At 37.5% G+C, this 914,229-nt stretch overlaps 240 protein-coding genes across 240 annotated transcripts in view; 125 read left to right on the forward strand and 115 right to left on the reverse strand.

Moving 5' to 3' along the window:
- Positions 1-2,273, reverse strand: part of GCK72_001402 (uncharacterized protein) — a gene marked incomplete at both ends in the record, with an annotated part of 2,627 nt that extends 354 nt beyond the window's left edge. Inside the window, 6 exons of the mRNA XM_053722950.1 lie at positions 1-190; positions 236-325; positions 445-610; positions 1,357-1,866; positions 1,915-2,170; positions 2,234-2,273. The exon at positions 1-190 is cut by the window's left edge and continues 4 nt beyond it. Coding sequence (XP_053591595.1) covers positions 1-190; positions 236-325; positions 445-610; positions 1,357-1,866; positions 1,915-2,170; positions 2,234-2,273 — 1,252 coding nt within the window. The remainder of the gene's footprint in view (positions 191-235; positions 326-444; positions 611-1,356; positions 1,867-1,914; positions 2,171-2,233) is intronic.
- A 2,279-nt stretch (positions 2,274-4,552) lies between these two features.
- Positions 4,553-6,372, forward strand: GCK72_001403 (uncharacterized protein; the record flags this gene model as incomplete). Its single annotated transcript, XM_003104992.2, has 6 exons — positions 4,553-4,673; positions 4,719-4,788; positions 4,893-4,974; positions 5,435-5,728; positions 5,775-5,944; positions 5,997-6,372. The coding sequence occupies 6 exons, from the start codon at positions 4,553-4,555 to the stop codon at positions 6,370-6,372; spliced, it is 1,113 nt and encodes a 370-aa protein (XP_003105040.1).
- An 812-nt stretch (positions 6,373-7,184) lies between these two features.
- On the reverse strand, positions 7,185-9,143 carry GCK72_001404 (uncharacterized protein; the record flags this gene model as incomplete). The annotated part of the gene is made up of 7 exons (XM_053722951.1): positions 7,185-7,307; positions 7,366-8,209; positions 8,291-8,412; positions 8,460-8,597; positions 8,724-8,791; positions 8,838-8,931; positions 9,030-9,143. The coding sequence occupies 7 exons, from the start codon at positions 9,141-9,143 to the stop codon at positions 7,185-7,187; spliced, it is 1,503 nt and encodes a 500-aa protein (XP_053591596.1).
- Positions 9,144-17,833: 8,690 nt separating this feature from the next.
- GCK72_001405 (uncharacterized protein) lies at positions 17,834-21,849 on the reverse strand (the record flags this gene model as incomplete). Its single annotated transcript, XM_003105044.2, has 11 exons — positions 17,834-18,130; positions 18,208-18,405; positions 18,455-18,563; positions 18,642-19,251; positions 19,327-19,508; positions 19,558-19,838; positions 19,884-20,009; positions 20,115-20,541; positions 20,591-21,426; positions 21,476-21,619; positions 21,676-21,849. The coding sequence occupies 11 exons, from the start codon at positions 21,847-21,849 to the stop codon at positions 17,834-17,836; spliced, it is 3,384 nt and encodes a 1,127-aa protein (XP_003105092.2).
- Positions 21,850-22,602: 753 nt separating this feature from the next.
- GCK72_001406 (uncharacterized protein) lies at positions 22,603-25,159 on the forward strand (the record flags this gene model as incomplete). Its single annotated transcript, XM_003105054.2, has 9 exons — positions 22,603-22,738; positions 22,786-23,016; positions 23,062-23,229; positions 23,818-23,945; positions 23,991-24,167; positions 24,244-24,418; positions 24,472-24,642; positions 24,687-24,826; positions 24,932-25,159. The coding sequence occupies 9 exons, from the start codon at positions 22,603-22,605 to the stop codon at positions 25,157-25,159; spliced, it is 1,554 nt and encodes a 517-aa protein (XP_003105102.2).
- A 1,036-nt stretch (positions 25,160-26,195) lies between these two features.
- Positions 26,196-31,070, reverse strand: GCK72_001407 (uncharacterized protein; the record flags this gene model as incomplete). Its single annotated transcript, XM_003105042.2, has 10 exons — positions 26,196-26,208; positions 26,276-26,605; positions 26,693-26,831; positions 26,951-27,181; positions 27,266-27,744; positions 28,056-28,131; positions 28,731-28,867; positions 28,926-29,133; positions 29,223-29,312; positions 31,043-31,070. 10 exons carry the CDS (start codon positions 31,068-31,070, stop codon positions 26,196-26,198), a joined length of 1,731 nt encoding a protein of 576 aa, XP_003105090.2.
- Positions 31,071-44,081: 13,011 nt separating this feature from the next.
- GCK72_001408 (uncharacterized protein) lies at positions 44,082-47,061 on the forward strand (the record flags this gene model as incomplete). The annotated part of the gene is made up of 4 exons (XM_053722952.1): positions 44,082-44,099; positions 46,166-46,275; positions 46,388-46,511; positions 46,699-47,061. The coding sequence occupies 4 exons, from the start codon at positions 44,082-44,084 to the stop codon at positions 47,059-47,061; spliced, it is 615 nt and encodes a 204-aa protein (XP_053591597.1).
- Positions 47,062-51,384: 4,323 nt separating this feature from the next.
- GCK72_001409 (uncharacterized protein) lies at positions 51,385-61,207 on the forward strand (the record flags this gene model as incomplete). Its single annotated transcript, XM_053722953.1, has 24 exons — positions 51,385-51,481; positions 51,563-51,913; positions 51,963-52,283; positions 52,332-52,633; positions 52,692-52,838; positions 53,129-53,315; positions 53,368-53,460; positions 53,542-53,765; positions 54,049-54,258; positions 54,361-54,576; positions 54,898-55,107; positions 55,209-55,424; positions 55,954-56,163; positions 56,281-56,557; positions 56,625-56,900; positions 56,948-57,442; positions 58,151-58,279; positions 59,182-59,382; positions 59,575-59,678; positions 59,741-59,867; positions 60,044-60,111; positions 60,156-60,228; positions 60,273-60,730; positions 60,836-61,207. 24 exons carry the CDS (start codon positions 51,385-51,387, stop codon positions 61,205-61,207), a joined length of 5,364 nt encoding a protein of 1,787 aa, XP_053591598.1.
- Positions 60,199-60,768, reverse strand: GCK72_001410 (uncharacterized protein; the record flags this gene model as incomplete). The annotated part of the gene is made up of 1 exon (XM_053722954.1): positions 60,199-60,768. The coding sequence occupies one exon, from the start codon at positions 60,766-60,768 to the stop codon at positions 60,199-60,201; it is 570 nt and encodes a 189-aa protein (XP_053591599.1).
- Positions 61,208-61,491: 284 nt separating the features above from the next.
- GCK72_001411 (uncharacterized protein) lies at positions 61,492-67,500 on the reverse strand (the record flags this gene model as incomplete). The annotated part of the gene is made up of 17 exons (XM_053722955.1): positions 61,492-61,709; positions 61,769-61,839; positions 62,128-62,293; positions 62,467-62,696; positions 62,754-62,865; positions 62,913-63,073; positions 63,178-63,454; positions 63,511-63,648; positions 63,745-63,834; positions 63,886-64,041; positions 64,273-64,340; positions 64,428-64,532; positions 65,048-65,321; positions 66,819-66,876; positions 66,921-66,998; positions 67,253-67,368; positions 67,452-67,500. The coding sequence occupies 17 exons, from the start codon at positions 67,498-67,500 to the stop codon at positions 61,492-61,494; spliced, it is 2,367 nt and encodes a 788-aa protein (XP_053591600.1).
- Positions 67,501-68,515: 1,015 nt separating this feature from the next.
- GCK72_001412 (uncharacterized protein) lies at positions 68,516-71,314 on the forward strand (the record flags this gene model as incomplete). Its single annotated transcript, XM_003105085.1, has 8 exons — positions 68,516-68,599; positions 69,446-69,527; positions 69,605-69,927; positions 69,995-70,366; positions 70,643-70,751; positions 70,825-70,907; positions 70,966-71,156; positions 71,203-71,314. The coding sequence occupies 8 exons, from the start codon at positions 68,516-68,518 to the stop codon at positions 71,312-71,314; spliced, it is 1,356 nt and encodes a 451-aa protein (XP_003105133.1).
- Positions 71,315-77,106: 5,792 nt separating this feature from the next.
- Positions 77,107-83,268, forward strand: GCK72_001413 (uncharacterized protein; the record flags this gene model as incomplete). Its single annotated transcript, XM_003105099.2, has 12 exons — positions 77,107-77,324; positions 77,745-77,895; positions 77,944-78,453; positions 78,500-78,746; positions 78,842-79,178; positions 79,247-79,361; positions 79,438-79,920; positions 80,034-80,421; positions 80,479-80,665; positions 80,713-80,969; positions 82,879-83,027; positions 83,080-83,268. 12 exons carry the CDS (start codon positions 77,107-77,109, stop codon positions 83,266-83,268), a joined length of 3,231 nt encoding a protein of 1,076 aa, XP_003105147.1.
- Positions 83,269-84,115: 847 nt separating this feature from the next.
- GCK72_001414 (uncharacterized protein) lies at positions 84,116-85,245 on the forward strand (the record flags this gene model as incomplete). The annotated part of the gene is made up of 4 exons (XM_003105017.2): positions 84,116-84,228; positions 84,277-84,435; positions 84,502-84,889; positions 84,961-85,245. 4 exons carry the CDS (start codon positions 84,116-84,118, stop codon positions 85,243-85,245), a joined length of 945 nt encoding a protein of 314 aa, XP_003105065.1.
- Positions 85,246-87,661: 2,416 nt separating this feature from the next.
- Positions 87,662-90,094, reverse strand: GCK72_001415 (uncharacterized protein; the record flags this gene model as incomplete). The annotated part of the gene is made up of 8 exons (XM_003104994.2): positions 87,662-87,823; positions 87,880-88,102; positions 88,178-88,503; positions 88,562-89,029; positions 89,127-89,393; positions 89,441-89,716; positions 89,788-89,930; positions 90,043-90,094. 8 exons carry the CDS (start codon positions 90,092-90,094, stop codon positions 87,662-87,664), a joined length of 1,917 nt encoding a protein of 638 aa, XP_003105042.1.
- A 523-nt stretch (positions 90,095-90,617) lies between these two features.
- On the reverse strand, positions 90,618-91,463 carry GCK72_001416 (uncharacterized protein; the record flags this gene model as incomplete). The annotated part of the gene is made up of 4 exons (XM_003105087.2): positions 90,618-90,852; positions 90,909-91,027; positions 91,074-91,310; positions 91,368-91,463. 4 exons carry the CDS (start codon positions 91,461-91,463, stop codon positions 90,618-90,620), a joined length of 687 nt encoding a protein of 228 aa, XP_003105135.2.
- Positions 91,464-91,836: 373 nt separating this feature from the next.
- On the forward strand, positions 91,837-96,505 carry GCK72_001417 (uncharacterized protein; the record flags this gene model as incomplete). Its single annotated transcript, XM_003105079.2, has 9 exons — positions 91,837-91,897; positions 91,945-92,469; positions 92,532-92,730; positions 92,787-93,759; positions 93,807-95,228; positions 95,332-95,828; positions 95,900-95,973; positions 96,023-96,386; positions 96,436-96,505. 9 exons carry the CDS (start codon positions 91,837-91,839, stop codon positions 96,503-96,505), a joined length of 4,185 nt encoding a protein of 1,394 aa, XP_003105127.2.
- A 318-nt stretch (positions 96,506-96,823) lies between these two features.
- On the reverse strand, positions 96,824-97,210 carry GCK72_001418 (uncharacterized protein; the record flags this gene model as incomplete). Its single annotated transcript, XM_003105036.2, has 1 exon — positions 96,824-97,210. One exon carries the CDS (start codon positions 97,208-97,210, stop codon positions 96,824-96,826), a length of 387 nt encoding a protein of 128 aa, XP_003105084.2.
- Positions 97,211-98,777: 1,567 nt separating this feature from the next.
- Positions 98,778-103,911, forward strand: GCK72_001419 (uncharacterized protein; the record flags this gene model as incomplete). Its single annotated transcript, XM_053722956.1, has 7 exons — positions 98,778-98,865; positions 100,078-100,211; positions 101,170-101,384; positions 101,435-101,789; positions 101,833-102,009; positions 102,056-103,559; positions 103,607-103,911. The coding sequence occupies 7 exons, from the start codon at positions 98,778-98,780 to the stop codon at positions 103,909-103,911; spliced, it is 2,778 nt and encodes a 925-aa protein (XP_053591601.1).
- A 3,829-nt stretch (positions 103,912-107,740) lies between these two features.
- GCK72_001420 (uncharacterized protein) lies at positions 107,741-118,236 on the forward strand (the record flags this gene model as incomplete). Its single annotated transcript, XM_053722957.1, has 9 exons — positions 107,741-108,976; positions 109,098-109,219; positions 110,713-110,812; positions 113,259-113,737; positions 114,481-114,688; positions 115,158-115,832; positions 117,180-117,299; positions 117,610-118,108; positions 118,193-118,236. The coding sequence occupies 9 exons, from the start codon at positions 107,741-107,743 to the stop codon at positions 118,234-118,236; spliced, it is 3,483 nt and encodes a 1,160-aa protein (XP_053591602.1).
- Positions 118,237-119,080: 844 nt separating this feature from the next.
- On the reverse strand, positions 119,081-121,786 carry GCK72_001421 (uncharacterized protein; the record flags this gene model as incomplete). Its single annotated transcript, XM_003105061.2, has 6 exons — positions 119,081-119,148; positions 119,218-119,583; positions 119,630-119,785; positions 119,962-120,254; positions 120,330-120,597; positions 121,570-121,786. The coding sequence occupies 6 exons, from the start codon at positions 121,784-121,786 to the stop codon at positions 119,081-119,083; spliced, it is 1,368 nt and encodes a 455-aa protein (XP_003105109.2).
- Positions 120,901-121,350, forward strand: GCK72_001422 (uncharacterized protein; the record flags this gene model as incomplete). Its single annotated transcript, XM_053722958.1, has 3 exons — positions 120,901-120,939; positions 120,989-121,187; positions 121,235-121,350. 3 exons carry the CDS (start codon positions 120,901-120,903, stop codon positions 121,348-121,350), a joined length of 354 nt encoding a protein of 117 aa, XP_053591603.1.
- Positions 121,787-126,434: 4,648 nt separating the features above from the next.
- On the reverse strand, positions 126,435-127,390 carry GCK72_001423 (uncharacterized protein; the record flags this gene model as incomplete). The annotated part of the gene is made up of 6 exons (XM_053722959.1): positions 126,435-126,478; positions 126,523-126,679; positions 126,825-126,977; positions 127,025-127,112; positions 127,158-127,267; positions 127,316-127,390. 6 exons carry the CDS (start codon positions 127,388-127,390, stop codon positions 126,435-126,437), a joined length of 627 nt encoding a protein of 208 aa, XP_053591604.1.
- A 782-nt stretch (positions 127,391-128,172) lies between these two features.
- Positions 128,173-129,679, forward strand: GCK72_001424 (uncharacterized protein; the record flags this gene model as incomplete). Its single annotated transcript, XM_053722960.1, has 4 exons — positions 128,173-128,273; positions 128,404-128,638; positions 128,684-129,355; positions 129,488-129,679. The coding sequence occupies 4 exons, from the start codon at positions 128,173-128,175 to the stop codon at positions 129,677-129,679; spliced, it is 1,200 nt and encodes a 399-aa protein (XP_053591605.1).
- Positions 129,680-130,112: 433 nt separating this feature from the next.
- GCK72_001425 (uncharacterized protein) lies at positions 130,113-131,981 on the forward strand (the record flags this gene model as incomplete). The annotated part of the gene is made up of 8 exons (XM_053722961.1): positions 130,113-130,210; positions 130,257-130,563; positions 130,612-130,719; positions 130,811-130,919; positions 130,970-131,127; positions 131,174-131,263; positions 131,336-131,608; positions 131,703-131,981. 8 exons carry the CDS (start codon positions 130,113-130,115, stop codon positions 131,979-131,981), a joined length of 1,422 nt encoding a protein of 473 aa, XP_053591606.1.
- A 902-nt stretch (positions 131,982-132,883) lies between these two features.
- Positions 132,884-135,101, reverse strand: GCK72_001426 (uncharacterized protein; the record flags this gene model as incomplete). Its single annotated transcript, XM_003105091.2, has 13 exons — positions 132,884-132,898; positions 132,951-133,121; positions 133,218-133,297; positions 133,380-133,477; positions 133,537-133,658; positions 133,739-133,882; positions 133,934-134,053; positions 134,103-134,210; positions 134,282-134,418; positions 134,472-134,610; positions 134,699-134,829; positions 134,874-135,010; positions 135,061-135,101. 13 exons carry the CDS (start codon positions 135,099-135,101, stop codon positions 132,884-132,886), a joined length of 1,443 nt encoding a protein of 480 aa, XP_003105139.1.
- A 1,185-nt stretch (positions 135,102-136,286) lies between these two features.
- Positions 136,287-141,486, forward strand: GCK72_001427 (uncharacterized protein; the record flags this gene model as incomplete). Its single annotated transcript, XM_003105033.2, has 3 exons — positions 136,287-136,357; positions 141,003-141,117; positions 141,187-141,486. 3 exons carry the CDS (start codon positions 136,287-136,289, stop codon positions 141,484-141,486), a joined length of 486 nt encoding a protein of 161 aa, XP_003105081.2.
- Positions 141,487-147,941: 6,455 nt separating this feature from the next.
- On the forward strand, positions 147,942-152,778 carry GCK72_001428 (uncharacterized protein; the record flags this gene model as incomplete). The annotated part of the gene is made up of 5 exons (XM_053722962.1): positions 147,942-148,046; positions 148,109-148,213; positions 148,821-148,880; positions 151,792-151,937; positions 152,673-152,778. The coding sequence occupies 5 exons, from the start codon at positions 147,942-147,944 to the stop codon at positions 152,776-152,778; spliced, it is 522 nt and encodes a 173-aa protein (XP_053591607.1).
- Positions 152,779-158,551: 5,773 nt separating this feature from the next.
- Positions 158,552-158,854, forward strand: GCK72_001429 (uncharacterized protein; the record flags this gene model as incomplete). Its single annotated transcript, XM_053722963.1, has 1 exon — positions 158,552-158,854. One exon carries the CDS (start codon positions 158,552-158,554, stop codon positions 158,852-158,854), a length of 303 nt encoding a protein of 100 aa, XP_053591608.1.
- Positions 158,855-163,277: 4,423 nt separating this feature from the next.
- Positions 163,278-167,166, forward strand: GCK72_001430 (uncharacterized protein; the record flags this gene model as incomplete). Its single annotated transcript, XM_053722964.1, has 6 exons — positions 163,278-163,303; positions 163,885-163,982; positions 164,365-164,459; positions 166,349-166,585; positions 166,768-166,884; positions 167,044-167,166. The coding sequence occupies 6 exons, from the start codon at positions 163,278-163,280 to the stop codon at positions 167,164-167,166; spliced, it is 696 nt and encodes a 231-aa protein (XP_053591609.1).
- Positions 167,167-173,576: 6,410 nt separating this feature from the next.
- Positions 173,577-177,455, forward strand: GCK72_001431 (uncharacterized protein; the record flags this gene model as incomplete). Its single annotated transcript, XM_003105065.2, has 6 exons — positions 173,577-173,789; positions 173,996-174,098; positions 174,294-174,365; positions 174,778-175,134; positions 175,309-175,451; positions 177,324-177,455. 6 exons carry the CDS (start codon positions 173,577-173,579, stop codon positions 177,453-177,455), a joined length of 1,020 nt encoding a protein of 339 aa, XP_003105113.2.
- A 164-nt stretch (positions 177,456-177,619) lies between these two features.
- On the reverse strand, positions 177,620-179,476 carry GCK72_001432 (uncharacterized protein; the record flags this gene model as incomplete). Its single annotated transcript, XM_053722965.1, has 7 exons — positions 177,620-177,815; positions 177,863-178,095; positions 178,146-178,231; positions 178,311-178,841; positions 178,892-178,992; positions 179,039-179,274; positions 179,351-179,476. 7 exons carry the CDS (start codon positions 179,474-179,476, stop codon positions 177,620-177,622), a joined length of 1,509 nt encoding a protein of 502 aa, XP_053591610.1.
- Positions 179,477-180,413: 937 nt separating this feature from the next.
- On the forward strand, positions 180,414-182,150 carry GCK72_001433 (uncharacterized protein; the record flags this gene model as incomplete). Its single annotated transcript, XM_003105055.2, has 6 exons — positions 180,414-180,525; positions 180,628-180,785; positions 180,832-180,964; positions 181,023-181,512; positions 181,603-181,789; positions 181,878-182,150. The coding sequence occupies 6 exons, from the start codon at positions 180,414-180,416 to the stop codon at positions 182,148-182,150; spliced, it is 1,353 nt and encodes a 450-aa protein (XP_003105103.2).
- A 467-nt stretch (positions 182,151-182,617) lies between these two features.
- On the forward strand, positions 182,618-186,268 carry GCK72_001434 (uncharacterized protein; the record flags this gene model as incomplete). Its single annotated transcript, XM_053722966.1, has 10 exons — positions 182,618-182,676; positions 182,725-183,227; positions 183,296-183,437; positions 183,484-183,576; positions 183,700-183,802; positions 183,849-183,926; positions 183,981-184,580; positions 184,656-185,335; positions 185,382-185,782; positions 185,976-186,268. The coding sequence occupies 10 exons, from the start codon at positions 182,618-182,620 to the stop codon at positions 186,266-186,268; spliced, it is 2,952 nt and encodes a 983-aa protein (XP_053591611.1).
- Positions 186,269-186,800: 532 nt separating this feature from the next.
- On the forward strand, positions 186,801-187,906 carry GCK72_001435 (uncharacterized protein; the record flags this gene model as incomplete). Its single annotated transcript, XM_003105041.2, has 5 exons — positions 186,801-187,078; positions 187,131-187,307; positions 187,354-187,490; positions 187,537-187,667; positions 187,715-187,906. 5 exons carry the CDS (start codon positions 186,801-186,803, stop codon positions 187,904-187,906), a joined length of 915 nt encoding a protein of 304 aa, XP_003105089.2.
- A 1,127-nt stretch (positions 187,907-189,033) lies between these two features.
- GCK72_001436 (uncharacterized protein) lies at positions 189,034-190,245 on the reverse strand (the record flags this gene model as incomplete). Its single annotated transcript, XM_053722967.1, has 5 exons — positions 189,034-189,168; positions 189,220-189,321; positions 189,527-189,711; positions 189,779-189,920; positions 190,036-190,245. 5 exons carry the CDS (start codon positions 190,243-190,245, stop codon positions 189,034-189,036), a joined length of 774 nt encoding a protein of 257 aa, XP_053591612.1.
- A 318-nt stretch (positions 190,246-190,563) lies between these two features.
- GCK72_001437 (uncharacterized protein) lies at positions 190,564-191,235 on the forward strand (the record flags this gene model as incomplete). Its single annotated transcript, XM_003105120.2, has 3 exons — positions 190,564-190,570; positions 190,670-191,120; positions 191,172-191,235. The coding sequence occupies 3 exons, from the start codon at positions 190,564-190,566 to the stop codon at positions 191,233-191,235; spliced, it is 522 nt and encodes a 173-aa protein (XP_003105168.2).
- Positions 191,236-191,363: 128 nt separating this feature from the next.
- Positions 191,364-191,964, reverse strand: GCK72_001438 (uncharacterized protein; the record flags this gene model as incomplete). Its single annotated transcript, XM_003105039.2, has 4 exons — positions 191,364-191,589; positions 191,635-191,740; positions 191,784-191,855; positions 191,904-191,964. The coding sequence occupies 4 exons, from the start codon at positions 191,962-191,964 to the stop codon at positions 191,364-191,366; spliced, it is 465 nt and encodes a 154-aa protein (XP_003105087.1).
- Positions 191,965-192,194: 230 nt separating this feature from the next.
- GCK72_001439 (uncharacterized protein) lies at positions 192,195-193,626 on the reverse strand (the record flags this gene model as incomplete). Its single annotated transcript, XM_003105096.2, has 3 exons — positions 192,195-192,839; positions 192,889-193,137; positions 193,231-193,626. 3 exons carry the CDS (start codon positions 193,624-193,626, stop codon positions 192,195-192,197), a joined length of 1,290 nt encoding a protein of 429 aa, XP_003105144.2.
- A 748-nt stretch (positions 193,627-194,374) lies between these two features.
- GCK72_001440 (uncharacterized protein) lies at positions 194,375-197,150 on the reverse strand (the record flags this gene model as incomplete). The annotated part of the gene is made up of 6 exons (XM_053722968.1): positions 194,375-194,611; positions 195,080-195,133; positions 195,373-195,489; positions 195,660-196,081; positions 196,137-197,066; positions 197,126-197,150. The coding sequence occupies 6 exons, from the start codon at positions 197,148-197,150 to the stop codon at positions 194,375-194,377; spliced, it is 1,785 nt and encodes a 594-aa protein (XP_053591613.1).
- Positions 197,151-197,601: 451 nt separating this feature from the next.
- On the reverse strand, positions 197,602-198,771 carry GCK72_001441 (uncharacterized protein; the record flags this gene model as incomplete). The annotated part of the gene is made up of 4 exons (XM_003105108.2): positions 197,602-197,745; positions 198,043-198,168; positions 198,314-198,459; positions 198,768-198,771. 4 exons carry the CDS (start codon positions 198,769-198,771, stop codon positions 197,602-197,604), a joined length of 420 nt encoding a protein of 139 aa, XP_003105156.1.
- Positions 198,772-199,364: 593 nt separating this feature from the next.
- GCK72_001442 (uncharacterized protein) lies at positions 199,365-200,895 on the forward strand (the record flags this gene model as incomplete). The annotated part of the gene is made up of 5 exons (XM_003105028.2): positions 199,365-199,469; positions 199,565-199,802; positions 199,848-199,930; positions 200,225-200,582; positions 200,705-200,895. The coding sequence occupies 5 exons, from the start codon at positions 199,365-199,367 to the stop codon at positions 200,893-200,895; spliced, it is 975 nt and encodes a 324-aa protein (XP_003105076.2).
- A 10,669-nt stretch (positions 200,896-211,564) lies between these two features.
- On the forward strand, positions 211,565-215,830 carry GCK72_001443 (uncharacterized protein; the record flags this gene model as incomplete). The annotated part of the gene is made up of 10 exons (XM_053722969.1): positions 211,565-211,727; positions 212,869-212,971; positions 213,315-213,360; positions 213,410-213,735; positions 213,904-213,980; positions 214,133-214,230; positions 214,285-214,426; positions 214,475-215,373; positions 215,426-215,593; positions 215,657-215,830. 10 exons carry the CDS (start codon positions 211,565-211,567, stop codon positions 215,828-215,830), a joined length of 2,196 nt encoding a protein of 731 aa, XP_053591614.1.
- A 617-nt stretch (positions 215,831-216,447) lies between these two features.
- GCK72_001444 (uncharacterized protein) lies at positions 216,448-219,816 on the reverse strand (the record flags this gene model as incomplete). The annotated part of the gene is made up of 10 exons (XM_003105022.2): positions 216,448-216,783; positions 216,881-217,636; positions 217,718-217,960; positions 218,063-218,248; positions 218,353-218,575; positions 218,654-218,980; positions 219,028-219,134; positions 219,250-219,376; positions 219,475-219,572; positions 219,622-219,816. 10 exons carry the CDS (start codon positions 219,814-219,816, stop codon positions 216,448-216,450), a joined length of 2,598 nt encoding a protein of 865 aa, XP_003105070.2.
- A 589-nt stretch (positions 219,817-220,405) lies between these two features.
- GCK72_001445 (uncharacterized protein) lies at positions 220,406-221,486 on the forward strand (the record flags this gene model as incomplete). The annotated part of the gene is made up of 5 exons (XM_003105048.2): positions 220,406-220,496; positions 220,541-220,622; positions 220,689-220,766; positions 220,868-221,080; positions 221,186-221,486. The coding sequence occupies 5 exons, from the start codon at positions 220,406-220,408 to the stop codon at positions 221,484-221,486; spliced, it is 765 nt and encodes a 254-aa protein (XP_003105096.2).
- Positions 221,487-221,875: 389 nt separating this feature from the next.
- On the forward strand, positions 221,876-222,762 carry GCK72_001446 (uncharacterized protein; the record flags this gene model as incomplete). The annotated part of the gene is made up of 4 exons (XM_003104987.2): positions 221,876-221,982; positions 222,076-222,181; positions 222,323-222,554; positions 222,749-222,762. 4 exons carry the CDS (start codon positions 221,876-221,878, stop codon positions 222,760-222,762), a joined length of 459 nt encoding a protein of 152 aa, XP_003105035.2.
- Positions 222,763-223,210: 448 nt separating this feature from the next.
- GCK72_001447 (uncharacterized protein) lies at positions 223,211-224,711 on the forward strand (the record flags this gene model as incomplete). The annotated part of the gene is made up of 5 exons (XM_003105023.2): positions 223,211-223,250; positions 223,298-223,398; positions 223,543-224,153; positions 224,231-224,453; positions 224,538-224,711. The coding sequence occupies 5 exons, from the start codon at positions 223,211-223,213 to the stop codon at positions 224,709-224,711; spliced, it is 1,149 nt and encodes a 382-aa protein (XP_003105071.2).
- A 126-nt stretch (positions 224,712-224,837) lies between these two features.
- GCK72_001448 (uncharacterized protein) lies at positions 224,838-230,326 on the reverse strand (the record flags this gene model as incomplete). Its single annotated transcript, XM_053722970.1, has 9 exons — positions 224,838-224,956; positions 225,004-225,306; positions 225,357-225,486; positions 225,541-225,608; positions 225,657-225,782; positions 226,428-226,707; positions 226,756-226,888; positions 226,935-227,037; positions 230,215-230,326. 9 exons carry the CDS (start codon positions 230,324-230,326, stop codon positions 224,838-224,840), a joined length of 1,374 nt encoding a protein of 457 aa, XP_053591615.1.
- Positions 230,327-235,581: 5,255 nt separating this feature from the next.
- GCK72_001449 (uncharacterized protein) lies at positions 235,582-237,497 on the forward strand (the record flags this gene model as incomplete). Its single annotated transcript, XM_053722971.1, has 5 exons — positions 235,582-235,665; positions 235,709-236,416; positions 236,460-236,552; positions 236,661-237,127; positions 237,218-237,497. 5 exons carry the CDS (start codon positions 235,582-235,584, stop codon positions 237,495-237,497), a joined length of 1,632 nt encoding a protein of 543 aa, XP_053591616.1.
- A 724-nt stretch (positions 237,498-238,221) lies between these two features.
- On the forward strand, positions 238,222-238,902 carry GCK72_001450 (uncharacterized protein; the record flags this gene model as incomplete). The annotated part of the gene is made up of 2 exons (XM_003105059.2): positions 238,222-238,434; positions 238,489-238,902. The coding sequence occupies 2 exons, from the start codon at positions 238,222-238,224 to the stop codon at positions 238,900-238,902; spliced, it is 627 nt and encodes a 208-aa protein (XP_003105107.1).
- A 4,217-nt stretch (positions 238,903-243,119) lies between these two features.
- GCK72_001451 (uncharacterized protein) lies at positions 243,120-247,100 on the forward strand (the record flags this gene model as incomplete). Its single annotated transcript, XM_003105117.2, has 7 exons — positions 243,120-243,338; positions 243,442-243,796; positions 243,870-244,498; positions 244,794-244,997; positions 245,208-245,660; positions 246,065-246,836; positions 246,916-247,100. 7 exons carry the CDS (start codon positions 243,120-243,122, stop codon positions 247,098-247,100), a joined length of 2,817 nt encoding a protein of 938 aa, XP_003105165.2.
- A 225-nt stretch (positions 247,101-247,325) lies between these two features.
- GCK72_001452 (uncharacterized protein) lies at positions 247,326-251,340 on the reverse strand (the record flags this gene model as incomplete). Its single annotated transcript, XM_053722972.1, has 8 exons — positions 247,326-247,857; positions 247,908-248,005; positions 248,050-248,148; positions 248,252-248,455; positions 248,499-248,655; positions 248,700-248,896; positions 250,957-251,136; positions 251,185-251,340. 8 exons carry the CDS (start codon positions 251,338-251,340, stop codon positions 247,326-247,328), a joined length of 1,623 nt encoding a protein of 540 aa, XP_053591617.1.
- Positions 249,864-250,919, forward strand: GCK72_001453 (uncharacterized protein; the record flags this gene model as incomplete). The annotated part of the gene is made up of 5 exons (XM_053722973.1): positions 249,864-249,930; positions 249,974-250,187; positions 250,237-250,378; positions 250,430-250,736; positions 250,792-250,919. 5 exons carry the CDS (start codon positions 249,864-249,866, stop codon positions 250,917-250,919), a joined length of 858 nt encoding a protein of 285 aa, XP_053591618.1.
- Positions 251,341-255,344: 4,004 nt separating the features above from the next.
- GCK72_001454 (uncharacterized protein) lies at positions 255,345-262,822 on the reverse strand (the record flags this gene model as incomplete). Its single annotated transcript, XM_053722974.1, has 9 exons — positions 255,345-255,554; positions 255,636-255,860; positions 255,913-256,128; positions 256,175-259,840; positions 259,891-260,675; positions 260,771-261,227; positions 261,924-262,064; positions 262,120-262,248; positions 262,760-262,822. The coding sequence occupies 9 exons, from the start codon at positions 262,820-262,822 to the stop codon at positions 255,345-255,347; spliced, it is 5,892 nt and encodes a 1,963-aa protein (XP_053591619.1).
- On the forward strand, positions 255,382-256,603 carry GCK72_001455 (uncharacterized protein; the record flags this gene model as incomplete). The annotated part of the gene is made up of 3 exons (XM_053722975.1): positions 255,382-255,506; positions 255,638-255,904; positions 256,216-256,603. The coding sequence occupies 3 exons, from the start codon at positions 255,382-255,384 to the stop codon at positions 256,601-256,603; spliced, it is 780 nt and encodes a 259-aa protein (XP_053591620.1).
- GCK72_001456 (uncharacterized protein) lies at positions 256,619-259,879 on the forward strand (the record flags this gene model as incomplete). Its single annotated transcript, XM_053722976.1, has 2 exons — positions 256,619-258,003; positions 258,136-259,879. The coding sequence occupies 2 exons, from the start codon at positions 256,619-256,621 to the stop codon at positions 259,877-259,879; spliced, it is 3,129 nt and encodes a 1,042-aa protein (XP_053591621.1).
- Positions 262,666-262,881, forward strand: GCK72_001457 (uncharacterized protein; the record flags this gene model as incomplete). Its single annotated transcript, XM_053722977.1, has 1 exon — positions 262,666-262,881. The coding sequence occupies one exon, from the start codon at positions 262,666-262,668 to the stop codon at positions 262,879-262,881; it is 216 nt and encodes a 71-aa protein (XP_053591622.1).
- An 11,518-nt stretch (positions 262,882-274,399) lies between these two features.
- On the forward strand, positions 274,400-276,508 carry GCK72_001458 (uncharacterized protein; the record flags this gene model as incomplete). Its single annotated transcript, XM_003105027.2, has 9 exons — positions 274,400-274,443; positions 274,492-274,567; positions 274,640-274,762; positions 274,808-275,083; positions 275,129-275,357; positions 275,408-275,503; positions 275,552-275,978; positions 276,022-276,264; positions 276,343-276,508. The coding sequence occupies 9 exons, from the start codon at positions 274,400-274,402 to the stop codon at positions 276,506-276,508; spliced, it is 1,680 nt and encodes a 559-aa protein (XP_003105075.2).
- A 95-nt stretch (positions 276,509-276,603) lies between these two features.
- Positions 276,604-278,304, reverse strand: GCK72_001459 (uncharacterized protein; the record flags this gene model as incomplete). The annotated part of the gene is made up of 7 exons (XM_003105000.2): positions 276,604-276,805; positions 276,886-277,127; positions 277,178-277,399; positions 277,496-277,719; positions 277,767-277,847; positions 277,895-278,042; positions 278,113-278,304. 7 exons carry the CDS (start codon positions 278,302-278,304, stop codon positions 276,604-276,606), a joined length of 1,311 nt encoding a protein of 436 aa, XP_003105048.2.
- Positions 278,305-279,254: 950 nt separating this feature from the next.
- Positions 279,255-280,669, reverse strand: GCK72_001460 (uncharacterized protein; the record flags this gene model as incomplete). Its single annotated transcript, XM_003104986.2, has 8 exons — positions 279,255-279,359; positions 279,413-279,535; positions 279,581-279,705; positions 279,805-279,955; positions 280,001-280,094; positions 280,145-280,239; positions 280,395-280,586; positions 280,637-280,669. 8 exons carry the CDS (start codon positions 280,667-280,669, stop codon positions 279,255-279,257), a joined length of 918 nt encoding a protein of 305 aa, XP_003105034.2.
- Positions 280,670-281,920: 1,251 nt separating this feature from the next.
- GCK72_001461 (uncharacterized protein) lies at positions 281,921-282,669 on the forward strand (the record flags this gene model as incomplete). The annotated part of the gene is made up of 2 exons (XM_003105106.1): positions 281,921-282,052; positions 282,100-282,669. The coding sequence occupies 2 exons, from the start codon at positions 281,921-281,923 to the stop codon at positions 282,667-282,669; spliced, it is 702 nt and encodes a 233-aa protein (XP_003105154.1).
- A 547-nt stretch (positions 282,670-283,216) lies between these two features.
- GCK72_001462 (uncharacterized protein) lies at positions 283,217-286,473 on the forward strand (the record flags this gene model as incomplete). The annotated part of the gene is made up of 8 exons (XM_003105053.2): positions 283,217-283,337; positions 283,543-283,841; positions 283,919-284,313; positions 284,360-284,676; positions 284,728-285,116; positions 285,309-285,936; positions 286,113-286,305; positions 286,350-286,473. The coding sequence occupies 8 exons, from the start codon at positions 283,217-283,219 to the stop codon at positions 286,471-286,473; spliced, it is 2,466 nt and encodes an 821-aa protein (XP_003105101.2).
- Positions 286,474-286,698: 225 nt separating this feature from the next.
- On the reverse strand, positions 286,699-287,428 carry GCK72_001463 (uncharacterized protein; the record flags this gene model as incomplete). The annotated part of the gene is made up of 2 exons (XM_003105077.1): positions 286,699-287,106; positions 287,225-287,428. 2 exons carry the CDS (start codon positions 287,426-287,428, stop codon positions 286,699-286,701), a joined length of 612 nt encoding a protein of 203 aa, XP_003105125.1.
- Positions 286,747-287,115, forward strand: GCK72_001464 (uncharacterized protein; the record flags this gene model as incomplete). Its single annotated transcript, XM_053722978.1, has 1 exon — positions 286,747-287,115. One exon carries the CDS (start codon positions 286,747-286,749, stop codon positions 287,113-287,115), a length of 369 nt encoding a protein of 122 aa, XP_053591623.1.
- A 782-nt stretch (positions 287,429-288,210) lies between the features above and the next one.
- On the reverse strand, positions 288,211-295,576 carry GCK72_001465 (uncharacterized protein; the record flags this gene model as incomplete). Its single annotated transcript, XM_053722979.1, has 14 exons — positions 288,211-288,249; positions 288,295-288,540; positions 288,588-288,779; positions 288,831-289,228; positions 289,300-290,227; positions 290,273-290,364; positions 290,409-290,994; positions 291,046-291,438; positions 291,485-291,939; positions 291,992-292,462; positions 292,540-293,198; positions 293,276-293,740; positions 293,798-294,617; positions 294,697-295,576. The coding sequence occupies 14 exons, from the start codon at positions 295,574-295,576 to the stop codon at positions 288,211-288,213; spliced, it is 6,624 nt and encodes a 2,207-aa protein (XP_053591624.1).
- A 606-nt stretch (positions 295,577-296,182) lies between these two features.
- On the reverse strand, positions 296,183-297,475 carry GCK72_001466 (uncharacterized protein; the record flags this gene model as incomplete). The annotated part of the gene is made up of 4 exons (XM_003105100.2): positions 296,183-296,551; positions 296,601-296,935; positions 297,171-297,279; positions 297,323-297,475. The coding sequence occupies 4 exons, from the start codon at positions 297,473-297,475 to the stop codon at positions 296,183-296,185; spliced, it is 966 nt and encodes a 321-aa protein (XP_003105148.2).
- A 753-nt stretch (positions 297,476-298,228) lies between these two features.
- GCK72_001467 (uncharacterized protein) lies at positions 298,229-301,960 on the reverse strand (the record flags this gene model as incomplete). Its single annotated transcript, XM_053722980.1, has 11 exons — positions 298,229-298,352; positions 298,401-298,590; positions 298,635-299,027; positions 299,075-299,180; positions 299,257-299,480; positions 300,189-300,318; positions 300,499-300,653; positions 300,701-300,808; positions 300,889-300,958; positions 301,009-301,130; positions 301,837-301,960. The coding sequence occupies 11 exons, from the start codon at positions 301,958-301,960 to the stop codon at positions 298,229-298,231; spliced, it is 1,746 nt and encodes a 581-aa protein (XP_053591625.1).
- Positions 301,961-302,975: 1,015 nt separating this feature from the next.
- On the reverse strand, positions 302,976-303,446 carry GCK72_001468 (uncharacterized protein; the record flags this gene model as incomplete). The annotated part of the gene is made up of 1 exon (XM_053722981.1): positions 302,976-303,446. The coding sequence occupies one exon, from the start codon at positions 303,444-303,446 to the stop codon at positions 302,976-302,978; it is 471 nt and encodes a 156-aa protein (XP_053591626.1).
- Positions 303,447-305,135: 1,689 nt separating this feature from the next.
- On the forward strand, positions 305,136-309,208 carry GCK72_001469 (uncharacterized protein; the record flags this gene model as incomplete). Its single annotated transcript, XM_053722982.1, has 7 exons — positions 305,136-305,396; positions 305,442-305,563; positions 305,863-305,984; positions 306,398-306,595; positions 307,007-307,077; positions 307,924-308,476; positions 308,997-309,208. 7 exons carry the CDS (start codon positions 305,136-305,138, stop codon positions 309,206-309,208), a joined length of 1,539 nt encoding a protein of 512 aa, XP_053591627.1.
- Positions 309,209-310,829: 1,621 nt separating this feature from the next.
- On the forward strand, positions 310,830-315,321 carry GCK72_001470 (uncharacterized protein; the record flags this gene model as incomplete). The annotated part of the gene is made up of 19 exons (XM_053722983.1): positions 310,830-310,911; positions 311,020-311,684; positions 311,729-311,854; positions 311,902-312,000; positions 312,098-312,193; positions 312,244-312,305; positions 312,374-312,475; positions 312,560-312,867; positions 312,915-313,183; positions 313,239-313,499; positions 313,542-313,641; positions 313,886-314,010; positions 314,060-314,168; positions 314,219-314,400; positions 314,445-314,539; positions 314,587-314,751; positions 314,800-314,937; positions 314,983-315,088; positions 315,136-315,321. 19 exons carry the CDS (start codon positions 310,830-310,832, stop codon positions 315,319-315,321), a joined length of 3,276 nt encoding a protein of 1,091 aa, XP_053591628.1.
- Positions 315,322-315,937: 616 nt separating this feature from the next.
- Positions 315,938-317,012, reverse strand: GCK72_001471 (uncharacterized protein; the record flags this gene model as incomplete). Its single annotated transcript, XM_053722984.1, has 4 exons — positions 315,938-316,309; positions 316,577-316,651; positions 316,701-316,886; positions 316,965-317,012. The coding sequence occupies 4 exons, from the start codon at positions 317,010-317,012 to the stop codon at positions 315,938-315,940; spliced, it is 681 nt and encodes a 226-aa protein (XP_053591629.1).
- A 2,007-nt stretch (positions 317,013-319,019) lies between these two features.
- Positions 319,020-320,973, reverse strand: GCK72_001472 (uncharacterized protein; the record flags this gene model as incomplete). Its single annotated transcript, XM_053722985.1, has 5 exons — positions 319,020-319,335; positions 319,413-319,486; positions 319,551-319,803; positions 319,877-320,481; positions 320,629-320,973. 5 exons carry the CDS (start codon positions 320,971-320,973, stop codon positions 319,020-319,022), a joined length of 1,593 nt encoding a protein of 530 aa, XP_053591630.1.
- A 426-nt stretch (positions 320,974-321,399) lies between these two features.
- Positions 321,400-324,394, forward strand: GCK72_001473 (uncharacterized protein; the record flags this gene model as incomplete). Its single annotated transcript, XM_053722986.1, has 8 exons — positions 321,400-321,461; positions 321,626-321,748; positions 321,841-322,166; positions 322,366-322,878; positions 322,950-323,335; positions 323,469-323,966; positions 324,013-324,243; positions 324,290-324,394. 8 exons carry the CDS (start codon positions 321,400-321,402, stop codon positions 324,392-324,394), a joined length of 2,244 nt encoding a protein of 747 aa, XP_053591631.1.
- A 139-nt stretch (positions 324,395-324,533) lies between these two features.
- Positions 324,534-325,397, reverse strand: GCK72_001474 (uncharacterized protein; the record flags this gene model as incomplete). Its single annotated transcript, XM_003105005.2, has 3 exons — positions 324,534-324,836; positions 324,879-325,104; positions 325,156-325,397. The coding sequence occupies 3 exons, from the start codon at positions 325,395-325,397 to the stop codon at positions 324,534-324,536; spliced, it is 771 nt and encodes a 256-aa protein (XP_003105053.2).
- Positions 325,398-325,605: 208 nt separating this feature from the next.
- GCK72_001475 (uncharacterized protein) lies at positions 325,606-327,848 on the reverse strand (the record flags this gene model as incomplete). Its single annotated transcript, XM_053722987.1, has 10 exons — positions 325,606-325,710; positions 325,791-325,938; positions 325,988-326,163; positions 326,213-326,382; positions 326,429-326,618; positions 326,667-326,750; positions 326,805-326,944; positions 326,991-327,381; positions 327,426-327,500; positions 327,594-327,848. The coding sequence occupies 10 exons, from the start codon at positions 327,846-327,848 to the stop codon at positions 325,606-325,608; spliced, it is 1,734 nt and encodes a 577-aa protein (XP_053591632.1).
- Positions 327,849-328,144: 296 nt separating this feature from the next.
- Positions 328,145-329,472, reverse strand: GCK72_001476 (uncharacterized protein; the record flags this gene model as incomplete). The annotated part of the gene is made up of 5 exons (XM_003105069.2): positions 328,145-328,548; positions 328,633-328,821; positions 328,874-329,021; positions 329,076-329,164; positions 329,250-329,472. 5 exons carry the CDS (start codon positions 329,470-329,472, stop codon positions 328,145-328,147), a joined length of 1,053 nt encoding a protein of 350 aa, XP_003105117.2.
- Positions 329,473-333,598: 4,126 nt separating this feature from the next.
- GCK72_001477 (uncharacterized protein) lies at positions 333,599-337,561 on the forward strand (the record flags this gene model as incomplete). Its single annotated transcript, XM_053722988.1, has 13 exons — positions 333,599-333,795; positions 334,323-334,534; positions 334,577-334,784; positions 334,831-334,992; positions 335,045-335,195; positions 335,244-335,368; positions 335,414-335,789; positions 335,837-336,008; positions 336,058-336,216; positions 336,273-336,564; positions 336,639-336,853; positions 337,190-337,403; positions 337,453-337,561. The coding sequence occupies 13 exons, from the start codon at positions 333,599-333,601 to the stop codon at positions 337,559-337,561; spliced, it is 2,592 nt and encodes an 863-aa protein (XP_053591633.1).
- Positions 337,562-340,073: 2,512 nt separating this feature from the next.
- On the forward strand, positions 340,074-343,106 carry GCK72_001478 (uncharacterized protein; the record flags this gene model as incomplete). The annotated part of the gene is made up of 10 exons (XM_053722989.1): positions 340,074-340,135; positions 340,212-340,416; positions 340,487-340,611; positions 340,689-341,385; positions 341,433-341,693; positions 341,802-342,241; positions 342,288-342,367; positions 342,419-342,653; positions 342,699-342,972; positions 343,020-343,106. 10 exons carry the CDS (start codon positions 340,074-340,076, stop codon positions 343,104-343,106), a joined length of 2,466 nt encoding a protein of 821 aa, XP_053591634.1.
- Positions 343,107-345,616: 2,510 nt separating this feature from the next.
- On the forward strand, positions 345,617-349,086 carry GCK72_001479 (uncharacterized protein; the record flags this gene model as incomplete). The annotated part of the gene is made up of 8 exons (XM_053722990.1): positions 345,617-345,754; positions 345,808-345,925; positions 346,027-346,748; positions 346,794-347,247; positions 347,303-347,407; positions 347,468-347,911; positions 348,268-348,748; positions 348,828-349,086. 8 exons carry the CDS (start codon positions 345,617-345,619, stop codon positions 349,084-349,086), a joined length of 2,721 nt encoding a protein of 906 aa, XP_053591635.1.
- A 358-nt stretch (positions 349,087-349,444) lies between these two features.
- GCK72_001480 (uncharacterized protein) lies at positions 349,445-349,841 on the forward strand (the record flags this gene model as incomplete). Its single annotated transcript, XM_003105075.2, has 2 exons — positions 349,445-349,616; positions 349,693-349,841. The coding sequence occupies 2 exons, from the start codon at positions 349,445-349,447 to the stop codon at positions 349,839-349,841; spliced, it is 321 nt and encodes a 106-aa protein (XP_003105123.2).
- A 247-nt stretch (positions 349,842-350,088) lies between these two features.
- Positions 350,089-354,197, reverse strand: GCK72_001481 (uncharacterized protein; the record flags this gene model as incomplete). The annotated part of the gene is made up of 14 exons (XM_053722991.1): positions 350,089-350,277; positions 350,324-350,585; positions 350,631-350,830; positions 350,874-351,079; positions 351,124-351,376; positions 351,463-351,744; positions 351,793-351,915; positions 351,967-352,282; positions 352,331-352,670; positions 352,729-353,035; positions 353,142-353,361; positions 353,410-353,522; positions 353,630-353,962; positions 354,012-354,197. 14 exons carry the CDS (start codon positions 354,195-354,197, stop codon positions 350,089-350,091), a joined length of 3,330 nt encoding a protein of 1,109 aa, XP_053591636.1.
- Positions 354,198-357,588: 3,391 nt separating this feature from the next.
- On the reverse strand, positions 357,589-360,236 carry GCK72_001482 (uncharacterized protein; the record flags this gene model as incomplete). The annotated part of the gene is made up of 6 exons (XM_053722992.1): positions 357,589-357,699; positions 357,839-357,979; positions 358,024-358,156; positions 358,290-358,480; positions 359,893-360,025; positions 360,178-360,236. 6 exons carry the CDS (start codon positions 360,234-360,236, stop codon positions 357,589-357,591), a joined length of 768 nt encoding a protein of 255 aa, XP_053591637.1.
- Positions 360,237-360,811: 575 nt separating this feature from the next.
- GCK72_001483 (uncharacterized protein) lies at positions 360,812-361,863 on the reverse strand (the record flags this gene model as incomplete). The annotated part of the gene is made up of 4 exons (XM_003097673.2): positions 360,812-360,881; positions 361,206-361,428; positions 361,473-361,538; positions 361,587-361,863. 4 exons carry the CDS (start codon positions 361,861-361,863, stop codon positions 360,812-360,814), a joined length of 636 nt encoding a protein of 211 aa, XP_003097721.1.
- Positions 361,864-362,078: 215 nt separating this feature from the next.
- Positions 362,079-365,971, forward strand: GCK72_001484 (uncharacterized protein; the record flags this gene model as incomplete). Its single annotated transcript, XM_053722993.1, has 7 exons — positions 362,079-362,213; positions 363,558-363,719; positions 363,816-363,956; positions 364,208-364,435; positions 364,585-365,047; positions 365,273-365,568; positions 365,861-365,971. The coding sequence occupies 7 exons, from the start codon at positions 362,079-362,081 to the stop codon at positions 365,969-365,971; spliced, it is 1,536 nt and encodes a 511-aa protein (XP_053591638.1).
- GCK72_001485 (uncharacterized protein) lies at positions 362,127-363,414 on the reverse strand (the record flags this gene model as incomplete). Its single annotated transcript, XM_053722994.1, has 4 exons — positions 362,127-362,240; positions 362,573-362,712; positions 362,760-362,856; positions 363,367-363,414. The coding sequence occupies 4 exons, from the start codon at positions 363,412-363,414 to the stop codon at positions 362,127-362,129; spliced, it is 399 nt and encodes a 132-aa protein (XP_053591639.1).
- A 109-nt stretch (positions 365,972-366,080) lies between the features above and the next one.
- Positions 366,081-370,061, reverse strand: GCK72_001486 (uncharacterized protein; the record flags this gene model as incomplete). Its single annotated transcript, XM_053722995.1, has 12 exons — positions 366,081-366,172; positions 366,223-366,463; positions 366,529-366,571; positions 366,616-366,713; positions 366,756-366,858; positions 366,923-367,101; positions 367,151-367,217; positions 367,266-367,440; positions 367,484-367,595; positions 369,198-369,494; positions 369,565-369,872; positions 369,986-370,061. 12 exons carry the CDS (start codon positions 370,059-370,061, stop codon positions 366,081-366,083), a joined length of 1,791 nt encoding a protein of 596 aa, XP_053591640.1.
- Positions 370,062-372,282: 2,221 nt separating this feature from the next.
- Positions 372,283-373,815, forward strand: GCK72_001487 (uncharacterized protein; the record flags this gene model as incomplete). Its single annotated transcript, XM_053722996.1, has 5 exons — positions 372,283-372,387; positions 372,458-372,758; positions 372,810-372,982; positions 373,200-373,351; positions 373,410-373,815. The coding sequence occupies 5 exons, from the start codon at positions 372,283-372,285 to the stop codon at positions 373,813-373,815; spliced, it is 1,137 nt and encodes a 378-aa protein (XP_053591641.1).
- A 2,647-nt stretch (positions 373,816-376,462) lies between these two features.
- Positions 376,463-378,997, forward strand: GCK72_001488 (uncharacterized protein; the record flags this gene model as incomplete). Its single annotated transcript, XM_003097655.2, has 10 exons — positions 376,463-376,675; positions 376,727-376,897; positions 377,083-377,178; positions 377,227-377,325; positions 377,425-377,649; positions 377,701-378,116; positions 378,173-378,316; positions 378,366-378,512; positions 378,561-378,817; positions 378,867-378,997. 10 exons carry the CDS (start codon positions 376,463-376,465, stop codon positions 378,995-378,997), a joined length of 1,899 nt encoding a protein of 632 aa, XP_003097703.2.
- Positions 378,998-379,376: 379 nt separating this feature from the next.
- Positions 379,377-381,928, reverse strand: GCK72_001489 (uncharacterized protein; the record flags this gene model as incomplete). The annotated part of the gene is made up of 7 exons (XM_053722997.1): positions 379,377-379,527; positions 379,613-380,120; positions 380,181-380,273; positions 380,851-380,900; positions 380,946-381,066; positions 381,520-381,712; positions 381,809-381,928. The coding sequence occupies 7 exons, from the start codon at positions 381,926-381,928 to the stop codon at positions 379,377-379,379; spliced, it is 1,236 nt and encodes a 411-aa protein (XP_053591642.1).
- Positions 381,929-383,490: 1,562 nt separating this feature from the next.
- GCK72_001490 (uncharacterized protein) lies at positions 383,491-383,818 on the reverse strand (the record flags this gene model as incomplete). Its single annotated transcript, XM_003097644.2, has 2 exons — positions 383,491-383,640; positions 383,750-383,818. 2 exons carry the CDS (start codon positions 383,816-383,818, stop codon positions 383,491-383,493), a joined length of 219 nt encoding a protein of 72 aa, XP_003097692.1.
- Positions 383,819-384,039: 221 nt separating this feature from the next.
- On the reverse strand, positions 384,040-385,074 carry GCK72_001491 (uncharacterized protein; the record flags this gene model as incomplete). The annotated part of the gene is made up of 4 exons (XM_053722998.1): positions 384,040-384,360; positions 384,409-384,587; positions 384,641-384,746; positions 385,036-385,074. The coding sequence occupies 4 exons, from the start codon at positions 385,072-385,074 to the stop codon at positions 384,040-384,042; spliced, it is 645 nt and encodes a 214-aa protein (XP_053591643.1).
- Positions 385,075-385,558: 484 nt separating this feature from the next.
- GCK72_001492 (uncharacterized protein) lies at positions 385,559-387,767 on the reverse strand (the record flags this gene model as incomplete). Its single annotated transcript, XM_003097672.2, has 5 exons — positions 385,559-385,651; positions 385,728-385,976; positions 386,020-386,472; positions 386,748-387,361; positions 387,560-387,767. The coding sequence occupies 5 exons, from the start codon at positions 387,765-387,767 to the stop codon at positions 385,559-385,561; spliced, it is 1,617 nt and encodes a 538-aa protein (XP_003097720.2).
- A 706-nt stretch (positions 387,768-388,473) lies between these two features.
- GCK72_001493 (uncharacterized protein) lies at positions 388,474-389,933 on the reverse strand (the record flags this gene model as incomplete). Its single annotated transcript, XM_003097647.2, has 4 exons — positions 388,474-388,617; positions 388,672-389,099; positions 389,187-389,605; positions 389,713-389,933. 4 exons carry the CDS (start codon positions 389,931-389,933, stop codon positions 388,474-388,476), a joined length of 1,212 nt encoding a protein of 403 aa, XP_003097695.1.
- Positions 389,934-390,964: 1,031 nt separating this feature from the next.
- GCK72_001494 (uncharacterized protein) lies at positions 390,965-392,324 on the reverse strand (the record flags this gene model as incomplete). The annotated part of the gene is made up of 4 exons (XM_003097654.2): positions 390,965-391,106; positions 391,393-391,871; positions 392,016-392,213; positions 392,310-392,324. 4 exons carry the CDS (start codon positions 392,322-392,324, stop codon positions 390,965-390,967), a joined length of 834 nt encoding a protein of 277 aa, XP_003097702.1.
- A 251-nt stretch (positions 392,325-392,575) lies between these two features.
- On the forward strand, positions 392,576-395,243 carry GCK72_001495 (uncharacterized protein; the record flags this gene model as incomplete). Its single annotated transcript, XM_053722999.1, has 8 exons — positions 392,576-392,630; positions 392,682-392,846; positions 393,033-393,372; positions 393,493-393,830; positions 393,882-394,042; positions 394,116-394,849; positions 394,897-395,023; positions 395,100-395,243. The coding sequence occupies 8 exons, from the start codon at positions 392,576-392,578 to the stop codon at positions 395,241-395,243; spliced, it is 2,064 nt and encodes a 687-aa protein (XP_053591644.1).
- Positions 395,244-398,653: 3,410 nt separating this feature from the next.
- GCK72_001496 (uncharacterized protein) lies at positions 398,654-400,456 on the forward strand (the record flags this gene model as incomplete). The annotated part of the gene is made up of 5 exons (XM_053723000.1): positions 398,654-398,698; positions 399,165-399,302; positions 399,351-399,407; positions 399,473-399,509; positions 400,323-400,456. The coding sequence occupies 5 exons, from the start codon at positions 398,654-398,656 to the stop codon at positions 400,454-400,456; spliced, it is 411 nt and encodes a 136-aa protein (XP_053591645.1).
- A 2,111-nt stretch (positions 400,457-402,567) lies between these two features.
- GCK72_001497 (uncharacterized protein) lies at positions 402,568-403,882 on the forward strand (the record flags this gene model as incomplete). The annotated part of the gene is made up of 4 exons (XM_053723001.1): positions 402,568-402,723; positions 403,282-403,362; positions 403,455-403,588; positions 403,729-403,882. 4 exons carry the CDS (start codon positions 402,568-402,570, stop codon positions 403,880-403,882), a joined length of 525 nt encoding a protein of 174 aa, XP_053591646.1.
- A 181-nt stretch (positions 403,883-404,063) lies between these two features.
- GCK72_001498 (uncharacterized protein) lies at positions 404,064-406,804 on the forward strand (the record flags this gene model as incomplete). Its single annotated transcript, XM_053723002.1, has 6 exons — positions 404,064-404,089; positions 404,342-404,459; positions 404,584-404,654; positions 405,472-405,610; positions 405,740-405,809; positions 406,722-406,804. The coding sequence occupies 6 exons, from the start codon at positions 404,064-404,066 to the stop codon at positions 406,802-406,804; spliced, it is 507 nt and encodes a 168-aa protein (XP_053591647.1).
- Positions 406,805-408,771: 1,967 nt separating this feature from the next.
- On the forward strand, positions 408,772-418,956 carry GCK72_001499 (uncharacterized protein; the record flags this gene model as incomplete). Its single annotated transcript, XM_053723003.1, has 15 exons — positions 408,772-408,860; positions 412,791-412,972; positions 413,030-413,242; positions 413,294-413,361; positions 413,427-413,552; positions 413,650-413,746; positions 414,592-414,959; positions 415,009-415,243; positions 415,769-415,932; positions 416,231-416,340; positions 416,564-417,034; positions 417,506-417,655; positions 417,861-417,930; positions 418,033-418,143; positions 418,858-418,956. The coding sequence occupies 15 exons, from the start codon at positions 408,772-408,774 to the stop codon at positions 418,954-418,956; spliced, it is 2,553 nt and encodes an 850-aa protein (XP_053591648.1).
- A 2,387-nt stretch (positions 418,957-421,343) lies between these two features.
- Positions 421,344-425,972, forward strand: GCK72_001500 (uncharacterized protein; the record flags this gene model as incomplete). The annotated part of the gene is made up of 10 exons (XM_003097625.2): positions 421,344-422,052; positions 422,098-422,295; positions 422,357-422,465; positions 422,567-422,685; positions 422,870-423,558; positions 423,630-424,320; positions 424,372-424,587; positions 424,690-425,014; positions 425,095-425,412; positions 425,873-425,972. 10 exons carry the CDS (start codon positions 421,344-421,346, stop codon positions 425,970-425,972), a joined length of 3,474 nt encoding a protein of 1,157 aa, XP_003097673.2.
- Positions 425,973-426,843: 871 nt separating this feature from the next.
- On the forward strand, positions 426,844-430,738 carry GCK72_001501 (uncharacterized protein; the record flags this gene model as incomplete). Its single annotated transcript, XM_003097637.2, has 9 exons — positions 426,844-426,895; positions 427,050-427,309; positions 427,357-428,056; positions 428,103-428,531; positions 428,581-429,169; positions 429,218-429,799; positions 429,847-430,051; positions 430,103-430,413; positions 430,459-430,738. 9 exons carry the CDS (start codon positions 426,844-426,846, stop codon positions 430,736-430,738), a joined length of 3,408 nt encoding a protein of 1,135 aa, XP_003097685.2.
- A 444-nt stretch (positions 430,739-431,182) lies between these two features.
- On the reverse strand, positions 431,183-439,459 carry GCK72_001502 (uncharacterized protein; the record flags this gene model as incomplete). The annotated part of the gene is made up of 12 exons (XM_053723004.1): positions 431,183-431,373; positions 431,423-431,709; positions 431,763-432,126; positions 432,180-432,246; positions 432,324-432,440; positions 432,520-434,073; positions 434,177-434,381; positions 434,426-434,835; positions 434,886-434,985; positions 435,042-435,166; positions 438,323-438,376; positions 439,361-439,459. 12 exons carry the CDS (start codon positions 439,457-439,459, stop codon positions 431,183-431,185), a joined length of 3,573 nt encoding a protein of 1,190 aa, XP_053591649.1.
- A 5,673-nt stretch (positions 439,460-445,132) lies between these two features.
- GCK72_001503 (uncharacterized protein) lies at positions 445,133-446,283 on the forward strand (the record flags this gene model as incomplete). Its single annotated transcript, XM_003097677.2, has 4 exons — positions 445,133-445,516; positions 445,588-445,722; positions 445,843-446,070; positions 446,155-446,283. The coding sequence occupies 4 exons, from the start codon at positions 445,133-445,135 to the stop codon at positions 446,281-446,283; spliced, it is 876 nt and encodes a 291-aa protein (XP_003097725.2).
- A 443-nt stretch (positions 446,284-446,726) lies between these two features.
- Positions 446,727-449,935, forward strand: GCK72_001504 (uncharacterized protein; the record flags this gene model as incomplete). Its single annotated transcript, XM_053723005.1, has 8 exons — positions 446,727-446,942; positions 447,052-447,423; positions 447,471-447,638; positions 447,693-447,823; positions 447,888-448,706; positions 448,752-449,197; positions 449,243-449,396; positions 449,443-449,935. 8 exons carry the CDS (start codon positions 446,727-446,729, stop codon positions 449,933-449,935), a joined length of 2,799 nt encoding a protein of 932 aa, XP_053591650.1.
- Positions 449,936-450,249: 314 nt separating this feature from the next.
- On the forward strand, positions 450,250-452,298 carry GCK72_001505 (uncharacterized protein; the record flags this gene model as incomplete). Its single annotated transcript, XM_053723006.1, has 7 exons — positions 450,250-450,322; positions 450,375-450,511; positions 450,571-451,080; positions 451,269-451,378; positions 451,473-451,684; positions 451,731-452,142; positions 452,187-452,298. The coding sequence occupies 7 exons, from the start codon at positions 450,250-450,252 to the stop codon at positions 452,296-452,298; spliced, it is 1,566 nt and encodes a 521-aa protein (XP_053591651.1).
- Positions 452,299-452,584: 286 nt separating this feature from the next.
- GCK72_001506 (uncharacterized protein) lies at positions 452,585-455,096 on the forward strand (the record flags this gene model as incomplete). Its single annotated transcript, XM_003097689.2, has 6 exons — positions 452,585-452,668; positions 452,722-453,050; positions 453,126-454,190; positions 454,294-454,629; positions 454,675-454,911; positions 455,003-455,096. The coding sequence occupies 6 exons, from the start codon at positions 452,585-452,587 to the stop codon at positions 455,094-455,096; spliced, it is 2,145 nt and encodes a 714-aa protein (XP_003097737.2).
- Positions 455,097-455,406: 310 nt separating this feature from the next.
- GCK72_001507 (uncharacterized protein) lies at positions 455,407-457,347 on the reverse strand (the record flags this gene model as incomplete). Its single annotated transcript, XM_003097686.2, has 5 exons — positions 455,407-455,612; positions 455,688-456,121; positions 456,198-456,615; positions 456,710-456,798; positions 456,899-457,347. 5 exons carry the CDS (start codon positions 457,345-457,347, stop codon positions 455,407-455,409), a joined length of 1,596 nt encoding a protein of 531 aa, XP_003097734.2.
- A 565-nt stretch (positions 457,348-457,912) lies between these two features.
- On the reverse strand, positions 457,913-458,494 carry GCK72_001508 (uncharacterized protein; the record flags this gene model as incomplete). Its single annotated transcript, XM_003097676.1, has 2 exons — positions 457,913-458,020; positions 458,117-458,494. The coding sequence occupies 2 exons, from the start codon at positions 458,492-458,494 to the stop codon at positions 457,913-457,915; spliced, it is 486 nt and encodes a 161-aa protein (XP_003097724.1).
- Positions 458,495-459,631: 1,137 nt separating this feature from the next.
- Positions 459,632-461,445, reverse strand: GCK72_001509 (uncharacterized protein; the record flags this gene model as incomplete). Its single annotated transcript, XM_003097663.2, has 7 exons — positions 459,632-459,802; positions 459,855-459,954; positions 460,033-460,124; positions 460,213-460,534; positions 460,662-460,997; positions 461,110-461,242; positions 461,289-461,445. The coding sequence occupies 7 exons, from the start codon at positions 461,443-461,445 to the stop codon at positions 459,632-459,634; spliced, it is 1,311 nt and encodes a 436-aa protein (XP_003097711.2).
- Positions 461,446-461,885: 440 nt separating this feature from the next.
- GCK72_001510 (uncharacterized protein) lies at positions 461,886-464,591 on the forward strand (the record flags this gene model as incomplete). Its single annotated transcript, XM_053723007.1, has 11 exons — positions 461,886-461,933; positions 462,000-462,065; positions 462,111-462,201; positions 462,408-462,877; positions 462,927-463,113; positions 463,203-463,500; positions 463,551-463,636; positions 463,777-463,931; positions 463,977-464,205; positions 464,252-464,373; positions 464,418-464,591. The coding sequence occupies 11 exons, from the start codon at positions 461,886-461,888 to the stop codon at positions 464,589-464,591; spliced, it is 1,926 nt and encodes a 641-aa protein (XP_053591652.1).
- Positions 464,592-465,640: 1,049 nt separating this feature from the next.
- Positions 465,641-468,052, forward strand: GCK72_001511 (uncharacterized protein; the record flags this gene model as incomplete). The annotated part of the gene is made up of 6 exons (XM_003097675.2): positions 465,641-465,713; positions 467,024-467,100; positions 467,154-467,276; positions 467,395-467,505; positions 467,639-467,906; positions 467,961-468,052. The coding sequence occupies 6 exons, from the start codon at positions 465,641-465,643 to the stop codon at positions 468,050-468,052; spliced, it is 744 nt and encodes a 247-aa protein (XP_003097723.1).
- A 176-nt stretch (positions 468,053-468,228) lies between these two features.
- GCK72_001512 (uncharacterized protein) lies at positions 468,229-469,208 on the reverse strand (the record flags this gene model as incomplete). The annotated part of the gene is made up of 3 exons (XM_003097682.1): positions 468,229-468,344; positions 468,414-469,026; positions 469,083-469,208. 3 exons carry the CDS (start codon positions 469,206-469,208, stop codon positions 468,229-468,231), a joined length of 855 nt encoding a protein of 284 aa, XP_003097730.1.
- Positions 469,209-469,465: 257 nt separating this feature from the next.
- GCK72_001513 (uncharacterized protein) lies at positions 469,466-470,172 on the reverse strand (the record flags this gene model as incomplete). The annotated part of the gene is made up of 2 exons (XM_003097631.2): positions 469,466-469,726; positions 469,783-470,172. The coding sequence occupies 2 exons, from the start codon at positions 470,170-470,172 to the stop codon at positions 469,466-469,468; spliced, it is 651 nt and encodes a 216-aa protein (XP_003097679.2).
- Positions 470,173-471,246: 1,074 nt separating this feature from the next.
- On the reverse strand, positions 471,247-473,374 carry GCK72_001514 (uncharacterized protein; the record flags this gene model as incomplete). The annotated part of the gene is made up of 6 exons (XM_003097657.2): positions 471,247-471,449; positions 471,571-471,676; positions 471,802-472,301; positions 472,380-472,463; positions 472,511-472,846; positions 473,278-473,374. 6 exons carry the CDS (start codon positions 473,372-473,374, stop codon positions 471,247-471,249), a joined length of 1,326 nt encoding a protein of 441 aa, XP_003097705.1.
- A 1,207-nt stretch (positions 473,375-474,581) lies between these two features.
- On the reverse strand, positions 474,582-477,016 carry GCK72_001515 (uncharacterized protein; the record flags this gene model as incomplete). Its single annotated transcript, XM_003097630.2, has 6 exons — positions 474,582-474,881; positions 474,955-475,352; positions 475,439-475,686; positions 475,738-476,338; positions 476,426-476,841; positions 476,904-477,016. 6 exons carry the CDS (start codon positions 477,014-477,016, stop codon positions 474,582-474,584), a joined length of 2,076 nt encoding a protein of 691 aa, XP_003097678.2.
- Positions 477,017-477,349: 333 nt separating this feature from the next.
- Positions 477,350-479,047, reverse strand: GCK72_001516 (uncharacterized protein; the record flags this gene model as incomplete). Its single annotated transcript, XM_003097670.2, has 4 exons — positions 477,350-477,526; positions 477,605-478,197; positions 478,305-478,868; positions 478,918-479,047. 4 exons carry the CDS (start codon positions 479,045-479,047, stop codon positions 477,350-477,352), a joined length of 1,464 nt encoding a protein of 487 aa, XP_003097718.2.
- A 56-nt stretch (positions 479,048-479,103) lies between these two features.
- Positions 479,104-479,961, reverse strand: GCK72_001517 (uncharacterized protein; the record flags this gene model as incomplete). The annotated part of the gene is made up of 3 exons (XM_053723008.1): positions 479,104-479,266; positions 479,347-479,701; positions 479,826-479,961. 3 exons carry the CDS (start codon positions 479,959-479,961, stop codon positions 479,104-479,106), a joined length of 654 nt encoding a protein of 217 aa, XP_053591653.1.
- A 304-nt stretch (positions 479,962-480,265) lies between these two features.
- On the reverse strand, positions 480,266-482,995 carry GCK72_001518 (uncharacterized protein; the record flags this gene model as incomplete). The annotated part of the gene is made up of 8 exons (XM_003097680.2): positions 480,266-480,973; positions 481,104-481,178; positions 481,224-481,335; positions 482,390-482,433; positions 482,480-482,568; positions 482,630-482,708; positions 482,758-482,791; positions 482,940-482,995. 8 exons carry the CDS (start codon positions 482,993-482,995, stop codon positions 480,266-480,268), a joined length of 1,197 nt encoding a protein of 398 aa, XP_003097728.2.
- Positions 482,996-483,042: 47 nt separating this feature from the next.
- Positions 483,043-484,402, reverse strand: GCK72_001519 (uncharacterized protein; the record flags this gene model as incomplete). The annotated part of the gene is made up of 5 exons (XM_053723009.1): positions 483,043-483,294; positions 483,344-483,774; positions 483,885-484,083; positions 484,133-484,322; positions 484,365-484,402. 5 exons carry the CDS (start codon positions 484,400-484,402, stop codon positions 483,043-483,045), a joined length of 1,110 nt encoding a protein of 369 aa, XP_053591654.1.
- Positions 484,403-486,784: 2,382 nt separating this feature from the next.
- On the forward strand, positions 486,785-487,201 carry GCK72_001520 (uncharacterized protein; the record flags this gene model as incomplete). The annotated part of the gene is made up of 3 exons (XM_003097621.1): positions 486,785-486,931; positions 486,978-487,070; positions 487,118-487,201. 3 exons carry the CDS (start codon positions 486,785-486,787, stop codon positions 487,199-487,201), a joined length of 324 nt encoding a protein of 107 aa, XP_003097669.1.
- A 1,579-nt stretch (positions 487,202-488,780) lies between these two features.
- Positions 488,781-490,523, forward strand: GCK72_001521 (uncharacterized protein; the record flags this gene model as incomplete). The annotated part of the gene is made up of 4 exons (XM_003097622.2): positions 488,781-488,852; positions 489,287-489,809; positions 489,963-490,147; positions 490,434-490,523. 4 exons carry the CDS (start codon positions 488,781-488,783, stop codon positions 490,521-490,523), a joined length of 870 nt encoding a protein of 289 aa, XP_003097670.2.
- Positions 490,524-492,329: 1,806 nt separating this feature from the next.
- Positions 492,330-493,703, forward strand: GCK72_001522 (uncharacterized protein; the record flags this gene model as incomplete). The annotated part of the gene is made up of 5 exons (XM_003097674.2): positions 492,330-492,413; positions 492,462-492,563; positions 492,838-493,014; positions 493,058-493,379; positions 493,513-493,703. 5 exons carry the CDS (start codon positions 492,330-492,332, stop codon positions 493,701-493,703), a joined length of 876 nt encoding a protein of 291 aa, XP_003097722.2.
- Positions 493,704-494,053: 350 nt separating this feature from the next.
- On the reverse strand, positions 494,054-495,287 carry GCK72_001523 (uncharacterized protein; the record flags this gene model as incomplete). Its single annotated transcript, XM_003097662.2, has 2 exons — positions 494,054-494,382; positions 494,480-495,287. The coding sequence occupies 2 exons, from the start codon at positions 495,285-495,287 to the stop codon at positions 494,054-494,056; spliced, it is 1,137 nt and encodes a 378-aa protein (XP_003097710.2).
- A 1,184-nt stretch (positions 495,288-496,471) lies between these two features.
- On the reverse strand, positions 496,472-498,964 carry GCK72_001524 (uncharacterized protein; the record flags this gene model as incomplete). The annotated part of the gene is made up of 4 exons (XM_003097692.2): positions 496,472-496,686; positions 496,803-497,453; positions 497,544-498,338; positions 498,919-498,964. The coding sequence occupies 4 exons, from the start codon at positions 498,962-498,964 to the stop codon at positions 496,472-496,474; spliced, it is 1,707 nt and encodes a 568-aa protein (XP_003097740.2).
- Positions 498,965-499,212: 248 nt separating this feature from the next.
- GCK72_001525 (uncharacterized protein) lies at positions 499,213-500,150 on the forward strand (the record flags this gene model as incomplete). The annotated part of the gene is made up of 2 exons (XM_003097685.2): positions 499,213-499,999; positions 500,089-500,150. 2 exons carry the CDS (start codon positions 499,213-499,215, stop codon positions 500,148-500,150), a joined length of 849 nt encoding a protein of 282 aa, XP_003097733.2.
- A 459-nt stretch (positions 500,151-500,609) lies between these two features.
- Positions 500,610-502,730, reverse strand: GCK72_001526 (uncharacterized protein; the record flags this gene model as incomplete). Its single annotated transcript, XM_003097693.2, has 4 exons — positions 500,610-500,765; positions 500,813-501,015; positions 501,073-501,810; positions 501,887-502,730. The coding sequence occupies 4 exons, from the start codon at positions 502,728-502,730 to the stop codon at positions 500,610-500,612; spliced, it is 1,941 nt and encodes a 646-aa protein (XP_003097741.2).
- Positions 502,731-504,429: 1,699 nt separating this feature from the next.
- GCK72_001527 (uncharacterized protein) lies at positions 504,430-505,602 on the forward strand (the record flags this gene model as incomplete). The annotated part of the gene is made up of 2 exons (XM_003097691.2): positions 504,430-505,210; positions 505,286-505,602. The coding sequence occupies 2 exons, from the start codon at positions 504,430-504,432 to the stop codon at positions 505,600-505,602; spliced, it is 1,098 nt and encodes a 365-aa protein (XP_003097739.2).
- Positions 505,603-506,234: 632 nt separating this feature from the next.
- On the forward strand, positions 506,235-508,068 carry GCK72_001528 (uncharacterized protein; the record flags this gene model as incomplete). The annotated part of the gene is made up of 3 exons (XM_053723010.1): positions 506,235-507,036; positions 507,082-507,828; positions 507,932-508,068. 3 exons carry the CDS (start codon positions 506,235-506,237, stop codon positions 508,066-508,068), a joined length of 1,686 nt encoding a protein of 561 aa, XP_053591655.1.
- A 1,044-nt stretch (positions 508,069-509,112) lies between these two features.
- GCK72_001529 (uncharacterized protein) lies at positions 509,113-510,555 on the reverse strand (the record flags this gene model as incomplete). Its single annotated transcript, XM_003097668.2, has 4 exons — positions 509,113-509,146; positions 509,226-510,207; positions 510,261-510,334; positions 510,434-510,555. 4 exons carry the CDS (start codon positions 510,553-510,555, stop codon positions 509,113-509,115), a joined length of 1,212 nt encoding a protein of 403 aa, XP_003097716.2.
- A 2,623-nt stretch (positions 510,556-513,178) lies between these two features.
- Positions 513,179-514,974, forward strand: GCK72_001530 (uncharacterized protein; the record flags this gene model as incomplete). Its single annotated transcript, XM_053723011.1, has 6 exons — positions 513,179-513,304; positions 513,387-513,723; positions 513,791-514,318; positions 514,398-514,447; positions 514,505-514,737; positions 514,785-514,974. 6 exons carry the CDS (start codon positions 513,179-513,181, stop codon positions 514,972-514,974), a joined length of 1,464 nt encoding a protein of 487 aa, XP_053591656.1.
- A 209-nt stretch (positions 514,975-515,183) lies between these two features.
- On the reverse strand, positions 515,184-519,411 carry GCK72_001531 (uncharacterized protein; the record flags this gene model as incomplete). Its single annotated transcript, XM_053723012.1, has 6 exons — positions 515,184-515,251; positions 515,445-516,460; positions 518,553-518,708; positions 518,751-518,854; positions 518,900-519,058; positions 519,115-519,411. The coding sequence occupies 6 exons, from the start codon at positions 519,409-519,411 to the stop codon at positions 515,184-515,186; spliced, it is 1,800 nt and encodes a 599-aa protein (XP_053591657.1).
- Positions 519,412-520,919: 1,508 nt separating this feature from the next.
- GCK72_001532 (uncharacterized protein) lies at positions 520,920-521,212 on the forward strand (the record flags this gene model as incomplete). The annotated part of the gene is made up of 2 exons (XM_003097635.2): positions 520,920-520,991; positions 521,051-521,212. 2 exons carry the CDS (start codon positions 520,920-520,922, stop codon positions 521,210-521,212), a joined length of 234 nt encoding a protein of 77 aa, XP_003097683.2.
- A 435-nt stretch (positions 521,213-521,647) lies between these two features.
- GCK72_001533 (uncharacterized protein) lies at positions 521,648-522,805 on the forward strand (the record flags this gene model as incomplete). The annotated part of the gene is made up of 3 exons (XM_053723013.1): positions 521,648-521,710; positions 521,757-521,864; positions 522,665-522,805. 3 exons carry the CDS (start codon positions 521,648-521,650, stop codon positions 522,803-522,805), a joined length of 312 nt encoding a protein of 103 aa, XP_053591658.1.
- A 432-nt stretch (positions 522,806-523,237) lies between these two features.
- On the forward strand, positions 523,238-523,748 carry GCK72_001534 (uncharacterized protein; the record flags this gene model as incomplete). The annotated part of the gene is made up of 3 exons (XM_003097666.2): positions 523,238-523,363; positions 523,413-523,648; positions 523,715-523,748. 3 exons carry the CDS (start codon positions 523,238-523,240, stop codon positions 523,746-523,748), a joined length of 396 nt encoding a protein of 131 aa, XP_003097714.2.
- A 444-nt stretch (positions 523,749-524,192) lies between these two features.
- Positions 524,193-531,750, reverse strand: GCK72_001535 (uncharacterized protein; the record flags this gene model as incomplete). Its single annotated transcript, XM_003097694.2, has 10 exons — positions 524,193-524,282; positions 524,333-524,979; positions 525,251-525,422; positions 525,480-525,652; positions 525,701-526,407; positions 526,482-526,631; positions 526,706-527,203; positions 527,249-527,408; positions 527,951-528,121; positions 531,699-531,750. 10 exons carry the CDS (start codon positions 531,748-531,750, stop codon positions 524,193-524,195), a joined length of 2,820 nt encoding a protein of 939 aa, XP_003097742.2.
- Positions 531,751-538,725: 6,975 nt separating this feature from the next.
- On the forward strand, positions 538,726-539,091 carry GCK72_001536 (uncharacterized protein; the record flags this gene model as incomplete). Its single annotated transcript, XM_053723014.1, has 1 exon — positions 538,726-539,091. One exon carries the CDS (start codon positions 538,726-538,728, stop codon positions 539,089-539,091), a length of 366 nt encoding a protein of 121 aa, XP_053591659.1.
- Positions 539,092-545,086: 5,995 nt separating this feature from the next.
- On the reverse strand, positions 545,087-545,596 carry GCK72_001537 (uncharacterized protein; the record flags this gene model as incomplete). The annotated part of the gene is made up of 1 exon (XM_053723015.1): positions 545,087-545,596. The coding sequence occupies one exon, from the start codon at positions 545,594-545,596 to the stop codon at positions 545,087-545,089; it is 510 nt and encodes a 169-aa protein (XP_053591660.1).
- Positions 545,597-546,699: 1,103 nt separating this feature from the next.
- Positions 546,700-548,085, reverse strand: GCK72_001538 (uncharacterized protein; the record flags this gene model as incomplete). Its single annotated transcript, XM_053723016.1, has 3 exons — positions 546,700-547,580; positions 547,808-547,865; positions 547,930-548,085. 3 exons carry the CDS (start codon positions 548,083-548,085, stop codon positions 546,700-546,702), a joined length of 1,095 nt encoding a protein of 364 aa, XP_053591661.1.
- A 165-nt stretch (positions 548,086-548,250) lies between these two features.
- On the reverse strand, positions 548,251-548,478 carry GCK72_001539 (uncharacterized protein; the record flags this gene model as incomplete). Its single annotated transcript, XM_053723017.1, has 1 exon — positions 548,251-548,478. One exon carries the CDS (start codon positions 548,476-548,478, stop codon positions 548,251-548,253), a length of 228 nt encoding a protein of 75 aa, XP_053591662.1.
- Positions 548,479-548,632: 154 nt separating this feature from the next.
- On the reverse strand, positions 548,633-549,409 carry GCK72_001540 (uncharacterized protein; the record flags this gene model as incomplete). The annotated part of the gene is made up of 3 exons (XM_053723018.1): positions 548,633-549,037; positions 549,085-549,308; positions 549,364-549,409. 3 exons carry the CDS (start codon positions 549,407-549,409, stop codon positions 548,633-548,635), a joined length of 675 nt encoding a protein of 224 aa, XP_053591663.1.
- An 890-nt stretch (positions 549,410-550,299) lies between these two features.
- Positions 550,300-550,581, reverse strand: GCK72_001541 (uncharacterized protein; the record flags this gene model as incomplete). Its single annotated transcript, XM_053723019.1, has 1 exon — positions 550,300-550,581. One exon carries the CDS (start codon positions 550,579-550,581, stop codon positions 550,300-550,302), a length of 282 nt encoding a protein of 93 aa, XP_053591664.1.
- Positions 550,582-554,299: 3,718 nt separating this feature from the next.
- Positions 554,300-554,809, reverse strand: GCK72_001542 (uncharacterized protein; the record flags this gene model as incomplete). The annotated part of the gene is made up of 1 exon (XM_053723020.1): positions 554,300-554,809. The coding sequence occupies one exon, from the start codon at positions 554,807-554,809 to the stop codon at positions 554,300-554,302; it is 510 nt and encodes a 169-aa protein (XP_053591665.1).
- A 4,181-nt stretch (positions 554,810-558,990) lies between these two features.
- Positions 558,991-559,757, forward strand: GCK72_001543 (uncharacterized protein; the record flags this gene model as incomplete). Its single annotated transcript, XM_003097669.2, has 3 exons — positions 558,991-559,080; positions 559,181-559,497; positions 559,619-559,757. 3 exons carry the CDS (start codon positions 558,991-558,993, stop codon positions 559,755-559,757), a joined length of 546 nt encoding a protein of 181 aa, XP_003097717.1.
- A 1,533-nt stretch (positions 559,758-561,290) lies between these two features.
- On the forward strand, positions 561,291-565,414 carry GCK72_001544 (uncharacterized protein; the record flags this gene model as incomplete). Its single annotated transcript, XM_053723021.1, has 15 exons — positions 561,291-561,599; positions 561,655-561,981; positions 562,024-562,255; positions 562,307-562,462; positions 562,507-562,863; positions 562,909-563,448; positions 563,492-563,646; positions 563,698-563,853; positions 563,902-563,979; positions 564,031-564,152; positions 564,196-564,328; positions 564,378-564,840; positions 564,901-565,009; positions 565,062-565,239; positions 565,283-565,414. 15 exons carry the CDS (start codon positions 561,291-561,293, stop codon positions 565,412-565,414), a joined length of 3,447 nt encoding a protein of 1,148 aa, XP_053591666.1.
- Positions 565,415-565,938: 524 nt separating this feature from the next.
- On the reverse strand, positions 565,939-567,454 carry GCK72_001545 (uncharacterized protein; the record flags this gene model as incomplete). The annotated part of the gene is made up of 5 exons (XM_053723022.1): positions 565,939-566,075; positions 566,120-566,209; positions 566,266-566,625; positions 566,683-566,962; positions 567,035-567,454. The coding sequence occupies 5 exons, from the start codon at positions 567,452-567,454 to the stop codon at positions 565,939-565,941; spliced, it is 1,287 nt and encodes a 428-aa protein (XP_053591667.1).
- A 1,396-nt stretch (positions 567,455-568,850) lies between these two features.
- Positions 568,851-570,769, reverse strand: GCK72_001546 (uncharacterized protein; the record flags this gene model as incomplete). The annotated part of the gene is made up of 7 exons (XM_003097634.2): positions 568,851-568,943; positions 569,015-569,149; positions 569,226-569,512; positions 569,600-569,858; positions 569,926-570,377; positions 570,437-570,650; positions 570,695-570,769. The coding sequence occupies 7 exons, from the start codon at positions 570,767-570,769 to the stop codon at positions 568,851-568,853; spliced, it is 1,515 nt and encodes a 504-aa protein (XP_003097682.2).
- Positions 570,770-571,792: 1,023 nt separating this feature from the next.
- GCK72_001547 (uncharacterized protein) lies at positions 571,793-573,235 on the forward strand (the record flags this gene model as incomplete). The annotated part of the gene is made up of 6 exons (XM_003097664.2): positions 571,793-571,831; positions 572,047-572,205; positions 572,331-572,455; positions 572,597-572,713; positions 572,897-573,042; positions 573,123-573,235. The coding sequence occupies 6 exons, from the start codon at positions 571,793-571,795 to the stop codon at positions 573,233-573,235; spliced, it is 699 nt and encodes a 232-aa protein (XP_003097712.1).
- Positions 573,236-574,420: 1,185 nt separating this feature from the next.
- On the reverse strand, positions 574,421-577,436 carry GCK72_001548 (uncharacterized protein; the record flags this gene model as incomplete). The annotated part of the gene is made up of 6 exons (XM_053723023.1): positions 574,421-574,704; positions 574,793-575,026; positions 575,127-575,322; positions 575,421-575,587; positions 575,656-575,811; positions 577,196-577,436. 6 exons carry the CDS (start codon positions 577,434-577,436, stop codon positions 574,421-574,423), a joined length of 1,278 nt encoding a protein of 425 aa, XP_053591668.1.
- GCK72_001549 (uncharacterized protein) lies at positions 574,837-577,458 on the forward strand (the record flags this gene model as incomplete). Its single annotated transcript, XM_053723024.1, has 3 exons — positions 574,837-574,911; positions 576,364-576,424; positions 577,289-577,458. The coding sequence occupies 3 exons, from the start codon at positions 574,837-574,839 to the stop codon at positions 577,456-577,458; spliced, it is 306 nt and encodes a 101-aa protein (XP_053591669.1).
- A 5,540-nt stretch (positions 577,459-582,998) lies between these two features.
- Positions 582,999-585,632, reverse strand: GCK72_001550 (uncharacterized protein; the record flags this gene model as incomplete). The annotated part of the gene is made up of 9 exons (XM_003097643.2): positions 582,999-583,112; positions 583,218-583,292; positions 583,366-583,566; positions 583,668-583,754; positions 584,114-584,309; positions 585,016-585,080; positions 585,207-585,295; positions 585,353-585,440; positions 585,489-585,632. The coding sequence occupies 9 exons, from the start codon at positions 585,630-585,632 to the stop codon at positions 582,999-583,001; spliced, it is 1,059 nt and encodes a 352-aa protein (XP_003097691.2).
- Positions 585,633-586,419: 787 nt separating this feature from the next.
- Positions 586,420-588,572, reverse strand: GCK72_001551 (uncharacterized protein; the record flags this gene model as incomplete). Its single annotated transcript, XM_003097632.2, has 9 exons — positions 586,420-586,518; positions 586,569-586,693; positions 586,774-586,933; positions 586,998-587,082; positions 587,147-587,276; positions 587,352-587,623; positions 587,713-587,911; positions 588,319-588,475; positions 588,531-588,572. 9 exons carry the CDS (start codon positions 588,570-588,572, stop codon positions 586,420-586,422), a joined length of 1,269 nt encoding a protein of 422 aa, XP_003097680.2.
- Positions 588,573-590,382: 1,810 nt separating this feature from the next.
- On the reverse strand, positions 590,383-591,878 carry GCK72_001552 (uncharacterized protein; the record flags this gene model as incomplete). The annotated part of the gene is made up of 4 exons (XM_003097678.2): positions 590,383-590,578; positions 590,697-591,509; positions 591,618-591,734; positions 591,799-591,878. The coding sequence occupies 4 exons, from the start codon at positions 591,876-591,878 to the stop codon at positions 590,383-590,385; spliced, it is 1,206 nt and encodes a 401-aa protein (XP_003097726.2).
- Positions 591,879-592,234: 356 nt separating this feature from the next.
- Positions 592,235-594,893, reverse strand: GCK72_001553 (uncharacterized protein; the record flags this gene model as incomplete). The annotated part of the gene is made up of 2 exons (XM_053723025.1): positions 592,235-592,432; positions 594,741-594,893. The coding sequence occupies 2 exons, from the start codon at positions 594,891-594,893 to the stop codon at positions 592,235-592,237; spliced, it is 351 nt and encodes a 116-aa protein (XP_053591670.1).
- A 2,354-nt stretch (positions 594,894-597,247) lies between these two features.
- Positions 597,248-598,402, forward strand: GCK72_001554 (uncharacterized protein; the record flags this gene model as incomplete). Its single annotated transcript, XM_053723026.1, has 4 exons — positions 597,248-597,490; positions 597,593-598,002; positions 598,059-598,313; positions 598,357-598,402. The coding sequence occupies 4 exons, from the start codon at positions 597,248-597,250 to the stop codon at positions 598,400-598,402; spliced, it is 954 nt and encodes a 317-aa protein (XP_053591671.1).
- A 112-nt stretch (positions 598,403-598,514) lies between these two features.
- Positions 598,515-600,145, reverse strand: GCK72_001555 (uncharacterized protein; the record flags this gene model as incomplete). Its single annotated transcript, XM_003097651.2, has 9 exons — positions 598,515-598,605; positions 598,683-598,843; positions 598,891-599,023; positions 599,079-599,225; positions 599,271-599,361; positions 599,436-599,643; positions 599,689-599,771; positions 599,913-599,990; positions 600,040-600,145. The coding sequence occupies 9 exons, from the start codon at positions 600,143-600,145 to the stop codon at positions 598,515-598,517; spliced, it is 1,098 nt and encodes a 365-aa protein (XP_003097699.2).
- A 4,193-nt stretch (positions 600,146-604,338) lies between these two features.
- On the reverse strand, positions 604,339-605,719 carry GCK72_001556 (uncharacterized protein; the record flags this gene model as incomplete). The annotated part of the gene is made up of 6 exons (XM_003097679.2): positions 604,339-604,538; positions 604,683-604,776; positions 604,858-604,978; positions 605,092-605,381; positions 605,429-605,522; positions 605,583-605,719. 6 exons carry the CDS (start codon positions 605,717-605,719, stop codon positions 604,339-604,341), a joined length of 936 nt encoding a protein of 311 aa, XP_003097727.1.
- Positions 605,720-606,588: 869 nt separating this feature from the next.
- GCK72_001557 (uncharacterized protein) lies at positions 606,589-608,999 on the reverse strand (the record flags this gene model as incomplete). The annotated part of the gene is made up of 5 exons (XM_003097639.2): positions 606,589-606,633; positions 606,834-607,057; positions 607,186-607,426; positions 608,664-608,735; positions 608,871-608,999. 5 exons carry the CDS (start codon positions 608,997-608,999, stop codon positions 606,589-606,591), a joined length of 711 nt encoding a protein of 236 aa, XP_003097687.1.
- Positions 609,000-609,421: 422 nt separating this feature from the next.
- GCK72_001558 (uncharacterized protein) lies at positions 609,422-611,411 on the reverse strand (the record flags this gene model as incomplete). The annotated part of the gene is made up of 5 exons (XM_003097640.2): positions 609,422-609,631; positions 609,679-610,480; positions 610,529-610,959; positions 611,007-611,132; positions 611,367-611,411. 5 exons carry the CDS (start codon positions 611,409-611,411, stop codon positions 609,422-609,424), a joined length of 1,614 nt encoding a protein of 537 aa, XP_003097688.2.
- Positions 609,573-615,399, forward strand: GCK72_001559 (uncharacterized protein; the record flags this gene model as incomplete). The annotated part of the gene is made up of 11 exons (XM_003097659.2): positions 609,573-609,598; positions 609,699-610,167; positions 610,516-610,989; positions 611,711-611,877; positions 611,932-611,995; positions 612,044-612,223; positions 612,643-613,052; positions 613,372-613,536; positions 613,863-614,082; positions 614,861-614,987; positions 615,083-615,399. The coding sequence occupies 11 exons, from the start codon at positions 609,573-609,575 to the stop codon at positions 615,397-615,399; spliced, it is 2,619 nt and encodes an 872-aa protein (XP_003097707.2).
- A 215-nt stretch (positions 615,400-615,614) lies between these two features.
- GCK72_001560 (uncharacterized protein) lies at positions 615,615-616,007 on the reverse strand (the record flags this gene model as incomplete). The annotated part of the gene is made up of 2 exons (XM_003097652.2): positions 615,615-615,824; positions 615,915-616,007. The coding sequence occupies 2 exons, from the start codon at positions 616,005-616,007 to the stop codon at positions 615,615-615,617; spliced, it is 303 nt and encodes a 100-aa protein (XP_003097700.2).
- Positions 616,008-616,434: 427 nt separating this feature from the next.
- On the reverse strand, positions 616,435-617,903 carry GCK72_001561 (uncharacterized protein; the record flags this gene model as incomplete). The annotated part of the gene is made up of 8 exons (XM_053723027.1): positions 616,435-616,611; positions 616,662-616,814; positions 616,865-616,963; positions 617,012-617,098; positions 617,143-617,307; positions 617,357-617,563; positions 617,606-617,743; positions 617,805-617,903. The coding sequence occupies 8 exons, from the start codon at positions 617,901-617,903 to the stop codon at positions 616,435-616,437; spliced, it is 1,125 nt and encodes a 374-aa protein (XP_053591672.1).
- Positions 617,904-619,555: 1,652 nt separating this feature from the next.
- On the reverse strand, positions 619,556-620,418 carry GCK72_001562 (uncharacterized protein; the record flags this gene model as incomplete). Its single annotated transcript, XM_053723028.1, has 2 exons — positions 619,556-619,613; positions 620,141-620,418. The coding sequence occupies 2 exons, from the start codon at positions 620,416-620,418 to the stop codon at positions 619,556-619,558; spliced, it is 336 nt and encodes a 111-aa protein (XP_053591673.1).
- On the forward strand, positions 620,185-620,664 carry GCK72_001563 (uncharacterized protein; the record flags this gene model as incomplete). Its single annotated transcript, XM_003097665.2, has 2 exons — positions 620,185-620,345; positions 620,559-620,664. The coding sequence occupies 2 exons, from the start codon at positions 620,185-620,187 to the stop codon at positions 620,662-620,664; spliced, it is 267 nt and encodes an 88-aa protein (XP_003097713.2).
- Positions 620,665-621,889: 1,225 nt separating this feature from the next.
- Positions 621,890-623,266, reverse strand: GCK72_001564 (uncharacterized protein; the record flags this gene model as incomplete). Its single annotated transcript, XM_053723029.1, has 6 exons — positions 621,890-622,074; positions 622,122-622,265; positions 622,413-622,677; positions 622,725-622,919; positions 622,991-623,134; positions 623,228-623,266. 6 exons carry the CDS (start codon positions 623,264-623,266, stop codon positions 621,890-621,892), a joined length of 972 nt encoding a protein of 323 aa, XP_053591674.1.
- Positions 623,267-634,602: 11,336 nt separating this feature from the next.
- On the forward strand, positions 634,603-635,896 carry GCK72_001565 (uncharacterized protein; the record flags this gene model as incomplete). Its single annotated transcript, XM_003115055.2, has 8 exons — positions 634,603-634,656; positions 634,704-634,826; positions 634,876-635,034; positions 635,081-635,251; positions 635,298-635,415; positions 635,474-635,583; positions 635,633-635,772; positions 635,818-635,896. The coding sequence occupies 8 exons, from the start codon at positions 634,603-634,605 to the stop codon at positions 635,894-635,896; spliced, it is 954 nt and encodes a 317-aa protein (XP_003115103.2).
- A 3,578-nt stretch (positions 635,897-639,474) lies between these two features.
- GCK72_001566 (uncharacterized protein) lies at positions 639,475-639,961 on the reverse strand (the record flags this gene model as incomplete). Its single annotated transcript, XM_053723030.1, has 3 exons — positions 639,475-639,553; positions 639,601-639,829; positions 639,886-639,961. 3 exons carry the CDS (start codon positions 639,959-639,961, stop codon positions 639,475-639,477), a joined length of 384 nt encoding a protein of 127 aa, XP_053591675.1.
- A 5,681-nt stretch (positions 639,962-645,642) lies between these two features.
- Positions 645,643-646,007, reverse strand: GCK72_001567 (uncharacterized protein; the record flags this gene model as incomplete). The annotated part of the gene is made up of 2 exons (XM_053723031.1): positions 645,643-645,881; positions 645,929-646,007. The coding sequence occupies 2 exons, from the start codon at positions 646,005-646,007 to the stop codon at positions 645,643-645,645; spliced, it is 318 nt and encodes a 105-aa protein (XP_053591676.1).
- Positions 646,008-647,601: 1,594 nt separating this feature from the next.
- GCK72_001568 (uncharacterized protein) lies at positions 647,602-649,484 on the forward strand (the record flags this gene model as incomplete). Its single annotated transcript, XM_053723032.1, has 3 exons — positions 647,602-647,825; positions 647,872-647,918; positions 649,315-649,484. The coding sequence occupies 3 exons, from the start codon at positions 647,602-647,604 to the stop codon at positions 649,482-649,484; spliced, it is 441 nt and encodes a 146-aa protein (XP_053591677.1).
- Positions 649,485-653,562: 4,078 nt separating this feature from the next.
- On the reverse strand, positions 653,563-654,721 carry GCK72_001569 (uncharacterized protein; the record flags this gene model as incomplete). The annotated part of the gene is made up of 3 exons (XM_003115148.2): positions 653,563-653,665; positions 653,792-654,574; positions 654,627-654,721. 3 exons carry the CDS (start codon positions 654,719-654,721, stop codon positions 653,563-653,565), a joined length of 981 nt encoding a protein of 326 aa, XP_003115196.2.
- A 4,225-nt stretch (positions 654,722-658,946) lies between these two features.
- On the forward strand, positions 658,947-660,238 carry GCK72_001570 (uncharacterized protein; the record flags this gene model as incomplete). The annotated part of the gene is made up of 8 exons (XM_053723033.1): positions 658,947-659,000; positions 659,048-659,170; positions 659,220-659,378; positions 659,423-659,527; positions 659,637-659,748; positions 659,809-659,924; positions 659,975-660,114; positions 660,160-660,238. 8 exons carry the CDS (start codon positions 658,947-658,949, stop codon positions 660,236-660,238), a joined length of 888 nt encoding a protein of 295 aa, XP_053591678.1.
- Positions 660,239-661,398: 1,160 nt separating this feature from the next.
- GCK72_001571 (uncharacterized protein) lies at positions 661,399-662,612 on the reverse strand (the record flags this gene model as incomplete). Its single annotated transcript, XM_053723034.1, has 7 exons — positions 661,399-661,477; positions 661,524-661,752; positions 661,809-661,932; positions 661,975-662,130; positions 662,183-662,245; positions 662,289-662,393; positions 662,442-662,612. 7 exons carry the CDS (start codon positions 662,610-662,612, stop codon positions 661,399-661,401), a joined length of 927 nt encoding a protein of 308 aa, XP_053591679.1.
- A 3,089-nt stretch (positions 662,613-665,701) lies between these two features.
- On the reverse strand, positions 665,702-667,260 carry GCK72_001572 (uncharacterized protein; the record flags this gene model as incomplete). Its single annotated transcript, XM_053723035.1, has 3 exons — positions 665,702-666,090; positions 666,136-667,133; positions 667,211-667,260. 3 exons carry the CDS (start codon positions 667,258-667,260, stop codon positions 665,702-665,704), a joined length of 1,437 nt encoding a protein of 478 aa, XP_053591680.1.
- Positions 667,261-668,099: 839 nt separating this feature from the next.
- GCK72_001573 (uncharacterized protein) lies at positions 668,100-669,254 on the forward strand (the record flags this gene model as incomplete). Its single annotated transcript, XM_053723036.1, has 3 exons — positions 668,100-668,170; positions 668,225-668,912; positions 669,045-669,254. The coding sequence occupies 3 exons, from the start codon at positions 668,100-668,102 to the stop codon at positions 669,252-669,254; spliced, it is 969 nt and encodes a 322-aa protein (XP_053591681.1).
- A 2,000-nt stretch (positions 669,255-671,254) lies between these two features.
- On the reverse strand, positions 671,255-678,846 carry GCK72_001574 (uncharacterized protein; the record flags this gene model as incomplete). The annotated part of the gene is made up of 7 exons (XM_003114758.2): positions 671,255-671,435; positions 671,483-672,067; positions 672,220-672,735; positions 674,228-674,815; positions 674,864-674,992; positions 677,926-678,699; positions 678,752-678,846. 7 exons carry the CDS (start codon positions 678,844-678,846, stop codon positions 671,255-671,257), a joined length of 2,868 nt encoding a protein of 955 aa, XP_003114806.2.
- Positions 678,847-679,523: 677 nt separating this feature from the next.
- Positions 679,524-680,762, forward strand: GCK72_001575 (uncharacterized protein; the record flags this gene model as incomplete). Its single annotated transcript, XM_003115115.2, has 3 exons — positions 679,524-679,600; positions 679,750-680,550; positions 680,648-680,762. The coding sequence occupies 3 exons, from the start codon at positions 679,524-679,526 to the stop codon at positions 680,760-680,762; spliced, it is 993 nt and encodes a 330-aa protein (XP_003115163.2).
- A 2,017-nt stretch (positions 680,763-682,779) lies between these two features.
- On the forward strand, positions 682,780-683,824 carry GCK72_001576 (uncharacterized protein; the record flags this gene model as incomplete). Its single annotated transcript, XM_003114853.2, has 4 exons — positions 682,780-682,914; positions 683,031-683,198; positions 683,301-683,654; positions 683,723-683,824. The coding sequence occupies 4 exons, from the start codon at positions 682,780-682,782 to the stop codon at positions 683,822-683,824; spliced, it is 759 nt and encodes a 252-aa protein (XP_003114901.2).
- A 583-nt stretch (positions 683,825-684,407) lies between these two features.
- GCK72_001577 (uncharacterized protein) lies at positions 684,408-684,719 on the forward strand (the record flags this gene model as incomplete). The annotated part of the gene is made up of 1 exon (XM_053723037.1): positions 684,408-684,719. One exon carries the CDS (start codon positions 684,408-684,410, stop codon positions 684,717-684,719), a length of 312 nt encoding a protein of 103 aa, XP_053591682.1.
- A 466-nt stretch (positions 684,720-685,185) lies between these two features.
- GCK72_001578 (uncharacterized protein) lies at positions 685,186-686,326 on the forward strand (the record flags this gene model as incomplete). Its single annotated transcript, XM_003114747.2, has 3 exons — positions 685,186-685,268; positions 685,338-686,135; positions 686,227-686,326. 3 exons carry the CDS (start codon positions 685,186-685,188, stop codon positions 686,324-686,326), a joined length of 981 nt encoding a protein of 326 aa, XP_003114795.2.
- A 610-nt stretch (positions 686,327-686,936) lies between these two features.
- On the reverse strand, positions 686,937-688,462 carry GCK72_001579 (uncharacterized protein; the record flags this gene model as incomplete). Its single annotated transcript, XM_003114805.2, has 8 exons — positions 686,937-687,078; positions 687,122-687,267; positions 687,317-687,383; positions 687,457-687,541; positions 687,588-687,707; positions 687,757-687,912; positions 687,977-688,155; positions 688,206-688,462. The coding sequence occupies 8 exons, from the start codon at positions 688,460-688,462 to the stop codon at positions 686,937-686,939; spliced, it is 1,152 nt and encodes a 383-aa protein (XP_003114853.2).
- Positions 688,463-694,749: 6,287 nt separating this feature from the next.
- Positions 694,750-695,371, forward strand: GCK72_001580 (uncharacterized protein; the record flags this gene model as incomplete). The annotated part of the gene is made up of 3 exons (XM_003114983.2): positions 694,750-694,795; positions 694,847-695,031; positions 695,075-695,371. The coding sequence occupies 3 exons, from the start codon at positions 694,750-694,752 to the stop codon at positions 695,369-695,371; spliced, it is 528 nt and encodes a 175-aa protein (XP_003115031.2).
- Positions 695,372-696,642: 1,271 nt separating this feature from the next.
- Positions 696,643-696,852, forward strand: GCK72_001581 (uncharacterized protein; the record flags this gene model as incomplete). The annotated part of the gene is made up of 1 exon (XM_053723038.1): positions 696,643-696,852. One exon carries the CDS (start codon positions 696,643-696,645, stop codon positions 696,850-696,852), a length of 210 nt encoding a protein of 69 aa, XP_053591683.1.
- A 1,374-nt stretch (positions 696,853-698,226) lies between these two features.
- Positions 698,227-702,554, reverse strand: GCK72_001582 (uncharacterized protein; the record flags this gene model as incomplete). Its single annotated transcript, XM_003114705.2, has 10 exons — positions 698,227-698,429; positions 698,530-698,726; positions 698,799-699,087; positions 699,139-699,300; positions 699,378-700,746; positions 700,898-701,209; positions 701,288-701,553; positions 701,666-701,862; positions 701,914-702,015; positions 702,409-702,554. 10 exons carry the CDS (start codon positions 702,552-702,554, stop codon positions 698,227-698,229), a joined length of 3,243 nt encoding a protein of 1,080 aa, XP_003114753.2.
- Positions 702,555-709,208: 6,654 nt separating this feature from the next.
- Positions 709,209-711,884, forward strand: GCK72_001583 (uncharacterized protein; the record flags this gene model as incomplete). Its single annotated transcript, XM_003115152.2, has 7 exons — positions 709,209-709,367; positions 709,412-709,717; positions 709,764-710,086; positions 710,132-710,376; positions 710,459-710,817; positions 710,865-711,409; positions 711,455-711,884. The coding sequence occupies 7 exons, from the start codon at positions 709,209-709,211 to the stop codon at positions 711,882-711,884; spliced, it is 2,367 nt and encodes a 788-aa protein (XP_003115200.2).
- Positions 711,885-712,364: 480 nt separating this feature from the next.
- GCK72_001584 (uncharacterized protein) lies at positions 712,365-713,406 on the forward strand (the record flags this gene model as incomplete). The annotated part of the gene is made up of 5 exons (XM_053723039.1): positions 712,365-712,379; positions 712,442-712,696; positions 712,759-712,971; positions 713,064-713,192; positions 713,242-713,406. 5 exons carry the CDS (start codon positions 712,365-712,367, stop codon positions 713,404-713,406), a joined length of 777 nt encoding a protein of 258 aa, XP_053591684.1.
- A 139-nt stretch (positions 713,407-713,545) lies between these two features.
- GCK72_001585 (uncharacterized protein) lies at positions 713,546-713,830 on the reverse strand (the record flags this gene model as incomplete). The annotated part of the gene is made up of 2 exons (XM_003114529.2): positions 713,546-713,676; positions 713,749-713,830. The coding sequence occupies 2 exons, from the start codon at positions 713,828-713,830 to the stop codon at positions 713,546-713,548; spliced, it is 213 nt and encodes a 70-aa protein (XP_003114577.2).
- A 2,088-nt stretch (positions 713,831-715,918) lies between these two features.
- Positions 715,919-716,526, forward strand: GCK72_001586 (uncharacterized protein; the record flags this gene model as incomplete). Its single annotated transcript, XM_003114784.1, has 2 exons — positions 715,919-716,161; positions 716,287-716,526. 2 exons carry the CDS (start codon positions 715,919-715,921, stop codon positions 716,524-716,526), a joined length of 483 nt encoding a protein of 160 aa, XP_003114832.1.
- Positions 716,527-718,538: 2,012 nt separating this feature from the next.
- On the reverse strand, positions 718,539-719,336 carry GCK72_001587 (uncharacterized protein; the record flags this gene model as incomplete). Its single annotated transcript, XM_003114614.2, has 4 exons — positions 718,539-718,693; positions 718,750-718,850; positions 718,894-718,969; positions 719,021-719,336. The coding sequence occupies 4 exons, from the start codon at positions 719,334-719,336 to the stop codon at positions 718,539-718,541; spliced, it is 648 nt and encodes a 215-aa protein (XP_003114662.2).
- Positions 719,337-720,544: 1,208 nt separating this feature from the next.
- Positions 720,545-722,891, reverse strand: GCK72_001588 (uncharacterized protein; the record flags this gene model as incomplete). The annotated part of the gene is made up of 6 exons (XM_003115006.2): positions 720,545-720,836; positions 720,908-721,368; positions 721,445-721,761; positions 721,946-722,190; positions 722,327-722,617; positions 722,842-722,891. The coding sequence occupies 6 exons, from the start codon at positions 722,889-722,891 to the stop codon at positions 720,545-720,547; spliced, it is 1,656 nt and encodes a 551-aa protein (XP_003115054.2).
- A 4,292-nt stretch (positions 722,892-727,183) lies between these two features.
- Positions 727,184-730,197, reverse strand: GCK72_001589 (uncharacterized protein; the record flags this gene model as incomplete). The annotated part of the gene is made up of 8 exons (XM_003115047.2): positions 727,184-727,298; positions 727,500-727,724; positions 727,890-728,365; positions 728,524-728,654; positions 728,908-729,043; positions 729,221-729,397; positions 729,487-729,933; positions 729,979-730,197. The coding sequence occupies 8 exons, from the start codon at positions 730,195-730,197 to the stop codon at positions 727,184-727,186; spliced, it is 1,926 nt and encodes a 641-aa protein (XP_003115095.2).
- A 1,138-nt stretch (positions 730,198-731,335) lies between these two features.
- Positions 731,336-732,180, reverse strand: GCK72_001590 (uncharacterized protein; the record flags this gene model as incomplete). Its single annotated transcript, XM_003114862.2, has 4 exons — positions 731,336-731,452; positions 731,497-731,622; positions 731,704-731,874; positions 732,031-732,180. The coding sequence occupies 4 exons, from the start codon at positions 732,178-732,180 to the stop codon at positions 731,336-731,338; spliced, it is 564 nt and encodes a 187-aa protein (XP_003114910.2).
- A 1,533-nt stretch (positions 732,181-733,713) lies between these two features.
- GCK72_001591 (uncharacterized protein) lies at positions 733,714-735,261 on the forward strand (the record flags this gene model as incomplete). The annotated part of the gene is made up of 8 exons (XM_053723040.1): positions 733,714-733,737; positions 733,790-734,068; positions 734,145-734,261; positions 734,357-734,472; positions 734,537-734,640; positions 734,684-734,793; positions 734,935-735,080; positions 735,132-735,261. 8 exons carry the CDS (start codon positions 733,714-733,716, stop codon positions 735,259-735,261), a joined length of 1,026 nt encoding a protein of 341 aa, XP_053591685.1.
- Positions 735,262-735,632: 371 nt separating this feature from the next.
- GCK72_001592 (uncharacterized protein) lies at positions 735,633-737,444 on the reverse strand (the record flags this gene model as incomplete). Its single annotated transcript, XM_003114713.2, has 4 exons — positions 735,633-736,547; positions 736,614-736,841; positions 736,933-737,142; positions 737,322-737,444. 4 exons carry the CDS (start codon positions 737,442-737,444, stop codon positions 735,633-735,635), a joined length of 1,476 nt encoding a protein of 491 aa, XP_003114761.2.
- Positions 737,445-742,818: 5,374 nt separating this feature from the next.
- Positions 742,819-744,468, forward strand: GCK72_001593 (uncharacterized protein; the record flags this gene model as incomplete). The annotated part of the gene is made up of 7 exons (XM_053723041.1): positions 742,819-742,971; positions 743,074-743,154; positions 743,204-743,562; positions 743,663-743,925; positions 744,010-744,157; positions 744,258-744,353; positions 744,399-744,468. 7 exons carry the CDS (start codon positions 742,819-742,821, stop codon positions 744,466-744,468), a joined length of 1,170 nt encoding a protein of 389 aa, XP_053591686.1.
- A 161-nt stretch (positions 744,469-744,629) lies between these two features.
- On the reverse strand, positions 744,630-746,547 carry GCK72_001594 (uncharacterized protein; the record flags this gene model as incomplete). The annotated part of the gene is made up of 10 exons (XM_053723042.1): positions 744,630-744,705; positions 744,761-744,876; positions 745,002-745,059; positions 745,240-745,353; positions 745,402-745,480; positions 745,528-745,636; positions 745,729-746,004; positions 746,087-746,319; positions 746,369-746,458; positions 746,511-746,547. The coding sequence occupies 10 exons, from the start codon at positions 746,545-746,547 to the stop codon at positions 744,630-744,632; spliced, it is 1,188 nt and encodes a 395-aa protein (XP_053591687.1).
- Positions 746,548-746,903: 356 nt separating this feature from the next.
- Positions 746,904-748,421, forward strand: GCK72_001595 (uncharacterized protein; the record flags this gene model as incomplete). Its single annotated transcript, XM_003114528.2, has 4 exons — positions 746,904-746,965; positions 747,261-747,597; positions 747,724-748,036; positions 748,111-748,421. The coding sequence occupies 4 exons, from the start codon at positions 746,904-746,906 to the stop codon at positions 748,419-748,421; spliced, it is 1,023 nt and encodes a 340-aa protein (XP_003114576.2).
- Positions 748,422-749,626: 1,205 nt separating this feature from the next.
- Positions 749,627-750,148, forward strand: GCK72_001596 (uncharacterized protein; the record flags this gene model as incomplete). The annotated part of the gene is made up of 2 exons (XM_003114670.2): positions 749,627-749,808; positions 749,860-750,148. 2 exons carry the CDS (start codon positions 749,627-749,629, stop codon positions 750,146-750,148), a joined length of 471 nt encoding a protein of 156 aa, XP_003114718.2.
- A 1,069-nt stretch (positions 750,149-751,217) lies between these two features.
- On the reverse strand, positions 751,218-752,985 carry GCK72_001597 (uncharacterized protein; the record flags this gene model as incomplete). The annotated part of the gene is made up of 8 exons (XM_053723043.1): positions 751,218-751,409; positions 751,453-751,671; positions 751,724-751,914; positions 751,968-752,096; positions 752,158-752,238; positions 752,300-752,446; positions 752,493-752,786; positions 752,922-752,985. The coding sequence occupies 8 exons, from the start codon at positions 752,983-752,985 to the stop codon at positions 751,218-751,220; spliced, it is 1,317 nt and encodes a 438-aa protein (XP_053591688.1).
- On the forward strand, positions 752,930-755,267 carry GCK72_001598 (uncharacterized protein; the record flags this gene model as incomplete). The annotated part of the gene is made up of 2 exons (XM_053723044.1): positions 752,930-753,199; positions 754,200-755,267. 2 exons carry the CDS (start codon positions 752,930-752,932, stop codon positions 755,265-755,267), a joined length of 1,338 nt encoding a protein of 445 aa, XP_053591689.1.
- A 5,922-nt stretch (positions 755,268-761,189) lies between these two features.
- On the forward strand, positions 761,190-764,610 carry GCK72_001599 (uncharacterized protein; the record flags this gene model as incomplete). Its single annotated transcript, XM_003115036.2, has 13 exons — positions 761,190-761,234; positions 761,279-761,406; positions 761,506-761,628; positions 761,675-761,789; positions 761,839-761,947; positions 762,004-762,205; positions 762,281-763,005; positions 763,050-763,413; positions 763,461-763,776; positions 763,822-764,212; positions 764,257-764,353; positions 764,402-764,549; positions 764,593-764,610. 13 exons carry the CDS (start codon positions 761,190-761,192, stop codon positions 764,608-764,610), a joined length of 2,781 nt encoding a protein of 926 aa, XP_003115084.2.
- Positions 764,611-765,076: 466 nt separating this feature from the next.
- Positions 765,077-766,741, forward strand: GCK72_001600 (uncharacterized protein; the record flags this gene model as incomplete). The annotated part of the gene is made up of 6 exons (XM_003115136.2): positions 765,077-765,280; positions 765,334-765,780; positions 765,827-766,134; positions 766,177-766,295; positions 766,348-766,541; positions 766,598-766,741. The coding sequence occupies 6 exons, from the start codon at positions 765,077-765,079 to the stop codon at positions 766,739-766,741; spliced, it is 1,416 nt and encodes a 471-aa protein (XP_003115184.2).
- A 575-nt stretch (positions 766,742-767,316) lies between these two features.
- GCK72_001601 (uncharacterized protein) lies at positions 767,317-768,876 on the forward strand (the record flags this gene model as incomplete). The annotated part of the gene is made up of 6 exons (XM_053723045.1): positions 767,317-767,338; positions 767,389-767,480; positions 767,530-767,683; positions 767,899-768,251; positions 768,342-768,645; positions 768,749-768,876. The coding sequence occupies 6 exons, from the start codon at positions 767,317-767,319 to the stop codon at positions 768,874-768,876; spliced, it is 1,053 nt and encodes a 350-aa protein (XP_053591690.1).
- Positions 768,877-776,908: 8,032 nt separating this feature from the next.
- On the forward strand, positions 776,909-778,477 carry GCK72_001602 (uncharacterized protein; the record flags this gene model as incomplete). The annotated part of the gene is made up of 7 exons (XM_003115077.2): positions 776,909-776,949; positions 777,025-777,203; positions 777,447-777,545; positions 777,629-777,957; positions 778,056-778,148; positions 778,230-778,305; positions 778,386-778,477. The coding sequence occupies 7 exons, from the start codon at positions 776,909-776,911 to the stop codon at positions 778,475-778,477; spliced, it is 909 nt and encodes a 302-aa protein (XP_003115125.2).
- A 1,181-nt stretch (positions 778,478-779,658) lies between these two features.
- GCK72_001603 (uncharacterized protein) lies at positions 779,659-780,928 on the forward strand (the record flags this gene model as incomplete). The annotated part of the gene is made up of 6 exons (XM_003114993.2): positions 779,659-779,714; positions 779,769-779,879; positions 779,961-780,050; positions 780,093-780,415; positions 780,490-780,746; positions 780,800-780,928. The coding sequence occupies 6 exons, from the start codon at positions 779,659-779,661 to the stop codon at positions 780,926-780,928; spliced, it is 966 nt and encodes a 321-aa protein (XP_003115041.2).
- An 11,916-nt stretch (positions 780,929-792,844) lies between these two features.
- On the reverse strand, positions 792,845-795,742 carry GCK72_001604 (uncharacterized protein; the record flags this gene model as incomplete). Its single annotated transcript, XM_053723046.1, has 8 exons — positions 792,845-792,937; positions 793,072-793,584; positions 793,630-794,239; positions 794,347-794,481; positions 794,552-794,685; positions 794,967-795,100; positions 795,221-795,446; positions 795,524-795,742. 8 exons carry the CDS (start codon positions 795,740-795,742, stop codon positions 792,845-792,847), a joined length of 2,064 nt encoding a protein of 687 aa, XP_053591691.1.
- Positions 795,743-798,875: 3,133 nt separating this feature from the next.
- On the reverse strand, positions 798,876-800,083 carry GCK72_001605 (uncharacterized protein; the record flags this gene model as incomplete). The annotated part of the gene is made up of 3 exons (XM_003114766.2): positions 798,876-799,122; positions 799,173-799,949; positions 800,001-800,083. 3 exons carry the CDS (start codon positions 800,081-800,083, stop codon positions 798,876-798,878), a joined length of 1,107 nt encoding a protein of 368 aa, XP_003114814.2.
- Positions 800,084-801,577: 1,494 nt separating this feature from the next.
- On the forward strand, positions 801,578-802,530 carry GCK72_001606 (uncharacterized protein; the record flags this gene model as incomplete). Its single annotated transcript, XM_003115023.2, has 3 exons — positions 801,578-801,751; positions 801,818-801,961; positions 802,051-802,530. The coding sequence occupies 3 exons, from the start codon at positions 801,578-801,580 to the stop codon at positions 802,528-802,530; spliced, it is 798 nt and encodes a 265-aa protein (XP_003115071.2).
- A 449-nt stretch (positions 802,531-802,979) lies between these two features.
- Positions 802,980-803,828, forward strand: GCK72_001607 (uncharacterized protein; the record flags this gene model as incomplete). Its single annotated transcript, XM_053723047.1, has 4 exons — positions 802,980-802,992; positions 803,061-803,263; positions 803,311-803,616; positions 803,661-803,828. The coding sequence occupies 4 exons, from the start codon at positions 802,980-802,982 to the stop codon at positions 803,826-803,828; spliced, it is 690 nt and encodes a 229-aa protein (XP_053591692.1).
- Positions 803,829-803,856: 28 nt separating this feature from the next.
- GCK72_001608 (uncharacterized protein) lies at positions 803,857-804,411 on the forward strand (the record flags this gene model as incomplete). The annotated part of the gene is made up of 3 exons (XM_003115072.2): positions 803,857-804,029; positions 804,082-804,238; positions 804,283-804,411. The coding sequence occupies 3 exons, from the start codon at positions 803,857-803,859 to the stop codon at positions 804,409-804,411; spliced, it is 459 nt and encodes a 152-aa protein (XP_003115120.2).
- A 2,100-nt stretch (positions 804,412-806,511) lies between these two features.
- Positions 806,512-808,127, forward strand: GCK72_001609 (uncharacterized protein; the record flags this gene model as incomplete). The annotated part of the gene is made up of 6 exons (XM_003114546.2): positions 806,512-806,979; positions 807,027-807,133; positions 807,179-807,297; positions 807,402-807,553; positions 807,603-807,768; positions 807,874-808,127. 6 exons carry the CDS (start codon positions 806,512-806,514, stop codon positions 808,125-808,127), a joined length of 1,266 nt encoding a protein of 421 aa, XP_003114594.2.
- An 876-nt stretch (positions 808,128-809,003) lies between these two features.
- Positions 809,004-809,455, reverse strand: GCK72_001610 (uncharacterized protein; the record flags this gene model as incomplete). Its single annotated transcript, XM_003114530.2, has 3 exons — positions 809,004-809,151; positions 809,222-809,300; positions 809,428-809,455. 3 exons carry the CDS (start codon positions 809,453-809,455, stop codon positions 809,004-809,006), a joined length of 255 nt encoding a protein of 84 aa, XP_003114578.1.
- An 815-nt stretch (positions 809,456-810,270) lies between these two features.
- On the reverse strand, positions 810,271-811,079 carry GCK72_001611 (uncharacterized protein; the record flags this gene model as incomplete). The annotated part of the gene is made up of 3 exons (XM_003114601.2): positions 810,271-810,418; positions 810,463-810,541; positions 811,052-811,079. The coding sequence occupies 3 exons, from the start codon at positions 811,077-811,079 to the stop codon at positions 810,271-810,273; spliced, it is 255 nt and encodes an 84-aa protein (XP_003114649.2).
- A 468-nt stretch (positions 811,080-811,547) lies between these two features.
- GCK72_001612 (uncharacterized protein) lies at positions 811,548-813,919 on the forward strand (the record flags this gene model as incomplete). The annotated part of the gene is made up of 7 exons (XM_053723048.1): positions 811,548-811,684; positions 811,730-811,863; positions 812,320-812,473; positions 812,528-812,855; positions 812,932-813,279; positions 813,455-813,538; positions 813,680-813,919. 7 exons carry the CDS (start codon positions 811,548-811,550, stop codon positions 813,917-813,919), a joined length of 1,425 nt encoding a protein of 474 aa, XP_053591693.1.
- Positions 813,920-814,435: 516 nt separating this feature from the next.
- On the forward strand, positions 814,436-819,608 carry GCK72_001613 (uncharacterized protein; the record flags this gene model as incomplete). The annotated part of the gene is made up of 10 exons (XM_003114841.2): positions 814,436-814,564; positions 814,621-814,761; positions 814,839-815,069; positions 816,022-816,279; positions 816,331-816,506; positions 817,370-817,547; positions 817,599-818,073; positions 818,130-818,471; positions 819,145-819,389; positions 819,435-819,608. 10 exons carry the CDS (start codon positions 814,436-814,438, stop codon positions 819,606-819,608), a joined length of 2,349 nt encoding a protein of 782 aa, XP_003114889.2.
- On the reverse strand, positions 814,617-815,502 carry GCK72_001614 (uncharacterized protein; the record flags this gene model as incomplete). Its single annotated transcript, XM_053723049.1, has 3 exons — positions 814,617-814,752; positions 815,347-815,438; positions 815,488-815,502. The coding sequence occupies 3 exons, from the start codon at positions 815,500-815,502 to the stop codon at positions 814,617-814,619; spliced, it is 243 nt and encodes an 80-aa protein (XP_053591694.1).
- A 469-nt stretch (positions 819,609-820,077) lies between the features above and the next one.
- Positions 820,078-820,589, forward strand: GCK72_001615 (uncharacterized protein; the record flags this gene model as incomplete). The annotated part of the gene is made up of 2 exons (XM_053723050.1): positions 820,078-820,137; positions 820,191-820,589. The coding sequence occupies 2 exons, from the start codon at positions 820,078-820,080 to the stop codon at positions 820,587-820,589; spliced, it is 459 nt and encodes a 152-aa protein (XP_053591695.1).
- A 549-nt stretch (positions 820,590-821,138) lies between these two features.
- On the reverse strand, positions 821,139-821,754 carry GCK72_001616 (uncharacterized protein; the record flags this gene model as incomplete). Its single annotated transcript, XM_003115022.1, has 2 exons — positions 821,139-821,581; positions 821,661-821,754. The coding sequence occupies 2 exons, from the start codon at positions 821,752-821,754 to the stop codon at positions 821,139-821,141; spliced, it is 537 nt and encodes a 178-aa protein (XP_003115070.1).
- Positions 821,620-821,829, forward strand: GCK72_001617 (uncharacterized protein; the record flags this gene model as incomplete). The annotated part of the gene is made up of 1 exon (XM_053723051.1): positions 821,620-821,829. The coding sequence occupies one exon, from the start codon at positions 821,620-821,622 to the stop codon at positions 821,827-821,829; it is 210 nt and encodes a 69-aa protein (XP_053591696.1).
- Positions 821,830-822,143: 314 nt separating this feature from the next.
- Positions 822,144-822,845, forward strand: GCK72_001618 (uncharacterized protein; the record flags this gene model as incomplete). The annotated part of the gene is made up of 3 exons (XM_003114796.1): positions 822,144-822,171; positions 822,459-822,537; positions 822,695-822,845. The coding sequence occupies 3 exons, from the start codon at positions 822,144-822,146 to the stop codon at positions 822,843-822,845; spliced, it is 258 nt and encodes an 85-aa protein (XP_003114844.1).
- Positions 822,846-823,173: 328 nt separating this feature from the next.
- Positions 823,174-824,271, forward strand: GCK72_001619 (uncharacterized protein; the record flags this gene model as incomplete). The annotated part of the gene is made up of 3 exons (XM_053723052.1): positions 823,174-823,428; positions 823,515-824,057; positions 824,194-824,271. 3 exons carry the CDS (start codon positions 823,174-823,176, stop codon positions 824,269-824,271), a joined length of 876 nt encoding a protein of 291 aa, XP_053591697.1.
- Positions 824,272-824,639: 368 nt separating this feature from the next.
- Positions 824,640-825,300, forward strand: GCK72_001620 (uncharacterized protein; the record flags this gene model as incomplete). The annotated part of the gene is made up of 3 exons (XM_053723053.1): positions 824,640-824,775; positions 824,891-824,969; positions 825,153-825,300. 3 exons carry the CDS (start codon positions 824,640-824,642, stop codon positions 825,298-825,300), a joined length of 363 nt encoding a protein of 120 aa, XP_053591698.1.
- Positions 825,301-825,853: 553 nt separating this feature from the next.
- GCK72_001621 (uncharacterized protein) lies at positions 825,854-826,731 on the reverse strand (the record flags this gene model as incomplete). The annotated part of the gene is made up of 2 exons (XM_003114863.2): positions 825,854-826,565; positions 826,649-826,731. 2 exons carry the CDS (start codon positions 826,729-826,731, stop codon positions 825,854-825,856), a joined length of 795 nt encoding a protein of 264 aa, XP_003114911.2.
- Positions 826,732-826,952: 221 nt separating this feature from the next.
- Positions 826,953-827,597, reverse strand: GCK72_001622 (uncharacterized protein; the record flags this gene model as incomplete). Its single annotated transcript, XM_053723054.1, has 2 exons — positions 826,953-827,114; positions 827,544-827,597. 2 exons carry the CDS (start codon positions 827,595-827,597, stop codon positions 826,953-826,955), a joined length of 216 nt encoding a protein of 71 aa, XP_053591699.1.
- A 978-nt stretch (positions 827,598-828,575) lies between these two features.
- On the forward strand, positions 828,576-829,737 carry GCK72_001623 (uncharacterized protein; the record flags this gene model as incomplete). Its single annotated transcript, XM_053723055.1, has 3 exons — positions 828,576-828,631; positions 828,714-829,410; positions 829,486-829,737. The coding sequence occupies 3 exons, from the start codon at positions 828,576-828,578 to the stop codon at positions 829,735-829,737; spliced, it is 1,005 nt and encodes a 334-aa protein (XP_053591700.1).
- A 1,314-nt stretch (positions 829,738-831,051) lies between these two features.
- On the forward strand, positions 831,052-832,327 carry GCK72_001624 (uncharacterized protein; the record flags this gene model as incomplete). The annotated part of the gene is made up of 4 exons (XM_003114818.2): positions 831,052-831,107; positions 831,184-831,677; positions 831,826-832,028; positions 832,076-832,327. The coding sequence occupies 4 exons, from the start codon at positions 831,052-831,054 to the stop codon at positions 832,325-832,327; spliced, it is 1,005 nt and encodes a 334-aa protein (XP_003114866.2).
- Positions 832,328-832,754: 427 nt separating this feature from the next.
- GCK72_001625 (uncharacterized protein) lies at positions 832,755-835,162 on the reverse strand (the record flags this gene model as incomplete). The annotated part of the gene is made up of 4 exons (XM_053723056.1): positions 832,755-833,012; positions 833,822-834,024; positions 834,070-834,524; positions 835,104-835,162. 4 exons carry the CDS (start codon positions 835,160-835,162, stop codon positions 832,755-832,757), a joined length of 975 nt encoding a protein of 324 aa, XP_053591701.1.
- A 2,225-nt stretch (positions 835,163-837,387) lies between these two features.
- Positions 837,388-838,319, forward strand: GCK72_001626 (uncharacterized protein; the record flags this gene model as incomplete). The annotated part of the gene is made up of 3 exons (XM_003114925.1): positions 837,388-837,621; positions 837,674-837,934; positions 837,981-838,319. The coding sequence occupies 3 exons, from the start codon at positions 837,388-837,390 to the stop codon at positions 838,317-838,319; spliced, it is 834 nt and encodes a 277-aa protein (XP_003114973.1).
- A 962-nt stretch (positions 838,320-839,281) lies between these two features.
- Positions 839,282-840,270, forward strand: GCK72_001627 (uncharacterized protein; the record flags this gene model as incomplete). The annotated part of the gene is made up of 4 exons (XM_003114555.2): positions 839,282-839,515; positions 839,595-839,768; positions 839,816-839,902; positions 839,947-840,270. The coding sequence occupies 4 exons, from the start codon at positions 839,282-839,284 to the stop codon at positions 840,268-840,270; spliced, it is 819 nt and encodes a 272-aa protein (XP_003114603.2).
- A 1,120-nt stretch (positions 840,271-841,390) lies between these two features.
- GCK72_001628 (uncharacterized protein) lies at positions 841,391-842,760 on the forward strand (the record flags this gene model as incomplete). The annotated part of the gene is made up of 4 exons (XM_053723057.1): positions 841,391-841,449; positions 841,535-841,977; positions 842,028-842,227; positions 842,275-842,760. The coding sequence occupies 4 exons, from the start codon at positions 841,391-841,393 to the stop codon at positions 842,758-842,760; spliced, it is 1,188 nt and encodes a 395-aa protein (XP_053591702.1).
- Positions 842,761-844,636: 1,876 nt separating this feature from the next.
- GCK72_001629 (uncharacterized protein) lies at positions 844,637-848,162 on the forward strand (the record flags this gene model as incomplete). Its single annotated transcript, XM_053723058.1, has 7 exons — positions 844,637-844,695; positions 844,793-845,048; positions 845,092-845,272; positions 845,319-845,520; positions 846,424-846,911; positions 846,962-847,161; positions 847,209-848,162. The coding sequence occupies 7 exons, from the start codon at positions 844,637-844,639 to the stop codon at positions 848,160-848,162; spliced, it is 2,340 nt and encodes a 779-aa protein (XP_053591703.1).
- Positions 848,163-848,503: 341 nt separating this feature from the next.
- On the forward strand, positions 848,504-849,918 carry GCK72_001630 (uncharacterized protein; the record flags this gene model as incomplete). Its single annotated transcript, XM_053723059.1, has 7 exons — positions 848,504-848,665; positions 848,766-848,972; positions 849,021-849,149; positions 849,204-849,325; positions 849,401-849,558; positions 849,713-849,776; positions 849,819-849,918. The coding sequence occupies 7 exons, from the start codon at positions 848,504-848,506 to the stop codon at positions 849,916-849,918; spliced, it is 942 nt and encodes a 313-aa protein (XP_053591704.1).
- A 502-nt stretch (positions 849,919-850,420) lies between these two features.
- GCK72_001631 (uncharacterized protein) lies at positions 850,421-851,730 on the reverse strand (the record flags this gene model as incomplete). The annotated part of the gene is made up of 7 exons (XM_053723060.1): positions 850,421-850,502; positions 850,549-850,642; positions 850,711-850,907; positions 850,960-851,081; positions 851,132-851,260; positions 851,309-851,515; positions 851,569-851,730. The coding sequence occupies 7 exons, from the start codon at positions 851,728-851,730 to the stop codon at positions 850,421-850,423; spliced, it is 993 nt and encodes a 330-aa protein (XP_053591705.1).
- Positions 851,731-858,674: 6,944 nt separating this feature from the next.
- GCK72_001632 (uncharacterized protein) lies at positions 858,675-861,655 on the forward strand (the record flags this gene model as incomplete). Its single annotated transcript, XM_003114759.2, has 11 exons — positions 858,675-858,772; positions 858,830-859,015; positions 859,065-859,199; positions 859,249-859,383; positions 859,434-859,757; positions 859,811-860,600; positions 860,692-861,048; positions 861,101-861,175; positions 861,226-861,335; positions 861,379-861,476; positions 861,528-861,655. 11 exons carry the CDS (start codon positions 858,675-858,677, stop codon positions 861,653-861,655), a joined length of 2,436 nt encoding a protein of 811 aa, XP_003114807.2.
- Positions 861,656-866,706: 5,051 nt separating this feature from the next.
- GCK72_001633 (uncharacterized protein) lies at positions 866,707-867,501 on the forward strand (the record flags this gene model as incomplete). Its single annotated transcript, XM_003114835.2, has 4 exons — positions 866,707-866,888; positions 866,939-867,095; positions 867,200-867,275; positions 867,326-867,501. 4 exons carry the CDS (start codon positions 866,707-866,709, stop codon positions 867,499-867,501), a joined length of 591 nt encoding a protein of 196 aa, XP_003114883.2.
- A 300-nt stretch (positions 867,502-867,801) lies between these two features.
- On the reverse strand, positions 867,802-871,765 carry GCK72_001634 (uncharacterized protein; the record flags this gene model as incomplete). The annotated part of the gene is made up of 6 exons (XM_053723061.1): positions 867,802-868,103; positions 868,154-868,257; positions 868,325-868,542; positions 868,592-868,666; positions 868,715-868,816; positions 871,655-871,765. 6 exons carry the CDS (start codon positions 871,763-871,765, stop codon positions 867,802-867,804), a joined length of 912 nt encoding a protein of 303 aa, XP_053591706.1.
- Positions 871,766-874,010: 2,245 nt separating this feature from the next.
- On the reverse strand, positions 874,011-877,016 carry GCK72_001635 (uncharacterized protein; the record flags this gene model as incomplete). Its single annotated transcript, XM_003114588.2, has 3 exons — positions 874,011-874,221; positions 875,041-875,131; positions 876,977-877,016. 3 exons carry the CDS (start codon positions 877,014-877,016, stop codon positions 874,011-874,013), a joined length of 342 nt encoding a protein of 113 aa, XP_003114636.2.
- Positions 877,017-877,928: 912 nt separating this feature from the next.
- Positions 877,929-879,132, reverse strand: GCK72_001636 (uncharacterized protein; the record flags this gene model as incomplete). Its single annotated transcript, XM_003114655.2, has 5 exons — positions 877,929-878,024; positions 878,072-878,183; positions 878,272-878,479; positions 878,596-878,992; positions 879,049-879,132. The coding sequence occupies 5 exons, from the start codon at positions 879,130-879,132 to the stop codon at positions 877,929-877,931; spliced, it is 897 nt and encodes a 298-aa protein (XP_003114703.1).
- Positions 879,133-884,040: 4,908 nt separating this feature from the next.
- Positions 884,041-885,570, forward strand: GCK72_001637 (uncharacterized protein; the record flags this gene model as incomplete). The annotated part of the gene is made up of 8 exons (XM_003114627.1): positions 884,041-884,114; positions 884,180-884,225; positions 884,278-884,376; positions 884,798-884,937; positions 884,988-885,161; positions 885,215-885,317; positions 885,361-885,450; positions 885,496-885,570. 8 exons carry the CDS (start codon positions 884,041-884,043, stop codon positions 885,568-885,570), a joined length of 801 nt encoding a protein of 266 aa, XP_003114675.1.
- An 8,542-nt stretch (positions 885,571-894,112) lies between these two features.
- Positions 894,113-894,909, forward strand: GCK72_001638 (uncharacterized protein; the record flags this gene model as incomplete). The annotated part of the gene is made up of 5 exons (XM_003114543.2): positions 894,113-894,208; positions 894,257-894,439; positions 894,513-894,615; positions 894,660-894,775; positions 894,823-894,909. 5 exons carry the CDS (start codon positions 894,113-894,115, stop codon positions 894,907-894,909), a joined length of 585 nt encoding a protein of 194 aa, XP_003114591.1.
- Positions 894,910-898,845: 3,936 nt separating this feature from the next.
- Positions 898,846-900,422, reverse strand: GCK72_001639 (uncharacterized protein; the record flags this gene model as incomplete). Its single annotated transcript, XM_053723062.1, has 8 exons — positions 898,846-898,914; positions 899,003-899,094; positions 899,311-899,431; positions 899,479-899,676; positions 899,719-899,844; positions 899,890-900,045; positions 900,106-900,327; positions 900,381-900,422. The coding sequence occupies 8 exons, from the start codon at positions 900,420-900,422 to the stop codon at positions 898,846-898,848; spliced, it is 1,026 nt and encodes a 341-aa protein (XP_053591707.1).
- Positions 900,423-900,865: 443 nt separating this feature from the next.
- Positions 900,866-901,240, reverse strand: GCK72_001640 (uncharacterized protein; the record flags this gene model as incomplete). Its single annotated transcript, XM_003114756.2, has 3 exons — positions 900,866-900,904; positions 900,959-901,025; positions 901,068-901,240. The coding sequence occupies 3 exons, from the start codon at positions 901,238-901,240 to the stop codon at positions 900,866-900,868; spliced, it is 279 nt and encodes a 92-aa protein (XP_003114804.1).
- Positions 901,241-907,051: 5,811 nt separating this feature from the next.
- GCK72_001641 (uncharacterized protein) lies at positions 907,052-908,079 on the forward strand (the record flags this gene model as incomplete). The annotated part of the gene is made up of 3 exons (XM_003114760.2): positions 907,052-907,157; positions 907,547-907,815; positions 907,885-908,079. The coding sequence occupies 3 exons, from the start codon at positions 907,052-907,054 to the stop codon at positions 908,077-908,079; spliced, it is 570 nt and encodes a 189-aa protein (XP_003114808.2).
- Between the last annotated feature and the right edge of the window lie 6,150 nt (positions 908,080-914,229).

Here is a 914,229-nt window from a genome sequence, read left to right on the forward strand (position 1 = left end):
TATAAACTTTTGACTTCAAATATTGTTCCACTAGATCCATAAGCTTGTCATCAGAATTAAATGGATCCAAAAAGAAAATCAAATTGAAAATGTTTCTGGAAATCGGACGAATTTGATCAGGTGGGAATGGTTGAAGAAGAAGATGAATTGATCTGTATGGACCTCCTTTGGATTCAACGTTGTTTAGAAACTGAATAATTTTTATTTCACGTTTGCAATCCGATATCGAACTTACAATTGGTTCAGCAGTTCTGTAGTCAAATGCTTTCGTAGATAAGTCGACTGGAGTAAAATCGAGTAGAGTGAGCAATTTGGAATGGTCAACCTGAGAGAAAATAGTGAAAATTATTCAAAAAATAATTTTACCTGATTTCCTTCTTCGTCTTTCAGTTTGAATCCAATATCTACCAGATCTTCAACTACTTTTTTCTCATGCTTCATTACCTCAGCGAGTGAAAACAAATCAATTCGTTCATCTCTTGCTGTGATAATCCGTCCATTTATTGTCAGTACATTCAAACCGTTTCCGATACCAGACGATTGGAGCAATTCTTGTGATTTCTTGATAGATTTCAGAAGAGTTTCGTTCAGAGTTCGATGCGAGATTGTTCTAGAACCATAAAAAACTAGCAATAAATCATTATTAAATTTCAGGAAAATTCGATCGAACGAAAAACAATTGAAAAACTTTTCTGAAAATATTCACAATCTATCCTACTGAAAACAAAATCAATTCATTCCCTTCGTGTTTTTAGATTTTAAAAAAGATGATTGAGTTCATTTCCGAAAAGTTAAAAAGAAATCTGCGTTCGGGGGGAATCGAACCCCCGTCGAATGCTTGGAAGGCATCCATGCTGACCATTACACCACGAACGCGATATTTCATGAAATAAAAGAGATGAAAAAGAAGAAATACAATTCGGATATGGTCAGAATCAATCGGATTTACACTGCGTTTGAAATGAGGGATTCCAATAGATAGAGACGTACAGATTCTCTATCCCTGTCAAGTGGCTTTTCTAATATCGTATCTCCGATGGCTTCTGTACATATCTGCTTCATGAGAATTCTTCTTTTTCATCTCTTTTATTTCATGAAATATCGCGTTCGTGGTGTAATGGTCAGCATGGATGCCTTCCAAGCATTCGACGGGGGTTCGATTCCCCCCGAACGCAGATTTCTTTTAACATTTCGGAACTGAACTCAATCATCTTTTGCATATCTAAAAACACGAAAAGATTGAATTGACTTTGTTTTCAGTAGGATAGATTGTGAATATTTTCACAAAAGTAATCTTTCGTATGCATAAGTCTTTAAGGTTTTAGAGCTGTATTGCCCTATTCACATAATATTTACCTCGCGTGACTTGGAAAGTCCTGCAGTAACTTCTCGATTCCTTCCAAATCCGATCCATTTTCTAGTATTTTTTCGCATGTTTTATATCCCAAATCTGTCAATTGCCACTTTTTTAATGGCACAATCTCTCCCACTTTCTCCAAATTATCGATCAAGGAATCCAGTTCTTTTTGTTGGTTTGGATGTTTTTGTTTGAGAATTTTGAAGTTTAATCCATGCAAATTTTCCGGTAGATCTTCAACTTTCGATGTGTCCACTGCCTTATATTCTGTATTTTTGATAGCTAATTCCACTCCATACCCAGAAAGAGAAACGGGAGATCTGCTAGAAACTTCTGTGGCAGAAAAATCAGAGAATCGAACGGCAAAACGAAGACTTTCTTCAGTTTCTACTAGTTTTTTGGCTCCAGTAATCAGATTGTTCAGTTCTCGAGATCCAAGTTTTCCATATATAAATATTGTGCGATTGGCCGTCGAGTTTATGGGATAAATGTGGTCGAATTGAAACACTCTGAAATGGTAAGTTTGAGTTTAAAAAAAAACCCTGATGAAAACAAACCCTTCACTACTTCTATTCCCATCATAATTATTCATATTCAATTGACTCAAATGGCATCCTTTTTGACTTCCAAACACGAAAAATGCCGTCAGTGAACATTTTTCCGGTTTAAATTTAAGAGAAAGTTGTCTGTGTATTTCAACTCTTGGTGAAAATATTCTTGTACTGACGGAAAATCGGAGAAGGTTCATTTCTGAAGAGCTTAGAAGACGAGAAGCAATGGAGATTCCGAGATTGTACTGTTCGAGATCAGACTCTGAAAATAGAACGGAATTGAATTTTAAAATAACCATTTTAGATTTCTTTTTGTCTGACTTACTTGTACTGATTTCCTTGTCATCGAGATATATTGAATCCATGAATTTCCAGAACAGAGAGTCATTCTGTTCTGAAAGGTATTCGCTAAAAAATATTTATTGTGCGTCTTCATTATGTTTTTTTTTCAAGCTATTACCTGATTTCGACCAGGATTGATGTTTTTTTCCATTTGGAATGTATTCTCGTTTTCACCAACTTTTCCGAACTGCCGAATGTTGGAAAAATCAGGATACATAATAAGATAATACTATGTAAACGCATTCTGAAATTTGTTGTTACAATATTAAATAAGAGAAATAAAGTTATTTTAAACAAATTGTCTTTACAGCGAACAGCTCCATCGCCACGTTTTTTTCTGTTGGACTACGGTACATCAATTTTCTGCATTGTGGTGTCGCGTACAATGCGTTAGAGTTGACGCGCAAGCCCAGGGTCCGCTAGCAGAGAGACCGTACAAATCGGGAAGAATCATAGTTGTCAAGGCCCGGCCCGGGCCGGGCCGGGCCGGGCCTTGTTGGCAAAATCAGGGCCCGGCCCGAAGGCCCGGGCAAATTGGCGCGAAAGTCAAATTTTCAAATTTTTTCAAATTTTTCAAATTTTTTTGAATTTTTTCGCGAAAAAGTCACATTTTCGACTATCAGTCAGAATTAGAAGAAATTCTGAAAAATAGTCAAAAATGGTCACATTTCCGATGAAAAATTGAAAAAAATTCGAAAAAAAATTGGAAAAAAAGGGTCGTTTTTTGAAGCCGGGCCTTCGGGCCGGGCCGAGCCTTGAAAATTTTCTACCGGCCCGGCCCGGCCCGGCCCGGGCCTTCGGGCCTTGCCGGGCCGGCCCGGGCCTTGACAACTATGGGAAGAATGCTCAATTGGGAAGAAACGGATCGGGAAGAAACAAATCGGGAAGAAGCAAATCGGGAAGTGACGAATCGGGAAGAACGCTTTTTCGCAAGTTTCAGTGTCGGAAATGAAAGAAAAGTTAATAGTTTTCTGTTTAGTGTAGTTATTTTGCTTATTAATGGTGTGTTTTCATGTTTTTGTGTTGATTTTACGGAAATTCGTTTTGCGAAAATTTTTCGAAACTACGGTATATCGAGCGAAATTCAAAATTGTCATCAAAACAGGTAAAGACACTATTAAAAGTGGCAATAATTACACAATACACCTTCAAATGACAGTTTCTTTCATTTCCGACACTGAAACTTGCGAAAAAGCGTTCTTCCCGATTCGTTTCTTCCCGATCCGTTTCTTCCCGATTGAGCATTCTTCCCGATTTGTACGGTCTCCTAGCAGAGTCAGTTGACCTATCAAATGTTCAGCTTTACTCATTTTTCAGTTTATTTTACATTTGTTATTGGTTCTCTGTCTTGTCTTCTTTGTGTCGTTCCTTTTTTTCCTTCTATTGTCTAATTCTGACTCCTCAAACGTTGTCTCGTTCTATTTCTTTTCCTCCCCTACATGTGAATTCCTTGTGAAATAGGAGAAGAACACACAAAACCTCCCGAAAAAACTCATTATGGCTGTTCTTTGGATTGTTAGACCATTTTATTCGTCTGAGATGACCGTTATCATTCAGTTCTTCAACATTTTTATGATTATCTGTGTGTTACGTATTAGCAATAGTGTCTTTAAAATAATGATGAAACTTCTATTTTTGCGAATAGAAAGACTATTTGGAAAATAGCCATTTCTTTTTTATTGAGTTCTTCTGGAAGCATGCTAAAATTCGTAAAACTCGCAATCAATTCTAAATTTTTCGATGTTCCCACAATGACTTCATTTTTGCATTTGATCTATTCTATCAAAGATTTCTTGATCGTCCAGATACCTCCTCTCACCATCTAATCTTTTGACTGGTATCATCTTGCATCATTTTTGTTCCCCCTAATTCATAATATTCATTACAACACAAAGACAACTTGTCTTGTTTCAAGATACAATCTTGAAGATGTCTACGTGACTATTCTAACAATCGTTTTTTCTCCCCAAAAACGCGTATGATAATATCTGCCCTCTTCTCTCTGCAACTCCTCCCACTTTTTTCTTGTCGACCACCATCTTGTTCATTTTTATCGTTGTCATGCATGGTCAGTACGGTTGTACCTTGTCTTCTCTTCCTTTCTTATCGATATTTTATTTATGTTTCTCCTTTTTCTTTCGTGCACCTCTGTTAGGCTTTTTATAATACTAAATCGAGATTCTGAATCAAAATCTGAAATAGTTTTGTTGGTAACTTTTCAAATAAATACGCTGTCTATTTTAAAATTATTGTTCTTTATCCTTTTACTTTTCAGTTGAATCACTCCTACTAACTCCAAAAAATGGCTCTCGAGGGACGGAAGATCAATTTTGCCGCTGGACCGGCGAAGCTTCCCGAAGAAGTTCTATTAAAAATGCAAGAGGAGCAACTGAATTTCAATAATCTCGGTGTCAGTGTCATTGGTACGTTTTCTACAAAACGGTCCGATTTACACTATTTTTTTTCAGAAATGTCGCATAGATCGAAGGAATTCGGAGTTTTACTGAACGAGACAATCAGTTTGATCCGAGAACTCATGTAAGTGCCGTTTCTAATGTTCTATCGAAGCGGAGTTATTAATTCCCTGACGAATCAAACTGACATCATTTAATATTTTAACATGATCTATATCGAATTTGCAGGAACGTGCCCGACAACTTCGAAATTCTCTTCATGCAAGGCGGTGGAACCGGCCAATTTGCCGCTATTCCACTCAATCTTAAGGTTCGTTTACGCAGTGTGATCTATGTCATTCTATGACATGAAACATGTTTTTGATAAGAAAAGAAATAAGAAAATTCTAATTTTTCACTGAGAATTGCCACAGTTTGTGAAAGAACTTTGGAAAAGAAAGAAAAAAAGCTCTGGTTTGTTTTCGCGGAGAAGCAGCATACGTATCCGTTTGAATGCTTTTCCAGAGAATCAGTTGTGATCTCAGACAGTCGACCACGTGTTTTTTATAGTTCAAACCTCAAAAGTCATTCCTTTTACTCGTTCATCACATGGAAAAAGTCACACAAAAAACTGATACACATTCGCTGAATTAAACATTTCGAAATTTTAGATCTTTTCTTCCTTTGGTTTTAGACTTTAAAAAAGAAAACTTGAGGTACTACATCATTTTTACGCTCTATTAATAGAAATTTGTGCATCTCACTGCAATTTTGACAATTCAATTTTACAGGGCAGCCACGACCACGCTGATTACATTGTAACTGGAGCCTGGTCCTCAAAAGCAGCTGATGAAGCTCAAAAGTATATTAAAGTGAAGAAAGTCTTCCAACCATCAAAGCCATATGTGACAGTACCAGATCAAGAGAAATGGGTACATGATGAGAAAGCTGCATATTTGTATTACTGTGCAAACGAGACTGTACACGGAATCGAATTCACACCGACTGCACCAGAATCTCATAATGTTCCACTTGTTGCTGATGTCTCATCGAACTTCATGGCTCGTCCATTCGATTTTAAGGATGTGAGAACAAACATTATTGAAACAATCATAATATCTTATTTTTCAGCACGGCGTTGTATTCGGTGGAGCTCAAAAGAATCTTGGTGCTGCTGGTCTCACAATTGTGATTGTTCGAAAAGACTTGATCGGAAAAGAACAAGGAATCACTCCATCGGTGTTCAGTTATAAAGAAATGATTGCTAACAACAGCTTGTATAATACACCGCCTACTGGAGGGTAAGAAAAGTTTATATTTCAAAATGGGATATAGATAAATTGTGATTTCCAGAATCTACACTACTAATCTTGTCTTGAAATGGATTAAAGCTAAAGGAGGACTTCAAGCAATTTACGAATTGAATCTCAAAAAATCTGGATTGATCTATGGAATCATTGACAATTCCAATGGATTCTATCATTGTGCAGTTGATAAGAGATACCGTAGTATCATGAATGTGTGCTTCCGAATCGGTGGACCATCTGGAAATGATGAATTGGAGGAGAAATTCTTGAAAGGAGCCATTGAAAGAAACATGATCAGTTTGAAAGGACATCGATCAGTCGGTGGAATTCGTGCTTCACTTTATAATGCCATCACATTAGAAGAGACTCAAGTTCTTGCCACGTGGATGAATGAATTCGAGAAACAACACAACACTAATTAATTAATTTTTATGCCCTTCGACAAGTTCTCAGAGATAACATTACTACTCCAACATTACTTTTCTAATTTCTCTTTAGGTTTCTCTGAAAGTCATCTAATTAAAAATTCCTGTTTGTGATATTTTCTCTTTGTCTGTAATACCTGATTTTTTAGGTTTCATCTGTACTATTTTCATGTTTTAATGTGCCTTCTGTGATACACTTGATGTGTTTGCCTTTTTCCCAATTGAATAAAAAAATTTCATCAAAAATTTCTAAAAAAGTGCCAGTACTCCTAGCATCAGTAGAAAATTCAAATGAAACTGCGACTAGTGCGTTTTAACAATATCATTGTTTTCCTGATTTGAAATCTTCGATCTGTTCCCGATGTCGAGACTTATCCGAAAACTGGGTTGTCTCTATATGAGTCAATAAAAACTTCGAAGACAAAACGTATTTTATACACAAATTTTGATGCATTTTCTAGGGATTCAGTGAAATTAAGAGAAACGGGGGATGGGGGTAATATACAAAAAATCACAAAGAAACACTACGTTTCGGAAAATAAATAACTTAAAATAGAATTGATCCATTGTGGATTCGTCTTTCTGGGGTTAGAATTGGGTTAGTAGGTGAAGGGGTGCTGTAAATCAAAGTTATGCCTAAAAAGAGAGAATTTTCAGTTAAAAAATAATCTGGGGATCCCGTATCAAAATCTATTGGAAACAATGGGTGGGTGCAGCAGTTTCAAGAGGAAATGGTTGGGGACTAAAGCTCGTTGGAAGAAGGGTATGAAAGTGACAAAAATACAACAAAAAAGAGCAAAGTGGAGAAATTAGTTTGATGAAGAGGAAGAAGAAGAAAGTGCAGCAAGTTTTTCTTCTTTGAGACGAGTAGCGACGGCAGCGACAAGAGCTGCTCCACGTCCTGATCCATCTTCCGACAGCATCAGTTTGTACTGAATAACAGACAAATTAGAGAGAACGCTCCAAGATATGAATCAATTCAACTCTTACCTCAATATCACCAACAATCAATTCTGCAATTTTAGCATCCAAGAGGGTGGGGTATGTTGGATGGAATCGATATACAGATCCATCAACTCCAACTGTCACATGCTTCTTATTTATCCGATTGAGGAGCATGGCGATTCCGGCGGCAGTGAGATGAGCAGCACGTGTTGAGATCAGACTGCAGACATATGCCACGTTGGCACAATCATTTGCAGTGATCATTTCAACACCAATATCTTCGAGAATTTGGTATGTCTTCTGGAAGGTACGATCGTCATCTTCCAAGAGATCACTGTCGATTTCAGAGACGAATTTCGTTGGGAAACAATGAGGAATTGAGATAGCATCAGAGTGTCCTCCGAAAAGAAGTCCTTGTTTAGCAAGATCTTCGAGAACAACCCGAGCACATTCTCCCATATACATTCCAGAAATCATTTTTTCGTAAAGATGCTGTCCTGGATTGATACTCTCTCTATCCACAGCATCATCCCATTTTGTTCTCAAGAAATCCATCGTTCCATCGTCTCCGAATGCGCCCCATTCTGTGTTGATAATCATCTCTTCTGGAGTCACACCATGCTCATCGACGTATCCAGCCAACTTTGGAATTCTGTCGAGACGTTCCATATAGCATGCATTGGTTCCAGTTCCGACAATAACTCCAATTTGACAAGTATTCTCTTGGAATGCACATGCCATAAGAGTTCCAACTGTATCATTGAGAAGGGCGACAACGTCAATGTCAATATCCTTGCGTCTATGACAAGCATCACGGAGCATCGTGACGACATCAGCTCCTTCAACACCAGACGCTTTGAATCCCTTAGTCCAGGTAACCAGTTTCCCTCTGAAAATAAAAAAAGTTTTGAGAAAATCAGGAATTAAAGAAAAATCGTATTCCTATCGATTTCCTATTCAATCCACTTACTTGGTCAAACCATCCTGTTCACATGGGAACGAGAAAGTGAATCCGAGTGGGAGCTTCGGAGCATCCTTCAAGTTGTTCTCCTCCATGAATTTAGCCATACAATCGGCAATATGATCGAAGAGCTAAACATTTGGAATGAGTACCGATTTTCTAAACTTGGATTACTTACCGCTTCACCGGTACCTCTCATGATACTTTCTGGAACACGGAAGATTTTTCCAGTCATTTTTGTTTCCTTTCCCTCCAGTTTAATGTGAAGAACGCGAAAATTTGTACCGCCAAGATCCAGTGCTAGAAAATCGCCTTTCTGCAATATAAGAATTTAGATTAGAATTAGGAAAAAGGAAAACAGTTTGAAGACTCAAGTTTTTAATTAAAAAAACAGTTTACGGAAGGCCTTTTTGTCTTTAGCCTCCACTAATTCAGTACTAACCTCAGTTCCATTGGGAACAGCATCGACGTATGTCGGCAACATTTTGACGGCCACATTTTTCTTGGAAGCTGAAACTAGAGATTTATTTTTAAAATTTGCAGATGCTTTTCTTACCAGAAAGTCCTTGCTCCATACTCTTCTCCATCAACGTCATAATCCGGCGGAGCTGTTGATCGCTGAGAACTAGCCGTTCACATGATTCTTGGATCTGGAAAACAAAATAATGAAGAAATGATTAAGAAAGCATATCAGTGTTGTTGAATCAATTTTCAGAGCTCTATATTAATATTTTCCCTTTTAATTTACCAAGTCTCTGGGTCTGGAAACAACAAGTGGTGGTGGTCTCTGCTTTTTGATGCGCGCATCAGTGGCGATTCCGTTTTGAGTGTCGATTAGTGGGTGGCACACGATAGATGACATATTTTTAGGCTAAAATACATAAAGGTAAGAACAGATTAAACATGTTATTTATGAAGAGAGATCGTGAGAGCGGAATGAAGAAAATGGAAAGAGAATGGTTGAACATAAAGCTTTGGAACTATATTTATGTAATGAGAATGGAGGAGTAACTAGTTTTTATTGTTATTTTTCGGTTATTACAAAAATGCCTCAAAATGTGTCAAAGCCGTCAGGAAGTGATTGATTGCAAGAGAACAAAGAAAATAAAAAAAACCAGCTACCGTACCTATTTTTCTTCGCTGTAAGACTCATGGCTTGCCTGCGGAAACGTTCCTTTAAATGAAAACTATTTTCTCCGCCTCTCCGGAATTCTTTGCACCGATGTTAAGCTTTGAACGTGATCAAGTACAAATAATTTCTCAGATGCAATGAATTTAAAAAACTCAAATATTTGCACATGTTCGTTTGCAAATGTTATAAAACAGAGAATAGGTATCAGTATCAGTAGCAAAGTATTATGAATTCATTTTTATCTGTGCATGGGAAGACCGCGCCGCACTCGCGCGGCGGCCACGCCCATTTCTTGCGGCAGTGTTCAAAAATGGAACGCAGCGTTAAAATGGGAGTGGGCGTGGCCGCCGCGCGAGTGCGGCGCGGTCTTCCCATGCACAGATAAAATTGAATTCATAATACAGTCAATTCGTCGGGAAGAAGAGAATAGAGAGAATCAAGATGTCGTCTACTGATAAGAATGAATGAATGAATACAAAGAAATAACGAAGGCGGCGAGCCCTTTTATACAGGAGAAATTGATGTACCGGCCGTTTTTTATTGAATTTTTATTTTCTAGGTGGTCTGATTTATAGGAAGTATTCTAAAAATGCAGAGAAAAAAAGAAGAGAACATCAATGAATAACTATCAAAGCAAGAGGAAAAGTGGGCGGAGCCAGAAGCAGAGGGAAGGAGGAGGAGGCGACATCAAAGAATCGAGAGATCATCAGCACACGTGGCGAAGGAAACAGGAAAAGCAAGAAAAAATAGAGAGAGGAGAAAATATATGTAGATCAAAATTAAATTCTGCAGGTTTGACTCACCAAACTCCTGATTTCTGCAATTTTACAGTTTCCTCTCATCCTTTTCCCTAGTTTCTATCAAGAAGTCACGTTTTAAAAATTGAATTTTCTTAATATATTGTTTTTCAATTTCAAATATTGAGGTTTTCTAATCTAGGATGAAAAGTTATGAAACAGCGGAAAAAAATCATCTAGAATTAATGAAAGCTGTTAGTTTCGGTCAAAAATATCCGGGAAGTGTGAAGTATGCGAACATGGATACGTGAAAGATAATTTACTGAAATTACTGATAAAAGAGCATTATAATTGACACTGTCTCCCGTTTTTCAACGAAAACGGACCCTAGCATGCCTGAAAATACTTAAAAATTGACCAAATTAACAGTCACATGTAGCATCGAAAAAAACTTAAAACTGTGCCCTTTCTCAATTAATTCCGCTTTAAAAATCATCGTCTCCCCTCCCAAAATTTCCTCCAAATCTATACACATTTATGATGATTGTGTGTTCTTATCACGTCATCATATCTCTCTTCAGAAGAGAATTCAGACGACGAGACACTGGAAAACGTGACACTTCATATTGGGGAAAACGCGACTGTATATTATGAGAAAGTGACGTTATCTTATATTGTGTAGTGTACATTGTTCGATGACTAGCCAGTTGAAGACACTGACTAAGACACCGATTCCCTCGAAGAAAGAGGCCAAAACAAGCATAATTGGCTGAAGAAGAGGAAGATAAAATGACTGCATTCCTAGGAACATATGAGAGAGAAAAAACAAAGAACAAAGTATATTTTATTTAATCAGAAGCTTTTTTCCATTTGGATCTCATCAAAAATCAAATATTGACAGTTGAAAAACCACGAATCTATCATCGAAGAAAATGGGTAAACCGAAACAAAGAACCCATTTCTCTAGGAGCAAAAATCATTGGAGAGCACAAAATGAGAGGGCAAAATGTTTATGGTTTTTCGATTGGACACACTCTGATTCTGCAACCGAATGGTGCCAGGTGGAGGAGATGAGAGTAATCCGATACGGAGCACAGTTTGAGTGGGAAAGCATCATAGAAACAAGAGAGTTGGAACAAAAACCAGCTTCCGGAGTGAATTTGGAGAAGATGCCACGTGGCAACTTTCAGTGGGTATCCGGATATCCAGACAAACAGACAGATCTACAGTAATCGCTCCAATACGGACTGCCCACGATTGCAATCCTTGTCTTACTGTCTTTGAATATCATCATAAAGTCAGAATATCAAAGATCAAGATCCTGATCAGTGTTGTTGGGAATTCCGACTTCCGACTTCCGACTTCCGACTTCCGGGCGTTTTTTCACTTCCGACTTCCGACTTCCGACTTCCGGATAAGAAATTTCACTTCCGACTTCCGACTTCCGACTTCCTGATAAGAAAAATCACTTCCAACGTCCGACTTCCGACTTCCGGATAAGAAAATTTTCACTTCCCAACATCTCTGATCCTGATGGAAACATCAATCAGTGAGAGATAAAGTTGGCATTTTGCCAGTTTCCATTGTCTTGTCATCTCTGAAAAAGAAGACAAAGGAGCATTTTCTCTTTCTTTTTGTCTAGTTGACATACATCAGACATCTCTGATAAGAAAAAGAATTCATTCAGTCTTTGTTATCTTCTCTTATCATCCGAAGGGGATTCCCCAGAATGGTCAGTTCTTTCTGTATACATATTCTGATAACTCTTTTTTATTTCCTGAATCGAATAGAGCATGATAACAAACTTCGTTGACAAAGAAGAGCCAGAATATGGTCTGATTCTTGAGCATTTCTGAAAACAAAAGACACAGAGAGAGTCTTGTTTTCGAATTCCTTTTCTAAAATCATACCATACAGAATTTGCTCATCGAGATAAAAGAATCGTTCGAGATTTTTCAGACTTTTTGCAGACTCTGCAAACCGAATCGACACAATAAACACTCACAGAACAATCATAAAAAGTGTCGGATTGCAGTGTTATAAACAACATTTTCCTTTTTTCGAAAAAAAATAGCGAAAAGAGAAAAAAGACGAAAATAGTTTGAGGTTGACGAGAGTGGGTACTGTACCCGAGTGGGACATCTGGACCAAACTGAGACTGGAGAGAAATTTTTGATTCTTCTGATCCCAAGAATGTCCGAAATAACACAAAAAACATAAACTGGAAGTAGGATCCATTCATTGAGTTTTAATACCCTTCTGAAGATGTGTTCAGATACTGTAGTTTGTGGGAATGACTATGACTAGATATTCGAAGTGTTCTTTAGTAAAAAAACCATCAAATTAAAAATGATGGAGGGCAATGGGTGTTTTGTGGTGATCGAATGAAAGTTGACTACAAAATATTTTGTGTACTCAAACGGAGAGAAGAAGACAGTTTCTCACAATTGTTGTGAATCGTTATGATTTAAAATACAAAAAACACAAATTTCATGAATTTCTGATTATAAATCGACGGTCATATTTGTGCGGTAGAAGTCAGAAATGCGAAAATTTGTGTTCTGACTTTCTTCTTAAAATTAGAGAAAGTGCTCCATGTGAGTTCCGTCCGCGGTTTTCAATGAATTTACTGCATTTTCCAGGAAATTTTGGGATTTCTGCAGCTACAGTATTCGGAAGAGAAGTCAAAACACTCAAAACAGAGAGAAATGGCACAGAATTCCATAAAATATAAAAACCAGTCCAAGAAGTTGAAGGGTTAGTTATACGAAAAAATGACTTCAATTTCAAACAAAATTTGAAAAGAAACTAGCAGACTTGTCACAAATCGGGCGAGCCGGAGCTGAATTTTCTCTCGGTCCGTCCGGATTCAAAAACGGATACCTAAAAAATCTTTAAAAATTGTTTGAAATTTCAGAGTAAATGTTCTCAAATTACCATACATATTCAGGTTTTGATTGAATTCTAAACTTTTAGTTGAAAACTAAACTTTTTCCGAAAAATCCACTAAAAATACGAAAAAGAAAAACATATAAAAATAGAGTGCTCTTTGATTCGTTCTATTTTTATCTTATCAAAAATCGTACAAATTGGAAAAAAAGGAGATTTTAAAAGAACGCGATGTCTACAAGTGCAATATGAATGGGAAATGGAGGATAAGATAAATGGAAGACATCTGTTCGGGGAAATGATTAAACGGTATGAAAGAATATAATTATAGAAGGAACTTTTGAAGTAGCTTTATCAGTTACTCAGTAGCAAATTGGTACAGTTGAGATTGGTTAGAACGGAAGGAAGTTGACATTTTCATGGTTGGCCCATAATCCAAGGGTACATCGAAAAAGGGTACATCGTGATCATAGGGTACATTTAATCGAAGGGTACAGTGAATCTTAGGGTACATCGAGGACCTATGAACATGGGGTACATCCATAGGGTTATCATAGGGTACATCGAGTCAAAATTTTCATGAAATTTCAGAAGTCTCACAGTTTTCATCAAATTTTGAAAAAAAAAACTTTAAATACTTAGTTCGAGGAACATATTACTGATCTTTTGAGAAGGGTGATATACATATAAATTACTCTAATAACCATTTGCAAGATGATCATGTTGGAGTTTCTATAATTGATTCGAGCATTGTCTTCATTGCTAAATCTTATTATGCCATCCCTCTGAGAACAGCAGTAATATGTTCCTCGAACTAAGTGTGTAAAGTTTTTTTTCAAAATTTGATGAAAACTCTGAGACTTCTGAAATTTCATGAAAATTCTGACTCGATGTACCCTATGATAACCCTATGGATGTACCCCATGTTCATAGGTCCTAGATGTACCCTAAGATTCACTGTACCCTTCGATTAAATGTACCTTATGATCAAATTTTTCATAGATGTACCCTTTATCGATGTACCCTTGGATTATGGGCCTTCATGGTTAGTTCCGGCCGACCATTTCTCTGTTTTTGTTCTTTTATGCCTTTCAACAGAATCATAATTGCAAATTAGTCAACAAATAGATAGTTACTAGCAATATTCTTATGAATCATGGAGGTCAGATTATATGGGTAAGTCATTTCAAACGACAAGAACAAATAACAGGATCTTTCCTATCTCTTCCTTTGAGTTCTTTTTCATTTTAAAGGCAAAATGGTTGTCTTATTTATTTGTTTTTTCTTTCTTTCCTCAAAAGACATGATGGAATACAGTTGGAAAAAAGACAAAAAATGATGTCAGAAAACAACGTGGCGCCCAGGAGGACAATCCATTTTCAAACAAAAGAATAAGTTGTGTTTGACATAATATTGTTTGCTTTCGACAGGCAAAAAAGATGCGCCTACGCTTTGCAGAAGTTCACGAACAAAGTCAGAACTACTTTCAAAACAATTTTCATCATGCCAGATACTCGAATTCAGGGAATCTCAGAAAAGAGAGTCATCTTGACAGTAAAATGGACAGTAAACTTAATACTGTGCCATGGTAATTCTGATTGTCGCACCCAGTAGTTTTTTTAATGAATCATGCAGATTAAAAGTAGAGCTCCATTTTTTTAGTGGACGACTTTTTTGTTTGATTACTCCCTAGCAAGCTACGTATCGACAAAGTAATTTCTCCCTCAAATCGACTGATTTCAGTGCAAGCAATTTTTGAGCTGTCGTCTTAAAATGACTATAACTCTTTAGGGAATGACCGTACAAAGAAGTCGTCAACAACAAAAATGGAGCTCTACTTTTAATCTGCATGATTCATTAAAAAACTACTGGGTGTGACAATCAGAATTACCATGACACACTTTCAAAGTTGGTCAATTTCAACTGAAAACGGCCAAAGTTCGTATACTTTTGCACGGAACTGTAACTCGCTACAGTATACATCAGGGATTTTTCAGGTACGATCAGCTTTCCCCAAAATCTCGCAATCACATTGCATTGCTCCAAACCCCAACAAAAAGAAAGAAACTAACCATTTGGTTATTGGAAACATCAATTGAATTCTGATAGCTCATTGATTTGAGCATTTCGAAGCGTGGACGACTACATTTTGCAGCTGATGACATTGAATCTCCTCCTGATTTATCAATGGGATAGACTGATACTGAGTGCACTTTTTGGAGACAAATTGGGTTGTCTTTCTTTCTGTAAAATATAGCATTTCAAGAATAAGATTTTCAAATGAAAGAGTCGTTTATACGAACGGATGGACAGACATACCTGCAGCAAGGGTAATCTTCACAACACTTCATAAACATGTTCACTAGAAATCTATTCATTTGAGAAATAAATTGTTAGAGCAAAAAAATTACCTCTGATAATTTATACTTCAAAAATTAGAAAAGTTGTCACGCAATTTTTAAAGTTTTTCGGAGACACTGGCACATATAAACCACCCGATCTCAAAAACCGGTTATTCTTATATGACTAAGGAAGGAAACCAACGAGAGACATCTGGACATCCGGACAAATAGATATCCCAAAGAGTATTTGGAACCATGCACGAAGTCAGAAAGTTACTCTTCTCAGTGAAATTCAGAAAGGAAAAACTCAAGTTAAGAGACTAGAAATTGGCTCTGGTGGATTCTAGAAGGAACGGAATGATGCAAAAATATAGGCGAGAAAAAGCAGAAGAAGGGGTCAGGATGACGTCATCATCAGAAGTAAAAGAAGAAGGGAAAAAGCATTGCGAAATGGATTGCGCAGGAGAGAAAAGAGAAGTGGACAGATGGGACACATCAAGGTTTTTAGGGGAGGAAGTAGGCATGCTAACGGAGTTTTTCTAATCGTGGATAAGAATTGTTTTTACATTTTTTATTCACTTTCTCAACTTGTTTTTCCAGAAAACGAGAGACTCTGATTTAGTGATAAGAACGTTAGGGATCGAGACACTACCGAGAGTTTTTTGAGATGAAAGAGACTCAATGTGACGATTCAAATGAGCATAACCATGACTGGATGCTAAAATTTTGAAACTTGATTCGATCAGAACCTGGTCAATGTTTCTTCAAAAAAACATTTGAGTTATTCATCGTTGAATTACATGATGGATTCCCCGGTCTAAACTTGTAAGAACGCACGGAAATCACATAATTACAGTAACTAATGCTGATATTTGATCTCTGATAATCTAGTGAAGCGATGAGCGAAACACCAAAAAACATGCAGAAATCATAAAAAAGGGAAAGAATAGAAATTGCAAAAAAAAGGAACACTATGAATAATCGTGGGAAAATTATTGCAAAGAGCGAAGAGAAAAACCCTATAGTTTGACAACGAATGGTTCTCTTTTTGGGGGATGAAATGAACAGGGAATCGAGGAAAATTCGATTTGAACGTTTTGGATGGTACTAGGAAACCGTATAGGAAACCGAATGCTCAATTGTATTTCTTATTTTAGTGCTCATAAATCAAAATAAGAGTAAAATGATTATGAAGTCAATATCTCTGAAAGTGTCCATTTTGAATTCAACCAGATCCAGATGAGACTACGAATGGAACATATTTGCATCATTCTGACTACAATGACGCAAATTTTAAGTGTTTTCAAAGAGAAACTGAGCCTTGGAAATCCAGGTTTTCAGTATATATTAGAGTCTGCAAATGTCCTTTTGAGACTTTGAATGAGAACCTTAGAAAGGGTGCTGAAGGACAGTAGTGCTGAATGTTATCTTTTCTGACTACTGTAGTAAAAAAATGAAATAAAATTGGACATAATCGTTCCAGTGTCCGAATGTCCAGTTTCATCAAAATTATAGACGAAAACTGAGAAATCCGTAATATGTCTTCAATAAAAATTTCATCTCTAGTCCGAAAAGACACGTGGTTCTTCAAAAAATCCTTCGCACTTTTTTTTGAGAAACCAAACTAAAGGGGCAAGTCCTTATGGCTTCCCATCTCGAATTACTAGAGCTCTCATCATCTCCTATCGTTTTTTTCTTCTTGACATCATTTTACACTGAAAAATGGAAAACGTGCCGTGTTCCACTATTTTCTGCAAGAAAAAAACGGATCTACTAGTCTGTGCTCTTGCCACGTCATCACTAAAAAGTTTAGAGAACATGGGAGAGAATCGGGAAGAAGAAGCAGCAGCAGAGGTGCGCAATGTGGGAGCAGAAAAAGAGAACATGGGGGAGCCAAGGGGCTTATTCGAGCACAGAGCATATGAGAGATGAAGACCCAGAGAATTAGGCAGAGAGAAAAAGTGCGCGGACAAATGTTAAAGAGGGAATCAAATAGGGGGGTCTAATGTGATTTATAGGAAAGGAAAAGAAATGGGGTCATGATTTCCTGATTTTTGGGGAAATAACAACTTTATGATCAAATCTCATATGAATAACAAAGAAACTTCAAATTCTGAAAATGTTAACAAAATTACAAAGACAAATAAAAAGGAGAGATAGGAATAACAAAAAAACGAACGGAACGAGTTTAAAGATGTAGGAGATGTGGGACTGGGATGAAAGTGTGATCTAATGACAAAAGTTGGTAACATCAGGTTAGCGTGTCGAAAATTTAAATCAACTCTGAACGAAGCCAACTTCTGACATTGAAGCACCTTTTGCAATCTAACTAATTGGAAAAACAACGGGAAACGATGATAAAACAAATAACAAAAAAACAAAAGTAGAAAAAAACAAGAAAAAGTGAGATTCTAGGAAAAAATATACTTTCAACAAAAAAAAAATCTTAAAATTAACTTCCAGTGACTTTCGATGGGTGCTCGATTCCCAACTTGATTTTCACATTCATCGCAGCTAACTCGGCAGTTAAATAACGGAATACACGTGGCACTTGGAGAAGATATACTTGATCATCTTTATCACATGTTCGACATCTTTGAGATTCCGTATAGTCCAATGGTTCATTATCGGATCTCTTCTTTTTCATCAGATGAGCTCCCGCTTTTGATGACATTAAAACGGAAAGAAGCGATCCACAACGACGACAAGCATATGCGACGTCACGATCAGAGCAATTGAGAAGACGATCCTAGAAAACATTGTTTAATTTAGTTTGTTCAATGCGCTCCAAACTGAGGTTTTTTTTGAAAACTAGTGAAAAATCACCTGGAGAACAAAAGAAGTTCCGTGTGCAATAATAGCATCTCTTTCCATTTCTCCGAATCGAATACCTCCTCCCTTCTTACGTCCTTTGACTGGTTGATGAGTAATCGGATCAATTGGTCCGGTCGCTCTCACTTGGAATTTATCCGCAATCATATGACGAAGACGTTGATAATAAACGATTCCAAAGAAAATTTGCATCTATAAAAAGGATATGTCTTTTCAGATGCATTTTAAAGTAGATAAAAACCTCCATCTGTCGTCCATCAACTCCCGAGTAGAATGTCTCATTACCGTAATAATTGTAACCAGCTTTAGTGAGCAACTCTCCGAAATGATTAATTGCAGTGTTGTCTTCACTGAAAAATCAGATATTTGTGATAAATGTCTTAGTCGTTCGAATAAGTGAACTGCTTGAAAAATGTAAAGAAACTCACTTGAATACGAACGGTGATGCATCATAATTCTCTCCGTGGGTTGCTGCCGCTTTTCCAGCCATACTCTCAATCATCATTCCGATTGTCATCCGAGATGGGAAACCGTGAGGATTGAAAATGATATCTGGAACCATTCCAGTTTCCGAAAATGGCAGAGATTCAATAGGCCAAAGGAATGAATTAATTCCTTTTTGTCCGTGACGTGATGCAAATTTATCTCCGATAATTGGGTTTCTTTCAATTCTCCATTGAATCAATGCATGCTGAGCACCGCTTCCACTTTCAGATTGTTCAACAATTCTAACCATTCCACAGTAAGCTGGCTCAGCGTAATGGAACTTATGACTACGGAAGTCACCGGTTTCCATATTGAAAGTGACATAATACACTTCATCGAGGAAATACCGTCTTCCGGGAATCGGAAGCCCATCTGCTGAGACAGTTTTCATATCTTCACGTGGATTCTTGTAGAAAATTGTTTTCCGTTCTCGATCAGTCACCAAATTTATTCTTTCCACTTTAATAACAGTTCCGTGAGCAAATCCACGTTGATAAGAAGCTTTGTTGATTGTCATAGCATCTTCCATATCATATCCAGTGTATGAAATGACTGAAAAATGATGGTTTATAAAAAAATGAATTTGGCTGCCGTTTTGTGTCAACACTGTGTGAGGCATCTACATACCTGCTACGCACGCATTTGTTCCCAATGGGTATTCATCCATTTCGTATTTCTCATAAGCTTCCAGTTTCAGCATCGGTTGCTGTGGGAATTGAAGCCGATACATTTTGTTGTCTGCACGAGAATGCCATGAGTGAACTGCGGTTCCCATTGTCTGTTTACCCATTTGACATTGGTATACGTTACTGAAATGCTTCAGTTTTATAAATTTGCTACCAAAAGTATTTTTCTTACCGTGGCGACTGATTATGATCTGGGAATGGAATCAGATTTCCAGCAAATGAGAAAAGACATGATGGATGCAATTCTTGATGCATAGTGACACCTGGTTCAGCTTCTTCTGGATCCAAAACAACTGATAAATAAACTTGTTCAAAAGTTCCAATGTGCTCCACGGAATCCATTGCCAAATTTCGAACGGGACGAATCAGACGACCTGGATCAGTGAGAATATAAATTCCAGGATATTGAGTTTGAATGTTCTTGATATCTGTCGAGCGGCGGACAAGAGCAATCTGAGATTTGTTGGGTTAGACATGAAATTTGCTTATTTTATTCACCTCGGTAGTATAAGGAATTCTAGCATCATTTGCAACTTTAGCACACCGGAGATATCGTTCAATCGACGCAGCTTTTGCAATTGGAACATATCCAATATATCTTCCATCCATTAGAACAGGATAGAGCTGAAAATGAAACATATGTGTAATTGTATCGTTTTTCTCGGGGTTTAAACATTTTTTCCAATTTCATCAAACAGAGAAGCTATATTTTCAAGTCTTCACACTAACCTCTTCTCCAGGTGGCGCCAATGAGACGGTTTTCTGTGTATACATTCCCAACTCAGCCAACATTGATGGGATACTAGAATTATCCGATAAATGAGTTACGATTCTGCATGAAGCTGTTACGTGATTAAGAAGACCACATGGCGCACCGTCAGGCGTATGTACTGGACAAATAAAACCCCACGCTTCCGGTCGAAGCTTTCGAACATCGGTTGTTCTCATTTCCATGAAGAAAGCTCCTCTGTGAATTGCACGGAAATGTGAAACAAAACGAAGTTGGTTAATTCTTTCAGCAATCACTGAGAATCCAGATTCTTGTTGAAGAGCCAATCCAACACGTGTCACTAGATTTCCAGTAGCTAAAAAATAAGCCATTCCACGTGTAATTTCACCACCAGTGTGATTTCCAAGAGCTTTGAGAATTGCAGAGCTGAAAAATGTTGGGCATTCTTTAAAGAAACTGCGAATGAAAAACTCACCTAGTTAAGATAAAATCTTTTCTCGAACTCATAAACTCTAGTTTTCTTCTGACAACTCCAATAATATTTTCCATTCTTTCTCTCAAAATCAACAACAGGATATGTCCAGATACAGAAGCTTCTTGAAATTGTGGATTGTCAGGTGTCTCTGGGGCACATTCTCCTTTGATAAGAGCAATCAACTTCTGCGCCATATATGCCAACGTGTAGAACTTCTCTTCGTCCGAATCCAAATGCACGAGTACGCATTCTCTAATAATGAACTTTCCAGCTTCCAAGTCATCTTCCCATGGTGCAATTCTATCAGCAATTGCTACACGGAATCGAGAACCAATAGCTCTGATTGCAGATTCTTGATGAAGAATTCCTTCTTCTTGACATTGAGCCAACATGTTCAGAACACAAGAAGAGAAGAATTGATCTTGATTTCTTCCTCTCTTGAATCCAGCCATTATCACTGCATCATTTTTATTTGTCAATGCCTTCACAACATACATTAAGGGAACGTAGAAGATTTCTCTTCGGAATTGTAAAGCTAATTGCATGGTTCCAGTATCCAAATAGTGCAATGTCATCATCACGGCCGTATGATTCTCTTTAACACTTCTCATCATTACTCCGAACTCTGAGAAAAGTTTTCCTTTCTCTTTGAATGTTTTTCGAATGATTGCGATCGGGAAATTTCTTCGGTTAGCAATCAAAAGTCTGATTACTTTTTCCGATCCATTCACAATGAAATATCCTCCTTTTTCAATTGGTTCTTCACCAGCTGCGACCAATTCCTTTCGGGACATTCCGCGAAGATTACATCCTTCTGAGCGAAGCATAATAGGTACCTGAAAATCAAAATTGAAAATAAAATATTCCAAGAACACTAGTTATAACCTTTCCCAGAATGGTTTCAATAATGTCCAAACGAGTACCATTGACATGAACATCGATTCCAACTTTCAAATTTCCGGCATACGTTAATCCTCGCTGACGACACTCTGCTGGATACAGTGGGAGTGTGTCGCTTGTTAACTTCGCCTGAAAGAAATAAATTGGAGCTGATTTTCCAGTTTGGATCCTAGATTCCTTCTTACTCCGTTGTCCAGAGTTGGTTTATGAAGCTGTGCCGACGTGAACTTCATGGTAACAGCATCTCCATTTTTTAGACGGAACTTTTCTGCCGGAACAGCCTGGGCGGCGAACTGACATCCTTCTGTTACGAGAAAATCGAATGATGAGACGTGGTATGAGGCTATGTCACAGTCCATCGTCTGAAAATATTCAAATGGAGTATGGAAAAAATTTAGAAAAAGATGTTAAGCTTTCTTTACTCTAAAATGACAGAGAATATAATTGAGGAATTATTTAAAACGGCGATTTAGGAAAAAACCAAAAATAAATCAATGGAAGAAGAAATACTGACGGCCATCCGTCTGTTAGGCCACATAAAAGAGAGGGAAAAGAAAATTAAGAGAGAAGAAGAAGAGGAGCGAAATACAAGTGAAAAAAACTGGAAATTGAGGAAAAATTGTTCATTAAATATAATTTAATTAAATGAATGTACTTCAATTATCAGAATTAGGAAAATTAGGTTATTATTTAGCCCGGTATTATATTATATATTTTTTGTTACTATTATTAGATCAACTGAAAAGAAAAATCTAAAGAAAATTTCATTTCAGAGTTTGAAAAAAGAAAAGATTTACGAAACTTTAAAGGCGCATATCTTTTTCACGGTGGGTCTCGAAGCGATTTGAAAAGTACTGTAGTGGGCGGTACCAAAGTGAAAAGTTTGAATTTCCCGCCCTAAACTAATACTGTTTCAAAATATGTTTTCTGTTTTGTTTGTTTTCACTGAATGGTCGAATTTTGGTATTTATATTTGGAAGCACTAAATAGTTTAATTTTGAATTTATGTTTTCGATAAATTAAAATAGAATGGGCCATCAGAACTTCAATTACTGGGGGGGGGGGGGGGGGGTTAAGGATTTTATTCTAGCTGTAACTTTTCAGATTTCGCTATGAATTCATCAACACCGAAGAGGACATATTTTCTTCGAAGTACCGATCGAGCAGCCGCGCAAGCTTTTCCCACTCCAAAAAAGCCATCTAGCACTGCAACCGATAAGAATGTGCGAATCTCACTAAGAAAACGTAGTTAGTTTCACGGCTTTGGTTACTGGTTTTTTCAGTTACAAATTCAGACACTCCAACGGAAGGAGGAAGAGGTCAGAAGCGACAAAGAACACAGCAGTCTCATGGGCCTCCGTTCAAGTCACCCGAATGTATTAATCCACCCAAAAAGACTGTCATTGAAGAGCAGCGGGTGATCGTCTCACTACCTGCACGTATGTCATTAGAAATGGAAACACCATTTGGAAACTTTGGAAAACTCCCAACTGACGTGGTTATTCAAATTTTGACCAGAACACCATGTAATATTCGATGAACATTGGTATGAAAACGGTTTTTTGTTGCAGACAACCTTCTGGGTCGAATGTCAATGACTTCTACTTCTTGGAATAGAACCGTTGTTTCCTATATGAAAACTGGATCTTTCCGACTTCGTTGGATAACAGATATCGAGAATTCTCAGGATTCATTCAATAATGTTACTCCTGGATCAGATTCCCTGTATTTCGCAATGGGTTTGTTAAGAGAACACGTCGTGCAGGATGAATACATGTTTGGGAAACAAAACATTTACGGGGGCTATAGTAGTTGGAAGGGGTCACTTTTTTTCGCGATTTTTTCACTTTTTTCGACATAAAAATGATAGCTGATGTTTTTAAGTTGTTAGGACACAAAAAATTTTCCATCAAAAAAAACATTTTTTTCCCGAAAAATAGTTCTCAAAATATAATTCTCGGATTTTTTGAACCATTTTTAGTATTAATATTTTTTGACTTTCCGAATCAGTGTGCTGAAAGAGGGACAAAGCTTACACAATGAGTGTGATTCTTGTGAGGGACCACTTTTCACTATTCTCTTAGGCTTAGGTTTCTTGGAAATTCGGAAAAAAATTGAAAAAAACGACAAAAATTGACAAATTAATCGTATTTGTCAAATTTTTTCCCGAATTTCTAAGAAACCTAAGCCTAAGAAAAAGGTTAAGTAACAAAAAAGAGTTTCTTACACGTCTTCAGCCTCACACCTTCAGCCAAAAATCTGCCTAAAAATTCGAAAATTTGAGTGACCCCTTCCAACTACTATAGCGCCCATTTACGGTATTTCAGGTGCTCTCATCAAGTTCATCACAGCGAACGACAAATGGAGTACAAGACTACATTGCCTGAGAACTTTTTTGGCTTTGTCGTACGAAGTTGGAGCGCCGATTGCCGGATTGGGCAAAATGATTAATGCGGTATTCTCTGACTTGTGTTATAATGTCCTAATTTAACTTTCTCAGTTCGCAATTCGTCCGGATGAAGAAGTTATGATGGATCAGATTGACGACATCGTCGATATGGTTTTTTCCGTTGTTGGGAGTTTGAAGGACGAGTTGAACAGCGTTCTAGTCAGGCCTGATGTGGAAAGGCAGTTGGAGAACAGAGACAATTTGCACGTTTGGTTTTACGAGATTGAGGTTCGTCATAGAAATTCAGATAGGACGCATTAACATTCACTTCAATTTGTACATAACACGTGAAAACACTGTTCAGCTCAGAAGAAGAACGTTGGCACTCTTCCTCAACAATGGAACAACCGACCCCGCCCTTGGACTCAACAAGTACTTTCTGAGCAGTCTGATGAAAATTTTTAAAGACCTCCGTGGTGCTATGCCAACCGCTCTTTTCTATTTGCTTTTCTCGCCCACGATTTTTCATGAAAATGAAGGTACGTCGGTTTATTTTCAAACCAATTCAAATGTTGACGGTTGTTTATTTCAGAAGTTATAGACTTTCACCGCTTGTCCCAAATATCCGTTTTGGATATGGAAGACACTGTCGAGTTGAAGCAATTCACAAGAGCCATATACGCTCTTTTGCGTTGTAAACAACTGGACAACTCGGTTCCGTGGAGCAAGAACACTGTTTTCAATTTAATGGAGGAAATAACAAGTAAGAAAACGAGTAATTCAAATTTACCGACTGAAAATTTGCAGCGTACCCAAATCCATGGTCTATGAACACCTTCGTCTCGTTGCATGTCCTCGAACCCGAACTTGTTCCGATTGGAGTAGTAGCAAGAATGAACAGAAATCATGAAGACGAGGCGGGAGATATGATTTGCACAATGAAAATGGTAAGCAGTACAGAATTATCTGACAATCATGTTTCCTTTTCAAGCGTTATTATTACAAGTTTTCGCCGTACTGTGATACAAGCAAAGAAAATTTTGATTTTCCAGCTTCTTCACCGTTGGAACATGGACGTTCAAGGAGTGATGGAAAATGCTATTGAAGCTATAAAGGCTGCTTTACGTCCCATCCAGCGACGTACACTTTTCGATCGGTGCTGGGATTGGCATCAAAGGAATATAGATGACCTACGTGTTCGATTCGGTCCTTACTCTGACATTCGTGCTGAAATCGAGAGTCAAATTGAAGTGATGCCGGTGTTGATGAAGCTATTGTAAATAATAATAATAATAGAAATACATATAGCCATATATATACATATACATATTACATGTGAAATATCGTCATCTTGTAATATTACTCCCCTCCATGTGAATGCAAATTTTCCCCGTTTTTTAAGAGTGGAATTTTTATTCCAAATATATCAGAGTTCAGATATTTATCAGTCTCCTCCCTTGTCCCCTCTTCCCATCTATCAGAGAAATCAAAGCTCTAGTCATTGCTTAGCATACAAATGCTTAGATTTCAAAACGTTTCTGTTAAAAACTAATTATTTCAATTTTTCTCTCAAACGAACAGCTCCAGAGTAGTTCTTTCTATTAACCACCTATTTTATTCTGATCTTCCAAAAGTTAGACTCCCTTATTCTGTTAATTTCTTCTGCCCCGAACTTCTCATCTCCCTGTCATTTCATTGTGTTAGTCTTTACCCAGCAAAATATTTCAATAAAATCTTGTGCTATCAGTTTTTTCTCGATTTTGGGTTTCTCTTTGACGAACGTGCAGATTTCTATCACATTTCGTCTCTTCAAATTCACTGCTTGATCTCCAAAACGTTTCTGTTCATTTTCAATTTTACAGGATTGCAGATGTTTGTATTTGTCAATTACGAAAGAGCAGTACAATCAAAGAAAAAAGCGATTATAATATATGATACAACAACAATCTCGATGGATAAGAAAATAAAAGGGGAAGAAAGTTTGTGTCAACCGGCTAGAAAAGTTAAGTGATCTATGTGTGTGTTTGTTTCTGTTCTGATTCACATGATTTTGAGAAAATCAAACAGTAAAAGGTAAGATTTGGGGAGAACGGGAAACTGAAACATTTTCAGAAAAATGGTAGAAAGTTAAAGAGAAAATATGCCCAGAGAGTTTCAGAGATTTTTTGATACTTTTCTATAGTATTTGGTTAATATATATAATATTTTAACAAGAGGGAGGGGAACTTGAGAAGAAAAATTGGAGGGAGCGAGAAAATAAACAAAGAAATCTGAAGGAGAATGGAGGTGATTTGACATGTCAGAAGTTGGGTCGAATTATCGATGGAATCTGAAAAACTATTAATTGTTCGGAACGCCCCTTTAAGCTTCAAAGTATGGTTTTTTTTCGAACAAACCTTGTGAAAACCCTTGATTCTTCATGAACATCCATTTCGGTTGCTTTAAAATCATTCAATTCTTTTCGAATCATGGCCTTATCCGATGGTGTCAATCTTGTCCATGGTTTTTCACCTTTTCTATCATATACTTCTGCTTGTGTTACTTCAACGTAATCATTGAATTGAATGATCTGCTGCTCTTTTAACTGTACAATCGTCGGACGAAATGATAATTTTCTCAGAAGAAGTTTTCGTTTCTCTTCCATTGCTTCTGATGATGTCATTCCACGTCTTCTCAATATATTTCTATCCTCCAATTCTTCAGGTGTCGGACGTTCGCTCAGCTTTCTGAAAATACTGACTCATTTTTGAACAGGAACTGATTGAGAAATATAGAGGGTAGATCAGGATCTGAGATATCCGGAAAACACTTACCGTGCCAATTTTATTGACGCCGTTTTCATTAATTTCTTTCGGTCATCCGGTGTTTGTCCGTTTATATCATCTTTACATGGTGGAGCATCTAACTTGAGTGCAATTGTATCACGACGAGCCACTTTGGATGCGAGACCGTCTGAAACGATAACAATTTTATTTGGACAAATACAAATATTATCTTATTCTGCCTTCTTGTTGTCATGCTAGAGAACAATTTTCATTACTAATATTATATTTCTTTCTTTTCAAACTAACTCTTTGGAATCGGAACATCTTCCTCGTCATCTCCAGTATCTGAATCAGTGGATGATCCAGGCGGTGCAACATTTGCAGCACGTCTTGCAGCAGCTGCAGCAAGTGAAATTGGATCATCACGATACTGGATTGGTGCATCACTATCACTATCATCTGTCAATTTTGATGGATGATTTTGATCTGACTGATAATTCGATGATGATGATGGTTCCACGTCTTTGGAAGTGCGACCTGAATAGAAAATGAATTATGATAAATTAACAGCCGAGTTGATTTTAAAACAGAATGTAGAAGAGAAAAGTAGACGAGTCTTACCTGTTTTTCCATTGAGCCTCAACCTAGACGGCTGCCCTGGTCTTCTTAAGACTGGTTTATCTGGCTGGGCCATAAAATTAGGCTCTTTTGCCTCAATTCTCCTATATCCTTCTTTCAACATTCTCGATGTTTGTGGACTCAATTCTCCACGTCTTCCATTCACAACTCCAGAAGATTTCATTTCTTCTGATTCGTCGCCGTCTTCCCCTTCAGATTCAGTACTTTGGTCGTAATTTATATTCTCTTCATCTGAATCTCTCGATTCTGGTGGTGGTTGTATTATCAGAGCGGGTGGGGGAGGTGGAGCTTTGAAAACTGCTTGATCTCCAGATGGACGAGATGACGACGTCGATTGGACAAATTGAACACGTTGTACTTCTGATGACGTGGATTCTTGTTGAGGATCTTGAATACGTGTGCGAACAATCGAAATGTGGGTTGGATCAACAATCAGTGGTTGAGGATTTTGGGGCGAGTTGCTGAAAATTTGTAATTGATTTGGGAAGAAAAATCACAGAAAACTTGTAATCAGACAATTTAAATTCGAAAGTAGAATTCTAGGCAGAAAACTTTGTCGAAAATTTACTTCTGGTTTTTCTAATAGAAGATGGGTACAATCTAGATGCATAATACTAACATTCCGCCGCCAAATTCTAATATTTTCAATTTATTTCTGGCGGAAAGAAGCTGCTTCACACGTTCAAAACCAGCACATAACAACATGAAAATATCGCATTTCTTCTCTTTTCTTTTTGCTATCTGTTCATAAATCAATCTTCTCTTAACTTACTTTTCAGTCGTGTGATGATTCGAAACAGAAGTGTATTGAGAGGTAGCAGGTCGATAGGTGATCGCTTCCGAGTTGTCTGCAATAACAAAAAATGATCATAGAGGAAGACATTTCGAAAAAGATATCTGATGATCTACTTCTCTTCACAAGAAGAAAAAGAGCATCTTTGTGCTCTATGGGGGTTGATAGGAGGGAAACTGATAAGATAACTAGTGAGAGAGATTTCTCTATTTTTCATTTTTCGCAAAGATTTTCGCAGTGAAAAAATTGAAAAATTGAGAGAAAACGAGAGAAAAAGAGACTGTTTTTTGTCAAGGTTCACACCATCCGTTCAAGTGTTGAGAGATCCCAACGGGCGGTTGAGTAGAAGCAAATAGTAGGAAAAAGTCTGAATCTCTCGGATGGTATGTACTATTTCTTCCAGAGATAGTGGTTATTTTTTGTGGGGGATGAGGGACAGTAGAGGGGGGATACTGGTAACTTGAAAGGAAGAAGATGATGATAGAAGCTATAAAGGGATTTTAGACATAGGCTGCTAGCTGGAAGTAGTGTGTAAGGTTATCTTATCAGGGGACTTGCGTTTTTTCAACCACAAATATGTGTGGTTTTTGACATATTTTATGATTTTTGAGTTAAAAACTTTCTAGCTAACCCAAGAAAATATAAATATCTTACCATTACTACCACCAGCTGGAATTTCTACAGAATCTTCTCGAACAATAGACGATAATTCTGGAAGTGACGGTGACGTCGTCGGGATATTTGACACTGAATTAACGCGATTTGCAGATGACGATCTATCACTATCACTTCTGAAAATTCTGATTTTAAAAATTAGAAAATTCTGTCCTTCTTTCTGAAATAACGGACCTTCGGACTTTTCGCCTCAAATTTCTCCATTTCCATGGTCGAACTAGTCGAAGCCAAAATTTTGATGAGACAAATGGAATTGATTTTCTCGGTGATCGGCCTCCTTTTGATTTACTCGACGTTGTTGACGTGGCATCTCCTACTGTACTCTTTTTCACTTTTGTTGGGCCATGACTTCTTGAAGTTATGTCTTCATTTGACGTCATTTCTGAAATTGGATACATAGTTAAGGATCAGATTATGACGAGATCCGTTTGGGGGACCAAAAGTATTCAAGTTTCTAAAAGAAAAACGTACGATAAGTGTGGTGTATCGTCGATTGGTCGAAACTGAGCTCACCGTCGCGTAGCTCACTTTTAGACGAATCGACCGGTTTTTTGTCGGTGTCTGAAATTGAGAGTTTCGCTTTAAAAGCATCCTAGCCAAAATGAAAGAGAATCAACCTCGACAATGAGAAAAACACACGGAAAACGGGCGGAGCAGCCATGAAATACACATTCTTCGAATATTTTGGAAGACGGGATACTCAAAGATTCACAATTTTTAATTAGTAGAATAATATCTGAGAGGAATATAGTGAATGTGAGTTGGTTTCGGCAACTTTTTGTCTACTTTTTCGGGAGGAAATTTAAAATATGATCCAAAAATACAGAAGGAAGTGGGGAGAAAAGAGGATCAAATGATTCGGAGGGAAATGGCGCCGGTTTTGTTTGCGCGTTGGACGGGACGCGGGCGAACTTTTGTGATGCCATTAGCATATACTATCACTGAATCATCAACATGATTATAATGCATTAATTGATTCAATTCGGGAAAAAAGAAGAACTTAAGAGGATTTGTGGACAGCTGAAAAAGTTCACTCAGAGACCATTTTAACAGGCAAAAAAATGTGACGAGTTTAGAAAAGGTTTCGAGAATCATAATCAAAAGAATCAGGTTTCCCACGGTCTCAGTGTTTTTTTGGTTTGATGCAGGTGCAGCTCGAGGTACAAATTGAGAAATAATTCAAATGGACAGCTAGAATGGGTTATTCTGTGTACCAGGAAGGAAGGAAGCATATGGTGGTTCTGGTCAACAGACAGTGCAATTAGACGAGATTTGGAAGGATTTGGCGGGATTTTACTGGAGAAAAACGGAAAAGAATGGTCGTAATGAGGGGGTGGAGGTACTACACTTCAATAAATTATCGACAAAATCGCAGTGCTCAGAACGGAGTTATAGAAAATAACTTTTCGGCAGTTTTATCTCACTTTTATTCACGACAAGTTTGCAAAAATTTACTCGAAAAATACAAAAACAAAAATTGGAAATTTGTTCAAAATTTGAATTTTTCTGGTGCAATTTCATGTGAAAGTGTTTGCAGATGAAGCGCTGAAAATGACGAGTAAGAATCTAGAAACTAACAAAGAAGAAATTGAAAGTTGGGTATCTGAACAGTTTCATTTGAAACCAAATCTCAAAAAAGTAGACCATTAGTTTTTGTTTTTATTCATTTTCATTTTTTTTGTTTCGTGACAATGATACATCTCATCTGAAATTCACAACTTTATGAATTCCACTCCCCGAGATTGACGAGGAGGGGGAGACTTTTGTTTTTTTCGTTTTTGCAGTGGTTTTCTTGGAACTAAAAAAGCTTTGAAAGTTTAAGACAACGTGTGTTCAAAACTGAAATTCTGACTTTACATCTGGCCGGGGACGTGTTTTCTAGAATCAAAAGTTTTGTTTTCTAGCTAAAAATCGAAACATTTGGTCAGAAGACTCAAACACTGCGAAAAATCATATGGAAAACAGAAAAATGCAAAAATTCAGTGTTTTCAAATATTTATGTGGGAGAGGACATTATAATGATGGTAATCACACCGAGCCTAATATCTTCTTCTGTAGTAAAAGAAAGTTCTTCTTCGATTAATTATGCGACAGTGGAAGGGAAGAGATAGTGGACGGGGAGAAAAAAGGAAGAAATAGAAGAAGACGACCCGAAAAAAGGAGAAAAGGGAGGGAAGAAGAAGCGGAAACCGGGAGAAAAGAGACGAGATTCCTTATTCGGAAAAAGGAAGACGTGAGAAGAAGGGGTCGAATGTGTCCAGTGCTCTGGCGTTAACTCTATTAGCACTCACAGGATGACCATTGCGACGGAGGAGACATAGGAGGACGTCTTCTGAATTCATGGAGAATTCAGAAGGCGTGGTTTATTCTGCACGAGGAGTTAGGACGAGTTCACTAGAATTTTCAGAAGTTCCGATGCTCCGAGATTATAAGTAAGAGAATTTGAACCGGAATTCTTCTATTTACCGTTCTGGTCTCTTTTCCCCCCAACTAAACCACTATCAGTATTTGTTTTCACACCATTTCGTTCGTTTTTTCGTTCGGATTGTTTTGGTGTCCTTCGAAAACATCTTTCTCACTTTTTGAGCGTATTTGCACTTGTTCCAACTTCCAAACTAAACAAATGTTTTCATCAATTTGGAGCCTAGACATATCAAAACAACATACTTGTTTTTGGGTTCCGCTATTAAACTTACCACGTGTCCATTGGTATTTTCAGATTTTTGGGAGGAAAAAGTGCAGTTCTTGCAAAATAATCAGGTGTAAATATCAATTCTCAGTTGACTACGGATTGCAAAAAATTGAGAGTAGAGACGTTTTAAAAGACTAAAAACGGTTGAACATGACTCCATTTGGGAAAACGGAAGTATCGCATCAGTGTGGAAGTATATCCTGAACCCGTCATCAATACCAATTGCTTATAAGAAATTTTTATGAGTGGTAGTAGTAGGATGGGACATTTATCCGTCTTTCTTCTTCTTCTTCTTAGGAGACACATTCATCTTCCGGCATCTGCTGCAGTAGGAGGCTTTTTGATATATATACATCTTCGTGTATGAAAAGTGATGTGCCATTGAAGACGTCACGTCTTCTGAATGTGACATGATATGATGGGAAGTGTTCCTTTTGGTTGACAATTGGTATGAAGATATTCAGCTAGATCTAGAGTCACTTCAAACTGTGAGATAACAGAAATAGAAATGAAACAATTCCAGATTATTCCAACACGTGTCTTCTGAACCAGAAAACACATTTCATGAGTCACACTTGATGATGATGAGAATGATGTTGACGAAAGGAATTAAGTGAGAGAGAAGATAAAATAGAAGAAGGAATTGCTCGTTTTTCTTTAAAAAGTAGTAAAAAAAACTCACACGGATTAGTTGAGACGGACGGCGGGACCATAAAGAGGATTTTATTGGAAGAAAAATGAAAAAAAAAACGAAAAGTTTTGGATCTTTATGTGAATGAAATTCAGAAAAGTAGGAGAATAACTCGATTCAAATTCGAAGGGATCTAGAGATCAATGAAGATCAATAGATGGGATGGAACTATATGAAAATGATCCGTTTTTCCGAAAACAAGAAGCTTCTTTCCGACTTTTTTTGTTGGTATTGGGAGGAATGGATCATTGTATTGGTAGAAGGAAAAGAAGGAACAAGATATCGAATTTCGCTTTTTCTTATGTTATGAAAAAGAAGAAGAAGAAGAAGTCAAAACATTGAAATGAACAATAGTGAAAATGAAGAAAGAAAAGAGGTAAAAAGCTCTGTCAGAGAATGGGAAAAAGGTTGAAACACATAAAAAACATAGTCAACTTCCTGATAATTTTATGGATGAATGGAGATGTCAGATGGTGAAAAAAGGGGAAAAGTGAGGGTGGATCCAGTAGTAAAAAGTTGTTCAAAGAATAGAGCATTCGAGAAAAATATGTGGGATAAATTAAGGAATTCAAATAGGACCTATACTGGAAACCGGATTTTCGGACGAACGGAATTATAGACAGAATTCAGATAATACAGATCAAGCAACAGCCGAATCGTAGTGGTTATTCTCATGTCCTCAAAAAGAACTGTTGTTTCACAAAACTTTTTTGGGAATCGGAATGTTGTAGTTATTTGGAAACGAATTCCAAAAAAGGAATTGTAACTTTACAATGAAAAAAAAGAACGTAGTTGTAACTAGTATAATAGGTTGCAAATCGAAAAACGAGTCATCTTTTCGCCAGAAAACGAACAAAAAAGGGACTGTTTGGGAGGGAAGAACCATTTGAAAAGAGGCGAGAGAGTGGACGATTGGTGGAGACGCAGACAGATAGAGAGAGGGAAAGAGACGCAGCTGACTTGTTTCGAATGGAATGGTTGGGAGGAGGAGAAGAGAAGAAGTCAATGGGAGGTTAGCAGGTGCCATGAGATGTCATGACAAACCAGTGATAGATGAGTTGATCGGGTCGGATCGGGGGAGCAAGGCTAGCCATTTTCTAGGTCATTCTCGATCAGAGACAGTAGAAAATTATGGAATTTAAGCGACCTACTTCAACTCTCTAGCTGAAACTCAGAATAGGTTTAGTTAATATACAAAATCAAAGTGAAATGAAGTGGGTATCTGGGTTGGAATGAGGAGAATTGAATCAAGATGAAAAGACGAGACCTATTTGGAAGATAACATCTTGAAGATGAAACAGTCCGTCTATTATTGACAGGGACGGGCGGTACATACACTAAAATAAAGATTTTTATACTAATTGACCTATTTTCTAGTTCATTAACTCTTTCAAGAATCACGTGTCATAGGAATTGTAGAAGCTTGTAAAGTCTAAACTTAGAGGCGTTCTTTTAATATATTTGGAGAAGATCAAAACTACAGAAAATATAAGTTATATAGTAAGATTTTAAAATTTTGTTTCCAAACAACGATGATTTGAAATAGAATCTTCTGTGACGAAGTGAGTCTTGTGTTCGAAAAGAACTTGAAATGTTTCAAAAGTTCACACTTCCCAAAGCTACTCGAATTACTTCAAACGGATCTACTTCCACAGGTGATGTTCTCTTTTTTAAAGTTTGCAAACTCAAATTTCATAGATGATTCAGATAATGACTCGGTATATCTCGTAGATCTCAATGAAAACTTTCGAATCTTTAATCTTTCTGAATTCCACTTGAAACTCAGATTCCATACATCCATAAATAAAAAGAGAAGCTCGAGGCGATTTTGTGAACGTAATTGCAAATTGTGTCTGTGTTGAGTCGGCGGTGTGTGTGTTCTTCTGAGTGTCGTCGTCTGTTGGAATTCAATTTGGATACGTCGTCGCCTCATCTGTGAATACTCATCAGAAGAAGAAAGAAGAAGAAAAAGAAGAATAAGGAAGACAACAATTCTTTTACACTTCTTTAGTACTCATATGAGAACAGAAATCAGGAGTTTTTATTTATCGAAAGGGAAAAAGAGAATAGAATTTGTGGGGAATCTGGAGAAGAGGTGATCATCGAGAACTTTTTGTTTAGTAGTTTCCTAGTCTAGTTGATCCAGAATGAACCATTTTAACATCCTTTTTCCAGAAGTTGTTGAGCGTAAATAGTGAGAACTTCACGATTACTAGATTTTTTAACAGAAGGATACAGTACTTTTCGTCCACAAAAATGGTAAGTAATGACTAAAATATTTAGAAGAAAACACAGAAAATAAATAGAAGAAAAGCAAAAATAAATAGAAGAGTGCAGAAGTATTGGATCGGGTCTCAACTAAAAATTGCATATTTATGAGAAATGGAAATGACTTTGGGAAGTTGTTTGTTATTGGCATTTTTCATGTTAAAAAGAACAGAAAAATAGAAAAAATAGTTGAGGATAGGATGGAAAAGGGGGCTATATATATATATATTGACTCATTGGTAAAATGGATTGGTAAATAAAATGTGACCAACCAACCATCAGAAGAGAAGAAAAAAGGAAATTGTTGAAAGAAAATGAATGGAAATGATTGGATTTATGTTTACTTTCTTGTTCATCACACTCTTGTTGATCTTCAAATTTCAAAATTTCAAAAATAAATTAGTTCAGTTACGGGATCCTCAAATGTTTCGAATCTTATTGTAATATGTTTCGAATAAAAGTCAGCATTGCACGTCATTTTGACTGATTCGGGAAATCAAGTCATATTCAACTTACTGTGGAAACATTTGATATTTTGAATCTAGGAAATCTAAAAATACGGACAGTGTTGAGAACAATGATATCCAGAAAAGAAAATAGACTCTCTAAAATCACGATTTGGGAAAGGATGGTACAGTTCTCTTGATTACTTCGGATGAAGTGAAATGGTTGCTCGAAATTCTTTAAATTTCTTGTTCTGTTTCCAAATAGAAAAGAAGAAAATTGTTCAATTCTGCAGCCAAGATAAAGCAAAAAACGTATCGAATTCTTTTCCAATGCTTCTGACGGACGGATGCCGTCCGTGAATCCGATTAGAGCGCATGAAAAGAATCCGTCAGTTTATATTTCTTTCTATTCTTTTGCAGAAAATGGAAAGAACAGAAATTCGAAGAAATCATTCCTTCTTTGAATAAAAGTACAGTATTCAAAATTAACATAATCTTTCGAATATAAATGTTTTCTGGCTGAACATGAGAAAACAGTTAAGATCAGAACTTCAAATCGCGTGGAAGGTACGCCAGTCTTTTTTCTACAAGCAGTGTTTTCAAAATTAGCAACAGGGCACATCTGCTACTAGCATGAACACTTAATAAACAAAATAGTAGATTAAAAAAATCCGGTCCACAAAAAACACTCGGATTGATTTCTGTTTTTTCATTCTCTCTCTCTCTCTCTGTGCTACTTCAATCCAGAAACACACAACTTTACAATAAAAGAAGAAGATTCAAACATCTTCCGATATCTCTGCGTCTCTCTAATTCCAGTACTATCTCACTTCGAGAACTCTTTTTCTATTCGGTTTCCTCGTTTTGAATGTGTTTCGAGTTGTGTTGAAGAACACAAATTAATGAGAAAAAGATTGTGGAAAAAGGAGAAAAATGAAAAGCACAATGACAACTGTTGTTAAACAATTGGAAAAAGAGAGAGATGGATTAGAAAAAAGAGGAAAAGAAGTGAGAAACAATGTGAAAAATTTCAATGAAATTGAGAGAAATCAAAATAGAGCAAAGATTGAAGTTAACTGAAAAAGGGCAAACGGAGTAATTTGCTCTTTAGGAATTACAGATTTTTCCGAAAAAAATATAATCAGATTTGGAGAAGGAACCAAAAGGACTTGTTTCCAGTGAGAATTCTACATAACTAGAAAAACAACTCAGTGGTTACTAGAGATGGGTTATTGAGTACTTTCCTGTTGACAGGTTCGAATTCAGAAAAGGGAAACCTGGTTCTTATCCCAAAACCAGAACGTTTAGGAGCTCAAAAGCTGAAACGCTTTTCATATTCGGAGTCATAGAGCATCAATAAGTCTTCTATCCATAAGTTCCATCTTTGTCTTTAGCAAGAGATTCAATTGGTTCTGATTTAGAATCATTCCGGTATTTTACTATCAGAACATTCCAGAATGTGATCCAGACGAAGAGTCAACATATTAGTTGGCTGAGTGAGCAGATGAAAGAGATTTTCATTTAAAAAGTAGGCGTAACCTTAATCAATTTGTAGTTTGAAATGGCTCTCAGAAAGTAACATACCGAAAATACTAAAGTTTTTTTCTGATATCTCAAATTATTTGAGATCAAATTTGTACCAATAGAGCACACATCTCTGCAACATTTCCCTCCCAAATCTTGAACTCGAAACATGAAAAAAATACGAAATGACGCAGAAAAGTTATGTCTTGTTTCTGGTCTCAAAACCACCCCACCTGAAGGTCTACTCAACAACTTGTCCCCTCCCGTTCAAACAAAAAACGACTGGAAAGAGAGAGGGAGCGTCCGAAGGAGTAGCTCAAGAACGCACTTACAACAACCTGCTCTCTTTTTTCTCTAATCCTCTCTTATTCCCTTTATCTCTCGTCTGGAAGAGAGATAGAGAGAATTAGAGAGAACAAGAGCCACATGATACGTAAACAGTGCTCACTTGTATTGGAGATATCGGATAGGTGGATAATGTTGTTTGAAGAAAAATGAGAACTTTTCGATCCGGGGATATCCTAGGTCAGAAAGTTATGGGATTCAGGGACATACAAGCAAGCGGACATCCGGAAATACAGACTCACTGCCGATACCGTTTCTTTGCTCAGTTTCAATTAAATGAATAAGGACAGGTCATTTTCAAATAGCTCACTGCAAGATGAAGAAGACCGAAGTAATATTCTGAAAATTGACCGATACTCTCGAAACTAAACACTTCACAGGAGAGTTTTTGTACCAAAGTCAACAAAAGTAAGGTTTGGAAATAGGTCAGATATCAGAACACACACTTCTATTTTTAGAGAGAAAGAGGAAAGTTTGAACTTGAAGGATTTGCTGGAAATGATTGATCTGGTTCTTACAGAAACCTTATAGTGAGATCTGAAGGATTATTCTAAAAACTAAAAAGAAGTTTTTTGAATCAAGAAGATGGTTTAAGTCCATTCGTAAAAACTTGATTTCTAGAACTACAGTACCAAATCAAAGCTGTTATCTTGAAAAATTGGAATTGGAAGAATCAATTCATATAAAATGAAATAATTGTTCGAGTATTCACGTTCCATTTGAACCGCCCATCTCGATAACTCATTCATTTTGTCCCTTGTCTCTTCTCGACTTTCTCTTATTTCTTCTTGTCACATTCTTCTTATTTATTACAATTTCTCGATTGGTCTATGCGGGTGCAACTATTTATCTCTCTCAAATTCGAAAGAGGTTCAGAGAAACAAGAGACAATTGTAAATCATTGATGAGTTTAGTTTCGAAACAATAAAGAGAGTGTGGAGAGACGCAGAGAATTCCAAAATTCGAAAAGAAAAATGAGCAAATGGCGAATCCAAAAAGCATCAGAGATTGCGCAGGGATCTGTTCAAGTGGCACTGGCCAGTCGAAAGGAACTTGATAGGTGTAATCGAAAACTTCTCAAAAAATTTGAGTAATGGGATATGACACTTCAGGAAGGGATTGCTCAGAAAAGAGTGCACTAGAAGGGGATTTCGGATCTAGGTTGTTGTGTTTTTATCTAGATTTTAGCTGTGAGTTTCTGGGATACTGTACCTAAGATTTCAACAGAGCCGGATGTTTCTTCATTGGAAATAACTGACAAAATGATGATTCCTATAACAAGATGGTCTTGTATTACGGTATCCTCTTTCCCAATTTTACATCGAGACCTAATAAAAACCTTTCCTTTTGTCTACCATTAACCAGAATTCACTCATTTTTTGTGTTTTCATTGTTGCTCTATCTCTTGACATCCTCCTACATGTGACATCATGTTTGATTGATTAGAGTCATCCCCCACCACCTCATTTTCCGTTTTTTCTTAACTCACCTGCTGGTGTGATAATGACACGTGGAATGGCAATGATTGTCACTGATTGAGATTTTCGGCATTTCATCTGAAAGTAGGCGGATGACGTTGATAGATGAAGGGGGCGGAGAATACTAATAGAAGGGAGCGAATATCCAGATTTGTTGAAATGTTTTAATCTACAGTTTTGATGTTTTCGAATTGAAAATCAGTGGTTTCCGTGATTTGAACACTCGTTCTTTAAATTATGTTAGAACAAAAAAAAATCAAAACTCGACCAAACAATTGTAAAAAACCTTTCTTGTGCAAAAAAACTAGTTGTTCGAGGTCCAGCTAGAAGAGCACAGAGTGTACACTTGGGAATGCCTCATCCTTCCTTTTTCGGGAATTTTTGAATTGTTTTGTGTGAAAAAAACGACAGAAAGAAGAGGAAAAGCAGAAGGAAAAAGTTGCGTAGGATGATGAGATGGGCGGCTCCAAAGAGATGGACACCGGCCGAAAAATGAGAAAAATATTGAGAAAAATGGCTGGGAGAGGGAGGAAGGGGCGAGGCTTCCTAGATCTGGAAATGTACGAATCTCGATATTTTAGTATGGAAAAGGATTTTTCAGTTTCCAGATGTCTGATACAGATTCTGCTATTTATGACGTCACGTATTCTACTAATTTTATGGTGAAAATTAATGAACCCTTCTGTCATATTGTGATGTTCCTAGAATGTCTTGTATTCATTTGTCTGTGCGTATCTCTGTTTCTCCGGATGTCCTCTGTACTTCCGTCTGAAAATAACTAGTTTCAGCCAGTTCTGTTTACCCGAAACTTCTGTAATTAATCCAGCTGAAACGTAGCGAATGCTCTATTTCGAGAACCGAACATGATCAAAACAGCAAAAAAATTCTCGTCGTTACTGATCATAAAAGTTGTAATTGATTCAGAAAAGGGCGGTGTCTCTAAATTGAAACACACTAAAGTGTTCCCGAACAGGTTATTTGTATTTGATAACAAATGACCTCTTCGTTATTTCTTCTGATTCCAAAAATAGGTGATGACGTAGTGTAGAAGAATCAGAAGAAGAAGACGATTAGTTTCTGAAATGAGAAAAACAAACGATTAAAGATGAGAACTTTTTGTGAAATAAACGAGAAGGGAGCGAGTGGAATTTGATTTATTTGAACTGATACATCTCCAAATTATAGTGATAAGTTCAGCTACTCCACTATTGGAAGATCGTCAGAAAAAAAATTGGGAAACCATTGGCAAGGGGAATTAATTAGTTATGAAAACGGAAGATCTTTGATGAGAGAATCGGTCACAGTCAAAATAAGACAAGAAATGTTGGATAATTACAAACTTTACGTGATAAAACATGAAATAAATATTCCAAAGCGTGTTGTTCTTATCCCACGACATCAATTTCATCTTCTCCAAGAAGATCCCATGCAGTGCCACCCAACAAGCATTTTCCACTTGTTTTAGTAGGAGCCGTGATGGAATCAGTCAGTGATCCACCAGCCATTTTTTTTGTCATAGCGATTGCCAATCTCTCGAATGTTGCCCAATCTCCAGCAGCAAGATGGGCAATATTCGGTTGTGACATTTCATCCAGTTCAGTAACCGTTTTTCTGGCTGAAAATGTTGTGTTGATGTCGAGTGTTCCAAAAATTAACTGACCCATGTTATCTTTCAAATTGACCATTTCAGATTCCAACCAGCGATAAAGATGGATAAGAGTTGAGTGTTTGTTCCAAGTGGTTTCCATAAGGTTTCGGACGTCGTACTGAAAATTTAGAAAATTGTTATTAACACATTTTTAAATGAGAGCTCGGAAATTTTGTAAATTTTATTTCTAATAAGATGAGTTCAAAACTTTGAGATAATCCGAAAAGTATAAATTACCTGGCCATATTTGGAAATACTCGGATGAAACATCATGGTCACGAACCGAATAATTGGAATGACATAGAAAAAATCCGGATGAAGACCAAAATTAATTCTCAAGAAATACGTTCCACCCTCATACGGAGTGCCTTTTGGTCCTTGGAATACCGTGTAGATTGTGTTGCTGATCTCATTTTTCTGAAAGATATGAGGTTTGTTTTTAGGAGAAGAATCATCAACTTTGTCTGTATTTTCCCTAAGAATTCGTAAAAAGGGAATAGAAAACAGAAAACAATCTAAAGTTCTGATTGCTTCTGAATCATCAATTCAAAATGTTGTATTGTTGTTTTTCTAAAGATTCAAAAGAAATAAATGTTTGCTTCGATGCTGAATACGGTCGTTTTTATGCTAGTTTAGATACATTTCAGATTCTGAAAAATCAGCTTACCTACAAAAAAAGTTCGTTAGAAATACTTTGAAGTTTTTTTTCTGAATTTACCTCGAGTCTAGTCGTGAACAACCCATAAGTTCCTCCAACTAATTTCATTGATTTTTGAATAAATTCCTGTCTGGCATCCAACATTTCTTCAGCAACTCCTTCGTCATCATCAACTATCGCTTCAACTTCGGATTTCTGATCAGACTCTGATCCAGATTCATATACTTCTACATCTGAATCTTTCGAATCTTCTTCTTCTGCTTTTTCTTGTTCTTTACAAATCTCTTTCCAAATTATATCTGGATCCACAAAGTTTGTACTACGAAATGATATCGTTTCGTTGGTTTTTTCTGCCTCTACTCGCAACTCTTCTGATGAAACGAATGTTGGAATCACAATGTTTCGAGTGTTATCAGAATTGTGGTAATCAATGAGACGTTCAATTGGAACATCTTTTGGAACACTGAAATTATTGTTTTGTTTGCGAGAATCCTCTTCAAAACTGACATAATTCGATTGAATTCGATTGGTTTATATTCAGGCATTGGTTCTCTTTGTGGAACTTCGGATGGCCGAAGAATTCGAACTTCATTTCTTGGCGCATCGTCAGCTGGAAGTGCAGTTGGACGGCGACGACGAACTGCTGAAAATGAGAAATTAAGAAATAGAGAGGAGAAAACACAATAAAATCGATACTCAAAGTGGGAAAAATACATTCGGAGAAATCGAGAAACTGTCTGACTGAAATTTAAATTTAAATTCACTTCAATTCTTCGAACTTTCCAAATTTCTGTAGTAAATGTTCCCTTGAATATACTGATTCTCTGAATTTCTTACTTCTTGAAGACGTCGGTTGAATCGGTGGTGGCCCGCTTGTACTCGGATTATCGGACATCTGGACAGTGGTACTACAAATGAGAACTGTCAAAATAAGAACTGCAACAAATTAGAACTGATACAGATTAGAACTCAGTTGGAACGGGGTCATTTGTTGGAGACAGCACCAAAAAGAACGGTTTTGATCAGCAGTTCTCAATAGTGAAAAATCATGTTTCTCACTTCAACTAGATCGTAATAAGATTGAGTTCAAATCTGTATCAGTTCTCATTTGTAGTACCAACATCTGGACAAACTTAAATTACTCCGGATTTTGAAAAAAATCCCAGCAAGGGTATTGGGTATTCGATCCTGAACGTATCGTGGATAATAAGGAAGGAAGATAATTTGTTTTTCGTTGCAATAAACATGAATTTATTTTTAATTTTTATATCTTGGAATATACGTAAACGGGAAAAGAGAGAGAGACGGGTGCGAATAAAGTGAAAATTGAAAAAAAAAACTCTTCGGGATTTTTGGGAAACGTACTAGAAACATTGTGGCGGGGATTCGAGGGGACTGGAAGCAATTAATAATACGGGGAAAATTGTTCAGCAGAAAAGCAATATTTTTAGTTGGAGGGAAATTGTGCAAGCTCAATCACTGGCTCTGAAAATTTCAAAAAATTTAAGCAATTAGTCAGAAATATACAAAAAAAGAAAATGTGAACTGGTTAGAGTGAATAAATAAAATATATAAATCTGCTGAATTGTTCAAAATTTAGAGTGGAAGTTACTGAAAACCAAAATTTGGAAAAAAAATTCCATAATTATGGAGAAGACGTGAGAAGAGAAAAGAGAGACAAAACGACGACGATCACAGGCGACGGATTCAGATATAGGACACAAGAAGAGGGATTGAGAGGGAAATGGAATAGAAGATGAGAGGGAATCGTGTCAATTTATTTACAGCATGAACCCTTTTGCTGTTGTTGTGGTTGATTCATATCGACAGTTCCAGTTGGTTCACCCTGAGCTGGGCCAATCGGCAACTTCTTCGCTATCGCCATGAAAATGTCATTCACGTTCATCGAGGTCTGGAAGATGCGGATATAATCAGTTTGTATCTGAGTTTAAATAGAAATTGTGATAACTTTTGGGAAAACCTGGATCACAACATTAGTATTACAACAAGAATCAAGGAACTTACCTTGGCAGAGGTCTCCATGAAAAGAAGAGCATTATCCTCAGCGTATGCATTAGCTTCTTCATATTCAACAGTCCTCTTGTTCGCAACATCAGCCTTGTTTCCAGCCAAAGCCATCACAATATTTGGAGATGCTTGTCGCTGCAATTCTTTCACCCAATTTTTCGCTTTTTGGAATGACTCTTGATTGGTGATATCGTAGACAACGATGGCTGCCTGAGCTCCTCGATAGTACATTGGAGCCAACGAATGATATCTTTCTTGTCCTGCGGTATCCCAAATTTCGAATTTGATCGTCGCATCGTCAAGGCACACCTGAAAATTATAGAAATCTTTTACGAAACTTTTCAGTCTGATTTTTCTGGTAAAAACTTAGAGAGAATTTCTGATTCGTACAGTTTGAGTGAGAAAAGCGGCTCCAATAGTTGACTCCTGATACTCGTGGAATTGTCCCTTGACGAATCGCAAAACCAGTGACGATTTGCCTGAAAAAGAAGAGAATGTTCTCGGGTGTTTAGAGTCATATGAATACGTCATACTCGGTTTACTCAATACTATCAGATGACCCCTCTTATTTCATATTTCGATTGAAACGATAAACACAAAACAAATAAACAATTTGGAGGAGGTGAAGAGAGAGCAATGAAAGTATGTTTCAAACATTCACAAAAAATCAAAAATTTAGAACAAAAACAGGTGGAAATTTGAAGAAAATATGCATGAGACAGGCAGGATTTCAGACCACCTTCCTCCAGCTTCAGTAAATGTTTATCTGAACATTTTAGAATAATTTTATTTTTTTCAGAAGCTCAGATTCTTCGTAGTCTATTTTTTGACAACATTTTTCTGATCACTGTCATCGTTCAATGTGTTCAGAACATGGAATCGGACAGAGCATCTGAATAAACATTGCCTTTTGACGAAATTTTAGGAAAATGTGAAATTGAACAGTAGGCAGTGAATCATCTTTGTGATAATATTGCTTGGAAGTGACTAAAAAGCTGATCACTTGAGAGAATTATTGAATGAAGCACTCTTCAAAGGAAAAATTAATATTCTACGGGGAATAATACGAAAAATTGATTAAAAATTCGCATCATTCGTTAATCCGATTTTTAGAAGTTCTTGTCATCTGATATGGAAAGATTGCTACCCCTTATTCGTATTCATATTTGTCATTACTTACCGACAGCACTTTCTCCAAGAAGAACAAGCTTGAATTGGCACGTCCTATTTGGTCCGCCAGGGCGAGCTGCTCCTCCTGCATTTCGGGCGGCCATCTTTTCTGGAAAAGGATAGGTTTTAGATTAAATTTCAGGAAAACTACTAGAAAACAACAGAAAAAATGACATTGGAAAGGAAAACGATTTCTTCACTATGTAGCATCAAATCCGATCAAAAATGAAACTATTCAGAATGAATATTAATTTCCGGGAAAGTTTCCGTTGGAAAACATATTTAACAAAGCGGATAAAACAAGAGATAAGCTAAAGTTCAAAGAACGCCAGCACGGAAAGAGGAGCTTATCGGCTTGAATATAGACTTTTCAGGTTTTGCTATGAGCAATGATGAGAATGTAAGCATATAACATAGTTTCGCTACAGAGTTGATATGATCGAAAGTTTTCACTTTGCATTTACAGCGAGTTTCAGGAATCCACATAGATTGTATTCGGAAGGTTGTGTTTTAAAACGAAAATCTACCAAAACCCCACATCCAAACTTTGGAAATTTCTAGAGAACTCACTATTAGTTGGCAGAGAGACAACGAAATTGAAGTGTCTGCGGTCTATAGTAAACAATTGTATCGATCAACACGAAAACGAAGAATTGTGATGAAATAGATGAAGAAATACGGGTTTCTGTCCTCCGATTAGTTTCTATTCTATCAATTTGCTTCTTATCTACAGTCTCTATGAATCATCCCAAAGGTTACAACATGTTTAGCATGATTTATTAGAAAAAAGAATGTCTAGAAAGAAGTTCACTAATTTCAAAAAAAAAGCATTGGAGACCGGAAATCGCCCGGATCGAAAATCGATAAAACCAAAAAAAAAAGTGAGAGAAATATTTGCGCCTATGACACACACCCCTGTCCAACGGCTTCCTCTCGAGGGGGCCGGCCAAATTGGCTGCGTACCTAGTGGGGTGGTGACCGGCTGAGTATCCAACGTTTGCGTGGCGCCGCAGACAATCAGACAAAAATGGATGGAGACTGGGAGAAAGAAGGGGCTTTTCTACTTTCTATGTCTTTGCGCGCGCATTTCGAAAAATAGAAATTCTCGGATGTTGTGAGAGAAAAAAATAGAAGGATGAAACGCGCCTATCTCTGGAGATCAAGAACAGCTCATTCGAACTTGAGTGACCTTTGCTGGCAGGTCCACTAGGTGAGATTTTCGTGAAATTTAGTGACTTGTTCCATAAATATTTGATGAATTCTGGTCGGGACTTGCCTGATTCTCTACTAAGATTTCCCACATCGTAATTCTCAATTTTTATTTCCCAGTAATTCTAAAATCATTGAATTCGTTTATTAACCTGGTCGGATATTAAAAAAAGCTTTAAAAAAAAGCAAAATTTATGAAATCAAGGTAACCGGCAAATTTGGCTACCTACAGTAATCCATAATTCCTAGCGAGACTCGGTTGAAGTTTTGGGTTATGCGTCCATCGATTATTTTCATATTTCAGTTTCTTCGACTATATTGTGAATTTTCATACTTGTCATTTGACGGGCCGGCCCGCCGGGCCGAGGAAAAATTTTGCCGGCCCGGCCCGGCCCGGTCGGCCCGGGTGGAAAATTTTTTTTAAATTTTTGCATCCTAAAAATAATTTTCAAGTACTTTTTATCACTAAATTCACTGTAGAACTAATAAAATCATCAATTTAGTCGAATTTTTGAAGAAAATGCCCCAAAAACCACTTTTTCAAAAATTAACGCTGAAAAAACATGTTTTTCGAAAAAAAAGTAGCTTCACCCGGGCCGACCGGGCCGGGCCAGGGCCGGGCCGGGCCGACCAGGGTGACCGGGCCGGGCCGGGAAGGGCCGGTGAAAATTTGGAAATCGGCCCGGCCCGGCCCGGCCCGTGACAAGTATGTGAATTTTATTTACATGAATTTAGCACCGAAAACGAAGTATTTCCGAAAACTTGTTTCCACTAAACTTAAAAACAAATAATGCACGAAACAGCAAAATCTGAAATTCGTCAACTTACTTTTAGCTACAAAACTGCTTTATAAAACTTCGAAGAATATTTCAAGAAAAGTTTTTTTTGTTGTTTTTTTCATTGATCTAAACAGACCAGAAATATATACAAACAAGACAAAAAGCAAGGCAACATTCTGCACCTAATTTCATTCTCTTATTGCTTTTCTCTCTATATTTTTCCCATTTTTTCTCTCTCGCACATCAATATTACCTCGCTTCGCTGAATTTAACAACGTCTTTTCACCCAACTTATTTCATTTTTTCAGGCAATAGGAGTCGAATCCGTAGCATAAAATAGCTTCAAGTCTAATTTTTGTTTCAAAATGAAACGCGTCGCTCTTATTGCCGTTGGGTCATTTAATCCACCAACCATTGCACATTTGAGGATGTTAGAGGTAATTCAATTCAAACAATCAAAACATAAAAAAGTTTTCAGACCGCCCGATCACATTTAGAGGCCATCGATACCCATGTTGTCGAAGGAATAATGAGTCCTGTCGCTGATTCTTATAATAATAAGCCTACATTGATAAAATCCAAATATCGGTAAGTATTCATGTTTTTTGACTGGAACTGATATTTTGATGTAAAACTACAGTTTCAATATGTTTTGTTCTTGAAAATATTATTTAAATTTAAAAATTAATTTTGTTTATAGAATAGAAATGGTAAGAGCAGCTACGAAAACTTCCGATTGGATAAGAGCTGATGATTGGGAATGTACTCGTCCCACGTGGACACGGACGATCGATGTATTGAAGTATCATAGAGAACGAATACAGGTAAGCGAGATGACAAAATTCAAAAATTTATCAGAATAACTAAAAAAAAAACTATCGGAAGAAAATTCGAATTTGCAATAAAAGTTGAAATCGCAGAATGCTCTGCCAAAATACGGTTTTAGTCAATTAAAAAAATTTTAACGAAAAAAACAGTAATTTTCTCTATAAACATTTTTTTACCTTTCAGAAAAAGTTCGGATCGGACGTTGGATTGATGCTAGTAGCAGGTGGAGATTTTGTGGATACATTTCCTCGAATTCTTCCAGATGGATCAAATTTATGGAATCCAAGTGATATTCTGAAAATAATAGTGGATTTCGGATTGATAGTGTTAACAAGAGATGGATCAACGCCTTTGAATACTTTAGATTCGATGCCCGGATTCTCTGAAATTTCTGGGAAAATCCAATTTATTTCTGATGAAGTATGTCCGAGTGCTGTCAGTTCAACACGTCTACGAGCTGCGATTTCAGCGAAAAAGTCTATAAAATATGCAACAACGGACGAAGTCATCGAGTATATACAGGAAAATAGTTTGTATCAGAAATGAACTTCTCGTTTAATTTTTAAAATGTTTAGTTAGTTTTTCAAAAAATTATTTGTGATTTCTTTGTGATAACTTTCCATTTATTTGGGGGAACCCTCTAAGTCAATCTAAAACGTGTACTTTTTCGAAAACGGGCAAACCTGAATGGTCATTTGTTTTGAGCAGAGAAGATTTAGTATAGATTTGGCTGGAAGCATATCACTTGCAGCTTCTATCGATTCTAAAAAGTCATTCGAGCCCCAACTTCCATCTGACCATCATCAATTGCATTAAACACGAGGTTTCTTTCAAACTAGCATTTTCAAAGTTTTTTTGTGAACTTTTTTGGTATCAAGTATGTTGATTTTTTGATTATTCTGATGAACTTTTAAAGCACACATTTGTAACTCTTTTCTCTTCTTTTTCAGAAAAATGAATAATTGCATATGAACAGCTGGAGACAAATACAAAGGTTTGCATGTGTTGTGTTCTTGTGGGTCAAAGAGTGAAGCGAAGTGATTTATAAGAGCCTTTGTTTATAGAACTCACTATCAGACTGAACCGTTGTACGGGGAAAACCTCCAGCTTAAATACAGAGAGATAACGATCTAATCGGGTTTCTGGAACTCCGATTAGCACGGTATATTAATTAATTATACAACAGTATGGAACAAAGTATAAAAAAAACTTTGCATTAGAACAATGTGACCCGTTGTCCGAAAGAGCATCTCCGTCCCTCTTCATGATTCACTACTCCGAACATGCTAACTAGTTTTCCGATGTATGATCACTCGTGAAAAAAACATAAAGAACCATGTGTGCAAGTTTAATCCGTCATCACTACGCCGATCGAGTTATTCGAAACCGTAATGAAAACAAGAGACAAATAAAAACGGTTTAATCATTGAATCATCCATCTGAAATATCAGAAAATGAAACATTATTTTCCAAAATACTTTGTTTCAAAAAACTGAATAAATACCATTATTTTATACAGATAATCTGTTAGTTATGATCCTTTTTTTAGCGTATTGAGGTTTTACTATTTTTTCTCAGACTATCTTCGTATAACTTCTAGAATAGTCTTCCGGGAATACCTGTAGTTTTCTCTAAATGCCCTTTCTATATTCCAATCATACCAAGACTATATCCTTCTCTCATTTCAGTCGTTCAGTGTAGCGCAGAATCAGTACTCAGGTTTCTGTAGCTACAGTAGCAAAATCAATGAAACTACATCAGACATATACTGCATAGATATATTTGAACATATTCGAGCTATACTTACTGAAGTCATAGAAATCCTGAAGTTGAACGCGTCATAGGCGCGCCAACAGAACGAGATTTTGACAAAATCATATTTTGATTGATCTGTTCAATGTTTTATGAATTCGTATTACTCATGAATGTACCTCTGAATGGATTAAGGATTGGGACGTACACTTGGTTGGTACGTTCAGAATGTATAAAAACAGTTTGATTCGAGTTCAGAACTGAATCATTCTCCATCCATTTCATTTACATTACCTGTTGTATATATCGAAATGGACAGGTCGAAGTAAATCTCAGACATAGAATTGCAATTATTAAATTGACCTGAACTATTCCCGAAGTTCTTCTAAATACCTAAACCATTCTCGAGTGTGTATTCAACTATTTTCAGAAGTTCAATCCTAATCTAATGGTTGACAAACCACGAACAGTAGTACACTTGATTCCGTTTTCACGCCCCATATGATCCCACCCTCTTATCCTTCGAAATCCGTATTCATAAACACTTTTTTGTTGTCTGTATATCCGTTCTCTTTCATTTCTTCTACCAGGATTACAACAGTTCCCGAATCATTCAACCGTATCACTCTCATGTTTTGTTTAATTTTCATCCTTTTTACACCTTTCTCTTTCAGTTTTCTACTTTGACAAAATAATAAAAACCTTATTTCTATATTTGATAAACTGTAATTACTCTCATGGAAACATCATGGATCCTTAGGCAGTTTAATGCAAAATGCTCAAAATCGGTGAATTTGAAAAACTAGATGATATAATGTTCACTTGACAGCTGGCAAGGTTGTGCTAGTTTTTTTTCGATCTTTTCGGGGGTTTTGCATTTCTTTATCGTTTCACCAGTTTTTAATTTACAGTAATTAAATTTAAAGTATTCTTATTCCTATGACTTGAAACTTTCACTTTCAACTTTTCTTAAATATAGTTCTCCTGAAATGACCCAAATTCTTCTTTTTTCGGAAGGCTTGTTTCCCCCATATTTTTATTTTTATTTGATTAATCATAGTTATAATCCAATGCCTCCAACCAACAGAGGTATACGACCGCCCTCTCCACCTAAAAACCGCCCGGATTAGTACTGTGTACTCCACTTCTACTAGACCCCAAAATCCAATGGAAATGATCTGCGTCTCTCCTACTCCCACACTATTTTTTAGTATTTTTGATCCTCTTCTCTATTTGACCGGATATATTATGGACCGCCCGTGATCTTTTTGATTGAAAACAGATGGTTGAAAACTGAAAGAAAACATGCACTTTTTTGAACCCTTTACCTTATTTTTCAGTTTTTCGGTGGGTTTTGGATCATACTAGTTACTGTAGATATTTAAGATTAACTAAGTTTACAATTTCAGATAGTTAGCATCCGAACAGTTATTGAATTTAGAGGAAAAAGGACAACTTAATGTAAACTCGATTTGTTTCATCACAAGCATCACACAGCTTTGTTTGAAAACTTCAGAAAAATCTATCTTCTGGATTACTGTATTCGAACACCTTCCCAAATATTCTCCTTTCTATTTGTTCTTTGTTTTTCGAGCCAAGGTTGAAAACATGTCCTTTTTCTTATTGCTTCTGACTTTCTACTTCTCTGGAAATCAATTATGAATTGTCATCATTCAGATCTATATTTAAACTCGTAAATACATATTTGTCAAAACAGATTTGATCTACGGCTTTCTTCGATTCAACATTTTCATTCTCCAGTATTTCAAACCTCGATAAGAGTTCATCAAATGTTTAGAACTTGGGTTGACTATGTTCACTTAGGAGTTATACTACCAGTTTCTCTAGTTGAAAAGATCAAAACTTTAAAAATTTCTAGAAACATCTACAAAAAAATATGAAAACAGATCATAAAAACTGTGATTCTCTGTTTTCCAACCAACCAACTCAAAAATATTTTTATGACAATAAGCTCCTGTGGAAGGGATTGAAACAAGAGGGATATTAAACATTTTGGATATAAGACCAGTTTCATTTTTATAATTTGTTCCGTACCCTCCGAACTTTACTCTGTTTTTTAACCATTTTTGTAGTTTTGTACTTTTTCATTCTTCCATTTGTGTAATGCACGCATTTTAGAAATTCTTTGATTACCTCTAAACAGGCGGCTATTTCTGTAACTAAAGATCACTTCCTACTCAATTTATCTGAAATCATAAGCCACTTGAAGTCTCTTGCTTCATTGTATTGAATCTGAATAATTCCGTTTTTCTCTCTCTCTCTCTCTCTCTCTTTTTCTATTCATAAATCCCAAAATGTATCAACTCACTTTCTCTCTTTTTATTCTCAATTCCTTGAATGCTTCCGTAATAATAATAACAACATATGAATAATCGTGTCATGGAGAGAGGTGTACTAGTACATTTTCTCTCTAAACATGCCCCACTTTTTGAAAGAAATTATTTGCTTTCTTTTCTTTTGACCCCCCGCTTCGACCGTTCAGCACATTCCCTTTTTTCGTTTTCCTTTTAATTGAATTTCTTTGAAAACTTTTGAAACTTTTCTACCTTTTTTGGAATGATTACTGTAGCTGTTTTCTATGATTTTATTATTGAAAATGTTGTATAGAAATGCAATCAAGTGACTGAGTTTCGTTGAGATTACTGTATTTAAAGACGCATGCGAACCAAATTTCAATAGCAATTCTAGCTGAATCTAGAAATAGAAAGTACATTTCATACCCTCAAGAAAATTCTCTATTATATCAGTAGATATTTATTATCATATCCTGCTCTTGATCACTTGCTCCATCACCTCGGATAAATCAAATTTCTCGTTCCAATATTCTGCAACAAACAACCAAACAACTCTCTTTTTCTCTATGAATTGGTCACAACCACTTCCGGTCATTCCTTTTTCAACCTTTCTCCGTCGCATTGGGAGCCCTCTTTTTACTATTTCAGAAATAATGTTGCTTTACTTTTTTGTCATCGTTGAATAATTTTTTAAAAGTCAGATAGAATTATATTTTTTTTCAAAATGAGATTCTCGTCTTCTCTTCTTGTTTCTTTCATACGTTCTCACCGAAAATTATTTTCAGACGAACTCGATGAAATTATGAAATTCACAACATTATTAACTGTGATTGCAACGATCACCATATCGGTGGCATTCGGAAAAGAATGTGGATCAAATTTGAAGCCGGAAAAGTTGGGTACGTCTCATGCAGAATTCCTAATTTCTAGGAACCTAATAATCTAAAATTTGAAAGCAATGACAGTAACTTTGATTTCAGTTGTTGTCGGGGTGTGGAAACGAGACTTTGACAACTCCACGGCGCAATACCGTATCTCGGATGAAGATTTATCAGTAAGAGGATACGAAAGAGCTGAACGCGATAAAGCAAGTTCAACTGTAATGTTGGCAAGACATCCGGAAGGATGTATTATAAATGAATGTGGAGTTCGTTTATCTGCAATGATGCAAGTCAACGGAGCAATTCTTCATACGGATAATCGAATGGTTAAACTGAATGATTCGACTATGAATAATATCGAAGATGAATTTTATTGTGCTGAAAAGAGCGGATTCTGTGGAGCAAATGTGCCGATTTATCGGTTGGTGAAGCATTCGTTGACTGGACCACGTTAGTTTAATTGTCTCCTTGGAATAAAATCATTATGACTGAAATTCAGATTATGCCTACTCCTTCGACAATGTTGGACAATCCCTTCCAGGCTATGAGAAGGAATTCTTTCCGTTGTGTTTTGCGTGGCATCAAACTCCTTCAGTTGTTCTATTTAATTCATCTGATGACGGTGTCTGTCTAACACTTCCAGATGCTCAAAACGCCAGAATTCTGTATTCGAGCAATCAAGTGAATGTATTTTCAATTGGAACAACTGCAACTCTTCAATGTAATCAGGGATACGCTGGCAATGGAACAAGTAGTTTATTATGTACAAAAGATGGATGGTATCCGAAAAGAGATGAGATGGGAAGTTGTATTAATCCAGGTAAGATTTCAATATATTTCTTTATCGAAACATTAAGTTTGTTTTCAGAACCAAAGAAGCCTCTTCAACTTGTCGTTGCTTCTGACGTCATCAGTCAATCTTCCTGCTCTGTTCCTGCTGTGACTCAAAATGGAAACATAGTCTACTCTGCCAATGTGGCCACATCTACATCAAAAACTTCTGTTCCATCTGCAACTAGAGCTACAGTACTATGCTCTCTGGGATTCGTGCCAACAACTTCTGTGACATCATCAAAATGTGTTGACGGAGAGTGGCAGCCTGCACTTCCAACGTGTTTGTCGCTTCTTGATTTGAAATGTCCAATTCTTTCGGCTCCGAGAAATGGAGAGGTAGGTCAAAACAATCACAATACGCGTAATTCAATAGATAAACAATTATAAATTTCAGCTGGTCTTCACTAATTCTCCGAAACCTCCATACAGTCTCGACTCTACCGTTTCTTTAAAATGTGATCGTAACTTTTTTGGAATGGGAAATCTAACAGCAACATGTACTTCAACTGGATGGGATCAAAAAATTGGAAGATGTGAACCGGTAGGAGTTCGAAGATTATCTGAGAGTGTAGGTTTCATACAGAAATTAGAAATCAGGAAAATCAACGAAATTAAAATTTTTAGCACAGAAATCGAATGAAAAGACAGGTCAGTTTGAAATGAGAAACGGGTGTTTCAGTTCTCTATCTACTTCTATTTACTATCGTTCAACTATCTTCTTTAATCTATCAATAGCTGTCTAACTTTCTTTTCTTCAATTAGTTTTTCTATCACTTCTGTTTCTTTCACTTAATTTCCCTCAAAAATTGACCCAAAACTTTTGAATCTCAGGTCTCCACCGGTACTCCATGTACCGCAATTGTCAATCCAGCCAACGGAAACCTCCTCTACATGCAAGCAAATCCATCTCAAGAATACTCATCTGGAACATCGGTGTATTTGATGTGTAATCTGGGATTCTCTTTGTCTGGATCTGTTTCTTCATTGTGTTCCAATGGAGTTTGGACGCCAAGTATCGGTATTGAAACATCCAAACTTTTTGAAGATATGTGACAAAAAATCTTTTCTAGGGCAATGCACAAGTGCACTCTCTCTGGGACAAATAACTGGAAGCTGCGAAGCAATTCCAGCTCGTACGAACGGAACAATCACCTATAGTTCATGTGAGTTTAGACACTGATTTTTCAAATTCTGAAGATCCCTTAAACTCAAAAGTCAGGAAACCTATTTTCTATTTTGTTCAGTGGGAACATACAGTTCCGGAACCATTGCAACATTGACCTGCAACCTAATGAATACTGTATCTGGGTCCACAACAAGTACATGTTTGAGTGGAATTTGGAACCCTACACTTGGAAACTGTATTTCATCTGGAACTGGAGTGGGAGGAGTTGGAACAGGAACAACTTGTCCAAACCCAACTGTCTTGAATGGACAGATTACTTACAGTCAAGGAAATACTTTTGACGTGAGTTTGATCTGGAGAAAATACTTATTTTTAATATGTATCAGCTATTTCATCTAATGTTCTGACCATATATAATTTTAAAAACAAAACGTATTGCATGTCACTAGAAAAATATATAATCCCCTGATTTTCTAAACTTTCTGATTGTCGTTCATTATGTTATCACAATGTTAGTTAGATCCTTTTTGACTTTCACTCGAATATTGTGTTGCTGCTAGTAAGAAAAAGCCACGTCATCTTCACGCAGCATTTAAATCACATCATCCCTTCCACTTTATTCCAGACTACTCGCCCTGCCATGACCACTGCTACACTGACTTGTAATAGTGGATACACTTTAACAGGAACATCCATTTCCACATGTATCAGTGGAACATTCACTCCATCACTCGGCACTTGCACATTCGGAACATCTGGAAGTGTTGGAAATACTTGTAGTAGTCCATTCATTATTAATGGACAAGTCACGTTTAGTCAAGGAAACACCTATGATGTGAGCACTCAAAATTTAGTATTTATCGGATGTAGTAGAAACATTCATACCATTCGTTGAGATTCTGGCAGTTCCGGTATGCAAGTAATCAACCTTTTCCAGCTCACTCGTCCATCAGGAACAACTGCCACTCTGACATGTAACAGCGGCTATACTGTCAGTGGAACAGCTTCATCCACGTGTACAAATGGAGTATTCAATCCGACACTTGGAACTTGTAATATGGGAACTGGAGGTGGAATTGGAACTGGAACAACTTGTCCAAACCCAACTGTCTTGAACGGACAGATTACATACAGTCAAGGAAATACTTTTGACGTAAGTTTTTTTCATCGGTTTGCAAGTATTAGGTTGGTCAGTAATGATTCTGACCAACCTAATACTTTTTGCAATGTTTGTATGGATACTTCGTTTTTTTCGCTTCCCCAAACCACAACCTTAGCCTAGTTTGATGAACTTCATCCCTATCACACGAGTTAGACAGTGAACATGTTTCAATTTATTTCAAACAGTATCAACGATTTATTAATTGCTATCATGCATGAACAGACGTCCAGCAACACAAAAATGTCGTTTTTAAACATCACTCTTCTCCTTTTTCTATTGAGCACTTCACACCACCCTCTCACTTTATTCCAGACCACTCGGCCAATCATGACTGTTGCCACTTTGAGGTGTAACACGGGATATACTGTAACAGGAACATCCACATCCACATGTATCAGTGGAACATTCACTCCATCACTCGGCACTTGCACATTCGGAACATCTGGAAGTGTTGGAAACACTTGTAGTAGTCCATTCATTATTAATGGGCAAGTCACGTTTAGTCAAGGAAATACTTATGATGTGAGCACGGCATTTAAAGTATTATGAAATTTACCAACACTTCTCTCCCTATTCTTTACCACCGCTATATTTTGAGATCGAGAAAAACGTTTAATTTCCAGCTCACTCGTCCATCAGGAACAACTGCCACTCTGACATGTAACAGCGGCTATACTGTCAGTGGAACAGCTTCATCTACGTGTACAAATGGAGTATTCAATCCGACACTTGGAACTTGTAATATGGGAACTGGAGGTGGAATTGGAACTGGAACAACTTGCCCAAATCCAACTGTATTAAATGGACAGATTACGTACAGTCAAGGAAATACTTTTGACGTAAGTTTGTCAGTATAGCTACCTGATTATATCACGACTAAAAATAGACGAGAAGGAATTAGTGATTAGAGGTCTAGTAATCTTTCTAATAGTTATAGTTGCGTCATGATGTTCGTCTTGCATGTTAATTATGAAGTATGCCCTCATGCTTGAGACAGTTTTCTTAATTTTCATATTTCACGAGCAACTACTAGTGAGTTTGTGTTACTTTTGACGTGAGGTCATAGCCATGGAAAAATTTTTCAGCGAATATGGTAAATATTATTACAACGCGTTCCAGCACGTGCTACCTTCCTACTACATTCTCTCAATTTGCACATGCCCATCTACATAGTAAAGCAAACTTGTATAAACACTATAATTTTGGTACTAGTTCGCACGAAATGCGCTTGATACAAATTTAGCACACTTTTTTGTCTTCTCGAACCTAATCGATCGCTTGAAACTTCAATGTTTTTTTTTGTCAGAGTTTCTCGTTTTAAATGCGCAACGCCTCACCCAACACCTCCACCCTTCCACTTTATTCCAGACCACTCGCCCTGCCATGACCACCGCTACACTGACTTGTAATAGTGGATACACTTTAACAGGAACATCCATTTCCACATGTATCAGTGGAACATTCACTCCATCTCTCGGCACTTGCACATTCGGAACATCTGGAAGTGTTGGAAACACTTGTAGTAGTCCATTCATTATTAATGGACAAGTCACGTTTAGTCAAGGAAACACCTATGATGTGAGCACACTGTAAAACAGATGTTTTTACTTTTTAAAGTTTTAAAAGAACAACAATTTCAAGTGACTTTGCAGTTTTTCTAGACAACCTTAATGGTTTCACATATATCTCTTTCAGCTCACTCGTCCATCAGGAACAACTGCCACTCTGACGTGCAACAGCGGGTATACTGTCAGTGGAACAGCTTCATCAACGTGTACAAATGGAGTATTCACGCCAACACTTGGAACATGCAATATGGGAACTGGAACAGGAATCGGTACTGGAATACAATGTACTGCTATGATTGCACCATTGGGAGGATCGGTGACCTACTCGAATGGAGGATCAATGGGACCATTCCCAAGTGGAACTACTGTAACAGGAACATGCACAAATGGAGGAGCAATTACAGGTAAGTATCGACAGTGACGGGGAATTGAAGTAATTCTCCAGGCATAAGAAATCAATTCGTGTTTCAGGTTCTGCAACTGCTTCATGTTCCAATGGAATGTGGACTCCTACTTTTTTGGGTACCTGCTCTCTCATCGGTGGTTCAACAACGGGTCAATGTAGTGCATTAACTGTTCCATCTGGAGCTCAAGCAACATATTCTCCGTTCTCTTTGAGTACAACTAGTTTTACATCTGGAACCGTTGCCACTGTTTCGTGTACTTCTGGCGGATCAATGCTCGGAACTTCCACATGTACAAATGGATTATGGAGCCCAATGATTACAGGAACATGCTCTGGAACAGGTATTTCCCAAAAACTGACGTAAATATCAATCACAAATCAACTTTAGGAACCGGAAACACGTGCACCACACTCACTCGCCCCGTCGGTGAAACTGTAACATACGACGGTCAAACTTCCTTCGCCACCTCCTTCAACTCCGGAGTGATTGCACGTGTCACATGCACCAATGGAACTCAAATCGGTCAATCCACGTGTCTTTCCGGACAATGGACACCAGCAATCACTGCAACTTGTTCAGGATCAAGTACTGCAATTGGAACACAATGTATTGGAGCAATTGCTCCAGCTAATTCTCAAATCACCTATAGTGATGGAAGTATGGTGTTACACTCGGCTGGTACAACTGCCACATTGACTTGTATCAACTCGGCAACGATCAGTGGAAACAGTTTTGCCACGTGTTCAAACGGAGTGTGGACACCAACACTTGGAAGTTGTACCTCCTCTGGAACAAATACCGGACCATGCTATACGCCACCATTGACACCAACTGGAGCTACATTGACTTATTCATCTGGATTCTTTGCGCCATGGACTGCAGGTTTGTGAATGGTTTTCCTGTTGATTTTTGTTTTGCACAGCACGGTCTCCCATACTGCGAAAAAGAACTGCAAGGAACGTGAAGGCGATTTTTTCACGTTTTAATTCAATTCTTTTATTTTTTGCACTGAAAATTCAGTTTTTTCAGGTTTTTAGACGGCACAATGGATGAAAAAAGGTCCCGTCCTACAGAATTGTAGAAAATAAAACTCTCTATCTTATGAGCCAGAAAACGTGAAATTTGGTCTGAAATTCACTTTTTCTATACAGAAAAACTGATTTTCAGAAAATTGAGATTTTCTGCCATTTCATCCAATATTTTTTTTCAAAAAAATTGTAACAGTTTTGGAGCATCCTCAAAAACATTATGTGCAATTTTTATTAGAAAGTGTTTTCTACCAAAAAAGTTATACTCAATTTTCTGAAAATCAGTTTTTCTGTATAGAAAAAGTGAATTTCAGACCAAATTTCACGTTTTCTGGCTCATAAGATAGAGAATTTTATTTTCTACAATTATGTAGGACGGGACCTTTTTTCATCCATTGTGCCGTCTAAAAACCTGAAAAAACTGAATTTTCAGTGCAAAAAATAAAAGAATTGAATTAAAACGTGAAAAAATCGCCTTCACGTTCCTTGCAGTTCTTTTTCGCAGTATGGGAGACCGTGGCACAGATAATAACTTCTTAACTGAAACTTCATCGTATTCCAGGAAGTACTGCCACAATGTCCTGTCCAGCCGGTCAAACAGCTATTGGAACTACCATAACTACCTGCAGTAATGCTGCGTGGACACCTGCACTTGGATCTTGTTCTGGATCCGGATCTTCTATCGGCCAAGGTTAGTGAATCAGAATGAACTTTTCAGGAATGAAAATGAAAAACATGGCCTGATTCTAAAGTTCTCGTCTATAGAATTTTACCAAAATTTTTTGAAATTCAAAATCCAAAAACTTTCGATGCAAAAAAGAACAGATTCAACTGAAATCAATCAATATTTCTTTTTATGAACATTTTTGTCCATCCTCACTTCGTCATCTCTTCCCCTTGCTTCTGCATGCCCCGCCCCTTTTCCCCATGCATGACATTTCAGCAAACACTACCTCAACCTGTTCATATCTCCCGATTGCTCCACCCTTTGGTAGTATCGTCAGCAGTCAACAATCTCCGTATTCATCTGGAACCGTAGTCACTTTGACATGTGACAACGGTTACCAGATTCAAGGAACGAATGCCACGTCGACATGCACTAATGGAGTATTTACAGAGATTACCGCCACGTGTATTAAAACTTAATTAATTTCTCAAAATACCTGATTATTGATTGATTTCTGAAACATTGAATTCTTATGACCCAGTGAAACTTCCGCAACTGATAAATATCAATGACATTGTTGTTTAGTCTTGAGTGCTTGAATATTATTGATAGTCTGACGACTGTTTGCTTCATTTATAGATTCTTAGAAATTCATCGACAAGATTCATTTTGACAAGAAGCATAGAAAGATTCTGAGAAGACGTTATTCCCGTTTTTAAAGTCAAAGAATATGGAAGTTACGAGCATTAGAACACTCCCGTTTTGTGAAATCCAATTTGTCCGGGAAAACAAAAATATCATTCAGTACACTCCTACTTCCCTCAATGCATATTCTCATTATACTCGTTTCCCCGAACTCAACTATTTCGCACGCATACTTTTGTGGTTTTTGTAGTTTGTACCTACCGTAGTCCCCTCCATTCCAGGATGCACTCCTCTATCGGCATTCAGTGGAACTCTCACGAACGGTCGGATGTCTTACACACCAACAATAACAGCCACTATTCCCATCGGAACTGTTGTTAATATTGTCTGTTATACTGGATATTCACTATCAGGCAATTCAATTGCCACGTGTACATCAGCTGGATGGTCACCTAGTAGTGTTGGAAGTTGTGTACAACAGGGTAGGAATAGTTTTTGTATTTTGTGATGTTCACAAGTTTAGACATTGTTGAGTTTGGGGTACAGTAGATTTTTTTCGAAAGTAATACTTTCCAACCATTTTTCTAGTACCTCATAACTCAATAATTGTCCCAAACTTTGTTTCCGTTTTGTCCTGTTTGTATTGTCTCAAATGTCCATGTTGTAATTTCTAGGCACCTCATCACTAACTTCTAACCAAGCAACGTGTTTCGCCATGTCCGCCCCGACCTACAGTACACTATCGTATAGTATCGCCGGTCTTGGACCATATCCTACTGTATGTTGTGCTGTCAATAGAGCGCACTTGTGATCGTGTGTTTTTTATCACTTATTTCACAGGGCACAACCGTAACGCTTCAATGTGATACTAACTACGCCGTCATGTCGGGCGGCGTCACCACTGCCACGTGTTACAATGGAATATGGTCACCGTCGAGTCTTGCCACGTGTCAGAGAGCACTCAAAGGTTTGCACATTCACTGAGTAGCGATTCATTGTGTATTTTTTTCAAAGTGAATCTGAATTAAAACTAAACTAATCTGAAAGACGCATGATTTGTCAATGTTCATGTCGAATGAAAAAAATTCAAAAGTTCAAAAATATCAAACTACCGAGCCCTGCAAAACATTATAGACATTTCAGAAGTTCTCGGAGCATCTTGCCCTGCAGGAATCCCAGCTGTACTAGGAGCAAGAATGACATACTCAAATGTAAGTGGATCTCTTAACTGAACGGTCTCTGTAACTATTTTCAGGGAGAACCTTTTGGACCTTATCCATCAGCTACAGTAGTAACTGCTACTTGTCAAGTTGGATACGTACCAACAGGTATGTGTACAATGTTTTTCTTAATCTTAAAGAAATGTTTTTAGGAATAATGGCATCAACTTGCTCGAATGGAATCTGGACTCCCGCATCACTTGGTTTGTGTGAATTGACTGGAAACGAAATAGGAGGAACATCCTGTGGCCGATTGGGTGACCCACTGGGAGGAACTCTTGTGTATAGTGCACTTGGATTGGGACCATATCCAACTGGAACATCTGCAACTGTTCTCTGTAATATTGGAACAACTCTTTCCGGATCTCCGACTGCTTTATGTTCTAATGGTGTCTGGAATCCGTTACCTGGTACTTGTGTCTCTGTTCTGTTGAGAAAAGGACCAGCTAAAGGCGTTCCAAAAGGAGCACCAGAGAAATTGGTAGTGGGACAGAATGTGACAGCTGCAGATGATGTTCCAGACGATTCGAAGAATGTCACTGCTGCCCCCACTGGTCTGATGTTGTCAGGAGAAAAGTGTCCACCACCAATTGCTCCAGCATTCGGAGAGGTTAGTCCAATTTCGGTTTTTGAAAGAGAATTAAGCATCTTGAAAAGCGTTTTAACTTTCAATTAAGTCTTCGGTCATTCATTTCAAAAGAGTTCTATTTTACAGATTACTTATTCTGGTTTCTCATCAAAAGGAACATTTGACGATGGAACAACCGCTGCCCTGAGATGTAATCTGGGATATAAACCGACTGGAGCCTCATTCTCCACGTGTCGAAAAGGATCATTCCGTCCGATTCTTGGAAAATGTGCAAACGGTTTGGAAGGCTCTCTTCCAGGTATTTGTGTTCCATTAAGCCCACCGAAGAATGCACGTGTTGTGTACATTCAAAGTGGATCTTCTCTGGATTTTGAAGATGGAACAACGGGGTTACTGTATTGTGAGGAAGGATATGCAGTTACTGGAATTGCCACCTTGCAATGTCAAAATGGACAATGGGAACCACAAAGTGGATTCGGAATGTGTGATTCTATTTAATCAATCGATAATTTTCAAATGATGCGGTTTTGATCTCTCTTGTTAGTTGTTAGCCTCACAATGTATTTTAACATTTATGCTGAATGAATCCTATAATAATCTGTCTTTTTTTTTAATTTAGGAGTTTGAAAAGAACGAAGCTCAAAATATAAGAAGAATGGTTTATTCAATACAAAAATTAAATCTGGAGAAAAAAGATACTTCGTGTATTTTTGATATTTTCTCCGAAAATGTCAGCAAATGAGACCTGAGAAGCATTAAAAATAAAAATAAAATAAGCACGATCAAATCATATTTTCAGACCAATAATCGGAACTTCTTTTCTCTTTTCTCGACGGTGAATTCAGAACAAACTCTCCACGCGATGTTTTAGTCTGATGTGAGCAATAGATTTCATCTGAAGAATCAGCACAATCTGCCACTTCATCACAAAGACCTCCAGGAGGCAGACATTTTCTGTTGTCATGACATTGGAATTGACCTGGGAGACAGATTCGGGGTGCTGAAACGAAGAAGTTTTTGACATTTTGTGTTCATCTTTTCAATATTAAATCAACTCACGGCAATTCAACTCATCAGCTTGATTCGAGCACTGAGCAAGTCCGTCGCATAGATAGATTTTTGAAATGCATCTAAAAACTTGAAGTAAAATAAAACATCTTTCAGTTTTCCATTTCAGATGAAGAAATGGAAGACTATTTCATCAAAAAATTACAATATAGGAAAACTTTCGCGACTGTTTTTCAGTTTTTGCTTCGATACCCATAGAACATAAACATATTTGCCCCTACAACTTTTTTATTTTTTATATTTAACTTGTAGTTTATGAAGAAAAAAGGTTATATTTTGACATGTAGATTATATTTTTAAAATGTTTTATTGCCTCTCCTTTCCCATTTTTTCTAAATTTATTAACTCACTTTGGGTCTGCTCCACCACATTCAATCTGTGATTCACTACAATTGGACCGGCAAGTTTTTCCGTCTGTCTGGAGGTCGAAACCCTCTCCACACGCACATGTCGCCGCGCCATTCTCGCCCAACAAACACAACTGGTCGCACTTGCGAGTATCACATGTCGACGTTTCTGCAAAGAGAAAAATGGGGCCGCGTGGCCTAATGGATAAGGCACCAGACTTCGAATCTGGGGATTGCAGGTTCGAGTCCTGCCGTGGTCGAAATCTTTTGTTTTTCCGAATTTTTGTTTTGAAAAATAAGTGTTCTCTGATTCACGCCTTTATCAATAAATAATATACTCACGTTCCGGTTGAAGTGTTTTATGGAAAATTTTCAAGGAATATGGTAGCAGTGCAGTTTGAGCCAATACAGTAATATTCTCTCCATTGTGCTTGTTTGCTCTCAGAATCCCACGGTAAGTCCAGTCGGTCCAATACAAGAAATCGTCAGCGATAGCGAGTCCGAAGACATGTGGAACTGATCCTGCATCAGCAATGATAATACGACGACCAGTTCCATCCATATTGGCAGATCTGAACTTCCGATGTTTTTATGATTCAAATACTCACTCAAATTATAAATTGACTCACTCGATGGTATCCAAGAAAGCATCAGCCCAATAAATTTTTTCTGCAAATATGTCGACTGCGACAGCGTTTGGCCATGTGATTCTATCAGTTACGATTTTCCGGAAATGAGATCCTAAATAATATGAAATTTAGAAAAGACCAGGAGAATGAAATCTTTACCGTCCATAGAGGCCGCAGCAATGAAAGCATTAGCTGACCAATCGGTTACGAACATAATTCCTTTAGCTGGATGAAGAGCAATGGATCTTGGAAGTTTCATCACGTTTTTGTAGACTGATTGACGGAATCGTCCGTCTAAACTTTGGGCCAAGATGTCTTCTCTGGAAAATGAGAACTTTTTGGAAGTTTTTAATTTTAATTCTGTTAATTCAAAAGTTCTGCTCAACTGAAAGATTCCAACACAACATCTGGAAATTAACCGTACCTTCTTAAACTATATAGATTCCTTCCAATCCAATCAACAGCAATTCCTTCTAATCCATCAACATCAAATCTCTGTACAGCCTGTGGAAATGTTCCTTCAATATTCATTCTTTCGATTACATTTGCTCCAATATCAGCATAATACAGTCTGTTTTCTTTCACATCAATATCAATCATTGCAGTTTTTTGAAGTCCCGCCCGTTGGAGTTGGAATGATTTTCCATCAGTTGAGATATTCCACACACTTTGACCATGTGCGAAAAATAACCACATTGGAGCTAAAAATAAAAAAACATTTGAATTTTCCGAAACTATCCGTATCCAAAAAACTCACATTGATCTAATCTTTCACATGATCGATTATCTGCTGCCAATTTGTAGAATCTTTGATCACAAGAGCATTCAAATGTTCCAGGTAAATTGATGCATTTCTGAGAGCAAGCAGATGATAGAGATTCACATTCATCCACGTCTGAAAATAAATTTATGCATAGAAATAGAGAAAATGATATGCCTATCTATACTGTTCTGATTATCTGAATTCCTTATCTTTATATTTTGTCCGTACCTAAACACTTCTTTCTTGCAGCTTCGTAATAGTAACCTGGTAGTCTACATTTGCAATTTCCTTGTGTATCACACTCTTCCAGTGGCTGGGCTGAAATATTCAGAGATTGCATTAGCGAGCTTAGAATAATTGCAGGCACACCTTTTGGTCTAGCTTTTGTGGCATCTGTATTCAATTCACATCTTGCTTCTGAATTTCTTTTGGCTAGCATTGACAAAAACGAGATTTCAATCTTCACAGCGTCACGACAAGTGGTGTCTTCTCTCTCAATCAGACAGTCTACATATGCTTGGATTACTGTACATTCGTAGTTTTGAGTTGGTGTGGAAACTGAAAACCGTTCTCCGATCAAACATCAAGACATACAGAGTAAAAAGTAAGTGGGCTGAGCCGGGGATCGATCCCGGGACCTCTCGCACCCTAAGCGAGAATCATACCACTAGACCACTCAGCCACGTTTGCACTGAGCCTTGACGGGCATATAAAAGAGAGTCTCTTTTTTCTCCCTTCTCTCTGTCCAATACTTACCAGTGTCTGGCGTCTCGTCTCTCAACGTGTTGGTTTTGTTCACAAAACATTCTTTCACGTTTTTGTCGCTGTAAAAAGAGAAAAACAAGAGTTAGAGTAAGAGAGCATGGAATACACAAGAGACGCAGAGAACTAGACGAAACAGGGAGACTTACTTCTCAACTTCCAGGAGACACACCTTCTCCTCTTTCATTATTGCTGCGAATTTCTCCTCACATATCGTTTCATACATGAATTCGATGTTGGGAGCACGGGATTGTCTGAAAAAGTCTATTTGATGATATTCATGAAATTCCCATCAAAATCAGAAATCCAAAATTTCAAATCGCCCCCAAGCCATGAAACTACGAGATTCCCTCAATAACTACCCCCAAAACACTTGACGCATAAACTTCTTCTCGCACTGTTTGCTCCAAATCAAATTGACTATAGTAACAGTTTTGTGTATGTATTTGTAAATGTTATTATTCATTCGGAACACAAACGGAAGCGTGATCCACTTCACAACTCACGCATATACCTACAACATGACTGACCGAAAATCGAAAAGTGTGCAAATGACGTGTTTGTTGCAGTTATTCATGACTTTTGGTCAGGAAAAACTGGAGACTTTGCTAACTTCTCTATTGGATTCTGATCCTCCTCATTCACATTTTGTCGGATTTTGAAAATCGAAGATTCTCTTTCTCTAGGAAAAGACATTCAATCTACAGCACTGGATCTTCAGTTTACTCCCTCTCTACTCCAAACTTCCCATAAAAGATGAGAATGGTACCTGCAATCTGGGCGAACTCCTTGTGTACACATCATATACTGATTGTACTTGTCACAAGTCATCTCAACATCACTTAATGGCGGATGAAGTACATTATTCGACAAATCGGCAGCATAGTCGACAAGTGGTCCAATACAATGAAGTGCAGCGGCTTCTTCGATTAAATCACATGGTGAAACAGTGGATTCTGGTTTAAGAATTGGAAGAGATATTGGTGGAGCTGATGTTGTTTGAATCAATGAGGAAGCTGTGGTGATTGTTATGTTGATTGGGTCTGAAAAATGTATGTTGAATTGAACGGAGAATAGAGATAAAAAATAAATTCAAGCGAAACATCTGTCCAAACAAAAATGCATATTTATCGTGTTTTCAGGTCAACATTTTAGTCTGAGCAATGTTTTTCTGAGTGTCTTACTGTAGAAATCTCGAATATACAAAGTACGTTTGGAACCTCAAGCTAACTTTCTCTTCACTGAAAACAATTGATAATAACTTTTTTAAAGTCCCCTAACTTCTACTGATATCAAGATGAAATTCTTCATAAAAAACGAGAAGTAGAAGAAATGAAACTCCGCCTACCTTCATTTCTGAAGTAAATTGAAGGTGACGCCTCTGTTGTGTGCCAATCTGAAATCGTACAATTGAAAAGAAATCTTGAAAATGAAATCAAAAAGTTATTTTAATCTGAAACCGAATATCTCCATATCACTGTTGAAAAAGCTACCATTGCACATCCTTATATTCTGAGCAATAAAAAAAGCAATAGGTGTCGGAACGATTTCTGATTTTATTTCCTACTGTAGTTGGGCAATTTTATACAACCTATCATTGAACCTTATTGTTTTCTAGGTCTAAACATAAACATCAAACTTACTTAATAAAATCGGCACCAATAACAGTTTCAGAAGTATTTTCATGACGACAGACCACTACTCCAACTTCTGAGTTCTACCAAAACTTGTCGGGTAATACTGTACTCTTCAGAACTCGGAGACGCAGAATATCTCTCTGAAGAGTAGGGAACGCCTACCGTTTGGGAGGGATGGATGGGGAGGTTCGTGTGCAAACATACATAAAAAGAAAAAGAGATTCCAACACCCATAAATGGCGCATATATTTGAATAGACGGGGAAGAGAGACACGGGTCAATTAATAGGAGTCAATAGAGAAAGAAGAAGCAGAAGATCTCGAGAAACAAGTTGACTTGGAGCATTTATTTGTATTTGATTGATGTTTTCGAAGAGAATGGCAGAGGAATTAATGATAGGTTTCGAGACGGATTGACAGGTAGATGAAATGACATTTTGGAGCTGATAGATGAGATGCCTCCCGATATTGACTGACTGTTTAGGCTAGTTTTCCTGGATTTTTCGATATTTGAAAGTTTCAAAAAATAACATTGAATAATATCAAATTTTCTCAAAAATTGTTCCAGCTTCTCATTTGTTGAGAACTACAGTAGATGTATCTGAAAACTTTTTTTCTCTGGATATTCAGACAACTGACATAAAATTTAATAGATTTAAAAGATACTCTATACTTTATTTTGACAATTGTCTGTATTTCGTTCTCTTCTTATGTGTTTTTCCCAGCCGGTGTTAGGATTGATTATTCCTCCTAGAATAGAAAATGACCAAATCGATAGAGAATTCAAAAAAATCAAGAAAATACACGTGGCAGAGTCAGGAGCAGGACGAAGAAAGGCTTTGGATAACGTATCTGAAATGAAGAGATTAGAGGAAATTTCATTGAAAGACAACTGAAGGCTTACAATCGTGAATGATCTTCATATCAATGACCAAATACAGAAAGACAAGACATGCAACTCCCTGAAATCAGAATATAATCTTAATGAAAACGCGATGAGACTCACACAAAATGTAAGAGAAATCAAAGCAGCGAGTCGCTTATTCCACACAATTCCCAATAAAAGAGCTATGAAAGAGAGGCTCTGGAATTACTTTTTGATTCTGAATCTTTGGAAACAGCGTGCATTTGATTCCACTTTCTTTCCTTCTATCGCACTACTCAGAACTCACAATTATATATAAAAACGTTGTAATTTCAAAATGATAGCTGACAATCATTTGGAAGAGATATGCAAACACCAGTATGTGTGGAAACGCCTGTAAAACACATTTTTTGGTATTCTATTGTATTTATTTTCACAAAGAGTTTCAGTCCGAATAAGAACGAAAAAGTTACCATGACTGGAATTGAAAACCAGATTTTCTCTTTTTTCAGATCTTTATTATCTCTCCAAATCCATTTTTTACTATCAACTTCTCCGTTTTCATTATTATTTGTTTCTGAGATAACTGCTGAAAAAAATGAGAAGGAAAAGGGGAAGCAAAATGGAAAAATGTGAGAGGAAGTATCACTAAAAACTACTGTAAAATCTTACGAATTTCTTCAGCGACGTTCTGGATCTCTGGTTTTTCGAAACGACGCATTTTAGTTTTCAAAAAAATCCACGAAAATTCAATAACAATGAGAATTCGCGTTTTTATCGCGAGGAGAACACGTGGAATTGTTCAAATAGTCACCGGTTCAAAACTCAAAAAACTTCTGAAACTCCATTGAAATTGAAAAATCGAAGTTTTCAAAAAGTTTGACTTGAACAGCATTTCGCTTCGAATACTCAATGTTCTATTTTTTGTTCAGAGACTCATCGGTATAATTGAAATAAATTTGAGCAGTTTGTGGTTTCAGAATGAAGATACAGTATCCCGAGAAAAGTAAATGAATATTTCAAAACTGTCAGATGGTTGGCTATTAATATTCAAAAAGGTTTCGTACTGGAATAATATATTTCTACTTTTCCATATGATTCTAAGTTTATTTCCAATCCGTGAGGTTTTTAGCAGTGTCAGTGAAATCCAGCTATCCAGAATCCATTTCAATTCATTATTATTTTTTCAGTGTCTTCCTTCGATCCAATTAGAAAAATGTAAATCAGATAAAGTAAATTTTTTTCATCACCTTATTTTATGCCTTTTTGAACGATTACATCAATTTTTAACATTCCAGCTTTCCCGAATCCAGAAAGTGGGAAATTTCGAAAAAGGAAGTTTTGATAGTTTCCTCGTTTCCAGCAACTTTTCTACAGATGCGTTTGTTGTTTTATTTGTTCAAATAAAAGAACAACTTTTCCATGACATTTATGAACTATTTCCTAATATTATTCTTTAGGAAAACACACTACCTTTCTAGGGAAAAACTCCGCAATTTGCTGCTATGAAAAACCCAGGAAAAAGTATGCGGCGTGCTTGCAAATGGGCGGGGCTCTGACTCCGCCTTGTTTTTCTGTGGTGTCATCGGAGGTTTCTGCGAGAAATCGTCGCTCCAGAAGCCGATCGATTCACGGATTTTTTTGTCCTGTAACTGTATATTCCTAATATAATCTTTTTCTGAAATTCATGCATATTCACTGAAATCATATAACTGTTCTGTAATCTTCAATGCAAAATGTCTGTGAAAATCTTCATCGCCTTCACAATTGTATCGATCAGTTCGATGTTCCCAAACAATGCATTTATGAATGCACATGAGGTTGGTTTTTGAATTTAAGCGAAAAAGTACAGGTTGTTTCAAATAAATTGAGTTTCTGAGAAAAAAAGCTGAGAAACCTCGTTTTTCATGCATCGAGAATCACAAAAACGTTTCCTTGTGATTTTCAGACTTCAATCTTTTAAAAAACTGCTGATTGAAGTTTGAATCATTTTGATTTTCCTTTTTGATGAAAAACAAAAACGAATCGAAGTTTGAATCATTTCGAAATCCTCTCGAGTTATTCTGTATGAAAAACAATTGCGAATGACGAAAAAAAAAACATTCAGGAATTGTCATGTGAGGCAATAAATAAACTTCTAATTTTGGGTAAATTTTGAAATGTAGATGCCTAAACTCTTTTTTTTTTTCAACGATTTCCAGGAATTACTTTTATGGTTTCTTGAGTTAGACATTATCGAAATAGACTTATTCGAGTATTTAATTTTTTCTTTTTTAACTGATTTTTTTTCTCAAATTTACAACAATTTTCCAGTTTTTTTCACCACAAAGGTTCTATTTCTCTCTTGCCTCTCTTCGCCTTCATATTTTTTTCGATAACATCAACATCATGCTGGCGAACCGAACAGGCGGACAGAGAGAATGAGATGGATATGAATCACCACTTTTTAAAATAAAAAGCAATGAATTAATTGATTTTTATTATTTTTTCTGAATGGTTTTTGCTACATTTTCTAATTTTAACTAGAATTCATCTAAAATCTTGAATGTTTTAATCAAGCAGAGCGACAGCCTCCATTCTTCCCGAAAACTCATTAGTTTTCGTTAGAAATCACACTTTTTGAAAAACAGAAAGCTCCCTTGTTCGCTCTAAATCAATATTTGCAGTATTTCTACTACAAACTACGTAATGTTACTCACGATGAGGATCCGGTCAATACTACAAGCAGTTGGTTTATTAAAAGGCAAAGTAAGTTTTAAGTTGAATATTAGCTTGAAATGCTCTTCAATTTTTTCTTTAAAAAATTACATTTCTCTCGTTTTCAGTCCGCGAAGATGCTCCAACAGAACTTCAAGCCAATTTCGAGGCTTATTTGACAGTATATGGAAGTATCGCATGTGTTTTAGGATCGATTTTAAATGTTTTCGCCACAAAAAGTCTCTCGAACAGTACTCGAATGATATGGGGACATCTTCTCGTTGTCGTCGTTTTCATTCCAACAATTGTACTGACATTGATCAATTTTGATGATGATCAGTCGTTTTTCTTCAATCTTTCAATGGGACTCATTTCGATCGCTTGCTTTGGATCACTTGGAATGATGGCTGGAGGAGTTCTCGGATTATCTGCACTTTTTCCATCAAAATACGTAAGCATTTTCTTAGTTTCTATATATTTCTTCTGATCCGAGTATTCCATCAATTTTTCTTTTCCAGACTCAAGCAGTAATGATTGGTCAGTCATGCGCCGGCGTCCTCGCTGCTCTGATGAGTATTCTATGCCAAGCAGTGACTTCAAATGTCATTTTGAACGGACAAATGTATTTCGGATTCAGTCTTCTCATGTGTTTTATCTCACTCGCAACATATTATTATCTGACGACATTGACGCCTCCAATTGAATTAGAAACTGTCGATGACATGAACGGATTAATTGATAATCAAGAAGTACAAGGTTTCGATGATGTGAATGAAGTTAGTATTGAAGCTCAAGCAAGTCATTTTCCGCCTATTGATTCCGATGTTACTAGTGAAAATATTCTGGAAGACGGACCGAAGTGGGCAATGTATACTGACATTATCAAAAAGGTGAGAAATTAAACAAAACTATCAGACATAGAAAGCAGCAAAAAATAAGCAAGTTTAGAGATAACTTCTTTAAATTAAAAATATTTGAAAAAAAAACTATATTATTCGAAACATTCGTCAATGACAGCAAGAAACACTTTTGCGTGCATTGCCTGGCGAAATGAAAATCTTACAATATTTCGCAATATGATATCATATGTTCCCTATAGAACTATGAGGGCACATGACTCATTCCAAGTTTCAATTGATTTTTAAATATCATTCTCTTATTTTCAGTCTTCCATCGATCTAACTACAATTTCTGTCGTTCTGATTGTGACATTGGCTGCATATCCTGGATTGACCAGTCTCGTTCATTCTACTTCAAGAAATCATACATGGAATTGTGAGTTTTTGGAGTTTTGAAGAAAAGTCATACTCTTTCTATTGGAAAATTCATTTTCAACATTCACTTTCAGCCTATTTCTCCGCTGTCGCTTCATTTCTTCTTTACAATGTAGGAGATTTGATTGGAAGATCTAGTGCAAATTCGCTTCGTTTGGTAAGTTTAAAAAATTATTCAAGTCGCTCGATAAAACCCGAACTTGTGTATATTTCAGCCTCGTAAATACCTTCTAGTCATTGCGTTCTTCCGTTTTCTGTTGATTCCGATGATTGCAATGTGTAATGTATCACCAAGATCACATACTCATGCAATGATTCCATACGACGGAGTTTTCGTTCTTCTTGTTATTCTGCTCTCAATTTCACATGGTTTCTGCATCACCAATGCAACTATCGGAGCTACTATGTAAGTTTTCACTCGAGGTTTCATGATCAAATAGTTAACTTTTCAGGTCAATCGAAAAACAGAGTCGTGAATTGGCTGGAAGTATCATCTCACTCATTGGAGTTACTGCTGCTATGATGGGCGGAGTCCTTGGTGTTCTTATCATCAAATTAGTCTGATTTTTCTCTTTTTTGAACACTTTGTCACAGTTCTTGTTTATATCTTTTCCTGTAATTTCCTTCACGCTTTAGTGCAATTTTTATATGCAAAGCTTGTACGTTTGCTCCAGTTTGAAATTCGCGAGTTCTCTTGTAGAATTATCACTGGAGAAAACGCACACCATCATCTCTCTTTCTGTACATTCAGTTCAACTGACGAGTTTTTTTTCTCTGTTTAGTTTTCAATCCTGTTCATTTTCAAAAACGAGTACATTTTCACTTAAACCGTACATTTCCTGTCTTCTTCGGTGCCAGTATCGAGATTTTACCTCAGTGATTGTTTAATTTAGTCATTTTTCAAAACAATTTGCATATCTTTCCGATAAATTCTGTGATTTTTCAGTTTTTTTTTCTGTACAATTGCTTACTTGGTTTTCAACCAGAATCATCTATATCTTCATTTTATGCTCTGTATTTGATTTTTCATATCCCTAAACATTTCAGACAAAAAAAACGATTGGGTAATTTATCCGATTACAAAAACACATTGTATGCGTTATAGTCGGCTGGCAACGAGCCACGAAGAAGCCGACGAGTATTCACGTCTTCTACCAATGCCTGATTCTGAGGTAACTTAAATATCAACAAAAAATTATGAATTTCGCCGAGAATTTGAATGAAATCTACAAATAAAAACTGAAAAATACAATAACCAATTCCAGATCGGAATTGAGGGATCGGACGACGTCTATCTCCTGCCCTCTGTCTCTTCGACGTCTTCGTCCACATTCAGCATGACACGGTATGCTTTAAATAAAATTAAGAAAAATAAATACTGAAAAAAGAAGTGTCCAAATATCTTCAATTTTGTCGGTTCAAAACAGAAAAATAAAGAAATCTGACTAAAAAGCTAGAAGTAGAAAAAATAATACATTTCCAATATTCAAAAACGTGGTTAGAGTACGTCTAGTGTGATGTTGATGTATGAGCACAGAAATGACAGACGGAGACGAAAAGAAAAATCTAGTGGTGCTGAAGAGTATTTCGAAATTAACATGAGATTATCAAAATCTGAAGGCAACTATTTTTAAGTTCGTTTTCTTCCTGCTCTAAACGAAAATTGATCTTACTTTGTTCGAATTAATCGAAATTCTCCCTCTAGTATGTGCATTGGTTCCATTCATTCATTCATTCGTAATATCACTTCTATTCATATAGAAGTCATAAAAGTTTTTAACATGACAATAGTCATGAAATTCTCTCTAAATGTTAGTGTGTGCTCAATACTTTTTTATTTGATTGAATCCTTTTTTTATTGATTCATCCTCTACGTCAGCCAGTTAGCCAACTAATATTCCATTTCGTTTTGCATTCATTACTAGTTTTTTCGAGTTTTCCAGTGGGAATCGAATGACGCAGGAACATCAAAGCCCTTTAGTTGGAAATTCTTCAAATTAAGTTAAGATTAGAAGACGATTCTGGACTGTGCTGCTTGTGAAGTGTCCGTTAGAAAGTAAACAAAATACGACATGTTCTAGTTCTGATGGATTTAATTTCCTGAGGGAGTACAACTCACGATTCTTTATCATACTGGGGTGACTCTCCATACAAATCCTCACATTGATTTTTTCGATTTCTTTTTTTGTTTACCATATCGACGGAGTATCCACATTTCCACCTGTGTTTAAAGGAGTTTATGGAAAAATAACTATATGGTCACAAGTTCCCTTCAGAATAATTAAGAAATTGACTGAATCACTTACCCTCAGGAGAATTCAATTGGGCTGAGACAGACTCTCGATTTCTGCTCCTTTAGTCTTCCTGGCTCGTTTTTATTCGTTTCTCCTTGACAACCACTTTCCTTCTCCATCCTCCTTCCCCGTCGTGGTCGTCGCACTAATGAGGCGGCGTCATGGCGAAAAGGCGAAAAAGAGCAAAAGCATGTGAGAGTATATATGCATATGAGTATTTGTTAGGAGACAAAGACTTGCTCTAAAACCTCTGTATATAGGATGTCGTTTGTTTATTCCGACTTTTTTTTCCTTATCTCGATTCGCCTGGATTTTCGTTTACCTGTTGAAATGCGTCTATCTCTGTCAGCCTGCTGATTGCCAGAAAAATGTTCGTGATTCTCAAAAAAAAAAGTATCTAATATTAGAAAATATAAACTAGAACAGTATGGAAACAGAATGAAATAAATAACAGGGAGGTATATGATTTCCATAAAATCTCCATTTTCGGAAGTTATTATACTTTTTACAACTGCTACGTTTACTGCTATCTACGTAGTAATAGCATAGTTCCATACAGTCATAACATTTCCTGTTGTCCTCTACTCTACTTCTCTCCGTTGACACAACACAGTCATCACAGTCAGTAGCCAATAGCACTGGTTGGCTGGTGGAAAGTAGTTGTTGTAACAGTTAATTTGCGAGAGACGATCGGTGATCTCTCTCTTCCCTTTTTTACGCGTACGCGCAGACGAAAAAGTAGGAAAATAGGGGAAATAGGAAGAAGAAGAAGATGTCATACAGACATTGAAAACATTGGCCTCTCTCACAACCTCTAGCCGAAAAACCGACGACGACACTGACGATGTTGAAAAAACACTGTTGTTCATTTTGTTTGTGAGAAGAAAAAACAGACATAGATAACATGTGGATCAGTCTTTTCTGATTTCGTTTTCCAATTTTTACAAAACTACACATTAGTCAGTATTGGCTGTAGGAATTGTACCCGCTTGGTATATATGTTAGTTTCTCGTCCAAGACATCATGATACATCCGCAGACGTTTCTAACTAAAATCTTCATTGCTCTGAATGCGTGATGTTCGTTGGGTGTCGATATCAATTTCAGTCGGACGTTTCTTCCAAGTCAGAGTTAACTTCTCTCATTTTGCCCGGTTCTTCTTCCCTTTAGTTTTCTTCAAACGATGTTAGTGTTCCGGTGTCAAAGGTTAGAGGGGAAAGTGGTCTCATCCATATGTAGAAAAGAAATTTGTTCGTTCTCTTTTCCATTTTTCCGCATATCAATTTATGTTTGCATAGACATTTGGCTTTCCGTTTCCTTTTTCATTGCTGTTTTATGTGATGTAGGTTTCCCACACGAACCAATCAGTAATTTTTCCGTGTGGAACGCAGGGAATTCTTCGAATTTATGATGCTGGAAAATAAAGTGACCGGTCTTTGGCTTCTCAGTTTGAAAACAAATTATAGGTTTGAAAAATATGACTTTTGGGAGATAATTAGAAGGTTCCAAGAGTTGGCTATAGACGTTTTCAAAGTTCAATTTTTCTCTCAGCTTCCGGCTGCGAAAGCATTCAAAGCACTCCTTCAGTTATGAAAGAATCAGTTCGGAATATTATATCTGATCGTAGAGTCAGTGAAATGGATTCATAACAACAAGCATCAAATGATCTTTCGATAAATTGCTTCTTTATTAACTCTTTTGATCTGCATCTCTCACTAGATGATCTCTTTTTCATATTCCACCTTCCCACAAAAGATGACGTTTGGTTCCATTTCGGGCAGAAATTCGGATAAAACGGCGGATCCGATGATCACTGTTTTTGATCAAAATTTTTTTTCTCCCTCCCTCACTGTTCCACACCTGCTTCTCTTCGTTTTCCTTGTGGCGGTGAGCCCACCTCCCCATCACAGAGCAATCGAAAGAGCGCGCAAATACGCACATTTGAAGCAATTTTGGTAGTGAGTGCGAACCGCTCCCCTTCTCTTTCTGCCTCTCTTCATCTCTTTTCTCTTTTGGATATTTATATTTGTTCAATTCAACTATTTCAACCTCCCTTTCTTCTCATCACGAACTGACCACAACTATAGAGAGACTGATTTACAATTTAAAATTAAGCCAGCTGGAAAAGTGTTGTTGAAGTTCGTATCTTTTTCTCAAATCATTTAACTCTTCTCGGTTCAACAAGCCATGAGAGTCATCCTTGTGTACTCTTCCTCTATGTTACATGCGTCGTTTCAAATCCGAAAAACCCACACATAAAAAGGTGTTAGTGGTTTAGCATGAGATCCGTGTTATAATAACACAAGTTTTTCCTTTTTTGACAAACAGATCTATGTAGATATTTTTCCGTGAAGTTCAAACTAAATCTCTAAACGACATACGAGTATTTCGAGATTTCAGACTAAATACGTAGGTCATTAAATGAATGAACCCATACTGGATCGTAAAACCTTCTGTTCGCTTTGAAGACCACCTGCTCCGTTGCACTTTCTCTTTTTTCCATTTCTGAGTTTTCTCCATTTTCGAACATCTGTCATTCTTTTTTTCTCCATAGGAATACGCCCATTTTAGTGTTTTTCATGTAACCGTCGTTTTCTAGTCTCTTTTGTTGAAAATTTATTACATTCTCGATTCTCAATTTACCGTACTTCAGTATGACACGGTTTTCTGATTTTGATTCGACTCAATTCTTGTGTTCGTCAGAATCATTGTTGAATCACAATTCAATTGATTGTTGATCGGTTTGAATCGAATGATGTTTTTCGGAAAAAAAACAGAACGTCATCTAAATATCACTCTCGAAATTGAAATTAGAAGGTAGTAGAAGTTTAAAGGAGAAGAATAGTACTCATCCATTCTATCGTAGCCTGACACTTTGATTTATCGTCTGCCTATCTTTGTTAAATCCTAGAAAAGTTCGTACTTTTATCAAACTAAAATAACTGCTAGAGGTTTTATATTTGTCTGTGTACTTCTTCTCCCTAACAAACAGTCTGTCGGTACTTTCATCTTCTTTACCACTTTTTGAACTCAAAAAACTCGACTAATCAAGTGTTCTAGTGAACTTTCTATGGCTTCGGTTTAAAACAAATTAAGCTAGATTGGAAAATTGGTAACGCTTTTCCACCGATCTTGTGTCATAACTGTGATTTTTCTATCAAAAAGAGAAGATAATCACCTCCGTCAATTTGTTGCTTACTCTAGTGGCTATTTGTTTGTTTCTTTTTTCCACAAACAGTTTACCGGGCGATTTTTTCAAAATCGTCTCCTTCTGTATTACGTTAGAGATCAAACCCTTTTTTTCCACCATCTCTCTCATTCTTTCCTCCCACCAAATGGAAACCCGAAGGATTAAAGACTGACAGTCCATACTCTCTTCGAATTCCTCTCTTTTTCCTTTCTTTTCTATACCTCTTATTGGAGTAGAATAGAATCGATGATGCCATTCTTCGCCTCCTTCTTCCAAATCAGATTATCTTTGCGTCTTCTTAAGGCAACGCCTTCAGAAGAGAGAACTGTCGGAGAACATGAAGAATCGAATGAATTCGGATGTCAGAAAATTATGAATCTAATATTTCCAGTGGTGAAAGATAGGTTCTGGAAGTTTCTGGAAAGATTTGTAATATGACTTATACTTTTTCGAAAACGTCAACCTACTTTTTTGGTCTGGATCTCCATAGCTAGCCATTTCTCCTATTCCTTACATCGCCTTCTTCCGAACACATGAAATTCTAATATTTATCCATGACCCCACTTGGATGAATCAGCACACAAACTTCTTCTTCTCCTTACTCCGTTCATGTCTTCTTCTTCTTTTCATTCCTGTTTACTCTCCCTTTTCCCATTTTATTACTTCTTCACTACCATTTCATTTCCAGTTCCGTTTCTTCTGAGTTTCAGTACTCAATCTTGTCGTCTCACCGATTTCTCATTTCGCTCTCTTAGTCATGTTCTCCTGCTCAATATCTCAGCTGTTTTCTGAATTTTTCAGCGATTCGAATAACGATAACGATAATTAGGTTTGCTCAATCCTAAATTCAAATTGATTTAATGGTTGACTGATATGGGTAAAAAGAAGAAGAACGACGATGGCTGCTCGTCGTCGTCTTCTCAAAAACAAAGTGTTAATCAATCAACTTCGACATCAAAAGACGATTATTCTGTTTCATTTGTAAAATCAGAAGAAGATGACGTGGCAACTACCATCAAAGATAAAACAGCTTCTTTGAAATCGAATGCAACTCATTTCTCAGCTGCTTCTGCGGCAAAAGGGGGCATGTTGTGAGTTTTTGGAAATGGAATTCAGAGAAAAGTATTTGAAAAAATAATAAACTATGTGAAATTATATAAAAGCTAGAGAGTATCCGAATGCGAAATAAACAGAAATCACAAGACAAAAACGAAAGTAAATATTCAAAATGATCTGGTGTGCATGGGAAAATAAAACTAAAAAGTCGTTCGTTTCCCCATTTCCATTCTTTTCCCAATCGATGCGAATTGGAAATGATTGGTTTTGATTGCCAAACGAATACTGTATTTATTAATAAAGCACTCAATCTCAAACGAAAATCTAAGTTTAGAAAGTAGGTTAATAATCAAAATCAACTTAAAAATGGAGTTAATTGTATTAGAAAAAACTTTTTTGGTTTTCGAAATCCGCTGAATTCTCTCAACTAAACCAAACATTTCAAGTAGTTTCAGATGCTGTCGGTCATTATTCTCTCGTCGACGAATTCTTCATTCCCGTACAGTTCGTGTTGGATATGGACCAGTTGGACATGATGCAAATGTTACATTTTCACCGAATACTGTATGCAATCAAAAATATAACATTTTCAGTTTTGTGCCAATTGTGAGTTTTTTTTTCATTCAAATTCTTATCATTTTTCGAACTTTTTAGGTATTATTCCAACAGTTCAAATTCTTCTTGAATTTATATTTCCTTCTGATGGCGTGCTCTCAATTCATTCCTGCAATACAAATTGGTGCGCCAATCACATATTGGGGACCACTTGGATTCGTTCTGACAATAACTCTGATTCGTGAAGCTTTTGATGATTTCGTTCGATATCTCAGAGATCGAGATCTCAATTCGGAAAAATATGAGAAATTGACTCGAGATGGAACACGTGTTGAAATTCGTTCAGCTGATATTGAAGTTGGAGATGTTATCATAATGCACAAAGATCGTCGTGTACCTGCTGACGTTGTATTGCTTCGAACGACAGATAAATCCGGTGCTTGCTTCATTCGAACTGACCAATTAGATGGTGAAACCGACTGGAAACTGAGAATCCCCATTCCGTACACACAACATTTGCCGAATGAAGCTGACATTATGGAATTGAATTGTGAAGTTTATGCTGAAAAACCACAGAAAGATATTCATGCATTTGTTGGAACAATGAAAGTGAGTGAAATGTGATCAGAATGATGAATGAAATCTAAATGTTCAGATCACTGTCGACGACAGCGTTCAAGATGGATCCCTGAACGTTGAGAATGTTCTTTGGGCAAATACAGTCGTCGCTTCTGGAACAGCTGTTGGAATTGTTGTATACACTGGAAGAGAAACAAGATCTGTGATGAACACGACATTACCAGAAAGCAAAGTTGGATTGCTCGATTTGGAGGTTAACAATTTGACAAAATTGTTGTTTATCTTCGTACTGATGCTCTCTACCGTCATGGTTATTATGAAAGGTGAGGGATTGAAACTTCTGACGATGTTTACAAAATCTGAAGTTTTTCTAAAACTCAATGGAATCATACGATTTGATAAATCATCTTTTTTACAGGTCTCGACAATCTTTGGTATCGTTATCTGATGCGTTTCATCCTCCTCTTCTCCTACATTATTCCAATTTCCCTTCGTGTCAACTTGGATATGGCTAAACTGTTCTACTCATGGCAAATCGGACGAGACAAACACATTCCAGAAACAGTGATTCGATCATCAACAATTCCAGAAGAATTGGGACGAATCTCATTTCTTTTATCGGATAAGACTGGAACACTGACAAAAAATGAAATGCATTTTAAGAAGATTCATTTGGGAACTGTTGCTTTCAGTAGTGATGCATTTGAAGAAGTTGGACAACATGTGAAAAGTGCTTATGCTGGAAGATTGGCTAAGTAAGTCACTCGAAAAACAAAGCATCCGCTGAAATTATAAAAGAAAATTACTTATTTCTTTTTTTCAGACATTCCTTCTCTGCCAAACTACAAAATGCCGTCGAAGCGATTGCTCTCTGTCACAATGTCACACCAATTTTCGAGAACGGAGAGACTTCTTATCAAGCTGCTAGTCCTGATGAGGTAAGAATTCTGAATATTTTTCTCTTTTTTCAAATCTGGCGCACTTTTACACATTTAAAACTCCGCCTTTCTCCAGGTTGCTCTTGTAAAATGGACTGAAACTGTTGGTGTCCGTCTGGCGAATCGTGATCTTCATGCAATGTCTTTGAGTGTTCAACTTCCAAATGGACAAACTCTCATGAAACAATTCCAAATTCTCCACGTTTTTCCATTCACTTCTGAAACGAAAAGAATGGGAATTATTGTGAAAGATGAGACAACCGACGAAGTAACTCTTTTGATGAAAGGAGCTGATACTGTGATGTCTGGAATGGTACAATATAATGATTGGTTGGATGAGGAATGCTCAAATATGGCGAGAGAGGGATTGAGAACACTTGTTGTTGCACGGAAACCACTTTCAACTGCTGAACTGGAAGCATTCGACAGAGCTTATCACGCGGCGAAAATGTCGATTTCGGATAGATCTCAAAATATGGCGAATGTGGTCAATAGAATGCTGGAAAGAGACTTACAGTTGCTTTGTTTGACTGGTGTTGAGGATAGACTTCAGGATCAGGTTAGTTTTTATAGGAATGATTAGAAATTATGGGTCTGGATTCTACTGTTTACAGTCACAATATTAATTCATATTTTCCCGACTTGTCCACTTCATAGTATTCTACTTTACAGGTGACAACCTCTCTCGAACTGCTTCGTAATGCTGGAATCAAGATATGGATGTTGACTGGAGACAAGTTGGAAACTGCTATTTGTATCGCTAAATCGTCTGGACTTTTCTCCCGATCTGACAATATCCACGTATTCGGAAACGTTCACAATCGAACTGATGCCCACAATGAATTGAATAATTTGAGACGAAAAACAGATGTTGCGTTGGTTATGCCTGGAAGTGCTCTGAATGTTTGTCTTCAATATTACGAAGCTGAAGTTGCTGAATTGGTTTGTGCGTGTACTGCAGTGGTTTGTTGTCGATGCTCACCAGAACAGAAGGCTCAGATAGTCCAATTGTTGAGGAAGTACAGAGCTCCGTTAAGAGTTGCAGCTATTGGTGATGGAGGTTCGTAATTTACATACGTTACTGTTGACACATTCGAAACTCATAAACTTTCTTCAGGTAACGATGTATCGATGATTCAAGCCGCTCATGCTGGAATTGGAATAGATGCCAATGAAGGAAAACAAGCATCTCTTGCTGCGGATTTCTCGATCACTCAATTCTCTCATGTCTGTCGTCTCCTGTTGGTTCATGGAAGATTCTGCTACAAACGATCGTGTGCTCTATCCCAATTCGTGATGCATCGGTGAGAGTGTCGGTCTGTTTATCTGTTTATCCATTATTTAAATTCAGCGGTTTGATAATCTCAACAATGCAAGCAATCTTCTCGTGTGTCTTCTACTTTGCATCAGTTTCTCTTTATCAAGGTGTTCTTATGGTTGCTTATTCAACATGTTATACAATGCTTCCCGTCTTCTCGCTAGTCGTTGATCGTGATGTCACTGCCACAAATGCTCTTACATATCCTGAATTATATAAAGAACTGGGCAAAGGAAGATCACTTTCTTATAAAACTTTCTGCATCTGGGTCCTCATTTCGCTTTATCAAGGTAGGAGGATTTTTTGTGGAATTTATTTATTTTGATTCGTGATGAAGGGCAAGGAGCCACTGATACAACCGAAGTGAATTACAAAAAGATATAGAAACAATTTGGTGATCCTATTCTGGAGGACGCAAAATTAGGAAGGAAACTGTTTTTCCTTTTGGAAATAGTAAAAAAGAAAAACAGTTTTTGCCCTTTTTTTGCTACCTCGTGAATAGGTCAAAAGTGAGAGAGGGGGGGGGGGACTAGTAAGTAGAAATGTTGAGAGTGAGATACTTAGACAGGTTTAACCGTTTTACATTATTTTTAAAACACCGGGAGGAAGATTTGACAGGAAAAACATGCACGGGAAGTGAATTCCAACAGGACAACAACCGGTTGGGCAAATACTGGGAACCGAATTTGGTTTTGTTAGATAAGATGGATTTGATATGATAGGAATGGCGTCTTAGGGACTGAAAGTGGGTAAAAGAGGTATAAACATGATTAGGGGAGTAAAACTCATTAGATACAAGTATTTTGTATAGATAGACAAGATCATTAATTAGTCGGCGGAGTTCTAATGACTCAAGTCCGTAGGCTTCCAAAGTATCGAAATAAGATAGGTATTCAAAGTTGAACTTTTTAGAACATCGATATAAAAATGACTTTTGCACAGACTCCACTTTCCGAATAAGACACTTCAGTGTTGGCGAGTATAATGTTGATCCATATTCCATGATGGGTCGGATAAAGACCTTATAGCATTTGAGCATAATATCGAATACTGAATTTTTGAGTACATTGAATAAGATGTTGATTCTGCACTGGGCTCTTCGTAAGATAGAATTTATATGGGAGTCAAACGATAAATCACGTGAGAAAATAATTCCTAAATCTCGTATATAATCACATTGAGGTAGGCGAAGACCATCGAGTTCAATATTGATCTTAGAGTATACCCTCAAATTAGTACGTTTGGATTTGACGAAGGTAATATATTCGCATTTCGACGGTGCTACTTTCATTTGCCACGTTTGGCACCACTCCGATAACTTCATCAAATCCTTCTGAATAGTTGCTGCGTTTGGGGATATAATTTTCAAGTCATCAGCGTAAAGTAGCAATTCAGATTCTAGCTTGTCTCCAATATCGTTGATGAAAAGAATAAATAGTAACGGCCCAAGGACAGAACCTTGTGGAACGCCGGACCCAACTGAGGAAGTGTTGGAGCAGACACCATTAAGTAAGACTCTCTGGGATCTCCCCGAGAGAAAATCATTGATCCATCTGAGAAGCTCACCTTGTACACCATATGCTTGTAGTTTGCTAGCTAATTTAAAGATTGATATGGTGTCGAAGGCCTTTCGGAAATCGATATACACTGAAGTGACGGGATTATTTTTCTGCAGATCTCTGATAATCAATCCAATATAGGTAAGCAGTTGTAACTCCGTATTCATTCTTGATCTAAATCCGTATTGAGAAATTGATAGAAGTTTATTCCGCGTTAGGTGTTCGATTAATGACCTCCGGACCAGTTTCTCCATAACTTTGGAAATTGAGCAGGTTAACGATATTGGTCTGTAATTCCCCGGGTCAGAGCGGGATCCTTTTTTGTATATCGGTATAACTATAGCAGTTTTCCAAACATCCGGTAGGGAGCCCGATCGGATAGATTGATTGAAGATTAGAGATAGGGGAAGAGCAATTGATGTGCATAATTTTTTTAGTATAATGTAAGGAATGCCATCCGGAGAATTGTTACACTTAGGCTCGAGCTTGGAGAGGACATATTCAATTACATATGGATCGTAACTAACTTCATCAATGAGAGTGGTTGTTCTGGGTTCAATAGAGGGTGTGAGTCCATCATCAGATACAAATACTTCGGAAAAAGTGCTGGTGGATTCAATTTTCTAGTTACAATTTTCAGGTGCCGTAATCATGTACGGTGCTCTTCTGGTATTCGACGCTGACTTCATTCATGTCGTATCGATCTCATTCTCTGCTTTGATTGTTACTGAATTAATTATGGTTGCAATGACAGTACATACGTGGCACTGGGCTATGCTTCTCGCACAGGTACAATTTGATTATTTCATGAAAATTTCTATAACAATACTAATAATTTCAGGCTCTCTCGCTGGGACTCTATATGATCTCACTCATCCTATTCGACCAATATTTCGATCGACAATTCGTCCTTTCATGGGTTTTCATTTCAAAAACGACTGCAATCACCGCTGTTTCATGTCTCCCATTATATATTGTCAAGGCACTTCGACGCAAATTCTCACCACCGAGTTATGCGAAAGTCAATTAAACTAAGCCTCAAATTTTCGCTTTTACAAAAACATCTGTCAAAACAGAACATATGTATAGTCGCCTTTTCGAAATTCCCGCCAAGCCACGTTTTTCTTTCTCCGGAAGCTTTACTAGTTTTGCAATTCCATTTTCTTGTAATTATGCTTCAATGATGAATTTAGGAAATCCTTTTCGATAAGTTTTATCAGCAGAGCATACTCCCGCCCCAATCTCCCCGTTCCAATATTTTCGGTATTTCACTGTGTGATAGAGAATAAATAGAAACTGTAAAAAAAAACAAAAATACGACGATGACCAACTAGGTAACATATCATTCACTTATATACACTCTTATTGGGAAATTTTGAATGAAATAAAGATAGTTTCGAGTAAAGTCCATTTGCTTCTTCTAATTTTATCCAATTTCTCCCAAATTGACAGTGTTTTAATCAAAAATTCCTGAATAAACCCCGTCCCATCCCCTTCAAAAATGCGAGTTTCTTTTCCTGATTATCCATTTTTCTATACATTTCCCACTGCTTTCTTTCTGGTTTTTTTTGTTTAATTTTCATTAATTTTCCTCGTTAAATTATTTGTATGTTTTGTCCGATAAGGCCCATTTGATTTGCACAAATGAAGTTGATGTCACTTGTAGATTTTTCAATGCTTCTTTTAAACTACTAATTATTGGTACTTATTAATTATCCAGCAATGATATACCTAACACTATTCCTGTCGGCAGAATCTGACAAGAATGATATTTCTAAATCTTATTCTTTTGCAACTTCGAGTTGTAAAATTTTCAGATTTGAAGTCAGTGGCTAGTATTTTTAATCAATATTCTTGATTTTCCATTTCCAGATTCAATGGGTTACCTATTAACGATAACGTGCTACATTGCATCATTCTCACCATCAATCGCTCTGTTCTACTCGTTTATTGCACATGATCCTGTCCGAATTATTCTATTCTTCTTGGGGTAGTTACCAAAAGAAAATTCAACTTTCAAATCTGTTCTTATTTTCAGAGCATTCTTCTGGTTAGTATCACTTCTGATATCATCACTTGCCTGGTTTGGACTCTCTTCATTTCTTCCTAATACGTTTTTGATTTCTCTCACGTTTTGTATTATAGTTCAAGAATTCGCAAGAGTGGCCTACTTTGCGTTGTTGAAAAAAGCACAAAAGTGAGTTTTTGTTTCGAATTCAGGCAATTCGAAAGAAAATATCTCAACCGTTGTCTCATTTTCCAGAGGACTCAATAAAATCACACGGCAAGGTCAAATATCAGTAGCTCCGGGAGTGAGTGATCTACATAATGCTCGTCATATGCTAGCTCTTGTCTGTGGTCTTGGAATGGGTGTTATCTCTGCTTTATTCTATACAATGAATGCATTTGCCGTATTTTCTGGACCCGGAACAATTGGATTACCACTTGCATTGGAAACTGGAGAAATAGATCCGAATCGAGCTGGAAAATATCTTCCATTATGCTATACATTATCTGCAATTCTTCTGTCACTTTTTCATGTTACGTGGACAATTATGGTTTGGGATACGTGCCATAAAATTGATAGAATTCCATCGGCATTCGTACCGGCAGCAGCTGCTCTCATATCCCATTTATTGGTTGCGTTTTTGGTAAGTTTTCATGAAAAGTAGTGATTTCTGAATTTAAGACTTGTCAAGTTATTTTCATTTTTTATTTTCAGAGTTCTCTCAATTCACGTGGATTCTACATCGTCGTATTCCCTGTTCAATTCTTGATTCTTTTGATTTGTATTGCATACTGTAATGTTATAATGGGCGGTACAATCTCATCGTTTATCAACGGAATCGGACAATCCATCACTGATGGAATAACTTTTAAAGGAATTCGTACTTTGATTGAAGAGAGGAAAATGAGAACTCAAAGACAGTCAGTTCCAGATGAACCGATGACTGAAAGAGGAGGAACTGCAACTGAAGGAGAGGAAACTAATACTGTTGATGCATGAAATTGTTCCAATTGTTTTCTTAAAGAGTTTTAATTTTCTGCTTCCAATTAATTTATCATAATTTCTATACTTTCTTTTCTGTCCATCATATCACTTCTTCAATAATTTCTTTTCTTTCTTCTTTGCAATTTACAAATTAAAAATTGATCTCTTTCTCATCTCATCGACATCTCAACAAGTTCTTACTTTGCCTTCAAAAATAAATATATATTTTAAAATAATTTTCTCAATAAATACAGTACTTCGTTTGTGTCAAATTAAAAACTTGACAGAGTTTGGGAGAACAAAGGGTCAGTTTCATTGGATTAGTTTCTCTCGGAACTGAAGACCAGGATTTCAGAAGCAGAACGATTTGAGTCAACATCATCAAAACAATTTCAGATACAGAAGGCTGTATTTCAGGATTTTCAGAGATTCAGATTCTTTTCCAGATATCATAATAATCTAATAATTAGAATGATCCCTAATGTTTGCCACTCGAATTTTCGACAATTTTCATCTTTAGATTCATCGATTCACGAGTTCAATAGTTACGGAAATCCATTATCTTATCGATTTGACCAACGCAGATCTTCCGTCCCTTTTCCGATGTGTTGCGTGTGCGTTGCGTGTGTGATCACATAGGTTCGATGAGTTTTCATTTGTGCATTCATTACCCATCCAGTCCCGATGACGATCGGGGACTGTCTTCTGCTCCCTCCGTTTTCTCTCTTCTTATTGAGTTTTCGCCTTTTTTCCTTCTTTTTCTTTCTTTTTCTTCTATTTTCCTCACCTGAATTCAGATTACTCCCAGAGGAAACTACAGTTTACCATATAAAGAATACTGATTGTTTTTTTTAGAATGAGGAACACTGTATTATCGATAATTGGATTAAGCTCTATCCATCTAGCTACAGTAACCCTCGAAATATAGAATTGAGTATACGATATACCGTATACTGATACATTTTTAGATTTCATCAAATGAACAAAAACAAATAATGAACACAAATTGATCATTGAGTTGAGTTCCACCCATCTAGATACCGTAATCCCTGAACTCTAGAAGTCAGTTCTCCTCTTCCTATTGATTTGTGAAAATATTGATTCTCAGATTTCCGAGACGCTCCGAGAGAATCAATATATTCTTCTCTCTTCTATACAATATCTTCTTCCACATTTTCCGTATTCCCAGTGGCTATTGATTTTTCAAAAATTCTGTATTTCAGCAAAACATCATCGAACAATGTCTGCCACCACCACCAACGTCCCAACCATCGAGAAGAAGATCTTGAAGGATGTCAAGATAGAGGTTGAGGATGAGACGGAACATCAATGTGTGATGATCCATCAGATGGAGGTTAATAGAGATGACGAGGAGGAGATGGCTTTCCTTCGTGCTCTTCTATCATCAGACATCAAGAAAGAGGCTGTGAAGGATGAAGAGGTGGAGTTTATAGATACATTCTCTATCCAACTTCTCCACCTTCGCCTCGAGAGGATTCGGGAGTTCGAGGCCAGAGAACTACAGAATCTTCAAGAATATGAAGAAGAGATGAGAGTTGAGGAGAAGAAAAGAAGAAGAGAAGCGAGTAGATGCGAGTCGGAAGAAAAGGACATCAGGCCGACGGTGGAGAAGTGGATAAGGAAGGAATCGAAGAGGTCTTCCAAGAAGAAGGCAACCAAAAGAGGACGCCCATCCTCTACTTCTAGCAAAGGGGCTCCATCCAAGAAGCAGAAGAAGGAGGAATACACGTGTCCCACCTGCCAGAAACCAAGCAAAAGAGGCACTTGTCTCTGTTCTGGATGTGGAGAATGGTTTCACTTGGCATGCGTTGGAATCCGCGTGAGCCAATACTACAAAGGATTCAAGTGTTCTTCCTGTTTAGCTTGAATTGTTCGGATAGTCATTCCCCCCATCTCTTCGTGTCTCAAATTCTTGATTTTTAAATTGCCATCTTCCCTTTCCCGTGTTTCCTGTCTCCCCCTAAACCATCATTATCTTCATTTTGATAAAATAAACCCATTATAAACATAAATTTTTTAGTTTTACTACTTGAAAACCAAGTTTTCTTCTGCATTCAATTAGTGAAGCTGAAGTTTCTTATTATTACCGAAAGTGTGTCGAGAATATTCTCGATGAAGTTGTAGATAAAATCGCATGTTGAAACTATAGAAATGACCAAGAAACAATGTATTACAAAAAGAAAATAAAGAGGACAACCCAGAAAAAAAAAATAAATTAAAAGTGACGAAAACCGCATTTGTACCAGAAAATATATAGATATCTTGAGTTATAGAAGAGAAATTCTCGAATAAAATAGAAATCTCAGAGAAATAGGAGTTCTGCTGATTCGAAGTTTGAACAAGACTTGAATTCCTAGTTTCTAATGTCTCCATTTCGGAATTAAAAACATCATGCGAGAAGAAGAAACAGTTAAGCCATAACAATATTGTTATCCATTTGAACAATTGATTGAACTGTCTCAAATTCTGCAATTAAGCTGTCGAGGTTGCTGTCCGGATTGTTGTAATTCCAGATTATATTCAGAGTGTCTTTTATGATTTTCAACTGAGACAATTCGGTGATTCCCATCATCTGAAAAGTGGAAAATTTAGGAATATATACGGAACAAAGGTCTTGTCTTCTAATACCTTAGTGACTTCTCTTGCCAAAATATCTTGACATTCAGTATATTCATCCAATGAAACAGCTTTCTGTACTCTTTCATAGTACAACGTTATTGCCACATTCACGTATCCAATCCATTTCTGTTTGATTCTTGAAATTTCTGAATCCAAAGCGTACATCAAGTGCTTTTGTTTTGCAACATCTCCGAGCTGACGTGAGGGCATTTGACCACGAACGGAATCACGACTGAAATATTTGAAAGAATAATTAATAATATGAGCCGTAATTGCAATCTGGAATGCAGAAAATTCGAAAACTCACTATTCAGCAACCGTGTAGCTCGCTACGTGAAGTTGCAACCAAATTCTGAAGATTGGAATCAAAGTGAAAACGGCCGACGACGAAATAATAGGTTCAATGTCGATTGGACAGTCCATTTTAACAGAAATACATTCGAAAAGAGCTGGAGTTACAGTTTCTCTTGGCTCAATGTTATGTGATCCGAGACGAGTTCTCTGTCCCAGCATTTCGAATACGTTTTGTCGATCAATGATGAAACTGAAATATTTCCAGAACGGATGATGTTTCTCGGCTGCGGCTCCCAACACATCATTAGTTAACTTCTTCATACGGATAGGGCCAACTTCCTGGAAAATTGAATGAGTTTAATGTTTTTGTGATGGGTCATTTCACTGCAAAACTCACTTCAACAGGTTTCGATAGAATATCCGCTTTCAGACCATACAGCATGACATCATGTGCACAAGATCCTTTAATCAATAACTCATGAATATCTCGAATCGCTTGATCAACATTTGTAGCAGAAGTGATTTCTCGTAAAAGGCAAGCTGATTCTTTTCTCGAGAATTGACCCAACATTCTTACTGTAGTATTGACATCCAAATTACTCCAATCAACGTTTCGAACATCTTCCATTACCGATTCAACGGATTCTTTTCCTTTCACTTGTCCAATTACTTTTCGAGAATTTTCAGCATTCGAAGCGTCTCCAAACTCAGCGCATCTCACCAAAATATCCAAATATTTTATGAAGAATTTTGGACAAAGTGAATCGATGATGACATAACGTGGTGATTTGGTATGCTTTGTTTGAGTGGAAGCCAGTTTCTTGTAGAGATTTTCATTCATTTGTTTGGTCGACCAGATGACAAACTGAAAACGAAAAATACAAATGGAAAAGTAGTTCGTATTTTCAAGTTGATATTATCGCATATGCTTTTCAGAAAATTTCGCTTCAGTTGTTCCTCACCTCATAATCCAAATAGTCGGCCTCAAATTTACAGACTAATCTGCCAATAGACCTTGCGAAAACAGCCCATCCAGCTTGGAAAACATCATCCAAATCTTGAATATTTCCCGAGAAAACATCTCTTCTTTTCGAATCAATTAGCGTCAATACTTGTCCTCCGATCAGTTGTTCCAAGTAAATCGAACGAACGATTCCACAATAAAATGTCAATGATTCATGAATTTTGTGCATTTCACGATACAAATTGTTCATTTGTTGAGTTGACTCCTACAAAAATTACAATTTGTATAATACGGTTCCACAGTCCAACTAACCTGAAGAGCACTGAGTTTCGTACAAATATTCGTAACAAACCCATTAATTTTCTTCTCGATAGTTCCTGCAACAGCGGAACCAATCGGGGAAAATGTGACTGCATCGTGAGTTATTGAATAGCAACAGATTTTAATTGTTGAAATTGTGATGAGAATATCATAAAATCTCTCTAACTGTGAACGAATGAATGGATCGAATGAAATGTTAACAGCGATGGTAACTGGAAGCAGATGAGAATCGAATTGATCAATGCGAATGTTTTCCGTTTGATGACCCTGTAAACAAATAAAGTTTCAAAAGTTTTCAGAATTTAAAAAATAATCGGATATACTGATTCGAAACCTACCACCAAAAACAATTTCAGCTCAGTGAATACCATCTCTTCTTGTTCTTCAGGTAAAACATTATGTAGTTGAGAAAAGGGAGTTGGAATACTCATATACCATGGAGACGGTTCATCACATACACGCACGCCATGCCATTTGTTCACTGAAATTGATGAAAAATTAAATTATCGTCATCGAATGTGACTAATCAGCTTTCCCAAATAAATACTTGAATTTCGAGGCACGTTACCTCTAGATTCCTGTCAAAAACTTACGCAATTGTCGCCTAGTTTCTCTCCATGGTTCAATTTGTTGAGCGACTCGCATTACTTCGTGACCTGGAAAATCAGAACATTTTATGAGGAAAAAAGCGGGAAACGAGAGATAATTACGAGAAGACACGGTCAATTGAGCAAACGGGGATAGTGTGACCAGAATGAAAACAGGAGGCACGAGAAATTAAGAAAACGACTAGAAGATTTAAAATGGTAAAAATAGAAACGCAGATGAGCAAAGAAAATAACAGAAAACTATGAAACTATAGTTGCATAAATTGTATAGAAAACATCAATTCGACTGAAAAAAACTCTGAAAGTAGAAAGTTGGCTGTGAAATCTAGAAAACTTCTAAAGATCCGTGGAAAATTGTTGATCAGTTCCTATTATAAGGCCATCTTTCACTTCGATCTCAGAGCCGTTTTCTCCAAAAAACTTGAATTTTGGACTTTTCCCGTAAATCCACTTCCAAGCTTTCAATTCTTCAACTATTTTAGAGATTTCCTCCGATTTTCGAACTTCCTCGCTGACATTCACTGTTTCGATTTGACACTCATCGAAAAGTTGTCTGAAAACTACAATAAAACAAATATATGAAGTTTATCCAACCTGTAGGCCTCTAAAATAGCAGCTTTCGATTCATCAACATTCGCTTTCTGATCATCTTGTTTCAAAAATCCAACAGCTGAAGCCCGTACACTTCTTGTCGCATTTGATTCGATTTGATCTCTCCATGGAGATTTCAGAGATTTTGAGAGAATTGAGAGGTCTGCATCAATCAGAAGAGTGAGATGATGATAAGCTTGTCCCCTAAAAACAATTTTGAAAACTAGAATTATCAATGGAAAGCTGGTTCACTTTCTTACCTTGCGATTCTTGCCGCGGTCCCAGAACACTTTCGAGTTCCAGGTTGCAGTTCCATATCATCTCGTTTATTCGGCACAATATTCACAGAAAAACGATTATTGAGAGCATCAGAAATGAACTGAAATTAGATCGACGTGGTTCGATCAACATTTTTGAATACAAACCTTCAAATTTTTAGGCCTACAATGTTGTGCGTGCGTTGTTAATAAAGAAATGTTCAAATTTCCTAAATCATGATATACAGTTCCTCCACCACTGTGTCTCCGAACAATTTCGATATTTCTTTCATGCGCAAAGGGAATATTTACTTCAACCCATGGATTTTGATGTCTTCCTATAACTACAGCCGGTCGATTGCTCCAGATTAACAGGACTTCTCCGTTTTTTTCAACATTGTGAGACTGAAAATTTTTAGAGTGATAAATTCTATAATTACTTCTGTTCAAAACGAGACTTACCCGGAAAATATGTTCTTCGAACGCTAAATTTTCAAAAATACAATTCGACGTTGATTTCAACACTTTTGCAAGTTTTCCTCGCGAAATCGTACACATTTTTGAAATTCGGTGCTCAAAAGTCTCGAAAACTGCAAGAAAAATCAGTTGAAAAATAAAAGAAAAATACAGTTCTATGAGAGAGTGTGTGTCCCATGAGAGACGCAGAGGAAAGAAAGTGTGCTCTAAAGTTAAACAAATTTGCGGCGGGAATGTTTAAATATTGAATTTTTATCTGATTTTCAGAGAACTTTGAAGTTTCTTTCACATCCTTCTCATTAAAAATAAATTAATCACGAAACTATGCAACTTTTTAAACGTTTGACTTATTTATTATCATTACCATAACACGTCATTATCTTATCGTCATCTGTTTATGTTTTTCTTGTATCTCAAAATCTGTCCATCAGTTTCTTCCCTTTTCAGATCAAAAATGGATTCAACTCTTGAAAGAAACAAAGCGATGAAGCTAAGACAGATGGCTGAACGTCATGGTAAGTGTTCGATTATTTTCAATCAAATTATTCACCAATTCTTTTAGAGCAATTAGCACGCGCTAAAGCTGAAAAGGAAATGAAAAAGAAGAAAATTGATCTCGGAGCCACGGAAAAAGCGTTTCTGCAGACAAGTCCATCGGCAATCAGCATGAAAACTCCTCTCCAAACACAGCAACGAAGTTTTACGATCACTGCGGAATCCTCTTCTTCTCCAATCCTTTCATTCGATGAAAAGGCAGATAAACAAATGATTGCACTTGCCACGTGGACAAATACGATGATAGGAATGGATAATTCAGAGGAATTAGATCTTGGGGCAACTACTGCTGAAGCATGTCGACGGATCCAGAAAATGTTGAGCAAAAAGGCAGATTCATCTGACATCGAAACACCACAACAATCGGCTCGTCGAAGATATCACCGGATTTTTGAGAAAAATGATTCGGAAAATATCAGAAAACAATGCAAGAAATTGTTAGATGATTCGGGAATGGAGAACAGTATTAGGGATATGTTATCGAAAAACTGTATCGCGATTAGAGAGGAACATTCAGTTTATAATGATTTGGGTGAGTGAATATCTAAAAAAAAAGTTTCCTCGAACGAAATTTTAATTCTCTTCACATTTCAGCTCTCCAAACTACACTCCTTCGAACGTTCCTCTCATTTCATCCAGCTTGGCTGAAGTGTGCTCTCGAGGCAATTTTCAATGCGAAAATTGACGCTCAGCCAAAGTATATGATCCGTGCATTGTCACAGTTTCTGATCGAGCGAGTATTCTCAAATCCAGCAATGCTGAAAAACAAAAAGTTTGCACAGGGTTCCGGAAAGTAAGTTTTGAAATTGAAGTGACTCCGACTCCAGTGATTCAAATCTAGTTTTTCAGGCCAATCATTACGAAGGCTGGACGAGAAGCTCTTCATCATCACTTCCTGGAAGTTTCGATGAAGTTAATGTTCCTAATTGAAGCAGCATATACTCATAATGTTATTCCTAATCTGACACGAATCTTCACAAAATCTTCACAATTCAAAAGTCTCGATGACATGTTCAGTGAATTGACGAAAGAATTATTAACTGGAAGTTCACTGACTTTCCGGAAAGCATTCGGGAAGATTGGTTTTATTCCATCTTATAAACAATCGTTCATCGATAACTATGATTATCAAGCGAAAGGTAAATTCGAAGACTTTTCGGATGGTTTGATTCTGGCAAAACTTACGGAAACGGTTGGAGAGATGCCTCATGGAAAATTGCTTCTGAAACTGAGAGATCCAGCAGGCGACCGGATTCGAAAAGTCAACAATGTAAAAGTGGTGCTTCAAGAGATGTCTGCTCTCGGAATATCTACTGAAGACGTGACAGCCAATGCGATCGTTGGAGGAAAGAAAGAGGCAATTTTGGCAATTTTATGGGCAATCGTTGGAGTTCGTGTTGCGAAGGAGAGGAAGATTCGGGTGACTAGGTCTACTGACAATGCTGAAGGAATGACTACCCCGAAGAAGCGACGTTCTGCTGTCCATGATGATATGTCGTGTGAAGTATTGTCAGCTTGTAAAGCTTTTGGAAGAGATCTAGACATCGAAGTTCTTGATCTCGATACACTTACCGATGGACTTCTTCTTGACAAAATTTGGACAGTTTATGCGCCCAATGGAATGTCGATTCAAGTATACCCTGGTGAGACACTCTGGGAAAAAATTGTATCGATGGCAGAGCTAGAGCTAGGAATTCCTCGCGGGCTCGATCAAAATGTACCGCTTTTTGTCAAAATGTTTTTGGAGAGAACACAAATGGTGAGAATGTATGAGAAGGCTGCGAAGATTCAGAAGATGTGGAGGTGCTATATTGAGAGAAAGGTACACTTCTTGTCGCTTAAATGATAAGTAAATATTCAATTTTTCAGAACACTCCAAAATTATACTTCATCGTTAAATCTTTGCTCAACACGGAACTTCGTCACCGTAGTATGTCTCCTGCGTCGTCAATTGACAATGGAACATTTACTATTCCAAAAACACCCGGATCGTCCAGAATCTTAACCGAAAAACTTTCGTCTTCTCAAATTCCTACAACTCCGAGATTTTCAATGAATTCCACGCTGAATGATGCGACATTCACAGTATCTCGTGATTCAATTGATACGTTGAGCAATACATTCAAACAACCGAAGACTCCTTTGAGAGGAACATTCACACGAAATACAATTACTGCAATGCATTTGAATGAAGTTATTGAGGAATCAGAAGAAGATATGGAGAATGATGAGACTGTGGTTCCGAGTACATTGAAGAAAAGAGTTCGAGTTGAAGGCATTCAGAAAGTATCGATATTTGAGGCTGAAGATTCAGAAAATCATTTAACCGTTCAGAAGTCGAAGACGTTGGTAGTTTCTTCCGAAGAGGTTCACATCATAAAAACGATCAATATGAATTCGGAGAACCCCGTCAAGATTGAAAACATCGACAACGCTGACCAAATGTTGAAAGATGCCCTTGAAGCCAATTTGGATGATGATGAAAGCGTTCTTGCTGACAACTCCACAAATTGCATACCTTCAGTCTCAGAATTATCTCCATTCTTCGTCAATATTCCAGAAGATGTCTCGAAATCGGTCTCTGATGGCGTTGAATTTGCTTCAGATAGCGCAGAAAGGTCTTCCGATTATGAGAAGACCCAAAGATCTGTTTCAGCAACCGAGGACTGTTCGCAATTCTTGGAGAAACAAGAATTTCTTGATGAAGTTCAACATCCGGAAGCTGATCTAACGCTCGATAGTTCTGCGGCAGCTATAGTTACGGAAGGTGCTCCAGAAGCCTCGAAGGAAGACGTTGAGACTTCAGAAATTGCAAAAGATGTTGAAGAGACTCCAGAAATCACCCCAGAAGAACTCGACACATCACAAGTCGTCCAAGAATCACTGCCAGTTACTGAGAATATTACTGAAAACGTAGAAGCTGAAGAGGTCGTGAAAAATTTAGAAGAAACTCCTGAATCCGATCTGCAAAACGTCACGCCAACACATGAATCTAGTATTCTCGCTCCAGAATCAATCCGTACTCCAATTCCAACTCCACGTAGTACACTCACAATGGAGCATACTCAAACAGTGTCTTCCAAATCCAACTCATTTATCGAATACGAAATGACTGAAGAACAGAAAAAGAATGAAGAAGAATTCCGTCAATATGAGGAGAATCAAAAACAATATGTTCTCAGGAATCAACTAAATTTGGAGATAAATGATGAAAGAGATTCCGTGAATACACCCGAGCTGAAAAGAATTCTCAGAGAGACGAAGGAATTGAAGAAGAAACAAGAAAAAATTGTAAGTTAATTCAAGTTCAGTTTTTTTTTCAATTTTAGTTATCTATATTTCTATGACAAACTCTTATCTTGACTCCTGGTATTAATCTAGAAAAAAGTTACAGAAAAATAAGTTGGGAGCCATTGAACGTCGTGCAATGGAAGCTAAAGAAAATGCTTTCATTGACAGTTCTTTCATGAATACTGCTCGTCTTTCGTCCATTTCCGGAATAGAAGAAGAATCTGAGAGATCGGATGCAGGACACGATGATGCTTTGATTCAAGACGAAACTGATGAAGTTTCGAGGAAAATGGATAGTTTGGAAAAGTCGATCGATGAAATTCGCGCTAGAAAATCACCGGAAAGTTTTGAACTTTTAGCTGAAATTGAGGATAGAAGAGCTCAGAATGGAGCTGCTGAAGCTTTGGAGAAGGAGCGAACATTGCAAGAGACCGCTGCTACCACTATTCAAAAAATGGTGCGCGGGTTCTTGGCTCGACGTCGTTTCTGTCTGGAAATTGAAAATTGGAGAGAAAAAATGATTCGTTATAATCAGATATTGGCAGAAGAAAACGAGCAATTTGAAAGAGATGAAGCAAAGGATAGTTCCGTAGAAAATAAGTAAGTGGTAGGAATTTCTAGAAAGGAATAACTTGAAAAAAGTGAAAAAAAAAAACTATTTTGAATTTCAGACTTCGTAATTGTACTGTTTATGGACTCGTTAACGACAATCTTCATATCGTTCATTTAGCTGCCACTATTATTGGTTTGTGCTCTTTTTTCCAATATAAAAAATGCTCAATGTCTATTTTCAGACCGTATCACTGATTTGGTTCCATCTCTGCTCGGAAAATTCGTGGTCGATCTGAACGGGGTCAAAATAATCTATGAGATTCTCGCTGTTGCCGATCAAGGACTCGCATATACTTCAATCCTTCATCCACTTCTTCGCATTCTCAAAAAATCTTTCGTAAAAGTTCCGGAGGAAGTTTCAAACGCGAAGATCCGTCCGATTCTTTCAAAATTATCGCCTCGTTTGGTTCTTTTGATGTGTAAGCACTGCATGAATACGGAATTCTTCGATCCAATTATCATCACACTTATCTCAATTGCAAGAAGATTTCAAACAAAGAAAGAATCTGCACTTGATCCTGCTTATGCTATTCGCCAGACAATGAAGTAACTTATCAATGAATACACAACTCACTATTCATACCTATTTTTTCAGAAAAGTGACAGATCAAGAGAGACAAAACTACTTGATAACTCTCGCTAACATATGCGAACACCATCTATAAATATGAGTCGCCTTCTTTTATTTTATTCTCATTTTTTATGAAAATCTCCCTCATTTCATCTGATAAATAATATTTGACTGCCCCTTATTCCACCCTTAATGTTTTATTATTATTAATGTCATATCGCAATGAAAGAAGAATGATAAGCGTTTTGTTTTTCTATTCAATTTCAACTGGCTTCCGCTACTACGGGAAGTCTAATTTGTATGGATAAATTGAGAATGTACCGTTTCGGAAAGAAAATTCATTTTATTATCTAACTAACACAAAAATGAGAAAACAACAAGGTAATTCTAGAAAACGAATCAATACAATATTCTATTTCTTCTTCATACTTGGACTATCCTGCAAATGCAAAAACTTTGTCTTCAACTTCTGAATTCGCTGATTCTGTTCGATTTGTCTTTTTCTCAGTGCTCTCCAATACGCCCATCCATCTTTTTCAGGATCCAAATCTTCCAATTCTCGTGGTGCTCGAAGATCCAATTTGAACAACCATTCGGGATATTCTGAATCAGGAAGAATTTTCGGTCCGGGTTCCTCTCCTTGAGTATATGCATTAATGCATACATGAGTAGCCAATTTCACTGCATCTTCTTCAACAAAAGATTTATCCACTTTTACACCCGCTCCAGCAGCGGCTTTAGGTGGATAAGAACGACGAGCGGTTAGCGATATTCCCGAACGAAGAGCTGCGCGGAGCATCTGCGAATTAATAAAATTCCACAATTCGTTTTATTTTTCGGAGCATGTTTCAGATAAAGGAGGGAAGAGAATAACTTTAAGAAAGAGACAGTAAAAAACTGCAAAACAAGAAAAAACGAATGTTTCATTTATAGTTTGAACCAGATATGAAAGAGAGTGAGAAAACAGGGAAGGAATGTTTCTAGAGAATATTACAGAGATTTTTGAATGAACTATCGTTTTGAGCAGATTGGTAAAGAAAAGTAAACAATTGAGAAATTTTACAAAAAAAACGGGAAATTTCAAACCTGAATAAAAATACAAGTTACCTCGATTTTAAAACAGATAACTAAACAATAATGGAGAATCATAAATCATGTTTAAAATTATAAAATTAAAAAAAATCATTCCAGCGAGCTCAATTTACTAGACCTGACACGCTTCGCTGAACTATTCTGTTGTTGTTCCGGTGATTTCAATACTCTCTTTACAGCTCCTATTCCACTGCTTAGTCGTGATGAGGTGGCAGGTGACATCACTTCAGAATTCTTCTCAAACTTCTGTACATACATTTGCTTTGGACCTGCACCACCTGCTCCATTCAAAACTTCTTGGAATGAAACAGCTAATGTGGTTTTCGTTAGAAGTGATGGTTTTATGAGAGGTTTATATTTGACTGTTGAAGGTTCTTCCGTTTCTTCAATGACGGTTTTCTCAGTTTTCATCATAATTTTTCCAGCTCGAGCAAACATTCCATCGTCATCATCGTCTCGAGATTGCTCGAGAAGACGAAGTTCCTCGGCCTGGAAAATAAGAAATTTAAATAACTATAGAAAATCGATCACATACATGTTCAATACGGTATTTAATCATTTCAGCTTTTTCTTTTTTCCTTTCTTCATCTTCCTCTTCATCATCATCTTCTTGTTGGTCTTCTGTTCCATCACCATCTACTCCTGCCATTTGGATTTCAACTTCTTCTCTCAATTTGAAACGGAATTGACGATTTGTTTCAACTCCGCCCAAATCACCGTCGGCCAGAAGACGATCTTGGAGTTTGGCGAGGGCTCTAAAACATTAAACTTAGTTATTCAAGAATTTTCAGTCAATCACCTTGTTTCCTTGTCATTTTCCTGCTTTAACAACATTTTGAAATTCTGTCTTCGAATCGTGTCGTTATCTGGCACATCATCTGCATCTCCTTCTTCAGCTTCATACGCATTCTCTACTCCTTCTTCATCTTCCAAATCACTTCCAACGTCATCACCAGAAAGAGAAGCTTCATCATCAAACAGTGTTCGTTTTTTGATCTGTTTCTTGTATTCTTGATGCTCGATTCGTTTTATTACAGCCAATTCATCATCTTCATCATCAAAATTTGGCTCAGGAACTTCAACGTCTTCAACTTCTTCTTCTTCCACATCATCTTGATCTTCCTCTCCATCTTCCACTTCCTCCTCATCATCGGCATCTCCATCTTCCTCTTCTGAATCCTCATCTCCACTGACAACAATTCTAGTTAGATGAATTTCTTCTTTCTCCTGAACCTCAATAGTGTCTGGAACGTCTTCTGTTTCCGCAGATGAAGATGCAAACACATCTTGACTTTCTAGAATTATTGACTCAGCATCTGGAGAATTCTCAACCTCTTCATCGTCATCAGAATCCAGAATTCGGTTAGCTTTTGCGGATTTATTAAGCTTTTTCATTGGTCCCGAATCATCTTCACTCTCAGAATCTGAGTTTTCTGATGGCTTTAGTACAGGTTTCGAGGCAACTGGCTCACTTCTGAAATTAAGGTTTCAGTATAGAAAGTATAAAAACGAGTATTGAAATTTAATTAATCTGAACATACCTATTTTCTGATTTTCCCTCATCTAATAACATTTGCAATGTATCCGGAAATCCTTCTCCCTCAAACTTTCCAGAACAAAAATTGAGAATATCATCTCGACTATCAGCCGAACTTGATACAACTCCTCCTAATATTTGTGTCATTGTTGGAATTATAGTACTTTTTTCTGACGGATCATCTTGAGAACGTCTGAAATATGTAGATAGATTATTTGAGTATTAGATTCATGTATATGTTGTGCGGTACTCAACATTACAGATAATATTATACTTTTGAAAAATCGAACCAAACAAAACTTACGTGTCAAAGTTAGAGACAACTGAACCAGGTCCCGATCGTTTCACATTATTGAAGACATCATATGTAAATGAATCATTGAGCAAGTTAACACTCATTTCTTCATCATTTTTCCCTTCTTCAGAATCTGAATTTCCTGGTTTGTAATCCTCATCGTCTTCGTCACTGTCATATTCTTCATTTTCTGGTTTCTTCGTCTTTTTCTTCTTAAATACAACTTCTTCTTCCTCTTCGTCACTTCCAGGTTTCAGATGCTCATTGTCTTCTTCATACATTTTTCGACGTTCATCTTGGGCTGAAAATAGTTGTTTCGTAGTGAAAGCCAAGATTGTAATAGATATAAACCTATTAGCACAACACCTTTAGAAACATGAGCATTTTCCAAGACTTTGAACTACAGGTCAAATATAATTTAAAGGGAAACCCCTTACCTTTTCTCCGTTTCGCTGACATCGACGCTTGAAGCTTCTTCTGAAGATTTTCTCGGACGATTACTGCAAAGAAAGTAATAAAAATAATATGGATCAGTGAAACACTCAACACTCGGGGATATTAATTATTTTTGATGGAAAACTAACATTATATTTTTCTAACCAGTCAGGGTTTGTTTTTTGAACTCACAGCTCTTTGGCGCATTTTTCGAAATAGTTCTCGGAACGGCGAACAGCTTTGCATCTTCCGGACTTTTCACCTTCTTCGGTATTTTTTCAGCATTAAAAGTCTTTCTGAACCACAGGTTACTCGGATCGTCATCTTCATTCGTCAAATCAATTGTGTTATTTCCCGATTGGTGTACTGTCCCGAGTTTCGGAGCTTGTGGGCTTCTGGCCAACGCTAGAGCTTTCCGACGTTCTAAGCGACGAAGTTTACGTTCTTCTTCAATCGTCTTGGTTGTTTCCTCGTTTTCATTAGTCATGGATTGATCCTATAATTCGGAATAGAGAATGTTATGGCAATTATTTGATCAAAAAGGATAAAAATCTACCTGGGAATCAGATGTGGGTGGTTCAGCAAGAAGAGACGATGGAGAATCTGTTTCTTCTATTGAAGACAGCTGAGAAGTAGAATCCATGGCTGAAACAAATTTAATTTTGATGTGAGAACGACAAATGAAGGATGTAAATGAACGACTATACACATGCGAACAAATAAACCTTTTTTCTATAAAAAATTCAGAGAATTTATTTTGTCTCTTTTCACGAATTTTTCCTCAAAAGAAGAAAATTAGGTGTTCAAAATCACAAATGGGCGCGAAAAACGAGCGACTTGGCAATCCGCCAACTGTTTGAAATGCCGCTCTACCGTAGTTTGCCTGCGCATCAAACTTGCCTCGCTGGAGGAGTTTTCCACCATTTTTCCTTACTCTTGTCACGCCGCTATCCTCTGTGCGGTCCTTTTTTGTTGCTGTATCTGAAGAGAACTCTACAAAAAACTAAAAATGGTGAGTTATTTTGTTAATATTTAAAAAAATCCACGCGTCATTAGGCTTGAAAATTGGTGGCTGCAGTGAAAAAGTTTAGGCCTAAAAATGTATTTCTCTACCTTTTGGGCCCAAATCAACTTTTCTTGGGAAATAACTATTTTGTACTATATTTCCAAAACTTTTTTCACTTTGCTTTGCTGATAAAGGTTAATGGAAATTGGAAATCGGTGTATTTGGAATCTCTATCTCGTTATTACGAGAATTTCGCAAGACATGACATAATTTTGAGTATGATGTCGTTCGGAAAAATACATTCTATCAGAAGATGAAACAATAATGAATCACTGTGATCCGAGGAGAAGGTTAAAAAACTCGAGAATATACTAATTAACTAATTTTTTTCAGGTCAACTTCACGGTCGATGAGATCCGTGCGCTCATGGATCGCAAGCGCAACATCCGTAACATGTCTGTCATCGCTCACGTCGATCACGGAAAATCTACCCTTACTGACTCCCTCGTCTCCAAGGCCGGTATTATCGCCGGAGCCAAGGCTGGAGAAACTCGTTTCACTGACACCCGTAAGGACGAACAAGAGCGTTGTATTACCATCAAGTCTACGTAAGTAAAAAAAAAATTGCCATTCAGTCGTTAGAAACCTTTGTTTTCAGCGCTATCTCTCTTTTCTTCGAGCTCGAAAAGAAGGATCTTGACTTCGTCAAGGGAGAACAACAGTTCGAGATGGTCGAGGTTGACGGAAAGAAGGAGAAATACAACGGTTTCTTGATCAACTTGATCGATTCCCCCGGTCACGTTGACTTCTCCTCTGAAGTCACTGCTGCTCTTCGTGTCACTGATGGAGCTCTCGTTGTCGTCGATTGCGTCTCCGGAGTTTGTGTCCAAACCGAAACTGTGCTTCGTCAAGCTATTGCTGAGCGTATCAAGCCAGTTCTTTTCATGAACAAAATGGACCGTGCTCTTCTCGAATTGCAACTCGGAGCTGAGGAACTCTTCCAAACTTTCCAAGTAATAATAAACTTCTCATGAAAAGTCTAATTTCAATTTTCAGCGTATCGTCGAAAACATCAACGTCATCATCGCCACCTACGGAGACGACGATGGACCAATGGGACCAATCATGGTTGATCCATCTATCGGAAACGTTGGATTCGGATCTGGACTCCACGGATGGGCTTTCACCCTCAAGCAATTCTCGGAGATGTACGCCGACAAGTTCGGAGTTCAAGTATGTAAAACCTTATTCATTTGATTATCTCATCTCAATTTTCTAGGTCGACAAGCTCATGAAGAACCTCTGGGGAGATCGTTTCTTCGACCTCAAGACTAAGAAGTGGAGCAACTCCCAAACCGATGACAGCAAGAGAGGATTCAACCAATTCGTTCTTGACCCAATCTTCATGGTCTTCGACGCCATCATGAACCTCAAGAAGGACAAGACCGCTGCTCTTGTTGAGAAGCTTGGAATCAAGCTCGCCAACGACGAGAAGGACTTGGAAGGAAAACCACTCATGAAGGCTTTCATGCGTAGATGGCTCCCAGCCGGAGACACTATGCTCCAGATGATCACCTTCCACTTGCCATCCCCAGTAACTGCTCAACGCTACAGAATGGAGATGCTCTACGAGGGACCCCATGATGATGAAGCCGCCGTTGCCATCAAGACCTGCGACCCTAATGGCCCACTCATGATGTACATCTCCAAGATGGTGCCAACATCCGATAAGGGACGTTTCTACGCTTTCGGACGTGTTTTCTCCGGAAAGGTTGCCACCGGAATGAAGGCCCGTATTCAAGGACCAAACTACATTCCAGGAAAGAAGGAAGATCTTTACGAGAAGACCATCCAACGTACCATCCTCATGATGGGAAGATACATTGAGCCAATTGAGGATATTCCATCTGGAAACATTGCTGGACTCGTCGGAGTCGATCAATACCTCGTCAAGGGAGGAACCATCACCACCTTCAAGGATGCCCACAACATGCGCGTCATGAAGTTCTCTGTCTCTCCAGTCGTGCGTGTCGCCGTTGAAGCCAAGAACCCAGCTGATCTTCCAAAGCTTGTCGAAGGACTCAAGCGTCTTGCCAAGTCTGACCCAATGGTCCAATGTATCTTCGAAGAGTCGGGAGAGCACATCATCGCCGGAGCTGGAGAACTCCATTTGGAAATTTGCCTTAAGGATTTGGAAGAAGACCACGCTTGTATCCCACTCAAGAAATCCGACCCAGTCGTCTCATACAGAGAAACTGTTCAAGCCGAGTCCAACCAGATCTGCTTGTCCAAGTCTCCAAACAAGCACAACCGTCTCCACTGTACTGCTCAGCCAATGCCAGATGGTCTCGCCGACGATATCGAAGGAGGAACTGTCAATGCTCGTGATGAGTTCAAGGCTCGTGCCAAGATTCTCGCCGAGAAGTACGAATACGACGTCACTGAGGCTCGTAAGATCTGGTGCTTCGGACCAGACGGAACCGGACCAAATCTCTTGTTCGATGTCACCAAGGGAGTTCAATACCTTAATGAAATCAAGGATTCCGTGGTCGCTGGATTCCAATGGGCTACTCGCGAAGGAGTTCTCTCCGACGAAAACATGCGTGGAGTTCGCTTCAACATTCACGACGTTACCCTTCACGCTGACGCCATCCACAGAGGAGGAGGTCAGGTCATCCCAACTGCCCGTCGTGTGTTCTACGCTTCCGTTCTCACCGCCGAGCCACGTATCCTTGAGCCAGTCTACTTGGTCGAAATTCAATGCCCAGAAGCTGCCGTTGGAGGTTGGTTTTGAATATGTTCCAACGAAATATTAATTTATTGTTTTCAGGTATCTACGGAGTGTTGAACAGAAGAAGAGGTCACGTCTTCGAGGAGTCCCAAGTCACCGGAACCCCAATGTTCGTCGTCAAGGCTTACTTGCCTGTCAACGAATCCTTCGGATTCACAGCTGATCTCCGCTCCAACACCGGAGGACAAGCCTTCCCACAATGCGTGTTCGACCATTGGCAAGTACTTCCAGGAGACCCACTCGAGGCCGGAACCAAGCCAAACCAGATCGTCTTGGATACCAGAAAGAGAAAGGGACTCAAGGAGGGAATTCCAGCCCTTGACAACTATCTCGACAAGATGTAATTCTGTCAAGACTGTTTATTGTTAATTTTTTATTATAATAAACACGGTTGTTTGTTACATTTTTTCTCCGACTTCTTTTTTGTCCTTCTTTGAATCCAAATCAAATGGAATAAATCGTAAATGTTTATTTAATACAAAAGAGGAAATGACTCAGAATTGTAGATACGAAACGATATCTGCTACATTTATCGTCGAACCTGCAAGTCGCTTAGATGATCAGAGAAAAATTACTTCCAGACCTGCAACATTTTGAAAACCTCGTCACTTTCACATCCTTCGCGCTTATGTGAATTCTGTTTGACCAATATTTTTTGGCGGGTAGCTCTGAAATTTACTGGTTTTAGTGATCATCTGCTTTTTTGATGTTATTTTTTCACTTTCTGTGTTCATAACTCTTTTTGAACCATCCAAACCTTTTCTCTAACTACTCTTTGTTTTTCTTATTCTTTCTCTTTCTCATCTTCGTTGACTCAGGAGAAAAGTGATGCAAAACTCTCTTTAAAAAAGAAAGGATGGCGCGGCGACTGGGGCACTGCACAGAGAAGAGAAAGAGAGGAAAGACCCCGGGCACACACACACACACTCACACAAATACACATAGAAAATGTTTTTGTGTGAGAGTGTGTTCTGCGCCAATCGTCTTTTCCGATGCTGCCCCATAGGTCCCTTTTCACTTTTTGTTTTTATCGGTTTCTTATGAAGAAACCTGAAGTTTTCTCGCTCCTCCAGTGAAAATTTTTCAAAAAGAAAGTTTTTGATGAGAGATCTTGAAAATTATATTGAACTATTTAATTGTTCCACATAAACTCGGTTTGACACGAATAGGTACAAAACGAGCTGGAAATGGATTTTATTCGTCAAGCTAGATTAGTAGAACTTCCGTGTCTATAAGTTGTAGTTAATAAAACATGAGTTTCATGTTCAGTCTTTCATCCAGTAGAGTAGATCAGTTGTTATAACAATAGGAAGGGCAGCTATGAATATTTCACAGTTTCATTCATCTGTCCCCTGCTTCTCACTTCTAACGATTCTTCATGTGGTTTACTCCACAGTCTTCACGTGAAACTCTCTCGATTTCTGTCTCTTTTTCTCCGAAACTGTTGGTGTTATCAACTAGAAATCGTCTAAGAGGTTGCGATTTTGCAACTTTCCTTTCACCAAAATTCATAAATTTTGAGCAAAATAAAAAACTTCAGCACGTTCCCAGTTTAAGTACAATTTCTTCCCCGAATTGTTCCTTTCCTATTTCGAAATCCGTTTTTAGAGGACAAATTAAAGTTAGTTTTCCAAAACCCTTCCACTTTCTAAACTGTCACCGAATTGAATTGTTCGATTTGTACGTTTTAAATGAGTAAAAGTACACTTGAAATCGTTCAACCATACAAAACAATTGGCGCATGGGCGCCCTCTTCTGTCCTCGAAATTCCAAAGAATCCCCACTCAAATCATCCTCTTGTTTACTTCGGATTGTACTCAATGTTTTTGACTTTTTGAAAGAAGAAACTTAACAGGCGAATGTATTGGGATGGAAATCAAAAATAAAATGCATGGTCACATGCGTCATTGTAAAGTTTTTTGATTTGTATAATAACAGTTGAGAAAATATGATTATATTTATTGCGGACATCTGAAAACTACTCTTTCTTTCTCAACCCAATTTTTGCTTTTTTGTTCCAATTTTCGGATTTCTGCTCAAAATTGATTTCAATGATCAAAGTTTGTCTTTTGTGCTTATCAATCAATTTTTGAAAATCACCCGATTTTCTATCCCTTTCTTTTTTCTGCCATCTTTTTTCTCTCTTTTCCACCCCATAAATCGATTTCAAATTGTTATTTGTGTCTAGATGACTCTGATCGTTTCGACCGTTCCGCGACCTTTTATTGGCCGCACTTTTCTTTCCTTTTCAAAACTAAATAACCCTATTTACACTTACCAACTTACAGAGTCACCCCACCGTCACTTCCCAAACATGGCTTCTGTCTTCATGGCTGCTTCTCAAGTTCAAGATGTCGTAAGTTATACGAATTTCGCGTTTTCATTATGATAGACTGATATGTTAGGGAATCTAGACAAATATCAAGGTTTTATGAACGCTAAACTGTACGGACTACTGTAATTAATAACGATTCTCAGTTTCTCATAACGAGATTCACTCGATTTTGTTTACTGTTCTCATAGTCTTTCTTTTGCTCCGCCTACGAAACGAGGTCCAACTAAGAGATCGGGTAGAGTATCTAGGACGCAGGGCCATGTGTCAATGAAACGAGGCACCGAATGACCTCGGCAGTTGTTGGATTGCCCATGACAGAAATATGATAGGAATCATAGAAGCAAGGTTGTGAGAGAAATGATCAGAAAGAGAATGACGCATAGAGTGGAGCATTCGAAGATACGCAGCAACTTGACTATGACGATCAAAGGAAATAGTAGTCTATTAGTAGAGACGTAAAGACGATTGCGGTGTTCGAATCTACTTCGATGACTGACTAGTGAACGAGATAGTATGAATACTTGAGAGAGTCCTAGAGAGTCGGTTTGATAGCAGTGAGGGGTCTCTTTAGTAAAGAGACAAAATAAGAGGGACTGATGCGAGTAAATATTGACTGTAAGAGGCAAGATGGACTGTGCCAATTGTATTGTATTAGTGTTGACTGTGATGATTTTACAATCGAAAGGGGTGAACAAGTACAAAAATTCGAATTGTTAGTTTGGCTAAGTGAGAGCAGATAGTTACAAACTACAACCGTGGGAATGGTAACCTGAAATGAGAGAACAATATGGGGTGTTGAAATCAGACGCAGTTTCTCTGTCTGACCATGACGCAAATTCAAAAATCGACGTCACTATAGGGTCTGATGTAAACAAAAAAAGCTACAAGCAAAAGTTTTCATTTCACTTGGAAAATGGGGGACTGAAAGTTGGATACATGCAACTGTCAGATAAATGTTCTGAAAGTCGTGAAGTCGACAATATTGGAGTCGGAAACTCAGACCTCTTTTTCAGAAGATGCTGTAAAGAAGACTTGGCTCCTCACAAAAAATTGTATTATAATAGTCGGGAACTAGTTTCAAACCAACATGGAGATTATCCTTCCTCAATAATTTCACACGTGCCAAACGAACATATTTTCCTCTCACCGGCTGACCGGAAATTTCGAATTTGTAGATAATAAGACAAAAAACGAGAAGGATTAATTCTGGAATTCAGGAGAAGAAAGCCTAAGTGCTCGCTACCTAATCCCCTTCCTTGATTCTCTAGTTCTCAATTCTGTCATCTTCATGTCATTCAGTCACCTCCAACTCTTTCCTTTTTCTTCGACTTTTTTCAAATTGACACCTTCACGATACTTCTTCTCACCAAACGTCAATAGGACGCTGATTAACTTCCCTAATAAACTTTCCTATCTACTTCAAAGAGAAAATAAGAATAAGGAAAATTAGGGGACGAATCCGGTGAAGCAGATATAAATCGGAATATGAAAAAAGTCGGTTTTTTTCTTTCCAATCCATCCACTTTCTTGAGAAGCATGACTCTTGGTGAACCGTGAGAATATCTTAAAGGAAAGAAGCATGAAAGGACAAGATATTTTTCTCACTTTGCGATTTCTTGGTTTCGTTTTTCAGATGTTTTCTTTTTTTGGTTTGTGATTCTGATGATGTTTTTGAGAAGTAGTAGGATGTATCCACTATCAATGAACATGTAAATTCAAACTATTTTCTCGAATAAGATTTTGATCCTAACATTTGATGAAATCGAAACATATCTATATACTCTTTCCTTTCTCAATTTTCATTCTCACAAAACTAGGATATTTGAAGGTTTTCAAAAATGCGAGCACTTCACAGTCCTGCCGTCGCTCCAATTGAGATGACAAATGGGAATTTTAGAAGACTGGAAGTTTGTCAAAATTGTGGAAATGGAAATTCCAAAGAGGAAATTCTGACAGAAACTGCCATCGAATCTGCACTCATCTCCCTATGTCCAGAGCGAAATTTGTATTCTTCAAATCAACATCTTTCTCGTTCTCAAGGATCTACTATTCACGAGAAAGACTGGGATCTTCATCCCGATGCCGTTGTGATCTGCACGGCATGCGATTCTTTGAACTCTTCAAATGTTCGTTACTATGACAACTGTGACGATGTGATCATGCGAAACGAAAATGTAGAAGTTGGGTCACACGATACGTTGATGAGAAATCAAGAAGAATATGAGTTTATTGATGTGGGAGAAAGAAGTGGAGTGATTATAGAAGAAATTGAGGATGAAGAGGATTCTCAAGTCAACCGAATTGTTCATAATAATGAATGGGATGATGTACCAGTGAAAGGAATGCTGATGGAAAGCAACAGTGAGAGCTTTGAGATGGTGGTTGTGCAAAGAAGCCAAGAGGTCGTATCTGCTGAACGGGTAGAGGCCGTAGAAACACTTCAAGACACCTCAATTCCCTGTGAATCTGTTGTTATTTCGGAAGTATCAGAAATTGAGACTCTTGCCATTACAGAAGTGCCTATCGTCTGTCAGAAGCTTCCAGTATTCCCACAGAGTCAAGCGGTAAATATTCAAGAGCCTGCACAGGCAATGAATTCACTTAGTCCTCCTTCAACTGAAAATTCTCAATCTATCTGGAGCCTCAGAAAACTCGACTCTGAAACCGTTCCTAAAGTTCTAACTCCAGATGATTACCGAAAAGAGCAGCAAGATGCTCGTCGCGAATCCTATGTGACCCCTCTCGAAGATCTCTATAAAAAATATAATCACGAGCCAATCCTCCAAAATGGTATTATCCGAGTCATTCATACTCCACCACCCCCACGTCGTTTTTCCACATTCGGACATTTGCGAAGAACGTCTTCGTGTGGAACTATTGAAACTTATGGCGATGCATTAAAACGACGACCATTTTGGTATATTGAAGAGAACTCATCAATGACAACTGTTGATGAAGTAGAAGTTGGAGCTCCTAATGTAATTGAAATAGAGGAAACTGTTTCTACTAATAGATCTGGATGCTTTCCGATGTTATGGAATTTCTTTACTTGCAAATGGGCAGATAAGGGAGTTGTAAGTAAACAGGTGTTGACCGTAGTATAATAATTATGCACGAAAAATATTTCAGTGTAGGACACGGTACCATGAACAGACCAGATTTGCTAAAATTCAGTTAATCATCTCTTTTTTTCAGGAATTGGCCGAGGCCAACGACACTGTTACTGAAGTCAAGAAAGCTGTGTCGAGTGCGAGCAACCGCGGACGTCTTGCTCGTAGAATGACCATTGAGGAAGAGCACGCTGGAGACTATTTCAAGTAGGTTGGAAAGGGAAAGATGACGAGAACAATTTCTTCGTTCTTCATTATAATTTCACTTCTGAATCCTCCCTGGAATTGCATCATTCTAATTGTGGATGCAATGCACATGCGCGCAAGTTCATTTTCTTTTTTTCCGAGTTGTTTATGACTTTTTTACTCGTTATTTATTCGACTACCCCTCACAGGACACCATAAACAAGGCATTCGATCGGATGATTCTAGAATTTCTTGAATGTATTCTAGAACGAATGCAAGAAGTGCAAGAAGAGTTCTGGTAGAGCTATTTTAAAGAAGTTGGGCACTAGATCATGAGGTAAACGACATCTAGATTCAGCTTGAAAAGCGGGTTGATTTTTTGTTATTTTCTGTTTTATCATCAAGTTCCAATGATCCTAACTTCATTTACACATTACCAAACTATCTCATTTCCTCTCGACAGTCTAAAAAATAGAATTTTGAGAGGTCTTCTCGCTCTCTTGTCCCTCGAGAGCCACCGAGCTATGACCGCTGAAAAAATCTAGTTCACACGTAGAGAAGAAAATCGGCTTCTTTATTTATTCACTCGGAATAACGTAAACAAGAAATCACGTCACTTCATTTTCGTGTAATTTGACGCTTGAGGGAGAGCTTTTGCAGGCTATAAGAACTCAGATTTAGGGATTTTTTTTTTGAAAGGATTGTTGGAAAACTTGAAATGCAAAACTGTCTGATATTTATAAACCAGCCTGTCTGCCCCGCCTTCGGCGGTTCAGTCGGCTGGCCTCTTCTCATTTACGTGGCAACCCTTTTTCGAATGTGTCCGCATGGCCGAGTGGTCTAAAGCGGCGGTCGTGTCCAAAGCACGCTAGTTCGGTTTTGCCCGCTGGCTTAGTTTCTCTTCTCTTTCCAAAATCGTTGCGGACAGCGCCTCAGACAGTCAGACAACGCCCAATTGTCTTTTATATATAAGAATGATAGATCAAATCTAAGAATATTGTCTATTGTTTTCCGAAACTCAAATCGCCTTCGCTTACTGTCTGATGATGAAAAGCTTTTGGTCTCTACGGTACGGTTTTTGGTGTTTTGTGTACAGTAAACAACAGGAAATCCTGCAAGTCAAACATTAAAACTGCTATTTAGTTCATGGCATAGAATTCCAAAAATCTGAAATATGTTATCTTCTGTCGTTTTCCGTCGCCTATCCTTTCTATCCGTCGCCTATCCATCCATTCTAGCATCCATTCTTTTTATTTAAAATGTTCGTTTCGAAACTTTCCCAATCTACGTCAGCCTCTTTTTCTATTTCCGTGTACATTCTCGCGACGGATCGTTCCTATGGTGCTTAATGTCGTGGTGAGACCCAAAGGTCGTTCGCCCCCTCTTTCCCTCTTTTCAAATGTCTGCTTGTGGCCTAAAAATTTGCATCATAAATATCCCAGTTCAATGTTACTACGCAGCTTGTTCGCGCGCTTGTTCTCACCAATCTTTTCTTACTCTCAATCTGCTTTAAGTTATGAAAACAACTATTTTGTCTTTGTGAAAGCGAGGAGCGTTACTTCGGTGCTCAAGTACAGTAACGCTAAGTTGATAAGACTAGCGATGGGAGTCTGTGTAATCGAACTTTGCGCCTTCAGATTCTTTCGTTTGAAAATCGGCGACCCTCCCTATGACTCAATCGTTTTATGTTGACGATCTTCAAAAATTGCAAATTTGTTTGTCTCGAGATGACAAAAAGTGCACTCCGCCTCCGCAACAAAAAATATCTGTTGCTGTAAATAGCCTCGAGACAATATTATTTATTAAAAGTTGTCCTTTTCCTTTCTTTGTCATTGAAAAACAGATAATTTTCAACCCATATTGTAGTGATTTCTGATTTGACATAATTTGGTTTCGTGTGTAAATTTAGAACCTGTAGTTGAGAGGATTTGAAATCAACAACACACAATATTAGTCATCGGTCTGACAATCCTGATAGTGAGACCAAACCTTGGCCTGTTTACTTTAATGACCTGTTAGTCGGCCCGAAGCCTAAACAGTCAAATGTACCCCAAATCGTAACTCGAGGTCAGCCCTGTGACAGCCTTCGTCCCTCTCGAGTCTGAACAACACTCTAATCAGACACATGTGTTTCTTGTTCTTTCAATGTTCCTCTCTCCATAAGAAGAGGGCGTGACTTGGGAAACCCCATTTCTCTTCTCTCTCCTTCCGCACATTTTTTGCAGTTGCCCAGCACGGCATTTGGCGCCCTCCTCTCTGTCCGTCTGGCTACTCTCTTCTGATGATCCGATCCCTCTTCCCAGCTTTTCCTTTTTAGAGCAACTCGGCGAGCTCAGTGTGTGCTGACTCGTGGAGAGGGAAAAGAGAAGATGCTAAAAAGGAGGAGTAGGAGGGAATGCATGTGAAATCCGTCCTCTCCTTACATGTTTTCTTCTTCAGTCGTCTTTCCCCTGTTAACTTGTAGCTTGAGTGTCTCGACTTTCGAATTTTATAAATTTCATAAGTGAATTTACATCGCCATTTATTGGTAGAGTTCTTGCGAAAATAATAATCTCGCTTTTCGATAATTATGATGTTAGAATTTTCATCAATTTCCTCCTGAAGTTGAATAGTCGTGCTTTCGAAATTACAGTAAAATTTTCAAAATCGTGATGAGACCCGTTCTCCCTCGGAATTCATTGCGCCTTTAAAAGAAAGTTTCGAAACAAATGTTCTGTTTTTTTCTCTGTTTCAAAACTTCTGTTCCCTAAATTGATCTTGTCGTCGCTGAATTCACAAGTGATTTTCTGGGTGTACTTTTTATAGTAGAATAATTTAAATTAATTGCCGCCACAATTTTTGAATTTAGTTTTCAAACTTTTTACTAATACGAAATATTATTTTCTCCAAAATGTTTCACATCTCTCCGTACTAATTGTTTCCTTGACTTTATCAACTTTTTCCAAAGATCATGGGACACCCCTCCCCCTTTTTTCTTCTGGTGCTCTTTAAAAATCGGTCTCTGGTGCTCTTCTGTTTATACACCATGGTCTCTTTCTCTTCTATTTCTTCTGGTTTTCTCTGTGTTGTGGTCATCACATGCTTCTTCTTCGATATCTTGTGTTTTCCCTATTTTCATCTATTTTTCATTCCCTCCCAAAGGGTTCCAATTTCCAGTTTGATATTTTTTTGACGTATCAGCTGAAAATGACCCCGAGTAGTAATCAGAATTTTCATTCATATCGTTTTGAGTAAGTTCTGCTATGCCCGAAAGGAATGCAACTGTGTTTTTAGAGTAAATATGAATATCCGATAGGAAACTTCTTTTCGAGCACGACTTATGTGAAGTTTGTCGTCTTTTCGCTACTCTAATTGGATAATAGGGTACTGACCTCCCCGTGAATTTGTTGACTCTTCTTAAATAAAAAGACAAAACCAGTTTCTTAAATCAGTAATTGTTTATCCGTATTCCAGTCCGCGCTAGTGATTTTTGAATTTTTTCAATAGGTTCCCGACTACTTTTGTTTTTCAGTCTCTCCTCCTGCTAGACAATTTGATTCGTTTTTCCGGGTTCCCTATCTATCACTCAGGTTTTCTGTCCAATTCCCTTTATTCTCGAAATTCTAGAATACGTGAGATTCTGGAAAATTTCTAAATTGTTCTGTTGTTTTCGTTATTTACGCTTTGTGGTCTCGTCTCCATGGTGATAAATCCAATTTCGTCTCGAAGTGTTGCTCGGCAAAAAACAGAAAACAGCTGCATGGTTTTTGGCACTTTTAAATATTTCCTACGCTAGGTAGTCAAATTTCAAAAATATGACTACTTTCTTCATACAATTTCGACACTTCTGGTTTCCGAAACGAAAATTTTTTACTCGTCTTTCATCAAACACATGAGACTCTTTTATAATCCTTGATGTAATCTCCACCTTCTTTTCTCTTGCTAATTGGACTTTTCGCTTTTTTCTTGTCCTTTCGTAATCCTTTTGCTTCTTTTCAGATCACAAGTCCCCCATTTGTATTCTCTTTATATTTTCCAAAAATCAACGACATAAATATATCGAACTATATCCCCAGTATAGTTCGTTGTCGTTGCAAACCCTCCAGTCAAAACGGGCGCATTAACTACTAAAACTTGCGAGCATTCGGAGCACGAAGCGGCTCAGCCGCCTCAGCCAAAGGAGCCATCCCACAAAGGGACTCAGGCATCCGCCGAATCGCCGCCCAAGAAGTTTTTGATCACACCTCCTCCATCGTCACCACCGACGCCTCCATCGGAATCTGTTTCTGGTTCTCCATCTGTTCCACAGATTCCACAGATTAAAGCTATAAATCTATTGGCACCATCTGTTTTCGCCACTGAGAATCAAAAAAATATCAAATCCCAATCGACTTCTTCATTCCGCGAACTTTTTTCCTACGCCGCACCAGTTTCTGAAGGCCCGTGGGATTCTGACGAAGACAACGAAGATTCGGATATCCTGTGTACACGGAGTGACCGAAGAAGTGTAATGAGTGACGATTCATTCCAAAAAGAGCTCGATGCAGCCGCTTATGATAAGTAAGTTTTCCTTGAAGCTGTCCAAAACTCTATATTAAAAAATGTCCGAAATTCCTGAAAAACTTGAAATGCACATCTAATACAGGTTGAGTTTCCACGTGAAATTTTCAGTTTACTCTACTAAACTTGAAATGAAAAGTACTAGTTCCTTTTTCGCTATTTTTCAACTTCGAAAATCAACTCGTACCCAATGTATCGTTTTTGGTCCTTCATCTCTGGTGACAACAGAAATTCATCAATGAGATCCATTGAAAATGCGAAACACATTGCTCATGTTGAGCAGGTAATTCCAATATGACCGAAGTTTCAGTACTGGTTTCATATCTGCTCCAAGATAGAACTCAGCTGTTGAAAACTGAAATTACACCATTTTCTCAAGGTACCACTCACTCCGATTCTATCGAAATTGGTGGGGGAACCGGTTGCTCAGGATTTGAACAACAATGATGTTAAACCAGTTGATGGGGGACTTAAAGAAGATGGAACTCGACCAAAAACTCATGTTTGCTCTGTACCTGGTTTCAGACAAAACCCTTATAAAACTAGGTATACTGGGATCTGAAGAAGAGCAGAAAAATTGATCTATGTCAGAAACTAGAATTTTGATAGAAAACCGCATAAAAACGAAGCGTAGTGTTCTAAGTAGTCGCAAGAACGCATATTCATAATGGAGTATTCAGAAGTGTGAAATTTCAGTCTCTAAAATATTTTTTAGAGCAAGTAACTAATTTATAATTTTTCAGGCAGGAGCAGAAACTCGCCGCCATTCCGGCCACTACTCATATGGAGCATTTGTGTCGTTTAGACATTCGTGAAGCACCACATCTCGTTCGTCAAACCGGAATCATTTGCACAATTGGACCAGCATGTGCAAGCGTTGATATGTTGCAGAAGATGATTCTCAACGGAATGAATATTGCTCGTCTCAATTTCTCTCACGGATCTCATGAGGTAAGCTTTTTTAGATCTGACTAGGGAAGGTCCTCGACTCGGTCTGGAGTTATGGTACGTGACCTATATCATTGGAAAGCTGAGAAAACGCTGATCACAAATATATTCAGTTTTTGCCCTCGAGGCCTGGTATTCAAGAAAAACAAGGTCAAAATTAGAAAAAATGACAAATTATTGCCTTTTTAGCACGGGAAAAATGTTTTGTAATTTTTTGCGATTTTCGCGTGTTAAAAAGGCAATAACTTGCCATTTTTACGATCTTTGACCTTGTTTTTCTCGAATACCAGGTCTCGAGGGCAAAAACTAAATATATATTTGTAATCAGCGTTTTCTCAGCTTTCCAAAGATATAGGTCACGTACCATAACTCCAGACCGAGTCGAGGACCTTCTCTAGTGAGTGTAGGAAAGTGGACTTGTTGGTACTTTTTTGTACTATTGTCCTGTCGCATTCAAAACTGTTTTTTTCAGTACCACGCTGGAACCATCGCTAATGTTCGTGAAGCAGCTGACTCATTCTCAGACAAACGTGTCATCGGTATCGCTTTGGACACCAAGGGACCGGAAATCCGTACTGGACTCTTGGCAGGTGGAGCATCTGCTGAAATTGAACTCAAGAAGGGAGCATCGATCCGTTTGACGACTGATCAACACTTCTCTGAGTCCGGAACTGCCATTAATCTCTTTGTTGATTATAAGAATATCTCCAAGGTTTTGGAAGTCGGATCACGTGTGTACATCGATGATGGACTCATTTCATTGATTGTTGAAGAATGCCAAGAGGACGCTGTTGTCTGTCAAGTTGAAAATGGTGGCATGTTGGGAAGTCGTAAAGGTGTCAATCTCCCAGGAACTATTGTCGATTTGCCAGCAGTGTCTGAAAAAGATATCAAGGATTTACAATTCGGAGTTGAGCAAGGTGTTGATATCATCTTCGCTTCTTTCATCCGTAACGCCGAAGGAATTCGCACAATCCGTAAAGTTCTTGGAGAGAAAGGAAAGAAGATCAAGATTATTGCAAAGATTGAGAACCAAGAAGGAGTTGATAATGCTGATGAAATCATCACCGAATCTGACGGAGTTATGGTTGCTCGTGGAGATCTCGGAATCGAGATTCCTGCAGAGAAGGTGTTCTTGGCTCAAAAGGTAATTAGAAAAAAAGAAAAATGTATGCGTTCGGGGGGAATCGAACCCCCGTCGAATGCTTGGAAGGCATCCATGCCACAGGTAGTTGGCGGGCGGACCGCATGCGGATTCAGTTCTATTTTCCGTCCGTATAAAGTCCGCGGCGGAATTATGGCCCGCTACGGACTGTATATGGACGCAGTGCGGACTTCGGAAAAAGAGGAGGAAGTGGGCGGCAGGCGTCCGCGCGCGGACTCAGCGCGGACCGTATATGGATTGGCGAAATAGTCCGTATGGACTGGCCGCGGCGGCCGCTTGCAGCAGCTCTTCCGAAGCTCTCGGACTCCTCTCGGATAATGATAATTTTTATAATCACTTACGGAGTTTTAACGTTTCTTTCCCTATTTTTCGAAAGTTTCGCCTTTCTTTATGTTTTTTATATTGAAATTTATTTTAATTAATTTTTTTCGTGAAAAATTCTCGCATTTAACTGTGAATGATCGAAAAATTAGTATGTTTTCAGACAGTCCGATGATCCCAAAAAGAGAAACAGCGGCGATAGCCGAAATGGAATCAATTCATCGATTTCCTCAAAGGTTTGTGATAGTAATCAACATTCTCTATTCAAAATAAATTTTTCAGTGAGAAACTTGGATAAAATTGGCCGGAAGTCCTTCTCAAGCACGACATCTGTATTTGTCCGGAGGAGGAATCCATTTTCGAAAGTAAGTTAACTGAATAATTATTTTGTATTCCGCAATTAATGGATTTTTTTTCAGAAATACAGAGGAAACACGGAAATAAACGACTGAAAATTGCTTCTACGACAATTGGATTTCGATGGATTTCAAGGACAAGACCGCCCGACAAACTTGTGATTTCTATTTCTAATTTGCTATGTTTTCTTCTTATTTTCATTATTACTAATGTTCCTTTTTAACTTTCTTTAAATAAAATAGTAATTTTATCACTAATCTTCCTTGTTAAATGACGATCTGAACCGGGGAACAAAGTAGGGAAGGGGCTGGCGGTGGGAGGTAGAGGAGCAACTTTTTCGGCGCGCGGACTCGAAACGGACCGTATATGACGCACACATATCGTCCTTAGCTACTTCTTTTTGAGTCCGGCGCGGACGCGTATATGGTCCGTATTTCGTCGCTGGCCAACTACCTGTGTGCTGACCATTACACCACGAACGCGCTGGGAATACGGGGGTCTAAAGACGTAGATACAGACAAGCAACAGCGCAGAGAAAGAAAGATACAGCGTGTAAAAGACTTCTGGTGAAATGTTATCTTAGTCTCGTTTAAAACCCCTTATCAACACTTATCAACAAAAATTATTTCCCTCCTAATCTGTGGTTTTCAGATGCTCATCTCCAAATGTAACCGTGCTGGAAAGCCGGTCATCTGTGCCACCCAAATGCTCGAATCAATGGTTCACAAGCCACGTCCAACAAGAGCGGAAGGATCCGATGTTGCCAATGCCGTAAGTAATACTGACCTTGGCCACCACTTTCATCAACGCACGTCCGTTGTTTGTTCCGACCAACACGTTTGGCCGATTGGTTAACGCAGGCGTCCATCAATCTGGTGGTCGCAGGTTCTATTCTAGGGGCACAGAGTTGCAGTTGATTGAAACTAAATCATGTGCGCTAAGTTGTCCCGAAATCATATTCGGATGATAAGAAAACAGTGTTCGTTTCATGGAACACCGTTGATAAACTATTCGAACACTTCCTTTTGTTAAAAATTGAAAACTATTCTGGCAAAACGCCTAACCAATCTCATTATTCCAGGTTCTCGACGGAGCTGATTGCGTGATGTTGTCCGGAGAGACAGCAAAAGGAGATTATCCAATTGATGCACTTAAGATCATGCATTACATCTGCAAAGAAGCCGAAGCAGCCGTCTACCATCGTCGTATCTTCGATGAACTTCTCCAAAGTACTCCAAAACCAACTGATATGTCTCATACAATCGCAATTGCTGCCACTTCTGCTGCTGCATCTTGCCATGCATCAGCTATCCTTCTGATCACTACAACCGGTCGTTCGGCTATCCAATGCTCTCGTTACAAGCCAGCTGTTCCAATCTTGACCATCTCAAGAGATGTTGCCGTTTGTCGTCAACTCCATCTCTACAGAGGTGTCTTCCCAGTTCATTATCAATCTGAACGTGCTGCTGATTGGCCAACTGATGTCGACAACAGAATCAACCATGCTATCGCTATTGGAAAGGACCGTGGGTTCATTCATCGTGGAGATTTCCTCGTTGTTGTCACTGGATGGAGACAAGGTAAGGTGTTGAAGTCTTCGATTTTGTAGACAAAATAAACTCTTTATTTTTTTAATGAAACATTCCCAACTAAAAATTTTGCAGGAGCCGGAGCTACCAACACTCTCCGCATCATCACTGCTGAATAGACATTCGGACTCATAGATCCCCTCTCATCTACTTTTTCTCTCAATTTGATAAACTTCTTACTCCATTTATTCATTTTTCTTGCTTTTAAATTAATTTCGCACCCTTTTTCTTCTTGCACCCAAAACCTAACTCCATTCTTTTTTCCTTATTTTTCCCAGTTTTAGTATGGTTACCGGTTTTTTCCTGAAAAGAGTCAAACCCCTTCCTAATCCGATGCCTAAATACTGAGTCCCCACAGATTTCTCTCTGTTTCTTCCCCAGAAAATAGATTTATTTTTTTTTTGTTTTTCTTGTTGTATTGACAGAAGAGTTTTTCCTTAAATTAAGGTTTTTGTTTAGTTTTTGAACCCCACCCCCTATTCTACTCTTACCGTCCCTTTTTCATAATTTGTTTAGTAGATGAGAATAAACTTGATTAAAGGACATCTCCAGGTGTTTCCGTTTTGAAGAAGTAATCAATATGTAGCTTTCAGTAGCTTTAAAAACCGAAGTTTATTGAAGCTTTTAGATAACCAATATTAATCAGAAAACCACTTAGAAAAAAGAAATGTCTATGAAAAATGGCAATTTCAGCATTCGAGTTGATTCACAAAACATAATTTTCAACATCAATGGAATGAGAGCTAAGCCAGAAAATGTTACAAAATGGAAAGAGAAACTTTTTAAAAGTTGAGAAAAATAATTGAAAGCTGAGGAAAAGAGAGAAAAGAAATGAGAATAAATAGGATGGTTCAGTCTAGACAAAAGACGAAAGTCTAGATGAGATTCAATTCGGTTTTTGGGGAGAGAAAGAGGGAGGAAATATTTACAATTGACAAAAGAATAGACTAAAAAGAAAAGAAATTAGACGACAGCTGTCTCATACTCCAAACCGTACTTCTCCATGTCATCTGTGTTGATTTTGAAGAGTCCTGAAAACGAGATTTATGAAATTAGTAGCATCTGGTGTGACGTTGACGCGTTTCTTAACAAGAACTTACCATTATCTCCCCAATGATTACCAAAACTGTTAATAGCCAACCAGTAATGTTGTCCATCATCAGATTCACCCCATCCAATCAATCGAACGACATGCCAATAAACGATTCGATCATCGAAACCATCCAATGGGAATGGACGGAATACTCCACTCGAATAATGTAAGAATTCTTCTGGAACTGGGAATGCCATTGTCGTTGGACCATACAATAATATCTCCTTTTTGATCACATTTCTATATTCTGTCACATTCAATTTCTCTGTATTCTTATCATTGAAATGACCGATGATCGTTGGCACTTTGACACGTTCTTTTCCATCTGGGGATACTGTCATTGAGCGAGGATACATTGAATACGCGAATGTGGCTGAAACATTTAGAATCATTCGAGATTTCAGAGAGAGAAAACTCACCGAAGTGTTTATCTTCTTCATACTTTTGTTGATAGTATATATTCTGACATCTTCTCATACAAGTTCTCTTCTCTTCAGCCTCAAAGAATGTTGCTGGAGAGCATGGAACACCGCACGAGAGATCGAAAGAATACGGACGGCAACCGTCACGACCTCCTGCAGAAAAACCATGAAAATAGTACGTGGTATAGTTGAGTCAACACTGTATTTATGAAAATAAGCTATAGTTCAAAAACGATTTTTCATTTTTTAATTGAAAATGATTGAGCTTACAAGTGTATCCGAGAGTCATCAGAAACTCAACTATTTCAATACAATTCAGCAAATTCTACCTGTTACAAGACCCTGATTGACCCAGTAAGTCAACGCCTTCAATGGATCTCCACCATAACAATTTCCACAAACAGAACAGCATCCAATGATATCTTCTTCTGATAAAAGTGCTTTGAATGTTCCATTCGAATGAATACATGCTCTATCGGAGGCAACTCCAGCAGCTGCCACTGCGAAACAACTTCCACATCCACCTTGATTTGGAACATTCGAGATCGAAGGGCAGTTTGGCCATTTCTGACGAGCATCAAAGTGTTTTGGAAGGTCCGACGATTTGTAGTTTTCGAGTTCTCTGAAAAGCAATACATTCAGTTTTACGTCTCTATTTCAGATCCAGTTCGGAACCAAAAAGAATTGAAAAACTCACTCCAAATGTCTTTTCATCGCATCAGATTCAAAGAATTTTCGAATATGTTCCATGTATTCCTCGACTGCCGTTTGATTTCTTGTATACTTGAATCCATATGATCGATTTTTGACTCCGAATTTATTGAACTTCGCTTTCCACGTGGTTTCAGGAGAATCATTGACTTGACGAACAAGTTTTCTCAGATATTCATCATTCTCTCGTTTATCATTCACGTCTGTCACATATCGACGATACAGATAGTAACTACCGTATACCACTGCGATTACTGTAATTATTAAATTTAATAAAATATAATTTATTCCGTGAAATCTCGTATTTTAAGTTATTTTTCCAGCCTTTTCTTTCATTACATTTTATTACATTTCTTCCAAATCCTTATTTCCAGTTCCAATTGATAATTAGAATGAACTCAAAACGTCTCCAAAAAGTAGTGCTACCGTATAACATACATTGCAAAAGTTGCACAACCACGTTGACTCGTCAAGATGCTCAGACGGTATTTGATTTTTATTTTCAATCCATCAAAAATAAATGTTTTCAGGGAAAAATAATAAAAATTCAAGACGAAATGTTCCATATCACGTGCCTCAAGTGTTCGGTTTGTCAGGTACTATTTCGAATAAATCAGAAATTTTTAAATCTAAAGAAACGTTCAGCGTACGCTCGGTGTAACCCCATGCTATCCAATGCACGCCTTCAGCAGTGCCTTCAGATGCTCCGACTGTCATCGTGAAGCCACGTCACCAAAGTGTCACGGATGCAAACGACCGACTTTTGAGAAATGTGTTTCTGCTTTCGACGCGTATTGGCATGAGTCGTGTTTCAAGTGTAAAGGTTGCAAGAAACCATTCAAAAGTAAACTTTCTTTTGGGTTATTGTTCATCGAGAGTTTATGTTTCCAGGACAAGAATACGTGGTTCATGATGGATGTGCTTATGATGAGGACTGCTACTATCGCTTCGTCGTGAAGGTCGAGACGACGACGACAAACAAAAAAGAGAAGAGTTTTAAGGATTAGAAGAAGAGACCGGAAATGTAAATATGGGAAATGTTCTTTCTGATGAATAGAAATAAAATTGATGAATAGAAATAAAGTATATTTCTAGTAGTTTTTCTTGACAAACACGAAAAAGTGAAAATTCAAGAATCCCTAGTCTATGACACCGCGATGAGGGTATACTGGTTAGAATATGTATCCCAAAGATCGCACAGAAATCCAAAAAAAGCGTGTTCTTACCTGTCAAAATGAGCACTAAAACGAGTGCAATCATGGCGGCGACATGAAGAAGTCGTTTCCGACGACTCCGCGTCTCGAATGTCGTCCTTGATGGATTACTACCCGATGGTCCTTTGTCATTCGGGTACATTTCTGAAAATCCCATTGAATCAGAAGGAATATGTTGATATGAGGAGATATGAGAGCACTTTTCTGCTGACCAACAGAAAATGATCATTGGCACAAAACAAACAAATTGACACTTTTCGGAGAGAAATACGCCTATCATGTATAAACATATACACCGGAACACAAAACAAATTGACCGGATGGAAGAAGTCTTAAGATCATTTCGATTATTTTTTTAGTCTGAAAAAGGAAAAACGAAGAGTTTGATAGATATTCAGATGAACCCAAAAGTTGATTTGAAGACGTTATATTTTCTCGTTGGCAGACGTCAGTCAGCACTATACTAGTTACCGTACCATTGACTGTTGTGGTGAAATTTATGGTAGCAAAAGGTTTTGAAAACGCAGAAAATCGGACCCACTTCAAATAATCTAACTGGGTTACGGTGGCTTTTATTATCTGTGAGACCCATGAAGTCTAAACTGAACAAAGTATGTCAAAGAGTATATGAGAGAACAAGAAGTTGACTTTGAGCAAAAATAAAAAGAACCCCTAACGGATATCCAATTTCTTATCTCTTTCTTCTTTTTTCAGGGAGGCGAACGCACGTTTTCGAGGAAAAAATTATGGAATTTCAGGAAAAATAGTTCTGATAACTCGTTCTCTGAATTATGAAAACATTTTCTTTCGAGCAAGAATTTTGTAAAGTGAAAATAATGAAACTGTATATAGATTGAACTACATCTATAAGCTGAAAATAAAAGGGAAAAGGGATGAAGAAAAGAAAATAAATCTAAAATCTCAGCATAATTACTAGTGGAAGATTAAAAAACGAGAATTATAAAGAAGAGGAAGGAAAAATGGAAAGAAGGGGAACCCCCACTCTCTTTTCTCAGAAAATTGAGAGAAAATTACAGAGAATTTGTGGAAATCTTGGGGAAACTCAAAATAGAATAAACGACTGAAGATAATTTCTGAAAAAAAAAACAACATTCTTAACTGAGATAATTTTTGATTACTGTTTCCGGAAGTGATTTTTTCTTCAAATTTGACGACAGAAGTAGGACACTGAGTACAATAAAAGTTGACTTCGGAAAGTACACGGCCAAAAAATATACAGTGATGAATCAGCAGGAACAGAAGACGTTGACAAGCATACTATTGTACAAAACTAATTAGAAGAACATGTAATTAGAAGTAAAATCGGATAATTGTGATGCTGATCTGACAAGAGAAAGTGATTATAATGATGATGATTAAGCATTGTCATTATGTAATGATATCACAATCAGATGAGGTGAAAAGAGAGAAAAGAAAGGGAAAGTGACACAGTCGAAAATGGAAAATATATCTAATCAGTTCTAGCAAGAACTAGGTCAAAACTACAGTAACAAGATCATCTGAGTCCCTTGGCCCCAGAATCGAGCACAAATACACTAATTAGAGCAACAAAAGAGGAGAATTTGTGCATAACCGTTCATTCCCGAAACGGTTCGTTCTCTTCTGTCTCTCCGTATATACTTGACTAATCAGTTCAGTCAACACTGAGAAAAGACTCATAGGGCGGCAGGAATACATTGAATACAAAGAACAGGAATATAGTTGAAACAGAAGAAGAAGATCAGAGTGAACTCCTCTTCTTCTTTTTATTTTTCTCCTCATTTTCATTTTCATTTTTCTGTTTGTTATTGGTTTCTATCATATATTGGAGCGAGGCAAGTACTTCACGCCTTTTTCGAGTCGTCCAATTTCGGAAAGACGAAGAAAAAGGGATGAGACACTTGAAAAAGTAAAGAGATAGTGAGCTCATGAGAAGGATCTCTAAATCATGACAACGATGCGTGAGTTTCGGGAAAAAAGACAACACTTGGCAACATGAGAGGACATGACGTGGCAGTATGATGCTCCGCCTTCCAAAGTTTCAAGTGGTACGGCTCTAGGACGAACAGGCAAACAGACAGACATGCTTGTCTGGTGTCCTTCAGACATGCAAACGAGACAACTTCCGGGAAATTCAAAGTGGACGAATCCCGTCAAAAACAGAATTTCAGAATAAATTGAGCGTAAATAATAAACGTTATAGAATACATATGTATGTCTGTTTGTGCATCTGTGTGTCCAAAATTCTCAAATGTTCAATTAGTTATTTCGAATTCGAAAAAAAAAACTACTGAAATTCCAAGAACAAAGAAGACGGGAACTAGTAAGCTGTATGACAATCTGCCTTCGTATTGAAAATGTACATATTCAAGTAATTGAAATAAAAGAACACAATGTTCGATACATTGTGACAGGATTATTAATTTATGAGACAAAAAAAGAAGATGCATTGTTCGAGAATTCGATGTAGGTTGTGACGTAGAAGACGTTAAGTTATGGGAAGTATTCGAATTTCAGAGTAGAGAAAATTAAAATATACTCTACATGCTGGAGAGGGGTTCAACCTATTCGGAATTTAGACGGTCAGCTCGAAAAGAACAATGTCAACTGACTTTAATTGAATGAACAGGACAAAAGAAGATCTCGTGCACTTGTTGTCTTACTGAACATTTATTAAAATATTAATGAAATTGAGAATAAAAGAAAAGAAGAACAGAACATCAGTTAGTGGTTCATTATAGATAATTTAATTAGGGATAATGAAAAAGTGGGCGGGGTTTCTATTCAAAGAAATTATTTGGAGATAAATGATATGAAGAAACAGCTGAACTCTAAATTATGAGAGCTTAATTTTTCACTTGTTCTGAAATATTTCAAGACTATCACCATCTACACTACACTCTAGAGCTACTCTCGTGATCCGGATGGCAATTTATCAAAGTAGAACTCAAATATTTTGTTGTGTGGGGACCACAAATAAACCACGAGGAATTGAATGTGTCAGCAGTCAGTCATATCTGTGGTTAAGTGAAACTGAAGACATTTCAAAGAAGTGAAAAGCCATCTGTCATTTTTAGAAGTATCTCTTCTTCTATCTTTTCACTTCAAAACTATTCGAAAAGAAGATGGAAAATGATGTTCATTATTAGCTCATTTCTTCTGGTTCCAGAAGACTTAGCCTCCAAATCACCCACTTTGCAAAGAACGTTCTCGAGAGAAAAAACTGAAGATAATGAATATTTTTACCAAAAAAAAACAGAAAGGAATGAGTAGTTAGGTGTCAGTTGTGGAAAATGAGATGAGTTGACGAGGAAACAGAAGAAGAAGTTTTAGTGATGATGGAATGAGATCTTTCTCTTTTTTGAAGGCCTCCCGTTATTCTCGAGACGAAAAAAAAGAACAGCTGTTGTCGTGTTGGCACGAGGATATTGAGAAGGAGGAGGAGAGAAAGAGGTTGGAGCCAGGCTCCGGATGGGGGTCAAGGTGATTGAGAGGAGGGGAGAAACTAGTTGTATCTAGGTAACATATTGGAAGAGTTATTTATGCTTGTCTGCACAAAAAAACTTTTTTGAGAACTTTCATAAAATGAAACATCAAAGATTTTTGAAATGTAGAGCCCTTAGATTGAAGGCACCCAAGTTGTGAAAGTTGACAAAGGAACCTTTTTCTAGAAGTTCTTGGGTTGACTTTATAAATGAATCTTTATTTCTCACTGAGGAAAAACAGTATCCTACCGTAACCCGTCGAGGAAAACCAAGCTAACACCAACTTCGAAGAAATGTTTGAGAAGAAGTAATTACTGAAATCTCTAAAAAACCTAAAGATCCAGTAGTATAAACAAAATGAAGAAGATATTTGTTTAATTTTGAGAAAATGAAAATCCGTGAGGGTTCCATCCATCTGGTGGATTACTATTAGATGTCTGATTCCAAAATGAATGGAATTTTCTCCCATTCTTTACGTATTTCTAATGACTCAGAAAAAGAAAACCAGAATGAGAAACACGTCATCACGGAAGCATGAGCACAAATGAGAGTGCGAAAGATTGAAAGCAATCAAAATATTTGAGTAGGCTGGAGACAGTGCAGCTCCAGTTGTGCCGAATTCCGACGCGGGGTTGTCAATTCCGCGTTCCTTTCTGCTTGTTTAAGAAATGAAAAAAGAAAGAAAAAGAGTTTGAATGAGGGTGAGGGTCGAACCAGCGACCTTTTGATTGATTGCCATCTTTGATAACCAAAAGGCTATGCGGGCAACGAATGTTCAAGTTAGAGCCCCGCGCCGCACAGTCAGATTCTGAAGGGCTTGCATGAGAGCTCATTACTCTCTTTTCTACTACAACTGTCATAAAAACACCAAAAACTTGATATACTTACCATTTTGTTCCTCTTGTTGAGCATGCCGTCGGCGAGTTGAGTTTTCCATTTCTCAAATAAAAAATACCAGAATTGTTGGAAAAATCTGAAAAGGAATTTCCCGAAAATGGAATAGCCAATAAGTCAATAAATTCGACTGTCTAATTTTCTCCGTCTCTTTTAAAATGGTCATTCTCTCGTTTTTCGGACATCTCTTCTATTTGTACAGGCTCTTTCTCGCTGGATATGTAGAATTTTCAAAAATTCAAAAAAAGCTGAAACTTCAAGTTCGGTACTTTGTTAATAAGCCAGACGTTGAAAATGGAAACTTTACTCTGAAGATTACTAGTAATTTTTAAATTTTTAAAGTGTCTTTTCCTGAAGAAATTGAAAATAAATGCAATAATTTTATTCACAGAAAAGAATAGATTTTACAAGCAAGTGTTATAAACAGACTAAACAAAAAGGCGACGGGGTTAAGTGATAATTTGATGTGACCGTGATTCGAGCCATTTAATACAATGATTATGCTTCCAGAGCAACTCTTTCTTTGCGGGGCTTATCTTTTTCTGAAAACGAAAAATATTATTTGAATCGACGATTGATGTATTACCTCTTTGAGCTTCTCTTTCGGCCTCCGGAAGTTCGTGACTTGGAACATCGGGAAGTTGAACTTGAGGTACTTGAGCGGCCAAAAGTTCTTCTAATTCCTTCTCAACGTCAGATACATCTGAGGTAGAAAGTTGTCCAGCGAGCATGTTTGAGATTTCCTGAAACAAAATCTTGTTAGAATTGCTTGGAAAGGATTTGTTAAAGTTTGAATTAGAAATTAGAACAATTAGGTATTGGAAAAAGACTCGTTCTCTTTAGATAATTATTTTTTTCAATGTTTTTTCCCACTCAAAAAGTGTATACCTCTTGATAATCAGCAGCTTCTTTAGTTTCCTCCATGATTCTATCGATTTCATCAATATCGAATAGTTGATTCATCTTTTTCAATGCCTCATTTCCTTGTCGAAGTCCTTCAGTAACACGTTGTTGAACTTCGGCGAATTCTAGATCATTTACCTAAAATAATAGGAATTTTGGAGAAATTTCAGAATAATAATCCTTACCATTTGCTCAATCTTGCTGAGATGTTTCAGAGTTTGATCGATCATGTTCTCCTGGTATCGTTTCTTCTTCAGAATCAACAGGGCTCGACTGAAAAATTATTTTGTTTTGTCGAAATCACACTGAAAACCTCACTCTTTCTTCCCATCCTTGAGCAATTGTTTTGCCAATTGTCTCTCCTTTTCTAAACAATTTTCTTTTCGTTTCACCATTTGTTTCATTTTGTCTCTTTGTGTTTTGAGAGCCTGAAAATAAAAACAATTTATAGTAACGTTTACGGTAACACAACTCACCAGAATTGCATTATCTTGATCGGAAACAGGTGCTGATTTTGGAGCTCTCTCTTTTTTCGAAAATATTCCCCCCATTTCCTAAAATTATATTATTTTGAAATACTGAAATTCAGCTGTAAGTGAGAGTCATCAATCAATAAGGGAACTGTTCGTAAATCGACAATGGCCGTGGACTGAGAGCCGAAACGTTGAAAACCTTCGGTCGCGGCCATTTCGATTGAATTTTCGAATTCATTTTCGAATCTTTTTGGGCTGAGTTTTGTAAAGAACCTTCTGATTTTCAAGGTTCCAGGGTTCCCAAAAATTCAAAAATAATATATTCTGTCTATAAAACCTACTTTGAGGTTAAAATTTGTGCTATGAATGTGAATTCTGTTGAATAATTATCCAAACATGCTACCACTTCGAAATCTCGCAGAAAATAGGAGTAATTTGAAGTTCTAAGTCAGGAATTTAGAATAGCTTGTCAATGATTGTTTTAAAAAAGCGACGAAAAATCTTATCAAGTTTGAGGAACACCTGGTGTTTCAGAAAATCAAGAAATGCTCTTTGCTGTGTTTCTCCACGACTCCTTCTCTATTTTTCCCTATTGTTTTTTCATTTCTACTGTTGACTCAATTGTGAATGGTGCAAACTTTACTTTTTACCCATAACTGGTCACCATATTGATTTTTTCTCTTTCGCACTCCTCTCGTCTGACGCTCTCTCCTCCTGTTTTGCTCATTTGAATGCACTTTCCTCATTTGTCTCTCCCTCTCTCTCTCTTTCTTTTGCTACTATGGGCAGAATTTGCTTCATTGATTAACTAGCTTGTTTTTCCACTAAGATTCAGAAATTTCAGTAATCCTCCAACAAAAATGGCGGAAACCAAAAAGAAAAACGATGATATGGCGACGGTGGAGTTCGAGTCTTCTGAAGAAGTATCGATTGTTCCAACGTTCGATAAAATGGGTCTGAGGTAAGAATAATTAACAAGATTTGAAAATTAAAGTTGATGAGCCAACGTCTCTCACTAGGTTTTATATATCATACAATGTTCAGAAGTTACTAATTCGAATTTTTATATATTTAACCTTATTGTTTTTCAGAGAAGATCTTCTCCGTGGAATCTACGCTTATGGATTCGAAAAACCCTCAGCCATTCAGCAACGTGCAATTCCAGCGATTCTTAAAGCTCGTGATGTCATTGCACAAGCTCAATCTGGTACAGGAAAAACGGCAACATTTTCAATCTCTGTGCTTCAAACATTGGATACACAAGTCCGTGAAACTCAAGCTTTGATCCTCTCGCCTACAAGAGAATTGGCTGTTCAAATTCAAAAGGTAAATTTATAAATTGCCGTAATTGAGTTCATAATATTTTTCCAGGTTGTCTTGGCACTCGGTGATTACATGAATGTCCAATGTCACGCTTGTATTGGAGGAACGAATCTCGGAGAAGACATTCGCAAATTGGATTACGGACAGCATGTTGTCTCTGGTACGCCAGGACGTGTATTCGATATGATCCGTCGTCGTAATCTCCGTACTCGTGCTATAAAACTTCTTGTTCTTGACGAAGCCGATGAAATGTTGAATAAGGGATTCAAGGAGCAATTGTACGATATCTACCGTTACTTGCCTCCAGGCGCACAAGTCGTTCTGCTGTCTGCCACACTGCCACACGAAATCTTGGAAATGACAAGTAAATTCATGACAGATCCAATCAGAATTCTAGTCAAACGTGATGAGTTGACTCTCGAAGGAATCAAACAATTCTTCGTTGCTGTTGATAAAGAGGAATGGAAATTCGATACTCTCATCGATCTCTATGATACTCTTACCATCACTCAAGCCGTTCTTTTCTGTAATACACGTAGAAAGGTCGACTGGTTGACAGACAAGATGAAGGAAGCTAATTTCACCGTATCGTCAATGCATGGAGATATGGAACAGAAGGATCGTGATGAGGTTATGAAGGAGTTCAGAGCTGGAACAACTCGTGTACTCATCTCAACTGATGTTTGGGCAAGAGGATTGGATGTTCCACAAGTGTCCTTGGTAAGTGAGACGCAACATGGAATACTGAAATTTTGAAAAAGTTTTTCATGAATTCGAACTGGTTACATTATTTCTCTTGAATTTTAATTGCTTAAATTGATTTTTAAAATTGATTACATTGATTTATTCCAGGTAATCAACTACGATTTGCCAAACAATCGTGAGTTGTACATTCACCGTATTGGACGTTCGGGACGTTTCGGACGCAAGGGAGTTGCCATCAACTTTGTCAAGCAAGATGATGTCAGAATCCTCAGAGACATCGAACAGTACTACTCGACTCAAATCGATGAAATGCCAATGAACATCGCCGATATTATCTAATTATCCATCCAACAGAAATTTTGCGAGTATTCGAGTGAAAAATTGAAAGACTTACTTGAAATCTATGAAATCTCGATTTTTCACTTTAAAATTCCCAAAACCCTTTTCGTTCTCCTTCGTTTTACTGTCAATGTTCATTATTTCTCTCCTACTCTCCCTATACTTTAATTTAATCTAAAATTCTCTGAAAAGTTTCGTATTTTTGATCCAAAATTTCCTTTTTCGCTCTTCAAAGTGCTTATTTCTGTTTTTCCCCCAAAAATTCTGTTCTATATTTTCTCGAAATTCAAAAATCACATCCATTTTAAATGTTGACAATAAATACAGAAACAAAACGTTAAGTTATTTGCACAAAACAGGATAGTCTTCGCCGATTCTTCTACTTCATGAAAACGTGTTGATATAAATCTCAAAAAGTTTTCAGAATTTCAAGATGGATGACGCCATCTGTTTATCGGATGATGATGGTGACGAGTGTATTCTGATAGAAGAAACTACTGTAGTCACGACGAGAAAAAGTCAAGAGAAAACGTAATGAACGACTAGTTTGAGTAGAGACGAAACTTTATTTTTTCAGTTGCTCCACGAGTTATTCTCTCGTCGATTCAGTCAACAATCGTCCCCGTAGTAATCCAATTACATCAAAAGATTGGCTAGAAGAAGGACTTGATGAATTGGATAAATTGATTCAAGAAAAGCGGAAGAATAATGGAAATTCTGCTAGTTGGTCTATTGGAAATGGTAATATCGGAGATATTGATATGATGGATTACGGTCGAATTCCATCCACGTCATCGTCGTCTGGATATGCCACGTCGTCTGGAAATATTGGAAATAAACCCGAAAAACGAAAACTAACAGAAGATGAAAAGGATAACCAGAGAGTTAGAAACCGGGAGAAAGACATTACAGTGGAAAAATGTAATTTTCAGGAAATGAAAGAAAATGCAAAAAGAGCTCGAGAAGCAGAAAAGGAGAAAAAAGCAATCGAAAAAGATCAGAAAAAAGGAGAAATGTTGAAGAAAAGAGAGGAAAAAGAGGTACTTTTGGTTTATGATCGTAATACTACACATTTTTCGAACGTATCCAGAAATCAAAATCTCTCAATTCTCACGCAATGGTTTTTTTCAGCGAGAAAAAGAGACTCGTAAAATCGAACGAGAAATTTCGGCGGCGATCAACTCCAAATGTGAACAATACACATATTGCCACATCGGAAAGACAGTCATGAACAATTTTCGTTAGTTATGAAAACAAAAAAGTTTTTAAATGAGTTCTCGAAAATTTTAGCTGGTTTGGAAGCGGAAATTCGAATATTGTACGCTGAACGAAAAATCGACAACCAACTGAAAATTGAGAATGATCTGGGAACTCGAATCGAATGGAGAAGAAAATGTATTGAGATGAAAGAGGATGAGGATGGAAGAAATGAGCGGTTTGAGTATATGGTTCGCCTTTTTCCTTGTCTAGATGACACTCAATTTGATATTTCAGTCGACACAAAATCTGTTCGCCATCGTCGTTCCTGCTGCCACATTGAAAGATGTTATCAACTCGAATTCGTTCGAGGATTTCATTATCGAGGTACTGGCAAGACAATTTACATGAACGAGTCTTTGCTGTAGACTACATCAACCGAATTTCCAAAATTTTCAGCAGCGAGCAGGCTTCCAAAACGGTCGATGCACTATGTTGATCATTTCGTTCGGAAAGTTGGATATCCAAAAGAAGAGACTTCATAAAATGTCACTGGAAATCTACGAAACTCATCGTGTTCAAATCGTTCAGATCGAAACGATTCATGAGTTGGCACTACTCACTGCACAATATTTGAGAAGTTTGGCGAGAAGAGAAAAAAAGAAAATGGATGATAAGGAACCTGGAGAAAGTAGTGGAGGATCACACAAGTTGCAGTATTTGGGAGAGAAAGTTAGTTGAATTAGTGAAATATTTCCACAGGAAATATTTGAACTGAAACATAAAACTCAACTTAAAATTCTTATCTAAATTATGCTGATTGCAGGGAATCGTAATAGGATCTCGTAACGAAATCGTCAGTGATTGGTGGTCAAAAATGCTCTCAACAATCGATCGTCTTTCGGATGCTCAACGCAGAGCTATACTCGGACTAATCCCTGATCCAATTTCTGGTATTGATAAATACTCAAAAATGGACTACTCGTTGGCGATTCAAGAAATTGGTGACTTAGTAGCCGAAAACGGGCGAAAAGTGGGACCAGTGATGGCTCACCGTGTACTTACTATGCTAACTGATGAAACTGGAAATTCAATTGTTGAATGAATGCATTTTATGGAATGAAGCATTTTTGATAACTTCTTGAATACACGTGGAAAAACTTCCGACACTAATGGATTTGATAAACATCGTGTAGTTCCACTAGCAACATACGTGTTCAGGATTCCTACTGGAGGAAAAATTGATATTTTACGTGACATAAAAAATGGAGCATTTTAAGTATTTTGAATGTATTTCAAGGACAAACCTCCAGAAACATATTTTTGAGTATAAAATTAGATTATTTTTTCAGAAAACAACCGAAAAAATTTGGCCAGCTCTATTAGAGAAGGTTGTGCAGATTCAAGACTTACTGTAGTTCTTTCCTTGCCCTTGACTCATTTTCAGTGTGAGAAGCACCCATATTTTATGGAAATGTGAAGACAAGCGGAACGACATGATTACAGTACACTTGTACTGTAGCCAAACCGATTTGCGACAAAGTTCTCTGAAATGTTTTCACTTTAATCTATCTGTTAACAACATTCTAGTCTTCCAAGTTCGAAATTAGAAAATGAGAGTAAAAAACAAACTTTAAACCAAAAATTGAAAATATGAGAAAACAAAGTGAATGAATAGAACAGATTGACGGGGATATGGGGTGATACATGTTTTGAGTCTCAACTGAGAGAACCGACTGGGAAAAATAACACAGATTGATAGATGAAGGGTTCTCTGAGAGAAAAAAGAAGAGATGGAGCCTGTTAATTGCAATGATATGGGAAAACAGTACACAGAGTGAAAAATAGTACAGACTATTGGGAGAAAGAACAAGAAGGGAACGGGGATACACGGGAAGCTTTAAAATACGTTATGCAATGAAAAGTGGAATTCTTGTATAAGAAAACGGATGATGACGCAGAAAACTTCGAAGAAAAATCCACCAAAACTCCATATATTTGACAGAATTATTGAAGCCGTTTCTGGAAAATAAAGTGAAATACATTTTCCCCTCAAAGTTGATGTATTTATTACCTTTTTATTTGCTAAGGCAGCAGCGGCGGTAGTGATATTATTATTATTTTTAATATCCGTGGTGGTGACTGGCTTGTATATTTTGATAATTTCCTGTTTAGCTAGTCGGCAATCTCCACATTTCATCCATTCTGTACTCATTAATTCAACCGCTGAAGGTCGTTTTGACGGCTGAAAATTCATTAGAAATCCAAAGTTTCTCAATTGAAAAATGGAAAAATTGTTCTGAGATTTTTGAATAGATTTCTAATTCAATCACATTCTTACCTCAACAGTCAACATCCATTTGATCATTTGTTGAGTTTCTATAGTAACATGTCGCCATTGGGAATGAAATAGAAGACGACCTAAGATAAATAAAAGTGAAAAGGCTTTCACGACAAAACGTTTTAAATCTTGAAAACGAGTACTGATAATCCAAACAAATACCTTTCATAACCTGATCATTCATTGACATATCGGTATATTCTTCGCTGAATGGTGGATAACCAGAGAAAGTGATGAATAGAACGCATCCGAGACTCCATCTGAAGAAACGGATCATTGAGGAAAAACAATTACCAGGCATATACAGTTGTAAACTAACATATCAACTTTCGGAGTATACTCAATACCCTCATTTGCCACTATTTCTGGTGCATTATATGATGGCGTTCCACAACGTGTCTTCATTTTCATTCCATTTTTGGCCATTCCGAAGTCGGTCAGCTGAAAAATTGCAACATTTTGAGTCTTTCAAAAAAAAAAGCGCTTTTATCGAGCTTTCGGAAAACTCTAGTAAGATGCACCTTTAAAATGCACCGTTCCGTCTTGTCAGAGCAAAGGATATTCTCTGGTTTGATATCACGATGACATATTCCAACAGAATGCAGATATAGTACCGCATCGATTAACTGATATGCAAAATATTTTCCAAGTGATTCGCCGACACCCTGCAAGACAGATAATTGTTTTTAATGATAACAATACTACAATCACTGTACCATTCGATTGTACTTCGAATCAACTATTTTGGAGAAGAATTCACCTCCACCGACATATTCAATTACCATATAGGAGTACTTTGATACCGCGATGCAATCGTAAATTCCAACAATATTCGGCTGAAATAATATTTGAATGAACTGTTTTCTGTATTTGTGTCGATCTTACATGACTCAATTTCTTCATAACATCGACTTCGTTTCTTATATCTCTTGTTTTCGCAATTGCACGACTACATCTTGTGGAGAATTGAGTATTCAAGCACTTTATGGCCACCTGAAACATGGAAAATTTAGATTTTGAGGTGTGTAGAGTAAAAGCAAGAGAACGAGACAATTATTTCTTACCACAGATCGATCTGATTTTTTGTAACCAAGAAGTACTTTCCCAAATCCTCCTTTACCCAATGAATGACTTGTCACATGATATTTCTTCGTCAACTCTTCCGGATACTGACCATCCTCAGTTGTTTCATACACAAAAACTGGAAAAACAAGGTTTACAGATGATAGAACTCATGAAAAGGTGAATTCTTACTGATAAGAGCAGGAATTCCGATCGAAATCAAATCTCCATTGTTCAGTTCGATTGATTGTCCTTTCCCGATCATTTCTTGATTTACCAATGTACCATTACGAGAATGATCATGAAGATAGATCCGGTGAGATTCGGAATCCTGAAATTACAGAAATTATCAAATCTACGCGTGCAAAAACAACATATCGTGTACAAATTAGATGTTCTACAAGGACTTGAATATTTACCCGGTTAATAGCGAACTGGACTTTAGAAATGAATCGATATAATCCCGTGTCATGGCTCAATGATGAGAAATTATAATTAACTGGGGACTCTTCCGAACCACGCCCACACACGAAATTGTCTTCGATCAAATCTGAAAACTGCAAAAATTGTTTTCAGAAAAGTCGTTTGCCAAACCAATTGTGGCGATTCCTCTCCGAATTCCGACGAGTCTTGCGAACGGCTTTGAAGTTGTCATTTGCGAATCTCCGACCGCCGCATCTTCATCTACTGGAATAGTGTCATCTCTGTTGACAGTGATGACGGTTTTTGATCTGAAAGCCAATTTTAGAATTAGTTTTGCCGGAAAAGAATAGTTTCTTACTTTTCTTCGGAATTCCTCCGTCTTTTAGTGCCACGAACCATCGAAACCGCTGAAAAACTGATTTGAAATAAAGCAAATGTAAAACTGAACTGAAATCGCGGCGAGACCCAACAGCACGTGAACATGTTCCTTTAAATCTACCGTACCCATCATATGTGCGAATAATCTCAAAGAAAGTCTTGTAGAGAGCAGAATAAATAAGAAATGGAATGCAGGCTGACAAAAGCATTCTGAGGACTATTTTCATGATTAGGCTAGATTCTTCTATTGACATATGGTTCCCAGTTCATCGGTTTATCCACGTAAAACATCTGAAAGTACCCTGGCTGAAATTACCGGTTTGAAAGTGCTCATGAATCCTGGACCTCATAAGATTTCCGTTCTTTCACTTACTACTGTTTTTTTTCTTCATATCAATCATCCTCCGAGAAGGAATTTGTGAGTTTTGCACTTGTTGCGTAACTTTTATTCTCTTTTCATTTTGAGAGCAAACGGCTCATCCGATTTGTCAACACTGTCCGTCAGCTATTACTCCGTTCGTCTTTCTTTTCTCTGTCTCTTCTTAACAGACAGTAGTTTTGTAGAAAAGTAAGAATAAGAAGAAGAAGAAGAATAGTGAAAGTTTGTGCTCTTTTTTGTACTTTGACACGTCATTCGAGGGCTCCCGCCTCCACATTTTTGGATGAGAAAACTCTTTTCGCATTGTTCAGTTTTTTTGTTGAAAAATTTTTCAGGAAGTTCACGTTTTGGTTCAAAGTAACCATATCGGAAAGTCGTCAGATAGGCCCCGCCTCTTTTCTATTTCTTCTCACTCTTTGCAGCAGAACTCCAAATGTGAAGAGTATCTTTGGTTTCTTTTTTAGCGAATCAATAAGATACTGTAACTTTTAGAAATGGATCTACCCACGAAGAAAATTTGCCTACCCACGAACGCAAAATAATGCATTTTTATGGCACAAAAATGCAAAAAATGCATTAAATTGCATTAAATGGTACAAGTTTTCTTCGTGGGTAGATCCAAAAACATTTTTCAGAACTGTTCCACTTATATTTCCCCATCTGTTCTTCATGAGCTCCCCTCTCCTTTCTCTTTTTATTCCCCCTCTTCTGAATCCTCTTTTTCATTAAATACAATAAAAAGTACACAAGAAACTCTTCAGAATCTTCTTTTCTCAACTTGGCCCCACTCTTCTAATCTTCTTATCCCATCTTCTTTTTTCTATTCAATGTCTGACAACATTGGACCAAAAGAGTTGTCGAATGCATTCAAATATCTACTTGCCTATCAACTAGACTCGTAAGTTTTCCCCTTTTTCTTTTGTTTTTTCTTATAAAGTGCGAATGGGATCTCCTTGGATCCTCGTTAGTATATTCGTTTTTTTGTGATCTGATCTGTCAATCATATATCGTGGCGTGGTGATAGAATCAGAGGTGTGCAGGAGCCAACCAATCGAATGAAAAGAGATAGAAACGAGGCGAGAATAAAATTGATGAGAGAAACAATTAATCATTGTGAAATCGAAAAAATGCACGAAGTTGTGTCTGATCAGCTATGAAACTGTCCTATTATCAGGGTTTCTCTATCTTCCTTCGATGTCTAATTTTTGTATACGGTTGCTGCTTTCTGAAATTAAAACTCTTCTTGTCCTTTTACTATTTGTTTTCGTATTTTTTCTATCTGTTTTGAGAAAAGTTTCTAAAATTTCAAGAAGCATTGAATTTCAAGTTTCCGCCTTTCTGACTTCCGTAAATGTCTAATCATTGAAAGCGAAACTTCGATTACTTCAGAAAACCATAGTTCTTGTGGTGAACCCTTCCATCCTAACTAAGCCTCCGATCAGTAATCCCTTTTTCTTTTCAAAATGACTACAAGCGTCATAACCGACAATTTTAAGACCACCTCCTTCCTGCTGATTCCTTTTTTGAATTTTTGGTTAGGAACGAAAAGTCAGCATCACTTTTTGTTTTTTTTTGGTGCGGTGTTAGGGAGCCATGGAACATTATAAAATCTGAGAAGTATCACTCACACTATGTCTCTCATTCATTAGACATCAATTCAGATAAGTTGAAAATGAATTCTGAAGGTCACGCTAACTCCCTTAGTTCACGTGTTAACGTACATCATCCTAACCCTCCTATTACTCAATCTCTTAATAATGTGCCCCCCTCCCTAGAGCCCATGGACCTGGGAAACTAACTAGGGGACAGACCGGCCCTTCTCAAGTAGATTTAAACTCTCTGTCCCCTTCTTCTTCTAACTCTGTTCTTAATGATTCTTTATTGTATCCTGATAACTTATTCATGTCAGTTCTATCTGCTAATGTTAGAAGCATAATTGCGAATAGAGCTGAGGTTAACTTCTTGCTAGAGCGTGGCGGTTATGATATTGCATTTTTTCAAGAAACCTGGCTTTCCATTAATACTTCTAATTCTCTTTTTTCTTTGAATTTAGGTCCCACAAAATATTCTTTATATAGATCGGACCGTTCCGAGGGTAGAGGTGGTGGAGTTGCAACATTTGTAAAATCTTCTATAAATTCTAAGTTACTTTTTTCTGAATCAGTCAAAAATGGTTTTGAGATACTTGTAGTAGTCCTTGATATTGGGGTAGACCCCTTAATCCTAGTAAACGTTTATCGAACGCCTTCTTGTAGTCCTAGTAATACAAAAAAACTTTTGAAGCAGATTTCTACCTACCTTGATCCCGGTAAAAATTTATTATTAATGGGTGACTTCAATTGTAGAGAAATAGACTGGCTCTCCGACCCACCCCACAGTAATGCCCAACTAGCCACACAAATTATTAGTTTCTGTCATGATAATCATCTGATCCAGTATGTAAGGAACCCCACCAGAGGGGCTAATATTCTTGATCTCGTATTCTCAAACTTCCCAATTCAAAACGTAACCGTCTCAGCTCCTATTGGTCGCAGCGACCACTCAAAGATAGAATTCAAGTATGACCTTCTCTATAAACCCCCTTCTCCATCCATCAGCTATCCGGATTATAAGAACATCTGTTACGGTACTCTATCACAAATGCTCAGTAATGTAGATTGGACTCTAATTTTTGGTGTTTCGGATGTAAACGATAAATACAATAATTTTATTACGTATTTGAAGTACGTCTTTGCTCAGTCAGTACCTTGGGCAAGTTCGCGCCTGGGAATGGGTAACCTTCCAGAATATTTAGAATCTTTCCAAAAATTAGTGGAATATAGCTGGTCTCAGGCAGTCAAATCCCGATCAAAAGCCGATTACGTCACCTATGTCAAAATATCAAAAAGATTCCGGAAAAAACTCTATAAATACCGTAGTAATTTGGAAATTTCTATGCTCAAAGAAAAAGGGCCTAGCAGGTTCTCAAATTTTGCAAAAATGGTTCTGAAACGGTCATCTAACATTGTTCCGGACATTAAAGACTCTCATGACACTTTACATATTTCGGATGAAGAGAAGTGTAAAGCGCTGGCGGCCCACTTCCAGGCTCAATATAAAAATAAGTACGATGGTAATTTTTCTGTTCCCGCGTATCACCGTTCTTTTCAAGACATTATATGTGTGACAGATGATGAAATCTTTAAACTTTTAAGTAAAATCAAGGGCAATAACACTTTGACTCCTGACGGAATTCCAGCCAGATTTTTAAAAATCATAAGTGCATTTATTGCTAGCCCCATAAGCCAACTCTGCAATTTTTCAATGATGAATGGAACGGTCCCAGATAGATGGAAAGAGTCTATAGTGTTTCCGTTGAAAAAGCAGGAAAATCCTACAAAAACTGTTCATTTTAGGCCAATTAGTCTTACCTCTATAATTTGTAGAGTCTATGAGAGGTGTATCTTACGTAGAATTTCTCATCACCTAGGTTCAATAAATTTCTGGAGTCCCGGGCAACATGGGTTCAGGCCTCAACGTTCAACGACCACATGTCTTCTCGAGTCCATGAATCAGTGGACATCTAGTTTAGAAAAAGGCGAACAAGTCGATGTAGTCTATTTCGACTATTCCAAAGCTTTTGATTCGGTGCCCATTGATCTTCTTCTAGTTAAACTTACCAGCATTGGTCTTAATGCATGTCTATTAAATTGGCTTCATTCTTTTTTAACCGGGAGGTCGTTTAAAGTAAAAATTAACTCTTCTTTTTCGGAGGTTAGAACAATATCGTGTGGGGTTCCTCAAGGTGGGGTCCTCTCCCCAGTTCTGTTTTGTATATACGTGAACGACATAGCTACTGTAATACCAAAATCTGTAACAGCTATGCAATTTGCTGATGATTTAAAAATTTTCTCATCCTTCCCAAAGCATAAAAACACACCGGATCTACAAATTGCTATTGATGCCATATCTAATTGGTCGAATTCTGCAAAACTTGAGCTGAACGTGGCTAAAACTCACTGCTTATCGATCGGGAAATCTCCAAAACATTATAATTATTTCCTAGATAGTAATTTGATAGATAGAAAATGCTGTGTCCGAGATTTAGGATTTCTGGTTGATGAGAAGCTCACCTTTAAAGATCACTGGAGTACAGCAATACGAAAAGCAAATTTTGTCGCTTTTTCAGTATTTAAATCGTTCCATAGTAACAATATCCGACTTCTCACCCTGCTTTTCAAAATATTTGTGCGTCCAATACTGGAATACGGCACAGTCGTAACTAATCCAGGTAGTTGTAAAACAATTAAAAACATAGAATCAGTTCAAAGTAATTTCACGCGTAGGATTATGTTTAGAACCTGTGGTAAAAGAATACTGAGAACTGACCCAAAGTACGTCCAGGCACACCAACGTTTAGTGAATTATCAACTCCAATCTTTATCTTCCCGACGAGCCGGATTTGATAAATTCTTCTTCGGTAAATTATTAATAGGAAAAATAGATATTGACTTTACCAATTATTTTCAACTTTCATCTCACAATACCAGACGAGGCCACCTCTATCATTGGAAAACTCCAAGATCTAAAATTCGTGAGCATTTTTTCACTCACCGCGTCCTCAGTAAAATAGTTAGTCCTACGGCTCCATAAAATATTAAGCTTTCTCCAGTATTGCGGTACAACTGACATGAATAAGTAGTCTCCCATCCAATAACATTAACAATTCATTTACCTTCCACGTGTTCACTATTCTCCCTCTATTTCATTTCAAGTTCCCCCCCCCCCCCCCCCTATTGACCTTGCCACGTACTCTCACGTACGTATTTTAAATAAAATAAATAAAATAAAATAAAATAAAATTGACAAAGGTCTTACAACCAATTAAACGCATAAAGATTCTAAACGGAATAGCTTGAAAGAATCGACACAGTGTGTCACGAGGTGTGACAAGGTTTTGAGAACCAAATTTCTATTTTTGATATTTGGAATATGTGTCAACCATCTCTCCGTCTCTTTCTCATCTCCGAACTATCCATTTCTCCATTTCTCATTATGCGTTTATTCATCTTCTTCATTATCTCCTTGTCATCATCAGAATCATCATCACGTCTTCTTTCCCAACTTTTCCTTCTTCATCCTGGGAGAGAAAGAGAAGACACGATCTCTTCACATAATCCCTAATTCATATTTTCATTATCGTTTTTCTAAAGAATCAATATAGATGATTGACCAATAATATAGATCCAGCCACACCCAGTCAAACTAATGTTTTCTGATGATGAGAGAGAAAATTGACATGAGAAAATTAGAGTGTTTTCTTTTTCTGAACGTTTTTTCTTTATTGATTTTCAGTTAAAACGTTTCCAATTAGAGAAAATAGGAATTCTAGTTTCATGTATACACCTTTTCGAAGAAATTAGAAAAGTATCATAACCTATAAAGTCTTAACGAACCAGTCCTCTATTCCAGTAGTTTCTAAATCACTAGGAAAAATTTCTAAACTGAAAAAAGGACAAAACGTTTCAATTTCTCTATTCCATAACTAATTATATCTATTCCAGAATCGCCTCAGACGGAGTGATGCCGTCTGCACATGGGGCATTGCACAAATTACTGTGCTCGTGCTATTCGAAGAACACTGAGGTGGTTGATATCTATGGAGGGGATAATGAACAGGTATGTTGCTTCTCGGAATTAAAGCCTAATTGTCTCTTCAATTTCGTCAACTACTGATTTTTTTTCCAGGAAAATCAAGAGCAGTACACAAAACGGGCAATAACTTCGAGCCCTTCTGAAAATAACAACATGAAAAAAGCAATTCTTCCTGCCCCATCGTCGCCTTCTCAATTTCCGACGTCTTCTGAATTGAGTACAACAATCCAAAAAGTTGATGAATTGAAAAAGAGAAAAGATGAAATGAGAAAGAAGGAAAAAGAAGAGAAACAACAATCTCCGATCATTGTAGAAGTTTACGATGACACACCTCATTCCAAGGTTTGCATTTTACTCTTTTTTGGAAGAAAATATAGAAATTCTTATGGGTAAGGTTGTGCTTCCCATAATTTATTGTTATCTGTATATCATCTCATTTACGGACTCTGCACCTTCTCTCGTTTTTTTGTTGTGATGAAGTGGAATCGTAGCTTATCTGGCAGGACGGTATTACTTCACGCTTCTCAAAATAGATGTTTGCTTGATTGTTGCAAAAATTATCTACAAGGATAGATTCTGAAATTTGAAATTCGTCGGCAATATCTTGAAACATTAAAAAAACGTTGAACGTATTTAGGGGTTCTCTTTTCTTCTCTCTTTCTCCTTTTCAGTTTTTAAATTATAGGTGCTCCTGAACAGATGTAGCTCTTTCTTGATTGATCAATGAGTCAAGTCCAAAAAGCGCGAAATGCTCTTTAATTTCAGTCCGATTGACCGCAAGGACGTTTTGAGCGCATAGTTTTTGTTGGTCATTATTAGCTTTTTCGCATAGTCTGGAAGGCCGTGAAGCAACATCAGTTGGTCTAATAGCTTGCTGGTGTAATCGTCGTGAACTCGCGAGTGATGTTAGACTTGATCTTCTTCATCTTGACGGATGCACGTTTCGCTTGCTTATTTTTCTCACTCAAGAAGATAACCACCTTTGGATGGAGACTCGGAGCGCTTGCTTCCATTGGACAAAGAACTCGAGGATCTGGACGTCATGGCGGAGAAGTTGTTTTAGTAGGAGCTGGTAGAGCGATATCTGTTCAATACTGATTAGATATTTCTCGAGAGCTTCCGTTGATTTTTGCCACATAGGAGAGGTCGGGCCGGTGAGAAAAGGTAGTGCATGTCACCCGGTCAGTGGGTAAGGTAATTTTTGAGGGTAACGATAAGTTCACCGATGTAATCTTTTTAATTATACGAGAAGGTGCCTTCGAGTAAGACTAACCCTGGTGGGGAAATATAGATGAAAGATTATTTCCACAACATATGACATCTGTGTTCAGCAGAAATTTTTTTGAAATCTGCTGAAGAAGGCTTGCATACTGTCAGAAGGAACGCTGCGGACTTGTCATCAGAAATATTATCATTTTTACACGAATTTTCAAAAGTTTTTATCATTGTCTGACCCAAAAAACCGTCAAAACAGTTTCCAATTATCCGTTCAACCAGTTAAAGTTCACTTCCTTATTTCCTATTACATCTTTATCAGTTTTTCGTCGGAAATGAATCATCGCCAGTCGTCAAAGTTAATGTATCAGTTTATCAGGACAGTATCTTGTTCTTTTTTCTTTGATTTTCTTCTCTCGAGTGTTCATCATATGACCGGACACTAAATAAGTGTGCCAAGAGGGGTAACTTATTGTGTAATTGATGGTTGCGGTAGGAAATGATCTTCAATTTCTCTGATTCCGATTCGAGATGACTTTTGAACTTGTCCTCAATTTCTTGATCTCAATCAGAAGATTTTGAGGTTCAGAGTACTGTGAACTCCTCTTTTAGGTCTCACACAGAAAGCTACGTCAGTGAGAATTCCATCCGAGGGTCAGATTCAGCTCAGCGTTCCCAATAGCAATTCTAATTTTTACGTTTTATTAAAAACTCGATTTATTCTTTTAAAAAATCTATCCATTTTCGTCTAATATTTTTAGTAATGATCCTATTTAAAAGCTTTACCCAGATCCTCTCTCCTTTACAATCATTAGCATTGAAATGAAATCAGGTGATACCTCTGGAGAAAGGAGAAAATGTATGGGATGGTAATGAGGTGACAACAAGGTCATCTGAATTTGAAATCAGCCAGAAGGCGTCAACGACATCTTCTGAATGGATTCAGAGAGAAGAAGATGTCCACTTTTGCATTAATTCAGAAGACGTCAATTCATCTATTCATACGGGAACAACAAAACAAAACTTGTGTTGTTTTTTATTTAGAAGACATCAAACACGAACGTCTTCTGTTATATTATTCATTGGAATACAAAAAACGGGTAATTTTTGGTTATGGGGTGACTGGAATTACAAATGAACTCTTTTGCCGTCTAGAATATTTGCCAACTAGTATAGAAACACTTCAGCATGCCGAAGTAAGATCTTCAACAAAAGAATTTCAATAAAAGTTGGCATAATTTTAGAAATGTCCGGAACAGTTTTCTCAGGTATCAACCCCACATTTTCTATCAATTTTCCCACTTTTTCCTCAAAATTCGGAGCATTATTCTGCTCCAACCGCTTGTTTTTCGGCTTTCCGACCGTCATGCTCATCTTTCCGCTCGTATGTAATCCTTCGAGTTTTCTCCGTTTTTTCTTTTTCTTCAAACCATCCATCATCAGATGATTTCTCTCTCTATCTCTCTCTCTTCTTTTTTCTCTCCAAGAAACTCTTTCTCCAAAATGTCAATATTTGGACATGTATCCTCTTCCTTTTTTCACTTCTGTATGTATGCAGATTCGAAATTCTATAGATGGTCATAGAATTCAGGGGAAAAGAAGCGAAACCACGTGGACACAGAATTCAAGTGTTGCAACCTACTCCCACACATTTTGAGTTTTTCAAGTGGGAAGTTTCATTTTTTGAATGAGTTCACAAATTCATACAATCGAACATTTTAGTTTTATGCCTTTAGGAATAATATTCTCACAGCATAAAGTGAACTTGTGCTATCTCATCTAGCAAGCAGACTTTCTGAATATTATAAACCCCATTCCACTTTTTTTCAAAGAGAAAACGTTTGAATGATCTGCAAGAACGTCACAAAAACTGTATCGGAAACGAATTAGTGATGGATGAATACAAGTTCCCGTCACAAACAACGCAGAACTGTCAAAAAATTATCTCACATTTTTCGACATGTCAAAATCGTTTTATTTTGACATGAGTGAAAGAGAAAAAGAACGGTGTGAACCCCGTTAGAACAAAAACTCTCTGAATCTGATAAAAAATATTCTAGACGCGAACAGATCGAGGAACTCACATTCGCTATTTTCTCCCCTCAATATTGAGTTCGATGAACTTTCTTTCCCATGACTCACCAAATTCAAGACACATATGACTGTTCCTTGACATAACAGTAACCTGATCTCTTTTTCTATTGTTTTTATTCTCTTTCGACCGTTTTTCAGTCATCTTTTCGTCTGCTCCAACAAGTGTTTATTTGTCTATGTTCAATTCTTCATTCCCTTTTCTCTTTTTCTACTGTCACTATTTCCACACTTTTGGAAAAGAGAGAGAGAACTAAATCCCTTCAAAATGTGTATTGATACATAATAATTGTTTCCACGTCTACTCTGTCCTTCGGTCTATCCGAAAGTAAATTGTTCTTCATTTTTCTCGTTTTACTACACCGTTTAATGTTTTATAATTTCTTCCGAAATATTATGACTTCCAATGTTTTCTCATTTTTTGAGTTGGCAGCCTGTTTGATTTAAGACGGAGCGAGGAAAGAGATCCCACTGTTACTGGAAAGATCTTGAATCGTCAGCAGTCCGAGGAATTCTCAAAATTCATGCTAATGCGCTACCGTAACTCTGACCTTTACGTTCAAAATCTCAGATCACAATGACCAAATGACAATTCTTATACCGAACATACCTCCGAATAGTTTGAATGCGCTTTTAAATAAATCAAAAAACGGTTTATTACCACAAAACAACCCTCTGACATCTCTCTTTTTTTCATCTCAAAGGTGAAGATGTCAAAGGGGAAAAGAAGGAGAAGAACCTCCCTCCGAATGTGATTGATTCCGCTATATCAATCCGGTTTCTGTTTCTGATTGTCTGAATCTCTTAGTCTTCTTTTGACGTCTTCTGCTTCTTCTCGAATCTCAGAATCTTTGAATAGAAAGAGAATACACCAATTTGCTATCATCATCGTTCATTCATATATCACATGTATCTTTTCTCTTATTAGTTTTTCACTTTCATTGATTTTTTTGGTTTGGTAGGAATACTGAAGTAATGTTTTAAGGCTTACTGTAACTTTTTTCTTGTTTTTGGAAAAGTTTTCTTTTTCAGAGCCATCCATCTGCTTTAGTCTATTATTCCGCGATTCGAGCTCTCGAAAATGAGCAAGCTCAAAAACTCGGAGCATTTTTTGAACAGTAGAAAAATGCAATACTTTTTTGACTGTAAAAGTGGCTCAAAAGAAAAAAGAGACAATGAGAAGCTAATCACTCTAGCATCTCTAGCCTCTCTCATCTCTCACTTCCTCTAAATTTTTCCTGTAACTTTGTCAATTTAGTCTCGTCCCTAATTTGATCCCCCTTCTCTTCATCCCCCCATTTTCATCATCCTATCCATCCTATCCGACATAAGAAGTTGAAGGAGGGGGACACTATCTTTTTATCAAATCAAACAAAATCTCTGCAGCCAACGACAGTGTTCTCTACTCCCACCACTTGTTCAAATCTATCCTACAAACTTTTTCTTTTTTGAAAATTTGTGATAAAATATATCTTATGACGAGTAAAGGTCACTTTCCTTTAAGTTCAAATCGAACATTTAATTGAAAAACAGTCGTGATCTCACGGAACTCGCGTCCTCCGTTTTCATATAATTTTTGATTTCAAATATCGAAAAACTGTAATCCATGTACTCTTATGACTAACTTCCATGAACTTATGACATGATTTTTTGTAAGAATTTAAGCAAACAAGTAGAAGAAAAAATAAGAAGATTATTGGGGAGCGGACATCATGAAAATGACTTTTATTCTCGTATCGTATTTGAACGATTCACTGTTTTCACGTGTCCCGTGTTCCAGTTCCTACAGTAATCCAACCGATTCTCGGTAGAAGGTAAAATTTAAAAAGGTATTCAATTCCAAGTCCATTCAGTTCAAATATTTTCATGTTGGATCTTTTTTCCTACAACTAACTAAAATTCAAAAAAAAGTTCGATTACATTTCAGTAAGCACTTGATCATTGTGATTAATTCTCCGGTCCGTTTACCTTGATCCTTCTTCCATCTTCATCATTTTCTTCTTCTTCTTTCTATTCGTATTCATCACTTCTCTTCCCAATTTAGTCTAACTTACTCCATAAGATCGATTGCCCTTTTCCTTCCCTTTTTCTTCTTCTCTTCTCCAATTTTTCTTCCAATTTTCTTCATTTACAATTCAAAAAAAGAAGAGAACCTTCTCTGTCCATTCGATACATTTTCATTCGAGAGACAATATCTTTTGTGTCCTTTTTCTTTCTTTGGACTGTATGTCTGTATCATAATTTGATTAATTTTCCCCTTCGTTTTTTTCTGTGATTTTTCGGTTTTTTCCTCTTCTCCTCCCTTCTCCGAACAACAAAACCCCCGCTATTGTGTCCGGTTTCGTTTTGGTTCAAGGCGCCCGCGCGAGAAAATAAACAGGCTAGTTGTCTGTATCTCTCACTCTCTCACTAATCATTTTTAATGTTTACAGTTTTTTCAATGTCCAGAAACTGTAGTTAGAGCATTCTGAACTCTTCCAGGAGAGATAAGCATAGAGACGCAGAGAAGTTAGAGTGTCTATCTTCTCTGATCCTCCTGCTTCTTTTGATCTACCTCTTTGTACCGTTTCCTTGTTTTCTATTCCCATACGGACACTTTGTTACATTTTGTTTGTCTGTTTGTCCACACCTGATCCTGCTCATCTTCTTTTTCTGTTTGTTGTTTTTTCGCGCCCAAAATCCTTGGTGTCAGGTTTGTCACAGTTTGAATGAGCATTCCGAAATAGAAAGTAGAGTCTCTCCGAGCTGTTTTTCTTTGGGAATTTTTGTAAATAGCTGAGAATTTTTGTTCCAGGTTACGGTAGCTTCTTCCATTTGCAATTATTTTGCTAATTTTTTTGCATCTTTCCCTCTTTACAAAAATACGGTTTAGGAGTGAGAGCAGAAAAAATTGAACTGGTCAAGAACGAAATCCGTGACTCATTTGACCTCCATGCCCCCCTCATGACCTCATCCGAATTTTCTCCGATTCTTGAATTTTCAATTCTCAATCCGAATTTTCAAATTTTCAAAACCACTCTATTCTCTCTCTTCTCTTACTTTGTCTATGTCCAATTGACCGTCAAAACCATCGAAACCAGTTTTGTTTTTTTTTCGAAAAGTAGTGTGTCACCTGTCAGCTACCGTAATCCGAAGCGTGTGTTGTCAAAACCGCCACTAATCGACCTGAATTTTTGAATGAATGACTTTGCGAATTCTGTATGCATTTTGAATTCAGTCGGAGATGATTTTTCTTGTTAGAACTGTTTTGAATCTGAAAAACATTCTATTTCATGATATTTCAACTTTTGAGTCTCATTATCCATCTGATCAATTCCGAACCCTTTCATCCATTTCGTTCCATTTCTTTTCTCTTTTCATTTCTTTTTTCCTAATTACATACACTCGAACAAACCACTTCCTTCCTCTCAATTTTCCTCGTTTTTTCCCCATTTCCTTCCCATTTTTTCTCCATTTGAATGGGTGTTCATTTCCCTTCCATTCTATTGAAAATAATGGTCTTCCAACAAATAAAAACCAATTTACATTTTCAATTATTCCAGATGATGTTGTCCACTGTGAACAATCCGTACCGTGGTGGCAACAATTCCAACAATAACAATTCAAATCATCGAATGGTCATCGAAGATGTTACTGATGATCCGGAGGTGAGTCCATCGAAAAAGGGATTGTTTTACGGAAATTGATTTCTATTTAAATCATATTACAGTATTCTGCATATGGAAATGAAAACGAAAAACCGGAAAATGAGGAAGAAGGAGCGTTCGTTGAGTACGAGAAACTCGATAAAACTGAAGATCCAGCTGCTTATAAAGTGAGTTTTAACGTTTTTGACAGTGAACTTTGAGAGTGAACAAAAGTATTTAACGACATTGTCTATCAGCGTGACACTGACTTTTGTCAATGCGCTCTACCGAAACTGAAAAATATAGTATAGAATAAAGAGACGAAGAGATATAACAATCATTTTAATAGGATCTCGGCGGAGCGCAGTTTTTGAAACTTCCCTGTGCTATTATAAGATACTAATTTTTAGTTGTTTATTTTGCTAGACTTACCGACATTCAACATAACCAATTAAAAGTTTTAGACATTTGAAGAATGAAATAATTCCTGATAAAAAATTGAGAAAAAACAAAGAACAAGTAAAACAAAAAAATTCGAAACAAAAATCAAAAACTATGAGGAAAAAGGGGAAAAGTTAATCCTTTGAGATCATTTCTGACTGACGACCATTCCGAAAAGGTCTCTTTCATATTGGTCACATGTTTCCTATTATTTTGTACTTTTTCCTTTGGAATAATGTTCGAAACGAAAATTCTAACAATTTTACAAATTCAACCTCCCAAACTCCACACTTTAAATATAAAATTTCTGCCACCTTTCGTTTTTTTCTCCCATTTCAATTCTCAAATTTCCAGGTGTGTCAATCAACAACGGCCGTCAATCGAACCTACAACAACATTCGTCCATCATACAGAGTGAGTTCTTTTTCAGAGTTTTTGTTTTTTTTTTTCGTGAAGAGAATATTAATTTTTCTGTTTTCCTTTCGGAGTGGTCTGTGGTGTTTTGGAAATTTTCTCAAATCGTAACGAGTATTTGAGATGAAAAACGATTTGACTGCCAAGTGTGAATTGACATGAACCAATAAATTGAAAGATTCTAATTTGTCTGCAATTCAACAGATAGTCTGCCATCTACACATTCATCCCTAGAAATGTTATTAATTTAATTTTCATCATCCGTTTTTTCTTCCGTTTCTCACCCTCTTCCTCATGAATTCCTATTGGTCTTCTTCCAAAATTCCATCCATTTTTGTTTCAAACAACTCAAATATTCTCTTTATATTCCAATTCCTTCTGAAATGATGGTCAAAAAATGCAAATCTGCAATCAACTTGAACACTTCAAACTTTGGAAAACCTGTTATAAAAAATGGATTATTTAAGAAAAAAGAGAAAAAGGTAACTTCGACTTTTGTCCAATATGCGCTCCTTGATATGAATATGACTTTTTGTGTGACAAGGACATCCGGACACTCGGATATATATGTGACAGGTTGGGTGGTCTTCCACCCTCACTCACCCTTTTCCTTCTTTTACCTGCATTATGAAGACCCCTCAGGCTCAAAGATATTCCTCCCATTTAGTGTTTGAGCTCCCTGACAGTTTCAGACTTTCCCAAGATGTGCAGAAATGAAAAAAAAAACAACAAATTTCTGAACATTTATTAGTCTCGCCCATCACTACTTCTTCTCTCAGAAACCACTTCACCACCACTCTCCCAACCACATTAGACGAAAAAAAACGTTCCGAAAAATTTCGAAAACTTTTTGGTACATCATAAAATTTTGTCCAATTTTTCCACTTTCCGAAAAAAGTGACAATTATCTGGAGACTAGTAAATAATGGGTGCGAACGAATAGAGTAGGAGGAGGAGAAAAAGAGCATTGGGCATCTTTTGTCAAATATGAATTGAATGGTCCTCCAGAGATGTGCTGGCACACGCAAACTCCAGCGTAGGAGCCACACTTTTTCAACACTAAACTCTTCGAAGAAAAAAGGCGGAGAAGAAGAAGACTTTCCGAGTTCTGAATCTTTTTGAAAAATGTCTACATGTGTGCTTCGAGGTTCTGGTTAGCTTGTTCACAATTTTGGAGTTCTACAGACTTTTTCACTGATTGGAATCTTATGTTACCTCTCTCACAAGAGGAATTTCTCCTATTTAGTTCAAACGACCTGTGATAATAATAGCAAATTCTAGCTAGCCAAAACTAATACAATAACATTTTTAGCGACAGAATGCACAATCTATTTTTTTCGAAACAGAAATTTTGAAAGAACTCCGGTAAACAAAGTTCAGTTGACAGGTTACTGTAGGAACCCCACTACATCAACTTCATTTTTGAATAAACGTTTGAAATCTGTTTCCCACAAATATCGGAATTCGTTCCCTTCTTCTACTATTTCTTTTCATCTTTGCTTTTCGGATTTTTGGATTAAAAATATATCGGAAACCAGTGGAAAGAAGGAAAACCAAAGAAGACGTATGCGATGGCGTAGAAGATGGAAAAAGAGACCGAATTTGTGCTCAATTGTTCCTTTCAAATGTCACACATACTCTCTGTTTCTTGTCTTTTTTATTTTTGTTGGTCCCTCCTTTTTGACGTATTTCGTGGTGAATTCTTCCTCTTATTTGTTTGTTGTTTTGTAAAGAATCTCACTCCAGTTTTAGACATACTTCAATAACAATCCCAAAAATTTGTGAGCTTCTCAGAAATTCACGATTTCTGTGAAGTTTTTGATGTTTTCCCTGTTCATTTAGGTTTCGATCAGTTTGCACGTTTATCTGTGAGACTTAATACAGGAACGATTGGATACTGTATTTCATGAATGTTATGACAAACTCGAAAGTGTGACGTTAAGCGCCTACGCATTCTCATATTCATTCAAGCTTTCTCGGTTCTTTAACCTCGGAAAATTCATGTTCAAACATTTCCAGATAAAACATCATGCTCCTAGTTGTTTTCCTGAAACCCCCATAGTTCCTAGTTCTGAACCCCTCTTTCTTTCTACTTTTTCAGAGAATCTGTGAATATTCTTTGTCTTTTCTGTGAAAACTAACTAGTGTCCCTCCTCTTGAGTCATGAAATTTTAACGATGAGTAGGAAAAGAGAAACAAAACTTTCCAATTTGTAACCGAGAATACCACACATCTGTGCTCCTTTTCTTCTTCTTCTATCCAACTGGCTTCTGCTCCATTTCTCCACTCAACCATGCATTTTCTTCTTGTGTTGAAATTTGACAAAAGTTAGAGATCGGAGACTCCAGCTCTGTCATCGACTCCGACACCAAAAATTGACTTTTTTCTGCTGGATTTTGAAACATTGAGTTTATTTTCAAACGTTTTACTCAATTGCGAGTTTTTACTTCTCTATTGATTTTCGCTCCTAGAATAAGTGAATGCGGCTGGAACCAAAAAGTCTGATAGTCTCACTTCCGGGCACAGAAATGGAATGGATTCTAGTGATCATTGAAAAGTGTCACATGCATGAGTTCCAAAGGAAACATTTCCTCTTTTAGTCTGTTTGGAACTTGTAGTCTTCATTACTGAACTTTTCCGTATTCACTCTCAACGAAGTAGCTAGAATGTAACCTAAAATAGGTTTCAGGGACAATAATACAGTTATTATTCACTACCAGCTAATCTCCAAAACATTATGAACACCATTGACTCAAAAACTAGAAGACTTTTTCAAGAAAATGAACACATTGCCGTGAGATCTACTATTGAGACTAATACACGCCGACCACAGATATATTACTTTCCATCTAGTACTACCTTACTCTATCCCAAAGTTATCGCTACAAATCAATCATCTCATAACTTACAGATGCCGATTGGCGGTGGCAGTGGCTCCTCTTCCGGTTCGATTTCTCGTGAAATGCGTGTCGAATCAATGAATTTGACGGATGTCGAGGAAGGAGCAAGGTGCCGCGATAAGGAATGTCGTCTCGGATGGAAGCAGCATCCATGGAGGTATGTTTCATGGATTCTGGTTCTTCTAGAGGGGAAGAAAGAGAGTTTTGGCAACATTCTTTGGGAATGTGGGTGTACTATTTATGAATGCATTCGTTTTCTTTCATTGTCTACTATCTGGGGTACAATAGGTTGGGAACTTATGGATTCGTGAAAAATTGTTGGAAAATTCTGTAGTTTCCGCAATTCTGTTACTTGAGCTGCTGAGTGGCATAATTAAACTATCCGAGCAAACTTTCAAGATTAAATTTATTCTGATCTTTACAAACATTGATGCTCAACAAAGTTCGAATGTTCAGACTTTTTGTGGACATCTTTTCATGTCTGATTCCATTTTCGCTGCGAGAACATCTGATTCCTGAAACTAAATCTCTTCCTCGGTGGTCTTTATATACTCAAATAGTAAGTATCTCCCTCTTTTCGTCCGGATGTCATTGGTTTCCGTTTCTTGCAAATTTCCCTAAATTCGCTTCTCTCTCCTCTCGGATTGCCGACTGAATTCTGGGGGGCTCCCGCAGATTCCTCACTAATTCGGAACCACCAGAATCTTTGTGTTTCTCTTTTTTGACGTCTTCTTCTTCTATTCCTTCTGGTGGTCCATTTCCATCCCTACTATCCTCTAATTCTGATGTTAGACGAATCAGAAGAAGAAGGGGAAGACGCTTAAAAGAGGAGGGACAAACTGCAAACAACACGCAATGTTTTGGGATAGAAACACAAGTTTCTTAGTTTTAGAAATCATTTGGAATCAGAGAAAACATGGAGAACAAATGATGTCGTCTTTTATCTTCCATTCCATTTGTTTTTAAAAGGAAATTCATTCAAACATTCATTCCAATAACTTTTTAAGAATTATTCAAGTTTTTCTCAAGTCTTATCCAGGTTTTGTACGACTCTGTATACAATTTCTTCCGTCCATTCCTACTATTTTCTCTGAAAACCGGTCATAAAAATGTCCAATCATGAAGCCAAACTATGAAACACACCTCCGCCTGCTCGTTCTTTCATTTTTTCTTCCAAAAAATCATGATCAATGTCTAAAAAGCACATGCACCAAGTACTGGTGTATTCCATTTTTTGTTGCTCCTGCTCCTTTATTTTGGAACGTATCAAGTGTCATTTATATCTTCTTTTCTCTTCGTTTTTCTATTTTTGGGATTTTTTGTTTCTCGAAAGTATTTTCTATCTGGAAGACAAACATAGATCGAGAGGATTTATTTTCAAAATGTAGACTTTTTGACTTTAGAGGTTTTTTAGTTCTTAGGTAGAGACGGTACTCGGAAAGGTTAGGAAAAGAACCAAATTAGGCAACTGTAGTCAGGAAAGTTGTCATAGTTTTATTTAATATTTTGCGGAACTCAATCATCACTTTTTTTGAAACATTTTCAAAGGAATGACCTTGGAAAGCTGAAATCCTTTCATTTAAAAAGACGAGTTTACAGTCCTCATTTCAGTGGCTACAGTCCAGATTTTCCATAAAAGTCGTGACTTTTCTACCAATATCATTTTTTTTAAGTTGTATCCAAATAGTATAGTGTCAAAGAGTGTTTCTATTTTCTACTGGTCATTCCATCGGTCTAAAAGAACCCCTTCTTCCTACTTTTTCTTCTTCTTTGGCCCCATATCAGATGTCTTCTCCTTCTACTTTTTCTTCGGGATTTCTAGATTCACAAGTGCTTTTTCTTCTTTTTATTCTCTCAACGCTTTATATTTCCTTCGTCTTATTCTTCTTCTCTTTATTTGATCCATCATCATTTCGCTCCTATATTTTTCTTCCTTATTTCTGAATTTCATTTGTTTTTCTCTGATTTATCACTCATGTTAGCAACATCTTCGGAAAAATAAGAGAGCTAAAATTTATCTTCTGGCCAGCGTAGAGCTTTGAAAATGTTATATTTTTGTTCCATGCTTTGTTTTTTTCTCTCCAGATGTTCCATGTAAAACATGAAAAAGTCACAGGATGTTCAAAATGTTTCTTCTTTTCTTTTTGCAAACAATATGTGCTCTTCTGAATTATTTTCTAGTCACATCAAGCTAGTTGGACGTTGTTTTCAACAGTTTTTGGGAACTTCAAAAGTTATCTGCCGTATTAAAACAGGAAAAAACCTTTTTGGTTTATTCTATGAGTCAGTTGGGTTTAGTTTTATGTGCATCTATCAGAATTTGATTTTCAACCTTAAAATGTTTTGATTGATCCGTCAAAATCCACGTTTTGTACCAATCACCGTCTATTTATATTCATGCTTTTCCGTTCGAAACCACCAAAACATTTCGCATCTCTTCTTTCTCTCTCCCCGCCTGTATATTTCCGTCGGGGCTCTAAAATTGATCATTCATCGGAACTGATTCATCTTTTTTCCATCTTCTTTCTTTCTCTATTCCTCTCCGATTCCTTCATCTTTTTCTTTGATGTATGCTTTTCCTCTTTTGTATCATCATCACAATCATGAGTTCATTTGATCCCAATTTTAAAGTTTATTTTTGTAACTTTCTCTCTGTTTCTTCAAAATTTGAAAGTTCTACATAATCTTAATGAAATAGATGGATGTAGCAATATTTTTGGAACTAAATCTCTAGATTTCTACTTAAATTAGTGATAGTAATTATGAGACTGTAATATTCTAGATTTTTTGCTAAAAATCCAGTCTTTTCTGACAACGCTATTTTAGTTAATTAATACTATTTTCGGTTGATACTGGAAACGTTCTCTACTTTTTTCTACAATATTATAACATATATATATATTTGAGTTACCGTTTCCCTCTACACCGAACCCCGATTTCTACTCTTTTATCTTTTACAAAGAATATGGAGAAGAGAAAAAAAGTACAACACATAATCATGACGAAATCATCTGCAATTTAAATCGAATTACCCGTTTTCCACAACTATTTTCGTAGAAAAGAGTGCATTCTGTCATAAGCCGGACCCCTCAAATTTGCCCCTCTTCCCACTGAATCTGACTTCAAACGAAGCGTAAACTATATTCTCGACTAACACCACAAAATTCGAATTCTCTCTAAAAATGTATACTATTTCTGACCAGTTTTATGCTCAATTTTGTGTCCCATTTTCGGACGGGCGGGTCTAGGCGGACGGGCGGTCGGGAAGCTGTGCGGACAAGATTTATAAACATAAACAACTGAGAAACAGAACATAAAAATGTCAAAAAGATACAAATATGTACTATTTTTGGATGGGATAGTCAACAGAAGCATGTGATAGTTCTGGGAAAATGTGTTAGGAGTTGTTGAGAATTTGAAGATACATCAGTACAGTTTGACTGGAAAATAACGGTCAATAAGGGATCCAAATAGGGAAGCAACACAGTTTTAATTCACAATGAGAGCTTCAATGAGAAATCTACAAAGCCTTTTTTCCGAAACTTGCAAATGAACATACCATATCTGTAGATAACAATAATTTCGTAAAAAAAGCCTTTGATAAAGAATCTACGCAAGAAGAAATTGAGAATTCAATTTATTTGGGAACTCTCGAATTGGCTTCTTCTCTCCAGACAGAGTTAGACGAAGCAGTTGAAAATTGGAACTTCCGCTTGATCTTGTGTGCTTTGACCATATTTATTTATTTGCTTACAAGTTTCGCTTTTCTGAAAATTATCTGAAATTCAGTTTTCTTGTTGTTATCAAAATTTGCCTGAGTTTTTGGGATCTTAAAATTGATCTAGTCCTCAATAAACCTAGATACATCTTCAGAACACGATAACTGTATTCGTCTTTTTTCCAACTATTTCCCCACCTTTTTCCAGAAAAAAACTGAAAAGCTGAAAATGTTGAAAAATAAAAATCAGCTGTCATCAGAATCAAAAAACTCAAAAATCATCTCGTATTACTTTGTTGATTGCATCGCTTAGAGATCCTCTTCTGCCCCGTTCCACCTCATTTTCTCACTCAATCGACTTACTGATTTATTAGTTTTCCAAACTACTTCTTTCTGTTTTTCCTTGTTTTTTTTGTTTTCATGAGAACACCCAATTACAAAATTTTGGATGTGATATTTGCGACATTTCTCACGGATCATGAATCTTGTTGATTGGGAAAACAGTGTGAACCTCATCAAAACGGAAGGAACTCTTTTAAGTTATCAGCCGGAAAACCGGAAATTATTGAGATCAGAGTGTTTGAATTTCTGAAATGTTCGGATTATTCTCTTCTTTCTAAATATATTTCGGTTCATTTTGATATCTTCGTGATCATGTCTACACAGTATGCTTCAGTTTTCTCCGTTTTCTCCCAATTCGGAAAACTTTTTGTCTGAAAATTGTGTCCCTTTACCAGCATTTGTCTGGAAAAGGACCATAAATTGTCATTTTTCCTCATTTCCTTCCCATTTTTCTTTGGTTTTTTCTTCATCCGAGACAACTCATGTTCCATTTCTCGTGTCACAAGTGGTCCCTCCTTCTTCTTGTTTCCCTAGTTTGTACACATCTACTACTATGTCTATGTGTCTGTCCTCTTGCTTCTTTTAAACTATACCCAAGGGAATTTTAAGCGATTTGAGTGGGTATATAGGGTAGGGGAGAAGAAAGAAAAGAACTCAAGTTAGAAAGTTGACCAGTTTTAGAAACAAAAAGTGTATCAAAACTTGTGTATCAAATTTTATGGGATTGGGTATTCGAGAACTTTTTGAAAAAGAGAAAAGTGCAAAAATCTCCGTTGGGAAAATGAGAAATCGGTTTTGATCTGAAAGAGAGTTATGGTAACATTAAGAGAAAAGTTACGAGGGTTATAAGGAAGTACCCTAGTAGTCTAGACATCCGGACACAACGATTGACAGAGAGATATCTTTCAAGACTTGTTTTGGACTTGTGTTGTTCAAGAACTGCACTTTTGAAAAATCTGGAAAATTCGAAATTTCTGTTTTTGTACATTTTGAGATATCAATGTTTATCTTGCCCTTTATTTCTCATTGAAATTTTTTTAAAGTATTTTCGAACCGTATTGTTGGCTGAGAGAATACGGTAATCAGTGTAGAAGGTTCATAGTCGATTCGCAACTTGTATTTCAGTCTTTTTTCGAAAATTAAGGCTTTAGGTGTTTCAAACCATTTTTTGATAAACTAAGTAAGACTTACGATTTGCTTCGGAAATGTTCGAAAATAAATTAGACAGTTTATAAGTGCGTTTGAGTCATAGGACGCGTCAGTTAGCTGGATCTCAATTGTGAAGATTACGAACTTCCGGAATAATCTAATGAATCATATCCAGCGTTTTCCCCTATATTTCATGCAATATATTATCTAAAATAACAATTACTCTTCTTCCGAGAAAAGTGCCAAGCGGAAAGAAAAAGAATCAACTATGAATTGTGGTCCTTCTTCTTCTCTTCTTTCCGTCATTTTTCATTCTTCTCCATCAAAAAAGAAGAAGGCTGAGAAGTGAAAAAAGGGTGTTCATCTTCTTCTTCTTCTTTTTCTTTTTTTCCCACCCAGCCACATCGTGTTGACAAATTGACGGATGTCTCTTTTCTTCGTTGAGCTTCGTTGAGAAGTCTGAGCTCCGAGAGCAACCACAGACACATGTTTTATCAAATCTAAGAGAACCAATTAGCACGGGACCAGAGGAAAACGATAACTTTGTGACGAGAGAATGGAAATACATGTTTTCGGGAAAAATGTGAAAAGAGAGACTCGAAGGTTGTAAAAATTTTTGTCGGAAATCAAATCAACACAACATAACATCAGCAGGCAGAGCCGCAGGAGCAGAAAGCATAACAGATGGCGCCTTGCTCTCTGGAGGGGACACATATGTCGATCAGGTGTTCGGATGGAGTGCAATGATTATCTATTGGAAATACAGGTGTTCCCAATAAGGATACGGTATGCAACTGTGGAATATTAGGAAAGATGGCTTTGAATATGACACTGAAAACGAAGAATATCAGATTGATCTACTGTATCTGGTACTTCCTAGCAACCACGATATATGATGCTGATGACTGATCGTTGTTAGACTCTTTTTGTTAGAGCAGCAATAGAGATAACTCTTCATCGATAGAGAAGAAGTTGGATTCTGATGCGTATGTTTGGTGATCGACGACAACCTCACTGAGATTTGCAGCTGGAAGAGATTCGAAGCCTCTAGTCTAAACACAGATGAAACGTCTGTTGTTTTTAAGCCGAGAAGTAGGGTCAAAAAGGACTCAAAAGTGGGGTGAAAGATGGAAATTATGCAGGAAAGGTGTGAACGCAGCCAACCGGACACATCCGGGAGACCGACTTCCACCACCACCACTTCCCAATATTTCCGAGACCCACCCCATCCTCATCCCTTCTCTTTTTCCATCTCTCCGTTTGTCTCCATCTTCTTCTCTTCTTCTATCTACTGCTCCAAATAGGCCACGCCCACTTTTTTCTCCGTTTCGTCTCTCGGTCTCTTTTTTCAGTGTACTCTCTGATCTCGTTTCCACAAACCCCGGCCAGGAGACACCAAGGCCGTCTAGTTTTGTGCTCCTCTCACCCCCGTCCCCCGTCCTTTTCCACTGAGTGAGAAGAAGAATCTTCCCAAAAAATACAAGATCCTATATTCCATCACCACGTCATCAGAGATATGCCACGTGGCACGAGGTGACGTCTTCTGACATCAAGTCTCCAGAATGCGTGCAATGGTGAGAGGCATGGTGGGGCGTGGAAAGAAGAAAGAGAAGAATGGAAGTGTTCCACAAACGACAGTCCCCGGTCCTCCTGCCAGCACAAAACATGCAAAAATCCAGCCGAGCTTTTCATGTTCTCCACCAATGGAACGAAAAGAGTCAAGACCTGCTCCAATTCAAGTCAATCCAGCAGATCATTCGGTTGGAAGTCCACCTGCAAGAAGGCAACCACCGAAACGTGTTCCCAGTGGAAAAGGGACTTCTGGAGGATTCTCCGGAGTTGTTAAAACCGATTTGGCTGTGTGAGTTTTTTTCGTTTTTGGACTGTTTTCTTTGAAAAATAGACTGGGTATGGATCTGAATCAATGGATACTGTAATTTTCGATGAATCTTCGGATATACTTTTAAAAATTAGTATGGGAGATTCTGTTGATCTTTCATGCTAATCATACTGTTTATGAATGTTTTAGGCGTTTTAGTAAAAAAATTATCAAGTTTCAGACTAAACAACGGTTATTATTAGTTGTTGGTTTCAATTCTAGATTTTTTTTAATCTGAAATTTTTAGAAAATTAATGACTACTTTTGAATTTAAAAAAATTTACTGATTCGTTGGGAGCATCCGGATCTACATTTTGTCTGGAAATGATCTCAATGATACTCAAAGAAATACAGTTTTTGAATTAAAAAAAAACTTTCCGTTCAAGAATAGTTCATTATTATCAACGACAGGCTATTCACGAAGCTGATTATTTTTTCAAAGCGATTTTCAGAAAAAAATGATCAGTGACTCCTAATTTTCGATTTAGGCAATTACAATCAGGTTTTTCACTGCTGGATGTTGAAAATTATTATTCTTAAACTTCTGAATTGTATTTTAAAAGTTTAATGAGAATACCATTTTTAGTAGTCGGATTATCAGTTACAGTACTTTTTGAATCTCTTGTCTGTGATGTGATTCTAGTTTATTCAAGATTGTCTAGCTGAAAACTTTTAAAGTTTGATGTGAACCGACATATAAATTTTAAAATTTTGAACAATTAGTCAGTTAATTTTTGAGATTTTCATAATTCTTCGGAAAGAAAAAACGCGTCATTTCGTGAAAACTTCCATAAAAGCAGAACAATGATGTTTGACTCACTGAGCTAGCCTTCTTCGAACCGTGAGACCCAACAAATCCTTGACCATCCTCCCCCCTCCTCTTCCTTCCGTTTTGCTTTTCGAATTCTCTACAAATAGTACTAAAAATAATAAATTCCCTGCTTTTTCATCATCGTTCTTCACCACTATTTCTCATTTTTCTTGCCGTGTCTCTGTTGTCAGTTTTCATTCATTTTCATTTCGACGCCAAATGCAGGCAAGAGAAGCTTCCTCTCCTCACCAGCTTCTATGCTCATTTGAATCGAAGAAGAATATGAATATCGAGTTTCATCCGGTTTGAAGGGCGAACCAACACTCTCTGCTTTCTCAAACTGTCTGCGTCTATCAGTCTCTTTCGTATCCAGGAGGTTGAGCTTTCACTGGGAGAGCAGGAGCACATGAACAAATTGTCATCTTCATAATAAAAATTGGAATAAAAATTAATGACAACAGCCAAGGGGTACGCTCTGCTTTGTTGATCATAGGGTTCACAGGGAATCAGAAATCTGGTGAGCAGGATAGTCTTTCTCAAAATTTGAGAGTTTCTCAAAACTTGAGAGTTAGGGTTAGTACCTGTTTAGTTTTCCTGGAACAGTACTCTGGGTCAACGCTTTCGATTCTGAGATTCTCGAACCTGGATACCAGTCAATTTGTTTTTTTGCCGTTTTACATTTAGTATACAACATATTTCCAAGGTACTCAATTCTTGTCTCTCTCCTCTTTCTTTTACTCCTGAATCCCTTTTTTCTCGTGCTTCACTGCTTGTTTTGGAGAATAATTGATAGTTTGTGTTGGAAACCGGAAGAAGTGGATGAGTGGAGTGAAGGGGTTGAAGCAGAAGAAGTAGAAATAAAAAGTAATTTGATAGATGAACAAAACGAAGGGAATAGGGGAGATGTACATTGTATGGAGACAAAAAAGAACAGATTTAGAGGAAAGATGAAGAATTCAATTTGAGAGATTCTGAAGAATTCAGATTTTTGAAAGTAGATAGAAACTTTTTTTGCTTCGTTGCAAAAAGAAACATTGAAAAAAGATGGAGAGGCGGATGGGGTTCATAGAAAATCCAGATCAAAGTCCGTTCAATGCATTTTTTAATTGAAAAAACAACAACTACGTTATCACAAACCGTACATGGACATTTTTGATCTGAAATACTGTGCTCGCTTCAATCATCTGTTGGTTAGGAACCTGTCCCTCGCTGATTTGAAAGAAAACAATTTGAGTTATACAGTAAATTAGAGAATTTTTTGTTACTGTATCATAAATCATTTCGAAATAACTCAAGGTCGGTAGTTTTTTTGCCAAGTGAGTGACTTGAACTCTGTTTTTCAGAAGCTAGATTTTCGTAAAAACCAAGAAAGAATAATTTATCGAGTTTCCACTATTAAAGCAATCACGAGAAGTGATCAGGACATCCGTACAAACTTCCGAACATACGGACATTCATTTATCAGTTTTTAAATATAACTCGTCATTCTCTCTTCGACCATGTGTTCGTTCTGATATCCCAAGGGACGAAGTCTCTTCACTTATTCTCTTCTTCTGTAATCTCTCCAAGATCTTTGTTATCTATGACCTTTAAAAGTCCGAAAATGTTATTATAGAGCGCACTTACACTCTCTCAATGTCTTCTTTTTCTCCTTCTAAGAAGTCCTATCCTGATTGAGATTGAGTTAAAGGAGCAGTGCCAGGCTCCACTGGTTCACTCGGCCCCTGATCCTTTTCCGGTACACAATCAGGACTGGCGCTAACGAGGAGAAGAAGTCCATGTTTTAGGAATTTGAAAAATGGGAAACAAAATCCGGGCAAGAAAAGGCACACACAAAGTTTTTTTTCGTTTTCGAAGGGGCACAGATGCACAATAAAATTGCTCATCGGGGAGAGAATGTATGCACGGATTTAGAGAAACGAAGGGGGCCAACCAAAAGTTGGAGTCTTCTTAGCCCCATACACAACACAACATATAAATAGCAGACAAAAAAGTTGTCAGTTTTGTTTTAAAACCTTCTCTGAGAGATACCTAATCAAAGCATATTCATACAGTATCCACAGTTACTAGAATTTCGAACTTTTTATAAACTGGAATTCAAGGAGGCCAGATGTCCTAACTCAGAATCTCTGCATTTCGCGAGTCTCAATAGAAATTAAAACAGATTTTGGGCTACAGTAACCCTGACAGGAATCAGTAGCATTCAATTTCACTCATAAAATGATATAACCTAGAATTGTGTCGTTCTGAGAATTTATCTGTTGTTATTCCTATTGAAGAACCTGCGAAAATTCAGTTTTTGAAATTCGGGAATCTTCGATTTTTCAGTTATTTCAATTGAGTGTTACCTGTTAAAAAGTCATGAAACACTCGACCAAATCTGCATACCAGTTCCCCAACCTTATTGTTTCACCCACGTGCCTTTTGCCCTCCTCTAGAACTTTAGTTCAATTTCTATTTCAGTCTCTTCTCGAAATCCTACCGTAATCCGATCATTCTTGAATTTTTTGTACATATATTTTGTTTTCTCATTCCGCCCCATGTTCTCCAATTTCCATAATCCGTCCCGTGTTTCCAGCCTAAAAACGAAAAACGTACAAATTCTTTTCGTCCATCCCACTCAGTATTCCATGAAATTCAATCCGAGTAAGGAGTCTCTCGTTGAGTTTCAAATAACACTATGTTTGTAAGCGCGCTCTAATGCGAAGAACTCAACATTTATCCGATGAGGCGCGTTTACACCTTTAACCCCCTCAAAGTATGTAAGCGGATGCCAGTGTTTTCTGGTTTTATTCTCTTCTCGGAAATGGGTGATTTTGCTGAGAGAAAAAAACGAAAGGAAAAAGCTTTCGCATCATAATAATAGTCGAATTTATGAGGTCCATGAGCGAAAAAATTGAGAACGAGCAAGAAAAAAAGAGCAAGAACGAGAGAAGATGGGAATCCGATTTGTCATGTATATATAGTGTATAGTGTGTTTAGGAAGGGACATTTCCTTTTTGATTTCCGCATTTTCGGACAAGAATTACCATTGATTTTTTTTTCTTCAAAAAACTCAAAATTTCGAATTCCAAAAATTGTCCAAAAGTTCCCTATCCTCATTTTGCACTCTGAATAGTTTTTCAGCTCCAATTTAATCAAGCTGTTCCCTTCTTGCCTGTATATCTAAGGTTCTGGGATTTGATGTGCCCATTATGAGCAACTTTTTTGTTTCTCCTTGCTCCCACAAGTCATAACGATGTTTTTGTGTTTTCTCTCTCTCTAAAAGTAGCAAAAATTTAAAATTCAAATGTTTAGTGGGTTGGGTTGTGTAGTGTGTAGGCATTCTTGCCTCCTCTTTGAAAGCCCTCTCGTTTTGGGGGGCCCGTCCCGCGGGATTCCATCCCCAGAATACACATACAAACACAGTGAGTCTGTTGCCATTTGGTTTCCTCTTCTCTATATCGGAAGACCACATACATTCACTCTCTCTCTCTCTGTATCCATTATGTTCTATCCTTTACTGCTGAAATTTCCCGTTCTGGCTGAAATTCTCTGAAAAACTGAATATAAGTTTTTAGGTGAGAGCTAGCCTTTTAGACAGTTTAAGCTTGCGTTTATGTACTTCAGAGCAGCTCATGCTAGGTTAGACAATACTTTTTAAAAATTCAAAGAATATACAGTAACATCAGTTCTGAAACTTTTCATACATCACTTAAACTTTCTAAGTTTTTGCTCATCAACGAGAATCTGAACGAGTATATAAAATACGTTACTATGGAACCTTTTCGTATAGATTGAATATAGAAACTTCTATTTTATCATCTTTTCAGAATGTAATTTTAATAGAAAGATGTAGATTTCTTCAGAACTGAACCCTTCTTCAACATCTCACGTTTTCAGCTTCCCAATTTTATGAACTAGAAATTCTATTCTCTAAATCTGGAGCCCCCCAAATCGTTCGAAATGAAATATTTCCCATGACTCAAAAAACCTAAAAATGGCTAGAAAACATTTGTTTACAGAGAAGAATCTTTCAACAAGTGTCTCATTTTTGTTTCATTCCTCTCTTTCTCTGCGTCTCTCATCTCTTCTGATCTCTCACTCCTTTTTGGGAAACAAAGAGGTTTCAGAAAAGTTTATAAAATTCCAAGATTTGACATTTTGGACAACAACTATACTATTTCATACATTTCCTTTCTATTAATTCCTATTCTCTTTTTCAGAAAAGTGTGCGTACACTGCAAAAGCGACCGATCGGACCACGAACTTCCTCCGAATCAAGCTCTCAACGTCTACAATCGACTCGGTATTCAGCCACCAGGTAGGTCAAATCTCTTGGATTTTAATGTAAGAATCAAAGGTTATTCTAGAGTTTGGAAACTAGTGCAGTGTAGATATCCTACAAAACTCGAATGATAATTATAGGTTCCTAACCCAGTCAACCAGAAAATCTGAGTAAAAATAAAAGGGAAAACTCGCTTGTTTTCCTGTGAACCTCAAGGAACCCTTCAATTTTAAACTACTTTTCCGTCTAGAACTCTGAAATACTCGAGACGGGGTTTTCTTCAAATACACTGTGTAATTTTTTTCCGAATCTTCGTTTCGTCTTTTTTTGGAACAAGTCGAATCTAAATTTAGTATATTTTTGTGGTCTCGAAACTCTTATTCCCTGAAAAACTGGATAGAATACTGTAGTTTTTCAGCCGGAATGCCGCAATCGGGAGTAGCCGAGGTCGAGGTTCCCGGTTCAGTGGGACATGGATACGCATGGGTTCCACCTGGTCTCTCCAGAAAGAAGGTTAGTTTTTAAGACATCAGGAAAACCCTAGAGCATCGCAATGACCGGTAACCAAAAATTGATTTAGTTCCTACCGCGATTCGACCTACTTTTCTCGGTAAGGAGATTCATTTTCCCATATGAATTCAAATCCAATAACGCAATAAATCGAATAAATCATCAAACACCTGTAAATTGTCCCCTCTCTCTTTTATTTCATCTCATGCCGACATTGATTTGTCACCTGCCTAATTTCAAAATCTCCTTATCCCAGACATCATGAATTTCTTGAATCTCTTTTTGGTTCAAAACCATACATTATTTGCTCATGTTTTGTGTCACCACACCCCCTCTTATCTCACTTTAATCCAAATGTTTATTTGTCTTCGTCGGATCAAAGATAGACGATACCCGAAATTCAGTCTCTGATATATTTCTGAACTTTCAACGTCACAAGATTCCTGGATTTTTTTTTCGAAGAGTTTGATCTGTATTTAAGAGATTCGGAGATGAAACGATAGTTTTAATTGGTAATTTTTAATGACCGGGTTGCACTTTCCAATAACTATTATCCTTTATCGCAATTTGCAAAACAAAACTTTGACCAGATCTATTTTTGAAAATTAAAAATGGAAAATCAGCATTTCGGTGACGAAATTAGTTCCTGACCTCACCCTCTGATAGTCCTATTAAATTGCAAAATATGATTTCCGTTCCTATTTGCCGTTATTTTTCAATTAATACTCTGATCTTTATAATCCTCTTTTCCTCATCTAGGCAGACACCTTGGCTCCTCTTTTCTCTTTTTAATATTGACAAATCAAGTTGATTTCAATTTTCTCAAGTTTTATTTTATTTCACACGTTTTGAAGAAAGCTTTATAAGTTACTTAGTTGAGTCTGATAGCTGTTAATGTAGGTTATAATGAATCTAAAACGTATGACTTTTTCATGAGAAACATATATTTTCTCAAAGTTCGCTTTCTTCAACTCAACTGTACAAGCAGGACGAGCACTTGGAATTCCAGAAAATGTCTTTTGAATCCTGGAATTGTCCCAGTCACACTAGTTCTAAGAGGGTCAAGAAGTTAGAATTTATGACTTTGTGACACAGAACTTCTCTATAATTAGTCATCTGGCGCACCTCTAGCTGTTATTCACTCTGAATATCACATTTCTGACTCAAGTCTTCGTGTTCTGATTTGGGAGCGCCCGTGTTCTGAGACAGTTCATGTTCTATTTCTAGGACAGTATCTTCTTCTTCTTCTACTTTCTTTCACTTCTACAAAGTTAATCCATATTACAAATATTCCGTCTCCTTTCTCTGTGCTCTCTCCATCTGCCATACTCTCTCACTCACTCTCTACTACTGTTTTTTGCTCTCACTATTTGCGATTTCTCCCTCGATCTTCTCTTCTGCTAAAACATTTTTTATCAGTTTCGTTATGTGCTAGAACAATTTTTTCTGAACATTTCACTTTTCAACTTTTCAAAGACTTCCGAAAAATGGGACTCCTTACCGAGAATATGCGTGGCGATCCGTTTATGATTCGATTTATGCACAAAGCTGGAGAGTTTTTTAGAAAAACTAAAAATAATTGGCTGATCGATGTGAGTTTTCGAAAAAAAAAAATTAGGACGTGTTGACAGAAATTATTAAAATTATTGAATAGCTCTCAATGATCAGAAGAAAACAGCTTGAATTTATAGTTTCTTAAAACTGTCTGATTATGTAAAACGGTAAATTTCAAAGCTGCTGTATTTTTTGATGAAGGCTTTACTGAATAGGGAAAAAAAACTTGACACCCAGTTTGGTTCTAGATCTATAAAAGTGTTTTTCGTGTAGATACGAAAAGAAAATATCAAAATCCGAACCCAACGTTCCCTTTACAACCCATTCCGGTGTTTCAGGTCGAAGAATACATGTCCCAGTTGCCGAATAATGTAGTTCCCCGAACAAATTCAAGTGGAGAGAAACTTCGCGAAAAGCAGTTACTTGTTCAGTTGCCACGACAAGATCTTTCAGTGGCATACTGTAGACATTTAACAACTCAAACTGAACGAAAAGTATATGAAGAATTTGTGAATGCAAGAAATGAAATTGCATTGGATATCGGATATGTGTCATCTAATATCAATAAAGCTATGGTGAGTTCACGATTGAGATCATAAAACAGTCTTTCGCTTTTTGTTTTTTTTTAAATTTCCGTGAAGAACCACATTGAGGGTATGTAATAACATCTAGTTGCAGAATGAGAATACTTTTTTATTTTGTGAAATTATCATCTAATTCGATTCTGTAACCCACTAACTATTTACCCACTTTCCAGGAATGTCATAAATGTTCGGGTATTCTGGAAACAAACGAAATGGCTGTCATCGCTCCAAAACTCGGTGACTCCACTGGATGGCATCCGGCTTGTTTCACTTGTCAGACGTGTGAACAGGTAAGATTTTGATGAGGAACGATGAAGAACATGAAGATTGAGCAACACGATTTCATCTACAGTATGATTTCATTTTCATACAAAACTCTTGAAACGAGAAACATTTAGTCTCTAAATAGTTTTCAAGATAGGTTTCATTTATTTTTTCTTCATTTTCAGCTCCTCGTCGACTTAACATATTGCGTGAAAGACAGTCAAATTTATTGTGAAAGACACTACGCAGAGTTACACAAACCAAGATGCTCCGCTTGTGATGAGGTACGCTCTCTGCCCATTTGTTAATCTTTTTAACCTTTTTTCTTTTCTTTCTTTTGAGAGTCTGACTCTTTTTGACACTTTTGATCTATATAGGTCACCAGTATGTTTCATTTGTTGCTACTCTTTCCCCGGCAGATTATACTTTTAATTATAATTGTCAATCTGGGAAATGAAACATGTGATTCTAGTAGTTGCACCATGTTTCTGGTATTTGAGGCTTACTTGGTTTTTGGGACTTTTTTGAGTGTTAGGATTGAAATAGTTTAAGTCAAGCCAATCGGATTGTGAGCCCCTAAATTAGAGTTACGATCTGCGTCCAAGGTATCATCTACTTCTTTTTCTGAGTCTTTCTTAACACCTTGATATCTAGAATTAGATTCCATCATTGCTATGAGAATAGAATCAGAATCAGAAGACGTCGTTGTCATTAAAAAAACATTCTCCCATCTTCTTGTCGTTTTTTTACGATCTTCTCCTTTTCTTCTGTGTACTTAACAGATTTTCATTGACCGAATTTTTTGGGGGAACGGAAATTCGTTCATCTTTGGTCAGAGATACATATAGGTGTGTACTTTCTCAGTGATGAGAACATTGAATTCTTTTAGAATTTCTTATTTCTTAACTTACCCTTTTCTCTTTAGAAACTGAAATGTAAAAAATCTAACTGACACAATTCTCTCAAAATGAAATTAAGTTCGTCATCTAAGCTTGAATAAATCATTATCTTTTGTTTTGACTGGCCTCGCGACGAATACAGTAGTCTACCGTAACATTCGATAAAGTGACACTCTCTTCAAGCTGTTCTTTGCTTTGTGACTTGGAATTTTTGTGAGATCATTTCCTAAAAATGGTATGATTTCGAAGCACATTTTTGTCAGAGCCACAATAATTCATTAGCATCTTCTCCTTATCCAATCCCTCTTCATTTTCCGTTCATTCTGTGACATCATTCACTTCCGGATGGTTAGAAAAGCGCCGTTCTTCTCATTTTTCTTCTCATTTTTTCGGCCATTTGTCAACAAAAAGTGTGTCTTCCTTCTCTTTCTTCTTCTTCTAAAATCCGTCTCTTTGGTTTTTTCTGCTTTAAAAAATAAACAAAAAGTATGTGTATATTTTTGCGAGTCGTTAGTCTTCGGAAGGAAACGAATGGAATGTTCAAACAAGTTAACACTCTTCTCTATCATTTCAGAAAAAAGAAAGAAACATGGGAAACGCAAATATTTTTGTGGGAAGAGACATTCAGTTTTGATAAATTTTCGGTTTCTCATGACTTCAGTTTACTGATAAGAGCACTGATCAAGAATCAACTAATTTCGAGATTGTGGAACTACTGAATGGGTGTGGCTAGATTTGGAAAACCATAATACGGAAAAATCAATTCAACTATTTCGAAAATTTCAAATAAGTCAAAATAAAAAGGTCTTCAGGAAAGAGAAACCGAAAAAAAAGATGACGTGTAGAATACGGAAACTCTTCTGAATCCATCGGAAAACAAGAGAAAATTGAATTCAATTTTGTCACATAGACACGGAGGCAAGATTTCAAAAATCTTTTTATTCGGGCGGTCCCAGTCTTTTTTTCAGTTCAACGGAATGAAGGAGCATCGTACTGTTGTCCCGATTTTTAGATATCAGAGCACGTTTTTTGAAACTCGATTGTGTTCATCTACTTATAAGTTTGAATCCTGGAGTGATGTAAATGTGCTCCACTGTCAAAAAAACACTCTCAAAAACTCAATTTCATTCCTCTCTAACTCTACAAAAAGATCTTGTATTGAGACAATTTAAAGGCGCATAACTAATTTTGACCGGCAAGGGAAGTTGTGTCTCCGAAAGATTGCGTGACTTTGTCTCATTTCATTTTTCCATTTGTTTCCTCCAAAGAAAATTTGTCGGAGATTTTTTGCCATTTTCAAGACATTTTCTCCTCTTTTTTGCTCTAGTTTCTATTTTTGTTTTTCTGTTTTTTTTGTTGGAAAATACAGAGAATGAGCAACTTTATAAATTAGTATCACCTACTCACGTGCTCAGAAAGTGCAATTAGATTTATAGGTTTTCTAACCAGTTGGAATACTGAAAAAGCATTCATTCTGAAATTTCATCTCCCAAAAATGAGTCACAAACCGAGATAAGAGTTTTTTTCTCTTATCAAAATTTTCTGGGCTGGGTCAAACACCAACAAAAAATAGAGAAAATGTGTCAAGTAATTAATACTTTCTGCCCTTTCCATCAGAATAAAAACCATAAAAAGTGACAGTTGTTCGCATATTTCTCACTTTCTTAGTCATTCTTTCTGGGGAAATTTTTTAAAGGTCACTAAAGTTTAGGGAACTGCGCTAGACTCACTAGACAGATCTGTAAGAAGGATTTTTGAAAACTCTTGAAGCTCTTGGCCCGAGCTAGGCAAAACCATAGTTTTAAGAGTAAATGGTTTTCCAAATCTAGCAATGATTGAATTCATTTGAAAGAGCATCTAGTAGCTCAACTTAGACAATCTGGCCACTTGTCCGATTTCATCTCAGTATTCCGATGACCTGGAACCCCCGAAATATGAACTTTTCTCACATTTTTCCACAGTAATTTTCTATTTCCAATTGCCAAATGTTTCCGCTGTGTGTTCACTTTCCCTCTCTCTCTTTTGTTTCGGTCCGTTTCCTTCTTCATTTTTTTTGTTTTCCGTGATATTATTAGTTTTTTTCGTGTTCGATGTCAGCGATTCGGAATCGAATTGAATAGAATAAAGAAGGCAACAAATTCATCAACGTCTTCTTGTTTCTTAAGAGACCAAAAGACGTTGTTAGGGGGAATTCCAGAACCGAAATATTCTCTCATTCTTGCCCGGGAAAACCCCGGACTCTAGTGAGCCACATGCCACTTTATGGTGCACTCACCTCTTATAGCACGTGGCTACGGGCCCAATCAAACGATTTTCAGTCTTATCCTGTCATCATGAATACCACACATGTTTTTTCGTGGCCCCTTTCGACTTCTTCTTTTTTCTTTTTTTTTCCACCCGTCATGTTTTATGTGTTTGTATGTGTATATGTGTGCGAGAGTCTCGGTTTCTCCCGGGGTTTTTTGTTAATCATTTAGTGTATTGGAAGGAAAAGAAACGAAAAGAAGAAGGGGAGCTCCTCTCCCCGCGGGGTCCCCTATTACACATTCATCCCGCAAGTGATACGTCCCACGCTCCACTCTTCCCTATCTCTTTTCTCTCATCTCATATCCATTCTTCTCAAATCAAAATTTCACAATCGCACTTGTCAATATACACTTTCTATTTTAATCGATCAGCTGTCCCACTGACGTGTTATTTTGACCAGTCCGCATAGGTTTTGTTTGAAATCGAAGAGCATACCACCCACACTTTGATTTTAGAACCCCTTTCGATTGTCTGAAAGATTTAGGATAGGTTGGAGAAGAATTCGTTTTATCAAAATTTGTCGTCATTTAGAGTACAGAAAAATTCTAGACGATCTAGATTATAAGATTAGGTGAGTACTGATTCTTCTCATTGAAAATTGATCTTCGGATCTGATTTCTTAGAAACTTTGATCGTAGATCTTCAATAATCCGCTAGTGAAACATCAGATCACAAAGCAACTCAGTCGATTTGGGGCCGGCCGGTCAATTTTCACTGTCTCTTCAGAAGGGCAAGCTTTTTTCAAAAAGATTGTTTTATTCATCGCCCTGTATGTTAACCCATTTAGACATTTTTTCTTTCAAAAATTAATTTTAATACTCGGAGCGAAGTTAACGGGCCGATCTATCAGAGAGTTTACGGTTTATTTAAGAGAAATCGGACGATCTGATCGTCCCTGATAATTATAAGAAACATCGCAAATCCAGAGGTTAAATGAATTTTCGCCGATTCATTGAAACGAAACATTTAACTTAACTGAACCCTATCACAAATTACAGCTGAAGGTTCAAATAGAATCTAGTTCAGATACTGTAACTCTAGTCTACTATCCCATTATGCACCTTTGAACCTTCTGTTGTTCACTGACCCGTTATCATGTTTCACTATGTCTTCCCATTGAGAGATCGACCAATTGTTCGAGCTCTTCTCCGGATCTTCAAGTTCTCGTCCTCCGTCATTCTCGTTCCTCCGTCCCCCTTCCTTCATTCTCTTTTTCTCACTTTTCTTATCAATTTTGCTGATGTCAAGAGCTCCCAACCGACCGGTCGGAGGGAAGAAGAAACAGCTTTGGTGCTTACGTGCTCTTGCTCCCGGTTTTCTGATTATTTATCGGAAAACAGACTTTCATTGGGAACAAACTTTTTTTCGTGATGTTTCTAGAAATTTTCACCGGTTACGCTTTTAAGAGAACTGAATATAACTTCGTAGGATTTCATCCATCTTTAGATGACAACGCTTTTCAAAATTACGTTTTGCCAGAAAACGGTATTTACAGAAAGACGTATCCAAACGAAACAGAATCTGGATCTAGCTCAGTTTAGAATATCCTAGACCAATAATTCCACTTATTTCTAGAATTGTCAAAATTTGAAAAACCCATAGATTGAAAATCGAGATAAAACGTTTCCCCCCACCCATATAAATTTCCATGTGATGTTGTTTGTCGTAGTCCCTATCGGCGACCAGCAAAGAAAAGAAGAAGTAGTCAAAAGAAAGCACAACAAGTCAGTGTATATATAGACCCCCGTTTTTTTTTCTCACTACCCTATCTCTCTTTGGTATTTCTGGAAAAAAATGGGAGAGAGGGGGGCCTACCACCACATTTTGTCTCTTTTTTCTTCTTCTTTTTTCCTTTCCGGAGAAGGAATCCTCTCCGGGGACCCACTGGAGCATCTTCGTTTCCCGGCTCAAAACCAAGAAGAATATGCTTTAGCTTTGAAGGCGGACCCACACATATTTCTGGTATTTGGTTTTGGTTGTGTAGGAGACAACGTTAAATCTTCTGAGATTCTGAGTCACGTCTTCTGCGGATCAGAAGATCGGACACCTCCAGAATTACAGTATGTCTTCTGAAGTTTAGAAGTTTGGAGGCGTCGTTTCACAATTCTAGAAATAGTTCTCTTGCATATGATCTGTCATTTCTTTACTGAAGTTCGTTGCTCTTAAAATATGCACGTTCTGCAGATCTGAAAAAAGAAATTTCAGGAAATGTGATGTGACAAGTAGCCGTTTTTCTGAAAATATCGTTTTAAATGGAGTGGGTGTCGAACTATTTCCGATTCGTCCCACTCCTAAACTTTAGGTTTTTTGAGAAAACTTTTCAGTTTTTAGAAATTCGAAGCAGCTATCCATAGTTTTTTGCTGGACTCTTTTCGAGGTTTGTATGAATCGAAGACATTGATAAAGTTCAGAATTTCTAAACCATCGTTTTTTTTTCAAACTTGCATGATAGAAGCCCTCGGCAAGAAAAAGATAGGTTAATTTTCAATGTTTCCTTCCAGAACAGCTCTCGTCGCCTTTTTCACTCCTAATTCCCCCCACAATTACCCTTCTAAATCTCTTTTCCGGCAAACAAATTTTGGTTGAAAAAAGAAAAAAATGTTTATAAAAGTGTCAAAAAACTTTTGGGTGGAAGGGGAGCAAGTTGACAATAGCTCATTGTTGCCGGAGGGTTGTAAGGGGGACCTCCAGACCCCAACTCCTCTAAAATCGAAACTAAACTTAACGCCTTCTTTTTCATGTTTTTGTTTTCTTTGTTTTTCTGATTTTTGAGTTCTCACAAGCCAGTATCCAACCCATGTGGCACAATATCTGGGTTCATTTCGAAAATTGTCTTTTCTCCTAGCTCCGCCCCCTTCTTTTGGGGTCTAGATTAGATTAAAAATGTTCATCTGTTATATTGAATGCAAATGGATTTTTGGAAAAAAATTGGATAACCTTTTTCTGGAAAAAATGGAGAAATGGAGAGAGAGAATGAATTGAAAAAAGGGCAGTAGTGCATGATTAATAGATTGGAAACAGAGAAAACACATGCAACACATTTCTCTATTTTCTCTGTCTTTTTTCATGTTTTTTATGGACTTTTTGTTTATTTGAGTAGTGACAAAAAGGATTTAGATCAGGAAGTTTATGACTTGTTTTGTTTTTTTTTCTTAGTAAAAAAACTGCTCATTTTGACAACTTTTTCTCTAGAATTTCAGAAAAAGCAAATTTTTTCCTAGATATCTTATTGTACTGTAGTTGGTTTTTTTTTCTTGAAAATTAAGAGAAAATGCTAAATATTTCTATATTTATTGGATCCAACAAGTTTTTCACCTCTCTAAACCTCACCAACCAATTCATTCAAACTTTTTCCTAGAACACGATTCTGGTAAAGACACATATCTTGGCCAAACTTTTTTTTCACCATTAAGTACCAAAACCAGCTATCTAATCTCCTTTAATATCACTAGACCTCCTTCTTTTCCAGTATACCATTCCTAAATTTTCTTAAATTTCTCCCATAATCAAAAATGGAATTTCAGTTAATCTTCGCTGGAGAATACACAAAAGCCATGAATAAAGACTGGCACAGTGACCATTTCTGTTGTTGGCAATGCGATCAAACTCTGACTGGACAGAGGTATATCATGAGAGATGAGCAGCCATACTGTATCAAATGTTATGAGGATGTGTTTGCAAATCAATGTGATGAATGTGCTAAACCAATCGGAATTGATTCGAAGGTATGGTTTAATGATACAGAAATACAACACTGTCACATCACTTTTTTTTTCGAAAATAGAATAAGCTTTTGTATATTTGCACTAGTTTTCAGCTGACCCCGTGTAGTTTTTCAACTGATGTAATCACAAAAAGTTTTCGTTTGAAACAGTAAACAGAAATTTCTATTTATTCTCTCGAACCTTCTAATCCTTTTTCTATTTTGCAGGACCTTTCCTACAAAGACAAGCATTGGCACGAGCATTGTTTCCTCTGCAGTATGTGTAAAATCTCACTTGTCGACATGCCATTTGGCAGCAAAAATGATCGGAGTAAGTTATTTTTTGTCTGGCTGAAAATTGTGAGCATCGGTAAAATAAAACGGCCTTTGAACTTACCGTAAAGCAGTTCTAAAGTTATCAATGACTTGCTATTTTCCAATCTCATTCTGAAAATATTTCAAGACTAAATTATAAAATTATCAAAATAACTCAAATTAAAACAAATAAATTCAAATAATTTTTCAGTTTTCTGTTCCAACTGTTACGACCAGGCATTCGCGACACGATGTGATGGATGCAACGAGATCTTCCGAGCAGGTCAGTCAGATGATTTCGTATTCTTTGTTTTGACTATTCTTAGATTTAAATCCGATTGTGACGAATTTAATGAAATTATCTTGGTCCCCTAGACTAAGAGACAACTTTTTCTTGAGTCCATTTTGTTTTCTTTTCGTCATTCTACTTTTTAGCTGGTTTTTGGTGACTGAAATAATGTAGGCGGATCTTGAAATTGTCTGAAAAGTTGTATATAAAAGAACAGTTCGTGTTTATGCTCAGACCTTTTTTATTTTCAAAATACTACTGAGTCGTTTGCTTGGTTCTGTACTTAAAATGTCTTGTGCATTTCCATGATTTTTGATTGATTTTTCGTTATCGAAAGTTCTTGAGAATCATGTCTAAATTGACCGAGTTCCATATGTTTCGAATTTCAATCATTATCTTTTTTCAGGAATGAAAAAGATGGAATACAAAGGAAAACAATGGCATGACAAATGTTTCTGCTGTGCTCATTGTAAAGTGGCAATCGGAACAAAATCATTTATTCCCAAAAACGATGACGTCTTCTGTGGTCCGTGTTACGAGGAGAAGTTCGCAACGAGATGTTCGAAATGTAAAAAAGTGATAACAGCTGGCGGAGTGACATATAAGAATGAGCCATGGCATCGGGAATGTTTCTGTTGCACGAACTGTAATTCATCGCTGGCCGGACAGAGATTTACAAGCAAAGATGAAAAACCGTATTGTGCGAATTGTTATGGAGATTTATTCGCGAAGAGATGTAATGCATGCACCAAACCAATCACAGGTAAGTCACGTTCTAGAAATCTTTATCAGAATCAAATGGTTTCTCTAATTGCGCTCGACCGAAATCATCGCTTTTCAATTTCGGTATAGCGCAGTTGTCGAAACTGAACAATGATGATAACATTAATTCAAAAACTGATGTTTTTTGGACCGAACTCAGAACTCAATATTTCAGGAATCGGTGGCGCCAAATTCATCTCATTCGAAGACCGACATTGGCACAATGACTGTTTCATTTGTGCTCAATGTACAACATCTCTGGTAGGCAAAGGATTCATTACCGATGGTCATGAGATTCTGTGTCCTGAATGTGCGAAGGTATGCATTTGAAACAATTCTCTTTGAACTATTTTTAGTTGTCATAACTTTAGAAATAGCTCACAAATGATATCGATTGAAAAACGAATCCATAATTTTTTCAATATTTTCAGGCCCGTCTAATGGCAGCCAACTCATAACTTCTCTCCACATCAATCCTGTCTTTCTCTTCATTTCCCAGTGTTTCCTTTCCCCTTTTCATCCCATTTTTTACTACTATCCAATGACTTTTCGCTTCACTTTTCATTCATTTTCAGTTCCATTCGGTAACTTTATCCCTGTGTTACTCCTACCGTCATTTTATTCCCAAAATTTCTCTGATTTTTCAAAAAATGAAAACCGAAAAAATAATTCTTCTTTCCAAAAGGGTCAATCTTTTTCTCTCCTTCCAGTTTCAGTGTCTAGTCTAGTCTTTTTTCTCTAATTTTTCTTTTGTTTCTTTTTCTCTAGGAACACAATTTTTCTTAAAAATGCATGTCCTTTTAAACTTTAAAAAGTACCTTACATCGAAAATACCATTTTAGTACCCAGTACTATACTGTAGAAATAGGTTAAAAAAGAGATTGGAAAAGTGGTGAAATCGAGATGAAATACAAGAAAAGATCACGAGAAATGGTGGCTATCATACTCTCGTGTTCTCAGAAAATCAAAATAAAAAATCTGAAATCTGAATTTGAATTTCTCGTTTTCGACCACTCTTCCCTCCTCTTTCATCGCCTAGTAGTTGTATATAGTCCGTCCCCAAACAAAAACATTCGCCTACATTTTCAATTCACCTTGAAAAATTATCTTCACTGCATTTTTCTGCCTTTTCGCTTTCGTGTCGAGACCCTCTCCATTCTTCATTTTTCATCCATTTTTCATTTTTTCACATCCAAAAATATTTTCTGCGGCGAGACCAATATTTCCCTTAAAATAAATACGCATTCATATTTTCTGAACTCTTTTCTAAACAGCTCTACTTGTCTCTTCAATTCAATCCCTTTTTTCTTTTTTATTTTATATTTTTTTGATGACAGTTCTTTCAAATTTTGTTTTTCTTTTTGAAATGAATCGGTAAAACCCTATCACGAGGACATACATACATGAAGATTACAATTAGATTCTCGCACTCAATTTGATTGTGCCTCCAAATGATCTCCAGAATTCGACTTCCTTGTTTTTATTGTGGAATCTGTGGAGTGCAAGCAAACGGAAGGGCTACTGTAGGCGATGTTGAGCATATTGTATTTTTCAAGCTCTGAAACTCAGAATATCTATTCAATGCGAAGGGAAATCATAGACCGTACTAATGCCTTGAAAGTTCGGAAATTGTTCAATTGTTGTGAAAAATGTCAACTACGAAAGATCCGGGCTTGAATTTCCAGAAAAAATTCACTCGCCGTTTAATTGGAAACACGCTGAATTGGAAAATATATGTATCCAGAGGTACCGCCCAGTTCAACTTCAAATTGTTGATTTCACCTTGAATTCCCTGAATTTCATCACATCATTCGAACCATTCAGCTATTCTTTGCTTCTCTCAGAGTGTATACATATTCTTTCCTATTACTCATCCGCCTTCCCCTTTTCTCCATTATTAAAACATTCGTACCAACCATACATGACTCATATTTTCTTGTATAAAAGGTGGCTGGGAAAGTTTTGTACGATTTCTTTTCCAACTTTTCCTTCCTTTTCATTCTAGACCTTCAAAGTCAACTCTAACTAATTTAATAATGGAGACTCCTGAAGATCGCATTGTTATGGTTATTCTTATTCTTCTTTTTCCAGTGAGTTTTGGAGCTTCAAGGTTTGAATTACAGCATTCCTCGTGAAAACCTGAAGGATGCACATCGTTATAGATTCTAAAAACTATAAGACTAATTTCAGCCACTAGCAGTATGGTATAAAGAAGGATCATGTGGATGCTCTGTGTGTCTGAATATTCTTCTCTACTTCTGTTTCGTTTTCCCATCTTACATTCATGCTGTTTATGTCTGCTATCTGAGAGATCGTCGTTGAACACGCTGGACGGGATAAAAATGAATAATTATAAATATGTGGCTAATAAAAGTGTTGAATACGATTTTCCTATGGTACAGTTTTCTCTGTTGTGTGAAAAAGACTACTTCAGAGCTCAAACCCGTTCATAATTGAAAAAAAAAACAAACAAATAGACATACGATTCACTCCATTTTTCCTTTCGTATCTTTCGATACAATTGTAACTTGGAAATAGGAGATTACTAACTTGAAAACAATACAAATAAGTAGAACTGGAACAAGGAAAAGTACAGTTTTGAAGGCATAAATATCATAATTGTATCTTTGATAATACGGCATTTTCAGACTGTACGGTGACATGAGAGGGAAGGGTCCGTATCTGAAAATACAGAAGATTTGGTAGAGCCACTTGATGTTTCTACTTACTTTCCAACGAATTCAATATATTTAACAACCAATTCCTTCGGATTCAACGGTTGATTTCTGACCATTTCTGACACTTTTTTAGCATTCAATCGATATTTTTCGTTGTTCAAAATTTCATGAAACGAGTTTCGAAGTTTCTGGAAATTTCCAAGATCTCTTTTATGAAGAACAATTGACATTCCATGACGACCCAACATATTACTGTTACGAGATTGATCGGCAAATATTGGGAACTGAAAAAGGAGAAATTTGATAAATCATTTGGTGAATGGACTGAACTCACCATAATTGTTGGAATCGCAAGAAATGCTGCTTCAGTCGTACTTCCCAATCCTCCATGTGTCAAAAATGCTGTCATTCTTTTGTCTTCTGAAAAATAAACCAATGAAATTACTTTCAAAGGAAATTCAAAGTATTGTTTCAACTTTAATAAAACTAGGAAACTCACTGAGAAGAGCCTTCTGTGGGAGCCATTTTACAAACACAACGTTATCCACTCCATCTGCAAAAGACACGTCATCAGTCTCATATTTCCAGATAAATGTGCAGTTGGGTTCTGATTTGAAAACCTGAATCAAGTTATTCTTGAAGTGCTCTGGCATATCTGAAGATCTAGCGAGGGTTCCGAACGAGATGAGCATATTTTTTGGTCGTCGATCGAGAATTTCAGAGAACTCTGAATCTTCTGTGTTTTCTATGGCGTCAATTTGTTCAACATCAATTGAAATACCACCGATTGCAATGGTTTTTGGTAGAGATGGACGGGGAAAATCAATCGATGGAATGGCATTTATGAAATGAAGTGAAGCATCGGCGACGAGTTCTCTCCAATTCGGAAACTCTTCTCCCAAGTGACTACGGTACATTTTGGTCTCGTCATCGAACATTTTTCCAAAAGTGTCATACATTAAATAGAATAGATTGTAGTTCTCAAGGCGTTCAGCAAAAGTCATTTTATCCGTAACTTGTGAGTTCATCGCTGAAAATTATTTTTTCCGAATTTCAGTCATATCTTGAGAGAAAACATACAAGGCAAGTAACTGGTGTCTTCTGGCTCTCCAGTAGCTGGAATCATCACATCATAGTTGACACAGGAGTTGGTTAAAACCACTTTATCAATTCCAAGATGTCTGAAAACGAAAGAATCGGGAAACGGAGACATTGAAATCGACATACCTAAACAAAGCCAATCCACACGTCATCAGAGGTTCTGCTAGTCCCACATCATAATCTTTTGATCTCAGTTTTTCGATTAATTCCTTATTTCTGAACATATTATCGCATGTGAGAACAGCTTGTTGATGAATAGTTTCCAGACAACGATGACCGTTTTCTGAAGTTACATCCATCGTCCAGAACAGTGACATCACGTTGTCAATCGTAACTTTTCTCTTTTTCATTGTTTCATCTTGCTGTAAATTTGACATAATTGGAGACATCAAATCTCAATTTCACTGTGGTTACAGCATTCCAGTTGTGGATACCTACCTCCAGTTTGATGACATCTTTTGTCAACTTGACTCCCAATTGATTTCTTCTCGATTCGTCCATAATTGGTGTGAAAAATGTAACATTATGCCCAGCTTCTGTCAGTGTATCGGCTAATCTAGCCATGAAATTCGTATGACTCGGACCATATGCAGGAGAATAAACCAGTATTTTCAATGAAGTACACGGTATAAATGATAGGAAAACAATGAATAAAACTATTAGAGAGTTCGACATATCGAGTATCTGGTAAAAAATCAGTACTTATCTGAAAATGTCTCCTTTATATACTGGTTTTCTGCCCAAGATACTGTACCCGGGAGACACAAACTTTTTGTGACTACCACTGTCTGAATCTCTTTTTCTTTTCTCTTGTTTCAATGAACGATGACAATTATTTTCACTTGATAGACTGATTGATAACTGATTGTTCTTTGATAAAAAGTGACTTTTTGAACATTTTTGTCTGGGTTGAGAATTAGAATAGTCAGGGGATGAAAAATGAGCATGTCTTGCTCTTTTTCATGTATTAGAGTGAGATTAGTGAAAAACGGACAACTCGTATTAATCGCAGTGAAGGTTGACAACATTCCGTTTATTCGTCATGAACTTATCTTCACCTGCTATTGCAAAGTTTTATTTCAATCTGTCTGATATAGCTTCATTTCTCGACTTTGCTTTGGATATTTTTGGCGTTTCATGGATGCATTTCTTCAATCTCGCTGTAGTCAAGACAGAATTTAATTTTTACACTGTTGTTGTTCAATTCCAACTTCTTGTCGACTTTTTAAATGTTTTTCATATTCCGTCCTTTTTTCCATTTCCATTCGGACACCATATTTTCTTTCTCTTTTCCAGACAGAATTTGTCGAAAACCTTTTTTTGAACACAATGCAAGCGCGCTTCATCGCACTCGAGGAAAATATCATGATGCATATTTTCGAATTTATTTATTGTCAAAATAATTTTATCGGTAATTTGTTCAGTTTTCCTTGCCGAAAATACTTTAAAATTATTCAGTTTTTATAACTTTCAGAATTTGAAACGTCATAATCAATAAGAAATGTCGGATTTTGTGCCAGAAACCGAAGAAAACGAAGAAGAACCGATGAATGTAGACCTGGAACCGAAAATTGCGCAAAAAGCAGGAAAGGAACCGGTCGTGGTTGATCAAAGTAAGAATTATTTTTTGAAGCGACGATTTTCTATCAAAAAATGATGGCATTAGCATTATTATTTTAAAATTTGCTTTTATCTTCCTAATAAAATGTTTCCAGGTTTTTCCCGTCGATTTATAAACAACAAATGGTACGGAAAGTACGGAGAAGAGGGAGAACTTCTGGAGCATATCAAAGAAGATTGGATACCAGTGGCTGAGGATGAGCAAGAATTTTTGAGTCAATTATGGTTCGAACAAGAAGAACAAGAGAGAAATGTATGTTTTTATCACATTTTTACCTAAAACGTATTGTATTATTCAGGCTCACAAACACTACGATTGGGATGAAGAAAAGAAAGAATGGGTCCCAAAAACCAATAAAACAGAAGAAGTGAACGAGGATTTTATTGCAGAATATCAAGCAAACTATGGTGTCCAATATGATGATATTTACAGTGAGTTTATAGAGAATTTAAAAGTTCTGATTTTCTGGTTACCGAAAAAAACTTTCAGAGAAAATGGACGAAGAACTACAAGAAAAAGCAGCAAAAGCACTGAAAGAAGAGGAAGAGAAAAAAGAGAAAAAGAGGAAGAAGAAGCAAAAACTGCATACAGAAGAAGCGAAGAACGAAGGATGGGTTGATTTCGGAGATAAAGTTCATGCTGTATATGTTTCGAATCTTCCATTAGACATAACTGATGAAGAATTTCAAGAGTTTATGTCGAAATGCGGAGTTATTCAACCAGATATTCGCACAAATAAACCGAAATGTAAACTGTATCGTAATGAGGAAGGAGATTTAAAAGGAGATGGACGATGCTGTTATATTAAGAAAGAATCCATTGAGTTGGCTTGTAATATTCTTGACGGATCACTTCTGAAAAATAAGGAAGTTAAAGTTGAAGAAGCTCATTTCGAATTGAAAGGAGACTTTGATCCATCAAAAAAACGAAGGAAATTGACAGCGGCTCAAAAGAAAAGATATATGGAACAACAAAATAAGTAGGTATTTTCTTCTTTTAAAACTGTTCTGCGTTTTTATTTTAACAAGTTTTCCTGTAACTGTAACATCTTCACCTATTTTATTTTCAGGCTCTTCGAATGGACGCCCGATAAGCCACGTAACTATCGTCCAAAGTCAGATTGCACTGTCATCGTGAAAAATCTGTTCACTCTGGAAATGATGTCAAAGAATGCTGCATTGATGCTTGATCTGAAAGAGGAGATGACACAAAGCTGTCAGAAATACGGGACTGTCAAAAAAGTTGTTGTATATGATGTAAGTTTATTTCCTTAGGGAAAATCGTTTTGGCTATTTCCATTCAACTTTATGATCCAATAATCTTCTTTAAAACAATTTCTTTCAGAATCATCCCGACGGCGTCGTTTCGGTTACGTTCCCAACAACGGAGGAATCCGATATGGCTGTGAAATATTTGAATGGGAGAGTTGTAGATGGAAGAAAACTGACAGCAGAATTATGGGATGGAAAGACGAAATACAAGATTCAGGAAACCGAAGAAGATGAGGAAAGGAGAAGGAAAGAGTTCGAGAAGTTTATCGAAGGAGGTGGAAATCCTGATGATATGAATGAAGAAGAAGAAGAAGATGATGAAGATGATGATGATGATGAAGAATGATTACATCAAACCCTCAGTTAATCGATTATCTATTGATTGTTTTCTTTTTTCCGGTCATTTCTCTGTAAAAACACCCTCAAGTTCACAATGAACACTTCCAACATTGCAAATGGAAACTTTTGTATTTCACCGGTAAAATTAGTAGCGTTCAGATACAAGAAATAACCACTAAGTCCTTCTTCCCGGAAGTTTTCAAAATAAATTTTTAGCTGCCCGATATGAACTCTTTTTCGACTTACTTGTCAGTTTCGACTCCAACATTTTATTTTTTCTTTCAGAGTGTAATATGAAAAGATTCCCGAAGCAACATTTTTATTTTGATCCGCAAACACCGTAACGCCAGCATTCACACAACATTCTCGCGGAAATTTCGAATTTGAATTTCCTGATACTCGAGCTTTGTTGTGATATGTGTCGAGTTACAAAAAATACTTTAAAACTTTGAGATTGTTCCAGATTAGCTAATCATGTCTGCAGAACAATTCTTTGGGTTGTTCAAAAAACAGAAAGGGAGAAATACACCAAGGTATCATTGATATTAATTGAAATACGATATACATTTATCTGATTTCAGCGTTCGAAAACCTTTCAAAGTTAAAAGAGAAGACGGTGGAGGAGACTCCGAAGATCCCAATGCTCCGAAAACTCATGAAATTGCTCCGGAAATTGTAAAAAAGTCGCGAGCTGGAAAACGAAAACGGATTGAAATTAAAAACGATGATTTCAATCAGTTGATGATGCAAAGTGTTCCAGTCAGATATCCGAAAGGGTTGACTCTTTATCCAACTCAAAAATTAATGATTGTTCGAATCATAAAAGCGATTCAGAATAGTGAAAATGTTTTGGGAGAATCTCCGACGGGCAGTGGAAAAACAATGGCTTTGTTGTCTTCTACATGTGCATGGTTGAAGCAATATATGGATCAGAAGAAAGAATCCAGAGAGAAGTGTGCGATTCACGGAGATGGAGCATTTGGAGGAAATATGAAATATGAGGAAACTGAAGATACGATAAAAGAAGAAATGAACGAGACGAGAGATGTCAAACCGATGGTTCCAGTGAAAAATGAAAATCTTTGTAAGTTAGGCTTGAAAAGATTCATGTCCCGTAGACTTAAAACTCGCTCATTCGAACATTTTTTTCAGTCGAAGATGAATGGAAAGACGATTTCATAGCACACTCAATTCCAGCTGCTGGTATTAAAATCGAAGAAAAACCTGATGTGAAACCAGAAGTGAAAAAAGAACCGAGTGAGAAAGGAGCACAAGCTGAATGTACCTGCCTTCCGTCAGTCATAGTTTTGAGTTACATCAAAAGAAATTAAGAGTTTCAGGCGTGTTCGTATCTACTATGGAACCAGAACACATAAACAAATCGCTCAAGTTGTCAAAGAGTTCTCGCGTCTTCCATATGCAAACATTATCAAGTAAGGATAAACCTCTAAAAAAGAAAATAGTGAAATTGGCACAGAGAATACTCTCACTGTCAAAAATTAGATATCTTTCAACCTTTTACCCATATGCTTTAGTGACTATTAACATTCTTATAGGCACACAATTCTCGCCAGTCGTGATCAATCTTGCATTCATCCATTGGCTCGAAAACAACCGGATATTTCACAGTTCTGCAAGGAAATCAACAGTGCCAACGGGGTAAAACAAGTTCTTCTCCTAACTGAATAAATACTCTCACTTTCAGATTGGCTGCTCATTCAAATCTGCAATGAGACCGAAGTTTGAAAAAGCGCAACCACTGAGAGATCACTTGCGGAATAATGTAAGTCTCAGGCTAAAAATAGTTTATATATTTATTGAATTCAAATTTTTCTAGGGATCGGTGGTATTCGATATCGAACAAGTGGTGGAGACCCTCGCCTTATCCTATCCTCAAATATGTCCCTACTTCTCTACAAATCGTGTTTTGACTCAAGATGCTGACCTGATTTTCTGTCCATTCTCTTATTTGGTTGACCCATTGATTCGAAATTCATCAGATGTTCACATTAAGAATTCAATTGTCATTTTAGACGAAGCACATAATATCGAAGACACGTGTCGTGATGCAGCTAGCTTCTCGTTCACTGAAAAAGAGCTCGATGACTCTTTACTGTCTCTTCGACTGAAAAAAGTAGCGATAGATCAAGTGAATGCAAACAAGACACCTGAAGACGCACTACACCAGACACCTGACTTGACAATCGAACTCAATGAGTTCAGACAACATCTTCTCTATTTGGAACTTCTGATTTTGGAAATGCTCAGATGGGTTCGGCACGTGGCACAGGATGCAAGGAAGCCTGCAAGAGGTGGAATGGATGGTTTCAAGACATGTACCTTGTCGTCTGGAAATCTTTTCGCGTCACTCACAAATGCAGAAAATGGAATTGATCTATTCACGCCACCCAAGACGCCAAAATACGATGCCATATCTGTTAGTTATAATCTGATATTGATATTTCAATTATTTGACACACTTCTTTTATTAATTCTCACATCACTGTTTCAGGTCGCTTTCTCCGGTGTCACAAAGCATAATGAACCTGAAATGCAGCATATGGATCAGTTCAAACCCAGTGCCACTGCAATCGTGTGTATCGAGAAATGGCTCTATTTTCAGTCATTCTTTGGAAATCAGCAGTATCAACCAACATATAGACTGAATGTATCCATCGAACCGATCAACCAGACAGGCAGATTCAACAGAACTTTCGATGGTGATCTATCGATGTCATCTTCCTTCTCATCAACTCCATCACTGAAAACAAGAAGTTCTGCCGGCCCGAGAAATATGCAATATAAAGAAGAAAATCCATGGTTACAGGAGAATGACGATGATGATTGGAAAGATCCATCAATATCACAAACTGGTCATAAAGCGATTTCAGAGGGATGTAAAACTACAATCAGTCTGTGGTGTATGAGTCCAGCTCTCTCGTTTTACGACGCCTTCAGTGAGACTCGGTCGATCATTCTGGCATCTGGAACTCTTTGTCCGATGGATACTCTAAAAACTGAACTAGGAATGGAGTTCAAACAACAGGTTGAAGGAGATCAAGTCATTTCACCGGATAACATTTTTGCGGCAGTGATACCATTCGGTCCACATGGAAACCGAATTACGTGCACTTTTCGGAACACCTCAGATCCAAGTTCTCCGTTTTATGAAGAAATCGCATCGATTATAAAGTATTAAATGAAGTTAGTGTTTCCATTAATAAGTTTCCTTTTTCAGATACGTTTGCATGCATGTTCCAGCTGGTATTCTCTGCTTTCTTCCATCATATCGTGTCCTCGAACAATTGAAAACATGCATGCTTCGTAACCACAGTATGAAACATATTCAAACCAAAAAAGTGGTACTCTTCGAGCCGAGAAAGTCATCTGAATTGACAGCTGTCATGGATGAATTCGATTCGGCTATTTTCAATCCAACCAATTTCGGAGAATCAATTAACGGAGCACTGATGTTTGCAGTGTTTCGTGGAAAAGTTTCCGAAGGAATTGATTTTGCTGATGATCGTGCTCGAGTTGTTATCTCTGTTGGTATTCCATATCCGAATGCAATGGATGATCAAGTTAATGCAAAGAAATCGTATAATGATCAAAATTCAAAAGATTTGGGAATCCTCACTGGTGAGCTTTTATTCTGGTAATGGACCTACCCACGAAGAAAACTTGCCTATTCACGAACGCAAAAAATGTATTATTATGGCACAAAAATGCAAAAAAAGGCATTAAATTGCATTAAATAGTACAAGTTTTTTCGTGGGTAGACAACGGTCGAAATATTATTTTTTCTAATCACCAAACACATTGCATTTTTTAGGAGATGAGTGGTACACAACGCAAGCATATCGTGCATTGAATCAAGCTCTTGGTAGATGTCTCCGTCATAAAAATGATTGGGGAGCAATGCTTTTGATCGATGATCGTCTGGAACGACAAACAGAAAAGATTATGACTGGTGCAACGTCGGCTCGTGTTTCCAAATGGATTCGTGCTCAATTGAAGAATTATCGGGATTTCAAGCAATTCAATCAGAATTTCCGAGTATTCATCGAAGGACGACAAAATGTCAAAAATGTGAAAAAGGAAAAAGAAGATATTGTTGATGAATAAGTCTTTACTGTTAAATTCCCTGTTTTTATTTTTACCGCGGTTCCGTATCTCCCGTATTACGTGTAAAATAGTCATCAGTAAATTCGTATAATTCCAGAGTATAAAGCCTTCAGAATTTCATAATTGCAATTATATAATTGTTGGCTCTCGGTCCCTAACTTCGTCAGTGCGAATCAAATTATTTCATGTGTTTTGTTTTTAGAAAATTTTTCAATTTAAAGTTTATTTAAAATCAGTTCCAGGTCTAGCTAGATTATTAGAGAGCGCGCTCTCTAAGAATCAACTTTTTTGATTTATTGACGGTAGTCTTGGCCTAACATTTTTTCTCTCAATAATTGTTCTTCCATTTTCTCGAAAACTCTCACTTATTATCATTGTTTATTATCAACAAGTATTTCAATCAGACTTTGTACCTTCTTGAACTGACAACGTTGTAGGCTACTGTTTCTACAAAAATAGGAAAATTTCTCGGGAAATATTTTCTTGAAACTCTTTTTTCCTCTCATGAATTACTTGTTTTCTAGAAATCAACATGTTCAAACGAGCTGCATCATCTGGATTTCGATTCGCGTTCAATTCAACAACATCGAAGTTTCAAAGATTCAAACAAGTTCCGAAGTTATTGGCTATCACTGGTGGAGCCTCAATGGGAATCGCATTTTTCGGAAAAGCAGAAGAAAAGAAGCCTGAGAATTTGGAACAAGTAACTGGAAACAGTGAGAAACCGAAGAATTTCGATTTGATTGTTCAAAATGCTGATGAGTTATATGATAATTATCTCATTGATAATTGTTACAATATTCTGAAAAAGTGAGAATCTAACGCAGGTTTTATACATATTGAGATGAAATTCTGATTTCAGATTCGAATCCTCAAAGTGCTCGGAACTTCTGTGGCGTCTTGCACGCGTCGTTTGCGAAAAAGGAAAGCTTGCGAAAGATCCGAATGAACGAAAGGAATTGATTCTTGAAGCATATGAAATCATCAAGAAAGCATTGGAAAATGAACCGAAAGAGGGATGTTTCGGTGCACACAAATGGTAACTAAATCATACTCAACCTTCTTTTCAAATATCTCTTTCCCAGGTATGCCATTCTTCTCGACTACGTCGGCGAAATCGAAGGCAACAAATCTCGCATCGAGAAGTCATTTTTGGTCAGAGAACATCTTGAGAAGGCGTTGTCGTATTTCGAGAACGATCCAACGACGTGGCATATTCTGGGTACAAATAATTAAAATGTGGTTCATCGATGAAAATATGTTTTCAGGTGTTTGGCACTTCTCGTTCGCCAATATGGGTTATGCAACCCGAATGGTGGCAAAAGCAATCTTCGCCACGCCTCCTTCATCTACTTATCAGGACGCTCTTCATTACTTCTTGAAGGCTGAACAAATCTCGGTTAGTTATAAAATTCCTCTGATATTTTAGTAATCTCGTGTTTTTAGCCTGGATTCTACAGTACTAACACCTACTACATTGGGGAGGTTTACGAACAATTGGGGCAGAAACAAGATGCCATCGATGCATTCAAAAAATCGTTCAAAATGCCAGTAGTGACTTCTGACGATGCAGCGATTCATAAGAAAGCATATGAAAAGTTGAAGAAATATGGAGTCAAGGATAGCGAAGTTGTATAAGAAAAGGATCAGAAATGAAGAAGATACTGTAGATGATTATTTATTTTTCTGTATTTTGTCGCACTCATGGATTGTATAGAAAATTTATATCAAAGAACACAGTCTCCCAGACTCCGAGTAAGAACTGCAAGGAAATTTTTGATCTACCCTCGTGAAACGAAAAATTTGAGAAATTAGCAGGTCTAAAACGTTATTACTTTAATTTTTAGCGTAAAGCTCAATGTCAGAAGTAAGAAAATTTCAGTTTTAGAATTATTCTGAGAGCATTATCCGACCATTCAATCCAAAAAATTATGGTTTCAGATATTATTTCGAGTCGAAACGGCAATTTTTCATTTTGATTTCGGAAAAATCTACGGGATTTGTTAATTTCTCAAAATTATCCAACGAATGATTGCTCAAAACGCGCTCCGGAGATTTTTACACATTTCTGTAGGACGGTTTTCCAATTTGCTCATTAGTTTTCGAGAAAATAACAAAAAACTGAAAGAAATTCGGAATTTGATCGATTTCTCAAAAACTAATGAGCAAATTGGAAAACTGTCCTACAGAAATGTGTAAAAATCTCCGGAGCACGATTTGAGCTATCATTCGTTGGATAATTTTGAGAAATGAACAAATCCCGTAGATTTTTCCGAAATCAAAATGAAAAATTGCCGTTTCGACTCGAAATAATATCTGAAACCATAATTTTTTGGATTGAATGGTCGGATAATGCTCTCATAATAATTCTAAAACTGAAATTTTCTTACTGCTGACATTGAGCTTTACGCTAAAAATTAAAGTAATAACGTTTTAGACCTGCTAATTTCTCAAATTTTTCGTTTCACGAGGGTAGATCAAAAATTTCCTTGCAGTTCTTACTCGGAGTCTGGGAGACTGTGAAGAAGAAAATACACACGTTGAGTCCCAGGCTACCTATGCGAACACGCTCTAACGAGAAACTACGTGGAAAATGAAATATTTTCACGTATCCTAAAATTTTCTGTAGGAAAATAGATTCTAATGTTCACCGCCACGTATTGCGGACCATGTCTTTTTCAGAGCGCGTTTGCATAGGTAGCCTGGGACTCAACGTGAATACACTAATTATTTAAAATGTTCGAAAACTAATTTTCAGATTCATATCAGAATTTTTTCTTCTTGTCGGCTCCAAAAATGTCTTGATTCAACCCAGCAAGCGTTTGATAGTTCGGATCATTCGTGCCTGCTTTCACATTCTTCATTACTGGCTGTTTAGGACAATTGTTTTTGTAGTTGTTCTGAGAGTAGTTAAATGCTAGAAAATTGATGTATCAGATGGATTCGTATACCTGATAATCATTCCCTGCCACCTTTCCTCCATTAACTGGCGGTTTCTGTGCAAATTGCCCTTTCTCTTTGAAAATATCATTATTATTGAGTCCAACCAATGTCTGTAATAAGTGAAAGTATCATCATATCCGAACTGAAATTCCAAAAGTTTCACCTGATAATTCGGATCATTTGTTTCCGCTTTTCCACCAACAGCCGGAGCTTTCGGAGCTCCATCCATTGCCTTCTCTTTGAAAATATCGGCATTATTAAGGCCGGCCAGAGTCTGAAAATACAATTAATATCAGAGAACACGGAGTACGGTACCTGATAATTCGGATCATTAGTTCCAGCTTTTCCTCCAACTGCTGGTGGTTTCGGAGGAAGAGGACCTCCTCCGGCACCTCCACCACCAAATACCAAATCATTGTTCAATCCGGCGAGAGTCTGATAATTTGGATCATGAGTACCAACCATCCCTGGATTGGAACCAGGAGGCGGGGCTTTTGGTCCTGGAAACAAAATAATTTGTGCTGGTTTAGCTTTTTTTTCGAGAACTGAAACAGCTTCTGATACTACCTTGATTTCCAGCCATTCCATTTGCTCCAGCTTGATCTCCAAATACCAAATCATTATTCAATCCAGCGAGTGTCTGATAATTTGGGTCATGAGTTGCAGCAAGTGCCGCCATGTTTTTTGGTGGTTTCGGGACTTGTTGAGCCTGAAATTCTCGAAATTAGAGATGCTATGAAGAACTATTAATAGCGAATACATATCGATTTCAGCTCCATAAATATACAGTTTCCTGGATCCACGTCCCAGACACCCCAGCCCACCTCCTTCTGAGCTGCCAGTTTTGCTGCTTGCTTCTTCGCTCTTCGCTTCTTTTTCTTCTCGGCCGCCCGTTTTCTTCTTCTTCGTTCGGCTTCCGAATCCTCATCATCATCGTCATCATCAGATTCCGAACTCTCACTTTTATTCTTCTTACTCTTCTTCTTTGTACCACATTGAATTATCAAGAAAACAATGAAAAACATAGAAGACATGGGGAGTGTAAATGGCTGAAATTTATTTCATACCCGTCATTTCATCTGTTTATCCTGATGTCTCACCTCGAAACTCAATCCAAAAAGTTGCAGTAACTTTGTTACAATTTGCGATAAAGTCATCATCATTTTCAGTTTCTTCCCGTTTTGGAATTGTTTCTAGAATACTTTTCAGAACTTTTTTCTCCGTAACTGACCTTCGTCACGTGAGAAAAAATTGAAGAAACCCTAAAAAAGTACAGAAACGAAACGATCGAAAAATACGGTTTCATTTTCTTTTTGTTTCCGTTTCTCATCATCCAGACTCTCGATTCGAATATGCTGGGTAGGTGCAAATATTACCTTGATTGAGATTTCACATGATGAAGACGTCCAAAACTGAATATTTGGAGTGCTTGACACAAAATGAAAATATGATTTTCAGAGTATTTCGTAACAAGTCTAATTGTTTACAATCTCTTCCTGGTCCTTCCAGCAGCTCTTCTCTTATTCACTGTTCCAACGACATGCTGCAACAAAAAGAAGAAGAAAACGTCGAAGTCGGCGTCAAAAAACAAGAAGAATAAGCATCATAAAGGAAAAAAGAAGCATTCGAAGACTGCTCCAACTACTACTCCGTTGACTACTCCACTCAACAATAATCCTCTTGTTCCAACTCCAATCACTTCTACTCCAATCGCTCCACCCACTCCATTAACACAGACTCCGAAAGCAGCACCGACGCCTACAGTGACAGATTCAACAGAAGCTGTCGATACTAAACCAGCTGTTGTTGTACCTGTTATATCCACAAAATCCAAAGAAAATGTGGAAAAAGAAGAAGAGAAAAAGAGTAAAAAGAGTGAAAAAGAAGAGGAAATTGGAGAACTATTGAGGTGAGTTTCCAGAAAAACTCTGACCAGAATCTTCTTTTTTCCTTTTTCTAGATGTCGTGACTACACCCCTGAGAACTTCGGTGAACTTAAATATCTCTTCGATTTGTTGGATTGATAATTTGTTTGTAAAATATTCATTTGTAAATAATGAACACTGTTTATAGAGTTTTATACACATGAAAAGCAAGGTTGAGATCAAATTTACATTATAAACCCATATAAGTACGAAAAAAAGAATCGATATTAAGAATCATGACTAGAAGACGTTGTTGGCGCTTCTGAAGAGTGTACACGTGTCGCCACGTTGTGAAGTGACTTGCTCCGCCCTTTTACAGTTGACATTGAATCTGATGATGTGGCTTTTCGGGTCGAATCAAAATCCAGCTGTTGTTTGTAGAACATACAATTACGGAGCATTTCGATGCAATTTTCGAATGAAGACGAGGCATTTTGCATATTTGTTGTCGTGCTGAAAACTGAAATGATAGGAGAGATTTTCCTGAATTTCAGTTACCTGAGGCAGTTCTCTAAATCAAATTGAGCACCAGAAAGTGTTGCTGATTGTTGAGTCAACTGGATTCGACGATTCACGATACCAGGGAGACTTCTAACGGTATGTTCTGAGGATAAACTGTTTAAGAAATGGCCTAACTTGATGATTACCTTGTAACCGATACAGTGCCAACGATGGTTCATTGTCCAGTAATCGAATACTTTCACTAATTCGATCAGATACTGAAACTATTCAGAATTGTTTGTGATCTTATGAAGTCGGAAACTTACTTATTCTCGCTCTGCTTTCGATTTCGCGTGTCTTATTTGGTGTTGTTGTAGTTTCCGGCATGTTCTGTTGAAATTGTTGATAAGCTCAAGACTGAGTGCTGAGATATAAAAAAAACATAAGTAAAAACGGATTTATCCGATTTAAAATGTTAATGAGTCTACAACTGATTTTAAATCTTTATCTTAATGCAAATGGAAAGCAATGAGAAAATAGAAAAAAACAAACAAGAAGAAAAACAAAAAAACACTATTCTAGAAATATTTTCAAAACTCTAAATTAAACAAATTATTTTAAACAGCAGATTCTCTTTTCTTATGCCTCTCCTTCGACTCTTCATCAATTTGCGTATTTTCCGCAGCCCGTTTCTCCCATTGCAATCGATTTTTGAAGAAGCTCATTTGCTCTTCTTGCTCATCCAGTTGTTTCAACTCTGCTCGAATCTCATCCTGACGTACGCGAAGTAATACTTTTTGGGCTTGTGATTTTGCGAGGATTTGGCGGCGTTCATTCCAAGCGGAATACAGCTTTACTTGTTCAGAGCAGAGTTTCTCTTCTTCGGCGGCCTGAATCGTTTTCAAATGCTCCAAAACCATATCACTCAACTTCTGCCCTTCCTCTGATTTCTGAGTTTCTCCAATCTTTTCCAAAATCTTTTTGACGTCTTCTGATTGTTCTTCCCCTTCTTTTGCCTTTAATCTTTCTGCGACCAGATGTTTCACACTTGGAAGTGATGTGGAAATCGTGGATTCTGCTTCTGCCAACTTCTCGAAAAGAACAGCTCCGAGAGCGTTGAGACTGGATTTAAGATCTTTATTGAGTGACGAAGTGTCACGTGATAACCACATTAGCGATTTTCCGATGAGATGATTTGGATTGGTGAGATCGAAATGTTCGTCAAAGCTGTCGTTTTTGAGATATGGAAATTTGAAAGTTCTCTGAAAAATCGATGCAATTATTTTTTTAATTCAAGCATAAAGTACTTACAATATCATCATCGTTAACATCTTCCTCTTCTTCTACGCCACCCAGCTCGAGCGTTTGTTGATCAACTGGTAGCTCAGCCCATTTCGCACAAACATATAATCCAAGTACATTGAGTAGTTCATTTTCAAGTTCTTCTTGTTGAATCATCCATGTGACAATACGGGCGGCAGATTGGATGTTCGACGAATTAATGAAATGATCAATGACGATGCAAGCAAGATGTTGATTCAGGAATACTCCGTAGTTGATCTGAAAAACGTTGTTTTATTAACTTCGAGTTTTTAAAGGGGCTGGTTTGCGTCAGTTTGAATAATGAAACTGTCGAATTTTTTCATTACTAACCGGATCGTTGGCTAATGTAAGAATGGTTTCCGGTTGATATTTGAGCAGCAATCTGACGAGTGCATATTCACTTGATTCCAGTTTTTCAGCTGCTTTTACACTGTGTCTCAATTTATAAAGAAGCTCAATCACATCGTCAACTTGATCTTTTTGTTCAGCAACACAGACAGCTGCATCCACATCAACAGCACTCGCATATCCACCACCAATAAATTTCTTCTGTACGGCGGAAATCCATTCGTAATCTCCACCTAATCCCAGTTTTCCAAGTGCCACGTGGCGACCAGTCCACTCTTTTTCAAGCGAAAAACCTGGAGAAAGGACCCTAGATTTGATGGTTTTGTGGAAATTTCGATTTCGTGTAAGGAATGAGCGGATGATTTGTTTGGAGAGCATCTGAAAATTCTCTAATTTGAGAGTGCCTTCTTGATTTTCATCGAGTTACATTCTTCGATAAATACAAGTTAAGATTGGATATCGACCAGAAACATTTCTCTAACAGTTAAATAACCCCATATTTTTTATTATTGCAAAGTATCAAAAAAAGAGTGATTATTAGAGCAAAAACATGAAAAATTCAGTAAAGGCCATTCAGATTGTAGTCGTAAAAAAGCGTATTCAGTTGTGAAATTGACACGTATCATACAAAAATACGTGTAAAAAAGTGAACAATTGCGCATCAGGTGAGAAAAATGAGATTACGAATGAAATTAGACAGTTTCCAGAAATGGACACTGCAAGAAAAATGAAAGAGAGTAAAAATTAAGAGATCAAAAAACGGAATAGAATGATGGGATATTATAGTTTGAAAGAGAGTATTAGGTAGTTTTTGTAGAGAAAAGCATGCAACTTATGGAAAGAAAGAGATCAATAAATAGGAAAGGTCGGGTATAGATGAACATAAAGAAAGTGGATAAACAATAATAAATAAGGCTTGGAAATCGTGGCGGACGGGTCTGATGATCGTGAATTCCGTAATTTGTTTCTAGAGTTCTAAAATTGACACTCAAAGCATTGATGACTAGACAGTGATCTCAAGAAAAGTGATAATTTTAAAGTGCCCCCTCGATTTTCATGCCTGGAAAAAGTACATAACATTTTGAGAGCGCCTGTCTCCCTTTTACGATAGAAAAACATCAATATATTAATATGGGACATGTGACGCTGATAGTGATTGATCCGGATTCTCCCCTGACTCATTTCGGAATAACTTCTTCGTCTGCAAACGCATTAATCCATCAGCACATTTTTTATACGTGAAACGACTGAATCCATAAGGGATTTGAAGACGATGTTGTCGAGTCAGATGACGTCCAAGAGCGAATCCGGATGTGTAGGTACGATCACAAAGATGACAAGTATATGGAGATGGATTGTAATTCTGAAATATACATCACATTTAGAAAAGTGCATCACAGACAATTCGTGCAGAGAAATATAAGAAATTCCGCCCACATTTTAAAGAATGGTCATGCCCATTTCTGCAACTTCGACGCACGGTTAGTTCTTGGACCTTGTGCACCAAGCCTTTTTCGGAATTTCTGGAAACAGTATTGAACAATAATTGAAACTGAAGTTTGTATGAGTTCAAGTTTCCTATTCAAAATGTATGCTCCCTGAAACTACCCGAAACGGACAACAATTTTTAATTGGTGCAATAAAGATGCTGAGGTTTAGGTGAATAAGTAACACAAAAATCGGCAAAGGTATCAAAAAGATCTTTGTACTGGATGAACCTACTTCATAGTAAATAATTGTATTTTGAAAAAAAGGTCTATGCATGAAAGTGAAAACTCCGCCCATACATCTAGGGTCACGCCCATTTTCTCCACTTCTCCGCACCATTCACGCGTGACCCAAATCCGCCTGCTTTCGCTTCCATTTTTCGCTGTTTTCGGAGTTGCTGGAAACAAGTTCAGAATTTTCGCATGCGAAATTGAATTATTTTTATTCAAAAGTGATTATTTTTAATGCCGAAAATAACCAAAAATGGTTGAAACAGCAGGTAGATACAGTTGTAGTGTTTTTCAGTGGATGTATATTTCATGTATGTAAAAGAGTGGTTAGTCGCTTTAAATTTCTAAAGTGGGTGTGGTCTAAAAGTAGGCGAAGCTTGACCAATTTTTAAAAGAAAAATTTTACCTCATCATGTTCCTTCATATGTTTCAAAAGTTGTTTTTTCCATTTGAATTTTTCTGGACATGTTTTACAACTGTACATTACATCGGTATGGTACACAGCATGACGATTCAGTTCACTCTGCAAAATATGGAAAATTAGAATAGAAACGGTGCAGATGTGTGTGTGTGTGTCTTCGAAGCTAATCCGTAGAAAATTCCGAAAGCACACACCGTTGCAGATCAATGAAAAAATAATCAATGAATGATTACATATAATTCAATGCAAATATTCGGTATCTCTCAAATTACCTCAGTGAAGAACATTTTGTTGCAAGTGGTACACTTGAAATCTCTTGATCTTCTCGAATGTTTCGTCATTAGATGTCTGTGAATAGCAGCTCTTGAATCCAGAGCAAGAGCACACAGAGGGCACGTGTGACCGACTAAATGCCGTGTTACATGCATACAAAGAGCACGCTCTGTTCCGAATCGTTTTTGACACAATTTACAGAGATATGGGTCTTCTATATCTGGATCTGTCATCAGAATTGTGCGACGAACGCAATGATCGTATAATTTATCACGGCGAGAGAAGAAACGAGCGCAGAAAGGACAAGCAAGCATTTTTTCCCCACTGTGATGCCGACCGTGGCGACGAAGATTTGATTTGGACTCGGCCAAGTGGTTACAACCAGTCCATTTGCACGGGAAGACAGTTTTTTTCACACCATCTGCAAGAAAAGGTTGTGATTAAGTCACTCCAAATTGTTATTTTTCTCAACTCACTTTGAAACTCTTGTTCCAGCCTATCTATATCACAGACATCATCAATATGATTCCCAACATGATCAAACAGATCCGTTAAACTGTTAAAAGTCATTCCACAGTCATTCCATAGACAACTCAGAACCATTCCGTCATAGCTGAGGTTCGTACAAGGTTCGAAACCACAACTCTCAATTCCAGAATATTCTTCTTTCTCTATTAAAGCTTCTGATCCTTTTTGCTGGCAGTCTGCTTGGAAAACGTGCATTGAAACATGACGACTCAAATCATCGATAGAAGCCAATTGTGCTCCACATCCGCGTACTTTACACGTGATACAGTCCTCAGCAGAGTATCTTCTCTGTTGGATAGAATCCTCTCGTCCCGGGACATGGCTGAACAGATGGTTAATGAATTCATCTTTTCCAGTGGAAACAGCCACACACTGTCCCCAAAGACACACGAAATTGAAAACTTGTGGATCGTCGGAAGATCTTTCACACCATGTCATTGGCATCCAATGATTCTGCACTTCTTCACTCAGGTCTTCTGAATCATCCTCAACAGAGAATCTTTGTTTTTGCACTACATTCCCTCGACCAGATAGTTTGGCCTGAGTCATAGGTCTATGCTGGAAAGTAGAGTCCATGGAATCTTGGCTGTCGGAGTCTTGATTATCAATCACTGTATAATGTAGATGTTGATTTTGATGAGGAACATGGGTCGGTGCTATATTCTGATGTTGGTGTATCTGATGTTGATACGTTTGATGATGCTGATGTACATGGTGGGAATTCACTTGTTGATAATGGTGATTATTATGCCCATTTTCGCTAGGAGTCATCATCTGGATATATTGTGGTTGTGGCGGATGATAAGGATCCGGTTCATGGGAATAGGAATTGTAATAGACAGGCGGAGGTTGGTAATGATCATCATAGTCGAAGCGAACTGAAAGAAATATAATTTATAGTTTTGTGAGAAGGTGTCATGAATCGTGATTATATTACCTGGTTTCAAATCTTCGTATGACATCTTTAAGCAGTTTCTGAAAATGAATAAAGGATAAAAAATACAAAGCAAAGGAGTTTTAGGTATAGAAGCGATTGAATTAACAAACGCAGTAATAAAGATAAATATGTGAAAAATAGTTTACATGATTTTGTTTACTCGCTATAAGTATATAAAGAAATGAATGCGCGGAGTGGGTGGGGGAAAAAGAGACATACTTTGGGAAATTTTTCGAATTTTCAAGAGAAAAAATAACACTGGGGTGTCGAAAGCTTGATGAACGGGGGAAGGAAACAATCGGGATTTTATATAAAAGTAAAAATAAATGGCTACTACGGCGGAGCGATGGGTTGAAAAATATAAGAATAGTTTACTTTACAAATATCAAATTCACCGGAATGCTCTTTTACAGATTTCGTAGTTCTATAAAAAGGTCATAGGCGCCTGAAAGTGATGGAATAAATAAAAAAGAAAATCAGAACATTGCGCCTTCAGCTGGCTGTTGCAATTTCAGATTCTCTTTGGCCATCATCATGTTTTTACGGATGTCTTCGAGCACATTTTTGATCATGTAGGAGTTGCTCCAGTTACGAAGAGTTGCCAGATTTCGTTTCTCGATCTGAAATATATGAATGTTATGTTTTCTATGCGCATATTGAATAGACAGGTGAAAACTCCTTGTGGATACCTAGGCAACGTATACTCAAGAATACTTTTTTTCGCAGTCTCGAATCGTTTGAAAGGGTTGACAAATACATTGACGTATTCGTTGTTGTGATTTATTCTAATCACTTCATGCTCTCATGTGCAATGTTACGAAATAAAAACTTTTTTGATTTTCGCTAAAATGTTTTGAGTCACTCTTGCTCAAAAATAATTATAATTGACAGCTCAAAGAGACTATTATTGAACTTACCACTCCGTTGCTTTGATTTACGCCGACCATGTGAACTTTGGTGGTGAAACGAACAGTTGGTGGCTCTCGTGGATAGTTGGCTCCGCACTGGATTTGAAGATTATAGATACGTGATTCGTATGGAGTCTGAATCAAAAAATTATTATAATTTCACCATATATTATGAACGGTTTTCAACTTTCGAGGAAAATAAGAATATGCGTGATTTTGATAGGCACATTTAAAAAATTTGATTGACCGGAAATTCGAACAATCAAAAAAGTGAACGTACCCGTGGTGGGCCAATGATTGAACCAGTCCATCTGGTGAGTGTCATATCGCTGTCATCCTCCAATCCCCAAGAAATATTTCCATCGCCTTTGCCCTTCTGTCCTTCTTCAAGCTCTTCCAACAGACGGAAGTTGCGTGGAACGTCAACTGAAATGAAAAGAAGTCTTTAGAAATACCGGGAATCCTGAATTGGATTAATTGCGCAATACATCCGCCAGACTTGCAATGCGCTAACCCAGATTCCTGAGGCGAAACAACGCAAATAATCGATTTCGGAAACTAATGGAAGCAGTTTATCAATTCTCTCATGTTAGGAAACATTTCTCATCTAACGAACTATCAAAATTGAGACTTAGTATAATCTACTATAAAACTAAAACATTGAAAATTAATTCAGATTTCAAAAAACTAATGATATTTTCATGAAAAAACGACGAATAACATCATTCACTCACCCATTGTAAAAGTGCCCAAGTGTGGTTGGAACGCTGAAAAAAGTTAGAAAAATTGCTTTAAATACTTCAAAAGAGAAGCGACTAATAAACGAAAAGCTTCAAATCAGTTGTTTTTCATCAGAATCACTCGAAAATCAATAACTTCCGAAGCGAATCTGTCCGCTTCTTGCCGCGCGCCGATTCAATTTGCGGTGATTCAAAGGAGCGCAGTTGCACAATGTCGGTCGTGTAGTCCTCGTGGACAAGTCAGTTCAGAAAGATAAGAAAGGTTCACAGAGTACTAAAATCACAGAACTAACCACGAAAAAGGATGACAAATATATTTGCTGAAGGAGGAAAAAAGAAGAATATAAAAACCCCCTTTTTCTGAATTTGTATCGTCAGTATTCATCACTATCGGTTTTTCTAAATTTTGTATCGTAACTTTTCTCCAAACCAAACATACTCCGTTTTTTCTGTTTAAAATCTTTCTGTTTTTAAAATTTTCAGTTTGTTGAAATGTTTTTAGAGAAAATAACTATGATTATCCAATAATATCAGACGTTTTATTCTAGTTTCTTGGTCTTCCATAATGTTAACGTCTCAAAATATTACAGCATGATCAAATCCTCAACTATCGCCGCATTAGTGCATCGTTTCGGTGGACCAGAACAAATTGAGATCGCACAATGTGGAATTCCTTGTATTAAAAATGCGAACCAGGTGAGTCTTTCAAAGAAATTAGAAACTTTGCCAAGTCTATTCGGGATGTTACTCGAATCTTGAAAAATGCCTAATTTAAATTGTGAAACTTCCAGATCCTAGTCAGAAATCATGCCTCTGGAGTGAATCCAGTTGATACTTATATCAGAGCCGGTCAATACGCAAAACTACCAACTCTTCCATATGTTCCAGGCAAAGATGGAGCAGGAGTAGTGGAATTAGTTGGAGAGAACGTGAAGAATGTAAAGGTTGGAGATAGAGTTTGGTTTGGAATGGAATCGGGAACTGCTTCACAGCATACGGTTGTGAACCGCCCGTTTTTGTTGCCAGAAGGTATGAATACACGTGATAAAGAATAACTATAATAACTTGTTTCAGGAGTCTCATTCTCGGAAGGAGCATCTTTGGGAACTCCTTACATGACTGCGTATAGAGCTCTTTTCCATCTTGCAGGTGCTAAGGTAAGGTGGAAGGTTTTGGGGCGGAAGTTGAAGCATCATCTAGTATTCATTTGATTGCTAAAGTTCAAATAAATTACACGAATCAGAAGCCTCTAAAAAACAACGATTAGAGAGTGAATAGAACGAAAGAATCGATTTTTTGTTTCCATTCATCTGTCACCAATCGTCGAATAACCCTCACCACGAGCCTTGTTCAACACACCATCTGTCCCATCAAACAGGCGGTCCGAATAGAGAAAGCAGATGGCGTTTTCGCCTTCACCCAACTAACAACGAAAACTAATTCTTCTTCAGACCGGTGACGTGATTCTGGTACATGGAGCATCTGGCGGAGTGGGAAGTGCTTTAATGCAGCTGGCTGCGTGGAAGAAAATTGAAGCTGTTGGCACTGCTGGATCTAAAAATGGAATTCAATTTGTCAAGAGACTCGGTGCGAAACATGTCTATAATCATTCGGAAAGTGGATACGTTTCAAAAATGAAAGCAGACTATCCAGGAGGATTCAATTACATATTTGAAATGTCTGCTCATACGAATCTCAATACGGATCTTGGATTGTTGGCTCCACGTGGAAAAGTTGCTGTTATTGGGAATCGTGACGAGACTAAGATAAATGCCAGACAACTTATGGCTACTGAAGGATCAGTTTTCGGTAAGATTTTGAGAAATCAAAAGAGGAAATAGGATAGAGAAGTAGCTAACTTTTCGATTTTATAATCAAAACCTTTGTTTCAATCACTGTAAATATTTATTCAAAAATATTTTCAATTTTAGGAGTTGCATTGGGACTATCAACTGAATCTGAACTCTCTGATTTTGGAACAAACATCGTCGAATTTCTGAAAGAAACTGACTTCCGTCCACTTATCAACAAGGAATATAGTTTGGAACAGATTGAACAAGCTCATAAAGATATTATGGAAAATACTGGAGCCAAGGGAAATCTTGTTATCAGAATTGATTAATTCTCAATTGTTGTATGGAAATATTCAAATAAAGTTTTGGTCTGAAACTCAAACGTCTTCCTTTTTTATTCAAGAAACGGGCATTTGAAGACTATTAAAAAGTTTCAAGAATTGGAATTAAATATGGTGTAAGAAATCATACAGTAGCATGATAAAAATTATAGAAATATTTCATTTGTATTCGAAGTGTCCAGATGAACGAATACAATTGGACAACGATCAGAACAAATAGAAACATTTATTGGCAAACGGAAAATGCGAAGATGGTTAAGAACTACTGTTAATCCTAGAAAAATCACATTGGATAAAAATACATCCTATTTTCATCGAACTTTAAAAACCATATCGACAACTACACAACTTCGAAATCAACTATAAAATCAACTATGGTCTACTGGACTCTACATGAACTTTCTACAGTAACCAATCTTCATTTCATCCACTTGACAAAAACTGCTTTTTCCTCCTCCTCATATCATTTTTCTCACCATTATTCTACCGTCCGTCTGTGTGTTTTAGGTGTAAATAATCGCACTCTCCGCGCGGTCTCCCACCCGGTTTATTGGCTCTTTTTCTCACCTCACTTCTTATTTTCCCTCCCCTCTTTTTCTCTGTTATCACTATAATTTAATTAATATTTGTATTGAATCGTAATACATTTATATAACAAGACGAATAGTAGTTTCTTCAAATTACATCCATTTCAGTCACTCAACTCTCATGAATTATTCAACATTTTTCTGAGAAAAATACGAAGAATTTTTAAACGAATTGTTTAGAGAAAAGAAGCTTTTCTTCTTGTTTTCTTGAGAATTCCAAGCAGAACTTGTACTAATTTTGGTCCAAAATTCAAAGTGTTCCTCGTGGGAAAGTCATGCATCAGCCGATATTGTCACGACCGATACAATGTTGTTTTGGAATTTTCGTTCACCTGTTTGGTTTCTGAACACTGTGAAACTTCGATTCCTTCTTTTTCTTTCTGATTTAGTTCATATTTTTGAATTCGAAAACAGTTTTTATGAGTTTCTGAATTCTGTAGTTTTTGGATTCCAAAATATCGTCTCCATGTAGATTCAACTGTTTTTACAGAACATGCTTTTCCAGACGTCGTAAATTGAAACAGTTGTGAGATCTGAACCTTACAAACCTAATTAGAACACAAGAATCTTGAAATACAGTCCAGACTTTACGTTTACTTCGAAATTTTTAAAATTTCGAGGAGAATAGGATGTTCTATTTTTGATCGGCAACGTTTCTATGCGAGTGCGTGATTATTTTCAGTTTGTTTTGTTTTTATAGGAGCTGTGATTACTGTAAGGCTGAGTCCGCTCTCTGCACTTTTTATCAGAAACTTGGACCTTGTTTTCTTCGACGATCCAATATGAACTTCAAATTTTGAAATTTTTTCATCCGAAAAACAAAACAAAGACAAACTGTTTATGATCCATCTCCTCATCCCAAAACAATCATCTTCTCTTCCTTTTCTCCCTGAAAAAAACGACCAGTTTTGTTTTCTCCTTCTCCCTTTTATCTTCATTCATCTCTCACTTTCCACTTCTTCTAAACCACTTTTGCCAATTAGTTATGTCTTTTTTCATCTGTAACCATTTTTCTTGTCAAAAAAAAGTGAAAAAATGAGGAAAACTTTTAGTTGTTGTAGTGGTAAAGGAAAGGAAAAGAATAAGAAACAATCGAAATTTGTGAGGCGTGAACTACAGAAATTCTGCCCCGTGTTTTTGCATCGTTTCACACCCTTACAAATATATCGTTTTCCTTCTTTTTCCATGTTTTGATCATGTGTCTTTAACTGTACTGTAGCTATTCTTTTCTTGGAAATTCGCTTTATCAAACATAATATGTTATTCCTATTTAAAATATTATTATTTGGATGTCTGATTTCCAAAGCTTTGCTTCCTAAACTTCTGAAACTCTTCACTCTCATAGCTTCTCCTTTTCCCGTTTTCTCTTCCAACCCAATCCATCTCAATTTTTGAATCAAAAGCAATACTATAACTGCATGTGTTAATAAATCTCTTTACATTCAATTACCTCTATAATGTCACCAATTCTCTATTAACATTTCCAAGCTCTTCGATTAAATCCAAAAATGACCGTTCCCATACCACTGTATCTACCTCATTACTTCCTATCGTTCCGCCTTGTTCTTCTCACTAACTACTCGTAGAAATGGATATATGCAATAGAGTGCAAACAACTTCTTCTCCTCTTTCTCCTCACTATCAGTATATAATTTGAAGGGAGAACTATTTGCCAACCTCTCTCTATTTCTCACTTTCCGCGCGGAGTCTCCCCCGAGAGTGAAACAGAGAGCCAGATATCCCATATCATTTCTGTCGTATTTCTTTTGAGTTTTGATCCAATTCAATGAAACATTCCGGAATCAAACGAGTCTTTTGTTTCTTTTCGTTTCGAGGTGATCAGTTTGATCTGAAACCCCAGCACGGTTTTTATCCAGGAGAGCACCTTTTGTGATGCTATGGCTGCACCACATGGATTTCTAGCATCATTGATAAAATCAATCTCCAATCGTTTCAAAGTGCGTTTCTTTTTTCCGACTGGAATTCGTATCCATTGTCTGAAAGTGTTTTCATATCTTATCCTCACGTGCTGCCTTTCCCCACTCGTTGAGAGCAGAAATGTGATGTGTAGGAGGAAGTTTTTATCGTTTTTCTCTGCAGAAAACAGACAGAATCTGTGGAATTCATGATCATGAGATCAAAAATAGCTCATGGAAGATTTCAACATTTTTCCCATTCTTTTGAAATTTTCCTACTGTATTTCGAGTAAGGAGAATGAAACCTTTCACAGGTACTGTAGAAGATCAGTTCTGTTTCTGTGTAGACCACAAGGTAGAGATCCAATTTTTCTTATTCACTCCTCTTTAGGAAGATGCAACCTTGCCCGTTTTGTTGATGAATAACTTCCGTAGGGTCAAGGTGTCCCCCGCAGAGAATTTTCCATCTTTTTTGAATAGACTCTTCTGAGTTTCTTTTGTTTCTTGTCGAGGAATGGAGAAGAAGAAGATCAAAGAAGATTTCTAATGGAAATGGTCCAAAGAGTCTGTATTGTGTCATCAAGGTTACTGTCTGTCTGTCTGTGTGTCTGTCCGGATGTCCCAAAAGGATCCAAAGACTATTATCGAACGCAGTAGTTTTTCGACCAAGTGCATAAAACCCATTTCCATTCCCAAGCCAATAATGTTTGTTCCTTACTCATGCATGACATTAGACATGTCCATCATGGTGACTAACAAGTTATAATTATGATTCGGTTCCTCCTCTCTTATTAAAAGGTTACGATGATGAAGACTGTGTGTTGCAAATTATATGGAGGGAGGGCGTTAGGTCAAACGACGTAAATAACGGAAATAACAGGATTGCGTAATTTATGGAAAACGAGGGAGCTGATTTATGAGAGTGATGATGACAGACACACAGACAGAAGTGATTTGGGAGGGCTTTATTAAATATTTGACGGGTCTCTGACACTTTTTTGCTCTTCGCATACACATTAGCTTACTCCTCTAAAACTAAAACTCATGGGTCGTGAGATATCCGAAGACACAGACATAAAGTCCACCTTAAATCATACACTAACACAACTAGTCCCTTTAACTCAAAATGCTTTTGTTATCGGAGTACCTACTTTCCTAAACAATGGAACGGGTACCGTATTCTTCTGTCCTTTCATCTCATACGTTCCGCTTGAGTACATTTTTATGTAATGGGAAGAAGTAACCTTTCTTCCCCATCTAAATTGGTTCAAGTCATTTCTAATTTCAACTTGAACTAATTTCCAGACCTTCTTTTCTTTCGAGAGATTCAATTAGATAATGACAACTATTTTATTCGTTGTCTGGCTTGTTCCATTCATATGTAACAATTGGAAAAAAAGTGTGATATACAGTATATATTAGTCACTTTTCTGAATAGTTTAGTTTCTTTCAAAGGTGTTCTATATTATTATGTTTTCATGAATTCATACTGTTGTTAGCTGGAACTTATGTACAGTTGTATGAGATCTCCCACATGATGATACTGTAAGCGAAGAAGATTTTCGAAAACTCTGATTGAGAGTAACGAGAAAAATAGAGATACACTGAAGGTTTCATTTCCTTTTATAGATGCCATTGAAACCTTTTACACCCCACATCCATATGCAGCATATTGCTCGTAAATTAACACATCAAAAGGCGAGGTTTCTTTTTCGGTACCGCCTAAGCAGCAGCTCGTGAGAGCTTTCATCTTTATAGTTGTGCAACTGTAGATTCATCGTTGTAACCGTAGCAGATATTTGTGTTAGTCTATTATGCAATGCGGCGGGAGGGGTTCGACAGAGTCTGTATTTTTGATCAGATTTACCACACAAAGAACTCTAGCAACATTCCATCGTTAGTTGCCAGAATAACGTCTGTTGGCATCTGTCTTCCTCAATTAAATAAACAATTACATAAGAACTTTAGTCGATAATTTACTGACAAGCTACTTCTGGTGTATCTTAGTCGCACGAATCTATTATATCTTAAGAAATTTAGCATCTTTCGCCATGTTATTAGATCGTAAGTTAACTATTTTTGAAGTATTCTGAAAAACTGAGCAAGACTTCTGCTGTATATAACAATTCAGAATTCTCGAAGCCATCTGTTGGCATCTGTCCATTTCGATTACATAAACAATTACAACTTTCGAATGAGTTCATCTTAAGACAGTCTGTTCATGTCGGATTAAGGATTAAGCCACCCTCTATATCCCAATGCTGACCTCCTCCTTCCCCTTCTTTCAATCCCTTTGTGCTACTTGCAACCCCCGACTGTCTTCTTCTGTGTCCGTGTTGGCCATCATCCAAGTCCCGCCCATTTTTTTCGGTCGACCGCCTGCCCCTTCTTCGACCAGCCGCCATCGCCTCGTTTCTGTTTCTCTCTTTTGGTTTTGTCCCTTTTCTCCTACTTCTTCGTTTTTCTCTTTTCAACAACGCCTGGGAACAAGACGACACATTAGATCCTCCTCCTCCTCTCATCATCGGCTTTTTCGACTAAGTGTTCTGTCTCTAAGAGAATTGGCCGGTGTGTGGTTTATTGGCTTTATGAGTGTAGATTTCTGACACTCTATCCTGTCTCGGAGGGTTGTGGCACAATTAGTATTAGACGGGTTTTCTTTGCTTCTGATGATGATGGCCGACGGTCAGGTAGTGGAATCTTTCAGTGGAGATTCTCCTTTCATTCTAGATTCACACTTTCGGAAATTTCCCACTTGTAATGGTCTGAGTTTTGACTTTTCTGAAATATGAGTTTTTACTAGAGTGTCGTCTCGCGAGAATCAGTTACAGCACTTTGCGAGAATTCCAGCTGAATCCAGCATCGTCTCGTTTCGTTCTGTCTCGTTTTGTCCAGCATAAAGTTCAGCATATTCTCGTTTAGCATAGTTCAGCAAAGTTCAGTTCAGCAAAAGTTCAGTTACAGCATATTCCAGCACGTTTCATTTATTTTTCATTCCCGCATAATTTCATGCTGGACATTGCGAGAATTTCGCGAGACGAACGTGCCCATTCTTTCGTATAAAGAAATTTAATTTTGACGTTTCTAATCATTTTTTCATGCAAATTTTTACGAAATGAATGTTGAAAATAAAGCAAAATTGAAATTTTTAGAACCGTGACCTTCGAAAAAAGTTCAAAATGATTGATTCACAATGAAAGATCACGGAAATAACACGTTAGCATAGATTTTTCTATTTTTCTCACAGAAAAATAATTCACGTTCATCTCGCGAGATTCTCGCAATGTCCAGCAAGAAATTATGCGGGAATGAAAAATAAATGAAACGTGCTGGAATATGCTGTAACTGAACTTTTGCTGAACTGAACTTTGCTGAACTATGCTGAACGAGAATATGCTGAACTTTATGCTGGACAAAACGAGACAGAGCAAAACGAGACGATTGCGAGAATATGCTGAAATCAGCTGGAATCGTCTCGCGATACGACACTCTAGTTTTTACTCAAAGTGTTCTGATATGAGCGGATACGTTGGGTTCGGTTTCTGAAATATACTGTAAGTCAGTGGTTTTTCAGTCACCAGAAGATGAAGTACAGTTGCTAAAGTTTTGAGGACTGTTAGTTGTTGTATACTTTTTATGGCTCCTTTTTTCAAAGAGCTAGCCGTCTTATATATATATATATATATATATATATATATATATATATATATATATATATATATATATATATATATATATATATATATATCTATACTATATTCGGTAGGCTGTAAAACGCTTATCTCCCTGCCAAGTCAAGTGTACCGCCTTTCTTTTTGAAGAAGTATACTGTTTCTCAGTTTGAGCGGTACCAAGTCCTTTGTCGTTTTATCATATCTTCAGTTTTCTAGAGGTTGTTAGTCACACCACTCAAATTATTCAAGAAGCACTCCCTCACCATTTCTACGCAACACTTTTAGCATTACAACAGTTTTTGTACAGTTTCATTGTATAGCCGCCCATTCCCATTCCCATTTAACCTTTTCACTTGGCTCGGTGCCAGGTCCTGCTCTAACTTTACACCAATATGATTCACTCACCACCCTCTTTCCCTTCAATCCCCCTTCTTCTCCGTTCCTTGGATTTATAATCAATTGTTACGCTTCTGCATCTCAAGATTCGAACCTTTCCAATTCACGGCTCACGGCTACAGTAGCTTCATCTTTACGATTTTCCATCTATAAGAAGTCAACATATTTCTATTTAGTTTGCGTTTTGATTAGTGGCATTGCATATCATCAGACTCATCGGACTTTTGCTAGACCACCCATCTGCACCCTTTACCTTCTTGTTCTCGAACATATGTGCTAAAGGTCACTAGGCCAATATATAACTCTTATTGGGTTTGAAGGGTGTGGCTCCCGTTAGATATTGGTAAAGACTGGAGACGCAGATAGAATACAATTGGAGGAATGGTGAGGCGAAGGGGGACCGAGGCGCCAATGTGAGTGACCATTCATTCATTGAGGACTGTCATTCTCTGCGTCTCCCGTACTTTTTGAAGGTCTTTCTCTTCTCGAGAATACTTTTTTTTGTCCTTCTGGGGTCTAAGTTTTCCGGCTAACTAAAACAAACATACACTTTTATACTGTAGCTTTTTCGAATATTTGAATTCTCACTCTCTTCAACGTAATCCATATATTTGTCTGTTTTTAATATGAGATATTGAACTTTGAATTAATCAGATGATTTTCGAAAATTTCCATCTTTGTCGAAATCTGTTCGTCTGTAATTCGCGATTTCCAAAGCTGTACCTTTTGATCTGGACGACCGTTTTCCGGTTGCCATCTAGCCATCAATTTAACGGTAGCTCTACCGAAAAGGTCTTCTATCTTATCACCCTATCACCCCGTCGTTTTTGCAGCCTTTTTTTATCATTAATCTTTTTATTCTCTGCGTCTCTCTCAACTCTCTCTCTCTCTCAACTCCTCTCTTTATCTCACTTTCAATTGCCATTAGACTAACTGTTAATGTGTTCTCCCTTGTTTCTCTGTGTCTCTTCTATCTAGTGGGTCCACACCTAGCATCAGAAGTTAGTGTAATTTTACACAGACAACACACACTTTTCAACATTTGCTACTGCTGCTACACACACATCTTCTGATTCTTCTTCATCGTCTTCTGTATCTCTGTGTCTCTATATCTCTTCTAATGATTCTCGAATCATTTTTCTCATTTTTTCCCCGAAATTTTAATGATTTTAATCGACGCCATTGTGTGGGGTATCATGAAATTACTAAGAAAGCAAAAGTTTTTCGACTGAAGTTCAACTTATGTCATACTACTTCACTGGAGAATCGGAAGGTTTCTGATATAAAAACGCATTTTTCGGTTGATTTTTGAAGAAGTTAACTTTTCGACTCGTCACAGAGCTTGCAACACTTTTTTCAAGTATAGTATCAAATTTAAATGTATTTTTTTCTTTAAATTATATGATTCATCAAATAATCCCACTCTTTCTTAATTAAAAGGAAGGAGTTCTATCCATGAAAAATACAGCTCAAAGTCTAAACTTTCGCCAAAGGTTACTGTATTATCAATAGAGCACGATTTCGTCGCTTTTCGGTGGCGATTTGAAATTTGATTTTCGTTGTTTACGGGATTTCAATTTTTCCTTTTTTCAGATTGTTTTCTCGGTTATTCCTCATATTTTTCCCTTTTATGGTTATCTATCACGTCATTGTTATTTTTGCCCACCACCGTCGTATCGTCTGACAGTTTTCTTCCCACGCCTCCCTTCCTGTTTATGATTTTCGTTTCCGTCGCCGTTTTTATCGAACTTTTATTATCAGCACTTTTTTCTTAAAATCATCGATTTTTCATTACAGCCAACACAACTACCTCAATGCGATAAATGCGGCAAACACTTCTGATACTTCTATTTTTCCTCTTCAGGAATTCTGAAGCGGCGACGTCAGGCGTCGTCAATCTGAGGCCGAAACAGAATGTAAATTCTGGTGAGTCTTTTTTCAAAACTATCTGAATAGGTCGAATGTCCGAAAATCTAAAAATCTTTTTCAAAAATCAGTTTTTCACTTTTCAAAAAAAGATTCTGTCGCGTGGTTGTCGAAAACCGGGAAGCATCCCATCCACACTAATCAAATAGTGTCATTTTCTCCTGTAAAAGAAACAATACTCTGTTTCCCACACTATTACCTGTTCCATATTTACTTCCACTCAGTTTCTCGGGCCTCGAGCGAAACGACAGTATATTGTTTGAGGGTTCGAGGTACCGTTGGACGGATTGTAAATATGCGTGTGTGTTCACAGAAGGTGAGATAAGCTGTTCTCTCCACACAAATGTGTTGTTGCCAGATGGAGTAGATATTGAAGAAGTTGATCAAGGACTTAGATTTGGCGGGGTGCGCGGTAGATCGAGACTTAAGATTTCGGACATTGGAAGAAGAGGAAAAGGGTCAACGGCTGAAAAGCTTGAGGAAAATATAAAAGGTCTCCAATACTTTATCTCATCTTTTTCATCTATATAGTTTCCGCACTATTGTCTCTTCATGAATCTCATAAATCTCAACAACTGAAATTTTGATATGTGAAAATTCAAAGTACACATTATCCAGTTTTTTTTCTTTATCTAGAAGATGCACCTTTCCTTTTTGCTGATCGAAATAAAAGACTGCCCGCCCGTGAGCGGGTAAGGAGCGGGAAGGATCGTTTTTCATCCCATTGTATTTCAGGGTCAGCTCTCCTGACTCTCAGGAGTCGATCCGTCTTTTTTGTGCTGTCGGTGCGCAATTGAATAGTCACGGACGGTTTTTCGAATAGGAACACAGACAAATAGCTGAGTACAACGATTAAGTCTTACGGTATTCAAATGGGCACCACTACAAAACGTGAAAGTTGAGTTCTAATATCTCTCTCGATACATCCTTTCTAGCCTTTCCAATAGTCATGCAAACAATCTCATCAAGATTCTTGAACATTTGAACACATGGCATAAAAATTGCTCATTCAAATTGTTCAAATTGTGCTCTCTTTACAAATTCGCTTCCTCCATTAACGTCCATTTGTTGTGCAATCAAGCTCTCCGAGACTCGATTTCAACAGACGGGAGCTCAATTTCCATCTCCATGACATATGGTATTGTGTCCCATTGCACACCTCCCTTCTGCACATGGATCATCCGGTTACGTTGTGTTCTTCTTGTGTACAACACAAACATGTACCGATCGTGTATTGTATTATTGTATTTCTCGCTGTCTCTTGACGGGCGACTCAAAAGAAATCTGAGCATGAAGAGGGTATTGGAAGAGGAAATGGAAATTATGCAGAAGATGGGGGAGGTTGCGTCATAAAATCTTGGACCACTCTAAGCACCTGCCATTGAGAAGGAAATATGAAGAATGGGTTAGAAGGGGCGACCCCTGATGATATTTATTTATGCAAAACAATCAATCATTATCCACAGGATATGAGGGTCATGTCAGTTTTTGACACCTTAAAATTCTGATGATTCTCAGTGGGAAGTCTTGGCTCCAGACTCAGCTCTTTCAATAGTATTTCCATTGATGGGTTCAAAAAAGGTATCAGTCTACAAACGTTATTCTGAACTTCGTTATTGAATGAATCTATTCGCTCAGTTTCCTCCTAATGTCATAGTGATTCAGAAGAAAACCACTAATTCAGTTATAGTGCCAAAGGGTGAATACAATTTATTCATGGAACGCATTGCGAAATTTTCCACATTTTGGTGCCCTCTGGTTGATTGGGTTGCATCTGAATTAGAAGAAGACGAAATCATTTCTCAAGATTTCCGGCGATTTCACTACAATTGTGGTGACATCGAAATTAAAATTCTGGATATATTTCTGAAAGGGAAGGGCATCTAGGAAACCTTTCAGATACCTGGAGGCACAGACAGACTGTTCTTGAATACTCGGGCGGTACTTTTCAAAGCTATTTGTTCACTTTCAAACAACCCAACGAGTAATTTAAATGTCAAAAAGTAGGCTAATCCCCTCGCATATTCCCAGGTACTCTACTTGCCAATTTGACATGTTTTGTTTTCCTCTCGTTTTGACCGACCCACTTTTTTCGTTTCGGCGATATTTTTTCTCTGAAGATTTTCGGGAGTTTTTTTGGATGTTCACCAGCATCAGCATGATCGAATCTTCGTATTCCGTTAGGTTTCACCCTCATCTTGACACATCTTTTGAAGAGGAGGACAAGGACAATATGTTGGAGGACATGAAGAACACCGACCGCCTGTCTTCTGAAGACCTGAGAGGGATCCATCTGGAGATTCTAAATCTTCAGAAAATACGTCATAGGAAAGATGAAAAGAGTTTATACGGAGAAGGGAGCGAGCAGAAGTTATGCAAATCAGTCACAACAATTTATCACACTTTATTAGAAATCTGGTGTCATTCATTGCAATGAGAAGGACAAAATATGTATGTGTGATGACAAGACAATGATTGATTAGACATTGGGCGACACATAAATATTCAAAAAGACAGGTGCTTTTGTGTATATTTTGATGATTCCTCTCTCAGCATGGGGGTGTCAAATTCGTATCGTAGAGGATTCAGAAGCAAGTGTCACGTGTCACTCAATAACCATAATCCACGTGGCTTCTGCATTTGAACATCATACAGAGTTGTCAGTCAAAACGCTCTGTTATGTGGAGACCATTTGGAGTTGTAACTAGGATTGACACGTTGCATTCTAACTTAAGTACAATGTTTCAGCTGATTTCTATAAATTTCTGAACTTGAATGTTTCTAGAACGTCTTCTTCTTCTCCTTTGTCCACTTCTTGGTGTCATCGTCCTCGTTTTCCGCTCTTTCCTTCCTTTGGGAATAGGCGATTAGTGTAGAACACATAGTATATGATTGCGCGATTTCTTCCCGCCATCACAGATTCCCAAGGGAGAATCTCCACTCCTACAGCTTCTCCTTCTTCCAAACTTGTCATCTTTTTTCCGCATGCATAATCGTGTACTTTCGAATAGATCGGATAGAATGAAGGGATTCAGATGACATGAGGGAACGAAGGCAAGTGTCCGTGAAGAAAAAACACGACGGGAGTGACCTCTATATACCTAAACGAATCATTTTTGGGTAATAAGCATTGCATGTTTCGTTTAGCATCGTCTCCTTTTTCCGTGTCCTTCAGAAATATATGTTCTTCTCCTCCTTCGTTGGAAGAGGGTGCCGACTCAGAAGAGAGAGAATCGTTTTCGGAAATGAGATGGGTTTGGGATGGTAAACGGGGAGGGGTGTTCGGTTACTCCCTTTGAAATAATGGGTTTGGTGCCGCCCGTCCGTGATTTAGACGAACTGAATTGACAAAAATAAAAGGAATGAGGAAAGAGGGAACCTGTTTTGTACTTCGAGTGAGAAATTTCAGAATCTTGAAAACAAAACCGACAGACAAGAAAGTATCAAAATCCTTATTTTCAGTTGGAATCGGCGATCGTTTCGGCGGAATCGGAACGAGTTCAGATGAATCCGATCACTTCAAGCTGTTGGCTGCTGATGGTGATTCACTTCTTGTCGGAGCCAGGTAAGAGATTTTGTTTACTTCATTTCAATCTGTGACCACTTGACAATAACAAAGTTCTCGTTTCTAATTTGTAACCAGTTTCATTATTCGATGAGATTAAAATCAAAGCAAAACTTTTCTTCTCGCGTTTTGAGTTTTGACATTGACATTGTTTCGTTTATCTATCGTTTTTTAGATTACCATCTTTTTTTGTAAAACAGCAAATGGTCAATGTCCCGGAAGTAATATATTTTAGTGGGAACGAGAAAATTGTGAAATTGTGAATGGGAAGGGAATCATGGACAAAGCATCAACTCACTTAAAAAACCTTTATGCAAAAAATCTGCAAAAAATAGTTTTTCAGAAATGCCGTCTACAATCTGTCACTATCTACACTATCTGTTAATCATGTAAGTTGCAGTTTGTTATTTTTAGTCCTTTGAAAAACCTTTTTTTCAGAAGATCGACTGGAAGCCACCAGCAGAACACATCGAAGAATGCATTATGAAGGGGAAATCCAAGACAGATTGTCAAAATTATATTCGAGTTCTGGCACGGAAATCAGCTGGAGTCTCTCTAGTCTGCGGAACTCATGCCTTCTCACCGAAATGTCGAGAATATACTGTAACCGATTACGGTATCAGGAACACACGACAATTCGATGGACAAGGAATTTCACCGTATGATCCGAAACACAATTCAAGTGCATTGTATATACCGGGAACTAATCAATTGTATGCTGCAACTGTTACCGATTTTGTGGGAAATGATGCTTTGATTTATAGGTAAGTGATGAATACAATTATAAAATACAGTATGAAAGGCCAACATACATTTTCTATTCCCGTACTCCATTAATTAGTTTCTCGCCCTTTTCCTCTTATCTCATCTTATGTGACTAATGAATGGTACTTAACACTAACTTTTACCAAACGAAGAAATTATTGTTACAGAAAGACAATCGACGAAACTGCCTCTACTAAATCGGCGAACATTCGAACACAAAGTTACGATGCGAGAGTGTTAAACGGTAAGTGTGAATTATTTAGTGATGTGGAAGTTAAGTGCATTCAAGAGGGAAATAGTAGGTAATCGGAGTAGTAACACTGTTCGATAGAGAAGTAGAAGTTAAAAAAGAATTCGGGGATCAAATCAATTGATGTAAATTTCTTCTTTTTTCAGCTCCAAACTTTGTTGCAACATTTGTTTATAAAGAGCATGTCTACTTCTGGTTCCGAGAAATCGCCAGTGAAGCAATCGATAATAATGAGGAGTCACAGGTAAGGACGACAGCAATTAGGAATTCCCTCTAATCACCTTCTGGAGATTTTCAGATCTATGCTCGTGTCGCACGTGTGTGCAAAAATGACAAAGGAGGTGCTCGGCCAGCTAATGAAAGATGGACAACTTATTTAAAAGCAAGACTCAACTGCTCTCTGCCATCAGGATCTTCACCATTTTATTTCAATGAGCTCAGTTAGTGAATGAATATTCAAAACTCGAGCCAACCATTTTTCTTTCCAGAAGCTGTCTCTGATCCGATCGATGCTGGAAATAACGATCATGTTGTCTACACAGTGTTCTCTACTCCAGATTCTGATGTTCGAATGAGTGCTGTTTGCAAGTTTTCAATGAAGAAAATTCGAGAAGAATTCGATAATGGAACTTTCAAACATCAGAATAATGCTCAATCGATGTGGATGGCTTATAATCGAAACGAAGTTCCAAAGCCTCGTCCAGGATCGTGTACTCCAGATTCCACAAAACTTCCAGAGAATACAGTGTCCTTCATTCTTCACCATCCACTTCTTCATCGTCCAATTTCTGCTGTGTCCGCTCCTTTACTCGTAGAAGGTGCAGATAGAGCAGATTTGACACAAATTACTGTATTGCCACGTGTCAAAGCAGTCGGAGGTCATTCATACGATGTTCTTTTCATTGGAACATCCGATGGAAAAGTGTTGAAAGTGGTTGAAGTTGATGGAAATGCTACAGTAATCCAAGCAGCTATAGTTTTCCAAAAAGGAGTTCCTGTCGTGAATCTTCTGACAACTAAAGATAATGTAGTCATTGTTTCATCAGATGAAATCGCTTCATTACCTGTACATAATTGTGCACAACAAACGAGCTGCTCAAAATGTGTTCAACTTCAAGATCCACATTGTGCATGGGATTCAAGTATTGCAAGATGTGTTCACGGAGGATCCTGGACTGGCGATCAATATATTCAGAATATGGTATTCGGACAATCAGAACAATGCCCCGAAGGAATAATTGTACGAGAAGTGTTTGATGACAATGAAAATGGAGATGCCCAACCAGAAGCAGTTTCAAGGAATGTTTATGCAAAGGAACACTCGACAGTTACAGTACTCCTCGTAGCTGCTGTTGCTTCGTTGATTTCTCTGATTATTGGAGCATTCGTAAGTTTTGATTATATGTTTTTTGCTGTCTTGCCAACAAACGACTTTTCAGATTGGAATTCGAATAAATCGATGGACTGCCTCATCAGAACCTCATCGATCAGCTAGTTCAACAAGTGGATCAGACTATGACAGTTTCGGAAGAGCAAGACTGACGAGACATGATTCCCTGACGACTGCGACAAAAGTTGATCATGGATTTGTTCCACAATCGAAACAGGTGAGTAAACACGCTTTCGTGATTTCAGAAACCGTTTGACAATCTAATTTTTAGAATTTTCAGAGTATGGATGCCACGTCACTGGTAATGTCAATGAATGCCACTCACCATCCGATGTCTATGAGTCAACATGGCTCAGGAATAAACACGCCTTCTCGTGATAAGAACGCCATCGTCACGTCAATTAACCAGAATACGCTACCGAGAGATTACAAAGTCAAAAAAGTGTATCTCTAAATTTTTATCCTTCATGTTATTTTTTCTTTCAAAATTTACAAATTCCCTCCTCGGTGCCTTCCCTCCTATATTTGCTTTTCCTTGCCGTTACGTGTATATTTTTTGTGCCCCTCCCCTTCTTAAAACTCACACAACTCACGAGATTTTTATCTTTTAGTAATAACAATTCATTCACTTAGATCTGATTTCCATGACCTGTGAGCACACTCTGTTGTATTCCTCAGAGCAGTTTTAGCACTAAAGAATCCAATTGAGTTCGTTCACAGAACATGAGGTATTCAAAGTTTTCCCCTTCCTCCACAAAAATTCGAGTCGATTTCTGAGATCTCTGAAAATTCTTTTTAATAGTAAGAAAGAATATGCATATTAATCCCCCAACCATCCCACAATCACACTGGTTCCATAATTTTCCTTCACTTTCCCGTGTCCATTCTCTTTGAAATCTGTATCATTTTTCATCCGTTTTAACCGTTTTCAGAAGATAAATAGATTTAAAATCAAATTAACAAACAAGACGCAATTATAACAGAGAAAGGATGCACAGTTTTTCTCTGGTGCCAGAGATCGAATTATAGCCAGGGGTTCATGGAAAGGGATCATATAAAGTGCAAATTATTTTAGAATTTTTTCATTATCTGAATGCCATCTCCGACTACGATGATAGTAGATTCTCCAGTCCTGACCATTCCATTTGGCATATCAATAATCGTCGGTTTCCTCAGATGAAATTCAGAAGGCTCGTAACTTGTTAACACTACACAGTCAAGTGATGTGGAATGAACCAAGTCGTTTTTATCAACAACGATTCCCACAACTGTAGATAGATGTGAATGGATTTTTGTTGTTTCTGTGGCGTGGCACTGATATACGTGCCCTGAATCACAACCAACAAAGTGGGCGGAGCCATCTGGTGATATTGCAATTGAGGTGACACCACTACGATCTGACAGTTTCTGTAAAAATAAAACTTGTTTTATTCTATTTAGGCTTCCATTGTAAAGTATCTCCAAACATTTTTCATTTATTGATCCAGCCCTTCGAAACTCTTACCAGTTTATTTTCTTCTTCCAACCGCCCGTTCTCTTTCAAGATGTATGCCAACACGTAACTTCCACTAGTTCCAACAAATAATTTACCATCTTTTTCACAATAATCCATTTTTGCACCGATTCCCAAAGAATCCTCGATTTCTATGCGACTCGTGGATTCAAGGTTATTGTCATCTTTGGATATTTTGAAGATCTCAATAACTCCAGACGAATAGGATGCAATAAAATAGTTTTGATTCTGAAGGCGACACGTCTTCACAGCGACAATCCGTCCTTCATCTGGACGTGCCACGCTTCGAAGCCAGAAAACATTGTACTTCTTCAGATCATCAGGTTGGAATCGGAAGACCGAAAACTTGGATTTTCCACCCCCGGTTAATACGAAAACTTCTGATTGCTTCTCTCCGTGATTTTCATAAACATCCGTGGACAGCAAGTTCTCTCCAACAAACATTGTCAGAATCGGATTTCCTTTATTCGTTCCAATAGACAAATGACCATCTAGAGACACTGTGACCAAGTAATTTTCGGATCCAGAAGCGGCGAAAATCGTAGAAGAATGGGCGGTGCTTATGAGGGATACTTTCTCCGTGAAGTCGATTTTTTGCCGGCAATACTCAGTTTCTCGAATATAATCGAAATTGAAAGAGTGTTCATCAGATGACGAAGGATTCAATTGCCAAATACGGTGCCCGCCTCCACAATATATTTCGGAGACTGGAAGTCCCGTTGTTGAATTCCAGATTACTAGAGAAGTCTGTAAATGGAAAGCTTAGAAAATTATACGTAAAAAATCAATGATCGTATACTTTCTCTATAAAAAAGAAAACATCAGTACCCCGTAGAATCCTGCAATCAGAAGCTCTTGACCATTATTCCATTCAATGAACTTGGATGGCCATGCGACTCGACTCGCTGCCGAAAAGCTTCTAGAATTCATGACTTTTACAGTATCCTCGGGTGTCACACGCATTGTACTCCATATTCCAGTCTTTCCAAGTGTCATGAACATTGTTGTTTTGGGAATCGGATGAATGCATGTCACTTCTTTTCCACCGAATATTTCATATGAATCTTGGCGCTGAAATAAAACATTTTGATGAAAAGAACGCCTCAATTCTTCGCAAACTACATTTCGAAAAATATTACGATGGAAATAGGGCGGAGTTTCGTATAAACTTACAGTCAAACTCAGAAGTACTTTATCTGTGTCATTACGTAAATCTGAATGATAGATTTCTCCATGAGTAGTTCCAATAATCAATGTGCGATGAGCAACTGATGTCACAGATGGAATCATTGCAGCATTTTTCAGACGGAATCGATTCAAGCATCGCAAATGTTCTGGATCGTAGAAATCGTAGACTTGCTGAAATTATAAAATTTTAAGATGTCCTTGTATCAGGTTAAAACAGTGGATAGTGAACAACAGTTCGTCAGTTGAGGTCCCCCAATACTTTGTAAAGAACTCACAATGTAACCATCGATGGTTTTAATCGTCACATAGTTCATGTAGACCGAAATGGATATGATATTCATTGATAGTGTCAGTCGAGTAACACTTCCTTCTGAGATGAGAATCATAATTTTGTCTTTCCATGCCACAACTGACTCTTCTGATGATGCCATATGTTTCATTTCTTTACTTCGAAAAACGATTCGATCCATTAGACCAGAATCATAGACGAACAGTTCACTGAAAGATTCGCAGTTTATACTTGCCTGAAGCGCCTCTCACGAAAAGCGAAGTAGGAAATTCAATTCAAAAACTCACTTTTTGCTTGTCAAAATCACCAATCGATCTTTCAAATAAGCGAAATTCACTACATCTTCCTTCAGTATTTCCAAAACATACGGGTTTTCATTAATTCGAATTTTCAACAAATCTCCATTTTGTGAACTAATAGCGAGCAAGTTATTGTCGATTTTTGTGATTTTACGAATGACACCAAATGAAAGTGGTATTTTTTGAAATAATTTGATTGAATCGTTATCGTACTTCCAGCAAAACAAGGTTTGTTCAATGCCTCCTGTGTAGATTGTGAAGTGAACGGTATCGATGGAAATGGCAAATGGACGGGCGGTATGGCCGAAGACAGTACTGAAGAGTAAGCTATTATTAAATATTTAAATATTTGAAGTTCTTACCAGATTGGTCCGCCCTCTCTATCTGAAATCAACCACATCCGAACTGTTCGATCATCAGAAATCGTGAAAATTCGTGTCTCGTCAGTGACAATTGAGAAGATCATTCCCTGAAGAAAAATACATTAGATTTGTTAATTAATAAATAGCTCATACAAATGGGCGTGGCTTGAATAAAATATATATATATGTATATATATATATGCAGTATACTGTATCACTAACCTTATGTCCTTTTCTCATCACAAGCTTTTTATCTTTATTTGGTTTCCAATCAATTAAATCTCCGATGACACTTCCAAAAAACACGTGGCAAGAAGCAACAGAGTCTCCATGAATAAGTGAACAAATCCTGAAAAAAACATTTATTTTCAGATTTTCAAGATCCGACTTGAAAATGAAATTGGTCAGTTTCAGAATTCACTTATATATCTTGTTCACGAAACTTACGACGTGGCAAAATAATCACATTGAATAGTTGATTCTATGTCGAGATCTGAACACTTCCGAATAGTAAGAGTATTTCTTGAAGTGACGGTGACAATTTTCTGAAAAAGCTTTTATTTTAATTTTGACTTTTGGAAAAAGTTTGCCTACGTCATCCTCGTCTAACTCTTTGCAACCTATAATATGCTCTGGAAACTCCTCTTCCAGACGATTGTCAACGCGCTCTGCATATTTCTGATCGAATTTTGCACATGTTATCACTTTATCATCAAGTAGCAGTTCTGCAGAAATTTCGGATTGAATTATATGATCAAGAAGCAACGGATATTCGCCCAAGTGCTCCATGGTTTCGTGATATACTGTAATTTGAATATTTTTAGTTTTCAGAAAAAAATTGGAAAAATTTTCAATAAACTGAAATGATCAGCGAGAGAGTGCGAGAAAATAAGAGACCGACTCTAGAAAATAGTCATTGGAGCCCATTTGCATTAATCTTTTTGGAGGTAATTTAAATTTTGTTTTTCGTGTATTTCGTGATCACAATTAATTTATCCGCAATTCAGGTAATTACTGGTTTTTTTGTGAATTTTTCATTAAATTGACAGATTTATCAGCATTAATACTCAAAAACACCAATATGGTTATAAGTTAGCTCAAAGAGCACCTACGGTTAGGTAAAACTTTGAAAGCCCTTGTCCAGGAAAATTTTTTTCAAACAACACTGAATACTTTGCATATAAACATAAATTTTGTAGAACATTCATATGCATTACTTAGATATACTTCTAAAACGTCACTGGACTGGAAAAATCGAAAAGGCGAAGATAAAGCAAGCGCGCCCCTCCGCACTCACGTTTTTTGTCCAATTTTCTGCCGATTTCAGCTGTGTTTTGTCACTTTCAGACTGACTTACTTCCAGTTTTTCTCTTGAAAAATGCTACCGGGATTTGGCACGCAAACAGTCAGTCCATTCCCAAACCCTCCGGAATATGCGACTGCTTATACCAGCGATCGAATCGATAATGGTGAGAGTATTTGAATTTTTCTGGTGGGAAACGTTTGTTCTCAGGCTCCGCTCCACCGCCGCCACATGCACTCACCGAGTTCAAAGTTTTTGGAGAAGAATATCGATTAGGAGATGACGTTATCGCGTGAGTTTTTTTGCGTAAGCTTAGCTCCAATTATATCCAGATCTTACCAAAATTGTTAGTTTTCAGGCCTCTGAAAGATGCTAATGTGGAAGAGCTCTACAAAAACAAAAATAATTGGAAGGAAGAAATGAAGAAACTAAATAGGTTAGGTAATTCAAAAGTTGATAAATGGGATCCTCCAATTTAAAACTTCGAAAAACAGCCAAATTAATTAGCTAATACTTTTTCATCACAAATATTTTCAGATCAGCAATATGCGCATTCTTCGACCTTGTTGAAATTTTGATCCGAGCTCCAGATCATCCGCTCCGCGAAGAGAAAATGATTGATTTGCACACAATATTCATAAACATGCACCATTTGATTAATGAGTTCAGACCTGTTCAGGCTAGAGATAGTGTCCGGATCTTACAAGAACGACAAATTGAGGAACTGGGCGAAATTTGCGATAATTTCAGGTTGGTTTTCATTTTTAATCAATGCTTTTTTGAGAAAAATCTTTTATATTTGATACAAACTTGATACAAACTTGATACAAAGTATATGAATATCCTATTTTTTAGATCATATCTGGCAGATGGAAAAGAAGTGATTGAAGATCAATTCAAGCTGGTGACTGGAAAACTACCTCCACCTCCACAGCCATCAGAACTCAGTAAAGTGAGACTGCAAGATGGAGTACTCCATGAATTGATTGAAAGGATTAAAATTTCTGAAGAAGAAGAAGACGTCGAAATGAAAGAAGAAGAATCAGAAGAGACAAAACGACGAAAAGTCTTGGAAGATTTGACGAGAGAAGATGGACCACCTAGTGTTGTGCATCTTTTGACTCGGCAACTTCATGAGTTTGAGTTGAAAAAGTGATAAAATTAATTTTTCTTGTTATTTATAAGTATCTATTTTGTACTTTCTCGTGTTTTTCTGATCTTTCTCCTTTCCAAATCGTGGTAATTTATTATAAGGAACCTATTGCCTACTTTTCCCCACAACAATCCAAATTCAGTTGAATCTCATTGTGTATATTGAGACATGCAGCCATATATTTGAAGAATAGAATCTGCGAAATTGTGGTTTATCTAAATCTGAAAGTTTTGTCTCATCTTAATGCTTTCGAAGAAAAAGTTCTTCCGTTTTAGCTTTTGAATGTTCTGTCGTATGTGTTTCAACGCATTTTTACCTCAATTCTTAACAGAATAAGCGTTTTTCCATCATATCTCACTCCAGACAGGAACTGATTCAGAGCCTCTTCAGACATGTCAGATGCAGCGACACGGCGATTGATGAAGGAATTAGCTCAATTAAAAAATGAGAATCCAGAAGGTCTTCTAATCGATAATACCATAACAAGTCATGACTTGAAGTGAGTTTTAAATCATTACAGTCGGCTCAAAAATGCCTATTGCACCTTGAAATTTTCAATTGACAAAGAATTATTCATTTTTATTGTTTCTAGGCAGTGGAAAATCGGTGTCGTTGGCGCAGAAGGGACGCTCTATGCTGGAGAAGTATTCACGTTACAATTCACATTCGGACCACAATACCCTTTTAATTCACCGGAGGTTTGTTAAAAAAGTGTATGTTAACAGTAGAAAATACTTGATTAACAATGTTAATCAATGGATGTTTTCTCAATAATAATTTCTTCTGTTGACTGAAACGTTTTACCAGTTATAGATCCACTCAAACATACAATTTTACAGGTAATGTTTGTTGGGGATACGATTCCAGCTCATCCACATATCTATTCAAATGGCCACATCTGTCTATCCATTCTCTCTGATGATTGGACGCCAGCATTGAGTGTTCAATCAGTTTGTCTCTCAATTCTTTCTATGCTATCATCATCAAAGGAGAAGAAACATCCAATTGACGACGCCATTTATGTTCGAACGTGCAATAAGAATCCGAGTAAAACTCGCTGGTGGTTCCATGGTAAGCGACGAAATATTCAAGTTTCATTCAGACTTATGTCGGACCGGGTTTCATTAAAGTTTTCACTCGGATCGATTCAATTCGAAGTTCTGTAAATTCTCAAAAGACAAATATAATTTTTACACTTTTGACGTCGTTGTAGTCTTTTTAAACTTAGTATCGAAAGACTATCCAAAAACTGGTCCAATTTCCAGACGACAGCGTATAAATCAACAGCCAACATCATCTTCTCATTTTCTCGGAATACGTGATACATCTTCTTCCAGCTAATAAAAAATAACCAATTTATTTTTTTCTTTTATCTCACATTTAACCTGTCGCCCTTGTCCTATCGCCTCAACCCTCAATTATGAATACACATTTCCTTGTTTTCATATACTATTCGTCACCCTTGTCCCATCTGCCATCAGCGTGTTTCTTCATTGTTAGAAAGAGAGAAAGCCTTGTTCTCTTCTAATTTGTGTGAATTTTGTAAATAAATATGTGCAACTTTTTCTTAAATCTTGCAAAAGTCCGTTTAACGCTGGGCGAAATTTTAGAAAGTTTTTGATCTATTCATAAAATTCTCGCGCTCTAGGACTGTTTCTCGTTGGCATCAAAGTTTCTTTTCTAATTTTCTTTTTCACTCCGTTTTCATTTCTGGTTTTCACTACAGAATGCTGCGACTTCTTCTCCTATTTGGAGGAGTTTTAGCAGGTAAATATCAACGTTCTTTTTGATGTATAATAACAATAAATTTCTAGTAAACTCTCTACGCGTTGCAATCGTTGGTGAGGGAGTCATTGGTTTGAGTACAGCGACTGCAATTCTCGATTTGGCCGCGAAGGAGAACGTCACTGCTCCGGTTAGTTTTCCAACCGATCATCGGAATAGGTTAAGGGAGAAAAATATGAGAAGACATCAGAATTATCTGAAATTATTCACAAAAAACTGATTTTAATTTATAATGCTTTATTCAATTATTCTGTCATCTAAATAAACTTTTCAGGACATTCAAATCTTCCATCACAAACCATTCGAGAAGATTTTGAGTCGACATATTGCCGGTCTCTTCCGTATCGATAGTGGATCAGAAATCAACAAAAAGTATGGATATGATACATTCGAGAAACTGGCAACTCTATGGAGAGAATACGGTGGACTCAGTGGTGTACAACTCGTCTCAGGACACATTCTATCGGATTCGAAACCAAGATTAGATTCACAACGTGTCGCTTATGGAAATCTTGTCTATAATTATCGAGATTTAACTGAACCTGAACTTTTTGGTCCAACATCTCTATTCGATTTACCAAGGAATACAACAACTCATGGAATTCATTATACTGCATACACTTCAGAAGGACTCCGATTCTGTCCATTCCTCAAGAAAGAATTAATGGCGAAAGGTGTTCGATTCATTCAACGAAAAATTGAAAATCTGGAGGATCTTGGAGCCGAATTCGACGTTGTTGTCAATGCAGCTGGACTCTATGGAGGTGTTTTGGCTGGAGATGATACTGGAAATATGACACCGATTCGAGGAGTTTTGATTCGAGTTGATGCTCCATGGCAAAAACATTTTTTGTACAGAGATTTCTCCACTATCACTATTCCAGTGTAAGTTCTTCAAATTTCCTAATGTTCCTTTTCGAAAAAGAGGCTGCTGTTTTATTTATTTAAAAAATAATTTTCAGAATCGACTCTGTCTACATGGGCACAGTCAAACAAGAAGGAGCTTATGGACCACCCAATGTGACATTCAATGATATTCAGGATATCACTAGTCGATATGTAAAACTTCAACCATCTTTCAAACGTGTTCACATGCTCTCCTCATTCGTCGGATATCGTCCAGGTCGCAAGCAAGTTCGTGTTGAGAAGCAAGTTCGCGAGGCATATGGAATGAAGAAATTCACGGTAAGCAATCATTATTGAAATCTGCGAGCTGCAGTTGGATAAATCTCTTTTTTTAATACATATTACTAAATCTTGTCCTTCCAGGTTGTCCACAACTACGGTCACGGAGGAAATGGATTCACCCTGGGCTACGGTAGTGCTGTTCATGCCGCCCGTCTCGTACTCGATTTACCACTTGATGACTACAAGGGAATCATTCCAGACCCACTTCCAGTTAACACGACAATCGGCGAATGGGTTCACGTGCTTGACGATTAGAAGATTTCTCAATTTTCAGTGAATAATTTTTATAAAGCTTGTAAAATAAAAATGATTTATTTATTCGGTACGAAAGTGACTAGTGAAACCCGCTTTGAAATGGACAAGATTGAGATTAACGGATAATTAAAAATCATAATGACTGTAGTGGGGATTTGAATTTGCCGCAGATCCCATCGAAAATCGGAGGAATTGTTCGTCTTCGATGTCTTGAAGCATGTGTTGAGGAGTTATGGAACCACCGTCTGAAGAGAAAATTGTTATTTTCAAACACCATTTTATCAAAACTCACAATTAGAAGAGACTAATTTACTAGTTTCGAGAGATCTTCGACTCCTTGAACTTCTTGAGCTTCTCGAATTATCTTTAGTTGAAGTACACAATCTTGTGATGATACAAGCAGATAAAACAACAATTGCAGCCATACTAACTGCCAATACAATACACATCACTGCCTTCTCTTTATTCTCTTTGAAGAATTGAACCACTTGGAGTAAATCATGTCCGACACCGACTAGATTTGGTTCAACTCTCTCTGTGATTGGTGGTGGATCTTGCTTTTCCATACGGTATTCATCGTGTGTCACGTAGGAAGCTGAAAAGGTTTTTATAGCGTTTAAGTACAACAGAATATTATTATCTTACCATCATTTGCAATTTGATGAACATCTGAATCTCTTGCCGGCTCACTATCAACTACTCGTTCCCATTGTGTTTTGTCATTCACATCTTTGAAGAATCGTTCATCTTCTTGTTTTTGAATTGCATCGGCTTCCTGAAAATTGGATTTTTTATGTATGATTTCAAATGTTAATTGATCTGAACTTACCTTCAAATAAGCCTCCAACGATGTCAACTCTCCTTTGATTGCCTCTTCCGAAAAGATCTCTTCATTTACTGAAAAACTTCAATTCTAGAACTTTTCTCCGTCTCCTTTAAACTCACCACAAACATAAACCACGTGTAAATGTCCATGTCTACAGTGTCCCTTGATTTCTTCACTTTTCAGAGTGCATCCTTCTTTCGCATGACATTGACGAAGAACTTGTGGAAGGACGTCCGATACGCATTCTGAATATTTCGAATTGCTCTGGATGACCCTTCTCCAAAAAATCGTACTCTCCCCGAAAAATGCTCCGAATTTTCACTGCTCCTACGGAAATCCTACTTTAGTATTCACCCCAAAAGAAGATTCCGGTTCTCTATTTCTGTTCTCTTCTTCCCATTTCATTTGGCTCCAAGAGTCTCTGCCTTCAGAAGACAATTGTCATTTCTCTGCGTCTCTTCTATGTTCTATACTATCTCATTCATTGGCTCAATGAAGAAAATAGAATGGAAAGGGGATAGAAAAAGAAAGAAGAAGACGAAGAAGATGGCTAATTGGATGTGTGTCATCAACCCGAAAACAGAGAAAAGAGAAGGATATTCTGAAATGGAACAATGGGTGGTGAACCAGAATAAAACATTTTTGAAAGAAGAAAAAGGGATTACGAAATTTGGAGAGGCACGTTGAAATTCAGAAAAACTATTGATATTACTACGAGTGTTTCCGAACTTTCAAACTCCTAGAGACGTGCAAAATCTTAAAGTTTTGAGAATGCTCAATTAGAAAAACAATTATGCAAGCTTTCTGAGCAACCAAAAGATAAATTAGAAGCGCGAAAAATTTCAAAAGCAGTTATTCTAAACTATGAATTACAACCCAAAAATCCTCACCATGTCTTATCTCAGTATCTGGATCACATTGTGGTGACGTCTTCATTTGTGCCGAATAAACAGCCAACCTTCTACCTTCTCGACACTCTAATCGGATCTCCGGACGAGATGGTTCAGTTGGTTTCGGAGTACAAAAAGTCTCTTCATCGAACGACATCGGAATACATCCATATGCCATCTGGAGATATTTAGAAGTTGTTGGACACGGATCGTCTTCAAATGTATTCGAATCAACGACTACTGTACACTTCCGACGTTTGTCACACAGTTCGGATATTCTCTGAAAATTAAAACTTTTTGTTCCAACTACATACAATTCAATTCCTACCGTATGCGCTTGAATAACATCACATGTGCTGGAATGATGAATCATTGCTAGTGGATCTGTCAATGCATCTGGAATCTTCCGACCGGCTTGTGGAGGACACAACTGATTTTCTGGCACAACACGGCCGTAGAACCTGAAAAAATGATGGCTGAACTACAGTACTCTTACAGTAATCCTACCCTGTTTGAACAGAAATTTGCGTGTTTCGTGGACAACTCAACGTAATTCTCTCTCCATCACATGCTTGAACTCGGTTCGATCGAAGAGATTCTTTCAGAATTCCTGAAATATAAATGTTTGATTTTGATGGTTGCATGACAAAGCCATTCAGCAGTTTTACATGCGTTTTCTGCACGAATTTTTCGATTACTCTAATTGAAAGTACTTTTTGAGAGTTTTCCTCTTCTCTCAACCTTAAAAAAGGGTTTCGAACCCTTTTTTTATTTTCCCTCTCCCATAAAAAGCGCCGGCCGTTCACATACACCAGTACGTTTTGTCATCTTCTCTCAAACTTTATGGGGTCCATTTTATGACCTCTCCACTCTATTTTTTCTCTTTCTTTCTCAACACATTGACACCGACTAATTCACTCTTTTTTCAAAGGAAAAGAGTGTTTTTAGTATCCGGAAAGTTAGCAGAGAGTGACCTTCAGAGAAGTGTAAAAGGTGAGAATTCAAAGGAGAATTCGAATTTTTATCGTTCACACTAGCTTCAAGTGGGTAAATATGTTCTATTGAATTGGTGCACTGTAGTTTCAAACTAGAATATTCTTCCCTTTTTGTCTAATGAAACTTAATTAAAATTCATGTTAGATCTGTCCCAATTGATAATTCTTTAAATCTGTCAATCTTTTCATTCATTCATCATTTCAATTTCTCAACAATCCCTCCCTCATACAGTAATTAGTAACGAAACAACAACAGCTGGTTTGATTTCTCAGACACCTAACAATTAACGGCCAGATCTTAGACAACCAATTCAATCTGGCAGAATAAGAGAAGAAGAAGCGGGGCCAAAAAAAAAACGGATTCAATTAGGCGAGCGGTCTGTCAACCGTCCAAAACGGTCGGACTCTCTGAATGAAAGCGACATGCTGAAACCTACCGAGACGAGCTTGAACAAGATGGGAAACTGCTGAAACTGGTTTGAGTATTGAAACTTTTCCCTGGTTGCTTGTGATCTGTCAGTCGCTCGGATCTAGATATATTTCTTCCCGCTTTTATTAATTTATTCATTTTTTCTGTCGGTGTGCAAAAAGAAGATATATGGGAATAGTTGATGAGAGATGCGCATATATTACATCTAGTACATCTATACAAGTACAAGTTTCTTTGATGACCCAGAATTTTTTATAAAGTTTGGTCTCGACACGAAAAGGAAACGTTTTGGAAATAGCAAACATCTCAGTTTCAGCCTTTATCGGGAGGACCTATTTCAACACTTCTTGGCACAATGCCAACAATTTCAAACTTTCAATTTTTCAGAGACCCCTTCCTCTCCTCCTTCCTGCTTAACCTACATAACTTAAGCCCTTCTTTTCGATTGCCATGTCAATTCCAATGCTTGAAATACGAGCCATTTCCATTTTATATTTGTGCCACCGGAAAGTGTATGTTCCCTCTTTTCTTGTGTCCCTTCACTCCAAAATGTCTTTGGTTGCTCTTTTCTTCCCCCGTGAGAGAGCAGGTGTGTGCTCTCTTTCATGAAGAAGAAGTCTTTTGTGGGAAAGTGGAGAAAAAGGAACACTGGATGTTGCTTTCTGAGGTGAAGAAGGTGAATAAGAAGAATGAAAGTGGAGGTTGGCAGGGGGAGAAGGTCAGTTGACAACATTCTACAGATATCAAGGATTGACTGTAAAGACTACAGACAAGGTTTTATCAAACTGCATTGAAATTCAGAGACATGTTGAGTTATCAAGTGATTCAAGTACGTTATGATTATCGGAAACACAACCAATGGGTTCTTTTCTTGTTTCATAATCTTGCTCTCTCCAAAAAAGTACTTGTCTCCCACTCAATCCGCCCATTTTGTTCTCATTCCCCCTTCCGAAAACATTTTGTTGCGTGTGGAGAGTGTAAAAGAAAAGAGAAAAAGATCTAAGCTCTCGGAGCACTCGGAGCAACATTATCACCGGGGGAGGCGGTTTTTACGTGGTCATGCAACGAGAAGTCGCTCAGCTTTTTCTTCTTCTCATAGCTAATGGCGGTGTGTGTCAATTGACATTTTAGAAAGAGAGAAGAGAAAGAGATTTCGAAAAAAAAACATGGGATGAGAGGAACGAAATGTCAAATGAAGATGGGGTTGGAAGAGGTGATGATTGCAACGTTATTACGAATGTTATGTGTTCACGAAGAGGATTTTTGAAATTTAGAGAAATGATGGCTTGGTTTGAGTTAGGTATAAGCCAATCAGAAATCTTCTGAAATTACCATTTCTATACCTTGGTCGTTTTCCAAAAATTTCGGCGTAGTGTAAATCTTCAAAAATGTCCAGAATTCAAGTTTGAGAACGTCGACAACTTTTCCGGTTGAGAAAAGTTACACTCCTTAGAAATGTAACTCCACTTCCGCTTATCCTCGAAAACTTGAACATTTCCATTTCCTCCGAAAGGTCTCCATTAGCAACAACTATGTGTGTTCCTTCCCTTTTCTTACCCCGGAGCACACAAATGCTCCGAGAGAGAGGGAGACGTAATTCCATAATTGTATAAAGTGACCAAGCCTGTCTCTCCTCATCTAAAGAGGCGTGAGGGCAACAGACGACGACCCGGATGCATAGCAGCAGAAGGCGTAATAAGCATCATTAAGTGGAAGGGACCAAAATGTTATAAACAAAATGTCTCTATTCTATCTACTTATGGGTCACGACATGATGATGACAAGTATCTGAAGAGGATAAGAACAAGATGGAATGGATTGAGAAAGAGGTCAGAAAATGTAAACATTTCCGATGCTCCAGAAGATGGTTTCGATGAAAAGGAACAACGGAAAGTTAGGTCGAGATTCAAATGCGGTCGATAGAAAAGCAACAACTGTGTGAACCCTAATTTTTGAAACAAGACCTCTAGATTCTCAATTTTAAGGGTTTTTTTTTGGAATCTGTTTTCCCAAATCCGATATCTGACCTTCCCTTGACATGTTCAGAACTTCTTTCGAAGACCTTTTTTCAGCTTTTCTTTCAAACATAAACCAATCGTTAAACGGTCACATTCATCACTCATCATCCCTTTTTTGGAAGAAGATCGGACGGACGAATGACCATTTTTATTGCGCGCTAAGAAATTTGGGGGAAAGGATAAATTATAGTTGGATAGATTTGATGCCTTCAGGAATTCCAATAATTATTAGGTGTTCAATGTATGTCATTTTTTGGGTCACGTATCCTAGAAATCACAGAATCCAAGAAAGAAAACTGACATGAAGTAGGGAAATAGAAGACTTCAAATAACGAAAATCTCACCTTCAATCGGACTTGTCTCATGATTATTCGATCCAATAAATCCACTTTTCAATTTTCCATCAATTCTAAAAACTAGAAGAAAGATGCAGCAGAGAAGTGTGAAACTTCGCATTTCACATGGAATCCTCCTGAAAAAAAGGAAATTTTCAAATCTGGAGAAGAGAAACGGTAGAAAGTTGCTTAAAACATTTCTTCAAAAGTGAGAAAGCTTCTATGAAATTTTGAGTCGAAACGAATGAAATAATATCTCATCTAGCCCTCGAAAAGAGGTAAAAGTGCACCAGCCTAGAAAAGTTCCCAAATTAAGCTTAACCTCAAACTGAAAACTTGAACAAGCATAGGTTGTTGAACGAAAAGAAAAAAGAAAGAGAGACGTGTGTATCGGGGAGAAAAGAGGGTACATGCGAAAAGGGGGCGGGGCTTGTCTTCCCTCAAGGCCACTCCCACTTTCATAAAAGCACTGAAATATATGTTATTATGAGTATTAGAATGAGAAGGTGTTAATATAAATGTGTCAATTGAGAGAATAGAAGAAAAAGGTGTCTGTTGGGGGTGGAGAGTGTAAAATGATCCTCTGTCGGGATAGAGAGAGAGATGGGTGATCCGAAAAAACAGAAGGGGGCATAGCAACAGATGGGTCCGTCTGGTTGGAAGGAAGCTAGGGGATTTAGAGAGATATAGAGAGAAGGTGAGGAAGTGATTGCAGAACTGACTGGTTATCATCAATTTCGAAATAACGTGAGACACAAAGTTCAATAACCGAGCTGAAGATTTTGGAAATCGAGAATAAAGTAGGCATCAATTAATAACTAGAATCCATTGAAAAAAGGCCACGCAGTCTGGGATTCAAAAATATCAGAAAGGGTATAGGACATGTAGAAAGCATTAGAAAAAATACATACTCGAAACATCTGTAATTGAAAGGCAGCTTCAGATGAGAGTGATGAATCGGCACAGGAAGAAAACTACAGATTCATAGTTTCACACTAGAACTTTGAACTCTATTTAAGATTTGAACGCCGTGAGAATCGAAGTTTTCAAAAACTTTGAAAATTTTCACAACCCTAGTTTCCAGCCATACAAGTTCAGTTAAGAAACTTCATTTAGTGTGTGAACCACTCTTTAGAAATCTTGAGATTTAACATTTCCGTATCGAATCTCAATTCAAAATCAGACGGTGGAACAGAAAACTGTACGAATTTCAAACTGAATGACTCACTTAGTCGAAATCCTGATAAGCTCCTTACAGTCTCTGAAAGATCTCCCATTATCTAGATTAAAGATTATCATGGTGAACAAAAAACTTCTTGATACCAAAATCAATGATCTGATGTCTACTACATCTGCCAGATGGCCATGACAAGAAAATAGAGAAGAAAGAAGAAAGCGAGAGGGAGCAATTGTGAATGATCAAATGATGTTGCAGGTGTTGAGAAGGAGGGACAAATTGTGTTGGTTGTGGGGTAGTACAACATATAGACAATCTTGTGTTGATGGTGTACACAAATAAAATAGAGATTCCGGAAGATATTGAATTGGTTTCGAAAGATGGTGGCGGATAGTTGTGAAGTTGAGTTAGTAGTAGAACAACAAGGAAAATTTTGATGTTATGAATGAATTCAATAAGGGAATATTTCAAAATATCTTTCGAGTTGTCAGCATATTTATGTTGACGTCTGCGCGGATTGTTTTTTTGTCAACAAGTGGGAATTTTGAGTATTTGATATGCAGGTTTAGAGGTACTCTAAAATGGTGAACCTATTCTGAAAAAGAAAAATGTTTTCCAGTTTATTGTCTCCAGACTACAATAAATTCAGGACAATCCTTGAAGTATGCTCTTTTCCATTATCTAACTTTCAACCTAACTCATCGTTTCTCTCCATTTTTACTCGTTCCTATCTCATATTCACAAGTACATGCCTTCTTCTTCTACTTCTCTCATTTGCATACTAATTGACTATTGTGTTCTATTCTATTTTCATGTACAATTTCAAAAGAGTAAGTACTCTCGTACTTACTCATAAAGAGGAGTTAGCTCTTCTTTTAACCCCGAAACTGCGATTATCCCCTCTTCTGGTCCTTTGTACTGAATGGATGGCGGGAAAAAGAGAAAGTGAGAGCTTAGTTGATGGAATAGAAATAAGCTGCTCATTTTCTCACGGTACCTTATATTCGGATGAGGGAGAGGACAACGAGATATGCAGGTGGACGGAGAGAAAATTACTACGGATTGAAAACAATGGAGTGGATTGGTGTTTACGGATAAGTGTCACCTGGTCTAATTACAAAAAATTGGGAGATTTTAAGTGGATGGACAAGGGAAAATTGGATGTAGAGGTACGGAGAGAGAAAAACATTTCGGAAATACGCAATTTCTGTAAATGACTAGATATACTAACTGGAACGACAATGAACTTTTCAGAATCAAGATGTGAATCTCAATTTCTAATCCCAATACATCTTCTACCCAGTATCCTCCATTAACATTTGTCTTCACTATGCTAATGAGTATGACGTAATTTTTGATTTACTACTACTTCGATTAGTAGAAACCATCTGGTGTGGATTGAATGTTCTAACAAAATGATTTACCGCATTTAAATTGGATTAGTTCGCATACAATGCACTTGGAATTTGAAGACTTCATTAATCAATTATTCTAAAAGCTGATCATTTTAAAGGAACGAGTTTCTCACACTTTCGACACTAGAATGGAAACATTAGATAATAACTCAAGTTATACATTTTTCGAAAACTTTCTGAATTTCTACAACAATCGATGAGCTTGTCAATCCGGATATTCACTTCATAACATCCTTGTCCATCGCTGTATAGTAGAAGGAAAGGCGAGGAATAAAAGAAGGTAAATAAGCATCTTTTAGCTTTTGCTCGTTCTTTTTTCTTCTTTTTCATCTTCTAAATTTTTCTTGAAGACGTCCCTCTTCCACGTCTCCTCCGTCCCATTCAACAAGTGGTAATCGCATTTTCAGCTTTACGCGGGAGGAGTTTGAAGAATAAAAAGGAAAATTTATTTTTGGTCTCCATTGTTGTGATATTCTGAAGGAGGAGAAGAAGACTGAAAATGTGGAAAAAAAGGGAAATGTGAGGGGAGATGGAAATAAAAAGAAGTATTGAAAGTGTGAATGACAAGAAGATGCCAGATTCAGATAATTGAAAAAAAGGAGATCGAGAAAAAAACATCTAAAAAATCTTTTTACGAGAAGATGGTTAAAATCAGAGCTTTTAAACAATAGTATGAGCTTAGGGGTTCAGAGAAATTGGATCAAAATCAAGCAAATTAACAGTGTTTTTTCTTTCAATCTGAGGGGTCATTTTTAAGATGTACTGGACAAACAGACACACAGATAGGCGAAAGCGTATCCAAGTATGAATCAATAAATCAAGATGACACCTCTCCTTCTTCCCGCATGCCAAGAAACCAATCCATCATATCTCTTTATCTTCTTGGGTTAGCCGTGATGATTCTTCTTTTCAAAATTTTGAGAAAAAGCGGAAAAGAAGAAGAAGAAGTGGGTAAAGAAATGATGGATTGGTTTTTCGTCTTCCCTAGGAGCAGCTCCTTGGATCCAACCAGAAAACGTGTCAGCTGTTTTGCATAAATTAGTTGCGAATTGAAATTCATACAAGATTCAGAATCCCTCGTCCGGCTGTCACCAGGCATTAGTAGGAGAAGAGGCAATGACAAGTGTTCGTAGAGGGAGACGACGAAAAGTGCGCGAAATTTCGAATGACACCATTTGTCACTTCTCACTTATACTGCGGGAATTGGGAAGAGTTTACAACAAAAATATGTTTATTACTACATATGAAATGTTGAGGAGCACATAGAAAACAATGGGGGATTTTGGGTTCTGTAGGAAAGAGGGAAACTGGGAAAATTTCATAAAAAGATAGAAATATTCGAATTATTCTAGAACAGGTTTTGATGGTTTTTTCAAGACTCTTGTTCTGAATGGACAGTCATTCAGAAAGGCTCAGGACTGAAATGGTTGTCTCCCTATGTTATTCCACGATTTCAGAATTACTGTAACTTATTATAGTTATAGTATACTGAAAATAATTAATAAGTTGAATACGGTAGGTAAAGTTTCAAGAGGCTTCATTTAATATGAATAAGTAATTGTCTCATTTGTCACTTATGCAAATTGCTTTTTGATAAACCGCTCAAACATCTGGAGTCTGAATGATTGAACCATATGATCTATCGGTTTAACTTTAAAGTGTGTCCACGTGTTGAGTTTTGCTTCAAAAAACACAGTTTTTCAAAGTTGTTCACGGTTTTATACAAAAGCGGAACTAGAAGAAGTTTGTCGCCTACTTTTAATTAGAGAATGAAGACGAGGGAGTATACTTTTGTGGGTAATGAGTAATAGTATTGTAACACTACGAGGAATGACTGAAAAATGAGATGAAAAGGTTGATTTAGCGGAACTGTATCAAACAGGAACACAACTTATTAGTGAGACGACATTCCATATCTTCCATATCGAGTATACGGGGTTTTCTTATCATTATTACATTTGATTTAATCATCAATTCTTTATCTTCCAAAATGAACCAAAGGGGGGGGGGGGGAACACTTGTAACTCTATGCTCTAAAAGACACTTCTCAAGTGCCTTCTTTCCTTTCTATTCCCTCCATAAATACCTAATTGTTCCTTCTTTCCATCAATTACACTCCTCTTTCCCTCCTTATTCAATTTCATTTTCCTCTCGCCTTCAATGAATTTCGTGTTAATTTCCAAAAGAAGCTCAATTGAAATTTAATGAAATTGTCAGAAATGTCTCCGGCTGTTGGGTGTAATGGAAGAGAAGAAAACAAAAAAGAACACATTTCGGGAAAGGAATTATAGATCCGGGACCAAACATTGAGTATCAGAAAAAGTAGATCGTTGAGAAATCCTGAGTTACCTGAAATCCCGTCTTCGATTATGGACCTACCCACGAAGAAAACTTGCCTACCCACGAACGCAAAATAATGCATTTTTATGGCACAAAATGCAAAAAATGCATTAAATTGCATTCGTGAATAGAATTAAATTGCATTAAATGGTACAAGTTTTCTTCGTGGGTAGATCCATTAGAGGAAAATACATGGAATTCAAACTTACAGTATCCCGCATGTGGAGTTACCTATCAAAAAAACACGGTTAGAATGGATTACGAATGCTGATGCTTTAATAGTTAAAAAAAATTCTTAACTCCCATCAATTACAAATGATTAATCAGAAAATGGACCTTTGAACCAAAAATAACTTCCCAATGTTCAAAATTTAAACTTCCGCTTTTTTCAACAAGCGGAATTTCGGAGTGTCGTTGTCAAATTTTTATTTCATTTTTACAAAAATGCTCCAAAACCGGCTGTTTTTTCGTCATATTGTCGCAAATTTTGCTTCTTCGTCGGCAGCAGCAGAATACAGAGAATCTGATGTAAGTCTCAAAAACTTGAATACAGTGCTCCATATTTTTATAGGAATCTTCGAAAACTGCCATCACCGCTGTGAATGCACTCACAAATGCTCGATCTATTGTTCAAGTATCACCGAAAGAAAGTGTTGGAAAGCGATTCAGGTATTTATTTTTCAATACATTAAAAAAAAAGTTATTCAGGCGAGAATTCAATCTTCCTCAAAAAGCAATTGATGGACTTCGCAATACTGTGGTGACTTGCGAAAGACCCGCAAAGCAATTACAAAATGAGGCTGATCAACTAACAAGTAAATTAGAACAACGTCGGTTCCCAGAATCTCCTGAAAAGCTGAAAAAAGTGAGAGACGAAGTGAAAAGAAAGTTAAAATCTGGAAAACGTGGTGAAATTTCGGATTTCGACAAGGAAGCATTTGGAGGAAAAGTACAAGAAGCACAGCAATATGAAATACGAAATGAGGTTGATCGGATTCTTAAAAAGGCGAACTTCAATTGGAAACCATTGGAAATAACCTCAAAAGAAGCTGCTGCCGCGTATTCGTTAGCACGATTGGCACCTAATTACGCAGAAATCTCGAGATGTCTCGAAGAATTCAACAGTATTCCAGATTTTCAACCAGAGACTATTCTAGATTATGGTAGTGGATCGGGTGCAGGGTTTTGGGCGGCGACTAGTCGGTGGGATAATGTTAAAGAGATCACTATGGTTGATTTGTCTGATGCGATTATGAAGTTTTCAATGGATTCTTTGAGAGTAAGTTATCCATTTTGACAATTTCGAGAAGAAAAAATTTCAGAAAAATCACAATCCAGCTGATGGAATAGACAATGGAAGACCATTTGTTCATGACAATATTAACTTCCGACGTCATTTGATTCCATCTCTAAATGTTAGTCTCTACAAATTTGATTAGTATAATACACTCAATCCCACACTTCTAAAAATTACTTTAACATTTAAAAATGTTATGACCCAAAAGTCTTCAAAACTATTTCAGACCACGTATGACGTCGTGATAGCTCATCGAGTTCTTTGTGAAATTGGTTCCTCCGAGACCCGTCTTCAATTGATCGAGTCACTCTGGAAAAGAACAAATCGATTTTTGGTTCTAATTGAATCATCACAATCTGGAGCGTTCGGTGGAATTTTGGAGGCGAGAGACTTCATTTTATCGCAAGGAACACTTGTAGATTATCGGAAACTTCTGAAAACACTAGATGAAAAAGTGATGTTGTCTCCAAAAGTTGTTCGAATTGTCGAGGATTATAATCTCAGTGATTATGAGAAGTTCGTGTTATTGAATGAATCAGTACCACCTGGAGAAGTTGTACCAACTATGCTTCCAACAGGAACAGTTATGGCACCGTGCCCACACGATTTGGGTTGTCCACTAGGAGTGCATAGTTCTTGTACATTCAGTTCGAGATTTCAGCCGATTCGAGCCGATGGGAAAAGATCGGAAAAGTGAGTTAAATTACGCTTAAAATGAAGAATTTCTTCAAAATCTGCCAATCATCCGTCCGAAATAAATAATAGTCTTTAATCATTTTCCAGAGAATCTGACGGTACTGAAGTTTCCAAATTTACTTTCATGATTATCGAGAAGTCAGCACGAAAAGTCAACGAGCACACTGAACGGATTCTGAAAAATCGGAAGCTAGGTGGACATGTGACATGCGACGTTTGTACCGCCTTCCGTGGAATTCAACGTGTTACGCTGTCGAAAAAACATGGAGAAATGTACACAGCGATACGCAGTCGACGAGACGGAGACGTTCTACCGATCAACCTACGAACAATGACCTCTTCTGGAATTTTCGACGTTGATAATTAATTTTATTACAAATCTATTTAGGTTACTAGTATAGACACTTGTTATTTTCTATTTGATTGTTATTGTGCTTTGTTTATTTGTTGGAATTTTCAATACGTTCTTTGAAAATAGTAGAAAATTATTTAACGCAACCATTTTTCATTATAGGTTGGTTTTTTCCCAGTATTGTTTTCAAAAAGATGGAAGCTCATGGATTCATGCCTCCCTCCCTTCAAGTGTGTAGACTGAGTATTCAATGTTTGCTTCATGAAACATACGCAGCGAAATAGCTTTAGGCGCGATTTTAAAACTGATGAGCCCGCTAATATTTTTGTCAGTTATTTTTAACCAGCCTGGCTGCAGCGCCTTTGGCGCTTCATCCGGCTGGCCTCTCATCATTTACTTGTTCACCTTCTCAGGAATGTGCCCGCGTGGCCGAGTGGTCCAAGGCGGCGGTCTCTGCGCAAAAAGCGCAAGTTCGATTTTGGGCCCGTCCGCCATTCTTTCTCATTTCTCAAAATTTGCGGACATTGGGACAGATGGACAAACCCCACATGCGTTTTATATATAAGAATGATCGGTCCTTTAAGTTCATAATTTAGCAGCGAATTTCGAAAAAACCGAATTAAAATTAGGATCCACTTTTAAAGTTATTTCAATTGGTGGTTATTCAACTCAAGGTCTCTTGCATTTTCCCTGTTTTATCTGCTCTACACCTAGTCATTTCTAATTTTCAGAGTTCACAATGTCGGATTTTCACGTTAAAGGAGATGGTCCTCTCGAAACGTGGCAATTAGAAGGAGCCGCTCGTTTTTTCAACAATCAAGAACACGAAATAGCTTACCACAAACTCTTTCAGTCCGCCAATGCCCGCATTCAAAGGTACTTTATCACGATTGGTGTTCGGATTAACCACGAGGACACGAGAGATTGGGCGATGAGTAAGATGATCGACGAGGTAATGTTATTCGTAAATAAGCATCTAGTTGAAGGAAAGTTTTCTATTTTTCAGGCAACCAAAATGAATCTCTCTTACAACGACAATAAATCGATGGCACAGGTTCTGGATATGGGATACAAAAGTGCAAAACGCAACTATAACAACCGACAGCCTTTGGATGATGAAGAAAAAGTTCAATTGAAGGATAAAGCTCAATGGGAAACTCACCATTCGAATGTCACCGAGTTTCAAGATGCTATGGATAAACTTGCTGAGAATTCTGCATTCGAAATCAGAATTTTGTCTGCTCTTCTCAGCGGTCACCCCGATGATATCCAGTACACCAAAGAGACTTGGACCGAAGAATATGAGCACGAGAAATACGTAGTTCACCATCATTTCTTCCCGAAGTTTGTATCTCATGGTACTAGACATATGACTGAAGCTGAGATGGAAACTCTTAGAAATGCCACAACAAACTACTGAAATACTGAATGTTGGATTTCAACTGAAGATCATAAAATCACAGTTTCTGTCAGAAAGCTGCTTGTTCAGCTTTCAAGTGTTCTGTATTATGTTTTATTTTTCTCGATGTATGATTATTTTTGATTATAAGCTGTCGTGTACTATTTATTTTCGTGTAAATTGATTTAAATTACTAACAGCTGGTCCGCATATTGAGCTTTTGTTATCTTCTGCATTTTTTGCGGGACTTCAAAATCGTCCGCGCTCTCAACGAACTACAATAAATTTGTTGTTATCGCGTTTTTCTTGCCAATTTTCTACATCGGACATACAAATTTTTGGAGGATGAATCATCCCTTGCTATTCGATTTCTCTTTCCACCACATTCTTATCGAGTTTTTTCCTCTTCGCCTGCGTTTCTTTTTCATTTTTTTCATTCTGTTCCTCGATATTTGGAATTTCGAACTGGTACGCTTTGTTTCCAACAATAATCGAATCTTCTGAGATGCATTCTTCTGTTCTTCATTCCCTAATAGCGGAGGCGGAGAGTTGTACTCGTAAAATGATATCCGATAGAGAGAGCAGCTTTCGGGAAGAAGAGCGTGCTCATTGAGCACAGCTGCTCTCCTCTTCAAGAGTAACCTCCCTCGGGCGGTCCAATGTTCTTTCCGGAATGCGAATATAATACCGGTTTAGAGTCATATATGTTTTGTAATTAGTCAAGTGTTACCGTAGTCTAGTATATCCATATAACTGAATAAGATACTGAAATGTGAAATTTTAATTTTCGAATTTAATCTAATCCCAGTATCCAGTCTATATATTTTTTAACATTTTCGTTGCGAAATGCTCAACAGGATTTTCGTTTCGTCGGCCACTTGACAATGGCGAAAGACACATTAGTGAATTAGGAACACAGACATCACAGAGGGAAATACCAAAAGTAAATACACCGTGGCTACCGAGCAACAGTTTCCTTTGATTTTTCCTCCCTATTCTCTTTTTTAATAGATTTGGTTTGTTTGACCTATATTTATGGTAGACTTGTAATGTAGATCAAAAATAGGTGTTTCGAAATCAACCTAGTTCTTGGATTTGGAACCAGAAGTTATGTTCGCGGGAAATTTATTTCGGTTAATCATGAGGAACAGTTGTTTTTTCAGAAATACTTGCAGCTTCTCAAGCTTCTTGCGCCTTTCCTGAATTCTTGTTTCCCTTCTCATATCATTCAGAATAGTGTTTAATGTGTAATAATTTGAATTTATCAATCCATCAATCAAATGAAACCTACTCAACTCTTCCCCTTCTTCCCTCGGTCTTCCGATAGTTTCGCCTTGAAAATCTTCCGATGAGAAATAGGATTGATTTGATAGAGACGCAGTGATACAAAGATGTGTTAATCTTCATCCCGGCTACGCTATGAGGGGCGTTTCTCATTTTCCGTAGTGATTCCACATTATAATTAGTGTCATTGTCAATTGGCGAAGGTAATGATATTGACTTTGAACATTAATACATTGTTTTCTGCATTCCGAATTCCTATTTGATTTCGTCATTTTCTGAATTCGGAATCGTTTTGTTTTGTAACTTGCTTTCAGAATAGATCAAAGGCATATCTATCGACAATAACGTCAAGGTACGGTTGTATTTGTAGATTAGTTGCCAGAAAAGTAGTGCTTTGATGCCGTTAGATGTTCTTTTCATTTTGTTTTTTTTTCAAAAAAACATTCGATTTGCTGCTATTCTCGGCGCCAATGTCCTACAATAACTTTTATTATATTTGCTCTCCGGCGTTTCATCACAATAATGATAACATCATTCTTTTCTCAATCAGAAGTTTAAGTTTCTTGAAAGTGTTGCTCTGTGTACATCGATAATGTTCTGCAGCCCCTTTTTGACACGTTAGCTCTGTCGATACTTCCGGTGTAACCTAGGCGACGAGGTATGTGGACCGCTTCGTAATTGTAGTTAGTCTCCTTTTCAATCTCGTACTAAAAGGTGTGTACACGGCAAACGTCGGTTTACTTCTTCATCCCACTTTTTTTTTCGAATTTTTTCTTAGAACTCTTCAGAACAGTCTGGGTTAAGTCTCGACCATAACAAATCTATTTAAAACAAATTCAGATTGTCTTTTATTCGCTTTTCTGAAGTTATTAATCGAGAGACTAGCTACAGTACGACACAGGTCGAACATCATCTAGACCTCTATAATTATACGTCATACTTCATTCTCTCTCCCCGGTATCCTTGTGCCTGGCGCCAAGGTCTCGTCCTTGCTCCCAGACACATACAAACCCCAAATTGGCTCCAATTCTTTGATTGACATGTCTTTCTTTTTCCTGCCTTTTTCTTCACTACCCAAGGGGTTTCGTTTCATCGGGTTAGTTATTCATTTTGATATGTGTCTATGTGTTAGAAAGGGTTTCGAATGGAAGTAGGGATTATAATATATTCTCGGACACTGATGCAAACATGCGTGTTTCGGTGTGTTTGTATGTGTCCAGATGGTGGTGGTTGTTGTGAAGAACGAAGGCGAATAGTGGTCATTTGTGCTATGGAATTGGAAGCATTATTGCGAAATTGCCGTTTTCCTGATGAGAAGAAGCATCTGAAACCAGGAGGCGTTTTGTTTAGTTTTTCGGAAATTAAAAACAACAATTATGAGGAGCTTAGATATTCGCTACTAGACCACGACTTTTAGATATTGATTTCGTCATTTGATCATGCCATCTTATGTGTTTGTAGAAAAACAGTTATTTTTGGCCTACCTTTTTTTGGTCCTCTAATTGGTCTCCCTGAAAAATCCGCAGTTGGGAATCAGATTTATTTGACTGACACACGACTAGATTGAGAGAGACAAAGCGATTCTAGAGTCTGACTCAAGAAGTCTGAATTGTGAAAATGGCGTCGTTATCTGTCAAGTTGATGTGCCATTTCTTTCGTTTCAGAATATGCATCCTGTTCAATAATCCGACCTGAAACTACAGTAATCCTACGAGCTCAGAAATAACGACAAAATGTTGATAGAGTGTGTGAACCCTCGAAAATATGGTTGATTCATTTAAAGGTGTCTCAAAGTTACGGTATTTTCTACAGTTTCTAGTGAGTCGTTCTCCATTTCAATATCTTCATATGAATTCTGTCATACTGTAGCGGCGTTCAGTTCTTGACTTTCTTTATTCTCACTCATCGCTAAAATCCTGTCATCTGGAATGTGGTAATTTATTCTATTTCAAAAAACCATATGTCTCCCTCTCTCGCTCCTCATTTCACGATACTCCAACTAATCACTGGTAGACGCAGACACATCAAGCAGGTTGTTGATGTTTTCGGAGAGAGAAAGAAACCCTCTTCTCTATGTCCATTCCTCTCACCAGTGTGTTCTTTTTCGTCCCTATGGTTGGTGGCTGCAGTATGTTCTTCTTCTTTTTTCTCCCACTCATTTTCGCTCACACTCCGTCGCCTTCTCTCGCTCACACTGAGAGAAACGAAACTAGCGCCCGCCCCGCTCCACTCACACAAACACATTCGGGGCTCCCCCTTTCTCCGACACTGACTAGGGAGGGAAATGGTTTTTTTTTTGTATTTGTCCGAAACGGCCACTTTGATTTCTTACATTTCTAGAATCTAGATTCTGCGAGACGATGAGAACTCTTGGTTTCTACCAGTTCTCTCATGATATTATAGCTTTCAAAGTGTTGCTTTTTCTCAAAATAAAAAGCACAGTAGGACTGAATATTTGGTAGTTTTGAATAATTCTCAAGTTATGGAAGTTTTCATATTTCTGAATTTCTCAAATTGAGCACGAACGCGTATAATCACTTTTATCTTCTATACAAATCTGAAATTCAAGAATTTGAGTGATCCTTGTAGTTTTTAGATTCATACCCCTTCAGAATCTTTTTTCTTATTTACTGCCATTCTTGTTCAGCTAAATAGAAATTCTTATACACTTTAGTGTCTCTTGAAATTTGAACTTTTGCGGGAATAAAATCTTTCATCAGTACAAGTTCAATATGTGTTTCCTAATGAGAATTCTCTCAAAATCCGCATATTTCGAAATAAGTCTTGTCCGATATTTGCGCCGAAATCCTACTTAGGTTGCCTCTTCTTTTTCAAAACTCTCTTATTTTATTTTTAGATTAACTTTTTCTCCGTCTTTTTCTCCTTACTGGTTTCAATCTATTTTCTCCATAGTCCATCAACTTCGTCATCTTCATCTCATTCGTTTTCAGAGAATGCCGGAGGAATACATCATGTCCTCGAAGGCGTCCGTCTACGTATTGGGTGGTGAAAACACGGCGGCACTTTTCGATTTGGACGGTGTATATGTTCTTGACGGAGGACTTTCCGAGAAATCACCAGGATTCATTACCTGTGTTCGTGAGGTTACAGCAGTCATTCTGTCGGCGCCAACACTTGGAAATCTTGGAACAACGGCTGCTTTGTTGGAGAAGGTAATTGATACATTGAGATTTTGTATGTTTTATCTAAGCCCACTTGAAAAATAATACATACACCAGAAAATATGTTCCTCCTCAATAAACTTATAAATTTCAGGACAAGACTCTCCCAATTCTCACCAACACAAAGCCGCTCAAAAGTGCCAAGCCGGGAAGCAGTGCAGAAGTTGTGAAGGCAATTCAAGAGGCTAATTCAAAGTTAATCTCCAACACAACACCTACTTTCGATCCAAAATACCCCGCCCATATTCTGTATCAATCATTATCGAAAGGGATTCTCTCGTTATACATTTTGGCTGGAGATGCCAAAGATGCGGAAGCAATCACGAAGGCATTGGCATCTGGAAATGAGACAGAAGTGGAGAAAGCTGCTTCAGAACATGGAACTATTGGAGTGATGTTGTGGAGACCAGCCGAAGGAGATAAGCCGGTTGTAAGAGTCCTCATTTCTGGTGAGTATGAACATTAAACACAAAAAGTATAACAATGTCATACAAATAATTGTTTCATTCTTTAATTCTTCAGGAACCGCATCACTCGCCCGGATTCAACAATCCCTTGAAAAAGCTGCAAAGGCTCTTCCATTCTTGAATGCCGCAACTGTCAAATCTAAAGACGCGTTGGCTTCAATCCCACCTCCATCGATTCCAAGAGCTCTTGCCCCATCAAAACCTGCTGCAGGAGCCAAGCCAGCAGCCACTAAATCAGCCACCACAAGACCGACAACATCAGGTCCTTCTGCTGCTGCGCGACCAGCTTCTTCTGCTCCTAGAGCATTGACTTCTCGTGCTCCAGCTCCGATCTCTGGTGCTGCCCGTCCGGTTTCAGCTAAACCTGCGGCTCCAGGAGCGAGTTCAAGAACAGGAGCTCCAGCCAAAGCTCCAGCTCCATCAAAACCAGCCGCCAGAGCAGCTCCATCTCACAAAACTCCAGCGGCCACAAAAGCCTCTGCTCCAGCTAAAGCTCCAGTAAAGCCCTCCGCACCAGGACGAGGAGCCCTAGAACCAGCAGCACAGAAAAAGACTGTTGGGAAAGTACAAGGAGCGGCACCATCAAAGAAGACAGAGACTGCAGCTCCAGCTAAGGAGTCACCAGCTCCAGCTGCAACGATTCCAGCAGCTGCCATAACTGCTCGTGTTCCTGAACCATCAGAAGTAAGCTTTTAGCCAGTTTTTAAAGAACCAAACTCCGCTAACTTTCAGGGAACATCCGTTTTGAAACTTTAACGTATTCTAGAAGTTTTCATGTATTATGAGTTATTATAATCAATTGAATATACAGTTTCAAAAATTATGTATAGTGAAAGTTGCAAAAAATTCAAAACGGGAGTTCTTTCCTGAAGTGTGCGGAGTTTGAACGTATATATGCATTTCAAGCTTTTTTCTGATTAGTTCGTTAAGTGCTTTTATTACTTTATTTTGGCTTAGCAGTGGTGTGTTCCGATTTCAGACAGCCGCAAACACAACTATCGTTCTCGATGATTCTCTACTAGATGATGATCATCACTCTGGATTGAATCCAATGGATATTGTTGTGATTCCACCAACACCAGAGCCACCAAGAGATCCACGTGATGATGACTTTGTTGAGGCCGAACCAAAGAAGGATGAGCCAAAAGAAGAGCCAAAGGATGAACCTGTTGCGGCAGTAGAGGTAATGATTAGACTGTTTCAGAAGATTCATGTGATTAAAAAGGTTGTGCTCACAAACACCAATATTTGTGAAAAATCACAGATTTCGCTGAAAATATTAGAATTTATATGTAGTCCTTGTCGCTTAGTGCCCGAAAATTGTCCTTTTTCACTAGAGAATCCTTATATGTTGTTGGGTCACGTGTTCGTATGGTGATGTATCACTTTTCAGCCACCCAAAGAAATCGATGATGTCGCTAATCTTGCTGACGTGGAAGATGAGATTCCCCAGCCAGTGGATTCTTTCAAGAAGCCTGAGCCAACGCCGTCGGTTCCCGAGCAACCGAAAGAAGCTGCAGAGATTCCAAAACCTGATGACGTTGAAGATAAGGTTCCAGAACCAATTGATGCTTTCAAGAAACCGGAGCCAACACCTGAAGACGTGCATCCAGGAGCATATCCGAAACTAGATGATGTTCTTGCTGATTTCGATCCACTGACACCATCTCATCCGGAGCCATCCGCTCCAGATGTTCCATCTGATCACGTCATAATTGCTACTCCGGATCCAAATCTTCCGGATATTGCAGCAGCGATTCCATTCATTCCACCAACACCATTGGGACCAAATGATGGACTCATTCAGTTGGAAGACGATTCGATTAATGTGGCACCTGGATTCGAGGTACAGCATGACTTCTGGTGTGAAAGTGTGACTTCTAGAGATTCCATCTACCATCGTTCTATTTTTGAACTAAAATATTGGAATTCCTAGAAGTTGCACGTTCTAACCGATTTGTACTGAATAACTCGGAATACGTATGGATGTGTGCATGTGAACCCAAACACTTTCCTATCGCAACATATTTTTATTATCATCAAACTTTTTTTCTATTAATTCATATATTCCGATTCATAGAGCACTTTGGTTGACTGGAGTTGGAGGCGGCAGAGAGAAGATCTGAAATTTTTATAATTAATTTTTACAATCCTCGGTTTTTTATCTCGGCTTTCATAAATTTAGAAATTTCGCTGGTCGCTCTGCTGCCTACAAAATGCCTGCCTCAAAAATATTTTCGGTGTTTTCAGGAGCCTCTTATTCCACAAGCTCCACGTGAAGACGGAACCCTTGCTGATTGCAGTGAGGAGCTGTCCAAATTGGTCGAAATTTCAATGGATACTGACAAGTCAACAGAAGCTGGAGCAGAGCTTGCTAAGGCCATTGGTGACGTCACTCAACTCTCGGCGGAACTTCAACAATTGGGTCTCGATGAGAAAACTGATGAATATGTTCGAAAATTGAGTAATCAAATGATTGAAGATGCCACATTGCCATTCACAAGTGCACTCGCAAGCAGCATTGTATCATCCAATGGATCTACCGATCAGGAACCGAATGGACACGTGTCATCACCACCAGCCAATGGAGTTCACAAGGAGATTCCCAAGCATGATTTGATGCAATCAAGATCCAGTGTGATTGAGAATGGAGCTCCAGTGGAATATGAGAAGACTGATCCAGCTCTTGATGATATTCTGAATGCATGTGCTCAGGAATCTGACAAGTTGGATGCGTCTCATCCAGCAGCTCCTGCCACCACCCACACTCCGGAGACTCTTCACATGCCAGCTGCTCCTGGTACTGCTATGGCTCCAAAACCTGTCAAGTTCACACGTCCGTACTATTTCGATTTGGTCACTGCTCCAAGAAACGAGAAATTGGAAACTACTGCAACTTCTGATGGTCTTCAAGAATTCATCTCAAAAATTAGATCCAGAAATGTGATTCTGGCATCTAAGGATATTTCTGGAGAACAACTTCAAGGAGTGCTTACTGGAAAACAAATGTGGTGTGAGAGTGGTGAGTTTTCCGATAATCCTTTTCTCGTATCTCGATGATACCACTTCCGACACTTTCTTCTAAATCTCTATGGTTTCAGGTCATCAATGCATCGTCATTCCGACTCATTCCTCACCAGTGTTGCTAGACTTCCGACAGAAAAACGAGGAACAATTCCACGCCGCTCACCTCACATTCACTGTTCCAGTTGAGAAACAACGGACTACTGTCAGTTCAGATATCGGATCCACTGAATACGAATTGGCGAAGATCTCATTGGAATGAGACGTCTAACTTTCTTTCTTTTTCTGTGTAAAATTTCTTATTTATTGCTCCGCACCCTAATTTTTCATATGTGAATATACATAGCAGCTATTTTTTATTATCTCTAACAGCAAGCTCCCGCCCCCCTTCTTCTCACCGACATAACTTATTTTATTATCATTTCCCAGTAATTTAGTCCCGCCCCCGTTTTCCCAAAAAGACTGTTTAACTATAAATGAAGTCACCTCATGTTCCTGTTATCTTGAATTCTGTGAGTTTCACTCGGAAAGATTCTGGGTCTCTCAAATCTTCTTCACTTATGACTTTTAACTTCCAAACTCCTTTTGGTGATTCGCCAAAAAAGTGAACAGACACGAAGTCCCATTCCAACAAATCAGAAGATTCATCTTTTGAACGAAGTGGTAGAAGTTCGGATACTGTGCCATGTGGAGACTCGATGTGCATTCTGACTTGTCCTCGATGTGGATGAATAACTGAACCGGTGAGAATCACTCTCTCCGTTCTGGTGACGTCAATACAATCAGTGACATCAATGTCTCCTGACAACAATTTGGTTTTTCGGCATACTTTTTGTTCTCCAACATTCTGCCACGTCGCTGCTCTTTCCACAAGTTTTTGGGCATCTAGAAGTCCGAATCCTACGCTTGGATGGAATTTCAGACCGGCAGCATTTTCAGAAAATGTGATGTCACGAATTGCGGAGGGATTAGCGGTATGAACAATGAGGTGTTGGATGTCACGTTGAGAGAGAGTTGGACTGAAAATATCATTGGACATATGGATGCGTGCACACACAGACAGACTCACTTGGCTTCAAGAGCGAGGGCAATTACTCCAGAGGCGATTGCAGCAGATGCTGATGATCCAGATATCACGGAGCATTTGGATTCCAATCCAGTTGTTTGCTGAATTCAAAATAAGTTTTTCTTTTGGGCAATTTGATACTCACAATCATAGAATCTCCTCCTGAAACTGCTGCCAAAACAGATGAACATCCTTCGGCATAAGAGGCTGGAGCACCAGTGGAGTCAACAACTCCGAAGCTGATCTGAAATGAAAAACAGAACTATAGAAATACGAAAATACAGATAGATTCATTTTGATCGTAATGAGAACTCATTCCTTTTCCATCACTGAGAATTGAAACTTACCGTATACTCATTGCTGACATAGCCGTCCAACGCACAATTATCCCCGTTTATTCCTCCATTTCCACTCGCCCAAACAAATATATTTCCCAGTCCTTTCCTTCCATGAATTGCTCCGTTTCGAATGGCTTCTTGGGTAAATGTTGCTGGTTTTTCAGCAGTCAATCCATCATCTTTTGGACCCCAACTAACGGAGTAAATGTCGATCTGAATATGAAAATGAGAAAAAATACTCAAAATAGAAACTCACCAAGTTCTTCTGAAATGCCAACGCATCTCCTTCCAGAGCATCATTCAATGTGTCTTGTCCGAGAAGTCTGATTGCTCCGAGTGTTGCTCCGTGACCTACTCCAAGACCACATTGGTTCCCTTCCATTGCAACGAGACCAGCACATTGAGTGCCGTGTCTGTAAGTATGTCTGTATATCTGTTCATCCGGATATCCACTCACTGTGTATCCTTTGAAACAGCAGGGATTGGAAGACTTCCGAATTTCACGAAATCGAAAGAGACATCTGGTGAGAAGGCGGTTCGTAAGTCCACGTGAGCCACATCAACTCCATCGTCAACGACTGCTACAGTAACCCGGCTTGCATTGAATCCAGCTTCCCAAGCTTCTCGAATTCTCATCGATGGAAGGAGATTCCACTGAAAAAAATATATATATATATATGTTTCCCCATTTATTTATTTATTTATTGAATACGATCGCAAGTATCGTGAAAGTAAGAAAAGAAAACTGAAATATCAAGAAAATATAAGCATCAGTGAGGGTTAAACGAGATGTTAAATGTCAAGCATAGTGCAAAAAAAAGAGCTATCGTAGTGAGATCAGTTAGGTGAGATGGGCGGCCGGTCAGGCAACGCGGCTAAGTGTGCAGTGAACAAAGAAGTTGCGCCTAGTTTTAGTTTTTCCTGCTTTCCAGTGGAATGTGTTGTTACTGCGTGTTTTAGTGAATGTGTTGGTCGTGAAGAAGTCTTCAGTGTTAATATCAATTTTGCCTAGTTGCATTTTGAGAATCATTTGGTAGTCTGCGGTTCTCCAGATGGACATCTGGAGATTTGTTCTCAAAGACAGACAGACAAAATTTCGAAAGTACTTGGACTTCTGACTTGATCTGTCTAACAAAACAAACCGTATATCACTTTAATTGCTCCACGTGTAGACACCTCACTTTCCTCTTCATCACTATAATTATCAATTGTCCCACCTCGTGAATTCTCAAATTACTCACTAAATGTCACTTTTAAAACCACAAAATAACAAGAACATGCGCTTTTAATCTACGCCCACTTTGAAGCTGATTCTGAGACGAAGTATTCTCGGCTTTTATATTTTTTCGAGCCGTTTTATTGTAGAAAAATGTTTCAATTTCATTCAACTATCGAGAGAATTGCTGTGATATTTGCACTCGTTGGCAACGTTTCTCTAATACTTTTAATCCTGAAAAAGTCAGTTTCAAAGTTGGGAAATTATAAATATCTCATGGTGTACATATCAGTTTTTGAACTCGCTTTCGCGGTTTTACATGGGCTAACTGTTCCGGTGAGTGTAGAAATATTTCTATTTATTTATGAAACATTTAGTTTTAAGGTCATTTTCACAACGGATTGCATGAATTTTCTAGTGACGAGAGTTGACAAGACCTGGTTTCCAAAGCCAATTCTACAAGTTTTGAATGGTTAGTTTTCAAGAAAGCATTCCCCAACTCATTGTGATTTCAGTATTGTTCTGTGACATGTTCGGAATGTCAATGTCTCTTTTCGCGACTCATTTTATCTACAGATACATGGTTCTGAGCCGTAAGAAGTTTCTCAGAAAATACGACGGACGGACTATTTGTGTCATGATTCTATTTTCTATTCTATTTGGAATAGTTTGGGGAGTTTTCGCATGGGATACAATGCAACCGTTTCCAGAAGCAGATAGGATGTTGAGGTAGCGTGGACAAACAGATACACAGATAGACAAAAGAAAACAATTTCAGTGAGAAGTTTGCAACTCAGATGAACTTGACTCTCGATCAGATTGCTTATGTGGGAATTCTGTTCTATTATAAAGACAAACTAGGAAATGAACAAGTGCATTGGCCGTCAGTTGTAGGCATTGGAATTCAAAGTTTCTTTATTGTAAGTTCAGAAAAACTCATCTGACAAACAATACAACTCAATCATATCTAGGGAATTTCCTTCTTTCTCATCTTCTATTTCGGATTCAAATGTTACCAACAAACTCGTCGTCTAGTCTCCTCTCAATCCAATTCATCGAATAACCTCCAATCTCAATTATTCTACGCTCTTGTGTTCCAAACTCTCATTCCAATATGCCTAATGCATGTACCTGCTTCAATAGTTTACGGAGTCGCCGCTTTGAACAAATCCAATGATTTCTTTGGACAATTCCTATCACTGTTCATTTGTTTGTACCCTGCTCTCGATCCTCTTCCCAACTTTTTTATCATCAAAAGTTATCGGAAAGCTGTCAGAGGTAGGCGAGAATTATCATCAAAAAACCAATTAGCCGTATCATTTCGAACTTTTAGATTTCTTCGAAAATATATATCGAAAGCTAATCTGTCGGCGAAAACCAATTCCAATCTCAACATCTGGATCTCATAACCAAGCATGGAAAGCATCGAATGTATCTAATATCTCAGTACACTTGTCTTAATTTTAGATGTGAATATAGTCAATCTTTTTCCACTCACCAAATGAATTGGAGTGCCTTTCATCGTTACAGGAGTTCTCTTGTATCTGCTGAATCTGTACAGTTTTGATATGAATGTCAGTTGATGGTTGAACAGCATATCCGATAGAATCTCGTCTTCAATACTCCTTTTTCTTCTTTGAAGACGTCTTCCGATGTAGACGTCGTCATACGATTGAAGCTGAAACTCTCTTGGGTTACTTTTTTCTCAATAAAGCTCATTTCTTACTTTTCTCAAAGCTTCGAAGCCATAACGACGGCCTATTATTCGAGCATCAAAGTCATCGAAACCAGTTATTCGAGCCAGGAAGAGACCGTCCTCATAATCATTACATAGAATAAAAGAGACAAAAAATACCCCAAAAATAAGTGGAAAATATTTCATGTAGATATTCGGAAGTAACAGAATTGGGGGTTAAAAAACTGAAATGTTGAGAAATATTTATAGATAAGCAACAACACGAGAAGACAGGCAGTGCAAGAAAAACGGTCGTTAAAAATTGAAAATTACTGATAAGAAAAAACAGTTTGGACTGTGACGTAAGGGCCGTGATACACCTGGTGCGAACTTGATTAATTCTGTCGTTGAACACTTGATTGCAGCACTTTAATTGTCAATTCGAGTCAGTGTTCACTAGTCTTTTGATCTACTTTTCATATACGGCTTGGTCTTCAGACTGACGGGAATGTATTTATTTGATTACCGAGAAGTAAGCGCTCCTGGAATAGTTTTCTTTGGAAAATAGTCACTTTGGGCCTGTCTCAGCTAATCATTGTTCTCTGAAAATCTCAAATAGATTCAGATGTCGTTGTTCTTATGAAGATGAAGATGATGGACAATGGTAGATTATGGAAAAAGAGAAGAGGAGGAGAGGGTCCGAATTTAGAATTGGGAAACGGGACGGAAAGCATTGATTTATAAAGAAAATGATGTCTCAATTTGGAATTTAGAGGAGGAATGAAAGGTTCGAATCTGGAAAATTTCTGGTTGGACGCATACTTGCGACGGGCCGGGCCGACTTAACCTACTATTTAGGCCCAGACTATGTAGGCTTTTAGGCCCGCCCGGAGCCGAACTATTTGGGCTTTTAGGCCAGCCCGGACTTTTTAGGCCCGCCCGGAGCCGAACTATTTGGGCTTTTAGGCCAGCCCGAACGGCCGGCCCGAACTAAGCTTTTTGGCCGGCCCGAACATTTTAGGCTTTTTGGCCGGCCCGAACTAAGCTTTTTGGCCGGCCCGAACATTTTAGGCTTTTAGGCCGGCCCGAACTAAGCTTTTTGGCCGGCCCGAAGATTTTAGGCTTTTAGGCCGGATCATTTTAGGCTTTTAGGCCGGAACATTTTAGGCTTTTAGGCCGGAACATTTTAGGCTTTTAGGCCGGAACATTTTAGGCTTTTAGGCCGGAACATTTTAGGCTTTTAGGCCGGAACATTTTAGGCTTTTAGGCTTTTTGGCTTTTTGGCCGGACTTTTTAGGCTTTTAGGCTTTTTGGCTTTTTGGCCGGACTTTTTAGGCTTCTAGGCTTTTAGGCTTTTTGGCCGGACTTTTTAGGCTTCTAGGCTTTTTGGCTTTTAGGCTTTTAAGCCGGACTTTTTAGGCTTCTAGGCTTTTAGGCTTTTAGGCCGGACTTTTTAGGCTTCTAGGCTTTTAGGCTTTTAGGCCGGAACATTTTAGGCTTCTAGGCTTTTAGGCTTTTAGGCCGGAACATTTTAGGCTTCTAGGCTTTTAGGCTTTTAGGCCGGAACATTTTAGGCTTCTAGGCTTTTAGGCTTTTAGGCCGGAACATTTTAGGCTTCTAAGCTTTTAGGCTTTTAGGCCGGAACATTTTAGGCTTCTAGGCTTTTAGGCTTTTAGGCCGGAACATTTTAGGCTTCTAGGCTTTTAGGCTTTTAGGCCGGAACATTTTAGGCTTTTAGGCTTTTAGGCTTTTAGGCCGGAACATTTTAGGCTTTTAGGCTTTTAGGCTTTTAGGCCGGAACATTTTAGGCTTTTAGGCTTTTAGGCTTTTAGGCCGGAACATTTTAGGCTTTTAGGCCGGACTTTTTAGGCTTCTAGGCTTTTAGGCTTTTAGGCCGGAACATTTTAGGCTTTTAGGCCGGACTTTTTAGGCTTCTAGGCTTTTAGGCTTTTAGGCCGGACTTTTTAGGCTTCTAGGCTTTTAGGCTTTTAGGCCGGACTTTTTAGGCTTCTAGGCTTTTAGGCTTTTAGACCGGACTTTTTAGGCTTCTAGGCTTTTAGGCTTTTAGGCCGGACTTTTTAGGCTTTTAGGCCGGACTTTTTAGGCTTCTAGGCCGGACTTTTTAGGCTTTTTGGCCGGACTTTTTAGGCATTCAGGCCGGACTTTTTAGGCTTCTAGGCCGGACTTTTTAGGCTTTCAGGCCGGACTTTTTAGGCTTTCAGGCCGGACGTTTTAGGCTTTCAGGCCGGACTTTTTAGGCTTTCAGGCCGGACTTTTTAGGCTTTTAGGCTTTTTGGCTTTTTGGCCGGACTTTTTAGGCTTCTAGGCTTTTAGGCTTTTTGGCCGGACTTTTTAGGCTTCTAGGCTTTTTGGCTTTTTGGCCGGACTTTTTAGGCTTCTAGGCTTTTAGGCTTTTAGGCCGGACTTTTTAGGCTTCTAGGCTTTTTGGCTTTTTGGCCGGACTTTTTAGGCTTCTAGGCTTTTAGGCTTTTAGGCCGGAACATTTTAGGCTTCTAGGCTTTTAGGCTTTTAGGCCGGACTTTTTAGGCTTCTAGGCTTTTATTCTTTTTGGCCGGACTTTTTTGGCTTCTAGGCTTTTAGGCCGGCCCGGACTTTTTAGGCTTCTAGGCTTTTAGGCTTTTAGGCCGGACTTTTTAGGCTTCTAGGCTTTTTTCCGCTTTTAGGCCGGCCCGGACTTTTTAGGCTTCTAGGCTTTTAGGCTTTTAGGCCGGCCCGGACTTTTTAGGCTTCTAGGCTTTTAGGCTCTTAGGCCGGCCCGGACATTTTAGGCTTCTAGGCTTTTAGGCTCTTAGGCCGGCCCGGACTTTTTAGGCTTCTAGGCTTTTAGGCTCTTAGGCCGGCCCGGACTTTTTAGGCTTCTAGGCTTTTAGGCTCTTAGGCCGGCCCGGACTTTTTAGGCTTTTTTCCGCTTTTCGCCGTTTTTTCCTGCAAATGAAAACTGTTTTTTCCGTTTTTCGCCGTTTTTTCCGGCAAATGAATCGAGGGAAAAAACGTTTATTCCGGGGGTGAGTAGCCCCATAAAGAGCCAGGCAAGGAGCCAGTCATCGAAAGGCAGTTGGGCAACTTGGGACCATTGGGCATTGAGCAACTTCGATTGAGACAGCAGGGTTCCTCGGATGAGAGAACAGAGCAGACTGACTTCAATTGGTGATTTCTCTTCCTTTTATGCATCGATTCCACGTGTCTAGGGCAGATCGTTATCGGAAGGTCAGATTTTTGAGTCACGTCGGATTTTAATATCGAAGAATATTTGAAAAAATCATTTTCAATTTTTCAGTTGTTGCCGTTAGATTTCTAACTTCTTGTCTGTAAACGTAAGAGATTCTTGTTAGAGAATCCGAAGCTGGTTCCGGAGAATTTGATAAGAGGTTTTCAGATACAGAAAAAGATGCAGACGGTTCCAACGAAAAAGTGTTTACCGCACTTCCTCGCACCATGATCTTGGAATACGAACAAACTTTTTTCATAAAGAAAAAACAACGTTCACACTAATTATCAGAAGATTGGTAAAAAGAAGAAAATGATTGATTAACGAGAGGGAGAAAGAGAAGGAAATATTTTGTGTCTCGAGAAATGTTTCGGTTTTATTGGATAACAGGTCAACAAGGACGTAGGGATGGGAATCTATTGGTAATTGGAAGAATAAGGAGAAAAGGTGGGCTATCAGACAGAAAAAGAAGAAGAAGTCAGAGTTCAGGTTGTCAGGAAGGGGATTTCTGGCAGCTTTCTACTAGCAGGCTGGTAGAAATTTCTTCAGAAGCAATAAGTCAAATTTCTTACTTCTTCTGGATTCAGATGTCGTTGTTCTTATGAAAATAAGAGTCAAGATGCCCTGCTTATCATATTTGATTGTTGTGTTTTCGGTGCCTGTGACGCTTTCAAAATGAGTTTTTCAGAGAATTTGGTTTTATCAAAAAGAAATGAAAGCAAAAAACATAAGAAGTGTACACAGAATATTGCGTAGATTTTTAATCATAGAATTATTATTAATGGGGATTGGGGAGGGAGCACATTTTGGATAATTTTTATTACAAATTCTATTTTTAAGAAATCTACACAATTCCATTGCAAAAAGTAGAGACTATAAAACAATTTAAGAGAAGTTTTTTTAGGGGAAAAAATAACAAAAAGGGAGCACAGGGAGAAAGAGCATGTAGATAGTTGAGGGGACACCACTTCTTTTAGATCATTCAGAAGTCAGAAGCACGGGCACGGGATGGTGATCTGATGACGGCGGCCGATGCGGAGCTCTGGAGTCCTGGAGCAACTGAAGCGGAGGCACGAGATTTCGAACGCATCTTGGAGAGGGAGTTCTCGGCTTGGTCGGCACGTTCTTCGGCATCCTCGAGTTGGTGAGTGAGTTGCTTGTACTTCTGGAGGTTCAAGTTGGCGAGTTCCTCCTGAAAAAATGCGATAATTTAGTTTACTGACTTGAGGGAACTGATAAGAGTCGTTCGAATAGAAAATAATAGAACACTTACAGCTTCTTCGACTTGCTTCTTCTGGGTCTTCAACTTCTGTTGGAGTTTGTCAATGAGATCTTGGAGACGTTCGAAGTTCTTCTTGTCCTCATCAACCTGGAATTGGAGTTCGCGAACACGTCTGTCGGCACGTCCGAGGTTCTTGTTAGCATCTTGGAAGCGGCGTTGTTCTCCGTCCAATTCGGATTCGAGTTCACGGACACGTTGCTCGAGCTTGGCGATGACCTAGAAATAAGGAGATTGAAATATCAGATTATGTTTCTGTTGATGTATTTACCTTCTTTCCTCCCTTAAGAGCGGCGGCTTCGGCTTCATCAAGACGGACTTGGATCTCCTTGAGTTGTTGCTCAAGTCCCTTGCGAAGACGGTCGACGTGTTGAGAGTGTTCTTGTTCTTGACGGAGTTCCTCGGCGAGTCTGGTGGCATCAGCGACGGCCTTCTTGGAGCGCTCCTCAGCGGCCTTGTACTCGTTGAGGGTCTCGTCGAGGTCGGCCTGAAATACAAATATTATAAGACTCGTATTGATTAGGTGAACTTACGTGGATGGCTTGGATTTCTCCCTCGAGCTTTCTCTTGGCAGAGGTCAAGCTGCTGACTTGGGCGTTGGCTTCGTTGGCTTGGTCACGGGCATCGGCGGCTTCATATTCGGCTTGTTTGCGGGCTCTCTCGGCGGCTTCGTTGGCAACCAAAAGTTCCTCCTTCTCGGATTGCAGAAGAGTGGCGCGCTTCTCGGCGTTGAAGAATTGTTCACGGGTGTCGGCTCCATTGCGTTGCTCCTCCTCGACTTGCAATTGCAACTCGCGGATTTGCTCTTGGTATCTCTTCAAGTTCTTCTGGGCATCAGCGTTGGCCTTGTTGGCGTGGTCCAAAGCAATCTCGAGCTCGTTGATGTCAGCCTCGAGCTTCTTTTTGACGCGGAGAAGTTCGGCCTTTCCTTTGGCTTCGGTCTCGAGGGAAGCTTGCATTGATTCCAAGGCACGGGCATGGTTCTTTCTGGTGTTCTCGAACTCTTCCTCCTTCTCTTGAATTCTCTTCTCGATCTCGGAACGGATCTGGGAAACCTCGACTTGAGCGCGGAGAACCTTGCTCTCTTCAGCTTCAAGGGCGGCCTCAGCCTCGTCCAAAGCGTGTTGGAGTTCCTCCTTCTCGATTTCCAAACGGCGGATGATCTTCTGCATCTCGTGAACCGAGCGTCCTCCTTCTCCGAGTTGGTCGGTGAGATCCTTGATTTCTTGGCTCAAGCTCTTGTTCTCACGACGGAGTCCCTCAACAACCTCAGCGAGTTCCTCTTGGGCGTTCTTGGCCTTGAAGAGGTCGGTGGAGGTGTTGCGGAGATCACGTTGAGCTCCATCGAGTTCAGCGGCCAAGTCGTCGGTCTTCTTTCTCCATTCGTCGATGATCTTGTCGAAGCCCTTTTGCTTCTTCTCAAGAGTGGAGGCGACTCCGTTGGCTCTCTCGACATCAACTTGAGCGTCATCCAAATCTCCAACAAGTCTGGATTTGGTCTTCTCAAGGGAAGCGATCTTGGAGTTGGCGGCATCAAGAGCCTCTTGGAGCTCGTTGATCTTTTGGGCTTGACGTCTCTTGGCATCCTCGAGTTCATCAGCCTTAAGGAGTCCTTCTCCCTCGAAGCGAGCCTTCCATTGTTGGATATCGGCATTGGCCTTGGAGAGTTGTCTGAGGATCTCGTTCTTTCCTTCGATCTCCTCTTCGAGAGACTCTTGAAGTTGCTCAGCTTCGTGTTGGTAGTTCTTGGCTTGAGCAGCAACGGTTTGACGTTCGCGTGCCTCCTCATCGGCGGTACGGCGAGCCTCCTCGAGTTGAGAGGTGAGTTGAGACTTCAGTCTGGTGAGCTGGCTGACTTGAGATTCGGCATCCTCGAGTTGACGAACGAGGTCTCCGTTCTCGGTGTGAAGACGTCCCTTGAGAGAAGTGAAGTCTTGGAGTTGACGAGATTGCTCATCAGCCTTAGATTGAAGCTCGGTGAGCTGGAGCTCGAATTGCTTGGCGAGCTTCTCGTTGTTGAGCTTGGCAGATGTTTCTTGGTCGAGTTGAGCAGCGAGATCCTCAGCGTCATGGACGGCTTGAGCCTTGTCCTTCTCAACCTTAGCCTTGGCCTTGTTGAGTTGGTCAAGTTGGTCGGTGAGTTCAGCGACGGCGTCAGTGTGCTTCTTGCGGAGTCCAGCGAGTTGGTTCTCGTGGTTCATGTTGGCCTCTTCCAAATCTCTGCGGAGCTTGGCGAGTTCAGCCTCACGCTTCTTGTTGACCTCAACCTGGGCGGCGGTGGCTCCTCCTTGCTCGTCGAGTTTTTCACCGAGCTCTTCCAACTCGCGTTGGAGATCGGACTTGGCGCGGTCAGCCTTGGAGCGTGATTGACGCTCGTTCTCGAGTTCCTCTTCGAGCTCGGAGATACGGGATTGTCCATCCTTGATCTGGCGTTGAAGCTTTGAGACGAGAGCTTGTTCGTCCTCAAGTCTTGAGGAAACTGAGTGCAACTCAGACTCCTTCTTCTTCAAGTTGTTCTCCAAATCGTGACGTTGACGTCCAGATTCGTCGATGTTCTCCTGAGCAATCTTGAGCTCTCCCTCGACCTTTCTCTTCTGCTTGTCGAGATCAGCACGAGCTCTCTTCTCACGCTCAAGGGAATCCTCGAGGTCATCAAGAGTTTGCTCAAGCTTGGCCTTGATCTTGTTCTGGTGGTTACCCTTGTCCTCTTCGGATTGGAGGTCCTCCATGAGCTTGCGGTTGATCTCCTCTTGGTGCTTCTTCTCCTTGTTGAGCTTGGCAATAGCCTCATCTTGTTGTTGCATTTCGTCTTGGAGAGATCTGATCTGGTGGTCCTTGGATTGCTTCTCGGACTCAGCCTTGCGGAGAGACATCTCCAAATCTTGGATCTGCTTCTTCAAAGCCTCGACCTCGGCCTCAACCTTCTTCTTGGCGCGCTGAACATCAGCGGTACGGTCTTCGTTATCGGCGAGTTGGTCGTTGAGCTCGGCGAGCTGCTTGGAGGCGTCTTTTTGTTGAGACTCAAGCTTTGCAAGTCTCTCTTCGGCATCGGAGAGTTGGGTCTTGGCGGATTCCAAGTTGGTGAAGAGGGAAGTCTTCTCCTCGACGAGCTTGGCAGAGGACTCCTCCAATTCCTTGCGGAGTTTCTCTTCCTTGGCCAAGGACTCCTCAAGAGCCTTAACCTTGTCGTTGATTTTCTCGAGCTCCTCGGCTTCCTTTCCGGCCTTGAGCATTGGCTTGACCTTTCCGTAAAGCTTGAACCATTCCCAGGTACGGAGTGTGCACCAGGAGCGGACGTTGCGTTGGACGATGAGAAGTCCGGCACGTTGCTCCATACGACGCTTGCGTTCCTTGAGTCCCAAGTGCCATCTGATCTGGGATTGGAATCCAGTGAGGATGGTGGAAAGTTTCTCGTCACGGATGTCTTCGAGATGAGCAAGAACTCCGGCCTTGAAGAAGACCTTGGTGAGACCGATACGGAACATTTCCTCGTTGAGGGATCCGTCGTTGACGAGTTTGGACATGATGGCCTCAGCACACTTCTTCTTGTCGTCATCGGACTTGGCCTCCTTGGCGGCAAGGATAGCGTAACGCTGGACGAAGTCTGGATGGAGGGTTCTGTTGGGGAATCCCTTTCTGCAAATTCTGATTCCTTCCAACACTCCGTTGCAAGTAAGCTGGTTGAGAACCAAAGCGGCGTCGATCATTCCGCATTGTTTCTTCTCGTTTGGAATGATGCAACGGATGAAATGTGGGTGAGTCTTGTTGAGCATAGTCATCAAGTTGTTGAGGGACTCTCTGTAGAGCATAGAGACAGTCATGAAAGATCCAGACTTTCCCTTCTTCTTTCCACCGCCACCTCCTTCCTTGGCCTTAGCGGCAGCCTCTTCTTGAGTGGTGTAGTCTTGCCAGATCTCGACAAGAAGGTCGTTGAGCTTGGAAGCCTTCATGGCAGAGACAACGGTGTCGTTGAGTGGATCCTTGTTCTTCTCAAGCCAGTTCATGCAGTTGTAACGGACAGTTCCGGCGTAGTGCCGCATGGCGAAGTGAGCTTCTCCTTGCTTTCCCTTTGGTGGCTTTGGCTTCTCGAAGTTTGGATGCTTTCCAAGATGTTGGTCGACAAGCTTGGAGGCAAGAGTCAAGTCAGTAGCCTTTGGTACGATACACTCTTCATCGAGCATGGAGATGATACCGAGTGGCTGAAAGATAATAAATACAATATGTTTTCATTACTATGACTAATTATTACCTTCTCAATAAGCTCGATACAAGCTTGCAAGTCAAGACCGAAATCAATGAAGGTCCATTGGATTCCTTCACGAGCGTATTCTTCCTGCTCGAGGACGAACATGTGATGGTTGAAGAATTGTTGGAGCTTCTCGTTTACGAAGTTAATCCACAACTGTTCGAAGGAGTTGAAGTCGAAGATTTCGAATCCGGCAATATCGAGTACTCCGATGAAGTAGTCACGATCAATTCCCTTTTGATCCAGAGTCAAGTTACACTTCTTAACAAGCCAGTTGAAGACACGAGAGTAGAGACCCTTGGCCATGGCTCCGACGGCCCAGGTGACTTGTTCGCAGTTCTGTCCCTTGGATACCCATTCGGTTCCGACCTTGACACGTGGCTTGGTCAAAGCCTTGAGGAAGTCTTCAGATCCGATTCCGTACATGTTGGAAGCCTTCTCAGCCTCATCGGTACCATCTGGCTCGGCTTGCTCTTCACGTGGACGTTGCTTGAACTTCATGTTACCCATGTGCATAAGAGCAGACATGAGACGGTAGCAATCTTGCTTCTCGGTGGCAGAGAAGTTGAGGATGTCGAAAGCCTCGTCAGTAAGTTGGAACTCTTCGACGTCATTGATTCCGTCAATGATCAACTCAGCTTGGGCAACGAACCAGTAGTCCTTGATTGGAAGATCAAGAAGAAGTTCCTTCTTGAGCTCTGGACGGAAGTCAGAGTAGATTTGGTAGAAGATATGGTAGCAACGCTCTCCTGGGGCTTGACGGATGACACGAGATTTCTCGAGCAAGTCTGAAACATAAGAAAAATTAAAATCAAGACACGTTTCGGCACTAAAAATGCATAACTTTTCTAAAAGTTCTAAAGGGAAGAGGGGGAAAACTCACAATGCTCGATATCGCAAGAAGCGAGGCGTCCGTGTTTGGAGAAGTGGATACGGATGAACTTTCCGAAACGGGATGAGTTGTTGTTACGGACAGTCTTGGCGTTTCCGAAGGCTTCAAGTACTGGATTGGTCTGGACGATTTGGTCCTCAAGGGTGACCTTCTTCTTGGTTGGATCAGCAGCGGCGTTTCCTTCCTGTTGGGAAGCTCCGACGGAGGCGAAGTAGGCAATAACCTTCTTGGTGTTCTCAGTTTTTCCAGCTCCGGATTCTCCGGTAATGAGCATAGATTGATTCTCATGATCCTGGAGCATGTTACGGTAGGCCTCATCAGAGACAGCGAACAAATGTGGTGGCATTTCGGTCTTTCTCTTTCCCATGAACATACGGGCAACAGAGTCAGTGTAGATTGGAAGACGTTTGTATGGGTTGATGACGACACAGAAAAGTCCGGAGTAGGTCTGAAATGAGATGGAATTGAATTTAAAGTTTCCTTTTCCAGTGTTTGGTTCTTCACAATCAAGTTCTCATGTTCAGATAGATTTCATCAATTTTGAGACTATTCGGAATTCAGAAACCAGAATCTCATTTTCCTGTTTCAAATTTTCTATTCAGACCCCTAATCTGTATACTCTTTCCAATGCTTTGTTTCTATGTTGTTTATTTGTTCATGGGATCTTTGGACCCAACCAAAATCACTTCTTCCCTCAACACAGATTTTCTTCTTCCCTCCGCTTTTTCTTCTTCTTCATCATCTCATTCTTTTTTTCCAAGAAAAATAGATGCTCCTTCTCTCTCGCTGCCATTGGAAAGCAGCATCCTTACAGTGTAATGTAGGGATACTCGGGAAGATCCAAGAGAAAGAGAGAGAGAGTGAGGAGAGGAGAGACACAGAGACTCCCACTCAATTGATGAGAAGAAGCCGGGAGAAGGACGGGAGAGGAAGAAAAGAGAAGAAGTTTCCGATGGGATACGATAGATACACGAATGTTCTAGTTCTGAGATCTATATAATGTCAAGGCCAAAATAAGAAAGTTTTTGACTAGATTACGGTAGAATCAATGATTACGATAGATCAAAATTCTGGGTTAATCAAAAGTACGGTGAAAGCTACTATGATCACGAGAAAACTACAGTATCCCTTTCCCGAAACTCACGTAGATGAGCATAGCAGCGTAACGGGAACGCAAGTTATGCAAGACGGAGGCGTCGTTGAGGAAAGTCAAGTTGGACATGTCCTCGGTCTTCTCGAACTTTGGTGGATTCATCTCTTGAACCAACTCCTTCTTGAGGTTGACCTGCAAAATAAACAAATGAGAACTTGCTACAACTTTCAGATTCATCGACACTCACCTCATTTCCACGAGCGGTGACGATGGTGACGGTGTCTCCCTTGGTGGCGGTGATTTCTCCAGCGAGGTATCCCTCTTCTGGATCTGGGATCCAGCAGTTTTTCTTGGAGTCATATGGCTTGGATTGGTCCTGAAAAGGTATAGAATGAATGAGGAGTAGGAAAACAAATGGGAAGTCCAGTAGGGATTGATGCACCATGAAACTACAAAAGCCAAATTATCTATGAATTATCTAAGACTGCATGAATCTATAGGATATCTATGCAAAATTAGTGTTAGCAAGAATTCTTTTATCATTAGGAGCAATGATGTTCAAGTCAAACATGTTTTAAAACTTTCAAATAAATCAAATCCAGTATCCAAATTCATAAAAGAATGAACAAAAGAAGAGAAGATAGCAGTGAGAAACTAAATCTGAATCAGACTTGTGGAGGAACAGTATTTATTAGTTTGATGTATTCAAGATTGTTAGGCATGATTACAGATATCTTAATTGAGAATCATATCGAATCAGTTTAGAATCAAGAAGTTATGATATAAAAAAAGAATGAATTCCGTTAGAAACAAAACAGTTCAAGAAGTTTTAGCGATTCTCAAAAAGTTCAAAAAGAATTCCAAAAAGGGGGAAAAAGTTCACAAACCTCCAGCATTTGCTCTCTCGAGCGGCGAAGATATTGCCATCCTGGATCCTTCTCGTGCTCCATTATTGATTCTCGCTTCGAGTAGTTTCAATCGAGAACTCAACTATTCGGTGCTCCCTTAGTCGAGGTTGACGATGCGAGTGATGAGTCGAGGCTTCTTCTTCCTTCCCTTGGCACCCACAAGCCACGCCCACTTTTCGCTTCGGAGGGGAGAAACGAGGTGTAAAGCTGTGCGGAAGGCAGCCAAGATTCTCCTGATTCTTCTTTTTCCTGCTTCCCGGGAATACGAGGGATAAATGAGAGACGCCTACGCTCTGTGGAGAGCTCCAGAGAAATCCGAGAAATCTGGAGAAAAAGTCAAGAAAAAAAAAGGAGAATTTGTGTGTGTTGGAGAGGGAGCACACAGATTACGGTAGCAGGTCAAATCATGAAAAGGTGTTTAGGAGAAAGTGCAAGTGACGGATGTGAAACAGAGACTGGGGCGCCATGGACGCGTTCGTTGTTTTGAAGAGTTTCGAGTTTAGTCTGGCGTACCTTCGACGCGTGGCTTTATAGCTAACTGTGCTCTCGAAAACCAAAAAGACATCCGAACCCAGTTTTTCAGATTTTATTTTCATGAATTGCTATCTACTCAAAGGAATTCAGGAAATAATGTTGGTTTCCGGATGAGTATAGACTTTCAGTTTCAGTGTTGAAATTGAGAGTTTTGGAAAGATAAGATAATGCAAGCACGAAGGATTCTCTTTTTCAGTTTTTCGGAAAAACCTAAATTTGGTTGTATTAATAGAAACATTTTTATCTAGCTCGCATTGAAATCATCTGTATGCATGCCCAAACTTCTGCCAAACTCCATCTCATTTTCATTTTCAGTTCAATCTCTCCGCATTTTGTTAAACTGAGACAACTGTCTTTTACTTCCAGCTTTCCCGTCTGCAAGATCTGAAAATCCGTGATCCATCTTCGCAAGAAAACTGAGCGAGTCAGTTGGCAGGTCAGGAATTTCCATTCGTCTTCTTCTCTCGGATATTTATCCTTCCGATTGCACCAGAAAACACGAAGAAGACTTCTAGTCGTGTGTATGTTTTTTTGTGTAACATAAGTTTACGATGAAGATGTATTGAGTAAGTGAAAGAAGTTTTCGATGTGGTTTGTTTGTGTGAAGTAATTGACATATATGTCGGAAACCACGGACATGAACAAGAATTTAAGATAGTCTGGAAAGTATTCAGACTGATCTGTAAACTTCTAATGAGTTTCGAATTTGTCAAACCAATTTCAGAATAATTATTAGATCCTTCCAATACCACGTGTCCCATCTATTACGTTGATACCTAAACTCAAAATGCTCATAAATCATTCTCATGATAGTTTGTGTATGATGTAACTGGATAGTCTTCTTTCCGTTATTCTTGATTCTTCTTCTTCTTCTTCTTTCAAACATTTTCTTCATTTTCTCTCTTCTCATCTTCTTCTGATTCTCTCTCTCTCTCTCTCTACTCGAAAACAATTTGCCGATATCTTTCTTGCCGGGAGCTCCTGCTGTAACGGCACCCCCACGAAATAGTGCTCATATCAGAGAAACACAGACAAACAGCAAGATATTGCCAAAGTAACAACTGCCTTCTCAATGTCTGAAACTCTCTCCAATCTTCTCACTATTTCTTCTCGGGAGGCTCCGTGAGCCCGCCAAAGCTGCCGAGGCTTCTGAAGATTTTGAAGGCATGTGGGATCCCGGGGACTCGAGAAAAAGAGGGAAAGAAGGGAAAGAAGGGGAAAAGTTGTATGTTTGACACTGGATTCGTTTCATCTCAACAGGGGGACCAAGAGAAGTTTTTGATTGTAATAAGAGACACTCACACAAAAATCAAGGGTCACAATTTTGTTTCCGGGATGGTCCGATATTGAGAAGAGATGAAATGATGACAACTGTTCTTTGGATTTTATATTAAACTTTTCTAGGTCAGAATTGTTTGGTATGAATTGTTTCTCACGAAAACACGCCGAAGATATGTCTGATGACTGAAAACCTGCCGTAAAGACATATTGGACGTACAATGGAGTATATCTGAAAATGCTTTTGTTACGTGAGAATCGAAAACTAAAGAACCCAGCGTCACTGTTTTCTAAATTCAGTTTCAACGTTTCAGATTTTCTGTTACTTATAATAATAAAACGAGCAGACGATGCGAGGAACTCAGAAAGTCCAGATACCGTGGTATTGATTTTGCATAGGTTCACTTTGAAATAACGTGTAGGAAAGCATGATGTTCATATTGAAAAATTGAAAATGCACACAAAGAAGGATTGCCGTTTGAAAGAAATCAAAACGTCGAACTTTTTCATGCGATCATTTGAAAATTTCTTTCAACACTTGAACTATTTTTCTCCGAACGCTGAAAATCGTGGCAATCCATCGGTGTGTCTGTCTACAAGATGTCTCCTTCTCTCAGTCAAATCACTGGAAAGATAATATAATATCTGTTGTCGGTTTCTATTACACACTTTCACTGAGAAAGAATAAAAGAAGCAAGGAGAAATCCGTGGCATCAGGATACGAGACATGTCTGTCTGTGTGTTTTTGTTGTTTTTGAGTTGAGATGATGACGAAGAACACGGGCGGCTCAAAATGAGTATAGATCAAAAGTGGGTCACGGCAGCTTACTGAGGAAAAAAATTTAACTTATTGGAAACTTGAAGTGCATGGTAGCATGTTTCAGATACTTAAATTCTGAAAATAAACATCTAGTGTTCGGTGTGAATTTAAAAAATCAGCAAATATTCGCATGGATATCCGAAAACAGACTCTACAGATAGGCCATTATGCCTTCTTTTCAGTAAAAAGCATCAAGACATTTATGAGTACAATTATATTTAGTTCTAAGCATTTCTAGGGTCAGTCACATTTTCTATAAACATTATGTAGTTGATAAGTTTTTAGTACGATCTTGTCCTGGAAAACAGTGGGAAATTATATTATTAATGGGTATCTGCAACGACCATCAGCCACAACTCTTTAAGAAAACTCTGTACACAGCTGTAGTCTACTGGTAGATTATACTTGCAGAACAATTTTCTGAGAAGGTCCTACTACCGTGATGATTCGTTAAAGTTTACCATCTTAACTTAAAAAGTCAAAACGGAATTTAATTATGGTCGACACTGTATGTCAATGAGTCTTGTATTCGCCTGGCATTTTCAAATCAGAAGTTCATAAAAGGCTTTCCAAAATTGTATTGGTTACTTTCCGTATGAAATGTTTCATTCAATAATAAAAAATATGAAATATTTTCAGAAACTGGCAACGATTCATGCTCTAATCAATATGATTTGACAAGGGAGTATAAATGAATTAAGGCTTTTTGGCCCCTTTAATTATACATTTGTTGTTATATAAATCACTCGATCTCCATTGTTTTGATAGAAAAGTCATGATTCCATACAACACTGATTGGTCCCTAAAAAAGAAAACTGCCTCAAATAAATCCGCTGAATGATAAATCTATTACTACATGGCACCTGTTATAACTGTACTTATGTAATGCGTATTCATCATAAATCTGGTGTCTGTTGTTTATATTGCGTCATCAACCTTTTTCGTGAGGTCACGTCTGTTACACTTGCACATCGAAAAACGATATGTATGCAACAGATGATTCGAAGATTCTTGGATGAGCATTGAGTGACTCAAACATGAACTAAATTGTACTACAAAGAATCTATAATAATTAAACGACTGTTTTTGGTGTGGCTTCCTAGTAATTTTTTTTGCAAAAATTGTTGGGTTTGTTTTCATTTACAGTATACCGAACCCTAACTTCAAATATATGAATCATCTAATGGATTTTTGTTGAAAAACAGACAACTCTATCTACCTAATTGATTTTTGTTTTCTTTTCCATCGTCCCCACTTTTCAAACTTTCCTCCAAAAGAGTACCTCATCTGTCTGTCTCATTCTTCTCTTTTTCCTTCTTCTTCTCCACATTCTCTTACTCATATTTCTCGTTCTTTCTGCGTCTCTCATGTCGCTTCTTTTTCAGTAAGCCGCCAATATTTGTTTCGATTTCAAAATTTCATATGAATCAAAATTTGAATTGAAATTTGAAGTTATACTTTAATTTGATAGGAAATTGGAATAGGGTCTTTTCATAAGAAAAATCCCGATTTTTCAATTAAAATGTATTTTTTGTGTCCATTTTCAAGTTTGCAACTACACTGAATGTAATTGGTTGTATTCAGAAGCAGTAGAGAATAATGTTAGCTATTTACGAGTCACTATGCGTGTTCGGAAGATAGTTTATGAGAATCTCAACACAACATAAATTTGTGAACTTTTATTTATTTATTATATTTCCCTGTACACTGTTCAGGAGATTAGAACCACGTTAATGCAATGAAGAGAGTTAGGAGAAAGTAAATTAAGTCACTTGGTGAGTTTTTATGAGTTTTTTCTCAGCAAGATCTTTTATAATTCTATCATAATTCTATTGTTCTTTTCCTTCTTTTCCTTTCTCGAAAAATCCTCGAAATTGTTTTCTTTTGCAGCGCTTAGTTAATACTTAGATCTTTCGTATTGCTCAGTTATATCTCTCTCCTGTCACAATCAGTTTCAAACTCGTTGTGATGGTTACAAAAGTGGGCGGAGTCTTATCAATGTTCTTGGTGTCCTCTTATTGGTGTGATACATTATTTGCCTTCTTCGCAGCTTCTTGGCTAACATTTCCTCTTCTTTTTTCATTCGTTTTCGTTTAGCGTCGTGGTTTCCGAAGACAATACTATGACAATTAGATCTATTATTAGATCATTAATTCTATGACTTCTTATAAACTAATAGAGCTAAACAAACTTCAAATCATTTCAATCTTCCTTAGTTCCAAACCTTGTTAAACCTATTCTATTTATCTGTTCCTGCCCTTCAATCACTAAATTCAAACCAATGTTATATTTCACTTCGTTTCGAGTATTGTTAAATTTGTTTTCTTATTCTTTTCAAATCGATCGCAACATTATTCTCCCTCATTTCTCATATCATGTCATTCTAATCTATTACTATCTTGATTTTCAGATTTCCAACTCATTCTTAATTTCTTCAATCATGCCATGTGAACATTGCCCCCATTGTAAAGAGCAAGAAGCAATTGCAGCTGTTTTAGCTGAACGAATGTCACAGAACAGCTTCGAAGGTTAGTTTTAGAGGGAACTTGATCTAGGAAAAAGGAAAAAGGGTATAATCTATAAGAAACATAAGACACATATATTCTGCTCGTCAGATTTCTCAAATAGTTTATATAGATTTTTGACGTTCCATAGTAGTTGATAGTTTTTTGCTCCTCCCAGTTTTTTTTCGTTGGAACATTTCTCAATCAAACAAAGAAAAAGTGTCATGTTTGTCTAGATGAAGATTGAACCAATTACAGTACCCATAACATTTTTTTTCAATTTGAAATCAGGCATGAGTAAAAGAATTCGAAAGTATACTCATCGATAATGATGACAGAAAGTTTGTTTTGGGCTACAGTAACCTTACACACAATGCGAAGTAACTTTTCGTTTATATGTATACGGTATCAGGGCTTTCAAAATTTCTCTGATTTTTCAGATTTTCCGAACGTCGTTCAAGAACCTCAGCCAATGGAAGAAGTTCCCCCACTGAATCCATGTCAACAGCCAGTTGCATTGGACATTTGTAACAACTGGAAAGAGCAAAAACTGCACTTTATTGAAGGGAATGCCAGCTCAGGAAAGACTTATCTGCTGAGTGCCATGTGGGCTCTACTCAAAAGTTAGTTTTTTTTTTGGAATATTTTCAGTTCATAGAGTTACACGAGAATCATATTACACTTGATATTGAAAAAATCCATCAGTTAGATCACCCGAAGTTTTGAGAACTTGACTTTGAGAAATTTGCAAAACATGAAATGGAACTTACGGTGAAACTAGAACCAGATAGACATATTTTACCATAACTAATATAATTTTCAGACATGGAATTGAAAGTGCAAGTCATCTCTTCCTGCCCATTCCCACGACAATCGAAACCAATTCTGAAGTTTTTGGCACTTCCGGACGAATATATTGAAGAAATCGATATTATCTTGATCGACAATGCCAATCAAATAACGGAACAATTGATGAAAAGTCTCTCCGAAAAATTGAAGAGAATCATGTCAACTGACGCCCCATTCGGTGGAAAAAGTGTTGTTCTTGTCGCAGATTTTGGGCAATTGTTACCATTTGGTGGAGACTTCAAGAACAAGAGCAAGTGCACATTGAAGCATTTGACTGAAAACATTGTGGCTCCATTCAAGAAGCACTCACTGATTATTCAACATCCAGATGAGTGGAGTCTGTTTCTCGATAATGCTCGGAAGTCACCGAAAGTTGCAATTCCAACTACAAATATTGTGTGAGTATTTGTATTTTCAACAATTGTCTTGTTAAACTTATAAGAATTCTTCTCCAAATTGAAATTGTAATTTCATAATTTCAGGAAGTCAATCGAGGAGTTGATTGAGTTTGCCTATGGCACACTCTACACTGAGCCTCCACATTTGCATTCGATGATTCTCACTCCGAAAAAGAATGATGTCGACTTGATAAACAAGAAAGTTCTTGAGAAAATCAAAGGTAAAGAACTCGTTTTGGAGGCGCTCTTCAATGGAAAGAAGATTCGATCGGACCTGGACCTTCATGAACTCAGATTGAAAGTGAGTGCAGGAATTAATGAAATTTAATGAATAATTTTGTTTCAGAAAGGATCGATTCTCATTCTGGAGGAACCATTCGAAGGATTAGCTAAAGGGACGAGACTTTTCTTCGAAGATTACGATAGAACTCATCTGAATTGTCGAGTCATCGAAAACAACAAGTTGGTCGATATCGAGAGAGTTCATCGTTTCCTTGCTCCGAAATCTCCGAGGAAATCATTCAAGGAAGAGCAGCAGAGTGTCAAGCAATTCCCCGTTGCTCTGGGGTTTGCTTCGACAGTTCATGGATGTCAGGGGAGAAGATACGTAAATTTGGGACTGTTCAAGATGAACCAATGCTTCGAGCATGGTATGCTTTATACTGCGTTGTCTCGAGTTGGAAGATTTGAAGGATTAAGAATAGTGGCTGATGACAACATCATTGAAAACAAGTTGGAGCCCAGTTTGGTTTGAACGACTTTTATAAAAACAGTTGAAACTTTATCAGACGATACTTTACAAAAAAAAACATACTTTTGAGTCTTGTAGATACATCACGAATCCTTCCCAACTTCCCCTTTCTCTGAAGTTTTATGCACAATTTTCTTGTTATCAAATCTTCCGGTATTTCTCAACCATCTCTTAAAATCTACACCCACATGATTCCCATTCCACAGTATTGCCGAATCTCCAAAGATTTTTAAAACTCATGACCTCTTTCTGTTCTTATTATTTTTATCCCAATGATCACTTCATTACTTTCTGCTCACCTGTTATTCCAGTTTCTACAGTTTGCAATTTTTTCAGAGCTTTATCTTTTTCCTTTTTTTCTCAACAATAAAATATTTGCAATTATCATAACACTGTGTTCATGGTTTTTCAACTGATTTTCAGAAATGTAACCAACATTTTTTCATATATATATGTATAACAGCAGAAATGCGGTGACCATCCATTCTACTTTTTCTCACGCATTGTGGCAGAGTTATTCGAAACAACTGTTTTCAAATTTTTGAATCTTCAGAGACAAATTTGTTGACACAATAACGTCATTTGAGTTTTCCGTACGCGATGAGTTATTCCTTTCTTCTTTTCTTTTTCCGGTCATCTTCTATTTTTCGAATGTCTTTTTCGTTCTCTCATCGTCGCTCTATTTCTTCTTCTTCTCCGTACAATATGCACCCAACACTTGTTGTTCAGCTTTTCGGAATTGTCTAAATTTCAATGAGAATTTTTCAGAATGATTAGCTGATAATATACAGTTATTACTTTTTCTTTAATTGCCTTCAACTTGAAATCATTTTTGAGTACATACAGTATCCTAGCTTCGAGTTTTTGGGGCAAACCTATGCCATGTGTAAGGAAGTGGGCGGAGCTACATACAACATTCACGAGGCCACATATCATCAAGACTCCGCCCACTCTTACCCGCAACTCATCTCCGTTCCACTACCATCAGTTGTATCCCTAACTGCCGACAGGGTCTTTTTTCCTCTTGTAAAAGTGAGTGATGTGATCGGAGCTCAAAGAAGAAGCCATCCAATGGCGGAGTACGTTGCTCAGACTAACTTTCACGTTATTCTCTGGGTCTTCTCAAACATTTTTCTTTCTGTACTTTTTTAACTCCTTTCATCGTATTCTTGAAGTCTTTCGAACCATTATAGCGCAAATTTGTGGCATTACCGTATTTAATCAACAATTATTCAAATATACAAAGTTTATTCTCTAATTTATTTAATTTTCAGATTCCAAATCGTTCTCATCACCGTCTTCCTCTTCACTTTTCAACCATGTCATCGTGTCCATCATGTGTTCATTGTCAAGGAGATAAGAGAGTTGCTGCTGCAGCTGCAGCATTGGCGGAGCAGAACGGTTAGTTTCTGAAAATATTATAGTTTTTTCTTAAAATCAGTGTTGGATGGCGACTGGTTACAGTACCCTCCATTCTAGTGTAGTAATGTTTCAAAAAAGGCGTGGATATTAAACATTGTAGAGTGATCGCCATTTTCCAAAAATGTTAAGAATTACATTTTAGCGGAAAAAAACTTTTGTATATTGATTTGGTGTAACTTTCTAATTAGAAGTTCCACACAAAAACGTTGTCAACTACAAAAGAGTAGCTTTCGGAGTAAATATTTCCAAAACTTCACATTTTTGTACTATTCTTGCTATTACCGTATTTCAAGTAAAAATGATATAAATGTTCAGCTGCTAACCATTACAAAATTCGAGTTGCCACATCTTCTGATATTTTATCAAAGTTGTTTCCAGATGTTCCGGTTGTGGATCCAGCTCATCATCTAAATGGAGTTCCGCTTCTCCGCGATGATCAGAAGAAAATTGCAATGGAGATCTGTCACATATGGAAAGATCAGAAGTTGAGCTGCATTGAAGGAATCGCAGGAACTGGAAAGACTTATCTTCTCAATGCCATGTGGACCCTTTTCAAAAGTAAGCTTCTTGTTTATAATTTCTGAATAGAATACCTTTTAAAAATGAATAGAGAGTAAGATAGAATGTTATCTGCAGAAGTTTTGTACTGGAGTTTTCAAAACCCTTAACAAAGAAAATTTTCTATGGAGCCTACATAGTTTTTATTTCAGACGTGAACCTCCAAACTGAGTTCATCTCCTCTTGCCAACCTCATCCATCAAAACAAATGAAAAAGTTATTGGGACAACGAGATGAAGCTCTGGAAAATGTAGACGTGTTCATAATTGATAATGGGAATCAGATAACGAAGGAGGAATTGGATTGTCTGAGCAATAAGCTTCAACGAGCAATGATAAGTGATGAAATTTTCGGAGGAAAGACCATAATCATGGCGGCTGATTTTGGTCTGATTCTTCCAGTGTCAGCGGATTTCAAGAAAAAATTGAATAGTTCTCTGAAGAACTTCGTTGGAATTGGTCAATTCAAGAAGTACATTCTCGAAACTCCAGACAATGTCTGGGGAAACTTCTTGAACTCCGTCCGCAAGGATCTAGAAGTCCATATTCCTCCAGGAAATATTGTGTAAGTGCTGAATAAGTGTGAGGTATCTCGCTTCTTTCAAGTCAAAAATACCTTAGTATCTTCGTGAAAACCAAACCTCTTTCTTCCAGGAAATCGGTCGATGAGCTCATCGAATTCACCTTCGGACCTCTGAATGCCGTCCCCCCAAATCCAAAATCGATTATTCTGGTTGCTAAGAATTTGGATAGGGACTTGATCAATAAGAAGGTCCTCGACAAAATGAAGAAACGAGTGATTATCATCGAGGCACAGCACACTTCAAACATTATTCGCTCGGATCTGGAACTTCATCAGCTGAGATTGAAGGTTAGTTTTGGGTAGGAAACATCTACTTCCACCGAATATATCCACAATAATGTGAGAATATTATTTCAAAAATTACTTGAAATTACTTTCCCCTCTTACAAATTTCGAAAACTAAAATTACGGCCCCTCATTTTTGCAAACAACTTCAATAGATCAACAAAATAAGAATACATATATAAATGGTTTTCAATGGTTTTGTTTTTCAGAAAGGATGTATTCTCGTTTTGGAGGAACCAGCGGAAGGTTTCCCAAAAGGAACACGTCTCATCCTCGAGGATGTGACTCGGTCACATCTGAACTGCAGGACTATCGAAACCAATCAGTGTGTGGATCTCGAGAGAGTCAAACGGTTCCTGTCTCCAAGTACGAAGTCACCGAGCAAAATGAAGAACAAGCCTCAAGGGATACAGTCTGTCATGCAATTCCCGGTGTCACTGGGGTTTTCCTCGACTATTCATAGTTGTCAAACAATACAATTCGATCACCTCGGATTGTTCAAGATCGATAAGCCCTTTGAGCATGGGATGGTGTATTCGGCACTCTCGCGTGCCACTGGACGAGATGCATGGAAAATTGTTGCTGAAGGATCAGTGATAACAAATAAGGTGGAGAATTCGTTGCTTTGATTATTATTTTATCTCATCATCCGATTATTCATCATTATTCCATCCTCATCCATCCACACTACCCACACATCTGAATCTTCCATTATCGATCTGTCCTCCAAAAAACATTTTCAAATCTCTATGTTCACAAAGTGCCTTCTTTTTTCTTTTCGTTTTGTGAATCCTGTTCACTCTTTCAGGTGGCAACCCGTTTACGGTCCATGTCCACTCTGATTTGAAACAATTCCATTCCCAGACCTTCCATCCACTATCCCTACTGATTGTTGTCTTCTTTCTGATTCCACACTTTCCTACACCAGAAAACTTGGATTTCAAAGTCCTCTAGTTCCAATCCGACCGCTTTCTAATACCGTAAAACCTGTATTAGAAGAGCATGCTCCTTTATTGCTCAGACACCCCAAAATTAACTTATGAATATTCGCTTCCAGTAGAAATTCTTGGTATGCTTTCCATGAAAACTGGTCTTTTCTCTCTCTGATTATGATAACAACGGAAAAAATTACCGAAAAAAATGAAGAACGGCGAGTTTTGAGCATCGTGGGATGTCCTTCTATTAAAGGGACCATTTTAATAAAGATGTCTTTCTAATACAGTTTTTACGGATAAATCTTCAAAAAGTTGAGTTCCCAATTTCATGTTCTGTTCTCTATTTTCAATTCCATGATTCCATTTGTCTTCTAATTGTTTTCTATCAAATTATGCAGTCCCTCTTTTTGTTATAGGTTCCCCTTCGACTTCTAATTTTATTATAAAGTTTTTATCATCATGTTTCAGCTCGTACAATTGATAAATGTTAAATGAAAACCACCACTCTTCACCCCCTGAAAAAAGAAACTCTGATCACCCGAATTCTCATTCTAAACAAGTCGTTCTCTTTCTCTCCGACACCTTTGCTCTATCAACACTTTGTTTATATTATCCATTATATCGAGTTTCAGCATTTTCCCTCCATTTTCACTTCGTTTTGAATCAAAAACGTACTCTTTTTCATTTATATTGAACTCACAAAATGGTTTCTTCGGATGAAGAGACTAGTCGGAGACGAAGTAGAAGGTAGGCCATGATTTTTGAGTCTGGTTTCCGCGTTATTTTGATTTTCAGGTTGGTGATTGCTGGGGAAATCGGAAATGTTATATTGATCGGGGTATTGTACCTACATGCATTATTATGGCTGAATGTGAGTTTTGAACTCTAAAACTTTTCTGATTTGGAATCACATTGTTTGGTAGAACGAGTTGCTACTTTCCAGACTCTCAACTGTGAAACTTCGGAATTCAAATCTTCCCCAGTTCGAATCAAACGAGATACGAAACAATTGCCAGTGGACCTGGAAGATTACACAATTATTATTGGTCAAGATACTATTATTCCTGTGAGTTTCTCCTTCTCTGACATCCCAAATTGACCAAATATTCAGAAAAATGTTCTCGATCGCTCTTGCTCTCAAGTTCATCAATATTGTTCTGAGAAAAGCCAGAGGCTCACTGGATTCCCGGGAGCCAGAGGTTCCCCAGGTGACCAGGGTCCAGTTGGACCACCCGGGCGTCGTGGTCCAATGGGTATAGTTGGTCCGATAGGTTTAGTCGGAGAACATGGAAGTGTTGGTGAAGCTGGAAGGGATGGCAAATGTAATTGTCCGTTCCCTGATATGTATGTCCAAAGAGTTCCAATCCCAGGACCACCGGTTATCAAGGTATGCTCAGAGAAGGGGGCGTGGCTAATTCCATCTCATTTTCAGATCGAAGAAAAGATGGTTCCTGTTCCAGTAGTTGTTGTGAAGGAAATCGAGGTCACTAAACTTGTTCCATTCGAACCCACACCACCTGGATTCGGACCACCAGAAGGATGGGCACCTGGAATGCCGAAACCAGGAAGAACTAGGAAATTGCCAAGATATTCTACAGTAAGACCACCCCCAACACCAAAAAAGAAGACAACTCAACCACCGATTCATGTTGTGCCAACAGGTATGAGATTCCTATGAAGTGGATAAGGCTCATTCACTAATTAATTTCAGAAAAGAACCTCACGATGGATGAATGGAATGCTGAGATGAACATCAGTACGCCAAGACCTTATATGGGTCCACCTACTTTGGGGTACAATCGGAAAGGTTTGTATGTTTATTCTGACTTCTTTCGCACATCATATTCATTTTAAGAATGCATTCTTGCTGCTGTGGGAATCCCGGTTCTTCACGCTGAATCCCAATACGGTCGTGTCGGTTCCTGGATGCGTGATGCTCTGCCGAATTCAATGAAAACTGCAAAAAGACGTTGGGTAACTGATGGATTCGCGAGCCCCGTGCTTTATGAATACGAAGATGAGAGACAACTTTTGGACAAAGTTCAAAAAATCAAGTACTATGTGGATTACCTGGCATCTGGAACTGGAAATGTTGTCTACAATGGGAGTTATTATTATCATAAGCATGGTACAACAAGTCTAGTTCGATATGAGTTGGAGACTGGAGTACAGGTGGAGGCCGAGTTGGATCCAGATATGTCACACGTGGATTGTGGCAGACTGCCAGATCATACTTTCGAAGAATGCAATGCAACTGATAGACATGTTTGGTTGTATGACAGGTGATTCGAGTAGAAAATATCAGAGAAAAATAAAAAGTTCTAGACCACACAACTACGTGGATTTCGCTGTGGACGAGAACGGTTTGTGGGTGATCTACGCCGGCGCAGACTCTGAAACCATGAAAATGGCAAAGTTGGAACCAGATTTATATGTGGTCAGTCGATGGGATGTGGAAGTGAATACAACTGATATTGCTGATTCATTTATAATGTGTGGAGTATGGTATGGCCTGAAAAGTGCTTATAATCTACAGACACAGATCACACACGCTTTCGATTTGTACAGGTTAGTTGTGATGGAGAGATTTGAATGAGGAAGGAGCATGTTGCAGTTTTATTTTGAAATTTCATTCACACTTTTCAGAAACGATACAATCCCTGGACAAGTTGAATGGTACAATCCGTATCAAGGGCTTACAATGCTTCACTACAATCCATTGGATGCCAGACTCTACTTCTTCGATAACAGTAGTCTTTTGTCGGTTAATGTCAGAATTGAGGAAGACTTGCCAGAGTATATTGATGAATAAATTTTGTTTCATTCATTTGAATAAATTGAATTCTTAAAAATGTTTCTCATCAAAACAACCATTCATTTTGAAGAAGAGAAAAAGAAATCAATCGTTTATTCATCAAAAATATCGCAACCATTAGCCAAATCGTTCAAATATTTAGTGATCGAATGGTCCTCTCCATGACTCAAAATACTTGACTGAATAGCGAGTTGATGAATTTCAGAAGATGGAGAAGAAGACAGACGAGAGAGACATTTACAGGCAATGTAGAGACGACGTGTCACTTCTGGAGCGCCGATTCCGAGACGGTCGCTGAAAGTAATTAGAGATGGGTGGATGAATTAAAAGATTTTACCAAGGTTTTCTACAAATTATTTGAAAAAAAAACTTACATGAAATGTTGGCATCCTCTGACAGCAATCTCTGCCAAATCGTCTGCAATCTTCTTCAAATCGCTTGCACAATATGCGATTTGTTCATCCAATTGAAGAATCGCCACGTTGCAGTCTGCCAGAATTCGAATGTATTCTTTCCGAAGATTCTGGAGATAATCGTATTGAGTAGTACAGTCGAACTCGTTTGATTTGTGAAGATTATCAAGAATATCGATGAGTTTTGATGTTGATGAGGCACTCTGAATTATAATTTTATCAAATTTGAGCAAAATCATTCAATTGGACGTACCTCCATAATAGGAATGACAGCTGGTTTCTTGCAAACTCCACAGGAATCGGATCCTTTAACATATCCAGAACAATTGACAGTCTGACAACGGGAAGCTAAACCAATGAAATCGAGATCATCATTTCTACACATTTCACAACGACACGTGATGAAATGGACACTTCTGATAGACTTTTGTCGTTCGAAAGTTGGAAGCATTCGGGATACATACGAGATTGTTGTCTGAAATTATATGAATTTTCTTGGGAGCTCATGGAAATATTTTACTCATTTTCATTTCAGCCATTTAGTTTCTAGCTCGAATCTCACAAAACTCACATTCTTGCAATAATCCATGTCTCGTCCACGAAGTAAAACTTGATTTTTCTCAAATACAACATGTGCCGTGGAAGCACACGAATGATTATGTTTAGCCAATCCGACGAACAATCCACTGCCGATTGGTTCGACCCGTTTATCATCAATAATTCCGAACGAATTGCACAGAACAGTACAGATAATGGCAATCATTTTATTGGTTTCCACGGATTTTGGGAAAACGTCTGGAACTTGGAAATGAGATGAGGGATTAACAAGAAGATATTCTCACTATGTCCAACACTTTTGATAATTGTAACCAAGTCGCTGAGGAATTGGTTGTGAGATGGACTGGACCGGAATTCTTTGTAATCTGAAAACAACTAGTTCAAGAAACCTAAAAGTATTTGGAAACCTCACTTGTCTCCAAATCCTCAATAATTGCTCCATTGAAACTTGGAGATCGTTCCGAATTGCGAAGTGTAACCAGAAGAGTTCGAATACACAGACGCATCGTCGTAGTCATCGGTGTCTGATTGTTTTGAGTCCTCAGAATTTCGCATTCGAACTGAAAATTGAAGATACGTCAAATAGGTAGAGATCTCCAAAAATTGGATAGCAGTATTCAATTCTCTTACCTGATGTACACTTCTCCAATCCTTCCTCTGGCATTTGAGCGAACAATATGAGACTTCTGAACAGTCATCACACATCAAAATTTCAGCTTCTCCGTTTACGTCAAGCTCAGCGAAACACGTGGCACAATAGAAGTCCTGAAACTGTGGGCACAACACGGCGGCTAATGGATTTTCACGGGCGAGAGTGTACATTCTGAAAGAAGGAAGATTACTGTAAAGTTACGGTATGAAAATAGTAGGATAGATAGTAGAAGGAATTTCAAAGTTCATAACATGATTCAAATGGTCTTTGGTCATCCTCTGTGCTTGATATCAAATCATTCTGTTCTAGGTATTCGAGGCATTCAAGTGTCAGAATGTTCATCTAGATATTTAGAACGGTCAGCTTTTGATAATGAGGTTCATTCTTATTTCTAAGTTTCAGAAAAAGTACCGGGCGTGCCTTCGGCTGAGTGTACTCCATGTTTAACATTTCTTGCATAAAAATCGACAAAAATTTCACTGGAGAGCATTAGAAAACAATTCCAAGTTCCGCATACTGATACTTGCCCTTATTTGTTCCAGTGAACTTTGAAACGGACACTAATACGTGGCAATTTTATTAATACTTTCTAGAAGCTTCTCCCTTCTTTCCTGATTCCATATCTATCCAAAAGTTGTTACATCAACAAAAAACTCTTTTTAAAAACCCAGAATTTGAAAGAATCGAATAGAGCGCGTTTGCAAAGACAATGAGGGCAGAGGGTGAGTTGAATCATGACAACAGGCAAAGGGGTAGAAGGAAAAAAGAGGAATGACACAATGAGAAGAGTTGGATGGTTTGTTATGTTGGTTACTAACGAGACGTTATAAACGACGCTGCGTATGATTTCTCAGCGAACGGTTTCGGGAAGGGGCCTTCTGGATCGATAATTTCATTTTCTTCCGAGTGTCTCGTCCCAAAAACAACGTTCTTCGAATTATGAGCAATTAATGGTCATTACTACAGAGACACTGTACGGCATACTGTAGGATTACTGTAGAATCCTTGATACCGCGAAAGTGTCCATTCATTCGAAATGAGAAATTGGTCATCCAGAATAGAAAACAAAACTTTATTAAAAAGAACCAAAAACAGGGAGAAATTCTGATGAAAAATGAATTCAAGATCTTGTCCAGATTCTGAAAATTGATGAAAATCCCACTAACTTCGCTCCGAACGCAATCAAACTGGGATGGGCCATATTCTGGATTATCCATTGGGCACACTGGAAGAAAAATATAATTATCTATAACTTATTCCTAGTTTTAATCTACTCACAGATGCCAGAAGATTTCTCGAATTCTCGAACACCAAATAGACATTTGGAGAGAGACTGAGTGTTAACCAAAGCTGACTGTAAAGGTTGCAGATCATGAAAATGAATGAAAGAGACATTAGGACCTGAAATAGTGACAAATCTTAGACTAAGTATTGTCTAAAGCTTACATAATCAATAGATTCCCAACTTGCTGTAACTTCCACACTACTCATTGAATAAGATAATAGTGCTGGAAGGAACAGAAGAATTGTGACGAGACGAGTGTAATCCAACATGAACGCATTGATGTGACCTGAAATTTAATGAAAATAAGTAGCCGGAATCTGCTTATGGGATTCTAAATCAATGTTCGAATTATCTTCGATCAGTAAACAAAAGCAGATTCCAGTACCTTTTCCCATGAAATCCATGGAATTCTTCAATAAAATGAAGGATAATGCTCTTGAGAATGGAAGAATGAATGCAGAAATTAGTGATACTCCTGTGTATTCAATTTGACCTGGTTCCAACCAAGATATCGATACGGCGATGGCAAGAGGAGCCTGAAGGAAAGGGATTGTATGTCTGAATGGCCAACAGATACTCACAACTAGCCAACAGTCAGTTTTCGTCAGTCCCTTCCCATTTTGACGGGACGAAAAGTAGAAGAGAACACAACCAGCGAAGAGGAAATCGAAGATTCTGAAATTACTTTGATTTTCAATGCGGAATGGAACTTATGGTTACTGTACCTGACGAGATAAAGTTCACCAGTTCGGTTATGAGAATTGGCCAAGGAACCAATCAGAACTTCCAGAAGTTTGGCCCCTGCAGCTGGGAGAATAACCTGAACTTGAAGAAATACAAATAAGGATATCAAGGAGTGAGGATTATACAATTCCGGATTTAGGTGAAAATCATTCGGAAAAGTTAGTTCTGGAACTCTAGTCATCCATATCAAATTTCACGAATTCACAAATTCACTAACCACAAACTACCTACCTTTTTCGGAATATGAGCCTGTGGAATATAGTTGGCAAAATGAATCAGTTTCAGAAAAAGGAATGTGAAAAAGAACTGAGCAAAACTAGTTGCAATCAATTTGATATCGAGAACGAAGAAAAGAACATTATGAGCAGCCGATAGAACGAAAGCAGATGCAAGTTCGAGAACGAAGAAGTACGTGGCTTCAGACTGAAATTATTATGATTACTTCTGAATTGTGACCTTTCGAGAACAGAAACCTTGAGTATACCTCCTTTACTTGTTGATGGCATTTTGATATTTTAGAGACAAAAGCATGAAAATCAATAGTAAGAAGAAATAGAATTAGGAAATCCTTTCTGAATCGAAGAAGGAAACGACTGAATTTGGGACGATCTTGATTGCCGTTTCTGTTGGATTCTCGGAGATTTGTATCTTGTTTCTACTTCGGTGTTTCAAATGTAGTTGAGATGATTTTTAAAAACAATTCAAATCTTTAAATTCATTTGAAGATCCGTATTTTGAAACTATACTTATAATATACTCCTCTACTGTCAGGTACACTATTAAACATCAAAAGTAACCGTTAGAGTCTGTCTGGAAATAAAAATAGCACACCTAATGACCGTAGGAGTGAGTTTGTTTTTTGTGTAGTTGTTTAATTCAAGAACTTTATCTTGGATCTAACCTGAAACTTAGCAAGATGCAAATCTCAAGTTTGTTTTTTCTGGACCCCATTTATTTGTTATACATCATACTTCATGATCTTGAAGAAATAAAACGATTATTTTACTCATTCTATTCATTCTATCAGGGTTAATTTTTAATTATTTCATTTTTCGAAAAATGAAACTGATGATCCCTATTTTAAATTTACGCGATACCTTTCTATGTATTCGCCTGTAAACAACTATTTTGACCATTGGATCGCATTTCCCAAAAAACTGAAATTCAAAATTCTTTCCCAATGGTCTTTGTTTTTTTTCTAAATTCTGCTAGATTTACTTCTTGTAAACCTCAATTCCATTGACTTTCCTATCGTAGACCCAAACAATTAACTTTTCCAATAAACACGCAAACGTGCTCCACTGCGAAAACGTTTGATTCTCAGCGCGCGCAACCAAATTTGTTTTTTCGCGCGCGCGCGTTCACTCTCTTCTCCTTATTTTAGGCCATTGCGTTGATGGTTGGCAGTCATTTGAATCATTTACCTCTAATTCCCCGTTCGTTTTGCGCTCAGTTTTGTGTTCCTCCTAGAAAACCTCATTTCCTATCGATTTTTTCCCATCAACTTCGGGAAAATCGGTAAAAAGTGTGCGAATCCTCTATTGATTCTCATAGCCTTTCTACTTGCTGCTCGGCTACGTACTCCTTATCGTCCTTTCTCAACCTTCTGTTTATATTATCATAAATATAATAATGAAGAAAATCCGTGCGTCTCTCCCTTGTGCTTTTCTTTTTTCTCTGCGTCTCTCACCTATTCTCATTGTATCGTTTTTGCTTAAGCCACTTTCTTTTCAGACCCCTTTCTTCAACTAACAACAATGCCGTCGATGGTAGAGAAATACTCTGTCGAGCTCAGAGAGCGCGACCCAGAAACCGTTGATACGCTCTTCCTGGACAACTCGGACGACGGAAAGATCGGAGGAATCAACGACAAACTCACAAATCTGACGGTGGGTATAATTTTTGTTTTATTGATCTTAAAATCAATATTTTTTAGATGCTCAGCATGGTCAAGTGTGGTCTGACCACTCTTACTGGCTTCCCAAACTTGCCAGCTTTAACTTATTTGGATATTAGTGACAACCAATTGGGAGACGAAGCAAACTTTGACATTCTCGTCAGAAATGCTCCAGAGCTCGAGAGAATCACTCTTGCTGGGAACAAGCTTTCCTTGGACAATATGCGCTCTCTCAAGATGCTGCCGAAGCTTTCTGAGCTGGACCTCACCAACAATGCTGCACTCGGACTTCTTGAGGAGTACCGCGCAAAAGTGTTCGAGATGATTCCATCGTTGAAAATTCTCGATGGATGTGATATCGACGGAGATGAAGTTGAGGAGGAGTTCCATGGAGAGGGAGGTGAAGACAGTGGAGAGGAGAGCGCTGAGGAAGACGGGCCAGGGCTCAGTTATCTTGACAAGAGCCAGTTCTCTGACGACGAGACTGACGATTACGTCCCAGAAGAGAACGGAGCCGAGGCTCGTGGAACCAAGAGAGCTGCTTCTGGAGACGACGACGAGGACAACGAGGAGCCAGATGTCAAGAAGGCTGCTGCCGATGAGGAATAACTATTGCACCGCACCCAAATCAATACTGTTACACTACAATCTCCAACTCCTAAACTTTATATTGTCTAATTTTCGAATGTTTTGTAAACTTCCTACCCTTCCTCACTACCTTTTTACGATGTTCCCTATCCATCGCTTTTCTCTTTTCGGCTGCGCTGTACACTAAACCGACTCAAATGATCTGAAAATCTGACCTAACCGAGTGGCGAGGTTCCGCTTCGAATTTCAAAAATAAATGATTGTATTATAAAATGACGTTTTCTAATCTTCCAGACAGTTTCGTGATCGAGTCAAAAATCAATGCAATTTACTTTTGTTTTAAAAGATACAGGAGTAATATCGCTAGTGATTTGAAAATGCTGCTGCTGACTAGCGCGCTAGAGTCCAAAATTTGAGTTACCGCCCGCAACGAGAGTACGAAATAACGGGTGCTCGCTGTTTACCATCCGAAAACTGTAACTGACCTATTTTACTTGTTACCCACCGGTAATTCTCTCATGTCTATATAACAACTGTTTGAATAATCGATATCTTCATTAATTCAGAAATGACTCGGAAAAGAAAGATCGCGCGAAGATTGACCGCTCCAGATCGTACACCTCTTCAAACTCTTCGATTCATTGGGGAACGTCTTAATCATCCCCTAATAATCAATGATTTGGAACCAAGTAAGTCGGATGCCTTGCCAATAAAAGCTAATACAGCTCAAGAACAATTATTGAAAAAAATTATTATTTGTCTCAGGGAATCAGCTTTCAGAAGTTTTTATTCTAATTATTGATTAAAAAATGTTTTCCTTTGCTGTTTTCGAACTACGAATAAAAATGTTAAATTTGTGTCCCAAAAAGTCCGATAACGGTTTCATTTTTCTAGAAACATATCGAGGCCAAGAGGTTTCGCCATCACCAGACGTCAAACGCATCATGTGTTTCGCTGGAATTCCATCGTGTGTATTATCCTCAAAAGGCACCGGAGCACGCGAAAATCTGGCTGACGAATCAGCGGCACATGCAATGCTTGATTTCTTTCGTTTAGCAGTTTCACCTGAGTTCGTCAATAAGTTATGTGCTTGTAAAGACGATGATGCTGTTCTCGAACTTCTTCCTCAAGTTACACCAGTATTTGAACAATTTGATAAAGCCATTTCCGTTGACTTTTTATCGATTAACAGAGTGAGTTTTGTTCAGTAATTGTCCGTTTCCGGCAATACATGTCTTCAAAAACTAAATAGTATTTTTGTATTTTTCAGTGCACTCAGTTGGAAATGTCACCATCATCTTTACTTCGAGGAAGAGAAATCAAAAAACGGGTTCTAGTAAATACGAAAAATCCAAGTGTCGGATATGAATTAGAGGCTTCAACGACTCCGAAACCTAACCGAAAAAAGGATAAATTGAGTCCAAACGAAACAACTCAAGACGAATCTAATAATGGAACTTCTAATGAATTAATAACTATTAGTAGTGGCGATTCAAGATCATCTAGTTGTAGTGCTGATATAATAATTGTCAGTGAAAATATTAAAGTACGTAAAATGGAACCAATGAGTCCAATAAAAAGCCCATCTCCACAAGTTGAAAGTATGAGAAAAGTTGATGATGCTCAGAAAAGTTGTATGGCTGGAGAATTTGTGAGACAATCACGGTAAGTGCAACATTTACAAATACTTTCATGTAGAAATCTGTTTTAGAGATAGAAGAGAAGAAGGCATTGACTCATCAACCTATTTCGGACAAATTAACACATCAAATCAAGGTCCAGCTGACGTATTTTGTTGTCTTCCGGATCCAAACCCAGTTCGATACAATGAAGATCCATATTCAGATGATTCAGAAGACGAAGGTGAAAAAGCAGTTCCGAGTAAACGTGCCAGGACAGATGTCGATGAAACCGATAATGAAGTGATTATTCTCAATACTTCGTCCGCTTCTCTAAATCCTTTAGGTGAAGCGAGTACTTCTGGAGAATCTGTTTTGTCTAAGAAAAATCCAGAAAGTCGTGTAAAAGGTGAGTGAATTTGAAACTAAATCATATCCTTAAAATTAGAAGAAATTCCAGATTCTGATGAAGAAATCGGTGATATGGTTGATGAATGGGACGAGAATGACGACATAGAGATTCTGGAACAGGACTCAGGAGATCAAGAAGTCACAACGACTACGTCTCCTACTACAGCTCAGAATGGCCGACTTTTCGACGGCCATCCAAATCATCAGAGTTTCATGAAAGCCCACGGACTTTCAGTTCATTATCAAGCGAAGACAATTGGCGTTGTTGTGAACAAAAAGTTGTCTGACTCTGTTGAAAGATTTGTTGAATCTGTTTGCGAGAGGTCGTTGGATTCAGTGAAGAAATTGTCGAGTTTGGCATGGGATCATTATAGGCATAACACTCAATCCGATGCAACGTACAATAAGAAGATGAATGCAAGACAAACACTTTTAAATGTGAGAAATCGTAGATCTGAAATGCATTACTAGATATGAAACATGTGTAAATGAGTTAATCTAGCAGCAGACACTGAAAAAGTGTTCCTAAAATCCAGAGCAAACTTGAAAAATTCAACAACATGGTTTATGTTTCGGTAAACATCCATTCAATGTAAAGCATGTTTTTTCCAAGTCAAACTTTCTTTACAGGAGATTCAACAATTGTTCCCGGACAAATTCATCAATCTTCAAGTAACTGGGTCAACTATAAACGGTTGTGGTGCATTCAATTCTGACGTGGACATGTGTCTCTGCTATCCGACAAGCAGCTATCGCGGATACGTTTTTGATGATTTTGGAAATGATCGATCAAATTCTACAAAAGTTTTACGCAAACTTGACAGAGCAATCAAAAGAACCAAGTACGGTCAACCACTGAAGAATCTTATCTATCGTTGCGAGATGATTCCGGCAAAAGTGCCAATCATAAAATTGAAACTCAACGGAATCTTCAAAGAACTTGAAGTTGATATCAACGTTAATAACATCGCTGGAATATACAATTCACATTTGACCCATTACTATTCATTAGTGGACGCTCGCTTCCCAGTACTTGCTCTTCTTGTCAAACATTGGGCTGGTGCAAATTATATAAACAATGCTCAAGCTGGATATCTGAACAGCTACACTGTAATTCTTCTCGTCGTCCATTTTCTGCAATGCGGTGTTTCTCCTGCGGTACTTCCAAATCTGCAATACGTGTTCCCTGACAAGTTCGACAAGAAACTGCCACTTGACGAACTACTTTTGTATGGTGATATATCTGATAAGCTGCCAGGTGAGTTATTGCGGACTAAGAAGGATTTCCGAGAATTTCGAGTGAAGTATCGTTTTTCTTATTAAAATAGCACATTAGGTTCGGTCCATTTAGTCTAATTACCATCCTTTTTCTAACCGTTAAACTCAATTTTCGATAAGATCAATGTTTGCAAATTCCAAGTAAACCATTTTCAGTCAGTGTCCCAAATACGTGGTCCCTCGGCGAACTCTTCATTGGTTTCTTCCACTACTACAGTAATTTTGACTTCGAAAAGTACGCCATTTCAATTCGTTCTGGTCAAGTTGTCCCACGTAGTCTTTTGCCAAGAGACACCGCGAATTATCCAATGTTCATTGAAGAACCGTTCGATGCTATTAACACTGCGAGGTAATCGACTGAGAAGTTTCTGATTTATAACTTTTTTCTTTCAGATCTGTCCGCACATCTGAACATATGAAGCAAATAAAAAGAGAGATCCGAAAAGGATTGAGTGTTTTCAACGCCCAGAAGTTTACCATGAGAGATCTCAGAGTCGCTGTTTGGGGAGACACTTGAAACCTCTATCGCTCGTTTTACGTGAAATTGTTAATTTTTTTTTTCTGTTTTGTTTTCTAATACGTTTTCCTTCGCTAGATTTGATTTTATGAAATTTATTGTTTGGAGAGATTTTATTATTACACATAAATTAAACGTAGAATACTCAAGTCTAGAAAAAATTCCAGAGAAGAGAATCACAGATCGATATTTAACAGAAAAGCCGTGAATTAAAGAAACAAGTATTTAGTTGACACCCTCGCGCTCAACAGCGTATGGAACATCAACGGCGATATGTCCAGAAGAGGCAATGATGACGTCTTGCTTTGGACGATCTCCTGGGAGCTTCTCAGTCTTCTCGATCTTGCGGACAACATCCATTCCTTCCAAAACCTTTCCGAAAACAACGTGGCGTCCATCAAGCCATGGGGTCTTGACAGTGGTGATGAAGAATTGGGATCCATTGGTGTCAGCTCCAGCGTTGGCCATGGACAGCCATCCGGCTCCGTAGTGCTTCAGCTTGAAGTTCTCGTCAGCGAACTTTTCTCCGTAGATCGAACGTCCTCCGGTTCCGTCTCCGCGGGTGAAATCTCCTCCTTGAATCATGAAGTCTTCGATGACACGGTGGAATTTGCTTCCTGGGTATCCTTCTCCCTGAAATGAGTGAAGTTGAAAAAAACTGTTCTGGCCATTTCATAAAGTGGGCTTGTTTCATAGTATTTCATTTTGCGAGCTTTTGATGGTCTGTCGCAAATGTTGATTTATTAATTACCTTTGGCTTCTTGGCAAGCTCGATGAAGTTGGTGGCGGTCTTTGGCACAGTCTTTCCGAAGATTCCGATAACGATACGTCCGATTGGCTTTCCTCCGATTTCCATGTCAAAGTAAACCTTATCGGTGACTTTTGGCCCCTTGGCATCGTCCTGAGCGAAAACTCCGACGGCAAGAACGGCCGCCAAGATGAGAAGTGACTTCATCCCTGAAAGAATAATGAATTAGCACTGATTTCTTCTTTAGATTTCAGGAAACGAAGAGATTTTGTTTAAAACGAAGAATGGGGAAAAGTTCAGAATGACAAAGGTGCAAACAAAACAGCGCTGCGGAGCTCACAGAATATTATTTTGAAAAACACGTGGAGAATCGTGGCAAGACCTTTGCGTTTCAGTCGATGCCCTGCGACTCCTGAGGTCAGTTTCAACATTTAGCTCAAAAAGACTGATTGAGAGAACGAGATCTATCTTTTACTGATAAACACAGACAAATATGAAAAAAATCCCGTGAGCAGATAAGAATAGTTTTATGAGCATAAATACATATTTTTTCAATATCACATGACAATAAAGTAAAGCCTAGGAAATGACAAGAAACCTGTGTATGTAATGAAAGGAACATCGAGAAATAAGGAGAAGAACAAACTAGGATGACCCGTGCTGGGGAGGTAAAGAAAAAGAGAGAGAAACACGTCAGCACACACGACACGATGCAACGTGGACACAAAATAAGAACTGCAAAGAGAGTGAGGAGGGTGCCAGAGAAATGAGAGGGGAGGGGAGTAAAACCAACGGTGATGACCAGTGACCAGGGGAGACGACGGGCGGCCCCAAATGCACACGGAAGATACAAATAACAATTGATCGTAGTAATAATGGGAAGAATGAGGAAGATCGATTGGCCTTGACCCGTTTGTTGAGAGAAGTATGTTTGAGAGATCTCAGGAAAATAGAGGAGAAGTTGATTGATAAAATAGTGAGAGATCAAATCATTTGGGAGCTTTGAGCGATTTCTGATCGGATGTTGTCTGAAAGTTGTATTGTTAGATGAGTGATTGAAAAGAGGAACTCACGATTCCAACAGCAATTCGTTTCTTCTCATCCTCACTTACTCCTTGGGGAGTGGGATCAATCGAAAAATTGGAAATTCGATTTCTCAGAAGCTTCTGCCTCATAAATTGTTGCAACAGAACACGTTTACATCTCTGTTTCACAGCTAAGGCGAGATCGAGCCATGTCCAGTTCTGTTCATGATATTCACAAAGCGGGAAGATAAAGTTAAATTGATTGACATCAATCAGATTTTTGTCTTTGTTCCCCTGAAAATTGAAAATTGGCTATGAAATATCAATCACTGCTAACTTACTTTATATGATACAACAAAAGAAACTTCTGGAATTTTGATATACATGAAATGATTCACTTTGTCAGCTCGTTCCTTCATTCGATCTATATCATCTTTCTCGTAAAGGGACTTCTGGAGCATTAGTTTTTCAGATGCAGATTTGTTACTTCTCATGCTTAATGTACTTGCAATTTTTCGAGTGAATGAGAATGTCTGAAACATAGTGAACGGTAGTTGAAAATGACTGAAAATGAAAAAACTCACCGAATTATCTTCCTCACTTTCTAGACTATCATTAGTATGAATATTTCTTCCAGGGAAGAAGAATCTCATCATTTTATCAAACAATCGATGTGTAATTTCCGCCACCATTGGAGCAATGTTCAATTCAAAATGCTCTTTAACTGAAATCCCTCCAACTGGTGGCATATCTCGAACATATAATCGAATTGCTGGTTGTCGAGAATGATGAGTTTCATCTCTATGTAATGCATGCTTATAAAGTGTATCGGGAAGAAGATTTGTGATTCGAACACTTCCAACTTCGAACAAATGATCACCACAATTACTGTCACGAACAGTTCTCGTGTAAAGGAAATTACGAATTTGAGTTTGAGCCAAAGCGATCTGTCCATCAGATTCTGTTAACTTCCAAATGCAGTCTAAAAGATTATAAATCAGGTTGGATATAAGAATGGGTCGTACTGTAGCTGTGCCAACAACTGGAACTAACCTTCAAAACAGACTTCGAACCTTCTGACAACCTCCACACCCTTCTTTGCACTCTTCTCGTCGTATTCCTTTACTTGATTAACTTGTCGTTGCTTGTACGAACTGATATATGTGGCAAGTTTCTCAGATACAGTAAGCATTCGCTGTTTAGTTTCTTCTGCTTCTTGAACGAGTTGCTCCTCTGTGTATTCGATGATCTGATCCGATGCAGAACTGTTATCTGCCTGATTTCCTTGATTATTCAAATAGAATAATTGCCTTTCCAAATATCTTCCAAGGGATACAATCTCTCTCAACTCCGACTGATATCTCATAATCTTTGCTCTCATTTCAGCCATTCCCATCAATTGACACTCAAATCTCAATCTTCGTCGTTTTTCACCCATTTCTTTTTTATTCGGATCAACAAAAAGTGCCAAATTGTTCACAATATCTACGACCATCTCGTATTGTTCTGAATTCGAAGTAGCTTCTAACATATTGTGCTTGAGAGTCAAAACATCTATTCCAACTGCATCGGCGTCCAATGTTTGATGTTTTGGATCAACTTGTGGTGGTACTGAAATGTCTTCAGATGAATCCGTTTTCAGTTCATCCGAGAAATAACAGAAGTAGATTTGACAGCTACATCTCGATACAATTCTTTGCAGCTGAATATTTTCTTCTGAATTCTTCTCAGGAACTTCTGACTGCACCACTCCTCCAACTGCCTCACCAGCAGCTGTGAACTTCTGAACGAAATCATCTGCGAATCCAGAAGCGTCTTGAGTTTTATCATCAATCACTTCTCTGGGAAGCCAACGGAATTTTTCTTTATTTGTTCCAGAAGCTGACAGAGATATCGGAGCGAAGTATTGCATGCCGGAGAGCTTGGCACTCCACGATTTCTTACTCAGAAGGAGACTTCGCTTCCAGACGTTTCGGTGGAACTGAAGTAATGAAATAAGACTGATAAATAGTTTGCAGTAACTTACGTTTTGAAGAAGCTGTGATTTTGCCGCACAGACTAACAAAAATCCATCTCGTTCACATCCTTTCAGAACCAGTTGACTGTTAAAGAGATCGACTGAAAAATTGAATAATTATCTGGCTAATCAAACCATGTCTTACTCTGCCAATTAATTAACTTTACATCATCCATCGTTGATTGGTGTACTCCAATTAATGAATCAATCGGTACATCTGATGCTTGTTCACAATGTGCCACTAGTTTCGTTCCAACTTCATCAATTAATTGAGTCAACATCCACGGATTCGCCTCTGTAACACTATATCCTCTCCTGTGAGTTTTCTGATGTTCCTCTTTTTTCGGTGTTGGATCTTTTGGCTTCGTGTCAACTAGCTCTTCTAAGTGCACATTCAGCGTCTTCACAGCGTCATTACTCAGAATTCTTCGAAGCATATGAGCTCTATGAACTCCATCTGCAATCGTCAAACAAGCATCTCGGTTCTCTGCCGTCCATGCCATTTTCAGGTCAAATGCAGTCACTTTATGTAACGGAACATCTTTTCCTGGGAACGTTTCTCGAGCGTATTGAACTCGTCCGAATCCTAATAAAAATGTGTCTTCCGAGGGTGATCCATCACTGGGTGGACGAGATTCTCCTCCATAAACGTGGATTTGTGTGGCCCACCAAGTACAAGTCATGTGATGAGTACTCCAGGAGTACACTTTTCGGCGTTGTACATTCATTTCCTGCAAGAAAAATGTTGGAGCTACAGAAGAAATATTTTTATAAATACTTACTCTATTAACCGATGAGTGCTGAACAGTTTGTCTGAATGAAGCAGTTAATTGGAGTCCATCAGAGAACACACGGAATCCGTAAGATGAAGAATGAGACATCCAGTAAGTCACTAATACTTTTGGAAGGGAAAATGAAAATTGTAGTTTTCCGAAGTGTTTACTGAGTTGAGGTTTCAACAAAACCCTATTTCCAAACACTTTCCCACGACGAACATTACGATTTTTGGTTGTTAGAGACTTCAAGAACTGTTCAATCCATCGGAAAGTGTTCGAGTATAGAAGAAGATTTGGCATCTTTTCATTCGAAGTGCAACTACCCGGAGAGACGTCAAAATTGAGAGTCACATTGACACATGACGAACGGAATTGACGATACGAGTCGTGTTCTTCTGTCTGGAACTGGGGTAAATTAGAGATCGGCAAGCAGATCATTCCTTACCGAAGAATAATGAGGTAACCGGTGTGGAGCACATAACTGAACAGCGTGATGTTCATGTGGATCACCTCCACATTCCCATCCCAACAATACTTTCAGTCGAACATCAGGAAGTGATAGAATTTGTGAATCATCATATCTCGAAGCTGTTCTCAAGAAGATTTTCAATCCAGACTTGATTCGAATCTCTCCGAGAGCCCAATCCAATCCGAAGTCTTCCCATAACATTTCAACAGTTTCAGTCTCATTATATGGGTCATTTGATGCTAACATTGTTGTCACTAGTTTTTCACTCGACCACAATAGTTTTCCGTGAAGAAGAAATCTCATTTTATCCCAGAATGGAAGTGGCTGAGAGGGATCGATTGATGGGGCTGATATACTATTCCAAACGAGAGATATCATCGATAGACATGGTTCCCAACACGGCCCATATGTACAGTTGTATTCAGTGGTTGCTGAAAATTTTGCAATATCAAATTAGGATATCAATTGATGACTAAAACCCACCACATTGAAGATCATAATAAAATTTCAGTGGTGACATGTTCCTTTGTACAGTATGAGTTGGAAATGGTTCTGGAAGAGGGATTGTGCATTCTCGTAGACACCGTCCATCGTCTGCAATACTTTCTGCAGCAACTAAAGTTCCGAAGAAATGAAGATCCTTGATATCGAGATAGTTCATTGGATAATCTTTGAATGTAACTGTCCATTCATCCACATCAAATTCCACTGCTCGTGCCCATAGTGTCGAATATTTCTGTTCAGGTATTGGACTCAACGGATCGAAAGCCTTCATCATTTGAATACACTTCTCAGTTCCATGAAGTGAAATATCTGCAAATGCTCTCATACTCCATCCTTTCCATTTCGAAAGAAATAGAGGAGCATCACTGATTTCCGTCATTTTCCATCGTTCAATGTAGATCTCACTGTTTTTTTCGAATAATGTCTGTTTGATGGTTTCGATCATTTCTTCTGAAAATCGAAAATGGTAGAAAGAAATTGTTGGTATGAATTCATGAACATTTCAGATACAAATAATAAATACTCACTCGATAAAAACGGTGCAGTCTTCTTCAAATTGAATAGTCGTTCTTCCAATAATTGCTCTCTTCTTTCTGATTCATACACCTCATCTTCTTTCAATTGTGCACTCAATTTCAGTCGATTCTCAAATTCATCATCTTCTAATTCTAGACAAACTTCATGAAATTCGATTCGAACATCACTTGGCAACGGGGAGTTTTCAGTGAATTCTGACTTCTTGACTTCATGAACAACTTTGATCCACTTGATAATATTCGAGAATTCCGTGAAAATTTCAGCAAAATTAAAGTCAAATGGAAGTCGAAAATGAAACTTGTCAGCAGTCCAATTCCAAACTTTATTATATTTTGCTTGTAACGTGGAAAATGCATCACGTGACTGTGACATCATTTCATCGTGATTCTGAACGACTATCGATGCATTCAACACGCTTATTACTCTTTGTTCATTCATCAAAATATATAGCATTTCAGTTGACATTCTCATCTGATTATCGAATCTTTCCAGATTGAACTTTTCTCCTTGCCAGAACATTCTATGATTTCGAGCAAGTTCAATTTGAACTTCAACAAAATCATCGGCTGTTAGAATTATATGTTTCTTCCGAGGAACCTGGCGTGTTGGTTTTTTAGACGTTGTTGATGAGGCCAAGAGTTGAATCGTTCTGTAAAATTATTAATGTTAATGTGAATTTGTTCACTGCTTTGTTTGTTTATAATAGAAAATTATCAAAATGCTCACCCTTTAACAGATTTGAATGCATGAAACCCGATGAGATGTAGCTGCGGAGACCATGCCAAATAGATTTCGTTCGGTGTAAATAGTGAAATCTTATCAATAACTGGAGCCTCTTTATCCACCGAAACTTCGAGATAATCCACGGAAATGAACTGCTTAAAATACATTCCTTTTTCTCTATTTTCTCTTTCCTCCTTATAATTCTTTTCTCGTTCCAATTGACTCCATCTTCTTGTCGGCGAGCCATGCTTCTCTTCTTCATCTTCAGAATTATGTGGTCTTATTCGTTCTGACTCGAATATATCAGCGAGGTAGATATGATCTTTCCCAGATCGAAGTCCTGTTGCTCCACGGATCATTTCGATTTTGAAGAGGCGATCATTTTGGAAGTTTTCGGTTACTAATTCGAGTTTCGATGATGTGAGAGCACCAAATGATTTGTTAGATACATCTACCAGAGCAGCTACTCTGAAAATTCATGAAGTGATCAAAAAATTTAAAGTTAAAAAAAATAATGAAACGAACCTATTAACTGACACCTGAATCGCTACGCATTTCATATCACTTCTTCTCACTTCGGGTTTCGAATTTTGCTCCACATTTCTCTCAATCATCATTCCATTTAGAACTCCTTCGATTTGCCGAGCCAACCGATCAGACCATTCGAATTTCAAGTCATCACATCCAACAGTAATATCAATTAAGTTTTGAGTAATACTCCACTGGACAATCAAAGCTCCAACGAAAACTGACTCTCCCCATCGATGTAATTCAAATTGTGGACTATCAGGAGGTACGGTACCAAAGAAAAGAAGCTCCACTCCCACTTCATATCGAGGAAATTGGGAGACTGAGGATTCAGAGGATTCGGATGACTCAGAGGATTCAGAAGGCAACGAAAATACCTTGTCAAAACTTAGAAATCCCATCTTGGCTTGAGATTTGTGATGGTCAAAGTCCAGAATGTCACAGCAGAAATCGGAGATTTCGAATGAAATATTTGTATTGACATTTTGAAGACTCTCCATTTTCTGTTGCTCTATTTTCTCAGAATTATCGTTTATTCTCTTGAGAAACTTCAGAATCTTCTCCTCCTTCTCAAAATTAATCTTCCACCATTGTAAATCATGGAATGATATTTTCGCATGAATTCCTTCGATTCCAGATCTTATTTGTCGAATTCCAGGGTCTGATTCTTCTTTTTGCATTTCGTATTGAACTGAATTTAGCTTTATTTCAGAACGAAGAAGTTGATCAGCTATATTCAATTCTGTTACTTGAAAACTGCTTCGAGTTGCCAGAATTTGCTTGATATTGGTTGTGATATATCGATTCTCAGTACCGCCTGTAAAAACCAGAAAAATACTTTCATTCTGTCGAGATTTTAGTTCTAAGATTCTCATCATATTCGAATTTTCACTCACCGTGACTTTCAGCTCCACATGAAACCGTGTATTTGATGGAAATAGATCGAATATCCACATTTAATTGAATCAGTTTTTCTATAAGATTCTTGGGTTGGGCCGGGATGACGTCTTCTGGATCTTTAGGACTCTTCTTGTTTCCAGCATTTTTAGCTGCAACAATCCCCTCCAAAACGTGCAGAAAATCATCAGTAAAAGCGAATGATGGAGTGGAAATTCTAAGTGAAACATTCTCAATGATATCCTTGTCAATATCAAGTGACAACTGGAATGGCATCGATACTTCAGCCAAAAGACTTCCACTTCTTGAATTTCTTCGAAGAAGTTTTCCTTGAATCAGCGAACAAGATGTTTCAAATTGCCATCCTTCGCGACTTCTGAATGTTTCAAGTGACAACTCATCTATTGTGACATGTAATAAACAGTCCGGAATTGTATTCATGACAACAATATGAACACGATTGACCACTAAACCACAGTATTGAGCGATTCGGGTGAAACGTTGAATCCATAGTGAGGCTCCTGGTGATGTGGACGATCGTGAAGTTTCCCCAGTAGGTCCAGAATCTTTTTCGGCTTCAATTCTGACGTCATCTAGTCTTAAAATACAGAAACGTGTTGGGTGAGCGGCGTCTCTTCGTAATGAGATGACATCGATATGAATTGAGAGCCACGCGATTCTGATAGTGACATCTTCAAGGCGAACAAATCCGACACCGCCAATACGAACTTCACATTTTGTGATGCATGAGATGATACGGGAGAGGATGAAGTCGATGTATCTGAACATTTTTACGTGTTTCCTGTGATTTTTGGCATAATGAGGAACATACTTCCAGAGAATCAGGAGAAGTGTCAAAATTGAAACGAGTACGATCATAATGTGTCTAGCTGCATCTGTCTGAAACTTTAATTGTATTCGAAATAAATGTGAACTGATTTGGAAATATTCGATGGAAATGACTCCAAATTACTGTAAGTAGTGAAATGTTGAATCGAATCAAATTCATATGTTTATTCAGGGTCAAACGTACAGAAAAATACATGATATTAAATTATTAACAGAAAAACAAACGTGGTATCTGTGGCTCTGGGAGCATTAGAATCATGATACAGATAGGGGAAAGAGGTTAGTCAGTGAATTTTCCCTAATGATAACAACGCAAATCTGGATTGAAATGAATAGGGATAATTGCACGAGCGAGTTGTTAGTATTCATGAAAACGTGCCACAATAAAAACCGTTCGGCACCAATAAGGGTTTCCTGGTATTACACTGGAGAGCATTTTAATATTTGTGTATTGCATTCTAAAGAAGGGAGAAGTCACTCTAAAGCGTGGGAATGTTAGAAAATTAGGAAAGGAATCGTTTTGTGAAGGAGAAACACAGGTCTATGGCGAGTATGCACCCGAGAAGAGAGAGGAAAGAGAAAAACCACGATAAGAAAAAAACGGGGAAACAGGATGAAAAAGATGAATAAGAAGCATTAGGATGCTTCGGGGAAGATCAAGATAAAAGCAACGACTATTCCGAAACCGAAATAAATGAAAAGTGTCTTCAATACTCGGAATTTTCCATTGTGCAGTTCATGCGGTATTACTTCGAATGTAGTAATGTACAGGAATGTTCCACATGCGATTGCTTGAAGTACAGATGATACAATTGCAGCAAAGGATTGCTCTCCTCCACTAATAAATTTCATGATTCCTATACCCGCGAGTCCTCCAATCAATACTTGTACACTGAACAAGAATTGTGCTAATGCGATCCATGGAGTTGTGAGATTCGCTTGAACAAGACGAACTCCCAGACAGAATCCCATGATACACTTGTGAAGAATCAGAGCACCGAATATCTAAAATTATACAAAATTTTCAAAAGGAATAACTTACAATAAAGTTTACCTGCAGAAGTTGTGATGCATCGGATGTGACAGCCAATGAGAGTCCTTCAAAAAGAGCATGAACAGAAAGTGCCAAAACTAGCATAGCAACTCCAATTCCAGATTGGGCAACTTCTTCATCACCCCCTTCCCCATGAAGATGCTCTCTTTCTTCCAGTCTTTGTTCGTGATCGTGACTATGAATGTGATATCCCACATTTCCGAATACATTCCTTTCTCTTGCGGCTTTTACAATTTGATCAATGGAAAGTACTAGAAGAAATCCAACGGCAACGAAGGCTAGTGGTACAGGGAAGTCGGTGGCTAATTTCGTTTTTTCGAATGATTCGATTGAATCTGAAAACGAAAAATTTGTATTTCAGAAAGTATTATTATATTTAACTGGATGAAAAAATGGTAGGGTATTTAAAATATATTTTAGATTAATTTTTTTGTTGAAAAATGTTTTTAATTCCATTATTTCTCCCAAAGTTTTTGAACAAACTGCCTTACTCGTTTTAAAGTAATTAATGTTTTTTTCTGTTCAGGTTGTTCGTTCTTTATTTTTGAAGATGATAAATTTCAAATTTACCAGGTAACAGATCCAGAAGACATGCGCCAAGGAAAACTCCGCCACCAATACACGAGACAAACGACAGAATATGACTTCGAGCCCATTCCCCTTTTAAGAATGTTGCCACCTGAAAAAAATAACGGTTTTCTATTTTTTAAGTATAAACTTACCATTCCAGCAGCAAAAGTGAGTGCAAACAGAACAATGAGAAGTACAGCACGGAGAGCATCTTTCGGTTCGGCTCTTTCTCCTCCATGGACACCTTCCCAGACACTTTTATCGAATACCCGTTCTGTCAGGCGGGAAACTATCCGCCCGTACATCTGAAAAATTGAATCAAAACTTGCTTACTATTAGACCAAGTAAAGTTGAAAGAGAAAATCGAAAATATAAATTACACCATTTTTAACAAATAGTCAAAAGCAAAAAAATACATAATTGTCTAAAATAAGAGTTTAAAAATTATGTTCTAAATTAATTCAGGTTATTGAATAATCATGTCACAAATCAATGAAGCCGTATGAAAAATGCACTACACACCTCCGTTGTCTCGCACCCTCCGCTCTCTAACGCGTACAAACGGAGCGTACTTTCATAATTACGGTAACAAACAAATTGCACAGATTTTGCTTCCGTTTCGGTAAATATTTAAGAAAGAAAATATTCAAATTTTCCAAGAATACTTAATTTCATACGTAATAAGAAGTGTGAACCATAACAGACATCAATAAACATCCATACTTAGCGGCATTGTTTCGTCATCTGATGAAATGAGTCAGCTGGTGGTAAAAGGGAGTCTGATAACATATCTGAGAACAGAAAAATCTGAATAGCAGCTGATTACTGAAGTATCTTGTTTCACATGTGTGGAAGATATCGATTATATCATCAAACAAATAGATTTTCATTAAGTTCAAAAATTATAGTCAACATCGAAGTACAGTACCCGTTCAGCATATTTCAGCTATTCACAAGAATGATCACTTTTCCTGAAAAATTGTGGCGAATAACACAGAAAGAATTGAGATCGAAAAGGAGACGAGAGGAAATAGAAAAGGTAAAAACAAAATGGAATTCTAATTAGTAGGAGTTTGTGGTTGGCTGTTGTTTGTACTGGGATTGCGTTTCCCTCGACGTGGAAGAGATTTATTGAATGTCCCATCTGATGGGAACACAGCATATCCTTTTCGTTCTCGAGGACTGAAAATGAAATTGAGGTGTTATGATAAAGTAATTATGACTACAAACCTCCTCCTCTCCGTGAATGCTGTTGGAGCTTTAATTCTACTTCTGAATGCTGGCTCAGGTTGCTCCACAGTTACAGTAGTTGGCGCAGTTGTTAGCGGTTGCTTCTTTTTTCTCATTGAAGAATTCAGCATAATTGGCACATAAGATGGCCGAGGCGGTACCGTTGTGGGTTTTGTGGACTTTTCGAATGCTGTAACGGATGAAATGCGAGGGGAAATTCAAAGACTAGCTTACACTTCACAATATCCGACACTTTTGTCTGAGCTTTTGGTATAATTTCTTCTTTTCTCTCTTCTACTTCGTCCCCGTCTTCTTCTGAATCATCCTTAGATTCTCTTCCACTATCTACTGATTTCTGCTCACTTCTTGGAGAAGATTCTGGAGTTGTCGTTGCATTCATCAGACTCTCTTCAGAAGTCGTTGGTTCTTGAATCCTTCTTTTCTCTTCAATTTCTTCATCTTCATAATTTTTTTCATTGTCCGCATCTTCTAGAATAATCGGAAGTGCTGGAATAAACCTTCTTTGTCTTATTCTTTCTTTTGCAATATCCACAACTCGTCTGAGATCATAAAGGAATTGAATTGCAAGCGGTGATGGATGGGTCATTTGGGCAGGATCGAAGTATTCTTTAATTTTAAAAATGAGTAGGCTTTGGGAAACTTGAAAAACAAACCAGCGCTAAAGATAAGTCGTTTTCTATTCAACGATTGAGAATGAGATTGCAATATTTCTTGATCATCGATTTCCTCGAACTCAGTTATTGATGAATGATGACTGCCCTGAAAGCAGAAGTTCAAATATTGAAAAATCTTGAAAATTCAATTCTAAAATTTGATTTGAACCCTCCTTACTCACATTATGATTCTTGTATTGTTGAACGAATTGCATTTGAAAATCGCTGATCAATTTTCTTTTCTTCATACTCCAACAAATGTTCCAGACGATGAAAGTGATGATTATCACAATCACAATTAGAGCAACAATTACAAGAAAGTAGATTGATTCAACTCTCCATCCAGTTTCTTCCATTTCGAATTGTTTGTGGTCGAAAGTTGATGATGTTCCTGGAAATGAGGTACCTGTATTTTTGAATGATTAAAAAGATTTGGAGACCAATTCTATCTAACACAGAACAACGTTTTGAAAAGATGCTTCTGAAAACAAAATACCTTTGATAACTGAATTCGATGTAATATTTCCCGCGAAAAAAGCACCTTCAGAGTTCATATTGATTTTCGTATTGTTACTTGAATCGTAAATAAAAAGAAAGACATAGAAAAAAGAAGAGACTTCTCAGGGGATTACATGTTATTGTGTACAATAAGATGTGTCTATCACATGCATAGAGAAAGTTAATTGGAGCAGGAAGTCTTTCAGAAAAATCTTGCAAAGTGTCTGCTATGAACTCTAAAAGTCCTCTATGATTTACAGTATCCTTAAACTCCGATTAATATTGAATACAAGATAATTTATCTGAGTTATGGTCTTCCTATCTATAATTCTTTCCATTTTTTGTACATTTGTACCGTTTAATGACGTGTTTCCTCCCTTTCTTCTGAACCTTTTCCCTTTCAAAGTCTCCTTCATATCTCAATCCGAACACACAAATATAAGAGGTGATAAGAAGAAAGGAAGAGAGAGAGATAACATTCACTATCATTTGGAATTGTCTCTTTTCTCTTCTTAGAAAGGATTGATCATGTAAATACGTTCATTTCTGTGTCATTCTATCATTTCTCTCCACTTTCACTCTGATATCTGTCAGATTCGAAACGAGAAGAACTAACCTGAAGTACCCGCAATTCGGAGTGAAATACAAAATGGAGAATCCGTCGGAGATGAAAATGTTCGGCAGTCCAATTTAATCATTACTACGGCTCCGACGAGAAATGAAGCATCGAACTCAGTACCGCCGAACTGCAAAAAAAGAATATGGTAATACGAATGGGTGTTCCGGGAGATATCTGAGCTTACTGGGAGATTACAGAAAACTTTAAAAATTTTTGAGATTTCAAATCTTTCTCCAAATATTTTACATCTGGAATTAAAAATTCTTTTATTTTTTTATTCTCATGTTTTCTAATCATGAATACTCACATAAACAATCGGTTTTCCATTTGAACTTGTCAACTGGAAAATCCCTCTTTCTTTGGCAATTGCTCTCCATTTTGTATTCAAATTCTCATACATAATTTTCCGAATTCCACAGTTCCATTCGTCGGCTCCACGTGGTGATATTCGGATTCCGGCACCTAGAATACAAAAATTACTAGATTTCTTGTTACTGAAAGGTTCTTACTTCTGAAATCTAGTTCAGATTCCGGAAGAATTATAGTGTGAGGCTGTAGTTGTACCACTGGAATAGCCGAATTGATAGATTTCCAACGAATTGTGTTCGGGCATTCATCTGAAAATTTAAAAGTTGGAAAAGAAACAGAAACACAAATTAGAGAGGAAGACCGAACAGACAAATCTCATCAAACTCACTCAACCTATCGATACAACTACCGGCTGTGCTCACGTAGGCCGGTCGAGACATTGGGCAGATACACGAACACTAAAATTAGTTGACTTCTCTTCCTTTCATAATGTGTTCAATGAACCAACCTCTTTGATACTAAAGTTGGCATCTGTATGATTTTGGATATAAGTCATCGCCTGATGAAGATGTTCACATGATGATGGACAAACCGACGGGTGAATGATATCGCTTTCTCCTATTTTTCGTTCTGAAATGTTTCTTTTTTAAAAGGAATTTGGTTTGGGAAAGAAGAAACGGATAGGCATAAGTGCTTCCGGTGTTTGGAATAGGTAGAACTGGTTTTGTTGAAAAAAAAAACAAATAACTTCTCTCTTAATCTAGAGATAAGAGAATCAGTAGATGCATTTCTTTTAAAGAATCAAAGGCTATAAAAGTTGTGGAATATTCTGTTTCCACGTAGTCTGTGCATATATGGCGATGTTGGTTCGGAAAATTCAAGTAGTGTAACTTTTGTCAGAAGAAAGAATTGCTCAGTTGAGGTAAACAATAACTTTGATACTTTAGTTGAACTTCACTAGCATTTTTACACAAAATTCAGTTTATGTAGCGTAACAGCATCGTAAATTTCAACAATGCGTACGATACTTCCGAAATTTCAAATACCAACATAGATTTTTCAAATGCCGACAAGATCATGTGATTCCAAGCAACTTGGTTTGTACACTCAAAATTCTATTTTTTTCAATTATCCCGAAAAAGAATTACTATAGACTTACTACACCAATATCTTTGAATGGATTAGTGACCCAATTGTCTAATGACCCATTGTTTTAAATTTTCGGATTCTACACAATCGAATCTAAACTTGTACAGAATCACATTCGACCCCTTACCCTCTTCATTCTTCAATCAAACCACATGATTCAGAAAAGTGAAAGTAAATAAAAACTTACCTACTGAAGTGATAAGACGATCAAACCTCCGAGGACTTGGATCCAGAAACAGAGTTTTCGGCTCAATTGGTAACGAGCCAATGTCACGTGGCAGTAGAAAAAGGGAAAGGAGGATAATAATCATTTCGAAGAGAATCACCACAACAACATCATTCTTCAAAGGTTCATGTATAGTGATAAAGAGGGTAGAAGAAGACGGTAAAGAGGACGACGGAATTGATAATATCCCCAGAAAAGAGGGAGAGAAAGATAGTGATGAAGAGGTGAAAAAGATAGAAACAGAAAACTGAAGACAAGAAGAAGAAGACGCTTCAACGAACAGTGCCTCCTCCTACTTTCCTCTTCTTCTTCTTCATTTGACGACAACTTAGAGGTCGTTCATTCCAAGAAGAAGAAGACGAAGAAGAGGAAAAGAGACGGTCAGTTATCTCCACTTTCTGATCGAAAAACCTGATAAGAGGGGAGACGAAATGACACGGGACATTGAAATTAGTATGACCAGTGTTTTTATAGTATAGCTGGCGCGCCTACGACGCGTTCAGGTTAACTTCGCATATCTATAACTTATCATAGCTCTGAGTCTAACTTGAAGTTAAGATGGGAGTAACTTTTTGTAGAGTTTCTCAGATTTTGAGCATGGTTATTTTATGTTTCTCAAATTCCGGGGTGCGCCAGTAAAAGGTTGAAACTTCTTTATTCTAACGGCAAAATGCAAAAGTATTCCAAAAGTACTGTTCATATTCTGGAAAAAGTACGTTTGTTTGGCATTCTGACAAGGAAATCGTGGGAACTTTGGCGTATGAGATAGAAAAAAATGAGCTGAAATATATCGATGAAAAGGAAGACGAAATTTAAGAAAAGTGAGAGGAAAAAATTGGAGTACATTACAAAAAAGTATTCGTTAAAAAGGTCATGATATGAGTGAAAATTGGAAATTTGAATGGAATACAGAGTGAAATAAAGACATAATTTGAAATACAGAAACCATATAAAGAGGAAACGAAACGAATTCGGTGGAAAGGATTATTTGTTAATTTTTAAAGAAACGAAGTAAAATTTTGGTTACTGTAACACGATTTCCTCAACTATGACAGTTATGTATTTATGCCCCACAAAATGTTTGTGAAGTATTTTAAATTTCATAAGTGAATTTCTTCGTAAGTTCTTCCATTGCTTCCTCTCAACGGTAGACCTCGTCGAAAATGTTCGATAGCCCTAACATTTTCATTAATATAGTTCAGCTCATCTTGAGTAAGCTTTGCGCTTCCCTCTTCTTGTTTGAAGCAATATTTGATTTTTGGGTAAATATTCATCAATCTGGAGCATATTGGTTCCAAATATTGTGAAGCAAATCCATGAGATCTTGAAGTTCTAACATAAAGATTTTGGACTTCGAGATCAAATGTGTTGACAAGATAATTCAATAAAAGAGAGAATCCTTCAGGGATTGAAGTCCAATAGGTTGTGTACTCGAACTCGTTTTCCAGACGAGCAGGAACGTGAATCCAATTGAAAGAAAGTGTTCGATCAGAATGAAATCCACGAATATCATCACTGATTCGAAAGTTCCACTCCACTGACAAGCCATCTTTCATGCAGACTTGAATCATAATTTCGTGAGAAATTATCACATTGACAGTTGTTCGATTTATATCAATAAAAAGCCAAAAACTGGCCAAACAAGGGGAGCAGCATTGGAAATTGGAACTTCTGGGAATAGAGCCGCCAAAAGTTGTGTGCAAAAAGCTCGACTTAATGAACATATCGTCGAACACCAGAAGAAATGATCTATTCGATGAGAAAAATTCATTTACCTTACACATGTCATTATTCTTACGTGGCACTATTTTTGCTCTATTCATTTAAAACGCCATAAAAATGAAGATTGCGACACCACCGTATGGAATCCCTACGAAGAATTAAGCTATAGTTCGACCTGAAATGGGGTGATCTGATATCAGACTTTTCATATATCATAGATATAGTATGTAAATGCTATCCGGCTACAAATCGGATTTCAACAAAAAAACCAATTTTCAAATACAAAAACACAACTGTAATATCATTTTCGATTGTACCGCTTCCACAGATTCTATTGCGAAAATAAGTGATTTCATACTGTCACATTATCATTGTCTACTCTTCTATAAAAACAAAGTTGTTCAAAAATCACTGAGCATTATTAACGGTTTTTATTGATTTAAACTTGATTGACTGTGTTCATTTTCATTTTTGTGATCTGATAACCCTCTCTCCAGTTAAGTGTAGTACAGTATCCCCCTAACTCTCATGTTTTTGTCTTCATTCAATCGAATAAGTTTACTTAATTAATGCGTCAAAAAGTGAAGTTTATTACATCATTCGGGTCTAATCTAATTTGATAATGACAGCTTCATCACTCCCTTTCTTCTCTCTCCATAACCCTCATTTTCTCCTCCTCTTTTCATCTTAATCCGAAAAAAGAAGATGTTTTCTTCCTCAGAAATAGAGAGACTGCTGGCTGCTGTCGAAATTGCCATTTTTGTATATCTGGAGTCTCTTCAATCAGTATAATCTTTTCTTTGCGAAGTTTAAGGCACGCGCGTTCCGCAAATGTTTGCTAAACGGCGGCGGCGCGGCGATGGAAGGGAGGGATGGACCAGAGGAGATGCCTGACCTCGGTTACGCACACATACAAAGATGAAGAGAAATAGAGAAAAAGGTAAAAAGAGAAAAAGACATACAGTTCCTCTTCTTCTCTTCTTTTTGCCTAAAGGGCTAACCGGCAGCAGCAGCACAAAACCGGCCAAATACAGAAAAGAACACATAGAACAAGAGAGAAAGAGCAAGATTCTCAGCTTCCTCTTCTTTCAGATTCTTTTATGATTCCATCATTTTACTCAGTTACAGTACTCCTAACTCTTAGGATTCATGTCTTCTCATATCTGTTAGATTCCTGAACTCCAAATCTTAGATTCACAGAGATCGACGTCTCTTCAGAACTTCCAAACTTTTTATCTGAATTGAAGTTAGGATCCTACAATTGTCGTTCTTATCAACTCTCTGAAAAACAATTTCATTTCACATTTATTCTCCTAGAACCCAAAATTTTTCTGTTTTCTAAGGTTTTTATAGTGGGAAACATGAAATTAGGTCCGATGTACATTTTCGAATGATCTGAAAACTTTTTTCTTCAAATCTTTCAACTTTTCTAATATTCGTTTTCTCGATTGAACCTAAATTCATGAAACTCGAATTCTCATTTCTAGACCCGCCCATCTCTCATCTGAATCTATCATTCGGGTCCATTTCTTGCCCCTATGGGATCCTGTATTGGCAAGGAAGATGCCCCGGGTGCCACGACACCAGTTCACACATCTTCCACTTTGGGACGGGACACATTACCAAGTCATCCACGTATTCCATCTGCTTCTGGGGGCATTATTTCTTCATCGACGTTGACTTCTTCAAGTGGAAACGTAGTTGACAAAAATCAAAATGTTGCTCAATCCTTAACATTTGTGGCACTATTTCAATATGATGCACGGACGGATGATGACTTGAGTTTCAAAAAAGATGACGTGAGTCTTCATTTAAGACTTTCGAAGTACATTTATGATATTCAGATTCTCGAAATTCTGAACGATACCCAAGGGGACTGGTGGTTTGCAAAACACAAAGCAACAGGAAGAACTGGATATATTCCTTCAAATTATGTTGCCAGAGAGAAGAGTATTGAGTCACAACCGTAAGTTCGTTTCCTAGTTTCATACAATTTCAAAACGCTTGGTCTTTGTTGGATTTTAAATTCGTAATTTATTCAAATTGTTGCCTAATTTCTGTGATGAGAACAAAAGTGGGCCCCAACTATTTGATGATCCGTGACGCAATCATACTTTGGAGGTTGCGAAAAGGTCCAACAGAGCGGCCTAATAACCTACCAAGACTAAGTAGTTTCGAATCTGTTTCAAAAAGAAAAATGTTGAACATTTCGCTTTCTCACCCCCTGTAACTCTAGCTCCTTCATTTTCAGTTTTAATTTTTCAGATGGTACTTTGGAAGCATTCGACGATTAGATGCTGAGAAGAAACTTCTACAGAATCTGAATGAACACGGCGCTTATTTAGTGAGAGATTCGGAGAGTAAACAACATGATTTTTCATTATCAGGTCAGTTCTTCAATGAAATTCTCACAGTTTTCTTTCCCTCTTTTTCCCAAATCGCGTCGGTTTTTGTCCTTTGTCTTCTTTTGTTATGGGAAGAGGATAAAACGATAAAACACGTTTTCCCTCGTCAAAAGAAGACATAATCAAGGTTACCACGATCCGAAATGAGGGGCGCGGCGACAGTAGCGGAAAAGGGCGACCCGACCTTTTATAGTTCCGCAAATTATGGAAAAGAGAATAGATTTGTGTGTGTTCTACTAATGAGATGGTATCTTACTGATGGAATTAGAGTTTTAGAGACACCACAAATGAGTCAAGCCACGTGTCTAGAATCCGAGATTAATACTAAAAAAAACAATCCAAGCACTAGGCGTATGCAAAGCCTGAATTCTAAAAAACTTTTAAAAAATTTTCAGTCCGGGAAGATGATAGTGTAAAACATTACCGTATCCGACAACTTGATCACGGCGGATACTTCATTGCCAGACGTCGTCCATTTGCCACGTTGCATGATCTCATTTCACATTATCAACGAGAAGCAGACGGTCTCTGTGTGAATTTGGGAAAGCCCTGTGTCAAGTCAGAAGCTCCACAAACAAATACATTCACATATGGTAAGTGTTTCGTTTTCATCGACGGGAGTTCTGAATTTCTTCTCAAAGTTCCAAATCCTTTAATATTTTCTGGGTAATCACGTTAAAGCTGATTCACACGGTAATTCAAAGGGAACCTATGCAAACGCGCTCTTTTGAGAAAAATCGCTTACCTAAAATTTTTTTGTTTAAACTGAAAAACTTTGTCAAGAAATAGTTTTAAGGAGAAATATAATCGAGAAAAGACAATTTTTGAAAAAACAAAAAATATCAAAAAATTGCAATTTAGGCGTCAAATAATATTACCAAAATGTAGTCTCAACAAAGCGCGTTTGCATAGGTTACGATTGAATTATCGTGGATTCATTAGAGCGTGTTTGCAACTATAGATATTCATAAAAGCAAATAAATACCAATATATAATTGATTCAGATGATCAATGGGAAGTGGATCGTCGTTCGGTTCGTCTCATCCGCCAAATTGGTGCTGGCCAGTTTGGAGAGGTAAGCCCGCCAATTCTATTTATTTATTCACTAAAACTATGTGAAATAGTGCATAAATTTGAGAGAAAAAGAGAAAAAGTATTTGTGTGCTGACCATTTGCTGAGACTCAATATGCTCATCCGCAGAGGGGAAAAGGGATGCTCATTAATGTTTGTGTAATAGGGACAGAATATGGAATAGTCATAGAATATGAGATTACTGTTATAGGCGAATGTAAAGGTTTCTGGGTCGAAAAATTTTGTACGAGAGATATTCCGAAAAAGCAGATCATCTCTCTCTATTTGTCTGTATTTCCAGATGTCCTCACATTCAAATCATAAATTTTAAATGACTTTCAGTTGTTCTTAATTCCCGGAACTGCCTTAATCTAAATTCATCTTCTAAAATCGGATTTTTGTGTTCTTGTCCTCCAACTCATTCTTCTCAGGTTTCAATCTCATCAGTTTCTCCTTTTTTCAATGAGATAGAAAGATAAACGAACGGAATTTTCGTGTATTTTTTCCCATTTCTTGAGAGAGCACCTTTTCCCTTCTTTCGAAAAGAAGAACACAAACAAAACTGACGCGACATGAAGAGAGAGAGAGGGGGTTCCCGTGGACAGATCATGGCAGAAAGAGGCGACGGATGTGTATTATCCGGTTGTTTCTGTTTTTAGAAACTGGACAGGTGTCTAAATTTGTTTCCAAAATGAAAAATACGCAACACTTTTTCGGAAATATTGGATTTTGGGGTGTAGAAGACAAACTGGTAAATTGGATAGTGGTAGACACAAATTAAATAACTCGCCGTATTTTAAAAGAAGATCTTCGAACAAACCAACTTTTCTTAAAATTAAAATTTCTCAGGTATGGGAGGGACGATGGAATGGCAATTTACCGGTTGCAGTGAAGAAACTAAAAGCAGGAACCGCAGATCCGACTGATTTTTTGGCTGAAGCTCAAATAATGAAGAAATTGAGAAATCCAAAACTGTTATCTCTTTACGCTGTCTGTACAAAAGATGAACCAATACTTATAGTAACTGAATTGATGCAAGACAATTTATTAACATTTTTACAACGACGAGGACGTCAATATCAGATGCCACAGCTAGTTGAAATATCTGCACAAGTGGCGGCTGGAATGGCCTATTTAGAAGAAAAGAACTTTATTCATCGAGACCTGGCAGCTAGAAATATTCTGATCAATAATGGGTTAACAGTGAAGATTGCTGATTTCGGATTAGCGAGAATTTTGATGAAAGAGAATGAGTATGAAGCAAGAACTGGTGCCAGGTTCCCGATTAAATGGACTGCTCCAGAAGCCGCAAATTATAATCGATTTACAACGAAATCTGATGTTTGGAGCTTCGGAATTCTTCTCACAGAGATTGTCACTTACGGAAGATTACCCTATCCAGGTGAGTCATATTCAGTATGAAAGTGAAATTCAACGTCTGTAGAAAAATGAATTGCGATGCTTCGTAAAGTTGAATATTGAAAATGTAATAGTTCTTACGGTCTTTTTTGGAAAATTATTAATAATTTTTGCTGAATTTCCATCTTTGTAAAATACAAGTACTTTTTTGAGACCCCTCTAGTTAGGTACATATAAAAGTGGGTACTAGAAGTTATTAACTGAAATGCATTTAAAAAAGTTTCATGGTCACGATACATTTTTCAATCTCGTAACTATAATCAATATCTGTTCTATAACATATCACAAAAGCTAATATTTTCCGCAACTGATGAGCCTGTGAAACACTTTTGAACTTCTTATTTTAAACTCGAAACGTCAAAAGCTGACACATTTTGACCATAACTGTACAGCGAACATCATCTCCGTTCTAGTCTCAGAGATGATTCTTTAAACCCTTACAGTCTATTCTTAAAATAAAAACACCTGGCAGGTCAATTATATGTATAGTGCTTCATTTTCAGGAATGACAAACGCAGAAGTGCTTCAACAAGTAGATGTAGGATACCGAATGCCGTGTCCAGCTGGTTGCCCTCCAGCTCTATATGATATAATGCAACAATGTTGGAGAAGTGATCCAGATAAACGACCGACATTTGAAACACTTCAATGGAAACTGGAGGATTTATTCAATTTGGATTCTTCAGAATACAAAGAAGCCAGTATGAACTTTTAAAACAAGTCATTTGATCGATTTCTGAAATTCCTTGGGTGCCACGTCTAATGATAATTGATATATTGATACGGGTTTCGTTATGTGCACATCACATTTCTCGGATTCTTTCAAACGTTTTCTTGTAATATTTGTGAAATGTTTCTATGCTCAAAATGATCATATCGAATAAATTATTGACTCTTTGAGGGTATTGAAGTAAAAGAGATGAGTAATTTGATCGTATTTCAAACATTTCTTATGGTAGGTAAATATTAAAAAGATCGGATAAGATAGAGAGGGAGATGAGAGAGGTATGATGATGATTGAAATGGGGAAATAAAAAAGTTCAAGTTCACACAGAAGCTCAAGTTCAATAGTTTGAGCACTATTTTTTTGTCGAGTTACGTACCGTTCTTTTATTTTTTTGTCAAACTTTTCTTAGGAATCGAGGATTTTTGTATTCAGTCTCTGATCTTCTAACTTTCGCGCAGATCTGTGTCTTATTTTTCAACTTGAGTGTTCAAAGTTCCAAAATAACAATTCAATTGAGTTTTTTCAAGTTTTCAAGTTTCCAAATCCCAATCCTAAAATCAGAATTTTGAACTACAAGACTATCTACGGGGATTATTGTTTTCAACTAAAATGAAAGATATATGGCAGTCTCTCAAGCTCATTTTACATTCATGTCATGATAAAACATCAAAATAAAACGTCAGGACAAACATACACAATGGCAGACTGAAGAATCAACCGTCTTCAATTACACCTCCAAGTTAGTCTGTTTGTGAATGTAACCGAGCAGTGGAAAACCGGAAATAGACGCATAAAAACTTATTTTTGAAAGTTTCCTCATCCATCGAACTGAATTTCTAATACGGCCCCATTTTTTATGAGTTTTAGAGTAAAAACAATAGGAACGAAATCCAGAATTAGTTATATTCTTTGATCAAGCTCAAAAACATAGTTTTGAAGCGTCCAACCTCCATGTAATAGGCTTGTAGTCTGAATTTGGACTTGAAGAGAACTCCAACAACAGAAAAAGTATAACAGGTCGATTTGAAAATAGGTTGGATCCATATTCCCGAAAATCCCGCAGTGAAACACGTACAAAAAATTGTGAATACCTTATACCGTGTTCAAAATGTTGTTATATTCTAAAAATACCGTAATTTTTGAAAATTCACCATTTGAAATACCAATCTTTCCCTAATTTTTGTCTTGTCAGTTGTCAACTTGTTCTTCTCTTCTTCTCCCTGTCCACCGAATTACCTTACCGACGGTTAGCGCTCGTTCCGGGTCGCCATTGTCTATTTAACAACAGAATTAAGAAAAAAAGTTTGTGTGTTTCATTCTACTCTCCCCCCTCAACTACCCGAGGAAGAAGCTCAAATAGAAGAAACGAAAAAAGACAAAAAATTACTACTTCCATTTTTTCTGTTCTTGAATGATCTATTTTCCAGAAAAACTAATCTTCTGTTTTTTGAAATTTGTTTATTTTTTCAGACTCCAACTTCTTCATATTGTTGTTTATAAACTCTGTCTACTCCATTTTAACTCCATCTTAACTTTCAAAATAAGTAACATTTTCAGTTGTCATTACTATTTTTGTCGATGTGAAAAGAAACGAAATCATCCGAATTGAATGCAAGCTTCACCTCCTCCACCGCCGACTTCAAGTGCAGCTAAAATGCTCTATGAAGAGGGCGAAACCCATGATGGATTAAGTGAGTTTTGTGCTTTGGTCAGGGCTTGGGAATCACGAAAAATGAGTAACTGTACTTGGTCATATATAGCCAACGTAAACTGAAAACTCGTAACTTGAAACATTTCAGCGATATGGACCCCGAGCAACCCTTATCGTGTACGATCTTCACATCGTCGTGCTAGAATCTGTGTTGCCATAACTTTTGGAATTTTGATGTTTGGGCTGGGTTTCTCTGCTGGAGGATTCCTTCATGCAATAGTGTTCCCAGATGGATCCTCCTCTATTATCAAGATTCCATCGTTTCTGAAATCCTCTGATAGTTTTGAAATGGATAACTCTACGTTGATAAGACTGAGTGATGTTGGAAATAGTGTTGAACTGGAAGATACTACGATAGTGAGTGAAGAAAGAGAGGAAGAAGAAGACGAGGATGATGAGAAAGGAAAGAAGGTGAATTCGAACAGTTCTGAAGATGAAAAAGATTCTGATTCTGATTCTAATGGAGAGAAAGAGAATGAAGAAGATGAAAATGAAGAAAATGAAGAAGAAGACGAAGAAAAGAAAAAAGTGAAAATTGAAGAAGAAAGTAATAAGAAAAAACGAAGAGGTAAAAAAGAGCCAAAAGTGAACTCAGACAAATCCGAACATGAGGAGAATGAAGTAGAGGAATCTGAAAAAGAAGAAGAAAAAGAAGATGAGAATGAAGAAGAATCTGAGAAAAAAGAAAAAGAAGAAGAAAAAGTAGAAGAAGAGGAAGAGAGTGGAGATAAATTTGTGAAAGCGAACAAAGAGGTTAGTTATCTCCGGACATCTGGACATTCACACATATTTTTTAGTGTACCAACATCACGTGGTACTCATCACGTCTTCCACGAACAGCTGAACCAATTGAATATGAGTTGATTCTTCATCCAAATCTCACGAATGGAGAAGTTGAAGCTGAAGTCACTATAAGAATATTGGTTTGTCATCAAACTATGGTCACAGAGCAAAACTCTGCGGGTTTCAGATCAAAAGTGAAACCAAGCTGCTAATATTGAACGCTGAAAATCTCGAGATGGTTAGCTATGAAATATCGAAAAAAGGATCGAAATTGAAGGCAGACTTTGTAAGTTTTTGTTCTGAAAATCATAGATCATAACTTATTTTTAACTCTTCGTGAATACGAAACAATCCCTCCAAAACCAACTTTTTAACATCTACAGATCAAGTGTGAAGTGATGACACAATGGGCCTGGAAGTTTGGAAAACGATTGCATAAAGGGGATCACATCAAGCTGAAAATCAAATATACTTCTCAGGTATTTTCAGATTTTCAAAGTTTAAAAAATTCAAACCCGAACTATTGCAGATGAAGTCAGATTTGCAAGGTCTTTACTTCAGTACACATCTCGGAACTGATGGAAAGAAAACGTAAGTTTGAATTGAATTCTAGATGCTCAGTTAATGAACTCTCGGTGTTTGGCAAAAACTAATTTCAGAAAATCAGCTGCGACCCAATTCGAACCAACATTTGCCAGAAAAATGCTTCCTTGTTTTGACGAGCCGAACTTCAAAGCAACATTCCAAGTGTCCATTATCAGGTCAGTACATTTGTTTTCAAATTCTCATTTATCCGATGCTTTGACTTGCCAAAAAGTGGGTCGTAACTATGTGAATATTTTCAGAAACGCTAATCATATCGCAAGAAGTAACATGAATTTACTAATGTCAAAAGAATATAAAGATGGGCTGATCAAAGATGAATTCGAGAAATCGGTGAAGATGTCGACCTATTTGTTGGCTGTTGCAGTTTTAGATGGTTATGGATATATCAGAAGACTCACTAGAAACACAACAACACCAATCGAAGTTCGACTGTACGCTCCAGAAGATATGTTAGTTGGACAAGCGGAATTCGGTCTTGATACGACGATTCGAGCATTAGAGTTCTTCGAACATTACTTTAATATCAGTTATCCATTGGATAAGATTGGTATGGTCATTGTAGAATTGTGTAGATCAAACACATTACTCTTTCAGATCTCCTTGCCCTCGACGACTTCAGTGAAGGTGCCATGGAAAACTGGGGACTCGTCACATTCCGTGACTCTGCTTTATTATTTAACGAACGAAAAGCGAGTGTTGTTGCAAAAGAACACATTGCACTCATCATTTGTCACGAAATTGCACATCAATGGTTCGGTAATTTAGTGACGATGGACTGGTGGAATGAAGTATTTTTGAATGAGGGATTCGCAAATTATATGGAATACAAATGTGTTGATGAGTTGTTCCCTGATTGGAGTATTGTGAGTTTAGATTCTCTCTGAATCTTACAGATTTATCTATTTTTTCCATTTTCAGATGAGTAGATTCTACGCAGAAAACCTGGCATTCAGCCAAGAACCTGATGGATTCTTGAGTTCTCGAGCCATCGAATCAGATGATGATGACAGTCTTCTCAACTTGTTTGATGCTATCAACTATCATAAAGCTGCTGCAATAATTCATATGATTGCTGAAATGGCTGGGCAGAAGAATTTCCAGTCAGCATTGATTGAGTACTTAAACAAATATGCATATGATAATGCCATCGGAGTTGATTTATGGAAGATTGTGGAGAAGGTTTGCCAGTCATTCCTTCACTAAAAATAGATACATTTCCAGCACGCCAATCTCCAAGGAACCGTTTCAATCCCGGATCTCGCTAAAGCTTACACAACTCAAGTCGGATATCCATTGATTACTGTAGAAAGGGTGGAAGATGGTATTCTTGTTCACAATCAGACGAGATTTTTGTTTGCGGAAGGAGATAAAGCAGAAGAGAAACGAGGAGACTGGAAATGGCCGATTCCAATTAGTTACAGGCAATTTTCAATTTGAAGAGACACCGAGACTGTATAGTTTTCAGAGCATCCAACGCGGAAAAGAAAAAACTTCATTGGATTCAAGCCGATGATAAAAACGGTTTGTATATATCTTTTGCAGTTTTAATATTTGTTCTGTTTCAGTAACATGGGAAACGACATCAAATGACTGGCTCCTTCTGAATACTGGCGGGGTTGGGTACTTCAAAGTTCTTTATGATTCAGAAACTTATGGAAAACTGATCAAGGAGCTCAAGAATAATCACAGTGTAAACACAGTAATCTCTTTTTAAAACCTGCAATTCCACAAGTTTTCAGGCGATTTCCCCCATCGACCGATCAATGATTATTGTGGATTCATATGATCTTTCAAAAACATCACTTCTCAATATTAGTGTGTACATGGATTTGCTAGAATATGTAGAAAGTGAGTTATCTTATAATTTGTTCCTTGAAACAAAAGAGTTTTATTTGCAGAAGAAACCGATAAAATGACTTGGTCAATTGTGAGTAAACAACTTCGAACAATTGAATCACTGATCGAAGATTCCGATTATTTGGATATATTCCAAGACTTTCAACGAAGTATTATTATGAAATTATATGAATCATTGGATTGGGATGAACAAGGAGCAACTCCAAACCAGAAGAGATTGCAGGTAAGAAACAAATGATTGAAATATTGTAGTCTTTCGTTTTCCAGGTTGACATCTTCGCTGTCGCATGTCGTTTGAGAATCAAAGACTGCACGAAACAAGCCTATCAACGATATCTTAAATGGGTCAGCAGTGGTGTCAGGTAGTATTTCTCTTTCTTTCATCAGACCGAATGTATCGATATTCTAGAAACCCTGAACATCATATGATTGCATTAATGGAAGGAGTGAAACAAGGAGGAACAACAGCATGGGAGAGAATTTGGAAGGCTTACAAGACTGCAGTCAGTCCATCGGAAAAGAATAATATTATTGGAGCATTGACAAGTACGAAGGATGTTACTCTCATCAATCGGTAGGTTTCCAGAATGAGAATCTCTGTTCTAGAAGTGTTTCTTTCCAGAATTCTCAAATATTGTTTGGATGGAAAAATCAAAGCGAATCTGATTCCACGCGTCTTCTCGTATTTTGCATTGAATCAACACACACGGAACACTGTCTGGAAGTACTTCAAGAGCCATTTCAACGAATTTCATGTTATGTGGGTTAACCTTTTATGTGTTTCAATCGCAATTCCATTTCTCAGATTGGGCAAAGGATCTCTGATGGCTAGTTGTGTGAAATGTCTTGCTGAACCGTTGAGTACTGAAAACGAATTAGAAGAGTTGCAGGAGTTCTTGAAGAGTCAAAAGGTACTACTTCTCGGACAGTAGATATGTCATAATTTATTAATTTGCAGTTCGAAGAGGATGGTCAAATTAAAATGGAAATGACCTACGAGCAGATTGAACTGAATATCCAATGGAGAAAGTTGAATGAAGCACAATTAGGAAAGTGGATAAGTAAATGGGATGAGCGTAGAAGAACATTATATAGAAGAAAGCGGCATCGTCATAACTCTAGGCATCTTGTTTCAGCGTTTTAATTTTAGTTTTAAAACTTACATTTCTTTTCACTTCTTTTCCCGAGTTATATACAAATCTCCTTCTCAAATTTTCCATTTTCAAAGGTGCTTTTCATTTCAATTATTTCATTCAATGTTATTTTTCAGCTTTATTAAATGAATGAAAAACGTTTTATCCAAATTGTAAGTTTAATTAAGTTCACTTATCAGATATTCATCGACAATTTCAAAATTGAAGTTGCTAACATCAGAAATCCTTGAGTTCGGAAATGTCTAAAAACGTTTGATTAGAAATTGAGCCTTTGAAAATTCAAAGAGATTAGGGGCTGATCACTGAGTAAGTGTCATCGAATTTCTATTGTGCACAATTCAAGGAGACCAACTTGAAGCAATATATTCATTTTCTTCATGAAATACAAAAATAACCGCAGAAAATATAGGCATATTGAGAAAAACTCGGAGCAAAACAGATATAGATGGATAAAATGACACGTTGCTGTCAACCAAAAGCTTAATAAGAAATGGCTTCCAATTAATAAATCTAAATTTATGTTTGGTTGATAACAACATATCATTTTAAAGATGTTACATTTGAAAAACAGCTGGAAAACCCGACAATTTTCTTCTGATTCATTTCCTAAGCTTCTTCTTCTTCCTCTTCTTCTTCATCCCATTCTTCATCTTCTCCTTCTAATTCCTCATCGTCAACCTCTTCTGAATCCTTCTTCACATCCTCTGAAGTCGCTGATTTTGGGGTTGCAAGTGTTATCGTTTCAGTTGTTTCAGCTTCAACGTCTTCTTCTTTTTTCACTTCTTCTGAATCCTTTTTCTTCTTCTCACCGTCTTCATTCTCTTCTTCATCCTCTCCTTCAGCTTCATCTTCATCCCACTCTTCATCTTCTTCATCTTCTTCATCTTCCGTCTTTTTCTCATCGGATTTTGCAGCTGCTGTCCCTCCATCTGTGTTTTCTTCCGGCTTTTCAGCACCATTAGTTGGTACATTTGACTCCTAAAAATTCAAGACTTTCCGTTTATTCAAATATTCGAATGTCAGAATGTTAAGAATTGTGTTTTCACTTCAGTAGAACGAGTATGCTCAAAAGTGTTAAAACTCAACACACACCTTTGTTTTGAGATTTGCTGAATAATGCAGCAACACACTTGTTAGCATCATTCACTCGAATTCGGTTACCCTGAAAGAGAAGAGTTAGAAAAGGTTAGGTGTTATGAGGGATTTCAGATCAAACTGGAACAAACATAACAGAGAAAAACTTACAATAGCATCAGGCAGTAACCTCAAGAACTCAGTGATCGTATCTGCTTCCACTGACGTATCAAAGTCTTCGTAATCCTAAAAAGGTTTTCTCAATTTTTAACAATCTTAACAGGTTAAAACTCACCCCAAGATACTCGTCTTCATAGAAAAACTGAGGTGGCAAAACAGCTCCATTTGGTCCTTTCTTCGATGCATTCTCTCTCATAAATTTTCTTTGTTCCGCATGTTCTGGTTTAGTGATATCAATTGAATCAAATGGAATACCTAGTCCATCAAGAATCATCAATGTTCGTTGGACCCGGTATTTTGTCTGAAATTTTCTGAATTATATTGTTTTTTGGTTGTTTCGTGACAGTCTTCTTTTTTTCCATATTATAGTAAAACGAACCTCTGGGTTAGCAGTTGCACTTGCCACGTAAACTTTCAGAGGAGCCATTCGGAATGATTCTGAAAAAAAGCTATTGCTGAGCATAAAGAAAGAAGAGTGGGGTATGACAACTTGTTCGAAAACGAAATTCATGGAAAATCTAGAAGTGGGCGGAGAAAGAAAGTTTACCAAAAGGACCGCCGGAGACTGGTACAAAAAGAAAAAAAGCAATTGAAGCGCTTAGGGATTTACAAAAAAAAAAGAAGCGTCCACAAAGAACAGAAAAGGGCATCGACTAAAAAGGGCGTCAGATGATGTGGATGGATGAATTGAAGAGAAGAGATGGACATGGTTCAACGAAATCAAATAGTGAAAGTACAATAGAACTTTTTGAGAAATGACATGGAGGGAGAACATGGAAAAAGACAGAAGGGTTCTCTTCTCCGGGGAATTCTTTTTTGGCAGTCAGTATGAAGTTTTTCGGAAAATTGGGGTCCGTCGGAGGGAACGGATGTTTCGAATTTCCCGGGGACTTTTTCAGAGTCACGATGAGTCAGAAACAAGGAAGGAAGCCGGAATGTTTTCGTAATAAAAACTGTTCTAAACGAATTTTCAGATAATTAACTGAAAATTGATACTGCAAGGCTTCAGATATTGAAAATTCTTTCGACGTAATCTGGCATCAGAACCAAAAATAGTTCAATTCATATTAAATCTTCATAATTTTTGCTTCCATTATGTATATAAAAATGACATGATGTATTGTAACAACCGTATTCAATTGATACTGGAATAGGTGATGTTATGCATAGTGTAATCAATCCATCAAGCGGAAGTTATCTATTGTATTCTTTATCGAATGTAGTTATGCGAATGCATAGCTACAGTAGTACGAAATTGCATCTACGTCCAAAATCGAGACACCACAAAAACCGCTTGGTGGTGTCATGTGGACATGAAGGTTTAACTGAATGGAATAGGTGAACATTGTTGATTTTCTAATAAAACAGTATTTTTCAGAAGTTTTTAGCAGTTAAAAATTCCCCTAATTGTAACTAATTGCTTCTTGTGTTCATACCATTTCGAAAAAAGAATCAAAAGATTACTGTACAAAAAGTGATAAATCAGGTGCTACTCGAATGGAAGGAGTCTCCTGACCACTTCTTTCTTTAAAAAAAAAGCTTCTGTTCATTCTTTTTTCGGAAAACAATGAAAACTACGGAAAGAGGAGACCCATTGAAGAGGAAAAAGAAGAAAGTGAAAGTGCACACAAAAAGAAAAAAGCAAGGGGCACAGAGACTACTGATGCATGCATTGAGAAAAAAGACCCCCTAACTGGACACACAAGGGACCCCAGACGACCCCCAGTTAGGAGAGGGACCACAGTAGTCACTCAAATTGGGACATTTCATGAGAAACTTCCTGCGTCTCTAATACTCGGATTGTCTGATTGACTGGAATCTCTCTATCTAACTGATAGATTGGGACAGAAAGTGTAGTTAATGGCATCGAGAGAAAAGGCGCGGCGCCTTGGTTTCCTTCTCTCTATCTCTCACTTTTTCAAGTGTGTAGGAGGCTCTGAGAGCTTTTCCTGTGCTCTCACTACTGCAAGGATGCTCAGCAGAGGGGGCTGTCATGTATTTTTGTCGGCGTTTCGATTTGATGGCATGATGTCTCTTGGGGGAAAAAGATGGCACCAAGAGAATTGTTGAAGAAAATGAAAAGAGAGAAGAGAGAGATGGGTTCCAAAATGTTTCTTCACTCATTTTCTTCTTTTTTGTCTGTTCAGCTTTGGCAAAATGAAAAATGGAAATGATTTGTTGTCCGACGACTCCGAGAAGTGAAGGCAATAGCATAACAAGTTGCTTCACTCATGCACTATTTGAAAAATAGTAGCAGTCTTCCGTTTCAAAATTTCGGAAACTGGATTCGAAAAAATGTAATAATTTTATTATTTACACATAGACAGATTCTGCAAGAAGAAAGCTAGTTTTAATTGCATCACAGCAGAGCAGCAAGAGGGGAAAGGTGAACCAGTATTTAACACAAGACCAATAACAAAAAACATGAGTATTCCTATAATTCTTCTTTAATTTTAAATTCATCGTCATCATCCTCTTCTTCATGTTCTTCATCATCTGAAACATGCCCATCCACATTATCTACCTCCTCAACAGGTTCTCCCATGAGGGCAGGTGGACTCCTGGAGTGACTTCCATCGACTGGTGCAATCTCTATCAATCCGAATTCGTCAGCGTATTGAAGGGGTTCACAGAACCTTTCACTATCTATTGTGAGTACATATTGACAAGTTTTTGGTTCGGTGAGATGCATTGAGAATGAGAGTGCACTGTGATCAGCTGTCGCGCAACGGATTCGAACTTCCACGTCTCTGTAAATAAAAACTGGAATGTGTGTCTGATTGCTTCTGATATCTGTTATGTCTGCATGTCTGAATTCATCACCAACCTATGAGCTTGAGTCTCATCACAAATATCTCCTTTTGAGTAGATATGTCTGATTTGATGAATTTGGTCAGGACCCTGGAAAACAAAAATTATATTCGCATGCATTTCTATAACTCCAACTTTCTTATTTTAAACCTACCTCGATAGCTCCTCGGTTCTTTGGGTCTAATTTAACCCATTCTTTATGAACGACTTCATCAAAAAGACCCAATAAAATATCAGATCGTTGGCCGTTAGCATCTTCGTGAAATTGGATAACATGCTTTCCATAACAGAATTCATATTTCCACCATCCAGTTCCTCCAACAATACAATCTTCTCCAGTTATGATACGGTTTACTGTGTGATGAACGACGGCTGGATTGTTGGCAAGTGATTCTTTCGTTTTGAATCTGAAGTTTCTTATTGAGAAATTTATAAAACAAAATATGATTTCGGAAAAATCCTTTTTTATGAGTCCCCCACCTTTTAACTCCACTTAAAATGTACCCATGTTGATTGATTTCTCTCAATTTCTCAAAATTTGCAGCATCAATAACTCCTTCATCTTCACGCTCTTCCAGCTTTGAATGTTCTTGTTCATTATTTATCGTATATTCTCGTTTAAATGTAGAATCGTGAAAGTCATCGAGGCGTTGAAGTGTCTTTGGTTTAGCTTCATTCTCGTTTTTCGCATCTTCATTCCAACATAAAATCTTATGATCTTTCTTCTCAGATAGTTGATATTCTGGATGTCTACACAATAGATCAGTCATGATCACAATCTCATAATGACAAGATGATATTTCGGTGACCGAAAGAATCTTATGCTGCACTTTTGCAACACAGATATACACAACATCCGTCGTTCTTGGTTTTCCAGTCACATCACATGTTGTACCGTGATTGTATGTAACCGAGTAATATGGATAATCTTCGTTCTCAATTCGTCGCGTTTGAGGTTTTACATGTTCATTCGTGGATGCTGTCAGAGCGGAATCAAAATTTCCAAGGAAGTATTCAGTCAGGGCGACATGTCCAGCTATATTCTTGTCTTCGTGGTATTGCCGCACGTAACGACCGTGACATACCTGAAATTAAGTTTATTGACAATAACTAAATTCTAAAATTTTGCTTAAAGTTTCAACACTTACAAAAATGTTTTAACTTTATATTAACGTGAGACTTTATATGTTCTGATGATTCCAGATTTCAGTTTTCAAGATGAAGTAGCTAACCTGATAAGTCCAATATACATCTATCAAGAACGAGCACATACTGTCCTTATACAACATTGTCTCCAATAATTTTCCAGCCGTCGGTCCCGAATAGTCGATGGCCTTTTTCTCGTCCGGACCAATATGTGGCAGTTTACAAACGAATCGTTCATTATTCCTCGACATAATCTTCACATAATCATCTGATAATTCACTGTCTTCTAGCGGAGGAGGGTCTTTGATGAAAGTGGAATCACTTGTGAATGAAATATAATAGTGAATTGAATCATCGATTTTTTCAGCTTTGTTTGCAGTGAAAAATGAAGAAACTAGTAGGATAATTGGTATCCGAAGTTGAGCCTTCATTCTGAAAGTTAATCGCAGTTATAAAAAAATCAAAAGTTTCAGAAAATTCTAGTTCTTAACGAATGTTCACGAAAGTTTGTGAAAATAAAGTATATCTAATCAGCTATCATCCACGGTAATTTCACATAATATATTTCAGTTTAAACCTCAGTTCCAGCTAAAATACGTTGCTTAAAATGAATTATCTGCATTAATTGTCGTCAGTTGTGGTGTTTTTCCGTGGAGAGTCCGCAAACAGTGCGACGGAATAGAACAGACTTTTAATTTTTGGAACTTGTTGCACGTTTATTTAGTGCAAACCAAACTTGGTGATGGCGAATAATTCATTGTAAAAAGCAGTCTGAAAATATTTATTCCTTGAATTTTTGAGTAATTGGACACCGGAACCATCAAGTTTCTTGAAGGAAAAAAAATTTGGTAGCCACTATGTTAGCCCAAGATTTTGTGAAAAAAGATGATCGGAACTTCACACCAACACAGTCCTCCAGGTAATTTTTTTCAAAGCTGAATAAGCTCAAAAGTGCAATTTAATTATATTTTTCAATAATGGGCGTGGTCTTACTGCACCCTCAGTAGCGTGAGAGTTGTATATATGAAAAAAAAAACACCTGATTAGAACTGAGAACATCATAAACGTCCATTTTGTTTTCAGATCCGCTTCATACTTTGTCGTCCTCGTGCTGACCAAAATTTTAAGATGTATCGGAATATTCTTTGTCGACATTCTGGCGAAGAGTTCGCACATTGTAAATCTTCTTTGGTTATGTAAAATAATGTAAGTTTTTGACCATGGTATAAAGATTAAGTTTGATTACTTCTAAAAATATTATTTTTCTAAAAAATGTAAAGTATAAATTTTCATTTCAGATGTACATGTATTCTTTTCCCACTACAAAAACCACTATCTGCCGGAAAGTCGCTGAAACGAGGTCTTTTGCCGATGATTCTGAAGTTATCCCTACTGAATGGAGTAATTGAAATCCTCTGGTTTTACGGAATTACATTATGTGGTCCACTTCGAAGTGTTCTAGTTTTTGAGCTGAGCTCTACTGTATTACTCTCTGCAATTGTGTCATTTTTCAAAGGAGGAGCTGTCTCAACAACATCAAAAACGAGAGGATTCTTCCTGCTTATTGTTGGATTCGTCGCACTTTTCTTGATGGATAAAGATGGAACTATTGAAGATCCTCACCGTGAGTTTAACATATTTGCTCGAATTAAAAAACACCTCGTATTGATAAATTTTGAGAACGAAAATCAATGTTTTACTAGGTATTTATCATTTAAAATTAGAGGGCTATGATTTTCTGCATATTCGGTGTGTTTGAATCGGTAAGAAAAATACGTTAACGAACCCAACTCGTATCTGGCATAATAGAAATTGTTTTTCAGACACCACCCATGCTCATCATAGTGGTCTGAACCACCTATTCTACCATCTGATTGGGTTGTTCGGAATGGCTGATCATAAAGGAGGTCTCTGCATTCTCATTTTATCGCTGTGCCTTCGTACTGGATATGAAACAACGTTCCGTCATTTGGCAGTGGAAGTTGGTGGAGCAAAGAGACTTTATACTCTCGTAACAGCTGGCAGTGCTGTTATTCTAACTCCAGTTGCTGTTTTATCGTGGGCACTTTCATCCAGTTCCATTGCATCCATGGGATTCTTCGAATACTCTATCCTTCTCATCATCGTTGCCGTATTCGTATTTGTGCTCGATTTTTATGCTGAAAGCATTTGTTTCCAACATGTGGCAGATCCAATCATGGCGGCTGCCCGTTGGTCATCAGTAACGATGTTCGCATGCGCATTTGGATTGGCATACTTGTGGTATGGGCATCAGAACCTCGGAGATCATGCATTGACTGGTGGAGTCTCGATTACAGTGGTCTGTTTCATTCTCGGTGAGTTTTTGAAAAACATTAATTAAATAGTTGTAAACCGAAACGAAAAATTGAATTCGTTTTTTTTTCAGCTTCTATTTCTCTCACTCATTCAAATGCTCCAAAACATAGAGGAGGACAATTTGTTGGAATCTCGAATACTGGTCTTCCATTATTCACATACGGAGAGGCATTCCTCCAGAAAACTTCAAAGTCTTTGATGCGATTCATGAAAGATACACTCAACGAGATTCTGGCGAACAACGATTCGAGAAGAATCTTTTGGTTCCTTTGTGTTAATTTGGGATTCTGTGGAATTGAATTTCTGTACGGATTCTGGACAAACAGTTTAGGATTGATATCCGATGGATTCCATATGTTATTCGATTGTAGTGCATTGGTTATGGGATTAGTTGCATCTGTTATGGCTAGATGGCCTCCATCGAAGCATTTTACTTTTGGTTTTGGAAGGGTTGAGGTGAGTGAAAACGTTTCGAACGATCAGAACACTGTCAGATCGGCGAATCTTGAGCATTAAAAACTGAATTCAAGCAATATAGCAAAAAAACAATCACTACTAATTTGAAAAATACGAAATTGAAGTTTTTCAGATTCTCTCCGGATTCATCAACGCTCTCTTCCTCTGTGTCATTGCTTTATTCATCTTAATCGAAGCATTAGAACGACTATTCGATCCACCAAATATCAACACAGACCGTCTACTGTTCGTAGCAGTTTCTGGACTTTTAGTGAACTTATTCGGAATGTATTCTCTCGGAGAACACGGCCATTCACATGGTGGATCCTCTCACGGACATTCTCACGGAGGTGGTGGATCACATTCACATGGACATTCTCATGGAAATGCTAATATGCAAGGAGTATTCCTTCATGTTCTTGCTGATACGCTCGGATCTGTTTTCGTTATCATTTCTACATTATTGATTCAATGGTTCGGATGGGTTTGGGTTGATCCACTGTGTTCTCTCATTCTTTCACTACTTATCATTGGTTCAGTGTATCCTCTTCTCGTTTCGTCTGTGAATACTTTACTACAAGATATTCCGGAAGAGGACGAGTTTGAGTATCATGTCAATGAGATTTTAGAGGTAATTTCGATTAATAGGTGTTTTCCTATGTTTTTATTGTCTACAGATTGAACACGTGGAATCGTATTCGAATGCTCATATGTGGCAGCATAATGATATCAACGTAGCAAGTGTACATGTACAAGTTAAAGATGAAGCGAATGCACAAATGGTTCGGCATCGTGTGGCAAACATTCTGAAGAGCACTGGAGCCGGCCATTCGACAGTGCAAGTAGAAAAGAAGGCATTTGCACATAGGATACAACAATTGTGTCCGAATTACAAAATTGGTTATACGGTACGATTTAGGGAACTTCTGTTTTATGACCGTTTCTGATTTCCAGGTTGTTCGCGGATCTGTGATAAGAGACAAAACACAACACGGGCATTCCCACGACGATGGCCATGGACACTCTCATGACCACAGTGGAGGAGGACATCATCATTAATTTATTAGAATAATTTATTGTTTACTGTTTTTTGTTCCTGCTTTACATGCATCACTTCAAAATATTAGAGTATTTTCAAAATGAAAACGAAAGTATTTATAAATTAATTTATTAATCCATGGAATTTACGTTTACAAATTTAGTTTCCTGCCCACTTAGGTCCTCTTTTCTCAGCGAAAGCGGTCATACCTTCCTTCCGATCATTCGTGGCAAACGTCGATTGGAACAACTGTTTCTCAATTTGGAGGCCCTGATTTAAAGACGTTTCATAGGCCGAGTTGACAGAGTTCTTCACAGTCTTGACGATCAACGGAGAGTTTTTGGCGATTTTATCAGCGAGAATTACAGCTTCTGATACCAATTGTTGGGTTGGAAAGATTTTGCTGACGAGACCAACTTCTTTCGCATCCTGGGCACTCAAACGGTCACCGGTGAGACATATCTGGAAAATAATGAGTTGCTTCAGATCTACAGTATCCCTTACCTCCATTGCAATCGATTTATTCGTGAATCTCGGCCATCTCTGAGTTCCTCCTAATCCTGGAATTGTTCCAATATTGATTTCAGGTTGTCCGAATACTGCATTTTCTCCAGCATAAACAATATCACACATCAATGCAAGTTCTGTTCCACCGCCCAGTGCAAATCCATTGACAGCCGCAATTACGGGTTTTGTGATGTGGGAAAGAGTATCCCAATTGTTGAAAAAACTGGGAAAAAAAACTATAATTTTCTATGAAGTAATTCATTTTTAAGCGTACTCATTCTGAAAAACATCGGCGAACTCCAACTTCGCCATCTCTTTGATATCAGCTCCGGCAGCAAAAGCCTTCTCATTTCCTGTTAAAACAATCACATTGTATGATGAATCATGTTCCACTTTCAGCAAAGTTTCAGACAATTCTTGCATCAATTGACGGCACAAAGCATTCAATGCATTCGGACGGTTCAGAGCAATAAGTGCCACGTTTTCAGCAGCTCCAGTTCGAGTCAAAGTAATCATTATTTCAGAAGAACGAATAAGAGAAACTCTGTAACTGAGACTGTGACCAAATACATTTTATATCGAAGAAAGAAAAAAGATAAAAAGAAAGAAAACAATTGTATAGATAAGAGAGCACACCACCAGCAATGGCATGATTGTTCGCACAAAAGAAGATACACAAAGAACGAATAAAATTGAAGTTATTTAGAGAGGAACATGATGAGAGCTAATCGAGAGGGAATTCACTGAATGGCATCTTTATGACTGCTGTTACGATTGGAGTCGCACGTTTTTCATGAATCAGGAGGGCTCGGACTTCACTTGTTGTTGCCTGCGAAACAAAGTTTTAAGTTTGAAAAAAGTTTATAATGCATTTCAACCAATCAACTTCTATCTCTTTGTCTCACTCACTCTTTCCGGGTCCTTGCACGTCAGAAGTGTTGTATACGTGTACGCGTGTCCAGGAGTCAGTATTGGGACCATCATCAAAGGTGTCTCGAACTCGTATACTTCCGGATCACAAATTATTGATATTTGCATATCATACAAATTTTGTCTGCTGAAAACAAACACGTGAAATGAGAAATTCAGTCATTAGCCTACTGTACCTTGATGACAAAAGTCGGACAGTCATTCTGTGTGTTGGCCCGAATCCATTAATATCAACAGCGATTTCAATTGGAAGAGATGAAGTTGTGGAGACGGAAGAAGTTGCACTTGATGCCAGTGCAAGATACGACTCCGCAACTTTGAATTTCATGTTGAACAAGTGTTTTTGATACGCCTGAATTGCTTCGATTTATTGAAAATATAGAGGACTTTGAGAGTTTTACATTATGAATCTTTGATGAAAATTCCAGTTCTCTTTGAGTTTGATCAATGAAAATTTTCGTCTTTTTTGGAATTTGAAGTTTCAAAGCATGTGCCGGAGGGACTTCATTGAAGTCTTTTCGTATATCAAAGTTTGCAGTTCGACGGAAGATTTGGATACCAAGTGTTCCATCTGAAATCAGAAGTTGTTCAAGAATATATCTCTTAAAAAAGAGAACCTTTGAAGCATACAATCAATGAAGAGTCCTCTCTTCCGTAACATCCATATTTGACCCAAGCCAATGGCTTCTGGAATTTGGTAACATCCAACAAATAACTATCATTATACATTCGAAGTTCCTTATCAAATACAGCAATCACAGCTGACAGTTGTTTGGTTTCATAGTAGAAAGGTTCAATCATTTTCACCTGAAATATAGTGATTCCAACTCTTGCCTTCAGTAAAGTATTCCAAACCTTATCTTTACACTTCGCTCTGCCTGTCTTCTTTCCTTTGAAGTTACAGAATGTGATATGATCTTCAGTGGTTGTATATACTATCTGAAAATAATTTGAATGAGATGCGTGGAAAGTTTAAACAATTAGAAAACTCACACTTTTATTGTGTAATATCATGGAAGTGATCATACTTTGTGACACAATAATTGGTTTGTATTCTGTGTCATTTCGCTTTATACTGAATATCAACGAGTCTCTCGTATGAACGAAAATTCGATAATCCACATCGAAATACCCTTAGAAATGGATAATTATCATAATCACCCAACGAACCTGACATACCATAAGTTCTGATTGTAACTGGAACCGATTGCAGTTTAATTTGTTGAATAATAGTGAATGCTTGTCCATCAATCAGGAAAACATCACAATGTTCAGTTCCAAATACAAGAATATCCATTATATCAGCTGCTGATTTCGTTAGTTTCGCAATGCAAGTTATCGTTCCAGAATTCAGAATTTTTCCACCGATTTTTTCAATCAAAGCTAATTTATCTTCATTTGATTTCGAAAGAATATATGTTTGTGACATTGGAGTCAATTTCGAGAATGAGACATCAGTAACGAGACGTTCGAGTACTGTAGACAACGTGTTCGGATTAATTTTGTTGGATGCAGCAGCCTTCCATGCTTCTAATTCTGTTGGTATAATTGGAGAACTGGGAACAGTGAACTGAATGAAACGATGTGAAGCTGGAATGAAATATTCACGATTACCTTATAGAACGGCTTCATATTCTTGTATACTAGAAGTGATGATCCGGCAGCAACAGCTATAGTTGGGACAGCACGCTGAAAATTGTCCTTTGAAACTTGTGTATTCGAAAAATGAAGTTCGACACTCAGTGACAATAAAACAGAAATAAAACCTAGATTTTTCCTTACTGCCTCATTCACAAAATGCATAATTGCAGTTGGACTTTCAGCTAAAGTGCACTCTTCATCTTGATCGACATCTTTGAAAACTCTCAATTTCATATTCATTCCTCGATGTCCTCCTGTTCCAATTATCAATTTCGATTCACTTTCATTGTAAATGGGACCAAGTGTGACACATGTCGATGGACAAAACACTTCACCACTTTTCATCAACACTGGTGCCGTCCATTTCCGTGAATTTTCTTCCATGGATCTCGCCATGGTTCTGCGAAACTATTTGTTTTTATATTCGAATTTAAAAATGCAGAAGTATAAAAAGAAAGAGGTGCAAATTGAGAGCTGGGCTCTCGTGCTCGGTGAGCATGCGTAGCGAGTTTCCATGGCAACCTGGAGTCCCCCTCCCTTATTCGTTCCCCTTTTGGTCAGTATCGACCGGAGTGTGTTTGGAATTAAATAACAAGGCATGTTATGATGATTCAGTTATTAATGAGAAGTTCATTTCAAATATTCAGGGAAAAAGTCAAAAGAAAAGTCACACAATACTATATAAAACAGAATTAAATGAGTTTTTCGATAGAAGCTTGATGATCATCTGGAGCGTATTGCAATCCGTTATATAACTTGTAAAAGCAATCATGACAATATGGTTTACGATCGTGTTCACGGAATGTTCCATGCATGTTCAATGCTTTCTGACAGTATGTGCACATGAAATGATACGTATGGAACTTTTGAGCTCTTTCCGAGTTCGGTGCCAATGCAGTCAGAATTGCTCCATCGATTTCTTCACTACAGTAAGCACAGACTGCGGCTGGTGGTGGTGGAGGAGATCCAGAGATGTGTAATGTTCTACGTGGAGTTGTACTTCTGGCACGACGACGACGGAGACTGTCGGTCTCTTCGGTCATCTGGAGACCGTAGTCACGGGAGTAATCGTCCTTCTCAAGATGGTCATCTTCTGCTGAAAATTATTTGAATATAGTTTATAGTTCGATTTATCGAAATTTCTATTTCTTAATTGTTTATCCGAATGTCCCCAACTTACGAATTTTTGGCCTTTGTGGGATCTGTTCCTCAGGAGCAGGTGTGAGTCTCAGTGTGTACTCAATCTCTTCTTTTCTCTTCTTACTTCCATCCTCCCCATCCCGTCCACGTTGTCCACGACGGAGCACTTCAGTAGTGGCATTCACGTCGTAGACAAGTGCAGCGAGAGTGTCAGTCACAGCGTTTTGTCCTGAAAACGTTTCGTGTCGACTACTAAAATTAGTAGAAGAACGAGAACTTACTCTGATTCTGTTTCAAGGTGTCTAATTGTCTGTTCATATCATCTGCACTGACAGCTTTGAGTCTTGCAGCCAACCAATCGTCAGTTGGATCAATTGTGATTCTTCCATTGACTTCCATTTCAGTTTGGAATTGACGACGTTCCATTCTCTGAAAAACACGCGTTTAAAGAAGTTTGTAAATAGAGAAAAGAAGACGAAATACCATTTGTTCTTGCTTGCGACGAATGATTTCGGTCGTTTGTTCCACATCATTTTTCAAAGCGGTCAATGTTCCGTTGACAATTTCGTCTTCTAAAAATTGATTTGTTGATTGAAATAACGCTGTTAGATTTCGAAACCAAATAATAGTTTCAGAAATAAATTCTTCAAAACTCACGTTGACTGAACTCCTCATCGTTACGGAACACTTTGTCCTTATTGGAGTTCCTACTCTCACTTCTCCATCTTGCCACGTGTCGCTCGACGGGATCCGGGATAGCGGAGAGCCGCCCGTCTTGAGATGGTGTCATTGTTCCATTTCTTTGTTGACTACTGCGACTTTCAGTAGTCCATTGATAACTCTCGAATTGTTGATGAGGTGGTTGGGGAGATATAGTCATCTGGAGAATTGTGGAAGAGTGAATTGTAGGCATATTGGATAGAAATAGAAGAAGTGAGAGACAGTTTGAAAATATGAAAGTTCAAAAAATAAAAGAAAACTAATTTTTTGTTTGCACAATAAATTGAAGGAGTTTAAGTTAAGTGTCCAAATATAGAGGCAGAATACAAATAAACTATTGGTTTGCTTATTTTTACCAACTAAAATCGGAATTTGATATTGAAGCAGTAACTAGAACACTCGGAAAATGTAGACTTCGCCCAGATTTACTGAAAGTAATATTTCATAGGTTACTGTTCTATAAATATAAATGTTACTTTTGAAACAAGACTTGGGCTGCCATCTCAGTTTTCACACTGATCAGAGTTCTCCGAAATGTGTGCAGTTTTGAGAAGGTATGCAAAGGAAAGTGAGGAGTTCTGTCTTTTGAGCTACAGTACTTATGGAAACGATAGCAAATGTCAACTTAATAGAAGAGCTTGAGCTGTCAGTTTGTTCCCCAAGTTTTGTCTTGACATAACTACTCGTTTGACTCAAAATCTGAGAGCCAAATTCATAAATTGTGATAAATTCCAAAGTGTCAACATCTGACCGACAGGTATCCATCCGAACGTCAAACCTGGATGATCTGATTAACGAAAGTAACAAAACAACGAGTATAATGAAATTCAGAGGTACCAGAAGATGAAATCGCAAGTGTTAGTATATCTGAAGAAGCAAGAAAGCAGAGCAAGTGATACTCTGATGTGTTGTATGAAGAGGAGAAGATGAAGAAATAAGAAGAAGAAAGAAGAAACGAAAAGATTTGAACAGAAACAGCATTACAACATTCACCGGTGGCAACGGAAGAGAAGATGCACCATCAACCAGAGCACAACAAGAAGAATTCTCTCTATCTCCTGCGGGGGCAGCAGATGGGTGACAAAAAGAAAAAGAGATAAAGAGAGGAAAAGAAAGAATGTGTCTGAACTCAGGAGAAAGAGAAAAGCCAACGATCGATTTGTTGAAAAATTATATATTTAAAAATTAATTTGTGTTCCAATTATCAATTATTGTTTCACTCTTTATGGACAACTATATCATCATTGCCTGGATGACTGGAAGAAATCCCTTTTTCCCCGGAGTGACTCTTGATCTTTGTACCATCTCAACATTATTAATCTGACTATTCGAATATTCTAACCAGCTTTAAATAAGGAAATGCCTTTTATGGACATGTCTGAAATTTGAGGAATCCCAAATATTACAGAATGTATAACCTAAGTGGAATATTTTTCTCCCAGCTGTCAAAAGAAGCTATGATTTTAGATTTTTCTCTCCAGTTAGTACTAACTAGTTTGTGATAGAACGAGTTTTTAAAGTTATTCAAAGCCCACCATGAAACTTAAAATGAAATGAGAAGACGGGTCAGCTTTTTTTGAAGTTTGTCGGCCTTCTGCGACCCACAAAGCAGCATATGTTTCATCTGACGAGGTGAACACATGTGTGCATAGAACGCTTCAAAACTCGGCATGTTGCGAAAATTACTTTTTTTTTTGAAAATATGTAATGTGATGGTAAAGGGTCTTTAGGTTAAGAAGTAGGTATCGCAAGAATAGAAAAAGAAAACGCTTTAAAGACGAATTCGATTAGTCAATGTCATACTGTAGACTTACATGAATTTGATCGCTTTTACATTATGCCTTCCTGTCTGTTTATAAATTTTCGAGAATAGCAGGACGTCAATGAACTGTTACCTGGATTTTTATTATCAACAATTGAATTTCTCTAGTGATAAAGATATCAGGGAAATGCCAGTGAAATTGTTCCAAGGCTTTATTGTTTTGAACTAACTTGTTACCTGCATTCCCTAATTTTCTTCAATGTCAGTTTTCACTCTTTCCGATCTCCCCATTACCATTACATTTACCATCAGATACTTACCAGTCTTTCCTTCCAAACACAGTCCTAAATTTCGAATAATTCCAAAAATCTTCGCCGAAGACGTTCCATCACATTCTGATGGTTCGTAAGGATTAACTAGTGTTATACATGACTTCTTTTTCTCCAGAAGACATAATAGAATTCTTCTTTCTGCTTCTTCATGGTTCCCCATCTCCTTCTTCTGCTTTTTTCCATATTCTCCCACATATATATGTTCTTCCTTCCCTTCCCATCATCATTGCCCTCTTGCTCTCTCTCTTTTCCTCTTCCTATAATAATCTATTTCTTCTTTTGACGGGGGACTCCGGACCCTCCTTTTTTGCTTTTCTGGCCTTCTACACACACATTCCCAAACATTTTTTCTTTCTTTATTCTTCCTTTTCTTTTCAATTTTCTCATTTCTCTTAAGAGTAGTGTTCTTCTTCTTGTTTTTTCCTCAGAGGATACTATTTCCATTTTCAAACTTCTTCTTTTTCTTCTTTTCTACTGGAGCATCTTCTCCAGAAGAAGTTGCTCCCATCCGATAAAATTTCATTATTTCATTTTCTCTCTTCTTCTCCCATTTCTTCCAAAATGTCATCAGATTGTAGTTTCTTCTTTTCCACACCACGGAATATTTCTTCATTTCCGTTTTCCTCTTACAGATTCTGAACATTCTGAACAGAAGTCCAATTCTTTCAGATAATACCAATTTTTGATTCTCCTAAACCATCTGCACTGTTATCTTCTTCTTCCTCTTTTCTATAAAAAAAAACAAAAATTTTGAACTTGCAGAACCTCTACAGACTTCCCTCCAGATGAGATGACAAAGAATGTATTCATTCTACATTATATTCCTACTTCTATTCATTACAAGGAGTCGAGAAGCAATCAGTGCTAATCGAAAAACAATTTTCCGTAAGTCTGACCAGAAAAGAAAATGATTGAATGGGAAACGATTTGAACAAGTTTTAAAGCAGAAAAAGTACATTAGATCGAGTTTTAAGAGCAAGTTAACTAAAATTGCATTTGAAAAAAATCGAAGAATTTATTTTTATTTCATGAATCTTAAAATGAGAATTTAAAAATGTTTGTTTTCCTAGAAAGCATTCAACTAACTTCTAAAGGAATTTTCTTTTGAATGAGAGTTATCAAGTCACTATATTTTTCATCTGAAAAATCAGAGCTCACTGAAACTTGAATTTTTGATGCCAACATTCTGATAAAATTTTTTAAAAACCGCCTTGCGGCCATGAATGATCCCGTAAAGAAAAAACCAAATTGGAAACATAAAATGAACAAAGTAATGTGTTTCAAAAATATAAATTTACTTCTTATGAAAAACTATATTTCTCATTTTCATATTCCAAAAAGGAAACTTATTAAAAGAAACATGAACCCCAATATTTAGTTTCAAACATTTAAGTTCGGAAAAATCTGTAGATCAAAAAAATGAGTTCAAAGCAATTGCTCGTAACCTGTTTTTCAAACTTGTTCAAATCTTTCCTGCCAAAGCGAAAGTATCGAAAAGTGTGCTCATCTAGTAAAAAGTGTGTTCTATTTGCGTAAATTGCACAATAAGTGGATTCTAAGTGAAGAGTTCTATTGAAAAAGGTATTGAAATAGAAATTGAAGACGTCTGTGGTCCCCAGGGGCGACCCTCTCTCTTCAAGAAGTTTAGTCCCCCCTATCCATCACTCTCTAATCTTCTTTTTTCGTATACATGTAACCCCTTGAAAGAGAAAAGAAAATTTTAAATCCTTTCATTCCTCCATCTCTTTTTCTTTTAAACTTTTCCTTCTCCTCCTCTATTTTCTAATATTTGCGTAAGATTGGTCTTGTCGCCCCTTTGCGCACTCTTTCCTACTCGACAGGCTAAATAATTCTTGTGTCATCATCTTGTGTCTCTCCACAATTTTCTTAACTTTTCCACTCTTATCACCCTTTAGAAACTTTGTATAAAGGTTAGTCCAAACTGGATAAGCCTTTTGTGATCTGATTCTGAAAGTTTAGTTTGGAAACAGCTGGAAGTAAACCTTGTGAACTTACACAAAAACTAGAGATTTTTCTGAGTTTGTCGAACTGAATGTTCCAGTCAAAAACTGCTTCCAATCTCAAATTCTCATTTGTCGGATGATATAAATTTTATCTCGTAACCCTCTTCTTTATTCAGAACATCCATAAGAATATTAGATTTCCAACCTCTCAAATCTTCTGAATAAATCATGAGAAGTCTGGAAAGAATAGTTGAAACTAGAATCGAACTTCTCGAGTGGGATTCAAAAGAGACGAAAGAAGACTGTGCAAGGTGTCGAGCTCTCGATTGTGACATCATATTCGCCCTTTTGTTCACGATTGTCATTGCCTGTTTACTGGTTTTGATTATGGTGTTCTGGCTGAAAGGAGTGTTACAATATGAGGAGTAAGTTTCAGAAAACTTGGGGAGTACCGTCAACTTTAAAAAAATAAATAAAAATACAGTAAAACGAACACACAAAAACCTAGATAATGCTCACTTTTCGATACCGGCGCTGTTCCATATATCGTAATCCTACCGTAATCCGCCGCCTCTTCCAGAATGCGACCAACATTTTGATGAATCTCAACCAGAAGGTGTCATCGAGTTTCCGAGTTTGCCCAAGCAGTTGGCTATCAGCCATGGAGTTAACAACTCGAAACCAGAACAACAATATAATTTACAAGTATGCAGACATCTGGATATACACACAGACAGACCGAATAATGAAACACAGTAAAACAGACATCAGGACACATCGATATTCTCACAGACAGACATTTGTAACTTTCTTGTTTTTCAGTGTGTATACACGTTTGTTGCGGGACCGAGGCAGCGTGTAAGGCTTGAATTCGATCATTTCCTCTTATCGGGTAGTTCTGAAAAGTGAGTTTTATCTTATTGAATGAGAAAACATCTTGAAATAATTTCAGCTGTGATATAGAATATGTAGATATTTATTCCGAAGTCGAATCAGTCGACGAAGACATTCTCTCCTCAGCCCTCGGCGGCCGTTACTGTGGTACAGTGGCTCCTCATGTTAGAATAAGTTTACGTCATGTTATGAAGATTGTTTTACATTCCCGATCGACAAATCATGAAGATAGTCATGGTTTTCGAGCTAAATATTCGTTTATTCCTGAAGGTATTTTTTATTTATTAAAATCAAAACATTTATTTTTTGCAGATAAATTCATAGCCGGCGAGCCAGTTAGTGGCAAAAAGTGTAGTTATATAATAGATTCTTCGGATCGTAAAATAGGAACATTATACTCTCCAACTTATCCTGGAACTTATCCTCATAATATGCATTGTTCTTATCTGATGAAAGGATATCGTGGTGAAAGAATTCGTCTCTTTTTTACGGATTTCGATATTTTCTTCGGTGGAGAACAGTGAGCTTTCCATTTACAAACGAGTCATCTAATTTCAATATTCCAGTTGCCCATACGACAGCATCACAATATTTGATGGTCCGACTCCATCCTCTCCAATCATTCGAAAAGTTTGTGGATTACAGCAGAGAATGGAAATATACTCAATGACAAATAGCTTGTTGATTCATTTCAACACGACACATCCAGCAAAATCGGATCCCAGAGGGTGAGTTCTAATGGGAACACAACATCCAAAATTACTGAATTTCTTGTTCCAGATTCATAATGGATTACGAATTCTCATCTCGGTTTGTGAATATCGATAAACTTCTGAATAAACAAAGAGGTGTCACCCATATTCGAGGAACTGAATGTGATGTTCGAGTGGAAAGTAATCGAGAGACAACTCACACGATATCAAGTCCGAATGTAAGTTCAAAAATTTTTTTCCAAAAATGAAAAGTTTTGGATTTATAGTACCCTGAAGTGTACCCAGCAAACACAACTTGCACCTATATAATACACGGATTGCAAGGAGAACAGAACTTGGAAAAAGTAATCTTGACGTTCGACTCGATTGCTGTATTATCTTTTGATACATCGTAAGTTGGACTTCCAATCAATTGGTATTATTTCATGTATTTCAGACCAGCCACTGCTCCACCATCAGTAGATGATATCGCTTGTCCAAGTGCCTGGGTGGGAATAGCAATCGGTGAAGGAAATATGAAGGCAGTGATGTCATCAACTGATGATTCGATATTTGACGTCACTCTATGTGAACGAATACCTTCTGACTCTCCTCTTCTCGGTCCATATATTAGTGAAGGACCTCGAATGGTGATGCAATTCGGAAGTACTGATACGAGAGATGATAGAATTACACCGATTGGATTCAAGGCAACGATTGAGTTCAAAACTGATTTTGGAGTGACAGGAGAGTCATTGGGTACATCGAATGAATGCAGATTCAGATTCACTTCTTCCACTGGATTCTTCAATAGTCCCCGCTATCCTGCTAATGTGAGTTTGAATTCAGATGAAAGTCTTTAAATTTTGAAAATTTTTAGTATCCACTTGACACAAATTGCACCTATTACATCGTTGGACAGCCGGGAAGAGAGATTCTTCTCCATTTCGAACAATTCGCATTGAGTGGAGATAATGATAACAATTGCAATGATTATCTCGATGTATATGATGTTTTTGTGAAGAATGGTAAGGAGGAATTGAAGTTGAAAGGTGAGAGAATTTGCTAATGAAGAGATCTCAAAAGACATGATGTTTTCAGAACGATATTGTTCTGATACATTCCCCGGTCCATCTGTATCTGCATTCGGTTCTCATGAAATGAGAGTTGTGTTCACTTCTGGATCCAGTGGAACTGCCAATGGATTCAAGGCTTTGTTCGAAATACGGACTGCACGGAAAGAAGATGTTCCACATGGAGGTAAGAACAAGAGAAAATTTCATTAGATATCCAGATAAATATTTTTTAATTTCTAGAAGCGCACATCCGTCGTGGTGCATATCGTTGTGGTTCAGTGATCAATTCAACTTCTCTCAAACCGAATGGACTCATCATCTCCCCCAATTATCCAGTGAAATATAACAAAGATGTTCATTGTGATTGGCAGATAAATGTTAAAGAAGGATATCAAGTACTTCTGAAAATGGAGGCAATTGATGTTGAAGGAGAGATGACATCTGATAGTGCGAGTTGTCAAAAAGCAGTGATACGGGTAGAAGGTGCACCAAGAACTGAGTATTGTGGGACCAAAAGAGAATTCTTCGAGGCGTATTTATCACCGACGAATTCTGTGAGAATAAGGTACGAGTTGTGTCTGAACTTCTAAACATTCCAGTTTTCAGCTTTCTAACCGCTCCTGATAAAGTTAACGGACTGAAAGGATTCAATCTATCATGGACAGAAGTCAAGAATCTTAGTGGAAAAGACGAAAGTGTTTGTAAATCAGATTCTCTCTATTTATGCACCTATTCGAAGTTATGCATCGATGCAAAATTAAGATGTAATGGACTGGATAACTGTGGATATGGAGTACAAGATGATACTGATGAACAACATTGTAAGTCTTGAACCGTGAGAATTTGTAATTCATGACTCCGCCCACTTTTCGAATATCTTGAAGCTTCTTGTGTGCTTTTATTAACTTCAGAGTGAAACTTTTTGAATTAACTCAGCTTGATTTGCACAGGTCAAAATGTTTCTCCGAGGACATACTACACTGCCAAATTCATGTCGTTCGCCACGTCATCATCTTCAATTTCAAATCTTCAAATGATTTTGCTTGTCATTAATCTTGTTGCCGTACTTTGTGTGAGCTTTTTCGTCTAATTATACTGTCGAATTCTTGTGAAAGTAGTAACTATTCTGAAATATTGAAAAAAAAACCTGATTTCAGGTTCACTAAAAGAGAAGACCGCGGATCGAACAGTTGTGATTGCTGCCATTTTCTGTGGTGGAATATTTGTATTCATCTGTGGATTCTTCTTATATTTATTCAAAAAGAAACTGGAAAGAAAGAAAAAATCAAAACGAAAAAGCGATACGAAACATAGACAACGGCAACCGTATCGACAGCAAAAGCCAATGCATAAACAACATTGTGATTCTGAGTGAGTGATATCTGTGTGGATGTATTCACAGCAAATTTGGAATTTCCAGACTCTCACCACCTGCAACCAGTCGATTTGTTCATCATGACGCAACGGGAATTATGCCACCAATACCATTACATCAAATTGGATCTTCATCTCGTGATATGTATTCTTGAATGAAATTATTCATATTTTGTATCACAAATAAAACATCTTCTCTATACTTTGAGAATCACAGAAATTTCAGTAAACTTTATTACTTTTTAACAACATGCAAAATAACAACTTTTTTGAGAAAACGATATTAATAAATTATCACAAAATTTCAAACACTTGAACCGAGTTACCCGTCGCTACAACTGTGGTATCCATCATTTCAACGTCATCATCCTCTTTCAATAGTGGATCATCTGGAAACACACGTTGTCCAGTGCACAGAACCATTTTGTTTCCTCGAACACTGACACAAGGAATACATCTGGAAGCCACGTGTTCTACCGTAAGAACCGGTTGAATTTCCTCATTAAAATCGTGTAAATCGTAAACGACAACAGCTCCAGAAGACGTTCCCGAATATAGAAGACGTCCGGATGGATCAATATCAAACCGTGTGCGGTGATTTGTTGTCATTTCACGTTTCAGAATTTGAGTCATCATATTCATTCGAGTGTCGAAGCAATGAATATCACCCTGCAAAATTATAAAATACCAAAGAATTGTTCATGTAATTATTGAACCAACACATCTTTCTGAAGCATATAATTTTACTCCATCTAATGAGAATCGACAATTTGTATATCCACGAGACGATCCCTCCATCGTTGAAACGGCATTTCCCCATTTTTTTGAATAAATTCCGAGTAAAGATGTGGTTCCAACAGCACCAAATAAATCAGGCATTGTTGGATGGCATTCCAACGACATGGAGATTCCAGTTATTCCAGTGTTGACTGAACAGTAACGTGTTTGCATGATTGTGGGTTTGGTTTAAAAAGTGAGATTATATGAATTGGGGAAACTTTCTAACAAACTCACAACTTGGGTCATAATATTTGATGGTTGACAGAGCGGAACCTGTGTATTCAATATCCCATAACTGGAAATGATTCTTGAATCCTCCAATTAAAGTATTCTCTGATTGTCCAACACACATTGCTTCTTTTATGTTGTCCTGCAAAATAATTAAAATTTTAGAATTTAATTATTATTCAAACTTGTTTTTTTTACTTACTCCACTATCTTTTCCATTGTAAGCTCCTATAATATCGCCAGTTTCTGTTTCAAACAATTGAATCGGTCGGAGTCGAGATGTGGAGAATACTCCTTTCCCAGAATGTTCCCAACAGGTATCGAGAACCAAGCCTCCCGTATTATGCTTCCACTGAACTTCCTGAAATTTCTCATCGCAAAATAAGTTTAAACTCTACCTCGTATTAAGAATATGAGAATTACTTCAATAAATCTTACATTTTTATCCAATGAATACATTCTGATGCATCTATCTTGTGAAGCAACAATTGCACGGGTTCCATCATTATTTTGAATTGAAAAATGAACAAAATTGTTCTTGCTCGTCGATTTATAACCGAATGGAGCTTCATATGATTCGAACGATGTACTGTCACTGAAAATAGTTGAAATGCGATATAAACAGGCTTTAAAAATTGTTTTGCACGAATTGATTTTATATTTTGAGTGAAAATCTAGAAGTTGAAGGCGAGATGATCTGAACTCACCAATACAATTTTTTGAGTCCAGTTGGAATTTCAGCTGCCTCTATGACTATTGTAGCTTCAGGAGCAATTCTTTTTGCAGAATTTCCTTCGCCAGTCTGATTTTTTTCTTCTTGGAGCCTTTGTAGTCGTCGCTTTTCTTTTCTATTTAATGGTCGATCTGGAACTTCTGTTGGAGCTTCTGAAGATTCTTGAGCATCTGTAGTTTCTGATGCTTCAGGAATTTTTGAAGCTTCTGACACTTCTGGAGCGTTTCTAACTCCTTTTTCTTTGTCGATATCAGCCGAAGTTGACAATTGATTGATTTCCGATGCTAGTTGATCACCACGAAGCTGAAAACTCATTAATATAACTATCTTAGTTTCTTAATAACTTACACTTGACAAAAGCGACCCGATTCCGCTTCTCTCAGCGCGCAGAGAAAGTTTCGAAGTACTTTCTGGTTCGGGCTCCGACATTTGTCCCATCGAATCTTGAGATGATTCTTCTGTCGTCATCTGAAAAAAGAACAAACTTCAAACAAAATTGTTTAATTTTGCAAAAATGAAAAAATTCAATTCAAAAATCCGCAAAATTTTTTCCACTACGGTGCGCATTTTGGCACCCATGCACCCGATTTTACGTGCAACTGCGGACGAAGCAAGCTGGATTTCCAATGAAAAATCATGAAAATCAATGAAATTTTTCATTAAATTCAGTTTTGTGGTGTTTTTTAAAAACAATTATCAATAATTATACTTGAAATGATACCTGAATTTTATGTTATCTTACATTAAATACTCAAATGTTGTAAAAATCGATACACCCTTGCATTATTTTAACTTCCACGTAGACTTTAAAAAGCTCTGTTTCGTCGACAAAAAAACTAGAAAAAGTTTTCTTTGCTGTTAAACTTCTTTTGTTTGATTTGGAACATTTTAATAATTTCAGGGTTCACCTTCACGGGCGGTTAAAGATGGCGACTGCTGTCGAGTTAGCCATCGAGAAGATCGATGAGTACAAGTCGAAGATTGGGAGGTTTGTTTTTTTACTGTGCATAAAATGTCATAAAAACAAAAGGATTGAAAATCTTCTAATTTCGTCTAACTTACAGAACTCTCGGCACGCCAATGCGTCTTCGTGACCTGATTCGACAAGTTCGTGCAGCAAGGACAATGGCCGAAGAGCGTGCTGTTGTGGATAGGGAGAGTGCGAATATCCGAGAAAGTTTCCGGGACGATGATTCCCCTTGGAAGTGTCGGAATATCGCGAAACTTCTATATATTCATATGCTCGGATATCCGGCTCACTTTGGCCAGGTATAGAATTTTTACTTTTTTCAGTTGTATTGTTCCCTGAAACCTAAAAAAATATTCAATTTCTATATAGATGGAATGCATGAAACTTGTGGCTCATCCTCGATTCACTGATAAGAGAATTGGTTATCTTGGTGCTATGCTTCTTCTTGACGAACGTTCCGAAGTTCATTTGTTGGTTACAAACTCGTTGAAAAAGTGAGTTTCTTAGTCGAAAAGTAAAAATATCAAAAACCTGAATTTAAAAAATCAAATTTATAAATCATTGTTTTCAGTGACCTAACTTGCTCAACTCAATTTGTATCCGGATTGGCTCTCTGTACTTTGGGATCAATTTGCTCTGCAGAAATGTGCCGTGATCTTGCGAATGAAGTTGAGAAAATAATCAAACAAAACAACGCTTATCTTAAAAAGAAGGCTGCTTTATGTGCCTTTAGAATTGTTCGAAAAGTACCGGAGTTGATGGAAGTTTTTATTCCATGTACTCGTTCCCTTCTTGGAGAGAAGAATCATGGAGTTTTAATGGGTGCAACGACTTTGGTGACCGAAATGTGCGAACGAAGTCCAGATGTGTTGAATCACTTCAAGAAGTTGGTTCCAAATCTTGTCAGGATTCTCAAGAATCTTCTGATGAGTGGATATTCTCCGGAGCATGATGTCACAGGAATCTCTGACCCATTCCTCCAAGTCAAAATACTGCGACTATTGAGAGTTTTGGGGAAGGATGATGTACGTGTCACAGAAGAAATGAATGATATTCTCGCCCAAGTTGCCACGAATACGGAAACAGCAAAGAATGTTGGAAATGCAATTCTTTATGAAACAGTGCTTACAATCATGGAGATCAAGAGTGAAAGTGGCCTTCGTATTCTCGCCGTCAATATTCTTGGTAGATTCTTGTTAAATACTGATAAGAATATTCGATATGTTGCGTTGAATACTCTTTTGAAAACCGTTCATGTTGATTATCAGGTTTGTTTTGAACCACTGGTCCATCAACATGAAAATAATAGTTTCAGGCTGTTCAACGTCACCGAAACGTTGTCGTTGAATGTCTCAAAGATCCAGATATTTCAATTCGTAAACGTGCCATGGAACTGTGTTTCGCTTTGATGAATCGAACAAATATTGCCATAATGACCAAAGAAGTTCTTATTTTCTTGGAAACAGCTGATGCTGAATTCAAGTCAGAATGTGCGTCAAGAATGTATATTGCCACTGAACGATTTTCACCAAATCACGAATGGCATCTGGATACAATGATCACTGTTTTGAGATTGGTTCGTTTTTTTCTAATAATCTGATTATGGATTATGTAAACACCACTTCTAAGAGATGAAGGAGTTGCATCCAGTATTCTTCAAAACATGAAAATATACCGTATTCAGGCTGGAAAGTACGTTCCCGACGAGGTTGTCTCTTGCATGATTCAAATGATTTCTGCAAATGATCAACTTCAAAGTTACGCTGTTTCTCAATTATATCATGCTGCTCAAAGAGATGCAATCAATGCACAACCACTCCTTCAAGTTGCTTTCTGGACAATCGGAGAATTCGGAGATTTACTTCTTCAGCCAACCGATGTAGACAGCACTCCAATTTCTGAGAGTGATGTTATCAGTGTATTTGAAACCGTTCTCCCATCTGTACTGACTTCATTGATGACGAAGTGTTATGGAGTTACTGCTCTCGCAAAACTGGCAACAAGATTCCATTCAACCGGTGATAGAATCGAAGCATTGGTTCGAATGAATCAAGCACATATTCAGCTAGAGTTGCAGCAAAGATCTGTAGAATTCAATGTTATTCTCCGTTTGGGAGAACTGAGGTAATAACCTTTATTAAAATTTTAAATTCAAAAATTAATTTTTCAGAGACGGACTGCTCGAAAGAATGCCTGTCATAACACATAACTCATTGAATGCTGCTGCTCCTTCCATGATTGAGGATGACGGTAAGAAAGATGATTTCAAAATCTCTTGCGCTGCAATAAAAACATTTGTAGTTTCAACCGATGCTGCACCAGTGACCAACGGAGATCTCCTTGGTGATCTGAACCTCGGATCAACCTCTGACTACAGTGCCGATTTGCTCGGTGGCGGTGGGGGCGCACCGGCAGCACCCGCTCAACAACAACAACACAGCAACTCAAATATACTTGACATATTTGGAGATAGCAGCTCTCTTCCATCTTCAAATGCAGGAGTTTCTGATCTAGATTTTGGAATTCCAGCTGCCAAGTAAGAATTTTATATACTTTTCCGAGAAGATCTATGAAATTTCAGAGAATCTGCACCAACATATCAACCTGTGATTGCAATCAATTCAAAAGGGATTGAAGTTCAGATCCAAGTTATTGAATCATGGAGAAACGAGCAGGCTCGTCTTAAAATGACTGCATACAATTATACACCGAGAACATTGACAAATTTCAATTTCTTAGCTGCTGTCACTAAAACGTTTGATATCGCTTTAGAGCCATCTTCATCACCGAATATCGAACCAAATGAGCATGCGACTCAATTCATGACAATCACCAGAAAAGTACCCAATACAGCGGTAAGGAGTTTCGGAATTCGTTCTTGTCATTTCATTGTTGATTTCAGGCTCGTATGAGAACGAAAATCTCTTACATTGTGGATGGTAGTGAACAAGTTGGGGATGGTGTCGTCAATGAGTTTCCTGGATTGTAATTCGCAAAGTTTTACTTTTGAATACACCGCTCGCTTTTTATGTAATTTATTTCAAAATATTTTAATGGTTGTGATTTTTGTCTTCATCTGGGGTCACTGTGATAATTTTCGTCTTTTGGTCCTTCCTCCCATCATCCCATCCTGGAAATATTCCTAGTTTCTAATTACTGCTTGTCCACACATACAATCGTACTAAACCACTTACAACCGTGAATTCAGATTCGATTTTCCACTTCTTTGGGGGAAAGTCGTATAAATGTACTACAGTAATCAGATACCAGAGATGTTTTCAAAGTCAAATGTTTCTGTTTTGTGTATACTAGAATTTCTCTTTGCTTCTCGAGTCAACACAACAATACCAAACATCGCCCGGCTTCTTTGCTCCGCCCATATTTATTGTATGATTGTAATCCAAAATCAAAACTTTTTAAATAACAAATGATAAAAATTAGATTTTAACTGTAATAAAGACATTTTTTACATAAAAATTATATTTTCGAATGGCTCTTCAAAAGGATAACTGTTAAATACAGATTGCTTACTGTAAGATTTTCCGGTTACAATCAAAGACGGAGCATCTTAGATTTCTTCTGAGTTTTTCATTTCAGAACCCAATCCGGTGTCAACAATTACGGGACTAAACATAGTATTACGCTGATACTCTTTAAGGTAATTTCGTAAATTCAAAATCCAAGATATGTGTAACTTTCTAAAAAAATCGCACCATTAGGTCATAGTACTTTCAATCTTGTAGTAGCTGTACCTGACTCGAACTAAATAGAAAAACGTTTTCACTAGAAATAGTCTCAAGTTGAAGGAATATATCGTTCCGCAAACATTTGATTTTCCAATATTGACTCAGTTTGCCATCTGTATGAGTCTGTGTTACTTGTAGTCTATGCTCCGTCGTGCCTCGTTTCGCAGAGGTTTTGAATGACACAGAAATGATCTTTTTACCCCAACTTATCACTCTTTTTCGAATAAATATCAGCCATCTGGGTTATCTGAATCATCATTTTTACATCATTTCACCGCAGTTCTTTTGAAAGTTTGAATCACATTTCAAATGAACATCTGTCACTCTTACACAATATCACAAAAATAGTCAAAACGGGATATTTCAAAGCACGCCTTCCTGAGACTGCACAATTTCTATGCTTTGAAATATTTCACAACGTATTTGAACAAAAAACTAGAAAATCAGAGTTAGACTTTCTAACACTTGAATATGCCTGTGAACCTACATCCTCTTCAAATTTTCAATTAAAAATATCATCTACGTGCAATAAGCTCGAGTTTTCCCTAAACCTACTTTTGTAGCTTTTCACAGCTGAAAAAAATACAAACAAAATATCTTGGGCAAAAAGCTGGAAAAATGTAGCTAAAAAGTCAGAAAAAGAAATCAATTTTTTCTATCCTTCGTCTCTTCCTTCCTCCTTTTTCCATTCTCAACAAAAAGAAGCAGCCCATTGCCCCCTTCGTTCTTCTCGTTGACATGCACTTTATTCGGCTCTCCCTAAGAAACGTCAGAAGTTTGTCCAAATTTTGAGAGTTTTGACATTTATTCTCGCCACGTCATTGCAACTATCGTATTGTTCGAATTATTTTAAATCTCTTTCGAGCATTTCCGTAATATCCACATAGAATCGAACATCTCAACTCTTTATTTTAATATCAGTTATCAGAAAATATATATTTTAATTAAACGGTTTGTAGTAAGCGGACAATTTCAGAAACTGCGAACAGTTGAGCTTCGCTCACTCCATTTCCGAATAAACTGTCAATTTTTCTTGAATAAAAATTGCAGAAAAAATAGAAGCAATTTCAAAGTTCAACTTCATTTCTCTCTTTATCTCCGCTGCGAATTTTCTAAATTTTCACTCCTCCTCCATTTTTAGCGTCACGACTACTGATAACGTAAAGGGAGTTAACTATGCGACAACGATAAATTTCGGAGCACCAATCGTTTCTGAAACTGATAAGAAATTTCTCTTCTGATCGAACCATTATCATTCATTTGGACTAACCTTTCACTCGCGTTTTTCTTCTCTACTAACAACTTATTTTTATTTATTTTTGGAGACTGAAGTGAAGATGAAAATCGGATGTTGCTCGGTGAGAATTAGTGAATTCTGGGGTTTGGAAAAAATGGACGGATGTTTTTAAGTCATTGCATTTTTAACGAAAAGCAGTTGTTTTTCGAGACACGTATTAATGAACAATTTCAGAAAATTGATTTTTTTTTAATATTGAAAATTACCTATGAAGGTTGCAAACTTTCCTAATTCTTGTAACCCGATGGATTCATTCTTCAAGGAAAAGTGTGCTCGAATCCATTAAAAATTCCATTTCCATCCTTTCCCAACCCTGGTACAAATCACAGAAATACCGAGTTGATGATTCATAAGAATGCTTTTATCAACAAAAAAAATTCTGCTGAAAAACCAATTTTATCGATTTGTTTCTTTCAGAGTATGCGGAGACGCAGATCTACGAAGAATACAAAAAAGATGGCTAAATATACTGGAGAAGAAGTAGGAGATGATTGGATACCATCTACAGTAATGTCTGGCGCCGGATGGAAAGCTCGAGGCGATAGAAAACCGAAAGAGAAGAGAGTTCCATTCAATAGGCCGACACCTTATCAGGTAATTTCTATTTATTGAAAGAAGGAGGCATTTTTATTTTTCTGTTGTTTCAGATTTACGAAGCCCTTCCATTTGTTCGTCGTTATTTTATGTACTGGATGAAGCATACATTCGATAAAGAAAAATTATTTATTAACACATTTCAACCGCTGAAACATAAACCCTATTATGGTTAGTTTGGAAAAATTAACAGAGTCGCTGGAGCTAGATAAAAACTGAATTTTGGTGCGGCAGTTCTCTTATATGGGGTCTCAACATGATCTTATTTTCAGGTGTTCCGTGTGGTGGAATCGGATGTGGAGCAATAGGGCGAGATTTTCGAGGAGGATTCTGTAAATTCAGTCTTCGTCCGGGACTAGTGGAACACAAAGTTGACGTTGTCGCGGCTGATCAATTCATAATTTCTGTTAGAGAAAATGACACGTGTATCTATCAAAAAGTATTGTCAGCTGCCGATGTTCACCGCTCTGGTAATCAGTTGTCTACGTGGGATTTCACATTTCCAAAGAAAAATGTGAATTACCGTGGACTATTCCCAAGATCATGGACTACATTCAGAATTCCGGAGCTAGGAATTACTGTCACTATTCGACAGGTCTCTCCAGTGTTACCACATAATTATGAAGACACAACGTATCCAGTGTGCCTATTTGTAATAGATGTCGAAAATACAACAACTTCGAAAGAATATGAAGTTTCTATTGCTTTCACCTTCCGAAATGGAACAGGAAATCGACGATGGGAACGAGAATCCGAGTGTTCTGCTGTGAAGTTCGAGACTCCTGGACCATCTGATAGTGAAAGTAACCCCGGACTAGAAAAAGTCACTGGCATCAGTCTGTATCATACTATTTCCTCGATGCCATGCACCTATGGTCTGGCTACAACTCATAAAAATGACAGTATCTTGTCAGTTTGTGAGAGATTCGATCCTGCTAGAAATGGTGCTGCATTCTGGAATCATTTACAACAAACTGGAGATGTGCCGAGTTGTGTAAGAATTTTGCATGTCTTCATTCTTAAAATTAACAGTTTTCAGGAAGAAGAATGCGCAGTGAATGCTCGTGAAATGGCTGTAGCCGTTTGTAATCGATTCCGTCTATCACCAGGAACCAAGAAAACACATGATTACGCTTTGAGTTGGGACATGCCAAAGGTGCATTTCGGATCAGTGGCTCGTAGTTATCATAGAAGATATACACGCTTCTTCGAGGCTGCTGAAGCTGGAAGTGCCGCTGATTCTCTCTGTGTTCGTGCTCTTCACTTGAGAAATAAGTGGGAAGAAGAGATTGAGAAATGGCAATCGCCGATTCTTAATCATGAGAAGTTGCCAGATTGGTATAAGTCTGCAATTTTTAATGAACTGTATTTTATCACTGATGGTGGTACTGTATGGTTTGAATTCGATGAGCAATGGGCGGAGCATGAGATGCATTTAAGTGAATATACGAAAGAGAAAATGAAGAGTATTGGAAGATTCGGATACCTAGAATGTAAGTCTCTTTTCTTCTTCTTTTTTTTTCTTTACCTCTCATTTGTTTTTTTCAGCATGGGAATATCGGATGGTAAATACCTATGACGTACACTTCTATGCTTCATATGCTCTAGCCGAGTTGTGGCCACAGTTGGAATTAACGGTCCAATCCGAATTCAGTACGTTTTTTCATGATTTTCCTTAAACGTGTTGAGTTTCTCATTCATAAAATTGTTTAGCTGACCAAGTCTACCATTCAATCGAAAAACCAACTCGTTTCCATATGGAAGGTGACTGGGCCAACGTGAAAACGGCCAGTCGTGTGCCTCATGACCTCGGAAATCCAGCTGACGAGCCATGGATTGCAACTAATGCTTATGTAATGCACGATACTGGAAAATGGAAAGATCTCAATATGAAATACGTACTGACTTCCTGGCGTGATTACGTCGTGCTATCAGAAGAACACCAAGAATTTCTATTCCATACCTGGCCAGCTGTCAAAATGATAATGCTGGAGGCGCTAGAGAATTGGGATCAAAACGGAGATGGAATGATTGAAAACTTTGGAAAAGCAGATCAGACTTATGACGCGTGGCAAATGGAAGGAGTTAGTGCTTATTGTGGATCATTATGGTTGGCTTCGTTGAGGGTTTCTATAGAAATGGCCCGCCTGATGGGAGGTAAGAATAGATCGAGAATCAAACTCATGTACATACTTGTCACGGCCCGGCCCGGGTCGGCCCGGTCGGCCCGGGTGAAGCGACTTTTTTCAAAAAACATGTTTTTTTCAGCAGTAATTTTAGAAAAAGTGGTTTTTGGGGCATTTTCTGCAAAAATTCGACTGAATTGACGATTTTTATTAGTTCTACAGTGAATTTAGTGAAAAAAAAAACACTTGAAAATTATTTTTGGGGTGCAAAAATTAAGAAACATTTTCCACCCGGGCCGACCGGGCCGGCAAAATTTTTCCTCGGCCCGGCCCTGGCCCGGCCCGTCAAATGACAAGTATGCTCATGTAGATCGAAACTTTTTTCAGAAGAAGCGACTGAGAATCTATTCCGTGTTACACTAAACAAGGCTAAGAAAGTGTTCATTGATACTCTATGGACAGGAACATATTTCCGTTTTTGTGAGAGATCTCGTAGTCGTGAGACAGTAATGGCTGATCAACTATGTGGTTATTGGTTCCTTCAATCAGTTTCCCCTGAAATGGTCGATGATTTATTGCCAAATCATATGGTCCGTTCGGCACTTGACACAATCTATCGTCTCAATGTGTGTCGTTTTGGTAATGGACAAATGGGAGCTGTGAATGGAATGAAGCCGAATGGAGTTGTGGATAGAGAATATATTCAAGCGGATGAAATGTGGACGGGTGTCACTTATGCAGTTGCGTCACTTTTAATTCAACAAGGAGAGGTGGAGAAGGCATTCCATACGGCATCAGGAAGTTATCTGACGTGTTTCGAACAAACCGGGTTACAATATCAGACGCCTGAGGCACTTTATGAATCCAAGTAAGTTGAAAATGGTTCGATCTTTCAGTCACAAATATCCTAATTTTTTTGCTACATACAACCAATTTAAAATTTTCAGGTTCTACAGAGCAATTGGATACATGAGGCCGCTGTCGATCTGGGCGATGCAGTGGTCACTGAAAAAACATTGTGGATTGAATACGAGTCAAGAACGATTGCCAAAGCTTCCGACGACATCAACGTCATCGATTCAGGAGAAGGAAGAAGACGCTATGAAACGAATGACTGTAGAGACGTCAGCTAGTGAAGATAGTTCGAGTCTAGGATATGTTAGCGATTATCGAGAAGAATCGAAAATCTCGACAAGAATTCGATAATGTTTCATTTTTATTTTTATTAAAATTTCTCGCTTATTTCTAATTGATACCACGAGGTTCCCCCCCGTTCTGTGCAATTATGTTTGTAGTTCCAATTGAAAATGTGTATGTACTAATGAACAATTTCTTGACTTTTTTTCAAACGATTCTGTATTAAGGTTCTGTTGTCATTATTCGACATCATTCATTCCTATTTTCATATTGAAGTGATGAGATGGTGAGGAAGGTGCTCTGAAATTCATGCAGGAAGCAAGTTATATTATTCAAGAGATTGAAACTTTTCGAAACTTCAAGCGTCTACTACCCCCAGTCGTGTTCCAAATTCTCATAAAAGTCTAGAAATGTTTTGTTTTCCCAGATGCTCCGACTTGCCACCAGCCTTCGATCAACTCTCATCACTTCGGCTATTCGTCGTCATTCTGCATGTTGTGGCGGAGATCATCAAATGTCAGAAGCAGAACAAAAAATGAGTAAATTGCTCACAGAAAAAATCGAAGGATGCTCACGTGTTGAAGTACACGATGTTTCAAGTAAGGCAGTGGGAGGATTCTGATACAATTTACAGTCTCGCGAATTTCGTGTTCATAGTCTATATTTGTTTTTCAGACGGTTGTGGGTCGATGTTTGACGTCGTCGTCGAGGCTTCCAGTTTCCAAGGAAAATCGAAAGTTGCTCAACATAAAATTGTCACCTCAATTCTCAAAGAACAAATCAAAAGTATGCATGGACTGACGATCAAGACGAAAGCCGCCTAATCACATTATTTATAGATTTTAGTTTCACTTGTTTCTGTTAGGTTTCTTTCTTTTTCATTTGTTTGCTCAAAGTCGAAATTAGTCATAATAAATCAGTTTTATAAAACAAGAATACAAAATGAGAAAGAAAAACCGAATGCTGATGGAATTCTTGCAAAAACCTGTAATCGGAAACATGGGGGAAAATCGGGATGCAAAAATAGAAGTAAAATACAAACAGAGAAACAAAAATATGTACAAGTAACAATTACCATTTGATCAATCGAACAAGTTTGTTCTTCGGGAAATTTCGAATAAAATATTTACGCATCTCGTTGAAAGCCAACAGATAGAGACCGACGATTGGAGCAATTGCCCAGACATGAGCAGGTGGAGTATGAATATCCATAATGTATTGGAAGACTGGAGTGTAAACAAACATGAACAGAAGAAGGACCTGAGAATAGAGAGAGGTTGATCAGTTCTCCACTGGAACTACTCACCTCAATGATGACTGCAAATACACTGACAATATTGGTAAGGCCATGTCGGAAGACTGAAACTCTTCTAGTCGTACAATTGTATAAATGGAAGACTTGTGACATGACAAGAGTGATTTGCCACGCAGCAGCCGCCTGTCCTTTTATGAATAATTGTTGTTGTTCATCGAAAGTTAATCCATTCGAAGTTGTGAAGTTTTTGGCACCAATTTTCCAGTGATGTTCAGCAGTGAACAAGATATCGCCTATTGGAATGTTGTGGTAACTGGAAAAGAAATCAATGAGGAGACATCTGGATAGACGTACATACCAATAGACACTGAGATATGCTGCGATACAGCCAATGGTGATTCCGAACCCCGCGAGAATATAGGCATAGACGAGAAGACTTTTGGATAGAAGTCTGGCTGTACGAGATCTTGGAGGAGTATGCATTATATCATTTTCAGGTTGTTCGTAGGCAAGAGATATTGCAGGTGGCATTTCGGATGCCAAATCGACTGATAGAATCTGAAAAAAGAGTTGGCTATGAATCCAGAAATCTTCTTCAAACCTGCAGAGGTGACAGTCCATGTGGGAGACCGAGCATAAACGACATCATTATAGGGAAAACTTCTGGCCATAAATGAGCAAATGTGTAGGCCAGAGATAATCTCAAATTGTCAAATAAAAGTCTTCCTTCTTCGATTCCCATCACAATCGAGGCAAAGTTATCGTCTAATAAAACGATATCAGCAGTCTGTTTGGCGATGTCACTTCCTGAAGCATTTTGTTATTCATTTCTCTCAAAGATTTGAACTAACCAGTCTGTCCCATAGCAATTCCAACATTAGCATGAGCCAATGCAGGAGCATCATCCACTCCTCCACCCGTCACGGCTACAGTCTCTCCTCTTCTCTGAACCTCTTGAACAATTTCCAGTTTCTGTTCAGTGTTAGTCCTTGCGAAAACGATATTGTGATTTTTGAGAAGGAAATTCCAATCTTGTGTCTTATAGTTCTTCAATTGATCTCCAGTTACCACTGCCCATGAGTTTCGTGGCTTTTCTGCATCTACCTGAAAAATTAAAGCTCTAAGTTGAGATCAAGGATATTCCATTTTTCATTTTCTGGGTCAAACCCATAGTCTGTAGAATATCTTACCAAATTAGTAGTCCCAATCAATCCAATCTGCCTTGCTATCGCTGTAGCCGTAGTCGGATGATCTCCAGTTATCATGAAAACTTTCACTCCAGCAACTTTACATTGTTCAATTGCAGCAGCTGTTTCAGGTCTTGGTGGATCCATTATAGCAGCCATCCCAAGAAAAACCAGGTCACCATCATGCTCTTGTCCATTGAATTTCGTATTCTCATCAGCATTGAAACTTTTCTGAGCGAATGCAATGACTCGACGGCCTTCGTTTCCCAACATCTCCCAAGCTGACTGAAATACTTCTCTTCAAGAAATCTAAACCTCGAAATCAAAACAAACCTGGCACTCCCTTTTGTATTTCTCATCAATAACCTTCAACTCTTTTCCATGTCGGGCCTGTGAGCATTTTCCAAGAATCACTTCTGGAGCACCTTTCGTGAAAATCATGAATCTTGATTGACCCTAGAATCAGAAACTAGAAAGTTTAAATACACATGTCTTTGAATTTCTCACCTCAGTCGGGTTCTCCACCGATTCTGCCGTAACAGGGAAATCACTGGCTAGACATCGTGCTACAACTAGTTGACAACGACGGGACGAGTTGAATGGAATCTCGAAAACAGTCTGATATCTCTGTCTGATTCCCTCAACACTTGCACTCAATTCCACGTATTGAATCAATGCGACGTCGCTGGGAACTCCGAAAATGTCATTTTTCTTTGCTTTCACACTCTTCTTTCCTGATTCTCCAGCGACAGATTGAGATACTTGATTCGTTCTTTCTTTGTTCAAACCGCCTGCTTCTGACACTTGTCCAGTTCGGGTATCACTGAAAAGAAACCGTTAGAGACCAATCGGTGCGTTTTTTTAGACTTACACAATGGTGAATTTCTTCTTCATATGTGCACTCAACATTGCTTCAGAAGCACTTTTCTGCATAGCCCTCATCGTGGAAACTCTTCTCATCGATCTCCGAACATGTTCAAATTGTCCATTATTACATACAGACATAACAGTAAGAATATCTGGAAGTGGTTCTTCTAATCTTTCTTGACATTTCATTGATGATTTCATTGCTCGAAGATGTGGATGTTTCATATCAACTGCTGAACCAGTCAACAATCGAGAATTATACCAGAGATCTGTTACAACCATTTTATTCATTGTTAGAGTTCCTGATTTGTCTGCACAGATTACTGTAGCTGCTCCAAGTTCATCTGAAACATAATGTATGTTTCTACAAGCAATCGATTCAGAAACAAACAAAATTCTTACCAATCAGTTCCAACTTCTTAATCAAAATGTTCTTCTGCGCCATTCTCCTTGCAATAATTCTCAATTGTGACATTACAGTAGCCGGTAATCCTTGAGGTACATTTGCAACAATAATAACAACGAATCCAACAATGAAATGATCCAATATATTTTCGAATCTCGCGACAAAACATCCAATGAAAAACACTCCAGATGCCATTGAAAGTGCAACAATCGTAATGAAAGTTGAGAAGTTTTGAAGTTCAGTTTGAAGACGTCCAGATGGTGGAGGAATGTGGGTGTGTTGTTCTGCCAGGGCACCCATTACCTGCAAAGATACTTCATATTCATTCTATGTTCGAAGTGCTGAACAGAGTTTCCAGAACTTAGACTAAATAAAATGTACAACTACAGTAAACTATTCCAAAACTAACCGTGAATTTTCCAGTTCGAATAACAATTCCAATTCCTTCTCCTTCTGTACAATAAGAACCCATAAATGCCACATTGCAAGAATCAAAAACTGAAATAGTAGGAGGCACTGGATCCGCTTTATACTCTCGAACCGTTCGATGTCCAGTCGCATCATTTGATTCAATCATTAAGCAATTGGCTTGAAGAATACGCATGTCTGCTGGAATTTTGTAACCCGCTCTGAAACTTTGAGAAGCTGAAATCTTGAAAGGTGGTATAATGACTAACCTCAAATAGACTAAATCTCCGACCACAACTTCATCTGCTTTGATTTCTTGTTCTTCACAATCTCTTATCACATATGACATTGCTGGCATCATATCTCGATTTTCTTGTAACACCTGAAACGAGAACAGTTTAGTAAGCAGCAATCTACTTAACTGAGTTGCACTTTTTCTATGAAATCTATGCCGGAAGGAAAGAAAAACGTCTTGAAAACCCAACTCACTTTCTTTGCCTTCGCCTGTTGCCAATACGATAAAATTCCCATAAAAATGACGACAGCAATGAGAATAATGGCACAATACATATTGAGTGGTTCATTATATCCACGTGCCATATGAATAAAATATGTCATAACTGAAAGAATTGCAGCTCCAATCAAAAGAATCCAGAATTTGAAATGGAATTGAGCAAGAAAAAATCTAGAGAGACTTGGTTCGGAGTTTGTATCAATATGATTCAGACCACCGTCTTTCAATCTTTTTCGTGCTTCATCGCTATGCAATCCATCACTTCTTTCAGCAACTTGTGGAAATACGTATGAATCTGGGTACAGGTCCTGAAAACTACGAATTGGAGTATCATTTGACTTTCAAATACAAACAAACCTTAATCTGATCTACAGTAAGCGTATGCTCTACAAATGAAGTTTTAATGATATCGATAAGAGACATTCCATGTTCTTTTTCCTCCTTTTCCTCCCTTTTTCTTTTCGCTTTTTCTGATAATTTTGTGAATGTAGTGTCGGATGACGAACACATTGAAGTTCCAGCACTTCCGTGGTGTTCAAGCATCGCCGATCCATTTTGTAAAGAAGGAGCAATGCAATTTTGGGATTCTGAAATATTATTATTCAAAAAGATATATGAAAATAGGTTTTTAGATTTGTAAGATGTCTCAAAACCCACGGATAGAACTGATTTGTTTTCAGAGAAAAACTCACTCCGAGTCATACAGAATCCCTTCCTTTTTTGGCAATTTGTTCAGAATCTTTGGTGTTTTAATAAACCAATCGATATGTATTAGATCTGAAAAAAACCTACTTTTCGAGATGACACACCTTTTGAAACAAAGAGAAAAGGTGAAAAGGAACAAAGAGTTTCAAAATCACAGTAATCAATTTTAATCAAAGAATAATAGATGAAGACGTACAAAGAAAAAGAAGACGTTTCAATGAAGAAAGAAAAGAAGAAGAAGAAGAAGAAGAAGAATATGTATCACTTTCCAAGTATAGAAAGAAGAAGATAGAAGAAAAAGAGAGAGAGTAGAGAGACGAAGAGAAATGATACAGTATCACAGATATTTTGATGTACAATTAAAAGAGACAAGACGAAGAAAGATGAAGATAATCAGACCTGATGACTTCTCTTTTGATTTTTGAAAATGTGTTGATATTTGGAATAAAACGAAATGTCATTTGACGGTATCCATTTCAAACAATTGGAACGTCTCGTGGTCAGGACTAACACTTTTAAAAGAGAATGGTCATGCGGAAATCCGGATGTCTGGAAATACAAAATATTGGAACTGCAAGGTCGACAACAAGAAATATCTAGTCTAGCTTTAAAAGTTGCCGGCTTTTTTCTTCGAAAAATTCTGGTATAATCAGATGATGGATTTTTGAAACATTTCAATGAAAATTTTCGAAAAAAGAACTCAAATACTATAAATGGATTTATTAGATCATACTTGTGATTCTGTAATTTTTATACTATACGTGTTCATTTCGAAGGTACTGAAAACCTTTTGAGGATAGAAATATGTTTTTCGAGATCCCGGAAAGGTCCAGCTACCGTAAAACCTCTATTAAAACGACAGTCTGAGAAAATTCAAACAAAAGAACGATATGTCGTTCTAATGGAGGTTTTATGGTAATCGCGTTTTGTTATGGAGGTGAGGGAGCCGGTAGATATGCGAAAATATGGTAATTTGTTTATTCTCAAAAGAAACTTTTTTGGAATATACTGCTAGTTAACTGATTATTGAAGGTCTTTCTTTCTGAATTAGACAGGGCTTTATCTGTGATAATCGAAAGGGTCTCCTATGCATTCAGCAAGTAAAGCAGAACGATAAAACGTACAGTTCGACTGAGAAACGGAATGGTTTTTGTGGAGTGTAATATTTGATTAAAAGTGTTTTTTTTTTCAATCAATAACATTTATTTCAAGTTCATAAAACGTGACACTATACAATATTCTCGATGCATTACTAAACATTATTTTCCTTTTTTGTGAAATGTCCTTCAGAATGTATTATTGTTGGAAAATATCAGATAGAACTGCAGAAAGATTCAAAGAAACGAAATAAAAGGAGAAAAGTGAAAAGTGTCAAAGAATAAAGACGCCACCATATACTCAATTTTTGACACTATCTGGTCAGTGTCTCTTCCAAGTATGACATCATTCCATCTAAATCGCCGTCAAGCGGTCAAAAACGAGAAATCGTATATAAAAACCATTCGAATCGACGACGATTGTGGCATGAGACAGAGAGACAAGTCAACTGTGTTGTAGGTTATATTACAAATTTTTTCGTATTTTACTTTTTGGAGAAACAAGGCAAAAAATAAAGAAAACCGGGGGGAAGACGTTGAGACAATCAATTGGAACAACAGGAAAGGAATCGACAGCACGTGGATTCTCTGATCATTTGAACAAAATGAGTGACACTAATTCGTCTCGGCAGATCTAATGGTCTCTACTTTGAGAAGTTTTCAGAGAGAACTGCTTCAAGAATATTTTATTTCAGATATACCAAACCAGTCAACTAAAGCTTCAAGTGTTCTAACAAGCGACCGTATTACTGTATATAACTTTTAAAAGATGTTTCAGCGAGGAATAGAAAATTGGTTCATGACTCATTGATACTGCAAAAACAATTCACTTATCAGGTTTCTCGCCAAAACTGATAGAACAAAGGTTCTCTCTGATGTCACATATCTTAAAAACCGAACAAATTTGATGAAGAATTGGAAAAGATAGCTGCCTCCGGTGAGATGTGTTCTATATTTCTGTGTGTCCATTGAGTGTGTGAGTAACTTTTTGATCTCAGGAACTTCCCAAAGCTGAACAGGATTACTGTAGGTACAGTAACTATCCCGCAGTAATACAAAGTGTGGAAGTGGATGGTGACTTGTACTATGACTTTATAATAGGGATCACAATTACAGAACACATTACAGACAGTGAGTCGGGCCAGCTTATGATTACTGTAGTTCCACCTAGTGATCCACAAGCACACCTCTGAACCGTCTCGATGAAACTGGGCTGAATTTAGTTTGAAAAACTTTGTGATACTATTTGAATGTTTTCAAAATATGAAAGGATATTCCGAGTCAACCTTATTTCAAAAATTACAAACTTCTAAATGGACAAAAAACACAAAATGAAAATAGTGCAACCCACCGAATTAGCCGATTAAATTTCGGCAGTGTTCGAACTTCCTTTTGCAACAAAAAACCTCATTTCATAGCCCTATCATTGCTGATTTTTGAGTGTTTGGTCTTTTAGAACAAGACATTGTATGATCCAAATTGGGCTGTCAAAGTACTTGGCAGAGTGCCAGCAATCAGTGAGTGTACTAGGTAATTATATTGTATCAAAAAACATGGTCATTGATCATTTTAAGTTCTCTATCTGGGAATATTTGTCGAGATATCGACTCGTGAATTCTAGTTGTCTTGTTTTGGATGGTAACCAGATGCTGCAAGCAGTTATAGCTTTCTACAGGTATCTATGAAGTAAAAGTGTATTCTGATATTCAGGGGAAGCATTAAATACTCTTGATTCTATTCAAGGAATCTAATTTCAAAGTTATAAATAACTGAAGAATTGTATTTTTAAAAGGACTGAATATTACCAAACAGATAAAAATCAATGTTCAAAGATTGTTTCATGGCATATCTCTTTCTATCTTTCACCTTTTTTCCACGAGGGAACGCCTTCTCCGTTGATGACGTTGCAAGGAAGATTCAGAAGACAAAATAAGAAAAAAGAAAGACTAACGACGTCTTTCGAAGTGATATCATTACAATATCATATGACGAGAAGAGACTGAAGATTTTCAGGTTTTAACAATATTTTGTTATCTCTGAAAAAATGAAAAACTGGAATGATAATTATTTATTTTCGGATATTTATGTTTTGTAGTCTACAGTATACAGAAAAATGTTATAATAGTTCATATTTAGCTTCTTTCTCTTCCTTCACTTCCGCACCATTTTTTTGAAATCGGAGGAGAGATTGATTCGTCTCCAGAGAGATTTTCAGATGGCGTCGGCTTGGTTGGAACTTCTTTCTGAAAAAAAGACAATCTATATATGTTTAACTTTTCAACTTTACTGAAACCACGTAAGTGAGACTTGAGAAGTTAAGTCACGCCTACATTTGCCCCACAATTTGAATGGAAAAAGGGGCGTAACCGAGAGATAACCTACCATTCGTCTTCCCAACTTTTCAGCCAATGCCTTCGAATCTCGAATGTTTCGTTCTACAGTAAGAACGCGTTGATTTGCTTGATGTCCATTTTCTATCATTATCACATTGGTAAGAAGTTCTTTCGTTGAATTTTTTGCATTCTTAAAGAATTTCTGTCAGTCCGGATGTTTATCAAGTTTCCTACCTCAATGACTCCCAGAACTTCTTCAGTGACAACATCAGCAAATTGGAGGCACAAGTATGACCAACTACAAAGAATATCCAATCGATCCAGCTCGTATTGTTTCCAAAGTTGAGTGGCAGCCGCCCACAGATAACTGAAATACTCAACTGTTTAGGGGTCAGACTACAGTAGTCGGAATAGGCGCTCATTCGAAATAGAAATATTCTCAGCTTTGCACTCTAGTAATCCAGAGTTTCAGATCATTCAAAAATCTCTAGATATCTCACCTGAAACTATGTGTAACCCTCGTCCATGTCTCCTGCCTCAATTGGGAGTGGGTTGCCTTTCGAGGCATTCGTTCTTGAACACGACAAATTGTATGATAGGCATAATAGATGCTCAATTGAGAACTCGAAACAGCACGAGTGTCAACAGTTCGTGGATTACGTTCAATCGCATCAATCCATTCCCAACAGACCTGAAATTATGGCTGTCTGATCGATATTCGATGACATGTTTCGGAGAAAAATGGAGAAATGCTCTTTCCGATTGCAATTAACAGTCCTTTATCTTTCAATTGGGGAAAATTCTGTTATACCCCCCCCACCCTGTTATGCCACCCCCCATGTTGGAAAACCCCCCCACGCCGTGCAAAAGTGGGGGGTCCAAACGGTGGGGGGCTTAAACAGAACCGTTCGGTGGGGGGACATGTTCGAATCTGTTAGTTCCCCGCACCGTTGATTTGGGGGGCTTTATTCGCATATCTGGAAATTTTTGATTATAACCCCCCACGATATTCTATTATGAACCCCCAAACCCCTATGTTGCCATAACCCCCCACTGGGGGGTTATATTCAAATGTACAAGGGTGCATATTGGAATGGTGGGGGCCTATATTCAAATGGTGGGGGACCTTATTCAAATTGTGGGGGTGTATATTCAGATGGTTTTCCGGATTTCTAAGAAACCTAAGCCTAAGAGAATGGTGAAAAGTTGTCCCTCACATGGTGGGGGTGTATATTCAAATGGTGGGGGACCTTATTCAAATTGTGGGGGTGTATATTCAGATGGTTTCCCGGATTTCTAAGAAACCTAAGCCTAAGAGAATGGTGAAAAGTTGTCCCTCACATGGTGGGGGTGTATATTCAAATGGTGGGGGACCTTATTCAAATGGTGGGGGTGTATATTCAAATGGTGGGGGTCTATATTCAAACGGTGGGGGTGTATATTCAGATGGGTTTCCGGATTTCTAAGAAACCTAAGCCTAAGAGAATGGTGAAAAGTTGTCCCTCACATGGTGGGGGTGTATATTCAAATGGTGGGGGCCTATATTCAAATGGTGGGGGGTTATATTCAAATGGTGGGGGCCTATATTCAAATAATGAGCATTCGAAATCTGGTTTGAAAAAACACTTCGCTGCTAAATATGCTTCAAAAAAAAATGGGTAAAATATGAAGAAATAGTCCAAAAATAGGCAAATTGTCGAAAAAATCCCGAAAAATTAATAATTTCGAAAATATTGATCAGCCTAAACAAACAACTGATAGAGCCCCCCACACCTCCCTTTAAAGGATAAACACTGATATGCTCCCCCACCACTCTGATCAAGCGTTTGTGGGGGGGGTTTTCCAACATTTATGCCAGGGGGGGTTTAACGAATTTTTCCGGGGGGTTATAACAGAATCATCCCTTCAATTGTTTATAAAATCCGTTCATAGCATCATAGCACGAACCATGTCTTGAAAATAAATGGAGAATACTCTTATTTGATCTTATTCAATAAAGATTGATCCTATTCAATAAATCAATCCTAATAAATTGACTTGATAAGTTAGCAAAGTCTTTATTTGTTTTACCCTCTGTTTCAGTTATCTTCTACTAAAACTCACTTCAATCAATGATTCGTCATAATGACTTGTGTTCAGAATACACGAATAAACGTGATCAATGAGTTCCAGTTGTTCAACAGAAAATGAATGATCCGTTGAGTTGGATAACACCTCTCGAATCACACCAACTGCTCTGCAACGTTGAGAAATTTGTGTAATAAAATCTTTTGTGTGTTCAAATTATACTTGTGCTTAGAATCTGAATTTCCAATGCTACTGTAACAAAAATCAGATGAAGGGAAGTTTGAAAAATGAATGAAAGAGTATCATTTCCTAAAAACTAACTTTTCGTAATCTCTGGAAACGGTAGCGTTGAATGCCTCCTGTAGAATGTCCTCAGGCATTATGTGAAAACTGGAAAACTTTAGAACTAGAACTGTAATGGGAGAAAAATGAAACGTTTTCAAGAAAGCTTATCGAATAAAATCGCAGAATTGCTTCTTCCCCAACAGTGAAAACCAAAAACTGGAAGGAGAAGCCGTCGCTGTCCAGATGCTACGCTTCCAAAAAAATAAGTCGCTGTTGCGACGCTTCACTTCGCGCAGAAGGTTGACCAGTACAAGTAGGTCAGCGGGGCAGGCAGTGGGAGTTGAAAGTGAAATCACAATAGTACCAGGTGTATAAGTGTAGAGGGAATTCCCATTTAAAAACATACAGAAGTTTTTATTTATGTAGCCAAGAGTATGGCTGATGGAGAGAAAAAAAAGAAAGAGGCTTATTATAAGGATGATTATGAATGAAATGAGATGCTTTTCTGAAAACAAATGATCCAAGATTCAAGAGACCTATAACTTCAAGTGGAAGCCGTAATTGAGTCGTGTGAATGAAGAGATTGAGAAAAAATAGAGAGGACGGTGAATAGAAATGTTTAAAATTATGGAATTTCTGTGCATGTTGACGTGGAATGAATGAAGGGAAGTTAGGTTGCAGCATAAACTCCAGCCATTCCTTTGATGTTCATTCTGTCGAACTCGTCGCTATCGACACGCCTGAAAGTTGAATGAAATGAATAGAATCTATAAAAAAATCTATGAATAGAATCTATTCAATAGATATATTTTAGAAACATATCATATCGCTTACAAATCGTCTACTGGAACTTCAAGTACTAGCTATTGAGTTTCCAAAATGTGTCCAATTTTAGAGCTCTATCAAAAGATACATCTTACCACCAATCGAAAACTCATTTTAATGAGCGAAACAACGAAAAAGCTGTGACGGAGTAAGACAGGTAGATGTTAATAACAACTTCCTCACTTATGGCAAGTAAGTTGCAAACTCAGAAGAGTTTTTGAAGCATGAAAAATACTCACTTCACATGACGCGTGGATCCTCTCTGGGTCTTTGGATACTGTGACATTTTTGCGAAATCGATAATGTATGATTGTCCGCAGATAGTAACCTCCGTGATCGGCATCTGACTGACGAACGCTTCCTCGATGTCTTTCTCGGTGCGAGGATCGAAACGCCACCATCCTTGCTGACGTCCATGATACAACCAGTACATCTTAGAGGGCGCTGGCATATTCATTGCGGCTAAATTGATAACATTTGAAATTTTAGTTTAGAATGTAATATACCATTCAAGGCGTTCACATCAGGCTTGACATCTTCGTCTACTGGTTCTTGTTTAACGTCTCTGTCAGCTTAAAAGTAATATAATTAGAAATATGTAAAACTAGTTCAATGCATACTTGCATTACTTGTCGACGGAGCTCCCGAATCTGTCAGGACCATTTTGAGATTCAAACTCTGCGATGGCTTTTCGAAAATCCCGGCATCGATTGGCCCACGACAAATCGGACATCCTCCCAACGCAGCAATGCTGACACCTTTGAGACATATAAAACAGAATTTGTGACCACATGCCGGAATGGCAGTGGGCAGAACCATTTCACAATGGCAAACCGGGCATTCCTTATCGATTGCTGCATTTATCGACTGCTGTCTATTTGGTGTAATCGAGTTCATTTTCGGTATCTAAATAAATACTAGAAAAAAAAACAATTTGTGCTTGTGCAAATTTTTTGACGATATTATGCTGTAAAATATGGATTTGTACCAACAAATAAGAGTTCCACGAGATTTAATAAAAAGTTTTATGAGTTTTAGTTCATAACACTTCCAACACAACAAATCAAAACCATAAGGGCAGCAACAAACAAGGTAAAAGGAAAGAGTCAGTGATGAATGAACGTCGAGCCGGTTACCCGTCTGCAGCCGCACCAAGGCGCTTAGTCGGCTCTGGTGACCTCAATATCGACTCCTGGCTCGATGGAGATCGATGTGATTTGGCGGAGAACCTCAGCTGGGGCGTGAAGGTTGATCAGACGCTTGTGGATGCGCATCTGTAAAATAAAATCAAGATACAAACAAATTGGTGTACTACAAGTGCCTCAGCTACTGGAAAAAGCGTTTTACCAAACTTCGGAAAATTTGTTCAACAATGACTAGTCTTTTCTGCCTCTCGGATAACAGAAAAACGCCACATTCTAGATATGAAATAACCTTTTTTAATAATAGATAAAACGCATGTGAATTTGTCCTTCTCAACTTCCGCAATTTTTGAGAAACGAGAGGCGCCAAAATCGAACCCCTTTGTCACACGGACACGTTCGTGAAAGGGTGAACATGTAAATAAGGAGGTCAGCTAGGCTGATTAAAAAAAGAAAAACCCTACCTGGAAACGATCCCAGGTCTTGGATCCCTCTCCGCATGGAGTCTTGCGGGTGGTGATGCGGAGAACCTTGGTTGGCATGCGGATTGGGCCCTTGACAATAAGGTGCTCGTTCTTGGCTCCGTCGATGAGTTGAGCGCAAACTAGAAACTCTTTGATTGGAAGAGAAAGGGATATTACTAAAATTTACCCTTCTCAAGCGGCTTGACGTTTTGAGAGGTAAGAGTCAAACGGATGCGGTGCTCCGAGTTGTCGGTGAGAGCCTTCTCATTCTTGAAAGCGACAGCCTGAAATTTATTTTTGAAACAATCCGTTTAATGAAGAATAGAGGTTATTACAAAACTGATAGAAAACGGCTTCAATGAGATCTGTGACAGCACATTTTGAATTTTTTTTTTAAATGTCCCATATTCGTAACTGACATTTTATTTTTAAAAAAAAACTTACCATGGTTGATTCGATGTAGATTTTAAAGAGCTTTGAAGGACTGCTATCTTTTGATTTTAGCCTTTCTGTGCTCTATTGCCAGGTTGATTGCTGGAAAGAAAGTTGTTTAAACATATTTTTGATTAGAAAAAGTGGTTAGATGAAAACAACGAAGAACAACGAGTGAATACATTCAACTATATGACTTTCCACTTGGTAGTACTATTAAAAATCAATATTTTCATCAAAAATACAAGGAAAAGCATGAAAAATACAAGAAAACCGTTGAAAAAGAGATTTTTTTGAAAAAAAATCCAACGCCCCAAAAACTTGCAATGGTTAAGCGTTGAATACTCAGTCTACGAGACAACCTGCGAATCAAACAGCCAATTTAGTCCAGTGGAGCGAGCTTTCACCATTTGTATTCAAAAGAATTTTTTTCTATTTCTGCCGATTATTTTCACTTATTTCGATAATAGAGTGCAAGAATTAATGAAAAACTTGTTCTAGTTGTTGCTTAAATTACTTTTGATTAATCCATCAGCAGTGTTTGTTTTTACAGATGATTGGAGATGTACAGCAAATTCTACAAGGCTCCGAAGTGCCAAAAGATGTTGTCAAAAAGACACCGAAGCCTAGTGCCGTCCGAAAACCAGAAGGAATGAAAAGAGAGTTGTTCAATTTGATAAAAGGAAAAGATCTGACAGCAGTCATGCCTACAGATGTGAAGAAAACCTACAAGCAGAAGTTTCAGGCAATTTTTATAATAATTTTCGTATTCTCTTTCAATGATAATCAAAAGCCGTAATTATCATTTCAGACTGGATTCCGATCTGTTCGTAAATACAAATGGATGTCATTCACAAATGAGGCAAGAACCGATGGTCTCATGCTCCATCATTGGGTTCGGACAGACAAAGTTGAAGCGATGAACCCATATCCATTTTCTAAATTCAACAAAGTACGGCATTTTGTTCTGCAGAAATTGAATTTTCAAGAAACATACGCTTTGTAGACATCTAAATTTTGGCTTAAAAAAGGAACTAAATGTAACACTAAGTTTTTTCTTGGAACTAAAAGTTAGAAACTTCTTATTTTAAAGAAAAACGCATAAAGTTAACCTGAAAATAAAGCTTTGAAAAATAGGGTTCTTCTACTCCCACATCTGTGAAATTATTTAATAGTCTTCCTATAGAAATTACATTTTTTCAGGTGATAGACATTCCAACATACACGGATGAGGAGTACGAAAACCACTTGAAAATAGCAAAATGGTCTCGTGGGGAGACTGATTATTTATTTGATACTTGTCGTAGATTTGATATTCGCTGGCCAATTGTTTTCGATCGTTACGATTGTAAAATGTTCGGAGTGAATAGATCTGTTGAAGATCTCAAGGAAAGATTTTATTCTATCAACTACGAGCTTAATCTTCTCAGAGTGAGTGAATTTATCTGGGAAACTTTTTTTGAAAATATATCATAATTTTGTCATAGAAAAGTTCTAACCGAAAGTATATTTTTAAATAGACATTTTGAAATGAAATTAAACTGAAAACTGGTTATGGATAGTTTAAAAAGTATTTTCAGGATCCGAGTTCTTCTCCAACTGCATATGACGCAGAACACGAGCGCCGTCGAAAAGAACAATTGAATAAGCAATGGAATCGAACAGCAGAACAATTACAAGAAGAAGAAGATTTGACAGCGGAATTGCGACGCATTGAATTGAGAAAAAAGGAAAGAGAAAAGAAAGCGCACGATCTCCAGAAGCTTATAAACATGACAGAACAACCAGCAAGTCCATCAACTGCTGGATTCCCTGGTGCAGCTACAGCGAAACGAAAGAATCAATTCAGAGTAAAAGGTGGTTCTATTTCGATGGCTGTTGGACCGTTATTCAATCCATTGGATATATCTGTCACTGCTTTACGTTTCTCCGAATTCAAATCATCTGGTGCTCATTTCCGTGGGCAAGAAATGAAGTTGCCTACTAACATCGGACAGAAAAAACTGAAAAATATTGAGGTTATCCTGGAAAAATGCAAAATGGGTAAGTATTAGACTATATTAGCTCGGCACAGTTCTTACAACTGCGCTCCACCGAAACGCACTAGAAAAATGTCTCTTTTTCTCTGAGTCTCTCAATTTTCTTTGGTTTCGGTAGACCGCGGTTGTAAGAAGAGTGCCGTGCTAATAATAACATTTATTATTAAACAAATATATGACGAGCCTTCAAAATTATAATTAAAAACGCTATGTTTCTATTTTTCCGCAGAAATGAATCCAGTCGCGTCGGAATCGATTATGAAGACTTACAACGATTTCCGATCACAAGTGATGCTTGTTCAAGAATTAAAATCAGCAATGCAAACAGCTGAATACGAATTAGAATCTGTACGAATGAAAATGCAGGAACACGGAAAAGATTTTGAGATTGACCCACGTTTCCGAATCTCACAACTTCCTGAAGGTGGCCTTGATGAAGATTTGGTTGGTGGACCAGGGCAGGCAGCAACTAGTCGAAGAATCACTTCTTACATTGATACTAGCGGAACGAAGGATGCTGCTACGGTAACTTCTATTTTTTTAATTAAAAAAACACCCCAAGCCAAAGTCTCTTATGGGACTATTCACGGGAAGTAAAATATAGTTAAAAATAACAAAAATCCTATAAAAAAATCGAAGGTTTTTAAATATATATTTTATTCTCTGTGAATAGCCCCATATGAATTAGAATAATAATATCCAGTACTTTTAATCCGGTTTTTCATTTTTGTCGAGATAAATTTGATATCGAATAATTTTAAAGCTTCCTCTGTGTGGGATATTTATAAAACATATGAATAATTTTCATTTTTCCCAGATTCAGTCAGCTGCTGCTCGCAAGCGGAAGGCCACTGCAACAACTCCAACCCTCACATCCACGCCGTCCTCCTCCTCTCTAGCGGATCCGAAGCGACCCAGAAAAGTCTAGTCATTTTATATTAGTATCATTGTAACCCCTAAATTGAAATTTGCCGTATATATTTCATTGAATCTCATTTGTGTCATTTGAATTAATTCATTTTAAAAATATATTGTTTTCATTCTGTCACTGATTTGATCACTCTTTCTAGACGTCTTGTTTTTTCCCGGTGCATGAAAATGACGGCGGCGATGAGGAGTAAAAAGAATGCTGGAACATTGATAGGAAATTCTTGACGCAAACCCATACCCATTACTTACCAACTATAGCGAGGGCCCAGTAGAAAATACTATACTTGACAACTCGATCATTTTCGAAGGCTCTCGCGTTGACGAAGGTAATCCGAACCTTTTCATCACCAAGAATCAAGTCAATTTTCAAATCGAAAGCCGCGAAGTTCAGAATTAAAATCTCATCGTCACGTTGAACGACTCCTTGAAGAAGACATGGTCGACGTTTATCATATTTCTTCGGTTTCCGAAGATTCACTCTCCATTTCGCCTAAAAAAATAACTTTCTCCGACAGAAAAAGGGCGTAATACCTTAATCTTTTTCATATCGTGAACCTCACTGTCCATTCGAATTCGTAAGTTTTGATGCTCTCCGACTCTGAAATCAAACGTTAACTCAAAAATGAAAAACTAAAAACTAACGTCACTTTCATATGTTCAGTTCCTACAAGAACATCCACAAAATGAACTAGTTGACATGCGTCGGCGACGTTTTCAGATGACTCCACGTCAGATTCAGCCTGAAATTATCTATGACTGGAGGAGGTGGAGGTGCGGTCTACCAAAGAGATGTTATGACAGCGTGCCCATTCCAGACAGTCCGTTTTTTGAATGTTTGATTTACACGATTCCGATTCGACAAACATTCCGGATGAGAATTCGTACCTTCAGAAATATATTTATACAGGTTCCTGGAAAAGGGTGGAGTCAAGAGAAATGAAGCACAAACCTTTTATTCTTATTATCTTCCACAAATTTTGGTATCATGATTTCCTTGATTTTATCCGTCGAAAATTTCAGAATTGGTTTCTTTAAAAGTGAAGAGAATACTGGAATTCCACGATAGGTATACGGTGGAATCGACAGTAGTTTGTGAAGTTCCAGTAGAGATTGATCTTTTGAATTTGTCTGAAAATGGGGGGTTGGAGATTGCTAGTATCTGAATGCTGAATTTTACCGTTTCTCGATTTATCATTCTGACTGAAAGATGTCCGGTTCGCGCACGAGAGGAGAAGAGATTTTCACTTAAAATACAAAACAACATGCTCTTTTTTCTTTTCTTTCTCACTTACCATTCAGAAGACGTCGTCTGAAATTCGTGACCACAAATAGCCGCAGGACAGCAACATGCCGAACAACAACCCCAGTTATCCCATGATACAAAAAGTTCCAGATTCAGATTATTATCCTTGGTTGAGTTTACAGTAATTACTAGTGACTCATAGTTTTGATAGGTGAATAATCCACCTGAAAGACTACGGTAGTAAGGAGAAAAACACGCACGTCTCACCATTATCTGGACCAACGACATCTCCATTCACAAATATATTACTGCTGACCACATTTCCATTCAATTCCATTCCACACATTGTGGTAAATCCATCGGACGACCGAGAGTGAATCTGAGAATTCTTACCATTACTTGGCTTTTAAGATACTCAAACAAATTAAGACGCATTCTCCGAGTCGATCGAGCATCGATCAACTGACCATAGGCACACGAAAAAAGTTTACCATCTCCGATTTGCCTATAATTTTGATCAATGATAGTATAAAGTGTTCTCAGTAAATTGGGTACTTTTTGGCCGGGTCCATCACCTGGGTACCTAGGAAAATCAAAAAATCGATATTTTTCGAAAAATTTTCCTGAAGTAGTTAGGAATGAAATCTCAACGGAAAATTAATGTAGACACTATTTTAAGCATTTTTTGTGTTTAGAAGAAAATTCCAGCTCAACACCTTCAATGTGAAAATTTTCAAAATGTGTGAAATTTTCGGGTTTTTTTTCATGAAATCGTTTTTATCTCGGCAGTGACACGACAAGACAGCGTTTTTTATTTGAAAATCTAAATTTACATGAAATTTGGTATCGGAAACATGTTGTCCCTACTCGTAACTCGGGGACCAAAGAACGGTTTTTGGGGGAAGAATGAGAAAAACTGGGATTTTAATTTTCGAGGTCCTCCGGTAAATCATTTTTGATGTTCCAAAACAAAGGTTTTTTGAATTTTTTTTATTCAATCATGTCATTTTTCTTCTGTCCCGACCCAATTTTTGATTATACCACGAAAAAATATTCGAAAAAATTGAATTTTTTGAAATTTTGAAATTTTTTTTTTATTCAGTCGAATAACGTTGCAAGTATGAAGTTCCTTTGCATCAACTTCCCAAGTTGAGCATTTCGCCGAATTTCATCTTGAAAACGTAAATTGCAGATGACCCGATGATGGAAATCAGTTGTTTCATAAACCCAAATTATGTTTCAGTCATATCCTCCTAATTTTATAATGTTATCCTTCATATTTCAGTTCAAATAATTCGTTTCAGAAAAAAATTTCAAAATTTCAAAAAATTCAATTTTTTCGAATATTTTTTCGTGGTATAATCAAAAATTGTGTCGGGACAGAAGAAAAATGACATGATTGAATAAAAAAAATTCAAAAAACCTTTGTTTTGGAACATCAAAAATGATTTACCGGAGGACCTCGAAAATTAAAATCCCAGTTTTTCTCATTCTTCCCCCAAAAACCGTTCTTTGGTCCCCGAGTTACGAGTAGGGACAACATGTTTCCGATACCAAATTTCATGTAAATTTAGATTTTCAAATAAAAAACGCTGTCTTGTCGTGTCACTGCCGAGATAAAAACGATTTCATGAAAAAAAACCCGAAAATTTCACACATTTTGAAAATTTTCACATTGAAGGTGTTGAGCTGGAATTTTCTTCTAAACACAAAAAATGCTTAAAATAGTGTCTACATTAATTTCCCGTTGAGATTTCATTCCTAACTACTTCAGGAAAAATTTTCGAAAAATATCGATTTTTTGATTTTCCTAGGTACCCAGGTGATGGACCCGGCCAAAAAGTACCCAATTTACTGAGAACACTTTATACTATCATTGATCAAAATTATAGGCAAATCGGAGATGGTAAACTTTTTTTGTGTGCCTACGGGTGCTCGAACGAGTCAGAGAGTGTGTCTTAAAAGTTAGAGAAGAACTAACCGCCAATTCCCCATTAGGAGTCCCCATAATCTCTCTATTCTCTTCATTCGTCGCGTGCTCACCACTCCATCTCGTCCATTTTCCAAAATCTAAATCATTCGAAATCAGATATTTCTGAAAGTCAGCGACACGCGGATTCTGTTCACAATCCTTGAGATTACAGTAATCCAGATGGTTGTCCAACATTCGTGTTCCAATAGATAGTTTTGTGAGCATTTGAGTGAAATCTCGTTCAGGGAAAAGATAATAAATATTGTTGAGTCCTTCGATTATTGGATGACAAGTGGCACATTTCACCTGGTACGGGAGACCGAGTTCTCGTGTTGTCTGGATATGAAATTTGTTACTGTAATCGTGTTAGATCTACCTGATGAATCCGAAATCCAAGATTGAAGAAATCTTTCGAATCACACCATTCCTTCGAAATATGAGGAACCCGCAGCGAGGGATTTGCAATGAAATACGGTAACTTGTGATGAATTGTCTGTTTTCCATTCAACCATCCCAATGAATCAATCTCCATTATTTTTCCCTTATACAGTTCTGATTCTGACATGTTTGTGAAATGGAATATCAGCTGATAGTCAACATATTGATCGAATTCAGAAGTCAACGGGATCATCGAATAAAGAGAATAAAGACCAAGTCGATCGGAAAGTGAAGTATGCTTTGGTTCTGTAATAAGTACATGGTTATGGTCGAAATCTGACCGAAATCTGAATCGCTTGACTGCTGAACCGACTCGAATCGTCTCATGTCTAGACCACGCCCCTTTCTTCAAACCGTACCTATTTTATCTTCTCCTCGAGTTTCAGTGAACAGATGAGCTATGAATATGTTGAGCAGAATTGTATGAAACAACATTTTTGATGCAAGCAATCGAAATTCGGAAATGAAAATTTACATTCATTATTCTGGACGTACATTTTCTAGAAACTAGTTTATTATATACAAAGCTCCGCCCACAATTTTCATTGAGTTTTTTCTATTACCTGACCATCCGGATGACCTTATGCCACAGATATCTTCACTAGTCCGAAAGAGGGCGGAGCTTCCGAATGCTCCGTTCTATGTTCCGATCCTCTCAGACACACTCAAAAGTGACCAATACGTGCAACAACAAAAAAGTGTTACTCTTGTATTATCAATGTTTCTTACTGTTTCCTCTCCCTCTAACTCCACATTTTTTCTTTCTATAATTCTCTTCAACCACTCATTTTCTCTTATTTCTTAACACACAGTTCTTCTCTTCCACTCTCTATTTGCATCTACAATCTATCTATTTGCGCACTATGCCGGCTCCCACGGAGCACACTCCCTTTAGTGCTTCACAACATGGGAGAAGAAGAAGGAAATTTCTGGTTGTAGCAAGGCAACATTCAACCAAAATAACCGTTGCTAACCAACCAATATCCCGTCTCGTTTTCTCCTTTCCTAAGTGTTCAATTCCCAAAATTTTCCATTCATTTTGTTTCTCTCGTATTGTTGGAATCTCTCCTTTTCACTTTCTCCTCATGTTTCTTCTTCCTAGATTTTCCGTGTTCTAAGAACCGTGACTTGTGTAAATGTTGTAGTTACCCAGGTTCTGTCTCGGATGAATCACACTTTCTGTGTTGAAAAGAAACCTCCTGGAGTAAAATGCAGGTTTTTTTTGAAAACTTGCTTCTTATCTTTTTGAAACTGAATCCATATTTATTACCAACTCCGCAATTGTTCAACAAAGTCTGAGTTCCCCATTTCAAGAACCAATTTCGACTACTGAGCACCCAAAATGAGAGTGCGTCTTACGGTTGCTAGCCAACCAACCAATTTCCCATTTTCGGATTTTCTAGGGATTCAATTTCCGGAGATTTGCATTCACTTTATTGTTGGAAACCTCACGATTTTCCATCCTACTAGAGTATACGAATACTTTAAATTTTCCCGAAAGAACTCCTGAATCTGAGTTTTCATTCCCTTATTTTAATAATCTTCTTTCACAGTTTTGAGATTTTTCATTGATGGAGTTTTTATAAGAGGGGATCTCAAAACATCATCTCAATTTTTGAAAATCGTGACCGAGTCTATTAGGAAGTTGTTACAGTATTTTGATTTGGTTTTTCATTACGCGTAGTACCTGAAGTAGATTTTCAGGAAAAGGTTTACACTCAATTTATGATTATCCGAACCCCAATTTCATCAAGTATTTGATTCTTTGAAAACAAGGATCAGTTCCGAATGGTCTCCCCGAAAAGATACCTTTCAAATGATGTGTGTCTTGAACTTCGGCTTCTTTCCCTATTCTCTCGTCCCAAGAAAAACCATCCAAAGATCAGGTAACTTTTTCTTTTTACAAAATTTGATCCTTCGTTCTTTCTTCTATTGGAATGCCTCTTATTCGCCTTGTCTGCGTACTCTTTGCTCTTCTTCAAGAACAAACAGAATAGTGTGTCAATGGTCTCCGTCTCATACCTCTGTTTCTTTTTCTGATTCACCATCTTTTTTATATTCGTTTTCTTATCTACTTTTTCTATTCCTTTGCCGACTAAAAACTACATCATTTTATGTGTTCTCTCTTCCTGATTACCTATTGGTATATTTTTTGTGCATATATGTTTTGTGCTCGTTTTAGCGGTGAATCATCTGCAGAAATTATACTTTTTTTGTCATGTTTCACTGTCTAGTAGTGGCTCTGATCTTTGTGGAGATCTTCCCTAAAACGAGATTCTTCTTTTTCTGAATTTCTAGTTAGCGAGTAGTGGCAGGTGCTCAGATGATCCCTCTCGTCAGACACCATTCTTCCGATCACGCCCACTTTTGGTTTACGGTATTTTATTGTTAGCAGCTTGCTCTATGAATCATCTGTGAAAACTGGAGTTTCTCAAGTATTCGTCACTTTTTTCTAGTTTTCAAATGCTTGAATTATCATTTGAAACTGCTGACAAACGACTCCACTCATTTCATAATTGGAGAAAAGCTCGACTCCGCCCACTTTGTGCATTTATAAGGAATCTTGAAATTGATGTTCTAAACTTTTTACTCATCTCCTCTACATCATTTTCAAATTATCCTGAAATTTCAGATCTCGTAAGAAGAATCTCAAAAAATGGGTCAATCAGTAAGCCGAGATGATTTTATATGGACACTCACAGAGCAGCCGCATATGAGTCGAAGAGAGGCGATTGTGAAGAAATATCCAGAAGTTAAAACGGTAAGAATATATTTTCCGTTGACCGGATGTCCTCACAGAATACTCATTTTTCTAAAATTCCAATTTTCAGTTATTCGGAGTGGATCCTTCTCTAAAATATGTCGTTTCTAGTATGGTTCTTTTCCAAATATTTATGTGCTGGCTGTTACAAGATGCCGACTGGATATTGATTCTTCTGGAAGGTTATTTATGTGGAGGAATTATAAATCATGCAATGACTTTGGCTATTCATGATATTTCACATAATACTGCATTCGGAAATAAACATCCGTTGAAGAATCGATTCTTTGGAATGTGGGCAAATCTACCGATTGCCGTTCCAATATCTATTTCTTTTAAGAAATATCATGTGGAACATCATCGATATTTAGGTAAGTTATTGGATTTCGTGGATACAAACCAAAAAAAATATTTGTTTTCAGGAGAAGATGGTCTGGATACAGATGTTCCGACAACTTTTGAAGCAGAATTTTTCACAACATCTCCAAAAAAACTTCTGTGGTTGACATTGCAACCATTCTTCTATGCATTCCGTCCATTGATAATTTACAAGAAAGCACCGACTGATATGGAGATTCTGAATGCAGTGATACAGGTATGGCTCACGATTAGAAAATTACACTTACTTCTCAAAGTGTAGTCTATGACAATGGTGTGGCTTTAGCGGGAATAGCTCAAAATCTCATAGTTTAATACTAGAATCAAAGAGTTACAAAGCTAAAATTTGAGATTGAATGGCCGCTGAAATAGTACCATTTGCAAGATCATTCCCTGCAAAGTTGTTTTTTTTTGAAGAAAAAATCTATTTCCAGATATCATTCGACTTGGCGATTCTCCACTTTTTCGGACTGAAATCTCTAATATATCTTCTATTCGGAACAATTATCAGTATGGGTTTACATCCAAGTGCTGGACATTTCATTTCAGAACATTATGCATTTAAAGAAGATCAAGAAACATTCAGGTTAGTTTTCATTCTTACTTCACCCCGGTGACCTAATACCGTATATTTTTATTTTCAGTTATTACGGCCTATGGAATTTGTGTACATTCAATGTTGGATACCACGTTGAACATCACGACTTCCCATATATTCCAGGAAGAGATCTTCCAAAACTGAGAGCAATGGCTCCCGATTTCTACGAGAATCTCCTCCAACACACGTCAATGATGGAGATTCTAACTGAATTCGTAATGAATCCATCGATGGGACCATATGCTCGATTGAAGAGAAAACCTCGAGTAGATCAGCAGTTTTATGGAAATTATCAACTTTTTGAATATGTTGAAGGGGTGGGTGTTGTTCTGATTGAACTTCTAATCCCAATTGTTTCATACGTGTATTCTGGAATATTTTCAGTTTCTTCATCATATTGGCATCTACCGACTCCAGAAGTTTGCGGGAAATGTGTTCGATCTCAACAATAATAATGAAAATAAAAAATTGAATTGATCAAGAGAAGAAGAACCAAACAATTTGATTGGCTCAACTCTAAACAATTCACTGTCTAAACTTTTGATGAAAATAAAATATTTATAAATATTCGAGAAAAGAAAAACAACAGAGCTCGTGATTTTCTTGTTTTCTTGTCTGCACTCCGAGGAGGAAGTCTTTATTTTCAGAAATTGACTCTTTTTTTACCAGGATTTATTTCAGATGGAATATTGAATATCGGGAGCACGCTAGTGTAACGAAAAGCGTTTTTCTTGTTGACTTTGTATCCGTGAGAATGAGATGTTATTTCAGAAAACACATTACTTTTTCTTCCATTGTAATGTCGTTTTGTGATCCATGAATCCTTTGCTCCAACCACTTTCCGTCATATTTTCCTCACATATTGCCTAACAATTTTTGATCCTTATCGTTGAATTAATTTATTGAAAACTTCTTTTCCTTGTATTTGTATTCGCCGTCCTATTTCTCTCTAACTTATTAAAAATTTTGTGGAAAAAAAACAATTCAATTCTACTTTTTCGAAGAGAAAGAACAGTTTTCAGACTGAAAAATTAGCCATTTTTGTGATATTTTTTCAGACTGAAAACTTTCGATTCATTTCATTTTTCCATCCCAATGTATAATTCAAGTGTCTTCTTTTAACAAGTGGACACATAAAGAATTGAAACCAGTTTTCCGGAGACAAAATTGAAAAGAGGAGGAAAATGATACAAAAAACTGGGACACATACAAGTTGAAATTTTCAAAAATAGGAAAGGAGAAAGTCATCAAGTTCAAATTACTTTTACTTTTCCATCCCATTTTTCTAGTTTTTCAGATTTCTGAAGAGTTTCGGAATGTCATTTCAGGTACATAGTAGTGTGTAGAAAAACTAGATCCGTAGTCCCACTGAAATATGTTTTGTTTTAGCACGAATCTTACAAAAAACTTTAAAAAAAAGAAACCTACTGTTTTGAACTAGTGAGGATTGAGAAGACGATGCCGAATTTTGAAAGAGTGTTCCGATTGACACCCCATACTTGCAACTTTCATTTTTACAGCTCTTCTGGAGAAGTTTTTCTCTAGAGAGTTTCAGATAATTAAAACAAAAAGACTGGAAAGTTTTTCTTTTGTCTTTGGAGTCAAAACGCTTCAAGAGAAATAACTCTGCCATTCTCTAGACAGCGCTCGTGGTAGATAGTTGTCAACTCCAAAGTTTAAGCTTTCGGTTAGATCCAATGAAAGTTAAAATTATTGGCACATAATCAGAACAGTGACCTCCCAAAACAATTTGTAGCACTCTCGAATTTTCATAGTGGCACCTTAAAACCGTTTTTCCACTTAGCATAATGTATGATCCCATTAACAGAACCATCTCCTTTCTTCGTTCAAATAAAAACAGTGTTGTTATTTGTGACTGGTTGACCCCATTGGTTGTTATCTAATCCTACTAGTTTCACTTGTTACTATTCAATGGAAATGCAACAATCTCTATTCTACCCTTTCCCTTTATACCCAAACACATTCATTCTAATCTTCCATTCGTTCCTTTTTTCTTCTTTTTTTTGTTGTTTTATAGACATCTAGACAGACACACAGACGGATTGTAAGAAACAATGAATAGAAGGAAGTTGAATTCAAATATAATAAAATCCAGGTCAATCATCCATCAGAAAATGTTTTAAGACAGTTAAACGATGTGTCTGTTGAAGAAAGAATCACATAAACTGACAATAAAATATGTACTTCTTCGTTTCCGTCCTTTTTCTGTCCTTTTTTCGATCTTTGTTTCACTTCTGAATCCAATTTATACTTTCTTGAGTAGAACTGATCTCCCAGATTCTCTGAAAGTCAGTTCCAGTCTGTCAAAGTGCTTAGATTGATTCTAAAATAAAAAGTTAATAATGTGTGTATTGGCACACTCAAAACAATGTTTGCCAATTGCCTTAATTATGTTTACCTACACAAACCCACGCCATTTCCACGTTGATAGATACCATTCACTCATAGATGAACGGCAAGTTTATCGAGTTCTGAAAATTGTACGATTGTTTGAAAGTCTATATTTTTGTATGGCTCAGACTGAAAACATCAGTTTTTTTCTTCTGCAACAACGCAACATTTTGCGGCATTTCAAGTTCAAAATCCAGGACTTTTGCTTTGAATTTACTACTTCCCGGGTGCTCTATTTGACTGAAATTATAAACATTTTGTTTATTTAGATTTCAGGACAAACGAACACACAGACAGACACTCAAGAATCTATTCTTACAATCATCTTTTTTCATTTTTCACGTCTTCATTTGAATTGAGGTGATAAATAATTCCTCTTCCGACCTCTTTTTTCTCTTCAACAACTTCTTTTCCTCTTCCTCTCCGGTCACTTTCTCTTGTCCTAATTATCCCTTTCTTTTCTCTTTAACCCATCTGATTGGCGTTCTTCTTTCCGAAAGATAAAGATCAATTCACTGTTTCTTATCACCTTTTGAACTACTTTGTTTCTTTTTAAAATCGAAACTAGTTCGCAACAGGCGTGGTTCCTTTCCACTCGAATTTGTAGTGATTTACCAAATTTAAAACGGTTCACCTGCTGTGTTCTCATTCTCTTCAAAGAAACTTTCCAAATATTTCAATTTCAGAATGACGTCTTCTCAAACCAAGGTAATCCTACCCATACAACTCCTTCTGGTCTCTTTAATTTCCCTTTCGAATTGCCTGCTTCATGTTCAAAAGAACGAAATTCGAACATTCGATTCACTAGATGGTTTATGGACATTTGTAAGAGAACCACATAATGGAGGAGATATTGGAATTGGTAACCAATGGAATACATTGGATTTAGAGAAGTTTAATGTGAGTGGACATCCGGATAAACAGACTTTCAGACCCATTACATATTTCCAGAATGCAACAGTAATGCCCGTACCATGTGCCTATAATGATATTGGTACTTCGAGTGAACTTCGAGATCATATCGGATGGGTTTGGTATGAAAAGAAGGAATTTGTTCCTCTTAGAGATCGAAATATGAGACATGTCTTAAGATTTGCATCTGTTAATTACTTCGCTGTTGTCGTAAGTTATAGGGATTTAGGAAATAGAATAGGGCATTATGCAGTACCGGATACGTTCAAAAAAAAATGTTTCTAATCAAACCCTGTTTGTTGCTTATGATAAAATCTATATATATTTTTACGAAAATTCCGGAGTTCTATACACAGATCTGGAATAAACATTTCACTCAATTACTATATTTTCAGTACGTGAACTCTGAAAAAGTCACCTCACATACCGGAGGACACTTGCCGTTTGAAGTCGATGTGTCCTCACAAATCAAATTTGGAGCAGAGAATAAGGTTATTATTTTCTGAATTTATAGAGTTTTCAATTTCCGCATTTTTCAGTTTACTGTAGCTGTCAATAATACACTCTCATGGTCCACGATTCCTCAAGGAGACTTCAATTATCAAAGAGTTGCACAGAGAAATATTAGTGGAAGAATTGTAAGACTCCTTCTTTTTATTAGTTTTTTTTTACGGTTTCAGACTAGAAAACTTCCAACCAGAGACCTTCATTCCCTCTTTCTCATTTCCTATTTTCAGCTCTCCCGCCTTCCAGATGGCGCTGTCAAAAACGTTGGAAACTTCGATTTCTTCAATTATGCTGGTATCTTGAGAAGTGTTCAATTAGTGAAAATTCCATCAATTCATATCCAAAATATAAATATTGTTGCTGATCACACTGGATCGTTCTATTTCGAAACAGCTGCAAGTAGTTTGGATGGAGTTAAAGTTGAAGTGAAAATGTTTGATTCTGATGGAAATGTTGTAAGTGATTTCCCTTTTTTGAAAGAAATTATCTCATTTTCAATGATTAAGGTTTACTCCACGAATCAAACAAAAGGAGAAGGAAAACTAGAGAATACAAAGTTGTGGTGGCCACGTGGAATGGGTGATCCAAATCTGTACAATCTGGAAATTTCTTTGATTTCTGATGGAGAACTGGTGGATATTTATAGAGAAACTTTCGGATTCAGGACTGTCACATGGTCGGATTCACAGATTTTTATCAATTCGAAACCATTCTATTGTCTTGGATTCGGAATGCATGAGGACTTTGAGTTGATTGGACGAGGATTCAATCAAGCTGTCATGACAAAAGACTTGAATCTGTTGGAATGGATGGGTGGAAACTGTTATCGAACGACTCATTACCCGTATTCAGAAGAGAGAATGTTCGAGAATGATCGACGTGGAATCGCAGTTATTGTGGAAACGCCAGCAGTCGGGTTGAAGTATGTTTACTTTCTCTTTCTGAGTCCTAAAAGTGTTCCTTTTATCATTATTTCAGAGGATTCTCAAAAGCAAACAACAATTTACACGTTAAAATGTTGACTGATATGATTGACCGAGATAAGAATCATCCATCAGTGTTTGCTTGGTCACTTGCAAATGAGCCCAATACGAATAAGAAAGAGAGTAGAGCTTATTTCAAGTGAGTTCTTTTTTCCATCTCATGAAAAAAACTTCATTAAGAAATTCAGAACTCTCGTCGACGCCGCCCACGGAATTGACCGTACTCGTCCGGTGACTACTGTATATGGACCAACTAATTTTGATAATGACGAGACGGCAGATCTGATGGATTTCATTTGTGTCAATCGATATTATGGATGGTATATTGATATGGGGTAGGACATTCTGGACATCCGGACACACAGAACGAAAGACACTTTCAGATATATTCCATGGATCAATCAGAGTGTCTACTGGGATATTTCTCTTTGGAGAGAGACGTTCCATAAGCCAATCATTGTCACAGAATACGGTGCAGACAGTATTCCGGGATTAAATCAAGAGCCTTCTGTTGATTTTTCGGAGCAATATCAGAATGAAGTGATCCAAGAAACGCATCATGCATTCGATGCATTGCATAAAGATCATACGATAACTGGTGAAATGATTTGGAATTTCGCTGATTTCATGACTGGAATGAGTGAGTTTTCAGAGACTGAACTGGGCTGTTCCTCATTGATTCTTTTCAGCGACAACCCGTGCAGTTGGAAATCACAAAGGAGTTTTCACCCGATCCCGTCAGGCCAAAATATCAGCGTATACATTGAGAAATCGATATTTGAAACGATTCGATCAATCAAACCTGGAAATTTGGGACTGAAAATCTTATTATGTTGACCTAATCATTTAAGAAGCTTTATTTTTGCTGTATTTTCCCACAAGCGGGCCCCTTATACATTTTTCTGCAACTTTCAAAAAGCTTGTAATAAATTCTTTTGCCATGTTCTCCCTTAAGCATCCAAAGCATAAATTCATCAAAACATGCTATATTTCAAAATTCTGATAATATTAAATTAAATATGTACAACAAACAGTGCAAATATAATTAAAAGGACCCATATCAAAAAGACGCATGAAAAGAGAAAACATAATAACGCAGAATAGAGCAAAATCATTGGGAGAGAAAAGCAGAAAAAAGTGAAACTAATGCATAACCATTAAAAAGACTATTCATGGCAAAAAACATTGATAATTAATTACTACAGATCAATTTTATTGTTATTCCTTCGAGTATCCTTCTTCTTTGTTGTTTCTTGTCCTTCTGGATACATATCTTTCCGGAAATTATCAACTTCCATAATACTTGAAGAGTAACGTCCGAAACTTTGCAGAAGTGCAACCACCTCGTTTCTGAAAATCAAATATAATGGAAAGGAACTCAAATCTTTGAAATTGGTTCTTCAAACGATTCCGTTAGGATTCTATATAACAGTACCTAGTCAACTGGAACTTGGATGCATCTTGCTTATAATGTGAATGTGGTAAATCGGAGAAAAGAATTTTTAGCGCCGTTCCCATTCCATGTGTTTGAACTTTTCCCCACAGACGACATTTATCACATTCCACACAATCCATAATTCTCGAAATGTTGACAAAGTGAGATCGGAATTCTTCACGAAGTGCTCTTGCATGTGATTCAACTCCTGTGAACATTTCAGATTCATCAAAGTGATCTGGATATGATCGAATCTCTTCAAGAAGTTCTTCAACCGCTTTTCTTGTTTCTGCGTCTTCTTGATCATTTCCTGTATAGAATAACTCATTCTGGAGGTACGGGGCAGCTTTCAGAAGAGCACGAAGTTCCAGAAGATAGATGAAATATACATTTCGAAGTCGTTGTGGACCTTCCCATGACCATTTTGTTCCGAATCGACCAGCAAACATTTCAGTATTACGGAACCACGTTCCCATTTGTGAACCGAATTGTCCAAGGGATGGTGGAGCTGAAAAAGAAAGGAATGAGAATATGAAAAAGGTTTCAAAGAGATTCTGATATTACTTACGTGGCTTGTAATTGTATGCTGCAATTGAGATTGTGATAGCGGAGTGAAGTCCGGAAATGAGACGATAGAAAACGCGTTTCTCCAAGCACATTCCTGAAAATTATAACTATTTTTGGGGAAGGAAGAAGAACCCCCAAAACACATGGAAAAATAGATAAAATAGAAACGACAAAGTATAGCAAGTAGGAGTTCCATTCAAATGGAGAAGCCTGAACAGACCCGAAAAAATTCGAATGGAATTCCAGTTGACAAAGGTATCTTATAAACAAAATTCCCGTAAAAGACAAACATTGAATCGGTTAGTTATAAGAAATTTAAAAAAGTTCAATTCAAAAGCGGTCTTCTTAAGAAAAAGCAGTGTTGATTGTGTTGCTGGTTGGTGTTGTGAGTTTAAGGACACAAAGGACAGACACAAAGTGAAAATGTTAACAAGAGGAAAGATAGACTTCAATATATCAATTCCTTCACCAGATTATCAGGTAGGCAATGGTAGTGAGTAGCGTGAATAAGAATACAACGTACCTTCTGAATATTATCATTATTTTTTGTTAAATCTATGTGATTCATATTGGGAGAACATGTTATGAATGGTTTCAAAAATTAGTTATTGAATCAGGAATCAAAATCAACTTTTGTTTAGAATGATACGTTTCGGAACTATGAAACTCACCAAAATTGCTGGGATTGATCAAAAAGTTCTTGTCGAATTTCGGATCCGGTCTGTAAGAAGAAATTGTGTCACAATACTCCAGTCTGATTATTTACTTGAAACAATTCTCCTCGTATATGCTTTTCCATACTCTCTGTGGTGATTTTCCAGCATATCCAGTGTATCGTTCCGGATTTTTTGACAGGTCCACATAATGCATGCCCTCCGATTCGTCATCTGGAATAAGCAAGCTATTCGTTTCAGACTAATACATTTTCCAGGGTTTTCATATTTTTCCCATTTTCCAATTACTCATATACCCTCCTCACATAACATTATGTTTTCAAAAATGGGCGATGAGAGTATGTATATACAATTTATGAAAAGACCGTGTGGGAGTGTAGGGCATCCAATATCAATATACATTGTGTATTGTATTCGAATTTCATCAAAAATAAATAAATGATTGGTATTATGAGAATGAGCAGGTGGGCAAATGAAAAAATCGAAAAAAGAGAATTTTTGTGTTTGTTTGTGTACTAAAAATATGTAATATAGAAAAAAAAACGCGTGTTAATCTACGAAACGATCACAGTTGACTACGAATAGTAAAAATGTCCAATTTTTCAGACAAGAGATTTTATGCACTTTTAGGTTTTCTGCTTCTCAATTAAAAACTACAGTAATCACCTTCAATCTCACAGAACTTGTCTTCCAATCCATCGTCGTGATGATCCATCGCGTCCAATTGTCGTTTCTCATCGTCACGAAGTGTTCGATCCATTGGATCAATGTTATTTCCAGCATCGACACATTCTTCCGATTCTGATTCTTTCTTGTCTTCTGTTGCTTCTTTTGACGACGTTGGAACCGCCTCATCCACCTGAACGACAGCTATTGTAGCCGAGTCGTTCCAGCGGTTATTGTTGTGATTTTTATGATTTTCATGTGTGTTTTCATGTGATGAACTACGCCGTACCATATTCACTGCATTTCGGCGACGTAGACCAGCCGGCACTTCATCGTCACAGAATGCGATACCACACTGATTGGTACCACACTGACGATCATCTGCCCAGAATGGACATGTTTTATCCATGTTCACCTGAAAAATGATTTTTTGGAAATTATGTCTTAGAACTCGCGGATGTTTATATCAAACTCGACTACTGGGTCAATTATCTCAAAAACCATGTAATACTCACCTTGTAAAATCGGAAGAAATCCTTTTTGAGCAATTTTTGAAGTTTATCAAAGATTCGTTCATTGTTCAATTTATCAATGGTACGTAACTGTGAACATTCACACGGTTCGACAGCTTCATCCCCTTTACAAAAACATAAACGACCATCTTCGAATTGAGCATCAGATATTGATATGAGTACTGTTATTAATAGTACTAGATGAAATGGCTCTCTCATTTCCTCTGAAAATAATAGAGAAGTGTTAGTTGAATTTTCCGTTGGAAGCAAGCTTCGTGTAGGAAAATTCTAGTGAAACACGTGTAGGTTTTCAGAAAGTTCACGTGGATTGTTGCATACATGTGATCCAGGACCAAAATGTTCTAATTATGACTGGTCAAATCTAATCGCAAGCTGCAAGTTCAATTGAGTACCTCGGATCTAAACTCAATCAAGAATACAAAATAAAAAAAGGGAAATGGAAACTAGGTGTCTGAAAAAAGATTTGAGTATTTTAGTCAATATTCCAATATCGTCATTTCTTACATAGCCTATTAAGCATTCAAAAGTTAGCTATCTGGCTGTCGCCGTTCAAAGCTTCTGAACTGAGTCCGGATCACAAGTATGATTCATGAATTATTATGGATCAGGAAGAAAAATTAAAAACAAAGAAAGCATAGAGATTCTGTACACGGATAGAGAAAGAAAAAGTGATTTTGTGAAGAGAGACTGCAGACAATACGGGAAATACGGGAACGAGGGCAATGTCTCCTCCTCCGGTATTTCCCGATTTCCGTCAGAAATAGCCGGGAGGAGATAGGCGGCACCCATATTCCGTCAGAAAGTGCCGGAAACTGGATTTTGTGCTCTTTGAGCACATATTGACACAAAAAACATATTTGAAAAAAAACAAACCACATAAAAATCACAACAACAACCGCTGAAACTCTGAATTTTGATTAGATTAGATATTCATTTTTCCTTTTTCAACTTGTTTTTAAACGTATAATTTCAAAGCGACAAGAAGAAGAACAAACAGTATAAAATCCATTGAAAAGAAAAAAAAGAGAGCACTAAGGTACGGAAAGCAAGTGCGCTCCACAGGGAAATGGAAAATTTAGTAGGAAACGTATTTGGGTGACGTTGCATTGTGCTATTTCTTCCTTAATTTTTTGTGTCTGTGAAAATAGAAAAAGGGAACAGAAAACGAGTGGAAACACAAAGAAGTAGAAACTATTCCAAAGAATTTCGAAATAGAAAAATGGATAAGAAATAAAACAGGCAATGTGGAATGAAATAATTTCTCATTTGTTCAACGTTGAGAGATATATCGTTAGAATCATGAGATCTATCAGCATTAAATAGACTCTGAAAATTTATGAGAAGAATGTTGATTTTCAGAGATCAATTAACTTTTATTATGATGTGCAAAGTAGTGAAAGGTAATTGAGATCTGGAAAACCAACAAGAAAATGATCATTTATATTCCGGATGTTCCCGGTTCTGCTGCCTGAGCCTGCTGCATTTCATCCCTTTCCACAATTTTTCTTTTCAATTTCTCATGTTCTGATTGAATTTGCCATTTTTGATTGAGTAGTGCTAGACGGCTGTCATTCAGTGCTTTCTCTTCCTGCAAATTAAAACTATACACAAACGACGATAAGGGAAAGAAATAGATAAATACAGGCATATGGGAGTAAAACACATAAATGTTTCAAACAAAAACCTGAATAAGATACCTGTTTGAGAGCTGCGAGCTGTTCTTCTATGAATTTTTGACGGGAGTGCTGCTCATTTTTTTTCTCCATTTTTGGTATGTATCTAAAAAAAGAAGTATGTACGGATTATCTTGTTAGAATTTTTGTATGACATTGAAATATCAACATCTCAAACCATGAAATTATTGGAACTGAAACCAATAAAAGCTCCTCAAAAAAACTACAAAAAAACAATATTTATTCATTAGAAGTAAAGCATATTAATCACAATTTTCAGAGATAAAACAACGTTAAGAAGAAGAAGAAGGCAACTAATGTGTCTTGTATTTCTCGATTCCGGATGGACTCATTACACAAATGTGTCCCAAATCACGGAATTTCTGATTATAATCGAGACCGTATCCAACAATGAATTTATCTGGAATTTCGAATGCTACGAAATCCTCTGGAACATCGACGAAACGTTTGACACGTTTGGATAAGAGAAGGGCGGTCCATGTTTTCTCGACTCCGGTTTCTTTGAGAGTGGTCAGAAGTTTGGCAAGAGTTCTTCCAGTGTCGGAGATGTCATCAACAACAAGTACACTCTTTCCTTTCAGCTCGTCCAGATTAGACAGTCCCATTATTTGAATCTGAAAAGTTTAAAGTTGAACATTATGTGTTTGCTGATATTCCATCACCTGTCCAGTACTACTTTGATCTTCATAACTCTTGACTCGAATAAAATCAACGGTCATCGGCTCTGTGCAAGCCGAACGAGCATTTGTGAGTTCTTCGACGAGAGCAGTGAAAAATTTGTAGGATCCCTTGAGGACACATAGTAAAGCGATCGGCTTGTTTCCGATTTCAGCGTTGATATCTGGAATTCGAAATAATTTTCACGAAATGTTTGAAGTAACCAAATGGTTATACCTTTAGCAAGACGACGAACTCGATCTCTGACGAGGCCTTCTGGAATGACGACTCCTGACAAGTCACCTTGATAGCAAAGTGGAATGTCAAAAGCTTCAACGGGGAGCTGAAAGAGAGATACTTGAACTGTGATTTAGTGAAAGATACAGTAGAAACACTGTAGTTTTTTTTTGTTTTTTGTTTCCGAATACCTTTTTCCAGAAATTAGGTCAAGAACCACTTATTGGAAAAGTAGAAGTTTCTGTCAAGTACCAAATTTCTAAACGAATTAGTAATAATAGATAAAACGTTCCAATATTGCTCTTATGGAAGACTCGTTTCAGGCACGCCAGATTTCATCTGCTTCTTTTTTTCATAGTGAAGATGGTACTTGTTTTTCGAATTTCAAATCTTACCTCAAAGTCGTCGGGAATAACGGCACGAACGTGGGTCATTTTGATCACGCTTTCAATCAATTCGAAAAAGTGCTGAATGAATGAAAAAATGTAAAAGATACTAGCGACAAAGTCACTGATACTCTTATCAGTGATAGAATGATGTACTGATTACAAAGGGACACTCCCCCTTATCAGATAGGCAGATAGAGAGCGACGATGAAAGTTACGAACGTGTCAACGATATATGTTGCAATCTCCGAGTTGGACAATGTGTTTTGAGTGGTTTATGGGGTCAACGGAACAAAAAACAAAAAACAATGTGTTAACAGAACAAGAAAAAACGATAAATTTTAAAAAATCCGAGTTTTTCATAGGAAATATCTCAAAAAGAGGAAAAATGAGTTAACAGAACAAAACAATTAACTGATGTGGGAAAAAGATGAATAGGAACTATGATTTTGATTCAAAAAATGAAATGGCTGCTGGAAACAAGAAGTCAATTAAATATAGAAAAGTTGCCATTTTCCATCAAATTATCCAATCAAATCCATCCGGCGTACTCCGCAATTACATTTTTATTATCCTTTCGGTTACGGCCCACTGCACTTTGTTTTCCTTTGACCTTCAGACGAATCTACAATATTGAAATACATTGGAGGTTACTGTATCTCTGTGCATTATATAAATAATAGATAAATATATCTACTAACCTTTTCCTTATTTCGTTTCTTATCCAATGCCAACTTTCTTTTAATTTCTTCAGCTGAAAATGTGGCAGCACTGCTTGCGACACTTCTTGCTCCACTTTGCACTACGCCTCTTCTTTTCTTCTTCACAACCTTAGCCAACTGCTCCTCAACTGCCACATGATCATCTTCTTCTTCCTCCTCGTCTTCTTGTTCATCATCATTATCAGAAGATTCTGATTCTTTACTGGCTGTTACTCCGGGAGGATGATTCTGGAAAACGGTTGTATAAAAAATAAATTTCCAATGAACTAACAATTTTATCCGGCAAATCACTATCGTCGTATCCTTCCTCTGTCTTCAATTCCTTCAAGTCAACATTATCCAACAGAGTCGTGGCATCAGATAGCCAATCATTGAAACGAGTAGATTGAGAAAGAACAATTTTTTGTTGTTTGACAGACTTCACTTGAGCTTGAACCTCTTCGTGATCCTTCTCTTCCTCGTCTTCTTGAATAGCTTCCATTCCTTCTGATTCTGAATCTGAGGAGTCCGAATCCTCCTCCTTTTCACCTTCTTCATCTTCCTGCTTTTCAGTTCTTAGCTCTTGCTCACAATGTGCCAAAAAGTTCCCATCATCATAAGCTTTATTCAGATCCAGAGCCATCTTTTTTGTAAATCCAGATGCTTCCAACAGGACATCCATGTTTCCTTTTCTCTCGATCTCATCAAACTTTGGCCAATCTTCACTTTCATAGTCGAATCGTCTCTGGAAAGTTGGTACTTATGAATTGTTGACATAAAGCTGATAAATAGTGAAATCAATGCAACTCAGACGATTCGTTGATGCTCGAGGAACGATCTTTTGCTGGGAGATAAAATTCCAAAATAACTATTCTGTCGGGAGGTTCGAAAATTTTCAGGTCTGTGGTCTGGAAATGACGGATAGTGACCTCTTATCCCTTTCTAAAGCCGGGAGGCAGTAGTTAAAATTTTAGAACTCAACGATCCGTCTGAATGCAAATTGTCTGATAAGCAACTTACTTTAAAAAAAGTTCGAACACATGTAACATCACGATCAAAGTAAAACTCCGCGTTGGCATGATCGATTGATACCATTTGCGGGAAATCAATCATAACAACACGTTCATCTTCGAGCATAATCAAATTGAATTCGTTGAAATCTCCATGAATTACACCATGTCTGGCCAGTTTAACAATAAGTGCCATCAATCTGTCATACAATGCAGCAGGATCTTCCACATGGTTTACATTACAAAGTGTTTGTCCAATAACTAATTGCATTACAACCAAATGACGACACACATCGACTCCTTTTGGAACTGGAAATCCTCTCTCTTGGAGCGCTTTCAGAAATGCGAATTCCTTCGCAGCTGCTAAACGGCTCAAATACAGCCATGAGGCACTCTTTCTCTTCTTGTGATAATCTCGTTTTTCCTTGATTTTTCTGAACGAAGTACGACCCAATCTATGGAATTTCAGACACAAATCATTGAGTTCTGGGTCACCGCCCACATAAACATCCGACTCCTTTCCAATTCCAATTTGATTTCCGACACTTCCGACGACGTCACGAGAGCAGAGGGCACGGAGAGCGAGGTAGTCGTAACCACGGATTGTAAGACGATAGCCATCAACTGAAATTTTGGATGTTAGAAGAAAGATCAGAAGTTGAATTGTATACAGCGCCATCAAGAAAAAAAGGAAAAACAAAAATGGTTCAAACCAGAATTGCGAAGTTTCATGTTAAAAAATATTGATTGCGATGTTAACAATGTCATAATTCAGGCCTTTTCTCGATCTTCTTGCATCTCATATTATGCCTAAAATCTTACATTTCTTGCTTCTCTCGAAAGCGACCAACTGATGTTTGCATAAATCATTGAGTGTTCTGAGTACACCCCCTCTGTGAATTCCAGCAATTGATGAAACTAGTGCCAGTGGAACGACTTCATGATTCTTCATTCCCATTTCAACGGCAATGAGCACTCGGAAGTGGTCACCTTCCAGGTAACGCATCATTGATACGTTCATTCGACCCATCTGCAAGTAAAAATGTTGAAAGCAGAACTATTATAGTATTTTTCAAGTTACTGTTGGAGTTTTTGGCTTTTATTCTGTAGAGATTTCAAACCAAAAGAGATATATGAACAAGAAACTGACAATCTGACCAGAAAAAAGAAGTGAATTGCCAAATTGAGAGACTTCATTCACAAACACAGAAAAAAGGAAATATATGAGGAGGATGGCATATGAGAAGAAGGAAACTGTTGTAGGGAGAAGAGTTAAAATACAAGTTAATTCACAAATGAAAAAGAAACAAGAGAAGCGAGAGGAAAATGTGTGAAAAATGTTTACGGGGCATGGATAAATGATGAATTGAGGGACTAAAATGAAACACCGGGGCGCCAAGAAAAATGTAAAATTGTGAGACTGTAGACAAAAAAATTGGCGTATAGAAAAAGTAAAAAGAAGCAGAAGTGTTGGGAATCACTTCCAGAATAAAACAGAGAATATTGGGTGAATTTAGTTGGGTATGAATCGGACTGAAAATGACATAGATGGGGAAGGGGAAAGAAGAAGAATACATCACAGAAATCAGGAGAAAAGAGCTGGTTCAGTGGTAGATGTAGTGCAGAGGATAGCGGTCAATAGCAACAGAATGCAGCATTTCAACTATGACTAGAAAGAGTATCTAATGCGTTTTCAAGAAGTATGAAAGAGCGGTGAAAGTGAGGGGGTCAGGGGGCTATACACGAGATTTTTTGGTTGGTGGGGAGACGTCATTGGCATTGACCATCTTTTCGAGCAAGTTGTTGGCCAACATTGGTTCTTCTTGAATGAAAACACGCCATGCCGGAAGGGCCATTATCGTTTGGCGGTTATGCACAGCCTGGAAAGAAATAAAGTTCATGTAAAGAATTTAATTTTCAGTTATGGCACTTACGAAGTCAATACAAGCATCGTATAAGACATCAGTGTTGTATCGCTCCGCATGTGTAATGCACTCAAGCACGTTGTTCACACTGAGCCTGTCCAGCAAATGCTGCTCGCATGTCATTTTCAGAGCGAGAATTTGATACTTCTCGGCGATTTGCATCACATCGACCGCCTGATACACGTCGATTTCTGATTTTATCACGCCGGCATAGATAAATTCGAGCATCGCACGGACAGCCACTGGTGAGAAATCGAGAATTTCAATCTTCTTTTCTTGGCTTTCTCGCATTTGACCATGACTGAGCATCATTTGGAAGACGTCTGAATGAGCACGAAGCTTGTATGCGTGTACACGGAACGATTGCCGGTCTCCATCAGGTGGTCCGGCAATAATTGTCATGTCCACTCCTTCGCTAGTGGAAAACATATCCAGTTCTGAAAGAAAAATTGCTGATGATACCGCTTTCTTTAATAAAAGATTCGTTAATAAAAAATTGCAACTTAAGGGGGAAAAAAACTAACCTCGTTCGACATATGACGTTGGAACTTGCGAGAATGGCATTTTGATCGAAGGCATTATTGGAACCCGTTTGCATGGAACTTTTGACACGTCGGGAATGAGTTCGATATGGCACGAAATGACCAATGACTTATCTTGGCGGATACTATTTTGTACTTTGGCAGTCGGAATATTTCTGAGACCCCACGAATGTCCGCCTTTCGGTGGTTTTGCGTGGAATTCACCAACGTTTACATTACTGAATTTTGGCTCCTCGTTGTCGTCGAGAAAATAGAAACGATATTCGGCCTTGAGGATCACTTCCTTCGAAGGTGATGTCGCTGACATTTTCAGAAACAGTGAGACATTGTTTGCATTCTCTTCTCGTTTCCCGCCGGGATAGAGACACAATTGCCAACAAGCTTCTGGAACGGCATCATCTCTGAAATAGAATAAATGTATATTTCCAAAATTTCAAATCACGCGACTGAGATGGGCAACCACAATGACCATGAATGAAAAAAACATTTAAAATTCGTAAATCCCTACTTGAAAACAGTGCTCCGAAGGCAACTTCCAGGTTGACTTAGTTTTAAGAGACTATCGAAGTTGCTGACTGTCCATCTTTGTGTGAGTACAACTGATTCAACATTCGTCATACATTCGTTACTGTGTAATGCGGATGAGTGTCTTCTGGTACTAGAACACGAGGGTTTTGTGGCGAGATAATTATGGTCCGACCTCCCGTCCGCTATATTTCGATCAGACATTTGATTTAATCCTGAAAACCAACACTTCAGATAAGTGAGCTTAAGAAATGAAGATAGTTACAGGAAATGATCGGAGGGCAATTTTTTAGCGAAGTGAAGTAATAAAAACGAAACGAAACTGGTTAAAATGAAAAGAGAACTGATAGGAATCTGGAACGAAAGTATCTTCAAAAGGTTTGAGAAATTCTGATTCCGTGAGCAACCTGATTTCATCACCGTTGAGCAGAGGAGTTCTATTGATAAGATTTGATCGCTGAGAATACAAAAAAAAGTTCGAAAATAGACGAAGTAGCTGGAACTATAGCTGGATAACATGTGAGCAGTAATGAGAGTGAATCTTCCGCAAAAATCAACAAAAGTCACGAAAATCGATGGAAATTGAACTTTGTTCGCTTTGGTTGGACTTATGCTGTTGGGAAGTTGAGACCCTTAAAATATCTCTAACCTGACTGAGTATTACTGATCGATTGATATGAAAACTGAGGATTGATTTGGAAAAAGTGTTCGATTTCTCACGCGGAGAACGGGACTTGGGGCCGCGGCGTATTGATTTTCACTCGGTGTCTGCGCCTCTGGCCTTTCCTCTCTCCGTCGTCGTGTCAAGACCAGTGTATCCTTCTCATTTAAGACTAGATATAAATATTTCAGAACGAGTATAATAATATAGAAAGAAAAAGCTTTTCAGGTTCAAAAGGAGTTGAGTAAAAGTCAATTAATATGATCATTAGCGGAAATATAGGACTCAAACAATATTTTAGCAAATTAATAGTATTATCGGTCAATAACCGTTGAAAAACATGAAGAATTCTTGGAAAAAAATGGCTTATAGTTTATTTTCACTTAAAAATTGCTGAGAAAAGTAACACTGAAAAAAAATTCAAAGATGTGTGCAAACACTGTCACGGAATAAAACAGACACAGTAGTTTACCGCTGAAAAATACAGAAAGGACAAGATTTGTTACAGGAGATCGAGGAAGAAGTTTATGTCAATTTTTATATTATGATCAACAGATAAAAATAATACTATATCCTATTTTTTGGTCTTTTTCAACTTCAATATCCTTCCAATTTCAAGCAGAGCTTCCGTATCACATTTGGTGAGATCATAAGAAAGATTGAACGTCGTACTGGAGAGTGTAGTTGTCGGCAAACTGAGCAAAAACTCGCTGGCTCTGAAATTTGAGAGTTTTGTTTTGTGTCATAAAATGTTATCAATACAATTATTCTAATTTTATCATTTAAAGATTCTGTCTGAATGTAAGTAGATTTCCATTTTTACAGTATACTGCACCGCGATTTTTACTCATGAAATTGAGAATATTAACATTTATGATTCCCAAAGCTCTCTTGGTTGAACTGGCTCGTTTGTCAGCTAGAGTAATGTTGCGTCAAAACTGAGTCTATCAGATCTATTCAGTTTCGTTTATGTTTTTAATTCTTGTAGTACAAAAAACTCACTTATAAATTACATATGGATCCTCACATTCATTCAGCTTCTTCGTCAATTCATCCGGGGTTTTTACTTTTTCTTTGGGCTCCTTCACCTCTTTTTCCTTTTTTTCTTTTTTATCCTTCTTTTTCTCATATTGCTCATCGAATTCCATGTCTCTTTTCTTAACCTTCTTCTCCATTTTTTCATCTTCTGATGGTGTCATTTTCTGACTTTTCCTATGATTATCTTGTGGTGACTTCTCATCATTTGATGATGAAATCATTGACGCTTTCCGCTTTTTCGATTTTGAATATCTCCTGATTTGTTCCAGATACGCTTGTGGGACATCTTCACTTCTGATTGCTAACTTCTGTACTTCGTTTTGAACATCGTGGTCACCAGTGAAGAGTGTGAGTTCATAAGGTATACTACGTGGCTTTTCATTCGGTAGATTCAAGTATATTGTCACTACTGCACCAAATGATGCGAATCCACTTTCCGTAATCTGAAAATTACAATTCTCTAGTGGCATTTGAATAGACCTAGAAAATTTCAGACTCCGCCTTTTTTTTCATGAACCTCTTTTTTTTTTTTTTTTAAATTTTTCAGCGTCTTTCCTTAATAAAGCAAAAGTTAAAATAAACCAAACCTTGAATGGTGGTTTTTTGACCAATCTTTCCGGTTGTTCGAATGTTTCATGGATCTTAAATTTGACCTTTTGTATCAATTTCGTATCCAGAAAATCTTCGTATTCTCTATTTGCAGGCTTTACAAAAAGAGTCCATTTGTGTGTATGCCCGTCTGGACGACCTGGAGGCAGACGGGTTGATGAGTGACCCACGATTACCTAAAATTCACCAGTAGAGAATCTTTTCAATGTTTCGATTCAGTTTTCTAGGTGGAATTTCTAAAATTTGGACCAAATAAAACATCCAATTCTTACCTCTACAATATGCATTTTGACTAGATCTAAAATTTAGTAATAATTCGAGTATTCCATGGGGAGTCTATACGATCGTAGTCCTCACGTGCGTGCACTTGACGTACAAATGCAAGTGTGCCCCCTTGCTACGGGTTAGAGAGTACGAGACGCGGATATTCGATGACACATTTTCAGTGCACTTCCGAGTTTATTTTTTATTCTCCTGAAATTCAATGATTAAAAAATAATAATTTTTCCTACCAATAATCATTTTTTACAGCATAAAAATGGGTTCAAACGAGGATGGATTATTCCAGACCGATGCTTTTTCTCCGTCAGATTGTAAGTTAGAAAAACTCGTTTTTTATTGTTTCATCAAGAAATCATTTTCAGATATCCGAGATCGTCTAAAAGGAGTAAAAATCGGTGATGAAACCCGAAAGCTTCGACAACTTCGATCTGAGATGAGTGCATTAAATCACGCATCACAGGAGACGCTGAAAAATAATGTATTCCGGAATTATCAACAATTCATTGATTCTTCAAAAGAAATTTCTCGTGAGTGATACATAGCCAAAAACTTTGAAAACGGGAGAACTTGTTCTGAAATTTTAACATTAAACTCTAATGAATTGAGAGAATCAGTTGTAAAAGAAAAATCTGAAATGAAACGGGAAGTGTTTCATCAAAAATCTACCCATTTTCTTTTTGAATATAATTAGATAACTCATTTATGCATTTCAGATTTGGAACGAGAGATCTACCAACTAACACACTCTCTCATTGAACAGAAACAAGTCATCGAAAACTTATTAATGATGACTGACGACGATAAAAATTCAATTCACACTGTGTCATCACATTCAACAACTACATCAAATACAAATCCAATTCAAATTTTAATGCAGAAAATGGAAGGAATTGGCGGGATTCTCAATAACATGTCAACTTCTGAAAAAGTAATTCTTCACGGAGAAATGGAACAGTTTGATGTCGAGACAAAAAAACCTGTCCAGAAGTGTATGCTCATTCTGCTATCCCATCGTCTTATTATTGGAAATATCAATGCAGCTGGAAAATATGTGTAAGTTTTCCTATAGAAAGTTTATGGGTATTCCTCTCACTTCACCGCAGTGTTGAAAAACGGATAATCAAAATTTAAACCTTTTTTCTATTTTTTAATACACTCATTCGTAGTTTTTAGAATGGAATCCACTCTTTCCCTCAATTCCGTTGCCCCTGTTAATGTGAAAGATCGAGAATCCGGAGCTGCCAATGCTGGAAAAGTTCTGAAATTATTAATTTTCCCAGAATCGCGTTGTTACTTATGTGAAAGTGCCAGAATTCGAACATTATGGTTCGATGAATTAGAACAGGCAAAACGAGAAATTCTTCATAAAGGAAGTCTTGTTCGACAGGCAACAATTCGAGGAAAACGGCAAACGGTTAAGGAGAGAAAAGCAGCAGCAGTGGCGGCTACAGTAATCGAAGAGAAATCAACTTTTCAAGAAGAAGATGAAGATGTTGGAGATGAGGAGAGAAGTGAGTTTCAGCACAATTCTTCCCGTTTTAGAAAATTGACGAAGTATTTAGATGATAATGACATTTCCTGGCTCTCTGAATTGCCCGCTGAATTGGATGATTGTATTGCTCATAGAGATTTGGATCAAGCTGTTGAATTGATTCATGAATGGAAGCAATGTCCAACGAAAGATGCAGTTATTGATATTCAACTTCAAATGAGAGAAAATACGGTAGGTTATATAAACTTACATACTCAATCCTGCTGTTTTCGAAACATTTATATTCATTAATTTTCTTTTCCAGATTGTTCAACTTCTCAGTGATGACGTCAGCCGCCCTGGAGCAGTACATGGCGGGCCACGAGCAATGAAAAAAGCTCGAACCCTTCTGACCCAACTAGGACGTGGAACTTATGCAACCGATGTGTATCTAAGACGACGAAGTGCAATGCAACGTAACGCTATGCGTGACGTCACCGTATCAGAGGAACCAATATCATATGTCAAACAGTTGTGTACTCTGTACGGAAATGCAGTGTCAGACATTGCTAATGAGTTCCGTTCAATGCCACAATACTACTGTCAAGTACTTCAATGGTGTTCATATGAATTGAGTACATTGCTAAATCTAATCAGAAGACATGTGATTGAAGTCGCACCTGCAATTGCAGTTATTGCATATACATGGAAGAATGTAATGCATACAATGGAAGATTTAACGGCAATTGGTGTTCATCTGAATTTTGAAGTCAATCGATTATTGAGTACTCCATTGGAACGAGCACTTCAGGGAAATTTCGAGAATATTTGTGACGCTGTAAAGATGAGAATTTCGGAAGAAAAGTGGCGACCTTATGTTCTGGATTCTGAATCCGCGTTGAATAGACTTGTTGAAGAGCTGTCAGATGTAGGAATCAATGTGGAATGGGCGATTTCTGCCAACGATGAGACGAAAAGTTCTCTGAATGTTTCCCAAAATGTGGTACACTTTGCAAGAGTGGCTCACACGCTTTCTAAGGATTTGGCGCCTCTCAGATTGTAATAGCTGTCTTTTCATTTTTGTAAGCCTAGTTATAACATTTCAGATCCCCAATTCAAGTTTTATGTGAAGTGTATGCCGATGAACTGTGGAAAATGTATCTTCAACATTTATCAGATAATATTCGAGACGGAGCGGTTTTTGCATATTCTACAACTTTCATTCTTACCATGGTAAGAGATATTAGATATACACAAAGATACTACAAGACATCCAGATACAGGATTCATGAATTATCTAAACTTCCAGGTCCTCCCAGTGTGCGATAAAATTCTCTATGGCGAAGAGGGGGAACTGATTCGTCTTATCGAACAATTTCCAAGCCTCGCTCCGTATGCAGATCCTTCAGATGACGAAAAACAAAAAGACGATGAAGAAGTTGCTCATGTTTGAAATATTTTATGAATATAGTGCTTATTGTTTTAATGTTGCCCCTCTCACACTTGCTTTGCTGTTTTCAATCTGTGATATATCATTTTTTAAATTAATTTAAGTCAATTCGAATAAAAATTTCAAAGTGTACAACATTTACAACAAACCAGATGCAAATCTAAAAATTTAGTTCGAAAAAGACTTCATTGAAAACAAGATGCTTATAAACCAATTTGAAGAGAAAAACATGAGAATTAGAGAAGACAACAAATGAAATACCAATTTTTTTAATAGCAAAATAATACTATCAAAAATTAACTTTTTTTGCATCTTTTCCTTGGGTATTCAACTAGATATCTTGATGAGTATTTCTTATTTTCAGAAGGTTTCCAGACAACAAAAGTGAAGAAGGGTGGTGAGAATTCTATGGAAGCTCTTACTATATCGTTGTATCTTTAAAAACAAACGGGAAACTTGAAAAGTACAATTTAAAAGAAAACAAGTGTTCTTTGACCAATAAGTCGAAGGTTATCGCCCTCAGAATTATTGCCGTGATCTGAATAAAGTTCCAATAAATGAGAAATTTAGTTACTCAAAACATGTAGTTTGAGTTTATAATTCACATGAACCCCCTTCAAATTGTTTTTCTTTTTTCAATCTGTGATACGTTTATCATTTTTCGAAAATATTGTTTTCTCTTTCTCTTATTTTCATCTTCCAATACAAAAATTGTCCCATCTTTTCTTCTAAAATAGAAACAATAGATGTATGAAAATATGTGTCATATTGTTTTCTCTTTTTAGCCATTTTCAGATGTGTCACCACCTTCTCGAAACATTACAGAAGCCAATGACGTGTTTCAGAGAAAGAAAATAACGAAAAGCCGAAAAAAACACGTGGAACAGCTGACAATAATATATCGTAAGAGCACTCTACCCTCCTCCGCAGTTCTTCTTTGCTCCTTTCTTTTCTGAAGCCTCCCCAGTTTGAAAGCTTCAGAACCCAATCTCTGATTCTCTAATAAACCCCGAAGGAGCCGAGACAAGATGTGCTCTCCACACATTACACAAGAAGGCTGAAGAACTCAAACGAAAGAAGAAGAAGAAGAAGCTTTAGCGAGAAATGAGGTGTGCACTAGTAGTGGAAGAAGGAATTCGAAAGTGTACAACATTTGGAATCAGGAGAAAAAAACATATGTGTGATCTTGTGTGTTCGTGCTAATGAAAGAGAATTGGGGACATCTGGATATAGAGATATACAGACAGATAACATATACGGGCGATAGAAGAGGTGTAGAAAGAAAGTCATCATCGAAATTACACCTGATGTAATGAATCGAGAATGACTGGTGTACCTATGGCGCGTTTCTGTTCGTTCCGATCGGTAGAAGATCAGTTAGATGTAATCAGTTATTCATCATGCCACAACCGAGACGTCGGGATCCCATAAGTACTAACAAAAAATCAGACCGTCAAAAACTATTTTTATTGACAACTTTTCAAACTGAGCCATCATTTAAAAGATTTAGAAGACGTTTGCAAACTACTGGAATCAGCTTTTATAGACCACTTTGTATTAGCTCGGCACAGTTCTTGCAACTGCGCTCCACCGAAATACCCTTGAAAAATGTCTCTTTTTCTCTGAATCTCTCAACTTCGCACACTATTTTCTTCGATTTCGGCAGAGCGCGGTTGTAAGAAGCAGCGTGCAGTACTAATAATCGTAATTAGGCTTATCTGAAAGTCATTCAAGTGACAGATTTTTCAGATTCTCAAGAGTTAAAAATAATGTTGGTATCCAGATTATATTCTCCAAAAATATCATAAATCTGAAACTTTCTGCAAAAATCCTCTGGAAAAGTGAATAAACTCATGATGTTTTTCAGGTCAATTAATTCCACAATCCAATAGTTCCCAGAAACGAACCTTTTTTCTTCTTACTCTTCAAATTTCAAAACTCAATGATCATACTTTTGACATCAGAGTTTCGTTTGTTTCTACTTTTTTCTTTTCTTCTTCTTCTCAATATCAGATAGAGAGCGTGGCAACAACATAACATTTTGAAGGAAGCAGGAAACAGTTGGCGAATAACTCAGTTGGCAGAATGAAAGAGAGAGAGAGAGACAAGGGCAACAATTGGTTTACTTTTTATTGAGGTGGTTTGAAGGTGATGATGGTTCAAGAATTACTATGTTGGTGGTGGGAAATCTGAAATTAGAGATTTCAGATAAACGTGTGTCAAACTTTTATCTTTCATTTCTTTAAATACTGTATACTTATGTTGATCACTTTCTTGAGGTGACATTATTTCAGATTGTTTAAAATGTTCTGGAGATGCACGTTTCAGGAATCGTATAAAATATTTCAGCATACTAAAAACAACCAAACTCCTGTACAGCTTTCAGAATTCATCCGGTCGAAGTTATATAACTATGAGTCAACTGCTAGCTGATTCAGATAAAGAAAAGTTTTGGTACATTTCCAAATATTATCCTCAGTGGGACGAAAACAAAAACACTCTGAATCTAGAAATTTCAGCTACAGTATCGCGGAAATGAGAAATTAGTTTTCAAGATTTTCAGCTGCTTCGAGGCTTGCAAAATGACTGGATTAAAAAATTGAAACCGACTTCCAAAAATTCTAAGTTTACGCTTTATCCTAGCAAACTTTACGCATTTTTCTAAATCCTTTTTTTTTTTTGAGATTTTCTTTTCTCGTTTTGAAACAAAAAGAGTGCGGGCAGCCTTATGAGCATTCTCATCTGTCTGTGTGTCTACTACAGTACCATGTATCGACACATAGACCCCCTATCACATATATGGACATAAAGTCATAGAAACCATGGTATTCCTCACATTCCATTCTAACTCGTTTACATTCATTCTGTACGTATGTCTGCTTATCCGGATGTCCGCAACCAAAACCACAATCTCTTTCCCCCAGCTAATTATGTTTTTCTTTCTTTCTCTATATCAAATACATCAAATTCTCAAAAATCCCGAGTAGAGTCCATTGCCATTCAACAAATCCTTGCTCTTCATTTCTCTTCTTCCTCCTCAATATCCCAACAATCCACCGTTGACTCTTGAATGCTGTAATGTGCTCGTGTTGTGCTCTTCTTCTTCCCATCGGGGTGGGTGGAAGGGATCCCGTCCATTGTCTGCACTCTCCTCTTTTCACATTCTATCTCTCAACACCCCCACTGATGATGCCTGGAAATGAGAAAGGAGTGTCTCCAGGAGATGTATCGATAGAGGCGGAAAGACGAGGCGACAGAGAAGCGGGGGCTCGAAGAAGAAGAAAATGGGCGGAGCCACGGGAACCCGGGCGCATTGGGAAGAAGGCGACAGAGGCCAAGGGAATTCATTCTCCCCTCCAATTTGAATCGTCGTCACTCCGTGTGTTTCAAGAACACAAAACAAACTACCAAAAATGGACGCCATTAAGAAGAAGATGCAAGCCATGAAGATCGAGAAGGTTTACTATTTTTCTACTTTTCCTTTTTGAAAATTCTGATTTCTTTTTTAGTTCCTTTTCTTAAAAACTAGTTTATTAGCTTCGTTCAGGAATAAGTCATCTCGTTTTCTATCAAGAGTTGATGGAAGAATCTCATGAGTTTATACTTATGGTCTCGATTCTGCCACCCTTTTGAATTGTCAGTTTCCCCTAAATTTGAGCTAGACCTAAATGATTTCAATACAAATATGAAACTTCCGATTCTTTGAGAATGGCTCAGAGTCATTAAGAAAAGAACACGGTACTGTATCTACTTTGATGCTCAACTTAAAACAATATACTAATAACTACCGTACTCTACTTCGAAAAATAGATACAGTACCAATTCATAGATCTAGTTGTTTAACATATTCCATAATCCCCATCCCATTTTCCCAACACTTCCAAAACTACCGTAACCCCAAACCCTAATCTTGCATATTTCCAGGACAACGCTCTCGATCGTGCCGATGCCGCTGAAGAGAAGGTCCGTCAGATTACCGAGAAGCTCGAAAGATGCGAGGAGGAGCTCAGAGACACCCAGAAGAAGATGACTCAAACCGGAGACGATTTGGACAAGGCTCAGGTACAGTATGCCTTCAGTACTGTCAAATAAATATATCTGTATTTACAGGAAGATCTCTCTGCTGCCACTTCCAAGCTCGAGGAGAAGGAGAAGACCGTCCAAGAGGTACGTGATAGGGACTGTAGGGACCTTTGGTCGGCTTGTTCATATTCAGGTTTTTTCAAATACAGGTCTATTCTTTCACAAGCACAAAACGATACGATCAAGGTTTGTTTAAAAATCTGGGGCACCTTGGGTGCGAAAAAACCACTGCGTTATTAGTTTCACTGCTACCGTTAGCTGGTTTGTATGGGTTTTTTTCTGATTTTTTTTTTCATTTTAGTGAATCCAAGTACTGACTTACATAGATAGACTACACGACACAAAAGTCAATTAATCCGTTAATTAGTCAGTGTGGGAGGATTGAGGGGGCAGCTAGTTTTCATTCCACACACTCTGTATATCTGTCCTTTTTCTCCCTTCTATATATGTACGACTAGTGACGTTGATGATGATGATCCCGCGGTTTTTCCTCGTTTTCGTTTCGTTTCTGCTTCTTCTTTTTTCTCCCCTTTCTCCTTCTCTCTATTGTTTTCAATCTTCCATATATTGTTTCTCCTCTTTTGTATATATTTTGTATATATAGATGTACATTTTGTGACTGTACATTCAATTGAATGATGATTCAACGTTCACTTTTTTCTCATCAGAACGAAAAAAAAATTACGGTAGAATCGAAGAGGGGATCTTTTGGCTATCAACTGAGTTTCATGGAATTCCGTAATCTGTTCGTCTAGGTCTCTTAGGCGGCACGCCCAAACTTGATCAATGATGGAATGGAATTATGCAACAACTTCCTGTATTCCTATTCTGGAAGATTCTGATTAGCATCGTAATGTGTTCTAGAAAATTAGGAACAGTAGGGATATCGTTCTGATGTTTCAATATGGAAAATAGGCTAAAATCTAGGTTCTAGGTTATTGCTCTCGAATTCCTACAGTAACCAGTAGGGAATTCCAGTTCAAATAGGTTTGTTAACAGATGTTGAAACTCATCGAACATCGACAATCCTCTATCAGGGACTTTTCCGGAAACCCCTTTCGCCAACTGTTCCCTTTTCCAGTTCAGTCATTTTTGCCAACTTCTTCCCACCTAAATCCAATCCTATCCGTTAAGTTTTCTCCTCCTCTCATCCCTCCTCTCCTCACTTTTCCCAATTCCACCGAAAATGAGAAACGGAGCGAAAAAGAAGATAAACTTCGAGTGTATGTGAAGGAAGAGAGTGCCGCGCCATTCGAAATCGTCCTTCTCTTCTATTGTCTATTCTCTCGGTCTCTATCTTCAAAAGAGCCCCTTCTCTCTACCTCCAACTGATTACAACGAGAGAGAAGCTGTTTGCTTTACAACAAACTTCCACACACAATTTTGTCTCTCTCACTCTCTCACTTTTCCCGCCTCTTGTTTCTTCCCGGGAGCTCACTGAGCACCACGCCGGGAGCATAGCCTCTCCCCCGCATTTCTTCGAGGAGAAGCTCTGTGATCTGTTGCTGACTTGCCGCGGCATCGGCGAAGAAACAAAAAAAAATAGAAAAAGTAGAAGAGAGGCAAATGGCATGTCACTTGAAATCAGATGGATAGGATACATAGATCAAAAACAGTTTTCTGAAAATGGGAAATGAGAAATTAGGATGTTTGGCTATTTTAGAAAAATTCAGCTTCTGCAAAGTGATATCGTACCAGGTGTCAAACCTTCTTCTTCTTCTTCTTTGGTCCTGAAGTTCTAATTGAACACCCCTTTTCGAATAGAAATGCCATTGAACTGTCAACAGAAAAAGTCAGGAAAAAGCGTCAGGAAGAAAAGAAGTCGTCACATGCTCACCTACCAATTAGACACCTTTTTCCCGGTACATACCCCAACACAATACAGGAAGACGAGGAGAAGAGAAGGTTGGGCCGGTTTCTCTACCTACAACCACAATTTCAATGGAAATAGGGGCGCCTCACTTCTGTATACAGAAGGCATACATAAGGGAATTGAGAAGAAGAAAAGACCGAGACGGCAGGAACATGTAATTCGGGTAAATACTCGAATGTGTCTATTGTTAATAGTGAACACGTATGTACCGCCCATATTTTCCTTCTTCTTCCGGTCAAAACACTTGAGAGAAAATAGAAAAGAACCTAGATGGCAATCTGAACAGATCATCATCTCCGAGAGAGAAACCGTTGCAAATGTTGCTTCCTAAATTTTCGAAATTTTCGCTTGTCAGTTGCAAGAAGCAATTCATCAAGCCACGTGCCACTCCAGAATTGGGACGTTTCTGTCCGTTTCCATCTCTGGGTCTCTGGATCTCTTAGTGTCCACAATATGCACATTCTTGGACCCTTTTCATTCCTCTTTTTTCTTCTTTTCTTCTTCAAATCAAGAGCTTTTTCCACTTCCTTTAGTAGTAACAAAACGAGAGATGTAGTATTGGATTACTTTCTTTTCGGGAGATATTCCAGATGTGTCTCATGTACATTTTTCGTTACTTTGAGACACTAGAAAACCTTGAGATGTTTAGACAATTTTTTATACTTATAAGTACCTTTTTGATGGTACAGAGAGTAGAAATTTTGGCGAAGTGTATTTCAAGAATTAGGCATTCTGAAATTCTAATTTCCGACTCAGAAACAGTATCTAGCTCTCTTCTTTTAATTCAATTTTCGATACTATGCAATTCCAGTTTCTTTACTCTCCGCCGCCACTTTTTTTAGAAAGTCTAATAATGTTCCAGTGGTAACAGAGTAATGAAAAATTGTTTGCCAATTTACCACCTCCGTGTGTTCATTTCTTCATTTTCTTCTCCTTGTTCCATCCACGCTTTTCCTTTTCGTCCTCCTCCTCAACCCATCTCAAGTACTGTCATCATCACTATCAGTCTAGATGTCTCCATCATCTTACACACTATTTCATTGCTCCGTACAGTCGAAAAACTCTTCAATTCACCTTCTATTTCAGCTCCTCCGCCCGTTTTTTTCTCCCCATCTTTTCTCTGTTTGTCGAGGAGCAAGAGGGGGGTGGCGCCCTCCCAATTTTACCCAGTCAGTATACTTTCATTGCATAAGACACTCAGTTGAGTGAGGACTACTTGACAGAAAACGAAGTGAATCCTTCATTTCTACTTTTTACTACTCTTACCTTTTATCTTTTATCTAGTTGCCATTTTTCTTCGTTTTCTCTGAGATCGTTCATCGTTGTTCATCTGAATCCTTCGTAGTCATCTGAATTCCGTTCGTCTTCAGAATGTCGAAGGTAAACAAGGAGGGAGCTCAGCAGACGTCGCTTCTTGATGTCCTCAAGAAGAAGATGCGTCAGGCCCGTGAGGAGGCGGAGGCCGCCAAGGACGAGGCCGATGAGGTCAAAAGACAGCTCGAAGAGGAGCGCAAGAAGCGTGAAGATGTATGTCAAACTATGGGATTCTATAATTAGCATAATTAATTAAATGAGGATAGACTAGAGCATTTTCAGCCGCCCCCGTTTTGAATCTCCAATCATAAATGAGTCATTCTACAGTGGAAAACTCCACTGACTCATAGAATTTCCTATTCTGATTCAGACTTTTATTAATTGAAAACCAAAGTTTGGATTTCACAGTTTTATGAAAACCTCAAAAATTATAACTTTTGGCTCAGCTGCATCATATAAAGAAATATTTATATTAGGTGACTAATCCGTATTCGAATTCTTTGAAAACTTCTATTAACAATTTACGGATCAGAGGTTTTCTCTTTAATTTTTAAGAAATCGATTTCTACCAATTCACTGCGGGTTCAGTTTTTGAATAATCCGCTAAATATACTGTCATAATTCTAATTCCTAGTGTAACAAGAAGTTGCGCACAAAAATTTTTGCGCGGGGAGCGGCACTAAGTCAATAAAACTCATAAAGTGGCTTCCCCACACTCTGATTTCGTGGAAGTATTTGTTTTCTTAGAATGAAGGGATAAGGATATTGTAGGCTGAAGCTGAGGTCGCTGCCTTGAACCGTCGTATTGTGCTTGTGGAGGAGGACTTGGAAAGAACCGAAGATCGTCTGAAAGTTGCCACATCAAAACTTGAACAAGCCACCAAAGCTGCCGATGAGGCTGACCGGTTCGTTTTTAATCATTTCCGCATTTGTGTCCATTACAGGCTGAAGCTGAGGTTGCCTCTTTGAACCGTCGTATGACTCTTCTTGAAGAGGAGCTCGAAAGAGCCGAGGAGCGTCTGAAGATCGCTACTGAGAAGCTCGAGGAGGCTACCCACAATGTTGACGAGTCCGAGCGGTAGGCAAGATTCGGATTAGCCCGAACACCGAATCTATGCCGCCTGAAAACTGCCAGTGCTCGAAAAGAAAAATCTATGAAAATGTGTTGTGTCGTCAAAATTGTCCATGTGTTTTTCGTCGTATTTCTATATGTTTTAGTGCGCGTAAATCGATGGAAACCCGCTCCCAACAGGACGAGGAACGCGCCAACTTCCTCGAAACTCAAGTCGACGAGGCCAAGGTTATCGCTGAGGATGCTGACCGTAAATACGAAGAGGTCCGGGTTTCTTCGAATGGAATGCGCGTGTTCTGATTGTCTTGTGTCATGTGTCCTGAATGTATTTCCCCCAAATCCGTCTAATAATTTGAAGTTTTTTTTGCTGAGATCTAATACTTTTATAGATCACGAAAAGCGTTGAGCAATCAAATCGAATTAGATGATGACAGATGTGGAGAATTGGAGAGGAAGTTGAGAGAATGTCAATCAATATTGCATGAGACTGAAAACAAAGCAGAAGAGGTACAGGCTTCTTCTTTTTCTTTATGACTAGAGCGCATTTTCAGATTGAATCAAATCTTAAAATACGTTCTATTAACCCCCGAAACTTCTTTAATTCTCTTATTATCTGTTCTCTAATTACTCCAAAATGGCTTAATTTATGTTCAAATGCAATTGTCCGTCCTCTCCTAGAACACTGGAAGTTTACGGTAGCACAGATCCTGTGAAAGGCGATCCTTCACATAAATAGATCCTATGGTAATAATGTTCCAGCGTCCGCAAGGTCATGGAGAACCGCTCCCTTCAGGATGAAGAGCGTGCCAACACTGTTGAGGCCCAACTTAAGGAGGCTCAACTCCTCGCTGAGGAGGCTGACCGCAAATACGATGAGGTTATCTAAGGGTGCCAAATTACAACTAGCATGTTTTATTGATCACTCATTCCCTAAACAATACTAATTGGATGATATTAATTGATGAATTTCCGGGACTCAAATGATTACAGTATGATTCCAGGTCGCCCGTAAACTCGCCATGGTTGAGGCTGATCTTGAGAGAGCTGAGGAGCGTGCTGAGGCCGGAGAGAAGTGAGTTTGAAAATATATTGCAGACTCCCTTCGATTTACTGTAGTCTGCAATCGCGCTCCAATGAACCAAATTAGATATTTTTGAATCTACTGTTGGATCGCGCTTGCTGGCTATACAGTACCCCCACTCCCAGACCCCAAATCCTTTCTTATTTCTTTTACGCTTCTTAACCTCTCTAACAAATCGCTGGTTTCATTTTCACTATAAATTAAATCTCACCCAATAAATCCAGCAAAATCGTGGAGCTTGAAGAGGAGTTGCGAGTCGTCGGAAATAACTTGAAATCTCTCGAACTTTCGGAAGAAAAGGCACTTGAGAAGGAGGATATCTTCGCTGAGCAGATTCGTCAGCTCGATTTCAGACTGAAGGAGGTATCAGATGTCTGAAAGTCAAAAAAACCGTCTACTCTCTTCAATCCTACTCTCCTTATGGACTCCTTTTGATATATTTCTAACTAATTGAAACGCTCTAACACTACGCTTCAAACTTTGTTTTTCCTTATATCTCATATATTTTTGAGTGACTTTTTGATGCTAACATCTTTAGGAAATCTCATTTGGCTGAAATTCAAATGCGCGGGTTAGCAGTGAATCTTCGGGATGCACAAGATCTTTTAGATCAACTCCAACAACAAGATCATGAGAATTCTGTAGTCATGAAATGCGCTCTAGAATCTCGGAGAGAGGTTTTCAATCAATCAATTACCATTTTGTATTCTATAACAATGCTTTGCATGACTCACTTTCAATCTAAATTGGCCCTCGTTTCTCTCTTATTTTCTCTTCCCGTTCAAACCGTCGTTGTCCCAATTTTCAGCAAGATCGTCGAGCTTGAGGAGGAGCTCCGCGTCGTCGGAAACAACTTGAAATCTCTTGAAGTTTCTGAGGAGAAGGCCCTCCAACGTGAGGACTCATACGAGGAGCAGATCCGTACCGTCTCATCCAGACTGAAGGAGGTCATCTATTTGTCTTACTTTATGTAGTGACTGTCTAGTTGTCTTTCGTCTTCTTTCGACTTTTCTATAAGTGATGTCCTTGTGAATCTACTTGGAAATTGAACCAGATGTATACAGTGATATTTTCAGGCTGAGACCCGCGCTGAGTTCGCTGAGCGCTCCGTTCAAAAGCTCCAGAAGGAGGTCGACAGACTCGAAGGTGAGTTCGGGATACTAGTGAATAGCTTAATGGTGATAGTAGTAATCATGGGGTGTAAGATGTCTTTGTGTAATTCAGTTTCATATAAATGTGCGTTGATACGGACGATTGGTTCCGAGCAATTATTAATGTTGTTTTAATTTAGTCCTAAAGTGAATTTGTGTAAAACTGTTGTCTAAAAAGTCTAGTCCATTGTCCAAAAAGTGTGTTTCTATGTGTATCCATCTCAGATGAACTTCTCCTCGAGAAGGAGCGTGTCCGAAACTTGACTGAAGAGATCGAACAAACCGTCCAGGAGATCCAAGGATCATAAATAGTACGGTAGAATGAAAATGCATGGTTGAAAAGAATGTAGAATGTTTCTAGAATGATATGTGTATATGTGGAATGTTATATAGTTTTTAAAATGCACGATTTAATTAACGAGTGATTTCTTTTCTCTCGAATAACAACTGATTTCAGAGGATCGTGACGCGGAAATCCGCAAAGCACGTCAATTGCAAGACGAGCTTGACCATATGGTTCAAGAGCTCAATTCAGTTTGAATGTATTCTATCCCTTCTTCAAAAAACAAAAGTGTGTGTATAAACTCTTGATAAATGTTATCTAACTTCCTGCTGTGAGACTTCCTAAATAAATTTCCATGTAAGTTTTTGAATGTTTCTGTTCTTGTCTCGTTTCACTCCCACTCCTATAGAAACGGGCGGTATCATACTGTGTTCGGTTCTGGAGGAATCGATCATGGTATGGTTATTCCCGCAGATCATCTTCTCACTGAGAGCATCAATCACTATGGTGCCCAGTACTCAAAAGTCATTGGCTCTCTCAGTTTGAATACTGCAACCATCCCCTTTTCCTCCCACTTCTACATCATCTGATTCACTGTTCAAAACTTCAATCACTTGATTTCAGACGAATTGGTGCACGAGAAGGAACGTTACAAGACCATCTCCGAGGAGCTCGACTCCACCTTCCAGGAGCTCTCCGGATATTAATTCCATCTATTCTCTATATTGTCCGTTCCTCCTCTTTCATGCCTACTTGTATTTTTTTGCCCCAATCCCCCCTAAACACCATCAAACAACACCCCCTTCAATATAAGAACAACTCAAACTTTCCCCTTTTTTCTTTTTTTTTCTTCATTTTCTCTATAAAAGCTTCCACGTTTTACTACTCGTCAAACTGCACCAATTCTCCTTCAGAAATGAGAAGCTTCTTCAAAAAAAAACATCATCTATTTCTCTTTTTCTTTTAACTTTTTATGTGCAAATCTGCTTCATTGCAATTTACAAGAGCCGGCAGCCTTTTTTTCTTCTCGGATAATAAATTTTTGATTGGAAATCTCTCGGATCTGGAAACTGAAAAAAAACTGGAACTAAAATGGGGAGACGGAAGAAACAAATATAAAAAAACATATAGACTTCGCCGTACTGATAACAACTTTAGAAATCAAGTCATCAGTTAGCAGAGACAAGAACAAAACTTCTTCTTATGAACACTTCAAATTCAAAAAGTATGTACTTCGTCTCACAGTAACTTCTGGTCTTCCGGAGCAAATTAGAGAAGTTAAGGCTGGGTTAAGTTTTTTATCGAAAATGATGTGATTACGCTTTTTATGATGGTATAAGAACATAAAGATATACATGCATAAATAGTGCACCCATGTAGAACTTGCAAAAATCTCTTCCATTAAAACGATTCAGAGGAGCGTCTCATTCTCTGACCATTCATTCTCGTTCTAGTCACCTATGAACATTGATGGTGTTGTTCTGCCTCCTGCTCCAAAGGAAGAAGCTCACTTGGGCTTGATAAACAGTGAAATAAAGTTGAGATACTCACATTTTAACGGTGAACTTATAATGATAATAAAACATGGATACGGTATACCGACTCTCTGATAAGTCGACGCTCTCAACCTTCTTCTTCTTATCTTTGTGACCCTGCCACGATTCAATGCTGCCCAGGAAGTGATCTTCGAGCAGCAGTGTCTCCTACAATGTGAAAAGCATTGAATTTTCTTAGATTTCTCTTGAAATAAATTCTAAAATGCAATTGAGAAAGCAGGTCGAGAAAGTGAAATTTGTGTTGTGAAAACCGTTTCCGAGTAATTGAACACGTTCCTAAATAACAAGTAAAATAAAATGTACTTTGATAATGAGAACTTCTGAATTTTCTTAAACAAGAAGGCAATAAGAACACATTTGCAAAACAAACAAAACGTCACACACTCACTCCCTCATTCCAACACAATCATTAGAAAATGACAGTTTCTTCTCTTTTCTCGCCTCCCCTTCTTCTCATTTTCTCCTTATCCTTGTTTCTTTCAAATCGGCCCTCCCGGGACTGATTTCGTGTGTGAATGATCCGGTATATTTGTCTCCATTTCTTTTTCTCTACATGTTTTGTGAATCTCTAATTTTATTATGTGTCGTTATGTGGGTGCGCATTAATTTGGAAATTCTAACTGGGATTTCGGATTCTGAATCAGAATCACCACTTTCGAAAATCTTACTTTCTTCATCCCTACCCACTCTGATTCAGGTTCGAAAAACTGTCAATTATCACTTTTCATTTCTTCTTTGTGCTGTCACAAACTATGTTTCCTGATTTTGCAACCCTCGTAACCCATCTTTGACTCTTGAATCACATTTTCTTTCTCTTCACCTCGTTTCCTCTCTCTTCCTCGATTCTTCTTTACCGCTGAAAATCAATGACATGATACAAGACAACCTCCCTTTTACCCTCTCGTTTACATATTCCCTCAATGCCTTATCACTGAAATAAAGAGCCATGTAAATGTCATACAATTGATTGGCGTGCCCTGCTTATACACTGTCTCTCGTTTATTTTCTCACTTTTTATTTTTGGTTTTTTGGTGCCCACTCGTCTATTAAATTGTTTATGGACTATTTTTTATTGATGAATAAAATGACCGGAAATTGTTTTATTTTTCAGTTCAAGAATGAACGAAGAAGAGAAACCGCCCTTACCATCCAGCCCTCCGCCGGAACCGTATGAACCCCCAAGAGGTGTTTCATTTGCATTGAGCACGTAAGTTTTTGATAACTTTTCCTTTTTTATTCCTTTTCCAATTATTCAAAAGAATAGCAATGTTCCTTGATGTCAGTACGTTGCCTTGTTGGCGATGAGTCTTACGGTAGTTACAGTAATTTGTGGATTTGTCTCTTGAACCCAACTTTTTCTTTTTTCCACGTGTCGTTATTTGTGTGACAAAGTGTCCGATTACGAGTGATTGCGCGGAGAAATCTCGGCACAGGAACCGCTTTCCGTCCGTCAAATCAAAAGTTCGCACGCTCAAATTTCCGTTCGTTTTGAATCAATCCGGTCGCCTTTTTCTCTGCTCATTGGCACGAAAGAACTGTCAACTCTCTAGTGAGAACCTGAACAAAAAACGGTCAGGTCGGTCGTCTGCTTACCGGGAAGCTCACGGGACTCTGAGCACAGAGACGGGCGGTACTGCACCACAACTGCAAACATGCTAATCGTCAAACAAATATGCAATACTTTCTGCTGGTGTTGTAGTAACCAGAGCATCTTCTTCGTGTTGTTCAGCTTTGAATTCCACGTGGACATGAATTCATCAAAAAGGTTGTTGTTAAGTTATCAGAACATTAGATATTTGACAGTGATTTGGAACAATATTCTGAAGTAATTATCTTTAATTGCCTGAAAACAATAAGTGAAACAAGTTCTCATTCTGAATGCCACGTCATCTTCATAATCATCAGAATCATATGGTGATTCTACTTCGTTTTCTTCTTTCTCCTAATTCTCCCATCTACTTTCATTTTATCTTTTTCCTGCATGTGTCAGTCATCCCTCCACCAGTTTTTCTAGTCGTTTTTTCTGTATTTCTCTAATTGTAAATTTCTTCTTCTTCTTTTCGGTTTCTCCTGTTAAAGTGAGGTGATTAACGGTAATCTGGAATCTTCCTTCGTTGTTCATTTATGCGAAAGTTCTACGATACTTTGGTCGCAATTCTGATGAGAACAGAAACGTTTTTGACGTTTTCCCGACAAATTTTACTGAACTTTTTGTATTCGGAAGTCTTTAATCTTCAACTTCTGATTTTTAGGTTTTCTGTATTTTATGAAGAGATATTACAGTAAGAAAATTCTCAAGAAATACTCGATTCCGAAATCCCTGAAGCTTCATCATCTAGTTTTTTAGTCGTTAACGCCCTTGTTTCACTACAGACAACTGTTTGACTACCTTCAAAACTATCCACACCTTCTCCAATTACCTCCTGTTAGTCTGTAGAAAGAGAAAGAGAGGTACGTGTTGAGCTGTACTGGTACTAAGGTCACCATTTTCCTCCTTTTCTTCAGTCTTTTGTGTGTTCAATCTCCCAGAGAGACCTCCTTGTCCATCATCCTGCGACTCATGTCCTTTAATACTATTTCATTCCCTTCCTACACAAACCACCCATCCAATACAACTCGTTCCTCCTTATCTCTGTTTCCTTGTTCTTTTTTCTCTGTATATACTCCCTTTTTACACTTTTCTTGTTTTTCAACAGTTTGGAAAATGCTTCTTTTTTAAATTCTTAACCTTTTTGGAACTAACATTGTCTAAATGTTGCCAATTTCGTATTACCTTTTCGCATTTTCACCTGGCTGTCTTTTTTTGAATTCCGAAATTGGCGGGCGGTAGAATGTAAAATGTCTAAATGACACAAAACGGTGACAGAAGAGGACGGATGGTCAGCGAGCGCATAAAACGAAAAACGTATTGAAAATTCTTCAGAAGAATAAGATAGAGATGACACTTTATCCGAAATTCCTATGCGTTTAGTTGTTCTTCAAAAGGCTAATCTTTCAAGTTTATTGAACTGCAATGCACTGTATTCTTCCTGATATTTATTTTTCAAATCAAACTGATTTCAAAAGTTGTTTTTTTTTTGTATTTATTCTTTGCGGCTTTGCTAAAAGTGAAAATGATTACAGTTACAGTAAGAACTTTTGGTTCGTGCCGAGACCGATCTAGTTAAGCAAGCTAGCTACCTTTGAGTTTTGTGTTGATTTACGGTAATTCTGAAATAGTCATTCGTCATTTTTCGAAAAAGCTGTTTTTTTAAAGGATTTCAAGATGTTTAAAACTAAAACATTGCGCAAAAAATTTCTGTAAGCCGATTTCAGTCATTCATGATTCATCGATACACTCAGTCCAATATTCAGACCATCTGTTAAAATCAAAAACAGTGTCTAAACCTCAAAGACTGGTTAAGTACTAGAAAAAAATGTCGATATTCTGTAAATATTTCAGATTTCATCGTTTTTTGGGTCAATTCATTTGCCAACCTACTTTTAAACCGTCCTTCCCAATCAATAGAATTATTTGCCATTTTGAAATCAGTGTTTCTTTAACCCTATCTAAATGTTCACAATCACCCACCTTCTTTTTATATTTACTGTTCGGCTCTTTTTGAGTAGAAATGCCGAAAAAGGAGAGATAAGTAGGTGAAGACGGTGTCCTGACTGACTAGTGATGACTAATTTGATTTGATTTGGTAAACGAGTGAAAGTTTTATTTGTGGAAAGAAAGAGAGAGAGATAAAGACGTTGTCAAGGACGAGACGGTATAGACAGTAGTTGAACAGTGAATCCAAACATGTATATAGTTATCAACGAATTCTTGCAATTCAATACAGGCCAGTCCGGATTTGATCGTCGCTGTCATATCTAGATTGATTTTATATGTTTACTTCTTAACATGGTTATTTCTTTCTGGAGCACTTTCAGCTGTAATCGTTAGCTCACTTTTTCCGCACTTTAACATTTTCTTTTGCAAGTCGATTTTACCCCAATTTCCTATTTGAACTCATAAATAAAAACGGCACCCTCCTTCTTCCTCCTTCCGAGATCATAATCACCATCCATCGTTCGTTCGAACCCTCAAAGAAAAGATCCGTGAGTGCTACTAATAATTCTTCTCTCTACTTTTACTGCTCCCTCTTCTGATCATCTGCCGCAGCTGCTCCTCATTTTTTGTGCTCCTTCTTCCCGTCCCCATCGGCTCGTAAACCCCCATTTACCTCTTGTTCGTCACTTTCTTTAGCTCTTTTCCCTTTTGTCTGTCTATCGAGTGGTTTCGAAGAAGACATGTATCTAGTTTCAGTTTTAAAGTAAAAGTTCTAAAGTGTCAATGGCTGACCCTCAACCGTTAATTGGTTAGGTAGTAATAGGTTTCGACTTTTCCCCATCAATTTTCTGTTTTCACTACTTTAAATTGTTTTGTACAGATTTTATTTTTGACTTCAGACTTAAAAGTCTGAAGAGTTTCAGAATGTTCTCGATAAGCCGATTGTGCTTTTCAATATGAAGAAATGCATTCTTCTTTAAACGTTTAAGTAAAAGATATTTTTTTGTGAAACACATCCTCAGAAACCTTAAAAATCAAAACTTGGTGACAGTAAGTTTTCTTCGCATACGAAAGTGGGCGGCGTCCGATTGCAACGACGCCGCGCATTCTTTTGCAAATTAAAACTAACAACCGCCAACCAAAACTTTTTGAAATTAGGTTTTTCAATGTTGAAAGATGCAGAAAATTCACAGATTTCGGGATAATTTTATAAACTTTTTCTCTACAAACTAGCAATAAACTAGATGTTTTCGGCGTGGTTTCTGAAATATAAGGTATCAAAAATCACTGAATTTCGATGCTGGTGTGTTTATGATGTTTCTTGTGGGAATTTGAAACCCGGATTTCTCAGCTGATTTTCCAATTTCCGCTTGAAAGATTGAAAATTGAATCATCATCATCGCCATCGTTCCTTCTTTCTTTCTCTTAATGTGTTCTTCTTTTTCCATCCCGTGGTCTCTTCTTTTCCCCGAAAATCGTCTCGTCAGATGAGATGAATGACCCAAAGCTGCTGCCTGTTGTTTCTGTTTTCTTTTCTTGTTTCTGTCATAATTATTGATTATTTCATTCCATTATTCTCAATTACCGTTTCTATTTCAGTGAATCACCCCTATACGATTACAACTTGGTGACGTCGTATTCATCGTCGACATCATCGCCATCGGCTTTGTACGTCACCAACGAATATCAACGATATTCGCCAAGCTCTCCGGGTATTCCACTCATTCCGGAGGAACAAAAACCAACAACATTCTCTTTTATTGAATCTCTTTTTCTACCAGGTACAGTTCCCGACAGTTTTCCAAACTGAAACTGATTGTAACTATAATTATTTTCAGTGTCATCCTCGAATAGTTCATGGCAATATCCACCATCGACTACACCAACTCCACCAATGATTATTGAGGAGGGAATTGTCAAAAACGGGTCGACTCATCCAGTCTCACCGAGAAGTATTGCAAATTCATTGGATTCGTTATCAGAATGTGCTCAACATCATCAGTCGGATGTACAAAATGCAAACACAAACGGTGATCGTAGCCGCAGCTTGGGTTAGTATTCGAAACTTCTTTTTTTTTTCGTTTTTAGACTTTATTTTTAAGGTGATCTTCTATCAGCCACCACTCAAGATGGAAACGATTCAATGCGTAATGGAAGCTATGACACTTTGGTAAATAACCAATTCCTTTCGTTTCTCAAATTGAAATTTTCCAATTACCACTATTCATTCTTCAGGTTTCGAAAGGAGGAAACGGTCTAGCAGACAGTGGAATTGGTGCCGGACTGCTAATGATGAGAGATGAAATGGATATAATGGATGACAACAATACATCTCCTTCATCTCCTGATCGAATTCCAACGGTTTGTGATTGTTTTCTTTTGTATTCAAATTATAAAATCTGAGAAAAAACTTTTCTATACTGTGGTTTCTCTCTTTTTATAGACGTGCATATTTCAGGATATTTCATCACCCGACTCGTTCTCCTATCCAGCTGTCTCATTCGCATCGTACGATCCCGTCGGTGCTGGAAACATTGCTCTGTCGTATTCGAATGGTTAGTTTATTAGAAAATGGTGCTGACCAGTGATAAAAATACATATATAGCGATTCATTACCTTATTTATGTGCACATAAAATTTCAACTCGGTCGTCGTTTAACCCGGTCTCCCATTTATTTCTAAAACATACATCGCGCGACACTCATTCTTTAAGCCACGCCTTCTTTTATCGCAGATTTCGAAATCCTTTCTTGTCGTTTCTTTAGAATGCTCATCTGAAAAGCTCAATGTGATATGAGTACATTTCTATTTTATTCCATTTCGAAGTAATACTATTAAAGTAATTCTTCAAAGATCACTAACATAGTTCAGTGAACACGATGATTTATAGACTGTCTTTCTTATAATGTCTCTATCTCTCTATCGTCTTCTTTCTCTAAATGTTCTGTGTGCATTGATGAAAAAACGACACCTATTTGCATGTATATACATTCAAACACACATTTATTCTTTTCGTTTCCGTCGTCTTCTTTCTTCGCTTGCGCGGTCCCTTAAGATGCCACGTCATCCTTTCTGTTTTTTTATAGAGAAGAATATTTCAGCTGAAACAGACAATGTTTTGTTATATAACAGAGACGGTTATATGCCCGGGTATAGGCATAGGGGGCAGGAAAATATGAAAGAAAAAAGTAGAGGAATACAAGAAAAAATAAAAACACAAATGGTGATGAATCATAGTTCGTTTCGTTTTTTATCGAGAACATCTATGATTATTTTTTCGTTTTGACAGTTTCTGTCTTAAATTCCTTTTTTAAAGAATAATAATTATTAAAACTTAAGAAAAATACTTGAAAATAAATAATTATTCTTTTTTGGAAAAAATTCAATTTTTTAACTTCAGAAAACACGAATCCATTAGATTCGTCAAGCCGGGGACATTCGTCAGACGATCGGAAACATTCGGAACTTCCAGCAATTAGTGAAGAATCAGAACACGAACAATCCATTCACATTCCGTACAATTATCAATTGAATCATCAAAATCCACACGCTTCGTCAGTTGGACCCCTTCCATCTGCAATTGATCGCCATCGTGAAGTTGTGGAACACACTTACCCGATGTTTCATTGTAAAAGTGCACCATCAACAAACTCTTTTATCAATAATAATATTGAGCATCGAAGAGTTGTTAGTGATGATGTTACTGAAATTACACGACTCAAACGAAGTGAAGAAATGGAAAATATGGATAAGATTGGACGTAATTCGGTGAGTTCTATTAGTCAAAATGATCATTATGAATGAAATTCATTTATAGTTTGAAAAACGTTCTGCTTCGTCTCAAAATTTGAAGAAAGGGCGGTGCAAAAGCGCGATGGTAGTATTCCAAGGAGAACTCGACGAACAAGAGGATTCAGAAGATGAAGACAATGATGTTGATGGATACTCGAAAGATAATGAAATGTTGATTTTGGATAAAGGAGGAGCTGATGAAAGATACAGATATGCTGGTGCATCGAAGGCCAATCAATCATTGCGCCATTATGATAATCGTGAGTATTAATGAATTTATATCTCAAGACTAAAAAACTGTTTCGAAACTTCATCTACGATACAACCTCAGCTTCTCCCGCTTTCACATTTCTCCTTATTATTCGCCTTTTTGATTGTTTGTTTGTATGTCTGTATACCATATGTATGTATCTCTCCTTCCTCTTTATGCAACATGCCTACGCTCCGCTCTCCCATTCCGCAGCTTAGATCATGTTGTTGTGCCTTGTCTGCTTTCTGTACAAACCAGGAGACACCATCGGCACTACCGAATACATACATTTTTCTTTCTTCAGAGACCGTATAGATTTCTTCTCCGTCGTTCTTATTGATACTAGACATTACCACACCTCCGGTATGGGAACACTGACGCAGAAAGAAAAACATACGAATATGAGTGTATGATCATTCCTTTTTGTTCTTTCCTAGACGTTCCCCGTATTAGAAAATGAACCATGATTTTACTCTGTATACATCAAAGTTATCGTCTACTTTTGAAAACCCAAATAAAACTAGTCCAAATTCAGACGCAAACTTGCCATCAATCTCATCATCCGAGCCGCCCCCAGTCCGAATACATCGAAAAGTGTCTGCAGCATCCGCTGCTTCATCATCTCGTTCATCCCCCTACAAGGCCAGTGATCAATCGTGGAAGGATAAAATGCCACCGTTTGGAATGGTGGGGCACACGGTGAGTTACGGATCTGTGGGGACCAATTATTGAATTTTCTGACATTACTTTTAAAAGCCATAATGGTTAATAGAACCGAATACCAGAGTAATATGGAAGGGCGATAAGACATCAGAAGTACCGAAATGAAACCCGACAAACCTCTTTTAAGAGTTCTCTATTCTTCTAAAGGTCATGATCATGAACCCGAATGTGAGTTGGCAGGTGTTGTAATGTGAATAGTGGTCTCTCTTTTTATGTTTTTTTCCTCCAAAACTGCACCAGCTGTTCATTTAATGAAGTGCAAACATGTTTGTAGATGTATTCTCCACAATCACTTCCAACGAGAGACGCTGTCCCAAGGTCACCATTCGACGGATCTGGAACAATAAGTGGAGCATCTGGAGTCATATCCGGAGGGTCTCAAAGGTATGTTCGAAAAAAGTTAGAGACATCTAGTGATCCGAATTGAAAACAAGAGTCTAAGATGAGATTTTTGTGATGCAAGTGGAATGTTTCCTTTTTTGTGTAATGTTATGTTTTTTCGGTGATGGTATACTAAATTTTTAGTTTAACAATATAATGTAGAGCACTTCTATTTTTCTTTTCCTTTCCTGTCCCCTTTGTTTTTCCCAGTTGTGTCCGTTTTCAGACTGATTTCGGTCGAATTGCCAACCGGAGGAGAAACTGAAACGGATGGAACAACAACTAGTCCAGATAGCACTTCTCCACTATATACTACACCAATTCGTCCACGTCTTCTACAATATCACAATCTTCCATCACCACCGGCACTTCTAGCCACCTCTGAAGTCACTGAAGACATCATGCCACTTTCTGAGATTTGTAATAATAATCGGTTTTCGATTTCTTCTTCGATCAATACTGATCACTCGTCACCGGCTTCAAAAAGTCAGACAAGTAATCCGAACAACTCTTTTGTTCGAAGAAGTCTTCGAAAGATTATGAAACGTGGATCTGTGTCAACAACGACACTTGGAACAGAAGATGGCGGATTACGTACTGGGTCGTTGAAACGGAGAGCCTCTAATGCGTCCTCATCATTTTTCGCATCCGCACAAGCACATCTTAGACCAAGACCGAAGAGTTTAAAGAAGCAAAGGTACTTTTACGAAGACTTCGAGAAAAACACAAATTTTGATGCAAAAAAACGCACAGAAACAGTTTTGTATGAGTATATGTATATATGTATGTGTATGTGTCCATGTTCTGTGTCATTTTCTGCATACTGTTTCAACCCCAAATTATTTGAAAATCAAACATGTTGAATATCAGTTGCTAACGACAGCTATGTTAGATCATAGATAGCAGAGGTAACATAATAACAAGAACGAAAATAATTTTCTGAAAGTTTTGTATTTACGAAAAATGTATCCAGGGGAACCACACAGACATCTAGATGGTTGTGTGTTGCTATGTGATTCAATAACTCAGTTTTCATGTATGTTAGTCACAGCGCCGTAAGGAATGTGTGTGAATTTTTCGAAAATAGTTTTTAAGACAAATTGGTTATAATAAGCTTAACCGAGACTTCTGTTTCTCGAATTTTTTGCGAATATCTATTAAACTACAGTAGTTGGATGTGCACGTCTATATTGCATACGGTACCTTCTTCTGGGGACGATGAAGAAGGTGATGACGCATACTTTCCATCGGCCAACGCCACCACCACAGCTTCCTTCTTGTCCTCGTCATCATCACTGTCTTTTCTGTCGTTGTCATCGTGAGTAACATCTCGTTCCTGTAGCCCGGTTGCTCTGGCGGGTATGCTTATATGCTTAAAAAGGCGTGTGCAGTGTTTCTATCAGTTTTTGTTTGCATTTAATTGTGTGGTCCCTTAACTCTAAAAGTTGACTAAACGTTGGTACTGGAATGTGTTGATTCATGTTTTTATAATTTTTTATTCTAGTAATGTGTCCTTTTTACAGAATCGGAAAGAACAAAAAAGAAAAATCGGGATCAGATACATTCACGTTTGGAAATTTGTTCCGGAAGAAGGTAAGTTGCACGACTCGAAACAACTAGAATTAGTTGTCCAACTTCATGAGGAAAATTACCTTTCTCGTTTTTTTAACAATTTTCCAAAATTAAATTTTTCAGCCCACCGCCAGTCGTCCAAATCTAGCAGATATCATATCGGATTTAGATCAAAGGTCAACGACAAGTCGACAAATGAGTGGTGGCGGATCTCTTTCAGTGGGAGCAACAAACGTTAGTAATACTCAAATGTCACTCTGATTACATATACTTTCTGATTTAAAAGTTTTTCAACTTCTATTCTTTCGTTTTCCTCTTCTTTACTGATAATTCTAGGTTACTCAATATCACCATTTCGCCGTCTTCTTCTTCGTTTTACTGAATCGCGCGCTAAATTTTTTGGGAGAGGAAGCTGAAAGCTTAGATATAGACAGAGAGAAAAAAACTTTCTATCGTCTTCTCTATCTTTTAGATACAATTTTTTGTATTTCTCTTTATCTATCATTGATCTGAAAAATGACGGACGCAAAGAAGTGATTTTTAATTGAAAAATCGAAAAAAATTGTCTCGTGGTTTTTTGGAGGTGAGAAAAAACCATGAGAAACAGTTCACAAGCTTGTTCTTGTTCATCATGAAGTCTAGAGTATTCGAATTTCGGGTATATATTTTGATGTTTATTGTTTACTAGATTACGAACGTGTTTACCATGCGCAGCTAGGGATCGGAATTCTTTCCAGAAGTAGTTCTCGCAATTTCATCTAAATTCTTTCCAGTTCAAATAGCTCTATATTTTTAAATGATTGCTTGAAAAACTTTATATTATTTTTGTCTCATTTCCAGAGACAGCGTCTGCCAATGCTCTAGCCATTCATACGATTTTTAGTGTTTATGTGTCAGAAGAGAAATCTTTAAGATACAATTTGTCTATCTATCGTTTTTTTTTTCCAGAGACGCAGTACCTCTGCTACAATTCTTCCGATGAGTGGTGGACCCAACGACCCGACAACTCCATTCGATTCTGCCTCACTTGACGGTAGGCTGAAATAAAATTTGTCTGGGAATTCGGGAAAAGTGTATTTCTAAAACGGATTCTACCAATCTGATACTGAATCATTCCTATGACGTCGCGTGCTTTTCTATTATTCTTTGTTTTGCTTTTCCTCCGTCGATAATTTTTATCGAATCATTCACAACCTCAGCTGGTTCTACTGCGGAGCTTTATATTATTGGTGAACTTCAAGCTACATTCAAAACAGTTTCTTTGGAAGAGCCCCCCTGATAAGCATAATGAGTTCATTGCTATCAACGGCAGCTCTCGCTCGGCGTACAGGTCGAAAGTTCTCGGACGTCGGATCGTCTATTACTACTAATCTTACCGAAATGAAAGCTAGTGGTAGCAACGGTAGTTTCCGTGCTGGCCAAGCTTGCCAAAGCATATTCTCTACTCATCTTACAATTTGTACAACAAGGGATCGGAGAGCTAGTAAGTTTCTTTCTGGTCTGATTAATTTTGCATGGGTACCCTTTTTCTACGAACTGCGAACTGCGAACTGCTACGAACTGCGAACTGCTACGAACTGCGAACTGGAGGTTTTGAATTTCTACAATTGCTCATGGCGAAGTTTATGCGGAAGCCAACCAGACACTGATACCATTGGTTCATTCTTTTTGATTTTTCAAACTCCGCCCACCAGTCATGTGAGAGTTTGGCTCAAAAATAGAAGTTGAAACGTATAATTTCTTTTCTTCAAAAACGCCCAAAATGTGAGGTTTAATTGAAGGTCTCTTTCAGTTTCTCATCAATGATCACTAACTCAGAAAGAGAAATGTCATTTCCTCTCTAAAAGGACTCGCATACTTTCTTCCCAGAAAAAACATAAACTTTTTCTTTCGAAAAATAGCGAAAGTGCCCGTTTCTACTATCATTTTGCTCAACTAGTTTCCACTTGACACCTCTCTTCAAAAAGTAAAGAGTCAAAAGAGCTAAAGGTTGACTATCAACTGTTCCCTCCTTTGCTCTCTTGCGCACTCTCTTTCTGTTTTTATCAGTTGAAGATTTGAGATTTCACAACAAGCAAATGCTTGTTATTTGTGAGTCATCACTTGTCTTTCCCTAAAATTGATCTTATTGGCTATTTGAAAAAGTAGTTTTTAGTTTCTGAACAATCTATAAGATCGTTTCCACATTTTCCAATAATGTTCTAATAAGATTGAAGCGTTCGAAATTCTAAGTGAATCGTCGGTACTATTTTCAGCTGGGCAGCACATTTAAACCAGATGTAATATATTAAGTGACCTAGTCTCCGCTTATTTGAGAATAGCTCTTTTTCCTTCCTTCCTTCCTTCCGCACTATATTTGAACATTGAGTCACTTTTATTCTCAAAGTAGGGCTAGTTTTGGAACTACAAATGTCTCTATTTCAACAACTAAACTTTTCTTTGCCTTCCTCTTTTCTATTTCACCTCAACATTACGACCAGAAGATAGTATGTAAATTGTCACAGTAGCACTCACAGAACTGAACTTTGTGTTAAAATATTTCAACTAGGAAGAGGAGAATAACAAAACATGATTGAATATTTATGTTAAGCGGGTTTATCAAAAAAAACTCATGACATTCGAGAAATGGGTTTATGCTGCGTCCAAAGTAACTTTTCCGCGGAAAATCCGCGCGGAAAAGGTGTCCAAAGTAGCCATTTCTTTTCCGCGTTTTCCTCTGCGCCTTTAAGCTAATCGCGGCGAGACCTGCGCATTTTTTAGGAGGGAAAGTTAAATTTTCGAAATTAAAATTTTTTTTTGAATTCCCTCCAAAAAAGTGAGCTGGTCTTACCGCGATTAGCTTAAAGGCGCAGAGGAAAACGCGGAAAAGAAATGGCTACTTTGGACACCTTTTCCGCGCGGATTTTCCGCGGAAAAGTTACTTTGGACGCAGCATTAAAATTTACCACTCAAATACACTATGGAACACATTGCATTTTTCGAACTCTAATATCAGAACACTATGCGCTTATGAATAGTTCACTACCAATTTCAATTTGCGATGTCCCTCATTTCGACTTCCTAACACTATTATCTTTATTTATTTCTATAATCAATCAACATTAAACAAATTCAAGTTTTTCACAATGCCATATAACTGATCAGAACAGAAATACCTTTTACATTCCTACTGACAGAAGCCTCTCCGTCTTGTAACTCACGATAACATCAAAAATGTTTTTTTTTAGTATCTCGAGGTTTAGTTGCCGCGTTCCTTTTTTATAAATTCGCGATTTTGTTATACTTCCTTCTCTTGTAAACTACCGTCTCATGAGAATTCCTTGTTTTTTCTTTCAGTATAGTCTATCTTCTCGTTCTAAAGACGGTGATTATGTGCTGAAATTGTTGTTTTCCTTCCATTCGAAGACACCAACGCCTGATCGATTAAACGAAAAATGGGTCTAAACGAGAAGTGGACAAGAATTGTTGAGAGACGAGGACAACGACGACGTCAGAGTTCAGGCACCACCACATCGTCAACTACTTCGAATGCTAATACTCCTCTACCGACCACTGAATCGAGCCAATCGATTTGTTGCGACACTCAATTCACTACATCATTGAATTCAGAGAATTCCAAAATACCGAATTCGAATTCAAATTCACATATTGTGAATACTAGCAATTCTAATACTCATTCTGCTACTACCCGCCGTGTTTCATTCCCTAATATTTCCCCTTCTTTTCAAAGTCCTCGTTCACCTTCCACTATATTCAATATGAGAAGTGATGCTGAATCGGATACGATTTCGTTGTCGCCGAGAAGCTTCGGAAGTAGTGGAAAAACTACTTCGGATTTCTCCGCGTGGTTTAGCAGAAAGATTAATGGGATTCTAGGCGAAAAAACAGAAACTTCCAGTGTTGTATCTATACTCACTAGAACATTATCCAAAGCAACTGCTGGGTATCGGAAGAAGAAACGTGAATGTTCCCTTACAATCAGTTCATTCGAATCAGTGACATCTGATATTTCAAAACAACAAAGAAGTTGGTTTCATTCCGAATCTCAACTTCTGGACCTGTTTCTTCCGGAGACCAGTTATCACGCAGAGTGCCGAGCTATTGCTGATAAATATGGACTTATTGTCGACTTGGATGATGATGGTATCCACTTCAAAATCCATCTCTAATAAAAATTTTATTCCTCAGAAATGCTAACTCGAATTGTTGAAGGAGCTCTGGAAATGGATGATGCAATGTATTCTCCAATTAGTCTCGAGCATAAGCGATTGAATATTTCAGTATCAGAATCAAATGAAGCACCCATTGATTTTATCGATGCTGATGCTGAGGGCACGTTGAAAACTAGAATTTCCAGAGATGGATGCCAAGACTATAAAGTCTTTGGTGTCGTCGAAAATTTTTTAAATGTATCATCTATATAAACTGGATAAGTCTCAATTTTCAGGTCTTCCGGATCATATCTCCCGAATGGTATCACCATCAGACCATAGCCATGCATCTTCTTCGAGTTCAAATGGTGCTACAAATTCAATGAACAATTTGTATTCTCAGTTGTGAGTTTTTTCGAACTTTTCAAAAGCCAAATATCCTGTTTTGTTGACCTGCTATCTCTTTTTTCCCCAAGTTCTCATTTCAACCATTAAAAAACTTCCAGAGATCGTCTATACGGTAAACACGACTTATTCGGTGCAGAAGAGTATCAATCGTGGCATGAAAAGTATCGACACAACACGTTATCCACAAAGCAGGTCAAGAAGCAAGACGCTATTTTTGGTGAGTTTTTTTTGTTGAAGAAGTTCGTAGTTGAGAAAATGTATTTATATGTCTGAAAGCAGAAAAGACTGAAGCTTAAAACGGGAACTTCAAGCCAGAAGTTTTGTATAAACTACATTTGCTTATCACTTCGAACGTTTCCTCTTCTGAATTTATGTCTGCTATTTATATTCTGTTATTTCAGAATTGTATCTAATGGAAAAGCGTCACTGCGCAAATATCGCATTCCTTCTTCAAGGATATCGTCGTCGAATGCTCGATGAAAGTATAATAAGTAAGCAAGATATGGATATACTTATACCAGATGTTCTTGAACCATTACTTATCTTCCATCTAAATGTTCTCGAAAGAATCACTGCTCGCATCCAGGAGAATTATGAAGTTGGTACCATATCCGACATAATTAGTGAAGAATTGGCAATTGATGGTGGTCAACATACGAAGTTATGTTGTGATGCTTACACAGATTTCGGAGTTGCGAAGGAAAGATCTGACGTTTTATATCATCATTTGATGAATAAAAATGCTAAATTCGCTGAATTTTTCAAACGGACGTATGTTGAAGAGCCATTCTATAAACACTACGACTTCCGTCCACTGATAACCAAAATTATTGGACGAGCCACGAAATATTCGCTTCTTCTGGAGACGATATTGAAGAACGAGCAACCGTTTAGTGAATATCACGATTTGACGAAATTGGCTCTGGAAACTGCTCGGAAGTTCGCACATAAAATCGATGAGAACCTTTCAATGGCCCATATGTCAATGAAATGGGAGGAGATTAAAGTTCAAATTGATCCATCGTCCACAACTAACTTGTATGTATCAGATCCTTCGGTACCAAACGGGACAATTCGTTACAACTTTGATGTGAGTTCTAGCTTTTAATTCATTTTAGTAATAATCATAGTCGAAATTGCAACAAAGTCAATATTTTATAGCTGGAATCATTGAACTCCGCTACAAATCGGAAGTTGGTTCATCTCGGAGAAGCTCTCATCAAAATTCCGAATCTCGTGGGATCAGGCGGTGGAACACATTCATCATCTTCATCTGGAAAGACTACTGATAAAAAAGATCAATGCTGGATAGTACTTTTCGATGATATAATAGTAATTTTGATTCGAAAAAGCTCCCGTCAGTTGGTGTTTATGCATGATCAAGGTGCAATGCCAGTACAATCACTTCTCATCCGGACAGCTGCCCGTGGACATTCGATTATGTTAATTTCGGGAGCTAAACCAGTTCTTTTCGAAATATCATTCAATACCTCCACTGATCGGAAGAAATGGGTTGCTCATCTAGAGGCAGCACCAAAGAATGTACCACCGGAGGGAATTCGAATTACTACTGGTGATGCTGATGGCGTTCTCAGAGATCGAGTGGCTGCACAACAAGAGCTTGAAGATAAATGGTTGAAGCGATTGGAGGAACTCTTTGATTCACGGTTACCGGAAGAAGAGGCACTATCCAAATATCTAGAAACTCGTCTCAACTTTTTTGATGATTTGAGGGATCATGTATCCAAGTTGCCATTCAAGAGTCGAACGGACATTTCCAATAGAATTCGAGAGGCTGTCAAGTCAAGGTTCCGAGAATTGAGACGGAGCAGGGTGATTCCGTTGAATAGATGTGAGTTCTGTGTTCTCTCCAGTATTGATTCCAAGTAAATTATTTTTTCAGTGGTTGAACGAATGAGTGAATCTCGTGATGCCGATCTCTGGTCGTATTTCGATGAGAAAGCCGATGCTTCAGACGTTCTTGAAAAATCAAGCGATTTATCAGAAGATTCTGATTCTGGAGATTCAGTAGCTGGAAATGGAAGAACGAAACCACGTAGAATTCAAACATTCCATGGAACATCACAACCACTGGGATCCAACGGAATCAACGATTCAAGTGAGTTTTAAATGTTTTTAGTTGTTGTGTGCTGCACTTGTCTTTTATCGAGATCAGACTTATATCCTAGTTAATACTTCACTTTAAACTTAAATTTTTCAGAAAACAACGGAATTCGTCGTCACACGACAGTACCCCGAATGAATTCGGAAGGCGGCTCCGCGTCCAACCATCCGACCTCATCATCTGCAACTGATCGTGCAATTGTTGATGAAGTGGAGTTAGATGACGACGATGTAGCATCATCGCAAATGTTATCTGCAAGAGGGCACGATAATGCTGAACTCGATCGTAAAGCATATGGAGCAATGATTTCGGAACTTCCGATTCGTCAGACAATGAGAGCACGTAGAGCATCTACAAAACTCATAAAAGAAGTAATATCATTGAGGCGAGAGAATCATTTGTTAAGAAACGATAATGCGCTGTAAGTTTTCATTGCTTTTACTGAGTTTTTCAAGCATGTCTTCGATATAATCTTCTAAATTTCAACGCATCAGTTTTCAGCACAAAATCGAGATGTGCATTACTTGAAAGAGTTCGTGGTGGTGGTGCGATGATGTCATCGACAGCGACAGCAGTAGATGAATCAATGGAAATGTTACGGAAGAAGGAAAAAGAAATTCGTGAAATGCAACGACAGATGTTAGCTGAAAAAGAGGAACTTCTGGAGAAACAGAAAGCAGTTGAATCTCAGGAGCAGGAGATTCAGTCTAAATGGGCTGCATTACAATCACGCTCTATGGAACAACAGGCGCCAGTAACTCCATTGCATACAAGATCCATTTCTTCTCACTCCAATGTCTCTTCCCCCACTTATAAAACGTAAGTTCCAAGTTTTCAGAACGAGAGTTTCCAGAAAAATATTATAAAAATTGATATATTTATCATTGAGAAACAGTTAATTTAGGATCGAAACGGATGTCACATATGTGGTATGTTGAAGAATATATGTGCACTTACTGATGATGATGCAATTTTATTAATTCCTCGTCGTCGTCTATTTTTCTAACATCACGCCTAATTATAGTTCTTTCTGTCATTCAGAAGATCAGTCAAATCTGATTGCTCATCAAAATGTGAATTGTCAGCTCAAATCAGTTTTGTTTTCACACATCAGACAAAAAAAAAGAAGCTTATCATTAACTCTAACAAAATCGTAAACGTCTGTTTCAGTTATATTTTATGTTTTACTTACTTTGTCATAGATTATCAATGTTTTACGATGAGTTTTTAAAAAATAGACAAAGTTCAATGTATTTTAATTACATCTTCATACTTTCAGACCCCAACCACTTCCAATGTCCTCGTCGCAAAACGGTGAATGGTCTCCGGTATTGGCCAGTTTGGCAACAAAAACTGAAACTAAAAAGCTGAAAAAATAGGTTCCCTCATTCCCATTTCATATTTACACTTTTCACAATTTGACACCAATTTCTTTTTTTTGTCTTCTCAAAAATTCCTTTTCCATGGGTTTCTTGCTTTTTTTGTACATTTCGTCCCTTTTTATTTCATCGATGGCATGACTGAAAGTGGGCGTAGCCTCTGTATTCTTCTCCATAAAAAGAATCAGAACATGAATTCTGAGTACTCCGCCCTTTTCATGAAATTATATTGATATGAGATAGTTGAATATTCCCAAAAACAATCCCACTCTTTTTATGTGACATCCCTTATTTTCCCCACGTGTCCTCATTTTCCTTCACTGTTTTTGTCTTCGTCCTCCAGAATCCGGTCCTTTAATTTAAACATTTTCAGCCCCGTTTATTCTAAATTTCTTCTATAAATCTGGCCATCACTACTTGTGAACCCATCTCTTCCTTTTTCTTACTACACGAGTTTCACCTGGTTTTGATTTTTTCTGGATTTTTTTGGATTTTCCCCAAAAGAAACATCCATTTTTCTTGTATAGTCATATTGAAGTTCCGTCCCATTTCCCAAAATTCAAGCCCCGTCCCCTAGATTTCTGATTGATTTTCTTTCCACAATGATTCATATGATTATTTTATTACTTTTTAACGAGAAAATTCCAGTAGTTTTCTTGTTATTCGCACTTGCAGATATAAGAATAATAAGTTTATTTCCTATACTTTGATGTTGTCTTCCAAAACAAACACCATTAATTTTGATTCAATGTGATTCAAGAGGTCCTATCTATGTAATGAAAAGACGCTATTCCGGTCTGATCCATAAGAGGTCAAGAGCTGAAACGTCAAAAAAGAATTACAACGATTACAGTTTCAGTTAGATCTTCACATGAAACGAACACTAGAACGGATAATCAGAATTCAATCACAATGTAGGCTGGGTACGTTTTTCAAAAAATCTAGTACACTCCGTCATTTGAGTAAAACCGTTCGTTTTGGAAACGAGCTTCTTCAATTACTATTAAAAATGGGCGGAATCTAATCAGCACTTTGATTTCTGGATTTTTTTCACTATTAGCATCTTCAAGTTTTCAGCATCATCAACAGTTGCTAATGTCTCGATCAGTCCAACAACAACAAGTGGATTACAGAAAAAAGAAACAAAAAATGATGACTGGAAAGCCGAAATACTGAAAATTCTTGAGATAGAGCACAAACAAAAAAAGAGAAAATTATGGAAACAGCGAGTTGATCAGCATGCGATGGCTGATATTGTCCGATTTACTCTAAAAGATGATGTGCAATCACTCATACGATTGACTGAAAATCAATTGAGAAGTCGATTATCACCTGAGGTGTGCTGTCCAAAAAATTAGAATAGTTTAATTTCCAATAATTTCAGATTGTTCCTATTTGCCTTCTCGTTCTCAATAAGAAAATGGAAAAAGTGTTGAAAAAAGTGGAATCAATTGAATCGAATCAATCACTTTCATTATTCATTGGAATTTCAGATTTGTGGAGATCACTGAAAAGGAATGAGAGTAATACAACATATCTAATGGCTCTTCTTTTATTGAATAACTCAAGAAAATGGAAAGATCAACGATCGTTTGACTCGAAGAATTCAAAAGTTATTGACGATTTATTCGATTCGATGGAACAGAAAATGAGACAATTTGCTGCTAAATCAATCAATATTTCGGAAGATCAACAATTTGAGATTTTCATAAGCTCAGAAGATCAGAAAACGATTAGAAAAGAGTTGAATATGATGAGAAGTTTCTATATTCCAGCTGGGAAGAAACTACAAGGAACACGGTATTCTGAAGATTTGGAGTTAGTTTCACCCCTTCAGAGAAATTGTTCTTCGGAAGATTATCATCAGAATCCATTTCAAGTTAATAATATAGAGAAGAAAAAGTATAAACAGTTGTTCGAAGATCATCTGAAATTAGAGTCTTCAATGTGGATACAAGTGAAGAATAGTGTCGACAGAGAGAAAAGTGATGTATCTGGAGAGGAATTGATTAATCAATGGAGTTGGAAAAGAAAAATTGCTGATGGATTGAAGAAGATTGATCCCAACGATACTCATCCATTGGGTAATTTCAGATGTTTGTATTCCAAATGTTTTTTTTTGTATTTCAGTGTCAACATGTCTCGAACTGCTTCCACGAGAGAAGCTTGTCGAAACTCTTTATTTTACTGCTATGGCTGCATGCTCTCAAGGACAAAATCTGATCGGAGCAACTCAATTTCAATTTGATGTCATTGATCCAATACTGAAAGAACTTGGAAATGTCTTCAAAAAAGAAATGGGATTCAATGAAAACGAGATCTGGAAACGGGTCTTCGATAATTACATTGAATATTTCACAGCCGATTCAGAAGTTTCACGTCAGAATACACATAGAGAATGGTGGGATAAAGCATGCAAAACGCAGAATCTCGCATCGAATTTCCAATTCAATTTGGGAAATATGGATGCTGAAACGAGAAATCAAGTGTGCAATGTCATCATTAACGTCCTTTTCGATGCATGTCTCTTCCCAGTTGAGGCGAAAGATTCTGGAAAAAGTAAAGATTTTTGGAGATTCTCTCAAAGTTAAAGTTTTCGAAGTTTCAGTAACGTGGCAACGAGCATTCTCCTATCGTTCAATTTCAATAGAAGAAGAGTCAAAACTATCAACTGATTGTCGATTATCACTCTCCAGAATGCTTTCAATCAACTCGAAGTTAATGGCGATGTTCGATAAGAATCCATTCGATTTCATTGTATTTTCCACTTCAAATCTGCCAATGACAGTTCCTCCACGGCCATGGATTGATAAAGGAACGGGTGGTCCGTTATACACAGTTGGCCAAGATATTATCAGAAATATGATGGAATTCAAATCAGTACGTCTGAATGATGAAATGAGACAAAGGATAACATCGCCATCACAAGGCAGACCTGTTTTCGATGCATTGAATCAGTTGGGATCAACTCCATGGGTTATCAATGAACCAATGTTGGATACTTTGAAGACTGTTTTCAACAAATCGAATCAAAAAGATTCAGAAGAACTTTTAGAGAAATTGGGAATTCCGATGAGACAAGACACTTTTGATGTTCCAGATTTTGTAACAGAATTTGGAAAAGTGAAAAAAGAAGACATTGACGTGGAGAAATTTAGGGGATATGCAAAGAGGAAAGCAGAGGCGATAAAGATGAGGTATGTGGACATCTGGATGCACATGCAACGCTAAATCCATTTTTTCAGAAACGAAAGTAATTCTTTATGGTGTTGGATGCTCTATCGTGTTGTCCTTGCTGATCATTTCCGTGGTCAAACCCTCTTCTTCCCCCACAACATGGATTTCCGAGGTCGTGTCTACCCACTTTCGCCATATCTCTCACATATGGGAGATGACGTGAATCGTTGTATTCTAAAGTTTGCCAAAAGCCAGCCACTTGGATCGAAAGGATTCGACTGGCTGAAACTGCATTGTATCAATTTGACAGGAACTATGAAACGATCAAGTGTAACTGACAGAATGGTGGAAGCCGAACGTCTTCTTCCCATGATTCTGGATTCTGCTCGTGACCCTCTTGGTGGTGAGAAATGGTGGATGTCATCAGATGAGCCATGGCAGACACTCGCGGCATGTGTTGAAATCGAACAAGCTATGAGATACGGTAGTGACGTAGCATCATTCAAAAGTCAATTGCCAGTTCATCAAGACGGAAGTTGTAATGGATTACAACATTATGCTGCATTGGGAAGAGATAATGAAGGAGGTGTTCAAGTGAATCTCACACAGTCTGATACTCCCAATGATGTCTACTCTGATGTTGCTCAGAGGTAGTTGCTCCGCTCTGAAAAGTAGATGATAACTATTGTTATTTCAGGGTAGAACAAAAAAGAAAGCAAGACGAAGAATCGAACGGAGACGATCGTGACGTGGCACTGAAACTTCGTGATGCTCTTCCACAGAATGTTCCACGAAAAGTAATCAAACAGACAGTGATGACGACAGTTTATGGTGTGACAATGTATGGAGCAGTTCTTCAGATTAAGAGACAACTCAAAGCATTGGATATTCCTGGGGAAGATGTTAGTTAGGGTTACAAATGAGTTGATCAATTTCGTTTACTGTTATTTCAGGCGGCTATATTTGCCCGTTATCTCGCTCGGAAGACATTTGCCAGTTTGAACGATGCTTTCACAAGTTCTATGGCACTAAAAGATTGGTTCCGTTTGATTGCAAAAGGATCAAGTGATTTAATGAAAACAGTTGAATGGATTACACCATTAGGACTACCAGTTGTTCAACCATACTGTAAACTTACTGAGAGAAAATCAAAATTGGTTTTGGTTCCGATTCCAATGAAACAAGTTGATGCTTTCCCACCGAATTTCGTGCATTCATTGGATTCCACTCACATGATGCTTACTTCTTTGAATTGTGCTCATAGGTAAGAACTCTAAAGTTTCAGAATCAAATTTTCTTGATTTTTCAGAGGAATAACATTTGCCGCTGTCCATGATTGTTTCTGGACTCACGCAAATTCAGTTGATGAAATGAATGCAATCTGCCGTCAACAATTTGTGTCACTTCATTCTCAACCGATAGTTCAGCAATGCTCGGAATGGTTCAAAACAACTTATTTGACCCCAAGAATGCAGAAGATCCTGCCATCTTCAGAGTTCGAGAAGTATACCGATATTTTCACTGCTAAAGTTAAACAAGGGGAACTGGATATTGAAAAAGTCAAGGATTCTGTATATTTCTTCAGTTGATTTATTTATTTTTAATTTTCAGTTTTTAAAAGATTTTTCGATGAATACGTTTTGTAATTGTACTTTTCTGTATTAGTTTTTTTGGGAAATTGTTAGACTGTTTTCTAGATAGTTATAATAGTCAGTTGCTAGGTGCTTCCATTCATCGTTTTTTGTTGATTTTCATTGTTTCTTGCTGTTTTTTTTTTGTCTTGAATCGAATAAATATACACACAATTATTTAAAACTCAAAATTCATCATAAATTTCTGAAAAAAAAACAATCATAAAATGCAGAGAAGTTAATTAAAAATTATGTTTGTGACTATAAAACGGTGGACAAGCAGATGCAATGAATGAGAACAAAACCAGTATTTTGAAAATTATAATGCTGTTTTTAAAGTTTTGAATTTCAATAATAGTTTTCTCCAAAGAGATTTGCAATAAAAATAACAAGAAGAAAAATCTAGAAATGAGTAATAGGTACAGTAAGAAATTGATCATGATTTGCATTGGTTGCCTGCTGCTCAATTTCCATATGTTTCCATTCTCCTCCCTCTCCAGTTTTCAGTGAAAATGACCATTGTCCATCTGAATCTGCACTTATTGGTCCAGTATGTGGCATTCGAAGTTCACATTGTTTCTCGAATTTTAGACCTGAAAATTGATGATTCAGATAAGGAATGGAACGAAGAGGGGAACAAACCTTGTGGTCCACACATGACTAACGGAGACAACAATGTTTCTCCTTTTGATCTATCGATTGGTGATGAATCACCTTCTCGACAAACTTTCACGTATATTTCATGTTCCTCGCCGTCATTAATTGCTCCTGGAGGTATCCTCAACTCAACGTTTGACTTCTCACATCGTATAACTCCTCCTTTTGATCCAATCAATGCCGTACTCTCTTCAACTACTGTCGGTTCTTCTTCCTCTGATTTCTGCCCGTTTTCGTTTTCATCTAAACGAGGAGTCGGAGATTTTGAGGCTCTGAAAATGAACATTGTTCTGGTATTCAATGATTTCCTGAAGGAATAACTAACATAGAAGATCCAGTAGGAACATTCGAGACAGTCAATGAAATACTAGCATTTGCAGGAGATGCACTTCCATTTGTTCTCGCTGGAATTGCCGGTGGTTGGGGACTTTCATCAGCTCCTCCTCTTGCATCAATTGCTCCGTCGTTGTTCCATTTATTCCTAATATAACTTTGAGAATATGGGTTTGGATGAACTGGAGGAGGTCTTGGAGGGGGCGGGGTCTGTGTGTTCGGTTGTTGTTGTTGATTCGTACGGGATGCTCCAGATGATGATGACGTCATACTTGAAGGTGTGAGAGGATGGTATCGAGTATTATTGAGAGATGACGGATTCGTTGTCATTGAAGATGGACCACCGTTCACTGGTACTGAAAATAAGATTTTGAGTTTGTTTTCTTTTCTTTCACTCAATAAAACTCACAACTTGAAAAGTCGAAATTATTGGGCGTGGTGTTGTCGAGACGATGTTGAAGATTTGATGGAGATAGCTGAAAATTAGAAAGTCTAATTTCGGTATTATGAAATTCTGGAAATTTGAATCGAAAGAAAAAAGACAGCACGACACCTCGATTCTTTGCCTCTGAACTCGTTCTTCTCTAAGTTTTGCTTCTTCTCGTAACCTCGCGTTTGCTATTTCATTGGCAAGACGAGCATCTTGATAGAGAGAATCATCGTCAAGTAGCTGAAAAATCACGTTCACAATCACAATCACTATACAGAAACAACTATTCGAAAATAAAAATAAGAAAAGTGTTACGAACCTGCTTAACATGATAATATCCATGTGGTGTAGTTGTTCTTGACGTGGATTCATCTCGTGTTGGAGTCAGAAGAGGTCGTTGAGGATTCTGCGGATTCTGCAGATTTTGAGGATTCTGAGGGTTCGATGAAGACGCCGTCGTGACAAATGTGGAAAGTGTGGACTGAGAATTCGATGACTGACGATTCCTAACAGCTCCGAAATCTTGTGGAGTACTCAGTGGATGATGAGGTCTCGGCATAGTTGAATACTCTCTCATTTCACTTGGCAAGTCTCCAGGACCCGGAGGTCCATTGCTGTCCCAATTGTATTTACTGTTTTTATCCGGTTTCCTTGGAAGACTTCCTTCGTTGTTATACTCAACATATTCACTTTTCAATGAATCCACATCACCTTCATACTTTGGAAGAGGGAACAGAAGAACATCTTCCAATGGGAGATTCGGTGGGAATTCAGGCATCCAAAGACGTCGTTGTTGTAAGTGAACAATGAGTTCTCTCAACGCATCAAACCATCCAGTCTCGTGAGTTGCATCAATTGTAGCTGACAGTAGATGAGAGTGATGTTTCTTGATTTGATTCGCACTTTCTGCCAATTTCCTTGATGAGAGGTGAGGAGCATTGCACTTCTTTCGAATCTCTCGAATCTTGGATCTTCCATCAACATCCAAAAACACAACGATCGGAGCATATTGAGCCAATTGAAGACGTTCCACTGACTCAATCGAGATATCCAGAACACAATGCTTCATTGATGCAATCACATGATCAACTGAGCTGAGTCTGATGACTCCTCCATCGGATTCTGGAGATCCAAACCTCGCGGAGAATTGATTCAGAAGTTGATGTCTGGCAATATCAGCAAGAGGACCGAATAAAACAACAGGTCTATGGAATGAAGGAGTATTCAAGGCCACTCTTTCGTAAGCTGGAAGTGGAAGATTCAGTTCCGTTGGGTCACAAATCATATTTTTCGGGAGTGATTTCGTGCGTCGTGACTCGAATTTCCTTCTGAGCAAAGTGCCGCTTCCACTTGATTTAGCTTGTTTCTGTTCCACGTAAACTCTCCATTCCTTGGCAATTGTCTCAGCAGTTGTTTGATTTGGAATCACTCCTTTCACTGGTTCTCCCTTGTTTTCAGATGATGAATATACCCTTGCTGCTTGCCATAATCCAACTGTTCCACCGAATAATGTATCAGTGACATGGAAAATGTCACCCTCATTGATACTCAGTTCCAACAGACTTGTCTTATCTCTTTTCTCTCTTGAAAAGTGAGATCTGATATAGAAATTATCTCCTAACTGATTAGCCCGGACATGCTCGAAATCTTGTCTAGCATGTTCCAATTTCAGAGAAACTCTATCATCCAAACCGAGAAGTAATTGAACTGCTGATTCTCTCGTCACTCCTCTCATATTTCTTCCATTCACTTCTAGAATTCTATCTCCACAGCTCACTCCGTGGAGGGATGCAGGTGAGTCGGCGGCCACTGCAGATACGAAAATACCCACTTCGTTCCCACCAATTACTCGTACTCCCACACTTCCGCCAACCTGAAAACAAGTAAACCTTCAATTATTTTGCAGCCGAAATTCAAAATTAGGGGTTGTTGAGAAATCTCTGTATGTCTGTCTGTGCATCCGGATGTCCACATACTTTTCTAAACATGATATTTGCAACGCCATTCGCATCAATCGATCTTGATGGTTGACGAGTATAACAATCATATTCTTGAGTTGTGATTTGAGAAGTATTCATTCCATTGAAATTGGATAACTGGGAATTCGCAGGTGAGGAGACACGTCTTTCCACACTCCCATCTGATCGATGACGTGGAGAATTCACGTATTCGTGAGAGTTTCTAAAACAGACTTGAGATGATTTGATATAATTTCTGAAAGTTACCTCTGAGTAATGGGCATATGCGGCAACATTGGACTCGGCGAGTGCCTTGGAGTGGCTGCTACACTCCCAACTCTCTCATATACCGTATTCTGTGATGGCCATCTGGAAGTACCTCTTCGAACATCTCTTTGAATAACAAGACACAATTTATCTCTTGATCTTTCCAACCACTTATTCACTTCTTCCAGTGAAGCTCCATCCAAACTCTGTCCGTTTATCCGTAATACAGAATCTCCTTCTTTCAATCCTGGATCTTTTTCAGCTAACTTCGGATTTCTGATCTCTTTTATATAGAATTTGCATCCAACAACTATCCCAAAATCATCTTTTTTACGAGACTTTGATAACGTAAACTTGAGTGTTCTTTGCTCGTATTCTAACATTGGTACTGCTACTCGCCGCTTCACTATCTACAAAAAAACATTTCTAGACGTTCCATATTTTCAGAAATAAAACATACCATATCAATGTGATCTTTATTTTTGATTATATCGACGGCACTACTATAATCAATGTTCTCGAATGACACGTTGTTCGCCGATAGTATTCTATCATTTACTCTGAAAAATGGTACATGTTCCGTGTTGCTCCAAAATAAAAATAATAAAAAACTTACTGGAGAAGTCCCCAAGCTGGTCCGTTTGGCACGACGTCAGAAATGACGACGACAGGATCTCCAGAAGTGAAATGTGGATTGTCGCGACCACCTGATATCGCTATGCCGAACCCGAGATTGGCAGCCTGAAATGGATTGAGTTATTGAGGAGAGTGGGGAGAGAAATGATTGAAAGTAAGGGGAAGAAGGAAAATTAGAATTCATTGGGTTCGATATTCTATCAGTTGTTGATTTTTAGTTAAAGTGACATAATCATTAATTTTTGTACTTTCCTGTACGTGGCTTCCCTAAACAGTTTTCTCAGTTCCACAATTTATCTTTTACAGATTTCCAAAGTTCGTTTTTTTTAATCAGAAAACAAAAAAATACCCTAGTCTACTGACTCAAGAATAACTTCTATTACACTACCTATACCAAAACTTAAAACAAAAAGAAAACGGGTAAAGAGTGAAAAGTGAGAAATGAGTATGGAAAAAAGAGGTGATACAGAACAAAAACACTTTAGCTCCATTCCCTTATTTTATCCGGTTTGACTCGGATAGTGAACACACAGAGAGAGACAAAGAAAGGGACACTCCATCCCTTTCTCTTTTTCTCGGCCAAGCTACACATTTCTATTCCTAAAAATAAGAAAACGAGGGGTGATATGCAAAACTTGGTGCTCTTTTCCCTTTTGGTCCCCCTCCCTTTTTGGTCTCGTTTTCCCCAATTCCCCAGCAGCCAATTCATCGTTTTTCTCATAGTTTCATAAGCCATCCATTGTGTTTGTGGGTGGTGTTGCAATGGGAGAAGGCTCTCTTTCTCTCTTTCGAAAAGAACATCGTTTCCTTCTTTTTAGGGAGGAAATACTACTATGGCTAACAAGGGGTTACGAACGATACACACATATTTTACACTTTTTTGTGGTGGTAGAGGATCACATTTTATGCGAGAAGAACTTTGAAAATCAAGAAAAAATGACAAGAAGTTGTATTGTAGAATAGAGTTCTACTCTCTGTGTTACTTTCTAAATTGGGCGGAGTTTAGTGAAGAACTGGAAACTATTTCAGCCATAGATGCTGACTAGTTTCTTATACATTTATAGAAACTGATGACATATTTTTCATAAAAAACGGATGGAGGAAAAACTTGAGAGGAGGAGAAAAACGGAAAAACGAAGCGTTTATGATATATGCATTGTTGTCCATCCATCGGCGGTCTACGGCCACCGCACCGCCCGTATTGATATAATTTTATTATATCAACATCACATAAGAAAAATTTGTTTGGCATCAATCCAAGTTGGATAAAATAGTCAACGAGTGGGAGAGGGAGAGAGCAAGAGGAAATCCGGATATGATGGGAGAGAAGAGATTTTCAAATTTCCGGAATGGAACTCTCTATGTGTGTGGCGTTTGGAGATTATACATAAGTGGGAAAGAGTTTTTTTGTTTTTTTGGCTGTCTTTCTAGAACTATATCATTGGTTAACATGTCTTTTTGACATTGTCCTGTTTCGGAATTACCGCTCTGTCTGGTATCGCTTATTCGGACAAAACCTTTACGAACATCGGAGTTGGGTTTCCAGAGTAAAAGCTTTTTTCGCCAAAAGCGATCGAGGATGTGTCCATTTCTACAAACTATGAAAAGGAGAATCTAACGTTTTTCTCTATGAATTTTCGAAATCAAGTTTTGCCCTGCTGGAGTAAGAAACCACAATTCACCTAATACAGTTTTGTTTTCAAGTTTTGAAAAGAGTTAAGATTTTCTGAAATTTGAAGCCTTCAAGGAATTCCAATGCTGTACATTGACTAGAGTACACACAGTTTTGGATGAAAATTAATTAGTTGGTTTTCTATGATAACATAGGAAAATTAGAACTTTCAGAATTTTTTCATATCTGTAAATCTTCTAGATACATCTCAATATTCAGAAAAAGTAAGGGATTTTGAGTGTGAGGGAACTCGAATCACAATCATGAAGGACTCCTAGTTTCAATAGTAAATCATTCGGATGAATCAATGTTGGATGGAAAGAAGAGAAAGCAGAGGAAGAAGAAGAAGAGGGAAAGTTTGTGTGAACGAGAAAAGAGGTGGTTGTGATGAGTGAGTGATGCTATGCTCTTTCTTCTTCTCCTGCTCTGTGTAGTAAGCGGCTACTCCCGGGACCTCCATCTCTATCCCGAAGACGAACGAGAAGGTGGCAGCTGTTCTCGGAGAGAAGAAGATAGAGAGAGAGAAATGGCCATTGGCTCTCTCTGTTTCTATCCACAAAGAATCATTCTTACTATCAAATCAACTGAAGATGAAAAGTAGAAGAAGAGAAAGAGATTGTGTCTTAATAATGAGACATACGGAGAGAGAGAAAGAGAATGAGCAGTGAAAACTAGAAGAATCGAGAGAAGGAGGAGCTGTCGGACTTGTTGAAAACTAGGGATTCTGAGTAGGAAGGATCTAGTAATAGGTATCAGAGGTGTTGAAATAGGCAGTACTGAGACCTATTTCAAACCAAGAAAAGTTACAGAACCAATTTTTGAGGTTTTGATTGGTGGCGAAACTTTAAATTATAACGATTGGCAACAATTTGCATTGGAACATGTTAAATTAGGAAAATAAACCCAATAAATATTTTGAACCAATTTCAGTTTTCAGAATACAAAATACAGTATGTTTTAAAGTATCACTTGTTTTACTGTATTCACAATAGATTAGGGAGACAAGAACTTTCAAATTTCAGATCAGGAGACTGAGTATTATTAATTGGGAAAAGGGTTATTGTAAGCCTATTTTGTCGCATAAATATTACCAAACCGCATAATTTAGAATAAATCTTACAATTAAAGTTTTTGAAAGCGAATAAAAATAGTTTAAAACTCCTTTAGAAGTGAGCGTTAGAAAGTATGTGGTAGTTTAAAAACCAAATTGTTTGGTTTCTAGATTAGACCCAGACCTGGAAGCTGACTTTTTCACTTTCAAAGATATCTAGAAATCCCAAAAATAAATAATCGGTAATGGAAATCTATTATATTCTCTTTTTTAAATAAATCAAATTAAGCCTATTCATTATGAGAAGATATCAAAAGGAAGAAGAAGACAGAAAACCTATAAAAGTACTGTTACGGGTAGGTAGACACATGCGCTGACAATACTTGTCAAATGTGTATAAATCATTCCATTTTCTAGAAAAAAGAGAAACAGGTTTCCTTCAAATCTCATTTCATCCAAAAAAAAACATTTGTGGGGTTGAAAGTCTTTCTTTATCGGAAACGTTTTAGAACCAAAAAATAAGAGAAAAAGGACATACTCTGTGTAATGAGACGGAGAGCAACTGCCACGTGCATCCACTTGGATTGTACATCTGAAAATAAAATATTTGTTAACTGGTTTTTAGAACTTTTGATTATCAGGAATACGTTCTGGGGGGCGTGGCTCTGGGGCTGTCTTCCTGGGGTCTAGGGATCAACATCTTGATTTCTAAATTCCGTTTCTTTTCACTTTTGAAAGATTTCGTTGATTAAAACTAATTTCCAAATGACATCAAAAAGCAAAAAGTTGCGAAAAGACAAAAAGAAGTGCGCACAATACAACAGCACGCATGATATCAATGCGTTTAAACGGGTCCCTTTTCTCTCTCTCTTTCAGTTGAAGATTCCCTCGGGAAGAGAAGAAAAAGCACACATTTCTCATTTACACTCTGTTGAAAAACGAGAGAAAAAGTGGGAGAGGATGAAGTAGAAAAAAGAAGAAGAAGACGAGTGGTGTCTCTTTTTTTGCCATTTTCTTTCTTCATTTTTTGACCTGCACGACAGATTGGGGTCATTAGTTTCGATGTTTTTGCGGAACTCGGTGTAAAATTAGTTTTTTTCGGCTCTCCTCGGTCATTTTTCTTCTTTCGGGAGGTTTCTTTCTGTTTGGAATTATGTATTTCCAGATGTTCAGACATCAACTTTTCAGTATTTTAGAGATCTGTGATGGTTTTATACAACAAAATAAATAATTGGGCTTCGAGAAAGAACTAAATTACAGTGAAAAAGTTACTGTAAGTGTATGACAGTTTCACCCATTTTCAGAAGTTTGGTTTTTCGAAGATTTTCAAAACAGGTTCAAGAGAAATAGATACAAAAACTTTCAGTTGGATCATTTGATCATTTATGCCAAAATAGGAAGTTTCGTAGTCATAGAAACTCGTTTCTCTTAATTTCAAAAGAAACACAACTTGGTTACAGTAGTCAAACTGCCGTAGTTATTTTCAGAATTATTAAAAACCAACAGCACAACCTCCCATATTTAATGTTTTTCTTTTTGAAGTTTACCGAGATTTAGATTTTAAAAAAAGACTCACCTCTTCTTCATCCTGATCAACAGGCTCGTGCTCTTCTTCTATACATGATGATGTGCTTGAAATTGAAGTTTTGTACCACGGATCTTCGGAGGTCGACATATTTAGACTGAAATTCATAAATTGTTAAATTCAAATCGGTTTAAAGTTCAGAAAACATCTGAAATTCGATCTAGAAAACAATATTTTATTTGCTCAGAAATTTCTAAAAAATGATTATATTCAGTTTCAAGTGAACGCAATGAAATCAAGAAAAGTCAGAAAAAAAGGGCGGATTCAAAGAGTGTGGAAAATAAATTTTCAAGGCTTAAATTTTCCTTTATTTGTATAATTTGGAAATCTGAAAAGCTATACAATTGTTGCAAAAAAATATAGTTTATAGAATTGTAACTTGTCAATGCACATTATTTGATTGACATCAAATCATCCTAGATTAAATAGTAGAACGTTCCAGTGTGTCTTTTTCAGTACGGCCTTAGCTTTCAAACGATATACATATCATCTTGTAACTCCGGCTCCAACTCAAAATATATAAATTCAATAATCCAAATTCAATGTTAAAATATAAAATTGTGCATATCATAAGGAGTTCATAGCTACTGAAAAAGTTGTGAAAACGAATAAATCAATAAAAGTTTGAAAAAGTTCGTCCTAAAAGTTTTCCGTTTTCCTCTGTTAACCTTGACTTGTAAGTTTAAATAACCACATGTCGTCGGTTCGTTTACTTCTTGTGCATACGCAGACAATGAGAGAAGTACGCAAGCATCGTATTCTACGACGCTATGTTTATGCAGAAGAGGGTCCGAAGAGATGGAGGATTAGATGGACGGAAGAAGGGCTTAAGGACGGAGGGAAGGGGGTTGGAAAGACCGAGATGTTGGTATGAAGACGGTTGTAAAGGGAGATGAAATGATAAGATAGCTTATCAGAATCTTCATGATAGGATTCAGATAGGTCTAGGTCCCAAATTTGAGAATTAGACACATGTTCAAGGATATGAAAACTAGAATGTTAAATCACTGCATGTTCAGTTATCCCTCAACTATCAAAATCTGCTACACTAGGAGATTTTTACCTAAAACCAAATAGCTTACTCGAACACTATATCGAAAGAGATTCTCTGAAAACCTTTTTTAGCAGATTGGGTCTCAAGTCAAAATAGTTTTGTTTCAAGAAACCAACAAACTAAAAATCCCAATATCTCAGAAACACTACTGAACTTACTGAACTAGAAAGCCCAAAACAGGAAATTGTATCAGAGAATACTGAAAGTTACAAGAAACACAATAAACGGAAAAACCTGAAATTTCATACTGTAGTCCACTATGTGGAAAGGTAGCAATACTAAATCAAAATTCATAACTACAAAGAAGGATTTGAACATCTTTGAACACTCAAAGGTCTGATGGGGGGTCTGAGTATTGGTTACTGTAGCTTTCTTGTTTTCAGATATTTTTCTAAATCTACAGTATCCATATCACATGATTAATCAACACTCTCTCCTCTAATCTGTTCATTGAGCTCTCCATCTTCTTGTCCAGTTCTAGGTTGGCACCTTGCCAAACATGTGTCAACAAAGCACGTTTCCACTCTATAAGCGCGCAGTCCACTAGCCATTTGTCAAAATTTGATCGAATCGTCGAAAAAACTCGTATAGAGAGAAATAGGTTGAGACGGCAGAGAGAGAGCAGGTGGAACGTCGACCGAAATCGAAGAAATCGAGCAAAACAAACAGAGAGCAACGTCGGTCGGTGACGCTCTTCTCTCTTTATTTGAACATCCAACTGTTCTAATTTCACTCGGCTCTTTCTTCCTTAACCGTCACCTTTTTTTTCGACTTAACCATGTTTTTCTTCGTGTTTTTCTATGTTGCTCGAAAAACACTTACCAGTGAGTGAACTCGAACCGAGAACTCACAGATTGTCAGTCAGACATCTTCCCGTCTATTTGAGAAGAGTTTGCCGATTACTGTGAGTTCATAAATAAACTTGTTGATTATCTTTCGGCGAGACAGCTCTAGATGAATTTCGAAAAGAGCACTTTCTGAACCTAGCCTGTGTAAAAATCTTGAAATAACGAAGTCATGCACTTCTTCTTTTCTAAATCACCAAGAAGAACGCAGCTCATTCTTCCCTCTCTACCGTTCATTTCCCTCCAACACTTCCTCAAAATCACTATGATTTATCAATAAAAAACTCACAAAAGAAAGTATTTTCAGTAGACGTACACATCAATCAAATACCTTTTGTATGTTCTCTTCTGTTGTCCCTTCCTAACAATTTGATGCAAATGCAATATGAGCCCCCTTTCCACATACATGCCTACTCACTCTCTCCCTATTCATGAATAACTAAACGGTTGTATTTATTATTATATCAACAAAAACCGACAAACCACGCCCACTGTTTCTCTCTCTCTCTTCACTTACTTTTTTCTCGATCGGCTCTCGATTACCATAACCGGAGTTGTGCTAGTTTTAGTTGTTGAAGTTTTTTTTTCTCGGGGTGTAAATTGAGAATGGACAGAAAAAAGGAAAATGCACTGATTTTATCGGTGGATAGACACCCTTTCTGTCCAGTTTCCCTCCCTCTCTCTCTCTCGAAGAAAATGGATTTTCAACACTTTTCCACGCTTTCCGATATGTCAAGTGGCCACATAGCACTGCTTATTTCTTTGTGTTCTATTCGATTTACTTGTGATTTCATTATTGGAATACACAGTAACACGTGTTTATTTTGGAATTCAAAGGAGTGTATTGTATTCATTCAATTTCGAAGATCGGTTGAATTAGGCCGATCTGCAACATATTCTGTAAGCGTTTCTGTTGTCAACTTTTTAAATTCGAAAAAACTTGAGCGAGATTACTGTAGCTGTGATTGCTACATTCCGAGTGATAAAGTACTTACTATATCATTTACTCACTAGTTTTCACTTCTTTTCCACAAAGTTGGATAGTTTCCGTGTTCTGAGATCATCCCTCATATCATAAACCTAAACCACCCCTTTCACAACTATACCGGGCGACCATGCTACCCATTCATTACATGTTTACTTGATCCGTTCCATACAATTCAAGATAAAACTTTTAATGTTTGAGAGAATTCAAGTTGGGGGGCGGGGGGGGGGGTCACCAATGTGTGAAGAATTATCTTAAATTTCTATCGCCGACTAAAAAGAGATAAAATCTGTTGAGTGACCGAGATTCCACCGAAGGCATCCGTTGCATTTTATTTAGCGGGAAAAAATGAAATAAAAAGTTATCGTTCGCTTTTTTCACATTGTCATAAATGACGGGAACTTTAGAAAAAAGAGTTGTTTATCATTAAAAACCGCCTACATTTGGTATGTTTGTTCAGGCACTGCACTGATTCAATAGAATGGAATTTTCCCTTTTTTGGGATGTTTCTCATCTATAATGGTTTCATGTATAGATTTCTTAACCTATATTAGGCAAAAAAGTTTTTGAAGCTCCAACCATATTCTAATCACCTATTATGAACTCACATGTTTTTGTGCAAGGAAAGCTCGCCCGCCATCTCACGGAGGCCACGCTCACTCTCATATGCATATATATGAGCTTAAATGATCACATTGCTGCAACAAGAAATTGGCGTGGCTGCCGCAGGCGAGCGGGACGAGCTCTCCTTGCACAAAAATTTTAATTCATAATACTTCTTTGAATACTCTTCTGAATTCACTTTTTGTTATTTTCTCAACTTCTTCAATAAGAAGAGTGTGTAGGTTGAAATGACTGGGTCAAACTTATATTAACGAATGGAAGTTGCAAGGCGGAGCGTAGTTCCTGCTCAACGATGTTTAAACTTTTCAAATCCATCGTTTCCGGTCTTCTGGCTCTAGGCTAATCACTAAAAGTCTCCTCAGGTCATCACCACCCAGCCGGCCGTTCGAAAGCACACTTTTTGTCCGTTTTCACTCATTATTTGAACAAGTTATTATCCCTCACAGCTTACACTCTTGACGAGAATCAACCTACCCCCGGGGTCTCCTATACGCATTGTTTCATGCGCTTCCTCCCCCTCTTCACACGATTCCGGGGCAAGTTAGACCTGAAGGAGAGAAAGAGAAATTACTTCTCATTTTCTGTTTCCATGACTTTTTTGTGAAAAGAGAAACAAATCGATCGGCCGCCCAAGTGGATGTGATTCGGTTGTCTAATTAGTGTATGCCCCCCCCCCCCCCGCGCCGTTTTCCGCTTTTTTTTTTGTGTGATACGTTCCTTTTAGGCTGCAATTGAACGGTTAAGAACAACGTTTTTCGTGATATGCCATACTGAGCTTTCAAGCCCAGTTTCACAGTTTCTCGTTCAATGTTTTGCCATATTATAATTTACAGGCAAAACACACCTCACCATTAATAAGGAAATAAATAACTTCTGGTACCTCGAACGGCTATGTAGTAAGCTGTAACTAACTTTTATTTGGAATGAAACGGCTTTTCTGTGTTGACGAGAAATTTGTTCATTCTCCGAAAAGGTGCGATTTTCAACACTACTTCTTAGAAACTGTATGAGAGTGATAACACAAATCGAAGAGACGCAGAGAAAATTCTGCGCTGTTGCGTAATTGTGTTTACGTACGAAAGGAATTTTTTTGAATTTTGAAGGCGCGAAATGCTCAATTTTTAAGTTTAACTTCTTGAAAATCTTCAAAACTTCTGACTTTGCTGAGATTTTACTTTTACACGTTTCGTTTTTCTGTAGTCTGTTGTTTTCATTGCAGACTACAGAAAACTTAATTTCTTAATCGGTAATTAAATACCACTTTACACGTTTTGAATTAGCCGAAGAGATATAAAGATATTTATTCGGGTGTTTCCACATACTATAGATAGCTATGGCATTTGCCTCTCCAATCGCTTTAATTCTTGCGCTTTCCCCCCTATTAGATTTCATTTCATCTCTCTTCTTCTCGAAAATTTTGACAAATCGCTTTTCATTCTGTGGTGGTGACGGCATCCAGTTTTAGAAGACGTCGTCATCACCACCATCGACACACACAACGCATACTATTATGAATAAATCGCATCGCGTAAACCGTTTTGCTGCCGCGTGTGATTCGTTTCCGATTACATGGCGACGTCGTCTCTTTCTCTAGTTCCCACAGGTACACCACAGTATACAGATTTTTATGATTGTATTATATGTTAGTTTGTATGTGTGTTTGTATCTTTCTCGTCGTTCCCTGTCTCCCACTGCGAGATTTCTTCTAAATTGGATGTGGGAGGTGTGTTCACACACGCACCGATTATCTATGTCTTCTCTCTTCTCTCATCCCAAAAACGGCCATCAGGTGTTTCTGTTTCGTCCACTAAAAATCGAGTTTCGCAATTTTTTTTCTAATTTAGGAATTTTGACTGTTTCATGTGACTTTCCACTGTATTCATTTCAATATCTTCATCATTGTTTTATATTTTATCCGTTTATTTAAATCTCAATTTAGAATTCAGCGTTGCTCTCTGAAGTAATTTCTAATTTGAAAAATATGCTCGTTTTATTCAGATTTTCTCCATATATTTCATAGTTCGCCAAGATTCCTGGTTCCCTTTTTCCTCGAGGAAAGCGTGTACTAAAAATGAACTTGAGAACCAAATAGCTCAAACTAGTCTTTGAAATTGGTGATCGCTATGGAGCCATACAGCACATTAAGTAGAAACCTTCTTCGAAAATTCTCAGATAACAGTTGTTTGCTTTCCGTTACTTTATTTTTTTCTTTTCATTTCCATGGGTCATTTTCTGTTATTCTTCGATTTCCAGCTATGGCAGATGCTTATCAAATTCAGTCAAATGGCGGTGATACACAGTCGAAACCTCTTCTCGAATTGTATGTCAAGGCATCAGGGATTGATGCACGACGCATTGGTGCCGATCTTTTTTGTCAGGAATTCTGGATGGAGCTGTACGCATTGTATGAAATCGGTGTAGCCCGTGTCGAAGTGAAAACAGTGAATGTGAATTCCGAAGCATTCAAAAAGAACTTTCTCGGTGCACAACCTCCAATCATGATTGAGGAAGAGAAAGAATTAACGTATACTGATAATCGAGAGATCGAGGGAAGAATCTTCCATTTGGCAAAAGAATATAATGTTCCACTATTCGAAAAGGATCCATCTGCTGAGAAAAGAATAGAGAATTTATACAGAGTGAGTTTTTTAAAAATTTTAATTAACTTGTAAAAATATCGAGTTTCTAAATAACTATTTTAATTTTGCAGAATTTCAAACTCTTCCTCAGGGCCAAAGTTGAATTTGACAAAGGAAAGAAGGAGCCATCGCGGGTAGAGGATTTACCTGCACAAATAAAAGTGCACTACAATCGTGTCTGTGAGCAGCTGTCGAATATCGATCAGGTAAGTGATCGTCGATATTAAATACTTTTGAACATGTCAAAAACTGCTGGGAAAAGTGGGAATAGCCCCAACCAAGGCATAACTCAGTATTTCTCCCTTATATCGCTTATATATTTTCAGCTGTTATCCGAGAGAAAGACTCGCTATTTGCTTGGCAACAGTATGACTGAATACGACTGTGAATTGATGCCACGTCTTCATCATATTCGCATCATTGGCCTCTCTTTGCTCGGATTCGATATTCCGCACAATTTCACACATTTGTGGAATTATATTCTCACTGCTTACCGCACTGCTGCATTCATTGAGAGTTGTCCAGCTGATCAAGACATAATTCATCATTACAAAGTAAGAATTACAATTATTTGGCTATCACTTCTCATGTCCAAATAATTGTACCTCGACAAAACATGAAAACTTCTCAATTTTCAGGAACAAATGAATCTGTTCACAAATCAACGGGAAACTCTTCAATCACCTACCAAAACACATACCATTCCCGAGAAGGTTCTATCAGATATTCGTATCAAAGGATTGGCTCCAGATGTAAATGTTCACTGAGGACAGGGGGTACTTGCCCTCTTCCAACTGTCTGTTTCTCTATACCCTCCTCTCCTTGTGTCTATCTCATTCTCTATTCCCACACCATTCCGGCATATTTTCTTGTTTTCTTCCCACCAACGATCGACCGATTCATTTTAATATTACAAACATAATATTTTTTGCTTATTGTTTTTAACCTGATATTTTCTCTTTTTCTCGTAAACGTGCTCAATTTATCTGAAATTTGACGCAATATTCCCCACCTTTTTGTGTTATCTCTTGCCATTTCGTTTCCCATATATTCCTTTTATTATCCTGTTCAAACGAATGAAATCACTTCGAGATTAAAGAATTATAGACATTTTTGGTTTTTTGTGCCCATTTCTTATATTTTCGCATCGTGAAAATACAATTTTAGCTTCGGAGTAGTTTAAGAACTTACATTTCTCGTTTTCAAGAAAATGGCACCTCCGACGAGACGTAGTCAAACACGCCAGACACCACAACCGGTGACGTCATCACCTGTTCTGGAGAAAAAATTGTCGAAAAATGAGTTATTGATTGGAGGAGCTGAGACTTCAGAAGCAGATATAGACACAAATCAGAAGCATTTTTTCTCGTTTCAAGAAGAAGGATTGACAGTTGAGGAGTGTGCGCAGAAGTTTGATTCTTTCGTGGTGAGTAGAGTTAGAAATTCTAACCTGAAGATTCTGGAAAAAATTACTTTCAACGAAGTGAATCGCCTAAGTAGAATTAAGCTAAATTTTCGAATTATTAATTTTTCAGACAAAAGAAGATTTCTTTGCCACAATTGCACCAGAAGAAGTTTCCCGATTTATGACAAAAGCGGTTGCCGGAAAAAATGGTGGTTTAGTTCGATGCATGGTCTGTTCCAGAGAATACGCAACTGGAAGTGGAATTCTTTTTCACTTGAAAAAGTGTAGCTTAACAGAGGTCGAAGTAGACGAAGACGTTGAAAAGTATCGAAATTCACCGATTCTTTGGCTGAAAGTTTCTCAAAAAGAGGAGACATTGGAAAAAATTGTTGGAAAAAATTACAGCTGCTTCTCGCATGGATGTAGTAAAAGCTTCAAAACAGCAAAGAGTTTAATCAATCATTTGGATGCGTGTGTAAGAGCTGGTTATTGGACTTTTTCGGTAAGTATGTGAGAGTAAATTAAATAGTTCCAACAGTTTTTTTGTAGGATCGACCAGACGAATTCAGGAAGTTAGACAAAAAACCAAAGAATTTGTACGTTAAAGAAGCTTTGGCTGCTGGTAATGGAAAAGTAGCATGTTTTCTGTGTGGAAGAATCTATAGTCATACTCATGGTTTACTATATCATATTGATAGATGCCAAGTCGAAGAAGCGGTATTGTTTCAGAAGTTCTTTGAAGCGTATTACTATCAAATATAATATTTTCAGGACCAACCATGGAAATGTTACCGATGTGGATTCGAAGCAAAACGGCCAGATGCAGAAGCTCATTTGCTGGAATGCGGAAGACAGACGGAGACAAAATTGATCGATTCAAAAATGGAAGCGGCTGTGTTGAGGTAGCTATAACAGTTTCTAAGTTGATAAAGTTTGTGAATCTCGACCATAACCTATTTTTTACAGTTTCTTGAACAATACTGACGATCCAGACGCAGCTACTCCCTCCACAAAGCGTCGTCGTACAGTTGGTGGAGCGCCTCGTGTCACTGCCCGAAAAGACGGATCCACTCTGTTCCGTTTCCGTAAATCAACAGTAAATCGCTCGTTTAATGGAATTGTTACAAGAGCAGATCAACAATGTTATGAGGAAACGTGTCGTACAATATTCGAAAACTGGAAGTTGGAATCCGATACTGTAGCTTTTTCGAATCGTCTTCAAAACATTCCATCTGCTGAATGGACACCAGAATTTCTAGATGAATCCAGTCAATTTTATCGCATTTTCCAAAATCGCCAGTCTGTCACAATTTGCACAGGAAAATCAGAAGGTCTTCAAAGTACAATACCACCTGGAATTCGGTTGAATACTAGAGAAAGTGTATATTTGGAAAAAGGAGAATCAGAATCAGACTTGAATACAACTGTAGCCTATTGTGGTGCACCCATCAATGGAATACAAGTAGCCCCTGGAAAAACTTCAGAAGGAGATGACGTCATCTGTGTGACTACATTTGCCAACGAGACAAATTTCGAATCGGATTCAAGCGTAGTGCAGTTTTGGAAACATCGTCTCATCACTGAAGACGATTCAATTGACCAAAAGAGTCAAATGGAATTATGGTTCCTGTTACACATTCCTCATCACGGAACTATTCTATCGATGACGTGGCTTCAGAAGTATGATTCAACGGAAGCAGGATTAATTGGATTCGTTGCATTTGCAACATCGATTGGAAGAGTGTTGATTTATAGGATTGATGAGACTATTTTGAAAGCGGAAAGGCGAGAAATGGAGTACATAACCAATGAATAAATACAAATTTACAGCTCTTCATCATCGGAAAGTGTGTCAGTTATTACAAACGTGGAGCCTCATCTGATCTTAACCCTCCCAAAATCTCCTGAATCTTCTTCCCAAACTTCTGAAGACGATTTCTTGAATGCTACAGTCAAAATTGAAGGAGAAGAGATGATCATCCCAATTAAATTCGATGAATCTATCGTTCCAATTGTGAAAATTTCCTGGTCCGGACACAGCGGAGGAGGCAATTTGGCTGGAATAACCGGACTTGGAGCAATTGCGATTTGGAACTTAGATGGAGAATTGAATGAACCAAGAATACATTTAGATGAAAGCTGGCAGTCACCTCCAACTGATATCTCTTTTTTGAATTATGATCATCTAGTTGTTGGATTCAAAGAGAGATTAGTGAAAGTTGTGAATATTGACTCGTGGGATGTGAAGTTAGAAGAGAATACAATGAAGACTGCTGGTGAGTTCTTCTATCCCTTACTCAGATGAATTACCAGTTTTGCAGGTGCTCGCGTCCACACCGATTCTCGTATCGTTCACAGTTTCTTCACATTTCAAAGTGAATACACATCGTTCCCGTATACTCAAGCGACTGGTGTTTCTTATGTCAACATGGATTTAGATTCAATGAATCTATTTCTCATTCCAACTGGAAATACGTAAGATAGATTTTATAACCCTGTTTGTAAATGAGTATACTTTCAGCCATCAATTGATGACATGGGAAGTCGCTATGTGTGCTCCGCTTGGAACTCTTCTTTCTTGTGGAGTCGATGGACGACTTCTGGCTTCTGCATCCGGACGTCTTCTCAAAAACAATCATCTTCCATTTTTCGCAAATAGAAATCTGATTGCATTGAAACGATGTCGGGTTCTGAAGGAAGAAGACTTGATAGTCCCTAAAATGGAAGAATCTGAAACATCTGCTTCCAAGTCATCTGAAAAGCAGAAAGAACCACTCGAAGAAAGTCTTGTAAATCACGATGAAGTATGCCAAAAGATGTGGTTGGAAGTTGCATTTGATGAGCCATTCGAACCAAAACGAGTTGAACTATCTTGCCGGGATCAGCGAATTGAGTCGTTGAACTGTGTTGATGCTACAACAAACTCAGAATTCCCTGTGGCTTTCACGGGTGGAGAAGCTGGATTATTGTTTGCAGTGCCCAGTAAACTTGTTGTCAAAAATATGAATCTCTAAATTTCTTATTTTCAAAATAATGGTTTTATGTTACTCCTTTTTGTTGACCAAATTTTTCTTGTTATGATTTGTTAGCTGGGACTGTTTAGTCACTTCATTTTCGATCGAATAAATGTTTTGCTTTTTTCAAGAAGCGAGGGGATTACTGTCAAGTCTTCTAGTGGACCTATTCACTTTACATGCGTGTATAAAAATTTTCCCGCAAAAAGCAAACAGTGCAAGCACGCTTCACTGAACCGTGTAAAACACTACGCTGTTTTGAGAGGCGACAGAGAAAAATTCCCTATTTCTCTAATTTTTCAACAAAAAATTCAATGATTCGATCTCGATGTCTCATCAGAAACTCCCACACCTTCGTAACTTCCCCCATTTTCTACGCCAATGCAGGTAAGGTGCGCTCTGGTTATTTCGCAACATTTCCAAATCTCTTCCATTTCAGAACCCCATATCGGCCACGCCTACACTGCAGTTATGTGTGATACTGCTCATCGATGGAATGTTTTAAAAAATAGCAATAATCAGAATTCGGATTCAAGAGCTTTGTTCTCTATTGGAACTGATGAACATGGTAGTAAGGTTTGTATTTTTCAATAAATGTGGATTCTCCGTCGGCTTTTCACTTTTACTAGTTTCAGATTTATCAAGCATCTCAACTGGCTAAAAAGACGCCGAAAGAGTTCTGCGATCAAGTCTCGTCAAAGTTCTCGAATCTGTTTGAAAACCTGAATCTATCCCATACACACTTCATACGAACCACAGACTCGAAACATTCAGAAGCCGTTCAAACCTTTTGGAAGACACTTTCAAGCAATGGATATATCTATAAAAGTAGCTACTCCGGCTATTATAGTATCACCGATGAATGTTTTATTCCGGAAAATGAGGTGGAGAAGAGGAATGACAAGATGGTATTGAAAACGACATCACAACCAGTTGAATGGATCGAGGAAGAAAATTATATGTTTCGATTGTCGGAATTTCGAGAAAAAGTGAAGGAATGGATTGAGAAAACAGATGTTGTGTATCCGGTCAAGTATAAAACATTAGCGTTGGATAGTTTGACGATGGAAGATGATTTGTCGATTTCAAGGACAAGAAGTCGATTATCATGGGGAATTCCGGTACCCGACGATCCTTCGCAAACAGTGAGTTGTTTTCTGACTTGAGCACTTTTGACTTATCAAAAAGCATATGAACGTAAATTACATTCCCAAGAAGGAGAAAGAGAATTACATTCCCAAGAAGGAGAAAGAGAATTACATTCCCAAGAGAATGAACGTGATATAAAAATAAAAACCTTACATATCGAATATTTGAAAGGCACCTTTTACAGATTTACGTTTGGCTGGATGCTCTTGTTAATTACCTGACAGTCTCTGGTTATCCTCAAAAACAATTTGTCTGGCCACCAACTTGTCAAATCATCGGAAAAGATATCACAAAGTAAATAAAAAGACTCACCACTTTCCGAAATCGTTCATTTTATGACAAAAAAGAAGCTCACAATCAATGGTTCATTAAGAATTTTTGATTCCAGATTCCATCTATTCTACTGGCCTGCTTTCCTTATGGCAGCTAATTTATCACTCCCGAAAAAAGTTTTCATCCATGGTCATTGGCTAGTAGATAATGTAAAAATGTCAAAGAGTTTGGGGAATGTTGTGAACCCGAACGAGGCAATGGATAAATTCACTTCAGAAGGTCTCCGTTATTTTCTGTTGAAACAAGGAAATCCAAGTAGTGATTGCAGTAAGTTACTGTGACATGATGGCACATTAATCATTGAAAAATTCAGGTTTCAGCTGGAGTAGCTGTCTGGAAATGATTAACAGTGATATGGTGAACAATGTTGGAAATCTTGTTAACCGCAGTACTGTAGCGAAGATCAATAAATCTGGAGAGTATCCAAAAGTTGAATCATTGGAAAGTAAAGTTAAAGAAGATACGGAGAAACTGATGGAAATGTTGGAAGAAAGTTACGAGAAGTGCATTGAACTATACAATGAGATGATGTATTATAAAGTAATTGAGCATTTAATGCTGATTATGAAAGAAGCAAATCGAGTATTCCAATTGAGCCAGCCATGGAAAGAGACTAATTCAGAACGTTTGGAAAGTGTACTTTATGTGACTTATGAAACAATTCGAGTTGTTTCTATTCTTCTACAACCAATCACTCCTAAAATGGCTGCATTTTGTTTACACAGGTAAGCAATACGGAACTGCGTTGGAAAATTCGATTTTTCTTCAGATTGGGAGTAAAACCAGACAAACGAAGTCTAGCAGATGCAAAAATTGGATGCTACAGTGGCGGAAAATTGGGCAAGGATCGAGGAGTTTTCATCGAAAGAATTCAAAAATAATACTATAGGATTTTCAAATTTATAATTGTTTTATTTTTAGATTAGTGGTTTTGCATAGATAGTTTTCTGTTGTTTTTTGTACCCTTTTTGTTCTCGATGTTTTTTGTTAATTATACTGTGCGTGCCTTACAGAAAATATGAATTGCGGGTTTCTTTTTTTATCTTTCAATTTATTTCAAGCTATCCTGTTTGAGTCATGGTACTCTTATCTTTGTTTTTTAATTTATTATTTCAGACATTCACTTATTTTTCTAGGGAGTATTAGCTGGAAATCGACGATATCGACATGAGCAGCAAGGAAGCACCGAAAGTTGAAGAGATTTCGGAGAAAACGAAGGAAACGAGAGATTTGATTCTCCGTAATCTTCAGGTAACCCATAAGCCATAAACTCTGTTTCCTCACTTAATCTCTATTCTTCACAGGAATCTCTTGGAGTCGATAAACTGACAAAACAATTGGAAACTGATGGAAAAGTTGCACATGTTTATTGGGGAACTGCAACAACTGGAAAGCCACATGTTGGATATTTGGTTCCAATGAGAAAGATTGCTGACTTCCTCCAGGCTGGACTGAAAGTGACAATTCTCTTTGCTGATCTTCATGCATATCTGGATAATATGAAAAGTTCATGGGAACTTTTGAAAAGTCGTGTTGTCTATTATGAATGTGTTATCAAGGCACTTCTTCAATCTTTGGATGTTCCGATTGAACAATTGTACTTCAAGAAAGGAACTGAGTATCAGTTGTCAAGGTACGTGATTTGGTCATAAAGTGCAATCCATTTCCGTGCGAGTCGAGTAAAAATGCTCATCTTGTTTTCTTTTAGAGAATACACGGATGATGTCCTCCGTCTCAGTGCCCAAGTTTCTCAACGCGATGCTCTCAAAGCTGGTGCAGAAGTGGTGAAACAAGTATCATCTCCGCTTTTATCTGGTCTCCTCTATCCACTTCTTCAAGCTCTCGACGAGCAATATCTGAAAGTTGATGGCCAATTTGGAGGCGTTGATCAACGAAAAATTTTCATTCTCGCCGAAGAGCAACTCCCAAAACTGAAATTAGGAAAACGCTGGCACTTGATGAATCCAATGGTTCCTGGATTGACGGGAACGAAAATGTCAAGTTCAGAAGAGGACTCGAAGATTGATGTATTGGATGAACCAGATAGAGTACGGACTAAAATCATGGGAGCTGCTTGTTCTAGAGACCAACCTGATAACGGTGTACTCTCATTCTATAATTTTGTTCTATTCCCAATCGTGTCACCGAACGCTATCGAAATTTCGAATCAACAATTTTTCGATTTCGAATCTTTGAAAACGGCATATTTGGACGGAAAACTCGATGAGACTTCCCTGAAAAAATTCCTCGCCGACTTCTTGGTGAAACTTTTGGAGAAAGTTAGAACCAGATGTGATAATGACGTTGTGAAAGATGCCAAAGAGAAGGGTTACAGTACTGTTGAAGATGTCGTCTCCGAAGCTCTAAAATCCTCACCGATCCCAGAATTGAGCACTGAACAGAAAGCTTGGAAGGACGTCCTCGGAGCCGAGCTCCTGATTCCAGACGAACTTGATCGAGTTCTTCCAACTATCAGCTCTTCCAATCCACTTAAAATCATGTTCGTCGCTCATGGAAAAGGAAAATTCCATCTTGGATTCGTGGCACCTCTTCTGAAGATCAAGTCACTCCACGATTCTGGAGTCCCTGTGAAAGGAACCATTCTTGTGTCCGATATTGAAGCGTTTCTGGATAACGAAAAAGTCTCATGGGGAGCGATTGAAGCGAGAGGAATTTACTATCGAGAGATGTTCCTGTCATTGATCAAACGTCTGAAGTTAGAAGATATTATCGAAGTGAAAATTGCTGCGGAACACGAGAAATACTTTGATAAGTAAGTTGATAAATGGTAGATTAACAGAGACTGACAGTCAGTTAAAGAATCAAACTGTTAGACTTCCAAAAAAAAATCTAGTTGATCGAACTCTCATTTTCAGAGATTACGTTCTGGATTTCTACAAAATGGCATCAGCAGTGACGCGTGACGAAACAACAATCTGTGAAGGAAGTGCTCTTTCAGGAAATCTTGTTCCTCTTATTTATTCTCTAAATGCTCACATTCATCGTCCGGATCTTCTGATCGTTGGAAATGATTCTACCGTATTTGCTGATTTGTCGGCTCGACTTCTTCGTTATTTCGGATATTCTGCTATCTCTCATTTAGCTATTCCAACGGTTCCAGGATGCAATGGACAAAAAATGAGCTGTTCTGTTCTGGATTTCTTATTGGATCCACTGGATACACCGAAGCAGACAAAGACAAAGATTGCAAGGTAATTTACTTCTCTTTCCACTCGAACTCAATTCAAAATTTGCAGAAGTTTCTGCGAACCGGGAAATCTTGATGGAAACGTTGCAATGCAGCTTGCCGAGCTCATTGTCTTCCCACTTCTCAACGGATCTTGCTTGAATATTCCACGTTCCGCTGATAACGGTGGGGATGTGTCAGTATCAAACTACAGAGAACTGGAGCATGAGTTTGTCACTGGTACCAATCCAGAGTTCCCACTTCATCCCGGTGATTTGAAAAATGCCGTCGTTGGAGTTATTAATGGGTAAGTGAATGGATGAGATCCACTATCAACTAGGAACTGATCCATCAAAGCTTAAATGATCAACATTAATAAGTATAATACTGTTTTCCAGACTTTTCGATGGAGTTCGTGCAGATTTCGCTGATAAAACTCGGGAGAAATTGGTCAAAGATGCTTTTATGGCTTCGAAGGGAAAGAAGAAATAGTTCACTGAATTAAATTATTACATTTTTTGGTTCTTTTTGTTTTTATTTCATTTAATTAAGCTTATACCGCTCGTCTATCAAGTTATTTATGTTTGCAAAAGATCTTTTGGTGGTTTTTATTGTCCCTAAATAAAATTATTCCGGATAAAAGTATTGCTGAGGTCAGATAATTTTATTGAATTGTTCTCAAAATACAACAAAACGAAGAGAAATTCCAGAAAAGAAAACAGTTAAGAAAAAAGGCATAAAACAGGATAAGATATTATTGTAGATCATAGAACCTGTATCTTTGGTTAGAGGTTTCAAATAGTTACTTTTTCGAACTGAAGAGAACTCCACATGAATTGTTGCCGACTGTTGATGCGAATGGTGTAGTCGTTGCTGGTTTCGCACCGAATAGAGAACTTGTTGTAGCAGTTGTTCCAGTTGTTGGTGCTGTGGTGGTAGCAGACCCGAAAAGAGATCCTCCTGAGAAAGCTGGTTTTGTTGCAGTTGAACCGAACAATGATGAGCCACCTGAGTTATATATTTTGGAACTTGAGATAAACCAAAGCTTCGACAAAGATATCAGCTAAACCTCTCAAAACTAACCTGTGTTTCCGAATAAGCTGGTTCCCGTAGATAGCCCGAGACCTCCAACAGCTGGTGCAACAGCGGGTGCAGGTGCCCTCAGTGCACTTCCAATGATAGCAAGACTAGATTGTGATGGGAAGAATTCGGCACCTTCACTGATGGCTGATACAGGATCAGCATGATTAACAGTTGTATTCCACTTTCTCAATTGAGTATATCCTTGTTCAATCAAAAGATCACGAACTTCTTCAATATCTCTTCCGAGCGCTTCAACATCATAAGTTCCATTAGAGACAACTGTATCACACTTCATGAATTCCTCAACTAGTTCCTCAAAAGTAAGATGTGGTTCTCCTTTTAAAAGTTTCTCGAATCGAGTACGCATTTTGTTGACACGTGTTTGAAGAGCTCGAATTTCTGAATCGTACCCTTGAATTCGTTCTCCAAGATGCCTGAAATTAAGCTGATTTAAAACATTTTAATTATCTACAATGTGTTTAATTCGGGTGAGAATCTTTGATAACGAACTTTTTGATGAGCTCCGCGTGCATTGACTGATTGGCTGTACTAGATTGATCCTGTACTCGTCTCGCAGTATCTGCCAAATGCTTATCGTGTGCAACCAATTTCGCCACATCATGAGATGAGATAGTAGCAGTGCATACATCTCTTTTGACTTCATTAATCCACCCACGTGTTTTATCAATCATTTCGTCAATTGATACACTATCAACAGCCATATTCTCGGTTTCTTCCATCAATTCTCGATTCTTCTTCAATTTTTCTTCGATAAGTGGAATCATATCACGGATTAATGTTTGTGTTTGCTGCCATTCACTGTCTTTTGTTGTATCTTTATCGCCAGTCCCAGATAGAGATGATGTTGTGGCTCCAGTTGTATTTGTGCTACCGCTACTGCTCTGTTGCTGAATTCCTCCAAGTCCCACTGAAACAGAAAAATTGAAATCAGTTTTTATAGGGGAAAAATCGGATAATTTCAGCCGGGAGAGAACTGAATGGCTATCTCGATTTAAACTCACAAATTGTGTTTGAAGCTGGTGGTGCGCCGAAAGACGTAGTTGTCGGAGCAGCCGATGTTGTTGTAGATCCGAACAGTCCACCACCGAGTCTAAAAGTAATTACAGTGAGAATTGAAGAAAAATAAAATTTCTATATTATAGATATTATTGCTATTGTTTGTGTATCTACGTCCATAAATAATTACTCACGTTGCGGCACCTGTAGTGGATGGTTTGGTACCGAACAGTCCTCCACCAGTGGCCGCGGGCGCTGCAGTTGTTGAACCAAAAAGCCCTCCCCCGGTGGTTGCAGGTGCTGTAGATGTCGAACCAAAAAGTCCTCCAGAAGCCGATGTAGCTGTAGTCGTCGATGTGGAACCAAATAGTCCTCCCGACGCTGGAGCTGTAGTTGTAGTCGTTGAACCGAAAAGTCCTCCTGTAGCTTGTGTTGTTGTGGCGGCTGGCTTGCTTCCGAATAGACCTCCTCCAGCTGTAGAAGTTGTTGTTGTGGATCCGAATAGTGGTACGGTAGATGTCGTTGTGGCTGCTGCTGGAGCTGCTCCAAATAGACTTCCTCCCGTGGGTTTTGAAGCTGTTGATGTTCCGAAAAGTGGTGTTGTACTGCTTGCAGCAGGTGTATTAGATCCAAAAAGAGACATCTGAATACAAATGAGAATAAATAGATGAAACTTAAAGAGTGTAAAAGAGCTAAGAAGAAGGCAAATCGATAATAGAGGTGCAAATGAGATGTGTGTGTGTGTGTGGGACAGTAGGGATGTATGTGACAGTATGAACCAAGAAGACAGAAGACGTGAAACAACAACAGTAGAGCGCGAATGTATGCCAAACGCGGAAATGGAGCACTAAATGAACATCCTTCTTTTGAGAATATGAAAACAAGAAATATTATTTGAGTGAAGATAACAGATTAGTTCAGAGTAGCTTCTCTTCTTTTTTCTTTCGGTTATCTCAAAAACCCGAAAAAGCTATCAGATTAAAAGTGAAACTGTGAGTATAAATTTGAAAGTCCAAATACTAGGAAGAGAAGGTTTACTCTTTACCAAGAAAAGTCCCAGAAATTCAATAAAAACAAACGGTTTATGAATAGAAAAACTACTGAATGACGACAAAATGAATGGGAGACACAAATAAGAACGGGTGAACAAGAACAAGTAACAGTGAAAAAAAGAAATGAGTGTGGAACAAAATATTGGGAACGAGATATCATTGTTGAGAAGCAGCGGCTGTTTTGTAGGCTTCTGTATAGGCGGCCTTGTTCCTTTCGTTCACACCTTCAACGTTTCTTGCCATTTCGACTGCCAGGAAGATGATCTAAAACAAGAGAACATTTGAAAAGATAGTTTCTTTTTCTGTTTATTTTCTGCTGGTAGCCTGTTTTGCTCTAATGTTACTACTATATTCACTCACTCTTGGAACAACCACAGTATTATCCGGACTGTACGGTTTGGCTGCGTGACATCTCATAAGCGTTCCCATTGAATAGTCTTCGACGATATCCTTGAACTGTTCACAATATTCTCGCCACGTCTCCTTCGCTCCACCATCCTTCAACAAACTCGCCGTGACTTCTTCAACATCCAAATCTGGGAACGATTTACGGAATGCCGGGAGAATTATGTCTTGATGTTTGTTCAAGCGGAGTACTCGTGTATCACATCTCATTATCAGATTCATGTGAATTTCAGATCGTTCACCCGCTTTGATTGCCCAAGCCATTTCAATCGATTCGTCATTGACGTACTTGTCCGCATCTCCATAGTCGACTTCTGTATCCATTCCAGTCATTTTTTTACCTGTAACAAAGAAATTGATCAGAAAATTTAACGTTTGTATATACTTCTTCATCATAAAAATATTTGATATAAGCAAATAAAGTATGGACACAGAAGAAATATAACTTAAACGGCGAAAATCGTTTAAGAATTAAATAAATATCTTAGAATTGACTAATGGGAGAATAATTGAAACACTTCATGCAATATCTTTATTTTTTCTATCTAACCTATCAGAAAATTCTGGAAAACTCTGAAAATTAGTCAAAAAAGGCCCGAAAAAATTCGAATGCTGAAGCTCCACCCCTTTTTGCAACTGCGGCGCGTCTCTTAGCAAGCCTGCCGCGTGTGAAAGAGTTTTTTGGGGGCCCCACGAAAATCGGGGAGAGACTTTCAATCGGGGAACGAAAATCGGGGAAAACAACTACGGTTTGGAAACTGCGCCGCAAATTTGCGTTCGTCTGTGCACACTTTCCCCGATTTTCGTTCCCCGATTAAAAGTCTCTCCCCGATTTTCGTGGTGCGCCGTTTTTTGACTCTGCTGATATATAAATTTCGGTGACACATGAAAAGATATTTGACAGAAGTGAATAAAGTACAGATTTTTATCTTCATCGAAAGTATTATCGGAATAAAAAAGTTCCGACATTTTTTACCGACGCGCAAGAGTCGCGGTACTGGTAGATCAGAAACGCCCACTCATCATAAACATTTCTTCTGCAAAATCAGGGCACGGTTTCATTGCATTCGCGGGTGAAGTTTTGTTTAAAAATACCACTTTTTAAATAAAATTTGACCTATTTCCCTTAAAATTTCATTTCCACCATGAAGTTTGAGGAAAAAAGATCAAATTTTAAAGGAAATAGGTCAAATTTTATTTAAAAAGTGGTATTTTTAAACAAAACTTCACCCGCGAATTCAATGAAACCGTGCCCTGATTTTGCAGAAGAAATGTTTATGATGAGTGGGCGTTTCTGATCTACCAGTACCGCGACTCTTGCGCGTCGGTAAAAAATGTCGGAACTTTTTTATTCCGATAATAATAATGTCACAAAACAGCAAAAACAGTAAAGAAAAACAAATAACAAAACCAGTATCAGGGGGCGATGAAAAAGAAAAGATTGATAATGGAGATGATAAATATTGGAGATTAATCTTCTTCCCAGTTTCCTTCCAGACGATTTCTAATATTCATTCCATGAAGAGCTGCTAGTGCAGCCACTTGCTCAGCCATCCGAACGTTTGGTTGACCAATTCCTGAACGGAACTTCTTTTCACCAATGGTAGCTGTTGCTATAAATCTCTTGTCGTCTCTTTTGGTCTGGAAATAGAAATTAAACATAGAAATACCAAATGTTATTGAAAGGACGTACAACTTCATACGTGGCTTTTGGTGTTTTCGTTTCTACGCAGTAATCGTGGAGGACCATCTTGGGAGTTGGTGAGAATCCGACCGAATTTTTGAGACGTTTTCTGAAATATCAAAAGTGAATCGAATGATTATTGAGTGTCGCTTTCAATTTATAATCGGAAAGGAAGGAGCAAACTAACAGTGGGAAAGACACTTCAATATTATAGACACCATCGTCATCAACTCGTGCTCTCTTTTTACTCTGCTTCTTTTTGCGATCCTCATTCCATTTCTGAAACTTCGATTATCAAAATATAACAACTAGATTAGTTTTCGTATACTTGTATTTCCGGTTTAGAATTATGACCATGCGAACTCACATTAAAAACCTCTTCTTTTCCAAATGCTTTACAAATCTGTAACACACTTCCAGCGGCTACCGTAGCCTTCCCACGTGGATCATGCTCCTGGTCGCTTCCAAGAATTCGTTGGACTACGTACTTTGTCATTGTATAAGATTCATCATATTGGCATGCTAATTCCAGAAAGTTCTCGATGTCTTCAAATTTATCTAGAACACCATCTTCACGGAATATGGAAGGAGTGGAGAGAGCTTTTCGAGCAATCATTATACTGCTAGTTTCAGTTGCGGATCTCCATTTCTCAATATCTGAGAACTGCTCGATTTCACCGGAGAAACCACTGAAAATGTATCGTTAAGAATGAAAATGATAACTTTGTAAGAAGTTGAAAGAAGTACTGTAGTTTTGGGGTTATCTACAGTTAACAGAACACTAACTCAAATTTTTAAAGTAAAAAAAATACTTACTTTGCAATAATTGGAATAGTCGTAATAGTGCGGGAAACCTCACGAATCTCTTCAATTCTACATTGATCTGGTTGTCGTTCATCTCGTCGTCTTCCATGTACTCCTAACGCTGAAACTCCGCATATCTCAATTTCTCTGACTAGTTTGAGTGTATCTTCAGGATTATCTAGCACACGAATCTTGCAGGTCACTGGTACTTTTGCAGCAGCTTTCAGAGATTTCAGAATATCAATAATCTTTTCCGTTTGGGTTAACAATGCGGCACCCATTCCACAGTGAATTGAAAAAGGTTTTGGGCAACCCATGTTTACGTCGATTCCAGCAACATCATCACCACTGAAAATGGGAAATTGTGAAGTGAGGAATGCTCTGCACTTTAAAACTCTGTTGTATTTCTATAAATATGGGGTTTTAAAGAAAAGTTTTCGGAATTCAGTATAATACTTACACGATTTCAGCGATTTTCGCAGCTTTTTCTCCAGAATTTGTTCCAATTTGAAGAATACACCGCCCTTTTTCTTCTGGAGCCAATCGCAAGATGATATCATCGCCATTTCGATAGTCAATTGTTCCCAGAGCATCTGAAATTCATTGATATAATAATTAAGCACAAAGTAAAAGAATTACCATTTATCACTCTGGTCGATTCAATCAGTTTCTTATCTACAATTTCTTCTGTATAACACAAGTCTGCACCATATTTCAGACATAACAATCGTAGTGGTGTCCTTCCAGCCCGCACCATCGGGGCCAGAATCTTTTTATTACTGTACAACTCGGACATCTGATATCGCTCAATAACTTTCTAACTTTCTAACTTTGTTAAATACTTCGATTTTTCCCTGGAAAGTACAAAATTAGAAGTTTAATTTGCTATTCGTGATATTTCGGAGCTCATTCAAACTTCTATGAAACCGCAATGTACTCAAAAAAATTGCCAAAGTTTCCTTTTGACTTTCTTATAAAAATAAAATCAAAGTAGAGAAAATGAACGAGGGGAGACTGAAAAAACTGAATTTTAAAAATAATTCAGTACTCTGAATGCAAGCTAGCTCCATCGAGTATTGTGAAAGACACTGTACTCGGGGAGGAGACGCAGACATATGGGTGCGTTCCTCGTGCTGAATCGATCCGGAACCTGAAGCATTGCCTGAATCTGTAGATATTTCCTGTATTTTCTGCATATTATAAACTATCTGAAGCAGAGGAACAGACAGAACAGTAATGCAGGCAGTACCACCATCAAAACATAACGAGGATCTTGAGAAACATGTTAGATTTTGAACTACATATTTTCAATTGGAATATACAGATAACAAATGAATCAATAAATTTCAGTTGACACCTCATGAATTCAATGAAACACTGAGAATATTGTATCCACATATTAGAGAAAGAGAAAATGTAAGTTTTTAGTTTTTTCGAGTTTCCAGATTCGATATAATTTAGGATGTACGACTTCCCAGGAGATGGGATGCTACGCAGGCTTCTTCTTATTTGGAATTGCATCCAAACGGGTTTTCTGTGAACTTTAAGAGAAGTAAGTTATGACACAGTTGAATTGATCACGTGGCTAAGATTCCTGAGGTATTGATAAAAGGAAAAGTTCTGGAATGTTTGGGAAGATAATCCTTATTTGGAGGACGAGGTTTTCCAGTGATAACAGACGAATTGGATTACTGTAATTATTGTAATCTTGAGAATTCTAAATTCTAAAAAGTGAGATGACCCGATTAATATTTCTAGATGCCAGTATCCAAGGGGATAAAGATCCATCTGGAGTTGTTCGCGCTGATTTTCATATTCCTGCAAGTGTTGGCACATATTATTTCGAGGTCAGTATTCTTCATGGACATCGCGGATGTATGGGTGTTGGACTGAGTAAACAAGGTGGAGAATTGAATCGAATGCCCGGATGGGATCCTCATTGTTATGGATATCATGGAGATGATGGCAACTTCTTCTCTGCTTGTGGACATGGAACTGCTTATGGACCGAAATTTGGGACTGGTGATGTGATCGGATGTGGAATTGATACCACTTTGAATATGGTGTTTTTCACTAAAAATGGAAAACATTTGGGAGTGGCACTCGAGTGTAAACCTGGAGAATTAGAAGATTTATATCCGACGGTTGGATTGAAAACTCCCGGAGAAAGACTTGTTGCAAACTTTGGGCAAACTGAATTCATGTTTGACTTTGACGGATACAGAGATGTAAGTATTTAATTCAACATAGAGTAATCTTCCACGTATCACATTTCAGATCTTGAATAATAAGAAGATTCGAATGTTAGAAGATGTGAAAGTGCCTCCAAACTTTGGAAATCATATGGACAGAGTAGTTGCCTCATTTCTTGCACATACTGGAGCAACGGAGACTTTAAAAAGTTTCTCCAAAGTTGCCAAGTTGGATAGACCAATTGATCATGAATTTGTTAGAAAAAGAAAAGGTTTGTCTAGATCTTCTTCTTCATCTCGTTGCCTTTTTCAGAAATAGTCGATATGATTATGAATGCCACTAATGGAGCTGTAATTCAAGAGAAACTTCTGGAATATTTCCCCGGATGTCTTCAGAATCAAAACAGAGTTCAGCTTATCTTCCTCTGTCTCCGATACATTGATTTGGCCAACACGATGCAAAAAGCACCTCCAAGTTTCCGTTCTTCAATCGATGAACACCAAAATAGACCAATTTCTCCAACTGAAATTCGTGCGAAACCGCCGAAACTATTGAAAGGAAATCATTGTAAATCAACGAAAAGAACAAGAGAATCACAGAAAAAACAGTCAAATCCAAAAGTTCACACGCCGCCACCAGTTAGAAGAACTGATGCAAAGTAAATTTTTGAAGAGATTTCTGTTGTTACTAAATCTTCATTATTTCCAGAGCAACTGAAGATCTTTGTATAAAAAATTCAAACATTGATCGATTCTACACAGATGAGGATACTGGAGAAGAGATGATTAGCATTGGTAAGTTACAGAATTCAGAATGTTTGATAGAATTATGTCTAGAAGAGTATCAATTTTTTCTTCTATCGGAATAAATAGAGATCAACGTACAGGAATCTGAAAAACTCCGAAACGAATAGAATGCAAATAACTTTTTTCAGATGGACTCAATATAACCAAACGAATGTACGTCGAATTGTACACGTCTGATGAATACGGAAAATTGTCATACATCATAAAATTAGGACGAGAAATTATGCGTCTTGCAGGATCAGTTGAGAACCAATTGACTAAAAAGGATAGACAAATTTTGGAAGTTCGTGGGTTCTCACATAAACTGAGGACTAATTTCATTATTCAGACTTCAATGATGATGGTTTTGTGTCCGAATCCACTGGAAAAATATCCATTGAAAGCATCAGATAGAAGATATATTTCAAATGTGATCAAGGAAACAATCAATAATTATGCACCGTCAACACCTTCGAAACCATCAAAACCAGTTAATGAAAAAGAAAAAGAGAAGAAGAAAGATGGAAAAAATAAGGAAAAGAAGGAAAAGGAAGTTGAGAAAGTTGAGAAAGTTGAAGGTAAACTGGCTGTTCTTTTTTCGTTTATTGAACTTGAGATTTCCAGAAAAGGAAACCCGAAAGATCTACTCAGAGTTACGTGGATTGTTCTTGGCTTGGAAAGGAATTCATTATGATTTATCCTCGAGAGATGGAGTGCCTGCTTCTATTTATTTCATGAGAAATATGGTATCAGAGACACACAGACAGACCAATAACTTCATTGCTTTCAGGTACTCGACGAGCTGAAATTCCCGGAGAAGCCGATCGAGTATTCAGATGAACCAATGGAACAAGAAGCATCTGAAGCACCAGAACGTACACCAGAGCCCGTAAGAGAAGTAGATAATGGAATGGTTATGGAAGAAGATGATGATGAACTAGATGAGGAGGAAGAAGATGTTTGAATTGTTTGAATTTCCTTTTTTGTAAATTTCGAATTTAATTTGTACCATATGTTGCCATTATTGAAATCACAGAAGTCTCAGGAGAGAAAAAAAGATAATGATAGGAAACTGGATTCCACCATAATTCAGAATCATTCTTCTTTCTTTTTCTTCTTCTTACTTCTGACCACTACGACACCTCAACTCATCTGTAACAATCTCCATTTTTACACTCATTAGGTCATGAATTTTCAGTTTTTTTCAGTTTAGCTCTCATGTAAATATGCAACAAAAGACTCGATTGAATTGCACTGCAATAAACTTTTCTAATTGGAACAATTATTTTAATGAGACACGTAACGAAACAAGACAATTTACATACAGAGCTCAGAGTCATGAATCGTCTTATTTTCTTCTAAAAAAATGATTTGGAAAGGTATTTATTTTCGAAATTCTCAGTTCAAAAAAGTGCGAGCTCCTGGTTTTATTCAGATACATATTCTAGTAAATTTGAGATCATCAGTTGACACTATGACACATTTAGAATGTTAGCCGTGCCCATTTTTGTTTTTTTTATATGAGAAATTATGAATGTAATCATGACTCATAGGAAAATTATCTATTTCTTTTCCAGTGAATATCTATCTGTATGCCAGTCCGTCCGAATGTCCGCGTGTTTCAACAATGACCTCGTGACACCCAAAGTGTCGTTTGTCTTCATCAAAACTAGACGATTTCTCTTTTTTCTATCAAACAGATCTTTCAATCTCTTCTTGTCAATTACTACAACTTCTTCATCTTCTTCTTTTTCTTCTTCTTCTTCAACAGTCTCATAATGATCTTTCCATCTCTGCGCCTCTCCATCTCACTAACTGTTTCTCCTCTCTTCGATGATTTCCTTATCAATGTCACCTCCCCTTGCGAAAGAAAACTGTCTTCTCTTATATTTTCTCCAATCACAATTTTTGTTATTTTTTGTTTTTATTGGACTTGAAAAAAGTGATTATTCGGAGAACCCGAAAGATGAAGCGTTGTTTCCGATGATCAAGAGTGTCTGAAGAATTTCCAAAATGTGGTTACTGCTATTCACAGCTGTTCTCTCGGCTCTTTCTGTTGTTATTCCTCAGTGTCAACCACCAAATGGTAAGGTTTCTTCATAGTTCGGAGATAAAATGAGATATTGAGAGATGTTTGGGTTCTAGTTTTTAATGAAACTTGAAAAACCTTTAAAAATCTGCCCTTGTTATTTGGAATATCTCATGTTCACCAATCAGACAAGATATATAGATCAAATCTATATCAGCTATTATATTCTATTGCTATTAAAAGAAGAATCTCGCAATTTTCGGTGAGACAGATGAATGCCTCTTATCTGATTCTGGTAGGAGAATCTAGACTTATAGCACACATACAACGTCAGAAAACTTTCAAAATAATCCAAACACGGGGTAACAGCAATGAACCTCAATTCAATCTCGTAAATCGACACCGAGAGAGATGCGTTGCGTGCGCGTCGCGGCTCCCTTCAAGTGATAAGCCGCGAAGCTCGTTTTTTCGTCAAAAAAGCTCAATTTTCTTCATTTTTTCTTGTTTAAAACCGACTTTTCGTACATTTACTTTGTTTTTCGTTCGAAATATTATTACAGAACCGAAAAAATCTTTTTTCAGTCAACTAATGCAGCGAAAAATGCACAAAATCGATGTACAAGTCAAGGAGAACATTTCAGGTTATTTTTTCCACGTATTTTTTCCGTTTAGACAGTTTCCCCGTAGATTCATGAATAAAACATTCAGGTTTCTACTTCTACGTCTTGACAGCAGCTGAAATTGTGAATCTTCGGCGCAACCTCACACCAACAACGCTTCTTCGAAATTCAGTGTAAATTTTTCATTATTTCTCTAATTTTTCTTTGTTTTTGTTTTACTATTTTAATAAAATTGATGTTGTTCGAAAGTTTTTTGTTGTAAACGTCACCAGCTATTAGTATTCTCACAGTTTTCCGTGTCTAAAATATTCTAAAAATTATTTGTCTTTCTCGCATTTTTCAAAGTCTGTACATTCAAAATAGTGTTTCCTGAAACAGGAAAATGTAATTCTAATTGATTTTGACTTTTTTTCTTCAAAACAGACACGTTTCTATTATGTTTTCAGTGGAAAAAGCAGATTTCTCATAGCGCCCAGCGCCGTCCGCCGCGTCGCGGCTTATTCCGTTCGAGGCGACGCGGCTCTCGTATCAACGGAGCGCGTTTGCGCGAGGTTCATCGCTGTTACCCAGTGTCCAAACTTTCAAAAGAATCCAAAAACTTACAAAGAAAATAGAAGACTACATAGTATAGGTAAAAGCAGAACAATTTAAAATTCTGGAAAGCGAAATAGAAGTGTATTTTGACTGATTTGTTCTAAAAAGAACAATTCTGATTCAAAACATGTATGTGTTACAATTAATTTTCAGACTGCTCCGTTCATGTTTTTCGAGTTCGTCTTTCACAAAAACCAGATGTGGATGATCCGGAAAATACAACATACAGTGTATGTCTAAATATGCCTCTTTCAAGTTTCGAAAAAGTTTCATTAAATTTTAGGCGGTCCAAAACAGCGAGTACGGTAACAACTACTATGAAATTCGAGGTGGCAAAGAAATGACGCCGAAACTCGCGGCTGAAATTATCTCTAGTATGGGAAAAGATGCAGATCCTAGACTGAAAGTGAGTATTTTTAATAAAATATAATAATTTGAACGGAAATTTGGAAATATTCGAAATAATCTTATTTCGTTAAGAGCGATGTTGCCGATTGAAGCATAAAAACAAAAACCTATTTCAGGAAAAAATAACGAATAAGGAATTCTATTGGAAGGCAGTTGGACCAGGAGACCGGATGGCTTCTGCGGCTATGCAACCACCTCCACCTCCAAAAAAAGAGCAACCTTCTACAGTAAGTTTTGGATACCGTGATACTCTTCGGTGATTAGTAAACTGTTAATGGCAATTTATGCCTTAAAAATGTGTTATCACAAGCTATTATTCGTGAACAGGTCCATAATAATTCAAGTTTCTGTTAACTTCAGCCCAGTCCCTCTACTTCGAGGCCTAGTGAATACCCAGTTCTTCTCTTTACTCTATTGGTTTGTGTTGGTATATTTGTGGGAGTTCTTCTCACTGCATTCTGCTATTTTATGGCTACAATGCAAAAAGAACCACAGTTTGATCGATCAAGTGTTGTCATCTATAACAAAGTAGGCGGAGGTAGAGATAGCCGACGTCCGATGCTTCCAAGACGAAGGGAGCAACAAATCGAATTGATTGAAAGTGCTTCAGTGGCTCCGTCCATGTCTTGTGAGTTTCCTAACCCCGCCAGACCTCTCATTTTCCTGCGTACTGTAATTTCAGCTGCGACTCGAGTTGGTCCCGCATGGAGAAATGGAAATGGAGTTGCTCTTACTGCAGCGCCGTCGACAACCAGTCGGCACATTTCGCTTTAATTTTAAAATACATCTGTTTGCCAAATATCGAAAACCAAGACGCATTGTTCTCAAGAATAAATTAATTGACAATAAAAGTATTGGACATTCCACAGCTGTGGGGGAAGTGGGTGATGGGTAATAAATCGGGATCAAATACATGTAAAAATAAAATAAAGAAAAATCATGAGATGTTATTACTCCACTGGGTTGTAGGCGATATCTCTGCCGAGCTCCTCAGAAAACTCATACCACAACTTGCTGACGTCCATAGGTGGAAGGCGAATCTTTTCTGTTGGAGTGATATGACACACTGAAAAAAGGAAATGAAAACTGATATCAAAGTGGAAACGAGTTAGTCAGATAGAATACATTCACTTACAATTGCAAACTCCTCCGGATCCAGAATCACGGTATGTGGCATGCATGATAGCACGGAGACCAAGATTTCTAGCTTCCTCGTCAGTCATTTTTGGTTTGTAATGATTGTCAAGGATTCCATAAGCGTTGAGAGATCCAGATCCAACGGAGCACACCTTGAGCTGGCACCGATCTCCTTCCGAGTCGACCTTGAAAATTTGTGGTCCCTTCTTGTCATATCCAGCGACCATTGATCCGACAGACAATCCTTGTCCTCGGTATCCGTAAAGAACGTTAGCAAAATACTTGCTGGCAGCGCTCACAGTGATAGAGGTTTTCTCACGAAGCTCGTACAAAGTGCAGTATTTGGCAACAGTGCGAGTCCAGAATTGACAATCGGCGGCTCCACCGGCCATAGTAGCAACCATGCGATCTCCGATATCCAAGATCTTCATCACGGATTTCGAGGAGATGTATTCTCCACTGGAAGCACGAGAATCGACGGCAACGATGATTCCTCCTTTGTCATTTGGAGTTGCTGGCTCATAGACAAAAGCAAGAGTGGTTGTTCCTTTACGGAATTGCATGGATTTTCCAGCGGTTTCAGCGAAGTGAGTTTTCATGAAATCGACGGGCTACAAAATTACGTATATGCTTACTTTATGCTAATTAGCTCCCGATTTTTTTTTACCTGAATTCCCAGTGGAAGCTTGGGGAAAGTGAAATCGGCACGGGCAGGCTCGCTCATGAGATTTTGCTTGGCAACTGCCAATTCGCATTCTTCATTTTCGAAATCGTCGAAAGTCTCGCCCCACATTCTGTAAACATGTTGACTAGTACACTAAAAAATGCACAAACAATTAGTTAAATAGATATCCACGGAACTGGCGGGCAGTGACCGGTATATGAAAAGTAGAACAATACATAGTCAAAATGTTAAACTTTCAATAAAGATATGGAATTATTAGAAGGCAAAAGACTAGTTGGGAGGCATCGAAAATCTATCAACAAAAAGATACAATTCAACAAGAACGAACATAGGAAATTGGAAAATGGAATGATTCAAATATTAAATTAATCGCGTTTGACCGGAGCCCATGCGGAAGAAAGATGGTGCATGAAGTACATAGAGAATCCGTGAATTTGGAGAGCGACGGCAAAGAAAATGTACCAGATGATTACCATTGGGAAGATTCCTTTGAATGTTGGCGTATTACTGCCTTCCATGTCTTGAGCATACTCCATTAGCTCTGGAAGCTGTCCACCGAGTCCAATCATGCATGGGAAGATTCCGAAAATGAATTCAGCGTAGTAGGCATAGTGGAGAATTTTAAGCTGGAAGTCGAGGATTTATTATTTACATAAATATAATAGTATTATCTTCAACTTACTTTATTTCTCTGGAACGAAGCGAGAGCCAGCACGACTGGAACGAACGAAAGACACCAAACATACTCCCATGGATATGCTGATGGCATGTCGAGTCTTTCAAAAAATGCGCTCTTCCATCCAAAATTGGAACGCAGAAACTCGCTGCCAACTTTCAGCCACATGAACACCAGAATTAAGAAGTGTGGTACGAAGAACCATTTGAGGATAGATTTGTACTGAACGCTTTCCTGATAGTGTTGAGCGATCCTCTGACGATTCTGGAAGTCGGTTCCGTCAGTACCCGCAGCTCGAACGCCTCGAGATGACATAGTCGCTGGAAAATTGAGAGAATTTTTAACGAAGCAACTGATATGAAGTTCGACTAAATTGAAAACAGAAGAGCAAAGCATGGAATCAATCGAAGAAGGGAAACTTCGAGAAAGAACGAGAAAACGCTAGAAAAATTCCCGAAACGTCAATTCATAAACTCATGCTAAGTACTGGTTTCTAGCGAATCAACAGAAACTTAAAGTCATGAGTGAACTCGGTTGTATGATTTTAAAAACACTAAGCTAATGAAAGCTTCAAAAAACAGTGATTAGAAAAGTCGTAATCGACCAAAAATCGATCGACTTTGGAGTATTATAGAGATAAAACTAAGTTTTTCAGTTAATTCAGTTACCTAAAGGAGAAAATGTTGCATTTAGAGAAGAAAAATACATTTTTTAAAACGCTATCCGGCTGAAAAAGTAGTTAAAAACCATTTGAAAATGAGAGAAAAGATGACAAAATGAAAACCCCGCCTACTTGCAAAGTGCGCGCACAATTTTTGCAATAGGGCCGCATGGTTTGACGATTTTCCGGATTTTTTTCAATAGGAGACATAATTCATTCTATGACAGGTTGTATATCGGAAAACAGATCATCAATGCGATTACTTACTGGATGATTATCGGACACAACATCTATGTAGATTTGAAGTGTTGTTACCTTCCAACTCATTGAATAGGGATGGAGACAAATTTACCTGAGGGATACGGTAGACATTTAGAGTTAGAGCCCTAACTATTAGATAAACGATTCGTAACCATTTTCACAAAATCTCGTAATACGGTCCGGCATGATGATATCAAAAAATATGGTATGAACAATGCTGAAAAATATTTTTTATTAAAAATCAAAGAAAACATACAAAAAGTAAAATGAATAAAGGCGATGAAAATGAAACTCCGATAATTTTTCATAAAATTCATATAAAATCTAACAAAAAACTAGTTATAGAGCGAGTTGCAAGATGCATTCTAAACAGGAGTCAATTCGATTAAACCAGTCTGTTCGATCAGTTCTACGGATAGCTACTGCTGAAATTATCTTATCGAATTGGATTGTGAGATTACTGTATGAAACCTCACGAGTTCCAATGCAGCAAAGTCACATTCCAAATACATCCCAATGAAAGAATCTTACAACTCGCTCTCTACTAGTCACCGGTTCGGCTGTACTCGTGTTGTCGCACTATTGTTGTTATTATTATTACATTTCCCATTCTCCGTTGCTCTTCTTTCTCTTATCAATACTCGAAGACGTCGTCGTTTCCTGAATTGATCACAACATACAAGGACGAGCATTGTCAAAACGATTAGAGAGAATCCGAGGGCAGCAGATGTTATTATTTCCCGAGAGTAACCTGAAAATGTTCAAAGTTGAGTTGAGAAGATAGGACAAAGTTGATGGGTTTTTTCTAGCAAAATGTCTTTTTATTTCATGTTTCTCTTTTTTTTGATAGAAGAATGCATAAAAATACTCACAATGTTGCTCATCGGAGAAGTCTCCTTCGACACAATTGTGAATTCCATCACAAACAAGAGAACTGTGAATACAGAGACGAGAACGAGATGCACAGATTCCATGTCCCTGAAAATTATCTTTTTTGTTGACATGATTCTCATAGAATATAAAAAATGATAACTGTAAATAACTGAACCCATTACTGTTCTAGATTCAATGAAAGCCAGATCCAAAGATGAATTGGAGCCTACCTGTTCAACACAAACTTGTCCACCATGACAAACGAATTGATCTTTACATGCTTCAGCACCTCCATTCCCTCCAACTATCCCATCATCTATTCCATTCTCTCCAATCAGCCCTTCAACTGCTGTCCAAACAATTTTAAATCCAATTCTTTCCTCTCCAATCATTGATGTTGCTGGCCCTTCTTGTGTTACCAATCTGACAACAATCCGATTTGCACTCGATAAATAACTCTTCATCCCTTCTTCTGAATAGTATAATTGACTTCCACAGAACTTTGCTTCCGACGTCTCTGATGCTGATTCTTTTCTATCAGTTCCATAGTTTTCATGTTTGTATCCATCAATTATTGTCAGAGACGCCCGTTCACACTCAGCAATTGTCGGAGCAAGATGTAAATGAACTATTCGAATATATATTCTCTGACGGGCTTCGACCCGAATCAACCAGTTACACGTTGAATTCTTTGGATATGTATTTGGATAGCCGGGTGACAGAATTTCACCTGAAATCAGAGATTATATACTTTTAATTGAAACTTAACGAGTCTCGGAACTTTTTTGATTGTGATGAAGTCGTTTACCTGAAAGTTGTCCAGGTGTTGAATGTCCACCACATCCACTGAAAATAGGTTCTCCTAGCGTTGATATTGGTTCTTGTATTGCTGCTGAAAACTTTCTCTTCACAAAAACATAATTTCCTCTCCTCAATTACCTTCTGAAAGTATTCTATACTGAATCCTAAATCCTCGATGCTTATTATTCGCTGAAGTCGTCACAAACTGTACTTGCATCCACGATTGCATTGTATTGATTGAAGAGGGTACTGTAGTTCCACATAATCTTTCTCCGACATGTTGTCTACCGTGTCTATCGACAACTACCACAAGGAGGTAGCTATCAAGACATTGGTCACTCAATTGGTTTTTAGATGCCAAATCGAATGTCACGAATGATAGTTGAATGACATTGGAAGCAGCAGTTGTGATGTTGAAAACACAATCAAGAGGAGCTGAATATGCAGATGGATAGCCGGGCGATTCGATGAATCCTGAAAGTTCATATTTTTGTAAAAGTTTAAACAATAATTCAGAATCTAAAACAATCAAAATCCCACGTTTAGCTATTTGGAAGATTTCAATTTGTTGAAAACATTTCCAGGAAATTCAACAGCAAAAGACGTAGAAGTTGAATCAATTTGTAGGGTCCATTTTCCCATTTTTCAAATGATTCTTAATATGAAATAGAGATCTAGACAAATTCAATCTACTTCTTAGAAACCAACAAAAATATATCGTGATACACTTTCTGAATTACCAATTTTTCTCAGAAAATTATAAAAAGAAGCAATATTTTTAATGGTTACTGTAATTTTTTGACTGGTTTTTTTTTACTGGAATCAAAAAATCTTTGCATCCAGATGTTCACTTTGCAAGGATAAGTTGTCTCTAAGTCTGTTCATCTAGTTTTTTTTTGAATTACCTGTCGTTGGAGTTGACGAATGAATATGTTTTATAGGACAGTATGAACATTGAACCAGTATGATGATGTGAAAGACGATGAGAATATACTCGATCATTTTACCATCTGCAACATAGAATATATAAAATTATACTTGAGTTTTCGAATGAACAAATAAAAAGGTCCTCAAAATGAATAAAATCCATTGAAAAATCGATGTATCTGCTCTTCTTCTTCTTCTTTTTGTCCACTTATCCAGTTGCGACTTTATGGAGAAAAAGAAGAAAAAAAGAAGAAGGAGAATGTGTTTGTGCACATCTTTTTCTTCTTTCTACTCACTTCTTCTTCTTATTCTGAAGGCAGAATGTGAAGAAGGAAAAGAAGAGAAAATTGAGAGCTCGACGCGGACGAAGGACCGCCCGAAATGGATGGAATGGCTGGTCCTTTTCTGTTAACCAGGAGCACGAAGACGACGAAAAAGAGAAATGAGAGATGATGATGATGAAGAAAAAGTAGGAGAAAACGGAGAAATTGAAAACGTTCCATCTTTCGATGTATGCTTTTCCAAAAGATTCCGCTCTGAAAATGAACTATCGCAGTCCCTTGCTTCTGAATTTTCAGTGTGTTCTTCATTCTTCTCATTTCTCGTAAACACCCACAACGTCCGAATTGGTAGGGGCTCAGCTGGTTTAGATTAAAACGAAATTCAGACTCCGCTTTTCGTTTCGTCTCTTTCCCTATTTTAGACTTAGAGTTCATTCTCAAAAAGTAAATATAGATATTCTGATGCCAGTTGAATTTCGATACGATGATCCCTGTATATACCTTGGAGACCTACAACGTTGATACCGTAATCTGAGTCCAGGTGTTGTGAAATCTCTCCCATTTTCACCCTTCCCTTCACAACTGTATACTTTCTCATCTTTTTTGGAAAACTCAGTTCCCTATTCACTCACCGCCTCCCGCCCTAATTGGTAGTTTAGATGGTGCCCATCTTCTCTCCGTTCTTTTCTTCCTCCTACTTTTTCCCCAATGGACTCTTCTTTCCTCCACTTATTCACTTTAGGCGAAGAGTGCGCCGCGCGCAGCCAATCCAATTATTCTTCTACCCCTGCTCGTCCTATTCTCCCTCCAGAATCCTACTAGTCAAGGGGTGGAAGTTATGAAAATGTGAACTTAGTGATTATATAGTAACAAATTTCATAACAAGGAGTAGATAACGAACAAAACAGAAACAATTTGAAAAAAGAACAATTATAAAAAAGAAAACAAATCAACAACAATATATGTGATTAATCTGGAGATCTGACGACATCTTCTAACTATTACTGCATTCCAAACTTCTTCAGCTTGAAACCAGCTGTTTTTGGAATCTCATCTCCAGAAACTTCTAATTGAACAACACGACTATTCATGGATTGAAATGGTTCTGTGCCATTTCGGACGGAAGATCTTCTCGTTCTTTTTGATGGAGACCCTGAGTGATCAGTTCCATTTTGCTCATTCGTGTCGTCTCTCAATCGAATTCCACTGAACAACAATGGGCAACTATCAGCACCATTAAGAAGCTTTTTCTTATTCGCTTTCAACGGGCCATCTTGTGCAGAAACTACGGTACCAGCATCCTGAAAATAATAAATCAAGTACATCCCTTTCCGAACGCAAGGTATATTGCATTAAATTTTAGCAACAACGTACAATATCCAGAATCGACCAATGTCCATCATATGAAACTGCCATAATCTTCGCGTTATTGATCCCCATCAAATAAATCGGTTGACCCGGAATCGATGACTTCGGACTGCTTGGAAGCATCCGGAGTTGATGGGATGAAGCGGATCTTTTAATGAGTCCATTGGATAATCCAACTTCATGCATAATCTTCTTAGTATCTTGGTTTGAATCTGATGACGTTACTGTAGAAAGAATGAAAGCAGATGTTGAAGTGAGTGTCAAATCGATTGGAAGATCCACTTTCATCAGACGGGAATCTCCGCTTTCCACATTGATAGAGAAGACTTGAGAACGAGTTGTGAGCACAGCGAGATGATCTGCACATGGTGATGCACACATTCGAGTAACACTTCCACAATCATCTGCAATTATGGATACTCATGTTGACAGTAAATGTGTAATCATTTTAGAAGTTGATCTAATTGCAAGAAAACATCATTACGCTTACTTTGACTGATCAGCACTTTTATCTCTTTGCAATTATCTTCGGTCAAATCGAATTCGGCGATTTCAAAATCATTTCGAGCGACAAATAATCTATTATTTTTTGTGATGCAGAATGAAGTGGCGATCACATCCAGAGTAGCTGTTTTCAAGACTTTCTTGCTCAATTTACGTGCTGTTGGTGTAATTTTGTAAATGGTTGTGTCGTGGCATGTTCCGATTACAATGTATTGACCGCATGGAGAGATTGACCTGAAATAGACGTATTGAGAGCCTGATAAAAAAACAGATGTGGAAACTTACCAACAAGTAATAATTCTCTTCTTTGGTGTAAAAATTTTGGCGAGATGAATCATTTCATAATGCTGTTGAAGAACAGTCGATCCTTCAGTTGGTTCATCTTCTCCTTGTTCCTTCCAGAAGACATCAATATAATTCTCTCCAGCACTGGTGATGATGTCCTGAGCGACGATAATATTCTTCTGTTGATGGAATAACAACTTTCGGCAACCATTCTTGCATACAAATATATCGAAATCTTCTCCAGCAGCGTAGACTGTATTCTCATAGACATCCATTGAACGAATATCTCGAGTGGGTCCATTTCTTCTGTTAGTGATTTCAAAATGACCTCCTGGAGTCTCTTTTAGTTCTGTGATTCTCGGATCAACACCAGCGACATTCAAGGTTCCATCATCCATTGTAACCATAGATAGAATATGAGATTGGAGACAGGAAATAGACTGAACTAATGAGCCATCAGTTGGATTCCACAATGATACAGTTCCACGAGAATCTCCGCATGCTAGAAGACTTGGCTTAACAAAGAGAACGGACCAGGCAATAGTTGGATCACGACGATTTTGTCGATCAAGTTTAAGAGTTTGTTGTACTCTTCCATCTCCTGAAAGATCGGTTAAAAATTATTATTCTAACAAGATTTATGATCTTCTTGCATGTATCTCCATTTTATTTGAATGTTGAAAATTACCTGCTAGAATGATGCCGTCCACAGATCCGATCGCGACAAGTGATCCATTACTGGAGACATCGAACAGACGGCTCTCGACACCCAGTGAAATCGATGATGTAATCATTTTCGAGGTGACATCGAAGAAATAAAGAACAGATGAATGGGAAATCATTGCAATACTTGATTTCGAAGCATCATGTTTACAAACTGCCCAAATCGTCGATGCAGAGATTTGGATTCTTTTGACTCTTCCGTTATTATGTGGATCAATGAAGCATACAGATCCGTTTGCGTGTGCTGTCATTAATTCTCCATGCTCCACAAATAGCAAATTCTCAATTGATCCATTTTCAGGGCACACAGTGAGTTCAGGGACTGCCAACCAGCTACTCAAGATGTTGTAGAATTCAATGTAGTCGTGCGTTTCAGATGATCTGAAATTTTCTGATTTCTATATGAAAACTCATTGAGAACAACCCAGTTCACCTCAACATACCTCGACTTTCTTACAACAGCTATTTTACCGCTGTTCTCATCGATAGCGATGTGACGAGCGACGCGACTTATCATTCCACATCGAATTTTCTGTTTCTCTAAACAGAGACTCATCTGGAAAAAAAAACTCCTATTAAAACAAAAATAAACGTTTTCCGCATAAAAGCATCACTGCGAATGTGGTCAATACGCTGAAAATCTGGGATCAAAGAAAGATAGAACAAGGCGAAGTAACCAAGAAAAAAAACGAGTTATCAACAACAAAAAAAAAGAGAGCCTCGATAAATACATATTTATTAGAAAATGTTTCAGAATCTCAAAGCCCAAAACCAATAAATGCAAGTACATAATTATCCCAAAAGGTTTGATAAATACATATAAGGGTACATAAAAGATTATTACTTAGTTGTCTCAGATACAATTTCAGATTATGCAGTTTACAGATTATTACAGATCGGTATCATACCAATTATGGTTTGGACGCATTTGGGAGTTATTCAAAGCGACATTGATGGATTCCGAGTGACCACCATCATTTGTTGGATACATCTCAGCGAACAACTCTCTTTCGAGCCCATCACGCTGCCAATCGTTTCCTCCTCCGCTCATCTCATATTCGTAAGACTGAAAGAGTATTTTGTCAAAAAAATCAAAATTTTATAGTGCCAATTTTAATTTTTTCGAAAAAATTTTCAAACTTACATTAGACATATTCATCATTCCAGCAGCATCTCCTCTTTTCAAGTTATTGAGAACACCATTTGCGTAAGTGACGACTGATTTGTACTGCGATCCACGCGATTCCATGAGCAAGACAGTGACTCCAGTTGATTCCACAGCTCTTGCTCCATCCGGACGCTTACTTAACTGATACAGAAGTCCAAGAATCTCTCGCTCGAGCACTTCGTCTTCCATTGAATTCAATTTTGGGTGAGATAAAAGACGATGAAGTAGGTCAAGGAATGGTGGGAATTCTGGGTTTCCCACCTGTCCCATATCATCACAACAGGCAGCAGCGACAGCTGGATGATTGGCCAATTGATGAAGAGCAGAAACAGACCCTTCAATTACTCCCCACATTGGTACTCCGTCAACAGCGATATCTGGATTCTCTTCGATTGCTGTAATAGCTCTTCGAAGAATATCCATTGTAAGAGATACCGCAGTATGACCACCTCCAGTTTGCTCTTGAGTCAATTCAATGAGGTTGGTTTGGAGGAGAGCACAATTTCTGATGACACCCAGAGCTGCCTTGATAACAGGAGTGCGAAGGGTGGCCAATTGATCCAGAATAACTGAAAAATCAACGATTTTGTTAACTGATGAGGATGAAATATAAATATTTATTCAGAATACAATGTCTGAATTGAGGTACGCCGCCCTATATTTCCCGACGACATACCTGGGAAAGCATGACAGATTCTCAATTCACTTTGCGCTTCTTCTGCCAATGAGTGCCTAGCCGTACAATGTCTTAATGCACAAAGAGCTGGTTCAGTCACTTCTTCGACATCCGGGAAACGACCGATCGCAGTGACAAGCGCATCAATTCCTCCGTGCGAACATACAGTTTGCTTGTTTCGAGTATTGTTACATGTCAAATTACTCAAAGTTCCACATGCACAAGCAGTCATTCCATCGTTTGCAGTGCGAATAATTTCCAGAAGTTTGATAATTAGTTGGGTTAGATTCTCCTCATTTGTTGCTGAATCCGATAGGTTTCTCATTGCGACTAGGATGGCAGTCTGAGAACGCTCATCTTTAGCAGCACAAAGCTCAGCGTACAGAGCCGGGAGACATCCTAGACTAATCAGTGCTGGCTTATTGCTGGGGCACACTGACAATGAACGGATGCATCGAACAACAGTGTAGATCAGTTTCCGGTGTTCCGAATATTCACGAAGAATGGAAACAAGAATTTGAGGTCCAAGAAGAGACAAAAAGGATATCTTAGATTGAGCATCATCTAGAAAGAAGGTAAGTTAAGGAAAAGTGTGAGAAGGTTCTGGAATTACCAATCAACAAGAAATACAACCCATCTGCGACTTGAGCCAGAAGTTTCGGATTCGTCTTGTGAAGATGGGGAGTGAGAGCTTCCACCGCATTTAGAGCTCTTGCCTGACCTCTAGACTCGGAAACGTGCATCAGAAGATTGCGAAGTGTGGTGACAGCATAATGAACAACACTCTGAAATAAATGTATTAGCGAACATCAATACTGTTTCGTACCTCCAACGAATCATACAGCATCCGAATAATTTCTGCGAGTCCTCCACTTCTAAAGATAAGAAGCGGCCCACCACGTTGCTCAGACATATGAGAAAGAGCTCCGATAGCGTTACGACGAACGTTCACATTGGAGCTACTGAAAAGTTCGTATGTTTTTTTTGTTATAACTCCCCGAATATCTAGAAGTTCGTATCAACTATGAGGATGTTCACTCACTTTGAAGCATGCATCAACGCCTCGATGAACGCTCTATGGTCAAATCCAGGTGTATTGAAGAAGTTAGGATCCTCTCTTGAGAGCATGTAGGCTCGATGAACCGCTCTTGCAACCACAGATTCATCATGATCACACATAAGTTTTACCAAATCTGGAAGTGACATTCCAGACATATCATTCGATCCCTCATAGGTGAGCAAATCCATAACAGATTTCTTGAGTTGCTGAGTTGGCATATGCATTAATTCGACGATACTTGATGACGAGTTCGTCGCTTCAGCTGCGGATGTTGGAGGTGTCCAATCGGGAAACATAGCAGCACGAATACGAGAAGTACGAGTCTCGATTTCATGATCTGAAATTTGGAAGTTTAAAACTCAGATATTATCGAGCAGATTATGTAGTTAGGTAGGTAGATGTGTGATGAACTTTGTATTCTAAGTGGTCTACTGGTGTCAAATTGGAAACGAAATACTTACCGGTGTACATAGAATACGAATTGGTTGTTTGATGAAGCATCATCGTTGCAGTCACTGAAATAAAGTTGATTGAAAATTGGTTGACTCGTGAAGCCAAATCAAGTACAAGACGCTGCATCGAAACAGCTCCAAACATTGAAAAAATATCGAATAATGAATGAAAATATTAAACAAAACGATTTATGTTCACGAGGGAGATTTCATCGATATGGGTGGGGGAGATCTCGTAAAAAAAACAAAATTTGAGAGGATCATGATAATAATGAGAACAAGAACGAGATAAGGAGAAAGTAACAATGAGAAAAACCGTAGGAAAATTTAATACATTTTTTGAAGAAAGAAGAATGATAATAGATTTGCGTTTTGAGTTTCCATGGAAAACTTTAAGGTTTTTCTGGTTCTGGTGAAAAAGGGAAATAATAAACCATGGTTTTTTTTATTTACCAGAATGAAGTTTTCACAAAAGATGTGATCGAACTAAACCATCCGCCTTCTTGCCCAGCACCATGATTAGCCATTTCGTTAGTTATCACACAACTTGTCGGATCTACGTGAAGCATTTCATCATCTAGATATTCCGGATAATCTTTCGGACCTCCTCCTTTCTGAATTTCCGAAGCATACATCTCAAATTTCTCTTCTCCGCCGTCTTCCACTTTTAGTATTTGCGCAGCGTATTCCAGGCCAGCACTGAATACAACCACAGCAATTTCTTTAGCCTCAATTGTGGGAATTGTTCGGAGAACTGCACGTGGGATTCCGTTATTTTCTGTTATATAGACACTGATCACCCCTTTCTTCTTTAGAAGATTTTTCTCCACTTCTCGTTTCTTCTGCTCGTCAAACTCATCCGCATCGAATTCCATCATTATTTGTTTCGATTTTCGTCCCACGAACTTTCGATGGAGAGTGCCGCCCTTATCAAGCTCTTTCACTGCGTCTGCTAATGGTTCTCTCTCGGCGGCCACTGCTTTTCTTGCTTCTAATGAATTTTTGACTGCTCGAATACGACTGGAGATGAGAACGAGATTGTAGTTTACACTCGGATTTGTGATGTTTTCACAAGCTTCTGTTAAAGATGGCAATAGTTCTGCGGACTTCAGAAGTTGTTCGATGTTCTCAGATTGTTCGGTGAGCAGGACGAGAATCTGAAAGATTGAAACATTTCGATATTACAACAGCTGTAATAAAATGTTGTTGAGGAAAAATACTCTGAGTTTTCGCTGAATAATGTATTAAATTCTAACCGTTTCGCTGAATAATGTATTAAATTCTAACCTTTACTGTGTATCGAATAACGTCTGAACTGTCGTCTTTGAGGAGAGTGGGGAGTGTGTTGAAGAAAGTTTTGTCCTGGAAGTAATTCCGTTTCACAGAAATGTTAAATAAAACACTTACTCTTAAAACAATACAGCGATTTTCTGGCTTTTGACACAACTTGTAATACGCACGAATCGTTCTAATTTTGTCCGAATTCGGAGTCGGCGCAGTATCTTGTGGTTCTGTCATTCTGGAAAATAGAAAAATTGTCATCAAAACTTATGGATAGACTACGTATTAGCGTTGAACGCCAAAACACTGAATTAAAATTTGAGCATTATAATGAAACAATCAAATCCTCAGGCAACTCGATGTTAGTCTAATTAGACAACCGAAGTCTAATTAGACAGAATAGCAATCTAAATACAATCTAGTTAGATTAGCTCCTTTTTAAAGTCTAATTAGACAGTTTTAAAGTCTAAATAGACAGTTTTAAAGTATAATTAGACAGGCAAGTCTAATTAGATTGTATGTTAGTTGGATTAGACAAAATTGTAGTCTAATTAGACAAAATGCTAGTCTAATTAGACAAAATGCTAGTCTAATTAGACTGTACGTCAGTCTAACTGGGTCGCGTTAGTCTCTAAATTTACTTGAATTAGATTGATATCGAGTTGTCTGAGTCTTGACATTCCATTTTAAAAAAATCAATAATCGGACAGTTATAAGAAAATAATTTTTTAACAAAAAATTTAAGTGACTGAAATATACAGAAACTGATGGAAGCAGAAGCTAGATATTGTCACTAATAGTTTGAATTTTAATCAAGTATTTAAACAGATGTATGGAAAATACAATATTTGAGAACGAGGGCGGGACTCAGTGATGAGGCATCTTGCAATGCGCGCGTGCGGTTTTCGCAAAACTGCGGCACGGAATGAAGTTTCTTGGATTTCTTCAAAACTGGTGATTCATTGAGAATTTCCGGATGAATCATAAAGTGTTTTAAGAACCTGTAAAAGAGAACTTGAAAATTTGATAACATGTATTTTATTTTCCTCAATAATCGCTCTATTGGGTACAAGAGCCAAAATGACAACTAAAGACAAGGAAGAAGATGTTACAGATAAAGACATTCAAATAAGAAAGTTTATGAAGACATTATAAAAATAAAAATAAATGTATAGAAGTGTTCATAATGTTCATAGGTTTTTATCCACTTCATAGTGAATCCACGTCACGAGGGATAGGTGCATTTCTGGAAAATCTTACGGTTTGGTGAGCACTCAAATCTCATATCTCACCTTATAATGGTTCCTGCCACTGGAAACCTGTCAGGATGTTTACCCTGGAAAAATTAATTGGTTTATTCATCAGAATTCATTCGAATTTACCATTTTCTGATTTTTACTGATGTGTTTGATCAACTTTTCTGACATCTTATTCATAGCTTCAGGATCATTTTGTAGGTTTTTCATATTTTCTGAAAAAAAAAGAATTCCAGAAATTGTTTTTCTGAACAGTACAGTTGGAGAAAATCTTACCAAGAATAGAATTGATGTTTTCATCGTCAAAACAATAGCACGCCATGACGAGAAATGAGACAAGGATCAGCAGAGATTTCTGGAAAGACCAGTAATTTAAAATCTTTTGACATAAATGTTAAACTAACCATTCTGAAGTTTAGGCCTTGTGATAGTGTGATTCTAAATAACGGTAGATCTTGTTTCGAAACTCTCAAGCTGGTCAATGGAAGACGGAGGGGAATCTATTTGTATTAGTATAGGTCAGCACTGTTTACCATCGGACGGAGCAAGAAGAAACTAGTTATGTTGAAGAAAATAATTTGTTTACTCTTTTTGGAAATCTAAAACAGTATTCTCTGTCAGAATCTCAATTATAGTATGCATCAAATTCTGTTCTCAATTTATTCCTCCAACACAAAAAGAATAATAATTCATTCAATAGTTGCGTCAATAGTTGCTCCTTTTTTCGATGAACCCAGCTCTCGTGGTATAACACCAGAGAATTCTTTCTTCATTGCTTTCTGCAAATTAGTAATCTCCAGAAGAACTTCAGGCGCATTCTTGAATTTTGTCAGACGGATTTTGACATAGTCAATTGCCACATAGAGAGCATACAGACAGAAGATTCGATTCTGGAATGCACCGCCACGTTGACTTCGTAATTGGGTGATCAGCTCGGGAATCTGTAAAGTGTGAAATGAGTTTGTCCCCTACTAAACTTGTTATTTTTACATCTACAGTATTATTCCGAAACATCAGTTCAACAACATAATCTACCATTACAAAGCTCATCGATCGATTGATTCCTTCTGCTGAATGAATGAGACATTTGCTCTTCGTTACTTTTTCAGCTGGATCCAGTGCTTGAATTCCCTTCAAAATAACTTTTGGACTTGGTGCTACATGTCCTTTCGGCCAATGAGAATAATGAAGGATAGTCGTATATCTGGCATTCGAGCATCCTGCAGGCAACACCTCAATTGTGTAGTTTGTAGCCTGATACTTTCCAGACGGAGGTGTCAGTTTCCAACAATGCACAAAGAATTGTCCGTGATTGAAAAATTTGCCTTGTTCAGTTGGGAAATACACTGGAAGTTGTTCGTCCGGCGAGAAAATTGCAAAGATGACGTCGATTTCTTGGTAGAATACCATCCTCCAGAAATCTAAAAAAAATTCTTAAAAGATGAAGAGTTATTTGATTCATTATACATGCCTTCATAGTATTTTTCCATCGGATGTTGGGCTACAACCCATTTTCGATCACACGGTTGACATGTTATATTCGTGGCATTAACGTAGTTGTTATCAGATTCAGCTTCACATTTTAAACGAACTCTCGAATGATCGTACAACGGAAAATCTGGATTTCGATTCTTCTCACGATTTGCTTGAAATGCGTACGTTTTGTGGTTCTCCGGGGGATTTCGTTCGAATGTTGCAGCTTTGAAAAAGCCGAGTAAACCCGATTGTTTCTGAGAATAGAGTCTGAAAATACATGAAATTCTGAAGAAGAGAACTTACCGATTGTGTCTGTACCATCCATCCAATTGTATTCTTCACTGCTCCTCTCGCCTTATCAAACGTTTCATCTTTCATACTAGTATTCTTCGATTCACTACTTCCAGTCGAAGTCGTTTCTTTTTTCTTTCCACTGCTGCCTTCTTCAACTTGATTCATTCTCGAAATCTTGTTCACTGTGTTTTTCTTTTTTCTGGAAAGAATGAACTATTTGTGTCCAGAAACCCCAACTCACTTGTCTTTACTCTCTTTACTTCCGGAAGAGACCGACATTTTGTCAAATTGTACTCACAGTTCAAATAAAAAATGGAAATGATTCAAGATTGACGGAACCTTTAAAAGTTTATTTTACTTTGGAATGAGGGCAGGCAGGACAGAAGCAGTTCATTAAATTTGACGTCTACAGTTTTTGACAACAAAGAAGTTTGACTTCATTAATATTTCCTGTAAATCTTCTCCCCCGACTCCGGGCTGAACGTAGAGCATGTTGGAGTGGAATTGATTAATATTGACATGGAATGTATTTTGACTGCTACCCCTAAAGTACTGATTTTTTTTGCTCATTCGATGAATTTTCTCGAGACAAAATGGCCCATAAAGGCTTTTCCTGTGACGTGACCTCGTTTTTGAAAAATTGAGATTTTTCGAAAATGAAATTTTTTCGAAATTTTTTTTTCATTAATTTTTTCATTATTTTACCGAATTGTTCAGAAAATGGAATTTGCACATAATTGTAGCAAATTTCATGTAATTTTTGACAAAAATATAACACTCATGAAAAAATAATTTTTTGATCCTGAAAAAGGTAAAAATGTGACACCCTCCAAAAAAAAATTTTTTTTTTCGAGGTCCGCAGAGGTGACATACATATCATAAGAAAGTGCAACTTATGTGGATTATTTTTTCATATAGCACTATAGTCGCTTCCAATTGAAAATTGAGGAAAAAATTGCTCTGAAAATTTTCATTTTTCGAAAAAATGTGATGTCGGAAATAAGTTCGAATTTCTAATATTGTCCAAGCTCCTAATCAAATTCAAAAAAAATAACAATTTTCAGATTATGTTCCACCATTTTCAAACAAAGATTCACGTCCGTGTTAACTTCTCTTGTCATAACACTCTTTCAAAGATTGCAATTTTTCTCATGTGAAAAAAGTTCAACAGCTTATAACTCCTCTGAAACTAAAGGAAACAGGCTCAAAAACACAGAGCAACTCAAAAATAATTATTGATTTTTGAAAATCATATTTGGGATGTTTTTAGAAAAAAATTTTTTTTTCGATTTTTGATAAGGGGGGACCACATGAAATTTTTCCAGAAACTTGAAAAATTTTTTTTTTCGAAAACAACCACAATTAACGGTTTTCAGCATCTATTCTTGTTTATAAACTTGTTTTGAGTTGTTTTCGAAAAAAAAAAATTTTCAAGTTTCTGGAAAAATTTCATGTGGTCCCCCCTTATCAAAAATCGAAAAAAAATTTTTTTTCTAAAAACATCCCAAACATGATTTTCAAAAATCAATAATTATTTTTGAGTTGCTCTGTGTTTTTGAGCCTGTTTCCTTTAGTTTCAGGGGAGTTATAAGCTGTTGAACTTTTTTCACATGAGAAAAATTGCAATCTTTGAAAGAGTGTTATGACAAGAGAAGTTAACACGGACGTGAATCTTTGTTTGAAAATGGTGGAACATAATCTGAAAATTGTTATTTTTTTTGAATTTGATTAGGAGCTTGGACAATATTAGAAATTCGAACTTATTTCCGACATATCACATTTTTTCGAAAAATGAAAATTTTCAGAGCAATTTTTTCCTCAATTTTCAATTGGAAGCGACTATAGTGCTATATGAAAAAATAACCCACATAAGTTGCACTTTCTTATGATATGTATGTCACCTCTGCGGACCTCGAAAAAAAAAATTTTTTTTTGGAGGGTGTCACATTTTTACCTTTTTCAGGATCAAAAAATTATTTTTTCAGGAGTGTTATATTTTTGTCAAAAACTACATGAAATTTGCTACAATTATGTGCAAATTCCATTTTCTGAACAATTTGGTAAAATAATGAAAAAAATTAATGAAAAAAAAATTTCGAAAAAATTTCATTTTCGAAAAATCTCAATTTTTCAAAAACGAGGTCACGTCACAGGAAAAGCCTTTATGGGCCATTTTGTCTCAAGAAAATTCATCAAATGAGCAAAAAAAATCAGTACTTTAGGGGTAGCAGTCAAAATACATTCCATGTGAGTTCGAGGTCTTCTGTTGAAATTCTCTTTAAAGATAACCAGACGTTCAACACCACCCACAACTACAAAAATAACACAGGATCCTAGAACTCTCTAACCAAGGTGATCGACCTTTGTGAGTACAGTAATAAACCCCCAAATAGATTCATGGTAATTTCATCGGATTTCAAAAGTGTGGCATGATAGTTCTATTTGCAGGAACGTTTTTGAAAATATTTCTACAGCATCAACTTGTCATGTTGACCTTCCCAGAAGAAGAATGTCATCTACCAACAAAATCGATTTCTACCAGATGGTCAATCCATCTCCATCATATCCTTATTTGAAATCTTTTATTGTTGTATTATTGGATCTGAAGGGCGGAAATCTTTTTTTTAATCTCTTCAAGAAGACAAATCTTTTTTTCAGAAAATGACTCTCCCCAAATCTACGAAAGCCACCCCAAAAATTCCTACTAAAACAGTGACACTCCGCCTGAAAAGTACGACAACTGAAATCATTATCAGAAATAAAGAATATGAAGTTAAGGAAACGGACACTGTTGCAATGTTTCTAAAAGTAAATGTCTGAAATAAGAACAATTTTATACTGTGAAAATTTCCAGAGAATTCACAAAGAATACAGTTTAAAATCAGACCAGTCGCTTTTCATGTACATTGATGGATCATTCTCGCCTGCACTTGACGTCACTTTTGAGGTTTGATTTGAAAGAATTTTCTACCATTTTTCATCAATGTTTTCCAGACACTCGCTAAAAATTATGCTGTTAGAACCACCGGCAAGGACATCATTGAGTTTCTGTGCAATCTCACACCATCTAAAGGATGATCTTTTTGTAATTTTATATCTTTATAAAAGTCAATAAAGTATTTTCTTCGTGAAATCATTTTCTGCGGCTTCTGAGTTGTGTAAAATCTTGATGAGACAGAATTAAATTCAGTCTGTGAAGGTCAGATTTTGGCCTAAAAAAGGAAAAATTACACCGCAAGCTGTCAATGTGACAGACTTCAGTTTTTGTATACATCATGTTTTCAAAATTATATTTAGTTAAAAATTCTCTTCTAGGGTGTCGAAGCAGGAAACACTTGCGCTTTCCTTGACTCTAGAAGTAAATTGTTTCAGATGATCGTTCCGTTCCGTTACAATCATTTCCCCTATGATTTCCAAGAATTAGAAAATTTTTCTAGTTTCCGAGTGGATATTCGTAAAGAAATTTCTCGTTTAGGAAATCCGGCACTTTGAAAATCTTTCCTGATTTTTCTCGTTTTCTTTATATTTTTTGCTTCTCAAGTGTATTCGTTTTTCTTCTTTTTTCCTCCCTCTCAATGCCAACTAATCCGATTCATCCACTAATCCTATGTGTGATATCAAAATCAGATTTAGACAGACACACACATAGATATAAGTGAGCAAAAAAAGAAGAAAAAAGAGAAGTGGCTATTTCTCATATTCTTGCTCTACTATCCTTTTGTCTCGTCGTTATTTCACTCAATTTTGTCTTTCGAAAATGAAAAAAATAAAAAATCAAAGAAGAGTCAGTTATATTTATGAGAAAAATGACTTTTTTGATTGAATTTCGTGAGATTTAGATTGAATTTTTGATAAAAGTGGATTAGATTTTCTTTCCGATAAATCTCATTTATACTCCATTTTCATTTATTTGATGTAATGAATCCAAGGTACTCCTATCATCTTTTTTCACCAGCGTTTGATGCCTGCTGTAAAATTTTCATTGTGAAAGACAAACACGTCCACTGTGGACCAGAAAGAAAGCATTATGACTGATCGGATCGATCAGATCGAACTCAGATTTCAACTAGTTTTGTCATTCATATTCATTTCAATTTGCCTTTTGTCGCTATTTTCGAAAAATATGGGAATTTCCCATTTTCGAGCTGTTTCCCATTTCGAAACTGAGATATTTCTCATTCTCTCTTTTTTCTTTTTTCTCTATTTTTATCTGTTTCTGTCTCACCCATTTCATATACTATTTCACAAACCCTTTGTGCTCTTTGCCCTTGGGACGGACCCACGCCTTTTCGGTGATATGCAAAAGAAGTGGCAAAAAAAGAAGAAAGAGATTTTTACGTTTCTTTTTTTCTGCTAGACTACTACGAGATTATATAGATGAGATTTTGACGACTTTTGAACTTTTTTAGTGTTTAAAAAAGTTATTTTAACTGAGACCACGCCCATTTTTGTAAAAGTTGGAATCCTTGCAAGCTTTATGATTTTTGAAGTTCCTTTGTCTCTATTTTTTTTCTTCCGCTTCGATTCTGAATATATGTGGATCCATGATGAATTTCAATGGATTTACATATCTTTTTGTGAGAGCGTCCATTATTTTTACTTGTGAAGTAGTGCTTTCTTTTATTTTTCAAAAATAAGATAATAGATTCTTACAGAAATGATAATTGCTTCCGTGGAAATAACATGCTTTCATATCTTTTTAGGAATCCTTATGTTTGTTATATATTTGGTAAGTTCTATTTCTATTTTTGTTTGGCCTTCAAACAGACACACAGACAGACTTGCTTTTACTATTGCGATGGTTCGAGTACTTGTAGAAAACTGAAACAAAAATACCTTTTTCTGGGTACTCAGATTTTCTGATAACTTCGTTCGTAGATACCTGCGTCACAAGATTCTATTTTTGTGATAAACATATTCTGAATATAATCAGACGAGTATTCATTTGATATGATAAACAACTACAAATGAAAACCCAGCCTTTAGTTCTTTTTTTCGTGTGTGTCTACGATTTCTGGGTTTGTGTTCTCGGAAATTCTGACGAAATCTCTGTTTCATATCCGAATGAAAATAAAATTTCAAGAAATTTGTGAATCGAGGGAAAAACTACAGTAATCCAAAATGAAAGTTCGAATGAATACAAAACATTTTTTTTTCTTTCAGATTCTCCACCAAATCTATCATCAACTGAAACTTCGTCGTGAACGGAAAGTGCCCAACATCCTCTATCAATTTGAGAAAATTCCCGGTCTCCACACACTCCGATCCCAAACTCACACGTTTTTTTGTGGAGCACAGAATTATCGGCTCTCGAGTTCTCGAAAATCAGCTCAAGCTTATAATCAAGATCGTCACAAAGTCCAACGTCTTCTTCGAAAACTACTGGAGAATCCAACAATCCACGTGCCAGAGACTACTGTAGCCGTATGTATTCCCACGTGGTGCTCAATGACGGGTGCAAGATTTCATGAATTTCAATGTATGCCTCCGGCTCCTTATTGTCCTTGCCCCACGATATTATCAGAATTTCATTACACTTATAAAATGGTCACTGGGCGGGTACAGGCTACATTTTATCATAATCGAAGATGTACTTGTTTGGCAGGAATTTGTATTTATATGAGAATTCCAAATGAGCCATGGTTTTTCGGAGAGCTGCCAGAGGAGATGATTTTTGATTTAATCGGTGAGTTTCCAAGTCATTTGGGAACATGATGATTGTTCACTCGAAAATTACAGTAACCCAAATTCTAGAGAAGTTTATGTTACGTTCGAGTAGAAACCAATCACCATAAGACAAAAAAAAACAAATTTCAAAAACTATCCTTCATTATCTCAGGTCCCGGAGTGAAAAGATTCATCTCACCACGTGGAAGACGTCGTCCGCCACCACTTCTCCAACCTATTCCACCAACTGTTCCTCCTGTTGAAGTATCAACTTCTGATGAAAATTCAGAAGACGAGAATTCAGATGACGTGACGACTCCAGAAGACCCGCCACCGTATGCATCAGTTTTTGGATCAGTCCGTACAGATATCATATCTAGAATTGATGAATTACCACCTCCTAATTATTTTTCTTTATTTGTAAACTCATCAAAATTGTGATTACTGTAGATTACTGTAGGTAAATTCACGTGTTCAGAAAATATCATTTAAGAAATTTTAAAGCTTTCAGAATCGTCTTCATTGTGTTAAATTTAATATGAACTCAGGAAATATTTCACTTCAATGAACCAGTTTTAGATAACAATTGTGACATTCTCAAGCAATGCCATGTCAACATTCAGAAATTCAAATTCAAGTGCAGAGCTCTTTCCTGGAATATTGTGGAAATCAGAAAGAACAGCTGAAAAACAACAACGTCTTCATCAGAATATCAAGTACCGGAACAGAATAACTTGTCGAAACGAACTTGAAGGAAAATAACTATATTTCAAAAAAGAAAAATTTGCACGAACACGAGGCTCACAACTTTCCTGAAAAAAAACAGAAAAATCTGAAGGAATAATTCTTCAGACTTTTAACATTCATGGGTAAAAATCTAATCACAGAGACTAAAAAGTGGATCCTTGAAACTCAGCGCAGTTTCCCTTACTATTAGTCCGCTATTTTCATTCTGCTTCCGAGTCGAATACTATAAAAATCCCGTCTCTCTGACTACTGAAAACCCAACTCATTACTCCCTTTGATCTTTCTCAGAAACTGACTGAACCAAACTGAAATTTCTCTATCTCTCTCCCCTCATCTTACACCTGATTTATCACATTTTTGCCACCAGGTGAAATGGGAAATAAGCCTAATTGGAACAACAACACAGGTCTCCCCTCATGACTTTGTCCCTTTAATAAAATCAAAACCGACAGAGATTATAACCGGATTGTTTACGCTCCCTCGACTCTCACCCCCAACCTATTTCTCTATTCTTTGCCAACTCTTCCATGTTTTTCGATTTTGACTATTTTAATTCTGACCATTTCAACGATATATTTTTTACATTTCTACCATTTCTAGTTATTCCATCCATATTTTTTGCAATAGAAAACGGCGTAAGTTACTTGTTTTTTTTGGGTGAAAAAAGGTGTTTTAAAATATCGACTTTCAGGTTTCCTTCATAATCCAAATCGGGACGCCATCTTCACAAACCAAAGAACCACTAGAGACGAAAACTATAAAATATAGTATCCCGGTTCAAGGTGAGTTCAAAAGTCATTAAGCTCTGCAATCCAATGGAATTCTACGATCGGAGTAGCTTTCCAACCGGTTTGAATAACAACAAGGAAGACTGTTACAGATATAACATCCAACTACTACATCGTCTAAAATGATTTCTATCGAGAATTGGATGAAATCTTCGGAACTAACCGTGGCGGAAACTCGAAGCCAGCGAAATCTGAATTGCTTTATGAATGGAACTGTTATTTTCGTTGGCATCGGATACATTCTTGTCGTTCTTCATTACATTTACACTTTAACTCTTCTACTCTCGCGACGAATTTCAAAAAAATAACTTTTCAATCAAACTTTCAATAAAGATACCTTCCTTCAGCGAATCACCCGTTAGAAAATAAGAAAATTCTGAGAACCTAGGAAAATCGGGGATGACTGAGAAACTCCAATCGCGGAACGAAAATAGGAGAAAACAACTATGGTTAGAAAACGCAGAGAATTTGCATTTATCTGTGCACACTTTCCATGGTGGTCTCAAAATTCCTCGGCAGCTCGATAAATTATTGAACTAAAATGTATCAACTCCCAAATTGAAAGAAATCGGAATAACTAGAGCTGCTTACATTTACGAATTCATTGAATCATAAGATTACGACCTTCTCATCTCATCTGGAAATTTTGAGTTCCGCTCTAATGAAGCTACGGAATATTACCGACATTACCTCGGCCGACCAAATTAAACGCCAGCGATAGTTCCGCATTGATGAATTCGACTTTTATAAAAATTACGACTAGAAAGGAAGCATGAATTATGTGCCGAAATATTATAAAATTCGAATTTTGACTTTTAAAATGTTTCATAAACTTTGAGCTACGACACTCCGAAATTTCGCAGTGCGCTATGTTTATTCGATGTTTTTTCAAACTTCTGAAGTTGTTTTTCTTGAACCGTTTCCACTTCTTTTTCTTGGCTGAAATTGCACAATCAGTTTTATTTTTTGTTATCTTCTCTGAAAAAGTATTTTTGTATTCAGAAATGACGGGTCGTGATCGTCTTCTAGAAATGAAACAGCTATCCGGTATGGAAGAAGGAATACTTCAGCGTAAACCAGATACAGCGGTTGGTTTTTACATCGAAACTGTGATGTTCATGAAAATAATTGTTTAGATTCCGGATAATAGTCTGGAGCAATTTTTGGAAAATGTTGATGCGATACGACATGTTCTGATGACATTAAATATGGATCGAGAGACAATTCGGAAAGAGCAGGTGATTATTTTTTACAACTGGTACAAATAATTAATAATACGGAAGACAAAAAAGTATTTTATGAAAGCAACAAAGAAAACGAAGTATGTATCTAGAAAATAAATTCCTCTCGCTTTTGAATTAAAGCTGACAACATCTTCAGAAATTACAAGCACGTTTTGTAGTTAAAAAAGAATCAGCTGTTTATATACAAACTTTCTGGAGTAAACTCTTCGCGTTGGAAAAATTGAACAGAAACCTTGAATGTATTATTGAAAAATCAATTTTCTTTCAGGAAGACTCATTAGCATCCGGTTGTGCAGATCAACTGAAATGTCGTCGAGTGAATGAGCATGGTGATCAATTCATTCGTCAAGCACGAGTTGTTCGTCAACGTCTTCGTGAAGCAACAGAGGACTTGAAAAACTATCCCGAAAACACTTTCGGGACCGGCAGAGCTAGGCATGAACAGGTAAATTTGCAAACTATTGAGTTCCACAAAACCAATTCTCCAGGTTCGCGCTCTTGTCGCTTCATTCGAAACAATCATGGCAAAGTTCAGTGAAGATCATACCGAATACAAAAATAGAGCCGGACTAAAGGTGGCCGCTTATCTACGAAAACAAAATATCGAAGTCACAGATGATCAAATTGATTATGCTATCGAAAATGGAAGTTTATTCCAATTGACACGAAATATCACGATGAGAACAGAACAGAAGAAGTCTCTTTTTGATGATGTCAAGAACCGGGCAACTGATATTATGATTATTGAAAAACAGATTCAAGAAGTTGCCGAGTTATTCGAGGATTTGCATAGTATGATCCAACATCAAGGTGAGATATCCGTTCATTTTTTCGAAAGTTTTGTTAGAGGAGAATTTGTTGAGTTGTGTTTGATGTTGCATTCAAGCGAACAAAAGTAGTTTGTAATTTCACTAAAAATTTACAATTTTTCACTCTTTTTCAGGCGAGACAATCGATCGAATCGAGACAAGCGTATGCAATGCAACAGAATACGCTGGCAGAGCTGAAAGAAATGTGAAAGAAGCCGTACAGTTGCGTCGAAAAAGCTACAAATGGAAAATTATCATCTGCATTCTTCTTCTTATTCTCGTGTTGTTTGTGCTCGCAATGATTAAAGTACTGTCGCCAATTTAAGTTAAAAAGTATTCTTCCTTTTCCACCACATTTTTCTTTGACATTTCTTCAAAATTCAATTCAATAACCATATCAAATAATCGAAATCTCTGCTTTTCCGGTCTTACTTCCCTCTCTTCACTCATCGATTGTCTCAATTCCCGTAGATTTTCACACCAATGCCCAAATTCCGCTTGGGTCGTTTCCACCTAAAAACAATAACACTCATTTGTCTGAAATTAATTTTTTATGTTTTATCTTATTAATGAATTTACAGTTTTGGTACAAGACGTTCTCGTAAATTTTTATCAAAAATAAAGATATCCAAAAGTGACAAGAGTATTTAATAACAAATGAATAGATATGTATCATTAATTGACCAATTCAGCATCGAACTCGGAGTCGATCTCTGGAGTATCGTCCTTCATCTCATTGATGTCATCGTCGCATGGTAGACGTTCAGTGGGGAATGCATCGGATTCCAATTGATAATCTTTTGAATACTTGACGTCTTCCGCTTTCTTTGAGGATGTGTCGGCTTCGATCTCTTTTTGAACAGTGAGGTCCTTGTGAACTTCCGTCAATTGTTCAGTCTTTTTTAATTTTGATGTCCCGTTGTGGTCAGAAGATTTCGTTGCAAGTGAGACTTCTGAATCGTTGGGTGATGCTGCGGCTACACTCGGAACTTCAACAGACTTTTCTGAAATATATATTTTTGTTATTAATTGGTCTGTTTTCTAATTAAAAGCGCTTTTGATCGGCGAGTGCTTCCACAAAAAGTTGAAATTGAAAATTACCTTTTGGTTCCTCCCATTTATAATTCTTCGCTTCTTGAGTGCATTCCTTGCAGTACTCATTGACATAATTTCCGTCGTTGTCATCGAATTTGAGATGATACATCATTCCATTTTGGCTTCCACAGTAGACAATGACCCGTCTTCCAGCCAATCCACATCTTCTTCCGTAGATTTTATCTTCAATGTAATTCCGTTGTTTTTGTCTATCTCCCAGTGGAAACGGTTCAATCGAGTCCAAGACGTCGTAAAGAACGCGAGTGTCCTCTTTGAGAGTGTTAGTTCCAGGAGACACTGGATACAAACAGATTCCTGCTGTGAACTCATTTCCATTTTCATTATAGTATGTGACTTGGAGTCTTTCAGATATCTTCTGATAAGTGAAGTACGCTCCATCGGGAATCTTGAATTCTGAGACTGGAAGAAATTCTTGACAAGATCTTCCCAATTGGAAATTATTCAATGCCATCGAGACTGCAAGCGTATTATTTGGGAAGCGATCTTTCAATACTTTCATGACTTCTTGGCTCTCCGCATCATCTTCCATCATCGTCAGAATATTTTTTCTGATATGATTCAGGTTTTGAATGCTCACAAGTTCCGCATCTTCCTCAGCTAGAGTCAATCCGAGAATTGGAACTCCACAGTCTTTGTAAGTCTTCCAGTCGACTGCATTTTCAAGAATTTTTGGGTAGAACGGATGACGAGTTACTGGATACCCACGAACAATTTGGCAATGGTGGAAGTGGTCCTCGACTAAACGGACTGGTTCCATTAGGATACTTGTTAATTTGGACACCAAGTTCTGCATCGTTTAGATGATTCTGAAAGAATCGAAGACTTGAAAAACAACAAAAAATCATTGAGTGCTGTGAAAAAGAAAGGAGAGAGAACGAAAACTGAACATATTAAATGAGTGATGTGTGACATATCGAGAAGAGAATCGAGCAGATGCCAACAGAAATAATTGTCCTCGCAGCAGATAGTCTTTGGAAAGAGGGGCTAATCGGCTCTCCTGCCACGTCAGCAAATAGTGGAGAAAGTGAGAAAAAGGTTATGGGAAACAAGGAAAAGAAGGATACGAGAACTCTTCCTAACAGCAAAAATCCGAATTTGTTAAGCTGATGGCCCTAAGATAAAACAGGCATTGATTGAATATCACGAAACGTTGTAATGTTATTCAAATTTTTCAAGAATTATAAGTTTTATGCTGTTGAAAATTTTCTGGAAGAACTAGGAGAACCAGTTTTTGGGATAATGAATTACTATCCCCAAAAAACTGTTAAAAAGTTGACAGTACTGCCATGAATCATAGTCCCCATTTTCTGGTTCAGATGCCGAGATACAAGAAAATGTTGGTCACCTGGAGGTCCCCAACTGTTCGAGAAGACACAGTATATGACTATTTGCGATCGGACTGTGACAATACAGCAGATGTTTTTGACACGTCATTCACGATTTACCGGATCACTCATCTGTGTAATTACTACTTCTGCCGACAAGCTACTGCAGGATTTACCTACCATCTGCTCCTTCTTTATCTCGAAGACGTCGAAGTACCCCATTAATTCGCGACGTAATACCTCTATTGAGAGATTGATCTTAGATTACGGGAGAGTAAGACGTCGGTTCCATCTGCTGCTTAATCTGTTGATTTGTTCGGAAGAGGTTAATTTGAAACGGACATAATGGTAATGCAGAACTTTCTCATAGTTCAGAGGAGTCTCTAGTAAGATTTTGTGACAAAGTCCAAGGTAGAACAAAAACTGGACATATGGATGTTTCAGGACGCGATAATTATTTCTAAATGTTGAAGCAAGTGCTAGAGCTTATTTTACAGTTGCTATTAAGAGAATGATAGGAAAATTCGTTTTTATTGGATTCTGATCAGATTTGGAAAAATTGAAAAAAAAAACAGGAAATTTTGCATACGAAAAAAACATAAGAACAAATTATGTCAAAAGAATGAAAAAGAAGCATGAGATAAAAATTAGATTAAACCATTTCAAAGTCGTCTTCAGAGTCACTTTCGCCGTCGCTGTCTTCTAGATCTTCGAGAAGACTCTCGTGAGAAGATGCTGATGACATTGAGCCAGTTGAGTTCTCGTTGGATTCTAGTGGAGTCTCGTCCGTCTTTTTGTTAACTTCGTCGCTGGTTTGAAAGTGAAGATTGATCTGCTCATCTTGATTGTCACATTGACCAGAACATTCTGAAAATAAGTTTTTGAAGCACGTATGAGGACAAAATAATGCCGAACAAAGCGTACATATGTCGGTACATAAGACATCTGGCCCTCCGGACACGGTATCCTATATTAAAACTCACCACTTTCGGAAACCTCGTCCTCTTCTTCAAAATCTGACACTGATGATTCTGATGTCGAGTTTGTCACTGACTCCGCAACTTCATCGCTTCCAACTAGATTAAGATCTGAAATCTCATCCGAAACCGCAAAGACTGATGAATCCAATCCAATTCGATCTTCATACTCGCATCCAAGTGTCAACTGAGCAATCAGAGCATGCCTCTGATGGACGTTGTATTCTGGGTTTTCATCAAGCCATTTTGCAAGATCAGAAACTTTTGGGAGTTCCGCATTTTCCAATTCCACTCCAGTTGATCTATGACACATACGAAGAACAGTCTCATCCGGTACCAAAGCATTCGAATTCTCATTGACTAACATTTCATTATCGGCGTCGATTTTCCAATCTGGGTTAAGCATGACAAAGAGCAAAAGTCCACTGATTTCTGGTTTCTTCTTCTCAGCAAGAACCTCTTTCGTATTTTTGTGTACCATGGATATCTTTGTGTTTGGGCCCAACTCGTTCAACTTGAGAAGCAATTGAAGAGTGATTCCTGCGGACTCCAGAATTTCAAGGGGTGCCAGTTTCTTTGAGGTCGGTACGAGATCTTTGGAAGGCTTGGGTTGAGAAGATCGGACAGCAACTTCTGAGACAGTAGTCACTGATACTTCTGTAAACAAACGTTCTAATTTGAGAATATCATGTATAATTTTGATAAATCATATCTAATTTTAACGACCAAGTTAACAAAAAAGCTCACCTTTTTTTGGTTCTATCCATTTGTAATCAGTATGGTCAGCCTTGCACTCAGCGCACGGCGTCAGCACGTATTTATTTTTTCTATGATTGAATTCATTATGGCAAACAGTATCATTGGCAGGGTTGAACTTCACGAGTACTCTCTTTCCGGCTTCATTGCAATATCTTCCGTATTGATTGAATTTTGTGTACTGTGGTCTCATCTTTCGATCACATTGTGGGTAGTATTCAGCAGAACATTGAATCCAATTATACAGGAATCCGTTGGTATTCAAAAACTTTGGAGATCCTTGTGGAGCCGGATAGAATGTTATTCCGGCCAAATACTCAATTCCGTTCTCGTTATATAAAGTCCTGTGAAGACTATCAGATAGTTTTTGGTAGGTGTAGTACGCAGTCGGAGATACTGTGAAGCTATCAAATTGTCGAAACTCTTGAGGGCCGTCTCCGACTTGAAAGTTCATTTGAGAAAATGAAACAGCAAGAGTGTTATTCGGGAACGGATTTTCAATTTCTTTCTGAACTTCTGGATATTTGTTAAACCAACTTAACAGTTTCTTTCGGATCATCTCCAAGCTTTCTGCGTTGGCGACGTCGGTTCCTACTGCCGCATAAGTGAGTTTCAGCATCGGTTCCGGATGTTTGGAGAGGGTGAATAATTGTTTGCCCTCCGCAAGATGCATGAAGTGAGGCTCACGTGGCTTTGAGGTTATCGGATAACCTTTATCCATTTCTCTTTTCTTTTCTTCTCTTTGTGCATGGTAGGCAACGTACCGTAACATGTTGGTTTGAGTTGCTGAAATGCGGGAACTGAAATTGAATCAGATTATTATAAACGAAACAAAAGCAATAACGAGAGAAAAGATCAACGTCGTCAAAATGAGTACGGAAAACAAGGCAGATGTGCGAATACATCTTTCATAAAAATAATAGAGTGCTAATATAGGAGAGACGTAGATATCCTAACGCCGAATGTACATCCATGCACAATGAGCGGGAGATACCATCAAGAGGAAAAAGAAGACCACTTATGAGAAATGTTGAAATTAAAATATCCTAATAAAAGGTTATCTTGGCGATCAGATACCGTTTGTTCAGCTACGGCAAAAGAAGAACATCAACTTCGATTTTGACAGTATAGACTCTGAGGAAGAACCTGTGTGATTTCAAAACGGATGGTTGAGGTGAAAAAGGACACTCGACATTACGTCGATGTTCAAACTGTTTACATGCAATTTTGTCGTAGCAAAAGGTATTTGTTGAGAACAGAAGAGAGAATGTGTGCACGTCGTTTTCTTCTGCTGTCAACCCAGCAGGCGGAGACCAGAGGGTCCCTATCTCAGCACGTCATCATCAATTGTGTGTCTGTCTCTCACCATCTTCATCTTCTTCATCCGATGTATTTCCCGACGTAGCAAACATCGACCAACTGTATGACTGGTTGTCAGAAGAGGAGGACATACCTTCATTTTTCTCACCTTATGGCGTTTTTTGGATGGGAAACAATTAAATGATTGTCTCGTTAAATGATGGTTTTGATTAGCGAAATGAGCTTGCAAGATGTCTCTAGATACACGTCATCTTGAGATACTATCTGATTTCTCTCTTTTTCTCTCTCTTTCTCTTTTTGTATTGGTCTCATGAAATTTTAAATATCAACATTTCAGAAAATGAAACCACCAGGGATGTACACAGCGGTCATCAGAAGCTGGGAGACATCAAGACAAGTCGAGAACAATGAGTATCCAATCACAGTGAATCCATTCGTACCTGAAATTCTGAAGAATACAGTCCATCGCAAGCTCATAACATCAGGAAATGAAACTGTTCTATCATTCATCTATGCTCCAGAAGGATCAAAACTAGTGACGGAAACTAGTCTGGAAATGATTCGAGGTGTATGTTTATCCTGGTTCAAAAATGATACCAATATTCAAAAAGAGTTTGGATTGCCGTTACCAAGAAATCTCATCGCAGTTTCAATGTCAGAGAAAAACTTCAGCATTGGCGGATATTGTCAGGAGTTTTCGCCATCCGGACAACTTGAAATCCCTGATAACGACAGTTTCAGTTATCAGAAACTTTCTCAAAATGTCCAGGCCACCTATTACACCGAAGGTGGAGTTCGGTACCTCGCCGGCATCTGCTACTATCCAGTCATCAATGGAAAATACGAAGATCTACTGAATGATCAAGCAGTAATCGTTGAAGCTGACATGAAAGCTGAACCGTATCCGTTACAAAACAGAAAAGTGTCCTCCAACATGATCGACAATAAAAAGTATGGACGGGACTGCAAAACAGCTGGAAAGCGAGTGGTCGTTGAGTGCAGTGGAGAAAACGACACTATCCGAAGACACTGGGAATGGGATATCAATTCAAGAATGTATGTTTCGACGAAGTGTGAAGAATGCCTTATTGATGGATTCACTTACAAATGGATAGATCAGAAAGAAGGTTTGTTTGTTTTTTGATTGACACACATTGGATTATTTTTCATTCGTTCATTTTAGAAGTGATGAATAAATTAAATTGATTCTTTCCAGATGACACCACTTCAACAAACGTTGCAATCGATACTCCCGAATCGAATCTTCTCTCTCATTGAAGAAGATTACATCACCTCAATCTTGTTTTTTTGTTAAAAATTGATATTTTGTGATCTTGACATTATCTATCTTTGGTCAGCTTTTATTCAAATGAAAAATAAATTAATTCAAACAGAAACTGTTGAGAAAAAGGTGCGAATAGAATACAGAACAATAAGTAGTTGAGAAGCGGTTCAGATAAGATCAAAATATAGGTTTAAGAATGAATACGTTACATGGATTGTGAAAAAAGTATGATATTCGGAATGAGAAGAACGATAAGAGATCTCGAGGGTAGTAATTATAGAGAGGCAATAGTCCTTGGGAACTTTGAAATAAAATATTCGCAACAGATCGTATCGAATGGATAATCTGAAAAAAACAACTTTGGGCACAAGTTCCTACTATATTCAAAATCGACACTCGACTAGTGAATAACACATTTGAAAGAGGAAAATCCTGAACTCGAAGAAGACTCACTAGCTTTCATACTCCATATTTGAGAAATTGTCTTTCATGTAATTTATATTCACGAAGAATTCTACAACAAATTCTGGAATATCTTGCGTAAATGTGCATGTGGGAGGGGGAGGCGTTGTTCCGTTCAAACAATGTTCATCATATATCTTGGCATACTGAAACGAAATAAGAATTAGACTCAAAGAGGCATTAATTGTCTTACTTTGAATAATTCAATCAATATTTTTTCTGAGGCATCATCAAGTTCTTCTTCACTCTTGTTTTCGATCGAATAATTAACAGTAAGTGTTTTCAAATATTTCAAAACTTCAGGTTTCATCTTCTTCCAGTACTTTTTGAAACGTTTCAACGTTTTCTCTTCGTTCTTCTGAGATTTCATTTGATCCTGAAGATGGGGGTTTCGATCTGAAAAATATAGAGAAAACATAATCTCTCATCGTGTCGGTATCATGTATAACTCACATAATTCCAGAAGGCGATTTTGAAAATGATTCATACATTCTCGACATGGAGTGATAAGATATTCATTGTTGACATGATCGTAATCGATGTGTCCGTATTCCCGCATACAATCAACAGCCACTCTTTTACCTGAACGCTCACAATATCTTCCACAACTTCCATTTATCAATGCATTCATTAATTTAATAAAGTAATTCTTCTCTCTGAACGTTGGATATGGTACTCGGGTTAAGTCGGCCAAAAACATCAGGACATAATCATTCTCAATAAGTTCAGATTTTCCAATTTGAGCAGGATAGTAAGAGATTCCAGCCAAGTATCGAATTCCATTTTCATGATGATAAGTTACTTGAACATTTTCAGACAAGTGTTGATAAGTAAGATGAACATCATTGGCGTTTTCTGTAATTTCCGATGAAGATAATTCGAACGTCTTTCTGTTGAAATGAAAGCCGTTGCAGCCGAAAGAAACTGCAATAGTGTTTCTTGGAAGAGGCTCCTTGAGAAGATATTCAATTTCTTCCAGATCATCATCAAATTGATCCAAAAGGTGCCCTCTGACCATATCCAGACTTTTTCGACTGCTCAATACTTTTGATTCTTCAGCATACTGAATATGAATGCATGATGACTTCTTGTTAGTTTTGACAGTGCTGTTCATGTATAAATACTTCATAACAGTTGGAACATAAGGCTCATCAGTTATCGGATACCCATCGACTATCTTCTCTTTAAGAACTGAAAAAGTATTTTTAGGAAAGTAATCACATAGAAATTTCTGAGCCGTTTATAAGCGTCTCTAACTTCAACTAACCTAATACAGGATCCTCCCATTTGTAGTTCTTCGCTTCCTCGGAGCACTCTTCACAGGAAACATACTTGAATAACTGAGAATTCCTTCTAGATTCTGTTTCCGCTTCAATGTGGAAAATAGAATCTTTGCAATGAACAGCAACTCGTTTTCCAGCTTTTGAGCAATACCTTCCGTAAACATTATAATGGATTCTGTTTTCTGATGTATTCCTATTAGATAACGGATATGGTTCTGCGGCGGCAAGTGCTAGGAAAATGGCTGTTTCGTCGTTCTTCAGACTCTTCGAATTCGATGAAAATGGATAGTAGCATAAACCGGCAAGGAATTGAATTCCATCTTGATTGAAATATGTTGCATGCACATTTTCAGCAAGTTGTTGATAACTGAACGCATCTGATTGTGTTTCAATCAATTCTGGAGAATCCTTCTCAACCAAATAGATCTCTTGACAAGAGTTTCCAATTCCAAAATTCGGTTTACACAGAGTAATTGCTACAGTGTTTCTCGGAAACGGATTCTGAAGTTGGGTCAAGAATTCTGGGTAATAAGCTTCCCACTTTAAAAGACTTCTTCGAATCAGTTCTAAACTTTTGAAATTAGCAAGCTTCGAGCCTTCTGATGGATAAGTGAATCCAAGTTTATGACGCATTGGTGACACGAGGACTTGGAAGGTAGTTGTTGTCTCGAGTAATTTCGGGATAATCGGATAGGAAGTGAGAATATTCTCCTTTCTCGGAACAACTCCAATTTTTTGACTGGAATAGCAGCATGAACCACAGAAAATGTTGATGTCATCTTTAGTTTTAGAGTTCTGATAACAGAAAATACTGGATAGAAAACTCATTATTAAATAGTTAAATAGAAGGGACAGTTGCATACTTGTCACGGGCCGGGCCGGGCCGGGCCGGGCCGGGCCCGCTAAAAAAATCTTCCGGCCCGGCCCAGCCCGGCCCGACCCGGCCCGGCCCGGCCCGTTCGGCCCGTCAAAATATTGAAAAAAAATTTTTTAGTCGTTTTCCCATTGTTCTTTCGTTTACTACTTCATGGCAAACATATTATTGATTAGAAATTATAAAATGACAACAAGTGAAAACGAAAATTGTCAGAATAAGTTATTTTGTCTCTATAAACTTTGAGCCTCTCAAAGTCTCTGTGATAATCAGCCGATGATCAGAATCAGGATCAAGAACTTGCTGGAGGCTTCTGAAAGTAGTCTTATCGAATCCCCCGACCTCGATTTAGTATAAACCGAAGAAAAAATTTAATTTCCAAGACTTTCAATTCTATTTTTCAAAAATAATTTTTTGCTGCGGGCCCTGCGGGCCGGCCCGTGATTTGACAAGTATGGACAGTTGGAATCATGATACTGTCAGAAAAGTTTTGGTTTTCGTTTTGAAAAGCAATATTAGTCTGTAGGTGTAAAGGTGGATCTTTTACACTTATTTAAACAGCTGAAATATGCTTCGAAAATATACGAAAACCAGAAAAAGGTAGAGGGAATCTGAAAATAAAGTAAATAACGTACTCGAATCACCATGACGACCCCCCTCTTTTCGAAATTCAACGTCTAATAAGAGGGTATTTAGAGATGGTGATGCATTCATAACAGAGACGCACAAGTTTTCGATTTGTTGAAAAACAGGAGAGTATTGAGAATATTTGAGAAAGGGGATGTGATGTGAAACAACATTCGAATGACAAAATCTGAATTGAAGTTATTCTTGGGGAACTGCTCGATGGTAACAGATATTAGACTATTATGATCTTCCTGGTGATTAGTTGATTTCGTGGGTGCAAGTTGTACAGAACTCCAAATTCTGAATTTTACTAATCCAAGATTCATTTCTGTAAAAATAATTTCATGTTTTCGAAGTTCTAGTCTTCGAAATTTCATATCCCGTTCAATTTTGCAGATTATTCGTCCAGCCCTGGAATACACTATGCCAAATTCTTCTTTTCTATCGTCGTTTCATCAAACTCGCTGATCTCTCTCGCAAAAACAGAGTCTCTTTCTACACACATTACGTTGACCTCTTCTCTTCCTTGCTGACGTGGCAGGACCACTTCTATTTGCCTAGTATGTACAACACAATCTGGGATCTCTCAATTTGCATTGTCTTTCTCTTGTCTTATCTTGATGACGTGGCAAAGAAAGGGCATTAGCTCCATTATTTGCAATGAGAGCAAGAAGATAGACGTTCAAATGTCGTTCTTGTTGGGACACAATCTCTACACAAATCGATTCTCGTTATTTTCGTTATAATATACTTCGATCTCATATTTGAGATTAATTATCAAAGTTAATAACTTTAGTTTTGATTTATCGTCTGCCAGTTTGAATTTTGAATCTCCAAAAAATATTTACCCCTACTCCAGAACAACTATTATCGAACCACTCTCCTACTTCTTGTTTCTTTCCCAACTGGGAACTTTCTCGTTTCCCAAACGACTGATTTTCCAGTCTTCTTGTATTCTCTCTATGTTCATTTGTACCACTCATCACCCTGTTTTCATTTCACTTTATTTTACAGAACACAGTCACCATGAACCTCATCTCCACTCTTGTCAATGGAATCACCGAATACCTCGACAGTGGACCAAAGAAGTATCACATGGACCACGGGTATAAGATGCGAAAGATTCCAAGGATGTTCAAGATTCTGGAAAATGCATCTGATTTTAAGGCGCTCGAGTCTACCAAAGGAGGTCAAAGAATCAGTTTGACTTTGGCTCCCGAAGGATTTGAAAGAGTGAATCCAAAAAGCTTGGAGTTTATTAGGGAGATGTTGCTCTCCCTCTTCACTCACTATCCGGACATCCAGAAGGAATTGGAAGCTCCATTTCCCAGAAACACTATCGCAGTTTCTTTCTCGGAGTTCAACTTCCAAGTTGGTAAATCTTGCCAAAAGTTTTCTCCAGCTCTCGGTTCGAAAACCGGGTTTCTGACCTACCAGAAACTCTCTCCCAACATCCAAGCAACCTACTACAATGAGAAAGAAGAATGCTTTTTGGCAGGTGTCTGCTATTACCCAGTACTGATTGGAAAGGCGAAATGCTTTGAGAATGACCGGGCAGCGATCCATCTTGCTCGTGCATCTAGTGAGCCTTTCCCATTACAAGATCGGGAAAAGTCTTACAAGAAAGTCATGTACAAAGGGTATGGCAGATACTGTAGTATTGCCAAGAAAAGAGTCACTTTGGACTGCAGTGGGAAGTATGTCAGACATCTGGAGTACGATCATTTTTGGAATACCTATATCAGGACGCCGTGTGAAGAATGTCTCGTGGATTCGGTGACGTATAAATGGAAAGGTCCAAAAGAAGGTGAGTTCATTTTCTTTTGTTTCCTATGTCATAATTCAAATCTCAATATATAAATTTTGAAATTTTTGTTTTCAGAAGCATCCACTTCATCCGCAGCTTCTACCTCAGGAGTCCAACAAACTATTCGTGAGACTCCGATTCTGTCAGGTTCTGATCTGAGTGAAAAAGTGGTGGAATTGGACCTTCCTGAGCAGGTAGAGGAAGTTATGCCATCTCTCAACACAGACACACTCGATTCTAAAGATCTGGAAGAATCTGAAGCCGCCGAGGACAGTCAAGAACGCGCTTCATCACCTATGTCGTCTGTCGGGAGTCTTCTGAAAGACTACGATCAATTTGAAGATGCTTCGTCTGATTTCGAATCAGACATCGATGCAGAAGTGATTGGCTAAATTTGTTTCTTTTTGTGTTTTCTTCTCTTCTTTTCCCTATCTCCTTATCTTTTCCCAATTTTCAATTCTTCAACTAAATTCAACTTCCTATCTACTGTTTTCTCGTGTTCCAAATATATCTGCGTCTATGCGTTCAATTCTTAACTTTTGGCCATTATAACCAAAATCTTTCGTGTTTCTTGACATACATATGACAGTTCATTTATGTGTATCTTCTCTCAATGTTTTAACTTTTCCTCTATTTTCTGATCTCCCATAACCATATCTAAGATTATCAAAAAATAAAGTTTATGATTAAATCCCCAACCTTCTATGTGATTTTCTCAGAATTTTTCTAGAAATAGAAACATATTAACTGGATTAAAAATAACAAAATCTGCGCTTTTGCTTGAATGAGCTGTGAGATAATCCAGTTTCTGCGTGTCTCTGAATCTACTTATATTTCATTTTTCTCACAAAAGAAGAGAGAAAATACCATGGTAACCGATTAGTTCATATAAGCTTCAGAGGTTTCCAGTTTCAGCTTCACTTCTTTCATTTTTCATTTTGCTTTTTTCAATCTCATTTCATTTTGTTTTCTCTTTTTACTATCGAGTAGTGTCTATCAAGTTACTGTAAATTCCAGAACAAGAATGTCTCGTTGTATTTTTTGTCCAACTCCTGAGATCAAACCGGATACCAAAAATATGTCGATGTGCGCAATTCTCTGTTTCCCATTCTGCTACTCCGAGCCGCAAGAACCACTTCATGAACATGCAATCACCAACGTTCCCTTCGTTCCAAATTCTCTATCCGATTTAAATGGCAGAAGAAGCATATCCATATCATTTTCCGATGGAACAGAACTTCTACGATTCACCAGAGGATCTACACCAGTAAATGGAAAAAGTCTCGAAATGATTCGAGAGCAACTTCGAATGAGATTTGTAAATCATGAAGATGTAATGAACGAGCTTCGAGATCCATTACCAACTTCTACTGTTGCGGTTTCAATGCCGATGAACAATTTTCATTGTGGTGACAAATGCCACGAATTTTTGTTGGATAGTCAGTATGATGCTCCTTCCGATTCGTATTACTCTTATCAGAGGATTACTGACAATATTCAAGTTACTTATTACAATGAAAATGGCATCGAATATACAGCTGGATTTACTTATTATCCGGAATCTATTGAAAGTATTGAAAATTTGAATAGAGATAAGGCTGTGATCATTATGGTTTGGTGTTCTTGTGAACCATATCCATCGAGTGCTCGAGACTCTTTTTACACTCGAATTTGCTCAAAAAGGGGAAGAAAAACTGTAATATATTTGACAAGTGGCAACGCATTTCATATGGATTATCATCATAAATACAATCCATACAAGTATACGAAATGCCGAGAATGTACTGAAGAAGCAAAAAACTACAAATGGGTAGATCCACTGAAAGGTGAGTGGAGACAGACAGATCTTTCACAATTATTCTCAATTTCAGCTCAAAAGGCACAAATAATAAAAGGATATCCTAAAACTACAGAACCTTATGTTCCTGATATTCTCGAGAAAGCTGTTAGTTTTGAAGTTATCGAAAATCTCCAAGAAGATCATATTATTGGAATCCAACTTGCTCCGGAAAACATGCAAATTGTCAGTTCGGCAAGTCTTTGGATGATCAAGAATTGTCTCAATCGATGGTTTCCTGAGATTTCAAAATCTGAATCTATGAAACTGGATAATTTATTGAAATCAAGAAATGTCATTTGCGTTTCTCTGGCAATGATAAACTTTGCCGTGGGAGAATCAGAATCTTGTGGAGAATTCTATCCGGACTCTGATTATGAAATCTCTTCCGGTGCTTTTTATACCTATCAGAGACTATCTGAAAATGTTCAAATCACTTTTCTCAATGAATACGGAGTCGAGTATCTGGCTGGAATTACTTATTACCCTGAATTATCAGGTCATGGGAAGATGATGAAAAACGATCAAGCTTTGATCAACTGTTCACTGATAATTGGAGAGAAATATCCTCGAGAAGAGAACGAAAACGTTGATATATCAGTGAATTATGGACGTTATTGTGAAAAAGTGAAGAAGAGAGTAATTGTGGAATGTGATGAAGAGAAAGGAGCGGGTTCTCACCTGGAGTTTGATCATTGGCAATGTTCGTATCACCGTGTGAAATGCCAAGAGTGTTTTGAAGATTTGATAGCAAAGAAAAAAGCGAAGGAATTGAGAAAAAGTATGTTCTTTTTAATGGAATTACAACTAATGTGCTTCAGTTAGAATGCGAGCAAAAAGTACATTTGTTTTTAAAGTATCCACCAGCAATATTATTTTTACAGAAGCAACTCGAGAGAAACGTTTGAAATTCATTCGTCAACAACTTCCTGTTCTCAAACGTTCCAACTCTTCTCCTCCAGATATGAAATACTTTCTTGAAATGCAACAAGAAAAGACTACTGGGGAATCTCATGTTTAATAATTAGATAATTTAGTTACAAGATAAACATTCATGGTTTTTTAAACTCTCAATATTTGGTATTTGTGCCCATTGAATCGAAAATATGAACAATCATTACCATTTGATTTCATTCTTGAACTCACATCATCGTTGTTTCCTAATAAATCCAGTATCTTTCATTATTTAATCAATTGTTTATTAAAATTATTATATCAAAGAAAGGGTTGTGGAATATGAATTAGGTCTGGGACTATCAACCGTAAAACTCACGATATCCTGTAGGGATTTCGAGTCAAATCAGATCTATACAACAAAATGAATAAAGCAGTTGAAGTACGGGGAGAGATAATATTCACGGGAAAAAATTGCTTTTCAAAAGCGATGGAAGATGGTAAATATTGGAAAAGTGGAAATTTCAGAGTGTAACAAAACATAAAACCATAAATAACTGATCATAGGAACAACAAAGATGCAATAAATTCGAAGAGCCAATCTAGGTTTAAACATGTAAATAATAATCAAGTGGACTTTTTGAAATATAAATGATTTTGTGAAGAATGGGGGAGGGGAGCACATGAGCAAGTCGAAGGTGAACGGCTTACATTAAATTTACGAGCTCGAGGAGTCACCGTACATCGAGCCAAGCAATATTCAAGGCAATGTGGACTATGGGGGTGGAGATACACAAATTAATTAAGGAAGTGCTTACGACGGGTGTGAAGGAAAAGAAAAAGAGGTAATATGCGGACAATGTAACAAGAAGGATCTCTGAGAGTTGATACAAATAAAGGAAACAATTCTGGCAAATACTTGTTGTTCTGAGCGAGTTCAAATAATTAAGGAGCAATTAGTAAAAAAGAACAAAGTGTTGGAATCGAAATGAATACTTAGAAACGTTGAAAAGGCGATAAATGTCAGTCAAAAGAAGTACATAATGGGGAATAAGAAATATGTGTACATGTGGAAACTGTTGATAAAGTGAGTGATGCGCATGAACAAGTGAATTTGCTGTGAATTGTGACGGGAGATGAAGAACGAGTCAATACGTTTCATTGAGAAGGGTCAGCATCGTTTTCCTGGTTTACGTGCCGTTTCTCTGAAAAACAAATCATAGTATTTTTTGGTAAAGCTTATTGAAAGTAAAAACTCTTGGGACTTCCGAGAAAAAAACTCACTTCTGACAATGACAGTTTTCAAGTTTTTTCTCCAATTCTGCCACACGTCTCTTCAGTTCGAAATTTTCGACTTCGATTTGTTCATATTTTTCTTCTCTTGCGAGTTCCTCCTCCTTTTTCTTATTGCGGCTCTTTCTAACTGAATCATTGTTTTTAGCGCGACGCAGCTGATAGAGTGGATCCTCTCTGTCCTTTGCTTTCTTGAGAGAGTAGGGGCGAGCTATTGTTTGCGGTTTCCAATTGCTTCGTTGCATTTGTTTCCGAAGTTCCTTTTTGTCTGGCTTTATGTCCTCCTCTTCTTCGTCATCTTCATCTGAGTCCTCGTTGTAATCAGGGTCGGCTACTCTGACTCGTTTTGATGTTCGAGTTTTGATATCGCTTCTTCTTATTTTCTCCTGCGACAGATCTTGTTTCTGCTCTGGTTCATAGTCCTCATCCGAATCTTGTTGTGGAGAAGAAGACACCGGCTCTTCGGAAAGCATTCCACTCAAATGCTGCTCATACGAATTCTTCGCCTTTTCTTGAACTATCTCATCAAAACTTCCATCTTCAGAACTCGAACGATTATTGAAATCGTGGCTGGAGTTTAGTGATTGAAAGGTATTGTGATCGCTGTATTGATCGTTGGAGTATACATTAGGGATCATTTGATCTTGCAATAGATCGTAACCGATCGGCATTTCGGAATATTTCAGATCCCTGGCCATATGAGCATGCTCGTAAGATATGTCTTGAAAAGACCGACCTCTTGAAACATAGTGTTGATCAATGTTCAGATTTTCCATCTGCATGTTCTGTTGGTGTTGATTCCAAACTGGATACGCCTGTCCCTGGAACGGATCATCATTCATTCGAATATCATTAATATGAGGATCATCCATGTTTATTATTTTTTGCTGATCGAAATCTCTATTTGGTGCCGCATTGTCCACGGCTATATTCCTTTGAAGAACATTAGACTGTGTCGTATGGTGAGCCATATCTGCAAGAATAAGTAAAGTTCAGCAGTTTTTAATATTGGCTAAGTTTGCCTACCTGGTGCAACTCGAGAAAGATTGGTTAAGTACCATACACAGGGGCTCGCTACTCGCACTCGTTTGCAACAAATTCTGAAAATCGAGATATTTAGTTTTATTCGAAAATATTCAGAGAAGTGTTCTTCTCCGGTATAGTGGAAGATAGAAAGAAGAGCTTGGAATAAGTCTTACCTATCGCTAGTGCCCACAACTCTATCGGACTGGTGTGACGAGCTGAACGAGAATAGATGATTGCAATGGAAGGTGAAGTGAACTGTAAACCATTTAAAAATATTTGTTATTTCACGAGTCATGAAAAAGTAAACAATATGCAACACGAAATGGAGCGGTTTCGAAAAATTGAAGAGGAAAATTCTGGTTTATTTTTCATTTAAATTAGCTAAAAAATTGAACCAAAACAACTGCTAGTGGGAAATAGCGAAAACCGATTCGTTCGCGAACACAGAAATAAATAAGGCATGAAAGAAGAGAAACAGGAGAGACAAATAATAGGAGAGACGCAGGGTACAAAGAAACGCATTTTTCAGAGAGTTTCAGAAAAAGCAGAAAAATTTTTTGAAATTTTTTTTTTGAACTGTTCTCTGACGATCAACTAACAAGGGTTTTACGAAAAGTGAACGATTTCAGAAAAAAAAAACAATATCAATAATATAAAAATAATAATCGGAGAAGAATACTACAACCAAGTAAGTTTTCGATTATAATCAGAAGGAAAAAAGAGAAAATTCTGTTAAACGATAAACAAGAAAAACTAACTGATAGCGGCGGTGTGAAGCGGAAGAGAGAATGACAGATACCAGTGTTCACGGAGGAGAGAGATAGAAAGGGCGAGAAGAATGAGAGAAAAGTGGGGGAGGCGAGCAAAAAAGTATGACTCATACCGAATTTTCTAGAACGTCGAATTTTGGAAAATCTATTCAGTGCTGTGTTTCGAGGAAAAAAATCAATAATGTATGAAATCAAACCAGAAGAGTGTGAGAAAGTGATTCCTTCATCACAAATATCAAACTTTAATTGATTGCTTTTGAAGAATTAAGCGGGCAGCTGCAAATCGGAAACAATCGAAACTGTGTGAAGGGAGAACGACTGCTGCTACCTCCGCTCCACAGTCGACAAGGCGAAAAGAAAAGAGAGATGGGGCAGTTAAAATAGACACAGATACTGCAAAACATCTGCCAACGCGGGAAAACGAAACCAAACGAAAGGGGAATGAAAAAAAGGAGAAGAATCGAGAAGATGGAGAAGAAAAAAGAAAAGGGCAGAAGAGAAAATGAATAAAAACGGAGAGAAAAGGATTTATGCGTTTCTGAAGATCTGATAGAAAAAGAGAAGTAAATAATTTGTATGAGACCATGGGTAGCGAACATGAAGTTCTTCGGATGGAAGGAGTGTCTGGATCTACACTCGTTGATATATCCCCGACCTAATCTACAAGAATCTATTTTACAATCCATAACACACTATTTCAAGAACGGCGCTGCCTAGGAAAAGGGCATCCGAAACACAGCCGATGCATCATTTCTCCGTAAAATCATCATGAATCAGTTCTTCACATAAGAAATTTTAAATGAATCCATAAACGAGTATATATTTTTCCGTTTGCTACCGCCAACTACGGCAGCTCTGGAGAAGCCTAACTACAATTGCAAGAGCTTTTTGGTCGTTCGCTTGAATAAAGCTGCTATTTCGACTTATAGTGTTCTCCTCTTTCTTATTCTCATTCTCTTGACACGGGCCCACCGTCGCCCCAAGGTGTCAAGTCACATTCGAAAGATGCTCACCTAGAGTATTAACAAGGGAACCCCAATCACTTGTAAGTTTGTAATTTGATGAAACTTTGGTGAGAGGTCATGGGCCCCTCCAATAGAGCTCCCATAAAATATTGGAGCACGCTCGACACTCTGCTCTGAGTTATGAGCTCTCGAAGTTTGGAACAGTTCTTCCCTGGATGAATTGTTGCAAGTATGTCTTCCTAATGATCTAACTACAAAATTTGTAGCTTATCTGTGGTTGATTATTATAAAATCCTTTACTTTAAACGTTGGTACACTTTCTCGATTTTCTATTTCCGTCTTTATCGCTGTAAGACACTGTTTTGTTGAGCCCAATGAACGATTTGTCATCATTTTTCGAAGTTTTCCCTAATTTGTTCAAAATACTAGAAATCAGAATCTGATATGAAATATCTTTGCGATACAGTGTTCTTTATCATATTTCCATGTTGTCTGATGAATTGTAATCATTTTTCATTTTGTTCTTATCACTTTGATCTCTTGCACCTTCTTTTCACGTGAAATGCCTGAAGTGCGGGTACAGTACCCTGGAAATCTAATAGTATATAAAAATCTGTTGTTAATCATTATCATAAGACGAAATTACGTCATCGAATGCAAACGATGACTATTCGATTGTTACAGTACTATTTAAGTATGTGCTACCTGTTTTCATATTTATAGTTGTTATTTAATTCACTTTATCGTTGTCAACTTTTCGAATTTTTATGAAAAACTGTGTAACAAAATCTTCTTCAAGTCATATCTGTTGAATCGATGACAATTATCAAATCAAAAAATGAAGAAATGTATCCTATAGTCGGAATCGAATACTGTACGAATTGTCATCATTATCCTTTTGATCTTCGTCTTGTCTCCGCCCACTGCACCCACTATCAAGTTCATAAAAAAGATGGAAAAGGAGTGATTTGTATCAAAGAACAAAACACAGTATCATTATATATAAGGAAATCAAAAATAAATAAAACCAGCCAGTCTATCAGATATCTCTTTTAGAACCATCAGTATGAACAATTTTAAGATTTTCTTGCAATCGATATTACTTTTATTTTGTTACAATCCTACTGCATCTCTGAAAATTCTTGTATATTCTCCTGCATTTGCTGCAAGTCACACCAATTATATGGCTAGATTAGCGGATACATTGACTGAAGCTGGACACAATGTCACATTTTTTGTACCAATTATAGATGAATCTAGAGAAAATCATTTGGGAGTCAAGCTGACGAAAGATGTTATAAAGCTGGAGGTGAGGCAACATGTGTTAGTAAAACATGGATTATTATACTTTTCCTTCGAATCTTGATTTTTGAAAACTCTGAGTTTTTTAGCAAGATGAAATAATGAAGGTAAAGAAGATTTCAATTGACAAAATTACCGGAAAGTTCTGGACAATGGATGTGACGTCACAGAATGGACGAATGTTGTTTGAAACATTTTACGAACAAGTCGTTCTGCTCACTGGAAATTTGTTTCGAAACAAAGAAATAATTGAACAATTAAGATCTCGAGAATACGATGTCGCAATTGCTGAACCAGTCATGTTAAATGGATTGGCTCTGTTCCGACATCTAGGCATAGAGAAGGTTGTAATTGCTAGCTCTTGTCCTAACTATGATATTGTAATGGCTGCGATGGGGGAGCCAGGAGAAACTAGTTATGTTCCAGGTTGGTATATTGAGTATTAAAACTTCGATTATTAAAAGCTTACAAAGCTTAAAATTAAATATTTCAGCTGTGTTCTCTGGAGTCACGGGGGATCGGATGGACTTTGCCAACCGATTCGAAAACCACGAAATCTACAACTTAATGCTTCAAATTTACAAGGAAATGTTCGATGATGAAGCGAAAGTATTCAGGAGCTTTCTAGGAGACGATTTTCCAAATTGGGAAGAACTGATTCCTGATACTTCTCTTCATTTTGCGAATTCGATTCCATACATTGATTTCCCTCGACCTTCCATTCAAAAAACAATAGACATTGGAGGAATTTCAGTGGATATCGAAAAGATCCAGTCAGAAAAGTTGAGCTCGGACTGGGATGTGATATTAGATAAACGAGAAAAAAACATGTTTTTGTCGTTTGGATCTCTTGCAAAGTCAAGTGAAATGCCCCAAGAATACAAGAACAACTTGATCCATGTTTTCAAGTCAATGCCAAATGTTACGTTCATCTGGAAGTATGAATCTGATGACGTCAGTTTTGCTGATGGAATTGAGAATGTGATATTCGTAAAATGGGCTCCACAAACTGCCCTGTTGAGTACGTCAGCAATAGGGTCCTGTTATCAAAATTCATTTTTCAGATGACAATCGTCTCACTGCGTTTTTAGGACATTGAGGACTTGGAAGCACTTTCGAAGCTTCATTCCTAGGGAAACCAGCTATTATGGTTAGTGGTTTTTGGATTGAATTTTTTTTTTGATAATAGGAACTTTATCTCTTTTAGGTGCCTATCTTCTGGGATCAAACGAGAAACAGTCACATGTTGAGCCGACTTGGAATGACAATTACTCTTCACAAAAGCGATCTCGGAGACCTTTTAAAGCTAGAAAACACATTTTTTGAAATTCTGAACAACGAAAGTTATCGATTATCAGCAGAAAAAGTAGCAGATGTGATAAGAAATCAGCCAACGAAACCAAAGGAACTGGTGGTCAAATATATAGAATTTGTTGGAAAGTGAGTTACCACTTTAAAAATTTAGTCAACCAGAAATGTATTTCCAGATACGGTCCATTCCACCATATGACTCCATATAGTGTAAAGATGCCATGGTATCAACGATACAACTACGATGTCTATTTGTACAAGTTTTTGTTATACTTTGTACCCACTTTTGTATTTATAATTGTTTTAAAAACCGCCCTTTTTTATTTACCGATTCGGTTGGTTTCAAAAGTCAAGAAAAATAATTGAGTAATAAAACTTTTTATAATTTAATCTGCTGCGAAGTTGAAATCAGTTATAGATAAAATATTTATTGATGTTCTTTTCTTCAGATAAAAAGGAATAGTTGCAGGATGGAGATATTAATGAAATAACGGAAGATGTTGGTAATTACAAGAAACATGGCATTTGAGAGAATGGAAAATGGAAAGAATACGATACGAGACAGTTAGAATCAATTAGTGAATGGAAATGGCATCGAAGTTGGAAATATCGTCGAGTGCATCGAAGTCATCCGGAATATCATCTGGAATATAAAAATTTTCAGTATTCATGGAGTGGTCAGAATTCCTGCAGAAAAGTCACATTGTCTAGTCCACAATGTTGTAGACTATAAGTCTAACATTTCTAATGCCTAGAACTACAGTAGTTCTTGCTTTTCTAGTACTTTCTAGGTTCAGAATAGCTATTCTTGTAACTATGCTTCTGATTATTCTTACCGTTCTTTTCATCGTTTACCACTTGCTTGGTCTCGCTACTCTCCGACTTCTCAGCTACTTGCTCAATCTTTTTGGGTTCCTCTTTCTTTGGTTCCTCCTTCTCTGGCTCCGTCTTCTCCGTCTCCGCCTTCTCTGGCTCCGTCTTCTCCGTCCCCGTCTTCTTTGGCTCCGCCTTCTCTGTGTCCTTCGTCGTTGGCTCCTCAAACTTGTAGTTCTTGAAGTCCTGAGCACACTCTGCACATCCTTTGTAAGTTATCTCATTGAAGAATGGATCGTACAGTTCATGAACAATCTGTCCATCTGATTTTCCTGTCCAAACGAGGACTCGACATTGAGCAATGCTACAGTATCTACCGTATTTCCCACGGTTTTTGTAGTAGAAATTGTGAGCACGATTAGCCAATGGGAACGGTTCCATTTTCGCAAGTTCATTGTAAAAAATCGTCTTCTGATCATCCATACAAGTGACGATTTTTCCAGCGGCAGTTGGGTAGAAGCAGCATCCAGCCAAGAATTGGTTTCCGAGTTCATCATTGTAAATTGTGATTTGTAGGTTTTTGGACAGTCGTTTGTAGCTGAAGTAGCCTTTCTCTCCTGGTCCTCCTGCTTTATAAGCACGAATAGCACGGAATTCTTGGCAGCTTGATCCTATTTCGAAATTCGATCCGGCCATGGAAACAGCAATGGCGTTCTGTGGAATCTCAATCGAATCTGAGATCGCTTTGTATCTCTCTCCAACAAATTTTTGGATCCAATCGAGACATTCTTTACTCCCGTGTTCTATTCCTGCCACTCCCACAGTTACTCCGAGATAGCCATAAGTTTTTTTGATTTCTTGGAAGTCTACAGTCTTCTTCAGAATCTTCGGAACGTGTGGATGACGTGTCTCTTCGTATCCTTTCGCCATTCTTCGGTGTTTCACAAGTTCATCAACGATTTTGGCGGGCGTTTCGAAGATACCGCCCGTGTTTGAGAGGGCAGATGGGATACTCATTATCATTGAATGGGCTCGATACCTGGAAAAAAGAATGCTTAGTTACGAATGAGAGTAGATTGAAGAGAAGAGACAAGCAGATAAGAAAGAAAAATTCAAAAAAGGAGAGCTAGTAACGCAGTACTTTGTTATTGACAACGATCACAAGACGCTAACTGAACAAATACAATTGCTGCATTTTTGCCTGAAAATGAATGTTTTGATTCTATGTGAGAGACTCAAAGCATTTGCACCGACCGGTTGGTGTGTCCTTATGTACACAAACCCTCTAAATGAGGCATAACGTGCCTCATCAAGAACAACGGTCCTGCCTCTCTAATAGGTTACTAGCTAGAGCAGACACCTCATGTCCCGGACTGCTCATAAGATCTTTATCTCTTTCTCTGACGACGTTCTGGGGTCTACGTGATTCTGGAGAAAAAAGGAGAATTCCCAGACGATGTTAGAGCAAATTTGACAAGAAGGAAGTATGACTCTACATAGTGTGGCAGCATTGAAGTTCAGCAAGACGAATGAAAATAGAGTGGTAATCCAGAGTTTAAAAAATATTTCATCAAACTAATAGTAAGTGGTCGTTGAAAAAATCTGGAAAGTCCAATCACGTAAGTTGTTACTAAGAACAATCTAACGTACGCACTAGTCGTTTCAAACAGGAATAGATAGCAAGGTGAGGAAGTGTGTGCGCGAGAGAAGAAGAGGACCATTCTAATCCGTGCATTAGGCATTACGACTCACTAACAAAACGACAGTGCCACCTGGCTAATTACATGGAGGAACAACCCCCCCCCCCCCCCCATTGCTACCGAGTTCTGTACTTTTCCGTAAGATTTTTGTGGGTCTTTGGGACTATGGAGCAACTCGCAAGTGCAACTCGACTAAACTAAGGTATTTTTCAAGTGCAACTCGACTAAACTAAGGTATTTTTGGCATAAAATGTGTCCTCATACTCTATCAGCAATGTAGTTCAGAATTGGAGTACAACTTAATAGCTTTTTTCTAAAGTTTTTTTTCAAAATTTGGCAAAATTTCAATATATGCAACTCTTCGTAGTCATTTGAAATAGGAAAAAGGAAAACGGGACGGTGACTTGAAAATAAGAGGAAGAGGTACGTAGCAGGATGGAACAGTGTGTGCGCGAAAAAAGAGAGGACGGTGAGGACCATTCTCACCCGAAGCAAACCTACTATTAGTCTCATCAAAAAACGAGAGCATCAACTGGCTAATAGCCGCCTGTGGAGGACATCGTCGACTGCTCTCGCGGACATATAAAAAAGTTTTTTTCGAGTTCTCATGATTCTGGATTCGCATTAACAGGTTGTACGTTAAGTAAGTTTGAGCTATGCTTGAAATGAAGGGAGTAACAGCTTGAAATGTAATTCAGAAGGAGAATAAACATTCAAGTGACAATTTTCAGCTTGTTTGGAGTGTTTTTCAATCAAAAATAGTTCCGCCAAAAGGATGAACTTCGTTGAACTCTCAACATAAATTGGAAAAATTTTTCCCTAATGTAAGAACCTACTATTCCTATCACACAGAATGAAGAAAACTAATCGATGGTCTAAGAAAATGAGAGAAAAGGTAGGAAACCAGACGGAATGGTGGGTGTGCGCGAGAGAGAGAACGGAATGGACCATTCTAATCCGAAGCAAAAAAAGAAGAAAGAGAACGAGAGGCCGGAGAGTCAACTAATAGAGACGGAGAGAAGTTAGAAGAGGTCCCGTGATGTTGAAGAGAAAGAGAAGAGAAGAGGGCCGTGTGGTGGGTGCGCATTGACGGTCGATATGCCCTCGGAAGAAGAAGAAAAAGAAGAAAACAAACATCTGTTCATAATAGAAAGCAGCTGAGAATAATTGGAATGATATCTGGATTGATTAATATTTAATGAATGAGGTTTTTTGTGACTTTGCCACCGCTTGAAGACTCAAAGTCTCATATGGAGTTCCCTACGTTTTTATTAAAAAGCTTTTTTTCAAAAGTTTTATTCAAAAACCTATTATCTTGTTTCTCTGGTCTTAACTGTCTTTACCCTTCCACCGCTGACAAATCTTCTTCTAAAAATTGGATGAGTGAAATAGAAATAACATACAATTATGTGAGCGCGCGCGTCTATAAACCATGGTCTGATCACATAAAGGACAAAATTAAAATGATTTAAAATGTTCGAAATGGCAATCGATGAGTTGATAATGACAGGTAGAAGGATCAGAGTCATCGTAATTGTGAGGCTTTTCTCCGCATTTCGATCGTACTTTCGGCGGACTACGGTACTTCTGAAAATGAAATTGTAATGTAGGGAGGGGTACGGTACTTACAGTTTACGACTTTGCCAGAGTTTCCAAAACATGCATATATTGAGTAAAAGTATCATTATAATGAAAAATGGATATATTAGAACTTCAATAATCTTGCTTGTGCTCTGAAAATTTGATTGAATTTACTCTTGCAATAAAAGGAAACCAACCATATTCCCATTTTCAGAATCTGAAATTATCAAAAAAGATCCTGTTGGAAACTTTGAATCGGATGGACCAATGCACGTAACATTCATGAAATATGTAGGGAGAGCCAGAAGGAAAGAAATTGGGAAATTAAATAGAGTGATGTAAATGATGAATGATGCCTGAAAATGAGAGTTCTCGAAAATATTTATCTGGACAAACAGACACACAGACTTACATCCTTTCCAGTTTCCGTAAAAAGAAAGAAAACTCGTATGAGACAAAATGAAATAGTGGATAAATTTTTAGCATAAACAACAGCATGATTGAAAAACATCAGAAATCGCAAAAAGTTGTTCATATAGCATATGGAAGTCATATCGAGAAGTGCAGCGTCTGGTATTCTCATCGTCAAAAAACTTGTGATGACGTGGCAAATATTCAGGATTTGCATTATCAAGAACTGCTGATATAATGCCGGATGGATAGTGTTAGGATTGAGAGTCCTCCGTTTTTTGAAGTAGAATACAACCATTTTGAAGGTAACTATAATAGGCGGGATACTGTAGAGCGCACTGAAAATGGCGAAGAAACTAAAATATTCAAAAGAAACGATCATTTCGAAGTTTGAGAATGAATAACACAAATCAGAAATCTGAAAACGGAATTTAGAATTACAGACGTATATTTCTGTTGGAAGGCTGGAATTAAGTTTTGGTGCTGGCCTTTTCAGGAAGAAAGGAGTTAGAGTTGATCGAGAAAAATAGAGAACTGCTAAGGAAAAACAGATGGAATATTAAGAATCGGAAATGGAGTGATTCATGGAGATTCTGCTTTTGAAAGTTCATTAATACTGGTAATACAGACGACGTCATTTTCAAGCAGACAGTGATGCACCTTCATTTCCTCTGGGTATTCTAATTTTTGCTAGGTTTTTGATCTCCAATCTGTGAAAAGGGTTATTCAAAACAGTATGAAACATCAGAAGATGGGATTACCGTCAATGTTGTAATTGATGAGCACCTTCATTAGAAACACATCTGTAATAAAAGCCCATCCACATGAACCCGACTTATCGCATTTTTTTTTACTTTTTTCCGAATTTGTTATTTTGATTGACTTGTAAGATACAGTTTGAAAAACTAAAGGACATCCAAAAGATTCCTTTGTAAATTCGAATCACATGTGCTTCAATTACAGTATTTACGGTATCTGAAAATTGAAAGATGGAAGCTTCAAACTTTTGAAACCCATTTTGCCGTTTGGTTTACAATGATTGATATTCAACATAAAATTCTTTCCTCCTTGACAACAACTCTTCGCCCGCATCACGCCAAGAGCGGTCAGCATTCAGAAGGCTGTCCGAAGTTTTTTCGATCGATCTGATACACAACATGCTGTGCCACGCTCCTACGAATAAACACTGTGAACAAGATGCGCTCAATAACGCTTTTTCTCTTTTTTATTCCTCTTTTATGGTAATTCATGTGAAACTTCATTTTATCACTATGGTCAAGAACGCCAAAGGTATATTTGTTTAATCGTTTCTTTTCTTTTCTTCACATATTTTCCTCCTTTTGACACACTTTTTTTCCAATAGATAAAAAAAGACGTAGAAGAGGTGGATAAGACAAAGTTCAGAAAGAAACTGGCGAAGAGCTACGTTTTCGACATTTCTGAGTGAGGCGAAATTTTATTTCTCTAAATACAACTTCAACCTTGTTCTGAAATAGGATACACCTACACTAATCATTGTCGTTTCCCTTTTTTGATATATTTTCTCTTCTCGTAGTTTCGATGAAGTTATACACAATTTTTGGGAAATAAGGTGTGTTTTCGAGAGAAGAAAAGGAAAATATTTGAGAGACATAAACTAATAATTATCAAATCCCCAAAGACTCGCCTTTCGTTTGGCTCTCTAGCATATTTTTAATATCAATCTTGTTTCTGGTGCAGTTATACATTTGATTCATCTTAATCGTTCCTTACAGTCCTCTTATACTCACTTTTACTTCCACTGTGAATTTCTTTTTGTTTCCAGGTATGACTACTCTGTATGAAAAGCTCAATTTGCCGTTCGGGATCGGTTATACCTGGATTGGTGCAATGATAATCGTAAGTGAACGGAACTGCTGTTTTTCGGAGATTTTTCTACAAAATTACATTTTTCTCAGCTATTCGTCCGGTACGTTATCAATCGTGCACTCAGGAGACGTGGCCAGGAGTTCATGAGATATACGGCGATGTTGGACAGAGCGATGAATCCAAACGGTGTTAATAAGAAGGGTGCTCAGTACGTCTACACGGATGATGATACAAGCAGTGATTCTGATTGAAATTCGTCAACTTACGAAGACCCCAACCATGAAATAAACTTTGTTTATAATTTTATATCGCTTCACTTTTTTGCTCAAACAGACAATCAATTGGTAGTTTCGAAAGTTCACTCACTTCGATTCAGAATTCCAGTAGGTTTAATCTTCAGATTCCAAGTTTTACCTTATCAGAGCTTTTATCCCTGAAAACACCATTGACTCTGGAGTCGATCCATAATCAGAAACCACAATACTCACCACGAGATGTACACATATGCAAGTGCACACAATTTTCTGTCCTTCTTCATAACCACGAATTAGCTCCCAGAACGTGAGAATATGGATAGAATAATCACTACCTTTGTTTCGTTTCTCTCAGTTGACGTACACACATATGTCAGCATTTTGTTCTTTCTTGTTCATTATCGATTTCCCACTGAATATTCAATTTCAGAAATGGTCATCTATTGGATATTGAATGTTATTCACACTTTCTTGAATTTAATTCTCGGACTGGCGGTAATATTTTAACTGTTAAAAAGACGACTTTTCTTTGTTATTTCAGGTTTTCTTTGCAAGTTTTTGGCTATTCAACAACAATATGGAAGAGTACGATCGAATCGAAGGAGTTGATTTGGAACGTCGGAGAAGAGAGAGAATGGAGGAGATAAGAGTGAGAGAAGGATTTAGAACTTTATGAGATTCCAAGTGTGCTCTTCTTTTTCCAATAAATTTTCTGTCGGTTTTTGCTCAGTCAGTGCTCACTAAATACAACATTGATTCTTCAAATTTGCCATATTTTGACAAATCTAATGAAAAATCACGTTTGGAATGGTGTTTTTTTGCTACACTTAGTTTTAGTGAGAGAAAGAGATACGATTTAAAAATCTTTCGGTTTCCTGTTGATAATTTCTGTATTCAACAGCTTTTGATCGCATCAAAAACGTAAGACGACCAAAAAGAACAAGCATACAAGATCAAATAACGTCATTCTCGTTTGACCAATTTGGCCTTTTTCTGTCTCCTTCCTCCTGATGTCCACCCTATACAACTTTCGATTTTCCTTACACTAATCGACCCCTTCAAGGCGATAGACCATTTATTGTCCACTTATTTTTTGCTAAAAAATGCAATTAGAAAATATGGAAGGTTGGTATCAACTCAAACAGTTTGGCATTTTTTTTCTCGGCGTTGCAGTTGGAGTTTTCGTTACGGTTTGTTGTTCTTTTTATTTCTGCAAGTTGATGTAATTGAACATGGTCTGTCTAAGCTTCCGGAAGCCCAATTGATCAAATTTTTGTATTCAAAGATGTGGTATTCCTGACAAAACATTCATTTTATTCGAAAAAAAAATCATGAAACGCGTTTTGAGACTTACGGAACTGAACAAACATTACTGAAAATGATCTTGATTCAAACCGGAATAAAACAATTAATAACTGAAATGTTTTCCCAAACAACTTCCTTCATCAGATAATCCTGTTCTTCTACGGTTGCTTCAAACCAACGTCATCTACAACTAGAACATCAAGGATATCCGAATCATCTGAAGCCACGTCATCAGACGAAAGTATAGAAAGTCAAATGCCACCGCCGTATTCATCATTAAAGTAAGATAATTTTTCTTTGATTTTTGAAGTCTGAACATTCATTTTTTAACACTTTCAGATTCGACAAACCGATCTGCAAACCTTGCAAATGCTGTCATGTATTAAAAAATATTTTCAAAAAATAAACATTTCCGATCTCCACATCTTCATCTTTTCCTTTTTCTGCACGTTTTCTAGGTCTCCAGAATCCGTGGGTGTCTGGACGTCACCAAAACTTTTGGAGGGAAACACTTTCATTTTTCCATACATTTTTGAACGGGTTTTTGTTATGGAGCAGCTCCCCATTTTACTCGATTTTTGGTTCTATTTATGAGTTTCTCTCTGTTTTTGTAAGGATTTTTAGATTTTTAAAGTGAAGAAGAGCTAAAAATAGACTATCTTTGTTACTTTTTTGTTGTGATTTACTTTTTGTAGAATTAACAAGTGAAGCTTTAAAATGGGAGGAGGTAGTGCTCTACTAATAAATTCCAATCGTCGAGGAGGTTCCGGCGGATCAGAATTCGGATGTACCGGATGGTTTTGTGATATTTTGGATGGAGCAATGATGCTTTTGGTTATTATGGTGAGGACAACCGAACATACAGACGGACAATCATCTCTTTTCTTTCCAGATAATTGCAACCGCCTTCATCGGATGTCTCAAATCTTGTTTCAATCGAAAAAGAAAGTATCCTGACCAAGAAATCGAGCCTAAAAGAATTTCTGAGCAACCACAAAATCTGGGTCATCAAGAATCTTCCGAAGCTCCGCCCACTCATCTTCCAGTAGTGATTGTGATGGAGAATCCTCCGGATTACGAAGAAAACGAAGAAAGTTTGTATCTCCCTCCTTCTTATTGTACCTTGAGGTAGGTCTGTCTTGTTCAGATTTCCATCTTTTCTCATTTCCAAAATCCGCATTTTCTCTTTTTCAGATTTGATCAAAACGCACAAGGAGTCCAAATATAATGGGTTTATTAATTGATTTAATTTTTTTGGATTTTCTTTTTTCTTTTTCAAAATTCTGTTTTTTTTCTCAAATTCAAATAAAATATTCAAAAATACAAAATTAAGGAAATTTACAATACTGAAATATACAATAAGGAAAAAATAAAATCGATATATAAAAAATATGTTTTCAGCTTTACACAATCAAAAATAATGATTAATTTTCTTTTGAATTATACCGGTTTTCACTGGGATTCAACTACTTGTCTACGGTGAAAAAGGGGGCGGAGCTACCTGGAAAAGGACAGATTACGGTAAGTAAGTTGTGTTGTAGGATGGCAAAAATAGAGCTTGGACATTCAAAAATTAGGTGGAATGTACGTGGAAATGAGATTAAACGAATGGTTGTAGGAGTTTTGTGAGGTTACTGTATGAACTATAAACTACAGGAAAACAGTGCGGAGCTTAGATTCTGACGGCTCCAGCATCATCGCTATCGTCGGTGGCAGATGAAGAGTATTCTTCGATACGTTGATGAATTATGGCTTGCGGATTCTGCAAATAAACAATTAATATTATTGAAAACAAATCAAGAATTATCTTACCGATGAAGTTCTTCTATGAGTTTTGATACTATGCTTGACAGCTTGAACTCTTCTTTCATTATCACTCAATCCATCAGATCTTGTTGCTCCAATCTCCAAACTTCTCTCCAAAGAGCTCATCATTGTACTCTGTGACGTGTCAATTCGATATCTCAATTCCTCCGATTCCATCGAAGTATTCAGAATATTGTTTCCATTTCCCTCATCTTCTGATGACTCTACATCTGCATCGTCTGCTCGGGACCTTCTTGAATCCATTGAAGAAGTCAAGTCAACATCATTTGCATTCTCTTCTTCTGGGTTAAAAACCACATGGCATGGGTTACTGTAGGTGGTGATTGGTGATGCGTAGATTGGATTAACACTAGTTGTCATTTCGACGTCATCAGCCTCTCCAATTGATTTCAGAGCCTCCTCGTAAGAAGTTGATTCCGGAAGTTGAGCAACGAAATGCTCCTCCATATTCTCTTGAGTCTCTCCGGTTTCATTGTCGTATGGAGTTGGAGATCTGCCACGTGTTGGCATTGCAACAGCAATTGATTTGGCACGTGGAACACGTCCATGATTACAGCAGCAGGCATCTTCAAGTTGATGTGGTGCATTTCGAGATGGATAAGATGATCGATTGAGTTTGGAACTGCTTCGAGCTGAAAATATATGATAATTATAATTTTGATAATTAAATTTTGTTCTGGGAAAAGTGAGTTGTGGCGGAAAGTTATCGAAAAACTGGTCAAATTAGTGCAGTCGTTCAAACTAAAAGCTGGGGATTCTTTGAAATAAAAAATAAGAACTATTCTTTTAGAAGTATCCAGTCACCTATCCTTTTGATTAGAACCTCACCCAAAGATGTTCATGCAAACTAAATAGGTCTATCAGGGGGAAAGGAAAGAAATTAAAAGAATATCATGCACATACGAGAGGAGTAATTGATCACACCGTGTGGAACACGAGATGGACTGTCTCGTGTGAAGAAAACAGGCGGTACAGCCGATTTGTTAGCTGATGAAGAAACACGACGACGTGAAGCAATTCGACCATCCGACCAACGTCCCTCGCCGTTTCGATAGATTGTTTGGGCGTAGGTGACCTAAATATTGGAAAAGTAAAGTTTATTTACTCTCAAAAACAGTTTATATGAACTAACCGGCACTCCTCCTTGAACTCCACCAGCTCCATTGATTGCCATTGAACTTGCTCCGGCACTCCACATTCCAGAATCTTGAGAGAATCCAGATCCACGAGCTGGGGATCCACGTGTTCCTCCCAATGTCTCCCAATAAGACGAAGAATTACGCATGGCATCGTTCCGAAGGATTTCTGGAAATTCTATAAACTGAGAAGCGTTCGAAATTAATTAAAACTCACTCTGTGAATTAGCTCCCTCACTTCTTCTTGTCTGTTGTCCAGCACTACTTCTGCACGAAGACTGTCTTGAAAATGGAGAACTTTGTGCTCCAGAAGACGTACTTGTATTGGAGTTTCTGTATGGACTTCCACGACATGGTGGACATTGGCCGTCCTCATCGGATGACATCTCTTCATAGCCTTCATTTGGATAGCAATTTCCACGTAGATGTGGTCTTGGAGCATTCGACATGGCTCGTGGACTAGTATGGATATGCATGTGCTCTCGTTCTGCCAAATCACGTTCCCATTCAGCCAGCTCGTGTTCTTTCAGCTTGAGCTCGGTGAAGCATCCTTGCAGTTTGTCATACATTTTGTTGGTTCTCTTCAGTTTTGCTTCGTACATGTGACGGATGTCCTTGATGTGATTCAACTGTTCATGTCTCTTCCTTTGAATCTCTTCTTCCATTGCAAATGCACTTTTCGGTCCTCCGTGATCCTTGGTTACGGTAGATGGATACTGGATTGCCTTGGCGAATTCTCTATAAGAGTCCCATGCGACCTGCCATTCCTCTTCAGTCATCTCGAACAATTCTGGCTTGAAAATCTCCCAGTGCTGACGAATATGTGAGAATGACGGGCGATTTCTTCCCTTTTGTGACAGGCATTGTTTGATGAGAAGGACCAATCCACGTGGAGCTTCTTCTGGCATTGGGAGACTCAGGATGCTGAAAATGGTGTGAATACAATTGGAGTTTCAGAAAAAGAATTCAGAAAAGGGAAACTGGAAATCAAAACTCACTTTGTTCCAACACCAAAGATGATTGCCATTTGAGCGATATTTGCATAAGGTGTCTCACGAGTAAGCATTTCCCAGAGAACAACACCGAATGAGTAGACATCAACTTTCTCGTTACATGGCTCCTTTTTTATCATTTCTGGGGCCATCCAACTGAAACAAGATATTATAAACTAATGAACGGAAACTATTGATAGTCTTAATCATTTATTTAAAACGTCACATACCTGACTGTTCCACAGAATGACATCATCGTACTATCATTTTTCTTTTGCAAATGAGAAGTACCAAAATCACAAATCTTGATTGAATCTTCAGCAGAGATCAAAATATTTGGCGATTTCAAATCTCGATGGATCACTTTGTTTTGATGAAGATAATGCATTCCATCAGCAATTTCTTTGACCCATTGAGAGAAAAGTTCACGAGTGATCGTATTCTTTGTTTTGAGTACAGTACACAGTTGTCCTTTTGAGCAATATTCCATTACAATGCAGTAGCATGGACTCTTCGAACAAACTCCCAAGAATTCGATGATATTCTGGTGACGGAGATGACGAAGATGTTTGATTTCTGTCTCTTTGAGTTGATTCACTTTCTTCACAGCTACAGTACGATTCTCGTATTGTCCCCGGAACACTGCTCCTTGAGATCCTGATCCGAGCCATTCCAATTCAGAAATTGCATCAAATGGAATTTCCCATTCTTCGTCTTCCGATTTTTTGCTGAAAAAAAGAAATTATTTTCTGCCTGAATATTTTAAAACTTACATTTCGGCAGGAGGTTTTCCTCCAAAATATCCCAAAACCGGTCTGAAACACGAGAAAAGACCTTCACGAAGCTGTCCGAATCCATCCGCGTAAAAGTTATTGAGGCTCGGTTTCGAGGCGTTTCCAGTTGCAGCCATCATATTGTTAGCGTCTGAAGTGGCTGCAAATTTGGAAGTTATTCAAGAAATTCAAGGCGATTTGGGTTAGTTAGGAACGTTTTCAACCTCTTCGTGCTGATGTAACCGTTTGAGCTACCAACTGAAACAAAAAAGAAAGTATAATGTTTTCTTCAAAAACTGAAAAATGGAAAACCACGAGAATATGCAAAAAAGACGTTTCGCTTTTTCGCGGAATCAATATACAGTCGCCAAGAAAAAAAAAGAAAAGAGATAAGAAATATCAGGGAAAGGTGAGAGATTGGCAGAGAAGCTAGGACAAAAAGTGACGTAGTTCACGGTCGGTGATGGGAAACAAGCAGCAGGAAAAGAAGATAGGAAACAAGAAATATGTACTCTTTCTGTATTTTCAGTGCTTAAAATGCGTCAGGGTATCGTAATCACGCCTTGGAACAAACATGCGTCAGGATCTTGAAGCACGCCATGTAACCAACTTAAAACTGAAAACTCCTCGCTTAATTTTTTGTATAAGTTTGAACATCCTGGGTATGTTTTCAAAGTTTTGACCCAAATCCCAGTGACCTACCTTCTTTGTTCCCGAATTCAGCGTTCGCCAATTCTCTGTGTTGTATTGGAGTATTTGGAGCACTTTGAGTAACTAACTCCGACCCATCCGAACTCAAAACGACAGTAGAGAAATCTGAAGTGGAGGCAACGGCCCCACTTTGTGGTGCTGCCTGGATTGGTCCTGGGTCTTCTGAAAAACATTTGATTGATGACTTGAATCTCGTGGAATGTGATCTACAACAGAATCCAAGAAAGCAAAAGGGAGAATAAGTACAAAAAACAAAAACTGTCGCTTCATTTTTGATAGAAACGTCTGAGTCTCTCATGTGAGTATGAGTCAGTTAAATATGGCGCCACCGGCAGCGGAGTTCACTTTGACCTCCTAGTGGCAGATAGGTATGTTATGTTGACTAACAAACTGAGGTTTAGAATGGCAGAAAATAGAGCTGAAGTTCAGGTGCCATGAGGTTACTAGCACCGTCGTATAGGAATAGTTGAAGAATGCAATCTTTGCCTTAATATCTAGTCTGATTTCTCTTCCAAAGTTTTTTTTCAGTGAATATGTATCGGTACCTTTGAGTGGTTCGATACGACGGTACAGTGGCCTATTTTTGAAAAACATTTGATCCTTATAGTAATATTGTGCAATAATTCGGTAATATGTAGAAAAAAGTGGCGATGTTTTCAAGTGATAAGACCGGGGTCTCTGTTCACCTCTCGCTGCAGAAAGTTTTCGATGGAATGACTATATGATAGGAAAAAGTAAAGGAGGTGTGGTCAAAAAGCGTCACATGGTCTGAGGGTGATAATAGAAAATGGGTGAAAAATGTATAGAGTTAAATAGTTTTAAGGTGAGCAAATGTAGAGAGCAACAAGTTGGAAGAGCTAGTTGAGCTGATAAGAAGTAACTTTTTGGATGGTGGGAAAGTGATGACAAAAAGTACGATGTAAACTGTGAAAAAAAACAAGATGATAATAAACATTCGATTATTGTTTTCCTGAGAAATTCCGCTTTCTGATTTCATTAGACATGGTATTTTTCTGACTTCAACAGAAGTTTAAACGTGTTGCCTTATTTATTATCCAGATCATCAGCACACTCGTTGGTATGAACAACTACAAAGTATATGGACTAAAATAAACTCATCTAGTCATTGGAGCACCGGAAAAATCTACCAAACAATCTGAGTGAGAAATAAAATAAGATGCATTATCACTGTTTTTTCTTCCTTTTTATAACGAACTTATTACTGTATCGGGTATCATTTCCAAATACATATCGTTCCGTCAGAGCCAGTACCATCTCTTACCAAAAACCCCGTGACCATTTTTTGTACTTGAAACATAATATTTATCATACGTACAGGACTGAAATTCTTCGTCTCCTACATTCCACCTACTATTTCTTTAAATTCCTTCCTATCTCTTTTTGGAGCCATCATAAATTGTATGCGCTTCCTCGCTTTCAATGATGTATCAATTATCACTTCCTATCTGCTCTGTGTCCGGGACAGGTACTCGAAGTCACAGTTTATTTTAAGACTATTGGAATGGGTTGAAAACTGAAACTAACAAACGCAAAAATTATATGACGTTCTATTCCAACTACGGTAAGATTGCACTGTAATCACAGATATCTTGACATGTCTGTATTCAAATCGGAAATTCTTATGCTTCATGTCAGTCCGCAATCCCCATTTTACCTAGCCTTCCTATACTTTTACATTTTCGTATTCTCCTGGAGATTTCGTAACTGCTCTTTGTGCTTTTCCATCCATGAGCTACTCTGACTCACTAGCTCAACGGGTCGGAGGGTCCCTACTGGCTCTTTTTTTCTCTGTCTCACTAGGGAATGGCTCACACAATGGTTGGAGATACACAACATGATATATATCGTTGGAAAGCTGACGTTTCCCTGATTCCGAATCTATATTCAGTTTTTGCAATGGCGCTCCCAGTTTTGAGAAATCCGGCTCCAAAGTTTGGGTAAATTTTAGTGCTAAAACTCGAGTTTCCAACCCGCGTGTTGCCCCAACACCTAAACCCATTCGGAAGATAGTTAAATCAGCGTTCGAATGGTCGAGGGGGTTACAGGTGGGGTAGTAGGTGGATACTCTATGGTTCGATTCCTTGCGTTTTTTTAATTTTTTTTATTATTTTTCGTAATCCTTGTTTTTGGTCATCAAAATGGGTTTTTGAAGCTTTTCCAGTCTATATTGACTTCCTACGACGTTTTAAGAAAAAAAAAAATTTCAAGAAAATTGACTTTTCTGTGACCAAGTCCATGGTGAGAAGGCAGTCGGAACTTTTTTTCGAAAAAACTTATATTTAATAGTTAGAAAATTTTGTAGCAAACTTTAAAAATGATTTTTCCGAAGTTTACATTTCTTGTTATTCTGGTAGATACTTTTTTGAAGCAACTACTCTGCTTCATATGTGGTGATTCAAAGTTAAAGTCGTAGTTTGAAGATCTCTATCATATAAACGTGTTGAAATCAAATATCAAAACGGATTTTCTATTGTTTTTCTAACTATTAAATATAAGTTTTTTTCGAAAAAAAGTTCCGACTGCCTTCTCACCATGGACTTGGTCACAGAAAAGTCAATTTTCTTGAAATTTTTTTTTTTCTTAAAACGTCGTAGGAAGTCAATATAGACTGGAAAAGCTTCAAAAACCCATTTTGATGACCAAAAACAAGGATTACGAAAAATAATAAAAAAAATTAAAAAACGCAAGGAATCGAACCATAGAGTATCCACCTACTACCCCACCTGTAACCCCCTCGACCATTCGAACGCTGATTTAACTATCTTCCGAATGGGTTTAGGTGTTGGGGCAACACGCGGGTTGGAAACTCGAGTTTTAGCACTAAAATTTACCCAAACTTTGGAGCCGGATTTCTCAAAACTGGGAGCGCCATTGCAAAAACTGAATATAGATTCGGAATCAGGGAAACGTCAGCTTTCCAACGATATATATCATGTTGTGTATCTCCAACCATTGTGTGAGCCATTCCCTAGTCAGTGATTCTGAAGAGAATGATGACGTCAAAGGAGCACAAGAGGGACACACAAAAATAGAAGTATGTGTTCCATTCACCCCATTTCTGAGCAAGTCGAATAATAGATAAAAAATGAGAGAGGCGCAGACAGGGAGAGCATGAGGATTAGGCTGGAATAGGGAAACTGAGGAAACAAAATGTGGATGAAATTCAATTATTTTTGTTTACCAGAGTTTCACATATTTTCTGGAAGTTTTAGAGATAAAGGTTTGGAATGAAACGAATTGTTTAGGAATATGCAAACGATGAGGAGTAAAGATTTAAAAATCGGAATGACCAATCTTTGAAATATTAAAGTATTCTTAAGACTTAATTGTTTTTGCCTTTTTTAATGTAAATTACAAAACGGTTCTACAGAAATGGCTTAATGATTTAGAATTCCAATATGTAAGTTCAGTTGTTCTCCGCTAAATCCATCAAAAATGAGTTCGTAACTTTTCGAAAAAACACCGAGAAGCTAGACAATTTTCTTTGATTCCTTATCACCAAAAACTGTCCAAAAGAGTGTACGGCCACTTAGTGTTATGTGTACACACCCTTCCTCTCTGCCTGCCTACCGACCCCGCAAAAAGTTCCACGTGGCTTACGCGACGTCGATTTGCCTCCTACGAGGAGGTCTTCTTGAAGAAGAGAGGAATAGAGAAGCAGAGATATGCATAAGATTAAAAACATATGAGAAAGAGCAAAGGACAAGAGACAACATACCTGATGTTGGTGTGACCAAGTCGAGAGTGGTTAGCATTGTGGTAGATGTCATTCTGAAAATTAATCAAGAATTGAAAAAAATATGCAACGTTCTGAAATTAGAGAGGAAAAGACGTTTGAACTGAAAACAATAAATTGAAACCAGATACAATAGAAAGCAGACATCAATGTTTAGAGAGTTGTGAGTCGGAACAGAAAGTCCGAAATTTTTAGCTTTTTGAGGTTATATCATCTTAAAACTATATTCAATCTTCAAAAAGCTGGAAACTTACAAAAAATCAATGTTCAAAGAGAAAATAGTGTGATCCGTATATGTTTTCTGTCGATGAGGGACGACTACATCGCCGACAGAAAATCGAGGACAAATCAATTCAAAGAGAGGAAAAGATGACGTGATTCAATGAAGAGGGCGGCGAGTGGATGAGAAAAAGGACGAGCGGTAAATGGAATGGAAAAGAAGAACATTTGGAAAAGAAGAAAAAAGGATTTGAGAAAACGAATTGTGAACGATTTGGGGTGGAGGCTAGAACAAATTGTGTCTGGGTTTCAACTATCAGGTTGAGTGATCAGTGAATAAGATTCATGCATCAACTCAAAAAAGATATAATGTTAGAGATCGCGCATGTCTATTACTGTAGGTTGAGGGAACCTTTAGTCGTACATACATTTACAAATTGAGGTTCATGCCACATACTTCTCATGACCAAACAATGCTTCAGGAAAATAACCAAACTCCAGCAAAGTATCAGAGTTTAAGAGCATTGAACCACATTCTCCTTTGGAAACTCTAGAAAATTGCAGAGCTCTCCCACACACTTTTTCACGGAGCCATTCACTTCCAAGCACCGACCTCCCAACGATTGAGAAGGGGCCAACATCTCTCAGGGCAAAGCGTTCAAGCGTGCTTCGTTGCCATGCTACACGATACCAACCACTACGTCTGAATAAGAAAAAAGCTCTCTTCTGACACAAACATCTCCATCCGAAGAGCTTTGAATCGACTGAGTAGAGCTCAAAAAGCTGCCTTGAAAGGAGAAAAAACTGGAGAAAAGAAGAAGAAATATGAAAGAAACGACCGGAAAATTGGAGGAAAACGGGACGGGAAATAAAAAGAAAAAGGTTCATAATTGTGGGGGTGGGGGACCTGGAAAAGTGTTTTCGGTATAAGGTGAGGGTGGTAGAAAAGAAAATATGGGGACAAAAAGTTATAGGGATTGGAAGTTAATGAGACCTATTTTGCCTATAGGATGTTCTGATTTACCAAGATAAGCCGAATGCGGATAAGAAGAGAAGCATAACACAGATGTGAAAACTGACTCTTTCTTTATTCTTTTTACATCTTCTCATCTCAACTTTCAGAGCGGTAACCTATAATTGCTCAAAAACGAAGAGCCACTACGTCATCACTCAACTTCTTGTGCGTCACGTATGAGATAAAAATAGGAGAAAACGACGAACAATACTACATTCAATTTGTTCTGCTTCAATGGGAACGAAATGAAGTTATTGGTGGCATTAAATATAGGTGAGAGAGGGTAATGGCAACAGGTAGCTGAGTGGATGTCCGGATAACAGGATTTCGGACATTTGGATTCCCAAACTAATACAGTGACTATCAGTAGATCTGGATGTATGACGGACCATCAAATGGGGTTTTTGAAAGTCCGATTGTTCGTTTTTTGTTGTATTTTTCTTTCTCATTTTTTCAATAGTAAGCCATCGTTTCTTTTTCAGAATCCGTCAAAATCAGCCGAAATTCATTTGTTCTAGAAGAACATTTCTCGTTTCTCATTTTCTCAGCTCCTCTTGCTCCGTCAACTTTTTGAGACGATCACCTGTTTGTTGTAGAAAAATTGGAAAAGAGAAAAGAGAAGAAGGAGGATGGAAAAGAAGAACACGCTAGTGTATGTGAGTGAGTGTGTGTCTCTGTTTGAATTACTCATCAATTCAATTTGTGATTTTCTATTGAAAAGGAAGAGACAGGTTGAAATGTTATGAAAAAGAGTGTGAAGTAGTGAGAGGGAACAGAGAAGTAGAGTTGAGTCGGAAATTCGGACATGCAGACACACGAACAGGTAGAAGCCAAGAGTTCACGTGAACACTGTTGGTCGTTGGCCTTCTTCGGTTCACGTCAGAAGTTGGAAAGCTCGAAGAAAACAAATATTTAGTTTACTTCTCACTATTTTGAAGGGTTCGAAAAGTGTTCAAGTGATTGCCATTATGATTAGCGAAATCCATTTACCAAGAGTTCAAAGAAAGAAAGAGACGAACTCTGACAAGACTGGAAAAAGTGCCGTATTGCGGAAATCACATTTCGAACATCATTTGTTTCAGAAAATGGAAATTATCTAGTTGCGAATTCAAGTAAAAAGAGTGAGGTATAAAATCGTCAATCTCAAAACTTGTCAGTGTTCCTTCAAATATGCAAAAATTTATGCATCAAAACTGTTTTGAATGCTCGTAAACTCAAAAATATGTTTGGTGTTCGATTTCCAAAAGCATCAAAAACCAGAAACACGGGAGAATATATTCTCCAAACATCATGTTAATACTTGAAAAAATTGAAAAGTGAAAAAGTTCACGTTACATAGTGATGCTTAAATTATCCTGGTGTCCCAACAACAAATGTACGAAATTAGCAAGAGAATAAATCAATATCCTTTCAAGTTTTAAATCTTTCGAAAGTGCATAAATCATACTTTCGGTTGAGTTTTCCGTTGAATATCAACATTTATCGTGATTTCTATACAAACCAATGAAAGAAAGGTGACATTCTGATCTTGAATTCAACTTTTAAGCCCAAATAAACCACCAAAAACACCATAAAACAAGAGAAAGTGAGCCGTCCACTTTCCCAAAAGAGCTCCCGTCAAAAAGAGAGAAATGAGAGAAGAAGAAGAAGGGAATTCTCATCGATGTGTTTGTATCCCCACCCAAAATAAGAAGAAAATGACCACCAAAAAGTGTCGTCTTCTTTTTTTTTGTCGTCGTGGCTTCTCCTTCTACAACGTCTTCTGGTTCCATTTTCATGCTGGGAGAAGGGACCAGAAGACGTTTCGAAAGGAGGAGAACGATGAGAAAAAAATGAGGACGAGAAATGGAGAAACATGACGGAATGATGGAGCGGCGCGGGGTGAAGAGGGAAACCACCGCACTCTTCTTTTTCTTTAAATCTCTCCGATTCTCTGCCTCTCTGACCATCAAACTCATTTTCTCTGACTCTCTGGTTAACCTCCTTTTCAAAGAGTTTTGGCATGTTTCCAAGTTTTACATCTATCGGAATTTACCGTTTGGTGTGCAGCTATTTGTGAAGATAATGTTGTTTTTAGAGACGGAGAAATGAAAAGGAACAGCTAAACAAACTATTCGGAGAACCGTCAGCAAGGTCAGAGGGATGATGGATGGCAAAACGGGCGGAAATGATTTATGTTATAGAACAAACGAATATTAACAAGAGATTTATGATTATGATGCAAAAGAAAAAGTTTAAATAGAAAAAAGTGTTTATAGGTGGGCAGTTGTGAACTACTAAATAGAAGGTAGCTGAGTGTTGTCTAAGCAATTCAAAACTGAACCATGAAAACAAAAACAAATCAAAAAATTTGAGCAAGTTCTCTGTTTGGATGATTCTAGTCAATTTAAGCAATTATTTTTCCATTTCATAGTGTCGAATGACATCCAACAATACGCTCAGTCATAAGACCTATCATATTGTTACAGTACCGGTTCAGGTCGAGAAGCTAGCCGTGTGATGTTCCTTAACAGACCATCTGATCAACATATAACCTGATTCCAGACAACATAGAACTGCGTTTTTATTATAGACTCTTAAAAGCGTGATAAAAGCATAAACCTAGGAACAAAGAAAACATAAAAGAACAGTTTCCAGTGATAGTTAAGATCTCGAATGCATGTGGACTCACGGATGGACTACAATAGATTCTCTAGATGAACTCATGTATAAATGACCTACACGACTTGAGTATCGGAAGAAGGCGTTCCTCACATTTCAAATCTCCACCAAAATCTTGTAAACCGAAGCAAAACAAGAGTATCTCATCATGACGCATGGTACTTTCCGGTGCCACCTTCTCTCCTTCCCTATCTTGTCCAACCTGTCATCTCATCATTCTATTTTTCCCTCCAAAATGTATTCTTTTACTTCGAATCCAGCTGATGAATGTGTATTCGAAGATAGATGATATCTTCTTCTTTTTCCTCTGAGACACAAAGACAGTTTTTCGAAAAACTACGATAGGATGAAATAGGAAAAACCGAGAGGATGAAGGAACCGGTTTGCTTAAGAAACAACTACCGCAGTGTTAGGAAAAGAGAAGAAATTGAAAGAAATTGAGAGAAAAGCAAAGTTGAAATTATTACGAAATCAGTTCAGATTGATATGGGTAGAATGGAGGATAATACGGGTAGAAAAAAAGAGAAGAGAGGGGATTAAACTATACTAAATGCATGAATGACCAACTGGGATTATGTTTCATTTTGTAGAATTTTTTTTAGTTTTCAACAGAGTTTGCCATATATTCAAAGACGAATCGAGGTTTGTTTGTTAGAATTTGGACAAACTGATACACAGAAAGATGGAATTAGAGAACAAAGAAAATTAATCAAGAGCAGAATTGATTTCAATGGAATAATATGATCAAGCACACGGTGGTGGGCACACATCGAGATTAATGAGATTGTTTTCAGCCTGTTACAATAATCGAAATCTGGGACCTAGAGATCTCTGAAAGCTACAAAATCCTACCAGCTGAGATTCTACAATACGAGGAACAATTTTGAGATTAGGATTATTTAGAATGAATTTTGTTCCATCCCGATCAGAGGAGGGTTTTGAAAACGGATTTGGAGTCAACATCAAAACTCGAGTCTGGGGTACATTTTTTTTACTGCTGGGGAATTTTTCGACTGAACTTCCCTGAACTATTTTTGAACTATTCGATGAACTATTTTTAAAAATCAAGAAAAATTTAAATTGATTACACGTCTTGTTTATTCGTTAAACAACAATTGTATGCAACTCCAGAAATCTTAGGAAAAGTAAAAAGTGTTTAGTTCCTGTATAACTGTTGTATAGTTTCTCTTCTCATGTGAACCTTATAATATATCCAAACCCATTATTCACAGGAGCGATCAGAACAATTTCAGACTTTTCTGATTTTTTATAGAAAGTTCCAACTCATCTGATAATTTTGTAGCAAGAAAGAGTGAAACTTGTATTTTAGTTAGCCATGAGCCACAGGTAAATGCTCACAGAAGCTTGAAAAAATCTGTCAGACACGCGGAGGCGCTGGGAATATTGGGCATCAGGCTAAGTTTGTAAGTTGAAAACGCTGTGTGCCAAAAACCATAAATAGTTTAATATCTATGTAGCACCTGCAAGGCGATAATAAGAGAGAGCTTGAACAAACAGAACTGATCTTGAGATTTACAAAAATCCCTCTCACGATTTCCTTATAAACCCGCCTGAAAATGGGGTTCCTGATAAATCCTCAATCCACCCCCACCTCCTTTTCTCTCTTCTTTTCAATTTTTAATCCTTCTATCTCAATTTTTTATTTCTCACTCTCCGTCCTAATCTATTTGTCCCCAAAAAAACTGCCAAAAGGAAACAAACAGATCTCCCCCAGATTATCAGTAATAACCCCCTTTCGCTTCATCCACTTATCAGTAGTAGACTCAAACAAATCTGCTCACTATCAGAAAATACATTTCGCAATAGAAAAAGTTTGAAAAATATCAGGCAGCCAAGTGACACTCTCCTGCCATCCCGTCGACATAAATGTGTAAAGATTTCTGAGAATTGGAAGAGCAAAAAGGGATGAAAAGATGCAAGAGGGTGGGTGGAGAGACAGTTGTTATCAGTCATGAGGGGGATATAAGTATAGGAAGTGAGAAAACAATTGAGAACTCAAAGAAAGAAAATAATGAGTTGATGAGTCACGGAAAGTTGCATGAAAACGAGTTAATGTGAACCAAGATTCGGGTTGCATACTTGAGGCCAAACTTTTCGAAAGTGTCCAGATGTGTACAAAAAGTTTCAGAGTTCAGTTGAATACTTATTTTTTCTTTGTTGGAGATTACAAACGGTTGAGTTTCTAGGGCTCAAAACAACATAATATATAATGTTTTTTGTTTATCTGAAATTTCGAAGAAATCAGGTTTTATTTTTGAAGGAATGAACGGTTTGCTTCAAGAAGATAGAATTGCGACACAGCAGAGTACCACATTTTCATTTTCAAGACAAAAGTTATACTTTGAGGTTTCGTTATTTCAGTTCCCTCCAAATATTCCCCGTTTTCTGGATATTTCAACTCATGATTGAAATTATTTTTTTCGTGTCACTTGAAAAGTCCCTCACAATCCAAAACTACACTATATTCTTCTTGTTTGTGTTGGGATTTCCCTAATTGAGTACAGCGGTACCCAAGATGTCAGTCACGATCAAAAGAACCATAAAGATTCCAAATTCTTCTTTTTTCTCGGTTTTCCATTTTATTTCCCAAATAACAGTCTGCGATCGGCCATCGACTATCCAGTTTACATATCAAAAACAGAAGACTGGGGGAATTCCTTGTACTGTTTTACGGGTTTCTTGTAGTCGCGTGGTGATGGAAATCGGTGGTTCGAGGTGACTTAGAAATTTGGAAATGCAGAGATCGCTGTAGTTTTACCAGGTATTTTAAAAAATATGTTGAGTTGTCGTCCAATATAAATTATTGGAAAGGCGCGTGGCCGTCCACGCTGGCAATGACGTGACCTTCGAAATATGGAACTAGTGAATTCTGATATTTGATTATTCCTTGGTTTTGTACACTAAGAAACCTGTGCTCATATAAACGATTATTCTGTCTATCCCACTCTATTCTATTCTTCTTCACGACATAATATTGGCGATAAGGATGCGATTTTTTATTCGGTGGTGGGAAGAGAGTTGATGGTAGCGGAAGTAGTGGACAGTCTTTTTCTCCAAGTGAATTGAACTATGAATTGAACTTGTCGATAAATTATGAAAACGACAGAAGAGCGCAAGAGTCACTGCCGATTAGTCCAAGTGCTACAGCTGATACTACAACAACCACTGCCATCAGTCCGACGAGATTGCCAGACAAAAGTCCACAAGCCCGAACAACTGCTGACCCAAGCTATTCGTTGCGAAGAAGCCAAAGACTCAGACGAGCCCCGAACCGTTACGACCCATGATCTGAATCATAGTATGGAATGGGAAATGCACGAGGATCCAGCCGTCCGGATCATCCAGCCACTCGTGCTAGAGGAATTGCTCCAGCCTCTGCACGTCGTGGTCAACTCAATTCTTCTGCAACGGGGGGAGGTGTTGGAAAGCGCGTGGCCGTCCACGATGGCAATGACGTGACCTTCGAAATATGGAACTAGTGAACTCTGATATTTGATTATTCCTTGGTTTCGTACACTAAGAAACCTGTGCTCATATAAACGATTATTCTGTCTATCCCACTCTATTCTATTCTTCTTCACGACATAATATAAATGGAATAACAAGCAACCGTGAAACTTAAAATTGAGTGGAAAGTAACCGAGATTACTCGTCAAATGAAAATCTTGGAAATCGAGTAATTTTCAGTCTTTTTTTCATAGCAAGTAATTCCGAAAAGGTTATTTTGGACCAAGTTTTGATGTTACAATCCGTTTGTACTGTTCTTTCTACGAGTATGTCCAAACTTTGTTAACCTTTAAGAACAGAAAGAGTGCCATCATTTCCACTTTCTTATTCTCTTTGAGTTCTCTGAATGCCCCTCTCTGACAAAATTTCTTTTTCTTTCGGGGGGAATCCCCCAACCACTTTCAACCACTTCTTCTATCTCTCTTTCTTATTTAGGTACACATGTACAGTATTCCCCCCCCCCCCCCCCCCCCCCCCCAATCTTCTGATTTTTCCTTTTCCAGTCCGTCTCATTTTCAGTCAATATCACTCGTATCATGTTTTTCTGTGTTCCGGTCGTTGTTGCAACTGATATATCCAGTTTTTAATTGATGTCAAATGGGTTGATACGATCAATACGATAGCGTGACTTTGGAAAAGGGATTCCCCATTTTTATGCGCCTAGTTGGATGTTTTTTTGCAGAATGAAGATGAAAGTTTGAAGAAGATAGAAGATAGAACACTGGGTTTGAGTGATATCAAAGAATCAGGACATTCCTTCAGCATAGAAAATTACGAAACAATAAAAATGCTATGTATGTATATATCTAATCTGAATCACAAAGAAAAAGGTATTATCTGGGACTTCAAGCTAACAGAAAATGTGCATCTGAATTCCAACTGAACAACAAAGCATATTCTTTTCCGATATTCTGGAGACCCCTCACTTTTCCTCCCGTACTTTTTCATTTCCTGTCTGAACTGGGTACATATGACCCATCATACATTCTATTTTTTATGTTCGACATGACCGTGTCATTCCATTTTTCACACTATAACTAGTTCCAATTTAATGATTGGATGGTGTGACAAGTGATAAGAACTAGAGGGGAATTCCCTAACTAGAAGTCAACTGTTTTTACAGTCTTTCGATACATTTAATGTGATATCAAATGGAAAATGAAACTTGTCATTGAAATAAAACGAATGGAACCGAGAAAAAAGAAGAATCAGGTGATAGTTTAGTGATATCGGTCTGTCCGTATGTTTGTCCAGATGTCTGTTATATCAATTTTCAAACTTATAGAAATGAAGAAATTCGGGTTCAATTCGTGGTCAACTCCCTTCCTTTACAACAATCATCTGCCAAATCATAAAATTCCAGACGTTCCCATAAAAACGTTTCTTATCCATCAACAAGCAAAGCCACCTACATCACGTAAACCTCCAGAATCCATCCATCTGATATCAGAATTCCAGAATCATCATTCTCCCTCCATCAAGCCTAAAACTTCTGACTTGAACGACGACTACATTTTGGTTTTGAATTCATAAATATGCAAATACAACTAGTGTACCAGCCGATCTGCTTACGCATTCTCTGTACCCATAATTCTAGATTCTTCCGGTTTTTCTCTTGTTCGCCACGTGTTTGTTTATGGTTTGTTGGTTTCGAGAACTTGAAGAATTTCACGTGAAGTTTCGCAGTGTTAGGAGAAATAGAGGTCTGTATGTATATCGGTTTGTCCATTCGTCATCTGACTCCCATGAAATGAAGGATAATATTTGTGTTAGGTTTCTCAAATCATTCTCGATGAGAGCTGCAATTTTTCTTAATGATTGTATAAATATCCTTCAATCACGTCAGATTCACATGAACAGAAATGATTTTCTGATTTCAATTCGTGACACAGATAGTAGTAGATTCTGCAAAAATCATTTTATGATTGTCATTCATATTCTGCGGGGGTTTATAGCTTTTCCGGCTTCTGAAAGGGGTGCGTATAAAATGGAAAAATGACAGCTTGACAGATTCTGTTTTATTTTTTGGTTGCATCTGCAAAAAGGAGAAGAAGGAAAATGTCCGGAATACGGTAAGCTGAGAAAAGAGAAGTTAGAACTTGGGTTTTTCTATATTATTTTAAATTTGATCCCTAGCATGCTCTTCTAGATATCAATAAGAATTCTAATGTGAACTGTGTAACCCAAAACTCCGCTAAAATGTTCATTTTTCCTCTACGTCACCATCTTGTATACATTTAATTCCTCCCACCTGATTGTAGTGTAAACATAACATTGCGTAGTGAGTAAGAGTGGCATAACACGTGAAAAAGTACGGGTGTCAAATTGATACTACTGTCTAGGGTTTTGTCATTCTATAAACATTTACCGTTGTTGTCTCAAAGTTCGATTCAGTCAATTTGACACAAGACTCAGAATTAAGATCAATCTGTGAACAGTTAGGTTATACCATAGACATAATGGACTTTAGACCAGAACTCTGTTTATACTCTTATGAGTCAGATGAGATAGATTCTGAACTTTAGAGTTGTAATTGTTTATGTTTTTCTTAAAGTTCAGGACAGTTCCCTCTACTTTACCTAAATCCGTCCCTGTCCTTTTCCTAAAAATAAAAAGTTTCTCACATCATACTTCCTGACCATAACACTTCTCAAATGTCGTCATTTGATACTTCCCCTAATAACTTTTTTAGTTCCTCGTGAATGAAAATGTGAGGGAAATTAATCACCTTCTCCTCCCATTTCCCTCCAAAAGTTCAAATGTCGACGACTTTTTTGTCTTATCGAAAAAACGTTTTCCTGAAATAGAAAGGAATTTGGAAGGTGAGAAGAGAGAAATGACCAGAAATAGAGTTTCTTATCGGGAAAGTAAATCGAGGAATTCACCTTTACATAAAAAAACAGACCGGAAACTGAAAAAATCAGAAAACGGAAAAAATGGTTTGTGCTTTAGTCGGGACATCGATTAAATTGAAACTCTATACTTCTAGTGGGAAATCCCTTAACCGGGATATAATTAGTCAGTCCATCTTGTACGTATAAACTAATAAACACTGTCTGATTGATTGCATTCTTCATGAGAAGACCTGAAAACCTTCTAACCCAAATATGTTATTGTCATCAGAGGAAATGACACAGAAAAAGGTAGTTAGACGTTGATTTATTCTCTATCAGTCTGCAAGTTTATCATGTTGGAATTTGTGATAGGAAGTGAGTACAATATAGTTTCACTTAGGATCTATTTCTGTTTTTTTCTCGAGATTTTTGGTGATGTTCCATGACAAACGAAGAAAATTTATATTTTGGTAGTCCCAAACCTTCCACTGATCTCGTTCAACATCTAAACTTGGCACAGAACTTTCCCGAATATTCCAGCATGTGCGAAACCAAAAGCAGCTAACAAAAATAATTCCATCTGTGTTTGACTAGCTTTTTCCGCCTACAAACTTTATTCAGCTTGCCCTGTCAACCCCTGCAATTAACAGTATTGTCCCCCTAAAACATGTGTCTGGATATGTCAAAAATGTTAAAAATATTTTTCGAATCGTATTGAAAGATCAAAACATCAAAAAATCGTCTTCCAAAAATGTCTCATGTGACGTCCGAGAAAGTTCAGACAGCCAAGAAACAAAGGAAGAACTCATGAACTATAACAGGAATTCGAGGAAAAACAAAAAGAAATTAGAACGTGACTATTAGAAATTACGACGATTAATATCAGAGAAGATGAATTAGGGAATCTTAGGAAAAAACAAGTACAAACTACAGTCAGGTAGCAGAGAAAGAAGAAAGAAGAACTCAGGTCAAGTCGTAGTTGAAACCCCTTCTTTTCATGCTTGAACTCGGTCCGTCGACATGAAAATTCCAAGCGTGAGCCTGACGCCTAGTCCAAATCTAAAACTTCACTGTACAAATTTGTGTAGACAAGTTCCGTAAGCGATCACTCTGGTATTTACATCAACATAGATGGAAGTTTTTGATAACAAAACAACAGCTTAGTTTTTGATGTTTTAACAGGATTTCGATATTTTTTGAGAGGTTACACAATTTTTCCAGAAATATGATGACACGGATTGGCTGTCGCGCATAGGACGCGTTTTTTGCATATAGAAGTCTGCAGAACAAACAAAGCACTTGTGTTTCGAAGATGAATTCGACTGATAAAAGGTTCAGAATCTAAACCGATGTACTTAACTTGAAAATCTATGAATAGTTGAAGTTTTTGGGACAGAAAGTCTAAACTTGGAAAATAATTAGTCGAATTGAGGGAGTATTTTTAGTTTTAATTTGCATGTAGCCGTTTTCTGAGCGCAGTGACGGAATGCGTCTAGCACTGGATGGCATCGTGCAAGAAAATATTGAATAATTTATAAAGCTGTTTTCTGGGAAAATTCTTGCGAAGAAAATGTCTGCACCATAGCTTTAGTTGTTTGGAGGGAGTGTAGTCAATTCTGGATATGAAGAGAACACATTCAACTCATGGTTTTTCAATTTGTAAATGTCCCTATGTACGAAAGAAGGTCTATAGCTAGCGGGTAGAACTCAGTCGATTTATTGTCTGAAACTTCCAGATCAAAATCGATAGTCAACTCAATAGTTGTTCTTAAAATCCTCAAATCTGTACAGACATTCTTCCACGCAAAACGCCATGAGCCACTCCCTCGACTGCCTAAAATAAATGAACTCTGAATAGAACCATCTGTCAAAACATCCCTCCAAAAAATAAGTTCCCCCATTTCGTAAATAGTGTCTCCCCTAATGTCTAGCATCGAAGGGTGCCACGGGTGCCAGGGGTACAAGGGCACGTACCCCACTGTACCACTCACTGACTCTGGCCGTCTAACCTTCCCAATGTTTTCCCTCAAGAGTAACGGAGAACACGAAGAGGAATAGAGAGAGAACGAGGACAGAAATAGAAAGTGAAAGAAAAAAGGAATGAGAGAGAGTGAGAGTTTCGAAATTCTTCGTAATGTTATTTTGCTTTTCAAAAGTCAAAAGAATATTTTCTGTTCCTTGTGTGAAAATAGCAATTTATGATACTCTTCTGACTATTTTTAGATCCCGTTGCCACTTTTTTGTTCTATTTTTGTCATTTTCTATATCAAACTGAACTTTATAGTTAGGGACCGCAATGAACGTGGGCGGAGTTTTTCATTTTCTTCTCTTGGGACGTCATGGGGAGATTATCAGAATGTTTGACGGTCTGCCCTGAGAGCCCAGTACGCTAAAACAGAATGAAAACTTTTGACCCCTATGTAATCGAGTACGTAGAATTCGATGAGCACACTTTCCTTTCACCCAAATCTATAGTTTTCTCAGAAAACTGAAAAAACGTTTTGCTTTTTTCAGAAAAATGTCACGTTGAGATCGTTGTAGGTCAGACTCGCATCGTTTTTTTACTGTTTCTAGTAGTTCTGGACATACTCTAATAGGTTTTGAAAGAAAATTCAATTTTCGTGTTGTAGAATTTTTTTGGGAGCCAGCTGAACTTCGAGGCATCACTTCAAAAAATTTACAGTGATTACCTATATATTTTTGGACATATTGTTTTCGGAAATCTCTTCAGGTACCTGGGGCCAAGATTTGGAAAGCCGTTGATTCGTAAAATGTGGTTTTTTCGGTGTCCGAAGACAACAGGCTCAAAAAGAAATGTAGTTTTTCCGACAGTTCAGGTTAATGCAAGTCAGACTCGCATCGTTTCTCGACGGAATCAGAATCTACACAAAATTTCGATCTAGACCCACTTAGAAATTAAAAAATCGGTATTGTAGAACTTTAGATATTTGATATTTATTTTCTCTCGAAATATGCTGAAAATCCTTCAAAAAATTCTCCTGTGACGAGGAGGTTAGGCCGGCCGGGTTAGAGTCCGGTAACCGCCTCAATCCCTAAGCTGATGCACCAGTTGTATGTTTGGGTATGCTAGAGAGAGAACACGTTGTACCAGTTTACATCTTTATTAGAGATCTTTGACATGTGAATGAGTGAGTTGGCGATCGGCTTGGCTGGTAGTTGAGCTTGTCCGAGAGCTTTCCCTTCTCACCCATAGCCAAAGAATGCTCACTCCTTATACGGCAAGGAGGTGCTACTCTAAGGTAGGGAGCGAAGTGCTCGTGCTGGTAGTTGTTGGTGTCGTTGACATGTTGTTGGTTGTCCGGACGACGAGTTGTTGTTGTGGGAGACGACAGAAGGAGTCGACCATCCGTTGAGTGTCCTTTTGGGAACGACTGAGAAGCGAGCGCCGCTTCGTTTGTGTGCGGTGGTTTTCGCGCCACTTTTGGGAAGTTTCCAGAAGGTGGCGGCGAGAGAGTGTGCGTGCCGCGGAGGAGTTGGGTCCGACGGAGCGCGCTTGCTTCCTTGGCGGTAATTTGAATATGAGTTTCCCGCACTCTTGAGAGATCATACAAGATTGTAGGTCTGCTTGTGGATTTGGTGGAGAGATTTGGCTGTGAAGTCATGTGTGCACTTCTAAGGTTGTGACCATCCGTAGGATGGTCGCGACACTCCGGGGGCGGAGGGAACCGAACATTTTCTTGATGGAAAATGGATTGGTTGTCGCACGGCCTCTACAGCGAGCCATCTCGATTCAAAAGAAAAAGCGGGAAAACGCCTATTTTCAGCGGAGCGCGTTTGCGTTTTCAGCATTTTTCAGCCGCTATTTTTAATTTTCTCATCGTTTTAACAATGAATTATGTATTTTAATGGAACTTTTTTCACTTTTTATGATAAAATAATGATTTTATAGAACAACTATCTCTATTTTTCTTCTTTCCACTATGAATTTAAGAAAATTCGTCGACATATGGACCAGAAAATTAAAATTTTACAGATAAAAGTGCGTTTCACTGGAACAGCGAGAAATGGCGACCATTGCGATGTGTAAAGAGACATTAAAAGGTAAGATATAATAACAAACAAACGATTTTTCGCTAAATTAACTTTTTTCATTTTTATTTTGTGAAAAATTCATTTTTCTAGATAACTCCGAATTCTTCTGCCCTACTCGAACTTGCCAATGACACCAGATGAACAAATTTTGATGGACTCTTCATTTTTTTTCCGACAGGTCCATTTTTCCTTTATGTGTCTTTCCGTTTATTCAAAAGTCGTAGTTGAGGATGAACATTTTCCAGGAACAATTCGCTCTCCGGAACAAGTCAGAAAGGATCACTTCTCCCGTGAGTCAACATCTCTCGGCGCTCCGACATCTACATTTCTTTCTTTTTTTCCGATTTTTCATAATAAAATTGATACTTCTTCATTTTCTTTTACAATTTGCGAGAAAATGCACATTTGGATAACACCAACTTCGTAATCGAGCACAATACTCCGAAATTAAACAAAATTTGCAAGCGAATATCACTTTTCGCTCTATAAATGAACGACTTAAGTCGCGACTTTCGTCTTTTCATTCCAAATCATATCGAAAATCACATTATTTTTGCGATTTTCAATTCGAAACGTTTTTCTGATGATTATACTGCTAAAATTATGACTAAAATTTTTCTTTCCCATCGCTAAACGGTATTTTAATAGTAAAAAACCTTGGTCTGGAAAATAATTAAATTTGAATTTTAGTGCTTCGCGCCAAAAAAGCCGCTGTGCCGCTGAGCGCGATTGCGTCGCTGTTTTTTCGAGATGGCTCGCTGTAGAGTCCGTGTTGTCGGCGTAATCCCACATGACTGAATGCCCAAATCTCGATCTTTGTTGCAGCTTGTAGTTGATCTTGAGGTTTGAGTGCTGGTACTAGACGTATCCATTCCTTGATTTGGTGTCCTGGATCTTTCTTTGGATGATACTGCTGGTACATCTTCCTTGATGTTTTAGTGTGAAAGGATGTACTGCAGTTGGAGTTCTTTCCTTGTGTTGATGGAGTTATAGGTTTGTTGGATGGATCTTGCTTTGACATGAAGACGTGAAGTTGACTTGACATGTTTTGATTGTTGTCCAACATTCCTTTTCCTTGACTTGTGTTGTCGTCTTTCCTTGAAGATGATTCTTGATTCTTGCTGGTACTTCTTAGCGATGTTGTTGCCCGAAGCACCTGATGATGTGTTGAATCCGTGCACATCTTCTTGGAGTTGTGTGCCAATATTGGTGTTGTCCGATTGACGGCGGATGGGGATAGACGAAGGTGATGCTTGGCATCCACTCCTTCGTTGGTTTCAGCTGGCGAAGTTCTCGCTGACGCCTTTCGGAGGTTGGAGCTCCTCTGCGGCGAATTCCACGGCTGGATGTGTTGTTTTTGCAGCATTGTCCTTTCCAGAATCGATTGATCCTGTTTGAGACCAGTTGCTGCGACTGTTGTTGAGCGCAATGAGCTTGTATGGGATCTGGGCTCCTGAAGTTGTGCTCTGCTCGGCTGACGTTCTTGAGGTCGAGCTGGGGAACCAATGTTCCTGGCTTCCTTTGACAGAATTCTTCCGACGATGTTGTTGTCAGCTGGTAGACTTGAAGAAGTTGACGAGAGAATTGTTTAAGAAGAGTTGACTTTGTCAGAGCTTTTCAGATCTTTCGCCTACTGGCTTAGACCTGAACCTAACTGAAGCTTTATCGCTTACAGTCTGGACATAAGACTCTAAGTAAATGGGCAGCTAGCTGATAGAATTGCTAGTAAGATTTTGCACCATCTACTCAGAATCCGTATCTCTTTTGGACCCGATACTGACTAGCAGCTGGGCTTGCGCCTCTTTTCGGTAGCTCTGATTCTTTTATACCTTTCAATATCTTAAAATCTTAAAATTTAAAACACTAAGTAATCAATTATAGACTTGATGTCGTTGATGATGACTTGAATCCTAAATTCCTCGACTTCTTGACGTATTGAGCTGGTATAACATCTTCTTGACGTTGAGTGACTTCTCGTAGTCGTTGTCTGACTTCTTGTGTAGTTGTTTGACTCGTGAAGACTTGTCGACTTGACTTCCTTGATGTCCAACTGCCTCATGTCCTAAGCAGTGTGACTTCTGAAGACTTGACTCTCCCAGCTAGACTTCCTTTGGTGTCCTACTGCCTCTTGTCCTTAGCAGTTTGACTGACTTCTTGATCTTCGGCTCGAACACCCTTTCAGTTTCTTATTCCTTCTTCTTCTCGTGTAGAATTGATTGATTCCTCATAGTGATGTACGAAGAGGAAGTAGAATTTTTTGCTGGTAGGGAGTTGATGATGAACCATGACAATGGATTGCATCCTTGTGTCGAGATCTTCTGAAGCCATCGGATTTTCTTTGAAGGCATCCGAACTTCTTGTTCAGTTGTGTCCAGTCTTCATTGACTTGAATCCTAATCGATCCGGAAGACGTTGAGTGTCTTCTTGGTGACATCTCGTTGGCCTTCTTCATCAGCTGGTAGAGTGGTGGCGACTTGAAATTCTCTGTCTTGTCCTACTTTAATCTTGCTGGTAGAAATTCTGGCTTGTGATTCCAGGAAATTCAACTTGAAGAATCGAAAATGACTTGAAGAAACAATGATGTCCTCCGAAACTTCACGACGCAGCTATTCACTCGGCTTGTCCACTTCTCGTCCATCTTCCTCCGATTCGTGATCCTGATGTTGCTTGTTCACTTGCTCGATCGCTTGAGCTGGTATCGGCAGATGAGTGGACTTCTGTTGAAGTTGAGTGAAGATTTGACGATTTCTAGACAGCTTGGCTTGTAGACATCGTCGCTGAGTTTCCCCTGAAGTTGCGATCCTTGGAGACGAGCCAGTTGGATGTTCTTCGGTTGAGATGACGTTGAACATCTTCTTGTAAGAGTTCTGCAGCAAGTTTAACAACTTTCGATGCCGATTCTTCTCTTGTTCGTGTTGATGAACAAGATCGACGTCTTCGGCTGGTAGAAGTATCCTCCCGCTGTTCTCAGAAGTTGTTGACAGTTGCAGATGACGTTGTTGAGGCGAAATCTTGATACGTTACAGTGGATGGTAGACTATGGTCTTTCCGCTGTGACTTCAACATTTCGTTGTGCGATGTCTTCTGCAGCTGGTACGTTTTTGTCCTTCTTCTTTTGAACTTCTGAGCCTGTTGCTTCTTGAAGACGTTGGTCTTGATGCCGCTTGTATTCTGCTGTGGCTGCTTCTGAAGTACGAAGATGTCCCTCTTGACTCCTGTAGTTGCCGAGCGAACGACTTCTTTGTTGTCTTCTGGTGTAGCTGTCCGATGAAGAATAATCAGCTATTGATTTGATTGAAGAATCCTGACGTCATCAGGTGTCGACTTCCTTGTTGACCTGATGGCAGTTTTCTTCGAACCAACGTAGCTGGTGTTCCGATCATCTGGAGCAAAGCTACAAACAATCGTTGAACTCTTACGGAGAGCTTTCACGGATTGTGAGCATTCGCCAATAGATGAGATGGAATTGACTGCTTGGCTTGTATTCTGAAGATTAACGGCTTAGAGTTGTTCTTCGTCTTGAATCTTCGTTGTTGCAGCAATTGTTTTGTTGACATCTACTGGGTGCAATGTCCCATATGATCGTGAAGACGTCTGAGCAGCAGCTGGTAGTTCCAAACGACGAACGATGTTCTTGTAGTTGTCGATAACTTCTTTATTTTCTTCTTCTTGCTTATCCAATGTTTTTGTCTCATCGATTATCTTCTTTTAGCGCATTTGAAGCATCTTTGAGTACAAATTTGAGAGCGGATAGAATAAATTTGCGAAATTATCGATCGATTCGTCCATTTGAAGCACCGAAGATAACTTGGCTTGTGTTTTAGACGATGAGCGGCGAAGCGTCGATGGTGTGTTGTCCCAAATGATTGTGACGACGATTGAGCAGCAGCTGGTACTCCCGAATGACGAAATTGTTATTCTTGTCGTCGATAACTTCTTTTATTTCTTCTGCTCGCTTGCTCCGATGTTTTCGTCTCTTCGATTAACTTCTTTAAGCATATTTGAAGCATCTTTGAGCACAAAGTGTGAGCTGGTAGAAGAAATTCGCGAAATTATCGATCGATTCGTCAATTTGAAGCACCGATGACAGTTTTTGCTTGTCCCATCTTGTTTTTGAGCAGTTGTAGCTGATTGCATTAGCTCAGGAGGTCGATTGAGTTGATTGTCGTTGACATTAAAGTCGCTGGTGGAACGAAAACTTGTTGCATGTCTTCTTGGTCCTCCAATACGATTTTCCGATCACAATCTTGCTCCATTTTCAATAGAATCCATTCTATTGCTTCTTTCCCAGCTTCTCGTCGATGATTGAAGTTGTCGCCGACGATTGCTGGTATTGTAGTTTTGTTGCCGAAGCAACTAGTTGATGCAGACGCCGCGAAGTCTTCTGATGATGTCCTTTAGCTGTGGGCTCGCTAAATTTCTTCTGACTTCTTGGCTTCTGTCCTTTTGAGTCATTGGATTGATGAACGTGGAGATGTTGCACAAAGTAGCTGGTGTTTTCAGGCGAGAACTCGAACATGTCCTCGAAGTTGCTCTTCTGACGACCAAATTGCATCGGTTTCCGAGATTACTTGGATGCTCGAGATCTTTGTGATGATGAAACAACTGTGCTGGTAGAATGAAGATTGTTAATGGAAGATTCTTCTTTTCATCTATTCTTCATCGAATTGTTCCATCTCCTTTGGCTTTGTTGTTGTGGCATCTCCTTTTGTTACTTTGACGTCGTATCCAATGACTTTTTCATGCTAGAATCCGTTCATCTTTCGTTTCGAAACGGGTGTCGAAACTAAGAACTGCCTGATTTTTCGCATATCCGATAGAAATTCCTATCGCTTTGAGCCAGCTGATTGTCCTTATATGTAGACGTTGGCTGGTATTGTAGAGGTGTTGCCGAGGCAACGAGTTGACGCCGTCTGCCACGAAATCCTTGTCGATTTTTATCCTTTTAGAGCGATGAATGACATATTTGTAGACTTCTTGGCCAATCGGCAGTTGTGATGTCGAAGAAGAGCTGGTATTGCAAGCGAAGTGTGCTCATCGAATCTTTTGATTTCCGATTACTCCAAATCGATGACGACTTGAATGTCAGCTTGTATTGACTCCCAGCTTCAATCGATAACGATGAACAACGAATGAAGCTGGTACTTGATGGCGTCGCTTCTGTTGAAATCGATAAGTCGAATTCAATCATCGAAGTATGGAGAGCGGGCTTCTTGAATCGAGTGATGACTTCGCAAGAATAGTTATCGCTTCTTCTGTTGATGTGGCGACATTCCACTTGATGTCCCTTGTTGTTGTCACGACGGAATTAAATCGATAACAATCGCTTCGGCTGGTAGTTGCTTGCAACCTAATCGATTTGTTTTCGAATCCGATGACGTTAATGTTCTTCGGGACGAGTTGATGACTTCTTCTTGGCTTGTGAATGCTAGCTGGTAGAGATGTCTTGCTTCATAGATGACGTCTTCATTAGAGTTGTTGATCGACGTCGTCCATTCTGCTGGTACATCATTCGGCTTGCTTCCTGTTGTTGCTTCACTTCCGATGTCGTTGTCGTGGTTTTTCCTTTGTCTTCCTTCCATCCAGAAGACGTTTGAATGTTATCCGTGCTTCTGGTATCACAATGAAAGATTTTGAAGACGTCGGCAATGACACGATAAAGTGTTTGAACATCCGTGAGGTGATAGTGCCAAGAATGAAGTTAATTTTGAGAAGAGAGCTGGTAATTGCTAGAATCAGAGCTACAATCAGCATTGTAAGAAATATCCGACACGGGAATACTTCTCACTAGCTGATGGGCATCCGATTTTCGCAAAAATTTGCTCTTTCTTCTCGTTGTTGCCGGCTTGTTGTAGTTGACTTGTTGATCAGCGCGGCTACTGGTGTCGAAGTCCTTTTCGAGCTGTCCTGAGATGGCGTCACTCGAGCTGGTACTTCTTGAAGTTGTTGATTCTTCCGATGGGAGTTCCGGTTAACTGTGTCCATCTTCAGAATCTTTTGTATTCCTCCATCGCTCCATTGTTTTCTTCCTTCCTTCCTTCGTAGAAACTTTTGCAACCATGTGAAGCAGCAATGAACCCCGTGTCCACTGAAGCTACCGATGGTGCTACAACAGCTTGACGGAAGCTGGAGCAGCCATCAATGCTATGACAGTAGATTTGCTGGTGCGGTGTTTGACGTCGACGAAGTTTCTTCTTTTCTGCCGGAGCTGGTGGTGTGAAAGAGACGAAGAGAGCAGGCGAACGTGGAGGAGATGGTTTCCTATCCGTTTTAAGTCCGGACAGGAAGACTCTAATGCGATGTGTGTCTGTTGTTATGTAGTGTGTGTGCTTTGAAATGTGCTTTAATCTAAACCAGTGATTTCACTGTGAAATTTCAGCTTGATTTCTTTTGTTTTGTTATGCTGTCTGTTGTATTTTGTGGGATTGTATTGTATTGTCTGTATTTGTCTGTAAATTTTGAAAGCAAGTGAGCTTCAATCTAAAACAGTGATTTGACTGTGAGATTTTAGCTGGGTTTTTGTGGAGCCTAGCCAAGAAAGTTGGGAGGCTGGTAGTTGATGGCGAAAGCCATGGGTTGTTCGAAAAGTAGTCCGAAAGGGTTCCGAGAATTCTGATTGTACACATCATACCCGATCAGGAAGAGTAAGTAGACTCTTGTCGGTCCATCACGTCACCAAGCATCTTCCGAAGAAACTACTCGATGATCTCGGCGCTGAAAAGTGTTTGGAAGCGGGTAACCTGAAAGAAGGATGAGAGAGTGCTCTGAGGCTAGTGTCGGCCATTGCCGAGGCACACAAAGACTTATCTCCTGCTCAACCTGATTAACCTAACTTCCCTCACCGACAGACACACCGTCAGCAAAGGTTTTTTGCTAGTTTTTGTACTGCTACTAGCTGCAGTATACCCTGATGTTAGAGTGTGAAGGTTAGCTAGACCAACCTTTGACTAGAATAAGAAAATACTAAAAGTTTTTGGATACTCGATGTCCCTGAGTCACGTCATCCACTTTCGGCGTACCAGGCCGTCGGCGAAATCAATAACTCAAGAAAACCGAGAAAGTAAACTAAACTAATAGCTAATGGGGACTAGTGGTATGTTTAACTAGAAGTTGGGCATGTAAACTTACCCAAAAGACTAGAAGATGTTCCTAAACTAGGTTTGCACCTTGTCCGATAGTTTGCTGGTACTTAACTCGTACCGGTTGCAAGAATATAAGCGCACGACACTAGTCCTTCATAACACCGAAATGAAATGAATTTTTAGTAAATGAGTGACAAATGTGTGTGCTATATGCCTTTACAACATGCAAACTAAACAGAAAAGATACGAAAAAGAGACCGTGAGCTTAGGGAAGACAGAATAAGAAAGTAAAAAGAGAGGGAATTGATGTTGACGCATGCTTTTGTGGGGTTCAGTGGTATTTTTAAGCGAATTTGTCTAATCTCAACCCAATATTTTTCCTAAACTGCTGCCCGTCTCGACGGTAGACGACTAGCACTTACTAGTTTGGCTAGTAGCTGTCTTGTGCGTTACCACGTCGCTCCTGTCTAGGGAACCCGCGATAAGACAGCAGTATGTCCCGACTTTCACGGTTCCGCGCCACTTTGCGGAGTATTAGAGTGAAACCACTTATTAACACCACTTTACTAGACTATACAGACATAAACTTAGCTTTCGAGGCGCCTTTCGCTCATTTCGCAACAATCGGAGCACAAGCTGCCATACGACGGCGCTAAGTTACTCTGACTGTGCTGTTAGAACGTCCGAAGGCCTTTTGTGTATGAGAGAAGCTGGTATTGTCCGTATTGTCCTTGTTGTTGGGCGAGAAGTCGCTTCACATCCGGTGATTGCTGGCAGCTTTCCGAGAAGGTGTGCACATCGCAGAAAATCGATAATTGTCCGCGATCCTTCCTTTCCGACTGTTTTGCTGGTATCCGGCTGCTTGACGACATCGATCGCTTCGAATGATGCAATAATTGGGGTGATTTCTTCGTGTTGACACTTTCTTTTGATGGAAAATGTTGAAATCCGTCACGATTTTGGTAGGTCCTCCTTCGCTGCTTGTTGCTCGTTTCCGGAGGTGTCTCTCTTTTCGCACACCAAACACACAACAGCTTATTCCAGAAAAAAAATTTTCTGGTTCCCGGTCGATGTACCATGTGACGAGGAGGTTAGGCCGGCCGGGTTAGAGTCCGGTAACCGCCTCAATCCCTAAGCTGATGCACCAGTTGTATGTTTGGGTATGCTAGAGAGAGAACACGTTGTACCAGTTTACATCTTTATTAGAGATCTTTGACATGTGAATGAGTGAGTTGGCGATCGGCTTGGCTGGTAGTTGAGCTTGTCCGAGAGCTTTCCCTTCTCACCCATAGCCAAAGAATGCTCACTCCTTATACGGCAAGGAGGTGCTACTCTAAGGTAGGGAGCGAAGTGCTCGTGCTGGTAGTTGTTGGTGTCGTTGACATGTTGTTGGTTGTCCGGACGACGAGTTGTTGTTGTGGGAGACGACAGAAGGAGTCGACCATCCGTTGAGTGTCCTTTTGGGAACGACTGAGAAGCGAGCGCCGCTTCGTTTGTGTGCGGTGGTTTTCGCGCCACTTTTGGGAAGTTTCCAGAAGGTGGCGGCGAGAGAGTGTGCGTGCCGCGGAGGAGTTGGGTCCGACGGAGCGCGCTTGCTTCCTTGGCGGTAATTTGAATATGAGTTTCCCGCACTCTTGAGAGATCATACAAGATTGTAGGTCTGCTTGTGGATTTGGTGGAGAGATTTGGCTGTGAAGTCATGTGTGCACTTCTAAGGTTGTGACCATCCGTAGGATGGTCGCGACATCTCCTGAATTTAAAAAAATCACGTCAAAAATATATTCTCCTATTATCAGCGTCACATTTGTGTTCATTTGGTTCAGTGGATAACACGGGGTGGTTTTATTCAAAGGGCTTCTGGTTCGGACTTTCCCAATTTTTGCCAAAATTTGACGGATTGAACGTGAAAACAGAAAATATTTTTTGCGTGGTCAGGAAAACGAAAGAATTCCCCAAGAGAATTCAGTAGAAACCTTGGCTGACCAAAAGGTCCTGTAACTTCGGAGAGTGTGAATATTTTCGGGAAAAATTTTGGGAATGTACTTCGATATACCTAAAGAACAGATGGAAATTTTAATGGAAAATTGAGTTTGAAAAAAATGTTGCGGTCTCTATTTATAGTTCCTCTTTTCCTATTTTCTAGATTCCTATAGTTCCCTGTTTCACGAGATTTTTTTCCCAATGCCAGATGACTTTTGACACCAAGATCATGACAAACGAGTGGCCTGTGATGTGTGGTTTCTAATTCAGAAAAGTTCAATTTCCCTTTTCTTTTTCTATCTACGTCTACTCATTTCTTGAGACATTTTGTTTGTTTGTTTGCTAAATAAAAATGACGATGGCATCGGTGTTTGTTGTGTTCTCGTAGTTTTTCTTCAACTATTCATTGATATTTTGATCGGTCTACTGTTGTTGAAACAGATGATTTTTGGGAGAAAATCTAGAAGAAAGTGGGAGGATTTCATCCCAGTCATACTTTATTTTGAGTTTTTTTGTAGTGTAGTTCCAGCTAGAAGTTGGTCAAAAACTGGTCGAATTGGACGATTCTGAACTTTTCTTTTTCATAGTTGACAGTTTTCGACCAATTCAATTTTTACCAATAATAGATAAATTCCAAAGTTCCAACTATTACTATTCTTGCAAATATGCTGCTCACTTCTTCTTCATTTCTTCATCTTTACTTCACTGATATCCTAAATCGTAAAAAATTTTCTTCTGCGTCTTTTCATATCTCAATTATTCTCAGTTTCAGAGGAACGTAGTTGTGAAATTTGTTCTGATTAGTTACTTTCGAACTAGTTACTTCCTGCCAAAAAGACAAACATCTGAAAATTCGAAAATACTGCAAACAAAGAGTTATTTTTGTCTTTTCCGGAGGAAAAATTGAATGATAACAGAACACTTTTCCAATATTACACTATACGTTTTTCTTTTCTTATCAATCACTTTTCCTTCTCCTCTTGATTTAATGTTCTCTATTTTTTCTTCTTTTTACTTTGTGCCTCTTCCGTTTTTATTCTGCTTCAAATATCACCTGTTCCCTCTTCCCTCAAGGTTTTTGCATCATTTTAAAGTTTGCCCCGGATGTTTACATCATAAGAAATGACTCATGTTTCCTAAGACCTGAGAAATTTAGAATGAGCAAAACATATATTAGGAAAAAGGTACTATTTAGGAAACTTTCTAACAAAAGATTAGGTATTCTGGGTCTCCTTTCTCCCACCTAATATTCTAGTTTTCCAGAATAATTTGAAACATTTCACTAGGTTTCTAGCATACCTGCACCATCTCTAAGACATCAAAACAAGGTGTTTCCTGTTGTTTTTTGTCAGCATTTTTCAACTGTTGATGTAAACACTACAGTACTGATGATCACTTAAGACACAACTCGTTTAAGACACAAAATAAAAAGTGTACTATTTGATCATGTTCCACTATTATGAAATTCCTCTCAAAAAATAAGCAAAGTTAATTCTGAAAAAGAGAACGGCAATAATGATGAAAATAAAGGGAGTGGGAGTGCACTAAATGTAAGAACAGGTCAAAAAGAGTTGCACTTTCTGTTGATTTGGATTGAGTCTTGTTTTGTCACTCATTTTTCGACGGCTCTATTCTAGAGATCAGTGCTCCAGTGAGAAAAGAACATCCTACTTTTCATTAATTTCAAAATCAAGTGTATTTTAAAGCTATTTCTGTATCATTGGGCTATGCACTGAACCTATTGAACCCATGGTCAAACGCTTTGCTGTCCAGAAACGTGATCAGCTGACTCGCACGGTCTGAAATTTAATTTACCACTCCGAAAAGTTTGAAGCGTCATTCAGCCTTATTCTCAGAAGAAGTTCCTCTAGTTGTGTGAATCAAGAAATCCCTTAATAGTTACTCAGAATCATTGGAATCTTCAGAAAACTCTGAGAACTCCTCTGACTTCTTGAAAGCTTTCCTCCCCAGAACTGTTCTCTGAAATAACTTATTTTCTCCTAGTCAGTTATCCCATTTCCAACAAGAAAAACATGTGCTCATAGCAGCTCTAACTCCCTCGTCACATTCACAAAACGGGGGGTTCCTCGTCTGTTGTGACATTCACATGCAACCGCACACATGTTTACTTCCGACTTTTTTCTCTTCTCTATCTCTCCTTTTTTCCTTTATTTTCTCCTATTTTTTTTCCCAAGCCGAATGGCTGTAGAGGGGGAGCTCCAAATTTGTTCCGTTTCCTTGTTGTCAGTCTTTTCCTTTTTTTTTCTTTCTTACTGCTCATGGCTAATGCCACGATGACTAATACTAATACAAGACAAAAAGAATCAAATGATTTGTCCCGTTTGAAATCAGAAGGAATCAGAAGGAAGAGGGCAAGTGATCGGCACCCGACGCATGGGCGTGTGATTGTTTTTTTGACCAGAGAACAAGAAGTGGAGCACATGTTTTGGATTCACTCTGCCCCTTCTTCTTCTTTTTTCGAAATTTCTCTAGATGTGATGACTGTAAATAAACAGCACAATGCCTAAGGAACCAATTGGTTTCTTAAAGTTAAGAAGACCGATTGGTTTTTGAGTTTTTACGAGTTTCACTTTCTTTTCTTTTTCCAGTTTTTTCGAGAACTACTTTCTCTCTGAACTTTCTGTATTCCCGTGAGAACGGATGTCCGGATGTTCCGTTGTTTTCATATTTTAATTCTCAAAACGTCATTCTTCCATCCTTCAACGCCTCGTTCAGTTCCAAGAAGTGTTTTCAGCAAGCACTCTACTTCTTGTAACTAAACAAATTAGCAGGAAACGCCTTCACGCTCACAGCAATAACAATGTTCTCAGAATCAACTTCTGTCTGACCTACTATTCTCAGAATCTCTGGGTTATCAGAATGAAGGAACTTTTTGGAGAAATAGTGTCTCTGTGAGCTATAGTATTCTTCTTTTAAAAGATTCAAACGAATGTGTGTTGTTTTCAAGTTTCAAGTTCTAAAACATGGTTGCCTTAACTATAGTGAAGCCAAAAACTATAATTTTCAAGTATTTTCACTGCCAGACCAAACTAGAATTGTCTGCTCAAACTTATAATTATAACGTCGAGTGCAAATGTCTCGAAGTCTGGTTGTCCCTCTCTGTCTAATTATTTTCATCTCCTTGAACCCCGATCCCTCAGACTTTCCACCAGTCTCACCCTCGTTTACCTAATCTATGAGTCTCAGAGACCAATGAATCACAAAATAGGGATCTGCTACTTTCACTACACTTGGTGCACCATCATCATCATAGGCTAATACACCATAGACCAGAGAATTCAGGGTTCGGAGTTTCAGAAGCTTCCAGAACAGCTTCTCTCCCTCTTTAATTTTCTCACACCCCCTTCACCCTCTCCACCCAAGTGTCCATAATCCTGAGCTATGGTGTTTGAGCCACTATTTTCAACGCGGTCAGCAGCATACACGGAGAAATTTCAACACAAGTATACATACACGTCAACAAAAAGAAACTCTCTACACGTGGCACAGATGTTGTCTGTCTGTGTGTCTGTCTGCGTCTCTCTCGCTCCCCATCTGTTTCATTCCCATGGAACGGGAGACCACGGGAAGAGAGATAGAGAAGAGAATTAGGGTGTGCGACGAAAAAAGTGGGCGTGGCGGGGGGAATAGGCGAGGCGGGGCTTCGTCCTTCCCGCCGATTCTTAGCCGGAGAGAACTCATTCTGTATTTTTCATGCCGTCGAGGATGGTGTGCATTCTTCCGTTTCCTGTTTTCTCAAATCTATTCAGAATTTGTTTTTGTATTTGGGTTCAAGTCATGACACTTCTATAGTCATGCATACTTCACTTTCCTTTCTTCTCTATCTCTTGTTCTTCTTTTCTGTAATCTCATTTCTTCATATTTTCAGTCGCTACCTCAAAATGTTCGTTGTTTCAAAGCCAACTACTACCGAATTCGGAACCGGATGCTTCGCCGCATCTTCTTCGTGTCAAAGCGAGTATAATCCAAAGGTGAGTACTTCAATTCAAACTATATTTTGGAGTTCCTTTATCTGAAAATTATCTGAAAATAGCTTTTCTCCTCCAAAATCCTCATTAAACAAGTTTTCAGATCGAAAATGACGCTGTTGCTCACAATTCCATTAACGGTCTTCGTGGATCTCTCCGTCGTAATTCATCAAATCTCTCACACAAATTGACAGAACTCCAAGAGACTTGTCTCGCTGATGCAGCACAAATTGAAATCAATTGCTCCTGTGTAAATGCTAGCCAAGCTTTCTTTGTCCGTATTGAAGTCCCAACTGGAGAACAAGGAGTCCTTCATTTCTCACCATCCACAGGAGAAATCTCACAAGTATTCACTCCAATCCAGAATGGATGCGGTCACGGAGTATGGAAATTCACTGTTTGCACAATGGAAAATGGAAGGTAAGAGGCTTTTTAATCTAGTTATATGGATATTCGAACTTCTGGATATCCGGACACACAGACAACTATGAAGAACTATGAAATGAAAAATATGAACCTTTCTTAATTTCTCTTTTTCCAGTGAAATCGCCCATTCCCAAGTCTCTCGCAACCTCGACGGAGTCGGAATCCTTTTCTTCAACGTCTTCGATGATCTGGAAATCCGTTTGACTCAACAAGAATTCCTCCACATTTCACATTGCCATACTCGCAGGCATTAGTCGAAAAATTAATGGAGTTTCGATGACTTTCAAAGATTTCTGTACATATTCCCTCTCAATTCCAGTTTTTGTTGAAATTACCCTAATTGTCATTCCATTTTTCCAAATCATGTAATACTGTACATCGATTCGATTCCTTCTTTTGTTCCCTTGATACCTCGGGATTTCTTTGTCTCGGGTACCCATTCTTGTTCTCTTTTTTAATTTTGCAAACTTTAACTGTTCATAATAAATATACGTCATGTTTTTATCTATTCAAGCACAGAAAAACAAACTCAAAAGGAAGATGGAAAACTCGAAAACTCAAAACAACAACACTTCAGGAGAGAGAATGAATCCTATGTTCTCTGAATTTCTTCATATCCGCTATTCCGATTTTTATATTATTTTGTATTTGAATGAGATACAAAAGTTTCTAATGCCGTTTGATAGTTTTTGTAGTTCTCTTTTAAAAGTGAATTTTACATTATCTTTTCATTTTCTTCATTTTAGAAAACTTGTGTAACTTTTTTGAAGCTTCGAACTATTCGGAACAGTTTCGTCTTGAATTGGAAATGAGCTCATATTTATTGGAGTGATGCTTGGAGCATTCTCTGATCACCATTTACTACACAAAAATAATTTTGCAAAACGTTCTCTGTGACCAACCCAAACACATTAAAAACAACTGATTGATAAGAAGATCTGATTACGAAGGGAGACAGAGAAATGTGCTTTGTTCGTTTCTTACGCGTTTTCCGGAGTATGATCGGCAGATGTTTGAAGTGAAAACTCATTGATGAAATCAGAGAACAACGTCAACGTCCTCAGCAAGAAGTGCGTCATTTCAAGTGTTTTATGGATTATGATTCGTTGAAATGACTCTTTTTAATGGATCATAACTCGAAGAATTCTAGGAATTGGTCTCTGACATTTATAGATAAAATTATGATGGAAAAGACATGTGAGGAGATTGAAAATTGACACGAATTTAGAAGTTCGACATTAAAGACAACTCCGGAAGAAATCGAGGTGGATATTTGCAACTTGCAAAAAAAAAATCCAGGAAAACCCGTGTGAGTTTAATCTCGATTCTCTTCCTTTTAATTAAAATATCACGTTTTGCTTCTGGAAATTTGAGAAATAATTTATTTCTAAAACATAAAGTCGTTCTTTTAATAATGGTTCGTTTTCGTTTTGCTCTGTCAAGATCAAACTTTAAAAATGTCTTTAAAAAAACAGATTTAAAAAAACAATTTCCAGAAAAAAACCTGTCCAGAAAATAATGCATCGTTTCTCTCTCGGATCACATTCAAATGGTTCACCCCTCTCACAGAACTCGGAAACAAGAAGCCTCTCGAATTCGAAGATTTATGGGAATTGAATGAAAGAGATAAATCTGAAAACTTGATTCCATTATTCCAAAAGTATCAAAATGGTCAAAATTCGTTTTTTCTTTCTCTTCTGAAAACTCTGAAAACTCAACTCCTGCTTGGTGCATTATTTCAATTAATCTGTGGTTTGACAGAATTCTTTCCACCAATACTTATGAAAATGTTGATTCAATTCATGGAAAATCCAGATGAACCAACTTGGAAAGGATATATTATTGCATTTCTAATGTTTATAACATCGAATATTGCCACAATATTTGTTCATCAATCATGGGATGTTGTATATCGTTTACAAATTAATGTTAGATCTTGTTTAACAAATGCAATTTACTCAAAAGCACTGAAATTATCGAATGAAGCAAGGAAAGAGTTTGGTTGTGGAGAAATCATGAATTTAGTGAATGGAGATGTCCCTAAAGTGGAAGGAATCGCATTGAACAGTATGAAGTTTTGGGCGGAGCCTATGCAGGTCAGTTGGACATCCGGATGAATACATCAGTATAATCCGAGTTCCTTTGTTCTAGATCATCGTTTCCATTTACATAATCTGGAATCTTCTTGGAATCTCTGCATTTTCCGGCCTACTTGTACTTCTTGCTAGCATTCAAATGAACAAATTTATCTCTGAACACTCCCGGAAAGTGACTTCAGAACTAGTCAAGAATCAAGGTGAACAGACGAGAATGGAATCTGAAGTGTTGAATGGAATCAAGGTTTTGAAGATGTATTCATGGGAGAAAAGTATGGAAAATATGATTTTGAATATACGGGAAAAGGGACTCGCCCTTTTTAAAAAGAAGGAATTTGTCTATTGTTGTAGTTACTTCTTTTGGGATGCTTCTTCACTTTTGGTAATATTTTTTCCAGATGTCCAGATGTCATTTCTTTTTCAGGCCTCCGCAGTCACCTTCACAACTTTCGTCTTTCTGGATCCCGAGAATAATAAACTGACTCCAGAACTGTCGTTTGTCATCTTATCCCTCTTCGCAATCATTCGAATTCCAGTTGTCAGAGTGGGCTATATGTATGGACAGGCTATTGAGTTCAGTGTGGTTAATAATAGACTCAAAACGTTTTTCGCAGCTGAAGAAGTCGATCCTATCGAAGAGAACTGTAAAGAGAAAGGTTAGTTTGTTTGAAAAATGAAGAATCGAGATTCATTTATTATATTTTCAGATTTCGCAATAAGTATAAAGAATGGAGAATTCAGTTGGATTTCAGATGAGAGTCCAACTCTTCGTGATATCACATTTAACATTAACCGTGGTCAGCTGGTAGCAATTGTTGGAACTGTTGGATCCGGAAAATCTAGTTTGCTTCACGCTATTTTAAGTGAGTACACGAAAAGAAAACTAAAGGGCAACACATATTCACAGGAGATATGAAGAGGAAATCTGGAGTCGTCGAAGTCAACGGTTCCATCGCTTATGTCCCCCAGCAATCATGGATTCAGAACTTGAGTTTGAAGGATAATATTTTGTTCGGTGATCCAATGAATAGCAATAATTATGAAAAAGCGATCAGGAATTGTGCATTAGTGGAAGATTTGAAGTCACTACCAGCCGGTGATAGAACTGAAATCGGAGAAAAGGGAATCAATTTATCCGGGGGTCAAAAGCAAAGAGTCTCTCTGGCGAGAGCAGTTTATCATAATGCGGATATTGTGTTGATGGATGATCCACTTTCAGCAGTTGACTCACATGTTGGAAAACATATTTGGAATAATGTTATTTGTAAGTTTTTCATTGAAATAAAGACTGACACTATCCGTTTTTCAGCCTCTGAAACTGGTTGTCTTTCTTCAAAGACACGTATTCTTGTAACTCATGGATTGACATACTTGAAATATTGTGATCAAGTGATCGTATTGAATAATGGATCGATAAGTGAGATGGGAACATATCAAGAACTTTTAGAGAATGATGGAACATTTTCAAAGATTTTGGATGAGTATTTAGTAGACGAGAACGATGAAGTAATCGGAGAAGCTTCTGGAACATCTGATAGAGTGGACAAAAACTTGGAGCTCAACATGTCACAAAAAAGAGACGAGGAATTTTACGAAAATCGTGAAAACGATGAATCTTATCACTTGATCGAGAAAGAGACTATTGAATCAGGAAGTGTAAATTCTTCATTCTATTTGGACTTCTTGCAATCAATCGGATTTTTTACTTTTACAACTTTCCTAATTGCTTGTGTAGCTAGAAGTAGTGTGGAAGTTTGGGCCAACAAATATTTGGCAGAAATGTCTGAAGAAGATGAGACTGATACAAAAATTAAGTTACTTGGCTACACATCGTTGTGTTTTGGAAAATGTGAGTTCTACATTATCATTTCTTTATAAAATTTGAGTTCCAGCCATCGCTATGGCAGTTGCTGGGATTATTTGGATTCAAGGAACGGTTGAATTTGGGAGAGTATTGTATGCAATGTTACTCGGGAACATTTTGAGATCTCCCATGTCTTTTTTTGATGTAACACCAATTGGAAGACTGTTGAATCTTCTTGGAAAAGTAGAGTCTTCTGTTTTCTGAACTTTTGTTTCAAAATCCTGATTCCTACAGGATATGGAATCTGCAGAGCGTTTGTTACCGTCAGAGATTCAAGAAGTTATCAAACAGTCGATAGTTCTGATATCTAAAGTGTCCGTAATCATATGGACTGTTCCATCTTCTGGATTCTTAATTGGTGTTCTTACAATTGGATATTTCTATGTTATGGTATAATTTGAAAACAGCAGAGAAACTGAAATTTTGAAACAATTTCAGAGATATTTTATCAGCACATCTCGACAATTGAAAAGACTGGAATCAGCTTTACGTTCACCAATTATTTCAAACTTTCAGGTTTTTGATTTCACTTTGGTCATACACCTCGTTACCAATTTAGAATTTCAGGAATCTATTCAGGGAGCCTCGTCTATTCGTGCTTTCAATTCTGTGAATAGATTCATTCTTCAGTCTCAAAAAATAGTGGACGATCACCTGAGAGCTTACTTTCTGATGGTTACAGCTAATCGGTGAGACATCTGAACAAACATACATAATTGACCTCAATTACAGATGGTTGGCAGTTCGTCTTGAATCAATCGGTAATTTGATTGTTCTGTTCACAGCTGGAGCTGCTGTATACTTCCGTGACTCTTATGAAATGTCATCTGGTATTGTTGCTTTATCTGTTACTTATGCATTGAGTGTAAGTGAACTTGAAGTCTAGAACTGTCACTGAAAGTCTAAAAACTCAGGTAACCCATAGTCTACAATGGAATGTTCGAGCAATGGGTGAGCTCGAGAGTCTTACTGTGAGCATTGAAAGAATAAAGAATTATATGAATATTCGAAATGAAGGGATGCAATCTAAAAACCTATCAATCTCTGAATCTTGGCCAGAAAAGGGAGAGATTCAGATCAAAAACCTCAGTATCCGATACCGTCAAGGGCTTGATTTGGTGCTTCATGGAGTTTCAGCACATATCAAATCAGGAGAAAAAATAGGAATCGTTGGGAGAACTGGAGCTGGAAAAAGTTCATTGACACTTGCATTATTCCGAATCGTTGAAGCAGATGAAGGATCAATTGAAGTCGATGGAATCGATATTTCTGTTTTGAATCTGGACGATCTTCGTTCTCGTCTCACTATCGTTCCACAAGATCCAGTATGCTTTTCGGGTAGTTTACGGATGAATCTTGATCCATTTTCAACATTTTGTGAGTTTCTTATTTTATTTTTACTCGATTCTTTTTTGTTTTTGGAACTCTAAATTTCAGCCAACGCTCAAATCTGGGAAGCTCTTCGAAATGCTCACTTGGCTCATTTTGTGGAGATTTTGCCAGGAGGACTTGATTTTCCGATTAGTGAAGGAGGAGAGAATGTGAGGTATGACCGTCTGTAATTCTATGTATCCAGATGTCCGCACAACTATTTTCAGTGTCGGTCAACGGCAATTGATGTGTTTGGCTCGAGCTCTACTCCGAAAAACGAAAATTTTAGTGTTGGATGAGGCGGCAGCGGCAGTTGACGTGGGAACAGATAGTCTGATCCAGAGAACAATTCAAGAGCAATTCAAGGATTGTACAGTAATAACAATTGCTCATCGATTGAATACGGTGAGGATATCTGGACATTTGGACACATGGAAGTAATTTTCAGATAATGTCATGTGATAGGATTCTCGTTCTCGATAAGGGACGAGTTATCGAATTCGATTCCCCCAGAAATCTTTTATTGAATCCTCAAGGAATGTTCTATTCTATGGCTAAGGATGATAACATCATTCAATAAGAAATTTATCATTTTGATGTGAAATGATAAAACTAACCGGTTTTCGTTGTTTGAAACGGTGCCACAAGAATTTATCGATGACCAAATTGAATCAAATCACAAAAAAACACAATAAAACAGGGTAAAACAACGAAGAAGGAAACTGAGAAAAGGAGCAGGAATCGTAGAAACCTGAAAAATGAGGAAGTGGGAAAGACCTTAAAAATGGAGGAAGAGCTTGAGAGAAAAATAATGCAAAAAAACCGTAGCGGGCGTACTGATCGGTAGAAGGAACTCTGACTTTCAGGAAGAAGTAGAGGGAGAAAAGAACAATTGGCAACATTTTTGACAGAAGAAAGTGAGCTGTTGGAGAATTTCAGGAAGAAAAATTATGATAGCTTTTTGAAAAAGCCGAAATCAAACCGTAAATGGAGTATAGATCGGAGGAAAAAGAGTAGAAAGTTGGGGGAAATGGGGTTAGAGAATTGTTATGAGAGAGAAGACATGATTAAAAAGAAAAAGTGATAATGAAAACTTGAAAATCCTCATTTCCTCAATGCAATAATCGCTTTGCCATTCTTGTTAATAGTCTCTTTGACTGCTTTTTTCGATGGACTGCTCTGACCGGCACGAGTAAGTGTGGTGAGCCAATCACTGAGAGAATCGATCGAATCAAGATGATCTGTGATAGAAAATGATAGATTTTCTAATATTATTCATTTCTACCTTTTGCTGCAGGGACACTGCTGAACATTGCTCTCATTTTCTCCATTGTTTCCTCGACTTTCTCATCCACACTTTTGATCCGTTCTTCTTCTGAAAAAAGAAAATTTATAATAATGGATCAGATTTTGAGAATTTGAAGAGCCTACGTTTCTGAATTCTAACATCCATGTCGTATTGAAGTAATGCTTCCAACTCATGCTCTACATTTGATCTCTCCACAGCCAATTGTCTTCTGTATGAATCACGTGTCTTATTGTAACTCATAAATTCTGGAGTGAAGATTGGTCCGGAATACTGTAGACTGGAAGAAGATGATGACGTAGCATTTGAAGACGAGGCTGATGTCTGTTGTGGTTTATTCAGAAGTGGACAGAAGACCTGAGGCTTTGGGAAAGCCATTTGAACAACTTCTTCGTCCTCAGATTCTTGATCGCCGTGCTTTCGTTTGCGTTGTTTCTTTTTTAGAGGAGAATGTTTCTGATTTGTGAGAAATTTCGAGCGTTTCTCTGAAAAATTAAGAGATTATTTTTTAAGAAAAACTCGGGTTTTCCATTCGAACTTACCCACAAACTCTCTATGTGAATCAGTCTTTTTGTACTCTTCCATCAATTCTAGATACTTTTCTTTTTCTTCTTCAGCCTTTTTATGGAATGGAATTCTCTCTTCTGCTGTCAGTTTTTGCCAATCAGCAGCTAATGAAATATTAATATCTCGTTGAGACATTGTAGCTTTCGAATATGAAGAGCGACGATGAATTATGAAATGAACGTAGGCAGATCGATTACGTTTTGGAGCATTCGGATCGAGGAATGGAACACCATCTTTGTCTTTTTCGCTTTTCTTCTGAAAATAGTAGAAAACTAGTTTTAGTTTTAATTTCAATTGCATGCAAAGATTAAGTTGGACCTTGCATACCTTATACTTCATTTTTGGTTTCACCTCCTCTTCATTCTTCTTCACTTGTTTTTTCGGACTGCTCGATATTTGTATCTCTTGTTCCTCTTCATGCTCATCACTGTCCACTTCCATTTTCACATTTACTCCTTCACTTCCCACCGGAGTTTGTTCTTTCTGTTCTTGAATCGAATAAGCTGGTGAAAGGGCTGGTGGAGGAGTGAATGAACAAGATTTCTCAACACGGATCACTTTTTCAGTTACTTCTACTTTCGGCGGGCTTTTAATTTTTGAGGGATTTTTATTTTCTTCTGGAGTTCGATTCATTTCATCTTCATTCATGTTCGTCACATTGTCTTCCGATTCTACTTCAATATCAGGTATTCTAGATGTTGATGAGCTGCTGCCCCCAGCAGATGAATCAGATCTTTTTGAACGCATTCTGTGGGAACGCCTGTAAATAGAAACATCCGTAACAACAAAAAAAAGTCATCATCGACTTCAACTACAGCGAGAAGAAAAAACTAACATGAGATTTCAAGACAATATACGGAAAACGTACTGAAGAAAGCCACATATTTCCTACCAAAAAAAATTAAATAAAAAACAGGAAATCTCTAGATATTATAGGAGAAATAATTCATTTTTACGACTAGCTTCTGAAACCATGGAAACTCAAAGTGGAAACAATCATCTAAACGAACGTTCACGGATTGAAAACAAAGAACTTTCCCTCAGGTTCTCAGGCCTTTTCTAGAATTGTTTTTTTAATTCTGGATTACTCATTCCGCTTCGTGTCAAAACATAAAAACAATTTTGTGCTTATTAATCGGTATTTTCGCATATAGAAAGCTATTTATATTTTCATTCAAAAAATATATGTCAGAACTGTTTTAGACTATCAAATCTAGGAAAGTTTGGGAGAAATATTTCAAAATCGGATAAAATTAAGCTGAGAATCAGTTCGTCCAGTGAGCTTGTCTATATTTACTTGATAAGGAGAGACAATTTAAGCGAAATGACATCTGAAACATCAAGAAACTTTACAGTAAGCATCTAGGATCGGCAACGACAGGATCGGCTAATGTCAAAATTTTCCAGAATTTTCGCGTTAGGACCCAAACCGTATCGCCGGAAACCAATGCCGGCATCAAAAAAACTCGAAAATCGATTGAAACGTGGCAAAATCTCAAATAATTTTAGGTCGAGAAAGTGAGGAAATGAAAGTGAGGAGAAGTGGTCGGAATGAATGAGAGAGCACAATTGTCAAAGGAAACACAGACAACGAGAGTGAAAGGATCCATAGAGTATTGTGAGGAGGAGAGAGTGCAGAGAACGGAGGAGAACGAAGAATCATTCGGAGTCTCTCCTATAGAGAAGGAGAAAAGTATATATTAAAGTGATGGGGAAGAAAACAATAGTGGGTGGCCTATGGGCTTTGAACCTTGGAACTTCTTACAACGTGACAGTTCGGGTGGTGCGGAGAAAACGTCCTGAACTCCACTTATCTGTTGAAGACATGGTTTCCAAGAAAAATGAGGAAAATCTGTAGAAAAATTTTACTCTTCAGCTAAGGAAGATTGTAAATTGGGACAAGGAGTGCGTACATAGTTGTACAAGTACCCCAATGGCTACTGTAATGTTAAGCTGACTTCCACAGAAATATTCGATATTGACAGTCAACTTCACGGGTTTTGCTACGAGGCGGTAAAAATCCAAAAACGGATATGTAGCTTAAAATTATCGCACAAATTTATTGACGTGAAAATGGAGAGTATCGAACGTCAAGTTAAAAGTGAAAAGTGAGAAAAAGTTAGATTTATCAATCGTAAAACAATTATTGAGTATCCATTTGTTCTTCTTTCGGTTCTGATTTCTGTGATGTCTGTGAGTCAGACGTATGCTTTGCTGCGATTCGTTCGGCGATAATCTGCAAAAAAAAACCAAAACTGTGAGAAAAATGATCACTGATAATTTTCAGATTCTTAGCATATAATTTACCTTTTGAGACTCTTCATAATATTGGTTGGGGTGAGTGATACGCTGTCCGAGACCACCCTCTTCCAAATGATGGGTAAACTCAAAATACCGGGTACATGCTTTATCGTATTGGTTTGATTCTGCTAAGTCAACGATCTGAAAGGAAGATTATTATTTCTGAGGGTCTCTGCCTGAGTCGTCTTATGTGGAGATGACCTTCTCGCATACTTACAAGTTCAACTTGATCTTTTTTGAGTATACTTTCACCGGATAACTTCTGTTTGAGTACTTGTTTTTCAGAATGTCTGAACGGACAGCCGTGACAATCGGTAGCCGATGGAGGGTTGTTCAGAATGATAGTGGCACAACTCATTGCTGTTTGTGGAACGCGTCGACCTTCTTTTCCGTACATGTACCGAATATTATAGGAGTATTCCTTATCAAACTTATCAGATGGAATCTTTTTGGTGAACTCGTCACGCATCATAGCGATGGCTTCTTCCAGCGAGAGACCAATTCCTAAAAAAATATTTTTTGTCTGAACTTGCTGTTTTAAAGAAAAATGAAGTCTGTATTATAAGAGAAAACGAGAGATTTTCTGAATACCTTTCAAAAACAATCCATATTGTCGTCTCGCACCATATTTCAAATGATGATTCAATCGAAGATTTTTATGCATTTGCTTCATACATGGTGCAAATGACCGAACAGCCAGCTTATCAATCATATGACGTGTGATAATTATAGATCCATCTGCTTGTTCTCCATTATAATCTTTTCCACTGTACGCATTGTTTGAGAGACGAGCCAGACGTGGCAGAAGACGTCCCTCTTCTTCAAGAATAGCCAGGTGTTTGAATGCGCGCTGAAAAAACCAATTTGAAAAATTAATTTTGTACAAATCTGGAAAATAGATAAAGTATATTTCTTACCGCCATTGCAGCCATCGTCGTGTTCTTCATTTTGGACACCAGAATAGTAACTAGGTCTTCGAATGGAAAATAGGCGAATCCTTTTTTCAAGTGAACTGATCCACGCCGAATCAATTCAATTGCATCGATGAAATCGACTTTGTAGAATGCCTTATTTTTCATATCAATTGAAAGAACTTGACAGGCATGTTCTAAGTCTTCTTCCATTTCCTTTTTCTCCTCTGAATTCAACTTGTGAATCGGAAAATTGACGGCTGAAAGTGAAGAATCAACTACTACTTCTCGTTCCTGTCTCAGACGAAAACGGAGAAGATCTCCTTCGATTTGTGTCAGCCATTTTTGATTTTCGGGTGTTCTACAAAAGGCTAGACGAAGGATAAAGTGACCGATGTTGTCACGGCGCCATAGTTCCGCGATGTCCTCGGAAGAAGTGGGTTTTAGATCTGGGAAGACTGCAAATAAAATTAGTTTAATAAAAGAAACCAGTGTTTTTTGAAGTTTGCTGGCGTACCAATTAACTTGATTTTATCACATGTTTTCCTGAACTTATTCTTGAATTCTTCAGTATGCATCGGATGACTATCCTTACAATTCTCGAAATTCTTCAACAATTTCAGCCGTTCCATAGCGATCTCATCGAATTCTGTGAGAGAAATGTTTTCTCCCGGAGGTGTTTGATAAAGTTGAAGATAGCCTGGGATTTCTTGCGTATTTGACGGTACGTTCTGAAAGATGTTTTGTTCCCAAATATAGTAATATCATTTTCAACCTTGATGCTCTGCTGATTATTGAACATTTGCGAGCGCACGTTCCGATTATCACTTATGGCGTTGGCGAAAAGCATGGTTTTGTGCTGAAAACAGAAAAATATAGAAATTTCAGTGAAATAACATGAAAGTTTAAACCGAGTGTTTTCGCGCGTAAAAATGGCGAAATACCGGAGCATCGTAGTATTAAAAACTTTTCATTACAACTCGACAAAATTCGATAGGAAAGAAAATTTAAAAGAAAATTACTTTTATTTCAGGTTTTTCTATGATAAAGTGTTGCAGATAATCATAAAAGAACAGTTTGGAAACCATATGAGCCCATATTTCCAGTAAAATGGTGCTCAAACGATTCTTCCCGAGTTTTGAATTATTTTAACAGTTATTCGTTTATATTTTGGTGAAGTTTCTGATATTAGATCAGTTCCTGCACATGCACAGCATTTATTATCGGAATAAAAAAGTTCCGACATTTTTTACCGACGCGCAAGGTTCGCGCCACTGATCTCCGGGAACGCCCACTCATCATAAACATTTCTTCTGCAAGATCAGGGCACGGTTTCATTGATTTCGCGGGTTAAGTTTTGTTTAAAAATACAACTTTAAAAATAAAATTTGACCTATTTCCTTTAAAATTTGATATTTTTTCTTCAAACTTCATGGTGGAAATGAAATTTTAAAGGAAATAGGTCAAATTTTATTTTTAAAGTTGTATTTTTAAACAAAACTTAACCCGCGAAATCAATGAAACCGTGCCCTGATCTTGCAGAAGAAATGTTTATGATGAGTGGGCGTTCCCGGAAATCAGTGGCGCGAACCTTGCGCGTCGGTAAAAAATGTCGGAACTTTTTTATTCCGATAATAAAGGAAACAAAAAAACCGTTTAAAATTTTAATTTCGCGCTTATTTTCAAGGGGGATACCGGAGTGTCGTTGTTGTGTATTTTCCACGTTTTCCACAGTGAAATCGATAAATTCCTTAATTTTTTGCTCATTTTACATGCATTCTTCCTATTTTTGTTTAAAATTAATAAAAATCTAATTACAGAGCGATTCAAAATTATTTCGTTTCCTGAAATTCACCAAAAACCGCCGGAAGACATGAATTCCTTCGGTAACGCCTCCGTCGACATTGACATGGTGAGTCAGCGTGAAAATAATAGAATAATGGAACAAAAACTTTGAAAAGTATGAAAATGACACGTGAATTGTTCATTTCTCAACAAAATCAACGATAAAATGGGCGGTTCTGAGTCAAAATTGCAAGTTTTTGCCACAAATTCATCTCAACAAATCGATAGCTCCCAGAAAGTCTCGTAACTTTTCCAGTTTCTCAATAATGTTTAACAATTCAGTTGGAAAGAGAAATGGCCGCTGAACAGACAGCAAATTTGAGCGGAAATATCGCCGGAATGAGTGCCCCGAAGAGCTCATCGAATCGACGGGGTCCCATGCAAGAAGTGGATTTAGATGCTGAATTTGATACATTGGAAGAACCAGTTTGGGATACTGTGGTGAGTTTTTTGATTTGTAGTGAGAGTTGAACATATTAATCGTTCCATTTTATCGAAAAAGCATGTTAATTACTGATCGAAAGAATTTTCGACAAATTTGAGGTTTTAAAAATTTTGTTTTTCAGAAACGTGACGTAATGACTGTCGGTGCGAAATTCAGTCATGTCATCTTGCCACATGGAGACAAACAGCAACTTCTTCGTGATTGGGATCTCTGGGGACCACTTTTCATTTGCGTTGGATTAGCACTGTGAGTTTATATAACTTTTTGAAACCATGAGAGCACATGGAAAGTAATAGTCACTTCAAGGTGTTTACCTGAATTGTTCAGGCATTAAAAATCAGTTTATTCTGAAAATACTGAACGTTACCTAGAATAAATTTTTTCCAGCCTCCTCCAACACAATGGAGGCACAGAATCAGCTCCACAATTCACTCAAGTCTTCACAATTACGTTCTTCGGTTCAGTCATTGTGACGGCAAATATCAAATTATTAGGAGGAAACATGTGAGTTTTTGTTACTATTAAAATCTTCAGACTTCACCGATTTTGCACGAATCTCACAAGGTGAAAGTGCAGAATTATTTTTTCAAATTCTTCATAGAACAGTAAAAAAATACCATTTCCCATTGGAAAAACGATTTGTTACATACATTTTAAAGTTTTCAACCTGAAAAATGTATTTTCCAGTTCATTCTTCCAATCACTGTGTGTCATTGGCTATTGCCTTCTTCCACCATTTGCTGCCGCAGTTCTTTGCTCACTTTTCCTTCACGGAATCGCATTCCCTCTCCGACTTCTAATCACTTCCATCGGATTCGTTTGGTCCACTTATGGTAAATAATTCTCAGGAAATTTCCTCATCCTAGTTTTTTCCATGTATTTCATCATAATTATTGGAAACTTCACATTTCAGCTGCAATGGGATTCTTGGCAGGATGTCAACCGGATAAGAAACGTTTACTCGTCATCTACCCAGTGTTTCTCTTCTATTTCATCGTCAGCTGGATGATTATCTCACATTCGTGAGAGATTGGACCACTAATTATTCGACTTATTTTCTGCATAAAAATAATTTTATTTTTTCCCCTATTCTTTTCAATTGAATCAGAAATACTCGTGCTTAGCATAACTTTTCTTCTCTTCATTTCTCGTTTTCATCTGTGATATCCATTGGTTACTGTAGCTTTCATCCCTATTTTTATTCACCCCCTCTCTTTAAGAGCCATAACAAGTCTTGAATTGGTTAGTGACATGGTGTATTTAAGTTTTTGATGTAAAAAATAATTATTGAATGTGAAACTACAAAAATTTTACAACCGGTTTCAAAGTAGGAAAGGTGTTGCGCGTGAAATAAACAATTTTCCATTTGAAGTTTCAAAAAAGTTTTGTACCGAAGTCTGAAGAAAAAAAGTTCCGAATTCTGAAGAAAAACCAGGTTCAAAAGAAATGACGGATCAATTGTTTTTATTACGTTGAACGCAAGAGACTGAGCTTTTCATAAAATTCCTCGAAAAGTCAATATTTTTGGGTGGGCGGAGTTTGCAGGGGAGTAATGGTGGGACCGGAGACAGAAGAAAAGACTAAAAATTGGCACTGTTTTGGAAAAATTACATAGAAAACTTGTTGGGGTTACTAAACACTAAACCGGGACAAAAAACAGGAAACCGGAGGAAAATCGAAAAATAATAACATTTTGGTTGGACCTGGAAAAGGGGGCGGGGCTTCGGGAGAACGTCAATAAATAAATTAGGATTTGAAAAATTTTGTGAGACAAAAATGGGGAAGAAACTAGGCTAGCGAAATGAAGTGATTTTTGTAGTATTTTCAGAAAAATAGAAGAAAAGTGGATAGAATTGGGGACATATTCAGAGACTGCCAGCAGTCAGAAATTGGGAAAAATGCACTAAATTAGGGAAAAAATGCATTTTTCCTCAAAAAAAATTTTTTGGGAAAAAAAGCAGTAAACAATTATTCTAAGAAAAAGCAAAATTTTGACATCTCTATGTGTTCATTTAGATAAGGAACTTGAGACGATGGATTTCATCCAAATGTTCAATTCATGGTCCGAATATAGGTGTTGCTGTGCAACTTTCAACTAGATTGGTTCAAGCAAACTCTATCGAAATGAGCAGATTTTAAGATGTCAAAGCTTGCCAAAAAATGGATAGAAAAACATAGAAATTGTGAAAAAAGAGTGAGGAATCTGAAGTTTTAGGAGGCGATATGGCTAAGCATTCTCATTCCATTGGCTGTAGCTTCAGCAGTTGATTGGCCGAATTGATGGTGTTGTCCGCCGTTTTGACCAGCATTCTGATGAACAAAGTCATGATTCAATGCGAGAAGTGAAGAGAGTTCGGTGTGTTGACGAGCATGATGATGCATTTGTTGCATTACAACCGCTGCCATATTCAGTTGATTCTGTTGTTCCGGTGATGGAGTTGGTGGTGTTGGGTGCAATAACATCTGCTGTTGTTGTTGTTGTTGTTGCTGTTGACCTGTAATTAATGAATGTCTTATTGGATTTATTTTCTTAAATTTCAGCCTAGAACTGAAATATTTCTAAAAAACCAAGTAACTGCTTACCAGAACTCTGCCCTCCATTCTGACCTCCTCCTCCTCCTCCTCCGATGACATCATCTCGTTTCTCTCCAGATGATCCTGAAGATGTGGACGACGACGATGATGGTGTCGTCTGGCCAGGAGTTTGTTGAGCCGATGAAGATGAGAAGTGGTTGAGATGAGTTGATTCATGTCCAATTTGTTGAGAACGTTGACGGAATGCACGTCCACAGAATGCACAAAGGAATGGTTTGATACCTAGAATTCATTATGATACTTGCAGATTCAGATTTTTAGAAGACGTTAGGTAAATCTACAGAAATCCCCTACACGAAAAAAGAACTATTTCATTATTCACCTGTATGAATTCTTTCATGCTGATCCAAATGACTTTTCTGTGTGAAACTTTTAGCGCAGTATTGACACACGTACGCCTTCTCATTGTTATGAATTCTCATGTGTTGTTGAAGTCCACCGCGAGCTTTGAATCGTTTGAAACACCGATCACATTCGTGTGGACGTATCATTCGACACTCCACCATGTGACGTTCTAGCTATAATAATGATATAATTATAGCTAAAAGCTTAAGAAATTCGATGAAAGTTCACTTTTGGACTCTACATCTCCATGTCCCGATGTCTCCCTACTTACCGCTGCTTCGCTGTTCACTTTCTTCGGGCAAAATTGACATTTCATCAATCCATCGTGTGTCGATCGTGATCGTTTCGTGGATTGGACAGATGCTGGTGCTTGGGTCATTGCACTCTCCGTGGACAGATGACGTTCTGATCCATGAGATCCATGACGACCAATAGCTGCTGAAATATTTAGATACAGTCCTCAGTCTGTCAGGTGGTCTATGTATCCAAATTTCCAAACTACACACCTAAATGAATCGGTTGCATCATATTCATATAATTGAAATCTCCGAATCCCTGTTGTCCATCTGCACCAACTCCGATACCGTTTCCAGCAGCACCATTCGCCTCCTTCATCATCATGGTACCGACGACGGACAACGCCGAGAGACCGTCTGATGTTACTGCAAATAACTGATCATGAAATTTTTAATTTCAGGAAAATTTCAGAATGTATTGTCATTGTTTGGTGAAGACACAATTGGTATAGAGAACTATAGGAAAATGCATGGAACAGGAAACAACTAGAATTAGGAAGAAACAATACAAAATATGAAGAGATCTAGAAATTTGTAACCGTATTCATTTTCAGAGCAAGTAATTTCTCATTGGTTAATCCTGCAAGGATACAGTACTCAAAATTAGTAGTGGATTACTGTATCTCGTCACTAATCTTCTTGTGAATCTACTCCAAGGCTTCATAAATCAAAATTAGTGATTTGCAAATCAGTGAATGGTAACATACTTAAACAAAGGTTCACTTAGATGAACTAAACGATCATTTTGTTTCTTTTTTCCTTGGCCCTGTGTACAGAAATCTGGAAACTTGTGATGATCCTACTATCTCAAGAATATGGCATCGTGAAAACCATCTAGGAACACAAGCAACATAAAAAGAGACTCCGCCCATTTTGATCAGAACTATTTTAGAAGGATGAAACTATTCAGATGTACAGTATTCTCAATCATTCGATCTAAGGAATCCACGTTCACCATTCGTAATCTCACACAACGTTGGTAAGTCTGCCCGACTCTCTCGTAAATCGACACACCCTCTCAATAATATTTTTCCCACGGAAATCAGAAAAAAAATTCCTTCACGCCGATCAGTGGGTGGTCTTCAAAAAAAACGGCGGTGCGTGTAAGTGTGCGTGCGCGCAACACACGGCATCAGCAAAAAACGAAGGGAAAAGAGGAACGACAGAAGAGCGGCGCCGGGGACGCGGGCGACGGGACGCCGCGCGAGGAGAGCGCCATGGGGGGCTATAGAAAATGAAAGGAATATGGGAGCGAGTGGAGACGCAGATATATAGAGAGAGACATAGAATGGAACACGACCCCCCGGGCTGCTGGAGGGGAAAAAGAGGAGGAAGCAGTAGAAAACTAGGAAGGAGAGGAAGAAGAAGGCCAGCACTCTTTTTCCCTCGTTCTGTGGATTGTCTGAATCTCTTATTTCTCTCTCTATCTTCATGATTTGGAAAAAGGGAGAGAGAGACCACACATGTACACTTTTCTTCATTCCGTTCTTTGCAGCTTCTAAGGGTCAATAAGAAAATGGGCGGAGCTTAGAAATCCTACAAAAGACCGTCCATCAGATTCTAGATGTAGGACTGTTAGAAATCGAAAAATGAAACTCATTCTTCATCTCTAGCCGTAGAAGTAGGGGAATCCTAAGAATCAGATACTGAAAATATTGTATTCTATTTGCCTAGATTCTCGAATTTATCCCTTTATACCCTAAGTATTCCCTCGGTGTATCTGAATATCCTGACTTGCCACCCAACTCACCATCAAATCCCATTGGCATCGGAGAGAACGACGGTGATGCCAATTCCCTCTTAACCATTGACTGAGTTGTACTCATCAACGCCTCTCGTACAGTACGATGGTCCATCAATGGTGATGGTTTTGATGTGTTGACGTTGGCGTCTTCTGATCCTCCAGAATTTCCAGAATTTCCACCAGAAGATGAGGAAGACGATGCCGGAGGAGGAGGTGGTGTCGTGACAGAATCAGACGATGAGATCATTGGAGCAGTAGTCGGCTGGTGATGATGTTGCTGCTAAAAATTATAATTTCTTCTTCATTTGTTCTTTTAATGATTTTTGTTTGAGTTTCAGAATTAGATCGTAGAATGGAGATTAGATTCAGTATGATGGATTTTAATTTAAAAATCCCAAATGTGAGATTCTCCATTCTTGTGAAACAGGGGATAGTTAATAACAAAAAGCAAAGAATTCCGATTAGAAATATTCTTCTTAACTTGAACTTATTTTGATTCCCTATTCAACTTGATATAGGTGGGGCGTAGAAAAAAAGATCAAGAAAAAAGAGAAAAACCATTTGGGAGAAAAAGAAATAGTAAAAACTGACCAAGAGCTTGATAACTGATCCCGTCTGATCCGTCCATCTTTTTTTTATGTCAAAATCCAACGTGGATTTTTTTTCTGATGGCTCGCGTTGTCATCATTTCGAAAGAAAAAAAAGAAAAAGAAAAAACTCAACAAAAAAAGTGAGTTTTTCTTTGGCGGGTTTATTAATTTCCACGTGAAAAACTAGGTGAAAGTTTTGTAAATTTTTAAAGACTTGAGGAATTCGGATTATAGAGGGGTCAGAAAGAAATGGAAAAATTCTGGAAATCACAGAAGTACTCCACTTTTTATACGCCGAAAAATAGGCTCCACCCATTAATATCTACAGACCCTCTAATTTTGAAATTTTCAGAACTTTTTCAAATGTCAGGTGTTCGATTCTGGGTTTTTTCCTCCGAAAAATTAGTGGGTATACTTTGAAAAAAAAAAAGATTTCTAGATGTTTCTCTGCGTGATTCTATAGGAAAGAGAGAAGTGACGTCATGAAGAATTGGCACCCTATGAGCTCCGCTGGTGGTCAGAAAAGGGCTGGGCTATCTCGGATACCCACTTGTTAGACCTGGCTAGGTAGTCTTCTTCGTAGGTCTAGAATTTCTCAGTAATGATTTGAAAAGTTCTACCTAGAAACAGGAGAAAAAAGAAATAGTTCAAAAAATCAAAAACTGTACACTGCCCGAGGAAAAAACTATTTCTTCTTCAGTTTCGTGGGCACAAAAAATATTTTTTGTTCAGTTATCAGCATCTGTTCCTTATCAGTTGAATCTTAAGTGGAAAATTGGACAAAAAAAAGAACTGTCAGCCAATAAAAATGATATAGAAAGTGAAAATGTCAACGTAGAAAATAAGTGTTGGGTGGTAGAAAAAGGAGAAATGTTGAAATTCCAAATTGTTGGATATATGATTATTTCCAAAAGTCTTCGATTTCCGGTTAATAATCGAAAAAAGAGAAAAAGAGAAGTAGGAAGCCAGTTGTGATACTTTATATGTGCCTATACACATAAAAACTCTCCGGTCGAAACACAACGGAAAGAAAAAGAAACGGTGTTTCTAAAAAATATTTTTTGATGGGAATTTTCAGAAAAAAATATTCAGGAAATTTGAATGAACACATAAAAACACAGAATCAATTCCACGATTGATAAATTCCAAAGAGTGGCAAAATGCATATCAATGAATATGAAATCATGACTTTTCAGGGTGCAATGGATCTACTGTATAACATTAGCGTTACCGTAATTGATCGAATTTCCATAGATGTAACAGGAACGGCACTGGTACAGTATATGATGCATGTCTTCTACAGCAACTTTCTGTTTTTATATAGAGATATACAGACTTGCAACGGGCCGGGCCGGGCCGGGCCGGGCCGGGCCGGAATGAAAATTTCCAGGGCCCGGCCCGGCCCGGCCCGTGGCCCGGCCCGGCCCGGCCCGGCCCGGTCGGCCCGGAAGTTCAGTACTGAAAAAAATTCAAATTTTTTTTTCGAAAATTTCCCGATTTTTTTTGAAAAATATTTCTTAAAAACAATTTTTTGTAGGTTTCGAAGGTTTTTGAAAAATATACTTGAGGAAAAATATGAAAAATTTTCAGAAAATAAATTTTTGGACAAAAAATTGTAGTGAAAAAAGTTCAAAAATTCAAATCCGGCCCGATCGGGCCGGGCCGGGCCGGGCCAAAACCGGGCCGGGCCGGGCCGGGCCGGCGGGCCGGCCCGGAATCTTGCAAGTCTGGAGATATACCTTGAAACAGTACACTAGTTATGGTCAACCACGATTATATTTTTCTCGGTCTTCAATTAAACTTGCATGGTGGTCCTAATAGGTTGCAAATACATTTATCCGAAGTAGTTGTACATTAATCCTTAATAAACAAAATTAATTTTTTCTATTCGAAGTTTCTCTCTTTGATCTCGTCTTTTCCGTTTGACATAACACTCTTATCACCTTGCTTCAACTTTTGAACACCTGTCCTTTACACACTTTTTTTTGTGAAAAAAGTTATGAATAAGACGTATAATTTGAACATTTTCATGCATTGAGTAACCCCATAATTTGATTTACATCACGAGCGGAAAAATGAAGATGGAAAAAATTCTGAGTAGTTGGAAAAGAGATTTTGGAGCTAGCTAAAGGAGGGTAGGGAACTGAGATTACAGTAATATTTTCTTCTTATAAATAACATCTTAGGCTCTCAGGCTGAATAAGTGAGCTGCCACCTAGAACGAACGTCTTCTATTTGGAAAGAAAGTTAATGCTAAAAGATCACCCACGTCACCCTGAATTCTCTTGAACTCTTCGCTGCGAAAAGTGAGCTGATCAGATAAAGTTTTCATTACATTACTACAGATGTACTTCTCCATAAATGCTAGGTTGTATTAGTTGTTTCAAATAGCACCGAGTAGTACGGAAGAGGAACAAAAGGTCAGTCATAGTGTCTCGAATTGCCACTTTTTTCTTTTTCCACGCCTTTTTTCGAAGCGAAAAACTATAATTGGCTTCCGAAAGAAGAAGTAAAGAGCAGTTTTTTTTTTTCTATTTATAGATTTTGAATAATAAGTCTTTTTGGAACTACGGTTGACCGCTCTTCAGGAAAACATAATTAAACAAATAGAAAGTCAGCAAAGGCTAGTTGCTCATCGTATCAAATATAACTTCACTACAAGTTAATACGAATGTTCCAAAGAGTTGGTTCTTTGTGCTCCTCTGTTGCCACAAAATTTTAATGTAGGTAAAACGGAAATCACAGGGAGTGGCCACCGTCTGTATCCGTAGGAGATTGAGTCGGAAATATTTCCAATATCCGTTTGAACACGAAGTGTCAAGGAAGTTGAGAGTGAAAACTAAAATGTAAAACCTCAGATTTGAAAAAAAGAAATATCATATTTCAGGATACGAAAAGTTTAGTTTTGGAACTAAATTTGTGATACTTCGATTTAAGTAGTCATTACAGACATATGTCTGTGTAGAATCTTGGTCTGGGGATTTAGCATACTGTAATTAGACGAGATATTCCAAAAACCACCCGGTTAGCAAACTATGTCTTTTGATTTCTAGTTTTAATGTGATACCGTAGTTAAAGTCCTAGATCCAAAACTTACTATCTACTAGAGACCCAGGAACAAGACATAATGAAACAGCTTTGTTTTCGGAGAAGATCTTTTCAGACCACCCAGTCTGGAATTCGTAACTAAACCAGTCGACATACGGTAGCTGCACTCTCTTTTGAGATTATTTCTTCAGAAGAGCTCATCAAGTGACACCATCACATTCATTAGTCTCTCGGAGGGACAAAAAACGGAGTGACGGGAGAAAATGAAGAAGAAGTGGTGGTAGAATCTTCTTCTTCTTCTTCTTCTTCTTGGTTCTTCTTGAAGTGGGACACTCTCCAGGAGGCAGTCTCCGGGAAAAAAAGGACACACATACGGAGCCTAGGCGGGCGCCAGGCGCCCTTCGTTCAGAAAAAGGAATATGTGTGCATGAAGACGGCCGCCCATCTTCCTTCATGCCTCCATGAGTGCTCATTTTGCAACTGCCAAGGGCTCCAACAGATCCAGTGGTTCTGAGGACTCCGCGCGGCGACGGCGTCCTCTGGCGCCAGGGACTCCTCCCGTTTTTTGCTCTTTTCTGTGTTGGCTCTCCGTCTCTTTTTTCTTTTCCATTTTTTCCTAGAAGAGAAAAAGGGACAGGAAGTGCTAGTGGTGGTGGTTGTGGCTTCAGAGGCAAAATGAGAAGAGCAAAAAATGCGGAAAAAAGTTTGTGCTTCCCGGGACGACGAAATGTTTCAATTTGAAAGAAATAAATATGTGCGCAAAAGATCGAACGCCAAAAATGAGAAGTTTGCCGAATTACGAGGTCTAAGAGTAGATGTTCAATCTAGACTATTTCTATGATGGACCAGTCCAACTAAAGGGCAGGAAAAGACAGATATGCTTGGGCGGAAGGTTCGACCTATTTTCTCTAGATTACTGTAATTAAGTTCTTCTATGCTATATAGTTATTCAATGCTACGTAGTTTCATCAGTACGACTGTTCTGATAGTAATCCAATATAGAAGCCCAAGAAAAAGTTTTCCTTGCAAAAAATATGGGCGGTCTTTTGGGAGGCTTATCTCGTCATGGAGGCCGTGTCTTCTTCAGAAAAAAAAGATGTGAAAAAGTCCATTCCTATTTCAAAAAAGAGCACAAAATTCTCTCTTCTTGCAAAAAAGGAAGGAAAAACGAATAGGAGAGGACAAAAAAATGAGAAAAAGGGAGAACTCGTTCCATTTTTTCTTTGCCCCTTTTTTCACACACAATGTTTCTTATTGAGAAAAAGAAAACGGGAGAAAACAGGAACGAAGAAAAAGTTTTCTTTTCGGGAGTCCAAAGAAAGAGAAAAGTTCTGAATTTTGTGAATGGGGAGCATTGAGAGAGAATCACTAATAAGGCCAAAGATAGAACTCCAAGTCAGAAAATGGAAATTGTTGAAGAGACCTGATCTAGTCGAAATTCTGTGTACTCCGATGAGTTCTCTTTTCGTATTACATAATTTTGTTACATATTCATTGTACAGTAATACCCACCTACAGTAACCTTATCAGAGCTATAAAATTTTACGAATAGCTTTCAGTAAAAACAACTCAAGTGACTCTATGAGCGCCAGTTCTTCTATCCGAAGGACTCAAACTCACAAATTGCTGATACTGCTGATTCATCATCAATTCTTCGAACCAGGATATTTCATTGAAATTCGGTAATATGCTTCTCTGATCCTCATAGGTGAACATTTCTGAAAATAGAAAGAATTAGAAGTCTGACAAACAGACTCACAGACTCGAACTTACCCCAGATGCAGAATATTTCAAGATTTGTGAATTAAAAAAATGTCTCAAACAAGTCGGTGTTAGTTGTGCATTTTCGTTGGTTTCTGCAGAAAAAATTGGGGGAGTTCAATATTCGAAAAATAAAATCAGATAAGAAGAATAGATAAGAATATCAGGAATATTTGAATCCTGTTGGTGAGAAATGAAGAATTGAAAATATTGGAAAAATAAATAAGGCATTTTCAACAGAATGCACTTAAACACAAAGGAAAGAATAACAAAAGTAGGTGTGAAAATGAGAGCATCAACAAAACTGTGTAAAGAAAATTGGAACATGAAACAGAAAATATAAATCTATGAAAGTAGACAGAAAACTATGAAAAAATAACAGAACAAGACTAGAAATCTATTAGAATCCGTCAATTTCCAACAGCCGAAACATCAAAAATGTGTTCAGCGAGCTCTTGTTTCTCTTTGTGACGACGCTCATACGCCTTCCGTTTTGATGGCTTCACGCGATCGAATTTGCGTTCCTGCAAAAGAATTCATATACTTTTTTGAGATTTCTAAAAAATGTTGGTTTCAAGACTCGATTGTCTGTGATTCTAAACAATATCTGAACTATTTCATTGACTTACCTTATGCTCATTGACGGTCTCTTTGACTCGTAGTGCTTTGAAGACAACCCATTCTTCCATTGTGACACGAGCTACCTGAAAAATTTGTTCTAAGTGTCAATACAATAAAATGCCCTCTGATTTCTGTTCATACAAATGTTCTACTCACATTTGTTGCAAAATCCTCTTCATTACTATCCAAAATTCTTTGCAATTTCGGATTTTCCAATCGAATTTGTGGCCTTTTTGGATCGGGAGTTGCGAATTTTCCAGTTGCCAAAAGGAACTTGTGGCGATCTACTAAATCGTCCAACGACAAATCATCAATCCATCCGACGCATTCTGCAACGTCTTCTGATTCGACACCCATCTGAAAAATACAATCTAAAAACTACAGTAGTCTAGAATTACGATTACTGTAGTTCAAACTACTGCGTTCAACGATCTGATTTTCGAATTCTTGATACTCACCTGATAAAATATGTATTCGTATTTGTCCTCGATCTCTTCGATTGGTTTCAGCAGAATTTGTGGACAACGCGAGATGAGGTGACCGGCCTAGAAGAAATCGAAATAAACATGACTAGAATATGGGCGGCGCCAGCTCTTCCAGGATATTGTAATTCTACTACACGCTCAGAAAGTCGCATCAAATGTGCTCATAAAAATATAATTCGGGATGTAATTAATATCTTTTTGTAGAAAAAAAGGTGTGACAGGAGAGATCAAGATTAGGAAACCTTTACGAAATGTATATACATATCCAATCCATTAGGATTAACCTTTTGCCGAGAAGGTCTTTAATCTTTTTTGAGAAAACGTGTTAGCTATTCCAGTTCTATGAAAAGTATGGTCAACGATTCCTTCGCAAACCAAATCTGAACTGAGGGAACCTCTGAAAATCTGGAAAAGCCTACCTGTTTTCGCGAAAAGAATCCTCCAATTTCATGAGCCAACCGTTGCATTTCTTGAGGATCTCTGGCGAACAACAATGGAGGACATCTTTTGATTGCCGATGCAATCGAACGAGGTGTTGAGATTCCACATGCTGACAATGCTTCAATGTTTTTGGTGATGTTCGTGGCACCATGTCGGAGAAGGTCGACGGGGAAACTGCAAGATATATTTTTGTTTCAATGTGGGTGACCTAAAAGTATGGGGCTGGCAAAAATACGTGATTTTCTGCTAGTAAAAAGTGTAAATTTAAAGGGTGACAGGATTTTTGAACAATTAATATCAACATCAAATGTAAAATATCCCTTCCTAGCGGAACATCAACATTGCGAGAAAATGATGAAGTGGGTGTATCAAGCAGAAGAAAGTGGAACTTCTCTCTTTATATTTTCTCTCATTTTGCCGTTTTAATGAAAAGAATGTCTTCGTTGAGGTGTTAGAAGATAGGTGTGAAATAGTGAAAACCATGGTTGACGTGCACGAGAATTGACAAATAAATATTACTGTTAAGATGATGTTTGAAAACCAAAACGAAGGTCATTTTTTGGTTGAATGGACTGTTTTATCGGGTAAAAAATTGGAGAGGAAGAAGATAGACTTGAGTAAAAACTATGAAAATTGTGACTAATTTTGTCTAGTAAGCGGGAAGGGAATGAACACCTAGAATTATATTCGAAATTTGGAAATCATTGTTTTTGCACACTTTCAAACTTCAGAATGTTTCTTTTTAAAAATCATCAGCCATGAATTATGACTCAATAGACCTAATTTTCAAGCAGTACAGCCTAGGCACCTACTTATTGAATTTACTGCTCGTAACATACTTTTAGCAATATACTTCTGAATCATTAACTCCAAAACTTACAGTGCCAAAAGTCGAATGGCATCTTCGAAAGTGACATATCCGACGTTGACGAGCGTCTCAATGACCTGCAAGTTATCAAATATCAAATGAATCAAAAAACGAGATGAATCATATCTCTATCTTCTTCTTCACCATCCCCAGCCACTTTTTTCTTAGCGAAAAGCTACGGTATTCGACGAGAGAGTACTCACTTCTAAAGAGACGGCAGGTTGTGAGACAACAGTACGGAACAATGAAGCATTTTTCGTGTTAGCATCCAGAAGGAATTCAGATTTTACGCCTGCAAACAAACACATTCATCTATCTGTCTGTGTTTCTGAACTCAGAATGTCCCTACCATATTCCACAAGTTTTTCGAAAACTTTAGCTGACTCCTGTCTCGCAAACGAATCTCGACCAGGAATGACGAATTGCGTGCCGTTTTTCTGAAACGAATTCTAATGATTCGAAACTTTCACATTTCTTTTTTATACTTTCAGATCTTCAACAATTTGTTCCATTATTCGATTCGCCTCGGTTGAATTCACAGACAATCCTTCGCTATTTGTGGAACATTGTCGCGTAAACGAAATGATTTTGAAGTTTCGTCGAAATATTGTTGGAACAATTCGGTACATTTTTAGAGCTAAATAATTTTTTTTGAACTATCATATCGAAAAATTCGACTTGTTTCTGTGTAAACAGGCATATTCATGGTAGATATTACCTGAAAAGTGAAACTATGTAGAGTAAAGGATTTGTTGAATAATAATTATTTTATTTTCAAGGATGGGAAACAGTTGAGGATCATTTTAAGAAATTTTGAGACGACAACAGAACATTATGAAAAGTGAGAACACGTTACATCAATTGAAAATTATGCAATGACTTGAGAAGTTTTTCAGGGAAACGAAGAAAATATCGGGAAACTGGAATTTTTCACAACTCTGAATTAAGCTTTAAAAAAGAAAAATCAATGAAGAAAGGGGGAAAATAGAAATAAAAAGCCACAAAAATCAGCGAAAATCAAGAAAAAAATTTTCGGGGTCAATGAGAAGTAGAAGAAAGCACAACATGTGTTGCTCCGAAGACAAGAACATTAAAATAGAGAAGCACGGGTTAAGGAGCAGATTATAGTTTGATCTTGGATTCTCAGAAAACGAATCTGAAGATTCTAAAGAGAGAAAAGTTAGATGATTGGGAAGAATGAGTCAGAAGTAAGGAAGAAATAATTTTCGGGATACAAAAATTATTAATGAGATGAAATTTGCCAATTTCGATATCATTCCCACATACTGACTATTTTTGAACATGATTCCGGTTTTTGATTAAACATTAGACGGGGATGAAATAAATAGATAAATAAAGAACATGCGATTTGATTGAGAAAAAACATTATAAACATTTTTCAATTCTTCTTCCAGATTACTTCATTCTCATCTCGTATTCTCCGTTCTGAGTGATATATCGAACCCATGGGAGTGCTTGATAACCACTTTTCTCGATAATTTTGAGGTAGCGGACCTGGAAAACCGAAGCTTGTGTTTATGTCTGACGTCCAGACGTTTTTTTACCTGAATTCCAGAAGTGGTAAAATACGGAATTTCGAATTTCACTTTGATGGGTGGTCGTCCTTCAGATTCTTCACTCATTACAGACGGCAGAGATAGATGCGCAGTGAGAAGATATTCTTTTCCACCTGAAAATTAAAGTGATACTTAATTTGAGAAACATATATTCCAAGTGTGTCATTTGTATTGAGATTCTGTCTATCCTTACCAGGGAAACTTTTAATCGTCCACACGAATGCGCTTTGTTCTGGTGTATATTTCACGGATCCGATGCTCGTCTTGAATTTTGGAGAGTCGGCATCTGATGGAACCGGAATGATAATCTCTACATTATTAGCTGTCGAGCGACGTTTGAATTGAGACTTGGCCTGTAAGTGAATGAATTATGGAAAATAATTGAGACGTTCGATATGATACTATCCTATTACATACCTTGATAATGAATGAAACTCTCGAATGACTATGCCGTTCAATACTTGTCTCAATCCAGATCAATGGCTTCACAACGGTCGTTAATCTACAAATTTTGTTGTAGAAAGGAAGAAATGGCATTGCTAAACGCTTGAAAAACTATCACCTACCTATAACTCATTAATTCGAAAGCTCCATCCGGCGGAATGAAAGAGATCGTCCTATCGGTATCGAATCGAGACAAACGAACACATTGATGGAACTTGACGTCTTCCAACTCCACAGACTTGCTTTTCCCTCCTGAAAAATTGTATTTCACATTTAATTTTTTTTTAACCCCGTTAGCTTCATGCAACAAAAAGGACAAATACTCACTTCCACTTCCTTCGAACAGAACTTTATCATTCAATCCAAGCCGTAGCTCCGGCATTCCAGTCAAATAAACTCTCATTTTAACACTTCCAACAATTTCAGATTGAAGCACTGTTCCGTTGGCTGATGCCAACATGTTGACACTTTCAATGACATCCAAAAATACTTCGTTTTTCCGATATTTTATTCCTTCAGATCTCCATGAAACTGCATTTGTCACAGCCATAGGTGGACGTGGAGCAGACACGAGTTTTTGACCTTCTTGAGTAATATATCTGAAAATCAGCAAAAATGGAAATTTAAAAAAAAACAATTTTCAGGACTTGAAACGTTTCAGTCTTTCTAGATATTTTCCTTCACTTACTCTTGCAATATACGGCTTTCAGTAGTCTGGGGAAATCCGAAATCCATCATTTCATCAAGTAGCTCGTAAATTACAACAAAGTTATCCCGAATTGATTCCTCTTCGACATCTTTGAAATATTCGGCGAAAACTTCGACACATTTGTATAGAAATGAAAGAATCATCGTTACGTTGACATTCGAACGGCATGCTGATACCACTGAAAGGAGATTGATTTGAGCGGCTATAAACACATGTTGCGAGAGAAACAGTAAGTTTATGGATGGAATCAGAGATTGAGAAATTTGGAAGTATATTTCATGTGAAATTTGGCGTTTCCCTTGAAAAATTGTCTCTCACCGAATGGATGATGAAATTCGAAATCTTGGGCCAACATCCCACAACATAATTCCCGAAATTTCAATTAAAAAAATATTTTTAGAATTCTTTGGAATGTTTTAATATAAAATCAGCGACATTTTATATATATATCGAAAATATTTGTGCAATTAATTAGGAAACAAATTACTTCTGGCCTAAACCAATGGCGTCTCTTCAATCCCCACTTTAATATTCTGATCACTCGTTCAAACTCAATTTTTTTTTCTGTTACGAAATAAAACTAACAATATATATTGGTATGCTTGATGAATACGAAATTCGTGTCCTGATAAGTCAACACTGGTGCCGCCGACCCTTCTTCCTCCTTCTCCATAAGAAGAGTGATGAATTTATCGATCGCCGTCATGTCTACGTCACCTCGATAGTTTCGGGAAATTATTGTCTGTAATGTTTTTAAATTTCATTACTGAAATACCTTTATTCGGTTTAAAACCTACTTTTCCCTTCAGATCCAGTATAAACATAGCAGAAGTCGCCATTTTATCGATTTTCTTCTAGATTTTCAGCTAGAATCCACGTGTCATCGGTTTCAAGTGAGATGTCTTCAAAATCGGAACGAAAATTGAAGAAAAAGCGGAAGAAATTCGATAAATGAGTGCACGCAGATGGATATCGTGGCTACTGGCGGACACACTCTCTCACTGCCTGCTCCTCTTCGTTTTATATTATCTCTCGCTTTTAAGGAGAGGAGGACGAGAAAACCTTGGAGACGAGGATGAAGGTAAAGATTAATTCAGAAAAAAGACTTGAAGGAAAAATCAGTTAAGAAGGTATTCTCCACTCTAACAAATATACATCTGACAAACTCGAGCGAGAGGTCCCACGGGTGAAATGTATGTATGTTCCTTTAAATCTACAGTAGTCGTTTTTAAAATTAGCGAAATAATTGCAGAGTTAAGTATGTAGCGGAACGATAAAAAACCTCAAAAGCAAAATTAGTTCGAAATTATAAAAACTTCATTATAATTCAAATAACAAATTACCAGCAAACCCAAAAACGGAACAAATAAATGAAAATAAATTTGTAAAAGTTACATAGAAATCGTGGTGAAACCTAAATTTAATAAACAGGCGTGCTCCTTTCATAGTACCGTAACTTACTAATTTTAATTTTAATTCTGGAAAAGAAAAAACAAAAAGAAAAATAATAAACTGACTAGGGAATGTTGTAGGTGGGGTATGGAGTTATGGCAAGTGACCTACATCATTGGAAAGCTGAGAACACGTCATTTATTTATCTGTTTTCCGTTTTTGCTGAGGACCCTCCCAGTTCGAGAAATTTAGGTCTGAAAATGTAAGAATATTTTCCCCGTGAACTCGCGGTCACAGTTGATTTTTTGAGATTTTCGGCAGATTCAGTTCACGTGAAGTTTCAAAATATAATAAAATTGAAAACCTTAAAAAATCAGCGGTCGAATGGTTCAGTGGTAGAGTTCGGGAATAGTAGTCAGACGGTCTGGGGCTCGATATCCTCTACTCGAATTATTTTTTTATTTTTTGTAAAGCTCATAACTGGCTCCAAGAGCAATCTTGGTCACTTTTCCATGTTTTCGGGGTTCTCTGATCTTTAGAGCATCTTGTTCAGGCCTTTTTCAAAAAAAATTTTTTTTTGAGTTTTTCAAGACTTTATATGATCATCTATAGGCAAAAATTTTTAGAATTTTTTTCTGGTCAAAAATGTGAAAGTTGCCTATGTGAGGCTGTTGCTGTGTGTGGAAAAGTGACCAAGATTGCTCTTGGAGCCAGTTATGAGCTTTACAAAAAATAAAAAAATAATTCGAGTAGAGGATATCGAGCCCCAGACCGTCTGACTACTATTCCCGAACTCTACCACTGAACCATTCGACCGCTGATTTTTTAAGGTTTTCAATTTTATTATATTTTGAAACTTCACGTGAACTGAATCTGCCGAAAATCTCAAAAAATCAACTGTGACCGCGAGTTCACGGGGAAAATATTCTTACATTTTCAGACCTAAATTTCTCGAACTGGGAGGGTCCTCAGCAAAAACGGAAAACAGATAAATAAATGACGTGTTCTCAGCTTTCCAATGATATAGGTCACATGCCATAACTCCATACCCCACCTACAACATTCCCTAGTGAGTATTATTATAAGCTGGGAGTTTTTTGTTATTCCGGTAACCGGTAAATGTTTGTGAAATAAAAGGAAACGATAAAAACTGAAAAAAAAACATCGAATTCAGCTAAACTATTAATTTCACGAGATCTTAAAAACAGTGACGCTATTTAGAAATGATATGAACACTAAACAAGTTTAAAAAAAAAACTACATACCGGGAGGAATGACCTCATTCCGATCATAACTAAAACCATCATAATCCGGCCAGACTACCATCTCGAACGCCATTAGTTTTCTGGAACCCGGTGGATTCTGTGGTGGAAATATTATTGTAGCTGCACGAGTTGCTGTCTGGTTTTCAATAATAACTCCAACTGGAATCGGGATGAGTTTATTGTTGCTTCTGAAAAAGAATAAAGTAAAACTAATTGATAAGAATCTCTGTATAGAGAAGTCCAATTTTTAAAGATTCTTTACCTGCCGGCCTCATCTCTATTCATAAATACAAAAAAAAAACTCACGACATATAAACTCCATTGCGAATATATCCTCTTCTGATACCATTACCGAACAATATAATCAAAACCATAATATTTTTAGTTTTGACTGTCAGATGTTTCAATCTCGGAAAATATCCATCCAACCAAAGCGAAACGAAACCTTTCAACTCTTCATTACGAATCGGCGAATCCACAATATTTATTGTAGCACAATGCGAGAAGAACAATTGTTCCCAAGTGAACCAATGCGCGTGACTAATCAGTATACTTTCAGTTCGAAACGGGAAATAGTAGAGTCTCCGATCGGAACGAGGCCCCAGATGAGTATATTTACGGAATGCGTTCACATTGTACATAACGAACTTGATATCTTTGTCGTCGATCAGTCCTTCTTTCTCATCAATGATCAAATTATTATACGAATTTTGTCGATAATTCACGAAATTCACAATAGATTTCAATTCTTCAGAGTATTCCGATTGGGTCCCAAAAATCAAATGAAAGGTATCGAAACGAATGTGATATGTTCTAATCATCCACGCCACTAAAGTCTTCAATCCGGATATTCGATCATTCCAAAAAGTATACAAATTCTTTTTGCTTATCAGAATTCCCGGAACCCTTCGATCTTCGACTTCTACAGTAGTTCGCACTCCATTGTAGTTATCCATTTCACCAATGAATTCCACATAAATGTTCCATTTCAGAGTATTTTCGTCCTTCAGAACAATTTCAATTCCTATATCAGTAGAGAATTTCAAGCCGAAAGATATTATATTCATACGGTGAAATTTGTTGAACTCATTGAGCAACTGTAGTTGAAGTAGCTCGAATCTGAAGAAGAATTTGATTAGGTTATGATGGGGCTAATGGGGTTAATTATTGGACTCATTTTGAAGAAAATGTTTAAAGCATCACGTCACTGATGTAAAACCAACTCACACTTCGTCTGCACTCATTTGCTCTTTCTGAGAAATCTTCAAACTGGAGAACGATTTTATTTGATTCATGCTTTTAGCTTCATTTTGAATCAACTTATCACAACTCGATAGTTTGAGTCTGAAATCAAAAATGAATCACTTTTTTTTGAAAATCATATTATGATCCTGGTCGGATAACTCACAAATCGGACACATCCAAAAATTCGAGAACACCTCGAACATTGACAACTGGTAACTCAAGAAATGGGAATGGATCTGACATTGATATAATCAATATTCCATTTGAATAACGGAACGGAGAAAAATAGGAAATAGAGAAAAAGAGAGAAAGGGAGAAGAGGGAGAAGGCGAGATTTTCGATCTGATTCGTGTTGCAAGCATTCATTTATTGTGTTCTCTGCACTCTCTCATATTCACCTATAACTAATGAAATTGATGAATTGTTGTAAAGGAGAAGAAGAAGAAGAGGAAGAAGAAGTAGAAATAATAGAATGGTTGTATGCTTTCAATCCGAACTACTCAGATTTTGGATTTTTCATGCAAGATACAGTTGAAAAATGGAAGAATCGGAAAATGAATGATCTTATACCATCAGTAAGGATGCCATCGTCGTTCAACTTATTTTTTATCATTCCAGAATGTATGCAGTTCATGCTTATTCTCAATCACCGCTGGGACGGAGAGTCCTTTTTCAAGAATTTCAGTTCCGTTGAGATTCCATTTTTGGTTTCTTAGCGTGCATAGTTCGAACATTTCAATATCCAGGTTGACCTTGAATTCCGACGATTTAACGGCACGTTCTAGGTGAGTTCGAACCTGAAAATTTAGATATTAGGGACAGATAGGTTATTATATTCTTTGACTACAGTTTTGATATAAACATTTCAAAGGAATATCATAAAAGAGCTAGTTTCTTACTACATATGTCATGAACTTTGAAAATCTTATAAACTCATTGTCACTAACTGTTCCACAGCATTCATCTTTCCTTTTTGACAACTCAACTCTACAAAAGATATTGAAATTCTAGTAGCCTTTCTTCCAGCACAAGCGGATTCTGAAAAAAAAAACCATTGCAAAGAAGGGAATAGAAGGAATCGGCAGAAGAAGTAGAAGCCGTGAATGGGGATGTGGGTGAATGAAGAGAAGACGAAGTGTGCCCACGAATGAAGACAGAATTGATTCCGTGCTGCAAGACGAGGACAATCTCATCATGTTTTTTCATATTTCTGTCTCTTACTAGGGAATGTTGTAGGTGGGGTATGGAGTTATGGCAAGTGACCTACATCATTGGAAAGCTGAGAACACGTCATTTATTTATCTGTTTTCCGTTTTTGCTGAGGACCCTCCCAGTTCGAGAAATTTAGGTCTGAAAATGTAAGAATATTTTCCCCGTGAACTCGCGGTCACAGTTGATTTTTTGAGATTTTCGGCAGATTCAGTTCACGTGAAGTTTCAAAATATAATAAAATTGAAAACCTTAAAAAATCAGCGGTCGAATGGTTCAGTGGTAGAGTTCGGGAATAGTAGTCAGACGGTCTGGGGCTCGATATCCTCTACTCGAATTATTTTTTTATTTTTTGTAAAGCTCATAACTGGCTCCAAGAGCAATCTTGGTCACTTTTCCATGTTTTCGGGGTTCTCTGATCTTTAGAGCATCTTGTTCAGGCCTTTTTCAAAAAAAATTTTTTTTTGAGTTTTTCAAGACTTTATATGATCATCTATAGGCAAAAATTTTTAGAATTTTTTTCTGGTCAAAAATGTGAAAGTTGCCTATGTGAGGCTGTTGCTGTGTGTGGAAAAGTGACCAAGATTGCTCTTGGAGCCAGTTATGAGCTTTACAAAAAATAAAAAAATAATTCGAGTAGAGGATATCGAGCCCCAGACCGTCTGACTACTATTCCCGAACTCTACCACTGAACCATTCGACCGCTGATTTTTTAAGGTTTTCAATTTTATTATATTTTGAAACTTCACGTGAACTGAATCTGCCGAAAATCTCAAAAAATCAACTGTGACCGCGAGTTCACGGGGAAAATATTCTTACATTTTCAGACCTAAATTTCTCGAACTGGGAGGGTCCTCAGCAAAAACGGAAAACAGATAAATAAATGACGTGTTCTCAGCTTTCCAATGATATAGGTCACATGCCATAACTCCATACCCCACCTACAACATTCCCTAGTTAGAGAAATAAGAGTATTCTCCGTATTCAACACTGTAAACAATATGAATTCTCAAATTGACACTACAGATATAGTTTTAAATGATATGATATCTGCGTGTAGGTCGATATTTTAGTAAAACTGAAAATTTATAATACAAAAGATTCCGTATCAATCGTTTATTTGTTTTCACAGTGTTGACTTTTTCAACAAAAGATTCAATTACGTTGCATTCCAATTAGAACAACATTTAAAAAACAATGAATTTCCATCATTGTTCAGCGGTATATTGACTTTTCGTTTTGAGTTTTTCATTTTTTCCAGGAATTGTATGTGCTTCCAGATGATCATCATCTTAGTTCCACCTTGCAGTTTTCGTGAGAGAATTGTAGATATACGGCTAGTTGATCTGAAAAAATAGGATGAAATCGTATTGTCTCTATAATTTATATCAACAATTTGATGTCAGACTCTCCGCAGCTCTTAAGATAATCTAATAGAGAGTGGAGTTCTCAAAGTAGTAAATAATTTCTTACCTGGCAGAGAATCATTTAGTTCCATACTTCATGGAGGAGGAGGGGTTCAAAATTTCATTTGGTGCAATCCATCTGGAAAATATATGAATTAGTTATCGAAAGTCTAAAAGTATAAGTATAATACCGTTTTCAATTATTTTTCATTTCTTCGTTTTTTATTAGTATACGCGGTATGTTGACTAAAGGTGGCCAGATAGTATGCCGTATGTTGACCTGGAAGAAATATTTTATGATTTTATATGTCAGAATGAATGTTACTAATTGAGACAATTGGTTGTCTCTGGAGAGATTGTTGCTCAAGGTGGAGCGACGGTGGTGGCGAGGTGACTGTGGTGAGTGGTCAGTTTGTTATCTGAAACAGTGTTTATTTATTGTTTTATTTCTTTACTATCAATTAATTAGTTTTTGTCTTCTAATACTCACAATCTGAAGTAATTTTACTTCATCTGCAGTAGGCAACAGAGAGCGAACATCAATGGATCCAGCAGGGATTTCCACATTCGTATAGATAACGATGGGTTTCCTAAAACTGCTGGGAATGAGTCGCCCGTCTGTCAGTGCCGCGGTTGAATCCATCCAATTCCAATTGTTCATCAATTTCGTTTATACCAAGTTGTGGTTCCAGCATCAAAATTATTTCAGTTTCAATGTGATTCCAGCCGATGCATCATTCCAGCTTCAAAACTCGATACAGTGTATCCAATTGATCCAAATTTGTTCCATATCGACGATATCATTAAGAATTCAGTTTCATTAGGCAAAGTGATTGTGATCCAAGTGTCCAAGGTTTTGTACGAGAAAATCATGTTCAATGTTTCATCAAAATATATCCAGATTCCATATATCCAATGTCATTGTTCATGCATCAAAATTGTTTCAGAGTTCCAGCAGCAACGTCCACAAGATTTTTTTTTGTATTTTTAATTTTTTTGTTTGGTGGAATAATCCCTCGCTAGAAGGTGAGACTTGAGTGCAGGTATGGAGGCAGTTGCTCTGAAAATTGAAAATTAAGAGGAAAGTTGAAAAGCAGCGGAAAATAACTAACAAAAAAGGTTTTTGGTTTGGCAAAATTCAGTTACCTTTGTGATTATCTTCGACGAAGAATCAGAAACCATCTGCCTTTTACATCTTTCCTTTGCACTCGTGGTAGTCTCACCTGTAAGTATTCAATAGTGTGACCTCAGTAAGATATCAGAAAAAGAGAACAACGTTGGATGAGTCTGAGTGGAACGAATAGTATGCTAGGATCGTAGAATTATAATTTGTGAAAGACAAACATATAGCCTGGATAATCTATTACAACTCTTTACCAGTAGTGTAGTCTCGTTGGAAGCTGAGTTGTCTTGTGACGAGGCACGCAACGCGCCCGCAACGCGTTCAAGATCATCGAACATCTGATGTCATGTGCATAAGAAACCAACCCTCTTCAGATGACTATATTCAACTCGTAAAAAAACTAATAGAAGATCGTCTAGCTTCAATATGATACAGACAAGCGTCTTGAGAGAAAAAAATCTCAGTATATGTAATATGAATCTGTACTTATCGAAAGAAGAAGGGAAAGGAAATAGGAAGAAAAAGAAGAAGAAGAAGAAGACAACTGTTCCCTATCTACCCCCTTTGCTATGTCGACTGTATAAATATGATTGAAAAAAAATAAATGAGGAGAAACGAGGTGCCTGCAGAGGAAAACCGCGATACGAATGGCTGAAAAGAAGGAAAAGAAAAGGGAGAAGAGGAGAAGAAGGAGCCTCGCAAGAACTCCCCACACATTGCGTTTAAGAGAGAGCTGCAGCAGATGGAGAAGAGAAAAAAGAACACGGAGCAGTCCGTTTCACATTCGGAAGAGGAGTGAATGATATCAATGGAATAGGAAAAACTGAAAAATGAGAGGAAACAGACAAAACGCAGTTAGAGAGAAGCAACGGAGGCATCTAACAAAGGATGTGACAGGCACCGTGCCAGTAGTGCATTTGGAATAGAGCCAAGACGGAAAAGCATTCAGAGAACAGACCGAATTTCCTTTGGATCTACCGAGAAGACATTCACTGCCCGTACGAAATAGTGTAGCCCATTTGAAAAAAGAGGTTTTGGTGGAAAGAAGAAAAAGAAAGAGAACGCGGGGCAGAAAAGAACCGATAAAGAAGGATTGATGATGCCCTCAGTCTTCTCTTCGTTTTCCTGGTTTTCTTCATCTGCAAAGAAGTGAAATGTCCTTGCCTCTTTTTGAGAGAACAACAAAAATTCGGAAGGAGAAAGGGTGGAAATGGAACGAGATGAATGTGTGTATGGGTACATACGATATTCTTCTCTCAAGAGGAAATTGGAAAAGAGAGAAATCAATAGGATACAAATTTGTCCTTACGGAATTGTTTTCTACACTAAACTCGTTTGAAACAGGCAAAAAACTGAAAGAAGTACTTCATATTTTTGTGAAAATTTGCCTTTTTTTAAATTTGCTTATAAAATCCTTCCTTTTTGTCCAGTGAAATCTCTAGGACGTTAAAAGGTGATTATGCTTAACATTTGCTCAGAGAGCTTCTAAAACCAAACTAAATATGCATAAACCTTCGTTTTTCTGAACTGTTAAAGAATGACAAAATTTTGTTTGTCATCTCAACAGTGTCTTATCGGGGAAAATTCTAGTGATAAAATGTTGACTTGTGGTCATTATAACATTTAGTTTTGTCAGGGCTAATTTCATTCATAAAGGGTTTTCATTGAACTTCGTTGCCATTTTACAATTTCAATAGAACCATTTTATTTTTTTTGTCTTCTCCTCCCTTCTCTAACCTCTGAAATGTCTTACTCTTTCATTAGCAGTGTCTATCATCAACGATAAATTGAAACGTAAACTTGAACTTTTAAAGAAAGGTAGAAAGGGGAAACATATTCTATTCAAAAATGTTCAAAATCATAATCTTTCAGAAATGTCTCCTTCCACTCAAACGATAACTCTTTCGAATGGAGTCAAAATGCCCGTTGTGGGTCTTGGAACTTGGCAATCAAGTCCCGAAGAAGTGATTGCTGCAGTAAAGGCAGCCGTGAAATCTGGATATCGTCTCATTGATACTGCATCTGGATATCATAATGAAGAAGCAATTGGAACTGCAATTAAGCAATTGATTGAGGAAGGAGTTGTTAGGAGAGATGATCTGTTCATTACCACTAAAGTAGGTTCATTTTTTGGAGTTGTGAAAATGTACCCGCTATTTGATGGGTCTTTACTAAGATTTTTTTCGTCTTTAATTCAGTTTTTAAAATGATTTCGGCAGGCCTGGACCAACCAAATCGCCCCTGGAAAACTCGAATCAGCATTGAAGGAATCTCTTCAAAAACTTCAACTCGAGTATGTGAACCTTTATCTTGCTCATATGCCAGCTGCTACCAACGATGATATGAGTCAGCAAATCGCTTCTCCAGTTGAAGATATCTGGCGCCAATTTAACGCGGTTTACAAGGCGGGGCTCACGAAAGCAGTTGGAGTTTCCAACTGGAATAATGAACAAATCGGTCGGGCTCTTGCTCTCGGACTGACTCCAGTTCATAACTCACAAGTGGAGCTTCACTTGTATTTCTCACAACATGATCATGTGGATTTCTGCAAATCTCATAACGTATCGGTCACTTCTTATGCTACTCTTGGAAGTCCAGGACGTGTTAACTTCAAACTTCCAAATGGAGCGTTAGTTTTAAACTCGTATTTCATATTTAGAGCTATCTCAATATAAATCTTTACAGGAAGCTCAACTGGGCTCCAGCTCCTTCTGAACTTCAAGACGCAAACGTCCTCTCAATTGCCAAGAAAAACAACAAAACACCTGCTCAAGTTCTTCTTCGTTATGTCGTTGACCGTGGAATCGCAATTATTCCGAAATCAGTGAACGAAAGTCGCATTAAAGAAAACTTTGATATTTTCGACTTTTCTGTTTCTCCGGAAGAAATCAAAAAACTCGAAGAAAGCAAGATTTCACAGAGACTTTTCGCTCAAGATTTGTGAGTTAAAGTTGAAAATTCTTCTCCAAAATTAATTTTTCAGCATGATCGGTCATCCAGAAGATCCATTCGTGAACGAGCGTCAGTAGAGGATCCGCACTTTTGTTTTTTCAATACTGTTCGAGTCTTATCTGATAAATAATTTTAGTTGCATCAAAGAAAAAAGTTTTATTTCCATAACGGAAAAAATAGTAAGCATGATTAAAGCATATGCAGTGACGGCCGAAATTGTTTCTGTTCCATGTGAAATCGTTGGCGAGTTTCCAGTGAGTTTACAGTAATCCAGTGATATCTGAAAATGAATTCCAACGTGTAATTGTCCAACCGAGAGCAACGATATCATATTATCAGAGATTCAAAAAATCTAACCTTGGACTCCTGATTACCGCTTTTGTGGCTGATTGTTTGTGTTGACAGTACACTCGAACTGAGACTCCGTGAGCCAAACTTTCCATTGGTTTCGGATGACATTTTATCCTTGTCACGTGTGATGGAGTGAATACAACATTGGCACCTTCTTCCAGGAGATGCTGAAAATGAAAGGATGGAAACAGACCAGTTTATCGGCGGATCTTACCCTATAACATTTCGAGACAACCATCGCAAAAAAGTACTCGAATCCAAATTCAACTGTTGGAAATGGTTGTTCCTCTTCTAGTAGATACGTCTCATCTTTGATAGATTTGTGAACCAGTACTTCCGTTCGAAGCCTGAAATTAAAAACGAGAAATTGATAGTGTTGAAAATACGTTTTTCTTGGCTTACCCATCTCTAGAGTGTTTGACAATCATGAATTCCAAAAACAGTCCGGCGACATTCTGGCTGATCGGTAAAACGCGAGGAATTGACTCAACTGGTCCGTGACTTCGATAAGTGACGGCTTCATCGATGAGTCGAATGAAGTCTCGACCTCTGAGAACAATAATAAGAATGAAGATGCTACAAAGTGCAACTCACCTCAACTGAACTTTGTTCGCTTTCACATCTTTAATATTATACCATTCGGCTGCTAGAGATTCTTGATCCGGTTGGGTTTTCAGATCACCTCCTGAAATTATTGAGCATATTTTTTGGCGCTCTATTTTCAAATTGCAAGTAATCTGAAACACGTTTATGACTTACCAGTGATCTCACAAAAGAATGCGTATCGATACCATCCTGATCCCTGTACTTGAAGTGACAGTAATTCAATGACACAACAGTTGTATCCAGTCTCTTCTTTCACTTCTCTCACTACAGATTCTTCTATCGTTTCACCGGCTTCCACCCGTCCTGCCGGCATATACCATTTGCCACGACAACTCTTTTTGGCTTCTTGAATCAATAGTACCTAAAGATTTCCCAGTAAACTTTGGAGTACGAAGGCATACTGTACCTCGGTATCGTCTCCTTGATTTCTCAGGATAATTGCTGCGGCTACGTAGTTCACATTGTCATGTAACCTCACGTATCGACATTCTGAAACAAACTATTTGAATATAGAACATAGAACTAACACTGTAGAGGTTTTCTGTCATCCAAGAAAGTTTATAAATAGCTATTGGTTCTGGACCTCTTTCTTAAAAATCTGACGACAGTTTAAGTAAAAAATAAACTCACTTCCCAACTGCATATCCGGAACTCTTGGTTCATTCTTTCGAACTCTCAATTCTCCGTTCGAATGACCGTTTGTGTTTTCTGAAAAATTAATTTTTTCAAATATTTGAAGACATGAATAAAGTCTTACCAACTACTGCATCCCCATTATCTACTGGTCTGGATGCTTCTGGAGTGTGATCTCCACTTTCAGCGATGTATTCCTCCTCGACTAGGTCCAACTTTCCAAGTGGCATTTTTCTGAAAAAAAAGGGTGTCATTTCAGACTTGATTATCGATATAAGGATTAGAAGGATTCAGAATATTAAGCGGAAGAGGAGGAACGGAAAGATTTCTTATATCAAACGACTTTTAAAATGTTTTAATCAAGAAGATTGAGTCATCAACCGTGTAAACAAACCTCCTGAAACACGCAAATAGACTCATTTTGACAATGTAGAAAAGTATAAATGACTGGGCAATACAATCCACATCCAATGAATGGAAACGTTTTAGAGAATTAGAGAGAAATATTGTAGGAGACGAAGAGACGCAGGTAGAGAGAAGTGAAAAATGAGAGAAAGACTTACGGGCGGAACATCTTTATTAACTGCGCGAAACTGTGGAGGAAAAGAGATGGAGAAAGAGGGATAAAGTGAAAAAGAGGCACCTCCTCTCACATTGAAACAATGGAAGCTGTTATGTGTGGAATTGAATTGATTTATGAATAAAGAATAGAAAGTTCGGTACTAGATAGTCAATCATGTTCAGAACCTATTGCTAGGCTTCAAGGGGGGGGGGGGGGCTGGGAAGCTATATCATGTAATTCTGTTCAATGATAAACAGAGTTCCAAGAGGTTTCTGAGTAAATTTCAGTCTAAACAACTTAAAACTCATCGGAGAATAATGAAAACTGGTATGGATTGAGGTAAAGAGGAAGGAGGGTCAAGTAGCTTTATTGGATCAAATTTCTCATTTCTTCCGGTATCTCAGAGAGGAAATGAGGTTTATACCTCACTCGACTCCAGGAGACTTTTGGAAATTCGGAAGCTTCAGATTTAAAGAGAGGGGCGATGGATAATCAATGATTTACAGTAAGACGTGTTTTGGCAGAAAATTATTTTAAAAAGGAAAACCTATTTCGTCTGAACTCAACAGGTTCAGTTTCCGAAAATTTTGATAGAAACGGTTTGAAAGCTGCCGAAAAAAGGTTTTACAGAACTGGGAAACTGGGAAATTTTCCGAAATCCAGAAGGAGAAGTATCTTCATTACTTTCTCATCTCTTGTCAACAAAAAATAGTTTTATGAGTCCGTGATGCTGTCAGACAATTATAAAAACCGAGAGGATCAGCTGATAGCGATCAGTATATACTCCCCTGAATAATTTAAAAATTCCAGTTGAACTCAAGTTGGTAGGACCTAGAATGAAACCTCAATAGTTCTCACTCAGTTCTCAAACCAGATCAAAAGTAGGTCATAAAAGTAGAAAAAGAAAAGAGCATTGTGTAAAAAGTGGCGGAAGAGAGTATTGAAGCTGGAGCCTGCTGCAAACATGCACAACGAAATGCAAACAAATCCATTAAATGGCGTCGTGGGGGTCGCCGTCTCTCTCTCTCCCAAAACCAGCCAAAGGGAAGAAAAAAGAGGATGGGAAGGGGACAAGATGGAGGGTGACTAAAAAGAGTCGACCCGTTTTGTCTTCTTCTTTTTCTCAGACAATTGGTTGGGAGTTGAGACGCAGAAGGATGTATGTTTTTCGTACTCAAAACCTTTTGTTTTGAGGTTTAGAAATGAGACGAGTCGAGAGGGATCATAACTGAATTGCTGTCGTTCTTGTAGTTTTTAGGTCACGAGACAACATTCGACACTGAAATTCAAGAATATGAGTTGAGCTGAAGGAAAACTTTTGGAGAGTTCTTAGAATCAGATAATTCATAACGATATCTCTTTTAAATGCTGTAAACCGAACATTCAGCAATTCATAGCAATCAATTTTCTGCTCTTTGATTGAGAAAATAGGTTACGGTCAACTGGAGTTAGCAATCAAACCTTGTTTCTCAAATAGATGACGTCAAATATTCGTTTCACAGGCAAAAATCTCGAAATTTTGAAAAAATGGAATTTAAATCTCTCTTTCAGATTCTGAAGGATGGTAAGTCTTGATCAATGATTCCAAACAATTTCCTAAAATTTCACAGTCAGAAAATTCTCAAATTGGAAAAGTCATATTACAGTATCCTTCTTCATTACCCTCCTAGGAGATCGATATATTTCAAAGTACCTATTTTTCAATATCTGAAAGTTCTGTTATTAAAAAAAAGCTGTCGGCCGATAAAAGGTGAAAGGAATCTGAAACTCCGCCTCCTTTTGCTCCCGCATGAAATGCACACAGAAGCTCATTGAAAAGAGTGGTTTAGATGCCTCTTTTTGGTTTTCCCATGCCTTATGGGGTTGGAGAAAAGAGGAGCCAAAAAATAAGTGATCGGAATAGAGTGAAATTGAAAGAAACGCAGAATGTTGAAGGAAGTGCATCGATTTACGAACCCCTTCTTTTCTTCTCCCGGCTTCTTCTTCTTTTTGCTTCTGAAGGCCGCCAGCTCCTCCTCACACTATGAGTTGATGTGCTCCCTTTCCTCTGTGCACATTGAGCCCCCCTTCTCTCTTCCAAAAGCCTCCAATGTGCTTTGGGGGTGGACCACCTCCCTAGTGCCACATTGTACACTTTTAAGAGATAGATAGGGGGAGGGGGTGCCAATTGACTTTTGTTGAATGAAGAAGAGTGGAAAAGTCAAGAAAGATATTGAGAGATAGATGAGAGATCCAGAGTGGTAGAAATATGAGAAACGACTGGGTCCGGAGAAATAAGTTGATGGTCTTGGATCTTCCTGGCTTAATTTTTATCTATACGATTTATCTCATGAAATGACACAAGAGTTTAGTAAGATTTCTGGAGCATCTACTAAGCCTAGAGTTTCAAACTCAACTTGTTAAAGATACTAACAGTTTCAAGCCAGAATTACCGAAAAAAATCATACCAAGGATATCGTTCTGTAGAAGCTGATAAAGAAAGAGTCGAGTGTAACCAAGTTAAGTTTTTGCAGTTCTTATTTTGACGACTCGAAAGATTCTGGTGTTTCGCAACTTTTAATTCTCAGTAATCATTCTCTATGACCTATACTGACCAATAATTTAAAGATTTGAATAGAAAAGTGAAAAATCTGAGAAAAAAATTCAGAGAATCTGACAACTGGATAACGAGACTTTAGTTCACAAATCTTCTGAATTAATTCGATTCCAGACAAATTTTTCGAAACCTGAAAGATTTTAGTCAGCCAGATTCTAATTTAGAAAAATCGAATTTTAAAGATTTCAGAATTCTTCTAATTAGAAAACGTTTTCCAAAAGTGCCTTCTCCAAAATTTTTTGAGGCCTAGAATACAATTTTCCCAAATTTTCCAACTCTAAGAAGAAGAAAGAAAGGGCAAAAGTTGTATGTCCAGTGCCAAAAATAATACAAAGAATAGAAAAAAAAGAAGAAACTAAAAAGTAATGCTTCTCAAAAATTTATGAAAACCAGGAAATATGTGTGTCTATGTGGTTGGTGTTGAAGGGGTCCAAGAAAAAAGAGAAGAGAGATTAGAGAAAAGAGATAGAGAGGGGATTTGTGAGTGTTCTCGACTCTTTTCTGTGTTTACGACCAACGTGTTGCAAATTTTGACAAAATGACTGACATGTGTCTCCTTCTCCTCATTTCTTCACAGGAAATGACCCTCCGAGAGTGTGTAAAAATGTTGGTGGTGAAAACTTCCAGGATTTCCTGAAAGTGTTTGTCTAATCGAGTTCCTTTACAAAAATAATTCTGAAATTGGTAGAACGAAAACAAATAAATCATACTTTTTGCTTGGTCAAGAATTTCAAATTCTGAAGTTACAGTGAGTGAGTCAAGAGTATACTGTAGTCAAAAAAGGGTTGTCAAAAAAGTGAAAATGAGCAGTGAAAAAAGCACATATGATAGAACTTGGGACGGGGAGTAAGAATCATAAAAATCACATATTATCACGAAAAAGTGGGCGGGGCTTATTTGGGAAGAAGTGGAAAAGGCACAATTTGGTGGTTGGGGAGAAGTGAAAAAGAGCCAGAAAATTTGATTTTGGTAGGAAAAAATGGGGGAAATGGGGAGAATGAAAATAAATAAATTAGATTCGTAAGGGGTGTGTGAGACAAATAATTTTATAAATAGACACATTTTGCGATTTGGGGAAGAGTCGTATAGGAATTGAGGGACTGAAAACTATTAAAATTGGACAAATTCGAGTAAAAAAGAATAACGATTTTTTCAAGTTTCTAAATGTTTCTATGATTTTAAAATATCAAACGCAATAGTTTTTGCCTCGAATTTTCCACTTTCAAAGTAAAACAGTCCTTTCAATTAAAAAGAATATAGAGGATTTATCGATCCGAATCTCCAGAATCCGAATCGTTTGGATCGTGTTGTTTTGGGTGATAACTTCCATCCGAACTTCCGTTCATTTTCATTGGTCGAGATATTCCACCAGTGGCTGATGATCCAGTTGTATCAACACTGGGGTTTGGTGTTCCTTGTTGTGATGGTCCACGTGATAACGTGTTTCGTTGATTGGCGGGTTTTACTGAAATAAATAGAGGGGTTCAGCTGGAACTGATTGGATTTGGAGTAAGGAATGCTGATTTCACACTCAGGATGCCTGCGACAATCGGCATACAGACTCGCTTTTGAGAACATTATCCGCATAGGCAGAGCTTCAATTTCTTACCAGTTATAATCAAATTATGTGCATTGGCAACCATCATGTCTGTAACTTGATCCAATGTTTTTCCAAGTACTTCGATTCCATTCACTTCAAGAACCTGTAAAAAACAGAAATGAGCACTAATATTCCATTCGAAGAAATCTGGACATCAGGATGGACAGATTCAAGATGGACATACCTCATCATTGACACCAAGTAGACCTGTGGATTCAGCGAGTCCTCCATCGACAAGACGTGAAATGAAGATTCCTGACACTTTAACGACACCTCGTTCAGTCACACGTACAGATGTTCCGTCGCTGAAATACTTCTTCATAAATCAGCTTCTCCGATTCTTCTAGATGAATGGAACCAAACCAATATTGAGTTTTTGAGATTTCGAAATTTTACTTTTTGAGATTTCTGAACGTACCGAATATAAAATCCAAGTGGTCTTTCCTGCCCATGTTTGCACAATCGAACTCTTCGATGTGCTTCTGGAACAATATCGACATCAATGATGGCGGAAACCTGTCGAAAATCTTCAGGATTTGAAATGGAATAGCTCCGTTTCGGTGGTTTCTGTTGCATGAGCGATGAAATTCCTTTCCATCGTTTATCCGAATCGGTACCATATCCGTATTTTTCTTCCCATGATTCGCCACGTCGTTGGATGAGGAGGCGGAGCAATGGACGGGCGGACTCGAATGATTTTCGAAGATTCTTGAAAAAGTTACAGGATAAGTTTCCGTCTCATTTCCAATACTTACGTCATCATTTGTGATTGGCAACAGGTCTCCACTGACTGAATTGTAGCACAATGTGAATTGAACACTCTCCAAATGATGCAGCTTCTCGACAAGGCTGAAAAGAATGAGAAATTCACATAAACGTCTTGTGTCTTAATATTTTAACTCATCCAACCTTCTGAATCCATCATATGTTACACCATTTGACAACGGAATCGAAAAACGTCGCCATTCTGAATCAAACTTGGACTTCACTTGTAATGTGGAAGAGGGTGGATGATGATTGTGATTACCGTACCCATTGTATGACATCTAAAAATACAGGTATATTGTTTCGATTAGGGCAATCCAAAAATCAGTATGAATAGCTAACATCTAAACACAAAACTTACAGTTAAAACTCAGAGCGCCTTTAATCTCGTGTGGTGAGCGGCTCCAAAAATTTGGAGACGGAAAAGTGTCCACCGGAAAACTATTGTGAATATAGTCGCTGAAAATTGAGAAGTATGAGTGCAATCAGAGGACATTGATGAAAAGAGAACAACAAGTGAGAATGATTGAGCCGTATTGTTTTTTTAGTATTGAAAGTTCTGAACTTCAACAAACAACAGTATTTTCACAAGACAGTTAACTGAAAAGACTTTAAATTGGCTGAAAATCAAAAACTCCAGTCAAATTGGGAAATTTGCGACATGACTCATCAATCACAGAAAGGAAGAATGTGATGAGTCATGTTCTCTCAAAACATTTCAAAGCGGTTAAAATTATGGTACTGAAAACTAATACTGCTAAAAAATATCCCAATGGCTGAAAAATTATCAGCAAAAGAAAGAAGAACACTGAGAAAGAGTGCGAAATGGTTAAAACGTTAAAAAAAGTATACAAGCTGAACGTGTAGATAAACAGCAAGAAATATATAAAAATAACTCAACAAAAAGGAGAAAATCAATAAAACAGTGTCAACGGTTTATACCAAAAGAGAAATGGGGGAGCAAACGGGAAAATGAAATTCAACAAAAAATATGGAAATTTTTTCGGGGAACGAATGGGAAAACGGAGGAGGAAAAGGGAATAAACCCATAAAAAGATGGGGAAAGGGAAAAAACAAAACGAAAAGAACGGGGGAAAGGATGTGACTAAACATATAAATTAAACAAAAACTCTGAAAAGAAGTACAAAGGCTATTCGTCGTCCTCGTCGGAATCCATATCAAGTCCTTCGAGTTCCTGAAAAATATATTCAGAATGAGCCGTTCCTAAACCGGTTTTTTATCTATCCAAAGGATAAACGGGAAATCAGAGAAAAGACTGATTTGGGAATTATGAGCCAGTACTATTTCTTCCGAATTGGAGAAAGTTTCAGCCTTTGCGATCCTTATTTTTTACATAAGACATTTCAAATCCTCTTGAATACTTTTTTTCTATACCTCATTATCGAAGAGACTCTCATCGATTTCCACTTCATCCTGTGCTCCAATCAAAGTAACATCGGATAAATTAAGTGTAGCGTCACGAAGGAATAATTGTCGACCCGTCAAACGGCCGGCCAGATTTGCCAATCTCTCCTTTTCAGCCAAGTCGATTTCTGCTTTCCGCTCAGCATCGAACTTTTCTTTCCAAGCACGGAATGATTCAGGAGTTACGACCGTTCCTGTAAAAGCAAAAATAATTTAGATGGGTGCTCGATCCGAGAGTGCTGAACTGACTGGAAATCTTATAAGAAAAACTACAGATTTTCAAAGATTTTTCAATAATTTCTACCATTCCCTACTCTCTCACCCTCGAATTTCTTCCGACTCTCTGCTTCTTTTTTCTCTTTTTCAATCTCTTTGATTTCTTCTTTCGCCTTTTTCTTTACTTCAACAAGTTCGCCAATTTCATCTTGAAGAGCAGATACAATTGCAAAGACCATAACCATCCCAAGATTTTCCTCAGCTACCGATTGAAGTTTTTGAATTGACTCGGCGATTCGTTCCTCAGTGAATGCATCTTCAATACCGGATAATGTGATTTTTGGAATCTGAAAAGAGAATAATCAGATATTAAGACACAATCTCTGATTGGCTTGAGCGCAGGCCTGCAGGCCGACCGCAGAACTTCGACTATCCGAAATATCCGAAAAACGAGGCCCTACTGTTTGGGGAGAAAGCAAAAAACGGGAACTACGAAAACGGGAGAAACGAAAACGGGAACTACCAAAAGGGGAGAAACGAAAACGGGAGAAAGGTAAGTAGCACAAACTTTTGTGCGGTAAGTTGCGAAAATGTTGTGCCATACTTGTAAAATCGATTTTTAAAATTTTCTGAAATATGCGAGTGTCCGTGGTTGCAAAAAACGACGTATAAGCAGTTCTAAATAAAATTTGTAGGTCTAAAATGATTTTTATTATTTAGGACTACGGTAATTATTTGTACGCACGGACACCCGGATTATCAAGATAACACATTTTACCTTTTTCAACTTTTTTACAAGTATGGCACAACATTTTCGCAACTTACCGCACAAAAGTTTGTGCTACTTACCTTTCTCCCGTTTTCGTTTCTCCCCTTTTGGTAGTTCCCGTTTTCGTTTCTCCCGTTTTCGTAGTTCCCGTTTTTTGCTTTCTCCCCAAACAGTAGGGCCTCCGAAAAACATGAAAAATTGAAAATTTTTGTCGAAAAGTAGCTTTTCTACATGATGCAGGAAAGCTAGAAATTAGTTAACAACTAACAAAAAGCACGAAACAGGACTGGAAATTAATTTCTGAAAAGATTTTGATCCTATCTTTCAAAAAAACTCATTTTTTCAACTTCAATCGATCGTCTTGGGAGGTCAAAGGGGGCGGAGCCCTATTCTCAGAACACCCAGGGTACAAAGATATCGAAAAAAGTAAGAACGGAAAAGTGTGGCTATATTAGTAACATGATCTGTAGACCTGTTCTCGAGACAGTCAGAGGTTGTCTTTTAAAATTTCTGAATGCCTAATATCAGTACAAATCCCCGATTGTCTGTGAACCAACGCCTATGCAATTTTCTGATGCTCCCCGGGGCTATATATAAGTCAGAATGCACTCTTTCATTACAAACAGACATTAAATCAAAACAAAGTTCGATGTGATTTCAATTTAATAATTTAAAACATGTCGAAGTTTTTTGCATCGTTGGAGATTGTTCAGCAAACTATAATGAATGCCATGTAATATATCTTTCGAAGTATACGGGCAGTACATAAATTCATAATGAAGTTGAGTTTTTCGCCTGTAGAAACAAAACCTTACCTCATCCGGGTATTTTTCTGGAAATTCAATGCCTAGCGATACGTCGAAATCGTCGTCTGTCGGATCATCGTACTGAAGAAAAGTAGGCAATATTAATTAGTTTATTGGTAAAAATGTTTGTTTTTAGCAAAAACTCACACAGAAAGTTGATGTCGTTCGCTTCGTTTTTTCTTTTGAATATTTTTATAATACAAAAAAAAAACATACCTGATTCGATTTGAGTTCAATGCTCAATTCGATGTCTGGATAATCACGACACGCTACATGGATTTCTTCTTCTGAATAAATCGCTTCGAGAGCTTCGATTTCTTGCTCCTGTTGCTCCTGATGCGACATTTCTGCAGCCCGATTACCTGCAAAGTTCTGAAGAACAATGAAGCGTGTGTATTTGTGCGCTGCCGTGTTTGCGGACTTTGCGATGGAAGGTCACTGGCAGACTACAAAAAGAAGAGAGCGGTGATATTCCGATGCGGAATTGAAATTTTTTATCATCAGTTGTCTGAAACTCAAAGAAAGAAAAGTAAACCAAGACGGGAGTTTTTTATTTATCGCTCGAGTCAGCAAGAGAAAAATGAAATTTAGGCTTCTGGGGATGATGAGGGGAAAACAATACAAAAACACAATCCAAGGGGAGGAAAAATTCAAAAAACGCCACCTTTTTTCATAATTATTCTTTATTTCGAAACTAAAATGGGTGTGCTCAGCAAAAACATAAAACAACAATTCTACACATAGAGAGTTACGCCTTATTTGGTGCTTTATGGCTTGAAGGTAGCCAAGAAGTTGGTAACGACATCCTTGAGTTGAGCATCGGTTTGTGGGGAGATTTGGCCTTCTTCGCGGATAACCTTGAGGAGAGCTTGCTGAGATGAACGGAGGTGAGCCAAGAATTCTTTCTCGAACTTGGTGATGGCGGATGGGTCGATTTTGTCGAGGTATCCCTTAACTCCAGCGTAGATGACTCCGACCTAAAAGTAGAAATGATACAAAACAAACTAATTTTTAGTAAACATACTTGCTCTTCAATTCCCATAGGCACGTATTGTCCTTGCTTAAGGAGCTCAGTAAGACGGACTCCTCTGTTCAAAAGCTGTTGAGTAGCAGCATCGAGATCAGATCCGAATTGGGCGAAGGCAGCGACCTCACGGTATTGAGCCAATTCGAGTTTCATGGATCCGGCAACTTGCTTCATGGCCTTGGTCTGGGCAGCAGATCCGACACGAGATACAGACAAACCGACATTGATAGCTGGTCGGACTCCCTTGTAGAAGAGTTCAGTCTCCAAGAAGATTTGTCCGTCTGTGATGGAAATGACGTTGGTTGGAATGTAAGCAGACACATCTCCGGCTTGAGTCTCAATAACTGGGAGAGCGGTGAGAGATCCTCCTCCGAGGGTGTTGTTCATCTTGGCGGCACGTTCGAGGAGACGAGAGTGAAGATAGAATACATCTCCTGGGTAAGCCTCACGACCTGGTGGACGACGGAGAAGAAGAGACATTTGACGGTAGGCAACAGCTTGTTTGGACAAATCGTCGAAGATAATGAGAGCGTGCTTTCCGTTGTCACGGAAGAATTCTCCCATGGCACATCCCGAGTATGGAGCCAAGAACTGAAGTGGGGCGGCGTCAGAGGCAGTAGCGGAGACGACGATGGTGTAGTCCATAGCTCCGGCATCGGTAAGACGCTTGACAATCTGAGCGACAGTTGATCTCTTCTGTCCGACGGCAACGTAGATGCAGAAAAGCTTCTTCTTGTCATCTCCGGCGTCGTTGAAACGCTTCTGGTTGATGATGGTGTCGATGGCAATAGCGGTCTTTCTGAAGAAAAAAAAACACAATAAATTGAATTATAGTGTCTATTCATACCCGGTTTGACGATCTCCGATGATCAATTCACGTTGTCCACGTCCGATTGGGACAAGAGAGTCGACAGCCTTAACTCCAGTAAGCATAGGTTCGCGGACAGAAAGACGTGGGATAATTCCTGGAGCCTTAACTTCGACACGAGATCTCTTGGCAGAGTTGATTGGTCCCTTTCCGTCAATTGGGTTTCCGAGAGCATCAACAACACGTCCGAGAAGTCCATCTCCGACAGGAACGTCGACGATAGCTCCGGTACGCTTGACAATATCTCCTTCTCTGATGACCTTATCGTTACCGAAGACTACAACTCCGACGTTGTCAACGTCCAAGTTCATGGCCATTCCCTTGATTCCAGAATCGAACTCAACCATTTCTTCTGCTTGGATGTTCTTCAATCCGTAGACACGAGCGATACCGTCTCCGATGGAGAGGACCTAAGAGAAAAGCTTATTTGTCTGATTTTGGTGAAATAAAAATTTACCTTTCCGGTCTCCTCAAGATTGATTCCAGTCTCGGTTCCGAGAATTCTCTCCTCGAGAATCTTGGAGACCTCAGCTCCAGAAGCAGCCATTCCGCGGGCGGTGGTGGCAATTCCGGCATTTTGGACCTACAAAAAATGTTAAATGTAAAAATCTCCAAATATAATTTTTTGTTTCTGCTTGCATTCGAATACAAAAATCAATACTTCAAAAACTCCGTCTAATAAAAAATTTAAGACAACTGCAAATACCAATTTTCACATTTAAATATTCTACAGTATCAAGAAATATTAATTTAACCGTACTGAGCCTAAAATTCCGTCTCCTGGATTAAATTTTACAGCAAATTAAATAAAAATTACCTTGACGGCGTTGGTAAGAGCTGATACGGCACGTTTGGCGAACATCTTCTACGGGTCTGCTCGGAAAAGAAATTCCAAAAGCAAAAGTAAAACCGGCGCTGCAGTAAGGCGGCTCTCCTCGATGGGCGGTTGAGGGAATGCAGGTTGTCGGGGGTACGGTGTATGTTGGCACGCTGCCAATGTCGCATTGGAGCGCACTTGCACGCGTGTCCCTTTAATTTAAAAACTTTTAAAGCTGATTTTTAGCGAAAAAACCTGTAAATTATTAAAGTTTTATTGAAAAACGCAATTTCGTCATAAAATTTGCATTTTTTTGGTACCAAAACTAATATTTTTTATAACAGATGGGCGATAAACTAGATTCGACTATCGATGCTGTGGCTTCGATGAGTAGAAGTACTGATTTTCCTAGCTCAACGAAGAAATCAGACATATTGAAAGATGAAAAACGTATAGAAGATCAGCATATCAATCCAGAAATGTCTAGAAAAAGAAAAGTCGATAATACAGAGTAGGAGCTTAAATTAGATTTCCAAATTGTTTCAGATTATATTGAATATTCCAGATTTCTCGCTCGTCCTGATACATTAACAGATAGAAAAAGATGGAAAATTGAAGAGGATATTGATGTATGAGCTTAAAGTGTTTGCCATTTCTCTCAAACTAAACTATTTCAGGTCTTGGAAGACTCTAAACCGTGCGCTTCTACTTCAACCACTCTTCACACTCCCCATCAACGAGAAAGCTCATCGATAAGTAATCAAAGCTTGGAAGAAAGCGATAGACTTGAACGTGGAGAATCTTCAGAAATATCAGATTCACAGAAAAAGCGAGTCGATATGGAAAGAACCAGAAATGTACGTAAATGGAGACATGTAATTTTTCATTAAAAAAAAAAACAAATTTGACAATATGAAAACATCTGATTTTTTGAAATTCATATTATGAATTCATTTTTATCTGTGCATGGGAAGACCGCGCCGCACTCGCGCGGCGGCCACGCCCATTTTTTGCGACAGTGTTCAAAAATGGAACGCAGCGTTAAAATGGGAGTGGGCGTGGCCGCTGCGCGAGTGCGGCGCGGTATTCTCATGCACAGATAAAAATGAATTCATAATATATAATAATGAATGTCGATCCTGCAATTCCCCAATTTCGCAGTTTGAGATAGTGAAAATCAGTTAAACGAGCACTATCTGAAGTTAATTAGTGACTCTGAAAAAAATGCGAAATTCAGCTAAAAATATTCTTGTATATCATCACAATCTTTTTACAGAAAACATCTCACCGCGAGCCATCGATCACTGAGTCTGACCCAATGAAAATATGGACAGCTTCTGATGATCTCTCTCTGATCACAGCGGTTTCACACGTTTCATGCCTTCGGTTCATTCACAACAGCCTTCCATTTTCTCGGAAATTCTCATATTCTGATTTAGAAGAACGATTCTGCCAATTAATGTATGATGAAAAATTGTCTGAGTTAGCTAGAAAACGAATATCGGGGATGACAGAAAGACAACGACTTCATATCGAATCTCGTACTCCGTTCACCCGAAACGAGGAGCGCTGTTTGATGGATTCGGCAGAAAAACGTCTGAAAAGTCAGAGAAATGATAAAAATGATCCGGATAATCACACAATTCTCACAATTGATCATTTTAAGACAATTTTGGATGATAATCGGTAAGAAAACCTTTGAAAATTGCTGAATCTGTAAATGCTTGGCCATGAAAAACTTGATTGAACCAGTAGTTAAAAAAATTAGAAATCAGGAATTTCATCAGAGCTAAACGAGACTTGACAATTTTTCATTACATATTATCACTGTTTTTCAGCGGCACATTCCACATATCACGCACATCACAAGTCCTTTCCGATCATTTTCGACGGAAAATATTGTATGGAAGCTATTTATTTTTGTGTTTTCCCTCAAAATTTGTACTAAAACTCACCCATTCACTACACTTCCTTCTCTTTTCATTTTCATTTCAAGCCTTTTCAGATCGACGTTCCACCAATCACGTACACCACAAGTTCTTTCTGATCACTTTCGTCGTATAAAAGGATATCGTGACACTTCGAAAGAGTCCGAAAAGAATAGTTACGAAGCATTGGAATCGAATAAGGAAGTTCTTCAGGTGGATTTCGACATTAATGTACCTATGCAGTAAGTTTTCGGGGGTTTATCACAGACCAAATAAGTTACAATAAATAAATCAAAACGGTGGAATTTCCGAAACATTGATATTCATGTTTCTCAACGTTCAAGTGTCAAATAATTAAGAATGTAACTGCGAACACAATTACCGAAAGAATACTTTGTTCATTGAGTTCTTTTGTTTTGTAATTTAATTCACGAAGAAGATGTAATGCACATTTCTCTGCATTCGTGGTAAAGCCCCTAACAAGTATTATTGAACTATGCATAACTAAATACATTTTAATGTTTTCTTGTTTCATTATATTAATTTAATTTCGATTTTAATTTATCAGATCATGTCGTGCCCGTTACTACGCCATTGCTCGACGCCCAGCTTTCCGCGGAATTCAAAGTCGTTTCCAGACAAGTGCAACAGTTCCAGATAATGCTATTGCCATAATACATGGACAATTCCTACAATATGCAATGACTGGAAAAATGGTTGTGATGGGAAGAGCTTCTATGTATGATAAAGTGGATATCGACTTGTCGAAGGAAGGTCCCGCAGCAAAGGTTTGTGAGACATCTCGAGTCTATTGAAAGCATATGTTTTTATTTGAGATTATGATACTCCAGAAAATTTTGAGCAACTTTCATCATTGGAGCATATGCGCTCTAAACGCTCTAAATTTTCCCGGCTCAAAAGGAGCCTTCGTGGAAGAGTTTTCTCACTCGAATTTTTTCCACCGTGTAGACAAAATCATTTCTCGATTCCCCGTTTTCTCGGTTTTTTCAACAAAATTTCGTGTTTTTTCTTCTTTTTTTACGACATAAATTGAAAAAACACGAAATTTTGTTGAAAAAATCGAAAAAACGAGGAATTGAGAAATGATTTTGTCCGAGAGGACTACACGGTGGGAAAATTTTGCGTGGGAAAACTCTTCCACGAAGGCTCCTTTTGAGCCGAGACCCCACAAATTCCGAGGAAAAAAAACTCCTGGGAAACGAACTCCTGGGAAAAAGGCGGAGCGAAGCGCTCTGATTGGCTAATCAGTTGCGCAATGTTGCTAATTAGCTTTTTGCAGCCAATCAGCACTTGGCTCCGCCTTTTTCCCAAGAGTTTTTTTCCTCGGAATTTGTGGGGTCTCTTTGAGCCGGGAAAACGGGAATTTAAAGCGTTTTGAGCGATTTTTTCCTGATGCTCCCATGATGAAAGTTGCTCAGAATTTTCTGGGGTATCATAATCTCAAATAAAAAATATGACTTCAGTCCTCCTTCAATTGGCATGAAATCTATACAGACGAAGTTCCAATGTTTAAAAAATATACAGATCAACTTTAATATTCTGCAGGTCTCTCGCCAACAAGCAGTCATTTGCAATGTGGCAGATGGTGAATTCAGTATTGAAAACATTGGCCAACGTCCTATGTATGTGGACAGCAAACCTCTTCCACAGATGGTTTCTACTTCTTTGAAACGTAAGAACATTTGGAAAAAATACAATTGGACGTGAGCATGATCTTACACTTAAAAAATCATAAATTCGAGTAGAATCACATTAAATATTTTTCAGACGGTTCAATAATCGAAATAGCTTCACTCCGACTCATCTTCAGTATCCCAGTGCCACGTGTTCTTCATCCTCTTACCCGTCAGATTGCTTTCCAACAACGTCGGACTCAACAAGAGAAAAACAATCAAAATTATCAGCGAAGTAGTCCTGGTGGCCTAGGTGGACCAAGTTCCTCAACTTCTAAAAAACCCCGTCCGAAACCGAATCCGGCAGGTGGTTCCTCCACGACTACAGTACACAAATCAATTCGAAAAACAGATTTCGGAGAAAAGGAGCAGTTGGTCAAGGCTGTGCAAGAAATTTCACAAGACCCTTGAATAAATTACTCAATTGTTTTCTGTTTTCATCTACATCATAATGTTCATTCAGTTTTCTAGCTACTGATCTCACTGTCACATCTCCTGCATTTTGTGTTAATCCATCTAATTTAGATTCTTTTTAATTTCTTATTTCAATTTAAAATATATAAATGTAGAATCCTTAATGTCTGATTTCTGATATTAACCTCATTCTTCGAACAAAAATTCCTAGCTTAAATTTCATTTCTACCAATATTTCCCAGAACAGAATTATAAGAAGGTGGTGGCGGCTCTTTGAGCACTTCATAAGCAGGTGGGGGTGTCAAATCAGGCAATTCAGAAGTTCTTCTCAGGATTTCCATGTTCTCGTCATCTGAATCGAACACTGGCGGCTTCGGGGTTGACCGTCGTTTTTTGGACATTCCTTCAACGCAGAGATAGAGCTGGAAAAGGAAAAAAAAATGTTGGAAAAATGTTACATGAATCTAGATATTTATTTCGGTTTCTAATTTCGAAATAAATTAAAAACTTACGAAAAATAGACAAATGAAAAACATCGATAACACGATTCCGACACCTCGAATTGTGCTGTCTCTGGATATCCAGGGAACAGCATCAGAACTCATTTTTTGGGGGGACTGCGATTTATATACCTTGATTTTTGTAAACAATTCAGAGAATTTAATAAACAAAAGAAGGGAACTCAGAAGATGTGGCCAGTTAGAGACACACAGAAGCTCAGAGGTAGAGGAGAGCGCAGAGAAGCAGAGAAAGCGGAGCTGCTCATGTGTTTCTCAGCTCCCTTGAAATTGTTGCAGGGACCAATGGTCATTCGACAAGAAACATTCTAAGAATGTCTGTCTGCGTGTCGGAAAATCCCAAATTTAGTTTTTTAAGTATAGAAATCTCAAAAATTCAATTTCTGCTTGTCAGCCAGTGCAGATTATTTCGTTCATCCAGAATCTGGATTCCAGATCTCTGTCGTTCTGTGTGTCTGTTTATATTGATGTCCGCTTATTTCCACTGTCACTACTTCATTAACAATAAGCAACACTACATAATTTTAACAAAATATTCGACAACACCTATCAAAATTTTAGAAATTTGTCTAGGAGAGAACTTGCTAGAATGTTTCGAAGAGTTTGTCCTCTGATAATGCCAATATTTTTCATTGTTCAAACGGTAATTCACATCAGCAAGGACTCGAAGCATTGTATGATAGATTTGAATCTGAAAATGAAGAATATACGGTTTCCGGATATCCGGAAGCTTTCGCTCACCACATCTTCAGGCATTTCACTATACGGAGCCTCTCTTGCGATATGTTCCAACGCTTCTCGGAATATTGGAAGATATCTGAGCAGAATATCACGTTGATGGTAACAGTAAACGAATTGATAACCACATTTACAGGGAATCGCTGGTGAGAAGATCTATAAATATCTGTATCTGAATGTTCGAATGTCCATAACACACACAGAACCTTTCTGTCAGTAGCTACACAAATGTTTGCTTCCACGTGATCCTGAAGATCAGATCGTTGTTTGAACCTTCGATAACAATGTTCACAGTGATAGATACCCTGTAACATGGAGAAACTTCTTGAAATCAGATGTCATTTCTCACTTACTATTGACCGTTCCTCTTGCGTCTTGTCGTATTTCAAGAAGATGTTGTAATTGAGGAGGATGTGACGACCATCCATCCACAAATGTTTCTGAAACTAGTCATACGGACAAACAGAAATACAGATAGACTCACGTAGTGATGTTCGAAGAAATGAGTGATTGTTTTCTCGTTATCATCGAATAAATGTTTGCACATTGGATCCGGGCACATATTATGTTTTCCTTGTAAATGAGAAGTATACTCCATACGGGACGACCATACTTTCTCACAGCATTTACAGACGTATAGGGGTTGCAGCTGAAATTTAATATTGGGAGTTAGTTCAGTTTGAAGTAGAGAATCTTACATTAATGACATGTTTATGTCTACGATAAGATGCTCGTGCTTCCATATTTTCTGCTTCTACCAAATGGTGCAATGCCATTGAATACTCGGGAAAACGAATGCCGCAACAAAACAATTGACAGCATTGATGTTCCAAAAGATAATGAATTTTCGCATCAGTGAAATCAATGAATTTGAGAGAGCAATCAGAGTTTGGGCATGGTACAAACTGAATTCATCTAGTTCTAGTTATTGATTCGCGGATACTCACAAAATTGAAAAACGGCAAATCTCCTGTTCCATAATTTTTATCCAGAAATCCAGTGTATGATTCTAAATGAACGAATTGGTGCCAGGCACGATGATGTACACTTGGAAACATTCGACGGCAGATTGGACACATTTCTCGCTGAAACATATACTTCATTTCCTACAGTAGTCTACCGTACCTGTCTCAACGGTGGGATTACTGTATCAATGGGACTTCTTTCTACAAGACCGAACAGCTTCTCTTCGAATGAAGTCATTGACATTCGACCCAAAATATCTTGTTCAGCATCATCGTCCATTGTTTAAGACAACTTTTTAGGAAGTTTAAAGTGAAAATATTGAGTTGTTCAATGTCTCCTTTTATGGTTGTCATATCAAGTTTCCGATCTAGAAGTTCCGAGAAAGTCACACATTTTCTCTTCATTATTTTAGTAAAAAATGATTGAAGAGATGAAACTGCTAGATAAGGAAGGTGAAAAGACAACAATTAGGGTATTATTAGCAGTTCTTAGAGTAATAAGCCCCGCCCATTTCACAGGTTTGTGAATGAGAAGATCAACAGGGTTACGGTTGAGACGATGGGACTGAGGGACGAAAAAAGAGAAGAAAAAGAACAAATAAACAATTTCTTAACTCTTGACAAGAAAGTTCAAACTACAAGGAGAAATTCAAGGTACAAGAAAAGTACAGTCTGAAAATATCAATGCTCCTTGCAAAAAGTTTTCGAATATGTAGTTTGTCAGGTTTCTTCCAGATTTGAAGTTAAAAAAACCGACAACAGGTTTACTGAGATGTGTGTCCTCTACCAAAATTATTTCGAAGTGAACATCTGTAAATAGTGATTGATGGAAAAACGGCTGTAACTCGGTCAGTAGGTCGAATATTGAGGATCTCGCTGAATGAACAACGAATTTCATGATGTTGCTTTCAGGAAAGACATGCATATTTTTTAGATAGTTTGTCAGGATTCACTTTTTCTTTACGAAACTTTGAATCAAATTCATGCCGTTCCATTTGATACGGAGGCAATCTGAAGTGTAAAACAGTTGGGAAATGCAGATTTGCGAAACTCTCACTGTTACTCGGGTATGTTTCAGACATATTTCTCATTCAACTATGTTGCGGAATAAACTAGATGTTTGAATTTTAAACGGAGGGGACGGGTACCTTGCTCCATTTGATGTCCCAATTCCGATTGCAGAAATTTCCCTCTCCTTTTCTGTAATGCATACTTTTAAAACTATCTTCATCATACTTTCTCGATATGACTTGATCTTCTGATTCTTCCGAAATGAACTTTGTTCCGAATACTATTTTTCATTTAATCCCGGTCACACCTAATTCGTATTTTTCTAACGACTTTCGAGATACTGATTACCAATTTTTCCGAGAAATCGCGTGATCTCGGTTCCGGTCGTGTCACCGGAACGGAGTTGATCTCAAAGATCCCGGTAACTGAAACAATGGATACAGAAGCTACGGACCATCAAAATTCAGGAATTTCGTCATGCTCCATCACCTGATGACCTCAAATCTTGTCTCTATTCTATCTACCCACTTTTCCGGACCACTTTCGTATTACTGCTGTTTTTTGTCTTGGTCCCTGCTCTCCTTTCTCTCAACGTCTCCATTGCACAACCCATTAAAAGCTCATAACATACAGAGCAATTACCTTCTCTCTCCGACTTGTCACCGACTTGATTGAGATTTGCGACATTCCTTCGGAGCCAAGCTCCGCCCCCCAGGTAATTGTTTCCTGGATATGTGCGTGTTTGGAAAAAAGGCATAGTGACGAAGTTGAATGGTATAAAAGGGCCACGGAGAGAAGGTATTATTGTCTTCTCGAGTTCCGAGCCTTTTCTAAAGGGTTTCGTAGAGCGAAGGAACCAACAAATTCTTCGAAAATCTGAAATTTTCTGGAGATCCGAGCCTTCCGAGGTTTCGTTGATATCTAGAATGTCAGATCCCAGAGCTCCGAGCCCAGGTTTTGGGTTTCGTTGAGCTCCCGCCTGGAATGAAGACTTAATTAGGATCTGGATGAGGATTATATTAATCTGGAATTATCTAGAAGTGATAGACTCCTTAAATTGGTTCAAAAATGTAGATGAAGGAAGATTCAAGAAACATTCCATCTTTCTATTAACGAGTCCTAGAATGTAATTGAATTTTGTACTGAGCTAATAGGAAATCTCATGAATTCTCTAGATCTTCTTTTTCAACTTTTCTACTAGGTTTTCTTCCTATTTTATGGTCACCAATTTCACGATACTCATTTGCATTATCATCTCTTAACTTACCATCCACAGGGGTGCAAAACGCAAGGTCGCTTAAACGCGCTCCGTCGCTCAGCGGTTGGCACGGTGCCAAAAACTGACTTGGCTGAGTGCCAAGTTCAAGTTTAGCGTGTGTTTTTTGTATATTTTGATGAAAAACGCGACGCACACGCATCGCGACTCGGCCGGTAATTTCAAAACTTTTCGTTGCGGACCTTACGCCTCGCACCCCTGTGACCATCTTCACAACATCTTTTAATTACCCTATCAAATTATCCCAGTTTTCAGGGTCCCCTGACACCAAAACATGCGTCTTCTCATCATCGTCGCCGCCATCGCGTTCATCGCCATCTCCACCAGCCAAAGCGTCGCTGCTTACTCCGTCGAGCCACGTCTCGCCACCTTCAGCGATGGATCGGCTGCGGAGTTGGCTCGCCAGGCTCGTAACAACGAGCTCGAGTTCATCAAGTAAGTTTTCCACCAGATTATACAGAATTTCAGAGACTAGAGGTAGTAAAACATTCAAAAACAGAAGATCCATAAACTCTTGTTAGCCCTCATCTACATTTTTCAAAGCAGCCAAACGGTCAATTTTCTCACAAAGCTAACAGTTATCTGAATCAAATGAGAGACCAAAATGAAACCGTTTTGACTACATTTCTAAATTCTTTTGCTTTTCAGACGCTTCCTGCCAGCAAAGGAGCGCCGTGCTCCACTCGAAGGATTCGAGGACATGTCCGGATTCCTTCGCACCATCGACGGCATCCAGAAGCCAAGATTCGGTTGATTCTCTCCTTTCCCCAGTCTTCTTCAACTCGCTCTGTTAACTGAATCCATGAAAATCTTTGAAAAATAACATCGAAAATCCATTCTTATCTTTCTTCTCGCTCTCTCTCTCTCTCTTTTCACTATTCTTTCCTCTGTCCTTTCTCTCTGTCCCCCATGTGTGTGTTTGAGATTATTCGCTCTCCTGAATGGATTCAGTCCTACTCATCTACAATAAACGATGATATTGTTTGAAAGATTTATTTGAATTAAGAGAAAAAATAATTCAGGGAAAAATAAAACACAGATTTTTCATCACATGGATATTCGGACAAAACTTCAAAATGACCGATTCGATTCAGAATTCACTGCCATTTCCATAGTGCACTCGGTTTGTGCCTGATCTCCTTCCACACCATTTCGACGACTGGAAAAGTAGCTTTTTGAACTCAAAATGTCATTATTTCCCATAAGAAATGCACAAAAATGACACAAAATTGACAAGAAAAAGTATAGTTTGTCCACTACAGGAAGTGCGTAATGTGGATGAATGTCAATTTGATTTGCTTGTCAGATTTTAGGGAATAATTGGTTTGCGGGTGCTCCGAAAATAGGATAAATATCTATGCGTTAGCATCATAATACAACATACATACACGTTTGGATTGGATGAAGTACTGAAATAGCTCATGACGCACTCACGAGAGATTCGGAACAAGATTGGTTAGGTATGGACATTTAAAGATAATACTTGAGATCGAACAGTTGGGAATTAGAGAAATTCAAGGTTTTCTTGTCTTAAATGCGCATCATTCAGGTTTATAAACTTAATTGATGCCTGAAGTTTTGAATGCCAGTCAGAATAGTCAGAATCAGAGGTAAATTTTTTCGCCTATTTTTTCTACAGAACATACATATTTCCGCCCCATAGCACAGCCAGGTTAATTTCGATGACTCATATTAACAGTTTTCACATATGTCACAGACTCCACAGTCCAAATTACACACTTCCAGAATCAGATACATGTTACAGATAGATATATTCTTGATAGATCACACAAAAACTGTACGAAAATAGTGAAAATACAAGGAAAAAATTCAAAAAACCCGCAAGAACGATTGTGAGATGAGGAGAAAAATCAGTGTGGAAAAATGGAAAATGGAAAAAAAATCGGTGCCGAGAAAAAGAAACCGGACACCTGGACAGGAATGGGTGATAAAAGTATGGAAAAATTGAAAGAAAAGAATCAAAAATCGCTGTGCTCACTGGTCATCACATGTACATAAACTAACGATTGGATCAGAGGTTCTGATGATTTTCGGCACGGACAGGCTCGGCGGAGTTGGTTTCGATTGAAGTGGAACCAGAGCCAGGGGTTCATGCAACTGTTGAGATTACCGAAGAACATGATGTACGTGGCAAATGTGGAATCTGAAAAATTGAGTTGGATTACTGTAGAAGCATATATGAGAACTTACTAATAGCTGATGGCCAAAGAGCATCAATGACTGATGTTATACAGAATGGAGCCCAGAGAACAAAGTTAGCAGCTACGATTGTCAAAGTTAGTTTCACGGTTTGGACACGTCGACGATCCAATTCCACACATTGCATAGTGGCACCTGAACGAATAAAGTAAGGACACTTCTGATGCTGTCTATCCAACTAGCCTTTATGATGAGCCTGCATTCCCCCGTTCTTCTCTGTTAGTTTCAAATGTTCCATCTTCTCTTTCATGTTATTTCTAAGAGAGCTACTGAATGAGGTACTCTTCCAGACAGCTTTACAGACACAGAAGTACAAATAACCGGCGATTGCACTGGGAAGAAGCCAGACGACTGAGTTGAACAAGCAGACATAGAGCGGGTATTGGTAAGGCTCGGTGTAGTTTTCATGACAGTCACCATCTCGTTTTTCAAAGAGATAAAGTTGAGGAGTACTGAAAAGTATAGCTGCAGTCCAAGCGATAGCCGAGTACAGGGCTGGTCGGTTGTAAGCAGAAGACTTCATTGAGGCGAGAGGACGACAAATTGCCTGGAAGAATTTCGATAAGAATTGATCAAAATACATTTTCGACTAACCTGATACCGATCAGCACTGATAGCGACAAGAAGGAACGAGGAGGCGTACATTGGAATCACTTGAAGGAATTTGGTGAACTTGCATAACCAATTTGGGCCGTAGAAGACGGGCACAGTAGCGGTGATGGCCATGGTGGGACCGACAGAGATCAGCGCGAAGAGAATATCCGCAGCACACATGTGAAGCATTAGCATCTGGAATTAATGTGGAATTCAGAAAATGCTACGGTAATTTATTTTTTAAAATTGTTGAAAATCGCTCTTACTTGTACAGGAGTGACTCGTTTCCGTCGTAGAACTTTGTTGTTTTTGTAGATGACATAAATCAGAAGAGAGTTACCGAACAGTGTGATCAAGATAATCATTAGATGGTGAAGGAGCATAATTTCCAGAGATGGAGGCTCCATTGGCTGAAAGTTAATTATCATTTCTATGTAGAGGGCCTGTTAGAACAAAAGAGGACCATATCCATGGCATCCACCTCTTCTCATCGAATGACTCACCTGGGGGTCGGAGTTATTTATCGCTTGTTGCTCGAACATCTGCAAGAAACAAGTTATAGAAAACATTACAGAAGTTAGTCATTGTTCAGGAAATGAGAAAATCAGAGAGCCTTGACGTGTTCCCACGAAAGTTGTATTGTAGTGATCAGCTGACTAAGAAAACTAACATTTTCTCATGGGAAGTCATGAACGAAATTCGAATTTCCTCCCAATCAAAAATAGGTTCGGATCATTGAATCATCTGAACTCAAGTTGAAATATTCCGATGTTTACTAAAAGATTCAGAAAAAACATTCAAATGAAACGCTATCGACATAAGAAGAATTCCGGACCAGTGGGTGTTTCTACTTTTTCTACTCAAGAGACATGTTTTTCAGAGAAAAATTCTGTTTACAAATAATCAAATTTTCACCTTGAGCGGCTTTTGATTTGCTAGAAAAGTTGAAGAAAAAAGGTTGATTATATCAACAAATTCAGTTAGTGGGTGTAAAAAACATATTGCGGAGAGTGATAATATTTGCAGGAATATTGCTTGATTTGACTAGATGAAGGAAAAATTATAGGATACAAGCAAGAAAAAACGGTCGAAAAGACAAAACTTATGAACTACTGAAAACAGGTCATCCAAAACCCGGAAACAATACTTTCAAAATGTGAAGCTTCTCTCCATACCTCTGGAATTTATAAAAATATTCATTTAATTTTGCCCCTCTTCCTCCGTTTCTGACGTGTTTTTCGATGGCTTCCCACCACATTGGCTCCGCCCTTTTTATTAAAACAACTTTATGAAATATGAGGTCATATTCATAAGATGGAGAGGAAATGAGGAGGTTATAGGTGGAGGAAAAGTAGAGGAAAACAATTAATATACTATATAGACAGTATCCTGTCTGTAACCGATTTGAAGACTTAGAAACAATTGGATGTACAGAAAGGGTGAATTTAGAAGGCGATAGATGTTTGAAATAGCGTCACGATGGTAAGAAAAGAAAACTTCAAAACTAGAGAAACGGGACATGCCTCTCTAAATAAAAAGAGCAGATCCCGAAACCTTCAATCCCTGTCTGGGCTGAACTTTTTCATACTTCTTGAAATCCTTGGCATACTGTAACAGGTTACTTGTGATAATCGGACATCTTCCGAAGCTATGGTGTAAATAGGTAAGTGCTTTTCATAATAGCTGATTTTTTTTCTTCAGGAATTAGTTTTGATCCCTATCATATGCATGTAGGTCTTGCTCATAACTGGATCTGCATAAAAATCCAAAATTCGAAAATACGGAAATTCAAGAATTCAAGAATTGAAATGAAGGACGTAGCTGGTCAAAAAACAAAATAAAATTTATAATAATAAAAATGAAGGAAAGGCTTATTCTCTCTCTTGGAATTCATGTTTTGTGCTATGTCTCCATGTCCCCCAGAATGAATGAAATTGGATGAATTCATTGTTATTCGGATGCCTATCTCTCTCTTTCTCTTTCTTCTTTTTGTCATACCACTTTAATTAACGGGGGGAAGGATGTTCTGAAGAGAGGATCCACTTCCGAAAAAGAGGCGGAATGAGGTGACGTGGCAGAGTTGATGAATTAGCGGTCACGATGAGTGGAAATCCGGAAAAATGTGACAATACAAAATGTGACAACTCACGACTTATAGCCAGAAGGTCCAAGTGCTCGATTTAGAAAAGGAATGCGAGATGTTATTTTCTTTCAGTTTTCCAACTTCCTCATTTTCTCTTGATCTCAGAGAATTCTCAAAACTAAAAGAATTATTCAGGAGTGTTCAGAAAAAGAAATATGGAGGAAAGTCAAGAATTAGAAAAAAACACTTTTTTTCTAGATGTAGTTTCCTCTCGATTGGAAAGTTGGAAAGCTTCCAGTCGATTAAAAGTCAAGAATGCTAATGCTTTACCTCTTACAATTGTTAGCAGAAAAGCTTATGATCCTTTGGATACTAACTTATGGAAGATGATCATTTAACAGACAATGGATGAAAAGAAAAATGACTAAACGGATTAGATTTTAGACTGAAAAAAGGAGGAGAAGGAGGGGTAGTTCAAGCAGAATGGATGACGTGGCTCATTTTGATTATCGTCATTAAATGAAGAGGGCGAGATAGTTGTAGTTTGTGTGCGGTGTCTATGTACTTGTATGATTTGACGGCCTATTTTGAGATGATCAGATGTCTAGAACGGATTTGGATGTTCAAAGGCCTTGCAACCGTTTATAGACTTCTTTGACAAAAAAACATTTTCAACACTGCTAAAGCTCAAAAAGTATAAATTTCTTCTTCAATCCGAATAAACCTTTTCTGAAAAACAAAAATATACCCGGTTTACTGCCAAAATCAACAACAAGAATATAACAAAACCTTTGAAAATCGTCATTACTATTGGCAGCTGAAATAAGGGGAAGAAAGAACGAAGTATGGTTCCAAAAAATAATAGAGATGAATGTTTTCTTTTCAAATGACCAAATAGTGATGGAGATATTCTTCCTGTTTCTTTTTCTTTCTATGCTTTTCTGTTTGTTTTTTTCGGGAGTCTCCTGAATTCTTTGGGTCGCTTTAAAAACAAAAAAATGACATTTTCAGAAAATTTAGTGAGGCTGTGAGTCAGAGATGGGAAATATATTATACTTGGGATACGATAAATGAATGAACTGAAAATCGGTGAACTAGAGAATCTAAGCTCTGCGCACTCTTCGAACTGTTTACGACTTGCAATGATTTTTTGAAATTTTAAGAACTAATTTTGAATTTCGAAGAATGCAAAGTGTTTCTGACAGATCTGGTCGAGCTCAACAGAACAACGTCATTTTTGTCCTTTTGGCAATGTTTTCGAAACTTTAGTGGAGCTGATCACGAAGCCGTATAATTAATTTTCAAGTTTCAACAAGCGCATTTCTGATAAAATTTTTACTTCTTTCCGCACGAAGGACACTGGAAATTGAATACAATTTCCGAATGGGACTTTGAAATAAAGAAATCTAAAAGATGAGGGAACTGGGAAGTTGAAGCGAAAATGAAAATGAGAATTCTATCAAAATATGAGAAACCTTTAAATAATGAAGCCGTAAAACTGCTAGGGAAGTGTGAACGAATTCAAATTTCAAGAATTTCCATTATTAGGGAAGAGAAAGAGGACAGATCAGAGCACAATGAACACAAGTCTAAATATTCTGTAACTTGGAACTACTAGGGTGTTTTTGCTCCCATGATAGCCCACAAACCGAGCAAAGTCTGTTGTGCCGAAATTCTTCGAATATTTAAAATTTGCAAGAATTTAAATTCAAAATTGAAATGCTCAAAAACCAGAAAAACCTAAAATAAATTCCTCCCGTACCACATGTTATTTTCTGTTTACCCCAAAATTTGTGCCTAATTTTTCTCGAAAAGGATCCATCCTACCTCTATAAAAATTTCAATTTTATTTTAATTTTCGAATTTGGAGTAACAGATAAAACAGGGGGAACACAAGAACCGCCCACATTGAGTCAAGGATCCCGGAAAATGTGAGTTTTGTTCGGGATTTCTAAAAAAAGAAAATGAAGAAGGAAAATTAGAGATTTGTTATTTTGGTACCGAACTCTCTGACATTTGGATTCAAAAACAAATCGGCGTTGGTCTCTTCAGAGTTTCAGATTATTCAATTAAAGAAGTTTCCCAGATAAAATTATTTATAATGGGAGAATTCGAAGTGCTTCTGATTTTTCAATTGATTATTTTCTAGCAGAATTCTATCAGATATTAAGAAAAACTCAAACTAAAATACAAATTGTTTACTACTTTCGGTACGAGGCTGAAATATAAACATGTACATATACTTGTCTAGACGGTATTTACAGTATGTTTTAATTCCCAAGTTAAAAAATAAATAGGGTTCATGAAATTATAGTAGGGGAGTCGTGAAAAGAAAATAGGAAGAAGAAAATAAAAAAACAGGAAGTGACGGTGGCTCTGCTTTCAGTTTTTATTATTTCAGCAGGAATCTTGAATGGATTTCTGATTCAAAACTTGGTTTTAAAATCTGCAAGAAATGAAACAAACCTCTCGAATAGACGCTGGCATTCTCGAGAAGAATTCGTGTGGAGTCGCTTGAGTTGAAGAAGAAAAAGAAGACGTCGAAGAGGAAGAAGAATCGTCAATTCGACTACTGATGCTCCATTTCTTATTGCTCATCATCAACATCTCTTCAATTCCCTTGTTATTTCTGGAAAAAAAGAAAAATGAAAAAAGAAAGGTACCACGAGAAAAGAAATGACACTTAGTTGATATTCAGACGATGGATTTGAAGACGTTTTGAGTGGAGACAAATTAATTTAGAATATGGAAAATTTGGAAGGAATTAGAAGCAAAGAGAATGGGAATGAATGAACTTGAAACGAACAAAGAACCTCCGAAAAACGTCATTTTGAAGAGCGGAAATGTTGGAAAGTTGATGAAGATAAGTGATGGGAACAATGCAAAAAACTATGAGAACATTTCACTCGAAAAGTGAAATATTCCATTTATTAACTGCCAGTACAATTGATGTCAATTGAAGTAAAAAATTCGAAAAGTGAAGCATACTCTCTCGAAAAGAACTCAAGGAACTGTATCTACCTATCCTACATTTAAAAATTCTGCAAAACCAATAAATGTGGTTCCAACGAATCATTGAAGACAATATTGCAACTCTTAAAATATCTAAAAATGAGATTTTTCTCCATTCTCGGAAGTTTTCAAGTGTTTTCAAGTGGACCAGAGCTCAGAAAAGTAAAACACGTCATTTTCAGATTTTGAGGAGGAAAATAGGGTAGTTCCAAACGATCAATTGGACTGAATTGGAAGAAAATTTAGTACGTCAAATGGCATTGGATAATATTGGCAAAAAAAATTAAACGTTGCTTCAATTGTTTTTATAATTAAGAAATAACTCAAGATCACAATAGACTAGAATGGGCTCCCTCATTTGAGACGTCAAAACGACACATCGAACAAAAACACGAACAGTTTCCGGTTGGTTTTCAGAAGAGAAAATTCTTATTTTTTTAAGTTTTTCTGAAATGCATGCAATGCATGAAATGCAGAAGGTTGTAGGCGGGTAATTACTAGGATTTTTCGAAAACTTAAGGAGAAGAAAAAGGATTAAAATAAGACCTCAAAGACCTTGCCCCTGTTTTGTTTCTCAACTTTTTTCGGGAGTAAGTTCGAAATTTATTTGTATTTGTGCAGCTGGAGTAGATAGAAGAAGGACTGGTCTGCCAAGAATTTATTTGATATATTGACATTTTGGATTTCAATAAATGACACTTCGGTGGACTTTGGACTAGGTTTTCGAGTATTCAAATTACTATTCGGTTCTAAAGAAATGCATGCAGAACCCCTTTGCAGAACACTATAGTGTTTTCAGTTTATGATGCGAATATTGACACTCGCACACCTGAAAAGTTTCCTAAACGTGTGCTCTTCAAATTGTTTTCGAATTTGGAATAATTGGCAGAAAGTTTTGTTTTTAGTACTTTTCCAATCATTTCTAATTATTAGTTTTATTTAAGATGTATGAGCTTTTCGGAGGTGTATTCATGGATGAAATATGTCAGAATGATGTTTGAATTTCTAAGATAACCTCGGTTTTGTGAAGGAAATGATCTGAAATTGTTAAGAAAGCGAGGACAACAGTTATTTGACATTAGTGACTAATAGTGAAACAAACTCTCTATTAGGGAAATTATTTGTAAACTAATCGCAAGAAATAAAACTGAAAATGGAAAGTTCAATACCTTTATCTCATAAGTACCGATTCATCAGCAGATTATTCGAACTTCTTGGAGTATTCTCAGCAACCCAGCACCGGGTTTTTACGGATATCGCTAGGTATTGAAGGGACATACATCAGGACATGGAAGAATAACTTCGTCTGGTCCTGCGTCATTCCTGCTAATAGAAACAACTGAACAAGATAGAAATCAACAGACCAAAGAATACTCCACTCAAATAATGATATGTAGCCTTTAGAAAACCAAGAGGATGTTTTTCTCTCCTCATTTCATTCCGTTCCTACGCCTACATTCCCTCATTTAGTTTATTCTTTTGACAAAGTAAATTCAACGAAAAATCAGAAATGAGGACTTTGAGCCAATATTTTATTAAAACATCTGATTACCTATTCTTGAATTTGAGGGGAAAAGGAAAACATCAAAAACGGCTCGGTTCGAAAGATGGAATGGGTAATTGGGTTTGTCTGGTGTCCTGAAAATGGAAGGTGATGGTCACACTTTCAGAATTTCACAAAGCTCGAATAATTCATCAAAATTTCGAACCCCAAAACGGTGCAAACCAAAATTTAAAAGTTGATGGAATAAACCGAAATGAAAGTTCGCTGCGAATATTCTTTGGCAAAAAAAAATAAAAATTAAAAATGAAAAAAGATAATATATGCGTGCATTTTTGAACAGACATTCGAGTACTGATGATGTAAATGAAAAGGAGAAAAACTAATAGATGATTCAGAAATGTCTAGTCTCTTTCAGAAAAAAATTATCTGTCTTTTTGTTTTGGTGAAGAGCTGAAACATGGTGCATTGACCGTGAACTGAATAAAAGATAGAAACGCTGATGATCTGGTTTCTGAGATTGTTGACTTGTTTACTTAGAATTTCTTCTGATTTTTTGACTGACCAGTTCACTTGAATGCACAGAGAATGGATCCGACGATGTAACTTCTTGACCACAAAGGTGATTGACGAGAATAGTTTGAAACAGTTGTTGAAGATAGAAAATAACATTGTGCGGTAATTTTTTATAAGAGGTCCTCATCGACAGCGGTATTTGACTAGAGCTTGATACTCAACGGTTTTGATAAAATGCTGTTTGGATTTTCTAGGTAAAATAATTCTAGCCCTCTACGTTACGGGACGTCCTCAACATCAACTCATCACTGAACAGTTCACCAAACTACTTGTTTCTGAAAAAAATCGAGAAATGTACTTCTTGTCTCTTGACTTTTCGTGCTTTTTGCAAACAAAATGACATATTTGAGTCACAAGATGAGTACAAAATCTTGAGTCATTTCTTTTTTGTGAGATCTTTGTCTGATCACATAAGATATGTATACGAGATATGAAAGTAAGAAAATCAAGAAGCGGAAACTTTTAAAAACAACATTTTAGGAAAATTATTTTAGAGAAATGATTTGGTTTTCGATTGAGAGCGACTTACGTTCTTGTGGACTTCTTCGACACCAGGTCAAGACTAATAAAAGAAATGACTTGGACTTCTCAGTTCCTTGTGGGTGGAGTCATCCTAAGATATCCACACCAAAATGTGTGGAGGTTGAACTAAATGAGATTTGTGATCACTCGAACCTTTCCTTGTAAATTTTCTGAATTCTCCCAGACTTTCGAATTTCGAAAACATTTAAAAGACCAGCAGAATATCAAAGCGTTGGCTGCATTGAGACATCTATAATTTATTTTACTGATTTTCCGAAACCAGTAATAATAGAGTACTCATTCCTTCTGCTGCGAGAAATGCAAATTTGAAATCGAGAGCGCACTTCTTTGGTTACGAAGTGTACTCAAAAGATAAGATAATATGAAACGAATTAAGTGCGACAGAAAAAGAATTGAAGGATAAAAAAATATTTAATCACTTTTAGATTTGGCCTACGATATTACTTACCGTCACTCTATCTTTCATATTGTTTAAAAAAGAGCTTCAGAGAACTCCCACCACTAAATTTTAAGATATGAACTCTGGATCCTAGAACCCGAAAATTGAGCTCAACAATCACGGGACGCGCATTTTTAGAAGGATAGACGATGAATGTCTGCTAAGCTCTGTGGGAAACGAGACTATGTAGTGATGCAGAGTGTCGCAATATTGTTATTAGAAGTCTATTTTTTGTGTACTTCTGATTTTAGAGGAGGAAGTTCAGACTAGAGATCCGAAAGGGTTCTAGTCAAGGGGGGAGGGACAAAACGCATTTGAACTTCACCTAAATGTCAACGGATAGTTTTGACCTGAAGACTGTTCAGATCTATGCAACTGAAATCGGAGTCAAGAAACAAGAAGTGCTTGGTGAAAGTTTAGGTAAAAAGAACCGAACTTATATTTATAACATTTGTGAAAACAGGGATTAACTCCCACACACTCAAGGCTCCGCCCACTTTCAGTACCCAGCATTATTTCAGATGAAGGCATCTAAAACCGATCTATTTGTTATTAATGTAACCGATATACAGATCAGAGTGCAGACTAAGAAGACGCTTTTTGTTCTATTCATGTCTATATCATCTGAATGAAAACTTGATTTTTGAGCCAGAGGAGGAGAAAAGTGATAGGAGAGTTAATACTTTGATACCGGGATGTGCGGATCTGTATGCTTATGATCGAAAAGAGAAACAATGAGATTTCTATTTCGAGGTGCAGGTTTTGATAGTCTATAGTTATCTATCAGTTTTCAAAAAAAACTGTTATGCTCAAAATCAATATTACGAATCACCTATTTCTTCATGTAGCAAACGAATTGTCAAAAAACTGAAGCAGAGAACGATTTTAAAGAAAAAAGAACATCAGACGACAAGATCTTGAATCTGGAAAGATGATTTCGAGTGCTATTCTTCTAACTCTTAGATCACTATTTGCTTCCATTTCGGTTTCTGCGGAAAAATAAATGACCGAAAATAAATAGATATTCTAATATTTTCTATAACTAATACCACCTTTTCATAATATAAATGTCCACTGACACATCATTGTTTTTACGTCAGTTGACACTTCTTTTTGCACAAAAAGAAAGGTGATTCTGTTTTTGAGAGAGTTTGCAAGTACAAAAAGTGTCGATTTGGTTATTCAGTCGGGTGTAAAGAGGGATTTTCAAAAACATCGAGCTGAAATTTCAATCGAGATTATATTTGAAGGATCAGAAAACGCGAAAAGTTGGAGAACCTGTCTGGAAAATTGAGCAGCTGGTAGTATTGAACTTAGATATTCGTACTGGAAGATGACAATCCTATCTGAACTTCAGGCAGCAGAACAGTGCTGAGAAACTCGCTAACGAAGCTTGCAATCTAGAGAATCTTAATTCAAAATCTCAATTTGAGCCGATCTATGAGAATACAACCGAAAATTGTTTGTTAAGTGGAACAGACTGGAAAATAATTGAAATTTTGAAACGTTTATTGTGCAGGTGAAATTGCAACAAACCCGGAAATGTCAACTTTTTCTCTAGTTGATTGCTTTTCACAAAATGAAAACTGAACATTTGAGACTTTCAAAATTCACTTGAGAGAATTTACATAAAAAGTTTAAATATCGGAGACAGGCAACTTCAAATTTTTTAATTAAGAAATTAGTGATTCTGAATTTTCTTCTTTAGATCTGGGCTAAATTCATATAAACTCAGTATTCTACATTGCTGAACAAATTTTTTAAATCAATATTCGAAATCTAGAAAACACATGAAATCTCCGTTTTGAGAAGTAAAGTTGAACTCATAAATATCAGATTAACACGACTGATCATTTAGACTCCGCCCCTTATAGTCCTGAAGCCCCGCCCATTTTCTTCCTGAATAGGTTTAAACCTCGTGAGTACTCTGCTGACCAATTGTTTTTACGGTCAAAACAAAAATTTGAAAAAGGATGAAAATATGTAATTTTTATGAAATAGAGGATTAAAGAGCAGTATTAATTGAAGGATATGAGGAGGTTGAAAAGGAGGAAAAAAATGGAAATTGTCTGAAAAATATTTAAAAAAAAGAAGAAGAAGATGAAAATTTTTAGAGGCGAAGCTTTTCAATTTGTTAGATACTCATTTCAGAATTTCAGAGAAAATAACTTATTCATTGTGGAATCGAGCATTTCAAACGTGCAAAACTTCATATTTCAATTGAATGAATGAGATTACTGAAATTTTTGAAAACGTTATCTGTCTGCGTAATCTCGTTTTCTAGATTAATCTTGTCCTGAGCATAAATCTGATTCAGTGGTCGAATCACGGGAAAATCTGGGAGGAAACAAAACAACCAATGACAGTAAACGCGTCAGTTGGGAAGATCATACTGAACGAGATCCAAAAATTGTGGTTTTTGCAAAATTTAGACCCAAATATTGTCAATTCCTGCAAAAATGTTCCGAAAATTCCGAAATGCAGGAAATCCACGAATATGTTAGTGACATTTTGACTACTATAATCTTTTATACCTAATCTCCCTAAATCCAGAATCTGTTTTACTCATGTCTATTACGTATATTTCCATTATTATCTGCTAATCCAAAAATCTTTTGACGACAGAATATCTTCCTGGTTTTCTGTTTCAACCATTGAAGATTTAGCGTAACAAAAATTTGCATGATCCTATAAATAATAGAAGATACTAAAAGGATCAAATTGATCTTTGCGAACCACAATTTGAAAAATAGCATAGAAATTTGAAAAAATAACAAGGTTGGTTCTAAATTGAACAAAAACATGATGGAAATAAATTTTATTTTCCTCCACATCGAGAAAAAAAAACACGAATTCTGTGAAGCGAAAGAAACTTTGGAGTCGAATTGAAAAAAAGATACATTTCTCCAGTAAAAAGAAAAAAAGAAAAAGAAAACAACTGAAAAGTATCTTGTAAGTAAAAAGATATGTGATTGTATAGAAACATGTTTCAGAAAAATCATTATTTCTTAGCATGCCTGGCAGAGATTTCTACGGTGAAAAGTGAATATAATTTTTCTGAGTACATAACCTTCTGGAAATTTATAGTTCTGATACACGAAGCGCCTTTTAAATGTGACCATGTTTGATGGTTTTTTCTAGAAAAATACGAGACACCTGACGATTTTCTCTGAAATCTTGAAACAGACTATCGTATAGACATCTAATTTCCTGTACCAATGTATTGTCTAGACGAAGTTTCCCGTAACAAATGGAAGATATATCAGCTGATGAGCATCCCAACAAAACAGTAAAATATTAGTACGAAGTACGGTGTACAGGAAATTAGAAAATGGAACAATCTTTCGAACAAACATCATCTGAAACTCTACAAATTGAACATAGGGATGGTGAATGAATTCTGATAGAACTTGGTAGTGAACAGTAACTTTTGAATGATAGTTTTTCACTCTTAACGCGGTTTTATAATTGACTGAATTTGCAAAATGTATACTTTTGTTCGTTGGTTTGAATCATTGTTCCAAGATTCATGATGCACAATTTTCTGTTGTTTCTAGTATGCATATTCGGTGGAAAGAAACAAAGTTCAGAACATCAAAACAATCTTTTTTTTTCTTTCCCGATTCGTTTCGTTCCGTTTCCATAGTTAGTGAATTAATGCGCCTACAGAATATTTGTCACTTCACTCTCTTTCTCCCATTTTTTCTTCTTATTTTGGATAGTCATGTTCTTTTTCATTACCTCTTTCCTCATTGTATTCTCCATATGTTTGATTGGCGTAAGTGTTGCTACAGTAATCTGTTTCATTCAGAAGAATAATTTCAGATTACTAATAGTAGCACATTAATAGTGACCAATGGTTCCCCCGTGTCTTACAGTAGTTATAGTTCGTTGACTTTCGATTGGGATGGATGTTTGGATTACTGTGTAAATGACGAAATGTGTATGGTCAGGGAGGAAAAAACGCTATCAGTTACTTTTTTGTGTGTACTTCTAGGTCATTTTTAACAATGGATCTGACACTACTTGTCAATTATTCAAAATCGGAGATCTTCAATCAGTGAAACGGCGATACAGTTCTGAAGTAAAAGTTGCTTTCAAATTGAACAAAGATAATTCGTCGACATGTCCGGCAAATGATACATTATCTGGGGGAGTAAGAATTTCCATAAAAGTGAAACATGTTTAATAATGAGTTTCAGGGTTATGTACTTGGATACAATGATACTCTTCGAAGGCAATCCTATCATGGTTATTCTATCACATATGATCCAGAAAACCTAATGTGGAATTTCAATTCGACTGGAGTAACTATGTGTGCATCTGCAGGTTATAAAATGTCTATCAGGCCAAAGGGACCATGGTGTTTTTATGTTGGTTACTTTATGAATTACTTTTTTTTAAAATCATATTTTCTAGTTGTTCAACACTGGAGCCGCCCTAACTACTCAAGAAGAAGCTGCATATAACTGTTCTGTAAAGTGGTCTGGTGTTCTGAGTGGACTTGACACGCCCGAAGAATTTCAAGCGGTGACAGGTGAGTAGATCGTCTGCTGCGAAGAAGAAAACATCTTAGTTCAAAATTCAAAATTCAGTAATGGCTAAAAATCACGGATATGATTTCTCCAGTGCTGAGAACGCTGCATGGATTGATGGCATTCGGAAATCTGAATGCGTTGGAAACACCTCATGTTCTGGATTGAGTGTTAGTTCAGTTTGTCAAAGCTAAAATAAAACAGATTCTTCTTTTTCAGGCATTCACTTTCTCAGATCCGACATTATCTTCTGAACCAACCGGATTTCTCTGGAATTCCAATCAACCTGATGGTACTGCAAGAGATTGTCTCATATTCAAAATTAACAGTGATAAAAGTTATGGAATTGACGATAATTTGTGAGTGGCTTACTATTTTTTAGTCATATATTTTCTTAAATTCAGATGCACAATGAGAAATTCAACGATTCCAAAGATGCGTTTGTCAGGGTATCTTTGTGGGGAAGTGCCCAAAGTTAGATGACATGATATTGAAAAGGCATCGAAGATTAATGAAAGGTGTTTCCTTCTTCTTAAAATTTGAACTGCAGTTTGATTTACACTAAAAAATTTGTCAAAAACTTTACTTTTCGATTGAAGATTCGGTTTCCATTTCAATATGTAGAGATTTCAACGGAGAACAACTGTGACTGACAGATTGCATTCAATCAGTCGGATTGGGGATGCTTGAGCTAATCAAAAGATTAATTTGGTATTTTCTTAAAATCCTCTATTTGTAAAATATTTATAAAATGCAAGTTGAAAAATGAAAAATAAATATTTCAAACAGTAAAATGGTGTGAGAAATTGTATAAAAGTGCAGCAAAAATTAGGGCACATTTGACTTTAAACTTTGAAGTGTGGAGAAGGATTCAGAACAATACGTTGTTAGTTTTGGACGTGGGATTAACCAGTGATTTATCTTCTTTTTTGTAATACAAAAAAGTTTGAAAGAATACATTGATTTTGTTCCACAATATACTTCGTAGTTGTCTCAAGCTTCAATTGCTCCCATCTTACCAAGGCGGACCATAGAGTCAGCAGCTCTTCTTCACTTACTTTTGGATTCTTGTATTTCAGTTCGCAAAGTGTTGAATGATGATAGTAGAATTTCGTGATGCACAGTCAGAACAAAAATATTTTCTCTTGGACATGATGATTGAGCAAGCATTGTTCGGTTCAAGACATTTCAGACAACGATTATTTTCCATCATTCGAAATCGGCGGAGCATATCAGTGGGATATTCGTAACCGTCGACCGTGTTATGACGGGGATGATTTGCAGAAAGTACATTATGTCTGAAAAAATAAACGAACGTTCGATTATCCTTGCCTCGTTCCTAGTTAATTATGTTCGATATGAATTCATTGCCGGTGAGCTTCTAGCAATAGAACATTTTGTGTCTCTGCAGAAAATAGCGAAAGAATTTCCGTCACCTTCCGAATCTTTGTGTTATTCAATTTATAGTTAATTATAATCATTTATTTTTCTTCTTCTTCTAAAGTCGGTAAACTATTGTTTCTGACTCTTCTGGTCCCCTCATCTGGTTTTTTTTACCTCTCGTCTTCACCTGTGCCAGTACTTTGTTTCTTCTCCAAACCTTTGTTTCTGCTTGTTTTCTACCTCAGCCATTTTGCAAATGACATCGAGATCTCGCTTGTATTTTTATTACAGAATCCAATTGATTATTCGATTTCCAGAGATTGTTAATCTTCTTGTCCTTTTTCTAGCTTCGAAACTTTCTTCTAAAGCGGGTCACTATAATGAATTTCTACTTTTATAATTTGTGGATAGTGGTTTTTGATTTTTAATTACATTTTCCCCGTGAATCACGTCTTGATCAGAGTAACCTTTTTAAAGGAGTTTTAAAAACACTTAAATCGACGGCATTTCAACGTGACCGACCTCTGTGACATGCTCCCAATAAATGTAAACCGAGGTCAATTTCAACTCTACCTGTCGATTAGAGTTGTACGGAATGCCATTTTTAAGCTTCCGGAATCCGGAATCCGGAACCGGAACGACATTTTTCGATTTCCGGAATCCGGAATCCGGAACCGGAATGAGATTTTACATTTTCCGGAATACGGAATCCGGAACCGGAATCAAATTTTTGTAATCCGGAATACGGAATCCGGAACCGGAATGACAAAAAAACCCGGAATTCCGGAATTTCGGAATCCGGAATTTGGAATGATTCGATAAATTTGCAAGGCCAAGTCATTTTTTCGAGTGTTTTCGATGATACACGGTCTCCTAGAACGATTTTAGGGGCAGATTACGTCATCAATCGTGGAATGTCACGAAAAATGAAAAATTTCTGAAAATTCACACGTGAGGGAGTTTTTGAACGGGGAATGAAGTGGTAATCCATTTTTTCGAGAACCAGGGCAAATCTCGAAAAACTGTCACACAGTTCTGTTCGAAACCGTGTTATGAACCCACTTATAATTTTTTGTGTTTTTCTGGTGGGTAACTTTTGAGTTATCCTTTGTTGAAAAATCAACTGAAAACACCCTACTTTTTCAATAACTTTGAAATATCTGACCTCATTTTGCATATATCAAAAATCCGCTCTCACAACTTTTTTCCTATGTTCATTGGCTACCATTTGCACTCTTTCATCACGTGTTTGCTTCTAAACTGACCGATTTATGTCATTTTTTGCTTTGGCACTATTTTCTTGTCCGAAATGGAGTTGCTGTGATAACTCGGTCAGTTTTAGAAGCAAACACGTGATGAAAGAGTGCAAATGGTAGCCAATGAACATAGGAAAAAAGTTGTGAGAGCGGATTTTTGATATATGCAAAATGAGGTCAGATATTTCAAAGTTATTGAAAAAGTAGGGTGTTTTCAGTTGATTTTTCAACAAAGGATAACTCAAAAGTTACCCACCAGAAAAACACAAAAAATTATAAGTGGGTTCATAACACGGTTTCGAACAAAACTGTGTGACAGTTTTTCGAGATTTGCCCTGGTTCTCGAAAAAATGGATTATCACTTCATTCCCCGTTCAAAAACTCCCTCACGTGTAAATTTTCAGAAATGTTTCATTTTTCGTGACATTCCACGATTGATGACGTAATCTGCCCCTAAAATCGTTCTAGGAGACCGTGTGATATATAAAGTTTTAAACTACTTTTGAGGATCAAAACCGGAATCCGGAATCGGAATAAAAATTTTCATTTTCCGGAATCCGAAATCCGGAACAGAAATGAAAGTTTTCATTTTCCGGAATCCGGAACCGGAACCGGAATGTCAAAAAAAAAACTTTCCGGAATCCGGATTCCAGACAACTCTGCTGTCGATGACCACACTTGTACCGATCAGTTCTCGCTCTTCCAACCCTCTTCCTCCCCTTCTCCTTCCACCTCTTCCACATCAGGCTTTGAAGTGTAAGTTGCATTTTTCATCTCTTAGAGACGAACATGAAACCATTTTTCAGACACAGGGAAAAGTGATATGGAGCAGCGAGCATGGACTGTACTTATTGCCATAGAGTTGAGTTCAATTTGATCGTGTCGCGCATATTAAATGAGCTCTAGTTTCCTTCCACTATAAGGTAGATCCCACCATCAAGTAGCTGATACTATGTTCTCTTTACACACATTGCTGTATTTTCACCATTCCATTCCAAAACTCAGCTAGGTCTGAATCATTGTGAGTACACTGGACCCGCCAAAGAACATTGCCGATAACAACGGTTTTCTGATTATCAGAAAGTTTCCCCACACCGCATTAGTTCTCAACTTCTTCCTCTTCATTCTCTTCTTACGTTTGCGCTAACCCATAACGTTGATCTTGGACTGTATCTCTATTTCATCCCGATTCAGAATTTCGTCCGTTTTTAATCAAATAGAGGTGCTTTAACCAGCTGATCCCGCATATGGAGATCCCTGAGTAATAACAGTTTTATGATTATCAGGAAGTTTCCCCACACTGCATTAGTTCTCACTTCTTACTCTTCATTCTCTTTACATTCTGAAAGGAGCTTTTTGACAATCCCATATTTAAAGTCGAGGCATAGGCAAATAGAAAATCAAGATAAACCATTTTTTCATTCAATGAAATAAAAGAGGTTCGGTACGACAAATAGCCCCACGTTGACAGAATAGTCCAGGAGATGAGGTGATGGTGCATCTGAATATTAGTCGGTACTCATAAAAAAAGAATGTAATCGAACTCACTGATGTATATACACTAACCCAATAAACTCGCGCTGTGTTCCCAGAAAAACACATGAACTGGATAGTGGTACGGCTCCTGGCGCCTCTGCCCACTTGTATCCTGTGGTGCCATTGAGGGTGTCGTCGTTTAGTGAGAATTCATTCAATGCGGTTCGATTACCGTCTATCCAGAAGTTCATTTGAGAGTATGAGCCAGCTGGTTCCGTTTTAGATTTACTGGCCGCAAATGCTAGAAAATAGTATGTTGCAAGTAAGCGATATCAATACTACGTTTCAAGAAATCACCTGCAATCTCTTTGCCTTCATCGAAGGTGAATGATCCAGATAAGCCAGCAGCTCCGCCAGATTTACATAACTCCATGGCATAGTTATGGTTTTGGCAGAAATTTGGACTTTCAAATAGTCTGACCTGAATTACTATGTGAGATCAAAGCCGTGAGAAGTACCTTACAGAAATGCAAACTTGGTTTTGTCCTCTGATCAATGGAAAAGAATCTTCTTGACACTGAATACTGTTGTTAAACTCAAACTTCCAGGTGACTATACCATTTGTCTCTATTCTACTGATTTCATAATTATAGGTTAAATCATTCTGAGTAAAGTTTTCCTGAAATTTAGGTAGAAATTGAATAAAATGAGATGAATACAGTGCGCGTCATAAAGATAGCCCCCCCTCCGATTATGTTGGTTCTGGCTCAGCCGTAAGTTTTCATGAAAAATGGATAACGTCATTCGATTTCTCGTCCAAAATAACCCCTGGGCGCAAAGTTTCATGAACCTCCTCCAAAAACTACGGATAGACCATCGAAAATTCGAAAATTAAGCCGCGTCATAAAGATAGCCCCCCTTGAGAATTTTCAATTTATCGATAAATTTTCTCCGTTTTTTCACACTAAAACGTTTTCAAACAATAAAATTAGCGTTTTTACTGATGTTTTCTCATTTTTCTTCCTATTTTTCTATTAAAAATTCTACTTTGAAGAGCCAGTTTGGGCTAAAAAGTCGAAAAATAGGGATTTCTGAAGGAAACTACCGTAACCGGTCGGTCAAGTAGAGGGAGCAATATTTTTGTATAGTAATTTACTTTCCTCGGTACTAGTATGACTGTTTGGTCGCACTTTTGACTGGAATAAAGGGGCTCTGAATGCTCAGAGGTTTTCCTAATATGAATGATATTCCCATCGGGAGACAGTTTTGAGCTTCTTCTTGATGAAAAATCTTGAAAATCAGTTTTTGAAGCATCGTATTTTTGAGAATGACTTTAATAGACTTTTGTAAGGCCAGCAACACATTTCCGAAAGATCTTGACATATTACACATAAGTAATAGCTGTCGAAATCATAATCATGTTATCTTCACCTAGAACATTGTGTTCTCGAATCAACAGAAGATTCAAAAGTTTTAGAATTATCCCAAATGGATGTGAAACCTTGAAACAATACGAACATTTGTTGTTTCTTATTACACAGTTGCTTTCTCAGGCTAAGACTCACAAAATCCGGTGTAATACCAGTGAACAGGGAATTCAGGGCACATTCTCATAATTCGAATGGCTAGTACTTATCACTAATCGGTCAAAGTAATTCAGTTATTTTAAGGTAATAACAAAATGGTTGATTCTACTAATTCCCTCAAATATTCTTCCCTGAAAACTGATTTTCAAGATTTTTCATCAAGAAGAAGCTCAAAACTGTCTCCCGATGGGAATATCATTCATATTAGGAAAACCTCTGAGCATTCAGAGCCCCTTTATTCCAGTCAAAAGTGCGACCAAATAGTCATACTAGTACCGAGAAAAGTAAATTACTATACAAAAATATTGCTCCCTCTACTTGACCGACCGGTTACGATAGTTTCCTTCAGAAATCCCTATTTTTCGACTTTTTAGCCCAAACTGGCTCTTCAAAGTAGAATTTTTAATAGAAAAATAGGAAGAAAAATGAGAAAACATCAGTAAAAACGCTAATTTTATTGTTTGAAAACGTTTTAGTGTGAAAAAACGGAGAAAATTTATCGATAAATTGAAAATTCTCAAGGGGGGCTATCTTTATGACGCGGCTTAATTTTCGAATTTTCGATGGTCTATCCGTAGTTTTTGGAGGAGGTTCATGAAACTTTGCGCCCAGGGGTTATTTTGGACGAGAAATCGAATGACGTTATCCATTTTTCATGAAAACTTACGGCTGAGCCAGAACCAACATAATCGGAGGGGGGGCTATCTTTATGACGCGCACTGTATTACTTTGAAACCAACAATCTGACCGGATGAGCCATTTGCTTTTCGTACGAAAGTTATATTTCCCAAATGAAAAAGCAGACAGCTGTTATCACTAACTTTATGAATAACCTGAAAAATAGAAAGGAGAACATAATTATAAAATAACTATACTTACAACACATTTGTCATCCTGCAAGCACTGTATAACACAGGTGTTCCATTCGTTAACAGTCTCATTTGGAGAATATGGCTCCTCGAGAACTCCCCACACCAGTACGATTGTTTTATTGTTAGTGACGGATAATACATAAGATAAAAAAATACTGAAGTACACCCAATATAGCATTTTGTTGGAAGCAGCTTCGAGGAAGGACTTAGAGGTTTAGAAATTTTCGTAGGATTCTGTGGTTTAAAAGAACAAAGAAAACACATATCGCTAGCATAAGTTTGGTTTCCAGGATACCGTTGAAACTTTCGACGTTTAGAGAACCAAGTATGTCTATAGACTCGAGAACAATAAGAATTTGTTTAGAGCATAAATCAGGTCTATAGTCTGGTCGTAGCCCAGAAAATTGAAAGAAGCCACATTTTCAAAATGTCAAAATTCAATGGGGGAGTGTTTTGTGTGTGGGGTGAAGTAAAGTATTATCGATTGAAATAATTCGGGAAATTCTGATATTCTATAAAAATAGTTTGAAATTCAGTTCAATGAAAAATAGAAAGACTGGTCTACAACATGTTTCAACCAAAAGGAATTCCCACTTTGATCACACCAGTGTTTACCGTAATCTCACTGTTTCGCGATATTTGAATTTGTACAATACGGAAAACGTATTTTTGTGAACTGATAGCTCCACGAAAACAGTACGCTCTCAAGATTGATGTTGTGAGGCAAGGAAGTGATGTAGATAATGAGAATTATCGGAATGCCAAGAATTAGAATCTTCCATTTTTTCAATCTGATAGAAACAAATTTAAACTATCTTCAACAGTTATGTTTTGTTCAGTCGTAATGAAAGTTAAATAACAAATTAAACATGTACTCTTTATTAGATAACGTCACATTTCACCACTTCAAATTTAATCCAGTCTTTGAGCTGAAATAAAAATAAATGAAAGCTTATGTTTGTGGAGGCGGGCCATAAATGCGGTCGGAGACAGACCCGCTCCGAATAAAATCTTCCCTAACTGGTTAAAATGTGTGAATAAACGGCTATAAGTGTGAGGATGAGCGATGCGACAACAGAACACAATTTTAAGACAAAGACCCATTTATTTTACGAAAGATTTAGATAATTTACAGAAAGATGATTTAATATTTAGGCAAGCGTCCTGCTGGATGTGCCGCGGGTCGAAAAGTAGACAAATGAGCGGTCACAACCGCGGATCGCTTGAATTGGCCTAAAGGGCCCAAAAAGGAGGAGTTTTAGGTGTTTTATAGCGTCAGTACGCGCTTAAATGGCTGGAAATAGTCCTGGAAAATTAAAAGGAACTATTTCGCCATGAAAATCACTCACTCTAACGCATTCTACAAAAGGTAGACGTACGAGCCTCACTCGTTGAACGAGAAAAGTAGAAAGATGCGCGGTCGACCGCTACGCGGACACGCGTCGCGGCCGCCGACGTCGAGATAGTGTTGATGCGGAGGAGAGTGGGATTCGGTCGATGAGCGACCGAGCGCGATTACTGACAAAAAGTGAATTGAGAGCGGTAATTTAAATTATAATTATTTGATAATCCTTATTTACTTTCAAACTCACAAAAATCAACACAAACAGGAGTCATGAAGGGCAAACACTCACTTGCTAGTAGATCATTTGCTATCTTCCCGTTTGCTATTGAGTCTCACTTGCTATAGAGGATCACTTGCTATATTTGACTCACTTGCTATGAAATTTCAAAATTGCAGGGTCTCATTTGCTATTAAAAGTCTCACTTGCTATTCGAAATCTCACTTGCTATTTTTTTGGCTCATTTGCTATTTACAGGGTGATTTTTCCAGTTTTTGCTTTTTGTCGGCGCTTGTTCCACACATGGAAGCTTGTTATTATTGTGACTTCTGCATGTTTCGAGCTCACATGGAATGTATTTTGACTGCCCCACCCCTAAAGTACCGATTTTTTTTGCTTATTCGATGAGTTTTGCCAAGAAAAAATGAGTCACAATGGGTTTTACTGTGACGAAACCTCGTTTTTGAAAAATTAAATTTTTTCGAAAAAAATTTGTTCTTAAATTTTTTGGTTATTAGTAACATAATTGTAGCAGATTTCATGTAGTTTTTGACCAAAATATGAAACTTGTGAAAAAAAATTTTTGGTCCTGAAAAAGGTGAAAATGTGATTTATGTATCATAGAAATCGGAAATTTTGCTTATAAGCTCAATTAATTGAATTTTGGTTTCGATCTATGATTTCTTTTGATACGGGTCTTCCCTGGACTGTTGTACTATATTGAACGTGACTGAGTCTCTATGAGCTACAGTAACCCAGGGAGGGGTCCTACAAAAACTGATCAACCAAGAACGCGATATGCTAGGTTTGAGCATTTTACTCACAAAATTTCATGTTTACCGGTCCATTTTTGAGCTCAGGGCTAGTTGTCGATCAACAAAAATGTACAGGTAAATAGTCGTTTCTCACTTCATAGATCGAAACCGAAATTCAATTAATTGAGCTTATAAGCAAAATTACCGAGTTCTATGATAAATCACATTTTCACCTTTTTCAGGACCAAAAATTTTTTTTTCACAAGTTTCATATTTTGGTCAAAAACTACAAAAAAATCTGCTACAGTTATGTTACTAACTCATTTTCTGAACAAACCGGGAAAATAACCAAACAATTTAAATTTAAAAAATTTTTCGAAAAAAATTAATTTTTCAAAAACGAGGTTACGTTACAGAAAAACCCATTGTCACTCATTTTTTCTTGGCAAAACTCATCGAATAAGCAAAAAAATCGGTACTTTAGGGGTGGGGCAGTCAAAATACATTCCATGTGAGCTCGAAACATGCAGAAGTCACAATAATAACAAGCTTCCATGTGTGGAACAAGCGCCGACAAAAAGCAAAAACTGGAAAAATCACCCTGTAAATAGCAAATGAGCCAAAAAAATAGCAAGTGAGATTTCGAATAGCAAGTGAGACTTTTAATAGCAAATGAGACCCTGCAATTTTGAAATTTCATAGCAAGTGAGTCAAATATAGCAAGTGATCCTCTATAGCAAGTGAGACTCAATAGCAAACGGGAAAATAGCAAATGATCTACTAGCAAGTGAGTGTTTGCCGTCATGAAGGGGGTTCCGTCGCGCTGTTGAACTCCTGGTCTTGTCCGAATCATTTGCCATTGGGCGAGGTTATGTGGGCGGCATATGGAATTCTCATAATTCCACTGGATTTTGAAATCATTGCACAGTTTCAAGACAACATAGTTTAGCAAACTTACATCTGCAGGGTTCCTATTGGCATCGCGAGAAATGAACGTGAGAAGAGTGAGACCATCCGAACAAGACCGTGACTTTTGGCAGCCGTCTTCTCCGAGAGTAATATTAGATGTTGTAAATTTGTAATGTTTCAGAGTGTTTTGGTAGTAGTTGTTGTCTCCAAGATAGTCTGCTCCGTTGGAATTGTCAAGTAGGACGTATGTACACGGACACTTAGCTGAATATAGAATGTATTTTGTCACCTCCATCAATTTTTTTCTTTACTTTTGGGAACACAAACACCATTGAGTTGGTTGAATTGCTTAAGCTCTCCATTAGTATCGACTTGCCATTTCTGAGGTATGAGTTGCAGAACCCTTCTGCGGGATATTCACCAAACTATATCATGAAGTTTTGCTGGTATTATGACTCATCAAATTACTTACATATTCTTCCTTGTCTGTATCGAATACGAACAATCTGTAGTCTTCTTCGCAATACATGGACACCGAACAGTCATCGATTCTCAATTCAGGTGCCTTGATCACACTTGTCGTCACATTATAATAATATTTGTTGGTCTCCACGACGTTTTTGAAAATATTTTTACTATCAAGCTTTTGAGCTTTGCAAGCGCAGGCTGCTGAAAAGTTGAAGAGAGAAGATATACTGTGATTTGAGCTGACTAACGTGGAACGGAGTACTGAATCACCAAACATGCATTGCAGATACTGAAAATTGATAAGAAGAAGAATAGGAACAGCTTCATTGAGCGAAATACACTGACTTGAATGAAAAAGTGATAAGTGTTCGAGATGAGATGATAATTAGTTCATGGTGACTTCATTTAATATGCGAATGGTTTTTGAACATTTGATCGATCAAACAACATTATAGTAACAAAATAATGAGTGTTATCTGAAGATAAACATACATTTCCCTGTAGATGTCAGTCAAATTTCATTACTAGAATATTAAAAACGTTTAAGCTTTCAAAAGTTAAAAGACGTAGGATGCAAAGTTTGGACTCGTGTGACACTCATATCAACTACATTCATTTATCCTAAACAAAAAAAAACATCCAATAAATTTTGACTTTTGATTTACTATATAATTTTCCTCGTGATCAAATGAGATTTCTTCTTTCACATTGTCTTCATTTTTTTAGAACAGCTTCATTATAATCATATTCTTCGTGAGTCATTGTTGTCATTTCATTGAAACAAGTAGGGGAGCTATCAGGTACTGTCGAAAAAATAAAGTTTCGACAAGGATTTTCAAAAAAAATTTCGCGCGCTGAAACGCGCAAGCGCATAAAGTTCTGGGCGGAGCTTAAACTGCAAGCTTAAATAAGCGGCGCGGTTCTAATTCCAGTTGTTTTTTCCAAATTAAGAACCGCGCCGCTTGCAGTTTAAGCTCCGCCCAGAACTTTATGCGCTTGCGCGTTTCAGCGCGCGAAATTTTTTTTGAAAATCCTTGTCGAAACTTTATTTTTTCGACAGTAGTTTAGTTGTTGAATAGGGAGACATTGTGGATCACTGGTCCCTACACCTCCAAAATCCTGGGGAGCTTTGTGACGTCGATCTGTCAACAAGGCGTACTATGCGTGCGTTGGCGCTTTAGCGGTGTCTCTGCGTCTCTCGTTTTTACTCAGTGTTTCTCGTATTTCACCATTTGATTTTTTTGAATTTTTGCCTTTATAATGAAATTTATTGCGTTTTTTCTATTTTATTAACTTAAAATTAAAAAAAAAAACTCCTCAATAGTTCTTTAAATATTTAATTTTCCAGATATTTCCCGTCAGAGATATTGCAACAAGCGGTTAGTTGGAGAATTTCAGAAAATACTTCGCCGCTGAATATTCTTTCAGGTTATTTCAACAACGAACGGCATGCTGGAAGAAACAACGACGTTTTTTGTTCACAATTGGAAAAAAAGAAGAATTCAATTACTTTTTATTTCTTTCTCTTTATTTGTCGTACTTTCTCTCGAAATTCAGTGTTTTCTCATTGCCCTTGAACGTCTATTTTGATAAATTTATGAATTTTTCCGAATATAATCATTTTTACCGAAATTTTAGACGAAAATATGATATTCGAATAATGAAAATGTCAAATTTACGGTATGCACGCTTCGCGCGCCAACGGCTTTTCTGACGCACGAAAAGCAGCTCCTCTCAGGCGCATTGGAGGCGTAGGGTGCTGTGTGGATATCTCTGTGCTAGTCTCTGAACCTATCACCACTTCCCTCTTAATATGCATTTACAGCTATTCAAATAAATATAAAATCAAATCAGAAGTACCCCCAGTTCGGAGTTTTAGGATTGAAAATTAGAATATTTCTATATTGTTCAGGGATAAGCCATGAATGCATCGTTTAATGAATATGTTTCAGATGATACTTCTTGCAATCCACTCACTCCAACTACATTTTTATTTTCTTATACAAACGACCTTGCTGCTCAAGTTATCAACAACGTATGGCATGTTTTAGCACAAAGCACGGAATCTCCTCATTATAATTACGTTGCTACTGTGCGATTCGATGTTGAGAATGAAGATGCATTCTTCATTAATGATGATTGGAGGTCAGTGAATCCCACTTCGAAGGCCATCTATGAATTTTAATTTAAGCGGGGCTAGTTCTACAATAATGAATCATCAACCCGATCCGTCACTAGGTTTTTTCTGGTAACCAGATTGGAAGTGATGTTTTGAAAATGATCGACAGATTCCTCGATATCACCATTTGCACCAATTTGTGGTGCTAAACTGGTGATTCTGGTGAAACTGTATCCGAACGAAATTGATATTTCTCAATTAGTTTCCAAGCTTTGTGAACGTCACGTTACATTTACATCATATCTAATAGAACTCCATCTGGTGGATTATATCCTGATACTTTGTATAGCCTGGCTTCTCAAGTCAATGGATTCTGTGCATTTCATGATGACGATGAATTTCCTGATGTATGAGAACCGGACGAGAATATTCATTAATTTGCTTTATAATAATATATTTACGCAATTATTCGTGTACCTTCTTAGTGCCGAACACTGATGACTATTGGTTTTCGGTAACCATCCAAGACAACGGTTAGGAAAAAAGTTGAGCTGTAAAACAAGACATAATTGCAATATTTCAGGTCCGATTAGTGAGAAAAGCTGAATTGGGATGGTCAGGTTCTTTAACACCTGATGAAAATGGTGTAATCGGAACAATGGACTTTTATGATGTTGTTATTTCGATCATATCAATTCCTAAGAAAATGTTCCGAAAATTCAGAAATTCAAAAAATCCACGAATATGTTAGTGACATTTTGACTACTATAATCCTTTATACCCAATCTCCCTAAATCCAGAATCTGTTTTTTTTTTTTGCATGATCCTATAAATAATAGAAGATACCAAAAGGATCAAATTGATCTTTGCGAACCACAATTCGAAAAATAGCATAGAAATTTGAAAAAATAACAAGGTTGGTTTTAAATTGAACAAAAACATGATGGAAATAAATTTTATTTTCCTCCACATCGAGAAAAAAAAACACGAATTCTGTGAAGCGAAAGAAACTTTGGAGTCGCATTGGAAAAAGATACATTTCTGCAATAAAAAGAAGAAAAAAAAAGTAAAAAACTGGAAAGAGCTTTTAGGGAAAAAATCTGTGAATGTATAGAACTGTTTCAGAAAAATCATCATTTGCCTGGCAGAGATTTCTTCGAGCAAAAGTTAATATAATTTTTCAGAGAACATAACCTTCTGGAAATTTATAGTTCTGATAGGCACATCTAGACAAATCGCGTTGTAAATGTGACCATGTTGGATGGTTTTTTCTAGAAAAATAAGATCAATCTCAGTTTTTAGAGCAATTGCTACGGGTGGTGTCTCATTTCGTCTTATGGAAAATAAATTCTTCAAAATGTTTCTGAGTAATGCGGGTGTTGAAGGGATGAGTGCGGATACAGTTCAAAGAACGATTTCAACTATGGCTGAGTCGAGCAGACGAGAGGTTCGGAAATTGCTTCTCAATAGAAAAGTAAGTACACTTCATCAACTGATCACTTTCCTGGTTTTTAGAACCTCACTATTTCTTTCGACGGTTGGAGCAGGAACTTGAAGAGAATGCTCACAAGAAGAAACATTTGGATTTGGACACATTTGGTTTCGAGAGAGAATACAATGATGAGGATGAGGAAAATAATGCGGATGTAGAAGTGGATCACGAACATGAGGAGAATGATGAATGATAACTCATAACTTTTCTAATTTATTACTTGATTCTCTAAAACATTTTTCATATCATTTCTTTTTCTTCATTAGTACTAAATAAACTTGTTCTGTTTGAAGGATTAGTTCGAAGAAAAGAACATCTTATCCGAAAGCCCTCTAATTTTCCGTACGTGGCAAAAACATCTTTCTTATAATCCACGAGGAGAGTTCACGAAAATAGTCCCAAAAGAGAAAAAAAAACAATAGAAAATGAATTTATAATAGAAAATGAAATTCACGTCAAATTTGCGAACAGTTCGCTTTGTCTTGCAAGCTTTGCGAGTAATTTTCGGGAAATGAACTTTCAGAACTTTTTGCGAATCGAGACAAACCGAATGCGAGACAAACCGAACCGAGACGAACCGAACCGAACCGAGACAGAGTGCGAGACGAACCGGGACGAACCGAGACCGAATTCCCGCGGGACTCGCATGAACTCTCGCTACTCGCGGGACAGGGTGTCTTGCGAGGCGACACTCTAACGCAGACGACGTGCAAATTAATAAAAATTTTCACGCGTAGGAGACCGTGCTGGGAGTCGAAATAAATGAAGAGAAAATAAAGAGACAAGTTTGTACACGCAAGTTTCAAACTTCATTAGTTGTAACTGAAAGTGAATTTCACTGTAACTCAGTTTTCTCACAACATGTTTTAAATTATAGTTACTAAATTGACGCAGTCTGCATGAGTCAATTTGAACAAAGCAGCATCAGGACAATTCAAGCCACCAATTAATATTCAGATTTTTGAACGAAAAAAGTTCAAAACTAAACTTGAAAAGTCTACCCATTGACTGGACATCCTTCTCGGCAGTCACCGGCTGCTTTAGCACGGAAGTTGGTCGGCTTCAGCTCGGAGGTTGGTCGTATTCTGGACAAGACCGCTACTAAAGCCGACCAAGATGGCATTTAATTTTTGGGGTACAGCAATTTTAGGGTACAACAGGGTACAACTGATTTTAGGGTACAACTTTCGTCATTTTAGGGTACAACTTTCATAATTTTAGGGTACAAAACTGAAATGGTACAAAAATTTTAGGGCACAACTATTTTGGGGTACAAGCTTCTGATAATTTTAGGGTACAACTGAATACAATTTTAGGGTACAACCAATATAATTTTAGGGCACAACTAATTTTTGTTGCTAGTTATCGAAATTTTGAGATTTCCTGAAAAGTTTGATCCTAGGGTACATAGAATCAGAGACTACAGTGAACCATAAAGTAAATCGAGGAGCTATAATTATGAGGTACATCCATAGAGTTATCATAGGGTACATCAAGTCAGAATTTTCATGAAATTTTAAAAGTCACAGAGTTTTCATCAAATTTGGAAAAAAAGATTTACAGACGGAGTTCCATGAACATGTTACTGATCTTTTGGGAAAGATGATATAACATAAAAACCATACTTGCAAACCGGGCCGAAACGGGCCGACACGGGCCGGGGCGTAACTCGCTTCAAACTCAATATTATGAGCTCAAAAATATACCAAAATGTAGATCTCAGCGAGTTCTATGTCCGTGACCCACTACGGGCCGGATGGCTATTTGTTATTGTGCCGCGGGCCGGGAAAAAGTGCCAAAAAACGCGAAAATGGCCAAAAAAGCCATTCTAGCCCGGCCCGCGGCACATTACCAAATAGCCATGCGGCCCGCAGTGGGTCACGGAGATAGAACTCGTCGAGATCTACATTTTGGTATATTTTTGAGCTCATAATATTGAGTTTGAAGCGAGTTACGCGCCGGCCCGTGTCGGCCCGTTTCGGCCCGGTTCGCAAGTATGATAAAAACTATTCAAACAACCATTTGCTAGATACTCATATTGGAGTTTCTATAATTGACTCTAACATCATCTTTAAAAATCTTATTATTTTATCCCTCTGAAAAAAGCAGCTCCTGAACTGCAACTGTAAAACTATTCTCAAAAATTAATGAAAACTCTGTGACTTCTAAAATTTTATGAAAATTCTGAGTCGATGTACCCTATGATAACCCCATGGATGTACTTCAAGCTCCTCGATTTACCTTATGGTTCACTGTAGTCTCTGATTCTATGTACCCTAGGATCAAAATTTTCAGGAAATCTCAAAATTTCGATAACTAGCAACAAAAATTAGTTGTGCCCTAAAATTATATTGGTTGTACCCTAAAATTGTATTCAGTTGTACCCTAAAATTATCAGAAGTTTGTACCCCAAAATAGTTGAGCCCTAAAATTTTTGTACCCTTTCAGTTTTGTACCCTAAAATTATGAAAGTTGTACCCTAAAATCAGTTGTACCCTGTTGTACCCTAAAATTGTTGTACCCTAAAAATTAAATGCCGACCAAGATACACAGTCCTTCAAAGTGATAATCCGCGGCGGAGCGCGATTGCGCCGATCGTTGGCGCGATTCTCGTTTTTAAGCTTAAAACCCAATTATTCACCGATTTCTCGAAATTTCAGCGTTTTCGCTGGTTCAAAAGTAGTAACAAATGTTCAGCGGGCAAAAATACATCGTTTGAGTGTAATCTTCTCTCATATTGTCAAAAAATAAAAAAGTTGAAAGACTTTAAAGAAAATCAACTGAAAAAGCCATTTTTTGCCACTTTCAGAAGAAATACGAAAAATTGGAGCGATTTCATTTCTTCTCGTCTAGTAACATTTATGAAGATGACTGTTGCGAACATTTTAAGCGTAAATACGTGTTATAATATCCAGAACTGGAATTATTGAATCAATTTTTAAATTCAACTTTTTTCTAAAAATTTTGTTTTTTGTTAATTTTTTGGTCTAGAAGTACTTGAAACACTTCAAAATAGCATAACAGCAACTGGAAAGACTTAATTAGCAGGAGAAATGCACTTTTTATTGAAAATTTGGAAGTTTTTTGTTTCTTCAAAAAAAAATTAAACAGACTTTTTGGCGTTGAAAAGCTGCATCTCGAGGTTTGATGGACACTTATTCACTTCTACACCTTTCTTTTCGACGAATTCACTCGTTTTATCATAGAACTCGGTAATTTTGCTCGCAAGCTCAATTAATTGAATTTCGGGTTACGGTAGAATTTAAAGGGAGGAGACACAAAACTTTAAAAAACGGGAAGCGCGCCAGCTATGTCTGTTGTGCGCATTATCACTTTGAATGACTGTGAGATACGACGTCGTATACGACCAACTTCCGACCAACTTCTGAGCGCATAAAAACAACTAAATACAATTATTTTTCGAAGTATTCCTGGTATGCTCGATTTGTTGTCCACATTTAGACTTCGTCAGAAAATTTCTGTAAAACACATTATTTAATTATGTTTTTTCACTTTCATATTTTACCTTCGGTCGATATATTCAAGGTGGGAAGTTCGTATTGTTTGCTTTTTAGTGAGAACCTGAAAAAACTTGGAGATTTTCGGTTATGAGATAAAAAAAAGTCAGTTACAATAACTTTTCCACTGAACTTGAGCACCTCCACTAACGAAATTCGTTTATCTCCATGAAATTTCGTAATCTGATTGGAAAATAATTTAAGTTTTGATAAAGATAAGCTAAATTGAATCAAAAAACGTTTATCAGTAAGACGAAATAATAAATAAAACTTCGAAAAATTATTGAAAAAACAAAAAGCACGCGTTGCGAGACACGCGACGCTCTTAAAATCCGACCAAGGTCCGATCAACTTCCGACAGCGGACAGTCAGATCGAAACTTCTGATCAGAAGCCGACCAATGTCCGAGCTAAAGCCGACATTCTCTTAACTTCTGACCAGAAGGTGACCAAGATCCGATCTGAAGCCGCCGTTCCTTTAACTTGTGGGTAAAAGTACCGAGACTGCTTCAAAGGTGACCAAGATCCGATCTAAAGCCGAATCGACCTCAACTTCCGCCCTAAAGTTGCCACACGACTGCCGAGTTGTTTGATTTTTTACTTTTCCATTCAATAAAAAATCGAACATTTATTTTTTAAACAAAACAAATCATGATTATAAACGTTTTAACCGAAGAAACAATTGAAACAATATACGCTAAATTAGGTATATTAAATACAAAGTTTGAAAGTTCCAATATTGTTAAGCTCACAATTATTTCGAAATTTTCCGGAAATGAAAATAGTTGAAGAAATACATCCCAGCTTTCTCCTCATCTTTTCTTATGATTCTTCTCCCTTTCGGATGGTCAATGGATCTGAAAAAAGTTTATTAACAGTTTTAAGGAGTGATATTTATGTATGTATGTGAACACATCAATTTGCAAATTGATCAACAGGATCTTCATTTGCATCATTTTAAAAAAAGTAACTGTAACACTTACACAACATTTGCTTCATCTAGAATGGCAAACACTTGGTTTCTAAACGATTCTTCTATGGCTTCGTAGTCTAGAGACATCTCGAATGACTTGAAATTTTCTAGTTTTCCATTGTACCAAGCTAGGACAAGAGAAGACAAATCGGTCGAGTTGAAAGGTCGTGAGGGCTCATTGAGAGTCAAACAAATAACTTCACATTTCATAGTTAGAAACGATGAAAAAGCAAGCCATTCATTTTGTTGAAACACGTTTAGTGATCGAACATTCAACTGGAAATGTTCTCGCTTCCCACCGGTGAGAACTTTCGATTCGTCAAACTTCAACCGTTCCAATGTATGATATCCTAACAACTTTCTTCCATCTTCAACACTCAAATGAACTTTTTGGAGTTCCACTTGGTTAGGCTTGATTCGTTCATAAAATGAAAATTTTGGAAAAATCATATAACATTGCAAGCATGTGTTGTTGACTGTGAACAAATTTTTCAGATATTGAATCAAGAATTCGCACTTTTCAGCATTTTTCTGTACGCTTTGTTCGCATTTCAAAGTGAAAGACTCTCGATTTCTTCTCAGAAGTGTCTCTTTTCCATTCATTATCTTCTTTTGACCGTTTTCCAATTCTTTTTTGAAATCAAACAAAACTTGATTTTGAGTACTCAAAGAAGTTTGAACGATGATCTTCATTTGTTCAGGAATGGTGAAGTAGTAATTGATCAACTCCAATCGAGGTTTTGAACTTTGTATAGTCCTTTTCAATCGCTTTGATAAGAAACTCATCTCCAGGCTGAAATGTAATGGATATGTGAAAAATCAAGGAGAAAGGAATAATAACTCACATCTCAATTGGATCAGTCTGAAACAATACAAGTCGTTGTGCCAGAAATGGAAGTTTCAGCAGTGGTAACTTTTTTGAGTCTTTTTTGAGATCCATTGGAACCTTAAAGAACGACGAATCCCTAAATTAATTTTTGGAGACCTCCAATTGTCAAATGCTGCATATCTGGTTTCGATGCCAGACCCTTTCCGGACGGAAATTATACATTTATCCGGTACCTTTGGCTTTACAATTTATGGAACTTGTTATTTGAACTATTCCCAATATTTTGAGCCTAGTTTCGATACGCACGTTTAATAAGATGGATTATTGCATTAATAAGATGGATCACTCCATGTTGTCTTACTCTCAGCTGTTCGAAAATGTCGAATTTTTACATTTTTGGTTTTACTCAAAAATCATATCGTATTGATGCTGTTTTTGATCATTCACGTTAGAAAAGGACCCAAATAAGATTAAAAACAGTAGAAATGTCCTCTCTCATACTGTCTCATGTAGTCATAAGACGATTAAAAAATGCTATCAGAACATGATCACGATAAAGATCCTTTTCAAAGAAACAGTACTGTAAAAACTCAATTATTTATCGAAACTAGGCTCAGAATATTCACAATTGTTCAAATAACAAGTTCCATAAATTGTAAAGCCAAAGGTACTGGATAAATGCATAATTTCCGTCCGGAGAGGGTCTGACATTGATACCAGATATGCAGCATTTGACAATTGGAGGGCCCCAAAAATTGATTTATGAGTTCTATCAAGAAAAAAGTGTTTAATTCATGTTTTCCACGTTTTACTCTATTGCCTTGTAAACCTCTATACTGTTTTCTACGGAAAATGCACGTTTTACATGTGTTTGAAGTGTAATACTCCATATATTAGTACTACCAAACTTTGACAGCCCGGGAGACATGGGTAACAAGTCAAGAGAGGTGGTCCAGTAGTAAAAAAATGAGAATCAAGACGTTTTCTATTAAAAATTAAGCATAAACACTTATTACACACTCTATTTTTGATACACCGGTCATGGAATTAAAAATATGAGATTTTTCGAATTTTCGTGATTATCGAAAATTTCACAAAAAATTTGTAAAAAATGATTTTTCATCTAGAACATTGATTAAATATAAGGAAAACTCTGCAATAAATGTTTTCCCAAAATTTCAGGTCAATCCGACCAGTTTGAAAGAAGTTGGGGCCGAAAAACCAAAACTTCATATCCCATTGAGCGGTACTGTATCTATCAGTTTTCAAAAAAAACTGTTATGCTCAAAATCAATATTACGAATCACCTATTTCTTCATGTAGCAAACGAATTGTCAAAAAACTGAAGCAGAGAACGATTTTAAAGAAAAAAGAACATCAGACGACAAGATCTTGAATCTGGAAAGATGATTTCGAGTGCTATTCTTCTAACTCTTAGATCACTATTTGCTTCCATTTCGGTTCCTGCGGAAAAATAAATGACCGAAAATAAATAGATATTCTAATATTTTCTATAACTAATACCACCTTTTCATAATATAAATGTCCACTGACACATCATTGTTTTTACGTCAGTTGACACTTCTTTTTGCACAAAAAGAAAGGTGATTCTGTTTTTGAGAGAGTTTGCAAGTACAAAAAGTGTCGATTTGGTTATTCAGTCGGGTGTAAAGAGGGATTTTCAAAAACATCGAGCTGAAATTTCAATCGAGATTATATTTGAAGGATCAGAAAACGCGAAAAGTTGGAGAACCTGTCTGGAAAATTGAGCAGCTGGTAGTATTGAACTTAGATATTCGTACTGGAAGATGACAATCCTATCTGAACTTCAGGCAGCAGAACAGTGCTGAGAAACTCGCTAACGAAGCTTGCAATCTAGAGAATCTTAATTCAAAATCTCAATTTGAGCCGATCTATGAGAATACAACCGAAAATTGTTTGTTAAGTGGAACAGACTGGAAAATAATTGAAATTTTGAAACGTTTATTGTGCAGGTGAAATTGCAACAAACCCGGAAATGTCAACTTTTTCTCTAGTTGATTGCTTTTCACAAAATGAAAACTGAACATTTGAGACTTTCAAAATTCACTTGAGAGAATTTACATAAAAAGTTTAAATATCGGAGACAGGCAACTTCAAATTTTTTAATTAAGAAATTAGTGATTCTGAATTTTCTTCTTTAGATCTGGGCTAAATTCATATAAACTCAGTATTCTACATTGCTGAACAAATTTTTTAAATCAATATTCGAAATCTAGAAAACACATGAAATCTCCGTTTTGAGAAGTAAAGTTGAACTCATAAATATCAGATTAACACGACTGATCATTTAGACTCCGCCCCTTATAGTCCTGAAGCCCCGCCCATTTTCTTCCTGAATAGGTTTAAACCTCGTGAGTACTCTGCTGACCAATTGTTTTTACGGTCAAAACAAAAATTTGAAAAAGGACAAAAATATGTAATTTTTATGAAATAGAGGATTAAAGAGCAGTATTAATTGAAGGATATGAGGAGGTTGAAAAGGAGGAAAAAAATGGAAATTGTCTGAAAAATATTTAAAAAAAAGAAGAAGAAGATGAAAATTTTTAGAGGCGAAGCTTTTCAATTTGTTAGATACTCATTTCAGAATTTCAGAGAAAATAACTTATTCATTGTGGAATCGAGCATTTCAAACGTGCAAAATTTCATATTTCAATTGAATGAATGAGATTACTGAAATTTTTGAAAACGTTATCTGTCTGCGTAATCTCGTTTTCTAGATTAATCTTGTCCTGAGCATAAATCTGATTCAGTGGTCGAATCACGGGAAAATCTGGGAGGAAACAAAACAACCAATGACAGTAAACGCGTCAGTTGGGAAGATCATACTGAACGAGATCCAAAAATTGTGGTCAAAGGCAAAAATATGAATGAAATAAGGCATTTTTATGAGGTTTCTGCAAAATTTAGACCCAAATATTGTCAATTCCTAAGAAAATGTTCCGAAAATTCAGAAATTCAAAAAATCCACGAATATGTTAGTGACATTTTGACTACTATAATCCTTTATACCCAATCTCCCTAAATCCAGAATCTGTTTTACTCATGTCTATTACGTATATTTCCATTATTATCTGCTAATCCAAAAATCTTTTGACGACAGAATATCTTCCTGGTTTTCTGTTTGAAGATTTAGCGTAACAAAAATTTGCATGATCCTATAAATAATAGAAGATACCAAAAGGATCAAATTGATCTTTGCGAACCACAATTCGAAAAATAGCATAGAAATTTGAAAAAATAACAAGGTTGGTTTTAAATTGAACAAAAACATGATGGAAATAAATTTTATTTTCCTCCACATCGAGAAAAAAAAACACGAATTCTGTGAAGCGAAAGAAACTTTGGAGTCGCATTGGAAAAAGATACATTTCTGCAATAAAAAGAAGAAAAAAAAGTAAAAAACTGGAAAGAGCTTTTAGGGAAAAAATCTGTGAATGTATAGAACTGTTTCAGAAAAATCATCATTTGCCTGGCAGAGATTTCTTCGAGCAAAAGTTAATATAATTTTTCAGAGAACATAACCTTCTGGAAATTTATAGTTCTGATAGGCACATCTAGACAAATCGCGTTGTAAATGTGACCATGTTGGATGGTTTTTTCTAGAAAAATACGAGACACCTGACGATTTTCTCTGAAATCTTGAAACAGACTATCGTATAGATATCTAATTTCCTGTACCAATGTATTGTCTAGACGAAGTTTCCCGTAACAAATGGAAGACGTATCAGCTGGTGATCATCCCAACAAAACACAGTGTAATAATAGTACGAATTATGGCGTACAGGAAATTAGAAAATGGAAAAATCTTTCGAACAAACAGCATTTGAAACTCTACAAATTGAACATGAAAAAAAACGTAGTAGTAAACAGAGATGTCGGGAAGTGAAAATTTTCTTATCCGGAAGCCGGAAGTCGGAAGTTAGAAGTGAAAAAAAGACTGGAAGTCGGAAGTCGGAAGTCGGAATTCCCGACAACACTACTAGTAAATAGTAATTTTTGAGTTCCGAATGGTAGTTTTTCACTCTTAACGCAGTTTTATTGTCTGAATTTGCAAAATGTACACCTTTGTTCGTTGGTTTGAATCACTGTTCCAAGATTCATGATGCACAATTTTCCGTTGTTTCTAGTGTGTTTATTCGGTGGATAGAAACAAAGTTCAGAACATCAAAACAATCATTTTTTCTTTCCCGATCCGTTTTTCGTTCCGTTTCCATAGTTAGTGAATTAATGCGCCTACAGAATATTTGTCACTTCACTCTCTTTCTCCCATTTGTTCTTCTTATTTTGGATTGCCATGTTCTTTTTCATTACCTCTTTCCTTATTGTATTCTCCATATGTTTGATTGGCGTAAGTGTTGCTACAGTTATCTGTTTCATTCAGAAGAATAATTTCAGATTACTAATAGTAGCACAGTAATAGTGACCAATAAGTCCCCCGTGTCTTACAGTAGTTATAGTTCGTTGACTTTCGATTGGGATGGATGTTTGGATTACTGTGTAAATGACGAAATGTGTATGGTCAGGGAGGAAAAAACGTTATCAAGTACTTTTCTGTGTGTATTTCTAGGTCATTTTCAACAATGGATCTGACACTACTTGTCAATTATTCAAAATCGGAGATCTTCAATCAGTGAAACGGCGATACAGTTCTGAAGTAAAAGTTGCTTTCAAATTGAACAGAGATAATTCGTCGACTTGTCCGGCAAATGATACATTATCTGGAGGAGTAAGAGTTTCCATAGAGAAGACTTTTCAAATAATGATTGTCAGGGTTATGTACTTGGATACAATGATACTCTTCGAAGGCAGTCCTATCATGGTTACTCAATCAATTATGATCCAGATAATCTAATGTGGAATTTCAATTCGACTGGGGTAACTATGTGTTCATCTGCAGGTGTTAAAATGTCTATCAGGCCGAAGGGACCTTGGTGTTTTTTCGTTGGTGACTTTATCAATTACTGTAAAAACTATTATTTTCTAGTTGTTCAACGCCGCCTTAGTTACCCAAGAAGAAGCAGTATCTAACTGTTCTGCAAGGTGGTCTGGTGTTTTGAGTGGTATTGAAACGCCCGAAGAATTTCAAGCGGTGACAGGTGAGTAGAACTTTTGCTGTGAATAAGAACAAATCTTAGTTCAAAGTTCGACATTTTCAGAAATAGCTAAAAATAACGTATACGAGTCTTTAGTTAAATATTACGAGAGTGCGGCATGGATTGATGGCGTTCGGAAACCTGAATGCGTTGGGAACCCAACATGTTCTGGATTAAGTGTAAGTTCAGTTTGTCAAAGGCTACAATAAATATGTTCTTCTCTTTTCAGGCATTCACATTCTCTGATCCGACATTGTCTTCTGAACCAACCGGATTTCTCTGGAACTCCAATCAACCTGATGGTACTACAAAGGATTGTCTCATGTTCAAAATTAACAGTGATAAAAGTTATGGAATTGACGATGAATTGTGAGTGGCTTACTATTTTTCAATCAGATATCTTCTTAAATTCAGATGCACAATGAGAAATTCAACGATTTCAAAGATACGTTTGGCAGGGTATCTTTGTGGGGAAGTGCCCAAAATTAGATGAATGATATGATATTGAAAAGGATGTAAAGATCAATGAAAAGTGTTTCTTTCTTTTTAAAATCTGAATTGCTTTTAAAATCTGAAAAGCCTAAAAAACTTTTATTTTCAATTGAAAATTCGTTTTCCATTTCAACATGTGGAGTTTTCAACAAAGAACATCTGTAACTGACAGATCAGTCGGATTGGAGATGCTTGAGGAAATCAAAAGATTAATTGGGCATTTTCAAAAAATTCTTGATTCGAATAACCTTTAGGTGGAAGTTGGAAACAATCAAAATTAACTACTTAAAACCGAAAATGGTGTGAGAAATTGCGTAAAAGTGCAGTAAAAATGAGGGCTCATTTGAGTTCAATCTTTGAAGTGTGGAGATGGTTCGCATCAGAATAATACGGTGTTAGTTATGGAAGTGGTATGAACCAGTCTCGTATCTTCTTTTATGTAAATAGTTTCGCACAGGGAATGGGAAAGAGACCTTCCTACATGCACTTCCTTTTGATCCCTCCGTTCACTCATGATTAGTAATACTTTGGACTATAAGGTACAACTTATTGCGATTGAGTCGAGTTCAATTAGAGCGTGTCGCGCATATTAAATGGGCTCTAGTTTCCATCCACTATAAGTTAGATCCCACCATCAAGAACCTTATACTATGATCCCTTTACACACACTACTGTATTTTCACCATTCCATTTCAAAACTCAGTCTTGTTAATCAATGTGATTACATTGGATCCGATAAATAACTTTTCCGCAGACACTGGTTTTCTCTTAACCGACAGTTTCTCCACACCGCATTAGTTCTCAACCTCTTCCTCTTCAGTTTTTCAATTTTTATGACTGCGCTAACCCATAACGTTGATCTTGACCTGCAGCTCTATTTCATCCCAATTCGGACATTTGTGTATACAATAGAGGTGCTCCTCTAACCAGCTGATCCCGCATATGGACATCCCGAGTAATAACAGTTTTCTGATTATCAGAAAACTTCCTCCACCGCATCAGTTTTCAACATCTTCCTCTTCAGTTTTCTCTACATTCTTCTTCTTTTTTCATTTTTCATCACCAAGGAACGAAAGGAACTTTTTGAATAATTTTTTTTAATTGCATGTTGGTAGTCGAGGCATAGGCAAATAGAAAATCAAGATAAATAATTTTTTTCGTTTAATGAAAGAAAAGAGGTTCGGTACGACAAATAGCCCCACGTTGACAGAATAGTCCAGGAGATGAGGTGATGGTGCATCTGAATATTAGTCGGTACTCATAAAAAATAACTTTAAAGAACTCACTGATGTATATACACTAACCCAATAAACTCGCGCTGTGTTCCCAGAAAAACACATGAACTGGATAGTGGTACGGCTGCTGGCGCCTCTGCCCATTTGTATCCTGTGGTTCCATTGAGAGTGTCGTCGTTTAGTGAGAATTCATTCACTGCGGTTCGATTACCGTCTATCCAGAAGTTGATTTGAGAGTATGAACCGGCTGGTTCCGTTTTAGATTTACTATCAGCAAGTGCTATAAAATAGTATTTTGCATATAAACGATATTTTTATTGTGTTTCAAGAAATCACCAGCAATCTGTTTGCCTTCATCGAATGTGAATGATCCAGATAAGCCAGTAGCTCCACTAGATTTACATATCTCCATGGCATAGTTATGATTTTGGCAGAAATTTGGACTTTCGAATAGTCTGACCTGAATTATTGTTTGCGATCGAAACTGTGAGAAGTACCTTACAGAAATGCAAACTTGATTTTGTCCTCTGATCAATGGAAAAGAATCTTCTTGACACTGAGCACTGTTGTTAAACTCAAACTTCCAGGTGACTGAGCCATTTGTCTCTATTCTACTGATTTCATACTTATAGGTGAAACTATTCTGAGTAACGTTTTCCTAAAATTTAGGTAGAGATTGAATAAAATGAGATGGATATGGAGGACGTTACCGGAACGGATTGCTGTCCAAACAAGGGAGCATCGATGTTCACCGGGCATGAGTTCATAGTCCTCTGAAATTCACATCTTGAAAGGAAATTTGGTTTACTATATTACTTTGAAGCCAACAATCTGACCCGATGAGCTATTCGCTTTTCGTACAAAAGTTATATTTCCCAAATGAAAAAGCAGACAAATGTTATCACTAACCTTATGAATCACCTGGAAAACCGAGGAAAGAGAAAATCATTATAAAATAACGATACTTACAACACATTTGTCATCCTGCAAGCATTGCATCACACAAGTGTTCCAATCGTTAACAGTCTTATATGGAGAATGTGGCTCCTCGAGAACTCCCCACACCAGTACGATTGTTTTATTGTTAGTGACGGATAACACATAAGATAGAAAAATACTGAAATAGGCCCAATACAGCATTTTGATGAAAACTGCTACGAGGAAAGACTTAGAAGTTTTGAAATTTCGTCGCACCCTGTGAAACAAAGAAACAAGAAAAAATATCGCTAGTACAAGTTTGGTTTCCAGGATACCGTTGAAACTTTCGACATGAAGAGAACAAAGTATGTCGATACACTTGAGAACAATAAGAATTTGTTTAGAACATAAATCTGAAAATAAAAATTATAATAAAAATAATATACGTGAGCCCCAGAAAACACTTTTCGAATACATTTTTTCATTTCCAAGAATTTTACGTGATAGAAAATGTTTCTCGATACTAAACATGAGTTCATGAAATGAGTTCATGAGTTCATGAAATAAGATTATGAAATAAAATGAGTTCATGAAATAAGATCATGAAATTCATAACTAAACAAATTCAAGCAGCATTTTCCCATAATCGATTCACTGGGTTGCTCAGTTATCCCGCTGTTACATTTGAAGATGGCCTTTATGCTCCCGTACTCTGGAAATACAGAGAGACAAGTAAAGTTTCGTCGATTAAAATAATTCGGGAAATTTTGATATTCTATTAAAAATTGTTTGAAATTCAGTTCAATTAAAAATATACAGACTGATCTACAAAATGTTTCAACCAAAAGGAATTCCCACTCTGATCACACCAGTGTTTACCGTAATCCCACCGTTTCGCTATATTTGGATTTGTACAATACGTAAAACATATTTCTGTGAACTGATAGCTCCACGGAAACAGTACGTTCTCACGACTGATGTTGTGAGGCAAGGAAGTGATGTAGATAATGAGAGATATCGGAACAACAAGAATTAGAATTTTCCTTTCTTTCAATCTATCAAAAACCAACCTAAACGATCTTCAACAGTTATGATTTGTTTAGTTGTAATGAAAATTAATCAAGAAGATTGAGTCATCAACCGTGTAGACAAACCTCCTGAAACACGCAAATAGACTCATTTCGACAATGTAGAAAAGTATAAATGACTGGGCAATACAATCCACATCCAATGAATGAAAACGTTTTAGAGAATTATGGGGTTATTCAGGTCATGTAAGGTAAAGAGGAAGGAGGGTCAAGTAGCTTTATTGGATCAAATTTCTCTATTCTTCCGGTATCTCAGAGAGGAAATGAGGTTTATACATCACTCAACTGCAGGAGACTTTTGGAAATTCGGAAGCTTCAGATTTAAAGAGAAATGACGATGTAATGGATAATCATTGATTTACAGTTAGACGTGTATTGGCAGAAACTTATTTTAAAAAGACATATATCGTCTATACTCAACAGGTTGAATTTCCGAAATTTTTGATAGAGTTTGAAATAGTTTTACAGATTTTGGAAGCTGTGAAAATTTCCGAAATCCAGAAGGAGAAGTATCTTCAAACTTTTTTATCTCTTGTCAACAAAAAAAAGTTTTATCAGACCGAGATGCTGACAGGCAAATTTAAAAACGAAAAAGATTATCTGATAGCTATCGAATCACAGATAAACTCAAGTTAGTAGGAACAAGAATGAAACCTCAATAGTTCTCACTCAGTTCTCAAACCAGATCAAAAGTAGGTCATAAAAGTAGAAAAAGAAAAGAGCATTGTGTAAAAAGTGGCGGAAGAGAGTATTGAAGCTGGAGCCTGCTGCAAACATGCACAACGAAATGCAAACAAATCCATTAAATGGCGTCGTGGGGGTCGCCGTCTCTCTCTCTCCCAAAACCAGCCAAAGGGACGAAAAAAGAGGATGGGAAGGGGACAAGATGTAGGGTGACTAAAAAGAGTCGACCCGTTTTGTCTTCTTCTTTTTCTCAGACAATTGGTTGGGAGTTGAGACGCAGAAGGATGTATGTTTTTCGTACTCAAAACCTTTTGTTTTGAGGTTTAGAAATGAGACGAGTCGAGAGGGAACTGAATTGTTGTTGTTGTTCTTGTAGTTTCTCGACCACCAGACAACATTCGACACTGAAATTCAAGAACATGAGTTGAGTTGTAGGAAAACTTATTGAGAGTTCTTAGAATCTGATAATTCATGACGATATCATTTTTAGATGATGTAAATCAAATATCCAGCGCTTCATAGCAATCAACTTTCAGCTCTTCGATTGGGAAAAGAGGTTACGATCATCTGGAGCTAGCAATCAAACCTCGTCTCTCAAATAGATGACGCCAAATGTTTGTTTCACAGGAAATGCATCTCGAAATTTTGAAAAAATTGGAATTAAAATCACACTTTCAGATTCTGAAGCATCGTATATCTAGATCAATGATATCAAACAATGTTCTAAAATTTCACATAGTCCGAAAATACTCAAATTGAAAAAGACATATTACAGTATCCTTCTTTATTACCCTCCTGGGAGATCGATATATTTCAAAGCATCTGATTTTCAAAATCTGAAAATTCTGAAAAAAACTGTCGTCCTGAGAAAAGGTGACAAGAAGCTCTGAAGCTCCGCCCTCTTTGGTCCCACATGAAATGCACACAGAAGCTCATTGAAAAGTGTGGTTTAGATGCCTCTTTTTGCTTTTCCCATGCCTTATGGGGTTGGAGAAAAGAGGAGCCAAAAAATAAGTGATCGGAATAGTATGAAATTGAAAGAAGCGCAGAATGTTGAAGGAAGTGCATCGATTTACGAACCCCTTCTTTTCTTCTCCCGGCTTCTTCTTCTTTTTGCTTCTGAAGGCCGCCAGCTCCTCCTCACACTATGAGAGAGTTGATGTGCTTCCTTTCCTCTGTGCACACTGAGCCCCCCTTCTCTCTTCCAAAAGCCTCCAATGTGCTTTGGGGGTGGACCACCTCCCTAGTGCCACATTGTACACTTTTAAGAGATAGGGGAGAGGGGGTGCCAAATTTTTTCGTCAGTGTGTGCATTCTACAGTACTCAGAACTAGGAAAAAAGCACGTCTGAAAATGTTTTTATTTTTCAAAAACAGAGGATACTCCGGATCCTTGCGGCACTGTTCCGAGGGAAAAGAAACAGAACCTCCGAGTTCCAGATATTTCATATAAAATTAAGAAAACGCAGTTTTTAAAAAATATTATACTTTATTCATTGAATAAAACTGAACAGAAAAAGGAGTTATGGAAAATAATAAATTATTTTGCAGTGCCGGTGATGCGAAGAATTTTCTCATTGACGGCCAAGCACCGTTCCAACTGACGAACATGTTGTTCGAGGGCAAGTTCATAAGCTTCAGTAGCTCTGATGTACTCTTCGTAGGCGAGAATATGTTCCTTGGAGATCTTTTTCGATTTTCTCTTCTTTTTCATGGAATCATCAGTAGTGAGAGTGCCAGTTTTTACAGATGTTTCACAGATACCAACATGCTCTTCTTTATCGATGGTTTCCGATCCGCATTTGATTGGGCGAAGCTTGTCTGGATTCTCAGTCTCAACCTCTCCGCTCTTCACTGATTCAGTTGTTTCTGGGTCTTCTGACGTTCTCTTCAAAGTTTCAGACTTTCCAGTGAACTCCTCCTCAACAACTTAGACATCTTGTTTGGAATCCGTTGCAACTACTTCTAGTTTACCTTCCTCATCATTGTTCTCCAACTCCATTTGTTGCATCTGACTCATTGTGAAGTCAATGAGTTGACTCTCGTTATCACTGGTGTCTTCTGGATCACTAATGACTTCATAAACTTCGTTTTCTTTTTTCTCCTCCTGAAGCATTGAATCATCTGACATGTTTTCAAATGCGTCCGGTTCATTTTTCATGACGTTTCCTTCTTCTGATTTCTCGTCGTTCAACTCAAAATCGTCATTCTGTGTCATATCCAAAGTCTCCACAACCAACTCTTTCACCTCCGTATTCAATGCATCTTCATGTTCTTCCAATTTCTCTTCATCCAAAACTTTCTCGTTATTCAATTCTGAGTTGAGCTCAATCTGAACGGCTTCTGAAGTCTCCGTGAATTCACTCTTCTCAGTACTAATTGCATCTTCATATTCTTCAAACGAATTATCAGATGGACTCGAGCAGCTCCCAACACTTTCCACCTCATCATTGATATTTCTGAATTCTTCGAAATCGCTCGCTTCAGATTCCTCCCCGAATGAGAAACTATCTTCACCATATTCTGAATCTCCGTTATTCTGATGAACGAGCTCATCAACCTCTCCTGAATCTTCTTTAACTGATGTTTCATTTCCATGCTCAATGTCGCTTAGATCATCTACAGAATCTAGAGAGATTGAATGAGCTTCTTCTATTGGATTCTCATTGATATCAATTTGAGTTGATTCTTTCTGAGTCTCCTTGACACCGTCATTGAGAACCTCTTCAGAATTTTCAGCAGTCTCTTCTTCTCCAAAAGAGTACTCTTGTTTATCGATCGAGTCATCTAAGTCCTCGATCGATTCTTCGCAGACCTCTTCCTCCTCAACGGTTCTTTCTCCGCTCTCCTCCATTTTCTCATCATCTGAAGAATCTTCTCCAAATGAGAAGCTACAGTCATTACCAGACGAACCTCCGGATTCTGAGCGTTCGACAGTTTCCTCTGCAATCATCGGCTCCTCGGCGGCGGTACTGAAAAATCAAAGAATACATTTCTGAAGAGTTTTACAGGCTCATAAAGTAGACCAAAAACAAGAAATAAAACATACCCGTCGGTTGATTCTCCGAACCCGAAAATCCTTCCAAAGAATCCAGACATTTTGGTAGATGAAGAAGATGTTACTGTTGCTCACAAGTAGTCAAACTGTATGCAATATTGAGTGGAGATGGTCCTTATATACCCTCTCCCATCGGTTGCTCCGCCCCTTTTTTCCCAAAAACTCTTTCTCCTGGGAATAATGCAGATGTTCTCAGCATCAAAGGCACCTGCACCCACTCTTTTGAACTACAGAATATTCACTAATTATCTCAAAATTATAATACAAGATAATTGGAGTTGCACCTGTTTATCCGACACTTCTGACTACTTGATTAGTGTTTGAGAAAGAAACTGACAACACTAAAAGAAGAGAAAAATTATTCAAATTGGGATAAAAGTTTGGGCAAAAGATTTAGATTTATAAACTTCCGGCTGAAAGACAATCTCTCGGAGTAATATACAGTAACTGGAATACGAAACAAACTTGTGATAGACAGAAACTTCAAACCAGCAGCAAGTAAAATCATACTGTTCTGAATACTTCCGTAAAGTAATCAGATTTTCACAATGTAGCCGATCTCCTAAGAAGATTCCAAAAAACGGGGAAGTTTTGGCCTGCATTTTTGAATTCTTCCAGTTTTCTGTTTAAATTGATCATGAGTTCTGATAATTTTTAGTTATATCACTGCAAGTTTACCTTTTTGAACGATACCCGTTCCAAGAAATGACCTAAACTTTTATTTGATGTCATTCATGATTCATTCTCTCAACAAACATCATTTCTTATCACTTCTCTCTCATTTTTTTCCTTTTCCATGTATACCCAGTCCAAGTACGTTTATAAATAGTCACGCTCTATCAGTCAATTCTCTACTTTAAACCTTTTTATTTTCCACAAAATGTCCTCTCTTTCGGAAATGCCTGAAGTAGTTATAAAGAAGATATTCGATAAGTTGGATATTCGAGCAATGTAGGTTTTTTTTTTCATCTGGAAAACAACTAATTCGGAATCTACATATTCCAGATTCACTCTCCGAAAAGTGTCGCATTTTCTTCGAAATTTCATAGATGACGTCGTCCCAGATTCAAAACTAAAAGTTGTTGAAGTATCTGTGTGTTCGGAATATATTTGGATTCGATACACTTTTTCTGATGGCCCTCTAATCATAAATACTTCCGAAAGAAGTGAAAATGGAGGGTGTAAAATTGTGACAAGAAAGAAAAAAGTGTTTGATGAGTTGGATTACGTAGGGGTTTTTAGTGGAGATCTCGGGAATATACTCAAGTTCCAAAAGTCTGCAATCCAATATTTCTCGTTAGGTTGGTCGGATGTGATAAATGGATCAAAAGGAATCGAACCGACTATCGACAAGATTCTGGAGAAGTTAGAAGAGGTTCTGAACGCGAGAAAACGGAAGCTGAAAGTCAAAAATATCAGAATTGATGCATTAAAACAGAATCAAGTCCTCTCGATTCTTCCGTTTGTGGATTCTGAACATCTGGAAACAATTGGAATTTCTAATCCAGAATCTCCTTCCAATGAAATCCTGAGCATTGATAAAATTGCTCAACTTGAACAATGGAAACAAGGGAAAACAATCTACACACCAGAACATATTGTTGCTTCAAGTACTGAATATTTCACTCACTTTTCCAAAGGAATTGTTTCTTTTTTATCTGTTTCTGTGGAAGGTGTGATACTTCTGAAAGAGGTGAGTCCAGTTTTGAGAAGACAGAAGAGATATGCTTGAAGTTGCGTGAAAGTGCTTCATGAATGATTCTGAAAGCTAAATAAAACTCAAATCAGACTTTTTAAAATTTCTTTCAGGCATATTTTCTTTCAGACATTCCTATCTTCTTCTTCATTTGTCAACTTCCAAATCAAATATCAACGTTTCGAGGAAAAGGAACTTCTTTCGGATGTATTAGGATCACCTTCCAATCAAGAAGAGAATGATAGAACAGAATGGATTGTTGAAAATTTATCAAAAAATTCACTTCTGAAGACAATCCTGACGTCATCTGATGTATATTTCGTGCGATGTTCCAACTGATTTTTTGTTGTTTTTCGAAAAAATCCTTCTCGTCGTACTTTCTAATTTTTTATTCTAATTATCCATTAAAATAAATTCAACAAATGAAAACAGAGAAACAATAGTTTGCAAATGACGAAATCTCACTTGGAGGAGAGACAGATAAAAGTGGCTTTGAACAATTCAGAAACTTAGAATTGTTACGAGCATCGTATTATGAAGATTTCTGAAGCATCCGAAACGAAAATGAATCTGAAGAGGATGAATGCAGAGGTGGAATTCGAACAGTTTCAAACCTCTTTAAGCTGACAACTTTTTTGTACGAGCCTGTCCTGAAAAATTACAGACAGTCAAAGAAACTATTCACAATTTTTACCCTTTTTCAGTGCTAAAAGGAGAAATTTTTGAGTTTTTTACTTTGACTGCCTGTAACTTCTTAGGACAGGCTCGTACAAAAAAGTTGTCTACTTTAAAATTAAAGCTCTATTGGTGCTATGTATATTTTATATAACAATCGAAATTGTGAGACTATCGGGGAGCTGTATCACACTCACAAAGTTGACCATTTTCAACTAAAAACTGCAAGTGTCGCATTCTTTGCATTCAGTACTGTAAGTTAGGGGTTCTATCAAGATAAGAATGTTACATTAATGTTTTTCACATTTTTCTTAACAGTTTTGTAAATTTTGACACAGTTTTCCACAGAATATACAAGTTTTACAGGTGTTTGAAATGTAAAACTTCATTTATTTGTACTACCAAACTTTGATAGCCCGGAAGATATGGGTAACAAGGGTAACAGAGTAGTGGTCCAGTGGTAAAAAAATAAACATCAAGACTTTTTCTATTAAAAAATTAATCATAAACACTAATTACACACTCAATTTTTGATACACCGGCCATGGAAATAAAAATATGCGATTTTCGAAAGTTTTACAAAAAACTTGTAAAAAATATTTTTTACCCAGAATGTTGATTATATATAACAGAAACTCTGCAATAAACGTTTGCTCAAAATTTCAGGTCAATACGACCAATTTGAAAGAAGTTATGGCCCAAAAACCAAAACTTCATATCCTATTGAGCGGTACTGTAGATCCTCTAGTTACCTCGTATAATTACAGAAAATTTTCCGAAAATCACAGTTCATTTTTGAGAAAAACTAGTTAGAATGAAAGGAAGTGGTACCGAAAAAAATCACCGTTCGAGATTAAGCATTTTCCATTTCAGGTGTTTTGCTTCATTTTCTTCGTCTTTTTTCCGTAAATAATGAAGAATACCTTTATTTAGATGCAGTTGAACTTCAAACAAGTCATTCCTCCGCCGACAACATCGACATAAGGAAATTAGCTATAGTGGGCTAGCCGGCTAGTATTTTGATTTGTAGAAGCCCAGATGAAAATTTCGTTAGTTAGAAACATTTCGGAATGATCTTTGAATATATAGTGGTCATCACAGAACAAGAAGCTCCTTTCACGCTTTTCCCTTCTTAAAGAGACGGCTAAAACTTTCTTGAAAATAAGTGAAAAAGTGACACATTTTTATGTATCTCAAAAACGAATACTAGCAATTTTCTGAACGTTTAACAGAAACTGTAACAGGTAATTCTCAATGAAAATTTAATGGAACTGGACGAGGTTAAAAATATTAAAGGTGTGATGACAGGAAAGAGTTCGGGGATTACGTGTGCTTTTTGAAGACGAGGCGTTATACTTTACGTTAAATATGATAACTTGTCCGACAAACAACTTAGAAATTCAAGACAACTGATGACTAATTATTTGTGAACATGTAGTTAAATCTGACATCATAAAGACTTCGCTTTTGGTGGATTCTGGGAAATCTGCAGAAGTGAAAATTGGAATTTGATAGAATTTCAAATGGAAGTTTAGACCGGAGATTTCAATACAGAATTAACTTTATTAAACATAAGTTTTTGAAACAGAGTTATTAAGATGTTCATTACAATATAAATTTCAGAGTATTCTCTTCTTAAACATTCAATTAAACGTTTGTTGTTTTCAATAGAATCTCTTGACGGGGCGTTTCTCCAAAAACTCTTTTTCAGTCATATTCCACGCGGCAAAAGTTATATTGTTCTCTGCAATTCTTATGGATGCCACGTGTTGATCCGGATCTCGAACAATGTAATCTGGACTGCTGAATTTGTGAACTCCCCAAGTACATTTCCGATAGTGGCCTCTGAAATATCTAAATTTTATCAGACATCAACCCAATTATAGACTTACTTCCTAGCAAATTGATAAACTGGCAGTTTATCAGATGAGTCCAATCGATTGATTGGGATTCTATTCATTATTTGATTCGGATTGAGAGGATGTCTAAATACCGTGACAGATATGCTCAAATACTCTATATTGTAATATCCTTCATCTGATATCCAATTATTCAGAAACTGAATGATCGCAGTATCGCTTATAACTCCTTCGTCAATAAACAACTGTCTACCTTCGAAATTGGATAAAATGTCATCTGCCAAGGAAGACATTGTTTCAATTTCTAAAACTTTCGTCCTAGCAAATTCCAAATTTCTTCCAAGCAACGCGCTTTCTAACTCAGAAAGTCTGATAAAATCCTGATTAGGAGAGATCTTCAGAAAATCGTGGAAATCAGCAACTCCTAGGTCACTCGCCACATCTGTACTAGTAATATTCTTTAGTTTTGAAAATGGTGGCGTCAGGTTGTTAACATTTAACTGATATTTGATGGATGAACCAAAGAAGTCAAGGAAATAATCATGGATATATGGAAGTAGTGTTTGTTCCTGTTCCAATTCGTATAGTACCATCAGGAGGTGTTTTCTGGTTTGCATACTGAAAGGAATGAAATTAACTGATTAGGGAAGGAGTATTTTCTAAATAATTCCTAAATGAAAACAATTGGAAATCAGATTTGTTCCCACCAAAACAATGGCTCTGATAATAGAAACGGGCTACCTGATTTACTCTCTTGCTTAAATACTCACCTCACTTCTAAATCCATTCCGAGTAGATTCATTGGGATAAGAGGACGACCTCTGAGTTCATGTCTCATATTGATACTCATAAATGGACTGTCTCCACTACTAGATGATGAAATATTGATATACGACGGCGGTCTCCACTCATAAGTGATTGAAATTATCTTGTCGAAACGGTTCCTCATCAATGATTTTATATTTTGATAGAATTTCTGAGAACAAGAAGCCATCATCAACAGATCCACCAATTCCATGCTTGACAAGATCTCTCGTTGAATCAACCATGAAAATTTTGAAACTTCTATGGAGTCTCTGGGAGGATCTGCCTTTTGGAGTGGAGTTTTCTGGAAATTCTTCTGAATTCTTCCTCTCATAACCTCTTCTTCTGTCATTCTCCAGGAAGCTAATTGGATTCCTCTAGTAGTGATTCTCAGTGATGCCACGTGTTGATCAGCATCACGAATTATGAAGTTTGGACTACTGAATTCTTCTATTTTCCAGTCGCATTTACCCCATCCTTTTCTGAAAACTATTGTTTTCTATATACAGCAAATAAACTATATGTAGTAGGGTTATTCAGGTCATGTAAAAATGTATTTAAGACAACAATGTCTCGCTCAAGCCACCAGGCCAAGTTACACATGCACCAAGTTGATCCGTTCCGGCTGATTTTTTAATAGGTTAGTACCCTGGGAATTGTAAGAATTTTATACTATACCAGATTAGGCTCCGCCCCCTTTGACCTACCGAAACAATCGATTGAAGTTGAAAAATGAAAATTTTTCTTTCGAAAGATAGGATCAAAATCTTTTCAGAAATGAATTGCAATTTATAAGATATACACCTTTTTTCTAGCTCCCCTGCATCATATAAAAAAAATCACTTTTTTGAAAAATTTGTCAATTTTTTCATGTTTTTTGGATTTTTCGGCTGGTCGAAGTACTGCGGTCCGAAGCGAAATTATGTTTTTAAGATACATATTTGTGTGGGCTATCCGAAAATATAAAGACTTACCCCAGATTTGGGTGTCTAGCTGAGTTATGATCCAAAAAGTGACGAAATTTAATGCATTTCAACGTACCCCCCTCCATGGTAAAATACTGGTGGCTGACAAAAATCAAAAATATTTCTGATTTAATTTGAACAGAGCTAGCGTAGTGTTCACACAACTGTTCAGACAATTCTAGCCATGTTTCAGTGAGTTACAGACAACTCCTCCATTTTTTCGACTCAATAAGTTTGAGCTCTTGTAACTTTTCAGATTATGACTCAAAATCTTAGAAACTTTGAGAAAATTATGGAATATACTACAAAAACACAATCAATTAGCTGAATATGTATCTTAAAAACATAATTTCGCTTCGGACCGCAGTACTTCGACCAGCCGAAAAATCCAAAAAACATGAAAAAATTGACAAATTTTTCAAAAAAGTGATTTTTTCTATATGATGCAGGGGAGCTAGAAAAAAGGTGTATATCTTATAAATTGCAATTCATTTCTGAAGAGATTTTGATCCTATCATTCGAAAGAAAAATTTTCATTTTTCAACTTAAATCGATTGTTTCGGTAGGTCAAAGGGGGCGGAGCCTAATCTGGTATAGTATAAAATTCTTACAATTCCCAGGGTACTAACATATTAAAAAATCAGCCGGAACGGATCAACTTGGTGCATGTGTAACTTGGCCTGGTGGCCTATGCTCGAGCCAGTCAGAGATTGTCTCTTATTACTTTTTTTCCTTATTCACGAGCGTCGAGAAACTTTGTTTTTTTTACAAATCTTAGTTTAGCGTTGGTCTAACAGCATTTCTCCCCCATTTTTGCATTATTCGACATGCGCATGTACTATAGAAAAACTGTAAAAATGAGGAGAAATATAGAAAAATTAGAGAAAAATATGTTTAAAAAATACATTTTTCACCGGTCGTGATTTGGGGTAAAATATGTATTAAAATACATTTTTATATGAATTGAATAACCCCATAAAGATTCCACTAATAACCCCTCTCACTCCACCTTCTGTCATAACGATATTTCGGAATCTCCTGATTTGCATCAAATTGTTTGATGTCAATATTTCTCATTATGTTTTCTGGATTTAGATCATTTACTTCCCCGCGATATATACTCAAGAACTCCAATTTTTGATGTGTTTGACTTGATTTCCAACTGTTCAGAAACTGAATGATATCATCATCTGTGACTATTCCATCAGTTATAAACAGTTGTCTTCCCTTGAAATTTCTCAAAATATCTCCAGCTCTACTTTCCGTAATCCATATATCAAGCACTGTGGTCTGAGCCAGTTTCAGACTTTGTTCGTTTTCAAAAATTCCGCTTCCATTCAATCGAATATATTCCTGGGAGGGTGAGACAGTTAAGTACCCATCCCACAATTGTGTACCTACTCCTTCATTCCGGAAACAAATATAACTATACTTGATGTTCTCCAGTCTAGGTAAATAGTCCAAACAAAGACTTTCTAAGTGATACTCAATAGATGATCCGAAAAACCCTCTGAAATAGTTGTGGATGGTCTGTAACATTCGCTCTCCGTCTTGTTGATTGCATAGTATGAAGAATGGGTGATTCCTAGTTGCCATGCTGAAAATATCTGATTTATATAAACTATTTGTTCAACGAACAACTCACCAACACTCTACGTCGATTCCAAACAGATTCATTCGAACTATCGATCGGTTTCTTGCTTCTCCTCTTGGTACCAATTTCATAAACTCGTTGTTATTACTGTTAGACGATGAAATACTAGCCTTTTCTAGGCTAGAAGAGGAGTATGATATCGAAATGATCTTATTAAATCTCGATTTCATAGTTCTTTCTATCCTTTCTTTAACCTTTTTCGAGCAAAACGACAGAAGAAGGATATCGATTAGTTCCATACTTGAGAATATTTCAGCTTGGACCACCGAGGGAAAACCAGAAAGTTTCATAGTTTTCATTCTGAAATAATGAAAAATATAATAGAGACAGAGAGGTAAAGAAAAGAGAGATTCAAAAAAATCAATGAGTGGAACGAGGAGATGTAGTGAGTCTTGTGTGTCCTCATCTCTGTCACGTCGTCACCCTTCCATTCCCACGACAGAGACACACGGTCTCATTAGAGCAAATATCGCCAAACGAAGACAGTACGATACACATCTGAGAACAAGACTAACTTTGCGTAACTTTTCTCTTCATTTTTGTATAGTTGAAAACTTTTTGATATCTATTCGAGGTACACTGATAGATGAGCACGTGTGTTCTGCTTGAATGAGACAGAAACTGAGAATTCAAACTACAAAAGTTCATGCTGAAAACTGTCATAATTGAGATCGTCTCGTTCCAGAAATGTCTTCTGAGATCAAACTGACAACTAACGGAAAAAATGTTTTTGTTCCAATTATCAAGAAAAAGTATCAACTATTTCTGGGAGCGGTTCTGAAACGATATGATTGTGATTTGGGCTCCAGGACGTTTTGAAACCAGTTGTGTCTGGTAACATATTCACTTGAAAATGAACAACAACTTCATCAGAATTTTCATGGTCTCAAACTGTCTGGTTTCGAAATGCCATGGTTTCCAATGTTCTGTTCTAAAACCTTCCAAACCAAAAAATTTGTTTTAAAAATCCCAATTTTCGCCGCGTGACATCGTCTCATTTCTTTTTTTCTTCGTCCCACCGCCTATCTATTCTTTATCTAAATTCACTTCTAATTTATCCGAAATTCGAAAGTTCGACTGGAAAAATAAGTGAGAAAAAGCAACACATGACCCTGTGTTATATCGTTAGGTGGAGAGTAGAGTGGAGAGTGGAGTATAAGTAACTATTTATTTACATAAGGAATAACCGAAAACTATTAGTTCTCTCGGTTTATGGGCAGATCTTCTTGCCACGTGTGACCTTAGGGTTAGGCGATCACTAGGCTAGACCATTGCTAGTTCACACCACAACACCTCCCTTTCTTCAACGAAAGTCCATTTGTCTACTGTCTTCTGAATCGTCATTCTTCCACGACAGTCGCTGCTCAGACTCTACAGATTTTCCTTCTTGGACATCTGTCCCGATCGTTGTCCTTCTACGGTCCTTCGACGACACACGATCTTCAGCACGTCTAACAGGCCCATACTCCAAGGGTACAACGGATTGAGGGTACAATGACTCTTAGGGTACCATGACTCAGAGGGTACTATACTTTTAGGGTACAACGAGTAAGTTGCTCTTAGGGTACAACAGATTGTTGACTGAAAGGGTACAACGATCTGAATACTCAAAGGGTACAACGATCTGAATACTCAAAGGGTACAACAAAGTTTTTGATCACAACTGAACTTTTTACAGTTTTATTATTGAAACTGTATGAAGTTCGACCGAATAATAGTTCTACTGTGGAACGTTGTTTAGTCTGATCTAAAATATATAAGTTTCATTGAAATAGGAATTGAGTTTGGTTATTCAAAACACAATATCTGACTGGCTCGAGCACAAATCACCAGGTCATGCCACATTTCAGCCAAACAAATTCATTCTGGTTGATTTTTTGATATGTTATCGCCCAGCATATTCAAAGATATTCATAGCATAACCCATTAGGATCCGCCTCCTTCGGTGACGAAAATCAACAATATTTCTGATCTCAGTTATTCAGAGCTAGAATAGTACTCACGAAATCTTGCAGCATGTACTGATCATGTTTCAGTTAATCAAAAACACTTCAGAAATTGACCTTCATTTTTTCCAGTTGAAAGTTTGAGTTTTCGTAGCTTTCCAGATTTTGATTCAAAAACTCAAACACTTTGGAAGAATAGTGCAATCTTCTAAAAATACAAATATTTTATTCAAGGGGATACGAAATATTCACTTTTCGATCATAACTCTCCTAGACACTGAAATCTAGGGAAGGTATTTGTATTTTCGAATAGCCAACACAAATATGAATTTTATCATCATGATTTTGTTTTGGACAGCAGTGCTTTGACTAGCCGAAAAATCCAAAAAAAAACTATTTGAAATTATAAATACCTTCCTCAGATTTCAGTCAAAAAAGTGAAGATTTCGACGTACCCCTTGAATAAAAGACGTCAATTTCTGAAGTGTTTGTGATTAACTGAAACATGATCAGAACATGCTGCAAGATTTCGTGACCAGAATCATAACATGTTTGAATTCTAGTTACAATTGAAGCAGTCCGCATGTGTCAAGTTGAACAAAACATCATCAAGAAAATTCCAGTCATCAATTAATATTCGGATTGTACCAAAAAAGTTCAAACCTAAACTTGAAAATTCTAGCCATTGACTGGGCATTCTTTGTTTGTTGTTTACTTTATTTCTTTCTTTTCCATATTTCCATATATTCAATAAACAAACATTAATTTCTATTGAACAAAACCAATCATGATAATAAAAGTTTTCATCGAACAAACAATTAGACAAATATATGCGAAATTAGGTGATATCAGACTAAGAATATTGTTAAGCTCACAATTATTTCAAAATCTTCCGGAAATGAAAATGGTTGAAGAAATACATCCCAGCTTTCTCCTCATCTTTTCTTATGATTTTTCTCCCTTTCGGTTGGTCAATAGATCTGTAAATAAGATTATTAACAGTTTTAAAGACGGCTATGTATGGGAACACATCAATTTGGAAATCGATCAACAGGATCTTCATTCAAAAATTTGAACTATTTTAGAAATAGTAACTGTAACACTTACACAACATTTGCTCCATCTAGAATGGCAAACACTTGGTTTCTGAACGATTCTTCCATGGCTTCGCAGTCTAGAGTCATCTCGAATATCTTGAGATTTTCCAGTTTTCCATTGTACCAAGCTAGGACAAGAGAGGACAAATCGGTCGGGTCGATAGGCGCCGTGTTGAGAGTCAAACAAATAACTTCACATTTCATTGTTAGGAATGATGAAAAGGCAAGCCACTCATTTTTTTGAAGAATGAATAGTGATCGAACATTCAACTGGAAATGTTGCTTTCCATCGGTTAGAACTTTCGATTCATCAAACTTCAACCGTTTCAATGTATGATCTCCTAACAACTTTCTTCCATCTTCAACACTCAAATGAACTTTTTTGAGTTCCACTTGGTTAGGCTTGATTCGTTCATAGAATGAAAATTTTGGAAAAATCAAATAACATTGCAAGCATGTGTTGTTGACTGTGAACAAATCTTTCAGGTATTGAATCAAGAATTCGCACTTTTCAGCACTTTTCTGTACCTTTTGTTCGCATTTCAAAGTGAAAGACTGACGATTTCTAGTCAGAATTGTCTCTTTTCCATTCATCATCCTCTTTTGACCGTTTTCCAGTTCTTTTTTGAAATTGAACAGAACTTGATTTTGAGTGCTCAAAGAACTCTGAACGCTGATATCCATTTTTTCAGGAATGGTGAAGTAGTAATTGATAAACTCCAATCGAGGTTTTGAACTTTGTATTGTCCTTTTCAATCGCTTTGATAAGAAACTCATCTCCACGCTGAAAATTGATGGATATGTGAAAAATGAAGAAGAAGAGAAAAATAACTCACATCTCAATTGGTTCAGTCTGAAACAATACAAGTCGTTGTGCCAGAAATGGAAGTTTCAGCAGTGGTAACTTTTTTGGGTCTTTTTTGAGATCCATTGGAACCTTAAAGAAAGACGAATTGCAACCTTGAAAGTACGATAAACCGGAATGAAGGAGAAAAGGTTCATCATCACCACACTTTAAGAACATGGTAAGTTCGAAAGAAGGAAAAATGCCTATTACGTTTCAATAAAATATCATCTGGGGGAGGGTCTTTTTTCACAAATCAAAGCAGCGAGCAGTTGAAAAAGACGGCGTTTGTGATTGCGTCTTGAGTTCAGAAAACATTGAAAATTGCATTTTAGAGGCAAGGCTATCAGAGCTACCGGGGTTTTTTTCACTTAATTTGAATGTTCTTGCTAAATATGAAGCATCATGCGTCTAATAAGTTAACGCAGTCCTAAAATCTTTTAAAAAGTGAGAGACAAATCAGTGAAAATTTTGGTGGAGAAAAGAAGGTGTATCTTCATCAAATCAATACAAGATGAGAGAGGGTACGCAGACGGCTAGACGTGTTCCCTTTCTCATACAAGTATGCCACCTCTCCATTATCTTTTCCCTCTCATTCTAGGGGTCACATGTTCGCTTGACCACTGCCCTCTCTTGCCCTCACTTGCCCTCGTCTGGTGGCCGAAACGAAGCAGATTACCCACTTTCAACATACATAAACATGCGATCCGACTATTCTACTCAATCGTCTGATTTCTGATTGTTTTAAGGTTTCCATCATACAAATGTCAAAATTTCCATTATTCCAACTTCCGGGCGTTCCACGAACATTGGTGTTTCAGTTGATGGATCCAGAGCAAGTGTGAGTTTACATCAAATCACATGAGAACATTGTTCTTTAATAACTAAATCATGAATACATGAACAGTCTAAAACAAGATAATGTCACCTGAACAAGTATTAGTGAATGAACCAGAACTAAGAATAATTCAAACTTCAAACTTTTTCCAGAATCGAGCTCACATTCATCTACCGAGCCATCAAGGAGACAGTCAGTTTATCAAAGCTCCGTGCTTCTCATTTCCTCCTTCTTCTTCACAATCCACCATGCAACTCTATAAAAATTGTTATTCAATTTTCCGAAAACTCAATCAACTTCACACTGATTGCCAAGATCGAATATTCAGAAGAGGCTTTCTCAAGTTGGGAAATTGATGGAAATCCCGTTCACGGACAGAAGTTGAACAAAACGAACTTCTCCTTATTCTTTGGTAAAACATACTCCGATCAAGAACTTGTTGTGAAAAGTCTCACTCAACATTTCCATGAAATAATGCGATTCAATGATTACAGTTTCCGAGCAATTCAAGTTTCACTGAAAAGTATTATGAGCAATTTCATATGGAAACACACTAAAAAGTTCCGTGATTTTGTATACTATCAGAATGAAATCGACACTTCTGCAACATCGAAAGAACTCAAGTTTTTGTTAGAAGAGATCACAGTAAATCAACTGGAATTGAGACTGAAACCTGAAATACATCCAACAATTTCTAAATTGAAATTGAAACATTCAACAATGCAGCTGGATTATTCTCTATCAATCCATTTCGATAGTTACTTTGATATGAAGTGTGAAAAAGTATGGATTACTGTATCAATAGTCAACTCCGAGGATATTGTGAATTTCGTGAGAAATTGGTTAGATAGAAATCTGGAAAATCTGCAATTTTTCTCGGTGGAAATAAGGAATGACGTGTTCGACGAAGATTTCATATTTTCAAAATTCAAGCAGTTTATGATTGAATTTCCGTGAGTTCTCTTTTCAATTAGCTTTCTAAAATTTCAAAGTGAACACATGTTAATACCGTTGTAATGTCTGAACATCTCAAATTCATGATACTTTCAGACCTGATCATCCGAAACACAACACAAGACCAAATATCAGGGATATCAAACAGTCAAGTGGAAAGTCGGCACGACTTTCATTTTATTTGAAAAAATTTGAATTCGAAGTTGAATAGTTCATTTGATTCTGGTTATGAATTACAACTAGATATTTCTATATTTAAGATTGCCCCTTTTCTTTAGTAGGTATTCAAGATTTAGAGTTGGTAGCCATATTCTTCTTGTCTTAATATGTATTCTAATTTTCATAATGTATATTCATGTCTAGATTTTCTGAGAAATATAACAGTTAAACTGTTCTCTCACTTTCCTCATGACACAGAAATAATGATAGGTGAAACGGAAGGTTGTGAAGATTTGTTTCTGAAAATGGAGTTCTGTTTGATATCTCATATGCTCTCACTCGCCTTCTGAAAATTGTCGACACAGAAGACCGGTAAGGGGGAAAGAAAATGAGTAGGCTGATCATGTTGACTACAGAATGACTTACAAACCAAGCAGTGACAACTTCGATTAGAACTGAAAACTCATAAACTACGATGTTTGGTTTCGAACTTGTTACTCACTTTGAGCCTGATCTACGTGTGCTATTACTATAACTACCATCAAGAGTGGAGGCACAAAACAAATTGTTGAAGACCCAAACTGCACCATTATACTTATAACAGCTTCCCGATGCTTCTGATATGTGACTGGAGAGATTTTAGATTTTAGCTTAGCCATCAAATAAAAGATATCAATTGCACTCGTGACCATCAGTATATTCAGGACAATTCCGCTGGATAAGACAACAGAAAAGAATAAAATAAAACTGGTAGTTTTCAAATAAATGTCCAAGTTTGGGAGAGCCATAAAGTTCAAAATCATTGATAGCCCACCGATAAAATGGTACCAGTTAATGAGCCATCTCGGCTCGGTGAAGTCAATTTCTAGCATTTGTGATTTTTGATAATGAAGTATGTGTTCATTGTTTTTCAGCTATTCTTTGCAGAACATATATTAATGAGGCAAGTGAAAAAAGAGTTATTAATGAGACAGGTGCATGTTTTCATGCGTTTCTCGAAAGCAGAATCTGATAAAACAAGGAACAAGCATTGATCAGAATGCTTCTTATCACGCCTACAGTATGCATGTATGTTCAGATTATTCAAATAAAATTAGAAAGTTTCAACCTGCATAGTCAGAAGCATTTGGATATCCAGGAGTTTCTACAAGGCTGATCAGGGAACAGATTTTTGAAACAACCAATATTAGTTCTTGTTAGATTGTGGCCAGGAAACACCTTTCACCGTTTGGCACAGGCGAAAACTGCTTTTGTTGAAAAAATGGTCATTTTCTGGGATCATTGTTCTGTTGGAATTGTGAAAATTAGCGAATACTTATCGGACATTGTCGGTTGTAAAATCATGTCTTTCGGTGCTCCTAACTAACCAGTGTTCCTAACACGAAAGGGTGATTGGCGACTGGATCATGATCTATTGGTGCCGGGACGTTAATAAGATTTAGAAGCGCCTAGTATGGATAGAATTCTGCCAATCGAAGACATGGAAAAAGACATAACTGTTGTCAAGAATAGGCATATATCTGAATTAAAAGGAACAATACATTCAATGTTTCCGGATTGATTAACGGATGGTTACCGACGATTGTCTTGATAGATGCCAGTCTGTCTGAAAATTGAATATCCAATCTGTTGTTTTGTTTTATGTTGTGCATTTTGTACTCAATAACTTCATTTCCTAATAAAACATACGAAATATGAGCTTGAAATGAAAAGTAACTGAATTTCAGCCTTATATGTTGTAATTGTGCGCCAAAGACGCACCAGACCGGATTTCTTCCCCTTGAGAAAATCACGGACATAAAAAGTTGTGTTCGAAATTCTAACTCCAAACTATATTTGTGTTCATATCGATATACAATTAACACCACAAAATATTGTGTCCTCCCCGACAGAAAACAAATAGAGAAAATTGTGACAACGAGAAGAGTCTGCGTCTCTCTTACCTCTATTATGTCTAGGAGTGTCTGGTCAGTTAAAGCGAGAGTATATAAAATACTCAACTTTTGTTTCTGATTCTATTTCTCTCCGTTTTTTTCTGTTTCAACTGTCATTACGACTTTTCAGAGAAAATGTCATCATCCCCAAAGAGTGTTGTTATAACTGGAGCCAATCGTGGTATTGGATTGACTATTGTGAGAGAATTGATCAAGGATAAGAATATCCACCATCTCATCGCAACAGCAAGAGATGTGGAGAAGGCCGAAGTGAGTTTGATCTGAAATTAAACCAATAAGTTCCATATGTTCAATGAGAATAAATTGGATCCGAATTCAGTCGAGCTTGGTGATGAATTCAACAAGTATTCCTCCTCTCATTCCAGGATCTGAAATCTATCAACGACTCTCGTCTTCATATTCTACCTCTCGATGTTGTTTGCGATAAATCTATCGACACTTTCGTAGCCAAAGTCGCCGAGATAGTGGGATCAGACGGTCTCAACCTTCTTGTGAACAATGCTGGAGCTGCATTCGAATACAGAACTAAAATTGTGAGTTTTTCAGTTCGTCTCTTCATTCTATTAAAAAAAGTAGACTTATTAAAAAGCCTATACTTGAATTAAATCAGTGTACAATGTTGTTTCTTTTCTCAGGAACCAAATCGTGCTACACTGGCCAAACAATTCGATGTCAACACTATCAGTCTAGTGATTTTAACCCAGAAGTTCCTTCCACTTCTCCGTAAATCTGCTTCCAAAGTATCCGGAGATAAACTATCAATTTCTCGTTCGGCTGTAATCCAAATATCTTCTGGACTTGCATCAGTGTCTCAGAACAATTATGGATCTGATTTAATTCCAATGCTCGCTTATTCAATGAGCAAAACAGCAGTCAATCAGTTCAATAAGACGTTTTCAATCGATGTGAAAGACGATCACATTCTGAGTGTCAGTTTTGCTCCTGGATGGATTAAAACAGATCTCGGAGGACCGGACGCCCCATTGACGGTAAGTTGGGGAGTAGAAGAATTTTGCTTCTTCTGATTCACTATAATTTTATACGGAAACCATTTCAGCTCGAGGAAGCCGTTCCGGTGTTGGTGTCCAGTTTCTACAAGTTGGACAACTCTCATCATGGCGGATACTATCAAAGAGACTTAACTCCAACCCCATACTAATTAGTATGCATTGTAATATATTTTTGACGTATCGCTCGAATTTCAATTTCAATAAATAAGTCATCTTATTTGAATTTAGGCAGCAAACATGAAATAGTTTCATAGAACTTAAACTAAAAAATAAGTAGTTTCCTAATACCAGTTGACCGTCACTGCTCCATCTGCGCCTCTGTCTATCACGTTGTGCCATCTGGAGAATGCAATGAACGCTCTATGCATGCAAATACTCCATTACCTCTCATACGACAATACCTCGTTGTTACATCTCCGTCACTCTTATTTATCGACCATTTTCAAAATTTCCAGCAGTTCATCAGAACCACAAATTCGTGTCAATACGGAAAGGTTGACTGATGAAAATTTGAACCTGCTGGTTGATTTTCTCAACTCGAAGACCTCTCCATATATCAGTATTAATACTAATCAAGAGGAAAAATTGGAACGTTTGATTCGAAATATCAAAAGCACTTTTGAGAAAATTGTTGTTCAGCCATCAACTAACATTCATAGCATTCAATTTGAAAGACTCGAATGTAAATTGTTAACCATTTGTGGAGCTTAATGGGTCAAAATTGAACAGTTGATGGCTTTCGATTTCAACAGAGCTCCATTCTTCGATTCAACTCTTTCTAGTAGAGATTTGAATACATTTCTGAAAATGTGGAAAGAAGGAAGAACACATCGAAAAATGGAGAGATGCTGTTTCTACTGGGAGACTTCAGCCTTGAACATGATAGATGTATTGGAAGGATTATGGTCAAGTTTAGAAGACATAAATGCTTTGAATTCTGATGGAAAAGCATTCAAAATCGGTGGAGTTAATAGAAAAAGTGCTACGCTTCAACTCGAGAAAGGTCAAGGATCTGTGAACTTGGAATTAAATGTTAATCGCTAATTAATCATTTCAATGAATGAAAATCCTGTTTTTAAAAAACTGTGTATACTCATCATGTTCACCTTCAATATACTCGAGAATTCACAGTCAAACCATCTGCTATATCCAGATATACTACTCATTCTTTGCAAGAATTCCTCAAAGTCTAAAAAAGACTATCGTGGTTGTCGTCAACAAGTTGCACAAACAAAAAGACACGCAGATCGACACCATTCCCTACCAGTATTAATTAGGGGAAAGGCACACTGCCCAGATGACGTGAGAAATAGAATGTGCGCTCCATTGAGTTTCCCGGCATCTGTCCCTTCTTTGAAGGATCTCCATAGGCGAGATCTTTCACTATTTATAATCAAAGTTATCCCATTTTCTGCTGCTTCTTTTGAGTTATCACCTCCAACTTTCAATAATTGTTTCTTCAATTTTTCGTCTATAGGAAACAGAAAAGGGGTCAATTTTCAAAGAGGAAATGACAACGAAACCATTCCTTCTGTGGAAGCTCCCACACGTGGCTCGAAAACAAGTTCTCGATTATATGGATCCGATGGAACTGTGAGTTTCTCAAAGACAGTTTTTAAAAACAAACAAATAGGTCACGTACTCTAAACATTAATTTTCCAGAATCTTCTTGACATTTATGTCCAAGCATATCAAATACTCCGCTTTTGGCTTATTGGAAGCTGACAAATTCTCTTGGACAGTCATGAACAATCTCAAAGTGATTGAAGTAATTTCAAAAGATCGCACCAATCGAAAATTCAAAATGAACTTTCAAATTACTCAAGTTCCACCAAATAACAAGACCATAAAACTCAAGAATAGGAAGATTCCATTCAAAGCATCCAAAAAGACTTTCAACTTGAAATCTGAGAAAAACGAAGAGGATAACATTTCTATTTTAGATGATCTCACGGAGCACCTGCTTGTCATTTTCAAAATAGCTGAGTATGGTCTTCATTCTGAATTCAATTTATTCGATTCCCCGATATTCAAAAACACCAAGCGATTCTCCGAATTGCAACTCAATAATCAAGATCTGACAGTTGAACATACAAGAACTCTTCTCGAAACAATGGAAATTGACTTTTTGACACTATATCTGACCCGTCCAAAAATCAAGAAAGGTCCGGAAGATTTTCAACTGAAGCACAACATCATGAAACTTGGAAACATCGATTGGCTCAAGTTTTCTTCAGTGTTGAATATGAAATGTGAAGAACTGATTCTCGGAAGAATGAACCATATCACACAGAAAGATTTTTCGGACTTCGTTAGAGTTTGGTCAGAAGGAGGATTCGAAAACCTGACAAGTTTTTATGTGCAGGTTCCACATGTCTGGGAACAGAGAGATATTGATATGTCTTATTTATGGAGAAATGAAGTCTACGAAAGTTTCAAATCCATGGATTTAACGATCGTGTAAGTAACTTATCATAATTCAAGCTGACAATCAATGTTAAGATCATTAAAAAACTGGATGATAATTTTTTATCGAAATTTTTTGTTTCAGTAAAGCTACTCGCAACGGAGATGAGAAGACAATTCAGCGAAACGACGGGAAAAGAGCAGAAATCCTCTTCAAAAACTTCTTCAAGTTCAAAGTTTTGTGAAACAATTCCTATATGATATAGGCTATAGTCGTGTACTTTAAATAAATATTTTTTGGAATGATCATGTCTGAAATCTGTAGAAACACTACTCATTTCCAAAATGAATCGTTCTTCATTCATCAAACTTCGTGCGAGGTTTTTACTCTTCATTGACGCCGCTTTCCCAATTCTAGGTTTTAACATTCGATAAGTCTAAATTATACAAATTGGCATCATTATAAGTCTTACAGTACCCTTAGAGTTTAATTTCTCAGTAGAGCGATATTTGGCTCTTTGGAAAGAAGTTCCACATGAATTTCAGGATTGATTGTTGAAAAAATATTTGTAAAAAATATTTGGAAAGATTAATGTTTCATCCTACTAGATGCCATTAAATGCTGTTAAAAATGATATATTTTTTAAAGTTTGGCATACGGTTTTGAATGCTTGTTTTCTATAAATTTGTCTTCTGAACACATGTATATTCATAACGTTGCGAAACAGTTCTGATTAAAAAAAAACATTTTATTCAACTTTTCCAAAACAAAATGAGCAATTTGAAAACCCGTTTTAAACTTTTTAAATTTCGTCATCGAGAGAAAGAGAACCGGTAGCAATTCAAAATTACAAACTACACATTTTCCGTTGGCTGTTTTTTCGTATTATCCGAAGACTTTTCACCATTCGTTCCTGATTTTTCTGTGAAATGTTCAATAGGAACTCGGATTTCTATCGTTGGTTGATGATCTACGAATCCAGTCGCATCAAGCACACTGCAAGGTTTTAGTTTATTAAACCATTTTTTATGAATCTAACCTTGGAAAACGCGATTTGAACAATCTACCAGCAAAACTTTTTAGACATCCCGTATAAAATGGATTTTTCGTTGGATTTCCTGGGTTTACGGACGCATTCGAAGATGGAGGTGTTGGACGATGTTTCTTACGGTAGAGACCTTTTAGCTGAAATAAACGAGGGATTTTTGAAAGTTCTGAACATTATTGAACTTACATCTTCATTCGTCGTCAAATCTGCACATAAAAGATAGGTGTGGAAGCACGCAAGGCCGATAATTGACCTGAAAAAGTTTTGAGGTTTATTTTACTAGTCTTCAATTTTCCAATTCTAAAAGCTGATATATATAAACTCACCAAGTGGTTAAAAAACAAACAACAATGACGACGACAGATCCAGGTGTTTTTCGCATTACCTCACCGAATGGCATTTGTTGAGCCACTGAAAACATTAAGAGTAGTTCATAGGGGTACAACTGATAACTTACACAAACTCATATGGGTCACAGCACACGCGAAAAGATATATTACAAGAATTGAGAGACAAAATACGAAACGGTAGAAGTATGTGTAGTTTCGGAGACCAATACAGTTACCAACCCATGGGCCTGAAATTTGGATTCTTAGTAGTCATTTTGGATAGACTAGTCAACTTACAATGATGGTCAAACATCAAAACACAATTATCACATATCGCACAATGAGAACATCTTGGAGGTCTGTATAATCGACATGTTGTACAGTACTTCATCTTCACGTGCTCTCCGTTTATGATGACGTCACGGAATCGTGGACGTTGTACATTTGGGTCGTCTGAACACAATTGTTGTTTTCAGAAAAAAAAACATTTTCAGAAAAGCAGATTTTCAAAACTCACTAGTATGTCCATTTGTCATTCCCATTTGTCTGTCCATTTCAATAATTTCAATGTTCTCTACACGTGGCAAAATACCAGGATCCGTAAATGAAGTTGCCACGAAATTAGAGATTACTGTGATTGAGAATACGGCTGCGACTATCGGAATAGCTGGAGAGTAGTCCCATAAAAATGGAGCACTGAAAACCAATTCATTGTGTTTCTTCTGATTCCTTGACCTATAACTCACTCAAACACGAAATACAGTGTTAACGTGGCAATCATCAAGAATACAGTAACCACAAATGCTCCATGACTTCTAGAACAGACCAACCTACCACCACATCCAAATCGATTCCTTCCCGCATGTGTCTTATATTTCTTTTGTTTCGGACCTGGGGGCTGATGTGGTTCAGAATAGTGATATTCTTGAGCTCTTGGAACAATTTCTGCACTGTCTGATGGAGAAGCTGATGATGTTGATGGTGACGTGACAGGTGAGCTCATTACGCATTCTGGAAATAAAAATAGTTGAGGAAAGCAATTTATCCGAAACACTCTTGAATTTTAAAATACGTACAGAAAAAATGAAAGCTACCAATATTACTATACACGATTAAAACACCTATGTGACAAATGAAACGAAATGGTTTTAGTTTTACAACAATTTCTTCTTCTGCACACAGTTGTATGACTCATTAGTTTTTCATCAATGTGTATAGAAGGAACAGGTGGAAACAGGCACATTTCTCTCGAGACATTACATTTACAATTTATGAGAAAAAAAGGGTAAAAGTAAAGTTTATGATGAGGATTCAGGTGAGAAAACGCCACTTTTCAGCTATTTTTGAAATTCTAATGAAAGTAAAAAAACATTTCACGGCTTAGGATTAAACTTTTTATTGTTCCAAGTAGTGACTCCTAGTCTGATTTTAGCTAACATTTGTATTTTTGATTTTGGGTTACTGTAGTCTTTTCTATTCCTCAATCTGAAATGACACCTACTTTCAACGGATCTGATTGAAGAATAATGTAAAAGTGACTAGGAACTTTCGAAAATCCCGAAGTTTAGCGTCAAAACTGTAAGCTGCATCTCATTTTAAACGTTTTCTAGAAATCCTGATTCACGTTTAAAACATACAATCAAGGGAAGAATCACAATTTGCATAACTCCAAACGTTTCATTTTATCGTCAATCATGAACTATAAACTAGAAACTACAGTATTGCCATAATTTCAGTAAAATCTGGAAAACTCACGATTCACGTGTACTTCGTGTCGATTTTCGTCTCTACACCTCTCCGTCTCCTCATCTATCGTTATCTGTAAATAAATAAATTTGTTGGAAACTTTTTGGTCGGAAATTAGAAATCAAGTATACGGTGTGTGACCTATTTGAAATGAAGCGGAAATGAGGAGAATTCAAAATGGAAAGTTTGGTTATAATAATAAGGTTGTTTGAAATGTTTTCTCCTTAAAATTTTGTGAAGATTTTCCTATAAATTTTTTTTTTAAAACTCCTGTAGCTGGAGCTATCATCAGAACATGTTTTAGTAACAGTCATACTTTTTGAAAAAAAGGTAGTACTTCTTCTATTAAAAAGAAAAAAAACTGCTGGAGAGAAACCGGAAGTTTTTTCAACACTCCCAAACCGAAAGTAAATAAAATGAATCCAAAAAACGTATAAAGTTTTGAAAATTGAAATATAAAAATTGCCATTGAGTGCCTCCTGGTCTCTAACTAAACTCTCCATCTCTCTCTCTCTCAATAAGTTCCATTATTTGTTTTCTTTTCCACCAGTGACATACTTCACAAAACTGCGCCCTCTAATACAAATAAACACAATCATTAACAAGGAAAAATTGTGGGAAAAATTGAAATGAAAATATTTGAGATGGCAATCGGATTCTCATTTCATTAAAAAGTTATCTGAAATCTATTGAAATCTATTTGACTACTATAGCTTGAGTTCTATGAGTGGATCACTTTGAAACCAAGTTTCAATAAAAAGGAAAACTGAAAATAGAAAAAAATAGAACACGTAGACCTTCTAGAGTCGACAAACTACACAATTCTAAATATAAAATTCCGACTTTTTGGCGGGTGATTTAAATTTTAAATTATCTGTCATCTATACCCAAAAATAGGAAACCATGTCATTTTGCAGTCAGATCATCTTTAGACACCTGACTAGAAAATAGTACTCAAAAAGTGGAGAGTTCAGAGAAGTAGAGTGGGGAAAACGAGTTTTCAACACTCTTTATACCTATTTTCCACAACATAAAATTGACAAAAAACGAAAAAAAAATGAGAGAGAGTATGATGGGAATGAGAGGTTCAGACAAAGAAAGGGATATTTTTTGAAAAAAGAAATGGAGAAGTTGGGAGAAAGAAGGAAAGAGGATAACGGAATGGAACAAAATTGAATAAATTTTTTGAAGCTTGCCCAAAAAAAACGAAATTGTGTTTTTTCCTAGGTTTTCTGACTCAAACGTAAGTGACGTATTCTCAACTTTTCATCAGATGAATCAGTCGATTTAGTAGGATTTCGGCTGGATTTACAGTAATGTTGAGTTGGTTCAAAAGGTTGATCAACGAGATCAAAATCTATCAAGATGGATTAATATGCTTCCAATGGAATCATACAGTTTTCTTTGTTTTTCATCTTTTTTTTAATCATTTTAATTTCAAAAGTTTCTTTTTAGAAAATTATAACGCAGTAATGCTGGAAACTTTTTAAAGAAATAGAGAGATCTACATAGTTACCAAAAAATTGAAGATGAATCATTAGAACTGAAACCGTGGTGCTCTGGCTCAAATTTTAAAATCCCTTCCTACTGAAAAAAGGAAGTGAACATAATTTTGGTGAGTGAGAGAGAGAGAGAGAGAGCCATTTGTTCAGGTGAATCGCTAATACTGATTTCGATAAACAAAAACTATTCAAAAAGAATAGAATCCCTTTCAATTTCATACTATCATTCTTCTCATTCTGCTCAACCAAGTTTCGAAAAAGGGTGCGAAAAGAATTGAAATAAGAAAAAGAAGAAGCTTATAGGGATTGCGCGGTAGACCTCGCCTCCCATCTTGCGCCGCAAAGTGTAATCAATCATCATCTCATCAAACATATTGATCAAAAGAAAAAAAAATAGAAAAATAGTACGGAAATCTCAGAATTTTAGAGATAAAAGTGGTGAAAGTTTTCGCGCCGCGCAGTGGTTTCGTGTGGTTGAAATTTCATTTCTCACTTCTTTTCTTAGACTTTTCCCAGATTTTTTGACATAGGCCAACTATATAACCTAGATATCGTAATCCATGACTATCATTTTTTTTGTTTGCTATATCTGATTAGACTCATCGGGATCAATTACCCGGCATGCCGTTATAATGCAGTTGTTACGGTATTCTAAAAATTCCTAGATTTAAATACATCTTTGATAAATTTAGTGACTTTCTCCTGCTTTTGTAATATTTAAAATAAATCTTAATGTTAAAGGAGAACTTATAGTAACTTTAAGATAAAAGGTATCGACATCTGGAAATGATAGCAGACAAACTCTGAAACTCTGCTAAAGAATCTCTAAAAATCAGAACTATATAGTATATCCTTCTCACTATTATCTTCTAATTTCTGATCAAATGAAAGTGTCAAAAACCACACGAAGAAGCCATTCAAATAAAAAAGACAAATAATTATCGTCGTAGTCTTCTCATTCTTTTTTCAGATAGTTGTCCATTTTCTCACTGTTGACTGCTACACGAAAAAAGCAGAGAAAGGACAATTATCGGTAGGGAGAAACTAGTTGACAGATGAAAAAGGAGGAGAAAAAGAAAAAAATGTGTCAGATTTCTCAAGGGAAACATGAAAAAAAATTACACGGGTTGAGTAAAAAGGTAAATTTGAGATGAATTTATTGTTTTGGGACGTAGAATTTTACTCGACTCTCGACGCCATTCACAGATGTGACATTTTCAGCTTGGAAAATGGGAAAGACGTTTCAAGTTCGAAATGAAAATCATCACGAAAATCGAAAACTATTTCGAGAATAACCTTTTTGGCTCGTGAGGTTTCGGTTGATCACACTTTGAAATTTTAGATTCTCGATCATTCATTCAGTCTCTACGAAGGAGTCTGCGAAGAAGTTTTCAGCTGATCACAGATGTTTTATTTCAGATTATAACAGCTGACTGAACTCTGAAAAATGAAACCATGTTCGGTATATGCTTCCCACTCAAATTTAGGTTACTGTAGTTGAAGATTCAATCGAAATTTTTAAAATTACAGAATCGAGAGATTCACTCATGTCCGAACACAGAAATAAATATCGTACTTGTCTTTCTTTTTTGAGAACTAGTGTGAACTGTCTCTTTTTATCTAAAAACCTTACTAATATTTCCGGAAAATTCAACTCGATTAAACCTAATATCTTGTAACCAATAAAAATAGAAAACTGAGAGAAAATTGGAAAAAAGGAGAGGAATTGGTGAAAAAAGAAAATAAATTGAAGACTAGCACACACATTCACAAAAAAGGAAAGAGTGAGAAAAGCAAGAAAAGAGGAAACTTGAATAATTCATGAGGGACGAAAAAAAGAAAACCACTCAAGAAAAAACGAAAAACGACGGGAGTGCCTAAGGAATTGGTTTTGGTTTTTATCTGGAAGGAGAGATATTGGTTTTTTTATTTTAATTTTATGAGTTAGTTGGGTGAAGTGTGAATGTTCGATCAGCCAAAATTCTGAGAATTCGAATGGAAAAGTGGGCACTGGCTTTCTGGAGTGCCACGGACAGCTATAATCAGTTCAGCAGTTTTCAGATAATTCCAGGATTCAGAAATGAAAGTTCGGGCGGTTTTGAATCTGTTAACATCATAACGAAAGAGCCCAGAAACCGTCTTTTCTTCCTAAGAAAATGTATTTCTGATGTCTAATTTCAACTTTATGGATTATAAATCATTAGTTGTTACAAAACCAGATTCCTGAAATCACGCATTGAATTCCAAGGAAAAAGTGTTTTCTAATTTATTTTTGGCTTCTTATAAACCAATTTTTTAAAATTATTTACTTTGAATTCTCGAAATCTCACCTCTTCTTCCTCCAACAATGCACGTCTCATTAACGCTGTTGATTCCATTTTTAACTCTTTCTTTCTTCTTTTTTTGCACTTTTTGTTCTCAAAAAGTTCGCGAAAGAACAGAAAATCGAGTTACATGCAGTCGACCAAATTAATAATAATGTGTAGTTTTAGTCGACGGAGAATAAAAGAATCGAGGAGGTGAGGTGAGTTGTGTTGGATGAAAACTAGGAAAATGAAAGAGGAATAGAGAAAAATGGAGGGAAAAAAGTAGGTGATAACACCTCACTCTATTCCCTTTTCTACCTGGAGGCAACCAAAAAAAGCTCTCCATTTTATGAAGAAATCTAGAAATATGCACTTGAAGACTTTGGAGGAGAAGAAGCAGAGAAGAGAAATTTCAAGAAAAACAATTGTTGAATGTTTCCCAAGAGGAAAGGTGCTTAATAGTCTTAACAAATAATTTAGAAACCTTTGAAAAATAATAGAAATGCCTTGAGAAATGTTATTGTTTCAATTCAAAAAACCTTCTGTTGACAAATCTGGAATCAGTTATGAAGCCAATGAACAGGTAGAACCAAGATTGAGTAATCGGTGTTCTGAGATGAAATTATAGACAGAGGGAAGAAAGAGAGTGGGACACGTGTTTTCCTCCGCTTACTCCAGTTTTTATGTTCACATGTGTAATTAGTCAAAGGGAAATCAGCAAAAGGGAGCATTTTATCGGTTGTTCGGAGTCATAAGTGCTCTGTTGATTTATAATTGTTTGACATGTTTTTGGCTTGAAATTCTGAAACTTCGAACCTGAAAGTAGCATAGTAATGGCACATTGTTCAGATATATGCAAATTGCAATATGCAATCATGGCTGGGCTATAAACTGGGTCAAACATTCTCTCCTTTTCCAACTCTCTATTCTCCGGATCTTTTTGATCTGAACCATTGAATTCATAACTCGAATGTGATCTGATACAGAGCAAAGCTAAACTTTGATCTCCAGGAATTAATTATCTTTTTCTTCAAACCACTCTCATTTCGTAACATCCCTGGTTCAAATGTTCATTGTCCACGCATGCTTTTTAATTTTGCATGAAGCATGTGAAAAATCAAGAAAAATCTCATCAACAATAAATGTTTCACCTGCTTTTGAAATGTCATACTTCTTTTCGAAAAAAAATTTTTCTCATTTGAATTTGCTCAGTGTAGATATGAAACTTCGTATCAAATCAGTCTACTCAAACAACGAAACTTCAATAAATGAAACAAATGGATATTTCGAGATGTCTACACCTCATGAACTATTTCAATCAGTCGGATTTTCAGCCTTTTTCATATTTCCGTTTTTCGGAATGTATTTATATAAGATAGTGAAGAAACAGGTATGTTCATCAATCTTCCAACGGGAAATTGGAGAATTCAAAGTAAAAATTACAATGATTTGGAAGAAAGATTTTGTTGAAGTAAATGATATTTCAGGCCGACCAATTCGCTCATTTTCATTCATTTCGTATCGTAATGTATCTCTCAATTCTGAACTTTTTCTTTTCTCTCATTCGTCTTATCCACACTGTCACAGAAACTTCGAATCTTTTCTTGGGCTTCTTTTGGCTCTATTCTACTTTCGTCAATTTCCCTCAAACGTTTCTGGTCCAGGCATTCTGCACAGTTCAGTTGATTTCTCTACTTTATGGTTTCAAATTGAGAAAAACCTCCAAATGTCCTTGCATGGCTATTCCAGTTCTAATCATCATCAAGACTCTCTCGACTTCTGGTAACTGGCGTCGAATATGTTCACTGCTTGCTTCAAAACTTTACTTTTCAGAATTGCTCGTTCTCGAAACATTCCATCTCAAAATCGAACTTCCATTCCTTGAAGTTATGCTTTTTGTGATTTGTCTTTTTCTATTCCTTTTGATTTTACTGAAATGGCAACTCGGAGGATTAAGAATGAATCAAGAGAAATTTAGTGTTTTTATCAATGCATCCGTTATATATATTCTCATCGTAGTAAGTATATCGTATTGAACAATCTCAATCTGAATTTCTTCAGGTTTCATTTCTTTTCATAATTACCCAAAGCATCTTGAGCAATCCATCTGGAAAACGAATCACCACAACCAATCAATATATTTACACACAGTTTCTCCCTTTCATCTGGATTCCGTCTGTCTTTGTTGCTTATTCTGAATATATGCACAAATGGATTCCAAAACCAATTTCACCCGAGCCCCCAGCCATTCAAATGGCTGTTGTATCAACTGGAAATGAAACAACGAATATGAGAAGAGCGAGTATCGATACTACAGTTTCATACTTATCCATTAATGAAATAAATGTTGAGATTTAATTGTTTATAATAAATTTTCTATTTAATTTTTTTTTCGGTCAAAGGAATAATTGAATAATGATGGAAACGGAAAGTGAACGTGACGTATTTCATAGGAAACAGATCAAATAATGTAAAATATACCACGTTCAAAAAAACCTCGTTCTGATCTTATGCGTTTTTTTCGATTTGAGACTAATGACGCGTCAGTGTTTCTAGTTTCACCTGTTTCAGAGATATCAATAAACAAACTTCTTCAGAACTTTCTTTTCTTTTTCATTCAGAAAAATCCCTTTTATCGAAAAAAAAACATTGGGAAGGCTACTGTAGCTTCAGATAATTCAAGTAAATCACCTGCAATTTCTCCATGACAACATACACTTTTCAAGGTATTTCACCTGTTATCTTGAATTCAAAATTAAGTTTTCACTCTTCAAACAAGCCAACCGGACTAAACTTCTTTCCGAATTCTTCAGTGTCAACATGAGAGTATACATAATCTCTCAATATTCTCAATATTCAGACAACAATACTCGGACAGATCATCTTTTTGAAGAATCCGTCCTCATTGAGAAATATGAGAAACTCATTTATCCCTTTCTTCTCATACTTGTTTTCTTGGGATTTTACGCGTACAAAATCATTAAACATCAGTTTTATCAATTTTCGGATCTCTCGAAATTTCATAAATTCATGTACTGCTCCATTATTTCTATCGTATTCTCCATAATTCACATCTTCGTTCCTGCAAAAAATTTTCTATCGAAAATGTTTGTTTTCTCGTATATTATGTTCTTTATATTCCAACATTTCATAATGATGATTCTGGTATTTCTGGAACTTTTGGTCATACTTTTCAGTATTCGAAACCTTGCATTATTCACTATTCCGTTCTTCCTGATTGCAAAGTTTTCACTGATTTTCCGTGAGTTTCTTTTCGAGATGCCCATAAGTTACCTACTTACAAAAAACATATTTTCAGATGTATTTGTTTTTGAAATATTCCATGTCGCTATCCATATTGCAGTTATGGACAATATCATCCACATGACAACTGTTTTCCTTCTGATGGCTCTTTTCTTTCGATGGATCACTAAAAGTTTTAAGATAGATCAGCCGAAATTCTGTATTATTTTTCATTCGATCGTTATCGTTTCGATCTTTTCGGTGAGTTTTTCCCCACTAGAAGCACTATAATCTGTTTCCAGATAACTCAATCCGTTCAAATACTGGTCGATATTCTCCAAAACAAACACGATTCGTCGATTTCTTTCGTTTATTGTTCATTTTACATGTACTATCTACCCTACACATGGATTCTTTCTGTCTACTTCTGCAATTGGACTCCCATCCAAAAATGGATTCAGAATCAAGAGATAACATCTTCTGATATTCCAGAAGTCCAGATGGAGACAGTATCTCCGAATTCTGTTCAGAGAAGAGCTAGTATTGATACAACAGTATCCCACATATCGTTGGCAGAGATCAATGTTGTAATATGAGATTTGTACTACAAATGAGTGTTTCCGGAATACATTTTTCAATAAATTTTTACGTTCTTCTAAACTTTCTGATTTCATAGTGCTGTAATATGTATCAAAGAAGTCAGCTGAATAAACAAACATGTGAAACAGAAGCCAGAATAGAAATATTACAATCGCATTCATCATGAAAACAGTTTCGAAGAAAATACACATGAATACATATAATTATAGTGAGACTATCCGTAAATAAAGCACAAAATGTTTGAAGAGGTGAGGGGTGAGAGAAAAATTTACAGAAACATAGTACATGAATCAAAAAAAAAATTAGTCAAATTCTATGTAAAAAATGAAGCACCGGTTCGTGAGAAAAGGACGGGACTTGTAAAAATGCCATATTTTTGAGGGGGCCAAAAATATCTTCAAATTACACCGTAAAAATGATGGGAATGGGGAGAGAGAAAAAAGAAAAGGAATTTCTAAGTATATAAATTATCCTGCGCCCGCTTCGAATTCGCAGAATTTTGAGAAATAGGGTCTGGTGAGGAGATATGAGCGTATGGATTTTCTGGAAACAAAATTAGTTGGTACGGTATTTTGAAAGTTTATGTATCATTTTTAGAGAAGGGAGAGGGGAAGCTATGTATCTGTTTTGTTGTCATTGCTAAAGATTTTTTGCATTTTTACATACGTTACTGATTTGCATTTTTGTTGTCAGCTTCCCTTTTTTTGTCTGAACACTTACAAGATGTGGTAACAGAGGTGATAGTTGGGTGTAATCAGAAACACGACAACAGTACACACAACAAGTTACAACAGCGTGATGTGGATTACTGTATATAGGGTTGCTGTGAGTTGACATGGAAACTTTGGGAATCTAAATAGGGTTTCCGTGACTATTTCAGTCATGTATTAATTCCCCAGAATTTTTAGCCCGAAAGGACAAAATAGGTGAAGAAAGACTTACCGTACGCGAACCGGAATGTTTCAGACCGGCCACACAACAACACAACAATCGGAATAAGATGATAGAATAGAGATTGGAGAAAATCAGGACAAACAGACACCAGAACTTTGAGGATTTCAAACTTCCCGCTTAAACGAAGAACCATTACCAGACGACACCAAGAACAACCACTGGATAGAAGGGAGAGAGGGGCGGGCAAGACATGACACCGGGAAATGGAACACTGGGCTAAGCATTCTCCGTTTTTGATGAGAAAAACTAACTAATCGAACAAAAAACATTTCAAAAACGGAGAACCTCTAACCCGGATATATGGCAAAAGAAACATAAAACTCATGCAGGGAGGGTGGGTAGCATGCAATATGAGAGATTGTAAAAACATGTAACAAAAATTTTGGATTTGAAAAAAAAATTCCAAAAGAAAAAAATCATAAACCATCAGTTGTTCGTTGTGTCGCAGACGGATTCTGGTTCTCGTACGGTTCGTCGAAATCTTCATCGTCCTCTTCTGGATGTAGAAGAGGGCGTCGATGATGTTCATCGGATGATGAATTCACACCTCTTCTGCTATTGATTCCAGACGATGTCGATGGTCCTTCACCAGCGACTTCGTCAAGGGAAGCGTAGTCGTCTGGAAATCAAGAAACATAATTAGATTGTATATTCATGTGATATGAAACACTTGTAAGAATTCGGAAAAACACCTATACTTTCCAAAAACAAAAACTCACTATTTCGATTGCTACTTCTTCCACCGTGAATCTTCTTATTCTCAAGTTCTTCTTCTTCCAACGTCAGTAATCCTGTTGGATTTCCTGTATTATTTTCGGATGTTCCGAATGCTCCAGTATTTGGGAAAACAGATTGACGAGAATAAAGAGGGTTCTGGAATTCACGATTGTCATCAGCGTTTGGAGCTTTATGGAACCTGAAAGAATAGTATGAGAGGCATGAAAAAACGAGCGGATCTGGTTTTCAGTATACTCAAAACCAAACTTACGAAACAGTTGGCATATCTGGATCCTTTTCTTTTTGATACTTATTTCTGTAGAATAATGCAACCAATCCTAGTACTCCACACAATGCAATAATCAAAAGAATGAAGAACCACGTGGCACCAGATGACTTCCCACCACCGTTCAAAGCTTCGAATTCTTGTTTCGCTTTACCACAACTCATTTGATCCACGTGGCAGCATCCGATAGCTGCATCACATTCGTACCCGTCACCGCATCCGTCTTTGGGACATTCTTTAGAACATTTCAAACCAAATGTAGACTCGGGACACACTGAAAAGTCAAACGTTTAAGATTCCTTAAGTCTGAATATTTTAAACTCACATGCATGGCAAAACTCTCCGGTGAATCCTGGATGACAGTGACAGGCTCCCGACACTCGATTGCACGAAGCAGTCGCGGTTCCTTGACATTTACACTTCTTGATGCAATCTGGTCCATAGTAACCGTCTTCACACGGTTTGTCACATCGATCTCCTTGGAATCCTGGAAACATAGAGGTATAAAAACATGGTTTTTCGCGAAATATCTTTTAAAAATTGTTTAATTTTTTCGATGTTTACCTGCCGGACAACTGCATTCCCCAGTCTGTGCATTACACTGCTTGAACTCAGATGTACATCTACACACCTGTCGACAACTGTTTCCCCAAAATCCTGCAGAACATGGTCTTGTACAGAGAGCACCTTCGAGTCCAGCGGGACACACACATTGTCCATTGATATGATCACAAGTCGATCCAGGTCCACATTTAGGGCAATCCTGTGTACACTCGTAACCGAACTTTCCTTCTGGACACTTTTCGGAACAGGTAGATCCATGGTAACCAGGCTCGCAGATACATTCTCCAGTGATTGGGTCACAACCATGACCGTCTGCGCATGTACATTCTTGAGCACATTGGGCACCAAAGAGACCGATCGGGCAGTTGTGTTCACATTGAATTCCAGAAGATCCTGGAGGACACGCTAAGCAGACTCCGTTCTTTGGGTCAGTTGATGCACATTGGGATGGTGTCACAGTCTGTTGACATTGGTATCCAAAAGTGTTCGCTTCACATGATTGGTCACAAGACACTCCTTTCGTTCCAAGCGGACATATGCACTTGCCGGTTTGTTTGGAGCAATGAGCATCTTTGCATGATCCAGTGCATGACAGTTCACAAGAATCTCCATATTTTCCTTGAGGGCACGTGGTAGAGCAATCTGCTCCAGAGAATCCTTCCGAACACTTACATTCTCCGGATTTGGGATCGCATTTTCCATTGACACACTTACAATGTAATTTGCATCCTGGTCCGTATGATCCTTCTGGACATGATATATCACATTTAGCACCTTGGAGTCCCGGTGGACACGTGCACTCTCCGGTTACTGGATTGCATCCAACACCCTTTGGACACTGACATCTTTTCTCGCAGTTAGCTCCGAAAGTATCTGCTGGGCAGTGTAGTTCACATCTGTGTCCAGTCCATCCAGGATCACATTGACATTTTCCATCAGATCCGTTGCATCCAACACCTCTGTTATTACATTGACACTGTTGAGAACAGTTTGGTCCGTAGAAATCGATAGGGCACGGCTCTGAGCAATTAGCTCCGGTTCTTCCAGCTTTGCATACACATTTTCCACTACTTGGGTCACATTCAGAGGCGTGATCCCAATCACAATTCGCTTGTTTTTCACAGTTTGGTCCATAAGAGTCTTTGGAACAAGCGAGCTCACAGTTATCACCATAGAATCCAGGTTTGCATCGGCAGAATCCAGTGTTTGGTGCACACATTACAGTATTCGACATGATGCATGTGCATTGTTTCGAGCAATCCGCACCGTACTGATCTGGTTCACATTTTCGTTCGTCACATTTCGGACCTTTGTACCCGGACTCGCACTGGCAATCACCGGTTTTAGCATCGCAGGAGGCATTTGAGTCCTGAAACTTGAGTTGACGTTAATATAAACAGCCTTCGACATTTATATCTGATTTCTTCGTAAAAATAAAAACATTGACATTTTAGATTACTTTGAACAGAATCTAGAACATTCTCATTCGAGAAAAATGCCTCTCTGCTTATTATTCTCACCTGGAATTCCAATCCAGGACACGTGCATTTCTGTTTACATTGAAGCCCGAATCTTCCACGTGCACATCCAATATCACACTGTTTTCCAGTCCATCCGATACATTTGCATTCTCCAGTGACACTATCGCAATCTTGATTATTCAAACATTGACACTTTTCTGTACATCCGGCTCCGTAGAATCCGACGGAGCATTCATGTTCACATAACGCCCCATGATATCCAGATTTACAAAGACACTTTCCATTTGTGTTGTCACATGTGGCTCCATTTTGACATGTGCATTCGAATTTGCAGTCCGCTCCGAATTTACCCTGAAATTTTGAAAAAATAATAAAACGTAAAGGAATTTTTCTGATTTTTTTCTACAGATTTTTATTTTTCTTACTCACTTCCTCACACTTATTGAGACAGAATTCTCCACCCCATCCGTCGGCACAGATGCATTTTCCTTCTTTATTGCACTTTCCACCGTTTTGGCATGGACACGATTTGAGACAGTTTGGTCCCCATTTATCATCTGGACATTCTTCTTCACAACGTTTTCCACGGAACCCGGATGAACAAATACAATCACCGAGTTCTGGATCACAGTTGGCTCCGTTTTCACAGTCGCATTTTTTCGAGCATCCAAGACCCCATGTGCCGGGAGCACAGGCTGAAAAAAAACAATATTATATTTCAAAACGCTCAAACTGAATTTTTTTTTAAATTGGAAAATTTAATCGATATTTTTTAATAATGTTAATATATAGGTTAAAACGACTCACAGCTGGCACAATATTTGCCACCGAACCCAGGATCACATTCGCATTTTCCCGGCTCAATACATTTTCCTTTTTTACATGGTGGATTACAATCTGGCAAACAGAAATGCTCTTTCGTTTGATAATATCCTTCACAACACTGCTTCACATATTTCTCTTTCTTTACCAGTTGTCGTTGATATGAGGCTTTTTGTCCACGTCTGAATTCAGGACAAATATAATTTCATTGAAAAAACGACTGATAAACTTACTTTTCAACAACACATTGGAATCCAGTGAGAGGATTGAGACATTGTTCCGTATCGTTATATACAACATTATGGATTACTTTTCGGAGTTCGTAGTCATCGACACTGAAAGAAACTGAGTTTGATTTGAGACTCACAATTTAAAAGTGAACTTCAAGTTTAAAATAATAAAGTTGTTTTAAGCTTGGAATCCACCTCTAATAATGTCATTTATAAGTCCCGAAATTCTTTTTTTGTGGTCCGCCTAATCTTTTGAGATAATATTTGGCATGTCACATGTTTCTTTTAGTGGTCGGAACGTAACAAATCCTATTCCAACAAGTGACCGTTTCCGAGAATAAATACAATAAAATAACTATCGCCTATTCAAATCACTCTGGCTTATACAAATATCGAGTCAAATGAGGTCTGTGTAAACTTGGAAAAGAGTATTTCAAATTGAAGGATCCCGTATCACGTTCGCTGATTTTTTAAAATTTAGAACTTTTGAAAACTCACATCGTCTTTACTGTACACACATGATCTCCTCGTGGTTCTTCTGATGTCGTTGATGTATGTAGTTTGTCGGGAAAAGTGGGTGCTCGTGTATCGATGTGAACTACTTGCCACGTGGCAAGTAGAACAATCGAAAGAATGAGGCGCATTACCGGCTGAAATAAGGAAAAACTCTTTTCTGATAGTGAGGTTTTAGTGAGTGCGATCGATTTTGAGAAAAGTTACATATGAACGACGAAGTAAAATCAGGAAATTGAAAGAATAGAAAGTAGAATGAGCACAGATGACGTTTAACTAACATAACTACAATTAGATAGATCACAAATTTAGTAGAAGTAAATGACCATCCACCTGTTAATCCTTTCTCTTCCTCCACTCAATCGGTCAGTTGGAGGGTGTCAGTCAGTGTGTGCGATCAAATATCAAAGAAAATCGTCTAAAAGGATACCGCCCGTTTTTCGCAATATAAGATGACAGTCGCACCTTTATGGTCCCTCCTCGAAGAAAAGGGGATAAGTTGGCGTCAGACCGATGAGAGATTATAAAGTGACAGAAATGGAAACGATATATCTAATGGTGAACTAGGGTCTGTCTTTTTCGTTCAAATTGTCCTTCGTTATGGCCTTAACGAAATAGCTCACTTTCAGACCAACACAACATCTGATTTCAAGGTAAGGTGAGAGAGGAGAGAAGCAGAGTTTTGAAGACAACAGAGACCAGAGAGATATTTGAGAGGCGCAGCCACATAGAAAAAAAAGCATATTGACAATGAAACTCTGATGGTTTGGTGATAAGAAAAAGAATGTGTTTTATCGGAAGAGGAGGAAATGTTGATGGGAAGAAAATAAAACGGAAATCGATGGGAGAGATGAGCAATACGGGAGAAGAAAGACAAAATTTGTTGGATATTTTCTTAGAAATTTGAATGTTAGATCTCGGACTAATCTGAACTGAACATTGAGATAATGTTTAAACTAAAATCAAATAAATTGAAATTGCGGAATTCGAACTACATCTAAAATGGGTGTGCCTCCTATCATGCGTATTTAAAACGGTGCCCCGAATGAATTCCGATCAGGATCATCATCATTAGTAGTCCGTAAATATCTTATCACTGGTGACCAATCTGTTCTGTCAGTAGTAATGTGAACATGTTGAGAGTTACACAATTTGACAGATCTAGGCAGTAGAGGAACCGATCTTGGCCGGTAAGATAAGATTAGCGGGGGAAATTTGTACCTATAGATCGTAGCAACAACGAAAACGGAGAGAGATCTAGTGTCCAAAAGGATTGAAATGAATTTACTGCATTTCTAGCTATTTATACCTTTCTCCAAGTTCTTACTTTATTATAAAATAGAAATTCGGAGAATACGACTTTCGAGTGAAGAACACTTGATTTTTTCTACCTACACGAAACACACATTTTTTGACCTTCTGAAATTGAAATTCTACAAAAAACTCGTAAACCGGAAACCTAAAACGAAGAAGGAAAACAGTCCGAACCGTGTCCAGTCCGTTCCCTCTTTCCCTATTCAAACAAAACTACCACAAACACAAAACTAAACTAAAAGTACTTGAAAAGAAGAAAACAGGGCGACTGGGCGACCCGACCGATAACACTACCACAAGTTTGTGTCTCTTTACTCTCATCTCTCACGAGAAATAGAAAGTAGCGGGATGGTTGTGGTCACACAGATGGTCAGAACCGATTCCCTGTTTTGTTTATTTATTTGATGAGACAGACGAGATAGAACGGAAAGTGACGGTAATAATGGAGCAGAATACCAGTGCAGGCGTCACTAAAGAGTGCAAAAAAAGTTCTCCATCAACTCTTCCTTAAAGTCAGAATCGGAGCGGAAGGTTATAAAAATAATATTTTTGAGAGAATTTTGCTCAAAACTGTTGAAGACTATAACTTTCACAATCACGGATTCTTAAAAGTTATTATGGGCCTATTCTGGGGTAGCAAAAAATAGTTTTTTGCTTATTTTTTGCTATTCAGAAAGTAGCAAAAAAAGCAAAAAACTCCTGGTTTGGAGGTATTTTTTGCTTGACCTTTTCTAGGCCAGCCCGCGGTTTTCTAGGCCATGTGTAGATTTACGGGAGAATTTTTTGCGATTTTTTCAGCATTCATGTACTTTATCGCTACTTTTGAACTGAATTCGTAATTTTATTGATTTATTCCATACTTTGCAATCGTTAAATGATTTTTTTCCGAACTTTGCTGAAAAAATCCCAAAAAAAGCTCCCGTAAATCTACACCAAACACAGGTCTTGCAGCGAATGGCCTAGAAAACCGCGGGCTGGCCTAGAAAAGGTCAAGCAAAAAATACCTCCAAACCAGGAGTTTTTTGCTTTTTTTGCTACTTTCTGAATAGCAAAAAATAAGCAAAAAACTATTTTTTGCTACCCCAGAATAGGTCCATAAATAAATCGAAAAATTGAAAACTATCAAAATGAAACAGTTTTGAGTTCCGAAATGTGACAAAAATTGAGAAAAATAAAAAGTATTGAAGAAAGCACAAGACCATTAGTCATATGTTGAAAAATGTTTTGACAAGAAGAGGGAGGTGAGAGAGTACGGAAGAGTATGGTGAATGGGAGAGACGCAGAGATACTTAGTGGAGGAATTCTCTTTTCTTCTTTTTCATTCAAAAGCTGTAGAAATGAAAGGAATGGGCGGAATTAAGAGGAACACATGCGTTTGGATGAGAGAGAAGGAAAGTTAGACTGAGATTTGGACCAGTATGGGTAGGATAATGTTACAAAGCGTTTATGAAAGGGAGCATAATTCTCCTGACTACGCGGAACGCCGAAAGTGCATATTCAAAAGCTTAAAAAAAAACAATACGTTTTTTTGGAAAAGTAGGTCCACTAATATCAATTCAATTTATTATTGAAATAACGAGAGAATTAAATTTTTTTTAAACTGAAGTCGACTCATTCGGTGCACTGAGCTGGGATAATATTGCAAAAAAAAGCGTATTCAATGGAAGAATGAACGAAGAGAGGAAAAGGAAGAGAAGAGGATAAATTGAGGGTGCTGTGGAAAGGGAAAGGGGATTACTAGGTTCATTATTTTGAACACTCACAACTTCCGAATTTCCGAAAAGTGTTGAATAGAAATATACACTTGGTTGCTTTTACAATAGAAACTTCAGTGGATCCGCCCACATTCATGACACGCCTACTCCAAGAATGGTTTCATGGCTTCACTAGTACACAATCACAACTTCTCATTTGATGAATTGAAAGTTTTTGAGCATTTTTCGAAAAGGAAAAGTTAAGTTAACCAATAAAAAATTGTCGAGAATGTTTCCGAATGAGATTGAAACTCCCTCGCCTAGAGCCTTCATTTATTAGTCTGATCACTAATGTGGACTGTACTGCACGTACTATCGAGAAATGACGAAATCCGATGGGATCACCCCATATTCCCATCACTATGTATGACTAATCCATTAAAAATAACTGAAAACGAAAACAAGAACACAATGGAAAACTGGAGAAGATGAGGCGGGATTCTATCCTTTGCTGGTTCCTGTTCGTCTGCGTCTCTCACTCTCTCGTCGATCTACACAAATTACTGTCCGAAAAAGAGAGAAAATAGAGAAAAGTGACCAAGGTTGAAGAGGGTATGTGTGTTGTTATCGATGATGATTCATCAGATTGATTATTTGGAGACACAAAAATGGGAAAGGTTGAATGATTTAAAAGGAGGTCAAAAGAAAGGAGTGAAGGACTGGAAATGTACGAACCGACCGACAAAGATGATAAAAACAGAAAAAGAAAATGGTTCACGCAATACAGGATTCCCCGTTTGAATGTACCGTAATTACATCAAAGATTTTCTGGGTGAAGCGATTAGGCTTAACCTCGACAACACCTGGGACACTTCAACCCAGCTAGCTAGTCCTCCTAGCCGCTCTTAATTATACGGTAGGGACTACCTTGTGCTTATGGTAATTATGTAATCTCAACGATAGAAGAAGGAAGACATAAATTTTGTCATCATCAATGTTGCACAACAATATTTATGTCCCTTTTAGTTTCTCATGGGGTGTCATGTCATCACGAAAATAGATGATCGGGCCTATGTTTCTATACAATATCCGGTGGTTTGGCTTTCGGCTCCAAGTGATAGATAAGTCTTTGTACTTTGGATTCAAGTTCGTATTTCAGAATAACGTAAAATCTTCTAAAAATCATCAAATTTGGAATTCCGAAAATCGTATAGTCCAAAAACTGGAGAGAGTAATAAAGAAACTTCTAGGATATACCGGATAAAAGTTAAATTTATCTACATTCTATCTTAGTAGCCGAAAACTAAAAGCACAAGTTTCCAGATTCAAGATACCAAGAACAACTCTTGCTCGAGTTGTTTAGAAGTCAAGAATCTGGTAAAAATAGGTGTGTGACCACGTGAGAGAAATAACTCTTTTTCTGAAATGACTGAGAAACCTTGGATGAGAGACACAGACAACTTAAGAAAAGAAAAGAGCATGAAGTGAAATGGGTAGAAAATAAATCAAATTAGATTTTTCCACTTTGTCATCCAAGTTCCATCCAATTCATCTCAACTCGGGACTCTACTTCAAATGCATCATTCAACGAGTCCACGGCTCACAGAGTGCTCATAGAGCTTGGGAGCGTTTAGGCAAAAGCATTCGAACCAAGCTTCGAGGATTCAAAAAACTTCATTTTGTTCAAATCATTCTCAAAAGTGTTAGTCTCATAAAAGAAGTTGCACCTATGTGGGCACACAAGAGAGAAGGTCCTCATTACTGTATCGAGTAGTCGAAATAAGTGAGAACATGAGTAACAAATAATATGTGTTCTAATTGAGTGACAATTTATGGGAATTCGAGAAAGGAAAGAAGAGGTACGTAGGAGCAAAAAGTGTCGATTGCGGAGAAATTATGGTTAATTGAAGAGATGATGAGTATGGGAATATGGATAGCCCGAATTTCAAATCTACATAATTTGTAAAAGAAACATTACGCCACTGAAAATTGTATTCTGTTTAAGATTTGAAGCTACATCTTAAATCGACATCAGTTCCGTAATCCTACCCAAACATAGTTTGCATAACTAGTGAAAATTGCAAGAAATCCTAAACCATCAGAACAGAAAAACAGATCGATTGTCGGTTCACCACCACCACAAAGTTGAAGTATCCATTCTCTTCCCTCCCGTCTCTTTTTTTGTTCTCGTTGTATTCATTCAAAGGTATTCTCCAAAAAGATCAGAATAACATGAGAGTTTGAGAGACGCAGATGAACAAGGAGGCATCCGACTGAAGAGAGAAAAGACCCACTTTTTAACGGAAGGGTCACTTTACCCGGAGACATCTGACTCATCTCTCATTGAGAATCTTTTGATTTCTCAACTTCTCTGAATCTCTCTTTCTCTGATACTCTCTCGTCTCTGAAGTAGTTTTTCTGTATTTTTGTATCCGAGGTGAAGTGAACTGAGTATCGGATTTTTTGAGAGAAATTGTTTATTTTTGTCATTTCTTCGACTTTTGATTCTTTCTTTTTTTGTTTGAGTAATGATGATGAATTGGTAGACACTGAAAGATGAGACGCTTCAAATAAAGACATCTTCTTTTCTTCTTGAAAAATCACTTTGATTTCGAGGATTGACCTTGAAAAACAACTAACTTGAAGTTGGGCCGAACAATAACCAAATAAAAAAAGACTTTTCAGTTTTGTAAAAAGAAATGAATAAGATCAAATAATGTTGAAATTCACAGCAAGATCAGAATGTTCTATATTTATTTTCATCACTACTTTCAGAACCTGGTCTGAAGCTATAAGCACTTTCAATATTCCGAAATTTTCCAACTTTGATACTTTTTCGACACTCCTTTTTTCCTGAAAATTATCGAGATTTCAATTCGTTTGCAGTCCAATGTACAGTACTCCCTGCTCACCAAAGTCTTAACTTTGCAGTTCAAACCAAACCAAAAGTCGCCGGCTCATTGGCTCCGTGGAACACAAATACGTTTCGGACAGTTTCCCTCATTTCCCTAAGTCTCTTCATTTCATACAGTATTTCGTGTGACCCTTCGCTAAAGGATCGAGATATTTGCACATCTACCAGTCATTCCTCAACACATATTACTCTCTTACTGTCCAGTTGTATTGATTTTTGGCAACTAATTTGATTTTAATTGAAAACTCAATACGTTTTTAGATTCAATGAAGCTACAAATTCTTTGTAAGTGACAGAATGCTCGAGTATCAAAAAGATTTCAGATGAAACATTCTTTCCACTTTCTATTCTGTTTACTGAAACATCTGACAGCTATCTGTCTGTATGTTTTCTAGATGTCCTCATCATCACTGATCCAAGCCAGTCTGAGTGTCTGCATATCCAGATGGTTTCCCCTAGATCACTTCACAAACTCCCATTAACATTTCGCAACTTTTTCCCGAAACAGAATTTCCATAAACTCTGCTATATGCAACGTTTTTTCCCACAAAAAGCCTATTCTTGTGGGTCAACAATACATCTATCCACTCTATTCATTTTCTCTTCATCTCTTTTTCATCTCTTCTTCCATAACTATGTCTTATTTTGACGACGTGTACTAACTGTCTTGAGAGATATTTAGGGATTGTAATTGGTCGTTTTGAGAGGTTCCTAATCTTGTTTTGTCCGTTTTTATCATGCACAAAGCATTCGTGTGAATGCATTTTTTTAGCTCATGTTGAGTCCTAATGTCTGCTACTTTTTCTCAATTATATCAGAATTCTTGAGGCTTTCAAATCACAAATTTCTCAACATTTCAGAAAATGCGGGCAATTCTACTGTTATGTGTTCTCATCACGTGTTATCTAGTTTTTGCTGAAGATTATTACGAGTTATTAGGAGTCGATCGAGATGCAGATGATAGAACGATTCGAAAGGCTTTCAAGAAATTGGCTATCAAAAAACATCCAGACAGGAATACTGTAGGTCAAATGAATATTCTCTGGATTAATATATTATATTTTAGGACGACCCGAATGCTCATGATGAATTCGTAAAAATCAACAAAGCCTACGAAGTTTTAAAAGATGAAAACCTGCGAAAAAAATACGATCAATTCGGAGAAAAAGGGTTGGAAGATGGATTCCAGGGAGGAAATAATTATCAAAGTTGGCAGTTTTATAATGATAATTTCGGAATTTATGATGAAGACCAGGAGATCGTCACTCTAAATCGAGCGGATTTCCAAAGGATGGTTTCTGACTCAAATGAGATTTGGTTTATTAATTTCTATTCAACGTATTGTTCTCATTGTCATCAATTGGCGCCAACGGTAAGACACAAAACAATTTAGACCATGTAATTTACTTGACTTTCAGTGGCGTAAATTCGCTCGAGAAATCGAAGGAACTATCCGCGTGGGAGCTGTCAACTGTGCCGAAGATCCACAATTATGTCAATCCCAACGTGTCAATGCTTATCCATCTCTCGTATTCTACCCAACTGGAGAATTCTATCAAGGGCATCGTGACGTCGAATTAATGGTGGACTTTGTGATTCAGAGACTGAAATCAGAAGTTCTTCATTTGAACTCTGAGAATTGGAAAGCGTTGAGTGAAGACTGGGAGCCGTATAACAGATTACCCTGGATTGTTGATATGTGTGGAGGGGATAACATAGAATGTTTGAGTTCAAATACGAGGTGACGTCCTCGGAAACCAAAGAAATTTGAACAATCAATTTTCAGACGAAAACTCTCCTCAATGCTTGACGGACTTGCGAACGTAGCAACGATAGACTGCAATTCTGAAGAAACTTTGTGCTATAAATTCGACTCGTCGCCTGGAGTCATGTGGTTCCCAGCTAGAAAATTAGAGAAGAAGAGTCAAATTAATATCGAGAGTATGGATGCTCAAGAGATTTCAAAGAAAGTTATCGAGTACTTGGATGAATTACCGATGATTGAACCTGAGAGTTTGCAGAGATTGTTGGGTGAGTCATCTAGAAGAAATGGCATTTTGTATAGCTCACATTTTATTTTTGGATTCAAAAATGTATGATTTTTTCATTGCAGAAGGAAACGATCCAGATGAGGCGATAGCTGTTTGGATGTTGGCAAATGAACGTCAAGCGTCCGAGAAGAAAGACTTCCGACGTCTCCCAGCTCTCGTTCAAAATCAAATTTTCTCTTTCGACTGTTCAAAATCATCAGAAATCTGCGACGACCTAGTAGATAAGACTAAACTTCCACAGTTTATTGTGTTCAAAACAACTGGAGGATATGAAATTGATTATGCCGGAGCAAAAGATTTCCACGCAGCAAGCACTTTCATTCGAGAAGCTTCGAACTCTCATATCCACGTTTTGAATCGAGATTCTTATGAATATGCGATCAGTGGGGGAGAATTCTATATCATCGATTATTTTGCACCGGTAAGTACAATTCTAATAAACCAAATTTTGCAAAAAAAAACTTTCAGTGGTGTCCGCCATGCATGAAACTTCTTGGAGAGTACCGTCGATTCCACACTTCCACTTCAGAAGATTCAATTCTTCATACTGTAGCCATAGGATCTCTCGACTGTGTCAAGTATAAAGATCTCTGCCAGACAGCCGGAGTTCAAAGTTATCCAACAAGTATCGTCTATACTCCAGATGGAAAAACACATAAAATGGTTGGATATCATAATGTTGAATACATTTTGGAGTTTTTGGATAATGCAATGAACCCATCTGTTATGGAAATGAGTCCAGAGCAATTCGAAGAGTTGGTTGTGAATCGAAAAGATGAAGAGACGTGGCTTGTTGACTTCTTTGCTCCTTGGTGTGGTCCCTGTCAACAGTTGGCTCCAGAACTTCAAAAAGCTGCAAGAGCAATTCAATCGTTTGATGATAATGCACATGTTGCTTCGATTGATTGTCAGAAATACGCACAATTCTGTACAAAAACCCAAATTAACAGTTATCCAACAGTCAGAATGTTTCCAGCAAAGAAAACGAAGCAGCCAAGAAGGGCAGCGTTCTAGTGAGTTTTCATTCTCTCATCTTCTTCAATCATTATATTTTTCAGTGACTATCCCAATCACATGTGGCGAAATTCTGATTCCATCCAAAGATGGGTTTATAACTTCCTTCCAACTGAAGTTGTTACTCTTGGCAATGATTTCCATACGACTGTTCTTGATTCTACCGAACCTTGGATTGTTGATTTCTTTGCTCCATGGTGTGGACATTGCCTTCAATTCGCTCCAGTTTATGATCAAATCGCTAAAGAATTGGAAGGAAAAGTTAATTTCGCCAAAGTGGACTGTGATCAATGGCCTGGAGTGTGTCAGGGAGCCCAAGTCAGAGCTTACCCGACAATTCGTTTGTATTACGGAAAGAGTGGATGGTCTCGACAAGATGTTATGGGTTACGGTATTGGAACACAGCACAAGGAGCAGTTCATTCAGATTGTGAAGCAGCAGTTGAAGTTGAATGAGGAGCATGACGAGTTGTAATTTATTCTGCTTTAAAGAATTTTTTTCTTTTTTTAATTTAATAATTGTTGTTTCTCATATTTTTCAAGTCTTCTACATACTGGTTTCTGCTTGTTTTATTTGGCGTGTTTTTCTGGAGCTTTTTGGTTCATAGTAATAAATTGTTTGCTGGAAAAGTAATGGAGAAGACGGGAAGCATTTCCAATAAAATCTAGAGACGTAAACATTTTCAGACATTTTTTTCCAAATACAGAATTCGTTTGAAAGAATCCTTTCGAAAAATGGTAGGTTCAATTTTTAAACATTTCCTAGAAACGAAAAACAGAGCGGGTTTGAGTGATTTCAGAAAACTCACTTTTTCCGTGACCCTGAGCACTTCAATTTTTATATCCACATGTGCCACGTGTTGAAAGTGCCGTAAAATTTCTGGGAGGGTGGGGATTATATTTATTCCCCACTTTTCAGATTTGTTTTATCCCGAAAAGAGAAGTGATAGCAACAATGGAAGTCAAGAATGTGAGTTTGTCTTTTTCAGTAGTTTAAAACCTATTTCCGATAAGCAATAGAATGTATTTCAGAACACGACTCAAGATTACATTGCACGTAGTCTGAATGCAACAGAGAAAGCGATCGAATTGATTCGAGACGGAGACATTGTTCGTCGTCACGTTACACTGGATATCCGCGATATGCATATTTCGATTTCTGAAGATATGGAGAGATTCAAGGGAATGTTGAAGGAATTGGAACAACATATTGATAGAGAAAGAATTGGAAATACACGTTGGATGGATAGAAAAGTGGCAGCGGCGAAGGCGATGGCTGATCATGCGGTAATTAGGGAGGACATCTGGATGCGAGGCAGATGAACATACAGAGACTAATTTACTTTCAGCTGTCGTCGACTCTGATGGTGAAAGATGTCCAATGTTTGGAGAAGAAGGTGAATATTCTGAAAGAATCGGTGATCCAAATGAACAAATCATACATGAATTATGAGAAAAATGTTGATTTGGATGATTTGAAAGACCAAGTTACCGAAATGGTTCGTCGTGTGGAGAATAAAGAGAAAGAGGCGATGGATGCTGTCGGAACAGATGAGCCATCGGTGAGTAGATTGCTTCTAGGAAAACCCTCATGAGAAGGTTTATTATGAATCGATATTATTAAGTGACAGGAGAAACCCTTCCTATTTTTCAGATCGAACAAGTATTCCGAGGAGCCATCGAAGGTCTTTATGGACTTCAGTCGAAAAATCCAAAGTTGATGGAAGAGGCGAAACAACTGGCCAAAGATTTGAGTATTTTCAGAGATGCTGCTGCCAATAGAGTAATATTATATTGAATTAAAAATCTTCAAAAGGAATACGATATTTCAGAACTTCTATGACATGATTTCGTCTGCTCAAAGTACGAAGACATCGTCGGGAATTTCAACGTCTTCCGTTGACAAATCCAGTGTGTCTACTGAGAAACCGTTTTCTCCAGAAGCTACTTCGGATTCTATTTCTTCCACTGCATCATCTTCCTCTAGACTTGGCTAATGATTAACCCAGAACTTTCCAGTAAGAAGAACATTAATTGTATTTGAAATGAATAGTTTTATGAGAGAATGTACAGATATACAGATTACTACAATTTTGAAATGTGTACTTGTATCCGCATCCTGTTTTTTCTAGTCCATCATTCGTCTTCATCACTTTCTTCTTCTTCATCATCATCTTCCTCATCTTCCTCGCCATGAGCGTCCACTCTAGTCATTCCATTAATGAGAGTGAATTCACTTCCATTCTGATTGTATACGGTTTGAAGACCTGAAAACTTGCAACTTTATGAATAGAAACGAGTCAGTTTTCCTCTTCTCCCGCCCAAAAAATGAATTTTACCTCTCATTAAAATAATATTGTTATCTCTAGTTTCGACAATGTGGAAACCATCTCTGAGCATTGCACGCGACAAATTTTCCATGTGAAGAGTGAGCACGGCTTGTATGTTAGTTCGTTGAAATACGAGGGCAAGTAAAACAAAAATTATATGTTTCAAGTAGAAATAGGAATCAGAAAATATGATTTTGTTATCATTTAGGTCATTAAATGTTTCGGGATGCATTTGAATGTTTTTGTATTGATATGGGAGAAGGAGGAAGAAAGAAGGAGGAAGAAGGCAAAGTGAACAGAAAGGAATGGTTAGCTTTTTATAAATGTTTGAATTTTCAATGTTTCACATTTGTTTGTGATTTTAACACTGGTTTCTAACATTTGAATATACACATTTCGATATGCAGATGTATAATTATCCAAATGGAATTGAATGAACTACGGTAGTCTACGGTACTTAGTTTTCAGATTGTCTTCGGCCTCAGATAAAATTGGGGATCCGAGGTTTGTGACAAAGTATTATAGTTCCAGGCAATTTGTTCAACATCTGAAGCCTCATCGATTTCCCTTCTGAAACTTCTTTAGACCCAAACAACCTCCAACGACCGCCAAACTTTGTTCATTCTCCCGCAAACTTTCACTTAATTCCCATTTCGAGAATCACCTGATAAAACAATCAGGTGACCATGAATCCATTTCTTGGCAACTTGCCAAGACCAGTGAGTGATGATAGTGAGAGCATGAAAGAGTACGGAAAAGTTCATGTTGTGATCAGGGTCATGAGGTGTCTTTCGAAAATGTCGACGTGTTGTTTGCCACCTGAAAACCGCACATATTTTGTTTTCCATCGTTTTTCTCTCCCACTCTTTCCTCTTTCTGCCATGTGATACGTCATGGTGGCGCTCGCTCCCTTCTTTCCATTTCTCTGCTGACTCTCTTCAATTTCTATTCTCTCTAACTTTCTCCATCTTCTTTGCCCTTGGCCCATAGAGACCGCCCGGTCTTCTTCTTTCTCTCATACGATGAAGCGCCTTTCTCTCGACTCTCCTACTCCAGCAATCTGTCTTGTCATATGCGACGCGTTTTGCGTCGCGGCTGCCTCGCCTACCCCTCGTGACTACAGGTTTTCTGTTGCTGCCGTTTCTCTATTGATATATCGACCGCGTTTTTTTTGGGTATCGGTGGCACCATCCCAGGAGCAAAATATAGATCTTCACATTGACATCCATCTATTAAAAAAATCGCTGACTGCGTTCTATGAGTTTTCATTGGTTTCGCAATAGTCTGTTGTCACATGGTGCCTGTTTGTTTCGCAAGATTACTCTAGATCACGTAATATTACTACAACGTTTTCCAATTGTTTTTAATTTTCTATATACTTTCACTCGTGTTTTCATTGGGAGTGCATGTGTCTGTATTGCAACAATCTTTGATATGGGTCAAGCAATATAACTTCTACTTTCATACTCGTTTTTGCATAAAAATAATATTTCTAGAAGGATAAACTGCAAAATGTTATACAAAATATAATCATGCCCGATCAATAACTATTGCTCAACTGACCCAATCAAATATATTACCCTGATTCGCTTTTTTAAAGTTTATCTCTAGCTGATCGATTTGACAATCTTTCAAATCTCTCTTGAAATCCGACTCAAAACGGAAGTTAAAATTTGTTTAACAAATGTTGTACATTTTTCATGGACGAGTAAATTGATAAATTGATCGTCTGATTTGACGCACTCTCCGCACTTGCAACAAGTCCACGTACAATGTGTAACATTTCACGCGCAGTCCATGGAAAATATAATTTCGGCCCAAAATCAAATTTCTTTGGAGTTAAGTTTCACAAAATTAAAGTCAACGTTTGATGAATTTTATTTTAAGAAATACAAGAGTTCTCGTTTCACTTTGTCATCTTTATATTTTCAAAATTTGTTCCAACCTAATTCTTCTTCAGTTTAATTTCATTAGCTGGTTTCGTCTGATTTCAACCTTTCTCATTGCTATTTTTTTGAAATTAGTTTTATTTTCAGATCCAACGGTCTATAGCATCATAACCTTCGGGTTACCCCCGGTGTAGTTCTGTAAGATCAAAAACTCCAAAAAAATCTCATTAAACAACGATCTATCTACTTTGATAACTTCATCCATATTTACACCCCCTCACCTATTCAAAATGAATACTCCAACGTCGTCATCTCGTGCCAGTGGCAGTGGCTTAACTATCCCACCAACGACACCGAAGTCTTCTGGAAATCCACGTCATCATGGACAACGTACACCAAACGGAGGATTGTCACGTCAACGAAAGGCTCAATCATCGAGCCCCCAATCGTTGAATCCATTCGCCTCATCGTCGGTTTGCTCATCACCATCGGCTAGAAATGTTCCGTTGCCGCCGGCTGAATGGCTTAATCAGGTAATACATTGTTTTCTTTTAAGAATAGTGATGTTCTTATTCAGTCCTTTCTGTTATTAGTTTTGCATTTTTACTTCATTCGTTTGACATTTAAATCAAACCAACTATTTCTTCTGTAATTTCAGTTGCAAGTTCCTGTTGATCAGGAATCCCGCCCATCTTCATCCATTTCGAATACCTCATCCGCTTCATCATCTACCTCATCCCTCTCTTCATCTGGAATTATGGAGTCTTCTCCACCATCATCCTTTTTGAGTCGTTATGAGAAATCCAGCGGACCATCGGATCTTCGTTCGATCGGAGCGAAAGCGGGTGGCGTTCGCGTGTGTCCTCTTCAACTGATTGCCGCTATTGCTTCCGCGTAGTTGTCCCCAAAAGATGATCAAATTTTGAGAGATTATTTAGAAAGTTCCAAAAACGTTTCCGAAGTTAATTACGACGTAATATTGTTTCGAATTTTCTAACTTATCTCACAAAATTTTCAAATTTGCAAAACTTATAATCATATTCGTCTCTCCAATCAATTTAATCACAATTCTGGCTTCTCCTTTCTTGCAATATTTTGTTTGTAATTTGTTTTTTTTTTTTTGACAGGAAAAGCTTGTAATGTTTTCATGCTTTTTCTTTCAAAAATTCATTGGTTTTTCCCGTTTTCATTAGTGGGGATCTGATCCCAGTTCTCCTCTCATCTCATCTCCCCGTGTGTTAAAATAGAAATTCTGAATCATACTCTGTGTATAGATAGGCCCCTTTCCCTTCAATGAATCCCCAGATTATCGACATTTATCCTTGAAAATATACTTTATGGCATTTGAATTTTCGTGTCATCGAGCGCATTTTCATCAATCAAAAATTTCGGTAACTAATAATACAAATACAGGTATCTTTTTCCCACCCACAATTCATCTCACAAATCGATAAATGCTAGGTCCCTCTCGTTTTTTCTGTTAGTTTCCTTTGAACTTTTGTTAGATTTTTTATGTCTTCAAAAAAATATGGAGTAGCATGTCCTATCTTTGTAACGTTTCCGTTACAAAGGTGCATATATTTTTTTGAAGATATAGGCCCTTTCCATTCTCTGTCCGTGATGATTTTCCTGTACATATTGGATTTTTCCTCACTTCTTTTTTTCTTTTTTTTTCTTTTCGAACTTTTCGAATTACGCCAAGTGTTCTGAAACGTCTGGTGCGAAATTCGAAAAGCTCACTCAAATGTACGTTCCCAACTTCAAAAATTGATTTTGGCCGGGTCGTACTTTTACATTTTGCTCATTTCATCTGTCTGATTTTCCATTTTTTCGGGTCCGAATCTTCAAGTGTTTCAAAAATTTGAAGGAAACTGACTGGAAAAAGTGGGGGTCCTCGTCCACTCGATTTCTGAAAATTTACCTTTTCAGGTTATTTTCAACCACACCCGTACCTTTTTGTGCTGATTTGTACTATTCTCTTTGTCTGATTTCTCTATTTCTTATTTCATAGCACCCAAACACACTCTCATCTCTTCTCGTCATATTATATAATGTTCATATATCATTTACAGTAATCTCTATGCTATATAATCAGTCCTACAGTAATCCCCCCTCAGTAATTACGTAATCCCCCCATTTTTATTCATATAGTTTTCGTTTTGGTTAGATTTCTTGCTATCCCGGCTATTTTTTCTACGTTGCCTTTCCCTGCCCTCATATATTCCATTTATCCTCTCTAGTCTCATTGTCACCGGAATTGTTTGGAATTAATGTGTGAAGGATAGGATACAAAATCAGATTTCGAGTCTCACTATGTCCAGAAAACCAAAATTCACCCCCTCCTGTTCACTAATTCCAACCAATCCCTCAAATACTACCCTCCATTTATCCCATTTTCACTATCCTCTTCAAGAAGCCTTAATTTTTAAATTTGCGCGAGTCGAACCTCGATCTCCAAGGTTTTCGCATTCCTCTTCACATGTTTTGTCTACAAGTTGTTCTGTTTTTCTCCCCGTTTTTGTACAAAATTGGGAGTTTTTTGGGAAAAGAATCAATTCTTAATAATTGCGATTTCCCGAGAACTTTCAGTTTTTTCCTTCGAATTCTCAAGATTTTAGCGTTTTTTGCGCATCCAAATGTCATCCGGATTGCGATTTTTTACCACTGAAATCTACAAAAAACAATGATCACAAAAAAGTGAGCATTTTCTCTCTAAATTTGGTCTCTCTCGAATGCTCTCATTAGGCTGGAAAGAGAAAATCAACTGGATGTTGAGAGAAAATGAAAAGAAAAAATATCAAAAACTCACTTTAAAAGAAGATGATAATAAACGATTTGTGATCGAAATAACTTGTTTTTTCTTTATTTTCAGACTTATAGACATATAAAACAAGTTTCAGAACGAATTAATTACATGAAGGCATAAAAAGTTAATAAATTTTGAACCAACGGGAGCGAATCTGCAATCGGCACTGAAATTTTCAAATCTCCTGCTGTTGAATTGTCTTTCTTCCGCTTCGAAGCTGTACGAACACGAGTAAGCAAGCGAATTCGAGGACGGTATTCTAGAAAATTGCGATCAAGAGTAGGACTACCTCAGGAATCTTCTCGAGAAACTTACTACATGAGTTCATAATTGAATCCACATTTTCCGTGATTTCCATCGTTCTAATATTCTCTAGAATTATTGATAATCTTTCGTAAAGGTTACGGATTCGACGACTGAAAATCGAGATTATCATGATTTCTCGAAAAAAAAATTTACCATTCAGGATAATCCATTTGGCTGAATGTGATTCGAAATCCGATGAGTTGATTTTCAGTGGGGGTTACCATGCACACTGAAAGTATTTATTTAAAAAAATTATTCTCACATAATATGAATTATGCACCTTCAAATGCTAATAATCTTCCCGATGTGATATATTTTTCCGCCAACTGGCAATTTTCTTCAACATGCCGCTCAAATTGTTCATCAGGACATTTCAAATGTTCATAGTCTGCTCCAAACTTCATTTTGTTCCAATCTTCCGTATTCGGAGAGCATCTTTCCATTACCACGTGGCAAAACGAAGCGAGGAAATCATAGAAAACGTCGGCGTCACGGACATTTCCACGCCGTTTTCTCTTTCCCAGAATGACGTGACGAGGTGGTTTCTGTATGACAGCTTTTGCGGTCGTTATGTTTGTGGTACGAATGGATTTCATCTGAAATAAACCATCAGTAGCGATTGGTGAATGAGAGAAATTGGGTAAGGCAGAAATATAGCATATCGTTATCGATTACACGACAAATCGCAAAAGAAATTCGATTTCGTAACATAAATATGCTTTCACTATTTCATAAATATTGTTTCCACAGTAAAACGAGTAAACTTGACAAGGGAACCCCAAGCACTTGTAAATTTGGAATTTGATGAAACTTTGGTGGGAGGTCAAGGACCACTCCAATAGAGCTCCCACAAAATATTGGAACACGCTCGGCACTCTTCTCCGAGTTATGGGCTCTCAAAGTTTGGCTCAGATTTACCACAGTAAACCTCATTTCCTCGCTTCTCAACAGTTCCCAAAATGTCACTTTCCTCCCTTGCCACGTTTACGACTGGCCGAGTGGCTGAGGGGATGTGTGTTGAGTTGGTGCTGGGTGTGGGAAGGGATCGACCCCATGCAAGGCGTTTTTCTTTTTTCTTTTCATTGGGTGGACAGTTTCATCATTGAAAAAAAAAATCTGAGCCAAACTTTGAGAGCCCATAACTCGGAGCAGAGTGCCGAGCGTGTTCCAATATTTTGTGGGAGCTCTATTGGAGTGGTCCTTGACCTCCCACCAAAGCTTCATCAAATTCCAAATTTACAAGTGCTTGGGGTTCCCTTGTGAGTTAGAAAATTTTGAACAGAAAGAGAATGAAACATCTTTAAATTTTATTAGGAAGTTTGGAAAACTGGAAGTTGTTTCCTACGTGGCAAAAATGCAACTAAATCGGTCATTAATAGACTAAGAGGGAAGCAGTGGAAGCAGGAAAACGTATAAATAAATCATAAGATAAAATTGGAATTAATATATGGTTGGGAATCTCGGGAATTTGAATCTTGCAGGGACATATAAAACTCGTCGTCTAAATGGCACAGGAAATGATGTTGGAACGGGTTGGGGAATGTAAAATTTACAGTAATACTGTATGTTTTGGATTAATTTTTGGGTTGATGTAAATACACATTATGATTTTTTTTCGGGGAAAATCTTGGAAGAAACGCGGGTAAAAATGTGATTCTGAGAGTTTCAGAAGGGAAAACATGAATTTTTCAAAAAAAAAAAAAGGATAAAAAGGGAAGGATAAAACTATGATATGATTATGTAACAAGATAAATTTTAGAGAAAAAGGAGAGTAATTCTTGTGTGCATATAAATATATAATTGTCTAAAACAATGGATTTTCGTGAGCGGTACTTCGACGCTTCTGTTTATTCGATTCCTTACGAGGCATCATAGAAGTTATTCTTTTGACAATATGGGTAAAAGTGGGTCGTTTTTCAGGATGATTTGACCAGCAACTCATTAGGAGATCATGGAATTTGGAATCAACTTTTTGTAGTTGTGTATCAAGTCGTTGAAGTGCTGCCTTCTGTCCACACATCTTTGCGTATAGCTTCTGTTCCCATGAATCGCATCCTGTTGGCATTTTACGCAATAGAAGTTCGAAGAAGATTGTACTGAAATAGTATGAACTTTTTCAAACACTGATGACAAAAAAGCTTGACTTTTCATCCGCCTTCAATCTCACCCGAATGAATATACATCCGACTCTGACGTGAATAGCAGCTCATGCTCAAACATTACGTCTCCTCTCCAATCCAACATCAAATTTCCAGCAACTTCTGGAGCTAAATAATCTAGCCAATGTTGTGGAATGCAGAGAGTATAATCTCTTTTTGGATTGGACAGTCTCTCCAACTTCATCAGAGCAAAATCAGCAACGACGACCCGATTTGGATTATCCAGAAGAATATTTTTAGATCGTAGATCCCTGTGGAGAATCTTCTTTTTGTGTAAATATGACATTGCTTGACAGATTTGAAGTGAAACTTGGAATATCCATGATTGATCGAAGTCGTCAGAAGTTTGTTCATGAATAAGATGATACAGGGTTTTGTTGTGATAAAAGTTCGTCACAATTGCATATGTATTCGTCGGGAGATCGGCCACGTATCCATAAAACAAAGCAATGTGATCGTGACGAGAGTTCTGAAAAATAAAAATATGATAAAGGAAGTAAGAAATCCAAAACAATCTCTCTAGTTCAACAAAATTTATTTCTCACCTTGTAAGCACTCACAATTTCCTGTGTGAACACTTCAATTTTTCTATCTACATCTTTCAAATAGCTCATATTTACGAACTTGACGGCTGCATCGCCATGGTATTCTGCCAAATGAACAGTTCCAAATCTACCATCACCAATTCTGGTTTTAATATGAACATCTGATAATTGAATGGTAATATCTCTCCATTGCATCAAATCTCGCTCGTAATCTGTATTCTCTGAATCCAAATTTTCCGAATATATTGTTGCAATGTCATCTAGTGTTGATGCTGTCATTGTCATCATTGGATTTGTGTTATTAGTATGTACATTTCCTGTAAAGAGACACCAGTTTTACCAGTCAGAGATTACGGATTAAATATTTGCAATACAATTTTTTTTTTAAATATAAAACTAAACCGCAATAGAGAAATTTAAACATAAAAATATTCAACCAGTGCCACCGCCAGACTTTAATACAAACTATATAGATTATGAGTCTATCTTCCTCAGACTTACTTTCATAGTTAAAATCATTTGGAGAAGTGTTTGATGTGGTTGCAAGGGATGAATCAGTTGGGGAAGTAACTAATACTTGTTGTAGTGATAATGTTGGTCGCGGTGGAGTTGGTGCTGGTGTCGGTTCTTCCCATTGTTTTTTATTACTTTGAATGACTGCATTCTCCAGTATTCCGCCCATTATTTGTTTCGTCATCTTGCAATCATTTTTCAGCCGTTCCAAGCATCCTTCGTGTACACGTATTCTGCAAAAGTACGAAAATTAGTTTCGTACTGAACATATTAATTTTCAGATCCGTCACAGAACTAACTATGAGAATAATTGCTGGCTACACTCCAAAAGTAGTAAACCTATCTGAGGATTCATTATTTTTAACTCACCCACACACATTACATGCAAACACATCATCCAACTGCTGTCTGCGCACAAAATCAAAAATGAAGAATCGCTCACAAACATCACATTGCCGGAACTTGGATTTGCTCTTCACCATTTTGTGATATATTGAAATTCTGGGCGGGGCTGATGCTGGTGGCACCATAACTTCGGAAGACGTTGAGGCAGATGTCGTGGCATTGTTGGGTTGGTGCTGGTGATTCAAGGCGAACGCCGGTGTGAAGATGGAAGACGTCGTGGTAGCGGATGACGTGGATGCTCGTGATTGTGAAATACTGAATAATGATAAAACATTTTAATAATGTAAAAGGTGTTTCATTTGGGAGAACGTACTTCATTTTTTTAGTTTTTGCATTCAGAATTCGGACAGACAGAAAGAAAATTGATTATAATCAGAATTGATTAGATGTAAGACAGTGATTGAAGACGTCAGATGGGAGAGAAGTAGTTAGAGTACATAGATTGGAGAGACGCAGAACAACGAAGAATGGAAACTTACCCTTGTTTTCTCTGACGGCAAAAAATACAGTTGATCATCTCGATCCACATGGCTGAATTTATGTGACACGTGTACCCAATTATTGGCACTGGGTGGTCCCCACGTTCGGGCAATAGGTCATCTAAAGGTCACCACGTGGATTTTCCGTGTTTCTTTTTTTTTGGAAGTCCGCCACGAAAGGGTGAACTTTCAAAAATGTTGATTTCGAAAACTGTTTCGTGTGACATATTTGTTTGAAAGGGGAGAGGGACAAAATAATGTAAAGAGTGAGAAACGCAGACAATGATGATGATCTTCTCAAAAGAGAGAAGAATAGATCAAATCGAGATGGGAAAAGATGAATTGTTTCTGTGATTGTTTCTCTTTTTTTAGGTTTGCTATGTTCAGTACTGTACAGGTTTTTACGACTCTGACAAGGCGATCGAAATGAAAAATGTTGACAGAGATTGTGTTTCCATCTGTTCGGGAACTTTATTGAGACAAATTTTGATTTGATAAGGGTGGGATATCGACTGAAATTAGAAGAAAAGACGTAGCATCTGTAATCGTCTTTATTCATTTTGAAGCTTCTTTTACTTCAAAACCGACTTTAACTTTTGATAATTTAGCGAGTTGTTCTAAGAATGAAGCAGAGCACTGTCAAACGTTTGTGGAGCAATCTAACTAAAGTGACTCTAATGAGATAACAGTCCTGCTTTGCTGCCACAATCACGCCTAGTCTTGAAGACAATCTGTATGTTCTACTAATCTCCATATTCTGCAAAACACAAACTCAGACAAGTTTTTTGCTGCAGACGGTCAGAATGATACAATTCATCAACGTCACTCGCTGTTTCCCAGTTCTTCAGGCGTAAACATATTACAAATTTCAATTCTTCCCAACATTCGCGATATGAAAAACACAAAACATGAAAAAAACACTTGAGACTGACTACTTGTCAACTGAAAATGCTCTTGAGTTTTGAAAATTATTAGTAGTGTAAAGAGAACAACCCGTCTCTAGGAGCAACCAATATGAGGAAGAAGTGACGTGGAGAAATCTGAAGTCCAGGTGAAAAGGAATTGAAAACCGAACTCGAAATAAGGCTGAAATCGATTTTATGGATAGTGATAACATCTGAACTGAGCCCCACAATCTGAACGCTGCGTCCCCCGAGTCAGATCCATCATGAAAAATGCCCCGTACAATTCGAGAAGCACTGATTGTTTGGAAAACGAACGCATCACGACAGAATCACTACATTTGCGAAAATTTACAATTTGAGAGTCCTTTTAATTTTTTCCTCAAGAAAAAGCCTAATTTTAAGGTCCTATTTTGGAGGTAGCAAAAGCAAAAAACTCATACTTGTCACGGGCCGGGCCGGGCCGGGCCGGGCCGATTTCCAAATTTTCACCGGCCCGGCCCGGCCCAGGTGAAGCGACTTTTTTTTTCGAAAAACATGTTTTTTTCAGCAGTAATTTTTGAAAAAGTGGTTTTGGGGGCATTTTCTGCAAAAATTCGACTGAATTGATGATTTTATAAGTTCTACAGTGAATTTAGTGATAAAAAAACACTTGAAAATTATTTTTGGGGTGCAAAAATTTTTAAACATTTTCCACCCGGGCCGACTGGGCCGGCAAAATTTTTCCTCGGCCCGTCAAATAACAAGTATGAAAAAACTATTTTTTGCTAGTAGTAGTTTTTGTTTTGCTACCTCCAGAATAGGTCCATTACAGACAAAACCTTCCAAATTGATTATTGGATGGATGATTTCTTGAATACACCAAGGCAGTGTAATTCCGTAATCATGATAGTTTTCGGCACCAATATCAAGTTTTTCAAACACAACACAGGATATTCAGAAATTATCAGCTCGGGAGAAACATTGTCAAAAGCAGACTTGTCACGGGCCGGGAAGGGCCGAAATCAGGAAAAATTTTGACCCGGCCCGGCCCGGCCCGGCTCTTTTGAAACATTTTGAGTTTTTGATTTTTTTTTCTGGAAATTTTTTGAATTTTTAGGAAAAATGTGAATATGTATGATAATTTAAGCATTTTTACTCTATTTTTTCGAAAAATTTCAAATAAAATTTGGTAAAAACGGGTTCCCATTTTTTTGAAATCAGAAAAAATTTTGGCCCGGCCCGGCCCGATTTTTGACAAGTCTGGTCAAAAGTTGGTACACTTGTTTGGAAAACCTAAAACTTCTGAGCAGGCCAACAGGAATTTGAGACAAGAACTGATCAGAGAGAAACAAACGACTTTTAGGCTTTTATAACAGATACCTACTTTTCATATCTCCCTCGTCTTCGATTGATGATCGTATCCCATAACCGTCTCCATAACGTTCTTATGAATAAACAGCACATATTCTTCAGGTTAAAGGATCGAGAATATTTTGATATTCTAAAGAAGAGGAAGGGGAAGCGGTTAGAGACTTTTAATTGAGAGCAATAGAACCTAGAAAAGAGCAGAACAACAATGCAGGCTGCTCTTTTTCTTTTTCAGCAACCTCCTCTCGTTGTGTTGAGAAGAGGACTCAAAATGGGTGGGCTCTGGGAGCCAAGGAGCCAGAGGAAAATAGAGAGAAAGTAGTCAGCAGCACTTGATGAAATGAGAAGAAAGAAAATGAAAATGAAAAAAAAAGTAGAAGGAAGTGCGGATGGGAATGGAGGATCAACTTCTGAATAAGAAAGGAAAGCGGAACTTCGAATTCAGAATAACTTATGCAGGGGAACTCGGAGAACTGAAAAAAACCATAAAAATAGAAATACAATACAAGACAAAGGGGGAGTAAAAAAGCTCTGAACATTTCAGTGGATCATAGTTTCTGCTTCTTTTTGATGGGTTTCCGAAATTCAGAAAGGAAAATAACCGCTTGATATCCGATGAAGACTATTCTGGTGTCCTACTGAAAACACGTCTTCGTCCGACCAGTAATTCCAAATTAAATTACCATATCGAAAGTTATGTCAAGAGGATTGTCGCCATTGCGAAAGGGATATATTGTATTCCTCAATGCGGTCGGAGATTTTCCTGAATTCTGAGATACACTTCTGTTCAGAAATATTTCAATCTGAATCGTTCATTTCTTTCGTCGCTTCAGATTTATCATTCACTCATGAAAACAAATACTGTGGATCACTTCGGTTCAGTATTCGATGGAATTAAAAAGTGTATCAAGAATTCCAAAAAAAAAATTATCTAAGAAAACTAGAAAAAAAAATAGGAAACCCAACAAAGGCGAAGAAAGAAGAACTGATGAAGTGGAACGACGAAGCGAAAAGACGACGAAAGAGGAAAAAGGCGATAATTGCCTTTCGCTGGAGCCTTTTTGGTTGGTTCCTGTGGGTTTTTTAAACGAAAAGAGGGTTTAGATTTGCATTTTTACAACGTAACAAAATATCTGACTTTTGACACAAAAAATATCGATATATTTTTCTTGTTAATTTGTAACCCAACAGTAATTTCAAATTAAAATGTTTATCTGTCACATTGCTTCCCAATTTTCAGTTTCCTCAACTTTTTTTTTGCATTTTATCATGTTCTCCACCCCTTTCATTTTTTCATTTGCTGTTTCCGCTTTTAATTAACCCATTATCATTATTTTTTTCATCCAATTGTACCCCCATGATGCTCAACTACCTTCCACTAGTCGAAGACCGCCGCCAAGACGAGAACGAAGAAACACTGCATCTGAAAATGCCGCTGAAAATACAACAAACTGAGAATATGAATCTTTCACGATTCTATTTCCCTACCGCTTTTTTTTCTTCTCGTCGCACATCGGAGACACCACAGATCCCCTGAACAGCTAATAGGGTTAAGAGTATGTAATTTCGCTAAAACTCAAGAAGAAATAAAAGTTGGGCAACTAAAAAACCAGAAAATGAAATATACATTATTGGATTTTTGGTTTTTTTTATTAAAAATCTGTGTACGTTTTCACAGCAAAAGGTGAAAATAAATACACTAAATATTTGGATTGAGAAGAAGAAAGGGAAATAAAACGGTTTCAAAAGAAAAATGAGGGGACGATGGGATTTCAGTTGAAGGGTGTAGAGAAACAGAGATACGTTAAAAACCAAACTTTTTCCAAAGTATTTGCCAAAAATGAAAATATAACAAAAAACGTTGTTTGAATGGTTTTTGTTGAGGTCGTGAGAGTTGGAGAAAACAGTATATTGGGATGGGTGAAGGAAGAGCGGGAAAAGAGAATTAAATTAAGAAATATAGTATATGTATATCGACTCTGCAATTTTTGTTACAAATGCAGAAATTTTCGGGGTGAAGATGAAAAATGGGACAAAAACAAATAATTTAAAAGAGAAAAGTGAGCTGCACACGGTGAGAAGAAAAATATTTAAAAGGTGCTCATGTTGACGTCAGCGGTGAAATCTGGCTTTCCATTATCTCGCTTGGATGCTGGTCCTCCACGTCCGTCTCCTGGCCGTTTTCCGCGTCCCCGTCTGTTTGCCCTGAATTCAATGAAAGCAATTAGAGTGATGAAAAAACAGTATTTTATAAAACTTGCATGTCTCTGATAAATAACTGTCTAGCACTGTCTACCAAATACGTTAACTCAGACTCGAACCTTTTCTTGTTCGAAGCACATACTCTTCTAATTTTATCCAACTGTCTGTCTGTATGTGTGCGAAGTCAATAGCATAGAAACTTACATTCCACCGCGACCAGGAGACCCACGGAATCCACCGCCTCTCGGTGATCCGCGTGGCCCGCCTCTGAATCCACCTCCATTAAAACCTGCTGGCCCGCCATAACCTCCTCCGAAATCTCCGTACGCTCCAGGACCTCCATAACCACCACCGTTATATCCTCCGTATCCCATGTCACCACCGTAGCCTCCTCCCCATGGCATTGGCATGTCGTATCCGTTGTTGAAACTGAAAATACAAATTATCGAAAAGAAGAGTTGTTATTCCTTAGGATTGATACACATCTTCACCACTACAAACTTGTCAGCTCAATTAGAATTTGTTTTTTAAAAACAAAAATCAGAGTTAGCTAGCTAATGGAGGCTTTCCGTGCCAATTTTTAGTAAAACCAACCCGTACTGATTAGGATAGTATCCGCCTTGATTTCCTTGGTTCCCATGGCTTCCATGATTTCCGTAATTTCCACCACCGCCTCCGCGATGATGATTTCCACCGCGTCCTCCTTGATTTCCACCACCGGATCCTCCACCGAATCCACGCCCACGCATTGCTGGTTTCTTCTTCTTCTCTTGTGGAGGTTTAGCGAGGGAAGCTTCAACAACAGTACCCTCCAACTCTTTTCCATTCCATTGTTCCATTGCTTTCATGCAATCATCACGTTCATTGAAATGAATGAATGCGTAGTCTTTGACTTTCTTAACACGATCCAAACTGGCATATTCTTTGAACAACTCAGTCAACTTTTCCTCGGTTACAGCCTCTTTGATGTTACGAATGTAAAGCACTTTCACTTTAGACATCGTATCCTCATCTGGTTCTTCTTGCTGCTCAGCCCAATCGACGTACACATCCGCGTTGAATGGACGGATCTGGAAAGAAATTTTGTAGGATATCGAAACAAGTGAATTTTTTCCTGTCTCAGAAATGATTAGAGCATAAATAATAATTTGACATAAAATAGGAAAACTAAATTTGTATGAGACGCTCACAAATTGAAAGCGCGACGTTTCTCAAATTCGATTTTTACCTTGTGTTGTGCAATCTTTCTCTTGATATCCGACGCAGTTTTGTGATCGATGAAATCGACGAAACAGAATCCACGATTACGTATCTTCTCGTTATCAGGAACCGAATAGACAATAACGTCGGTTACGCCCTCTGAAACAAATAATAATTCTGAAATGAGCTTATAGAAAACATGCGTGTTGTCTGCTGGAAAGAATACGCATATAAGACAGAAACGGTTGTGATAATATGAGATATCATAAAAATAACATAATCCAAGACCACATCACAATAGAAAACTGATTTTCTTCGCCATAAAGACCCATTTAGGTGTCTCTTTAATCTTTTATTTATTGGTTTTTGGCTGGAAATCATTTTGAAAAATTATCGAAAAGTGGGGCTATACCTGCATGAGACTTGAGCTCTTCAAGAATTTCGTCTTTAGATTTCGTCTTCGGAATATTTCCCAGAAAAAGGCGAGTGTTAGCGATCGAAACGTTCACTTTGAGTGGTTTTCCAGTCGAAATTTCGTGGCCGTCAAACTAAAGGAAATGAAATGTTGAAAATAGAATGCGTTGGTTTGGTTTTAGAAGTGTTTTTCTTTTCTGGGGACTTATATCCACCAAAATGCATACACAACGCATAAAATAATTTTGATATATACATCAAATACTATAGAAAACCTAGAAAAAATTAACACCCTAATAGCCGAAACCAACCTTCTTAGCAGCATTTGTTGCGTGCTCTTTTTCACAATAGGTAACGAAGGCGTATCCACGAGAGGCACCGGTCATTGGATCCATCATCAGACGGAAATCCCAGATCTTACCGGATTCGGCAAAAAGTGGAACGAGGGTGTCCTCAAAGAGGTCAGTTGGGATGTGGCCGACGTAGATCTGAATAAATAACATACTTTTAAATCATTTGAATTTTATCTAAAATAAGTTCAGGCGCCGTTACGCATGAAGTTTATCCTCTTTATTACCTCGTGCCCTGAACCAGCTGGCCCTGTGATAGGTCCGTCCCAATCTGGTGGTGGACCGCCAACTTTTCTCTGACCGATCGTGACTTCCAGTTGATAACCGGTGTCTTCGAGCATCTTCTTCAATGACTCCAATTCGGGTCCATTGATTAGTTTTCCAGAAGTCACTGCATTGGCTCCCTGTTGACGACAACGATCTTTGAATGAGCGAATCAGCGATGTGACGTAGAGAGATTTGGTAGTCACACCGAACAACTCCGAACTTTTAATTTCGGAGAAAATGAATTTGGCCTGTTCAAGGTTGACCGAGTTTATGATGTCGACAGCTCGATCGTCAAGATCTTCCGGGGAGAGTAAGCCTGACTCATATATTTCACAGACAACGTCGGCAATGGCTGGCTTCATTTTCAAACCAATCAACTTTTTGTAGTTCTCCGTGTCGGCATATTTCTAAAAAATAAATAAACGAAAAGATGACATAATTTTTTAGCTTACACTTGGTTCGCCGGAGCTTCCATTTTCAGCTGGTTTGGCTCCATTAGTAGCGGTTTCAGCAGTGGCGTCGGTGGTGATTTCAGTTGTAGCTACAGCAGTATCAGTTGGTGTCTCTTCGGGAGCCGGAGCAACCTCTTCAGTTTTTGCTTCTGCGACGGCAGCGGCAACCTTCACCTCTTCCGCCTCCTGTTTGACTTCTTGTTTGACTTCCTCACTCATTGCGGAAGAACTGAAAAAAATATCAGTATAGAAATTGTAGAACTAGTGAAATAAACATACGAGAAGAATCTATAAATTGAAAAACTGAAAGACAATAGAAAAAAAAACAAGAAATACAAAAAACAGGTGGATTTTGAATAAGACAGTGCAGCCTATTTCCCACAAATTAAAAAGAATTTTCGATATGAATAGAATCAATACAGGTTCTAAATGATCTGTAAAAATGGAATAACTCGAGCTTAATCAGTGATACTGAAACTTGAGCGGTAAGTGGAAGAATTGAAAAGATTATCATTAGCATGAAGATTTTACGTCAACCCTGGTTTTCAACGTTTTCCACAAAAATATAATAGTTTTTGACTCGAATACATGGAAAATCGGTAGGTTTCTATTTCTGAATATTGAAATACACTAGAAAAACAAGCTAAGCGGTCTAAAAAAAGATGAGAACGTCTTCAAATTCGAATCGAACGGCGGCAAACGCAAAAATCGAAGCAGCGAGCGTTTTCGTGGCGAGATATCTTTTGCAAATTGGGTGTCCTCCCTTTAACTCTCTTCGTCTGCGCCTCGTCTAGCTATGCATACAATGCCACTGCTCCCTCATCGCGCGGTGCGGTAGCGAAGCGGTCGTCCTTCAGAACAGATGGCGTTCATCTGCACATAGAGTGCTCCAGAAGACGTCGAGCGAATAGAAAAAGAAAGGGATATAAATGTATTCAATGTGGGGACGAGTTGTGTGAGAGAGAAGGAAAAATTTAGAGGATCGGAGGAATAAGCAAGAAGAAGGCCGTTTTGGGCTACGGTGAAAGTGAAGGACGCATCAGCTAGGAGCCTAACGGGGAAGATGAGCTGGCAAGAAGAAGAACGTTGTTGAATAGAATCTACATCAATGCAGGGGGATGAATAAAGGCGCTAAAAGTTCAGCGTAAGCGATCGATTTCAGGTTTCTAACGGTAACTTACAATAAGTACAGTTTTCAGATTGCATCTCCACTCTTCCATAGTTTTGTTTCTTTTCATTCATTTTCCAAGGCGTTTTTAATTAGCTTTAATTTTTCATAGAAAACAAATAATTGAGGTAGAAGAAGAAAGACAATGGTGGAAACAATTTGCCGCAAACGCAAAAAAAAACTGCAGATTTAATGTGGAAGAACGGAAGACGTTGGTTGTGGAGGTCTCCAGCTGCATCGACGTGCATCATTGAGCAAAATGCAAACTTCAACAAAATACAGAGCAGCGCACAAGAATAGTGAAGCCTAGAAACATAAAAAATTACTGAATTTTTGTCTTTTTTAATTACCGTAGCCAAGGCTGGCATGGTTGCCCAATCAGGATTCATATCTGCCCAGTGTGCAGCACAGAAGACCCACATTAGTATCCCGGATACCAGGAGTCCCACAGACACAGTCACGTAAAGTATAGCTTCCTGAAAAATGATAACGTTTTTTCATACAGTAGTTGTGGGTTACTGTATCCAGCTTCCTTCTCAAACAATTTCGGCGCTTACCATAATAAATCCACATGTTGCTGTAATATGCGTATTGAGCATGAAAGTATATTCCAGCAAAACTCCAAAGCTGACAATAATTCCAAGAAAACAGAAGAAGAGGGCGGGTCCTCTTTCATCGTTTACAGGTTGACTTCCACAGACCAATACGATAGCGAAGAAACACATAGCCTGAAAGAAAGCTTTCTGATAAAAGCAGTATTCAGTCTGTTTCATTTCAACTGTACAACAATTCGTGTCAAAAAGATCTATCACTGTGCTCGAATAGATACCAAAACATGAAAACTGGTGACCTGGCAACGTAAAATTTCCAAACAATCAACTCACAATACAAACTATTTTGGTGATTCCTCTGCATTGGGATGCATAAAAAGTGTCCAATGTTATCACTTTTTGTCCCCAAATCACTTGCTTCGGATAGAAATTTTCGACTTGTTCTACTGATCCTTCATCTGATATTTGTTCTTCGATATGCATGATTCTTCTGGGAAAATGGATATATTTAAGGAATTTTACAATTTTTTGGAAGAAAGCAGACTTGAGGAGTTTGGATTTACAATAAGACAACTGAGAAACATTGGAAAATATTCTGATCGGAGAGACTAATTCTAGGGGCGGAACGAGAGTCACGAACTCTCCTATCAATTATGTCTGACTATTTTTGCTGTTGAAAAAAGTGTCCTACTTTACAGGAACACTCTGTACATGAAATATTTCAACTTAATAAATTAAAATCTAGTTTTGCTTAACATAAAAAATAAAATTCCAAAATTATATGGTTATTCATGACACGGCTCAAAAAGTGATAACTTGTTGAAACGGAATACAGTAGATGACAGTACTAGAAGATGTTATTCAACTATTATATAAATGTTATAAACATTTGATACAACTCAAAAAAATGAAAGAAATTCGAATAACTTATAAACAGAAAATCCTTGAAACATGGTACAAACTAAAAGTTTATTGCAAAAAATTATTATCGATAGAGCAAACTCTCTGGATTTCTGAAAAACACCGAAAATCAGTGACGGAGAGTAAATGTCCAAACAAGAGGAAGTAATCTCAGGTAGTAATAATAATAATAAATAAAAGAAAAGTTGAAAGAAGTCAACTGTATTTACTTTCTTCCCTCCCACGACTGTCCGCAAAGTGGCAAATAAATAAAGAAGGAGAGAGAGGAGTTGAGATATAGTGGGGAACATTACTACTGTACAGGTGCTCATTGAGCATTTATTTATATTAAATCGGGTTTTTGGAAACTGGAAATATAGAGATATTTCGTGTAAAAACAATGGGAAAACAGTCAATCTTCACAAAAACAAAACCAGACATTTGGAAGTTTTTAACCATTATTTCACAGGATTTGAAAAGTCAACTGGTTTCAAAACTTGCAAATACTGAAGCCTGGTTTTGGGTAAAATTTTACTAGAATGCATTCAAAGCGAAAATAGATACATATGTTATACCGGTTGGTCTCCCTCCATAGAAGGGATTACTCAGTACATATATGCGTAGTATACCATAAAAAGTTCGTTTTATGAACAGATATAGAGATGTATTATAGGATTATAGAGTACCGGATCGAACTCTTGATCAACAACAAGAAAAAACATGTCTGTCTGTCTCCTGCATGTCCGGATGTCCACCTATCAATTGGTTCTCCCCCCTCGACATATCCATCAGCAGAGGACATTCATTCCCAAATACAGCTAAACCAATAGTCAATGTGTCCAATTCATCTTTGTGAGATATCCAAAATTATAATTATTTCTGCTAATTTTCAATAATTGCTTTATGAAATGCGTTCTTCACGAAGTAATTTTGTCAATTTCATGTTTGTTTTAATGTTTGGTAAGCAGAGAATATATCAAAACTGTTTTGATAAATTTCTCGTTTTTCTCAGGATTCTGCATAATAGTTTATCTTCTGATTTCAAAAAGTTATAAATGGGAGAATTGTTTGAAAGATTCAAAATCAGAAGAAAATATTGAAGACACTGGTGAAATAATGTTGAATGGGTTCCGACTTCAGGTGAGGTTCTGGATGGAAAAGCTACTCAAAAATGGTGTTAAATCATCTTCAGGATCTAAAAAATGCTCCATTCCCACCTCCTGGACCATTCCCTCTGGACATGCCTCTTCCAGATAATCGTAAAACTCTTCAAATTTCAATGTTCACTGCCAAAAATGGACGTGGCTTGGGTCAAATGCTATTCGAATTATCCGCTCTTTTTGGAATATCGAAACAACTTGGCAGAGTGCCAACTATAAATAGAGGGGGCGGAGTTTGGAATACGGTAACTAATGCAGTCACCCAACACTTCCCGGTTTTCGGATTGATGTTTGAGATGACAGACATTGAAGTGAGTTTTTTTTAATTCTTGGATCAACTGAATAAAAACATTAATTAATTCTTGTCAAAAAGATTAATTCGTTCAGGATTCTGCAGCAATCAACGTCAACCTGAACATCCGATTCTGCTGTAAATTCGAGGATCCCAGAAATCTGAAATCAATAGAACAGCAGCATTTATTACTCAATGGTGTCTATTTTCAGGTATTTCTTTCTCTGTGGCTTCGTTTTTTTTCATTTTTCTATTTTCAAAAAGTTTGTTTGTCTGATATCTTGTTAACACGAGGTTATCATTTCAGAGTTTCAAATATTTCCATGATTTTCAATCGGAAATCCGCATGGCTTTGACTCCTCCCCCCGATAGTGCACTTCGAGCGGAACTGATGCTTCCAGCAGACTTCCGAGATGATTTCATGTAAGAAACAATTCAAACTTTTTCATTTATTTAAAAAAAGATTCTGAATACATGGTTTCTTCAGAATTTGCGTTCATACAAAACGACCAATGATTCAAGATTCTGGGCTCTCGAAGCCTTCTGATCCTATTTTTACACGAAGAGCCACAGATTTCCTCGTTTCGAAATGTAAGTTTCCCCTTTACAAGCCCCGCACACTTTAAACTTTCAGACAAAACTCCTTCGAAACGTGTCACTGTTGTGATTTTTGGAAATGATCCGATTTGGTCTCAAAACTTATTTCACGGTGAGGCGAAGCTATATAATACCTATTTCGATAGTGTCGGATACATTTTTAGACAAAATTGGAAAGTCAAACTATTTTTCCAAATTCAATGACTCTTCGGATTCAATTCTTCCCACGGATTCTCCAGATTACACAGTAAGAATTCAACAAAATGAAAAATTAGAAAAACGATTTAGGCTCTTCTTACTCTCGGTCTCTCCGCAATCGATGACGTGGCATTCTCCAGAAATTTCTGTGATTCCATTTTACTAACTGCTCCAACAAGTTCATTTGGATGGTGGTTGGGATACCTGGCGAAGGATACGGCTGAAATTTACTTCCGGTATGGCGGCTTTGCTGAATTATTGTTCGAACTACTATAGGATAATTACAGAGACCCAAAAGAGGCACCAGATCAATTGTACGCTGAAATGAGACAAATTGATTATTACCCGAATTCCTGGAATAAATTGAGAAGTTCTAGATTTGATAAGAAAATGAAAGAGAGTTATAATTTTGAATAAATCTTTCGGAAGCTTGTATTTGAATTTAAAAAAAAGACATGCATTGAAAGAAAACGACAAGAGTCTGAAAGGAAACATGATTCTATTGGCTGATTTGTAAGAACGAATTAACAGTTTTTGGTTACAGAAAAGCAAGTAAACACAAATAGAACATAACATTTTGAGTATGTGAATGCTACAAAAATGTGTACTATGATAATTAGGAAAACACTAAGTTTTGAATTTTCAGGAGGCTTATCGAAAACAAAACTTTGTGACATAATATGAATAACGTGATGAAGTAAATTACGCAGGAATAACTGGGAATGAGAACAAGATGATATTGAAAAACAAGTAAAAGAAACGAAACATGATGCTGGAAACACCAAAACCTAGAAATGTGCATTGCTAAATCGAGAAAGACCAGGTTTAACGGCTCGTGGCGGAAGCAAGTGACTTCTATTACTGGATGGAGGGCGCGTTCCCAGACGAAAATCAGAAACTTCTCCCCAATTATCGTCGTCTTTGGAAACTGGAGACTCCGGAATATGTTTTTCTTTTTGTTCTTCATTGATGTGCTCGAAACTTTGAAAACTTGGAGCTTCAGAAGCTAATTCTGGAACCTCATAATCTTCGTCAAACACGGGAGTAGTTGGAAATTTCACTGACGATTGGGCTGGCGGTGCTCTGAATGATCCAAGTGACAATCCGCGCGTGTTCCTAGATCCAAACGATCCTGAAGACGCACCAAAACTTCCTAAACTTGCTCGGAATCCTAGTTGCCGGTTTTCAGATGAGAAAAGCTCAGAATTTTGTGTTCCAAAGGATCTTCCGAAACCGGCTGGATACGTTTCAACGGGACGTGGACTGTGATTCATTTGAGACGAAGTGGCTTTAGAAGTAACTCCGAAAGATCCGAAACTTTTGTCACCTAGACCAGGCGAAGTTGGTGTTTTCTCAGAATCTCTGATGTCATGGGTGAACCCGCTCGATGTCTTCTGAGAGTATTCAGTACTTCCCAAAGTTGATGGTTCCAGAGATCGGGATCCGCCGGCTTCGTATGGAGGAGTCAAAGTTCTCGAAGAATTAGATTCTTCATGTAAACCGATTCCTCTTTGCGTTGTTGTTCCGACGAAATCTTCTTTTTCTCGAGACGCATTTGGATATTCTTCCCAACTCGAATCGTAGGTGGTTTGCGTGTTACGCTTCTGATCTTTCAGACGAAGCGAGTCGGGTGGAATGATGACATCACGCCTATTTCGGACAACGCCACCGGGTCCACGGAGCACAAGTCCGAGAATGGAGAGCTGAAAGTAGAGAACAATCAGACTAAAAAGAAATGGAAAACACTTTTCCTCGAAATAGAAACTTACATATCCATTTATGCTGTACGGTTTTCCTTGATTGATGAAATGTGTAACTTCCCAATGTGGCCCACTTCCAGTATAACAGTGAGATGGAATCAAATTCAACATGACATCCAGTTTGTTGATGGAGAATTGGATCAGACGATTGCGTGAATCCTTTGACATAATCACATCGCCGTAATAATCGTTGAAGTAATTTCCGATGTTAAAATTACGGCGAATCGTTGACTTGTGCTAGAAAAAACTAACTTTCATGCTTGATTTTTGGATATAGACAACTACCACATGGCTGTCTAAACATTTTAATGGAATATTCATCTCTTACCGTCAGCAGTCCTTCTTCTGGAAGATAATGAAAGAAGTCAACTTTATTGAAATCTCGAACATCCATCTTTTTCTTTCCGAACTCATCAGTTGTCGGCGCATTAGAGAACTTCACTTCCATATCCACATTTCTTGCTTCCTTGAAACAATTTTTCGGGTGATCAGCTGGAGCATCGACGACGTTGTATTCAACCCAAGCGCCGTGTGCGATCTGGAGACAAAAGAATATGAAGAGTGGATAATGAAATAATCAGAATTGTGATTTTTCGTGAATTAAATTTCGATTTTTGCCAAAATGAAAAACGTTATAACAAAACCATCCATTACAAAGACAATTAGACGGTGGCACCGTTAGGGTGCAATTTCGAATAAGTTGTATTCTTCACTCACGAAAAGATCGTCGACTTCTCCATAGATATATTTATAATCTTTGTCAAAGATTTCGATGTATTCTTTATTCTTCCAGGTTATCGAACCGGAGATAACTCCTTGTTTCTTTTCTCCGAACACCATATTTTCGGTTTTCACTGAAAAAGTCAACGATTTTTGAAAAATAGGAAATAGAGGTATTTTGAAATTTTATCATAACGAAAAGGTTTCTAGGTATTTATTTATTTATTTGAAAGGTTAATAATAAATAGCGAGTACTCGCGAGTGTGACAAATTATGGGCCTATTCTTGGCAAGCAAAAAAACGTTTTTCGCTGTTTTTTTTTCGATTCACGGAACCAGAAAATCAGCTGATTTTTAAACGTTTTTCTTTCCAATCCACGAGAGAAGGACAAACAAAACCAGAAATAACAGTAATAAAATTAAAGGCGCATCTTGAAAATTGATGTTTAGAGTCTCACCACGATTTCATTTTTAATGAAAAAGGTCTCAAGCTGGTTTTGTTTTTTCAGAATTTGAGAACAGAAGAACGATTACGAATGATCAACGAACAAAAATCGTTTTGAACAAATGTTTTACTTCTTTTTAAACATCGGATGAGTAAAATAAAAGTATAGAGTAACCACATGTGCTCTGGCATCCAGAAAAATTTGAAACAAGGAATCCAGAACACATGCCTCGTTATATCCAAACGTTTCGCCTATTATCATTAAATACGTAATAGTTATTGGAGTAATGACAAGCAACATGGTAGCTTTAAGAGTTCTCTCCGCTTTCACATCGTAGTTTCGGTTGAGAGAAGATGCTCTAAAAAAGTATTGTTGTAAATTAACTCCACATTCTCAATGACTACAAAGTCTCATTGACTTCATTTTTCTCAATGACTACACTTTTCTCATTGACTACACCACTCATTGACTACAAAATTCGAGAATTTTTCTCATTGACTACGTCTACAGTACTAGGCAAAAAGAACGCGATACTCGCAGTTTTTCAGTTAAAATTAGTCAGTTTTGAGCATGTGCCACACCCTCACTGATTGTCTTACTTTTTTTTTGACCAGTACAGCATCCAAAACTGGAAAAAAATCGGGGATTCCAAATCAGTGTGCTGAAAGAGGAACAAACTTTACCCAATCTGTGTGATTCTTGTGGGGGACCACTTTTCACCATTCTCTTAGGCTTAGGTTTCTCAAAAATTCGGGGAAAAACTTGACAAAAACGGTTATTAATCGTTTTTCGTTTTTGTCAATTCTTTTCCGAATTTCTAAGAAACCTAAGCCTAAGAGAATAGTGAAAACTTGTTCCTAATTTAGTCAGTCCGCTGCCTTTTCTGGTCCTGTTTGGAATATAAGGCTTCTGAGATATGTTATAAATTCAGATGGTCTGCTGGACTGTCTTGCAGAGAGATGTAGTCAATGAGAGCATTTCTCAAATTTTGTAGTCAATGAGTGGTGTAGTCGGTGAGAAAAGTGTAGTCATTGAGAAAAATGAAGTCAATGAGACTTTGTAGTCATTGAGAATGTGGAGTCAATGAGACAATGTAGTCAATGAGTTTTTAACCGAAACTTACAATTCTTTTCGCTCTCTGATCTTTGCAAAAACCATCACATTGAGTATAACTAGCACAAAGAATATCACAGCTAGAACAAAATGTCCAACTCTTCGAGGTACCGACTGAAATTTTTAATTTGCATGCATATCTTGATTATTACATCCAAGTTTTCAGTTTTCATGTACATACGTGATTGTTCCAACTTACAACAGTCTCAGTTTCGATATCAGCACTTATTCCCATACTTGTCAAATCACGGGCCGGCCCGGGCCGGGCCGGGCCGGGCCGGGCCCTCGGAAAATTTCAGGGCCCGGGCCGGCCCGCAGGGCCCGCAGCAAGCTTTTTTTTCAATATTTTGACGGGCCGGCCCGGGCCGGGCCGGGCCGGAAGATTTTTTTAGCGGGCCCGGCCCGGCCCGTGACAAGTATGCTTATTCCCAATGACCCAAAAGAATAAGGATACGGTAGCTGTACACATGCACTTGGATCTGAAAGTCTAGGAAAGGAAAGTGCAAATGACCATATGAATGAAAGAATAAGCGACATGCGGAACACTATTCTTGCAAGATTCTGAAAAGATGAGCTTTATATGATATTCCATTATTTTACCCGTATATTCTCCAATCAAAACCTGATTTACCTCTTTATTGAAAAGGTATAAAGCAGACTTGTCACGGGCCGGGCCGGGCCGGGCCGGGCCGAAATCAGGAAAAATTTTGGCCCGGCCCGGCCCGGCCCGGCCCGGCGGGCCAAACTCAGGAAAAATCTCGGCCCGGCCAGGCTCTTTTGAAACATGTTGAGTTTTTGATTTTTTTCTGGAAATTTTAGGAAAAATGTGAATATGTATGATAATTAAGGCATTTTTACTCTATTTTTTCGAAAAATTTCAAATAAAATTTGGTAAAAACGGGTTCCCATTTTTTGAAATCAGGAAAAATTTTGGCCCGGCCCGGCCCGGCCCGGCCCGGCCCGGCCCGGCGGGCCAAACTCGAGAAAAATCTCAGCCCGGCCCGGGCCGGCCCGATTTTTGACAAGTCTGGTATAAAGCCCTCAATAGAAAGAAGAATACTGTAGACAGCTCTCTTGTGGCAAAACTGAAGAAATAAAAGAATATCCAATATTTGATTACATTTTCACGATTTCCAGATGCACACCAAGGCGTCAAAGCTGAGGTAACTGGTATTCGAAATATCAAAAATTCTGAGACTAAACTGAATAATAAGAAAAATTGCATTACTAAATATGAAGCGAAAATTTCAGATTTTATTGTTTCTGAGCTGGTTTTGAAATTGAAAATATAGAATTTGATCATCTTCAATATAATTATGTAGGATGGGATACTGTAGAGTGCACTTAATATTGCATAAATTGAGAAATAATCGAAACGATACTGAAAATTCAAGTATTCGGTTTGGTTGGCATTGACGAATAAGTAGTATTGGCCCATTCGATTTGGTTAAAATGAAACGACTCTTCGGTTCTTTGACTAGAATTCTGTTTTTCTTTTTTTTCAGATTTTACTTCTGAATCTGACATGTGTTTTGTTTTGTTTTTAATTTGACATCTCAGAAAAATGAGACTTGATTAATGAAAACGGAAGGTATTCTTATGTATTCAAGTTGAAATCTGAGTTCTGAGAAAAGAGAGGCTATGTCTGAATATAAGTCTGTACTTCTGTCTGTCCAGATGTCTACATTAATGTTATTTGAAATAGAAAGTTTCTTAGAAATCAGTCAGATTATAATACGATATTAGTTTTACCATGTATCCAGTTTACGATTTCTTTTTTGATGTTCAGGAAGCAACGTATTTGATTTATTCTGAGTTTCCTTGTTCTGTTTGTCACCAGGGATGGTCAAGCAGTATCCACTAATAAAACACTGACATGTGCTCGTTACCTAGCTCTCTCATGAATCATTTTCAGTATTTCACCCGTAAATAAAATAATTCTCTAAATTGAGTGTACTCTTCTCAAAGTAGTCTTTTCTTTTTCGTCTATGCCTCTCCCTTATTCTTTTCATTCATCGTTTGTATCTTCTTCTTCTTCTCAGTGAAAGTCTCGTACGCATTGCTCACTCTTAAAAGAGAGCTCGTTCTTTCTGAAGAGACACAGATAGACTCTGCCCACCAGAGATCGAGAATTTTCTGAAGAAAAATACGTTATTATTTGATCGGAAATGAAATTGTTTAAAAAAGAGGAACTGCATTACGGAGAACAACCAAAAACAATTATTCGTCCTGAGCCATCCAAATGGTCTAATTTCTAATTCTTTGTATTCCTTAATTTATTTTGCTTACAACGAAATGAAAATTCAAAATTTACGCTTCCAAGATTACCTCGAAAAGATAACATTACAATGGAGTTCGCCTCAGGTTCTGGTGGTCTATTTCAATCGGACTGAAAGAGAAAATGATCCCCATAAATCCTCTTATCTGCTCCCTTGGGTATCCACCGAAAAAGATTGAATACGAACCTACTTTTACTTTTAGTTTTTTGCTTTCAAGGTGTTACTTTTGTAGTTTCCGCATGAAACATCAACATAAAGTTATCTTCTTTCCCTCTAATTTTGCCATTCTCACAGTCCTTCAAAGTGATAATGCGCACAACAGACATAGCTGGCGCGCTTCCCGTTTTTTAAAGTTTTGCGTCGCCTCCCTTTAAATTCTACCGTAACCCGAAATTCAATTAATTGAGCTTGTGAGCAAAATTACCGAGTTCTATAATAAAACGAGTGAATTAGTCGAAAAAAAAGGTGTAGAAGTGAATATGTGCCCATCAAACCATGATATACAGCTTTTCAACGCCAGAAAGTCAGTTTTATTTTTTTTTGGAGAAACAAAAAACTCTCAAATTTTCAATAAAAAGTGCATTTCTCCTGCTAATTAAGTCTTTCCAGGTGCTGTTATGCTATTTTGAGACCTTTCAAGTACTTCTAGACCGAAAATTTAACAAAAAACTATATTTTTGGAAAAAAGTTGAACCTGAAAATTGATTCAATAATTCCAGTTTTGAATATTATAACACGTATTCAGGCTTAAAATGTTCGCAACAGTCATCTTCATAAATGTTACTAAACGAGAACAAATGAAATCGCTCCAATTTTTCGTATTTCTTCTGAAAATGGCAAAAAATGGTTTTTTTAGTTGATTTTCTTAAAAGTCTTTCAACTCTCTTATTTTTCGACAATGTGAGAGAAGATTACACTCAAACGATGTATTTTTGTCCGCTGAACATTTGTTACTTCTTTTGAACCAGCGAAAACGCTGAAATTTCGAGAAATCGGCGAATAATCGGTTTTAAGCTAAAAAACGAGAATTGCGCCAACAATCGGCGCAATCGCGCTCCGTTGCGGATTATCACTTTGAAGGACTGTGATTCTTAGCATTTTCTTTTAATTTCTCTGCTTACTATCTTCCCCTCTCTATTTCTTCTACTCGTTTTTTGCTCTGCGTGAATCATATTGCTCACTCTTAACTGAGTGATCATTCATAAAGAAGAGACTCAGATAGACTCCACTAATATGAAGTTAGATTATTTTGGACATAACAGAGAGACTTTCTGACTGTACAGGAATTCCATATTTTGCACTGAGTTGATCTTTAGAATCTGTATTTCACAAGGTTGTTTTTCTGATTCTTTGTGTTTCGGCAGTTTCCACAGTCTCTTACTCGGAAAAAATTATTATTATTTTTCCCCATCATCTGCTCTTTCACACTGAATATTACCTGTGGCTAATTTTGAAAAATAAACTAGGGCAAACGTTTGAAAAAAAATCGTGAGGCACGATCCCGAAACCATACATTTTGATGATACTGAGAACAGATTACGTCGCAAAACATGGACAGTGTGTTGCATCTCTTCTTCAATAGAGCCGGCAAATCGGCCCCTCTTCTTAAATCGTATATACTAATAGGAGTAAGCTTACAGACTTATTTGTGTTACTGATGTCGAATAAAGCAATCATTGAACAAGGCCTCAAGGTCATTGGACTTCCATACAAAGGCTCCGATCCAAATGGTTCCTATATCCAACAATGGGATGCTGATCTGATCGAATTCAGCAAAAATATCGAAAAGTATTACGAAGATAATCGTCAGGTATGACTGAAATTAAAACTAAAGGAATCCCTTCGAATCCATTTTTCCCAGGAAACTGCACATTTATACTAACATTAAGTGTGGTAATGATATAATTTGTAGACGGATGGGGAGTTCGCGAAAAAGTTGCAAATTCTGAAGGAAATCGAAGATTATTTGATTAAACAAGTCTTCAATAAACAGGTACTCTTTGCATTTAAATGTAATTAATTCTAGAGAGTTTTTTTTTCAGATTAACAGGCGGTCTTACGAAATAAAGGCAGTTGTACCTTTCGGAAGTTCGAACAGTGGTCTTGGTATGAAAGGGGGAGATCTTGATTTGATAATTTGTGTATATCCGCCACTTCCACAAGGATACGAAGTCGAAATGAAGAGAAGAACAAATGACATCTTGACTGTCATTCATGAAAAAATCAAATCGAAAGAAATGCTTAGAAATAGGAGATTTGAAGATCTAGAACACAGAGAAAAAGCTCGAGTTCCGATTGTTACTGGAAAAGTTGATGGCATTGACTTGGATATCAGTATTTCAATGACTCAACTTGTTTGCGCCCAATATCTCTCATCCAAATATATTGATGCTTATGAAAAGTGAGTTAGTGAAAACATATGAATGAGAAATTATTTGAAAATATAAACCATTGAAGCACTGCTATTTCTAGAATAAAGTATCATCAACATTTCCATTTAGATACGATCGTCGATTCATTCTGTTGGCTGCATTTGTGAAAGAATGGCAAAACTCTGAGAAAGAAGGAAAGGACGATGAGTACTGTAGAGCTGTTTTCCCGAACTCTTGTAGTACCGTACTCCTTGTAACGTTCTTCATGAAATACTACAACCTACTTCCTCATGTCACCACAAAGCATAATGGTAGCAGTCTTACTGAAGAAGTTTGTGGTACTAATGAATGTTTCAGATCGCCTTGGGGAGGCGTATGTAACATGGGCAAAAGTACGTCAAGGAGAAAACGGAGCATTTGGAGCACAGAATTTAGGTGAGATCGCTTGTTGAGCCTTTCAAATAAACCATGTTCAGAGGTAAACAACTGGAAGAGAAGTAACTTCTGTCAAGTGAGCGTTGGAACATTATTTCTTCTTTTTCTTCACTTTTATACAAATGTAATTGATTTCAAAACTCAAAGGTTGGAGATGGAAAGAGCAACGGCTAAACCGAAAAGTGGGAAGTGAGTTGATGTTTTCGTTCTTTTTCATTGGCCTTAAAGTAACTAAAAAAACTAATTATTGCTTCGTATATTTCCTTCTGATTTAAATTGAAGTTTTAAGTGATGCTCCAAATCAGATTGTTATCGAGGATGTGATTGACAAACAGAATCCAGCAGGGTCAGTCACCGATATCGACGCTTACAAGCAATATCTACAGTAAGCTTTAAAAATTAAATTTCAAAATAATTTTCTTTTTTTCAGGAAAGCCTTGAAAATCATCAAAACTGTCAAAGGAAAAGATATTTTTGACAGATTGCTGGGGGAAGATTGAAGAATATGACCTATTCACTGGGCAAAAGATGTCTCTAGAACTTCAACAAATACAACAATTTAAAACAACTGTTAACTCGTATTATTATTATTATAATTTTCAAATAAACAAATAAAGTGACATGTTGATAAGGTTTCATAGAATAACAATAAGATCTTGATTCATTTTACATCTTCTACGTCAATGTCCACTTCATCCTCTTCGCCACGATGATGAAAGGTGAGCATCAATTTGTAGCTGTAAAAAAGTGGTTCACCATTTTTAAGGGCTCAACTTTCTATTATCTACTTACTCCAAATCTTGCTTCGCTTCTATATTCTCTTTTGACGGATCCGATTCACATCGCCGAATAAGACTTTCATATTGTCGCCATGTCACACAATGATGGTTGTCGATTGGTTTTCCGCGCTGAAAATGAAATCGTGTTATTGGGAAATGTCATATTAAAGTTTTTTATAATAAAACATGGATAAATTTGATATTGAGTTCGAATGAACTCAACAATTTTTCACTGAAAATTAGTGAACACTTACTGGTGGCGCCATGAGGTCACGAGTGACAGTGTTGTATGGCATTTCACGAGTCTCATTTCTGAAAAAATAAGAAATTTCAGGATATGAAGAGAAAAAATGTATTTTTATTTTTTGCTACTTGAGAGTGAGCCGTATGTAGAAGAACATATGTTTACTACGTCATTGTGAATTTAGACAGACAAATTCAGACACTTGCATGAACTTGCCAACGGTATTCTGAATGTTGAGTAAAACATACAAGGCATCAGTAATACACTGTCGAAATTTAGACACCAATTGTTCTCTTGACAATTTCAAACTAGCGAACGTTGCTTCACGTACATCAGTTGAATCACCGAGTGACATGAAGAATCTGAAAAATCTCACTCTAAAATGCTTTATTGAAAAAAAAAGTGTTCACCTTCCTCTTTCCTCTCTTCCTTCTTCTTCATCTTGTTCTAATTCTACACTTCCCAATCCAGCCAGCGAAAGAAGGAAATCTTAATTTTCATTTTTAGGAAACAGTCACAATTTAACATTTTCTTACGTAGCAATGAAGCCAAAATATGTTCAGGAATGTTTTGAAGCCATTTCTTGTGAGATGCACCGCTTTGGCGGAGACTATAATGCCAAATAGCACATTTCGGTTGCGTTGCCTGAAAATTTTGATTCAAATGAGAAAGATTCGAGCAATAAAATTCCGTAACTTTTAAAGAAATGTTAACTGTACAGCGATTGAGGTACTTACAATAGCTAAGTAGCATTTAATGAACTGTTTTGCTCTGCTTTGCAAGTCTCCAGTCTTTCGGAAAACAACCGAATTATAGACGTCTAATAAATCCATTCCCTTGAAAATACTATCATCTTCCACAACATGTTCTCCACTGCTAACACGTGTCGTCAAGAATTCAATTGGAGTATTCGATGAAAGTGATGCGGTTGTAGCTGCCAATGTTGTCATCTTGAAGTGATAATGCTCGAATTTATCCCGTACTGTTGACATTGATGCTTTGAGAAGGTTCCACTGAAAGTCATTGATATTTTTCAAAATTGGTAGAAGTAGAAGACTAGTGAGAAACTTGATTTTTTGGTTGAAAAAGTCTCACCAGAAATGCATTTCCAATAACAACAAGGCGGCTATCAATAGCTCCTTTACTCAAATCGTCGGATAAACTCCAAATATTGATATTTGCCATCGAATGCACATTTTTTGCGTATTTTCTCGTAAGCTCTTTGAGCATCGCATCATTTAATGTCTTTTCGAGCATTCCATCTGCAATGATCCGTCCTATTTGTTGAACATTCAGATGTTGTTGTTGAAGTTCACATTCAAGAATCTCTATAACTTTGCCAATGGTTTTATTTTTTATGCAAGTCTCTTTTAATACCAATTGGAGTGAGTTGTACTGATCCATCTGTCGGAACGCGTGCCATTTGATCGCTGGGACCAGCCTCACAGAATCGTTTCTCGTCTTGCCCTGAAATATGATTACTTTAAACTGGTTGGTAATAATAACTTTTATTTACTACCTTCAGATGTTTCATCTTTAATTCTTTTCTGCTTCATTTTTAGTGCGGATGTGTCGAAATCAATGGAGATTACTTACTGAACTTGAAGAAATCTGAATTAAAACCGGATTTAGGCAGCGTACGGAACGAAGAGACGCAGAGTATTTTGAATCAGTGCGTTGGAGCATGTTTGCCTCTGTATTTATGAAATAACGTCTTGTTCAATTTTGAATTGATTTCCCTTGATTTTGTTGTTGTTTTTTGAGTTTTAATCGGTAAAAAATGATATAAGCTATTTGAAAACACTCCTAATCTATTTTCACTTGAATAGAATTTCAATTTTATTCTAAGAGTTCTGTTTTATCCATCATATTCGATTTTCCAACTATTCCTTTTAATATTCGTTCTTTTCAGATGAACTCAACTACCGAAATTGATAATCTGAAGCGGGAATTTATTTTCACGTTGCGGAAAAAGTGAGTTTCATTCAAGAAAAATTACAAAACCAACTCGATTATCTTTGAACACTTTATTGGGTATTGATTGAAGATATAAATGTTCTAAGAAGGTTCTTGTCAAAGTTTAAAATTTTCAAAGTTTAAAAAGCCAGATTTCTAATAACCTAAAGCTCTCCATGGTTTCTTGCCCAACAGACAGAGACTATGGAACTTAAAATGAAACGCGTAACGAAACTTTGTCCTACCAAAAGTTCCATTTCGGTGTCTTATTTTTAAGCGATTGATAGCAGCTGATATTTCATCTGATTTTCAGGTTCCCACGTGACTCCTCGTCATCTATTGCAATAATGACTGTGAATCTGATTCGAAAGATCATCTTTCGTGAAAATCCAAAGACAATGACCGATTTGCAAGTTTCATTGGCAAATCATTGTAAACGATTGCACGCGGCCGAGAGATCAGAACTGATTATCATTAATATAGGACTGATGATTTCGAAACTGGCACGAGACGAAGTACTTCAAAAAAGAGGTGGTGGGGAACCCGAACCATTGTATACGTTGTGGAGAGATGATGATGAAACAACGGAAAGATTAAGAACTGCTGATATGAAGAAGATTCGCAAAGATTTGCAAGCTTCTATTAAAGAGGTAAGGTAAATAAACAATACTTCAATGAGATTAAGAATTCTGATGTAGACTTAACAACCATAAAATATAGAACAAAGACAGTATTGATATTAGTTTCATAGAAAACTAATATCAACGACATTTCAGCTGACAACAGAAATCGAATCATCACGTGAATGTATTGCTTCTCAATCAACTGAACTCTTGTTCAATAACGATATTGTAATGGTTCATTCTCTTGCAACTTCGAAAACTATGCACGCTTTCCTTACACATGCTGTGAAATCAGGACGTAAACATCGTGTAATTGACATTGTGGATGAAGAGGAACAACTTGAATCGGCTCCAAATTTTGTTACCCCAATCGAACTATATGAAGTTGCTTCTCGAATGCCGGAGACGTCGAAAGTTGTTCTTGTAGCTGCCGCATATTTTCCAGATGGATCTTGTTTGGTTCCAGGTAAAAATCGCTTTCGTGATACAAAGCAAACACAATTTTGGTTTCCTAAAACGCTTGTAACTTTCTGATTTTAGCCGGCGGTCATCAAATCGCTCTTCTTGCCAAACGCCACTGCATCCCGGTCTACGTTTTGGCTCCATTCTACAAGTTATGTCCCTTTTTCATGACTGATCCGGATTCTCTGCATTCATTCCGTTCAAACACTCTTCCATTCGATTTGTCAGCCCAAATGACCGGACACGTGGATTGCCTTCATCCGGCATTCGATTGTCTACAATCGGATCTTGTTACTCTTTTCGTGTCCAATACTTCGTGCATCATTCCATCTCATGTCAACCGACTGAAGGAGGATTACTATCACTCGCAGGATATCGCGGATTATTAGAAAATTTTTTGTTACTGTTCGGTCCCACTTTCAAAGAGATTTTATTGTATGGAGCAAAATTTTCTTTTTTTCTAGCAAAAATTCCTTCTTCCGGATCATTGTTTTTGTTTATTTTCCTTTTAATTTTTCTGCTGGGTGTTTCTTTTTTTCCTGTAATGCACACATGTTTCGAATTCAATAATTTTCAGATAAACTTTATGCTTCTCCTGCCGAGTTGTTGAGACGGAAATCTAAAAACAGATCAGACACAAATTTCAAATAACGTGGAAACATTTAAACTTAATTTCGAAGTTCAACATAACGCTTTCTCATTTTCACCTCAGAAATAGGAAGACATGTCTTCTAACAAAACCAGTCAACCTGTCTCCTCTGAAAATAGACGCAACAATTCAAAATCGTACGTTTAACCAAAATTTAGAACTCATCCTAAACTGATTGAAATGTTCTGATTAGAATCAGTCTTTTTTTTAAATCATTTGAGAGATATATGAGCGGCCCAAATCGAATTTTTACTTATGAATCAGCTGACCTACCCTGGAAAATGAAAATTTTGAAGAGAATATTCCAGATCAATTCAGGAATCAAAATCTCCGAATCTCAAAAACAGCTTCAAAGCTTTCCGACAATCTTCAAGTTCAAAAGTTTCAAATTTCACTCAAACCGATAGAAAAGAGGATCAGACTACAAAAACAATCTACACAACTTCAGAAGATTCAGATAAGATAAAAGAGAAAAAGAAATCGGACATTGAGTAAGCTAGAGTCAGAGAAACACTGATGATATTCCTCACTTTCAGTTTCTATTTTTTGACTTACCGAGTGATTTCTATACTTCAGTTCGTGCTTGTCACATACATTTTCTTTTCATTCATTTATCAATTATTTTTTGGGAAAACCCAAATGTTGATCAAATTTGGAGGCATTTGTTTCGCTGAGGTATGCCTTTGTTTTGAAATGCGGAACTGCCATAATGTGACTTGTTTCCAGTGCATTCTTTTCATTTTTACTCGAAACTTGGTTCGGCTACAGTATAATCTTAACACATCGATATTCCTGTTCATTCAATATATTTTTCTTTTCTTCCATTTTTCATTCTACTTACACTCCAATGAGAATTCAAACAGGTAAAACATCTGACCAAACCGACATGAATACCTCTTCTTCAGATCGTTCTTTTCTAGAGTATTTGGGATTCCCACAGTTTGCATGATATCATCGTTAGTCCACTTCTTATTGGTCATCCAGTCGATTGAATTAGTCGGAGAATCTAATAAACTAGATGATTATAGTGATAAAATTATTGTCGAGGGATTAGAGAAACAGATAAATGATTTTGACGCAATGAAAGCTATTCTGATTAATGATATTTTCAAGGATGAGGAAAATTTGTGAGTTGAAGAACACAGCAGACTCTCAATCAACCTTGAATCCACTTTCAGAAAAGTCATCTTGAGCGTTCGAGACCAAATGGGTGGTCCGAAGTCTCTTCGTGGAACTAGTATCAATACAGAAGTCAGCAGAAAGTTTAAAATGAGAATGGATGAGAGAAGTATCCATTTGTCAAGAGATATCAATACGGTTGCCAGTGTGGACGCATCGAAAATGAAAAGAAAGAAAATGCGGGAGAATTCTAAAACTGCCCCCGAAGTGAGCTCATCCTATCCAGTCACATCGAAATATAACGATTGCTTGAAGGTATTAAATCCAAACCTGAACATGATATCATAGTGCAATTCACATTTCTCTCATAGAAACCTTATTTTTCAATCGAGATTCGAATACTTTTTTCAGCAAAGGAAACCACTGAGCCCACGAAAAGTACTATGAGGAGAGCTGTTTTGGTGTATTCTTTAGAGAAAATATGAATCTGGTATACATTTCAAGTGCATAAATGAATATATAATCACTTTTCTTAAATGTTTTTTTTTTCTATAATTGTTTAAAAGAATACCGACTTGCCGTTCTATTAGAGAAAACTCAGTAACTACTTTTATCAATAATGCCGAAAAGACGGATACGATTTTAATCAAACTAGAACTGAATATGGGCTATTGCATTGTCTGGATATTTTAGTTTTTGACCGAGAGACGCGAATATACTTTTAATGTAAAAAATACAAAACATTAGCAAAGTACCCCTGAATCATACCTTTTTAGAGAAAGGTCCATTATTGGAGGACGAGAATTCTTTCCGATACAGGCAGCTCTTTTTAATTTCTGGAACTCTGAAGATCTTCTCTACTTCTCCGGGAAAACTGTTAAAAATCATTCAGCAGTCTACAAAGATTTTCTCTTGCGGATTTTATTGAAAAAAGACATCGAGTTGTTTTTAGTGAATGTCATCATCTCTGGCGGTCAGGGCAGGGGAGCAATTTATTTGATCAAACGAGTTATACCCCAAATCTCAAACTTTTTTGGGTCCTCTATTTTTTTCCTTTCGGTCCACCATTTGAATTTCTGTTCTTTGTTTTTGAATTTGAGACATTTTGAATTTTTAGACGTTCTTTTTTCGGTCCTCGATTTTTGTTTGATTTTCGGTTCGTTATTTTGAGTTATTTATGAATAAAAAAAAACAATTTAAAACTGAGAAAACAGTTTCCGTTCAAAGCGAGTGTTGTTGTGTCTGAATTCCGTTAGACAACTCGTTAGAGAACCTTAAGATATGTTGCTTCTGTTTCTAGAATCTAGATCAACCAGAGGCTTTTTCATTTTCAAACTTTTATCCTACTACAGACAATACAAAAAAGAAAGTTCAAAACTGGAGCTTGAAGTTGCTTGCTTCTAGAGTGCTTGTGGAATTAAATGGATGCGATGAACTGTTTCCAGTATTCTTTCTCCTCTTTAGCGACAACTTCTGGCTTCTTTTTGAAAACCAAAGTTGCACGACGAATTCCAGCCGAACGTTTCTTTTTGATCAATTGTGGAATCTTGTAGCCCATCAACTCAGCAGTCCAACCGTCCTTTGGTCTTTGTCCACCGAACTCATTGAACTGAAATAAATGAAAATGGTCTAGTCGAAGATCGCGTACTCACCTCATAAAGGTATCCGAGGACTTGTCCAATAGTGTAAGGATCGAAGATGATATCCTTGGCCTTGGTCTGAACAGGGTGCAAGACGTAGAATCCGTGCTTGTTAGCAATAATCTTGCTGAAATCTCCTCCTGCTACTCCGCCAGCACCGACAACTTCGAATTCTTCGCCGAGATCTTTGATAGGTCTTCCATCAGGGAGTGTGTCAAGAGAAAGATTAGTCTGAAAATACGTTTGATTCTATTATTGCTTATGATATTACCTTTGATTTCACTGGCAAGCTTTCCAAAACGGCAGGGTCGATTGGATTGTGCGGACGAGGTGCACCTCCTCTTTGGATAACTTGCGGGTTACCAACAATAGTGGGTTCATCAACGGAAGCATCAGTACTGGTTTCTACATTAACCATGAAAGGAGTTGCATTAGTAGCCGGAGCTTGAGTGGATTCTGTTTCCTCGAGGGTTTCTTAAATCCATTGAGGATTGAGGAACAAGTGAGATCGACCGTTTTTAACATACCTTCCGTGCCGAATGGAACGAACCAAGGATCTTCAGTAGTTTGGATGGCTGTAGTTCTCTCAGTAGCATTCTTGCCGAATATGTGCGAAGGATCTTTTGCAGTAGTTTGAATGGGTTCTACAGTTGTTTCTGAAAATAATTTAAAGCTGAACCATTGAGAAACAAGTGAGTTCGAATGTTTTTAGCATACCTTCTGTTTTAGTACCCGCAGGTGCATCCGTGTCCCATGGGAAGGAAAAAGGAGTAGGTTTAATGGGTTCTACAGTTGTTTCTGAAAATAAATTAAAGCTGATCCATTGAGAAACAAGTGAGATCGACCGTTTTTCACATACCTTCCGTTATACTCTCAGAAGCATCCGTGACGAATGGGTCGACAGGAGCCTGAGGGGCAGTCGGAATCAGACCGAGTGGATCTTCTGTAGTGGATCCTCCAAACTGGAATTCTGGTGCCTCTGTTTCGGCATAAGTGTAATCGTCAACTAAACAAAAATAAAAATTTCGCTCTTATTCATGGACAGAACTTACGACCAGAAGTGACGGGTTCTTCAGTTGTTGGCACGTCATCATCTTCATCATCAGGTTCTGTTCTAGGTTGAGCGTAATCATTATATTCTGTAGTTTCCTCTACTCCGTTGTCAGATTCTGTAGCTTCCTCTCTTCTGTAGTTGAATTCCGTAGTTTCCTCCTCATCATCATATCCGTAGTAGGGTGTAGTTTCCGCATCCTGACGGTAGTCGTATGTTGGAGTATTTGTAACTTCCGGTTCACCGCCATTCCCCCAATAATCATCATCATCTTGGTCTTGGCCATTCACAGAGCCTATAATTAAAACAATTGAAAACTCAGACGATATGAGCAAGGAGAACGAAAATTTCAAGTGATTGAGATAGGCAAATCTTGATCGAAATATTGGAAAGGAATAATAGAAAACAACAGATTCCGAATAGAAACAACCTTTTGAAATGAGCATTACGCCGAGAAGTATCGGCAAGATACGATTCCAGCGCATCATCTTCATTCTTCTGGTTGTTGTCGTTGGTTTGGGCGTCCTATATGGATCGGTCTTCAAGCGAGTCTTCTGGTGGTCTTCTTATTGGGATAAGAAGTCAGTTGAGCTGGCGAGAGAACCAAAACAAGAGGGAGAAAGTGATAAACTGAAGATATCGATTGAACTCATCATCTTTTATATATTCTCTTATCAAGATGCTCCATTTTTTTGGCACGTTTCAAAGGTTGTGTCGATTGTATCAATTTAGTGGTCACGTTTTAAAAAAAAGTTGTTCTTGTTCACTTTTATCGGATTTTTGGAGAAAACTCACGTGGAAATCAAGCAAATAATTATAACTTTTTCGCAATGGAAAAGAGGGAAAAACTAACCATAGAAACTTCAAAAACAGCTTGATTCTACGAAACAGTCTCATCATCAGCATAAAGGAGGTGAGATCTCAGAAAAAAATTGGCTCAAAGTTCGGTAAGTGATTTCTCTGTGGGTGCCGAACCCATGCCCTAACGCGCATGGGTACAATGCCGCAACTGAGCTACACACGGCCGAGAACCTGAAGAGTTGACGCAATACATGTAGAGCGCAATTCCAAATTTTATTCAATTCGAGAACTCGAGTTTTTGAGTATCAGTCCTTAATTGCATATCAGTGCGTATTCCCTTGCACGATTCCAGCCAACAATATTAGTGATCATTGAGAATTTCCGGATGAATCATAAAGTGTTTTAAGAACCTGAAAAAAGAGAACTTTAAAATTTGATAACATGTATTTTATTTTCCTCAATAATCGCTCTATTGGGTACAAGAGCCAAAATGACAACCAAAGACAAGGAAGAGCGCGCCTGTATCCCCCCGATTTGGGGCTTGGGGTATTTTTCGAGGGGCATGAGGGTGTATGATGCCAATTTTGAGCATCATACAAAACACGCATGTTTTTGACAGGAATCGAACCAAGAACCTTTTGATTCGCACCGTCAGCACTAACCACTACTCCAATTGGACACGTTATATTCTCTTAACCATGGTTATAATAACTTCACGCCTTTTTCATTTTTAAAATTCGTAGATCTACTTAGGAAACCTTTTCCCCGCGGAAAAATTAGTTTGAACGCAGCAGGGCTGTAACCACCGAGGGCTTAGCTGAAATGAATTCAAAGTTGATTGAGCCTACAGGTGGTGTGAGAGCAAGCTCCAGGGCGTCCCTGTTTTGAGGTAATCACTACTTCTAAGGTGCTGAGCCAAGGGGCGGAGTCAGAGCAAGCTCCAGGGCGTCCCTGTTTTGAGGTAATCGCTACTTCTAAGGTGCTGAGCCAAGGGGCGGAGTCAGAGCAAGCTCCAGGGCGTCCCTGTTTTGAGGTAATCGCTACTTCTAAGGTGCTGAGCAAAGGGGCGGAGTCAGAGCAAGCTCCAGGGCGTCCCTGTTTTGAGGTAATCGCTACTTCTAAGGTGCTGAGCCAAGGGGCGGAGTCAGAGCAAGCTCCAGGGCGTCCCTGTTTTGAGGTAATCGCTACTTCTAAGGTGCTGAGCAAAGGGGCGGAGTCAGAGCAAGCTCCAGGGCGTCCCTGTTTTGAGGTAATCGCTACTTCTAAGGTGCTGAGCAAAGGGGCGGAGTCAGAGCAAGCTCCAGGGCGTCCCTGTTTTGAGGTAATCGCTACTTCTAAGGTGCTGAGCAAAGGGGCGGAGTCAGAGCAAGCTCCAGGGCGTCCCTGTTTTGAGGTAATCGCTACTTCTAAGGTGCTGAGCAAAGGGGCGGAGTCAGAGCAAGCTCCAGGGCGTCCCTGTTTTGAGGTAATCGCTACTTCTAAGGTGCTGAGCAAAGGGGCGGAGTCAGAGCAAGCTCCAGGGCGTCCCTGTTTTGAGGTAATCGCTACTTCTAAGGTGCTGAGCAAAGGGGCGGAGTCAGAGCAAGCTCCAGGGCGTCCCTGTTTTGAGGTAATCGCTACTTCTAAGGTGCTGAGCAAAGGGGCGGAGTCAGAGCAAGCTCCAGGGCGTCCCTGTTTTGAGGTAATCGCTACTTCTAAGGTGCTGAGCAAAGGGGCGGAGTCAGAGCAAGCTCCAGGGCGTCCCTGTTTTGAGGTAATCGCTACTTCTAAGGTGCTGAGCCAAGGGGCGGAGTCAGAGCAAGCTCCAGGGCGTCCCTGTTTTGACGTAATCGCTACTTCTAAGGTGCTGAGCAAAGGGGCGGAGTCAGAGCAAGCTCCAGGGCGTCCCTGTTTTGACGTAATCGCTACTTCTAAGGTGCTGAGCAAAGGAACGGAGTCAGAGCAAGCTCCAGGGCTGTGTTTTAAAATGTTTTAGGTTAATCACTTATGTAAAACGATAGAATAATGATTGACACTTTCACTTTTTATATAACAAAGATCTGCAATGTTCTCTGTGTTTCTTTCTTCAATTGAGTAGTCGATGTAGTGCTGGGTGACGGAAAAAAAGTTTCTGGAAAAAATTAAAACAAGAATTCCGTTTTTTCCTTCGTTTTGCTTGCTAGTTTTAAATACAACCATTTCTTGTACAATGTGAACAACTCCAGCTGCGAAGCACAAAAACACCAGCTTGGTCAACCGTGAATTGTCCGTAGGCAAAATTCAATCGTCACGGAAATACAAACGTTTTATGAGAAATGAAGAATGTGGGGGACGTGGACTTTCAAACATACTGTGAAAAAATTCCTGTAAACTAGAGTTCACGTATTTCGGCTTTCACACCCTCATGCCCCTTTTCGACTAAATACATGCCCTGGAGCCAGAATTTCTCGCCAGAATTTCTCGCCAATATGTCTGAGTACTATTTCCTTTCCAAAAATAATTAAATGATTGAAATCTGTGCTTGTATGTACACATGCATGTATTTCATTGAATACAGTTGCCCTGAGAAAAATTCGACCAAATCACCAACTCTGTGTTATTAAAATGAAGCAATATGACTAGGATAACGGATCCTTGGTGTCGTGGACATCATTTTTTGTTATTAAAAAATATAATGCCGTATTCTTATTCTAAGTTTCTCACAATTCTCGTGCTTTTAATTCTTTTCCGGCAGAGGAGTATCCTCAATTCGCTCTGTTCTCTCGTTCATCTAGGTTAATACCAGATTTCATCTCTCTTAACCCTCCTATTATTTTCCGCTTCGTTTTGTTTCTGTGCCTACTTTTTCGCCTTCAGAAGATTTTGTACTCCGTTACTTTTGAATCTTGGGAATTTCGTATTCCACTGGTTAATCTTTATTTTGAACTGATTCAGGCTTCTGAACTATAGCTTCAAGTTTTCATTGCAGGGTTCAGGTCACATTTTTGTACATATTCAATGAATATTATTCATCTAATTGGCATAATGAACATCAAAGTCCTTCTTTTATAAATTTAAAAAAATGCTTCCCCGTAAGATAATCTTCAATTTAACATAACACCACTTCACTCAATTTCAATTCCATCTTCTAATAGATTCCATCACTCCTTCTTCTCCTAAATTGTAACATATTCAAATCAGAAGAAATACTTTCAAAACAGTTGGAGATGGATTTGAAATGAAAAGAGAAGTAGCTTCTTTCTATAATAGTTTTTGACGGAATGAGATGAGACTAGAGGAGAGAAATAGTTTTCCGAGAGAGAATTTGTATATATGGATAATATATACATCTATATGGATGATTTAATCTTTCTCGCCGCATCCGTTCTTCTTCCACTTTAAAGAAAAACGCATGAAATCATTCGTTCTCTCTTTCTTTTCTCTCTCTCTCTCCCTCTAGAGAGAATCGGATTGTATGTGGGTTTGAGTGTACTAATGTATTTTTTGAGCCAGGTAGTGTGCCTTTCAGTATACTTGTGAACGGAGTTTCCAATTTCATCCTCATGATTCCTGACGTCTACACTTTTATGTTGAAATAAACATTTGTTTTCAAACCTTCTCTTTCATCAGTTTGAATATAAATTCCATCATCAACGAAACTTTGTTTATTTATTTCAAATTTTCACATATTTCGTACCTCAGATCTTGAACATACTTCAGAATACGTGGGCGTGTTTATACGACTCGAGTGGTGGAGTATTAGGGGAAATCAAGCCAACATTTCTTTTTTTTCAGTAAGAACTATAATACTTTCCAAGTAGTCTGTTTTTTCTCTCCGTTCCTTTTCATAAACGACCATAGTCTTCCAAAAAAGGAACTACTGGTCTCCAGTGGCTGCTGCTTCATAACTGTATACGAGAGAAGGATAGCTTCTGCTTCCATTATATTCCAACCAACCCAGTCATACCATTTTCTATAGACCCCTTCTCCTCTTCTCCCCCTAGTCTTATTCAATTTGATCTGTTATATACTGAACAAACATTTCCTACTTGTGGCAGCCAGCCGCCCCTACACTACTGGTGATTTTTTGTTTTTTTTTGCCTTTTTCGTCCGAGAAACGAACAGGTGTCTAGGTTTCTTAGAGATTGATCAGAAATCTGTTAGGCGAATACATAAAGCTTCTTATCGAGTTTGAAAGTTTCCAGATGTTGAGTATTATTGGCAATTATTCAATTTTTCCCAAAAACGGTTGGCACGCTGGATGTGATTTTCTGTTAACTCCTTGATTTCGTGATTTTAAATTTCAAACAGTCAGTTATCTTTTTGTGAATATTTTTGTTTCCATCCCACCCTATGTGCTCACTTGATGCGAAAACACTCTCGTCCACTTCTCTCATCGAAAACCGAAAAATGATCAAGTGGTCATTTTCTCGGCGGCATTTCAATTGTTGTCAATTGTGTTTTTCTTTTTCTTTCTGCTTTTTCTTTTTTAAATTTTTGTATATTAATCAGATGGGTGTTTGCAATTTGTCGATTGCGTGTACTTTCCCATTCCACATCTGCTAAACTAGAGTTAATAAGACTGATGACCATGCACGTGATAGGTTTCATTCAGATAAGTTCGATCAGGGCGGATCGAATTGAACTATCGGAAGTAAAGTATAATACCTTATTTCTCTAGAGTCTCTGACCAACATATGACTCCCATTCTTTCTCCGTCTATCTGTCTGTCTCCTCAATATATTGCAACTCACACCTCAATCAAATCGAGAGCTCCCGAGAAGAGCCAACAGTTCTCCTTTCTATTCCCAAAACAGGGTAAAAGAGAAAGAGCAATTGAGAAAAGAGCTCTTTTTTCTGTGCTCTCCGGGCGATTCCGGGCGATACACACACAACCGTATAACCTGAACCTCTTTTCACTTGTGCTTGTGTGCATGAGCAATAGAGACTATTCAATCGAGAATTGGGGAGAATTCAATGATTCTGTGGAGTGCCGATTGTCCATGACTCATATTAAGCTTTCTTTCTGGATTCGTCATTTCGTCTTCCTCAATTTTTGGATTTTTACACTAACTTTGTGAGGAATAAAGCTGTTTTGAATTATTTTCGTGAATTGAAATTCGCAGAAAAATAATTATTTCTGTAGGTCAATCGCAGGAATAAAAAATATTTCAGACGATTCTGTGTTCACCGTTGAAACCTGTCACAATTCGTTCTGTCTGAAATTTCAATGATGATTCCTAGTAATTCGTTCGTACTTTTTCTCCCAACACAAATCCAATTTCTCTCATAACAAGAACACCTCAAACTCCGCAAATCAAATAACTTTCTCCTCTTTCCTACTTTCTACGAATGCTTATAACCATTTATGATATTTGTGTTTGACACCATCTCAGCCATTCTGTTTCTCTCTTAGTCTCTCTTGATTCGAATACTATTTCATCTCGTCTTCTCTATCCAAACACAGGTCAACTCTAGTCAGCAGCCCTTTCCCTCAAAACGATACCCATAAACTCTTGAGTCACGTCCCACTCTTCTCAACGACTTTTATATGTATAAATAGTATTTCTTTTCTAGTAAAAAAGGTTTTCGTGTGATCAGTTTTGATTGATATTGCAGCTACAAGATGGAATTTTGTTTTGTTTTCAGTTTCAAAACAATTGAGACGTTGCGAAAAGTGACGTTTTCGTTCGAGTTTATCTTGCACATTCGATCGTTTTCTGACTCTTAGAAAAGTAGTTTGTGGCTCTCCGTGTTTTTGATTAGCTGATTCATAGTTTTCTTGATTGTTTCCTAATTCAATATCGGTATATAGATTCGTGATTCTTGATGAGAGCTTCTCACTTTATTCTTATTTACCTAGAGACAGACAAGTTTCAGATCATATTATTATGCATGATCTTTTTTTCAAATGACAGTGTAAGTAACTGGTTGAGACTACCTTTTTCGGTAGTTTCCAACTTGAGTTTTCCTACTGTAGATCTCAAAACCGATCCGTATTTCAGTTCTCTCTTTCTGAGAGGGGTTTGTACTATCCGTCCAGTAAGAGTCCACTCAAATTGTAAAATAAAAGATACTATGCGAAATGAATCGAGAAGTGAGTGTTGTGGTTTGAGTCTAGTCATTCACATCCGTTTAGTCATCACCTTCTCTCCTCGATTTCTCTCGGAAAACACAAAAAACACCACACTTCTTCGCCTCATTTCCCTCATCTTGTCCTTTTCGCTTTTGATCCTTGCCTCCCTCCTCAAAACTATTCGACCATCCGACTTTTGACATCGTTTCATTTCATTCACTTATTTTCCCGCAAGCGAATCTTGTTGTTGTTGTGGTTAACACTTCGAAGACGACGTGAAAATTCGGAAATTTGGGTTCAAAATCGAAATTCAGAATCCTAAATTCAAATCCGAAATCAGGTTTCATTTGCCCTTATCAAACTGTTCCTCCCGTACATAAGTCCCCACAAATAACAACAACAACCCCAGTTGATGTCTCTGCGTCTCCTCAATCCGTGTGCTCTCTCATCACCTATATCTGATCCTGAAATCATTCGGAGAGGGTTCGACGTCTCGGCCCGATATGAATTGTTTCACTTTCTCTCCCCCCGTCGCTTCTTGCGCAACTTTGAATTGCCACTCCCCATCGTCCCATCTCGAATGTGTTTTACGTTTATACATTTAGAAGAAGGAGAAGAGATGAAGCTTCTACTTCTTCTCAAAGCTACTTATTATTCTTGTCTCAAGGATTCTTGAACTGGGTACTTTGTTCATTGATACATCTCTCTCATTTCTAGAAACTTCTAAGTTTCAAGAACATTCATTCCCTCCAATTTCGATTACAATCTATTCACAGCGTTTTTTTCCAGTCTCATTGTCCTTCTGTGTGGTCCTAGTTTCTGAATATCACCAGTCTGTTGAGCAAAGTTTGATTATCGAAACCCCTTTATATATGTCTGTCTGTGTGCCTGTCTATTAGTCTAGATGTCCGAAAATCACCCTAGATTTGCAGATGTCTGTTATTTTCCTCTGCAGACTTTTTGTTTTCGAACTTTTCATTATTTACTTTTTTCAAGCAACCCATTGTTCTACCTAGTGCTGAATTCCACCAAAAACAAAAAATCCGTTTCCTCGAATTACTGCTTTCAGATTGTTTTTTTGTTCTGTACCCATCAAAAACTTTCTGTTTCAAATGTTTGGTGGTATGTCTTTACAGATTTTTCCCGCTCAAGAATTGTTTCATTTCAGACCCGTTGCTTTTTTAAATTTGTCCCTTTTTACAACATTTTATGTACAAAACTTATTTTTACGTGAGGAAATCAAAGAGTGAGAACAAAAGCCTGTCAATTTTTCTACATCTTCTTTAATTTTAAAAAGTTCTGTAAGAGTCAGTTTTGATAGGAAACAGTTCTGAAAAAAAGGTAGTTCAGAAAAGATGTATTGCTAAAATTTTGGTGTTTCCCATCCTCCCAAACCATTTCGATATTGATCCGATTATATCAGAAAAGTCAACATTTAATTGAAAACATTTGAAAAACTAAACTCAATCTGAATATTAGAAACGAAATTCCCCCGATTTCCCCTTCTTCTTTTTTCGCGCAAAACCACAAAACCCTTTTTATTCGAATCCAGAGAATGACCTTGGTTTCTTATTCCTTCCTTTTTCTCTTTTTTCTTTCCTCCTCTTACATTTGCATATTAGTCACAAAACCGTCTCTACCTGACTAATTGCCCCTCTCGCATCACCATCACTAAGCCTCTCTTCCCACCGCTTAAGCTGTATTTTTGCCTCATTTTGTCCTCTTCAGAATAGTAGTGGCCGACGTCTTCTTAATTGTCTTCTGAATTTGAATTTGAATTCTTTCAAATACTTTTTATAGTTCTTCTCACCTGAATTCTGAAGTTTAACGAATACATATGGCTGCTGTAAACGGTGAATCATCATGATAAGTAGTAATTCGTCATCGACAAGTCTCAACGTGGAAACGGTTAGTTTGTCATGGTGAAACCATTGAAGTTTCCTCTTTTCCAGGATTATCCCACGAATGGAAAAAAGCCGTTAAAAGAGGGATCTGTCCAATTAACTTCCTTGTCAACACTTCTCTCCCATCATCGATATTTCTTCTTGTATCATGAAACATTGATAATTTCAAAGCAAAAGTGAGTTTTTTGTTGCAGATTTGTTGACAAAAAACCGGCGAATTAATGCCACAACATTAAAATATGACTTCAAATTCCCATAATTGACATTTCTTTCAGGGGAGCGTGTTCCTACAAATTGAAAGAAAAACTCCGTCTGGAAAAAGTTTGGGTTGCATCTTCGAATACCGCTGATTCATTTCTGATCGGTTGGCCGTTCACTAATTATTTGGTGCATTTCAGGTAAATTATCATACTTGAAAATTACTATAAATCCATCTATTTTCAGAAATACTGAAGAGAAAGACGAGTGGTTTGAACTGCTTTCATGTTGTGTTCAACAATGTCTTCGTCCACTTTTCACCACCATTTCTATGGATATCAATGTTCGAGGAAGAAAACAGGTTTCTTTGATTTTTAGAAGAGTTTCAAATTTATTCTGTGTTGTTTCAGACGATTCGTCGACGAGTTGACAATGGTAAAAAGTCGGGTGAAATCGTGGTTGACACTGCTGGAGACCTTGGTCTACCTCACACTTCTTATCAGCTGACGTTGTCTGTTGGTGAGTTTGAATATCTAAAATTAATCAGAGATATATCTATGTATTTCCATTTGCAGGTGATAATTCGCATAGACAACTCCAAGGACCTGAAAACGTGTATGTGGCCATAATGAGTGAAATCGAAAGACAAGGAACACGACTTTCTGAGAGTCAGAAACAATCACTTGACACGTGTCCAATTGCCAATTGTCGACTGATTCTCTCAACTATCAAATCGGCTTCTGGTCCTTCTGCAAAACAAATTGTTAATAGTATTAAGTGAGTTCATGATGACAGACAAATATAGAAAACGTGGATACTATAAAGAAGGCTTTCGAATTAAATTTGTTTCAGAAAGAAAGTGTTGACTCGAACCGATTCCCGTTCAATCTTTGGCAAGGAACTGAACGGTCCAACTCCTCCTCAACCCATCATGACAATAGTGGATCATCTCAGAATGGACGGTTTTGATGCAGAAGGAATCTTCCGAAAATCTCCAAAACAAAGCACTTTCAAAGAATTAAAAAGTGAATTGGACAAAGGAGTTGTCCCGGATTTCCATAAATACAACACACATGTTCTTGCATCAATCCTGAAAGAATATTTGAGAAGTATTCCTGGAAAAATACTTCTATCCGGAAACTACGAACTATGGATGAGAGAAATTTCTGATGAATCCGTGTTTGAGAGAAAAATAACTTCCTGTCGAGCACTTCTTTCTCATCTTCCAACATCTCACAGTATTTTATTGGCCAACGTTCTGAAATTATTGAACAAAATTTCAAATTCGCCCACATCAAAAATGAATGCATCGTCTCTTTCGGTCTGCCTTGCACCCAGTTTTTTGGAAAGTCCGGATCCGATGGAAGGTGGAAAAAAGATCCCTCCGCTCGTAGAGTTTCTGATTTCGAATGCTGCTCAAGTGATGCCTGGATTCTCTACTGATAATGTATTTGCTATAATGAGTTCCCCAATGATTGATCATAATTCCAATATGATCTGCTCTCCTGCACCCAGTTCATCACATTCAGATGACGGCGGAAGTTCTCAGAAAACTCCGATAATCGAGGAGTTGAATGGTTTGTTTATGACGTTTCACGCAGTTTTAACTTATTAGATTCAGAGGCCGACGACGCTACCTCTCAGTCTTCTCTTGCCGAGTCTGACCTGCCTGACGAGCCACGTGGAAACTCTGTTCATCTGGAGACCATTTCAGAAATTTCCGAGCCTCCAATTCACGACGAACGCCTTCTATTTTCGTCTTCTGAATCTGAATATGAAGAAGATGATGAAGACGAATTAAGGAGCTATCGACCACAACGATCCACGTCTTCCACCTCTACGTCTTCTTGTTTTGTGAGGACTTCATTCGTATCAGAAACATTGAAGACGTCATCAGATGACGTGGATAAGGGATTGAATAAGGAAACTCCAAGATCCCCCTGTTTGAAAAGAATACATTTCCAGAGAACAGAGGCACAACATAGGTGAGAGCAATTCATAAACCTCTTTTTCTCTACTTTTAATACTTCAGAAACAAAGAAGGAACCGTAAAACTCGATTTCGAAGCTATGAAATTCCATCATCACCAACGTCCAAGTGTTCGAAAGAGTTCTCTGGAAGAAGTCGCTCGAAAGAATTCCGCAGAATTCCTATCGTACCATCACAGCCGAGAACCGAGTGATGCTGTTACCCCAACTCCTCCAAAAAGTATGAATGCAGGGACACCGATAAGGAAAGAATCAAGAGAAGAAGCCACTCAGACGGCGGATTGTGGACTGCCAAACATTTCAGCGTCGGACTCCAGATTCCCAGCATTCAAGAGTAGTAGTGTAGCAATGTTGACGGAGGTGATACTCACAGATATAATTTTCCAACGTTTTGATAAGTTTCAGACATATAAATCACCATCATCATCATCTTCGTCGTCATCTTCTTCATCCACGTCATCTTCTTCAACAATTCCATCGGATCCCCACCCACGGCCATATTTCCTAAAAGATGAATACAATCAACCTTCCTCCAAACCGACAGTTCAAGTGGCTCCATTTTCACAGGAACCCAGTCTAAAAACTATAAATGATCGTTTGAATGCTCTCCGTCAAAATTCAATTATTTTGGCATCTTCTAACGAGACGACGGTACCTCCGGAGCCATCGATGTCGACGTCATCTCGATTCAGAAGTGACGTGACAAAGAGTTTGACAAATAGTCCGATAATGCCGAGAAGTTACGGTGGATCAATTATGCAAAAGGATCGAGAAGAGCATTGTTTTGTGCCTGATGGTGAGTGTGAGAATGCGCATCAGATGAATATCTTAATATTTCAGATTTCTACAAAGCCCCTGTCAAAAAACCAGAGCTCCAAAGATCATCATCTCAACGAGGTCTGACAAATAACAACAACAATAACAAACAAATTCTTGCGTGAGTACAGTACTATAACATTTCACACATACAGTTATCCCATTTCAGTTCCCGCCCATCTTCTGTCAAAACAGCTCGTCGTTTTGCAAATGGAGGCATTGAAGCCTGCGTCGGAATGGATCCTTTGGAGATAAATTGGAGTGTTTCTCAACTGAAAACTCTGTTTCAAGACACGAAAGCTCCTGCTATAGATACAGTATATAATATGACATAGTCTCCACTATCTTTTTCTATTGTAGAAGCCACGCCCCCTTTAGACCACATATCTTTCACTCTCAAAAACTTCCAGACAAAATCATTCCAGTTCTTTCATTTCTCCCTTTTCTTCCGACTTTTCCAGTATTATTTTCTCCTGATGGTGCTCCTTTTTTTTTTCAAAAAATACATCGAGTTTTTAATTGTTGAAGTTTGAATTACAGATAGATATAGAAAAAAATCTAGATGTCTGCCCACGCAGAAACACCAAAAAATGTGAACTGAAGATCCGGATACATCAGAAATAGTCTGAAAAGTAACAGAGATAAACTTAAAATAACTGAAAATCATTATCTTTGTTATCAACGTTTTCGTTTCCACGTGATCTTAGTTTCTTTCCCCAAAACTTGAAAATCTCATACCCAGCCCTTCAATCTTTCCTCAACATTTCAACTTCTTCCGACCTCCAACCATTCTCTTCTCATTCCACCCTTCGATTTATCGGCGATCAGTTCCTATCGTTCCTAAATGAAAAACTCGGGAAGCAAAGAATCAGGATCGAACTGTGAGTGGAATAAATCGACGGGTCAAGCTAGAAAAAAGGGAAAAGGAACACAAAGACAAACGAAACGAAGACCGAAAGGACAGAAGACAGCTGAAAATGAGAAAGAGAAACCGAAAGGAAAAAAGATCAAATCCTCTTCAACTACCATTTCGACGGATACTAATAAGGTAATAATAATAAGAAAGGTATAGATAAAGAAGACGAAACTATTATCTTTCAGTCTAGTGACAAGAATCACAGTAAAGGAAGTCCAGATAAAGATTACAACGATGAAACATCGAATGTGTCGACTAATGCAAAATCATCTGATTTGTCAAAAGAAGATACTCGCAGTCCAAATCTGATAACTTGCCAGGAAATGAAACCGAAATCTAAACCGAAATCAAGAAGGATTTCGATAGAAGAAGAAGATGAGGCGAAGGAAAAGAAAGAAAAAGAGAAAAGAACGGAAAGAACTGTAGATCAAACAGCAGCTGAAAAAACAGAAAAGGAGAAAAGAACGGAAAGAACTATAGATCAAACAGCCGCTGAAAAGACAGAAAAAGAGAAAGAGGAGGTTACGGAAAAGGAAGAGAAAAAATTCAATATGCATCTGGCACAATTGTTTTTCAAGAGGATGATGGACGCACAGAGAACACGGAAAACTGGAAATCAGAAACGGGATCAGGTAAGGTATTTCAGAATACTTGACATTATCAATCGCAATATACCAGAATCTGGAAGTAATGCCTGATAGAGGTTGGATTTCCAAACCCAACAAAGTGGCTCGGAAAGGGCCCCGCCTACCCCGTAAACCACGCCCACTTGACACGACAATATTCAAACCGAGTGGAGAACCAGTATGGATGGAGTTTGAACTTCAAGAAGAGGTTCTTTCGACCAACGGAGTGAAGACAAAAACTCCACAATTACAAGAAGCATTGGAGGACTCTGATTTGGAACTGGATGATGGAAAACAATGGGTACCAATGTTTGAAGAATATTCGAATGGACGTTTTGATGATGGAAAATTTCAATTTAGGTAGAGTTGGATTTAGTATTGTCAATAGAAAAAATGTTTCAGCCCTGACGAACTCAATCCTTTCGGAACTTTCAAAGAACTTGAGAAACGATCTGAGCGATTTTCTCGTCCGGTTTCGATAAAATACTACACAATGAAAAATCTTATATTTATGAGTAAATGTACAGTAATCTGTTGAATTCTCTGCAACTACTCACCCCTCATAAATTTCAGCAGCCATTGAGCGATCCTCACGATTATTAGGCCCTCTCGATCAAACCCCCATAGAAGAACTCCGTCGAAAAGAGGCAGATAGTCATTTTCAAAAACCGTCGAAAGAAGAAGAAGAAGAAAAAGAAAAAGAGAAAACTTGTGTGGTAACATCAATTTCATTCAACACGGAGAGTACTTTCAGTATTAGTTATGATGTAAGTTTCAGCTTTCTTCCGTTGATTCCCCATTTATATATTTTTTTCCATTTAAGAGGCGTCGTCCGATCCTTTCGATTCAAAAATTCCGTAAAAAGTATCAAGAGAGGCTTCGTCGATCAATTGATAAGAAGGAATCACGTGAAGGAAAATCAAAAGAAGGAGCATCTAGGGAAGGGAAATCTAGAGAGAATACATAGAGAAAGGAGAAGAATGATAATCAGCAGCTGATGATTGTATAATTGAGAGAACTCATGAATCTTCTGTAATACTTGGCATAACAAATAACTCGAATAAATTAATTCTCTGTCTCTTTTGCTGATATTCGATGTATCCCGTTCCCCTAATACATCAGTAATTCGAAGGTTTTATTTTCGAGAGTACAATTTCATCTCGTACTTTATTCGTTGTCACGACAACCAGAGCTTAAAGAAATTTTAAATTTTCTGTTTCTCTTCTTCTTCGAGTTCAATTTTACGAGTTGCTATCAAATCCTCTGCTTTTCATTTGATTTGAAGGATAGCAATAATTAATTCGATTGCTTTTACGATTACTACATTCGTCTTCCAATCGAATACTCAGAAACACTTTGTGGTGTTTCTCAAATTTTCAGCTCTCTTAGCAGTGCAATTTAGAGCTCAAAAGTGTTGGAGGAGCTACTTAAAAGTGGGTGGAGTCTTCAAGTTGCAACGCGGGCACGCGATTTTTGCAACAAGGGGCGCAGTTCGCCACATTCAGTTAATATCCGCGTTTTTCTCTCATTAAGTGGATTTAAATGGATACAACGAGTACTTCAGGTTAGTTTTCACGAAAATAACTTTTTTTGAAACCTAAAATATTTTTTCAGTAGCAGAAATGACGCCTGAGCAGACAATCCGAGAGTATTTACAGAAAAACCCAATCAAACTCTCGCCATGGGAAATCAAACGATATTTTTCAGTAAGTCATTTGAAATAACATTCGTGAATTGATGTTCAAACGATTTTAGAACGAAGCAAACGTTTCAGAGGAATACTTGGAGTGTTCCCTTGAAAAGTTGAAAGAAGTTTCTCCGGAATTTGAAGAAAATCACGAAGAATTGATTAAAGAGCTGGAGAAAAATGTGTTGCTCGTTGTGCCGATGATTAAAAAAATACCAATCAGTAAGTGAAAGCTTTGAAAATTGATTCCATGAGGAAAACAGTTCAGAAAACTCGTAAAACCGAGAAAGAAAATAAGATATTCTTAGAATAACGTCTAAAACTCCGAATGCTTTTCAAGCCTGCATTTAAAAACCGTTTATAAAATTTTGTGTTTTTTCTTTTAGCGAAAATTCTAGTAAATTGAAGTAAGAAATGAACAGGATGACCATTTTCAGCAACTCTACTCCAAGTCATCAGTGAAAGTGTATCGAATATTCAGATTTTCCCATTTCTTCCCGATTTTCCAAAACCTCCAGCTACCAAACTTCTCGATCACATCTTCCCGGACAACAGTCTGAGTTCTGAAGAAAAAATAACAGAATACGAACAGATAGCCAAAAACACGACACGTATTCTGGAGTATTTGATTTCATGGAGGGATCACGTAGCAAAATATGTTGATGGACTGGAGAGCTTTTTGGAAGAATATGATGCGGAGTTAACTGAAGAACAGAAGGAAAGGATCGGTCAGATGATTATGAAATCTAAGAAGACTATCCCACAAATCAACAATAAGATTGAACAAAAGGTGATTTTTGCTCTAAATAATACTATTTTTCTTGGCTGTGCTAACTATTCTAGAAAGAAGTAGAATTCTAACAACATTTCCCTATTTCAGAAAAGAGATAGTGCTGAAGAGCTTCGTGAATTCGAACAATTCTACCGTGTTGTATCCCAAGAGCCGAAGTACTCATCAATGAATCCAAGTGTTGCGCGTAGTCAAATACAGATAGTTTTTGATGAATCAGATCATTCCCTTCGACGAATTGTGGCTAGAATGGGGGAAGAAATCGAAGAGAATGGAGAAGGTGTGGAAGAAAAGTTCATTAAAGAAGAGGAGATTGATGAAGAAGAAGAAAAAACTGAAATGACGAGAAAGCGATCGGCAGATGAAAAGAAAAAGACTGCTAATGGAAAGTCAAGTGAGTTTAATCTGAAGTTTGAAAATTAGGTCACACAGACGTACGGTTCAAAACAAATTCATTTTTCCCAAGTACCCAACTAAAAATTTCCAGTCGATTTCAGACGGAAGTCGCGCGTCGACCTCGCCAGCAATCGAAACCTATCCAGCAACGAAGAAGTCGAGAGTGGAAACATGCAGCCAACGTCACCAAAAAGGCGGAAAAGTGTCCGTTTCGGTTGCTGAAATCTAGTTTCCATTAAGTTGCTTTATTTTGTTTCTAATATCTAACTGTTATTCAATTTTTATTTTATTTTTTTAGTTAGAGAAAGTGAACTCTCCCCAAAAACTATTTCCATATTTCGAGTGTACGGGCACCATTTTCCACAGAATCTCAGAAAATCTTGTCATCATTTTTTACCCGATTCCCCGCCTTTCAAAAATTTGAACATTTTGAAACTTGCCTCCCATTTTTTTTATCTCACCCAGTTAATCATAATATCTTATATTCCAACTCGATGAACATTGCTCCTGTTGTTATTTGTGTTTTTGTTGAAATTTTAGAGAACAGTGCATCAGTTGATGAATCTTCTACAAATCTCTGTGGTTTCAAAGCCTCACCCAGAGGGAAATGCAATAGAACGAGGATGGTTTATTCTTCAACAGTGAACCGAAACTGTAAGTGGAGATGTTCTGAATGTGGAGTTCATTACTATTCTACAACGGTCGAACTTCTTTTCGTTATTTCTAGTCCTTCCGTTTTTCAACAGACTTCCATTTCCTGAAAACGAAAGCAATCCGAAGAAGTGGAGGAAATGGGAGAAAAGGAAGAAGAAACTCATCTCATTAGGTGGTTCCTTCGTCTTCTTTTTCTTTTTTCTCATTTTCGAATTCTCTAACTTCTCTGTGTCTATCTATCTCTAATCTATCTTCATTTGCACCTTAACACACATCTTCTAGACCTTTCTTTTTTATTCAGCAAAATGAGCTTTCTTTTCTTAGTTATTTGTGATCATTGGTTGATCGGGAGACTCATTTCCATAATGAAACGGCTCTAAATTTCGTTTGAAATTGAGAAAAAATTTTTAATTTTCTTAATTTTCTGGAAACAATAAAATTTCAGATTTGATTATGAGATAGATGATGACTATGAGATGTTTAGAATTGGGATATACTTTATTAAACGAAGATTCACTTGTTTTTTTTTTCGTATTTTCTCGATTCTCAACACAGACATTCACTTCGCCAATAACTTAGATTCCCTTTCTTGATAAAAGCCAATAAATGTTATTTTGCTCGAAAAAAAACCTGAAGATCTCATCAATGATTACTCTTAGTTACCGCCTCTTCAAGATTTCTTTAAAACCAAAAAATGTGAGAAAATTCTATTTAAAAACAAAAAAAAAGACTAAAAATACCCGGGATTTTCATAAATTTTTAATCCAAAAAAGAAAAAAAAAGGATTTTTCTTATAAAATAAACATGAATTGAATATGAATTGCCAGATTTTAAAATATAAAACATAATTTTTATTTTTTTGTTGGATGTGTTTAATAGAACATGTCATCAGTTACTGGTTGCTACACTCGTAATCTCTGATGCTTCTCCAAACTTCCCTAAAATTAAAATAAAAGATATAATTCCATTGTATTTTTCCCCATTTGAAAGTGATTTTCGTAGTTGTTCAGACTCTCTTTTTGTAGTTTTTGTAGTTTCGCTGCTATAATTTCTCGGATGAGAAATCTCGATTCATCCAACTCTAATGATAATAAAATTCAGTGTAGTCTAATGTATTATATCTTTTGGAATGTTTTATCAGTAATTGGAGTGTTTCGAACTCTTCTTCTTATTCAAGCACCAGACCTTCAGTCTTTGGAACTTAGTTGATATCCATTAAGATCAAAAAAGGTTTCTTCGATACAAAAAGTCTCCAGAAATTCCTATTAAAAATTTATAGAGTTCATGTAGAACACAACTCAAATCCTCAATCAGATGAATGTTTGATGAAAAAATGCCATTCTCATTCACGTCTGAATTAGCTCAATCCAATGTTCCGTTGATTTTTCACTGCCCACGTTTCCTGTTTTATTTACTCAAAACTTGAGGGAAAAACGTCATTCCGACGTTCAGAACGAATGTATCATATTGACAGATACATTGACTCTGTTTGAACTATTCAGAAAAAAAGAAGAAAAGTCACAAACTTTTGTGTCGCATCTTCATTATCAGGTACAGTTTTTTTAAACTCATTTTTCGAGATTCTTCCTCGAAATTTACTATATTTGGACCCCCGAAATCATTCACTGAAATAGAAATAAGCACAAACATTCCGAGAAAACAAAAAAGACAATCAACCCGTATCCATCCAATATATCAATTTCGTTTCAGGGGTCTCATCCTCATTCGCTCGTCTGTTTCCAATTTCTTCCCTCATTTTCTTTTTTTTTCGTCTTCAGAAGAGCTGACTTATTTTGTTGTGTTGCTCATGCTCGATGAGTTCCCGTTCCGTTTCCCTTTTTGAACATTCTTCCCTTGTTTTTGGATGTCCGGATGTCCGAAGATTCCCCAAACTTCTCAAATTCTGTTCCAATTCCTCCTCTTCCTTCTTATTAAAAATGAAATCTGATGTAGATGTTTCCGGCTCAAAAATCTTGAAAAAGTGTTTCTCACTATGCCTAACTAATTTAGAATGTGCAAGTCGGAATGAATTAGTCTTTCTCTTTTCATTCCTCCCTCTTGGACTCAAATATCTCCTCAGAGCAAATTGGGTTGCTATTGGTGACGAAAAGGGGTCAGAGTACATGGATCCGGTCTCAGAACACGCATTCACTCGTATTCTGTGCACTATTTAGAAAATGTACAAGTCTGCACTTTCTGGTTTTCCAAATTGGTTGCTGGTTTCATTGTGCAAAAATGATTTTCTTCGTAATTAATTCCAACTTCTCTTAGCTTTACCGTTGATCTACATATAAGTCTATCATCATTCGTGCCAAGAACGTAGACAACATATATAATAGATGAACAGATAAGTTGAGGATTCGAGTCAGGAAATCCTTTTCTGCCTTCTTATATTCAATAGAAAGTTTCATCAAAGTATTCTGGAGATTATTACATCATCATGTTCTTCTTCTTCTTCTTCTATTCTTGGATATTCTAATCTCAACGAGCTAATATTCACATTGAGCATCATGCTTTCGATCTATTAGGGCATTGCCCTATTCAAGTGTTTCTCTCGAATTGTCGCATTTTCAATCTTGATCTCTAAAACGTCTGAAGGAAGAAGGGAAAGTGCAATGAATTGTCAGAAAATAAGAAACTGCACTTTGAACGCCAGATGCAAATCCTCATAATATAAATTTTAGCCAGTGTTGGAAGTTATAAAAAGCAGAAATTGTGACTGGACAGGTGGTTTTTGGTCTCTTTGAAATCAAGAGAAACTCAGAAACAGAATCTAAGAAATCAACTTTCGATGTATTATGAGAGAAGCCAGAATAAGGAAAAATGTAAGATCATGATATCTTCTGAAATCAAAAGAGTTCTTGACTTTGAAGCAACACAAATAGTTTTTTACCACCTAATTTTGCGTCCTCCAGAATCGGCCCATCAAATATTTATTTATCTTTTTGAATCCACTTCGGTTGTATCAGTGGCTCCTTGCCCTTCATATCGAATTAAAATAAAATAAATAAATAAATAAATAACACTTGAAGAAGAAATCCGACCGGTCTCTTTCCATTTCCCGTTACAAAAAACCCATAAAACTGACATTTGTAACTTGTATCTCTTCTTTTTTCCCTTTTCACGTAGTCCTGACTACCTTTGTTATTTTTGGACAAAAAAGCAACGAAACACATACTTTTCTATGCCGATTGTCATGATTTGCATATTCTTTTTTCCCACAATATACCCCATGACTACCCTGACTTTTTTCATCATAGTATTATATGGCAACATTTGTATGTTTTCAATTCAATGTTCTCTTCGAATCTCGAACAACTTTTAATCGGATTGAATATTCCAATTGAATATGGAAAATTTGATGTTGTGAAAGGGAGAGAGAGAGGGAAACAGATGATCATAAAACTGTTTTTGATCAACATGAAAATTAGAATTTTGCATTTTGTAGAAACTTTCTGCAACGTCGGAAATGATTCCTACTGTAGGCTCGCTATAGTCTACCACTCGCTGACAGTATAGCCATTCAGAAGCATCGGAATATGGTTCAAGTGTACCCGAAATCGAGGATTCCTTTGCTCTCTGGGACTCTGATTTTCATATTTTCTCTTATTTCTTCTCTACTTTTTCTCAGTGATTTCTTCCGACCAACTGTTTTCTTTTTCTTCTCACCCCATCTCAGAGACAAAGAAAAAGAGTCTTTCATCTCCTCCCCCTTTTTCTTTTTGATCAAGATTTCCTGGTCCAAGTCGTTTCTCTTTTCATATCGAAACCACCCCACCGCCACATGTTCAATGTGTTCTCGTATTGCTCTACACTTCAAATTAGAAATCTAGGATTTCTTTAACAGATCCCACTTTGTTGCACTCTTATCAGATGCTTGTGATAGTTGGCTACATTTGAAGACTAGTTGGAAAAATTAATCAAATCTCACACCTGCTATTCTTTTCCAAAAGTTAGAATATCCTAATCAAATCTTTGTAGACTACTAAAACCACTAGAGACCTCTCCAATTCTCGAATGTTCTTTGCTGCTATGTTTGCTCTTTTCTGACAAATCACTTGTAAAAATGAGACTAGTGTCACATGATTTTCCCGGATTCTTACGGCCGTGTTTGAGGGGCGGATCCGTTTTTGTCATGGAGACAACATAAGCAAGAGGATTGTTATCTGTTTCTTTGTGCACATAGCCAACTAGAAAAGGGGCGGAGTCAAAAAGTCAATGATGAATTATCCTAGAAATAAATCTTTGATTAAAGTTATATGCTAGACCTCCAATATCTCCGCCGCTTCGAAATAGTCATCAGTTTCTTTTTTCTCATTCCAATCACATTAACTAACTAATCAGTAAGATCATTCCAAACAACAAACAAAACATTTTTGTGATAGAATGGTCAACTACACATCGTAGTGGAGCGGAGAGCAGTTCCCATTCTCTCTCTGCCAGAGACTTTTTATTATTTGTCTCATCTGTGTTATATTATTTTTCTCATAGTCATCTCCCATCATTTCATCTCGTAAGTCACCAGTTTTTACTACTCATTTCATTATTTTGGGATCAATGATCATACAAAACAGTTGGTTTTCAAGTTGCTTCCCTCAAAAAAACTGATCATTTTGCATGTTTTTTAACAATTTTGACACACTTCTCCTGAAGTCACGCCCAATTTTCTCTCAGGCTCCGCCTACTTTCACGGCGCTTATCGCATTTTAATAGGCTGATGATGACGGTGTACTTTGAGACACTGAGTGTGAGAAAAAACGACCTCCTGTTTTTAACAACTTTAAGTGGTAAGCTCAGTAATTTTAGTTTTTTAAGTTAACTTGTGTAAATCAGAATCTTTTTTTCATTGAAATGTGTCGTTTGCCGTTTTAAAACGCCGAAGGAAAATACAAAACTTTGCTCGTAAATTGACATCGAAGACGCAATGATTACTTTTATCAGCTGGGTCCCGACGGGAAGACAGTAATTTCTCTTTTTGTCTTGAAGTCTTTGTTAGCCTTGGTTTTACTGTTTTCTGCTTTTTAAATTGTTATGATTCATTGAAAAACTAAATTTTTGAAAAATTTCTCAAAAATTTTTTTGCATCTGGACACGCCTCACGCTGATTCTCGATCGTCCTATGGTTTTTGGTTTATCAACTTTTTCGTATATTGTCTCTTTCTCATCGACGAATCTGCGCGGAAGACGGATCTCTTTTTTTTGACAATAAATATTTTTTGGCATTCAGCCAATATGTCCTTTTCTCTCGATATCTTCTATTTGTCGTGTAAAATCCGTTGATAAATCGCGGCATTTATCAATTTCCACTGGACTAGCTGTTTCCAATACAAATATTTCTTCCCTCTCAGAATCCGTATAGTACTTATTCAAGAAAATAATCATTTTTGAGTTTTTCCGGCAAGCTGCACGCACTTACCTTTTGATCGGTCACTCCCCTCATCTGTCGATCGAAAATATTTAATTTTCTCATTTTCGACTGACTTATGACTTTGAATTGATTGAAGCGTTACTCTCTTCAGAAATGTTCAGCTGTTTCTTTGAAATTTTCGAAGTTTAATCATCCATTTTTAATCTAACTCAGATTTTATACGAATTTGCAACATTTACTGCTGACTTATATTTTAAGACGTGTCATTTTAGAAAATTGAAATGAGCAGGATGATGACATGACACATTCATTTTCATCTCAATAAGATACCTTGTTTATTTTCGTGTTTTTATGAGGGGGTCTTGTCATGTCTAGGAGGAGGAAGAGGAGGACAAACAGGTGCCACTTTGTAACAAAAAATATGAGATGGCGAAAATATTAAAACTAATAAAAAGAAGAAGAGGAACTAACAATACTTTTCAAAAGTCAGCTACTACTGTAAGATTGAGTTTACTAAAAAGTCTGCCTGGCATGATTTTTCACTGAAATTTGAAAGGATTCTGTTTTTGAGGTCCTATACCATGCTGTAAATTGATCAATCCTTTTACCATGAGTTGATCTGTAAAGATATCAGAACATCAACACTTCGAACATTACAGTAGAGTTAAATTATTGACGAACGTGATTTTTCGAAAGTGTTTCCACTTTTCCTTCTTTAAAATACAATTTCACGAAATTAATTTACGAATTAGTTCAACTAATCGCATCGAAAAAATTGAAATTTCGCTGAAATGGTTTATAGATGTTCTCTGTTCTTGCTCTCACTTCTATTTATTTTGTTTATCAGTAATTGAAAGTTCAGGAATGGAATCTAGAGGAGACAAGTTGAAAACTATTATTCTTACATATCGTTTTGATTTCAGTGAACATTATAAATTTCCTGAATGAAATACACTTCAAATAATAAATTTTTCAACGTTTATAAGTCGTAACTGAAACTATTGAAAACCCGAAAATTTGGAAATTCCGTGATAGTTTGCATATTTTCTCTCCAGTTTTCTCTCCCGTTTAATCGTATTCTTTACCCCTCGGAAACCCAGGGCAAAACGAACTGATTTTATCAATTTATTATATCAATCATCATCATTTTTCGCCTCTTCTTCTCCCATTTTTGTATACAATAGAGTCAGAAAAGTGAGAGATTACAGCATTGAAAGAGACGCAGAGAGCACTGATAATCGTTTTTGGAAAAGAAAAATCGGCGAAATATTGCCACAGAGAGGCAGTTTCTTGTATAGGGTAGCACAACTCTTTACACGTATTCTCTAGTTTGACCCGTTTCTGGGGTCGGAATTGGCTTCTGTAGTCTGAAACTGAACGATGATTCTCGCTCTCCTGATTTATTATAGTTACTGTTTAATTCTCAATTTGCATTGAGTTCTTTGCCAGCACTGTCTCAATTTTTCGGATCCACTATTCTACTTATTTCCTGCAACTTTGCAAACAAATTTCCAGTATTTCAAAATGACTGCTTCTACAGAATTTTTGCATCATAAAACCACCACAAACCCATTCAATTCTTCTTTCTAGTCCTCCATAATGTCAATCTAAGATTTCTTGAATTTTACTTTCGCTTTTATTTCCGATGTTTCTCTTGGAAAATGTCAATTTTTTAAAAGTTTCCCTTTGATAACACATTCTCTTCTTTGAACATTCGTCTGATTTTTCGCGGTTAAGTTCTGTAGCATCAGTTATATCCGATAAGCTCTGATAAAAATTGAAATACATATACTTCTCCAATATTTTTCTCAAAAATGATTATATTCAACACTTTATCTCAAAATAAGTTGTCCCAAGAAATCTGTTTTCTGAAAAATAATACTATTCCCCTGAAAAGAGGAAATGCGTCACGGAAAAGACATTATTGGGGACAAACGATGCCAATTATTCTGTCATTCTCTCACCCCTTTTAGCTCGAAGAAAACGAGATTTTCTCATATACTTTGATTGTCAGAATAATCGGGGAATAAATGAAGACCTTTCTGTTGCTTCTAAGATGTTCAATACAAATGTTCGATCATCATATTTTCTAATGTTCCGTGTCCTTTTTCCCCGATTAACTGTATCAAGCTTGGATTCTTCTCAGGGTCATTTTTCCAGAAAAATGACAGCCAGTTCGGCGGCAACATCAGCCTCCAGCTCATCTTCAACATCTACAACAACAATTACTACAACAATGATGCCTGACGAGAGTGAATGCCTCAAGAAAGAAGAGGAAAGGTAATGATAATGTTTTAAACTAATTGTTACAGATATTCGGACCTCGTTTCTCATATAAAATATCAAAAATTACAGATTTAAATCTCCGGATCCAGCCCCAACATTGGATGAAGAAGTAGACATCGCAACACTTCCCTCGATGCTTGAAGACGATCCAAATGGGAATGTTGTCGAGTGTGATTTGGGTTTTAAAGGACCTCGATGGGGCCCACAACATGCTGGTGCGATGAAATTAGCATCAATGTATAGCAAAGGTCAGTTCTGTTTAATTTAATGAGAGTGCTCGACTTATCACACCATTTTCGGGTAGAAAGGTAAGAATAAATGCACTATCAGGCCATATGTCTTATAATGCTAGTGTCTGGAAAGGAAAAAGAGCAAAGAAGAACACAAGAGAATGAACTTTGAAAGTTGTGAATAGGTGGACCGGGAATTGTAATAATTAGAAAAAAACCTATCCAAGATGTATGAACGAATCGACACTATCGTTATTTCAGAAAAACGACTACAAGAAGAAGTTTCCCTGATCTTCGCCATCTTCTTCTTCATTACCGTATTTGTCAATTTACTCGTTAGTTGGGAAACGTCAATTTGGAGTGAGTTCTTGAAAGCGCTCATAGGATTCCCCCGCCCATAAATTTAATTTCACCTCCTACTAAACAACTCCATTGTTTTTCAGAGTCCGTGGTATTCTATGCAGTCCTCGGTGTGATGACTGCTGATTTCCTCTCTGGTCTTGTTCACTGGGGTGCTGATACATTCGGAAGTGTCGAAACGTGGTTCGGACGCTCATTTATTCGACCATTCCGTGAACATCACGTCGATCCAACTGCAATTACTCGACATGATTTTGTTGAAGTGAACGGAGATAATTTTATGCTTTGTATTGTACCACTTGGATTGATTTTATATCAACAACTAACTTATGAGAGAGCTGAATTGACTCAATGGGCATCGTTCCATTGGTATATTCTCTTGTTGGGAATCTATGTGGCATTGACTAATCAGGTAAGAGGAAGGCATAGGTTATATTTTCCCGGATATTTGATTGTGTGATTGTTTTCAGAACATTCATTCAAACGCCTCCCAATTTCTCTTTCTTACAGATTCACAAGTGGTCTCACACCTACTTCGGACTTTCGAAATGGGTCGTCTTCCTCCAAAAAGCTCACATTATTCTGCCAAGAAGTCACCACAAAGTGAGTTCATTCTTCTTTTTTCGAAAAAGTCAAGTCACACTTAGTCCGAGAGAAAACAAGTAAAATAAACATTAATTCTAGATTCACCACATCTCCCCGCACGCTTGTTACTACTGTATCACAACCGGATGGCTCAATTGGCCATTGGAATATATTGGTGAGTTTTGCACGAAAATATGAGATTCTAAACAAAACCAGAATATTGAAATAACCTGTCACAAAATTCTTCCATTTTAGGCTTCTGGCGTAAACTCGAATGGGTTGTGACGGCTGCCACAGGAATGCAACCACGCGAAGACGATCTGAAGTGGGCAACCAAATTGAACTAGGACACAGGGTCAAATTTTGTCCATATGAATTCAAATTATTTTCGCGCGAAACCGGAAGCTCAGTGAAGCGCGTTTGCACACAACTTGCAAGTTGCTAATTGAGTCGCCGATCAGCATAATGCGGCCTTTGTATAACGTGGGTACAGTAAGACGAACGATAGGGAGTCAAATTTTTCGAATGAAGCTAGCTTTTCTTCCATTTTTCTCGCTATTTTCGAGAAAACTTTGCACAAAAAAATATCGAATTCATATCGAAAAAGGAAAAAATATCGAAAAAGGAGAAAAATACAAATTTTTAATACACAAAAAAATTTTTTTTGGATGAATTTTTTGAATTTCGCGCTAATTTAACGCTAATTTTTTTGGAGCGCAGTTGCTTCATATGGGCATTCTATGACCCTGTGTAGGACACATATTACAATTAACCATTCTATGAACTACAGTATCCTCACTCAAATTTTATAACAACTAATACTAACCACCTTCCAATGATCTCTTCTTACCCCATTTCGTTTCCAAAATTTCCCCAATACCGCTAGTATCATCAATCCCATTTTCTCAATCAAATTATGTAACTTTTCTGTCTGACTGTCTGTCTTATTGTCTTACCACTTACAGCAACTTTCATTTTCATCTTTCTTGTAAATGTGATAACTCGATACTTTCGCTGTCTTATTTCTTCTGTCCAAATTTCTTTTTCCATGGATTTCTGTGTTCGCGTCTTTTTAAAAATTCCTTTTTTTTGCAATTTACAAATTCATCGAATAAAAAATATTTTTTTAATTCATAAAAGTAAGAGAAAAAGGGTTGAAAAAGGCGAGGCTCCAGGCAACTGGTTTTTAGGGCCGCCGAGTCTGCGGATTAACCAAATGGTCTGGATTTTTGCACATTGACTAAACTGATGGTCCTCTTCTACAAGGCCGCCTGAAGAAGCGAACATTTTCCATGGTTGGGAACTCCGATATGCACCACGCCCTTTCTGACAGCCTTTCTTCTTTCCGCCAATAAACCAATCATTTTTCCAAGGAGATTGAACGTTTAGATAGAATTCATTTCCGTATCCAGTTTTCCGGATGAAGATGTTTCTTGTGAAGATTCACTTTAACTTCTCTCTCGATTGTTTGGTCTCATAACTAGAAATGGTGTTTTCTTTATTTAAATTTCATAAGTTTGGATTTTTAATGCTTGTTTTATGCTCACTGTTGATTCTCATAGCCAGGACGATTCCTTGGATTTTGTGAGTTGATTAAATGTTTCATTCGTTGTGTCACTTCTTATTTGAATAATGCAGAAATCCGTCAGTTATTCTCACGAAAGAAAGAGTTCAAAAGGAAGTTCCAACAGTAAAACCTATCGGATTGATAGTATCTGAAAGCAATGAAAAAGATGAACAAGAATCGAGGTATGTGGACTTCCGTCTGTTTTGTCGATACGGATTCTCAGAGATTGACACTTGACAGTATGTCTCTATTCCATATTTCAGAATTACTACAGAAGGGTCATCGACATTGAAGACAATAATTGTCGTCACCCCGACCTACAAACGATTAACAAGAGTTGCTGATTTTACGAGGTAAACTCGTCAGACGTACACCAAGTAATCCCAGAATTTCAGATTGGCTAATACGTTATCTCATCTTTCAAATTTATATTGGATAGTGATTGAAGATGGACCAGAAACAGTTCCAGTCGTTCAAAAGATGTTAGAACGAACAAATCTAAACTTCACTTATATGGCTCATCCATCCCCTCCGAACTACCCAAATCGTGGATGGTATCAACGGACGATGGCATTGAAATACATCAGAGAAAACTACACAAATTTCATGAGATCCCAAAATGGGGTGGTTTATTTCGGAGATGATGATAACTCTTATGATCTCAGACTATTTGAGGAATATATTCGAAAAGTGAATAAGATTGGAATGTGGGGAGTTGGTATGTTATTCAGTAAGCATTTGTTCAGATCTTATGAGAAGATGACAGATATTGTTCGATCTCATTCTTTATAGGACACGTAGCCGGTAGTCTAGTAGAATCTCCACGAGTTTCCAACCAAAAAGTTGTTGGTTTTGATGCTGAATGGAGTCCGGATCGATACTTTGCGATTGATATGGCTGGGTTTGCTCTTGGTCTTCAATTGATTCTCGAGTCATGCGCAGTCTTCAGAAGTTCCTGTCCAAGTGGAACAGGAGCATTGGAATCATGTTTATTGACTGATTTGGGGTTGAATAGAGAAGATGTTGAACCATTTGGATTTGAGAAAGAGGTTCGGCATTTCGAAGAAATAGTTGTGTCAAATGCCTATTGATTCACTTTCAGAACGATCGAGAAGTGCTTGTTTGGCATACGAAAACATTGATTCCTGATATTTATGAATTCCGACCATCTGCGTGGAATTGGTTATTCCCGAAACCACCGAAGACTAATGGCTATTTTGTGGAGTATTGAAAACTCAGCTCTAGACAACTGAAATCTTCTGAAATTCTGAGAAAAAGAAAAGAAATATAAATATTTATACATTGAGAAATTGTTCGTTTCAGTAGAGATACGGTAGTATAGCTTCCAGGACTTTAACATTTCAAAACTGTCCCTTTTCACAGCTTTATTTCACAAAACTGCTCTCGCCGAGCAACACTTTTTCGACCATGTATCGCCCAAAACTTCATCTGGAAACGATCAAAACGTTCTGGAATGGGACTGTTTAGAAATGGAAAAGTTCTGGAAGGCTCACCACCAAGAATACAATAAAAATAATGATTGTGTACAATATTTGGAGTGGTTAGAAGAGATTTTTCATTTTATTTATTGAAGGAGAGCTTTGATTTTATGGGAAAAATGGAAATCACAAGGAGAACGAGAACGCGACGGAAGGGGTCTTTATGACTATTTTTGATCAGACTAGGGGGTTTTTGAGGGAGTAGGAAACTCGATTACTCTAGACTTCCTGCTTATTCGAGACGAGATTTTTTGAGTTTTTGAGAAAAAAGAAGCAATTTTGGGTTTGAGATCTTAGAAGAAATGAACTGAAGTGGATGTTTAGAATGGAGGAATTTGAAAATAAACTGCCAGCAGTTTTGACAAAAATGAATGAAAGTTTATAGTCAGAGAGGAAGAATCTCATTGGGAAGCATCTGGAATTGCCACTCGCATTTTGTATAAAAAGTTGAGAATCGATTCGTAGAGTTGGGCGGATTGACGGGACTCTAGGCCATCTGAGAGGCATTTGACTGAAAATAGCGATCAATATTTTTAAAATAAACTCTTCGATAGAAACTTACATTGCCTCTCCAACTCCATTCTCTCTCCATGAGTAGCTGGTTGTCTAGCAGCAATAATCTTCTTCACCGCCTTCTTTGGAACCTGATTTTTCGCCACGCGAGCATATAATTCGGATACTTCGGCCGTCAATTGACGATAAACATGACGACAATAAACACGGTGAGAAGCCATTAAAACTGAACGAACACACATTTCGAACTCCTCAATCAAAGATCTGTCGAATGGAACAGTCTGTCCATTTATCACCATTGTAGTCATTGGTCCGATGTGATAAGGGAAGAGTTGTGGGGCTTGTTGTTGATGTTGTTGAGCTTGTTGTTGTTGTTGAGATGCAGCATCTTCTGGAGTATTCAAACGAAGATTTGGAGCACTCTGCTGATGTTGAAGGAATCGAGTGTGGTGTGGAAGATGATGATGATGGGGAAGAGGAGGATGTCCAGCGAGGGGATTCATAACATGACCGTTGATGATTGTTGGCTTGAATTCGGGAACTTGCTGAAGGAAATGAGGATGAAATGGATAAACAAATTCAAAAATGGAGAATAGAGGATTTTTAAAATGTAAACAGAAGTCAGACTTAACTGATCTATACGAATAGAGATAACATAATGAAAATTGCACATGAGTGAGTTAGATGTGTAATCCCTAACTCCCATTTCCCTCTATTTGAGCCAAAAATCTAGTGATTAGAGAAAGAGAAAAGAGGAAAAAAGAAGTCAGAAGTCACTACATATATGTGAGCTGTGAGCTACTTGGAATCTATCACGAGCAACTCCAAAAACAAGACATTCTTCAGATCACACAGGGGAGAATATCAATTTTTGTTGTCGGCATTATATATTTTCAATGCAAAAACTACTTTATCGTTTCTGGGAAAGCGGACGTGCAGTATAACTACAATTGGAGGACAATTGGCTGAACGATACAAAGTACAAAATATAGAAAGAGATGTTTTTCCAACAAGATCAACTACCCCTAAACACAATGGAGGTAACAGTGCTCGAGCGATGTATATTTTTGTGGTTACTTACCCCTGGCGAGTGCATTGCTACTGGAGGAGAAGAGGTCACAGAATTCTGTTGTTGTAGCTGTGGATGAAGTGGTGAATTCATCTGAGGTGTCATGTATGGAGACATATTTGGAAATCCTTGAACCGGCGGCGAGTTTCTTTGTCCTTGATTATTTTGTGAATATTTTGAAAGTGGCGGAGAAGATTTCTGACTGGAAGAGTTAAATGAAGACGATCCAGGAGATCCCAAATCAGCAAATCCATTTGAAAGGCCTGACGGAGATGGTCCGAATGGGTTCTTTGGATTGAAGTTAGATGATCCAGACTCTCCAAGTATGTCATCCACGTCATCTGCAGTCATTTCCAATGCCAGTTCACTTTTACTGAAAACGGTATCTTATTGGAATGACTTCTGAATCTCGTGCTTACCGTTTTTTTAGTTTTTTATTTACTCCAGACGAAGGTGCAGTTTCTGAAAGTTCAGTCGGCTGATCCCCATCATCCGAAACTTCTTGTTTGACATCAAGTGAACTATTACTTCCACCAAAAAGTGTGGCTTCTAAACGTATCTCCTCAAATAGAGAGGAGATGATTGCATTCTTTTCGTTTTCTCTGAAAATGTGGACATTGAAATGGCTGTTTGAACTCTTCAAGAACTTCTGCACACTGGATGGTCACTAAAAACAACTAGAGCAACTAAAAATAATATTTCATCCTCAAACTCTCTACTTGTTTTATTTTACGTTATTGTGTACAGATCTTACTGTCACTCAAAATGTGATAGACCTTCGAAAGAGAGTCTGCATATACTTGGTTTCCATGACTCCTTTTAACATTATCATTAGCTGACATTCACCGCTACCCGTTATTTACTCAGTTCCTATCTAATTGCAGTATTCAGAAATAGGGAAAATGAAGGAGAAAAGTTTCAAAGCACATGTGAGAAATATGTACAGAAACTCACGCTTTATCCTCCTCACTCATCATTCTCGGCGCGCCTCCTGGATTGTGATGAGGCTGATTATGATGTTGTTGTTGCTGCTGTTGATGCTGATGCTGTTGCTGCATTTGATGAAGTTGTTGCTGTTGTTGCGCTTTGGCCAAAGGAAGTGGAGTTGACGTCACATAAGCAGTTGGAAGCTCATTTGATATTCTGAAATAGAGGGATGATTTGATGAAAGAGAGATATTTGGAAAAAGGATAAGAGGATAAAATATGGATCGATGGAGTACGGTAGATTAGGATAACGACACGAGAACATCAGGTTTCGTATCTTTTCTGATTGATTAGTGCCAAGAAATTATCCGATTTTCAAAATCTGCGTGAAACTGTCAGCGTCTAGCTAATAACGAAACTCAGCTATGAATTTGATAGTTATCTGGCAATTCACTTCGAAAAATGTTGGCCTAGACGGAGTTATGACCCTCCCTCTGTGGCGATATCGCACTACTGCCCTGTGGTAGCTGGCCGAAGAACACCACACTTCGCTGAGCCATAACCCACAGTGTTCAGCTGATTCCCACTGTAAAACAAGAGTCCACATGATCAAATTTCAGTTTTTAGAAAAATAAAATTGCACGGGTCGAACAGTGCCTGTCCTCTCTCCTTTGAATCTTTTCCTGTTCAATGACTCACCCTCTTCCGATCATTCCCGGATGTTCACCACTATTCATTCCTTGTAAATTCATCTGTGTTGGTCCAACTGATTGCTGCTGATGCATGTGATTTTCAATTGATATCATTGCAAGGAATCAACCCAAGAACTGCAAATTATCCAAATTAAGAAAATAAAAAATTAAGAATCAAAGAACGGATAATAAAAGAGAAAAAATAAGTCAGGAGTGGTGGAGGAAACCTTATAATGGAGTCTTGTGTAGAAGAGAAGTTTTTGGAGGTTTTCTTTGAAGAAATATGGCTTCTGAATCAGAGGAAAACGGACCAGAAGCAGGCTGGACTTTTATGTAAACGAAAAAGAGTCACCATGCACAAAAAATACGTCAAAGGGAGCATGAAATGTACCGGAATACTTGAAACAGTTGATCTACAATGACCATTAAAAGTGCTTCTAGATGACAAGAATAGAAAAAGCGACGGCTAGACGACGTCAGACAGTGATTATCCGCAAGAAGTACACAAATCCGGATGTCCTTTGGGGTTGAGATATATTCATTGTGACGACATTCAGACATGGAGATGAGATATGAAGAGTTTGAAGACGTCAATTGGAACGTATTCTAAGCAATTTCAGAGTAGAAAAAGTGTTGATTCCGATCAGATTTTGATTGTAACCGTGTCGAGATTGGAGACAAGACTGTTGAGACTCGAGTGTGGTATAGGAGGTTTGTTCGAAAAGACAGGAATCTAGAGCTGACTTTATTGCAACTTCTCAAGAAAGATCGAAGAAAAATGAATATTTCAGCTCCAAGTTACGTCATACAGAACAGAGAAACACCTAGACATTAACCAGAAACAAGAACACCTTTGGTTTTTTAGTCGGAAACCACCCACAAATAATACATTGTCTATACCGAGTTAATTAATCAAAAAAGTATTCCTCTTCTCTTTTGAGAAATCTTCATTTATCTAGTAAACATGAGAAGAAAGAAAAAAGAGAGAAACGGGGAGCTCGGGGAGCTGTAACAGAGAAAAAAGAGCCAAGATAAGCCTGGCAACTCATCTAAAATAAGTGGGCGGAGACTGTGTTGTCTGAGCTCACACGAGATATAGATATCAAGCGATTTCCATGACGTTGAGACATATTCCAGTATTCGACTATTTGAAAAATGGCAACACTTTTTTCAAGTTAAAATGTTACATTTTTCAATTTCCGTCACAGAGAATAGGCCGGATATTACTAAACGAATGTTTTTCGGGGGTGTTGGAAGTGATTATTCATCTTTTTTCAGCAGGAATAAGGCAAGTATAATTCGATTTGCAGTTGGGGGGAAGAAAAGAAGAATAAGGTATAATTGAGAGAAGGAGCAAGAGTTCCGATGTACTTTATGAGCGAGAGAATAGAGACAGATTACAGTAGTCAATTGAACGGAAAATATGTTCTTGGGATTACTGAGTGTTCTAGGATTCACATAGCAGAATCCGAGTACTTCTATGGATTTGCAAAGAATAATAGTGGAACTCAAATATAGAAAGGTTTCGATTTACCGAAGAGTTGACGGTGATTTCTTAAAGATAGATTACAAGATTTCTATTTGGAAATTCTTGGACATAAAATTTCTTTCTAGAATGGAAAGAATTTTTGTGTTGAATATGAGGAAGAGGGTGAGAACCGGAAATTCTGAGAATTGCAATAAATAAGGGTATGATCAAAAAATCAGGTAAAAAGAGTAACAGTTAGGTTTTTCAGGTAGATTGAAAAAAAAACTATCCTCCATCAAAAATTTTGAGATTGTAGTCTGAAAATCCAGTTACAGATAGGTCTTCACCGTCCAAACTAATTTCAAATTGAACTATTTTTGACATTTCCAGAAAAGGGTTTCAGTTTTAGTACTAATTATTCGAAGAAGCCTTTCCCCTCTCTCGCCTCTACAACGTCATCAGTGTTGACACGTCGTCACAATGTCCTAACTCATTCCATTATTCAACACAATAAACTTCTTCGTGAAGGAAGCTGTTTAATCTGATCTTTCATCAAATCCTCCGATTGAATACGTGTTCATTCAGAAAATGAATGAGATAAACAGAAGAATCAAACGTTTTTTGTTCCTTTCCTATTGTCATAACCACGTGTCGACTGGGATCAGTGATGTGAGAAATGCTCTGTGAGCTCGATGAGGATTTGCAGAAAAAAATGACAGCAGATCGTGGGAAAATACTGGAAACATGGGGAATGAAAAGTGCGTGGATATGAAGAAGGGAAATCATATGAAGAAACAGACACACAGATGGAAGTCAAGGAGATAACAGGCAAAAGTTGTCAACCTGCATGAAGAAGCAAAATGACATTTTGATTATTTTAAGATTAGTTTATCATTCAAATTTCTGATTGTGTCACCGCCCTCATGTTTTCTTTTTATATCTCTACAATTCTAGGTTGTATTTAAGCAAACTTGGAGGTTGCTTATGTTTTGTGTCGGCTTCTAACCCTCCAAATTTGGAGGAACTGGGATTCTCTGTTTCTGGCTTAATATAAGCCCGGCCACTAAATGGACTGCACAGCGGTTATCACTAAACTCACAATGAAAATGAAAATAGAATGGAGTAGAGCTCACCGAGATTTACAATTTGACAGGTTGATCGACTCCTAATTTTCCTTTTGAAGCGAGTTATTCTAAGGCCCGCTCACGGCCCGGACTCGGCCCGGTTGCAAGTATGCCCAGACCGGTTTATTAACAAGACACTGTTTTGGCAAATGTGCTCCACAACAACTTTCTTCCGTTCCAATAGAGCGTAGTTGTAGAAAACGTGGCATTCATGCGCGTGCTAATACAACAGCCTAGTCGTGAACGAGCAGAGAAAAATGACGTCAACAACTTTACTGATCATCTACATATATCTTCTCCATATTTCTCTGAAACTACAGTACTCCTCCCATCAATGAAAACGAACAAAATGACACAAAACTAAACAAAAAAGTCGAAAAGTGATGCTTTCTTCGTTCCCTCCGTTAATCGTCTGCCCCTTTCTCTATATGCTATGTCAATGTGTTTCGGGCATCAACCGCTCTCTACGAGACACATTTCCTATATACCTCTGTCCTTTTTTCCCAAATTTCTTTCAATACCTGCGACACTCCGCTTTTGTCAATCTCTGACTTCTGGTTTCTCTTTTTATCTCTGGATTCTATTTCGCTTTTTTTGGCAGAAATAGAAAACGACAAAAAGGAGAAATGAGGGATTCTGATGACATCAGGCGTCTTGAATATATGAATATGTATCAGAAAAAGAAAAATGAAAGTAAGAAGACAAGATGGATTTGATCAGAACGAAAAAGTCAATAATTGATATCCAATAGAAAGAGGAGAAGAGATAGAAATGGATCGAAAATCGGAAAAAAAGAGAGAAAAAGATGCGATGAAAAGTTGGCAGTATTCCAAGTTTCTGATTTGTTGAATCTCGTTAAATCGGCGGTTGACGTTCACTTTTTGTGTTGATTTACTTTGGCTGAGTGGGATTAACTTTTTGGTTTTATGGTAGATCATGGAATTGGAAGGAGACATATAATTTATGAGCTCAATGGGACAAATCAGTTGACAGAAACGGCACAAAAAAGAGAAAAGCATGAGAAAGTTGGTTCAATTCAGACATGAGTTATGACTCTATTGGACAATAAGACGAAAAGAAAGACACCAAAATAAGTATTAAGAATAATAAAATTATGATGTCTTAAATCTAGTACCATCTCAAGTCTCAAAAAGTTTTAGACCTAGGATTACGGTAGCCTTAAACTAAGACTCGCCTATTTCAGAATCAGAAAAGAACTGAGAATTTACTTCAAATCTCTCACTCAAACTTCACTCAAACAAACTACTCTTCATCATCAAAATCCTGCCCAAGAACTTCCGTTTTTCTTCTTTTTCTGTACACTACGAAACAACTTCAAAGTTCTCGTTTCCTATCCGTTTACTACGTCAAAAAAAGCAATATTGCAAATGGACTGCTCATCATTTTATACTTCTTCATCTGCCCTAATCTGCTCAACCAAATGGAGAAATTCTCGTGGAGGAAAATATCGGAAAGGGTGGCAAAACACGTGTGTACGGGACCGGGCATCATGAGAGAAATAAGAAGAAAACGTAGATTCTGATGACGTCTTTTTAAGAAAAGAGAAGAGATAACATTGAGGTGTCCGCCTAATGTATGCGTGACCTAGAGAGAAAAAAGTTTCGTGTTATTTTGTTATTTTTTTGCTTTGTAGAATTGAACAGGGCATATGGGGAGATAATGAGGAAACGTGATAATGAAGAATGTCAAAATTGTCGAGATTCTGGAAAAAAAATGATGGGAAACGGATAAGCTTCCAAAATAATCACTATCAGATGATTGTGGTTGGAAGGAAAAAAGGACTAATCTCATGATTTGGTCTTTTTTGGGATTAATCTGGTCTTCAGAAAAATAAATCAGGAATTGGAATGAAATGAATTCAGGGATCTAGATCTAAATTCTAGAGTGAAACCTTATGATCTAGAGTTCTTAGATAGGATCTGAAGCGTCGGACTTTCTGTAATATTTCGTCACAAACGGTGTATTTTTTCTTCAAATAACTATCCTTGCACTACGTCATAATTGACCGCCGACCGTGCCGCGCGGAGTGCCTTTTCGAATTGAAAATGATGTCATTTCATTTCAATCAAACTGATGTTAGTTTTATTTTCAAAAGGTCAACAGTTAGTTTTTAGGTTTACAACCAATTGTATTAACGACTAGAATTACTGAAACCAGAAAAAAACGAAAAATAATTAGATGCGTTCTTTTTCCTACTCTATTTCTAACTTACTATGCTCATCCCTTTTTATTTCTTCAAACTGTGACGTATTTTCTGTTTACTTTCTATCTCTGAACTCTGCGAATTCCACATTCTATTTCTAAGTTCGCGGCGGTCCTCAACACTCACGCGGATAGGAAAAAGGGGAGGATGAAGCCCAATGTTCACAAGTTTTGGAAGCAGATATTAGGAGTTTCAAGCGTTTCGAAAAAAAGAGAAATATTCATAACTTTCAGATTCAAGACGACTGTGTAGACCTTTTTAGAATACTCATGTTAAGAATAGGCTAAAATTGGAATTGGGACAACTCTGACACACCTTCATAAATCTACAAAAGAGTGTTATCTGAAAGAAAATTTTTAAAAAAACCTAGAATTCTCAATTTTACAAAAAGGTTCAGATATAGGATAAAATTCCAACTGAATCGATGACTGTAGCTTGAAAGCTCATCATTTCCTCTTCTCTAAAGATGCAAGTTTTCTAAATTGATAACCCAAAAATAGTAAACTACTCTATGTTCTTCCTGTTGTTTGGCCTATCTCTCTCTCTCTTTCTATTTCTATATATGTGCCGGATGACATGACGCAAATCCGGCATGATTCCAAGCCAAACTCTTATGAAAAAGAGTATTTTTAGTGTCTTTGAGAGCCCAGGGATCAAAATTAATTTAAATTAGATAAGACTAAAGACTGCTAGGCCAGCTGGATAAGTCACGAGAAAATCCTCGAAAAGAGGAGAGATTGGAAGCTTGAAAAAGCAGGCAAGAAAAAGGAAAAAGTGAGTAGAAAGTTCCGGAAGGAAATGGAGAAAGGTAAGAGAAGAGAAGGGTTTTCTTTTTCCATTTAAATACCCTTTTTGACGAAAACGAGAGAAAATAAGGTATACTTTTAGAAGAGAAATTGGGAGAAAACGCTGAGAGGAAATTTCGAAATTTTCAGAAAAGGTTATGATTGGTACGAAGTGAAAAGGATGGAGAGAATGTCAGGATTTTCAGAGGGAAATTCAACATGTTTAGCAGTTTTCCAGATTATCGAGCTATTTCTGACATTTAAAAAAATTAAAAATCTCTAATTGTAAAACCAAAAAGAGCAAAGTCTTTAAAAGTATTGAATTCCGAATAAAAATGAATTCTTTAAAGTATTTGAATGCCTCCATGTTGAAAAAGAAACGGACAATGCTCAAAATCGAGGTCTGCTGGTTGATCGTATTCTCACGAGGTTTTTGAAGAACTTATTTGCAAAAAATTGAAAGCAATATCCTAAACGAAATATGCTTGCATCATTTCTCACTTTCGTCCTAATTTAAATAACAAACTTCGGCCAATAACTCGGAAAAATCAAGTTTTCTGGAGAAAACTGTCTCTGGAGTTCTATCCATGAAAACCAAAAGCTTGAAAAAATTGAAGAAAAGCGGAAAAGAAGGAGATGGACGGCACGGTCAATCCACACGCATCACTTATGTACTTAAGGAACGAAGAAAAGGAAAAAGAGAGAGAGAGAGGAAGAGAGTGGAACACTGGGATAGAGAAAAAAGGGGAAAGGTAGTATGAAACATTTCGAAATAAACAGATTTGTATGATATATGAGGAAATCATCATCTGGAAGGGTTCAGTTGAACGACGGAGAGAGAAAGTACGAGCAGCAAAAATGAAATGAGGAAAAATGGAGAAAAACTTGTTTAAAAAAAGTGGCTAAAACAGTGATTTTTGTAGAATATTATGAAAGATCTAATTAGACATTATGTATTATTTCTATGAACTCGCAATCATGATTGCAATCATATATCAGGAAAAAAACGAGTCGGTATAAATGTTCCGAGGAAAATCAGAAAATGGAGAAGAAGTTTTTGAATTTTCAAGCCTTTTCCTCGAACTATGTTTCGAAAAAATCATGGACTTCTATCAAAATCTTGTTGGTTACAGTCCTTTTGAAAAAATCTAATGATATGTATTTTATATTCGAAATGTTTTTGTGACGCTTCTTTAATAATCCTGACACAATTATTTTCTAAAGAATCAAAATTAGAATACATTAGGAAACTTCCAAATGAAAAAGCAATAAAAAAGCTTTACTGAAAAGTAGAATAAGTTCTCGAAACTAGATGAAATATAGTGAGAAAGAGCAAATATTATTCAAAAAGTGTAAGAATAATCGAAAGTGATCCGAATATAGAATGGAGGCCAAATGTCGCGAACACCGACGAAAACTATCTTTTCTGGTCGAAAACGGTGCAAGATGACGGCAGAAGATAACAGGGAAAAGGATGGGAGGGACTGTCCAGAATTACACCTATCTTCAATGATGAATTCAATGAGAAGAAGTTATATCTGTAGCATTTTATCAAACTCTATCAACTTGAGTTTCGAGCTTTCAAAAAAGACCAAACAGTGATTTGAAAATAATCGAAACAGTTTGAATTCTGGCAAAATATAATAAAGAAACAGTGAGTATATCGAGATATTTATAAATGAGAAATCTTGAAGCCGAAAATAAAAAAGTGAGAAATCCAAGAAGTGAGTTAGCGAAAAATACAGTATAGTCATCTCCAGAAAACAAGATTTTGAAACAAATTGAACATGAATTAAATAGAAAGAAAACTGCTCGAGTCGTCCAGAATAATTAAAAAAAGATAAGATTTTCGAATAAAAAACCGAAAATTTGGAGAAGAAGAAGTGTTGGCTGGGGTTGGCTGAAGGGAAGTGCGCAAATCTTTTTCGGTCTAACACCCTCTATTTCTCTGTCAACTCTCTCTCACGTTCTCTCCAATTTTCTTCTGTTTCACATCTGTTTAAAGGGAGACGAGAAATGAGAAGAGACGAGAGAGTATGTGAAGACGAGAGACGCAGAGACTGGAATAGACAGCTGATAGGGTTAGAGAGGCATAGAGAAAGAACAGCAATGACGAAATGCTGTTTGAACTTTTACTAATGTTAGATTACTTTCCTTGGCAGACGCATCGAGAAGCATTAAGTAGCATGAGCTTTTTCAGATATCTGGATTACTGTAGTTGTGATAAATTTATCCATCAAAAAAGGTGGAAAGATATCACATTTTTAGTAAAGCTCCTGCAAGAGCAGGATAAGTCGTAGTTGTCATAGTGTAAGTTGAAAATTCAAACTACTGATGACAGCAGGTTATTATTTTTTTCCTTTTGTAAACTTCACCGAGCTCTCAGCTTGCATCGCGGCATTCTGAAAGAAATCTGAAAAATTTCCATCGAACGGATATTAAGACTTTCTTCTGAAATTGAACAATCTGAAAAATCCGAATAAAAAGTTATTTCATCTAGTTATATTTGAGGTCTTAGAGAAGTGGTAGCAAAAAGTCCAGTTATGATAATCCAGTAGAAACATCGTAGAGGAGTGGATAGAACACGCAGGGAAAAAAGAAACAAGAATAATAAGGTTGCAGGGTTTAAACAGCTGGAATAAATTAGAAGAGAAGGAAGGAATCGAGAAAATGAGGGATGTTGGAAAGGATTGAGAAACAAACTGTAAAAACCGAAATAAAATAAAATAAAGAATGAAACTAATATTCAGCAACAATAGCAGAGTACCTCTAATAGGGTGGATCAAGAAGAACGAACGTGGATAAAACTAGAAAATAATGGAAACGATAATTACAACTATTATGGTTTCAAGCCAAGTTTGTATCCGAAGGGCTTGGGGTACGGAGGACCGGTGAATGTGGGAAGATCTCTTCATCAGCCAATGGCATGTAGTTTGCATCCTGAAAATACTGACAACGAAGGTTACAGATATCTTGAGTTTTGCTTTTTCAAGTAGTGATAAAGTTAGTTAAACGTTAAAAAAAAAGTTTACTAACCTACTAGTACTCCTATCCGTTATCTATTTCTAACTTACGGGAACTTGGAAACCATTCTCAGGAAACTGATTATCAGTGAGAAGTGGATCCAAAAGATCTCCAGCTTCATCGTAGAATGAGCTCTCTGGAACATTCTTCAATGCCAATGGGTACTGTTGATACTGTCCTTGAGATCCTGATTGTCCATTTTGTGTTCCGTTATCTTGTTGATGATGATACAGTTGCTCATCTTCATCATCATCCAACGGAAGATTATCCCCAAATGAATCCCAGTTATGCTTCGTAACCATATCACGGAGTGTATCCATTGATGTATCCATTCCAGTCAAATATTCTTGAAGTTCTTGAGATAATTGACGATCAAATGATGGCGAAAGACCAAGAGTTGGAGAGTATAGATTCTGGTGTGGATCCATTGATTGTTGATCTTCTATTGCCATCAACTTTTGAGCATTTTGAGACTGTTGTTGGGCTGGTTGATAAGTCAATTGAGCAGGAATGTTGTTTTGAACATAGCCATAGTTGGATGGACCTTGATAGTCTTGAGAGACCTGGAAATGGGAAGTTTTTTTTGTTGGAAAATTTTCTGAAATTACCTGATTCTGACCAATATGTCTAGTGGCATGCTTATATGGAGCCCTCTTCTGTCCAATCTTTGCAGAAACAGATGATGTTGATTGACCATTCGCATTATCACCGACAGGAGATGTCATCTGATGTCCTTGATAATCTCTCTTCGCACCAGCAGCTCCTCGATGAATATTCTCATGTGTCAGTGCACCGGATCCCATATACATCTCATGTGGCTTATGATCAAGATTTCCGTTCGTTCCGTTCATATTCTGACTACTAGATGGTTGAGAAATAATCGGATGAGGTGATTGCTCTCTGGAACTGGGTGCATCCGAATAACGGCTACTTGGAGGTCTTTCCGTACAGAAAGGATCTGGGAACATATCACACCCTGCTCCTCTTCCAGCTGGAGAATTCCCGAATTCATCTGTGACTTCTGAGATCAGTGGTCCTTCATGGTCATTGTTTGTGAAGCGACGTGTGAATGGTTCTTGAGATTCTCGTTGAAGGGATTCAAGCAATTCACATACATCTTTGTATGGTCCTTCTTCTGAATTCATCCTAGGTCGTTTTGAGTTTGGACCTCCTCCATTCGGGTTACTATTCGCACCAAAATCTATTCCAAGTACACCTCTGAAAGAATCACATTTTAGAAAAGGTTTGCATTTCGTTGAAAAATTAAATTAATCCGAAAATGTTAGTTTTATTTTATATATTTCGATTTGCGGAAGATTTCTTACCTTTTCGCCACACGCTTCGACAACCCTGGCTGCATGACAGAGACCAAGAAGTGCAACAATTTTTTGAAATATTGCTGCTGTCTGGCGTGCTGTTGCCGCATTGATCCCATCTGACTCCACATATCTCGATTCTCCCTAAAAATAAAGTTTAAAATAGAATGACGTTACAAAAATTCAGTAGAATTTCAAACGAAAACCAACTCACTTTGTCAATTTATTCATCTTATCCTCCATGTTCTTAGCTTTTTCTCTCATTGCTCTCATTTCTGCCATGACAATGTCCAAACTTTGCTGTGTCTGTTCGCTGACTTGTTTGTCCTCCGTCACTTTCGTTGATTGCTGGAAGATGGGAGAAAATTGGATGATGGAAAACGGTGGAGTAGTGATGGTGATGGTTTTTTGAAACTATTTTTACTGTGACAACGCGCTATGAAACAAGTCATTTTCGAAAGGGCGATCAAAACTATTAAACCCAAATGCTAGCATATAAAATCTTAGAAATTCGTCTCAATTATGTTTCTACACAAAAACCATATCCATTCATTACTACATAGATACAAAGAAAAACAGAAAAAAGAGAAAATTGTAGAGTAAAACTGAACCTTTTGCACTTCTCTCACCTTCCTCTTGATTTGAGATAATAATTCAGGTCGGCCTTGAACGAAACATGGATGACTGAATTCCAAATGATCTTGGTCTGATTCGGTACGTGTCAAACCACCTTGTGAAAGGGGAGTCATTTTTCGGAAGCCATCTGGAACAGTTAAAATACAGAGTTGTAAGTCATACAGTTAACAAAAACATCGGGAGAATGACTGAAAAACTTTTCTGTGCGAACAGTTCCCGAATAACGAATATTGAAAAAGTAACTTACACATATTCAATTGTCTGATCAAACTATTCAAATTGTTATGCTTGAAGAAGTGAGGAAGAACATTCCGACAGAAAGAATATGGATCAGAAATATGGAAACTTGCACCGGAATCATCCCAATGAACAATTGCTTGCAGATTCGAATCTTCGACAATATTCCAAAGCTTTATGAGAAACACAGGCAATTTATCTTCGTCCACTTTATATTGACCATTCGAATGATTGTTCTGAAAAATATCGATTAAGATGTTGCCCTGTCTATCTGAGTCTAATTTAAAATATTAACACTTCTTTTTTAACTAACCAAACTGTCCAAATAGGCATTATTTGGAACTTCTTCTATCATCACCGATGACGACGACACTCCCGATTTTCCATTCTTGCTTCCTCTATCTCCCGAATGTCCATTACTCCGCTGATTGGATGGTCGATTTGGTGGATTCTGTTGAACATAACGACGAGACATTTCTTGTTTCGGTACACGCATTAATTGTTGTTGTTGTGATGGTTGATTTGGGTTCATTTTACGAACCACTGAGAACACACGATATCTGAAAAACGATAGATTGATGAGAGTATTTAGAAGAAAATTTGCATTTCTGAGTCAATACAAGCAAAAGGTGAAGTAATCGGTAGAATACAGAGATGTGTTCAATTAGTTTTTCGAATCACACACTTTTTTACAGCGTCTGTTTTTATAATGAGATTCTTGATAATGAAACTTAACGCTTTTCAAAATTCTCGGAACTAAAGTTCAAAAATCAAGAACAACTGCTCAATTGCGCTTCTCCAGTTCTTCAGCTCCTGCCACTTTATCTCTTATTTTTCTCGAAAATCCGTCTTCCAAAAAATCTCTACTCAGTCGAATTGCAGAATAGACTTATCCTATTAAGTATTATTTAGAAAAATACGTGCTATGGTGCAGAATATTCTTCGAAACTTTCGTCACCTCAGAGATTGATTGAATCTATTGAATCTTAAACAAGATTTTCAGACGCAGCAACTGTCCCAGATCAACTACACATTGAAACAACTTTTAACTCTTTTGAATGTTCTAAAAGAAATATTCGAAATTTTGTTCTTTACTAATTCTATACTGTTCTTATGAAGCCTTGCCAGATAATGAAAGCATACCTCGGTTTATTAATAGTCGGATACATATTCGCTTCCTCCAGATTGGAAAAATTCGGAATAAGACTAGCAATTTTTTAAAGAATGGAATGTAACAGAAAGTGTGAAAGGTTCGCTTCAGATATAATTGAACCCTTTGGAGCTCTATCTTCTACTCCTCACACACCGGGAGTGTGTGGGTTGAGGGATTTCCGGAGAAACTATTGGAGCTATTTCTCTCTTTTTCTTAGAGGAGGAGAGAGCAAGTGCAATTGGTGGCCTCTTTCTCACTGTCTAGACTCTCTTGAGTTCCAATGATCTTGTGGACTCTACCGAGAATTTCGGGAAAGAAATTCGGAATGTTTCTTGAGATCGGAGAAGAATCGGAGACGGATGGGATAAGGATGAGTAGAGGAGAACCAAACGAATGCATTAGATAGTATGCCTTGATGAATAATTCGAAGCCCCCCTCTATTCTGATGGTCTTTTGATGTGGAGCTGGGCAGATGGAGTCCGAAATGTTACACATTTTATGATTCTACGGGAAAGTGTGATCATTGATTATTAACTAGGATTTGATATAGTGTTCAATGTTTTACAACGAAATTGGAAAGTAGACAATTTTAACGAAATCTTTTTGAAAAAGTTTCTCTTTAAAAGTTTTGTCACAAAAATATGGTTTTAAAAACTTTAAAAAATATATATTGCCTTACTTTCAAAGACTTCAAATGAACTCTGCCAAAAACACTTCTCAAGTTTACAATGATTTTTGACACAGGAATCTCGAGATATGATTGTTTGTAATAATAATGTGACACACCATTTTAGTTTTTCGTTAACAAATGTAGTTGAAGACTAAGACCTGAAGAGAGTATCAGATAATAGAATTTTATAAATCGTTCCAGTACTGATACTGAGCTGTATTCTGTTGTTCTGTCTGGGTCTCATTCGGAAGAAATAGTCGATAACATCTCCATGTTTTCAGAAATCAGACATTACGAACTCGTCATTTCTGAACAAGAATGTAAACATGGACAGCAAAATTTGATATGTGCTCATTTTCCAATTTTCGGAAAATTTATTCGCTTTTCAATATCTATACTCGTTCTCAGCCCACATACATTCACTGATAAATGTTACCTTGGAAAGTATTCCGAAATCTTGGCAAAACAAGATGTAATCAATCACGACTCGTGCTATCTCACATGACAAAAACTATTGCGAAATCGCCCGCTTCCAGAAGATTCTACGACAAAGTTTGAAGGTTTTGGTCTTATTTTGGAGCTAATACTTTCAGGAACAACAAAAATGAAATAATTTTACGAAAAACCGATGAAAAACTGCTGAAAACCAGCATAAAACCGTTAAGAATTGGAGAAATATCATGCAAAAAAAATGAGCGAGTACGACGGGGCGCGTTTGCTGCAATATAAAAAGCAGCCGAAATGAGGGTAATCGAAGAGGCAAAACTGGATGATAAGAGATCAAAATACCAGGAAGTATATTGGATTCTTATCAAATAAAGAATTATCACAAAGAAGAACAAAATTCATCTAAAAATTGGTACTTTAAGGAAATACCAAGAAAATCGATGGGGACCTCTTTTTTGTTTGTTTTGTTTTTTTGGTCGACTACGGAGAAGGGAGCGAGTTCAATGAGCAAAAAAATAGGGAAAAAATAGTTGAAGAAGAATAAAAATAGAAAGAAAACAAAGTACGAATTGAAACTGACGGGAGTATAAAATATAAAGAAAAATGTGGCAGATGGTCAGTTGGCCTCCAAAAGAAAAAAGGCGAAGAGGACAATTTTCTTGCCACGGTGCACCGAGGTGGATGGCCAACAACATTAAGAACCATTAGAGGATTATGTGGAGGAAAAAACGCATTTTCTTGATGTGGATAATGAGATATCGGAGCGATTTGATGAGCTGGCAGATGCAGGTTTTTCCAGACGTCCACATCTGCTTTTGTCTTCAAAATGAAAGATGTGCCCAACTAAACCCAAAACTTAGATACGCAAAATGAGACTGAATGATTCTTTCCTATCAACTCTTTTATGCATACACTCACCCTCATCATCCCAAAATTTGCTACTTTCTTCGCTGCTTTTAACGTCAGAATGTCCATCTGAAAAGCGTAGTTGACTACTAATACTGATCAAGATTCTATTGAGATCATGAACATTTCACAAACGTCATTTCTTTTATTTTCAGTGGCAAAAATGGAAGATATCCACGTGTGATCTTTGAATTTTCCAAAGGATTTTCGGATGATAGTGTAGTAGTCCAGAAGATAAAATATGTTGGTTAATATGAAGGTTTCTTCCAGATGCTGTGAATATGACCTGTCGGAAAAGGGAAAGGTAATCAGTGAATTTATGACAAGAAACAATTTATTTTTCGAAAAACTGGCAATGTATCAAATTTTCACAGAGGTTAAAGATTTGGAAATTTTTTAGAAGTTATGTGAAATTCGTATTGCAACAGAATATATAGAGTGTGGCAAAATGTTGAAATATGTATATAGATGAGTGAATAAAAAGTTAAATTAAATTAGATTTGCAGGTGGGTTCAACTCAGCCAAACGTCCTGTTGAACCATATTTTTTAATCAATTCCTTGATTGATAATGCAGTGCACAATGGAGAGAAATGATAAACGAGATCTTTCCAAACTACGAAAGCTAAACAACTTCCACAAGAACAGTTAACATCCAAATAGATTGTTGCCAGCATCTGATCTGATTCCCGACGGATATCGAAGCCACCAAACACTTTTGCTTCCATTCCGAAATAACTGAAAATTTATTCTCGTTGGAATTACATTTTTGTACATCAAATACTCACTCGGTAAAGGTTCTGACAAGCTCTGGATCTCTTGCCTCTGCTCCCAATGACCTTCCAATGTACTCATAGTCGATATTTTCCATTTGAAATATGAATTCTCTGATGCCTGGATTTCCTCCGTTCAACCAGAATCTTACGAATTCCACGACGTTATCGTTTTTGAATAGAGTGCACTTCAACATCAAAGCATTACAATTCAAACTGTGAATATCTTCCAACTTAACCCAACGAGAATAGTTTGAAAACATATTCACATTGAGTGTCACAGGCAATTTATCCGGATTTTCGATTTCTGTTTCAATGTGAATATTCTCAATGGAAAAGGAATTCTCGAGAAGACATTTGTATTCAGAAGCAGTTAGATTTCGAACAGGATCCTTTATCCCCAGATACATCATCTCAATTTTAGGCAAGTCGGTATTCAAGAATTTCAGCACTCTTTCGATCTCATTTTGATGTTTTCCGAACTCAAGAAAAGCCATAGCAATGCTGTGTAACTTCAGAATATCATGATGAGAAGATATCGCCTCTTCCATTTTTGAAATTTCATCATCGGATTGAATAATTCTTGTCATTTCTTGTAATTCTGGAGAAATTTCCGGAAGTTCTGATGGGTTTTTATCCGTTATAATTATGTTCCAGTATTTTGAACTATCATTCTTTTTGTAAAGCTTGATATTTATATGATTTCTGATTTTGATTACTGCTGACCATTGGTTTTTACAACTTGATTTGACGGTGTTTTTGCATCGAATCGAACATTTTGAGAGGTCCATCCTTAAATTAATTATTTGATGAAAAATTCGGAACTTCAACAATTCAACTCACTGGTTGAATGGGTCCATTTCTTGAATGACAAGTTTTTGTACCAGTGTCGGGAATAAAAGAATTGGAAGAGGTTCGGTCGTCATGGTGAAAATAGAAGGGAATGAAAGGAAACGACTGGGAAATGAGGAAGAGAGAAGAGAGAAAGAGATGCAAAAGGGGCAGGTGATATTTGCATTGGCAGCCGGCCAATACGAGCAATAGCAATTATTTTTTGTGTATCGCGTGAAGCGAACCAGATTTTTAAAAGGAGGATAATTGGGGGCGAAATACGATATACATCTCAGAATTTTCCAAAAAAAAACCGCGAAGGAAAATCAAAGCTTAATACAGAACTGTGTTATTATTAAAATAGTCTGTGATCCAAATTTGGATTGAGAATTCGAGTTTGATAAAGTTGAAAAAATAAGAGATTACAGGAGAAAGTTCAAAGTAGATTAATTTAAATTTTTGAGCTCCTCAGGAATTTGAGTTCTTTCATCAGACTTCTTTATTGAGCAGACTACAAACAACAATCACTTTTTGGATTTTAGAATTCAGATATATACAGCAGAGCTGTGCGGAATTCCTTCCTTCGTCTTCCTTCTTCCGACTTCATTTTTAGAAAATTTACTTCCGACTTCCGGCTTCCGTCTTCCGTTGGAAATTTTTTGCCACTTCCACTTTCCGTGTAAAAAAATTACAAAATTTGTCGAATTTTCGACGGATTTTCGGCGGAATTTTGGTGGTTTTTGATGGAATTTTGTATGAAAACAACGCCAGAATTCGTTTTCAGTGATGACTATAAAAAAAGTTCCTCAAATTTGTCATTTTCAAAATTAACTTCCGACTTCCGAGTTCGGAACCCAACTTCCGACTTCCGAGTTCGGAACCCAACTTCCGATTTCCTTCGTCCGATTTCCTCTTTCAAAAATTTACTTCCTTCTTCCTTCTTCCCTCTTCCGACTTCCTTTTTCAAAAATTTTACTTCCGCACAGCTCAGATATACAGTTAGAAATGTCTTAAAATGTTATCCAATTTTTAAAGAAAACAACCCACAGAAGAAAAGGGCGGAGTTCATAGCTGTGAGTGAATATACTTTTTACTGCTTCACAATAATAAAATATGGACTGCCAACAGTATACTCACAGTATACTCTTCGATGGCACATTCCCTAAATCAGACTATTTACACACTTAGGACAGTATACCTTAGAATGGATATAGTATCCAGGCAATCTGAACTGATTGAATGGTATACTCAACTAAATTTACAACTTCTGGGTAGGGGCGGGACGGCCGGTGCCAGAATCATTCCAAGTCAGATTCATTTTCTCTTCATTTTACTTTTCTACTACCATGCCAATAACTCCGATCACCGTCTCTCTCAAAAATATGGAAACATTCCAAAAAATGGAGAGATTTCCATTGGAGCAACTTGTGATGAACCAGGGAAGAAATTTCTTTCCACAACCAGTTTTCGATGTTTCTTTGGATAAATACACCAACTATCACATCTTGGTGGTAATCGCTCCTTTAAAAAAGTAAGTTTTTTTTCTCAATCTTCTCTTTTCTTGTCTTGCAAACGAAGCCTTTTTCAGAATGTCATACAAAACAGGCCAGTGGGTTGAATCGGAAATTGCCATCTCGGATCCAATACGAAGAATCAACAACATAATTAATTTGGGGACGCGACTGGGGAAATATTGGATGAATGAACCGATTACTCTCGATTTCAAAGTGACAAACAAGGAATGGAATTGTCACGATAATTTGGTAAGTTTGGCTACTTTGGGGTAATAATTTACTAAAAATCATTGAATTTCTATTGAAATATTTCAGATCTTTCTCAAAAGTTATGTCAAATATGAGCCAATTCTAATCATTACCAAAGTTCCACGAAATCAAATCGGATCGACATTACCAGATGATAGAAGTGAATTCAAGTTCAGTTGTTTGCAGTTCATAGCCACCACAAGATATAATGTAAGTTGTTTTTTGATTCACTCATTCAAACTCTCGTTGTTCGAATGTTGTGCTAGAGCGCTGGTTCTCATAACAATTTATTTTTTCAGAATAAAGAACTAGCCGAAGTCAAGTCATCTATCAACAAGTATTCATCTATCCATTCCAAAAAAGGGAAGAAGATATTGACTGAAGCAAAGAAGACATCTGAAACAAGCAATTCTGATTATCGATTAAACTCTGAAACTGAAAACTCTCCAGCCTCTTCAAATCAATTTGGAAATGCCTTCTCATCTGCAATCCCACCTCCAAGTCATCCCATTCCGTTGACTGGTTTCAATGCAAATCCTTCAGGAAATTATCCATCTTCTACTCATATCTCTCAACGAGTATCTGGAAACGAGCAGCAAGGCAATCCACTTATCCCAAACAACTGGATTCCCCAAATGCTTCCGTACAATAACTATCCATATCCGATGTTTCTACCAACATTTTATACTCCAGCTTACCTTCAGAATATGTACAATCAACAGGTACAACCTCAGGGAAATACTCCATTCCCATACCCACATTATCCCAGTTCTCAGTAATCAATGAACTATCTCTATGTTCTCATTCATTTTTCAATCATCAGAATAAATGTGTTTCTCGGTATTCTTTTCATTTTCAAGACTACAAATACAGAAACTTTCTGCATGGACAAATCTCTCCTCATAATTTTATTTATTTATTCACGTTCAGGATTTCCACGTATTAATGAAAAAAGAAACAGAGCAAGTTTCAGACAAAACTTCTCATTTTCTTTCTCATCTGACAATCAGTACCAAATCAAATAGTTGGATATTTCGGAATTATGAATTTTCTTCATTGTGAGTCTTCCATTTTGTAAATATCCAAACACGTCAGGGATTGTATCCACATCTGACTTTTGATCTAACGTACCCACGTGACAACCTAGTTGATTAGTTATCAAGAAGGGTTCTTCGCTTCAGATTAGTCTATTTTCAATTTCAAAAAGTTTGAAAGATACCAATTTTCAATGCAAATGTTTAGTGAGTGTTCTGGTTCATGTGGCAGAGACAGGCAGATTATTCTTTATTTTCTCAAATCGGTATTTCAGTACGCAGAAAAGGAAAAAACACCATCACAGTTCCTCGGAACAGCAAGGAAAAAGACAAGGCGCTGACCAAGGACAAAGAAAAAGAGACCTCGAAGAAAAAGATGAGAACGAAATCGAAATCTGAGAGAGAAACTCAACAAGCGAGTCAGGTGATGGAAGAGTCGGTAAATGATAATAAGGAAAAGAAAATTCAAAGGAAACAGGTTGGGCATCCGGATATATAGACAGACCAACAAGCAGTTTGTTTCAGATTGTCGGGTTTGTCAAACAAGTTCTCGAAAAGAATCCGGCAGGGTTGAAAGAAGAGTTTAAAGTTATGAAGAGATTCAATGATTTTGAGAAGATGAAATCGTTCAAAGCAGCTCAGGAGCTGGGGAAGAATCGATACAAAGACGTGGGATGTCTGGATAATAATCGAGTGAAATTGGGAAAACCGTGGTCTCATGATTATATTCATGCAAACTATGTGGCAGTTCCAACCAATCCGAAACGATTCATATGCACTCAGGCACCGTTAGAGAAAACATGTGCTGACTTTTGGTTCATGTGTTTGCAGGTGGGTTTGGTTCAAAGAATCTTGAATCTAAAAGTATGTTGCAGGATAAAGTAGAAGCCATTTTTATGCTGTGCAATCTAACTGAAAAAGGTGCCAAAAAGTGTTTTGAGTACTATCCATCGAAAGAAAAACCAATGGAATTTGAGGAAAAAGGACAGAAAATCACTGTGAAGTTTGAGTCCAGCAATAAGGGACGTCGCGAAGAAGTATGAAAAAATATCAGAATTTATGAAATTTCAGATGAAATGGGAGAAGAAAAGTGAGGCGAAGGTTATGGAGACTGTGTTGAATATCGAAGGTCCCGGTGGAACACTGAAAACAACTCATTATCATTGGATTGATTGGCCGGATCGCGGTGTTCCACCTGCTGATTTGGCTGTTTGCGAGTTGTTGGCTAAAACGAGGGGTTCCAAGTAAAACGCCCTTTCTTTTAAGATATTCCAACACACAACTGTTTTCTTTCAGGAGCCCAATAGTCGTTCATTGCTCTGCGGGAATTGGTCGAACTGGTTCAGTTGTCATGATAGAATACATAATGGATCAATTGATGTCAGGGCAACCAATTGAAGAATGTGACAAGATTCTTCAGAAGATACGCGAACAAAGAAACAATTCTATCCAGGTTTCATTAAAACATAAATTCGAAAAGTCAAAAAAATATTTCAGACAGAGCATCAGTATTTGTTTGTTCATCAAGTCATGATGAACTATTTTATGGAGAAGAAAATGTTCGACAATGATGTCAAAATGGCTCATCTGAAATTCACGGAACAATACCTTAAAGCAGTTAACTAAATTATCAATATAAAATTAACTTTATTCGAATTCCGATCAATTTTCGAAATAATATTCTTTGAGTGGCATGTGCTTCGCAGACAAATAAAATGTAGATCTCGCATAAACATTCAATAAAGCATTCCAAAAATATAAATTCATAAAATCATGGGAAACGAAATAAATAGTTCAGATTGAAATAGTTATCATCTCTTTCTATGTAAGTCCATTTCTCCACTTCTCCACATCTGAAAAAAGTTATTTGTGAAAAACGTTTCGGTTCAAACTCACTCGAAATGTTGCAGTTTCTGATTCTTCTCTAAGTGAGCGATTCCAAATAGTACAGTAATCCAATTCAGAAATTTCATCGATAAAAGTAAAGTTTCCAGTTCTAAATTCTTTATCTGTTTTGTTATACTGAATAATCCTTTCACAATACGCGTTGGTCAGTAATTACTGACAGGAGGTCCATCTGGCCTTCTCATTGATTGTCACACTGACTCTTGTCCTATCATTTTCGAATATGCTGTCTAATTTTTGTTGCAAGTTCGATCGTATCGAGAGCTGGATAACTACCTTACTTTCTGATCAAACTGTTCAAATAGATAACAAAAAGTTTTCATTGTTTTCCCTGCCGTATGTGGCCATGAAGGAGTGTTTCAAACATATGGAACCAATTGAAATGTAGGTCTTTATACTATTGATTTTTTAATGTGCATTGTCTCAATCAAGAATTTAATTTGAGTTTTATTCCTTTTCAGATTAAAACTATCCTTTTGCTCTGAGAAATCCACGAAAATTGTACAGTCGACGGGAAAAATATATTCTCTTCATTGCGGTATTTCATTCGACGAGCAATGCAGTTATATCAATACATCGCATCCGGAGATCTCATTCAAAAATATAATTTACTTTAGAAAATACAGCTCGACTTGTTCCTTATCATCCAGAGAATTTACAATTATTACAAACGACACTTTCGTTGCAGCTCAAACGTTTATGGATTTTTTGTTGAAAGTTTTCAATGTTGGATTCACTGAAACCAGTTTTCATAGACGTCATATGAAGCAATTTTTTGAATGGAAGAAAAGTCACGGAGGAAATTTCACATACGCGATGGAATAGTCATTCCAGACTTCTTTTTTGTACCATCATACACATATTTACCAAGTAACTTATTTGTTTCCATAATTGTTTGCAAAATAAAAGATGTTATCTGAAAGTCTGGTACGTCATTAGAAGTATCACATATTTACAGTCATAATCCATGTGTAAACCATATTCAAATTAGCTTCGATTATCTACTAATTTCCTAACTCCACAAGTTCCAGAGTTTTGATTAACTCGAGCAACGTCATAATTTTCTTCAGAGAGCATAAACCATGTCTGTCGTATTTATGTGATTCTCGAAACAAAGACTGAGTTGCTCACACTTTGGGACATATGGAGTCTTCATATTATTCAAAAGAATATTTGGGGAACAATGGATTTTCCCAAAACTTCTTATGTAAGCTAACAAGTCGTTCTGCTTCATCCATAACTTCAACATTTGTTAGTGATATTGTTCGGAGATTTAATAGAAGGTCATATGTTTTCCACTTTTGAATATACTTGCTTCTAATATCATAGTCTCAGTATCCCTTCTTGTATTAACTTATCTGTTAAGTAAATACAGAATCTTCAACATAAAACTAGAACTAATAAACGTTTAGTCGATTAGAAGATTCTAGAGATGATAGAATCATTATTTGAGCAGCAGGGGTTGTAAATCGATCGAATAAAAAACGCAGTTGTGAGAAGATTAGATATGTCTGTCAGAAGAGTCGAGATACGATAGGTCAGATGGTTGTCTCATTCATTCAGAAGACATCATTAGTATCTTCTCATTGTTGTGTATCGATTCATTTACTCTTCCATTTTCAGTTTGAAATCTTTCCGTCTGTCTCTGTCCCTCTCTCCAGTCCGTTTTCTTGAAAACTGCAACTACAGTAATACTAATGCATAACTCAAGTTCCAACTGGATCCTTGCCTCTCAACTAGAAAGTTATTTACTTCATATTTTCTACCACCGTCCTACGAATTTCCACCTTAACAAATATAGAACTAAAGATTTTTACAGGAATGAAGAGAAACAGTGATACCATGTCTAAGGAAGAATCGATTAACGAGCAGTTGAAACTTGAATTTCCCTCAAAATCACGGAAGCGATACAGCGAAGAAGTGAAGATTGAAATCGACAATGATATATTACGGTCACCTCTTCACTGCACACCCAACAATCAGGAACAAGCAGAGTTCAATGAAATGGTGCACGCCTACAAACTGCACCAACGAATGATGCAACTCTCATTCTCAAATATCGATGAATTTTTGGATGAGCACGAAGAAGGACCAAAACTTCGAAAAATGGATCCATCGGATGTCAAACAACTATCTGAAGTGGAATTTGCTGGGTTGATTTATTGGATTGACAAGCAAAAACCGTACGGAGAACTTCCGAGTGAAGATAAATCAGCACTTCTCACGAGATATTCAGTCCGCAAACTTAGCTTAGACCACTTCTACAGTGCTTCGAAGTATCCGGATCATGTAAATTTCATTCGTTCTTTATTTTTTATATTTAGTCATTATTTCAGTGTTCCCGAAGAGAGTTCGTTATGAACAACTATACATATGTCCCAAGTGATCGAACTGGATTTGAGCAACAAGATGATGATGAACAGCAGATTGCAGCCAAAGTGGCGTAAGTTGAAAAATATGGTTTCGAGAATCAAAGTGCTTATTTCAGGCTATTTTCTGGAACATTCACTCGATTCTGGAATAACGTAATTGATCAGTTCGTTGCAATGAAAATCCACGACGCAGAGATTGTTTTCCTTCACAGTATGTTATTGTGGAGTGCTTCGAGTAAGTTTTCATAGACATTAATTTCTTTCTTTCCAGTAAGGGACATACTCCAGTAATCAAAAAATAAGATCATATCTTTACTAGTAAATAATTCTTTTCTCCAGATAACGAGCACGTGACGAAGGAAACAATCAAAGTGATGAAGTCTCGTCGAAATTGGGCAATTACCCGTTTGAGCACCTGGTACAAAAACAGAAATATGAAAGAAGCAGATCAACGACTCCAACGTGTTCTCTCCCTTCACACAGAGATTGAGGTAACTACCCTTGAATCATTTTACCTTTTTTCAAACCGATATTTTCCAGATTATCTGTGACATGCATTGCCAAGATTTCCTTGTTGCAAAAATGTTCGATATCTGTGATATGAGCGAGTTCTTTTACGAAAAACTATGCTACGCTCCATGTAATGCTGATCCAAAGAAGATCGATCCAGAATTGTACGAGAAGCTCAAACAGTACACGAAAAAAGGTAAGAAGTTATGTAGTTGCTCTGTCAGAACGATAATTTTCGAAGAAGATGTGAGTAAAACCTGAGCTGCAATTACGAGCTTTTCAAATTTAATATTTCTTTCAGAAAGACAAGAAGCAATAGAAGCTATCAACGAATCCGAAATTCAAGAAAACTCACAATCTGACTCTCCAGGAAAGGAAAATCGTTGTCCTTTGGAAAATGAAAATAAAGTTGAAATTGCTGAGAAAAAAGAACCTAGTTTCATTGATATAATCGATCCAGTTCACCTAGCATTGAATTCGCAGATTCTTCCGAAGGTCATGGCCAAACTGCCGGATGATAACTACAACATGATGTTCAGTCATTATTTTTCATAGAAAATACAAGCTCAATGTCTACTGTTTCCTGATTTTTCTCGAGTTTAATACCGTAAAAACTGTATTTGAAGTGCCCCTCTAATAGTGGTGCACTCCGACGGACCCTTTGAACAATTGAATTGCATGCACCTCAAATACAGTTTTTACGGTAATCTTGAATAATAATTTCTTTTTTATCTCTTCCAATAGTACCCGAAGAATCTGAAATAAACACATCACATATACCTCGTATATCATCTCCTGAATCCTACAAATACCTCATAGAAACAACAAAAATGTATATTGACGGTCGATATACATTTTTTAGACAAACTCAAAGCGATGAACTCTTTGAAATATTCAGATATATATCTAGATGTATCCCTAGATTAAAACCGAAGCAGATGGTAAAACAAACGAACTCAGCATTCATTCTCGGATTTGTTTTTTGTTGGACTTCATAAATGTTTTTATTTCGAGGCGATGTATTTCCTCTATTGAAAGCGCACCTGGTAGAATACTTCGACGAATAACCGAATGCAATGACACCTATATCGGCTCTTACTAACCCATGCATCTATGCAGTTCCGTTCATGTTCCCGTATTTAGTTGTATTACCTATTAATTCCCATTGATGTACTTTTCATTGTCACCACTCCTCTTATTCGTGTTAGTATAAGTAAATAAGATGTGCATATTCTTCTACTTAAAGTGATACGCTCCAATAACAGAAAAAATTCCGCTAACACCATTTCAAACGCGCAGAACCGTCATTTTTTGCAATGGATTCCCGGGAGACATGAAAGTTCCGGATAAACTATTCATTGGTTTATTATTCTTCGAGATCTTACAAGCAATAAAAAAACACGTAAAATGAAAGTTACTCAATGAAAATGTTTATCTGGTGGCAAGGTTGACACGGAGTTGTCTTCCGTTGAAGTCGACTCCGTTGAGTTGATCGCAGGCTCTCTGAGCTCCGGCCTCATCAGCGAACTCGACGAAAGCGAATCCTCTTGGACGTCCGGTCTCGCGGTCGCAGACGATTCTGCAATGAAGAAGTACAATTCTAATTTGAACAAAAACTGGAATTATTAGACGGAAAGAAATATAATTACCTGACGTTGGTGACTTGTCCGACGGTGCTGAAGTAGTCTCCGAGCTCTTGCTCCGTGGTTTGGTACGTAGCGTTTCCAACTGAAAAATAGTGAATCAATTTGTGGAAAAATTTTTAGGCCAATTATTATTTCTTCTTTTACTCGGAATTGCTTCACACACAAAAATTACTAGAACCGATACAAAAATTTCAGCAGAAAAATCTTACCGTAGACAGAGAATCCTGAACCAGACATTTCGATTTTGGGACGAAAGATGAGTTTTGTTCAAAAGTTTGTGAGATCCTCCGAATATGGGTAACCATGCGGCACGCGCTGTAAACTGCGCCGCAGTTGCGTATTAGGCTCCACCCACAAATTTAAATGCGCTTTTTTTTCGATTTTCGCAAAACGCGAATTTTTGTTATACAGAGAAGAAGGACTTGTCTGACGAATGGTTCCATTTTAAAGTTATTTCAAAAATATAATTATTTCACCACATGTGGTCACAGACTGACGCAGAACACTCACAGAAACTCATTTTTTCCGCTTACAATGGGATTTTGTTTTGCAAAAGCTTTGCCAGAAACAATATATAGAGAACTAAACATGAGCATTTGGGGAATAGCCAACTACAGAATCCCGTAAAAATTCAAATTATCAGCACTACTGAATTCGTCTGCTTCTAATAGCCATACTAGTCACTTATTTGCCGTGAAGGGCGTTTTCTATTGAATTCCGGATTGAGCACGTTTGTTGTGCTCCTTCGAATTTATAAAGCACCTGCTTAATCCAATCCAGCGAGGTGCCTCCTTCATTTCATCCATAATCCTACCACCGTTTGAATTTGAGCGGATTATCCCAGAATCACAATATACTCACCTCACCTGCTCATATCTAGCTTAGCTGAGCTATTTATGAAAAATTAAATGACACGATTATAAATTACATTAGAGATTTATTATTATTTACTTCGGGGATGGGATTTAAAAAATAACAAACGTGCACGAAATATATTTAGGTGGAATGTATATCACAAGTGCAAATCTCTGTGAGTCAATTATCCGGGTTATTTACTTGTTGGCGTAGTTGACACGGAGATTGCGTCCATTGAAAGCAGCTCCGTTGAGTTCTTCGACGGCTCTTTGAGCTCCAGCCTCCTCGCTGTACTCGACGAAAGCGAATCCTCTTGGGCGTCCGGTCTCACGATCATAGACGATTCTGGAATCGGATCATCATAAGTTGAATTGTTTGATAGAGCTTACCTGACGTTGTTGACGATTCCGACAGTGCTGAAATAGTTTCCGATCTCTTCTTCGGTTCCCTGGTATGGGACGTTTCCGACTGCAAAACAAACGATTATTTAGAGAAATGAGAAAGGAAGTAACAATATAAAGTTACAAAACTCTCACAATGCACGCTTACAGAGCAAATGCACCCTACTCTAGCCTAGACTAAGGAGACCGAGTTCTGATAAAGTCTCATCACCATTATTACTTTCTCAGTGGGCGCCACGTGTCCAACCGGTAGTTTCATCCGTCATTCCTGGAGGTGTCGATCGGTGTTATAGTGGGTGGTGGTTCCCGCGAGTTTCCGCCTCAGTTAGCTACCGCATTTACTATACGAGTTTGGACTACCTGAAATATCGGTATTTGTTTTCAAGGAACACGAATGAACCATAGAGAACGAAGGCCGATCGGGAGCACACTAAGAAGACAATTGTAGCAGTTGCCTGCATCTTTTCTTGTTCATATGAAACTTGATAAAAAATCAAGAGTTCCGAGTTTACACAATTTGGCATCGAAATTCGTGGTTGTTTTTGTCGAAAGATCATTCTTAACATTTTTCACTTACCGTAAACGGAGAATCCTTGGGATGCCATCGTAGTTTCTGAGATTTTTAGAAAAAGGGACCGAAAATAGGGGTTAGTATCCGCGTGGAAGACGAAGGAGATTCGTACGAATTTGGCAGTCCTAAAATCGTTGTAGTGGTCGCGTTGTGGGTCTCGACGAGACAACGCAGCTATACGGTCGTTTCTGTGTAGATTTACGAGGGAGAGACATGAGTCAGATATATACATTTTTGTCGATCTTTCGCACCAACTCGCACTAATTCAGATATTTTTCTACTAATTTTGATAGAAAATGTAACATATTGTTTTTAAAAATAGTCAATCAATCGTATTTTTCACTGATTCAAATAAATTTGAATTTATACAAGATTTTAAACCTTTAAAGCAAGATTTGCTTTTTTTTTAAACTTAAGCTTCTCAGAAAACTATTTTTCGCATCTACGCATCTACTATTTCTTACCTCTGTTTGCTCGGTCCACCACTTTCCTTTTTTCAGCAATGCCTTTAACAAAACGGGCGATTTCGCCGGTTAACATAAGTAGGGATACAATCCCGCCTTCAATTAACCGCGATGAGCTTCAATGCACTGCCAATGGAACAATCGCCAATCTTATTCATCAATTGAGCTCTCTGAGGTTAGAACATAGTACAAACATACAAGAATAATGAAGCCTTTTTAGTAAGCATGCTGAAAACATCTTTGGCGATATTTATCATGGCGCAATGGTTATTCATCACAAAACCAGCACTCTTCAGCAGCGAATCAATCGATTGCACTCAAAAGTTGAGCAGTTGGATGCAACTACTGATCAAGGTCCGTTGAAATATAATTTATCCAAGTATACCTGGCTAAAAAAAATATAGCACTCAAGTTGAACTACCATGATAGTAGAGTACTCAGGCAACTCGATATTAATCTAATTCAAGTAAATTTAGAGACTAACGCGACCCAGTTAGATTGACCCACAGTCTAATTAGACTAGCATTTTGTCTAATTAGACTACAATTTTGTCTAATCCAACTAACATACAATCTAAATAGACTTGCCTGTCTAATTAGACTTTTTAAAACTGTCTATTTAGACTTAAAAACTGTCTAATTAGACTTTCAAAACGAGCTAATCTAACTAGATTGTATTTAGATTGCTATTTTGTCTAATTAGACTTTGTTTGTCTAATTAGACTAACATCGAGTTGCCTGAGTAAGTATATCGAGCATCTGATTTAAATTGATCCAATACTCAAAATTCTGTAAATCAACATTATTACAGCTTCACTGAATGAGGCAAACATGCGGAAGGCTTTCAAAAGTTCAATGCTTGTTGATCAACATATTTTGGACAGAAGCACTCTACCAACCGCATTAGCAGAACAATACGCGATTTGTGATACGCCTCCTGATTTAAATGCATTGAATCAGTTCAGGTACGACATTGAGGCTTTCATGAATACTGATTTACTTGCGAGATTTCTTTTCAGAGATTCCCAAACGCCCGCGTTGTTGCTCTACACGAATCCATCATTTTTCTTCGAACGTTGGAAGAAAGAGACGCTGAAGGAAGTAGCGGAACGGCCGAAGCGAGTGAAAAGTCCAAATGATGGAAGTAAAAGCCCAAAGAAACGAAGAAAGCAGCCATCTCAGGGAAATGGACCACTTGGAACAACAATGTATAATGATATGCAACACAGAAATCGGCAAATCAGTGGATCGAGAATCAATCAACAAAATGAGGTTTTCTCGTTTCCAGAAGAATATCAAGCACCACAAGCACTTGGGCTTCAACTTAATTTTAAAAATCAAAATCAGGTATTTTTTCTTTTTAAAGCTACAGTTCCGGTCAGTACCTTCTTTACTTTCTTCGTTTCATCCTTCATAATTTCAGCACCCTGCTAATCTCAATATGACGGCACCTCTTGGAATGACAATGCATCATCATCCGCAACAGAATGTGCATCCAAATCAACAACGTGGTCCGTCCTCCTCCGCTCACAATAATCGAGGATCTCCGATTATCAAACGACCATCAGAAGCACCTCCTTCTGCTTCTTCTGTCAATTTAGATAGTCTTCCTCCACCGGATATGTCAATGTTATCGATTGATGATGATGAGGATGATCTACCACCTCCACCACCTTCTCTTGTAATGCATACCTCAATTGCTCATCAGCTTCCCACTGAAAATCCTTCGACGATACAGTTTGTCGAACCAAGCGCTGCGCCTCCTACCAATGTGAGTTTCTGTTTCCAAAAATTGAAACTTTAATATAATTTTTTGACTTTCGCTATCGCAATAATGGTAGTAACTAGAGATTGTCCATTTTTTACCTTATAATTTACCTTATGTTTCTCTCACTTTGTTGTCCATTTTATTCGCTTTTTTCTTCTTAAAAATATACCCCATTCAGATCCCGCCGCCACCTCCTCCGCCACCACCTCCACCACCAATCGGCAACACTGTTGCAGCAACGTTTGCAGCACCGGTTCCAAAGGTACTATGTGTCTAATAACCAACTCCGTTTTTGAACCTTTTGTTGTTTATTGTGGCTTTGAGCATTTATTTTTTGAAACTTTTCACAACTTTATTCATATACAAACCCAAATCTACAACAGAAATGAACCATTATTTTCAGATTTCCGCGGGCGGTGAAACCAGTACTTCTAATCCTTCACCACCGAAAGACTTGTTAGATGAAATTCGTTCTGGAAAAGAACTGAGAAAAACTCAAAGAGCTGAGGAACAAGCGGCTGATAACCGTGCTTGTGAGAACAATGTGACCGCTGTTTTGAAAAGACGAATGGAACAAGTGCTTGGAACTGAAACTGATTCTTCAAGCAGTGAAGAAGGAGCTGATGATGACGAATGGGATTAATAACTACCTCCTTCCCAAAACAGTATTTTTCAAACAATTTTCAAACCCAAAAACCTTTTCCATTTTTAAATAAGCTTGTGTAATTTTATTCATAATTTATTCTCACTTTTAATTCACCATTCATGTGTAAATATTGCATTTTTCCTCGAAAAAGTTGGATACGGTTTTTCAACTTTCAAAGAAGACGAAGTACCACAGTTGTGAGCCAATTTTCTAAACTTTCAATAATTTTTCGGAAATAAAAATATATATCGCTTTTTTATTCTCACTTTCACTTTCTTTCCAATGTTTGTGGTAGCTCCGCCCCCATCGAGTCTGACTATTTCGCAATCAAATTGAGTCATCTTATGCGTCTTATTAATATATTACTTCACTCATTGCTTGTGTTCCCCGCACATTTCTCACCAATTTAAATATCAATTTTGAAACAGTTTCCGAAAAACTAGAGTTTTCGTTCAATTACACTTTTTCTCAAATATTCATGTTTAAACTCATCCATAAATTTCAGCATCAAATATGTTCGCCAGTAGAAAGCTGGTGGAAAAAGCGCTTGGCGAAGTGAAAAAGAAGTTTGTAGGGGTTGTTTCGGCGAAATTACCAGCCGATGGAATGGAATACGATTTAGTTCAATATAGGTGTAGAAATGTGAGTATTGAAGTAAAACACGGAAATTATATCGGATGAGTACATGCAGTTTTCAGTTATTTGACAACACTGTAATCGGTGGGAAATACTCGCGAGCGTCGCTTTGTGTCGACACAATACGAGCACTACAGCCGCATTTACGAGATGAAACACAGGAGTTACAGGCGGTTTGTGAAGCAGCTGCGACGCTGGAAATTGTGAGTTCCTTAAAAAAGAATTAGTGTAGATTTGAATTGCACCGTTTTCTTTTTTATTCAATTTCTCTATATCTCAGATTCAAAGTTTCTATCTGATCGCCGACGACATCATGGACAATTCCGAGACACGACGTGGAAAACAGTGTTGGTTCCGGAGAGAAGGTGTGGGGATGTCGGCTATCAATGACGCCTTCATAATGGATTCATTCGTTGAAGATATTCTTAGACTCGCTCTTCCTGGACATGTCAATCTTGACAGATTGTGTGAAGCTTATCGGAAGTCGAAACAAAAAACATTGATTGGACAGGTGAGACGACGAGAGCCGAGCCATAATTCGAACAGAAAACGGCCCCGAAATGACACATCATAAACAAGAAAGAGTTCTTAAATATTCTTAAATATTAATAATCTTAAATATTAATAATTTTCATTTTAAAATACAACACTTAGTTCACTTCTGTTGAATTTAGTTGAGGGTGGATTTGAGATTGACGACAGACGAACCGATTCATCGATTGAAGATGAACAATTAAATGAAGATGTCGTCGGTTTGTTCAATCCAAAACTACTTCTTATCGACTGACAAGTCTTCGTAGACTGATTCTTTCTTCTCAGCGCTTCCTTTCTTTCCTCCACAGAATAGGGCGATTGCTGGCAAGACGGTGACGGCAAGTACCTAATATCAAACTGTTTTAGTAACTCACCGTTTTACGGCTAAAACTTACGATTGAGATCATCATGATGAGATCGTGTCAAGATTCGTTGATTGTCAGAATAACTGATTTTTCTCAAGTTTTCAATATTTTATAATCAACAAAGATTATGAAACAGGGGTAATGGGGTGAGGTCACGGTCCAGGCTTTACGAGAAACAGAAACGTACACTGACGTGTTCTATATTTTGATGTGCAGAAAATTTTATAGGGTAGGATAGAAGTCAATAAAAACTAGCGCTCGAAATGGGACGTCCCACTTTTTTCAGGGAATTTTGAAAAATTGTCAGTTTTTGTCGGAGAATTGTGAAACTTTCACAGAATCTGAAGACATCGCTGGGGACGCGATTCCCAAAGTTTCAAATATAAACGTTTATTTTCAACCGTTTTATCATAATCCAGGACGCGCGGGACGGGGACGCGGGACGTCCCAACTCTTCCCATTTCGAGCGCTAATAAAAACCCTCTGAATGTAGATCACAGAAGCATCTAACATAACTTCATTGTACTTCATCTGATTGAATTAAAATAATGACATATCTTTCAGTTCCTGGATACATCATCCGTCAATCAAATTTCTTCGTTCACCTGGGATCGTTACGAATTGATGGTTGAGAACAAGACATCTCATTATACAGTATTCCATCCTCTTCAAATGGCTCTTATCATTTCTGATGTACTTGCTTATCATGGTGCCGTAAAAAAAGCCGCATATCAAATCGGATTCTTGTTTCAATCGCAGGACGACTTTTTAGATGTTTATGGAGATCCAACGATTACTGGAAAGATTGGAACTGATATACAGGTAATTTTTTCATTGAAAAAACTTTCAAATGTACTGATTTTTAATTTTCAGGACGGAAAATGTACGTGGCTTGCCGTTCGTGCTCTCCAAAAAATGCACTCTACACCACAAAAATCTGCTCATCTCATTACTGATTTCAAGCAAAGTTTCGGATCTTCTGATCCGGAAAAAATCGAAAAAATCAAGAAAATCTATAATGAGTTGCAATTGAGAGAGGAATTTCGTCGGTTCGAACAACACTTTTCTGGTGAAATCAAGAAAAGTATAGCCGAAATTCCGGATGTTATTCAGCCTCTTCGGCCTGTTTTGGACGGTTTCGTGACAAAATTAGTCAATCGAAATGCCTGATTTTCTCTGTTTTCTTCAGTTTATGGATTTCTTGATGTATATTTTGAATTGTTATAAGTTTATTGGTGGATTTTCTTTATCGGTTGATTTGCGATGATTCTCTTCTTTCCTTTCTCTGACCATGTTTTATTGATTCTTCATTGAGCTTTCAAATCTTTCATTGGGAAACTTTTTGGTGGTAACTGGGATTAGACCTTCTGACAGGATTGACAGGTAAAATGATAACCCGAAACAATGATGGAAGTCCTGAAATTCTTCCAATCTCTTGGGACCCTTGTGATCAATTGAATTTCTTTCCGATCCCCTGCCAGGAAAGGGGTAGAATAAGGATGACCTAGAAAAGGGTACGATGCAAAAGCTAGTCCACGCCATTAGGTCGGTTGCCGCCATATGGCGCGATGGTGAATTATTTCGGAATGCCTGTTTTATTTTCTCGCCTGTAAAATGCTTTAAGAAATAAGGTCTAGCTTTTTCTAGTCAGAATCCTCGTTCTCCATCACAGTTTCCCGCTGAAAGTTCGTCACTTGATATATTTATTTAAATAATGCGAAAATATTTTATTCATTTAACTTAAATTATTTATATGAATGCTTTGTCTTTTCTCTGGTTCCGAAGAACCCATCCTTAAAACTCTCTGTAGTTAGACCGTTTTATGTTCGGTATTTTTCAAATATTTTCTTCATTTTACATTAAATTATTCTCACAAAAATACTATATTGCTTATCTTTTAATGCGATTTCAGCACTAATATCGAGATGCCAACTTCACTTCAACACTCAAAACCACGTGTCTCGTATTATTATGATGGAGATTTCGGAAATTTCTATTACGGACAGGGACACCCGATGAAACCACATCGAGTTAGAATGACACACAGTTTGATTGTCAATTACGGATTGTATCGGGCTTTGAATGTGATGGTAAGACAGGAAAAACGAAGAACTGTTGTTTTCCTGACGCAAAAATTTCAGCGGCCTGCGCGAGCTTCGTTTTACGAAATGACTCGTTACCACTCGGATGATTACATCAATTTTCTTCGACAAGTGAAGTCTGACAATATTTCAACTCTTACTGATCAAATGACACGTTTCTCAGTTGGTGAAGACTGTCCAGTATTCGATGGAATGTATGAATTTTGTCAGTTATCATGTGGAGGATCCCTCGCTGCTGCAGCCCAATTGAACAGAAAAGAGTCAGATATTGCAATTAATTGGATGGGTGGACTTCATCATGCAAAGAAATCAGAAGCTTCAGGGTTCTGCTATTCGAATGATATCGTTTTAGCGATTCTAGAATTGTTAAAAGTTCACAAAAGAGTTCTCTACATAGATATTGATGTTCATCATGGTGATGGAGTTGAAGAGGCCTTTTATACAACTGATAGAGTAATGACGGTCTCGTTTCATAAACATGGAGAATATTTCCCAGGAACCGGAGATTTAAAAGGTAAAAGGCTTTCTCGAAAACGAGTTGGATTTATTTATTACAACCGACTTTTTTAGACGTTGGAGCTGGACACGGCAAATATTACGCATTGAACGTTCCGCTCCGAGATGGTGTTGATGATTTTACATACGAAAGAATTTTCCAAACAGTTATGGGCGAAGTGATGGCACGGTTCCAACCAGAAGCAGTTGTTCTCCAATGCGGAGCTGATTCCTTGGCTGGAGATCGACTTGGAGTATTCAATTTGACTACATATGGACATGGAAAATGCGTGGAGTACATGAAAAGTTTCAATGTTCCTCTGTTGCTTGTCGGTGGTGGTGGATATACTATTCGAAACGTTTCAAGATGCTGGGTGTACGAAACGTCGATTGCTTTAAATTTGGATGTTGCTGATGGTAATGCTTTATTTTGGATAGAACTGACATAATATGAAAAAGGAATAATCGGCAATAACTAAATGTCGCTAAACTAAAAAATTCGAATTAATTTTAAAATCTCTTTTTCTAAAATACGATCATTTCATAGTGTTCAGTTCTAGTCAAAGATAAGGTTTGACGACGGACGACTGGCAACTTTATTCATTGTTTAAAAATGAACACTTAAATGAAAACAATGTCAATTGTCGCTCCCAATCCACAATTACTTCTTATCGACTGACAAGTCCTCGTAGACTGATTCTTTTTTCTGTCCGCCACCTTTCTTTCATCCGCAATATAGGGCGATTGTCGGCAAGACCATGATGGCAAGTACATGAAAATAAATAATAGCGATGGGTTTTTGATGTAAGGTTAAGGATAATCTTGTAGCAGTTTTTTGCTTTGAAAGCCAGCTAACTAGATGTAGTCAGTACCAGCCGAACTGTTTATAAAACTTACGATAGAAATCATCATAGCGAGATTGATTCAAGATTTTTCAGTTATCAGAATAACCGAACTTTCCTAATGGTTTATTAAATACTAACGCACAAGGAATAATGAAGTGGTCACGGGGGTGAAAAACAATTATGAGCGTATTTGTTTTCTGTAATCATTAATTAAATGACCGATGTTCATTTAATGTTTTTTTCAGATCTTCCCGTGAACGATTACTTCGAATACTTCATCCCAGACTACAAACTTCATATAAAACCACTCACAACTCTAATCAATTTCAATACTCCAGAATTCATTGATCAGACGATTGTCTCCCTTTTAGAAAATTTGAAACAACTCCCTCATGTCCCGTCAGTTCAAATGCATCCCACTTCAATCAGTTCTGATGCAGTTGTGAAGACTTTCGATCAGAGTCTTCGAAGAGATCACCAGAACGATGACGTAAGCATATTTTGTCTTCTATAGAAGTTAGTATCATATTTTCAGATACGAGAGTCACGTTTCGATGAAGATGTTAGAGTGGAAAATTCTTCAGAATTCTACGATGCTCGGGAGCCAACTTCGAGAAACACTCAATCCAACAAGCGGCAGCGAAACATGAACACTGCAGAAGTGGAAGGTTTCAAAAAGACACGAATCGGAGAGGAAGATGATGTGTGAAAGATGGATTCTTCTTGTTTACCTGACAGTTTTATTTTCTGGTTTATTTCATACTACTCTCCTTTTCTAATTCACACACTATCACTGGAAACTAACTTTGTATAATTCGATGTTTTTAAAATCAAACATAATTTTCTAAATTTCCTCGAATCTCATTTAAACTTCCGATCAATATACCAAAATCCCCCGAATATGATTCTCATAACTCTTCCACTCCAACTGTCGTCAATTGTGATGCAACTGTGTGGACACCGTCCCGCGCAAATGCACTGCCATCAGAATTTCGAATTTTCTCTTTTCCTGCCGGCGCCTACTTTTTTCTGCGTTTTGTGCAATTCTTATCGACTTTCTTTTTTTAAAAAAAAGCTTCGTATGAGTTTCTTGAAATGTTCCGTCATAAAAGAGCGATTTTCACTCGTTAAATATTTAAAGTTTTGTCATTGATTATTGAAAATCTGTATTTTTAAGAATGAGTGCTGACGAGGAGAAATCCGCCGATTTCTACGTGCGATACTACGTTGGACATAAGGTTTGGATCTGAAAAACTATTCTGCTTTTGAATTAATTATCGTTATTTCTCAGGGAAAGTTCGGTCACGAGTTCCTTGAGTTCGAATTCCGCCCAAATGGTGCTCTTCGCTACGCGAATAACTCGAACTACAAAAACGATACAATGATCCGCAAGGAGGCTACCGTCTCAGAGTCTGTGCTCAATGAGTTGAAGCGTATCATCGAAGACTCGGAGATCATGCAGGAAGACGACGAAAACTGGCCTGAGCCTGACAAGATTGGACGGCAAGAGCTCGAAATTCTCTACAAAAATGAGCACATTTCGTTCACAACTGGAAAAATCGGCGCGTTGGCCGATGTCAACAACTCAAAGGACCCAGACGGTCTCCGCTCATTCTACTATCTGGTTCAGGATCTCAAGTGCCTCGTCTTCTCTCTTATCGGACTTCACTTCAAGATTAAGCCAATCTAAAGGTTCTCTAAATTGTAAAGTTCTCGCAATTCTCATATTAAATCTGATCCGAATTTTCATGTTTCCACAAAAAACTGATATACATTTTTATCAATTAAATTATTCTTTTTGTTTTACGCTCTAAATAAATCTCGAAACATTGAAAGAGGAAAGCGGTGAATTTGACTTTATCTTCCGACATTCGTCTACAACTGCATCAAGACAATCAATCATTTTATTTTGTTACAAGAATTCGCATACACGTAAACATTTGCTGGAAAACTTTTCTTCTTCAGACCTGCAGCCTAACTTATTCAAGCCCGTTCCAGTCCCTCTCTACCAGTTTTTGTTTACTCTACTACTTCCGAACGCGTTGCGGAATTCTTTTCGTGCCAAAAACTCCGTGCTTCTGGAGATTTTAGACATCCATGTAAAATCATGTATCTATGTAAAAACAAATTTATATAACTTTCATGAAAGAACCGAAGAAAAGAAGATGAATTGGGATAAAAATAGATTGAAGAGACAAAAAGGCACGTATACTATAGTTTGAAAAAAATTGAGAAGGACTCAGCAGTATCTCTGGATGTATTCACGAGCACGGTGCTTAAACGCTTCGCGGTTTTGAGTCCATTGTTGAGCGGCCTGGATATTGAGGGCATCGTCGAAGTCAATTAGGTCCGTGAATAGAGCGACGAGTCCGTGAACAACTTCAAGGAGATTTCGGGTTGGCCGCCATCCGAACTGATCCAATGAATTTTGTCGAAGAATCGACAAACAGATCGAACCGTCTTCGTTGATATTTGGATGCCAGACTTTTGTGAGGCACTTGACAATAGGTGGCATATTATTGTACTCGGGTGGAACCGTGATTTTGAAACGGAACACTCCTCCCTTATAAATTCCTTCCTGTGGTGTCACTGTTAAATCCAACTCATGCAACTTCGAGGTCGATGGAACTTGGAGATTCCATAGACGCTGGTTTCGGAGACTGCTTTCGAGATCCTTCATTTCTGAAACAAAAATTTTGGAAGTTTATGAAAATAATAGAATGCCTTGCTTGGGTTACAAGATTTTCTACAAGGACGTTACCTTGAGCAAGAAGCTTGTCACGAACGGCTATACGTGTTTCGAGATAGTGACGATCGTCGTCATTGCCATTGATTCGATTTTGAAGATTGAACATCAAGCTATAAAAAAAGCAAGTTCAACCGGAAAAGTTGAAGAATTGGGATCATCAAGCATTACAGACGGTGCATAATTTTGAGACTATCAATATATTCATCAAAATTAACATAGTTTTGGGCATTCACATAACTAAAACCGGTAAAACACCCAACATTATCAAAACTAGCGAGCAACTATGAGCAATGTTCAAAAGTGACAAATTTTCAGCTGAAATGTCGAAATGTGACATTCTAGAGCGTTCTGAACGTGGTGAGGCAGGTTCGATAAGGAGGCGGAGATTAATTTGCAGCTGCGGCAGTTTGTTTTCGCAGCAGCCGCACGCTTTTACTTTTGAGAGGCAGTGACTAACATTTGAACTCTAGGCTCATCGTTCGTCCCAAAATCGAAATGTCTGGTCAAGGATTCTCTGTCTACGGTTAGTTTACGTTTGAAGTTATAGTAATAATCAGAAATGCTGGAGGTTTAGTTGCTATTCAAATCAGAATTAAAAAAAATTCTGGCCTAAAATTTTTGAAAAAATATGTGTCTTGAGTTTACTCACTACATTAAGACTTATTATAGTAAGCTTGCTATAGTAAGCTGTGAATGACCATAGCTTGTTCCAGTACCTCAACTAGTTGGAAAAAATCTTGGTTATCGATTTTTTGATAAATAAAATTTTTCTAACCCAAAGTATTTTTTAAGCTTTTGTTTTTTTTTCAGTCGGAAACGCTCCATTCCAAACTTCCGAGGAAGAAATCGGAAATTTCTTCAGCAATGTTGGAAATGTGACAAACGTCAGGTAAGGCAATTAAAGTTCGTTTTCAAACACTAGTATTTTCTCTACACTATTATCATGCTCTCAATTTCCGGGGAAAATTTTTAGACTAAAATATTATGATAAGAGTTGTGTTACGTACGTTAGAAGCGCTACCTTCGTAAACAATTTCAATTTTTAGAATCGTCTATGACCGCGAGACTGGGCGACCAAGAGGATTCGCATTCGTCGAGTTCGCTGATGAGGCCGGAGCTCAAAAGGCTGTCCAAGAACTCAATGGAGCCGAGTTCAATGGAAGACAACTTCGCGTCAACCTTGCTAACAACAAGTAGATTCCATTCCAAACATTCCATATCGCGTTTTTTATTGTTTGTAAGATCTCGAAGAATAATAAACCGTTAAACTGTTTGTCTTCTGTTAATATACAATCAATCTTATTTAATGAGCCGCTAAGGGTTGTCCGGCTTGAATGCTACTTTGAAACTTGATGATGACAAATTTATTTTACAAAACTAAATTAGTGGTACGGTTTTTTCTTGCTATATTTACATATTTCTACGTAGTGTAATGCTGACTAGCTCACGAAATTCAGAATCAGAAAAACCTTATCGACTCGTCTAGTTTCAGCTGATCAGAACAACCATTAACCGACTCGCAAATATGTCAAAACGAAAAATAGACTCAACAGACTCTCCTAAACTAGCTTCAATCTTCACGAAGAAAGTGAAAAAGCTAACTCCAGAAGACGACGGAAGTCAAAAAATTTGGAAATTCATCTGTTGGAATGTTGCTGGCTTACGAGCATGTGTTAAAAAGAATGATTTTAAGGAAATTCTCAATGAGGAACCGGATATTGTTTTCCTAGGAGAAACAAAATGCAAGGAGTGGCCACCGGAGATTGAGGAAAACTTTAAGGCAAGTCTTGATTATGCCAATTGTTTTCATGTTGGCTCTTATAGACTATATATAAACTGCGTGGAAGAAAGCTTATTTCTTTTCAGGACTACGCGAAGACACTAGTTATCTCCACAGAAAAAAACGGCGGATATGCAGGAGTAGGAATGTTCAGCAAAACTGCCCCATTGAAAATTCATAAAGGAATAGGCGACCCTGAATTCGATTCAGCTGGACGTCTCATCATTGCCGAATTTTCCAAATTTTTCTTCATTGGCTCCTACGTTCCAAATTCCGGAGCAAAACTTGTCAATCTTGAGAAACGCGGAAGATGGGAGAAACTTTTGACAGAGAAAATGAAAGAAATGAACGAAAAGAAGCCGGTGATCTACGGAGGAGATTTGAACGTCGCTCATAACGAAATTGATCTCAAAAATCCTGAAAGTAATCGAAACAAGACAGCAGGATTCACAGATCAAGAGAGAGGATGGTTCACGGATATGTTGAATATGGGATTCACTGATACATTTCGTCAGATGCATCCAGAATCCAAGAAATACTCTTTCTGGAGTTATTTAGCCAACTCAAGAGAAAAAGATGTTGGATGGAGATTGGACTACTACGTCGTCAGCAACCGGATAATGAAAAATGTGAGAAAATGTACCTTAAATCAACTGTTTGAGTTGGAAACCGATATTTTGGTCTTAGATCTACAGTTATGGCTCAACAATCTGAATAATATGAGTGAATCTCTTCATCTCGTTCTAACTCTTCTCAACGTTTCAGGTGAAACGGAGCGACATTATGACCGACGTGAAGGGAAGTGACCATGCTCCGGTAGTCATGCAAGTCGACTTCGAATAATTTTTGAAATTAATTTGTCTCTAAATCTGTTCAACTTTGAAATAATCGTATTCTTCTGACACCATTCTCATGAATCTCAACTTTGACGTTTTCTTAAAAATGAAATATATAAATTTGTGTCAGAAGTAGAGTGTGAGTTTTTAAAAGCGAAGTTCAACATATGACATTTTACATTCCATTCCAGTTTGAGACTTAATCTATTAGTCGACATTTAACGTAGAATCGAAGAATTTAATCTTTTCAAATTCTCTAATTATTATTATTTTCCACCTCTGTATCTTTCTCGCTCTACCCTTTCTATTAATCTCCCGGAAGTATTCACAATCGGAAATAGAAAAGAGGATTTTAAATTTAGGGCGGAGCCTAATATGCAACTGCGGCTCGGTCAACCTCTTTTGAGGCACGGTTACCCATCTCGAGATTTCGAGGCAACCACAAACTTTCGAACACGTCTCATCGTTTGTCCTAAAATCGAAATGTCTGGTCGAGGATTTTCTGTCTACGGTCAGTTTCTTATAGTTTTGCGCAAAACTACACTCTGACCCTGGTTGTGGCTTTTGAGATGATTCATCTGCAGTGTTTGCGTGTTCTTAATTTTTCCCTAATAGCCACATTTCAGTCGGAAACGCTGCCTACCAAACTACGGAGCAGGAGCTCGGAGACTATTTCAGCTCGGTCGGACAAGTTACCAACGTCAAGTGAGTGGAAAGTTAGGCATTATATAGAAATATGTACTGTTTTTACGTTATTCTTTTCGATGCCATTAAAATAATCTGAGATGTATGCGTCCGTTAGAAATAAAATTCTTGTGTAGACTTCACAGCATCTAAAAAGAATCTTGTGAATGATCTTTCAATATTCCTCAAACAAACGTCTTCCAGAATCGTCTGTGACCGCGAGACTGGGCGTCCAAGAGGATTCGCATTCGTCGAGTTCGCTGATGAGGCTTCAGCTCAGAAAGCTTGCGAGCAGCTCAATGGAGCCGACTTCAATGGAAGACAACTTCGCGTGAACCTTGCCTCCAAATAATTTATAATTACAAATACTTTTCATTTTACGTGTTTTTATTGCTTGTATAATATTTCAAAAAATAATAAACCGATGAATTGTCTTAGAACCAAGTCCTGCGAAGTCAACGAATGATTGGTGGAACACTCGTTATCAGAGTTTGTCGAATTATGATGAGACCCCACCGATTCCGAGGAAGAAAAATTCACGGGAAAATGGGCGGAGCCAAGCGCTCTGATTGGCTGCAAAATGCTAATTAGCAAGCTTGCGCAACTGATTAGCCAATCAGAGCGCTTGGCTCCGCCCATTTTCCCGTGAATTTTTCTTCCGCGGAATCGGTGGGGTCTCATTATGATCAGGAATGTAGATATTTGGTGTAGTCCAGTGTACAGTAAGGAATGAAAAGATATTTATTCTCTGTCGGAAGTTACAAGTGTTGACAGTATTTCATAGTATCAGGATTGTTAAAAATTATTACATGGAAATATTAGAACACATTCACATTGAAATAAACGAAATAACAAGATATACAAATACTGATAAAATGAAACAATAGTTCCAGCGCATGATCCAACTAGAAGTTTATTGGTACAAATCTGGGTCTGGGAGTTGGTGGTCGGTGGTCATCATCATCATCTTCACGGCGTCGTTTAATTTGTTCATTTCTGTCGTACGCACTAGAATGACGACGTTTTCGTTTACGTCGGGCTTCTGTTGAAGAATCTGTATCTGACGAATTTCTATTCCGCCTTCTATTAACAACAATATCCGGAAGATCATACGGAGCTTTCCTATCAGGACGGTTTCTATTATTATGAGGTACTCCAATGTATCGTTCTATTTGTTCGATATTTGCTTGTGGCGCTGGCTGGTGTACTACTTCTTCATCGTCTTCTTCTTCGTCGTCATTTTCTTCATCTTCAGACGAAGTACTGTCTTCTGTTTCATTATCGCCATCATAATTTAGATCATTATCGCTATCTGAATCGGAGCCCTCGTCTCCATTTCCAGGAACTTGTTCATTATTTCCGCCCTCCCCTTCGTCTCCACCTTCATTTCCCTGTCCACCTTCTCTTTCTTGATTGTTTTCATCCGGATTATCTATATCTTCTTCAGGTATCTCTTCTGGCATATTCCCTCCTTCATCGTTTTGCCTTGATGTTCCTCCACTGTCTTCTGATTCTTTCAGTGCAGTTCTTTCGACCGATCGACAAAATTTCGAAACGAGATCATTAATATTTTGAATTCTCATAGATTTTGAAAGTGTAGTTAACGATGCGAGCGACCTGCAAATACGCACTATTTCCCGTTAACTTTCAGTTAGAAAAATGAATTATATTCTTCTTAATTCCCAAAAAGAGTAGCTTACCTGTCATCATCAGCAATCTGATTTATATGAGTGATATTCCGTAGATGTGAGTCACCCGCAACTGGTAATGATAGGAGGGTCATTTGTTCTGAAAATAAGTGTTTTAATATAAAATGAAGAACCAATAGGAACAAAGATATGCAAGGAATCAAACTATTTTCGAAAAAGGAGCAAAATATATCAGCATTCTTCATAGCCAGAGCGTTTCAATCAATATCACATGAAAACAAATTTAGAAGCCAAAAATGATTTGATACAAATTACAGCTAATCAATCAATGAAAAATGGGTAGAAAGAAGAATAATCAACGAGGGTTCTGCGCTGTTGGCTCGTCGTACTTGTCTTCATGACAATCACGACCACTTTCAAGATTGACTTGCGCTTCTGAAGATGTCCCTTCTAACCCAGCATCTTCCTCTTGATTACTTGGACAAGCAAAGTCAGTATTCGATCGAGACTGCTGGATCTGAAAAAGCTCAATCATATTGGATTGTAATTAACATCCATATTTTACCGATAAATCAAGAACTCATGTTTCGTTTGTATCCTTCTCTTCTCTGCGGCCAACGTTGTTGAAAATAACTTCATCGTTTCTTGGCAATGGTCATACGTCTGGAAATGATAAACTATTGGTGATAACGGTTTCATCCTTTTCACTTATATCAGAGATTTTTTCGTCAGAACTGTCAGATGAACTATCTTACATATGCTCCTTCATTTTAAATTTTTTCGGGTTTTCTGAGTCAATCGACACTCCCAAAGTGCAAGCAGAAAATAAATCGGAAGTGCGGGTTGAAAGCGATTGAAAGCTGCATTATTAATATTACTCGTCGCTACTCTAAATTTCGACGAGCCAATTCGTCAAGTTGTATTCTTCGTGAGCTTCCAAAAATACTTTTGTTGTTTCTCGACCGAATTGTCCACCAGTGGTTATCGATGTGAGTGTCATGACACCTAAAAGAGGAAATACCGTAAATACTGTATTATAACGGCATGCCGTTATATTTTTCAACTGCATTCCACAGAAATTTTGTGGATTCAGAAACTTCGTAAAATTAAACGAAAAACTTTTTTTGAACGTTCTTTTTGCCGATAAAGAAGTTACTGATCACTCAGTTTCTAATCAGAACCAAGAATAAACACCCTGATGATCATATTCATGAATTCTGAGTATAGAGGGGGTGCCGTTGTATTACAGGTGTCGTTCTATTACAGGCGCCGTTATAATACAGTATTTACGGTCAGTTATTTATGAGAAAAAGACGGAACCTGACGACAAGAAATTGTGATATCATTTAACTTTTTTGGAAGATTTTAGAAGAACAACGACAATTGAGCGCTAAAAACAGCAAAAATGTCATGCCGAAACCCAAGCAATAATTTTTGTGTTGCGCCTTTAAAGACTACTGTATTATTCTTAGAAAAAACAGAATTCAAAACACCTGCAGGTCGCATATATAATTAAAGAAATAAATAAAGTAGAGCAAAATAAACGCTGGCATCTGTTAGCTTCCACTAATTAAGTTCATCTAACAATATATTCTCCATCTGAAAATACAATTTCCCAGGAAACCATCATCCAGTTTAAATAAACTCTTTCCATTTAATCAATCACGGAAAGTTCCCCTTGTTCAGATACTGTAAGAATCGGCCCATAACTTCAACATTTCTCACAGATATCTGCGCAGATTTCAATATTATGAGTTCTGGAATTGTTCGAAATAAGCAATATTCCTAACTAAATTCCCAATGATGTGATTCGTTTCAAACGTTTCTTATTCTTATGTCAAATGTTGAAACATTTCAAAAGAAAGGGGCGTTCACCCGATTTCCACACACTATTGTCGGGTATAAAAGAGTTAGAAATCGCTAGTAATTTCATTCAAGGGAAGCTTCTTTTTCAAAGCATCAGTTGATTTCTTCAATTATGGATACCAAAATCCGAATCGAAAATGTCGATTACTATCTTCGTGATGCGAATTTGTAAGTCCTTTTGTTCAAAGTTGTAACAATTTGTCTTCATTCTAACCAATAAAAAAATACTATCCTACATTGTATTTTCTAGGAATGCAACCCCTGTCTCGGACTGCGGAATCTATCCCAAAGAACTCAACGGTTACATGGAATATCTGGAACACAGCATCCGAAAACTTCCATTGTGCAAACTCAATATCAAACTTCCGATACTCAAATCGAAGGAACTGAAAATGGAATCTCTTATCGACTATATCAATCAAAAAGGCTGGGTTGGTGGAGTTGTGCCAGATTTCGTAACCACGAAGGATCTTTTGAAATCTGTCGCTTCTTTGGAAACTCATTTGATTCATGTTTGTCGTGTCGGAGGCGTCTTTTTCGTGTTGAAAGTTGACAAGGAGGATCCAATCAAATCAAGTCATAAGGTTATTTTTAATCACTTTATGACCAAGAAATCGGGAAATGACGTTGTTATGAATGACGGATCTGCTTACAAAGGAGTTTTCAACGCAACTATTCTGAATGGAGAAAAGAAAATGTTCAATATTTTATATTCTGGAGAAGTTGATGCAGTCAAACGGACTCCTAATGGAAATCTTCGTCATTATGAAATGGATGTGACCTACGGAGGACCAGAAAATGATTTCTTTTGGATTGAGAACAGTTGTCGGCTATTCTGGAAATCATTTTTCGGAGGATCTCCTACTCTAATTATCGGTTCGAGAACTGGCGAGACTGCATATAAGAAGAGCCGATTCTTGACATATCCGAAACATTCCGTTTATGAGGTGAGTAAATATAGGATTGTTCTGAGTTCCTGTTCCAATCTCATATCAAAGCCTTCTTTCAATTGTTTCTTCCAGATAAAACAAATCATTCGTGATGAAATGCCTTCAGAAGTCTCATTCCCAGATAGACGTCCCCTTTGGACTGTTTCCGATGGAAAGAAGAATCTTCACAACTTCCTTCAATTAGTCAAAACCAACGTGAAGAGGAGTGGTGACTGTTATGTTTTCTCCAGAGTTCCTGGAAGTCTCAAATGGAATTTCAAACGGGATGACGTGGCAATCGCTGAATTTCGGGATTTGATCCGTAAAAATATACCATCCATTTAATTGATCTCTCATAATTTCTTGCTCTCATCAATACGTGTTGTTATTTTATTCTAGATTTAATGAATTGTTGATTTTTTGGAAAATCCTAATCCAATGGGTTTTATAATCCTGTGTAAGGAGAGAGTCTCAATTGATAAAATTCTCATAAATTCGATTTTGAATTCTTTCAAACACCTCTTAAATTGGTGCTAATAGAATCTCTAGGCGTCCAGATAATCGAATCTAGGCATGTCCAGGTCTATGATTATGAAAAAACAATAAAAATTTTCAATAGAAATTCAAAGAATGCGAGTTTTGAGCATCCGACCTGTGCCCTTTATTAGAGGAGCATTACAGTTTTTCCTGTTTGTTGAAACAATGTGCGGTTGAGCAATTTTGAAACAAATTTCTAAGAACTAGGTGATAGTTTGGAATGAAAAGAGACTCAAAAATGGAGAAATGCGTCCTATCACAGCAGGCGTGATGGAGAAATCTTTTGAAATGCGTTGCAATATTTCCTCTCTCATCTCATCTCCCTTTGTCAGGCATATTGCGAAATCTGGTTGAAAAAAGGGAGAAAGAGGTACATACATTTTTAATCTACTGACAAGAGGGTCGCCGTTGTAAAGTGAAAATCAATGTAAAGTTTGATAAAACACATTTGACACTTAACAATTGAAATAATGGTAGAGATCATGAGAAAATATAGGGCTCAATTGAATTCTTTTCCAGTTTCTCCATTATATTGAAATATTTCTTCTCGGTGTGTTCGTTTTCATCGAAACAATTTATTTCTCATGAAAAATATTGAATAAAATATTGGGTGGACACAGGAACTTTCGAGCTCTTCAATACTGAACTGGCTAATAATAATAATTATATTATTATGAATTCAATTTTATCTGTGCATGAGAAGACCGCGCCGCACACATGCGGCGGCCACGCCCATTTTTTGCGACAGTGTTCAAAAATGGAACGCAGCGTTAAAATGTGAGTGGGCGTGGTAGCCACGTGTGTGCGGCGCGGTCTTCTCATGCACAGAAAAAAAAGAATTCATAATATTATAATGAAAACACTGAATGATTACTGTGGATACAGTAATTCAAATGTTGTAGGCTACGAAAAATCCAAAATCACTACATCTTCTTTTATTTGTTGTTAGAGAGTTTGGGTTCGCAAAATGAAAATCGCTCGAAGAGATATTTTTCAATATCTGATGAATCATCGAATTCTTTGTGTAACATTGCTCAGTTCTATTTGTTTTGTCTTCCTTCTGCACCATGGTTTTCGTCTTCTTCCAAAGAAGAAGCTGTTTCAACTTTTAAACGAGAAGAAATGGAAACTAAAATCAAAGTGGAAACCGTTGGATATTACCATCAAAAAGAGGACATGTGAGTTCATCAATTTGTAAAAACTGTACCTTTTCCAGTTCCTCAACTTTATCGTTTATCAATTTCTTATTTTTAGGACAGCCAATGTGGGTCTACTTCCTAAGAAACTCAACAATAATCGAAAATATTTCGAGAATCCCTCTTTGAAATTTCCTTATTTGAATCTGAACGTTGAAGTCAAAGATCCTGGAATAGGAGATGTCAAACTTGAGTCACTTATTGACTTCATTCGTCTCAAAGGATGGCCGAACGGTGTTAAACCGGACATTGTTACCAGTAAATCCACTCTCATTTCTGTTGCCCAAAAACGTCCAGACATAAGAATCCAAGTAACGCGCTTGTTCGGAGTGAGCTATTTATTGAAGTATCACGAAGGACCTTATAATTTTCCAATGAGTGATAGAAATGGAAATTTCGGATTGATTTTTCGACACTTTTTCACTCGAAATGACGATGAAGAACTATTGGAAGTGGATAAAACTAGTACGAAAGCAGTGTTCCGAGCAACTGTTCCATATCTGAATGGTTGTTGGAACATACTGTATTCAGGAGAAGTTCCAGCAGTGGATGGTGAGTTTGGACAGAATTATGTTTGAAGAGATTTATCAGATATAAGGGAATGAAACCACTGAATCAAAGATACAAATGTAGAAATAAAAATAGATTGATACGACAAGAACTTTGATTCGATTATGAAGAAAGCGTTTGCTAATTTCAGACCAAAACCGTCATTACGATTTCCGAGTTGTTTCATGGGGGACTAGAAATCCATACTTCTGGAAAAACAACAGTTGTCGTTGTTACTGGAAATCTGTTTTCGGAAATGCACAATACATTATAGTCGGAGCGAGGACTCACAATGTCCAAAGCGATCCGAAAACAAGAAGTCCACATAGAATTCCGGAAAAATCGGTATACGAAGTTAGTTTACTTATGTGAATTCAAGTATATTCTACAATTTTGTTAAGGTTGAACGACTGGAAAAGGAGTGTTGTCCAGTGGAAGCTGCAAAAAGAAATCCATTAGAAGCGTGGACTGTTTCAGATGGAGAGAACACCATTCAAGATCTTTTGATGTTGATTGACACCGTTGTTACAACTGAAGGTCATAGTTACATTATCTCGAGGAACAGCGATAATTCCGAATGGGTTATCGAAGAAGACAGTGAAGGAAACGAAGAGTTTCAAGATCTTGTCGTTCGATGTATTCCGCGGGAATGATTCCAAATAACTTCTTCTTTGTTCCTCCTTCTGTTCTAATTGAATTTTCTGAGATAGCTTTAAAATATATTTTTATATTATAAATTCCATCTCTTCCGATATTTCACTTATTTTTGTTACTTTTCGTAAGCCGTTGTTCCATTCTTTCATGAATAACTAATTAGACTGTAATAAACTTATTTTGAGAATGCTTAATATCTTCATTGAGGTTCATTTGTAAAAAAAGATGAATATATTACTAAAAAGTATTTAAAAAATCAAAAAACCTAGTTTCAGAAAGATATGAACCGGAAAAGTTGTGTTCATCACAATACATAAAAGGGAATCAGAATTCACGTTAGGAACTGAAAAGACGTAAAAATTAAACTAATATTCAAAATGGTAAGAAACATGAAATGATAACGGAATAAGTGAGAAAGAAATTGAATTAGTTAGGAATGCTTTGAAGTATGAAATTCCGAGTATCGTCGCCTTCATCATTCAACTTCTCAACTATCGATTTTTCTTCTTTTTGAGAATACACAAAATAGTCTCCATTAGTTGTTACAGTACTCTTGATCAGTTTGAAAAAATCTTTTAGTCTCGCCTCTCCATCAATAATTGACCAGGATTGAAATGTGCTTCGTGGACGAGCCGCAAATTTTGCTACTTGCAGTGGAAGAGTTTCTTGACTGAACTTTTCTAGCTGAAAATTAAAATTTTACTAAGATTAGTAGATTTTTGTGATTTCTCGGTTCTTGGAATATCAGTTTTAAAGAAATAAAATTTCCGTGACATTCATGATATTTATCAAGTCAGAAAAAGTCACCGCTCCACATTAAAATCAAGTATATCTGTTTTGATTACGTCATGGTTCCCCTTCCGACCCCACCCCGTGGCCTTTTTATCTGGTTTGATGGTAATAAAAGATGGAATGTCGGGAAAAAAAGTCAGTTATTCCAACGATCAACGAGTTCGGAGTCGATCTCATCATGCTTTTCTCAATCGTAAGTTTTCTAGAGATTCAAAAGGAGATCCATTCGTTATAAAGATGTTTTCAGGTACTTGCCATCACCGTCTTGCCGGCAATCGCCCTATATTGTGGAGGAAAGAAAGGCGGCGGAGAGAAGAAAGAATCAGTCTACGAGGACTTGTCAGTCGATAAGAAGTAGTTTTGGGTTGGGATCAACAATCGACGTCTTCTTCTTTCCTTCATTCATCATCATCCGATGGATCAATTCGTCTCTCGTCAATCCCAAATCAAGCCATAGTGACATTCAACAAATGTGAATTAAATAGTGTATTTTAAAATAAAAATGTTTGAAAAAAGTGTTGGCAAAATCATTGAAAGGGTGCGAGGTTCCAGATCCCGTACTCTTCATAGTAATTCCCGGAAATCATTGTTACAGGAATTTTCTAATCTCGGAAAATCCAAGGGTACTGTCAGAATTAGTTTTGTCTGAGTTTGACGTCATGAGTTACTTCATTGTCATAGGTTGCTGTCGTTTGACTCACTTTATAAATCGACAATTCCGGATAGAAAAGAGGATCTCTGGTTTTTGGATCAGTTTCTTTCTCTCCAGTCCTCGTTCCCACAACCAAAGTAGAAATATTTCCGAAGACAGAATCCCAGAAGAACTGCGCACTCTTATTTTCCCAAAAGTTCAAAGTGTTCGTTGCGGATCGGATGACTTTGAAATTGTAGTGTTGGTTACTGGCTGAAAATAAAGAAAATAAAATGTGTATTGTTGGAATGCACTGACCATCTATCGCATCAACTTCTCCCGAATAGAGAATATTTGAAAACGGAACTCCAGCGATTCTAGATTGAAATATTGCCTTTTTAGAGCATTTTGCAGCTTTCTCTTCAGTATTTTTGGTGAAGAAATTCTTAAAAACTGCCTCATAATTCTTTTGAGTGGCATCCTGATTCTCCTTTTCAATCCACATAAAAATAATATCAGCTATTCTTGTCAATCTGATGGGAATATCGGCTCCAACAGCCACTGCATTGAGTACTTTTTGATCCGTCACAACATCTGGTTTCTCAGATTTTGGCCATCCATTTCTGCTAATGTGATTCAGAAGACTTTTAAAGTTATTTCTATCTTCAGAGTACAACGGAACATCTAGATTTAGATTGATATATGGAACTGCTTGAGTAGTATTCGTGATATACTTCTGATTTCCATTCAGTGAGTCAGGCGAGGTAGTTGTACTGAAAGAAGGGTTTTTTTTGTTTCAGGAGATATTCTATAGATAGTTAACTCTCCCAAGAAATGGTATTTTTTGACATTGTAGTTTTGTAGGTGATCTGTAACCTAATTAGGCTGCAGTTCGGACGTTGATTTAGTCTCGCTCTTGTTCCCTTTCTCAAATGAAAAACAACTTTCAAAATAAGAGAAACTGACGAAACTGCGGTTATGTGAATGAAAAGTTCTAGGGAGGTGTACTACTCTACCGAGTCAAAAAGGTTCTAACAATTAGTCATCAGTTGAAAGAAGACAACGAAATTTTCGAATCTTCAACAGACAAAGAAAAATTTTCCTCTACTTTTTTACTGAATAATTTAAACTTTAGAAGAAGGCGATATAGAAAAATTATTTATTCTGAGTTCTGTTCAACAATCGAAATGTATCTCTCACATTTAGACATTGAAACAGTATGTTTTCACAATGTTGAAAAACTTATCAAAAACCTAAACGTTCATTTATGCGTTTTCAGACCACCCATACAGCTTGTGCTGATAACGAAAAATTTACTTACTTTCCTTAATTTTTCTATAGGATCAACTCACTTCTCGATGTTTTCAGCCCAAAAATATCCGATAGTTTCTACATGAACCGTGGTTTTCATGATTGACAGCTGCACGTTTTTTGAATTGAAGAGAAACGAACAAAAGAGAAGAAGAGGGTGGAATGATTGAATGGTAATAAGAGATAGAAATGGAAAGAGACGAAGTCGGAAAGGGGGAAACCAAAAAGATAAAAGGAGAAGGAAAAGTACATGTTGTATCACTAAAAGAAGGGGAATAGAGAAGAAAAAGAGAAGAGGGTGAACGGTTTTGATCAATTATGATGTGAATTACAATAGAGAAATACACTGAAAAGAAGAGAAAGAACATGGAAAATAACAATAGCGTATTCCAAAGACGACTAGCTCTTTCTTATCAAATTCGAACTTTACCGAGCCATTGTTTAATTGAAGGATTACATGAAGTCAATTATAAAATCACAGTGAATAAGAAAGGAGGATCGAAACAGTTTTCATGACCGTTAAGTTGTGTACTAACGCACTAACGCGCTTACCTTCACACAACTTTCGAACATCAATCCAAACACTGGTTACTGTAGTGTATGCTCGGGTTTCGTGAGAACACTTTCAAGAAATTATTCGCTTCGATAAAAACTACATTCTCTGAAAACACTAGTCAATTTTCAAGACATGTGGTGAGTAATAATTCTTTCATGTCGTTCCATGAACACGTCTGTATTTTCAAAGTGTTTCAAGCCTCTTTCTTTTCAATCTTCGTTCCCGTGTTCCGTTTCCCCCGACTCTAACTCATCATCACGAGATATTTTCGATAGATAGTCTTCTGTTTTCGGTGTATAAACAATGAGAAATGAGTCATCCTCGAGTTTCTCAATACTTTTTTGAACAATCAGTAAACAAAAGGAGTTTTTTGAACAAGACAAACAGATGAGAGGTAAACAAGAATGGTATAAAAGAACGGCCGGGAAGGGAAAACCGCCAACCGGGCAGAGTCACGCCCATTTATTTTTTGACATTCAAAAACTTAATAAAACTATCCAAGTGGAGATTTGACAGAATCTATGCAAGTGTTTCTAAATATTTATACCTTATTATAACCTATGGTAATGCTAGATCCAATTACAGAGAAAGAACGACGTCTGAGTGCTTGTTGAAGATTATCAAAATATGTCGAGTCCCACAATTCATGTATGTATATCCTGAATGTTACGAGTGCACCAAAGTCTGAAAAAAGAAAGATAACTTAATAACATTTATATTCTTGTTTGGGATATTGAACTCATATAGATGTAACGTATAACAAAACATCTTGTACTGATAGTCAAGAATGCACATGTTTGAAACTAATAAATAATGCAACTAATAAATACCGTAAAAACTGTATTATCACGGCATGTATTTTTCAACTGTCCCCAGAGACTTTGTGGTTTCAGAAACTCATTAAAATCATACGAAAAAAACTTTTTAGACGTTCAATTTGCTGAATAGAAGTTGCCAATCACGCTGTTTCTAATCAGAACCAAGAAAAAAATACCGGAATAATCATATTCAAGAATTGTGAGTATTGATGGGGTGCCGTTCTATTACAGGCGTCGTTATGATACGGTTTTTACCAGACTTGCAACGTGTCGGGCCGGGCCGAAATCAGAATTTCTCCGGCCCGGACGTCCCGGAAGTTCAGTAATGAAAAAATGAGGAAAAATATGGAAAAATTTTCAGAAAATAATTTTTTTCCAAAGTGAAAAAAATTCGAAAATTCAAATCCGAACCGCATCTTTTCCGGCCCGGGCCGACCCGAAATTCAGATCGGAACCAACTTCCATTCAAAAGTGGCATTACCATGACCGATCCCATATTTTATTTTCATGTAATAAATTTGTTTTCTCTCCATCCACTTCGAAGGTTCAGATCATTCAGAACACACAAATCTACACCTACACGACCATTTTCACCGGGTGATTTTCCGAGACTAACAACTTTTCTGGTCTTTCTCAGGTCATCCAAACTGGAAAGTTCTTGCGAAATACTGCTTCTCCAAGCTAACAGTTTGCACTTTCGGTGTGTTTTTATGAATCATTTGACTGTTTTCCCACGAGTTCGTCTATTTCTTGCCCAACACTGTTGAACATCTCTAAAGGTTGCCTGGGGGTGGACATGTACCAGTACGACGCCAACCTAAGAGATTATTGTGAGCAACAAAATTTGTTGAATGACAAAGAAAACAGGTTCAAGAAAGTGTTAATGGGAGGGATGGAGTATAAAATAACTTTCTCGGAATAGTGTAAAAACCTCAGTACTTAATTGTACTTATGGAAAGTCAATTCTCTGAAATTATTACAACTGTTGGTTTGAATTTTTTGAAAAAGATCGGAGTTCACCAGTCAGTTGTATTCTCATCAGTTCTTGTTTTCTCGTCGTTGACAAACTATTCGATTGATTTCAACACTCCTTTGCCACCTGATCTAATTGATGGATCTCCAGCTTTTAAGATGTCAGAAGTTATGGAACAGTTGGAAGAACTCACTTCAAGTTTAGAGAAAGAGGTGAGATGGGCAAGAAAACATATTTTTTTGGAAACTAAAAAATATTTTATAGAACGTGACTTCTCCAATTTGGAGATACCCGTTCTCAGTGAACCAGCTAAAACAATTCCATCTATCTGAATCGAATTCTAAACCAATGAGATTCATTTCGATGAATAAAAAGCAGAACTGGCAAATTTCTTGTGATCAAGAAGAGAATAAATGGACAGAAGACGACATATTTCGGGTTCTCGGTATCCCAATGTGTGAGAAATCTATGTCTTTTGTTATGTTTATGCCGAAACACCATGAACCATTGCGGAAGAGTTTGAAGGTTTGAAACTACAAAAAATACTCGAAATTTCGGAATGAAATTGCAGAAGCTCGATACTTCTCGATTCAAAACTTTGGTTCAAGAGCTTGCACCTGGTTATGTTCATTTCAAAATTCCAGTTTTCAAGATCAGTTCCAACATTCCAACTTCTCGAATTCTGGGACTTCGTCGTCCATTTCATCATCGGCTGAAATTCAGATTGACCAGTCAGAATGTGAGAAGCATTGATGATTGTAAAGTGACTACTCGGAGTCCACGTGGAATGATTAAGAAACCATGCGAGACCATTCCCTTCCATTTCGATGCCAACCGTCCATTCTTGTTCGCTATCATGAATGGAGCAACACCATTGACAATGGGAGTTTTCAGTGGCAACGAGAACTGACTCCCCTTGTTTTTATTCATTTGTTATACTGTATATTTTGTACATTCTGTTCTAATTTATTTGTTAATCTACTTATCCCCAATCGTTTCTCTGTATCTTTCTCTCTGTTATTTTTCTGCACATTCTCTGCACATTTGTCTCACTATTTTTTGTTACCGAGATGATTCCCATGACAACTCCCGTATTTGGTCTCATTCTTATTTGTGATATGTTTAACTATTTTCTTATTTATCAAATTATTTGGATAAATATTTATTTGTATCTATGAAAATATTTCGCTACATAAATACCTTATTTGAATATTTTGTATGGTGCGGCCAAAGTAGCTACAACGACAAATTTGCGGCGGCCAAAGTTGATTTGTAGATTTGTAGGTTTTGCAGGTTTCGCAGTTGAAAAAAATGAGCAATAACGCATAACTGCAAACCTGTAAATTTACAAATCAACTTTGGCCACCGCAGATTTGTCGTTTTTGCTGTTTTGTAGCAACTTTGGACGCACCATGTGAATGTAAATGTTTCTGTCTGTGCGTCTCAAACTCAGCAGTTGTTTTATTCATCAAGAACAGCCAACAAATCCTGACCATTATAACCTATTTTGAAAGGAAAAAAGTGAGCACGCATGTTTTGAATTTGAGCCAATTGAATATTACTCTCACCCACTATAAAAATTTTGTTAGAAAACTTGGGTCGGGATTATACATTTCATAAGTATGTGTATCGTAATGAACTCTGAGGAATAAAATCGGAAATTTGTAGAACAAATCGGGATTATTTCCACAGAAATTTTGCTTATTTTTTCCTCATGACTCCAGATTCTTCGAATGTTTGCTTTGCTATTTGTTAATTGAACAATAGCTCATCTTAATTTTGGAAAGTGGGCGGATATCATCAGATTCGCCTATAAAATCTCAACTCAATTCCAATTTTTCTCTTTACTTTTCTTTCCCATTCGGTCGCTCAATGCCATCCCAACTCCCTTCTGTTCTAACTACAGTTGGTCTCAATCTTCTACGAAAAATTGGAGTGCAGACTTCTGTTTTCTTCTCTCCGATTGAAGTCTCTTTGTCATTTATTAATAGTTCCCTGGAATCGAATGAACTTCTACCAACTGATATTTTTCAAGTAAATTCTGATTTTGATGAAGGTGATTTCAAGGAAAAACTGGAAATGTTGGAGTCAGATTTGGAGGAAAAAGTGAGTTTTCAAAATACTGGCAACTATTCAAGACTGTATTTTCCGAGATTTAACATCATTAAAAATGAGTTATTTCCAGAATTTATCCACTACAACATGGAGATATCCATTCTCTGTTCACCGTAAGAAGCAATTTGGTATTGACAAAGACATCATCAAACAACTGGAGTTCATTTCAATGGAAGTGGATAAAAACTGTCAGATTTCCTGTGACCAAGAAGAGAACATGTCGACAGAAGATGAAGATTTCAAAGTGAGTTCAATATCTCGATGAATGAAAACAAAATATAAATTATTCAGGTGTTATCTATTCCAATGGCTGAGAATTCTCTTTCTTTTGTAATTTTCCTTCCAAAAGAAGATAAGTCTTTATCAGAAAGTTTAGAGGTTTGTGAATAAAAATCATGCTATTTTACATTATTTTATTCCAGAAATTAGAAACGGAGGCATTTCAAAGCCTTCTTCATGACCTCAGTTTTATGTATATCGACTTCCAAATTCCGGTTTTCAAAGTCCCCAAAACTTCTGAAACTCTAACATATTCGTCACGGATTTTCAATTTTCAAGAATTTGAATTAACTGACAAAGCAGTGGAAGACATAGGAAAATGCCGAATCATCCCTAGAAATTCTACTAGAATTATGCAAGCAGCCTGTGAAACCATCCCATTACCATTTCTTGTTGATCATCCGTTCTTTTTTGCTGTCATGACTGAAAATATCCCATTGATTCTTGGAATTTTCAATGGAAAATGAAATGAACCATTCAGTTTATTGAACGTATATTGCGCTTCAAGTTTTCAAATTTTTATAAAGTTTCCCACATCTCATTTGACTAGTCTATGCCCATCATTTGAAGAGATGACATCTATTATTTCCTTGTCTACACAATCTCTTACACCTGCCATTTGTGGTTCTCTAGAATGAGTACTGTGTGTTTTCTGTAGGGGACTCTCACCACAACGTTCAAATCAATATTATTTTCTGACCATCGATTCTTCAGTTGAGTCAGACAAGATTCTCTCTCTCTCTCTTTCGGGTATTCAACAGCTCACAGTCTCCCAGACTCCGAGTAAGAACTGCAAGGAAATTTTTGATCTACCCTCATGAAACGAAAAATTTGAGAAATTAGCAGGTCTAGAACATTGTTTATTTAATTTTTAGCGTAAAGCTCAAGGTCAGAAGTAAGAAAAGTTCAGTTTTAGAATTATTCTGAAAGCATTATCCACCGATTCAATCTAAAAATTCCTGGTTTCAGATACTTTTTCAAGTCGAAAAGGAAATATTTCATTTTGACTTCGGAAAAATCTACGGGATTTATTCATTTCTCAACATTATCCAACGAATGATAGCTCAAATCGTGCTCCGGAGATTTGTACACATTTCTGTAGGACGGTTTTTCAATTTGCTCATTAGTTTTCGAGAAAATAACAAAAAATTGAAAGAAATTCGGAATTTGATCGATTTCTCAAAAACTAATTAGCAAATTGAAAAACCGTCCTACAGAAATGTGTACAAATCTCCGGAGCACGATTTGAGCTATCATTCGTTGGATAATGTTGAGAAATGAATAAATCCCGTAGATTTTTCCGAAGTCAAAATGAAAAATTTCCTTTTCGACTTGAAAAAGTATCTGAAACCAGGAATTTTTAGATTGAATCGGTGGATAATGCTTTCAGAATAATTCTAAAACTGAAATTTTCTTACTTCCGACCTTGAGCTTTACGCTAAAAATTAAATAAACAATGTTCTAGACCTGCTAATTTCTCAAATTTTTCGTTTCATGAGGGTAGATCAAAAATTTCCTTGCAGTTCTTACTCGGAGTCTGGGAGACTGTGGCAGCTAATATTCTACTAATAACGTATATTTCTCGCTATGGAAACCACTAAAATTGCCGTTAAAGTTGTTGATTATTATCATAGAAATAAGCAAATGTAAGTTATTAAAAATACATTTAAAAAAAATATTTTTTAGGAGCGTGATTCCTGAACTACTACCCAAATCCCTCAATTTCAACAGATGTTTTTTCGATAATCCTAAACTGAAAGTGCCTCATCTGAATCTGAATATTGAAGTCACAGATTCTGGAGCAGGCGAATTTAAAATGGAGTCTCTTCTAGAATATATCAGACAAAAAGGGTGGCCAAATGAAGAGAAACCAAACTTTGTGACAAACAAGCAACTTCTGAAATGTATTGCATCTGATCATTTTGATAATATTGAAATTCAAATTGTTCAATTGGGCGGTGTCATCTTCATGCTGAAATCAAGTGACGAATTCAGTCAAATCACTAATTTTGGAAAAATATTTGAACATTTTATGACGAAAACAACGGGAGATGAAAGCATTGAAGAAGATGAAGAAGTTCGAAAGGCTGTGTTCATTGCTGAAATTCCGAAAGACGCTGGATCAGATGGAAAGTTCAAAGTCATGTATTCAGGGGAAATTGATGCAATTGATGGTAACTTTAACGGATACGAAAACATAATAATGTCCTTTTTTCTATTTCAGATTTGAAGCAGCATTATGAATTGAAAGTTCTCAGTGGTGGTTTGAACGACTATTTCTGGAAAAACAGGAGTTGCTTATATTATTGGCAATCAGTTTTCGGCAAAGTTTCAACGATAATAGTTGGTTCCAGGACTGGAAAACGCCCATATGATCGCAAGACATTGCCACCATTGAACATTCCAGAATTTTCTTTATATGAGGTGAGTTTACAGAACTGTTTAATTAGATACTTCATAATTGAATGCAGGTGAAAAGATTGGAAGTTCGAACAATGCCCACGAAAGCAGCGAAAGCTGTCAATAAGCAAAACAATCGGTTTTACAAGAACGAAGCTTTACCAAGAAATGCTGGCTGGAAAGTCGAAAAATGTGAGGAAAGACTTCGGGAATTTCTCCAATCGGTTTCCAAAATGGTGACAAGAAACGGAGATTGTTTTGTGTTTTCAAAGAAGAAATCAGATAATTCGTGGACAATTCATGACGTGGAACAAGAAGATTCACCGTTTTTTCTTTTTATTTCTGGGCATTTTAAAGAAGAAATGACCCTATTTTCGACTCAAAAATCAGAAATTGCACAAGATGAGAATCGAGAATTTTCAACAAGCTCAGTAATTTCAACTCGCGAGAAAACATCTGCTGATCAGAAACTGCAAAAAACTTCAAAAGAACTGGAACGGTCGGACCGTATGTTGTTTATCGATTCGTTCAGAAGAACTAACATAAATAAACATTAAGAGGCTTTACATATTCATTTTTTATGTTAAAAATAATTTTTTAAATGTTTAACAAATGGTTGTTTTTCTTGATTATATTTGAGTTTGACTCAATAATGAACTTTTTCCAATTATGGATTTCTCAATGGGCATAGTTCTGTTTTAGGAAAGTACAGTATAAGAATTTTAGTAAATCGCACATCGTTCACAAACTGGAAGTACAGCAGAGTGTTCTTCCAGAGTTTCGACTTCTTTACTACTTTGCAGGAGCGTTGACAAAAGAGACCAGTGTTTTTCAAGTTTAAACTTATCTATTTTTAGTTTTTGTAGTTATATTTGCAAAAACGGTGAGAAGAAAACACCCAGTAAGTATATATAATGATAATGAAATAAGTGCATGATTCAGAAGATGATTAGAAAAAGTAAGAGAGTCTATAGAACAATTGAAGAATGTCTTCTGGAATTCAGAATTATGAGTCACTCGGTGCAAATTTTCTTTCGAACCAATTAACAGAATTCCATCTCCATCTCGCTTCCCAACCCATTCCGAATCATTTGAGTTTTCAGTGAAGACAAAACAATCTTAATGGGAACACTATTTGTGATAATAGATAAAAGAGATAAGGTGGTTTCAAACAATTCAGTAAATCAGTTTAGTTCTATTGGATGATTTCCTCCACTAGATATAGGATAAGCAACTCTGGAAAGAAAGTATCTTGTGGTGCAGTCGAGACAGTAAACTAAAAACAAGGTTAATTTCCAAAAACATTAAAAAACTCACCTTTTTGAGTCATGATGATAATAGTCAACAGCTTATTTAAGAGCGGTTGAGTTGGTTATATATGACTACATTCAACTGTTTCCTCACTTCCTACTGGGCTAACAAGGAAGTACGATCGTTTGGGTTGCGTTTAAGGGTTCACATCTTTCGGTTCTCATAATTTTAAAGCTTGAAAAGAGTGAAAATCGTTTGCACCCGAAATTGAGTCATCAGAAATAGGAAATATTCGAAAGAGAGGAAACCATAAACATTTTTCAGAAGGAGCATCTGTTTAGAGCAACCAACATAATCATTGATCTTCCTGTCGTGAACGACGAGCCAATCTATTAATCAATTAAGGATAGGAGAGAATACGGAGGAGGAATGTTGCAACATTATAGAAGAATAACTGTCCCTATTGGAATTAACTGGTTTTCTTTCACTTAACGTATATTTCCTTTTCCTGGATCTGCAAAAGAGACACATAACGTACTAAGATTCCCCGATGATAATCACTGCAGCAGAGCTGTGCGGAAGTAAAATTTTCAAAAAAGAAAGTCGGAAGAAGGAAGAAGGAATACAATTTTTTGAAAAGAAAGAAGGAAGAAGGAAGAAGGAAGTGAAAAAAAAGGCAGAAGTCGGAAGTAATTTTTTCAAAACGGATGTCGAAATTTGTCAGCTTGTTCAGGAACATTTTTTATTGTATTTTTTATTGCAACCGGGTAATAAAAAACAAAGAAATCAGTATTTAAAATTTCAAATATATTACGAAAAAGACGTTGGAAGTCAAATTTCAAAAAAGGAAGACTTAAGAAGGAAGAAGGAACGAAAATTTTCAAAAAGGAAAAAGGAAAAAGGAAGAAGGAATAAAATTTCAAAAAAGGAAGTGAAAAAATGTCCGGAAGAAGGAAGAAAGAAGAGGGAATTCCGCACAGCTCTCCGATGCAGGTATGATCTCCCGAAGTCTGGCAACCCTGTTTTCTTCACATGCCAAAATATTCAACGACTCTTATCCCTCTCCGAGGTTCTGGGCCCCTTCCACATTTTTCTTTTTCTCTGCATCCTCTTTTATTTCATTCAGTTCCTTGCTTTAAAAAAAATTCCCCAGTCGAATATTTTTATTTAATGAATTTCAGCATGCAAAACACTAAGATTAAAGTCAAAACTATCGGGCATTATCATCGTGATAAGGATATGTGAGTTTATTCATTTTTCAGATGACATGAGTTTACTTTTGTCAGATTATATGATTTTGTCTGTAACTGTTTTCGAAAATATTCATTCAATTTTCAGGAAAGTGGAACTTGATTTACGGCCGAAGCGATTAAATGATAACAGAAGATATATTGATTATAAGGAAGAACATATCCCTTTCGTAAAAGTGGATATCGAAGTTGCGGATGCTGGAGCAGGAGAACATAAAATGGAATCTCGTCTGGAATATATTAAACAAAGGCCATGGAAAGCAGAGGATCAACCAGATTTTGTTACGAATAAGAATCGTTTGAAATTTATTGCTGCTGAAGATTACGAGAATATCGAAGTTCAAGTTGTTCGAATGGCTGGCATAATTTTTATGATTAAAACTGCAGTTGAATGGGATTTTTTATAGTGTCGGAGCTATTTTTGAACATTTTTTGGCCGCTGAAAATCCGCTGGAAAATCAAGAGATTGGAGGACATGGAACTGTTAGAAAAGCAGTATTCATAGCTGATATCCCAACCAGTTTCGATGAGAATTCCGAGAAGTTTAAAGTGATGTATGCAATTGATGGTGAGTTCACATTTATAACAATTAACATCTCCTGAGATGATTTTAGATAAAAATGAACACGTAGAATTGAAAACGGTGAAACATGGAATGACTTTTGCCTTTTGGACGAAACTGAGTAGCATTGCTTACTGGCAAGCAATATTCAGCAACGTCTCTACAATGATCATTGGCTCTCGAACTGGAACTAGTGAATCATCTGATTGTAATCCGCCGAAGAACTATCCGCCGTACTCACTTTATCAGGTGAGGTTGTTCTTATACAGAAAAATTTTATTGACAATTTCAGATTCGATCCCTTAAAACATTGAATATTTCTTCTGAACTAGAACAACAAGAAGAGCCCCTTTTACAAAAATGCACCCATCCCAAGAGAACCACAGTGGACTGTTCAGAAATCTGAAAAAAAACCTTCAAGACTTTTTGAAACTGGTTCTTAATAATGTGAAAGAAGATGGAGAGTTTTTCTTGTTCACAAAAAATAAGGCAAGAAATGAATGGATTATAAACAGAGATGATGCAACTGTTTTACCATTTTTTTGAGCTTGTCAAGGAAGCGATGAATAGTCTACAAACTTCTCAAAACATAGATTCGAGCAAAAAGATTCAAAAGATTTTCTACTGATAAAACTGAAGAAAAATCCCCAGAAGAACTGATGGAAGAAGATGGAATATTTTCTCGTAAAACGATAATGATTGAATATAATGAGTGAATTTATGTTTTTTTTCTAGGATGAATTTATTATAAACTGTTTAAAATTAATAATGAGCAAACAAGACTGATAAGACGTATATATAACAGTACAGATGCAACTGATAACTCACATTTTCACTATGGAAAACACTAAAATTGTTGTGAGAGTTATTGATTATTATCATCGAGACAAAAAAATGTGAGTTATTGTAGTCCCCGAACTAGGAACTTTTCTTCTCGAATTTTGTCATCACTATCGGCCAATTTTCCCTGGATCTGGGCAAAGTGATCTCTGAAATATGGCGAAAGCTCTCTGAGACTTCTTCAATGTGTGTGCCCGACCCGTGCAGTTTTCACAATCTTTCCTGTGTTTGTTTTAAAATAAAGGTGCTCGGCTCATAAAAAAATGAAGTTAAATAAAATTCAACTTTAAACTTCTTTAATAATTTGACGACTTTAGGAGAGTGACACATGGTCTTCTTCCCAACAGACTCAATGGAAACAGGCGGTACTTTGATATTCCAGCGTTAAAAGTGCCTCATCTGAATCTGAATATTGAAGTCACAGATTCTGGAGCAGGCGAATTAAAAATGGAGTCTCTTCTAGAATATATCAGACAAAAAGGGTGGCCAAATGGAGAGAAACCAAACGTTGTGACAAACAAGCAACTTCTGAAATGTATTGCATCTGATGATATCGATAATATTAAAATTCAAATTGTTCAATTGGGCGGTGTCATCTTCATGCTGAAATCAAGTGAAAATTACACTCAAAACGCTAATTTTGGAAAAATATTTGAACATTTTATGACGAAAACAACGGGAGATGAAAGCATTGAAGAAGATGAAGAAGTTCGAAAGGCTGTGTTCATTGCTGAAATTCCGAAAGACGCTGGATCAGATGGAAAGTTCAAAGTCATGTATTCAGGGGAAATTGATGCAATTGATGGTAACTTTAACGGATACGAAAACATAATAATGTCCTTTTTTCTATTTCAGATTTGAAGCAGCATTATGAATTGAAAGTTCTCAGTGGTGGTTTGAACGACTACTTCTGGAAAAACAGGAGTTGCTCATATTATTGGCAATCAGTTTTCAGCAAAGTTTCAACAATAATAGTTGGTTCCAGGACAGGAAAATGTCCGAATGATTACAAGACGTTGCCTCCATTCAACCTCCCAGAATATTCTCTATATGAGGTAAGGTTCCGAAATTCTTCAAATCACATCTTTGATCAAAACTTCAGGTCAACAAACTAGAAGTTCAAACAATGCCAATGAGAGCTGCTATAGCTGTCAACAATCCAAAGAACAAGTTGTACAAGAATGAGCCTTTACCAAGAAACGCTGACTGGAAAGTTGAAGCATGTGAAGAAAAACTCCAACAATTCCTTGGATTGGTTTCAAAAACGTTGAAGAAAAACGGTGATTGTTTTGTGTTTTCAAAAAAGAAATCAGATGATTCGTGGACAGTTATTGAAATTGAGCAGAGAGAGGCTTGGTTTTCTTCCTTTGTATTAAACCGCTTGAGATTCATAGCCTCCACTTCGTCGACCACTTCATCTGAAACGGCTGGAAATACTAGTATGCGACCAACTTCATCAAACCTAGAAGCTTTGTTGATTCGGAGCATGCCAATCGCTTCAATAACCGCACCGCGTAGAGCACCGCGTAAGTATCTGATTCCTCTCAGCCCTGAGGTGATTGTGAATACAACTACAACACCTGCTCAAGAAATGACTACAATGTCGAAAACTGAGGACAAGATGACACAAACAATTAACGAAACACTCTCAACAATGAATCTAACAGAAGTTCTCTTGACAATAAGCACAAGGCCCAAATCAAAAATAGTTTTCAATGCTCCGTTTGATAGAGCCAACGTGAACCGTCTAGAAATCACCAATCCATCGAATGCAATTATTGGTTTGAAGATCAAATCCAATATTCGATACGTTGAAATTCATGAGATGCCTTTCATCCTTAAGCCAACAACATCTACAATCTTGGAAATGAGTTTTGAAGCTGACAGCTACTTCAAAGAAATGAACAAAGTATGTCCAGATGATCAGTTTTCAAACAATATCATGATCGAATGGATCAATGTTTCTGCACATATAGATAAAGAATCCTATTTGAAATTGTTTGCAACAGATGGATTATTTCGTCGTAAATATATTCGAGTCGAATTTAATCAATAAATACTTTACTTTTTTCTCATTTGGGCAATACGTCCGCAGCATGGAGATCGAGCCTTTTTGAAAATTTCTGGGTTTCATATTCAATGATGTTTTGTTTTTGTTGATTTTTGTTGGAGAGTGCATACGACGTCATTTCTACAGCAATAACTCATTTTTAGAGAACACTTTATCTCATAAATTATTGAATAAAACCTCTGTGAAAAATTTAGAAAAATATTTTCTCTTTTCATTTTCACCTGTTTGAAATCCCAGAAACCAATTCTCCGCTTTCGTAATCAGTTCTTTACTGGAAAATCTTACGACTTAAAAAACAAAGAAAAGGCGAGTGTATTTTCAAATAAATGTCCCTCACTCCATGTCCGACAACAATACCTAAATATTATACTGTGACTTTACACCTGATTGCTGCATTATCTGTTCCAGTCAACATGGTTGGCTTCTATCTAGTATGGTGTCAGTCTCCAAAAATGAAAGGTTACAAATATTGTCTCTGTTACTTACAGGTGAGTCGGTACTGTAGTTGTACAAGTTTTCAGTTGCCTTAGAATCGATTAACACTGAAACGTTGTTTCTCGGAAAAATTAAAAACAATTTGTTTTGCAGCTCGTAAGCTTTATCTCAGAACTCCACATGTCTCTAATCTCTCCTGGATATTATTTCTTTCCAATGATTGGAGGATACAATACGGGCGCAGAATTGATGAGTTCTCACTTGAGTATGACTATTTGGGTGTTTATTCTGGCATTTGAGCTTCCATCTGCACTATTATGCTTCGTTTTCAGACACAATGCAGCTGAAGAAATCAGTCGGGTTTGTTTTAGAAATGCCACGACTAAAAAAAACAATTTCAAAGTTCAGACGGTTCCCAGCAAAATGTATATGGAGAAATTTTGTTTGCTTTTATGTCATTTATTTCCATTTGCAACTGCTTTTTCAATGTGGAAATCTAGATTAACTTATCAACAGAAATATGACTTCATGAGTGAGGTAGGCAAAATATAGAAATACTAAATATCATTCTGGAACTATTTTTGCCTGCAGAATTGGCCACAATGTATGTATTGGATGCGCTTTGAAGCATTTGAAGTTTACGATTATAAATTGAATCCGTGGTTAGCAGTTGTTGGAATTGGAGCTCTTTCTTTTGTTTTATTAGTTTACACGTAAGAATTTTCGAGAGTCTGTTGAACTGCTCGAACTATATTTCTCTTTGCTAAACAAATATCAAAAGTTTTCAGATACGGTCTAACTCTTGGTTTCCACACTATCTTGATATTACAAAAACACCAAAAATCGATGTCTCGTCAGACATATCAAATGCACAAAATGTTTCTTTTCAGTCTATTAATGCAACTATTGATTCCCGGAATTCTAATTGTTGTTCCATTCGGAATCTGTATGTTCGTAGTTGTCACCGGTTCTATTTCATTGCAAGGCGAGGATAGCGGAAGACTTGATAGAAATTATTATTACCCATCTCATCATAATTTCAGAATTAGCAACAGACACAATGTTCCTGGTTGGATCTCATTCTACTTGTTCTTCTTCAGTCATGATTTTGAGTAATCCAAGATATCGACGAGTTCTGAAAGAAAAATTAATCAAAATATTGAGGTAATACCTGAGCTTTGACCGATATTTTAATTCAAGTTTTAGATTAAAACAAGCAAGTGATCCAAGAAATGGAAATTCAGTGCGTCCAAGTCAACGTTCCATCAGTTTTGTCGTCATCCAAAGTACTACTACAGCATCTTGATTAGAAACCAATCACAACAAATGTTCCTATGGATTGATTTTGAAATCAGATAGGGTAACGTGTCGACTGAATCAATAGAGTTTGTAGGACTCTGACATCCAAGTAGTAAAAGAAACATAGCTTTTTCTTCGTTTTCAAATTTAGGCCAATTTTCGTAATTTTGCCATTTCTTGCTAGTCTGAATTGTTTTATTTCCAATGAATCGAAACATGAGAGTTTTGTTCGTTGAGCTGAAGTGAAGATTTAGTTTTGAAATGAATGATTCACAGAAGTCTGACTTGAAAGTTATAATAACTTGCTTCGCGAGGAAGGGAAAAAGTCATCTGCTTGATAGGAACTGATTTCTGCAACAAACAACATATTTCCAGATTTTTTTTTAAATCATCAAAACAAATAAATTTTTGTTAATTCAGAATGCAGAAGGAACTTGAATTGTTGTATAGGGAATAATGTTTTCAGTAGAATATTTATAATTCACACTCATTAAAGATTATCTATAAAATCAGGCTCCGGAACTGTGGATTACAAAGATACTGTTTCCACGTTGGCTCTGCTCGGTGGAAACTTTTTTGTTTGTCATGAACCTGTAACAATACATATTTATGCCAACTCTTTCAATTTTATACGAACCCAAAAAATGCTCTTGCCTTTTCTTTTAGAAGTCGTCGATATTTTGCATTACTTGATATCATTACAATACACTGACACATTGAATGAGATCCGACTAAAAACATCGTATCAGTGGCCAGTTCTGCAAGAATAGGAGTTATTTCAACTCTGAAAATCAGTTACCTTGCAACCCAACTGCCCCAGTAACAACCACAAACATGCATACACCCAACGGAATGACTATCAATGCTCCGGGAATCAGGGATTGCATAATTAGACTGAACAAAGCAGTTTTATGCATTTGATATGTTTGACGAGACATTGATCTCTGATGTTTCTGTAGTATTGTCATTGTATGGAGACCAAGAGTTAGACCATATCTGAACTATTCAATAGTTATTTGAAGTAAAGTGAATACAAGAAATCACTTACGTATAAACCAAAAACACAAATAGAACCGCACCAATGCCAACAACTGCTAACCACGGATTCAATTTGTAGTCATAAACTTCGAAAGCGTTTAACTTCAACCATTCCAAACACTGCGGCCAGTTCTGGAAAACAAAAAAAAACTTGATATGATAGTAAAATAGTTTTGACCTACATCTTTCACGTAATCCCGTTTCAATTGATCTGGCAATCCGGACTTCCACATAGCAAAAGCAGATGCAAAAGGGAATATGTGAGCGAGAACCAACATAATTTTCTCCAAATACAGTTTTCGAGGTTTCACCTAAAAACAAAAACTTCTACTTCAAAAGTACAAAGAGAAATACAGTACTCGACTGATATTTTCTGCAGCGTTGTGTCTGAAAATGAAGCATAATAAAGCGGATGGAATTTCAAATGCAAAAATGAAAACGTAGATTGTCATACTCAAATGAGAACTGATGATTTCAAAACCCGTGTTGTATCCAGCAATAATTGGGAAGAAGTAGTAACCAGGGCAGATCAGTGACATATGACATTCGGTTAAGAAACTGGCGAGCTGGAAAGATGAAATGGGCTCAGGAACCGATTCGTTTCAGTTTCAATCCCTACCTGTAAGTAACAAAGACAATATTTGTATCCTCTGAGTTTTGGAGATTGATACCACACCAAGTAGAATCCAATCATGTTGATTGGGATAGAAACAATAGCTAGAGTATGTAATGTCACAATATAATACACAGGAACTGTTTCAGGACATGGAGCGCCAAACATTCAAAGAGACTGAAAATGTTGATAGAGAAAAAATTTGAGAGCAAAATATGTCTGAAAGTGTGGAAGTCAATTATTTTGATTATTTTCGCATGCTGCTGAAGCCTAATGAAATTTAAAATATTACGTAGACCTTGTTATAGACACGAAACGTAATCAAGAAAAGTGAATACTTCCTCGAAATGAGAAAAACCATAATTAAATATATTTTGATTGGCATGTGCTCTCAGAGTTCCAGATTTTGAGCGAAGTACGTGCAAGAAGCAGAGATTCAAGTTCCTGGGCTGTTGCCATTTCAATTGATGATCTATATCCGGAGTGTTATGAAATGAACAACAACAAATCCAAACAGACAAGTGTTTAGTGGTAAGTTATCACTGGTAACAAGATTCACAATATCACCATCGAACACCATTCTCCATCTTTAGAAATTTTTGAGAAAACGAAGCCATATCCATCATTCAAAAAGTTCTGATAAACAATTTGGAGGAAGTCTTGAAGGTTCTTCTCACACTCATTCACAGTCCATACTGTAGAAATCTGAATTTTCTGAGACACAAATGACATGGTCTCCATGTAACAATTTTATTTTCAAAATCTCAAAAATCCAGAAAAAGACAATCCTTAATGAGCTTGTTTCTCTCTCATTCCGCTCATTTAAAATGTTCCGTGAAGCGTTAATTCAGCCTCTAAGCATTCATTATTGGCTTTGTTATAGGTTAGTTACTCAACATCTTTCACATTCTCTCATAAGATAATTCCCGAAGAATTCCATGTTTAAGACAACCATGAATCAGTTTTCGTCTAGGATAAACCGCCTAAATTATTTATTGTATTTACTTTTTGAACCTCCTAGACTGACTTCTCAATATCAGAATAATACATACTGAAGTCTCTCTTTCTCATCCAGACAAGGTGAGTCAACAGCCGTTTTTAAAATTTCATGTAAAAAGTCAGTCTCGTGCTATAAGGATGTACGTCGGAGGTCTGATCCAACAATTAGCGGTTTCCGTTTGGGCAGAAGAAGAAGGAGAAGAGGGAGAAGAGGATGTCGTTTAATAGCTTCTGCAGAGGCGTCTATTTTCACGGAGACGATTTCTTTATTGTCTTCATTTTTCTAGAAATGGCTCAAATTACTGATGCTCGATAGTATCTTTATTGTAGATTCGTGGTTTTTCAAAACCTCTCCGACCGAAATCTGTGTTGGTATAATTCTGAAGTAATGGATTCTCCTTTGAGGAACATCCTGATTTTCCAAATGTTTCCAGAGTTTCAAAATGGATATACAACAGTCAGGGTATTCATTTAATTTATTTCAGAAAGTGGTGACAGAACAAGTTTTTCCTGATTTTGCTTTTATTTTTGCAGTTGCTGAGTGTGACTCTTCGAAATCGTACCTAACATTTTACTTGTATAAACTGAAACCTCATCCGAAACTCACCTATATTTTCTTTACCATTTCCTCTGACCTCATATCGAATACTGTTAGCTCAGCTGAACCGTGTTGCTCTTCCTTCTCTTTTCAATATATCTCTCTTTTAAAATCATTCTATTGTGCTGGTCAGTTGTATTTGTGACTCCAAAAGAGTAGCCACCAGAGGGAGGAGGTGCAAATTGCATTCTCTCCATTCTTTCTTTTGGACACATTGTTATTATTAAAGGAAGACAACGTTTTGCATGGATTTTTCACAAAGATTGTGTCTTTTTTTTTTGCAAAATGTTTCAAAACGAATACAAGTTGAGTCCAGATATGTCTGGATTCATTTCTTCTCTTCTAGAAAACAATTACAGTCTCAAAAAGTCACAATTCTTTTCCCGCACATTTATTTGTTTTCCGATACGTTTCCACTCGAAATCGGCATAATATGGATTCTCGAGAGCGCTTTCCGTATTCGATGCCAACACACAAAACTAAAAAGATCGGAGAAATTCAAAACCAACTCCTCTGTTTCTTCCTGTGTCCCTCTTTTAAGCTTTTCCCATGGCATATCCAATTTATTGGAATAAAAAAGAAAATAAGAAGAAAAGTCTCGAGGAAACTAACTTTTGTATCTTCCTTTTCGTGTAATTGATATCTTTTTTCTAGAAGAAAGGAGGCGGATTTGGTTTGAAGGGTTCTTTTAGGAGGGTGGGAGTGGTTGTTCAGACTATAGTCACATTTTTCCTTTTTCTAGAAATTATTCGTCAATTTGGAGAATCCGTGTCAGAAAATGAGGAACCTCTGTCTCGTTCTATTCTTAGCTCAATATCAGAGATAAGCCAACATCTGTTTTTTATTATTACGGGTTTTTATTCTAAAACTGACAGTTACTCACATCTAGAATCATCCATATAGAACGATCAACTCTGACCGCAGGCTACAGTACCTTCTGTCAAAACGTCCAAAGCCAGACTGAGACTCTTCAGACCCATCCTTCGCCTTTTCTCCATTCAGTTGTGTGTTCTGTTCGCTTAAAAATGTATGTTTCTTCATTCTTTTCTTCTGGTCCCTGACTTCTTGACCTATACACTTAAACACTGCTGAGCACACCTTCAAAAGGAAAGGCAGGTGCTCTTTAGCCCTTCTTTTCTTTTTAAATTTCGCAACTTTTGCTCCCAATTTTCCTTTGTTCTTCATCTTCTTCTTCTCCAAAAACGTTTTTTCTTTTACTTTTTCTTATTCTTCTTCAAATTTCTAAATCTTTAAAAGCTTTTTTATCGCCTGGGGGTACGACTGAAATCTCAAAAACTAAAACTTCCCTTTTCCAAAAAAATAGAAAACAAAAAAAGGACCAAAAATGGCCAAGTTTCGAGAGGATAGGATCAAGTTTCCTGGTTGCCGAAATTCGATATTTTCATAGTTTTTAATGTGTTTTTGTAAATTTTTTGTGGCGTTTTTTGACATTTTTGTCACATTCTTTGTAAAAACGAGAGTTTGTTGAGAAATTTGAGATCCTTCATCACGTTTTTTCATACGTTTTCAATGTCAAAATTGTCAAGTTTCGTTTTTGGAGTTATCAAATAGGTTCTACACTGGAACTTCGCTTTTTGAAGAGTAAGTTGGTTTGTTCATTCTGAATAACCTCATCTCTTTCAACTGCACAACAGGTATTTTTAACGTATTCGTAGTTGATCAAAACTTCCTCACCTAACTAGTGAACTGATTCCTCAAGAAACATTTTACTAGAAAAGTTCAGTTCGAAAATAAATTAAATTGAAATATTTCAATATCTCGTTCTCACGGTGCTTTGTGTCGTTTTGTTTGGTCTTCTACTTCTTTTCTCTCAATCTTCTTTTTCGTCATATTCTAGTTTCTCCTACTATTTGAATATGCAACATTTGTGAACATTTCACTTATTTCTTACAATAAGATAAGTTTCTAGTTATTATATGGAACACGTTTTCTATCATTTCGACTCGCTACCATACCCAACAGGACCAAATAACATGAAACAAGTTAAAGTATTTGCGAGAGAACCTCTGGAAATACTGTCTGTAACTTTTTGACTTTTGCATGACTTAGAACCGAGGAAGTCTATGAGATTACGAATGGCATGTCAGGAGGTGTCAACAGAAAAATGTTTAGTGTGGGAATATCCGGGTAGATGGGAGAATTCGGTCACCTTTTTTGTCGACTTGTAACTGAAACACTCTCTCAATTCCAAATAATTTTTAATTCTAGAGCCTAACCTTTTGAACTGCGAACGTGCGTAACCCAAATCTGACGTCACCCCTCATTCGACCCTTTCCCTAACCCACTAAAATTGGCACTCAACCCCTAAAACTTTTTGATGTACTTCCTTTCTCCTGGTTTAGTTCATCTCTTTCTCTTCCAATAATAAACTCATCTTTCCGCTTCATCTCACTTTCATATCCTCACTTCTCATCAAATATTCCTTACTTCTCCTTTTACTTTTCATCCTATTTTGAGGAAAAAAAGAAGAAAAAAGTTTTTGTTTCAAAACTTTACCTCTGGGTTTTTTCTTCTTCTTTTGTCAGTTTCAGGCCCCAAAAATTCCTTATTTTTCTACAGAATTTTTGAAGTCAATCCAACAGAAAACGACTCCAAATGATAGCCAGTCAACAAAAAAAAACAACAAAATTGCTTAATTTTGTAATGCAAATCGCATTTTGTTCTGTCCGTTTTTGGAGTCGGACAGCCCGACCACAATGCCTTTTGTTGGAAATGGAGGAAAATAACATCCAGTTGCTTTTTGAATATCATTCGATCCATTTTCGGAAAATGTTCAATTTTTTGAAGGGGCTCATACGAGAAGGTAACATACAGAAACTTCAAAGTTTGAAATTTCTCTCATCTTCTTCCGCATGCCCATGATTCTCGGAGCATATGAAGTTCTTTGAATAGTTCGGACCCCAGTGATCACCTAAAGGTTCCATTAACTGCTAGACCGTTTCCTTTCAAATTAGAGACAAGGATAAAGTGTGATGTGTTCCACTTTCACCAATATCCAATTGTTCATCACTTCAAACTTTTCCAAACTCCGAGAACAAAAAAAAACGTCTGACCCCCCAGTGAGGTGCCAATGACGCGAATCTTGTTTAGTTGTTGACACAAAACATACAATTCTTCCCTTTTTCTCAGCCGTCCGCAAGCACTTCCGGACGACTATTTTGAATGGAAAAAATGGTGGTTGGAGAAAGCTATTGAAACGAAATAAAAAAGTAGAACTAGCAAAGTTTGACTTCCAGAAGCAAACCTTTTTCAGGAGTTTTTCTTTTTCTGAGAATGACTCTAACCTTCTATTTCTCTTCTCTTCTTCAGAAAAATGACCTTCACAGTTCCATGAAGCATCTATATCTCTTTCCGAAGCTCCGCCCCTTGATTCCAAGACCCCACCAACATCATACTCCAGTCCCAATGAAGCAAGTTTCTCGACGAACTCTAACCTCTTACCCTCCTTCTTTTTATTTACCAGACTTGATGTTTTAAGTGAAAAATATGGAAACAATGGGTTAAAGTTGTGTGGTTTTACGCATCACTTCATTTTCTCGTCTCTCCATCTCTCTAGTTTTACCTTTTTCCCGTCCAAATTAGATAACCTCCTCTTCTTTTTCTTTTTCATGAGCGAAAAACTTTATTAGTATTGTTAGTCTCATATATATATATTTAGGGTAAAGGGGATTCGTTTAGGTCGCTTTTCTTCAAGTGTTTTGGCTTTCTAAGATACTTACAGATGGAAATGGAGATACTTAATCCCCCCATTACCTGACTAGTTTCCGCAGTTTCTGATTTCGTTTTCGTTCTCACCTCATTAGGTTCTTTCTTTCTACTAGCAGCGAGTGATTTCGATCCACCGACCCCTGGCTTATGGACCCAGCTTCCACTGCGCAACGCTGTTGGGAGATAGTCATTCGAAAAATATGTTAACTTTCCAATGATTTCGGCTTGGCATAGAAAAAATACATACGAGAACAATGATCAGAGATTTGAAATCTTTGATGATACAAATATGTTCTGTTGACTGTGCTTTGTTCTATCATAATTATTATTATTATGATAGAGAGCCCATATTTTCCTATTTCCGTATACAATATTTTCAGACACGGAAGTATCAGTGTTTTCATTTTTCTCTTTATAAACCTAAACGTTTAAAACTTTTTTGTACTTTTCTCTTCTCCAGTGTTCATGTTCTCTTAATTCAATTTATTGCTAATTTACTCTTCTTCTTCTCCTCTTTTCCCTCTTTTTCTCTCGAATCTTGCAAACGAAAAACCGGCTTATTTCCTGTTTTTCAGCAGTTTTCCCGCTTCGAAGAATCCATTTGAGCTCGATCAACTTTGACACTTTTCCAAATTCACAACTTGATGTTGTTGTTTTTATTTTGTTTTTCGCCACGTTCATTTTAATTGTTCTTTTGGGACAGAAAATTTAAGTTGGGAAACGTCTAGTCAAACCCGAAGTCTATAATCTCCTCGAATCATCATAAAATTTTTTAAAGTTACCAGAAGCTAAAAATTGTTTCTTGTTATGTTTAGCATTTCAAAAAGAAAATATTTTTCTTGTGTTAAAATCAAACGTTTTTGAAAAGTAAGTTATGTAAAAGTAGCACATATTCTTGAATTGGCATAAATGAAAAATGATATGTTGGGAGCAGAAACAGAAAGAGAAAAGAAGAAAAAAGAGTGAACACACCAACAAGTTTTGAGCCCTGAGGGGAGGGAAAAAGAGCATCTTCTCTCTATTTTAGCTGCTCCTTTTTTCTTTACAAGAACAGCTCTCCCAGTGAAAATGCTCCAAAAAATGAGGGAGCAAAGTTTTTTGGTTCACATTTTTTCTGGTTTTGTTTTTTTTTTGGGCCTGGCCGATGTCGGGTGTCAATTCTGATGATTGAGGTGACGTGATGAAAATGGGTTTTTTTGTGTTTTGGAAACTCGGGGTTTCAAAAATTGGGAAGTTTATAAGAAAAAGCATTTATCTGCAGAGAATTCATGATCCAATCCATTAACTGTTTACAAACTTCCATATAAAACCAAAGAAGTAATCCGTCTGATTATACTGACAAAACACCGCCCATTTTATGGTTGACACGAAAAAAGAAAGAGTTGGGAGCAATTTTAGGAGGAAAGGATAAAAAAGAAGGAGCATTATCTTGATGCTTAACTTAATACTTTTCCTTCTTCCTCCCATTTTTCTCGTTTTTTGTTTAGTTCCAAGTGGATTAACTTTATTTGATGAGCATGAAAAAGGATTGGTTTTCACAAGATTTATTAGTTTTTTTTCTGATTTTCTGGGGTTTTTATTTTATTTTTAGAAGTTCCTCTCTGTTGAAAAACCTCGACATATTCATAAAATTACTCCTATTTGATCTCTTCCTTGATTTTTATTTTCAATTTACTATGTTTGAATCTCTGAAGTTTCTACCGTATCTCTCTCACCCTAATTTTGTATTTTCCAGGCCCATCCATGATCTCATTTGTCTGAAGTACTTCTCCGACATCTTCTGAAAATGATGTCGACATCGTCATCAATGCTTCCGACGACTCCGATTGGAAAACAACAAGTTATTGATCTCAAAGCAGGAGCTATACTCAGAGAAAATGCCAGGTAAATATCCTAATCTTTCTCGGGTAGCTTTTCATAAATTAAAAATTCCATTTTCAGAAAAAGTGGTCAATTCTTTGGATGTCCACTTTCTGTCGTTCTGGTGCTTATCATTCTAATCAAATGTCTTTTCATCTCATTTTGGATAATTCGAGAATATGAAACCTTTGATTTTCGTTGTTCCGCATGGGGTGGTGGAGGTCAAATTGTAGATAGTATGTATCGGACAAAGCGATGGATTAATTTGTGAGCTGGTTTCAGATTTTCAAATTAATTGAACTGTTCTTATTTCCAGCTATGGTTTCTCCCAAAACTCGAATCCAAAAAAACTGAACAAAAACTGGAATGATGGAGATGGTGAGGGTGATTATGATTATGCAGGAGAAGGAGATGCCGAGCCAATGATGAGAAAGAAGCGATGGATTAATTTGTGAGTTGATTTCAGAATTTCAGATTAATTAAAGTGCTCATATTTTCAGAAATGGTTACTCCCAAAACTCGAATCCAAAAAAACAGAACAAAAACTGGAATGATGGAGATGGTGAGGGTAATTATGATTATGCAGGAGAAGGAGATGCCGAGCCAATGATCAGAAAGAAACGAATGGCACAATAGTGAGTTTTGTCTGCAAAAAGGTACTGGAACCTCGACTACTTCATTTCAGTGAGAAATCAGATCCCAGGAAATTCTCTAAAACTCCAGATGACGATGATGATGACAATTCAAAAACAGACGTCATTAACAAAGAGAAAAAGAAAAAGAAGCCGTTATACGGTAGATCAACATCGACTTCCACTGATATACATCCTCCGAAAATAGACCCTCGATTAGATTTTGGACCTCTTCCACCAAATTTTCAGCGAAGAATTGATAGTAATCATATACCAGACGTTGGAGAAGATGAAGATGATCTGCCAATGACTACGATGGTCACATTGACAAATACTCAAATTGTTCAATTGTCTGGAGAAGATACTGGGGTTGTCAAGTGAGTATGCTAGAAAAGGCTCAGTCTGAAATATTTGAATTACATTTTTTCAGAATGAAAACCATTAGAAACCGTGTTGAAAAAGTTGGATCCGATGAAGAGCAGTTCATTGAAATTGATATTGCAAACGCTCCAAGAATCTACGTTTCAAAGATCAAATCAAGGCATGGAGGAGAAGAAGAAGAACAGTTTGACCTACTTAAAGAGCTTAAAAAAGACGAAGAAGCAAAGGAAGAGAAGAAAAAGAAAAAGAAGGGAAAAGGATTGAAAAAGGCGAAGAAATTAGCAGCTACAGAGAATCCGAAGACTGAAGTTAATACCACGTCATCAGAAACTTCAACGACTACGACTAAGAAACCGAAAGGAAAAGGATTGAAGAAATTGAAGAAGCAGAAGACGTCACCAGGAGAAGAAGTCACCAAACTGCCACGTCATCTTGTCGGAAAATCTTCAAGCATGGGTCCCACGACTCCAAAACCGAAATCCAGTTGGATAAATGGAGTGGTGGATCCCCAGGACCCAATGTTCTCAAATCAGGGGCAAATTAGAGGATATCCAATGCAAAAAGCGAGTAAAAAGCCATCAACAACTACGATGAGAGCATTGACGTCTGAAGAAGAAAAGGAGAATTTGAAGATTTCTGAAAGTACTCGAATGATGTGGGATATGGATGAGTTGAAATATACTACATTTTTGGCTCCGAAGACAACAGAACAAACGAAAATGGTTGAGGAAAATACGAATCGGGGAGAAGATGTCAAGTTTAAAACGACGGATTCAGAAGGCGTTCCGAAGATGGTGACGTCATCAACAACCACGACTACAACAGAAAAACCACTTCCAGTAAGCATTAGATTATCGAATAGATGAAATAAATAAGAACTGATATGATAGACTGATCGAACCTACTGACTATACACATAATAATTTTCAGGGAGGTATGAGTAAACACGAGTGGGAGCAGAAGAAAGAAGAGTTTGAAGCATACACTCCGTCTATTCTGATTTCTGATCTTCAACCATCTCATTCGGGAAAGTCTTCTCATTCCGAAGTGTCAGCTCCGTACCACGTTCATCTTCCATCCGCCTTAACAACGTCTACTTCTTCACCAAATGTACCGAATTTCCATTTTATTCCGCCATCTTCTGAAGCGCCATATTACGTGGAAGTCAATGATGCTGATACTGAAACAATATACGTGAAAGATGTAACTCCGATGTTCAGGAATGCATTTATGGGACAGGATCAACAGGAGACAACAACTAGACCTTATGATCCATTACATTTAGAAGTAAGTCTTATTCATTATCTAGCCGAAACATCATTTCTTTTCGATTTTGCAGATGGAAATCGCCAAACTGAAAGAATCGTCCACATGTCTCGCTCGAATGGCTTTCGACGTATGGTGTCTTTTTGTGGTGAGACCTGAAATATATATAATCTTACAATCTGAAAAGAATGCTTTCAGCTATTCTCCTCTGTCCTATTCATTATGGGGATCTGTGTTCCAAGATGGAGCCTTTTCGTACTTCATATTGTTTTCGATTTCCTGTTTTTAGTTGTCGGATTTGTTACCAGGTATGTGAGTATTCATCATAAAAGTAGAGGAATATTTTTTCAGCCTGACCATTGCTTTTATGTCAAGTATAATGTACTTCTTGATTGATGAGATGACGTCAGATTCATTGTTCGAATTTTTATTAGTAGCGTTTGTGATAGGTGAGTTATTTGTCTAGTTTCAATTATACAAATCAGTAAATTGTTTTTCAGATATAATTCTAATACTATACTCAATTATTGTTGGAATTTCCTATCGATGTTGCTGTCGTCTGGTCGATAACACCATCAAGGAGACGAGTATAAATTATAGTGTGAGCAGCAATGGAGAGCCCGTTTAATTCTGGAAAATACTATTATATTAATACGGGTAAATTGTCAGAGTCTCTTGTTTGAAATTTCAACTTTATTGAATAAAGATTTAATTTCTCTTGTCTCGAATGTTTGCTTCAAAAATATAAAACTTTGAGGACAATTTTAAACATCAACAACTCATCCCCAAAAAAAGTGTTGCTTCTGAGAGTTTTCTATTTCCCTTTCGCCCCACAATATAAAAAAGACAGAAAACGGAATGGTCGCTTTTTGTTTGTGTATTGCGGGGCGGAATGTGTTCATCTTTTCCCTTTCCGTAGCCAACCGATGTGCGTGTTCATAGGCGGTCAATTTCCACCGTTCGTTTTACAAAAGTTATTTGCACTTTCCCGTTTTATTTCACTCATTAATTAGATTTTCAAAGTTTTTTTTCTGAAACTCTAGAGTATCTGAAAGAAGATTTCTACAGACTTAAAAAAATTTTCTAATAAATAATAATGTTTTGAAATTTATTATTTGTTTTTCGTATGAAAAATAAGAGTATTGAAGAAGTTTGAATGAAATTTAAACCAAAAATGAACCAAAAAATAGAGTTGTTTAGGGAATTATGCTGCTCGATTCAATGTCGAAGGATGTTCGCAAGCAACCATTTAATAGAACAGCAGAATACCGTTTCGTTAGTTAAAATTTGTTCAGAAAACTTTTTAGCGAATTCAAACTTCGTTGAAGATTTCCTCGAAAAATAAAATTCTTCGAAGCTTTGGGAACACTTTTCCGACAAGTAGAACTTCTTTATGATTTTCCGTTTTTTCGGCCAGGAAGACCACAATTTTCGCGTTTTCACCGGTAGAATTTGATAAAATCTGTTCTCAATTCGCTTGATTTTCCCCGCGATAACAGCTTCCATAATACGCGTCAATAATCTGGAATTCATTCCGATTGCTCGTCAAATGTGATGTTTCAAGGCTTACGGTGTTTGCGTACACATCGATTCTCATCAAATTCTCTCGCTCTCTCTTCTGTTTTAACACGTGTTCTGTATGTCTCTCGCCCCAAGTGTCCTACCCGCGTCTGGCGCTCACCAGTACTGCAAGAACACGGCAACATTCGTCCCGTCTTAGCCAAAACCCGATTTACAATATCGATCGGTTATAATATTATTATTTACGATATTATTTCACATCTAAATTCACATCGTATCTAAAATTCCCCAAACACGGCCCCATACTCCCATACTGAATTATGACCCCAATTTTCACTTCTTCACCAAACACTTTTTTCGAGAAATACGTTCTTCTTCTTCTTCGGGTTGTTTTCACATAAGACGAAAGGTTGAGTTATGTTCATTCAATTATCGATTAATCGGCAAATACTGGAATCCTCACCAAAATCGTTCAGTGTTTCTCGAAAAAACTGATGGTTTCCTTTTTCAGAAATAATGGATGACGAGGATTCTCTTTTGGGACAAATTGAACAAGTTGGTAAGTTTTTTGGTGTTTTCTGTTTAAAGCCATTTAAATAATGCTTATGAAAGATTATCGACATAACTGATTACAGAAGAAGAAGATGATGAAGAAGGCGATGGTGATGAGAAAGATGTCACCGCAACGGATGTTCCCACAACCACCGTCTCTGAAAAACCACCATCTACACGCTGCTCTTCTCCAGATATAATAGATGCCGATGCATTGGACTATAGTGAAGATCCAGAAGAAGAGGAGGAATATAATGAAGATAACGACGGAGAAATTGAGAAAGAAGAAGAAAAAAATGATGAAAAAGAGAAAGAAGAAGAAGAAGGAGAACTGGAAGATGGCGAATTAGAAGATGGAGAACTGGAAAGTAGTGGTGATGAAGGAAAAGCTGAACCATCGAAAAGAGGTGAGAATCAAGAAAAAATAATCCGGACAATACAAAATGTATTCCTGTTGTCAATATGTTTTAATCTTTCATCAAAACATTTAAATTGTTTCAGCTCCAATAACTGCTCCATCTGGCACCGGAGTCCGAAAACCGATAGAGGTTTGTTCGAGTTTGAATGATGTGAGTTGATGTTGTTCGTATTTGTAATATTCGCCACGTTCCGACTCCAAAATTCAGCATGAATTTTGAACATTTTTCTAACTATGGTTCATTTCGAAAGTTCTGTGGAGTTTCTATTCTTATCGAAGTTCTTTGAGCACTTGTATAGTTTCCGTCGTTTCAGCATGAATTCTCACTAGTATTTAGTTTCTATACTTTTTGTTCATTTTCTCTTCTTCCAGAATCGCTTATCCCGTCCGTTGGCACGTGGTACTCTCCCTCCAATAAGGAATCAACCGTACTATGCCCGGCGAGAAGAATCAAATGACAATCTCAACTTTGATAGTGTTCTTTCCGAAGCGAAAAAAGTGATGAAATATCAGGATGGTGAGATTTTGATTAAAAGAGGATTTTTTCTGTCATTTTTTTTAACTGAGTTAAGGTTTCCGAGAAAAAATATAAATAAATAATTTTGTAGATCCAGGTGCTGAGCGAGATACACCGTCACCAAATGAAGGAATTAACGAAAAACGAGCGATCCCGTCTCTTCTGGATATCCGAACACACAGGCCTCCAGCAAAAGGTAGATCGATGTGAAAATATAAGTTCATTTCATCAGCAAGTCTTGAGTGATCGTAGTGATTATTAGTTTAACTTTTCAAATTTCTAGATCTTGGACCTCAAGTCATCTATCCATCACAGCGTCATCCGAATCAACAACTTCATCAAAATCGATTCAAACGAGAATCGGGAAACACTCAAAACTATCAAAAAGACATCCCAATGTTCCCACCACGTGGCAGAACCAATAGCCAACGTGGAGGAGGGCCATCGATTCAACCTCCTCCTCTAATCAGAAGCTGTACATCAAAGTCCCCACCACCGCGTGGAATGAGTTATTCACCAAGAAGATTCAAGGCCGAAGAGATTTCCAGTGATTCAGATGAAGAGGCATTCCAAAAGAAACCGCCGAAGCCAATTCCGATGATGAAACACGTGAAGCGGTCTTCTTCGGGGTCGTCTAATAGTTCGAGGTAAGTATTTTCTCTACTGTTTTTATTTCATTATTCCGTAGCTTCCTTATTTAAAAATATTGCAGATCCACAATACCGGGTGCTCGAAGTATTTCCTCCGACTCTTCCGATGGTAGTTCATCTGCTAAAAAACGTCGTGCCCGTCGTCGCTCTCGCTCCAGAAGTCACTCTGGAAGTCGCACATATTCCTCATCATCAGAGAGATCATCAGTAAAACGAAGACGCCATATGAAACGAAAAGCGCCAGTTTCTTCGTCACCAACACGTCGCTCAAGAAGTCGTTCACCACCACCGTATCCTCCTGGTCATCAAAAAATGTTCCAAAAGAAGAAGAGAGATTCAAGAGACAAAGATCAAAAAGAGCATATTTTAACAGGAGATATTCATTCATACAAGATTCCGAAGCGAGGAGGATCCAGTGGAAGTTCTTCAGCGTACAAAAGAAATGGATCTTCCGGAGCACAACCAGCGTTTCTTAACAGATCTTCTTCATCTCAAAAATCGTCAAAACATTCCAAAAAACGGCCACGTCCAAGATCTGAAACTCCTCCGATGTCATCTTCATCAAAACGTCGAAAGGAGGAGAAACGGGAATCGAAAAAACGAAAAAGAAGAGAAGATCGTGCACAAACAATATCGGACAGTGATGATAGTGCGTCAACGTTTTCGAATGATTCAAAATCGAAAAGAAAAAGTAGAAAAAGAAGTAGAAGATCAGCATCGAAAGAAAGTGTTTCTTCAAGAAGTTCTAGCTCAAGATCTTCGAGTAGAAGTCGATCGAGATCAAGCGGATCAGATAGTTCCGGTAAGTAAGATTTTTTAATAATGACAGTTTAGTTGGGTACCCTGATTCCATTCATTTCATATTTGTTTTGTTCCAGATTCTTCTACGAAACTACCATCACGTTATCGTCAGGCATTAACACGAGAAGAGAAAATCAGTTCAGATGAAGACGAAGAGATGCCTCCAGCAGCAGCGAAGAAGATCTCCGCTAAAAGTTCATCGATTGATTCTCCACTTCATCAGCGATCTCCAACTCCACAAAAATCTCCAGAAATTCATGCTCCAATTCCTTCTCGATCACCATCGAAATCTCCTGAATATGATGCGGTCTTGTCGCCCAAATCGGCATCTGAATCTCCGCTTGCAAAAGTCACTGACGATGATGATATGGAAGACGTGAACCCGCCACTCCCACCCCCGCCTCCAGAGGATTCAGAAGATATCATTCCACCGCCACCGTCTATCTCTGTTTCTGAGACCAGAAGCCAATTGAGAAAACGATTGAAAGATATTAATAATACACTGAGAGTCGGGAACCCAGTTGATGAAAATACAGCGAATAGTCGGCAAGAAGCAACCACTGCTCAATCATAATTCATCGGTGTCTTCGAATTTCAAAGCGAAGTAAACATGCGCTTCAAGAAACGAGGAATTCGTCCTCTCCTCCAAAAATTATTTTATTTTAATCCTGTATTTTCAAACCATGTGATATTATATTTCCCCGCTCGTTTTAATACTCATTAGTTCTCAATTCTTCAAATTGCTGTAGAGTGCACTCGCCCTTCATCCAAATAATTTAATCTACAGTTTCTCTCGTTTTCGCTACGGTTTCATTCTGACATTTCTCCTTTTTCCTTTCTCGATACCTTACCAAATTCAAAACGTAGAAGCTCCTTCTCCATCCTTCATCGGTAGTCACCGTATTTATAATGAGTGCCAAATGCTCTATTTTATTTCTCTCGTATCTTCTAACGATGTTTGTCAAATTTTCTCGGTTGTTTGTGATAGTTATTAATTTTTATGCCTGTCGGTAATTGTTTTCTAGATTTCGGTCGTATTATTCGTCCACTGTAAATGAAACGGTTCTTCTTTGGGAAATCATGACTTACTTTTTGACAGTTTTCAGTAATCTTTAGAAGTTGTTTTTAAGCAAAACATATTTTGGAACCTGACCAGAAGTAGACAGCATAAAAAATGCCGACTGCGAACGCAGGCCTTGATAATTTTATAATTATTCAGAATGAATAAATCAGAAATTCGAATCGGTGAGCCTGGAGAATCCACCTCTTCGGGAAATGATCGTCTCGGAATTTTACATTTGGACGGTAATGATTCGACGAAGTTCAAACGAAAACTCGGAAAAACGGAAAAGACGAATTTGATACGCGGCAGACTGACGACAGAGGATAAGAAGGCGTTCAAGTGAGTGACAATAAGTTAAAATTGTTATCTCATTCCTACCTTTTTCCCAGATTCGCTGACATCGTTCCTATGAATACAGACTGGCAAAAGTACTTCCGTGAACGGCTTCACAATCATTTCGCCAGTTCAAAAATTGACAAGACTATTCAAAAAACCGATTATCACGGAGCGCTTCTGACCATTTGGTTGGCGGAAAACCCGACACAGGTGGGAGAATTCAGATATAGAAGAAGAGAAAGCAGTATCAGTTGACAAGTTCTGAACCGAATGAACCGTCATTTTACAAAAAAGGCTATACCGTTGTTTTTCAGATCGGAGTCAGCGGAATCGTAGTCTTGGAGACACGACACACATTTCAAATGGTCACTCAAGATGATCGGTTTGTTGGTATGCTTCTGCTCTGCTTCTTTTATTAACACCCAGATTTTCTTTTTTAGTGATTCCCAAAAAGGGAAGCGTGTTTCGTTTCATCATTGGTGATCGTCTCTTCTCTTTATTCGGAGATGGAATGCGTACTCGTCCGGCATGGCGAGGAAAGAAGCCACGTATCAAACGAGTTCTGCCCACATTCATTCGAGGAACACTTCAAACCGTCCCAACTGCCGCGGAGTAATGCCGCGGAGTAGAGTTATTTCTTAATTTTTGAAATTTGTTGTTGATTTTTTGCTGCAATCGTTATAATGAAAGCTGATTTTCGATATCAATTTTTGTGGGCACAAAACATCATTGTAATCTTTTCAAGATATACATAAAGAATAAGAGTCAACAACTCAAACAAAAAGAGCAAAGACAAGATGACAATAATCCATGATTATGAAGAGAATTTCAAAAGGAGTACCCGTTTTCAGAGAAAGGCATGAGAAAAAATAAGGGAAGAAATTGATATCCTAAATCAAAAACAGTTTTAAAAAAGCTATTCCATTTCTGACGCCAAAATTTCCAGTCGAAGCTTTGGCTTCGGAGATTCTGGTGACTTGGCGTTTTCAGAATTCCTTTTGTCATCTGAAACCTCGGTATCTTCTGGATTTATGGCTTCTTCGTTTTTGGGATCATCTTGACGGGGCAAGTCTTCTAACTCTTCGGTTGCCGTTGCTGGATTTAGAAGACTAGACGACGTTGGTTCGTTATCATCGTCCAATACTTCACATTCTTGGAAAAATCGATCAGGTTTGGAGAGTTCTGATGATTCTGGAGGTATCGTCACGTCTTCTGATTCTGAAAAATTAAATGATGTGATGGTGTTCGTTTAGAGACTTGAAACTCACGTAATCTGGATTCTGATCCTCCTCGATGTGTCAATGAAATATCTGTTAGAGAGTCCACATCAGCCAACGGAGCTAATCGATTTGCATCTAGAGTCACGAATCTTCTGAAATTATTGCTTCGCGTGAAATAAATTTGAAAAAGAAAAACGAATTATTCAGTGACAAACAAACCTTCCATCGCCAAAATAAGGTTCCTTATCCTCATCATCATCAATAAAAACATCATTATGTTCTGCTTTTTCTTCTTCTTCCGAAATCAGACGTCTTCTTTTTTGTAGAATTGATTCTTCAGTAATTATTTGAGCATGTTTATCCCGACTTTCCAATGTTACAACACATGCAATTATCAGAATAAATGAACCGATTCCCATCAGAATTGGACCAAGATACTGAAATTTAGAGAATTCGGTTTGAAACATTCGAGAAAAAAGTCCTCACCTGCATACTTTTCAACTGATATTGTATCATTCGATCATAGGTAACATGCTCATTTCCATCGATTATTTCAATTTTCTGAAAATATGACAATTCCTAGGATAAGAATTACAAAAAATGACGAACCTCTGAAAAATACTTGTCAAAATACCCTAAAACAGTCATTGCCAATCCAACAACAATGATAATGCATCCGAATATAACTGCCCGACATGCTGCCCATACTGTCTGAAAATTAAATCATGTTAGTTTTGAAAAAAAAAACTGAATAGGAGCCCCTTGATTTTGGTTTCAGAACTCTTCACGGTAATTCGAAAACCAGGACAGTTTAACTTTTCAACTCTTTCTCCACTATTTTAACATCAGCCCTCACGAGTTTCAGAACTTTTTCTTTTTTCTCTGAATCCTACGTTTCAGAATTTCTTATAAAGTCCAAACCTACTTTTTCCATAATTTCACTTTTCCAGTTCAATACAAAATAGGGTGAGAATAAAGACAGTTATTTTGAGCTCTCACTGAGCCAAATGGTAGAAATGCTCTTTGTGCAAAGAACAGAGCAACCTGGTTTGGGTCAGAGTAATATTGCAGTGTCAAGTGCCAACTACTTGAAAATGACACAAATGAAACAATCAGACAGAAAATATATTGAAAGAAAAGGAGAGAATAATGCTTTTAGATGAGTCCAGAATCTTCTTTAGAATCCAATTTTCTTCTCCAAAAATTTGTGTTTTCTCCCGTTTTTTTGGTGGAAATACGGAAAAATGGGGCCCACAAATGAGGTCTGGAGGACAGTTTGTAGCCATGTCTGTGTCTCTTTTCGTTTCTTTTTCTTTCCACAAAATGATAAATAGACGGAAGGATAATCTGGGGGGGGGGGGGGGACCCTGAGGCAATAGGAGAAACTAAAAAAGAAAACGAGGGAGAAAATGTTTCTGGTGGAAGGAGAAAAAAGGATTAGAATTTAGAGTAACGACGACTTTTCGACTTTGTCGATACATGGGAAAATGACAAAACACTGATTCAAAACGTGGGTCGGAACTCAAGTATTTCAGATAAATTTCACTTTTAGGATCTTAATCTGGATTTGAAACTGAACGGAAAGAAGATGGAATACACCAAAAAAGAAATCAAGATATCTATCCTATCTACGAAAAACCAGACAAATTAAGTTTAAAACTAAAAACTATTTCATAATCAGAACTTCCGAGAAAATAGTGTGAGACCAGTTAGTGTGATTCTCACAGGTATTCTGAAATTCCCACGAACTGATAATAATGAGAATGGCAAGAGAGAAAGAGAGAGAAACTTACCAAAATACGAAACTCTTTCCATTTTCTAGCATACATCTAATATTATCTGACAGACGGCTAGTTGAAGGCTAGTTGGCTACTCTTCTTGTTTCCACACAAAATCTAAAATTGGTCCCCAACTGACAGGAAGGAAAAAGGGGAAAAGGGGGAGGTGGGGGAGGAAGAAAAAGGAAAAACGAAGCAGAAGAAGAAGAGAAATATGAAAGTGTGAATGAAGAAATAGAAAAAAAAGATGATGATGATGAGGAAGAAGAAAAGAGAGTTGTCATGGTGATTTCCTTTTTTCAGAAGAAATTCTCGATCAGAAAAAAGAAGATGAGGAGTTAATCGGTGATGAGATTAGACGGTTTTCAAAAGAAGGATTACATGTATTGATGTTAGAAACTTATCAGAAAAACGGTATAAAACAGATGTTTCTATTTTGCCTTTGAAAAGTTTAACTTCCTAATTTTTTTTCTTTTCACAACCAATATCTACTCAAAATTCAGATAAACCCCAAATATCAAATAAGGAAAGCTGAAAACTTACCCTCTTATTCGCTGCATAATACGACGCCAAAAAGACACGCCGAGCTCTCAAGCTTACCATTTTTGAGCTGAGCTCAAAGATTTGGTGATACTTGATTCAAGTCAGTACAATAAAATAAGTAGTTAATCCACTTCGATATTGGTTTTTTGGAAATCAAAAACCTTCGTTTCGTTTTTTGAATAAAAAAGGTTAGAATAAAATTTTAAGAATTTCAGCTAAAGTACAAAGAAAAGAGCAAAACAGGTGTCGTCAGCTCTGTTGTTTTGAGCTCACTTTTCTTCTCTAATTCTCATAAATTCTCTTTTATGTTCAGTTACCTGAGAAAATGAGAAGAAGAGGAAAAGGAAAAAGAAGAAGAGTCAAAACAAACAAGAGGATCGTACTTTTCTGTTCCCTCCTTCAGTTTCAATGATTACCCAAGTGGGTGTTCGAAGAGAGAACTCCGTAGAGCAATAGAGCACAAGACTATAGTAAAAATAAGAGAAAAAGAGGTGGAGTTTCTAGAAAAAGAAGAAGAAAAAGAAGTAATTAGAAGAAAGTGAATTAGAAGACAAATTATTGGTTTTTTGGGTTCAAAGAAAAGAGAAAAGACACGCAAAACAGTCATTTGGAATGAATGAAGAGGAAGAGTGCTAATTGAGAAAATTTTGTTTTCTTCTGCTGAGAAGCCTCAAAAAAAGGAAGAAAACAACAAATAATGAAGTATTGGAAGTTCCAATACTAAAGATTTTTCAAAATAAAATGACAGGAAGTTCACATCTAGACATTTTTTACCCTTGATGAAATGGAAAAAATGGGAAGGAGCGTAATTGGTTTTGGAAAAACTAAATAATGGAAACCTTGAATCTTTGAAACTTAAATTCACCCGACCCTATTTAGAAGATTTTAGGTATTACAGGAAGGTTTTTCCAGCAATCACCCGCGATCCTGTTGTCACGAGTTGACTACGGTTTGCGCTGTAACTATTTTCATGGGAGTAGTTTTTTTATGAGTTATATTCCAAATTTCAATAACTTTGCAAAAATATCAGATCGGCAGTGGTTACTGCAAACCGTTAAAATTTTAAAGACAAACAAGTTTGTAGTTTCTCTATTCTTCCTGTTTCTTGGATACATTTGTGGCATTGCCACTGTAATACCTTCATGTCTCCCTGACACTTCTTTCTCAGCCTTTCCGGACATTGAGAAGCTCTCTCATGCTCCTCTTCCCCCCTGTTTCCAATGTTTACCTTATCATGTCGAAACTTGGACGTATATGTTCTATCTACAAGTGTCGGAGGTTGTCCTTCTTGTTGATCATATGTTGCAACTCTCGAATATTGACAATTCCGTGTCGGCATCAATTTGTATATGATTTAGGTGACTTTAAAATTAATCTTTGAGTTTAATAATGAGTAAATAATGGAAGTTAGTAGAAGTACAGAGAGATTTGAGATTAGATTTGGGGTCAACCCAAAACGCAGTGTTTTGTAATTATCGTGACTCTGTCTAGACGTTCCGTAACAGGACAAGCGTGCAGAAAAAGAAAAAAAACCAGATGGAAATGCTAAGAACGAACAAACACCTCCTAGGAGTGGAATACTTTAATTAATTGGATCTATAGGAAAAGAAATGGAAAAAAGGAGAGGTGAAGAAAATGGGATTAGGGAGATTGGGTATTGCAAAAAAGAAGAAAATGAGATGGAGACTGTTGCAAACATGCTTCAGTTCTATTAAGGAGAAGTGTTCTTCTTCCATTATTTGAGTGATACACCTTCAATTGCAAACCAACGTTTTGGGCTATTGCTTCTGATCTTTCAAATATTATTAGATCAAAACTTGAATTCTAAAAATGCCAAAAATATCTTCATGTGACCCCAAAAAAAGAGGAAATGTACTAAGAAGATTCTTGTTGAAACGCTTGTTAGATGCCTCTTCTTTGCTTATTTTTGTGTCATTTCTTGAGAATAAAAAAGGAAAAAAGAGGACCAAGAGCAGATAGAAAAAGCAAAAAGATATATTCTATGCATTTGGAATTATTTAGAATAAGAAGAACAGATGATGATGCTGATATGACAACCATCAACATCTTCTGAATTCTAAATCTTCTCGCTTTGTAGGCGTTCATCACTAAAAATAGTCATGACACGTCTTCTCAATGCTCCAGAAGGCAGACAACTAGGAAAATAAATTCAGACTGGCCAGAAATTGTTTCTCGACGCCCACCTCTATTGAAAATTGATATGCCACGTCTTCTGAATAATTTAGAAGACGGTTCAGATGTCGTTTTGCAGAAAGTACAATTTCAAATACTTCAGGAGAGAAAATTTTTTTTTTGGATCACGTTACAGAAAATGAAACTTTAAGATTAGAACTGACAAGAGAATGACCCAGACTGAAACTCGCGAATCTCAACGATAATTTGACAAAAGATAGACCTGACTAGAACGTTTTTAGAAAGATGTAGACACTTTTTTGGTCTAGTCGCTTTGGGACGTTGTAACTTTGTTCATTTGGAAGGATTTCGTAAAATTCGAAAGGTGAAGATGTAGGCTACAAAAAAGGTGAATTGAGCCATTTCACCTAAACTGAAACTTGGAAAGATACAAGTCATAACGTGAAAATTGACAGTATCCGAAAGAAATCCGAAAGAGGCCATTTTCGAAAAAAAGTCAAATTATCGTTGAGAATCTCGCGTCTCACCCTGGGTCATCCCTTGTCAGAAAACGTTCGAATTTTTCTGAAATGTCTTCTGAGGGTTGGTGAGATTCCTTGCGAAAAGAGAGAGTCAAGAATTCAAATGGAGTACCAGAAGACGTTCCGCCGTGTAACCTCTCCTTGAAAAATGGAAAATGCGGTGAAAAAGAGAACCAAGATGAAGAAAGTGGGGATGGAATGTGAAGGAGACTCCTTTAGATTTCCGGTATTGCTCCATGAGCAACAAAAACCACATCACTTTTCTTCAGATCTCACTTCCATTCCGAAAAAAGTATTCTAGAAATGAAAAAGACATATTGAATTTATATATGTATCCGGTCTTGGAATGTCTCTAGAGACTTTCAGATCGGGGACTTATTTGCATTTGGAATGGAATAGGAGAAGGATTAAAAAGAAGAAAAAGAAGAAGGTTTTGAAGTGGAATTGGGTAGTGAAGAAGTGGAATAAAAGAAAGAAATAAGAAATAAATACATGTGAAAATGTGCTCTATTGAACTTTTTGAGGAGGTGCTGTACTTCTCAAAGATGCTTGAGTTTCAAATTCAACGTTGCTAAGATCTCAAGATTTTCTCAACTTTTCATGTAAAAATGTTGACAATATTCATGACGGCTCAGGTTGATGCCACACAACTGATTTCAGTGTATTTCAAAATAGAACAACTCTTGATTTACAAAAATTGAAAATTCTGACGTCAGGTAGAATTATGTCAAACCGAATCTTACGACCTTATTGTGATGGAGCTATGGCAGGTTGCTTCAAACTCGAAGCGGAAACATTTCTATTTAATTTTTTTGAAGAATTGAATTCAATAACTTTTTTCTTGAGTTTCTCCTTGTTCTGTCCGTCTTCTTTTCAATTTCCAATACAATTGGAGAGCCCAATTTTATTTTATTTTTTGTTCATTTTGCAACATTTCTCCCTTTTCAATTCGACCCAATTATTTTCGTCTCTTCTCGTGACTTTGTACAATTTGAGGGCCATCGAATCAAAAAACTTCAAGAGAAACCAACTGACCTTTGCATCCGCTTTCTTCTTGATGATAATTTTTGGCTTCTTGTTTTTCGCATCTTGTGATTTTTTGTATTGAGCAGCAAGTATTCTGAAAAAAACGAGATCGAAATAGGGTAAAATTTGAACAAATGTCTTTTAGGGGCCTTATGCGCTAAGAAATCATCAGAAATTTTCTTAAGAAATAATTATATGAAATTCAGTTCTATTTTGAAAAGGGAACGAAAATCTTTATTTGGAAATCTTCTCATTACTTAGGAGTCGTCTCGGTCTCTATTCCGACTATCCGTAGTTTTCAATCGAGACGTTGGAAACAAATTGAATTTCAGGAAAAAAGTAAGTATTTGCGCAGGTTAACTTTTGGTATATAGATTTTCTAGTTTATCTGCTCCATTTTCCTCTAAAGCCCTTTGTCAATAAATCCGATTTTACATTTCAACAAATATATCTAACTCACATTTTGGTTAACTTCGGAGAACAATCGCATTTTGGGAATTCATTAGCTCTTTGCCAACATACTGGGTTTTGTAAGACATACATAAGAATGAATGACACTCAAAACCTTTAGAAGATTTCTACCAAAACATGGTCATAAAAACCAAAGTCAGAAAAACGAATAGAAAAAGCTATGTGAAAAGAGTAAATATAGCCGTAAAAGTACCTATTAAAAGGAGTGTAGAGTGTAGATATTATTAAATTTCATGTGTTTTTTGGATTTTTGAGACCGAGACGTTGGAAAACAATTGAATTCGAGAGTATAAAATAAGCAATTACGTAGCTTTCGGTGGTGGTCTGATTCAGGTAACTTTTGTGATCTAGCATCTTGAAACATGTATTTTCCCAATAAATTTCACAATAATTTTCTCGTTTTGTAGGTTTTCTTCTCATTGTAAATTAAAAAGAGACTCACCGATCCTGTGGTAATTGGTTCAAATCTGACAAGTTTATTTTGCCAAGACCCAATGAGACACCACGAGCCGCCAACATTCCGATACTGGATTCTGGAAAATGAAAACTTAGAAAATGAAAGTGAGTGTAGGCGTTGAAAAGTTGAGAACTGTACGTAGCTGTTAAGAAACTTCTTGAGTCTATAATAGAGAGTTAACAATGTTTAGGAGTTTGAAATAGTATTAGAAAAAAAATGAAAATCTACAGATTAATGAAATGATCCTAGTTTTTGAATGAGAGCTGATTCAAATTTTTGAAATAATTGTAAGCAAAAATATTGGTTCGAGTTTCTAAAACGATGAAATAGGACCAATTCAATTCAAGTTTAAAAGTTTTCGCGAGCTTCAGAAAAAGGGAAATAAAGAGAAAACTACCACAATTCCATCCCCCTTCTTCACCAGAATATTTGATATCTATTCTTCTTTTTTGCCTGTTTTTCTCTGAAATGGGGTCCTCCAAAAAGGAAAAACTTTGAAATGGAACGGAGCAAAAGAGAAAAAGAAGAAGAATGAATTGTCAAGGGATCGAAAAAAAAAGAAGAACGGAAATGAGGAAAAGAAGACGGAATTTATCTTTTTTCAACGATTTCAATGGCTTCTCTTCTTCCCAAATTTTCTACTTTTAAATCTGGACTTCTCAAGCGCTTCTCACCCATTTGGAGAACGAAAAAAGAGCACGGAAAGGATGTTTTTCTTTCTGTGGCTCACACAAAACTATTCAATTATTCAGAGCTTCTTGAAAAGTGCCAAGAAGTTTTTAGGGATCCGAGAGATCTAAAAAGGGAAAAAGAGAAAAGGAAGAAATATTTTCGAAGTCATTCTTTATTCTTTTTCATGAATATTCATGAACGGAATGTACTTTTTGATCACCTAGAAAATGGGAAATGACGAAGAAGGAGTTCAAAAAATGATATGAAAGGAGGAAATTGGTCTAGTCTCTGAAAAACTGCGGCTTCCAAGGATGAAACGATGTTACGAGATCATAGTTTTAACGCTGAAATATGGCAAGATCGGTAATTCATTTAGCAAAAGTCTAAATCGTAGAACTGAAGATGAAACCGCAAAACCCTAAAATACAAATCAACTATTTTCGATCAAAAGATTCAATAAGTCGTTCGATGACAAAAGAAGACGTAGAAAATTTCTAAAATGTTATCGAATGTTTTTATGATTAAAAATAAGAGTGGAAAGGAATGTAAGATTATTTCAAAAAATAGGAGATAATGAATTTCAATACAAGTTTCATGTAAGACTTTCTGATGTTATAGTTCAAAAAACCTGGTTGTGATTCATTTCTACTTCAAAAAATCGGAAATTTAGAAGTCAGGTTGGAGGGCAAGCGCAAATTGAGAATAAAAAAGGTTTCGAGAGGGTTGATTCCAAAGAAATAATAATAAAAAAACATATGCAACTTGTCGGAATAGGATAGAAAAGTTATGACCTGATGGAATGAATTCAGAAGACATGTGACATATGTCTCCAGAATGAAGAAAAAAGAAGAAGAAGAAGTAATTGGAGAAGTCCTTCTTCTCCTTCCAAGAAGAGCTTCATCTCTATCTTTTTTGTGCTCCAGGAGGAAGAAAAGCCAAGAAGGTGGGGAGAGAGAGAGACATATCTGCGTCTATTCTCTCTCTAATGGTCCCTCTTAAGACGGGACATGTGTTGTTGGGAAGAGAGAGAGAGAGAAAAAGGAGGTTTGAATAGAAATGAAAAAGAGAAAGAAGCACTAAACGGAGGGGAGTCGAGAGAAAATGAAGAGGAACGGATGGATGAAAAGAATGGGAACAATCTCCGCGAGTGACAACCATTTTTCTGACATGCTTTGTGTGGAGATTGACATTTACACACACTTTATGGACCACGTTCTCTTATTTTTGACATCTTTTATATACTGCTTACTAAGCAACTCAGGTTCAGTAAACGTTATGAAGACTGACATGAAAGTATGATCCTAAGAAGCATCAAATGAGATGTGCTCGTTAATCGAAAAAAAGGAAAACTACATCAAAATTCGGTTTGACGTCTTCTTCATCTTCTTCTCTTCATCATCATTTCTCATCCAATTGAATGTCATTCGGATGACTGATTCTTCTATTTCCCAAAAAATGGAGAGCAAAGAAGTATTTCTACTCTAAACAAAACTTTTCTCTATTTTCGTGTCTTTTTAATGTGACCATTGGGACACACTATAGACTATATCAATTGAGATACGCAGAGAAAATTGGGAAAGAATTCTAAATTGGTGGAAAGAGAAACGGAATGGAAAAGATGAACAAATTGACAGCTCTCCAACATGTTTTCACGATAATATGTGAAATTATACAAATTTAGGGCATTCATTTTTGATACGGTAGCTACAGACAGCAGGCTGAAACATGGAAGTCTCTCCAGAATGGCTATACTTTATTGGTCTATCATTTTCGTTTTTTTTTTCTGAAACATAGTTCGGAATGCGTGGGAGGAGAAGATTTTTCCCCTCTTCGCGCTCAAAAAAAAAAAGAATTTTTCGATGAATAAATGAGATCTGAATAGTGCTCCAACACTTGTCTCCATGACCGGAAATCAAAAAGAATGCGATGGGAAAGAAACTTCCTTTTTTGTCCTTTCGTGTTTTGTCCTGCAGAAAGTTTTTCACCGAAAATAGTGCACATTATTGAGAAGAATGTCGGCCAAGTTAAATGGAAACCTGAATGATATTGACGAAATTAAGAGAGTTTAATCTAAATTAATATCTGAAAAAGAAGGCAAAAAGTCGCCCGTCTTCAAAATAACCGTTTACGCCAATGCAATAATTTTATTTGTCTAGTAAATTAATTACAGTTCTTATACTTTCTAATACTTTCTTGATTTTCTACACTTTCAAAAATTTATAGACAGATTCGATGAAGAGTTGTGGTTTGTCGGCATGAACCCAGTGGCCAGCATCAGGAATCGCATCGAATTGGACCTGGAAAATCAGAAATGTTTACAAGTTATAATTGCTAAGTGGCAAACCTGTGGGAACAGAAATTTGATATCTGGTTTATGACTATCCGGGACATATCCTGATTTGGCCCCATGAAGGAAGAGAGTTGGACCACGGTAGCTGCCGACGGGAAGAGTATATCTGAGAATACAATATAGCCTCTCAAATCTTTTTTGAAACATAGTTACAAATATATCTTACGGAAGAAAAAGATTACTACTTTACCCACCCCAATAATTCTTCAACGTGACTATCAATAGTATTCATATTGACTTTCCATTCCATTTCATCCTTATTTTTTGACGACGGTTGAAGGTTTGTAAGAATGAATTGACGCATAGAAAGGTCAGGAATTGCAGTTTCCAAATCGGTGAGAATCTCTTTCCGTGTTCGTCGAAGATTAACTTTTCGCATCGTTTTGATCAACTCACGGAACTCTGAAAAAACCGGTGTTTCATCCCAGTTTCATACTTTTTAACTGAATGACGGCTATTTTAAACTTGAAAGATCGATGTATTCCTTCACATCATTATTCTGATTTACTTGAACTTACCAACATGTCTTCTAGAATAACCTTTCGGCGACACATCTTCTACAATCAACTTCTCGATTCGATCACTCCATTTCGAATCAATCGCCATTCTCATCACAATCTTTCCGCCCATCGAATGTCCTAACAGGTTAACCCGCTTTTTCTTTGTCTCTTCTTTAACTTTATCAATAAATTCCACCAAATCTTCTGCCATTTCTGTGTATGTCATAGTTTCTGTATGTGGTGACGCTCCATGATTTCGAACATCAACGGCGTATACGGGAGCTTCCAGCTTTTTATGCAACGCCTTTCCCACAGAATTCCAGTTTTGTTTTTGACCGAATAATCCATGAACAATGATTAATGGAGAGTTTCGATCGTGTTCTGGTGCCGAGTAGCTGGTATAAGTGAGAGGAACCTGGAAACAATTCAATTTTGAAGTTTGATCTGTATCCTTTCAGAAAAAGTACTAACCGGTGCGAGAGAATGGCAAGAGGTGTGAATATTTCTACAGGGAATACTTTTACTTATTTTTGAAACTTGTTTCACTAGCGACATGACTAAATTTTTTTGGAATAAGCCTCGAAGTCGTGAGAAATTAATCGAGAAATGACGAAAAATTCATCAAACGACATTCCGAAATAACGACATGCGTGTTGTTTATCGTAAATCCACACATACTGGAAATTAGAGGGAGTTTAAAAATTGTTTTTTTCAAGCTTCACACGCCACTTCACACGGCCTCCTGCGAGTAAAAAAATTATGGCAAAACTACTGTAGGTTTCGCGAGAGCGCGCTTGCAACATTCGCTGAAAAAATTGAGACCCCACCGATTCCGCGGAAGAAATTTTCGATGGAAAAATTTTCGATGGAAAGTGGGCGGAGTTTAAACTGCAACATCACCGCACAGTCTTTCCTGAGACTTAGAAGTCCCGAATCCGTTTATTTTTTGAAGTTTTATGCTTCGGTATGATTTTTTAAGGAGTCACAGAAGCCGGCTCTCTCTACCGAAAAAAATATCACAAAATTAGGCAGCCTGTGAAAAAAATTAAATCGGGAAAAAAGTGTGCGGTGGAGTTGCAACTTGAAACTCCGCCCACTTTCCATCGAAAATTTTTCCATCGAAAATTTCTTCCGCGGAATCGGTGGGGTCTCAAAAAATTCTTGCTGAAAACTTCTACGACGTCGGCGACATGAAAAACACAAAAATTTCGGAATTTTTTTTAACGAATTGGGATGATACGATTTTTAGCAACATTTTAAACATAATCTTGTTTTTGCTCGATATAACTGAAAGGAGATCACATTTTCACCGAAAAATTGCCAAAAATGGTGTGATATAGTTTCTTTTTTGGGAAAAAGTTACTTTTCTAAAGAGTCAGAGACAGATTACATTTTATCCAATAATTTATAACCAGTACTAATAAGAAATACGCTCATATTCAGAATATTAGAGTACAGTACACCTCAATTTTCGAGCATATTCAGAAGTTTCCGACTTCAGAAAAACTTTTGAAAAAAAGTAAAACCATAGAATGGTAGACCGGTCGAAAAGGATCAATTTGAGCTATAGAACGTCAAAATAAGTGTAAAACTGAGAGTGCCCAAAAAATTTTCAGTTTCCCACAGTAAAATCGTAGATTTCGAGGGTTTTCAGGGATTATCTTCGGGTAGGAAAAGGTTTTCAAAAATCGGCTTCCATAGGTTTGTAGAGAAAGTCTTTGCGGATCTTTTCCAAAAAAACATATTTTGTTTGCATTAAAACTGACAGCGCCCAAAAATTTTCTAGCTTCGAAAACAGCAGAAATGTACAGAGAAATGGTCGTTTCTCACTTCAACAACTTGCCGTGAACTCAATAATGGACCGTTAAACATGAAATTTTGTGAGTAAAATGTTCAAACCTAGCATATCATTTTCTTAGTTGGTCACTTTTTTCTAGGACCTTTCCCTGGCTTACTGTAGCTCATAGAGACTCAGTCATGCTCAGGTTAGCACAGCAGCGCAGGGAAGACCCACATCAAAATACGACCAACTACAAAATTGAAGTACTAGGAGTAACCTGTTTACACACAAAATTTCAAGACTTTTGCTCAATTTCTGAGCCTGTACCATTGCTTCAAACTTTTTTTGTCTTCCTCTCGACACCTCGCTAGTCTCTCCTCACTGAGGTACTTGTACGATTAACAGGTTACATTTTTTAATGTTTAATTGGCTAGTCCACCTTATTTTCTAATATCCCTCGGTGGTTTCGAACAAAATAATTATACTTTCATGGAATCATAGATCGCAAATGATCTCCAATGGATCAACGTAAAAATTTCATGTTTCCGTCTGAAAATTTGAGATAATGTGTATGATAAACTATTAAAAATGTCTTCCTTCAACCGTTTTTCAACTTTTTTAACGACAAAATTCTGAAAGACAGAGAAAAACGGGCTCAGAAAACTCTCTTTCCATTTTACTGTAGTTGCGGCGAGAGAGTGTGCGCAGCGAGAGAGGGAAAAGAAACGCGCGATTTCTCCGACTTTTTTCACTCGCAGGAGGCCGTGCTTCAGCATACTGTCACAGGGTCTCAGGATGAGTAGTGAAAATAAACGCGCTCCGCTGAAATCAGCTGAAATTTTAGCGCGAAATTCAAAATAAATTTTATATTTAAAAATTTTATCTATTTTTTCTATAGAATTGATCTCAAAAAGACGCGAGACGGTCGAAAAACTGGCCAAAAATGAGGGAAAACTGGCATAAATCGGCTCAAAAACTGGTCGATTAAGCCGCGTATCAAAATGCCACAGTGAAACAGCGAATTGCAAAAATTAAAATTTGAATTTGCCGCAAATGTCTAGTGGAGCGCATACGATTTCACTACTCAACCCTAGACCCTGTGTACTGTAACTTTCAGAAATTTGCAGTTGATCAATGAAGTCCCACAAGAAACAGAATAAAAACAAAAAATACTTCTTTCATTCTTTCAGATGAATCCCGATGACGTCAATGTTCAATGTTTGTGTTTCCGGCCGAAAAATCTGCATATTTTGACCGTATTTCCTTTTCCGTTTGTTCCGAATGAATCATGCAACCAAAATTTTTAATCTCCGTCATAACATTTGCAACGTCTCCGTTTTTATCAATATACAAGACGGTTCCGCCGCGGTGCGCCGCTCTTTCACTCTACTTCGCATTGCGCACTATATAAAAGATAGAAAATGGAAATTTTTCATATAACATAACATATTTGATTTTGACTATAAAAGAAATGAATTGGATACCCGGAAACAGTCATCTTTGAAGTCTGAGAGCTCTCAGAACAGATGGATTCAAAAAGTATCCACCCGATAGTTTTCGAGAACAGCTACTACAGTATCCCGATCCTGAAACTTGTTAGTCTGACTTATTGTGAGAAATTGAGATACCATTACGATACTCTAATATCTGACATGTTACCGTAGGATCTGAAAAATTCTTAAGAAGCATAACGATGACAACCGAATCGTTAATTTCTATTTAGCTTTTTTGAATATCCAAACTCTAACTCAACTTCTAGCTGCAATTAAAATCCTTCTTGTTTTATTATGTTCTGTTTTTCATTTTCAAAAATTCTTTCCGTTCAAAAAAGGAAAGCATAATAAAAACTCTGAATTTCGACCTGTCCCTCCATATCTATTGTCATTTTTCCACCCCCATATGATGCCAACTCTTTTCTCGTTTTCTCTTGTCAATACATATGTACATAAATGTATACATAAAAGCTTAACACTCTTCCTCTTTAGTTTGTTTTCGTTTACCGTCTCCTTCTTTTCTGACACCGACAACGGTATTCACTTTGCCGCGCGGAATGCTTACTGACATTGACACGTTCCAACAATATTATAAATATGGTCCTTCTGAGCTTCTGAATTTTCTTTCAAATGTTCTGAAACTTGAAAAGGAACCTGGAATATAATGTTTTCATCTAACTCTCCATAGGAATTCCTTTGTGTCCTCCCACCCGTAAAATTCCCGATGACCTCATCTCTTGCCTATTGGATATACTCTCATTGACAATGAGATTTACAACTTCATTCTCATTCCCGAAGAAGACGTCAACGCATTCGAATAATTTCTTATCAAGATCAGTCCTACTCTGCCTCTTTTATCTCTATTCAACATTTTCTTTGATTCTTTTCTACCTTCTCATGTTCTCTATCAAGTTTTCAACGTTCTAGAATTAATATTTCTAATGAATATCATCTGTTACAACTTTCTCAAAATACTGTAACTGTAATTATTGCCACCGTTTTACCTCTCAGAAAAGTATCCGATTTGTCCCCGAACATTCAGGTAATCTGTTGAATATTATTAGTAAAGATTATCACCCAATCAAAGGAAGCGAGGAACTTACTATTAGGCGTACAAGTTAATCTGTCCGGTCAGTAAAGTAGATCAAAAATCTAAATAATTCTGGTCGAGTGTAGTCACATCGACACCTTAAACTGTTTTCGAAAGATGTCTGCGCATGTATCATAAATAAAAACGGTTTTTAATGGTTTTCTTTACTCATCACAAATTCAATCGAGTTGTGTAACTCTTTTTGAATATCTGGTTCATTCAAGCTTTCCATTAGAATCAATTTTTGAAGTTTCGAGTCACTATTTACCTTCTGTTTACTTTATGGATTATTGTCAGAGTTACTTTTTTTCTAAAATAAATTGAATTCCTTCAAAACGTTGAAAATCGATGATTGCCCACCTAATTTCTCTGTTCAATAGTCAAACTTTGAACTCCCTCTGACATTTTTGAGAAGAAAGTCTTGATACGAGTAGCTACTGTAACTGTTAAGGACGTGATGATCCGACTACTTTTCCTGTTTTTCTATTTAAACTTGAAAATTGGTTGCAAATCCACTTTGATTCCTTTCATAAATAAATGATGTTCCAACTATTTAGGAAATGCATTCATCGAATCATCCGAAAAATTCGAGGTGAATTTTGATATAATTTCAGCTAGTTTTTATGAAGAAGCATGCAGGTGAACTAACATCGCTTTTATCCAGCCCAGGGTTTTATTTACTCTTTCTTTGCCATAACACACACCTTATCTATATTATTCAATACCAAAAAATCTGAAAGACTTCCTTGTTTCAGTATTATTTTCAGAATACTTTTCTGCTTTATGACCTACCAAACAATAGGTATAACCGATGACAAACCAATAGGAAACCAGTTTTCAAATCGGATTATTTTCGGGTATTCGGAACCTTTTTTGATTTGTTCTGACACTGAAACGACACGTTCTCGTTATTGATTTTTCTGGAATCAATTTTAAAAAATGTTCTGAAAATATTCTTCATTACCGTATTTTACTAGCAACTCGAAAATTTCTGTATTTCGTCAGAGATAAAGTTGCGTCCATTTTGATTTCGTCGTTTTCAGACTACTCTCTTCATGCTCTCACAAATTTTGAATATTTCAGATCAAAATAGACGGCACATGATCTGCGGTGCAATCGTCACCGCATTGGTGACGTGGCACATTTGTCTAACATCTGCGAATGAGGATTTTATGTGAGCATTTTATTAGAAGTCATAACTTTTCTCTTCCAAAAAGCACCCACAAAACAGTTTTTCAGACCTGTAAACATAACAGAAGGCAGTGGAAGTGGACAAGAAGATACGGTAGGGTTACTGTATCGATATTTTAATTGTTTTATTTTCTCTTCATTTTAAGGCGATTTGGTCAAACGACTTGCCACCACTATCCTCGGAAATCGACTTTTTACGATCAACTACTCAGAAAACGGTTACAAAACGGGCGACGAACACATTTGTAAGATTTTTCTCACTTCAAAACTTGGTCCTGCACATTGGCATTAAAAATCAAATTTTCAATAGATTACTTTTTATTTTTCGTTAAGAAGTTCGCTATAGTTTCAATTATTTTTAGTCAGAACAGTTGGAAGCCTAATAGTAAGAATAACACGCGAAATTAATGTGAGTATTGAAATCACTGCAAGACCCAGCTTACATTTTGCGACATGTTCCTTGAAATTTATTATAAGTTCTATATTTAAAACTCCTTTGTTTTTGAAATTTTTTTCCGTCTAACTAGTAAGCATCATGTCTAACTAGTAAGCATCATGTTATTTTTTTAAATACCCCAAGTCTCCCGTTCAAATTTGAAAAGAACCATCAAACACAGTTTGAAATTTATGCCATTCGTTTCGTGCTTTCGGAAATCAAATTTTCAGTACAATGGAATTCTGGATCGTCCGTTTTTCTCAGTCTTCTCCTACTTGAAACCACTCATCCCACCCACTGCCATCATCCCACTGAATCGACCATTGCAACGTGGGAACAGTATTCCTCAGCTTCAGTATATTGCTCTGTGGTTTGTCGTTCGCATGTTGAAGCAACTTTGCTTTATTGTGATATTTTCAGGGCGCCACGCGGCCAACCACCTCATTGGGGTGCAATATTCCAGAATGCACAGGGAAAATTGGATGGAAGTTTCATAAAAGATCGAAGGATATACAATTTGTCATCATCCGATATGCAAAACACACCTGTCAGACTAGTACAATACGTCGGGAACGAGCAGGAAAACAATTTCAAGTATGTGTTCTCTGCAGATGCTGTTGAATCGGTATTTTATAATTAAACTGTAGATTTGCCTGGACAAAAGCGATCGATGTCGACATGGCTACAGTAGTCTCAGAACGAGATTTCACGAAGCAGTGTAGTTCTAGAATGGCGCCAGCTGTGCTACAGGTAGCTTTGAATATACGTTTTTAACCCAACCAGTTATTTTCAGGACCACGGGTTCGAGTATTTCGGCGAGGCGGATATTGACAATCGAGTCATGTATTATGTCGAACACAATTTTGTAAATACTGTAACAGGGGTGAGTTATCTGAAAGTCTGTTCTTTATCATAAAAATGTTTTCAGAGCCTCTTCACCAATAATGTATATTTATTGACAAAACAACAGTGCCAATGCTCATGTCCAGCTACTAGCTACTAGTCTTTTTGTTTCTAGTTTTCTCATTTGTTTCTTTTTCTTTAAATCTGTGATTCAAAATATTTTTATGTGCATATTTTTGACTAACCGAACAACAAAGCGGGTTATCGATGAACATTGTGATTGTGATTTTTCTTTTGTGATATAGTTGTTTTGAAGAAAAAAATTATTTATTTTCCACCAGCAATAATGATTTGTGACCCGATACTATGACGAATGAACTCTTTTCGATGAAGTTGTATCATTTTCTCGTTTTGGATGGCAATTTGATGAAAATCAAATGGAATGTAATTATTCTTGAATTTTATAAAATCGTTCAAAATCTTTTTCGGGTCCTTTTCAGACATCATTTCGCTGAAATCGAGAGGAGCGCCGAGCTGGTGGTTGAGCTGAAGAAATAATTATGTAATATTTTTTTTATTTATTTTTCGAACAAAATTGTAACTTCTCGATAATTTTTCTGACTTTGGGTTGATTAGAAATCACCTAGTATGTTGGTTTCCACTATCTCACAGGGTTACCATCAAATCAACAATAAAAAACTCACATATAAAACATGAATGAATATTAGCGTTTTATAAATAACATATAAGAAGATGAACAAGTAGATAATTCGGAGAATTTTCCATTTTGTCCGCGGAAATCCCATTTTTACAGCTGAAAAAAACGTCATTTTCAATAAGTCAATGAATAAAAATCAACAGGAAAAATACTGAAAATGAAGATCAAAGGAGGGAATCTCGAAAAAATACAGGGATTGCCACGACGATCTCCTTTCTTACCGTACTATTTCACATTTAAATTTGCTTGATCAAACTATATTCACCAATTCTATCTCGATAAAGAGAGTGCTGAACAGGAAACTTTCAAAAATTGTGAAATGATCATTCATGAAATACATCAAAAACGAATGAAAAAGAAAAACGTGCGACCGAAAAAGTACGGAGAGTCATTATTTCGGATGCCGCCTTCCGAACATCAATTATAACTATTTTATTTCCATGTCGAACTGTTTTTTCATTGACTGTTAGAGAAAGAAGGCAATTCGAAAGATATGAGATCAGAGAAATAAAAATGATAGATGAGATGGGAACAGTATGATCGAACGGATTCTGTCTATATTGAAACGAATTCAACAATAAGAGCTCTGAATCTACCCAATATTCGGTGTGAAACCTATTCAATCGATACAAACTCTTCTGAATACCTTTTAATATGTATGTTTGCATAACGGGTGAACACAAAAGGAGAAAATGAAAGAACAACACAGTAGGAAGCAAGATGAAGAGAGAATCAAGAAAAGAGAGGATTAGAGAAACAAACGAATAAAAACAGTTTTCTCTTTCTTTCTGCACAATTGTAAGCGCTCACTTGTGTGCACCGGTCGCGTATCAGTTAACAAAATCGGAAGGGAGGTGGACAATCAAACAAGGAGAAAAAATATGAGAGAGACAGAGGAAAATGATGGAAGACGCAGACTTTGGTGATACATTTGAATATGAATAGCGGTTTTTGCATGAATTGAAACTTTAAAAGTTCAGGAGGAAAAGAGGGAAAGTCAAAAAAGTGACACGGATGAGAGCCTGGCAACAAGCGAGATGAAACCGGATTTTTTTTTGAAGTGAAAGCCAACTTTGTGGTCAACTGTGGCTCACTTGAATTCAGATCTTATTTCGGTCACAGAATGAAAAAAAAATGGAAAAATGCAATTCCTCAAAGTAATCATTAATCACACAGTAAGCCAGCCGTGAGGGAGGGAACCAGGATAAGCTTCTAGTATGTTTAGAATTGTGCTTTGAGATTGGAAAAATGTTCCAAAGGTTTATCAAGTGGACATCTAGATATACAGATTCGCTGACAGGCTAGAAACTGACCCAACCACTGCTTCGGCTTACTGGGACAGGGAAACACAAAAGTAGTGAAGTTTGAGAATTCAGGTACAAAGATCTATCTGTCTCTAGACATTAAACATAGAGATAATCTGATACTTCAAGAATAAAATCATGAGAAACTGCAAAGTGATGACCTTCCAAATAGAGAGAAAGAGTGATAGAGAAAGTTAAAGTGTACTAATGACAGGAAATGATTTTGTCGAACAGTAATGATCACATGTGAAGGTTCCTGGGAAACGAACAAAGAACTGATTTTATTGGCTACTTGAAATTTACTGTAATGTACTTTTCTACCCCTATCGTAAGTTTTTCTGGTTCGTTTCCGGTGGTTTAGATTGTTGTCAAACCCATGTTCCGATATTCAATAGTATTCCACCTACGCTTCTAGTCGCCCATGATCCAAAGAAGATGTGTTCACGTATCAACTTATCTAGATGTCCAGATATCACCATGTCTATAGTCTAGTCTCTCTTTATCCCGTGAGGTCATCACGTTTCCCACGATATCCATCCGAAAAGTGACAAGCCTTAAACTGAGACAGAGGATGTAATTAATCATTTCTATTCATTTCAGATTCATTCATCTCACTGTCTGATTCTCTATTGACGTCTTCAATCGACTACTTCTTTGGATCATTCAGATTCATCAGGTTTCGGAATGGAATGAGAAAAAGAGATAACACTGGCCGCCTTGTCCCTTTCCCTTTCTTTCCTTCCCGTTAGCTTCTTCTTTTCTTCTCTTTAGCTTCTGATTCTTTGCATTTCTCATTCCCGAATTCATCCTCCTTTTTTCGATAATTGGATTCCTTCTTTGAATGTTTCCTTATTAATATCAGCTTGATTCTCATTTCATTTGTTCAGATATTTCATTACATATGTAGCTGCATTCCTGTAATTTTGTAATCTTAAATGTCACGTACAATTCCAAATCTGATTCAATCGCACAGCTTTAATAAATTTTCCCAAATCCAGATTCTATTTCGTAACTGTAAATAACTACAAATACCACTGAATTTTCGAATTTTCTGATACCGAATTGAATAAATAGCTGATTTGCAGAAATCTTTTGCAAAGATGTTGTGTTTTGCTGCATCTTTCATATGTGTCACTGTCAGTTATTGCTTCTGAATGTTATCATTCGTTGGTGAAAGCTAATGGAGAAGATTGATAGGCGTTTTAGGGAATCTGTGGAATCACAATCTGGAAATTCAATAGAACTGTAGAATAGTTTGAATTTTAACAGTGCATCAGTAATTGGAGCCGATAACTTTCTCTATTTGATTGAAGAGATTTCGAGGTTCCAAAAACGAACTTTAATGGGTTCAAATCAGTTTTCTGAACTTTTAACCACATCTTTTGTTACATTATTCGGCCAGACATTCTTCGAACACGCTTTTGATAAATTGTATTATTTCTTCCTATTCGATACTTTTGAATCGAGGGGAATGGGAGAAAAACAAATTCATTTCCGGTATAATGAGAACTTGACTGTGAAAGCCTTACTATATACTGATTCTTTGACCTTGAAACCATTTGACAAAGATCTGAATTGATAGTTACCAAAGGTGCATGCAAAATTCTCAATGCCGATAATTTTCCTACAGTAAGAAATTTACTTTTTGGGAATTTTGTTCGGTAAAAAATGAGAAGTAATCAAAAGTAATTGTGCGTGGCAGTTAAAGCAGATTCTTTTCCTCTATTATCTTCTGATTTTCTCATTCTCAAGCATCCTTTGATAGTCATAAAACAAGCACTTTTAGACCTCCTACATGAGAAAATGACGTAAAGAAGGAAAGAATAAACAAGGAAATAAGCTTTCACTTTTCGTTACAATTGTTCGTTTCTTTCTCTTTTTTTCTTTTTCTGTGCTATCCGTATCTACCTCTTGAAGAACAAAAGACGTTCAGAAGTTCCAAGTTTTCTGCTCTCCGAATTTTTACACAAATAATTTTTTGTGCTCATGTCCTTTGATTTATACCCAACTCACACATACGCCTTCGGTGATCCCGCTCGATCGTGGCCTTGTGCACAGGTAAAGCGCGATGGATCCATTATGGATGAAACGCGGATCGCGCGCGGATGCTGTGGGTATGTCAGATGGATCCATTATGGATCCATATGGATCCACGCGCGGCCGGCATCCATTTAGCACCCACGCGCGATCCGTGGTTTCTTTCATTCAATTGGGTTCATACCACCACATATTGTGGCTGTTTCGCATACTAGATACTTATTCTTTTGCTACTATAAGTTTCTTAAGGTGTGTATTGTGTTCTATCTATTGTTTTTTTTTCAAGTTCCGTTTTCCGTTCTCGTCCAACTCTGTTCGTCTACAAACTTTTCTCCGTTTCCACTCACTTTTCATCAAAAACAAATTATGGTTTCACTTTTATGTAATTTCAGTATACTATTCAATTTTTGTTTTTCAATTGCCAAAATAGTCCGTAGGTTTTTCAAATCAATGTTACACAAAATGAGTTCAAGTAATACCCGGAAAGAAGAACACTTCTACAGAGTAAAAGTCCCTTTTTTTCGGAACGACAGAGACTTACCAATTTACCTTTTATTCCACCTGCAAATGCATTTTATCATATCGTTCCGAAAAAAAATAGCGGAAACTTTTAATTTTTTCTCATGAAAACCAAAAATTTCAAAAAAAAAAATTCTCAATGACATTTCCGAGTTTTGGTGAAAAATAACAGAAATTTGTTTCGGCAACAGCTTAATTATTTTTTATTCAGCGAACCATAATTTATTTTCAACAAAAACTGTCAAAAAATTGGTGAAAACTCTGGAAAACGGAGAAAATTTCGGCAAACTCCTAAAAAATAATTCGCCTCGATTTATTATAAACAACACGCAAAGCGGAATATCGGATTATCGTTGGAAAGTCAGATTAAGCGTGGACTGATATGGATCCTATATGGATCCACGCGCGATCCACGGAAATTCGAGGGCGACCGACATCCTCCCCATCCATATTCCATCCGCGCGCGATCCGCGTTTTAAATGTGGACGCATTATGGATCCTATGTGGATCCATATTCGATATGGACGCATATGGACCCACAATGGATCCATCGCGCTTTACCTGTGTGGCCTAATGGATAAGGCGTCTGACTTCTAATCAGAAGATTGCAGGTTCGAGCCCTGCCTGGGTCAAATGTTTTGGTATCTTAGATTTGGTCATTCTCGAAACGGATATTCACATTTCCACACCTCACAAAGCAATGGGGACGGGTAGGGACAGAGGGTTTCCACCTCATATAATCCTTGGTGATCCGAATCTCGGATAGCATCTTCGATCTCCCTTTTTACTATGGATTTGCATTCAACACGTACAGTCCCTCGTTTTCCTCCTATTTTCCTGACTAAATCGTCGCCCGAATCGGTCAATGGGAGGAGACACTTAGCCGTTCTTTCGCGGAAAGAATGGAGAGAAAGGCAACTTTCGTTTAGTGGTTTCGGTGGAAAAAGGCCTTTTGAGACATTTTTACAATCCGTTTCTCAATATTTGGCGTATCTTTTGATGTCCTCAAGACCAGTAGTCATTTCTTTGTTTAGTCTTCAGACTGTCTCCAGGAAAACCATTTAGTTAAAATGTAGATACAGGAAGGATTTTATAAAATTGGGACAAGGAGTTCGAATTGTCGATCTCCAGTTGCTGTTCCGTGGTTCAGCTCAGTCGGTTTTGTTTTTCATCATGATCCCCATTAATTTTAGCAGCTTTCTAGTTTTCCCATTTTCAAATGGTTCTTCTGAATGCATATTTCTACTTTTCGAACACATTCATTTGTGGTTACTCTTCTCTAACTTGTTTTCTTCATCACTAAATGTATTCCCCAATATCCAAATGTCTTTTTTCTTGTTGTGGTGGATATGGGGGTGTATACCATGTTTCTCTCATCCCCCTTGACCAAATGTTACTACTTTTTGTCAGACTAATGTAGTCACACCAAATGAAAAGACATTCCTTTTCGTTCGGGCTTTTTGTGGTAGATGTTCTCTTTTTTATAATTGCAGTGTCTACTTTTTCAGTCTAATTTCTATTTTGGTGAGCTGGTATTCGACTAGTTTGGATTTGAAAGAAGTTCCCTAGGCAACACACAGTTAAAAAACTCCCTCTCTCCAAGTTTCTCATCTTGTCTGTCCTTTGAACCGGAAGTTTCACTCATTATTGGTTCGGAGATCAAGCAATGTGACGTAACCCATTTATGAACGGGTTTTTGCAGAAAACTGTGAATTTTTACATTCTTACACTCGCTCTGTTAAGCCTAATTTTCTCGATTCTTGGGTGTGATTGTAATGTTAATCTCGTTAGATGTCTCTACTTTATGGTTGTGTAAAAAAGAAAGAACAATGGAATATTAGACTGTTTTTGGGCTATCTGTTCTTTCTTGACGAGTTCTATCTATCCCTGTATATTGTGGTTGATCTAGACAGACATCCCGTCCTTTTTCTACTTATTTCTTCAACTTTTCCAGTCTCTTTGATCGGAAAACCGTTACAACATCACTATAATTTTCTGCCCTTATCCATTTTGCCTTGTCCCTAGACACATGGGAAAAAGGACCAGTTTTCGGTGGTCTAATCCGTAATTGGATTTTGGGTCCAAATTGGACGAGTTTTGATCTTCTTGTAGGAAGAAAGAAGCTGAATGTGAAGACATAGAGAGGTAAAAGATTGTGTCATCACGAAAACATGACAACTTAATCAAACAAAAGATAGAGAATGGAAGGATGGATTCACAGACACACAGACTGTCATTGAAAGTGATAAAAAGTGAGATTTGATATGACTAATCAAGCATGCCATTCAAGGAAAAGTAGTTGAGAAATACGTCTAGATTATTACCATGAGAATATGTTCGAAAGAATTGGTGATCAGTGGGAAGCTGCGAAATCTGCACTGACATCTGAGATAAAGTTTGATATCTCCTAGAAAATTGCTCCATCCACTAGTTTTTATATGTAGAGTGCTGATCATTGTTGTTTTTTCTAGCTGTTTTTGTCAATCGAATCGCCAAAAGAAGTTCCAGTTCTAGTTTCAGATTAGAATCTCATCTCAATCTTCTTCATTGTTTAGTTTAGAAAGTACCGGAACACACAGTTTTATGATGATTTATTAATTTAAAATCGTGTGTAGTCTGCTGAGATCTAGAATTTACCGATCGAGATCTTTTCGTTTTTTTCTCACAGTGCAAGCTTACATTTTCAGAAATAGTCTATTGACCAACATAAATTTGGTTTAACTTTGAAGTCTGGCGTTAAATGCTTGTACATATTTCTCCATTTCACCTGAAACTACACCCGTTTTTGATAATAATCTCTTCATTTTTCATCTACCGTTTGGAATACAAAAAAAACCGATTCTCAACAATTTCGAGATAAAAATCTGTAACTTTACACATGTTTGAAATCTAAATTTGGTTTATTTGTAAAATCTGAAATGAGAAGATTACCGTTATTTATATTCTTCAAAAATAGATTTTTTTCAACCGTGTTCTACCCAACAATCCATTCTTTAGCATATCCCACATTCCATATATTTCTGATCTCCCGAAAATCATTTCCTGTTACAAACATCATAATTCTCTTTTCATATTGATAGGCCCCAATGATTGATATATGCAATCACCATTTAATTTTTCCCCCGATATTCTTTTGATTCTCTTTGATATTCCCGCCAAACCGCCTGTTATATGCATATTCTCATTCAATTCTTTGCAAAAAACGGGCGGCCGAAAAGCAAAAAGTGGGCGGTACGGTTGGAAAGAAGGAGGAAAAAGGAGATGAAGGTGAAAGATTAGATATTCCGAAAATGCAATTTCATTCGGTTTTCCTCCCGTGTTCAAGTATCTTAAAAGGACTGAGAAAGATCTTGATTAAGTGAGAAGAAGCTGCCGGACGAAGCAGGTGGTCTCCCTCTTCTTCTTCTCTTTATTCTCAATTCGACTTGTCATCAGTAATTGTCTCCTAATATAACTGTTTGCTTGTTTCTATTAAGCTCAATATTCAATTTTAAATATTACTGAATACGTGGAATTATCTAGTTGGAACTCTTTCGCCGATGTCGCGCCGAGTAAAATAAAAGAGAAAAAAGAATTTAGCTACCAGGCTTCAAGTACATTCTTGACCTATCCCTTTTTCCCTATTCGGTCATTCCGAATTCTAAATATGAATTTAAACTTCCATAGTTTCATTCCCAGAATCCTTTTCTACGAATTCGAATAAGCCAATAATTTACAACAGAGATTTTTTCAAAGTGAAAGCCTAATGGGAACTCGGGGAAACCAAAACACACAGAGCCAATTTCATCGGAAGTCTCTGACGTATTTTGAATCTTTGTAAAAAGAATCGGGTTTTAAAAAAACTATGAGAAACTACAGATATTATTACACTTCTCAAATAGTAGACACTATCTTCTAGACATTTCTTTCTACAAAAATTCTATCCTTCCTCTTTTTTTGCATTGTCCCACTTATCATTTCTCTTCAGACATCATTATTTTGTGAAAAAGAAAAAGACAGAGAGAAATATTTTTCTATCAGTAACGAATACTTGACTCATTCATTTGAATTCTTATAAAATCTTCCTCATTTGACTTCTACACTCTATTTTCTGAAATCTCCACATTTTCAGTCTCTCAAAAAGAATGGTGATGATACAAGACACCTCGTCTTCTCAGATGCGTGAGAAGCGTCCATACACCACAACACCGAGATTTGTTTTCGGTAAACTTCACATTAACGTGAGCTTTCGATACTGGTATATTCTGAAATTATGATTGTTTTTTCAGCACACAATGAAAGCAATCGCTGCTATCGGAATCGTTGTAATTCTAGTTCTCGTTGGATTACTGTATTTGAAATTCAAGAAAGCAATGTTTGTTTTATTGGTTCCAACTTCAGTTTCTGTCTTGACAGTCATTGCAATTGTATCCAAAAAACATCGGTTCGTATGGCCTGTTATCGCCATTTCGGTTAGTTTTTCATTACACTTGAACACTGAAAAATCTCATTTAATCTCAAATCATACCAACTTTATCATTACAGATGTTCCACGTGATCCTTTCCTGTTATGCTCTTCTAATCTTCAGTTTCTACTTCTTCTTTAAACCATTCTATATTCTGATGATCTCCAATTGGATGTTTGACAGTGAGTTTTCATTCCTCATATCCCTCAGAACCACCTATTTTCAGCCATGCACAATGACAAAAACGCTGCCTTTTATCTTCAATCTCTGGCCATGTACACATTCTTGACTGTATTTATGTTGTTCAACGCCTGGCAAGCCCATGTTGGAATTCATTTCATTGTGAGTTCGACTCTAGTCTTTGGTCTCAACAATTCTTATATTTCCAGGAGCACATTCACTCTGAACGTGAAGACGATGAGCCCCGACAACTCCATCAGCCAACTATCGTCACTGTCAACAAGCCAATGTACTAGACTCCGCCCCCTTTCTTCTGCTCATCTTCTCGTTTTGTTGTAAATTCTAACCTCCAGCTTTATCCTGCCAAGAAGTTTTTCAAAACATCTCGAATTGAGTCAACTGATTACTCATTTGCAGATGTATCATCTAACACGTCAAGCTTTCAGTTTTCTTCGAAACTAACTTATTCTCGTTGATCTCCGGATCCCCCCCTCTTCTGTGAAATGTTGATTTGATAAAATTATTGAATAATTTAACAATTTTCTTAGAGAATTTACTTGATTATTTTCTTCAAAACATCTGATCTGGAAATCCCCGTTTAACAAATGTTTAACTCCAGTTCGCTTAGAATACAATCTTAGAAAAATTACAAAACATTTTGTTTACCAAAAATCCAAATTCAAATTCAGTCGAGATAAGTTGCAAAATTGACTTAATATCCATTACTTGATCCCGATACTTATCTCGATATATTGTTTCCTCTATTGACTAAAAGTTTTTAAGACACTGAGATTTTAGGTTTGAAAAAAAAAGGATAATTATTCGACAAGTTTTAAAACGTTCACTAGCAAAAACGGACATGAAAAATGACAAATAGGAGAGAGTGAGAATTCGAGAGAATTGTAAGAAAATGAATGTGGTCAAAATCATTTTGGAGTGGGAAGAAATGGGGGCTACGCTAGAGGAATTAGAAAAATTAATATGAATAAAGCATGGAGTGATGGAATGATTGAGATTCTGTTTGGAGAGAAACAAGTTAATTGGTAAAAATAGGAAATTGTTCAGAAAAAATTAAGCCTCTTGTATTCTTGTTCATTTTCCTTCACAGAAAAAAGCCGATGAAAAATTTAAGAGCACATGTAGATTGTTTGAGATGTTCGGACAGATCAATCGTGGTTGAACGAAGAATTAGAGGTACTTGGGCCAGCCGTGTCCATGAAATAATCTGAAAAAAAGAGAAACTGATATTAAAGCTCCAGATACATAATAGGCAAGAGTCTCAGGAATTTGAGGCTTTCAGTGTTTCATTCTATACTCTTTTTGTTCTCTCTAATTTTTGGAACGGCGGTTCTCGAAATGAGCATCCCGTTGACAAATAATTAAATATACCTGTCTTTCCACTTGTTAAATCGATCGGTGGCGTCGGAAGTGGTGTTACTGTTTGGGATTTTGAAGCTCGTCGAGTTGACATTGACATTTTATTCAGTCTGCTGACCTCGTCACGAGTTTTCTCGGGAGCCCAACGGACTTTAGACCGGTCTAGCAGGAGAATTGGTGGTCTACCGTAGTCGTTGGATATACAGTGATTCAGTATTTTTCCATGTAGACGAACATACCATTCATTGGGAAGAAACTCTGGTTCTGTAAAGCGAGGATGAACGTTGAAAACATGATTGTTGCACAGAAAGTTATATCAGATATACTAATACGCTGGAAATTCGGATACAAGGAAACTATATAATACCTTTATACTGTCTGGCCATTCGCATCGTCGACAATGTCGATACAATATCGTCCACTGCAATTCCCGATTCATTCGACAAGAAAGAAGCGGTCACAGTATGTCCTTGATGTCGATGGAATGATTTCATCAGAACCCACCACCAATAACTTCGATAAGATACTTTTCCCAGATCAGACAGCGGTTTTTCTGGTGTTCCAATATAACCTTCTCGTTTCGATAGCTCATAACCTGAAAAATCGAAACTAGAAGACGTCTTTGATAGGGATCAGCAACGTTATTTTGCAGAAGAATAGTTTTCAGCTATTCCGCTTAGTTACTTCTGATTAGTTTTGGCTTCGCAACTCACTGAGCTGAATAAGTAGTTTTCCGTATCCATGTTTCTGGAACGGAGGAAAAATCATTATACACGCCAAGTTGTTGGCCGATTCGACCTCCCGAGAGAAGTATCCAACAATGTGAGCACCCGTTGAGTCTGTCTGAAATGAAATTCATAACTCAATCACTTCAATAAATCTCAATATTTACCTCGCAAAGCACATAAAACATGAAGTCGTCGACATCGAAGTATAGTGTTTTGTGATCCATGAACAGTTTTGAGAGTAGACACAAACATTGACAGTATAGCTGAAACAAGAAAAACACTGATAGGTTCAAAACTTCTTGCTGAAAGTTTACCCAAAAATAGCTATGGTCGTCCTATCTGAAAATATAAAAACGCTTATAAAAAGCAAACCTTTTGCCCACTTCCATCCACTTCGTACACTGATATATTATCTTTTCGATAGATTTCATTGCCGGGAGGTTGACGTGTTTTGCATGTCTGAGAATGGGTATATTTAGAATTCTTCAAGAACAGTCGCATGCTTATCTAGCTGATTAGGGAAGTGTTCAAAACTCACCATTAGATGTTTTTTGAATCGAGATTTGTGTGGAGTGTAGAGTAGACAGTACTCGCACATGAATATCTCATGATTCTCACAATACGGCGGGAAAGGTGAATAATACCACGAGTTTATTGTGTGAGCTCCTATCGTGATTCGAGGAATATTTTTTATCTTTGTTCGCTGAAAAGAAGAAAAAATTTGAAAATGAATCACCAGATATATTAACGGAGAGCTTTTTTCAATCTCTCTCACCTCTTCATGTTCCTTCTCCAACCTCGCCGTGGTAGCATCCATATTAGCAGCATCCGTTTTCAGGTGTGTATATTCTTCCAGATTTTTTCTTTGACTTCTTGTCAGTGCGCCAGACGGTGTGATCATTGGGACTCCCTCAATTTTAACATCATCTGGTATGATTATTGTATTTGGGACGAGGGGTTCAACCACTTCATTCACTAGAATTCTGGAAAATGCTTGTTTCATATATGTATACCAGAACTACTGTTTAATGAGCGACATCTAACTTCATTTCGTACCGGTCTAGAGTAACCCATTCATCATTTCGTCGATCCAATTTTTCATAATGCACGTAGAACATCATCTCTTTTTCTTCCTTCATCTTATCTGTCTCCACTTCATCGTCATCATCTAATAAAACACGTGGAACTTGTGCACGTAGTTCCGTGTGAAGTATCACGGCTGTCAGCTGAAGAATAATTAAAAATTGAAGTCATAAGCCAATCGTGAAAACTTTTTATCGCATGTTAGTTCGCAATTTTTTTACAGAAAGTATGTTATTTCAGTAAAGAAATTTCTATGTGACTGTTTCCAATATTTTTCAAATGTGTTCGAAATTTAGCAGATATTTGATGCCTTTACCTTGTCAACTTTTCCGGGTTGAACTTTCTCGACAACATATCTTTTATCCACCTCCGGTATAATCTGACTTGTAGATTCTGATGGTCCTCCTCGCATTCTGAATGGTGAATCTGTTGAATCTTGGTGTGTTCTTTTCCTTTTTCCACTCATTTTCGTGATTTTGAGGGACTGAAAATCAAGTAATCATATATAGTTCAGAAACGGTGTTGTAGGTGAGTACGTGAAACACTAGAAAATATGAAAACACCGATATTACGGTGGGAAAATGTTGTTTTCCGAAAACCCTCTGAAATACATGTTTCAAAAGTTTTAAGCTTTAATACTCTTTGTATCAGAAAATGGAATAAATTAATAATAAATAGCTCGAAAATTATGGGAAATACTGATATCATCGAGGAAATGGGGAGAAAAAGCAAGAATGTCTTGGAATAATATCATCTTTGGTTTGTGAAGCGTTTCGGCATGGAAAATATGAGAAAGTTGGGGAGAAAATGAGTGAAAATTCAGCGGAGAATAAGTGAAGGGTCACGGTAAGTACAGAAAATGAAGCGGATAAAAAAAAATGACAAAGACAAAAACGGATAAACAGAGGAAAAATGGTACATGCGATTCTATCATTTCTGAGGGAACATGGATCTCTCTCAACTGTTTCCGTAAAAATGATTACAAATTACAGAAATTGGAGCATAAGCAATGAATATACGGCGAAAAAGACTAAGGAAACCGAATCAAACAGTTTGAGTGGCATCCTCAACGACAGTTTCAGTGATTGTTTGCACTCCAATTGTGTGATGATCCTGAAAAAAATTGATCGAACGGTTGATGAAATCTCAGAAAGAAACGAAGGGTTTTCAAAATTTGAATTATATGAAATATTCTTCCCACCTCATCAAGTTGCGTCCGCAGCGGTCCACTTTCGATTGTCTCAACATGGGTTTCTCCTGTGGCTGCAGGTGTTCGTCTTTGGCGTCGAGAACCTGAAAAGGTGATGATTTTATATAAACAGAAATTAAAAAATATTCATTCAGAAAAAACAAAATAAAAAAGTTCAATTCTTTTCGCTTTATTCTACAATATCATTTTTGTCACCGAAAAACTGTCGCGAGTCTGAAAAATCGCTTTTTGACCAGATTACATTGAACATTTTGTACAAAATCACAACTACAAATTGGTACAAAATGAGCGGAACTCACCTAAAAGCCCATCAGCAGCTAACAGACGATAAGTGAGTACTGTATTAGTAGACGCCAGTGATAGAATTACTAATCCGTTGATGAGTGATTGATACCATGGAACGTCCGGAATTGAAATAATCTGAAAAAGAGTGAGCTCGTAAATTTTCACGGATGTTTCTAACTTACCACGAAATAGAGCAAATAGGCAGAAACACATAACCGGAAAGCGAATAATGTGACCATGTTGAGAAGAGCCACGATGCGGAATGACGGGCTTTTCTTGTCCACACCATAGAGATTCAGAAGACTTCTCGAGTGTAAGAAGATCGAATTGAGTTCCATGAGCAATCCAAAAACGACGACGCCAAGATATCGTTGGGTAAACTGAAATAGCGCGATTGAGTACAGCTTTTTAAAACCGTTTACCATAGTAACAGCGAACGCTGAAAGGACAACGACATGATGGAAGAGAAGTTCGATAATTCTAGCAGATTGTTCGTTGATGAGAAGATCGATGAGATCATGAAGGAGGTATCCAGTTGACATGAGAATCTTAAAGACGAACATTAAGATATGCAACTCAAAAGAAACACTTACCAAGTTAGTACCAGCTTCACACCGGAACTCAACAAGATCTTTGATGAGTTTATCGTAATAGAGGAGAGCATAAGCGGCCCATAACCCAGAGATAACAGAATGAATCAAAGAAATAAATTCATTTGAAATACGCCATTTTTTGTTCGGTGGAATTGCCTGTAAAAATTATTCATTTTTCTTATGACCTTTCAATTCAACATTCCAGATTTTACTTACAGACAGATCTCTACTGTCCGGTTCTTGCTCATTCTCTACTACGGCTTCTTCCACAGTTTCAGCTGTTGTTGTTCCCGTTTCGACGACTTCCGTTCCTCCACGATTCCGACGAATTCGCCGCCGAAGTCCGAAAAAGTTGAAGTTAGGCCATGTCCACTTGCCGAATAAATACCATCGGACGATGAATTGAAGGGCGCGAAAAAAGCCAAATGAGATTATCACCTGAAAGAGAAGAGGTTAAAATTGTTACAATGATTAATGCAATCTAAACATACGAAAACACACGAGTAAACTATTTGACTAGCCGGTGGCTTCATCCCGAACCATTTTTGATTTTTGACAAACTCATCGTGCGAAAAGCTTGAAGTTTCCATTCACGCCACAATTTGACAAAATGACAAGAATAGTCGAAAGAAAATGAGGAATATCGTCTTTTTTTGCCGATGTTTATCATTTCGAACCGGTTATATCAATTTCAACGTGATTCATTGTTATTTCTGGGCAAATTAAAACTACTCACCCATAAGATCTTAGACGGGACGTCACCAAGAAGATCTGCCAGGTCCAGCATCTAAACTACCTGAAGTACGAAAACCTTTTAAAAACTGGTTTCTATTGAGTGAAAATAAGTGAAACAGCCGTAAAAACGATCAAATATTGTTTTTAATTCGAAATAAATGAAAAGAAGAGCTAATATGATTTATTTTGAAAATTTCTATACAAAAACAATAAGGGGTTTCTATCATCCACTATCAAGAAATTATTTCTGAGCTGCCAATTGAGCAATTGTCGATTTAACCTGAAATATGTCATTGTAAGCTTGTTTTCTAAACTTTAAATATTTAGAACACACATTTTCTCTGGATAAATCCTCCAAAGTAGCAACTCGTTCAACTCCGTGCTCATATCTGGCGAAAACTCTGAAAATATAATTTCAGTAGCAATTTTTTGTGAGTCAAAACCTTGGAACGATGCCTGACGCTTCACGGATTAAAATAGGGAACTGTGGATTAGCCTTCTTGATGCCAACATAGTCGTTTTCGATGAATGCGCGAACTCCGGCTGATGCAGGGCTCTTTTGACACACGTGGATGCGGATCTCCCGGAGAGCAGTGCCGGCGAGACGGACGGACATCTTAAAAAATAATGTATTTCGTGAACACAATACAAACAGAGATTCAAAGTTATTTATTTTGTTTTTGAAAAAATATTAATAAAGGCTGTGACTCCACCCATTTTAGCAGACCGGGCACGAGATTTTCGCTGCTCTGGCACACAGAGTTGGAGATTCTTTCATTTTTCAATAATCTGCGAGAAATCATTAAAAACATTAATAATATATTTTTTTTCACTCAGTAATAATTATTTTAATAATATGATCATTTCAAAATATCGGATTTTGATTAAGAAAAAACATGCTGATCATTTTTAACCGAAACTCCGCCCTTTGCAAGGTCGGCACGTGGTTTTTGCAGTTGCCGCATGGTTCTCCAACACACTGCAAAGCGTAGTGTCACGTCATCGCTGAATTTTTCAGTGTTTTTTGGAACTTTCGAATGATAATTTAACTGTTTCCAATCTTCCTCTGAAATCTCCTTTATTTATCTAAATTAATTGCTCTTTTCTTTTTAAATTTCAATCATTTTTGCAGTAATTAATCTCGAAAAATGGGTCGAGCATCGTTTGAGTACGATGAAGTCGGCAACACATTTTACTATGTTTTAGTTGCATTCTACGCGATTATTTTATTCCCGGCCACTTATCTGTGTCTTCCAGGTGGTGCGAAACCAGGTGCGTTTGATTTTGTGTATTTTTTAAACCAAAATTTGTCTATTTCAGAAGCAGTTCACGTGATCAACGAACACGAGTGCCAATGCGATGGTTGCGACAGAAAAAGACGATTGAAAGCTGCTAACAAACCATGGAGACGTACCAAGAAAATTATCACTATCGTGGTGCGTTGATTTTTCAGAGTTCTCAAAAATATCGATTTTGGAAGCAGTTAATCCGAGAAAAGAGCGTTAGTAAGTACTTAGAGAACATTTACATGAATTTGCGAGTATTGATTATTTACTTTAGAACTTGATTCCCAGTGTTTTCTAAGCAGAAACTTGGAGAAAATCATTATTATGAATTTAAAAGCTTATTTTACAGGTTCTTGTCGTTGCCTGGGCAATTTTCGCTTTCATTGTCAAGAAAACCACTGAAATCGAACAGACTCACAAAGATTACGACCCATATCAAATTTTAGGACTTGATCAGGGTGCTGATGAGAAAGCAATCAAGAAGGCATGGAGAGATTTGTCAAAGGTACCTGAGATTTTGAATAATTTCTGATCTTATACACTTCTTCCGAGTCAAGTCACAATTTGACGTAATTTTCATTCTGAAAATACACAAAAAGCTCAGTATTTCGATTGAAACATTTATTATTCAGATTCACCATCCAGATCGTGGAGGAGATGCCCAATTTTTCGATAAAATTGCCAAAGCTCATCAAGCCCTGACTGACAAGGAGGCACGTGAAAATTGGGAAAAGTACGGAAATCCAGATGGTCCAACAGCCACCACTTTCGGAATCGCTCTTCCAAAATGGCTTGTTAGTAAAGAATATGGCCTCTGGGTATTGGCATTTTATGGACTGATCTTCATGGTTATTATGCCTGTCGCAGTGGTGAGTTCGAGTTTATTTTGATACCTTTAAGACGTTTTGTTTTCTGAACACCTAAGTTCTCAAGGTATTGCTAAAATTAGCAATTAAAATGTTGCAAAATATTCCAGAAAATTTAAATCAGAACATTTTCAGGGTATGTGGTGGTACAGTTCAATCAAATACAGTGCTGACAAAGTTCTTCTTGACACGACCCGAATGTTCTATTACTTCATCAATCGTACACCAAGAATGGAAATTGGAAGTAAGTTTTCAAAAAATTCCTCAGTGTTATCTTTTAGAGATTTCAGACTTGGGAGATAGAAATGTATTAAACTTTATTCGTGTGTGTACTTTTAGGAATGATCGCCGTATTGTCTGGATCATTCGAGTTCAGTAAACAATACAACAAAGAAATAATTGAACGAGAATCGGATGATGTTGAGGTTCCACGTCTCATGAGATCTCTTACTGGAGTCACTGACAAAGGAAAAGAGCAGCCATTGAGTCAGCCCTACGCTTTGAAAGCTCGAGTTCTTCTTCATGCTTATTTGTCGAGATTACCGTTGGAATCCGCTGGAGATGCTTTGGATCAAGATCAAGAGTTAGCAAAGTTTGGTTGTTGTTTATAAAGTCTTGTTTTTCAGCTATATTATCACCCGCATTCTTCGATTCGTTGAAGAAATGGTCAACTGCTCACAAAATTTGATGAGCTATTCTCAACATACCAAAATCTCCATCGAGACATTCGATAATTTGCTCCGTCTTCAACCAATGTTCGTTCAGGCACTTTGGCAAAAGAATAGCCCTCTCCTCCAATTGCCACATCTTACTGATTACAATTTGCAACATTTAAGAAAGGTTCGTTTCCCGATTGATGAAAGCTCGAAAGTCTAGTTTTTTTTAGAAACGCATTTTCTCGTGCCACGATCTCGCTATTATGGGTTCTGAAAATCGTCGTGCTGTTCTCCGTTCCCTTACGGACGAGGAGTATCGTGATGTGATGGTTGTATTGTCATTAATGCCACGTCTTCACATCGAGACTAAGACTGTTGTCGAAGGAGAGGATGATAAACATGAGTTGACAGCTGGATGCGTTGTTACTCTCAAAGTCACAATGAAACGTAGCAGTCTGATCGATCCACAAGATGCTGATCTTGCTGATCAATACAAGGCATACAGTGGTGAAAACGAAGATGATGATAATAACGAAGGAGAAATTGGAGAAAATCAAGGAGAAGACAATCAAGATGATGATGCGAAAAAGAGTACCAAGAAATTGTGGACAAAAAATAAGCAGAACAAGAAGAAAAAGAAACCACAAGCCGGGAAAGGACAAAATAAGTTCCAAAAGAAGGCTACACCAGGATCTCCAACTGCTTCTGCGGCAGCTGTCTCTGAAACTCAAGCACTTGTTAAGGCTGAAGATGAGGAGGAGGACGAAGAGAAAAACTCTGAGGCATCGGATGTTGGATCAGATGACGAAGATGCTTCTGGCAACTCGGAATCCGAGAAAGAGCAAACTGGAAAAGGAGGAGCTGATACGGATTCAGAATGGGAAGATGACGTCGAGAATAACAAAAAATCAATTTTTGAAACCAAAAACACACAAACACATACGGTCCACGCTCCTTTCTATCCAGTAGAAAAGTTCGAATGGTGGTGGATTACTGTAGCTTATGTGGATAAGAAAGAAAAGACGCGACAATTGCTGACATTCCCACAATTAGTGAAGACATTAGTCGATGAGCAAACGGTAAGCTTTTGATTCATATATATGTTATTATTTTATGAAAAGAATTATAGCATTATAGCTTTATTAAAAAAACCATTTTATCTTTCAGATTGACATTCGGTTCGCTGCTCCCCCACACAAAGGAATCTACACGTACAACCTATCGGTCAAATCGGATTCGTATATGGATGCAGAATATAGTGTCGATTTCAAGGTAAATAAAGCGTGAAAATTCCGAAAATAAAAGGCATACGTGTTTTTTGTCTGGATTTGCAGACTTTCTTAGGTCGAAAAATCAAATTTTAAAAAAGGATGTAGGAGGGAAAAATTATTTTTTAAGTATGAGCGTCGGTAGAAAAGCTTTTCCTGAAATCGCAGACTTTTCAATCATGTATGCTAAAACGGGAGCAAAATCGTTTTACGCTCTATGATCAGAATTAGTTTTCACTGATTAATTTTCAGATTGACGTGAAAGAAGCTAAATTCGTAGAAATCAAACACGACGACTACGTGGACGAGGACGATGATGAGGCTGTTGTATCTAGTGAGGACGACTACACGGAAGACGATGATTCTGATGAGGAATAAAATATTTCTCAACCATAAAATCATTTCCTACTAACGTTTCTTGTTGTGATAGGTATTTTTTAACTTGAACTGTCATTTTTTCCCCTAATTTATTTCTATTCTAATTGGCCGTTTTGTCTGTCCTCTATTGCTTTTTGTGTTTCATTATTCTTCACTGGGTCTCTTTTACGTTTCCATATGTTCTTCTAGCAAATTATCACTTATTTATTTCTAGTGTTTGTGTGCTCTTTCAAAGTATTTGGCCCCCATTTTTAATATTCGTGTTTCATATGCATTATTCTTGCATCCTAAAAAGTTAGACTCGTGGTTTCTGCCAAAGATTCATCTAATAAAGACTTTCGTGATTTCCCCAGTTCAGGGAGAGAAACAAAGAAGGATAACTTAATTTATCTCACACAGTTACACCCGATAAATGACAACTGATCCTATGGCGATTCCAATCAATAATAATGAATTCCAGAGAAAATGACGAATATTCCCTCGATTTGGCTGGAATTGGAGGGTGCTTTATACAAAACCAGTGAATTATTCAGAGATGAAATAGATTCGACACTTCAAATGAAACTCACAATCGTTCTTCTCTCTATAGTATTGTAAACTTTTTCTGTTTTTTTCAACCAACTTTTTAAAAGGATTCGTTTAACAAGGAGAGAGAGAAATCCCGTTCCAACCAGATACTAGTGACTCCAGGTTACCGTAATTTGGCTAAATCCATCTACAGTCTTCGGAAAAAGTATGATAGCCACACTGTACGATTTGATATTTTGGTTTTTCTTACTACAAAACAATTCTCTCTTTCAGAATTCTTTTTTTAAGGATCAGAATTCATCGACATAATTCACGTCATCCCAGCCGAGTTCATCTCAGATTTTTTCGAGAAAAACGCGTACGTCACCCCATGGTGCAGCTCACATATTCCATGACCTAACTCGTTTTTTGTTCAAGTACTCTGCTCACTTATAACCATTGGAATGATGATGAATAGGTGGTTTTTCTCACGTGAATCATCTACACGAACCAGTCCAGAGAACATGTTTGTCTGTATGTCTATGTATACTGTATGTGTATACACCCAAGAACATCTATTATAAAAGCTTCCCTTTCGACTACTGATCTCTTCAAAAGATCAAGTTTTCATCATGCTCTCAAGTTTTTGGCTCAAGCCGAAATTCGCTTGATTTCCCTTCTCTCATAAATTTCTCTCCAAAATTTCCGTGTTTTTTCAAAAACGGGGTAGTAGAGGAAAAGCCGACAAGAAAAAAACACGGTTCGGAAACGCAAACAAATACGGTTTTGCTTGTTTTTACACTCTGCGTCTCGTCCTTTTTGCTCCGAGAGCTCTCCGTAAGATTTCCGAGATATCCCCGATCAGACCGAGAAGAAAGTTCAAATTAATTGGCGAAGAAATGGGTGGAGCCTAATCTTATGTTTGTGCTTGAGTATGTTGTGTTTATCAAATAGAGACACCCCGACATCGTTTTGACATATCCGTTTCCGACTTGAGCGGCCCTCCCGGGGACAACGAAAAACTCGAGAAATGGCTTCCGCTCGGGGGCTCCGACTGGCACTTTTCACATCAATAATTTTTCTGATAAGACCATTTTTGGTTTGAATTGAAGATTACTGTCTGTCTGTTTGTCTGTATGGCTTTGATGATCTGACACTTCTTTATGTGTTGAATAGTTTATTGTTTATTAGATTTATGTGAAAAATATCTGTATTTTTGGATTTCAGATATTTTTCTATGTCCTATATTTCTCCTTCTGTTTTGAATTACCTCTAAGTCTTCCACTATGTCCTTGCCGTTCGTAGATTTTGCTTCAGCTCGAATTTGACAGATTTGCTGCCTTACGTTTTACGAGTTACAGTGAAAATCTGGTTTGAAAATCGCTCTTTCCGTCTTCACTCGCATCGAAATCTTCGGTCTCCTTGAATTAGAAACACTTTGCTTTTCAGATCGACACCGAAGACAAATGCACCATCATCACATTCTACTAACCTCTCTATTACCTATTCTAGCAAACAGTTTACTCAGTGCAGACCTCACAAAAAATCATCAGGGACCAACAACGGCAGTTGGTGAGTTTTTGAAAAATTATTATGTCCTGAAACTGATTCGAAAATATACCCAGTCACAGAATACAGTAAGAAAGAAACAACCCTTATAATAATACTGTATTTCCCCACTGGTCAACTAACGATCTGATCAAACAGAGTCAAAAAGCTGCGACATGTGTCTCTTAAGTACATAAATATAAAACTTTTGTTATGCAGAGTATCCATATTTACCATTAGACGACACTTTTCGAGATTTATAGGAATATCCTATTTCAAAAAGAGGTCACGAATAGCGGTGCTTAGTAGGTTAGGACCAGTTTGGTAGGGTGACTAAGTACAGGGTTTCTAGAACTTATAACATGTTCTGTTTTCAAAAAAATTTGAAACATAATTTCTATTATCTATTCCAGGAGCAATCTTCCAATCAGAACCGTCTATTGGAGTATCCGCTGAGTACTACGGTAGTAACACCGATTTCGTGTCTTCACGTCTTCAGAATCAGAATCAGAATCCGAATCAAAATCCTGAAGAAGATGAAGAACTATATGCACTCCAGAAAGCAGCGAAACCACAGTTCTATCCGAGGCCTCAAGGAAATTATGGAGGATACGGTGGATATCGACCGAATCCAAATCCGCAGCCATTTGGATACTCTTACGTGGGATATATCAATCGACAGGTAGGAGTGGAAATTTAGGAAAACTAGAGTCCAATTGAATAACTTCGAATTAAATATATCATTATTCAGGCCCGTCGATATCCAGTTATGATGTATACACTGATTCAATGTGTTCCATGTCAACGAGCCAAACATCTTTTGGCAACGACATATGGAGATGTTCCGTCGCATTTCTTGGGTAAGTTGTACTGTTGTGTCTGTCATCCGGAGAGAGTGGGATGGGAAGGACGACACGGAATGGTGGAGTCTTTATTAGAAGACTGAATAACGGGGAGAATACAACTAGAGGGAGTGGATGAACGAGAGCGGATAGAACAGAATAGAATAATCAGATAGAATCAAAAGGGGAATGAATTAGAAACGGGGGTAGGCTATCAGGAAGGAAAAATAAGAAGAGAAAGGAGCGCGCGGTGCCGCGCACCCTTTATAGATCAAAGAAGGAGGACCCGGTAGATCAAATATTCTAAAACGCTAGATTGTACGCTGGGGGCGAGTTAATATGAATTATGCAATCTAGGGGATTACAACACCTCCCCTTGTAAGCTTAAAACATATATAAAGAAATAAAAAAAAAACCTAACTACTTAAACCTAAACGAAAGGGGGGCCTAATCATTTATACGACTTCTTCTTTGGGTTAACATCCAGATTCCGCGTTGGGTGACGAAGACGAGTAGATTTCCGCGCCGGTGGTGGCGAAGGAGTATTCTTCGTAGATGATGGTGCGGGAACAGGAGTTGGAGTAGCTTTGTCCGAAGGTTGCTCATAGGATGTGTCCATGTCCAGAAGTTCAGCGATTGATGTGATCTGGGGAACGGCTTCTCTGCTTCGGAGCTGGTTGGCGTGACGAATCCAAATGTTGTCGTTGACTTGCACTTTGTAGAGGGTGTGACCGATTCGTCGAGTTATAATACCTGCAATCCAGGTAGGACTTTGGGGATTACGGTAATTTCTAACGTAAACCTTGTCATGCTCCTGGAAAATCTTCTTCTTGGCACCGTGCTGATTTTTGAACTGTAACTCCATGGTTTCATTGCGAGTTGTTGGAGTTTCTTTGGATGGCAGTAGAAGGTCGAGTGTGGTACGAATCCTTCTTCCGATGAAGTTCTCAGCTGGTGACAGATGTTTTGGGCTGGATGCACACGGTGTTGAGCGGTAGTTCTGGAGGAAAACTTGGATGGCAGAATCATTATTTCCCTCCCCCTTCAACTTGCATAGTGCCCTTTTCAGGGTGTCCACAAATCGCTCAGCTTGCCCATTTGACTGCGGATGGAATGGCGGTGACCGGATGTGTTGGATCCCGTTTTCCTTGCAGAAGTCGTTGAATGGAGCTGAGGTGAACTGAGTGCCATTGTCCGTGACCAAAACTTTCGGATTCCCGAATTGCGCAAAAATTTTTCGGAAGATGTTGATTGTAGATGACGAAGATATCGAAGTAGTGGCGATAACTTCCGGCCATTTTGAGAAAGAATCTACAATCACGAGATAGTATACACCTTGAATTGGTCCGGCGTAGTCTGCATGAATCCTTGTCCACGGTTCTGTAGGAGTGGACCAGGAACATAGGGTGTTCTTGATGGGATTCTTTGCAGCGGAGGCGCATTGATCGCAGCTTCTGACGATCGTTTCGATGTCCTTGTCTAGAGTGATCCAGTAGACGAAACTGCGGGCAAGTTGTTTCATCCGAACGATTCCAGGGTGTGCTCGGTGCAGCATTTTGAGAACTCGCTGGCGCAGGGATGAAGGGATGACGACACGATCTCCGAGCATGAGGCAATCCTTGACAATTGAGAGTTGTTCATGTCGATTTGCGAATTTACCGAGCTCTGAGAGTTTGTCTATTTGTTTTGGCCATGAATTAGATTTGACATGTTCCATGACTTGGGAAATGATCGGATCCTTTTGTGATGAAGCGATGATTGCTTCGACTGTGACGGGCAGGTTGTCACACGTGGAAATGAAATTTGCAAGTACATCAACTTCGACTTGGGCAATCACTTGATCCTCAACTTCTTTAGATTGGCTTTGCTCGGCTATAAGCCTGGAGAGAGCATCAGCTTGACCAAAGTCGTTGGTGTTTATGTATTCTATGGAGAAGTTGTAATTGAGCAGGATCGTGGCCCATCTCTGCAATCTATTAGCGCTATAAACTGGAATACCCTTTTTGTCTCCGAAAATGGAGAGCAGTGGCTTGTGGTCCGTTCGGAGAGTGAAGTGACGTCCGTGGATGAATCGGTGATATTTGGTGACGGCAGTGATCAACCCAAAAGCTTCTTTCTCAATTTGACTGTAGTTCCTTTGAGGTGCGGTGAGGGAATGGCTACTGTGGAAGATAGCCTTTTCGGAACCATCTGGAAATCGGTGTGAAATGACAGTACCAATTCCATATTGAGAAGCATCCGCAGCCACGATGATGGGTAACCTTGGATTGAAATGTGTGAGGAGAAGATCCGATTTGAGGATTTCCTTGACTCTTGTGAATGCGGACTGACATTCTTTGGACCATATGAACTCTGTGTCCTTTTTGGTGAGCTCATTAAGTGGTGGACGCAGCTCGAAAAGTTCTTTGACGAAGTTTCCATAGAATTGAATCATCCCCAGGAAGGAACGAAGCTGGGAAACGTTGGCAGGTGGAGGCATCTTGTCAATTGCTGCAATCTTTTCTGGATCTGGTCTTCTGCCGTGCTCATCGATAATGAATCCCAGGAAGACGATTTGATTCATGAGAAATTTACATTTCTCGATTCGGACCCGGAGACCATAATCAGCAATCCGAATCATCACGGCTTTGACTCGCTCGTTGTGCTCGTCGATGGTTGATCCCGTGATGATGATGTCGTCAAGATACGCCGCGGTACCTTCCAAACCAGTGATCATTGAGTCGATAACTTGTTGAAAGATGGCGGTTGCCGGTTTGACGCCAAATGGGAGTCGGTTGAATTGATATAGACCCCGGTGGGTGTTGATGCACAGTAGGTTTTTGGAGTCTTCGTCGAGCTCAATCTGTAAATAAGCTTCGGCAAGATCTATTTGGCTAAAATACTTCCCACCGTTTAAATTAGAAAAGATGTCTTCTGCTGTTGGCAGTGGGTGCTGATGGTCGAGGATAGCATCGTTGAGACCAGTGGAGAAATCAGCACACATGCGGAGGGAGCCATTTTTCTTTCGGACGGTCACAATTGGAGCCGCCCATTGGGCGTGATCAATGGGAGTGATTACGTGGGCGTGGACCAGTCGGTCCAACTCTTCTGTGATGGTTGCTAGTGCTGCGTACGGAACGGGTCGGGCTTTTCGGAATACGGGTTGAGCTCCTGGTTTGAGCAGGATAGAGGCTTTGGTTTTTGTGCATTTACCTAAGCCGGGCTGGAAGATTTCGGAGCATTGGTTCATCAGGTCATCTTTCAACTTCGCACGCTTGTCGTCCAGGTAGTCGCATGCTGATCCAACAGTGGCGACAGTCGAGCTGACTTGACGAGATCCGAGTAGAAGTTTCCAGAGTTCTGGATCTTTTGAAATCCAATCGATTCCGAGGAGGGTCCCGGTTTCTGCAACGTGGGCGGAGCCGGATGCGGAGTTTCCGTTGATGATGAAGTCGCAGGTGAAAGATCCTTTGACTGTTATTGGTTGATGGTTCGCCGATTTTATTGTGATGGAAGGCTTGTCAAGTGCTGGTTTCCCGAGCTTCTTCCAGTCTTCGATGCTGATCAGGGTGACATCGGCGCCAGTGTCCAATTGCATTTTCACCATTTTGTCGTTGATCATGATGTTTCTGTAGAGTCGGTTTGAGCCAGGAGTTGCTGCTGAACCGATGATAACTGATCTGACTTGCTTTTTATCAAATCCTCTGTGCTTCTCGTTCTGTTTAGTACGACAGTATTTCTGAATATGGGTGGTCTTACCGCATTTAGAACACTTTACGTCTTTGACTTTGCAGTCTTTTGCCCAGTGAGAACCTCCACATCTGTAGCATGCGGATGGTGGTGACTTCTCGTTTTTCGTGTCCCTTTTGTATTTGTTGTGAATGGCATTGATCTCGGTGGTTTTTGCTGGGGTGGAGCCAGCGGCACATTTGGAGTCTGCGCGGATGTCGAGTAGGCGTTTGATCTCGATTTCCAATTGTAGCAGGGTGATGTCTGGCTTGGACTCCATGACTTGAAGAGCACGGGTCCTGATATCGCTGAATGAGGGATCTCGAAGACCGTTTATCCAGATCATACAACATAACTGATCATCTGTCATGGACTTGAACTGTGATGTTGCAAATCGACGAAGAACGATTCCAGTGTATTCTTCTAGATTTGATCCGGTGTACTCAGTCCTGAGGAACTCTTGACGACGCTGGTATATGGAAGAGGTGGCTTTGAAGGTGTCTTCTAGCTTCTGGATAGTCTCGTCGAACTTCAGATCACTCGGTGTCTTGGGTAGAAGACGGTTTGAGTAGTGTGTATACTCTTTTGAGCTTAGCTTAGAAAGAACTAACCTTGTGCGGACATCGTCCGAAAGTGTGGCACCATCTATGACGATTGTGTCCTTGTGTCTCGAATACCATTGCTCGAACGTCTGGTCGTTGTCGGGATCGTATGTGAACATCGGGATGCGCGACGTAATGGAATCCGCCAACTTCGAGTCGATGTTGTTGGCTTCTTGGGACGATCCAGATACGATTGGTCCCTTTTGAGCAAGAGCTGAGAATGTAGAAATCAGCGTGGCCAGTTGCTTTGTGAGATCAGCCATAGCCTTTGCCTGATCGCCAGTTGTTGTGTCTGTCATCCGGAGAGAGTGGGATGGGAAGGACGACACGGAATGGTGGAGTCTTTATTAGAAGACTGAATAACGGGGAGAATACAACTAGAGGGAGTGGATGAACGAGAGCGGATAGAACAGAATAGAATAATCAGATAGAATCAAAAGGGGAATGAATTAGAAACGGGGGTAGGCTATCAGGAAGGAAAAATAAGAAGAGAAAGGAGCGCGCGGTGCCGCGCACCCTTTATAGATCAAAGAAGGAGGACCCGGTAGATCAAATATTCTAAAACGCTAGATTGTACGCTGGGGGCGAGTTAATATGAATTATGCAATCTAGGGGATTACAACATGTACATTTTTTGCTGACGGTACCGTAATCTTCATTTTTCAGAACTAGTAGGAGACGAAGATTGGCAACGTCAGCTTCAAGTGGACCTTCTGAAAGTGACACGTCAAGCGACATTCCCATACGTTTTCGTATGTGGACAGTTCGTCGGAGGTTCCTCTGATTTATTCAATATGCATCATTCCGGACAATTACGACAAGTTCTGAACAACTGCATGTCTAGGAATGGATAATGGAATAGAAAACAAATTTCGAAAAAATATTTTATTATTTATTTTACATTTATTGTGAAAAATTGCCAGGTTTCTTTGTGATGATGATAATTTTGGAGAAGTAAAAATATTTTCTTTGTAGACATTTTTATAGGAAATGGATAATTTTAGAAACTAGACAAGATACTTTTAAAACTTCTCAGAGGCACTCGAATCCATAACCAACGGTACCCCAGTATTTTTCAACATTCGGATCAATCGAAAAGCAGGATCAGCTGAATTCATGATTTCTCTCCAGCGGAAGTGATAACATACATTTATCTGGAAATAACATAAAATTACAACGTTTCGAAAACCTTTTCATAAACGAATATAAACCGGAAATTGTTTATTTCAGTGTTCGAAACTGAGGTACGCCATTGAACCGATCAACCGGAAATCACTTCGGATCTTTGACATTCACCGTTCAGAATTCAGAAATCATTTCGTTTGTCTTACTGTAATTTCAGAAAGCTCGAAAACATCGTAAATACTTTACATCAAAAACTTTCGTTTCCTGGTCAAACAACGCAACTTTACACTTTCCAAGTTTGTCTGAAACTGAAATTCAATCGTTATTTAATATTGTACTGTCCTCCAACCCATAGCTCAAATCTACCTTGCACTTCCTCTTTGAGTCCAAACACTTTCGAGCACTTTTTCTGCAAAAAGTAGTAAACAACTTCTTCATTCCGAATATAGACATACACTTGCTCCAAAGAGCACAAACTGAGAAACCTTTAGTCTCTTTTTTATTTCTTTTTTGATCTCTTAGACGTATTCATGCATTGACGCACGTACTCAAAGTGAGATGTGCTGAAAATCCAAAAAACTTAAAAGTTATTGCCCAAAATAGGAAAGATCTCGACTAATTATTCAAGATCAAAAACATTTTCAGATTGAGCTTTTTGAATCTGTTGGAGAACATTTTTAGATTGGTTGCTAGAACTTAAAAGACGAAAGGCCACCTCCTGAAGGACATACAATATAAAACAGATAAAGAACCATTTTTTTTTTCGAATGGGAATGAATTGAGCTGAAAAATTAAACATTTTAAAAGTAATTGAATGAA

The sequence above is a fragment of the Caenorhabditis remanei genome, chromosome I, assembly GCF_010183535.1.
Source record: "Caenorhabditis remanei strain PX506 chromosome I, whole genome shotgun sequence".
NCBI classification, from domain to species: Eukaryota; Metazoa; Nematoda; class Chromadorea; order Rhabditida; family Rhabditidae; genus Caenorhabditis; species Caenorhabditis remanei.